Source organism: Copidosoma floridanum, unplaced genomic scaffold (assembly GCF_036245765.1).
Source record: "Copidosoma floridanum isolate Cflo_tuat_1 unplaced genomic scaffold, Cflo_Japanese_pri ptg000007l, whole genome shotgun sequence".
NCBI lineage: Eukaryota > Metazoa > Arthropoda > Insecta > Hymenoptera > Encyrtidae > Copidosoma > Copidosoma floridanum.
In genome coordinates this window covers 4,450,758-5,577,080 of record NW_028321884.1, presented here as the reverse complement: position 1 = coordinate 5,577,080, position 1,126,323 = coordinate 4,450,758, and the positions used below count along the sequence as shown (strand labels likewise).

Here is a 1,126,323-nt window from a genome sequence, read left to right as displayed (position 1 = left end):
ACTTCAAAGACTTATTTTTAAAGAATATTTACTCTGTTTACCAACTAAGAGAAGTAAAAATAAAAGCAAAATAGCTGCACCGATGAAAGAAAAAAAGGATATCCATGTCCATGAGTCGGAGGAGGACAAACAAGAGAACACGAAAGCGAAAGCTACAGGAGCATCCCCTGGGATTCATAGTACATCAGTAGTCGATTTACTCACAGGCAATTTCAAAGGTTTTTGGCTTTCATTCTTCACATCCCCTTTTACCCCTAACCACGAAGTACTGATGCTTCTTTTTTCTTAGAGAACGGCTGGTTTTTGTCTCGCCGTTCTATCCCTAGACCGCAAAAACTCGTTTTTTCTTTATTTCTTTACACCTCCGTCCTCTGACTTCGCATTTTTTATCTTTGCAGCCATACGACAATCTTTTTTTTTCCTGCTCGCTGGGAAAGGCCAAGAGGCAAAGCTTTACTAAAACATCCATATGCATAGGTATGCATATAATACATACAGAAATACATACATATATTCAAAAAGTACAATCCATTAAGACTTTTCCTTCGTAGTCATCATCGTCCTCGTCGTCGAGTATAGTGTCTGCCTCGGGCGAAATGTGCAGAAGCACACGTGGAAAGCCTGCGCTGACGACTGCGTCTCTATACTATGGAGTTGTGCAGCCGAGAGTGGAAACTACGATACTTTGCGACTGACTCTTGCCTGTGGTGTGGTGTAGACAAAATAGGTGGAAAAAAGAATAGGTGGAAGATAAGAGAGGACGAGCAGTGCAAGAAGAAACGGTGCAAGAATTCCTTCCGACTCAACGCATAGGGATTTGTTTTCTCATCAAGCTATTTGGGTGTTTTTTAAGTTTTTTTTTTCTTTTGGAGGTTTTTGATGATGATAATTGACAATATGTTTTGCACTAGGTGTTTTTGGATGAAACCATATTATTTTCCCTATAAAAGTCTTTCCAAGCCCGAGATCTGGCAATTTTTCATTGAGATTTCTTAAACATGAATTTCGCGTTAGACCAGCGCCCGTGAAAAATTTTGCAAGAGACCAGCTACTTTTTAACGTCAAAGGGCGGCTCCATATGAAAAAATGGGGGAAGGAAAGGAAGCTTTCTAAAAATTACCTCTGCCGCGAGAAAGTGAGGCTAATCTCGATGTATAAAAGTAAATAAGGAGCCACGTAAATTCCTAGAAAAATTCAAAAATTCAGTACATGGTTAGTTCTTCATTCCTAATAAATGGTAAAATTTATGTATTGAAGTTTTTTCGATTTTAAGTAGTAGCTAAGGGAAAATAAGAGAAACACTGAGAACAAATTGCTCAAACTATGTTGGATGGTCAAGAAAAAAAAAAAAAAAAAAAAAAAAGCCATCGCTTCCTTGCAGATGAACACCTGTCTGATGTAGAATTTCGATTATGCTTCAAAAATACTCTAGAAGCTATTTTTATTTTTTGTTTTGTGATATGCTCCCAAATCAGTGTTTTCTTTGAAGTTTGCAGTTGATTTTTTTAAATATTAAGTAAGTACAAGTTATTAATCGACAAAGGGTATAACTCGTATAAAACTTTCTCCTATTTGAATGTAGAGTTAATATGTTGATAAATTATTAAGTAGGTATTAAAAATCATTCTTGAAGTTTATCGAAAATCTTGAAATTTTTAACTCACTCAGTGAAAGTGTGGACGCAGTGATTTGTTAACTTGATAATTAATATTACCATGATTTATTTTTTTAGTTCTCCAAACTCTCTTTGACAGGCCATTTTCCTTCTTGTATTAGACCATCCAAGGGTACACGTGCAGTTAGATGAAAGAAAAAGCATCGCCGAATGGAAGAGCTAAAGTTGGAAAAAAGAGAATGAGAGTCAACTTCATCTCATAGTGTTTGAAGTTAATTATTTAGTCTTGCGAAGAATTTTCGATCAATTGATTAGCAAAGTTCTGCTTAAAGGCAAGAGTTTTTCTCTTCGTTGCACTAAATGATCACCTCGTGCACTTTTAATAGAAATGAAACTTACGGCATCGCATACTTCCCAAGTAAAACTTTGGACCAACTGAGAAGTCGTGAGTGTGTCGATTAATATTGCTCTGCGATCTATGCTCTCCTGAAAGGCCAAAGTTTTTAAAAACTTGTTTTCCCCGAGTGTGAGTTTTATGGTCTGTATTCGCAATAAAAGCTCTCGACAGTGGGTACAGTGGGTGACTGATACGAATAAGGTCAAGTATAGAAAACAAGAATAAAATGTGAAGATAAAATAACAGTCAAAACTAATGGACTTGCAAGCCCTGGATTGGTCCATTGGAGACTTTTTGATTCTTCGGGTCGTACCGGGAAATGTAGCATGAAAAAACGCTTGTAGTAAATTTCCATTAAACGAAGCGCTTAGAACTCAATGTACGAGCCGAGAAAGAGTATGGGATAAAACTGTTCATTTCATGCAGCACCAGCACACCTTGAAAGTACCACTATTACCTTTATGCGTAATCTCAAACGATTGATTTACTCCAACCGTTTGATACTTATCTTATTTTACTTTTTTCATTTTTTACTTCAAGAATAAAATATGTTACTTTGGTGTTTGAAGGAAAATTAATTTTTCTTGTAAATCAATACGAAGCCACTTGTATCGTTATTTTAAAACGTTTAAAAATAAGTCTTAGTCATGCCGATAGCTAATTTTAAAAAAACCATTGCACCTTCCCATTCTCAAAAAATCTACGTTTCCGTGCATTTAAGTAGGAATTGTCTAAGTCATTTAAGTATGTTAAATTGAGGGTCTTGTGTTTAAAAACGTCTCCACATTTAAGAACGTTTGTAAACCCGTGAATAAAGAGCACAAAAAATTCAGTGCGATGGAAGTATAGTAAGAGCGGCAAACCATCCATACACATTTTTCACCTCGTTATTCCTTTCCGATAACTTACCATGGGCTTTTACATCGATGTCAGTATTAACAGCTTCCTTCCGCACCCTGAGTGCAATTGTCTCGTAAATCTCAATGCTATAAATAATATAAGACGCGAACGAGAAGAGAAAGAGAGAGGGAGAGAGACCGAGGGAGAAAAGTGTCTGCAGCACCATAGAGCTTGCGAGCGAGAGCAGAAGAGCTTGCAAATGTCACGGGGACGTGACCACAGAGGCATCTTTGGGGTGGAGTGGAAAGGGTGATAAATAGGACCAGTGGACTCCTCGCGCTTTCGTTTTTCTCCAGAAGTGTAATCGCGTCGAGTCACAGTTCGACGCTCTTCTGATTTAAGTGCTTTCGACTTCGTGCGAACGGAAGGAGGAGCCGTTAGCTCCTGAGATTTTCTTCCACCCTCAGATCCGCTCGATAAAATTATACTTTTCCGCTAGTGCGCCAGCTGTCACCAGTACTTTGAAGAACATCGACCCACTGTTACAATTATAATGCGTGTACTGTTTCTGAGTGAAAGCTCTGGCTACTCTTTGCGAACTTTATTCTTGGAGATGATAGTTTTAAAGAGTTTCATGATTGATTGTTAAGTTCATTTTCATTGAATTTTTCTCAAAACTTTGGTAACAGAATAATTCTGACCTATAGCACGAGGAGGTACTCTCTGTAGCAGTGTAGTGGTGGATTTGATTATTACCTACGTGCGAGCTATTTGCAGGGGAAGACTGAGCACTGATTACGACGCTTGCGGTGAGACCAATAATTGTAGTTGATAAATAATTCGATGTAGAATCGTGTATACTGTTCCTCTGGTTGTACTGGGTCAATTACTATATAATTTGTGCACATTAGACGATATTAGGTTATTGGATTTGTCCTTAAGCTTAACTGGTGAAATTTAATAATTCAAATTTTAATGTATTTTTAATGAAAATCTACAGCTTTGCAGCTCAGCAATGATCACATTTGACAATGATCAAATTAATTCACCGTTTGGTCAAGAAAACTATTATAAACATTGAATATTTACCACTTATATTTTTTACCGAATCCATCAGACAACAATACTTGCGTCCTTCCTTACAAATATTCCAACTATCAGGTATACCTACTTAGATCTGGTTATTTGATTTAAAAAATCACACGTTGTCTTTGTCCCAAATGTTTTTTTATTAGTCCTGCACTTACTCGATGTACGTACCAATATTTACAAAATTTCAGCAGCACTACCGTTTGCCCAACTGACTATACGATCCCCCATTTCACTGCAAACTCTGTATAATCAGTGCATGTTACAGAATGGATCAGAAAGTGACACAAGAAGCTCCTCGTACAGTATAAGCACGGAAATTCCGTGGAAACTTGTCTCTGGAATATTAAGCAGAGATAACAAGGGTGTCGCTATGTTGACGAAAATAAGCTCGTTTTTGTCGTAATCGTTGTACCTCCCGTCATACAACTTTGTGAAAGTATTTAGCAGATAATGAAGCATGACTTGTCAGTAGAACAGATCTAGCATTTTCTCATGATTCACACACGAATTATCTTGTTCGGATGTACATGTGCTGATAAAAAACTATCTTCGTCCCTTAATATGGGGGAAAAATTTCACTCATAAGTTCACGACTTCTTGTACGGCGTTTTAGTCAAACTATATTATGTTCAGAAAAAAAAAAATCTTGTATACAGAGAATGGAAATAAATTTACAATCAAAAGAATCATAAAAAAAAGCAAAGACAAAGAGGACCAACGCGCTTGAATACATTTTTTTGATAAATGCAGCAGACGAAGACATCTCTACTTGTAGGTTCTAGTTCACAAAAAATTTCGCTTTGATCTGAAGTTACTTGAAAAATCTCTTGAGTTTCCTCTACAAAATAATGGTACACGTACTCGTACTCTCATATTTTCTTCGAGTGGGAGATATGAAATACTCGCGAGAAGAGTCGGTAAAAAGCGATTTCCAAGACCATAAGGCGGAGGAAAAAAATTGATACCCGGAAACAAGTCATAAGAGACGGATTGAACAACCCAAACTTTTTTTTTATCTATCTGTTGTGCAAAAAAAAATTTGACCTTCCAGTGATGCGTGTGGCAAGCCTCGAAAAGTTGCTGGAAACAAATTTCTTTTATCTACTCCCTGGCGTACCTACTATTATCGCTCGTCTCTGGAACTTTTCAAGGAGTACTACTCATATGCTTTTTTCCTTCTCTCAACTTTTTGACAAAGCTTTCTGTCACCGGAAATCCAAACAACTTGACGATACTCATTTTACGATTGGGGCAAGGACTACAGTTAACCTCGATATTGTAAGCATTTCAACTCTAAACACAAAAGTACGGCCAAACTTTTTAACCCCATCAAATCTACTTTTATTGATTGTACTTGATAAAATGTAATTAAAACGACTCACAATTATGTATACCTATAAGGTAAATTCACATTAGCCAATCCCGTGTTCATAGGGATAACATTAAATTAGAATGAAAGTGACGACGGAAAAAAAAGAGAAATAAGAGAAGCAAAATACGTAAAGAATAAACGAGGAAAATAAAGTGACGTACAGCTGAAAAGTGGAAAGGTAGGGCACAAAAGTTATCCGTGATTCACGAGCGTCGGAAAGGAGGACGGGGCGGCAAAGGGGATGGGGGAGAAACGGATCCCGTTAAACTATAAACTTGAGGCGTAGATATGGAGGCAGGGGATATATTATAAGGTGGAGTTTGCCTTTGGCTGCTGCTGCTTTTGATCCAGAGATTTTATGTCAAACATGAAGTTTTAGGGAAGGAGAGAAAAAGTAGTAGTACCTACCGAAGGGGTGGAGAATAACCAAGTTGCATGTGTAGTTGCTCGCAAAGGGGAAACGAGTGTAGGAAACGGAACGGCCCTTTCATTTACCTCCTGGTAAAGTATCAATAAGAACGGGAAACATAAGGGTGAGAGGAAAGAGGAAGTGGGCTGGTGTGGTGCTGTCCATAAATGAAAAAAAATAGCCTCCATTTTTTTTTAACGAAAAAGGGACGAGTGTCTTGGAGAAAATTATTCTTTTGGAGCATAGCCAGTTGCGGTACAGCAAGGCAAGAAACGTTTGAACTTGAGCTTCAAGAAAGTATGAACAGTATTTAACTAGAACAAATGTATCAACATTGGAAAACTTTTTTTGATGCTTTGTAGTAAAAAAAAAATAATAATAATTATCTGCGAGTCATATATTTTTAGTTTTATTTCTGATTAGAAAAAAAAGAAAAAAAACAGTTAATTCATTAATTGACTCTTAACTTGACGAAATATTTAAGATATGATGTAATGCATGATAAAAAATAATAAAAGGGTTTTAATAAGAATAAAACAAAATATTTATTATTTTTCTTGAGGAAAACAGCCGCAAAGCTCTTTCTTTACTTTAATCTTATTAGCATTGTTTTGCCTTACAAACAAAAAAGATTTTTATTCTCCACAATACTTCGGCTAAGCTGCCAAGTGTAATTATTATTACAATTATTTAAAGATACATAGTATTTTTAGGCGGGGATGAAGAGATAGTTTTTATTTTATCATCAAAAATTTTAAGCCCCTGCAAATATCCATTAAAATATACTAAATAATTTTTTTTAACTATAGGTAAGTGGTCTTTTTTATCTTTACTTGTCTCTACTTTGAAAAAAAATTACTTATTTCCGACTTTGCTTGCTCCTCTCCTTAAAGCTTATAGTTGTCTTTTGAGCCTGTCGGGCCTTTCTAGATCCTGGTGATTACAAAGTAGTGACTTTTAAAATAATGCAAAAAAAAATTTGTGGAAGAAGCTCTTCTTAAAGATTTTTTTTTCACATCTTTACTGTGTTACAAAAAATATGGGATGAAAAATAATCATGAGATGCTAAGGAGATCCAAAAAAGGTGGTTTCACGAATTCATAATTATTGTAATATTTTTAAATTACAATTATCTGATGCATCGATAGTCTGTGTTCTTTATTAGCACACATCATTCGACGTTTCATTTTTTTTAAGGAAAAAAAAATTGTATGTCTATGTTTTATCACTCAGAATAATTCCATTTGAAGCAATAAAAAAAACGAATAATAATAAAACATAAATAAATAAAAAAAAAAAAAAATGAAAGATCTCTCAAGTATAAAAAAAGCAGTTGGAAGATAAGACAAACCAGCGAAAAAAGTACAAAGAATCAGTAGAAGTTGCGAAAGGAGCTGCAACAGAGGGAACATGGCATCAAAGGCTGTCGATGCGTCTGAAGCTAGATCGTATCATGGATTTACAATGTTCCGCTACTACTACGTGCATATAAAACCGAAAAAATAAGAAGGAGAAGAATAAGAAGTTGCAGCGTGGAAACAGTTTCAAAGAAAGCTCGCAAGTTGGCGTACAGTACTTTCTTTTTTCGAGCATCTGCGGTTTTTTTTTTTTTTTTTTTTCGTTGAGAAAGCACAACTTACACGCGCCAGGCACGCGAGTACAGTTTGGTTCGACTTAACTGCTGAATCGACTCTGGTAAGGAAAATGTATGTGCACTTGCTGGGGAAGGAGAAGCGGTAGGAGTGAGTGTAACATACAGACCTTGAGCTCGATGTAGTTGAGCGTGAAAAGTAAGACAAAAGTTGGTCGATTTGGATCTTATGACTTAAAGAGAAAATAATGGTGAGTACAAGTATCTACACGCTATACATATATACGTTTAAAATAATGGAATTTAAAATATATTAAAAAATTAATTAATATTTATAATCACGGATTCATTCAAAAGTGACTCCGGATTCCTCTGATCCTTGTGGTTGGAAATGATAAACAATTGAGTTTAAATTTAACACAAGACAATTTAGTGCTATACCTGACAGAGAAACTTTTGGGATTCATTGACGGCGTAGTAATGTTTAAAGGTAGCACTGGACACAGTACATACGAATATGAGAGTGGCTCGAGGTTTTGGATTGCATGTACTGACATAAATTTTCATGTGAGGCACAGGTCCGCTGCAAAGGTCTGAGCTGCATATCCTCTCATGTGTTACGTTGTGCTATTGTTGCAGCAGCGTTAGATTTTCCAGGTCAAAGAAATTTTGAAAGCCGTGACAGGACCATTTCTATGGTGAGATAATTCGTGAAGAAATGTGCTGTGATGACGTTCAACACAGAAATAAGATTTTTTTTCACGTATATATTATTGCTGTACAGTATTTGTCTTGATAACAGAGAAATTAATAGTTAGGCAACTTTTGTTGAACCGGTGGGTACGTATGAGTGTATGAATACCCATCTCAAAGATAATGTCCTGTGTTTACGTAAGAAGGATATAGTAGAAAATAGAAATTTATATTTTGTTGCTCTTTGCTGAAGAGGACATAGTTTTTTTTATAACAGATGCCAACACTTGATAACGTTTGCGCAAGAAATTGTAGGAAATGCACGATAAAACATGAGCCGACCCATGACAAAGTGATTTTTGTTGTTTTTCCCTTGAAAGCATCCTTTACAAACGTGGGTTATGGCGTCATACGATTCGTTTTTTAAAAGCTAACAGCTCAGTTTGTGCCCCCAATTTTTACTATTCGTTCGTATGATTTGGCTAAGCTAAACGAAGGCACGAAATATGAACAGAAAAAAGAGTCGCACCTCATTGGTTCCATGTCCCCTTCCCTCAACTCCTTTTACTCGATGCCGTTTTCTTTGGCATGTAAGTCAAACGTGATTTTCTTTTTCTCCTTCTTATCCGCAGTTTTTTTTTTCAATGAGAAGTTGAAACTGGGAAAAGTAAAAAATTGAATGGAAGCGAAGCCTGCGAATTTTCAAAAAGCTCTCAGGATTATAAATCGGATAATCCTTTTGGAGATGCATTATTTTACAATATAGGACCTTCTTTCGTTACCTCGTTTCCTTACACTGTTGCGTCACCTTGAAAAATTCAACGAATCATCGGACAAGATCCAAAAAACATTCAAACAACAGCAGTACATCGTGTCACGAGCACAACAACACTTTAAAACAAACAACATCAAAAGTTTCCTCCGTCCAAAGGAGCTTTTCGAGCTATGCCCCCGCACTGCCGATGCAAAAACGAATGAAAGCTGGGCGAGTCTCTTTGTCCCCTTTTGGAGCAATGAAAAAGCGCTTAGCCCAACGAAGCCCGCTGCTGTACAGTTCACGTAAGGATAAAGGGAAAAGGAAGCTTTCCTCGCGCCTTTCGATGCGAGAAATCGGGCCCAGGAGCCAAAAAAGGGTGAAAGGGTACGACTCATAAATTACGCGACAACCGGTTAGCACACCGATTTTTAGCTCCTTGTTCTTCCGCTTCGCACCTCATCTTTTACCTTTCGCTTTTTCTTGCGCAAAGTCCACGTATAGTCGCTGCAGGGCTTTGAGCCTCGAATCTCGTGAAAAACATTGTGGACCGGATTTTTTCCGCATCCGGGGAACAGCGATGATTTTTCCCCCTTTTTTGTTCTGGGAATGTCGGTCAACCGATGCAGGAGTACCGGTAGGCTCACGACGAAGCTTTTTTCAATGGCTGTTTTTTGTGCTCATTTCTCGGCTCCAGTGGCTGGGTTGGCGTGTTTGGCTGTTGGGAAATTTTCGCTCTGCGTTTGCCTCACACGCACGATCGGCTCCGCAGAAAAGGGATCCATCAATGTTCCAAACTATTTTTTCGATTGGAATCGCTCGTCATGTATGGCCTCGTGTATGACTCGCCTGAATCATTTCCTTGGGATTTGGGAGGAATTTCCACCAGCACTTGTCCTCTTAGCACGAAATCCATCTTTTTTTCATTGGTAAAGTCTTTAACTATGTTGTGATTGCATTGACTCATAAATCCATCAGGCGTGAGGTGGTTCAGTTTACTTATCACCTTTGGCTAAATGCACTCCTTTGGTGAACAAAAGTCTAATAACAGTTAAGTACTGGACCAACTAGATCGACAACAATCGATGAAAAAAACCAACTATACCATCTTTGAGTAACAATCATATTCATTAGAAAAAAAAAACAAAAAAAAAAAAAACAACAATTTTTCGACACTCCATGAACGAGGCTATGGCGTACCATTTATTCATCGTGAAATGAAGTGCCACACATATGCTTGATATTATGAGCACGTAAACGCTTATCCGATACGTTGGGAGAGTCAGAAGGAGATGGAAAAAAGAGAAGCCAATCGTATGAGTGAACAAATCCAATTAGCCCAGCCGGTACGTGACGACAAGTCGAGGTCAGTTGCTCATTTGCATTCGCGGTTGATCCCCTACACCCTTCCTTTTTCAGCAGCTCCTACTGTTCCTTTTGTGCTCAGCCGCGCCCCATACGAACTCGGGGATGACGAGTTTCAGTCCAAGTGGACGCCACGCATACGCGCATGAATATGCATGTACCCGCTGAGCCCTTAAACCCGCCACCCCCTTTTTTTTGCCCTCCCCTGTATTTCCCGATTTTCGCAACTGCTCGCTTGCCTGCCTTTGCCTCACCCTCTTCGGGCACCAGCTCTCGTTTTTTCATTTTCCTTCACAGCAGCAGCAACTGTGCTCTGGTACCGTCAGCACCGGCGACTTTGCGAATTTTGGGAGGGGCTGGGGCGTCGTTTGGTGTCACCTGCTGTGACGCACGGCTCGTCACATCTGGTGCAACCGGAGAGGGAGTGACATAAAAAAAACGTTAAAAAAAACCTGGGAAATCTCGATAACTTTCGGCTATTGACGCTTTTATTTGGCGGTTACTTCCGTCTTTTAACTTGTTCTGCTGTGTAAATGGTTAATCATTCATCGTTGGAACATTTTTTTTCCGATTTGATTGAATTTAAAAAAAATATGAATTAAATGTATGTACAATCACATACATTAAACAATAAATGATGTCTCACAAGGGTTAAAAACTCTAGAAATATACGTTTTTACGTGTAGTCAAACAGGTGGTGCATCCCCCATGACTTTACTGTTCTCCAATCCGATTTGGCTGATATCTGGACCTCATGTAAAGCTCATTGTATTAGAATTTATTTATACATTATTGGTTTGCTTTGGTGTATATTAAAGAGGACCAGATTCTGTTTAACGACTAGACTCCAGTTTTTATTTTCTTTGCATGAACAAAGGGAAACTTAAGGAAATTAGAACAAGAAATCCTCGTAAGTACGCGTATGGTTGCAAACACTCGTGCTTCTAATACAATAAAAACACAATCTCTTTATACCAGGCTCGGAGCTACTCTGAAGAATTAGCTTCCAGTGCCAGAAGAGGAGGAAATAATATATACTCACATGCTCACACTCACGGAAAATCATAATGGGCCGAGAAAAGGCACGTCGTGAGGGAAAATTACATTGAATCGTAAGTGAGTCGCGATGACAACATGTGTAGTGTGCAGTGCCTCCGGAAAGCAGCTTTGCCTCGCCTTTAACTTCTTTTTTTCTTTTCTTTGTAAACTCGCGAGGCGCGCGAGCATTGGTAAACACTAAGGAAAAAGAAGGAGCCAAAAGGTGGAAGGGTTTATTTTCTCCGGAATGACAATGTCGGCCGGCATGATTGTGTTCTTTACCGGGTTATTTGCCAACCTGAGAAATATTTGATAGTCACAGGATTTTTTTTCTTTTTTTTTTCTGTATGCAGGGGTGATGTATTTTGCAAGGATTTTCATGTCGTGCTTTTTAGTAGCCTTTGCTTACTGTTGGCAGTTTATTCATATATTAAAATCATTGGTATTTAAGATTCAAACGAGTCCACACTGAGAATTTCAAAAACAAAAAGGATGGGTAAAAAAATGATCATCAAGTACACAAACAATATACAACAGATGTTTGGCAAAATAGGAAAAAAAGAAACACAAGAAGTGGATCTTTATTCAGCAATCAAGACATCCATCCAGTCTACGTTAATGTTTTCACCTTCGGCTGAAGCGGCAAGAGGTCAAACGAAATTTTCCGACTCTCTTTTGGCGCAAAGGGGAAAAGCGAACCGGAGCACAAGAGCAAAATAAAGATAGGAAAAAACGGTGGGAGGGAGATAAAAAACACTCGTAAAACTCGGCAAAGAGTTGGCTGGCAATTCGAAGGGTACCTTAGGGAGGTCCCGTCCTCGTTCCGAAATCCAGGAGCGCAACGAAACTTGCGAGAGCCAGCAACAACAGCAGCAACTGGGAAAGCACGTATACACACACACGCGCGAAATTCCATTGAGGCATCGGTGCAGCAGACGCGCAGCACACCCAAGAGCTAATTAACTGTGTGCACGCGTGCACGGCGGACTCATTGTTGCACCCATGTAACGTCGCCTGGTGAATGGAGTCATAAGCTAATCAAAGCTCTCTTTATCCCCCTCCACCGAGCCTGTCTGTCTTTGATAGCTGACTGTACTGTCCCATGCGTTTGCTACTCTGCACACGAGTGCATCTGTTTGGTGGAGTACTATTGTTTTCCTGATTACAAAACATGCAAGTTTTTATTTCGAAAATAACGAGTTTGAGAGCCCAGGGTTGGTAGTCTAGTTTCAAGTATGGCAGGGAAAACTTTGGGCAAAGTTAGTATAGAGTAACAATTTTCAAGATCAAATTGATTTTCCAAACATTTGGCTGCAAGGAGTTGCGAAGGAACTGTTTGTTGTTTGAAGAAAAATGAAATTTCTCGAGTTACGGCGTCACTGTGAATCACAAATCCATACAGCTTCGAGGCTGTACGCAAAACCTTTGGTAACTCGAGTAATATCAAGATTCGCTTCGCAGAGCAGCTCCTGTGTTTTTACGTCAACACATATCCTTTGGAGACATACATCTACACGAGCAGTGAATCAATTCGTGAGACCCACAGGCAGAATCACCCCATATCTGCTCTAAGTTGCCATAAAATGACTATCAGGCATTGAACTTTATGGCTAGATGCCACCCCCTTTGCGCCTCGTCACTATCATCTTCGACCTACACTACGATGATGCCAACCAAGAGTACTGAAAAGCTTATCAGATTACAGTACCAGCTTCGACACGCCCCTGGTGTGGCTGTGTATGCTCCATTAACCAAAATCGACGATGACGACAACGTTCTGCAAAATTTCCGAGCTATCGGGTACTACTGCCTCGCTCTTCTTGAAATGTTTGCGTGGTCCGGTGTACCTATACCTGTAGAAGCTAGGACGTGGTAGAGGCTCATGCTTACGTATATGGATTGTAGGTCGTCCTTTCAATACCCACGTGAATATAGGTATAGTATAAAACGGGGAATGATGATGAGTAGGTAATTAGAGCTCGCTGAATAATGTACTGGTCTGATCAATAGGGTAGTCGTCGAGAGTGATTCGTATTTGCGGGTTAATGACTTTTTTTGATTAATTTTTCGTTGAGTTGAAAGATTGTGGATGCCATATGTGTAGCTTTTGGAACTGGCAAATTTTACTGAAAAATATTTGGTTTAGTTGTGATGGTATTATATTTGTTTTGGAAGAGGTTTATACTATGTGGTTGATGAATTATACGATTTGGTATACTTGGACCGTTGAATAAGTCATAACAGGTACGCGAACCAGATGCACGTTGAAGATAACGAATGAGGCTTAAATAATTGCAAAACTGTCAGTCCCACGGATTAAGTTGCATAATTTAGTTCGGTTAAAGTGCTCTTTCAACATTGGTAGGCCATGTTTACGCAATGACAAGTGTTGGGTAGAAAATAATTTTCAGGTCATCAGGAACGGTTTTAGCTGATGCTGCGAATTGACGATCTCAGGTTTGGACGAGCTTTGATATATTATTCATGAACTGTTGCATTTATTTTCCTTTCCGTGCTCTACCAAGTGACTTTTATAGACACCTCAAACTATACCTTTGCACTGAACGTGCTCAATATAGGCCATATAATTTTTTTCTCCTGCGTGCAAGTCCTACATCAAACACAGAATCTTACAACTATTACAGCCAAAATTTTTCAAATGAATAGTTTGGATCATGACGAAATTTATGTACCAGGGCTGCCTGAAAAAATATTTAAAGATATGGAAGTAAACAATCAGATTCTTATAAAACTGAATTATATACACTTCGGCAGAGAGACGTATTGTAGTATCTTGAATTTATCCAAACGAGCTTTTCAGTAATAGGCCTATTTATGCATGTCCATTTCCTCTTGAACGTTCCATTATTTCCAACGTGTCAATTAATGGCAATCCATTTAATACGTGTTTCATCCTCGTCAAAGGTCAACTGTTAATTGGAGGTCAGTAGGAAAGGCCATAATCTACAGTCACCTATACTTCGATATATCGGAGATCGCAGGAACTACATGTATTTATACATTTGATTGGATGTGTCGTGCACACATGAGCCTATACGCACAGACTAGCGAATTTTGGCCGAACGAGTTTACGCGTAATTAACTCGTCCAAAGTCTCTGATGCGAGCGTTTAAGCGATAAATTACCACCTTTGTGCCCAGCTTTTGTTCTTCTCTCCTCCTCTTTCACAGTCGGATTTTATTTTTACACTTTTTGACGCCAATTCCGCAGTTGTCAAAGAGAATAACAGTGTCACATGGTGATAACGATACTGATACGGTAGTGCAGTATTTTCTTGTAAAGTGGGAACGTTTTTGCAGCTGAATTGATTTTCAGAGCTTTTTTGTTGTGAGCAATTGTGTGGACATAAAAACCATTAAAAAACATTAAAAAATCCTGTACAACAAATAGCAATCAAATTAATTCTTCGTTTTCTCGCGCATCTAAGAAAAGTTAGTGCTTTAAGTCTGACAAGGAATCATTCTGTAAAACAAAAAAAAAATTAGACAAAAGCAGAAATAAAGTAATTGAAATAAATTTGTGAACATGTGAGCTATGAGCACATACAAGGTTGAAAGAAGGAAAAAAAAATTGAGTATGGTTACGTCTAGTATCGATATAGGTGTACAATATATAGCTGGTTTAGTGCGGTTTCGAATTGGACAGTCGCTGTATACACCTACACCTACGATATCGTACTGCAGGTATTGCTACAGCGTGTGAAAAAAGTGGGGAAGCAATGTAGCGGGAGCAATGGGCTCTTCTCTCGTTCGTGGCTTTAACGGTATAGGGGAAGGCATTTACGAGCGTACCCAAGATTAATTTTTAATCAAGCGAGCAAGGGATCAGTTTCTCGCTCAACGAACCACGATTTTAGCTGCCAAAGTGTCTGTGAACGGCGAAGAGAGAATGAAAAAAAAGGAAAAAGTGATTGTGAGAAAAATGTAGGGTGAAAAAAATCGGTGAACACTGGGGTAAGTTTCTTAATTCTTTTTTTTCCCCTCTACCTGTACAATTACTGTCTGTAGATTAACAGTTTTGGTTAATGTTAGAGCTTGCAGCGTAGAAAAAAAAAATCTAGTGTGGTACTTTGTTTTTTATTTTTTTTAAATTTTTTTATACTTTCGTTTATGATAAACAATAATTTTTTCGTACAAAACAATCCCGTATATTACACTTTATGATGGTATCTGAAAAAGCGTTCCATGTTTGTTTTGTTCACTTATCTTGATTCCCTTACCTAATATGGATCCACCACTAATAAAAAATTAGGTATATTTTTCATATTGACACTTTTTTTCTAATAAGATACGCTTTATGTATATAAATTAAATAGTATTACAAGGTATCCAACTGGTAGAGATTTTCATCTAAACCTATATTATGATTAAAAATTTTCGCAAAGCCAATTATAAGTCTTGTCAGCACACACTTTTTTGACTTAATTTTAAAGTTAAACACGAGAAAAAATCTTAGAAGAAAATAAAATACTTTTAAGTATCATGAAACTATGGTAGGAAAGCCGATGTAAGATGACTTTAATAATTAAGCTGCTCGAGCAGGAGAGGAAAAAACCATTTCTCAAAAGATTTCACTTCTATAGCTTGTGGTAAAGTACATCCAAGGTGTGTGTATCAGGAAGAATGTAGGAGTGAGGCTTTTGTTCGATGTCTTTTTTATTGCCTCCTTGAAGGAAGTGGCGAGTCCTTTAGCGACAAAGAATTACGGTCGCTGTAGTGCATCAACAGACTACTTTTGTGAATTGCTGTGGAAAACCAATAGATGATGGAAAAAGGGAAAAGGACGAAGGTTTTATAAGCGATTCTCAAAGGACCACGTCGTGCATTTCTCTGGTGTGAAGAGGTTGGTCCGATACTGCTGTTATCACCGCAGTTCTATAAATATTTAACATCTGCATTAATGGCCCAGTAGGGGTGGGATGAATAGTTTACAGGTCATGAAAGTGGAATCATGTCAACGCCAATTTTATTTTAGACTGCAGGAATACGGTATCATCTGCGTAAATGTCTACAGAAATTATCTGCTAGTGCATCGTATGCCTATGTAACAAGCAATAAAAAAAAAAACATTAGATTAGTCTTTAATAGAATTGTTGGATGTTATTTCTCTGTAGGTACTATATACCAGCAATTAAATAATTTTTTTAACCATAAAAGTTTATGTTTGTAGAAAATCTATGGAGTAAGTGATATGGCTACAAAATCTGAAATGGACACAAGGTATTGAGAAAAAGGTTACACGTTGTACCCATAAGGTCTTGACATTTTTCTACTCTGTAAGACACGAGCTTTTTTTTTATATTTTAAAGACGACAATTTCATAGTCATATTTATAAATTTTTTGGTAGTAATCATGATTAGTTGTTTAATATTTTTTTGGTTGACGATATCATATGACCTACTCAAGTATTTGGTGATCTTAGAAAAATCGAAACATTAGGTATTACCCTCCACTTGAAAAATTCATTACCTCAGCCCATTCCCACAAAATTCGTAGACTTAAAATTTCCTTCTCTGGTCCTCTTTATGGTGCCTTTTTTTTCTTTTGAATTATTAACTCTAATTGGACAGTAGCAATTCTCAAAGCCATACAAAAGTAGCGTACGCGTGGAACTTGAAAAACTCCAAGAGCGAAGGAGAGCCAAGGCAGAACGAATTTCAACGATACCTCGTTAGCATTGGTAGAAAAAGTAACTAAAAGTGGTATACCGGGAAGTAGAGTCTCATATATAGGCTTAATTCGATGCACACAGTTGAAGAATGCAATTTTATTTCGCAACGAACTCGCAGTACTGTGCGGCTCTTCTCTCTCTCTCTCTCTCTATCTCTTTTGTCCCCACTATTTTCTTATTGCCCTGCATGCTCCGAAGATTCTTTTATGCGATACATCGAAAAATAAGAGAGAAAGATATGTATCTGATCTAGAATCTAGATATCGAGATAGAGTAAAAAGGGCACTCTGTCTCTTTCGTGTATCATTTTTATTCTGCACTTTATAGCCAATCAGGTCGAATTTTCTTTAGACGAGTAGAGATGAGATTATGACGATTTGGTTTTTTTTAACTGTAAAACTTCTCTCGATTGATAGGAAAAATAGTTTAGTAATTTTTTTGAATCACTTTTCAAGCAGGTAAGGAGGTTAAATCATCTACATTTAAGGGGAGTCCATGATTTTTTTTAAATGCAGAGAAAGCAGTAAAACTTCTGACATTAACTATCCAAAGTATCAGGAAACTGTGTGAAATTTTTCAATACTTTTTACCTCAAGTTTTTTGCATTTTGAGAAAATCATTAAACGTCCTTAAATTTTTCTGCTTAAATAAACTTGCCTTCTTGGTATTTATTTTGAATCGTGCATGTAAGTAATAACCTCTTTTTACATATATCATTAAAATGTACGTAACAACATCTTATTCTTTCAAGAAATTACATTACATTTAATATTCTCAGTTTTCATTACACCACGTGCAATATTTAATAAATGACTATATAATACGATGCAATAAGCAGCGTTTAACTATAAAAGCAACTGATTACGGGAGTAATTATATATAAATTACTGTAAATACTCACGCAACAAATAACAACGTATTAGTCACTAGAAAAGCAAAAAATCATGTCACCTGATGTTCAAAAAGTCCATCAGTCTCGAAACGATATATTTTTACAAGATATTCCAATATTGACACAGTCTCTGTTCTCTGCTCTTTTATACCTCCTCTGTCTCTATGGTGGCTTAGTCAACACGGAAGACCTGTCTAACCAAATCCGACGATATCTACTTAAAAGCTGGTGTACAATCAATATTTGCTCAGCGCAGCGACGTTGCGTTACTTGCTGCTTCCAATCCCTTTTCTTTGTCCTTTCCACTTGAAGAGTTCAAACAGAAAATTTTGATGGAACATTGATGGAGTCGATTATGTTGTCGGAGATAAAATGGTTTAAAGGAGGGCAGAAGCTGAAAAGCAAAGAGAGAGACATATTGTTTTATGGTAAAAATGGCTCTCGATTCACCACACGTGGTAAGGATAAATTTGTTTGATTTTCGTGGGTTGCAAGGAAAACCAAAACTCTGAATCAGAGAAGTATATTTTTTGAATCTGAAAATGTAGAGAAATATAAATGTTTAGCTTTAAGCCTTAATTGATCATAATTATATTGGTGGAAACACCGTAACTGTAATAAAAACTACAGAAGTTGTAGGTCTTGATACAATTTTTTTTTCCAAATGATTTAGAAATTACTGTCTCCGCTAAAATATGTTTGAAAAGTCCTAAGAAATTAGATTATCTTAGTTTTACAATATTAGACTAGTAACAACGACATAACAGTAGTTAATCAACGAACTCAATCATGATTTATTATTTTTAGTATGCTCATTAGTTGAAATGTAGAGCAAATCTCGTGAGTAAGCTGTATTGTTATTTCGCAATGAGTTAAAAAAATTATACTAGAAGAAGAAAATTGGTTACAAAATTATTCGAAAATAAGAGACGAGGAAAAAAAGTTTCCCCTAAGAGTACAAAAGCTACTGAAGGGAGAAAGTTCCCTTTCAGAGAACGCAATACGAAACCTTAGCTTTTAGCTTCTATCTTGCGCTGAAAATTTTCTTGCTACGAAAATACGGTTGACTCTAGTTGAATGGGTTAAGCAAACATGGGAATTATCGAACGCGAGCGAGTGCGTGGCTCCACCAGGCCAGATAAACTCGGATTCCTTCGTGTCTATCCCGTGTAAGTGGCTTCTACTTCTTCTTCCTCTCCTCACCACTGCTTATATAATATTTCAATCTTGAGGTGACACGCTTTTTCATCGATTTTCTCTTTCTAGGACTATTCTTTCTTCTTTTCATTCTTAAATCTCGTTTTTTACTGTACCCATCCGTCGTATTCATTTTTTGTTTTTCTTCTCATTTAGTGATGTTTCCGATGTATATAGATTTTTTTTTCAAATCACCACGACAATATTCATATATTATATGAATTTGCGAAAATAGATGATGAAGATGCAACAATATTACAAAATAAATACAATAAAAAAACTACTGAAGGTTCGTATGATACTAGGGTATCGATTTGAGTAATGATTTTTAACAAACCGTTCATTAATTCCCTCAAAATGTAAGCGTACAAACTTTCGTTAAATACAGTATGAAAACGGTATACATCCTGTAATTTTCAAACCCACCGTGAAAACAACCAATATTATATTTTCACAATAAATTACAAGTTCAATTATAAACTCACGCACCACGAGCACAAGAAAAGTTTCCAACAAAATGAAAAAACAATTGTACACGGCAGTTATACTTTTTTATTATTTGATGCTGGAGAAAGATACGACCAACAATCGTTAAGCACCACTCCAATCGTCCTGAGAAGAAGAAGAAGTAGAAGTGAAAAGATAACCAATGGCAAGAGAAAAATTGATTGGGATCTCCTTTCTCAAGTGAAAGTGCTGTTATTACAGATCGCAACAATATCTCTCGCCACAGCACTAACCACCCTCCTCCACCCCTTTATCATTGACTGCACTACTCTTGTGATGCCTTTTTTCACAATATTTGTCGAAAGCAACAATATTTGCAAAAATCAAGGAACAAAGTATGATTATCTTCCATGTTCATTCGTAATGTAAGAAATGTGTTCAATTGGTTCCAAAACAGTAAAAAATAAGATTTTTCATTACTACGTTAAAAGTATATCAAATAAGTCGATTATATCATAAAAAATGTTTGCGAATCCCCTTTTACCGTATCCACTGTGTATTTTCTTTAAATCCATTACCCAAGGGTAATATTTCCTCTATCGGCTTAGAAAGAGACATTATTTCTCCCTGAAAATACGCAATAGTATGTGCAAACCTCAACCTCCTCCAGCCCATGATTCAATGAATTCGATAAGCTCATTACCGTAGAGCCGTAGCGCCTTGGAATTAGCTGGCAGAGTACACCTGCGTCATCTAATCGAATGCGGTGCCGCACACAGTAGCATCAAGTCAGTCGAGCAAAATTTCATACCACTGCTCTACTCCTTCCCCTTGTTTTATTCCCCTGTATTGTAGCGAACAAAGAGCAAAGGAGGAGACAGAGAAAACGGGATGATTCATTTTGTGTGGGGAAGATGTGTCTCAAAGCTTACCTATCTCGACTTGTAGGTATGCATTGTATAGTTGAGGAGATACGAATTGCAAATATCGGGACGAGTTGCAAGAAACAAGTCGCTCAATAGTCATGAGATAGTCGAAAATAGTTTAGACTCTAAGGAATAGCAGGTGCCAGGCTGCTGTACAGTGGGCGTACACGTGGCATCTGCATATTATTGTTTTTTCATGCAAGAAGTTTTTCATTTTAGTCATTACTTTATCTAGTCTTATAGTTACACAAGAGCTTGCAGTATATTAGAATCTTAATATATATTTTTATTTAATTTTCTATACGTATTTTGGATCACTTCCGTATATTTATAAATAAATAAAGTTTTCTTAATGTACTAAACAATAATAATATTTTAACGCTAATGTAATAACTACTTATTCTATATGACAGGTCTGTCTGTACTTTATTTTTGGGAAAGTTTTAATATTATGTTGAAAGTTGCATGCAAAACTAACGCAGTAGAAAAGTTTACGTATGGCCAGACACGTCAGATAAACTTTTCCCGCAACGTTAGCCTTTCCCAAAAAAGAAAAAAAAAAAAAAAAAAAAAAACCGCGCTAGAGAGAAATATTTCCGAGAGTTTTATTACAACTTTAAGTAAAATTGAAGCTCCAATGATTTTCCGTAACTATTGATAGGAAAAGTAGTGTTTTTTGTTGCAAGAACTGCGCTTTAACTGAACGCCCACTTTAAAATTCGTACCATTACGCAGTGAGAAAAAATAATATAAGAAACTTGCAAACAGTATTAAATTAATTAATTTAACTCCCAGGATGTCTCGTGGGTCTGGCAAACAGGCTGCGAAGTGGTGACAATATACGATACAGTCTGGTGCATCGCACAAGCGTATATTTCTACTTGGGATCCGCTCATGTGTGCGTTACGATGCTTGTCAGGCTGTTCCTTTTCCTCTGGAAGCCCGTGCGCTCGCTTGCTCTTTGCAGTTGTTGGGGTAGTCTGCGACAACGAGTCTTTTAATGACGTGCGTAAGAGCGTCTCTGGGAAAACAACGGCGAGGGAAAGAGATACTCAGCGGTAGTTGTGGCGGTAAGCCGTTGTAGCGGCAGTAGAGTACAGCTTCATGTAAATTACGGAGAAATTACAAGAACGGAGAGAGGGTTGGAGTTGGTGTGAAGATGGAGGCAATTTTCCTGAGAAATGAGCAGGCTTCGTCTCTCTTTTGGGGGTTTCTTGCGGCCTCTGTAAGTACTTGTGTGCAAACATCCACATCGAAAGGTGTTGTTAATAAGGTGCGAACAATAAACGAATTGGAAATTCGAGAAATTATTGTCATCATTATTTTTACTTTCGTACGAAATTTTATTCTTGATATTAGAAATCCAGCAAGGCCTTGATGTTAATCCATCATTCTGATGGGATGTAATGCTAATAAAATCGGGCTTGGAACAGTGGACCTTTAAAACAATCCCAACAATTGTACTTACATTCTCAAGTAAGAGTGAAGCAATAAGAAGAACGAGAAGGTGCATTTCAAGGCGATACGTATAAAGAGAAAAAAATCTGTTTACGCGTGTATGCTTGTGAAGTGGATGTGTCTTGACGTAACAGAAAAAGAGTCGTTCCAGCGTTAAAACTGTGCCAGCTGATGCGGAGAGGAAGAGGCAAAGAGCTGAAAGAAAGTAGAGACGTGCGAGTCGAAACTAGGCAGCCAAAGATACAGTGCAAAGAAAAGAGGGAGTTGAGGGAAGCGTAGGCCACGCATTTGACTCACAAAATTTCTCGCGTGCTTTCATACACTATAAAACTCGTGAAAGAAAACTGGCGCTTCCTTCCAGCTGTATATGTCTTTCTTCGCCAAGCTACTGTCTCGCGTCCCTTATTGTTTCACGAGAATATGCGTGGCAGTGAAATTCACACGTACGCGCACACGCTCGGATTTAGAGCTTTTGCATAGTATAAATTCGAGGGATCCCCCCCTCTCTCTCTTCTCTGATCTCTACAATTTGGCAGAAATTCAAATTCGTTGAAACAGTTCGCGTCGAATGAATTAATTGTTGTGTATGGCGGACAAGGTGAGAGAAAATAGGACTGAACCACCTTTGTCCTATAGAAACTATAATGCATTTGCATGGAGAGATTTTGTCTTTTATGATACTGTTGTTTCCTCTGGCATATTTATCGGTTTTGTGTTAATCTTGTGTTTGGATCATTACAACAAAGATAATTACTATACTATACCTACTTGAGTATTGAAAGAATTGGTACGTTCAAATACTAAAAGTGACATAAGATACAATTTTTCAATCGTGCAAGTAGAATACGAAAAATCCAATTTCGGACTAAACGTTATTTGTACTATTTTTTAGTTACTATTACTATTTACAGTTACCTGTACGATAGATACAATCAATATTATTAAGTCTTGGATAAGGGTTTTTTATACTGTTGTTAGGTAGTGCAAATAAAGTTTGGTCGTACATCAGATTCATGCACGTAAAATAATAAAAAACACCACGGCTGACTTAACGTAGTTTTTACTACTTATTTTGTAGTTTATTGCACTTTGTACAATTATTACGGCCACTATTATTTCTCACCATTAAAGATGTCGTAAATGTTATCAGTGGAAAATCAAGTAGTAATAAAACGCACATTAAATAGAGATACTATAATTTAATGGATCGTAAAACTGTGCAAAGTATAAAATCGATCAGTGATGTTTGACAAACTTTATCCTACGAGAAAAAAGAAAGAAAATTGTCATTATGGCCATAATATATCCTCACCAAATTTTTATACACCAGGAACTTGGACCGATGTGCAGACAAATTTCTTAAGTAGTTTTTTGCATGATGGACGATGCTAAATATTCTTGACAAACTCGATGAACGTATTCAAGGATGTTTTAACACAGAATATTATGATATCTCATATCAGCAATGAATAATTAAAAATATATGCCCTCACTCGATTTATACCATTAACTTGATGAATAATATCAAAAAAGAAAGAGAGTCCAAAAAACTTTGGACATAATATGATCAATGCAAGGCATAAAATCGGGATCTTTTGAAACTCTTCCCTAAAGAACAAAGAGATCTAGAGAAGACATTCTCACAACATCTTACTATTCATAACTACGTATATATCCTCATTTTTGTTAGTAGTGATAAAAGAAAATTGAATAAGACCATCAACAAATGCACACAAGAGAGGGTATCTTCCCAAGGGAATAAAATTAAATCAAGGAATGCAAGTTGATCAACCTCTTATGTTTTCTCTACTTCTCTTTCTCATTCTCATGATAAGAAAGACGAAAAATGTTAGCACCTTTGCTCTAAGAAAGGATTGGCTTTGATATACTTGAAGAGAACACCACTTATCTCAGATACTAACACAGTTTCGTGTACGTGTGCATCGATAAAATCGACCACAGCAGCTATACTCCACAATGTTAATGGCAATCGTATAATCGAAGTTCAGCCATATGAAATAAGGTAACAGGTGCAAGCACTGGGGTGTATGCCCTCGGATAAATAAGAGTCAAAGTGGTAGAGAGAGATAGAAAGTAGATAGGTAGATGGATTGATGGATGGATAGGTGTGGTGGACTACAGGGAAAGGGTACAGCAACTACGAGGGAACAAATTTTATACGAGGAAAAGTTTGTTCGAATGGCTGTAGTTTTTGATAAATGATGGAGAAGAGAATTTCGACCTAGTTCGGTAAAGCTTGATCTTTGATTTGCCGCATTCAGTAAAGTGCAAAAAACAAGAGGATAGACCACCGATGATTCGATTTGTAATAAATTTTTAACTCTTGGACAAATATTTCTCAAGTAGTGGTATGCAAATTTTTATCTTTTTTTACAACAATATTTTATCTTTATTTATTTAAGCGGAAAGTTAGAGGAAAAAATAATCTCTTTTAGCAACTTGAGCGAAAAAGTAGATAATTACTAAAATTTTCAGTTTTTAAACTTTCCTAATATTAGCCGGCTTTGCGACTTCTTCCCGAGTTTCGTGAAAAATCTAGAAGAAACGTCCAGGAAGTTTAAAAAAAAACGAAGGTTGTCACTTGTAAGATGACATAGTAAGTGATCGCTCATCAATATGCTAAGAACGCTGAGCAACAAAAAAACCGCCGTAAAGAAAAGTGGTGAAAAAGAAAAGTCTAAGCTCCACCCTGTCCCCTGAGCTAAGGTTAATGTAAAAAGACTTTGAGCGTGTCTCTCTTACTCTTCTATTTATGCTCATGTATTTTTTTTATCGCTCCCCTTTTTTCTTTGACCTGACACGTAGCAGGAAGAAAAATTTTTTTCTATGGTGATACTCTATTATTATTATTTCATTTTTTGTTTTGTACGAGATTAATTACATGTCATGCAAGACAATAACATACGTCAATTAAGTATTTTAGGCCATTTGAAATTATTATCATTCGTTTGTGATAAATGTCTGAGGAATTTTTACTTCTACTCAATTTTATCTAAAACTCCAGGATTCCAGTACTTAAATTTGTTACGATTATAGTAAAGCTTTACGAAGTACAGCTGTTAAATGCATAAAGACTTAATGAAATGAGTATTTAAATGTTGGCTTACCGATTAACTTAAAAAAACAACAAAATTATGTCATCAAAATAGTGTAAACGAAAATATTAACGAATCAACACAAAGTTCTGTTGTGCTAACAACGAAGTAGAGATTTGACGTTAGCCAATTATTGTTTACCAAAGCTAAAACACAAGTTTGGAAGTTAGAGCGCTTGACCTAGAAATACAGTAATTGTGTGCGGGAAGAGGAATCCCATCGTTAGAGAGACTAGACTCACAATCTTTGTTACCCAGCAGGGGAGATCGATTGTGTTACGTCATACAACGTGCTGTTGGTAGGACGTGTGGCACATGTGAACGCATGACATAGTAAGAGGGCTAGAGGCGTGCAGTGGAACTTGCACATTTTTTTCAGAAATACTTCCTTGAAATTTCCAACCTACCGACTTCCAAGTTGAGGCTGTACCGCATGCCGAAAGCTACGTGCTTAATAGTCGAGAAGAGAAATTTTCGCCACGAGAGATGTAGACGACCCGTTGCCACCGCACGCATTCCGAATGAGTTGCCTTGAGATTCCGACGGCGGCGACGACGGCTAGAAGCTGGAAGTTTATTCCAGCCAACCCTATCTTCACCGAGAGCTGATCTTTCTCTTGCTAGCTACGGAATCCTTGCTGCGCGATCGCCTTGTCTCGAAGCTGGTGGAATGATGAATTTCTCTAAGTAATCAAGAGTCGAGATTGATTGAATCGGAAGAATGTTTCTACGCAGTTGATTACGGTATTTATCGACGAGGACATTATTTTCTTTTATTGAAATTCTTACGTTCCTCATTATAGAGACTAAAATAGGTGTGAGTAAGCGTTTCGGAAGATATTATTCTCAAGAGTACTTTGAGTGCTGAAATGTACAAAGAACGATATACACCTCAAAGAAAAGGGACAGTAGGCGTGAGGCCCTAATACTTCCGGAAAAAAACTCCCCCATATTTCATTTATAAACCTTACGTCATGGATCACCTTAATGACGCGTCACACCTTTTATTACATTATTTCCTACACCACATAAAAGGACAATCGCACTATCATCTCATTTTTCTTGTCACAATAAATAATACAGGGGCGTACAGTAGGAAGAAGAAAAATTTGCGAGTATTCAGGATACATGTAGCGAGCCACAGGGGGTAGTGTACTTTCGACCCCCTGTGGCATGATTTCTGTTGTCTGCACTTCTCCTCCGTATCTGGGAAAGAGAAACAGCCGTCCGACCCTTCAAATAATACACAATAATAGCCCAACAAGAGAAACCACAGCAGACACTGAGAAATACAACGTGCTTATTTAGGAGAGAGAAAAATGAGGCAGATAAGCAGAATCTTCCATCATAACTTACATCCTGACAATTATCAAATTGAGTTGAAAAAGACGTCAGTGTACCTTTTTTGAGTTATAATAGAGGAGAGACTTGATTAATGTCCTCTTTCATATGAAATTTGACTGATTCTGCTCGAATTAAGTGTTGAGAAAACTGTGACTTCGTTTAAAAAAAAGCAATGAAAAGGCATGTCTGACTATACTTGACTTGTACTACTTATTTCGCATGATAAACACCCAAATCATTATTTCTGGTTACTAAAACTGTGGCCATGGTACAGAAAAATATGTAAACAGGAATGTCTGACCAAACTGGACTCATTCTACTCATTACTGACGTAATTAACTCTTCGTTATTATTTGGGATTCTGAGACTTGCGATAGGCAAGTCTGAGACCAGAATAATGAAAAAATAACGAAAACTAATGTGGCCTCAACACACTTAAGATATACTATTTATTCTTGTTATCCAAAACTAAATCATATTTTATTTCATTTAATGGACTGAGGTTTGTAGTAGGTGAATCTATGGCCATCACAGTACACCATCAAGAAATTTACGCTCTAAATTTGAAAAAGTTATAAGTATATACTGTGGGAATTTTTACTGGAAAAGAGGATTTAATAGTGAATATTCACTATTTGTACGAAGCAAACACTCCCTATTTAAATTAGTTTGTAAACTGATCATTGCTACCACTCGAAATAGTATGTGTCAGTTGTGCAATTATTTTCGGTATTTCATTAAATAACTGATGAATATTTAGAATTGAGATTTATATCAACTGGGTGTCAATAAACAACCTAAATTTTTTACTAGTTTGCAACTGAAAATCTTTTTCACTTGCGTAAATAGTGAAACTTCCAATATTTTAAATTTAGAGAGATAGAGCTTGAAAAACTCGACTTATAGACTACTTACTCTTGTGATCCGCAAAAATATTAATATTATACAACTGCTTTAAATTCAACGATATTATTTTTTCTCAAGTAATTTCTTAAGTATCTTAAAATTAAATATTTCTACTGGAAAAATGAAAAATTGCAATGTAAATTTTTTCACATTTTCAGAAAAAACTTTACTACAAAAAAGAACTATTCAAATCACTCCAAAACATTTAAAATAAGATGAGCGAGTATGTAATTTTAATTAAAAATATTTTTAAGCATTTCGAGCAATTACAACATTTCACTTGTGTGCACACTGCATTGCTCCAGTTTCTTGTACGTGCGTGCGCTCACACGTCCCTCTCAACTCTATTTCTCTCAAAATACAATTGTCTATACAGATGAAATATGTATGTTGCCTTACTTACTTTTATTTAAACTATTAGTTTCTTCGCTGAAATTTCCGCAACTGATGTCATTCTACTTCTTCTCTTTCTTCACTCTAACTAGGCTACCCCTTTTTTATGGCGTAGAATAAAAGGTTGCCTCTAAACTAGACTTTTGTGCTCTAAACCTTCATTATGTTTTGCAACAGCAAAGATTGGACGGGAGCTTGGCTAATATGGTGCCGAAATGATGTAAAGCTTCATTAAAGGAAGAATGTGTGCTGGAGATGCAAAAGGGTAGATCATAAATTATAAAAGTCTTGTGTACTCATCATAAGAGAAATAGGAAAACAAGTAACTTCTTTACCTTGTAAAAAAGACATCGTCTGCAAATTTTTTTAGCAATGGATCAGTAGCGAGCTGGTATTCATGGGATGTGCAGACACTTGCACTAGATATGTAATGGCCTAGTTTCAGGATAAAATCTTAATTGCACATAGCACATCGAGTATAGGGACGCAAAAGCAAGATATCACGTACATGTGTGAGTACGTGTGGTACCAGAACAACGTAATTGCGAGGCGAATAGCTATGCAAAACAAACTTCGCAAAATTACATACGAGATAGAGTGATATTATTCAGTGGTCACCCTCGTCGTCCCTTGGCTTACGCGTACACGAGATTTAAGTGCCGTAAACTGAATGAAACCGAGTTTTACCATATTTCACGATGCGTGTGAGGATTATTTAGCTCATAGTTGAGAGAAAATGCAAAATTTTAAGTAGAAATCATACCCCTGTATATTTATACCGAATAGTGTGTACGTCGGAGTACATACACATGGTACTCGGGTGCATCACCAAGACAGTGCTGCTATCAATTAAGTACAGAAACATATCCTTGGCCTAATCACAGAGTAGAGAGTAAAGAGGATAATGGCTAGGGGCTGGAGTCAAAGGAAGACTGACTACATGTAGGCTGTTGGAGGCTTTGATCTGCTTGTGGATACCAACGTCTAAGAGAATACTGTATCCGTCGGGACGTCACGGATAACTGAGTGTCAATTAAGCTCTCGTTATCCAACTAAGAGGTACGACCAATCCACATCTGCAAGATGTAATGGAAATGTTTCAAGCTTCGAGTACGTATACTCCTGATGGGGTGAATCATCCCCTAAACGGTAGAGCACACCTGATTCCTTTAACACCGAGACCCTCGGTTCCCCATCGAATCGATAGCAGCAGCATCAGGGGGAGCTTGTTTCGACCGTGTCGCTAAAAGCTCTCTTCTCCCCACTTGCTCGTAGACGCTCCAGTACACTAGTACCACACGGAGCGTGTACACCCTCGGACACAACCATCGTTGCGTGGCTTTGACGCATAGACTCCTTGTTTGAACGGCAGATACGTGAGTGCGAAACTACCGGTGTCTTGTAATTACGTCCACGATGTAGGCACTCGCGTCTCTACATAGTCCACACGGAGAAAGTAGCCTTACACGCTCATACAAATACTGTCATATATATTTTATGGTACCCGTCATGGGACCCTCAACTTGATTCTCTTCTTTTCTTATTTCGGTCCGTCTATTCCTTCTTTTTTCCAACTTTTTCTTCTCCTTCGTTTTCCCACAATATGTGGTCGTAAAGTTCATCCCCGTCCTATAAGACTTTTTCACGTCCACATCGACGAGGATCGTACAAACACGCGAACCGAATCCTGATGATTGTCTCCATCTAAATCTAACTTCTGCTCATACTTCGATCAAAAAAAGCTCAGGATTTTTTTTTCCTTATTCCGAGGTGAAACTTATTTTTTTTTTTGTTGCGGAGTTTGGTACAGGAATGTCAATGTCCCTGATTTTGATGTGTACTGCACCAAGACATCACCTGACATACAACGATTTCGATGGATCAGCGTAACAAGATACAAGTATTAGACGAAGAAAAATCTACATTTTCTCGTGTACTGTCGCTGGGGAGGGCGAAATAAGCCAATCTGCTTTTCCAGCTGGCCGGGAATCTCGAAAGCTCCCACTGAATCTCGCAAATCCGCGCATGAAAACCTGCTGACAGTCGAGAGCACGACACAACGAAAAGCTCCTCTCCCCACCCCTTAGACAACAATAACACAAGCTCTTCTACTTCAACCCTCTAACTGCTCCTTCAGATAAATACGTTAACTTTCTGCCTTTTCCAACTATAGAGAATACCTATACGCTGCTGTGCGAAAGCTGAAACGATATATTATTCATACTGGGCAGTACATCGTATGAGATGCAAGAGCAGATGATCGTCTGAGCTGCGAGCAATTGTGTCTTTTTGTTTATGGGTCTGTAAACATTCGTGTTTGATTAAAGTGTTTGTGTTTTATATTTATTTATTAGATAATGTTACGATTTCCTTGATTCTGGGACGCATTAACAAGTTATATTGATATTCTCTCTGGTCCAACAAAAACTTACTTTGAATGCCTGCAAGCACGCACTTGTCTCTGCACTGATAAATTTCTGTATCGATTTATGCATGGCATGCATTGATATGTAACTTTCTGATGAAATTTCGATAGTCATCTACTTATAATGTGGGTGAGCTATAGGTTATACAAGTAGTTTTAACGCCAGTATTATATATGTAATCGTAAAATATTCATCGAAAATTTAACTTGACATTTTTTTCACTAATTTCAATAATCATACGTACTTTTGGCTAATATCAGCTATAGTATGTGTTATTAAACACCTTGTGCATAAGATTTGACTTGCATACACGTTTTTTTAAAATCTGTTGCTCATCACAATTATTGATGATCGAAACAGTACAGTTTATGTATCATAAAAGGGTATCGATCTTTTTTTTTTTTTTATTGAAAGTGTACCACGCCAACATCCAATCTGATAGTTTTTCTCTAACTAGACAAAAATACATGTTTAAATGGGTTTTCAACAAAACCTTAAATAAAATATTGATTCGACGCGGACACTTTCTTTGAGGTTGCAGTTAAGAAATAATTAACTTTATTTAATTTGTCATTAAAAATTCAAGCAGAAAAAATTTCTAAGGATGCTATTGTCAGAAAATTATCAAATAACACTAAATTTTTTATTCAACTTTAAAGTTTCAGATTTTAACTCTCATTGATACTGACATATCTTTAGATGAAGTTTAAACTGGAGGCAAAAATTTTTTGAAAACTCTAGTTGGCTAGTATCACTATGTGAAGTCAATTTTCACAGTCAAACAATTTACTCAAATATTTCATTTTTATTAGAAACAAATTCATGAAAAAAAAAAAAAAACTATTTCATTTAATCCTTTCATTAAAAACGCACACGTGCACGCATTTACAACTAAACCATGCGATATGAAGACAGGCGAGTAGTTGTCTGAAAATGAGACATACCTGCAATGTGCGTGTATCGCGAGCTCCTCTTTAATACCGTCCGCTCGCCTCTTTTTTTAATCCACTTTGGCCTGCCCCTCCACCCCATGCTCATTACACTACTACCTTAACATGCCTCCTTACTGTTCCAGCCCGTCTCATCCCGTCGAGCTACTTTTACCCTTCCTCTGCCGTCCCCGAGGTCTTCCAATCCGTCTTGGCCTGTTACCCAGTGGCTGACTCTCTCAAGCAGATGTATGTGTGATTCTTCGTATTCAAATGTTAAAAACAAGTGCTGTGCTCGTATACATAGCAAAAAATATGGGCAAGTGAAGCATACATTTGCACTACTATTATATAAAAAAAAAAAAACAACAGTTTGCAAAAGTACCATCATAAGGGACGTCAGTCGCATTGTAGTCAATTTATTTTACAAGTCCATTAAAGCATTTATTCTACGCTAATCCGATAATCCTTGCGTACAATAAATTAAACCATACAATACAAGCCCAATCCAATCACAGGCGACCCAAAGAGCCAAAAAGTGCCTCTCGCGCTCTGCTCGGCAAAACCTAATAAATAACGTCCTTTTCCTAGCTGGCACTACAACAACAAAAAAAAAGGTCTGAGCTCCGCACAGCACGTAGAGAAAGATGTTGGAGTCCATTCGAATTAACGGGGTGCGACCGACAGCGACTAAGATACGCCACCCGGGATTTGCTCTTCCTCTGTAGCGCTGACGGAAGTAAATCAAACGTTTGCTCGGCCTCGGGGGGGTTGAATTGAAAAAAAAAAAAAAAAAAAAAAAAAAAAAAAGTGAGAGCCTCCGACAGTGGAATTGGTTAGTGTGGTGCTCCTTTCCACGTACTCTCTTCTCTTCCAATTTCTGTCTCTATTTGTGTGTGTATGTGTTTACCCCTGCGCTGTCATTCGCGCGTGTCCATAAATCGTTTGCGAGAAAAGCGCGTGGAACCAAAAGTGACAGAGGAGAATTGTACTCTATCTCCATAGAAACAGCCACGCCCCTAAAAAGTAAATTTGATGAGTAATAATGTATATTTTTGATCTCTCAGGTGCTTATTTTTAGTCACAAATGAATCACAGCTGTGGATATGAAGTCACTCTTGTAAGCACTCAGAACTTGTGTACAATGTTTAAAGGTCACATCACATGATGTCTCAAGCAAATGACGCTGACGCATGAGATAGATACAGAAAAGTTCCTGTACAAAGCTTCCTTTTGGTATGCATCGCCCTAGGATGGTAAATATCATGGACTGACGATAAAAATCATGGAGTAATCTATCATCACCTTTCGAATATATCTTTTGAAGGAAAGCTAGTCCGCACATTTATATCTACCTTCAACAGGAAAGTAATTACAAACGCAACTCACCAAAGGATGAAAGCAAATAAAATTTCCCAACAATAGAATTCTCGTCTCACCCGTTGACAAATCACAGATTTATCGATACGTAACGCACCAACTCGGCTGTCGAATATATTTGGATAAAAAAGTTGGGGAGTAAGTTATACCTGGTCGTAGCGAGCTTTCGCAATATTTTAGTGCACACATCTACGTGCAGTACGCGTGCATTTGTCGGGGTCAAGCAGGCAGGTCAGCCCAGCTAAGTGATAAATCACTTTTAGACGGCACCCGTCAACTGAAATACACGCCGTGGAATTATATGCATCCCTGCCTGTGTCACCTAAGCCTTTTCATCCCCACCCGTTCGTCCACTCTTTTATCTATCTGCAGACACCTGTATTGCGTGTGGGGGTTAAAACTGAACTGAGAGAATCGCGGGAATTTAATTCCGAGAGATTTAAAATTTCATACCTTCCTGTCGCTGACTGGCCTACAGTTTGTACACACATAGGAACTCAAGCATTTTATTTCATGTCAACTAGTTTTGATCAAGATGACACAGTTTTATTTTTATTTACGTGCATTTTTCAAAATTCTCCCCCTTTAACTTGATACAGCCGTGGAATAAAATTATTGTGTCAACATAACTTATTTAGAAATAGTAATAAAAAAATATTTTACATTTGAGATTCGTACACGTATGTTTAAGTTTTAATTTTAATGAAACTAATGGTCACAGTTAGTAAATAAACAAGCGAAAGAAAATAGCTTTACATGGATGGTATATGATAAGAGAAATTTATAAAATTCACTTGCTCAAAAAGAAGACTGCGTACACATGTCATAACTTCCAAGCTGTTGGACGCTAAAAACAGCTCGCTTTAATTCAACACAAAACTGCCCCTTCCATCCCTTTCTTAAAAAAAAACTCATCTCTCAAAAAAAAAAAAAAAAAAAAAATGTTCTCTTTCAAGCCAGTACGCGCATTTTCCATTCCAACGGCTTTTCATAGTGGTGCCACGTTAATTAGGCCAGAATTACAGAGATATAGTGAGAAGAGCAGCAGCATCAGATTCAGAAGTAGCACAGGCAGCGGTAAAGGCTCATACGTGAAGTTATGGTTGATCCCTTCCCACCCTTTCTTTGACACGGCCATTAATTTGCTTCGACGAGCAGCCGTTGCGCGGTTTTTGGACCACACTACAGCACTACTACTACCATTGCGCGAGTAAGCCGCGGATAATTGGGCAAAATGAATTAGCGCGGTAAATGGCCCCAAGTTAGCGTGGATGGGCGCCAGCTCCGATGTTACTGCAGCTACAGCCACTGAGTAATTAAAATTGAAAAACGAAAGGGAGGGTAGAGGGCGAGGCCTTTTTACGAAGGGTCTATACAGATGGAATTTTCCGGCAAAGAGAGTGAATGCCTTGTTTTTTTTTTTTTTTTTTTGAGCTTTCGACCTCGAGAAATCGTTCGATTGCACATTTTTTGTAAAAAATAGATTAATTAAAGCTGAATTCTACGAGTTGTATACTTATAGCGTTACTAAAGTGGACGTATTTCAGAGTTAATTGGCAGAAAAAACCTGCTCGAATGGACTATAGCTCACCTTGACGGAAAAGTCTTAATTGTACGTGAAAAGTTGTAGCTTGTTGATGAACATAAAAAACATCGGAAAACCACAATCTCAAACTTAACATGAAAAAAGTCAGTACTTGCCTTTTTCGATACACAGCCATAAAGTAATTCGTAACTAAAATTTAGAAGCAGCTAAATCGAATTTTGCTCAATTAATTTCCTCTCCAACAAATTAATGATTCTCAATTTGATATGCATAAATAGGAGCAAGCCGACAGGTTTCCAGAAAATGAAACATACATGCATACATCAAACTATCTCTAGAAATATCCTTGAACAAGTACCTACGGCTTGTCGGAAGCCAGTGAAAGATTATTTCCTGATACTCACGTGCATTGTTTATCCAACAGATTTATTGTCAAGCATTACTCCACTTTCAAACGGACTATCACTTGCACGGTACGTATTATGTGCAGTATATTGCAACGTTTACAAATTGCAGCTGTAGTATCCACTATGCATCATGTTGTGCATGTAATAGAAACGTATAGAGTCGTAGAGGTTTTAGTGGGTGATTTAATTCAAACGTATGCTATCGAGTTACGATATTTGATGCAGCAGGATAATCCATAGGTACAGCTGAAATACGAAGATAGATAAAATAACCCCGAGTTATTACTGTAAGGGTGGATAAATAGAATACTGTAAGAAATTTCCATAAAATTGTAAGATGATTTTTAAGTGTTTGTATCATTCAATGTCCTGTAAATTCCATTAAACTAGTATTATTGCATGAGTTGATAAAATTTTACTATATTTTTTAATACTCAACAGTACAGTGCATGAATTGGTCAAACTCTAATCAACACTCTCCGTTCATTACTACATAAATATCTAGATTAACAGATAAGATAAACAGCATGACAAATCGATAAGCGTAGTTAGTGAATGTTTGTTTGGTTGTTTGTGCATCACATTTTGAGTTGTAATTTTACCTTGAATTTTATGTTGACATTGAATAACCAATAAGTATTTGAAAATAAAGCGAAATAGTACGTTAATTACTTCTTGCCACTTTCTACTATGTATATATTAGTATATAGTAACCACTATTTTCTTATATTTCTAAGGATTTTATATTCTGACTCGTACTATTTTTCGTTGGTCTTATCTGAACGTTATGTCTGAAAATAGATAAGCGCAGTTAGTCATATGTTTGTTTGGTCGTTGTTGTTTCAAATGTTGATTAGTAATTTTATGACAAAGTGTGCATCACCATATTATTATCAGTTAGAATTATATATTACAAAGGGGGAAGACGTAAGAAAAGATATAAAAGCCTCATCTAGTCTTTTGGCATCATAGTCTGGTTCTACCTACGAAACGAGTAACTTAAAAATACTATTTGTTCCCGTCCAGGTAAGTGGTAGATAACTAATTTTTGAAACGGTTCGTATTTTTCAAAACATATCCTAGATATAAAAAACGTGATACATAGACCTACTTTTTAAATTATAAGCATGTATAAAAGCTTTCAATATTAACCATTACTTTTTTAGCCACATGGTTGATTGAAATTCATAATTTTTTTTTGTTTTTGTGCAGAAATACAATCATGAATAAAAACATGAGGTCGTTTGTTGTACTCTGCATTTTTTTCATCTTCCTGGTAACATGTTTGGATCTTTGCAACGCTAGGGTAAGTAAAATTGTAGTCGATAGTTAAATTTGAGATTATTAATTAGTTATTATCATTATAAATATTATTTTTAAATATTTTCGATTAAAATATATTCTTGATTTTTAACCATCTTTGTACCAATCATAAATCATTAATTTTTAAGTAAAAATTTAATAATAAAAATAACATTTTTTTATTACATAGTTTAACAAGAGTATTAGAGTTCAAACTTTGCTTATTATTGTTTATTCATTCCCTTGAATTGCATTTTTTAACATTTCATTAAAACCAGGCAACATTGCTCTCTAAATTTTTTTGTATCGTATTTTTTTATTTGACCCTGATCTTCTCTCGATTGACGTTTTTTTCTTTGAAATATAAAATCATTAATTGTAAAACTCTATAACGTAGTTTTTTCATATCAATTTATATAGGTTCTCAAGCCAAGAAGTCCAAGTGATGATAAAACCGCTTCAGGTCATGGAGAAGATATTTTATCTAATTTGCTAAAAATTTTCAAATCTAATGGTCAAACATTAAAGACTGTACTGTCTAAATTGTTAGATGCTTTCGGATCAACGAGTGGAGAAAGTATATGGATCAAAATATTAGGAATTATTGTAAAGCTCATACTTTCTTTACTATAAATGCGTAACGGTGAAGCTCAAGGAGCTCAGATAGCGGCAGGTTAGGGTCCATCAGTATTATTAAGGTTTGAATCCTAGAGTAAACAATTAAGTTTCCTCTAGTGATTTCAACATTTTTCTACAATTTATTACTAGCCCTGACAATGGAGTCTACTCTTGCAGCTTAAAACACTCTTATTTTTCAAACAATCAGCTGTGTTTTGAATAAATAATTGAAGTGTGTGTTTATAATAAAATGTTTGTAATATTTAATTTTGGTATTTAGTTCACAACTGCTGATTTATAAGTAATTGAAAATAATAAAAATGATTTATCAAAGCATGCTTCCCAAAAAGTTTATCAGAAACAAAAATAAGTCCTACGTTGCAGAAAAAGTTTCACTTCCCACACTTTGTAAAATATTTTCTACATGAGATCAAAGTGTTTTCTACATTACAGGAAGAGTATTGTTGTATGACTTCAAAATTTTCGTAACAATAAGAAAAATTGTATTCTAGAATAATTTTTATATTATATTTTTTTTTTTAATTTATACAATATTCAAACAGTTTATGTGAATTTCTAAAAAAATTTAGAGTCATTGCTTGAGCGCAGTAAATGTTAAATTCGTCAATAATGAATAGAAAATATTTAGTGTACTTGTTATTTTTAGATTATATGTTTAATAAAATGTCATTATTTAATTCCTACAGAAGACATTTAAATTATATTTTTAAGTTTTCAATTTCTTCACTTAAGGTAAAGAGTTATATAAAAATAAAAAAAAGACAATGTTCATGCATTTTTAAATGCCTGTATATTTTAAGTAACCTGATGTAGTTTAAATTAATAAGGTTTTTATTAATAATTTAACAGATGCTTAACTTTAGACAAAAATAATTCAAACAATGTATCACTATAACATTCATATTAATAATGTGTATGTATACTATTTTTTAACATTAAATCTATTATTAAAATGATAGCATTATCATTAATATAATAAGAGCTGTTTGATCTAGCAAAGCTTCACACTTTAATACATTATAAGACTAGGTCAATAATTATATTTGATAAAACACAAGAGTTCTTGACTAATTTCATCATATTCTGAGAAAATTGTAACCATAATTAACTTTATCAAGTACAAACAAGAAACAACAAACTACTTGTGTGGCTTTCACATGATTAGTCATCTTATTGCGAGAATGTCGAGAAGCATGTTTACCTCAAATTTGACATTGATAATCAATCACACTTTCACTCTTGTTTCAATCAACTCAATACTTATTACAAGAACCTCATTTTAAGAAACTGTGCAGTAACTTTTAGTACATGTTTGTATGCAATTTACTATAAGCATACATAAACGTCAAGGCCCCTATCAAGACTACACATGTAACTCGGTTTTATTGGTTCTGTAGAAATCGTAACAGTTTTACTTATCCACTGGTTAATATTAACGACATCATTAAATAGTAAAATCTTTGTTTTCTACACTAAAAAATTTCTTAAACTTTCAAAATAATAAATTATCACCGTTGTAGTTTTAGTAGCAAATACAGTCTTTCACTCGCGTTGAACGTCAGATGATCTAGGACGTGCTGAGACATCCACTGGAAAAAAAAGGAAAACTGTAAAATTAACGCTGATCCTCTGCGTAAAGCGGAAACTCACGAGTCGTCTAAGCCTTTTCTCCAACAAGAGAACGCATAAAGCACGACTTTCAGCCCGTGTGTTCGTTGGACACATGCACCGTTGCACTTCCGTTTATAACTGTATTCGCACTAGTTCTAATTCTCTACTCAAACACGTGAGCAGACCGTGCCACGTGTGTGCTCAAGGATTTGCAGACTCCCTTTATCTCTGTCCCTCTTTCTTTGCTGGACGATAAATACTTGAAATTTATTCGATCGGCTGGTGTAGTAACAGTAGCGGCTCTGCAGTATCCTAACACCGAGTTTCAGCTTAACAGCCGAAACTTCCGATGGCTGAATACAAGTTTGGGAGTAAGTTTCGGGGAATTGCGAATACGGATTGTCGTGAGAAATTCCCTAGCGTGGAATCGAGGGGATGAGCTGCTGCTTCTTCGACAATTTCTTAGGCCACGCCGAGAAACTATGCTGTACAACATCCGCTTTGGATGGTGTGTTGCATGTTTGCCTTTTTTTTTTTTAATTTTCAAATGTCTTTTAATGTTTCCTTTTCCCAACACATGTTCCACCTGTAAATATCAAAGTATAAGCGTGACAATTATCGCACTCGATCATCCGACCAAATATCATTAAAAAATTATTAGCCGTCGATGAGCCGGAAGTCGAGCTGTAACTGACGAAGCTCCGCTGTAGAAGAGCTTTGCGGTGGCGTTGAGTCATGCACAGCAGCCAGTGGCTTGTAACGAATAGGCCGTGTATTCCGGAAGCAAACAGACGTGAAAATTGTACCATCGCGGCTATCCTCCCCCAACCCTTCGGTTTGCACTGTACTCACAGCTTGTGAATACCAGTAAATACTAACACGTGGAATGTACTCGGAAGAATCGATCGTTTAAACCCAATAATGTTAATATGCGCGTATGTGTGCGCTTCGATAGTGACAAAATGTGCTACTATAATATTTTCCACCTTTTGGTGTAGGTATAAAGACGAGGTTCGGTGATTAGCCAACACTTGCTGAACCCAAAGTCTTAAATGCATGTATGTATTCGTTGGCGACGGAAAGGGTACACGTGTACAGTTTGCTTATGGAGTTACGTGGGTGCTGGTGCTGCCGAAACGATTGGATCTTTGCCCTGCGAGGATTATTGGATTAAACCTGGATCGGGAGTGGGGCCAAAATTATTCTTAGTGCATGTGGATTATGTACATTTTGAAATGAGGGGAAATGAGGGTGGAAAGAAACAAAATGTACTCAAGTTAGGAATTTGAAGTGTTAAACTGACTTAACATCAATGAGATTGCATTTTGAGACATAAATAAAGTTACTTTGTATACTTGACCAATTCGTATGGTTGTGTAATTAGCTGAGTATGGCATTTACTTTTTATTTTTAATTACCTAACAAAAAGAAGGGGTCTGATGAAAAAATGGCTTTTAGCATTTTGAACTTGCTTATAATAATTAGATTTTATGTTTGGATTGACTGTGTGAGAGAAACTCTTCTACTTGGAAAATTAAATGTCTTGCAAGTTACTAAAAAATTTTTATTTTGAAGGAAAAATATATTATGATATTATTTCGTATACTAGAATGATATGATTATTTATCATCTTGTATAAAAAAATTCAAGCACTTTTTGGTACGAAAAAAGAACAAAAAGGCAAAAATTTACTTGTTAAACGACGTAGAAAAATACAAAAATATGTTCACAAACTTTTCTCCAACCATGAATTCACGAGCGCAAAATTACCCACTTACAAAAATCTCAGGGACGAGTATTCGAAATCAAAATACAACTCACCCCGGGAATCTTTTGTTTTATTGTGACTGGCGGGCCAGGCAACCGAGCGATCCAATCATCGACAAACGCTACACCCCAGATTCCTTACTATCACACATATCATCACAGTCATGCGTGCGCGTAACAAAGAAAAAAATGTCAACATGAACAACACACATAGACTAGCGAACAATAAAAAAAAATAAATAAAAATAAAAAGAACAACCGAATCGTCCCTCTCGAGTCTGTCAACATCGCGATTCTACGCCAGTAAAACGGCACACGCAGCACTTTTTTTTCGCGCCGATATCCCCCACGAGAGATCAATGGGCACAGGAATTCCCCGGTGCTCACTACCTTTTTTTTGTCCATAAAGTATCTCGAAATGCCCGTGTAACCTACTGTGCATGTATAGCTGCGGCCAAAGAGACATAGATCTACCGCATATTTTGCAATTGTGCGATACGTACCAACTCCCTTTTTTCACTCTAAAAATGTCATAGAGTCCGTTGGTATGCATATACGGTCAGATGGAATATAAAGATAACTGGAGACTGTCAATTATAACCATCGGCATGAGTCGACTTCCTCCCACCACACGCACTCACTTCCGTGCCATATCCGCGAAATGTTAAACGGAAATCAAAAAATTATAGATCCCCAGTAAAAATGCTTTTGCTTGGATTTTTTACTGTCACTGCTAATCACGAAAAAATTTTTTATCTCGAAGCTGTCAAAAAGATGCTATCTAATTTTTTTGACATGAATTTCAGGTTGATTCGTGAAGTATGAAAAAAAAAGTACAAAAAAAGAGATGCAAAACGCAATAAAAAGTTTTTGCGTGGCCATGTGTGCAGTTTTTTTCGCAGTTCGATTGTTGGTGGGAGTCACGGCATACCTGGAATTGGATGAAAAATTTTCGCGAAAAATTCGTGGATACGATGTATGGACATTTAATTTGAGGGGGTGATCTATTGATCGGCAAATCGCGAATTCATGGGAAAAATCTGGCGTACCTACATTGCGATTTTTCCGACTGCACGTTTAGCTCGAGGACTTTTTTGTTCTCTGGAGTGCAGTAGAGTAATATCGGAATTTTTTTTTTCATTTCGGTATAGACGAGTGATAGTCGTGCTGCACCTAGTGCTTCGGCTTTTTAAATCCATCTGTTGGACACAAAGTTTTGAATAGCTCTTGGCAGATTTTTTTTTCTTTCAGCGGGAAGTGCTATAGAAATTGCCACTCCAAAGCAATGTACATAAGTGCTTGAGTTGAAACTCAAAGACATGAAACACTACCCGTACTGGATAACTTTGAAACGATCGTGACTCCACAAGAAGTGAAACAATTTAGTTATTCCCGTAAGTGTTAAAAATATCTGGTATAAGGAAGTTAAAATTGAAAAATAAAATTACTGGTGAAGATTAAAAAAGATTAAGGGTTGCAAAAATGAGTTTCACAAATCTTCGTGATAAACAATCGGCAGAATTTTTTTAGTCGTAATGTCACAGGACAACAAGATCCTGGTTAAAGAGAGCACATATTTCTCGGGCCAAGAGAGAGAGAGAGAGAGAGAGAGAGCGTGAGGAGTCTAAAGTCTTGTCGATTTAGCCGCACTGTTCTGCTGCACTCTGGCGAGCAAAAGAAAACGTGTTATCTCCCCGCCTCCACTCGGAGCTCCACCCATTCCTCTGCGCTGTATACGTTCTCAGCCCCCGTGGCTGTCGCTCTACTCTCTCTCTCTTTTTCTTTCCTCCCTATATCCTCGTTACAGAGCAAGTGCTCGAAGAAGAAGCTTTCTCGCGTGCGCTTGAGACCACTCCATCAGAGAGTAAGAAGTTCCGGGGGATTCCAGAGGGATTTTCCGGTTTGACCTACGCACACCTTGTCGTTGGTATATACGTATAAGGTGCTGCAAGATAGCGGGTTTGCGTGTTGCGTGGAGGAGATGTGCAATAACCTCCCTAGTTACTGGGGTGAGTAACCTATTTTTTTTTTTTTTTTTTTTTTTTCAACCCTTTTTCCGTTAAGCGTTAGTGTTCAGGTTTATTTCTTATAATCGATTTGGGATGAACTTTTTTTTTTTGCGTCTTGTAAGACTGATAATTTTTACCTTCAACTAGAAAAAACAAATTTGAAAGAATACAACATCATCCACAAAAGTACTAAAAAACTATACGCTACCGAACGACCTGAGTACGATCGAAAAAAGTAACACGTGCGAGCACTTGAGTTTCCGGTGAGCTTGACACGCACGAAAGAAAATCTAAAATGTTTTATAGTTTATCACGTACATTCCACAGCACTACTATGGCTTGGGTTACACGTGAGACTTTTTCCTTGACTTTTCGCGTGCAAAAATCAATCAAAGTACTTTCACAGTTACGTTACCCCCGAACAACACAAAAAAATGCGTCACAAGTGATTGAAAAATCAAATGCAAGGATTCCCTTCTCCAACTTCTATAAAATGGTGCAAACTATTCGAGCCCGTGGTAATAGAAACAGGAACCACGTGTGTAGGGACTACGAAAATCGGGAATGTGAATCCTTGCGGGGGATGTCTGTCCTGTATCTCCGAGGGAACTCGGTCGCATTCACGACTCTTTCATTGAGTCGGTGGAAGCCAAAATAGAGCACAGGAAGATGTTGGTATAGCAGCATTTGGAAGAAAGAGAAGGGGAATATGGGACAAGGGACCCTTGGCACGTAAGGAAAAGAAGGGATGTGTGGGGGGTGACGTGAACATGCGAGAAAAACTAAATTATGTGCTTCGAGGGGTCGGAGGGGTGGGGGTGGCATCTTCCGCGAAAAACTTTTCCACTTTAAATAAAAACAAATTGAGATCCCTCGCATGTGTCGTCTCTTTTTCCTCTAACTCTGTTTATTCCACAAGTATTGTTGTCGTTTATCAAGTTGATGAATTGGATTTGTCCGTTTTCACGGGAAAGCAAATCTTTTGAATTGTGTTGATTAAATATAGTAATCCTGATTAAATTATGCAGTTAGTCACGCTTGGCTCCACCTCGACCACACACCGAAGCATGAATTTCCGAATAAACTGTCTGTAAACGCACACACGAAATTCTCAACTGCTCAGCTACAGTCGTAGTATAGGCTGCTTTTGCGGTGTCTCCGCACTACTAGGCCGGCCCCATTGGAAGGGACAGATCTTTCCCTCTACCAGCACTTAATTGCTCTTGCCCAATCCCAATTAAGTTCTCTAGTGGCACTAGACCCTTCCTTCCTCTGTACACATTTATATGTATCTATGGGCTCGTGTCAACACGTGTATATCGTTAATTTCCACGATAAGCAAACTCGCGATTAGGACGTATGCCCTGCACGTGCTCCCACAGCGAGACTCTCCTCCTCCAGCCCCAACGAGAGATGACTCCCTTTGATACACTCGATTTGATATGCTATCCAAGTTCACTTGGCGCTCACTTGCCTACGGAGTTTGTAATGAGTTTAGCAAAGTAACGCTTCTGCCATTCCCTTGCACCATCCCTCTCTTGAACTTTGTTGCATTTTAGAGCGAGAAAAAGATGACGAGGCGGATGCACAGGTGTGCGGAGAAGTGCTGAGCATTTATCTCATCTAGAGTTTGTCATCTTGTTGCATCTAATTTAATAAGTCGATAATTTTCCTTGGGGACTTGGCTGGTGAAGATTCACCGATACGTTTCTTCATTTCTATTCATGTGCATGAACTTGTCATCAGTTTGGCTATAAAGTGTCTGGAATAGACATGTTCAGACTGATGTAATATACAATAGTACATTATCATACAAACATACTCTCATTGGCCTGTGGATAGTCCAAATCATACTCGAATTAATCTGATAAATCCCTGTCCCTCGCGATTAGGTAGTAATCGCTGAAATAATTCAAGGTGGACTACGTAAGACACAAATTCTTATGCTCATAACATGAGTATATTTAATTGATCTGATTCTCGTGCCTCAAGATTCCCGTTAAAATGAGACGCGCCGATCCTTCCGGTATAGGTATGTGGGCTGCATAAAATGGTACTTTCGCTTCTTCTCTCGTGCCCCTCACCTCCTATTGGAACAAAATTGGATGGCGGAAGAAAAGATGCCTCCTCGCAATCAGGAATTCTGGAGTATCCGATGTCGAGACCAGCTCAGAGCAGCTCATGCAGCTCGTCAAGAATGTGCTCCCGAGGATCGAATGCAGCGCGAAACGAATTTCAGGCCAGTGAGGCCAGCTGCAGCCATGGGGGGATAAATGGCCCACAACCGTCACGAGCAGCAAACCACGGAGGCAGTTGTTTTCTCTCAACCCCCCCTCCTTCGATGATTTTTTTTTTCAATTTGCGAGTAAATTCCTTTTCTGCCATGCACGTATATACGCATACACGAGCGCGATTCTTCCGGACGGACGGACACCCACCGATGCGTGCTTTCGACGTACTTTATCTGCGGTTAATGCCTTGGACTAGTTTTTCCTTTGCTCTTCTCTTTTCTCCTGAATTTTTTATGTTTTTTGGCGGAACTATGTAAGAAATTTAATTCATTTTCAAAGAATCATGTACAGTACGAAACAATGTACGTACTTTTAAAAGAGTTTTTGAACTGCCAGTTTTATCTTAGACGACCACAATGAATCGGAAAGCTCATAATTTTTATTGTAGGCTCTCGAGTAATGCCCTCAGAATGTAATCCCCTTCTAAACTGGTATACACGAGAGAAGCTCACGATGGGGTTTAAAAAAAAAAATTCCCTGAAAAAAACGAAACAAAAGCATGATGAACGGCAAAAGAGAAAAAAAAGGAATCGAGATGGGTAATTATGAAAAAAAGGAAAGGAAGCCGGGAGGAAAAACTTGAATATTCTTTACAGTCTATGCTCTAAATTCTGGGAGGCTGCGAGGCTCGAGACACTCGATTACACCAGCGCCTCGCTGAATCTCAATCGGGGTCTGGATTTGAAGCTGCTGCTGCTTCTGTTGCTGGTGATGGGCTAAGGAGAGATGGGGTGGGAAGGAAAAAAAGGGTTGAGAAGGGCTGCCTTGGGTGGAGAAAAGAGGCATCACGGAGTCCGGGTGAAGGATACGTATATTTCGGGGGGTGGAAGGGGGTGGACTCGCGCGCAGGGAATACAAAAGTGCACATTTGCACCGAGTGATGGGAGGACGAGGGAGATGAGGTGTGCGGAGGAAGAGGCTCTTGAGAAGGGCGTACACGGGGACGACGAGAGCAGCGCCTACGTGCGTGTATATAGGGCGCGAGGACCCGAAGCTGGGGAAGGGAGTCGAAGATGTATTCGTACGAGGAGACCGAAGTGGCCTTGGGTTTGATTTATTTAAATAGGATGCCATAGAATTCGATAATGATGTATGAGGGAAGGTTGGAAAAGAAGAATTTAGCGCCCGTTGAATGCGAGATTTTGTCTTTTTTGGCGGAATATTTTAATATATTTCATCCCTTTCGACTGACGTGTTGATTTTATCAAATTGATTTTTCATGATTTTGGACTATGAATTTTCAGAGGTAATTTTTATTTGCCGTACATAAATATTTATTTGCACACCACATTATCTTACTTTATATTATATACTAGCACACTATAAACGTTAATAAGTATAAAACTTACACATGTCTGATCATACGATTTGTTTATTAAAAACACGATTATATTTTTATAAAAAAAGCGATTGCTTATATTTTCTACTTTAAACACAAAGATTACTCTATGCAAGCCACATCCAATATAGTACTAAATCATACATCTTATCCATTTCAAAAGACAAAACTGTAATGCATTTTGTTTACCATAAACATAATTTAACAATGCCATATCTTAGAAAAAAATTCTAATTGCATTTGCTCATTTACTGTCCACGATTTTTATGTGGTGTACCATGACTAAATTAATGCAGTCATGCATGTCATTTGCTAAGTGCATTTCTATACGTACTCCTCGTGATATTAAAGAAAAACATCTCAAAGATAAACTTACGAACTTTGATCTTTAGTGGATCGAAAAATAATAAATAGGCAACTTAACCATTTAAAAATATAGAAGTATTTCATAGCTTTGAAAAATACCTAATTTTTAAAACTCAGATAAACTAAAAGTTTTGTTCCGTAGGTCTCATAAATATATTGCAATGTTGAGATTAAGTATTTTGGTTTAAGGTATAAATTCCAGACAGTAGCATCGACGGGAACTAAATGTAATTAATTGCCTCCATCGAAATAAAAAGCGCGTCACGTTAGATCGTCCTTCCGCAACATTACTCCTCGGCAAGTTACGATAGCCCGTGGCCAACCACATTTTAAGGATGATTTACAAAGACTTCTCTCTTCTTTTTATCAAACATGTAATATATTTTCAAAGAATTAATTGCACTTGACTTGACTTGACTTATACCGTATATTTTCAGAAAAGCACTGGAATTTCCTCTTGATAATTCATGATTCCATAAGAATTTTAATCACTATGATCCATCATCTCGCGGCTTTCATATTTGAGTGACGGAAGGTATCACTCAACGGTAGGGTAGAGAAAAGACTACATTACGTGAAATTTTATAAAATGCATTGCTCTCTATTCTCATTTCTCCAAAGCAACTTTGACACATATCCACCCCTATATCTACATACCGTGTCCACTAGAGAAGACGAGGATGAAGGACCGCAGCGTACAGGGATAACAATTTTTCCAGAGAGTTGCCACCCCCAAGAAAAATGGGTTATCTCCTGGTGCGCACGAGTGTTAGGTACAACTTACGAATATGCCGGACAACCAAACGAAGCGCTCACTTCTGTACTGTTAACCAGGATGAAGCATGCCTCCCACGGGAAATCTCACGTGCAGCGCGTCGGACTCTTTTTGAACTTGGATGCACACTTGAAACTTAAATCACGAGAAGTATATCGTGGGAGGGAGAGAAAAAGGACAGTGAGAGTCCAACCCGTGACACTTTTTTTTTTTTAACTTTGCTCGTCGAGCCAGTGCTGCTGTTTTCCGGATGGCACACGAATGAAATTTATCCTCTTGACGAATCGGAGGAATAACAAATGGCCCCTTCTCGTCTGGTCATTGTCTTTCGAGGAGCTCAGTCCTCCTACCTCTTATACGTTTTAAACTGCTTCTTTCCTGACTCTACCTTTTCCTGGTGCTTTCAATTTATTTGGCGAGATTGAACGGTTCTGTTGAAAAGGTGTTGAAACCGTATTTGATTTTTTTTTTTTTTTTTTTAAATTATAAAAATGTCTACGAATGTGGGTTGTATCCTTAAAATATAATATGAAAAGGTTTGAAAACAAAGAACTAAAGGATAACAGGCGTTATGGAAATGAACTGGCAGCTTCATGCTTTGGAGACAATGAATGGATATTTGGTTCTGTATTATTTAACATGAACAAAAATATGCGAAAAACAACCAACACTTTTTTTATTGAGCTGTGGTGCACGTACGCAATCTCTCGCATTTGTCAAAAAAAGGTGATGACGAAAAAGGGGCTGGTGTGATCATAAGCAGGTGCACATACACTCATCGTACTCGCATTGGTCAAGTCGACTCGAGGCCCGAATTCTAATTTTCATGTTTGTTAATTAACTCTTCATGTTAGAGAAACTAGATTAACTATGTGTTGCACTGGCCAAGCGTTGCTTTGGCGTTTGACGTGAAATATTGTATGCACTGGGAGTTTGAGCCAATTTGGGACGATTTCGGGGAAACGTAAAATGAACTCAATAATTCTGTTTGTCCATTACTAGGCTTTGAGCTGATGTCCACACATTGAGACCCACAGACATGTTTCATCAAGAGATCAAAAGCTAATACAAGCTCTCGTGTATACCTCAAAAGGGGAAAATCTGTTTGATTTTAGTTGACTTCAGAAAGTAGTTGGACAGTCTTTGCTACGTTTCTCTGTGCCATTTTTTTTTTCTAACTTACTGGCTATTGAAACAAAAATTTTTTTTTTATCATCACTTCTTTTCAAAACGAAAATGTATAATATGGTATACTTTAATTTATATGAAATCAGAACTTTTTCAAATAACAATGTTGCATATTCCGTATTGCTCAGAACTAATGTACTTAACTGTACGTACTGTGAAATTTTTTACAATTTAATATTTCATTAATGCTGGAATGTACGTAATTTTTCTTGAAAACTTTTTCCAATGCTCTGTAGGGGCAAGTTCATTTTAATATGCCCAATAATTGCTCCCAACAGGAAATCTCGTAGTCCATGCAAAAAAGGGGGTAGTGAAAACTTTTCCAGCATTTCTTAATCAGATTCCAGGCTTTGGTTCTCTCTCGTTCACATACTTCTGTCACACTTTCAATTTATCAACTCTTAATGGTGGTCTTCTTTATTTAACATTTCAAAGCCCTTCTTTCTACTGTCGAATTTTTTTATCTCATCATTTTTTTTGGAATAAAGAAAAATTTCTCGAGGCTAAATATACAAGCTATTGGAAAAGTATCTACTTCTCTCCTGCTCTTTTAAGTGAAAAAATATGTTTCTGAAGTGCGATGTATCTTGAGCAGTACTTACGAGCGTTGTTAAAAAGTGCCCAAGGTGATTTCTGGAATTTCATTCCAAGCCGCTTGGTAGGAAATTACATTTTTCTCCTGAAAACACCATTTCCATTTTCTGCATTTTTTTTTATCATCGTGGTAACTTTTATGCAAACTTGTTTATACATATCATAACCGAACTGCATGTGAAAGTTGATTTTTCTTTACTTAGGTCAAGTATTTTAGTGCTGATCATAATAGAAACTCTACACGTAGTTCAACATAAAATGGGTCATCTTTAGTTCTATTAATTTGAAAAAGTGTTAAGATTTTTTATTCCACATTGTTATTCTTTATATGTAACATTCCAAAAGAAAAATAGATAAAGTAGCTGCAGCTAAATTTTTAGGGAAAATCTAGAAATTTTCAATAAGCTAAGTGTAAGCTAGATATATTATTCAAGTCAGACTGTAGGTTCCAAACTTATGAGAAAATATTTTTAGAAAAAAAATGAGAATTATAGTTCAGCTCTTCGTAATCCCATGTTGTCACGTTAGAAAACTTCTTGGCATCGATGCATTTTACGATATATGATCTAGGAACATTTCCGGAATAAAATTTCAAACCATACGAACTTTTTGGACATCAAAATACTAAATGTGAAGTATCAGCTGTGGGTCATACTTGGCATTATTCATTACTGAATCTTATAGGTACCTATGCAGAAAGTGGTGAAATGACTTTTCGGTTTTGAAAGTAGTACTGTAATTAATCTTAAGACTGAACGTGCGAACCAGAGCACTAGCGAGAGCTATATTTTATACTCTTGCGAAATTCACGATCAGTGCGCAGCAACTAAAACACGTTCCCAAAAAATGGCCTACATAAGCTGAAAAAGCCGTGTGTTGTTTGTGCTCTGCAGTGTATACATAAGTAAAGCGTGGAAACCTGGGAGATTTCCAGAAAATATTTCAGGCAAAAGCAGTCCATCATAGCTCATCACAGAAAAACCCCGACAACGCGGCCAAAACTGTTGTCGATTTATGAGCATACAAATGAACGGCAGCTGGGGAATACAAGCTTCTATAGCCTGAATGTAAAATGCGGATACTACCCCAGCTTTTTCTTTTTCAGGTGTTATACATCGACTGTACATTTGTATGAATATGTAAATGCAAGTGCAGTAGGGATTTGAAATAAAATACGAATATCAAAAGCTCATGGGATTATCCCCATAAAAAAGGTAATATTCTTCGGCAAACTCCCTTTTGATGGTACAGTCTTGCTTCTTTTTTTGCATACTTCCACATCTATTTGATTTTCGTCGATATGAACAATGGGTAGTTGGTGAAACGTCCAAACTTAAACATCATAAGAATATAATATAATATAATACAAGACAGTAATATAAAAGCTGAACACGAGATTTTATTGAAATTCAAAACTATTCACCGGAGGGTAAGTTACCAAGCAGAGCTATAATTTCTCATACTACTTTTTTCATCGTGTTATCAGCAGAAATTTTTTTTATTCCACTTTATATTAGCTTTAAAATATCTAATAACAGTAAATTATTATAATAATTTCATGGTACATCCGATATTGCGGACTGCTCGTGCAAATAAAAAAAAAATTAATAACATTACATTATTATTTCAAAACAGTGATCATGTATTTCTTGGTAATTGGAAGTACTTACAGATAATAGATTGTGTCACGAATAATTAAAATACTTCGGATGCAAAAATAACTACTTGTGCCAAATTCCATTCTTTTTAAAAACACGTTGAAATTTCTATAAAACTTTAAAGTAGAAGTCTTAAACAGTTTTATTACATTTCTCGTGATATTAACACGACGTGAGCAATCCTCGCCCAATAATTTTGCCAACGACATTTTCACCTATGCCCCGCCGAGCAGCTTAACGTTAATTTGATGGCCTTCCATTTTAGTGTTCACGGCTTTGGCTTTTGAGCTCCACTGCTGGACTGGAGGCCGCGGCACTATATTTTGATGGTGTTTCGATAGCTATTTTTCTACGGAAGGTGATGGTGCTGCACTTGCCCTCTATATTGCCGGTCTGTGGCTTCGCCCGAAGGCGTTTTCCGCGCGATCGAGCAGCTTTACACCTACGATCGGGTGGACTGGCTCCCATTGGCTCGGCAAACGGTGCTCGCATACGCATAAACGCGTGGCTCCGGCGAAGCAGGTAGTAACAGTAACAGTAACTGTTGAGGGGGTCGTGTATTTAAGGCGGAAATGCAACCACTGCCGCCGGTGGTGGCGGAGGTCAAAAAGTTCCATCTCGTATACACGTGGATGTGAGGGGGTCTGTATAAATACGTGGAGGAGGAGGCAAGGGGGTCGTTTGACCTACGAGGGGGCGATCGATTGCAAGGGTCTTGGCTTGTATTGGGAGTGTTGTGTTTACTTATTTCCTCGGGAGGACGTGGTAATGGATACGAGACGAAGGAAGCGGTGGGTTGTACCAAAAATGATGACTCGTATGAATGTAATGGAGCCGAGCTGGAATCGATAGTGGGTGGGCGATTTAAAAGAAAGTTTTGTTGGTCCATTCGTGTTGAAAGTAAATTCATGTTTTATTCGTCAGTAGGTCATCAACTTCGTGGTTGATGTTATACAACAATTTTTACTTAGAATCCACAAGAAACGATAACATATGTATATTTTCTGTGCAAAAGAATTCAGAGATTCTGTTGGTTTTAAAGTGAATATATTACAACAAAAACGAATAATTTACCGAGATGCAGTTGGAATTTGGAAAACATTTTATAGCTTCTATTATTTCGAGAGTACGGTATAGTTGAAACGCACAGAGTAAAAAATCATAAGGATGCCCCACTTGTTTTTCATGCCCGTTTCCAAAAGTGAATTTCTGAAAAGAACGGGCTCCTAAAGTAGGTACATGCAAGTGAGAAAAAAAGTTTATAATACGTGACCGTATAGCAGAGCTGGAGACGAAGGTTGAATCAATGTAAATGTAAAATTTTTCACGACTCTTTCTTTCTTCGCTTCGGGATCTGAATTCATCCACCGCTCCGACTTGCGTCGCACTGTTGATCTATAGTGTACTTAAAATTTCCTTTCTCTTCCTCTCTCGGAAAATGCATTTATGTATCCTTTTCTCCAAGTTCATGTAATTGGAGTAGGAGCTTTAGTATCTTCACATTCAAATAAATTTTAAGAAGGACAAAAAATTTCTACAATAAACGCAGCTCTAGTTCCAAATTGCTCTTGGATCTTTAAATAAATAAAAAATTTATTTGAGAAAAAAATTTGAAAGAAATGAAACTAGTTTTGAGTCTAACGAATACGCTTTACCACATTTGCTTATTTTTCGATAATGCATTACGCATTGGTTTTGTAAAGAAATTTGTTTCTTCTTTTCCTCCTATTTGCACAGTGGTAAAGACAAACAACCGACCGCACTACGCATCGACCACGACGAGCGAGCTAGCGACGTTAATTCCTCAACTGCTGTCTCGGTCTCTTACTCGAACTTCGAGGCTCTTCTTTCTCTTCCTTCTCTTCCCTAGAACCCCGAGATGGACGTCCAACATTGCAGTGAACCAACTTTTGACTTGTCTCCCTTCACCTTTTAGTTGAGATGGAACATCGAAGTTGGAGCGACGACACAGTTTGGCCTCGTTTTCCCTTCGTCTTCAGAAGTGTGTAGCTAACAACTACTTACTTACGTGTGCAAGTAAAGAGAAATCATAACGATAATTTCTACAGCCAGTCTCAGGGTTGGAAGAGAGTTTTTCGCAATATTATCGCAAATGTTGGATTGAAAGCGCCTAATCTATTGGCTTTAAAATTTGAAAAATCCTTCGAACGCTTTACCTCAGAAAATCATTTTTTTTCTGTTTGAATAAGATAGTAGAGAATAACTATTCCAAGGCCCATAAAAAATTCATACGTAAGAGGAAAACGAAATCTATGGTTACACGTTTACAAAAAATAGTGCGTTCTTCTCCTGGCCCTTGCTTTCATAATCATTACATTTTCTTGGTTTAGTATAGCTGGGATAAAAAGTCCATTTTTCGCACAACTGACTCGTGATTTTTTGCTTGACGCTGGGAAGGCCATGTTCTTGTGCTGTCCATCGCGATTTTCCGGAAAATTGACTCTTCGCAATTTTTGATGTCAATATCCCGTCAAGCCTAAGCCCCGTAGGGGTGTAAGAAAAAGAAAAAGGAAGGTAAAAGCTCTGGGTTATGCTTGTGCCGTACTACAAAATTCGGTTTTTCGTCGCCTGACCCCACACACGTGGTACAAAGGCCAATCTGGTCTAGGGATATGAGCACTCGCTGCGAGCAAGTAGTCAAGCTCAGCGTAATGTCAGACGAGATTGGAAAAATAGTTTATCCACTGTATGTGGAGTCTGCGGAGGGTAAATGGGGAACTAATATTTTGAAATACGTAATTGTTAATAATGGGCTCTGTAAATAAAGTTTAAATTCATACTACATTACACGTAATACATATGCAATGTTATTTACAACACGATCGTTTTTGACGGATTACCTACGGTCCGAAAGTAGAGTGAGTTTATTTTGCAGATTTTAATTCGAGGCAGGGCTGAATAGGATGACTGTACATAAAATGTATATAATAAACCATGGTCAATCAATAAATTAAATTTGTCAAGGTAATTAATGTAATATTGAATTTGACACAATCAGACTCTTCCCACTGTATACCTTCACTATACATTATTAATCTGAGTTTATTGATGTCATCGAATCTAGTTTTCAGTTTAAATGATTTATTCTATTATAAAAATTGTAGTTAACATATTATTTATCTACAGTACACGTTAATATAGTGCATCTGTGAATGCACGAAAGAAAGGCATATTCGCAAAAAAATAAGTATCAAATTAGGTGAAAAAATCGCAATGCTTCTCGATTAACCAATTTATCCCAGAGTTACTAGTTCTAGCACTTTTTTTACGTATACTCGCTAAATCAAACCATGTTTTTATGCTCAGAGTAGCGTTTAGACGAAATATCGATCTGTTCTTGTACATGTGATTTGAGTTTGTAGGTACAAATGTGTACACTTGCAGGAGGTGTTACGCCCATGGGTTTTAACTTAAAATAAATGGATAAAGCCGTATTACTGAACCACCAATCCACGTAAAGTAGTAACTAAAGTATTGAACTGTTATGATCCGCCACCCCTCGCCTCTTCTCTTTTTGCTGAAGCCTTTCGATTCTTGGCCCTTGTCCAGAAATCCAGCCAAGCTTGTGGACAGATAACTTTGGTGCCTTTTAAACGTGTGCTCACTCGCGTGGCTTGAAAAAACACAGACGTAAACAAACAGAGCAGATGGATAGTAGATCACTTGGAAAAGTGAGTCGAGTTTGGGGGAAAAAAAGAGGGATTTGGATTATTTAAGGATAATGGTGCTTACTTAAGCGAGGCTACGGTTTTTGGTCCTGAGGCGGGGGTCGTTCCATTTCCTTACTTTGCTTGCACTTATAGCAACGTTTCCGGTTACTAACGAAAAAATTTTTTGTAAATTAAAAAAAAATTGTGCTTTATTTGTATCATTATTATTGAAAAATTGTTTACTCTCATAAACTCAAGTCGAAAACTTTTTTTCCTTTCCTGTGTCAAATTATTTTCACGGCAATTAAATCAAGTAACTCAAGCTTAAAAACTGGAGCTTTAAAAAAATGGTGTGAAAGAGATGGAAAGCATTGTACTGTAGAAAATTGAGCAATTAAAAGTAACAATATTCAACATTGTGAAATTGTGCCTTTATATTTTAGTCAGCTGAAATGGATTTCAAAGAAATATAGTGTGTCAAAAATCAGATAAAATTTCGGTCACTTGAAAAAAAAAAATAAAAAAATAACTTTGTACGCAATTGGCTTTATTTTTCAAAGCTATAAAAAAACCTTGCTATTATTTTAATATGCCTTGCACTAACATATTATAACAAAAAATAATGGAAATCTTCTGGTGCCAAATATTTTCGCTCATTGACCAAGTAAAACCAAACCCAATGGTAAGAATAAAAAAATGATGGTATTATGTAAAAATAATTTATCAAGTGTAAAAGCAGTCTCTTTGTAAACTTTGTAGAAACTAAAGCTCATACACAGCCAAAGAATCCATTTAAAATTAAACATAAAGCTTTTAGGAGATCATTTGATATTCTCTATCAGACGCAGTTTCACACTATATGGACCGAATCTTACAGAAACCGTCTGGGTGGTTTCCCAGTGGCATGCATTTTTCATTGAAAAAGGTATAATAATCAAATGGGGGGAAATTAAGTTCCTTTGAATGAAAGAAAAAGAAAAGTGCCTCAGCTTACATTAAATTCACATACTCAATCTATCACGACTAAGGAAGAGCAGACAAAAAAAAAGCATTATTCTTTTGAAGATTACGAAAAACAACTGATTGCATTCGGTGAAAAATAAAAATAAAAATTTACTTTCCCAATACAAGCTAAAGTGATAAAATATTTTATTTAGATTTGAATCTTATATTTATTTCTGTTTTAATTAAAAATAAACATCTTATTGGAACACACGCGTAATTAGTAGTTATCTTGATACTTTATATTAAGATTATTAAAAACAATCAGTTCGAGTTTGTTCAAACCAGTGACATTTATAAATTAGAATCAATTTTCCAACAAACATTCGTAAATAATCAAATACACAAACACATGCCTAAAAGACGAGGCTTTACTTGAAGTTGGTAAATTTATTTTTTCAGGATGGAAATAAAATCATTTTTTTATGCATTGGCAAGAATTTATAACGAATTTTGCAGTAAAAAATAATGTAAATAGTACATCCATGTATAGTATCTACATTGTTATCAACCGCGCATCCGGCATTCATTTGTCCTTGTATCTCTATTTAGAGAGAGAGAGAGAGCCAGTATATTGGGAACCAAACGGCCGATAGCCCCGGTTTTTTTGTTTGGATATTGAATAGATTGCACAAAGGAAGCCGTTATTTATGTGGTTGTCCGATTTCTCTCACTTTTTTCACCCTCCCACCCCCTCTCATATTTTCTTTTCTTCCATGCTTCTGTTGTTTCTCGTTTCATTTTTGCAACCCAGTGTTTTCTCCATCCTGTTTTTTTTTTTTTTTTTTTTTTTTTTCCTACATTTCATGCAGACATGCAGAGAATTGAAGTGTAACTGTATACGTATTTGCGCTGCTGCTTCCGCAGCAGGTATCGCAAAACCTGTAATGAATTGGCGTTTCCATGATCACATCAGCATCGCGATTTCTTTATTTTTCTTTTGTTCACTCACACACACGTGTACATGCTACTACAAGCTGGTTCCACACCCTTTCACCCCCTTTATTTTTTACCATCGTATTTTTTCGCGTATCGAGCGCTGGCACGCGTAAAGTTGTGAATTGCTTGGTCAACAAAGGATATTGTGGTCTGTTGTGGAGTGTTTATCTGGATTTATGAGAGCTTTTTGTTTTTGCTTTTGTTTTTTTTTTTTTTTTTTTTTTTTTTTTAACTTTATTTTGCTGTATTTATTCGGACAACACTTTTACATTTATGATCTGCAACAACTCCGAGTAATCGTTCGATCGTATTTCACGAAGTGTAAAAACACTGCGTTCACTTATAGTTTTATATTTTAATATTTTTATTCAACATACGTTTCGAAAGTAATAAAATGATAATAAAAATAAAAAAAACTTTCAACACAAACCTAAATTGCGTTCAAGTAAACCATTCCATTTGAAATGTTAATAGTACATCGCTTACCAACACAATATCCTATAATCGCTGGCAGTAAAGCAGCATCAGGCAACCCACCCATCGCAAGAGCGCACACCAAACCACCTGCAGAACCGGCGGCCCTTCAATCATCTTCATTAAGCTTGGAAATGGTCTCGAGGAGAGCACTGTACGTAGCACCCTCCTCCCCCCCTACCTCTCTCCTCCTCCCAATCGCCAACAAACATGTCTATTTGCATGTGTGTGTGTTGGACAGCGCGTGCCAGTCTCAGTCGCCTACCAACGCACTCGTAAACATACTCCATCGTACAGCGCCGTAAACTGAGCTACTTACCCCCTCCCCCTAGCCGTCACTGCTTCCTCAATCTACGGCATTGTACAGCTACGGGCGATAGGACACATGATACTATACACCGGAAGAGGAATAGGAGGAGCAACTGTTCCATTCTCATGTCTACAAGAGAAGCGGTTTAGGGGTTGGACGTATTTGTAGGTAAATATGTGCCTACGCGAGCAACTGCCCCTCTTAGAGTGTCCATTCAGCCCTCGGGGCTACGCTAATATGAGACCAGCGTAAGCGGGATATTCGTGCCTGTGCACCACCGGATGGAGGATTGATGTTTGCATTATTAATTGGTTCTACATACGTGTTTAAAGGTATACAGCTGGAAGTAAATTTGACTATTGACGAATCACGTTGTAATAAAGGTCCTTAAAGTGTTTGAATGGAAATCGTGGTACCAAAAGTAATTGTGTTGATGTACACTCTCGAAACAACGGAGAGAAAACTGAGAATGCAACCTCAAGTCCCGAAATGCATTGATTACGTTAAAAACATGTGAGAAATAAGTGTATATTATATGGGTCACGTTACTTTGATTTGCGTAATTCAAAACTGTAAGCTTAACACAGTTCGTACACACGTGGGTCATACCTATGTATACCACTGGTGCTGTAAAAGCAAATCACATTGGCTTATTGCTTCCCTTCACTTTCCTCGCAGTTACATGCATCGCAACTTGGATAACGACCAATTTGCCTTTGGCGCTCGTTTTAACAAGCTTCGCTCGAATTTCAAGCCACATCGCATACAAACCACCCAAAGCGCGCAGTGCAAATACAAATAGTTTCTTCGACTCATCGAAAGGAATGGTCCAATCATGAGCTGCCCCGTATGAACTAGTGCCGTTGCCACTGCTGACCAAGTAAAAGCTCGTCCAAAGTTCTAAACATCTCAAGTCGTGTGGATGCCTTTGGTCGCATTGTTGGCGTTTGCAATGTACTTTGACACGACATTCGTTAAGTGCTCGCAAGTCTGTATACTGATATACTTGCACGAGTTTGATTTGCTTTGATCTTAGAACCTATGAGAAATGTTATCAAATTAATTCCATACAAAAAGATTCACTGTTTCAACTTTGTAAAAAAACAACTTATGGTCATGGAGTAGTTTTATTCAAGAAAATTTTATGAATAATAATAACAGTGGTCGTTGCAAGCAGTGATGACTACTGTGTAGGTGTCGAGTAAGAGCGTATATAACCCTCGTGTTTAATAACATCGCGTATAATGTAAACATAAATTAGTTTTTTTGTCGTTAAGCTTTAATATGTAAATCCTTAAACGCGAGCCGTCCACCTCCCCTCCATCGTAGCATAAATTATTCGTTATCTGGGCCGAAATTGCTGCTCTAACGGGAGGATATTTTTTTCGGTGGACATTGAATACGAAAACTTACAAGATTAATGTTCATTTAGTTTACTTGATAACAGAATATGTGTACTATTTGCCTGAATAACGTGTAGCGTAAGCCGGAACGGCTATAACGGTAGTTTAATATGACAAGCTCGATCGCATGAAAATCGATAAATTACAACAGGTTTATTTATGACCTAAAAATACGTACGCGTGATTCAATTTTCGCTTTATTGCGTTTATATTTTTCTGTTACTATAAAAGTCAACTTCATAACGTAGCATGCGAAATTTTAATACTACGATGATTGTATATTTTTCGAGCAAAACGTGTAGCCATTTGAAAAATTCTCTTTATTTATATACAAAAAACTATTACGTCAACAAAATATATACCAGCGTTATGTTTGAAAATCAAATCTTATTTACTTCTATGAGTGTTTGTAGAAGTAAAAAGTAACCATACGACATACAAATCGAAATAACTAAACAAGATTAGAAGTTGAGAAAAGTCGCTAAATTTAATGAATCCGCATCTTTCCTGACAGTTAATAGAATAGGGAGATTTCGAAGTTGAAAGCATAACAAGTATGTGGCCCTCGTGCAAATGTTACGTTGTGAAGGGAAAAATAAGGAAGGAAGAATAAGAGTGTAATCTCGAACGAGAAAATTCACGTGGATGCAAGCGTTCAGGCATATACGTGTGCATACACGAGTATGGTTTTACCTATTTGTTTTTATGTGCCAGGCGAAAGACAGGAAGGAAGGGAAAAAAAATAAAAAATAAAAAAAAAGTCGTAGCTTCGGCCGTTCATGTAAATGCTACGGGCTCCTCTCACTCGGCCAGTCGCTTATGGCCAACGAGTTTCCAGAGAGAAAAAAACGTACAACCATTGGGATACCGACGAGTTTTTATTTTTTGTTTTTTTATACAAAGTTCCCTACCTGTTATTATAAACAAAAGTCGACTAAACGTTCCGTAAAATTTTGTTGCGCATGTATGGAGAAAAAGTTTCATGGTTTTTGTTTGCATGTATATACGCATTGCATTTGAAATCATGAACGTGATTACGAAGCTACTGCAAGCGATAAAGTGTGCATATATGCTTATCTCTGACTTGGCACTTTTTCTAGATGTGTATACTACTCACTGTGAGACACTAACTCGTAAATATGTCGAAACGTTTATCCCCCTTTCCAACCCCGAACTACCCGACGTGCAAAAAGCTTTCATTGTTTGGACAAGCGCAGTTGCATGCATTACTGCACTCGAAACGTGCGCTAAATTCTCGAATATTCGTGTTGCTCTGCAAAAATAAAACATGTGTAGCGACATTAGTGAATTACGAGACGTTTCAACTTTTATCACTTGCAAGCAGTTGAATTTGTAATTACTTAAATTTGCTAAAAAATGCGTCATACTTGACTGTTACTTTAATACGTGTAAGTCAATCTTCATTCAGATTGTTTGGCACTTCTGATTTCGAAGTCATCAATTTCATTACAGTTATAAATCAACTTGATATTTATGGGATTTTTTATCTCCGCAAAACAGCAAGATCAAAACAATAAGCCAAACTATATCAAGTGCAACTTTAAATTGTGGTGTCATGAAAATAAAAGTAAAAGAAAAAATCTAACAGCATCGCACAGTAGCTAATGTGCGGAAAATGTGTACCAACAGTATTTCTGGAAAAAGTAAAAAAAAAAAAAAAAAAAAAAAAAAAAAAACAACGAAACGGTAGAGGCTGAGGAAAAGTTCTTCCGGTAAGCCGCACTTTCAACAACTCTGCGGTGGGAACAAAATTCGACAGGCGATGCGGGAAAGGAGTTTTTAGCTACCGAAAAAAAAAAAAAAAAAAAAAAAAAAAAAATAGGTTGAAGGAAGTTAACAGTGCAGATTTCACTCAGGACGAAAGCATCTCTCGCGTTTCGGAATGCACTGACGACCTCTAGCCCGAGGCGAAAGCTACGAACTACAACACTTGCTTCTTTTCGCAGGAGAACAGAGAGAGAGAGAGAGCATAAAAAAGAAATTAAAAAAGGAGTAGCTGAAGAAAAAGGGGTTGAAAAGCTTCATCCCTCTCGGTCCCTCCCCACCCCCTCTGTCTCCACTTGGACAATGGCGCGCAACAATAACAGCTCAACTGCAGCGGCACCAAAACTCGACAAATGAGAGAGGATCGGCCATCCCGTGTCTCGCGGAAAGAGCCGAAGCGGCGAAAGGGCCGTAAGTCTGTAGTACCCACACCCAGTGGTGCGGAGCTGAGAAAACTCCCAACGAGGCGGCGAGCAAGTGTCCTGACGATTCTCGAAACACTTTCTCTCGTACTGTACGTATGTACTACAGTGCACGACAAGCCTTTACATGCAAGCTTGCCTATAGGTTGCATAAAAGCCGGGACTTTTGTAAAAAGAGACGCGCGGTACTTCAACGGTGCTCAAGTAGTGTTTATTTTTCAAGAGGTTGAGTAAATTTTAGCAGTTGCTCATTTATGAAAATGCAGGTGGGAAAACAGAGGAGGAGAGGAAGATACTGCTCTTTTCCTCCACACGCATACGTTAACATAAATAAGCAAATGCATGGGTGCAGATATGTTAATTTATTAATATTAGCACATCCGCGTTATGTACAATTTGCCGCACTGGAATAACAAGTACAAGCCGTAATATACACCGACGCACATGTTAACTTATGCAAACTCGAATCCAAGTTCAAGAAAGTGTCCTTACATGTGAACATGGAGGTATCAGTCGACGCTTGTATCGAGAGATGGGATGGAATTTCCAATCTTGCTTTTATCAAAGTTACCGTGCTCACCTGGATATTGATGAGGGTATGCTTTTGGAGTATGACACAGAGGAGGGTTGCTGCAAGTCTTACCGTCAAACTACAAACATACGAACATCAATTTTTTTTTTTTTTTTTTTTTTATTTTTTTTTTTTGGGAAAAAATAGGGCATGTGTGTATGTAAGAAACGCTACACGTTTAAACGTTCACGTATTCTTGCATACCAATCTTAAGTAATGGTTACGTTTCGTTGGAAGATAACATTTATGCAGGTACTAAAAGTTACACAAAAAGGAGTCTTGAAAGTTTTACTTAATTTAGAAACGATTAGATATGGCATTTACCTTTATACAAAAACTGTAATTACGTAATAATCTATAATCAAGTATGATCTAGCCGATTCAATAATAGAATTTATTCATTGGTCTTACATCTTGAATTTCTTGTAGTTTTTTAAAATTTTGATTAATATTTAAGAACCAAGAATGAAATAAAACAAGTGAAAAAAAATTTATATTGGAAAGTCGCAATGCGTATTGGATATTTCTTGTGAAAAGGTATCGATGCTCTCTTTTCACTGCTTTCTCAACATGGATATTGCATTAAAGTTTCGGCTCATAATACTAGGAAAATATTTCAATTTTCTTGAACAAATTTTAAAAAGTATGAAACCGAGGAAGTTCAAAAACTAACAAAAAATAGCTGATATGATTTCGTGGCAGTGATATTTTTTTACAAATAGAAAATAATTAAGAGATTAAAGTTGAGGGTGCACTTTGAATAAATGTTCAGAGTTGCAAATAATAATGTTTTCGATTAAAAATCTGGTTTATAAGTTGATTTGTCCGAATAATGAGAATTCATTTTGATAACTTCTCATGCAAAATTGTAAAGACGTAAATAAGATTGTTACATTCAAATAATAGATTCATTCCGAATAATCTTATACGACACCACTAAATTAATTCCAACACCATTTTCACTCAAATAAATGGCAACTATAAATACTACGTTAAAACGTAATTCGCGATTGCTGCTCTTATATTTTAGATCGATGAAAAAAGGAAAAACAAATTTAACAAAAAAATTATCTTTATTACTTTGTAGATGATAAAAATAATTTTGTCTACAACCCAAACCCTCCAATCGATGAAGTGTCAGCTGTGATTCATATCGATTACAATCTCACCCACGAGATTGCACAAACACATTAACGTATAACCCCAATAAAAAAAAATATCTTTCGGGATGTACAGTTCCCGAGACGACGATTTCCAGCTTTGTAATTTACGACTCGAATGACGGGATGTAAAAAATGATAAAACGGTGAAACGAACGATTGTCGTTGTACGGGTTGGTATGTGGGCTGGAAATCAGGGGAGGAAAAGAGAGAGAGAGAAAGGACATACCCCCACAGCTATACATCGTGGCAGTAGCCCCGCAGCGTTTTGCTCTGGTTATTCCGTCCAGCTGAGTACTCTCCACCTTTCTTCTCTTCTTCGTTTTTTTTTACTCTTCCATCGCGAAAATATAGCCTCCCTCGTCCACTCGTCTCTTCCTCTTTTTTCCCTTGTTCTTTCTCTACGTTTTTGCTCTACGTTTCACGTGAAGAATTGGTTAATTTATAAACTTATTGCACGGACTAGCTTTCCAATCAACAAAAGTTATAAATCACCAGTAAATCTAAAATTTTTCTTGATTTTTTATTTTCGTCTACGGTATTTTGTATCATTATAAGAGTAATAAATCTAGTTATTTGTTTTTAGCAAGCAGTTAATTTTTTTGTAGACTTTGGACTCTCTTGATTTCATCCTATACTATGAGAGAAATTAATATTGAAAGTAATAGTTTAAACAAAAAAAGTATAAAGTTATTAAACAGTAGATTTAATTTATAATCGCTATCATCGTCAAGAGGCTTCTGTACGTATGTTTGTGCTTTCGTAATTTTATAATAAAGTGAAATTCATCAGTTTTAAACTTCAGCTTACAGTTATGTCTTTGTAGAAAAGTTTTATAATCGCTAATAAATATTCATAGGGTTGGTATAAGATCTAAAATACAAGTTTCACGTCGATCAGAGATTTTGTTTTATTATATTTTTGTTTGACAAACCTCTTTGCTAAAAAATTTTAATAAAATTATTTTAAGGGTATAGTTATACCAAGATGAACAAATTTGGTACTATCGAAATACTGCAAGGCGTCAAATTTACACCAAAAGTTATCTGACAATAAAGTATGATGTACAAAAATTATGTTAAGAAAACTTTAGAGTTATTTGTGTACGTGTTTCGAGTTTGAATAATGAAATAAGTTTTATTTTTTTATTTTAGCAGGTTAAAATATGCATAAATTCAATAATTAATGAAACATACTTCATACATACTTATGATTACAATCACGAGAATTTTAATATAAAAGTAAATTTTATGATTACACTACAGATAGAAAAATTTTCACACGAGGAATTATAAATCAAAACTGCATCAGAAAAAGTAAATATTTGGGCTTTTTCCTCGACACTCTACAGGCATAATTATAGCTATTTTGTCAATTTCGCATTATATATAGCTGGTACGCTAGGCTGTTTGCAAAAGTGATTGAAGTTTCTATCTGTAAATGAGATCAATCGTTAATTGGCAATGCAAATCAAATTAGGCTCTTACATTAGCTTACTTCAAATCTGAATTAGCATCAAAGATATAACTTCAAAGACGCATACATCAAGATCCGAGTTTTGAATTAACTGCGACCGCACGCGGACAGCAATTATCGATATTCCTATCTCACTTAATTGAAAAATGATGTTATTATATTAAGGCAATTAGAAAAATGTAATCCTCGTTAATTCGTGTGATGTATCAACTTTATCCGCGATGTATCACTTTTGAGAGTGGTGGGTGTCATTCTAAAATTTTTAACACATTTTTCCACTAACTGTAACTGTGCCATTCATTCACTGTCGAAGGTTGAAAAATAACTGGACTCAAATTGATTTTTTTATAAATGGAAAATTGACACGTGTGTACTTCTTTTTCAATTTTTCAAAGATATATATTTTTGTTTAAAACTGGTTAAAAACTTTCTGAAGTCAAAAGGAATGAAAGTTACATAAGTATGACACTGATGGCCTTTTTATCGAATTCAAAATATAAATAGCCAAGAAAAAGAGTGAACGAGCATCTTTAAAGGGCCAGAAAACTCAAAGTAAAGTCCAAAACAGTCTAAGAAACAAGCATACCATAATACTATCGATTTCCGCCGTAAAACTGTTTTTTAGACAGCTTCTAAAGTTATTCTGTTTCAAAATTCAAGTCATTTTAATTTACGCGAAATACAAATTTACTCATCGTAACGAAAGTTTGGTTAAAAAAAAAAGGACAAACTAATTTATTAATGGGCCTAACAAAATAAAACTTATTACTGTAATTTATTTTTTAATAGGTAGGTAATAATTCAATTGTTCTTTTTAAATTTTTATTTTATTTGATTTCACTAAATAAATGATCTGCGTGTCGATTCAACTGTTGAAATATTTTCAACCATATTTTTTAAATCAAACCAACGAACCATCTCTCCGTGTATTTATGCCCACGATATATGCACGCGTGTGTATTCATGCATGTAAACACATTGTACGTGTACACGCACACTATGGTTACTGAGTGTTTCTCAAACAGTGATATACGTGCGCGGGAGCATACGCGTTTGATGTACACTCACGCGTTAATCATCGGCATGCGTTTCTTGTTTGCGACGTTGCAGGACTATACAGCGTAATGAATGGCACATTAACTAACGAGATCGAACTATTTGCGATGTATACGGCTAATTTTATGAGAATGACTCTGAAATGCTCTCAAAGAGCTAATTTATAATTGTCATTTAGAGAACATTGCTCATTCTTAATTTAAATATTTGAGTTTGAAAATTCAAAGATTGGACGTAGGATGTTTCGAAATGCATGAAAAATATTTTTAGAGTTTCATAATAAATACATTGCACAGTAGATAAATTCTGCTTTGAAATAGAGACAATAAAAAAAAGGATGTAAAAAAAAAAAAAAAACTATTAATATTCTTAATTTTCATGAACATAAGACATTTGAAACCTAATTTTCTTTGTACTATTTACATAAATGTAAAAAGCGTATTTGATCACTAACATATACACTTTCTAACTCTTTTACTTTTAATTTTTCAAAAATCTCATACAGTTTGAAGAGGTGATTAAATGACACTTAAATAAACACTTAATAAAAAAACTCACCACTGTACAGAACAATACTGGTCTTGGACACTTTCGACGAGCGGCTTCGATTTTTAATGTGTGTTTATTTTACGTGTGGTTGTTTACTAGCCGTCGCACTTTTCTGGTCACCCGTCGGCGCAAAAGCACTATTAACGCAGTATCTTTTACTTTATCATCTTTGCTACGTCCAAATTCTTCATTTACAGTAGTCCCTCCATGAGGAGAAAACCTTTTCCTTTTTCCTTTTTTTTCTCCATCACAGAAGCTCATGATTTATGAGAATCTTCTACCTTAATTGTTTGGCTTCATCACTCCCCTTTTTCGCAATCGCACTGCACTGATTGCAAGTGGAGAAAATCGTCGATTCGTGAATTTAGCTTAGAGCACTTGAGATTTTCAGTGGTGCAATTCACCACTTCGCGCAGATCCATTTGTTGGAATAGCATTTTTTTCCACTTTCGCTTGAGTTCTTTGCTGTTTTTTTTTTCATTAGTTCGACAACTTCCTACATAAATTTTCTCGACCCAATAAAACTAAGGATAGTGTTTTGATTTTATTATACAATTAGTCCCAAATAAACAGTGAGAAAATGGCAAAATAAAAAAACAAAAAAATAGTGCGAAATTTATCAACAAATCAATTTGCACTCCAAATGAAAAATAAATTGGAAATGATTGCACGTTAATGAAAATTATCACTTTATGACGATTCGATTGTTAATAACCGTACACACCTCACGCTACCGATACAGTGAGAGAACAACGAGGTAATAAAGGTGGCGTCCCGTTAACCATGCGCACCGAGGATCGGGCGGTGACTGAAGTGTCGTTCGCCCTTGCTGCTGCTGCTCTGCTTTTCCCACCCTCCTCCCCCCCCATGCCTTGCTCCACCTCCTCTTCCTTCCTCGCAAGCTCGGAAGTTTTCGCCGCCCATGCGCTGGCGCAGCACTAGACCAAACTCCCTCTCTCTTCTTTGAGCTACGAGTCCTTCTGTCATTTTCTCCACTGCAAAATACACGAACGGTTTGATTTATTGGAGACTTTTATTAACTTTGTATACAAAAGCTTTAATTAACCTTATTTTTTTATTTTTTTCTTTCTGGTAGATATTTTATCATAAAGAGCTTGTCATACTTCTTAATTTTGCTTTATTACGTATTATTTATTATTTCGTCAAGTATTTATGATTGCTTGATGATCTTTTTAGACCTTTATCTGAATAATAAATGGCTGAATGAATTAATAAATAAAAAAATTAACAAACAAACAATATGAGCTTGTGGTATAATCGATGAGTGGCACATGAAATCATAGGTTTTATAATGTATTCTTCCAATACTTGAAAACATTTCTTAAAAGTAATATAAAGTAAAAAAATCGAAATAAATTTTTTCACAAATTTTGTTACTTGTATGTAATAAATATCTCTTGAATATAACTTGAATTAAAATTAAACTCCCAAAAATTGTCAACGAGAAAAATTAAATTTCATCAGCTTTATGCGATACCAGATTTCGATGCTAATACTCAATAAACTCTGCAACAAAAATGTCATTGGATAATAAACACAACCTGAGGCTAATAGCAACGCAAAAATCATACACATACATACACACAGAGTCAAAGCCGCTTCGAAAAGTAGACGACTGCTTTATCAACGAGAGAGAAAGATAGTTATGAATAGTAAATACATCAGAGATCATCGATTTATTCTTGACATTAGATAATCTATAACATAGAATAATTGTAGGAATTTATGATTAATATGTTCTAAATTAAAACTTCTTAAAGGTATGCATCTTTTTTATCAGAATATATCCGGATGTAAGTATTTTATGACTAAATTTCATTTTTTGGTTAGTTGTTTTTATGTAGACCAAAAAAAGTCACCTATTGAGCAGAATAAGTAACGAATGTTAATTTAAAAATGTAAGAAATTTTAACTTTCTCCTACGATGAACATTGTTTTCGATTATTTTCCACTCTAAAAACTTCTTATATTTTCAATACATTTATTACTTTCTGATGCGTCGTAATTTCTCCTTACAAAATGAATAGGTAGAATAAGGAAATAATGCAATCTCAAATGGTTTCAATCATGTTTTGTGAGAAAAAAAAGAAATAGAAGTACTTGAAGAAAAAGAGTTTCACTCGCTTCCGACTTTTCCTCTCCTTTAATCGCGCACATTGAGTTTTTATACTGTTGCCTATCAACGTACTGCCTCTGTTATCGTTACCTTGCACTCTTTTCTTCGTTCCAGCAATTACATGACAAGGACCTGCAAGAGAAAAATACAAAAGTGCTGCTCAAAGAATTTTTTTTTCAATGCTCTTCCCTTAGGCTACAAGACAATGAGAGAAAGAAGAATGAGATAAGGCAGAACGATAAAGAGCTAGAGAAATAGAGGGTTGACTTGATGGAAGCAACTTTTGTGACTGGCATTACAGATGCGCTGATGGTTCAGCTCTATTGTATTATTTTTTCTCTTCCCTGCAGAGAATTGAATTTTTAATTTTGTTTGCTTTACGTTGTTTCACTCGTATAAAGTCTAAATTAGATGCTACAGAGACCTTGCGAGAGAAATGTAACTCGAGCGAGCATGTAAAAAAAGTATGATTGCTGAGGAAAATTTTATCTCTTTTTTACCTGTTTATCTCTTTGTTATATAAGTAAGAGCTTGGGGTACTTATCCTTTTAAAGGAAAACAATGTTTATTAATTCAATCTAACAAACACATATTACACTATTTATTAGTTCCAATTTAAGTTTTTTTTTAACAAAATTTTATTAATAATATTACAATTAAAATTTTTTATGTGATACCTTAAAAAAAACCACATTTTTCCCACTCGTACATATCTATCTTATTTTTAACAGAACCTACGTATAGATCATTACAAGACATAAATTAATGTGTTTGAGTTTTAAGTAAGGAAAAGTAGTATAAGCCATACATGGTCAGACATATTTTTACTATCATTTCTTGTTATTGTTATAGCTTTACAAGTATCAAAATTTTAAATAATAATAAATTGTATTTTGTCGTACAGTAACACATATTAGTAGTATGAGTCAAGTTAAGCCACGCTTAAATTTTCTGTTGCTGTAGTGTTACGGTTACTTTTATCTATAACTAGTTTCAGAATCCCGAATAATGAATGAATGTGATTGAGTGTTGCGTAAGAAAAAAGTAGTATCAGTCAAATATGGCCAGGCACACATTTTTGTTACAATATACATTTTTGTTATATTGGGTAACACATTACCTATTACAAATATCAGAATTTTAAATAATATCGAAATGTTATCTAGTTATACAATAATGTAATTCTAAGTAGTGTGAGTTAAATTTAGTCAGACGTAGATTTTTTATCACTGTAGTGTTACGGTCGCTTTTACCTATCATCAGTTTTAGAATCCTGAATAATAAATTAACATAATAAAGTTTTATGAAAGAAAAAAGTAGTACTAGTCAAATATGGTCAGACACACATTTTAAATTACTATTTCTTGCTTTTGTTATAGCTTTTAAAGTATGAGAATTTTATCTAATGCTACAATGTATCTTATTGTACAGTAATACATATAAGTAGTATACGTCAAGTTTGGTCAGGCTTGCATCTTCTGTTACTGTAGTGTAACAGTCGCACTTACTTATTACCAGGATCAGAATCCCAAGTAGTGATCGAACGTAGCTGAGATGTAAGTTAAAAAAATACGTAGTATGAGTTGATTACAGTCAGCCACGAATTTTATTATATATTTTGGGCAACGGCTTACCGATGACAAGTATCAGAATTTTAAATAATATCGAAATGTAATTTGCTTGTATAATAATTTATTTGTAAGGAATATAAGTTCAATTAAATCAGACCTAGATTTTTGTGCTATATAGTATTATGGTCGAGCTTACTAGTTAAAAGTTTTAGAATATCAAATGATAGTTCAATATGGTCAAGAAAAATAAGTAGTATTAGCTGATTATGATCAGACGAAACTTTTTATTATTTTTCTAGTCAAATCCTCACTTTTAACAAGTAAGAATTTTTGATAATAATAAAACGTAATCTGATTAAACAATAATGTACATATAAGTAGTATAAGTTAAATTAAGCCAGACCTAGATATTATATTGCTGTACTGTTACGTTTGTACTTACCTGTCACAAGTCTTAGAATCTCGAATAATAGTAACATGTGGTTAAGATGTATGTAAGGAAAATAAGTAGTATTAAAGATTATGGTCAGACAAAAATATTTATTATTTCTTTCCTCAGCCATAGCTTCATCAATTACAAATACCAAAATTTTAAATAATTATAAAATGTGACTTGATTAAGCAATTTATTAATTTACCGATTAGTACGATAGCTAACAACACTCTGACGAGTTGGCGATACCATTTAGGCGAAAAAAGCATACATGCTTCTCAGCTATCGTTTGTCCTAAACTTATTAAAAAAAATGACATACATTGTATGTAGATAAAAATAAGATGTGCAGTAATAAATGTATGCTGGATTTTTCAGGTATTATGAATTGATTATTTATATTTCAGCTTTTTTTTCAATAAAATTTTTTAAGACTGTTATTAAAAAAAATGTATAAATAGATCAAAAAATGTTATTTGATTTTTATTTATTATCATAAGTACCGTTAGAATTGCAGAATCTTTGAAAAAAGTTTTTTACAATCACACCATCCTCAATGTTAATTGATTTTGTTGATATAATTCTCTATAGTTTTGATATTATTTTTCCATTATATTCAAACGACAGAGTAATAATCATTTCAAAATTTCATTGTTATTACGTCAAAAAAATATACAGAAAGATCATGAAAATATTTTACTCCACCAACTTCATTCATTAAAAAACTATTTGGCATAATACAATGCATACCAACTCTCTAGACATTCATAGACTTCAAAAAGCTTATTACGATGATAAAAAAAACGCAAATAGTATCACGTGGTAAACATATTTAGTTTTTTTTTATCTCATCAATAACTCAGCACTAACAATAATTGTAATTATCAAGTAGAAAAGTAATATTATATTTTCATCTTCAGACTTTATTTACGAACTATCCTGTATCGTTATTATTGTTGAAAATTATCTTGTAACTTCTGTTATCTGTTGCCTCTTAAGTCTAGAAACAAATTTATAAATTTTTTTTTAAATTAGTCGTCAGTTAAGTAGTACAGTAAAATTGATACTCACTGGAAAATATCATCATGTTCATAGAAGCAATACAAAGGCACTTGTAACAAAAGCGGAAAAGTTTGTTTCAGAACAGGATCCTTGTGCAAAACGCCATCCAAATTGCATAACCTTCCTCTCTACTCGACGATGTTCTCGCAGCTCATACTGTCAGCACGCTTGATATAGAGATTGTGACAATAGGAAGCACCACATCAGGCAGTTCTCCTGTAATGCATAATGACAAATGCAATTTTACGACAACGTTCTTTCTTACGTATATATTTTGTTACATGATGTTTATAATAAGTTATATAACTTTTGAATGAAATTCTAATGACGTAATGGTCAATATTCATGAAAATGAAATGCATGAATGAGCAAATTGAGGATCAGTCCCAAGGGACCCTCCCTCTTCTCTTCTTTGTTCAAGGGAAGCCGTCAAATGATTTTTCATTTATTGCATGAGCTTCTCTCCTCTCCTTCCTCCACTTCTACATACTTTACTTCTGGCTTCTCTTTTCACTTCCCACGTATGCCAGTTCTCCTTTACCTCCAGCAAATATCTCGACTGACGGCACTCGACCATTAAACATACTGTCGTTTACAGAATAACCCTTTTCAACTCAAACTGTTGAGGAGATGCGTAAAACAAAGTATGGCTTTTTAAACTTGACCGAGTAGGTAGTCATAGTAGCACACCTGTATCAACTGCAAGGGTAAACATGTGCAGCTAACAGAGACCCAGCGTTGCCCTAAAAGGAAAGTTGAGGGTAATTGGCCGAAGAATTGATGGGCTCTCCAAGTAAAGTTACACAGGTTCCATCGCTACTCTCCTTCTCCCGTTGACTCTCGTGTTTGTAGATTACACGTACGGACGAGTGATGCGAGCTTGCAGTGATTGCGGGCTTGGTTAGTGCTTCCTCTCGCCCTTGATTTTCGAAGACGCTCCCTCTGGTAATTAAATTGCCAACGCGGCCCGAGTTGCCGAGCAGTATGTCCTTCTTGTACCGAAATCCGCGAAACCACCTATTTTCGGGTCTCCCCATGTTTACCCGTATACGTTGCATATAATTGGATGTTGCTGCTGCTGCTGCTGTTACTCCAGTGGTATAATTACATGACCTTCTGTATACCAGCTCGTTAATTGGTTAAATAGGATTACTTTCGTTCATCTCCATCTTGATGAAAATTTCTTTCGGATTTTCAAATTTGTTTCCATGATGGTTGTGCGAATTATGCTAGCAACAGAGTCATATGGGTAATCATAATTTATTTTGTATTTTCAATTGTTAGAAAAAAGGACGAATGCAATGTGGTCTATATAAAAAAGATCCTGCTGGTATTGCAAAGCCCCGTATCAGTTCGCTGGTGTTCTTTTTGAGCGGAAGAGAAAACTCCCTGCTTCGCGAATATTGCATCTTTTATTGAGCACTGCGTCGTCCTCTTTTATAATAAAAGCACTGCCGCAACTTCTCGTGATGATATTGCAAAAATAAATTTAGATTATTCCACACAGTACGATAGTTAGTCATTGAATATTTAAAAATATCTGTAGCATTGCACACCTTTAGTTAAAATCAACGAAATATAATTTAAGAGCTGTAGCTATTGCGTGTAGTAGTCTATATAGTAAAATATGAATTTCTTTAAAAGCTTAAAATATTAAAAACTGAAAATTAAGTTTTTAGGTGGCATTAGCATATCTAATATTTCGCGATGGGAGCATAAATGAAAGTAGGGCACGAGGGAGTGTTGGCAAACGAGTTTGGGAAAAGTTAGTTCCAGTACAACTCCAGGGGCACGACGGATTTGCATCTTATTTGTTCCCAATTTGCGAAATCAATCATCCCCTCTTTGAAGTATTGTCATCCCTAAACTTTCGATTAAGAATCCGGGATTTATGTCCAAAGGCAATGATCGTTTACCCTAAAAGGCTGCACAACACATGAATGGATGGTCATTGCTATCACGGGATGACAAAATGTAAGCGACTCGAGGGCCCTAAGTGCACACGCTCAGAAGGTCCACTTAGCTCCTTGAGCTCGAGAACATTAAAAAATCCCTATCGTGAAGCCCAAGGGGTGAGTGGGAGGGGAAGAAGAGATAATCCTACCGGAAGAACAAATGCGCCACAGACCATTAAAAAATTTAAGGTCCACATCCCACAGCTGCTGCTGCTGCCTCTGTTCCTCCTAAGTTTTTTCTTGGCGTCCGCACAACATTGCAGCTGCGCATTATCATTATTGTTTTTTTTTGTTTTGCTATTTCTTTACTCTCGCATCTCGTTTCCTCTACGCAGGACAGGACGCAGTACAATTTTTTGTCCATGCACGTGCACGTGAACCTGAAGAATACATGGGGTATAGAAATCCGGATCTTGAATTTACATTTGAAGACATGCGTCCTCCTACTCCTTTCTCTGCTAAACGAGGAACTAAAATGTATTTGAATTTTATGATTAGTGTCATATCTTGTTTTACATTGTAGACACGCACATAGAGACATACGTTTAGTACACGAGTAATTTAAACTAGTGCTGATGAGTAGCTCCTTCATCGCGTGGAGTTGAGGTACAAGAAATTACTTTCTTGGGACTCAATATCACTCAATACTACCTGATGGTAAAATTACTTATATCGAATCTCAAACATTATCGCTTCAGATTATTCGGATTGGCAACGTTACACAAGTGTACCAGTTCTATTTTTCCTCATTTCTCAGGCTTCTCTTGAAAAAGTGACCACAAAGTATTGAAGAACTAAATGTATACGCGAATCTCGGGTTACAAACCCACTAAGCTCATGCCGTTGGATCTTTTTTTATTAATGAGTTACCAAAATCTCAATTTTCGCTCACACAACTAATGATACACATACCAACTGTGCATGCTGCACGTAATAATGACTGCAAAAAAGATAGAGAGAGCCTCGAGTGGGATATCGGTCCTTGACTACGTGAGTGGAAGCACAATGTGGTGATTGTCACTGTGCAACAGCAGCCAGTGGAGAGGACGTGTGCATCTCTACACAGTCCCACCAACACTCGTCCTCGCAGTGTACGAGGGGCGAGGGAAAAGCGGAAGCTCGCGTTACAAACGATCCGTCGTTGCGGGTGGCCAGTCCGTGACCAGCGGCCGGGGATCACGTAGTGCTGCGGTTATTTTGAAGATAACGCACAAGCCCTTCACTTATATGCTTCACGAGCTTATACACATATGTATAGAGTTATACTGTTGTGGCGCATCTGCACGTGGAACTCATGAGGGCAACGTATTGGTTGCCATGTGGTGTTACGTATACGTGTACATAATATGTGCACACCTAAAGGAGTACTGGTTGACCCACTTTTGCGAATTACCCACGGCTCGCATTGTTATTTTCAGCTTCAAAAATTTTACGTTTTTATGCCTACTCGAGCTATTTTTTTGGCGGTCATTTGTATCAAAGTTAAACCCATGACAGTAATGGATAAAGTAATTATTATGAAAATTAATTATTATCTACGGATTTTTTATAAAAAAATTAAATTCTTTCCTTTAGACTTGTGTTTATGGGGTGAGAAATATGAGCTTTGAAAGAAATAGCGTTGAAGCTTGTGCACAAAAAGAAACGATACCATAGATAAGCTTCAGACTACATTGCGTATCTTTTTAGTTTACTTTGTGCAAGGCTTTATCTCTTAATATCTTATACATCTCAAAGCCATTCTCTCTATGACTTCTTTCTTCCTTCTTCGGGGACAAAGCAAAAATATATTGTTTTCTGTTTGTCACTCTGTACCTTTTTAATATCCCATTGCTCGCTTTGCAGGTAAAAGTAAATAGAAAATATGACCAGAACTCTCATAAAATTTTTTTTCTTAAAGCTGCTTTTGCCTTGCTTTTGCTTTTTAGTTATAATACCCTACCATCAACTTTATAAATTCTTAATAGGAAATTGGAGTTTATTGCCACAGAGTTGTTGAATATAATCAAACAACATAATAACCCTCGACACATTAAAAACTACGTATACCTATACACATCTACGATAAACGAGTAATAAAGTTTAATCAGGTTGATCCAAGTATAGTTGTATTGCACAGCCTCCATATGTTTGAAGCCATGCCATACCCTCTGGACAAGCTAATATTGAAAGCCGATAATTCACAATCGACGCCCGGCATTTGCCGCATCATTATGTCCCATAAATTCCAATGTAAGCCGGATCGCCATCTATTAGCCGATAAAATCGCCGGAATCCCGGAAAGTATTCGCCAATGACTCGTCCTTTCGAAAAACAGCTGCCAGCATCGCTTATTGCGTTTCCCCGGTAGGAGGACAAAGTCGCAAAACTTGGCTCGACGGCCATCGGAATTCCTCCTCATATATACCTTCCTCCGGAGCGGAGCGAGGCTCAAAAGAAATTATTTCAGTTTACGTTTGTTTTCCGTCCCTGAGGTGCAGGAAGCCCGCACGTACCGAGACGGTACTGATGAAACGCGAGAGGAGGACACAGCACCAGCCACGACTCTCCGAGGAATTTACGAAGAAAATCGAGTCGGCTTGTATCGATTTGCGGTCCCGCTTTGGGAATTTCCTCATGAAGCTGGCAAAGCTCTTACGTATGCACCGGTACACGTTGCGTTGCAGTGACAGCCACGACAAGAAGTATTGGAATCACACACACAAAAGAAGTTCATAGTTTTTAGATCGGCCTAGATATAACTAAGGAATATGTGAAGGACCAGATGAAAAAATTGATATGGGTTTGTCGTGTAGGAATCTAATATTCTATATGATCCGATTCACTTGAAAGGAGCGGAGGGATCGTGTATTTTGACAATTGCACAAATATACGAAATAGTAGCTTATAGCATTGTCAATGAAACGTTTTTTTCGTGGATTTGGTGCCAATGGGTGTCTGACAGATTTATACTTGGCAAGAATCCGTTTATTTTAGAGAAAAGTTGATATAGTTTTTTTAAAATAGGGGGATGGAAAGTGAAAATTATACTCTGTAGTCATCGTCTCTCTCAATTCTTAGGTAGCGGCGGATAAGAGGGCTGCCTTTTTATCTGCACGAGAATTTGAAAGCCGTCGATCCAATAAGCTCTTTCAATTGAAAATATCGAATTTTCTTCTACACGCGCACGGACGCAGACGTGTGCTTCAGAAAGCTCCAGGAGACGTGGAATTCTAACAAAATGTTCTTCTTACAACCGCCTTACGTTACGTGACGTGATTCTTTGTAGTTATCCATTCCACTCGCACTCGTGTTTGAAAAAATTTTGTTTTCCGCCAAATTAACCAAAGCAAGGATGCGATGGTAACAAAATGTTATGACAAAAATGTTGTATCATATTTTACAAATCTTACAAGTAGGGTGGAACATTAAAGTAATGGTACCAACTAAAAACATACTGTTACTTGTTGTAGATCCCACGTCAATCCTTGGCGTTTCATCGATATCACGTCGTTGTCTTGGTAGTAACAAATGTGCTTCTCATGTGACTCAAAACGAGAGTCTCGGTTACGTTGTATACCTTCAACATGACAAAAGGCAAAGTTTTGGTTCGTAAATTAGTATAAAAATATAAAATGTAATGTGTTAGTATGTTTCAGTATGTCTTGTAGATTAATGAAAATTTTAACAGAGCAAGGTAAAAAATAATAGATGAGTGACAGATTGCAATGGGTATCTCTGAGAAGAATTTATAAAGTGTCGAGATGAAGATAAATGGGGAGAACTAAAAAAAATATGCCGCATGAAAACTATCATTTAAAAGTATTGAAGCAATACGGAAAAAAGGTAAGTTACTTTTATTTCACTTTTAAAATGTTTCCAAGATTATTTTTTTACTTTCATATTGTATACTGTTTAAGCACTTTTATAATAAATCTTTAATCGCGGTAAAAATTGTTTTGTGTTAATAACTATTAGAAAATATTTTCAAAAATCTACAGCATTTTGAATAATACTTTCTATTGAATATACTCATGCAGATTTAGTTATAAAACACATTAAAGTACAAAAATGCATACATGAAAAATGTAACCTTGACTAAAAATTTTTCCATCTTCCGATTAACAACTCCATTGAAGGAAAACGTATATAAAACGTGTTAATTATATTTTATGTTATCAGAACATATTATAAGACATAATAACTCATTACTACTCCCAACCGAATCCAATTAAAATAGAGTGAGCTATTTATTTATTGTATAAGTGACTCCTAAACACGAAAAATGCTCTTTCCAACTTCTTTCATCTTATCGTGTCCTCAGCCCCTTACTCCTATTATTTTAGTGTCGCTTCCCTCCTTCACAACAGGTCAAGCATTTAAGAGTCTTAAGGTAGCCCTCGGCGTGCAGCCCCTCCCTCCGCCAAATGTGCTCCTACAAATCTTGGAGTAAAAGAGAAACCCTTTCGCGCTTAAATGGCCGTGGAGTTTTTACTTCTTTTCGCAGGAGCTGCACGACTCTCTGCTACTGTTACATTTGGTGCAACATAGCGTACGTGTATACAGTGCAGTGGTAGAAGATCTCGCTCGATCGGGTACAGGAGATTAAGGCACGCGAATGACCTGCCGGCTATCAAAGGCTTTGGCGAAAGCTCCGGGCGCCACCACCGCCGCTTCGATTTTTTTCGTCCTTCCGCCTGTACGTGGACATATTTTACGGCCATCGCTCCCACTATTTCTCTCGCGCCCCGTTCCATCTGCATTAAAAGTCAAACGTTAAGAAGATCAATTTTTATCGACGACGGTTTTTTTGCTCGCCTTTTATTGCGGAAAAGGACATAATCCGATTGTGAGTCACGAGGATTGCTTTCCGTGATACGATATCATGCGATCCCTTTCTCTCATTCTCCGGAAAGGTCTAAAAACTTTGCTTATACAACTCAATGATTTTCACATTATATTATTTTTACATGCTTTTCAAAGGCTCTTTGCAAATTTTGAATCACCTAAAAATTGTTCCACGATAGGGTAAATGTATTTTTTACTCAAAATGAAGTTCTCACCGAGATTAGGTCAACCATTGTATTATCAGATCGATTACACCAGTTTAATTATACAATTTTTGAGTTTATTACCATATGATCGACAAAGCTTCATTTTTTTCTCAGCTCGTTCTCACGATCTACTTCACAGTGATCTCACGTGTATATATTTACGTACAACGTAATATTGCTGCGCACACACAAGTGCAGTGTACATTCAACAGCTAGTGCAGCTTCCCTCCATCGCTACACTGTGAAAGTAATTTTGCTGGAGAAAAGTGTCACTCTTTACGACGGTAACTTTAGCGTCTTCTTATCGATCTGACACTTCCTTTTATTGTCCTACCCTCTTTCTCCTCTTTTATCTCTGTGCGCACCCTCTACGTCGATCAGATACGTTATACACATGCGAAGATCACCACGTTAAGGGAAAAATGTACTTGTTGACTCCATACATAGACGAGCGTGTCTGTGAAATTCCCATTTTTCCATTTTCGAGGAAAAACAATCATTTTTACTTTAGGCTAGAAAACATCTGTACGATGGAAAAACTTTGTTAGTTGACCGCACACTGTGGTATCGTTTCTGTTGATGTTGTTTCAAGTCCAAACAAGCCCCATCTGTAGGTATAGTATACCATGAATACGTATATGCATGAATTTCAAACAAGTTGTTTTTGTTATGCAAACTATGAAATTTTTCGTTAAGTTTGAGAATGCTTAACCACCAATCACCCCAAAAATTCTTAAAAAAAAAAAAAAAAGTTTATTACTATTTAAAAACAAAATTTCTTTTTTTTCACACGTGCACTTAATAAACTTTGTCCAAGTTTGGTACTTGGAGTAAGTATGCCAAGTTTCGAATTTCACTTATATATAAAGGCATCCACAGTAATTCTATAAGCAGGTCTCGGATAACCCTGTCTTAGGTAACTTTTGGTGAACTCCGTGGTCCGCCACATGCATACGTGTGTGTGTATCACGCAATCGAGTATTACGTCCACGTACCTGCCATCGTCGTCGATAATATCAAAGCGGCCAGCAGCAGTGCAGCTGGGCTCGGACTCGCCGAACTCATTGCCATGTGCGTTATGGGCACTCGACTTTGGTCCCGCACTCCTTCACCTTCTCTTTCAATCCTCGTCCTGGACAATATGTATTCGTTTCCCTTTACCGGTACTGTTTCGTCCTACTCAGCCTTTCGACGTTGATCCCATTTTCTCCTAGCAACTTTTTTTCCTGGAACAGAAGAAAAGAGAAACTCATGTTATCGATATTGATCATCAATATTATTTCTGTCAAGAGTCACATAATGGTTTTTTTTTGTGCAAACATCAGGCCCAAGGCACCAGGCTAAATGTTTAAAAAAAAATACCCCAAGTAGGAAAAAATTTTTTATTTTACAAATTGAAAGTTTTATGCAATGGTTTAATCTATTTTCATTTGATATAAAAGCTTTTTAAGAGATAAGCTTTTACAAGCACGTCCATGTATTTTATCAAACGATTGACCAAATTTCTGTTTGTCAATGGCTATACCTCGGGATACAAAGAATTTTGACACAAGGCTCGAATGAAAAAGGTACCTTGAATGAATACCAACAGGTAGGAACAAAAATATTTGACGCTACTATTTGAAGGTTCCATGGATGAAAAGCCGCACTGCCGAAAGAGCACTTCAGTGAAAAAACTTCAAAACCTTTTCATGCCTGACAAATACGCGCTCAGTTGCGTTGCATATGCTGAAAGAGCGTTTTATGCATCAGCTAATTTCAACGGCATTACGTTAATGAATTCGCAAAATCTATAAGATAAACAAAAATCATCGAGTAAATAACGCGTAAAACGGGTAACGTGGAGAAATCTAAGTCAAGAGAAAAAAAAATTTCGCAACTCATTCGACAAATGGTTTATCACCGACATACAAGTCACTTTGTACTTTCTTAATTTACTAACTGCTCTTTACTTTTTTTTCCAGCACCTCTATGAGTTTTCGAATTTCGAAATACACTTCGTCCTGGCAACGAGTTTGTAGCCATGGTTATTTTCATAACGTTGTACTTTCACAGTTGACACAAGAGAGAAGAGAAAAAGAGGCAGGACAGTGTATGGATTAAAACGTTACCTCCCCCCGAAGGTATTAACATTAAATACGATACGTGTGAGTATAACTGCAGCTGCGAGTTTCGAGGGATTATGAGCATGTACTTTTTTGAGGATGGAGATGATAAAAAACGGGGCAAAAAGTGAGCTATTTGCACCTAAGGCTCAATAATTATCTTTCCATGTGCTCCTTCATTTTATGAACGTGACTGTGCAGATGAGCTCAGCTGCAATTCAATTACAAAAGCAACTGTTAGCCCAACTTTTTAATTTAATCAGGATTTAAAGTACCCCAATCGTGCAAATTCAATTCAACAAATGGAGTATCACGGGGAAACGGATAAAAAACGGCAACTAATCGTTACGGAATTGTCCTCGATTCAACGGGATTCCGCGGTCCATGTCGCAAGAGGGAAAAAGGGGGGAGGGTCGGGGGTGTGAGGCTTGGGAGCCAGTGAGAGCGCAGAGGCGCCCCAATTACCCAGCGAGTGACTCCACCGGCAATTAATGATTAGCATTATCTTAAATTAATCGGCCAAGCTGTCCGGGGATTGTCCCCCTCCTCGTCTATTCATAGCTGGTGCGATTCGGGGAGGACGGCCAAGTAGTCTTGGTGCTATACTCTAATGTATTGTTATCGAGAGTACATGGCAGGTTGTACAGGAAAACACCAGCTCGTGGACACAGTACATCTACTCGTATTAATTTGGTTTGGTTTCGGAAGTTTCAAGTTTCGGAAGAACTGGAGGGAAGGAGAGGACGTGCAGACACGGTCCCTGTGAGAGATGCATTTTGATTAGGAGCCACATCAGTTAACGGTACAAGGATTTTGCATTTGTGCATCAACTACGGTAGAACCGAGTGGCTCGATTGTTCAACTTGTCCTCACCCAATTAGCACTATATACGCCAGGGCCGAACTCGACCAAAGTTTGGATCTTTCCCGAATGATGAACGAAACGTGGATACTTTTTACGGATAAGCAAAAATGTTAACTTAAGACTGCAGATGTGCTAAATGTTTGTGTGCTAAATTATGAATGAACATTCTTATCACAGAATAGAATTTATATTTGTATATTTAAAAAATTAACGATGGTATTGATCTTCTCTGCTGATTCAAGATCCACGTATTAAAAAAATAACTTTAAAAAACTTTTCTTCCAATCCTTTTTCCAGCTGATTCCCACGTAAAGTCCAAACGTATAAGTATACGTGTATTCACCAAAAGATAATCACACTTTGCATAATAGTCCACCTGGGAGCGATAGGACGGCCATTGTTTCATATCACTGGCAAGGAGCCAGCGGACATTTTCATCGTTTCTGCAGTGGTGACGTAATTTGGATGGTACTGGGAGAAGAAGGCCAGGATGTCTTCACTTCCAGGCATTAAAATGCTCTACCGCACTTGTAACGTGGACGTCATAAATGCCTCACGTAGCCTCTGGCAATCAACGAAGCTGTTTTTAAAACTGTCATCTGTAGCCTACGTTTCCGTTTCCGATTTGAAGAGAAAAAAAAAAAGAATCAACTCCTTCTTCATCCGTCCGATGAGAATCGCCATTATTTGTGGCGTTTTGCTTTCACTGATTAAATCACCACTGCTGGAAAATTAAAAGTTAATTTAGAATACTTTATTTATAAGTTTTTAATGGTATATAATAGCATTACTATTTACATTTGACAAATTTTACTCTGAAATGAAGACTACGTGTGTCAGAAAAGCAATGACTGAGCACATTTCCGTACTCAGCGTTCAATATCAATATTAACTTTCAATTTGTTACGAAGGTTTGGAGTGACGAACGAAAATTAATGAAGTTTACGTTGTAGTTTGGGTGTTGAAAGCCAAACCAGTGCAGAAACTTTGTAGCTCCTGCGTACATGTACACGCTGCGACATTTATGGATACATTGAGGAAATGATTTTCCAATAGGTCTACGACCAACTGACAATCAGCTTCAACATCAAATGAACATGACAGGTATTTCAATCTAAAAGCAGAAAAAGTCTACTGGTTGTGATTTCTTTTGAAGTTTAGCTCCCTGTGCATCGGCAACGTCTTCTTTGGTGCCAGGCACTACAAGGGAGAAATGATAGTAGATATGCTATTTACAGGTGTACTTTTATTTTCACATAACTGACTTTTTTATTTCGCATGTGTACTACAGCTGTCAGTAAAACCCTTTAATGGTCACTATAGTAAACACGCACACACATATACGAATACCCTTACGCTGAAACAACTTTCTCCTGTAAGGTATTGTAGGGCTTCATCTACTTTAACGGGTTTCACGCAGTTCCCCCCTTGTTCGTGCGGCTGTTGGTGAGGGAGTTTATTTTTGGCCGCTGTCAAGTGTATTACAGAGAACGCTTATGGAAGCAGTTGGGAGTGCACGAGTGCGTACAATATGTCTATAGGGTATGTGGGCTCTTGCTCGGCTATGTACACCAGTTTGTATGATAAAAGCGCCCGCAGCTGCTCGTGAGGGGCTTTCAAGCCATTAAATGCAGTTTCTGGAGCTTTTTAAAATACTTTCACGCATTTGGTTGGTGCTGCGCAGATCTTATTGGACTAGTGGTTGCAGCGGGAGCCTCGAAGTGCTCGGAGGTTAACTTTGTACGCAGGAAATGTTTAGCGATTCACGCATGGTTTCTCGCCGAGATAACACGATCCAGGGGCTGGTAATTGCACGTACCAATTCGTTCGCAAGACGGAAGTTTGTTTGCAAAATTAAATCTTTAACGTTGAAATGTGTACAACATATGTGGCTGCTTTGGTTGCACGAAAAATTTTACTTTTCTGGAATGGCGCGAGCAGTACATGGTACGAAAAAATTTTTACGACTCTACATGTGAAGCAATGACGCTTTTTACGACTGGCTGCTAATGAAAATAAGTTACATTGTGGCTTGTGTATTTTATGTGAGGCAGGCCTTTTTTTTGGTGTGCTGAATCTCGCAGGAATGCATATAATATGTTAACACGCGGAGCCTTTGCTTTTATATGAATTTTACATTGTTATCATAAATACGAAAAAAGGATATAGTTAAAGGATAACATTATTAATCAACTAAAACTGATACCGATTTCAAATTGGAATCAAAGTAACAATTTTTAATAATAGTAAGATGGTTAGAAAAAAAAAAAAGTTAATGTAACGAATATATTATACGAGCCATGTGTCTTCATTTTTGGAATTACACAAATCTCAATCTAGCACCGCAAAGTTAGTATAAGAAAACTACTGCCATGAATCAAAGTAAGTAAAACATTCAGGAAATCCCATTTAGCTCGACGAAACGAGAAAATCAGCACATCCTCATCGAAACTTATCAAAACACACATTTGCATGCTTCACCAACCTCCTGGCAAGATACTTCAAAGACAACTGTGTATACGTATTGTTGACAAATAAGGATATTTCACAAGAAAACACGATAAGCAAGCTTTGAAGATACAAGGACAACAGCAAATCCTTTGGTTTTCATTTCTTTCTCTCTCATGTTTAAGGTCCGTCGACAGCAGCTTAGAGGATCTCCCTCACTTTTCCGCTGCCGCTGCAGCCTCGCGAGACGCGCTTTTCCTGCCCATCCATACTGACATGGATTCTCCAAACATATGGACGGGTATATCCGAAGGATTCCATGAAAGTCTGCCAGTTGTTCATTTGTAGTTTTACTTTCTTCGGTGAAGTTGCTCCAGACAAGGGAGTAGGAAATTTCATACGAACTGCGAGGGTGGCTCGTGCTCTTCTCTGTCATACAGCAGCGTTTCTCGCCAATTACACGTTTCTACAATTTCATTTTCGGCTGGAGGCATCATGAACGACGTTCTTCACTACTGTTGTTGCCACACAGACAACTAAACTACACTCACTTGTGTAGCAGGCATTATATTGCCTCTGGAAGTTCACGAAGTGCAAATACTTACTGGGTCCGACCGAACACTGACTCGTACTACTAAAAGTATGGGACAACACATTTTTATGCCAGCAGCTTGAAAAGTAAACATTCCTGTCCATTGCACAGATAGGTATATGTACTTCTCAGCTATTTGGTCACGAAAAATAGTAAAGACACTATGGCCAGACGTAAAGAAGCCTCAGATCGTCCATTTAGATTGTCCTTGGCTTCGCCTTTGTGCTTAATTTGCTATTGCACGCAGGAGAAAAAGATTTTATTAATTTATGTGATGAAAAAGACATATAAAATAGGGAAAAGTCTTTTAAAATGATAATAATAGAGAAAAATAATCAATGTTTTATAAATAAAATTTTAGTAAAAATTGTTTTAACCTGTCATAAAATCAGCGTAAATAATTTCGACTGTCAAAATATTATGTATCTGCAGCAAGAATTCAATAAATTATTACTTTTTTAAGATGACTGTAATTTGAGTGAGTCTGGGAGTCTCCACTTCTCTGGTAAGTAGAAAAACACTTCGAAAGAGTCAAATTAATACGCTCCACTTAAAAATAACAATAATAAATAATAATATTACCTGCAAAAATACTGACTTATTGGTATACATTAATTAATTTCATTAGTTGATTTTTGGCTTAAAAGCACAAGCAGGACACTGGCTTTGATTTAATTAACTCTTAAGAGCGAAAAATCAAAGTATATACATTGAAGTTTATTTATCCCTATTTTGTATGTTAACACAAAGTTTCTTCATCTATTTTTGGGTAGAGAGTTGGGAAAGATCACTAGACGGTGTGAGAAGTTTTTATAGCTTTATTTTAAAAAACTATATGGTATCCGTAAACAAAACGGATTAATGTCATCAATAAACGCTGTGACATTGTAAGCACATTTTTGACCACCATTTCCAGCCACCAACATGTGGAATGAAAAAAAAAAAAAAAAAAATCAAAATAGAGCTCAGTAACGATGGGAGAGAAAAAAGGATATCCATGTCCATGAGTCGGAGGAGGACAAACAAGAGAAAACGAAAGCGAAAGCTATAGGAGCATCCCCTGGGATTCATAGTACATCAGTAGTCGATTTACTCACAGGCAATTTCAAAGGTTTTTGGCTTTCATTCTTCACATCCCCTTTTACCCCTAACCACGAAGTACTGATGCTTCTTTTTTCTTAGAGAACGGCTGGTTTTTGTCTCGCCGTTCTATCCCTAGACCGCAAAAACTCGATTTTTCTTTATTTCTTTACACCTCCGTCCTCTGACTTCGCATTTTTTATCTTTGCAGCCATACGACAATCTTTTTTTTTTCCTGCTCGCTGGGAAGGGCCAAGAGGCAAAGCTTCACGAAAACATCCATATGCATAGGTATGCATATAATACATACAGAAATACATACATATATTCAAAAAGTACAATCCATTAAGACTTTTCCTTCATAGTCATCATCGTCCTCGTCGTCGCGTATAGTGTCTGCCTCGGGCGAAATGTGCAGAAGCACACGTGGAAAGCCTGCGCTGACGACTGCGTCTCTATACTATGGAGTTGTGCAGCCGAGAGTGGAAACTACGATACTTTGCGACTGACTCTTGCCTGTGGTGTGGTGTAGACAAAATAGTTGGAAAAAAGAATAGGTGGAAGATAAGAGAGGACGAGCAGTGCAAGAAGAAACGATGCAAGAATTCCTATCGACTCCACGCATAGAGATTTTTTTTCTCATCAAGCGATGTGGGTGTTTTTTAAGTTTTTTTTTTCTTTTGGAGGTTTTTGATGATCATAATTGACAATATGTTTTGCACTAGGTGTTTTTGGATGAAACCATATTATTTTCCCTATAAAAGTCTTTCCAAGCCCGAGATCTGGCAATTTTTCATTGAGATTTCTTAAACATGAATTTCGCGTTAGACCAGCGCCCGTGAAAAATTTTGCAAGAGACCAGCTATTTTTTAACGTCAAAGGGCGGCTCCGTATGGAAAAATGGGGGAAGGAAAGGAAGCTTTCTAAAAATTACTTCTGCCGCGAGAAAGTGAGGCTAACCTGATGTATAAAAGTAAATAAGGAGCCACGTAAATTCCTAGAAAAATTCAAAAATTCAGTACATGGTTAGTTCTTCATTCCTAATAAATGGTAAAATTTATGTATTGAAGTTTTTTCGATTTTAAGTAGTAGCTAAGGGAAAATAAGAGAAACACTGAGAACAAATTGCTCAAACTATGTTGGATGGTCAAGAAAAAAAAGATCTGTTACTAATTTTTATGTGCCTACCATTTTCAAACGGGATCCAAAAAATTGTGTGTAACGGTTTCCTACACCAGATAATAGTAAGAACACTTGCGAATGTTATTTTTTTTATTTTGTCAAGTAACTGTTGCATGTTATTTAGATAACGATTATTTTTTATTCAGTCGATACTTCCTGCTTTTGAAATCTTAAAGACGTACTCTGAATCTTATATACGATAAATTTAATGGTGAGAAAAAACTGCCAAAAGTAAGCAAAGGCTACTAAAAAGCACGACATGAAAATCCTTGCAAAATACATCACCCCTGCATACAGCAAAAAAAAAGAAAAAAAATCCTGTGACTATCAAATATTTCTCAGGTTGGCAAATAACCCGGTAAAGAACACAATCATGCCGGCCGGCATTGTCATTCCGGAGAAAATAAACCTTTCCACCTTTTGGCTCCTTCTTTTTCCTTAGTGTTTACCAATGCTCGCGCGCCTCGCGAGTTTACAAAGAAAAGAAAAAAAGAAGTTAAAGGGGAGGCAAAGCTGCTTTCCGGAGGCACTGCACACTACACATGTAGTCATCGCGACTCACTTACGATTCAATGTAATTTTCCCTCACGACGTGCCTTTTCTCGGCCCATTATGATTTTCCGTGAGTGTGAGCATGTGAGTATATATTATCTCCTCCTCATCTGGCAGTGGAAGCTAATTCTTCTAAGTAGCTCCGAGCCTGGCATAAAGAGATTGCGTTTTTATTGTATTCAATTTTTGTTCTGATTTCCTCAAGTTTTCCTTTGTTCATGCAAAGAAAATAAAAACTGGAGTCTAGTCGTTGATTCAAGTTTTTTTTTCTTTTTTTTTCTAATTATATGTGGTATCTGTATAAGATTTCTTTACCTATTTATTTGCAATTGCAATTGATTGAAAGCGTATCTTTCGATGCACACGTATACACCAGCGTGATCCAAAAAATTGAATCAAATCGGAAAAAAAAATGTTCCAACGATGACTGATTAACCATTTACACAGCAGAACAAGTTAAAAGACGGAAGTAACCGCCAAATAAAAGCGTCAATAGCCGAAAGTTATCGAGATTTCCCAGGTTTTTTTTAACGTTTTTTTTTATGTCACTCCCTCTCCGGTTGCACCAGATGTGACGAGCCGTGCGTCACAGCAGGTGACACCAAACGACGCCCCAGCCTGTCCCAAAATTCGCAAAGTCGCCGGTGCTGACGGTACCAGAGCACAGTTGCTGCTGCTGTGAAGGAAAATGAAAAAACGAGAGCTGGTGCCCAAAGAGGGTGAGGCAAAGGCAGGCAAGCGAGCAGTTGCGAAAATCGGGAAATACAGGGGAGGGCAAAAAAAAGGGGGTGGCGGGTTTAAGGGCTCAGCGGGTACATGCATATTCATGCGCGTATGCGTGGCGTCCACTTGGACTGAAACTCGTCATCCCCGAGTTCGTATGGGGCTCGGCTGAGCACAAAAGGAACAGTAGGAGCTGCTGAAAAAGGAAGGGTGTAGGGGATCAACCGCGAATGCAAATGAGCTACTGACCTCGACTTGTCGTCACGTACCGGCTGGGCTAATTGGATTTGTTCACTCATACGATTGGCTTCTCTTTTTTCCATCTCCTTCTGACTCTCCCAACGTATCGGATAAGCGTTTACGTGCTCATAATATCAAGCATATGTGTGGCACTTTATTTCACGATGAATAAATGGTACGCCATGGCCTCGTTCATGGAGTGTCGAAAAATTGTTTTTTTTTTTTTTTTTTTTTTTCTAATGAATGTGATTGTTACTCAAAGATGGTATAGTTGGTTTTTTTCATCGATTGTTGTCGATCTAGTTGGTCCAGTACTTAACTGTTATTAGACTTTTGTTTACCAAAGGAGTGCATTTAGCCAAAGGTGATAAGTAAACTGAACCACCTCACGCCTGATGGATTTATGAGTCAATGCAATCACAACATAGTTAAAGACTTTACCGATGAAAAAAAGATGGATTTCGTGCTAAGAGGACAAGTGCTGGTGAAAATTCCTCCCAAATCCCAAGGAAATGATTCAGGCGAGTCATACACGAGGCCACACATGACGAGCGATTCCAATCGAAAAAATAGTTTGGAACATTGATGGATCCCTTTTCTGCGGAGCCGATCGTGTGTGTGAGGCAAACGCAGAGCGAAAATTTCCCAACAGCCAAACACGCCAACCCAGCCACTGAAGCCGAGAAATGAGCACAAAAAACAGCCATTGAAAAAAGCTTCGTCGTGAGCCTACCGGTACTCCTGCATCGGTTGACCGACATTCCCAGAACAAAAAAGGGGGAAAAATCATCGCTGTTCCCCGGATGCGGAAAAAATCCGGTCCACAATGTTTTTCACGAGATTCGAGGCTCAAAGCCCTGCAGCGACTATACGTGGACTTTGCGCAAGAAAAAGCGAAAGGTAAAAGATGAGGTGCGAAGCGGAAGAACAAGGAGCTAAAAATCGGTGTGCTAACCGGTTGTCGCGTAATTTATGAGTCGTACCCTTTCACCCTTTTTTGGCTCCTGGGCCCGATTTCTCGCATCGAAAGGCGCGAGGAAAGCTTCCTTTTCCCTTTATTCTTACGTGAACTGTACAGCAGCGGGCTTCGTTGGGCTAAGCGCTTTTTCATTGCTCCAAAAGGGGACAAAGAGACTCGCCCAGCTTTTATTCGTTTTTGCATCGGCAGTGCGGGGGCATAGCTCGAAAAGCTCCTTAGGACGGAGGAAACTTTTGATGTTGTCTGTTTTGAAGTGTTGTTGTGCTCGTGACACGATGTACTGCTGTTGTATGAATGTTTTTTGGATCTTGTCCGATGATTCGTTGAATTTTTCAAGGTGACGCAACAGTGTAAGGAAACGAGGTAACGAAAGAAGGTCCTATATTGTAAAATAATGCATCTCCAAAAGGATTATCCGATTTATAATTCTGAGAGCTTTTTGAAAATTCGCAGGCTTCGCTTCCATTCAATTTTTCACTTTTCCCAGTTTCAACTTCTCATTGAAAAAAAAACTGTGGATAAGAAGGAGAAAAAGAAAATCACGTTTGACTTACATGCCGAAGAAAACGGCATCGAGTAAAAGGAGTTGAGGGAAGGGGACATGGAAGCAATGAGGTGCGACTCTTTTTTCTGTTCATATTTCGTGCCTTCGTTTAGCTTAGCCAAATCATACGAACGAATAGTGAAAATTGGGGGCACAAGCTGAGCTGTCAGTGTTTAAAAAACGAATCGTATGACGCCATAACCCACGTTTGTAAAGGATACTTTCAAGGGAAAAACAACAAAAATCACTTCGTCATGGGTCGGCTCATGTTTTATCGTGCATTTCCTACAATTTCTTGGGTAAACGTTATCAAGTGTTGGAATCTATTGTGCAAAAAACTTCGTTCACCTTACTACTCTTTTCTTCAGGACACTCGTCTCTTTTTCGTTAAAAAAGAGTGCAGGCTTTTTTTTTTCATTTATGGACAGCACAACACCAGCCCACTTCCTCTTTCCTCTCACCCTTATGTTTCCCGTTCTTATTGATACTTTACCAGGAGGTAAACGAAAGGGCCGTTCCGTTTCCTATACTCGTTTCCCCTTTGCGAGCAACTACACATGCAACTTGGTTATTCTCCACCCCTTCGGTAGGTACTGCTACTTTTTCTCTCCTTCCCTAAAACTTCATGTTTGACATAAAATCTCTGGATCAAAAGCAGCAGCAGCCAAAGGCAAACTCCACCTTATAATATATCCCCTGCCTCCATATCTACGCCTCAAGTTTATAGTTTAACGGGATCCGTTTCTCCCCCACCCCCTTTGCCACCCCGTCCTCCTTTCCGACACTCGTGAATCACGGATAACTTTTGTGCCCTACCTTTCCGCTTTTCAGCTGTACGTCACTTTATTTTCCTCTTTTATTCTTTACCTATTTTGCTTCTCTTATTTCTCTCATTTTTCCAGCGTCACTTTCATTCTAATTTAATTTTATCCCTATGAACACGGGATTGGTTAATGTGAATTTACCTTATAGGTATACGTAATTGTGAGTCGATGTAATTACATTTTATTGAGAATTTATCCCAATTGTAAAATTAGAATCGCCAAGTAGTTTAAATTTCTGGTGACAAAAAGCTTTGGAAAAAAGTTGAGGGAAAAAAAAAATTTTCTTGCAATACATAAGTAGTATTTCTTGAAACGTTCCAGAATTAAGTGGTGACAGCAGATGTGTAAGAGACTATCTGAAGAAACATTTTTTCAGAAACAGTGCAATGTTCACTCTGTACTGATACAAAAGAGAAAAACCGTGTAATCACACCTAAAATAGCGTTGGAAAAAATTAAAAACGTAGCTTATTTTTGTGCGCTTGAGGACTTTACGGTTTGGAACTTCATATGAAAAACAAAGTTATTCAATATCATTTTTATGTATATCATATGTCATAGTTGGATTTTTTTACTAACAAATTATCTGCTTAATACTTGTACAAAGTCATATAACGGAAAAGACAACGATAACAACAAAAACAAGCTTATTTTCGTCAACATAGCGACACCTTCGTTATCTCTGCTTAATATTCCAGAGACAAGTTTCCACAGAATTTCCATGCTTATACTGTACGAGGGGCTTCTTGTGTCACTTTCTGATCTATTCTGTAACATGCACTGATTATGCAGAGTTTGCAGTGAAATGGGGGATCGTAGTCAGTTGGGCAAACGCTAGTGTTGCTGAAATTTTGTAAATATTGGTACGTACATCGAGTAAGTGCAGGACTAATAAAAAAACATTTGGGACAAAGACAACGTGTGATTTCAGATGTACAAGTATCATCATGTTATGAATTTGTAAAGAACCTAATGCTTGTTTTTGGAGAGAGTTGAGCCGTGTTTGCAATTTATATAAAGCACTTTTGTTTAATTTTGCACATCTAAGTAACTTTGAAATTTGTTGAATACAATTAGTTGCACTTTAAACTCATTATCACTTTGAATCTGTTATTTCAATAGTTGTATCGATTCATTAAATTACCATCTCACCTAGAACCGCTTACTTAATAAAACTCATCTGAGATTATTCTGATCCAATCATTACACACATTTTTTTTTGGAAAATGTTAAATGATTTTTAGTTTTCGTTCGTGAAAAAAAAAAAGAATAAAATAATCAAATAAAATAATTACATATAAAACGGCTGAAGTGGATCAGCCATTTGAGAGTTACGCATAAAGGCAATAGTGGTACTTTCGAGGTGTGCTGGTGCTGCATGAAATGAACAGTTTTATCCCATACTCTTTCTCGGCTCGTACATTGAGTTCTAAGCGCTTCGTTTAATGGAAATTTACTACAAGCGTTTTTTCATGCTACATTTCCCGGTACGACCCGAAGAATCAAAAAGTCTCCAATGGACCAATCCAGGGCTTGCAAGTCCATTAGTTTTGACTGTTATTTTATCTTCACATTTTATTCTTGTTTTCTATACTTGACCTTATTCGTATCAGTCACCCACTGTACCCACTGTCGAGAGCTTTTATTGCGAATACAGACCATAAAACTCACACTCGGGGAAAACAAGTTTTTAAAAACTTTGGCCTTTCAGGAGAGCATATATCGCAGAGCAATATTAATCGACACACTCACGACTTCTCAGTTGGTCGAAAGTTTTACTTGGGAAGTATGCGACGCCGTAAGTTTCATTTCTATTAAAAGTGCACGAGGTGATCATTTAGTGCAACGAAGAGAAAAACTCTTGCCTTTAAGCAGAACTTTGCTAATCAATTGATCGAAAATTCCTCGCGAGACTAAATAATTAACTTCAAACACTATGAGATGAAGTTGACTCTCATTCTCTTTTTTCCAACTTTAGCTCTTCCATTCGGCGATGCTTTTTCTTTCATCTAACTGCACGTTTACCCTTGGATGGTCTAATACAAGAAGGAAAATGGCCTGTCAAAGAGAGTTTGGAGAACCAAAAAAAATGAATCATGGTAATATTAATTATCAAGTTAACAAATCACTGCGTCCACACTTTTGCTGAGTGAGTTAAAAATTTCGAGGGTTTCGATAAACTTCAACAATAATTTCTGATGCACTTTCAACAGCTTATCAGACAACAAAATTTATTTAATTGAAATTTAAAAAAATGTATTTTTCATAAGTATATCCTTTATTTTTATAAATTTCATTCCTGTTCATAAAGGTGCAGTAACCAAAGTAAGAGAGAAAATAAAGAGAGGAAAAAACGGTCGGAGGAAGATAAAAAAAGCTAGTAAAACTCGGCAAAGAGTTGGCTGGCAATTTGAAGGGTACCTTTGGGAGGTCCCGTCCTCGTTCTGAAATCCAGGAGCCCAACGAAACTTGCGAGAACCAGCGATGGGAAAAGCACGTACAAACAAGTAAAATTCCATTGAGGCATCGGTGCAGTAGACGCGCAGCACACCCGAGAGCTAATTGACTGCGCACACACTGTTAGTTCTTTGATAGGTGATTATACACTGTGCTCTATGCTATACAAACTACGAGTGGGCTGTCATTGTTTAATTTTTCACTAGCTGTCTAGCAGGTCAGCTTTGCTATTTTAGTACGAAATAACAAGTATCAAAGTTTTCATATTTTGCTAATAGAGTTTTCAAAGCTTGGGATTGTCGACTCAGTTTCATGAATCGCACAACCAGCTTCGTGCAAAGTTTGCTTAGAGTGACAGTATTTCAAAAACTGTTTAAGTTTTCCAACAAACTATTTTTTTTTAAAAGAAAAGCTTAGAGCGTAGTTCAACCCTTCTCCAAAGTAAAAATACGTTGCTACAAATAATAGTGTTTTCAGTGGTTCGAGTTTTCATCGTGGAAATTAGACTATCAAGTTTTCATAAACTCTGAGAAAAACATATTGTCATAATTCTGCCTAGCCACACACGTATACCCACGTGCATACAACGTGGGGAAGAAAAAAAGTATCCAATAGTATTTTTCAGCTCTTACAGTAATGAAGCGATAAATTATGGTAATTGGAAGCTTCATGCTCCCGACTCATCTACTCTGCTCTTCTCTTCCAACCTTTCAGTTCGTAGAACTCTGAAATGGGTCAGAAAAATTTTCATCCAGTCTAATTATCCACGTAATTCAAAAGACTTGACCCCGCAATCACGCGAGCTTGGCAGGCTTATTTTTTTACCAACACTGAGCGTATATGCTCGTTAGTAACTAGATTTTTATTTTGCTGTCTTACAACCTATGGAAATAAGTATTATCTCAAAAATTTTATAAAATGACTATCAGGCATTGAACTATATGGCTAGATGCCACCCCCTTTTCGCCTCGTCACTATCATCTTCGACCTACACTACGATGATGTCAACCAAGAGTACTGACAAGCTTATCAGATTACAGTACCAGCTTCGACACGCCCCTGGTGTGGATGTGTGTGCTCCATTAACCAAAATCGACGATGACGACGACGTCCTGAAAAATTTCCGAGCTATCGGGTACTACTGCCTCGCTCTTCTTGAAATGTTTGCGTGGTCCGGTGTACCTATACCTGTAGAAGCTAGGACATGGTAGAGGCTCATGCTTACGTATATGGATTGTAGGTCGTCCTTTCAATACCCACGTGAATATAGGTGTAGTATAAAACGGGGAATGATGATGAATGACTGCTAGTCCGTAGTGTATTGAAGGTAATTAGTCGTAGAAATCCGCATTAACGAGTCGGCTCGAACGGGAATTGCAGCTGGTTTGCACTTTTTGATTGTTCTTCAAAATGTTACTTCTCACCCCTCCTCCTCCATTTCTTCTTCTCGTTTCGAGATTCTCCTTCTTGGATGCTGCTGCTGTTGCTATTTCTGTTGTTTTTGCTGCATCTTTGGAAAGAAATGTAGTATGCTAAAAAAAGTATAACTCTTTGGTATTTTATTTTTGTATTTTTATATTTTTTATAATAATTTTTTTTTTCCTTAATTCTTTCGACCTGGGCGCAAAACACTAACAAATAAAACTAATAAAAAAGATAAAAAGTAGGTAGTAAAACGGAAATAGAGTGGATTGAAAGACATTGCGTGAAAAGGAAGTGCTTGCTCGCATCCTCTCCGAAGCAAATGTCCCGTAACCACTTGAATTCGTCCGAGCGAGCTTTAACGTAATACATCCAGGTACGCTTGTCCATTTCCTCTTGAACGTTGCATTATTTCCAACGTGTCAATTAATGGCAATCCATTTAATACGTGTTTCATCCTCGTCAAAGGTCAACTGTTAATTGGAGGTCGGTAGGAAAGGCCATAATCTACAGTCACCTATACTTCGATACATTGGAGATCGCAGGAACTACATGTATTTATACATTTGATTGGATGTGTCGTGCACACATGAGCCTATACGCACAGACTCGCGAATTTTGGCCGAGCAAGTTTACGCGTAATTAACTCATCCATAGTCTCTGATGCGAGCGTTTAAGCGATAAATTACCACCTTTGTGCCCAGCTTTTGTTCTTCTCTCCTCCTCTTTCACAGTCGGATTTTATTTTTACACTTTTTGACGCAAATTCCGCAGTTGTCAAAGAGAATAACAGTGTCACATGGTGATAACGATACTGATAATCACGGTAGTGCAGTATTTTCTTGTAAAGTGGGAACGTTTTTGCAGCTGAATTGATTGTTATTCATTTTGGAGCAAAAGGTGTGAGCTTATGCAATTTTTTATGGAAAAATGGAATTATTGTTTTTTAGAGGTTCTATTCATGAGCCTCTAAAATACAAAAATATGTCGTATTAGAAATGTTTGTTAACTGGACGATTTTTTTGCGTAATACACTATTATTAAGAAGTAAAATTATTCTTGAATCTTTAAAGTTATATTTAAAGATTCGTTTAATGATTTTACAACAAAACAATGTAGAATGAGATCTTTTCTAGTTTGATGTCCATACTATTCGAAATTTTAAAAGAAATTTCAAAGGAAAATATCTGAAAAAAGGAAATGAAACCATGGTACGGAAAGCCGATGTAAGATGACTTTAATAATTAAGCTGCTCGAGCAGGAGAGGAAAAAACCATTTCTCAAAAGATTTCCCTTCTTTAGCTTGTGGTAAAGTATATCCAAGGTGTGTGTATCAGGAAGAATGTAGGAGTGAGGCTTTTGTTCGATGTCTTTTTTATTGCCTCCTTGAAGGAAGTGGCGAGTCCTTTAGCGACAAAGAATTACGGAGAATTACGGTCGCTGTAGTGCATCAACAGACTACTTTCGTGGATTGCTGTGGAAAACCAATAGATGATGGAAAAAGGGAAAAGGACGAAGGTTTTATAAGCGATTCTCAAAGGACCACGTCGTGCATTTCTCTGGTGTGAAGAGGTTGGTCCGATACCGCTGTTATCACTGCAGTTCTAAAAATATTTAACAGCTGTATCAATGGCCCAACAAGCCATACAAAGCAGAGGAGAACTAAGAAAGAATGAATTTTCACGATACTTCGTTAACCCTGGTAGTAAAAGTAAGTTTAGTAGTACATTGGAATTCTTTTTTGATGTCTTGCTCTTTCGACAGGTTCTTTTATGTAATGTATCAGATAATCTAAAGAATTTTACGTATGCAACATAGAAGTTATATCCCTCGACGGAGCATAATATTTTTTTTGGTATAAATTTTTTTCCTTCAGATTGTGTTCTATCTGACGAAATTTTTTTAGTCAGTAGAGATAAAATAATGGTAAAGCAGGCTTTTTTCGAAGTACAAGTGTCTCTAAATTATTTAGATGACAACTAATCATTTTTTTTTTTTTTTTTATAAAATCATGTTAATTATCAGTGGAAATATTAGTTAACCTTAACATACCACATATAACTCGAGATATTTCTACGAGATATTATAATATTGATCTAGTCTATATTCTCCTCTTTTTTGGCTTGCAGTCACCACGAAGCTCTGTAACAGCGGTGGCTCAATCTGCATGGAAGACCTGTCCAACCGAATCCACCGATATCTTCTTAAGAGATACCCAAAGGGTGTATAATCAATACTTGTTCAGCATAGCGGTGTTGAAATAACCACAGCTTCCTGTTCATCTTCTTCTGCCAACTCCACTTAAAGAACTCAAACAGCGGATTTCGATAGAAAGTTGTGGATAAAATTGTCATGAATTGCTTTGCAGATAAAGAAGCTCTTTTTTTTTTCTTCAGTTTTATTACGCTGCCTCACCTGCTCATTACTTTCAACATTTGTTACTGAGAAGTTTCGTTGTACCAGACGCATCGTCTTGTTATTTCTCTGATATGTTGATTGTTTTTTTAAAAAGGAAAAAGAATTGTTTATTTTTCTAGAGTACTGCCATAATAATAGTTACATTGTGAAAATAGATAACAGAGGGTTTAACGTATCAACGAGGATCTTACAAGGATATCTTAAAAACTGCGTTAATAGCAATGGTTTCGATAATTTTTTATGCTCACTAATTCAAGTCTATTGAAATACATTGTCTGTTGAATTAAAAACTTTCCTAAAGTAAATATGGTATGTTTTTTTATCCCACTGTAAAAGCAACCAATAAAAATAAAAAAAAACTGTACACAGTACTTACAGTTATTTTTAGTATTTGATTTTGCGGAAAGATTCGACCAACAATCTTCAAGCACCACTCCAATCGCATTGAGAAGAAAAAGAAAAAGAAGAAGTGAAAAGATAACCAATGGCAAGAGAAAAATTGATTGGGATCTTCTTTCTCAAGCAGAAGTGCTGTTATTACAGATCGCAACAATATCTCTTGCCAACAGTACCTACGACTCTCCTTCCATTCTCAGAGAGAGAGAGAGAGAGAAAGAGAGATGATAAAGGTGTAGATGGTCGCTATTTTTTTAAGAAAAGCGTGAGTTCTCTTTTTCTCTTATCAGTTGTGATCATTATGTTTCACAAAATTACTTACACCGAATCGTACACTGTAAAACTCGTAAAATATTCTTATATCTATCTTTTTTTACCGAGCCTCTTTCTTCCGTACCCTATTGTGTTATGGCAATGTATGTAGCAGCAAAATGTACAGATGCCCGTACAAATTCAGAGCTTTTGAATAATATTAATTCCAGAGGCTTGCTTTCTCCTCCCCTCTTCTATCCCTACAATTAGGCTGAAATTCAAATTTATTGAAACTGTACTCGTCGAATGAAGTAATTGCTGTATCGGGTAGACAAGGTGGAAGAAAATAGGGTTGCACTACCTCCATCTATTGTCCGATGCAAATTCTAATGAATTTTCACAGGGAATTGTGTCTTTTACGATATTGTTCTTAGTTCTGGTATGTATGTATGTGTGCAGATTTTGTATTAATCTCGTTTTGCATTGACATACTGAAGATGGTACCATGTGAATTAAGTTTTGTTATAATAGTTTTGTTAACGAGTCCTAGACAAGGATTTTTACTGTTATTAAAGTGTACGACTCAAATTTTGTCCAAGTAAAATACAAAAATCTCATGTCTGACTTAACGTAGTTTTTACTACTTATTTTGTAGTTCATTGCACATTGATTACAATACATATGGAGAAATGTTATGTTAACAGAAAAATTTTGTAAGCGAGTCTTGGATAAAGGATTTTTTTACTGTTATTAAGTAGTACAAATCAAGTTTGGTCGTACATCAGGTTCATGCAGGTAAAATAATAAAAAACACCACGGCTGACTTAACGTAGTTTTTACTACTTATTTTGTAGTTCATTGCACATTGTACAATTATTACGGTCACTATTATTTCTTTCCATTGTATCGTAAATGTTATCACAGAAGAATAAAGTGGCAATAAAACACACAGTAAATAGAGGTACTATAAATGAATGGATCGTAAAACCATCAGGTGCAAACCGTAAAATCGATCAGTCGCACTCAGTAACGTTTTCTTCATTGGAAGAAAAAGTGTCATTATGGCCATGGTACATTCCATACGATATTTCATGCACCATCGACTTTTCTCTGCGTTACTCAAAACTGTGTGTGGATAAATACCTGAAATAGCTTTTGGTGTGGTGAATGGCGCTAATTATTCTCGAGAAACTCGTTGAACGTGGCTGAGGATGTGATTAATCATAATATTTTAAGCATAATCACAAATATATTCACTCATCCAATCTGTACCATAAAGTTGCTGACCAACATCTAAATAAAATGGAAGATTTCAAAAGCTTTGGCTGTATGTATTCATGCAAAACAAAAATGGAGACCTTTTAAACTTTTTTTTTAAAACCACAAAGATCTTGAAACAAAATTCTTTCAATTTTCAAAATTTAGAATATTTTTTTCTCATCTCACCATTCAGTATACTAAATGATGTATACATCTTCCTTGTTAGCAGCTGAATGTAATGAAACGAAAAATGAAAGAAATGGAAGAAAATTAAATGAGACCATCAAGGAATGGTCTACACAGGCAAGTCAAGCTTATCAACGGAAGAAAATTAAATCAAGAAATGTAAGCTAATCAACATCTTCTGTTTCCTCTTTTTTTTTCTCCTTTTTATTCGCATGCTACGAAGGACCACAACTGTTGGTATATTCGCTTCTGGAAAGGATTGGGTATGATCCACTTGAATAGCGAAGAATAGTGCTTACCTCAGATACTATGACAGCTACCACAGTTTGGTATACATGTGTATCCATAAAATCGATCACAGCTTAATGGCAATCGTCTAATCGAAGTTCAGCCATCTGAAATAAGGTAACAGGTGCAAGCACTGGGGTGTATGCCCTCGGATAAATAAGAGTCAAAGTGGTAGAGAGAGATAGAAAGTAGATAGGTAGATGGATTGATGGATGGATAGGTGTGGTGGACTACAGGGAAAGGGTACAGTGACTGCGAGGGAACAAATTTTGTACTAGGAAAAGTTTGTTCGGATGGCTGTAGTTTTTGATAAATGATGGAGAAAAGAATTTCGACTTAGTTCGGTAAATCTTGATCTTTGATTTGCCACATTCAGTAAAGTGCCAAAAACGAGAGAATGGACCACCGAGGATTCGACTCATAATACATTTTTTAATTATCTTTCTGAAGTGGTAGACTGCATAGTTTTTATCATTTTCCACAATCAGTTATATTTTAAATTTTTTAAATCAAAATTGATGGTTGGGAAATCTTTTTTTTGAACAAAGCTGTACCATGTTTATCTTAACAGCAACAAAAAAAAAAGGAAAAAGTTACTAAAAAAATAGTTTGCAACCTTTTTTAAAGGTTCTCTTAACATAATCTGGCTTTGAAACTTTGCCTCTAGTTTCACGGGATTTTGGAAGAAACTTATAGGAAGTTTAAAAAAAAAAACTAGAGCTGTAACTCGTAAGATGGCACTGTAAGTTTCTGCTCTTCAATATGCCAAGGATGCTAAGAAAAAATGGCTCTGTGTTTCCTATACCTACTGCATCTATAATTTTGGATATTTTTTCTCTTCAATTATGTTAAGTATTTTTTGAGTACTTAACTTCGTGTTCAACCTCTCATATATCAAGGTAAAAATTATTTTTTGCAGCACGTACTATCATTTCTTTGACCTTCTTTTTTTTCTTCAATTTGCAATTATTTATGGGTGTGTAAATCACATTTGCAAATAAATTAAATTTTTATCTAGCAGTGGGTCATAGTTATTACGTATTGTGTGGAAAAAAAATTTGATCATCATTGCATGACAAAGTTATACAGGGTTTTCTAAAAGAAAGTTTGGAAAAAAAATAATAATAAATTCTACACTAACAGACATTGTTGATCGTATAGCAGTCATACAAATTAATATCTAATAGCTCTGAAAGAAATATTATATCATAATCATTGAAGCGTACGAGTAGATACAACAACATTGAGAGCACTTCATGTATCTCTTGAAGTTTTAGTGAAATCGTAAGAAGGTGTTGTTAAAAGATTGTTAACGTGACGTGCGATCTCTTATTGGAAAACAAATCTCATGTGCCGACGGCAAAGTTCAGACTGTACCACATATCAGAAGCTACGTGCATGAGAGCAGAAATTTTTACCAATAGATACGTAGACACCCCGTTGCTACTATACGCTTTCAAAAATAAGTTTCACTGTGATTCCAACGACGAAGGAAGTTTGTTCCAGCCTATACCCTATTTTCATTGAGAACTGAGCTGTCACTTGCTAGCTACGGAATGTCGAATGCCTGATCACTGCTGCTTCGAAACTTGTGGAATGATGAACTTTGCTGAACATTCTCTTGAGAGCCCGGATTGATTGAATCAGAAGAATGTTTCTACGCAGTTGATTACGGTATTTATCGACGAGGACATTATTTCCTTTTATTGGAATTCTTACGTTCCTCATTATAGAGACTAAAATAGGTGTGAGTAAGCGTTTCGGAAGATATTATTCTCAAGAGTACTTTGAGTGCTGAAATGTACAAAGAACGATATACACCTCAAAGAAAAGGAACAGTAGGCGTGAGGCCCTAATACTTCCGGGAAAAAACTCCCCCATATTTCATTTATAAACCTTACGTCATGGATCACCTTAATGACGCGTCACACCTTTTATTACATTATTTCCTACACCACATAAAAGGACAATCGCACTATCATCTCATTTTTCTTGTCACAATAAATAATACAGGGGCGTACAGTAGGGAGAAGAAAAATTTGCGAGTATTCAGGATACATGTAGCGAGCCACAGGGGGTAGTGTACTTTCGACCCCCTGCGGCATGATTTCTGTTCTCTGCACTTCTCCTCCGTATCTGGGAAAGAGAAACAGCCGTCCGACCCTTCAAATAATACACAATAATAGCCCAACAAGAGCAACCACAGCAGACACTGTGAGAAATACAACGTGCTTATTTAGGAGAGAGAAAAATGAGGCAGATAAGCAGAATCTTCCATCATAACTTACATCCTGACAATTATCAAATTGAGCTGAAAAAGACGTCAGTGTATCTTTTTTTGAGTTATTAAAGAGGAGAGACTTGGTCAATGCAATGACAAAGCAATGAAATTGTATGTCTGACTATACTTGACTTATATTACTTGTTTCTTATGATGGACACCTAATTTATCATTTCAGGTTGGTGCAATTGTGGCCTCATACAGAAAACATGTATATAGAAATGGCTGACCAAACTTGACTTGTACTACTTATTTTCATCGTACTTTATTAAAATGTAACTACTATTTGGAATGTCGAGACTTGCGGTAGGTGAAACTTGGACCTTTAGAAAAAAAAAAACATGGTGAGAATCAATATTTCAACATACTTAGCTTAAACTGTTTATTATTATAATGCAAAATTTCATTATATTTTATGGCATTTAAAATTTGGGGTTTGTAACTGCGGTATAATAGCTGTAATAATCTGGCAGCAAAAAATTATGTGCTAGAAAACTTGGGTTATATAACTGATTTTTGTTATACGTAAATCTTTATATATACTTGGGATTCCCAGGTTTATGAAAAGCAAGACTGTTACCACTATGATTAATCAAGGCCTCATCATACAAGATTCATACTACTGATTGTTCTAACATACAACTAAATTCAACTTTGTGCAACTATTGTAATTTAAGTAGCACTAATTTTTTCTGAAATAAACTGAATTCTTATGTCTTATCTGGTGAAATAAATAACGTACAAAATTCACTTCAAAATTTCTCAAATATAAAAAAAAAAAAAAAAAAAAATTGATACACCAAGGACAATTTATGTTATGCATGTGTTTTTTCTCATCAAATGTACATATAGGTATTTGTTATTGAAAATTTTCTAAACTTCGTATTTCAGCATTGCTGGCCAGTTATCACGAGCGATTATAACAATTTCAAGTGTGAATATCCAATTGCTCTAGTTCATTATACGTGCGTAGGCTCGCATGTCTTTTTCTACTGTATCTTTCAAAATAAAATTGTACACGCTGCTGAAATATGTCTATTGTTTTACTTAATTTTATTTATACTATGGTTTTTTCGCCAAAATTTTCGCAATTAATGCCATATTTATTTTAAATAAGAGTTTACATATAAACTAGACTTCTGTGCTTTTACCCTTAGTTTACAGTACTGTGCAATAACAAAGATTGGACGGAAACTTGGCTAATACGGTGCCGAAATGATATAAAGCTTCGTTAGAGGGAGAAAGTGTGCTGGAGATGCAAAAGGGTAGATCATAAATTATAAAAGTCTTGTGTACTCATCATAAGAGAAATAGGAAAATAAGTAACTTCTTTACCTTGTAAAAAAGACATCGTCTGCAAATTTTTTTAGCAATGGATCAGTAGCGAGCTGGTATTCATGAGATGTGCAGACACTTGCACTAGACATGTAATGGCCTAGTTTCAAGATGAAATCTTAATTGCACATAGCACATCGAGTATGGGGACGCAAAAGCAAGATATCACTTGTGCACATATATGTGTGAGTACGTGTGGTACCAGAACAACGTAATTGCGAGGCGAATAGCTATGCAAAATAAACTTCGCAAAATTACATACGAGATAGAGTGATATTATTCAGTGGTCACCCTCGTCGTCCCTTGGCTTACGCGTACACGAGATTGAAGTGCCGTAAACTGAATGAAACCGAGTTTTACCATATTTCACGATGCGTGTGAGGATTATTTAGCTCATAGTTAAGAGAAAATGCAAAATTTTAAGTAGAAATCATACCCCTGTATATTTATACCGAATAGTGTGTACGTCGGAGTACATACACATGGTACTCGGGTGCATCACCAAGACAGTGCTGCTATCAATTAAGTACAGAAACATATCCTTGGCCTAATCACAGAGTAGAGAGTAAAGAGGATAATGGCTAGGGGCTGGAGTCAAAGGAAGACTGACTACATGTAGGCTGTTGGGGGCTTTGATCTGCTTGTGGATACCAACGTCTAAGAGAATACTGTATCTGTCGGGACGTCACGGATAACTGAGTGTCAATTAAGCTCTCGTTATCCAACTAAGAGGTACGACCAATCCACATCTGCAAGATGTAATGGAAATTTTTCAAGCTTCGAGTACGTATACTCCTGATGGGGTGAATCATCCCCTAAACGGTAGAGCACACCTGATTCCTTTAACACCGAGACCCTCGGTTCCCCATCGAATCGATAGCAGCAGCATCAGGGGGAGCTTGTTTCGACCGTGTCGCTAAAAGCTCTCTTCTCCCCACTTGCTCGTAGACGCTCCAGTACACTACTAGTACCACACGGAGCGTGTACACCCTCGGACACAACCATCGTTGCGTGGCTTTGACGCATAGACTCCTTGTTTGAACGGCAGATACGTGAGCGCGAAACTACCGGTGTCTTGTAATTACGTCCACGATGTAGGCACTCGCGTCTCTACATAGTCCACACGAAGAAAGTAGCCTTACACGCACGTACAAGTACTGTCATATATATTTTATGGTACCCGTCGTGGGACCCTCAACTTGATTCTCTTCTTTTCTTATTTCGGTCCGTCTATTCCTTCTTTTTTCCAACTTTTTCTTCTCCTTCGTTTTCCCACAATATGTGGTCGTAAAGTTCATCCCCGTCCTATAAGACTTTTTCACGTCCACATCGACGAGGATCGTACAAATACGCGAAACGAATCCTGATGATTGTCTCCATCTAAATCTAACTTCTGCTTATACTTCGATCGAAAAAAGCTCAGGATTTTTTTTTCCTTATTCCGAGGTGAAACTTATTTTTTTGTTGTTGCGGAGTTTGGTACAGGAATGTCAATGTCCCTGATTTCGATGTGTACTGCACCAAGACATCACCTGACATACAACGATTTCGATGGATCAGCGTAACAAGATACAAGTATTATACGAAGAAAAATCTACATTTTCTCGTGTACTGTCGCTGGGGAGGGCGAAATAAGCCAATCTGCTTTTCCAGCTGGCCGGGAATCTCGAAAGCTCCCACTGAATCTCGCAAATCCGCGCATGAAAACCTGCTGACAGTCGAGAGCACGACACAACGAAAAGCTCCTCTCCCCACCCCTTAGACAACAACAACACAAGCTCCTCTACTTCTACCCTCTAACTGCTCCTCCAGATAAATACGTTAACTTTCTGCCTTTTCCAACTGTAGAGAATACCTATACGCTGCTGTGCGAAATCTGAAACGATATATTATTCATACTGGGCAGTGCATCGTTTGAGATGCAAGAGCAGATGATAATTTAGGATACAAATTTCAAGTTTTTCTTTCATCATTTGATAAAATTAATTAAAAGTATTTAATTAAATACTTATATTTTTCATTATTTGTGAAAGTTAATTATGATCAGCTTTTTGCTGACCCATCATCAAACTGTAATGGTTATAAGCAACATTCTTTAAAGATAACTATTGTAAGAACGGCGCTGTTTTTTTTTTTTTTTTTTTTTTGTGTAAAAAAAGATATTTCACTGTCGTCTGATTCTTATGATAAGAAAATTTGATTTATAAGCTGACCTAAATTTGATGGAATCTGTTTACTAACAAAAAAAAATTTATTTCTTATTTAAATCTTATTTCTTATTGGTTTTGATTGATATTGAATGTTGTTTTTTGTTTAACCATATAATAAGTTTTAACAGAAAAGTAACTCACTGTTACTATTCAAAGAGAAAACCAATTAATTTTTCTCTAGTCAAAAAGTGTTATAATATTATCAAGTTCTTATATTAATCTTAAAATTGATTTTTAAATACTTGAGTGGAGTACCATCGGTATACTATGTAAATTCTTTACCGTCAAAAAAAAATCTTTAGAACAGATTAATCTAATTACGACCATAATCTTCAAATGGATAAGAAAAATTTATTTATTTAATGCCTTCCATTGAAAACGTACAGGTGTACCCATTAACGACTAAACCGTACGATGTTGAAGACAAGCGAGTAATTATCTGAAAATGAAACACAACTACAATGTACGCACCTATAAAAGTTCCGCTTTAATTCCGTCCGCTCGACTCTTTTAATCCACTTTGCCCTGCCTTGCTACCCCACGCTCATTTTGATGCCACCGCCAGAGGCTCATTTCTCTCTGTTTTCCAGCGAATCAACTCACTTTTACGTTTCCTCTGCTGTCCTCGAGGTTTTGTAACAGGCCATGGTTTATTACTCACTAGCTGCCTCTCTCAAACACATGTTTACACTGTGAAACTCCATGTGTACAAGCTTGTAAATATATTGTGTTACTTTTTACAAAAAACCTTGGATTTTTATTCTGAGATGTGTGTTTCACCTATAATTGAATAATGAAAAATCTTTTTGTTATCACCTGTTAATTATCACAAATCTGTTTGTTATCATAAAACATAAGTTTGCGCTATGATTAGCAATTTACAACTATTAGAAGTACACTCGAGGTCTATCGTCTATCGAAGATAATTTATTTTACAAGTCCATTAAAGCATTTATTCTACGCTAATCCGATAATCCTTGCGTACAATAAATTAAACCATACAATACAAGCCCAATCCAATCACAGGCGACCCAAAGAGCCAAAAAGTGCCTCTCGCACTCTGCTCGGCAAAACCTAATAAATAACGTCCTTTTCCTAGCTGGCACTACAACAACAAAAAAAAAGGTCTGAGCTCCGCACAGCACGTAGAGAAAGATGTTGGAGTCCATTCGAATTAACGGGGTGCGACCGACAGCGACTAAGATACGCCACCCGGGATTTGCTCTTCCTCTGTAGCGCTGACGGAAGTAAATCAAACGTTTGCTCGGCCTCGGGGGGGTTAAATTGAAAAAAAAAAAAAAAAAAAAAAACGTGAGAGCCTCCGACAATGGAATTGGTTAGTGTGGTGCTCCTTTCCACGTACTCTCTTGTCTCTTCTCTTCCAATTTCTGTCTCTATGTGTGTGTGTATATGTTTACCCCTGCGCTGTCATTCGCGCGTATCCATAAATCATTTGCGAGAAAAGCGCGTGGGACCAAAAGTGGCAGAGGAGAATAGTGCTGCTCACTTTCATCTGGCATGTGCAGATATTTGTATGATAAGATGTGAGGTCTACCTTCGATATGGGAATCGCAATAATTTAATTCTAAGGTATTGAATGGTCCCAAAATGGAGCAATAAGGGATCATCGGTGAAGTTATGGTTGATCCCTTCCCACCCTTTCTTTGACACGGCCATTAATTTGCTTCGACGAGCAGCCGTTGCGCGGTTTTTGGACCACACTACAGCACCACTACTACCATTGCGCGAGTAAGCCGCGGATAATTGGGCAAAATGAATTAGCGCGGTAAATGGCCCCAAGTTAGCGTGGATGGGCGCCAGCTCCGATGTTACTGCAGCTACAGCCACTGAGTAATTAAAATTGAAAAACGAAAGGGGGGTAGAGGGCGAGGCCTTTTTACGAAGGGTCTATACAGATGGAATTTTCCGGCAAAGAGAGTGAATGCCTTGTTTTTTTTTTTTTTTTTTTTTGAGCTTTCGACCTCGAGAAATCGATCGATAGCACATTTTTTTGGAAAAATGAATGAAAAAAAGCTGTAATTGACAAATTATAGCGTTAGTTAGACAGATGTATTTAGAAATGAAAAAAAGAAGCTTGACCTCTGATTCTCGGTATTTATAACCACAAGTTTATTTATTTATCGTCAAATTTTCGTTAATCATTCCGCTATCACCTTTATAAATACATTGAAACTGCTAACACGCTTGCTTAGCTGATAATGCTTTTTATTTATTGAGTTTATTATTATTGTTTTATCATAAAAATTCAATTGAATTATTATTATTTTAACTAAATAATGTCTACAGTATACTTGAAATTTATTCAATTGCTTAGCATAGTAACGCGACCAGCTCAGCAGTATTCTAACACTAAGTGCCAGTTAAGCAGTCGAAACTTCCGATGGCTGAATACAAGTTTGGGAGTAAGTTTCGGGGAATTGCGAATACGGATTGTCGTGAGAAATTCCCTAGCGTGGAATCGAGGGGATGAGCTGCTGCTTCTTCGACAATTTCTTAGGCCACACCGAGAAACTATGCTGTACAACATCCGCTTTGGATGGTGTGTTGCATGTTTGCCTTTTTTTTTTTTAATTTTCAAATGTCCTTTAATGTTTCCTTTTCCCAACACATGTTCCACCTGTAAATATCAAATTATGAGCATGACAATCATCGCACTCGATCATCCGACCAAATATCATTAAAAAATCATTAGTCGTCGATGAGCCGGAAGTCGAGCTGTAACTGACGAAGCTCCGCTGTAGAAGAGCTTTGCGGTGGCGTTGAGTCATGCACAGCAGCCAGTGGCTTGTAACGAATAGGCCGTGTATTCCGGAAGCAAACAGACGTGAAAATTGTACCATCGCGGCTATCCTTCCCCAACCCTTCGGTTTGCACTGTACTCACAGCTTGTGGATACCAGTAGATACTAACACGCGGAATGTACTCGGAAGAATCGATCGTTCAAACCCAATAATGTTAATATGCGCGTATGTGTGCGCTTCGATAGTGACAAAATGTGCTACTATAATATTTTCCACCTTTTGGTGTAGGTATAAAGACGAGGTTCGGTGATTAGCCAACACTTGCTGAACCCAAAGTCTTAAATGCATGTATGTATTCGTTGGCGATGGGAAGGGTACACGTGTACAGTTTGCTTATGGAGTTACGTGGGTGCTGGTGCTGCCGAAACGATTGGATCTTTGCCCTGCGAGGATTATTGGATTAAACCTGGATCGGGAGTGGGGCCAAAATTATTCTTAGTACATGTGGATTACGTACATTTTGAAATGAGGGGAAATGAGGGTGGAGAGGAACAAAATGTACTCAAGTTTGGAATTTGAAGTGTTAAACTGCTTTACCATTTGTAAGATGACAGTAGTCTATTTTGCGTAGTAATGAGTAGCATTTAATTATATATAGTGACACAGAAATAAATTTACTTTATTTTAATTATTGACAATTAAATGACAGCAGAATGTAGCATTCATAATTAAACCGATTAGAATTTGCTTCAACTAAGTTTTTTCGATATTTATTTTTTTGATAATTTGGACTCATGAACATTGTCGAATCAATTAAAGATAATGAGATCTCATTGGAGTATGAGAACTTCACGTTATTTACATCAATATTACTTATAAGAAAAATATAACCATCCTAACACTGTAAAATTTCAATAATAGTATGTTTTAGTTAGTGCCTTATTAAGTCTCTCACAAAAAAAATTTATTACGTTTTTTAAAAACATTTTTAATAATAAACTCCTTATGACTATTAAATTGTTTATTTCTGTTTGCTACAATTTAACATCATAATCATCGAAAAAAATTATGTTTAAAATTGATCAGGATACACACGTTTTATGTAAATTACATATTTTATACGGATTTTATGAGAAAAATACATTCATTTTGTGTTATCTAGTCCATTATACACAAACTTTAGTTTGTAAAATATCACTATTCTGTATACAAAAGCATATTAACTTTCACTGTATAGTTCTGAAAAATACTGTATGTAAAATAACAATTGACCTAAAATTTGGTGCTCCTATTAAGTTGAAGCGCTGTTTTGTCCAGAATGTAGCCAGGTAAAAAATATTCACTAATAACAGAAAAATAAATTTGATCTCGTATAAACGTATAAAACTCAGATAAAAACTCACGAGTGCCAAATCACGTATCTACAAAAACGTCCTGGCTCGAATTTCGAAAGCAAAATACAACGCACACCGGAAATATTTTGTAGCATTGTTACTGGCTGGCAGGCGGTGCAGAGCTTTCCAATCATCGACAAACTATGCACTATAGATCTCTTCTACTTCTATTTACATCATACTTTTTCACGTACGTAACACATATACAACTCGAACAATACTGCACCCAGTGATACGAATAAAATAAAAATAAAAAGAACAACCGAATCGTCCCTCTCGAGTTTGTCAACATCGCTATTCTACGCCAGTAAAACGGCACACGCAGCACTTTTTTTCGCGCCGATATCCCCCACGAGAGATCAATGGGCACAGGAATTCCCCGGTGCTCACTACCTTTTTTTTGTCCATAAAGTATCTCGAAATGCCCGTGTAACCTACTGTGCATGTATAGCTGCGGCCAAAGAGACATAGATCTACCGCATATTTTGCAATTGTGCGATACGTACCAACTCCCTTTTTTCACTCTAAAAATGTCATAGAGTCCGTTGGTATGCATATACGGTCAGATGGAATATAAAGATAACTGGAGACTGTCAATTATAGCCATTGGCATGAGTCGACTTCCTCCCACCACGCGCACTCACTTCCGTGCCATATCCGCGAAATGTGAAACGGAAATCAAAAAATTATAGATCCCCAGTAAAAATGCTTTTGCTTGGATTTTTTATTGTCACCGCTAATCATGAAAACAATTTTCACCTCGAGGTTTTTAAAAAGATGCTATCTCATTATTTTGATACAAAAAAAGTACAAAAAAGAGATGTGGAATGCAACACAAAGTTTGTTCGTAGCCTTACGGGCAGTTTTTTTTCGCAGTTTAACTGCTGGTGGGAGTCACGGCATGCCTGAAATAGAATGAAAAATTTTCGAAAAAAAATTTGTAGATACGATGCATGGGCATTTAATTTGAGGGAATGGTCTATTGATTGGTAAATCACAAATTCATATGAAAAATCTGACATCCACAGCATACCTTTCTCGTGGTTTTTCCAACTCCACGTATAGCTCGAGAACTTTTTTGTTCTTTGGAGTGTAGCAGAATAATATCGGAAATTTTTTTCTCATTTCAATATAGACGAGTGATAGTCGTGAAGCACCTAGCGCTTCAGCTTTTTAAATCCCTCTGTTGGATGTTAAGTTTCAAACAGCTCTTGGTAGATTTTTTTGTCCTATCTTATGGTGAAAATTTATTTTCACTGATAGACAGGTATCAAACAGAAATGGAAATTATGTGTCATCAACAAATTTCAATGTATTTATTGTGAGTATACTTCGGTTGATTCAGTGCAGTAAAAAAAAAGGACAGTTTTACTTACTTGAGTATAATAATGACCAATTCTATTTCTGCTGTTTAGTTTTTATTGGTAAAATAAACAAAATAACAGGACTATCTTACCTGCTCGATGAAACATTTTTTTTTTTTTTTTTTAATGCTCTAGTTTTCTAAACTAAATTTTAAAAACTTTTTTTAAAAGATACTAACAAGTATATCAAAAAATGCTGATGGGACTGTTGAGTGCGATCGAAAAAAGTAACACGTGCGAGCACTTGAGTTTCCGCTGAGCTTGACACGCACGAACGAAGATCTAAAATGTTTCATAGTTTATCACTTACATTCCACAGCACTACTATGGCTTGGGTTACACGTGAGACTTTTTCCTTGACTTTTCGCGTGCAAAAATCAATCAAAGTACTTTCACAGTTACGTTACCCCCGAACAACACAAAAAAATGCGTCACAAGTGATTGAAAAATCAAATGCAAGGATTCCCTTCTCCAACTTCTATAAAATAGTGCAAACTATTCGAGCCCGTGGTAATAGAAACAGGAACCACGTGTGTAGGGACTACGAAAATCGGGAATGTGAATCCTCGCGGGGGATGTCTGTCCTGTATCTCCGAGGGAACTCGGTCGCATTCACGACTCTTTCATTGAGTCGGTGGAAGCCAAAATAGAGCACAGGAAGATGTTGGTATAGCAGCATTTGGAAGAAAGAGAAGGGGAATATGGGATAAGGGACCCTTGGCACGTAAGGAAAAGAAGGGATGTGTGGGGGCTGACGTGAACATGCGAGAAAAACTAAATTATGTGCTTCGAGGGGTCGGAGGGGTGGGGGTGGCATCTTCCGCGAAAAACTTTTCCACTTTAAATAAAAACAAATTGAGATTCCTCGCATGTGTCGTCTCTTTTCCCTCTAACTCTGTTTATTCCACGAGTATTGTTGTCGTTTATCAAGTTGATGAATTGGATTTGTCCGTTTTCACGGGAGAGCAAATCTTTTGAATTGTGTTGATTAAATATAGTAATCCTGATTAAATTATGCAGTTAGTCACGCTTGGCTCCACCTCGACCACACACCAAAGCATGAATTTCCCGCACTTCCGAATAAACTGTCTGTAAACGCACACACGAAATTCTCAACTGCTCAGCTACAGTCGTAGTATAGGCTGCTTTTGCGGTGTCTCCGCACTACTAGGCCGGTCCCATTGGAAGGGACAGATCTTTCCCTCTACCAGCACTTAATTGCTCTTGCCCAATCCCAATTAAGTTCTCTAGTGGCACTAGACCCTTCCTTCCTCTGTACACATTTATATGTATCTATGGGCTCGTGTCAACACGTGTATATCGTTAATTTCCACGATAAGCAAACTCGCGATTAGGACGTATGCCCTGCACGTGCTCCCACAGCGAGACTCTCCTCCTCCAGCCCCAACGAGAGATGACTCCCTTTGATACACTCGATTTGATATGCTATCCAAGTTCACTTGGCGCTCACTTGCCTACGGAGTTTGTAATGAGTTTAGCAAAGTAACGCTTCTGCCATTCCCTTGCACCATCCCTCTCTTGAACTTTGTTGCATTTTAGAGCGAGAAAAAGATGACGAGGCGGATGCACAGGTGTGCGGAGAAGTGCTGAGCATTTATCTCATCTAGAGTTTGTCATCTTGTTGCATCTAATTTAATAAGTCGATAATTTTCCTTGGGAACTTGGCAGGTGATGATTCACCGATACGTTTCTTCCTTCGAAATTTCTTCATTTCCATTCGTTTGCATGAACTTGTCATCAGTTTGGCTATAAAGTGTCTGGAATAGACATGTTCAGACTGATGTAATATACAATAGTACATTATCATACAAATATACTCTCATTGGCCTGTGGATAGTCCAAATCATACTCGAATTAATCTGATCAATCTCTGTCCCTCGCGATTAGGTAGTAATCGCTGAAAAAATTCAAGGTGGACTACGTAAGACACAAATTCTTATGCTCATCACATGGTTATATTTAATTGATCTGATTCTCATGCCTCAAGATTCCCGTTAAAATGAGACGCGCCGATCCTTCCGGTATAGGTATGTGGGCTGCATAAAATGGTACTTTCGCTTCTTCTCTCGTGCCCCTCACCTCCTATTGGAACAAAATTGGATGGCGGAAGAAAAGATGCCTCCTCGCAATCGGGAATTCCGGAGTATCGGATGTCGAGACCAGCTCAGAGCAGCTCATGCAGCTCGTCAAGAATGTGCTCCCGAGGATCGAATGCAGCGCGAAACGAATTTCAGGCCAGTGAGGCCAGCTGCAGCCACGGGGGGATAAATGGCCCGCAACCGTCACGAGCAGCAAACCACGGAGGCAGTTGTTTTCTCTCAACCCCCTCTCCTTCGATGATTTTTTTTTCAATTTGCGAGTAAATTCCATGGCCCTTTCTTCCTCTTTTCTGCCGTGCATGTATATACGCACACACGAGCGCGATTCTTCCGGACGGACGGACACCCACCGATGCGTGCTTTCGACGTACTTTATCTGCGGTTAATGACTTGGACTAGTTTTTTCTTTGCTCTTCTCTTTTCTCCTGAATTTTTTATGTTTTTTAGTAAAACTGTACATAAATTAAATTAATTTTTCAAGAAGGATACCCTCTACAAATCAACAAATTTTTTTTTAAATACTTGATGGATTATTTTTCAGATTCCGGTTAACGATTAATGACTAAGCCAACGACATGCGTGTGTTGACGTCGGGTGTAAAAACTAGGTATATTTTTACATAAGAACATGAAAAACGCAAGATTCTCAATTTTTATTTCTTTGAAGCAACTATGGCACATTTCCGCCGCTATATCTGCATACCGCGTCTACTAAAGAAGATAAGGATAAAAGACCACAGCGTACGGGGATAACAATTTTTCCAGAGAGTTGCCACCCCCAAGAAAAATGGGTTATCTCCTGGTGCGCACGAGTGTTAGGTACAACTTACGAATGTGCCGGACAACGAAACGAAGCGCTCACTTCTGTACTGTTAACCAGGATGAAGCATGCCTCCCACGGGAAATCTCACGTGCAGCGCGTCGGACTCTTTTTGAACTTGGATGCACACTTGAAACTTAAATCACGAGAAGTATACCGTGGGAGGGAGAGAAAAAGGACAGTGAGAGTCCAACCCGTGACACTTTTTTTTTTTTTAACTTTGCTCGTCGAGCCAGTGCTGCTGTTTTCCGGATGGCACACGAATGAAATTTATCCTCTTGACGAATCGGAGGAATAACAAATGGCCCCTTCTCGTCTGGTCATTGACTTTCGATAAGCTCAGTCCTCCTACCTCTTATACGTTTTAAACTGCTTCTTTCCTGACTCTCCCTTTTCCTGGTGCTTTCAATTTATTTGGCGAGATTGGACGGTTCTGTTGAAAAGGTGTTGAAACCGTATTTAATTTTTAGAACTAAGTTCTTTATGTCGCGTTACTCGGGGGGCTGGAATTTTAAAACCGACAGAGTTTTTTTTTTTTGAATCAGTAATCTTTTCCTCTCAAGTTTTTCCCCTCACCCCGTCACCCCTCACCAAGTGTTCTCTACACACTTCCCTTCTCCTCACTATATATCTGTCGTGCATAAATACAATAATACAATACAATAATAAATTCTATAGAACGTCGTGCATAAATACAGTACTCACGAAGTTCAACCATCGTGAGTACTGAACTATTTTTTTTATTTTTTATTTTTATTCGTTTTTCAAGTTTTTGTTTAGTGAACTACATGAATGCAGTATTAACGTTTACAGAGCTTCGTTCTTTCAATGGGTCTGGCGACCCCCTTGTTACCTGAGAAATTGTGTTTTTATACTCGTCATGTTCAAAGAACTTCGTTCTTACCGTGGGTCCCATGACCCATTTATCCCCCCTGGTTTGTTGTTGTTTTTTTTTTTTATTTATTTATTTTTTTTTTTCTTTATTTCTTGTTTTATTAATTTTTTTTTTTATTTCTTGTTTTATTTTTTTTCATATTTCATTTTATTACATTTTTTTCATTTTTTTGTATTTCCTTTATTTAATTTCTTTCTTATTTTCATATTTAATCTTTTTTTTTTCATTCCCTTTTTTTTTTTTTCAATATTTTTCATCCATGCACCTATTTAACGTACATCTTGCGATTGTTCAAGGTACATTACACTAAAATAAAAGTCAACCGTTGAATACCTGCTGGACCACTTGCGTAGGATTCCCTGGCGTAGGAGTTCCTATTCAAGCAATTATGGAAAAAGTCCCAGTAAGTATTGTACTCGAGAGGTTGAGTCATGTACGTTCCGACAGGGCGCCTCGGTAGCCCTCGCCTTTTTTCGTGCGGCTTCGCATACGGTCTCCCCCCATTGCCGTCCTACTGTCCCAAACGCCCGGTAGTATACCCGGTCCTCCAGTTGGAGCACAGTTCACTCTCGACTCTCTCCAGCTGAACACCGAGCAGTTCCCCGGTCTCCTTCGCTACCATCAAAGTGCGGCAGGTAACTCACGCAGTCGAGTCGAGTTTTGTGCGTCGCTGATCGACAAGCATACCTACAAGGCTTTGGGAGAAATGGGTATCAGTTATCCAAGTGCTACCAATGACGCAGCTCCGAGCAGCTTGACCAAGAGTCCCAAAGTGCCGAACGAAAATAACATGGAAATAGACAACGTGGAGGTTGCTCCCGTGCAACGTCAGATGGATGTCGGCGAGTTGGTGGTCGACGCGAGTAACAAAAAAATTTGGAAGTGGATCCGTAAAATACGCGCGAATGGAGTGTCCATTGAGGAATTTTTCAAGCAGGACAAAAACGCCGATACGTGAGTACATTTTCCTCGCTCAGTTATTGAACTTTATTGGGACGTTCGGGCTCTTTTAAAATTAAAATTTTTCCTCAGTTTTGCATTTCGTTCAAAATTAATCGCCCCTGCGTTTGTGATTTACGAGTACCGTTGGCATCGAGCATAGTCTTCGTTTTGCTTTCAGATTCATTTTTTTTTTTTTTTTTTTTTTTTTTTTTTTTTTTTTTTTTTTTTTTTTTTTTTTTTTTTTTGTCTTCACGTACTTTTCACATTTACTCGATTCATTCAAATCACGACCAAACTATATTCGTTAAAATGAACACCACAATGAAGTAACAATAATTTTACTTTCTGCATCAGTGAACTGACGAGGGTCGTACGACAGGGTCTCGAAAGCGCCGGCGTGTGGCTCATCGAGGCCATAGGCGGGAGGAGCGATCTCCTGGACCTGTACAACTCGGACGTGCACACGGCCTTGCACCTAGCCGTCATGCTGGGCAGCGCCACCCTCACCCGAAAACTCGTGCTCTCCGGTGCAAACGCCAAGCTGATAACCGAGGACGGCAACACTCCTCTGCACTTGGCTTGCATTAGCAACGACCTCGACTGCCTGAAAGCCCTGACGTTGCCCTTTGCTCCGGAAGAGCTGGCCGCGCTGCAGGGGAGCGTGGAAAACCAGCCGAGACCGAGTGTCAACTTGGAGGCGAAAAATGGCCAAGGTTGGTACCGTTACCTCCAAGCTCTTGATTTTTCTCCAAGACCCGCAAAATTGCTCGGGCCCCCATGGTAACTTTCACGTCCAACCGTGCATTTTCTATTCCGTAGGAAAAACTTGCCTGCACTTGGCTGTGAGGAATAGAAACGAAGCGGTGGTGCATCATCTGTTGGAGTCCGGTGCGGACGTCAATACGACGGAAAACCTCACCGGCAAGGCGGCCTTGCATTTGGCAGCCGAGGATGGCACGCTGCGGTTCGTTCACCTCTTGGCGCAAAACAAGAACTGTGATTGGAATCAGGAAAATTATGCTGGATCCACGGCTTACGAGGTTGCGGTGAATTACGGTCACTTACATGTGTGCCATTACCTCTATACTTTGGGGGCGGACACGAGGTATCGCGAGGAAGAAGAGAAATATATTTTGATACTTTGATGTGTCATTGCACGCGCAAATGGTGATTGTTTGGGTACATATACAGAAGTTCATGAACAACAACAAGTGTAAAATGTCCTTACTGTTACTTGTGTTACGAAAAGGCTTTTTACGATACAAGTGTGTGTAAAAACTGAGAGAGTTATTGTGATAAAACATTGCGAGGGAACAAATAGTTTTTCGTGCCATGCGGATTTTTGTAAAAATATATACACAAGTATATACATATTAATTTGTTAAAAATTTTGTAAAAAAATAATAACAATTATAGAAATATCGACCTATATCGTTTTAATTGTTCTTTTTTCCCCCGCTTTAATCATATACATCGCAAATTTTCTAGTCAATAAAAATTCAGGTAAAAATGACATCTCTTCAAAGAAAATCGGCGTGGGATGTACAATAATATCAAAATAACACTCGTTACGATTTTTTTTTTTTTTAATCATAAAAATGTCCACGAATATGGGTTATATCTTTCAAATATAATATGAAAAGGTTTAAAAACAAAGAACTGAAGGATAACAGGCGTTATGGACATGAGCTGGCAGCTTCATGCTTTGGAGACAATGAATGGATATTTGGTTCTGTATTATTTAACATAAACAAAAATATGCGAAAAACAACCAACACTTTTTTTATTGAGCTGTGGTGCACGTACGCAATCTCTCGCATTTGTCAAAAAAAGGTGATGACGAAAAAGGGGCTGGTGTGATCGTAAGCAGGTGCACATACACTCATCGTACTCGCATTGGTCAAGTCGACTCGAGGCCCGAATTCTAATTTTCATGTTTGTTAATTAACTCTTCATGTTAGGGAAACTAGATTAACTATGTGTTGCACTGGCCAAGCGTTGCTTTGGCGTTTGACGTGAAATATTGTATGCACTGGGAGTTTGAGCCAATTTGGGACGATTTCGGGGAAACGTAAAATGAACTCAATAATTCTGTTTGTCCATTACTAGGCTTTGAGCTGATGTCCACACATTGAGACCCATAGATATGTTTCATCAAGAGATCAAAAGCTAGTTCAAGCTCTCGTGTATACCTCAAAAGGGGAAAATCTGTTTGATTGTAGTTGACTTCAGAAAGTAGTAGGACAATCTTTGCTACGTTTCTCTGTGCCATTTTTTTTTTTTCTTACTTACTGACTATTGAAACAAAAACATTTTTTTTCCATTATGACTTGATCCAAAAAAACTTTGTTTTTAAAACGAAAATCTATAATATGGTGTACTTTAATTTATATGGAATCAGAAGTTTTTTAAATAAAAATCTTGCATATTCTGTATTGCTCAGAACTAATGTACTTAACTGTAGGTACTGTGAAATTTTTCACAATTTAATATTTTATTAACGCTGGAATGTACGTAATTTGGCTTGACAACTTTTTCCAATGCTCTGTAGGGGCAAGTTCATTTTAATATGCCCAATAATTGCTCCCAACAGGAAATCTCGTAGTCCATGCAAAAAAGGGGGTAGTGAAAACTTTTTCAGCATTTGTTAATCAGATCCCAGGCCTTGGTTCTCTCTCGTTCACATACTTCTGTCACACTTTCAATTCACCAACTCTTCATCGTGGCCTTCTTTGTTTAATATTTAAGAGAAGAAAGATTTCCCGAGGCTAAATATACAAGCTATTGAAAAAGTATATACTTCCCTCCTGCTCTTTTAAGTGAAAAAATATGTTTCTGAAGTGCGATGTATCTTGAGCAGTACTTACGACCGTTGTTAAAAAGTGCCCAAGGTGATTTCTCGAATTTCATTCCAAGCCGCTCTGTAGAATATTAAATTTTTCTTCCAGATATATCAGTACCATTCTCTTCATTTTTTTTTTTTTTTTTTATCATTATGTTAATTTTTGTTCAAGCTCATTTTCTTATAACAAGGATAAACCACATTTTAAAGGTAATGTGTCTCGAGTTAACTCAGGCTTCTAAATTATCCTAATAGCGGAACTGAGAAACTGCGAACATAATGGATGGTTATTATATTAAACCATTTTAAAAAAAAAAAAAGGTACCCCTTACATCTCTTTTGTATCGGGATTTCATACAACACCTTTCCAGAAAATAAATAGTTGGAGTAGACACACCTGGATTTTCTGCATGCATCCAAAAATCCTCAATAATCTAAGTGTCAGCCATTAATGTAGTTCATTTTTAGTAGTTACCTCAACTAGTTTCATTAGATTTTTCGTGGTATTAACACGACGTGAGCAATCCTCGCCCAATAACTTTGCCAACGACATTTTCACCTATGCCCCGCCGAGCAGCTTAACGTTAATTTGATGGCCTTCCATTTTAGTGTTCACGGCTTTGGCTTTTGAGCTTCACTGCTGGACTGGAGGCCACGGCACTATATTTTGATGGTGTTTCGATAGCTATTTTTCTACGGAAGGTGATGGTGCTGCACTTGCCCTCTATATTGCCGGTCTGTGGCTTCGCCCGAAGGCGTTTTCCGCGCGATCGAGCAGCTTTACACCTACGATCGGGTGGACTGGCTCCCATTGGCTCGGCAAACGGTACTCGCATACGCGTAAACACGTGGCTCCAGTGAAGCAGGTAGTAACAGTAACAGTAACTGTTGAGGGGGTCGTGTATTTAAGGCGGAAATGCAACCACTGCCGCCGGTGGTGGCGGAGGTCAAAAAGTTCCATCTCGTATACACGTGGATGTGAGGGGGTCTGTATAAATACGTGGAGGAGGAGGCAAGGGGGTCGTTTGACCTACGAGGGGGCGATCGATTGCAAGGGTCTTGGCTTGTATTGGGAGTGTTGTGTTTACTTATTTCCTCGGGAGGACGGGGTAATGGATACGAGACGAAGGAAGCAGTGGGTTGTACCAAAAATGATGACTCGTATGAATGATCTAAATGTGAATGCAAATTATTGTACGAAGAATTTTTTTTTTTGGAAATTAAAATTCAGGAAATGTTTCAGTTTTAGTCTGATGTTTCGATGTCCACAAAAATATATTTTTATGTCCCTTCTTCTTAGAAATTTTGTTGTGATAAGTTTTTTGTTGATCTTTATACAATTAGAAACTGGTATCATTGAACTGCATAAACATCTATCCGTAGAAAATAGTACCTTCGAAGGATTCAGCTATATACTCATAAATTATTCAAAATCCTTCAAAAAAAATCGATTTTGCAAGAAATTAAATATATTTTAAAAATAATTTATATCACTACGAGTATTATTAAACTTACCATGCCGATATATACATTTATTGTAGTTATAAAATCTGTGCTTACACATTTACAAAAAATAGTGCGTTCTTCTCCTGGCCCTTGCTTTCATAATCATTACATTTTCTTGGTTTAGCATAGCTGGGATAAAAAGTCCATTTTTCGCACAACTGACTCGTGATTTTTTGCTTGACGCTGGGAAGGCCATGTTCTTGTGCTGTCCATCGCGATTTTCCGGAAAATTGACTCTTCGCAATTTTTGATGTCAATATCCTGTCGAGACTAAGCCCCGTAGGGGTGTAAGAAAAAGAAAAAGGAAGGTAAAAGCTCTGGGTTATGCTTGTGCCGTACTACGGAATTCGGTTTTTCGTCGCCTGACCCCACACACATGGTACAAAGGCCGATCTGGTCTAGGGATATGAGCACTCGCTGCGAGCAAATAGTTAAGCTCAGCGTAATGTCAGACGAGATTGGAAAATAGTTTATCCACTGTATGTGGAGTCTGCGGAGGATAGAAAGTGAACTAATATTTTGAAATACGTAATTGTTAATAATGGGCTCTGTAAATAAAGTTTAAATTCATACTACATTACACGTAATACATATGCAATGTAATTTACAATTCGATCGTTTTTGACGGATTACCTACGGTCCGAAAGTAGAGTGAGTTTATTTTGCAGATTTTCATTTGAGGTAAATTATTTCATGTAAAATATATTTAATAAAATATAATAAATAAATGGATTGAATCTGACATGGTTATAAATGTAGTATTAACTTTGGCACAATCATACTTTTTACTGTGTACTCTCACTGTACATCATTAATCTGGCTTTATTGATGTTGTCGAATCTTATTTTAAGTTTAAATAATTTACTCCATCATGAAAACTGTCATTCGCGTATCATTCATATTGAGCACTCAGTTATGTAGTGCATCTGTAAATCCAAAAAATAATAGTTGCGTTAGCGAAGATAAAAATATCAAATCAGGTAGAATAATAGCACTGCTTATCGATAAAACCACTAATCCCAAAATTGATGATTGTAGCATTTTTTTGCGCAAATCTGTTCGAACAAACTGGATTTTCACGCTCAAAGTGGTAACTCCCTGTAAATATAGATTCGTTTTTGCTTATGTTTGTCGAATACGTTGGTGTACAAATGTAAAGACTTGCAAGAGGTGTTATTGCATTTACTCAGCCTTAAAGCCGAAAAAGCCGCATTACTGAACCGCCAATTCACGTAAAGTAGATACCAAAGTATTGAACTACTATGATCCACCACCCTTTGCCTTTTCTCTTATTTTTCTTTTTTTTTTTGCTCCAACCTTTGGATACTTGGCCTACGTCCAGAAATCCAGCCAAGCTTGCAGACAGATAACTTTGGTGCGTTTTAAAGGCGTGCTCACTGAGGTGCCTTGAAAAAAAAGTTATAAAGAAACACAGATAATAACAGATAGTAGATTGCTTGATTTGGGAAGGAAATTTCGTGGAAAGAACAAGAGATTTTTTTTTTAATATTAGGAGAAAAGTAGTTTATTGAAGTACATTTGCACTTTTCAAAAAAAAAAAATAACAAATCCCAGTCACCCTCAATGTTTACTATCGAATTTTTTTGCACATGGAGTGCTAGAGCGATGCTGTACATTTTTTTGGTTTTACTTTTTTTTTGTTACTGGTCATACTTTTGTATTAATATCTTGATAATTACAATCGTTTTATTACATTTTATGATGTGTCAAGATACTACGTTCGTCATCTTTTTTATAAAAAACTTTCCTTGAACCATCATACTGTAGCATATTCGCTATCGCATAAAGCAGCATCAGGTAACCTATCCTCATCGCAAGACAACATGCAGCATTGGTATCCCTTAAATCATCTTCATTAAGCTTGTAAATGGTCTCGAGGAGAGCACTGTACGTAGCACCCTCCCCCCCCTACCTCTCTCCTCCTCCGAATCGCCAACAAACATGTCTATTTGCATGTGTGTGTGTTGGACAGCGCGTGCCAGTCTCAGTCGCCTACCAACGCACTCGTAAACATACTCCATCGTACAGCGCCGTAAACTGAGCTACTTACCCCCCCCCCTACCAATCACTGCTTCCTCAATCTACGGCATTGTACAGCTACGGGCGATAGGACACAACCTCAGGATACATGATACTACTCGGAAACCAAGTGAGAGAATGGGGAGAGAAACAACTATTTTATTCTCGCGACTGAAAGTGTAGAGAAATGAGAGCAGAAGCTGTTCACAACCTGGCGTGCTTGCGAGTATAATTGCTTCTCTCCCAGCATCCCCCGTATGATTACACACATAATATCAGTGTGGAGTAAACAAATTTTCCGTCTAAAAATAAATTAGAGAAGGTGAGTTTCATCGTATAAACTAAAGGAAAAAAAAAAAAAAAAAAAAAACTAAGGGTCATGGAGCAGCGGCATTAAAGAAAGTTTTATAAAATACTGATACAGCTGGTTCAGTCATCGTTGTAAGCAATAAAACAGTGACAACTAATGTGTAGGTGTCGAGTAAAAGCGTATACTATTATCTATGTCGTGTGTAATAACATGGCGTATAATAAAAACATAAATTAATTTTTCTTTTGTCGTTTAACTTTAATATGTAAATCCTTAAACGCTATCCATCCCCTTCCCCACATAAATTACTCGTTATCTCGGCCTAAATTGCTGCTCTAACGGGAGGACATTTTTTTGATGAATAGTAAAAAAAAAAAAAAAAACCATATAACATAAGTACATACGTTTTGACTATTAGTTATTTGAAACTGTTTATTTGCACTTGTATTTTTATGAGATCATGACATAAAAATTTACAAGATTGCCATAAACAACAATTAAATAAGATATTAACCTAAAATAAAATTTTCTATGAGTGAGTCCTCAATGTGTTAAATAAAATTGATTTGTCGGAATCTACTTATACTGCATAAAAACTAAAAAAACCAAACAAGATTAGTTGAGAAAAGCCATTTAATGTAATGAATCCGTGTCTTTCCAGGAAGTGAATAAAGTAGGAAAATCTTGAAGCACAAAGCGTAACTAGTATACAGCCCTTGGGTAAAAGTACATTGTGACAAGAAAAAAAAAAATCCGAAGGAATAAGACTATAATCTCGAATGAGAAAATTCCCGTGAATACAAACGTTCATGCATTTACGTGGGCGTACACTTGTACGGTTTTACCTATTTGTTTTTATGTGCCAGGAGCAAGACTGAAAAAGAGGGAATAAAAGGAAAAAAGGGAGTCATAGCTTTGACTATACGTGTAAACCCAAATGGCTTCACTAACTTGGCCAGTCGCTTATGGATAACGATTATTGCAGAGAAAAAAAAGGCTGTTAGAATATTGGCTGGTTTGCCTTTTTTTTTGCTTTTTCATGCGAAATAGTAGAGCTGTTATAAGGGAAAATCAGCTTTTTTTTTTACTTATTTTAATAAAGATTTTAGTTAATTATATGAAAAAATTTTGTACAAAAGTTTAGTATTTTCTGTTTGCATGTGCATTCCGTTTGAGAAACACGAAAGTGCTAACAAAAGAATAATGTAATACGAGTGATAAAAAGTACGTACTGGCTCACACACAATTGTTTTTTGTTCTTTTTAAATTTATCTGTCATTAATCAAAAAACTTGGTAATGCTATCGAGAAGAAGTAAAAAAAATATATAAGTACATTACTCAATAGATAGTATCGAAAAATTTTGTCTGTCATAAAAGCTAGGGTGATCAGCTTGCTTACACAGCTGTCAATGGTAACTATATCAAAATATCAAATCTTAGGTCAGCAGCTAGTCTTATACTCTACATAAATAATGTACATAGTTATTTTTACGATTAACCTTTAAAAAGGTATAGTCTTGACAAATACGATACTTGTTTGTCATCTAATCACATACCTCTATCATTTTATCTTTTCCTACTCAATGTACCACAAATAACAGTCTTGAGCCCTTTCACGTGGCGCATGCGTAACTACATGAACAAGAACACGTTCATATGAATCTCTCTTTCAGCAGTTTTTTCTTTACTGATAATATTTTGATCCAAATGAAATGTGCACAAAAGCTGCCGATTTAGGCACAAATATTGTATATGAAAATTGGAGACTTAAATAAATTGAGCTCATTAGTCGCTAGTAGTCAACACAACATTTTGTGCATAAATTCAATGTTCAGAATCTTCGTATTAACTGTAGAAAAAACCGAATGTCCTTACTAGAATTTCAATAACTGATTCTTTGAATGATATTGTTTTTATATTTAGCACGATAATTACAGAGCCAACGATCAGAGCTAATTCCATCCTCTGCTGGTTGATTTTTTGTAATGTTCTAATTTGCAACTGATTTCATCACCATCGGTCTTCTTCATAAAGCTAAATTATATATCTACTTTGAAATTAAAAATTAAGCATGTAGCATGTGCTTTTAAATATTTACAATTCAGTACAAATACGAGTCTAGTTACATTCATACACATGCATTGATTAATAAATGTTAGTAATTAAGTGGAACTCATTTTCAATTCAAGCAAATGAACAATAATTGGTTAAAAAATAAATAAATAAGTGGATATAAAAAAATTGGAAGACGCTTGAGAAAAAAACTGTTGAAATTATAATAAATATGTTGTGCAGTTGTGTCTTTGTCATACAATAAAGTTAAAACTGTTAAATCATCTCAACACTTAGAAACATGCTTATTTAATAACTTACCATTTTACAAAACAATACTGGTTCTGAATCCACTTTAAAGAGCTTCCACGATACTCGGTACGCGTTTATTTTACGTAAATGGTTATGTACCAGCCGTCGCACTTTTTCGATCACTAATTGATGCAACAGCACCCTTAGAGCTGCAGTACATTTTACTTTACCATCTTTACCCAAATTCATCGTTTACAGTACTTCTTTTTTGTCGATCATCAAGGCTCATAATTTATGAAAATCTCTCACTTTAATTGTCTATCTTCGTTACTCTCCGTTTTCACAACCACACTGCACTGATTGCAAGTGGAGAAAAATAGCCGATTCGTTAACTCAGCAAAAAGATCTTTGTGAATATCCACTTGTTGTAATTTTACTTGAGTCCTCTGCTGTTTTTCTTATTACTTTGAACATTTTCTAGATCGATATTCTAAGACATAAAAATCAAGAAAACTCTAAATTACTTAACGCTTCATTCATGACATCGTAGGTCAACAGTGCACGTGCGGTTCATGAAAAATAAAATCACATAAGTATGAAATTCATCAACTATTTTCCGTAAAATATCATTACATGAAAATAAAGATCAACACTCAATGATGTCCAATTGTTCATAACCTAATACACCGCACGCTGTCGACACAATTAGAGGACGAAACAAAGGTGGCGTCCCGTTAACCATGCGCACCGAGGATCGGGCGGTGACTGAAGTGTCGTTCGCCCTTGCTGCTGCTACTCTGCTTTTCCCACCCTCCTTCTCCCCCATGCCTTGCCCCACCTTCCCTTCTTTAGCACAAGCTCGGAAGTTTTCACCACCTACGCGATGGCGCACACTAGATTGTCTTCTATTCTGTTTCCTTTTCTACCGCAAGAATGCATTAACAATTCGTTCAGTTGAATTTTTTTTTTCATTACCTCACATTTTTATGCATCTTGCTTTTTTATGTGGTTTTGGATTGCCTGGTGATTCTTCTACCTTTTTTTTCTCATTTATGTAAAAAAATATACAGGTTTATCATTCGGATGCTTCTTTACATTTGAATTGGAAACAATACTATAATTAAGAATATAAATATGGTACAATAATAATTGGGAGTTGTATTAATTTTTAACTAACATTCACTTTGTACATGTTTTCTATATGTCTATTTTTGCAATACTGCAAATCTCAGTGCATTATTTCAATCTACATTAATTTATTATTTTCGATGAATTTTTTTACTTACTTTTATCGCCATAATTTTAAACGGAATTGCTCTACCTATGTTAAACGCATAAATTATGAATTAGTTATTTACTAAAACCGAGTTAAAAGTTAAAAATTATACAGATGTAAACGTGTAGGAAATGTTAAAATTGACAATATTAATCATTTTTCACAACTTTAGTATGAAAATGGGTAAAACTGTGAAATTACCAACACTTTTTAAGTAAAATGCGTTGTAGACGTTATGCATAATGTAAATAAAAAATAACATCAACAGTTCTAAGATAGTATTTAGCAACAAAGTAAAATTTTTATTACTTCCAAGTTACACAACGTTGGAAACACAGTGCAAAAAAAATGAATAAATGTAAAACCCACGTATTTGATACGATTTCCAAAAGTAGACGACTACTTTATCGATCAGAGAGCACAACAGTTATTTCTCGTAGATGTTGAAAAAATGAATTACAGATATTGCTCGTGAATATCACCGGTAAAAAATAATGTATAATCTTATTGTAAGATTCAAAAATAAGTTAACTTAAAAATAATAATGAATATATGTGTCATATTTTCACAGCGATTCCCAAACGAGGCTGTTTTAAGTAAGTCAATTACTTTAACCTTGAACGACTTCACTTACGTACATACATATATAAAGATCAGTATGCTGCGAGCTTCGAGTTTCATTTAGTTAGTCATAACCGTTCAAGATACTCAATTTTTTAGTCAGTTTTTACGTTTATGCAAACTAATCTTTCAAAGTTCACAATTTTACTTCAATACTTGAATCGTCTTACAGTTCAACAGAAAAGCTAATGGAAAAAATCAATAATTGGGCACAATTTGTACTTACACGAGTGTTTTGGTATGGATTGTCATGGATTTGTAAGCCATGAAAAACAACAAAAGACAATTTGGAAAATATTATTGGTACTCTAAACTTTTGTCACGAGTTACACCACTTTTGAATAGCTATCACATATAAAAACTAACTTTTTATTTATCCTTCAATGGATTTGCTTATTCAAAGTGTTCTTGACATTTTTTTTTTCGAAAGATGTAAAGTGAAACAAGAAAATAATGCTTTCTTAAACTGTTTGGATCGTTTATCAATACAAAAGGAAAACGAGTTCCACTCGCTTCCAACGTATCCTCTTCTCTCGTTGTTCGCATTGAGCTGTTTTACTGCTACGTATCAACGAAATATATCGTCTATGACTCCCTTGCATTATTTTCTTTGTTCCATCCATTGCGCGACGAGGACCTGAGGAAGAAAAATACTCAAGCGCTTTTGAAGGTTTTTTTCTGCAACGTCTTTGCCGTTGGCTATAAAACAGTGACTGAGAGGAAAAATAGATTGAGAAAAAGAGAAAGACAGATCGAACGAAAGCAGCTTTTGTGCATCACGTTACAAGTTTACTGAATACTTGATTTCATTTTTCTTTTTTTTCACTGCAATTGAGTATTTATTTCCGTTGACTTGACATTTATTTCAAAGTCTGATCTCGGTACCAAATGGCTTAGCAATAATTTTTTTTTCTTTTTTTCATTAATTATTGCAAGCAAAAAATCTCAAATGAATAAAAAAAAGAAAATAATATTAACAATAAATTACTAATAACATATAAGAAAACAAAAAAAATTTTGACGATAAATAAGATGAATTGTCATGATTGTAGTGAAAGAGAAAATAACAAAATAAAATAATAATGTCTGAATTTTAAAAGTTTAAGGTAAAAAAAAAGTTTACGACAGCATTAATCATTTAAGTGGAGGCCGTCACTGTTGTGACGCAACAGAAAGGAAAGTGAGAAACTGAAAGTGAGTTTGTTCGCAGCAAAGCCGGCTAACTACGTAGATGGCAACCTGCTTTGATGAATGCAACTTACGTGTTGCTATTTATAAAGAAGGTTGAGTTTAATTTTCCATCAAAAATAGTTGTATTTCACTGGAAAAAAAAAAAAAATTATTCGCAAAAATAATGTAAAATAATTTATAATCTTTTATTATTTAATGTGAATTTATTTTGTAATCAACAGTTTAACTTGAGTGATATTATTTTGCAACTAATTGGAAAAAGTGCTGACAAGTCAATTAAGCGACGCATCGTAGATGTCACGTGTCTGATATTATTTGTAAGTCCAGTTTATTGTTTTTTGCTAATAATAATTACAGAATGTTCAAACCTTCGATTGTGCTTTATAAATATTTATATAAAATGATACATAATTAACTAAGTCTGATAATGTGTTATTACTCTGGTCAATCGATTAAAACTCTATTAGAAACGTGATTAGAGAAATATTTTTTTATCAACTTCGTAAGAGTATGTATGTACAAGTTGTGAAAGTCAAGCGTCATACGTTACTGTCTGCCTAGAGTGTAAAATAATGAATCACTTTCAGATAAGAAGTAGCATTTAATGTGTAAACCACCACATAATAAAAAAGACCAACTATGCATACTCTACTTTTAAAATAAAAATTGTTTTCTATTATATTATATCTACAAATTGATTGAGACAATAATGTTTTACTACACCAGCAAGCTTTAATACACTCTAATTTTTTATTAGTTCACACTTTTATGTGTACTTGTGCACGAATACAGCATAATGCACTTTTTATCTGACATTAGGCAATTTGACAGGAAAACATCACCTATACTTGACTTTATCACTTGGCTACGAAATGACCTTGAATACATAAAAATAGTGCAAAAAATAAACGAGTGAATAAGCAAATAAATATCAGTGAGCCAAGAGTACAAGGACTAATAAATCAAGTAATAGAGAATTAAAAAATAAATAATTCTCGTCTTATTAGTTTCAACTTCTGAAACAAAGGCAATGTCTCTTACATTATTGTCCTATCTACACCAAGCAATGACAAACAAATCTATGCTTTCAATCATTTTTATAGTATAAAGTAACGATAATATTTACTTATAGATGGCTAACAACTATTGCTATGTAATAATTTTTTTCTTTTTTTCAGATGTAAAACTATCTTTGTATACTTTTTGGCAATATAACAATGAATCGGATCATTTTTGCTTTAGTTTGTACAACATGCATATTTCAAGCTGTAGTGGTAATATCGTTTATATTATTAAATTATTCAATACTTGGTTCATATTTATGATTTAATTTTATATTTATAGGCTCTGCCAGATGCTTTTGAACATTTTATTGGTAGCCAAATTTTAGCATTAATTAAAAATGTAAGTAAACAAGATTTTGCATACGATGTTTACGTGATATATCCTCATGCCAAGATTAAAAAAATTTTAGGAAAACTTAAGTTGCACAAACTATAAAGAATTTTGTGAGAGAGGCCTGGAACAGTTTCAAAACAGTGTTTATGTAACTGCAAAGGATGCCAATGAAATGGCCACTCAGTTCTGCCTCGTAAGCCATGTTTATGTTATTGCTTATTTTTAAATAAATAATTTGGTTCAAACGTTTACTTTACGGTGAACAATTTTACAGGTTTTATTGAAGGCTTATTTGTGCACCAACATTGCAGAAGATCAAAAAGTGTACAAATAAAAAAAAAAAAAAACTACAGCAACTTGAAAACAGCCAATATTTTTTTTGTTTACTTGATCACCTTAATGGTTGATGGAAACTTTACTGCGTACATTCGTAAAATAATAATATTTGCCGTAAATAATTTTTATAAGAGCAAAAAGGGAAGTCAATCAGATTTTGTAAATTATCTAATTGTATTAAGAGTTGCATTAAACATGATGGATAAATAATACACTATCGTTGCACTGTATATATATATACATATATGTACCATTCTTTTATTACAGTTTTTCAATAATACCACAATTTACAATATAATTAAACGCAATGCACTATAACGAATGAAACTGTTTTTTTACAATATCGTATACATTAGGTTTTTACATAAATATAATTATCGCTGGTACTACATATTTCTCTTAAATCTATTTTGGATTAATTTAAACATAATTTACATAAATCATTGGAAAAATAATTCTTTAATGAATCTTAGTTTATTTTTTGAGGTACAAAAATTGTTATAATTAGTTGTCTACATTAAAGTTTACGAAATTATTTTTTTATTTTTAAGTATAAAACAAGACATACTATTAAACAAGATTACAACTTATTCACTTAAAGTCAAAAGTAATATAATTTTTAGAAGTTGTGTAGAGGTACCAAATTTTATGGATATTATAAATGTATGAAGTATTTATACATTTTAAATCACAATTAGTCTGCAGTACCGTCCGAAAATTTTTTTAATCAACGTTTGAAACATTATACTACATTATTTTGTTTTATCTAAAAAAATGTTTCTATTTTTTCAGCTAAATACTTAATACACTTTTATAATAAATGTTTATGAATACTTAAAAAAATTGGCTTAAGTTAATGAAATAGGCATGTACTGATGTCAAATGAAATAGAAAGCTCGATTATTTATGGTAAACATACTTGTGGTTGCCATTAAAAAAAGAGATTTTAATAATCGTACTTCACTCGATATTAATAACCATTGTCAATCCTTTATCAAAGGCAAACGTATTTTATCATTTCTTTATTTAAAAATTGGTCTTTTAACTTACTTTTTAGTTCAACATGCTAATTTGCAAAAAACGGACTATTTACACTATGATAAAATTTGATTTTAGCACTTATACATACTATAAAAGAGTATGCAATTTCGTTACAGACCTTTATATTTTCATTCTAGGCGTGTAATTTAAAAATACACTTAAAAAGATTTAATGCAGGTTTTTTATCTACATGTAAGCTCGATATTATCTTTATTTCCTTCAGGTACTTTTCGAAATTCGTTTTTTTTCGAACTTTGATAACAAACAGAATATCAATATATCTTGGCTTTTTAATTTATCGATAAAAATGTACGGATACATTTGAATAAAAAATATAAAATGGAATTGTCTTTCAAACTCCATTTGCATTTGTGAAGTTAACGCATCAAAAACAACATTCGACTTATATAACGCAGTAGGTCAAAAAAATCTTAGAGTGCAGATGTTCTTTCTAATAGTGTATTCATCAGAAGTATTAACAAATATACGAGTTAATAAAAATAACTCATTTTCTCTTGGAAAGATCGTTGGTAACTTTTCATATTATACTTGTATTAAAAGCTGTTAATTGTTAGGTATATAAATATGTCATACTCTTTGTTTGTTGCAGTACAGTAATAATAATACAATGAAACAATATTTTTACAAATTATTTGCGATAAAAAGTTAAATGTATATAATAAATTTTGTGAATTTTTTTTTTTTTCAAGGAAATATTACTATTGTTTTTCGTATCATTTGCATTACTTTCTAACAGCGACATATTTAAACAACAATTTAAAAACAATTGCAACGTTTTAGCGTTACGACTTTAACGAAACGGATGCTCAAAACTTTAGGCTGATACAAATAAAAAATTCACCAATGGTTTCTAGTTAGATTAACCATACTGACTCAAGATACTCGTTCCAACCTTCTCCAAAAAGCTTACCACAGTGATAACAAAAACGGAACATCATCACTCGGACGATAAATCTCAATGATTCTCCTTGATCCTGGTCTCAATCATTGGCACGGAGCAGCACTGGCATCGATCATCGTTATCGAGTGGAGGAGTGACATTCTCTTCGGTCTACCCGAGGCGTCGTCCTTTTTTCACGGAGTGCCGTACGCCGTCGGCGTTGAAAATCATCTTCCGACTGCTGCTCCAGCAACAATGCCTGGCACGAGCGCGTCGGTGTCGTACATCCAACGGTTGAGCTAGCATCATCAACGTTAACACCGAGATCCATCCCTGGATCTAGACGTATTAGTCCCTATCAAACCTGAAAATTCGAGGAACACGTTGGATGAAAATAAATCAATGAATCAATCAGTAGTAATAAAAGATGAGTCATGATCGGTAGATTATACGCACCTTCCAGATCAACAGGTGATTGGTCGAGTCTTCACGGCCAGCCTGTAGCTCCGTAGCAGTTGGGGGCCCACGAAAGTCTTCGTATCCGTCGCCACCCGATATAATAAGGATACGGTCCTGCTCGACTCCGCAGCTGCTGGTACTTCCCGTTCGACTGGGGCTATTGTTGCTTTGCTGGGAAGTTGATGACTTGGAGCCCTTGAGGGAATAGCGGTTTACCTTCGGTCGAGGCTCTTCAGTCTTTGGTGGGCTCGCCGTTTCCACGCTGGTCAGAAATCTCACTTGACCCGTGTGACCGTGATGTATAGCTGAAAAATTAAACGAAATCAATATTTTTGTTACCCTGTGATGATACTTGAAGCACAGTACCTGTTACTACGGGTGCCTGGGACATTCTTTGGGTGGAGGGTTTTATATGGGGAATCGGTACCGTCAGCAGCACGCCCGCACTCGTGCCAATCCACAACAGTTCGTTGCACGCCAGCAACGCGGTAACTCGTAAACACGCTGCCTTATGCTGCCTAATAATGTCGTCGCAATCTGAAAAAAAAAAAAAATTCATAAACAAGTTTTTTCTGGTGTTACGATTCATCAAACGTCACACGGTGAAAATAATACCGACTGGCAAGCATCGTTGTGACCGTAGGGGCAATACTGACGTCGGTGAGGCACTCGTAATTAGAAGCGTTATACAGTTTGAGTACAGCGCTATTGTGCAGGGATATCCAGACACCAAGACCGCCTGAACTGGCCATACAAGTGATCGGTCTGTTGTTGTCGCTGTTCACACTGAAGGTGTGCTCGATGTCCAGATTGTAGGTGTTGAGGATTTTGACGTTGTTGTGACTGGCGCACCAGAGTTTGCCGGAAACCGGTAACATTTTCATTACAGGTGAGGCGACAGTGCCTACGGGTAAAGTTGTCGGATCTACCGTTATCCAACCACCAACTGCAAATGTTCATTTACGTTCAATAAAATAATCGTGGTCCTCAAACTTGTGCATGTTTCGCTTTGAAAGTGAAAGATTACATTGAATGAGTCTACTTACGATGATCCCTCGAATAAACCGTAATATCACCGTTGGCTAGAGATACAAAAACTTTATTGTCCAAGTATCTAAAAAAAAGGAATCAATAATTTAATTTGGGGGAAAAAAAGTATAAAAAGTTACGTACAAACACAATCGATATCGTAAACTCACATAATACATTGCACGCTACTTCCATGCTGCAACCTAACTTTGTTCTTCTTAATTCTAATGTTGTCGTTGCAATTGTAAACGTGCACACAGCCATCCTCGGTGCCCAACCACATTGTCGGCTGATTGACGTCTTCTTCAACAGCACCACTGTCCAGACTTGACACGTCACCGGCTATGGAGGTGCTTGCCGTGTCAGCGCATGGAATGTCGTCAGAGTCCGAATCGTCGGAGCTTGAGCTGCAAAGCAGTCATTTTTATTACATTTCTTCTGATGACTTTACTTCATTTACTTTTTAATTATTCTGTTTATATTTTGAATTTGGCCGTGGAACAAATTAGTTCTTTGATAGAGGGATATCCTATTAGTTTGTTAGATTACTGCTGTGGCAATTAGTCAATGTATTAAAATTAGGCTTTAGTTTATTGTTAATCAACTGTTGAATGTTACGCGGGCGTATCCGTGAAAGAATGGAGGAAAAAGTGAGGATGAGAAGCCAAAAGGATTTCAAGTGTTCCGTATACCTGTCTAGTCGAATGTTTCCACTACTTGTGTCCGTATTTTGAACAGTGACACCGACACCACTTTTATTGTTAACGAAGGCACAATTAATAGGTTTGCAGAAGTTTGATCTATAAAGAGGGTAGCCATGAAGTATCCTGTATCTATCTTTTAGAGCGTTTTTCAAGAAAGTGCAAATCATTTGAAAAAAAAACAAACAAAAGCCATTTATACGAGTATGACCATGATTAAAAAGAAAATAAAATGTATTAACTAACACACTTTTATTTTTATCCAAAAGTAAATTTTATCGGATAAATAATGAACGGTACACGTCAAAGGAATCACTTACACGGAAGTGCAGGCAGGAATACTGGTGACGCAGGTGATTCTCGAGTTGCATACACCATTGCAAGAGACAACCTGACCAGGGACTGGGGTTAAATTTAGAACGCAAACTTGACCGACGTATCCGTCGCTGTTGCAGACCCAAACGTCACGCTCGCCTCGGCCATCGGCCAACGTTGGTGCCGCGCACGTGAACTGCAGGCCCGCCCGTGTTTTGCGAATCGGCAGCGGCTGTACGAACTCTGGCACTGGCTTTCTATCCATTGAAGCGGCTAAAAATCACCAAACGAATAATACATAGTCTCTCAGAACCGAATGCAATTACTTTCATCAGTAACATTTTCCTTGCAACGGCCATGTGGTGTTTGTTGTTGTCTAAGAAAATCCCACCGAGAACTACATCCATTCAACTTTGGCCATTGGACGGAAAGATTGTCTCCCGGATGAACTTACCTAGTTTTTGTTTGGCCTCGTTAAAACTTTCTTCCCAACTCGCTCGCTTATCCGGTTTCTGGAACATCACGGAAATGTTCTCCATTCCAGCCCTGAAACCATAAAATTTCTCTTATCCCAAAAACATCGACAAACTCCCAAATCCCATCTGTGACGCAATCAATTATTTTCACAACCAATTTTTCCACTTTGATCAACTACTTGATCAATTACTCACTGGGTATTGAGGGTGAGTTCGAGGCAGGCCAGCTGCGAATGCGCGCTGTTGCGTTCGGCTAGTTGTTTTTGCGTCTGGGCGAGCATCTCCTTGATGAGCTCCTCGAGCTGATGTTTAGCCCCGTGTAGACCGGACGCAAGATTTTGCAGCTCGTTCAGCGTCTCTATGTCCTGCCGCAGGAGCTCCATCTCGCTGGCTATCCGCCTCAGGTTCTCGTCTTTGGCTAAAAATACGCACGAGATCGATGAGGTCAGTTCGCTTAAAGTTACGCGTTTTCGTGACATCCCTACCTTTCATGATTTCTAAATCGTCCAGTGGGATCCTCATTAGCAGCTTATACTTGTTTGCTTCCAGTATCCCAACGAGACTATTCGGACAGGTATTCCTACAAAATGGAAACACTGTGGTTACGAAGGATCCACGACACGATTAAAACATTCATTTGTACTAAAAAAAAAAAGCGATGGTCAAAGCTCACGTGGAAGGTTTCCGTATGGTTCCACTTCGTCTCTTGATACTCGTGATGACGAGAAGGTCCGAGAACAGAAACAGAGCTCGATCTTTCCGTGTGCCTTGATTCGAAGCGATGCTTACCAAATCGTGTCTTATGAAGGTTCTAGAAAACAAAACGGCGGGATAAAATTTCTCTTTGCTTCCTCGTTAATCAAAGAGATAACGAGCTGCGCAAGTATATTGACCTGTCGTTGGTGACGATGCCACCGAGACCATCGACGAGCGCCTGGACCTCTTTCAACGTGGTCTGTTGTTGCTCCCATTCGAGCGACTCGCGCTCAGTGCAGTTTATCTTGACGACGAGCTCGTGGACCTCCTTGAGGGCTGCGGTGAGCAATTGGTAATCCGGATGCGAGTGGTCCGTATGCTTCAGCAGCCGTTGGATCAGCAGCTCGTAACGCGGTATCTTTTGCACGGGTTTTATCAGCAACTGGTCCAACCCGAGTTTTCCCTTGTGTTCTCGTTCCATCGCCTGTTGGTTTGAATATTGATTTTGGTCATAAATTCAAAAGCAATTCATTCAAAGGCTCCATCGTACAATCCGATTCAATCTCTTTGCGCTCGAAGCACGCTCTGGAATATTCAAATAGTGCATGCGCCACTTTGTCAAAATGTACGCGTGTGCATACCGCGTACCTCGAGAAAGCGAGCGAAGGCTGGCTTGGCCTGGCACGTCGCCTTGATGGCCTTCTTCGCCGACTTCCAATTGTCGAGAAAGAGGGTGTACGTCTCGAGGACCACGGGCTTTGTGAACTGGAACAGAAAGTGCATATTGAGGATACAATGGAAATAACAATTTTTTGGCAGCTTATAGAACATCCATTGCGTGAAAACAGTTCAGAAATAATAGCTCGAAAATTTACCACTTCGAGGAATACATCGCCGATCGTTTGATGGATTTCCCAAGTGTCCAAGCGTTTGCGCAACTCCTCCAGGAATACCTTGTGGTGGCTCAGGATAGCTGGGATCTAAACGTAAAATGAACACAAATTTACTCAACTGCACTTTTATTATGACACTGTGAGAGTAAACGAGGACTCTTTTTAAGGGAAACTCACCTGGTAAAATATTTCATCGACTATCGCGGCATCTACTAGATTCGCGTTTTCAGGGCTCTTGAGTGGCTGGAGGTATTTCTGAAACGATAATTACGGCTTCCTCAGTATTAGTGCTCCTCAGGACTGGATGCGCAGCTAAGGCATGGCTTCTAATCAGCACGTGCACGGATCAATAACCGAATTTTCCGACCATTATCACGCGCTTTGGGTGCCCAGCATACCGGAATAACGACGCGTATTTCCATCGATTAGTGGGAGCAGAGGAGGAAAATAAAATTTTCTAGATTTTCCCTTTTCCTATTTACCTACGGTGCTACGGTGAATCCTTGAAGGGGGATTCCCCAAAGCTTCTTACGGAGGGAGGAAAAGCTCTCATTAGAAGAGATTCCGTTCTAATTTCGTTCGAAAGGTTGCACTAGAAAAGGTTTCTATTCAAGAGATGAGTAGTTTCGGAGCAATGACAATGACGTTTGTCAAAGTGACTTGAACGAGACCACAATTATTTACATTTGGAAAACGGATGAAAAGCGATCGCTAGAATTGAAAAATTCAGCCAAAGTCAAGTCGTATATAAAACGAAGCAAAGTCATGTCGTAATTTACGTTTACAAACAACAAAGTACTGCAAAGACACGATGAGCAACAATAGCACTAAATGTGCCTACAATTTTTCTCTCGCCCAACTAAAAGCTCCGTTAGCAGAGCAACAAAGCTTCAAGATCCCACAAGTACCCGATAAAGCTCTCCGAAGCTGTGCAATTTATGCCCACGAGCTAATTGTGACGCTAACTTTCCCATACATCTTCCGCACGCGACGCTCGACAATCCAGATTTCGAACGAATATGCTCGACCTCACTCGCACAAACAAAGGCACTTGATGAATAATGATAATGAATTGTCGTCGAGCGACGTTACTGCGGGCGCGACGACAAAAACCCAACGCGCCGTGTCGAAACTCTTGTCGTAAAGCACACTTTTGGCGCCGAATAACTCATCGCTTCTGGACCGTCGCGGCCACACTCTGGTTCGTGCAGCACGTGTAGCTTCACCGAATAACAAGCAAAACGTAAATTTTCCCATCCCCTTTTAGATCCGATGCCGCGCGACTCACGTGACGCCTCAACTTTTATTTCCTTTGTTTGCGAATTTTCGTAATCTCGGGATCGTGTGTGCATGGTTTTTACATCCGAGCCGATGAACATTGCAAATCGTAATATATTGCTGAATCAGAGGAACCTGCAATGTTGTTGGTAACGATCGCTGAATCGTTTCTTCACTTACCTTACAGTAACTGCACAATTTTAGCTAACCGGAGCTAGAAACTTTAGTCGATTCAGTTTTATCTGCGTGGCCGGGGACAGTAAAATTTCGTTTTAGTTTTGAAAAGTTGCCTGTTGATAAATGAGGCCCGTTTGAGGCACGCGTTAATCACGCAAACGTGTTCGAGGGTGAGCCATCGATTTTTGCTTCGCACCAAAGTTGCGTTGTTCTGCCGATCAATTGTAAGATTTCTAGTGCTTTCGCGATTGTTTGGAAAGGTTGCCGTGAAAGTTTCAAGTTGACTTCACAGAAACATTACCAGACTCCGTTTGTCAAATATTACTTTGAAATTTAAACCGCATTAAAAGGTAAGTTCTCGCCACTCCCGCGACATTCCTTACGGCACCGAATGTTTTGTCTCGGAAGCGGAATACAAAAGTCATCCCAGACAGCCAAACTTTGCGGTGAATTTCATTTCGTTTTTTAATCGAGTAATCCGATGGTAAATGCTGGATGCAGAGAAAATACAATCAGGGTGAGGAGCGATTTGTAAAATTTAGCCGGAGATTTAACTTTGTTACACGACAACCGGAGAAACTCTTACGAGTTTTTTTTTTTTTTTTTTCAAGCTGCAAGACTTTTCCATCGTCAGCTCTTTGTACTTTGCAAAAACTTTCATCCCGAGTGCGCGAACGACTTTTTAAAAGCGACTCAAACTTTTTTCATCCCGCTCGCGCTACGCGTTTTTTACTTCCCAATGATCGATCCAAAATCACTTTTCCGTGCTATATGCTTGAGTGGATGGTACTTTGCTTGAATCAAAAATCGGGAAGCTGCGATTCTCGATGGGTAAATGTGATTGGGACGATCGCGAAGCTGTTGGTCGAAATTGTTTGACGCTCCCCAGGTGCTCGAGCTGCCGGAGCCAATAGGCACCCCATCACGGAGAAGGAAGAGCAGGAGATGATGGGAAATTGCAGTTCTCGATGAAGCCTTGATTGGAGCGTCGCGCTCCAATGTGCACGCGACAAATGACCGAGGAAAAAGTGTTATCGAAGGAAAAACAAAAGGGAGCATGGGCTTGGAGTTGCATCAAGGAGACCATTATCATGCGGTCAATGACGACCCTCGCGTTATTGCGTGCCACAGTGTATAAGGTATCAAGCTGTTAATTATTTTCTCCGTGTTAATGGTTGGGTACTTACATTGACTAGTATTTGCAAGGCCTCGACGTAGGAACGTTCGGTGTCGTATAGCTCGACGACAACGTGGGTGCGCGTGTCCTGTAAACAAAAACAACGCTTGCGTTAATTGGGCGATGGTGTGATCGATGAACGTGCGGGATGAGCAAACATTTTGCTTGGTAAACAAAAACGTGCAATCATGATGTTTTTGAAATTACTTTGTGATGAGAAATTTATCAAAAATCAATGTGAAAAAATCCAAGTGGGTTAAAATAACAACCCAATAAACAAATAAACACCAAAATCTACTCGTTATTGGCTATTTCACCAGTTCAACTGTACTCAACAATTTCTTTCTAAAACAATGAGGACACAAAAAAGTTATGGAGTGGAAAACGTTTCTGTAACAGATTCAACGCTCTTGCGTAATGTGTTACGTCCTCTAGCCTTTTTGATGTATGTAAAGGAATGTGAGCAACACACTTGGATCCATAGTGGTATACTAAAAAGTACATACATTGTAAAATATACATTTATTTGATCTATAAGAGTCAAGGGGAGTTGTCGATTAAAAATCATTTTATGCAATCTACGCTTATAATATTCTAACGAAAATCCAAAACAAAAAAACAGTTGACCATGAAAAGCTTTGCACAACCAACCGTTTATTATATACATATACTGTATGCTCACAAGTTACAAGTTTAATTTAACGCGGTGAAGATACGCATTCACGTGCAATACTGTTATGCATGTTTATTCACCAGAGGGTGAGTCTTACGCAAACAAGCACACGTGCCGACTTTGACAGACAACGACTGAATGATACGTACATTATGTCACAAGACAGAGACAAAATGGAAAAAAAAAACACGCCAACGAAAAAAAAGGGGTTGATACGCAAAAAAGAGATTCAACGGTAATGAAAAAAAATCAGCACCCCTGTTGAGCTGGAAAGTAGCGGGTATTACGATTAGCGAAAGTTTTCCCTGGGGTTTGCAAGCACTTTTTCTTCCCGGCTCGGAAAGAAGCCCCAGCCAAACGTTTGGGCACGTGGATCCGGCCAGTGTACGTAACAGAGCGCGCAATCAAGAGGGTACAGGAGACGGGGCGCACATGTCAGGGGACACGCGTGCAGCGACGCGGGTAATGCGAGGGTTTCACGTGCGTTCGCGTGATGAAGATTGAGCGGATGTTTTTTCACCTCACGTGGAGTGCTCTCGTTGGGCATTTGAGCTCCATGTGGTCCAGATACCGATGGGATTTTCGTATCAACAGTTTGTGAAATGTACTTGCGTGATGATGATTTTAGGAGTCCTCAAATATTTTGGGCAAGTTTTTATTTTTTAACGCACCTTTGGCGCAAAGGTTATTGTCTTTTACGGGAGTATGTTTCTTTAAATTATGTTCGTTTATGTAAGTGGCCTTTCATTGAAAACTCTATGGTTTTACTTTGCGGTGAAAATTACGTTTATTAACAAAATCAGTCGATTCTTCAATGCCTTGGTTGATGAGGGTAGACTAATTTTTTTTTTTTTTTTTTTTTTTTACTTAAGTTAAAAAAAGAACCTTTGAAAAAAGAAAAACAGCGTCTACTAATTATTTAAGCCAAACTGAAAAGATGACATTTATTACGTGGGCAGGTATATAGCCTCATGAGAAGTAACAGCCGTATCTGTAGATGTCATGTTATGACCGTACAAAAAAATTTGTCAAAAAGATTATGATATTACATTTTTTTAACATGCTCGTAAAAGTACGTATATCAAGTTATAATAAATAATAACAAATACAAAACTCCTTACAATGATAAACGCCAAATTGTGGCGTTATTATAAATAAACTCAAGTAACTTATAATTTAACAATAAAAAAGTGATAAAAATAAATAAAAAAACAGAGAAAAAGGTACTTGCTCACGAAAAATAGTGAAAAACAACGATACCCACCGAGTCCTTCGACGATTGTCTGCCGTCTTCGCTGTCGACTGACAGCTGGCTAAAGAATCTCTGCTCAACGCTCATCATTTTTTCCCTAATTCGTGTCTATTTTTACTCGCACAGAACTCACTTACAGTTTCATTTTTTTCTTTACTTTATTTTATTTTTTTTTTTATTTTTCGTTCAACAGCGAAAAATTAAAATAAACCAAGCTCTACCTCCTCGAAACTGTCTCCCGATACGATAATTTTCCGACTCCACAAAGTCCCTTGCACCACACCAAAACTTTTTTTTGTCTTCCAGCTTGGGCACACAGCAGTTATTCAACGTGTCCCCCTGCAAAGCAATTTTCATTAATTCCCATCGATTCGCGTGCCTTTCGGCCACCACAGATCCGACACCACCCCATATTTCATCTCTCCCACGCCTCGAAGCACCGACACTTAACACACGAAAACATCGGCCTGGCACGCGGAAACACATGCACTGCCGAGTTTCCCTTCCTTCCCACCCTCAAGAAGTTTGACTCAAGGACAAGAGCCGAAAGAAAGTGATCTGGTGTCCTTTTGGTACCACCCTCGCTTCCCGATGGGTGGAGGAGTCGAAGGGAGAAAGGTCCGTCGAAGACATTTACGGATTACGGAGCTCTGGCGAAAAATTATCGTCACTCGGGGGTTTTCCCGCGTGTCCATTAACATTAATCCACCGGCATCGCCCGAAACAACGAATGTTTGCTCCATGAATGGGAAGCCGTTTACTTTATTCGGGGCACCCTCTCGGTAATTACACTTGCACTGATGTGGCAACACGTTTGTGTGCCACAACCCTCACCCACGTGATGAAAACAAAACAAAAAAAGGGAGCACTTGCACGCGATCGAACGCCGCACGAGGTTGTGTAAGGGGAGAAAAAACCGCAGCAAACTTTTCGGCCAACATCACCTACGCACTCCCAGTGGCCGAGTAGTCGCGAAGCGCGTTTTAAATTTAGCCGCGTGACTAAGCCCCTCTCTTTTCTCGACACTTTGGAGCTTTTCCTCGGCCCACTGGACATCTCCGTCGGGGGAAAGAAACGGACTCTGGCCGATGATCCGAGAGAGTCGTCGCAACGGGATGTATTTTCGTTGCTCTGGACGGACCGGCGCGTTTGACGACTTTTCGGGGTTGTTGTTTTTTTTTTTTTAGGGGGGTGGCGTGTTTTGTCTAGTCCCCGTGTTACTTTTTTCTGTGCTTCGAGCCGGTGGACATGGCTTTTGTCGGGGATATTGACAATTTTGGGTGAAATTTTGACGGCTGTATACCGTAAATTCGACTAGTTTTGAAACCAAATGGTTTAATTTTTTTTTCTAGATCCTAACATTGCGGTATCACAGGGTTGAAAACACTTACGTTTACCGTATACCTACGAAGGGAAACAGCTCAAATGCAATATCCAATTTTAAGTAATGATCATATAAGTGTGTCAATTAAATTTTTCACATGAAAAAAAACAACTTGTTTGTTTCTCAATTGCACGAGCAAAAAAACAATTATCCAACTTTTCGTTCTCTGCTGGGAGGTAGTTTTTAATGGAAAAAAGTTTCGATTGTTCAACTTTCATTTTTATTGGCTCGTAGTAAACTCTTATGTTTTCTGATGTAAAAAAAAAAAAAAAATACTAATTTCAAAGAAGAAGAAATGCTTAATGCAAAAAAATTTTATCTCAAGTCAAGAAAATATTCAGTTTTTACTGTTGTGATAAATGTTTTTTTCCTAATGCTATCGCAGTTAAAAGCATTCACTTTTTTGAGCGTATCTTTGATACAAATAATGACTTTACATTGAGGAACAATTTACGACATTGATATTTTTCATCTTCAATATTTACAATGGAAACAATCCGGATTCTCATTATTAGAATTCACGAACAAACGCACCCACAACCAACAATTGATACCAGTGTTTCCCACGAGAAAAAAAAATACGATTAGATTGATGGGATCACAGATCGCACCAATGATCGGCAAATCATTTCCCAAGAGCTTTCACGAAGTAAACACTGGATCCCCTCGTTTCGATGCAAATGAACTCTCATCCAAATAAGGTATACACTTGGCTAGTAGCGATCAACAAGTAATCGCAAAAATACGCGAGAATAGGGGGGTGGGACGTAATATTCGGGCTGCCCGTGAAGAAAATTCACTTAACGCGCGAGTGACAACAACGACGACGAACGAAAAGTAAAAAACGAGAGCTTCAACCTCGAACCCACGGTGGTGGCGAAGACGCACGTGCGCGCGTGCGCTTGTACTTCACTCCCTCCTCAACCCCCGACCCTTTTTTTTTCCTCCCTCCGCTCCGAGGAAAATCAAGGGGATGACCTTGGAGCTGGTTCAGGGGGTGTAAACCGGCTTTCCTCCCTTCCGGCTTTTCTCCCTGGCTTTTTTAACGTCTGCTTGCTTTCTGTCGTTACTGGGAGATGAGAGAGTGGATCGAGTCGGGTGGCCGTCGGACACTATTGCGCGTATGGCACGGCTGAATGGATCCATTAATAAATTTATGACTTTGGAATTTCCTTCCTGTCTGATGCCTGCCTGCTCTACGCTTTTTTCATGTTGTTTACGTTGTTTTTTTTTTTTTTTTTTTTTTTTCCTTTGCAGAGAATGATTTAATCAGTGTTCATCACGTGTGCACACGATGATCAGAGATCGCGAGCGAAAGAGGTTTTTGTTCTGTAAACAAAATTACGCTGGCGATTTGGAACTTTTTTTTTCTCGTCACGATGAATAACACTTTCTTTCTTCTCATGTAGTGTGCAATGAAATACTTAAAAACTAAATACCTGTGAAAATATATAAATAGCCTTGGAAAATCGATTTTATAAGAGTAAAGCGGTAACGTGTTTGAAAGTGCAGGTATGCATTCTTTAACTTAAAAATATTTTTCCTATATTAAATCAGCGATTAAACAAGCAACGACACACCACGATAAGAAAAATCACATCACCGTAAAACATTTATGTTCATATGATTTGTACATTAAAAATAAAAGTTAAACAAAGTTATGGGAGTAATTGAAAAAATTTTCCAAACTAATGCTACGGTTATTAATTATGTTTTGCACATACAATAGTTATATAATCGTATGATTGAGTTAGTCAACAGAGGTTTTTACAACTACCATGTGACTCATAACACCGAAACATTTTGTTCTGATATCTAGTCGCGATTTAATGTTAACTGATATGTCTAGACATCAGACAGTATTGATACAGTGTAAAATTTATTAACGGATCGATTCAAAAAATGTAATACTAAAGATACATTTGTCAAAAATCCACCTTGGTCACAATTTTTCTCGAGGATCACTACCGGGGGGAAGGAATTTACATTTGATAAAAAAATCCTCCAACCCGAGCAACCCTTAAGGCAATCGGACAGCGCACTGATTTTCAATGTCTTTAACCCACGAAACTACTGGCCAATAGACAAACAAAACCCCGAAAAGCGCCGGGTAGAGGGAAACGTTCCCCGCTGTCGGTGGATCGACCAGAGAAAGCTTTGCGAGCTCCAAGCTCAACGAGATCGCGAGCTGCACTACTCGGCTACAGCCAAAGGGGAAGGACAGATAGCTCTGCTACCCCTACCAACCACCATCCCGGGGGGGTGGCTCTATCTCTCCGTGGGAGGCTGCTGTGTTGGCGCCAGACCAGCCGCGAGGGGATAGCGCAACGGGTGAGGGGCTTCTCCTTTTATCGAGCATCCGAGGGAGACTGGCTCTTTCTTTTCCGTACCCCCTCGGAGGGGGCTGCTGCGAGCCTCCGGCTTTCTTCCAGGCGTGCGAAGACTCGAGATGTCGAGTGTCGATTGCGCATGTGATGACTCTGCAACTGTGCCCGATGTGTTTTGTTGTGCACGTACTTCGCAGGGGACTTTTTTTTACCTAGACTTTTTTTCTCCTTATCTAGGTGCTCGGGCTCTTTTATTCCTCGCTATTTTACTGACGTTTTTACTACAAAATAGACTCTATGTATATCTTTGATTTTACATATAGAGTTCAAATGGTTTTGGTAAAACGTTGGAACGGTCGGAATGTGCATGTAAACAGTTCCGATGCATTTGTCAACTTGTTGATACTGCGGCTTTGGAAAACTCGGATAATTTGAATGGATGCTCGAGATTTGCGGTCGAGACAATGGTGAATGACTGCTGGTCGCGACGTTGCAAGACTATGCTAATAATGGTGAAAAGCTTCTCGAGGAAAGGGAGCAGGTCACAACAGTGTTTGTTTTCGTCTGTATTTACGTTATTTGCTTGCATATTTTTTTTCGAAAATGTAATGCCAGAGGTGAAATATGAAATGATGAAAAAAAAACATTAAAATAACTCAGCAGATTAATCTTTTCAATGATGAAAAATATGTTGGGAAAAACAAAATAGATGTGGGAAACTTGGTTAAAGGGAAGATAAAATAAGAACGAATGTAAATATGGATTTAAAAAATAGATATTTCTATTACTGATTCAGCAAATAGATGATCGAGTTCCTTCATTTTCACACGTGACAATGTGATTCCAAATTTAGGGGGACAAAATAAATTAAAAAAAAGCTCCGTCGTCGTAAATATTTTTCTTGGCTTCAATTCTGATGGAATAAAAAAAAATTGTTTGATTTATAAAAATAACAGAAATAGACTCTGAATAAGCAATATTACATTTCAAATCATAGGTTGAACAAAGATTTCATTTGATTTTTCCACGCTCACTGGTGACGCACTTTATTTTTCCTTGTGAAGTTATACTTAGAACCCTACATTCCCTATGCGTTAACAACGCGTACAAAATAAATTTTTTATCTAAAGCATTATGTGTACTAACATACAACAATGTCTGGAATGAAAAAAATTCAAACACTTTTTTAAAAAGATTTGAAACATCCCGAAATGTTATGAGAACCCCAAAATATCTGCAATATGTCAGACATTAATGCACTAAATTCAATTTTTATAACATTATTGTGAATTTCTGTACAGTTTGTGTACTATTTATTACGTTTTCTAAGATATTTCATTGCTTCAGACTTTATTATTTTTTTTTTTTAATCTCTCAACACCCGAAAAACGTTTCTAAAAACTTTAAAATTGAAAAATGAGTTTTGGAAACCCTCCCTATAGAATATTTACTTTATTATTATGGTGAAGATACTTAATAGTTTCAAGGTCAAGTTTCCAATGAGCAAAAAAATAAACTCTCACGGCCAATATTTTTCTACCCTGCCGAGACCTTTTTTAAACTTTTTCAATAGCAACTTTAAAATGCAAGTTTTTTAAGTATTCAGGAGTACTCTTGTGTAGTATTTTCCTCATCAAACTTTTAGTTGGATGTTTTTCTGAAAATCAGCAACTCTATTTACAAACGAGCAAACGTCTTTGAAAAAAAAATCAATTTTTAAATATTTTTTTTAGAGAATTAAATTATTTCTAAGTAGTAACGATCGAGTTAGGTCAGACACGACTGAGATTCTTGCGGTATGCATGCAAAAGAGCGCTAAAATGCTTCAATGCAAAATGCACGACCACTTTACTTCAAGCAAGTGAAAACAACGAATGCAAAGCTGTAAGCTTCACTATACATTATAATGGTTACAAAAGACTTCCTACAGAATTTATTTGTTTCCACTAAAAAAATGTCATTTTAGACTCTCTGCAGTCAATTTCACGATGAATATTTATTTCCCGTACATTCAGTAGATAATGTTTAAAAGAAAACTTAAAAATTGATCCCTTTTTTGAAAAATGAAGGAAAAAAAAAATTGTTCTTTGAAAACTGCAGAGCCTGTTGTCGTTTATTTTATCCTCCCCGTTATGACGATGTCCTACTTTCTTTGTTTCAGCGCACCGTACACCTTCAATCGGCAATGAACAAACGCACGCGCCAACCAGGCATTTCCATCCATATCATTTCAGTTTCAGAAAACATTTGTTACAGTAAGCTTTTCACGCTTGGCTTTTATGAAAATACACACGCCATTGAATTCAAAGGAACAAAGAAAAAAAAAAATAAATAATGAATAAATATCGACGTCAACAAAGCGTGCACACGGCCTGATAGACTACAAGCTGTAAAATGCGTGCTGATTGAACTTTGAAAGAAATAATTTGTGACGCGTCGGTGCGAGTGTGGGATGACCAAATGAGGAGAGAGTTAGCGGCGTGTCCGATTTATTTAAAAGTGAGTACGCGTCGCCACGCGAGCAGGAAAAGAAAGCGGCGTCGTCGGGGACACGTGAAGTTGGCGCCGCGACTGTGACGTCGACGGACCGATATTTTTTGTATTTTATTTTCCATCGAGGCGACGACGGGGAGGCGAGCACACGGCGTTTGCTCAGCCTCGGTTTTTCTTCCCTTCCCTCGTGTCCGATGTCTCTAGCCTTAATTAGCATGGGCACGCGGATGGAATGCCCGCAAAGAGGCCTTTCATGGGAAACCGATCGCCACTGGTGATTACGGGGAAAGGACTTTAAATATGGCGAACGCCTGGAATTTGCAATTACAATGGGGTTTTTGCTCGCCTTGGGATTTACTTGTGTTTACTTATTGTCAAAGAATCGCGGAATATGGAAATTTTGAACGATCGCGTGGTATCACTTCCGAAGAGCTAATGGAATCTTTAATTCCAGGAGTAGATCCCAGTTGAATCATCTTACGTGTGTAGAGTAGATTATGTATACATAGTCAAAACTTGAGAGGCTTATTTTTGGAGGGCTTACAAAGACGTGATTATGTATTGTGTCGTTGAAACACGAGTCCACTGATCAATATTCTACTGATGTATCGGTCCATTTTTTTTTTCTTTTTTCAAATGCATTCTAACAGTGTATATTGAATATGTTGATTAAACTAATGACCATCCAACTGTTTTCCCCAAAAGTCTCGAGTGAAAAAGGTTTTAGGGTACGTTCCACTTGTTTCTCCTTGAAAAATGTCACAAATTGGCCAATCAACTTGTACATGAATTATTGACTCCACTACTAAAGTGTTGACAGTGCAGTTATACTCCTACCTTAATTGTTATTTTTCCAACCTACTGAAAAAAAAAACAAAGTCTTTAAGACCATGAAACGAGGTAGTACAGTCGATAAGGAATCACATAAAGCTCCTCAAACTATATCTTCGTCCTCTGGCCGCGTATACGTACATATGGTATATAGGGACATTCGTTCACACGCGAGATCCGCGCGCGCACGAATCGATCCTCGCAGCCAAGAAATCCCATCTCCTCCCAATACGAAAGAGAGAGATGGAGGAAGATGGTATACACAAGCCTACAGCGTCTATCGCGGTGCGCCCGCTCCGACGCTTCTAAATTTACAATTAACGGCCCTCCCACTTTCGAAGCTGTGAGTGGGATATCGCGTGATGCAGCGCTAGAGCTCGTTATATACCATCAGCACCTACACACGAAACGGATTCCGGAAACGTGATGCCAGCCTCTCTGCGTCAATGGACCGGGATGGCACGCAACGGCCCTCTCATCCTATATCCTCGACAAAATATCTGTGTCCACATTATGTTACCGTATAGGCGTGGCGACTCTATTTTCTTTTTTTTTTTTTCCTTTCCTTTCGCTGTTTTTTTTCCACCATCATCATATTCTACAGCGCATCGGGTGTACACGCGCTCTATTTCTGCCCGCTGTTGCTTTACAGCGGACGCGCAACTGTGCCGGAGAAAAGAGAGAGAGAGCGTCTACTGTCTAGGGTACGGCCCGACCTTGAACGGACATAGCGAGTCGACGGTATATTACCCGGAGTGTACATGCATCGCTCGTGTTGGCGGTCGGTGGATATGGGTCGTCGAGTGTTTTCTTTGAGTTAACCGTGCACACACGCTACGACGATCTCGGGGTCCGAAGTCGGTGTCTTGTGCAAAGACCGCGGTAGGAAAAACAGGTGTTACATAAATTATGCTCGAGTAACTTTGATCGCTGATGTTATTTGTTCACTGACACATCACGTATGGTCCAATCGGTAGAATTTGCAAAGGGAGTATAAACTGATATTGGGGTCAGCACGATTACTGTCAAATTGAACAAAAGTAATTAGATGAGTCGTTAATACTTGTAGCTCTGGTGCAAGCTTAAACTAACTGAAAAAAGAAAGTACGAAGAAACTTTGTTTCTATGTATTTATTTAAAAAACGTGACATAATGTACTCCTGAATCTTGGTACGACATAGTCTGACCTAATGACAGCGATCCTTTGTGTTGCACATCGAAGAATAAACAAAACATCACATTGTCACAGGTGCATCGAAAATCAATGACATACGACTCTCCTGGAGTATAAGGGTATTGTTTGCTTTTTCCTTTTATGTAGCAACAACGAAGCAGTTCTTTCTACAGAAATGTGAAGCATAAAGTTTTCAAAAGCTACATTTTATGGTATTTTATAAAAAAAAAAAAAACTATTCGTCAACTTTTGTGCTGGATACTTTGCTCGTTGTGAAGTGCTTGCAGCTCTTGCCCCAAAGATCGGACTGCCAGGTGGCAAAGTCGCATATTCGGGCGGCTAATTTTGGATTATCGTCGGGCTATGAGTTTCCTCAAATCATCGCACTCGTGAAACATTCTCGCGCACGCGCTACGGCCCGCTAATTTAAATTTGGGAGCGATGATGATAAGTGGATCCAACGATTCGAAATTATGATGAAGACTAATGGACGAATATTTCGTGTGGCGTTAACGAGCATTTTTCCCCCGGTGGCTATTATTATTATTATTTTTAATTATTGGATTTTGTCACGAAATATTTCAGGATATTGATGTGTTTGTGTACATTCCGTAGCCAATCGAAATGGAAAATAAATGAAAAAAAAAAAAAAAAAAAAAAAAAAGAAGGTGCGAGCGAATTTTGGGGGCGTTTTGTTTATTCGACGGCGCCTATTTAAGAGCGTCAAACTCACGGCTTCATTCATGAAAGCCGGCCGTGTCGTCACGCGGTCGAAAATATACACACGCGAGAAATCCCACACCTGGTATCCGACGTATACATGGAAAGTAGAGTTTTTCAAGACACATCTTTTGGCATTTGTTGACATTGTCGCCGTTGCCGATGCAACGCCGGGCTTTTATAAAATCGGCGTGCGTGTATTCGTTGGTTGCTAAATCCATACCTTATCTCCGAAAACGAGCAGTTTTATGCTCTCTCTCTCTCTCTCTCGGTAAATGCAGTGGTTGTATATTGGGTGATTCGTTGTTAGTTGAGATGAGGTGAAAAAAGAAAAGAAAAAAAAGTCAGTACTCACGTTGAAATGAGGCGGGGCGCGGGCCACGCGCTCGGACGAGCCCCTGAGCAGCTCGGCGAGGAGCTCGGGACTGGGTCCTGGGAGGCCCTCGAGTTTGCTGGGGCTCGAAGTGGTGCGGTGGTGGCAGGGCGAGGTGGCCGGCTCGGCGCTCGCGACGCTGGCCGCGTTGAAGGACAGGTTGGCCGAGACCTTGCGCCGCTGGCGCAGCCCCTCGTCCAGGCTGTGGGCGATGTCGCTCGGCCGTGGCTTGGCCATCTCGGCCTCGAGCATCTGGCCGTAAGGTCCGCGCAGCGGGCGCTTGCTGTACCTGCAATTCAAGCCACCCTCCGTTATCTACCGCGTTGCTGAATGGGAGGAGGAGGAGGATCCGTTGGCTCGCTGTCATTGGAATTTTAACGAGGCGATGCTCTTTTGGTTAAGGAAGGTCACTAGAGCACGCGGCAGGGTGCCGAAGGTGAAACCCACTACCCCTTTTTTTTTTTCGATCCACCATTACGGTAAATAACGAGCACGTTGCAGATCGAAGGGTATATATATACATAAACTCTACGATTGGCTCGGAAAAGCCTGGGATTGTGTTTCGTTAACCATCTCATAATACAAATTGATGCGATTACGTTTGATGGGTCATGCGAGCTTTTGTATGTTGTATATCGAATCGAAACATTGGAAGAAACAGTTGTTGCTCACCTGAAACTCGCGGATTGAATTTTTTCGCGTTGAATCACTTTGATCCCTTTATCCGAAACATTGGCCGTCCAAAACGTTGTGTAAGTATAATGGCAAAATTGACTCGCTAAGCTGTTATTTCGCAACGACCCCCCCTGTATCGTAACTCGAGTGGGATAACGAGCAGTGCATCGGGCGCGTGCTCATTAAAAATCTCAAGGGAACGTAAAAAAAAGGGGGTGAGGGGGTTGGGGCACGGCTGAATAACCGACCTTCTGGGCGCCTGGCCTTCGCAGTCCGAGAGATCGCTGGGGGTGGCCGAGGGCGGTGGCTCGTCCCGTTCCTCGCTGCTTTGGCCAGACAGCTTTCCCCGCGAGTCGGCAGCCGTTGGAGCTTCCGGGGTTTCGGGCCACTGGGTTATGTAGACGCCCTTGCGACGCTTGCTCGTGTCGCCCCGGTAGCGCCTCAGCTTGCCCGTTGGGGTTGTCGAGGCGGCTGTGGTGGTTGCGGGCCCGAGAGTGGTGGCTTCGGTCGGGGCTTCGCTCGCTTCGCTGGTCTGGCTCAGCCGTGAGGATCGGTGGTGCTGCTGGTTCGGCTGGAGGTCCTCCTGCGGCGGTGTTATTATCACCTCGTGGGGCTCGATGCGGTAGTCTGGAACTGGAGATGCGTCTGGTGTAAGAGTCATTGCTCAGGTTTTTTTATTTTTTTCATCTCTCGGTTGTTTTAATTAATGATACTCATTTCTTATACCAAAAGATATTTCATACAGCTTAACAACTAGTCGAGTCAGTCTACAGATACGATAATCATCGTGGGCAATACATTCAATTATATTAGAATGATGATTGAAATAATTGCTTATTACTGATGGTATTATATCTGAGATTTTTTATTTGATTACAAGAACCTCAAAAAAGTTGCCAAAAATTGTATTTGGAACAACGAATTGGGGGTTTTGGTGAAATTTGTATTTTCGTATACTTGTAGATTGTTTGTCCTCGAGTAATGTCACGTGAAGTACCAAATCATCAAAGAAACACCCAAGAGGAAATTGTAGAAAGATTGTTCTTCAGATTAATCTTTTCGATATGACAAATATCTTGGGAAAAACAAAATGGACGTGGGAAACTTGATTGACGAAGAGATAAAATTAGAAATGGACTATTGAGTATAAAAATGAGAAGGGATATAAATATGAATGGAAAAAATAGATACCGGCACTATACTACTGATTCAGCGAATAGATGATCAAGTTCCTTCATTTTCTCACGTGACAATGTAATTCCAAGTTTAGGGGACAAAATAAATTTAAAAAAAGCTCGTCGTCGTAAATATTTTTCTTGGCTTCAATTCTAATAAAATAAATTTAAAAAAATATAAAAAAATTGTTTGATTTATGAAAATGACCTAAGCAAGCTCTCATTTACTAGACTTTTTTTTCTATCAATCGTACATTGTGCAGGTCAGTCCTACCCCTCGTATACTTGTTACACCACAAGGGAAACAATAATAAATTTCAATAGTGCTTCTTTAAATAAAATTTAAAAAAAAATAGCTGTACGTAACAGCTCGTACACAACAAGATGTGATACGATGCAATAAAAAACAAAAGAAAAGTAAAAGAAAGGCTCCATGCGTATGCAACAGTTTTACAAATACCACCCCCATCAGCACCCGTGTTTACACGCGTCACCGTACGCGTCACAGAAGATCGCCAAGTCCAAATAAGCCTGTCCTTGCGCTCGTGCACCTATCCGCGCGCACAGTCATCCTCGAAAAACTCGTGAACCACATCGTGACGCGCGCGCGTCTCTTGGTCAGGGTTGAGGAAGAAAAGGGGGACCGGATGGGAAAAGCTAAGCGCAAAGTCACGACTGACTCTATATCTCTCCCACGTGCACCGAAAATAGACGGGCTCACGGAATAACTCACGGCTGCAGCGGTGTCGGGGGGGAAGCTCTAATGCCTTTGTGACTTTGTGTCGATGCTGCGACTCGAAAATAGACACCCGAACCGTACGCGCGTGTGTGCGTGTACCTCCCGTTGTTGGGGATCGACGATTTCGGGAAGAGCTAAAGAGGAAGCGGATCCGAGCGCCTGAGACAATAGACCACCCGCTCTTGTAAGCCCGCGCTCCGGAAATTTCTGATGATGCCGATTTTCGGGCGAGGGGGCAGGTGTGGTCCATTGGCTTGTCGCGTAAGCAGTAGGTTAATTTTGTTTTTTGGTGCTGTAAAATCGTCGTCGGGCAAATTTTCTCTCGTAAACCAATCGCACGGCGCGACCGGTTAATTTAGTAGTCGATGCGACACGCTTTTGGATTAGTTTTTCAGGGTGTACTCGGATTGATCGTAAAATAAACACATTATTCGGCCAATGATTGTGTTCATTTATTTCGGATCAACGAGCCACCGATGATTAATCTTTCTCGCGTGGCACGTTGGTTTTAGACGAACTAATTGCCCGTATAAATTTGAAGCTCATCGTTGGTTTATCCTTTGCGTTGAAAGTGACAAAGTCAATATAAAGATGCTTTTGGAAAGCGGTTCTATGAATAGCCCCGTCAAGTGTCGAATGAACAATATCAAAGCGCCCACACTGGGGTCAAACAAACAGATAACCGATTAATACCCTTTCGTACGATGAGGTTTGAGAAACGCGTGTGGACTATGCTGAATGAACGAGTGGTTGGACGAACTAGTTTTTTTTCAATGGTAGACATTACATCATCCCAAAAATTACCTTGGAAGTTGAGAAAAAAAAATTACATAAAATAACTAGCTCGAGCGTTTATGTTATATTTGTCAACGGCACCTTCTTGCGGGTGTTATCGAAAGATTTGCACGTGGCAAGTTTCGCTTGCATGTAAATGTAATGCAATAAACAGACAAAAAGGGCTAGGTGAAAAATCTATGAAGGACCCACTTTGAAACAAACTAGTCACACATGGCAATTATCGTTGCGACCAAATGATCGTTGAGTCAAGCAGTGCATACTTAACCATGAAAGTTATACAATGAGCACACTTTGTTGGGAACGAAATGTCTATACCGCGAGGAAAAAGCCACCAAAGGCAAAACTGGGCACGTAGCGCCAACGAGCGATACTTCCGACCGGATAACGGCACATCACACCTCGGGCATACGTAAAGAGGCGGTATGGTACGAACCTCTGTGTATGTTCTCCCTGGCGAACTGCTCGACCGGCGTGGCGGAGCGGCGCTGCTCCGGACTGGTCGCCACAGGCCCCCTGTCTACGTGCTCCTCGCCAAGGGCTACCTCGACGCTTCCACCATCCTCGACGACCACTACCACGACGCTGGATTGCCTCTGCTCGGTGGGCTCGGGGCTGGCCAGGGTGCTCGAGGTGGTGGCGAAGCTGTCCGAGCCATCGCTCCGCGGTCTAGCCGGCTCCTCGTCAAAGCTCGAGGAGGGGACCTCCGGGGAGGTTGGCTGGTTGCCGATGGGACCCTCGGCCGATGAACCAACCGCGCTGTCCGCCAAGCTGGGCGTGGAGGCGCGCGGGCTCTGGTCCGTCGGGGTGGGCGTTCGGCGTTGCTGCTCGCCGTTAGCGTCGAGACGGGACGGGTCCTCGAGGCGGCGGACGCGCGGCAACGTGCTCGCCCGTGCTTCCTTGTCGTCGCTCGAGGCGGCGTACGCGGCCCGTCTGGCGTTGGCTACCGACTGCGACGAGGCCGCCTGTCTGCTGCTGCCTGGAACAATGCGTTTATACGCGCCGGTTATACACGCGGACGGCGCGCCAATCGTTTCTTCGATTGAATAATAATTTACGGGTGTTTTGTGTCATGGGCTTTGCTATGAGCTCTTGAACGAGACAAGTTCAAGGAAAGCTGGAATTGAGAAAAAAAAAAAAATGACGCGTTGACTTACTGGGGTTTTAGTGGGGACAGTTGGTATTTTTGTGGGCCCGATGAAGCCCTCTTTTGCACCCTTACAGTTTACAAATACGCCAAGGTCGAAGAGCTAGGTGCACAGGTCTGCGGCTTTTATTAATTTGTGCATCTGTCATTCAACAGAGTCAAAAGTAGTTAAATAATCATTGGAACCTAAATCTGTTGCGAAAGAAGAGTACTTTGCTGGTTCATGTGTGTCAGTTAGATACAAAATTTTTGTAATATCGGTGAAAGAATAGATAAGTAATAAAACGACAGCAATGGAATTTATGCGTAAAAAAAAAACATTTTATGAAAACATGGGTGTACTTTAAATAATTCCATTATATTATCATCTATATCAACGGGCATGGACAGCGAATCTATTCCGTACACGTTCCTCAAAGTCACTTTTATTCAAATTTCAAGGATTCGCTCTGTGCTTTTACACGTCGAAATCGTAGCCGACTTATTTTTCCGACTGCACTACTTTAAGTGATGATACTCCTGTCCAAAAAATGTTTGTGATTGTATGGTCTTACGTTAAAAGTATTTAATGTAAGTGGTACCCGTGGCATTGAGAAAGAGAAAATCACAGAACCAACTAGTTAAATCATCACAAGGCACATTAGTTGCCAGTAGCGCTAAAGAGGCGTATACTTTGGGTACTGTATTTGACTAAAATCCGAGAAAAAAAAGTGCTCCTTTAAACATCGTTCGTCACGATAAGTGGACTAAAGAGCAGGACACAAGTGCTCGTTTAGCTCCGAGAGCGACCCAATGCTCATTTGGACAGGGTACACTTACTTTGCTTAACTTTGCGCGTATTTACCGTCGACGCGACTCTTTGGCAGCTGCGCCCAATTCTACACGGGCTATATACTAACCCTCGCCTACGTGTACATCCGTGTACACGTATTACGCGCGTGTCGGCGTACACACCGGAGCCAAATGTTACCGCGATGTAATGGTCCGAACGTCATTGGGCCTATATATACATTGCAACCATTTAAAGCCGGTACCATTTCGCACGTGCGTGCTTTTCAAATATTGATTTTTCCCAATGACGCATAAACAATCCAAACGATTCATCCTTTCATTCTCGATAATGCGTATAAGCGTACAAACGTCCCAAAAGTAAATATCATCTTTGGAGCTTTTCGCAAACACCGTGGGAGAGCCCCGTTCATTCCACTTTGGAGTATAAATTGTCATTTCCCACTTTTACCGGAATAATTCTTCACTCACCGTAGTGATGGTCGGCCTGTCCGAAGGAGGCGCTCCTGTACGGCTGTACCGGCCTTGTGCCGGGGAACAGAGAAGCCCTCGGCTCTAGCAGTCCGGCCAAGGCATCCCTCGCCTCGTTGCCGTCGCAAGCCGATCCGAGCTCGCTGGGTGGACTGCTCGCCCTCACGCCCAGACAGCTCTTGGCTATGTTGACCATCGAGTCACTGTACTGTCGGCAGTGCCGGCCAACACCACCACCACCACCACCACCAACACCACTAGCACCAGCACTACCGCCGTTGACACTAGCACTATTGTTGCACGCCAAGGTGCGACGGGCCTCGCCGATGTTTGGCTGCTGCTGGTTGGCCGAGCACTCGTCACTGACACTTTCACTCCGACCGAGTGGCCTCGACGACCCCGACGACTGCTGGCCGAGGCTGCCACTCGAGCTCAACTTTGCCCCGCCGGGGCTGCTGCTGCCCTCGCTGAAGGTGTAGCTCCGGCAATTGCCTCGGCTGTCGCAGCTTCCTGGCTCGAACAGCGTGGACTGCGGGAGTGAAAGCGCAAGGGGTCATTTTCTACCGCGATATCGTGACTAAAAGCTCGCGGGGGGTGTCCGAGTCACAAATTGGTTCACTTAGCTACAAGAGCGCTGGTGACGCGCGTAGTTTTTAAGGACTCCCCGGTTGGATGTTCGGGGGATCCTCGATTTCTTTGAAAAATCCGCGGTTGAAACTAGTTTATCGAGAATTGAGTAGAAGAAAGGGAGGAGGGGGGGAACGATTCTTCACGACCGATGCATTTATGTATTTCCCGAGGAGGGCGTATTCCGGAGATTTTCTAATTCCGTCGCCAACGGGCGGACGCACGTGCGCGAAGCACAATAAACTCGCGGCCGTATACCAGCGTGGGCGATTATTTGGACGGGGTGTCGTTTCGCAGGGGGGGGGGAGGGCCATTAGTAATCCGCGAGGGAATAGCAAACACTTTTGCCTCGCGTCCGCATGAGTCGGAGCTTTTTCAATGGTCGTGCTTTTTTCGCAGTATAAGTATATACCGAGCCAAAGCTCTATTTTTTTTTTATACAAAATAACAATTGTTGGCGTCATTGTAACGGTTGGGTTTGATGAATTTTAACGTTGGAAGGTAAAAATAGGCCGAAAGACGCACGAGGGAGCTTTTTTAATAAATTATAGTTAGCCCAAGAAAAATGCCAAATGAAAGGAAAAATAAATCACGAAAATAAAATGAGCCGTGGAGCCAAGAGTCGGAAGCTCTAATGTGCGAATTTAATATCAAAAGCGCGGTAAATATATATATATGCGTCACGCGCGTCCAAACAAAGAGAGCTTTAGGAGTAAGATTATTTTTAGAAATTGTTGGAAGAAAAAAAAAAAAAAACGCTCACCTGCGACTGGTAGGGTGACAAGCTGTGCCCGCTCGAGTCGACGCTCGATTGGGGGGTCGGCGACGACGCCTGAGCCCTCGAGGGCCTCCTCGGCGGGGGAACGGGCGCCGGGCCCTTGAGCTTTTCCGTGAGCTCCCGCAGCCGCTCGGCCTTGTCGCTGCTCCGCGAGTTGCCCCCCGACGACGACTTTTTGCTGCCGGCGCCACCGCCTCCGCCTCCGCTCCATCGGAATCTCTGGAGACGGTCCACCGCTGTCACTGCTGGCTCCTGTTGGTCACCGATCGACAACAGAAAACACAACCGATTTTCATCCCCGACTGTTGTACATACACACACGAAGACACCGGTGTGTGTTCTTTCGAGTCTCGTGAGGTGGTGGTAGTGAATGTATTTTTAAATAAACCGCGCGCGCGTACAGGTACACACACACACGCGCGCGCGCGCGCTCGCGGATGATTTTCCCCGCTGTAACCTTGAGCGCGCGATTAAACTCCTCGGCGAAAAATCGAGCTTTCTCCCTCCCTATCCACACACGCCGAGACGATAAACGCGCAACGAGAGCGCGAGAGAGTAAAAATAAACGCGGCTCTCCTCTTCTTCTCCAAACCCACCCGTTGACTTTAAAACGCGAGATTCCTCTTTCCCTTTCTTTTTTTTTTTTTTTTTTTTTTTAATTTTTTTATTTTTTACAACCACTTGAAATTAAAAAAAAAAAAAAAAAAAAAAAAACAACAGAGAGCAAAGTAGGGGGAAAAAAAAAAATACCGCAACACACACAGAGAGACACAGAGAATGAAGACACTGTCGGTCGAAAGCTTACTAATAAGTTAGTAACAAACTCCATGGGCTTGGAAGCTCGGCGCTCCTGCACCTCGATGGCCCAGCAGTGCAGGCAGCAGCTCTCTCCTCTTTGCCCCCTGCAGTGGCTCCCGGCTATTGGCACAACGTTCGTATCCCCGATCGCGGAACCACGACTTTCCGAGACACTCTCAGTAGAAACAGCCGAGTACGGACAGACGCGCGAGAGCAGACACAGAGTAAGGAAAAAAAAAAAAAAAAAAAAAAAAAAAAAAAAAAAATCCAAGACGTCGAAAAGATCGGCTTTAGGTGCTGCAGTACCTGTAGCCGGAGGCTGTGGTGTCTCGGCCAATGGGCAAACTGTTTGGGCACTGCACTGCTACCGCCGCTGCTCTTGACTAGTAGCGGCTGTTCGGCTACTGGCTGCGAAGACGGCGAGGTACTGCTCGTAGTGGTGGTAGTGGTGGCGAGCGAGACGTTGCCGCGAGTAGTGGCGGAGCCGTGGTTACTACTAGCCGCGTTGGCAACGAGCAGCTCGTGGGCCGACCAGCAGGCCCGGCTATTATTAGACGCCGAGTTTGGCTGTTGTTGCTGCTTCGGATGATGATGATGATTGTGATTCTGATGGTGATGTTGACGCGAGGGACACGTCGATGCCACTGCCGCGGCGCAGCTGCTCGAGCTCCAGGACAAGGGGATGCGGGAGCCAAAGTTCAGCAATCGGCTGCGACCGATGCAGCAGCAGTCCCCGCTGGTCAGGTCGAGGCTCGGCTTGTGGACTGCCGATGTCGGGGACGATGGGCAGGCTGCGTCGGTCAGGCGCTCGCGTGACTCGCTCTGCGGCTGGACCGAGCAAAGTTTGCTGCTTCGACGACGTTCCGACGACTCGTCCCTGGAGGTAGCCGGTGGCTGGGTGTCCTGGAAATTCACAGTGGGACCGACGATTTTTAATACAACTTTTCTCTTGTATTTTTTTGTTAATTGTTGCAGCAACGGCTGGTGCTTACATATTATAACACCGAGGATATTCATTGTCAAGTGATACATTAACTTGTAACACCTATAATATTTTTTATATCAACCTTTTTTCATTTGAAAAATATATACATCGCTATAACCTTTTTTCATTTGAGTTAAAGATGCTGCTGCCTTTTTATCACTCTAGCATTCAATTAATGACCAACTTTATATTGTTATTGAGAGAATTTTATGTTAATCATTTTATTATGTGGGGGACCGTTCTTATTAATAAAATTTTGCATACTGTGAATGATTGCACTGATTGGTTTGAAAAATTGTAGAGTGAGTTGTAATTGTATACATCACTACTTGTTCGCCGAAATGACCGATACTCGTGGCATTTCCTTCCCAAAACAATTCGAGTCGCTTTCCCGAACTCATTTCTCGAAAAATCTGAGTTTGCATTGCAAGAAAGAAAAAAAAAAAAAAAAATCGACACCAAGAGATTTCCGTTCGTGTCGATGCGCTTACCTCGGCTTGAGGAATTTCGCAACGCGCACGTATAGCTGTATCGAAGGACAATCTCATCGTGGGAGTCGACGAACTCTCAATGTTTATTAAATACAGCGTCGAGTGGAATTTTTCGGCGTAGGCAAGACAATTTTCGTCCTCGACCGATGATGCACCAAGGAAAATGACGTGGATTTTGCAGAAAAAAAAAAAAAAAAACTTGGAAATACAGCGAGAATCAATCACACGTAGAAATAATTATCCTTCGACCTCGAATAACATAAAATAAAACCTTTTCAACCCGAGGTCAAGGGTAACGCGAGTCACCACAACTATATAAAGGTAAAGCACTTGATTGTATCGTTAACAATGAAGTTATCAGTTGATTCAACTACGCTACCTCGAAATTATCAAAAACAAACACACCTCAACGGAAGCAGATTCGATTGTACAGCCAAAAGAAAAAATAGCACCGTAAGCTCGTGCAAAGGGCAAAGCTCGATACCAGAGAGCAAAGTAAAGTTGAAGAGTCTCGCCGTCAGCGGAGCCGCACCGACGTATATAGGCGGACAATAGTGCTGCGGTTGGCAAAAAAAGCATGACGCGAAAGGGGGGTAAGTATGGAAGAGGTGAGAAAGAAGAAGGTGGCGGGTAAGGCGACACCACCGAGTTTCAGATAAACTCTCCGCTGAAATGGATATCCGCAGCATGTAGTGCTCGCGTATACACACCGACGCGGTATCGGCGCCTGTATACATTTGTGTGTGCATGTATATATACCCCATACGTCTTGTATCCCCTGCCACACGTGTATACACAAGTAAAGCTGGCTCGTATGTTAGGTGCAGCACGTGCGAGGGTATACACACATATAAGAGCGCAGGGAAACTCGTTTTTCGCGTACGTGCAGCGGAGCACGGAGCAAAGAGGATGTATTCCGGGAGGCCAGGGGAGAGAGGGAGGCGTGCATCAACGACTGCCAGCGTGATAGAGGGAGTATGGACGTGCTAAACCTCCCCCCTCCCTTGGACTACCTCGTATCCTTTGCACGCGAATTATCCAAGCGCAGCTGGAATGGCAAAGCTGGATTAGTCCTATACCTGTGGCGATGCTGTTTTCTGTACTTTTTTTCCTCTCTCTCTCTCTCTTTCGCTTCGATACGGATCGTGATGTGTTTGGTGATTTTTCCTTTGCAATTTTAAGAAACTGATTTCCTATTGTCTTTTTCGTTTGGACTTGTTTTCCTGTACACGAACACAATCAAAACTTGCTCTGAAAAATTAAATAAACATATTTTATAAATTTGTTCGATTTACGTTGAGATTTTTTTTACTTATTATTGGAGGTAGACTAGCTCAGCTACGATGAAGAATTAGCAAGCCTATGGCGGATAAATGGCACGATTTATACCATTGGAACATTTATTTTTTTTATGAACATATCTTAGTGGACAAGATGTACGTAAAATTTTAAAGAAATTACTAAAGGTAGGTGCTAAAAGTAATTTTATTTTTTTTATTGATCGAGTAACATCACTCTGAAAACGTATACCTGTGTAATCGTAAAAATGTCACAGTCCCTGGATCGCGATTGTTCTACGATTCTTTAAAAAGCTGCAAAAATAACAATCATCGCGAAAAATAATTAAACGCACTAGTTGAGTGAAAAACAAAAGTTGCCCTGCCGCGAGTCGAGAAACAAGAGAAGCCGTGCACTGCGTCATCGTCATTGAAACGTATACACGCGCCTCAAACTCGTATTCACAATAACCCGAGAGGAAGAGAGAGAGATAAGAAATAATTATCTTCGCCATGCAGACTAAGCTTTGTCGCATTAAGTGGCCAAGTGAAAGCATCGGGGCCTCGGGGCGCGCTCTCGCTCGATTGTTACAGTCGAGCGAGACAAAGACTTCCCTTTCAGCAAAGACATCCCAGTCAATTTTTTTTTCCTTTAGCATTAAAAACTTTGGGTATCAGCGAGATGAAGATAGAGACCAAAAAGGTGTCTCACCTGGGACAGTCGGAGACCGTATCTGGTGCCACCGAGCACGACGTAGTTACCAGCTGGGCTACCTGTCACGGCCCTGGCCGCACCCCCGAGCCAACCACCGAGTCCTGTGGCTCCGCTCTGCTCCGCCGGCTGATGCTTCTCCGCGCTTCCGCCTCCACCGCCGCCTCCGTCTCCTCTGGCACGGGGCATCCTTCATCCTTCCTCGATGGCGCTGTAACAGTTTTTTTTTTTTTTTTTTTTTTTTTTTCATTAGTATCATGCTCATAAAAAATTTAATAAATATTCATATAATAATACACGATATTTTCACGTGTATTTTTGTACGGAAATCATATACATTTTTCCCCCTAAAGTGACCAAACAGTCACTGTCACGTTGAGCAAAAGTTTGCTTCAACTAGTAAACTATTTGTCTTGCTCGTTGAATATTTCTGCACTAAAGAAAAAAAAAGTGTTTACCGACAGAGTCAGTGGAACTCTATAATTTGTTCGAGCCATAAAAGTCGTATGCATGAAAATGCCTTTGAAAATATAGATAGCGAGGCTGACGATTTTCCTAATCCAGGAGTTACCACAACATCGAGCGCGACACAGGGGATTTTCCCATCTTCGTAGTACATAAAACCAACTGACGACTCTCAAAGACGAACAAGAGTAATAAAAAAAAAGAAAAAAAAAAAAACAACATCTCTCTCAAGGCCAATCGATCCAAATAGCTCGAAGAAATCATCAGCCCCCACCGCAGCACGGTCGTATCATCGCAGGAAATTTCTTTTCCAGCTTCTCCAGCTATAGATGCGGATCGCGAGAAATTACAAGCGAACTGGCCAACTTTGGAAAATCGGCCGATCCTTCTCTGCTCGCAGGTGTATATATAAAGCACACGTGCACTCGATTATTCGTGTAGGTATGTCGAAACTCGAGTTGAGGAGTGACGAAAAAGCGTCGGTGACCCCCCACTATCTTTTTTTTTTTTTTTTCCTCCTCGACTCGACAAGCGGGTCAAGGTGAGCTTTTCCCTCTCGCTGATTCGAGATCGTTTATTTTTTTCTCCTCCACTTACGCGCAGTCAACCCGATGTTAAAACCCTCGTCTCGACAACACAATCGGGCGACGCGTTTCTGGAATGTCGGAAAGCTCCGGGGGAGGGATGACACATCGGTTGAATTTTCCGTTCCGTTTTCGGAATCAACGATCGCTCGCTCGTATTTTCAGAGGCTTTCGAGCTTTTACGCGGATTTCGACGCTTCCGGCCTACCGAACGCGTAGCGTGTACAGTATAGGGACGCGGAAGAGGGAGGTGCTGACCTTACGCAAGGTGGAGCGCGATTATTTATCGCCATCGTAAAACCCGAAAACAGATGGCTCCTCGTTAATGAGGGAGAGCTTTTTTGGGTCGCGCGCGTGATCCGCTTCGGCTCCGTGTATGAGTAATTTTTTTTTTTTTCCATTGGTTTCTAGCGATGCTCTCGATTTTGGAAAATTCATTCCAACGTCCAGTGAACGTGTTTTTGTTTCAAGGAAACTAACTTTGGCAATTACATTTTCCAGGGCGTATGTTTCAACAGCCCCCTTGGCCTGTGCAATTTGCCTCGCAAGAATATACAATGTCCGACGGCTGAAGTTGTGGGGGGGGCCAAGTCTAAACTTTTTAATTGGATGGCAATGTGGCCTCCTTGGACTCGTCAACCCGAGAGCATTTGGTTAATTTTGTGTATTCGCCCCAAAGTCGGTGCTTAAACGATTATACAGCGCGTAAATGTGTTAAGTAATCGTTGGGAAATAATTTTAATAAATTAACAACATGGAGGGAGGAGCAAGTGTCAGGGTCACAAGATGGGCCAAAGTTTTTAATCCACTTAAACTTCGCCGAAAGTGTAATATCCGATACAAGTTGCACAGCGGCTGTCTGTAGGGGGAACTTTCTTCGTCCTTCGGTTGGGCGACCGCGCGAGCGGAAAAATTTCGGAACTTTGTGCATGTGCGGAATTTTTTGTTGGGAATTCACAAGGGAAAAACGTGAGGTTCCGCAACTGCGTTATTATTTTAATTCGTTTCGTGAAAATGAGGTTTTGGTTGGATTTAATTACATGTTAGGATGTTGTGAGCAGGGGATTATCCTTTGTGATTTATAAGCAACAGAACAAATACATTTCAAGATTTTTAACGTCCAACTTTGGTCAACACTCTCAGAGTATTTTTATTGCAAGCGATTAATATGAAATCATCTCTTTGCAGCATGTTTCAACGTTTTATGCTTATCTCCGTTCATCGGGGGATTTATGTACTGATATTTAGATTTTATCGTCACATCACTTTTTTTTTTTATACGACTAGAGCCGTTACGTTCTATATGATCTTCGATCGTGTATTAACCATGACTATTTTATGGCCGAAGAAAAAGAAAAATCTCGAACCTTCAAATACGAACAGAAGTAAAAAAAAAAATGTATATCCAAACACAAATGAACGACGATCTATTATTATTAACACCTTCGAGAATCTCCAAGCGACTCTGTCAAAGCCGAGCCTCTTCGTATACTTAACGTACGAGTATCACCAGCGAGAAAAATCACCCGAGCGCCAAGAGTCACAGAAAAATGTCCTCCCTATGCTCTCCGAACGGATTGATTTTATCTTTTTTTTTTTTTTTTTTTTATTATTACTCCTCCCACTGTCAGCGCTCAGAGGGGAGCGCAAGATTGATGGTCGAAACGATCTCTAAGTAGCTCTCGGTCTCTTTCTTTTTCACTTCCAAATGTGCGTGTACGTACACGCCCGCGGCACTTGTAATACATTTTTCCTCGGGCACTGGAAAATCGATTGCTCACTCGATACGCGAGCAATAAAAGTGAGTACATACACCAGTGCACGTGTTTTTTTTTTCTTTTTTTTCTTCCTTTGGATGTATCTGTCACTGGCGCCGTGAGGACTTTATTTCTGACTCGGATGTCTTTGATAAAAGTCTATTAATGGATGATTCATCCGACTCTTTTCAATGTATCCCTCGATCGCCAGTAGATTCAATGTCGTGTTTATTCGAGGGGTGATTTGTTTCATAGACCCTCGCAACGATTGGCGCAGTTTGTATATCTTTGTGTGCTGTTGAGAGAGATTTTCTTGTACCACTGGTGTTGAGATTTCTGAATAGCAAGAGGTTTTTTTGTTTTTCTCTTGTTATTTTTTTGTTTTTTTCGGTATTGCTTTTAATGCAAATGGGAGTGTATTATTTATACTTGTCAAGAAAATGAGTTCCCTTGGTGGGCGCGGAGGTTTGATCAACAACATGGTATTCATCAGTGATGGTCATAGTTTTGTGGAAACAACAAATAGAAGTATAGGTACAAGCCATCACTGCAAGAGTCGGCTTATTCCGTGATTGGGGAATTATTATTCCTCGGATGAGACACGTTATCTTCTCACAGTGTCCAAAACATGGTTTTCTCCGATGCCTTTTGGAAAATGTTGGAAAATTTTTGACAAATTTACCTCAACTTGCTACTTTTATATCTTTACACCGATATCTTGAGTACTTACCAAGTCAACCGATTATTTGCCGATCGAGACAAGATCGATTACGTCGTGCATCTTATTATGTACCATGTAAAGGCAGTTCTCAACTCTGCTCTGTGGACTAAAAACAAAAGAAAAAAGAAGCGTACTGAAACAATGGATATCCTTTTTTTTTAAATAAATTGCTAAAGCCGTTTTTGCCACCTGAGTAGGAAAAAAAGACCTCAGCAATGTTCGCCTGCATCTATATTTTGCACCCACAGTGGCAGCGTTGAATGAAAAAGGAAGAACAAACTGCAGCGCCGTTTGGCGATACGTCGCGTTCCCGAGGCACACACGAGAGCACGTAAAGTGACTTTCGACACTTTTTTTCCGAGAAGCCTTGGCACAGCATATTACCAATGTCATGAACCTCTTGGCCACCTCGTCTCGTACGGCGTAGGGGATCATGCACTGCGCGTTGTGCAACATTACCTCGTACGTGCTCGTACCGAAATCGTTTATAGGCACGTGAATTCTTCAACTCGAGACCAACAATGGGGAGTCGATCGTACACGTATTACGCTCTTATCGAAATAAATCGCAACGGTATGGAATTCATTGGATCAACAGAAGCAAAGCCAAGTGGCGCACTTGAGAAAATTCGTCGGAAACGTGGTTCGCGAATCCGCTGTCGTCTCGCGGATATTTTCGTGAGTACATGTGTACGTGTCTCGTGTACGCGAGAGCGCATTATATACACAGGGAAGAGACGCGAGAGCCGTCCGCGACGACTCTTTGATGCTTCCTGAGTGGTTTGCTCTTTTCTTTTCTCCTCCCGGCTATTTTCGTATTTTACACTTTCCTCGAGAATAAATGTCACGCTGGTTCTCGTAGCTTTGTACGGACAAGAGCTTTTTTTTCTTTTTTTTTTTTTTTACTATTATTTTTCACATCTTGTACCGATTCCTCTTGAAAGACGCGAGCGGACAAATATTTCTTGGGAATGAGATTATGTAGAAGTTACGCAATGTTTGCATATGTGCGCTTATATTTATACACGTGTAACACACGACGATGCAGTTGACTCCGAGTCTAGAGGAGTTATGCTTGCGCGTACACAAAATTTAGGCTGTTTGGTCAGATTTTACATACCGATTTTTCTGATGAAAACATTCGTTTCACTGTATCCTTTTGTCACCTTGAAATAATTTAGAAAACAATCGCATCGACTCTGGTTGCAGAAAGTTTGAAAAAAAAAAAAAAAAAATGTATCACAGGGTTTTTCAGTCCCAAGACCAAAGAGCAGCCTCGAGTGAAAATAGAAACCGATCATCGTTGAAATAAATATCCCATTGTGATGTAATCCCGACACGCGCTTTGACAAACACCTCCGAGACGATACTTTGAAATAAATTTAACCCCTATTTTGCAATATGGTGGAAAATAATTTTCTTCTTCTTTCATACAATCCCTATGAAAATTAAAATATTGCCGACTGACAGACAAGACAAGGATCAACCCACGTGTATTGGATATAAAAAAGAAGTCATCATCCTTACGCTATTCGAACGAACCCTTTGCGATTAGGGCGCAAGCTCTGCATGCCAATGGACAACATCCCTTGCTCGTCATTCCGGGTTACCGATTCTTTTTCGTCGGCAAACTGGCCGAACGCACAAACGAACAAAGCGAGAGGGAATAATAACGCGCACTTTGCAACAACTAACCACGAGATTTAAACGAGACGGGTGGGTCAGGTGAGGAGGAGAGTCGGCTCTGGTGCACTAAAAGCCGCGTGGCGCTCGCCAAAATGCTAAGCCAAGTACTGGCGCTCTTGGTGTTGTTTGTAGAGTGTACACCGCGAGTCAAAAGAGACAGAAGAGAGACACATGGTTGGGAATAAAATGTGCGTGCGTGTGCGTAGAAGATGAGAACGAGGGGGGAAGTGTGGCCACAGAAGAAGCGACTCTAGACGTCGCGTGCACGTATATTATGTGTATAAGGTATAATGTCGTGTATACATACCTATATATAGCGCGTGCACGTGCGCTCACTGTGAGCGATAAAGAAATTAGGGGTGATAAAAAGAGGAAAAAATGAAGATGAGCGAGTCCGTAAATAGCAGCGCGTTCCTGCATGGGGTGATAAAAATATACGCGCTACGGACGGACACACGCGACCTGGGAAGCTGGGGGGGGGGCAATGTACACGCTCGTGCGATACACACACGAGTCGAGATGTTGGAAAAATCACTGAGGAAGGAATATCGTCGAAGGGGGACGGGGAGGAAATTTTGTGCGAATCGACGAAGATGGACGAGCTGGGAGGGTGGAAATTGATACGGGAATGGAAGGAAGACGAATCGGTATCAATCGGTGCTCCGTGTATATAATATAACTGCTGGTGGAAAACTAATGGTCATCTTTTGTATAAGGATGAGAAATCAATCGAACAAGAATCATCCTCCTCTCTGTGATGCATGCGCAGGTATACAAGCACACGAAGGAATAAAAATCGGCACTTTTGGTATACACTCTCGTTTACGATGTGCCATAAAACGTATCACAAAGCAAAGAGTACATGCATGACACTGCATATCGAAAAGTGTCTCAAAGTGTATACATAACAACGGTGTAACGCTTCGGTATGTATTACTTATCGCGTGTACAATGGTTTGTCGCTCGATGCTCAAGGGCTCGTGGGTCGTTTGCACTTAACGAGTCCTTTGGCAAGGAGTACACACCGTTCCACGATCGAGGCCAGGCACACACATACTATTCACACCGCGAAGGCTGATTGCAAACGAGGGTTTGAAAAAAAAAAAAAAAAAAAAAAGTAGAGCCCGTACAGTCGTACGTACTAACGCGCATACATATACGCACGTGTATATGCGATCGACAGTAATCATCAGCGCGCTCGCGTTGCCTACCAACTTAATTAACGGTACATAGTTACACAGAGAGAGAGAGAGAGCGATTTCCTCGATTATCCGAGTGCTCGCTCCGGAGAGCCTAATGGGCGCGCCCACGCGTGCCCCTCATCGTATCATTGCTCGCACGATGGAGTGGCTTTGAGTTTTCGAGTTTGCATGCGATTTCTCACGATACGACAGAGAGAGAGAGAGAGAGAGAGTCCTTTCCGAAACGGGAGTGGATTGGACACATTAGGTGCGCCCGTGATGGCCTTTTTTAGCTTTAAGGCGCTCTCGGACGTTGGCGCGCGAGTGATCGGCTTGACCTACTGATTTTGCAGCTGTTGCTCCATGTGGACCCTGTCGCGATCTACCTTTGGAAATTGAGATCTCGTGGCGAGCTAATGGCTGACAACTCTATCGTTTTCTCTGTATACGGTCGACTGTTTCTACATGGAAGGTGAATCTGATGCATAATCCAAAAGGTTAAGTAGCTGTGGACCGATTGTGTAAGGCATACTCGTTGAATGTAATTGAAATTTTTTGCGTGTGGTTTGCCTAAGCGATATAAGTTTTTTTGCCTTGAATTGACGTACATTATTAGTGTCCCCTCGTAATTCACCGAAATCGTTTGAGTGCGCCGTAAAACGCAACGTAACAATTTTTTCAATTGAAACGAATTTTAATAATAATGGAATTGAAATACAGCGGCAGGAGTGACGTGCGATAATCCTCAAGTACTGCACACAATGTGACGGCACGCTTTTTAATGTATACCTATACATTCACTTCACGAAACGACCTTTCGATGCTTTAAACGTTCACTTTTGGTTCGTTGACCCACTTGAGAATCCGGAAGAAAAATGAGAAAAATTTAATGCAGTCTCACACCAGATGCATCAAATTTCATAATATCCATTAATTTGGTAGAAAAGGAACGCATTGTTACTAGTATAGGCTCTAATCAAGTTTGAATGACACTCTCGCTCGCGTCAAATCACTTACTTATCTAGAGAAACTTTTTCAAAGGCTCATTTTTTATGACACGTACCAAAGCGATACCAATGATGCTGGATAAACTATATTCAAATTATACAGGTTTGGTAAACCTTCCATTGTGCAGGGCGATAGTCAAAAACACGTTCCCATACGGCCTCTATACGTGAAAATACACTTTCTAAACTTCCTCTATTGTCGCGGAGAGATGGGATTTCAGGTACAGAGGACTGCATCCTCCTCCTCCGCGATGCCAAAGACTTTCTATGAAACGTATCGTGCACTCCTGACGATTCATAAGCCGTAAGTACCTTGTTGTCGTGAAGACGATTTGCCTTCGATTTCTCCTGGCGGTACTTTGTCATTTTCTCCAACATAAGCTATCCGATTTTTATGTTAAATTCACATTTCTGTATAGAAAAAAAAATTTTTTTCACAGTACAACCCAAAGATGTGATGATTGACGAACTTAATTGTTTAATGAGATTTACGCACATAATAATGTCACTATTCTTCGAGATGATCGGTAAGGCTCTAAACTCTTTGGGAGACGAGCTAGTTGCTACAATCTAGCTGTACCGATTAATCCATTATCCATTCTGTTGGTGATAAAGTTAATGAACGTTTACTTGGACTAAATTCTAATTTTTTATGCAAAACAGGTATAAACAATAAAAAGATGCCTATTGAAGCATTTTTCGCTATTTTAATGGTTCAAAAACAAAATACGTCCCACAAAAACGCACTTATTTCCAGTTAAATATTAATCTTTGAAAAACCATAATAATGATGTATCAACTGTTACATACTTGTTTCCAACTAAAAAATCCAGATCAAAGAGAACAGGAGGGGAGAAAGAAAAAAAGGAAAAGCACCGCAAAGCCGTGACAATCCACTTTCACCGAAACGTCCTCCCATTGCCCGTGACATCGTCCTCGAGACCGACAACAATACACACACACACACACGCCCCCATAACGAGCACGATAATTGATCTCAACAACTTTCTATGCGATGCAGCTCTCGTGTGCAGCATTCGCCTATACTTACTGTACCTAAACCGCGGAGATGCTGCGCGCAAGATAAATGGCAATTGATGGAAGCCTTTTTTTCATATACGTGAGCATGTGTGCGCGCTTACATATATACACACTCACTCACACGAGCGCCTTCTCACAATTGACACGTGCGCACGCGATTTCTCTCTCTCTCTCTTCCTCCCGACAGTGCATGTGCAATCATTTTTCGATCCCGCGGTCATGTGACCGAGACCCCCGTGAACGCATAATACATTGCACACGTATATCGTGTGTACACAATATGATTTACACAGATACAGTTTGTACATGGACACAGTACCTATGATACCCTTTCTCTGATGTTTAATCGATCGTTTACTATCATTCATTGATTTGTGACGCTTATTGTAAATTTTTTTCGCCACTATTAATTGTATCAGAAACAAAAGAAGGATACTTACTTCTGTAATCACTGCGTCACGATATAAATTAACAAGAGACTGTACACTCATTGCTGGAGCTCATTTGGATTATTAAAAAACAACAACAACAACCAAATACAATCGTGTCCCGTATACCACGTTGCATCGATTTCGCTTCGGCCAGCAATATATATCATACCAATCGTAAGTATATACACACTCACTGTTTATGCCGCAGAATCCGGTTGGTGGTCCTCTCCGGTGCTACCGCGCGACGACTCCTGATGCTCTCCAGCGATGCATTTCACCAGCACACCCTCCACCGCCATGATATTATATTCACTCCGCGAAACCGATCAGCCCCTTTATTTTATACGCATCAACGCTCCATTAGTGATTGTATGTAATGCATATACGAGCCTTTATCGCCAATGAGTTACAGGCTGCGGCAGCAGAGGAGGCACGAAAAAAGAAGGAAACGAGAGCAAAACGGTGTATATTATACTCTCTTCCTCGTGCAGGCACGGAAGGACCAGAGAGAGGGACAACGCTCACTTCCACCCACGAGAATATTCCGAGGGACCGAGGGCAATCAATAATTGTTATAAGGCACGAGGAGCGGGTCGGGAAGGAAGGAAAAAAAAAAAAAAAGGCCGAGCAGTGCCGGTGGGTCCTATGAGGCCGCGCGGTCAGCCCCGGTTGTGTACTGACGTCGCGGCTGGATGGCTCGGCACGATCCACGGCTGGTAAGCCGTCGGCGGAACCGGGACGGGGAGAGAGAGAGAGAGAGAGAGCGTGGCGCTGAAAAAGAGAGTAACGAAAGGAGGAAGGAAGAGGAGGAGGAGACGAGAGCGCGAAGGAGCGAGGGAGTGAAAGGACGTTTAAAAATAAAAAATAAAAAAGTCGAGAGAGGCTGCAGCTGCTTGTATTCTGTATGCCACGGGTGTACGAGCGTGTGTTGGGTGTAGGTATATACGCTGGTTGGAATCGAGAGGAAATATGAGAGGAGGAGGAGGAGGAGGATGCAGCGAAGGAGGAGAGAAAGCGGAATGTTGGAAATGAGTGCGTATGCGCGATCGTGTGTGAAGGGAAGAGGTGGAGGAAAAGGAGAGCAGAGCTGCGAGGAGATGCTGAGAACGAGGGAGAAGGAGTTTTTGTGACTATACGTGCTCTCCGCGGAGGAATATATACACATTTGGGGATTGAGTCAAGGGAGGGAGGTTGTAGGGACAAGATTGCTTGGTGCAAATTAAAAACGATTTGTGACGATTCTCGACTCATGCATGGCAATTTCAACGCCAAATTCATAATTGATTCATTTAGGGCGTACGTTTTTTATGAACATCTCGTGTACCGATTGTTTACTCGGACAGCTTGAGGTAACGATAATTGCCTTGTGGCGTTAACTCCATATCTAAGTACTTGATGCTTTCGTTAGTTCTTGCTGCTAAGCTTCAATTAGTTTTTTTTACGTATAAATAATTATATTGTGTACGATGTACTACGCGTAACATGCTACACTTATCTCAACTAAACTTGATGAATCAATATTTAATAAATTTTGCAAGCATTTTCGCGTAATGTACTCCCTTGTATGAAAATGGTATGGGCTGCTGAAAATACAATAATTATCAGAGCTTTCCTCCGATGAGTGAGACCAAGATAATCTTGAGTAATAAAGCTTAATTCTCGCTGCAAGAGAATTTCATCCTTGTCAAAATCAATCTGTACAGGATACATTCACTAATCAGAAGAGTCTATATTGTTCTAAAAATTAATTTTACAAAAAATTCAAGGATAATTAAATAAATAATAAATTGTAATTCTTCAATCCTTACAGTTTATAAATAGATTTCTCAGAGCAACATAGCATGCGTCGGGGTATAAGATGCAGCCGTCATTTAGGGGCAGTTGTTTAATTTCTCATTTTTATTTGGTATTAGGTATTACATGATAATTAAAATCGACTTTAAAAATATTGTTAAAGAGTTATTCAAACTACATGTTATCTAATTAGTTAAGACTATTTCATTTGAATGTTACCACATGATTGTAAATGTATTGAGTAAAGTTTAGTCAATCGGATGATGCAAAGATGATTAAATTATTAACATTGCTTTTATCTCATAGGCGAGAGAAAAAAAATTTATTTAATCCAGTAACTTTCGTCTCACTTTGATCACGCCAGCTAACCATGGCAAGAGATCTGCTTTATCACTCGCAAGTAAAACTCTCGTCGAGTCCAAGAAATCCTTCACAGATGTCACGCAGATGCTCGTAGATCGGAATAACTGGAGAAAAACCAAAATCTCAAAGTAATCACTTTATTTGAAATCTATAATCCTTATTTCCAGACTGTATACACTCATCAAAGTAAGTTTTTGGCATTTTAAATTAATCACGTGGATCATCAGTCTATCTAACGTAAGATCTCCTAATAATCTCAATCGTATACACAAAAAATTAAATTTCAATCGAGCTCGCGTGATCGATCCATCCCAAGAAATTTTACGAGCCAAAGTATTCAGAGTCACTTACTTGCGAGGCAGAAGAAAAAAAAACAAAAAAACAAAAAAACAAAAGAAAAAAAGCTCCGGCCTAATCAATCGAAACCGAAAGCTTCGCTCTTCGCACTCCATCGATCTTCGGTGCTCACAATATCGCACGAGAAGCAAAGATAAAAAGTAGACAGCAGAGGAGGAGGAGGAGGAGGAAGCAGCTCGGCAAAAAAAAAAGCTCTCGCGAAAGCCCACATGCGCCGAGTAGACGTAGAGAGATCGTGACACACCGCGAGTACGTGTGCACATTATGCGCGCGAGAGATAGCTAAGCGCTCTATCGCGCGAAACCGCTTGTGTATACATTTGAATAATAAAACAGGCCTCGCTTCTCCATATACAAACTCACTGCTCCGCGAAAAGTGTACATATATATGTACACGGGTATGATGATTCATCGCTCGGTTTTTGCGCGTCAACGTTGGTGATAGTTTTAGCCGCGCGCGACGGAGCAACAAATGGGTCGTCGAACTCGCGTTTGACGCGCGGAACCTGTCCGCTTCTATACATGCCCGCGATCGACGTGTGCCTGTTACAGTATGTACAGCGGGACGGGACTGAGGAGGGCCAAAGACAAAACACGGAGGTCCGAAAAGCTCGGAGCTTTTTTGCCGGTGTATACGTCGATACGCTGGATCGTTCCGAGAAAGACCGGCCGTTTGATTCGTCCCATTGGGCTCGTTAGTTTCGCGTTTCCCTCGCATACCCGTTGCGCGAATTAATGATAAAGCGCGTCGCGATACTTGGATGTTGCGTGGACAGACGGAGACGTGCTCGTTCTCATGCCAGCGTTGTTTCCCTCTCCTCTTTGGCGCTTCGCGGCAAAATGGACTCATTGAAACGTTTGAGCTGATCAAGCGCGAGTGGACTGTGGTTAGTGTGAGATGATGGAAGGAAATAATCAAGTGTCCGTAGGGGGCGACGTGGGTGGAGCGATGGGTCGGTCTTTCTTGCTTTTCGTGGGACTTTTAGCTAGGGAAATTTATCATTTTCAATAGCTTGCGCAACTTTGTTGTTTGGTGTACCCACTCGTTAAATCAATGCGAAATCAACTTGCCTGTACACCAATTGCACCTATACCTGTACCGATTTAACAATCCTGAAATCCCTACTCGTCTCGGTGAACAAAAAACAACAATGGCCTATCAGGGGCTCGTTTTTTATCTCCGAAGGGGGGCAAAAAACGCCGCCCCCTGGCAATCGAGGATGCGTCAAGTGCAGGTTGTCAGTCGCAAGGGGCATAAACGTCCGCGTTGAATCATCGTTGCCGAGGCCGAGTACCCATAGGACGAAATTTCTCTGTAGCTTTGGCAACTCGACATTTATGAACTCGGGTCTGATGTCCATTGGCCAAGGGCGTATTTTATCGGGAGCCAGAAATCACTTCACGGAGGGTGGGGGAAAAAAAAAACAATTGCTTTTTTTTTTCACAATGAGTTTTGAGAAAAAATTGTTTTGTTGCATAAAAGTTATAAAATATCAGTAAAACATTGCTTGTGTATGCAAAAAAATCTTACACGTACGGTAAACCACCACCACTCGTGCGTCTTGTCCACCCTGGCCTACGACTATAATAGTTTACTTTCTGGCTTAGGTGAATAATTTTCCACTCGAGTCACATTTTTTGTATTGAGTCAAAAAAAAAAGATGACATTTAGACGAGAGGTATGTTAATCATGAGACTTTTCATGTTTACTCGTTATTTTTCATAGCATGTGTTGCCCTTGTTTATACACACGTTACAGTAGGAGCGAATGAGACTCGATCTCCAACTCAATAATTAGGCTGGGTAACGAAACCGACTGAGCTTTATTGCTCGGTATCTACGTTAATAAAGTGTACGAGGTCACAAAATCATGTAGCCACTCGACTGTACAGTAAAAGCGCAAGAAAGACTTAAAAAAATGATCGATATCATCTCACTGTTGTTAAAACCTCTCGTAATACTTGAAAATCAAAAGCTCTCTAGCTCTTATTTTTCACAGCAACTCTCAGCTGTCGGACAGGCTTATTTTTAGTTCGTAAAATGTTCAGGCCCCGTAAAAATAAAATGCTCAGCTCCTCGTAAATTTCACCGGATGATTAATGCGAATCGATGAGTAGTGCACTGCACGGAGGCCTTCAAAGTACATATGCTTCTTGGTTCAAGTATTTTTTTAGTATGATTTTTTCTTAAAATAAATTAATTGTTGGTGTTAAAAATCATTTTTCTAAACACTGCTTATACCACAGTGTTAAACAAAATTTTTCCTACGCAAAACAATGCATTATAAGTTAAAACAAAAAAAAAAAAAAAAAAAATCAAAGTATTTGAAAAAACATTTACATTTTTGATCTCAAATATTTTTCAATAAATTTTAATATCTTAAGTTGATTACACTTATTTGAGTTGAAATATATTTTTCTCATTATGGTACTTAAAATACTGATGGCCAAAAAAATTAGTTTTATACAAAAAAAAATGTTTACATTTCAACTCTATTTATACTCTAGTATGGATGTAAAATACAAAAGAGGCTTACGTGAGTCCTTTTTTTAAGACAAATGTCTTGGACTCGAGTATCCATGACTTAATGGATGAGTATAAAATATATATCAAGCAGTTAAAGATCGATAGAGATAAGAAGATATTATACCCAAAAAACTGTTGTTTCCACCTAAGTATTTTTAGATTTATTCGTTTGAAAACTCTGTTGTATATTTATTGTTAGTTTAATCTCAAAGAAAATGGTCTGAGTCGGCAGTCAATCTAAAATAAATGAATCGTAATATCATGGATAAAATTAAATTATAAAAACAACACAAAACAACACAATACTTGTCATATAAAAAACAAAATTTGTGGCAAGCAAGGACTACTAACTCATCAGCAAAAATTACATTCAAAAAAATTATGAATGTGAGAAAACAAAAATTTATTATTTTCACCGCAATCTCGTTGTATTATCAACCTTCCGCACTTTCCTTCCTTCCGTGTGCAATTCGCTAACCGCGTGTACATCCGCTCGTCCACCTCGTTCCCTTTCTGGGAGATACAAAAGAGCCGCTTGCCTTATCAACTGCAATCTCTGAGCAAAATGAGCTCCACCGGAGGAGAGTATTGTAATACAGGCCCGGGGTTGCTTTGTTTATCCGGACAAACGAGCCTCTCCGACTGCCTTTTATGTATACACACGCAGTTCCTGCTTTTGAAAGTGTTTTCTTTTTTCTTTTCTTTTTTTCAAGCCTTTTGTTGATGGTAATGTTAAGTTGTTCTTTGCAGGTATATCTGACGTGCATCACATGATTAACGTGATAGTTGCACTTTACAAAGTTGCAGAGAGCTTTACGTTATTTTAATAAAAATGTATCAACAAAAGAATTTGTTTGGTAAGTAACTGAAAAAAAAAAAAGAAATCCTAATGCACATTAAAATGAGCACACGACAATTCTCTCTTGGCCTCGGCCTCTATAACCGACAACTTTGTTCTTTATCACGTTCTGTGCGTTACGCAGGCATGCGTACGTGCACGGAACTGTAATCTTATACAATTTTTTTTTTTTTTTTAGTGAGGACATCCAGGCACAGAAACTTTAAAATAAAAATTTTTTTTCTCGTAGTAAATTTTGGATAGTCTTACTTTGCTTTTATTATGAGCTACAAAAAAAAAATAAAAATAGCTAAACAACTATGTATTCGTGTTTATGTACTTCGTAAATACATCTGTACAGAATTTGACTTGCACCAATTAACGTTTATATCACTTTTTACACTTGCACAAGAGGCAGCTATAATTTTTTAATAAAATAACTATTTAAGCTTTTCGAAGAGACCTTTACGGATGACAAAAAACTTTCAGTGAACAGACGTCCAAACAATTTGAACATTATTTTTTTCTTCAATCTTAAACTTTTGTATGCCTTTTATTTGTTGATAAACAATTTAATTCACTTAGATGACAAATTGGTTATTTAAATTTTTCCGTTGTTTTTCAAAAACACTCATTTTTAAAGGAGATTTTAAAATAGCCAATTTATTTCTAGCCAAAGAACTCTTTTTTATTTCTTATTTTTCTGCATTTTAATAATATTACCTTATTCCAAAGACAGTGCGAGCGTCAATGAGAAAGGTCGGCCCCATACTGTGAACCCCAACTCGAAAGAATTGTGTCTTGGCCATCCCCGGGGTTTCGTTGGAAAAAAATTAAAACGCCAAAGTCATTTTGTGATGCACCTGTTGTGTTTTGCATTTTTCAAATTGTATGTCATGTAAAGCCGGCAACTTATTCAAATGTAATTTTATCTCTTGGCGCCAACATGCTGTTGCCATCTCCGTATGGATTCGTCTAAAATTTATAACCATCGATCAAGTATGATATACAAAATCTACCCGCATATTGGACAAAAATACTGGAATAATAAATTACACTGATTCAATTAAGACAAACATTAATTATGAATCTAGAACCAACTTTGTTTTATACAACGATCATTAAATTGTTTGATGACTATCAAATATCACATCTTAAATTAGGTTTTATCTTAAGCAAAAATAAAAGTCAAATAAATGTTTATGAAACTAGCACCAGTAATAGCTAAAAATTTGATCCATAGTCCTAACTCTATAGTAAGTCATCAAGTTGACCATGAAATTATAGGGGATGCCCCTCGCATACTACCATCTTTCGACATTTTAAAACAGCTTCGTCCTCGCACGGACTTTGGCCAAGGCCTTCGATGTGTTGGTGATGCGATGTCGCTGCCACCACCATTATCACAATGCGATCAGTTTTTTCTCCATCAAAAGACACAGGCGTTGGCAATACCAAAGCTATTGTGTCGTCCTTGCACGCGAGCCACGGATTTACGTGTTCAATAACAATGATGTTCGCAAGGCGTTGCTGGACGATCGACAACTGGTATAAAAGCACTGGCAAAAAAGTCGGGAGCATCAGTCAGCTATCACAGCTCATCCAGTACTCCAAAGCTAAAAACCGTGAGGTCCAACCACCCCAACAACCGCCAACATGAAATTCTTCGCTGTAAGTGTATAATCTAAAGTCTTTATTTTTCACCAATTAAAAATAAAAAATAAAAAATTGTAATTACCCATACCGAAACATCACATCGCACTACAAATGGCTCGTGAAATTTTTTGCAGAGCCTCGTCGTCTTTGCCCTGGTGGCCGTCTGCGCGTGCGAGGAGTCGGTGCGCAAACTGGAGCCCGTCAAGGAGCCCGTGGCAGCCCAAGAGTCCAACGAGGCTCAGGTGCGGGGCAAGCGTGGCTTCGTCTACTCGGCGCCACTGACCGCCGCCGTGGAGGTACCCGCCCCCGTCGCCTACACCGCGGCCTACACCGCCCCCGTGGCCTACAGCGCGGCTCTGCCCTACGCTTACCAGCCCTACGCCAATTACTACACCTACCCGGCGGTCTACGTTTAATTCCACGATTTTTGTTTACCGGCTCACCACCACGTGGGTCTTGAGGATTTCCTCCTCAAGACTTTATTGTTTTTTGTTGTTTTTTTTTGTTGACCATTGAAAATTGTTCATTGTAACATTTATTCGAAAAGAGTTTAAAAAATAAACATGATCTACTGTGACTCGTAAACAATTGGCTTTTTTCCTTGCTCCATCGTGAACCCTTTGTGCCGCTTATCAAGTATAGAAGCTTTGATTCAAAATTTGATCAACATTCAAATCAATTTGTCTTTTGACAAGTTTCAATTATCCTTTAAAATGTTCACCAACTGCTAGTTTAGGAGTACTCATCGATGCTCAACTGAAAATAAAATCTTATACAACTATGGTTTACTAACATTTATGAGCAATAAAAAGAAATTGACGACATAAGAAACAGTGAGTTTCATTGAATTATTTGTACTAATGTATAACAAGACGTTCAATTCATATAAAATATAATGATGAGAAAAAAAAGTTTGTCAAGTCATAACAATTTTTGTACATTTCAATAAAAAGATTCAACGTTAAAATCCAATAATTTGTACAAGTTTGATTAGAATTTAAACTGATGTAGTGATAAAAAAAAAAAAATATAGATAAAACGAAATATAAGAATGGCTTGAGTATTTTTGAAATAGACATAAAAATTAGAAATACTTTTTGGTCAACATTTTTACTACACTTCACATCTATTACTAAAGAAAATTTTTAAAACGAAGTGAAAACGTTTGAATACTAAGTCATTACAATATTTATCAGTCTGTCTGCTTAAAACATAATTAGGTGCACAATCGGATACTATAATGACGAAAGAGAAAATGTTATCTTCTTATAAGTGCAATGGCCCATTTGATAGGAATTAGGATTATTTCACATATAATTCTGTCTTTAATGGCTCAGTCAGTAAAAAGTACTAATGTGTACAACGGCAGTGCGCCTAAAGTTCGAATGAATAATGATATCAGCATGGACTATACTTTGATGTCTTCGTGACATTTAAAAATTTTTTTTTTTCTATCTTAATGGATAGTAATTTTATAACACGATGCATCAAATTATTGACAACTTAAATTTATTCGAACTAAATTGAAATTAACAATAATTTGTGAACCTCCAACATAAACTTGAATAATGGTAAAAAGCCTGAACTGCCGTTTAAAATTATAACCCTGTAATTTAAAATTTCAATAAAGAAATTAGTAGGGTCTCTTGACTTACACTTGGAAAGGTTATTTAAACAATCATTATGATTCATTCTTTAGGTTACAATTAGCCTGTACATGGAATAAATTTCTGAACTAAAAAATCTGTAGTAACTAAATTGTAACAGTTTAGGATTATTGGAAAAGTTGTCGCAGTACTAGCTTCCTTCTCAAATATGTAGAAAAAAATAAACTATACTTGAGAGTTGCTTATTGAACTTTTTTCATTGTTTTGATTAACTTTAAATAATAATAGGTCAGTAAAAAAAGGGTGAAAGGAAAATTGATTGTTTTTCGTTATAAAAAAAATTATAAAGAAAGGGTTCAAAGGGTTCACGATGGAGCAAGGAAAAAAGCCAATTGTTTACGAGTCACAGTAGATCATGTTTATTTTTTAAACTCTTTTCGAATAAATGTTACAATGAACAATTTTCAATGGTCAACAAAAAAAAACAACAAAAAACAATAAAGTCTTGAGGAGGAAATCCTCAAGACCCACGTGGTGGTGAGCCGGTAAACAAAAATCGTGGAATTAAACGTAGACCGCCGGGTAGGTGTAGTAATTGGCGTAGGGCTGGTAAGCGTAGGGCAGAGCCGCGCTGTAGGCCACGGGGGCGGTGTAGGCCGCGGTGTAGGCGACGGGGGCGGGTACCTCCACGGCGGCGGTCAGTGGCGCCGAGTAGACGAAGCCACGCTTGCCCCGCACCTGAGCCTCGTTGGACTCCTGGGCTGCCACGGGCTCCTTGACGGGCTCCAGTTTGCGCACCGACTCCTCGCACGCGCAGACGGCCACCAGGGCAAAAACGACGAGGCTCTGCAAAAAAATTCACGAGCCATTTGTAGTGCGATGTGATGTTTCGGTATGGGTAATTATAATTTTTTATTTTTTATTTTTAATTGGTGAAAAATAAAGACTTTAGATTATACACTTACAGCGAAGAATTTCATGTTGGCGGTTGTTGGGGTGGTTGGACCTCACGGTTTTTAGCTTTGGAGTACTGGATGAGCTGTGATAGCTGACTGATGCTCCCGACTTTTTTGCCAGCGCTTTTATACCAGTTGTCGATCGTCCAGCAACGCCTTGCAAACATCATTGTCATTCAGCATGTCCAACGTTTGCATGCGAGGACAAAATATTCGGTAATACCCGTCAATGTTGACACTCGAGTGGGAGAGGTAGACCATGGATCCTTGGCTGATACCCAGGCACCGCCTAAACGCAATATTGCGTGGTACTTAATAGTATTCTGTGGAGGTAATGAGTTTCAGGGGCGCATTTTGTTACGCTATCAGCGTATGTAACACATTCGTACAAGTGATGGACAGCCGATGGACACTTTAGCTCTCTAAAATAGTTTAATGATTATTTATTCTGAAAAAAATAAGAAATCAGACTCAAAAAGGTTTGATTGTGATAGAATACAATCTCAAAAATTTCATGATTTTTGTTCAACTCTTATATAGGGTAAATATTAGATCAATGAATCCATTGAATATGTAGTCGTGGGCCTTACTTTACCTTAAACATCGTTGACCTATTTGTCATTTCAGCAATCTAAAAATAAATTTTCAATGGTAATGATCGATAGTAACGGTAATGCCACTAGTTTTTGTTTTCCTTTTTTTCTGGACTCCACGTGATTGAGGTTCGTAAAAAAAAAATCATTCACAAAACCCTCCATGTACGAGGTTGTTTTGATTTATACTTTTTCAATAATAAAAATTTTTCGTGCTTGTTTCTGCGTGTAAGAGTAGAAGAAAATATAATTGATTTTTTGCCCTTATGTCCAAAGTACACTTTGTATGCATCAAATCACACAGTTCAGAATGACTCTTTACTTTTTTTGAATCGTATCGACAAAGGATTTTTTAGAAAAGAGAAATTTCATTTCATTAAATCGCTTATAACAATCTCGTACGTAAAATGAAACCAGCACGGATTTTATTGTCTGTTTTTGACTGATTTACATACTTTATTAGGCTTTCAAAGTCGCAACTGCATTCCAAAATATTTTAAAATAAGCTCCATCGCGTGAAAAGTGCATAAAATCAACAGCTAATGCGTTGAACAATTAACTACGATGTTTATGAAAAATTTTAAAAAATCACCAGTTCTCCGTTCGAGAAGCTCGGAGAGTTGGTTGAATCGAGTCTAGGTATAATTACCGCAGCAGCTGTGTAATAAACGCTTACTCCAGTACGTCGTGTCGGCGGGAGGGAGAGAGGGGCCTGGAAAGCGTCTTACTTTGCTTTCTTATTCGGTGATTATTTTCGCCACATGCGCTCCTAGATGGAACATCTGCCGACTTCTATTTCTGTAGATCGTATCGCACGCTTGCACCTATACACATCCTCCTCGTGACTTTTTTTCGCTCCTCCGTGTCCTCGCCTCCAACCATAATGACTTTACAGCTCTCGATTTTTTTTTTTTTTTTTTTCCTTTCCATCGTAATAGCTCGCGTTGATGGAATTTCTCGCATTTTTCGATCAGCAACGTCACCCAGAAACCTTGCAAAACAAGCTGTAAGACACGATGAAATATTTAACCACGCGCCGGCAATCAAAGAAATTCCACCAAAGCACGAGGAACACTGAAAACACAAGTACAATAGAATTTCCGTAGCCGTTGAAAAAAAAAAAAAAAAAAAAAAAGGATCCTTTGAACTCGGAGTAAGTACACGCGACACGCACCCGCGGGACCTTTAAAACGCGCGCGCGCATTCCGAGAAGTCACGTCAAATAAATTGAAAACGCCCGGTCTCCCTCTTTCTCGACCTTTCCTAAGAAAGCGCCTCGCGGACGTGAAAACGAAAGGGTCGCCGATGACAACCGTACATATACCCACACACTCGCGTACAACCCACGCGTCGGACGGTTCGCGTGTACACGCGTGCGCGAGCGCCTTTGCCTATCGCGAGGAATTCCTCGCCAACTCCCGAGACGTACGATACAGAAAAACCATAAAGCGTCACTTGTTACTTATTTACGAGAAATTCACTCCAAAGTGATTGTTTGCGAGACTATGGTTTTGCCTATATATTATATACACCAGCTGGGCGAGAAAAATCTCACTCGGGATTATCTAGGATGCAAATTGCTGAATTATCGAAGCAACACTTGGTTGACCTTCTGACTCGTGATCTCCACAGTCTAGGGTTTGTTAATTAACCCGCGAGAGTTTGTGATTATTCTAGCCCCGAAACCAGAACTTGGGTGTAGAGGAGAGCCAGAAAAAAACCCCCAGAGCGACACAGGACGATTGTCAGCGCCACCGAATGTACCACAAAGGCGCTAGGCAAGGCGTAAGGATTTTTCTCCCTACTTAAGCGGTACCGATCCAACACACGGCTTACACGGAAGAAAGGTGGTACAGTATAGAGACGACAGGGGGGTGGGGTGTCCTTAGCATTCGAAGATAGCGAGGCACAATCCTTTGCGCGTGCTCGGCGTCATTTTTCTCCGCGCTTTATTTGCATGCCCTCCGAGTCTCTCTCTCTCTCTCTCTTACGTATGCGTCGTCGTCGTGGTTGTCGTCACCGAGGGAACAACACGAGAGGCGCGACCCGACCAGGCTCCACTGGGGATTTTTGTACTGGGCGGCTCCGGGGCTTGGACTCATTAAATGCGAGAAAGAGAAAACAAGGAGGAAGGAGAAATCACGCTTCAGGACCACCGAAAAATTTAAGCGTCAGGGCAGCTTGATGTGTGTTTTTTTTTTTTCTACCGGAACTCTTTGTTCACTTCGGACTCGAGGAAAAGTGTCATGTCTAATTACGTTTTCGTTAGAAATAATATTGAAAATATATTGGTTCATAAAAATCTCATGACTTAAGATTGAAACATTTGAATTAAAACTTATAAAATTCCATGGATAGTCAGTCAGTTTGTGTAAGCGTTTCTCAATAATCACAGCAATAAGTAGTCCCAATTTTTCAGAGGCACCTGATAAAAAAAATATTCGAGCCTCATAAATACATCAAAACTTTTCAAAACTCACGCGTGTGTGTGAACGTGTTTGTCCAGCCTGGGGTAATCAGGACCTAGTTTAATAATTCAGGTGTTGAGTTGACACTCTCGGTCGAGTAAAAATGGACCTACTACCCTTTTACACTCAGGTCTGATTGCAATCGAAATTTCAGAAGCCCTACAATCGCGAAGTAGGTCTGGGTAAGTTGCAAGCACCAATGCATATTTTATATTACTACACGCATCATCAAGACTGATAAACTTTTTTGTAAATTTCAGATCCAGGGGCTCAATGTGCATTTGAAATGACAACCAGCACATTTAATGTGTGGGACCAAAGTCGCGCTATTGAGCAAAGCATCTGGAAGGCGCGTAATGTCCGCTACGAGACAAGCGAGTACCGCAGGATAAAGTACAACAGACGAAGAGTTCTCGATCTGAACAAAAAAATAGATGACCTTAAAAAAACTGACGAATTCAAGGATGTGAAATCTTACAATCCAGAGCACTATCATAAAAATTTCAAATTACGACTGCAATTATTCCAAGCGAGGATAAACGAAGCAACCCTTACGGTCACGAGACCAAAATTCAATTATTACATGAAAGTGCACCAAGTCCTCGATAAAAAGCTGAACGAGGTGATTTTTAGCTTTACTCCGGCAACTTGAACAGAAAATGACGATGAGCGGGCCAAAAAAAAGTTAAAGCAGAAAAAGAAAAATAGAAATAAAAGAAAAAGAACTTGCATCAGATATTTGTCGCCCAAGGAACTGCTTCGTCAACAGAGAATTTTTCAAAGAAACGAAAAAAAAAAAATTCAAGTCACCTAAAAAATTAAGGTTACGAAAAGAAATAAGGGAAAAAATAACGTTCGTCGCACTTGGTCAAACAAAGATCGCACCATTCATAAAAGAACACGCCCAATCTCCTTTGCAATTATTTCAAAAAAAGTTGTTTTTGACTGCCAAAAACAATCAAAATTTTATGGTTTACAAATGCCACAAACATCGCACTAGCATCCTCTGCTCAACGTGTCATGTGCGACAAGTCGTTTCGCCGTTCCCACATCGGTATGTGCACTGTACGAAGTGCAAAAAAACAGCGCACAGGGACAAAGACGCGAGCAATAACATTCTGCTAAAGGCTAAAATCGAGTTGGGACTGGACAGCAAGGCAAATTACCCCAATTACAAGAATTTCACTGAAGCATTTTTACCCATCCCCAACAAACACAAAAAACTTGAAGGGCTTGTAAGTTGTCTGACATAAACATTAAGCGATATTTTCTAAAAATAAAACATATTTTTTTGTATCATTAGATGGTAAGAAAATCTAAAAGAGAAAAGAAAAGGAAAATACTAATGGCAGTTGAAAATCTGGACCGAGTCCCAAAAAGCTACAGGAAATTGGCAAAGAAGGCATCCCAACGCTGTACGTACTTAAAAAAAAAAAAAAAAACCAAATTCAACTCTACTGTGAAATAATCTAGTTTCTTCAACAAATGATGCACTTCGTCATTTTGCCTGAACAAACGACGATATTTCGCGAGTATATTTACAGTATTTTTGTAAGTATGTTCATTAATCTGCTTATCTTTCACCAAGATACGCCATTTGAGCTTTGACTTTTGTCAGATGCTGATACCAACCACAGTCCAGTCTCCAGACCGGATCACTGTGAGAAGGGATGGCGTGAGTCCCAAAAGAAATCCGCTGTCGCGATTTTGCGAGTAGCGGGTCATTTTTGATATTTTACACAGATTGAAAAAAAACAAACATTTTTTGTACATATGAATCACAATTTCATCGTTAAATCTTATTTTACCGAAAGCAAGTAAGAATGTAATGTTATGACGATGAACGGTGAAAGTATATAATGAAAATAAAAAATAATCATCAACACAATGAAAAAAGGATAACAAAAAGCAACTCGCGGTATACATCCCACTGAAATGAGTAAGTAATTGTAACAACGAATGGTTTATCTCATTTCCATTCAGCTACCGTCCCATTTCCTCTCCGTATAATTATCGCAAAGCCACATCCGCTGGAACAGACTCACGCACGCAGCCCGAGAGGACACAATAAAACGGAGCTCTTTTTCTCAGCAATGGAAACTGTATATGGTATCTTGGATCTCTGAAATCGCCCTTTTTCCACCGATTATATGTGTACGTCCGTCCATCAGGTTGGCAACGAAGATGTGGAGCTCGAGTCAGTTTGATTAGAAACGAAGTGGTAAGGTTTTCGCATCTGAAATTTGCAGAGAAAGCTCCGAAAGTGTACACGTCGCACAAGCATCTGTTTCTCCCATGCACCGGTTCGAGCTAGCGGGTGGGCCACACCTCGCGCCCAATGGGGCCCATTTTTCTCACGGTCCCGTTCCACGATTTCCTCTCTCCTCGTCTTCCTTATCAATCATCCTCGCGATGGACTTGGTTCGCTTTGCGCAGCGCAAGCACGTAATTGCCGGGTGCGCTTGCGACGCCCTCGCGGCACGTTCCCGTACGTGTGTGTTTTAGTGAAAAACGGGGGCCACCGCGAGTTTACGCGAGCATTTGCATATACTTCGAAAGCCACCTCGGGGGCGGGTCTCGCGTTTGCGCGGGAATCCGAAGGAACGAGTCGTGATCGGTGAGATTTTTCATGCCCTCTGGGAGCCTTGGCGGAAGTTGCCGTTTCTCTCCAAGGATGTGGGCCTTTTTTTCGTAGTATGGCTATACCGGGAGACAAATGTGTCTTATAGTTTGCAATAAATCGGTAGCTCCTTGTTGAACGATTTTTCGAGTTTATTGGGTTATTTTACAGTACCACTATTTCACGGTAATTCGTCATTATCCACGTGCGTTTTGACGCGTATGATAACGTGGGTCAATTGTTTGATTGAAAAAAAAAAACTTGGAATAATTTTATTCATTGATAATTATGTGTAGTGGCTTGTTACCTATAATGGCTTTTTTAAAAAGTCATTAATTTTTTTTTTATCGTTATTAGATGTAGCTCGGGAATTCAAAGCGATAAGAGGAAAAAAAAGCTTGTTAGAGCGTGTTTTAAGTGCAGTTAATGTTAAAATTGCAGGAAAACATTTGTTTTTTATCTTTTCCCATGATCTGGCAATGTATATATGAGAATCGTTTTTGTTTACAAACTAATATTTGAGTCGGAAATTCATTGACCGATGGATCAAAGTGCCGATTGTCAAACTTGGCGGTTGTATCGTAACGAAAACATTTCTCGAAAATTTCCGTTTCGTAGAAGTCATCGGATAACGTGATATCGGTCACTCAAACGTGTTCAAATAACAAAGCACGATATAACCGATGTTTGATCGTTACCGCACAGTATAATCGTTCTTTATCGTATACATTTTTTTTAGTTTTAATTACCATTTCAAGTGATTATAATTGGAAAATAATTTTTTAATTAAACTTTTAAAATATTCTTTTTTTAAAAATGTATCATTAAATCTGAGCATCTATTTTTGTTCCATTACTTAACTAAAATAGTATTGCTGCCGTCAGAAAAATACACACTTGTTTTCATATTAAAATGGTCTCCTAAGCTAAGTAAGTAAATAATGCATAAAGCCTGTTTTTTTAAAATAAACACTTTTAATGAGATTTCTCTGGTATAAAAAGCATATGTCTTTTAGCTTCTTCAATTTATTACGACGTCGAGTATAGCATTTTTTGTCGTCATCGAGTGAGAAATAAATGCTAAATTTTAATCTTTTACTTAATAGTTTGATATCATTAAGTTTTAATAACAAAACCACAATACTTGACGAAAGAATATACCAAAAACTAATAAAACCTGTCCTGGCAGTGCGTAGATAGAACCGCGAGTTAATTTCGGAGACCAGCGCGTACAAAAGACATGCATATGGAGATGAAGTCGGAGAAGCAAAGATACGCGGTAAACGAGGAAAAAGATATTTACAGATATTTAAGGAACCACTGAGATGCATTTAGATAGTCAAAAGAGTCAGCGAAGACAGCAGTTCTTTGAGCGCAGAAACAAAAAAAAAAAAAAAAAAAAAAAAACCGGTGGACTAAAACGCCGAGTTCCTCCTCCTTCTCTTTTCTGCATGAAATTAAAAATGTGAAAAATTTCATGTTCTGGCTGTAACATATATTACGAGTCGTTTGCGCGAGCAACGCTTAACATGCGTGAACGTAAAATTCTTATCGCTGCGCTCAGATCTTTGACTTTGAATTTTCTTTCTTACAGTTTTTTTTTTTTTTTTTTTTTCAAGCTTCAACTTGGCTGTATGACTGTTATGTACATTGAAATTTTGTTGGAAATTGTTGATCCCACAAACAAAACAGATCCCAGCTCAGTTGACTGTGAAAATAAAATTTTACAAGAAAAATTATGGATAAATAGTTCTAACTACTCAAGTTAAAAATTGTACTTATTAAAATAAACAAGATGGAACTTCATTGAGGCTTTGTAATCAAATATCCAACCATAAATTGTTCTCTATGATATCCACGAAAGGTAAATATAAATATGAATACCAACTATTTCACTTATAATCAACACTAGTTAAAATAACAGAAAATGTCTGTGACACAGCGCTGTTGACGAATACTAGTTTATTTTTAATCTAAAGTCACGAATCATTTCAAATGAATCATTCATCAACCTCAAAAGTAATTATTTACACAAGTGTGACGTTCCGCGTACTCCAGGGACTCCTTTATCTTTTGCACAATTCATATTTTTATTGCACCGAGCAGTAAAAATCACTGCACCACCAACGATAAAAATTACCGTTGGGCGGTAAAAATTAAATTACAAACAGTAAAAAAGCTCCCGAGCAACGAAACGACACCGTGCACTGTCATTTACGTACCTATACGTATAGATTTTTCTCTTAACGCATAAAAACAACAAACTCCAATGATCCACGTGGTTGAGAGTTTCTTTTTAAACCCCTTATTGGTAACACATGTAAATTTTTTTTTTCATTCAGAAAGCCATATGCCCCCTTTTTACCCCTAATTTCTTTCCACCCCCTGAATCCAATTTCCGGCTACAATAAAATTACTCCCCAGCAAACTCACTTGGTTCCCTCTCTCGCGTCAATGCACCCCTCATCGAGTCCCGACAGCTGAGCAGCCTCGCATACACACACGTATTTGATATTATACCCGCAAACAAATGGATGCACAAACAAAAACGCAGCACACATCCGCCTCTGGTCATCTGCGCCCCTGCGTTACATGCATACTTATTCGTTTAAACTTACTTGTTTACTCTCTTCCGTTTCGTAGTGCATCAGCCGGCGGGGGAGACCAGCAGCACACACTCCGCGCCGTACGAACGGAGAAACAGAGAGACAGAGAAAAGAGAGGCTCGTTCCCGCGCGCCGGTGGTGTCACGGAGCGCGCCAGCCAGCCGGCAGTGTTGCCTCGGCCGTCGAGCATACCTCAACGATACTTTAAACAAGCGTTGCCGGTTTTTCTTGCGTTGCACGCATGCGCTCGTGCGTCCGCGATATCAACGATTTTTTGGGAATTACCGATCTCCGGATGCGCGATAACGATCAATAGTACACCTCGATACGTATAGTGCCATTTTTTACCAGGTGAGACCAGGTGTATTGTAGTCGGCCGATAACGCGTTGTTGCGGCCGAGAAAATCGGTTAGTCGTGTTGACTGTCTTCTCCACTGGAAGCTGCAACTTAAAGAACCAATGCTTTCGCGTGACACATCGCTCACTCTACGCTGGATAGATAATTTTCGACTTACGCAACCATAAGCCGAGCCGAGAAAATCGGTATCGCGTCGGAGGTGACTCATAAGTTTTTCCGGCTGATCGATCGACCGTGAGATACGGAATGTTTTTGACGATCGTGAAACAGGTGTTTCCCGATCTGTCGCGAACGAGTCCAAGTGGGATCGAAGGAATGATGATGTGAGGATCGGTATTATGCCACGTAGATCGTCATTGGCGCGCGTAGTTTGTGACCGAGTGCGCGAAAAATCGTACAAGTGTGCAGTGGTGCGGGGAGAAAAAATATAGTATTAATAATAATCCAAAGTTCAAGTGTCTGTGCCTCAGAGAATTTCGTTGGTTGCTTATATGATACCGTGGCGTAACAGAAAGAGAGGAAGAGAGCAGCCACGCGAGCACGTGGACGTACACGGTGACAAGGTGTACCTATACGTTGTACATAATCGCGACTCGGGGCTCACGTCATTGGCGAAACTGCCGCCGTGTGGAATCTTATCTAGTTCTCGAGGTAGGGTTAATCTGTTTGTTTACCTTTATTTATTTATTTTTTTCTTTTGTCATTACCTACATTTTTTTTTTTTTTTTTTTCCTTACCGATCTCCCACTCTGTTCGTACCGGACAATTGGCTCGCAGACACGCATACTGGTGCGTACACTTGTTTTTTTTTTTTTTTTTTTTTAATTTATTAAGCCGTTAAGACCGAAGTCCAATAGGCCAAAAGATACAAGATTTATACAATATACAAAATTATTAATTTTAATTTACACATCTTAAACGTAAGAATTATACACTATTTCGCTATACAAGAAAACAAATCAGTTGAGTAGCACTTTGCTAAATATTCGTGATAAATAGAAACGAAGCTAATTATGTGTTATCTTTTTTTTTTTTTTTTTTTATCGACTCGTTATCTGTACGTTGGTGCAACTGGAGTCCCTCTATACCGTAACTTCTATTTAAAACTAAATGATTGCTAACAAAGTGACATTTTTCTCTGTTCGACTGTTGGCCATGCGTCACTGTCCAAGGTTACATTATGTTTCAGTAAAATTTGGTTTCTCGAGCGAGAAAATCATACGAACATGTTCGACACTTAATTGGCTTATGATGGTTTCAAAACACTTGTCCGATCACTCGAAACTTTTGATACGTTAGTTCGTTATCAACAGGCGCGTAAGCAAACGGAATATTTTAGCACACGATCGGTAGGCAATCGTATTTATTTGTATGAGTGAAGAGTACGGATAGTTAATTTTCCAAAGTGCGAATTTCAAAATTGATGGTACTACTAGCGTGGTTAACAAATCGTTTCTCCCCCATCGATAACATCTCGCTGGGCAATAAGTTAGACGACTTCCTCGCTGGTTTGCGCTGATATCGTGAGTCACGGGCAAACGGAAGAGCTTGCAATTTGTGGGAGGGAAAAAAAACAACATGGTCGTGCGATAATAATTATCGATAAAAATGTTACACCAGTGCCGATAAGGATCTTCGACAGGTAATATTTGCTCTAAATAAGGAGCACATGTACAAGACTTTTACCTCGACTTTTACTCGACGATAAAATCACACGATCAAAATTATACAAGTGATGCTGATCTACGCGATATAAAGACATTGCCGGTGTAATATTATATGTATACATATACATTGTAGCAGCTGGTTGGATTCTCTCTCGGCTTTAATTGAAATGAGTAAATGTCGTCAAAACTGGTCCCCGTAGATTTCATAGACTCCGTGTGGGTTAGGTAACTGTTTTCTGGATTTATATCGAAAGGAAAAAAAAAAAAAAAAAAAAGTTATAACGTTACTACATCATAAGCGGAATTTCTTCTTATCTCATCGAATTAAATAACTGTTGCGCATATAACCTGTACCAGAATTTTTTATGCACTTGTACTCAACCATGCACCCTTTTACTTGTTGTGAATAAATTTTTTATCACGTATAGTTTTAAACTAGAATTTTTTTATTTCAGATTTGTGAAAAATTTAATGGGTAAAAAAAATCCACAGCATAATTTATTGATTTATGATGTTTCCCTTCCAAGATTGGACTATTTTATTAAATCATTGTAATTCTTTAAATTACTCATATAAATTAGGGGAAAAAAAAAGAAATACAGAGTGTAAGAGAACACCTTTGACAGTTCAATCGGTGTGTCGAATCATGAAATTTAATGCAGAAATCCACTGATAAAAAAGTGACGAAAAAATTCTCTGATTCAGTACCAAGAGAAAACTCGATGAACAGCCAACGTGTGACGGCAAAACCGAAAATAAAGTACCTTTGAATACAAAATCAGAAGGTGAATATTCAACACACCAGGGCACAACTTCCTCATCTAGTATCCAGCTGTATACCTACAGACGCACTACTTGCTCCACCAAATTATTCCAAGGCGGCGACTGTTCCCATACATACTCGAGGAAGCGCCTCTATCTCTGTCAGGCCAGAGATAGGCAAATGAAATTCTAGTTCCACCCTGGCGTATACATAGATAGTGACAGCTCTGATGCAAAAGGCACTCGTCTTTGCATTTCCCTCTCGATTCCATCTCTATTTGCGCGCCAACTCTTATCTATTGTCAAGCAGAGCGTCTTTTTTTTTGTTTCACAGAACTGCCATGGCTGCAAGAGTCAACGCTTCGATTCTCACCCACCCTCCGAGTGGGCATGTGTATTTTTTCCATTTCTTTTCGACTCTGCGGCGGTGTCGCTTTTCGGAGAGGGTCTCTTTTGGGAGCTCGGCTCTGTTTACGCTTGACGTTATCGCTTGTTATTTCAAATGGGTGTACAGCGTATACGTGCCGCCTGTCGTTTCGTTTTTCTTTCCCTCCCCCCGATTTTTTTCCCTTTATTTTTCGAGAGCCACGTGAATATTTCGGTTGTTACGCCTGGCAGGCTGCTCTTGACATTCCACCGATAACTTTGACTCGGCATCAGTTTTGTGTTGGCTCCAAAAAGTTGGGAGCAAAATTAATCATCAGCTACGACATTCTTGATTAGTGGGTGTCATCGTCTCTGGTCCCATAAATATTTACAACTTCAATTGTCACGTGTAATAAAATATCACTGATCGTGTTACGCGTTTGAAGCATAAGCCAGAGCAATATTTTTGGTGTCAATATTAATTTACTTCCACGCGCGGTTGCGCACGATGAAGATACAAATTTTCAACTGATCTCTAAATCATGACTTGTTCACGGCGTCATCGGAAGTGAAGTATACATTTTTGTTTTCTGCAATATAGAACTCGGAAAGTATGAATGGGTTCGTGGGTGATTCGTACAAAGGACTGGGTCGCATAATGGGTTGCGGTGATACTAAAAAACAATGGGATATTCATCCAAAAGGACTATAGTGAGTACGGAAGCACTACCTTAATGTGACCAAGCAATGTCACGCTCCGAATGTCGTTCACCCCACAAAATCTAATTAGTACGTATACGTATTCCTTGGACCACCTTCGACAATGGACGATTGAAATTTCCGAGTTAGAAACCAAGTCCTATCTTCTAACAGCAGCAGGAGAAGCTATTTTTGCGCTACACCCGCACGTGATGAGAATAAACGCTCGTGCACTGCACGCGGTATGAATACGATTAATTAGCCGTCGATGATAAAAGAGGTGTCCGAGTAATGCTTTTTTCTTCCGCCTGTGGTGATGCACTTGGAAATCCTGCGCTGCAAAAAAAAAGAAAAAATGATGAGGCATCGCTTGTTTGTCATATTCCCGCGACGCTAAAAGCTATATTTCGATGATCGCCCAACAAACGATTCAGCGAAGCGTTTTTGCACTCACCAGCCGGTGTGGTGGATATTCATTGGTGCCGATGCGTTGTACGAGTTGTGCATTCCAAGGTTTTTTCGAAAAGCAGAAAAACATTTGCGTGGCTCATTATTGTCGCTCGTCACGAGTTTTCTCAAAATTTCATGCACTTCTTGAGGTGTCACCTCGGCTTGGAGTTAAAAACGATAAATGTGAAAAAAAAAAAAAAATTACTGTATTTACTGTACGGTTTCGAGTCCAAGGTTGGGTGAGAAATGGCCGTAGACAAGCCCAAAACAGTACAACAATTTTTCTATGGAATTAAATTTATCAATCGGCCGTTCCCGTCGAATTAAAAACACGCGGAGACAAAAAAGAAGAAGAAAACTTTTTTTTCGCTCGTTGCAACACGCGCCGTATAATTGCTGCTCTTTCGAGTGACTCAGTAACAATGGATGATAAAATAGTTCTCTTGCAACGCTCGTGACGGCACAAAGTTTTTACGAACAAATCATGCGATACACACGTGACGATTTATATATCATTGGAAGTATACGATTTTTTCCGTGAATTAACAAATTATTTCCACACAACAAACTACCGAGTTTTGAGCTTATAAAAGAAAAAAAGGAAAAAAAAATTAAACGAGAAACAACTCCGGCTCACGTCGCGGCCACCTTTCCTCAAAGCACACGTATACTGCCAGAGGCCACGCAGTCACCGATTGGCATTTGACCGCGTAAGTGATTGATTCGTTCTTTCTTTCTTCTTCGCTTTTCCAATGAATAAATTATACGTATACATACGCGCGTCCTCGGCTCATGGGAATCTTTGGCTTGGAAAAAAAAAATCGAGGAAAGAGCTCGCGAGGCAAAATCGAGCGCGTAGAGGAGGAAAATCGACAGCTCGGCCGTTTGTTCAAGAGACACGACTTTCCTCCTCCATGTCAGTCAGAGTCAGCTCGCCGGGCTTCCGTTTTCTCTTCGCACGTGAAATGCAAGAGCTCGACCGAATCGCTGACTTTTTGTTTATTTATTTTTTCTTTATTCCATTGGCACTCGTTGCAATTAGTTACTTTTGCTGCGTCGGAAAGAACCAATTCTATTTTTTTTTTTTTTTTTGTAAACAAATGCATGAAGAGTAAAAAGTAGTCGCTCACTAAGCCCATCTCTGGACATTTGAATCTACCAAAAGCTCATCCCTATACAGCTACTGTACATGAGAAATCCTTCCCAACGCGATCCAAAGGCGCTTTTACGACTTTCACAATACGGTTCCATCCGCACGCATCAAAGGCACTGTATTCTCCGTTACACTACATGTGCGCGGAAAAGTAATTACGCGTCTTACAGTGTAGGTACGGCTGTCCAAGAAGTTTCGGCCACTCGGAGTTGAGGTACCTTGCGCTTAGAAAATTCACACCGATTTGCTTTGCCCTACAAAGTCAGAGAAGTACCGGGTTTTTCGATCACACCCAACGGCAGCGCAAAAAAAAATACACCCATTCAACACTCCGTCGATGCCCGCGAAAGAAGTACGGGGGTGGGGGAGGCCTCGTTAAAACTCGGGCCTCTTTCGGTACCTATACATACCCAAAGGGAAGGATAAATCAGTCGGCGTTATTGCCACGTACACTGTACTTGCTTGTGTGCGTGTGTGTGTTTGTACACAAAGACGGGCTCCCGACAGACCACAGGGTTATTTATAAGCGATACTTTGCTCGCGTCATTTTTGTAATTGAAAAACTGCCAACACTCGAACAAACTCTCTCTGAGCACACAACACGCGTGCAACGATCCTTCGTTTGTACACACATGATATACGTATAAGATACCCACACGGCGATGTTTAATTTCGTTCGGGTGCGCTTTCTTCTGTCAATGTGCGCTGTAAACAATCTTCCGATGCCAGCTTGGCTTGAAAAGAAAAAAAAAAAAAAAAAAACCTCGAGATGCACTTTTTCGCACGTGATGTGCATTCTTTTCCTCTCGTTGATACTACCGAGAGAAGGGATACGTCACTCTCGCGTCGATGGGTTATTGCGATTGTAATGTTAATTTTTCGACGATGCGAAGAAGAAAAAAAATAGGGGGGGGGGGTGCTCGAGGCTTGCCCATCACCTCGGCGGTTTAACGCGAAACAATCAATAATCGTCCGCCGGAGGAAGCCTCCGTCAAATAAATCATACAAACAAGTGTGCATCAAAAAGTGGAGGGAGAACCTATAGGGAAGGCGTCCAATTATCCGGGAGAGCCAAACCACGTTTTTTTTTTTTTTTCATCAATCGCGGGAGGAGGGAACAATAGACGGGTGGTGCGAGTATATCACGGAAAATGAAAAAAAAAGACTTCTACCGCATTGGCGCGTTGTCGAGGAAAAAATTTAAAACTTCCTCCTTCGACGTGGCGCGTCTTCGGCATCTCGGGAATGGAGACTATGGCTTCTGGCGCGTTGGTCAAACGAGGCTGTTTTTTTTCTTAATTTTTTATTTTTAGTTTCGATGGACTCTCCATGATAGGTACAACTGCGAGTACGAGAGAAATCTCTCCGCCAATGATCCTCGATATAAAAAATCATTTTTGAAAAACCATCAGCTCCGAAACATCTCGACGATACAAACGTGTACACACAACTTATTTAAATATTCTCACACGTCGCTCTCGAATTACCATACGCGTGCGCGTCTTAAAAATTCCGCAAACAAACTACCCGTGTTACCAAAGCCCATACACCGTGTATATACTATATTGTGTACAGCCTTGCCCAAACACCGCGATAGAAAAAAAAAAAAAAAAAAAAAAAAAAGATTGAATGGCAAAAAGCGTTCCCTCTCCGTCTCTCACGGCTCCGCGCGCTATTCATTCGAGCTTCCTGATTCCTCGAGCTCCTCTCTCTCTCTCTCTCTCTAATTTTCTCGCGCATCCGCGCTAGTGTAAAGGATCAGGAGGATGATTTACACTCGACGTTTACGGTGCAACGTAAAATCCCGCGCAAACTGCTCCCGCGATAGGAACGGACCGACACCACTATCGGCAGCCTCCTCCTTCGGGGGGTAATGTATTCCGCGTGTATATATGTATAGATCGGTTTGCCGTCGTCTCTCGCGCGAATTAGTAACGCACCTAAGGAAGCGGGCGCGCGACGCTTGGCTAATGTGAGAGTACACTTACTCGCTCCCTCCGATTCTAACGTGGACGCCCCTCGCGTTTCTCATACGCACGCGTTGAGGAAAGAGCCCGTTATAATATGGGGGGTGTGAGTTTTCCTCGGTGCGCGCGTGAGCTCTCCGCCGACTTCTTCCGCTCGGCTGTACATGAGTCGATGGATATATATATAGTTTCGAGGGACAAAATCACGCGACGTGGCATTGTTTTTTTTTTTTTTTTCTTTCCGGAGAAGCGGAAACCGTGTCGTTATCGCCTGACAGTAAAAATTGTTTTGTCTCCCTCCCTCTGGCAAGATAATGGTTTTGTGGCGTGGGACTTGTTGACAGATTACGATATGTTCCGAGTGGTTTTCCTGTTTTCTCTCGAGCTTGATGTTCGACTGAAAAGTAAAATGGGACCGATCGCATCGATTACTTCTTCCCTGCGATCATAAACACTGTGTACGTGGGTAGAGACAAACAATGCGCTCAACACCTAGGAAGTTGTGTATACGAGACAATTAGCTATGAAAAAATCCTCAACACGTGTAACGCGCGCCTTATCTCCGTAGACCAAGGGGTGCTTGTACCGTACGTACTACAATAGGCGAGGAAGGCTTTCAAGCCGATGCGGGTCGACGATCGCACGTGATGCATCGAACTTTTTTTCTCGCTCTTCCTCCCCTCCGTGCAAACATACACCTTTGGCAGCCCCTGCGCGGGTGTTGTACCAACTACTCGCAAAACACGGCCCCCAGACGGAGTGTCCTATATTTATATAATAAGTATGTTGAATGTACATTGTTTGGCCTTTGAATGCTCGGTCGTGTCGATTTTTTTCTTTCGTTTTTCCCTTGCTTCCTTCGGCATCGCCGCACGGCACACAAAGAATTAAGTATCAGCCCGTGACGAGCTTTTTATACGCGTATACATATATATACGCCGTCGAAAACCGCTTATTAAGCTCTATCTGTCGCGGTTTGCCGTGGGCCGGTGGATGCTGGAGCGCCCGATTGTCTAAGCTCGTGTGTACAGTAAAGGACGTGTATAGGTTTTCACTGTAGCGCCAATTGAAAACGACAAAGATCTTCGCGGTGCAGCAGCGACTGATGTTGCCATAACGTGTAGGTAAGCATACGTACGTACGTATAATGTACTACAATACACGGTTTTATATAATATATGGGCACAGGCGGGGGCAAGTTGGTATATATATATAGCACCGCGGAAACGCGTGTGTATAATTATTGTTTTCCGTGCGTGCAACGCTACGGACAATGATCCTCTGGTGATTCAGATGTTCGGTGGGTGGCGTGATGATTATTGAGTAACTACCAATACATAGGTTTGTGTGATTTTTTTTGTTGGTTTTTTTTTTTTTTTTTTTTTTTTTTGCTGTTTATCGATCCTGAGTGGGCACTTGTTGCTACAAGAGCCGTAATACCTACGTGTGTAAGTGTGAAAGGCGAGGTGAAAGGCAAAAAAATATATTTGCTTCCAAATAAACACTTCAATTTCTTGGTGATGAAAATTTTTGTAACTACCCTCTTGACTTTACTCAACCTCATTTTAAAAAAAAGTGACGGTAGTGAAAAACAATACACTCACACACTTACGAGTCGATAAGAGTTCTGATATCACTCGATTCAGTCCAACAGATAGTAACGCGGGGCTATAAGCGCGTCAGCTGTTCTTTTACCATCGAAAAGGTACATCATCGATAAGAAACTAACAGCTCGTAAAATCTAACGAGATCTTAGAAATATACTTATGCTAATTAACACTGTGTCGCTTTCATTGAGTTTTACCTCGTACACTCGTGGCAGCACCCTTTTTTTCTGCTAAGAGGATAACATTACCTTTTTTTTTAGCTGCGTTTGTGTAATTATAGTAAAAACTACGGAAACAATTACATTCAATATCTACCATTTAATTAAGTTTCGAGCACTATATATTTCAGTGTCAACCTAAATATTTTTTTTTCTTTGTCAGGAAATACAAAAATGAATGAAGTTTAAAACCAACTTGAAATTTCATTAGATACTCTAGATATGCCTCTACATTTGCATTTTATCAAATTTATGTTGAGCAGAACTGTTGTAACCAAAGAAAGAAAAAGAAAAAAAAAAGAGACATCTCGTCAATAACGCGAACGTCTATTCAGCAAGTTTAAAAATGAAAAAAAAAAAAAAGACCATTACGAAACGCGATTCCATCGACGCGCAGCTAATTATTCAAAGTACCAATAAGCCATATCTGCACAAATCACTCGTACCCCGCACATGTGTACACGCATACACATGCATATACATAATATCGCTCCCGTCTCTCAATAAACAAGCAATTGCACGGCACGCAGTTGTTGCGCTCCCATTTCATGCAACGCGCAAACTTGCAAGCGAGAGAGAGATAAGGAGAAGAAGAAGAAGAAGAAGAAGACGAAAAAAAAGCAAGAAGGAAGCATCGCTCCTTCGATTCGAAACAATCAGAGGCATTTATCTGCGAATGCGTGCGTATGTACATGCTACGTCTCTCTCTCTCTCTCTCGCTCCTCCAGCGGAGAGACTGATGCCTCGCAGAGCAAATAATGCAACGTACTTGTATATACGCGTTCTCGGCTTGTACATATATATATATACACGCGCGCACCCTCGAAGCAGCAGAAACAGCAGCAAAGAGACTGCGGGCCGAGATAATAATTGTACTTTGCATTACAAATCGACGACGCCGGGGAATTGTTTATCGTTGGAGGGGGAGGAAGGCATCAGCCGCAGAGAAAGAAGAAACGCAGGAAGACGACGATACGTCGCCACATCCATGAGTCACCCTTCGCGCGAAGGATAAGTACAACACTGGGGGTTTAACAACTCTTTCGCGCGCGCGTCTCTCCACGGCAGGTGCGTGTGGCCCGTCGACGCGATTTATCGAAACGGACTAATTGCTTTTGGCTTTGATGTTTTTGCGCGTTGTGATTCCTCTTTTATTTTTCTTCCTTGGCTCCTCCGCCGCTCGAAGCATCACCCGCTGAATAATACCATCGGGGAAGTATATACATGCCGATGTGTTTACGCGCGAGCGCGCGACCCCCTTTTTCGACCACACCGCGGAGCATTAATCGCGCGCAAGAAAGCTCATTGTATGAGAGCCGTTATCTTTTATTGATAATATGCTCGTTTGTCTATACGGGGACACGATGACTTCATTAACACGTATACGCGAAGATGCTTCGATGGTGATGATGCTCGGCAAATGCATTATGTACGGAGATGGGGGAGGAGGGTGGAAGATTTATTGTTGTTTTGAGTGTGCGTGCTTGCATTGGCGGAGAAATTTATGATTGACAACACCGTTACGGGGATTTAAAAAGTTATGTGTATACGAACGCGATGCACGGGCATTCTCACATTTGTCGTCGCTTTGAAAGAATAGGCTCCACTGAACCCGAGATCGGTAGACTTGCCGATTGCGTTTGCCGATTTGATCGATCTCGAGAGCACCGTCATCTCTGTGGGCTTTATTTTTTCACTATTCGTCTCACAAAGTGTTGCACGTACACGCGTCGAAAAATGCCTACACGAGTACGAGTCACGTTTCACAGTCCGCAATTCCACGAGACGGTCGATTGATGTATATATTTTTGAAATCACGATCGCTGACGGGATGTAGATCGAAGGTCCGTGTGTGTCTGTGGGTGTGGGTACACGTGCAGCCACTGATAGATGGAAGTGCCGGTATATATACCGATCGTTCCATTTGTTGTGTAGAACAATGGAGATTAGAGCCAGGGGAGCGAGAAAAGGCCTAGTCGAGAGGTGTCGTAATGGCGTGAGCGTTGAGAGGCTACTGGTGCTCTCCAAACACGTGCTGCACTGGCCTGCGATCGAGCTCCTGTTGCGTCAACTGAGCACACGCGTAAGGTTTCTTTCTTTTTTTTTTGCTCCATTTCCGGTCCCTGTTTCTTCGTATGTAAGCAGTTTTTTTGAATATTAAAAAAAAAAGAAAGAAAATCATCTGCTTCACTTAAAAACGCTAATATTCCGAATGTTCGCGTTGATGCTTTACTATTGAACAAAGTAATTGTAAGATCCATACCCGTCGAATGAATATTCACGAGGGCGATCAGACCTCATAGTAGCGCAGCCCGTGACCTTGATACCCCAATCCCCGGGGAGCACGAAAATTCCAAGCCACGCTTCTTCTCATTCCTGTCCTTTTTTTTCTTCTCCGACCCCCCCTGGGGGCTCATAACCCACCCGCCGTACGCGATACATCAAAAAGAGGCTCCCATTGTTTCGCTGAAAAAGCACGCTAAACATTTCTATTTGGAGGACGCTCCCTCGTTCTTCTGCGGGACCGAAAAAAAAGAAAAAAAAAAAAGGGAAAAAGTAAAAACGTAAGAATAAGGGCCGGCAGCGATGACACAGTCGTTCGCGGATTCATGCCGTGTGTCCTTTCAACTGCCCGTCGTTGTCCGGTCGGTATCTCTTCCCTCCTTTTTTTTCTTCTCCTCCGTCCCATCGGCTCTTCTTCGTCGTCTTTCTTCCTTTTCATCATTGTGCTGCGTATACATAAGCCTTAAGTCCATAATACACATAATAGTAGTAGTAGTAGTAGGTACACCTTTTCGTACGGGTGTACATATTACATGGAGGTGCGACAACACACTGAACGTATATACATGTACAGGGAGCTCTGGCGTCACGAGTCCCTATCATTCTTTCTACTTACAGTATGTACCTATACACATAGTGTGTGCACAATATCATACCTGCATGTGGTTCTTATCTCTCCGTGTGCAATGTCCTGTGACCCGAATTATCATAATGTAAGTACTCCTGCTTCGTACGATCGTTAGTACACGTCGAGCGTTTGTGCAGTAAATACATGTACCTGCGACGAGCGGAAGTCCAGCAGCTGCTAATTTTAATTTTTTTTTTTTTTCCTTCACTCTTTTTTTCTCCGTGTGCACGTTAGCGCGTGTACCATATTTTCTCTAAATTGCCTACCACCTAAGTTTCTTTTAATAAGCAGGTGGTAATTATCGATGCTCAAATTACGGAACGAATTGCGTTTTTTTTTTTTCTTTTTTTTTTGCACAAGAGAGGTGTGGGTATATTATATGATGATTTTTTGAAAGACATGTTCATTAACGTCACCAAGTGATTTATTGTATTTTTATCCCGGTGCGGTAGCCTTTCGAGGAAGATTTTTAATAATAATTGAAAATGCCAATTCTAAAAGTATAGTATACCTATAACAAGCTTACAAAATTGAGCTGTAGAAAGTTAATGACCTCCCACGAGGCTCGAATGAACATAAGTAGATTTTGCCAACTTACTTATATTATGTGCGAAGCGTAGAGATATAGCGTAATAAACTTTGGTTAATCATTATTTTCGGTGACGAAATTTTCAGATGAACCATAAATCCCACCGCGACTTTTTCAATTACCGTGAGTGGGAAAACATGGTTGCAAACGTTCTCGGTCGATAAATCATCTTTTGGACCCTTTCCCTCCGTTTGTACCTCCGATATAATGATTTACTTACTTCGGTGGAATATCGAGAGAGAAAAAATCGTCGTTCGCCTCTGATAAATCTATGATATACTTACGCCAAAATCGCCATAGATCACCCGAAAAATTAGAAAAAAACGGAGCCAAAGCACTGTCCCGGATTCTCGAGCCGGTCCCCACTGCCATCCCATCACTCCTGGAGAACGCCAATATTTACTTTTCGACACTTTCTGTTTGCACTGCCATTTCCTCCTTTGCCCCCTCGCATCTGCCTGCCAAGCTCGTTCGAAAAAAAAAAAAAAAAAAAATAGTTTCTGGCTCGACAAATCGTCGTGAATTCCACCATCAGCGATATACCTATAGAGCTGAAAAATGCCCTTGACCACCCACGCCCTTTTCCCTACGCGACTATTTACGTTTTCACGCCTCTAGCGGTAAAAGAACCTTTCGCTCGCGATACTGGCTCTTTTACAACTCACGATCGGCTACCGATCTTTACCGATCTTTACCGATCTCTCGCGTTCGCGATACGATTACTCCACGGTGGATTGTTTTTAACTAATCACATGGTGCAGGAGACCGTTTGCAATGACGTAGTAGCTGCCACGTCGATTACAACCTTAGGTTATATCGTTGTTTGGCGTTGATTAAACTGAAAACTCTGTACAATACACAACTCATCGTGAGAAAGTCGGAAACCATCAGTCGTTTAAAATATCGACGGATTTCAGCTCTCTTTTCCACAAACAATAATTCATCGAAAGAAACAACGAAATTCCTCGACTCTCTCAAATATAAGGATCGCCTTACCGAGCTAAAACAAACACTATAGCGCTCGAGAAAGAAAATCGGCCGACGTGTCTTGGCTGCAATGTAGTGGTCTCGGATGCACGAAAGAGAAAGAATAAGTGGAGAGAAGGTGACACCTCGGCGTTGTTAGCTGCCTACACGCGCCACGTAGCGTATAGTCTATAAGGTACTCACAGGTATGCGCCAGATGCGTGTGATACGCAGCGTTGGACAAAGCCTAATGCCAATTAGACGAAATCCTCGAGAGAGTAGCAGTACACGGGCGCGCTGTATAACTAGCGCCCTGTATACACGGGGTGTACGTACCAATACAGATATATAGGTGGGTGCATAGGTATAGGTACCGGGGCATTCAACGGATTATACGCGCCGTGTGGAGATTTACGCTGCTGCTGTACCTACATATAGCTTCAGTGCCAGCCCTTCGGATCGCGGTGATTTAAGGACTCTTCGCTCGCTTATATATACCTATGCAGGATTTTCTCGCCGTGCGCTGCCTCCGCACGTTATTACACGGGGGATTTGTAAAAATTGTCGCCGCTGCAGATGTCCGTCCGAAAAGAAGGGGGTGTATAGACTCACCGCTCGAGCGGAAACGAGAGATACGTTACTTACTTTATCGCTTAAGGATCTTCCCGTAGGATCGATATGCGACGAGTGTACGATGCGTCACGAGTGGCGAACTAAACTACATTTTTTATCGTCACCACTGGGAGGGTAACAAATGGCGCATCCATCGGCGGGGACCGCGTGCCCGTGATTCACATGCTAAAAATATTCCGTTTTTACGTATAGGTCAGCCGCGCTCTGTGGATCGTCAAAACGATCGAAAACATCATCGACTGCGTATATATCACCGATACGTACACAAAGACTTTTTTCATCTCCTGTATACATCATATAGCTCAACGAAAGGTGTTCGTAATTATCAAGAGAAGGGGATGTCTATTGAAAGCGCATTACGTCGCGAGGGGCATTATAACGATTTTGCATCCTCAGCTATGCACGTTGACGCTTCTAATGAGGAGAAAACGCTGGCCACGTTTCATTTAGGAACGACTCATCGACAGCCACTGCGTGGTTCAATCGCAGAGGCGCGTGAAAGTTTAATAACGATGTTGTTGTAATGCAAAGCTTTTTCTGCGTTTACATCAAACGATGTAGCACACGTTCATCAGTCCCCGATGGATGGGAGAGCCCGTACGGCGCAACGACCCAAAGGCGCGTTTATTTTTGCGTGCGCCTCGATTTTTCTAATTGAATTCTCCAATCAGAGGCGGCGTACGCGCGCGCTCAACAACGAAACACAAGCCAATGCCGCTTCGTCAAGCCAATACGAGTATATAAGGGGGGGGGGGGCAAGGGTCGGGGCAATAAAGAGCAGTTAACTCGTTCATTGAGCAAAAGCAGATATTCGATTGCCGCTTAGCGTCATCGGCCCTAATTGAGGCGGATTGAGATGTGGGTCGGGGGAAGAAAAAATATTATCTCTCAATGCGTTGCGCAACGGCCAAGGGGGTATGTATTTGTGTACGTATCGGGGCGATGAGTCGACAGTACATAGGATATTATATTTACAGATGTGCTGCTACCTCAGAGTGTTTTTATATTCGTGCCCATTGCGAGTACATAGATCAGAGTGCATTGTTACGTTGTTTTTCACGCGAGAGATAAATTGATACATCTCGAGGCAAGGACTTGAATCGGATAGGTGATGTATAACAGGTACCACGAGTGATGGAGCGATGTATGTGCTTTTATTAAACATTTGGCTCTGTTGTTGTTATATTTCCGCTGGGGTTGTTTTATTTTTGTTTTACTATCAAGATTCATTGATTTTTTCATTATATTTTGATTGTACGTGTTTGTACTTTGATTCGATGTTTGGTTTTACTGTGAGATAAACATAGCAGTTTAGCTGTTGTTGGATGACATTTGTAGTGCACCCGTCGAAACTAATTTTGAAAAAACGAGAGCTTTATGGGTTTTCCATTACATGAATACCATAGGCATTGGAAATTCACATCAAGAGATCGCATGACACATCTTATCATCAAAGATGTAACGAATATTCAACATATGTATGGTATGGAGTAACTAATTGGGTATGCACAGCAATACCATCTGAAAGTACATAAAATAATGTCATTGAATAATCTGGTACATGACTATACGACTTTTTTTTTGTTCAATATCGTATGAATTCATAAAAATTCATGGAGTACATTGGTATGCTTACACTTAATATATAAAAAAATAGTCAGTTGATGAAAAACTCTCCAACCTCTAGATTTAAATTTATAATTCTAATGAGCACCAATCAAGAGTACCTATACACAACCGACATGAAAATAATTCCCGCTCGTCAACCAACACAAAAACTTTACAGTCGTTTCAAGGCAAACGTGCATACACTTATTTATACTCATGCCGATGTACAGTATGTATTGCGCAGCTTTTCGAGACCTGTATACACCATCTCGCTCTTCCCCTCTCGGTATAATGTATATATACCTGCGTCCTCTCCCTTTCCTCCGCGAGCCATTGACACACATACACCCCGGCAACCTTGATTAGTTGAATAAACTTTCAATAAACACCTTGCCATCTCATCTCTCTCTCTCTCTCTCTCTCTGTACATCACTTGGCCGTAAGTACACGCCAGCTTGGTTGCATCGCCACTTTGCACTTTATCAGCTATATATTCCGACGCACAAAGGCTCTCCAGTACACCCAGCAAAAATAGGTATGTAGGTGCAATGCCATCCACTCCAACATATTATATGTATAAATATCTCGCTTACTTTCACTGCGTCCCTACAGCCACAAGCTCACGTAAAGTCATCGGTAACGAAATTGAAGCACTCGAGGGCGTATAGCTTTATTTACTCCCCCTCCGATTGATCCTTGGCATCGACTTTGCACATTTCGTCAATGTACGGTGTATAATCGCAACATAGCCAGCAGAGGTAGTTAAAGGTATATTACTCATGCCCAGTATCACATTTGGTACGTAACACCACTATATATATATATATATACACCGTGCAACCTTGCAAGGCCTTCTCTCCCGCCTACGGGTATAGGTGTACACACGGGGGAGCTTCACGTGCGCGTGATATATATATATATGTATATATATACCTGTAGATGGGCGTTTGAAAGAAATGTATGCCCCAGAGCACCCGAAGGAGGATAAGGAGAAAGACAATCCAAAGGAGCAGGGGAACTGGGATGCCTGCGGTGTTTAGCGGGTGTTAAACGCTTCTAAACGCAACCCAAGGGGAAAGAGAGAGAGAGAGGAGAGAGCTCCCCCGATGTGTATACACAAACACATAGCGCACGAACGGAAGATGCTCTCTCTTTTTTTTTTTTTTTTTTTTTTTCCTCCGAAGGATGCTGCTCGTCTATATACATATGCTCCTCCCTTTTGTGTATCTCCGTATCTCGATCTCCGTTGCTGAGGATACAGATGAGCGCTCAACGCGTTCGGGGAATTTTTTTCGATTATACCACGACGGAGGAGGATTCTTTTCATCCCTGTGTGTACGTGCGGATACACACAAGTATATACGAGTGGAATATTAAATTTATTGATATAACCGAAGAAGCGACGATCGCGCGTCTATTCTTCCGAGGAGGGACGTATGGTAATTTGCCATCGGCGGCTCCTAATGAATTATACGACGCGAGAGTGGTTCTGTCAGTTTTTGTTACAACTCGTCTTTTTTTTCCCTCTTCTCGTACCCTGAAATTCGCGTATACATACATACGATGGACCTGTTTCCAATGTTGCGCGACTCTCTCTCTCTCTCTCTCTCTCTTTTCGAGCGGTGAGATCTTTTTCGGGGGACTTATTTTATGTGTCTCGTATCGCGATTTTCAAGCGATAAGTGCAACATAATACCCACTTCGATAGCACTGACGTTGGTGAAACGCGTTATATCTGTACTTTTTTTTTTTTTTTTTTTCATACATGGGAATACATGTACATTATGTACGTGCTACTCTGGCTGCATTTTGCACAATTAGATACAGGCACGAAAAGCATATTTGATAAATCGTTACGTAATACAGTACAAATGTATGCGTATACATATCGTGAAATATGGTGGTCTTGGTAAAATTATAGTGAGAGCTATTACACGAATCTAGAGATATTTTTCCTGACTTCCATAAAGTCACGTGAACGTGTCAATATGCAACATCAGCCGTACTTACACCGGGCCATTACGCAACAATGGACTCTCTCTCTCTCTCGCGAGAGTGCACTTTGTGGGTTATATACATACGTATGATGATTAATAACCCAGCGCAGGGGACACCCAAAAGTACCCCGTGGAGTTTGTTGATGCTAATTTCTTCGCGTGCTTTTTTTTCAGCAGCACAGAGTACAAATTTTCGGGCTAATGACTGCTACCCGCAGTATACAACAGCCATACGGACATTGCGCTATAAATTCTATCAGGATATTGCGTATAATATACTTACTGGTTAATCGGCCTCGTATGTGGCAATCGAATTTCGTCCCGAATCCTCATCAACCGGCTACCGAGTTTTGATTGACGCGGTGATTACACGCGCGTCTCTGTTCCTCGAATTTCGTTTTCCGCGACAACTTGTAACATGGGTGTTGTTTCTCCTCTTTTGCGTCGCCGTTAATTGCAAAACTCGTCTAATGGAGAGGCGTTGGTCGGCGAGGGTTATCGGCCTCTATATACGGCCAGTGCAGCTTCGTATCAAGAAAAAGGAGGGCAGATAATAATCCGAGGGTCGCGGGAAGGAGGGGGAGAATCGGAGGCACTTCATTAACGCCGAGTGACGCGTTATTACGCCGCGGTTGACATGTTTGTGAGCTTTTCCTGTTGTATGTATATGTATATGTATATATATAGGCCGGGCTCGGGTGTTATGGGAGAATTCCGTTATGACCCGAGGTTGATGGCTGTTTGATGTTTCATTTTTTTCTCCCTCCCTTCCTCTTTTCTTGCTTGATCGCGTGTGAATGAACGGACGCAAGTGCATGAATGAGTTTACGTGCACCGCCGAGGGAATATTAAAAATTATGAAGATTACACTGCCAGCAGTGCGATGTTAACCGATATGTGGGTTTGTTGCAATGAGCCCCGTTTTACGGATTTTGGATGCTCATTAGGGCATATATCGATGTCGGGGGTCGGTCGGTATGTATACGTACACGTCGATGTTGTGTTTATGCGCGATGATCAAGAGATCGAAGGTTCTCGCGTCAGCTGTGAAAATAAGCTTAGGTTCTTTAAATACTCCATTTTTTTTTTTCGTTTATAAATGAAACCCTTCCTCCCACAGTCCGTCCGGCTTGAGTTACTCGAGCAAAGTTTGGCAAAAATATTAGTCTTGCGTCCCGGAGACAGACTTGGTCAGCATTTTTGTCGGGGGATCGGAGGAGGAGAACGAACGACGCGTTTTATGGCACTGAAATCGAATTCTCGTTCCGTTTACGGATGACGCGAGATCTTTATTTTGATGCCTTTGGTTTTTATTATCTCGGGGACGGTAAAACTGTTTATGCTTTTGTCCGATTAATTTGTATATGGGTGATTTTAGAAATTAGGAGGAAAAAAAAGTTTTTTTGGAATTGATCGCTTTTTTCTTTAAGTATACAACTAATGAATTTTCTTTATGCTCGAGATCTACTAAAAAAAATACATTGGTGCTATAATATAATAGATAAACGATGGTAAAAATAAAAAATAAAAAATAACGTTTCTCGATATTTAATTCTTGCGAAACGGATAAAATAAAAACAACGAGCTGGCGCCTATTCCCGAAGAGTAAAGAAAGCAATAAACAAGTCAGACACGTATAGAGTGTCCGCCTAATTGCCTCAACTATCGCGGCATTTGTCATTCGTCCCGACTCTGGTTCTTTTCCTTGGCACAGACACAAAAGAAGTGCCTGAATTTAATTCCAATTAGCTGTTGCTCGCCTATAGTGGATATGTGTACCACGTGAAAGAGTAAAAGGAGGAAGAGGCGCCACGGCAGTCAATAGATGCGTCGGAACCAGTTTCCAAACCGCACGAGAGAATCTCATTGAAAAGCCTCTCTTTTCCTTCATTTTTTCCCTCCTCCTTTTGTGCACCGCTGCACTATCCACGCAGTGTTTGCTCTCGGCTCTATGTACGTATAGCCTCCTGAGCTTCCTCTTTACGTTTCCAACTACCTCCCACCTCGTCGTGTCCTCTGGTTGGCGTCATTTATCTTCCCATCGAATTTTTCCGTCTCTATCGATGGCCATTCCCTTGTCTCCGAGCTTATCTCCCTCGCGCACAGCTTTTATTTCCCATCCGGCTGTCCGATGATGTCGCCTATCGATCTTGGTTACCCCCCCCCCTCCGGACTCTCGATTTACATTTCAGCCGACTAGCTTCTTCGGGGGGCCTTTGTCGAGCCACTCTCTCGGGGAGTTTTGCCCGTCTCGTTTCGCGGTCGTGTTTCCTGCTGAAAGATTTTTACCCGCGACTAATTGATACGGCGGATTGTTTACAAGACGAATGAATGATCGGCTTGTGCTCGGTGGCCTGTTGATTTTTCTTTTTTCGTTTTTTTTTTTTTTTTTTTTTTTTTTTTATGCTTTACGGAGTCGTTTATTCGTACGCGAATAAATTTATGGCTCAAGGTTTCAATAAACATCAGCTGTAAAAAAATAAAATGCTTTCGAGCAGTTTGTGATCCTGGTAGGCCTTGATGTTGGCCAGAATTTACATGATGATCAACAAATAATTTTTTATTTGTGTTTGAAAAAAAAAAAAAATAACAATCAAAGTAGTTTGATTTCATTTTCAATGAATGTATCTGTATTGCTTGTGGGCACTGAATACAGATGAAAATAATTTGATGATACATTGCAATTTGTAGACTACAAAATACCACCAACGAAGAAATACCTTTTCTGCTTACGTACACGCGTCCAACTGTATGTGTATCTCGCGCGATATTGTTCGACATTTCGTAATTAAAATAATTTATATTCTAGATAAGGACATAAGTAAACGATAAATTAAAGAACCCCAAGCGTATAAGATAATAATTACAATAACGAGAAAATAAGAGACGGAGGAGGAAAGGGGACTTTTTCGTTCGACCCGAGTTGTTATCGCTGCGACTGAATAAAAGTCCGCCAGTCGTTTCCTTTTTTTTTTTTTTTTTTTCTTTTTTTTTTTACTGCTCCTCGAGGGCCGCCATAACTTACCCATTACACGTGCCTTTTCATTTTAAAAACTACACTTGATTCATTTTCAAAGCTGACTAATGGACTCTTTTTACGAGAATATATTATACTAGCATTTAAAATTGAAAGTGAAGGAATTCTTGAATATTATATACATGTACCACGTGTGTACATACTTGTTGAGTTTAATATCCCGTGGAAAATACCAGAGCATTCATTGTACTGAAAACTAAACATCGGATTAAAAGTTACTACACGTATGGACACGGAAAAAATTTGACGATGTCACGACACGAGGCAGATGATGTTTCAACTCATTTCTTTTGTACGTACATCGTAAAAGTGAGCTTCCATCATCTCATGATTCATTTGTCGATAGCTCATAAAATATTGGCCTCTGATATCTCAGCGAAAAAAACCACTTCTCCGTCTCTACATGTATGTGTGCGTATACGTATCTCAGAATTGAGCGTAAACAACGCATCCGTATAAATAATTACCCTCGTGTCCGTGACAATCCACCTAATTTGCAATGAATGCCAAACTCAAAGTGTACACAAGCAACTCGAAAAATCCGAAAAAGTAGATGCGGTAGAAAAGCCGCGGAGCAATATACGGCAAAAGAGAGGCTCTATACCTGCACGTAATAATGTATACGCGTTGCGCGCGGCAACGGCAGCCACCAGCGGCTGTTCAACAACACAGTGTACATACACATCAGATATATATCTCGACGCCTCCGCTATTTCCTCTCTGGCGCACTTACCCACCATACTTATGGGCACACACGTGCATGTAGGTATACTGCACTGTTCCGTTATATGTCGGGACCCGCTCGGAAATAGAAGCGCTCCCTCCCCTCGCGTATCTGCTTTTGTTTTTCCGCACGCAAATACACCCAACGGACACGTACTTATGTGCATCGGGAAAATCATCCGCCACTTGGAGGAGAAGGCGCGAAGTGCTCTGTGATTCTGCGTCGGCGATGGACCCGTCGTTTCGCTCCGTGCGATATGTACATGTAGTTATGAATGGGGTGCACCTATACGTATACGTTGAAATTGCGTGGGACGCGCCAAGTTGGCGATTTTCCTGGGAATATTGTTCGGCACTCGAGATGCATTGTATATGCTTCCTCCTGTCGATGTATAAGTTATACTTGCCAAAGATCGGCTGATGTGAATCATCATTACTCGCCCGTGCGTGGATGCATTATTATGGCACCGCATACACATAACTGGGCTACATCGTGCACTTTGGTGCAGTGGGATGTGTGCTTTATTGTCTCAGTATGTATGTATCTAAGCGGAGAGAGAAAGCCTCGCGGGATTGATGACTTCCTCGCGAACTTTTTGTCACCCGCTACGGTGTACTCTACAGCGTTCGTGTTTATACGTATTATACTTATACGTGTCGCATAGGCACACCGTATAACTTTGTCAAAAGTTTCTGTAATTATGTAACGCGAGTCCTGGAATAAGCGTTCGTGTATTAGTTTCTCGTTATTTCCTTTATGCGCGTGATCTGTCTTTGGCCTCTTTGTTTTTGCTGTATTGTTATTATTGCTTACTTATAATATACGTCTCTGGCTTTCTACGGGGACAATATTTTTCGCCAAAATATCGTGTTATACTTTACATTATAAAATAAGTACGTGGACTTGCTCGGTTGTCAGAGCAGCGAAACATGGATCTAATTTTTACTTTGTGTGTAAGAACATTGGTAAAAACAAGTTTACACATTTGTACTTCAAGACTTAAATGCTATAGACCACTTGTGGTACCTACTTGTTTTTACACCCCAATAATTAAGATTAATCATTACAAATTTTAATTTTTTAGCTGCAAAAAAAAAACTCTGATTTATGTTTTTCCATCAGCTCAAACAATTGAACAAGCTCCTGGGCTGATTGCACATGTATCTTTATATGTATTAAAGCGTAAGATTTTTTTTTTATAATTACGTGTTACATGATATCTGATACGTGTGAACCTTGTGCTAAACGATAAAAATACAATATTAAATACAGAAAAAGGTAGGCTGACGAGGATGATTTTTTTTCTTTTGGCGTTTCATTGTCAACTTGACGTGAGTCAATCTCTTTGTTGGGCATAAAATCACGTCGCACGATTCCGAGCTTTATTAAAACGAGGTATTATCGCACCAGTCGGTGATAATACTTTCGCGAAAGATTGATTGTCACGTGACTTGAGCCTTTTTATTTTACAAAGCGAGTTAACACATAATGATTCGGGATGTTTTTATGAAGAAATCGTCGAGTATGATTGATGATTATACAGCATAGATTTTGAATGGCATGGTGTATTTATTGGAAAAAAAATCTCAACAAGATTTCTGTTTAATTCTTATTGATGTATTGAAACGTGTTATCTCTGATTAGCACGAATTTACATTGTTGTTTAGGCACGTGAATAGGAAGTAAACAGTAATACTTACATTTGAAAAATCAATGAACGAACAAAAAAATGTTCCAAAGGAAACAAGGAGCTCCATCGCACAAAAACGCAGCTCCTCGCAGCATCTCTCTCGAGGCGAGAGAAAAAAAAGCCATCCAATAACACCTCCGCGCTGGAAGAGACAAAAGGGAAAAAAAAAATCACCGGGACTGAGGAAAATGCCTTCTAATTCCCGTCGATAACATGACTCATCCACTCCCCGGGCTATACACATAGCCAACGAGCTCTATACTCCCCGAAATAAAAGAAAAGCTTCGTAGGTACCTATAGGTACTATACAACCACGGCTGTAGTGTACCACGTGCAAAGTAATGCATGTACCCTCTCACTTATTGCTCATGCACGTGTGCGCACGCCATGTTATATGTGCAAGTCAACGAGGGAGAGAAGACACACGGTTGTACACGGGGGCGATAATGAGAATGATGACAGTGAGTCACGCGCGCGTTAAATGTACCGGCTCTCTCGGTGTAACCATCACGTATATATATATATATAGTATGTGCAGGATGGGTATAGCCTTGATTACGCGATGTGCTCTCTCTTCTCGCGGTGCAATTAGTTTTCTCATCTCTCCGGGGCGTTGTTGTTGTTTATCGTTGATTTTTTCCTCTCCTTTTGCACTGGACGCTGTTTTGCCGTGTAACGCTCGTGACGCTACCGGCGCAGGGATAAGCCGAAGCGACCGGGTACTTTGGATATGCGCGGTTGTAAATTTTTGTCTTTTTTTTTCGTCCGCAGGGAGAGGGAGGGAAATCAGGTGCTCATTTCTTTTTGGGGCTCTTTTTCACTCTCGGGGGCTTGTTATCGTGTACGTATAGGTATACTGTGCGCTGCTACCTTGAAAGCTGCGTTATCTCTCGGGTCTTGTGTTTCATACTCTGAAGTACGTACGTCATGAATGAACGGGTCTGTGGAAAACAATATTTGCATACTACATTTTTTTTTCAATTTCAACAAAAAAATGTACGATAACTTTATACTCGTGTTCAAAAAGCACTTGATTTACGTGTACATGAGTACGGCTGCAATCTATTACCAAGGCTGTCGACAAGGCTTTCAGGTTAACATCAGATGAAAAGGTCTTAAATAGTTTGGAATCTTATTGTGTACGTTTTTTTTTTTTTGGCCCTTGAAAAAAGTGAGTCATTGCCAAAGAGAAATTGAAATGTCTCTGTCGGACGTTGTGAAAAATATTAGGGCATCTTTTCACAGCTCCGCTGGCATGAAAGCCGAGATTTATATAACAATAATAAAACAACTTTGATATTTTAAAAGGAAAACGGAGATTGTTTATCCTCCAATATTATACGTTGAGATTTTTATTAATATTTATTCAGAGTAATCATTTCTTTATTGGAAATTTTATTTTAAATTATTTTGGAAACTTTATTTCACAGAAACTCGTATAACGTACGACGCCTGACTTAACAATGTTATTTATAATTTTAGCTGTAGGTATAAGTACACAAACGTGTCTCTGTTGTGTCCAAGCGCGCGATATGCCCAATTTATATTTATCTACCTACTGGATAAGAGCAGATGCTTGTATTTTCGACTCTATCGAACTCGACTCTCGTTGAATCTTTTATTGGAAACTATGTTGTGTATTTATAGAAATTCCTACTGATATCGTAAATATCTTAAATGTAACACTAAAACCCCGAAGGAAATATACATATATGTGTTTGTGATTCACAAGACAATCGATAAATCAGCGATTCTCCAGCAAAAAGTTGGAGAATAAAAAAAAACACATCACCTCGAATCATTTGATTCACGGACCAACGTACAAGATAACGAAACGAGGCGTGCGTCATCTCTCGATTTTTTTATCATGTTTATACTCCCCCAGTACTATCTACAGGTATACATTTCACTGGGTGCGTAAGAGGTACATATTATACAGTAGTGGTATACGTAGTCGTTACGTAAGACCCAAACGTTCCTAACCCGTGCATGTTTGAGGTATTTTTTTATTTCCCACAGATCGCCCGCCAAATTTGTTTATTGCCCCCCCCCCCCTTTGCCCGACAGAGCCCGTTATCACCAGCAATATCTTTTGCGTAACTGCGGTTAAACGCGCGAAACGGCATACTCGGCAAACATGCGTTTCAAGCATATATAACTACCTACCTTATACCTCCGCGTTCTCATTTTTGACGAAATTTATTTTCCGCCATTACACGTTATATTGGCCCACCAGCCTCGGGTTGCATAAATTATAAATTATTTTTCGTCGATTCGCCGGAGATTTCGAGCACACGCTGTATCGTTTCGCAAGACCCCGTCGGGAGATAATGCATCTGTATACGGGACACGCGCAGCTCGGGCTTCACGAGTGATCGATCGATTTTTACATCCGATTATACGCCCCCCCCCCTGACCCCAACGCATGTTAATGTAATCAATCAATCTGCTCTTTTCTCTCTAATTCGCGATGTCTTGGCCGAGACGAACAAAACGAAGAGAAAAGAAAAAGAGAGAGAACAACCAAACAATACCCTCGTTCGCTCTGGTGTCTATGCCCATGTGAAATTTCACAATGCGATGACCACAGCGAGGGAGATCGGTAACAAAACAGCATATAGCTTGGGCGTCGTGACTTGAAACTTGCGCAGCGGATCGTTAAACTCTTTGTTGTTGTGTGTGTCCATGTGCATATGTACATGTACAATGTGTATACGTGTTGCAGAGCCTTGCAAAATTATCATCGTCAGTCAAAGAACATTGCGAGGAGGGGGAAGGGGAAAAGGGGGAAAAAATAGTCAGCCACGAAGATGTGCTCGATGCGCACGGGTAAGGAAAAAAAAAAAAGGATAGTAAGGGGGAGGCTGTGGGTTTTGTTATTACCATTTGTCCTTTTTTTTCTAGAACAGAATCCAACTATCGGCCAGTGTATAGTAGTACGAGGATCCCTTGCAATCCACGGAGGTATAATTTCAATGAAAAACTCGCGGAGCGCATAATGTTGTTGCGAGCACGGGATGTTACATCAGGTTTATCGTGTGGTATTACAATTTAGTTTTTTTTCTTTAAATTTATCCATTTATGTGTACATGTTTGGCTTGAAACAAAATAGTTGTGATGGTAGTGTTGTAGACACATCTGTACCCCTCCAATAGGAGCTCGAAATAAGGTAAAGAGATATATATTACCTAGTAGCAAAGACTCGATTGAATAATTTCAAATTCAATGGCCCCGTTAAACGATTTCCATGCCTCGTCCGACTATTCCTAAATTTCAAGATCAGAGAATTTGTAATAACGACGTATACGCCTTCAATTCCTTGCGGGTCGAATGATAAATCTCTTAGTCGGGCGTAAGGTATAACTAGAATTACGTAAAGAGAAGCGGCGCGTCTGATCGGTAACGTATACCCAGTGGCTCCGCGAAGGTCAGAGAGTATCCTATATATGTACATTATGTATCTTTCGAACGGATGCTCTCGGACGCGCGCATTGTACTTCTATCTCGTGGTAAACAAGCCGCTCTCTCCTCCTCCCCGCCTTCACGTTGAAGGAAGTTAAAGAGGAGGAGGAGGAGAAGATCAAGAGAGACAGAGAGAGAGAAAGAGTTACATAAGGTTGATTGCGGTCGAAGGGCCCAGCGACCACGTGTTGCAATGTATGTGTGCCATGCGGGAGAGAGTATACACTACTCCCTATCGGCGCTGATGCACGACGGTGGTATATAGGGGCTTCGTGATCGATGGACTTCTCTGACTAATTCTTCGCACCCGCGACGGACGGCTTAGCTCTTCTTCTTCCTCTTTTTTTTCCGTCCAACTCCCAAGGCTCACTGGCAGGCGTGTGTGTCATTCTCGGGATGCGTGTTCTGTTTTCTTTCCTCCTCCTCCTTTTTTTTTTTCTCCATCCATGCTCCTCTTCTTACATTCTCCCTCTCTCTTGTAGACGTCGGATCGACTTGGCTGGGTTTCAGAGATTCAGTGCGGGCTGTCGATTAGCTGGTTCATCAAGGCTGCCAAGATAATATATATATATATACGTGGCTCATGTTTACTTGACAAGTGTACGTTACACATACTTATACTCTTGTGGTCTCGATTATTGGGAATTTCACGTGAAATTCTTTTCTTACGCGTATACCAATCAATATGGGTGATCCGTACTTACTTTGCATATACCGATGCTTCATACACACGCGTAGTCAGAAGGGGATAATGTAATACATAGGACTTACACTTATTTTAAAGCTTCTTTTCCTCGATGAGATAACTTGCAAGTTGTACCGCAGCATATACACGTAAACAAATGTATATAGTATATCGAGTGATGCTATCTTTTCTGCAATTTGCAGGAACACGGGACCCATCGAGGATCTTGTGTGTGTGTGTATAGCATTATCGAGCGATCGCCTCGACGACTGTAGGACGTGTGGAGGACGACGGTAGAATTGATATGTCGCGCGCGCGCGCCCGATTATCGTCGCTTGCGTAATAAAGTGATTATTTCGCCCCGGCGGTGCCTTCGATCCGATCGATTTCTCAAGCCGATTTTCTCCTGTTTTTCGCTTTTTCTCCTCGTCTCGTGTGCCTGTCCGTGTGTGGATTTTCATACAGTCGTTATAGCTTTTTTACAAGCTTTACTTCTTCCACGGGAAACGTACACGAAACATTCCACGGGAAAATTACGGTGTGGGGTAATCAGTGTCGAGATTCTAAGATCTTTTTTTTACAGGTAGACCTCCACCTTGCACATCCAAGTCTTTGGGAAAAAATCGTAAACGTGAAACTCCCAAAGATCATCTACAATTTAAAAAAACGTTTGGGGGCTGCAACTGGAGATTTTGTGTAGATTGAACGTGTACAGCTCGTTATGAAAGCTCGAGTGGGGATTGAGTGCGTAAATTTGCATGCTGATGCGCATGTGCATAATGTATCACACGCGAATTGATCAATTTCGCCGGGCAAACTTTACAAAATGTAATCCCTCGGTTATTTTAACATCGATGTATCCGCGATGATATTACACACTCTTTGGGGGCCTTTTTGGTCCATTTTTCTTTTCTTTCTTATTCGTTGCGTAATCTTGATCTACACGTATGCGCTTCTCTTTAAATTTTTTCCACATAAGTATAAACATTATGCACACCAAGATGCATATCTTAAAGCTGTAAATGAGTTGCCGAAGAAATAAAATAAACCGTCTAATCAAATTATTTTTCATACTTTGCCAGATGCCGAGAGAAATTCAAGTTTACATCTCATTAACGCGATAGCCTATAATACGCGAGTACGTATTACAGACCTGTAGTTATAGCGATAAAATTTATTAACGATAGTTCGAATGAATTTGCCGAATGACGCAATTATAGCCCGATAGAGAGTCAAACGAATGGTATACGAGAGCCAGATATGACGTACAGCTAATTTGTACGATTACGCATCACCATCGTGCTCCGATCGAAAAGAGAAAAAAAAAATAGGTCCACCTTATGCGTTTTAACGATTTTTTTTTTTTTTGTTCAATGTGCTTTGGAATATGCTAAATAAAAGCCCTTGCACCGAGAACCTCCGGATGATCCCCAAGCCCAGCGAGAAAGCTCCTCGCAACAGCATAACCACGACAAGAATGGCCCTTGTCTTCCTCCCGCCAAGGAATGCACCCTCCTTGGCTGCATCTACGCGTATATTTATACGTTCGCACGCGTGTGTATGTACGAGGGGAGATAGCGTGGACAAGCCGCTGTCAATCGTCGGTTCAGGCGTGAAATTTCACGTGCCCTCCTCCTCCCCCGCGTACACCAGAGCCCACCCCCCAAAAGAATTTGCGGCTCGCGCGCCGCTGTACGTAAGATAGCCGCTCGGACGCTTCATAAACACGTCGATGATATCGGCGGCACTATACCTGTACACGCGTGTGTGCGGAGTTGTATCGCAAGAGAGCCTGGATTGGCGGTTGTTGCTACTATATGCGCACTTGGGGAGGGAAAAATTTACGCTTCGATTGTTGATGTAAGCGCCCGATTAGGGTATGTGCAGCCGTGTGGTGTAGCTCGAAATTTATTAAGTGATGGTCTTTTGTTGGATAATGGCGGGTTGTTGTGAAACTTTTTTTTTTTTTGTTTTTTTTTAGCCTTAAAGACGTGTCGACGCAACTTTACGCGGCACGCAACGCACTGATGGATATGGTTTATTTTTGCGTCCACGGCGTTAATTTATCTTTTTTTTCTTGTTTTTTTTTTTTTTTTTTAGAAACGAGGCCGACAGGTCGAAAAGTCTTGCTCTAAAAGTCATCATCTATTTTTGGCTAATCGCTCCGATGTATATATACATATACACGCGTTGTTTAGACATATAATATACTGTATGTTGAAAACATTTTTCTAACGTGACCTCATCCGTATAACATGCGGACTGTGGGGAAATGAAATTCTTTCTTCTTTTTAATTATGGTCGTTGATTACTTGCTGCCACAGCCTACTATTTAATCTTGATCTGTCGCGGGCGCGAGACTTGTTATTAAAAATAGATTTCAATTTGTTCATTGAATTACACTGTCGCCGCGAGTGGAAAAACAAAGCATACACAGTGTGATAAAGCAAACAGTTTTTTTTTTTTTTTCCTTCTCTCCCATCGCAATACAATGGCCCATAATAAACGAGGAAATAATGGTACACCTTAATTGACACTAGTATTTGCTTTAAATGGAACGTGTGATCTTGCAACCCGAGAATCAACGTGATTATTGAGAAAGGGTTGGATTACGCAAACTCCCGAGTATAATATGTTTGTTTAACTCACGTGGCAACTTTTTAATCCTGCGTGAACCACATAATAGATTATAAATCGATGATATCGCAGTCACAGTTACCATTTTTTCTTCTTCTTCCAAGCTTATACATTTTCTTGTGATTGTGACATTAAAATTACATTTATTTTATTGCTCATTTACTTATCGATTGCATCAGCCATTGAATAATGCATTGTTTTTCTTATCGGCTTTCGATCATCTCACGCGTAAAGCAATACGTAATACATACAAATACCGACCATAATAAACGCTTTGTTCTAATTAGAGTCAATTGTTGCATCTCATACTTTAGAGTAGACAAAAAAAAAAAAAAAAAGAAGCTCTCGTTTCAACAATCAACGATAAAGTGCTTTTATTGAGCTGTTGGTAAATATTTAATTACCACAAGTGACATCACAGACAGAGAAGCAGGCCAATTCTCGTAATTCAAACGAGCCGATTACGACGCTTTCGTCGCACCATACATATAGCACTCGAGCGCAACGACTAGAGCGTAAATTTCTAAAATTAACGCGAATATTGTAATTCAACCGCGAGGGAATGTTGTTCCCTCGAGGATGTGTATAAAATAGTGTACGTGTGTTATTTTTATCAATAATCATAAGGACAGCCAATTGAATTTAATTTGCCATTTGTACATGTACATGCGCAGTAAAGTGCAAAAAACGACGCTTGAAATGTTGCTCCGATCGAAAATGGACGCGTGTAGTTAGATACGCGGCGCAAAAACAAATATTTCCCAATAATGCGTAAATCACATTAGCGTTATTCAATTAAGCTAAACTAGCTGAGCCTTAGAGAGAGTGTGGGTACGTATATGCGATTAAATACACGAGCTTGGCCGTCTAACCTGTTTTTGAACTATTTTTCTCTCTCTCTCTCTCTCATCTTAGGGCACACCGAGACGATTACGACGACGGCAATCTTATTAATCAATAATCCATAAAATTATCCAAACTACTCAAATTCCACTCGTTATTGATATCCCTATTAACGTTTGGGACAAGTCAGTTCCTGGCGACGATTGGAAAACTAACCTACTTGCTCTCGTTTTTTTTTTTTTTTTTTTTTTTCCCAAGTCGCAACAAAAAAGTTGAAAATCGAGGCGAGAAAAGAGCGTAAATGCGTTGCTGTTAATTATAACCCTCCTCCTCCCCCTGAGGACAGAGGCTTCTTTTGGCTGCTCTCACTGTCCGTCCTAACGTTACCGAGCCCTTTTCGAGTGCGGCACGTACATAAATTACCCCCGCAATGTCGCGAGGGGCTGCCACGAAGATCAAAGTCTTTCGGGGCAATTGAAGCCGAGGGGCTTCTTGTTTCTCTTATTTGGGCAAAACGTGCGGGCTCTTTGTTTCTCGACTGCACATTGCAAGGGGTTGCGGGGCCCTGTAAGCTTTTACACGGTTCGAAAGAATGTGGTTATAAGAAGCATAGGTGAGCCGAATTATAAATGACCTTAATGTTCTTCGTTGAAATTTTTCCTCCAACGAGGGACGATGATGGAAAAAATGTAAGTGGTTGGGGGCAAAATCGTCATTTACATGGCCAAGTTTCACTCGACCAACCGAGATGCCGAGGAACTTTTACGTATGGTGTATTAAATACTTAACTTCGCCGCGAATGGCTCCGAGGAAAGGGGATGAGTAATAGCGTCCATTTGTTATTCCCAGTAGATTGAAACTCTTTTTTTCTTTTCTATTTTCCCAAGAGCCCCTTGGCCTCTCCGATTAATAATCATAAGTGCCACGCATGAAAATGATAATTTACCATAGACAAAACCTATAAATTTTGAGGAAGAAGAAAAAAAAAAAAGTGTGTGTAATCCATGGCGTGTTTCAGATGAGCGACAGCTGATGCCGAAAATGCGCCAGCTCGCCAGGCACTGCTGAGGAGAATGGAGGCGTACAGTAGTTGCGGCCCGGCGCGACTCCCGGTGCTGCCGGACGACGCAGCCCGTCATCGCCAGATGCAGATCATCGACGGCAGAGCAAACGGCCAAAGGTCCGTGGACCCGTACAGGGAGCTCGAGCTCTACCTCGCCAGGGTTAACGTGAGTACATTTATACTCCATTTGCATGAAGGAAATCAACAACAGCAACAACCACGTTTTACAGAGATTTTAGTCGCGAATGATTTTATGACGATTCGTTGCGGAACGTGTACAGCTCGTTAGTCGAAGCGGACGAAGAGAAATCGATGTAATTTACCGTACAAGTGCATTATAGAGTTGCGCGAGGCCTTTTTTCTCTTTGCAAAAGGTAAAAAAACCAACACCCTCGAAACCTTTCAACTTTTGCATCGAAATTGGAAAAAACTCTGGTTGGAATTCCGACTTGCAAAAAAATGACAATCATATATATAGTTGAAACGCGAAAAAACGGCTCTTTAGCTGCTAATCGGCCGTAAATTACCTCCAAGAGACCGCAACCAGCGAAAAAAGAAAAAAGGAAAGATATGAGGCGCAAACAGGGAGGAGGGGGCCGGTGCACGTAATTTTTCATTACCACTCGGCGAATCGTTTATTCCTCGCCGCGGTATCGTCCCGCGGGCGCGAGTACATAAGAGAAAAGCACAGGGTGGTGAGTGTGCAAAGGAACAGAAATGATTCATGAAGTGTGATATTATTCTCTAGGCTCCTGTCGTAAGTGTGTACGTACATGTATGTATGTAGCGCCGCACGCGAGTGGGGGTCACGCGAGTCGCTCGATTGGGGGCCCCGATAAGGAGGAGCAGCAGCAGTTCTCCTCTCCGCACAATTAGCTTGTAACGGTATGGTATACGCGTATGTATATATACATATAACGATGCGGTAGTGCGGCTGGATAAACTGTTATAGCCGCAAAGTGAGGTCCCCCTTTTGCACGGCTATTATTATACATATAATATACGTATATATATACATGTGTGCCCGTGATGCAGGCAAGCAAGCAATATATTCTGTCGCGGCTTTTGGTTAAGTGAAATCCTGCGAGGCTGCTGCATGTATACATGTGTAGGTCCTCTCTTTCCACGACTAACTTAATACTTGTAGCATTGAAGCTCTATTGGCAATTTTGTGGCATGTGCCACATGGCTGGTGCTCTCTTCCTCCTCTTCTGGTGGGTATATAAATGCAGTCACAACAGTTAGGATCATCATCATCGTGGTCGTGAATGTGTTTGAGATTTTTCGGCTGCTGCGCCAATTATACGCGTGATCCATTGTTTCAGGGGTTGAGGAGGGAAAAGGGGGCCATTGTTCGGATGGGAACAATGGCCCTCTTCCGGAAAATCCCGTGCGAAATTGATTGCGAGATTTTTGATACGCTTAAAAATCAAAGGGTATTCTCGGTTGGGCAACCTATCCCGCAGCGTGTCTTTTAGACGAAAGTAAATAAGTAAACGCGGGATAAAAGTTCGCGAACAATATGCGGACGGATGTACTTTTCCTTATACTCGCGAGCCTTGTATTGTGCACGTATCGAGATCACGCGTTTCCTTGTTTTTTTTTTTTTTTACTACTCCATGGTCATTTTATTTTCGTATTAATTGCAAACCCTCCGTATTAATTTCCTAATTATGATAATGATGTGCATCCAAGAAAAAAATACACCATACGTTGTTCACAAAATAAAGTTTGTGTTAAATTATTCGAATTCCATGTCTAGCAAAAAAAAAAAAATATATATTGCAAAGCTATTTAAAAACGCAATAACCCCTGATATTATGTATCCATACATATATACATACACGTACACACAAAATCAATTTGTTTCTCAAAAAATAAATATCGCTTAATAATATTTATGTCAGACAACTTACAAGCCCTTCAAGTTTTTTGCGTTTGTTGGGGATTTTTAACATGTTGATATGAAAAACAATGTTGAAGATTTATTTGGGGAAAATAGAGCACACTCGTGCATTCATCGAGAGTTTGGAAAAAAAGCCCGTTGGGGCCATTTTTTTGGCAATTGGGTGCCCAACGCCATTTTTCCTACCAAGGGCGCAGTAAACGTCTACATTAAAAGAACGGAAAGAAGCGGACAAATAAAAACAAAAAATGGCCAAAACAGTAGCTGTTGTCCAACCCCAATTTTCAACAATCATAGCACCTATACGCATCGACAAAGAGACTCATATTGTGTACACAAATAAGCCCTATTCAACTCACCCACTACCGTTATTCCTTGCATGGTGATGGGAAAAAAAAGGGCAACCCGGCTAATGAGTGTGTATAATGTAAAAGGCTCGAGTCATAAGCCACACGTCGGAGTCGGTGTACCCGTGTACTTATAAATACGTATCGGGAGTACGCTGTATGGCAAAGTAAGACAACGTGATCGGTAGGTAGGCATACATATACGCCACGAAGGGAAAAGGTGTTTTATATGGCTCTTGTGTATTTTTTTCCTCTTTTTCTTCTTCTTCTATAAAAGCTTCTCTCTCACTCCAGGACGATGAAGCTGATTAGTGTCACACGAGCCGACGTGCGGAGTAGCTTTTAACGCGAGGACTCGAAAAATCGCGATCTGGCTTAACCACGCGGCTTTTCGATCTTTCCACGCGGAGTAATCGAGACGTCCTTGCGAGTCGCGTTTATTGTATACATCCTTTAGAAATTTAAACGCACATAGTTTAATTGCTATGAATTTTTCCTTTTTTTTCCCAACAATTCAGAATTATTAAAATATTTACACATTCTATTCAGAACTACTCATTTTTTGTACAAGAGGCAAATTATCTGACTGTGATGAATAATGTGATCAATAAATTGGAAATTGTGTTTCAGCAGGACTAAATATATTAAAAGAACTTTGGTGGGACCATTTAATAGGTCATGGGATCCTACCTGGCCCCCATAATAACATATATTATTAGTTATGCAGTTCCTATTTCTCCTCTTCATGCGAGTACACGTGCATTAGCTTATTGCGTTTTATACAGACATAGATGATACGTACACTCAGTAGAAAGATATTATTGGACTAGCCTAAGCTCAATGTCGCCGTTATTCAGATCTTATGGATAAACAGAAGAATATCAAATGAAAGTTAATTCAACGTTTTAATATTGCGTGATAGTAAGTCCCACGATCCCCAATAGTTAACTAAAACACAGATAAGATTGTATAATTTTTATTGCTTTAATAATCATTTATTTACAAGTATGTACTTTTAAGTAAAATTTTCATTTCCAAAATGCAATAAATATCAAACAAACGCTAAGAATAAATAGCCCAGGGATTATTTTGAACGATGAGTTGCAAGCATCGGTGTCGCAGCAATGTTCGGAGGTTACTATGAATGATTCGACTTCCTTGAAGACTTTCTTACACTCTACTCCAGGTACACATAGACCTATTACATAATATGCATTATTATCATTGTCGTTAAGATCTGAAATAAGTTTTAAAAATGTGTTTATTCACGGCTGTAAGGTAAATAACGTATAATAGTAGATGAATATTCTTTACTCACACCCCTCTGAAGTTCTACAAATCCACGGCGACTTATTTGAAAAATTGGAACTAAGACGAAGATCGAATGTCTTGTTAAAATTTTTATAGTTTTCAACATTACACTCTACAAGTAACGATTCATCTAAAGCGTTCTTGTACTGAATCTTGCTGCCACAACTTAGAAATTGATAACATTTCAATCCAAAAACTGTAAAAATAATTAATGATTTGAAGAATAGTTATCTAGACGGTAATCTGAATTTTTGGCATCTGATTATTTTAATCTTTTCACCGTTTATTACATTTTGCTTGAGGGTGCAAAGGACTTGCTTAGCAACTCAAGTCCAATGTAACTGATACGCATAAGCTATCTAACGCACTAAAAGTATCTCACGTACATACAGCTTTTATAGCTTTTATAAAGATTGACATTCTTTTTTTGGCCTCTCGTGACAAAATTTGCAATTTAGTTAGTGAAATAAGTGAAAGTAGTACTCTTACCTTCATTTGTGGGCCACAAAAGTGTTAGGATGAACACTGGAATGCTCCAACGAAAAAACATGTCGGCACTGATACGATGTCGAGGTGTTGCTTTTTCACAAATTCGTGAAACAATGGACACACCCAACGACTCGACTTGGGCTTTTATAATGAACAGACGTTAAGTGGACGTGTGTCTCTATTCGCAGCAGTGGCCAATAAGATTCGGTTACAACGGAATTGAAAACACTTTTTTAATGTTACTGGTGTTGCTGCCATTGTCTCATGATGGACTGTTTTGTCTTGATAGGCCACGTCGTAGCTCATCGTTTACGCTACACATATTTCAATAAATGCTTCCTTATCTTTAGATTTCTCGTGAAAAGGTTGCACCATCATTGGAAATACGTTTATCGAATTTTGGTCTATATACCTCTAACGATGTGTATTTTATCACAAACTATGTGCCATTAGTAAAAATACCTTAAATGGTATATTAACATTTTTTTTTTTTTTTTTACAAATAAATTTCCATTTTATTAAAAATTCAAATCTGGCGTTCTATAAGCGATAGATTATTAGAACTCAAGAGAATTCTTGACATATTATTTTTAACTAGTAATAATCATGTCTGATCTTGTCAATTAAGCATCCAATGATGGTAAGTTTGATAGTAAGCTTTCCGTCAAAATTGTGCAGAAAAAGTGATCAAATGGCTCTTGTATATTTTTTTCCTATTATTCTTCTCAAAACTTTTCTCTCACCCCAGAACAACGAAGCTGAGGAGTAATTGAGATGTCGCTGCGAGTCACGTTTGTTCCATACATCCTTTGAAAATTTAAATGCACAGTACCACGTGACTTTACTCGTTCACCGATTCATTTATCAATGAGGAAACAATTACAATCCACGTATTAATTATCAAAATGACATCTGGTCTTTTAGAGAAATACAATTTAAAAGCAAAACTGTAGTTTACCCGAAACTAATAACACACATTCGATAGGCCGCTCTCATATCGTTTCGTAACACCGAGAGAGGTGGTACTCTCGAAACTCATTAATGATAAAACCCCCGCGATGATGGTGAGAAAAAAAAAAAAAAAAAAAAAAAAAAAAAAAAAAAAGAAATCGTCAGAATAGCAAGTACTCGAGTAATAGAAGTAAAGGGGGAGTAAAAAAAAGTAAGTGCACCTCGACTCTACATGGCAGCTTAGATAACAATACCAGTCCCCATTTCTCCTCTTCCCGTGCGAGCACACGCGCACATCAGCCCACCGCGTATGTGTACACGTACACGAGCTCCACACATTTGAATTCAAGTAAGACCGCATACCGTCTACGGTCGTTCCACTGACTTGGCCGCTGCTCCTGCCGCAACTTCCCCGTGTACACCCCGCGCCTGCAAGGCACCAGCTACCGCTCCATAGGCACACACACGTACAGGTATAGCATCATGGACGACCTGGAATTTTCTCACTCACCCGTCCGTATATATACGTTACACGTACAAATGCAGCCCAAGCCTATATATACTGTAGGTTCAGCTGTTGCAGAGAGTATGACTGGCTCCCTGTCGGAGGTGCTCTTTTCGATCCGGATGAATGACGGCTGTCGGGTTTTTCTTTTTCCCCGCCTTCCTTGGCTGCCAGCTCGATCGAGGTGCTTAGAGAGCCATACAGCGTACTCCCGATACGTATTTATAAGTACACGGGTACACCGACTCCGACGTGTGGCTTATGACTCGAGCCTTTTACATTATACACACTCATTAGCCGGGTTGCCCTTTTTTTTCCCATCACCATGCAAGGAATAACGGTAGTGGGTGAGTTGAATAGGGCTTATTTGTGTACACAATATGAGTCTCTTTGTCGATGCGTATAGGTGCGATGATTGTTGAAAATTGGGGTTGGACAACAGCTACTGTTTTGGCCATTTTTTTGTTTTTATTCGTCCGCTTCGGTGACAAAGTTCCAAATTACACGTTTCTACATCTTGGAGCGTTTTTTCATCATATTTGGACGTTTACTGCGCCCTTGGTAGGAAAAATGGCATTGGGCACCCAATTGCCAAAAAAATGGCCCCAACGTCGACGATGCTTACGTTGTCCTTGATGGTGAGGATAACATTGTCTTGTACGAAATAAATTGGAATTGGCCTCCCTAATTTTTATCTATCCTCTGTACTATGTCCCTGCTCCCTTGAAAGTGCAAATTGAAAAATGGCCACCGACTACTTCACTCCCGCATTGTCAGAGACGAGTGTGTATACACACGGGGTGATCGACCTTCCCCCTATCTCTCGGCTCCGTCCTGCACGCGCATGGTTTATTTATATGACAGTTTCCTCTTTTGCTTAGACATCAGAATTAACTGCGGCGAGTGCATCCATCTGGTCTCATTCCTCGAATTCCCCCCTCTTTGCGCAACAATTGCACGCGCACGATCGCACGAAACGCATGTCTCTCTCTAAAACGCGTCAGTCGGCGTGTATCGGCTACAAATACAAACAATAAATTATCTCCGATCGAACGGAAAGAGTCCCAAGCCCCTCCCCGTGCGATCATTCGCAGCTGCACGGATGTGATAACGCGATAGTATATACAACGAACCAACCGGAGGAGAGCAAACGAATCGCAATAGAGAGCAAAAGTTTGCTCGAGAACGCAAGATAGAGATCGCGCGTATCTTTTTCGCTGTTTGGTTCTCTGTGGGTCATCGTCGACCGCTCGATCTTCCTCCCCCCGCAAAATATTGTCCCAACTCCAGACGTGCTCCCGCTCGCTTTTTTTCTTCTTTCCCGTCCGCTCCCACGATATAATTTACACGCCTAATGTACGGGACACGTGAGATTTTTCTAAACTGATTGGCGGCTTTTTTTTCTCCCTCTCTCTTTCTTTGGCTGTCTGATATTTATTTGGGTACAGTTGGCCCTCGATGTGTGGTCTGACCATCTCGAACGCTGGCTCTTTTTAAATTACGGGTTTGCGTGATTATGCGCGTGTCTCTAAGGTGATGGATGGCGCGGAACTGTAATACAAATTTCTCTTGTGGAATCAACAAAATTATTACTTTCCCATCACATACCATGGCTGGTGTGGTTAGTTTAGTGATATGGGGAATAAACGGAGCTGAGATTAAAAAGCATAAAGTAAAATGTACGTGAGAAAAAAAATATAATAATAATGTCAAAGATTGAAAGTATAACTGCTGCATCGCTTCGTAAACAAAAGCTCGTGCAAAATCCAAAACATCTTCACTTCACAATCGCCGCAGTTTAAAGTACAACCAGCGCGTCAGCAGCAGAGAAAAGACGAGGATAACGACAAAAGCGAGGCGAAAAGAAAAGAAGGAAGAGCAAGAGAGAGAGAGAGAGAGTTTGTGTAAGTTTTCTTCGCGTGCAATGGAGCTGGGCCAAGGTTTTCGGGCGCTTCCGACAAACTGCATCTGTCTCTTTGCTGCTGTTGATGTTGACGTTCCCAAGGGTCCCCGGAAAAGTAATTATGCGAGTGTCAGTACAGCATGTGCCGACAAAAAGTAATGACAACTGCATCCGAGGTCTAGCTCTATGTTCTATAATAGTACATGAGTTATTGGCAAAAAAAAAAAAAAAAAAAAAAAAAAAAAATATACCGATCGAGCCAATGACGTGATTCTTGGTGAGCTGGAAATTTCATTTATATTCATTAAAAGCTACTCTCGATTTGCGACTCGAATCGATGGAAGCGCGTAACTCAAACGCGAGCGAGTATTTCGGGAAGGGTAAATAAAGAAGACGCGCAAGGCCGGCCTGCTCGCGGCAAATTGAAACCGTAAATTGACGAGAACACACCCCCTCGGTGCGGGAATTAATAATTTCCCACTCGCGCATTGAAATTCCAATCGAGATGAGTTTTTCTTTGTTTTTTGCAATTTTTACCATTAAACGGCGCTAATTGTCTTATTCATCATTCAACCGGGCGCCAAATGAAAAGAAAAAAAAAAAAAAAAAAAAAAAATCGCGTCAACCCCCACGTGGTTGAAGAAAACAGGGAGCCGTACGCCAAGGAGGAGAAGCTGCAGGTAGGAATTTCTATTAGTCATCTGTCAAAGTCAGCGGCGCCGCTTTGAGTTATGAAGGTCGAGCTGCCGATTCGAGTTTTGTTTATTTCTCGTTCATGTATGCATAAATATATAGAGCACCGCGCCCATATGCACGTCGTTGTACTTCAGGATGCAAACGTGTGTATAGCAGGTTTGGCTCTTCGCCACGGGTGTAACGAAATTGGGATAGGTTGGAGATAAATGGACGGAGCAAGTGCTGTCTCTTTTTTTTTTTTTTTTTTTTTTCATACGTTCGTACGAGCTTGAACGTCTTTTGCATCTCGAGGAGTAAAACTATTTTGCTACCACTTTCAGGTTCGTATGTATCGTGGATGGTATAAAGAGTGATTTTGGGACATTTTTTGTTCCGTAACAAATTGAGAATCGAAAGATTTTGTCTATTAACAGAAGATAGAATTTTCAAAAAACCATAGTGTTATTGTAAAAATAAAACTTACCAAGTATGATATTTCACTAAGGTGAGTGTCTTCCCGAAGAAAAGTAAAAATTACAAGTGATGCGCTGATCAAGACATTTTTAGTTGATGACTTCACAAAACTTTTTCTAAAGTTCTTAACCAAAGACTTTCAACTTATCGTGTTTAGTCGGAAATCACAATTTTTCTTACAAAAGACACCCATTCGAAATCTGAATCGTGCAAATAATGCCTGCAAAGGCGCATCAAGATTAACGAGCTCTAGTCAATCAGAGCAGCCATTGCATACAAAAGACCTTACATGCACTCGATACGATCGTCATAACGAAACACCGAACGCGAGGATGATAAATCGGCGGCCAAAAATGCCTCCTCTCGATACCCGTCGACGCGTGCAACGGCGATGAAAAATCCCCCGCAACCAAGAGATCGCTATCTGCTTGCTCGACTTTGCGCGTGGAAAAAAAAAAAAAAAAAAAAATCAAGTGCTCCGTTGAGCGGCTCGCTTTTTATAATCATCGGCTCCCTTCCTGGATGCCCTGCGTAGTATTTCGCTCGCGATCCCCGCCGATACCGGTGTCGCATGTGTGTACGCCCGTGCGAATGTAATCGATGGGTCGACTGCTGCGCTGCGGAGATGTATATACGTGAATTACGGCCGTCGATTGAGCGCGTGGATAAAATAAATTTGCTTTTCAAATTTTCGAGCCTGTTATTTTTCGGGGGTTCGGGGTATATGGTCTCGCTGGTATTCCGGAAAACAATTATTGTTGATCTTAACGCCATGTGAGAGCACTCGTTTTGCGGTACTATAACGGAATCATCCTTGGTTTGCTGAAAAAACAAAATTGGATTTTTTTTCATCCGTCTACGATTATATTTGGATATTTCTCCGAGGCACCTTGCGAAAATTTATCGAGAAAAAAAAACCTCAACTACTCTTACGTCAATTACCACTGACGTCCACTTGTGATCCGTTATAAAGCCGCGACCTCTCGAGGTGAGGGGGATTTTGCAGCTGCAGGTTGCGATTTCTGATCTGGGGCTCTTTTTGCCTCGTACCCGAGATACGAATCTCCGATTTATCGCTGTGTACGTACATATTATATACATGAAAAACGAGTAAAGTACATACACGTCGTTGGGTCAGCACAAGAGGCGTCTTTTAAAAAATAAATATTATAAAGTGGCTTTTAAAGTTTCAATCTAGTGGATCATCATTGGAAATACGTTTATCGAATTTTGGTCTACTTATACCTCTATAATGATATGTATTTCATCACAAACTATGTGCCATTGGTAAAAACTCCTTGAAATATACATAACAATTTTTCCTTTCTCAAAAATACATTTTTATTTTAATAAGAATAAAATACAATAAATTATTAGAATTCAGGAGAATTTTCAACGTATTTTCTCTACTTTCAACGTCTGGTTATATTGTCTCATTATTTAAAGATGGTAAGTTTGTTTATGCTCCAAACGGCTGCCAGAATTTTTTTTTTTTTTTTTCAATTATTATACCTAAATTGCCTCTAAATTTTGTATTCACTGCTTGATATAACATAAGGGTATTGGACATGGGATGAAAGGTTTGTCAATGTACTTGGAAATCCCTTGAAAAATAAATAGAAGAAAACCCCCGGTCAAACTATCATTTTCTTGATCGCCGCGGTAGTTATAATCTGATTAGTTGGGACAGGAAAGAGAAAAAAGAGCAGCGCTAATCGCTCCCCGTGCCATCGCAACTCATATACCTCGTGAGAAACGCCCTCAAGCCCTAAACGCTCGGATAAGCTCGTACGTATATGCTTCGGAGCTCTTAAGCTGAATATTAATTGTTCCTTGGGAATAATTTATGACGTCCATCGTCCTGGTCGTCGATCTGCCGGAGGGCAATCGAAAATTTACCTCCCCCCCCACCCTTCCATGTACACGTGTGCAGCAAAAGGGAGATGAAGTCGCGCTCGCGAGCAATTAAGACGGGCTGCTGGAGTATACGGCATATCAACCCCGAGAGGATAATATTTGCGCTTCATCGACTTGTGAAGACGAGGATTTTTTTTGGGATACGATGTGGTTGGCTCTCCTTCTATGCCTAATCCTCTCAGGGGCTCGAGCAGTGATATGTACTAAGCTTCTGTGGGAGCGATCTGAGACGATCTAAAGGATCCCTTCTCCCTTTCTCTCCTTGTTTCGTCTTCGAGCTGGCAGGAGCTAAGCAACGAGAAACGAGATGAGGGCAGGGATCGAATTTTGTTTTTCCTACCTTTTTTTTGTATTTTCTTCAATGTCCAAGATTGGGAAATAACGCAAAGGTCTTGTTCAGTCGAGCTTCGGTGTCTACTTGTTCGTTCTTTTTCTTCTTAATGTGTGAGAAACAGATATTATTTCATTCGAAAACTTTGAAAACTATTCACTCGGTGACTACACAGTATATACACGCATTACCGACTACAACTATTTCACTTAGTTTGGATAAATATGGTGGGATATTGAAATTGAAAATGTTTTTTTTTTTTACGTTTTCGTTAAAATAATTTAAAAATTACATATTGATGGTTTTTTTTATAAATGTACACACCTCGGATGATGACACCGAACGACTTTAGTAAAATTTCTATTGTGGCTAATACTCGTTATGTTATCGGAGATGTAATGCCTAATGGAAACATGTAAGATTGTTTTAAATTAGTTATCCTAATAGTAATGCTACACGATTTTTTTAAAAATATACCTATAATATTAAAAATCAAAGATACGTCATAAAAAGTTAAACAGCATTGCCGTTTAAATCATCAGTCTCAATTAAAACTTTTGTTATGTACCATAATTCACTTAACTTCAGTTGTTACGTTATTAGCCATATTCAGCACAGAAAATAGAAAAAAGTCAATGAAAACAACATTAAAATACTTGGAATGTAACAGCTCTATTTTCAATTTTACCATCCAGCACAATTTTCTAGTTTAATATTCCATCAGCTACTCGTTCGGCAAATAAAGATGTGAAAACCCAACATCCCAAATTTCATTCGACTAAATACCTCATACATGTGCGCACGTGCGTGTCTCTCAAGTGCACGCGACGTGTAATGCCGGTGTGTGAAAAGAAGAAATTAAGAGCAGAAACACCCTCGGGGTCATTGCATATATGAGACATCATATGTGCACATGCGTGGTCAGATGATTATCAGAACGGAACCAAGAGCGAGCAAACACGGAGCAGGCGCCTCCTCGTGTGTACACATTATAGGCCTACACATGTATGATGTTTTTTTTTTTTTCTTTTTTTTCATCCGTGAGTTTCAACTGCCCCTGAAGGCAAAATTTTCTCATTTCATACTCGCGAGCTCTAATCTGCTTCCAGAGTGCGCACACGTTAGGATTACGGTTATTTTTTTTTTCGCGTCGAGGTACGGCAACGGCATAATGATTCGCAGCTGACGAGCGTGATGGGGCAGTTCCCGAAGCGAAAAGGCGTGAAAGGGAAAGAAGCAAAGCATCCATACCTCAATTACCAGCCTGCCAACTTAGACAGGATAAGACTTCATTTCAAAGCTCCGCAAAAAAAAAAAAAAAAAAAAAAAAGAAAGTAAAATCCTCCGGGGGTAGATATATTGCTGGAAAGAGCTCCTATAATCTTCAAAGTTTCATCCGTTGTCACGTGGTTATTTCAGCAGGTAGTCAAAGAAAAGTCGTACATCGTTGGCGCCAACCACATAACAAAATACCATCACCGTCCACACGCAAAACTCTATGGCTCTCATAGAGTCAATCAGTCGCTCCGCGCTTGTGTGTACACAGATAATCGAACGCTTATACACATATACACGCCCGTAACAAGGCGATTCAAACGAACGTGGATGATGAATAAACATTACACGATGAGCTCCCAAGTCAAAGTCACCCCCCCCCCCATGGGGTACACACACGCCAGAAGCACTTTATCAAGCTACAACTCGGGATCAAATTAAAATCAAATTCCATTCGTCTTCCACGCCACCCTCATTACGCATATTCATTCACTCTTGCCTTCGTGCGCGAAATGCCCAGCCTCCCCCCCCCCTCGCTTGCATACGTATATACACGAGGGAAACCCTATATGCCCCAGCGCTCCCCTACAAACACAATGCCTTACATTTCAACCTCTCGTGCCCACCACCATCCTCGTGCTCTTTCTTTTGCCTGATGCACTTCTCTGATGCGTATGCGCGGCTTGTGTCTGAGGGAGTACCTTGTACGTATGCTGCCCCGCAAAGGGTATACATACGGGTATACGAGACGACCGTACGTCGACGAAGAAGACAACGCGACAGGCTCAGCCGGATGTCATTCCGTATTCCGTGGCATTCTTCCACTCTCTTCTTCTTCTTCTCCTCTAAGCTATATATTCTCTCGGTTTGCATCCGCAAGGGAGATCTTATCGTGTATGTATATACGTGGATGCGGGAGGGCGAGCGAGTAAAAGGGATAACAGAAAGGGACAACGCCCGCGTCACGGACAATGTTAATATGCGTGCGGTGTACATATACCACACACACACACACGTCAGCTGATTTAATTCATTGTGTACGTACCATATCGTCCCATATACGGCGATGGGGATGGAGAGGTATATGGACGCTCGTTAACCTAATGCCGGTCCACGTGTGCATAAATATACATCTCCCGGCTTCTGCTCTTTGCGTACGTCCTTTTGTTGACTGGCGCTTTGACGTTTTTTTCCTTTCTTACGTCTACGGAGATATCCTTGGCGCTTCTCTTTGGGAAAATTACCTATACTTACACCATGTACGATATACTTGCTGTGTACTTGCATTGTTGCTTTATTTAGGACACAGTTCTTATACGGAGGGGTTATTGTCGTGGAAACATTTGGGTGTCGATTTGTTTCAAAGGAGACGCGTTTTAAGATGCAGAACTCGTGCACGTAGAGACAATGTAGATACCGTCACGCGTAGTACCCGAGAGGGTGTCATCCTCGGAAGGCTGGAGGAGTATCATTTTTTATGTCTGGTACTCATTGGTGTGCGTGAGTGATACAAAGAGTAACTATGATCTCGCACGGTTTCCTTTCTCCATGGAATCGTCAGTAATTCATATTCTACGAATGTATATATGATTGCTACGAGTCACTGTTGTTACGTGGAAAAAATCTCATTTTCCAGTTTTTCTTATAAAATGACGTGCGTGATTTTTTAAAAATTATTTGTCTTTTGTTTGCTCGCTCATGCACGGAGTACGTATTATTTTGTGCCATTATCCTACGTGATAATTTTAGACAAATGTGAGGTTTATTTTACTTCTTCTCTGAATGTACCACCTAAAAATTAACACAACTTTTTCCAGAAACACGTGTTTGCATCAAAGAGAAAGGATCAATTTAAGAAACTTTGGATGATTCACAGATTTAGTTTCTTTTGGAGCACAATACTAGAGATTTTTCAGGGGGATTGTCAATACAAGTTTGAGTTTCAACTCAACAACTAAAACCATTAATTAAAGTTCGGATTCGACACATTGAGGATTAAATTTTTCGTTGATAATCGCTTGTATCTCTGATTATCAGAGGATTTACAAAATCAAGAACGTGAAAAAAAAAAAAAAAAATATCCTCACTAAACTGGAATTACTGTAATTTTTCAGGCAAAACTCACCGTATAGAGTAACGTTGGTCAACGTATCATCTTCGATTCGACATATTATCTTGTAAACTAGTTGATTGTTTTCAAAATGATGAACACTACTGCTATGAAAATGATCATTTTTCACATTACGCTAAAAACGTCTATACCTTGACATACTTGAGCGTAAAGCGCGAAGCTGGTAAGGTTGTAATTTTTTATAGTTACACCAAATTTAAAAATTCCATTGCCAACCGAGAGCTTCGAAGTTACGATGTTTCACTATAATCCACTCTTGAATGTCATTCTTCGCATAACACCTGCATGCATCCACGTCCGTCCACCTTATGGATATATTACTTAAAAGCACGCTCGGCTCGTTAACAGCTAAAGTAGCTAACCAACGACCAGCAGCATTGGCCTCCACTCGCCACAACTACACGCAAGTATACCCGCAACGAAATGCAATTCGGTGCATATATATACGCGCGACTAAGCTTTTTCGCTCGAATGAAAACGATAATCGCGAAACGTGATTCATGCGTTAGGCTATCCACGTATATCTTTCGTTCGAGCTTATTCTTACGTATACAGCTGGTGTAATGTGTATCATGCTTAGTAGGGTATACACATACATACATACGTGTGTTGTGTGCTTTTTCCGCCATACGGCCTTGACCACGTCAGTATTGTACTTAGTCGTGGTCGTCGTGGTATAGGTATTGTACCAACGACCGAATGCCTGTGTGCCGTACAGCTCTCGTTTCGATGGCAAACACGAGCGACTATTTTCTGCGCCACGTATAAGCAATTAGCCATTATATCGTAACCCATACAATGTGTACTTGCATAATACGCTTTCTTACATAAATATGTGTGTACCCAATATTGGTGGAGTGCGTGCGTGGTTTTTAAAATCAATCGGGGGGGCGATCCTTGGATCAAAGTCAACATGTGTGTCGACCGGTACAACTACAGGGGGATATTTTCCGTAGCCGGCTGGTGCATTACCGCACGGACTGCGCTCGAGGCCAATCTTATTAGGTATGGTTAAGTACACGAGCGCTTGTGCAAACTATAGGCGTTTTCAATCGGGAGCTATAAGTTTGACGGACGGGCGGACGCTGATCCCGTTTGCACAAGGGAAGGGGAGCACAGCGTTGATGCGGGATTGGCTTTTACGGACACTTTGGCGCGATCGACGCTTCGACGCGTTTTTGCTTCGGTAAAAGATGTACGTGTCTCTTGAATGTTCAGCACGCAATTTTCATATCCCACGTGAATCTATTGGCACTCGGTCGTGTTGTTTCGATGGGCAGATGGTGAAAATTTCATCGAGTCCCATACCGATTTATTGTATCATCTTCGATGCGCGCCCTCCTCAGCGTAACGATACCTTGGTCCCATATGTATATATTTCCTGCAACAAAACGTGGGTAACCTAAGATGCGAGCGGTGAAATATAACTCAATCTATTCACCTGGACTGTTGAAAGACGCCCCACACGGGGCAAGCTGTCCCACCCAGAGCTGGAAAATCCAGCTGTTTTATCCTCTCATCGGTTAATCACGCCACACTGTACAATTTGAGCTCCCATTGTACGGTTTTCCTCGCCCTTCGAGGAATTTTAAATCTAACAAACAGCTGTTCAAGTACCACATGGATGATAATATAACTATATTATATATCTGGTGTATATCGGTGTAATCTATCAAACTTAAATATATATATAAGCTTCCTCCCCACATGGGCGTGTACAAATATCATGTGCACACGTGTACATATAATTATATATGCGCTTTCTCCCCCAAGGATCCGTTTTCCCTCTTAATTACGAATCATGCAAGGGATCGCATGCGTCGGTACATTTTTTGGCAATGTCATTAATTTTTTTTTTTTTTTTCACCCTTTATCTGGATACAAAGTGCTCATGAGTACGAGATAATACGTATACAAAGAAGAACACGTGCGAATGGAAACCAAGACTATACTTAGCAAGGAGTGAGCGTGTGGGTGGCCGCAAGCAAAAAAGGGTCTGCGCCGAACGGAGCACGCACAGTATGTATAGGTATATTGATGTAGAGAGAGTTCACAGCTCGGGCGCGTGCCTAGCACATCCGGCTGGGTGTGTCGAATGGCTTTTGCTCGCCAACGCCACCACCTCGACGTCCCGTTGGCTCCTTTATTCTTCCTCTTCTTCTTTTTCTTCTTTTGTCACCCGCAACGCGGATGATAATAATGCATGGGTATGCCTGTATGTGGCTGCCGAGGATCCCTTTTCGAGGTGGGTCCCTTTTGTTGGGAAGTTGGTGTATGGAAAGTAAAAATTATGACATTCGAGGGTATCGTCTCACCCTTTTTTTTTTTTTTTTTTTTTTTTTTTGTTGGAAACAAATATTTCCGTCCAATTGGATACCGATGCAAACAAATTCTTCACTATTTACAAATGTGTAAAATAGTTCTCTTTTTTTTTTTTTTCATAAATATTATAACAGGGTGGGGCGTCCGGAGCGAGCGATGCCATTAATTCCATTTGGTCGTTTAATTCCATTTAGCGGAGACATGGAGGGCTGCACGCGAGTACCCGTATATACATACAATGTCGTCATCGGAGCTTTATCGCTTACCGATAGGGTACACGCGATGTTCCCTCGCGTCGTTGCTCTCATCGGGTGAGTGTAAGCGTACGAAATGGTTTTCCCTCGCGTGATGAACGATAATAATTGCACTTCTGCGAAGCAACAAAGAAAATGATGGAGAAGAAAAAAAAAAAAAGGGAGTCGCCCGCGTAACTCAAATTCGAGAGGAGTCTCGTGGAGAACGCGAAAACGGTTGAGGGAGAATCCGCTGGTGCACGCAGGAGCCAGGGAAGAGGACGATTACGAGCTTTCGGACGACAAAGACTTGCAAAGTCAGCTTACCCCGTGAATTTACATTGCATCAGCATTGCAAATTGTTGCCACTGCCGTTTGTTGTTGCGAGTGAGTGCTTGGTAGGGTAAAAGTAAGAAAAAAAACCAACTGCTACTCGAGTGGGTATTTTCGTTTTGTTGCTGCTGCTGTTACGACTTTGCGAGAGCAAGGATCTCTTGTAGTTTTTTCTTTTCTTCTGTTTTTCCACCCCAAGTGCATATATATATATGTATGTCTTTCTAGTCCAAACACGTATATACACATAGGAACAGAGGCTCGCGTTTAAAAAAAGTCGGAAAGAGTATGTGTATCCATTGGCTTTGAAATGGAGCTCTACAAATAGTGTAACGTGGTGACAATCTTTACTCGATAGTGATTGATGGATACACGCGCGAAATCGACTGACGTACCTGCACTACACAGTCCATCGATTCCTTCTTCCTAGATTTGTTGATTATTATTATTATTATTTTTTGTTTTGTTAAAAGTGAATCCAATGGATACAAAGAGCGACGCCCACCCGAATTGCTGTTGCACATAATTACGGAGTCCTCTCGAGTGCACGTGATGCATTACGAGACTCGCGACGTTACTTTCGCACTTTTCTCGTCCCGGTACACATACATGAACGCACACACGGCGCATGATTACATAGGTATGGCCGTATCGGAAAAGCATATAATGTTTATACTTTCGCAGCCGAGAGACACGCTCGTGGCGTTGCGCAAACATATGTATATACTTATACTGCACACACGTCCGAGGGAAATCTCGCGCGAGCGTGAAATCACGTCATAATCGATTTTTCACACACGAGTATATTCATGTATACCTATTCATGGCTCGCGGGCGCTAATGAGCACGAAAAATGCGAGTCAGCGCGATAAGTTAAAAACGACGCGGATGCAATTTACAATTATAACGATTAATTAGAGAGAAAAATACACTCGGGCGCACAGCAATACCAATAAACGTCCTCTTTCGTGCCTCGCCTAATCAAAATTATCGCTCATCACTGCTGCCTCGGTTCGCCGTGCCCTACATGTATGCACCCCCCCTAGAGGTGTATTATTAAAAAAAAAGGTGACGAAGCACAAAAAAAAAAGAAAAGAACCGCACGTCCGCTTTGTATCACTTAAAAACTCACTCAACCGACCCCTCCTTCTAATGGAAACCCAATACAGATCGGAAGCGTGGCGTGCACGCGTCCACCCCATTTCCAGCAGCTGCGTGTATAAGTATATACGGCCATCAGCTTACTCCGAGGAAAGCATATACGGGCTGTTGTGGCGCATTGTTTTCTCGAGCGGACGAAAGGAGAATCGGCAGATGCGTTATTTTCTTTCGAGGGGCTCGTTGTATCGACCGACTTGCAAGTGTGCGCGACTTTGTACGGCTGCGGCTTCGACGTTTGTTAAGCCGCACCGGGCACTCTGGGCATTCCCCCGCGACGAACGCCCGTTTACATTGTGTGGGCATTCACACCAACCTCGAGTTGAGTGTAAATCGGTCGCTCCGGGGCTGGTGAATGGGAACCACCATCTGAGGTAGCTTTGCGGACACTTCATTAACTGCTGTTTTTTTCTAAATGAGTATTTTTTTTGCTCGAACTATAGACACGCAACCTATGGATTTTCACACCACTTCTCCTGTTGCGCATTTTAGAAGTGAAGCAGAGCAAAGCCCGAAAAAACTCTTTGAACGTGCACCGGTATACTCAAAGTCTGATTGCACCTCGTCTTACGGCACCGGGCTTTTACTACTAGAATCGGTGTTTATCAATCCGCGCTGCGTGTACGTAATAGCATACACTCTCGGAGAAAGAGGGATCGAGTTCTCTCGGATGAGGGCCCATGACCGAAAAACCGCAGTAGGAACTATATATACTTGTGTGTAAAGTTGTAAAAGCGCCCGATTGCCCTGCATCTCTTCACGGATAAAAGGCTGCAGCTGCAGTTCTTTGGTGGTAAGTGTACGGGGGCGGTTCATCTGTAAGTAAAAATCTCATTGCCGCCCGACGCCGTAAAGTGCATCCGTGGTATACGTGACTGGTGCATCTGATTAAAAAAAAGGGACCTCTCTCGCTTGTGTGCGGGGACTTTTTCACCGCGAGAGTTATGAAAGAACCCACGTATATTTTGATCCCTTCCATTTTGATGCGTTTACATTTCCGTGCGTATTATCGTCCGGTGCGATAACTATCGGGTGTACCAATACCTTATCGGCGATTATTGGATTGCGCACGAAGAAAGGAAAAACAAATCATTGATCGACGTATCATACGTTTCATTGGTTCGATTGAATTTCTTAAAATTGCATATATTTACGTATAGTTACATGAACCAGGTGATGACTAGGTGATTATTTTTTTTCTGTTCAAATTAAACGTTATGCCTATAAATGTAACCCCGTGAATTTACGGTCACGTCACGCGAATCTCTAATTTTCATAATTTACTCAGGCACCACCTACGGGCCATTGCCGTATTTCCAGATTCCTCATACTATACAAGTTCTCACACTTCCGGCAGCCACGTCACTTTGCCATGTATATCGTACACGCGCAAAAGCCACATACAAAGTAGTTACGGATGAGACCAACTCCCGGTAGTCGTGTAAAAAAAAAAAAAACGAGCTCAAAACAGCTGTACGCGGGTAACGTGCGCTTACACATAAGTATGCAGAAAACGCGCTCGGATACATTGGAAAAAGTCCGCGAAAAACATAATGTGGGCTCTCGCGCTCGCTCTACAAGCCAGATTACACGTAATAGCAGGAGTTGCGCGTGTACGTACGGTCAGTCTCGAGTGGGTAATGGTGGGATAGTTGTATAGGTATATATAGGTACACCAGTGACGCGAGCGAGAGTCTGTTAAGTAAATCGCAATAAAAGCGCGAGCTCGCACTTTATTTCCGCCCGGTGGACTGGACGTTGCGTATATGCGTGTAAGCGTATATATGTTACACGATGCTTGGCGAGTTTTACGCGTCGAGGGTACAAATTTATATATGGATCGTTCCGTCGAAACTCGTTATCGCAGTATAAAAAGAGATACTCGTTATTTTCTGAGGTACGATTTGGGCCATTTTTTTTTTCAGGCAGCTCCAAATACGCGTGTGTAATTTTAAAACTTTGCTTCAAAAGCTACCTCACAAAGGTACGCTTCTCCTACATCAATGGCTTGTAAAAGCCAATTGGCCCATTTTTTTATCACTATTGTTCGTCTTCAAAGTTTTACCATTTCCGTGTTAATCACCGTTCCAACTTTTCCTCGAATTTCCTTTAAAATTTGCTTCACGGGAGAAGAGAAGAAATGACTCGAGCTGCGACTGAGTCTTCCGCTTTCACACAAGTTACAATCTACGTAGCTACTCGAGACTGATGAGGCAAAGTAACCAGTTTAGGCGGAATGGCCCGTATTGTGTGCCATATAGTGGTATCGCACACTCAAGTTCTCTTAATGACCTCAACCGAGTCTCTCTCTCACTAACGTATACATATAACTCGAGTAAAAGCTCGACGGAGGTGTCGCCTTCGGCATACTATATTATGAACGCGAAGGTAACGCTGGACCATACTCTCTCTCTCTCTTCAGCTGGACTCGCCAACATAATATACACACGCAGCTCAGGCGTCGCGCAAAAGTTATGCCTGGAATTCCCTGACAAAGCTCGGAAAGACTTGGAGAGAGGAAGGGAGAAAGCTATTCCTGTTATGTCAATTTATTCGCGAAGCCGAAGGAAGTCTAGGAATGCGCGTAAAGTCATTGCAGCGCTTACACACGCATACACGCACACTCGAGAGAGAGCGCGGCGCTTTTTGACGAAACAATACCCGCGCTTGCCGTAGACGTGGGGACCGATTTTTAATCTGGAAATTATTTCTAAAAAAAAAAAAGGGAGGATCAATTACTTCGATTGCTCGTAAAGATGACCCAACTAGCGAACGCCGCGCTCCTAATTGCCGTCTATTAATAAACAAAAAGTCGCACGCATACATACTATACGGAACACGACAATGGGACAACAACAGCAGGCCATACAATGACACGACACATACTCCATTCTTCATATTATGTACTGTGCGAGCTGTTGGCGAACGGGCCCAAGAGCTCATCCGGATGGTAATTAGCGTCTCACTGTCCGTCTCCGAAACGCTGATCCTACGATACACACACACTCCCCTCGAGTATATATATATACGCGAGGTGGCGTGTCGCTCGGGAATGCAAAAAGAGTCGAGCGCGCGAAATACGCACACGCGAATTCCTCGCTGTCATCGGCCGCGACAAAAGCCGGCCCGTGCGCGTGTGCGTGAATAACTGTGCAAAGGAGAAAGAAAGAGCCGGCTTGGCTGCTGTCGCGGTAGCGTTATGTCATCGGGCACACATATATAGGTAATACCCTTCGGATCGCGCGCACATTATTCGCGAACATCACTCTTATCCTAATGCATGCGTGTGTACGCGCTAATTCACCGAACAATGAGCGTATATGTTTGTGTACGCGTCGGCGAAAGGATGTGATATCGCGGGTAAGAGATATATACATTAAGACGGCAGCTCGGAAAAATCATTTGTAAAAGCGAGTTCCCTCGTTTTTGTCGTTGGCTCGAGAGCCGATTTTATTGTTATTGTTGTTATCATCGCGCGCGTCTTAATCCCCACGGGCCGGAATGATAACTCGAAATTCAACGCGATGAAGGTGTTTTTTAGGACTCCTTTTCACCAGAGGGGATTAAAAATGTGTTGTGATTCTTGTTTATTGCACGTGATACACCTGCTACGAATAAAAGAGCCAAAGGCTCAGAAAAAAAGTGACGAATAGTATGTAATTGAGGGTACCTGCAAAACTCCGATAAATTATTACATTTGGTATGAAAGTATCGAAAGTGAGAGAGTTTTGGAATGAAGTTGCACAACACAAATGAATAATGTGCTGCACGTAACGAGTAAATCTATAGAGACGCGTCACGTGTAAACCAAAAACTTTATCGCAATTAGCGTAAGTCGAAAAGCAATGAGCTTCTTTCGTTGGAGTGAGTATATTTTGGAGCAAATTATACAAATTACGGTACGATTGCGCAAGAAATAACCGCAAAGCGAAACAAATTAGCGAAAAAAAAAAAAAAAAAAAGGAAAAAAAAAGTCATGAGATAATAACGTCGCGTGAGGCTGTTGATTCGACGGTGGCTGGTGTGTATCAAGGCCTCCGCGGGAACAAGAATCGGTGGTCGCGGAGAGAGAGAGAGACCGACGGCCCGTAAAGAGTCGCGTGCCAAATGACGCATGAGCATACGAAGGCTGAGGCCGTTCGCTCGCTTTTGCCAGAGTATAGGTACATTGCATAAATATATAGTAGTAGTAGTAGCCACTTGGGATACACACACAGCAGCTAAGCAGCAGCGAGATTGTCTTTGACTCGTGACACAATTAATTATATTGTAATATGCGACTACGGCTCTGTTTCCTCCCTCCGTCGAGTTGATCGCTTTTGACGTGCACACCAGTGCTCTGTTGGCTCTCTATTATTTCGAATTGATTCCTACATCTGTTTTTGCTAAAACAGCTTTCATCCAAAGACCATAATAGCAAAAACAAATTTAAACGCGTTTGTCGTCTCTGTAGAACGATACACTCGCATCTATATAATTTCCGATGATTAAAGTCTTTCACAAGCTCATCCTCGCGCCACTCGGTGATAAAACGCATAATGGCATCGCGCGAAAGCCATTCCGAGCGTGTGATCGCGTACTTTGCCCTCCCGACACCCAGGAAGCCCTGCGCAATGAGCTCACCCCCCCCCCCCCAGACTGTGCACACACGTATCACGTAGATAATAGACTGCGTCGTGTGTATATACTATATGTACATCATACAATATAGAAGCGCTAACAAGCTCGGTTTGCGTTGTTTGCTCTGTTGTGCTCAAACAAAAAAAAAACCACAGCTCTTACTATGTATAAATACAACCAAAACCGTACCAAGTTAACGTGAAACCCCATTGAAAAAAAAAAAAAAAAAAAAAAAAAAACACCATACTACACGCGAAATGCACACAAACGGTCCGTTTAATTTAACGATCGTCCCTATACGAGACGTGGACAATGGGGCCCGTCTCTCTTCACACGTTAATCGAGACATCGCCACCAACAGTAACGTCAACCAAACAGTCCCCTCTGTTGTATTAGGGTCGCGCCAAGCGCTCGTGTCAGCGCGGCAGGTCGTAAATCACACGTGGCTCTTTCCCTCAAATTAATCGGTCCCGGTCCATATCATTCAATTGCCTGCATCCGCATAAATAAATAACCCAACCATCTGACGCTCGCTTTTTCATTGTAATAATAAATATTAATAAATATTCACCGGATACGCGTCTAATGCATACCTTTACCGATATATTTTCACACCCTCCCCCATGTAATTCACATTCGGAAGCGGAAAGAAAAAATCACCTAGACCTTCCGGACAAGTCCCACCGTGGGTATATATCTGTTGGTCTGGCGCCGATACAGGCGACAACAAACAGTGGGAAGAAGATCAGTGTACCTATATACATAGGACGGAGTCCTCGGCACCGCACTCCACGTGCTCACACCGAGATAACAAAACTCGCGTCGCTTCGGGGATTTATCACTGATTTACGACAGTGTCTACTAGACATTAGAGAGCATTTTTTTTTTTTTTTCAAGAAGCCCTGGCTATATCACAGCTCCGTTTACCCACGAATGAGCTGTACGTGCACGGTGATGTACCTACGTTATCTTTGGCACTGCGTATATACACTGTACATACATACCACGGGGGGTTTGGTTTGATTTAGAAGCTGTTAACGCGAGATTCACAATACAAGCGCGATAAACCGTATAGGTGGGTACTCGCGTGTACTCAGTGGTGGATCCACCCATTTGGAGCTTTCGCGGATGTCTCGGTTTTATCTGAACGTATCGGGGAACGTCGAGATGTTTCGAGGCATTGGTGTGCACTTGCACGTGTATGTACATATATATTATGTACGCATACGGTGGGTGGTTCTCTCGTGCGATACTTGGCGAGCGGGGATACACACATGGGCCTACTCCTTTTCTCGTTTGCGAAAACGTTGTTTCAGCACTACCCACCTGTTTGAGGCGTATATCCATTATACATATACACGCACCCTTGGCGTTGTAGACTCGAGCCGAGATAGATAGCATGGGTGTTATATGTGCAGGGTACGCGAGACGACGCAAAGTCTGGCACTTTTGCCTCGATGGCGACTAAATTATAGCTCGCGCTTATGCCCGCGTCTCGCGTGAATTTCGCTCCCGTTTATCTCTCTCTTCGTGCCTTATTTGCGTTTCCTCCTCCTCCCCCCCCACCACCGGTCCGTCCATCGATGGTGCGGCTTTATTGTCCGCTGTTCCGCATACTTTTCTCCGCGTTGCTTACAAGGTAGTACAAGTGAGCCTGGAAATTTTATGGAAAATTCCAAGCGATCGCTGGTCCCATATCCGCCCCTTGGCGCGTTTCTTGGCATTCTTTCGAGGGAACCAGTTGTAAGTACTTTTTTGCCAATCAGGGCCTTCGTTGCCATACTTTCTTTTTTATCAGAAAGTCAAGTAAACGAGGAGTAGGTATAGGTATACTTTACATTTCGAGTGACTCGTTGCCTAAATCGTGTAAAAGTATAGGTATTATTATCACAACAGGGAGATTTTTCGCGGAATGGCCCCCCAATGCCGTAAAAGAGTCTTCGAGTGGGGTATACGTAACGCCGAACGAGCGGTAAAATAAAATTAGTAGCTACATTTATGACAGCTGCACCTAGTACCTATATGCAATGCACGTGCACGCGCGGACTTACGTCTTTCTTGGTCTACTCGAAGAGAGTAAGGCAGAGGGTGCAACCCCAAGTGAAAACCACACGAGGTGTAATTTAAGCTCGCACGAGCCATCAATGAACGTCAGCCGTTGTAATTACGCGCACGTACGTGTATGTATGTATATACGTGTGCCCGATGGGGAAAAAATTCGCGAGGAAAAATCTTCGTAGGCTCGAGCACAGCGTAATCAGCGGTAGCTATGCGATCATAGATTTACACAAGCGTATGTGGGTAATGCATGTGTACACACACTGGAGCCGAGCGGTAAATAGATTCCGCGAATCTTCCTTGTATAGCGGGGGTAAGAGGAGAAAGCGCGAGCAGTGCCCTAATACGCGATGGATGCGCGACGCTCAATGTGATCCACCGGCATCGGTATGCATATACATTAGGGGGAAAAAAAAGAAGCGATGCCGATCTATTGAGTGTATACAGGGAGGTACTGTTGTATATCTGTCACTGAGGTACACTCGCGGGAGACACGCTCATCTGTACGTGTAAATATATCGTCCAAGGACTCTCATTAGCTCGTACATTACAGTAATGATGCACATACTACATTCGTATAACTGTTATTCGCGCATTTAGCATCGATATAGCCATAGCTCAGCCGAGGGATACACGGTAAAAATTGGTGCTATGATTGCGATCGATGAGGGATTACGTAAGATCGAGTAGTGCAATCTATATGCGCATGGAAAAACAAAATATACCCATACATATAGCTTTAATGTTGCGGAGAGCTTGAACGATTTGTCTTGCAGAGTTCCCACGAGGGTTTCTGATACCATTCAAAGCTTAAAAGGAGAGAGAAAAAAAAAGATTATATCGCCATTATCCCGAGACCCGACTCACGCACACAAGGTACATATATACGAAAGCTGGAAAGGTTGACGCTTCCTGAGCCTCGAAGGAGCACGAGGACGCGCACACGATCGAGATGTAAAACTTGTACTCGCGTAATAGCCGATGCGTGTGCGCGGCTCCACAAGAGTGGAAGGAATGACAATTTATGTGCTCTCGTGCGTCGGAGTTTGACCCTAATCTTCTTTCCTGCCACGTGCGTGTATACACGTATACATGTATGCGTCCGTAGCTTCACAAGTGGGAAAAGTTGAGCGGGTACATAATTATATACGGGTCGCTTTGTCGTCGTTGTTGAGCTATACACTCGGGGTAAAAGGGATGCGTTACGTAAGAGCCGAAGCCAGGAGGAGTGTGTATAATAGACGAGCCGAGGAATCAATCGACGAGACGTGGGAGAGAAATAGGAAAAAAGTTAGTCAAACGAGAGATCGGACGAGCGCACCGGTGATGGACGCCGGTCTGGCTATAAACAGTTGGGAGGGCGGATTTTGACGAGAGCGGAGCCGAGAGTCGGATGACCCTCTGTTATGTTGGGGACTGTTTATCTCGCTGATGGTATTGATTTGGCATTTTTTGACGTGCCCGAGTTGCTCGTCGACAGCGCATACGTCAGATCGGTTACGACGCGGTGCAACATCAAAAATACGATTCAGCTGCTCCGTGGCGTTGCAAATGCAGGCCTCTCTAAATGTAACATTTGTATTGGACTGCTCTTGCCCCCGAGGGCTGAACCGAATACGTCAACGTGTGCGGTGTCGTACCTTTGTCTCTGAACTCTATTGAGAGCCCCGGCACGTAGGTGCTCCGGTATACACCCGTGAAATGGAGTTGATTGACTCTTCAGTGACGGCCTGCCAGTGAACTCTGGGACTCGAGAAAAACTCCGAATACGCAAGTATTGTATCATTGAAACAAAGGAAATTTCAATCTCCGGCAGCTGATTGACCATCGATTCACTGGTCCAGATATACACATCGGAATTTCCTCGAGGTAGTTTCGATAAATCTATACCCAAATGACACGTTGCCTGCATGAACTCCAGAGCTCAAACGCGCGCGCGCAAGCAATTAAACAAATGGAACAATTGCGTATCGCTCTCAACACATATCATACATACTTATACCCGAGCACGCACCAATCAATCGCAGCGATCGGGGTTGACCGAAATAATTACCCGCTAAATACTCGCTTCGCGCGTGTATATAAATATATATGTACATATACGTAACGTATCGCCATTGTCTCTCTCCATATAGTACCAAAGATATATGATATCATCTCGAAAGTTGCGCAGTTTTCACCCGCGCCTCTCGCGTGTCGCTGTTCTATTGTGTACGCGCACGGTCTACATCTCCATAATGCGCGCTCAATGCATATGCACACGGGCGCTGATTGTTTATTTATCCGAGACCTGCATGGACCAACTCGCGATCTCCGACACAGTCGGTATACACAATATTTATATTGTAGCACGCCGTTACGCACATTTATATACACTACGATAATCTGATTCCCTACATCGTACAGGGTTGTGTGTATAGGTGTGCCCCGTGAGTTATTGACAGTGTGCCATCAACGTTCGTTTGCGGCGAATTTGACGATAAAATGTTGCTCCTCTGGCTAATTGTTAAGCAAGGATACGGGTAATGGGGTGACTTGTGTTTTAACGAAGGGTGTAATGGTGCTCTTCCGATTCATCGACATTTGGTATCCTCGATTGTACAAATTTACAGGCTCGACAAGCTTTCTTCTTTCGTAACTTCCCTCTTTGTTTCATTTACTTGAAGCAAAATCCTTTTATTTTTGGTAACATTCGTATGTGTTGGGGGTTTCTTAAAAAGTAACCCTTGTATGATATCGATGGAGTAGTGCCCTTTCACCGAGCAATTTTTTCTCCGGGATCGCGGTCTTGGCTCTGTATTTTGGTTCATTTTGGGGGACTCCTTTTTTTTTTTCAACTTTTTGACAAGAAAATCTATACAATGATGAACCCGTTGTTTTTTTACTTTATTTGTACACCTACGTCCTCCATCCTCACTTTCAATCTTCAGATTGGAAGGTAGTACGCAAAGTACGAGTGACGAATAATTTCCTGCCTTTGACGGGTTCAGTGGACTAGTCAGGACTTTCCTATAGATGAACAATATTTTTGTAAATGGCACTCTAGAAAAACCTACATACATACAAAAGACATATCTAAATCCAGTCGAGCCAAGTGCACTTGCGAGTGATTATATATGGCGTATGTATATTTACCACACGAGTGAAATTCGCCCCTTCACGTGGAAATACATGTTATTAATTTGTCGCTTTCGCCATTTTTATCGATTATTCCACCACCGCACGGTACAGTACAGCACAGACGTGCGAAAAACCCAAGCACTTGTACACACTCGTATGGCAAAATCTCCGGTGATGTATCACCCTAATGGCCATTAATTAACCGCACAAATGCTGCGTGCATTACGTGGTTAAAAAAGGCAGCTAATGTCTAATTCTCACCTTCTACAATTCATATAGCAGAAATGTATATATTGTTACGATACATGATGTATACATATATTATACACGGAAAGATACGTATTTATCATTCGTGTAAAACGTGGTAATTCGAGCTCGTACTTATTGTGTCTGTGTGTGTGCGTGTGTTGCAACGATAATAACATAATTCACCGATCGAGTGTACGTATACCTGCACTGTAAACATACATATTATAGACCTGCTTGATATTTTCACGCAAGAAGTGCTGCTATCTCGGAAATCCATCTGTTTGGCGTTCCACGTGCTGTCCACGTGTGAAAAATGTTTGTCCCGATTTTGTGGTTTCTCAATTTCTACGCTTTTACTGTACACACCCCCTTTGTTATTGGCTCTCATTCATGAGTCGTTGGACGTTTTGGATATATATGCGACGAATCGGAGTGGGTCCAATGTATCTTGGTTTTTTATTTATACCCATTGATGCTACAATGGCAAGCGAACAAATGGTGAAGATTCGTCGCGTTAAAGTAGTTGTTATTCACTTTGCTCCACTATCGTAAAAGAGTTATTGATGAAAAAAAAAAAAAATTTCCTTCAAGATTGATTCAAGGAAGTCAGAGGCGAAAGCTCAGAGCGATGCTAGATAAATTTCTTCGAGGTGTCATCGACAAAGTATTAGTTTCTTTTTTTTTTCTCAAGTTCATATTTGGCAAACGTCGACGAGCAGGTTGAAACGTGATTGATTCATTGGGGTTTTCTTGCACGCTTATTTCAATGGATCAACTTGATAAGATCTTTGAAGATTTACAAAATGCAGCTGTAGCTCCTTTGACTTGTTACCAAAATTGTCTCTGTTATTTGAGTCTACCTCATGGACTCTGGGTGTGGGACATTCTTCATTTTTTTAAATAAAAAGTGAAAAATGCACCAAGAACATCTTAATTCCATAACAACCTGTCTATACCACGCGTATTGTACAGTTACAATAAATGAACCCATCCGAAATCCCCCAAAGGCCACCCTTGAATGATTTCAAGTGTCCATCCAGGTCCAGCGCACACAGATGCGACACGAGCAGTCATTCGTTGCCCATCATCCTGATGCACGTATACATAACAAAGTCCCGATGGGAGAGATTCACCATACACGACACAAAGCCCTGTAATGCAGTACAAGCGCAGTTCCCCTTACCTCATATACGGCACGCAACAAACCATCACAATGTATATTTATAGTAAGTAGGTACCGGAAGATGCACGAAGTACACGTATATACTTGTGAGACCCACTCGTAGGCCCTTCTTCCCCATCCCCCCGCCCCTAAGCCGATGAATTAATGATCGGCAGGTCCGTAATTAATAGCACTCGCGCGGACTCAATGATCCCCGGTCCATCCACCGGCGCGCGAGCTTTCACAGAGGGCGAGCCAATAATTTCCAACGATAAATAATAAGCAATAGCGGCCCTTCTTGTACTCCGCGCATACATATATATACATACGTCGCCGCTGCTGCTGATGCTTCTATACATACCCACTGACGACCACTACCGTGCTGATGCTACGACCATCCATATACCTACCTATAGACTGCCCGGCTCTCTGATCGATATCAGATGTATGCACCAGAGCGATTAGTTTATGAACTTATATACGCACTGCACTGCACACACACATAGCTGCAAGGTAATACACGCCTGGCGCAATTTATTCGTTGCGCTCCTGTTGGGCCGTGCAGTGCAAGAGGAGTAGGTATATAGTCGTAGTCTCCCTCTCCCCTTGGGGGGATCTCTTTTCCTCCTCCTCGTGGTATTTTATATATGTACGCGCGTTCTCGTTTCGCGCTCGACGCGTCTAATGTGCATTAATACATTAGTATTATAGGTATGTACACGCGGAAGCACTTGCGAGGCTTAGTGATATGGTGTATATGTACACGGCCTGTCTGGGGGCAACAGAGGCTGCATAAGCGGTACGTGTCCTATAATATTCTCTTCTTTCCGTGGATGACACACGAATGTTGGATCGTGAGACGAGCGCTAAATTTTGGGTTTTGCTGGTACTGCTCGGCAATTGAATTGATTTACATCGTGCACGGCTATAATGTATACATAACATCGGGGTTTTGTTATTTGAAGGTGGAATTTTTGTGTACCTTGGTAGAGGGGCAAAACGGTGCACCCCGTCTTTTCAGATCAGAGCTTGGTGGTCAAACGGATCGGATTTTTCTCTCCTGCGAACGAGCTTTGGCGTAAAGTGGTTCGGCGATTAAAAAATTCGACTCCATAAATGAAAACATAATCAATGCTATTAAACGCTTTTCTTCCTATAACTTTCTCTCTCGTGCAGGAGATCGTACGCGATAACTCGCGAATGGAATTTTTTTCTCCATTTTGCTTTCTTGTTCGGCCAGCGGCGTGATGCCTGATTGCGCGAAATCAAGTGAAACAAAAATAAAAGTGCGACGAGTAGAAGCGATAAATGTTACGTTTGGACAGAACAAATTTTTTATTTCAGGAGATCCTTCACCTGTCGGACGTTCTTCAACACTGCTCAGCTAACTTTTTTTAAAAACTTTTCTTTTTTATTTCGTTTATTTAATCATCAAATGGGCTTATAACTACAGTCATCGCAGGAAAGTTTATCTGCAACGTTTACAACCAAGTTTTCCCGTGACAATAGCATATATTGATGCTCACGTTAGCTTATGTGGAAATAGTTTTTTTTCCCCTCTAGATGGGACACACCCAGTCAGCGGATTGACAGGTTGAAGTTAGTAACCCATAAAAATAGCATAAGCATACGGTAATTACTTTAATTACCATGACGAGATTACAACTTAACGTGTCTCATATGTATACGGGAGGAATGACTCGACATGTCAATTAAAAATGACATCTACCTGCAGCGCTCTGTGATCAATTACAATTTTTCGTATCATTCGTCTTTAGCGCCGATTTTCCGAGATCGCTAGTTCGCGCTTTACGTCATAGGAATTCCATTTCAGGAAGTCCAACAATTTCATCTTGGAACGAATATTCGCTCACGAGAGTCATTTTATAACTACGGAGAAAAATTGTTGATAAAATCAGCGGGCAAGGGGAGTTTCTCCAGCGATCAAAAGAACCGCTCCGAACGGCTCATCGGTCAAAAATGGAAAAATGGCAACAAAAAAAAAAAAGGAGCGATCGAGAAACCGTTGCAGCTTTGTTAATTAAGTTTTCAGCGCTAGCCACGCGCAAAACGACCATTTTCCAGTACTACTAAAAAAAAAAAAAAAAAAGAGGGGAAATGAGCAGCGTAAACACGAAAAAAAGGCCCATAGTGCCATTAATTCCGCGCTACACTCGTTATTCTTCCCCCACGGATTCTAGTACAAAGAAAAAAAAAAACTCGCTCAACGCTCCGTCGCGCTTGATAAATCTCTTCCTGCACCTCCGTCGTGCTTGCGCGCGTGCGAACTTGAAAACCGGGCACTCGAGTTAATTGATACACGTGCACTACACACACATTCACCCCGTGCTCTGCATTTACATGCACGATGTGTTGGTGCGACACGTGTGGCTTATTTTCCCGATCTCTCTCCCTCTCGCGGGACCCAATAAAATAATTTCATCGCAGGAGGGTCGAGCGGAATTTGTCGGTTTCACCCTTTATGTTATTCCCGCACTGGTTTTTACCCGGGGCGATTCGGATGTGTATACATATACGTCTTGTTAATTATCGGAAATTACGGAAACGACGCGGGGTTTTATATTATAATGCTTAATTGCGCAATAAGATTACACCGAGACGCTTCTTTCGCGCCGATGTTCGACATCCATAACGTATTATATAATGTATACGGGGTACTGATAAACACGTCCGATCGGATGATAAGCCATCGTCGGGGAGTATGTGCGATGGAGTGGTTTTTTTTTTTTTTTTTTTTTTTGGTATGCAAATTCGAGGCAATTTCGAGCCAATGATGTGGCTCTTGCGTCGTCGCGAATTATGAAATCCGAGGGACGAGAGCTCGAGGAGTGCAATTTAGCTGGCACTCGGGATTTGACTTTCTTTTTTTTTGCTCTTTCCTCGATCCGTAATTGTTTTTACCCAGACCCTCGTTAGCGACGCTTCGAAAAGGCGAATCGCGGGAAAAGTGCACGGTAGATGTATATATAGTCCCAATCCGGCAATTTGCAAGCAATTAGCGTCAAATTACAGGCTAGTTACGTTACGAGAGCCAATATAGGAAAGAAAAAAAAAAAAATTCCGTGCCGCTAAGTGAAGCACGTCGCGATCCATAGGTGTCCAAGTCGGACGTTTCTGGCTCCGCTCGCCTCGTTTCCCTTCGTTCGTCTGGCTTCTTGGCGAAGCGCGAGCAATACCCATTAGCGCGGCTTCGGGACTGCTTTTGTTCCTCAATTCTCATCCCTTTGTTTCCTTTCTTTTTTGCGTTAGAGAAAATAGATAATAGCCAGATTAGAGATGCACTGCTCGCATCGTTCGAGCGATAATTAAAGACTGTCTCGATGAAGAGAAAATTTCCTCGTACGTTGGCGAGTGTATACGAGTACTTTTGTACTCATTCGTGTGGCTCATGCTGGAGAATACAAGGGAGGAGATCAATTAATCTACGCGTAGACGATAATATGATAGTGTCGGATATCCCCGATTGCCCTGAAATGAGAAATAAGAAATTTTGAGTAACCTCGACATACGTCTCTATGCACACTTACTTCGAGGGTAGATCTATCTTAAATGCCGTTAATTAATTTCGAGACGAGCACTACTCCATCACCTTCAGCACAGCAGTTGGCACGAGGAAGTATAACTTGCTGTATAGCTGTACATATTTATAAGCTGTCTCTGGTGTGCAAAGTGTATTTCTCTATTTGCTCTCTCTTTATGCGACTTGGCAAGTACTCGTTGCTCTATAGCTTTAACGTTTCAAACTGTAACATTAAAAGTATCCCGTAAATAGTGAATCTTAAGCGAAAGAATGCTGTATACCGTGCAATATTATCATGTTGATTGGTTGGAAAAAAAAAAATAATAATAATAATTTAACAAAACTTCCTTGGGATCACTTTCCAAATCACACGACTCCTCGTATCCGATGTCTGCACCATGCAACATATCCCTCTTTGTCCCCCGGGCACGTCCCAGCGACGAAAAACCGAAAACAAAGTCCTCGAGGCTCCATGCGCGTCGAGTAAACAGTAGACTCCTCGCCGACCCCACAGCGCCGAATCGTCAAGCCGTTATCAATCACTTGGAGTACCGTGTATGTACGTACCCATGTACATAATGCCCCTTTGTCCGTCTCTCTTGGTCTTCCGGGGCGATTTGAGGATCCGGTCACGAGCCCCGTATAAAACCGACATAACGATCCTCCACCCCCTCCTGGCCTCTCTCTCTCTCACTCGTCTTATTAAAGAGTCTATTTGTTTAGCGCGTGTACTTACGTAGGCGTATTTATATACATATATATGTGTATGTGTAGGTACACGCCGTGCGCACAGAGAGCGTCCTAATAGTTGGGCCAATTATCCTTTTACTTCCAGGCGACGGTGCTGTGACCATGTATATATATGTATATATCGATTGGAGTTGTTGCGAGAAGACACGAACTCTGGCTATGTGGTACCGAGAGTCCGAAAGAGATGCGGGAAATGTCAAACCTCGTTGTGTACATCGTGAGAAGATATCTGGAGTTCACGGAGCTTTTTTCCTCAATCGAAAGATTAATGGTACTTATGGAGGAGGTTCAAGGAGACGAAATTTTTTTTTATTTTTTCATTTAAAAAGTGCCTTTCCTGACAATTGCTTGATTTTTTCTCGACCCGTCAAAGTTTTGGGCCCAATGAGCTGTAAAAGTGACGATAAAAATTCCATCTCACGAATGGAAAAACATCTCGAATCGTACGCCACCCAGGCTCGGACACAACTATTGGGTATTTTAAGGGATTGGGGAAAAAAAGCTCTTCATTTTTAGCAGTAAATTATCGTGAAAAAAAAAAAAAATTATTAGAGTATACCGGCGACACGCATCCATGTCCCCACTGTAGAGTTAACTTCTTGGAAGCCGTTCCCTCCCTTCCCAAGAAAACAAATAAAAAACAAAAGTGCATCAGGCGGTGAAAAAAAAAGGAAGAAAGAAAAAGGCAAAAAAAGTAATCCCTTCCACCGCAACTTCTCGTAAAAGACGGGAATTTACTATCCCTGGTACAGTATTTATCCCTGAATTTATAGCCACGGCCTCTGCGGTGCTGGTTTAACATCGCGACGCAGCTTCCGACGCGCGAAACGCACGCGAGCGCAATTAGACCGTAATTAGAGTCAACGCAGAATACACACACATACGTAAGTACGTACACGCGACCTCGTGCTCTAGCGTTGAGCTGGTGCAACGACTATTCGATCACACACCAAAATGGCCCATTTCATCATTAATATACAACGCACATCACAGGGTTGAATCTACATTATATTATATAGAAGCTCGAGGAAATTTCAGCCCATACTTGTACACTGTCAAGCGTACTTTTAGCGATGATGAGTTCTCCGACTTTTTTAATTACAAAATGGCCCTTCCGCTCGTCTCGACGCCTGATAAGTCGTATCAAAGCGTACACGCGAGCGAGGATTCACGTGTTGGAAATAGAGCGCACGTTATCTCTGTTCCGATAAAAGTTGAAGCATATTCAACGTAAGAACTTTCTCTCACTGTCCGGCCGACGAAAAATTTAATCGTTAATTTGAAAAAAAAAATTAAATAAATGGCCCCTGGCACGCGAGTTGTCGTTATCGTCATCATCGCGAATAATTAGCGAGGGATTTAAGAGGCTCATTTAAAATTAACAGCATCTTAACGATAAATGTGGGGGGGGGGGGGAAGAAGAAGAAAAAAATGAGGGTTTCCAATACATCGGAGGAGAAAAAGTGTACCGGAGCGCGCGAGAGAGGCCCAGGAACGTGTGAAAAATATGTAAATTCGTCAACGCGAAAAAGTGAGCCACGAGTGAAAGAGCGACACGAGCGAGAAGCAAAAAAAAATACGTACATACACCCAACCCGTTGCGCCAGTGATTTGTGCACGCTCACGGATTTAGAGGTCGATGGCCTCCGAGAGAGGAGCTCCAGAAAACCCTTTCCTGCCCTCGTATGATTTCATATTTAAATAAGAAAGATCACAAATCACTCGGGACTCGTTGAATCCTATTACGGCCCGGCCTGACAACGGGCCTCCCATCCCCTCCTTTTAATAAGAGCGCAGGGCTGTCGGTGTTGGTGGGCGAGTGCGTGTATAATACACACTTTGGCCCTCGCGCCCACCTACTACGAATATCTGCTCTTCTGTACAAGAGAGAGAGAGAGGAAAGTAGCTGTTGAAGTAGTGCCACGCGGAGCGGAAGAAATACACACACACACATATGTATACCATAGCGGGTGCACGGGGTCCGTATATGTATTGTACACTCGTGACCCCGAGTTTTATAACAAAAGCCAAAGCAGCGGCATTATATATTATGCATTTCACACGTGTGCTGATGTATGCGCGCCGATCTGGTGGAGCTGAAAGCAACGGGTATACATGTATGTATATATGCTTAGTTGCCGCGAGAGGGAGGAAAAGAGCAAAAAAAAAAAAAAAAAAAAAAAAAAAAGCGAAAGAAACAGTTTCGAGCTTTCTCACGCCGTGTGCGCCGATACTTTAGCCTCTGAAAAATTACGTTTTTTTACAAAAATGCACCTCCCATAGGTTGGGTGTAAAAATAATGCGATCCACCGGCATATAATAGTGGGTCGTCACGTATTACTGGTACACGGAAAAATCGGCGGAAATTAATATTAGCCTCCACGAGAGTCCCGCGCGTATATACTTGCAGTGCACGTAGATGATTTACCGATCCCGTATACTGTGTTTCTATGGTTTTTTTTTTTTCCCACAAACCTGATAACAGTATAAAGGTATACATATATATAACCAGCAAAGAGGTATCGTGGCCATCCCGCGATCGCGATCCTCAAAGCATCAACATCCAATATATTTATCACCACGTACGTATATGTACAGACAAACAGCAGCGACGACAATATCCGCACGTGAGCTTCCTTAAGTTACAGACTTGTGTATCTCGTACTATCATCCCCTGGGAAAAAAAAGGCGTTCCATTACCGACAGCAACAACAAATAGTCTCATTTTACCTTCCTCAAACAGTATACACACAACAGAACCAAATGGAAACAACAACAGCAGCAACGGCACGACTATTACTCAGATGGGCCGAAACTTTCACACATTACACACTCGTGGAGGGAAGGGATACGAGGCCCAAAAGACTCGAAATCGGTACTCGGTGACCGATCAAAGGGGAGCTGAGGGGGGGGGTTGTAAGTACATCCCGAGGTGTCGGGTGTGTATGTATCGTCGGGGGCGTCGTCCCCGCGAGAAAGTGAAAGAGACGCATGTCCTGTACTTGCGAGCTGCTTCCACCTCATGACTGTCTCCCTCCCTGTGTATAGGTAGTATACGTACGCGGTGTGCAACGTGATCCCTTGTACCTTATATATATGCCTGCAATGCTATATCCTCCTCCAGATGCTTTGGACCGCTGATATTCTCCAGGTTTTCTTTTTCCTCGGCTCTTTCAGTGCAGGGGTTTGCGAGTGAGTGCTAGTTGTGGGGAGATCCTCGCGGTAGGTGTGCACCGGGGATCCTGGAAACTCTCGCCTTCGGCTCTTCTGTTCCGCGTCCACATCATGTACTCACGTGGAAACTTGGGCTTTTATGGCCTGTCGTTGTTTGTAGGCAATGTATACTTTTTTTGTACGCAGAGATTTTCGGACAATGCTAGACCCAGTCAGGAGGGCTGGTCGTGGCAGATGAGGGATGGATTGCTCCACCTTACTCTTGTTTCAGAATTTTCAAGAAATAGATACTGCCAACACGAGTACTCGGATAATATTGAATTACCAATTGTAGCGAGGTAAAAGGATACAACGTATTCTGATGATGATTAAATGCACTCCTAGTTTCTTCAAACGAGTCATTCGCTTGGTATGTGCGTGCACCGCGTGTATGAACCATACAGCACTGACATTTCAATTTTTCCAGAAATAGATTACGGGGAGTTGGCGGGGTTTCTATATTTACATTTTGTAACTTATTCTTTGCGGCTCGCCTCAGGAATGCAGCTCCGAGGTGTGGAACATACGACCGTTCGACTCGTGTGTGTGCGTTTCACGGTTATTACAACGGCTCGACTATCGATTCTATACACGTCTGGGGGAAAAATTAATTTAAATTAGTAATTGATCATCAATAGTGACGATTAATCGGTTACATTCGCAAATAAACGCGTCGAATAAATTGTGCAGATTTTTGAGAAACCTCAAGATGACGAATCCACTGAGCTGTTAATAATAGAGCTGATAGTCTTTTTATGATGCCTTACCGCTTACAAGATACGTAGGATTGCACGTGGTATTATCAGTAAGTAAAACAATTGGTTAATCGCTTGGTATGAAAGTAATGTAGTTAATCGTCTCTTGCAAGTTGGACAATTTAAAAAAAAAGAGTCACGATGACACATTACAAAACATCTCTGCGAGTAGAGCTCTGCAGTGCGCGGACGGTAAAGGCAACCCACGACTCCCTTGGCTCTGGATAAAAGTTCAGCCTCCGCGTAGGAGATGGCGCGAGCCGTCCAACTCCGCCGGGCCTAGGACATACTCCCACGCATTTGTACATTGTAGGAAAAAGAAACACTTACACATCGTAGACGTAAAAGCTAATGCGCCTATCGGTGTTGTTTCGAGAGACTATTCAGGGTTTTTCATTTTTCCCCTTCGAATTTCTTTAACCGACAATTTTTTTTTTCCTTTCGTACATACAAGTACCCGAGATGGTACTGCCCTTTTGAGCGGATCCTCGTGGCCATTAGTTACGTTGGAGTGAAACTTGATCGGACCACACGAAATACCTACTCGCACGGAGAATAGAATTTCATTGCCAAGTACCACATAATGCGCCGGGAATGGTTCGGGCACAACATACCGCCTACAGCGGATAAGCCGCAAAGTCCATTTACGGGATCGTTTAATTATCCGAAAGGTGGAGGAAAAGGAGAAAACACATCCAGCGTTTTGCGCAACGCGCACATATGCATATAACATATACGTGTATATACATTCAATCGTACAATAACTGATTGTTTCGCATATTACAGCCTATAAATTTCAGTTTAGCCACTTTGCCGCTGATTCTCGTCGTGGCTCTCTATAGCTGCAACTTTTTTTTTCCCTTCCTCCTCTCGTTCCCTGCTCTCCAACAATTATAATATTCGGTGTATAAATCAACGGTGCATTACCCTTACCAAGTTGCAATGAAAAAAAAAAAAAATAAATAAAATAAAACAGTCGCGCTAGAAAGTGCCATTAATCTGTCCAAACGAAACAATTAACGCAAACTGCGCGTAGGTATACTTATACCAGTTCCAAGGAAAACGCGAACCCGAGCCCACTATGCACTCGTTAGGCCGCACAAAAACTTTCCACCCAAGTAGATTCATCCTAAACGGAGAGTAGCTTTTCATCAAATTCTTCCGTACGATTTCCTCCGGATAATGCCGTTGTTAGAATCTCGCACCCCCCTCCCCATCATAGCACACTTTGGCCCCTTATCCCGGGACAGAGACAATGAGGAGTGCGTACACGTGACGCGCGGGGTAAAAAAGGCCTCGCGATGCCCAAGAATGCCGTGCTCGTTGTGTAGAGAAAGAGGTTCAACGAACCGTGCCCATATCATCCAGCCAGCTGATGCGTTCCACGAAAGAAACGCGCAGTGCACGGTTTGCTCCTCTTTTCATTCAGCCTACTTTCGTAAAGGTGCACGCGTTGTTATTATTCAGACGCGGTCGTCCGTCTGTTTTCGGTGGGTCACACGCGGACCGAGGAACGCAACAAGTTGTATCTTTGAAGGATGATGCGATATATTTACGCAGGTCCACGGATCATCCATTGTGATGTATGTCCTTGGAACAAAGGATTTGTTGTTGTACTCGTTTTTTTTTTTTTTTTTTTTTTTTTAACTTTGACATGATTCAATTGAGATAAGTTGCAAGTGTCACGTGTATCCTTTATTTAATTCGTTTTCGTTCTCAGTTTCGATGATGATGATATACGTGGCTTTTCTTTCATCCGCACATAGCATCGATTTGCCAGTTGAAACGAAGCTCGATAGGATAGGAAAATTATTTGCCATTGGAAAATCATCCGAGTGAATTCTTCGACTTGACGCAATAGCTCAACCGAGAGCCGTTTCGTAGTCAAAGCCGTTCCAAATGCTGTACACCCAAACGCTCTTACTACACCACTCACGGCTTTCCAGCTGCGCCTTTGTACAACAAAAAAACTCTACCATTAGGTTTTCACGCGCGGGAACAAAAAAAAAACACGCAAAGCCATTGACCCCAAAGACCAATGTACGTATACTGGTAAGCTTTCGCCCGTTCCTACATAGGTACAACTGCTGTCAGCGAACAAAAAAAAAAAAACTCCATAAAATATATCACCAACAGTAAATACATTTATTTCGCATTAGTTTCCCAACAGCGCGGATGTAAAAGAAAAAAAAGGCAGCGCGGGCTCAATTATTTTCTTCCTTCCGCCCTCTCGATCCTCCCGTACACATACACGTGGTTTCACTTTCGCACAGCCACCGACGACCAGGGCAAACAGCTCTCTCTCTCTCTCTCGCTCTGTGTGCTCTCCTCTACCTCGTGCACTATCGCTTTCACTGTCAACCATGTCATCCCGTTAGCGGGGCGGTGGCTCTCGTTAAAACGACTCTCGCGGTGTGCTGTTCTCTTTCAGTGTATTTTGCACTGTGCGCGACCGATAATGGCCCAATGACTATGGCGCAAGGACGAAGCAGTTTTCTTTTGTTTCCCACTCCCCTCCGGCGGTCATTGGTATAATATATACAGAGACGCGTGCCCCACGCTGTTCGTCCTTTTCGCGTGGCTCTGGCAGCTTTTTTTCTGGGTGACAAACAGGTTCGGCTTGTTGAAATGCGTCCAAGGACGGCCCTTCGCGCACGCGCTTTTATGCGTATATTTATGCTCATACGACAACGCGACCTTTTATCATCGTGCGTGTCCGCCGCGAGCCGATGTTTCAATGAAGATCGCACCCAAGGTTGTCCATCGATCTCGTGTGTTATATATATAGGTGTGCCATTGGAACCGCGTAACTCTCTCGAGGACCTGATTAATTTATTTAAACGAGCTTGCGATCGGTTGTATATAGTCTGTTGTGCGCACACGGAAGACAGCGGTGTCACGTGTCTATTATGTACTCTCAATGAAGTCTGATAAAGACATTCTGGTTTTTTTTTTTTTTTTTTATTCGAAAAGGAAAAAAAAAAAAAAAAGGATTGACAGCTCCGAAGGCCCAAAAACTGCGGCAGCCTTCGTTTATCGGGGCGCTTTGCCTTGGCGCGTCGACCGTACACGCCGTTTTCTACAAGTCGGCGCGACTTTTTGCTCGTATATCCTGCTCTCGCTGCCTAAAATAATTATTTATTGCATCACCCGCACCACGGCTGGTACGAGATCGAGCACTGCTCTAAAAAGAGGCTTTTGTCATACCCATACGTATTTTGAGTCTCGGGGTAACTTTTGCGCAAGTTTACCAACACTTGAAAAAGGATAGCGAGGCAAAATATCAATCGTCAATCGCAACAATTCACTCGAATGATTGATCATTTAATCGTATTTCACACCTCGCGGGTCTGTGAATCGATACGGAGACGTTCGAGCCGCGCAGGGCACATATATATATACATATATAAATCCTCGAGAGTTCAACGCGATCACATAAACGCCACGTAATAACAGAGTCATCCGGAGCTATTAATCAAATGGCAGTCGGTATAGGTATACATCATATCCTGCGGTACACGTAATGTAATAGGAATCGAGAGCACACCTGCATGGGTACGTATTATACACCTTTACCATACACGTATATATATATATATATACATATATATATATATATATTTGTACGAATGCGCGAATGGATTGAAACGTTTTCTCGCGTCACGATCGTCGGGGAAGCGTATACGTTCTCACTCGCTCGTGTAAAAATGATGCATCGCGGAGGACCATTAATAATCCGAAACAATGAGGCCACGCGGCTCGACAGATCCCACAAAAGGCTCTTCATTTTGTTATTATTATTATAGTATTTTTTTTCATTGCAAAGGGGGTTCTTGAGATTACATGTAGTTACTATTGAATTTTTGCGCGCAATTCCACCCACTCGCTAATATTGTACTCACTCGGCCAAAATCGTAAAACGAGAGATCGCGAGTTAAGTCATTCCCACTCGATCGTCCCTATACACGCACATAAGTGCATTAACCCACCGCAACTCTACAAATCTCATTTCAACGAATGCCCACGTACAACAAAACTCGAATCGAGGTTTTGCGGAAACGAGCTCGAGCGACTTTGCCGCTGACAGTTTAACACCCGGCACTTGCTCTTCCTGCATCCACACAAAACCAAACTCCACCGCGAGTGGTATACTTACGTGCACTTTCTCTTTTTATTCCGGAAAATAACGATAGTCCCGCTATACGTATACGTGTACGAATATCATCTGGCAGCTCAGCCATGGTAAAATAAAATCAATCGACATGGTGGGACGACACAAAAACTGTACGTATATATATATATTATACATGAAACTCCCGCGCGTACATCCGTTGTATTATATACACTTTACAGCAACGGCGGCAGCTCGTTGGGCAAAAAGTGAAACCTATACGTACTTGTAATAAGCCGAACACGAGACAATGAGACGATCGTAAAGTGCGGCAAATTTCCCGTGAATGAGTTTCGTCCCGTGTAGGTACACGAGGATAAAGGTTTGTAGTGAGTAAGTGTACCTATGCGTGCAGAACTGTGCGCGGCATTCATATATGTGTAATGTAAGTCGCTGTATATGGCTGTTACTTATTTCTCCCTCCGTGCTTCGGTGTACCGCTATACGTTTAAATGACAATCGAGCCATAGATCAGGTGTTTTGCACGTGTATGGGATACACATAGGGTATATTACGTCTGTCTCGCGCACCGAACTCACGAGGGTCCATTATGTTGCTCTCTATATATATGGGCTCTTTCAGGTGGTTTTAAATTGTCGCTGCACTGCAAAACCACGTGGATGATAATTACAGGGTATAGATATGTGTACTTGCTGATTTTCTTGCAACTCGAGGATACTGAAAATACTCGATGATTTTTGTATTATAATTTTGTTTAAAGGCTTTATGAATAATGTTTCCAGATATTATACCGATGTGGTAGTGAATCTTACATTTCATTGTCTGGAAAATGGTATTTTCAAAAAATAAAACCCTGCAGTGCGAGTTATGAAAAGGCGAACGATAATGGTAGCCGGGTGCACGTAAGAAACGTCATCAAAAGAGGAAGCGTCAGCCGATACAAGATCTCCCTCCGACAGTAGATCCCGGGCGCGATCGGCTCAAGATGATTGGCAATCAACTATATACCGCGTCTATGTGTATTGCGTATACCCATACAACAAGTATCTTTTTTTCTCTCTTAGGTGCAAAAAATGAAGGCTCCCTTTGTCCCATGGCGCATGTGTTGATAATACGGAGCCCGATTCGATCTGCTCCCACACCTGTGTATAATATAATGTAATACAAGTGTACCTCTATGTGCATACGAGTGGCTGTGCGCATCTATACCTGTGCTACATATAATACCTTTCACCGTTTTTCTTCATCCGCATGGACTTTGGTACATATACGTATATGTATATATACTCCCCCAACTGCATTTTCCATTCTCGTTGTGTCTCTATATAAATATGTTGTACGTATACGTTATTCCCTGCTCGCATACTTATATACGGTGTCGTTACAGAATCTCCGATCTTTTTTATTTCTCCTTCAAATGAGCATGTAGGCATACACAGAGTAGATAAATAGAGGAGGCCTATTGCCCCCAGGCGGGCCTCGGATCGCAAATAGCGCGCTGGTGTCTCTATATACACGTATACACATGGGCACAGAGAGGGGGAATCGTGTCGAAAGACAACACGGGCTCCCGAGACAATAAATAAAAGTTGAGCAATATCAAGCAGCAGCCGTGCACTGTATAGTCCACATAATAGCTCACCCATAGTGTGGGAGGCTTCCCTGTGTATAATACACACGGTGGTGTTTTATATATTTTTTTCACGAGAAAAACGGGTAAAAATGTTAATATTACGTGAAAAGATAGTCAATTAAGCGCGCTCTTCCCCCCCTTCCTCCCTCGCAAACACGGTGTGGCAAGAATTTAATGAACACATAGTCGCTGGCCTTTACGGTGGATAAATCGATTCGCGGGAGATTAAACTCCCGCGTGTGCAGTTTGTTAGGTAACCCGATGGAACACACGTGCAATGTATGTAAGACGCGGGGGAGTGCGCAGCCGATGGATTTTCCCATTAAATGGAGTGTTTGGCTGAGGTTTTTGCGGGCTTTTCTTCCCATGACCGCGAAAAGTCGATCCGAGTGGATCATCCAGGGGCAAAAGGGAGAAACGAAACCGAGGGGGCACCAGCCAATCCAGCAAGCATTGCCCAACGCGAAGGATCCGCGGGGAGGAACAAAGATAACGGCCGAGCGATGGAAGGCCGCGTATTTAACGAGGCGTTTGCTCGGCTTCCTTTCTCCCCGCAGCTCGGCCGTCATACTCGAGACAAGTGGGATGCAACGGGTAATTAAAGCTCGGGAGAGGTGACGTAACCGCGGACCGTTACGGTGCATGTGTGCCGTGGAGCGACAGACGCGGAAGGGAGCTTTTTTTTTTTTGCGATGAGCTCGGGCAAAAACTAACTGGGTTAATTGGAAAATCCGCGTGCCCGGGGTGTACATGGAAGCGAGTTTTTTTTCCGGTACTCCCTCGTATTTCGATGTATAGAGACTATAGATGGTAATTTATTTTTTGTCCCGCAGCGACGTAAACGCGGTTAATGACGATTGTTCGAGCGGGCTGTTGGAAATGGGAAATTTCGTGACTCGCGTGGCTTCAACGTGGCGGAAAATTGATGCGAGGGCTCAAAGGGATGGGTAATGAAATTGCCGCGTCTCGCTTTCCGATGCTTTTGCGAGTCTCATTTCGCGGAGATGGATCTGCTAATTGCCGCTGTGAAGGTGGTTCGTCGGTGCGTGCATGCGAGGGAATACATCATTTTGTTTTATACGCAAAGTTAAGGGTATATGTGTGAGGTTTCGCGAGTCATTGGGATTCTGTTCGCTTACGCGGATGTATTTTGTTCATTGGTGCTTTCGTTTATTTGTTACTAGTCATCTGTGGATATTGTTTTCTGACAGAACATCCTTTTTATGCTGAATTTTATTTTGTCGAAAAAAAGTAATTTCAATATCGACTTTGTCGATAAAAAAATGTATAAAGATTTCACGTCTAATATAATACTCCACAAGAGGACGTAGGTATTGTTCAATGTTTTTCTTAAATTTTATTTCATACAACATTAAAATTGTACAAATAACATTTCCCATATCTCGTTTTAATTTCAATAAGCTGTTTACTAATAATATAAAATTAATGTTATCATTTCGTTTTAAGACGAAAATTTATTTTACAGACCACACAGTCATTAAGTATTGTACACGTGGTTACATTTTTTTCACACTAGCGAACAAATGAGACACTCCGAACTAGACGCCTCGTCCTCGCAAAATTCCCGACAAAAAAGTACTGTTCTCCTATACGTGAAATGGAACCCACTGCAGTGCTCGCAAAGCAGGGTAAGCTCATGCATGATTCCGATCTTGCAAGCTCACGGGAAAAAGAGAGGGAGCCCGTCCCTTTGCCAAACTGCTTATAAATAAATATCGAAGTTGCCGATGAGTTTCGTGGTGTCGTGCGCTCGATCTCTCCCTCGGCCGACTTTCTGGGACTGAACTTTCGGCTTTGAAGCCGAGGTTGCGCATATAGTGGCTTTTGGCACTGCTATGAAAATTTAACGCGTACCTGAAAACCGCATCGTGTGTTTTACTGCTTTCACCGCAAAGTTGCAGAGCCGATGCGGGAGACAAAATCTGTTTTCCTTCGCTACTTTTTTTTTTTTCGTTGCTGTCCATTTGACAATGAGGATTTTTTTTCCAATTGTCAATTTCACAATGGTATTTGCAGAACCATGGCGTCGCTTTGGGTGAATAAATCAATTTTCCCGCTTGCACTACGGGATTTCCTTAAAATTTATGCAATAATATATAAATTTCGAATCACGTACGCATAACTGCGCAACGTGTCAATCTCCCGTACAAGTTACCCAACAATTATTGCATAATTGAGATGTGTCGCTTGCGTCTCTTTATTATATTACTATTCGTCGTGCGAGTGTTCCATAATAAAATACAAATTTTATTTTTTACGAAACTGATTTTCGTGTATCAAATCATCATCTCCATACTCGCTGAAAAAGGCAACTTTGAACAGCCCTCGGAGACAAGTACAACGCATCGCCCGATCAGGGAAAACTTTTAAGATTGAAACTTTTGTCTGTACTGGCGTGCCAATGGCACTGCACTTTAAGCCGAGATATCGAGTTGACGGAGAAATTTTACTCCGCGGGTACTTTGCGCTTTTGACGATCTGCAGATGGAAAGGGGGGGGTGATTACTTTTTTCCATCAGATGCCGCGGTGTGATACAAAGTTTGCTGTTCTCGTAAAAACTACTGTGATGATACATGGATGAGAAACGGTGTCCCATGACTCTTAAACGTAATGGTTTGCTCCCAAGGATTAATAAATAGGCTTTTTTATTCTCTACATTTTCCTCGACTGCACAAATGACTCGATGGCGTGATCTCGAACTTGAAAACTCCACTGCTACGGAATTGTCATTACGTAGACATACATGTGTATGGAGGAAAATCACTTTCCAGAAAACAATTTCGCAAATTGTCATGATTCGTTTTCTACCTCGGGACACTTGGTATACGTTCTCATTTTATCAAGAAAGTAAGTGCGGACGGGATGTTGTATTTATAATTGTAGGTGGAATTAAAAGCGATCTGACGAGAGATGCACGCAAATATCTAATGAAAACAATTTTCGCGAAAAGTTAAAGTGCAACGAGACCCAGCTTTTGAAAAAAAGATTCACAAAGCATTGTTACACCGGCTGTTGTTGTTGCTGTTATTGTCCCTCGGCCGCGGTGATTTCGGATGATGGTTTGCCGCTCGGTTATATTCAAATGGTCGTTAATGCTGTAATATCGCGCCAGGAGCATCGTGAGAAAGTTCCATCGAGTGAATCGCCGTTTATACTGCTTCGAGAGATCGTGTTATCGGCGATAACGGTGTGGAGTTTTTTCTTTCTCTTTCTCTCCTTCTTTCGACATACATTTATCTGTCAGTGTTTTGACTCATTTCAACCATGATATTTTCAACTATACATAATGTTTCTTTTTTTGTTTAATGAAAGAATTTTCTTGATTTTTGTTGCAGGTGAGTATACTCATGGTCCACTGTCGAGTCTTTTTCTCAAAACAGGTCATGTATACAATCAACCTTTTAATGCACGTATACCCCGTCCTTTCGCGAATCACGATTAAGTTTTTTTTTTTCCCTCGCAAACGTTGCAAGCCTCCACTGCTCTCTATTCGTGTTTTCTCGCGATTCTCCGCCAATATAAGTTTTGCAACAATTCAAGCGAAACCAATTAAAAGTCCAATATTCCAAACAACGTGAAAAAACTTTTATTATACCCGCTGTGTTTTTTTTTCGTACCAACAAATAAAAAAAAAAAAACAAGGTATAAAGGCTGGTTATTTTGAAACTCCGTGGAAAGTATAGCGATGAAAAAAAAACAAACACGTATAAAACTCACGATACTCCCACGGCCTACAAATTTCAGATCGAGCGAGTGGAACGAGCTATACGCCGCGTTAACTTGCGCGCCGAACAATCGGTAACCTGCGACTCGCGAGCTCTGCATTTACAGCTGATCGAGAGGGTCTGTATGTTAAAAAAAAAAGAAAAATAGTCACCCACACCCGAGAAGCCCATCTAAATATTTCGAGTTTCCTTTTTTTCATCCTCCTCGTAAAGTGCAGCTACCAGTGAGGTAGGGGAAGAAAAAAACGAAAGGACACAAGGTACCGTGTCCCGACAAAGAGGCGCGCTTTCTCCCGAAGACTAACGAGTATTCGGCGAAGCGCGCGCGGGTCGTTCTATTATTTTCGCCGACGTCCCTCCGAACGATCTCCGCGGAATATAAATTCTCATCAAAACGAACGCTTTACGAGACGGTTGTAAGCAAAACGTATGCGGACCCGCGCCTGGGACGAAAAACAATAACAGCCCCGTCAGCGCGCAGTTTAGCTCCGAAACGTGAGCGAGCTGTTATTATATGCACACACGAGAGTCGCGCGCGCACACGTACACCGTATGGTGATCCGATCGCCAGTCACCGGGAATCTCTTTTTCTCTACACCTATATATTATATGCTTGTCAATACCGAAAAATGAACAAACTGCGTTTCTTGTGACGATACGATTTGGACTTCTGACACCCATCTCGATATCAATGGTTTTTTTCTCCCCAAATTGTCGGGCTTGTACTACATTTGTGGTCTGGAGAGATAAGCTCCGTGCAAATAGACTTTAACAGTGAAGCGTCGATAGAACGTGCTTACAATTCCATGAGAGCGACATCTGAATTTGGGTTGATTTTAAATGACGAGTCTACAATCGCATGAGTTTCCATCGTCGATTGGTTGTCTAAAGCCAAAACTGTACTTCCTAAAAAAAAAAAAAAAAAAGCGTGGAAGAAATCATCCGATCTCCTAACAAAAAGAAAAATCGGAAGAGGCGATCTTTTATTTCTCGTACCGATCGGTGCAGTCTCGCAGCACGTATATATTATACACACCCATACATCGGCGAACGATCGACGAAAAAGGCGAGCCAAGTAGGTAGCACTTGACGCGCGCGAGTCGTTTTTCCCTCCTCCTCCCTCCACCTATGTGTATATATATATTTGTGCACACTAGCGCGTGTGTGTGTGCAGCAGTGCTCGATCGGTTCGTTACTTCATCATTCGGGAACGAGTGAATCGGCGCGTGTGCGTAAATGTCCGTGTCTCTGTCTTTCAACGCGCGTGTGTTTCAATTTATATAGGTACGTGGGCCACGTAAGCGCGCGCTCGCGTGTGGGTTTGTGTTATGCGTCTTTTGAATCGAGCCGAGCCAGACCGAGAGACAGTCTACGCCGCGTGTTCAGGAGTCTTGTTTCTCCCTTCGTTTCCGATGCTAATTAATTGGTTCTTTTTTTATTTTTTTTTTTTTTTTTGTTTCATTCATCGTGAATCCTGTTGTTTTTCGGGGATGAGCAATGCCTGTAGTTAAGGGATGAATATTATCCCACCGCAGGAGGTACTAGTGAAAACAGTGTATAACAGTGAAGTTTGGAACAAGTGCATTGTGATTCGCATGGAAATCGGTTCCAACGAGTTGTCGAGGATATCTCTGTCTGTATCAGTACAGCACCAAGTGGAATGAAACATTTTGTACCCGACAACCTGTCCAGCAGTGTTTTTTCCACATACCATTCATACTCCCAACGAGGCGCGCTGCGTCAATACATGACGTGCGTCTAGGGCGAGCATTCCCTCCTCGACATGGCGAGAAAACTGGCGATTCTCAGCGATAAGGACCAGATATGAGGAGCTGACAGGCGCTGACGTTGTGCGACCGACGGGAGAGAAAATTCTCAAGCTCGTGGTAGAGATACGAGGCGAGTGGAAAACTATTACATCAAACAGCGAACGTTGCGACAATTAGTATGTTGGCGGTGGACGAACGGAGGAGTGTGTTTGCCGGTATATTGCGCAAAGGTTTGAGGCGGCGAGTGAGAGAGAGAATTGAGTGGCAGGACATCCGTGGACGGCGATTTCATCGGAGGCTGCAAGGAAATAATCATTGAGGCGCGTAGGTGCGCGGGTTTTATACATGTATATACATGATGCTGTGTAGTGCCTGCCTGTCACGCGACTTCCTATTCATATTCATGCGAAATGTTATTGTGCGTCTGTCGCAACGCGTGACTTACGGAAAAGTGTTGCTTAATTGGAGAAATTCTTTTTCCCCCCCCTCTCCCTGTCCCCGAGGGAACCGTTTTGTTCGGGTTTACATGTGTAGGTTTTTTATACCGTTGAAGGAGCACCACCTATCTTGGTTTGATCGGTTGAGCAAAGGTTTCCCACCCATCCGTAAAAGAATAAGTAATATCTCACAAGTGATTTAAATAGGACATAATTGATTGTACATATTCGTTGGACCGTCATAATTTTTTTGTGATTTATTTTCATGGACTTTAATCAGAAAAATCGAGTAGAAAAACAAGAGAAACTCCGACGATGAGGCGAATCTTTTCTCCGGCGGCCGATTTTTGCCGATCTCCTCGAAGAAAACACTCGCCAACGATCCATAAGCTCTCGATACGTGTCGGTAAAAAAAGCGGCCCGACGAGCGTCTAGAAAGCGATTCTCGGTGGACACGCGGAACCTCTTGGTGGCAGAAAAATGACGCTAAACTCTTTTCCACGCGGCGCCGGTGCAAACAACAAAAAAAGTTGCAGCTGTATGCTCGTGGCTGCAAAACTGTGTCGCGCGGCGGGGAAAATTGAGAGCCAGCGCGCCGGCTGGCCTTGCCAAAGACTCGTTTGAGTTTTCTTCTCGAGCGATGGCGATGAAAAACACGTGCGCCGAGGCCTTTCCGACGATATACACTCACAATCGAGCCTTTGTGGTGCTTTTTGCCACTATATGAGCGAACTTTTAATCACGCGCTTGTACGCCGGTTTTTCCGTCCAGGTGGCATGAATAATACAAATCATCGCCAGGAAGTGGCGTCTGGTACTTTAATTATACATTTGATTTTTGTTCAACCAAAGATAACTCACGTTATTGTTAATTATCATTACCTACGGGTGAGATCCTTTTTGCAACTTACTTGCCGTCCCAATGCCTTGAGGAGTAAATAAATATGGCACAATTTTTAGCTGAGAAAACGAGCAAAGCTTACAAGTTTGATACATTCTTTGTTTTTCCATTGTCACTACAAAGAAAAAAAAGCTCTCATGCACGAGCGCTGTAGTTGCCGAATGCGCTGTAATTCGAGCATCAAGCTCTGATACACATATCTGCACCAGGTGAACCGCGATATTCAGCGTTGCACTCAAATCATACGGAAAGGAAGCTCACCCAATTCCCATTTTTACGCTCGATTACGTTGTGACCTTCCGTCCGAATCAACCGATGATGGCGCTTTTTGGTTCTTTCGCGCTTGGCGAGGCGGTTCATTGAGAAAACAATTATTTCGACAAGGTCGATAATACGTCTACACACGAACGATTATTGATTTTTCGTTTCCGTAAGTTATAACGAGGACATTTCAACCACACATTGTACAGAAGCGTCAATCATTGCTATGGAAAAAAATAAGGTCAGCCAACCTCGTTCTAGTCTAGAGTAACAAATCGAGGCCCGCTTTTCATACCGATCTCGATCTTTGCAAGCGAAGTAAGAAAAAAAAAAGAGGAGAGGACCAGAATACAAGAAAATCGTGAAAAGCCAATTGGCCTGCTTTTGGAGAGAGGAGGTGGTCGAAGAACCCATCGGATATTCGGGCCCGATAAGAGCGCAGGCCGGGCACACGCGAGTGAAAGGAAATCGCGAGTATCTCCACCCTGACCTTTGGACGAATAATCGGCAGGGCTCCCTGCCTTGTATGTACACACAGACACTCCCCGGTTTTGGGTCTACGTGTATACGGAAGGTAGCAAATTGCCGAGTCCCTACGGACACGCGGGTGGATAGATACTCGTCGATTTCACCGTTACTTCCTCTCGTGACCGAACGATTTACTCGACCTGGTGTGAAAAAAGAAAAATCGGCGCTACCATTGGCGTGTGGCTGTGGGTAAATTTTTCACGCGTCCGCGAGTAAAAGTACCGAGCGAGGGGCTTTTTCGGTGTACACACAACTCCCGGTCCGGCGCTTTTAATTGGAGATGCCGATCGGAAATTGGCCCGAGCTCGTGCTACACCCGCCTCGGAGAGATGCTATCGAGACGGAAATATCTTTTTCACCGGCCCCGAGCGACTTATTTATGCGCGAAATTAGGAGAACGCGTTTCATCCGCGATGATTATCGTTACGCGAGGTAACTGCATTGTTATCGGTGAATCGCGAGCATCGCCCCCCTGCCGCACAGTAGTCGTGGAGCCTTTCTTCGCGCGCTCGGTCGTTTCGAGAGTTAATAAAATTTAACGGTTAAAGCCGGGCTCGAGCATTAGACCCTGTACAGGTACCTTGAATGCATACTCAATCACGAGAACGAAAGTACATACCCATATCCAAGAGTATGGTAGGGGGTATGGGGAGTCATCGGTCACGAGCTCGACGCGCCCATCCGTCGTATTTGGTGTACGTGCTTCCGCTCCCGCGCAAGAGGAGGAAAGCTCCGTGCGCCGTATGTATATACGCTTTCGATTTGTTATTATGCTAATCGATCGCGCGGTGAATATCAAGTACAAGTGTACATGTACGCCTTCGTTGGTGTCAACAACCGTAAAAGTTTGTTTCCCATTTCTATCTCGGTGTATCATATGGATCCGCAAAGTTGGATTAGGACTCGGGACAAAAAAAGGGCAAACTTTGGCCTCGTCGTCCACAAACGTCCCCCGTACAAAGTGGTCGTCGACCCGCTCGAGTTTACTTTATTGCCTAATGAATACGTAGACGCGCGCAATCGTTAAGCTGATCTCTCCCAATTAGACTCAGCCGCGACGAGCTCCCTCGTTTTGTTTCTCGTGTGATGATCACCCGAAAGATTAGCTTGCAACTTTCATCGTTCACCAGCGAAAAAAAGGCACCATCCGCGCTTTGAGCTCTTATTTGTATACCCGGAGAACGCATCAATAAAATTAAAGCTCTGTACTTATAATACGAGGTACTTGTAAATGTTGGATTCAAATATTTTCTTCAATTTGTACCAACCGACGAGCATACACTTACGAGCGCGGGCGTCTCATGCAAAAAACGGTAAATTTAATTCACGGGAGGCAGCCATATGGTGGCGCCCCGAGGATCCGGCCCCAAATTTATACATAAGCTCGAGAGCGGTGCGCGTGTATACTTTGCGTTACCGCAAGGTGTATGTTTATTGTGCCCCTGTACGTATTTTGTCTTTGGGAGCACACGCAAAGGGGAAACGAGCTTAAACGGCGCGTTAATTTGTTCCAGTGCGCGATCGTTAATGGCCAGGGGATTTTTTTTTATTTTTACAAGAATGTTAATATTCCGTCGGGTGTATTCAGCGATTGAGTGTATTTTGCAAAGTATATCCCGACTTTTTTTGCTTCCTCGCGATGTTTGGTATTTCCTTTTGAATCTGATGGGTCGGATAGGCAGCCAATAAGTTGCGTAAGCGTTCGATGAGTCGACATTTTTCCATTATCGCGAGTGCATAATGAGTTAATTACGCATACCTGAAACTCCCGAGGATATATATGCGTACGCGTGTACATACACGCGGAACGAGGCGTCAATTTGCATTCAAATCGATTGAATATTCATCTTGGGCAATTTTTTTTCCTCGCAACTTCTTCCTCCTCGCGCTAATGGCCCCGCAATTACCGGAGATCGAATGAAATATGCCAGCTCGCGCGTTTCAAACGTTCTACTGCGTGTTTTTTTTTCGACGTGACTTTACCGTGATTCGATGCAATGGTTTATTAACCCGTGAAAAAAAAGCGAGGATAATCCGATGGGGAGAACGGGGCCATGGTGCTTTCGCCGACAGGGAATTTTTACAGTCATCCCGATAGAGCATCTCCCCGAAAAGGAGGGCGGGAGAGGCACAAAGGAGGCGAGGCGTCGGTACATATACTTTAATCCCGATCCTCTTCTCTCTTCGTGATGTCCGACTCTCTCTCTCTTCTGTCTGGGCTCGAGATACAATCACTCGCTCACCCGTCATTTCTTTATTAGCCCTTTCTTTTCGCGCGAAAAGCCCCTACCTCGATCTTGCACTTTGGCTCTTGACTTTTTTTATTTATTTTTTTTTTATATATGGTGTATTCAATAAATCTACGTACTCATGCTTAAGCCCATCACTTACGCGCTCCGTGTTATTTCATCTTTTCATTACCATCGTCCACATGTATGTACTTTTAATGGCAAAGTTAATGCGCAGCTGAGACCTCGAGAGTGGAAAAATCCCCCCCTTCGCAATATTCAGAGCTCGCGGTTCGTCATCCGGTGCATTACCTCTTGCGTACGTATATTTATATACGATGGTGTTTACGAGGATGCGCTGTTAGTATCGCGGTTTAGCCTAGAGCCTCGAAATCTCGTACAACGGGCGCCTCTAACGTCGGGGGTATACAATATATGTTAATGCACCAAGTCTCGCGAATTGAATTTAATGGGCCCTGGGTATATAATGACGCTTTGGGCCCCATTGATGCTCGGCTGGCTGAATTATGCAAGTGCATATATAATACGTACTTGTACGCGTATACACACGGGCCTTAATGACCAAGAAAAACGTTTTTAATGACAATCGGTCGTAGCGTCGCGCCCACGCTGCTCTCGCGAATCGTGTGAACTCTAGCATCTCTCAATGTTGCACATATAGAGTTGCAGAGTCGCGCTTTACACTTTGTTGAACGAGCTGCCCATTAAATTTATTTTTCCTACTCCAAGGGACTTTTTTTTTTTGCCAAGGTGTATATGCTTGTTATTAACAAAGTTGCCATTTCACGAGTTATTTTGAACGCGTTTGCGGATGCTGGTACCGATAAGTTATTTCGTCGCATTCATCACACATTCATTTATCATTAATTACTCAATCGAAGACTTTGAGCAAAAAAGTATCCGTCCCTTATACGCGTCGATAACTCCTTTGTATCTTGCACCGCAGGTTGTTAGAAAGCCAACCTTCGCGCGGAAAAGCCATAGCTCTGCACTGCGGACAAGTCGCGAGGTGTGCGGATAAGAATTGCCCACGCGTCGCTTGGAAAAAAAAAAAAACTCTGTCACGCTCGACTATGTATAGCTGCAGTATAGGGGCCGCGAGGGTCGCTTTTCCCTCGTCCCTTGAATCATCGCCGTGCACCTTGGCATTGGGACTTTTTTCCGTTAACCCGAAATCGATTTACGAGTCATACGTGCACAACCTCACCCTCGTACTGCGGGATTCTCTCTCTCTGATTCAGGTGAATTTTTACACCCAAGAGAGAGAGAGAGAGAAGAGCTATACGTTTCATTGGAGGAACGCGGGTCCATGCATTCGCGCGCCCGGCTCGTTGCTTCCCCCTTTGTTGGGCCCGGCTTGATTTAGTGCGGCTAATGATATATAGTGCGATATCAGTCGATTCAATTATAACTTTTCCGAGGCAAAAGGCAATCGGTATGTGTGTGTACATACATTATACGGACTCTCTTTGCTTTGTACGGTCCATTAGGATTTTTATGTGGCAAAGCCTTGGCGCTTTGGTGGCACATAAAAAAAAGGTACGAAAAAAGGGACATCTCGGTGGCGCTGAATAATGGGCTCGTGATTTATTTCGGAAATTACGCTAAAGAACGCGCACACGAGTTCCGAGCGCACAATTAATTATTCGCGGGACACACGCTCTCCCGAGAGAGCCGCCAAGTTAGGATAATACAAACCGCGTGTACAGGTATATAATATGTACACCACGCACGGCTGAGCTTAAAGCAGGTGAAGGTCCGTCCGCGTCATCCGGCGCCCCACTTCCGCTCGACTGGAACCAAGGACTCGAACTTTTAGCTCTGCGACCTTATTATGTTACGAGCAACGCCAACGGGGCTCCTCTCTCGGAGTCAATTTACGAATGTGCTATCGAGTCGAGCTGAATTTACCATCAACAAGCGCTTTTCCATCATCATCGGCGGTACATCGGCACGGAAGTTCGCGCTAACGATCGTTTCATCGCGACTCCGGTCATCGCTCCCGTCCCCCGTGAAAAATCATCCTCGCGTACGCGAGGGAGAGGAGGAGAAAAAGCACCCGGCGGTCAGAGGTCGACTTCCGTCTGCCTGCGATTAAATAAACAGACGCGTCAGCAACAACGCGAAAAGAAAAAAGGGACATTTAGCTTGTTTTGTTTCGCCATGAGGGAGTACATTTTGCACTCGATCGTCATGTCCAAAGCCGTTGCCCTCGGAAACTCGCGTCCGCAGATGTACCTGACCATCACGTATCGGCAAGCGGTAATCTAGTTATCGGCGATCGTTTCACGAGTCGTTACTTCCAGCGAGCAGAGCCCCTCCCACGCAAACGGCGGACTCGCTCGTTCCGCGCGTTTACAATCAAACTTCCTGGATTCGCCTTTTCGTGCATCAGGTATACATATATGTATATGTATTTATATAACAGCGCCGGGGAGACGATAAAGCCAGTCTCTCGCGTTGAGGGGCAGAAAAAACACATGGGAGCCCCAGCTAACAACAAAAGCACGTATACGTACACGTGCTCTCGCTTCGCTTGCTTGTAAACCACACGTTGGATATATCCTACGACGCTCTTGCTTTACTTGCACAACAGACGAATAAGTGCACCGCGCACTCCCTCCCTCTGTTTCTCTTCTTGCGAAAGCCTCTCTGGCGCATTGTCCTTTTGTTGCTGTTGTCGCGGCCACTGATGTCCTTTTTTTTTTTCATTCCTTGCACTTTCGCTCTCGCCCAGAGAGAGAGAGAGTAGGTCCGCTATCTCTCTTAGTTCTTCGCGACGAGATTATATCGGCAACGTGGTGGAGGTGGTGGTGGAGAGCCTTCGGTTTCGTTATCGGAAACAGAGCGCACAAGAGCCGAGTAATCGCCCGTTGTCGGCTATTGTACGCGGGGAATCGATTGCACACGCGGACCTTCCTCTTTTCTCTTCTTTTTTCTTTTTCTTTTTTTTCCAACACTTTTATTACGTCGTGCACGTTCGCGGTAAATGGCCGTCGGGCTGACGCGTTTTAATTGGGGGACTCGGCCTGGTGATGCAACGACGACGAGTGAGTCCCAAGGTTAAGGTCCTTTTTCTCGTTTTCTTTCTTTCTTCTCTTTTTTTTTTTTTTTTTTTTTTCTCTCTCTCTCGCTGTACTCGAAGAGGATAAAGGAAAAAAGAGTCACACGTAGTCCGAGCGTGCAAGGTTTTATCGATACCAGAGTTTAAATTGACAGAGTTTAAACAATGTTGCATTAGCTTCGTATTGAAAGGAAATAAAAAAGATTAATCATCTTCTTAAAAGTACAATTAATTAAGTTTCCCCGATGAAAGGTGAATTTCCATCGATGAAATAGATCCAGCTGGAATTTCGCGAGTTAAGATAATTGGTGAGGGTACATTTTTATAACTGTCAGTTTTAAAGATGTTCAATCAAATCAACCGAAAAATTCACAAAAAAACATTTTGCAAAACGTAAAAAAAAGACCCTTGCATCGAATCGTGCATGGAACAACCAAGCGATGATAGGCCCCAGTCAGCTATTCACACACACTGCACATCCAAACGTTAAATAGACACAAAGCAGCAACAGCCAGTCGGACAACTAAACTGCTCTCGAGCTAATCTCCGTTATGTAGTGCATCTCGATCCGCGAACCGATCAATCATCCCCCAATGGTACACACTATCGCCTCCGTGCATGACTCCTGATTCGCGATGTACTTTTTAACCATGAGTATACGTATGCATATGTGTACGTGTAGTAATAACTACTAATCGCCCTTTCTCTATTTCTTTTCTCCCTCCCCCTGGCATCTCCCATCGTTGGATATCATAATGTATGCGTACAACTGTACAATTGCACTCACACACGCGTACCTTGTTTTTTTTTTTTTTTTTTTTTTTTTCTATTGGACTCTGAGACAGTATAACTGTTTCGCATCGCTCAGAGTTACGATGAATGTCAGTCGCTCGCTGCGCGTCTCGTTATTGGCGTCGCTTAATAACGTACCCGAGCACATCCTATTTAGCAGCTCTTCCGCGAAACGTACCTACACCGCAGCGTACAATAATTATCATGCGTAATGAAGATCGTGCATATATGTATATACGTACGGAGACGGCAGGTAAAAGTAGTTGATATATATGTATATGCAAAGGGGAAGCGCGCGTACAGTATATAGTTTCTCCTTCACTTGTACATACTGTATACACGCAGTCGATTTGTTATTGCGTGCGTTGCAGTGCACCATGTATATAATATACGGGACGCGAAAGTATTATTGAAAGTAATCACTTTTGAGTGCCATTAATCACGCTGTTTATGACTTTACGGCCGGGGTGGTAATTCAGGGTATCGAAAGGCGGGTAGTGTATATAGTTGCAACCGTTCGACAGGAGGGTATATAGGGTACACCGAGGGAAGTGGAACTGTGATAAGTTTGTTTTTTATGAAATTTTGATGCTGTACTTTTGCTTTGTGATAAAAAATAAAATTTTTTTTACTAGAATGTACACTTCACATTTCACTGAGTGAATAAGTCTTATTCTCTTCCCTAACTCAATCTCTGTCAAAAACGAAGTTGAAATTCATTTTTAGAGTATATTGAATTATTAAAAACACTTGCGTTCATTCAAGAGAGCATCTTGTAATTCCTGTATTTGAAACACGAGCGAAAAAGATACGTAATTGACGCGATGGTAAAATTTTTTCCATCGATATCCTCGAGTCAGTTAATTATTCAACTTGCAGTGCCAATAAACGCGATGCAAGCATATGCACAAAGATAACGGTACATACCTGCGTCTGATTGTCGGTAGGTATACGTACCCGCTCGTGGAGCCGATTACCCGAAAGATGAAAACGTAAACGCCCATCGGTTTGATTATCGGGTCGAACATTGAATTTCGGAGTGCACCCGTCAGCTGGACTCTAATGAGAAAATTAGTTCCCGAGACGAGGCTGAATTGAATCGTCATGAAATCGGAGAAGTAAGGTGAAGGGAGATAGCGAGAGAGAGAGAGCCAGATTGATCGGACGGCGTGTGATTGTGTTCGTGTATACGTGGATATACTTGTATACACACGTCAACTGACTGCGATGATCTCCGATGCAAATCAATCTCACACACGAGAGAAGGGACAGACACTCTCTCTCCGCGGTCCAATGTCCGAAGCAATTACTCGCAACTGTATGTGTATGATCGTGTGGAACTTGGGACTACTTGTGTATATATTGTACGGCGCGTCAATTTGCAACTATGTTTGCTGCATTCCTGAATGTGCATGTAAATTTCGGCTATTCGGACACAGGTAGGGGTGCTTAATCACTACCGACTCGTGTGTTACGCGCTGCCAAGGTTACCGTTGATTACCGTTTATCAAGAAGTTACCTTGTACTTTGCAGGATCCCTTAAAGAAATAATCTCGAAAAATCATACATCATTTTTCTTTTAAGTACACGTTTCAATTTTTTGTTTTTACATCTACAAAGTATGGGTGGCCATCGTCGAGGGGAGCACCAAAAACCACCACCCCAATGTCTACGTTTTAATAGAACTGTCGAGCGGTAGCCCCAACGCCCCGTAGCATGCAACGAACGAAACGTATATAGCTGCCTTCTTCTCACGATCCCGAAACAAATTACGAAAATCACATACCTCATCGCCAAATAAAAACACCACCGATCCCCACACGCGCACCTTTCCACTATACGTAACGCACGACGTCTCCACTCCCCCTCTCTTATTCCGCAGCTAACCATCGTCCCGTATAATAACAGACTAGGCCCAAAAATCCAGACCGAAACCCCCCGAACAAAAGGAGAAGGAGAGTCTATTGACCCCCGTTGGTTTGTGCCCGCAGGAGGAGATCGGTGAGATCATAGAGTCGGTGCCACCCGCGAGATCGGAGGAGCGCCGGCCACCACGACGAGGGGAGGACGTGGTTATCACCGTGGCGCCGGATCCAGCTGCCGTTGTAACGAGCAACGGCGGCCCACGCCGCGATAGACGGCAGTTCCAGGATCCACGGGACAAGAACCGCGAGCTGGACAACTGGTCGGACAAGCTGCTCGCCGAGTTCAACAGCATCATCGCCAACGAGATAACCGAGCTGACCAGAGCGGCCCACACTCGAGGTAGTGGAGACGAGGAGAATGAGTGGGCAAAGGGGGGTAGCAACGGTGGTGGGTGGGGTGGTTCTGGCACGATGAGCAGCCAGCAGGACATGCTCAGCTCGGACTACGACGAGCCGAGGGACCGGGTGACCGACGGGAGGGGATCCTCCTTCCGACGGGGGAGTCTGCCCGGGACCGCGTCCGACTACGACGAGCCCGTGGGCTCGCGCTCGATCGGGGAACTGGTGCGCCTGAAGAACCCCTCCAGTCTGTGGTCCAGCAGCTCGTCGCCCCGTCCCACCCTGCCAAAGAGCAGTCGCAGCAGTGGCGTGATCAACAGGCACCAGCACCAGTGCGAGTTGATGCCGGGGCAGGAGAAGCCGTCGACGGACCCGATGCCGCGGTCGAGCCGGATGTTGGGCCTGGGGGGCTTTGGGCGGAGAGTGAGGGAGTTGCCGCCCCAGCCGAGGAAACCCGATGGCCAGAAGGGGCAGGTGGCGAGCAACGGCGGCCACTACGGGAGGATCGCGCAGCAGCCGGTGAAAAAGGACTCGGAGCCGATTTACGAGGAGATCCGGGAGTCGAGGTCGAGGTCGTTGGAGAACAGCGGCAGGGCGGCGACACCCAAGCGCTCGGTGTTTTCGCGGCTGTTGCACCGGAGGCACGGCCGGGCGTCGGTCTGTGGCGATGGCAATCCGGCTGGTGGGGCTGCGGTTCTCGTGAGGGTGTCGTCGCTGCCGGACCAGGACTTTGCGAACCTCACCACGGCCGAGGTGGTGGAGCCCAGAAGACAGAGGCTGTCGGAGTCGGACGGGGACGAGAGGCGGAACGGGGGTGTCCGGTTGAGTAGGTGTCGGGTTACCGGTGGGAGTATGGATGCGGCCGTGGGGTGCGACTTTCCCGACGCGGACAGGACCGAGGTGGACGGGCTCTGCGTCACGGCTCACACTGCCGGTGGGAACGGAGCTGCCAGGGAACTCGTCGGGAAGGGGGACAACCAATCGGCATCGGTGAGTTTACCCTTTTTTTTTATTTGCAATGAGTCTATGTTTATGTTTACTTGGTCGTTACATGTATGGGGTGACAGTACGGTAGTTAACGGGAATCGTTTTGAAAGAACAACCTTTGAAACATTATTGAAACGTCCATGTAAAAGCTTTTGCTCATTTAATCACACGTTGTCAAGGATGTTCATTTTTTCTCCAAGTTTTCTTTTTAGTTTTGCCATTACTAAGAATGAGGCAAGTTCGTCTTGTTGTACTACCAATTTTTATTGATTGAAAATTAAATATAGCATTGATGAACCTTCGAGATGGTACTTTCTCCTCTAAAAAATTGAGACGCAATACACACGCATGTTCTTTTACAATCCATGTCCCCTCTGTACGGGAATACATGTTAAAGATTAAAAAAAAAGGTCCAATGGTATAGTCATGGTAGGGGTAAAATGAGCTACGAAGCCTACAGATTTCATGCTCGCGTGAATATTCCAGTTGCCCGTATCGCTGCATTCCCTGCTCTCCCGGTTGACGAGAAGCGGAGGCTCCTGCTGTCCGAACGGCATCCAGGAGGGCCCGACTTGCTCGGACATGGCGACGCAAACGTCGCCGGGAATATCTCGAAGCTCGAGCTTCACGTGGGTCAGCGACTGCGAGTCCCCGCATAACGGTGAGTTTTGTCGCGATGAAAAAAAAAGAAATACACGAATCAAAGTAAAATGGTCTAATCCACGTGGACGGCCCCTCGTAGACCTGCACGGTGACGTGAGATCGCTGCAGGACGAGGTGATACTGAAGCCAGCCTCGCCCCAAAACACCGTGGACGACGACAATAGATCCTCTTCGTCATCACAGGACCTTTTTCAGAGCATGGACGAGATTTCTTCGGGCAGCGTGTCGCCGGACGCCATAGACCGAGCCTCGCCGCTCGAGAGTGGCATCGGAACGGCCAGTCCGCCCAGGAGCACCGATCGACGCCTTGTCAAACGTGAGTGATTTCACTGGATTTATTTTTCTCATTTTTTCCACTTGGGACCTTCTAATAGCCTATAGCCTCACCAAAATCAATTATACGAAAAAAAAATAGACCCTCGATCGTTAACGGTCCATGGGCCAATAAAGCTCTATCGAAGTTTAATTAGATTTCACCGAAACAACAACGACAAAGGGAGCTACAGTGCCCCATCGAGTTTTTATTGTTGCACTCCTTTCGTATACAAAATTAAAAAAAAAAAAAAAACAATGACCCAAACTCACGTAGCACCGACATCCACACCCATCGATGTGACCCCAAAAGCATCGGTAACCGCAGCCCCGGCGTCCTCGGAACCGGCCCGGTCCCCCCCGACGAAGCAAGAGACGTGGGAGCGGATCCGCCGGCGACCCTCGAAGCTCTACCCCAGGGGCCTTGGCGAGGACGGCAACAGCGACAGCGTTTGGATAAGACGCGAGAGCGTCCACACCCAGACGGGCCCCGACGAGCAGCCGGCGGACTGCTCCCTCGAGACCGTCGACAGCAGCAGCGGCCTCGACGACTCGCTACCCAGGCCCAAGCCCCGGCCGTGCGACCTCCACCTCGGTAAGCTTGCAACATACACCCTGTATCCAAATGCAAGAAGCTTTTTACCATAGTGCCATTTTATCGAACGTCCTGCAGGCCTGTCTACCGGGAGCAGCTCGTTGAGCTCGGGTGAGATCCCGGTCAACGTGCCCCGCGACGCTGGCCCGTCGTCACCGTCCACCGGGAGCTTGCAGCTCGGTCGGGCGCTTCCACCTCTGGGCATCGAATTCGCGAACAAGAGCAACAGCGCGCCCCTGCTCGACAACAAGACCGGGAGCACCGCTGGGGGCATTAGTAGCACCACCGAGGAGCCGGTAAGCCTTTTTCTCTTTTGTTTTCTCACTGTGGGGCTGTGGTGTGTGCTGTTCTTTTGCGCAACAGTGACAAATTTCAATACGCGTACACCGAGGGTCCGTGACGTATTCAGACGCGTGATCATTGCGACAAGCAGTCGTTGCAACTTTGCGCGAGCTTATAGTACGAGCACGGTGGGGCTCGTATGGCCGGTATCAATCACTAGAGAGAGTACAGGCATGTACTTGGGAGCCCGACCCGTTACGTATCCGCGGTTGCAATATACACGTATACACGAGTCATTAGTTGTTTTATCGTTGGTGCTTGCAGTGTTATACATGGTAACAGGAGGTGGTGTTCACCCATTGGCCGTGATAATTGGCCCGAGAGCCGCGTCTTGCAAGAGATGGATGTCGTGGAACGGATATTCTCGCGTAGAGGGATGATGCGACATCGTATATGGATCGCTATCCTCGGCTGTATGGATTTGTTACGATCTCTCTGTCTTGTGTAGTTATGATGCTGTTACGATGAAATGAATCGTACTTATATACTTGCATCGGGAGAATCTCTTGTACCGTCGTGTCTTCATAATGTTGTATATCACTCATCAACGTGGCTGTTTGGTTAATCAAAAAATAAATCTTTCGCCTCGAGTGTGTCCGTATAGTCAAATGTTTCTCATCGGCTAGCGGTTGATCGGCTGTTGTTTTTCCCCAAATTGTTATTTCCCGTAAATCTACTTTCGCTATTGCGCGGAAAATTCATTTTATCGGCTCGGCAGGCAAAAAGTAAAATACGAAAAAACGCGTACGGTACGATCACTTCCAGTTGCTTTAGCTCCAGGATAATCCTCGTTGCGATATTGCAAGAGCAACGCGCCCGTTCGACCTTGACACTCGAGGGAAAAGTATACGAAAAAAAAAAAAAAAAAAAAAGAAAAACGATAGCACCCTCCTTCGAATGTACACAAACACGGGGGGTTGTGAGATTAAATTGACGCCAAACAGCTTTGGGAATATTTTATATCCCCTCCTTCACCGTGTGATCAGCTTTACGCTGCATTGATGCTATACATTTTTAACAATGCATTATTCATGGAGTACTACTTTGTTGTTTGCCGAGGATAAAAAATTGAGAATTTATTTTGGAACGCGTGATGCACGTGGACACCAGTTGCGCGGGGTGTACCTCCTCCAACCGTACATAATGTTTACCTATGCTGTTTTTGTACGTAAGTACGGTCCTACACGTGTTTTCGACTTTCAAGTTAGTTTTTTATTTCACTTTCGGTATAAAAACACAGCTGAACCATTCAGTTATTACTCACGATTGTAGCCTCGAAGAAAGTCATTTTCGTTTTCTATTTTTATGAAAAAAAGGAGTAGGGAGGGTGAATTACTAGTATATTCACCCCAGTAAAAAAAAAAAGATAGAAATCGATAAAATATTCCAAGATACCGAAGGGTTGCAAGCTTATGTAGGAGGGAGGCTCGCACGTTCCTCTCGCATGAGCAGGTGCTCAGAAAAAGCTCCACGCCAACGCACGGGGTATACAGAAGAAGGGTGGGTTTTGTATCCCTCGGCACAAGAGCAGTCAAAGCTGCGCTGTGACCAGCCGAGCGTGTCCGATTAACCGGATGACCGGCTCTGACGACGATATCTGCGGAAAAATCTGTACATGTTACCTATACTCTGTAAAATTACTATATGGAAGCCTGTAGGGCAGAGATGGATAGAGTCTTGTAGTTTTCTTTTTTTTTTTTTTTTTTTTTTTTTTCATAGGGTGGCTAAGGGGGATTTTTCGCGCGACGTGTGGTTCGATCTATGTAACACGGGTGACAACACGATTTATCAGAAAAGAAAAAAAACAAACAAATAAACTACTTCGTGGTGTAAAATGCACGCGTTTCGAGGTGTTTTTTTTTCTCCCTCGTATTCGAGCGTATATTTCACTCGATACAACGTTGCGTTCTAAAAATAACAGTGTAATACGGAGGGATCGTGCGCAAAAAGAAAAAAAAAAAAAAAAAAAAAAAAAAAAAAGTCGAGCGTTATAGCTCACCAGGACATAAATATCGTTCTTTCCCTCTCGGGTGGGAGCAGTTAAAGTCTTGGCTGCTGAAAAACTCCTGAAATAGAAGCCAATATCGCCAGACGAGAGAAGAGGTTGATAAAAGAGAGAAGAGAAAACTACGACGGCGATCGGATCTCGTACGAGGAGGCTCCGCAAGTGTGGAGGATTTTCTTTCTGCTCTCCCCGACCCTGTACACGTATATATATATGGTACACTTTTCTGCGCGTCGCCTACGCGATCGAGTTGAGTTATTTTTCTTGGGACTTTGCTTATTGCGTAGGTTTATACTGGTACATACATATACGGGGTACGTCTGACGAAGGAGAAAGAAAAAATAAAAAAAAAAAAAAGGTCCGAGGGAGAGTTTTCCAATTAGCACGTGGACTGGACGAATTGCGAGCGGGTCTCGTTCGGTTGGCGCTTATTGGTTATCGTGGCTTGTGTTTTCTCTTCAAGGTCGAACTGGAGTTTCGTGCGGATCCAGTCCGGTGTTATTTTTAACTCCATGGCAGAAATGGTCATCGGCGACAGTAATTTGTCGCGGAAAGTTGTAGCTTTATCACCTCCGAAACTGACCGTCGTTCGGACGATTCTTAAAATAAAGTATATACCACCGATTCCGATCGTAAAGCCTGGGGTAAACAAACAGTCATCGCTCGTCCAAGGGTCAATGGAATGGTAAAGAAAGATCGTAAAGTTTTTTTTCAAAGACGGCATCCCGAATGTTTAACTGACGCATTGACGTGATCGGCAGTACGAAGAGATTGCTGGTGTACATGTGAGTAGAAAGTGCGGGGCAAATTCGGGCACTTGTGATTTTTTCTTTTTCCGTTCAACACTATAAATAAAACTTATTGATTCTGTGAATGATGCCTTCTGGAAGACCATCGAGGCTTTAGCTGTGTAGAGTTGTAGATAATTCAATTAAGTGCTTGTTCTGAGGGAATTGTTCGATAATCTTTTTCCAAGTTTACTGTCAAAAACGATGAGCAAAACGCTGTTTTTATTTTTAATGCGTGTTTTACCATAACATCCAAGGATAGTCGTAGAAGCTCAGTGTAACTCAGACGGCGTAGAGTGAGAGTGTCAGTGCCACATCCAAGATGACTAGTTAAATTAGGTGAACTATGATAAATAGAAATTGCGATAAAAATATCACAATAACAACGTTTTGACACAATAATTTGATCGCATGTGTGACAAAAATAAGATTAAAAAAAAAAAAAGTCTGAAAGCATTTTTCTTAAAAACAATTTGAAAAAATTAAAAACTTTTGCTCTCAGAAGAACTCATCTGTATTGAGAGTAAGTATTAAAGTAAAAAAAAAAAAAAATGATTTAGACACAAGTACTAACAGCCAATGTAAAATGTTCAAAAAACAGACGAATCAGCTCTGTGACTAATGCTAAGGACATTATTAGAAAACTAAAGACTTGTCATCGATAAGATGATGAATTGTAAGCGAAACATGTGCAGCATACTGCCAAGTCCTGCTGGATTTTGCCCTGCTCTCACCCACGTACAGGTACTCATTGCTCGGTAAGCCGTCCTCTATTTTCACCTGCGAGTAAGACGCGGAACTGCGCGCCCGAAAGCTCAAAAATGCGACCATTGCCCTATCGGAGGAGGAGAAAAAATGAGAAACGAGGCTGGAGACAGATAGGGGCCGGGGAATATATTTTCGAAGGAATTAGCCGCTCCGCGCCATAAATCAGTCGGGGAACGGATACCGGTCAGATACGCGCCTTCAAAACGTAATACCGAGACGCACCGGCGGAGATAGCCGATTTCCGGGAGGAGCACCTCACCCTTTTCCATTGCAGAACCGGACTGCGCACGAGTCTCGGATGCGCCGATTCAACGTAGAATCCATCCACCAGACGAGGGGAGCGTCCCCAAGAAAGCTCAAAGCTCCATTCGGATAGCCTGAGCTCACATTATCGCCTTGAGGTGTAAAACTCGACTCGGCGCGCGTAGATGACGCGGGTATATTTGGGCTCCAGTTTTTTTTTTTTTTTGCTCGGATTTTTCGAGACGAGCGTTGGTGGAAGCGATAGCAAGGCACGAGATACGCGGTGTAAAAAAACAACGCAACAGCCTCGGACACCGAGTTTTGCTATTAGCGGGTACAGATAGCGCCGGGCGTCTAATTTATGCCTGGCAATCAATGCTTGTCGGTACCAGTTACGCGCTCGATGTGTTTATTTCGCATAGTACAGTTTTCGTACAAGCGGCAAAGAGAATGAACCACGCGATTATTTCACCCCCTCCCCCCACCGCCTCTTTACGCAATCGCGCGCGAGCGATTGGACGTAATGGGATAAATTTGTCACGGTCCCGAGGCTGTGGGTCTGTAAGCACCTTAAACAATCCACCTATGCAGCGAATGAACAGTACATACTCAGCCACTTTGGGCTTCGATAACGTTAATACCGGCACTCATCGATTTTCTGTTTCAGAACCTGCAGCAGCCCCGTTCGCAGTCCGAGCGACAAATATCAGGTGAGTCGAGCTTTTGTACAACATATGTATTCACGCCAGCCGGTCCATACAATTATGCGCACGGTGGGGTCCTGGTATACTGTGGTCTACGGGGGATTGCTTACGCTCCAGTTGCTCTATTAAATTACTTGCAGAACTGCATGGGGATCCGTTGAGATAACTTTTTTTTTTTTAAATATGATTATTCAATCGTTGAAACGCGATTGGTTGGTATTGTTGTTATTACGTACCTTGTTACCTGAAGGTGTCCATCGTTTAAAGAAAAGTACGATGCGACGATAAAAGGATGCCACATCATCAAGGATTCATGAAAGGTAGGTATGAGTGTGGGGTAAACATTATTACCAAGTAATGCTCTTTTTACGATGAACTACTTTGGTCGTGCTTATAGAAAATGTTGGTTGCTGTAAAGTGACGCTGTAGGGTAGAAACTTTTATAATTTTACAAATTTCCAGTGTAGTGACATTCGTCAGTGTCATTGTAGAAACGAATGCTTGACAAGAGTATATGTAATGTCGGTAATCCTGCGACGATGTGACTTTCTCTCTCTCTTCACTATCAATGCGTACCTGCCTTCACTTCATGCGCAATGACCAAGCCTACCGTGGGAAATCTACTAAGTAATTTTCTTTTTTTTCTTTTTCCTCCTTTTACGATAAAATAACCAAAAGTATCGTGTCACCTCATAAATAATGCCAATGACAACAAACGTTTATTCGTACTTGACGAGGAAACACTCGTCGAGACATATTATACAAAGTGAGTTTTGCGCCCGAGTAGTTTTTCGGGTTGAATCTCCTAATGGAGATCTCCAACTGTTTAATCTGTACTGCAAATAAAAGTATGGACAGCAAATATACACGTGAGAGGGAGAGAGCTCGATTAGCAAAGTTGCAACTATGAACTCTCGATAGCTTCGATCGAGGGTGATAAAACTAATTCATCGCACAATCGTGTATGCTCGAACTGAAAAAGAAAAAGAAAAACAAATGAATAAAAAAAAAGGACAAAATCAATGAGAGAGTTTATCAGATCAGCCTAAATCGCAGTTGTACGAGCTCCATTGGGAGCAATTTATGTGGGATCATTTATTGCTCCGGCACTTGTTACACAAAAGAGCGATAGTCACATAAGCATATAGGCACACCTGAAACGGTCGCCACGCGCATAATAATTAATCCCGATAATGGATCTCCGTACTCGCATAACGCAAAGAAAGTACGAGTAAGAGGTCCTTTTTATTTTCTTCTTTTGTCCGGTCTCGTTTTCCCATTAATACTTCCGATGTGCTCCGAGAATCGATTCACACGGGCCACTACCGCATAGACAGGAGAGAAAGCTATACCGTGCACGCGCCGGAGGGGGATGACGCGCTTACCTTTACACACACACGAGAGAGTCCTTTGGCGCATAATGGACCAACGAGAGTTGCTGCCTACTGCCGATCGCCTTTAATTATCCAGCGAGGCTCGTTTAGCGCGCGCGAAACAAACGAGTGAAAGCCTCCTCTCTCTCTCCCCGAGATAGGCACTCTATGCATCACGGCTGCCGGGATCAAACATTAATTTCCGTATGATTTATCACGTAGGTATATATTAACGGGCGAACTGGGTGTAGGTCAGAGTGTACGAGGCAGAAACATGGAAAATCGATTAGTAGATCTTGGCTCACGTGGAGGAACTTCATTAGCGTCGGGCACGCGCGGCAGCTCTTTTTAGCGCGCCTTCGGAGGAGAGATGCTGTTGGTGCTTGTGTGTGTGTGTGTGTGTGTACCTGCGTTATTATTCGACCTGAGATTGTTTTGATAGTACGGGGCTCTGTAAACGCTGGTGGGGGGTACACACGTAGCGCCTTTGTTCGCTGTTTTCCGTGTTTCTGGACTGTTTTCCAGATTTTATCGGAAAATGAGCCGGGATAAGCGTGATTTATGGACCGCAATGGGTGTATTATATGGCGGAGTACAATAAAGAAAAATGCTCGTGTACGGTTTTTTCGAGAGTTTGGGGTATTGAATTATTACCATTATCATTTTATTTTACTGGAAAATGTTTTTTTTTTTTTTTTTTTTTTTTCACACAACTACCAAACACGCTGCCCTGGATTTCTCATTCCCACGAACATTTTTTTTCCATCCAAAGTACGCAACAAATTCACACTTGGTGTAAGCTTTTTACAACATATGAGAGTTGTCAGCAACTCGTATGTATGTATACACCCCCACCGGGACAACTGCCATCACGAGCCCGGGGAATTGCTCCCCCAGGTGAGCTACCATCTGGCGATTTATCACACCCGGGGCTGTACGTATATGGGCTACGTTTGTTAAAATCCAAGTGGGCGGGGCGGTGGTTAAATTTTTTTTTTACCGTTGGAATTTCGGTCATCTGCTTTCTGCTTGGGTTTACTTGCTCACATAAATGGAAGCTGTTCCGTTTACTGGACCATAAAGTGTGTGAATATGTTAAACGATGTCGTGCTGGAATCACGATTGAGTCTCTGTTTCACTACTTTAGAAATACGTTTGTACTCAGAAAAATGTTCTTATAATGCTTTTTGCGATGGCTAAAAATTTTCTATCAGTAACAGTAGATGCGATCGAGTTACGTCAGACTTGTACCAAAATTTTCAAATCTACAAACTCACCGCAACTGTGTATCGATTGCTCAAATCAACAGGTAATGCTAAAAATTGATAATTTCCCAAGCAGATAAAAAAGTGTACGGATACGTGTGAAAGATTCTATCTCAGTTTTATATTCGAGTACATTTGACGAAAATTTTTTAATTAAAGAATTAATTGTAGTAAATCATTTTTTTTTCTTGTTTTTGTTTTAATGTAATAATTTTTTTATTAAAATCGTTAAAGAAATTCCTTAAATAGGACCTCCTTGGGGTGAAACGTAGATCCAACAAATGGATGATCCAAACTACTCAACGCGTATTGAACGTATACCTATCGCGGAACACCAGAACGCAATTACAGAGAATTTGGATAATGACGCCGATTTATCGGGAAAAAAACTATCGGTAATTAATCGCGAGGAAAGCTAAATGCTTCGATCCTAACTTCCTTCTTTTCTTTCTCTCTCCTTGCTTGAACGGATAACTTCCCATTTTTCCGCTCAGAAAGCGTCGCCTCATCGCAAATTGCACTCATTCCTGACTCTCTCGCTCCATTGTTTAAATGAAGATTACCGTAATTTCACACTCGAAATACTCGGCACATCGCACAAAAGCCATTTCCCTCTTTTTTTTTTTTTTTTTTTTTTTTGCCACGCCAAGTATGAAATTACATTTCTCTTCCAGCAGAGAGAAGTGGAATTGAATTTCTCCCGGGTTTTTCATAAAAAATAAAACAACACAAAACTGCAAAGTATGTCACCAAACCATCCCATTAAATACTCGCAAGTCCCACCCATACGGTATACGTGCACCCTTGATTTGTACGTACACAATGCATCCGCCAGGCAGGAGGAATCAGATGTATCAATCAGCAGCGATCGATAGTACCGATGCTCGAAATAAAAACAACGATCCAGCGAACAAGCTCTGTCGAGCTCATGCAGATACAATCGAGGGAGCGAAGGCACAAAGAGCGCCCAGCCGATCAATTAGCAATTAATTGAGAGAGAGAGAGGAAAGCAAAAGGATAAAGAGGAGCTCGGAGGAGTGGGAGGAGCCAAACTCTCCCAAGGTATACACGCCGGCGGTAATGACTGTGTCGAATAATTAATTTCGGGGGACCGGCCGCGTGTGGGAAGTGACAATGTCTCAATGCAACCGATTGGGTCCGTTGTTCTTCTGTTGTTGTGCATCTCTATTATGATGGGCCTGTTGGCGCCTCTGGGCACTTTACATGTGATCCGAGTGCAATGAAACAATTGGTTCCAACGAATACGTATATTTTATTATTATAATTTTTTTTTTTTTTTTTTTCAAATAGTGAGCTCGACCAGTGAATTTTAATCAACCGGTTATATTGTTAATACTGAAAAATCCTTTCAAACGAAACTGGTCGGATGGGTGCAATCGCGCGATTGAAACGTATTCGGTTCGCTTTTAATGGAGGGATAGTTTGAAATTCAAATTTATTTGTTTGCGAGCTTTTATTTTGCAGGCCATGCCAAACGATGGCTAGCTCAATATATTCACAAAAAGTAATGGTTACTCGTGAAATTGCTCAATGTCTCTTGGAGTACCGTTTGAATTGTACCCGGGGATTCATGGAATTCCTCGAAAGGAGTACGCCTTACCGTAATCGTCTGTTTCTACTGGAGTTGAGTTTAACGTTCCTTGACTCTGCTTCATTTCCGTGGTTTTTTTTATTCTTCCTGTCTTTTGTCATCATAATCATTATATGACATGCTTTTTCTTATTGTTAGATATATTACATTAGTCAAAATTTTTTAATAGGGCTTAAGAAAATTATTATCTGCGTATTTTGGACCAATTTAAACAAAGATATTAGATTCCTTTTTAGTGCCGGTTGCAATATAATAAATATCGATTACGTATTGCCACAGCGGCAATTACCGAGTCTCCTGTAACATCATCGCGAGCCGAGAGCGTCCAGAGTCTCCTATTAGGTTGGCTTAAATGGAAATTTTCGTTGATCGATTGGCCATCGCTATGGTCTTTACTACCGATCTTATCGACTATTTCAGTGGTGCGCAAGGCGGTACTTTGCATTAATTTATTGCACAAGCGAGACCCACTTCCATAAATAAGTACTTGGAGGGCTTGATCTCGGAAATCTCGTGAAATCTACCTGAACCTAGGATATTACACTAACTTGAAAAAAAAAAAAAAAAAATTGTTATCCCCAAAAAATCGTAAAAAAAAAAAAACAAAGAATTCCTTGACCCAAAAACCTGTTCGGCGAATCTCAATTGGGCTCTGTGAACGACGATTCCTGCATACTCTGCTCTGCACGTGTCCTCGGAAGAAAAAAAAGGAGGCAAAGAGAAAATGAAAGGGAATCCAGAGCGAACAGATCCACCTATTGTTGCAAAAGTATGCCTTGTAATGATCCCGCGCTATAGTTACTCGGGAAAACGAGTTTTTGAGGATTTTCTTTTTTTTACACTCTGTACACAGAAAAATACATGTATGCATAAGGAGCTCCCGAATAAAAATTAAACAAGTATTCGAGATTGATTTATAAATATTGATACACATAAATTAAAAAAAAAAAAAAAAAAGGAAGAAGGAAAAAAAGATCCGACGATCTCACAGACGTATACATTGAAGAGAGGCGAGCGTTTCATTACAAACGAGGTCACTGTACTGTTGTAATGAGCCTTGCCGAACAACAGGCCGCGAGCCTCGATTAATTTGGACCCGCTCGAGCACAGTAGCTGCTTTTATTTGTTACAAATTTCTCGCGCCTTCAATTCGTGATTCAACGAGATGCTTTCTACAACGTGAAATTTATCGTGCAACGCCGGTACGGAATTGAGGAAGATTTCGTAACCGCAAGAATTACCGTCGACGAGTATACGTCGTGTATTTTTTTACTTCCCAAGGTCCATCACGTTATGTTTGATAAAGTCTTTAAATAAACATTTTTAATACAATTTTTCCCGTTGTTTTGACTGCTTCTTTTCGTAAGCATTTCCATGACTATACTCGAGCTGATTTTTTTTGATCGCCCTACGCCGCGGCTCGAGCTTTCAAAACTGTAATCCATCAAACTTTGTACGCAACCAATGCCAGCAACAAAACATTAAAATCTCCTTTGTCTCGGAGACGTCCGTGTTCTCGCACTCCGATAAAATTCATCACAGGATTCGACACGTTGCGCAACGCTTCGACAGACGGTACACCGATTCGGTCGTTGCACGCGTGATGTCCCTGCTTCGTAATAATGGAACGCGAGTCACTGGGCGATGGGGAGAACCCGACTGACCGACTTTTGTCACGTGTCTTTGTCCATTGCGCAACGTGATGAATTCACTTGATGAAAATTTCAAGTGCGCCAGATGAACCCGAAACACCAAGCGGACAACTACTCTCTCCAACCCCCCTATCCTTTTTCTCGCGTTGCCCTTTATAAATTTTATTAAAAATTAATTGATTCGATCAACCGTTCGTATACCAGGAGTAGCTCTTTTCTTTTGTAATACAGAAAAAATCATCTCCCAAAAAAAGTCCCGTAACCGAGTAACACAGCAGCTTGATTTAATAATGATTCAAAACTCGCTTGCGACACGATCCTCGTTTCCCCGCCCCTTTGAACCCCGTATTTTCGCCCCATCCCCTGCGCAGTGGCCCAGTTTCGAGCGCCCGTACCCGCGCAATCAATCTTCCGTTTTATTGGCTATTGGTCCTCCGGCATCACGTATACACTGCACGTTGCCTGTACTGTCTGAAGCGCGACTCGATTCATCTTAATGAAAGAATCACAAAATAATCTATAGGTATATAATATATATCGCTCGGGATGGAAACTTTGTCGGGTACCCTTGCGTCGAATCAAAAGCAGGCTTGTCCACAAAATTGAATTTGCCAACGAGTTTTGGAATCGGTGCTCCGGAGGGAGTGTCCGAGTTGGAGATTATTTGTAATGAAAATCGATAAAGAGATGAAATTGACAACATTTAATACCGTGAAAGATCAATCCAACAAAATTCAGTCAATCAAACCCGAATAATTGGCTTTTCATCTCGATAGGTGGTATTGATTTTCCATTTATTTCTCTTCGGCTAATTTGAACGAAATCGAGATATCATTGTAATACGTATCCCTCCGCTCGCGAGTCGACGAAAAGGCGATTACTGAGGGGGATAAAAAAAATACCTTACCGGTGAAACATGGCCTATTAGCAAGGATCGTATCTACACGTGTTGCGAAGAAAAAGAATTGTATTAACAATCGACATCAATTAACGAGATAAAATTCTTTAATTTTGTCTGACGTAACATTCATTTATCTACTGAACGTACACTCGATGGAACACCAAGTTTGGCTGATTTATCTAGGGCTATACTCATAAAAACGCGTTTGGGCAACGTATTCTAAGCGTCAACGTTATCTCGTTGTCACGAAGCGAATGTATTAACGTTGTGTTACACTAGCTACTTTAGATACAAATGCATTTTCAACAAAATCACGTTGCACTCTTACTTTTTTCCTACAAGATAATATCTGTACGACGGCACCTCATCAAAGTTGAAAATCGATAAAGTGGCATTAACAAAGTAAAAGCTGAAGAAAAAACAAAAAAAAATGGCATATCCTTCACCGCGAGACCTTCGCTCCGGGGAGGCACATGTGTACCGCAGAGAGCAAAAGTGAGCGACAGGAGCAGCGGAGGAGCGCGCATCGGCGAAACAGTGAGAGCCCGGTGTGCAAGGCTGGAGAGCTTAGAAGGATCGGACCGCTCTCACGGAACGCGCGCACGAGCCGATGGCAAAAAGAAAAGTGAGGCGCGGGGAGGGTAGGTGTATATATGTATATGTGGAGCCGCGCTATCACCACCGCGCTGGCGTATATATACATTCATGTGGTGGCAGACGCGCGCGCATATACGCGGGGCTAGCAGCCGACGAGCCGCGGCAGCAGCTGAGAGCGGCACCAGCAGTTTACAAGCGGCGTCCACGCGACTCGGGCTCTATACCTAAACGTTTAAACCTCCCTCGCGGTGGTGTGTTTGGTTTGGAAGGTGCGCACGCCCGCCCTCCTCGTTTTTCGTGATTGCGAGGGCCCTGATCTCTCTTTTGGTTCCTTCTTTTTTTTTTTTGTTTTTCCTCGTACAGACTAAAGTGAATTTTTCGTGGCTGGTAATTAGTTGAGGGGTGTTTTTTTTTCTCCCCCCCTGCTAGCGAGCTCCTGTGGTGACGGAGACGTTCAAGGATCGCGTTTTTCGTGCTTTGGAAGTTCCAAGCGAAAGTGGAAGCTTGTGGCAAAGTTCCATTAGTTTTCGTCGTGTGCCGCATTAGCTTTTTTTTTTTTTTTCGTACACCTTGCAGTAATCAGATTGGCACTGAGCGATACTGAAGTTGAAAATTCATTTACCCGCACTGCTAATGACAATCGAACCGAGTAGCGACATCGAATAGGGGGAAAAATTAAACTGGCAAAACTTCACGATGCATAACTTTTCGTATATTCATCGTTTTTAAATTTGATTGATCATCGAAGCAAAATAGAGCCATGGCAATCAAACTATCGCGTTGGAGCAACTTTTTCCGCTTCCTCGTACTATTGATTGACAAAGCAACTTATTGACATTGCTTGTCGTGATAATTCAGCGATCGGTAGAGACACGCACGAGTATACTGTCGGTGTAGCAAAGCGCAGGACTCATTGAGGAATTTAACCGCCAAGTGCTAAGTAAACGCATCTTTGGAGTGGCGTGGATGGGTATCACTTAGCGCCCACCTATACACTTGCACCCTTGCTTTCTTCCTTCCTCGTGTTTTTCTTCGCCCGAAGACTTGCAGTAACTCCATCGTTTGAACTTTGGTTCCCCTTGAAAGACCCATTTAAAAATAGAAATGAAAAATCAATGAGAGAAAAAACACGCACAAAGACCGGCTGCCTTAAAATTAAAATTTCAATATCAAAGGTGCTGCTTCGGCGAATGAATGGGCGCGTAAATTTTTTTTGGCAGCTTGACAAATAAAAAACTCTGACGCTATGATGTCACGAAAAATCGGATGATTCATGGATGAATTTCACGTTGGAGAACGACGAAAGGCCGGTTGACGTAGAGACGGTATGCAGTGATGAAAAAAAAAAAAAAAAAAAACGTTGGCTCATTAAGTTTTAATGAACGAGTTCAGTGTGACCAAAATTACGTTCGTTAACTGTTATTGACGTTTAATGAATGGCCTTAGCGTGGGGACGAAAGTTTCAAAGTTGTTGGACTCCATCTCTTTGACTTTTTGCTTGTAAATGATAGTTTTTTATCGATAATGTGTAATTAAAAAAACATTACAAATTAATTAGCATCACAATTAACGAGAAAGCTTAAATTTTCTTCAAGATAATTTTTTATCACGAAGCACTTTTTAATGAAAAAAAATGTCATTCATGAATCATCAACTAATATATGCACTAGTGGTTGATATCATGCAAGAAAATATTGATTAATAATACGATTCTAAATGGTTTGTTTTTCCTGGCAGTACGTAAGAACTTATAATAAACATTTGTGGCTGGATTCGATAACAACTATTTTTATCTATGCAATTATTATTATATTGAACTAATGGTAATTCACAGTAACATGAAATAATTAAAAGCATCGTTATCGTCTAACATAACTACAACACAAAAAGGTTTTATTAAAAAAAAAAAAAAACTACAAAGGTAAACAACCAAAAGTCAAACTGATTGCGAAATATGATGGAATGTATGCCTAGCTTGGGAATCACGAGTAGATTCGATTAAATAATTCAAATGCATTATCATGACGTTTGAATGTTGTGGTAGTCGTGTAAAATCACCATTATGATTGTTATCGAGAAGTGGCTTTTCACGTCGGGCGCTCAAAACATTGCACTCTAACGTCTCTATCACAGAAAAATTGGCGAATTATGAAATGTGTATTTTATAGAATTACTTCTTGTACCAGCGCTATAGAGAACAAGCAGTATTCATACTCTTGAATTTGATTACATTTACTTATGTTCGAGAAAGTAGGTCAGGACAAGATTTTCCCTGCAAACTTACCTTTTTTTCTCTTCTTTTTATAAAGTAACGTGTACCGCGTTTTCTTATAATGTCATGACAAAGTTTTGATACCCCCATAAGCGAACTTCACGTCATGATATAACTGACTTAACTTTTCAGAGTTGAAAAAGAAAAAACTTAAAAAATAGCTTGGTATTATTATCATTGAGTTGATTAAAAGCGACAAATCCATAGAAATACTTCCATAACATAATACAACGCTAATGCAATTATAATTCCGTCTACGAAAATATAACACAACTTCTGCAGGATTTCAAAACGCAACAAAAATCATATGGCATCGGCCACTGAAATCTACGAATGTACCACTACGGGCGAAAAACCTTGAGATTCTCAACTGAAAAAAAATGAACAATATGCCATTCTACAAACCCATTCCAGTGTAGTTAGAGTCGCCACTCACTTCCGTTCCAAAACGCAAGTGCGTACAGCAGCACCAGAGGCGTCCAGTAGAGGTACAGTGCTTCCGTTGCTCGCTTTCCCTCTCTCTCTCTCTGTCCATCCGAAGGCTGTGTACAATACTATGGTGCGGGTGTGCAGCCATGCGTACAGTTACACGCACGTGCGCGACTGCCTTTCCACACTCTTCGATACGTGCAACTTTACGCGTTTGGACCGACGCTGTTTGCGAGGCATTTTTTAATGGTACTCTCGGAAAATTGGGATGATGTTTCAGTCGGTTTGAATCAACGTTTCGTTGAATATTATTTCTCGAGGGCGTCATTTCTATTTGTAATCTAAAAAAAAAATCCAATAAAAATACAAAAGGTTCAACGAGACAAAAGAATCTTCATTACGTGTTTTTCATTATTACTTCAATAGCTTTCCTGAGCAATGCTATCTCTCGAGATACACTCGTACTGTCGTACCGGAGTGTCCATCAAATCACAACACAATTGAGTTGCGAGACTCATGTTCTATTGACGAAACTGTATTGTACCGGTTCTGATCAAGTTTTTCAAACATTTTTAGTAAAATTACTGTCGCCATACCTTAGATTCACAATAAACGGTAGATACACACGTAATTGACGAAACCCTCGTAGACAATCGTTATAGCAGTACTTTCACTTGCTCGACAATACTCGGCATTACTACTTTGCCCCTCCACTCTGTGAGTCGTGCAGTAAATTCTGTTGAGTTTTATCAACCTACCCAATAACCATACTAACCACTTCAAGCTGTAAAACCACCCCCAAGCATCATTACACTCTTTCAAAGGCAAACAGACGATCAAGCGTATTTCCACTCAAGAAAATCGATTTTTATTCCGCATGAAAGTCGCATTGAACGATAATTGACGTGGTTATTTTCTTCAGCCGTACTTTCGTACGTGCTCGTGGTAATCTGAACCCTGTACATCCACAAACAGCTGAAATCTGCGTCAGTGCTTCGAACAAACTTGACCCGTCACTCCACCTCCTTTCCTTTGGTTTGCGGTGCAACTCAGTTAGCTCGTTGTCAAACTCAGCCTACTCGGATCAATGAATTTCCATTCTACGCTGTGCCTTAGGGGGGGTGGTTTCGCCCGCGTGCGTGTGTTTCGACGTAATCGTGTTTTTTTCCGCGTTTCTCGCACTGCGCTCGGAGGCTGGTAATTAAAAAGTTTGATTTTGCGTTCCGAGCTCGGGAAATTCCTCCGATAAACTTTGCGGTGGGTTTCTGAAAGGGGAAAAAAGTAGACAACAGGACTGGTACGGAGGGTAAAAAAAAAAAAAAAAAAAAAAAAAGTTCTCGCGTACAGCTGCTAAAGACCTACTTTCGTTCGTATTGTTCAAAAACTCGTTATTCACTGCCACGCGTGCGCGCATTTCGAGCCATTGTCGGGATAAAATGTTAACCCTGTGCCACGAATGGACGAGCGTGTTTTTTTCTAACATTCCTTGGTTAGAGTAATGTTATTCATTGGTAATATTGGAATTTGCGACATTTCTTATGAAATAATTTTTAAAGGAATTCAATGTGCTGTGCGAACAAAGTGTCGATCCACGTCCCGTTTCTATGTGCAGTTTTTAGATAGATCAGAAGAATAGGAGTGGAGGAAAAAATGCAATCAGCGAAAAATCTCACCTTGAAGTCCGCGCGCTCGACACTTGCGTCCCACGATCAGATAAAAGTGCAATTAATAGCGATAAAATCGATCATTTGAAAAATATTCCTTGGAACAACTAAATCACAAACATTGGGTGTTTCTACTGAAGTAAAATAAAAATCTCACATTTAATTGTTTCTACATGATTTACGAGTTATCAACTCGAAAGTACAAAGGTTTCTAGATTAGAATCAGTTGTATTGTTGGTTTTTTATTCTAATTTGCACCAGAGCACAATACCCTTCACAAAATTTCATTCATAATTTTCTCACCGTCTGACCATACACCGAATAATCTACTAGAAAAGTACCCTTTACGAGCATTATTACTCGCGTTTCCAAAAAAAACCTCCAAAGCTTCCGAAGCTACAGCATCGCTGCACCGCAATATTCCCAGGACTCGTGCAATTTTCTCGGAACATAATTTCATCGCGCACGTGCTTCTCGTACACGCGATCCATAATAACACTCCGGCGAGTTGCCCCTTGAACGTTTTCATCAGACACGTGGAGCCGCTACGTTGGGAAACAGCAAAGCGATTAAGAATTAACATGCTCTTTAGGACACTGCTTCCTTACATGGTCGAGTGGATAGAGATTTGCTCCTCCTTACCTGTTTCGAGGTCAATAATGGCACTTACGGTAGCGCTAAGTACGACCAGAAAAGATGTGTCGGGCAGATTTATATCCATTTCGGCAGTGTCCTAGGGAGCTTTTCAATTCTTAACGGGAGGAAAATTTTTTTTTTGTCCAGTGATAGCGTAGAAGAAGCTACCGATAGACGAAACCTACGATTACCGAAGTAACCAAATGAAAAAAGGGGTGAAACGATAAACAAGAGTACCTGAACGTAAAAGCACGCTTCCCGAGTGTCGCTCTCTGATAAAGAGCAAACGAAAGCTCATCATCGCGTGCGTTGGAAAAAGCACAAAAATAACACACGGAGCTCTGTCGTGGGTGGGGGAAAAAAAAGGAATGAGCAGTGCTCGCGTGGTGCAGCCACTGAATGGGCTCGAGTATACATAGGAAGCGAGTGCCAGTGGCTGCCAGTCCCGTGTACCGGGCCCTGAATCGATACGCCGCCGATAGAGGTGCATTGCAGCCAAGCCTCTCGTAGCCATCGGAATATCGAGTGGGGCATACACGTGCGCGTCCCAGTGAAAGGAACGCAGAGACCCTGTGATGCACAATGTGCGTTTGAATGAAAAATCAAACGAAAAGGGGAGAAAAAAGAAAATTCACCCAAGATCCGACATGCCAGTGGTTGGGGTGTCGACAGAGCCTTTCAACAGCTCATCGTGCGTGTATGACAAAGTGACGGTCTGTGAATCAGGTGTGCAGTGAAGGTTGACAGTCCGGAACAACGGAGGGACGAAAAATGGCTAGCGAAGAGCCGCAGCAGCCCCAGGGGTGCGAAACACCCCCGCAACAGTCGCTGGACGAGGATACGAGGTCGCAGCAGCACGTCAACACCGGAAGGAGGATGTCGCACTTCAAGGAGTACAAGTTCTTCCGGAGCTTCAGCGCCAAGGTCGAGAATTGGCCGATGCGCAAGGCTGAGGCCCTTTGGCGTCGGATGAGGGAGAAAAAAATTGCAGGTAGGCCACGTTGCTTATGGAAATAAAACAGGCTGATGATGATTGGTTCTGTTTGGTATAATAAATATTTGGGAAATTATCGAAAGGAATATCTTGATTTTTACGATGCATCGTCCCGTTCACATCAATTAGCTCATTTGAAATTTATAAATGAATTTATAATTACAATTTTTAGATTAAAGCTATTCAATATAATAAATAAGTACGTATACATGTGATTGGAACTAAACAAATTGATGAAACTTTGCGCGCGACGCAGCGAAATTCTTGTGCGCAGTTACATGAACAAGTAAACGTGCAAACTTGCCGTGTTAAATTAACTCTAATTTCCCGTGACGGCTCTTTGTACGTACACACACATACACGCGTGCTCGAACGCACGTATGCAAATTTCGACACAATTTCGTTAGTTACTCTGCCCGTGCCACCTAAACGCGACCCGAAGTAATTAATTTCCCGGCAACAGTCGCGCGGAGTCGAGTTTAATTAAACTTCATCAGCCCAAACTAATCCTCAGTTTCGACAATCGCAGCACCCCTCAAAGAAAAAAAAAATGTTTTCAATCGAACAAAGCTTCCCATGTCTCCAAAGTGTAGCCTCTCGAACGTCATCGCGATCTGAAAAATCACCGAAATTCATAAAGCAATCGCGAAATGGGAGCTCCCTCCGCATACGACCCGTAGCATAACGCATAAATAACTTCCGCGAATCGCTATGGCCATTTGTATCCACCGCACGGCTATCTCCTCCGCGATTTCTCGGCTCCTCCGTGCACACCGCGCGAGAGGAGGCGAGCGCAGATCGATGCGTGAATTTTGCCATCAATTTGCGCGTCCAGAACAACTGACCGATAAAATCGCTCTACGGTTCTGCTCCTTTTTTATTTCACTCTGCCTTTTTTTTTTGCGAGCAATCGAGAAAACGGAGGATAGTGTTTTTTAACCTACACCGCCGACTGGCTGTACGGTTTACGAGTCCGTGTACCGAACAACGAGAGAACTGCTACACCCTCAGGGCAGTGCTGTCGGGATTAACCCACGAGCACGTATTTTGTGGCAAATTTTCTTTTTTTTTCTACAGGCATTTAGTTTCATGCTGTCTTTCGCGCGCTACACCCTTGATGGCGAAAGTAGCGCGGGGTTTCAATCGAAAATAAAAATCCGCATAATTGATACGATTGCATCCTCTTTGGAAAGTTGATTTAGATATAATGTTATCTCAATTTCACCACTAAAGTTGGACGTGTAAGCACGTCTCGAGTAATAAATTAACATTTCAAACGTGACACGTCGAGGTGACATGTTTTGGAGACCCCGAAACGAGTCCTCAGTCCTTCGAACTACATACGCAAGGTTTTCCTCGAGGTGTCAACAAATACCCTCGTGAAAACATTAAAAAAACATCCCTCATCATTCAATTCCATTTTCACGCGAATTAAGTCATGACGAAATTCAATTTCATCTCGGTTATCTCTTTTTCTTTTTTGGCCCTCCCCCTTTATGGAAACACATCTCCCCAATTGCGTTGGCATTGATTTTCAATCACCTCCACCTGAACCACGCAAGATCCTTCACACGTGTCATACACTCCTTTGCACGCTCATATATATATGCACATGCATGAAAAAGCCAAAGCCATAGGGGTCTCTGGATCCGTGGGCGCAAAGTGTTTTCCCGCGCGCGATCGTGCCACAGCTACTTGCTGAAGGTACACTCGACGAGGGAGATAGGGGGACGATGAGCTTCTTTTCTTATTCGTGCCTTGTGTATATAGGTGCACACGTGTAGTACACGTGAGTGTCTTTTCGCCGTACACGGAGTGGCGCGTTTTTTTTCCTCGAGTTTTCCAGAAAATGCGACGCTACCCGACGGAATACTCGGGACAACGCGCTGAAAAGTCAGTAAATAAGTAAGTAAGCAGTGTAGGCGGGTAAATGGCAGTTGCGAAGGGATTCGTGGAGAGAAGCTTTGCATGTATAATCACACGTATGCATGTGTGAGTGTGCCACGAGGTAGCGTTTTTTCGAAGAGAAATTGCCATTTTTCGTGACTAGACCGTGTGAGGGAAGGCTCCCCGTGTTTGTTTGCTTCTTGTACGGGCTGGCAGTTTTATTTTTGCATGAAAGAGAAAGACTCGGGAATGCCATTTAGCAGTACATTAGACTTTTAATGGGCTTTGTACCGTGAATGCTGAATAAACATTAGGTTTCGCCTATTTAGCGGATCATTAGCTTGATTTATTGGCTTAATTTGTAGGTTTTTCTCGTTTTTTCTGGCTGTTGCTCCTGTTTTTCCTGTGAATTTTCAATTTTCAAAAAAAAAAAAAAAAACATTTACCAAAAATTGCTCAATCATTGTACCGCAAAGTTATTTTTCAGCCAAGATATTTTAGACTTACATTTGTTCTCTCGATGTATTAATGGCCCAATATACTTATGATGTATTGTAACTCTATAAAAATCCTTCTAGCAATAAAACAATGAAGAAAGAGAACAATGGAAACCCTCACTAATACATTTTTTTCATACTTTTTTCGTCATTACGTCCATTGCTATTTTACTGATCCAAATAAGTAGGTGTCTCGGACAACTTTTTAACTTTATGAGACCTACCCGTTTCAAGATCCTCGTCTTCCGATAGTACTACACCGATCAGCTCATTATGTGATGGTAACATGTGTCATTATAATGCATTTCTGACAAAACATGTACTCTTGCAACCCAATTTATCATTTACAATAGTAAGAACAGCCGATACAATTTTTTTGGTTGGAATATATTTTCCGTTTGAATTCACCATCAAGCGACGCTGTACCAGATACATTGAAATCTCCTCTTACGCCGAAACGTGCCATCATAGCTGAGGCGCAATATTGCGCAACGAAAAACAGCATCGGTCGCAGATGCCTTTGTCATAGAAACTAATTTCCGGCGCGTCTTTTGAAGCGTATACCGAGAAAACTCGCGATAAAGTCAATTTCCATGAGATCGTCGTCTTCGTTCGTCCTCCGATACTTCCTCTCTCCCTCTTGGGAGCCATTTTCGCGTCCTTGCTATCGAAGATATACCTCTCATCGATGCTGCGAGGGTGCTTGCACACCAAACGAACATCAAAACACTCCCCTGACTGCAAGCGTCATTTCCACCCCTACAGTGACATTTTTTTTTTTTTTTTTTTTTTTCGAATTTCCTCCGTTGATCGTTTTATCGGGAAAAGTTTGGAAGTACATGGCTTATTTTTTCAATGATCAAGTGTGTACATCACTTCCACCTTATCTGCCGAGAAAAAAAAAGTTTGTAAAAAGTCCAATCCCCGTGTCGAAAACTCAAGTAACACAGAAAGACACGAACAGTCAAACAAAAATTAGATGTAAAAGTATGTTAATCCCCTAGTAAAATGGTGATAAAAGGCTGGAAGATTTATAGATACCACGACGTGGAATTGACGTGATCTGTATCTTTACGACACGCGTAACGACGCGGCGACAGGAAGAGGACGTTTGCGCGGTATAAAAATAAAGTTACACAAAAAAAAGGGGTCTTTGGCGCGTTAAGGAATGTATCACGTGCCGGAAATGCCTAGGCATTAATTAAACAGTAACCGTGTGAATTATCAGTCTCGTATTCTATGGATGGCCAATTACGTCTGTCATATTTTTATACTTGCTTACTTCTGAAACAATAAAAAAACGAACAGATTCGAACACGGAATGATACGTATTTCTTTTAATATTTTACGTGATTATATGACGAAATTTTCCTGTGTCATTACAGATATATGGGTCACTATGTCTTGAACTGGTAGGCAGTGACCGACGCCATGAGGCGCCCTCACACGCTCTACCAACCGAGCTACATATACCACTGGAATCATGGTCAAATTATAATAAGGTAGGGTTGTGCGACAATCTCGTACCGATGCTCGTACATATACGGATCAATCTTAAACAAATTGCCAACACGAGAAAATGTCAAATCAACCGAGTGACATTCAGCTCACCATTCGAAGCTTAAACTCCCGCGAACGCGCTAATAGCGGCAAAGTGCAGGGTATCACTCTCCTCGGCAGGACTAATCGCGCGTCTGAATCTCTCTGAGCACGAAAAGCATCGCAACAGTCTCTCTACACCCACTGTACGGTTCAATGAGAAAAAAAAAAGAAAAAAAAGAAAAAAAAAAAAAAAAAAAGAAAAGAGCCTCGAGCAAACACACTTAGACACACGTACAGCTATATACGTTCGAGACACGAGAGAGCACAGACAGAGTCTCTTTTGCCTTGATCGCAACGACAATCCCCTGCCATCACCATAACTCATGTAAATACGATTGCGACTCGTGTATACGTATACAGCTGCACGATCTCTCTGCGCTGCAACAGTGGGTATGGAGTAGCAGAGCTCTCCCAACTTGTATACATATATGGGTGTACCTTATAGACATACCCCGAGCACAGGAGAGTGTGTACCCACTACCGAGAGACAGTCGGTGATTATCCTATTTTCGAGGAGTAGGCTGTGTACGTATACCTACCGGGTAATAATCGAGGTCCGCGAGCACGTCGTTCCCTTCGTTAATCGGCGAATTATGTGTGCTTTCGATCCTCGCGGTGTGTCTGTTACACCGTACAAATACGCCGTGGAACTTTCGAGTATGGACCGAGAGCTCTTTGTACAATGTTATACCCTGTAACGTGTATGCACAGTGTGTTTTTGCATGACGTACCTATGCATATACACCGTTACTTGCTCACGTGCTACTCGCCGTTTGAGAACAACCGAGCTGCGTATATTATGTCTTTACGGACGCGCGTTATGATTTCTGCGTTGAAGGACTATGAGACTTGGTATATTTTTTTCAAGATAATAGGGCCAAGCTCGTCATACAATAGTATTCCCTCGTTCGTCGGTATGGGTCGAATGGTTATAGAGGCATGGGTATACTCATTCTCTCTCTTCTGTACTAGATCACACGATCTGCGATGAAAGTCAAAGGACACGCACAGTAAGAAGTGCATGTACATCACTCTGAGCATCAGCTTCTTTTGGTCTTTAACCATACCACTGGTTTAAAAATTTAATTCGTTGTGGGTGTATTTTTCAGGTCGATGTGTTGACAATTATTTTCATCTGGGCCTCCACGTAGGCTTGATTGATCACAAAAACGACCCACGTGGCTCGTGGAGAGCACCGAGCGAATGGAAAGGAAGCCGCATTGGCTTCATCGAGCTTCGCGGTAAAACAAAGGAAAACTTCCCAGTTAACCGTGCCCTTCCAACTTATACAACACCCCCCCTCTTCCCTGCGCTCGCAAATCACGACAAACAATTTTCAGCCGAGAAAATCCCTCTCCCCTCGCCGGAGTGCAATAATAATTTTCTTCCATTATTCATCGGCCCCGAGCGTCAACTTTCCTCTCCACCGCCCTACATCCACACACGCCCTCTGTAATGTACAACAGCACGTACATAGGGACTTGATAAACGCTCGGCGCTGGCTTTAAATGGGACGTATTTCATGCCATCGCGCATTAATAAACGACGACGCCAGATAGGCCCTGACGGGCGCGAGGCCGGCTCCGCAACCCCCTCCGGAACTCACGTATCGCACGCGTCGCGTACACGTGTATACCTTGCGTGTGCTGGACGTACGCGAGAAGAGGAGAGGAAAAAAAAAAAAATCACAATATAAACCAGACATGAAGTTTTCCACGGAGGGGTGACACTCGGTGCCTATATTTGCCTCGGGGCAGCGTAACGTGCAGAGGCCGTGATGTATATCTATGCGCGCTCGGGAGGCTACGACAGCGCGATGATGGATTTTTCGAGGGAGTCAAAGGGTTGTGCTCGACGGTACACGAGCCCGTTTACGTTACCTGTTGGACATCTCGATGTACCGTAATTCCATTAGCAGATGGTTATTTATTGACTCGACTTTCTTTCTTTTTTTACGATGCGGACGCTGCTTTATTTCACCTCGCGATCGAGCGGTGGATCTTTCGTGAGAGTTTTTTTGACGGAATATAAAAATACTTGCAAAAAGTCGTGGAAAAAGGAAGAAAGGGAGAAACACTAGTGAAACAATGGCTGGGGGTAGAGAGAAAAAAAAAAAATTTAACGGCACGTACATATACACGTCGAGTACGAGCGAACCGCTTGCGCAAAGCCGATAGATAAAATTTTATTGTTGCGAGCGCCGGGGAACACAACAATATCTAAACGGCACCGGCGCAAAGTCAAAGGAGCATATACTGTTTGTATAATTTATTGTCAAAAGGAATGTCGAGTCGGTACTTACCGCGGACACGTTTTTTCGCTGGAAATCGGCTGTGTTTTATTTTCGTCGCCTTAACAATACGTAAACGGTGAATGGCAAAGTTGCCGTTTTCGTGGACGCTAGATTGATCGGTTGCGAAAGGACATTTTTTTCTTTTCTTCGCGATATTCTTCGAAATTTAATTTTATACAAAAAATACACCGCAACGTTTTGAACACGATTAAAAAATACCTGCTCTGCCTACCTAATTGTTCTACCTCAATTTTGTACCTATAATGCTACAAACCGATTTTTCTACCGCGAAATTTCAAAGAGTAGAAAAAAAAATGAATCTATAATTAAAATCTCTGCCAACTACGACACCGTCTCCGAAGTGGAAAATTATTGACTATACAGCATTGAAATTCTCCCCGACCAAACGAGGGAAGTGAAAATCCCCGTTTGTGCTATACAGTAGCCATTCTCAGGCATCAGAAGCGCAGAAGCCCGATTTACACGGCAACCGAGGTAAAACAGGGGTCCACAAAAGTTGAAAATAATTTCGTTCTCGAGCGGAAAAAAAAGAGATCCCCTGCGCGTTAAGAAAAACAAGCTCCGAAAGCCAGTGACGCGAAGAAGCGTAAGCTGACGCAAGTAAAAAGGATGTACACTACCACTCTCCTGCCTATCGTCTCTAAACGCGCAAGCGACGCTATACGCGCGCAGTAGTGAGTCACGTGAAGGAGCGCGTGGTCCAGGGGTGGAGCGTATCGTCCTGACCTTGGTTATTTTCCCCTCGTTTCTTTTTTCTTTCGCTGCAACGAACCCTCAGCCCCTGTTTTTCGTCTGGAAGATAATCCACGATCGTTTCCGACTCGTTACTCCGTTTTAATTTTGCCTTTCCTATCTCTCGGAACGGCTTCCTCTGATTTACAATAAATTTTCGCCGACGAGGGGACGCGACGTTTACCCTCCAAGCTGATGTAACCAAAACGAGATAGAGTTACACCGCCGATAGACGCACACGAGGTGATAACTGGGCACTCGCGGAAAGACAGCCGATCGAAGGGCACCGATTTCGAATTTGTTTTTAATGGTTTCGGTTGTGCGCACGAACCAACCCGCACGTCCACCCCTTGATATATGGCAAATCGCTGTTAATTTACGTGATTGAGTTTTGTACGGGAATAGGTTCACGTGAATATGCATACCACAAAGCTCAGTTGTGATACACGAAAGGTGCATGTTAATTGTGAAAACGTGACCATGCGCTCGGGAGTAGGGGTTTTTCTTTTTTTATTGTTTCGATATTTTTCCGTCCCGCTATAATAGAGACGTGACTGCAGCGTTCAGGGCTATTTTCAGCTGTGGGGTGCATACTCTACTTTCCTTTTGCGGTTCCAACGAGGTGGGTTATTTTTTAACAAGAAATGTCGATAAAATCTTCTCTTTTTTTTTTTCAACAGATTTTTTTTTGTAAAAGCTGCCAAAAAGTAGTTCTGCGCTGTGTACCAATATATACATAAACATTCAATCGAGTTGTATAAAATACGTCCTATCACAACGTGTTCATGCGGAACGGTGTGTATATGGAAGAGGGAGAAAAATAATAGTTGACTCGGGAGTATTCCGTACGGCTGAGAGAGCTTTCTCGATTAAAAGCTTCGTATTGAGGGGACTCGTTCGCAATTCCGCCAAACAAAGCATGCCGATACACCCCCCCCCCTGCTGCTCTCTGCGCATTCGTTCCAACAATACAATAGCTCTTGGTTTTTTTTTTTTTTTATAATTTCATAGAACGCGAATGCAGAGATGCACTGTATGACAATTGAAAATATTTTGTTCGTCCTACATAATTTTTCAAACTTAAAACCATTTGGATGGCCAAAAAAATTGTTTTTACTCGATACTTGAACAAACAATAAAGTACGTCTCAATATTGTGACTTTTTTTGTTTTTTGTTTTTATAGCTTTGTTCCTCCCCAAAGGGTTTCTCGCGCGTTGAACCCTCCTGACATTGAAAGCAAAGTCCTAAGACTGTTGTAGGCGCCAATACAACTCACCAGAGACCCGACCAAGTTTCTATTGCATATACGTACACTCCACCCCAAGCGTGTAATATTTTAAGCACGTCAACACCAACAGCCCCAAAAGTTTTAATGGACTTTCCAACGAATATACATGTATAATATAAACGGGAGATGGGCGATAAATCCTTTAAACGAAAAGAGCATCGGCGTTACAGTTTTCGATTACTCTACAAAGTGGCCGTATCGCGTGCATTATGTATAAAGGCTTAAACGGATCGATAAAACATTTACATGGGCCTCGACGAAAGCTGCGATCTTGCGCTCACTGTACGTGTGTATATACATTCACACGCTTTAATTTTACGGCAAAGTAAGGCAACGAAACCTGCAACGATAAGGACGGAACGCGGTGTTTGCAAGACCATTGTGAAACTTGATGGAAAGTGTATTGTAAAGGTGTCGATGGAAGAAAGAAAGATAGAAAAAAAAGGCGAAGAATACCAAAGTTCGACACAATATTTCCAATAGACGTGAGAGCTCGCGTTTATGTACAAAGTTGCAAGCGGATATCATAAACGCCCGTATACGTGGATGGATGTATATATATACGTGTGCAAGTGGCACGCGCGCTCTTAACGCCATTGTTCGCCTCGGAGAGCCGCGTTCAAGGTGGAAATGTGTTTTCCAGCCTTCGACACACTTTTCCACGTGCTTTGCAACATAACTGCATACACACGTTGTATATCTGTACCCTATAAGACACGCGTTTAACGTACAGAAACAGCGGCCTTTTATGCATCGACGCCCGCGCACGCCTCCCGCAGACAATATTGCCGAGCGAATTTATGAAAACAACGTTTACCAGCTCGCGCATACGTACGTAATATTTCTTTTTTTTTCCTTTTTTTCTGCCCCGCTCTCTTATCTCCATTAACTTGTGCTCGCGAGGCGCAAAAACAGCCCGATACGTCGCGAGATCTCTCGATACAGCTGCATTGTATATTTATTATATATGTATACATGTACCTTCTCTCTGGTGCGCGGTGAACGCGCGTCGCGCGAGCTTTTGTTGGAAAATATCGAATGTTTGCTGATTTCTTTTCCTTTTTTTTTTTTTTCCACAACAATGCCGTGCTGCTGCTGGTTTAGAAAGTTGAGGTTTCCCAATATATACATATATTATATATTTCGTAAAAACGGCTCTCTTGCTACCGCAGCAACGCGTCGCGGGGAATTGGCTTTTTCGGAGCTTTTCAGAAGAAACAATTTTTTTTTCCAACCACTCGGACTCTACATAGGTTTCGCAATCGATTGTTCGCCAGAAACATACTTTATTCCCGACAAACAGAGCCATTAAATATTTTAATGGTACGGGATTGGTCACCATTTATTTTACAAAACAAAGCAATGGCAACACTAAGTAGCAATAATCATACATCATTGGCCTCGTGGAGCAAACACAATGTGTAATCGACCGCGTTGCGTCTTCTAAAACTGCCACTCGTCCGATTTCCGAGTAAAGGGGCACATCGCGACAACGGGCCAAAAAGCCAATATGTGTGTACCTCGAGCCGATATTTTCTTCATAAACGGTCCCACATTTGGGTCAATCGTCATCCCAGCCCCACCCTCCCTCGTGGAACACAGAGACTCGCGTCTGATTTCATTGTTTGACGAAAATATGGGTACGCCACGGACGGCCGATTTTTACTCTGCCGAGGGAGGAAACCGCTCTGTACACGGCAGTGGGAGAGCGCATATACAGCTATAGGTATCCAGTCGTCCGCCTGTGCTCGTTAATTGCAATGTAGCGGTTGAGGGAGCTCCTCGTTTGCGCTTGGCCGACAGGTGTTTGCTTATGTAAACGATCGATGGGGGACTATTTTTGTCAGGGATCGGGTTGTGCCTTTTTTTCAGCCCTAGAAATCGTAGCGTGTGGAAAAATTCGTGATGAAAAAAAATCCAAGGGTACAAACAGAATCGTGTTTAACACAATTTAAAAAAAAAAAAACAGCAAGTAGGTACTGCCACCTGCACGTGCCCTTTCCTTTGAAGCTCGTTCCCACGATTCGAGGGCTCGATCGGCCATAAATGTCCCTACGCGTCAAGCACACCGCGCTGGTTGTAAGAGCGCAAAAATGCCGGCTTGTAAAACCCATCAGCTGTTTTCGCGCAACATTACACGATGGCTGGGCAATTCATTTAGGGCCTCGATTCACGAGGTGTTGAGCTCGTATTTCAATTGACGTTTTAAAACGTGTCGGGTGTACTATACTTATTGCGGCTGAGAGGCGCTTTTTTTCTCCGCGAAATGCAAAATGTGTAAAATTATAGTGAACTCGAAATAACAATGCACGTCCTGCAAGCTCGTCAATTAAAAAAGAAATGGGCACGATGCAATTAAAAAAAAAAAATTGCATAACAAAGCACTAAAGTTAGCTCTTGGCTTCCAAGCTCGGAATGACAAGAACCCACCCCCTCCCCCACACCCGTAGTTCGTATTACAACCCCCTCAAAGCGAAAACAAAAGCTCTCGTGGATGAAATCAGTATTCTCTAATGGGCGGGCATGTGTATACACCTACGTTCTCTCTCTGTACGTAGGTATACGCTAGACAATGGAAAAACAGTCCACCACCCACGCGTTGATGAAGATATTACAAGGGTGTACGCGACGACGGTAGACGCGCGAAACCCCCGCGCGCCAAGATATAATTCCCTTGTGATTTTCCGAGCTCGTTACATAAAACGGGGGAGCTTTCTCTGCGCGCACGCTAGAAAACTTTCTCGTCGCGTTGTACCTGCAGGGGGGTGGTGAGCACGGGGAGGGTTAACTACGTTACGGAGTCTGTGTGTGCTCGCGCTTTTGTCGAGCTGCGTTTTTCCCTCCTTGCTTTTCAAGCGAGAGTCGCCACCCTATTTATAGAAGTATACACCTGTATGTATATATATGCGCGCTGTAGCGGTGCAAGCTCCCTTTTCTCGCGTACGAGTGCGTAATTGCGAAAGGGATGGAAAATCGTCGCCCCCCAAGAATGGAAAGGCATTACCTTCGCTCTTTCTCGGGGGAGCAGTTTTATCCCGAGTTTCATCCAGTTATACTTACTTTTGCGCAGCTACTAAAATTGTTTCACTTTTTTGTTTGTTAGTTGTAGTAGTGAAAAAGTAACTTTTTAAAATATCGTATGAGTTTGACGTTTGTAGGTTGTTTGAAAAAAAAAAAAAAAAAAAAAATGGAGCCCTGTAACCATTTTGCTGATGTAGAGTTTGTTTGATACCGTTCTCAGTTCTTTTCTTTCAGTTTTTTCCTTTCGTACAAATCATGATCACCTGCGTTGAGTCACGCGTATTCTCGAATGTACCAGCAACTTCTCTTTTGATTTTCGCAGTTATCAGGCACACAACTAAACTACGTTAACCTACGCGTAAGAGTTTCTTTATGCAACTTACCACAACAGTGAACTGAGAGATAAATGTGCGATGTACCCATTTTGGCAACCCTAAATTTTTGCTTATACTTTTACCATATTATGGATACCAACGACATGAAAACCTCGCACGACTTCAACACTAAGGAAAAACCTACTTTTCCCAATGTATGGATAAAAGTAAAAATGAAAAGAAAAAAATTTGATATCTTAGCAGGCTATCCGACCAAATGGCACAAACTTCGAATCCATGTACATACAATCGAACGACGAGGTATACACACGTACATAACAAGAGATCAATCTCCAAATTAATGCTAACAGCTTTCGCAAGAACAAGGGAGCGAGAAAGAGATAGAGGGGGGGGGGAGGAGACAAAAAATCCGTAAATCCCAACACTTTCCTCGAAACGGCAACGGAACGTGAAAGCCCGCGCGCGTGCATCCACGAGAGCCAAGCAGTCTAGCACCTGAGGAGCACTGGTACACCGGTACATGGGTGTATATACGTATATGTACGAGGCTTACAAGAATCGTGAGCTCGCCACTCGCCACTAAGCACGTATATACATACGTACCCAAGAACAACTCTCGACGGCAGCATCGGCCACCGAAAGATGAGATCGGCGATCGATAAAAATGCTTTATTCCCCGTCAATACGACGACGCTTTTGCACACACGCGCGCGCGCTGCTTTTCTCTCTCCCGCTCCCTCGGATTCGTAGGCGCGAAATTTAAAGAGCCCGCGCGCTTTGTTTACGGGGGATCGGAGCGAGGAACCGTTCAAGCCCATTCCACCGGGACAAAGGGACTTTATCTCCACTAAGGGGTTTTTTATTACGACTCTACCCGAGTCCCCGTTCCGAGAGCAGGTTGTTGTTCTTGTACCGTCGTTTCTTTTAATCGGCCTCTCGCCTATTTACATCCGCTCTCTCGATGCTCGCGCTAGTTTCTCCCTCGCGATCGGTCCTTTCCCTCCTACCCCGCGCGGGTAGGTGTAACATATATATATATATGTACGCTTTCCGATTTCAGTTAGTTACGAGAACGGCCCCGGACTCTTTTCTTTCCTTCCCCGATTTTGTGCTCGCCCCGTGCATACACTCTCTCTCTCTCTCTCCGTCATCGATGAAATTCCATGATTTATTCATGCAGCGCCGCTGAGAGATTATGTCAATGCTAAATTGATCAATAAATTCGCTCGGGGAAGGAGAGCCGGAATTATTATTATCTGATTTTGTCGGTGGCCCTTTTTTTTCTTTCTTTCCTCTTCTCCGTCCGCCGCTGTTCCCCGAGAGCAAATGCCGAGCGTTACGTAAAGGAAATTCGTACCCGTGGATTCTTTTTCTCTCTCCCTTTCATCAGATAGATTCAATTTATTCATCGATGAATCACCTTGTAATGACGTGGTTGTAGAGTGACCGAATTACTTATGTAAAGCTGTTGGAGCTCCGTTCGGGTTTGAAAAGTTTTCATTGTCCTCCACCTGATTGTTCGATGGAGGCACTACATTACTATAAAAAGTCACGCTTGAGTGGTTATTTTGCAAAAATACGAAAGTGACCGATAGATCGGTAGATACACTTTGAGAGTAGCGAATTTTTTAATTGGGTACAGTACGGGTATAACAGTAAGAACAGTGGTGCTTTTGTATTTCGCACGATGGTGTGATTTCGTAGGAAAGTCATTTTTGATCGGTTTTACGTGTAAGCTCTCATTTCTCGGAAGTAATTCATAAGCTTTTTGATGTCTCGTGGAAGTCCGTATATTTTTAGATCACTTGTGCACAAGCAACCCCCGACTTTCTCCTTGTGCCTGTGTTTTTTTTTTTTTTTTTTTTTTTTTCTTGATTTATACGTTGAATTTATTCCGAAGTACTAATTTTAAGATTTCTCAACTGCCTCGTTGGACGGTGGAGTGTACGTGCTCCGGGAAAAAGTTTACTGAATACTCGCAACGAGCTACTGTTCAGGAAAAGATTTTCATCGAATCTCTACCTAAAATCTTGTTGCGCCGAACAAGTTTCTACTTACGTCAGAAGCCGAATAAGTATGACTTGTCCGAAGTGATCATCTACCGTAGTAATCGGAAAATATATACTTGCCAATTCATGGTGATTTTTATTTTGTTCCTTTGGTTAACTGAACTTGTAATGTTAACTCTTTCCTAACAAGTTGAAAATAAATAAATCCTGAAATAAATTTTTTTTTTTTTTTTTTTTTCAAAGGTACCCAGGAAACGTGTAAACTGTTATTCAGTGAACACACCTATCTGTCGTACATTAAGCAAAATTGTCTCTCAGGCTGCAACGACTTTCGTCTCGAAAGACCTAAAATGACGTGATATCAGTCACCTTCATTCTATATATTGTACAAATGGCAACAATCAGTATCACACTCGGTGTGTTTCGGGCTTGCTCACATGTTTCACAACCATCTCACCTGTTCAACCTACCACCTTAATGCACACCTAGACACGTCAGGGATAATATTATTTTTTATTTTTCTAGCGCTCGGCTCGCCCCGTACGACGTACATCGTTTTATCTCAGTCACTCTTGCCAGCATATTTCATGAAACGAGAAATATGAAAGTATTACTCTTGATGTTCCATTTATTTCGCTCTCGCGTGTACTTCCCCCATAGCGAGGGGGAAGAAGATAAACTGTCGTTCTTCGTTCTAGACAGCGAACTTTGTTTCACTCACGATTTTCGAAAAACAACGTTACGACTTTTTTTTTCATTTATCATTTACTTGCTCGTAAAAGTGCTTCTTGCAACAAGTGCTAGTACGTTTTTTCAGAAAAAAGCCTATTGCTCCTCGGTCAAACTCACGTGGATGATGATTTCCTTGAAAACATCTGATCTCCGTACTTCCATGTGGAACTATTACCATTAGCTCTTTGTTCTAAGAAAAATTAAATTATTTTCTATCAAACGATCGTGTAATTTACAAAAAATAAAAAGGTAGCAACGCTAGTTGTTAAATCCCTAAAGAAATTAATCATACTACTCTAATATTTGGGCAAAAAAGCTTCCAGCTCACATGAAACGGAGGAGAGCTTGAGTCTTGTTTGTCATCGGGCCCCCCTCATCCCTGGACAAATGTGGCCAACAAACAAACGACCGATCGCCTCGTGTAAGCCTTTTTTAGATAACAGAGGACAAGTAGCCCAGCGATTTCTCCTCTACATATATACATCTGCGGATCAAGAGCGCAACAGCACGCCGTATCTTCAAAGCTCGCCGATAATACATTATACCTCTCTCTCTGCTCGCTTTTCCTCGACTCGTACTTGAGTGTGTTTATTACACCACCACATGCGGTACAACCGAAAATAAACGCGTCGATGGATCATAAGTATATTATCTGGTGCACGCAGGCGTGTCCGGTAGTCTCGGAAACTGTGCGTGCACATTCACGCGTACTATACCCGCCCATTACGCATTTCGCAAGCGAATTATCCGATCCTTATCCCCCCCCCCGTGTACTTTTGTGCTCCGCGTCTCGTTATTTATCGCTTCGGAGCATGTATACACGCGCTCGTGCTCTCACTTTCCACGCGCGAGTTCGCGATGACGCCACGGAAAATACGAAAGCTCACGCGTACAATTGCAGGGCTTAGCTCTATCATCGAGTTGCGTGCCGTTGCTTTGTATCCGCCCAAGTATTGTGTAGGCGACGAAAATCGGTATACGATCCATATGTATATATGTATGAGCGCGCTTTTGCAGGTATATATGGTACTGATCGTGGTAGTGTCGATAGTGCCTATACTCTGGAGGACACAGAAAGGACCCACTGTTATTTTGTCGCTTGGCTTCCGACATTCCGAAATAAAGTTTCGAGAGTTGCGTGTTGGAATATTCGTCTGGATTGTTTTTGACCGTTACAGTGAGAGAAATTCGGTGGTTTTTGTTTCCTCGATGTTGCGGGATATTCCTTTGTTTGGCTACGTATTTTTCATCGCTTTTGCCATCGGAATTTCAAAGGTTTTTTTTTTTTTCATATCCGTTCCGAACGCAATGCGGGTGTTGATTGCCGATATTTATATATATATACATTTTTTTTTTTTAACGTGAAACGACATACATTTATCGTATTGTGATAAAAGTACGATAAAAATATGTTTGATAGTCAATTTGTCAAAAACATGTATCAAAGTATTTGATGATAATAGGATCAAGCCGGAGTGTGAGGGGGTCATATTTAACCGAAATAATATTTACCGACTAATAAAACTTCCGAAAAAACTTTGGTCCGTAATCAAATTTACAGAAAACATACTAAGCCGAAAGAGAGTTTTACCGAAATTTTTTATGCCGAATTACCTACAAAAATATTCGGCAAAAAATCATTCGGTAAAATGCATTCGGCAAATTTTATTTTCGGCAATTATTGATTTCGCAAAATATGTATTTGAGATAATTACGTAATTTCGTATACACACGCTGACAGAAAATAAAATAAATTATGCTGCAAGACTGTAGAAATCGCATTATAAACGTATGCTGGCATAACCGTACACATTTCTCTTACACTAATGGAATACTTAGCAATGTGAAGGCAACTATGGTATAATAGTACATTACTCACTATGGAAACGATGCCATTGTTGCCATTGTTGTGTAGTACTGCAGGATTATAAAACATGCCTTAAACCATTAGAACGAGATCAGCTAAACACTAAAATATCGTTCTTTAAACAAAAAACGTTATGTCTTACAGAAGATAGCAAAACGTTTGTTGAACTACACAAAATGTAAAAATATGTGAAAATAATAGTGTATAATGTATGGGAGCATTAAAAATTGACAATATCATTACGTGCACGTGGTTATAACTATACAGCTGTGAGATGGATGACACACGATAAACAAGTATCGAATTTTGTGTATCGAGTGCTCAAAAGGTATTTATACTATAGAATAGATAATTTTCATGAAGTATTGAAGTATCAGGTATTGAACACTTTTCCTCTTCGAGTGAAACATTTTTTGTAAATAATGTAAGTAAAACTATTTCAACTATACAGATAACAGAAGCGTTCTCACGATAGTATGATACTACTGCAGTACAGATTCAATCGCCCAGTTTTATGTTAAATTGTTTTCCAGCACATATATATGTTATTTGTCACTGATCATAACCATTACTCACTAGTGAAAATATTTCAAGTGTTCAATGGCAAGTGTATTGCATAGAATCTGTTATTTTTAACTGCTGAACTGCAGGTGAAAACGTTAGCAAATATTGTACGATATTTACTTATACATGCTATCTCATAATTTTACTCTTCACTAGGGTTAGGCCGCGATCATAATTATGGTGTACAGAATCCATTTGAGCCCATTGCCCTTTGGAGTGAGAGACAGGTGTATACGGAACAGACTTCTATCTTACTTTCATGGGCACAAATTGATTTTGTTTACAGAATCGCGGATTCCATGCATTGTTAGTTGATATAAATAACTTGTCCGGTAAATAGGCAAACAAATTTAATTTATATTTGACAGCTCAATAAAAATTTAAGATTTTTATAAACATTTTTATCAGTTAGGACATCCTCTTCAATTTCAAAGCTGTTCTTGTACTTTCGGTGCAAATTTAACAAATCGAGTATTAATGATAACACTAGAGTAAAGCAGCTTTTTTATACCTTTTCGAGAAAGTAACAAATAAGAAAGTAAAAAAATAAAACCAACAATTTATTTAGTTTATTTTTAGTCTTTTTCAAAAAAATTGACGATTGTCTATTGGTTTCGCAAAAATGACAGAGGTACTAGAAGTCTATCAACCTTCACGATGCTATTTTTGCTTATAATTTGTTTTGTTAGGGACAAATTGTTGTAAACTCTATATTAAATAACTTATTTCGTAACGAAAGAATGATTATGTAGCTCAATCATCGAGTCCAGTGAAATATATATATGTAACATCAACTGCGCGAGAGTACTAATTTCGGGTTATGTTGATGTTTTCGTATTTATAAATGACGGTCCTTTAATTTGTTAGAAAGATAGCAATGGATGAACGTATTTATTAATAAATAGTCTACTCTATTAGTTACGTTGGAATGGGAAAGTTCATGTAAACCTTTTTTTGCACACAATCATAAATTTACTTTTCTGGTCGAGTATGAGGGTATGAGCTGATTGAGTGCTGGTTCCATGCCGTTTACGGTGATCAACTTCTGGTGTCACTGAGATACACTATTAAAACCTTCAGGAAATTAATTTGTAAAGGGATAACACTTTTTTTTATTTTAAATTTTAGTTTAAATGTTTTTCAATCGTCATGACATTTTTTTTTTCCAATTTCGATTTTTTTAACGTGATTTTGTCAATGTAACTTTAAAAGCGGTATAAGTGGTCGAGTATTGGGTCCTTCACCTTACTGCCACTACCTTACTTTAAGCCACAAGCTAGATGCGGGTGTCACGCACACCAATGCGGCTGCTGTTGCGACTTCGAGTTTGGAGCTGTCGTTATCGTTAGTAATTCGTTCGTTACATCCGACCGGATTTTAGCGCCACTGATAAACTAGACTGCTGCAGAGAAAGACAGTGACTCCGATCTATAATGTAAGATGTTCAAGTTATTTAAGATACGCCGTATCAACAATGAAAGTGTTTTTTGGAATCCTGGATCTATAGAAAATCCAGGCTGTCTATTGGCTGTTTACGTAAGTACGCACATTTATCTTACAAAAAATTCTGATTAGTTATAGAATTTACATAGCAGACGTTTATGCACGAATATTTTCTTTATATTTTTCGATCAAGATTTATAGTAGGGGCTCCTTTGAATGTTGTACATACACAACTCAATAATATCTTGCGATATCTTACAGCATGTTTTGGTTGTCGGTAATTTTCGGAAAATTACTCTGGAACACACAAAAAATCAGTATTTCAATTTCAATTTTTTTCTTATACTACCTATACGTATATGGTAATTATATTCATTAGGGTGTCACCCTCGAATTTAATGTTTACATTGTACAATTTTATTAATTTGATGATGTAAAAATTCATGAAAGTTATTTGGTCAGTAAGGCAGAAACTGCTTCTGATAGAGGAAATTTTTTCAAACTCAAAATCTCTAACAAAATTGACAGAGACGTATTTGTTACTTTATTATGTCAGTCTTGCATAAATTTCAGATCAATCAATGCATTTCTTTTGAAGAAAAGTTACAAATTTAATCAGAAGTACGTTTTGAACGCGCGTTGTAACTTTTTTCTCTCATTTTGCCACTACTTACAATTAACTTGGGCTTGCTTTGTTACTCAAAGTACAAGCTTTGTGCCTCTGCTTACCATTTAAGGTGACAATAAATATACAATAAATAATTGACAACATTCATGGATTTGAGGTTGTCTGTAAGGTAGAAGCTCGAAACGATATACTGAATGCCTTTCAAGTCTCTATTATTTGGGCGCATTTTTTTTCAAAACGGAAAAGAGAACTATAGTATTTTCAAATTGTACGTAAATTGGGCATCTTCAGTTTTATATCCTAAGTTCTGCCTATTAAATAATGCCCGAGCTAACTTAATTTAATAATTTCCACATTTTCAAGCCTTCTTGAACATTATTTTACCGTCACATACGTTAGCAAACGTGGTTGAAAGTGACGCTATTAACGAGATGATCGTACAGCAGACTAGCATGAAAAAACATACGTTTCGTTTTACAGTTCATAAATACAAAATCGTTATTACACTTTTTTTTCTATTCTTTAAAAAAAACAATCTAATTTTATTTGTAAAGTTATTTCATGAAACCTTGTGGACCGTTAAAAATGAGGTTTTTAATATGATAGTCTTTCACCAAACAGTTTTTGACTTTGCCATTTGCTTTTTAATTTCTACGTTCAACTCGCATTCCTTCTGAGATCATTACAATTAAACTGAATTCGCGCGTTCAAAATCGTTCGCGCTCTCAAAATTTTTGATAACTCGACTTCTAAATGACGTACAAAAATCCTTTTGTACTTAATCTGGAGTAGCTCGACGAGATAAATCTGAATATGACAATCGAATTTGTTTATTTAATGAATTAGACCCCGAAATATTTTTATAAACATTTTTTTTTTTTTTTGATATTTTAAGATATTGTTAGACTGTTTATAATAGAAAGCAGCATCACCCTCATTAAATCGTACTTAAAATTCAACGTTTTCTTCATTACATGAACTCATGGCATTTTAGTTCAATAATATTTGTTTATATAATCATAAATTACAGTTGTACTGTAATATGCATTTAAACGCTTTATTGTTTTATTTGCTTAAAAATATTTCGGGGTCTAATTTATTAAATAAACAAATTCGATTGTCATATTCAGATTTATCTCGTCGAGCTACCCCAGATTAAGTACAAAAGGATTTTTGTACGTCATTTAGAAGTAGAGTTATCAAAAATTTTGAGAGCGCGAACGATTTTGAACACGCGAATTCAGTTTCCGAAGCGGCCGAGCCCGGTATCCCCACTCCACGGCCCGCTCGCGGCGCGCTTGCACGCTGCATTCTGGAATTTTTTAAAATATGTCAAAAGCCAATGAAATAAGTTCATCTATTTTTTTATCAAAAATATAAGCATTCAACTTTATTTTCCGTAAGAATGGAAGCTGTAGCACGTAACTAGCGCCATCTGGAATTTTTTGAAAAAAAAAAATTATCTCGGCTCCAGAAGGTCGTAGAGCAATATTTTTTTTTTAAGTACGCGTAAAAATGCCAGCAATCAAGGTATGCAATAGACTTTATTGAGGAATTATAATTGAGAAAATTATCAAACAAAAACGTGACCAAAAATTTTTTAATTTTTTAAAAGGGTTTTTGGAGCCTTAAATATAAAAAAATCGTTACGATTTTTTATTGGCACAAAAGTACAACTCTTAATGAAAAAAATGAGCCCCAATTCGTTTCTGTAGGATAAGCCCTCGGGCAAGAGGAACCGATTTTTGAGACGATATTTTTTTCGAAAAATCGATATATCTCGAAAAATTACAGATATTTTTTAATTTTAAAAAATGCATCTTTTTTTGCTTGCCAAGGGCTATATTTTCAGTGAGAAACAATTTCCTAAACGTTAATTTGCGGAAGGTACAGCAAAAATAAGAATGTTCGATTTTTAACGGTTTTTTCGATATATCTCGAAAAGTAATGGACGGATCGATATAAAATAAAAAAGGATCTATGTGTTTTTTTAATATCTACAACTTTCTCATTTAACTTTTTCCTCTACGATCCTTAGTTTTTTTTTTTTTTTTTGCAAAAAACCGTTTTTTTTTACTTTACGAATTTTTTAGGTTAAGTTCGCCATTCGCGAGAAGGTAGACAAAATTTTCCTATACGATACGATAGTATTTTTTGTTTGTTGTTAAAAATTTTGGGGTGACCTTGTACCTATTGATTGGACTATTAGTTGCATAGTCGAAAATGACTTCAATCGGATCGTGTACCGCCAAGAGGGTGGTGGAGGACGAAGCCTCGCAGTACGGTCACATACAGCAGCGTATGAAATCAAACTTCGCATATATATATATATATATATATATATATATATATATATATATATATATATATATATATTTATATATATATGTATACATGTTAGAAGAATATTTTAAACTCTTGCAGAATGTCATAGAATTAAGTAACAATAATTTATCATGCTTCTAAAGTATGTAAAAAACGCTTTGTTTGAAACTTTGCGAATTTTTTCCTCGAATACTATGGGGTTTAGGTAAATACATCCTGAATAATTATTCATTCAAAATGTGCCAAGGAACAAGAACATGTGTGTGTGTGTGTGTGTGTGTGTACACGTTATACTTTTTTTTAATTATATTATACTGCTTTAAGTCCGGCTCCCATTTATAGTCCGGGCGCCAGGGGGTTCCCGTAGTCATTTGAGGTCTAGGTCCCCATTAAGGTTTTTTCTGTTTTTTTGTCTCTTGAATCAGAATTTCCGGGGTGAAACTTTGAAATACCACGCATTAAAAAATTATTAACAATTTTTATAAACAAATTGAAAATATTCGTTTTTTCAACAAAAAAAATTTATTCTTGTTCCTTGGCACATTTTGAATAAACAATTATTTAGGATGTATTTACCTAAAGCCCATAGTATTCGACCCTCGAGAATCAACAGCAAACGCGAAACGGCAAGACTTGAACGGTCACCCATCCAAGTACTGACCGCGCTAAATGCTGCTTAACCTCGGTGATCAACGCAGGTCTGAGCGGATGCTCAAAAAGTTCCGAAGCCAATCAGAGATGATGTTACAACGGAAAGCTCAACTTTGATTGGCTTCGGAGCTTTTTGAGCATCCTCTTTGCCAACACTGCCGACACAACTGCAACTCTACCGCTGCGCCACCATGTCGGTACACGCGTTACACACTTGATCATTATTTGCCTATCGAGATACTATTCTTTTCTCGCTGTACGTCTTCACGCTCTCGCGGTCAATCTCGACGAGACTCGGGCGCTCGGACATAATTACATCACTGCTAATTGGTGCGCATCATAAGGGGGCGGGCCTACATCACAGGTACGGAAGAGTATCGGTTCGGGGAAATAGCTGACGCCAGCATTCGGTCGGTGACACGGTAGGTGAACTTTGGCCAGAGCGATCTCTTGTTTATCTCTATTGTTTTCACCACGATGGGGTTTTTCCTCTTTTTTTCCTCGCGCGTGCAGTTTTTTCATACGGTCGGCGCGTATCAGCAGTTAATAACGTGAACTTTTTCTCGTGTTTTTGTTCAACGTAATCGTGATCGGGAGTGATACGAGGTACGACGTGCTGCGAGTAGGGACGTGGTGATCAAAATCGGAATCGAGAGGAGTACGCCACGGGCCCGAGCACACAAACACACACACACATACACACACTCTTGTTTATTTTTGTTGTATATTTTGTATCGTGATCCCCATACTATTCACATTTCATAAATGTGTCGGCTTCGTCGCGTGGACAAGAGTCCCCGTAGTCGGCAGGGTGGCAGTCGGTTTTCGATGCTACATTTTTTGGTGACCCTGACGTGATCTGTTCTCTCCTGTTCAAAATATCGTACGAGGTGTAAATACCCTGGTGCCACACGCGTTCTTCAGTGCTCTATTTTCACGCGCTTTATCGTTGATTCGATCGTTGTACTTGGAGCTTTGGACGTCGTTCCCTCGAGGACACGAGCATTCGGAGGTTCGAAAGGCTAACGAAGCCTTGCCATCAGTGTCGCCAATGGGTGATCTCGCCGTCAGCCACCACGTGCACCATCAACAAATAAAAGATAAGTCTTACGATTTTGTTTTTACCGTACAACTGTTAATACTGCGTAATTTACTTGCTTTTTGTTGATCGTATTCTTTCTAGTCTCGTTAAATTTTTACTGGTTGTATTTTGTGCAATTATTTTCATTAGTAACAAATGTCGCCTTTTGTTTGTTTTGTTTTCACGTGGTGAAATATTTTTTTTGTTTTCATTGTTATTTTAAAATCTCACTTTATTTCCTCTCTTTTGTTTTCGCCTTCATAGTCATTTATTACATCCATGAGATGGCTTGTTATTTATATTTACTATTGTATACATAAATAGATTTAATCTGTGAGAAGTGCGCGAGTGAAATTTTAATTTTTCGTTGGATCATTGGTGTCATCCAAACGACGTATTTAGCGCGAGTGACATATATATATATATATATATATATATTATAATCATCGAAGCCGTAAAACGCATCGGGTGAAATTTATTCAAGAAGGCTGACGCGTGTTGTTGCCCTACGCACATTACGAGTATTTAAGTAAACAAGCAGCGTGGCGCGGAACACCGCGCGCTTGCATCGACGAGTATAGTTCGCGGAAACGAGGGGGGAGAGGTAAGACGCGCTCTAGCCGGCTCGCAGGCAAACGCATGCTGCTGCACTACAAACGCGTGCGTCTCTCTCTCTCTCTCTCTCTTTTTGATGAGCATCGGCGTCTTTGCCGAACAGTGGATGCAGAGTTAATGTTTTTCTTTACTAGTGCATCGCAAATTTAATGCCAGTTCACTGCTAAACTCTATTGTTTAATTTTGTTGCATTATTTCGTGTTTATCTTGTCGTTCGTCTTACAGTGTAATAGATTGATTTGATACGCGAGAGCAATACGCTCGATACGGAGCATGATGTATATATAATATACATACCACGCGTTCAGATGTGTCTATGTACAGTGCACTACCACGGTGTTTGTGTGCTAAAACGCAATTACACTTTTCGTTTTTCATCGATTGATAATCCGTAGTGACAAAATCCAATAAACGATACGTCATAAGTACTAGGAGATATTTTTAGCCAGGACGACTTGAATGATTTTCTGTTTATTTATGCGGGAATTTTCGTATTTTTAATTCTTTCTTTGTATACAACGTTAATTATTATCTTCATTCATTTCGTTCAATGCCAACAGTTGGCATAAGATCATTTTTTTAAGGTTATTTCTTGTTCGATAGACAGTTCCAGAATGATTGTTTTTTCTTTTATTATGTTGAGTTTTCGTTTATTTATTTTATCAAGATTTTTCGGAATTTATTAACGTAATGCTATGTCTCAAGATTCGAATCCGTTATTGATATCAATCGATTTAACGCGTCACTAGTTAACATTATCGCACAAAGACAAGCGAAATCTTTTGGTCGTGTGGTACTTTTTTCGTCCGAGAATATGCAAATACCAGTAAGAATGTTCATTTTCATGAAATGTCATTCAATGTATCTTGAAACGGGATTATACGGGCACGAGAAGCAAAGCACAAACGACTCGGTGAGCGAACAACATATCGATCTCGTATGTGCATTGGTGGTCATTTCAGCACGTGTATGCGTTGCGCTATTTTGCAAGTTTTACCTATTGGTCGAGCGTGTACATACGGCGCGCCATGAAACACTACCTTGCTGACAACCCACCTATTAACAAACGCATCGTACGTACTTCATCCGGGATATTGACTCAGAACTATTTATATTTCTCATTATTTATTTTTGTTAAAAGCTTAACTGTACGATTAGTCACGTGAAAGATTTTTCAAAGGTGGCGTGCAATTCGGGTTTCTCGAACTATTCTTTCTCATTCGAGTTGTGATTATGTTTGTTCTTTATATTATTATATTTTTGGTATTACATTATTTCCATACAGTTAATTAATTTATTCAGACTGATAGAATCTTATGTTTAGTTAAATGCGTTAAGTATTAATTTCGTTTAATTCAGTTCATCGAGAATTGTTTACGTTTCGAATTATTTTCTTATTTTCTTTTCTTGACGCGATCGATCAAACGTACAGACGTTTGTATGTTTTTTACACTACACACTTGTGCAAATCTAGCAAAACGCGGTTTATTTATTTTTTACTCGTTCGTAGAATTAGAATTATGTGAAAGTAGTTTCTTATTTTATTAAATATTTCATATCGCTATTTTACTACGTTGTTATATGTACGTGCATCGAACCATTGCTGTATATCGATATATCGTTTTGTACCATCTACACATATTCACACGTACCTATGTTACACGAACATACACGACCTACAAAACGTCATCGAAACGCAAATAGTAATCGGAACGCGAAAGGTGATCGTTTTGTACAAACGGTTTACGAACTATCGATATCGTTCTAGCTCGCTGTACTCTCGCAACGGGGGAGGAGTCAAATTGAACTTCGCATATATATGTATATACACGCGTTACACACTTGATCATTATTTGCCTATCGAGGTACTATTCTTTTCTCGCTGTACGTCTTCGCGCTCTCGCGGTCAATCTCGACGAGACTCGGGCGCTCGGACATAATTACATCACTGCTAATTGGTGCGCATCATAAGGGGGCGGGCCTACATCACAGGTACGGAAGAGTATCGGTTCGGGGAAATAGCTGACGCCAGCATTCGGTCGGTGACACGGTAGGTGAACTTTGGCCAGAGCGATCTCTTGTTTATCTCTATTGTTTTCACCACGATGGGATTTTTCCTCTTTTTTTCCTCGCGCGTGCAGTTTTTTCATACGGTCGGCGCGTATCAGCAGTTAATAACGTGAACTTTTTCTCGTGTTTTTGTTCAACGTAATCGTGATCGGGAGTGATACGAGGTACGACGTGCTGCGAGTACGTGGTGTTCGAAATTGAGAGATGCGCACTTAACATGGCAAAAATCCCTATCGTGGGGAACCGTATAACAAAACGAACGGCGAAAGTACCATCGGGGAACCATGTACGAAATCAGAATCGAGAGGAGTACGCCACGGGCCCGTACACGCACCGGCGCTTTCTACTCGTCAACACCTCCTCCAGGAGGTAACGTCTCATCTCAAATTGTGTTTCTCTCATAAAGTGCATCGGTTGTTCGTTCCTCTGCAGTTTTCTCCTTTGAGTCACAAAATATGTCATCTTTTTTTGGCTCATAAATAGTGTCCCTTACTTACCCTTTTTTTAATATCCTTTTTTTCGTTTAAGTGATTTCGTGAATCAAGTTAGTGTACATGGAATAAATTGTATTAGTGGTTTAACTGATTTAATTGTTAAATTAATCGTCGAGATTGACCGCGAGAGCATGAGGACGTACAGGGAGAAAAGAATAGTACCTCGATAGGCAAAAAATGATCAAGTGTGTAACGCGTGTATATACACATATATGCGAAGTTTGATTTGACGTGCTGCTGTATACAACGGAATCATATCTCAACAGAATGCTATTATTAAATACACACATATTTCTGTATTTACGCAAAATCGGTGTCATATTGCCATTTCGAAAAATTCATTCATATTCGCAACAGCTTGCCAAGTGAATTACCATGCCACCAAAGAAAAAAAGTGACGAATGTCTGCGGATTTTTGAAGGTCGGCTGTTTCGAGTTAATAAGACAGAACCTACGAAGAGGTATGTTTCTCAATTTTTATATGCCGTAATTGTATTTTATACTATTAACAGACATTGCAAATAAACAATAACTGATTTCCGACACTCTGACATTTATGTCGGAATCTATATCCAGATAATCATATATACACCAGTTTATAAGATTGTGCTCGATACGGTCTGTTACCTCAATTGTAGAGAGGCGTTCTTAGCAACAAAAGTAGTAATTTGTTTACAGCTCGGTTTTATATAATGCTAGTAATCTTTTATCTCCCTTTTACGTTTACTACTATACAGTTATGAAAAAATGTATTCACATGTTGTTAGTAATATTGCATGTGGTCTGTACTATTTGACTCTGAGGAGGGCAGGTAACAACTGACTCGAAAAAAAATCTTTGAGAGAGCTGCAAAAGCTGATTTTAAATTTACTATCCGTGTCATAAGCCTTTGTAGGTATACATTTTTTTACCGTTCATTTAAAATCAGATACAAAAAAAGGAAGTTCGCATGTTCTAGATGACAACATTATTTGTTGCTGATCGAGTTTGGAGTTATTATATGATAATTTAAAAAGTCATGCATACTTTGCTTCTGACCAGTACTTTTGATAGTTATCATTCGAGCATTAACTCCAAACTGTATACTTTACTGAATACTGCTACTGTCTAGATCACACGATCATGTATTTTTTTACACTTTGCATCCGTTGTCAAATAAAAAATTACCTTTTATAGCTAACAGAGACTTTGGGGCAGACTAGGAGTTTGAAATATGATTCTCTACTCCCCGAGATTCTAATACATATACATATAAGCGGTTTTAAATTTAATCTATAGGTTTCTGAAATGCACCACTAAACACTGCGAAGCCACTGCGATCCAAGTCTTGAGTAACGGTGAGTGGAAGTCGCATAGAGGTAAGAACAAACATGCTGACCTTTGCTTCAAATCAAAATCTACGGGGTGTAGGGCCCGGTTTGAAAAAAGTTTAAAGGAATCGGTTGAGAAAAATTACTGCGATCTCAAAGTACTATTTGATGGAACAATATTATTGTGAGTACCTTACTTTCACTGATAGATGTTTCACTAAAGATTACTCATTTCATTAGACTTTGCTGATACTTTGATTCAGATACCCAAAAATTAAAAACAAGGTTTCCTACGAAGAAATGAGGCCGAAAATGATACGATGGCGCAAAAAAAAATACCCACCAAATCCAACAACGTTAACAGGACTATTTGAAGAGCTGACGAATCCTGATAACGTTTCTTTACGTCAAGGGATCGATACCAAGTTAAATGTGTATAAATTAACCGATGGAGACAACGATGAACACTTAATTTTTTACGATGAAAATTTGATTACAACAAATTTCAAGTCCATCACTCATGTATTCATCGACTGCACTTTCAAAGTGACTCCAGATTTAGAACGGGAAAAGTTTAAACAGCTCATGACCGTAATGGGTGTCAGTCACGGGCACGTAAGTCATTCAGTGTTTCATACCATTTTCCCATAATTGTTAAGTAACGCAGCTGAAAACTATACGTGGAAATTATTTACAAAATACGTTATATAGCAAAAAATACATTAAAAATGCTCTGCTTATTAATTTTTGTACAATTAGAGAAGTTTCGTACTTCGTTATCTTGTTTCTTATGCAATTCTATAGCTTCAGTAATTTTTACCACGTTTTTGATATAAAAGTAAAAATTTTAATATTTGAGCATTTTTTCAATGGAATTTTTGTTAATTTACGCAACTGCATGAAGATAAACTGCGACACAATTGATATTTTAAAGCAATACAATTTTTCTCACAAAACATATTCGACGTTACATAATTTTAAGGTATTCCCTTTGATATTCGGCTTGCTGACAAGAAAAACCGAGAAAGCGTACAGTGTATTTTTCGATCATGTTCTGTCCAAAAAACTACTTGATCCCTCAGTGGTGCAAGTGATAATGGCTGATTACGAGATAGCCTTGAGGAAAGCAGCAGCCACGGCCTTTCCCACATCTCGAGTTGTAGGATGCCAGGTTCACTGGGATAGAGTGCGTAACGTACATTCTTTCCATAACCCTTTCAAAGAATGTAATTATCAGATCAGTTATAAAATAAAATGACGTTTCTAGGCGATTTATAAGAAGCTAGACAAACTGAAGCTCAAAGGTTATTTGAGAACAAACAAACAGGCAAAAGAGTTCGTTAAAAAATGCATAGCTTTGCCTTTCTTACCTGCTGAAAAAATACTCGAGGAGTACGAGAATCTGCTGGATAATTTGGAATTGGCACAAAGACTTAAACTTCAGGGATTTATACAGTATTTTGAGTCTTTTTGGCTTCAAAAAATCGGCCCTTACGGAATAAGCATTTTTGGTCTGCTTGTCCGAACAAACAATTGTATCGAAGCTTACCATAGTAGGCTTGTACTCAAATTGCAAGTACATGCGTCTCCCTGGGCTTTTTTCCGTAAGAGCAAACATTGTACACCTCGCTAGAAATAATATAATTAAGATGTGCATGCTGGTCACTCAGTGGCTACACAGGGGCAGTCTGGATATAAGTATAGTAGCATACTCTATCAACTGCTTTGTTTTGCCTTCAATCTTTTAATTAATTTTTTTCTAGTATTCATCGACTAGATACGTATAATCATACATTAATTATCACCCATCAGAGTCAGGATAAATATCATACACGGGTCTGGTACAAAGAAAATCCCGATTTTTCTGAAATAGCCCACTTATTAAGACGACGGTATTAGATGTATGTGAAAATAAAATTTGAAGTATGTGGTATCGTATTTAGCGCATTTTTTTCTATTTCTACATGTACTTCTGGTATTCGCATTATCTAATTTGTATTATGCACTTCGTTATTAGTCTATATTAATGTCATGAGATCCATGTACCGTATACTACAGTCAGTTTGCTAAAACAATTCGCTTAGTCGAAGGGGATGAAGTATCAGATTTTAAATTTACATTTAGCACCATTAGTCACTTTCGGTAGCCCGAATGTTTTTTAAAAACAATAAATACCTGTATAGTTACCGGCAGAGGCTCGTAGATTTAAATTTTAAATCAGCTTTTCTATCCCCTTACAATATTGCATGTAACACTTGTATCTCCCTTTTATAACATTTTTTTTTACTCGTCAAACTTGCTGTTATTACCCTAGAAATGTGATGCATGCATTAGACTTGGTAGTGGAAAAAATTTTTTTTTAAATAATTTAGTGTTGATAGGAATCGATAATTAACTAATGTTTTCATGATTATCTCCGCAATTCACTTCATATTAATAAAATAACAGTCAAAACAAAGATGATAAAGTACGTAAATGTTATGTCTAGACTACCTTTAACATTTAATACATCCATAATTTACTACGTATCTTGACAAATAATATTTTATCGACTTTAAAAATATTACCTTTAAAAGATACATGTTCATTTTTTTTCAATTGATAACTTTAAATACAACATGCTCCATTAATTTGTCATAGGACGATTCATTGAGTTTTGCGACCGAACAATACTTGATCTGAAGCTTTTGAAACGAAACAAGCGCATAAGTAAAAATCCACGATACATATCAAAGTTCAAAGAACGTGGCATACTCGATGGTAAGAAACGACCTATAGTGTATCGCGTTGTAAAACAAATATAAATACCATAGCACGCTTTTATTACAGTGTGGATCAAGTTACTGAGGAAACAGTTGACTGTATCAGAAGCTTTAAATATTCTAGTGTCTTACAAAGGTAAAATATGCCAAGCAATTTTAAAAGCCTCAAGGGAGCGACGTCTTGAAAACGAGATCCTCGAAAACGTTGACTTTACAAACAATCAGTTATCTCCAGAAGGCAGACACCGGGTGCCTGATGACAGCTGGAATTCCGAAGTTAACTTGAGTGGATTCATGCCAGGTACGACACGAGACGGAATCATTTGCGAAATTTCAGTAAACTAATTCTTGATGGTAGAGACAATTCTCTCAGTACATAATCGTATAATCGTATAAATAATGAATACTTTTTTTTTATCACTAATTCACAAGCCCTCTCCTTGAAAGTACAACATTGACGGAATGCAATTATTCATTCTCTAAATATTGCGATGAAGTGAGTCAGATTTTGTCTCCTACAATGTGGTCGATAATTTTTCTTATGATTAAATCTTAATTGAGCCAGCACAGTTTCAAGAAAATAATCTTTATCTATCAAAAAATGACAAGATTTATTTGGAAAATAATATTACAGATCCAGATTTTGATGAAAGACTTCAAGATGTAATAAATGATGTGGAAGTATTAAATCAAATAGATGATGAAGGAGCTCATGTACCTCGAATACCTCCGAATCCTCTGAATTCAGAACTTTTAAATTCCGAACCCCAACATTCACTAGATTCAGAACCCGTTAATTCAGAAGCCCGACAGTCATTGAATTCAGAACCAGTGTGTTCTGAACCGCAAGATCCATCAGTAATTTCACGAGAAAATTTACCTTGCTACAATGATGATGATATTTTACCACCGCTTTCGCCGCTTACCATACCTGAATATGTGCCCTCAGATCGCACCAATAACCCAGGTAACTAATTACAAAGTAAAAACTTTATAGTTATTGATGCATGCACTGATGAACTTAAGGGACGTCTATTGATGACGAAAGCAAAATAGAGGGGGAGAAGGGGTCCGGCAAATTTCAACCAAATCTCATGCAAATGGAGGAGGGTGGGGGTTAAAAAAAACTCACATCAACTTTCCAATTCAGATAAAAATGGAAGAATTACTGTCATACATAAAATCCCTTATAATATGCTGCACAATGTTGAATATTTGCCTGCTAATAATATCACGACTACAAAACATTACATTGCAATGTTAGTTTTGTACTCTCGAAGATTGAGTACTCAAACGTATATTGTTTTAAGAAATCCTGGGAAAGCTTTACATTTGTAACGTAGTGTGAATAAAAAACTTGCGTGTATTGTTAATTGTATGTATATGCAACTTTTTTTTAGATAAATCTCACGTAGGGGGTGTCCTTGACAAATTTCAGGCAATCTCACCAAGAGGGGGGGGAAGGGTTTGAAATTTTGAAAAAACACCTCACGTCATTAATAGACGTACCCCTCATGATTTAAATTCCAATAACACCGTTGAATGTACACTCGCATCTCTGTAACCAATAATAAACTTAATATTTATCATGGAAAATTACGTAACCGTCAAATCACAACCAGGCAAGGAACTGGTAGCAGCCGTAAGCACAGGCCCAACAGATGATTTTTCTGATAGAAACGAATTGTCAAAAGTGGTATTTATTTATTCACGGAAGCAGCCACTTGAGCGAAAATCTAATCACGTAAAAGTTAAAAAGTACTCGATAAACCTCAAATCCTCAGATGAAATTGACTTGCCAAGTTCAGCTGAAAAGACGTCTACAGTACATAATGTAACTTTGGATCCCATTCATCTATCAGACATGTTTTCATCCGATTGGTCACACCCTCGAAGAACTTACTATACTTATGTACCGTCTGTGCAAAATACTGAATCGTCAGTGTATTCTGAAGATGCAGTAGTCACAAATGCACAAGAGAATCAAAACCTTGTGAACGTTGTTCCGGATAGTACAGGTTCGTGCATATTATTACTTTAAATTACTTCCATGTAATCATGAATACAACGAAATTCAAGTCGCAAGTTCATAATACATTCATACTTGCATTTTTTAGCCAGCCGCGATGCTACGTTTGAATTTTCTCATAATTCCGACATAAGTGCAAATTTACCTGAAGTTGAACAAGGTCAGTGTTTCACTTGCGCTATAAACAATTGTAGCACTTCAGTACGAAAGTCAGCTAAAATCTGGTTTAATATGCAGTATCTACAAAATAAAAGCAAAATATACTTGTACTTCTAATTTGTTTTCCTAACTGCGTAACAAGATTTATTTTTCAGCGATCAGTAGGAAATACCAAGTAATGAAGGTGCTGTGGTGGCAGGCAGTCAACGAAGCTATTGGAAACGGCCAGCTAGGTGATGATCTGGATGTTAAATCCGTGGACGAGGTGACAGACTCACAAGGTATAAAAAAAAGGAATTGTCACTTTTGGTAATAGTCAAATATGTTGACGTGTACCATTGTTTTGTAAATTGTCTGGCAAATGTGTTGCAAATGTTTGATATTCGTATTTATAAATATACATGATAGTTTTAGACGGTACTCATGACTTGTTTCGTAATTATTCACACTGGATGGACCATCTGGAGATATACTGTAAATTGTCTACCTTATCGATAGAGTCACTTTCATTAAGTATGCCATTTAATATGCCATACGTGATTGTTTCAATTAATTGTTTCTACTGTCACTAAACATTTGTATTAAAGCTCTGCTTCTCGTACTTCTTAGAAGTCACATGTACGTGAAACTCTTCGGTTTGTCGAACAATTTTAGGAGAATGATGCTTAATTTATATGTTTATCGACTAATAGTGTATATTATGAACTATTATATTGTGTATTCGTAATTAATTGAACAAAAATGCATTACAGGTACGAGGAAAAGAAATCGAAAAAAGAACAGAAAAGGAAATGCAAAAAGACGCAAAATGTGGCTCAACAGTCAAGTGGAAGAATCAGATGAAGTTCAAAGTGGATTAGGGGATGAGTGTAACCAAAGAAATTAGCAGTGATATTAGAAAAAGCATGACGGAACTTTGGAGTCAAAAAGGTAATTACGATTTGTCATTAAAATGCGGTAATATGTGTGGTACCAAATCATCTTTATAGTCTCGTATACATATTGTTATTGAAACTAAATATTCCATCATATATGACGAACATAAAATATGAAGAAGAAAAAAATTATTTGTGAAAAGTAACCTTCTTGCCTTTTAATTTGAAAAGTAACATTCTTGCTTGATTATTTGAAAAGTAGCCTTCTTGCCTATGTGATTTGAAAAGTAGCTGTACTGCTTTTGGCCGACGATATGATGAGACTGAAAGAGCGTGGTATTTTAACTTGTTTACAGTAAAGAAAAAAAAAGCTTTGTCAAAAAGCTGCTGAATAATATTCTTTTTAATAAATACAGAGTTTTCATGTAGAGGGACGAGCTTACACTGATTGTTTTCTTTCTCAAAGTAGTATTATTCATTTTCGGAAGTTGCATCTTTGTTTGTTTGTTGTTATTAGATAATTTTTGCTCTACTTCAGATCAGTAGGGCTTCGGCACCCCGAATTCCCCACCCCCCTTCGCGAAGGCTTTTCCCCCGGCACCTCCTATTGGGCTACCGCCCCCGGATCTCGTGACACCTTCTTACTCAACTTTTATAACTTGAGCTCACGGTCGACATGAGTATTTCTTTAATAACATGAAAAAGTAATTATAGCATAAATGCGCGGGTGAGCATATATGCATACATATTTATACAATCAAAGAACTAATACTATTTTTCGTACGTGTATTGCGAAAAATCTTATACTATGCAGCTTGTCGGGACGATTTCTCACACTCGTGCGATTGACTCGCACTTGTTGCCTACGCCATTATCTCCGGACGCTTGTGCGCGTGAACCATAGCTCGTGCGGGAAATCGTCTATTCCGCACTTCTTACGTGAATAACTATTACGATCATTTTCACCTTGAATACTAATTTAACAACGAACAGGATTATGCAGTTTTGAAATACACACCCGTGCTCCTTGATATGTTGTAAACCTTAAAATTTTGTTGTATGATTTTTGTAAAAAAAAATAATTAATGTGTCGTATAGTAAGCTCAATTACGTTTTGTTAGACGTAACTGTTTGTTCACTGTTTAATTTTTGTTTGACAATTTGATAAATATAAATATCTACTCAAGACCGAGGGTGTACTTCAATTTTCAATTGCTGTATCAGATAAATACGTTACAGAAGTTACTGGCTGTTTCGTAGTAAACTTTACATTTTTTTTTATAGCTGTAATATTAAAATACATAGCAGTGGAAGTACATGTATTCGCACGGTGTAGTTAAATACGTAAGACTACTGCTCATGGTTTATGCAATCCTGAAGGACGACTATTCAGATATTGTTAAAATCAACACCTGTGAAATTAAGTTGTTCTTTTTTCTAATACCGGATTTTACCATACCACACATGTTAGCCGCATTTTAAGATAGTATTTACTAGTAAGCAAGGCTATACAATTGTATAGTGTGAAGTAATGAATACAGACTAACATTACCGTTATTATTTCAGTAATAATTCAAAATTTTTTGTATAGAGTAATTAATGTTTATTTTGCGATTAAGTCTTAATGTTAAATAAAGTTGCAGTACAAACATTATCATAATTAGTACTTAGTGTGGTTTACAGATGTAATGTTTTATTCAGTTTTCAGTCCATTTATACGTCTTGTACAGCAACACAAGTATAAATACATAAAAACTTCACATATTTTTCTTCTGCATCTACTATTTCAGCATGCTCTAATAGATACAGGCCGCATTCAATCTAAAAAAACATGACTTTCAATTTTGGCAATGTTACGCATAGGTGATATCTCTTGATTTTCAATTCAAGTAACTCAACTAGTAAAATCACTAAAAATCGAACGTTATCTCGAAATGTGTCTTTGTGTTATGAGTTGATAAAAAAAGTGTACGTTAATTTTTCGACTTTGTTGGTAATACCGTTCAAATGCTGCTCAAACATGTTCGTCAGCGCTGTATGTAGTCAACACTTAGATTTTTCAGGTACTTGCACAATCAATGTATTTGTAATTGTGTAGTGTCGTGGTTAAAGCATTGTTCTATGGCGTTGTAAGTGTGAAGGCCTGTCCCGTCTTGTGTGATTGGGTTGACACACAACAGCGCCCTAGAAAGTCGTTAGTTTTCTTTGTTGAATTTATATTTCGCATCGATTAACAAGGTTATTAAGGGGTTTTGTGTAATGCGTTTGTTAATAAGAGTGAGAGGACCTTTTTTTTTTTAAATAATAAAATAATGCTAGAACATGTTCGTCAGCGCTGTTTGTTCTTTGAACTAACATTTTCCAAGCACTTGTACAATCTAGATATTTGTGTTCATGTAGTGTCGTGGTTAAAGCATTGTTCTATGGCGTTGTAAGTGTGAAGGCCTGTCCCGTCTTGTGTGATTGGGTTGACACACAACAGCACCTTAGAAAATCGTCCGTTTATTTTTTTGAATTTATATTTCGCATCAATTAACAAAGTTATTCGAACCAATTGAATATTTATTTAAAATCGGTTTTGTGTAATGTGTTTGTGAAATAGAGTGAGAGGAATTTTTTTTTTTTTTTTAAGTAATAAAATAATGTAACATGTTCGTCAGCGCTGTTTGTTCTTTGAACTAACATTTTTCGAGTACTTGTACAATCTAGATATTTGTGTTCATGTAGTGTCGTAGTTGAAGTATTGTTCTATGGCGTTGTAAGTGTGAAGGCCTGTCCCGTCTTGTGTGATTGGGTTGACACAAACAGCACCTTAGAAAATCGTTCGTTTATTTCTTTGAATTTATATTTCGCATCAATTAACAAGGTTATTCGAACCAATTGAATATTTATTCGAAAGGGGTTTTGTGTAATGTATTTGTGAAAAAGAGTGAGGAATTTTTTTTTTTTTTAAGTAATAAAATAATGCTGGAACATGTTTGTCATCGCTGTATCTACCATAAACTTAGGGTTTTCAGATACTTGCACAATCAATGTATTTGTAATTGTGTAGTGTCACAGTTAAAGAATTGTTCTATGGCGTTGTAAGTGTGAAGGCCTGTCCCGTCATGTGTGATTGGGTTGACACACAACAGTGCCTAAAAAAGTCGTTCGTTTTCTTATTTCAATTTTGCATAGATTACATAGACAATTCGTACTGATCATACATTCTTCTAAAAAGTATTTCGTGTAAGGTGTGCGTTAGAAACAGTGGAATTAAATTCTTATTTCAGAGTAATAAAATAATGTTGTAACATGTTCGTCAGCTCTGTTTGTTCTTTGAACTAACATTTTCCGAGTACTTGTATAATCAAGATATTTGTGTTCATGTAGTGTCGTGGTTAAAGCATTGTTCTACGGCGTTGTAAGTGTGAAGGCCTGTCCCGTCCTGTGTGATTGGGTTGACACACAACAGCGCCTTAGAAAATCGTTTAATTATTTCGATGAATTTTCATTTCGCATAGATTAACTATGAAATCAGTATCAATCAAATATTTATTCGGAACGTGGTGTGTGAGATGAGCTTGTTGAAAATAGTGAAAGTACGTTTTGTATGTTGAATAAAAGCTTTTTTTTTGTAATATGTGACTGAAAGAAACCTTATAACATAGTTAGATAAAAATACAAAAAAGTATGTTACGTCGCAACTCCTACATAAATGCTATAATTGTATCTAAAGTGACAATCTGTCTTATTAGTGTTACCGAATGAAACAATCAGTAGCAGTAGCATGTAATGTAGTTTAAATAACATTGAACTATATGTATACTCTTGTTTACTACTTTTTTCTCTAGTTTTGTTCTAGGAATCTTGTAAGCTGATTCAAGGAAGCAGCTAGTTGAACGTGAGAAGTATCGTCTAAGTGTTAATGTCAGAAAAGTTATTCTTTTATATAAGATCAGTCACCGTTTGTGAATAACTCTTTTGTATATTTATTCTAATTTTACAAATAAAACGTGTAATGGTTATTTTGCGACACATATAAAGGTTTTATTTCCTCAATTCTATTATTTAACCGTCATACTAATATGCATGCATCCATACTGGGGTGTGCATCTATGTAGTTAATTTTCTTTTGTTATACATAAATACTTTCCGAGTTGATAAACATTTATTAAGTAAGTTAACTTAAATCGTTACGTAAATGTAAAATGTTAGAATGGCTAAACAAGTAAAAATTTTAATTTTGCCTAGAAAAAGCAGGATGAGTGAAATGCCGTGTAAGTGGTACTTTAATAGTATGTTTTATATGTAGATAGTTCATCGAATAGCAGTACCAAAGAACTTTTTTTGATGACTAATTTGGTAGCTAGTAAAAAGATAAAGAAAGCTGCAATACTGCTGTCTATACTTGAATAAATTTTTTTTTTGTGATAAGAAGTTAGCAGGAGAAAATCGTACGCATAGTAGGTGACATATTTGGCTAGAGTTCCTCCTTTCTGGCCAACTCGTCGTACTCCTACGCATACCCTGCTTTCATTGACGAAAATGTAAGGAGGATGTTACTCAACACGCAAAATTAAGAAAGAAGGTGAACGTCATGACTTGAATGGTCCCCAACATGGAAAAAAGTTTGCACCGGTAGAAATAGTTGCAAGTAGTCAAAAATGATTGCAGCACTATATAACATGCTACTTGTAGGTAATTATTAAAACTTAGAGTAAGTAGCCATAAGAATAGACATTCTTGGTTCTAGCAGCAATAATTCAGATACGTGGTAGGGGTTTTCCCAGACGTTCTTAAAAAGCAGTACCGCAGATCGATATGTACAGCTTGATAATTGAAAAAAGTATGCAGCTATCCCTAGCTTTGATTTCACGTGTATTAACGTGTTTACATGTTTCATAGTATTTGACAGTCACAGCGGTAATCAAACAATTCATTCTATTGTATTTCATAGTACTTTAAGTCATTTTGAGGTGTAATTACTGTGCACATTCGGCACTGCCAAACCAGTATGTGCATGCAGTATATTTGATATAATTAGTATAGCTTGATAGCCGAAAACATCTGCTGGTACGAAAAAAACCCCTACCATGGTCCAGAAAGATCAGCTGCCTGATAGGTAGCGTTTCTACTAGTGCGAATTTTTTTTCATGTATTTAAATACTTGCCATGGCTAAAGCTGCTTAACTTCGGTGATCCACAAGACTGCAGCGGTACTGTAATGGAAGTGTATCTATATAAATTTTTTTCATCTAAGTTGGTGGATCGTAGCTGTGGTGAAATCAAAGGGCAATCATGATCGCGGCCTAACCCTAGTGAAGAGTAAAATTATGAGATAGCATGTATAAGTAAATATCGTACAATATTTGCTAAAGTTTTCACCTGCAGTTCAGCAGTTAAAAATAACAGATTCTATGCAATACACTTGCCATTGAACACTTGAAATATTTTCACTAGTGAGTAATGGTTATGATCAGTGACAAATAACATATAAATGTGCTGGAAAACAATTTAACATAAAACTGGGCGATTGAATCTGTACTGCAGTAGTATCATACTATCGTGAGAACGCTTCTGTTATCTGTATAGTTGAAATAGTTTTACTTACATTATTTACAAAAAATGTTTCACTCGAAGAGGAAAAGTGTTCAATACCTGATACTTCAATACTTCATGAAAATTATCTATTCTATAGTATAAATACCTTTTGAGCACTCGATACATAAAATTCGATACTTGTTTATCGTGTGTCATCCATCTCACAGCTGTATAGTTATAACCACGTGCACGTAATGATATTGTCAATTTTTAATGCTCCCATACATTATACACTATTATTTTCACATATTTTTACATTTTGTGTAGTTCAACAAACGTTTTGCTATCTTCTGTAAGACATAACGTTTTTTGTTTAAAGAACGATATTTTAGTGTTTAGCTGATCTCGTTCTAATGGTTTAAGGCATGTTTTATAATCCTGCAGTACTACACAACAATGGCAACAATGGCATCGTTTCCATAGTGAGTAATGTACTATTATACCATAGTTGCCTTCACATTGCTAAGTATTCCATTAGTGTAAGAGAAATGTGTACGGTTATGCCAGCATACGTTTATAATGCGATTTCTACAGTCTTGCAGCATAATTTATTTTATTTTCTGTCAGCGTGTGTATACGAAATTACGTAATTATCTCAAATACATATTTTGCGAAATCAATAATTGCCGAAAATAAAATTTGCCGAATGCATTTTACCGAATGATTTTTTGCCGAATATTTTTGTAGGTAATTCGGCATAAAAAATTTCGGTAAAACTCTCTTTCGGCTTAGTATGTTTTCTGTAAATTTGATTACGGACCAAAGTTTTTTCGGAAGTTTTATTAGTCGGTAAATATTATTTCGGTTAAATATGACCCCCTCCGGAGTGTGCTAGTACATCCTACGCTCGCAGCCCCTGCACGAGCTCAACCCGACCCACGTTCGTGCGCGCACGGTAAATCGACTCGATTTTAAGGCTTCCCACGTGGGTATACATTTATCCGCGTGGAAACAAATTGGCTTCACAATCTCGCATCTGTTCGGATTGTAAATCAAGTTGGTGATTGCAGCGATTTAAATAACGAGCCTATCTGCTTCCACAGGAGTTTAATGCCTTTGGCACAACCGATTCGCATTCGATCCCGATACGAGAGTCATTGCGGATACATATTTTTTTTCAACTTTAAGTCTGTTTGTGGAAAACGTAGCAATTATTTGAGATTTTTTTTTTTTACGTTTTTCGTTCCGAAATAATATAGTAATAAGTTAATGGCCTTGTGCGGGAATGATGTTTGGAAAAAGGCTATCTGAATAGTAAAAGTTTAACTTGCCAGTCAATACCCTGGCCATGCATTGTTTGGATAAATTGAAATAAAGTTAACTTTTTCCTATACAACACCATGGACGGTACCATCTAGTTTCGATGCACGTCCGAAATCGATCATTCCATTCACGTCCACCACCTATGAACTGTGTGTACGAGCTTATCAGACGTCCCAAAATGAAATAAAGCCAAACTGCACAAAAGTTACCTTTCCCTGCCAAACTTTACTTGTTTAACTTGAGTACTGTATATATACATATATATCACCTCTACTTGTTTAGTTTTGCGTGGAAATTTAAGACGTGCACGCGTATTCTCCTTCCTGGTCCCCAGAGAACAATTCAAACACCCTCGTGCTCTTCTTCTCCTCGCGTTACCTACTAAAAAAAAATAAAACCAACAGGAGGGCGCGTGCACGCGTGACCGCGTGTATATACACGTAGACCCAAGAACCCTTTCGAATTTCCTTTACGTGGTAAGTGTATAAGTATATAATCCCCGAACAATCAACAGCCGCTTGGAGTGAAAGCACGTCTGCATCGGAGGGCAAGAAGGAGGCGCCGGCCGCGTTAATTTTCACTCCTCACCGGAGTATAGGTACCCGAGCGCGCCAATTATCTCGAACAGCCGGGCTTTGTTGTTTGCCGATTGTATCGGTAGTGCTTACCTGCTCTTATACAGCCCCCCCCCCCAGCTCGGGTATACGATGCTACGACGGATAAATCCTGGACTCTCGTTGGGCTCCTTTGTTTTCTTCGCGGGTATCGATGCTGGCCGCAGTTACGTAAAAGTAGATTAGCAGCCGGCGATTCTCTTGTACGTTATACAGAGGAAAGTTCGGTATTTGTTTATGGCCATTTAGTGACTACCTACGTATATACACATATAGTTGTGCAACTGAGATCTTTGCGTGAGCCAGCAGTTTTGTACGCGGAAAAAGTTATCTAATGTTTGGCCGAGAGAGAGAGGCTTATTAGTTACATGTACGGGTATCGGTTGGGATTACAATGATACGCGTGTCACGATTTACGAGGTAAATAATTAAACTGGCGTCGAAAGGCTACGATAAGCTGTTTTTGTTTTTTTTTCATCCATTTCGTTGATGGATGAAAGTCACGGGGATTGGATTACGTAAGCTTTGGATAATAGTTACACATCTCGTGTAATTGCGTGTTTGATACATTTTAGCTCGAAAGGGTGGGGAGATGACGTTCAAGAGCGTAAGAGGAGAGGGAAAGAAAAAAACAAAACACGTGATTGTTCTCCCACGCATCTCTTTACCCCAAAAAATTCAATGTCCACGAGGGACCATTGTGCCCGGACAACTTTACGGTGATGAGCACAATGGCCCAATACGTTATCGGCCTTCTTGCCCCGCGTTGCTGATTTACACACGGACAGCGGGTCGATAAAGGCGCGATGGACCCCCCAGAAAATCGAAATCCCAAGCGCCTCGGCCTTTCCCTTTAAAAGCGCGAAATTAGCGAGTCGCGTAAAATCGATAAGAGGCGTTCGCACCACCGAAAAGTTTACGGCCGGCCGGGGGATCACTTTCTTTTCATTGATCGTTAAACTTTATAATTAAATCGCCAGATTGGATCGAAGCCGTATTTATCGGGCGTTTATGTAGGCGCGCTTGGATACGTGTGTGTGTATATACGTGCAAAAGTGCGGAGGGGCTACGTGGTATATGGTGAAAGGTGAAAGAAAGAATGAACACGCGACCGAGCAAATTGAGGGTATTATGCGTGTGCACGAGGTTGCTCTCGTGCGTGTGACGTATGAAGGATCGAGGGGAGGAGGAAAACTTTTTGACAGCCCGGAGTTATGACGCGTTACGTCGCTCGGGAGAAAAGCTTTCTGTCTCCAGCTTCGTTGAGGAGTGTACGATTTTTTATTACTTCCAGACGAGGAGTTGTTTCAGGGATAAACAAAGTCAACCGGAGGTCAGGTGCTATATCGAGAATCGTTTATCCACACAAACCGTTCCTGCATTATTATTTAAATTAAAAAAAACTAACTTTATTCTTGTATTTTCAACGTTGCCTTCTCGGAACATAAGAAATTAAAAGCCGATGGCACTTTACTTTCGTTAAGCAAGTAAACACACATTACACGCGTCATATGTGTGTTAACAGTTGATGATTGGTAAAGTGCTCTGTACGTAGAGCAAACAAATTAGCTCGGAGATGAATGCACGTGTTGCGGCTTACACGCGCCTCTAAGTATTATACCCGAATTACCGAATGCTCAACTGGTCTGACTGCATTTGCATCGGTGCGTAGGTGCGTTACCAACTGGCGACTTAAACATATATTATTTATTGGCTTGATATACTACATAATTACGCCCGAGCCAACTGTGTAATTACACGCGCTGTTGACAGATCATATGCGAATAAGCGTGCGTGTTGGCTCTTTGGTGTACATACACTAGTTTCATTTGTAAGGTGCGCGGAAATATTCATGATAAAAATAATTAAAAGTAGAGAAGCGTTGAAAGATTGTTTCAGTCTTCGAAGCTATAGCTCCACGTTCGCCTGAGCCTGTAGCAGAGTTAATAAATTTTAATCGATTCTAGAAAATAAAACGGGAAAGCAATATCTAGCCAGGCTGTGAAGGTATACGTGTTTCGACGCGATATGTTTATGTACGTTCCGTTAACTTTAGTCACACGATTAATTTGATATTCGTGAGGGGAATTAAAGAGGGGAATCGGGAAATGAATAGGAGAATCAGTTGTCAAAGAATTTCAATGCTGTGTAGGAGTGACAACAGGTATTAGAAAAAAAAACTATTATTACTGGAAGAGAAGCAATTTGTAATCAATAATAAAGTGTAATACATAAGGTTTCTGTAGTAGTTCCGACTTGTATATTTTCTTACTTGATCATTTCAATATGGTTGTCACGTCCGCTGTTTTTCTAGATTTTTCTCGGCGTTGGTCGTTAGTTTGTCAAATATACATTCATTGACTTGCAAAACTTACAGTCACGCATACAGACATCCTATTTTTTTATCCAAGTTTACTCCAAACATCCCTAAGGAACTCCCCCTGGGGCGAAAAAGCTCATAAAAACGCGTCCCACAACTTGATAGCTCTATCAACATTCATGTCTCTGCGTATATGCAGGTATACATGAGTTATTGAAAATGTACAAAAAAAAAAAAAAAAAAACATTCGTAAGACTCGCCAGTTTTGTAATTTTCAAAAGCACCCTCTCAAAGCAACAAAATACCTCTGTTATCCTTCTCTTCCCACGATCCCACGTCTACTTACCTCACGGCTTCTCCCCGAAACAACACCCGAGCAAAGTGCCGAAGAAAAAGAACAACCGATCGCGTATCCATCGAAACAACCTCCTGTCCCGCGCAAATAAAAAAAGGCCAGCGTCCCCCACGTACACATGTACGTACCTAATCTCCATCACTCGAAGGCTGATCGAAAATAAATAAACTCCCACCCCACCCCCAAGGGTCCAGCCACCCCCGGGCCCAGAGCTATACGCATGAGCCGCAAAGTCCTAATGAAACGATAACACGTAGAGCCACAAATCCCCACGTCCACCCCCTCGCGAGGAGGATTCAGTTCTCTCGCGGTTAAAATCAGCGCTTCAGAGCCAACTCGGCTCCAATCATCATAAAGTAGGAGGGCCGGGACGTAGGAATTTGCATTTTCTACCGCGAGGCCCCTCGCGCCGATGGCGGTGAGCACACGCTAATAAGTGAATGCAGGGAAAAGGCAACACGGGGATAGCGTTAATTACGCCAACAGCAGGAGGGAGGGGATGAAATGCACGCGCGTAATGTCGAGCCGGTGCGCGTACTTTTCTGATTTATTTAAAGGAGGCCCCCGCGGCCTGATTAGCCTACTTGCAGCGTGGGAGTGGGCAAAACGAGGGCTTTTTTTCGCTGCGCTGACTCGGAAAGCGCGTCGGGGCTTGAGAAACACTTGAGCGTTTCAGAGGCACGTTATACAGGAGCCTGCAAATACGGACGGACGTGGTAAATGGTTAGACCGGCTGCGTTGGTTGTACTCTCGTTGCATTGGAAGTAATGACCGGAGGTGTGGAGCGAAAAACGCGTGCGGCCCGACCACTGGTATACCTGCCCTTTGAGCCGTCGATGAAACGAAAAGCAGCGTCAACGTCACGTGTACATCATGGAAATTCAATGGATAAATGAAAAAAGGGGCGAGCACTTGCATGTGCGCAATCAGCTTTTTTAAAGTGCAATCCAACCATCAGCGGCGTTTTCTTCGTCTTGTAAGCTCTTGTTCCCGTAACGCTCGTATGTGTGCGTAGCATGGCCTACGGTGGTATTTGTAAGGAATGCTGCAGCATCATCGAGCTGTCGCGCGAGATTTTATCACCTCACGTATATACATTATATGTACTTACGTGTATAGGTGCTCATCTCGTATTCAACTTCCATTGTGAATGTGTGTTTGTGATAGCACGGCAGTGTGTGCTGATGTATACGGACAGAGGGGCGCATTCTTCTCTTATCAGCTGATGGAGAAAAAGTCTCGGAGTTTTGACTCTCCCTTTTTTTTTTTTTTTTTCGAGTTTAGTCTGCATATTTTTAGCGTTTTTCGAGTGCCATTCGAGCATTGAATCCGAGCGTGTCATTTAGATTTCCTTACCTCGTGCTTACAAATTTCATCATGGAAATATTATACGAACAGTTTTGGACGATACGTTCAACGTGACGGCAAGTAAATGCTTGGTACTCAACAGCCATTTTTTGTCATTTGTACTGGACAATAATTGTCTTTTAGTCCAAGAGGACAACTCCTTAATTATCAAATCTTCATATTTTAGGTCTTTGTCCATCATTTGACAACAATCGTGGTCCATTTGAACGAACAAGTTTTGTAAAAGATATCGAGTATCCGGCTATACTTTTCTTGTGATTCGGTGTGTTACCAAATCATCTGTTTGCGGCAAAATAACTTTTTTTTTCAAAGTGAACCTTGCATCGTAACAAGTAAGATAGCGACAAAAAAGGCACAACAGCTGAACGAGGTAATTAGCCTAGTTTCCATGAAAAGTGTGGTAGGAATAATAGGAGTCCCTCGCACCTGCGTCATCATCTTTTGGAGGACACCAATTTAACTTGTACGTTTACGTACACACTTACGTGGCTAGTGCCATCATGCGTTAAGGTAAAACTTAAAAATCATATGAACACACCTGTGCAGTACCCACCTTAACATTACCCACCTAAAAATTACCATTTATGTACACACTCTGGCGAGGTCATTGCCAAGCGCAGGGCGTATATAAGTATAAGTATATTGAAATTCCGTCATTTGTTTAAAATAATGAAACGCATTGAAGAAATCATTATTCGATCGAATTGGAGACCACTATTTTTCAATACAGAATAGGAAATATTAACCATAATTTTTTTTTCACGAGTAATCGTCATTTTAGTATATTTTTTCATCCAAATTTTACCTCAAATAATCCTTGCAAGTTGCACTTAGAGCAGTTTTACAACTTCGTATCGGTCAATACGACAAATAAATCAAGCTTAGTGATGTATTAGTCGCAGATACCCGTGTAGATATTAAATGCGCGAGTCCCTCGCTAATGACTTGCTGACTCGACATCGGACCAGCGGCAAAACCATAACTTATGCACCTTTCACTACGTATTTTCCGTATATTTTCACAAAGAAAAAAAAAAAAAAAAAAAAAATACGTAATTTTTTTATTGCTTATCTCCCTTTCTTTTTACCGTCATACTTTAAGCACCGATTTTCCAAAGATCTGTCCTGCTTATACAATGCCACAGGAATCGATTACCACATCAAAATTTTGGGGTCGTTAACATTGACAACTGAACCACCGATCTCGGCGAATTTTCAAGTTGTGCATTCAAAGTTTGACAAGAAAATACTTAATAGACAGCATGATCCTACAAATATAAACTGACATTTAAAAAAGTGTCCACTCACAATACACATATCTCATAAATCATCCAACAACGAGATGAAAAAAAAGAAAAAAATAAAGCAAGCTAGTCCATAGGCGTTGTTATTTTCACCGACGACATAATTTACCATTGTGTGCGCAGTACGAGGTTTATTTACAGCGCGGCTAATGCAACCCTACAAATCACCCTCGGTGCGCATACCAACCGATACGTACAATCAATAAAATTATTACTCGATATTGAATAAATTAATCGTTAATGATAATTTATCGCAAGGCACTCTCTCAACACTCGTTACGCGTATTAATCGCTTTTCTCTTGAATGCACCTACACCTCTATATATCTGCATTGGTATGTATAAACTTGCCATTGCAGTACGATGATGAATTAGTCGAACTAACGCCCAGTCCTGAGCGGAACGACCGACTGTATGGTGGCTAAGCGTTTGTGAAAGTAAAATTCCGCAGCCAATGTGTTTTATGATGTCGAAAAGCGTCTACTGATGTTTGTCTCTAATTATACATTTTTAAATATAAAAAAATGTGGGAAAAACGTGTTGCTTATAGTTTTAATAAATTCGAGAAAATCGGTAAATACCAGTACCCGATAAGATTGTTGCTCATTGCATTCACAGAGAATATGAAATGCTTCACATTGTGACACAGAGGGGAACTCAAACCGGTATCTGCATGGATGGTCATAAAAAAAAAAAAAAAAAAAAAAAAAAATCACACATCATGGTATCAAAGCGTCAACTGTTATATATTTAACGCACTCGAGTGGTCTTTGAGTATTCTGTTTGAAAATAATATACAATATACTTACACTTGGTGGGACGATTTCACTGATGCAGACACGTGTAAAGAGATGCCCACAGCCCGGGATGGGCACTTGAAAACAAGTTTGATGTCCTTCTGCCGCAGTACACGAGATTGTTATTGTTATTGTACACCATTGCGTTGAAATGCTCTTGCATAAGATCTATTCCTCTTTCCTCTTTGGTGATACTTGATAGGTTCATCGCTGGCACTGTACACCTTATATTGTCATACACGGACTAATCATTGGTACATCAATTTGATTACACGGTACAACAGCATTGGAGAAAAGTAATGTCGCTACCAAGTGCAGATTTTGCTTGTTAATTCCATACTGTATTTCAGTTCCCAAATGGGTATAGACACATGATACACATCCCCGCATTATTATTAGATATTACAACTCTGATAATGACGTCATGTTCACGGAGAAAATTTGGTGATGGGTATTAATCGTTAATGTGTACAACTTTTAAATGGAAAATTGTGAGTAAAGTCTCAGAAGTCGAAGAAGCAATGTAAAAATAAAACAAATATCGTATCCGTATTCATTTCATTAAAAAAAAAAAAAAATGTACTATTCAGTCGTTGCCTGCGTGAACCCATCAGCGTACGATAAATCCTCGTTAAAGGCGCGAGTCACGCTCGAGTTGCATGGGAATAGCTGACGCCTTTGGAATTACTCGGATTTCGCGTGCCTCGAAGAGCCAACATTGCGCGTTGTGAAAAAAAAAGGCTTTTTCGAGCCATTCCGTCACGGCATTAGCGCGTTTCAGCACATCTGTGTCCTTGCGTGGGTACTTGTATTACAAGGGAGTACGCCCCGAGCGACACGGTGTACACTCTGCCCGACAGTGGCTGGAAGCTTGAGATGCATCTCGTGATGGCAAATATGCCTTGCATATATCAAATGTAAATAAGTATATACACTCTTTCGCCCCTTCCACTCGTCCTGCTCGTTATTGACTTTCACAATTTCATCCCTCCGTTCGCGCTGATTACAAACTCGATCGAAAAAATCGCATCTGCCAGCCCCTCCCTTTAGCTTTGACGTAAATAAGCAAAGATGCTAAAATAACGTGAGCTTCTCGCGAAGCTTTGCTCCGAGAGTAGACGGAGCTTTAACGAGCAGGCAAAAGGATCCCGTACAAGACCGAGCTTGGGCAATATGGTCCATCGACTTTACCTCGTCTCTGTTTTTCGATTTCTCATTTCTAGGAGGGTTTTGACGTCAAAAGGCCTTTTTCGCAAATGAACCCGAAGGATTTTCGATTACGCGCGTCGGAACCGACGGGATTACTCGGCCTTTTCCTTTGTTCTCGCTCGAGTTCCGTTAAGATGGATTAGCGACTATGCAACTGTGAAAGGAGAGAGTTAATTAAAAAAATTTACCCACGTTTGTTTTTTACAGCAAAAGGGGAGTTGACGCAGTTTGAGACACTTTGGTGTCTCTTTAACACGATGTATTGCGCAATTTAGCGCCCCACGACATAGAAGCAACAATAACAACGGAGAGTTTTCACGGCAAGAGCAAAAAAAAAAATAAATAAATAAAAAAAACAAGCCGAGGAGAGCAATTAAGCTGTCCATGTTGATTTGTGCGGAGCTCGGATGGAGCGAATTTATCACGTGTATTGTGCGTCTCGATAAAACAAAATTAAAACTCAAGAGTATTGGATTTATCACCATTGTAAGACACACACAATTACACGCTCGTACAATTAGGCCGGAGCTGATTTTTCGTTTCTCGCATTCCATGCATCTTGTTCGACTATCCAAGCTGGTGCATTAGCAATTATAATTTCAATTAAAACTGTTTAATTGCGGCTCTCCTAGGCAGCAGGCGCGTAAGAAACGAATCGGCATTTGCGAATACGAATATAGGCATGGCTGTATACGTTATTTCCCGAGAGATACTGTCGCTCTTTATTAACGACGATGCAGCGCGGATTGCTTTTGTTCGAATGTTTATGTGTGCACGTATAGGATCGGTAGAGAATGTACCGATATTTCGCGATTTCGCAACTATCGTGCTGTAAATCGAAAGATCGGGGGGGGAGAAAAAAAATGAGACGAGGCGGCCTTTTGTTCGCGAGTGGAAGAAATGGGATTGCCAAAGAGCCTTTGGATTGTCCTTTAATTGTGCCTCGTGACGATTTATGCTGCTCATTTGGTTAGATAAGACGCTGCTCCTTTCGTACATCGTGGAAAAAAGGAGGGTGCGAGTCTTTTTTTCCCGATCGCGAGCGAAATTCACACGTGTTCACGGCAATTATCGTGTTCGATATCATCTACGAGTGAATTTTTAGTGAGTTTTCACCCAACGAAGGAGTAACTGGGCCGAGCTCGCTGCTTTTCGTTTGTAATTCATTTCGATAACCCACACGTTGACATTGGCTGAATTCACCGCTTCACATGCACGTCCTACAGCTAAAAACACTGAGTGCAAAAAAAAGAAAAATTCAATATAGCCTAGCATCTGAATGATTCAGCAACGGTCACTCGAGCGAGTCTCAGCACTTCATACTTGCACAACGCGAAAAAAATCTCAAGTCGTTCTACAACAGGAAAAGGACTAGCAAAAATGCAAAAATTTTATATGTACACATACACGGACGATTGGTCTTTTCCTCTCTTTTTTCCGTGTCCTTGTACCTGCCAGCATCTCCAGCTCGCCACAAAAGAATAACAATGACGTGACAAGTGACATTGTAAAATAGTCCTGTACCCCGAAAGCGTTGACAGCGCCTTTCGAGATTTTTCTGTTGCGTCTCTCTGCTTGTGCAAAAATAGCAATCAGCAGCTTCTGAATTGCGAAAAGTCGGCCGAGATCCTCATAGCGTATTGTATAGACGACATCCTCGCAGAGGCATAAATCACAGCCTCGGTTGCCAGGACCCCTGAAATACTTTTCGGCTCCACGCGCACTCCGAATCCTCGAGATAAAGAGGTAGGGCCTTTTAATTAATAATGCGTGGGAAGAGATGAATGAAGGTGAAATACGCGCACGCAGTGCAGAGGGCCCTACCCCGCTCTCGTAAATCATCCGTGTGCGCAGCAGCTCCGAGCGGAAGACTTTGGTCGCGCGCCCGAACTGGTTCCTCGTTTCGATCATTTGTCAAAAAGCTCCCTCGGAAAGTGAGTATGCGCTCTCGCGTCCGTTTAATCGAGAAACGCCGGCTCGTGGCATTCCACCGACACTTTTTTCGCTTATAATAAACTGCCAATGAATTGGGTCGAGAAAAATTTTTGGACCATCCGAGCAATTAAATTAACCCCACCGAGGCACTAACGTTCTCCTTTTACTCTGTTTGCACAACATGTAAGGATGATCTCATTTGCTCGACAAACTTCATGCCGTCACGTCCGACCGACCCGACCTTCCGAAAAAAATTTCCCGTGCCGTAAGTATATACGTAAGAGTTTAGCGTCCAGATCGCGTGTCTATACGGTAAAACAAAAAAAAAAAAAAAAAAAAAAAAAAAAAACAGGCTCTCTACGTCATTCAATACAGTCAGGAAGTCGAGTGGCTGCACGTGACCCACCAATGTGTACACACGTACGTGTATATATTATACATATACGAGCAACGGGTGTCGTTCACTGTGTACACGTACCCTTGGGCTCCTCTTTTTCTCTCGGCCGCGTGTGAGCCAAACGAATGGTCGATCTTTTTGTCTCGTGTGTATATACATACCCCATATACCTGTACAGTTTTTTTAGTGACTCTGGCTTGAGTTTCTCTCCTCTTTTTCGGCTCCGCGTGTGCCTACAAAGAGAGTTTTCCAAAGATCATTTTTTCACGCGGTTTTTGAAACAATGTCCATGAAAAGCTCGTCGCAGCTGCAATCGACGAAATACCGCTCCGCGGGGCAGAGATTCATTGATTGTTCCGTGGCGAGGAGCAAACCGATTGCCGATCGCGACTCTCGCCTTCGGCTCCTAGGCACAGTTAGGCGCCTCCGTGTACCATCAATTTTCTCGCGTTGTGTAACTCTGCTCCCTTTTTTATTTCCAATGGTGTATGTATGTATACCTGTACAGTCTAACGGGATCTCTCGGATTGAGATCCAAGTGTCGTTTAAAAAAGAACGCGGCTGACCCATAAATCAGGGTATTTTCGGCTCGTGAAAAAAGATCGGCAGGTTTATCCAGCGGAAGGATAATCGATAATCGGAGTCTCTCCACTCGACGGCCAATTAGGTAACACTCGCGGACCCAGATAAAACCACGCAATCTCAAGTTCAACATCTCCCGCGACCTTATAACACGGTGCACTAAAATCCGTCGTCTGTGCCGGCTAACGGCACATCCTCCTCGTATAATCATAATCTCCCTTTATTATTCTCGTCTACGCATCAACACAATGCGTTCGCACGCGTAAACAACAACACACGCTCCACTTGCGCGAGGAGCCACTCTCGCGGGTCATTGTGCGAAAACACCGCATGTAGGTCGGTCGGGCGTTTTTTTTTTTTTCCACTGGGTCCCCTTGCTTTTCAAAAAAAATCCCTCTCTTTCACGCGCAGAGAGTTTCGCGTGGGGTATATATATATATATATATACGTGTACGCGCCGGGGAGGAGGAGCGATCGGTCTATCGGGCAGGACTAACGGTTCTGCCGTGTACTCGATCCCCGACGCGGAGGAGACGGACAGTGAGTGATGGGCCGACCGGGAGATTTTCGATGCTTAGAGCCAGGGCAGAGTAGGTATACATGCCTACAGTTTTTCTTCAGATTGGGCTCCGGGAGGCTGTGTAATTGCGATGACTCTCGGATTTGATCGGCTAGACGGGCGCGATTGGGGAACAATCGGGGTCGAGTGCTTGGTAATTACAGATGTCTTTCTGGTGCTCGGGGAACATATTGGTGGCGTTTCGTGAATTTTGTGGGAACAGCAATCTGGTCTACTTTTTTTTTCTTTTTTTTTTTTTTTACTTTTTTTTCGTGTCGATCAGAAAAGGATCACCTCCATTCACACACCGATGCCACTTGCAGACGTACAATAATAACACCGAGTCCTTTTTTTTTAATCACGTCGGACAAACGAGAGCCTGACGTATCGTACTCTCCGTCCGCGAAAGAGAAAGATAATGCAAGTCGTTACTACTGCACGCGCGGCCCACGAAACAGCACACTCGAGCTCCCGCTGCGAATCAATTTTCTTCAAGCTCTCCCGGGGGCCCCTTACGCAATAATCACAATAATCATCATGCACAAGGAGACGACCTTAAGCATCACTCCGACGATGGGAGGCTGCTTCGATCGCCTTATGCTCGCGCGCGCGAACTCTCTTTTACTTATTACATAAATATATATACATACATATACTCTCCTGTCTTGCAGGTTGTACGTTGGTATACGGCACGATGGCACGTTAATTTGGTGCTTTCGGTGCGATATGCTGCTCCTGCGAGCGAGTCCAAAGTAATTTAGGATCCGACACCCCACGGGCTCTGCAGAGATGCATCGCACCGATCTTTGATAAACAATCAAATTATCGTCAATTCCATTGAATCAAATCAACTTTTCATGTGTTTTCATGAATCTCCAACATATCGTGAGAAAATACAAACCGGAAAGCAATGTTTCGCAAAGAGTACAAAGAAATTTCACTTCTCTCGCTGATGTATACATTGTGCGCGGCATTGAAATTTAACATCGGAGACAGAGAAAAGGGCACCTATATGATATATATACACGCAACACGGGAGGGAAAACCAGTTGTCACTGCGATACAGATTTTAAAAGCCAAGTGGCAAGTATATACAAGACAGAGAGCCAGGCGAGAAAGAACCTACCACCTTTAGAATGCAGTTTGCGACTCGTAGACCATACTGGGTGTATATAGGAGAAGGTATACACCAAAGGACCAGCTGACCTTGTTTTATAGTTCAAGTTCAACAAAGAAATTCCACTTGAAATAGCGCGTATTATCTCTTTCGACGGTATGGGGGTGGGGGTAGCCTTTCAAGGATCATCGTCTCCTTTTTATCGCGCGCTTAGCACTATCTCCTCTTTGCTCCAACGCTCGCTCGTGTGTTTTTGTACGGAGGACATAATAATTTATTGTCCGCCCCGCGACTCGAGGACTGTAAATCAAGCGATGATACTTTTATTTACGCGCTTACGCTCTCGTGTCCCCCTCTAATCGGTAGCTACATTATACATCCCGAACCATCATCATTTTGATAAGTATACTAGTGCCCGATCGTGCGATAAGTGTATATATACACGTAAGAGGCTCGAGGATTTATTTCCTGGGAATGGTATTTTTGCTCGGCTCTCGGTGTTAAAAAGTTTACGCAACAAATCGGTAATTATAACGAGGGAGGAGAGAGAGAGAAGAAAAAAAAAGAGGAGCAGAGCCGAGTGATTAAAGATCACGCTACGCGCGTCCCATGTATCTCCCGCGAGTCGTTAAACTCCCGATTAAAAGGTAATATGTTAAAATCCTCCCTTCCCCATGTATATTTTACTTTCTCTCGCGTGTGATCTCGCGATCGAAGGAAAGTTTATTCATTCTCCTACTCTTTTTTTTTTTTTTTTTTTTTTTTTTTGTTTCATTTTCGCGTGGGTCCACTGTAGCTCGATTTTTCGCGGGGATTACATGCACCTCGCGTGCGAATGAACCGGCCGACGTGATGAATCGGAGAAAGTAAAAAGCCAAAGAGATCCCTGGATTATATTATTCGGCAACGATTGATCAATGGCTTTTCGATCGCAGCGCAATTTCGAGTGGTTACGAGAGCCTCGAGTCGTTGCTTTGTTTCATCTCCCGAGTAAATACACACCGATTTGGTAAAAATGATCGGTAATACACGGTGATGAGCTTAACGATTTGATCACGGTCTTTTGGCAAATAAGCGTGTACTTTGATAAAACGGAATCGTCTCGAGAGTGTGTATTTATACGTACACGCGATCCAAAAGAACTCGACTCGCGTCCGCAAACGAGCACCCACGGACTAAACATACACCCAAGGAACACCAACATCATCCTCCCGCAAAAATGAAAGAGAACTCGGTTTTTTTCAAAACTAGAGGACCCCTTTCTGGTCTCAAAGGAGATCCCCTCCTCCCACTAAACACACACACGCCAAAGATCGGCAAGGTCGTCCCGCGACCCACCCACATACGTATACTTCTTTTTCCTCGTGTTTACCCACCCGCGGTCCCGTTCTCTCTCCTCAAAAGAGGGTATCGGACGAAAGTGGGGGAGCGATGGCTGCTCACGACCTGACGGCGGCGCGCGGATAATTCGATAATCGGTATAGGTGCTCGTTAGGTCCGTAGAGTGAGACATTAGATCTCGTTCCCTCTTCTCCCCTCATTGTCTCGCTCTCGCGTCCGGCTGGTCATTCGGATTCATTGCTGCGTGGGGCGTACATCTCCTCTCACGAGAGTAATCGTCGACGCGTGATTATTCGAGCAAAGAGCTGCAGTTGAATATCGTGAGTGTACGCCTATGGAAGAATAAAAGTACATCTCATCGTACCCCTACGCGTGTCATTAGTGCAGGATATCGAATCGTATACCTTATGTACTTATCTCCTCCCATCCGTCATCGAAGCGCAGCGCACTAATCACCCGCGCGTCGAGCTATACGTATCAAAACACACGTGTTCCGTCCATAATATACAGCTCGTGTAACTCTCTCGTAATATACGTATCGACGACGTCGTCGTGGCTTATCTACGGACGAATTCACGGCGATGGACTCGCAGGCGCGAGGTGTACAACCCTTCCTTTTGCTGCATCTACCTATACATGCTATAATATACATATATATTATATGTGTACTTGTGCGCGAGAGGGCATTAAAGTAAAAGCGTCGCGAGTTATACGACAGGATAAGCCTTTAAGGCGGCCAGTTGCTGGAGTGAACTATGTTCCGTTGGTAGTTTCAAGGTCACTCCCCCTCAGCCACCCTTGGTGCTCTGCTGAGACTTTGAAAACGACTGTAGCTACATACTATGTGAGATTAATGGTCGTGGGTGTGTTTTATGTTTTAGGGGGATTTTTTTTTTTTTTTTTTTTTTTTTCGATGCACGTGTTTGATGGTAGAGCTTTGGGGATCTGTGTCGCGAGGGTTTCGGAAAAATGATCGCGTGTACGTCATCGGTAGCTTCTCTGTCGATACAAAAACAACTTGACGTTACAAAAACAAATGTGTTGTTTCTCTGTATTACGTAACTCAAATTGGGGCGAATGTTATTTTTCCGACTCGAATGATACTCACGTCGACCGATTCCGTTCGCATAAAAAACGTACGAAAAATCCAACCTGCGCAGGAGGAATTAAGTTATCTCACGTAAACACGGATCCTGACTCTCTTTTTCCTTATCTCATTGGCCTCTTAACGATTTTATTATCTTCTAAATTCGCCTTCCAATACTCGGGCGGGTTTTCGTATCTTGAATGCATAAAATATTGTTTACCCTAGTTTATGTCAAATCGAATGGATACTCAAGTGGGTGAGGTAAAAGCTCTGCATCGAAGAATGTATTGCGTTGGTGAATGAAATTCTACCGGTGTCTTCAAGTTTTTGTGACTGACATGGTGACATCGGTATAAAGTAACTTACCTGCATCCGAATGACAGTCATTCGAGATCATCACCTACTCGCACGAAGCAGTAATCGGTAAAGAGCAATGGCGAACGTTAAAAGTGTCGACTAGTCAAATACAGAAATAGCACTTGATATAAAGTTAAACGAGGTTTTATTTTTTTTTAATTTTTCATACGCACAAATTCAAATCTCGCCCCTTCCATCTGCTCATTGCCGAAGCTATATCTCTCGATCGTCCAAATATTAGTCTTCTTTTGTGTCCCTCCACTGGCGCGTGTTTACGTATCTCCCTGTGCTCATCCCAAATACGAGTGTACACACTCACTGCACGTATACATCGGAGAGTGGAGGAGCGCGTGCACACGTGTAATCGACAGCCGATGGAAATTAAAAGCCAAGCGCGTCGGCAGCGTTGAATAATAATAATGATAATGTTCTCCTTGGGTCGGAGAGATAAAGTTTATCCGAGTGGCGTGTCTTTTTCGAAGAGTTGGTTAATTAAATGACCAACTGATGCGCACGTAATTGGACAGCGCCTTCGTCGTGATCATTTCAATTTCCAGTTTCTCAATCGTAGAAACGACGCGCGGGCCTTTTTTTTAACCCTCCTCCTTCTCCTCCTCTCGTCCCGTCAAAATCGAGCTTGGTTTTTCGTGCTTATCCCAAACTTTCCTTCTGATAAGTTTTATCGAGCCAAGTGCAATGCATCGGCTTAATTGGACGTAAATCATAAAGCCCTGGACGAATAAAATTTGAATGGCATTATATGCGGTGCCATTAGGTGTACCTTTTTTTCCTCCCTTCCTTCGTTTGCGCGAATATAACTCGCGTTTACCTTTTATCGTTTATTTTTACACGCGAGTTTTGGTGGACTCGGGAATAGAGTAGATACTTTTTTTACGGGCGTGTTTTACGGTGCCGTAAAAAATGGGAATAAAAAAAAGTTCCCCGAAACATTAATACCTCTAATTTCCAAAGAATGGAGTAGTAGTTACACGGTGATTTTTCTATTAAAAGCGCTGGGTATATACACGCGAAACCATAAAACCATCAAAGTTTACCTCCTCTCCTCTGAGATACACGTACTTTCTAACGAGAAAGAAAAAAAAAGGTATCGGAAGTAAACAAAACTCCGATATGTTGCACGTAGCGAAATTACCATCGGGTTACGTTAGACGCACTTCCGGTTTTAATCATTATTAGATACTCCCCTTCCAAGAGATACCGAGTGATGGATTTATGGTTCGCGCTCGGGGTACGGTAGCGCGAAAATGATTACTTATCAATTGAGGAAACCGGGGCCTTGAGAAGACTTCAACCACCAATCGGTGATAAATTTCTATAAACAGCACTTAAGATTTTGCAACTGTATTGGAAAATGTTCTAGAGACACTCCCGCATTAACCGTTGTATCTCTTTGTTTTTCTGTTTCAGGTACGTTGGAAAAAAAAATCCCAAATCACCGCACACAAGCTCCGATGAAAGCCACATTCACGTAAGTACTTGCGCGTCGGACAAAATTATCCAGAAAACTTTTCCCAGAGCTCGTACACACCCCCAAAAACATCGGCAACAAAAGCAGCCACAACAGACCGCATTAACGTACTCGCGCTCGTAAAAGCTCGCGAGAGCTTCCTCGAACATGCGTCGGTCGGCCGCGAGTCATCACCACCGATTCAGCCTTTTCCGCGTATTATGCACATTCACGCGTGACAAAGAAAGGGGGTTAGTCGTCCTTTCTTTCACGCGTGCGATTCCGTAAAACTTACGCGAAAAACAAACACCCCACGGCGCCTGTCGATCATCAAAGTGCCAGCAGACCCAGTGACTTTTCGATCGGCTGCGCGTATGTTTTTGTTCTCCTCCTCTTCGAAAAGCGCGGTGGGTACGGGATCGGGTGTGCTCCGTGTCACAGAGAAAGAGGAGGTCGACGAACCGCTGCGCGTGTTTATTTTCGAGTCCGCGTTGCCTCTGGATATCGCCGAGTGAGCGTGTAATTTCGAAGATGAGGAAAAATCGGGGCAGTTGGGCGCGAGCATCGGTATATGCTTGGTCGATCGACTAGCGATTATAGCTCGACTGCCATTGTCGATCATCCACGTGCCAAATTAATGTAAATTCAACCAATTCATCGAGCCGCTTACCGATACACGTGCCGTGTCCGTAACGATCTTCACGATCCGAGGGAGGGGGGTGGCACGTTATGGTCCGTAATTAACCGAGAAAGGCCCGTAAAACTGTACAAGCCATGATTGGGACGCAATTCGGCCCGTGTCTTTGGCGTTATTTTTTCCCAAGCCCCTTCAACCAGCCAAGAGCCTCTGAACGTTTTCCAACGTCATTTATTTACCTTTTTTTTCCCCCTCCTCCTACCTTTGTATATTACAGGTTTATAAATAAAGGATGCCCTGGTCTCGCACGGAAGAAAAAAATCCGAGCAAGCTCGTTCTCATTAGGAGCGTCACGTTTTTCCGCCAAATATCGCTTTCTCCTGGCGCGTCCTGCAGCCGCAACACGCGCACGTGCACACGAGGGTATAAGCTCAGGTTCAAGCGTTGCCGGGGCAGGTCGAGCGATTTCCAGCCTCGCGAGGAAAATACGTGACTCGGGAAGGAGGGTTTACGTAATTAGGCGATGCTCGCGCCCGATTGGCTGTCTTTTGCTCGCTTCGGAATTAATTGCCGGACAACCAGCTGACTTTGTTTTGAGGACTCATGTCTCTGGTACGACGTGGATGTACATCGCGAAGGAAATCCTTGGGTACGTGTGCCCCGTATGCAGCAATCGAGTCTCGTAGTTGCGGTTCTGCGCGCGTGTATTACTCAATAACGAAATTACGAGGGTGCAATTGACTCGTGAATAATGCACGATAAGTATCTACTTGAGCGAATGAGACAGGGCCGGGGAAACTTGATACCCGAATCTCGTGAGATCAGAAGCCCGTACCGCCCGTATACGTACAAGTCGACGATATTATGTTTGGCTTCTCCCAATTGTGAGAGAACTCGGGTCTGAGATCTCGATGATTGATCAGCGCCTTCGTCCTTAATATAATTGTGTGTGGGTTGAACATTTTTACTCCTATGTGCGGTTCACCGTATGGTTTCGGTGTTGAGTAAATTTCTCAATGGGTTCGAAGAACTTTACGAGGTAAGATTTCGGTGTAACTCGATCCTTTGGATACGGAGTATCAAAAGCTCGCCTCGATAACTCCTTCGCATCCAAAATAAATACATCCTTGGTTCTCTTCGTTTGTGCAATACTAACTTTCCACGTGTGTACGTCATCGTCTGGGTGTATCGAAGGCGATGGTAGATTTTTTTCCGCGTTAATTTTGGACGGTCAAAAGTACCGCTGGTTACTTCATCGTTCATCACGTCGCGATAAACGTCCACGCGTTAGTCCATCAATCGGAGATGAAGGAGCGACGAGAGCTGTATATGGAGAGTCGAAGAGAGGAAAAAAAGAATTACGATGGTCCAGTTCGTGGAATCCCAAGAGGGCGTTTTATTGCGTTACGGATTCGATCAAATTGTGTACTTTGTGGGATGTATCGTGACTTGAAAAGATATTCTTCATCTAATTGATCTCAATGTTTCGTTTCTTTTTAAAAGACGTTACAACAACAAAAAAAGATATTGAAATGAGAAAAAGATTTTTATATCGTACAACTCGTACCTTGAGTCTCTAAAGACACGTGAGAAAAATTCAATTTCTCTTCCGATCGATCGCCAAAGAAAAAAAAAAAAAAAAAAAGAAAAAAAAAACAGGGTTACTCAACTCGGGCTTATCTGACCCGTCCCTTCCGATCCATCGATTTCCACACTTTATCGAAGCACACAAAATGAATTTCAAAAACCAAAGGAAAAAAGAAACTGTATCGAGCGCCGCGATTTCCACCAAATAAGCCCCACGTAACCAAAGGCCTTAGCGATTATCGACTCCCGCGAAAAAAGTGCTCACTCGTGTCGGGATCGATTACCATCGTCGTCGCGAAAAGGAACGAAAAAGCAAGGGAACCCCCCGAAGAATCACATTTCCCACGGGATGAGAGTAGAGTGTACTTATGGAGGACACGTGCGCGCGTCAGGAACGTAAACAGCGGAACAAGCCACCAGAGAGAGACTCGCACAAATCTGCTAGTTCCCTCGAAATAAAAGTATACGTACTAGCTAGCCTATGAGACGGTGGCTGCCGATCGCGTGAAAGCGAGCGTGTAATGTGTCTCTTCCGCGAGAGAGAACCGCGGAACCGGGAAAGTGACAAACGGGACCCCCGAGTGAAAACACGCTGCAGCAGCTTATTGTTCTTCAGCCACGGGCCGTATGTATATATACGTAACGCCGGAGTACACAAAACCCTCGGTGCTATTATATTAAATTTATGTTATCGGGGCTCGCAAGTCCGTGGATTGGATAACGCCGGAGACGCTTTTTTTTAATCCGCAATAACGCCGGATTTTGAAAAGCCCCCCCCCCCCCCGTATATATGTGTGTATGCATGGAAAGTTGCTCTCTCGCCGCATTGTGTGCACCAGAGGATAAAAGAAAGTTCGGGTCGTCTCGGGGTTCAATTATATTCGTAAAAAACGATCTTTCCCGAGACGCGTTTTAATATATTTATATATTTTGTCCAAATGCGCAGCGATGGCTTTATCGATAAAAACGATTGTGTGCGCTTTTTCTTTTCACGTTTGTACATGTACATACGTGTAGGTGCAGTGTTTGTAATAAACGACGCCGATAACGTCTCTCGCCCGAAGAGAAAATAATTACAAAGTATATTACACGTATAACACTCCGGAAGGGCCTACTGCCGCAGAAGCCGATGGTACGGTGTGCCGTTTGAGTAATGGAAATGCAAAAATTCGGACATTGGGACGGGCCGTTTAAATTGCCCTCGTGTGCATCATAAGAGCCGAGTCGTGTAGACGTGGACGTGATTTACGATACAAGCGCGTACAATACACGCGGACGAAAGCCTTTATCGCTTCCGTACCCGTGCAGTATACACTTTTCTGTTTTTTGTTAACGATGCGCGAAAAAAAAAAAAAAAAAAAAAAAAAAAAAAAAAAAAAAATGAATAAACGAACAAACCCAAGATATCCTGTGTACGCGTGTACCGATAACGCGCGAAAACAAAGTCGAAAATCGTGTCGCTAAGAAAACACAATGAAAGCCCATCATGAATCACAATCAAACGGAAGGAGAAACTTACGCGTCTCTCCCTCCACGCCCCGGTGCGTTGCGAAATAAAGTTTTGTACTCGCCTCGCCCGGCCGATCTCTCGCCCACATCCATACGTACTCGTATTTTTTCTCTTTCCTCCTCCTCCTCCTTTTTTTCTCTTTCTCCTTCTCTCTGATCGTACCGCCAATTCGGAGAAGCTTCTTTATACGAAACCATACGAGGATACATATATATATACATCTTTTTCTTTTACTTATACACATCGATTACTGGAAATTACGCGCGTTAAAAAAAAAAGGATTTATTTATCGATAAAAAAAACTAGACTTTTGATAAAACTTTATAAACGTACGCTCAGTCATTTTTCAACGCCAACTGGATACTTTGTTTGCACTCGTACGGACAAAATCACTGCCAGTGATGCAAATCATCGTCCGTTTATTCAATACGTGCTGTACGTGGTATACATTATAGATTCACCCATACAAAATATGGTGCATGTAAAAAACAGCAGCGACGAAGATGTAACAACAACGAAGCGATGTACCTACGCAAAAAAAAAAAAAAAAAAAAAAAAATAGAGAGCGCGTGGGCAGAGAGGTTGGAAGAGAGCCCTGCCGATTCTTCCGCGTCGCGGATTCACAATACGCTTCTTTCGCGAGCTCGGGGACATCAAAGGGGCGGGTCGTCGTGCGGAGATTTATTTTTTCCCCACGGCCTAAATAACGAGCGATACAAAAAGATGCGCATATATTTCATCGTCATCGACAAAAGCCAATTCATCGTGTGGCCACGCGACACCTCCGCGAATCTTGGGGTAAAAATAAAAATTGTTCGGGAAATCCAAACCAACAGCAAAAACATATACATGTTTACGTACATGGGCATAGCTATATTAGTCGATAACACCAAGTCCGCGTCAATCGTACCGGTGTACGTTGATTAACCGTCATTTCGTGGTTAACCGGACAGGTGCGTGTACCGATACACGCAAGTAATTACTGCGCCCGCGAGCCAAATCGACGATAAGCCTTGGCAAGAAGGCTATTAAAATTCGGTCGTGCGAAATTAGCACTGTGCAGTTTTAGTTGTCGTCGACTGTTTTGTTAGCTGTCACTGTTGTTCAAGGATACGTAAACTGTTGTGCTTTAATGAAAAAATGAGATTAAAAATCATAGGTAGAAAAGCTCATCATTCGAGTGCAGAGTATCGGTATAAAGGAGATCTTAACGCAGCCGTCGATTGTTGCTCTCTACGTGCATGGAAAAACACATGTATACAAAGAGTGTGCACATTTTTGCTTCCTAATTGAAAAAAATGCACTTTTCACGTCGAGCTGTCGGAGGCAGCGCACAAAGGAGAGCCAACCCTTGCCACGCAGAGCACCGCTCGCTCGATTATTTCGGTAGCAAAAGTATATGTAACACCGGGGCGCGCGAAACGAGAGAGAGATTTTCCGCTCTTCCATGAAATCCTTGGACCCGCCTAAGTAGACTTTTTCGAGCCTCCCGTTTTAGTTTATTCGCGATCGCCTTTGTGTGCCCGTACTCCCGAGAGACGAGCTTTTTTTCGCTCTTTTTCCTCCGCGCGCTCGTCTTTTGTAAATGCGTACGCGTGCTGATGCATCCGCGCTTGAGCTGTGTACGATAGCCCTACGATTATACACCGATCTCCCGCCTTTGTCCGGAAAAATGAGCTTTTTGCCATCGCATGATCGTACAGAGCTTTCGACTCTTTCTCCTTTTAGACACAGTATAGGTGAGCCTTCACCGTGACCGATGCGTCTCAAGCGCGCGGAAACTCACGGGAGAAGACCAACTTTGCCACGTAGGCAGTGAAACAATACCTCACTCGTCACTTTCATATAAACCTACATACATGTATATACGTATACACGTACAATGTACGTACATGGATTGAGCGATGCGACCCATATGTATTGTACGAAGGTATCATTTCTGCCACCCACGCGAAGCTCATTATTCTCTTCCATCGACGCTGTCTGCGTTGAATTCAAAGCAATAATCTCTTTTCTCTTCCCTCTACACTCGACGCATTTACACGTGCAAGCTCACACCCATTGGTCATCATGTAACTTTATTTATTCACGACCAAAGTCAAAGAAACACGATCATTGTTCATCGTACCGTGCAGTTTTTCTTTTTTTTTTTTTTTCCAACTTTAATCCATAAAAACGTGAAACCTGATATCGTAATAATTAGATAAACGACGAGCACATCCAACCTACATTTTTGTAGGACAAAAGGTGCGTGTTTTTCCCAAGCGTCTGTGTGTGGCAAACGCGCGTACAACCATATCGACAGGCTTGGATTGACACACGAGTTTTCCACGCGTTGTAAAAGCGATTCTCGGGAGCGGGTGTATTTTGTTTGTCGCTCTCAAAAAGGGGGGGGGAGATAGATAGATAGGCACACGGGAGGGGGGAAGACAGACGCGTAGACGCGCGATCCGGACACGGGTTTTTTGGGTCAAGGCTCCGGGTTTTATGGAGAGCGCGGGTTTACATTGTGTCGCACGCGACGAGGGCACGGCTGCTGCGCACGTGTGTGTGTATTGGTATAACATACGGGAGGGGGAGGGAGGGAGATGTATATTAACCTTGAGACTTTTGCTTTGGGATTTGAAAGACCGAGAACGGACTCTCTCTGAAATAGCTCGTTACGAGGGTTTGCTTATTTATTCTTTTTTTTCCCCCTTTCGCAAAATACGAGAACTATACCACAAGTATTTTTTTTTTGTTTTTTGTTTTGGGGAGGCGAGAGGTGAATTATTATGGCCAGTCGTGAGATAAATCATGAGGTTACCCAAAGTGGCGATCGCTCTGGGATACGAGTGATCCCCTGTATAGCGAGTGGGAAAGATTTTTGGGGACTCTCGTAAAGAAAGCCAACAAGCTCACAGAAAGCTTTATTAGGTGCCAAAACAAAAATGTATTCCAAACCCGACTCCTCCCTGGAGCTTTCGGTCCTCTATGTACGTTTACTCTGGCGCGATGCGCGTAACACCGAGCTTTTACGTCAAAGGTATAAGCCTCCGGTGTATACACCCGTAGTAGCCGATGCTTGTAACAGGGTCCAATAACGACGATCGGGATAAAACCAGGGGCTCCGTGACTCTGTGTGTGTGTGACAATATCACGTACACGAGTGGTGTGGGCTGAGGGGTGTCCGATTGAAAATCGATGCCTTTGCCGCGCGACAAAGCGAGTCCCTCTTCTTTCGCCAGCCCCAAAAAGGTGGTTCCCTCTCGAAACACAGCACATGTGTCTCTGTGAGCTGTATGCCGTGTTCGTAAGTGGCGTCGGATCGATTCTATTCTATTTTAAGCTTCAAAGGATCGAGAAAGAGAGAGAAGAGGAGTGTGAAAGGTGGTAAGTAAATAAATATATCTCGTGTGCCAGATGAATATTCACGCGTCCGAGTTGACGCACGTGTGCTGGACTCTTTTCTTCTCCACGTGCGAGGCGTTTTCGTCACGTGTCGCCGGAATGATAAATTATGCACCATCGATCCGCAACTGCGATATTCCAGGGAAACTTCAGAGTGTTAAAACAACAGAGTGGGGTACACCGGTATTATCATCCGCGAGAGGGAGGTCCTTGGCGTTTCATCTCGATTTATCGATAATTCGCGACTCATCTAGCGTTTCCCACCTCCGATAATTTTCCCAAAGCCGGATAGAGCTTCGGAGCCACGGTGGCCGGATGCGGTTTCGTGCAACGATGAGCGCGTTGCGTCATCGATACCTGGAGGAGAGCTGGTGTGTTTATATCCATGTAAATTTCGCTTGTGCGCACAATAGAGCATTAATATTCGCGTGACGCGAGTTGACGGAGGTTTTCCAGCTTCGTCGAGGTGATGCGCGTGCTCTACTCGGAAGAGTAGCGCGGGTTGCTCGAATTTTTGGATCCGCACCCAGAAGGGAACGGGGCCATTTCTTATTCGGTTGGTTTTTCTTTTTTTTTTTTCATCCTTTACTCTTTATGTATACACCCAATTAATGGGAGTACCACCACCAGCCGGTGTAGACCAGTTGGGACGGTAGACGCACCTCGACACTATCGGCTCTCAAAGTGCACCAGCTTCCTGGCGCAATTGATTTGTCATTCCCGGTGTACTTTCAATACGTATGTCCAAGACCAAGTATGTGCAAAATGGGGGTGAGAAAACGTGACAGTAAAAATGAATAAATCTGATTCAACTGTTGAGGTAAATGGTGAATGATTTTTTTATTCTTCATCACTTTCCGTTTGGTTGAAAATCAAACGACCGTGTGCATACACGGAAACCTATTTTTCTCGGAAGCATCATCTTTCCGTGCTCGCGTTCAATTTTTTTCCCATTCCATCTCCAGGGGTTTATAATTAACCGGAACAAAAACCCCCTTTCAGTGGGCACAAAAAAAAAAAAAGAAGCTCCTTACGGCTCGTAAAAGGAGGAAAACTCCTCGGGTATTACCGCTCGCGTCGATTAGCAAAAAGGAAACCCAAGGCGCAGCCGAGCGTGGAGGAAGACCTCCAGCTCCTATGTAACACGTGCAGTATATATATATACATGTGGTCGCGGTAGCACAAGAAAATCACGGCGAAACGAAAGGGAAGAGATTGCAGAGAGAGAGAGGGACTCTGAGTATATACATACACAGGACGGAACAATATTCCACAGGCGGTGCATGCACCCATCCGCTAGTTCCCGGGCGAAGGGCTGGGCGTACGTTGAACCTGCAGCTCTCTTATACATTTGCTCGCTCGGCTGCTTTTGCACGAGATTATACCTATACCCACACACGTACTTACTCGCATGGAGAGGCTCTTCTTCCTCTTCCGTTCCCGATGATTCTCGTCGTGACCGTCGCTCCGTAAGGAACACATACACATACAGGCTATAACCGAAAGGATGCCATATGTGTGCAAACATTAGCGAGATCTCGCGAGATGCATGAGCTTTTTTTTCCCGTGTATACGTTACGTGTTTGTTGTGGGTGCATATATGAGAGAGAATGCTCTCTGCTCTTTGACGGCTGTATAGGTGAAAAGCCGAGATAATGGCTCGGGGGGTTGTTATGAAACAAAGTTGATTTTTCGCCGAGCCGCGGAAATCTCCGCCGCGATGCCAATTAGAGTGGCTTCGTGTGCATGTGTACTCTCACACACACACAGACAAGTAACGATCACTTGTCTATTTGAGAGTGTGTATATAGAATGGGGAGAGGGCGGCGAGGGGGTCAGGGGAGGAAGTTTCTTTTCTGCTTTCTCCTCTTTTGGCGTATACGTGTATACCCGAGCCGCATAAGCACGTGCATTGGAGAGCAGGGCCTTTAAATATTTTTATCTTGCGCGTCTATCGTTGGCCCCCCACCCCCCTCCCTCGCCCGCTTTCCTTCGCTCGAGCCTCTCGTGCATGACTCGAATCTGCGGATCAATTTTTTTTCTTTCCTCCGTGTTCTTTTGTTCGGCTCTCTTTTATTATATTCTCATATACGGTGCAGGACTTTTTTTCTCTCCTCCCCAGCTTGTGTGCCTATATGTGGACCAAACAAAGTGTGTCTCTACGGCCGTTTGCAACGTGTGTGTAATCTGCACCCATACGTATAACATGTGAGATCGAGAGAGGCAAATTATCCCTTTTGGAGATTATTGTCTCGAAATTACGCGGCCGTGGAAATTGCACGTGTATTTTCCTCAGTTTTCACAAATGTGTGTGACGTGCAAAGTGCAATAACAACGTCTTGCCATTTTGGTCGACAGATTCGCGAGCATTTGTTTTTCCCACAAATCTCAAATCTACCTGTGCCATTTTTGTCCTATAGTCCACGAGAACGCACTTATTGTGTTTTTTATACGAGCATCGCGCGCAAATCAACAATTGAAAAAATAAACAAAAAATTTAAACAATTGAAATTTGCAATATCATAATTGAACATGTAATAATACATCATTTGTTGGGCAAACGCGTACTACAACGACGATAGTATCGCGTGGACAAGCCGTACCACGTTGTAATACTATACGTTACCGATGCCGTGTATAGCCCAAAGACATGTATGTATATGTAATTACAAAATACACACAAGCCACACTGTTACCTCGGCGAGTTTATTCGGTAGCGGCGGCTCGTTTAATTGATTATTTCAGCAGACAGCTCACACGCGCGGCCCAACACAGGTACTTATAAGCCATACATATACACTAGTCAACTTTCTCCATTAGCAAAGTAGCCGATCAGCAGAGAGCCGTATAACGAGCGCATGGGGGGAAAAAAAGGCCCGTAAAATAACGGAAGTTGGCTGTAAAAGAGATCATACAGGTGACACCGCGTATGTATATATTATATATATATGTAGTGGACACGTGCATACATACGCGAGTATATACTGTCAGGTCGTATATGCGCGTCCAGTGTGTGTATAGAAGGGGGGGGGCTGCGATGTGCCAGCCACCGCGAGTTGCGTAACGAGGACGTAAATGGTACTTGGAGGTGCCCATGGGTACAGCTGTATAGCCTACACATATTCCGTGCAGCTACTGTTTAGCAGCTGGTTACGATTAAATGGTAATTAGATTCGTTGGGAGGATAAGATTGGATTTAATGCCCGCGCGAGCGTGCAACACGTTTAGTGTGAGAAAAGCGCGAAAGCGCAGGGCCACGAGCTTCGTATACATACGGGCTGGTGTCTCGCCAGCCGATTCAAATGGCCCATTGAGCGAACGGTTTTCCCTTGGCTCCCCTCGTGCGAGAGATAATAGTCTCGAAGCACTGTGATTTCACTCGAGAAAAAAAAAACAACCACCTTTCTTTCTCTCCTCGATTTAACGATCGAGTTTGGGTTTTTTTTTTTTTTTTTAATTCGTTACGCGATCTCACCTCGGTGGTATTAAACGGGCACCACCCCCAGCGTCTAATTGTTGTTCCCCCCCCCCGCTGTGGTGCGGGTGGGTATCACACTGCACCCGACGTCGCACCGCGCGATCATGCCCAACCATCGAGGTATTTCGAAACGCGCCGGGCCACCACTGATAAAACTCGCGTTACGCAAGTACCCGTAGTTTTTACGGATTTACCATTTTCCTTTTTTTTTTTTTTTTTTTTTTTTTTTTTGCTTCCTCCCGCCGAGCCAGCCTCCCATGCGCCAATATAAATGCTAATGTGCATTATACCCACCGCGGCTGCATGCGGCCTCTCTCGCTTCGTAATGGCACCTTTTACTTATTCGATATACACCGCAGCCTCTGTACTATTATACGTGTACCAACGCGAGGAAAAAGAAAAGCGAAGGCATAGGGGGCGAGGGGAAAAAAAAAAAAATAATTCACCTCGAACGAGTCACGGAGCGTCTATTGTTGCCTCTTTCCCCTCGAAAAGCCGGAAACGTATTGTTATACCTATATGCTCAAAGAGCCCGATGGCCCTGCACGAAATCATCCGATAAATGTATCGCGGAGCACACATTGTACTTAATACACGTGTAAAATGCACGGTAAACGCGTTCAGCGGCGCAAAAACGGGGTACCCGGGTTGTCGTAAAAATGACATTTATATAAGAGAGTTACCGAACAAAAGAAGGCAGCAGCAACGAAGGATTTAAAATTCATGGAGCGATATATTTTATGTAATGGTGTATGCATGGAGAGGATCGTCCGGTACATATATGCGCGAGAGGAAAGTCAGCCTCGCGTCGTTGGGAGGTGAAAAACCGAGCGAGGCACAAAAGGAGAGATCCCGCGTTATTAACATCTTGGAATTTATCATTTGACGAAAGTGCACGTATTACACTCACCGGCTCGTTTCGCGTGCTTATATTGTGGCTGATGGTAGACGAGAACACCCTTCGAAAACCAAAATAATCGAGTCATCGGCATTAGCCTTGCGCAATCGGTATTAATCAAACGCGCGTACAAAGGCGGGGAGGGTGTGTTATGATCGTCTGCGGGGAAAACTTGGTCTCTTTCCAACTACACATGTGGTTCATCTGCACCGAGTTAATGGATTCGCGCTAACGGGAGGCCCCGTCGCTTTGTCTCCGACGCAAGAATACGCTCGTGAATCACGCGACAATCCACCGAACTGTACGTGTTAGAGCAGTTCTCGACTTTATTGATTGCAAAGTCGATTGGAGCCTCTACGATGAGCAATAAACGTTACTCGCTGCGTCGCCACACCGCTGCCCAAATTCACATATGAAATTCAAAAAACCAAAGTTTCTCCCACCTTGTCTACCGAACGCGAACAAAATAACGTGTTGCAACGACCGGCGACCAAGAGTAAGTACATTGAGACAAAAAAGAAAAAAATTTCCAAAACCCACCTCGGCTCACACGTGTGTTGTCGGAGTGAAGTTACACAAGGTACACACATATGTGAGCTACGGGCGGTTTAATTCCTTGATATATTGCCGCCTCGATAATTCATACTCAGCGTCAGTGGAGAGAGCCCATATGATATTCCACTGCGACGCGACAACAAACATCGAGAGAGAGAGAGAAAAAGTGCTGCAACCAGCCAACAGTAGTAAGGAAGGAAGAAAGAAGGAGGGAAAGAGAGGGGGAGGAAAAAAAAAGTCCTGCCTCGTGTCGAATGTCAATGTATTTAAATGGCCCTCTCGATATACACTGTCGTTGTTGTTGACGGAAGCCCAGTCACGACATCTGCATAAAAACGCATAAGCACGCACAAGAACAAGTATGAGGGCACAAAAACACGTACGAGTGCACGAAAAGCGCGCATACAAGTTGCAAAGCAGACAGTTTCTATTTTATTTACTTAAGTACAGCCTGTTACATCGTTTTCGGCTGTATTCCGCAAATGCTGACAGCAGTTAAGTTACGTAGGTCGTGGTAACACCGCATGGTCGGGCGGCGCTAGCGTCAAGCTGTGCTAACTGTCGTTCATAGCACAAGTAATGTCAACTTTGTATATACTGCCTGTAAGATTAGTTGCGTCTGGTTTATAATCGATTAAATGGCTCTAGTATGAGTAGTAATAATTATTTGGATCAGCGCCATCTAGCAGTCTTCATTTTTTCGCGAAAAGTGGCCCCTAAAATTCTGAATCAGTAGAGCTTTAGGGCCTAGAGCCATGTACTCGATTATAAACCAGCCGCAACTGATGTTGTAGACATTAAATATAAAGTTGACGTTGTCTGTACTATTTGCGGTAAGTTTACAATTTATCTTTTACCCGAAAATCGACCTCATACATGTTTTCGTGCACTGGTACGTGGCTTTATGCGCGCTTCTGCGTTTGTATGTAGATGTCGTGACCGGGCTTCCGTAGTAACGCGCACGAGCGAGGTAATATAAGTAAGCTTCGCGAGACAAGAAGAGCTCCCGGAGAGGAGGCGAAAGAGAAGAAACCACCGAACGCGTCCACTGCATAACGCACCGAAAAGGAGTGAGTAACGGACGGTAAATCAAAAGGGAGAGAAAAAAAGAGCGACCGGCATGCAGATCTGCAGCGTATACGTGCTGTACACAAATAGGAGGGGGAGAAGGGAAGTAAGAGCCGCGTGTAGAAAGTTTTCGGGGCGAGAGAATAATATGGGTCTCGGTGGAGGAGGAGGAAGGGGTCGAGATAACCAAAATCCCGCGATAGCGTTTATCGAGATCGGTTATTTATCCGAGCCGTGGTGATGGGGGGGGGGGGTTAACGGGTTCCCGCGTGTGTTATTACGCCGTTTTCGTTTACCCCGCGTGTCTTGTTATCCCCGAGGAATATCTCTGTTAACTCAGCCCGAGATATTAATAACAACAGCAACAGCGACCGAACCACCCGCTTATCGCCCGAATTCGCGAGAAAGTTTTTATGCGTCGGGTATAATGTAATATATTATTCTTCGGGCCATTACCGCGAGTTTACGGCGCATCGCGGTGTCTTACCGATGTCCGATGGATCGGAGCGGTTACAAGATTGACGTTCATTATTTTTTGACCCAGGGGCTCTCGGATGGCGAAACAAAACGGGCACGAGCAATTATCGAAACGTCCGCGTCAAGTGCACTTGTTATACTGTTGCATTGCCCATATTACCCCGTTGAGATCTTTGGGTCTGATGGTGCATGAAGAAGTATTTTTTTTGTCCAGCTTTGCAAAAATGCACTTGGAGGATGGTTTTTGGGAGGGAGGGTTTTTATTTCTCAACGAAATCAACGATGCCGATTCCGCGAATGACGCAACGAGGCGCGTTGAATCGTTTGAAAAGCTCCGGTGGAGTCTCTCGAGGAAGGAAAGATGACAGAAATAAACGAGCCACGGGTATACGTACACGGGGAGTATACAACATAACGTCGAGGCCGAGTGAGCTCTCCCGGTTGTGGAAAGGCATTATCCGCCGGGTTCGTTGTGCACGGGATCGGAGAGAGCCGATTCGAGGTTTTCCGAGAAGCCGGGGCATTTTAATCAAAGTGTCGCGTGGGCGGTGGATGAGTGACGCGCGCTATCTGAGCGTCGATGATGCGCGCGGGGAACGGGGAAGATGTGACGGGAGATTTCGTGCGTTATGTACATTCGCTCTCTCCTCGCCCTCGCGCGATTCTCTGTTGCAAGTATAAGCTACTAGGGGATACACGTGAAGCGAGGAAGTTACATTGCGTTTCGTGCATCGTTTTGTTGCGAGAAAAATAGCTTTCTCGCCTTTTTCTCTCTCGTTCATTTTAATTTAACAATCGAACCTTCAAATACGATGGAAGATGATGCGAAAATGTTACACGTTGGGGATGATTTAAGAAAAGAAAAAATCACTCTCTTCCAAAAGTACGAAACATTATTGTGGGACTACAAAAAATGTATCAACATTGGGCTTTTGGACGTTTATTATACGCTAACCGGTCTGTGCCAGTTACAGATTCTTAAGCACAAAATCGTCTTTTATAAAGTAGTCCTAGCATTCATCAATAAAAAATGTTAAGAAAACAAAAAAAAAAAATACTTTGCATAAGAATTCTCGAGGCTTCTTTCGGGGTGTGCCGAGCAGAAACGGCCACATATCACGTCAATCGTACGATACACACGAACCTTTGTGGCAGTGGGTCCGCGTTTGGCGTGGAAAATTGCCACACTTAAAATAATCACGCTTTTTTGCTTTTGAGAAAAGTACGTAGTAATCGCGCGAATTTCGATGATTACGTATATATACGTGCACGCGTGCACAGTCATATCGTGCCCTCGACGTTTTCTTCGCTTCTCGGTAAACGAGCCATTGTTTTCGATTTTCAAAGACGTAATTGCAAAATCGGGTATCCGGCCGTTGGGCCAAATATTATATACCCCGCATAACATCGAGGTTTTTCGAATGCTTGTTATTACGCGCGATGGGCACATACTTACCCGTGTATTATTCAGTAAAGTTGTTCTTGCGTGTGACCCAAGTGAGAAAGTCCGCAAAATACTTCGTGTCTGATGGTGTTTTACTGTTACTGTGGTACACATATTTTTCCCAACGGTATTTCTTTCCAAAACTGCACCTTTGCTCATAAGTCTAAAACAGAGTTTTCTCGATGAAACGAAAAAAAAAAAAATTAATCTTGTGACGTCAATCTACATCCACGCTGTTAGTTTCGTGCAAAAATTTCCCTTTCCCCACGCGAGATTCACAGAAAGCCCCTCACCCTCGGACTCCCGGCAAAAAACCAACTCTACTATCTAAACTCGTGAAGTGTAGACACAAAGCCGATCACCCCGTACACTCGTGTTATCTGACTCTTCACGAGCGGTACCATCGACTGCCGTAACGATCGAACAAAACCGATCCTCGTATACACAACTAGGTACGAGAGCTTGTTCCTCCTTGCCCCAACCCCCGCAGGAAACAAGCCTACGGTTGCTCGCACATCCGTGAAAATTAATCAGCCTCTATTCCGTATAGTCCCGTAAACCCTATGCAGTATAACCCAGGTAGAGGGAGAAGGAAGGTTTTTTGTTGTTTACCGTGAAAACTACAGTAAAGTGGGAGCACACTGTAACAGTTACTAGGATTTTTACTCAAGTTTACGAGTGGCTATATTGTTCCAGTAAAACGATTTCTGGAAATCACTGTAATTTTAACAGCCAAGCAGGGATGAAAAAAAAAAGTAGAGCCGTGGTCGCGTATAAATACAGTAGAAATAAGCAGTAACACATATATTTCCACGGTTTGAAAAACGCGCACTTGACCTGTACTAGTATACATATAAAGACTTGGTGCCCGAGAACGTGAGCTCACATGACTACATTTCGGAACAAGTAGATGCTCCGCGGCGTACCAGCTTATGTACGTATACATACTTAGATAGATGGAGGGTTTTTACGTGTACGTGAAAGTATTTGTACGGGCCCATTGGCACATACATATACACACGCATACCTAACAGCCGTGAGAAAAGCACTTTGGCGAAAAACGTGCCCATATATGAGATATAGCCGCAAGTCCATAAGTGCCGATGTGTGACTGTGGCAGTGAGTCCGCGCGTCGTGTCTTGGCACTTTAGCGGCCCTGTTGGTGCAGCCCCACTTCCTCTCAGCGGCTAAACAGCTACAGCCGTCACCGCACTATCATATGCATCGCCCGAGGGCGCAACACCTCTAAATTACCCCTCAGAGGTATATACATGTATTATACATATACATATGCATCGGACCCCCGAGGAGGAAGTATACACCGGAGGACTCACCGGTGCATTGTGTTACCTATACCTGCTCATCACGTTCTTCCTATATGTGCATTCCTTTTTCTTCGGCTCGCGCAAGTTGCTCCTTCGTGAGCGGCAATCAGGGGCCCTCTTGCACAAAGAGAGAAACACACGTGTGTATATACATATACCGTTTATATTTAGAAAGTTTTCGATGAGCCAAGCTGGCCCCCGCGATAGGGACTTTTTTGCGCGCCAAGCCTCCCCACCCCCCCCCCCCTTATATGGGCTTTTTAGGGAGAAAGAGAGTCGGCGATTCAGGGGCCTGATATATTCGGAGGCATGTATATACGTATATGGGTACGATTGGTGCTTTTGGGGGCTCATTGGGCCTCGGCTGTCTCTCTTCACGATTTTGTTGCACGGGTGTTATGCACGTGTCTCGGTCGTGATGGAAACTTGTCGGTGTTTTTTTTTTTTTTTTTTTTTTTTTAACTAACGAATAAACCTTGATTTTGTTAGAAAAAGGTGGGTATGATTGTTCCAACTAGTTCTTCATTTTATCAAACGATTTTTTTTTTGTTAATTTAAGGGACGTGCGTGCGTTTCCGAGGGAATTTCCAACGTGCGAGTTACCTATCCAATTTCACGCAAAAATAGTTGAAAAGTAGGTACCAGCTAAACGTCGACATGTATATGTATGCATTCTGAAATTCTTATAGCTGCAACTTTCGTTATTAATTATTCATCATGTCGCAGAGGAAAAAAAACAAATTACGACTCAAGCACATATATACGAAAACACGTTCCCGACACCACATCAATGTCACGTATAAAGCAAACTGTTTGTTTATGCGCGCCGTTATACATTCTATACGTGTGTGCACATGGCCAAGGGAAGGGGGTGTATATTTGAATTGCAAATTAATTTGGCAATTCCCAGGTTTTGATTCATACAGTCGGTGTTTCTGTATAGTTTGCCGATCCAGCCCGAATGGCTTGCTATTGCCCGTTAATTCGCGTAACTGCGTGTTTTCTCCACTCCTCACCCCCCACGGTACACGAGAAATTTGGGTTTTTATTTATTTCATCGCAAAACCGCACAAATGTTTAAGTCACGTATATTTAACTCAGTACTAGCTATCGTTACGATTCGACGCCCACTTGTTCGAGTTACGCATTGATACCGATATAACGAACGGACGCGCTCGCACGGCTGTGTGTATTTACACGTCCAGCGCAAAACAAGCTTACAAGGAATTCGGACCTCCTCCCCTGACCTCGTCACTTCCGCACGAGTGACCGAGCTGCAACTCTCGACACGAACAACACAACGTCTCGAGTCAAACGGTGCCTACGGAAGGGTCTGAAAAAATTCGAGTTTTCCCGCGCTATCGAACCAGCGATCGGCTTCGAAGCGATCCGTGCACGCGTGGCGTGTGCCTGAAAATCGGCACACAAACCTCGAAATGTGCGATCGCTGGAAAGTAACTCTGAAAAAAATCGTCTGACGCTATAATATGTACATAGGCATGTAAAACAAAAGAGATCGGTAAAATGTGCCGATCTTCCTTGGCTAGAAAAGAGACGCTCCTCTCTCGCTTCCCTGTATAGCCGTAACAGCTCGTGGGCGCCTCTCTTTTCGCGCATCGGTACACATACACCCATGACCAAAGAGAGGATGGGATGAGCGCGCGAGAAATCGTTTCGTTGTTCCTTCGAGGGAGCAGCCGAGTCGGGGAGAGCCAAGACATATAAGATATTATTATAGCGGTTCTATCCCCCCGCGTTGACGCTAGTAATTAGACTTTCTATTTTCGTAATAACACGGGACACGCCACGCGATGACGGCCCGTCTTGCGGGTCTGTAATTTTCGGCGGAATAAATTGGCCGATTGTCCGAGCAACGCAAAACGATCGGTGCAAGGTATTTTTCAATAACACCGCGGGTATCAATTTCAAGTGTTATACCTACGTGTACACAAACGAAACACCGTTACTGAAATATATACATATACACGTGTACAGCGCACGCGAGCGAAGCTCACCGAGAGACGAAGGTCGGTATATAGCGAGCGATCGGTCATATTTGGCCCCAGAGTTTGTTGATCTCGGGAAAACAAATGATCGGGGACCTTCGTCGGGGGAGCCAATAAGTCGCTCGGTGTATAATAAGCCGAACAAATCCTTCCCCCTCACCTTCGGTGCTTTGCATATCATCTCGGGCTCGATGATTCATGGCCACGATAACATCTCGGCGTCCCCCCATCAATAGTTACTACGAGTATACCTACGCGAGAAAGTGACTACCGTCTTGGTAGGGGTATACCTACAGAGGTGTGGGAAACTCTCCATACTTTGAGCGCGTTGGGTATACTCATAAACGCCCAAACCCGCTAATTACGGCTCGGGCTCGTCGTGGATTTACGGCCGTATACGAGAGACTTGGTTTGGCCTTTTCCCGTGACGCGCTGACGAGCGATGACGATGACGATTTTGTCACCGTAACGGGGGAAAAAGTCGATGTGCTTGGATTTCATCAACTTGTCCCCGTACACCAATGGTGCTTGCAACATATTATGCTTTGAGAGCGAAATTAATCAGCCGGTCTCCACCCGAGGGAGCGCAAGGCGCGCGGAAAGGCATTAATTTAAATTAAAAGGGGCACGCTCCATAACTCATAGGAAAGCACAAAGATAAGAAGGAACGGAGAGGTACGGAGAATAAAAGGGGTAATCGAATCAACAAATTGGCTCGAGTGTGTATGTATATATATATATGCACGCAAGGTGCGGGGGATCATTTGTAAGTGTCCCAACTGGGGTGCGGGGTAACGAGCGCGCGTTTTCGCGTTAACTATTTGTTGCAATTGAAAACCGATCCCTATCGATGTGTATACGCGGACGTAAGGATGACGACGGGCAGCGGCGTTACCGGTCGACCGGATGATTAATGCCTCGTCGTGCGGCAGAAGAGAGGACTTGTATATTTACGACCACTGCACTGCACGCGCTGTTCATTGATACCGCGCCGAGAGGAGTCGACAGTACGCTTACACACCCCCTCTGCCGTACCTATGTAGTTCTTTGTCGTCGTCGTCGTCGTCGTCGTTGTTGTTGTTGCACTCTGCGAGTCCGAGCGTGGAACTTGGCCGATGAGTTGGTGATTGATGACGAGCTTTCATACACACCGGGTGACTTCCATCACTCCGAGCATATTCTTTTTATAATTTATGTGCACCACATATGGGTAATATGTATGACGGGCCGGGGCACGAACAACCGCGGAGTATATCACTCGCCTCGACGTGGACTATACGCGCTTGAGAGTGAAATTCGGTAGTTTCCAGGCTGCAAGTTCAATGTCGACCCCCCCGAAGCTACTTTTTTTTTTTTTTTTTTTTTCCCTACCTCTTTTCCCCCGTCAGCCGAGAGTTGATTGATGCCTGTGGGGAGAGAGAGAGAGCGCAGCTTGACCGAAAGGGACGGCTTCTAATGTCGCTCCGGTGACATGTTTACGGCCACGCGTGAAAGTCACACGTGCGTTACGTACACGTATGTAATATATATGCACACGCTCTTTTGCGTCTTGAGTCGCGTATATTATAGTGTTTGGGCACTCGTGCATCATATTGTACTCTCGCTTGCGTTCATTGTACCACTCTCCTTCATAAGCTTTCTTATGTCTTGCTGCTTTTTTCCCTTATTTTTTCCGAATTTCCAGAAACGGAGCAGGTTCGTATATGCGATGGCATAATTTGTTGTACCTACAACAATGTCATAGCAGGAGCAAAATTTTGCGCATCACCGCGCCCACGTGCAATTGATACGCCGCGATTGCCGTAGCTATACACGCTCTCTTCCCTTATTCTGCTCGATCTCGCGCGTGTCCAATTTATACGCGCATTGGTTCGCGTTCGTCATTCACCACCTACGGATTGACGTGGACTGGAGTGAAAGTGGGGGGTAAGGTTTGTCATGCACTGCTCTAATGGATGGCCCACTGGGAGTTCTCTCTCTCTCTCTCTGCTACAACGATGCTCCAAAGGCATCAATGTATGTACGCACCTTTTTTTTTTGTATCCATTGATACATAAACGTATAAAAGCACGCGGTTGGCAAACAATGCAAAATGTGGGAGCTCGAGATGCGACGAGGGTTGGGGGGGATTTATTGGAAAATTCACCGCCCACGCTGATTGTCCCGTGCTCGCGGAGAAAGTTGCATGCCTGCGCAGTCGCGTGCGTTTGTATATAATATGCCCGTGCAGTGGGTTTATAAGTAACGTTAACGTGGATGAAAAGCCAAAGAGGTGATGCGCGGTGTGGGACGTGTCAGGGAAGTTTCGTTGATTCGAAGAGCGAGACGAAAGGCGGGGCTAATCGATACGCGCGATGGATGTCTTGTTAGCGACGTTATCCATAGGGATGATCTATGTGAAAACGTCACGTCGTGTGCACCTCGATGATTCGATGATTTGCGGTGTATGAAGTTTGAGGTGCGAATCGATCAACAACACACTTGTAGGTATATATATGACAGTGATCTTTGGGATTAGCGAGGCGTTTGTCAGCCCATCGCATAGGTACGGACCATGGATTTGGTAATCACTTCCGGATGGATTTGGAAATCGCAATAATTATCAATGAAGATTATGGAAATGATGAAAACGATGTGCTCTACCAGACACGTCTTCATCGTATTGACTGTGGTTATAAAAAAGGGGAAGAAAAGCTAACTGGTTGTCTTTTTTTTTTTTCTTTATCGTACCACCACAATCTACGGTCAAACTAACGCAATCCTATATATCCCATGACAACAGTAGTCGAAGCAGTTTAATTTAATTTCTTTCTCGATTAGTCAACTGCCAAGCAGTACCGGTTCCTTTAATCATTTGTAACAATTGAAATGCAAAACGATTGTCAACTGTCAAATAAGTACCATAGACTCGTCTACCAACAAAATTCAATCAAGACTTCGACGCGTACACGCCCGAAGCACTTGATAGCTCTGGTATTATTAGCCACCGCATCAGCCCAGTTCAATTGTATTTGGCAAAATATCTGCGAGCGTATCACCGAAATACCCGACCTCGCCGTGTATATACCATCCTCGGCCCCTCCGAAGGCGATTTCCGCGCGCACGTGCCTCCTCCTCCTCCTTTATTTCTTTCTTCCTTTTTCTTCATCGCTCGCTAGTTGAGAGAGATACTAAAAGGGCTTCCGAGAATTTCTGGGTGGGTTTTCAAGTGCCCCCCAGCGCAACACCGCCGAGTTTAATTTTGCTCGCTTTTCCACGCGTGTGCTCTTCAAGTGCGCGCCCGCGAAAGGTCGTTCACTGTTTTTAATTAAACTTAATCAAGACAACCCGGCGCGTTGAATTATTTATCTCGGCTCGTGCTTCGCTACTAATTTAGACGCGCCCACGCGTACGAGTGTGCAAATATATATAGATCATCAACTGTGTGGTTCATCCATTAAACTATTAGTCGTGGACCCATGAATATCGTCCTGCAAGTGGCGCAGATTATTAAATTTCAATTTATCATCCACATGTGCGGCCAAATACGCGTTTCCTTTTCTCTTTGGCGTCGTGTACATATATATATAGGGAAACAATGGGAACTCCTCTGGGCATCTCAAGGCGACACTTTTACTCCCCCGAGCGCGGTGCCACGCCGTGGTAAAGGTTTACCGCCCAACGAGCTGTAGGTATATACCTATTTATTTTAGATTCGCGCGGATGGAGGCTCTTCCTAAGTTTCGGATCGCGTGAAAGTTATTCCTCTTATATTTCCGTTATAAGTGTACCCGTTGCTCGAGTGCCGTGGAAAGAAAAGTCCATTTCGTTGTTGTTCCCGGCTCGTTTTCTTCATCTCATCGCGGTAAGTGATTCCGAAATAGCACCTGTCAGAAACGAAATTCCATTTACCATGAGCGGGACCACGGACTTTCTAAAACTCTGTTTGAAAGAGGGGTGTGTTGGAGCAGTTGCCGAAAATTGCCTCGCGAACTGGTGTACGGGATGACGAGGAGGTTTCGTCGGAAACGTTTCCGGCATCGCAAAGCATACATACGTCGAAAGTTGAGCTCTCGGTGAACGCGTGACAAGCCCAGTTTCATTATTTACAGCAAAAAAATAAAAAGGAGAAATATTTTTTCTTATCAAATAAAGAGCCCGGTAAAATTTCGTTCTCTCTCGGGCAAAATTTAACGTGGCACTTAATTTACGCAAAAGGGAACGGAAGTGAAATCTTTTGGAACAAAAGACTCGTGCTAAAAAACTTTGCTGCTTATCTCCGGAGACTCCAAAAAAGACATAATTACCAAAGCCAGCAAACGAGTTCCGGTACTATAGTATATATACGTTTCTCGCTCCTTAGGGCGCACACACACTCGTGAAATCAAGAAAAAGTCGGGGTAATTGCTCAGGGGGGACCGCAAACGACGCCATTAGCACGTAATAGGAAGACCTTGTCGTTTCCGGCTTTCGTGCCCAGAAATCCCTTGCCGGAGTTGAAAAGTGCAAGCAGGTACATACGTATTATGCGGTGTACTCGCCTGCGGTGAAAAATCTACGGGGATTAGCCTCGGGGGTTGCAATTGTTTCGAATTATATTCTTGTGAATGACAAATAATTTGACGTTTGAAGTTATTGCGAAAATAAGAATTCGAAAAAAACCTTTTCGTCCTGTCACCACTAACGAACCAAATAGGAAGTACCATTAGCCACAAGAGCTATGCATTTGCAGCTACAGGCAGTCATTGTACGTTTAATTAAACGCTCGCTCGTTCGTTCGTTCCTTTGCCTTCGCCCGTCCTCTTGGCGTGTTTTGTTACTTTCTAGCAACGAGACGCGTGTACACGTTTCACACTCCAGTTAACAGGGCAAAGACTCTTGCGATTTATTTCAAGCAAACGTTTTATACCACCATACCTATCGTTGGAAAAAAAATCCTTTTTTTCGTGTACACGATATTCACTAATCATTTATATAAGTTTTAGAAAACGCCTTGATGTTTTCACCCAAGAAAGTGGCAAAGTTGGTAGAGCTCGTGACTTGAGGTCAAATCTTTCAAGTCAAGAAGGTCGAGAACCGTAGTATACAAACTATGTCTGAAATGAAGACGATAAACACCAATCACTTGATCGAATGAGTCGGGGTACACCATTACTTTTTATTGATAATACTTCTGAAAATAATCCGTCACCCCATCACTTTTGTTAAAAAATAAAATAAAATCGCCATTCAAACAAAATCTCCTCAGAAATGTATATGAATGTTGAATTATGATTTTACATCCGACTGCTGAGCTTGCCATTCGCCTCAAAACCAACGCCAACCCGTCAGTTCATATTGCGCTCGAGGCCATATTTAACGCTCCCGCGCATATTTACTGGCATAAACTTTTTCAATTAACCTCCGCGACGCCTTATCCGTTGATTGGCAAAAACTAAACGCTCCCACACACGTAAGCGTACACCCGCGCTCATGTTAAAAGGCAAAATCATACCATGGATTTCTCAATTTTTCATCTCGTGTCTACCGTAACCCACTCGTAGAGCCATGCGGAGAAAAAACAAAGAGCGTGCGCTTCGACCGAGCAATTACATAAACTAGTCCCAATCGCTCCCCCCAAACGCATACCATACAAGTACAGGCAACAATTCTTTGCACCAATTGTCGGTCCCTTTATCACTGCCGTTCCACCCTGTCCCACACCGCCTTCCTCACACTCTGTATACGCGAAAGAGATCAGCAAGTTCTCCGGCGCGCGCCTCTTCATTTGTATGTAAATCATCGTGCCCCGTTTGTTTCCTGCGATTTATACCCAACTCCCCTCTTTCCCTTAGTATATCGGTATTCATTGCCGCGATGATAAATAACATCTCGATTCCCGCGCGTATACTTGCACAGATTACTTCAAGAAGATGAAGAAGCTCCTCGTCGCGCGAAAAGTCCTGTTAAATGCACGTGCGCCCACTGATTTACGGCAAGCCGTGGCCGGACACGCGCGCAAACGGAGGAGATAAATTTATATATTGTCTCGTGTAAATTGCGCGGGGCTACGAGTTGACGCGCGCAAGAGGGATACGACTCTACCCGGTAAGTGAATTTGTGGGTACAGACAAGGGCTACTCTGTGCACATGCATGTATGGAATTGCGAGTCTTTATTCAATTTGAGTGGAACGGCGCGAGAGTATAGGCAGAGTCTCGTTACTCTCGCTAGTAAAGTAATTTTATATTTAATAGGTTATATGTGTATTGTACTGAAATTATTGCGTGCAAATTTTTTCGGTACATCTAAAACGTTGATTTATCGCGTGCACTTGCCTCGTCTAGACCCGCGCGTTCCCCCCCGAAATTTTGGGTGATATATTTTTTGATTCGCCGAAGCGACAGACTCGAATGGAAATTAATGCGCGTCGATGATCATGCTCTTATTTTCTAAGAACCTCTAAATTGCGGCCAATGGGCTTTGGATTGCCGTTAGCGCTCAATTAGACACCAGTCGCGTCAACTCGAGCGCCTCTCTTTCGAAAAGCGCTTGTGTATAAAGCATTGCATAGCTTGTGCATCATTGCAAAAGCCACTTTCTCGACTCATCTGTAAATTTAATAGCCGATTGTTGGGCTTTTTCGATACTACTCGTCCCAGGCTTTTCGTGGCAGCGAATCTCCCGGTAGCAAAACAATGAAAAAAAGAGTCTGACAAATCGTATATGCATGGTTTTTACTTCCAGCAGCGAGGGCTCGTAAATTTTAAATTCAAACCCATTGTCCGGGCGATATCCCCGGCTAAATTCATTTCGGCAGATAACTCGCCGGAGCGTCCGAGACGAAGAGAGAAACGAAAAAAAAAAAAAAAAAAAAAAAGAAGCGCTCACTGCTTCGTGCGCCCAAGGAATTATTGGGTGCTCGTAAACATCCCTTCGAGCTAATACTCACCGAGGCAACGAGGAGATAAATAACTTATACGTGTATATATGTATGTGATGCTCGTACGCAGAAGGTTGTGATAGTTGAAAGATACATCGGTACGCCTATAACCGGCAGCTCATCGCGGCTTGATTGGATCGTTAACCCAATAACCCGAGCGTTGGTACATAAGGTCGTTTTCGCGCCGATGCTCTTTGCCCCAGCCTTTGTTTTTCCCGTCGCTGTTACGCGAAAGAATTTCCGTATCGCGTTCTGTTTGCTTTGGCTCCGATCATCCGAGGAAATACCGAGACGCTTTGGAATTTTTTACCGATTACTCCTCACCCCCCCCCTTCCTCGCTTGTTCGCGATTTTACGATGTTATTGACAACGCCGATCGAGAAGAAGCAAAGCTCGTTTTTCCCGCTGGGGCGATGCAGTTTGTTTGCCAACGGCGAGTCTTGAGTAGAGGATCGCAATTTCGGCCCCTGACTCACACCATCCCTCGTTGCCATTTCGTTTTACTTAATTACTGTGTACTTTGTTCCGAGCAACGAATGCCCGTCCTTTTCCCCCACCCAATAAAAACAAGGAAAAACATGTGTATCAAGATCAAATAGGCGCGTGCAGTGCGATCTCGTGCACATAGAGGGGGGGGGAGGACAATAAATTACGCGCTCCCCTCTAATCGCGAGAACTCGGCTCGGACACTAGTTTTTTTTTTTTTGTTTTGTTTCCCAGCTTCTTTTCTCCCTTCCCCTGCGGTGCCAGTGTTTCCCCCATCGAATATGACTGTATCCATTATCGGTGATATGCAAATGGGCCCCGTGTACATATGCATCACGGGCTCCTTGGCTTGTCGGCCGTATTTGCATAAACCGAGCAGACTGACGCGTTAAACCTGGTACACACACTCGTACAACACCATATGGGCATTAAATAAAATCGTCTAGCCTTTGCGTCGCGTCGCTCATATTATGTACATTTAGCCGGCATCTCTCGCGAAATCTGTCGCGCCGCCGCGCGTATCTCGTCTGTACTTATTGTGTACTCTGTTAGGGGGGGGAGAAATTCCTCGCAAACTGCATTGCGGATTCTCGAGGATATCGAGAGAATTAAGAGCGCCATCGTGAGAGCGAGTGGATGTACACGCGTGTGTGCTTCCACATGACTCATCGCAGGATGAAGATTACCCGTGTGTGTGTTTTCCCTTCCTTTTGTATAAAAAAAAAAACTGGAGAATCTCGAGAGAGTTGGTGCAGCTCTTCTTTTCGTTTAGTCATCATTAGGCCACGCGCCGAGGCTTGTTATAGCCGAAGAAACATTTATTTTGCGGGTACCACGCGTATGGATATACTTACACGATGGGGGTGATGTTTGCCATGCATTATGCGCTCGTGCGAATCTTGATTGCTCACTTGGCTCGTCTTGAATTGTTATACCACCACTTGCGAGGTGTACCTTGTACTGTTGTCGTTGTTGAGGTTGATATTGTTTAACTTGCGCCTTGGAATTGCAAAGAAGTAAGAGTTTAACATTGGTGCCACGAGCTTACGCTTTGTGATGGGTAGAAGTTGAGACTTTTCTGTACGTTTCTGCACAAAAAATCACGGAGGTTGCTTTCGAGCCGAATTTTCTAACTTATCCAACTGCAAGTAACAAAAAAAAAAAGTGTAACCAATCTTCTTTAATCATCATTTTCCAGGATATAAAAATAAAGGACATCTTACCTACGTGACAAACCAAATTAGTCACTGTCCACAAATCAGAGAATTCGGGGGACGGAGGGTGGGTCACTTTTGTTTCCAACTTTGATATTCTTCATCCTGACATCCCATGATTTTTCGCAAGATTTCAACCTATGTATCATACGAATGCCGTGGAAAGGAAAGTAGAGATAACGAGGAGTAAGGTATATTCTTCTCCGTTCGGATTTTGTCCTCTTCTGTTTCAAGATCATCCTTGTTATGCACCTTTTTTTTCTCTCTCTCAGTTTATAATGGTCCATTGATTGAGTAACAGATACCCACTCGTTTACTTGCCGAATTAACGAACCTCAGCTGCATATTATATTGTATACTCAAGCACCTATATGTAAATATACTTTTTTTTTTTGGAAAATATAACATTATTTTGTTAATTAACTCATTTTTCTTCAATTTCCTGTAGTATCGCGCAGGCACAGGCTGGACATTTATTTTTACGCAGAGAAAAATTGTTCGTTTTTCCACATTCTTCCGACAATTACTATAGGAGCATCGCAAACTAATTTTACCACCCTACTCTTGTGATTTTAATGGCTTCTTCATTTCGGGCATTCCTAACATGTTTGTACACGGTAACTTTAGAAAATAGTTCTCTCTCTCCTCTGCCACAGCTACGCGATGGTTTTCCAAATAATCGCCCATTATTAAATCGATAAACACTACAGTCAGCACGTGGTGTCTGCTTAACATTTGGCGCTTCTTTGTATCAGCATCACTTCCACACCCCCCCATAGACACAAAAAAAAAAAAAAAAAATACATCCAAGACAAGGACGTCTCCACACAAGCCGGTACATCACATGGTCCACCACCAATGTTTGAATCCACGCTCGCGTGTTTACGGTGCAACGACTCGAGCTACCTCCACATGCATTCACCTGATGTATGCTTACACATCCATCGTATAACAGCACATCTGTGTTTGAATGCAGTTTTACTGTATATACTATATGTATGTGTAGGTACTGTTTAGGTATACACTTGTTCGGCAAAGTCAGCCCGAGAATAGGATCGAACGCCGGCGCCGGTGCGCTTATTGGTTTTGGGCTCTGATCAAAAGGAGGAGGATCCATCACTTCTGTTTTACGCGTACGTATAGGTATACAGTTTTTGTTTGGCGTTTTAGGAGGATAAACAATACAACACTGCTCGAGGAAACAAACCCAAGCTACTTTCGATTGACTCGGGGGCTCATCGACTCGGCGATTGTTTGTTTGAATCTGATTTTAAATATTTCGTGAAAAAAAACTATTTTTTCTTTTTGCTGATGTTTGCTACTACGGCCCAGAAGCGTTTTCGGGACACAGCGTGAAGTCACTTTCTCGGCGCGAATTCGCGTGGGTGCGTGTGTCTAGACAGCTTGCAGGATATTTTCCGACTCCCTCGTCTATCAAAATATGCACTGGAATTTGCAAATTTTGCACGTATGGCGTAGGTGTGTGTGTATTGGCCATTTTTTTCAATTCCCACGCGCTCTGTGTATTAATTTGCTCGCATGAGCCGTCACCCCTTCTGTGCTCATTTGCGGTAGCAAACCCCCACCCCCTTTTTTTCAACAAAAATAAGCCCGAAGGAGCGTAACAACGCGTCTCATTACCAGCAACGGGAGACCCTCTTTCGCGTATGCAAAGCACACGTATACGTATACCAGCTCGAAAACAAAAGGGACGAGCTCGCATCGCAGATAAGGCCATATGTCATTGGGCGAGGGGTCCTCGTTGGGGGGACCGAAAAAAAAAAAAAAAAAAAAAAGGAGCACGAAAAGACTCTCGAGTCGGGTATAGTCTCGTGCACGAGTGGGGTGTGCTTTAAAAATCACCGGGGCGTGGGACGAATGACAAATAACCCGGGCCCCGTGAAAATTATGCGCGCGCCTGGGTACATACGTCGAGTGCCCCTGGGCTCCCTTTAGTCGGGAGACAAAACAAACATCGTAAGTGCTCTCGTGCGCTTGATTATTAGTCGCGTAACAAAATCGCGTCGCGACGCATAAAGTCATTCGTTTGGATTTTACACGTTACGAGGGAGGGAGAGCGTGTTTATTCGAATCCGCGAAATTTCGCTTGATCGATCTTGTCCGATCGATAAATATGCGTGTAGGTGTCTCGTGTAAGCGCTTGACACGCAAAAACGAGGGATTTTTCGATAAACGAGGCAAAAACAAAAAAAAGTGTTAATCGAAAACTTGTCACGACGTTAAATCCAACGACAGGAAGTGAACTCGCGTCAACCGTATCTCCGTCCCGTGCGAGAGAGATCAATAACTTCCTGTATCGCCACGCAGATCTCGGCGACTGTCGATATTATATACATGTGTATAAACGTATGGCCGCAGAAACGGGATTTTTGTCGAAAATTCGCTAATGCCCGTACAAGTTGTTTTCTTTCACATTTTTCATTTGTTCGCGAGCGCGTAAGATGTATGGTGTGGGATTTTTTTTTCTTTCTTTTTATACGTGTGTACCGAAAAATCCGCGCGATTATTCATCCTCGTTTTGCGAAGCGGCGAGAAAGAAGAAGAATAATAGGAGCTCAGCGTGGAGCCCCCATTTTTTACGTCCCGCTGACTGCATCTTCTTTTTTTTTTCTCGTTTGTACACAGCACAAGTAGAATGGTATGTATTACGAAACTTGACGCTTAAGGATCGTTTAAAAAAAAAAATCTGAATTGCCGGTTATTGTCTAAAGGCTCTTTGGGAATTTATACACCTTTTCATTGACAATTTCAAATTTAATGATTATGATGTTATCCATTTCATTATATATAGTAATTAGCTTGTATCAATTAAAATTTAGTATGATTATCAAAAGTAACACGCATTTTTTTGTTTTCTGTTGCAGGTATGTGTTGACCAACAGAATAATGTACCCGGTGCTCGTGAGTCCTATACAAATATACACACCTCATGATAATGATTTTTGTAAAAGTATTTATACACGTATGGTGCAGTTTTTTCTCAACTTCTTGCAATAATTTGTCGCGAGGAACTACCGAATCAAACCTGTTTTTCATCTTCATAAATTTCCACAGTTTATCACGGCATATCTTTTGCATATAATATACTAGTAATAAAATACGATAACCATTTGGTAGGCATCACAACAACAAAAGTGTACCACTTGGCACCTCCAGCCCAAACGACCCCACGCGCATACAATGCAACCGATTCATCAGAGTCAAAGTGGTACACCAAACGTGGAAGGGGGGAGGGGGAGGGCCATGAGTCTTGCGTGCGACAGTTACAACGGAACCTATACCCTTCACACTCGCGTGCGCACAATAGAGAGACGACAGCTGGCCACGTAAATGTCACTTGGAGAAGATTGGCCCTCGAATTCTCGAGGAGCCGCTATTACGCCGAATGCGGCCTGGATGTAAATGTAAACTCTTTCCTCCGGTGTATATACCGATCGCGTGTTTCCTGCCTCACCTGGTGACTCCGACTATATAGGAGCGCCTTTCAAATCCTTCCTCCTGCCGCGACAACTCGATTCGCGCGGTCCAAGTAAACGAGAGCTGGTTTTTCCTCCTGAAAATCACTCGAGAGAAAGATCCATTTCGTTACAACGTGTGTACCCTCGAGCTGTATAAGTACATAACTGTCCGCTCGAAAGATACGCCGCCTCATTGTCACGGCTTGTCTCTCTGTACGTTATAATAGACACGTAGCGGAATGGGGAAGGAGGAGAGAGAGAGAGAGAAAAAAAAGAGAGTAGATGTATATATTACCTAAGGTAGAACGAGCCACGCGGAGAGCAAAGCAGTCACTGCAAGTGCACGGCGGCCCAGTTCTCTCGATACCAAGTATACCTGCCTTGTGCTTGGGGCCAAATAGGCGCGAAGGAAACAAAATAAAGAAAGAGAGAAAGAAACAAGCGAGACAACATTCTACAGGTTGGCATTGCAATGCTCTCCCGCTTGTTTCTCCTTTGAAATGAAGGTCGCTCTGCTGGCTCCTGCTGCCCTCGGGAATGCGCGCATGCACGTGGATAATACACGTGTACCATGTACATATATATGCATATACATATACGCCTTCGGGATGAGACGACACCAAAATACACACACATATACCTACGTTGTAGGGGGGATGGGATAAAGTTGTCTTGGTGTACCGAGTTTAAGCTCACCGCGATAATATGTCCCTTCACAGTTACACCCTTCATATCTGCATGCATGCATATAAGTGCCCTTCTTGAGAAGAGGGGTCCTTCATTGGCGAGTGTATAGGTGCTTCTTTTCTCCTTCTTGTACAATTGACTCTCGCGGAGACGCAATCGTCCGGCGCGTGTACGGCCGAAAAAAAGGCTCCCTCGTTAACTGGACTCGTGGAAGAGGTACAAAACTTTTGGGGCTTCCTTCCCCTCTCTCTTTTCCTCATCCCGTTCCGTTTCGTGCTCTTATTGTCCTTCGCTGCTTCTCACTTTGCGTGTACAGAGCCTATAGGTACATGTAGCTCCGCACGAGAGAGTTCTCGAAAGAGTTGTAAGAAAAAAAAAAAAAAGGCCCGTCCTCCGTTATTACGTGCATATTGTTTCCTCCTTGTTTCAAGGACTAATTGATGCGATCTTTTGTTTCGCGGTTTAACAGAGGGAGACCGCTCGGGGGAGAGGAGATGGACTTGCTCCCGTCCCGTCCCACCCCCACTTATGTACCTATACATATACTTTCGATGCACAATGTTCCACTTGGGAGAAAGCAGTCGTTGAAATAATGAAGCGCGTATAACTGTACCGAGCGCCGATTCTTTTTTTTTTTTTTTTTTTTTTTCTTTGGCTCTTTTACTGCCAAGCCATAGCGAATACAAGTATATATGCATGGGTACGCAGAAACGAACGGTTTATTTTGATGGGTAATGGCAGGGCTCTCATTATTTAGAAGATACCAACAACGTGAGGGTGTCCAGTTGTCTATAGGCTTTTTGTGGCGCTAATCATTGGGATTTTATTTTCATTTCAAGATTAAGTTTAATTTTCAACTGTTGTTTATTATGCAGCCTCAAGAGCACGCGAATGCGTGGGTTAGATGGGGGGAGTGGAGGGGTTGCTGGTCCGCGACGTGCAGGGTACAAGTCTCGCCCTCTCTCGCCTCGTGGGATAAATGTGGAAAGTGTCGGACAACAAAGCCCTGCATGCTTATAGTGATGAAAATGATTATATACTTAATTGCACCCAAAGTTGTCGACTGCATCGTACCTTTTTTTTTTTTATTGGAACCTTACGCATATAGGGGTGCGTATTTTCCTATTAAGTACGATTGCCACTTGTCGGTATACTTTTTCTTTAAATTTTTTTGAATTGCATAATTCCATCAATTTGATACGAGGTATTTACTATTGATGTTTGTTTAAAGACTTTGGTCATTCGTCAAGGTGTTACACACTTGTGAAACAAGAGAAGATGATCCGTGAAGTAAAATTCTGACAGTTCCATCGATACGACGCTTACAATCCAAATCCATACATTTGTTTTTATTATGGGGGTATCAAACGATTTTTTCTAAAATAACAAATTCCTCCGTGACCTTTAATCGCACGATCACAACACCAAATTAGCCGAGCATACACATGTGTTCCACTGAGATCGTCAAACAAAAATGCATCTCACAACGCGATTACACATCAATAAAAGTTGCTGTACACGGGTCTATGTGGCATGTATATATATATGCGTGTGTGTGTGTGTGTGCAAGCTCATGATTTATAAAGAGCGAACTCGCGATCTCTCATTGTACTACATGCACACAAACGTGTATACCCATCGAGCCAATGTACGCGAGAAAAAGAGGCTCTCTCCTCTACACGCGTCCATACACGAATGCTAGTACTTCGACTTTATCCATACGCGTTACTTAACCAGCTAAACAAGCCCCTCTTCCGTATGCTCGCACAATTATAAGGCCTGCACCTCCTCCATTCTTTCTTTTCTTTGTCTCCCTCCTCCTCCTCCTCCGTTCTCCTCTTCTCTGTTTCGCACGTAATATATACCTACGCCACGCCACCCTTTTCTGACAGCGCAAGAAACATCTTCCGATCCTCGTCTCCCCCTTCGTACAATACATACACACACGCCTTTCTCTCCGCGTCCATTGTCTGGCCGATGTTTGCTTTGCGCGCACGTGCGTGATTCTTCATTTTTCTTAGCCTCTGAACCCGTCGATCCTCCCCCTCCTCCTCCTTGCCGGTGGTTTTTCGCGCGTCCCGCTTCCATAAGGATATTTCATCTCATTATGAGCTGCCCACACGCGCGTCTGTACGTACATACACGTCCGCGTACGGGCTTGTCTTGTTTTCAGGAAAAGGTACGTAGGACTCGCCTCTTAGTTTCCTTCGACGATTGTTCCCTCGCGCCGAGTAACGCTCTTTTCTCCCCCCAACATGTATGATGTACACTGCTTTGTCACTGCTCGGAAGTGGTCGAAAGAGACGTTCTTTTTTCTTTGCCAAAAAGTAATATGTTTGATTTACGAGAGAAAACGATATACGTATATATACTGATAGACATTGGTGCTAAAATTCATTTGGGCGGGCGTTAAATTGCCAAGTAAATCGTTAGACGCGCCGTTTATGTGAATTAAATGTGAATTAATTGCCGCGACTTTCGTCGGAGTGCGCGCGATAAAACGGGGGGAAAAGCAAAAATTACAAGTACACCTTCTCGAGGGAGATTGAAATCTCGGCGACTCCGCGTATCCGAGGCGATACCGATTCGATAAACGTTGCGAAAGGCCCTCTCGGGTGGTAAAATTAATCCAGTCGGTCGCGTATATTATAATTTTTCCGCATAATTATCCTTTCGACGTGTTGGATGCAAAAACTGTTAGACGAGCGTCTATAAAACGCACTTCCTCGCTGTTGTTGTTGTTTCTCTACCTCCTACGCGTACCGCTTGCCATGGATTTTTGATGTGGGCTTTTCCTAGCCGGCGCATAATACCATCAATCTGTTATTCTCTACGTGGGTGGAAACCCGCGCCGGCCACCTTTTGAATTCACCTTCTCGTGCGCTCCTCTCGCTCATTATTTCCGATGAAACTCGCCTCTCTCTATCCAACACTCGGATCTGTGTTGCTTTTGGATGTTGTTGTTTTTTCGTTCCGTTCGTTTTTGACAGAAAAATACGGAAATTCGCTCGATTTCCAAACTTGTTTGCGGCTTGGAAACTTACGATAAGCATTTGCGATTTTTCGGCTCCCCAAGTTCTTACAACGCGCTCGAGCAAACAAGTTTTGCAAAAAAAACCAACGGAGGGAAAAGACCCACTTGAATGTGCGAAAGTCATCGCTCGACCAAACAGTACTCGTGTGGCTCTTCTACGAAGCCCATCGTCTATAGACAAGTTGTCGAAAAAAAGGTGGTCGTACTACTTGAATTCACCACAATGTGATCGACAGCTACATTTGATAAGAAAAAAAATAAAAAACAATGCAAAAGCATACGCAATAAAAATTCATTGCGCTGAGGAAAATTCATGTAGATATGATCCTGAACGACGACTCTTTGGAGACCCATGAGAAGCATAATATGACCTCTTTTATTATAATTGCAATAATAACAGCAACAATGGCCAATCGCGTCCCATGTCGTCCGAGCGCCAAAAGCCAGGCAGGTTTGTCGCGTGTCGCGCGCGTATATACTTATACGTACCATGTAAATCTACCATTGTATGCAAGAGCTCTTTCGTCGCAGCGCGCGTCTATATACGTAATTTGAGGCACTTAAGCGCGAAACTTTATTTGCATCGGGTTGGGGCGGATGCTGCGCGCAAACTTATCATTCCCGACGCTGCTCCGACTAATGCTCTTCTCCGAAGTATTAACTTTTTTTTTCTTTTTTTTTTTTTTTTTTCAACCCCAGCTACCATGTATATCCTATATACTGCTTTCTCCGTCTCGTTTGATTCAAAATGACGGCGTCGCTTTGATTTTCATCTCCTTTCTTTTTCTCCTCGCATTGTCTCCGGTAATAAACTGCAGTACACATTGCGCTCCCATGTATCTTTTTAGATAAAAGATTATTGCCAGTCGTGGGTATCCCCGTATATAATACACGTTGCAATGAATACATTACAGGATTTCACGCTTGAAGGCGCGGGAAATTTTCTATCGTCAACATTTAACGGTACTAAAACATTTTTCAAATAATCTTCTCACCAGCGGATTTGTAAGGAAGACGACTGGTCGCGATGGGCTTTAATGAAGAGATTAACTCTGAGTATATTATTAATTAAACCGCGAGTATGGAGTTTTATTTCAACGAAAAAAAAAAAATTGCTAGAGATTATACACACTCGTTTTGGAGAATAAAATAGAAAGTTTGCGTTGAGGATGAAAAAAATGAAATTAAATAGCAGCTCGAGCGCCGTTGTGTGTCCCATATTATTAAAAACAATAAAACCGGTTTGCATCGGTAAGTGTCGAGCGGCTAATCCGTGTCAGCGCATTAAATTTGCCGTAACATCGAAAACCGTAACTTTGAGATTGACGCTTCACGACGTCGATTTATCAGAGCTGACGAGTCGTAAACTGTTGTATTAATAATTTATAACGCGCGATAATTTTGCACGACTAAATGGTAACGAAATCCACAAACTTTCGAAAATTCACGCTCGAATCGACGCAGCAGGTGTTCCCGTAAAGTTGACGAAGAAATTTTGCAAATCATCTAAAAAACCCAATTACGCCGTCCCTCCTCTTTTCTCTGCCAATACTTACCTGTTGGAAACTTGCAAGTATGCCGATCGATGGCAATTTCATTGTATTGCAGAATCAAGGTTTATGATTATAAACGATGAAAAAGGGCTCTATTGGTTTTTTAGCGAGACCTCGTTATGTCCCCTCATGAATAACTTTCAACTTGTTTACTAGCTTCAAGTTTTTATCGCGTTTACAAAAAAGAAAAAAAAAATTTTTTTCCTTCGCGTAAAAGACAGTCGAATTAAAAATAAACTAATGGCCTTTGGTGTTTCGGAAACAAACCTCGTAAACACAGTAAACGTGGAAGTTGGTTACATTTCACGAGGAAAAAAAAAAGTAGGTCAGGGTCTCTTTAACCGAGACTTTGTTTTCCCAAGTCTCATTTTTGTCAAAAATATTTCTATGGTTCTCGTGCTTTCGACGGAGCAAATATATACACCAGCCGTGCTTTGAAACGAGACTCTGAAAATATTTGTTTCAAATTATCGCCGTTTGGCTATTTGGCGTCTCACCTCAGGGCTAATTTTAAAATCGCGAGGCTGATGCTAATGATCATCCATTTTCTTCGTATTGTTTGCAAAACAAATACCTTCACGGTTTGTTAGTTGAAAGGTACAAGAGTCAAAGGGCCATTATATATTTCGGCAGCGATCTATCCTCACAATGGCCATTTCGTACATTTTTTGACAATCGGATGATCGTTTCGAGCAGCGACTCCCACACCATTGTTCGCGAACACAAGGCACAAACGGGCAGGAGTCTCATGAAAAAGAAAAACAATGTTTTCCACGCGCCGCACGGTGCTACCACGGGGATTGCTCATATAGTTATGCTCCGTAAAGAAAAAAAAAAATAAAATAAATAAATAAATCTACAAGGAGAGGTAGGAAACAATTTACATTATAGACGCGAGCAACTGCGTTTTCTCAAACTCTCATATGTGTACCTACTCTCCCGAGGTATACCTACACCCCATTAAACTCCCGACATCTACGACACGGCTTTGGCTGGAAAATCGTTGTGATACAACAAAGAACGGAGTGCGAGGTAACCCTCCCCCCCTCCCTCTCATACCCTTTAAACACGAAAACAAATTAAAATTCTTTTCAGTCATAATCGCCGGGAATCACAATTGTCGTCGTTAGAAAGTAACGCGCAATAAATCCCAAACACCCGCGCTCGTTCGTACATATATATGTACATACACCCGCGGTTTATAAGCACAGCAGCAGTCCCGGATAATTCGAACGTTACAAGCTCGGCCGTAACGCGATTTATGCCCCGGGAGCGCACAATGTAGATTTCGAACGTGCGCTCTTGTGTATGTATATGTATGTACTGGTATGACAAAAGCGACCGATTCAATTGGTCGCGTGTGTGTGACGTAAAAGCCCACCTGGAAAGGAATACACAAGGAAAGTGCAGCTCGACAGAGGAGCGATACACTTTGCACCTCGTGAGGGGATGAAACTCGTCGATCTTTCATTGTGGGCGGAAGAGTCGTGGAAGCTCGTTCTCCGCGTTGCAAAACGCCACCCCTCGTGCACGTGATTATCAATGCCGTTTCGGAAGCAGCACCATTGCTTCTCACGTCCAGGGCGCGCTCGAAAATCTAGCCGTCTATGATCGAATTATGGCACGCGGGATCTCATACGAAGGGTTAATAATCTCGCGAGCGGGTGCGCGGAGCTTTTTATACTTACGAGGGATTACGCAAATCTGTGGGGTGTGTTGTCTTGCGAAACCAAGTGTATACACGTATAAGAGGTACACCCACTCGGTGCTGGGGTACACGAAGCAGAATAAAGTACAATTCATCTTTTCGAGGAGATGGGAAATTCCACCCTAGTTCTTAGAAAAAAGTGTAATTGATGAAGCCTCGTGGTATACTTTCTACTGAGGAATTTTTCGTACACATATATGTGTATATGCGACGTAAATGCAGATGATATATGTTACGTAAAATCGAAAAAAGTACTTTTTGTAAAAAAGAAAATACGAAACACGCGAGGTAAATCATAAAACGATTTAACAGCTGCTACGGCAACTTGTTGTCGAAAAGTAAGTATCTCAAGCACCCCCCGTGGGATGATTATTTATACGATCTATGCTGTTCCATCAAATTGATTCAAACGAGGCATTGTTCGCAAAATTGGAAATTTAAATTTGACGGAAATTCGAGCGTTTCTCTTGTACGGGCATGTACCTTTGTGTGACGACACACGCGGTATATCTTTACGTAAGCGAGCGGGCGTTCGTTTCCAAATTTACATTTCGAGACCCCCGAAAGAGTTCGGCAACCTACACCTCGGTTCGAAAGTTTTGCGCTCGGATGGTTTTTTTGGCGGGGCCTCGTCGGTAGTTTGATCGAAATCGTAAATCACCACCTGTATGAATATAGGTGCTTTCGCATCGCATCGAGTCTTGGGTGGATCACGCAGACAACATTCAATTTTCTCACCCGCGCCCTTTCCATCCACTCGCGATTTGAAAGTCAGAGTAGATTTTATCGCTCGTCTTTCACCATTTGTCACGTTGCTCCGACTGAACGCGCGATTGCGTCCCTAATCCAGCTGGTTTACCTCAATAATCTTCACATGAACCACCATGCACATCGATATATGGATAAAATGAATGGAGGCTGTAAAAAATACAAGAGCATCATGGATGTCGAGGCGATTGAATCGACTACCCCCCACGGGGCGCCTGTAACCCTCGCGCGAGACGGGACGCCTAGAAATGACATCTTCACAATGACCTCCCAGTGGCTCGTACCGGCCACCCCGCGAGTTTTCCCAGCCTCGAATGGATTTACGAGAGCCCCCCCGAGATAAACATGCTCGGACCCCCGAGTCATAAGTACCCCGATGTATGCCTAATGTATGTATATATATATAAGTTATTTCCGCGAGCCAGAGATGAAGACGTGCGGCGAAACGTTATGCAAAACGTGCCACGTGTTATACACCTAGTCGCGGCATAATCCCAGCAGGGGAGGTGCTCTCGCGCGTATCATTATTATTGTCGTTATTTGCGAGCCGGGTCCGCGTTTGGTTGGTATCGCGGATGTGGGTGAACACGTGCTCGGTGGCCTGTCACAACTATACATACGTACCTCTTAAAAGTGCGAATGGGAGTATATTTTTGGATGTATATACGCTCGCTGGGGTCGTATGCACCGCAACCTGCACCAGACTTCCCGTCTCCGAGTTATTTTTATTGTACACGTATATGTGTGTTCGTCTCTCTATTATATATCGTTCGCGGGTTTCGCGTTGATTCGTCGCCAATTAAAAATTATGCAATGCCTTACGTAAGGTGTACGTTACGTCCACCGGTAAAATATGACGAATGACGAACCAGCACTATGATGAAGAAAAAAACAAACAAAATACACGGACCAACATTCAACAATATCCGATTCTATTTTATCTACGTGCAAATAATATATATAGGCATGCACGGTGACAATTTTAATTTCGGCAATATTTTCCGTAGGCTCGTTACGTAAATCACGACCAGCCAGTGCCGGTCCGGTATAGAGTCCGCTTAATTTAGGACGCCATAAAGCCCGACGAGCGAAAAACGGGGGTGGGGAAGAAAAAAAATGATTGCAAAAATTTTCACCTCCGCCACCTATACTCTTCCTCCATATGCCGCGACGAATCATAAATTAAAAACTTTCTCTGTGTAGCAGCTGCACCAGCGACTCGGTGGCGACGCTTTTTCCCCACCTTCTGCGGGTTGTACGTTATACCCACGTGCCTGTGTATAACCTACATGGGAAATGACTTGGCGTTACTTGAACAAACTACGCTGCAGCCAACGACAACCGTGCCCCCCCGTCGCGGGGGTTGGTGTACCTATGGCTCTCTGACGTGTCTATTCGCTCGCGCGAGTGAGAGATCGGCTGTTTACTGCGTACTTATTCGACGCGACAATAATTACAACCGAGCCTTGGAGGGGCTTTTAATGAATTTCGCGCGGGTTGCCTATTGAGTGCTATTGGATGGATGCAGTGATGAAGGGCCCGCACAAGTGGATTACGCGCTCTTGGATGTTTGGCACGTTGCCATTAATTTTATCACGCATATATACATGTAACCGATTTTTTTTTTTTTTTTTTTTTTTGTAAAATGCTTGATAGTAGTAGTATCTCCATTAATTTGATAGTTTGAACACAAAAAAATGGATACCACGTCTATCAATGCAGCCCAATAAATATTACTGTAACTTTTGAGTGGTCTGAGAACAAGAGCATTAGATTCCTTCAACGTATCGCTTGTGGCTGTAAAAGTCTGTTTCTCGAACTGCAGGAGTATCGACTTTCTGCTCTACCAGCTGAACCATTTCCATGATTCTCATGTGATGGGTATAATAATGGTCCTTATGGATCACAAGAATACGTGCGATTATGTGCTGTTTAATAAAAATTTAAGATGCTCCTCGAAGCATAGCTTTTTAAAATTAATTTATGTAAGTTCAGCATACGTTATTCTCGGTCCATTCACACCAGTGGTACAACTTGCGTCTCCAACACCAAGCACAAGATCGAACATTGTTAGCAACATTTGTTACATGGGACCAATCATTATATAATAAGAAAAAAAAATTTGTTGCTTTACAATTCGTTCGGATGGAAAGAAATACGTAAATAAGTGTATGAACAAGTTAAAAGAATAACTCGAATAACGAATCTACCGCACGTGAAGCTCCCGAGCCCCGTCAATAAGACACGCGCGGTCTTAATTTCTCCCGAGCGCGCAGTTAATCCATCAATAACACCAGAAGTCTCAGTCAACGCCGACACGCCTCTCGAAGGGAAAAAAACGCATCCACGTTCCCAAGCGAGAGATTTCACCCGCGGACAGTAAAAAGTACACGAGTCGCTCGGTTATTATTATTTTTCACATGCGCTCGCACTTGCACGCGCGAGTTGAAATAAAACGGCGCGGGTCCGTCTCTCTCCGTTTCTCCCCCGACAAAAGGAGGAAGACTAAACGTCAGGATAATCATCCGGCTCGAAAGTTGTTTTTAACTTTGCCAATAATTATAAATGAAGTGATCTTTGAATTATTAATGACGACGCGAGAGCGCCGCGATAAGGCGCCAGACGAGGGATTTCTTATTCGCTTGAAAAAAAAAAAAAAAAAAAAAAAAACTAACAATCAAGGCTCGGAAAATTCAATCTAAGCAACAAACAAACCAACCAATACGTAAAAGATACACAAAAGTCCCCCATGCCCCTCACCACTTGATTTTCACTCCTATGTACACCGCAGCCCCGCTAAGAAGGTATATAGAGATAAACAGGTGCACGCGTACGAGCAGATGAGTAACCGAGAAATTACTTAGCACTGCTGGGAGATTTACGCGCAGCCCATCGAGTAACTACTTTACTTTATTAAGGAAAATATTTTACTTTCCAAGGGAGTGCTGCTTCCCACCCCCGGGGGGTGTTTTCGTGTTTCTCCCGCAAAGCACCGAGATTGAATTCTAGGCACGATGGTCGCTCGAGGGGGGGAAACAACTCGCGGACGGGCGTATACACTTGATATGCTCGTGTATCGTTTCGAGAGGCAACACGAGCGCGAACAATGCGGTCCATTCTCATGCCAATTGTCCGAGGAAAGTTTCGGCGCGAAACGCGCTTGGGAGAAAAAAAGGGACGATTTTCCAGCGGTGCATTGTACATTGTAATTGTTTCCGTAATAGAGACACACGCGTCGAGGCGCGACGGGATGAGCTTCGGTGCCTCTTTCTTTTTTGCATGATGTTTCGTGGGCTTTCGTTGGGTAACGCGTGCGAAATTGCCGGTTACGGGACTATACGCCAAGGCGATTTTCTCGAGAGAAAGACCCTGATTATCGCTGTCGAGGGCCCCTCCGAGCGCGCCTCGTTGAGTTATCACGTGCGCGGCAAGTGTGTGAATATTGCACGTGTACAATGGGCTCCGGTCATTTGCTGCTAATACGGTCTGATGGGCCCTGGATACATTTCCAATGGGAATTTCGAAAATACGTGGGAAATGCAATTATCGTCGGCGAAAGGTATAGAGTTTGTTTCCATACGTCAAAAGTATCACTTTTTTTTTTTTTTTTTTTTTTTTTTTTTTCAAGTGCACCGGAGTTAAGTCGATCGCGAGGGTGAGAACGTGTGTTACGTGTGGCTTTAAAGAAGTGGGTGATGGGGGGGGGGGGCCGCGATGCATCAAACCAAATTTACCGTAAAGGCTCGGTGGAGGGACGATTAACGCACCGAGAAATCGATCGGGGACGAGCCGAAAGTCGATCGATCATCATTAAAGGGAGCGCATTGCTGTCGTCATTTTTCATTCCCTGTTTATTATACTCCCACGAAGGAGCTGTGTACATGACTGGCTTTCTCGAAAAATTTTCGGCTTTCGAGTGCATACACACATTTGAATACTATATACTCGTGAGCAACGCCACTGTGGATCTCTGCGATTTTTTCCATCCATATACAAAAACCATATGTAAAAAATACCACCACCTCTCGATGGGCTGAAATAAATCTTTGTGTTTTATCCCACACCTGTACGCGATTAGAAAGCCCCGGCTGTACGTAAAATTAAACGCAGCTCTGACAAATAAGCCGGCTTTTCGTTAAATAAATACGGCAATTAATTTTGATGCAAGGCTCGCGACAATGATGAATAATCAATTAGCCGCGCCGATGAATTTTCAACGCATCCATCGGACAAGTGAAAATTATACATTCGTCGAGGAATATCCGCGACGCTAATGATATACGAGGATAATTAGCAAAGATAACTGTGCAAACAATGAGGGGAGACAACGACACGACGTCGGAAAAACTTTCGCTAAGGCAAATACTTACGACAGGAGAAAAGCAACACGCATTATAGTGCGCGTCGAGAAGGATGTTTTGTACGCGGAAAATGTCCCCTGAAAAATTTCCCAAGCCCATCATCAGGGGTATTCGTTTCACGAGCCCATACAGAGGAAAAATATTGACTCTGGGTGCACGACACTTGCTCGTAGACCCCCGCATCATGGTATTTACAGTTGTGTCCTTCCACGCTCTTTGAGAGCGCACAACTTTTTTTTTTCCCCCACGTGTGTGTCTCCCGCCTTAAACCTCGCGCGGGAATACGACGCGCAAGGCCATTAATCTCCAAAGTCGGGTCCCTGATGGCGGTGGTCTTAACTTGCCTTTTTTTTTCTTCTTTTTTCCAGAAATCGAAGCTCAGGAGGCATGCAAGTGGCTGCGGGCCGCCGGCTTCCCCCAGTACGCCCAGATGTACGAAGGTGAGTGAAACTCATATACTTACCTGTATACTTTGCTCTCCCGCTCTCTTATCTCGGTGCGACGACGAGTAATTAATTGCTAATTAACTAAAATTACCGTTTTTCGTGCTGCGCGGGTACGTGTGCTCTTTTTTTTCGGTTCACTTTCTTTTTTCGTTGCAAAGAGCAGATGCGGCTCTCTTATACGGAGGTGGTATGGAGTCGAGGTAATATCGCGTCGGTTCCGCGAATGCTTCGAGCGATCCCATTTAGATACTCGAATGGACTATTTGAAGCGGCCTGGAAAGTTTTTAGTGTCACCAACATAACTTTTTACTCTTCGCTCGAGGTGCCATTTAAATTTTCGAATGATCCTGCATTATTGCAGTATGGCCGTTTCGCTTAGGAGGTCGGAAGCCTAACGATGATTCTTTTACAATGGCATTAAGCGAAATTTATGGTTCTGTTATGAACATGGAAAAAAAAAAAAAATTCCCAACTCGAAACACACGCCCAACATTCATTTATCAAGATAAGTGCCTTTTTTTGAGAGAGATCAAAATCTTTAGAGAGGATGCTGAAGAAATTTAATAGGATTCTTTTCGGTCGCTTGAAACGTTAGGTTCTCTGTTGTGACGAAAAGATGAGGTCAAAAGAAAATAAAGAATGATGTTTATAATTTATCCTCAATACTTACTTGTACGTGTCATTGTTTACGGGCATCCAAAACCCCCAACTTCGCATGAACAATTGACATGGGGTGGAGGTGTAAGCCTCAAACTACAGTAATTGTACTTTGATTATCGGCCACTCTACTGTTATACATCTATTTAGGCAGACGAATGGTGGACCAAACAATTTTACAATTATTTAGTATAATGAAATGAATCTTTGGAGTGAAGAGAAATGTTTTCAGCTTCTGTGGTCGGTGCTCGATGACAAAAATTTCAACCTAAAATCAAGAAAACAAACATGGAAATTATAGTTTCACGTGTATTCGCTTGGCCAAAGCCAACAATGAGCATGTTTCTGGGAGCGAGAGAGTGCAAAAAAAAAAAGAAAAGAAACTCGTTCAATCGGCCGCTTATGGTTTGAGCTGTTGTGTATTCGAGAGCAACAGATGTCTCTTGATTGCGAGACAACAAAGGCCCTTAGTGTGTAGCCGCAGCTCCGGCTTTTTGGACCCTTTGACGAAGTCTGCGGGCAATGATCGCCACTACTGCGCCGAAGAGAATTCGCCCATATAGCTCTTTACGTCAGCATCAACAGGCATTCGCTTGTGCACAGTGTTTACTCGACAGTGTTTTTTTGTTCCGCTGAAATGTAGATCGCGCCCTGTTTATACGAGAAATCGGTAATGCATTTTTTTTATGTCCGATAAACGGTGTCTCTCTTCGGGGGACTGAAAATTATCGAAAAACAAGAGTAAAAAGCGTACGAGTTGCAGTGGTTTGCCGAATAATTTTTGGCACGCAGGCAGCTACACGAAATAGCGGGGGCCATTGTCTCGCGCGGTCGAAAGAGACTCGAGTAAAAAACGTCCCCCCTGGCCATCTCTTTATGCGCTCCACATACACGTAACCACACGCGTGTACCCCTACCTACGTGCCACGAAGAGAACGCGTTACGTAAGAGAATCGGAGAAAACACGATGTGTATGATCGTAAAATGATTTTCTGCGGATAATACAATGGTCTATTAATAGAGGGAGAGAGATAGCCCGCGTCTTTTTTTACATCCATCCTCTTTACTTATCCTCGCGAACAATGCAAGCGGCAGTGGCATAATAAACGTTGCTGTTAAAATTGTGAAACGTGTACAACGTCTGGGGCTGTCGTGGTTTCGTTGTTGTTTGATCCGCAGCCTTTTTTTCTTCTTCTTTTTTTACTCCATGGGATTGCAAATCCATTGACCGGGGCATGTTAATCCGATAAGATTTCTACCGACGGGGTAACCTCGAGCCTCTCTTATAATTGGAAGCTCTACTTGTTTAGTTGGCCGACGTTAATGATCGTGCAAAGATTGGGTAGGGACAAAATTGGTTTTCGTCGCTCTTTTCTTCCATTCTCCTTTTTGTTTGGTACGGCAGCAATTTTTGCACCATTGTTTGGACAGCGAACGAGAAGCGGATCGTATTAACTATGGGAAACAAAAATAATCGAATCACTCGAGTTGCCGTAGCAATACCAACGTAGGCTCGATTGAATCCGAGCTGGGAACAAAAGGTCTCGCCTTGCTGCAGCTCATTCAGCACTCCTTTTTCAATCGTACTTATTGATTTTTATCATGTTGTTTGCCCGACAAAATACGACGTCACTGAAAAAAAAAAAAAAAAACAACGATACAGAGGTGTTAAAAAAAAGGATAGACACTTTCGAGAAGTACTCATGTATTGTCAATTCCATCATGGTCATTTAAGATGGTCATACCATGTTACATATTTTCTGGTTGAACAGTATGCATACTCTGTGTGTCTCGAACCTCATCGTCCAGACCCGTACACAGCTACGGATCGAGCTACACAAGACGACGAAATTTTCAAGTACAAAAAAAGGTTTTATGAAAAAACGAAAAAAAAAACTTTTGCTGCGTCAGCGATTCCATGGCAAAGTCACGGATATAGCAAACAAGTATGATTGCCGATTGTGCGAATGGATCGGTGTACATACGGGACTGCACGCATAAGTCATCAGTAGGTTACGTATCGATACATAAGCCCCGCGTCGTCGCAGCATCAGCAGCAACGGAAAGCCAGCCAATCGAAAGGATATTAAACCGTACAAAGCGGTAGGTATAGGTGTATATACCCGTTCCTTGTCACTGACAGGGGTTTCCATTACCCCGGAGCTCTACCGGCAACACACACGTGGCGCAGTTTGACAAGACCAAGAGTGACTAAACATAAATACGAGCTATACGTGTATATACTTACGGCTACAGTCATCGTGACGGGCTCCGGAGTCACGGATGCATGAGAAGCTCTCGAGCGGCTATACTTTTTTTCGCCCGTCACTGCCATAGAGGGCACAAATACATTATATATATATATATATATATATATATATATATATATATGTACAGATACATATAAAGAGCAATGCTTTTTACTTTGCTGTTGGTCCCTCTGTCACCATAATACGTTATACAGCGTAGTGCTCATATTTATACGACGTTATGTCACGGGGAACGCGCGTTGTACTTATACGCGAAGACGCGCTTGATATGCTTGCGATGCCGTAACCAATGCGGTCGATTGCCAGTATGAATGTCATCTTGTTTATTTTATATGATTTTTTTTTTTTTTTTTTTTTTTTTTTTTGCTTCGATTTGTCGTCAAATGAGTCTTGAGTCTCGCCACGATGAAGAGTCGGTTCGTATGGAGCTGCAAGATACAACGATATTTAAGGACTACTTGATTTCTTCATTTCCGGTGAGTTATCCAAAATTACACTTGGGAATCTTCAAAATAACATCGCATCCGTGTACTCGGTAATCTAATCGTTTCTGTACTCGAGGTATTAATTGATTGAGCATCATTCCGGAAAGTCTTTGCTTGAACATCGTGTAATGTACTGGAATCAAGCCAAAAAACAAAGAACAAAAAAAAAAAAGAAAACGTGTAAGGCCTTTTCTCTGGCGCGTTGCACAATATATATATACAATTCGAGCGCCCTAGAAAACAGCGACTTCCTTGTTTTGACGTGATTTGCCTTGCCCGATGCGTTTCGTACACGCGCATAATGAATTTACAAGGGCGATAAATTTTTATCCCGCGGAAACACGCGGTCCGACCTAAAAATATACCTGTACGTTTTCGTGTGCGGTACAAGTCGCGTGTATCGCGAGGCAAAGGCTACCCGGACGAAAAATTTATAACCAGACAACGCACACGCGAAACACCCCCACCCCCTTATACGCGCCCATCGACAAATATACTTCCTCCGTCTCGAAAATAGCGACGCTGCGAGCATCGATTGATACACGATTTCTATATTTACTCCCATCAACGCCCCTCCCCGCCCGTGTCAGACTATGGCTTTTCAACACTTTCAAGATCGGCTTTGAAGTCGGAGAAAAAAAAAATCCATAAATCACACAACTTCGAGTTCGATGGAGTCTGTTGCGTAAAAGAAAAATTCGGCTTACCACGTAGAAACGCAGGGGGGGCTGGATACCGATTTTTTTCCCCCGACTTATTAGGAACCACTACTACGAAAGAGAAATCAATTGGAAAAGTTTGTTGCCAGTGGAAAGATGGAGCCTTCAAAATACAAGGGGCTGTCCTTGACAAAAAAAAAAAAAAAAAAAAAAAAAATTGGCCAAAGGGAGATTGTAGCTATTCCGGGCTTTTCTCCGCGGCTAAATTTATCCCCCCAAACTCTTCGGTCGGAGGTAAAGTCCAGTATGGGACCATCGTAGTACTCCACAGAGGGAAATCGGAGCTCTCGGTAGCTGTATATACACGCGCGCGAGAGCATTTATTCCAAAATTACCACGAGAGAGCCACACGTGTGGCCCAAGAAAAGGCTCCTCTCCTCCTTTCCCTCCTCTCCTTTACATCGAATTTCTATTTCGCGGCCTCTGTTTCTTCTCGTTTGTTTGTTCTCGCCCCGTCTCTCTCGCACGTGCCAACCTGCAAGCTATTCCACTTGCTTCGTCTGTAGATTTTTTTATTGCTCGTTTATAGGCTTGTTTCGAGACCCATGCGTGCGCCTTATTTACACCTCCTCGGGTAATCCCTCTCGAACAGAAGCCATGGGAGCTTTTTCTAGATCAGATTTCAATAAAAAAAAGCCGTCGGTGCGAAAGCAAAGAGTTTCCATGCCATGGCCGTGACAATGGGAATAACTTTTTTCATCTTTTCTATTGCCAATAAGTATCTGTGGCTTTGTGTTTGAAGGATTGGGCGTAACAAATAAAAATAGTGCACCTCCACTCTGGTTTTCAATATCATCTTTTTTTTTGTACTTCTCTCGAGTTGCATACCTACTTGAAATCAAATTTTGTGGGTACCAGCTTCCCGAGGTTCTTTCGATTGTGCGTCACTTATACGTGTCGGAGTGCAGGCACGCGTAATAAATTGTCACCGTAGTCGACGATAGCCTGGAAGGGTAAATGCTCGCGGGAGGGTAGGGGGCGCATACTCGTCGTTTGTCTTCTAAATATACTCGCAAAACGTCCGAAATGTTTTGCTGCTGTACCACAGATGGAAACACGTAAATTTTGGTGGAGAAGAAGAGAGAATGTAAGGAACAGCGTTGACGTTTAATTAGTCTCCTGCTGATCGCGTTGACAATAGGCTTCGGAGAACCAATTTTTTATACGGACGTATGGGTAGGTCGGTACCTTCGAGAGCCATTTTTGTTCTCTCGCTGTTTGATATGTACGCTGTATTAAACATACTTGGTGCGTGCTAGGTCGGTGTTTGGGATAGAGTTTTCATTTTATTTTATTTTATTGTATACGTTACAGCGCGTAAATGTTTTCTCCCTACTTGCAGAGCTTTTTACCGAGCTTTTAAGTATCTTTGTGGTTTACTGCTTTGTTTTCATACCAATGAGTTAATCGGTAAATAATTTTGATATTCAAACAATTCTTTTTCTATATTTCAATTATTGATAAATAATTGAAAGCTCTGTAAATTCGATAACCTCTGGAGGTGTCTAGAATGGCAATGAGTTCTCTTTCGTGATTTTGCGTCGAGGAGATTTTTTTTACAAATGTTTGTATGCATGTCCCTTTGCTTATTTAAACACAAAGGCATATACTAATCATAATATATGTATTATGAACTAAAGGAATCTTGACTTGTTTCTTTCAATATTTAATATCGTCCTTCATAAATGTGTATGTAACTTTTTTTACCTTTACCTATAGAAGAAATAGACAATCGAATTCATGCACATGCATTTTTTCCAAGACCATCTTTCCACCACGGATGGACACGATACGATGGGACTTTTACGGAAACCTTCAATTTAGTGCAGCAAATTTTCCATCGTTGTAGACAGTGACGCTTTCATTAGAGGAGCACATTAACAGTCAGACTGCCAACACTCATACACGTGTGTGTTTTTCCATCGCACGCAATGGCACGCGTATATTTGCACCGGCAATAAAGAGATCCCGCACCTTGAGACTCTTTTTATTTCGCTCCTTACTCAGAGACACATACCTCCAAAGACATCCACGTCCATACGAGTACTTGTATACAAGTCCAAGATATTCCCCTCATTCCCTCGTTTTTGCATAAACAACCAATCGAAGTGGGTGAAGGCCAGCCACGGCCTTGGGCGGCCGGTATCAATTTTCGCGGCTGCAAAGTGGTGCTGATTATTTTTAAAAGTCTCGCTTTTATTTCCGATCGACTTCCGAGCCACGGTCACGGCCAACGCGTGCGTACGCCGCGGATGATCATCGTATATTTATACAACAATAACGAAAAAAAAGCCAAAGGATGGAGATCACAAGGGGCAGATGCGCTCACTGTCATTAATTCACGATTTTCCGTCGTCCCCAAAGGTGATACAGTTCTCGTTTGTTGCAGTCCTGGCTGCGTCCCTACTGTGAAATTTCTTTTGGTGAGAATGATTTTTTTCAAACCAAACTTCCGATAATAACGGCATTTAGTAATTTTCTGTCGAAAGTACAACAAATACCATGTCGCTCTGATACTATTTACAAAAAACAAAAATTACGCTCCGATAATCGCTGAAATCTAGGTCGGAATACGTTTGAGGAGCAAAAGAAGAAGGAAGGAAAGAAAAAAGTAACACGTACACTTTCACCTGATTACGCTCAACTCTATCAATGTTGATTGCCAGCTATAAATCTTATTTGAATTAATTTACATGTTTACTCGGATAAGCCGCCGAGAAAGGATTTCTTGCTAAAAATCATGTGTACATTAATGGCTTCCTAAATCACTCGGGGACACACGTTACAATAACTTGGTGTTGGACGATGTAGCCTTTAGTCGTGACAGGCGATTACAACAAAACCCTCGTAAACTCACGGGTTTTCCATCACACGGAAAATAATCATCCAAAGTCTCAGTTTTTCGTCTCCAAGCATTAGAAACTAATCACCAAAAAATTGTTTCCACACAAAACCAACAAGAAAAAAATCACAGGTATAGACCAACCATTCACATGGACCATCTGCTATCAATCACCGTCGATGAAATGTTAATCAAGCAACGAGTCCCCTCTATACTTGAATGAGAATTACCGGATGGCACGTCATTAGTCACCTTGTGAATATGATTTTTCCATGTGAACGGTATACCTTACAAAGGATGCTTTATGGTAAAAGCATCAAGTGTCCCCGGCGTCCTTTTGAATAAAAGCTTGGAGCTTTGAAAACCGTAAAACGCCACTTACGGTATATAATACACGCCAAGAAAATCAAAATTCAATTTGTCGCTGAAAAGAGAAAAAAAAAAAAAAAAAAGAAGTTCCCACGACAGGATCTCGCAATAAAACTCACTTCGTATCAAAGCGCGTTTTACCTCTCCTCTCGGCAACGAGCCACTTTGCTCGGGCATTTTTCTCGTGGCGCGTTTTCACGAGTACGCCTCGTATAAGCCGATTAGGTGTCCCGTATCAAGTTCGTACACTTTTATATATATATATATATATATATATATACACACACAAGCGCCAACCTTGGCGAGGCTGCGAGAGAGATAAGACCACCCCAGGTTCATTCATGCACGCGCGCGAAAGCTTTTCTCAATTATGATTGGAGCCGGTCGGCTTACTTCGATACAGCCGCAACGTGATAAGATCGGAGCGGCAATATATCGCGCGTATGGGGATGCGCACGCGCGTCAAATCCTCGGGAGCATATACATTTTTAAGCCCCTTTAGCTTGATACGCGAGCGAACGGTATGGATCCTCGTTTTTATGAAAACTCGATTAAAATATGCAAATGATGGTCCGCGATGCGCGTAGGTGTTTTTATAGAAAATTTGCCTTTGAATCTCCAAAGGATGGAACTCGTCTCACGTTACTCTCCCGCAAAGTAATTCCTTATGGATTCTCCTTAATTCCTTGGATGGACAAACATCTAGACGCAAACTATAGTCCCAAAAGCACGCACATGCAGTAATATACGTGTATCGGATGAGTCATCCGGTTACATCAGTTTCTCTTTCGCGAGGAACGTGACCCCGAGTCTTACGTGATCCCCGAAATAATCCATTATACGGCCCGGCCACGTGCAACATGTGAACATGTGTGTATATTATACGTAAAACGTCTGGACCAACGTCGTCCGAAAATCGTCGCAGTGGTGCTTTCTCCGAACATATGTATAACCTTCTGTCAATATTAATTCCAGATCGAACGATGACGCGAGAACTGGTGCTTAATTGCTTTAGAGGCACGTGCCGATCGTCAAAGTGGGAATGGTCGGTGATGCTACTACACATAAAAGTTTTTATACCCTACAATGATTCTCATATAAAAATATCGATCGGTGCAGATGGTTTTATCTCGGTTTGAATATATTTTCATGGAGTTCATAGTTACATTTTATTTTAAACTGTTATCGATTGATCGGCCATACTCGTGGTCCAAAAGTCACGCAACCGTATCATCGGTGCATATAATTAAAACGATCCGAGGGACAAGTATACCAACTCTCGCGAAGGGATACATATATTTATAATACACTAGCACCAAAGCGTATGTATAAACGTGCCGGCCCAACTCGAGCGAGTCATCGGAGGAGGAGGCCCTTATTAATCAAGTTCACGCGTCCCGCTTGTGTATATATGTATATAAAATATACGGACGGTGCACGCATAATCGATCATTGTACAAGCGCATGAATTAATTTCACAACAAGTAGGTACACCCCGACAGGGAGAGAAGCTCGCGTCGGATGGCCTTTTTTACGCTCGAACTCAAACGCCTGACGAGTTTTACGTCCAAGGAGCGTAGGGCATTGCACACACACCCTGGGCAATAAAACGGCCAATAAAGTGTCGTCCGGGAGAATAAAAAGAAAAGGAGCGAGCAATTCGTTCGCTTGGCTTGCGCGTCTGCTTCGTATCGCGCGCATATACGTAGGTACCTATACAGAAAAAGGAAAAGAAAAGGGGAAAAAAAAAAGAGTAGCCGGTCGTCAACTGCAGCGGCTGGCGACGTACGCAGCCGCGACAAGTGCACGGAGCCGAGTGCCCATGGCTGCTCGAGGCACTTTTAACCGCGACGATGATGCTTACTCGGACATTATATTATATACCATGGGAGCGTGTACCCACAGTACAGCTCCTCTTATTTCTTGCAGGTCGTCTCGCGGGTGTTCCCGCGATGGCTCTGTTTTTACGAGAGCCATATCGTACAAGGAGGAAGCGATACCACGAGGGCGATCCATCTCGAATCGGCGCCGTTACACACCGACGAGCCTGTCAAAATGTTATGAAATTTCGTGCATCACGGGTTACACGCCTGGTAGGACACTGCCTGGTCTTGTTAACGCGTTATAATTCCTCGGCCCCTGCCGAGGTGGATGATACTAACGATAGGCGCCTGGGCGACCCGCCGAGGGCTGTCGAGCGTGTGCGCGATCGACTGTACGGTCCGTGTATACCGATTAACGCGCTTATTCGCTCTCGATGATCCAACGCGCTTTTGCAACGACATGGGCGTGACTTTCTATGTATACTCGCGAACTTCTCTTCTTTTATACTGTAACGAGATTATCCAAGCTGCCCGGGGCTGGTGGTTTTCCTCTGTACCATCTAGAATGTGGAACGAGGTTTTCCCACAGTTTGGAAAACTGCCCGTGTGGTATATATTATATACACCCTTCCCCCTCTTGCTACTTATTATCTTTTGATTGCTCGACGCGTTATGTGTCACGTATTTCAATTTGACGAGGCTTATCGTGGTTGTAAAATACTTGTAGCGAAAAGTAAAGCTTTTCCCACCAGTTACCGTATTATAGCAGCGTCAAAGTGTTTGTCAATATGGAAAATTCTTCTTTTTTTTTTTCGTAGCTCGTAAATCAATGAAAGCACATCCAGCGTTTGTAGGTGTATGTCTCTCATTAGCCCCGGGAATTTCGTTGGTATAGGTGTGTTCATCGGGAGTCCGTATCCCCCCTCCCCTGCATTGTTCACGCAGCCCACGGAATTCCGAAAGATACACTCAAGACTCGGCGCGATGTTCTTTGGGAGGGAAAAGCTCCGCGGAGCCGAGCTTCCGTGCGTGCACGCGCTCGAGGAATTATTCCGAGTGTGCAGAGGAATGCGGCGAGTCGAGCGAGTGTTTGCTATGCTTCGCCGGCGATCGGGAGAGATCGATCGAGATGCATTATCCACCGCTGGCTACGAATAGGAGTGTCGTAACCGATCATGACAATAAGTATATGTATTATTCTCGTCGTCGCGTATAAGAATCTGGTGTTTTGCAAGGACTCGCCGTCGACTCGTGTGAAAAAGCTACTGCCTCGTGTAATGGAGCACACGTGCGCTGTGCCGGGATTTACGGGTCGTCGCTTCGTTTGGCGCTACCGGCTGGTCGTTTTTCACGCTCGAGTCTTTGAGGGGGAGTCTTCAAAATTAGATTTAAGAGCAGAGTCTGGTCGTACTGCCGGTAATGTCGTTAATTTTCGGTGCACGCCACATAGGCAACATTACTCGAGGATTACGTGTTCCGATGAGCTTTTGGTTTATACACGTAAGCGAGTGAAAAGGGACACTTGCGCGTTGTGATTTTACGACGAATGTTACTACCACTCGGTTTAGGGTTACGTGGAAATGGTTTTGTTCGCATTTCTTTTGAAAAAAAAAAAAAAAAATTACTTCTCATTTCATCGATTCGAGACGTATAGATGTACTTAACAATACCCCCTTTTTTCTTCTGTTTCAGGTGAGTTGCGTACAATCGTCGATGTAATATGCAGCTACATGATCCGTGAACGTGAGTTGATTTTTTTTTTTACATACGACGGGAACTCATATGACCCGAGTTCACCCGAAAAGTAACTAAATGAAATCGTTTGATTGTTCCCGCGATACCCCAAAAGCTCGTCGATTTTCATCGCGTAATCCAACGAAAATAGCGCAACGGGCAACACACACACCCCCAGTGGCCCATCGATTACTGGAATCCTACGAAAAATACCGGGACGCTAATAATACGTGCAATCGCTGGTTTTCCCGGTGACTGCGGTGTATATCCCTCGAGGAGTTAAACCAAACCCGTGTACAACATTGGCTCTCAGTCGGCTCGAGACGAACAACGGAGAAATAGTTGGCGTTCTTTCGGAAAAGTTCGTGCACTGTGGCAATGAATGCCGGCTTTCATCGGCTCTATTTCTGGACCATTCCAACAGCAGTTCGCTTCTGGAGTTACCGCATCGCTGCACGCGCTTGTTTTTCCATTGCATCGGATATAAATGGTCTTGCAACTTTTTGGTTTTGACGATCAATTATTTGGCCACTCGAAAATGGCACATCCGTTAGACAAGTACTGTCTATACCTTGAATATTGAGATGCAGAGATGATAAAACTGTCTGTCTTTAGTGGAAAAACGCTGCCCGAATGATCGATGGAACTATACCCCCTACTGTTTGACACTTGAAAAAAAATTTTTGCCGAGAAAAACAAAACGCATGCCAAAAAACCCCAACTGCTCGCTCCATCCGACATTAATTTTAGGGATTACAAGGTATCGTGTCAAAACCGACCAGAATCCCCTCCCTCCATATCTCACTCAACGCCTATCGCTTGTTTACCCTGAAAATGTAAATCTCTCATTTTCTCTTGGCTAGAAAATTTCGCTTGAATTCCATTTGGGGGGAAAAAAGTGGCCTCCCTCGCCAAAGCAAACGACAGCCGGGCAAGTGAAAATAAACATACTTCCCGAGCGTCCGAGTCGAGAGGCCACTATTTTCAACGACACGGCGACAATGGCCACTTGTTGGGCACCACGGAAAGAGGAAAAGAAAGAAAGAAAGACACTCGGCAGTCCACGCCCACGTGGAAGGTCGGCAACCGCATCCACGGGCTCGTTGGAAGATGCATGTACATATATATATGTATAAGCACGAGAGAGCTGCCGTGCAGAGTGTGTCCGGCGTAACAAATCGCTTTTGAACGCTGTCTCGGGGAGAGCATCCCTGCTTAGCGCTGTGGGGATACAGACTCTCTTTTTCATGCTAATGCAGATCGAAGCTAGAGCGCGCACGAGCTAAAGAGACGATAATGAGCAAAGAGTCCACGGGTAATACTCGTAAGCGTGGCCTTTTTGCCCGTCACGCGCTACAATGCAGGCTCGTATAGTAGTTCCTTACAGTGCGCTTTTTACCATTTGTTGGAATAGCTTATTGTGCATCACGTGAATATCCATACACTCGGAGCATTCAGGACAAAAAAAAACTCCCCTTCAACTGGAGTCTTGGCGCTCTAAGTAAAAAAACTAGGGACATTTTGAAAGTTAATGCCATTGTCGAACCCATTGGGATAAGGGAACACTGTTTTCGAGGGGATTGAAGAAAAGGCTCGACAAATACCGAATCAAAGTTATAGAGCGTCGTTTGTCGAAGGTTCCGAAAATGAATAATGCACTTGATGGTCCAAATGATTGAAAATAAACGTCATATTAATGCCGATCTACCCTACATTTGGCGGAAAAACCCCTCGGATTCGCTTAGCATAAATTGACCGCGTTGCGCTTTCGTGCCCGCTATACATGCCGCACTTGTATACGGAGTCTTATCGAAATCTGACCTCCTCGAATTTAGGCTCCTCGGATTCCCGGAAGATCGAGATCGGCTCCCTCGTGTGCATAAACGCGCGTCGCGTGTCCGCTGCGATAATTTCCCTTTGACAAGCACGACACGGCGAGGGAAAGAAGAAGAAGAAAAAAAGAGCGGTGACCCTAATTCTAAAATTGCGGGTGTTCGAAAATAATCGGCGATTTCTTCGTATAGCGGGAAAATCGGTCCCCCACCCTCCTGTTGGTGATACATCAGGCGCGTAAAAGAGAACTTTCTGAAGAGATCGGTAGGGAGGGAGAGAAAAAAAAGGGGGTTAGCCGCGATTTCGAGGAAGCAGAGCCTACCCTTGCTTCTTTCCGTGGAAGAGAGAGAAAGCGCGCGCTGCTGGGCGTACGTATATATATATATATATAAATGAGAGATTGGATCGGCTCCAAGTGCACGTTACACAGTGGCCGTAAACTGTGGAACCAAAAAGGTCTTTGACATCTGCGGCTGCTTTTGGGGGTTCGCCAAAAAGCTGATGGGAGGAAGATGGGCGAGGATAGAGAAAAGGAGCGGGTGGACGGATGATATGGGATTAAGAAATGTGCGCTGCAATAAAGCGTCCACTAGTGAAAGATTCGCGTTAGATGTTCGGGAAAGCTTATATTTTTCTAGCGAATGAAATTTGGGGGCTGGTAATTGATTTTCACTCTACGAACGAATCGCCGGCCGAATGGATTCGTGTAAAATTGTGGAGGGCCTATGACTGCTCTGCATGCATCTCGCGCGGGGTGGTCGTAAAAGTTGTGAACCCGATAATACCACCTCGATCCAACCCTCCCTCTCTCCCCTGATGAAAGTATTTTCAGTCTCGCCAAGCTACATGAAAGCAGCTCTCATTTGACGGTACCGGTGACTCTGGGCCCGAGGAGTGCCAACTTTTTCGATGATTTATCGTCCACTGGAGCGTTATTTGGTTCTCAAAAGACACTGGACTTGATTTATCATTCCTTATGCTCAATTAAGTAAATAAAAACCCTCGAAGTGGTAATTGTACCCATTTTTGCTGTGACATCGTCGGACCTTACATGTCCTGAAATATTCCATCAGATCGCTTATCTCGAAAAAAAAAAGCCAGGCACAGCCATCGAACAACTTGTTGATATCGCGACAATGAAAACACGCGCTACGCATATACAAGCACTTACGAACTACCGCTCAGCTCGAAACAATTTCACCCCAAGCAATAAAAGGCACGTAACAATAGCCCCACGCGCATACCTCGCACCGCTACGTTAAAACATGTACCTATACGTGTCCTGAGAACATTCTTAAACCCACCCTTGGCCCCATACGTATACGCAATGTACGAACAAGCCGGCGCTCATCATCCCCCGTGCCCCGGCATCTACATCACCGCCACGCCAACGAGATTATAAATAAAGCTTATCCAGTTTCGCTATCTGGCGTATCTCAAGCTCTCGAGCATTGTAAAATCACGCGTCCGCGCTCATACACGCACTCGGTCACAGGGCCCCCGGTGGATATAGATAATAGCTACGGGTATTGTTATAATTTAGTCTCTCCTCGCGCGACGCGACGATAAGACTAAGACACGAGAGAGTGGGGGGGGGGGTAGGCCGCGCGGATTTATCCTCCTCCTACTCCCTTATCGGGACTAGCATCCGAGGTGTGTATATGTATATTGTACAGCTCCAGTGCGCGCATATACACGGGGCCCGGGGTAAATCACCGGCTCGATGGAGACGTTCCGAGAAGTAGATGTAGCCAGCATCCTCTTCCCCTCTCTGTATCCTTCGTTCACAGTACAAGACCTCCTCCTCTGCTTGTCCGAGTTTACTCCTTTGATTTTTACCCTACCCCCCCTACCCCCTGCCCCTCTGCACTACAGAGGTATAACACGCAGTAAACATGCAACGCAGAGTAAAATACAGGGGGGGTGAGTATATGTACAGGGGGAAAAAAAAGGAAGAGATCCTCATAACGCAAAGGAGGAGCAGTAAAGTGTCGAATCGACGGCTCTCGCGTGCAATGTCGCACTTTGAGGGCTCGACTATATACATATTACACGTACGCGTAAGTACGGAGTCCCGCTGCGATCGCCGCGTTTAATCGTCCTGTTGTGTCGATGCCGTATATACACAGATGGAGACGACTCTTCCCCCCCCCCTCCCGTACCACCCAATTAAACTATTTTTCCTCGCGTATACCTTATTGCCCCCTCGGTCGTTTGCATCGCGGAGCGTGTAAAAACTCGGGGTTTACGAGTATACGGCGCCGAGGTTTACACCGTGCTTCGCTTGTAATTAGTTATCGTTAGGGGTTGTACCTTGTACCATACAGTCCAACCGACGTATTTTAATTCACGTGAATCCTTTTTTTTTTTTTTTTTTTTTTCTTCTCGTCGCACGCGAGCTCTCCGCCGAAGAGGTTCAAGTTACTCGGGAAAGCCACGACGGAGAATCGCGTCAATCGAGCGCTTCTTTTTGCCCCCGTATCAATAAAGTCACGGGGAAAACTCACGTTAGATGCAAGTTATGGATCGATGCCTTCCCCGCACCAAGTGAAACAAAGAGGAGGGAGAGTCCTGGTGATCGATCACGCTCGCACGCCTCCGCACGCGCCCGCGTTGTACATGCACGCGGTGTAGGTGTAGGGAGTGCTATCTCCCGTTCATCGCCTCCATCTCGAGCATATAAAAGTACATGTATACACGCACGGCTTTGGCGACTTTTCAAATCGACTCCATTGTCGGGGTGATGGGTGTTTGCGGGTATATTTATTATGTGTACAGGGTCGATCGTGACTTTTGCGCGAACTTGTGCTTTTTCCATGGTTTTTTTTTTTTTTTTTTCTTCTTTTTTTTTTGTCTAATGGTATCGAGTGGTGCGGTAATTAGAAAAGTAACTACACCTGACATTCATCATCATTAGAGGAAATAGTACTCGCAGAGTGACTTTTTTTTTCATTTCATTTCTTGCGTACACTCGTGTATATCGTTCCCACGTACAGCTTATGTCATCGAATGTTTTACATAAAGAAGTCGTCAACGGAAACGCGACGACGAATGTATATTTATTATGTATAAAAAGAAAAGAAAAAAAATATATATATATATATTCCCTCTCTCTGTAATCGTATATACTTTCGCTAATTCAGGAAGTTATAATCGAGAGTAATTAACGATAAATATTCTCTCTTTCGATCGGCAAACGCGCTTGAGCACACACTCATGCTTTACTTTCAAAACGATATATATACATATATGTAAGCGCGCGCTATTTATTTTTCCATATATGTAACTACAAGATGTATTTTTCGATAGCGGCCTCTCGCGAGTGCAACTCAATTAGCAGCCCCAATGGATTTTGCGATTCGACTGTCCTTTCCTTTTTTGTCTCTCCCCTTCTCCCCGCCCCTACGTGGCTCGTTGAGCGTGTATATTATTATATACACTGCTCGTTCGGTCGAAATAAAAGAAAGGAAGAAAGAGCGAGATGAACATGAAAAAAAAAAAAAAAATAAAAAAATAAGGGGGAGAGTCGCGAGAGTTAACTTGATTTCTTAATTAACGCATTTTCAAATTGAAATCCGTCGAGAAAGAGAGCGGAGTGTAGCCGGGGGGGGAGGGGGAGAACGTTTTAAGCGCGGGTAAAAATCCCGATAAGATAGTCCCTGGAATTATAAATTTAAATCCCCGCGTATATATATATACGAGGGCGCGCATGATAAATGCCATTTCTGTATAATACACCTATACAGGATGCATGTGTGCGCGTATGGAAAAAAAAAGACGAAGCAAAGTGTCTCGTCCTTTTGCATTTATTTTTCCACCACCGAGTGTATGGCGCTGCCCCGCGGAATGTTATACAGCAAAAAGTACTTAGGTATAGCAGCGCGGCAAAGTTAATGTTTTATTAACGGGCTTTCAAACTTTGTTTACCCCCCTATCCGGCACACAGATAGAGGGAACGTATAAATTTTAATGAGAGCTTTACGACGATGAGGGACGTTTTTCGCGTGGTGTGCCTTTTTTTTTTTTTTTTTTTTTGTTTCCGCCATACGAAACTCGATTCCATCGTATTTGCGCCAAAGAGTATATATATAAGAAAAGCGAAAGCGAGTGCCCTCTTCTTGTCGGCCCTTTTCCCCGAGACGCGCGCGCGGTTCCGAGGAATAAACCATCCCGGCCTCCTGGGGGATCATCGGGGCATAAACGGCGCGTGAATGCGCTTTTCTCGTTTACGACCCCCGTTTTTTCTCCAACCTTATCATCTCTCGGAAAAGTATTCCCCTCCCCCCCCCCTCGTCTCGTTAAAATCCCGGCGCGTTTTCGCGAAAGTAAGATCACGACGCGCGTCAACATTTATAAATACGACCCCGCGCGTCCGTATAAACACTGTGCAAATGATTTCGATGTACTACAACTGCTCGAAGTGCAAATTTGCAAGCAAACGACAAAAGGGCGTGTAGGGTGAGCGTACGCCCACTCTCTGGCATCATTGGACAATTAATTTCCTTGCAAAGAGAGACGCGTATCGCTACCGTTTCGACAAAAAAAAAAAAGGAAGAAAAAAACACGCAAAGTGCGCATAATACCCCCCTCGTTCTCTTTCCTCCGCAGAGAGTTGCTCGAGAAATAAAGGCAAACGGGGGACGGGGGGAGGGGATAAAACACAGTGCGGGGCTTTATTCATTACGCACTTTATATGTGGCCGCGGGAATAATGTCTTTTTCCTCGTCCCTTTGCTTCGTTTAATAGGAGCACGCCAGCCCCGCGCTGTCTACTGCAGCCTTCTTGCGTATGTGTACGCTCTTCTCTTCTTTTTCGCCAACGCATCGCTGCACTTGGATTCTACACGTCTGTATATACATGTATACACACTACGTACATTGCCCGTCCTCTTGTGTGCTGGTATTTTAACGCGAGTCCGTGTGTGCGTGTCCCCGCATCCACGCATTTCGTCGTGCTCGTTTCTCGAAGCTCTTTATGCGCGCAGCCTTTTCTTGTGCTATACCCTCTCCGATGTAACGTATACATGTGTACGGCTCGTTCTGATGGCGATTGCACTTATTGTGGCTGTTTTTTCATCTACGGAGCAAAGCGTTAGAAGAATCATTTGGACTCCATTCGCTCTCGCAGTTGGGTAAATTGTTCGGCACAGCCACGCTACGATCGTTATTAAATCGAGTTGAAATTCTTGCTGTATACATGTATGTTATACGCGGGGAAAAAAATAATAATAATAAAATGATACCCTTATTACGCAAGGTCTCGCGGGAAACGCGCGCAGTATGATAATTGCGCGGTGGGGTGGGGCACGGATAGGTACATTTTTGCGAAAGATAAGTGCAGGTGTGGCACAATGGGAAAACTCACGAGAGGTTCGGTGGAAGAAAATTGTAGTAAAATAGTACAGCTTACCGGGATCATTTTCATTTATACATGTACCCAGAAATGATGATTGCACGAAATAATACAGGTACACTTTTATCAACGTATCGATGCTTCGTTCCTTTTTTGCTCGATTTTATTTTATTTATTTTTTTTTTTTTCATGGAGTTATCTGCAAACGTGCATGCGGTTGACTTCGCTATTAAAGGTTGCGAGTATTACCATCAGTGAAATTCATGTATTTTCATCGGCATACTCTTGTGCAAGATTTTTAAAACACGCGGTTTTGTAACCACGCGTCATTATTCCGGCCGATTTACCAAACATCGACGTCATACTTTCATCGAGTGCGTTATGCGTGCACTGTCTCGTATATATATGGCTTTTGATCGAGCGAGGCCAGTGATATGCACAAACAAATTGTGATCGCAATATTTTTAAAATTGATTTTACGGAAGTACGAGACACAAGTTATTCACTCGGAACATTATTAGTCCGAGCTTGTATGGCAAAACCAGAAGCAAAAGAAGCACATCGGAGATTCGGTTTCAGCTGTGTAATTTGCTCTTTCTAGGGCTTCTGAAAAAGCAAGAGGAGAAAAAGAAGATGGGGATGAGAAAAACAAAAGACTCGCAACGATGATCGGCGTTTCGCGCGAATCGCGCTAAATAAAAACCACAGTCCCGACCGCGTCGGGGGAAAAAGCCAGCCGTAAAAAGTCACACCAGTCCAGAAGAAAGAGTCCCGAGAATCACCAACGAAAAAGGCAACGGAGGAAAAGAAGAGGAAAAAAAAAAAACATGTACAAGAACAGTGCTCCGAGAGCGCGAGAAGGAGCAAAGGAGGAAAAAAAAAACCCCCGTATGTATACGTACGGAAAAGCAGAAAGTGAAAGAGGGAAAAAGCGAGAAGAAGAAGAAGAAGAGAGACAGCAACACAGCAGCCTTCCGTCTCTCCTTCGTCCATCCGTCCGTATGGCTGATGTGCACAAACGTGTGTTCCCTTCCACCGGTTTTTCAGCGCCTCCTCGGCCCGTTTCCCCCCGCAGCTGCTATATACATAATAATAATACCCCACTCACCGACACCAGTGCGCTAAAAGCCACACGGACGAGCGGCCTCTTGCCATAAGATCGACGCCCCCACCCGCCTGCGGTCGATCTCTCTCTCTCTCTCTCTCTCTCTGTCGTCGTCGTGGTCGTCGTCGACAACGTTCCCCCGTATAGCAGCGGGCGCGAGGCTCGGCTCTACTTGCTCCGCGGCACGCCGACGACCGCTAGTCGAGAGCCGACCGCCCAGTGCACTCCACGCGCGCAGCTTTTAGCTCCCACCGATCTTTTTCCAACACCCACCGAGTCGCTAGTTGGTTTTTTCGAGAAATCGCGATTGTAAATTACCGATTTTTTTGTGACTTACCGATTTTTGGGATTTCCGTTTCTACAGTGCTCTCGTGGACAAATTAATAAAACCGGTTACTACGGCCACTCTGACATTGGCAGTGTGTATTTTCAGTGAGTACCGATCGAGAGATCGTTTATGGTTCGTCGATCAGAATAACAATAAAAGAGAAAAAAGTAACGACACAAGTGAGTGATCGGACGATGAACAGTGACGACGACAACAACAACGGGAGTAAGAGGAGCGGCGAAGCTGTTGTGACCGCGGCTGGCATGTCGTGTACAATTACCCCGGCGACATCGGCAGCAACATTTGGCCGTCGCGACTTGTGCACCAGCTGTCATTCCTCACCCCATCGGTACTGAAAATAGGGGGTTGGGGCAAAAGAAAAAACGATACCCCATAATATGCCACTGTTTGCCGATGCCAAGGCGACAGGTTGTCGTTGCGATCTGTTGCCGGCTACCGCCTCTTTTGCGCTCTTTCCTCTGCAATACTAGAGGAGGTGTATTCGCTTCACTGTTTATCGCTCTTATACATTATACACATCGCACACGGACCGAACGAGAGCGTTAAATGTGTCGCCGGTGCTGCGAGATAATTATGAGAGGTGAGTTTGCCATGACCTATTATACCACGGTTGCGCGACTCGATCTTTTGGATGACCGATCGTATAACCGATTTACACGAGGCAATCATGATTCCGACCGAGAAGGAAAAAAAAACCTTCCAAACGAGCAATTTCATCCATAAAAATTCTTTTTGTCCCAGTTTTATATTCCATTAGCCGAGATGGTGGATATCGAAAGACTGACAATCGCAATTCTCTTATTTTCTCTACCATCCAACCTTTACGAGTAGATCGTGGTTGTCTCTTACTCTGTCAAATCAACCCTGACGAAAGCTAAATACTAATCCTATACTAGTACAAAAAAAAAAACCTCGGCAAACCTCATAATTTTGCAACAACTACGACCCACAGCGTGTATCGGTATACTTATACGAGAGCAAGAAAAATTCTGTAAAAGCCCCACCTGTTCCGCAGCATCGGGGCGCAACGAAAGAACGTGACTGGCTTGTCCCGGCTTTTACCCAACAAACGCGACAATACACAGCGAGAAAATTCCAACGGCCCACACGTCCCCGTCGTCGGCCACTGCGCGCATCGCCTACCTTTCCGCTCTATCAATCGCAAATGTATGCCCACACCACACGCGTATCGCTATCCTCTCTCTTCGTCTATAGGTAACTACTTACGAGATCGAATCGGATTTCCTGTGTTAAATGCACGCACGCGTAGCTATATAGGTTTCCTTCGTGAGACTCATCTCCATCACTGGTGTTATACGCGCGGGCGTTCCTCTTCTCCCGGTCTAGCGGAGGTGTGTGTAGGTTTATGGACTTCCTCGATTTCTCGCGATCATATCGCGGGACGGACGTATCGGTACCCCTCGAAAGTTTTTCCGGGAGCTCTCGTCCGAGTATGGCTTTCATTTTTTTTTTTTTTTTTTTTTTTTTTTTTTTTTTTTTTTTTTTTTGCAGAGGACCTTTTTTTACTCGAGAGAGACGAGCAGAAGCTGTAGTAACGATAACGATGGTCCTTAAATTATATATATATGCCATTGATGTGTGGTTTGTTTGCTTTTTTTTCACAAGTGTATCATAAGAGCCGAAAAGAAAAAAAAGATCGGTATTACGTAACAGGAGTGTTTACGAGCGCTTTATTCATTGTCAGCAATAAAAATAACAAGCGAATTGCGCAACGCGCGTATTTTTAATTCTCCAGATTTGTTTCCAGTAAAGAGACTTTGTTTTCAATAATGTATACCTGTATACCACCGCTCTCTCTCTCTCTCCGTCTCTGGATACGAACGAATGAAAATCGGCTTATTAGGACGCGGTTGAAAAAAAAAAAATATATATATATCCTTGGGGACAAAAAAATAAAATAAAAAAAAGCATATCGATCCGTATCGAGGAAAAAACTCTGACGCGTAATGCGTATACGTGCGAGTGTGTGTGTATATATAGCGCCGTTCGAGGCGAATGAAATCATCGGGTCTGTTGTACCGTACGCGCGTAATGTACAATGTATACGCGCACTCAAGGCGAGGCTTATGTCACGTCCCCGCGAGAAATCGTACCTTACGTAGGTGCGACTATTATGAATCCCCTCTCGTGTCGTACAAAACAACAACAGCACCCGCACGCGCGAGCGGTTCCATAAAGAGTTGAGCCGAAAAAAAAAAAAAAAAAAAAAAAAAAAAAAAAGAAGCTACACAGTGTATCCGTGGCGAAACGAATTTGATTCATGAGCGATACCTTGGAAGTGTTGACTCATTAGCATTTGACAAACGCGCTCTCCTGCGATCGGTTTTAATGGCTGTTGTTCGTCACGAAATTAATGGGTGTACTTACATTTGCGAAACGTGTATAATGGCAAAATATTATCGTTTGAAAATCTTTTTTCTTTTTTTTCTTTTTTCTTTTCCATCGTTCAATCAAACAAAACAATACTGATCCCCAATAAAACACGAGTACGTTTTACACATATACAGCAATAAAGAGCTTAAAAATAGACCAACAACATAATATTACATACATGCCAGTTGTTCCTCGTACGAGAGAGTGATTCATGCGTGGAATTAACGATTGTTATATAAATTACACGCGAGCGTGCGCTCACGGTATGCCACGTACAAGACCAATTGGCGCGTAATTCGTTCGATTCGCGCGATACCGATAGCGTACAAATTGTTTCCTAAACAAATTAGCGCTCGATTCGTGTATTCGAGTTTGTCGCGTATTACTCAGCACCTGCTGTATACATTACCATGCACGCGCTTTTCGCGTCAAACCGAAAACTCTCTCTTTCTCCAATGTAAATTTCCTTTGGTGATTCACCACCCGTGTGATCGTTATTAAAAAAAAAAAAAAAAAAAGTACGAATCACCAGCTCACAGCCGTTTGAACAGATTTCCCGAAGGTAACAAAAGATCGACTATTGTCGCGCGCACGCTATCGAGAGCCATTAATCCACGTGTATGGGTGACGCGAAAAAAAAAAAAGGAAAAAAGAAAAGGGAGACCGAAGAGGTGCGAAGCGCAGCCCACGCGAATAAAGAAACCCACTCGCGAGGAAGAGAAGTGCAGCGAGCGATAAGACCGGACCGCGGCGTCGCCGATTTTTTCGAGACGGGCGCTACGCCTCCCGATGTCTCCGCGCGTCTCGAGCTCCAGGGATTAGATAACGCGGCCTTATTTCTTTTTTCTCCCGTCCCACGCCAACTGTCTCGTCCCGCGCATTGTTTTACGTAATGTTTTCGGATGCGCTCTTCACTGTCCGCCGATTTCGACAGCTTCGCGATCGTGGCGCTGAGAAATCGGTTTTGAAAACTATCCTGATGTATACAGTTGTTTTTTGCTGCAGCTTATCAAGCGCAACGATACCGATCGGACGTCTCAATTAAAGCGATACCGATAAGCGAGTGTGTGAAAGTCATTTGTTGAGATCCAATTAATTCGCGGGGATATTTAATCGATTCAATTAATATTGGCCTCGTATCTGCGAGCAAATCTCCTATAAACTTGTGCACGAGTAAATAAATAATCCCGGCTTTTTCCCGCATTTACGTAAAAACCCATCGTTCTCTCCTAGAATGGATCGGAGCCAAATGAAACCGCCGGGTGCATCAGCCTCCCATAACGGCTCTATAGGCGATTGCCGATCGTGTCCAATATAGATCTAGATTGCCGAGTCATGAACTCCTGGGACTACGGCGGCGACGTCACACTTGGCGAAACGACGTTGATGTTTTGCCGATCTCTCCCCTTTTTCACTCATCACTATGTTGTATGCACTTTATACTCTCTGGTACCGCGTTAATCAACAGTACGAGCAAAAATCTAACGCCGAACCGATTATTTTTCCTTCGCAAAGTAATTTGCAACCAAACCCGACTTGCGTACCTTTATTCTTTTTTTAACGATCCGACCCGTTAGCTCGAAAAAAAAGAAACGATCAATCATACACGTATACGTGGCCTACAAAAGAAAAAAAAAAAAAAACAGAAGCAATCCGCGTAGTCTTAGGAGAAAAAAAACTCGCTTATATATATACCGATCGATCGAGCGCACAACACCCGAATAATAAAAATAATAAATAGCCCATAGAGCAACTAGGAGTAGAGAACAACACACGTCATCATCATCAGCGTGTCGTGATCATCTCGCGCGTCCGCGAAGGTTTAACGTAACACTTTTCCATGTGTACACACACACACATAAGCGCGCTAGCACGGCTCTTCGCGCGGATAAAAAGCATGAACGGTTACGTGTCCTAAAAAGCCCTGGAGATCAAATCGCTCACCTCTCTTACATTTCAAAAAGATCAATTACTCTCCTCCCCCACCTCCTCCTCCTTCGAGGTGTATGTATAATACATATGGGACGTCAACGTATTTATACACACGCGTACACGGCCTGCGTACGTGAGGTGTATATATATACGTTTACGTTATAGGTATATGGCCCCGTTTCTCGAGCGAATCAATCGTCCGCCGATCGGTCTACATTTCGACTCCGACCTCGTCTCTCTCCCGCGCTCGGATAAATCCTCCGCGAGCTCCAGCAGCAGTAGAGCATATTTGTATCTGTATATATATATATGTGGGTACGCTATGTGTGTATATATAATATATACGTGCATGAATAAAGCAAATAAATTGCACCAGAGACCAGGAAGTCAAGCAAAAGACGAAGATGAAGAAGACGCGGGTGCCCAACAGATATCTATATATTTATACCCATGTATGCGCGTATGAATTGAGATAAATACGCGTGTGTGCAGTGTACATATATATGAATTGGCGAGTGGATCGACAAAACCATCCGTTCGTTCGTATATATATATATACAGCAAGTGTGTGCCTATGAATAGTAGTCTAATTGACCCAGTTTGGGCCCCGAGGTTACATGTATATGTATACACCTATATAATACGTATAGGCACTCGTGTGTGCCTGTATGTACTATATACACACATAATGTATGTATATACGTATTTATTATGTATACCAGCCGATATGCGCGCTCATATATATAGGTGTTATCGATACGACCATCGAGTGCGCGGATGCAGGGGAAAGCTTAGTCGGTCGGTGTGAGTGTGTGTGAAACCCTGCCATGCATGCACGCGTTTGTGTATAAGTCGCGTTTAATGTATACCTCTCTTGCGCGTACAGAGTGTATGTATATAGGTACATGCAGATTACAGCAGATGTATGCCGCGCTTCAGAATGTCTCTCTCTCTCTCTCTGATAACAATGTGTAGGTATGCGAACTCCTTTGAATTTTTTCTCGTATCTCATTTCGTACGTGAGGATATTATACCACGTGCATTGGGTCGTGGGTTAATTTTTCTTTCTTTTTTTTTTTTTTTTCTTCAACATCCCAAGACATTTGTTTACTTTTGATACTGCTTTCCAGTGTGGAGATTCTTGACAGATGTTTCGAACTTATCATCTCGGTAACGGAGACAAGTGTTTTATCAATTTTCAATCATCCTTGGTTATTATTATTGTCATACCGTCATTTAATACCAAACAGAATAAATTTTTACCAAACACCATCACGCAAAGGTTAAAAAAAAAAACAGGCCAATTGTTCATCCCTACGATGAAAAGTACCATTACTTATTGCTCTGGATTTCCTTTGGTATAAGCTCCCGCACAAACAAACTTACCTTGTTTACCACGATTCAGGCACTCGATGTTTTTACCGCTCGCTTATGTAATTTTACAACTCACGTAAACGCAAACTGCACCATCGGGATATTTACACTCGAGAAATGGTTAACGCGCTCGCCAGCTATATGTACATTCACGAGTGTACCGAGTCGATATGCCGATCTATCGACGATCGAGATCGGCTCGTACTTTGAGCAGCTAACAGCAGAGGAGGATGAGGAAAAGTTGAAATGATTTATAAGCACTATCGACTGTCTTTTATACACCGAGCGATTTATCGTGGCATCCTCGCTGGAGCTGGTGAAACTAATACTCTGTTTTATACACACGATGAACCGATTTATCACCGCATAACTCGGAAATCGCATAAATATCGTTAGATGTACGCTTAAAATATTATGTTGAGGTACACACGACGCGTCATTGCAAACAGTAGCAAATGCACGCTCGTACTATATTACATACATACACGTTATTGATGATGATACATCTCAAATATCTTCACTTTTGATGTGTACATATGGACGTATGTACACGTGGGTTGAAGAAAAAAGCCAAATATTAACGTCAATTCCACAAGCTAGTCCTAATTTTAAGAACAAATATTCTTATGCGTGCATACGGAAGCGCTAAAAATGTATATGTGTAACGACGGGATGAGAGTGTATAATTACATGCTACATGTGTTTGTGGTTTGACCTTGCAGATCTCCAATTTCCTATTGACGTAACGAACGTAGCCAAGGACCACCCGTTTCTGGAGACAGATTCGCTGCAGAGCCTCTTCCGCAGACTCCATGCCCTCAACCGTTGCGCCAACATGAAACTGGACACGCATCATCATACCCATCACAACGCGACTCACGGCAAAAGCGTAAGTATTCATATTTATACGTTTGTCAATACTTTTTTTTTTTTTTTTTTTTTTTTCTCTCTCCTTCCATGCCCATACGAAGAAAAGTTATTCAACGATGACTAACGCGATAAAGTATAGGTATTTTCACGAAGAATTTATTTTTTCGTGGTTTACCAAAGGATTTTTATATAAACACTGTTTTTTAAATACATCGTTAAAGATGAAACAAAAAGGTTTCATTACGTTGCCGTAAGATGGAACAATCAACCGGAGTATTTTACTTTCCGTGAAATGGCCCATGTACCAATCTATCCCGTTGTGCCATGTCAAGGCTCAAAATTAAAATGCTCCATTATTCCCTATGTGTGTTTCACCCTAACCAATTTTTTTTTTTTTTCTCTCATTTTACTGAGTATACACGTGCCGATTTCCCTTAGAACCCCATAAATCGTCATGTTACCTCACTTTGGCGCATGATTTTAATCCCACGAGAGATATACGAACAAACCACAACCCACAGATCCATATCGCGCCAACTCGTCCTCCCTCGGAAAACAGCAAGAACATCTGCAATCCCAAAAATTTCCCGGAAAATCGGTAAAAACAGGACAGTAACGCCGCAAGAGAGAGAGTCGGTGTCAAGTGCTTGCCGCGCAGCGGGATTCGCTGCCTTTTATTCGGAGACTTTGTGTTTTCCCCGACAAACGATATTGCGACAAATCTGTTTCGGTCGGGTCGAGGTGACGGTTTTTTTTTTCCAGAGCAAAGGGGGGAGTACAGCACCTTTCTTTCATCCGTTCAAGTATAAGTGGTATACAGCTGGTGGGACATTTACGAAGGTCGTGTAAATATTTGAAATTGCTGGGGAAAATACTTGTACGGTACAGCTGTACAAAACAGTTTATGTTTTACGATACCACATCCGTTGTCGTCTTCTGACGTGGTAAAGTTGGTAAAGGCAGCGTTCATCAGATTTTTAGAGATCGACATCCGCCGTGTGAGACAAGTAGAGACAAAAATTCGATGTCACACCTAATGAATTTGTAATTCCGCCAAATTATTTTATTATTTTCTAGTTGAATCTTGCTACTACACTTTTTTCTCCCCTTAGTCACGGTACACGGTTGTTTATCACTTTCACATGTGAGTGAAATAAACAATGAAACGAATGAAAGACAGTCCACCAACAACAAAGTCGACGAATGGGGCTCTTGTATACGCATATGTTCATTATACCCCTGCACGACAAGTAGTAGGTACACATACAACAAGCAAACATCACGAGCGTCCGTGGGGGGGGGTCATGCTTGTGTAACCGCGCACTTCCTGTACGTATATACCAACAACACAATGGAATGCCAATGCGAGCCGTTCCGTATCATTTACAATACACGTTTTATGTAACGATCGGCTGCCTGATGCATATACATACCACTCGTGTTGTATACCCACACACACAACATCATTAGCGCGACGAGAGATATCTCTATTATTCCGGGGATCGCTCTCCATGCGCGCTATCTTCATCGCGCAGACTTCATTTTTCAATCGTTTTGACGGATTTACTTTCACGACTCTCTCGCGTGCCCACTTTCTTGAACCTTTTCTACGTATGTATGTATACTTGTACGTGTACCTACGTGTACTGTTGTACACACACGATGATTTTCAAAGACGCAATACGATCTCGTTTTTTTTTTTTTTTTTTTTTTCCTCAAATTAAAGTTACATTACATCCCACCGACTCTCGAGGTTTCTCCGTTCCTGCGTGTACTCGAGTGTTACAAAATCTCCATGACAAAACAAAAAAAAAGAGCAGCGTGTGAAACAAAAGTTAAATCACACGCTCTTACAAAGAGAGAGAGAGAGAGAGAGAGAGAAAAAAAGAAAGAAACTAAGCACGAGATATAAGCCTCGAGTCGGCGAAAAATCATCAATTATAATGAACTTTCTCCTAGGAAGAACAACGAAAAAAAAAAAAAAAAAAAAAAAAAAAAAAAAAAAAAAGAAAAGAAAAGCGTCCCTCCCCGATGAAAGAAGAGCCCTGCGAGATAAACACACTCTCGGCTCTTCTTCTATATATAGTCAGAGCGAGCAAAGAGAGAGATAATCAACGACCGATCCCTCGACTCCCCATCCTCTTTGCATACCTATCCGACCAAGTCACTGTGCAGCATATAGGGTGTATATGCATGGTATATACTATGGTTGCGCGTCAATTCCCTCCCGACAACAATGACACATCCGAGCGCTTCTGGTCATTGTCATGCGCGCAGTGAAAGTCCCCGCAGCACTCACCGAATGGCAATTAACCGGCTCCTTCGTCTCAAGTATATGTGTATATATACGCGTTGTATACTCGCGGCAATTGCCATCGCAGCCGGTGGAAAGTCCGTGCAGGTGTGGCAGCATCCTCTCCCCCCCCCTCTCTCTCTTCCTTTCATTGTTGGAAAAAAAAAGTGCGTTCGACCAAAGAGGAGACTCTTTTTTCCCTCTCTTGCTGTGCAACGGGTTTTTACAAAATTGCTGCAAGTAGGTATCTGCGTTGGAAAAGCTTTTGATTTACGCAGTTGGCTACAGGTACGCGAGTGTCTCCTTTTTTTTTTTTCTAACGTAAATGTACAAGTGCCGTGTACGTACTGAAAGCAACACTAGCCGCGAGTTTTAGTTTTTGTGGTTTTACATGTAACTCTACTGTACAGCAGAATATGTGTACGTATCACCAAAAAAAAAAAAAAAAAAAAAAGAGAGTCCCGCTCTCCGCTTACGCGAATTTTCGATTGATGTCGCACTTTTGTTGCCGCGTATACATTATTAATTGATTACCCCTGCGCGTAACGGTAAGAGTATGTGTTAAAATATGTTTATGTACACGCGAGGCCCCCGAGCTTTTTCTTTATTCCTTTCACGTGTTAATATTTTACACAAATAAACTAAACCGTGTATACGTTGCGCGGGTGATTTATGTCGTATCAAATTTGTCATGTCGCGGAAATGTTCGGCTGATAGACCGGCATTGAAAATTTATTTGTACCACCCCCTCCTTGGCTCGTACGGGTTATAGCTGAGGTATTATATTATTCCGTCGAGGGGCATAAATTAAATAAATTAACGGGACCCTCAAAACCTCCATTTTCCGAGAGCAACAAAACGAAAGTCGAGTGTTGGTATAAGGCGAGTATCAATCATCCACATTTTTGCGTGAGTGTAATGTTGTATGAAATGTGTGCCGTAAAAAATAGTCAAACATTTGGGTTATTCGTGTCCCACACGTTCGGCTTATCGGTAACGCTCGCTAATGATCCTGTCAGCCATTTCATTTCCATCCAGCGGAGGAGAAGCAAAAAAAAAAAAATCCCCCCGAGATACATCGCAAGAAAGTTGCGGTGTATGACAAAACTCGACGCGAGCAAGACACGCGCTTACAATAATAACGTGTGTATACGCCGTTTCGCAAATAGAGCGTCGCTATCAATTATCCCGGCGCGCCGCGGAACAACTCGTGTTCGACGATTAGTACAACGCGAGAGAGACAGATTTGAAAGAAGAAAACAACGAGCCGTATACAAATACTCTTACACGTGTCGAAAATCGCGCGCCTCCGCGCTGCGTGTACGCGCCTCGGAGAAATTTCGAATCGCGAGCTTGCCCCCCCGTGGCGAGCGACACATCCCGGTGCTCTTATCGCCAAGCGCGTTTGTCGCTATCGCGGCTTATCGATCTTTATTAATTGCGTGCTGGCAAATTATTTGAGCCGAGGCAGCGCGTGAAAACGACGATAGATCGGCTATCAACTTTCTTTGACCGGCAAGTGCTTTCGATTTGTAAGTGCCGATTTTTTGTTTTTTTTTTCTACCGCGTTTTCTTTCGGAATGTGTAATAGAGCAATTTCGGGTATAATCGGCAAAATCGTATAGGAACGAAAATTTTAACGCGGGCTATAAATCCTCGCAAGTGCCTTGTACACGCGTGTATGTGGCAGGAAGCCGCAACTTACGTGCTTCCGATGCTAATTGCCGGTTGTCGCGGGCAATTATCGGCTCTCCGAAAACGCTTGGCTCTCCCTTTTGATGCGATTCCATGAACCTAGTATGAGTAGAAAAAAAAAAAAAAAAAAAAATTGGAGAGTGTGGGCGAACGAGCTGGAGTTTCACGGCCAGGAGCGTCGCTCGGGGAGGGAAAATCGGCACGACGAGGTGTCCGCGGCTGGTGGCGATTTAACGCGCCGTCCGGGCCGTTTTTCTTCCCACAGCAGTCCTGTTCGTCGCGCACGCAGGCCTCGATATTTATGATCCTCGCTACGAGCCGGCTTTTCCGATACCGATCTTTTTATCCACCGATCGCTGGGACATTAATAGCAACCGCGATCGCTCGTCCACCTTTTTCTTTTTTTTTTTTTTTTTCCTTTTTCGCCCGACGGAATAAATTTTCATTCGTTAAATGTAAAAGTTAAGTAACGACGGCCGCACGTTCATTCATTCACTCGCGCCAGCTCGAAAGTGCGTGTGTGTGTGCCGTGCGAGAAAGTTAGCGCACGCGCGCGTTATGCATTTTCTTTAATTTAATTATTTCTTCTTCCGTTTTTTTTCCCTCCGCGAATTAAAACGCGATCGCGCGTGAGAGCCGCAAAGTCGGCGGAGGGGGTGGGTCGCGAAAGGCATCGAAAAGAAAGTTCATTAACGATCCTCGAAAATCGGCGCTCTAATTTCCGTGAGGACGTTGTTCCCACCTCCGTGGAATCGATGTCGCGAGCACAGCCTCGAATCTTTTTATGGGACCTCCGTCGATCGGTCGAAGAAAACGAAAGGCACACGCGCAAGCTCGCCCGAAACCGAAAGGCGGGAGTATAAAAAGAAGAGCCACACCGGTCGTAAAGCGAAGCTGGTCGGTATCGCGTGCGCGCTCGATTTTTCGCCGATTTCGAGCGAAAACGATCGAGTTTCACCTGCCGGGGTCGTAAAACGCGGGAGAGGAGCAGCACTTGCGTGTTTATACACACACACACTCTGGCGAGCATCGATAAACGCGCGTTTCGATTTCTGTAAATGCACCCCGACCCGAGAAAACACCGATGTCGGCCTCGAAACGTTTTCCCTCGCTCAAAGTTTTGACGAGCCGTCGACTTTTTCTCTTACGCGCCCATAAAAGTGCATCGGCGTCACTTTAGTACGCATGAAAATCTATAAACGCGATAAAATGACTTTCTCGGTTTAACGCGCCGATTTCGCCGGGAGCCGCACACGGTGCATATCACACGTACCCATGCACGTGTTCCCCGGAAGAGAGGGAGCTTTTATATTTTTGTTTTCGCAATCGCACCGAGAGCCGGCAATAATAGTAAAGCGGCGCGCGATTCGAAACGCCATCAGCCATATAATTGCACAACCGAGAAATTAAGAGCCGACTAATCGGCCATCGATCGGGTCCGCGTTGCGCAACACCGAGTCTCCCCCGAGAGATAGCCTTTCGGGTCGACAATTTAACAAGGAAAAATTGCGTAAGGGCAGGCTCGAAAGATCATCGGCCGATCGGCGGAAATCTTCCCCAAGGGCAGAGACACCGCCGTGGGTGGGGAGGAGAAACTCGCGGTAGCCACCGATGGTTAAAGATCGATGATCGAGCCTATACTCTAAAGAATCGAAAGCCATCCCAGAGGTGGTTTTTTTTTTTTTTTTTTTCTTTTTCTTTTTCTTGTGAGAGAAAGGCGCAGCAGTGGTTAGTCGAAAGGTTTTATGACTCGAAGCCAAGACAAGAGGGTGTTGGGGTATATACTCGCGCGATGGCTTGTAAAAACGAAAGTCGCGGAAAGACACGAGATGAAAGGGAGAGTGGCTGATCTCCTTTTTCTTTTTTTCTTTACGTCGAAGGGGATCATTAAGCGCCTTCATTTTTTGTTTCAAAGGAAGTGCCATTGGCAGTCACGGAAGTTTTATGGTTTTTCATTTGCTCTTTCGAAATTTTTTATTGATGTACACCATGTAACGCAAGTACGACGCTGTTGCGAGGGATAATAACAATTTTTTCGAGCTCTCGTTAAACGCCCCCTCCCTGTACCAAGCACTGCAATTATATGTTGCAAAGTGATTTTCGTGCCATCGATGACATTTACGACGCCAATTTTTCTTTTGCATCCCGAGAATCAATTCACCATCACCACACTATGTTTCAAAACATTTTCTCCACTTCACCAAAAAAAAAAAAAACTACCGCACGGATCAATTACCTTTCGCTTGGTCTATCGAAAAAAAAGCCACACCACGAGAAGGTCACGAAAAACTCGCATCGCAGTTGTTCAAAAGCGTGGGACGCGCAGTCAATTCGGCGATTTCTCCGTGCGTTTCTTCGCGAAGCTTAAAAAGACAAACCACCGGCGCAGCTCGCCACCCGATACTTTGACACGGCGTCAAGAATGCGTCGCTCCGCGTGCGGTGTGCAAGAGACTTTCGAGAGATCCATTGGCGAGCTACGGAACAAAAATACACGCGCCCCACCGCACGCGCCTCTTTGGGGAAAGATTCACTGCAGTTGGCGCACAATGGACCCACGAGCGGGACTTTCTTCCGGTCGATTATTCTAAAAGCGATTCTCGAATAAAAGCCAACCGCGATTCCCATTAGAAAATAAAATCTGCCTACCAGGAGCACTTGTACGTATAGATAGTGTATACGCACTCGAGTTTCTAAATAACGATGAGCCCCGCCCTACGCTCGTGTCCCGCGCAATTACAAATTCGACAATGATCTAACGAGACGTAACAAATTGCGAGGCCCCGATCGAAAAGAGGAGAGGTAAATTTCGCAAGGTAAAGAGTGAAAAACAAGGCTAAGCGTCGCCGTGGTTGCCTTATATATTATTATATATACACACGTGCCGTACCTGCACGCACGGTTGTGGCAAGCACACACACACACACACAGGGGGAAAGGCGAAAAATAAGAAGTTAATTGGCAGGTTGCGCTCTCGGGGAGCCTTGAATAAAAAGCGCTCGGAAATCGCGTTTCCCTCTTACTCTCTAGCTATACGCGCATCACGCACACGATCTCCTCTCCTTTCTTGTGCGGCGCGCGTAGGTATATTGTATACATATATACACCTCGGCAGATCGGCATCTAAGGTCTCGGCAGCGCTTATAAACGTATATACATCGACGCGCATAATTACGCCGCCCCGAGAGACGTCCCTTTCGCGGCTACCATGTGGATATCTGATGAGCCTTCCGAGGAGGGAAGGGATCGAAAAAAGGGAGGAGTTTCTAAACGGCCCATTTTTCACCTGCTCGCGAGATACCGAGGGAACGAGAAACGTCTCGAGGGCGCGAGTACACGAGATTTCATTCTAGGCGAGCTGTTTTCCGATAAAATTGAAAATCCACACTTAACGATTCGTCTGCCAAACCCGAATCCAAGAAGTTTTTTGGACCGTATATATACAAGGAACATACGTATACGTGTACGAAACGCGTGACGCACTTGGCGGTCGCGGCAACGAGCGCAGACTGCGTGGCACTTTGCGAGAGTCACCGATTTCTCTCTCTTTGGCTCGGGCAGGTATATTACACATACACACCTACGATACCAACGCAAATATTGTACCCGCACACTTGGCTCGCCCACACAGGCTGCCCATACTTAAAAATAGCTAGCACAAATAAAACCTCGCGCTCACCTTATCGCACCCTACACAAACATATTCTTCATTTTCCTTGTTTTCTTTTTCATTTATTCATTTGTAAAAAATTCTTTGGCGCAATTAGTGTACGTTTCCCCCTTGTTCCTCAAATTTTCTTTGGCAACAACAGCCTGGCACCCGTTAATCGCCGAAGCTACCGTATTCGACGTATCTAACCGATCTCGTACCTCTACGTTGCACGTTACGTCCACGGCAGGCTCGTCCGCGTGTAACTTTCGAATTTTCCCCCGATACGGAGCGTGATAACTCAATTTTTGCCGATCCTATCTTCCACGATCGTCTCTAAAATCCAAAAGCGCCGAGGGAAAAACGTTTAGCTTCCTTCCCGCCTCCTCCTACTGTACACACACACACACACACATAATTGTATTGCATACATGTAGGCACAGTAGGTAGGAGTCGGACGGGTAGGCGTAACAATCAAGGCCTTTCTCGCAAGTGGTTCTCTCTATACCTACCTGCCTACCTGCAAGAGCCGCTGCATCGGCTACCTACTCGCATAGCCGCGAGACAGCGAGGTGAGGTGCACCCGCGTCGATACCGATCTGAAATATCTCGCGTTAAACGGGGCTCTCCCAACGCGCCCACCGGAGACACAGTGCGCGCGGCTTCCTCTGCTTTACTTATCTTACCAGCCTCTCCTCTGCTTATCTCTACCTCTCGCGTCCGCGAACAGCCGCCCCGGGGGGATTGTGTGGCTGATTGAGCTAATGCTGTACTGCGCGAGCGATCCGAGTGACGGGCTACCGCGCGCGCGAATTTTGAGGCTACCGAAGCGCGGCTTTTTTTTACTCATTTGTTTAATTTTTTTATTTAGAGACGTTCACTCTTGATCTCCGTGGAGCTTGTAACAGAGTCAACAGATTTCTCTTTTCACCGCATGTGATCGTTACGGTTGTATATACCGATCGAATGGTCTTACCGATCTCTCGAATTATTAATCCATTGCTCGTCACGTGAGAAGAAGAAAAAGAAGAAGAAGAAAAAAAAAGAAATTCTTCGTCTCAAGAAAAAATCGACCACTACACTCACACGAAATCGATAGTGTATACACACTTGCTCGATCGGTAGCGCAATGGCACGCCCCTCGTCAAAAGGAGCCGCTAATTGCTTCGGCTGCTACGTAGCCTGCATCCTCTCCGAGGAGGCTCCCCGCAAGTGCACAACCCGACGGCCTCGGCGACAGCCGCGGGATTCCTCGGCGAGCTTTGGAGAACCGGTCGCCATAAATTCACCAGCCGTGAATTTTCGCCCGACGAAAGCAACGTACATACATGCGGGTTCTCGGTGCCTATACGTAAGGGTTTTGGTATTGGGGCTCCCTTTTTTTCTCCAAAGACTCGATCTGCTCGATGGCTCTATCAAGGGCCCACGGCGATCTTCTTTTTCTAAAATGTTTTCCTCGCGTCCCATCTACACCCGCTTGTATATACCGTAGAACAAAATCCACGAGTTATTATCGCGTTTTTACGCATACGTGTATATGGCGCGTGTACAACGCAGGATAGATGTGGGTATGTATCTTTTCATTAGATGCAATTAATTTCCGTGCAGCTGCTCGATATCGTAAAACCACGAGCACGGACACTGAAATTTGTTTAACATACCTTGTACACACATATTCATATGTATATATACACACGTGGTGTGTAATATACGGTGTGTATGCACTGCACGGCGCATTGAAAATTGCGATACTCAATCTCTCTTCCTTTCTTTCTCGCGGCGCGGCGGTCTCCTCTTCCCGGGCATTTAAATTGAAACTCACGCGCGCGCGCTCAATAAGTCCCTCGTTCCGATGCCTATAGAGAGAGAGGGGGGGGGACAAGAAACACGGGCAGTGAAATTTTTTTCCCGTGATTGAAATTTTCCTTTCGAATCAAACGGGCAATTATGAGCCTCTTTATAAAGACCACCCTCCCCCCCCCTTCCGCCCTACACGCCTCAATATGATTCTTTCTTTCTTTAAATTCAATTTATTCATAAGCTTTCTCCGATGCATAAACATTCGCGGATAAATGAGCTTCTGGCTGTTGCTGCTGTTGTTGTGATTTGTAATATTTGTAAATCATAATTCCCGTTTACCTATACGCGGGTACAAATAGACGCGCGTTTTAATGCACAATTCGTTTTGCGTTATTTGTATACGTATATATGCACCTATCCAGTTGGTAACGCCTTTTGTCCAGCGGGTACGGGTGTGTAATGTTATGCGATGCGGTGCAATTTCGATTCTAATGGCCGGCCTTTTACCGTCGATGCCTCTAGTGTAATTTGTACACACAAACGCGTCACCGATTGCTACACATGTACACTTTTAATTACAAAAATTATCGATGCGCAAAACAACCAGAAGATATACTTGGGCAAACATTATTAGTACGATTTGTTTGTTAAATGCGCGCTGAACGAACTGCCGTATACCGATCTTTTAAATTTCTTGCTCAGCAACTTTCAAACTGTTTTTTTTTTTTTTTTTTTTTTTTTTACATACGTTGGCGGCAAAACAGAAAATACTCGGATGGACGAAAAAAAAAAATCGTATAATCGGATGGATGAAATATTAAATTTCAGCTCCATACGGCTGCACATATCTGGGGCGGGTCTGTATAATGGTCAAAACGTTGTGGATTTCCGGGTCTCCAAAGAATTGAGGCATCTACAAGTGATTGTTGTCCAAAAATAAATCCTATTTTGTCAAACGTCTCGAGGAAAATCGATTCGTATGGGTCTAAAACTTATCGGCAGCGCAACCGGAGTTGAAACACATTTGACGAGTGGACGATGAGTCGTGTTACGGATCAAAAACTAATAGTGTTACTCGTGATAAAACTAACAATCGAATCTTTCTAAGCTTATGTGAAAAAAATTCCCAAAGGAGCTCCTATAGCTGTACTTGTGCAAAATAACAAATGAAAGCATATAAGCCCGGTGTCCGCCAAACAGTACCGATTCTCCATCTCCTGTGAACACCCTTTGATTGAGATCTCGATTCGAGACAAATGGTTTTTTTTTCTCTCTTAAAAATTGCGTAAAGTGCCCGCTAAAATGGCCCGAATGAAACAACTGCCTTTCGTCTTTCGTCTCGACAAAAAGCAACAACATCACTCTCATCAGTCACGATCAATTTTCCGTTCGACGACCGTCGTTGCGCGTTGTCCTTATTTTTTGCTCCGATGAAATATCCCGCGCGCCATCCTGATAGCTATTTTTTGTTTTCTTTCTACGACCGATCGCGACAGCCTACGCTGCAATGAAAAAAAAAAAAAAAGTAATAAAAATGAAAAATGAAAAATGTTTAATTTCACCGCGTTGAAGTAACAAGCCGCAAACGCCTCGATTTCCGACGGCAAACTGATTATCGCTGATTAAATAAACGACGCCGCTGGCCATAGGTAATAACAATAATTATGATCATTAAAAGTGGCATTATTAAGGACAAGCTGTACGTAATATATAACGTAGAAGCGAGTTGGGTGAAAATGATGAATCCCCGGGGTACTCGGGCGCTAATAGAAACACGGCTTTTCGATTGTGGAAAGTGCCGGGAAAAAGTTTCGAAAGCCGACGCGGGAAAAGCATCGCCGCTGACCGTGAAAGTATCGGTACGTCCCGAGACTATCCGAATTCGGTAGCTGATGGCTCGTTTCGAAATACACCCGGTCTTTACATGGAATGATCCTCGTCTCGCCCGATGATTAGTGAAATCGGCTTGTAATCGTAACCACAATCACGTGCGCTCGAAAGGACCGTCCGAAAGTTTCGGCAGAGCTTCGCGTAATAATATGCTCACTTTGTTGTCCTCTGTCTCACCAACGCGGATTAATCCTTATCCTATACCCCCCTTTTGTTACGCCGCGTCAATATTTACGATTCGTTCCGTTTATTTTTTTATCCTCACGTGCCACTCCTCCGACCACGACTAGAACGGATCAGCATAAAAATTGTTTTCGCTCTCGAGATGAGATATGCACAAACAGTACAATTGCACCGGAGGAAAAAAAAAGAGACGAAGAGCAAGTATACCCGGGGCAATCGAACTGTTTTCACAAACAATTAGCCATCAGCATGTAGCATGTAAATAATGAGGGCACGCTCTGTACGATCGGCCAATTGGACGTCAGAAACGGCACTTGCATGTGTACAGTCCTCGTGATTGATTGTCTCGAGTTGCTATCGTCCCGCATGATGCAAGTTTAGTCCTATTATGCGGGTATGGTTACTCTCAGTGTCTGAAGATGCTAAGCAGTTGCTTTTTTTTTTTTTTTTTTTTTTTTACCACTACAAGTTGATCGTTTTGGGTATTGATGCGAAAAAGTTTTGTGCTGCAATTGTGGTCGACATGTAATGTTTTAAAACGTTACAGTATCGAGTAATATCTTACATAGGATTCAGTTTGAACGACACACGTGGACATTATTTAGTTTTATAATGGCGTACGTAAATGTATACACCCGAGAGAGCTGCGACGTCCACTTAACTCGTATAACGTAAGATTACATCGACAAGAATTTTTTTTTCCTTTTTATCTTCCCTTTTTCTGCTGGTATAAATAGGCCTGTAGTGGGGGTATAACCCTCTGTTATGAGCCGCATTATCTTGTATTACAACGTCGACCATTAAGATATCCGATTTCGCGTCGTGCTTTTCTTCAATTACACAATCAGAAAAACAAATCGTAACTTCCTCGTGCGCCAACTTTTCGATCCCGTGTACGTATACATGCGTGGTTGGAAAATTTTCGATTTCCACTCGAGGCACATAATATGATGTATGCGCACTCCGAGCCAACCCTCGCCTTTATTTTCCTTTCCTTTTTTTCATTTTTTGTTTTTTCTAAATCCTAATCGAAAAATTAAAAGACTACCAGTGCGCTGCAGCCGAGAAATCGCACAGCGAGCCACCAGGAAGTGATCGCTAGTCCGTGATCCGCATTCGTTGCTCGTATCTATACCTCACCATATATGCTCCCCGCGTATCTCATGCATGTAACAAACACACTGTGTTTATACATATATATATATATACGTGCAGGTACAAACTAGGCTCTCTTTCGACTCATTTCTACAAAGCCTTCGTAATACATACATTTGCGTTTCTACTCTTTTCTTGCTATACAAGTGTTTTCATTCGACGTTGAGTCATGATTGCTATTAAAAACCACCTACGATGAGCATTACTGAATAAAATATCACGGACTCGCGAGAAAAAGGCCGTAACAAGTAAGACACACACGATGGCACGACCTGGACAAAAGAGGGGGAGGATATAACATTGTGGCCACTATATCGACGGGCATTTCTCATTGCGGCCGACCCCCTCGTTTTCTTTGCTCCGCGCACGAGTGACACAATTAAAGGGTCCACTGAAACGCGCATGTAACTTATATATATATACGTACCCCATACGGATCGCCCCAATTATATCCTCGCCCCCTCCTTTTTTTCCTTATAAAAATACGACTGTCCGTTCGATACCGAAAAGAGCAAAAGAAAGACAGACCCGTTACTTACATTTATTTCTATACATGTTGAGGACTGCAAAGAGATTCGCACGCGTCATACATATATATATATACGTATATACGTACACCCGGTAATTGGATTGTTTGCGTTTCAAGTTCGCGCGAGACCGGCGTGATTTAAGACACAGAGAGTGGGACGCGCAGCAGTGCCCATCCGGTTTTTGCAAAACGCGCCCCTGTATAAATACATACAATGTTTGAGATTCGGGACTCGGCACCGCTCCTTCCCGCGCGCGACTATATGGGTCTTTGTCCGGTAATGTCGAGGAACTCGTTCTCTACGAGGGGATAATCGAGTGACTGTGGGTATATGGGCTTATTTGGGTCACGAGTGCATAGTGCCCATCGGTTGGTTCGCGCGACCTTCGAGCTATCCAATATCATGACAGGATGGAGATACATCACCCGGGCCTAGCAGGACCTCCCGTTTGTTTTTTTTTTTTTTTAATATAAACACAAATCATCGACTCAATCACCCCCCAAAGATTCACAAGTTGAACCTTCAATGTCCCTTCGCTTATCAAACGAGGCTGATGATGCAAGTGCACAAATAAACAACATGAGCAACCTGCCCCATCACAGCTTACAGTGTGCGCGGGGCTGGTCATAAAATCCAAATAAATAATAAGTACATACCCGCGTGCACTTGGCCCGACAGTACGCGTAATTAAATGCGTAAATATATACTCGAGGGGGGGGGGGCGCGAAATATTTATTACGCAATTAAAAAGTGCGGCGCACGCGTATATATATATATATATATGTATACACGTATTACGTATTAATGCCCCATTGCAGTATACGTACTATATACGTACACAATATGGTACACATGCATGCGAGTGTGCCGTAATTACCTGTTAACGCTTGTAAGCTGAGTAACGAACTTACGACCGCAAAGTCAATCGTCAATTACGTGTACGCGGCAGCGCACCGCACATTATGTACCTGTACACTCGTGCGCTTTGTAAAGGAGGACGAGTAGCAAAAGATGAGGCTCTTTTCCTCCAAACTTGGCCAGTTATACAATTGAACCCACCCAACGAAGTATCGCTCACAAAAGTAATAATAAATTAGCACCTGTGCGTTGAGCCAATATTTTTTTTTTTTTTTATCACGTCAACGACTCTCCTCCCCCTTTGTTCACTGATTTTCATTCACCTCGTGCAAGTACATGATACACCTAACATACAATGAATGCAGCTTTTAATTACCGAGAGGCGCGCGCGTGCACTTTGGAACTTACGAAAATTCCTTCACTCAACGCGCGTGCGTATCGCCCATTTGTTTGCCTTTAACGAGAGGTACAGTATAATATATTCCAGGAGCGAAGTATGCACCTTCGCAATTAAAAGCCCGAGATTTCGCGATTAAGCGCGAGAGATCTTATCGGTAGCGAGCGGAGGAACGCGAAGGCGTCGGCTCTTTTACCCTCCCGTGCGTATATATATATGGCATATACCAACATTATTATACGGCAAAACCCCTCGATTCACGTGTATCAAAGTCGCACCCTTCCATCCAAATGGTAAAACTTCCAGCCATCAGGACTGACAGACCGATCTTCTCTTTATCTCCCTTATTTCCACAGCACCGTGAGATTGACGTTTGGGGGGACGTTTCTGCTGGAAAATCGAGCCCGCGATTGTTTATTTATGCGCATAAATGAATTATTCGGGAGGCATCGCTTCACCACCGCTCGACGCGACCCAAGTATATATAGGTACACACGGCAGTGCAGATAATAATATAAACTCGTTCGCTCTCATTGAACGACTCGTATGTATATATATGTATAGCTTCCGAGAGCAAAGAGTATCTTGACTTTGCCACCGCACGTGGAAACGTTATTTTTGCCGGCACTCTACCCGTGCATAGCCAGCGAAAGAGGTCTTTGTCCCCGCGACTCGCTCCCAATGTACTTTTATATGCGTGTGTAATTTTAGAGGTAGGTGTAGCACGTAACTATATTGCAACTGCTCAATCGAGCCGCTAATAATCGGGAATCCAGCGCGAAACAGTGTCCATGTGTTGCCTACAACGTGTACAAAGGAGGTATATACATATATGTGTGTGTGTATAGACCCCTCTTTTTTTGCACCACAGGCGATCTGGTCGTCCAAGTGTTCTTATGTATACAAGGGGGAGCACGAGCGAGCGCGCGGTATTTCACGTGGTACGGCCGCCGACGGGATTTTTAATCAACAGTTATTTCCTGGGGACCGTGTCGCGGCTGGAGCAACGTCGTGCCTATATGTACATGTGGACGCGCGTGTCCAATCAATGGGCGACAAAAACCGGGGTGTATAAATATGCCCCTCCGTGTTGATTGAAAAGATGAAACGACGTACAACACCTTGCCATATGTGTGTATATATGTACACAGGAATTGCCGATTGACCCGCAAAAACCCACGACAGAGCGCGGAAGGGTGTATCGAGCGATATTGTACAAGAAAAGTGGAAAGAGGGATTGTGGAGAAAAAAAAAAAAAAGAAAAAAGGAAGAAGAATGCCGTCGACGGCATACTCATACACACATATACCCACACCCACGTATAGTCACGCAGTTGGCATTAAGACGCGCTAAGTAGCCGTGGATTATGTATGCGAGGGGGAAAAAGCGCAGAGCCGTGGCAGCAGCTCCTCGATGATTGAAAGATGCCGGATGTCGATGGGAGGGAAAAAAAAAAAGGAAAAACAACAACGCGGTGTATACGATACGAGCGAGACTGCTTGGCATCGCGGAGCTCAATCGAGGGGGGGGGGGGAAACTCGCGCAAACGTGGTGAATGTGCGCACTTGGACGTATATACCTATGTACTCTTTGTGCGAGCGCGCGTTTAAAGGGAGACACAAGAAAATGTATATATTATTTATAAGCGATTGCCCTTTGTCTTTACGTTTTTCTTTTAAATTGTTCGAATGTGACGCGATTACCAAATCTATCAATCGCAAGCTCTATATACTACATTGACTCTTTTGTTGCAAAAGTAGTGCGTGAAACTCAATCAAAAGTGAGGAAAAAAAAAAAAGAAAAAATTTGACGAGCCGCAACCTCGATGGACGACAAAAGAAAATTAATTTTACGTGTACTTACGGGCGTGCGTATCGCGTGCACGCGGGCCTATTATCGTTCAACGAGAACACAAGTGCCGCTTTTCGCTGGGGCGAGATTTATGAAAGGAATCGAGGTATTACCGTTGGCCGCGAGGGAGGCTAACGAGCCCCGGCAGCCTTGAACGGCTTTGAAAATTTTCCGCGAGCACCTCGATGAATACGAGCAAACAGTATACATATACATAACGGCGGTGGGCTAGAGATCGGGAATTCGCGAGTTTCTCATTTCCCGCGAGGAAAGCAATTACATGTATATAATACCGTGTGTTAAGTATGTATACGCAAGAGAGTGCCTCCTTCGCGTCGCGAGAATGTAGCACGCGAGATGGTGTACCTGCTTGTGTATATATATAGCTCTTTATTTTTCGCATTCGTCATTAAGAGTGTATGTACTTGTACGAGTGTTTGCATACTCTATATAGGTTATTGGAAAATTGGAGGATTTTTTCGATCCTCAGTAACGCAGTGATCTACGTATCGTGTAATGTTTGGCTTATTTTTTCTTTACCCCGATGTAATGGAAAGAAATGTTATTCGCAACAAACAGCCACCCCCACCATAACAATATTTTCCGACTTTCGGGTATTCTCTGCTAAACAGGGGCACCACCACCTCGGTAGCTCGCCCGAAAGGGTAAAAGACCGCATTGTGAAATAAATTGTTCCCTTTATTCATAAAAGTACCACGTATAGAGATGTCATGGCTTAATATCGTTGATTTACCTGCACACCACCACCACCCCTGACACAAGTCGTTTGGAGGTAAATGAGCTCGGAAACTAACGTGTAAATGTGGATAAACGCAGGGGGGGGGTTGCAAAAGAGAAAAAAAGAGAGGATGCATATATTATGCGATACGGGCGGGTGGGCAAAAAGTGCCTTCCGCGCATCGGATAGCAGAGCGGCCCCGAAAAGGAGGCCATCGGCGTGAAAAGAGGGACGGTGGAGGAGCGGCTTCGGTAGAAAATTAAATAAAAGATGAAGGAGACGTGGCCCGCGCTCACTGTGGGTGCGCATGAATTGATACGGGCACCGTTAAGCAACGGCCCATTTAATATACTTACAGTATACACGCTATAGTAATATTATACATGTGTATGTAGGGTCTGCATGACGAGGGGAATATTGAGTCGTCGTCTCTATACGTACCCTATAGTTGGGACCTATGGCTGGTTGGCTGACTACTGGTGCTCTCTTGACTCCCATATGGCGATCGAGCTTTAAGGACATGGCTCTCGCGAGTGAGTGCACCCGCTTGTGGGGACGTCGTTTTTCATTGTACTTTGGTACAAATTGTTAACGCTTAATGATATACGTTACCTCCTGAAAACAGTGGTCTTGCTATTATTAATCTCGACTCGAAGCGTAATGCGTATCTTTATATGAAGACGTTTTCTGGGGCTCGCGATGTAAAAAAAAGAAAACAAAAAAAGAAAAGAAAAAAATTTATAAATTACGAAGCTTCCAAGAAAGAGAAAATATGATCGCGAGAATTCGGCTTTTTGTTTGACTCGCGTGCGAAATAAATATACCGAAACGCCACGAAAGAGGTGGCGCGGGAATCGCATGACGGAACGCAGGGAACAAGTGCGTGACGAAAGTCGAGCGGGAAAGTCTCTCTGGAAAAAAACAGAAATTAATAATGCTGCTATTGGCAAGTTTTTTTTTTTATTACGTATTTCGGGTCGGAATAATTTTTGGCGCAGCACCAAAGCGCGTTATGTATGGAAGTTGTAATGCAAAAAAAAAAAAAAAAAAAAAAAAAAAGGACGAGAGGGACATAAAAGTTGTTACGTTCTTCGAAAAACGAGGGCGTGCCATTATTTTGTAACAGGAGAAAACTTTTGCCCCTCGACTCATCTCCGTCCAAGTTTCTTTTAGAGCACAACATACGATTATCCGTCCCCGGTACACGTGCTATTTTGCGCAAAGTCTCCATAAAAAGTTGGACATTTTCGGGGACTTAAAAGTTACCAAATGTCTTTAATGACTTTAAAGTCTTTTCGAGACTTTTCCAGCATATTTTTCAATCACTTCAAAGTGTGCAGCCCCTCGATCGTATATTTGCAACAAAAAAAAAATTGTTCCTTCCAAAAAATTGAACACTTTCCACTACGTATCGAAATTTAAACGACACATTAAAAAAAAACGTAATGTACGTATCTCTTTCCACGCTGTAGACACTCTTTTCATGGCAATTGGTTTCAATTACCGTCAAATTTGAACGAGCTTGTCCCTATACGCGTACAAAGTACACCCAACAAATTCACTTTGGCAAATCCTTCGTACATAATGTATACGATATATTGTAACGTTGGCTCGCCAAAAACACACGGTTAATGCGCCAGGACGTGTGCAAAGTACGCACTGATAATTCACGCTTCGCCTCGCGCTCGGTCGTACATGCATAATCGGCAACTACTATATACATATACATGTGTGCTCTTGTTCTGAGGTACCTATAGAGCGAAAATCCCAATACCAACACTCATAAACAATGGCTTAGAAAGCGGGACGGAAATGATAGATTTGGCCAATTTGACTCTGCGAAGCAATATTTATTCAACTATTAAACTGTAATTGCCGTTATCACGTTTTTTGTCTCACTATATATTCGATAAGAGGAGATTGAAGTATCAGTTTGAGGTGATGAGAATTTTACCATGAAACAAGCCAATATACGCGCCCGTACATACTAGCAGCTGTTCAGGACACTCCGTGTGAAGTATAAAGTGCTTACCTATACCTATAATACACCGTTAGGCGTGATAATCGTCGTCGTGGCAGCGACACATGCGGCTAACCCCCTTGTGTTCGGCCTCCGGGCGTAGGTACCAAGGGGGTATATGTAACATGCGCTCAACAGTGGGTGAACGAAACGAACAGAGTAAGGAATTAAAAAAAATAAAAAAAAATGTAACACCGAACCAGAGTGGAGAAAAAAAGGGGGAGCTGTATGGTATACGGTTGAGCGACTTCGTTCCGGTGTTGCTTTTGGGTATAACATTCGTATACTATACGGTGTGTAAGAGCTATATATACATCCTCGCGCTTTGGGCCTCCTGCTACGTATTACGCGTACGTCTACATGAATGTATGGAGGGAGAATGACTTTTGTTTCCTACCTCTCTATCTGTTTTTTGGAAATTTTTTTTTTCAAGTACATCGAGTTTCTCTTTTTTTTTGTTTTCAATTACATCTGATCCTTGGATTTGAACTGGATTTCGCAAGATTGTGGCCTCGGTGCTCTACGATTGTTTTCTTTTTCATACAATTTTCGTACATTAGACCGTCGAGCACAAACGAAAAAATGAGGAAATCTCATGCCCCACCAAGTAAAAAGATTGACCCTCGCCCTCCTTAAGGACTCTCCTTGCAAGTGGCCCAAATTATTATCACAAGACCCCCATCGACCTCTTACATAACTCCCCCCTCCAAAAAAAAGCGGATTACACCCATGTTAACACGCGTACCTCGAAGAAACAAACGGTGTTTTATTTTTCATTGGAGCAATCGATGGATCGGCCGAAGGATAAGATATAAAGGAGAGAATTCCTTTCCGCGTGGTCTACTCGTTCGTTATCTCTTTCTCTGCTCGTGCGCTCTCGAGAGCTCGGAATCGGAAGTGAAAGCACCACGAGCCGCGAGTCTCTCGGGGAGATTCGAGAGACGCATTGTCGAGTCGCGCAAAACCCCCGGCACCGCCGAAGGAATGTTCTTCGCCATAGGAACAAATGTTAACACATCACAGATACCTATCCCCCCGCATCTATATACGCGTACATTTATATACACAGTGTCGTCAAGATGACGTGCGGTCCGCGATAGGAAAAGCCCCGCTGGCGGAAAGAGTATATAACAATGAGTGTCGCTGCATGACGATGGAGGCTTCCCATTGTCATCGCTTTGTGGCGGGTATACTGTATGGCCTGGCGACTCTCTGATGAATCGCGGAATCGGTATTAAATAAGATATTAGCAGCTATGCAGCCGCGGCATCAGCTGTACAACGGGAAAACGTCGTATGGCGTGGGCTTTATTATTCGGAAGCCGCTGACTTTCTAAACGAGGGATATATATTTCCGCGTGGGGATGATGATGTTGTGCGCCTCTCGCCGTACGTACTTATAACAGCGGAATGAGCTGGTAACCGATGGGAGCCATCATATATATACACACGAGATGAGGAACGTGTGTGCACGTAAGGCGCTTAAGAGATAAGCACCGTGTGCATATGGGCACAGGTATATAGTATACAACGGCATTGGGTCACGATTCGGCTGTTCGTGGTACCATTCAATGTGTACACACACACACATACAAGTACACCTGGTTAATGAGCTTTTGTCGATATATAGAGTTGGTTACGTAGGTACGGGAGCCACGGGAGAAATATTAATTTCACAAGTCGTTGGTAAGGGGCTAGGGATCAGCAAAGATAGTAAATACGGGCCGTTATTTCTGGAGCTTAAGGCTTCTAGGCCATTGCTAATTGGGTCAGTAGATTAGAATTTTGTTGTTGTTGTTGTTGTTATTGTTGTTCTTCTGGAACAAGCGCTGCTGATGCTTCTTCGGTTTATTATGATATGTTTTCTCTCTGTAACGGATCGTTACGTTTTGAGGGGCCAGAGATCGTCAATCAATGATTCGGGAACATAATGTATCACCTCGACATTATTATTAATTCTATGTAAACAGTCGTGTCGAGGTGAGACGTCGAGTGGTTACAAAAAAAAAAAAAGAATTAGGTCGATCTGTCCCTCGTGTACAAATATACACTTCGTTGAAAAAAAAAGAAAAGTATAAGAGGAGGTGACATTAATCAGATTTTTTTTTTTTCAACGCGGGTCCAAAAAATACACGGATCCGCCCTACTTGAATATTTATTTGAAATCCGTTTTGAATATTGATCACAGCGGGTACAGTATCCCAAGGCGGGAAGAGCTCCCGCGAGGATTAATCGCGCGCGTTTGTAATACACGTGTTTTCTCGTCCCGAGAGGAGCTACCAAATGAAAAAGCCGAAGCCAACTTATGAAAATTCAGTAAAGCAAAGACGAAAATCCCCTTGAAAATATATTTGTTCCGTATAAAAAGGGACACCTGTGGGTGTACGTATATTATTCCAAGCATGTCTCGCATCGATGACGAAAGACAGAATTGAAAACCTGTACAGAGGCCATATATACCGGCGTTTGACGTCATCTCTACCCGGCGTATAATACCTAATGTATATAATGTCGCACGTATGCAGCGGTCGACCTAATTTCCGGACGCGGACTTTTCGAAACCCTCGAGAGAGCGCACCTTCGCGTGTCTCTCGTGTCACCGCTAATAGAACGCTTTCGCTTATTTGCGGGGTATTTTTAGCCCGGCGAGCTTTATTTTCGGCCCCCTCGGGTGGGTGAGTAGGCCTTACCGATTTTCTCGGAAATCGCTAAAAGCCGCTGCACCCCCGGCTTCCTCCTCCACCTCCTTTTTTTTTCGCCTTTGCTTCGGAATCGATTTTCTTATATTTGATCGATTCATACCTACTTTTGTTCAAACGATTCGTGAAAAATGAGTTTGTCTCTCATCCATTTTCATAAATCAGAAAATTCAGAGGTCCATTTTTGTCTCATTCCGATTTTCGAAGCAAAAACGACCCGATTGAGCTGTACTCGTAAATTAAAAATATAAAAGCCATTACCGATCATTCGCCGAAAACTCTCATTCATCACCATACCATCATTTTTCTTCGTCCTATTATATTACTACATGTTAATTTATTCCTACTAAATATTGTAATTATATACAACTCCTCGCTTATTATTTCAACTGTTATTCAAGCAACGGTAATTTCAAGACCTGCTCATCAGTAAGCCTCGGGGTGCTGATGAGATCTTAGCCATACATCTTCATTAGTCGTTGACTTACAATTAAACACATCGAGTGCTCTCTTACTGGGTAAACAGAGTAGAAGCCAAATCAATTGTACATATTCCACCAAAAATCAGTAGTGTCACCTTTACTCCGTAGTCCAATCCTTTATACGCCTTTTTGAAATTCAGAGACTCTCGATTGTACACCTACGTTATAAAATACTGTATACGTTTGCTTCCTGAAACTAACGAAAGAGCGAGCGCATAATTATCCAAAGCACGACCAACGACTAAATCATCGGGATTAAGTATACACACGCACATTGCAGGGAAGGAAAACCACGTGGGATCAGAGGATTCCCAAATTTCTGGGTCATAAATTTTACATATAGGTATACGCACGCCTTTTGGAAGATTGGGTAACTCGGTAGTAGCGTCACCCACCCACACACCCTGAACTTGCTCTAAACGCGCAAAAGGTGCACAAATTACAATTATGTACACACGTATGGATTTATACGTCAAACAGCTTCGCGCTGTCGCGAGGAAAAAGCCCGAGGCAGCTCTATTCCGGTGGCGCGTGGGCGATCCTCCGTCTGATTTCGCAACCTCCTGCCTGCCGCGGTCCTCGACCCCTCTTCTCTCGCTCTCTTGCTTGATCTGCTACAGTGCTTGCAGATGTATTAGCCTATATGCAGTGCCCGGCTGCATGAGCAAACCAAAAGTCGACGACACACACGCGGCGTTGGTATTTTTAACGTGGCCTACTTACGCTCTCTCTCTCTCTCTCTCTTGCTGGGATAAAGTGTGTATGTATATGTATATTGGTATTTTGAGAAGAGAGACACCATCAAAGACTCGCGAAGGATTGTCAAATACTAGGAAGCACCGCGTAGTGGCAAGCATCACTTTTTTGCCATGTTTGACTACAATTTAGCCACTGTACGGGAATACATGTGTGGGTGTGTCCTGTGGAAAAGTACGTGTGTTGGAACGTTGAAATTTCTATGTTTTCGTCAAGCTGTGATCTATCGATATTGGAGGGGATTTAGAAAATGACGATGGCGCTGTACGGTCAATTAACCAATGCAGATAAGGCACGCTGTTGCCAGCGTTAATTTCTTAATGTAACGGTCGCTCGACTCCTGCAGTTTGATCGATGTTTCGGGGGTATCCACTTCGTTGGCGTTTTAATGTAGTCGGATTTATTTGAATAGAATCGTATCGTGGTAAAATACGGACAAAGGTGTCGGAGCAACAGTGCAAAGATGGTGATTACGTATAAGGTGGCCACGATTGTCAATCGCACTTTCCTTCACCACAAATGGGTATGGATAAGAATTTTTTTTCTTTTTTTGTTCCCTTTTTTCTTTTCGCCGAGATCCACGTGTGTTTTTTCTTTTGTCGCGAGTCCGTCATAGAATTTCATGGAACGGATCGCGAGCCAAACGAGAATCCAATTGTTTTTCATCGCCCACGCCATTATTACATCCTGCATTTCTATACTTCTCAGGCGATGGTATTTGTAATTTATCGTCTTCACCGTCATATTTTTCTTTAGTCAGCACTTTGTAACACAATGGGCCAAATGTTTGTGGAAAATGGGACAAAGTACGTAAGCGTGACTCATCACCACCAAATTCATTACAGCTCAGCTCCGACGAATTACAGATACTCATCTATACTTGTTGGTTTTCCTTCGTGTAAACATACACATGAACAAGTACTTATGCATCATTCGCTTCCTTTTCCTTATCTCGTCAAACGGTGTTGTGTAAGTGCAGCCCGACTTGCTTGCTCGATATAACGTATATATACATGGGTGTTATTTTTGAGCAGCGCCGTGTAAAAAATACATGGAAATCAATTAGCCGTCTATTAATTTCCTTTTTTTTTTTTTTTTCGTCAACGAAAAAAACAAGAGAGAAAAAAAAGAATATAACGAGTACTGCGCCATTGTTCGAAGCAAACAACGCCGGTATGTGTGATTTTGTCACCGCCGACGAAAAATACTAATGACCCTGCGAGGCTTCCTCGTTTAACATTCCTTTGTCGAAAAATTTTACCGCCCACCTGATGAGCCTCGTGCCGTACAGCAGCCACTCCCCACTCTCGCGTGCACTGCGACAACGCAAAAACAGACACACAATCTAACTCTAAAAATTCCAACGGCCATATCGGCAGGAAAGAAAATCCACCCGCTGGTATAGGGAGGATGCAGAGGTCTGGCTCTCCCGATCCTCTCGTCTTACCGAAAACTCATCCACGCATTATCAGGTGACTCATGGTATACATATATTCAAGCTGACACCATGAACATTACCCCGTGTATACCTATATGTTACAGGGTAACTCTCCCGAGGAGGGGGAGGAGAAGGATGTTTGGCTCTGGCGCACGCGATTCTCGTTTTGCTCGAGTGGTTTTCCCATGCATTATAGGTGTACAGCGACACCCGGTGTAATGAGTATAATATATACATGCATGGCGAATGCAAGCCGTGTGACGCTCAGCGGGACGAACGGGTTGAAGGGGGGGGGGGGGGTGTAAGAAAAGGGAAAAACAAGAAGAAGAGGAGCAAAGCGGGGGAATGGCTTCTGCGTCCGGCTCTCTCTCGAGACCTACAAGAATAATACCATACTGTCGCGCTTTTTTTCAATTTCGCACCGTCCTTTAAACTAAAATATTAGATGTAGTTGTATTATTGAGCAAAGAGTGAAGGTATAACTAAACAATGGTTCTCGTGACTCGCGTTGCAGGAGGGAAGGAGTGTCGGAGGCGTGGGTAGCGGAAGGCCGACCACCGGCCACCAAGTGAACGGCGGCGAGGACTCGGACGAGGACACCCAGTGCGCCCTGAGCGAGAACTGGACCTTCGAGAAGAAGACCCGTCGCTGGTCGCGGGTCTGCGACATCACCTCCGGCACCGTTGAGCGGCTACAAGCTATAGCCGGCCAACAGCACGGCTCCGAGGACGACGGCTCGGACGACCGCCTCGAGCACGACGAGGCCGACGACACGATGCTCGACTCGCTGCGCTACCGCAACACCCTCCCGCCCGGCGCCCTCCCCGAAGACATGGGCAGCCCCCGCTTCCGGCGCACCGGCTCCGAGCGCCTCCGCGACGGCGCCAAGGCCTTCCTCCGGCGCATGGAGAGCCTCAAGTCCCGCCGGAGAAAACACCAGCACAACCACAACAGGGACGGGGTCGTCATAAGCGGGCCCCAGATCCTCGACGTCGTCTCCATGCAGCGCAAGATGAAGGACCTGAACTGCGTCGACGTGTCGCCCACCGAGGGCCAAGCCCCCGTCTCGTTCGCCGACCTCGTCCTGCCCCCGGTGTCCTCCTCGGCCCCCTTGGGCCTGCTGCCCGGTTCATCGCCCTCGTTCCACCTGCCACCGTCGCCCCTGGCCGGGACCAACAGCACCGTGGCGAGTCCCTTTGGCGACGACTCGTCGAGTTACTGCTCCGACGGGTCTCAGGGCGGTGGCCCGCCCACCACGATATCCGCACCCAAGACCAAGGTCACCAGGGCCAAGAGGCTACTGCACCGGGGCATCAGGGAGGACCAGGGCGCGCTCAGCGACTCCGAGTGCCAGCCCAGCAGCTGGAGGCACCGGTACTTCAAGGACGCCAACAGCAACAACGCCAAGGTACGCCACCCACGCAAGTATACTATAGTTTGCAACCACGAGTATTATATATATATGTGCAAAATATGAATCGGCAGGTGTTGGAGTACGTGGCGAAGGATTCGGGGGGGAGGTCCGCGCGTCAGGGTAACGCGTCGGTGATAAGCACGCGGGGCGGTAGCTTGAACCTGGGCAAGGAGTCGCAGCGGTACCGGGACAAGTTGTCGTCGTCGGCCAAGGAGGACAAAGCCCACCACCACCACCACCATCACAAGAGCTTCCGCCACCAGCGCAGCGACGAGGCGGTCGTCGTCGCGAAGAAGGAGGTCACTGTCTACCGGGCCACCACGGACAAGTCGGCTCAGCAGCAGGTGGTCAGCCAGGAGAGCAGTTCGACGGCAGCTAGCCGAGACTCGGACCAGGAGGAGGACTCGCCGAGGCACAAGGGCAACGTGGTCAGGTGGCACAGCTTTCAGCGCGGCTCGTTGTACCCCGAGCCCCTCGACCAGCTCCTCTGTTCCCGAGCCATGGCCTCCATGTCGTGTGGCCAGTTGTTGGTCCTGCGCAAGCTCGCCCTACTCAAGCTCACCGCCTGTATGGAACGCTACTGCCCGACCCACCGGACCGGCTGGAACTGGGAGCTGCCCAAGTTCATACGCAAGATCAAGACGCCGGATTACAAGGACAAGACCGTGTTCGGGGTGCCGTTGCTCCTGTCGCTCCAGAGGACCGGCCAGGCCCTGCCAAAGTGCGTCCAGATAGCGTTGAGGTGGCTGAGGGCCAACGCCCTCGATCAGGTCGGCATATTCCGGAAGAGCGGGGTCAGATCGCGGATACAGAGGCTCAAGGCCATGACCGAGGCCCAAGGGGACAACATCAACTTTGACGGGCAGCAGGCCTTCGACGTCGCCGATCTCGTCAAACAGTACTTCCGCGAGTTGCCCGAGGCCCTGCTCACCAACAAGCTCTCCGAGACCTTCATCGCCATCTTCCAACGTGAGTTGCGTCATCGTCATTTCGGTGAAAGGATGATTGAATAATAATTGTTGACGATTGCAGATGTGCCGGTGGAACTGCGCCCGGACGCGGTGCAGTGCGTCCTATTGTTGTTGCCGGACGAGCACCGCGAGGCCCTCGAGACCCTCCTCGACTTTTTGAACCACGTGGCCGCCAACTCGTGCTACAACCAGATGACCGCGTCCAACCTGGCGGTCTGCCTTGCCCCGAGTCTCTTCCACTTTAGCCACAGCAGCGCGAGCGTCGCAGCCAGCAACAGGTCCAACAGCGTGTCCCCCCGGCGCCGCAAGACCGTCGGCATTCCCGACCAGCGCGAGCTATCCGAGAACAAAGCGGCCCACGACTGCCTCCTCTACCTTATTAAGACGCATCGTGATCTGTTTATGGTGAGCTCACCCCGCGCGACACACATACACGTTGCAACGCAGAGAAACGAGTCGGAGTTATGCGGAAGCGCTCTCTCTCTCTCGAGCGCGCATGGAATATATTTATTTTTGCATCGGTTTCTTTTCTTTTCTTTTTTTTTTTTTTTTCCCCAAACCATACATGCATATATGCATGTACACCTGGGAGATTTCTATCTTTCTGCATCGGTCCGTCCATCCTTCGGGCCGGAGAAATCATGAGATTGCAGCGCGAGTTGCTTATTTGTCCGCTTTCGATATCGACATGTGTGCATATAGTTTTTTTTTTCCCCCTCCTTTCTTTCTCGTGTGACTCCTCGCGTCGATGAACACGTGCAAGTGGGGGTATACGAGGGCCGAGTAAGTAATCCCATGTTTGCTCCATCAGGTATCCTCGGACATGCTGACGCAGTGTCGGTTCAATTACATGGAGGAGAGCGTCCCGGTCGCGTTGGAGGAGCTCGGCTCGGAGCTCAAGCAGGACTGGAGGGGCTACATGTACGCCTGCACGTCCGCCCTCCTCAAGGAAGGCCGCGAAAAGTCAGTATTTGCACCGTTGCTTGGATGTGCCAAAGTATAATATAACAAACGTATGTGTTTGTGCAATTGCAGGAGCCGGGGTTGGGTGTCGGTGAACCATCCGGCGGACGCGAGCGTCGACATGGGGTATAAGAAAGTGGGCGACGGCCACCCGTTGAGGCTTTGGAGGGTCAGCACGGAGGTGGAGGCGCCGCCCGAGGAGCTGCTGCACCGGGTGCTGCGCGAGCGCCACATATGGGATCCGCAGCTCCTAAAGTACCGGCTCGTCGTGAAGCTCGACACCAACGCCGAGGTCTTTCAGTACGCCACCGGCAACATGAGTCCCCTGCCCGCACGCGATTACTGCGTCCTCAGGTTCGTGTCTTACTTCCTACGGGACTCTGTACACCTGTATTATAACGTAAGGCCCCACCCGTTCCATACACCGGCAACACATCTTTTTCGTTTTTTTCATCGGAGGCGCGTGTCGAATTTTTTTCAAATCTGCATACCGAGTGAATCGGTTGAACGTCATTTTTTGTTTTTCTCACTCTCATTGTGCACCCCGTGATTTTCCAAAACCAAACTCACGTGGGATAAAACAAAGAAACCACGATTTTCAGGACGTGGCAGACGGATTTGCCGAAAAAGGCGTGCGTCATCGTGGAGACGTCGGTGGAGCACCCGGACGCCAATGTGATGCTCGGCGGTACGCGGGGCATCGTCCTCGCCTCGCGCTACCTCATCGAGCACTGCGGCAGCGGAAAGTCGCGCATCATGCACCTATCCAGAGTCGACACCAAGTGAGTAACGCGAAAAAAAAACAAAAAAAAAAACACGTAAAGCTCCAAGGACACGTTAAACATCGATATCCATATGTATAACTCCGATTTCCTTGCAGGGGCCGCACACCCGAGTGGTACAACAAGAGCTACGGCCACATAGCGGCGCTGCACCTCAGCAAGATCCGCAACTCGTTTAAGCACACGGCCGACGGCCCCGAGAGCAAGGTCTGAGATAAGGCCACCGCGCAGTCACAGCTGCGCGGTCAGCAATCGTCGTCGTCGCAGCAGCCTCCACCCCAGCCGGTGCGGGCTACGGTCATTGCAGCGGCGGTGGCCACGGCTATCGACCAGATGTGCGAGGTCCAGCCGCGCCACGATCCACGGCTCCTTTGTCCGCCGAGGGACGACGAGTAAATCAAAATGACGATACACGCGTGTACGAGTGGCGAAAAGACTACGAGGAGATCATGTACAGTCTCGAGGAGTGGGTTGTCCACCCCACCCTTTGGGCACTGTTTTTTTGTGTAAATACGAGCTCTTTGTTACCCAAATTTTTTTTTTTACGTATATTCCACACGTTTTCATGAGTTTTATTACGTGTATACGTACGCACTTACATATACCTACATATTATATACGTATACGTCAAAGGTGCGAATCGCCCCTGTATCTTTTTTACGAGAATCCGCTATCTTTTACCATTTACTCGCACATTGTACTCACGTTCGGACCAAACGTCGTTTCCCTCCTCACGTCTTCTCATTTTTTTTTTTTTTTTTTTATTCCTTACAAATTTTTATCGTAACGATGACTAATATGTGTAGCGTCGTTACTTCCCAAGCCAGGATTCACGTAAGTTAATCTCTATACGTTTTTTAATACCTACACGCGCGAACGGCATAATAATAATACATAATTGTGTAACATATTTAGTGCTTAGCATATACCTTAAACGTGTTTGGTGAGATGTTTCGTGTGTGCGTGCATGTACGTGTTGTACGTGGCTCGAGATTTATGTACACATACGTATACCAACGCGAGCGCAGAGTTATGTGTGCAAAAGAAGTATAATATATGACAAAAGTATAGGTATATTTTTTTCGATACGAAAGAGATTGATAGTGACGAGCGATCGTCGGAATTGCGCGTACCAAAAATTAAAAGCAAACAATCTTCGACCGTACAATGTATACATATTGTTTTTTTTTTTTAATGGAAAATAATATATGTGTATGTCGGATGTTGTACACCATATCAAAAGAGCGAGCTTTCGAAGCTGCAAATGAGATACCTGAATTATAACTATTACGCGTAAGATGTACAAGATTACTCCCGTATACGGAGAACATAATGTTACTTGTTTGCATAATATTGTACCCTTGAATAATTAAGGAAAATAACAACACGATGTTTGCGTATACTTTCCTTTTTTTACGATGAATTTATTCTTGCTGATATCACGTGTATGACAATTGTGAGCATGAAAAAAAAATAAATATATATATATTAAAAATGTTTCAGTGGTTTCGCGTTTCGATGAGTGTTTTGAATAATAAGAATATTTTAATATTTTCGATCGATTGAATGAGTGAAAAATCCTTGAAGTGTCTCTCGTGTGTTTGAATTTATGAATTGTCACGTGTTTTTTTGGAGAAAACAGAAAAAAAAAAAACAAAAAAAGTACCACACCCACGGGACCATAAGTACAAGTGGCTCCTCGAACCCATACATGTATAGAAAATACGTACAAGGTGTCGATAAAGATACAAAAAAGAAAAGAAAAAAATATCAGTGTAATCCAGTACCCTGAAATTTGCTAAATGGATCGTTGATGTTAAATGCTAGTCAAGTTATATTTTCAGACGAGAAGGTGCGCGCGTTGAAAAATGAAAAATTTTATTAATCCACGTCGATACCGAAAGACACGGTTATAAATGTTTAGATTCTTATTCCAAGATGTTTATTATGTAAAGAAAAAGAAAAAGAATATATATTATATATTTAAAAAAAAAAAAAAAAAAAAAAAAAAGAGAAATAAATAAACAAAACGTATATCAGCATATATATTTAACTATATTGTTGCGAGAGACGGAGAGAGAGATAATTTTAAAAGCGAGTTTTGTCGATGAAGTTTCGAGCAAAAGATATATTTTTACGTCTGAGAGCCAGTAGACGATGTGCAAGATACGATATGCAAGAGAGTTATCAAATGTACTACTGTTGATCTGTATATATGTACATTATTATATTTTAATGAATGACGAATATATACAAAAAATATATTCATTTAAAAAAAAAAAGAAAACAATTCTGCAATTTTTCTTCACCGGCCCATCCAAACTCTTCCGACATCCACGACCTTTGACTCCGGTGAAGCGAGTTTTTAATACATGCATATAATTAAATTAAAAATAACACTCTACTGTCGATTGCCTTGGGGTACCCACTCGTCATCCTTATTCATTAGAATGAAGTGATAAATTAATGCTCAACGAGTTTCAGATCATAAACTCTTGAATTTGCAATGACCACAGGGAATCCTAAAAAAAAAAAAAAAAAAATTCAAGTTTTATTACTTTGTGTGTTGACTGCACGAAAACAATTCCACGTTATCTGTGCTCCAAACGAGAATAGCCAAGTTGAGCCGAATTCGGAAAAAAAGGTAACAATTCACTGCGATACAATGAAAAGTATTTAAAAGTACCTCAAATCTGCATTCAAATTGATCCGGGGTACAAAAAAAAGAATTCAAGTGCTCGGGTACTCAGCTCGTCGTTACCTTGCCGTGTTTTTTTTAAAGGAAATGACTACGTGGAATCGCACGCGGCTGAGTGTAATGTGATTCTTTGAGCAAAGTGATTATCAATCGTCGACCGAAGCTTTTTTTTTTGTGGTCACCAATGCGCAATGATATTTTGTGTTTCCAGTCGATTTTTCGACGGCGAGCCGTCAACAGTAAAGTCAATGCTAAAAAGCAAACCTCCTCGGATCTGTTGAGTTGACCACTAAGTAATGCTATTTTCCATAAGTGTACTTTTGACCTTTTTCATCACAGTGTTTTTGTGTACCGATTTTTTTCTTTTACCATTTATATATCAAGATAAAACTTTTTTTTTCTCCCCCATCGATTAATAAGGTTTTTGCTGCTGATAATATATTTGTAAAAAAAAATTGACTTTCACACGGTTAGAGCTCCCTCGACACGCAAGAGACGGATCATGCCTTCGGAGAGGATCGAGGAGTTCAAAAGGGACATTCATTGGCCAACTGTTCTCTGGTACATACATCTGCACGCCCTTGGATTCTATGGGTTCGTGATTTTGCTCACAGAGGCGAAATGGATGACGGTGTTTTTCGGTAATGTTTCTTCAAAAGCATTATTTTCATAAACATTACCCACCTCCCCCTGACTTTGAAAATTGACCTTGCAATTTCACGAAATGGCCATCGAAACATTCCAAAGTAAAATAAAGTGTGAGAAAATTACGTAAAGAGAGAACTTTGTGGAAGAACAAAGCATTACGTATGCGCAAGTCAATGCTCGAGTCACCGGTACGAGCGTATACTCATTTTTCACCTTTAAATTCTCATTGTTTTAAAGTAAAATCTTCATCGCGCCGCTCAAAATTTTGCCCCACACTACCCATGTACGCGCACACTCTCGTAACAACAATTAATAAGCGCGAGTCTCGATGTACTCGTCATACAATTTAATACTAAATTGGCTTGGAAAAAAAAGCTACTCATCACCCCATGGTTTTGTCTTTTAGCGCTGTTCACGATACTGTTCGCGGGCCTCGGCATCACGATAGGAGCCCACCGATTGTGGGCGCACAGGGCCTACGAGGCCTCAGGATTCCTCAGATTCCTTCTCATGATAGCGCACACGCTAGCTGGTGTGGTGGGTACTTCTTTATGTTTGTCGCTCCATCCTATTCCTTGTTCTTCCAAACTGATTTTCGCGCTTCCAGGGAAGCATCTACGACTGGGTGCTGAACCACAGGACCCACCACCAGTATTACGGAACGGAGCGGGACCCGTACAACCACAAGCGGGGCTTTTTCTACAGCCACGTGATCAGCAACTTGTTGTCGAAGCACCCCGAAAAGGAGCGGCTCGACAGGGACATAGACATGTGCGACGTTGATTACGACGGATACGTCTGGGCCCAGAGATGGTGACTTTGCTCGATGCATCAATTTAATTTTTTTTTTTTTTTTTTTCTCCAATACTCAATAATGTCCTTCCCCTCTTCTCTGCGCAGGTTCTATTGGATTTTGTTCCCGGTCGTGGGTCTGCTGCTGCCGATCAACGCGCCGGCCGAGTACTGGGACGAGACGATACCCAACTCCCTGCTGATACTGGGCTTCTTCAGGCTGTCGGTCACGACCAACATCTCGTGGCTGGTGAACAGCGCGGCGCTCGTCTGGGGCCTCAAACCCGGAGACAAGTTAATACAGTTTTTCGATACCTTTCGCTTGCTACACCTCTTCTTCTACAAGAGGCCCAAGAGCCACGGCTCCGTTATGATCGACAGCGAGGGACTGAGCGTCCTTTCCTAGGCGCGCTTGTACTGAACGGCTGCTTCAATAAATCCTTTTCGTCCGATCCGACTCACGTTACGATCCTTCATTTCTGTGCCTCTTTTTTTTTTCCAAACAAAATCCCCACCTAGTTTTCTTTTTTTTCTTTTTTTTCCTCGACGAGTAGGTGTATACGATCGCAATACTTTTCCAGATACCCCGTCGACGAGAACAGTATTTTCCTGATAAATAAGTCCTACTGGCCGAACTACCACTACCTTCTGCCGTGGGACTACAAGTGCGGCGAATTTGGTACGTACGACCGGGGCTGCAGCACCTTCTTCGTCAAGATGTTGGAGAACCTCGGGCTAATCGATGCCCTGAAGACCGCCTCGACCGACTCGATCCGAGAGGCCCTTTACAAAGTGGCGAGCAAAAAGACCGACATAGCGGAGGCTCTGGAATCGGTGAAGGACATCGCGGAGGAGGAGACCGTCAAGGCGAAACTTCGCTACCGACACTGATGACTTCGATTTTCACTCTGTTCCTTTTTTTACCTCGATGATTTACCCTCACACGCAAAATAATAATCACATGCTTGCGACCTACACGCTATCCGAGTTATTTTATTGTCCGATCTCTGATCCCCTTAAACTTATACTTACAATCCTGTGCGTAGAGCACCACGTTTGTCTAGAGTTTTACAAGTAAGTCTGGTACTCATACCGCAGGGGACATGTTTGCGTAGCTATACTTTAATGATGATGATGTTTTGATGTATACCGTTTGCTGTCTTGATGAATTAAAAATACTTTTTTTCGAAGAAAGCTTTTTCATGAGATGGAAAATTATAAAAAATAAGCACTTAATCCGTTGCGGAGTAATGTTGAATACAACGAGTGTCTAAAAATGACTTATTATTTACAGACTCCCAATTCTCCAAATAACTAGGTACATAGCCTAGTATATCTAACTCGATCTAATAACAAAAAAAAAATAGTAATAATACTTCCTACGTTTCCTCGTGCATCACGAGGTACATCATAGACGATAATGTACTTGTATAGCGAGGATGTATTTTTTATCGCTGATTGGCTGCTGCAAATGATGCGAAATTGACGAAATTTATATTGTGGCGACGCGCCAGTTTAATAAAGAGGCCCTTGGAAGACAGTCAATTTCAATTAATTTTCATGTCCTACCTAATGAAGATAGATATCGAAACGACGTATGAGGGAAAAGTACAGTCCGAAAATTATATTATTTCAAACCATTACCAAAATGAGACAAAACAAATATGTCTATTTGTAAAAAAAAAGAAAAAACAATATTTAATATATTATTATTATATAGATCGCATACTAGTAACATAATGTAGTTTCTATCGGATGGTGTATAAAGAGATGATTCGTTTCAAACTAATCTTCATTCGTAAAAAAAAGTGAAAGGACGTCCAAGCTGGTGCGTAAAAATGACTAATAAGCAAAAAAAAAAAATAATAGTGTGATTCGTAAGCAATAGGTAGAATTTTTTTCTGAGCCACAACCCACTATTTCACATTCTAGAGCTTCCGAGCGGGCCATTGATGGTTTTACAAAAATACACATGTCTTCGATGCAAATGACAAGTGTGAAACGCCGGGAGCCGTAAAAATAGCCAACTCCAAAAATATCCACTATTCTATTAGCAGAAAAATAATAATTTCGCTCATCCCGTGCAACTCGAATCCCAGCCACGTCGCTTAGTCTCGAATCAATTAATCACTCGCAAATCAATCAATTTTTTTTTTATTTTTCTCTCCCATTGGAAAAAAAAACCTCCAACCCCACGCTCCGTCAGCAAATTCCAGATAAACACACTCGAGCAAAAAACAAGAAGCAAAACTTCGCAGACCATACACACGTACGCACAGACACGTGTCTCCGCGGACTGGCCATTTAGGGATATTTTACGCCATAATCGCCCAGAACGCAAAACGGGTTCCCTCTCCCGCGCTTTCTTTTGCCATACACCTCTCTCTCTCTATCTGGTAGTGCAAAGTATACAGCATCCACACGCTCGTCCGTCCCCCCTCGAGCGAGCCGGTCGGAGTAAGCAAGCGCGGAGAGGAGCCGCTTGCCACTACACTCCCGAGGGAGTCTCGATTCGGCCGCCGTGGTAGGAACGCGTTAGACCGGTGCAGCTGCCCGTGCGCTGGCCACGCGTTCTCGTCCGCGTGTCTTTTTTTCCTTGCCCCTCCACTCGTTCGGCCCTTTTGCGTCGATATACTCTCACGCGGTGAAAGTTCGATCCGGCTCGCGGAGTGAATCCACCGGCGCGCACCTGCTCCGATCCACCGGAGTGCACCGAAGCCGATCGGTACAGTTTGCAGTTTGAAAAGTTTTGCACAGTTTGAAAAACAAACAACACAAAAAGTGGCAATCGAGCGTTCTTGGCGGGGAGAGGGAAATATACGTGCTTTTTTTCGCACAAGGCCGGGGGAAGACCAAACAAGCGCGTGATTAATAGGACGGAGGTGCATGAGAAATTTCGCGCACATTCGGCGCGAGGAGGAGTAAACATCCGCCGGCGCCAGAGAACTGACAACCGCTCCCGGGGTTCTCTCGGACAATGGACGTGGCTGTGCGTCTTATTAAAAATTCCTCGGGAGGACCTACCGGGGAGTAAATACGTCGTTGAAACCACACCAACGTGTATGCGTGTGATGAAGTGAATTTCATTTTTTTCATTTTTTTTGGTGGGAACAATAACTGCAGCCCCAAGGTTAATTGGGCGGAAAATGCGTTGCGCACAGCAGTGAGTCGAGCAGAGGTTCGCGCAAAAGCAGCTAAAATTAACGATCGATGCACGTATGAGAAAGTTATCCGGTGTACGTGCGCACGTCGAATATTTCAGGCGCGCGATATACTTTGGACGCTTTTTTGGAGGAGCACCGGAGGAGGGTGTACCGTTACACAGGACCTCGAAAAGAATCATCACACACACTATGGCTCTACCACGGATACTTTGAAATTAAACAAAAAAATAGGAGTTTTTACAATGTAAGCGCACCAGGAGGAGGTAGGGAAGAAAAAAGGTCCGACAATGCTGAGCCAAAACGTGAAGGCGGAGCTTGGGACTTTGACGGCGAAGCCGGGTGGCCTCGATTGGCAGAACTTGACAGCGGCGGCCCTGACGAGTAGCCGGAAGCAGCTGAACCTTGCCGACAGCCCCAGCAACCCGGGAAGCCTTCACCGGGACTCGCTGTCGATCGTCGTCCCGATAACCGTGATGTACGCGATGATCTTCGTCACCGGTCTCGTCGGCAACGTCTCCACCTGTATCGTCATCGCGAAAAACAAGTTCATGCACACCGCCACGAATTACTACCTCTTCAGCCTAGCAGTGTCGGATCTCCTGCTGCTCATGAGCGGACTTCCGTCCGAGATGTACTACATATGGTCGAATTACCCTTACATATTCGGGGAGGCCTTTTGCGTCGTGCAGAGCTTCGCTGCCGAGACCTCGGCCAATGCCACTGTGCTCACCATCACTGCCTTCACGGTCGAGAGGTTCGTGGGAGCCATTGTTATTCTCGTTTGCTACAATTGTTATCAATGTCCAATCTTGGGGCTGGCTGTAACTCGTCTGTATCTACTTTTTGCGCAAAAAATAATATTTGGTAAAAAAATACGCACACTAAAACTCGCTGGGTCATTTTTACGTAGCATAAATTGCACAACTGTTATTTTTCCGTTGGCTATAATTACCAATTTTTAATTCTTTGGGCTGACCACGACTTGTCTGCATCTACTTTTTGCGCAAAAAGCAATTTCCGACAAAAATACGTACACTACAGCTCACTGGGTCATTTTTACGTAGCATAAATTATAGAACTATTACTTTTTCGTCGGCTACAATTACCAATTTTTAATTCTTCGGGCTGACCGTAACTTGTCTATATCTACTTTTTGTGCAAAAAACGGTTTTCGGTATAAAAATACGTAGGCGCATAAAAATTCGCTTGATTATTTTTACACATCATAAATTGTGCAATTAGTATTTTTCTGGTAGCTACAATTATTAATGTTTAATTCTTCGGGTTGACTGTAACTTGTCTGTATCTACTTTTTACGCAAAAAGCAGTCTTCGGTAAAAAAAATACATACACTAAAACTCTTTGTATCATTTTTACGTATCATGAATTATATAACTGTTACTTTTTCGTTGGCTACAATTAAAAATTTTTAATTCTTCAGGCTGACCGTAACTTGTCTATATCTATTTTTTGTACAAAAAGCATTTTTCTACAAAAATACGCACACTGAAAATTGCTGGGTCATTTGTATTTAATATAAATTATACAATTATTATTTTTTTGGCTACAATTACCAATTTTTAATTATTTGGGCTGATCACGACTTGTCTGCATCTACTTTTTGCTCAAAAAGCAATTTCCGACAAAAATACATACAGTAATTCTCAATGGGTCATTTTTACGCATCATAAATTGTACAGTTGTTATTTCTCCGTTGGCTACAATTACCAATTTTTAATTCTTCGGGTTGACCGTAACTTGTCTGTATCTATTTTTGTACAAAAAGCATTTTTCGACAAAAAAACGCACACTAAAAATTGCTGGGTCATTTATACCTTATACAAATTATACAATTATTATTTTTTCATTGGTTACAGTTCCCAATTTTTAAATCTTCGGGCTGACCGTAACTTGTCTGTATCTACTTTTTGTTCAAAAAGCAATTTCCGACAAAAATACACACAGTAATTCTCAATGGGTCATTTTTACGCATCATAAATTGTACATCGCGCTACTTCAGCATTTCATTGAACATTTGAGAGTTACGGCGCGCTGGAGCAAAATTCAAATTCACATTCCTCGACATTTTAGCCCACTCTCTTAATATTTCGTAATGAAAAATTCTTCCCGAAAATCCCAAATTTGAAAAAAAAATTTTTGGTATGGTATTTTCCCTTGAAGCGTTCCAATGTACTGAAAAACAAAAAATGTTGTCACTCGAGTATGGTTAGTAGGTGGATATTTTGAATTTGAATTTTCAGAGATTTTGAAATTTCCGTACTAGCACGCCTTTACGTTTCATTTTGATCACGGAAAATCATGGCACGACTTAATAACGTTAGGCGTCATCGAGAGTATCTTTTTTCACACTCTGCATTAAAATAAAAACCTGCAGATAAGAGACAAATCGATCCTCTGTTTTTAGATACGTAGCCATATGCCACCCGTTTCTATCCCACACGATGTCAAAGTTGTCGCGCGCCGTCAAGTACATAATCGCCATTTGGTGCCTGGCCCTGTGCCTGGCCATTCCTCAAGCCATACAATTCGGCATAGTCTACCAAAAATCGTCCAACGGCACGTTCATCGACAGCAGTGCCATGTGCTCCGTCAAACCAACCTCCATCCAACACGCCTTTGAAATCTCGAGTGTACTATTCTTCGTCGTCCCGATGCTCATTATAGTCGTCCTATACATGCTCATTGGCCTGAAACTGAAAAATACGAGGCTCTTGAGCATCTCCAACAGGAATCCCATACCGAATTACGATTACTCGGATAACATCAGAGCCAAGAGCTGCGCCCAGAGGAACGTCATTAGAATGCTGGGTGAGCTTTTAAATGATTCGTCATTTCGTAAGAATAAGTAACACCCTTTTTAATCGTCCTTTCGATCACACAGTGGCGGTGGTCGTGGCGTTTTTCATTTGCTGGGCGCCCTTTCACGCCCAACGACTATTGGCCGTTTACGCCCAGAGAAACAAAAAGGACGAGCGCAAGAGGACCATCGTACTGCCGTTCTACACCGCGCTCACTTACATATCCGGGGTTTTGTACTACTTGTCTACGACGATAAACCCCCTGCTGTACAACATCATGTCCAACAAGTTCCGCGAAGCTTTTAAGGTAAGTGAAAATTTGGATTTGTCTTTTTTGACCCAAAGTGGGTCTGGTTTAACAAGCATTTTCGTACATGAAAAGGTAATTACGATTAGGTCACGCATTTAATTTCACGGTATAATACCAATGTATGCGCGACTGTAACGATTGTGATCAAATATATGCGTAGAAGCATCCATACGTGTTATTCAAACGCATGACTTTCCCAATTTCACTCGCATAAAGAGCCTAGATGACAGAACAAAGCTTCCAAATAGTATGTCGTTCAATCCGTAAAAAAAAAAATTTCCACGCCAAACACACACGAGTTACAGTTGGAAGCGTCAAAGTTTGTAAGCTTGCAAAAATCCATAACTTCCCAACGCCCGTGGCAAATAAATGCCCCGAGGTGCTATCCAAGCTTGTATATTTATAGTTATCGCAAAAAATATTCAAAACACCCGACGAAACTGCTCTTTGCGAAGAAAAACGCGCCTCCCTTGAAAAAAAGCTCCCCCCCCCAAAAAAAAAAACAAAACTTCCAAGGTGAATTTATCCATGAATGTAAATCGAGGACGAGGGGAAGCCAAATCTCGCGCGGATCCTTTTAAGATTATTAAACCACCTACATTCGTACACTCGAAGCGCGCGCGAGCACCACCACCCTTCGTCGCACGAAACAACCGATACAGCCACTTACATTCTCGTCCCTGTAGTCCAGAGCTTTTTCCTCGCATGTGACGCAAGATACAAGTAATTTTTTACATTTTTATATTATTTTCTTCCAGGCCATGCTGTCGAAGCACTGTAGCGACCGCAGGCTCCCCAAGAGCAGCCCTTGTAGGCTCGTGTACAGCAGCAGCGTGGCGCGTTACCCGCGCACGACGACCCTCGCCGTCGGGGATCCTCAAGCTTCGCTGTCCATCAGCGAGGAGACGCACAAACTGGCGCCGTCGGCCAATGCCGGCGCTAACCCGCTTCTTCTGCGCTACAGCACCACCGACCGGCATACCGATCTCGATTGAATGCACATGTGCGCACGTCCCCATATACATTAACAATGTTTGACGGCTTCAATCGCCACGGTGTATTAAGCCGCTAAAACCGCGGGAGTTGATTACCATGTGTTTGTTTCGATTGTAAAATCTCAGCTCGTCGAGTATTTAAACACCTACCCTGTAAATATTTACTTGCTCCTCTTTCCCGAACTTGCCAAATAATCGACAAAAACTCGTAGGATGCCAGAGATACGTAACAAAGCTCAAAGGAAACAATGAGATTTTTTTTTTTTTTTTCATGGATACTTTGTTTTCTTTGGTGTTTGAATTTTACAATCATCCAATTGTAAATACTTTTGTAATACATAAACGTATTTTTTTTTATATAATTTAATTTTTGTTACTTTAACCCACCAAACAAATCGAGTCCTTCAATCAATCGCTCAAAAGCTTAGCCAGCCACCGACCGGCTTGTAAATGTCAAACCCAACGTTACCCACTATGCTTATGTAAAGACACCAATTAATCTAAAAATATACATCATGATATACGCAGAGATAACAGCGAGTAATTTTTCATGAGCCCTATTGTTTCCAACAACACAATTAATCCACTCGGTAAAAGCTGTACTCGCCTCATGAGGCATCCCGTTTGATGTAACAGCGGTAAACTACCGTCAAACGACGGGGGGAAAAAAAAAGCAATGGGTAGGGCACGCGTGGGAGAACAGAATTTATCACACTTTGACCAAATTACCGATGACGATATACGATAGCCGTCGGCCACACACCGGTGCTAACTGTGTGTATGCCCATCAATTGAAATCGTCGCCGGGAGACAATTGCTGCTTGGTCGATAGCCGTGTATACATATATACATGGTTGCCTGGAGAAATACATCACTCGCTCTCTCTCTCTCTTTAGCCGAAGCGAAGGTCGTCAAGGAGTTCAGTTGATGCTTGCACGTAAACAGTCACACAAGTGGAGGTTATTATTCGTCGAGCGATAACAACCTTTTTTCCTCCTCCTCCTCCTCCTACTCCTGTTCGATCAAAGTAATTTGGTGGGCCATCGAGTGGATTAAAAAAAAATAGAAGAAGAAGAAGAAAAAAACATGGTGAGGCTACACGTAAAGAGGCAAACCGAGAGCTTGTTTTTGTACGACACCAGCGTGGAGGCAAAGGTCGACGAAATTATCCAAGAAGTAACAGCCATTCATAACGGACGGCTGAAAGTGTCCAGACTCTGTTACGGTAGGGACTGTGTTTTCTATGCACCCACATTTTTTCTTAAAAAAATTGTGGTATCCTGAAAATCGGTAGCCATAAAATACCGTATTTTAATCACTGTTGTCTCGCAAACAGATCTGGAAGACCTGGCCGAGCACGGTACGATGCTACCGCCAAACATGCAAGGCCTGACCGATGACCAGATCGAAGAGCTCCACCTGACAGATGAGTGGGGCGAAAAGTGCATACCCTCGGGTGGCTGGACCTTCAACAGAGACGTCATGGGTACATTTTCTTTCGAACCCAGCTAGTTTTTATTGTTAATACAGGATTAATCGTTACTTTTTTTTTTGTCACCCCATCCCAGGACGCAGGAACGGCAAGCAGCCCCAAGAGAACATGCAGGCTGTCGTGAAAAAGGCCATCGAAGACGCTCGGGCTTTGATATCCAAGGTATACCCATGTCTAAATGGAAGAGTGGTCAATCGTACAAATGGGTATTTCTCGTTTCGCAGAAGCTAATCGAGCAGGACAAGCTGGTGACCATGAGAGTCGTCCAAGAGGCGCTGGACGTGTTGAGGGGAGCCACGATGATCGTGTACCCGATGGGTTTGCCACCCCATGACGTCATTCGCTTGGAGCTCGAAAACAACGAGGACCTCAGTGGGACCCACGCCTCGCTCGAGGTGGTATCGTTGCTCTAGTTTACGAGCTTTCGTTCGACTCCGTACGGCCAGATGTCAATTATATAACACCACGCGAGAACCGCCGCTCTGCGAGAGACGAGATAATGGTCTTGTGTTCGCGAACCCAGTGACCAGCCGAGCGTTGACCTTTTTTTTTCTTTTATCGCCGAATGAGCTCCAAAATTATTTCCAAAGCACGGAATTTCGGTTCTCCTCCACCGGTGAATTGGGTATTTTTAGCGCGGGTTCACAGAGCGATCAATTAGCTACGCGCGTCTTCGCCTTTTTTTTTTCTTTCTTTCTTTCTTTCTTTTCCCAATGTCACGCGTATTCTGAAAGTCTCGCGGTGTGTCAAGCCGGTAAAATTACGAGATTAAAAATACCGGGTGATGTATCGCTCCCGAAATTCTGAAGAAATATAGCGGGGGACTGTAATCCTTTGTCGAGTGGAAGCTCTTGAATTTATCTAAAATAAATGATTTTTTTTTTTTTTTTTTTCAATTTGTTGAAGAGGAAAAAAAATTTTTTTAACGCAAAGAATACGCTTGCAGGTGATCGACTTCCAGATGGCCCAATTGTGGTTCTCGGGCAAGGAATTGCTACGCGGCTGTAAGCTGAAGGAATTCGCGGGCAGCAACGAGAAGACCAAAATCGTCGTTAAACTGTCCAAGCGCGGCTCCGGGGCGCCACCGCGCGAGCCCGTTCTGACGGATGACGATCGCAAGCAGCTCATGCTACAAGCTCACAGGCGCCAGGAGGAGCTGAAGGTAAGTGGGGCGTGATATCCACGTGGTATATACTTGACGTTGTCATGAACGAGTTTCTACCTTATCAGCTGTTGCTAAGGCGCTGAGATTATTTTGGTATTGATGTAAAAATGTTAAGATTCTACGGTATGGCGTTATTTTCCATACGTTAGTGTGTTGAAGCTATTCGTGTTCATTTTTTATGTTTTGAGGAGATGTTGATGTATGGTCTCATTACGATATCGATTAGTATTTCGATTATCATCTGCTGGTAGGACGAGCAAGGTAAGTGGTGAACTTTTTTTGCATACCAAAATTTTTGGATGTTAAATGACAATGGTTGTTTAACAATTGGATAATGCAAAATACGTCTGAGATGTCATTATTTCATAAGCCAATCTACAAACCTAAACCAACTATCTGTACGCAAATATTTCACACTATTTTACCATAAGTTTTATGTATAACTTTTAATAGATGTTATTTTTATTAAACTCTAGCATTAATAAGAGTGAAAAATAAAAGTGACTTATATTTTGTTTTTTGTTTTATAAACTACCCAAGTTGGGTAGAAAATAATATATAAATCACGTCCTATGGTGGAACAGCAGTATATACAATTTATATCTCATATTGTGCGTGAGTTTTTTTTTTTTATCAGATAGAAGAAAAAAAGAAAAATATTGCTATGGAGCTATAAAGAAGTACATTTATTCCCAACGAAATAAGAAAAAAAAATGACCTTCCATTTCACTTCTGATTTATATGAGCATTGTCTCAGAAAGATAAAGAAAATTCTAAAAAAAATCCCAATCATGGAAAATAGTTTTATCTCCAGCAACGCAAAAAAATAAGAGAAACGATAGCACGTAAATTTTACTCATCAAATATTTACATCACGTTAGATAATCTCACCTTATTCTTTAGCTCCGATCGCCACTTCCATTAACTCACAGAATGATCCTACCACGTTTCACGCCACCCCCATAGTATTAACCAACCAGCCACTTGTGGGGGAGAATTAAAAAATAACCAAATCTCACAATCTCCGGGGTAGAAAATCAATTTCCCCGAGCAGGTGGAACTAATTTCATTCCAAAGTAATAAGGTACGTGCGTAAGACGCCCACGCCGACCCCTACTTCCTACCCCTCGCGGTATGTATGTATGTATATATGTACATACAAACTGTCAATCCGATCCGAGCCCTCCAGCGAATACATCCGAGTTTAATGAACTGGAATTGCGTCGCGTCGCGTAAAACCAGAGCCGAAAGAACTCGAGGGTGCAAGTGACGCAGACGGAGACGAGTTTAGCCACTAAAAAAAATTAACTATTACATGTAAAGTGAAAATCGTGCCAACCAAAACCTCCAGCCTTTTTTTCTCTCAATAACAGCGCAGTCGTTAACAACAGTCTATTAAAAGCAACGACAGAGCCGAGATTCATAATGAATGGCTGGGATCTCGCAGTAGATCATGTATCGCCGCTCCGGTTAGCTCGTCCCGGTTTTCTAGCCGCGATTACGTAGAGCCCATGGTACGTTGTCCGTATCGATTTGCGGGTAAGGAAAAAAGGGATGAGTCATCGACGCTTGGGGCTCCCTTGGAAGAAATTTCATTGAAACGAGGCCCAGACGGTATGACTCGAGTCAACGACTTGCTGTTGAGAAATGTCACTGCAAGTGGAATATATGGACGGGATAATGAGGATGTTATTGAAATCGATTTATCTTTATTGCTTTCGGGTGCGATACTTAGGGGTAAGTGGATGCGGGGAGAGACAAAAAAGAGCACCACAAAGCTCTACGTAGAGACGGGGTTGATTTGTGGCAAGATCATTTGGTTTTTTCTAGTTTTCCCTCCCACGGGGATTGCTGGTATTTGTGGAGGCAAAGTACAGATGTACTTTTTTTTTACCTTTCGTAATTTCGATCCAGCCACTTGACGTTTGTAGTGAACTTCAGGGCAGCGGGAAATTCACGCCAATCGATAATCCAATCTTCTGGAAATTCAATTTTCATTACCGTTCATAACTCCAAATGAAAAAAGAAAAAAAAAATTGGAGCCAACATCACGCTGCTGCTGAAACTATGTTTGTTTGTACACGCAATCCTGGTCTCGCTGAGAAAAGTGACGCTGAACACGCCAACCCTACAGTGACACTTGAAATGAGCCAAACAATTTGTTTTACCCTCGTTGTATCTGATAATTAGTTGTATTTGCGATGATAGTTCAAGAAATGTATAGTGACAGAGGAAGGGAAAAGAAGTTAATTTGCTTTGATTAAAAAATGTATTTTAATATCATGACAAAAATGGCATAATCATCCGACAGAAGATGTAATTATACAAACACCCATATTACACATGCTAATGTTTAACAAAAATATTGCGCCGTACTCACGGTGACAATAATATATGCCTCCAAGTGTAGATACAATCAATCAAAATGGTGAGGTAAAGTTTTCGGTACAATCACAGTAAATAGTATTAACAAAATTTTAAAGTAAAAAACAGTTTTACTCGCGTAATTCTCACTTTGTAATCGAAGTATAGCAATAATTTTTGCCGGTAGAGTAGTACATAGTGCATAAAAATCATCCAATTTTTTCTTGGTTTTTCATTTTATTTTTTAATGTGCACATAGTACAGTTGAAATCGCATGAAAAGTAAATGAAAGAAGAAGGCACGTAGAGCACAGTATATATTTATAAATATTTGGTGTATTCGTTCGTAATTTTTTTTTTTTCATCAACTTTCTTGTAAAAGGTTTTTCTTTTTTATCGAGATTTGTAGACTGGAAATTTTCAATTTCAGTGTTCTTTTATAAAGATAGCTCATAAAACTTGCGTAAAAGTAGAAAAAAAGAAAAAATATATCACATTTATATTATGTTTTGGTTCATTAGATGAAAGCATTTTCCACATGACATCCACCTGTTATTCACTTACACAAGAAAAGCGACACTGATATGGTACTCGTCTACAATTACGAATTGATTATACAAGTTGAATTAATTTTTCTAAAACGCGATCTAAACGATAAAAATGGGTAGCATCAACTGTTTTTCCAAGCAAAAATCAAACGAAAAATGCCTCCACTGATATTTTATTTGTGATCGTATGGGATTGTTATAATACTATAACATGGTTTCGGTAATTAATGCCATTTTCGAAAACACACTCGAATGAATGTTCGTACTTTCTAATCGGTGTAATCTCAAATAGCTGTAGTCGTAAATTTTTTAGTAGAATCGATAAAAATATGCAAGTTCTATAACGTAGCCGTGCAGGCTATTCTATATACGTATGCCTTGTGCGCGTAATATATACCTACAATGCGAGCTAAGCGTCGCGCCGCCAGCGGCAGTCCCGCCTCACTTCACTTTGTTGCCTGCAAGCTCCCCAGCAGCTTGGACGCTTCTAAGTGCTTCTTTTTGATTACGATGATTTTTTTCAATGTTATACTCATTTTTTTTTTTTTTTTTAATTCAATGACGAATGAGTTTAATGATAAATTATTTCAAGATGAATACACGTGAATTTGTAACAAAAAAGGCAGTTCATTTTTTGTCAGAATGATCATCAAGTCAGTTCTAATAATTCCAAATCAGAAGACCACACAGTCTCGTTTTGTGTTGTAAAAGTCTATGGGTGTTTTTATCGATATGACCTTTCAGTTCATGCTTTTAGACACATTGAATAAGTACATTATTGTTCATAAGCGTATAGACGTCACTTTTAATTTAATTTTATTTAAACAATTATTAACTATCTAAATTTTTTGCTGAATCAGTTAAAAAGGTTAATTTAAAAATAGCTACATGGAGAAAGCACGTGAAGTTTGAAGAATTGGCGTGTAAAAGTAACACCACACTTCAAAAGCATGTCCATTAGAATTTAATTTACTTAATTTATAATGAAAATTTCAAATAATCAATACAATGTTCACAAATTGTTGATACGGTCGAGTGACTCGAGTGATCGCAGCGCTGTTGAAGGCCACGTATATTCAGAGATGCACAGCAGTTTGTGCGTTAATATTTTTGGCCCCTCCAGGGTTACACGTGAAATCGTTCATATTTTTGTATTTACGAGTTAACGAATCTTGATTATTTTTATTTATTATTATTTTTTTTAAACACAGTACTCGATACTTGACCATGTCAATTATGGGTCACAATAATGAGCCATTGTCATGGTAATTTTACAAAGGATGAAATCGATTCGGTTACAGTTGGCTTACATACGTTAAAAATTGTATATAATAAAGACTATTGAAACTTTCACTTTACATTGATTACGGATAGGTATAGTATGTTTAAAAAACACGTGAATTTAATGACAAAGATTAAATGGAAAGTCGTTGTTGATTCATTAATGTACTATTCTTAATCACGCAGGTATATAGTCGGTTAAAAAAGTATCTCCCTTGACGCTTAAAATTTTCATCCCAGGGATGCAATCAACCGATTTTTTTAATGTAATTTTGAGTAACCTTTAAAAAAAATTCCCCACGGACAGTCGCGATAAAACTCCTTGAGATGAGTCATCAAACGAAAAAATTCCTAATCAAACCATACAGTGATACCTTAAAACGAGTCCTCGGCATCGTCGGTGTCGTCGACGGGCAGCCTCTCGTACCCCGAGCCATTGCCACATGCCCCGTGAGAGCCAGCCTTGCCCTGCTAGAGCGCCATACCCGCGGGATTGAGTCTCGCGTTCTCCGGCGCAGTAACGCTCACGCTGGGACAGGCCTGGGGCGGCGTCGAGGTAGCCCTGGTCTCCACCAAGCCCTCGCTCTCGTTCGGCTGGTCGTCACCGGCGCACATCGTGCAGTGCATCTTCGAGTCGTCGCCCACGCGCACCGAGTACGTTATCACTATCAGGGCCGTCAGGCTCACGAAGAACATGCACACCGGCACGACTATGGAGTAGAAGAGGACGGTGCGCGTGTGCTCGAGGTCGAAGCGCGCCACCACGAGGAACGAGTTGTTCTGAAATAGGATTTCGTGGTTTATCGTTTCTATCTTCCCGAACACGGTTGGTTGTTATGTGGGTTGTTTGCGCCTCTAAAAGCGTTTCCGTGCAATTTTATCGCACAATACCCTCTATGACGCACTTGTGCATTTGTAAGGACCCCCTCTCCCTGTACGTTTTATCCATTACGAGTCCTCTGTTCTCGCTTCGACTCGTTCCCCTTTTCCCTCGGTTGAACTGAAAAACGCGGTGTCACAGCCACACTGACGAGTCTTTAACAACGAAACCCGCAAAGCTTCACGTCGAGTTTTCACATTTATTCGAAGCACTGTGCAGCTTTTACGGTTTAATTTTTTTTTTTTTTTTTTTTTCATTCTACCCTGATGTTATTTAATGTTTAATTAAAAAATAAAGTTATAAGCAACGTCAAAAACAGGATGAACGGGTCTGACAAAACGGAATGTCATTTAAAAACCACAAGAGTAGTCACCGTGAAAAACCAACCGTTCGCCGACCCAACTGGGGTGGATAATCGCGAAAGGGAGGAAAAGGGGATCCAAAGCAATGTATTCCCGAGGGGAATATTGGCGCGTCCGAACGAACGGTGTATCGGCCGAGTGAAATCCCCGTCACGCTCCACTACACCGAAACTGTCCGATGGTTTGGCGGAAGTGAAAGGAAATCCCATCAGCGCCCCCGTCGATTAACAATCGCGATCCTCGCGTCTACACGTGTCCCCATACCACTTTGCCGATCGTATCTTTTCAGGAAATTAACATGGCCCTCGCGACCGTGATCGGTATTAATTTTTTTTTTTTTTTTTTTTTTTTTTTTTTTTTTCATAGTACCACTCACCTTGTTGTAGTAGCAAGGGTATCGGCTCTGAGCCGTCTGGTTGTCACCGTCGGCGCCGTGAGTGACGAGAAACTCGCGGCACTCACCCCGCAAGGTGTTGACGCAGCCCTCGAGATTGATGTAGAGCCGCGAGCTGTTGTATATGGTGAGCGAGTGCTGGGACGGCACGTAAGCGTCGCTCGGGTCCACTTTCCTGGACAAGCTCTGCTCATACATCATCAGGAAGGTCGTGAAATTGATGAACGGCTGGGGCACCCGGCCGCTCGCCAGTAACGTCCCGTTCACGCAGTCCTCCGTCCTGTTAATTTTCGGTACTTTTTGTTAAAAGGAACGAGCTAAGGAGTCCATGGAATGGCTCGTCGATCGATTCCTACCTCCACTTTTCCCTCTCTACACTAGTTCCGTCACGTTAGCTAACTTTTTCATTTCCCCATCCCCCACTTTTTTTTTTTTCTCCCGCACGCCACGCTCTTTGCTTTTATCGTGGAAACAAAATGCCCCAACATCCAAACTCGTTTACCTCGCAACGGATACTTGTACTTGCACTCACTTACTCAATAATTCAACATTTGCTCGTAGTTTTAGTTTCATCTAATTAACCGATGTTATTGTCCATGTACTTTTCAATTTGCCTTCAGCAGTGAACGATAGACGCTGCGTTTGCACAATGCCCGTTTATGTCTATACTTAGCGACCACGGAGTCGTGAAATTGAATGATCGAAGGAATGTTTTGTTGGCTATTTCTTTTTTTTCTTAATTAAAACGCACTCGGGGGAAAAAAAAAAAAGAATCACCTGATCTTGTCCCCCTGCCTCTCGGCCGCGAAGCAACTGACGACAATGGCATCCTTGTCCTTCCTCCAAAGCTCCCTGGGCTCCCGGAGCCTCTCCCCGGGCCTGTTGCCATGCGCCTTGTTGAGGGCAAAGGCCCGGGAGCACGAGGCCGTGACGACGTTGTCGGCCTGCATGATGAAGACGTTGACGTTGGTGGTCGTTATCTTGGGGCAGTAGCGGTCACAGGTAAAGGGGTTCTTGATGCGGGTGCAGCGCGAGTTGACGCAGCGAAAGTTCCCGTTGAGCTTCATGTTGTCCTTCTCGGCGTCAACCACCTGGCCGTCGGGCTTGTCGTGGCAGAGCATCAGCTCGCTCAGGTTCGAGCAGTGGCCGAGCTTGCACTCGAAGGTGCCGCTCAATTGGCTGCACTCGCTGCCGTTGTTGCAGTTGTAGCGTTTCGCGTTTGCCGGGTTCACCTTATTGTTTGTTTTGTTTTTTCGTCATTTAACAATTCGGGGTGTACAACGATTGGATTGAGCTTTTTATTGAGCTTTCGTTGGGAGCGCGACTTTTTTTTTTATACCACGTAGATGCATCACAAGATAAATGCTGACCGAAAGTTTTTCGATTACGAGTTTCAGAAATGCGTCTTGGTAAGCTCTAGATGATTACGCGACACAGCTCTCAGGTAAATTGATTTTCTTTGCGGAACACGTTTTTGTTTACGTTACAATGGGAGCTCGTGCAAGGTTTTGCTTATGCAATAGCCGTTTCAACGTGATACCAAGATCCGTCATATTTTTTCAATATTTCAGGAACGCTCAAAATGCACTATACGGCTTGCTAATTTTTCATTAAAAATAACTTTGACACCATTTGAGCTTAAATTTTTCATAGATTCGCTGTGATAAACATCCAAACTGAGGAGACAAGCTAATTTATGGTACAGTTTTTAACTATGACGTATTATTTTGTTTACTTGAAATAAATGTATAAAACAAAAAAAAAAACAATTTATTATTTTCACACGGAGAATTTTAAAAGTGCTTCTTCAGCCCAATCATGTAATCATTGAGATTACGATTTATTAAAATAACGCATAAAGTACAGGTAATGATATAGTAACCCACCATTGGACAGGAAACGGTGGCAGGTCTCGAGCAATTATCGAAAATCAGATCGGTGCCGTTGCGTCTGACGGTGGCGTGGATCTGGGGACAGAATCCAGTGGTTCTGGTGAGACACCACTCGCCACAGCTCGCCCAGACGCAGTTGTTGACCAGCGTCGTGTTGACCGTCTGGCACATCACGGGATCAGTCTCGATTCCCGCTTTGAAGGCTCTGCCAAGAAAATACGAGTCGTTTAGACGAGCAGAGGTTTTCGTCCCGTCTACACTGGCTGATTCGAGGAAGGTCTTTTTTTTGGAAGCAACGGAGGGAGGGCTGCGGTAGATTTTTCTCGTTTCAAGCTGGAGTCGTTACTTTTTTTTTTTTTTTTTTTTTTTTATTGCCGTGACAGTGATTAATGGCATATAGAAATGGCATACATCTTTGAAGTATTAAGAAATATCGATCGCCTCGTAAGATGATTTGGAAGTTTTAAAAATAGGTGTGTGTATTAATGGTAGCCACGTGAAATAATCAGCAGATCATGCTTTGCAAAGCTTGTGCTAAATTTAAAAAGTTTCTTCAATTTAATCAGCGAGGAATGAAAAAAAAAAAAAAGTCCATTTAGTAGTACGTCAATGTTGCTTTCCCCCTTTATTGAGCAAGTAATTGGTATGAAAAAGGATCAACATGCCGTCACTTTTTTTTCCATCTCGCGTAACATAAAGAGGGAAAAATTTATTCACAAAACAAGGTCGAAAGTTCGACTTTCTCGGATTTAGTACGTCTTACCTGTGGGATGGCATGTAGATAGCGACAAAAAGGTAGACGAAGGACACGACGCTAATGACTATGGTGAACTGGCATATGCATATGCCGCCGCACAGTTTGCGATCCTGCTCGGCTATAGAGCGCGGCTTGTACTTCCGACCCATTCCTGCTCTCTTTTTCCTTGGCTTTTTTTAAATTTTTTTATTTTTTATTTGTACTACTGAGAGGCCTTAGCGCTTTGGTTGCGGAGCTTTGCGCGCGAAGCACACTTCTCCCATGTTTCTTATTTCTCTTGTTCCTCTGTATTTTGAGTGAAAGCACTTGGGTTCGCAAAACTTTTCTCTACTTTTTTTTGTCACGTAGAAAGAGATTGAGAAATACGAGATGTCCTTTAAAAAATAGTCGAAGAAGCTCACGTACTTGCCATGTCTATAGGTCTTTCGTTTTGTTACAGGTGGTGCTCGTAAATAGTCTGGAAAAACAAACGTTTGGGAATAAATTTTTTTTTTTTTGCCTTCTTGGCTTTTGCAGTGGAAAAATTTTTACTTTCGTGGGTATAGTGTAAATTGACTTATTAATATCGTTGCATTTAACGTTTACTTGAGTATTCCATTAAACACGATTTTTCAGTTATTTTAAATAATCTTTGGGACTGAAAAAACAAAAAAAAAAGCATCCACAGGACGTCTTTCGTTTCACATTTATCAACTGTTTGTGTCGTATTTGTATCTCATGGTTATCTGCACACAGTCACCTGAACACGCAATTGAATTTAACACTTACAATGTACTGACTGATCTATACCAGACAATTAATTATGTTGGAAACTCAATCAACATAAAGTAAGTGTAGCGGAGAAAACAAATTTAAAAAAAACACTAAATAAATGAAAAAGTATGACAAAGAAATGAATTTATCTTGGAAATGTTCAATATACTTAAAGTTTCAACTTTATTATTCAATCAATTATTATATAAACTGTAATTTTGTATTTAACTTATTAAAGATTCCTTAAAATAAGTAGTCCAAAGATCCTCGTCTATTGTACTCCAAGTAATTTATCCAATTATTTATAAACATTAAAACTAATACCATGTCGCTCATTTTGTAAATTAATTAAGTTTTCGCTTCCACATCAAGCGCACTCTTAATCCGCTGGAATTTGCTAAATGCACTTAAAATAATTGCCGTGCACTTTAATGTCATCCTTCTTTTGCAAAACTATTACGTTAATCCAATTGTCGTTTAAATGAATTATCACATTGACACGTGACGTGAAATTTAAATGCCCGCAGTCAGTCGGAAACTGCTTTAATTTAATATCGGTCACCATTAAAACTCGATTTTTTCACAAAGTTAAATAGTATCTAACCAGAAATTCATAACGATATGGTTGTTCGTCAACGTAATTTGAATTTTTTTCCCCTATCATTTTTCTTTCGTACCGTTATAGCATAAAGAAGCTGCGAGTTAATTGTGTACATCTCAAGAAAGATGAAACAGAAATTAAAGCTCAGATCCAAGAAAATTTAATTGAATTATTTATACATAATTTCAAAGTATATTCAATTGAGTTTAAGTATTCATTCAAGTAAAAATACGTATCACCGTACTTTCGACGTTCACGAGCTTTTAAAGCCACGTACCTACTGTATCCGGCATTAAAGCCAAGCTCGCAAAGTAACTAACGTAGCGCAAACGAAGTGATGCGCGTATACGTACCTTTACCACATGAATATATTTGAAAATCAGCAGCAACAGCATCATTAAACTCTTGTCATTTGTAAACACATCCTCCAATGTATATCCCTAGTAGACGTATCAATCGAAGAAAACCAGCTCCATCGCACAAAAATCGCGTGTATATTTACATCAAAATCGTTTCACGGTCCTTGGTCATTTCTTAATTGAATGGAGTCAAAGTACCCCCATCCACAGAGACACACTGAGCGCTAAACTCCCGGCTACCGATGTAAAGGAAAAAGAAAATTAAACACAGCAACGCTCTCGCGGCAACGTCCCCCGCATGTGCGTAAACGTCGCGTTGTCGGCTCGGAGCAGTCCACCATAGGAAAAAAAAAAAAAACTCCTCCCCCACGGTAACCACGAGCCTCCCAACTTTCCGGCGTTTTCCTCTCCCCGTGGAGTGGCGTCCCCCGAGATACACCCGCGCCAACAGCTGACCCCCCCCCCAACGCGCGTGCACGCACTTTCCACGTAGCCCCAAGGACGCGACGTACCCCCCCCCTCTACCTCGGCTCGTTTCCGTCCATGACGCAATAATAGCGCGCGACTCGGAGACAACGAGCTCCGCTCATTTTCCTCCCCCGCGACCGGCGGAGGACCCGAGGACAACGGGGGCTGGCTGAAGGAGCTCCTTTTGGGCCAGTTCGAGCGATCGAGGCCGCGACTACGGAGACTTGAGCGCCCGGAGACGACTCGGCCGACTGCCGTTTCAAAACATCGTGCGCGAGGCTCCGAGCCCCCTTTCTCCTGTGAGTATGTACGAGGTGTTTTCGCGGGTGGAGGGGGTACCGCGGACTTTGGGGGATCCAGGGTACGTTGGGGGCGCAGGCGCGCTCGCCAGAGTTAACCGGCTCGCGCCAGTTCGGGGGGGTGTATGTAGGGCAGTGTACTGCTGGAGATACACCGGTTGTGCTGTACCGATGCTGATGCTGTCTGCCGGACTCCGCATGGGGTTGGACGGAGTTATACGCCCGACTGGTTTTTTTTATGATTATTGGATTGGGGGGGGGGAAGGAAGGTTTATGCTTTGGTTCCGAGGGAAGGAGAATAATGTCATTTGTCGATCGAGCATTTTCTCAATCCAACGATTGACTGCACTCGATCGGCAAGGGATATATACCGAGCTGGAATGGCTATTTTGGATAATATGTGCTTATGACAAATGTCATCCACCCCTGTTGACTGGATGGTAGAGAGATGAGTTCTAGTGTCCTGTTATTTCTACATATTATTCGATTCTTGTGAATTTACTGTATCTTGTAGAGTAAGTAAAAGGACTTGTAAGGATCCCTGATACTAACTGGTGTTACTTTAGTTAGCACATTACGTGGAATTTCAACCAGTAATGCCGTTTTTTTTTTTTTATTTACATAAAATAGGTACATATTTATAATTAAATAGAAATAAATATCGTTATGACACTGTATACGCATAAGCGTTTTTTATCCGTTAATCCTATGGAATATCACTTGAGCAAGAGTCAAACGAGCGAATCCAGCACGTACAACCTTTAACTTTGCCAAGGATGAACCTTTTCTTCTCGAAAGAGGAAAAAAAAAAAAAAAAAAAAAAAAAAGCGCGCGTGTCTGCTTGTTGCTGTTCGATAGCGCCAGAGCTACAGCGAAAGAGGAATACAAAGAGGGTCATCGAGCTTTTCCACCCACCGGCTGCTCCATATGTACGTACACACCTTTACCATGCATTTCGCGTACACGTATAGTCGACGCCATGGCTTTGGGTTAGGAGTGCATAGGGTGGCGCCGGCTGGCTGACCTAGTAGATACAGCCGAGTCGGGTGGGACGTACTCGCTCGGTGCGTGCCGCGCACCACGAGGTCGAGCTCCACTTATGGCGATCCCTCGCTTCGAACGACCCACGCGAATCGCCCCTAGATAATACCTTCGTCAATCCATGTGTGGGTGTATACGTAAAAGTGTATACAGTAATAAGCGACTATTTTATGCCGCTGTATAATGAGGACTCTTGTTTTTTCCTGCGAATCTTTACGTGAATATTTCAAAGGCACCGATTGTTGAAAAAAAATGTACAGAGGACGGTGTTTTGCACTAAAATATGTAAATAAAAGAAAAAAAGAAGGTTATCGGGGTAAAGGTGAATAAATACGAACAATCAAGATACTTGCAAGCTTCTATGTTTCTTTATTCGAGAAGTGTAAACCATATCAGTTCGACAAACAATCGTGTGATTTTTCGTTTCAAATAAACAACGCAGACCTGATTCTCTCTCTATCTGAACAATGCGCTTCCTCTTCGACGAGGCATGAATCAAAGTTATCTTTCCTCTGCCTCGTTTAGCGCGTACCTTTGAAATTTCGATACTTCGATTTCGTTACTAGGTACACATTCATGCGCTTAACGTATCCTGCGTTCGCGACTTTTCAAACAGTTACTCGCACCTCGGGTTAATCAACGTTAGCATTTTCGTTGTTTTTCGCATGTACACACACATACACATACGTACCTGCGTGAGCAGCGAACTCGAGTGCGTTTTATTATTCTTGGCACTAGAACAAGACTATTTTCGGCGACGATCGACTCGAAACCTCATCATCATCATCCGGAGATCTTTAGCGAATTTCAGTCAATTACTTGAGAAGATGCAAAAAAAAATAATAATAAACCCTCGTAAGGTAAAAGATGATGCAAAAAGACAATATTGCGTATCGTATATGTTAGGCATTGAATGCTCGAAAGTACAAAGATTGTCTGTTCAGTGAGAGTTGGTGCATTTATAAAATCGGTGCTGCTTTCGATTACAACTTTGTGATTTCAAAAATTATGAGCTTATAAAATATACTATCTCGTTTTTTTTTACATACCAGTTTGTCCCTGTATCGATTAAATAGGAATAGTAATAATTTTACAGTAGAGATTAAATAATTTTCTGACTTTTTGTTACATTGTTTTCAAAATCACATAGTTTTTTTTTTACGGATGAGTGTTTTCAATGTAGTTTTAAAATCCCGACATTCGTGCTATTTTCTTGCCTATAATACAGTAATATCATGGTAAAGAACTTTTCTGCTATCCGTAAACTTCTATTGTGTTTGCTTTATTTTATGGTAGTTCTATACTAATAAACTTATATTTAAAAAGTTAGATCTTGGATGTTTATAACAGAAATTATATCTATGTTTAAGTAGTATATGTATATTTCGAATCTTATGAAAAGTATTGGTAAAAAGTTTGATATTATTAGAATCTTAACAAAGTAATACTTTAAATTTTTTAATAAATTACACCCCTACCGAAAATAATACAAGTTTATAGTAATTATTTAGTTCATTCATAACATTTATTTCATTTGGATTAAAAAATACCTTTTCCTACATAAACAATCAGTACGGATTTCAATACTTTTTAAACCTCATTATTCTCATTAATTTGTTTCAATATTTTAAATATTTTTTAATTCAACCCTTGAATTATAATAGTACAGCTTTTAAATATTAATTTAAACTAGTTTTAAATTCGTTCATTTTTCTTATTAGTTATTCATTGAATTTAAACATTAAAGCCTTCAACTTTGGTAAAACCAATCTGCCAAAAATACATATCTAAAGTCTATGTCTTTTGTTAATGTGAATATTTACAGCTTTTCAATAAAAATATGCAAACGCTTGTTCAACGATTGACTAAACCAGCATAAAAAAAGAGCAATATTTTATAGTCATGGAAGTATCGCAAGCCATTTTGGGAGTGAGTGTCAATTTGTCGAATAGTAAGTACAGCAAACTGTTACTAAATTGACGGTTGATTAGAAAATTACGTGTGAAAATGTTGTAAAAAATACCAATAGTAAATATAATTATACAGAGAGTATATAATTCCCGTATTTTAAAAATATAAATCGAAGATTACAGCAGTAATTGATATTACTTAGAAATTTCAGAATAGCAGAAGGCAATGCGATTCAATAGTCGCATAGTGCACAACATATAATTTATTTAAGTGCCATAAACTATAATGATAATAATAATTTAAAAACCAATCATAAGAACAGTAGTTATTGTATTATCAATAATAGTAACAATGTTACTAATAATAATTAATAGTTATTAAAAAAAAAATTATACTAATAATTTATGGGCAGCCACATATCATTTTTTACATTTTTAATACAATATTTTTTTTTGTAATAGTAAGTTAAACAATTTTACTCTGTATTTCGAGTGTATTTATGCTGAAAATTTGTTGATTAAGGTTGTGTTTTTTTTAAATTAACTTAAATTTGCAAGAAAATATAAATAGGCACTTCTAATTAGATTTACTGGAATTTGCACTGATAAGAGTTAAATTGAATTTTCAGTTTTGTCGAATTTCCAGCTTCATTAAGCGATAATTATTGGTATTTCCGTTTAAGCTCGTACAAAAAGCTTCTTTTTTCAAGGAAGCTAAATTATTACAATGTAATTATATTTGGAAAAAGTGTATGGCATAATATTATTTTTTTTCTGACTGTCAGTATTTACTTTTCCCTGGACGCATTCATACCCCATAAATTTTCAATCATGAAGTATTTGTAATGCTTCAAGGTACGTCGACATCGGTTGTACAAATATAAATTATTGTTACAAATATATTTGTAGCTCGCAAATTATATTAAAGAAGTGCAATGCACGATAAATCCTGCATGCATTGCTAAAAAGAGCTTAGCAGCCTTAACGTTGTGGGAATTCACAATTAACTTATCATTGACTTCATAAATTATGTACCAGCGCCCGTATACATTTCATAGCAGTTTAACGTTCATATAATTTATAATTAATTCTTTTACTTTTCTCGCATAATCTTACGTTACGCATAAGTGTATTATTGAATAAGCTGATTCTTAGGTACCTTAATTGGATTAGTGTGTTAACTTTTCTTTACATTTTTCCAGCTGTGAGGAAATAAGGCATTTTTACGCACCTTGTGTTGAATGAATGCCAATAACTTATGAAAATCCATGGCTAATAAAATGACATAAGAAATAGTTTGTCAAAGACTCTAAACTGAATTAATTTTCTTAAAAGCAGGTACTTGTTTATATTATTAACAATACAATTCACAGCAAACATGTGAGCAGCTTATCTCGAAGTATAGGACGAGTTGCATAAATTTCAACAAAGTGAAAAGTTAATTGAATAGTTAAAAACTAAACGTTCTTTTTTGTCTATTGTTGTATTTTATTTTGTAATGTATATATATATATACATATTTTTTCTTTTTTTTCTAAACCACGGCGCCAGCGCGGCGGCCACGTACAAAAGTCTTGATAACAACATTATTTTCATTACATCATTATAGTTTAACGATAATATAATCATCAATAATATCCACAGGCAAAACTTAACCTAACAATGTATATATATATATATGTATGTATACATACTTTTTCCATATATTGTTATGTATATATGTATCCTTGAGATCTACATATGGTGTATGGGAATCTTCTCGCGCGAAAATGACCTTGTGTAAATATCATTATTAGTTTCTTGATTTTGAAACGATACAATGGACAGAGCAAAGCGCATGCAACGCGCTATCTTTATCTACATTTTTACGGGTACCCTCTTTTTCTTACTTATTTTTAACAAATATTTTCTTCCAGTGTCGTTCGACGTCGCACAAACGTTCCAGTTTCACGCACAGCATAGTCAGACAGTTTACTACTCCTCTGACTTTTTTGGTTTTTACACAACACAAATGCAACGTCAAATTCCGGATTTGTCTGTATTTTATCGTTTCTCGATGACAAATAGCAGTTATTGCCACTCTTTGACGCTGCGTAAATATGAGCTTAACCTATGCTTTTTTTTAAAACTATAGATCTAATTTGTTGCTTTTATTGTTATTAGTTATATTAACTAGGAAGGCGCAGCTAAGTTTTTTCGTTTGTCTCTTAATCTCATAAAACATACCAACCCCGGTTTTTTTCCTTTTAAACTCGATGTCTTGTGTATTACCCATCATTCGATTCTTGTACACACATACGCGCACCCACATTCACTATTTTCACCTACACAGAAATGATTGAGTCTTGAGTACTTCTTTTTGCATTGAGCAGCATTGCGATTGGACAGATTCATCATTATAATTATTTTCACTCTCCTTACTCGTAAACAATACTTTTGGCAATTGGAAAATGCAATTTTATCGTGACTTTCGAAAAACGCGAAAGTTTCATTAAAAAACCTAACGCTTATCAATAAGATTGTTATGTTCGAGGATAATAATATTAATAATAAGAGTTGGAAGTTAAATTTGCAGCGACAGACTAGACAAGTATTCATTAAATGTTCATCAAATTTCTTGAACGCATTAATTAATTAAAAAAATATTACCAATAGTTAAAAACGCATCATTAACAATATTGCAAATAACTCTATCATTCACTTAGTTAGAAAGAAAATTCAATCTTTCAAACATAGTAGCATTATAAATGATACCACTCTCTTGTCGTACGTATATATAGATATGCCTATAGCAATCAGAATTAATTATGCAAATCGCAGGCGCCGTTGAGCCGATAACAAAGCTTATTGCTAAAAAACATCCGGATTCGTTGTTCTCGCAGACCTCGACGAAACTCTCTTTTATTTTTGTCTCTGCATCAGACCGTCCGTCTACACGTGACGATGAAGTTTTTGCGGCGCTCGATTATCATATACGTGGTGTTTCACGCAATGGCGGTGCGAATAGCGTGCGTAAGCGCCCAAACTATATAACGGTCGAAGGGAGCAGGGAGGAGCTCGTGACTTGCATTTAACGTCCATACTCGTGGCGTCGATTGTTCGACTGGCGTCACTCCCGCGCCGGGGGGTGAGCCCTGGGCAACAGTCAGTACTCCTCCTCGTCCTCCTCGAAGTCCTCCTCCTCCAGGATACTGGAAAACAATAGAAACAAAAGACGGAAGGGATCCTCCGGTCACTTTTGCGAAGCTATTGCCACTGCGGTTCTTTTGCTTTGGTCTGGCGGGTATGTTAGCTCAGGACTCAGCTTTGGAGAATTTTTTTTTTTTTGTTTTCATCTACACTGGCGTGCGTCGTGCAGGTGGAAATCAAAACCATTCAATGGTTGAAAAATAAAAGTCTAATGGACTCGTGTTTTTTTTTTTTTTTTTTTTTTTTTTCTTACAAAAACTTTATTCAAAAGCTTGCGTACAAAAAATAAAACAAAGTCATTTCTTTGTTGTACAGTATTTATAGGCTTTACAGTAAAGAAAAGTAAAATAAAGGCATCCTCTCTCCCTTTCCCCGAAGTAACATACGCGTCTAATCGAAAAAATAAAGATTTAAAAAAAAAGCATGAAATGGTAAAACTATCTATAGCCACTCGGGGGCACTGCATACATACACGTTACTTACTCTTCCTTTCTTTCGTACTTGTCGATGAGGCTCCTGCTGCCACCGCAGTGCTTATTCACTGGCGGACAGTACCAGTAGCACAGTACACCCAACGACAGGAGGAACAGCAAAATCGGGATTGTTATTGCCAGGATTAAATTCCGCAGAGTGTCGTCCCACGAGTACCTTAGAAATGCACAAAAATCGATTTTAAGAGGAAATTTATTCATGTGGTGCTTGATTTATTTTCGATCCTATTGTAATCTATATTGAGTTGTATTGGGTGAAATGCGTTAAAACAAACATTGACATTCACACATGGTGTGGGTGCTGTAGTGAATGATCCTAATTGCGTGAACACGTTTACTCTATTCAAAAACAATTGTGTACACGGAAAATCAATGAAATCTTTGAACATCACAGGGTTTATCAACCGTTGTAATTTTTTTTTGCCGTTATTTCATTAAAATTCACCCTTATCGTCGACAAATCCGCAATTGTATAACTCCTACATGCTATCGGAGCCACGCATACCTCGAGACAACGGTTTCCGGGTAAGTTCTGCTGTAGTAGCAGGGGAAGACAGTGCCGTAGCTGTCGCGGCCGTACTTCTCGGCGAATATCGAGCAAACGACTCCTGTGTCCGGGTAACCGCAGCCCTCGGCGTTGACGAAGAACTTGGTGTCGTTCATGTCCCAGTCGATGTCCACCCCTGCCGGCCTCGTCAGAAACTCCTCGTACAGGATTTTCGTGTAATTAACCCGAATCTGGTGGCAGCTCGTCACCGCGGCCGTGCAACCTGAAATGACATTTCGAACCCCATTAGCCGGGGAGGGCGGTACAAGAACCACTGCCTTGCAAACTTTGTAAACTCACGAAAGATAATAAGATAAAATAAACTCAGACTAGTAGAATGGAATTAGTCATCGATGGATGATTCACCAAAGACCTAGTTTGGAAGAGTAAGAAGTAAAGGAGGATGGTCTTTTACCTTCCCTGCAGCTGGACCACGAGCAGTTTCTCAGTCCCTCGGCGAGGACGTGGCTCGTAGTGGCGCAAGTGATGGGCTTGGGCGAAAAGTCGGCCAGTATGGTAGAAATGGCCGGCTCGACGACGAACGGTATGGCAAAGAGAAAGGCAAAGACCGAGAGTATGGCCGTGGTCCCGAGGCACATGGACGTGTACCACTTGGCCTTGACCTTGAAGTTCTCGACCTCCTCCGGTGGCAGTACCCCACCGAGCACGCCCTTGACGCCACTGGCTGGTGTACCGGGGACTTCGGAGCCGTTGCTGCTGGCGCCGTCAACCGCCAAAGTGCCGGTCTCGCTGGCCGCCAGGTTGCTCGCGTAGCTCGACTTGCGCCGGCCACTGGAGCGCTCGTCCAGCTCGTCCTCGGCCATTATCGCGGCCTCGTCCGAGTCGACGGACGAGCCGGTGCCGTAGCGCAGGGCACGGTAGAAGCGACGCTTGGCCGCCGAGGCCACCGGACGGCCCCCCCGACTTACGCCCGTCGGACCCGTCTCGGCTGCTTGGGCTCACCCGCTGCTGCTGTGGTGCGGCTCTCTTTGTCTCGCGCTGCGGTTTTTCGTCACGACTCGATCATCCGTGGGCTCTTTTTTTTTTTATCGTCTCCCCTACCCCGACCCCACCTCCCCTTTTTTTTTCCTCGACAGAGAGACGAGTTCTACGAGAATCGCATTTTGGTCGTCTATCTACAGTTTCAACGAGACGACGGAACTTTAAGAATGGCTAATAGGTTGCTTTTTTTACAATTTTATTATTTTTTCCCCTCCCCTTTTTTCGGTTGTCTATGTTGTGTTACTCGTTAATGTTTGCGCGTGAGGCTGTGTGTAGTAGCGTTGGAACATCGATACTGCCAGTTTTTATGATAAATTTGTTCTTTTCCCCAAAAAAGTTTCGCAGGTAGTGACGGCGATGGGACAAAACTTGTAGTCCCTCCACACTCCTTGTCGTTCGAAATACACCCGATGCGAATTTGATGGTTTGAGCCACGCGTTCCCCCCCTGCCCGTACCTTAGTAGTGCCCACGCAGAGAGAATATCGACTGGCGCGTCGGGCTCTCCTCCAGGAGGGGAATGCCTGAAACAGGAGAAGCAAAGAAAAAAAAGTTATCGCATACGTATGTAATGAATCGGCAAAGTTGTTGGTTGCACGCGAGCGCGCTTTTCGCGATAATCGATAGCGCCGTGGGTATAAAATGGTACTTTTACAGTCAGCGTTCGTGATGGTTAGGTCGATGTTACGTGAGAAATTGTTGCACGTATTTCATGGAAAATTTTGCAAACAACATTTCTTTCGGTACATTGGAGGAAGTTGCAAATTAGTTCATCGCAGTACTCTCGGTAACTCGTTTTTTTATGATAGCAAGATCGGGCTATTTAAAAAAATTATTATTTTCGAAAAAATTTTTACACCACTTCTTATGTAGGGTTGGTACGAAACAAACTCGGATAACCTTCTACGATTCAGTAGGAATGTTTCTTTTTTTTTGTGATTTCTAAAAAATTATTTATCAACCAGTGCATGTAACCTGATTTCAGGCTGAAGCAAGTAAATAATTAAGTGGGCATGAATTATTCATGAAATAATTTTTTCATCAAAAGCACACAAGTGGCTGTAGTGTGCAATTTAAAAAAATCAATTAATCCGATATGCTTTTTCGTTCAATTATTTCAAGGTTATTGTTTGCATTATCGAGTTGTTGAAAAAAACGCTTGAAATAATTCACAGTTGATAGGAATTTACGTTCAATTGCTTAAACGCATTTTTGGAATTTTGACAAAAGACAAAAGAAGAATCGAGACTACAGTTAATTCAAAAAATTTGTATTTATTTTCATAATTACAGTGACGTGTTGAAATTTGCTTGATAAATTCCTTGCGTTAGCGATGTCTAGGGCAAGAGTGTGGCAAAAATGTTGTTCATCTTTCGTATCTGTTTTCATAGAATGTCTTCAATTTACAAAATATAATCTCCTATGCTTGTCGGTGCATATTACACTTTTGACGCGTCAAGAAACCCTATACTTATCTTTACTGCGAGAAATGTGCTTTAGCGTCTCTCTACATATAAAAAGTTTTAAGGCATGTGGCTTACTATTTTTACGTGTAATCTCTTTTTTTTCCTAATGTAACATCAAACACATTGTATTTTACTTGTGACAAACGTACGTTGGATTTATCCTATATTGATAAAATAATGCTGTGCGTGCTACTTTATTTTTTGATTCAATAAATTTTTCGTTCGCATATCTTGTGAACGTCTCCCCAAATGACTACTTGCTTCGTTTATACACTTTATCACATTATTACGAAGGTTTTATCACAATGTCAAAAAATAGTTGAATTTTCACATTATTGTATTCAATGTACGCATAATCCAATTTTTACTTGTTGAATTTCTGGCAAGTATATTATACAACAACAGTATACACAAATCGTACGTAGTAAAAATCGAGAAGAAAAAAAAAGGATCTTTGGCAGTTTAATTCGTAACGAACAACACATAACAATAACATACGTATATAATCGTAAATATACACAATAATATATACCTTATTGCTGTGTCTCTTATCCTCAATCCTAAGAAAGAAAGAAAAAATATGTACCAAGTCTTTGACTTTTGAAGAACACATTGGTTAATTTTTCACAGAGTACAACATATAGGCATAACACTTTGTGCCAGCAAAACTTTTATTCCCCTCTCAAAACTACCCCCCAAGCCGCACACACAGATTATTCTTACTCGACCAATTGTACTACATTATCATTACAATTTGCAATGGTTTAAACACGAACTAACGATCATCATCACAGAAAGTCGCGTGTCGCACCCAACCTTTATACAGTCCACAGGCAATTTGGCTCCTAAAGCTCAGCGAGTATCATAAATATAACTTTAGAGAGAGAGATGAAAAAATAGCGCGTGCATTCGAAATCTGAAACGGGAGAAGCTACGGTGATGACAACAACAACAACGCAACATCTCGCCAACCATCAACAACGACAAAATGTTAGTGGTGATGTCGTGCAAAAGTAACAGTACCAGGAGTACAGTTAACAACGCGGAGGGCGTACGAGCGCGGGTGTCAACGACGTCTCGTTGGGGTGTGGTGTGGGCAGGGGGTTGGAAAATCGTCGCGGTAGTTGTCGTGTCATTGGTTGCCTTACGTGACGGATCTCAGAGCGTGACGGAGTCGGCGCCGCCACCCGGGTCGGCCAGAGCGGCCGAGGCGCTCTTCTCGATGGCCGCGCCCGGCGTGCCCTTGAACCTCATCTTGGCGTCGTCGCCCACGACCACGGTCCGCTGGCACAGTATCAGAGTGAGACAACTGACGACGAACAGGACGCTTGGCAGGATGACGGCGATGAGGAACTCCCGGTACGTTGACTCGAGGTTGAAGCGCGACACCACGACCTCGGGCCGGTTCTCCGCGTAGAAGCAGGGAAAGCGCGCCCTCGCGTTGTGGTCCGAGCCATCCTTGCCGTACTCCTGGAGGAAGGCCTTGCACTCGTCCCTGAGGGTGTTGACGCAACCCTCGAGGTTGATCATCAGCCGGCTCTCGTTGGCTATGATGAGGTCGGCCTCGGGTGGCGTCACTCGGCGCGTCTCGTCCAGGGGCTTGGTCGCGAACACGTTCAGGTACGACAGGTACGTGAAGTTGGTCAGGTCTGTCAGCAGGTTCTTCTCTAGGACCGAGCCGTTGATGCAGTCGACCGCCTCGACCCCAAGGCTGGTGTTGTGGATGCCGTAGCACGAGGACATGAGTATGTCGTTGCGGTTCTCGTTCCAGATCTCCTTGTCGGTGAGGGTGTCTATGGCGCTCTCGCACGCGCTCAGGTACACCTTGTCGCCGCTCAGGAGAATGACGTTTTTGTTGCGCGTTGGTATGTCAACGCAGCGCCGGTCGCAGTTGTAGGGAGTGCGTATCTTGGCGCAGGTGCCGCGGACGCAATTGAACAGCCCGTCAATATCGATGCAGGTGATCTTGCCCCGGCGGCCCGAGCACTTGAGGGGCGGATCCGTGTCGTGGAACATGCACTCGAACGCGTCCGTTATGTTGATGCAGATCCCGGTCGTGCAGTTGAACGTCCCCGTCAAATTTCGGCACTCGTCGGCTATGCACTTGTACTTTTTTGCATTCTCCTGGTCAATGCCGTAACACGTTTTGTTGGTCGTGTTGGTGCAATTGGCCAGTAGTATGCTCGAGCCGTTGCGGCGTAGGTTCACGTGAATTTGAACGCAGGGCCCGGAGGTCTTGGAGAGACACCACTCGCCACAGCTGCCCCAGTCGCAGTTGTCGGCGTTGGCGGCGCGTATGGTCGTGCACATGGCCGGGGTCTCGCTGATGCCGGACTGGAAGGCCCGGGTGCTGGGCATGTAAATGGCCACGGTCAGGTAGACCAGGGCCACCGACGAGAGGACCGCGGTCATCTGGCAGATGCATATCGTCCCGCATATTCGATTGTCCTGCGGCGGGATCAGCAGGTCCTCCGGGGGCACGGGCTTGCCCATGGCTGCCCGTTTATTCTTTTTAAAGTTCGCTTGCTCTTACTTTTTTCCTCGATTGCTGACGCTTGACCGCTGCTGCGCACAAGGTCGCGGAGCTTTCATCGGAGCTGGCAGAAGAACGGCATGGCTGCTCGGTCTCTGCCGATGGTGATGATGGTGGTGGTGACGTGTCACACCCGGGGATGGACGGACGGGGAACACTGCAGGTGCTGGCCCTTATAGCCGTCCTTCCTTGCGTCAGCAGCGCGTCGGGGCTCTCTCGTGCACTGGGGACGGCGGTGGCAGTGGGACGACGCGCGCGCAGCCGGATCGATGCTTCGGGCTTGCGCTCTTGGGTCGGGGGGCAGTGGGTAGTTGTGCCGCAGTGACGTCAGCTGCGAAACGCTGCCAGGAAGTGGGGCGGCTCGGGAATGTCTGGATGTAGGTGGCGCGAGGACGGTGGGCTTTTACCGACTGGGTTGGAGGGAGGAAGGGTGTGTGTGCAGTTCAATTGGATCCGGGGAAGGAATGCGAGCTATTAATTCTATCCGAGTACGGGCTTTGATCGAGACTTATCTTCTTTTTCCTTCTCACCTCGGATATTACTGATTCCATGTGGTTTTTTTTTTTTTTTTTTTTTTTTTTTTTGTTCTCGTTATAACTTTCTCGGGGTGCCTGAATTTTTATCAGAGAAATTGCAATACCGTGTTGAATCTCTATTACAAATTTTGGACAAAGTATTAGGGTGCTGTAGATTGATCTGCACGTGCTCTATGACCTTAAAAAGAATTACATTCCATTCGGTTCAAAGTTTGTTGGTTGCTTGAGTTCTTTATTGCAATCTGATGTTTTTCAATTCGGTAATTTTCGTTGGAGAAAAAATGCACTAGTCTTTATAATGGAAGAACTCTGATTATTGTTTGTCAAAGATGAAAGCATGTTCGATAATAGCGAGGAAACTATTTACAATTTTTTTTCAGTATATTGTTGAACAAAAGTATGAAATAGCATTTATACATTGATACAATTATTTATAAGCTTTTTTATGGTACTTTATTTATTTATTTTTTTTAAACTACTTAAACTTTTTGCTTTATCTATTCCCATAGAAACCAATCTAGGGTAACAAGTAAATGTCTCGTTAGTGTACTTCAAGTGTGGAGTTATCAAAGCAACAATAGGTCCCGTGCATGCGAGAAAAAGGTGAATTTTACTAATATTTTTCGCTCTCCTTCTTTTAAGCTGAAAACGAAAACTCAAACTCTAGTATATGCTCTGAGCCAAAATAAGCCACCTATCTATCTACATTTCTCTTGTACAGGGTTAAATTGATCTTGCCCGTTCATGTAATTTCGGTCTTCAAAAAAAGTGTCTTTCCCAAAATGTAGTCTGACTTTTACTTCTTCGATACCCTATTTGAATATCAAAAACATGCTTTTATCTTATAATCATTTAGAACTAAAAAACAAGAACAGTTTTCACAACAACCTTGTACACTATTGGAATAAGCCTTCACACAATGGCACGGGTACTCCGAGATACTTACACGTACGAATTTCTGCCGAAATTGGCATGGATTTAAAATGTAATCGTTGTACAAGGAGCCAACTTAAAGCCATTTCGTAGATAGCCCATCTAACATGAAAACTAAAGCTGGTGCCAAATTGCTTTTCACGCGAATTAGGACGAGAAAGTTAATCGCCCAACAGTTTTCCAAGTTTCTTTTCTCCAACTTGGAGCTTACTAATTATCAAACGAGTAGCTTCTCTTATTTTTAGGGGAACTTAAAATTTTTAAGCTTTCATCAGTAGATTTTCCCCCGTCAAATAATCAATAGATATCTGTTTGCCGATGTCTGACTATACTCGGAGCTTTCTACTTAAATCACCGTTACAATATCTAAAATAATTAAAAAACACATGTATACCGACCATAATCAAAGTGTTCAAAAATGTATTTATGTCTGACCAAACTTGGATTTCTCTACTTGTTGCAATTGCTTCTATCACTACTGTCGACCCAAAAATGAAAAAAAAAAATCTACATCAAATGCAAAACCAATCCTGGATTCATTATTCCTTCACCTGTGGTGGTTCATAGAAATTTCCTGATCGATCGACCGCACGATGTTACCTCAGGTGGCCACGGCAGGTGAGCCTCGGCTCTTCCCCTTTTGGCCTGGATTTTCTACGCTCGCGTGAAATATTCACGTATAACAGGGGTGGTGGTGGTGGTGGTGGTCGGTGCAGCGGCATCCCAACGGCTCACCCACCTGTCTCCGTGCCACCTTTTGCTACTCCGCTTTTTTCGCGATTACCTTGGGGAGCAACAAGAAAAGTAAGGAATAAATAAAAAAAGGGGCAGGAGATCGCGTGACGTTCCACTTTCGCGGTTATGCGGAGTTTTGTGCAGTCCGAGAGTCGTGGGGATCGAGGTTTGGGCTTGGACGGGCTGCTGTTTTCTATGCCCCTCACCTGGAGTGGTATTGCATTTTTTTTATCGGGTAAAATAATGTTTCTCAGTACCCGTAGCACCAAACGCTTTTTATCTTTGTCATGTATATCGCTCGATTGCTCCGTACTTTATGTCTTCTGTTTTATTCTGAAATTTTTTTTTTCTTTTTCTTTAACTTTCACAACTGCAGTATTTTTGTTATACAAAGCATATGTAAGTACACTTAAAACCCAAATATTAAGTGCCTCTATTCAATTATTTTTTTCCCATCACCTTACGACTTCATCAAAATGCACTTGAAGCGTTGTGAAATAATACAATTAAGCACTGATGACAAAACTCTCTAGCACATCGTCTTCAAGTGTTAATCGGCAAATACAGCAAAGTTTTTAAAGACAAATTGAAAAAAAAAAAAAAAAAAAAAAAAAATTCACAACTTGATAATTCAAATGTACGATGTTTCGTGTGTTTACTGTATAAGGCATCGTTGCATCGACAAGCATACACCGTGCGCTACGTTGCACTTTATTGAGCGACGAGTGTAGACACTGCGGCGTTTCACGTGAGCCCTCCTGCTATACCTACTATTTCTAAATCCACTGCAGTTACACCGATCTCGTACTGGGACACAGTGATTGCCCTAGTAGAGATTGACGCATTTGACGCGTCAATAAATGTTTCATCAACAAAAACAATGTTTCTTCGTCCAACCCCAAAGTCATTCCACGGCAAAATGTCACGAGATGCAAGAGCGACGCAATTGAAACGAGAGGCCAATAGAGCAGTGTTGACGATAGCGCGCAAACAAAGGCCACTGTATCGCTTTTCAAAGTGTAACCGAACCCTCGTGTGCGCGGACAAAACAGCGAGGCAGCTCACACTATACCTCCGCTGCGGCAATAAACCATCACGTAGCCGATGCGTGGTCATTAACGGCATTAAAATAGCGCGTGCAATCGATACGCACACGTTTAAGAACTACGTATGCGTGTAGGTACGTGGACCACCGGGTAATTGTCTAGCGAGTGGATGGCTTTCGACTGCAGGTTTTTTTTTAATTACTTGGGATTTTTTGCTTTTATCCGTGAATTTATCGGGGGCTCCAATCTTTCGTCATACATCGATTATTTCCTTTCTCAGTTGCAGACTTACTGTCTGTTTTGACGGCAAAACAATTCCTTTAACCAGATTACAGCTCCAATCCTATCAATGCGCTTGCAGTGTTGGATCAATTGAATTAAAACCGAGCGAGCAGAGGCGTGGTCCGACCACATCTTACCCGTGACCACGTTTGAGACGTTCTATTTTCAATTGGCTTCGTGGCTGTTACTCGTTAACTGTATAAACTGTCACTTTCTATCAGTATCTCGTTATTGCGATCCAAGTTCAACCGCGGACGTGTTACGCGATCGCAATGAAGATAAGCCGACGCGGAACGACTGTTTTGTTGCGGTGACATCGGACGCGACATCTCTCGAAATTTCTGGAAAAAAAAAATCCTTTTGACAGCTTAAACTCACGTTTTTCATTGATAATGAAAATAAAGTCCAATTTGATGACAGAATTTCAGACTTTCCGGGTAGTTTTTATTAAAAAAAAATGTATTTGTAAACAACCATAAATCAACGATAGTTCAACGCACCTGTTTGCAAAAAGTCGAGCCAAAGGCGCAAATCGATGGTAAACAACTATCTGGTCATCCCCATAACCCCATTCCTTGATCACTGCCACAAGTACAACCATACGAGGATTTGAAACACTCAACGCATCCTTACCCTTATTATAAGCTTAAGAAAAAGAGAAAAGTGCCGTGTGGAAAATACGAAACCAGACAGCACTTGTGCTGCAGTGTCAGTTAGCCCCCACTCCTTTCGCACCAACCTCACCCAAAGATTCAGAAACAGTGCTCCACCAGCCACCCCAACCTCAACTCCTGGGCAGCGGCAGCAACAACAAACGTCTACATGCATTTATCAAGTACAAATCAAAGTATACTTACGTTGGCGGTGATGAGTCGTTCTTGGGTGTAGCGGCTCGCCAGCACGTGCAAGCTGCGTATCCTTTTTGCACAGGATAACACACAAGACGACGCACTCGGGGGGAAAAAAAGGAAAAATAAAAACAAGCACACGGGGCAGGCTAGCGTCACGGTCGGGGCGGCCCGTCGACCTCGGCACTACTGTATCGCTGCAGTATCAGGCGCTACGCGAGCGCCCCTCACTACCAAGACTCGCGCGTGTGTGCGTGTCTCGGAACCAGCAGCCATGTTTGCTGCACGTGTGTCTGCGTGTACTTGTGCAAGCAGGGGGGAGGAAGAGTACCGCGTACGAGGGAATGAAATAGTTGTGCGAGGAGTCGAGGAGGGTAAGCTGGCTCCACCTTGAGGTTGCCGTATCGCACCAGAAAATCAATAGGGCGCCCGGGGAGGAGGACACCACCCCCTTGTATCCTCTTTCTCTTTGGCCGAGTGTTGTCTCTGCGCGAAAGAGGGACCCCCTTTGAACTTTTGGCTGTTTGGACGTCATTCTTGCTGTGCGATTAATTTCGTTTTCATTGTCGGATTTAACAGTTTTTCTCCATGGGTTTACTACTTTTCAACTTTAACTTTCGTACCGATAATTTTATTCTGGCAATTTTTTATTTTTTATTCATCCCAAACTTGAATACTGCAAAAGACGTAAAGAAGCTCTTTTAACAGCAGCCCCGACGTAAGAGACTGTCTCTTGCAGAAAAATCTAAAACTTGGAGAGACAAAGTGGCGGAAAAAATCAGATCCGTCCCGACCGCGTCTGACCAAAGCTTGACTGTGACTACTGCGCCTATAGGTATGGCTTAGTGACCGCGAAAACAATTGGATTCGGTGGGGAAGAGAGGAAAAACAAAGGCTTTGATATTTCGGCAGCTGGTGCTGGTATGCATCAGACGGGACCTATTAACTCTTCTCCATTGGGCCGTGAGTGGAGGTGGAAGCGGAAATTCGATCTCGTTCTTTCTTTCCCTAATGAGTTTCGGCTTCCGATTACAAGACAGCTGGAATTTGCATGGATTCGCGAAACACGCTTTTTCTTTTTTTCTCCCTTTTTTCGTTTAAAGCTCGGGTGAAACGTTTACGACTTTGTTTTTCTACTCTAAAATTTTCCATTCGGACGATCCGAAGGAGCATCTCCATGAAATACGTCTCGTTCGGTGTTTTAAATTTTTTAAGGGGTCGATTTACCGATGGGTAGATTTGGTACTCGATGACCTGTTATTTGGAGTAAGTATTCCATGTGAGTTTCACTACGAGAAAACAAAAATTTATGATCCAACAACAAACGCGTTTACTCGTTTGAAATTTAACAAAATGCGGTCCCATAAAACTTGCGTGCGATCACGAGCAGCATTTTTTTCATCATCCTCGAACTCAATACTCGTAAGAGCTTCCACTCGATAGTTTCCGGGCGATTTTGATGCGATTTTCATAACACACCATCGTGACTTTGGTTACGCAAGCCGCGTACTTTTATTTAATGAGAAACTTCTCGATCGCGTTTCATTATTATCATCGGAAAACACTCGAGGTCGAAGAATCGAGAGCACACATTTTTTTTTGCAACTCCCGACTAGTGTGCACTTTGCTCGCTAACCCGATTTCCTTTTTTGTTTCCGCTGTTGAGGAGGGGAACAAAAAAAAATAGAGGCCGGGAAAATTTCATAAAGTAGATTATACGCGCACTGCATAATTCATGCCGTTTTGATCGAATTCGCGGCTTCGTCTCCTACTTACTCCGAGAAAAATAATCATTCCAACTCGATCATATTTTATTGGTATTTGCCACCAGTTTATCTATGAAAAAAAAAGAGTAATGGAAACAATTCTGAAGTTTCCATCCTCGCCTGGTAAATCACCAATCTTATCCTAGAAAACTCGAGCCCCAGCATTGCCAATCCACTCCGAAAGCCCTTTACAGGAAATTCTTTCAACGCTCGCCGGGAAAACAAAATTCCACCCTCTAACTCGATAGCAGTGCAGCAGCAGCGTAAAAGAGAGGCAAAGTATATATGAGCGCTGATACCTTTTCATTACCAGACGCGGTGTCCCTTATCGCAAATAACGTTCCGATACACATCGAGCGAGGAAAGGTGCACGATCGGGCCATTCGCACCGCGAGGCAATTATACGGAGAACGAGGGAGGAGCGAAAAGACGGATGGCCGGCAGACGTTTACGTATACACTTTGGGCGATGTGGCGGTGTCATATCGAGCGGGGCGCTATTGCTTCTATTACCAGCCGCTTTGGCCTATATCACGGGACTTAATCTTGCGCGTCTGCTTCGGGTCTTCTGGCTGCAAGCCAACGCCTCTTGTGTGCACACTGCATAGGTCACAAAGAACCCTTTGGATACGACTCGAGATATTTAGAAGGTCAACTAGCCGCGTTATCCTCCTTTTTCACTTCTTTCTCTCCTTTTCTTTTTACATCGAGTGCTTGCATTGTTTGCGCCTACTTTGATAGCTAAATGGACCCGTTTGGCCGTAAAAAAAAGTCGATTGAGTGTTTTTATTGTGCCCCGACACGAGCTTGATTTTCCATAGATTGAGAAAATCGAATGTTCTTTATTCGATTGCTTGATGTTGATTATTTATATCACGCGATCAATGAAGCAGATACCACTGTATGGATACACTGTACACACATCAATGAGATAGGGATGTGAAAGACTCGATCCCCGTAGAGGTACGAAATCGTCCACTTTCGATACCTTCTACCAACCGAGCAACCACCAGCTACACTTCCTCGTGATTAAAATCTACCATTTGGAGTTCTTTCAAGCACTCACGATGAACGGCAGAAAGTCTCGCTTTGTTTTTCCCCTCGTTCCGCGCATCAACCAGCCGAGCATTCAATTCGCGCGAAACCCTCGTTCAGCCCGAGGCGCATTCATCGCACTTCCGTCAGGGGGGATGACGTCATTGTATACATTATGCGACACCAGGTTTCCAGGGGGTGAGGCGGAAAAAAGAGCAGAGAGTGGAGAGAACAAACGATGCCAAAGGGACAACCGGCTCAGGTAAATTGACTTGACTACGTCGCTTCGTATCTTTTTTTTCCTGCTGGAGGTTTTAAATACAATTTTTTTTTTTTTTTTTTTTTTTTTTTTTTTTTTTCCAAATGTACAAAAATCGTATGGAAGATGGCTTGGCTGCAAACGAGACCATCTTTCTTCGGGACAAATGTAATCGTAAAAGACGAAAGAGCATTCCTACAGTGCGGGGTAAAGCTTTGCTGCCGTGCAGAAGACGGTAATGTTGTTTATTAACGAGGCGTCCAACTGTGGCTCCAAGGTGGAGAGCATTTTTATAGCCAAAAGTAATCACGTGGACGTGCGATTTATGGCTCGTAACCATTAAAACATCACGGAGGAGTGTCCAGACGTACCGAATAAGTTCGCGAAGAGACTTCTCGTCAAGGATGGAACTTCATGGTTTTGTTGACGATTAAATCAGTGTTATACTATTTGGGTATTTTTACAAAGTGAACAATGAGTCCACGAGTATTCGACTGTATAGCTGCAGTTGGGAGAGTTAAACGAGAAAAATCAATACTTTCTTTTAGCATTTCATCATCCGTTCTTTACTGGATCTGCAAATATTTACGAGGGATAATTAGACTCAAAAACAATGTATAAAGTAGGCCTGGAAACTTCCTGTACCTACCAGCATGTAAATGGTCCTGCACTACGCACACGTGATACAGTCCAAGCTCACAGGGGAATAGGTGGTACACACAATGTGGGAAATAAACTTTTGTGCAAAGAGACGCGGGTACAATGGGCTCGCGAGAACACAGGCACTCGACTCGGTGAATACACCAAAGCCAAATGCTCGAGCACCTTCATTATGTCGTAGTCGCCTCAATCGAGCCCGTAAACCTATACCTCCGTGGGACTACAGCCGCATCGTATCGGTTGCGATCGGCCCTCCATTCTCCCCCCCCCCCCTTGGATGTTTATCCATAAAAAAGAGTCGAGCCTATACGTTTTGAGAGTCCGTACGTCTCGAGATGCGCAACAGCGAGTGGCGACACGAGAAAGCCACTTATAGATGGAACGGATAAACTCGAGGGCGAGGAAAAGAGCTTCGAATCGCTGAAACTTGAGCCGATGCCTGCCGTCGCGTCTATCTTCATCTCGGCCGCTTCGCCCCTAGTTTCTTTGCCCTCTCCGCTCCTCGGCGGTGAAGAGACTCGAGTGCCTCTACGAGCCGGGCAGGGGCTTCTGACGAGCTGGTAAATATTGCCCTCGTGTTCGCCCCCGTTCTTTTTCCATACTCTTGAAATGTCGATCAGGAAAATTCTCCTCTGCGCTTTTTGGCCTCGTGAAATTTACCGAACTCGGGCAAAAACGAGCTGAAATAAACTGGACTCGGTGGTGTTTGCTCTCGCAGAGTTTAAACCTCCACGCGTCAAACTTTCGAGCTTTGGGGAAGTTTTGGGCTGCGACCCTACAGTTTGCGTACGAAGTTTTGACAAAACTACTTGTTTTAGCCAACGCGGCAGGGGAGAAAAGAAAAAGGTGTGAGGAAGGGCATTTCCAAGCAGCGAAATAGTTTTGTACAAAATACTTAATTATCTGACAACTGGCAGACGCTCAATCAATTACCCGAGAACTAAATATCCATTTAATCTTACCCAGAGGATATTAAATGCCGACGAGCAGTAATTAAAGGGGATTCGTTGATGATCATCCTCGGCTGTGCGAGTGGTATGAACGAATACCCATTAATCACGCAGTCACGTGAATGAACGAGACGGAAGAGAAAACGAAGGCAAAAGAAAGAGAGGTAAGACGGGGCTTAGAAAAGTTCCACATGGCTAGCGGGGCTTTAGCGGGATGGATCGTTTATTATCGAGGGGGGGGGAGCCCTTGGAGTCTCTGGGGTATTTTTCTCCGCAACTTCTTCCTCCACCGACCAATCAGGAACTATCGTTTTTCGAAGAGCGAAGTCGATCATTTTCTTTTTTTTTCTTCCTTATTTTTATTTAACTTGTCGTTTTTGCCAATTGGAATTTTATTGGTCGGATGACCGATGCGTCTATTTAATGTGACATTCAATCAATTTGACAAGAGTCTCTGATCCATTTGTAAAACAGGTATCCAACGAAACTATTGGAACAATTTAGTTTTTTAATGGCACACCACATAACTTATAATCACGACTCCTCGGACGGTGACCCCTACATGCACAAGCCACTGATTCTACTCCTCTACTCCGAGCTCAGAGTAAAGTCTTGTGAGCAGGCGCTCGTGCACAATGGCACTCTAGTCGGTGAATAAACAGTTCCGGTAATTACGTGTGTGGTAGGTGTTGGGGATGGAAATGAGAAGTCAAGTGCTGGAGCATAGAGGATACGGCACGAGGAGTTGGGGTTGCTCTGCGCAGTACGAAGAAGGGACACGTAAGTAGATAGCTCTGAGAGGGAGGGAGTAGAGTTCTACCATGGAATTTAAAGGGAATTAAATGAACTCACAGGCAACGCAATTCAGCGCTCGTTTGTGTGTAACGCAATCTTATGAATCAATTTTTTTTTTTTTTTTTTTCACCGAGTTTAAGTTTTAGAGCTGGAAATAAATCTCTTTTAAACGCAATGAGAAATTTTTTGTGATGCAAAACATCCAATTCCTTTTTAGTAAATAGCGGAAAGTGCTCGGTTAACAAAAAAAGGGGATTTTCACACTTTTTTTCCCACCTTTTGGAGTGAGCTCTACCAGAGCAGATAACCAAGAGGCCTACTTGGCTACTATTTTTCTCACGCAAACATAGCGTACACAAACCCCTCGACGACGACGACTACGACTTTACAATCGTTTGGAGTCTGCCAAAATAGCCCCTCGACTCGTTCGACTTGGCACCTTTTGGACGCAGAAAAGTAAAATAAGAAGCAACGAGACTCTGAGCGAATATGGCACGAGAAGTCTATTCTGCGAAGTGGCGGACTTTTCTCGGCTTGCCACTTCTACAGCTGTTTTTAAATAAAAAAAAATACAGGGTAGGGTGGTAGAGTTATCCAGGACTCATGTCTTCCCCTCGTTGCAGTGGTGAATTTTTTTCTTGAATTTGGACTAAAAGTTGTATTGCTCTTCCTCATATTGATCTGCTAAAGCGTATATCATAATGAGTTGGAACGATTTTTTTTTTGCAAGGAAAAATACCAATGTTGCGTTGATTAGACGCTCGTTTAAATTTTTGCTTCCCAAATCGGCATAACAGTACTAAATCCCCACAACTTACTCGCTGGTACAATTTTTTCATTATGATTATTTCAGTAGAAGTAACGACTCTTTCACGTATGTATGTATGTCAACGCCAAATCGATAAAGAAAGTCTCTCAAATTGGCACTCCAATTACCGTAACAAAATTCAACAGACGCATAACGAGGAAAAATATAAATAATACACCTCGACGGGCACTCGACTTTTTCCGCCGGCTTGTCTCCGTACTCATTCATGCGCTCGAAAAAGATTCGAAAAACAAAGAGGAGGAGGTACAGAGGAAAGAAAACTCCCATCTATTGTATAAGATTGGCGACAAAGTAGGTTTCGCCCGCGGCAGTTAGCGACTCGAGCAAAGTGCAGAGGGAGCGAGGAAATTCTTGTTTTCGCCTTTCTTTTCCCAGTTGGCTATCCCCTTTTTACTCGTCCCCTTCTTTTCTTTCACCGAACAAAAAAACAACGATCGCCGATCGATTATTTATGCATGAGAACGAGTTGTCGCCGTTTGCGTACACTTATTTATGCATGTGGGGTTTCTCGTTGTCTTTCGGGGAAACTTCACGGCTGGCTTTGGGAGCAGAGGGCTGGTTCCAAGTAATAAAAAATGTATGCGTGCCCTGGGGAGTTTTTCCACAGATGACCTTTTTGGGGGACGTAGGAATCATTTCTGGAATTGAAATTAGTATTCACGCGTGCGACGAAATCACCGTAGCGATCCGTTGGATTTTCAATTGGCAATGTCATGGTTTTGAAAACAATCACCTACATGTGTGTACACTCTTGTGGGTGGCTGTGTGGTTTCACTAACTCCCACAACCCCTCGAGTTGTCGTTTATGAATACTACGGATAAACATAGAAACAGATCCCCCTCCATGGTGCAGAAATAGTTAACACTGTTGCATAATCAGAATATATATTATGTTGGGATTCTAGTAAGGTAATATCGACATTTGTTAAAAAAAGGAGCTTGATAAATTTAATTGTGGATAACAAATGGGTCTTAGGTATAGAGTGAAGCTTTATTGTGGTAGGCTGTCAACAAATTCCAAGCCGATCGTGAAATAATGCGAGTTGAGCCATACACGGTGTCAAGTAGAAATATTCGTGTATGGTCAGACGCGTCTTGCTTCCCCAGATCTATGTAACTTTACTATTTGTATTTAGATACTGTATATTTTTATGATACATTTTATTAAAATAAAGCTGTGATACATGTTAATAGTCAGACATGTGTTGTTTCGTCGTATTTGAGTTTCTATAGTTTCGAATTTCCGCTCTTATGATACATACTTTTTGTCAAGCTACTTTTGATATCGATCATGCATACCATACCACAATGTGCATTAAGTAGTAATATCCATGTATAGGCAAACACGAACTGCTTCCTCGTATTTAAAAAGCTACTACATGTACCTTGACACTTTTTATTCTACTTTGGCATCACACCATATTTTGACATCTATCAACAATAACACTACAAACCACGCTAAGTAAGAGTAGCCGAGTATTATTCTTTTATTTCTACGTAGCTACTATTTATATTTTAGTGCTCTCCGCACTATTTGAGCATTTTTCGTATGTAGATAAAAAGTAAAAATATCCGAGTATAGTCAGACAAATACTGCTTCCTCGCATCTGAATAGCTGCAAAATTCACAACAGAATTATTAGATTTACTCATGTATTTTAATTTTTTAGTCTGTATCAAATAATTTCTTATGTCCTTCGAATTTAATAAGACAAAGTGCGTTCAGTATAAATGATCCACGTATAGTCAGACGTGTACTATTTACTCGTTTGAACATCTGTTTCCATTAAGATACATTCCATTATGTGTGTAAATTTTGTACGAACTTTTATTTCTCTACCCACCAACTGAAAAACCATAAAGTGTATCAAGTAGAAACATCCTATTATAGTCAGACGTGTATTGCTTCCTCGTATTAACATCTGTGTTTAAATTAATATACATTCCATAATGTGTTTAGTAAATTTTATTTCTCTACCCACCGACTAAAACACCATAAAGTGTATCCAGTAGAAACATCCTAGTATAGTCAGCCGCATAGTGTTTTCCTGCATCTGCCCAGCTACAGTTTGCCTTTCGGTACTTTCCGCTGTTTAAATCTTTAAATAGATATTTTTTTACAGTCATCAACTAAAGTACTAAAAAAAGAAAATAAGTAACAACATCCGAATATAGTCAGACGCGTGCTACAGTATCCTCTGCTGTGGTGGATTTGTATTTTGTATCAAGCCACTTTTAAAATCTCCAGAGTTGTTAAACAACTCATTGTGTCGTATTACCGTGCAGTAATCAACGAGAATTTCATAGTTGACAGCATATCCCTTGATGGGATGAGAAAAGAAAATAAAGCAACTCCATCCTGGCCACCGAAGTCAAAGGGCTAACAACAAAAGAAGAAAGGAAAAAAAAGAAAAGCATCAGCGCCGTCGAGTCTCCTCGAGCAATAGACAGGGTCGAATCGCTGTTCCGCCACCCCGGGATAGCGCACACACCACGAGGAAGTACCTCTACATGGCATAACAGCAGGATTCATCGCTTGGCCCGAGGGCGGCGCCACCCTCGCCCCACAGCAAGCCTCTCTTTCCCTCCAGAGGGAAAATAAGCTCGCCCAAGGCTCGCTCGCCGACGAGCTACAAGCACACGCAGCCGTGCTCGTTGTTAGCACGCGCGCGCGCGCACGCTTCCGACCTTTGCCCTCTCTCGCTTGCTCTACACTGGCACCGCCATAACATATACACACACCCACACAGGGCACGCACACGAGGAAAACAAAAGAGGGGAAGGGGTACCTGCTTACGCTCGGCGTGCGCTACTTTCCCAGCGGCAGCGAGCAAAGGAGCCAGAGTGAGGGCAGTTGCACGCGACGTCGTCGTCGATTCGCCATGCGGTGCTGCTGATGCTGCTACCGTTCGTGCAGGGGCCCGCCTCGGTAGACTCGGAGCTTCCGAGCAGCCGTGCACCTCGGGCCACACGCGCCGCGCCAACCATTCGTAATAACCGCTTCCTCGATAAAATCATCCCGTTGTCGCGAATTAAAGTGAATGAAGCCGCTGGTAGGTGAAATTGATGAATAAACAATTACGGTCCCCCGTCCAACCGCGAGTGTACCAAGGTGTGGTGTGCTAGTATTATCGTTATCATGGGTGCAAGTGGAGCTGGTGGTGATGGTGAAGGCAGATGTGGTGGTGGCAGCTGTGGTGGTGGATACGGTGGTGGTGCCGAGTAGTGGTGCTCGTGGCCAAGGAGCCGAGGAGGTGAGCAAGGGGGATCGAGCAAAATTGAAGGAGGTGAACGAAAGAAAAAAAAAAAAAGGAGAATAAGTTACGGACAGGAAGAGAGCCATGAGGGGTCATGGAAAGAATCCGAGCTGCTGCCCCGATGGCCTCAATGTCGTCATCGTGTTGTAAAAGCAACACGGAACACAGTAGCGCTTCGCTAGTCAGCTGGTTGACATTAGGGTTGTTGTTGCTTTTTTTTTTTATTTACTAGTTTTTCGAGAGAAAATTATGGGTTGAAAAAAAAGTATCGATAATGAATATTTTTTGCTATCTACGGAATTACTCCCTAGAAGTTTTGAAGAAGTGTTCACTTATTTAACAATGGCCTACGGAAGTGAGAAAATTATGCCGTGCGCGTTGACAGGGGCTTAATTGAAATTGCATTTTTTAACAGTCCGATGGGTGAATATTTGACTGCGTTGATTGCGCTAAGGTATTCATTATGAAGGCCACGTGACGAGTTTGTACAGTCACGCTTGTCTCGATTGATAAAGGGGTAGGGTAGCAAAATCACGATCTCTTGGTTCTAATATTGATTCCAATGGCCTGAAATGAGTAGGAAATTGACTGACGAGTCATTGTTTGATTTACTGTTTTTACATTGAAACGCGTTTAAGCGTAAAATATACATTCGTTCGGGTAATCTAGTGGAGAATTCACGGAAAATTGTACAGCTGTTATTTATATAACTGCATTATTTAGAAGGTTAGAGTATGTTACAATAACCTTGCCAGTTCTGCAAACGTATCGTAGTTTATTTCAGTGGAAGTTAGTTAAAATTTATTCGTTTGTGTGTATTGTGATACCTCGAATGTCATGAAATCAATGAGATCGTAGCAACGTCTATCTAATCCTTCGTGAATCGTGTTTGTGCATGCACTAAATCCATCGCACGCTTTACGTCCCTTCGAATGTGGTAAAGTTGTAAATTGCGATCCCAAAGCCGTAGCCTAAATATATTTTACTGCCAACATTGAACACAACACAATCGTCGTGGTAGCATTTATCGAGTCGATTGCAATTTGACAATATGATTTTACGCAAAGATTTCCATTTGCAAATTGAGAGACCATTAAAATAGTACAAAGTCAATATTGTTTGACTGCCATGAGCTTTCAAGCTCTGTGTTGTTTGGCCCATGCAGCATGTTTCGTGAAAAATATTAAAAGACTTGCTTAAACTGTTGCAATTGATGAGCCATCACTCGCGTGGTTTATTAAAACAAGTTCCATTTACGGATAGGAGAATTTCCGGTGTTGAGCCCAGACCCGTTAAAGGGTGTTCATTTTAAATGTAGAGTACGAGCGGTTCAAAAATACCTACCCCACAAGAGTGCAGCTCCCTCGGGTCTTCCTCGAGTATGTACAAGCTTAGCGGCTGAATTCGGGGAGATTATTCGCAAGGGTGTCGGCCACGGCGAAGAAGCGGAGCGAAGAAAAACGCGGATCTTCGCAGGCCCGGAAGGACCGAGCGGGCGAGTATCGATCGACAAATTGCTCTCGCTGACGGTGAGGAGCACGTGACGCGAATAGAGCGTCGGGGAAAATTTTTTACCCCACGCCAAGGGGATACGTTGCATAATGGATCAGCAGCTGGCATGATGCAAATCTAACCCCGGCATAGATGCGCTCTCTCGTTTCTCTTCTCGACGCGGAGGAGGCTCCTTTTTTAAGGATTCGGGAGGAGACTTGACATTTGTTGGTGCTCGGCTCGTGATTTAGGGGACCCATCGTTTTAGAAAATCGGAAAGGTCTGATCGTTTCAATTACCCTTGTTCGAAGAGGAATACATTTGTGGCACTGTTATTTCCTTTGTTCGGCGCAAACACTTGTATAATTGATGCAGGAGCTTTGAGAGTAAAACGCCTTGTCAGTCCCCGTGGAATTGGAAATCGTGAGATTTCTAGTCCCTTGTGAGAAAACAGAGGAGTAGGATAATGTGGTAAAGGGTGTGAATGGAATATGGAAAATTCCTGGAAGCCTTCCAAAGGTATTTTTCGAGAGATTGCTGAATTCGTAATGCACATCTGTTTGACGCTTTTTTTCTCTTCGTTTTCCAAATTAGAAGCTGAATGAATGATGGTAGCATTGACTGTCGAGAGTAAAGTCTGAGACGCAGTAAATTTCCAAATTCGATAGCAATTGACGGAGCCTAATTTTTCCCACTCGGATTGGGGATACAAATTTACTTGATTCGTGCTGTAAAAAGTTTATACGGCCACAAATAAATTTACATGCCAAGGATAGGCTGACGATGGTAAGCTTAACGACCGATTCATCGCTCACTTAAAAATTTAGGCACCGGCACGAAAAAAGCCACAGCCTACTCCAAAGGCAATAAAGAATATAAGAAGGGCCAAGTGGAAGAGAATTCGCGGCTCTAGTCAATTGATTCTAAAAATACTCGTAAATCAATGGAATCAATTTGTGCGACGAGGGTAGGACAGTTCGCTGATCAGTTGGAAATTTAATAGGATCCTGTCGGTGGAGCCAATAACGCACGTGCGACCTTATGCGTGGCTATTGTTTCGGAAAACTTTTTGACACGGAAAATCGAGCCATTTTATTTTGGTAAAACTTTTTTAGACTATGATGAAATTATTGATCCTCCAATCGGTGAGGAATATGCATTAAAAGATTGAAATGAAATTCACAGAATTGTGCCAATGCCGCTTGCATTCGTCCTGCTTCTAAAAGTTTCTTTTACAATTTTATACTTTTATATCGTAAATTGGAAAAAGTTTAATGCACTTTTCGGTTTGATTCGAATAACACACAAAAGTTCGGCCGATCAAGCGAGAAAAATAGCTTTCAGTCAAAAGTGGCATTTGTAATTTCCCACCGTCAGGCTTGTCCTCGGCCATGAAACCAGGAGGCAGTCATTTAGTTATCATTTTCGATCATAGTTGGCCCGTAATTTCTCGAATTTTGGTAAATATCTCCTTCCCCCCTTCCATACGCGTCGCGACGACTGCGTGACTCAGCAGATCAGTGGTTTAGCTCTCTTCTCTGCGAGACGTCGGCCAAAACGCATCGAAAGCTCACGGTAGCATTTTTCGTTTTACTCAACACCACTCGAAGAATTTGTAAGCTGTTTCTTTCCTCTCGTACGTTTGTTTCAAAAGCAAGAAAATTCGATCTTATTTCTTTTGTATCCATCAACTCGCAGTAGTTCTTTTGATATTGAGCATGGCTTATATATCGCCTTTATACGAAAGTACATCAAGTTGTTGATCCCTCAAATACGCGGCATCTTATAGTTAATTCAATGAGATTTGTTCATTTTACTAACGCTTACACAAATACGCAAGTACAAGTAATCCATCTCGTAAGCATTTCTCGATCAGTGGATGTCTTTTACCAAACAAAAAAAAATATGTATGTACAACGTTCTCAATTACAATAAAAGTTTATGAATAATTTTCAAAGACCTCGAGATAATTTTAGATAAAACGTTTGATTAATGATGTTTGAAACCAAATTACCAATGACATCGTTTTTCTGTGCAATAAATTTCATCCGAAGGTAGGAAATAATTCTCTGAATTTCTTAGAATTTCAAAAAGTTATTCGTAGAATACTGCAACAATTAATTATGATTATGAAAAAACTAGAAAAATGCACCGAAAAGTAATAAATGTAATACCTATCTGGTTGGCGCGAGTGTAACTTTTGTGTTAAGCAAACCCACTCAATTAGACGGGAAGAAAAAAAAAAAAAAAGTAAAAAGAAAAAGCAGCAGCGGGTAGTAGTAATAGCAGCTCGCGTGCGCGCGCTTCTAAATATACGCAGTTATGTAGCCTGGTCATTAAAAGTCGGTGCAGGCAAGAAACGGCTGCGCTGGCAAACGCGATTTATAAATTACGGCCCCGACCTAAAAAGTTGCAAATCGCAAATATCTCTCTTTGTTTAATTGATAGGGACGAAACTTTCTTTCTTTCGTTCTTTCTTTCTTTTTTTTTTTTTTTTTTTTTTTTTCCCGAAAACATTTAAGTTGGACGAGTTTAGGAAAAAAAAAAAGACTTCTGTATACGAGCTTAAAATTATTTATGGCAAGCACGTTATTTAAGCAGAAATTTTAAGTAACTGCATACAAAGATTTCTCGTTTTTTTATTGCGTTGTTGTTATTTAGAAAAGAAGCATATTCATTAAGAATTAACATATTCATGCCGAGTAAATCTGCATATTCATAAACTCATTTTGAACGCTTAGGTAAGATTACCAGTAAAAATTTTTAAATTACCATGCAGTGATATCTTATTTAAAAAAAAATAAAATTCATAGTGAATTTAAAAAAAAATATCCAATGTGGAGAGACTCATTTTTTGAAATACCAATAAAATGCGATAGTTTTCTTTTAAGTGTTAAAATACCCTAATAAAAAGTGCATAAATGAAAACACACGTGGCATTTAGGTACTTACTGTTATTAAGGGAATGAAATAAATATTAGAACCACGGGTCTTTGCCTCTGAAGTCAACATTTCAATTAAACATGTGTGTCAGCATGAGAAATTTTTACGTGATCTACAAGCTTTGCTACAATATGAAACACTCGCCCACTAATCTTCTCTCGAATAAATCTCTGAACCAACAAAATGCGATGAAATAGTTTTTTTTTTTTTTTTTCTTAAAGTTTAATAATAACACTTTGCGGCAGATGAAAGGACACTGCCGTAAATAGCCATCCTTTCTCGACGGCACGACAACGACGACGAAAATAGACACGGGAACAGAAGAAGAAAAAGAGAAGAAGGACGCGGGGAGGAAGGGGGCCGGCCGGCGCGTGTGTGCGTTGACCAATAATGCCGGATAAGGACGAGCTCAAGAAGCAGACCTTCCTGCAGAAGCTGCTCTTCTACACGACCGCGTCGTTCATCCTTCTTGGCACCTTCAGCCTCTTCGCCTTCCTCTTCCTCGTGCCCTTCGTCATAGATCCGGCTTTCACCACGATATTCATGGATTTCGACGAGAGACCCGCCGAGTGCCTCACCATCGACGTTGAGTCTCGGAGAGGTGATGATCGCCCTCGCGATCGATACATCCCCTGCTTTGCCCTGTGTATCTTTCTCTTCCCACTCGTGTGTTTCGATATATGTGTTTTTGCTTTACTGTTTAGCTCCTAATCCGCTCTCTTTTGCTAATATTTGTGGATGATTCGAGATTTTTTTATTTTGCTGTGCTCTCGTGTTCACTTATATGTTGCTAGCATCTATGTTGTCTCTCTTTCTCTATCGTAGATTTATCAGTGTTCAATAATATTTGACTTCTTTTCCTTCTACTGTACGACTAGGATATAGAAGAAACAGTATTGTACGTCGATTAGATTTGCAGTTAATACTTGATTATACACATTAAACTTTTATCAAGGACATTGCGGCCCGTAACCGTGAAAATCGATGTAATTGCGTCAATCGTATGAATACTTCACCGAAAAGATTTAATCGTGCTTTGAACGTGGATTTGACATGAATATTGCGTATAGCTCATGGTGAATTGGTAAATCATCATAAAAATAAAATCGCTACCTTGAAAATTCAACGATTACCTTATTTGGGCTGATGTAGTATGAGGAAAAGCCACGGTACTAAAGTTGATACAATAAAGGTGCTTGAAACTCATTCTCTTCTGCTACGAAAGGCAATGTGCTTGAAGAAAAAAAAAAAAAAAAAAAAAAACAGCAGTGGAATACGATGAAAAAGTTACGCAATCTTCAAAACTTAAAAATATATATACTTGGTATGGGTACCATCAGGTTCGTAAATTTTTTTTCCAAGTGGTCTGTTAACGTCACGTTTTATTAAAAAAAACCATTTTTTTTTTATTTAACGAAACGATGAAGAACTCAGCAACTAAACGAAAATTTCGTACGCGGCTTTTTCTACGATTTTACTTACAGTTTCGGGAAAAATTTTATGTCATTAAAAAAAAAGGCACGTATGGACTAAGTTGCGCAGAATAAACGCGAACAATATAAAAACACACACGCAACAACGAAAACGCAATACGACTGCGGTACATTATAATGGCATGAGTTCCAAAGTATTACTTCGAAATGTACTTTTCAACAGCGATCAATTGAATGTAGCTTGGTATATTATTTATGAGCTAACTTCTATAACATTTAACTATTTGCTTGACGATTGGTACATGTTACGTACTTTGGGCGGTAGATCAAGGATTTTATGCGTAAATGAATTTTCACGTTCTCTCACGACCAAAAGTAATACATGTAAAATTCAATTAGCCGCGATCGCACACACCAGACGGTAATCGAATTTTCTTATTACGTCCCACTGGTAAGCCTCGCAACGAGAACGAGATTTTTCCCATCCTCCACGTGGCTAAGCAACGACACGCAAAAGCATCGCCTCGCCTCCCTTTCCCTTCTCGATGTCGTGTACTAGAGTGCATGATCTTTAGAAATTCGCGTGAACGCCACACACGAGCTCCACCGCGCTCTCCTCTATCCCAGGGTCGATCGTTTCCGCTGATATACCTGCTCGCTCCGAGACCTTTTCTTTTTTTTTTTTTTTCTTTTTTTTTCTTTTCCTCTTTCTCCGGCTCTCTTGCCGAGCCTGTTTTCTGCATTATTGTTCGCATTTTCTTTCCTTCTCTTTTTTTCTTTGTGTGTACAGCACTTGGCTCGATCGTTGGTGAGACCGAACACTTTTCCTATTTCAAGCTCGACTCTTTTTTCCACGCTTTTGTTCAGCTCAGCTTTTGGTGTTTCGCAAGCCCAGCGTTTAAAATACAATATGTAAGCTGCAAGCGTGTTGTTAAAAAGTTAACTGCAACTATTATACATAAATTTTCTTCCGTACTTTAAATTTGTGTGTGTGTTATCTTTCCTGATACTCGCTGCTTTTCACCTAATCAGCGCACGAACAAACTCGTACACAATACGCCAGTGGTTTCCATTTTAATGCCGCACTTCACCTCCCGCGTAACGAGTCCTGATGGTAGTAAAGTATCATTTAACATGCGCGTGCCGTACTCGTATCTATGTAGCAAAGGGATGAACGCAAGCGTCGAAAAATGACAAATAAAGACCTGCACACGGGCTCGACGCGACGCTCCTATATCGAAGAGAGAAGCAATAATACTCGAGAACAGTTGGAGTTGGCCTCTCGAAAAGCTCGACGTTCACTTTACGAAGCCACGAACGCGGCAGCGTAGATTAATCAATTGCCCTGAGCGAGAGAGTCTCTCGCTCGCCTTATTGCGGTAGCTAACTTGTACCGATTATGATCACCCCGTGCACAGTACTGAATGGCGTCCTTCCTTCTCTCGAGCACCTGTACTGCAATCGACAGTCGAGCTTTGTCTGGGGGGGAAAAAGTTTGAGATATATTGTTCTCCCTCAAAACTGGATCAATGGAAAAGTTTGATAAAAAGAAAAAAAAAAGATGTATATTTATTAGTGATATACCTTAGCCTCTCTACTCTAGCCCCATTCGGCGTGCGGTGTGTCATTACGCGAAACAACTCCATTAGGTATACATAAAGTACAGTGCACACGCCAACTCACCGTCACTCAACTCGGTTGGTACCTGCACATAAACACGTAAGTGGGTCAAGTATAAGGTCGCCTCGTGCGACTTGTCCGCGTCACACAGGCTCGTGTGTACACCCTGAAATACTCGCTCGTTGCAATCAGAAAAAAAAAACTGTGTCAACTTCGCGCGGGTGCATCTTTGGCTTTTGCCTTTTATTCGCCTAGTGATAACCAACAACCCTATTCATTTGGCGTTGAGGATTATAAGCTCGTCGTAGCTTGGCTTTGAACAAGGAGCACATTCGTGTTGCATTCGTTCCTCAAATTATCGCTCGTCTATCTATGTCCTTGTTGGTTTTGTACGTTGTAAAAAGAAAAAAGTGTACATAAGCATAGAAACACGTGAAATCAGATTCCTTAGCATATTTGTTAATTTTACTCCGAGGAAATATCATCATAATACATACGGAAATAATCGCTACTTAGATTCTTTTCTATTAAAATTTTGTGCGCGCTTATAATGATCAAGCAAGAAAAAAAATGGACTTGAGCATCGCTCAAACCCTCTATTGACTCGAGTACGACGCTTTGTGTTATCAGTGCTAAACGTAAGTCGCTATTTCGCAAATTAAACCAAAGTAAATCCAACAATCGTAACTGTCTCCAACTCCTAATCCTCGTGTCAACGGGGGGTTAAAAGACACAGGCTTAGCCGTAGTAATTCATTTAGGCCTCGCGTCAGCCACTTTATTTTTAGCCGTATAGCTGATTCAATGGTCTTTTCTACTTCAATTCTTTTTGCCACGTCTTTGCGTCTCTGTGTGAAAACAAAGAAAAATTAACTGTAAAAAAAAAAAGCCAACTCTACCGCCAGTAGAACTCACTCGAGTCGCGTGTACTCGTGCTGGAGCTGTCATCGAATCAGTTCAAAGTATCCGCGAAACGTACAAAGCTCGCTAGTATATCCAATGGCACGAATGTATAGAAAAATAAAGGCCTTCCCTCCCCCGTTTTCATCGATCTCCGTTGAGGCGTACACTCCGCCACTCGTTCGCTCACTGCCACATCAGCAGCGCTTCTGTTTTTCACTTTCGTTCATCCGACCCTCGCTACCCTCGCCCCGTCCTTTTTTCCTCGTACAACACAACTCCGATGCAGCAGTCGCGTGATGCACTTTTTTTTATTTTTCCCACTTTATTTACGATACAAAAGTATATACATCCCTCGTTTCTTTTACACGCTCCTCCGGCTATATACACGCGTGGATTTTTCTTTTTCAATTAATTTACACCACCGATAAATCCCCGAGTAAACGGTACTACATGTAAATTACCTGTCAGGCCGTGATTTAAATTGGCGAAATTCATTCCCTGATATCGGGCTCTGGCGTACCGCCAGGAGACACCGACGGATCATGATTTGACTAAATTTTTTGCGCATAAGCTTTTATCCTCCGCAATGTTGGACGGGAGTCTTTTCGGTCCTCGATCTGCGCGTGTGGGCACAAAAATGTTTTCAACCCACTACGTGTATGTACGTAGCCTCGAGACAAAGTTGCTGCCAAGGAATGAATCAACTAAATTTAGAGTACTGTGCACCCAAACTGCGCGAAAGTCGCTTTCGGGAACAAAAAAAATAATCGTCCTGCCGCAACCGTCTCTAATTTGTCTTTGTTTGGTTTACTCCAAACGTATCCGCAAAATCTTGGGAATAAGAAATTGTTGTTTTCTCATATACATGGCCATCATCCAATTTCCATATTCGCTCGAGTTTCTTCCTTGGTCGAGGACTTGCTCCCCCCCGGCCACCAGACCCCCTTGACCGAGCCGGTACAACTCTCTGGAGGGATTATTAAAATGATTCACGAGGACGCGGCTGGAACAATGATGGTGAGCCAGAGAGTGACCCTTAAAGCGTCACGTCGTTAGTGGTCTCGTTGTATACCTCGTGGGCTAGAATTTATTTATTTATCGATCAAGTGCTCAATGGCGTTTTTGTTATATGGAATACATGCAGGCATCAACTCAACTGGGGTAAAAGTTATAGGGGTAAATACTCGTGTCACGGAGCACTCTCGCATGTATCGATCGGAGGGAGCGCGCTAAAATTATATGTTTCCCGGAATAACACGCGTGGTGGTTCGAAAATAAAACTCGTCGGCAACGCGCTCGTCTGGTACCTGGCACGTCCTTTTTTTTTTGTCCATCGGTTGTTTGATTGAACGCGTCTCTTTGTAGGATACGGAATCGATGCGAAAGTCTGTGTCACCAAACGTGTCGAGGCTTTTTACTAAATAAGGGTAACAAAACACCTATCGGGCTTTGGTTTATCACCCGTCATCGAGTGAAAAAAAGCATAATCATCAAGAGCTTGGATTTCGTTGATTTCACATCCCCTTACGAGCATATCTGTTACTTCTGCGTTGGCCACTTATTCTGCAAAAAAAAAAAAAAAAAAAAATTAATAACAATAACTTAAAATCCCCAATAGCCGAGAAGGAAAAAAAAATTGAAAAAAGAAGGGCGAGAGGGGCGCAAAATTTTTTTTCGCGCAATTAACGTGGAGCCGGAAACGACGCAAAGCTTCAGAGCCAAGCGTGTGGGAATAAAGCGCCACAATTACGCACACATGCAGCCTTTGCAGGTAACCCTGCATACATACACACACACATGCTGGGCTTGCATCTTCTTGCACCTTCCTCTTTTGTTCCCAGTCTCTCTGTGCAGTCTCTTTTTTTTCCCCACTTCCACGATGTTTGTTTGCGATTCTCCGTGCACAACACATATTTTGCCGTCTACGTGTGTCTCTTCTCTCTCTGCGAACGAACGCTTCTGATTCTTTGTCGTGCAGCGCCCATTGTCTCCTCTGTTTTTCACTGATCTTAGGGACTGCTCTCTTCTGGCTGAGTTTTGACTCTATACTGTCAAAAGTATTTTTTTCTTTTTTTTTCCGTTATAATGTGTACGTTATGTTGTTTGCTACTAGATTATAAATACCTTTTTTTACTATTTTTTTTTTTCTTTATTTAAAAAAAATTATTAATTATATGATTTTCCAACTACCATGTTCATGATGTTCTCGGACGTGAAAGAAAAAAAAAAAAAGTATAGAAAAATCAAAGACAGGCAAAAATTTGCTCGTCCCAGCCATACAGAGAGTTATGGTCCGTAAAATCATTAAAAAAAAAATTTTTTTAAATATGCTACTAGGTACGAGCAACTGCTCATGGACGTCGTGTAGAGAGGGCTGCACGCGCGAATTGTTCGAGTGCACGCAGATACGCGTTAACTATAAGCTGCCGGTTAATGTATCGCGGGAAGAAATCGAGGAGGCGGTAGGAGGGAGAAAAGGTGTCAGTAAGGACGAGGCTGTGGCTGGTGGTAAAATGCCGAGGCTAGAGCGTTCGCTCAGGGAGTACGACTACATCGAGGATCTCGAAGACGAGGACGATTTCAGCGAGGACGACGAGGACGGGCTACCAAAGCCCTTTCCTACAGGTGAATTTTTTTTTTTTTTTTTTTTTTTTTTTTTTTTTTCTGAGGGTAAAACACGAGCACAGATATTCCTCGGTAAATTTTTGCCACATCACCAGGTCTGATGGGCAACGACTCCGAGTGGTACTTCACGGGGGCAAAGCTCTTCCCAAACGTCAAGGGCTGCGGCTACCCGCCCATGCTCAACTGCACGAAATTTGTGAGGAACTACGGCAGCGTGGGGCAAAACTTCAGCTGTTACTACTCGAAGGTCGATCCCGGCATCGTCATTAGCGACCTCGACATGCGCCAGGTCCGAGCAAGCTCACCGAGCTCCATCTGTTTTTTTTTTTTTTTTTTTTTTACTACCCTCACTCTCCCCCTTTCCTCATTTTTATTACACCATTACAAAGACCATTCGTCCAAATGTTGTACTTACACGACACGTCCTGAATTTTTCATTTGAAGGCCTCGATCGAGCGGTGGTACAAATTAAATACGTTTCCCGTTATATACGTGTGTTCGTCTTTTCCTCGACGCGATACGGTGTAGGATATGAATTTGTTGTCCATGCCGATGAAATAATGTTAAGGGATACAAATCAATAAAAAAACGAGCCTTTTCTATCGCACCCCACGAGCTCAGTGGTGCGACAGTGTACCATTCACGGCTGTCCAATCGCCTCGCTTTGTGTTCTCGAGCTGTGCCCTCGTAGCTTTATACGTGACTCAGCTGCTACACGGCAATGACGAAGCCTCGCGACGAGCTATGCTAATTGTGAATTCAATCGAAGCTGTAGCGTATGGGCATTGAATTTTGCGGTACAAAGCGGAAAGGCATCGATGATTCGGGACGTTTGAAGAATTCGAGTGATACATTTCTTTTTCTTTTTTTTTTTTTTTTGGCCTAATTTACTATTAAAAAAAAAAAATAAGAATAACGATATAAATAAAAAACTGAAAGGTATGAAAAGATGCAAATTTACGCCAGTGATATCCCGTTGTGTAAGAAATGACAAAAAAAAAGGTGCGATACCATGAAAATACTTGAGTTGAAAGGGTCGATAAATATGAATTTTCGATTCCCACGACATCTCCCCCCCCCCGTGTTGAAGTCCCAAAGCAACGGCAAGTTGAACGCAATTGCAGGTGTACTTGAACCTCGTGTACGCGCTGGCGATCCCAATACCGTCCTTCATCATCTCGGTGATCTACCTGACGATCGCCTACTTCAAGATCTACAACGAGGACGAGGTGGGCCTCGTGGGGGCCGAAGAGGGCGGCGGCATCGGGGACGAGGACGCCCCGGGGGAGCAGGACGCAGCGATCGGGGGCTCGGTCGGCGACGTGACGACCCTACCCCCCACCTCGGACACGCACACGCCGATGAGCGAGGCGTTCGGGCACCAGTTGAAGGTCGCCATGGTGGACGACAACAACAGCAGGGAGAGCTTGGACGTCATTGCCGACGCTTGTTCCATTCAGGGGTGAGATGCGCCTACTTTTTTTTTTTTTTTTTTCATTGCTTTCACGCCTTTTAACATATAAATAACAATAAGTACACTCACCTCGCAGGGACTTTGCGTACAGATGGTCGGATTTAGATTTGTAGAGTTTCGGCTTAACGAAAGCTCATTGATCGCTAACAATTCTATTACGGTGCTATCATTGTTATTCGACGAAACACGGAAACAGGGGGAATTCCCCTCGAAAGAGCGGGAAATCCCCAACGGTGTATTAAAACCAGGGGATTTTTGGTGCCAAGTGCACGAGATGTGTGTATCGATTGTGCACGGAGTACAGGGACGGTGCACGTGTAGCACCCTCCTCCATCGAGCTCCTGACGAATGAGAAAATTCAATCTCGGCCGTATCGCTCAGCCAATACCTTATGTACACACGCGCAACCATAGTGCGTACCTTAACAGTCCATGAATCACCTGATGTGCGGAATAAGGAAAAAAAAAAAAAAAAATGCTGTCCTTTACAACGCAAGCTCATGAAACGGTGCTCGTTATCGTGGGCATTGCACGCAGGCTGACGTTGAATCACGTGGAGCTTACGCACGTGTGTGTATGTGTACACCCGGCACCCTTCCATGTCGAGCTCGCGCAATAAAACGTGCCTCCCCTGTTCCCCCAAGGTCGTGTAGGCGTCCAACGGTCTCTCTTCTCGGAGCTTGCGAGGGTCGGTGCGTTGTGTTACACGAGCTTTTATCGCTTACGCAATACTTTGGGGGGGGGGGGGAAAGAAGAGGAAAATGGAGACTGCTTGGCGACGCCAGACTGGGGTGAGTGTAGGCGCGCGTGGACTCTGGTATAGCTTGCGCGATGAGCTTTTTTCCTTCCGCCAGTTGTTGTTGTTGTTTTTTTTTTTTTTTTTTGGAATTACTCGGTTGAAAAATCAGAGTTTCTTTTCGTCCATTTATTTGAGTAAAAAGGCCTACCAGATTAACTCCACCAATGAAATAGGTACTTGGATGAGTAAAAAAGCTTACAAATGTCGATTGTTTATTCGGAAAAACGAAAATTTTTATAGTTTTGAGGAACGAGAACAGAGGGTGAGATTAAATCTTACCCTGTTTTTTGGCACAAAAGACTCTTTTTCTCCGTGACTCGCCGATTAAAATAAAAACGTTCGAATTTGAGGTCGACCAGATATAACTAAAATTTATTCGAATACAACTTCCTCGTAGCTCCTATACCTTCGATTCCATGATTCACGGATACATTATTCATCGCTCCGTTGACGAGAGTCACGAGCGAAAATATTTACTCAACGTATATACAAACAAACAAACTTTACCTTAGTGTAACAACAAAAAAAAGAAAAAAATAAGCTCGTCGAATCAGACAAAAAAGATAGCAAGTACCCCAAATGAGACTCGCGGAAGCACTAAATATTTCATGGCTTCGACGTGGTTAAGCATCGAGGGGTAGACGTGCCCATCGGAGAAAACCTGACGAGCGAAGCGAGAAAGACTGCCTATACGGCCCTACTTGGCGAGTGCTAAAAGTAGCCGCGTAGCCAATGTCCGAGTTTGCGTATAGAGAGAGAAAGAGGTCCGTCAATAATACGGGTGACATCCGTTCTCGCGGTCGTTGGGTGGGGGGCTTTTACGTGGTCGATTCTTCGCGTACGTGCACGTGTGTGAGTGTACTACCCGTATGCAGTATCCGAGCTCGTTTAAAAGGGTCATGGTTCCCCGCGCGCTTTTCCCTCGTGACACTATATGTAGCGCGGGATAAGTGCTAGCTTTGCTCTTTGTCCCCCCCCCCGTTTGTTCGCTTTACCAGTGATTTAAGAGATGATTTTCATTGGAAAGTTTGTTGTTTGCGAGACGGTATGTCTGACCACTGAGAGTGAATGTATTCAGTAAAAGCCATACATTTATTGACTCTTCATTCGATTTTTTTTTTTTTTTTTTATCACATTACAAATATTTTGATGGCCTATTTCATTCTTAATATTCTTATGTTATTGTTTCATCTTTGAGGTAGCTCTTTTAATATCTATTTTTAAACATTTACTTACCATGGACTCTACAAAACGAGATAAATGCGAGGTGTGTAAAGCAAAACAGGAAAAATAAATTGGTTAAGGTGTTTGGTTTACTTGATTGTTTCAATGACTATATGTCTAACATTTTGTGTTCAAAAATAGTTAAAAAGCAGTGATTCAAGTACATAGAGTGAACTAATACGTCTACTAAACTAATCAATTTGTTGTAGCCAAGACGTTACGCAGCTGTACTGTGGCTTTGGTTTACTGGTGCTAGTCGTATGTTCAAAGCTACCATAGTACAACGGCTGTTTGATGTCATTCTTGATAAGCAAATATTTCCACATTTTATTATTTCCTCGTCAGGACATTGCAGCGCTGTGATCAAAAATGAATGAACTTTGATTAATTTTAAGTCATCTTAGTAGCTTCTTCAGATTTTAAATTTAAACTCACTCGTCACATTGAAAGCTGTCCATGACCAGCTGAGAAATTTTACTTTTACGATAAGTAAAAAAATTCTTGTCATAAAATATTTACATCGTCTTCCTTTACTTTCATTAGGAGGACATCAACCTAACAAGTGTAAGTAGATAATGTAAGAGAAAATAATTGCACCGCATTTTTCGATATTGATAATCTTTTCGACAAATCGGTCAAGTATTAATAAATATTTAATTGCAAGACTTTGGTTTTATTTTTACACACAAAAAGCTGGTATCTGCTGACGTCAAAGTTCAAAGACACCACGTGTCAATCGAATGGCAGAAATTTTAACAAACATTTTTCCGTAGTATTATAAAGACACGTAGCATTTCTCAAGTTTGTAAATACAAAATATAAACAGCCACACACAGCTTGAATGTGTTGCTACACCCGAACCCTCATAACGACCCCTTACTTGTTATAGCTCATCGAATTTCATTCGCTGGTATGGCTCCTAGTTCTCGAAAAGCGCACAAGAGCGCCACGAGACATCAATTTCGAGAAGAAAGTCGATTCCTCTTCCTCTAGCCTCCTTGTTCTCTACTAAGTATACCGTATAATTATACATTGCTCAATGGCATTCTTATTAGATTAACTTGCACTCACTCCTATATGTGAGTATAGGCACAGATTGTTTAAAGTCTACTGAATGTAGTGCGTTGGGTGAACTCCGAAGCTGATGGACAATGCGGATTTGGCTTTTTTTTTGCAACGGGGATTCATGAAGAAATACTTAATTTAATAGTAAATATATGTAGTAGTGAGCAGATTAAATTAATTTCAAAGGCATGTACGCAAAATCAGATGAGAATGTTTAAATGAATCAAAGCATATGTATAGGCAATCGCATACAACGCGTATAGAGAACTTTTGAGCGCGCGGAGCGGTGAACGATCTAAACTCACGGAATAGAGTTTCCGGGTCAGGGCGACCAATAGAGATAGCGAGAAGAGCTCAAAGGGTTACAGTTACATTGGCCCGCATATCACGTAGCTATATGGTAGTACTAGAAGTTGGTAGGAGGGCTTTTTGTCTCTCTCAATTGGAGAGAAGGAAAAAAGGGTGTTTCGAGCATAAAATAACTTATTTGTCGTACGAATGAGTATGTATATGATGTGTGACTAATGTACACATGCTGCTATTGTGACAAATTATGAGTTTTCTGTCTGTAATTACTGTGTTGTAGAGGCAAAATTGCGCTTTCTTCACTGCAATAATTGCCAGGATTTTCAATTCATATTTGGTATTTATTCTGTTTCCATTGAATTTATTTTCATAATTACTTGTCATAGAGGGTTTAAAATCATGCATTCAGTGTTTTAGTTAACGATGCACAGTCTCGTTTACAGCAGATACTATGGGTGTGATCAATCGCTGCGTTGCATCGTAAAATAAGTAGTACGAGTCAGCGTTAAGTCAGACATCGCTTTTCACCATTTTTACACGCAGTGTCGGCTCGCATCCGTTTCTCCTACCTAAGGAAAGTTATCTACGTGAAATTTAACTTACAACTTCTCAAAAGCTGCATCGCATAAAGGATCAGCAATAAATCAACAAAATGAAAATGAACGAAATATCAATTATAAATTCCGTTTTCGCACGAGGACTAATGTTCGGAGAGGGTTTCAGGGACTCGACGTAAATCAAAACTTCTTCCGCTCTCGCGAGGGAGTCTCCCTCTGGAATTTCATTTTCAGATCCAAAAGCATCGTAATTAACTGCGCTTATTTCGGCTTTGCGTATTGTACAAAATTCCCCTCCACCGGGCGAAAATCCCAACTGCTAAAAACCACTGCCTAGCATCAACACTGAACTTACCATTTCCCGAATATACAACCTCCAAATATGAAATAAATCGTAATTAAAACCAGACATGCACACCAAAAGTTAATTTCGTACTCGAGTAACCCACAACAAATTAAATTAACATCGTCACCGCCATAGCTCTCTCCTTTCAACGCGGGAACAAAGCTGTTGGAAACTTCCTTCGATTTCTTGAATAGTATATAGGAGATCAAGCTGTCACCAAGCGCCATCGACTAAAAATACCAGAGCCACTTTCTCTCTCTCTCTCTCTCTCTTTCTCTCTTGTTTTGACACGCATCCGTACAAACGTATACACGCGATTCAACTTACGAAATCTACGATCTCAATGTTATGTAATTTCAGAGAAACGGTAGCACCTGACCCTGTTACGTGGGTACTTTTCGTTTTCTGTGAACTTTCGTGCGAAAACTGCTGGCTCCGCGAATAAGTCGGAATTTGATATGCGAGCACTGCAGCGGCGATCGCACGTCAGCCCTGACTCTAAGGCGTTTTTGTACGAACTATGTACTGAGCGCACGTTAGCTATAGTGGGAGACACGAAGTTTGAAAAGTGGGTTAATGAATTTGTATTGAATCCTCGGAGACTATTTTGCTTATGGCTTTAGTTCCTTCAAAACATGGGGTGTGTATAAAGTCCCCTTCTTTTTCTTATTTTTAACAGTATTTTAAGAGATCTGAAAACGCCGAACATCAAAATGCTATAAATTTTTTTAATGTTTTTAGCTGAATATATATATTGTGATGGTATTAATACATTTTTCACTGAATAGGAACGAGTCATAAATTAGCAAAAGTGAAATTTACTGTGATAACTTAGTTGAGTCCTACAAATTCAATGATTATTGTTGCATCCACAAGTATTTGATGTCATCAGAATCTTATTTTATTTACGCATAACGTCACTTCTGTTCCCGTTTTCTTCTTAAATTTTTTCATCATTTTTCAATGACTTATTGAATTATTTTAAGCCTGAGCAAATTATCTTTAGAGGTGTTTGACCGAGTTATCACCTTTTTTTTATTGCTTGGGATGGTTATTTTTTTCCTCTCAATAGCCGATTTTCGTTTGTAAACAATGTAAAAATATGATGACAGATGATATTCTTAAGAACTGCACATGATTTTTGATTCTACTGAGTTCAACGTAGTTATACTAAAAACAATGACAATTGCTGTACAGTATTGTAGATATACGTATAATTTTTAAGGTCAACCTATCTTATTGATAAAAAAAATTACACATGCGAAGAGCTTTTTTTCAACTAAATTTTTTCAGCACCAGCTCATTTACGACATGAATCTTAAATTATTAGTGTTACAAAATTATATGAACGTATTAAATAGAAAATAAGTAACAAATATTGAGCAAGACGATACCGAGTATCTCAAAGCAAAAAAGCGAACACAATTTTTTTTTCTTTTTTTTTTTTTTAGTGATTACTATGATACTTAACATTTGGCGTGAATTAGGTGAATTAATATAAGTTAATAGGGTTAAAGATACATTTTTAGTTTATTTATTCAGTCCTACATAAATCAAACTGCGTGATGTTCAAACAGTTAACAAACACTTTTTTCTAGTAAATAAAATTTACTTCACCTAAATAAGTGAAGGCTTTCTTAATATATTAATGAAGTCCTTCTTCGAGGATAAATTTTAATTAAATTATGTGTTAGTTTACATCCTTCAGTGAAAATCATACATTTTTGGGCTCGTACTTTTTTTTTTTTTTTTTTTTTTTTGTATTACTTAACATACATTTCGATGGTCTATTGCATTCTTAATATTCTTATGTTATTGTTTCATCATAGTCTCTACATAACGAGATGAATGCCAGGTATGTAGAGCAAAATAGAAAAACAAAATTGGTTCAAGTGTTTGGTTTACTTGTTTTAATAACCGTCTCTAATACTCTATGTTGTAAAATAGTCAAAAGTAGTGATTCATGTATAGCAACTACTAATAGGTCGAAAAAAATTATCAATAGGTTGTCGCCAAGATTTTACGCAGCTGCACTGGGGCTTTGGTTCCATTGGTAATAGTCGTATGTTCAAAGTTACCATAGTACAACGGCTTTTTGTTGGGCAAACTTTTTCACATTTTTGTATTTCCTCGTCAGAACATCGCAGTACTGTGATCAGAAAAGAATGAAAGTTGATGAATTTTAAAGCAATAAATGTATAAGCACTTAAATAAACTATTATTTATTACTACGTCCTGAATATCGAATGTATTGACGATTGATTTTTTAAGATAAACAATTAAACGTATTGTTTGTTGAAATTTTTCCTTAATTTATTCAAAAATATAATGTCTAACGCTATAACATATATGATTAAAAATGTGTATGTAGCTCCTCTAAAAGGATAAAAATACAAATTACGGTTTTATTATTTATTTATTTTTAACGAGTTTAAAGCCCTTTAATTAGTTTAACATGTATAACAAGATTAAAACAATATTAATACTTACATCTAGGATTTACACGACTTAGAGTCTATCAGATATTTTTTTCACATTTTTTATTTTATTTTTATTTTTAAAATTAAATTTTTAATGGAATTAGTTTCAGCAAAAATCACTTACCAGTCTTACCAGTAGCTACTACCACGTTTGTGATCAAAGTAAAAATCAGGAACGTATTCATTTTTGATTTCCAAACCATTTTAAACGAGCTCGATTCTCCTTACTGTTTGATTCACAACTAATAAAATGTGAAAACTTTTGGCCTCATGTACATGTATATAAATCGTTTTTTTATTATGATAAGAGCCCGCTATTTATAGCCAAGTAATAAGAAAGCATTTTATCTGGGCTTTAAAATATTATTATTAAAATTCTAAAAAATAAACCACAATGTAATCTGTCAATTGAAACATATATTAGTATCACCCTTGACGTAACTGATGACGAGTGAATGAAAAAAAAAAGTCGTTAACTTATCAGCTATTTTATTCATCTAAATCATTTTCACCTCATAAACTTAGGTTTTTATGGTTATTAACATTACTCTAAATTTAGTTTGATAATCATAATGACAGAGGGTCAGATTAATAGTGGCCAAAAAGTCGTTAAAGTTAAAATTTCTTAAACAGCCGAAATCCAGAGAAACGTTAATATTGATTTGTATTTCAATTGATGATTGAGTTATAACTGCCAAATATCGATAAAAGTTTGGATATCTCGACGTTATTTTTATATGTTGAAACTATAAACTCACTCGTCACATTGAAAGCTGTCGATGACCAGCTGAGAAATTTTACTTTTACGATAAGTAAAAAAATTCTTGTCATAAAATATTTACTTCGTCTTCCTTTACTTTGATTAGGAGGACATCAACCTAACGAGTGTAAGTGGGATAATAATGCAGAAAATAACTGGCGTACGCCTTGAGATATTTATAATTGTTTCCACAAACCGGTCAAGTGTCGATAAACATTTAACTGCAAGACTTTGGTTTTTTATTTTAACACATAAGAAGCTAATATCAGCTGACGCCAGAGTTAAAAGAAACCATGTATCAATCGAATGGCAGAGATTTTAACAAATATATTTTGTATAGCACATCGCCACGAGACAAAAAAAGTAGTATGTGCGAAGACGAATAGCTTCAACACCAATTGATTCATTGCATGAAACTAGAATGAATAATATTACAAAATTATACGACTGCACGTAAATTGAAAAATTATTAACAAACATTGCATGACATTGTTCCGCAGAAGCTTGAGCAAAACGATGACGACGAGTATCTCAACGCATCCTGGTCCGACGGCAGCAGTTTGAAGCGCCACTACCAAGGCTTGAAGGACGTCTCGTGGAGGCCCCGCTAAGTATACGGGCCTTGGCAACAAAGTTCAACCGCGGCGAGCGATGTTGTCGCCCCTGGCAGCCGCCAATAGGGTATAGGGACAAGATAGCGAGCTTGCACGCGGATGATCGACAGCACGGCCCAATGCTCGATGATGAACTAGTGCGTCTTCGCGTGTTATATTCTAAAGTTAATGGAAAACAAGGCGAGACCAACGAGACACTGTGTACAGAATAAAACGAGATAATGTAATTTTTACGTCTGAGTAGTGATAAAACAACGATATTTACGGCAAATATTAGTGTGTAATTTCGATAGCCTGAGCAAATAAATAACGACTCTTGAAACAATTTCGGTAACGCGGGACGACGCTGAGATTATTTATACTTGCTTGTAGAGAAAAAAAAAAAAAAAAAAAAAAAAAAAACAGTCGTCCTTCAAGGAGATTATGTTTGATACGATAAAAAGGAAGAGGAGGAACAAATTAACGTAGTCAGGGTTTGAACAATACAAATTTATCTCCATATACGGCTGTACTGATAATATGGGTATCTGGTACATGTTAAAAATGTGTCAGTATCAACAAATTTTTACGGATACATTGAGATGACAGATTTTTCGTTTGAAAGTTGTAGAGTTTTTTTTTTTAGTCCTGAAAAATCAAAAATTTATTTAGGTGTTGTTAAACAGAAATATTTAGTTTCTAAATTGTCGAACTTGAGTTTTTTTTCCGCTTGGATGATTGAACATTTTATCAGTGCAGTGCGTGCACACATACTTCGAACGTGACAAAAAATTTAAGAAACAAAAATTAATCAACACCCACCCCGCAATGTGTTCAACGCACTGCGACCGTCTCTCTTGCAATTAATTTCTGCGAAAGAGAAGGTCGGACCGTCTGTACCTATATAGGAGAGTAGATCGGAGTATTCTTTCCCACGACGCCTCACGGGCCTTTTACGTAAATGCGTGTACACGACAGCAGAAAAAAAAAATTTTTAAAGTATAAAAGGAGATTTCGATAAAACTGATGCTGATAATCGATTGAAATATAAATAACTTTAATACATGCACAAAAACGTGTAAACATGAATATATTGTAAAGAATAGAAGAAATGCAAAGGGGGTATATTGCGATTCGCTTGGCTGTTTGTTGCCGTATAAAATACCTTGCAAACGTTGATACAACGTTGAGACAATATTTCTAGTTCTATATATATATAAATGTAATATATGGATGCGAGTAGCGAAATTAATATTATGAAAATGTTAACATGTGTGATAAAGACTTTGAATTTGCGGAGTTTACTACGGTCGAATGTTCGAAATTGAAAATATTTCCAGTTAATCTTTAATTTACAGTGTTGATATATAAATTTGAATGGGCTATTGTATTTATTTAAGTGAGAAATGCCACTAAACGAAGGTCTTCTTTTCTTCAGCATTGTATCAACGTCTCATTTTCCGCGAAAACGCGCAGATGGTGTGGTTTAAACAAGATGTGGTTGGCGTACGCAAGTCAAGTGCGATATTGTTTGATACAAAGAGAGATAAAAAAAAAAAAAAAAAAATTAGTCACGTAATATATGAACATAGAAAAAAGTATGGCGACGAGTGAAGATGAATTATGTTACGATGACAATTGTCGAAACCCACTTACCCACAGTCATTTAGTTATTTAGATTTAGATAGTTATTTTCACGATTAGTAAATTTTACACGTTTTCGTATATAAAGTATTGGTGATGACGGTGCATAGCTTTTTTAGTATATAGAGGCACGAGGCAATAAGTTTTTAACAAAAGGTCAATAACACAATGTGCACAACTAATACGTCAATCAATGTTTGAGCAACATGTGAGAAATTATTTTAAATTTCGATATGAATTTAATCGTTTCATATAGTAAAGTGTAAAAATGTATGTGTTAGCTCAATTTTTTTCATTCCAAATATTAAACTTGAATTTGAAAAAAAAAAAGAAAAAAAAAATGATAAGAGATATAACGTACCGTTGAAAATAATAATATTAAATAATAATAGTAATAACTATATAGATTTTAAAACTGTAAATTATAAAAAAAAAACAGTTGCATAAAAGCTTGTCACATGATCACTTTGGAGTACCGCATTTTCACTAAAATAAAATGCATTATAGCAATCAGCGCGTCCTTACGCGATTAACCGTCATGAATATTATAGTAAAATGCGTGGGACTGTACAAATTTTACGTAAATAAAACGGTGCTCACGAATAAATAACAATAATAATAACTGACTTTGCAATAATTTGATAAAATGATGCGCTTGAAAATTATGTTACGGAAAAATTTTTAAAAACAGCTGCTTTTCGTTACCGTGTATTTTCAATTCATACCTGTTAAACTCACGTAATAAAAAATACGATACATACAATATTACACCAAAAAATATTATACAATAAATAAAGAAAGGAAATACAGAACAGAAATATAAACAAAAAAAGTAAAAGCTTGCAAAATATATTTATAAAAACGAAGGACTCGCACCGGCGTAACATACAATTAGATACTTATCAAGCGAACGTGAAAAATAAACTATCCATACACAGATCAGAGGCCACGTTCTTTTTTTTTTTTGTACTAGTATGTTACGTGTACATTTTTTCTCTTTGATGCATTTTCTCGTGCGTGCTGTCGGTCGTATACAAGCATATAATCCAGAAATAACCAATCGATAAATCGCAGGCGAAAACTTATACACGCGAAAGCTTCAAATCTCTACTTTTTATGTATAGTATTTATATAAACGTGACAATTATCTTAAAAAATACTATGGCTTTTTTAATGATGAAATAAATAACGCGACTGCAAAGCTATTTTTGAAACTTTATTCGGAATTTTTTCATCTTTCGTCCATGTTCTCAAAAACTGCTTTTTTTATACGCATAAAAAGAAACTTTTTGAGAAAAGAACCTACAAAGACCGTCCGTCCATGCAGGTTTCTTTTTCCAATATAAAATATGTGCTCGCTTAAAACGCTGACACTGCATAATTTACAATTTTCCTGATTGTCGAGTGATAACATCAAAATCCGGTACCCGCATTTATAATCAATAAAATGTGTAAATTAAAAAGCATACATACAAAAAATTATGAGTCCTTTGTAAACCTGAAGTACGTCCGACACACGTGCATCAGACGTTAAATGAAGTACATGATTAACAATAATAAAAATAATACAATCTGAAAAATGTCATTCACGTGCTTCTAATGTACGGGAAAAATAATTAAATTGTTTTTATGACTTAAGAACAAGTTGTCTGTGATCTACATCTAATTAAATAAAATTAATAAGTATGAAATTAAAAAAAAAAAAAAGTATAACACGAAAATACGTTAAAGCCAATTGTTCGGCATGTGGAGATTTAGGAAAAAAAAATATAAATAACTATAAATAAATAAATATTCGCGCGAAGTCACCTTCTGAATATTTTACGGTCTTCAAGACACCGAACACATAAATTGTGAAAAAAATTCACTCGATTTAAAATTTTATTTTATTACTGTATGCATAAACTGTTGGCAGGATTAGCAATTTACTCGCGATTGAAAAATAATTTACCAAATATAACCAACCACGAAATCATTTATTTTAAACCGAAATCACCAAACCAATTAAGAAAATTAAGTGAATTAATCTAGATTAACTATTTATAGCATTGCGAAATACGATAGGTATGCTTGATAAATTCGTGTGGGAGCCTCTAGGTTTTAAGCAAAAAGAAAGTGTTTTTTTACCCAATACAGTCGTAAGTAGACCTGGGTGAGTCCATGAAAGGAAGTTAGCTATAATAACGTTGTTTAAATTAATCTAGAGCCATCCAAACGAATTATCAAGTACCCTCAATACAAAAATCGTTCCTTCCACCTGCTCCGACCATATTGTTTTCTTAAAAATTTTGAATAAGAAAACTTTGCAAAGATTTTTAAAAATGCGATAAATACCTCTGATTTAAAATACGGATCACTACAGTAACAGGTTAAGGAGACGATTTTTGTATCTTTTATTGATGCTCACCAAAGCACATTTACACAATTTGTTAACATTTATATTCATGTACATTTTAACTAAAGTATATTATTTTGACATCACCGACTTCGTGTGAAAGTGTATAAGGCTTTATCTGCGGTTACACAATAAAATGTCAAAGCTTTTTTCCATGCTAACTTTATCGACTTTGTTCATTTGTTCTTATTCCTTTTCTTATCCAAATATAAAAAAAAAGACAATCGTAATAGCAATTAAACTCTTTATTATTTTTTTTACAGTAAAAGTGAGATACATTTTTTTTCAACAATTTGTTGTTAACTTTTTGCTTGAGTTGAAATGTAATGTTTGCTCAGCCACCAGCTATTTGTTGAATTCTGAAACAGAATGTATTTCACGTATGTTAGTCAAATGATTCAAGTAAGTATTTATAATCATTAACTGTTTAAATAATTTATCAGGAAATGAACGAAAAGTGTCATCTTGAAATCAGGACTCTAGCCAATTTTTCATCAGAAAAATAAACTTAAATATATTTTTAAGAAATATTCAATTTTAATACATACCATTGCTAATAAATGATGTGCCAGATTTCATAACGTCTTATCACAGCAATGTAGATACCTAAAACCAAATTAATCCTTATTTCTTAAAAATGTAGATATCGTTTTATTATCTCTAATTATTATTTTCAACATCAGATTAAGGTTTCGCATCAAAACTTTCAGCCCCGAAAGATGGTAAAATTAAAAATATCATCATAATAAAATTGAAATATTTTTGATAAAATTATATTTCAATTAATTAAGAAAATTAAAATTATAATTTTAAAATAAATGTACCTAATAGTAGGAGGCCCGAAAATTGCGGCACAAACTTTGGGGATAGTGCTCATTACTGTAGTCCTCAGGAAACGACCTGCCTCATTTTCAGAACTGAAAAAACAAAAAATGTAATTATTAATTAAACTGCTTTATGAAACTAACAATTTATATTGTGATATAAAAAAAATCAGTAAAATAAGTTGTCTTCAATTTAAAATTTCAGAAACTCTAGTCTGTAAGGAAGCATCATGTTAAATTAAAAGAAAGAGTAAAAATAAAATCTGACAGTTTCAAGAAATTTTGGATAGTAAGTTCAAGAGATCTTAATATTATAAGTAAACGAATAAAAATCATTACCGAAGAGTTCATCAGTTCAGACGGATGGTGTTGAACTTGAAACAAAAACCTGAAATTCAAAATAGAAGTTTAGTTTAGTCAAGTTTTATATTTTCATTTATTTAAATATTACAAGGTATTGTCAGTATTAAAAATTGTCTTCAAAGAAAATTCAGAAACTCTAGTCTGTTAGTAGCATCACTTAATAAAATTTTTTAAGTATGGTAAAACAAAATGTTTTATTATAATTTATTACCTTTTCACAAAAAGGAGAATTTTCGTTGTTTCTGGAACCTTGAACTTCAGACATGGATTTCCACCTAATCATTTTATCTGTAAAATAATTTAAAAGAGCTATAAATATAAGGTTATTATACATCAAGAATTATTTTTAAGAATTTGTAATATTTCAGTACACGTTGGGATATTTTTATTAACATCAAAGTTATCAGCCCCGAAAGATACTCATCATATTAAAATCGAATGTTGTTTAGTACATAAAATAAAAGTTTTGAAGGACTCCTTATTGTAACTTACCAAAATGTTGGCAGCTCTTTTTCGATCCCAAAAAGTTGATATTCCTCGAAAACAAGATTTGAAGATAGTTCTCACACCTATAAATGCATAAAATTTAACATATAACAGATGAAATTTTAAAAAATCTTGCAAAAAAATTACGATGAATCAATTATTAAAAATAGTAATGGTGTATCCTCGACTTTCGGCACATAGTGAGGCATTTAATAACCAAACCATGCTTCCTAGCTGGACATTATTTAATATTCCCCAATAATATTACAAATATGGCACTTGCAGATTAAATAAATCAAACAAGCGTGGCGAAGGGGTTTATATTAAATTGGTTTTTGGCGAAAAAAAAATTTTATTTTAAATGATTGGAACTTACATGAATTTCAAAACCATGAGATTGTCACAAGATCAACCGCAAACTGCCCACATCTGAAAACATATGTAAATTTGTGTTATTCATAGTGAGAAAAGCTTCTTTGAGTTTCCTATTCTTTTTTTTTTTTTAAGATAAGAGAAATAAAAAAAACTATTCTTATCCGATACTTAGATTTGATTTTGTTACTTGACAAAAGTTAATTGATTTAGTAAAAATTTATATCAAGTAGATAAGTTCAAGAATTCGTTCAAATAAAAAAATAAAATTTATGTGTGCCTTAGAGAAAACAAAAGTAATTTTGTAAATATCCTAATATTTTTATTTCAGCAAATGATTCGAAGTTGAATTATTCCTAAGATCAATTTTTGTCGCATAGAAATATGATATAATCTAGGTTTTAGAAAAAATTGGTTTTAGTATAAGTGGTACAGTTATGAATCACTTATTCAACAGTGATTGGTTATGCATTGAGTAGTATTATTCTATTGATGTTCAATTTTGTTCCCCGACTAAAGCAATCCACACATGACAGTATATTTATGCCAGCGTGAAATTGAAAAGTTGTAATGATTAATAGACAATGGGATGTATATGAAGCACTTACACAAATTGAGTGTAATAACGCAACTGATTTCACATTGTAAATATGACGTAACGTAACAATAACGTAACTGAATGTAAAAGAGAATATTTTTACTAAAAAGAGCAGATAACAATCTGTGGGATTTTTAATCTTTGAAATAAAATTTCCTAATTTTTCAAGAGTCAACCGAGGCAAGAGAAACATCGTTTCCAGGGTCAGATATGCGATTTATTTAATCATCTTCTAGTGCAGCATTAGCATTTGTATGAATGCTGACTCATTTATGTACGCATACTTGGTTTTACCAAAAAATTCAAGTACGGAAAAAATGGTTGAATTTTAGAAATAACATTTTTTTTGGTCTTTCCCATCCCCATTATTAACCAAACGGTAAAATATATCAACCTAGCGTAGTTAAACAATTTCAAGTTCCTAGTTTTTATTGATAACGAGGAATCACTGTTAGTGATAAAACTAATTTTCAAGTTCATGTTTACGTATTACCCATTCTCCTTAGCAATAAATTCAATTCAATCTAATTCTCTTGATGCAGTCTAATGTGCGCTATTGTAACGAACAATTCATTTTAAACAAGCATGAATAATAAAAAGGGGCTAATCAACTTTGTTATTTTACTTACAGAACCTTTATGTACATATACATGTAAGTAATGTTACGAAAACTTTTTTGTTGGGGATCCTCAGTTACAGACATTTTTTGTAGGCGTTCGAGAGCATAATAAAATTTGTAAAAAATTTAAACTTAATAAAATTACTAGGCATAAGCATACACGACATGCTTGATGAATCTGCTACATAAGAGGCTTTAATTGCTTTTGTGGTGTCTATGAGGCTCTTTTACCGTCAAGCTTGAATCAGATGGCGCCAGGGCACGTCGCGGCTGTCATGGCCGTCTCACTCACACAACATTACTTTTCAGTGTTGTATGTACATAGGAAATTAAAGTGTAGTGGTAAAGCGCAATATTTGAAATTTTGAAATGAATAAGGAAGACAAGAAAGAATATTATGGGAGCTTAAAAGTTTCAGAATTGAAAAAGCTTTTAAAAGGGAAAGGAGCAAGAGTCAGTGAAAGAAAAGCAGAACTCGTGGACAGGTAAGCCATGACTTGGGAGCGACAAAAATGTTGGTCTCCCAATTGCTTCGAGCCACTTTTTTTTTATCACACTATCAGAAGGAAATTTAAATTTCACTTTCTTATCGCAGGATATTACACTGCACTTCATTTTTCCTACTATCTTTAAACGTAAATGCAAACAAAAATTGTCTGCAAACAACAGCAATCATTTACAAAGGTTATGTCTTCTGCTTTGCTCATTACACAGATAGGCTCACGAACGCAATACACAACTGTAAATTTGACGGTGTGTAAGTATGACAGCCGCGACGTGCCCTGGCGCCATCTGATTCAAGCTTGACGGTAAAAGAGCCTCATAAGATTTGTATATCAGTTCGACCTGAAGTAGGGGAGACCAGGGTAAACGTGGCAGTCTGGGTCTGCGTGGCATTTAAGTAAAAAGAAAACTAATGATAATTTTCAGGTTTTTTTTTTTTTGAACACCTATACTGATGTCCCTTGAATTCCCTTAAATATTTTTAGGCATTATAATAAGTATTTATTCATTTAAAAAAAAGTTTTATATTTGTAGTATTTACATTGATCGGATGATCATTTTCAACGGCTGTTTAAATATAGCCTATTACAGCAACATTTTTACAATTGGGCTTAATTGAAAGCTGGACTCGTTAGCTACAATTTCCTTTTTTTAATTTTTTTAGAAAATAAGTAACAACAAAATTATAACAAAAACAAGCAAGCGTGTCATATGGGGCACAGCGTAGCATCTGGCTGGGGCAGAGCGTAGCCTGGCCGCGGCAGTGCGAGCGCTGGCGCGAGCGTTACACAGCTGATTTTTAGGTTAAGTTTTTTGTAGAACAACGTAAACATTAGGTAGTTTACCTGTTAAGACTACAAAAAACACGCGAAGAAATTGACTGAAAGCTTTAAATATTAACAAAATAGTACAATTAAATGAACATCAGAGTGCGAATTCTACTATTTGCAATCGGAATAATATGTCGATTCTAGACTGCCCAATCCTTTTTGCTACTGATTTTCCAGAGGAACAGAATTTATTTAATAATTTACTTTGATTTAATGCAGTGAATAACATATTCAAAAGACAAAGAATTTTATTACAGAAATTTAATGTGTTCATGATTTAGTGTTATGAGTTCACTTACAATGTAAAGAAAGATTCGAAAATAAATAAATAAATTACCTAACTTTTTTTTCTATAGCACACACCTTTTAACTATTATGTATCCTTCACGCTACGAATGCCCCAGCCCGTACCACACCGTACCCCACCCCTGGGGCATAGTAGAGCTTTTTGAGAACGAGCAATTTTTTTTATTTTAAATTTTAAATGTTGCACAATAATTTTTCAACTTGTAGGCTAGGTCCACAAGTATCATACTTTTACAACACAATTTTTTAGCTACTTTAATCCTCATTCCTTTAAGAAATACAGCTCAATAAAGTTAGAGTGCTCTGCGTGCCCTGGTCTCCCCTACTGTTTCTTCCGCCAAGCGTTATCCAACATTACTGTAGGACAAAAAATGGTTTGTTCAAGAAAAAACAAAAAACAAAAAAAAAAATGAACGAAAAAGCATGCGAAAATAGAAGACAGAACTATAACAATGTAAGTCGGTCAAAATCTTTTTTTAACAAAAAGATCGAGATTGCAAAATTTTTTTAACGCATACTTAACGTCTATGAGGCTCTTTTACCGTCAAGCTTGAATCAGATGGCGCCAGGGCACGTCGCGGCTGTCATGGCCGTCTCACTCACACAACATTACTTTTCAGTGTTGTATGTACATAGGAAATTAAAGTGTAGTGGTAAAGCGCAATATTTGAAATGAATAAGGAAGACAAGAAAGAATATTATGGGAGCTTAAAAGTTTCAGAATTGAAAAAGCTTTTAAAAGGGAAAGGAGCAAGAGTCAGTGAAAGAAAAGCAGAACTCGTGGACAGGTAAGCCATGACTTGGGAGTGGCAAAAATGTTGGTCTCCCAATTGCTTCGAGCCACTTTTTTTTTATCACACTATCAGAAGGAAATTTAAATTTCACTTTCTTATCGCAGGATATTACACTGCACTTCATTTTTCCTACTATCTTTAAACGTAAATGCAAACAAAAATTGTCTGCAAACAACAGCAATCATTTACAAAGGTTATGTCTTCTGCTTTGCTCATTACACAGATAGGCTCACGAACACAATACACAACTGTAAATTTGACGGTGTGTAAGTATGACAGTCGCGACGTGCCCTGGCGCCATCTGATTCAAGCTTGACGGTAAAAGAGCCTCATAAATTAGCAGTTTAACTTTATACGGCTTAAATTTTTTTTTTTTTTTTGTACCTTATAAGAATAAAAGATATGCAATAACATGAGTGCGAATCACGAAAATAGTTGCTTTCGAGAAACGATCTCGAAACGAGCAATCCCAGCCCTAAAACAATTTTTTGAAAGGCATTTGATTTCGTTAGAGTTTCTCTAAAATATATACATATGTAAGTACCTAAGTTTAATTAAAAAGAGTCTAGAAGACACCTATATAAATATAGAGATGTTTGTAGCAAAGAAAAGCTCAGCTATGTACGAGAGTTCTATTATTACAAGTAATTGAACCACCTATTTATCAATATCATATAGAGATTTAAAGACCTAAGACCCATTGGACTTAGAGCCTATTTACTTTTAATTATAATTCATGTTAATTATCAATCAACTTTCGGCGAGTTCAACCTGTTTAGATAAATTGTTATACTAGCGAAAAAGATTGCGATATATGTAAAGTTGGCTACCCCAGAAACGCTTTAAGTAGGTAGGAGCTGATAAAAGTAAAATTTACACTAAAAAGGTAGTTTTTACATCTAGAAACTCAGTAACTTTACCAATATATAACTAGCATTGTCTAAAATGTGATAACCGGTTTTGACTAATCAAAACTTATTCTGTACTTGTAAGTACTTACTCATACAGGTATGCTATTGTATTGTATATTGTCTGTTGAAGGAAATTTTTAGCATGTAGACCACTTAAGGGGGGTTCCAGCAAGCACTGGTACGAAACAAAAATTAATTATCAGATGGTATCACTGCTGCAGGTATATGAGCGAGCACTATAATGTATGTATATGTATAACTGTAAAAACTGTATGCTAATACAAGTGGAACACAACGGCTTGGTTAACACTTTCCAAAATATCTCAAATTTTTCTAGGGTTACCTATATTTTGCAAGGTACCACCTGAAAGCTAAGATTTTTTTTCTATAAAACAGTTATTATCCTGATAATATGTAACTCCTACATTACAGTTAGAAAATTAACATGTATGTATGTTTCTCCGTAAGAGGTGTTAATTTTTTATTTAATTAATGAGGTATATAATGTGTAAACTTTGAGAGCAAATATCTCGAAATTTTCCACAGTTAGAGGGGTAAACAAGGACACCACTGGATTCAGTGAGTTCTTATCTATATCAATTTAATTACCTACGACCTCTTAACTCATCCCGCTGGAACCCTTTTAAAAGACGGAGTCATTTACTAAATTCAAACACTGAATAATAATAAAGTTCACACATACATGTATAGTACTCAGATCACACCTATTTTCAAATAAAAAATTTGTTTCACGAACTTAAGCCAGAATCATAATTAGTTTATGAGAGATAGCTTAAACCGAGATGCGATTATACTTTCATATTTTAATGTTGGTTTCTTTCATGAGTGATTATACAGTTTTCTTAGGTGAAGGCATTAGTAGATAACAGTCGTTGATAAAGACTGCGAATTTAAAAAGTTCGACACAACACAAATCCTAAAATGTTGTGCTTAACGCAGATCAAGTTTTTCGCAATTGATTAATTTTGTTATGCTATAATTGAAAAAATAGTATGTGACGTTGATGCGCTTGCAACCGAGACAATAACAAACAGGACTTAAAAGAGTTATGGAGTAACTGGGAGATAGTGTATCAGAATAAAAAAAACCCTTGATCCCAATACAATTCAAGAGAATGTTAAAACAAATATATACCTAATTTTTTAGCATGTAACTAAGTTTTTTTGTTATGTCTAAGACATGATTTTTTTTGGTCTTGTTCATATTCGTGACGGAATAACCAAAACTTGCATAACTTCATTAAATACATTAGAATAAATGAACCAATCACTGCTTTACAATAACCAAGTACAATAGTATTGTATTACAAGCATATTTATAATATATTTAGATGGCAAATACCTGAAAAATCGTAATAAAAATTCTGTTTCAAACATAAGGAGTCAATAACTGTACCAATTACCTTGTGTGGCTAAGATGTTTAAAAAATTACAGCAACAATAAACTGAAATTTTAAGGCGTGCAATTGTAGTCTACTAGAAAAAGCACACTTGCAGAAATAATTTGAGAATAATCCTACCATCATTCTTCATTGCAATTTTTAAGGTCATGTAAGTTTTATTTTAAATTAGACAAAGTCTATAAAAACTTTAGAGCTCCACAAAATCTTAAGGAATAAAATTCAGCAGCTCAGATTCAGCAATACATCCCAGACAGCCGTCAAGTAAAACTGTAATTTTTAACGAAAGTTAATCGTTTTGGCTGTCTGAAGAAAACAAAAATTTATCTGTGCTGTGATAAGTGGAAATATGGGTTATTAGATTCTTTTATTCAATATAATTGTAAAATATGTTTTACAAATATTTCCTATTGAAATATTTCTATAAAAATAAATACCCTAAGGTATTCAACGTAGGTTGCACCATATTTTTTTCCAGCAATTTATTCTAAAATAAATTATCAGTACGTACATTGAACCCACCCCAATGGTGTAAGGGATTAAATAGATTTTGTAAATTTTTTTTATTTTACTCACCTCGAAATCGAGTGGTTCATTGCTAAAAACTTTCAAAAGAGTAAGAAGCTCTTATTCTTGTTAAAGTTGATTCTTCTCCACATAATAGTATTGTACTCTCGGTATTTAACTTATGATGAAAATGTGCTCTATGCACAAATAATATTGACAACAGTTTCAGCCTGCAGTTGTGGTAATAATATGATGATCCCAAAACTTGTATTATTGGTTTTATAGTTTATGAAGTTGACAATATTAAAGCTAATTGACTCAGCAAAAAACGAGTAGTTTTGTTATAACAAAAATTATAGTGTATCGATTAGGACAAATAATTAATGAAAATATTAACACAAAAACAAAAAAAATGTTCAACAAATAACTCGAAAAAATTAATAAATGGTTGAAAGCAACATAAATTCTAAATCAAAAAATAATGACACATCACTTTAAAAATGTTTTTAATATCAAATTTGCCTAATTGGTGTTCAACATTATTTAAAAATGTAAAACTTTACTTTAGCAATATCAATATTTCTAATAAACATTAACTAAAATTTTTAAAGTTGAATAATACCTACTCTTTGTTATATTACCTTTTACTAAACCTTGCAGTTGCAAGAAATGTTTTCTTATAATTTTTGGTTTTAACCTTCTATTATTTATAAAGAAAGCTGAAAATAATACCAGTAATTACATAAGTTCATGAAAAGAAATATTTCTCAGTAGAACTATTTCTTTTCTTCAATAGTATCATGCCAAAAATGCACAATGATTTGTACAGGCAATTAATAAAAAAATTTAGTTACTCGAAATTTCAAAATTCATTCATTTATTACAATAAAGTTGATTCTTACTATTCACAAATTTCATTCAAGTGCATAATTACATGAATGGTTGTTATTGAAGAGCGAAGTAGAGGCAATAACTATATTGCTACGTAAGCAATTAAAAATACCAATATTTTCATTACACATGAATATTTATTTAAGAATAATGAGTTTGAATAAATATAAATGATTTTAACAACTTTTATAAAAAAAAAATTTCCATATCTAATTAAAGTACTTTGTTTACATCAATAAAATGATTTCATACACAGAATTAAGTATGAATAATTATTTTCTAATAGATTTGTCAAATAATCATCCTAGAGCTACGACTTATTAATATATATATACTGTAGCAATTGCAAGACTCAATTTCCACCTTGACTTTTTATTCCAAGTGTTACAGTAATTATTTCATTCCTTGTAATGCTTGTGAACGTAAAAGTGATTGATTGCTTATTAAGAGCAAAATATAGTGCATCTAAGACTAAGAAAAAAAAAATCAAAGTCCTAGGATATAAACTACATTTGAGCCTTTTATTCAATTACTAAAAAAAATTTTACTGCAAAAAGTGATTTATACAAAAACCATAACTAAAATTGAAATACTACTGAAACCCTTGGACCATAAATTCACATGGACTTAAAAACTTTCTACTCATTAAAAGCTACACCTTAAGTTAACTTTTCAAAAGAAATTCATTTGTTTAAAGCCTAGACTTTAAAAAAAATCGTCTGACCAGCTCAAAATATATTTTTCATTGCGTCGGTACCATCGCTAAGACAAAGTGAACAATCTGCACAATATCTTACAAAAAAAAATAAAGTAGAAAAAGAAGAGCCAGATATCCGATAGGCATTCGACAAAACTCTTTGGAAAGAGTTTGAGTCACCCACGTTACAAGGTTTAGTCATAACCATTGGCTTTTATACCAAATGTTTATTTTTTTTTTTTGGCATTTAATATCGCCTTCTCTTGTTAGGAAAGTCTTCCGGGCCTTGGCCTGGGCCTGGGCGCTGGCGATCGTTGCCACCACCCTGCCAGCGACCACCACCGCCACCACCGGCGCCGCCAGCACCACCACCACCGGCACCGCCGCCACCACCAGCCGGAACACCCCGATTGTTGCCCATATTACCCATATTGCCCATATTACCCATGTCAACCCTCATATCCATCAGATCCATTATCTGGCCGCGCTCGTCATTGTAACCCCCACCGCGACTATTGCGGTCCATATTGGCGTACTGATCCATAAAGGACTTTGGATCCTACACAATTACGCACGTTTTATTTTATTTTTTTGTTTGTTTTCGATGATAAGTATCGTTTTTGGTTGGTTTGATTCGTTTGTTAAATATTTGGTGATCATATTTTAAACGATACGTTCGAGAGAATTGCAAGGGAGCGATTATCCATTGTTCAACAGCAGCACAGGTCATCAATTTTCGTCAAATCACATAGAAAAAAACAAAGGGGAAAAAGAATATGTTAGAACCTTACGTTTGCTTGAAGCAAATTATAATTTAGTTATATGTTTTAAATAAACAGTTTGATTGATACAGTAAATATAAAAGGAATCGGCAAGACATTCAATGCTGATTAACCTTCAACAATAAATGATTAAAATGTACAGGGTAAAGGATATTATTCAACTGATTCACTTGGAGGAGTAACGATGGGGTTAATTTGGACAAAAAATGTTTCGTGAACCTTGTTGACCATTTTAATTTGGATGTTACGTGTTGTTGGGTAACATTCTTATTTTTGAATGCTTGTAAATAAATTAAATGATGCTCTTAACGAATGACAGTAACAATAATATCTTTTACCCAATTTAAAAACTTTCTTTAAGAATTCATAATCTGCAAATACGAAAAATAAAAATTTTTCAAATACAAGTATTCAAGATGTGCTGGGCCCATTAGACACGAAGTTACCTAGATGCTTAACCTTTTCTGAAATTATTTTTTTTTATTTTATGCTCAGTTTCCCCTCATTTTTCAAGTCAAGCGTTCTCTAATTATTACGCATTTGCAAAATAGTTTTCATTCCATGGAAGTAAATCCTAAAACCATGAAAACCTTTTATAACCAAAAGCAAAACACTTAAATAAGGAATTTAAAAACACAAGTACCCTGTTTTCGAATGCCATATTTAAACACGAGCACATGCAATACATATGTAATTAAAAAACAGCATTTTTTCTCGTATTTATAGTGTGTATAAAATAGGCCTTGCCGACCCCTTTTGAGTTCACGCATACATATATTGCAATATTGTTTGTACTGTCCTGACTAGAATTCAATTTTTATCAGACCAAGAAAATACTCAACTTAATTATAATAGAGATCTGAAAACTAATTTTTTTTTTATATTAATCCTTATCGTCTAAAGCTATAGTTATTACAAGTAGATCACTGGAAAAGTAGGTTTAGGGTAGATCATAATAATAATTCGAGGTAACTTGTCTTAATATTAAACTCAATAAGTAGATACGTAAATTTTCAATTGGTGGTAAATCCAATTCTTACTAATTTTACACCCCTTTTATGAAAATCCACAAGCACAATTAGTATGACGTACAGTTTCATACTTCATCGATGAAGAATCAAAATGTAATTAACGTAGTTTGACCTGCAATAATTACTACTAAGTAAACTATTCATGTTCAAGTTGTTGAAAGTATGCACTTAAGAAAATTTCTTTGTTTGGGAGAGCATAAAGAAATGTACTTAATGTAAGTAAAGAAATTAATTCCTTATGACGTAATTAGTCGTATTTTAGAGCAGTCATTGCAATCGTATGGATGATTGATAACTAAATCTCGAGTCCACTAGTTCGCTGATTACTAAGGAGTAGAATAATATGTCACATATAAAGCACTAAAAACAGTGAATTTCAATATTTGAGTTGCTTCGTAGCCACTTAGAAACAGTAAGTAAAAGCTTAATTCATTAACTGTTAAAATCTAAAAATTCGATCCGAGATGCAATGAGGCGTGATCAAGGTCTCAAAGCAAACTCTTCATAATTTTTAGATGTACATTACTTAGCGGATTAAAAAAAAAATTTGGCCGAGGTGTAGTTAAAATAGAAGAGCCTTTATCATAACTTATGATTTTGGCTCATAAAGAATGAGTCAATGTTAATGATTACAAACAGTGGTAATCGACATGACAATTGAAAATGTTCAATTGGTTTTAATAGCTTCTGCCTAACAATTTCAATTACAGTTATAAATAAAGTATTAAACGCATAAGATGTTTAAGTATGATTTCAAATACTTTGACAGTAAACGTTTCTCACTCGATAAAAACCATAAACAAGTATTTACTTAATAGCACAAATGACGTGCAGTTGGGCATTTCTTGGTCTGTTTGGATTAATTGTGGAACTACTAGCTTTAAAAGTGAATCACTGATTAATACTTTTGGAACAAAATTTTTCCAATCAAGTCAAGAGCGACAAAAAAGATGGTTAAATATATTCATTAACTGAATTTAACGCAGTTCCACATTAATAGTATTCGTTACGAAATATGCAGAATAAATTTCGATATACAGAATTTCTAGTCTGCTAACACGTGGAAAAGTTTAGTAAGACAAAAGAATTCAAGGCATTGATATTAGTTGCAATATTTTCATTAAGTCAGATGTGCCGCAATGTAGATCACAGAATCTGTAAGGCATTTTCTATCTCTAGATACTTATTTCATGAAAAATTAACATAATCTCAGTACACTTCAGATGAGTTTTCACAATTCATGAGCCCTTTGAAACTTTAATTATTCTTAGCATAACCTGTATATTTAAACATACGCGTACAAATAAGATGCATTAGAATTTTAAACCAATATTTAATCCTAAAGGTATAACAAGAGTGAACGTTTTAGCGTGAATGGCAGTTTGAAAGAACCCACAATTTGATAAGTTTCAATTTAGTTGCCTACCTAGTCAGCTTTAAGTTTAAAATTTAATCTCAAGTCTATATTATGTGTTAGACGAGAAGAAACCTTTACATATAGAGCTACACTTGAAAAAGAAGTTGAAGTTGTCCTAATCATCGTATTAGATAGTTTATGTACAAATGTTGGTGCTCACCAACTTCTCCACGTGTTAAGCTATTACATATATAAAGATTAATAAGTAATTTTAAAATTTGAAAAGTCAAGATCAATGGTATAAGAAAAAATGCAGACATCAAAATTCTGTACTTTGATCAATACTAAAACTTCTCATCAAGGACGAGTATTTTCTAAGAGTATAAGAGTATCCCGAGCTTACATAGTTAAAAAAAAAATTTTCATGCAAATAAATTATAATTCACCCCTAAATTATCAATTTCGTGAACTTTTAAGAAGTTTTTTGGCAAACACTAATATTTCCGATTTTAAGGTCTAAAGGAGAAAAGAAAAAAAAAAAAAAAATAAAGTAGGGTTGACTTGGCTTGGGGATCAAGATTAGTAAGTAATGAGATTGAAAGGAGTACATACCACTGGCAAGTTATTTCCTGTAAAAAAACAGAGCAAAGCAAAAAATGTTATAAAACGATTTGTATCTAATGACATTGATTAAAACATTTAGAGTGAAAAAAAAGGTTACCATCAACTGGTGGGTACCCATCACGTTCAGGTGGAATAACGTCAAAATTTTTAGCGCCACTCGATAAGCGCATAGCCTGTTCCTGATTAAAAAAAAAAAAAAATCGTTTAATTTAGTTATACATAACTACAATAGCAATTTCTTCAAATGTATATAAATGGGTACTGACTTGTTGGAACAAATTATTTTCTTGCTGTCGTCTGTGAAGTTCCTCTTCCTGACGCCTGATTCGAAGAGCCATCTCCTCTTCTTGTCGTCGCCTCAGTTCCTCTTCTCGAGTCCTCTGTTCCTCGGCTTTTCTTTCTCTTATCTCCCATTCGCGCTTTTGCCTTTCACGATCGGCTTCACGTAGACGAAGTTCTGCAAATACATCGTTCTTAGTGAATCTGAGTTAATTTATCAATCAAGTTTCAAAAAATTCTTAGTTGAGGTCCAATAAACTTACGTTCTCTAAGCATTTCAGTCTCGTGCTCGAAACGAGCGAACTCCATTTGAGCATCCAATTTTTCTTCTTCCATGGCCATCTCTCTCTTTAAAGCATCCTCTTTTTGTTTGTACAATTCGTGAAGTTGCTTCCATCTTGTGCCGTATTCGTGTTCGAAACTTCCTATGGCTGCGAAACGTGGTCCATTTTCACGGGCTTTGAAAAACTCTGGATTCTTCTTTGGAAGATTTTTGTCTTGATTGCCATCAATATCGTCGTTTGGCTCATAAAGTTCAACAACAACTGGACGAAGTGACCTGCAAACATAATATATGTACGTTTGAACTGAGGAAATAATTTGGTTAATATTTTATCAATTGTACCCTAGTCTTTCGGCACACGGATGGGCATTAAAAACCAAACCATGCTTCCTAGCCGGATTTATATTTAATCTTCCCCATTAGATTTGAAATCTATGGCACTTGCAGATCATATGACAATCAAACAAGCGTGGCGTTGGGGCATGATTTTTAAAATTTTGCTAGCAGACTTACGTTGTGAGGAAATAACAGCCTTCGGTGCATTTGCGAAGGGCCAACTGAGCAGAAGGTTTTCTTGTAAACTCGACGATACCTTCGCCTGTGGGCTTTCCTCTGTCATCAACAATTACTGTGGCTCGCTCGAGTTCTCCAAATACACCAAACGAATGAGCAAGAAGCTCATTTGACACCCATGGTGTTAGATTTTTCACTTTTATCATGGACGAGTTTGGTGCAAATCTGACTTTGATCACACGACCTTTGCGAACTGAGCCATCTAATTCACGTTTTGCTTTTTCAGCATTGGCATGGTAGTCCTGAAAAGGAAGTCAAATTGCATCTGTTAATACAAACTACTATACTGAAACTTGAGTTTTTATTAAATCAGCTCAATCATAACGAATGCAGCCATAGAATATTATCATTATTATTCAAACGGTAATTTTTTTAATCATATAAGAATTCAATGTGTTTTACAGATTTAATTAGATGTTAATAAGTAACAAGATAACTTACCAGTCTCAAGAAAGCAAAGTTCTTTTCTTTGTTGACAAAGAGCTCGCTAGTTTCACCGTACTGGCCAAACATCTGCTGGATTTCTTCTTCGGAGATATCATTAGTTAAATTTCCTACGTATAGACGATTCCTTCCACTAAACTTTTTCTCTGCCAAGTCAATGGGGGGTAGTTCATGAGTAGGACCAGATATAGACATGACACGCTCCATTAATCTGTCATCTTGTGATCTGCCTTGCATACCACCACCTAAGCTGTTTCTGGGTCCTCCACCACCACCGCCGCCACCTCCACCACCACCACGACCACCTCTTTGTCCTCTGTTCATATTATTCATGTTGTTCATGTTATTCATGTTGTTCATGTTCATGTTGTTCATATTGTTCATAGGTCCACCACCCGACATTCGTCCACCAGCACTTCCTCCGCCCAACATTGATTCATCCATCATATTTTCTATCATCGATTCACTCATTTTGATCTGAAAACAAAAAGATTAAGCCTTCAATAATTAATCGTACCGACAACACAAACACAAACAATTAGTGTGTGTGAATGAATTTGTAATTTGTATGATGTAAACGCACATATGCGTGTATGGATGTAAAAAATTTTGTCCAAGCCTGAACAAAAGCATTGTAATTTTAACAAATGCTTAGAAAGTGATTAAATTTACGTAAATAAGTAAATAAATAAAATGATCGTACTACGCATAGGCACCAGTAAAATAAAAAAAATCATAAAATTCTGTTCGTAAGTCGTTGATTGATAAGCGAGTCAGCTCGTGTCGATTAAACGCAAATAGCCAGACAATTCTGATCAAGGCCAACTACAAGAGACCATCACCGCCATGTTTACCATACCTATATGTGTGGTTGGTGGCACGACGCTCACAGCTCATGGCCGACGTAGTCGTCTAGCAGCCGCCATTTTATATCCTCGTAAGTAGAACACGATCGGAGCATTCGGGACTATACTTACTAATTATCTTTGCAAACCAGATTATTTATTAGTATTAAAAAATAGGTAATGAAGACTACACTATCTAATCGATCGATTTATCGACTGTTTCGGCTGCACGCGATTAGGTTGCTCCGAAGTAATGGGCTCGCGATGCTCCTACACAAAATACATTGAGGACGGAGAATTAATGGAGAAACTTTGAGATGAAAGTTTCTGTGCGATGAGACCACGTGAACTACCGAAATCAATCGTATATATGACTAAAAGGCATCATTTTCGATAATCTAACTCATATTACAAGGTATTACGCAACATTGCAAGATTTTCATAGCACAGCGCTGCTTACTCAGACAAAGCTTCAACAATTGGACGAAAGTGCGAAATGAAAAAAAAGATTAGGTGTATAAAAACTTGCAAAGTACAACGTTGAACGTGTACCTGGCAGTGTGTACACACAACACACGTTTACATAACCTCTTTTTTAGTATTATACACTGATAGACTCACCTGCATGTCGTTCATCATTCCGGGGCCCATGATGCCGCCGCCAGATCCGCCCTGGTTGCCTCCAGGACCTCCACGTCCTCCCTGATTGACACCTCCGCCTCGTCCGCCTCCAGAGAACCTCGAGCCGCCTCCACCACCTTTGCGATCTCCTCGATTACCACCGCCACCACCGCGATTGCCACGTCCACCTCCAGGTCCGCCACGGTTTGGGTTACCACCACCACCGCCGCCCTGATTGCCTCCTGGGCCCCCCTGGTTGCCACCTCCGCCGCCCTGGTTACCTCCTGGGCCTCCCTGATTGCCACCACCGCCACCCTGGTTTGATCCACTGTCAGGACCGTCCTGGGCACTGGCGCTTTCGGTCTTCACGTTGGCGGCTTCCTCGCCCATGATTGTGGTGCGTTTCTTCTACCTCAGCAACTCGGCTCGTTTTAATAATGTACGATCGACGCGATGATGCTCTCGACGAGTGGCTGCCCCACTCGATTTCACAACGTGTCCACCAACCTCCAATGAAAGATGGGAACTGAAGAAGTAATCGATGCGACCTCGGGAACGCTTGCGAGCAGAGAGAACGTTGTAGCCAAGCGCGTTGGTTAAAAGCCTCTTGGAAGGCGAGGGGAGCCGGATCTGTAGAGGGGGCAGGATGATCATTAAAGTTTTTCGTGACCGTTTGTGTGACTCTTTTGTCAAATGTGCTTTATGTGCTCACCAACTTGCCGTTTGTTGCCCAACAAATTGTTTTTTTTCAATGATACACAATTTACAGGAATATATACTTACATCTCCGGCGGGTATGCTCTTTTCTTCCAAATCTCTCTTAAAGTTTACACTTTTTTGTTTGGTCGAAATCGCAGTTTCATAATAATAAGTTAACTCAGCTCAGGTTATTTATCGCCTAATAATTTTATTCGTTTTGCGTAAAACTGATTGAGAAATGGGCAAATCAAGCAGGATGGTCACTCGTACGACTAATTTTAATTTAACTTTTAACAATATACTCGTGCGAGCACGTGCATTTCTTTGATTACGATGAAGCAAAATATTTACGCGTAACGTGGCGTCACTTGTGCGCACTGACGGTCACAGCTGGAGCATTCCTTGGTTCAGCGATTTCATTGGTCGAATGGAATTTCGAAAACCGCGCCAAATTCGAATCGAAAATCTAAATTTTTTTATGAAAAAGTGCAACAAACGAGGCAATGAAATTCTTTTTTACGCAATCTTAATAATAACAATAATACAGGAAAAGAAAAGTTATTATTCGGTCAGTGACAAGTGTACAAATTTAGAGTATAGTAACGGTCAGTGAAAGTTGCAGTTTATTACTATTTTTTCATTAAGCTGATTTCGCACTTTAACGAGCGCAAGCGACAATAGTTTTTACCAATGAAATTACAGATTCGATGAATAAGGAGAAAATGTTTAAGATAAAATAGCCCGAAACCATAAATATTTTATTTATCGTCATTTTTGCAATATGGTATTGTTTCTGCATAGAGGAAACATTGTAATGGGCGGACAGAGGAAGCATGTTGTAATAAAATAATGTGATTGTGTACTTATTTTCTTTGCCTTGGATTACTGTACTTATAAAAAATTTTCTTTGCCTTGGATTACTGTATGAAAAAAAAAATTTGCCGTCTCTGAATGCGTGCGTGTGTACGTGACTGGGTGTAATCGGTTAGTTACGTATAAGAATTACATGTAAGAGTGAGCTGAATTTTCTCTTTATTTCATTGGTATTTACGTTAAATAAAATTAAATGATTTTTTTGTTTTTCTTTATTATTTAAATTGTTTTGTTTTCAAAAACTAGTTATTTTTAATCAATAGTGCTATGTATATGCCACTTTGTGTAGTAAATAAAAAACGTCGTATTTTTGTTTTCAAACAATTAAACAGTTTTTTAATGTATTGACCAAAACATTTTTTCATGAGTGTGACATACTGGATAAGATGTTGTAATAAAATATTAATAATTATTTTCCACGAAATTTCCACGCATTTTTTTGGAGAATTCATTTTTTAGCATGTCAAGATTTTAAATTGTTTAACTAAAACTCGTCAAAAAATTCAATATTTTGTCAAATAAAAACTTTTTTTGTTTGATAACACATTTTTTCGATTTCCAGACCAAAGTTTGACTAAAACTGGCATCACCTCATAAATTTATGTAAAATCGTTCCAAGAAATACATTTAAAAATGTACATATTTGTAGAATAATTAGTCAAATGATTACAACTGTTGAAAAAATAAAATACGGTAAGTATAAGTAACAGTACGTTTTTCAGTGTAAAGAACTATACTTAAAAATTTTGAGCTATCATACACTCAAACAATACCCAATACACAAGTAAAAACAAAAAATCGTAGCTACAACGTTAGAACAAAGAGCAGATTTAATATTGTCTGTATCAAAAAATAAAAAAAATAAAATTACTGCCAGACCTTTTGGTTGTAATAAACATTGACGACCATCAAATAAAGTGAGAGTCCAGTAATAACGGCAGAACAAGAGCCATAAAAATCATTGTAGCACAGAGCGGAGCCTTTCCCTGGACGTACATAAAACACGAAGGAACGACAAAATCGCGATTAGACTGCCGTTGGGCGAGCACTGCGCCGGTGGACACCCAAAGCGTTTCAGGGATGGTTTTGCCGTCTTCAGCCAGCCGAGGGGGGCCACTCGCTGTAAGTATAAGACTTATTTGATTTTCTTTTTTTTTTTCCAAGCAACAAAAAAAAAAAAAAAAAAAAAAAAAAAAGAACAAAGGCTTACCAAACAACAAGGCTTGTAAACGAAAATTTCGAGCTTAAATGTTATATATACTTATTGGCTTGATCATGCGATGTACCAAAAATTGTTGGCTAAAAAGCAGAGGTATTTGAACAACCCCCGCGAGTCAGCCTACGCGCCCCTTGAGCACACTATGTATAGGTATAGACTCGAGAAAGCAGTTTTCACAAAAGTTACGGAGCGTGTGCTCATCACCTCGGGTCCAGGTGTTTTCAAGAAAATAAATGTCTCTGTTTTCCTCTTTAGGCAAAAAAAAAAAAAAAAACTGTATGTACTCAATCGATCCCCAAAGTGGAGTAGGCCTACAGGGGAGACCACTCAAAAAAAAGCGCGCCAACGTATCTACCTCCCAGGTGGTGCGGAAACGATACGCCCGAGAAAAAAAAAAATCCACCCTTTCATCCCCTACGAGGAAAGCCCCGACAATCGACACCAAAAGCCTCGCTCTCCTCCCTCGGCCGCGAAACGACGCGCCTTTTCTTTCGTAACGCGAGTCTGCGCGCCTGGAACCCCGCCCTTGCAGCCGACGAAGCGCGTGTATACATGTATACGAGTCGCACAGGGCGAGGTTTGGCTTAGCCGCTGCACGCGCTACCCAACTCGGTGCACTCAGTCGCGCTTAAGCCCGCGATCCGCGAAGCTAGTCCGACGAACACACGTCAGCCAACGTCACAACCGGCAAACGCCAACAACCGAGTTATCGACTCAGCAGCCAATAGGAAAGTGTATATATACACAAAGATCGTGTACAGTAAGCGTCGAGTCCCGTGTACGGGTTAGTCCGGTGGTTGGGTGTTTCTTCATCCGTGGCCCGAAAAAGTGTCAAAATGGCCTAAGCACGACTCGGAGATCCTAGTAGGTCCAAGCATCCCCGGCAGCTCCCTCCCGGTCCCTCAACCCAAACAGTGTGTATACATAACCGAGTCCCACCCACCCGATTTCCACTCTACGTTAGACCCGATTTCCTCGAGATTTCAAGATCTATAAAACAAGAGATCGTTTAACTTGTACTTTCGTCTGTCAAATACGTATTTGAGCCGTCGTTGGTACCTTACTCGAATCAAAGTGATCTTTGTCCGCGTCGTTTAAGTATACCGATCGGCAGCAAGTCGAGTGAAAATCGAAAGTAAAATCGTTTGCGAGGACAATCTATCCGACCGTACCAGTATTCTAATAATATTCATCGTACGCCCCAAGTGCAGTCTTTTGCTCAGTGGCGATATAGTATACGATCGGTCGTTGGTATAAAATCGTCAAAGAGAGATCGGCCGGTTGGTTGTGTAGTTCCTAGTCGGCCATGCAAGAGTCCTCCCTTAGATCCCCAACAGATCCGAGAGCAGGTGGCAGCGGTCGAGAGCCAAGGCCGTCGACATCGACGGTGATAACGCGCTTCGCCTCGCCGACGGATGTCGAGGAGCCACCGGTCCAGGTGCACAACCGCCACGGGCCCAACCCCCGTCAAGACGTAGCGACGCGCGGTGGCAACCGCAGGAAAAGGGGCCGGCGCTCTTGATCCTAACTCGGCCCGGATTGCTTCGAGGTCACAGCCCCGGGGTCGCCGAGGATCTTCCCGGAGTACACCTCGGCGACGATGCCACCCGTGCGCGTGAAAAAGTCCCGGAGCGCCGTGTGCCCGGCGGTTAGCCCCGCGGGGCCCAGGGCCGGCATGCAAGCGGCCGGGAGCTCGGAGCTGCTGCTCGACGCCAAGTGCCGGCAGATGCTCAGGGACGAGCTCGAGCGACGCAAAATGCTCGGCCCGGGTGGCCGCAAGCACCAGGACAAGAGCCAACGACGCACCTGCCGCCAGAGGCTCGCCTTCTACGCGACGTCCAGCCTCGCCATGGTCGCCATCTCCGGGGGCTGCGCCCTACTTTTTCTCGTCCCGCTCTACGTCGACCCGGCCATCAGTACCCTCATTGCCGATTTCTTTCCCGAGCCGGTGCTCTGCACGACCTCCAAGGTACACACCACTACCCAACGCTTGGATTTTTTTTTCTTTTTTCTTTTCTTGTCCTTTTCTTGCCCAATTTTATAACGATCGTCCGTTTGCACCATCTCAAACAGCGCGAGGATCTCTGGGGACTGTTCAACTGCACCTGGAGCTCCTGCCGAGAGGGTAATTTTATTCGCATACTTTTTATTTTATTTTTTTTTTATCTTTTTTTTTTTTGACGCTTGGTGCGCGAATTAGGTGTATATGTACCTCGCGCTTTATCCAAGTGGGTTACTTCAACTCAAACGTGTATGTATAAAATAAAAGCGCAGAGAGTTGGAGTAACACGCTTGCGCGCACTTGTTGCGTTTGACGATTGTTGCATAAAATGCCCGAAACAACGACACAGGCTGCACCAGCGAGGTGTACCGGTGCACCCACATCTACGTCACCTACAGCCCGTGGAGCAACGCGAGCGAGGAGTCGTTGCTGTTCGACGGGGAGACAACAAAACGGCACAATGGCACCCTCCCACGGAGCACCACTGCTACGAGCGCGCAGTATCGGCAGACCAAGATGGAGGAGACCGAAGTGGTCGAGGCGGTGCTGCTGGTGAACATAAAGGGCTGCGGCTACCCCCCGGCGGTCGACTGCGAGAATTTTACGCGGGAGCTAGGGTACGAGGGCTCGCAGTTTCCGTGCTACTACAGCCGGGTGAACGGCAGCATCGTCATGGCGGAGTACAACAGGGATGCGGAGGTCACGGTGATCATGCACTACTTCGCCATACCCCTGGTCATGACGCTGGCCACCACTGCGGTACTGTGCGTCTGGCACTGCGACTGCAGGTGTCCACCGCCACCCCCGCCGAGGAGGTACCACCAACAGGCCCCGACAATAACCAGCTCGACGATGTCGGCCGCCTCGTCGGCCCGGAGGATACCGAGGTCCAACACCACCGGCACCACGGCCACTACTACGAGGCCTAACGATCTTAGGTACTGGTGGTTATGCTTTTACGTCGGCGAGTGCAAGTACAAGGGTGGCTTTCGCATCGTCAGCCAGGACTGACTGAGCCTTTCGACGCCCCGGAATCTACTCTTTTCGGTTTTTTCCTTCACTCGATTTTTCGATACCCATCGACATTTTTCCAGAAAAACAATTTTTTGCACCAAAAACCCCCTTTTTAGAACAGTTTTTTTTTTTTAATTTAAAAAAAAACAAAAAGTGAATCAGCACTTACAATGAGTTCTTCTTCCGGGGCGTCGAGACGATATAGTTGTCAGTTAGTTTTCGTTATAGTTAGTTTTTTCGTCATAAAATATACATGCTGGCTCGTTGTTACACACGCATAAATTATGTACTTAGTATTATATTACGCCCAAACTAGAAATTAATGTAATCATATACTTTTTCTTTATTTTGTCAGCACACGTTATGTACCGTTGCAGATGTATATATTATATACGATATAAGTATCGCAATAAATACTTATATATCTGTATATTACACAGTACACCACACGTACACTATTATTATATAAAAATCATGAGGTATGACTTTTTATGTGGCATTTTGTTTTTTACATTTTTTTCTTCTGCCGAGAATTAATTTTGTGTCGGCACGGGTTTCCACGCGAAACTTGACTCATTAGTCGGTGAAAATACTTGTATTTTTTTTATTTTTCCTAAGAAATTTTATTTTGAACGTTGAGTAGGTATATATTTGTATCGAAAAAATGAGTAAATTGTTTTTAACATTTTCTTCGTTTCTTGCGTAATAATTTGAGCTATATTAAAATTCCATGCAAATGGAAGCAACAGCCGCGAGAACTGAATACTTAATGGCTCTTGAAAATTGTTTTATCTGTGATAATTCGATGTACCGCACCGAACGATTTACCCGCTACGCAATAACTTACCGTTAATTGGAAATAATTTATTAAATTATCGAACAGAAATCGATAGTAACTAACTTTACTGAATAAAGCCATTATTTAGCATATTTTCGAACGAGACAAGAACGTATTTTCAATAATCTGCTGTGTTTTTTATGTTAACTAGTCGACACGTTTTTTTTAATTTTTAATACACGAAAAAATTAACACGTCTGACCAATGATATTTTTTGCTGTGATATGCGATTTGAACGAATTTTCATACTCTGTAGACGATAATTAGATAGATGCATGAATACACACACATTACTCGTGACTCAATCATTCTTAGAAGCAAAAAGTAATAGATGCGTGCAGGGAGAAGCGAATTTCGTTGATGAAAAATCAGCACAATCAATTTTTCATAATTTTTTTTTCGTATGAACTAAACGTGACAAAATATTTTTTTTTTTAATTTCACGGAATTCTCTGGGATGAATTTCCATAACTATACACGGGTCAGAAAGGAGTATTGGTCAATTTATTCACTTCTCCCTGTGAATCAGAATCACATTGTGAATAATTGTACAAAAGTAATGAACAAATTCGCAACTCACAACACGTAAGCATTTTAGTCCGCTTTGACAAATTTTTTTGTAGATTCAAGCAAAAATAGTTACAATGTTAATGAATTTTTTAAATTAGAGCAGCAAATTTACACGATTTCAGCATCAAAAAAACGACGACGTAGATAGACCATCGTAACAATATTATTGCATATCACGTATATAGTAAAATTAATTGCCCATAGTATTTGAATCATACATAGATTAATTATGTATTTTACACCCACATACTTAAGCACTCGAACACTTTCATGCATCAATCTAATAGTCACGAAATCGATCGATCGAAATGTTTGTACATAAAGAAAAATATATATCCATATAAATATATATATATATATATATATATATATATATATATATATATATATATATACTGTTCATTTCATATGTATTTTAGTCATCAATTTGTATCAGGACAACTGAAAATACAAAGTCCTATTCGCAATATCAATACACATACAAATATATATCAATGAAACTGCGATGGAATTAAAATTAAGGATCACCAGAAAAAAAAAAATTCGTTGTTTTTGAAAAAGTTTATCAATAAAAATGCATTGAAAAGGCCATGTTGTTCTGCTCCTTAAATGATGTCAACACGTAAAATTTCGCCAACGTCAAATAACGTAAGAACCACCCTCGGACCACCCAATCTACCCTCATATAAAGTCGAGAAATCCCTTCGTCTCGGGACAAACCTGATCTCCCGTGTACACATGTAAGCAGAAGTCGCGAGAAAGAGGGTTCTTCTTCACCCTTTTCTCTCTCTCTCTCAGTTAACTTCAAGTATTGCCAGACGAAAATCGTTGTTGTTTAAAAAATATTTTTCATTCGCGTGTGCAACTAAATATTTTGTCTTGCAATTTTTTCACTACTCGGTATAATACATTTTTCTCAATTTATTCTCTCATTAGTATACTAATCACGCGAGTTAACTTTCGCTTTACTTTAATCGCAAACTTTTGAATGCATCGTTACACCTCGAATTTACAAGAGCAAGGGTCCACGTTTTTCTTTCTTTTTTTTTATGAAATCAATGTTAGAGAGGAGTATAATGTAGGTACATACTTGTGTACACCTTCACGCGACACCTGTTTCTCACGACAGTTCGTGCAATTGTTAACACTTTTGTGGGTATGTTTGTCCAGAGAAAACAATACCTTCCATCGTCCCATTCCAATCGAGCGTTGCTTACATATATCTAGATCTTGTTACTCGAATTTGTCATGCGCATGCCGTATTGACTCTTGACTTGAATTTCATTGTTTTTTTTTTTACAATAAATACCAAGCATTGAAAATACGTATAATCATATTATCTATGCAAGCCGTAGTTCGATAAAACACATATAAAATCTTTTTTGATTCATTATAAAACTTGGTTCTTTTAACAGATTTTATTATGAATATTTGGTACAATTGCTAGATTTTAAAATGGTGAGCAAAATATTCTCGTCGCAATCAGAACACGTCCCACTCGTAGAACGTACCGGAAGTTCAACCCGTTGCAGCGTCAATTATCGTAACACATTTGCGGGAAAAATATTTCCATGGATTTTCAACGAAATTTCCACCAAAAGTTAATGAGCCAGTATCATTTGAATCTTAATTGAATTAAATTTCCTTTTTTTTTTTTTACACATAATTTTAGGAATAAAAATCATAAAACAGTAACCCTCTTCCATTGTCATACCACTGGTACGTATATGCTCCAATATTATTGTCTTTCGCGAATGACGCTTCATCTAATCTCCAGGGACGGCACGACGTGCCGAGTTATCCTACATACCCAAGATCTAACGTTATCCAATAAGATAAAATCATCGATCAATATACAATTTGCACGTGTATTGTATGCATCGAAACAAGAGAAACTAATATCGGAGCTATTCAGCGCGGATGTTTGATAAATGCAAACGAACATTTAATGTGATCGCGCATCCATGCGTGTACCGAACGAAACCCCAAATTCCTCTCGTAAAAGCCAAGTTTCCCGAATCGACGAGTATATGCACATCCATGCGATTGTTAGGCCAATTGTTCTCGATTTACTGCGTTCATCCAGCGCACGGTTATACAGTTACGAAGGTAATGTGCACAGTGTTTATGCAACGGCCAATCAATAATCGCAGACTCGCTCCATTCGCGCGGTAACTCGATTGCTAATATTCGTATTCGACGAAACACTGAAAACACAAGAGAGAGAGAGCAAAGTGAGAAGGAAAAAAAAACAGTAGATCGAAAGTCGAGAGTAAAGAAAGGGACCGATAAAATACCGATAGCGATTTCTCTCTCGGCTGCCACTGTAAGCTACACACACATATATAAATAGTATAGAGGATAAAAACAAAGGCACGGGCTGCCTCTCTTAATTGTCCTCCACAGAGCACTTTCTCGGTCCGCCACTTGCGCACAAACAGACAGACTCTCTCTCCACTTTTATACGGTGCAATTAAATATTTACGAGCAAAGCGCTCTCCCCTTTCCAATTCCAGTTCATTTTCTTCTCTCTCGCAGCGAGGCTGCACGTATATGAAAATAAAAAATGCACTACCCGTAAGGGCCGTCGTTGCTTTTAATCGCGCGTTTTCCGCGCTCCGGGCGTTTATTTCCCTCCTCGGCGGTGCCGATGAGTTTTATGGCACTTTGGACCGAGTTCGATCGGCAACGCCCCAACCCCTTTCGTTCTCTCTCACTGTACGCATTTTGCCGATCTCAGTTGTATCGCAGGCACGTGCATGTAATGTTGCATAATTTTTCTGGCGATGAAATATATTTCATCGCGTGGTGTTGTGTACGACAAGTCGCCGACGCCATTCGCGTGCATAGAGAGGCGTCGATCGATGACCGCATGGGGCACACTGACCTCTCGCAGGAATACACCGCACGTACCCTCCTGTGTGTATTCGCAATGAACGTCGTTCATCGCTACGAGTATAACACGCGTGCGAGGCTGTATACGACGCTATTTAGGGTCGAGGACGCGGAAATGAGCGTCTTTTCTCTGGGTGCGTGTGGTGCGGATGCACAAAGAGCGAGGCTGCCAGAGGCACCAATCCGTGAACGGTAATTAAGACTCGCGGTGCTCCCGAGGGTACTGACCGGAAGGGCCGAGCGCGACGTGTCTTGTTTATCCGAGGGGAGGTTTGCCGATTTTCCGTGCAAACTTTCATTAACGAATAACTCTTTGGTGTGGCTTTCAATCGGCAATGGGATATAGGCTTACCACGGTGAAAAAAGTATGTATGTGTAGTAGAGTTTAGAAAGTGTATTGGCGTATTGGAAATTGGAGGGGAAAAAAAGAGGGTAGAAAATCTCATGGGAATCGAGTTAAATGGCTCATCGTTTTTGTTGTTTGCACTTTCACCCGAACGATTTTCCCCCTTTGCTCCGTTTGTGCTGTTGTTTGCTCAAATATTTGCTTTTTGCGCGCTCGTGAATGCGGTATTGAAGCAGCTCGGGTGCCGGAGAATGTTGCTTGGCTGGAGAATATTTTGGCGCTTCCAAGAGTTGGAAGGTGTGTGAATCTAATTTTCGAAATTGCGTTGGAAAAACATCCTCCCGCCGCGTGTTTTCTACTTTCAAACTTTCGAATGGAGATGGATTTTAACCTGGTGCTTTGAGTGTCTCTTGGGAATCAAAAAAATTTTTTTTTTCTCTTTTTTTTTTATAAGAAACTTTAAACCATGTTGCCAATTGAACGCTGAAGCCGTAGTTTGATTGAAAATACCTTTTCGGAATGGAAAGTTTTTACTTTTGCTCATTTTTCATAAGAACTTTTGATCAGTGCATGGAAACCAATAATATGTTGAGTGAATTATTTATGAACTGCTCAAACTTTACAACATTTTAAGTATATTTATTAGTGAAAGAAATTGATGAATAAATTATGACTTTTTGTTTTGAAGCTCGAAGAGAAGAATTGGGGTAAAAAACAGCAATACAAATTTTTTCTTTACTTTAACGAAAATGTTTACATTAAATCTTATTATATTTATACTAAAATAAAACAAAGCGGTAAACAAAAAAAGTCAATATAATGTTTTTTTTTATTTTTATCATTACATATTATTTGTTTGTGAGGAAAAAAAATTCGTAAAAAAATTATAGCTATTGTTTCTTATGTTACTTAAACATCTAATTTTACAGCCATTACTTCAATCTGATTTATATTTTTTAAACAAGTGTGTCGACGAACACTTTTTTTTTAATCTAAAAAAAAGCTCTACCCGAGTAAATAACACTTCAGGAGAAAGTTTGAAAAAACGTAACAAATTAAAAAACCAATTGGCAATAAGTACGAAAGCGATGCCCCAACCAAATCAGTCACCGGATGGTTGAAAGTAAATTTAAAATTCAATCAACTTAACGCGATTCCAACCCCGCGACTTTCCAACGGAGTATATAGTTGCCGGAGCTCCGTAAACCAAATACACACAAAACAATTTTTCCTTTCACCCGAGAAACGCGAAACAAGCTCAAAGTTATTGAATGGAAAGAAATTTTCAATTTCTCGCATTCACCTCGCGACACGCGCACCCACGTACACGCGTCACGTGCCGGTACGTACGTACATGTATTCAAGAAAGCTCGCAAATTAAATTCTCGCTCGCCGAGCAAAGGACCTTTGAAGTTAGCAGGTTCGTAATGCCGTTTCTCTTTTCAGCCCGGGTTTTTTTTTTCTTTTTTTTTTTTTGTCTATGGACGTGTCCTTGTCACAGGCACAATTTTGATCAAGAAGTCCGAGCCATGCCAGGTATTCCCTTTCCACTCCTCCTCAGCTGGTATCAAGCCAGCGGGCTTGCAAGCTGCAGACACGGAAAAACACGTTTGTTCGTTCGTAGGGTGGCAAGAGGGGCTGGGGCTGCTTTGCAGGTATGCCGTGACTTGATGCGAGTCCTGGAAAAATTTCTGGATGTTTGTTACCTTCAAAATTCGTGTGCACCATTTTTCCGGGGATTTGCATTTTATCACTGAGAAAAGTTGCGCTTTCGTTGCTAGCTGTTATTTTTTTTTTTTTTTTTTGTGTGTGTAAGAATATAAAAGAGGTTCGAGCTGCTCTTATGGAATACAGTGAGTTTATAAAGCTGATGCAAAGCAAGAATGTTTTGAAATGTTCAGCAGCTGAACCAAACTTTTTTTATGTCTGAGTTGTTTTTTAATGAAAAAAATTCCTTCGTAACGTTTGTCTGTTTTTTCATTCTTACTAATTTATATACAGTCATTTGCCCCTTTGGTACAAAAGTTCTAGTCTAGATAAAGAAGCAAAAATATCAGCTATTAAAGAATCTTCAAGTGTATTGGAGCAGAGAGTTCCAAGAAAGTAACGAGAAACACGTAGGTTGAAAAAAAATTCCAGGTCTGATGAACATAAAAAAACTGATACCTGCTAATTGCTACAAAAGTTTCTCGAATGCTTTTTTTACCATTGTTTTTCTTTAACTTTTTATTCCAATAATCACTTGAAAAATAAATATTGTATACTTTTTTAATAATGTTAACTCATCATCCATATTTTTAAGTTTATTTGTACATCTACTTGAAAGTAACGCAAATATAAACAATACTAAAATGCAATTTCAATGAAAGTTGGAAAAAAAAATTTTCAATTTACTTTCTTGAAATATCGCCGTACGCTTCCATTAAATGTATCGATTAATCGTTGCCACTATGAGTACTTATGAGACTTCTTGGAAGAAGACATTTGTACACGGTCAACGAGAGCTTTGTGTGACACTTCACTGCTAATTTTAAGCCAACATAGGTGTATCGCAGTTTCTTGTTTCGAACCATATATAATGTACCGGCACTCTATTATTTCACTGGACTCTCATCTGTGAGTTTGCCAGTTAAGCCACCACAAGCTCAATTGGTAACCAACTAATATTTTAATGTGTACAGCCAGTATTTAGAAATGACATTCAAAAATATTTATTCGATTAAAATACACCAAAAAATGAATCATTAATTTTCAACGTCCAAAATGATAACCATCAGTCTGTCCACAGGACTCTTCAATATGGCTGACCCGCTTAGATTTACCCACCCACGCACTCAACTGAAAAAAAACAACATTATTTTCGACCGAAACAAAGCATTCTCAGGAAAAAAACTAAACTAGAAAAGAGAGAGAGAATTTTAAATTACCTTTTTAGAGATGCGCTGGCGATGCACGAGCGGGAGTACAGAGAAAGTGGAAAAATATTACTTGAAGTGAGAGAGGAGAGAGAAACACAGCAGGCGAGGCCACAGCTACAGAGCTTATCTCCGCGACTTTCTCAGATGTTTTTCAGGTTTACCAATCCACAGTTTTCCTTCGTCTCTTTCTGCTCTACCGTCAAACTTATCTCTTGTACTTTTTCATCAAATAATCTCAAAGCTGTTGCCATACCGAATTGTAATATTAAAATAGCTTTGCTCTCTGTTTTCAGAAACGATTTTCGAGAGATTTCGAGAGAATGTTTTTACGTGGTTTTGCACATGGTGCGCTACAGATCTGTCATATTTCGAGTGATGAACAGCTATTTTTTGACTATTAAGTGTATTTACTCTTGAGAAAAAAAAAATATATACAAAAAACATTCTATTCAACCGAGTCTATTTCGCTAACGAGATAAAGAGAACAAACAACACGCGTCACAAGAGCGAACTTTGCAGTCACGTTTCACCCGCATTTAAATCAAAATCAAACAAACAACTCAAAGTTTCCCTGCGACTAACTGGGAAAACCAAAATACAATACCTCCAGGACAGCAGTGTAGCCGAGCAAGTTTCCCTTCAAGCCAGACAAGCTGGGATTGACTTGAATCTGTTGAAATCGTCCGAATAGCTAATTCGGATGCTTTTGGAAAAGGCTTCCAAGAGATAATGCGCCAAATTGAAAAAAGCAGAGAAAAAACACATCTACTTTGACCCACGAAAATTAATAAAAATTCCATCTCCGACTTTGCTCGAGATTTTTCTCCACAAACAAACAAATTAACGCCGTCTCGAGTCTTTCGATGAAGGCGATAATCCAATAGTCGGGGAGCGCTTCCTTTTCCCCATCTCCCGCAAGCTCCACAAGTCATAGCGCCACTTTCCACTTGGCTCCCTCCGAATGACTCGGCTCGGGAACGCTTACGACGAAATAAATCTTAATTCATCCGGTCGCTGTGTACTTTTGGCTCGATTACTCGGCGCTTTTCGCTCAATTTTATTTTTTCCCCCGACTTGGCAGGGGACTTTACTGTCTTATTTTTCCGTGGTTTTTTTTTTTCAGAAATAACCTTACTGTTGCGCAGAAAAAAAAAAAAATCTTTGATGCCAATCACCGAGATTCACCTACTGCGAATCGAGGCGAATTCAAATCAGTCGCGCTAGATTCCTTATCTCTGCTACAGCGAACATGAAAATAGGCGCTCATGAAATAACAGGGGCCACAAACGCGAAAAAGAAATTTGCACGCAAATGCCACGTACGTCGATTATATGTCAACGGAGGAGGTACAAAAAAAACAAAAACAAAAAAATGTGTCCCTCGAATCTATATAGCCTTATCGTGCAAAAAGAGCCATTTATCAGGGAAAGAAACAACGGCGTCTACGGCCCGTAAAGCCCACCGATGTTTCACCGGGTTTTTCCAAATTTACCAGTTATTACAGCGCCATCGGTCGATCGGAGTGGCTTTTACGACGGCGCGCTCGGGGTGGGTAAATTTTGTTTATCTCCTTCACGGACCGTAGCACCTCGTGGCTTGAATATTTGACGAGTAAAAAGTGCTCGCGAACGAATGGCTGTTGTAAAAAATAAGAGCTACCGGGAAGGTGAAAGGGTTACGGGGTGTGTGCAGATCGAACGGAGATTGATGTCGCGGCGCGCCTCGCCACGGTAATTATATCCTCGCAAGAAACGACTCTGTTACTGCTGTAACGGCTTTTGATTTATGAGGAACACTTGTTTTTTCAACCCCTTTTTGTTGTAGAGGTAAATAAAATAAATTAGCACCGATACGTCACGAAAAATCGAGGGGATGTACTTTCATTTCCCACACGTTTGCACCACTCGATATCTCAGCCCTATACTCCTGTGTGTATCTTAGACCCTCAAATCCCAACTGAGTACACACAAGGGAGTCTGTGTGAGGGTAAAAATGTGATTTCTCGAGGTATCGCGCGTCCCCCATCGAATCCTCGAGTGTCTTATCTACTATTCCTACGCGTCGGTAGTCGAGTCTCTCACGCTGCAGTGGTTTTCTCTCGCCAAGCTAGCATCGTTAATCTTCGTCCAAGGCCATCCTCCTCCTTCTCCGCAAGAGAAACTGGAATGATTTTTCATTTCATCATTTCGAGCGAAAAATCTCACCCGACACTCTTTTTTTTTCATTATCTTTTGCGATGATATATTTGTTCGTGTTCACGTGTAAGTTGTGATCACACGTAGAGTAATGAACGATCAATCGTAATTTCTGATTTTTACGTCACATTAGCGAGTCCCTCACCGATTGTAGGTCTTTGTTTATTAGCAGAGATGATTGTGAATAACGTCCAGACGCAGACATAATTCAATGTGAATTGTATTCCAGTTTGGCACTCGAGAAAAAATAATAGCTCGTTTTGCACGACGCGTGAAATTAACGCAAACGTGAATCGTGCAAAAAAAAAAGAAACCTGCTCATTGAGCATATATAACTGTCCACGTGGTATGTGGTACGTATACAGTCGTGCTGTTCAACTACTCTAATTACTGTGTCCGTATAGTTATTTATTTACACGCGCGTGACTGCAGCCGTCCACCGTCTTGTACCCTCCGTCCGGGGCTTTTTGCTCCCAGTAGAGAATTGCGTCGTGTATATTGGATAACTCACTTTTTTTCTTCTGGACTTTGAGTATCTAATTTTAATACTTAGCTGGGAAAAATTAATTTGACTGTAGCATTCTTACAGTAACATATTTTATCAAAAAAAGGGTTGATACTTTTCAAACTTTACCGGATAATCAAATCACAAAGGAAAGTATAGAAAATTGATGGAAAACCTCTGTTATCTCTTTAAGCAAATTTCATTGAATTAGCCCTGCTACGACTTGATTTTCAATTTTCTTTCTTTTCCCGTCGAGTGCAATATCGCGCTTCAAAGAAAGAACCGCACAAATGAGCAATTTCGCATTTTCACGAAGCACAGTCTCAAGATCTTCGTGTGCCTCCGTAATAACGGGGACCATAATTGAATTGGAAAAGTTTGCCCGCAGTTTCTCCCAAACAAAGAAGTTTGCTGCAAAAACCCATGACCCATTAACGCGGTGCCGTACACCAAAAGATTCTGGAAACTTGGAGTGGTAAGTTTTAAAAGTCGTTTCGCTGCCTTGGCGCAGTTACACAACTTACCCTCCCTTGGAAAATGAAATTTCATCCGATCGAGCGATACTTTTACAATGAAAAATACGTTCGCAATTAACTGCAGGTATCCAACAAGCCATCACGCATTAATCGATGTAACGAGGTCTATTTTTCAGTTTTGCCGACAACTCGCGCCCTTAATAAAGTTCTTATCGGTGGAAAAGAACGAACCCTTTTTTTTGTATGCGAACAGCAGCAAGTCAACGAGTCGAAAGTTCTGCAGCTGTGGGGAGTTGGAAAAGTCGGCCACGCTGGTAGCCGAAAGTGTTGATGACTTGGATGCAAATGTGGGAGCGCGAGATATCAGCTTCCGAGATCCGAACGACGTCGCCGCGAGCATGTAAGTTCTGTACGTGCGACGACAGCTGGGAAGACATTACGTGTGCCGTGGAAAAGCTCGCGTTTCGTACTGTGTTGAGAAATGAATTTTAAATTTTTTAAAATTGATACTTTGTTACCAGAGACAATTAAAATCAGAATCGATGACATTCAATAACATCCGCCTCGAAGCGGTTGCCCAACACACACATATTTGATTATTCAAATGCAGCGATTAAGTTTGCGTGATTACATCCTGTCTTTCATACTATAGAACAGGGTCGTGCCCCTCGTCGCATTTCTGAGCGTCGGTAGTTGCGGTCCGCTTCGAAAATTTACATCATGTATTATACATCGAGTTGCATTCCAATTAGGCGCATTCAACGTGAAAGAGTCAATTTTAAAAAGTACTTGGTAATTTTTTTTCCCTTCGATCGTTTGTCAGCTATTTAACTGTATAGCTTCGTCCAACCATTTCTCAAGAAAAAATAATTTAGTTTGGTTGAGCCCGAAAAATAAATAGTTATGGATTTCCTTGTTTTTACAACGCTTGGGTACTATTGTAGTGCATTTTATAAAAAGTATAAGTTTTTGCTACACATATTAGGAGTATTATTTTAACATGCTTGGATTGACAGTGAGTTTACATAAAAAATTACGTTTCCTCAGTTTGTCATTAATACTTAAATGAGTAGGTACATTGTGAGCTAACACGAGCATCGAGAACACTATTAACCAGCAGAGGTGGCTCTTTGGCTCGGCATGAATCATATACTCGTTGAAATCGAGCGAGCATTAGGGGTGGTAAAGGGATCCGGAAGAGGTGTACGAGCTGTTTTAAAATATTTAGGTTATCGACGAGATGAGCCATTGCCACTGCTACGTTTTTTGCCTCCACTTTGCCCTCCTGACATCCATCGCGTGTGTGTGCATTAGCGCGATGTATCGAGTGTTAGCTTTTTTGCACCGTATCTGTGATCTTTGGTGCGAGGAAATTCAGTTGCTTGATAACAAAAGTGTATGAACATTTTTTAAAGAGCAAAATTACAAGGCTTTTAATGTTGGAAAGGAGCAATGCAAACCGAGTGTTAATTAAAATATAGCTTTAGGTTTGATTACATTCGAGTGAAAATTTCCGAGACTTGGGTAAATCGCATTGTCGAGCAAAACAGCAATTACGGGTATATAAAACGTATAGTCAACAAATTCTTTGAATTTTAAACGGCCGATTGTTACGTGCGCCGCAGAGCTCGAAATGACTCGGAACTATTACGATTGCGGTGTACCGGGAAACTTCGTGACCATCTTGATAGGGCGAAAGTTTTTTACAGCCACGTCGAAGATTCGGGGGACGATAGCCCGAGGTGCAGTGCGAAGCGAGGGTTGGTTTTTTTTTTTTTTTTTTTTTTTGAAGACATAAAAAGATTTAGTAGTAACAACTATTTTAATAATATTATTATTTTACTCTAAAATGTGATACTTGAATTTGATTACTTTGCGCACTTTCCAAAGCCCATTCGAAAAGAATGGCGGAAAATTTAAATCATAATTCATTCAAACTTGCACTTTCGTTTAACAATGATGACGACGTTAAGGAAGGAAAAAAAAAATCCAAGTAGAAAGTAGAGCGAGCGCCAGGCCTCACGTGCTCGAAAAAATTTTATTACATTTTGATTGCTCGTTTCTCGCTGAAGGCTACATGGTGCATTTTCCGTACAAAGGGGCACTCGGGGGGGAGGTTAATTTGATTTTTTTCTCCATCCTTGCGTCGTATATGTAGCAGCAGTAGCGGTGAATAATGAAACTTAACCGAGAGTTCTCGCGTCCTTAGGAGCGTATCGATGAATAATGCATTATTTTTTGAGATAAGCGTCGAGCGTTCCTTCGCCAAGCCGACTGTTAATTTTATACGGAGCAAATAAGCTTTGTGCTGGTTAATTTGCATCGACTTAGTTTTAAGTTTAATTAAAAATTACGTAGGAAGAGATCGACGTTTACTGATTGACCAATTTAATTTTTCTACGACGAACTAGTTTCTGAACTTCCTTACGGTATCTACATTTTTTTTTTTTTTTTTTTTTAACATTTTAATCATTTTTTCAATCAATTGTAAAATTTTGTCAAACCGGATTAAGATTCTTGATAATTATTAATAAAGATTGGTAATTCATTCTCGTATACATCGAGGCAAAAAATCACACATCCTCCACTTTGTCGCACAGCATTGATTTTGATTTTCTTCCGTGTTGGAAAAAAAAGCAACGAGTTTCAATTATGAAACAAAAAATTTTTCAAAACACATCCGCGAACCTATTACCGGCAGACCAAGTTTTATACCGCTTTTTAAGAGCAGCGCGCTCTTAAAGCTGATGCACACGTCGAATGCTACTGCGTCGAGCGCATACGCGAGGGTAGCTTTAACAATTTTTTGAAACAGTGCCAGATGTTTAGAGCAAGCAAAAATAAAGTCTGATTTTTTCCAGAGATATGTTCTTCAAGGTACGTAGCAGCGCGACCCCTCAAAAAATCCCTCCACTCTCACCACCGACATTTAATTAACTTGCTCGTGGGCAAAAAAGCACTTTATCGAAAAGTCGATTCTCGAAGAGCTACGGCTTTTTCGGAAAATGCATCACTCATACGCGCTACACAAGGCGCACATTAGTGCGCACGACGAAATGACAATCCCCAGGCGTGAGCTAAAAGCCACCCTTTCATCGACTCGCTCTCGTGAATCCTCGACAATTTACCCCTACCCCTAGCTAAATAACCCTCACTAGATAAATGTATACACAGTGAACTCTTAATTTCTTGGAAAAAAAATGATGTGCGTGAGCGTACCGCACACAGAGAGTGACAAAGCCACTCGTCCTATCGCGATGAAACAGCTGCGGTACACCGCTCTAGATTCCCCAACACGCGCACCCTCGAGTTATCTCTACCCTTTATATTTTTCCTCTCCTTCTCTCTCCTGCTCCCTTTTTCGCCGTTCATCCTCGGGCGTCGTACATATACGTATGTGTCTCCCCCCCCCCTAAAACACGCGACAATGGCTCGAACGAATGAAAAAAAAGAGCGCAATCGCCTGCCTCCGCTCTCGCGAGATGCGGCCTGGAACGTGAATTTCATCGGTGCGCCCGAGGGCCGTCTCTCTCCAGCCAAACAATCAAGCTGCTTTTTTGGTTCCTTCCACCCGGCTGAAAGGACTCTTCATCCCCCCTCATCCCCTTCTCTTTGAATAGCCAACGTACAGACCTGACACATTCACACACACACACACACAAGCGAGGTCCTAATGAGAGGGTGAAACCACTTTCAAGCCCGATGAGCCCTCGAGCCTCACAAGTGGGTCAGTCGTCCTCTGCCGATCAATCTTTTCTTTTCTAGACCGCCATCGAGTCATCGCGATGCAAATCCCCAATGAAATCCACACGTGCCTGGCAAGCGAGACCGACGCAGCAATAGAATCGATAAAATCTATCACTCGGCTCTGGAAATATTATATTTTAAAATTAAGAAAAAAAAGCTCATCATAACGAACCAACAGTTGTACGTTATAACATATACACGCCGTTTGTGTATTTACGAGCCACAGTGATAAATCACGGCTGTAGTGTACACGCGAGGTGAGTTAAGACAGCAGCAGTACATGTACGATAACTTGCGTTAGGGAATCGATCGATACCGCGATGAGCAGGTACATAGAGCCATCAGAAAAAAACACACACAGAGCTAGTGCAGACTATCGCGTGCCTCTGAGTCTCGTTTCGGCGCGTGCAACGGGATACACACTATATACCGAAGACAATTATGCGCTTGTGTACACCTTGTACGTCCGCGACTAATAGATCCGTTCGTGTGGTTTGAGGGGGTGGTTTTCGCGTCCCGAATCGATGGCGTGAAGATCTCGTTGGGACTTTTGAGCTTGCACTCCTATGATTTGCATGTGTAAACATTTGCCTGTAATCTGACGAATGGATCATGTCCTGTAAGTACATACGCCTTATTTTCACCTAGAATTCATGTAGTTACGAATGGAGCACGTTATTAGACATTTTAGCCCCTTCCCTCCTTGCAAATACCCGCAAGAGTGACATAAGAGGCTTACATTTCTGCCATTGCTGCTCGAGCACACATCTGCACACACTTTGTCTATTGATCTGTGCCTGTCGACACACGTTTCTTGCGTAATCAGACCCTTTGCTTTTCCCTTCTCCATATACATAATTTGGAGATTCACGCGTTTTCACAGGTAAAAGAGAGAATCATCTGTCACGGATGAATTTATACTGTGCATGGTATATCCATCATTTTAATCCCCTCGAGGCATCGCAAATCACCCCCACACATATACACAATGGGCAAATTAATCATCATCATCATCAGAGTCGATAATACATCACCGGTGCGTCGGCTTTCTGTTGCAGCGAGTACTCGATAAGCACGCAAGTGGAGCGCCGAGGTCATCCGGTGCACTGCAAGTGCACCGAGGTCATGAGGCCCTTGTGACGCCGGGACGAGACGGTCGAGAGCACCTTGGCCGCCTCTTGAGAGAACATCCCCTTCTCCCCTTTCTCTCACTACTACGGCCACTCTCGGCTTTTCACGCCGAGAAGATCTGCGAGCGGCACTACCCCCCAACCTCTTCGCCCTTTGCCTTCGTTTCTTTGCTAAGCCACTTTGCAGACAAACTACTCTTTTGCCCTGAGGGATGTCGCTGCGTCTCGAGTATACTGGGATGTACACGAAGGTGACTGTGATTCTTGAACGACTCGATGAACTATAAACTTGTTTCTTACTTGTCTGTCGCGCTCAATCGCCGTGTCCGACCAAAATCGGGTATTACTACTTGGCTCTGTCGTGCGATTGAACTTCAATCGCCATGTCTGACTAAAATTGGGTATTACTACTTGGCTCTGTCGCGCGTTTGAAGCTCAATCGCCGTGTCTGACCAAAATTGGGTATTACTACTTGGCTCTGTCGTGCATTTGAAGCTCAATCGCCGTGTCTGACCAAAATTGGGTATTACTACTTGGCTCTGTCGTGCGTTTGAACCTCAATCACCGTGTCTGACCAAAACCGGATATTACTACTTGGCCTTGTCGAAGGCTGTATTCAACTGTACGACGCGTCAAACTTTGTACAGAGTACTTACTTGGGTACAGGCTATAAATGCTCGATTAAACTTAGGACGAAGTTAATTTCGCACGGGTATCGCTGAACTTTTGAAAATAGCCATATTTTTCGTGCAATTAAGTTTATCGATTGTTACGACGTTGTTGAAGTCGATAAGTTTCCTGCATAAATATACACGTAGGGCCATTAAATTTATCATCCCACTTTTGATAATATACGATATATTTTCTTCCTCTCCTCCCTACGTCTCGCTCCGTCTGATAGCCGCTGGAGGCGATTGGCCTTGGCTGTGCGCGCTTCCGCCCAGGCTTTTTCTCTCGATTGGTCTTTCTCCAGCCGGAGGACTCATCAGCGAAATTGAGGTGAAAATATGCCTGCTCTGGAATTAGGATATCGACCGGAGTTTTTTCATTTAAGTTGGCACCGTTTGGCTTCAAGAATTTTTTTTTCCAATCTTTCTTACCGAGGACTCGTTGTTTCAAAAGGAAAATGACTCTGTTGATATTTCACTGCTTAGTAACATTTTTCCACAACAATGTCACAATCGATAAAACGACGATTTCAATATTGCGTAATAAGTTGTCATGTGCATGATGACAAATACAGGTATTATGATTAACATTTACGTCTAATTTTAATACTATTACTACTGTATCCTCAACTTGCTGCATAATTTATTGCTTTTATTAACAAAGAACATAAACAATAAATCAAATCTACTTATCTGTAATTCATTATTGTGAATAGTAATGGTACTTTAGGCTGTGAATTGTATTCCGTTGTGGAATAACAATAAGGTAAACAACGACGGATACTACCGAGTGTTTTACAAGATGCTTTTTTAGTGACTTATATAAAATAGTTTTTAAGCTAATGAACGTGTTTCGAGTTGAGTTTGAGAAACATATCCGGAACCGTTATGGTATTAGTAGAAAAATATATGTCAATACAAGTAAGACAAATAAAAGTTATGGATATTTATTACTTGTAGTGGAAAGTTTCATCAGTCTCATTCAAGAACACGGGCAAATAATCAAAATTTGCAATCAATCATTTTGGACTGTTTTGAATGTATAATTATAATTCAATGAAAAAATAAGCAAAGAAAGAAAAAAAATTTCCAGTCTTGCGCGTGAAAATTTGTCAAGAACAGGTCCAAACATCCCTGTAAATGATAGAGGTCCTCGATCTCCCACGCGCGGTCAGTTCATTAGCATATTAGAAGGCATACGGTCCAGAATCGCAAGACGCTAGAGATGGTTGTGGGGGCGTGTTACATGCAGGCGGCAAAAATCGGGCTCGGGAAGCTTGCCAACCAGCTCAGCTGACCGCCGTGCTGAGGTCCGCGCGATAAGCTGATACGCGCTCTGTTCTTTGTGACTTTGGAATAACGTGAGATGACGAAGAGGAGGAAAACGTACGTATATAGAATAGGGGCGGGTTTTACAATGACACCGATGTTTGTCAGAGTTTTGAGGTCATCGCGTCATTGTGTAATTGGTCGGGAGGTGTGTGCTATCTCTCGCTTCCGCGAGCACGGCATCGTACGTTATTTGGTTCAATAGGCGGCTCCAGGATCGTGGGTCTCTGGCTGCCGTTCGATTTTGACGTCGCATTGTTTTCGGGATAGAGAGCTACTGGCTTTGTTGGGAATGTATTTTACACTGCTTTGAACATCCCCTCCTCCGTCTTTTATTTTATACAAACTAGAGATGGATTTTTATGCTCGCTTTAGTTTCATGGGACCAATGTGTTGGTCGGTCTTTTGTGTCTGGCACTTTTTTTGTCGTCACTTCATCCTTATGGTCATGTCATGTGCGTGTAAGGATTAGATGTAGCTTTTCCTTTCAATGTATACTTGGTATGTGGATGATAATTTAACGCCATTCAAAATCAGTGGGTACGATTTCAAGTGATGCTCCGATATTGAGGGGAAAAAAATTATGAAGAGAGCAAATAGGATTCTTTCTCGATGCATCTGGAAAAATGCCAGTAGTGAAGAAAAGAAAGGAAAAAAAAATATTTCCAATCGTCTTATTGACGGATTCCTGATACCTACATTTTCTTTAATGTATTTCGATGCGCGCGATCGACCTCGTGTCGACAAATATTTGCATTTGTATTCAGTTATACATTTTTGCGACGTTTCGTGTTATTCTCACCGTTTAATTTACTACGAATAAGTTTTTTTATCCTTTTGAATGAAAATGAGGAGAAAACCATTTTTTTCGAGATTAATGAAACGAGCTTTTTTTTTTGACAGAACAGAAAAATGAATAATGAATAAAAAAAAAAGTGAAAAAGATAATTTTCATGATTAAAGCGACCCATACTTTTTCTTAAATGCTCGTGTTTTCAAGATTGGAAATTTTATTGTGAGAGACAAATTTTCGCTTAAAATGTAAAAGAGTACGTTTATCCATAAAAACTGGAAAACCACTTAGAATATACCATGATAAATTGTTTGTCAAGCGTGTTTTCATCGTACAGTATATATTTTTGTAGTAAAATTGATGAATATTATCAGTAATAAGTAACGATTGTAGATAGATGATGATACAATTTTTTATTCATTTTAGGAAAAATTTTTCAAAATAATTAATCTGTAAATAATATACCGAAATGCCTTCTTTACTTGACGTATACATTTTTAATTACCATACAAAAATGTATAGAATCCAATCATATTACATATTCTGCAATTCAAGTGAAAATTCAGAAAATATTTATAACAAAATTTACCATCGAAAAATTAATAACAAAACCTTGTGGATTGATACTTCGACACACTGCCACTGTTATGAATTGGTGTGAATTTTTCGAGATTCTAAAGAAAAAATTTTTAATCCCAATCATTGAAATACTTTTATAATTCAAAGAGTTTTTAAAATCCACCAAAAAAGTTTATATTAATATACTATAATCAAACATAAAGTTTGTAGTCGAAACTATGACCACATTAAAAATTGTTGGTAATAAATATGGTTAATTTATATAAATTGTTATAGAGTATTAAAAAACATATGTCAATAAAGGAAATTAAACCATATTCGTACATTTAAGGATGCGATACTTATTTAGTATCCATCGAATAAATATCACAATGGCGATTTTACAGAAATCAATAAAAGAAACATTACACTAGGCAAACGGGGTCTTAAATAATTGTATAATATTACGACAGTGAAAATCGATGAAAATAAACATGATTATCCATATTAAATAAAATTATTTAGGTGCTACAGTTACGATCGCGTGTTGGCGATGAGCGTGACGAAGGAATGATAAATGCATCTGCTTTGGCCTAATAGCTTGGCCTAATGTTATTCGATAAAATTCAAACATAAGTTTTAACTTTGCAGTATTTTTTTTTCTGTAAAAGCTTATTTGCGGTTAATTCCAAGGAATACTAAGTTCTTCATAACATAAATTTTGTAGATTCTTAAAAATTACCCACTTGAATAAATTTTTCATATTACATTATCCATCACTTTATATAATGTTATTAAACAAAAAATCTACTATTGAATGAATTTAACCAGAATATGGGAAAAAATGTATTTATCACCAATAAATAGAAACAATAACCAAACAATATTGTTACAACTAATTATTAATAAGCATTTAGCAGGTCTAAATGCCATGTTACTAAGTTAACATATGATTAAACATAAAATATACTCTACTGATGTTTAAAGAGGATCTAATTAGAAGACGTTTTTTATTTATTTAAATAATTTTATGGTTGTATTTTAAAAAATTTAAACTTGGTTTCACAAAAAATTTTCAAAGTGTTATTTATTTATTGTTCTTAAACTTTATGCTCATACCTTATAAATTGCATTGAGTGCTTTTTGTATGATGACACTTGAATTTAGAATAAAAATGTTATAAAAAAATGTCACATGTATTTATGAATTACTTTTCGAACCTTCCTTTAATTAGAACAAAAATAAAAATTTACACTGTTGAGATCTATGAATTGATCGGAAGTAAAAATACAAAGGTTATTCTGTGACTACATCAAGTAAGTGTGTGTGATAATTTGTGTAAATACAAAGGTATGACAGATAGACACCACACAGCAATCAAGTCTTTGAAAAAAATTGTTTATACTCTAAAAAAAACAAGAACTTCTCATCGAACAATATTGCAGGTAAAAATCACATGATCCATGTTGTACGACAACTATTGCGATATTTCATCGGTTGTTCCATTATTTGGTCTCAAAAAAAATCACACCCCCTTGAAACAGAAATGTAGTCGATAGCAAAAAGAAGAAGGGGACGAGGAAGTAGTGAAACGTATGGCGACAAAGCTGCAAAAACGCCAACACCCCTGTAGCCATTCCCTATAGGAGTAATGAATATAATTTTGAAGCAGGTCACTCGAGCAAAGGTTGATGGTCTCCGCACTCTATATCTCCCTCCCTCCCTTTCCCCCGGCATATCCATGGCTCTCTCTCTCTGCTACTCTTCGAGAAATAACTTTGACCTGGATCGCCCGCGTTGCTGGAACGCCGACGGCTGGCCGGCCGAGCTGCTGCAGCTTCTGTTGCAACTACCAGTTGATCTCTTTCGTTGAACGTACGAGTTGGCCAATCACTGTACGGCTGACGAAGAAAAATATAAATTCAACGCTTTTTTTATTTACATTGATAGAGTTTTAAGTGCGATTATTGGTAAGTAAAAACATTTTTTTTCCAAAACAAAAGAGTTTTGAGTTTTATGTAATATGAAAGAAAAAAAAAAAAAAAAAAAAAAAAAACCGTAAATGATTTTTATACCGTGTGTTTTTGAACACAGCTAATGTGTAGGTATACTTGGCCGGTACCACGATAATCCGATTCTCCATTTCATTTGATAACAAAGGGATGTGAGCACACGTAAACATTGGAGATAATCGAATCGAGTGCGTTTGATGGATTGATTTCCACTCTCGTATTTGCCGAGCTGTTATACAAGCACTCACTTACCTACATTCTATTATCCCGTTCGAGCTGGTAATTCCAACGGCACATTATTTGAAAAATTATTAAAGTTAAATTAATATATTGATTCGCACAATTTAATGAAATAAAAATAAAAAAGCATAAATAATTCAATCGACACAAGTGAATCTCTTGACTAAGTAAAACTCGAGTTTAGCAGTTCCATAAAAATGTTTGAAATGACTTTCCATGAGTAAATGGTAAATTGGATGTAAAAATAGAATTCAACAAATTGTCTTTTTTTATTACAATATTTCATATCATTTATTTTTGATGATATAACAACAGTGACTTATATAATATACAGTAATTACTATAACGCCCATAGTCGCATGTCAACGCCGTTATTTACTTTTATCCTCTAATATAAACAAGTGTTTTGTAGATATGAGTATCGAATGGTACACTCGTGCAATTATTATCCCGTAACAAATTATCCTTTCACGCGCATTCGCTACTATCATACACTTCGATCTGATCAAACTTTGTAGATCACGTTACACTTCAACGTGGAGTGAAAGTCAATCGCAACACAACGTCGTCTTAACCCTTTATTTTGCGAACATATTTAATAACACGGCTTTTAAATTTTTGGTAGTGCCGTAATACAATTTGGGGGTGGGGGTCATTTATTTTCGATCGGGTACACTTTTCTCTGTCTTTTTTCCGGCGATTTTATCTCCATTCACATATATGTATATTTATTTATATAATATCGTAAATTTTTCGTTTTTATATCCTCAACTAACTTTGATGCGACAATTAAAAAGTTCTTATTCATATAGTTTGACGAAATTTCAAATACTCTCTTACTCAATAAATCAACATTTGCTATAATCTCTACATTACGTATAAAATTTGTCAAGTAGTAATTAGAAATAAAAAAATAATTCATTTATCAATGTACCGAAGTTGCTGTTGCTGTTTCTTGAACTTCTTAAATAATCTTAAAAAAGGATTTTCTTTATTCCTATTTACTTAATTAAAACTATGTTATTCCTTATGTATTATTTACAGTTTACAGAATTAATTGAGCACGGTAAACATGTAAATATTTACAACCTTAGGACCGACAATGCATGCGCTTGCGAAACTCAATTCGTTGAAATCAATTTTGCCGTCTTGGAATCATCATCGAGTATTTTGGTCTTTTTTGTTCCACCAACTCTTTTTGGGCTTTACTTTATAGTACCACCAGGGAATATACCGCCTAGTACCCCCAAAGTATCGCCACACAAGATCTCGGAGTACCCAATTTCCTCAGGCAGTCTCTGTTTGGCAAGTCTCTTCCAACCATCGAATGTTGAGTGAGAACTCGCATTTCGTATCGATTAGGTCACAATAGCGGCTTGGAATCAATTGGGAGTGGCAAAGTCTCAGTCAAGCAATCGCATCGTTATACGTTGGGTTGAATGTACACCTGCACTCAGCTTAGGTCTTGGGCTACCGAATTGTATGTATTGCTAATAGCTATAAGAGAACCACTTGAATCGTGAAAATTAATGCTCACGTTCTCGCAATTTAGGTCGTGGATTTAATCGAATTTTCCATAATTGTCGTCCCTTTCTTTTACACAGTTGTATTTACAATTTTTCGCTGAGAGCTTATCTATTGACACGATAAGTTTATTAGTTTTTAATTACACCACTTACGAGGTTGCTAAAAATTTCGTTACTATACAAAAGACGATCATATGATTTAACGCGAAGATCGGGTATAGAAGGTGCACGTGTAAGAAAAAATTTATATGATTTTCAATTAAAAGATATTGTTAGATTGTTTTATTGAACTATCAGTAAGTCGATTCGTAATTATATTTATTTATGCATTGAAAAAAAGGAATGGATCAAACGTGCACTTGGTATACCGAACGTCTTCGGTACGTCAGGCACTCCACTGATAGTATGCTTCAACAATAATAGACGCGTCATTATTATCCATAATTGATCCTAGTTATCTTTGGTACAAATTATTTTCATTCATTCGTAGTTAAAAACAATTTGAGTTGAACAATCTTGGAAAATAATGGGGTCATTCGGTCGAGTAGATTTTTTCAAGTGAATTTTAATTTACATAAATTTTTATGTCCATTATAATAGTTTCAAATGAAACAAAAAGAGTTGGCTTTTTGACGTGTGAAAAAACTGTTTACATGTGTTTTTTTTTTTTACATATTTTGTAATCGAAACTTTGTTTCTTTCAAAATTGTGTATGAGTGAATATTTTGGCAGTTTACATCGAAAAAAAAAAAAACAGTATAATCATTTCAACCATAGCACAAATTTCATTACGAGTGCATATGAAAGAACTCATTGTTTCGATTACTCTTTAGTCTCGCTTTAGTCACAGCCGTAGTTTGAGTTTTCCTTTGCAGTGGCTATGTGAGGAAACGTAAAATCAGTAGGTACATCATTTTTTCTAAAAGTTGTCAAAAAATTTTCAATTTCGTACACAAGTAAAATCATCGAGCGCCACTCTTGATATTTTTTAAACTAGTCAAGTCCTTATATTTTACTATTTACAGTTAGATATATTTATATATCATACACGCGAAATCGAGATCTGAGAGCTGTTTCATCTTCATTTATTTTTTGTTTATTACCGCAGTAACTATGGACTTTGTAACTTAATGCTTCTTGACTGTTTTATTTTCCAATGACAAATAAATACATGAATGAAAAAAAAAAGAAGTCACCAATTAAGAAAATCATTAGTCTGAGTAATTACTAATAATTATGCATTCATCGAAAATATCGATACGTAGCAAAATATTGAAATTAAAATTTTCATACTAACCAGTATGTTAATTATTATTCACTGCATGACGTTAAAGATTGGATGGATCAAGTTATTCTTGTAATTTATCAAATTTCTTTTCACGAATAAATATTTACCTTTGATTTCAACATTTCCAACTTTAACAGCATTACAATTACTTCCTTTACACAATTCGAATATTACAAAGTATTGCCAATAAATGATAATCAATCATCGGCAATTTTCGATAAAAATTTTCAAGATGCAGCCATTTAACGCGCCAAATATTTCTCTCTGCTCTCTCGTTATCGTCAGTACAAGTAGTGGTAAGAATCGCAAGTTTTTATCGTTATTCGATTTAATTATTTATACATAGAATTTGTTTTTCTAACAAAGAGATTCTCGCTTGACTACCCTGATAAATCCTACTGCTTCCGAGGGAATCGACGTCATTCTTACTGATGATTTCTTGTCATAAAAAAAAAAACACAAGCGAAAATTGGTTCCGAAATATCGAGCCCTCCTTTGGCAATGACGGAAATGGACTTTTTCTTTGGCAGTAAATATCGTCAATTAATCAATTTTTTTCAGTCTTACGTACAGTCGATCGATAATATTGTAAGCAACGAAAATTATTCCATCCAAGCATTTCGAGCATAAAATTGTTCAAAGCCAAGACAAGATGTACGGTTCCCCCGGCAGCGATGCAATTTTCACGCGCAGCACCCCTTCCTCGCTACCTAATTCTATGTACACAAACTCCCAGCTCGTACAGCGCAAAAACACACCATCGGATAAACGGAGAAACATTCCCGCACGCGTGCACGCAAAAAAGTCAGTCCAAAGACGACCCCATCGACGCCTCGATAATAATTGTGCACGAAAACTAAAAAAAAAAAAAAAAAATAAATAATAAAAAATAAATCGAAAAGTAAGAGAGACAGAGAAAGATATAGAGATGGGAGAAAAAGGAGAGAGAGACGATACGTGAGGTGTCTGCCCCCCGGGCTCTTAAAAGCAGTACTTGCGCGAGCTGACCTCGGGCACGGGGCTGAGCTGTGTCGAGGGGGGCCGACCTACCGCCTCGCGCAGGACGACCCCGTCCTCCTGTCAGCCGTAATAGTAGCTCGTCTTGCCTGACGTGAAGCCAGCCCGCGAGCCCTCCGGCCGAAGGATCGTGTGCAAACTGTCGGTGCCGACCATGTGGTTGCCAAGGTCCACTCGCACCCCCGTGCCTGGGTGGTACTGGCCCGACGAAGCTGACACAATCAAGCTGTGGCCCGAGTGCACCGACCCTGGGGCCGGGGACAGGGGTATCCGTGGGTCTCCGTAGCCGTATCGCTCGCCGTGCAGACGCTCCGCCAACTGAGTCTCCGGTAGCCTGCAAGTTTTATAGGCTCGTTAGAGCTTTATAATTTTTTTCCTCCCTCATTTGCGAAGCTTTTAAATTATATGTACCATTTTTTTTTTTTTTTTTTTTTTTTTTTTTTTGTTATACAGACAAAATGAGGTGCACTTGTACCCGTAGCTATTCGCAAAGTTCTTTAAAAGCTCGCAGCTCTCGCGTATCGTATTATGGAGGATAATGTAAGTAGAACATGCCAGGGTTTAGTCGGACGCGCTAAATCCTCGCTTTGTTGTGTGTCTCTCTTGGCGCTGCGTCATGAAACTTTCATGATGCGATTAGGCCTTTTTCATTGTCACGTGAGATAACTTGAAAGCTTCGTTTAAAAATAATTGATGTAAAAAAAAAATTAGTGAATCAAAGGAGGGAGAAGGAAAAATGATGGAAGTCTGTATGAGTGTGATTTAGAAAAGAAGGAGGTGCGTGTATACTTGCCTCGTGTCCTGCATGGGTACAGGCACTGGCGTCGTCAAATCAATATCGGCGTCGATCTCCGAGATATCGTCGGTGAAGCCATTCGGCAGAGACTCGTTGTTGGCGTGGAACTTGGCGTCGCGCTTCGCCCTGTGACGACTGAGGAGCAGCTTGCCAACGACCAAGCTCAGCAGTACCAGCATACCCATCGACACCGACACGATCACGTACAAGTAGAATTTCTCCTGGTTCTCTGCGGATTTTAATTATGGGTTGAATTTTTTTTTTTTTTTTTTTTTTTTTTTGCAAAATACGATGATACGGTGTAAGATTTCAAAATACCCCCTTACGTGGCATGTAAGTCTACGAGAAAAAACATGCAAGTACGTATAGTTGCGAGAAAAAATGTCGATACAAAGGAGAAAAATGTAAGACTGTAAGTATATGTAATTTCAGCAAAACTTTGATACTACGGTAATGAATGGTCGGCACAAAATCGATGGTTAGCAAGCAATAACTAGTGATCTTTCAGGTGATGAGGGGACACCGACTAGTAGTTTTCTGTATAAAATATACATTCATTCCAAGCTTCAGTATCACCTCCGAAAAAATCTTTCAGAAATCACAATAGTTTAAACTTGATATCAGTTAGTATTAGTTTTAAAGCTCGTTTCCAGAGAAAAGCTCTCTTTCCCTAAGAAATCGATATCTCTATTGAACCAAACGTCGGTAAGGCAGCATCACCAACATTATCTACTGACCCCTGACTTACCGACAGCTCGTCACAATGATATCTCCAGTGTATTACTTACGTGCTACAAACAAACACGCGCTGATCCAGTCTCGGACATAGTTGGCGAGCACGCGCTCCTTCGTACTGCTGACCGTCGTGCAGTTGCTGAAGTTGCCGGAAGCGGGATTTAAGTCGCTCAACATGAGACCTGAATTATCGACAGCCAGTAAGTGCGGTTGCTTGCCCCATAACTTCCTCTCGTTACCAACTCCGTTAAAATTGTGCCGTCGACCGTTCGCTACATATGTACAAATCGAGTCACGCGCAATAATACAAGCCCATGGTACTTATATTTGTGAAAGACAAGTAAAGTTTCGCTCGCCCTCTTGCGCAGCCGCCCTCAGACTCGCTTGATTGACTTCGATCCGCACTGGTTGATACAACACAACACAAGTGCACTCGAAAAGTTCGTTAACCGAAATCGCGCGCGTTCTAATGTTAGCCGCGCTCTCTCGCCAATATATACCTTTTTATTAGAAACTGTCGAGCACCCGCGAATTTAAATATCCCCGAGCGAGTTAGCCCACGGTGGCAGTATGACAGGCATGAATTATTACTGGTCCGGCGAAATTGAAAGAGATGCAGGTTTATCGAGTTATATCAAGTGATACGCCGTTGGAAATAAACCCCCTCCCTCTGCCTTTGGTTGCCGGGTGCGTTGTACATTTATTTCGAGCTTCCAGCGTTACGACTTCCGCGGAGCTTTTGATTCATCGCCCGCGAGAAAATTTCAAGTCGAAGTTTCGGCACTCGATTGATCGCTCGCCGTTAGGTTCAATCGTTTATTTCGGCTCGTCTCGAGCAAGCATCGAGCGATCACAGGGTGTTGTAATATTGAAATTTCGAGCAACGCAAATGGCGAGCAACAAGGAAGTGCTTGATGAAGTCAATCGAGGAGTGTGTGATATATACAACGCGGTGAATGCGGAGGGTAAAAGCACAGAGGCTTGCACGTGGCTTTGTATGTATACAGTGCACCGAAGAGTTACGATTTTGCGCAGCTGATAAAAATGTATTTACAGGTTAATGAAACTACAACCCCGTGCGTATGTGCATTCGTACAGTCGAATTGGGTGATTTTTGGAAAGCACCGCGCAGTTTCGCGAATGCGAGTGGGCCCTGGCGAGTGGAAAAATGACGAACGTGATCGGAATGCGGGACGGGGTAGCGAATGCAAAACGGGCCCGGGTCGTTGAATGGAAATTGAAAAATGCAGAGCTATAAGGGGGTTGCGAGATTCGCGGAGCTGTTCAGTTGGTCTTTACGTTTCGAAAATCATTCGTATGTCTCTAAACGGCAAAAATGGCTCGATAAGGAAAAAAAAGAGAGAAAATTCAATAACGTTGACAAAGTTGGGTGTCTAAAATTTATCGCACCTACAGCGTGTGAAGAAAGTTAAAAGTCCCGGGGAAAACCGTATAAAAACCACATCCAGATAATCACGTGTCAAGTTAAACAAGCAGAGAAAGATTTTAAAATGCTTACTCGGTGCTTTTTGCGAGGGTCAACACGGCAAACTCTCTCTTTCGGGTAAGTAAGAACTCGGCCGAGTGCTCGAGTCAGCGTCTCTGCGTTTAAAACTCGTGGACCCGAGCCAATAAGCTTTTTCCCCAAGTTTGCAAACACACCGTATTGAGAGATAGTGTACCTTCTTTTTCACCACCGGGTCAAAATTTTTTTTTTGTTCACCCCGATAAAAGTTAGTTTTACGGAAAAATGTAAAGAATAAATTTCGGTTAAAATTAAAAATTAAATTGCGACTTACGCGGGGTGTTACGAGTACCCCATGGTGATTTCGACGGCTTAAAAACGCGAGTTCGTTCTTGGCTGTGCGTTTTCCAACAGCAGCAAGTAAGTGAAAATTTCACCCAAAAACTGACCGCGTTTTGCTTTCAGAACGTCAATCTAAATGCAAATTAGCGCGATCCGCTCACACACTGTGCCCCCGGCAATGTCCATTTCGCTTCTTTATATATATATATTTCATCCACTCTTTCAAGCTTTTTTTTTAAAATTTTTTTCCCCCCGAGGTCCAACAACGCAGTAGGTTTTTTCGCGTCTGGCCGCTTTTATTGGCTGTTGTAGGTTTTTCGATACCCCCTGAAGGAAAATATTATTTCGGCTGCTCTTCTGTTTTTTTTTTTTCTTCTTTCCATTTACGTGCCCCGCTCGCACACGAGATCGTTACTGAGCTTCTTTTCGCAAGTTTCTGTTTTGAAGGATATACAAGCCTTGCGGTTTCAGGGTATGCTATCGCGTGATGGAGGAACACCTCCACGCAATGATTCCAGGGGATGGAATTTCTCAATTAAGACCGAACCGTTGGGAGCTAAAAAAAAAAAAAAATGGTGGGCAGGTACTGCCTTCGAATTAATTAACTTTGCGAGCGAGTATTCCATACCAGAACCCCCCGTTTCCACGCGTGTTAAATTTTCGCGTTTGCGCGGCTTTGCGCCAATAGATGGTAAATTAACTCGAGAAGCGAGACGTACGAACAGAGCTATCGTGGAAAATTCCAACTAATCCCGGCGAGCCAGATTGTACCCCGTATCCTTGGTATAGGACGCATAAAAGCAAAAGTATAAGCACAACAAGCTCGTAAAGAGGCAGGAAGGAGGACATGCACGTCGGGCGAGACACGAAGGAGGAATAAACAGAGAGGAAAAGCGGAACGGTAGAGTGGCGCTTATGCGTATAGAGGGAGATCGAGGGAGCACCACTAGTATAACCAGAAGAAATTCGAATCGCCCGAGATATCGCCGGATCGTGCGGAAGATCTCCCCCACCCCCCTTGGACGCTCGTATACTCCGATGTATACCCTCCTTGTCCGCCCCGAACGTGGTAGGTGTTTGTTTTTTTTCTTTTTCCTCTCGTGAAATACCTCGGGAATAATTCAGACACCGCAAGGCTTGACTAAAACTGCACAGGGGGTGTATGTATATGTATCTCTTTGGGAAAAGAGAGCGCCACCTCGGAAACTTGGTTGTTTATTCCAAGCTCTGCTGCTTTTGGCGTAAGAGCAACTTCCAGAGCTAATCTCGTTCAAAGTATCAAAAATAGCTGACGAAACAGATTCCCCGATTATTTTCCCTCCCCCCATCACGTGTGCGTACCTGTGCACGCGCGGGAATGAAATTCGACTCCACGCGCGTTGTATGCGATCGACTCGAGGCTGGGAGAAGTTCCTCATCCCCGGCAGATCGGAGCTTTACTCGATAGCTGGATCTTGTCGCTGGGAGCCACATGGCTGGAGGCTCTTGTTCCAAGTGCCGACATCTCGGGAGTTGGATCGGTTTTCGGGACTTGAGGGAGCAAATGTGTCCAATCGACGCTCCGATGGGGGGTTACTTTTTAGGGGTCGATTCAGTGCATATGATTGAAAATAAAAGTACAAAGCGAGGGACGCACGAGCGAAAGCCGATGCGTGTACACACTGGCGGAACTGCTGCTCCCTCGAGTGAATGATGCACACGGAAGCGCGCGAAGAGATTCCCTCGCGAGTGAGTGTTATTTATAAAGCCCGCGTGTGCGGGTGATAAATGCAAAACGAGTGTCTAGCGTTTGCTCGGATTTTCGGGTGTTAAGCCGAGTAATGAGGACTCGAAGCGCGAAATTTGCAGGAATGCGGGGTTCCTCGCGTCTTTGGAAAAGGAGGGTCGTTCCTAAGGATGCGCGTCGAACTTTTCGATGCTCACGCGAGAGATAGACGGGGATTTACGAGCTTAGTGGGACGGATGCAAATTTCGGGAGAAAATTGAAAAATTTCGTCGAAATAAGTCGGTGGGATTCCACCACCATCCCCTCCGGGGATTGGCGATTTTTTACCCCTACAACCCCCACCCTTGGGGAATCTAATCGGTAAATTTTATCAAGGCTCCACGAGTGTATGAATCTTTCATGCCCCGTTGCAGACGTGATACGTGCACTCGGAAGTTCGCGGGGATGGAAAAACGCTCGGGCGTGAGAATTTTGAATTCTGATGCGTTTGCCGGTGGCTGCGTCGAATAACGCCGAGTTGGAGATTCGGAAAAGTATTTTACAAAGCGAGGTTTTTTCCCCCCGGTGTTTTACGGTGGGAATGTATTTTTCGCTCCTAGTTATATGGAGTGGAAATGTATGACTCTCGCGGAGTTGGCGGATTTTTCAAAGCTCGCCGACTGAAATGTTTTCCCTTTCTTTTAGAATTTTTATTTTGAAATTCACCCCCATGTAGGCGACGCATTATATTTTAATTCACATAAAAGTGGCAGACATGATTGTAATTTGTTTTTGTCTGGGAGAGGCTGTACTTTTGTTTAATCCATCGAGGATCCGAGACAATTTTAGCCGTTATAATCCTAATAAATAATGGAATGAGAGCGAGGAAAAAAAGCAATTTGTGCAATTATCGTCTTCTCAATCATTATTCGTTCGCTTGAAGGGAAAACTTGAGATTAGGGCTTTATTTGCTTCTGTACAGTATGGCCTTGAAGATTTGATGTACATCGTAAGGCTTCTTCGCTAATTGTAAGACGGATAAGCTTTGTAAGTGGCCAACTAATGAACGCATAAAACTTTTTGCTCTCATATTCATCGCACCAAGTAATTGAAACGTAATTTAGGCCTTTAAAAATGTATCAATCAAATTAATGTTGCTACAAAAAAAACACTGTTTTCGATAAACATTTAGTCAACAAACGATCGAAAATTAACAATATTAGTAGTATGTCTGGATATACGTAATGTTAAATGAAATTGTTAACAAGAGAGTTATCGAAATTTCAACATCTTTTTTTTAAAGAAAAACGCAGTAAATTTAACAAAAAAGACTCAAAGAACAAAAAAAAAAAAAAATGCACCATTCACATCGTAAAGCGTATTAATAGTTTTTTTTTCGAATTTCATTCATTTAGATATACGTACGCACGTCCTCACTCGCTGTGCTGCTGCCAAGCTCGTTTCATTAGAGAATCCCGACGTGAAAGTAAAGTAAATTGGAAATGCGGCGAAGTGGGGTAAGAATGAAGAAAGGCGCGATGAAAGAAATGAATAGCAGCTGAGCTGTTTCACGGCAGTGGCTGCATTTTAAGGGAAAATTTACAGTTGCCGGAGCGCGAGACTCTATAAAAGCCAGGGCGCGCGTTTATTTCGACGTTGAAAACTCACTTACACCTGCTTTTACTCCTATTGCTCGTTTCGGCCCACCCCGGGTTGAAATTTTCCCTCCTTACTTCGTTTTCTCGATTAACGGAAGGACTTTAACCTGTCACGTGTGCTTTGCCGCAGTAATTTTCACTTTCATTTCTTCGTGCTTCTGCAAAATTACAGAACTCACTCTCCTGTAGCACCTAAATGAAAATGTTTAATCTCCGACTAAACTTAAAAACGTTAATAAATTCTAGACGCGAAAACATTCCACCCACTCCGCGTGACTCGAGTTTATAGCTCGTATGAAAAGAGAAAGAAAGAAAAAAAAAAGTGTTCCTACATCCCCCTAAATCGCCTTATCCGGCCAACTCCGTTTATTTCATTTACGGGATTTCTCGTGTCTCTCCCTCGCGAGGGAGCCTCTCAAACTCGGAAGCACAGTCACGGCATTATCCTCCGAGGGGAATTAGCTGTCCTGAAATTAAGGAGCCTTTCTTTCGACGAATCCCCCCTGCCCAAAGATTTACATTCATCCTCTTACTAATCACCCCAGCTTTCGTTCTTCGTCCTCATCCGTACCCTCTCTCTTTCTCGAGAGGAGAATCTTTGCTTCCTTTCCCTCTCTCTGTCTCCTAATGAGATTTAGATCTCTGCGCTTGCCATACTAATAGTTTTTTTACGCGCAGTTTTGAAACTCCTTGTCTTCTAGAATACTTTTCAATTAGTATTCGAAAAACATCTCAAGTGCAACACCAATAAATGAGCTCTTAATCATAAAAACTCTTTTGTCGCGTTTCATCAACCTCCCTTTGCATCGTTAAAATTTTCATCATCAACTAATCGACGTTTCAATTATGTGCGTAATTGATGGAGAGCTTTTTCCAGGAAATATTGCGTTGATTGCACATTGTTAAGTTATAAATTCTTTTGCAACGAGGAACTGTCGGTTGCAATTAGACCAGTTATCCCTTGTCATTGACAAACAGACGGGCTTGAGGGATCTTTTTCCGCGAGACAAAAGATTTTTCAATACAAGGGTGCAAGAACTTGTAAGAAACGACAAGGAAGCAAAACCATCGAGACGTGGGTATAACGGATGAGTCCTTTGAGCTTTTTGACTGATTAAAAATAAACGCCGACGCGGTTGAAAGGGCTCTCGATCAAAAGTGAGAAATGTTCAATTACGATAACGCAAAGTAAATTTACTCTTCCTCCTCGATACGCCACCGCACCTTATCCTTGCGCAAGTTTTCCAAGTAAAGTGCTGGTCGACGAGAAACATAACTTCAAAGTGTTTCCGATCTCCTTTTTTTTTGCGATCCGCGTAATTTTAGGTTCACAAGCTGCTCCAAGCGAGAGTAGAACAGTGTGTGACACGCCGTTACGAGAGCGACTTAATACTCTCAAGTGCCACTTGGACTTGTCAAGCAAAGTATATAAGCTGCCCGCTCGCACACTCTTACCCTTCCCTCGTCATTATTCCGAGGGTGTCGAGTTCCTCGCGTCCATTTTCCCCCCAAGTCGAAGGATCGGGTGAGGCGGAGAGGAGGATGAAGGATTTAAGGAGTATCGCATTAAAAGAAGAAGCCATCAGCTCGCCACTCCGAGCTATTGTATACCATCTCCTCATCCTCCTTTCCCAACACATACGCAGGCTCGTGCCAACAACTCGAGCGTCGAGAGCTCGCTGTGTCTTGAATTTACGACCTAATTGCCAGGAGACGCAGCACCACTCCCGTACACGCGGGAACGACAAATTTGCATAGAATAAGCCTTTATCTCTATTTCTCTCGTGTCACGAGTTTTCTTTTTTTTTTTTCCAACGAGTATATGGAGTGGAGGAGGAAAAAAAAGACGAGTTATTAAGTGACCCTTTATCTCCGACGACGACACGGTGTTTTAATTCCTTATAATTAAACCCTCGCCAGGGAGTTTCGCGTATTTTTGTTTGTTTTTCCCTCTCGGGTGATTCAAGTGTCTTTTTCTTTCTTTCTTTTTTTTTTTTTTTTTCGTCCCTTGGTTGAGATAGTATACGTGTACGGTTACAATTACACGCCGTAATTACACGTAATGGGATATTCATGGGGCTGTAATTAAAATGAAGTATATTTCGGCAGGAAACTGCCGAGGGAAGCTATTAAGCTCTGGTTGTTTGCACGCGCATATAGTCGAGAAAAAAATATGAAACAGTACTTTTACGGCCACGTTGATAAAAAAAAAGTGTGTATTTACTCTCCCCCGCTCATGTCGTGCGCTCCTCTTTGGCTTTTTATAAAATAAAAAGGCTATCGATGAAATTGATCAAAGCGGTGGAATTTTTTTTTTTCCTCCTCTGTACGCGTAAATTAAAAAAATGAAAAATATGATACAAGCTACGACGCAGAGCTGTACAACCACGTGATTTTATCGAGGCTCGATTTCTGCATAAAACATACGTACACGCGCCGGTGCTTTCAAAAAGCGATTAGCCATTTACACGTAACGGCGCAACTGTACCCCGCCGCGCGTTCATTTTTTTTCCATTCCCCCGGCTGGCGGTCGTAAAAAAACTTTCGCGTATCAGGTAAAAAAGAGGGCGGGAGCCAATGAGAAATGCTTTTATTTACTTTTTTTTTTAAATGCATCTAAAAAAACAGACTTTCAATCTTTTATTGGAGATATATTGGTGCTCTTTGGGGATAAAACCCGGGAAATTCGTGCATTTCCCGAAAATTTTTTTCTCATTAAATGCCGCTTAAAACAGTCACATGGAGTCGAGAAGACAAACTTCCAAAGCACTCCCGCACGAGCGTTGCATAGCCTCCGAAAAAAAGGAAAAAAAAAAAAAAAAAAAATCCGATACCTCGAATAAAACCGCACGATGAAACGCTCGATAAGCTCTTGCAAACGACCACCAACCCCTCAACCCCCTCGAGCAAGCTCGCGTGTTTACCGAAAGCTCCATCCGCACGTCCATCGATCGCTCCTTTTTTTTTCCTTCTCCCCCTCCATCAGTTTTCCGCGCCAGTCCGATCCTCCACGACGTCGGTACACTTTCACAGATGTTAATTACAATCCTGTTGGTCAGTTGCTTTTATTTTTTTCACCCACCTATTCCACTCTCGTCCCGTGCGTGGAAGCGCTGGATGTTTTTTTTTTTTTTTTTTTTTTTTTTTTTTTTTTTTTTTTTTTCATTCCAGAAAAGCTTATTTATAGCCCGCTTTGATGCTCAAAGAAAAGAATAAGTCTGCGGTGCTGGTGGTTCACGCTGCAGCGAGCAACTGTGCCACCCTGGGAGGCTGGAGGGAGCGCTCGCCGGCTAAATTATGGGGTTGGTTATTTGCGCTCTAGTTGAAATTTATCGCGCGATTTTTATGATAAGATAAAACACCGCCACCGACGACTCGAGGAATCAAACGCAACGCTGCGAAGAGTTACCGTATCTGGGGATCGATTGCCCCAACCTCCTCTTTTTTTTCGTGCATAAATAATAAAGTTTATATTAGCTTTTTGTCGCAAAAAATTCAAAAATTCAAATTTTCAAAACGAGTACGTGCCCCTGTGTACCTAAAAATCATCAGCGACCTGCTATCTGCTAGTAGACATTTTTCCACTCTCCCCTCTTGTACGTATCTCCCTCAGTAAGGGAGAATAGCACTCCATGCGTGGCACGATCCAAAGCCTCCCTCTGCCCTTATTAAAATTCTCACATCGTCCGAACCTGGCCATTAACAAGCTCACCTTTTCTTTTTCTGCTTTTTTATCGACCTCGTTCCCTCACCCGCTGGGGGTATATAACATACATGTACACATCTCTTCCGCTCCACATCCCTCCCTTTCTCGTGGAGGTTGTTGAGCTCGCGTCTATTTTTGCTCCCATGACGATAAAAACGAGAGCGCGTGAATTTTCACGGCCGAGCGACGGGGTGCCTTTGCAAAAAAATTGGCACCCGCGTACGGAGAGAGAGAGGGACAGGACTTGGGCGTAAGTTTGAGCGGAGAACTTGGACTTGATGGGTTACACGTCGATCGAAGGGTAATGAGAAAGTGAGTGCTGTGTGTTTGCCGTCAAGCGCACGCTCGTGCCTGTACAAGGGCTTTGTTAACGAATTATTTGACGTTGCTGTTGTTGTTGTGTGGTTGTTTTACGATATCGGAAATTCGTCGTATTTACGTCAGTGCAGCGGTGGTTTAACCATTGGTTTCAACCTTTTTGTTTTTAGTTTTTCAATAACCTGTCTTTACAATATTGATATCGTATCTGTTATTCATGGATTTTTATAATTTACAAAATCAAACGATGTCTTATTTTTTCATGCGAATGACTTATTTAGGTTAGTATAAATATTTTTATGCGTTGCTGAAGTGATAAAACGAAAGGGTAGGCATTCAAAAATCAATTTCTATTCATGCAACGACGTACACAAAATTCCAACAAATTTTTACGTATAAATTTTACATGCGAAAGACGTGCCCAAGCAGTACAAGTAGTACGAGTCAATGTATGGTCAGACTCGCCGGCAAAAGCTACAGGCATCCCCATTTAGGTGAAAAAAATTTTTTTCTCAGACTTTCCATCAACCGTATCGTTTTCATTTTTCGTACCTTTATCCATTTATACTTTATCACGAACAAAAAATAATAAATAAATCATAATTTGTTACCCAAACACTTATTGACTACACAACATCGTTCAAAAGTGTTTCGAGAAGAAAAAAAAATGATAAGAGTGATCGATTGGAATTTCTGAAATAATTCCAAAAGTCTTGCACGGACGGAGCAATCCTTTAACCATCAAAACTACATCAATCCGGGAGACTCGATGAAACCCGGCGAGTTTAAAAGTAAGTAATTTTTAAACAGACACGACGACCATCGATCATCGCGATTTTCATAATCACTTTTCCGATTTTCCAAAAAAAGTATACACACGCACCCGCTCCTCACCTCAAATTCACAACCGTCGCGATCCAACTACACGTACGTGCCCACGTAGCGTTTGCACAGCGAGTCCACACTAGCGTCAGCAGGATAACCCACAACCCATAGCGCCGACAGCTCGGAGAAGAAAGAACGATCGAGCTGTTTGGTACTGTACCCAATCGAGGTGGGCGAACGAAGGAGAAGGGTAAGAGTAACTTACCATCGCCGTTGGTGCGGGCACGGGGCGGCAAGGAAGCCTCGGGCACCGACTTGGCGCCACCCGTGCCTGCCGACTCGTTGTCCCGGGGCTGGTACTGTGGGCTCTCGAGGTTCGGGCTGGGGCTGAACTCCATGCGGAAGTCCGCGCGGTCGAAGCCCTCGTCCAGATCGGCCGGCCGGTCCTCCTCCTCCTGGGCCGGGTCGCGGTTCTCGAACTGCTCGAGGAGCACCGTCCGCCAAACTGCAAGTAGAAACGTTAATTACTCCTCTTGTCCTGTATATAGATGCAGGGATGGGGTTGTTTGGTAAGTATATGTGACTGTTGGAAACGCGATATCCAACGCGTAAAGAGATACCCGGGGGATTACGATTCGAGTATAGATTACATTTTTTATTTGTACACAAGCTCGGGCAGCTTTGCGACTAAAAAATAACTACTTATTCCACCCTCCCTTCCTACAACCCTTGAATGTGCGTAGAAAACAGTAACGATCCTTGTACGCTCCAACCGATCCCTTGGCACTTAAATATTCATCCCTGCCCGACATTCAGCGTTACCGTACAATCCGGGTGTATTGCAGTACCTCCTCTGGAGGATCACTTAGCGCCATGCAGCTTCTCCGGTTCTCTTGGCTGAGGATTTATTATAGGCAAAGCGAGGGCTTCTAATCTGACGTCCGAAGGACCCTCGCTCGCTTTCGCTGTATTTTCCTTCTTCGGAACTGAGAGGGACGGAGATGGTAATGAGAAAGCTACGCTCGGTAATCGTTATAACAACGAGCATCATTGACAAATTCACGTGATATTACCACCCATTTGTGACGTTCGATACGAGCGATCAAAAACGCTCACCCCACTCGTCTAATTGTACCGAGTACATTATCCAGTTCGCCGAATGCACGTACACGCTCCGCCAACAACTCAGACCAAGGCAGTAAGTTGCGGAGGCTTTCAAATTAGCGCGCCACATCCGATAATTGAAAGGAAATCGGATGTAATTCCTCTTGGCTGGTGAATGGAGATGAAACGTAAGTCGAGCGAACGAATGTTATTATGTAACGGCCGTGGAAGCGCTTCGCGGCCTGAATACCTCTTCCTTCCAGCTCTGCACGCCTAATCTCTGGTGGTACAGCTTCCTCGCTCTCCGACTAGTTTCACTCCGAATATCTGGGAGTCCCCGTGCCGACGCTGTTATATTGAACAAGTTCGATTGATTGTGAAATTTTTCGGCCACTATGCGAGTCGCTTCGTCAACAATTTCGAGAATCCGTCGATTTTTTTCCACCCGCCACATCGTTCGTATACAACGGGAGCGCTTTTTTTTGGCGCAGTTGGGATTTTTATTTTCACGTTTTTCGAATCAAGCTACCGTAAAAGGGATTGGGGGAAAAAAAATTCCTGTATTCTAAATCACTGTTTGCGAAATGTAAAACGAAAAGGTATACCTGCCCACCAGTTGTGCTGTGCACAGAATATCCCTCCGATAGAATCGCTGAGCGAAAGTATCCGTGGAATTTATCCGTTGGATGAAGGAGCACGAAAAAAAAAAAAAAAATGAAAAACAAGGATAGAAAAAAAAAGAGTCACAGCTGAAAGAAAAGTACCCGTATGTGGGCGGTATTTCGTCGACTGACGCGTGTAGGTTCGTCGAACTGTGGAATCTGCCCAACTAAAAAAAAGGAATAAAGTCGGTGGCGCGTACGTGTCGCGAATGCAATTGAAAATTCATCGGCGACGCGTGATGTGATACACACGTGCCGGGGGGCACCAGTAAAAGTCGAAAGTTTCTTGACCCCCGACCCACGATCCGTTCACATGCGCGCCTAAGTATGGGTGTAGGTATCCCATAGATCGCGAGGACAAAAGGGTCACAAAAGATTTTTCGAATGCGTGGCTTCCCTGATTTATGCGGCGAAAGGACGCTTAATGCCGCATATGCGGCAAAAAAAAATCAAGTTTAAAAAACTTTAAAAAAAGTTTTTTGTTCTTGTTCAGATAAAGTTTTTTAAAAGTTTTTTCTTGAGACAGAGCGAAACTTGGTCAGAACTTTAAACGCAAGTAAATGTATCTAAAAAAAAGTTAAACAAATTTTTTAAAAAGTTAAAATGAGTTTGGAGAAACTTTTCTAAAACTTGCGTTTAAAGTTCTGACCAAGTTTCGCTCTGTCTCAAGAAAGAATTAAAAAAAAACTTTTTCTGAACATGAACAAAAAAACTTTTTTTTTTTAGTTTTTTAAACTTGATTTTTTTCACGCGGGTAAGCTCGGCCCGCGGGGCGAGGGAGGGATTACCGACGGTGAAATTGAATTTTTTGCGCTCTCCTCTCCCGCCCCCGGTGTAAGCTACTACGGGCCCAGATGTGGTATAATTGATCGTTGACACTTCGGCTCTTCCTGTTTCTTTCATTCGAAAATTTACAGACGCAGCACACACCCTTTCCCGTCCCTCTACCCCTGGATCGATTACTCGCATCGTACCGTTACTTTCATCGAATGTGAAATTGATACCACACCCCCTCCCATGATGAGTCGTAAAGTTAAAGGTTCGCTCGGTATCATGAAGCGATTTTATTTTTCTTCTGGTTAAAATTGCTTCAAATCCATCAGAATATTTTTGAACCATCTCTTATACATAGTTTCAAGCATGCCTTATTCAACATTCTCCTTATCCTCGTTAAGAACGACTGGAGTTTTGAATGTAGGCTATCACCTAGGCTTTAAATGTTTTTACGCCCTTTCTTCTTCTTGATTAGTTATTCTTCCACTAAAATGTATAAACTCTACTCTGGACCCATATACCCGTACAAATTTAAACTAATACATGCGATCTGATCATCACCTTACTTAGTTTGTTTTTATTTCTGTTTTTATTTTTGCTCTCACTTTTAGTTTGCATTTAACTTGTACCTTCATTTTTATTTCTTTCATTCTTACTATACATTAAGTATTTTTCCTCTAAATTTTCTAATGTCAATTTATTTTTGTAAATTAATTTGCATATTTTTGTATCTTGTATTTTATATATTATCCTCTGTAATACTAAATTTTTGAGACCAAACGTGGTTATACCACATGGTCTAATAAATGTTACTTACTTACTTACTTACTTCCAAGAATGGACATTCGGTGAATTGTGTAGGTCTTACTATTTCAACTTTGCGTTCCCGGGATCTCGAGTTAATTTTAAATATAATTTTCCAGCAACATCTTCCACGGACGAGCTCATTGTACACATGGAGAACTGTACTTGCCTTACTTTATTAATTAAAAATTTTTTAATTTAAATTCCATCCAACCAGAGCTTGCTTTATTGTAAAACTTAGCAAAAAAAATCATATTTTCTTGTTCATTGTGCCATACTGTACTTTGCAAGAGATGAGCGAGATTAAATCAAAATTAAAAAATACAGAGAAAATCCGTAATATCCCAAAAAACCGTGGGTAGGTGGTTTCAAGTATAGAGAAAACTCGTCCTAAAATAACATTGCACAAACGATAACAAGCAATAAACTCGGTATACACCCCGAGTTTCACCCCCGAGAGAGATTATATACGTAGGATAACTCTGTCGAAAAAAGATCGGTGTGCACCAATCCCCATAGGTAAGCCGGTTAACTCTAAGATCCATTAATATTTCCTGGCGAATACCTGCACACACACACACACGACCACTCGGAGCGACGGCAGTGCGCCCGCGGCGTAATTAGACGAGCAGCTTACGTCTAATAATAAACTGTAATAGCTATAGCTGCGCATACACGTGCGGCCGGGGCCGGTCGATGCGTCACTTCGACTCGTGTACGTATAGACACAGCCCTCGGATACACCGTTATATTTGTAACTGTGTACGTATGGGTATACGTACAGGTAATATAGATGAATGGTCGAGTGGTGGTTGCACGAGATCTAAGAAGCTTGCACATCGTACGTATAGTTGCTCGATGCGAGAGAGGGTGGATTTAAGTTTCTTTAACAGTGCTCGTCATTGTGTACATGTACAGCTACTCGGGCGAATGATGTACACGGTGTTTGCGTACAATCACCGCCGCCTTCGCGTGCCGGTGTAATCTCTCACGGCTTGTTGTGCCGTGTTGCTTCGCGTTTGCGTATTTATATGTGTATGTGCGCGCTAGCGAGATTTCGAGGTGTACTCGCGGGTGTACGGTTTATCAGAGCGTTATGCAGATTCGCATGAATTTTAACGAGGCTATACGTTTCTTTTTCCATACACCGCCGAACAAGGACTGCTTGTTTTGCTAGTTCGGGTGTGTCGTATTTAGCTTTTTTTTTTTTTTTACATCATAGACCACTTTGTTTTGAGATATAAGTATAAAAATAAGAATAAAGAGAGGGCCACTGACTAATTTGCCCTGGGGAAGCAATTTGCCCCAAGTGGGGTGGAAAATCAACCAATTAAGGGTTGAAGCATCGCTCTTATTTTTTGGTGGAGACTTTTGATGACTGACGTATCCCAAAGTCTTTCCATGACTGCGAAAACCTCGGAAAAGATTTCGGACCTTTTTTATGGAGACATTCGAGGGTGCACCAACCCCCGGCGTGTCCCTGTTGTCGCGCGATTAAATTTGGAGTGCAGCTGACATTAATCCAGAAATAAGTGGAGCCCATCACTCGGTGACGTTAATGAAACACTCGAAACAGCCCCGTGTACGATATAATTACATGCTTGTCGCACGGACATTTGAAATTCATTTCGGAAATGCCACGCATGGCGGCACGAGCGGCCATTGTCAGGTGTACCGTGCAGCTCGAACGAGTTTAACGAGGGTTGCATCGATGCCCATTAAAACACCGAATAAATTACCCGAAGCTCGTTACCGCTGATCGGCATCAACTCTGTTTGTTGGATAACTGCGAGTGGCCGAAATCGACGATGCGCCTCTGTTTGAATATCAAATTTTATAGACCAAAGTACCTTACTCTTTGGCAGGTGCTTCAAGTTCGTTAGTTCACTTGTCGGGATAGTGGATGAGAGTATATATAATGATGAATGTGTGCATTACGATGCGGTGGCTCGCTTTCTTCCGATCTCTTTGAAAATTACGCCATTGATAAAGTTTCTATCCTCGAGGGTTGGATATCGGCTAAATTTACGGGGTCCTTGTACGGGATATGTGTACGTGAAAAGTATTAATTAAATTATACTTTCCAGTGAAAAAAGGATGGGGTCTCTCGGCCATCGATTTTCTCCGACGAGGGACCTTTGAACTCTAAACCGGCGGAATGGAAGGGGAGGAGGGGCCGCGCGAAAAGTAATGGTCTCCCGTGAAAATGACGCGGATGTTGAGAGGAGAGGGAGGAGAGGAGGTAAAGTGGGGAAAAAAGATGTCTGGGTGTGAGAGGGTTTTATCGCATGCAGAACTTCCGGGTGTGGTGCGCCGAAAGATGAACGATGCCAGACATTCGACCGGATCAATGGGGGGAAAGAAAAAGTTCGCACGTGGCCCTATACCTTTTCGTGATGGTGTGGAGATCTACATTATACTCTCCTTGGGGTCTTTATAAAATTTTTGCCTCGTGCGGGGATTATACGGAATACCTTCCGTTGAAAGTTACTCAAGATAATCATTGTTTTTAGTGCATGACAACATGGTTCACTTTATTAACTCTGGATGGAGGAATAATAAACGTAGTTATAGAAAAGAGGGATAAGAAAACTTGCCTTGAATTACTCTAGGTAAACGCCTCTCACTAAAAACAAAATATTGACTGATTTTTTCGTAAACATTTTGTCTACTGACGCAGTTTACATTATACAAAAAGATTTTGAAAGACGGTACCTACGTAGTAATTTTTTTTACACTCGCAGTGCCAAAAACGATCAAGTAATGTTAAATTATTTATTTTCCGCATATACTTTGAAATGATCGATAGTTGGGAAAGAGCCTTTGAAAACGTCGTAAGTAAGCGAGTAACAACTGTGCAAAAGTAACAATTTAATAGTGTTTGCATCGATGAATGGATCACCGCTTCCGGTTCAAATTCCCGTTGGGAGAAAATTTCCTCCCGAATCAAATAAAAATCGATCGACGGAGTAGCTGGAGAGGAAAATTCGCTCGCTGCACAGTGAAAGAAAAGTCTCTCGCTCCGAACTTTTGAAAGCAGCTTTTGCCATCACCCGAATACCTACGATGGAATTTTTCCCCTCACTACGCGAGGAGTAAATTTTTCCCGGACTTTTCCTTTTGCAGCCGAGAGGACGATTTGTCACTCATTTTGAGAAAAAAATACCCATGCGAGCACTACCACGGGATAAATAAAAAGGGACCCACAAACCCTCACGCTATAGAAACCATCCCCCCTTTCCTATACATGTCCATCGATTCCCATAAGTTCTCACGAGGTGCAATATCCATAGGGCATCCTCGAACGACACTTGAGTTGATTACCGAGTAAAGCATCATATACCCGTACGCGGAGCGCACCAACACCGGAGGCAAACGGCCGATCTGGACGCCCGTAATTACGAGGGTGCAATTTACGGAGCCCCAGCCTAGAGCGTTGTACTCCGTCGGTGCAGCTGCATAGAAGCTCGATTGACATCGTCGTCGAATCGATCCTCGAGGACAATCGCCGAGATGCACCAACGGCATATCGCCGTCCGGGATGCTCGATTCGATTGCGCTTCCTCGGAAATTCCTCAATTACAGCACTAGGGGAGATCCGCAATCAATCCGTTACGCGAGCTCAACTCGGCGGAATTTACCGGCGGTCCTCGCTAATAAATTCAGCAAACGAAGCGGTTAGTTGGAAATTCATAGAGCTTTTTTTTTTTTTTTTTTTTTTTTCTTTTTTAAACACCCTCGACGAAGGCAGTTGTATCCAGCTCCCGTCATCAGGCGAAAGTCATTATTGTCCTCGCCTTCCTCTCCTAACTTAAATAACAGCAGCCAAGAGGGTGAGGGGGGGGGGAAAAATCACGAGACTCGCGAAAGTTTCGCAAATTGAGTTAAACCAGGGCAGAAGGCAACAACGGAAGGGCCCAGCTGTGCCGGGGAGGAGAGGGTACACAGCACCTGGGCCGAAGAAATAACTGGAGTACAGGGGGAGAAGAGCAGTGGCTTTTCCCCCGAGGACTGGTGCAGCTTAGCGGCGAATTTCACGCGAGCCGGGCAGCTTGCCAGCCCGTGACGTAATCGTCGCCGCTGGCAGCTACCCTGGGTACACGTATACCGACGAAAGTTCAACTTACCCCCTCGTTGCCGGCGCGCACTTACCATGCCCGTAAGGGACAAATAATCATGGGGAGGATAGAGAGAGAGAGAGGTGGTATTCAATTAGAATCGTTCCTCCCGTGGGAAAAGTCGGTACGTATATTATATACCCAAGCTCTTCTGTATTACGGCGCGATGATAACGCTACTCTGCTTTTTTTTTCTCGCGCCAGAAAAAAAAAAAAAAAAAAAAAAATGAGGGGCGAAGGAAAGTTAGTCCGCCGTACGACCGAAAGGAAGATTGCGAAGAAGAAGCGACTGCTGGAGAAATTGGGTGGAAGATGGCCCGCTGCTTCGTCGCGTTTTCGGCGCTCAAGAGAACTTCACGTTCAGTTGGAAAATTGTCCGACATGGGGGTGTTTTTGATCGGCAACGCCTTTGGAGCTATATGCTCTGCAAACAGCCTCGTTGCAATAATTTGCACCCTGCACTGGTACAGCGTATCCGAGCGGGTTAGTATTCACACGTTGGGTGAGGGCGATTATTCCTCCTTGCACCTACGTGCAATGGTTGGGACGGGCCGATGCGAGTGTGAAATAAATGGGGGGAAAATTCAATCGGGACATTGTAATGTTCGGCGCGTTTGGTGTGTCTTTGGGGGAGGAGAGTGTAAGAAAGGTCAGTTTTATCGAGTCGAGTGGAAGCGTCCTCTTTTCGAACGAGTCCATTTCGTTTTATTCCCGAGCCCGCAATTCGTTTAACTCGACTTGATCACGTCGTTCCGCGATTTGACGACTTCGCGGCAACAAACTTCTCGACTTGGAAAGACATCAGCCCGGTCGTTTCGCCGGATCGGGAGAGGGTTGGAGGGGGGGGGAGGAGAAAAAAAAGCTCGTACTCGAGAGTTGGAGCACATCGGTGCACGCGTATGGGGATACACCGCGCGTGTGGGTGGTATTTGAGGTGGGCAGTAATTGTTCCCCCGTGTCTCGATGGGGAAAGTTGAAAAAAAGGCGAGGGATGATTCCTCGGGGTGGGCCGATGAAATGACGGAGGGTAAAAAATGGGATTAGCTGGAGTGGTTAACTAGAAGCCGGCCGAATAGCTGGCCGGTGGAAGATCATAAATGAAACGGAAAGATGCGGAGTACGCGGGGGGGGGGGGTGTAATGTAAATTGGGTTTCGGTGATTGCTTGTTGAGGTGGCTGCACGAGCCAATGTTTGTCCATTGCCGTGAAATAAAATTGTACGGGTGAATAAACATTTTTTGCTCGATCGGCTAGAACTGTACGGAGGATTGTTCGTTGCATCGATTGGGAAAAACGTTTTTTTTTTTTGTAAAATTTATTTTTTTCTTTGAAAAGGATTTGTTTACTGTGTGCCAAAAATGTACATTTACTCGATGAAAGCAAAAAGACTCGGTTATTTCGTTGCTTTATGTACATTCATAGAGTGAATTTTTATTAAGTGCAAATGAAAGCTTTGATTGCAGCTTTGTTGCACGAGTACTGTCCATACTGGAACAGAATTCGTTATCTTTATATTGGATCTCAATTTTTCACATACACCGAATAAATACTGCTTGTAAAAAAATTTTTTTATCTTTGGATCGAGAGAAGGGTCGAGTTTTTTGTACATTTATGAAAAAACGTAGACATGAAACATTTGAATAGAGTTTCGTATGATACATTTTTACGTGTCGGTCCAACATTCAATAAAAAATTGTACAGTATCTGAAATGCACAGCATCGATAATTTAATGCAGGAAGAATATCACGTGTCAGAACTCTTCCATCTTACAAAACATACGTAGAGGGGAGCGAACTAAAATAATGTACACGAGGTGGAAAGGCATCAAAACCACGAGTATCGAGAAAATTTGTCAGACACTGATGGAGAATCTTTTTTTTTTTTTTTTTTTTTTTGTGCCCCCCATTAGAGATTCGCGTGCTTAACAGTCCATTCGTGATTATTGAGAGATTTCCGTTGAAAATTTTTTAAATACATATGAAAGTGATGGAAATACAATAAAAAAAATTTTAAAAATAGTAGACAAGCCAACGAGTTGTATACTTTTAAGGAATAACTCCGTTTGATTGATTGATACGAACGAATGAATCACAAAGTAAGGCCACTTTTATTGATTCAACAACCATCCAAACGAAATTAAAATCCACTCGATCGTTCCTGGATTTATTTAAAATCATACACCAATTTTCAACTCGAAAAACTTTCCTTTTTTTCCAACCAATCCAATTTCCACAGCTCTAATCGATTTGCCACAGTTTTACAAACACCGTTCCAACAGCCTCGACAAAAATCAAACACCAACCCTCCGAAAAACCCTTTCACCGCACGTTTGAAAAGAAAAAAAAAAAAAAACCGCCATTATCCGCATCGCGTCACACTCGAAACCACTAGCTCACGTCAAAATTACCCGATCGCGCTCGCCGTCACGTCACCCACCATCGTCCAACTCAAACTTCACCCCGACACTGCGCACACGAAGCTCCCTATCAGCGAGCCCGTGGAATAAAGAGGCCGTCCGTCGCCTGCAAAACATTATCGGAGCCTAGCCAGTGTACGTATAGGTGACAGGCCGAGCACGAGTGTATACGTTGTCTCGCCTATCTCGGAGCCATACCTACTTCCGATACCAAACGAGAAATGCGTCTACGCTGATGGGCCCGTCCACGATTGCAGCGAGGGACTCTCTGAAATGGGAAAAGTAGTTACGGCCCAGCATTTAATTCCAAACTCCACCGGCAGTGCAGTCGTTGTCGATATATAAACGACTACGGTTATATACATGCAGAGAGAGAGAGGGTAGGTAATGCAAATGGGGGTGGGAGGCGATGGAGCGTCGCTCCAACTGCGCGAATGCATGCAAATTGAATTCGAGCACCGGACGTTAATAAACACGTCCGGCTGCCTCCCTTTTCTCTCTCTCTCCCTCTACAGGTTCATACCGCGACTGTGTACGGGCGCGTTTAGCCGAACGACGGCGGTGCGTACGTGATCGAAGTGTTCTTGTTTCTACGTCGGAGTATCCATTGCTGCCGGGGAAATAACGTTTCGATTACTACGGCACACGCGTGGAGATTTGAAACGCGTCGAGGGAAAACAGTACAAGACGGCGCGTGTTTACCCCCAAATTTTCGAGACATCTCTGAAAGAGGTCGGTGGGTTCCGGTAACGCGAGACGGGAGGGTAACGAGCTTCGTTAAATTTAGTTTGGGGGTAAAACACCCTCGGTTGCGCTTCCGATGAAACTACGGCGAGTCGTTTGAGCGAGGATGTGTAAGGCCGCGGGAAAATTGAACCACGTAATAACCTTCGTTATCCCACGGATGCGAACGCGGTTCTACTTTTATGGTTTGCGTGCTGATTAACCGGGGAAACGTATGAGGTAATGGCGTATAGTCAGTCGAGATTATTCCTCTCGGATGTTCTCTCGGTCGGAGGTCCCTGTTAATTTCGCTCCGGAGCACCTCTGCGATCTATAATTAATTGCGATTAATTCACTCGAGCCGATCGCCGATGTACCCCACTTCCGCGAAATCCTCTCTCGTTTGACGTGGAAGCTCGTGACGACTACGGCAGGGGTGCGTGCGAAAGGCGCTCGATTGATCGACGCACTTTTTTTACAGTACAAGCGTGGCTCGACAATGGCGGTATATTTTTTTTTTCAGGGTCCGCATTTTTTTTTTTTCCATATCGGGGCAGCCGGTAACAAACGAACAATAGTCAAATTCGAAACGCAGTTGAAAGCAAGCGCGAGGGGAAGGGCGTTGTGAGTTTCGTTGGCTTGATGGCGCCTTTTGTTGATGAATTGCTTCAGTTAATAATCAAACACTCGTACAATGTCGGATTAAAATTTTAGTTGGGTCTTATTTTTTTCCAAAGCTCGATACCGCTAGCTGTTCCGTGCAATTTGTCGCTGGACGAAATTTGTTGCGGACACGTGTCATACACTTGCACACGCGTTGATTTTGCAAAGAAGAGTAAAAAAAAAAAGTAGCATTGAATGTGCGCACTCGTCTGAAACAAAGTCCTCGATGCGAGCCGATTGGATTGTCCCGTGGAAGGTCGGTTACACTTGCACAGTCGTATACGATGAATTTCAATGGCGTGAGCGGCGATACACTTTTTGAATCCCATGAAAATCACGAGTGCGACTTCATGTATCGTGACGCATGACTGATTAGCTGCTGGATCAATGGAGCAATTTTTGTGGAATCGCGGTAGGGTTTTCATTCATGTGCGATGTATTTTTAATTCCATAAGTAGCGACTAACGGATTCCCTTTGATAGCCACGTCTATGAGGAAGCTCTTACGGAAAGCCCCCGAGTAATATCACAACGTAATCTCTTGGGTGTAAGCCACGCTTAATCTCCTGTACGCCGTACACCAAAGCATGTCCGACCACACGCGTAGCTGTACTACTGGCAGCTCCGACGGGCATGTCGTCGAAACCACGAGAGATGCACGAGGCAAAATCGATTCGGCCGAGGCGACACGAAGAGTGCAAACGAAGCTGGATTTCTCACCCCCTGTCTTTCGTCCGCGCCATCGGAGGGATGACAAATGACTGGGTGCAAATTTATCGGCTCTGCGGTGTCAGCGGCACAGGCTCTTTCTCTTCCGGCTCGGCTCACTTCTTCTCGTCTACCGGCGGTGCAGGTACTTGGGACCCAAGGAGAATACATGAACAATAACAGACATCCTCACTTTTCTCTTGGGGCTTGTATCGCGGCTCTATCTTAATTAACGCGGATTGCTCCTCTTTGCGAAACAGGAGAGAATCGCGTTACGCGCTCCATCTTAATGCAATGTTTCGCGCGGTAATCGGAGTACGATGCTCGAGTGTACGGGAGCAAATGGACTTTTTGAGGGATAATTGTTGAACAGAAGCTTTAAAGCTCGGGATTGTGCGTGTTTTTGGCCTCGTTTGTCCTACTTTGTTAAAATTACAATGAAATGTTTACTTTTGTAGTGTACGTTTTCTATTTTGGTTTGTGTTTGAGCACCTGATTGAATGTTAATGTATCAACATTTATGATGATACATTGGATTTTATTTGGGCTTAAAAATTAACGAGATGCTTACTGTTATCATCAAAGTATTTATTTATGCGTTTATTTATTTAATTACATATCTTGATATGTAATTGGACTGCTCGATTGAACATTATTTTAAAACTATTCATTATATTAAGCGAGCGTAACATAAACACAGCTTTATAAATAAATTTATTAGTATAAGGATGAAAATTGCATCTCATCCAAATAGATTTTTTTTATAAATCAAAAATTGTTATTTTAATATAGATTGACTTATGAATGAAAAAAAAAATTTTTTACCAAGTATTCTCTTAACAAACGTTGTGAGTAACATTTACTGAATGGAAAAAACCCCAAACATCTTATAAAAAAGTAACAAAATTCCATTCCAAGGAGCTCAAAACATTTGTATACGCTCTGCGATCTCCAAGTCTGAAATGAAACCCCTCAACTTTTACCCTATACAATAAACCAAACCCTAACTCTCAACCATACCGAAACGCAAAAGCTGCCTCCTCGCAAATGCGCTTACGAATTTTCAATGTCACAATGACTCGTCCGTACATTGAAAACCCTCCTCGCAAACTACCCCCCTCACCCTCACCCTCATGCCCCGGTCTCAAATTCAATGGAGCGAGACCATTTAACGAAGACCCGTCGCTTTTTGCTCGTGTAATCTGTTATTTGTTGCGCGGAAAGTTTCTACCCCCTCGTGTATTGTTTCGCACCCCGGGCGGAAAGGGAGGAAAACAGTGCCACGCGTCCGGCCGAGCAGATAAGGCCGCTTCCTCCCTCGCAATCAGTTTCCCCAAGCGCTTTGAATATACCACGCTCTCGCCCCCCTCTTTATCGTATTGCCGAGTGCGCGCGTGGGCGTATTAATTTTCCCCTTTTTCGCGGGTACCGTCAAACGCAGGCAATTTCAGAGCCGCGCCTTCCAAAGTTAATCAAAGACGAAGATTGCGAATCTGCCGATGCGTGAGAAAACCGGGCTTTTCAAACGAGTACGACCAAATGTTTTTTGGTTGAAAAAAATGATCGATCAGTAGTATACTTGGCGTCATCCTCGAGAGGAAGACAAGACAGGTTTGTACAGCGTGGAGTGATCGATGGCTCCGGATAATACGTGCAATGAACGAGGGGGTGGAGTGCAGCGTATAGGGGGATGATATCGTAATCGGCTAGAGAGCGGAAACTAGAGATCGGTGGGGAACCGGTGTTGGATCAAAGTGATAGTGGTTGCGCGCGCGTGTGCATACATCCACGCGCACTCGATTGCGGGACAGGAGAGGCACTATTTGATATTTAGCTTTGGCGGTGCGGTGGCTTTAAAGCATCAGCGAGCGCCACGCACTCGAGCCTTTTGACCTGGGCGTGGTTCGTTTCGCTTTTACGCGAGACAAGGAGGGTTGGATGGGGTGAATTTTCCTCTCTTTAGCTCGTGTAATATTTCATCGGGTGGTTTTGATGACGTCGATACGCTTTTTATTACTCTCTTTAATGGCGCGGAAGTGCTCTCGGCTGTGCTCGGAAGTGGCTTTGGAAATTATTTCTCGTATACCGAGGAAAAATTTTCATTGGCTCTTTCTATACAGACTGTAGGGGGATTCTTCCCTTTTCTCTCTCTCTCTCTATTTCCCTTTTACTCCCTTTTTTCCCCATTGAATATTTAAGGGTGCTCTTTAGCCGCTGATGGAGGTGCCTTTGGCGATGCTGATTCCGACATCGAATGCGAATAGTGAATCTCTCAAATTGATTGGCCATTATTATTTCGTATTTTTAACACTACTCGTACAAAAATTTAAATAGTAATCGTAGGTTAATTACGTCAAGTTTCGACAAACTAAGCTATTTGAATCTGATTACACAAAAATCTATATCCGTGGGGTAAAATCGCCTTTTTTTCCGTTCATTGAGCCTATTTCAAAATGTAATGGACAAACAAATTATTAAAGATTTTTTTTTTTAATTGAAAAATTAAAGCTTGTACAACTTATTTGACTGATGGGTTTTAAGGGTACAATGAATCATAATCCTACCTCAAAAACTCCCTTTAATGGTCTTCATTTGAAGGGTGTGGAAGTTAATATTTCCATCTCAATAGGAAGTCGACGACCGCGTTCGCTCGATCTCAATTACAGCAGAATATGATTACTCCATTCCCGCGAGCAATAACAGTGTTTTTCATCTCCTGCAAGTCATTTCGTGCTTCGCATTTCAATTATTATATCGATTTGAGGTCCGTTGTCGAGTACTTAATAAGCAAAGCAACAAACAGCAGCTGCACTCATACAATCGAGTTTAATCACCCACACTTGCACACACTGCATAATCTACAGATCGAGTCCTCAGGACCAAAGCAAGTGTGTGTGTATATGTACGCAGCATGTGGCAATCAGCAGCTGTACATGTAGGCGGTCACAACGTCGACACACTCACGCTTCTCGGCTTTAGCAAACTTGCCCCCAATACGCTATTACATAGTCCAACAATCGAACATTGCGGTCTGGTATACATATACGTGTATGGGCATGTAATCATACTTTGTATATAGCTCGATGTTTGGGGTCGAAAATAAGTGTCGATTTTGCGGCTTTTACTACCTATAAGAGCAATACCGCCAATGAGTGAGGTTTCGAGAAAAAACGAGTGTTATCAACGCGGTGAAGTCGAGGAAAACGATGAAAGAGGGATGTGTATTTTGGATGCACTCGAATCGGTTGTTTCTTAACTTCTTCGTCAGGGGCTAATATTCGGCCCGGCTGAAACGAGATTACCAATTAACCCGGGCGCGAATTTAATTTTCCAACTTTTTTTCCGGAAAACCGCGCGTTACTGTCAGCTCGACAATTTAAAACCCCTTGCCCGCTTCTATCCCTGAAATCCCGGGGGAAAAAGTCCGACAGGGATATCCGGGTGTCCGGCAACTGCGTTTTTTTTCCCTTCCCCGGACTTCTTTGACTCTCCGCGAGTCCTCCTAATGGCTTTCCTTTGTCCGGATCTCCTTTTTCTTGATTTGCACTCGAGTGTCCTTTCTCTTCTTCCCCTTCCTTGTGCTCGTGGTCAATTTCCCGGCGTTTCGCTTTGACGGGGGACTCTCGGCTGCTCACAATTAAAAGCACCCGCTCGTGCGAAAAAAAATTTATGCAGTGCATCGGGAGGGGAATAACCCTTTCAAAACAGCTACAAAAGCACAAAAAAGGGACTCTCTCATAAAGAATTTAGAGCTCAGCTCTGAGGTGAAAAAAAAAAAAAAAAAAAAACACATCTTCCCGCTCTGCTCGCTAAACATTCACAGGACGAGTTTCTTGTTCACAGAGACCCGGGAGCTTTTATCCCGGACGCTAATTCCTCGATGCTCCGTTGAACAAGAATTTTTACTTTCCTCCGAGCTGCGTAATGAAAACGCGGCGTGGGGCGCGTACAACGATCCTCGCCTTTTTTTTTCATCAAAGCATTTTTTTTTTTTACCAACTAGCTTCACAGCTCCGAGCTAAATTAATTATTAATCCGCAAAGAATCCGCTAAATTAATTATTAATCCGCAAAAAATCTTTTGCAAAGGAGAAGGACAAGAGTGGCTTCCTTACGCTGTGCACCAAAGGCTCTTAATTGGCCTGTACCCCATACGTATATCGCCTGCCATCGATATTCCAACTTTTCTTTTCGTGGTTACACGAGCCTCTTACTTTTTTTTTTACCCCCAGCCTCGAACGCTAACGAGCTTAACACGTGGCCACTCGACGACTCGAGGCCAATTCTCTCAACTTTTTTTTCGGCTCTCATCAGGCTTCCAATCTTTCAGAAACTCCCTGTTCCCTTTCTTTCTTAATTCTTTTCTTTTTTCGAATCAATTCAATTGCGATTTTAAATTTTTTCTTCGCGCAGCTATGGAAATTTGCTTTTTCCCCCTCGGTTCGATATATTTCTGGCTTCCCTTTTGAAGGCCCCTTACCTGCTCGTTACTTTTTTTTTTTTTCCTTTCCTCTCATCGCGCAACTTTGCAGCGAGAAAACACGCCCTGTGATTTTCTTTATTCACCCTTTCCCTCGACTCCTCCGGGCTTCCCTTTGCTTTTCTCCTTTTCCCGGTTTTCAGGGCGCAACGAGAGAATTCAATTTACGCCTCAACACTACATCATTTCATCGTAATGGCCTCCTATGAATACAAAACTTCTCTCTCTCAGCCACTCCTGTCCGGCACCTTTCTTCATCCGAAACTCCTTTGCTATGCTTCTTGTTTCGATTTCTTTATCACGAGGCAGTTCTGCCACTCAATGGGACACGGGACTCGTTTATTTACAAATACTGAACAGCCCATTTGTTTCAAATTGTACTCGAGTCAGTTGCAAAACGAAAATAAATTGATTGAGCTGTTGTGACTCAAACAGGTCAACTCGTTATAAAACGATTATTTTTTTTTAATTTCATTTTATAAAAATATCCTGATACAAAGTTACTGAAAAACAATCGATGATGGACGGGGTTCATTCGTCCTTTCGAGAACACACTATATTCAATAGCAACGTTATCTACAACATTTATCGAGTTGTGGAATGTATGATATTTTTGATAGGTTTTCCAATCCATTTTACATCCCGTAAATCGACATTCCAATCTTCACAGGTGACATATCGCTTCAGCAGTAACCCCGACCATTGCAATTGATTTCCCAATTGTGAGTCACGGCTGGCGATCGGAGCGATCCCACATTTAACCCGATGCATTAGCAGATACACAACAACAACGTAAGATTGAACAACCATAGTAAATCTCGCTCTCGCGAACCAAATTGGCCCGCGTTTGTTTATGAATCCATTTATGCACGTTGTTATCCCTCCGCGGCAATTCCGATGCCATCCGCGTCTATAATTGTTGGGCGCACACACACATTGGCAGCGCTAAACCATCGCATTGTCGTTGCATCGTGTCGCTCGTCGTACTTATGCCGTGTCACGACGTCGAGTTTGAATTTATGCTCTTCTAATATTGAACTGAGGCAGTAAACCACAATTATTGCGCGGACACGAGTTGGATGGTTTGGCTAACGTGACTTTTTGTACATATCATTTGAAAGGAACACCGATCTGCGAGTGACTAACAAATTGTTTTTTTAAGCACGCGTGACTGTTATCGTTGGAACTCTAGTGTAATGCATATGCATTAAACTGCTTGCAGTGCAGCATTGAGCTTCAAACAGAGAAAACATGTTGTTCCGTAAGTCTCGATTTACAGAAATAATTGATTTTCTCACCCAAACATATCACAAAAGTAAAATCTTTCATTCTCATTAGGTTCGTGTGATATTGTCTTCGGTGTGGTTTTGTCTCTGTTTTGTGGGCAAGTTTCAGTGGAATCGACTGAAAATGCAACAATCCTTTCGACAATTATCAGCAGCTCGAATAAATTTGCTGCCGATATTTATAAGGTAAGTAAGCACAATTAACATTTGATCAAGAGGTCGAGGACAGTCGATTATATTTCAATACGAAGCTTGTTATGGTAAAAAGGATAAAGGAACAGTTTTAAGATGATTCATTTGTGTTTATGGATTTGTTAAAAACATTGATGATTCATTACCAGGTAATGGCGGAAGAAAACGAAAATGGAAATCTAATATTATCTCCTTCGAGTGCTCATATAGTTCTAACAATGTTAGCTTACGGCGCTATTGGTCACACTGCTGAGCAAATTAATCGTGCGCTTCATTTGTCTGCGAACAAAGACAACATTTTACTGGGCTATTACCTTTTGCAGAGACAATTTGAAGTAATTTTAATGATAGACATGGAATGAACTTGGTACTTGAATAAAAGTAACAATTTTTGTCGTAGAACATCAAAGGTGTGCGTTTGCATGTAGCAAACAGGGTATACGTAAGTGACAGGAAGATAATAAATCCCAACTACACGAAGATGATCGATAGAGGTTTTCGTTCTGGAATTGGCGAGCTTGGTAAGGATACTTCAAAAGCCGTTCAAAAAGTAAACGATTGGGTCCGCAAAGAAACAAACAATGCGATTGATGAAATTTTGAAAGAAGGTAAGTATCTACGACACATGCGTCTTATCTCGTATTTTAACTATTATGTTTCGTAGGTAACATCGACGTCAAAGATTTGATTGTTGTTTTAAACGCGGTGTACTTCACAGCTAAATGGAAACTCGGTTTTCCTAAAAAAAATACACGCCACGAGCAGTTTTTCACTTCCAATGACAATTACATGAGCGTACCCATGATGAGTGTTGAGGGCCATTTTGTTTACGGGACCAGTGATCGGTTGGACGCCAAATACATAGAGATTCCATACTGTGTAAGGATATACATGCATAGGACATAAATGTATAATTTTTACAATCGTATATTTCTCTTTGATGTTACAGAACGAAGCTTTGAAAATGGTCGTAATCGTCCCCAACAAAATCAGTGGCTTGTCCCGGCTTGGACTGCTGTTGGAGAGTGACGATTTTGACGATGAATTCAGTAAATTCGGAAAACACAAGGTTGAGCTGAATCTTCCGAAATTCAGGATCGAAAGTCAAAATGATCTCCAATCGGCCCTTCAGTCGGTACGAACAAGCAATTAAAAACGAAAAAAACTGCTTATCTCTTGGCAATGACCCATTTTCAAAATTATCACAGCTAGGCATGACAGATGCGTTCAGCAGCACCGCGGATTTCAGTGGCATGTCAAACGAGCGAGTTTCCGTCAGCCGGATAGTCCAACGCGCCATTATCGAAGTAGACGAAACCGGCACGAAAGCTGCGGCTGCCACGAGTGAGTTCATTTCGGCTCTTATACTATATGGTTGACCAGCTCGTTTCGTTTGGGTTTAATCGTATAAGTAACGACAGTCATGATGTTTGGTGTCAGTTAATGCCATTTTTGCTCTTTTGCAGTGTACGCCAGGTTTTCCAGGAGTACTTCAATTGTGTTGAACGTCGACAGGCCATTTTACTTTTCGATAAAATATGGAGATTTGACGCTTTTTCAAGGACACGTTGTCAATCCAATGAAGGGTTAACCAAGACCCAATGGAAAAACAGCTCTCAATCCGAAACACGTCAAGTTTTTTAAAATAATTTTAAATTTAGGTTCTCCACAAACCACATTTTTTAATTAGTATTAACAAGCAAAAGTGCGTTGCACGTGTATTATATTCTCGAATGTACTAAACAAAAAAGATTCAACAGAATTTAATTTCGAACACGTAGCTTCGACACTCTCTTTTGTAAGGTGAGTCTATGTGGACTGATATCAAAGTTGGAGAAAGTCGTGGAATGAGAGCACACGTTATTGCGACGAGATATTGAATTCCGTAAAATGAAGCTACAATAGCATTCGCAGAAAACAGGGAATTCCATTATTCGCTTGAAACCCTATGGTACCCGAGCTTTGTACCCCAATACACCTATTTTCTTGTTAAGTATTTCAAAGATACATACATACCCCCGAACAAGATATTTCAACAAGTTGAAAATTTGTTGCGCATTTTCTTTTTCCATAATTTACAAATTTTTACAAAAAATTACTCCTTAAAAAAAAACCCAAACATTTTGAAATTAACAGTGACGTGGCGTCTGACATTTCAAAGGGAAAACTCCCCCACGCTTGTTAATCTTCAAAAAGATCCAAGGAACTTTGAACAGAGCCACCCTGCAGTACCGCAACGTCAGCTTTTCCGAAATCTCCGGAGTCCTCTCGATTCCCACCCAAACCTCTCCTCAACGCTGTTTCGCCCACCCCCGCATGTACAATGACTCTCATCGTTTTACCCCCTTTTCCCTCCAACCGGATGGATCCTCTCTCTCTCTCTCTCTCTTTTCTAGCGAAATAGGATCGCGAAAAAGATCGAGGCGTTGAATGGGCGCAAGCCCGCGGGAAATGGCCGAACAAGAGACTCCAACGTGCACACTCATAACCGATGGAATCGGCATACGCGAGACTGGGTTGGAGTTGGAGGGTCGCGCGTGAAAAGAACGACCTTTTTATTTTCTCCATCTCGTTTTGCGGTGGACGCGTGCATGTGGTACGTATACAGCACGTGGGTGTGCATAGATTTTTTTTTTTTTTTTCATCCCACGATCGTTTGGCAGTGGATCGTTATACGAGTTTGCTGCGCGGAAGATGCGCTGCGAATCGATCACCGGGAACTTTCGTTAAAGTCGATGACGTCGTAGTTGGTTTTCGCTCTTTTTTCCCTTCGGGTCGGACTTTATCATGGTTTTGCTTGAAAAGTTTGGGAATAATAGGGCGTATGGATGGCTCAAGGGGCAGTAAAGTTAGGGATGTACTCGATAGCGTCTCTCGAGTAGGTCAAGTATTTTGTATCCTGAGTAGGTGTATGAAACTACGATTTACACTTGAAGGTGAGCTTGAGGCATCGGAATGAACCTTAATTCAGTCGCCTCGTGAAGTTTTGAGTAAACGTTCAAACGGTAACCTGGAAAAGAGCAAGTATCACTTTTGGGTGAATGTAACTTTCAAAGCTGCCAGTAAAATATATTTGCTCGCAACTTCATCGGGTAGTAGATTACGTTTCAATATTGTGCCTCTATATGTTTACATTCGCAATAATATTAATATTACTGAAACACGATAGATTTGTCAGTGAAATTAATTTCTCTCTTATGAATCAATCATATTACATTCGCACATGTTGGTGTTAATAACGCGGTGTGATTAAATTCACAACGAAGGTACATTGATTGCAAAACGTTAATAATAATTATTGTGAAAGACAGCTCTATGCTCGCAAAATACCAGAAATTCAACCATTACAAGTTTAACTTTCAGCAGCATCAACATCAAACTTCCCATTAAAAATGATAGAAAAAAAAAACAAAAATTCTTCCTCCCCACTTACTCGTTCCCGCAGCTAAGGCGTTTCATTCGCTTCCCAACTTTAATTTACTTGGAGAAAATTTTCCCCAACGCCCGACCACTTGGAACTCGTAATAAAAAAAAAAAAAAAAAAAAAAAAAAAAAATCCCCAACTTACGGTAAAGCAAGCAAAGCATCTTTAAATCGCGGGCAGAGGAAGGAAAGAAGCTCCTTACCCCATGCGCGTCAGGGGTGCGAAATATATATTCGTCGAAGGCAGAGCCAGCAAAGCCCCCCGATTGGCATGCAATTTCGAATCACGCCTCGAACCTTCTATCTGCCGGGATACATCCCCCACGTGGGTGCAAATACGTGCACGCGTCGTCCTCCCCCATTTTTTACCACCCACCCACTCCCTACTCGCACGTACATGCACAAACGTGCACTTGTAAGCAAATAAATAGACTTACGTGCGCGGAAATATACATTCGCCGGAGTGCCTCGGTCGAATGCGACGCGGGAGCCTATACGGTGTCGAGGAAGGAGCGAAAATTGAATTTCCCCCGATGCTCGCAGCCCCGCGGGCTATACACGACCGAACTGAATTTCAACCGATCTCGGGCCCAAGGTGATGCGTCCACCAGCGGTGGTCGGCGTTTCGTACGTCTTCATATCTCTCTCCTCCATTGCTCTCTTCGACCGAAATTTCCTTTCCTCGATTTGGGCGCTAAAAGTCAAGGGTGGTAATGCGAAAACGGCACGAGCCACTTTGGAAGTACGGGGGGATTCCGTTTTCCCGTTTTGTCGAGAAAGTGATTGGGACGAGGAATCGAGTACTGGCGGCCATTCAGCAGGGAAGCACGCAGTTTGCAAGTACTTGACCTCCGCCTTAGGGTCCCTACGGACTTGTGTACGGCCGAGAGGTAGGGGGTGGCATTAGAATACAATTTCGTCGAGATGGATGGAAATTACGCGCATTCTTCGGGGGAAAGAAGAAGAAAGAATTTCCGCCAATGTCCGAGTTGGGCGGGTGCATATGGACGATAATCGAAAGCTCGCTTCCTCCCCCCCCCCCCGTGTTTGTAACGCGTGTTACGAGCTTCTTTGGGAAAGCTCGATTGATTATTGCGGAATAAATTTTAGTTACCGGCACCTCGAGGGAACAAAGTGGTCAACGTCGTCCTTCAGCGCGTTAGGAATTCAATCTATCCGAGTGAAAGCTTTTACCCGCAGTCGTGCGGTAGGTGTATACATACAGGGGGTAGCTCATCTTTGGGAACGATACCGCGAACACGCATAGCGAGGGATGAAAAATTCATGGACAATCGATACGACGCCACGCACCCGTGACGATAAAAAATACAAGCTCTCCGTTTTCCCCCTTTTTTTTGATTCACTACCACGTACCCTTCATCGGAATCCAATTCAAGGTACTATCCAGTGTAGCAAGTGCGGGATTGAGAACTTTTCATTGTCTGATTGGAAGGAGTGCGGCCACGTGCTAATGATGACGAAAGAAAGCATGTATATATACTACACTGCCCAAGTCCTTGTGAATTGATTGGTCGAAAGTTCCAGCGGGGACGATCCTTCCCTTCGGGGTAATCACTCGGCACGCGTGCGGACACGAAGAACTTTTCTCGGGTTGGCAAAAAGAAAATTCATCGGGGAGCCGTGGCTCGGTGTTTAAAGAGAAATCCAGCCTTTTCTCCACCCCCTTCTTCTCGGGGCCCTTTCTTTCCTCCAGCGAGTCGTCATTCGTTGTAAGACGAATGGATGGGGGGGTACCGCGAGACTCGAATAGTTCATGCGGATCCAATTACACTTTGAGCTAACCTCTCGATGATTATTCCAGGTCAGCGCGTCGCTACCGAGTAGTCCGGCTTTGGTTGGCACTCCCATTGCCAACTGATGTAGCGGTGGTTGCAGAGATGGTCTGCAGGAGTGGGGAAAAAAGGACGACACGATTCGATGGTGTCAAAGCTGCAGGGAGCCTGGAATGTTGGTGGTCAGCAGTGGACCGGGATGATGTTTTGTCCGAATTTTACCAAAGGGGTTGGCCGGGGGAGAAGCGATGACTCGTGTCGCGTTGGCTTCTTCGAATTAACACGACTTTACAGCAAATTTTCCGACGTGCGACGCCACGGGAGGTGCAGCTGGAAAATATTTTTCTTCACGCGTGAAAAAACGCTCCAAAGCGCTCGCTTTGATCATCCACAACGCTGAAGCGCACTTCACTTTCGCGCGTATACACGTACAGTGTCAAAGGTAGCCGCAACAGCTGTGACGGCAACTTCCACTTTAAAAGCCACGGTTTTGAGGGATACCTAATTTTACCGGTGTAGAGACAAGCTCGTGAAACTTGACGCAATAAAACGGGTGCTGTAAAAGCTCGTGGTGAAACTTTGGGTTTTTCCATCGCTTGACTCGGTGAAACGTCTCTGGGAGAGGGGCGTTTCGAAAATATTGTTCACCTGTCGAAATGGCACTTGGCCCAGTTGGCCCTTCCCCGACTAGACGAGCACTGTCGCTCGAAAAAGTCTTACCCTGTAGGCTCCATCGGGGGGATGAAGAAAAGTGTTTTGCAAGTGTAATCGGGTCTGGGAGTCGGGTATGAAAAATTAATCATTCGCTCGTGGATTTCCCAACCGGCACGAGCTCTCATCGAAATGGAACGATCGAGGCGTTCCCGGGGATTTTCATGATTGTTCGACTCTCATCAATTAGCATTTTACGGCTAGCGGATGTATTTCAATGGTTTTCTTCCAACGACACGTTTTAATCCTGCAACGAAAGAAAAATGTCCCGAGAACAAATGTGACCGTGCGTATCTCGCACACTGCACTTCGATTCACAGAAACGATCACGGATGGCCATCCCTCGTCCGAGCGGGGAAGAAAGTTGATTCAGTGAATCCACTCCATCACGCGCGAGCGCACAATCATAATATTTCACATTTTTTTCGCCCCTTTCGAAGAGCTACGGTGCAAGCGAGGTGGAGGAGGATAATCGCTATGGCTCCCAGAAATTTTCCGAGAGAGAGAGAAAATATACTCTTCTCGCGAAGCGCATTCCGCGCGGATGAATAACAGCGGCGTTTTCAATTGCGCGAGGAGCCTGGTGTAATTATTCATTTGCTATCTCGGACACCCCCTCCCCGACGCGTGCTAATGGTCATTAGTATTTTCGGAAAATTTTCCAGGGTCCCTCTAATGAATTCGATCCCACCGGCTGGGAAATTTCACTTTTATTCCGCTATTATACGTTACGTCTTTCGACCTTGCGCTTCGTGCTGGCTTTTCGACCGAATCGTAGCCGTGAGTGTATTTGTCATTGATGTTCATATTTATTCGACAAGAAAATCCATTAAGCTGGGGAAAATGTGTAGAAAGAGAGAGGATATTGAGTAAATAAAAGGATGAAAGTCGGTTGATCGCTTTGGAGACACGACTGGGCCATTGATCACGCGACACGTCCTTAAAACTCGGCGCAACAGTGGTCTTTTTGAAGTTGGTAAACAAAGGCTCGAGAAAGAAAGTTAAGCCTTTGAATACTTTTTCTTTTTTTTTTTTTTTTCCTCCCTCTCGCAGCGATCACGACTTTGAAAAGGCCTTTCTTTACTTTTCCTGATCCCGGTGCTTCGAACTTTTGTAAACCGATGCTCGGGCATTCGACGCACGTTTTGCCACCCCCAACTTTTACTCGTACAAGCGTGGCGCGAACTTTGGGATTCAAATTATTTTTCAATATTTTGCAGCGTTTTGCGAGACTCGTAGGGGGAAAAAAAAACAAAATTTGTGGAAACTAAATCAGGCGAGGCTTTGAAATACCGAAAAATGTGTTTAACAAAAAACTCTTGGGCCTGGATTTTTCGAAAGAGGTTTTTTTGCCGATTACTTGAAAATTTATTTTATATTCATCAAAGATGCACATGACATGTACATTTTTTTTCCCCCTCTGGATTTTCACAATCAGCTCACTTATATTTTTGGAGAAAAAAATTCTGCACTACATTTTATCGATTAAATACACTGCAGTTGAATGTATAAAAATAACTTTTCACTAATCCAGAGTACAAATTTTGGCGACCACTCCACTCTAATCTAAAAAAGAAAAAAAAAAAAAAAAAAAAAAAAAAAGAGTCAAAGACACCACCAAGACGAAGCGCCTTTACAAAACCAATTAAAACTCCTCCAGCCCAAGCCAAGTTTACTCCCAACAGAGAGGACAAATTTAATCTCTGTAGGTGTCTTCAAAGACAATATCCCTTGCGAGTCCCTGCAATAAATTTCCTGGCTCGCTCTGCGTCCAAAAACTCAAAGTCCCACCAACAACAACAACAAGAACGACTGACCCACTTCTCCTTATCGCCATTAAAAACAAAAAAAAGCTCGGCGCTTTTAACTAAATCCACGCTCTTCCCTTTGATACCCACAACAGCGTCCGTCCTCCTCTATATACATTCTCCGTCCCTCCGCATTAAGCTACTTATTGCACGGAGGTGGGAAAAAAAGGATCACCCTGTTAAGTTTACAGTCACCCGGGTAATCCTCGCCCTCCTCGAAACCCCGGTCGTTTCAGCCTTAATGCGGATTTTCTTTCCCCAACAGCGATATTTACGCGTAGTTACGCAAAAATATACACGCAGCCGTAAAATTATTCGGAGGAGGGGCAAGTCTGATGGCACTTACCGCAGGTGTAGACGACCTTGAGGTACGTCCTGCTCTCCGGCTGACAGGGATCACCAAAGGTCGAGCTGTTGGCCGCGATCAGACAGTGCCTCCGCCCGTGGCACAGGTCTATCACCATCTCCGTCGCTCTGTTCTCCATGCACGCTGAAAACAAACCATTTCATCTATACCCATACGTACCGGGATGCATAAAAAAAAAAAAAAAAAAAAAAAAAAAAAAAATCATAAAACTACGTATCGCTGTTTTTCCACCCTTCGACGTTTGTTTGTCTCGCGCGTATAAGGTACCTACCGGGCTCTTTACGAGCACCATTCCCGTGTCGACGGAGTTGCTTTCATAACTGCTTTACGAGCCACAAACCGTACGAGCGAATGAAAATTTCATCGAGCCTGTACACTTATAGTATTAAATTACGTCCTCGCGAGGAGTTAGTTACCGCCTCGGCTCGATGCGAGGAAACAAACAAAAAAAAAAAAAGCGAGATAGTCCGTCGTCGTGGACTCATCGCTTCGTAAACGAGTTCATCGGTCCCTTGTGCACACGGGGAGCAAATAATGGCACTATTTATCGTCTCGGATTCGCATTAAGCCCGCCCATATGAGTCCAAGACCCGGTTCGGTGTGTAATCCTCCTTATGCGACCTCGTCTCGCGAGCGATCAAATCGAAAAAAGCTCGATGCGACGTGACGCCAGTTTTATGAAAAAAAAAAAAAAAAACAACAACGACTACATCGTGTGTAATGAAACGCTTCGGGGACAAAAGGAAGAATACAGCTCGCTTGTTCGATTCTTCCTCCGCTGCGCGAGTGTAAGGTTGTGGAACAAAAAAAAAAAAAAAAGAGCATTCCCTTCGGATGGCGACTCGTTTTGCAATTGATTTTTCAATCAAGTTTAAGCACTCCTCGTGAAATCGACATCGGAATCCATTAGTGCTTGCGTCCGGGGCACAAAGAGCGTGCGATATCTCTGAATTTCCTTTCGGACAGTCCGTGGCATTATCGCGGGAGTAAATTCGAATCAGCGCGAAATAACCAGGGGATCTCTCCGATCTCTCTGGAAAATCACGGTTTCCCCGCGTACACTCGAGGCTTCGTAGCACAGCTGGCCATCGAAATATTTAACACCGTACGAGATCGAAACGGTCGCTCTTTTATTTTCACAATCAGCCGGGACGCGTGTATCCCAGCCTCCCCCCGCCAAAAAAAGGGAACCACGTATAGTCGTCCCGTGGAAGAAAAAAGGAGAAAAGGTAAGAGAGGATGGGTCTGGCTGGCTAGACGGAGATAAAGAGAACGACCAAGTGGGTTGTTATCGAGGGGGGGAGGAGAAGAAAAGATACACGGAAAGGGTCGCCTGTGTATTGTCGCCGACAGGGGCCAGCGTCCGAGTGATCGCTGGCGTCCCCTCCCACACACGCCGTAAAGTCATTTCGCGGAGCTGGGCATCGGTGATGGATTTTTTTTCATCCCCGAGACTTTTCACACATTTTTTGAGAGCCGCTTCAGCAATAACCACCTTTGATACTTTTGTCACGAAAAATTTGCACCGATTGACAAAACATTCGTTACCCCCCGATGTTACGGATACTCAATATTTTTTCCGCGCATTATTAATCGTTGCCCGAGTTTCGGATCGACTGAACTGCGAAATGAGTATAGGTACACGTCAGGAGGAGCAAAAAGACGCTTGAAAATTAATGATGGCGTTTTGCACGGAGAGGGGCCTGCGCTCTTTTTTCAATTGAAATCCGGGTGGAGTGTTCTTTTTCTTCCCTCGAATTACCCCTCCAGCACCATTAGTTTTAAGCTGGATTTCCTTAATGAATCGGCGCTATTTGAAAATAAAGAGCCCAAAGTTCTCGGCTTAGCTTAAAATTGGTTTGCCAATTTTTTTTTTTCTCACGCGAGACGAGATCTACTGTTGATTTTTCATTGGCAAGTGGTATCAACTTAAACTATAAGCTTATTTCTTCCGAAAAAAAAGAAAAAGTTCTAAACATTCAAATGAAAATATCAATGTATACGTACTCTCGTCCTTGACGCCATTGGGCTGTGGACACTGTAGCGACTCGTACTGCGTTCTCCCGAAGAAGGCACTGTAAATCGCGACCCTGTAGTTCGGGAAGCAGGAGAGATTGATGACGTCATTTTCGCAGGCCACCTTGCTCCTGAATTCATCTGTAAGCAAAAAGATAACATCGTCCTTTAGGGTCGCGTTTGTGGGTCTACAACGACGCTCATTACAATACTCGAGATATATACATAGGTATACGAAAAAAAAGAAAAATAAATGGAGATAAGGGGAAAAAAAAGGAAGAGATTCTCGCTTCAACGAAGCTATTTTTTTCCCACAGCAGCCGAGGAGCGATGGCGAAGTGTTTGTCAAAGTGTTGGGCTTCTTATCTGGGCGTCCGATAAACGGACCCAGTCAACTTTATACCTCTCGCCGTAATGTGAGACAATTTTTTTTTCCACCCCCTTTCAAAAAGAATTGTATAAGCACCGAAATGATCCTTCGGAGGGTATCACGCTCGATTTGTTCGGCAGATATACATCCACTTCAAACGGAAAATTATGACGGAGCAAAACGGCACCCCAAACGGTTGCCAGTTACCGCAAAGCACCGGTAAATCAACTGCCCTAATATCGCGCAGACGCAAAAGAAAAATCGCAGAGTATCTCGGCAGGTGCGTGCCCTCGTGCTCCGTTTTGTCCCGCATATATACACATCCACGCGGGCGCGTCTAATAACCGGGGGAATCCCGTCGCGCATAATTCCTAGGGCGCAGTTTAGCCGAGGCGTCGTCGCTATTATTCGCACGGTATTTTATTAAACAGCTGCGAGGCAGTTTCACGCATAACGCACACACGCGCCCGAGGACAAACAAAGTTGTATACCCATCCACGCGCGCGCGCGTCATTAATAATCTCCCGGGCCTGAAGTGACTGGCGTGTCGGAGGCAGTAGATTCAAAAGCGCGCGGCAGCTGCACCGTGAATTATTTCTGAATCGCAGGAGGAGGAGGACGCTTCCTTTTTTTTTTCGCGAATCGATGCCGCGGAAGCTCCTCCCTTCGAGGGGCTGATTTTTCGAGCAGCTGAGAAAAAAAGAATCGGCTCCCCCCCTTCCTTGTTTTTTTTTCATTATTCAACAGCAGTGGTAGAGCGTATTGCTGCAGTATTTAAGGATTAGGGATTGGTCCGTGTGAGCGGAGGCGCGGGGATGAGATTATTTGGAAGTTTGATGTATCGAGCCTCCCTGCCCCTGGGGGTTTTATTATTCATCCAAAGTGGCCGGTTTATTATTAAAACGAGCGCGAGCGGGAAAATTTACGCTGCGAATCTCTGCATGTGTACATTATGCGCATCGATCGCATCGGCTCGGGATTGCTTTTTTTTTTTTTTTTTTTTTTCTTCTCAAAGCGGTGTGATGAGAATCAGCTTCGTTGAATTTTGTTTAGAGGAGCAATCACCCAAGCTCGGCTGACCCGACATTATCCACTGGGAAAGCGAAACGTTTGTAAATGGGAAAAACACAAAAAATACGAGTTGTAGTATTGCCGATAAGCAATAAAAGGAGCTCAAGTATAGGTCGATCGCTTGATTTACAGGGGCCATAGTAATAAACAGAAAACTTGTGCAGTATACATATAAGGTATACGTATGGAGCCAAGTACGATTGGTTTTCGGAAAACTTGGCCCAAAGAGGGAGGGAAGCGTGGCCGCTGAAAGCGCAGTGTTTACAAAATACTTACAACTTTTATTCACGACTGCTCCGCGAGGACTACAAACCATCCTCCTTCCATTTCCTTTCGAAAATCCCACATGTATACCTGAGAGAGATAAAGTGCAGAAGCGGTGGTAGTCCAGTTTTATCGAGTCACTGATTTACCGATCCAACGCGCCCCCGCGAAACTTCTATCCGCGCGGCGCTCGCGAACTCGTACATACACGCGAGCGTGTTGTTGGTGGAAGAAGGAGGGCGCGTCTTCCTCTTTGAGAAAACGAAATTACGGTAGGGCTCCTCTGCTCCATAAATTCGTAAAGTTGTTTGCCGAGGGGCTCATCCTCCCTCTACTCCACCCGCTTTTCCTCTTAAATTTCACATGAGCCGAGCGTCAATTAGACGGAATATTAATTTTTTGCCGCGCCACTCGTCATCCCCAACGACCACTCGACGCTGTTATTCATCACCGCGGTGCTCCTCGATAAATCCGCGTCCCTTTTGGACGAGCCTTAATTACCAGCCGGGCCAATTTTCGCCGTGTAGATTTTTCGATCGTCTTTATTTTCTAGCGTCTTTGAGTGTATAAATCTCTGGAAGGGAGGGTTAAAAAATAATACCCGCGATAAAGAAGTCCTTTGTTAACTCGTAACGATGTTGATAAATCATACGAAGTACAGAGGAAGTTTGCATCTCCCCCGAATGCGCGGAGTAATTATTCTTTCCGAGGGGACGATCGAGTCGATGATAATTTTTACGCCCCGTCTGATAAGTATGTTATTTATGGGATTATTTTTGCGGGAAAAATTTGAGGTGGCTGTGTTGTAACTAACTTGTAATATTCGTCAGTACTCAATTGGAGAATAATAAAAAAGATTGAATCAGTAAACACCTATCATTTAGCAACCCAATTATTTGAATCAAAAATAATTTCTTTACCCTCATTCTGTTAAATATTTTGTTTTAATTAAAAAAATAGAACTCTATTGCATATAATATTTTATTAAATCAAAAATTTTTTATTTACATACAAATTTCTTATTTAATTGTGTGCAATGTTTTTTGGATCGACTTAATTTTTGTTTAATTAAAATAAAATATTTAACGGAAGGAGGGCAAAGAAATTTTCTTTAATCCAAAGAATTGGGTTGCTCAGTGATAATCAATCTATTTTGGTTTTGGGATCCAACACAACAAAATTTGTACGAAAAATAGCTGGTCGGACATTTCGGGAATGCATTCAATGTGTACGTGTTGAAACGTTGGCAGTTCGCACCTGAATGTTACCCTCGTAATTGTTGCTAATTGATGACCTCGTACGGATTAACGCCCAGTGTGAATTTTACATGCAATACGTTGTAAAAAAAATCCTACCGTGGTCGTGTGGCTAAATATCGCTCCAAAGCGTTGAACTATTCAACCGAGAGTTAATAAATGAGCGCCCAAATACCACGCGTACCTCGTACCTCCTGCGAATTTAATGACGCGCAGTTAGCTAAGCTACAACTACGCGCGTGATTTGCTCAATCGCACACACGGGGCAGTGATTTTCTCCGTTAATTTTTAATCGAAACATTTCGCACGCTATGCTCAATTTAAACCCCCGAGAATCAATTATTTTGAAATCAGCCGAAAGTAATTACCGAAGCGCGATACAACTTGTTTTTCTCGACTGAGCTCGTGCTGCCCCTTTGCCTTTGTTTTTTTTCCAGTTCGTGATTCACAAGCATACGTCGATTCTCTTACAAAAAATGAGATAAACAAAAAAAGCTCTTCTCTATTTATCGGAGGTACAGTTTTTTCCTATCACCGATCGGGATCTTGCTTCTTATACTTTCACCCTTTTTTTCTTTGTTGTACGTTTTTTACGTGTAATCTCGTTCAGTGAAGCAAAAGATCCTACAGTTCTGCGCTCGATTAAACTTGCAAGCAAAAAAAAAAAAAAAAAAAAGGAATGTACCCGCGGTCGAATTCACAACCCAATAATCATACGATAAAATAACGCAAATCGCATAAACGCACAAAATACGGTCTCAAGCGTATAGCCGGGACAAGCGCGTATCATTAAGCCTCGAAATTTATTCCAAGCGCCAAATCCAAAATCCTGCGGCAGCGCGGACTCTGCGATGCACAGTAATAATCGCCCCCTGGTACTAGTCCCGGCAACTGCAGCTGCACATGCACACATAAACACACGTGCCCCGAAATACCCGGACGCGCTTTCTTAATCTCTAACCCACATCATGTCCTACAGTTGCGGCCGAACGACGGAGGGCCACGAAACCCAACAGCGGCACTTCTCCCCCCAGAATGCGAATTAAATGCGCGGCACAGCTCCTGAGGGGAATGGGGAAGCGGAGGAAAAGAGAGACATGTGTGTGTGTGTGTACAGGGGCGCGAATGACGGCCCCTGATTACCCAGGTGTAATAGTCCAAGCGCGCACACCTGGCCAGCCCCCCACCCACGTGCTCGTAACATGACGATTACTACTGCATCCGCGTACATGCATACGCTCGTAGCCGCAAATTCATTTGTCGACAGCACTAGCACGTGCGCCGCGCGGGCGTCACACTTATATTATCAGCCACGCTGAATAAAGGCTACCTCGGTTACGGGGGTCCTATTAATTACGCGGGACATTTCGTTGCGGTTCTCGGAGGGACGAAAAAAAAAGATGGTATTCCCATCGGGGGAGGGTTTTAATAGGGTAAAAACTTTTATAATTACAAAGGATGGAGGGGCTGTACGGATTTTCGATGAGTGTATTTGTAAACGAAAAACAAAATAAATCGACCGGATTTCCCTCCAGGCGTTTAATCACTCGTGGGTAATTAAATAAGCGGAAAAGCTCGCGTCACGTCGTCCCTGTGACGTTAGCGGTGGGAGTGGGGGAGGGGGAAAGTGTGCGACAGAATGCGAATTTTTTTTTTTTTTCAATTCGACGATTCATCATAGCGTCGAGAATAGCCGTCGACGAGTAAAAGCGAGAGAGCACACCGGTCCTCTTCCCCTTTTTCATTTATAGCTCGCGAGGGAATTACATGTCGAGTTTTCCGAGTCGCTAATTAGTTTGCTTGCACTGCGGGGTATACGGGAGAGGGAGAAGCGGTGCTTGTCAATTTTCCATTCAATTTTTTTTTTTTTCTTTTTTATTTCAATCGGGTCGTACACGCGCCTCCTCTTTCCATCGCTCTCGGGCGCGACATTCTACGATTAATTAAATTCTTGTGTCGGTACAAAGTAGTGTACCAAGGGACGGGGGGTCAGTCCGGTGAATTATGATTGATTTGAAAAAGGAGCCCTGCAGTCGAGTACACGCGCGCGACCTGACAGAGGCACCGCTCGTCGCATGGCTTTTTTTTCGCAATTGCTCGGAATGACGGATTCGAGTGACCTTGTCGTACTGCGAGTGTGATTACATTTCAAAGAGACGAGTCGAATACTCGCTGATCGATTCATCCCACGATTTTACTTTTGATTTAAAATACACTTTATTTCCTTTGAAATTGTTCAGGGACTTATTTATTATAGAGCCATTATTTGCACGTGGCTGAGTGGGTACAACAATATGTATGGTAAATGAAGGGACCTTTCTCTCAATGGCTCGAAACCTTGTAGTATTAGCAACAGACATGCCCATATCGTGTGTACTAACCATAAAATAAGTAACTTCTCAACTCCGCACGGCTGATTGTTTTTGTAAAATGAACGTAGTGTTTCGAAAAAACGTTGACAAACTCTCTGGTAAATCAAAAAACGTTGCATCCTCTCGTTCTCGCTCTCTACCGCACCCTCCCGACCATTTCAGCCTGACAGTTACCCCGACTTTGATTTATGTTAACCCTATGCTCAATAACGCACCCACATGTTCACGCATCCGCTCCCCCGCCCGTCACTTTTTTTGTACACCGACTTCACCCCATCCCCCCCTATTTTTTTCCTTGGCTCGTATTCAGCAAATTGCATGATGCACGTGAACCCTTTAATTTGCAAGTCTACAACCAGACCGCGCATCCTCCTTCCTCCCGTGTTTGTCCTTTTTTTTTGCCTCGTGATTTTTTTTCTTCCCTCGGTATGGATGGGGGCGCACAACGCGAGAGGATTCGTAATGAGGATCGATCGCAGGGGGGGGTCTTCTCTTTCCCTCCGTTTGATCTGCTTTATTTTTCTTGCTGCTGGAAAACACGACGTGAAAGTGACCTGCTGGAATGGTAATAAGAAATATGCCCTGCTGCCGGTGCTCGATATTTATCTCTCGTAGACGAAAGAGCAACCCGGGACCGTGTGCTTTTTCATTCTCGGAGGGCTGCGTGCTTATTCGCCCGGGCTGGCAGCTGTCTTTATATGTTGACGGAATGAACAACGGAGTACAAAAGGGGCGTGCAACTCTTTTTTTGCTCGTTCTTCAGTTTTTCTGCGCGTTTGCCTTCTCTTTATTTGATAAATTCTTTTTTTTCCTTGTTCGCGTTTCTCTTACTGAATTTTAAATTAAACTAAAATTAAATGAAAGTGTGGAATGGTTGGGATGACAAGAGGGGAAAAAGAAAGAAAAAAATATGAATTATTCGGTGCTTCGTATATTATACTCACAGGGACGGCACTTGTAGACAACTTCGACAAATTTCGGCACGTCTGGACACGGGTCGGACATTTTCGGGGTCGTGTTGAACGTGCACTGGCGCTTCTTTTGACACACCTCCACCACTGTCTGCAACAGAGAATGCTACACACAAACCCATCAGAATGATGCTCTCACTTTAACAATTCGTTTTATTCGTTTGAATTTGATTCGTTTGCATTTCAATATTTTGTGAAATGAAATTGTGATATGCTTGCGTTTTAGACTGTGTCTGACCTAACACGGATGTTTGCTACTTAAAATATTTAAAAAAAATGAAATTTTTTTTTTATTTATTATGTCCATTCCTCTACAGACAGGCTTAATTTGTAAATTAATCGTATCCTTTAAACTAGTGAATGCAGAGTATAAATCATGTCTGAACTAACACGTGTATGTACTACTTAAATAATATTAAATAAAACTCTTCCCTTTATTCATTTTTTTGTTACGCAAAAATTGTAGGGATTTAGTTTTTGAATCGACTTTGAAGCAAAATTTTCGATCATAGAATTTATTTTGTTGTACATATGTTATAAGAACATCGTTTGTGAATCATTTGTCGATTTAAACTAGTAAATCTAGTCCAGATTATGGCTGACCAAATACGCACATGTACTACTAAAAAAGGAGTTTTCCATCAACTTATCCATTCTATTGCTCGCAGATCCAAGAATTTATTTTGAAAACGTTATTTTTAAGGACATTTTATGAAAAGATTTCAAGTTTTAGCTGAAAAAGCCAAATTTTATTAAAGTCTGACTTAATATACAGGTGCACTACTTAAAATGCTTTCAATTAAACGTCTCTGATTTCTCAACTAATTATTGATTCTGCTGATAATTGACGGGTATATAGTTGGTTTGAACCATCAGGAAATGTCGATAATTATATTCAGTGCGTGTGTCAAAGTGAACAGTAGTAACAGGTTTACGAGACTACTTATACACAATTAGACCTCATATCCACAGTAGCTTTGATGTCAATTCACATGGCCGTGATGAAGACATTTATAGTTTAGTAAGGGTTCACAGATTCTATGCATAGAATTACATGAGTACATTAGCAAGTTTACTAGCAACTAAGGCGATAATTTCTCACATAATGTGAGTAGAGAAATATAATAAACAACAGTCAATACAGAGAACTCCAAAGTGATACAGAGCTGCTTTCATTCCATTAGCGATGAGCAAAAAAAGTAAAAATAATCATGTACCTACACCAAACAGCGAGGAGTTTTAGATTGCAGAATTAAATGGTACATCAAAACAGTGCCATTGAGCGGAGAGCACCTGATACCTCAAGCACTACTGGAGACAGAGAGAAAGAGAGAGCTTTTCAATCCAGCTGGGGAAGTTCACTCAAAAGATCGCGCTAAATAGGCAGTAGAGATAGCAAGGGTGCAGGGGTAATTTCCTTGATGCTCGGCCTTCCTGTTTCCAAAGAAAACTTTCTAAAACTGTCAGCGGCGCGACAGAGACTCGGGCGACTTGGCTCTGTTTGGCTTTGGTGAGCTGCGAAGGAAATTACATTCAACCCTTTTCCATTCCCTGCCACTGGCTGCAGTAATAAGAAGGAGCTTTTAATTGCTAGACATCCTGTGCAGTGATTTCTCCTCTGCACTTTTGGCCTTTTTTTTTTTTTTTATTAAGCTGAAGTTTTAATTGAGTCACCGTGAAAATTGTCTACACCCTTACCGTTAACACTTTGTACTGTGGGGGGGATAAAAGTTTAAGAAAAGGATAAAGTGTTTTTGACATTTCAGTGGTACTCTTTGATTTAAGACCATAATCCAAATTCACTTTGTGCACAACTTCCGTAGTTTTCAGAGCTGTAAGTATTTTCTTATTGAAATGCAGAGCAAAAATAACAAGAAATAAAAAAGACAGTCTGAATAACAAAAGAGAAAAAAAAGGACCAAAATTTACCTATACAGCAGGAGGTGACACGTACAAGGTAAAGCACTTTTCATATTCCTTCTGGTAACATTGTTACCAGCGCTTAATTGTAAAAGATCCCGTGTAAGGCTAACGAAGAGTTTTCTGTCAAGTTTTGTCTACTAATAAAATTTATTAGTACGTTCATGCCTTTCTCGACTAGACTATAAAGCAGCTCCATCAAACGTAAGTATAAATCAATCACAACAACAGCAACAACCAACAAAACGAAAAACCTTATATTTCCGATGAAAAAATCATCTGTCTGGCGAGAGGTATAAATCCTTCTCTATTCAACCGCGCGAGAACCATCAAAAGTCGAATCCCCCGTAGGAACAGGGAATAACAAGACAACGGACGGCAGGTTGTGCCCCTTTCTCGGCCCGATGTAAATGCAGAGATCGTTACGGGCTCGCGAGACGACAAGCGGCCATTCCTCTCTCTTTCCCCCGTTTCTGTACCAACAGCTCGTTGCCCGAGGAATTAAGCTGGCCATTACGCGAGAGCCCGGCTTGTTACGGCGCTCGAAACTCTTGATACTGATGGCGCGCTCTCTTTTATTCGTTACCGCGGCGACGAATGGTTTGCGGCGCCTCGCGATAAAACCTTCCGGTTATTGCTCGTTTGGCAGAGGGAGGGAGAAAAAGGAGGCTGCGGGAAGGATTGATGTTTATGTCCGCGGGGATTATTACCCAACTTCTTAATTTCCTGAGATACTTCTTTTTTTTCCTTTTTTTTTTTTTTTTTTTATCTTTCAACGAAAGTCTTCGGTAAATCACGTTTTCACGTTCACCTGATGGTTACTGAGTTTATTTTATACCAGAGTGGTTATCGCGAATACCAGAGTTTCCGTTGGTTCGATGGCTTCTTCTCTTACTTTTATTGGGTGTACTTGAAATGTGTTTGATAGGAATAGTTTAGTGATAAACGCAAAATTATAACTCTAGTTAAAGTATCGCCAATGCCATACATTCGACATTGAAATACCACGGATGGAAAAAAAAAAATAACCGTGGATAGAGTAGAGCGGAATTGTGGGTCGAAATCGGTAAAATGCTAATGCGCCCGTGAAATTGAACCTTTCCACGCTCGCACCCCGCCGCCAACGATACAGACAAGACAATTCCTCGCAGGCAAGCAAATAAGGCGCCAACCGTACAACTCCTCCGGGGGATCACGAGGCGAGGCATTACTCTTAATTTAATTTGCCCACCGCTGTCGCGCGGAAAACTTTCATCGACTCTTTTTTTTCCCACCCCCCCCCCTCACTTTTCCGCGCTCTCTTTCTCGCTATTTCTCTCATCCACTTATCAAACGTGAATCAATATGAGAATTCGCCCAAAGGTTCAACTTTGACTTTTTTCTCAATAAATACATGACAGTTGGATACATGTTCGAATTAATATTATGAAAATCAAGATTAGACTACGTTGCATCATATACAATTGTATACGTACATTAATCAAACTATTCCAATTTAAATTACTTTGATGAGCTTCTGCGTATGAATAAATTTCGTCCCGTTACTCGGACTCATTGCCGACTGACCCATTTCAATTGGCACTAAAATTGTTTACACCGAGTATCATTGCAACAACACCAAATTGCCAATAAAGTCAAAACAGCGTCCAATAAAAGCTGCCAAAGCTCCGAAACGCAAAAGGCACGACATTAAACGTCATTAGCAGCTTGTTCTCATCCGGTATTACACACGTGTACGCCAACACCGATCCTCGGCAATCGTACGTATATATACAAAACGTTAATGCACAGCTTCCACGTATTACTCGTATCGACTACCCTATGTACACATACACATACATAACACACATATATAAATGTACTCACATCCGCGTTGCGGTCCATCGAGCACGTGCTGGCGACGAGGGAGGAGGGGGAGGGACCGAGGAATCGAGATACCCCTCTAATACCCGGTCGTCATATAATGGTCACGGCAGCAGCAGCAGGCTCTACTGTGCTCTTTTGAAATACGCCGTTCAGTCGCGGTGGCTGATATTAGCCGACCTTAACGAGATTAATAATCCCGGGGTCGTCCCGTACAATAGCGAGTTAGCTCCCAGTATTGATCTAGTTTTTGCCCTCTTTCTCTCTACTTGTGTAACTAACTAATTTCGGATATGCACGTTTGCTATTGCCTTTTTTACGGGGCTGAAAGAGATCTTTTTTTTTTTAGCAAAAGGGGTTGTAGTATTAGTCAGGGAAAGGGAGGAAAAAAGTTATTAAAACTAAAACTGTCTGACTGACTGTGTCCGAACAAAAAAAAAAAAAAAGAAAAGAGGAGCAACTAAATAGACGGATTCCCAAGATTGATGGGAGCAGAAACGCTGGCCCGGAAAAATATATGGCTCCGGGAAGAGTTTTAGTTCGCGTCATTCGCAAAAAAGGGGTGGAGGGGGCATTGAAAAAGCGCGGCACAGAATCGCGACTCCCGTTGTCCAAAAGCAGAAGGAGGACGGGGGGAGGGGGGGTCAGAATGTCGGGTATAAATGGCGAGCTCTTCGCCAAGAAATTGCAGACCATCGCCGCGCTCCCTCACCCTCACCGTATCCGGGCTAGTGCGTGTCCGGAAGCTTCCGGGGTGGCTGCAGATTGAAACTGCCGACACGCGGGAGGAACATTTTACATGGGGGTTCTCCCAAAAAAACCTCCGACGCATATTTCCCCTTTGGCGAAGTTAGTTGAGCGAGTCGAATCGCTGGTGCCACGGACGCGAGGCTCTCTCCAAGTGATACGTTTTTCGCAATGCCATTTTCTTGCTCGAGCAGCTTGTCGCTCTTTCGACTCTTCAGATTCAAACTCTTTGCCAATTAATTACGTTTGTCAAACGAGTGTTAACTTACAGCTCTTCACCTCACTCGCAATTACGAGATCTCGAGTTTAACTTGTACAAAAAGCTTCTTTTTTTTCATACCAAACTTCTGCTCCGAGACAACCGAGGGCAGCTCGGAGTATAGTCCAAAGCCGATGAAGATCAGTGGAAAAACAAGTGGAAGTAAGAGCTTTCCTGAGGGGGGAGAAGGTGAGTAAAAGAGAGTGCAAGTTTCAGAGAGTTCGCGTGCACACCCTCGCTCGATCCCCTCGCAAATACACCATGACGGCGTTCTCAGCTTATCCGAGCCATACGAGAAACGTAAAACGCGAAATCGATACATTCCTTATCGGATCCCCACCGAGTTTCTCAAAGACACGGACTTTTGTCACTGGGGCACGCTCGCGTACACCCTCGCGCGCTGTTAATCGATACTACCTAGATTTAGCTGAGCCGCACTTTTTTTCTTCTTCTTCTTTCATCACCTACGATAAACACTGGAACTTATCCAGCTTGAGCACACCAGAGTTAGATTTGACTCTCTGGAGTTTATATCCATAGACGGATGATCGGGGTCTGTAATAATAACGTCGCGGGGTAGGTCGGAGTTTGTGCACGAGCCATTGATCGCCGAGAGTATAGGTGAACTTTCGAGCGGCCCGGATAGTTTCCCTCCAAATGAACTGGAAGGCAAACTCTGTCATATCGCGCATTGAGAGCGTGTACGTGTATGACATTCGTTTCAACGTGTCTAATGATTTTCGACTTTGCTTGAACGGCTGCGTTGGCCAATCGATGAGATTACATCCCACCCCGTGATACGAAACAGCACCAGCAGGGATATCCGTGGTCTTTCAATTTTCCGGGGTATCCAGGGGGTGGGGTCTCCGGTGTAAAGCAATCGTTGAACGGAAAACGCAAGATTCCAGGACTTGGTGGCGAACGAATGGTCCCTCGTGTAAATCCGAGCGTGGAACGCGAGCAATGCCCTCCACTGTTGCGGTTTCTTTGACAACGGGCCGTCCGAATTCCGAGTTTGAAATGCAGCGTAGCCTGCAACGATTTGCTAGCGCGCCAGCTTAGTTCCACCTCGGCCACCACCGAAAAATCTTAAAGGAATCCCCGTTTGGTGCAGATTCGCTCTGAAACCGGGAGTCGGGATTCCGAGGTGTAAAAGTTGTGAGAAATTTCATACGTTGGACACGCTTTGACTCCTTTGGCTCGGCTTCTTTTGCGGATGTTAAATCGTGTACGAGAGAAAGGTCTTTGTGTTCTTTAAAAAGAAAAGAAAGAAAACATATCCACTGAGAGTGCGCTGCCTCTCGGGAGATCGAGAGGACAACGGGAATCAAGATAACAACACTACGACGCGTATACGATATTCATATCTCTTGATAACACGGGGTGCTTGGCTATATGCAGCTGTTCATCCAGGGTGATTCTATCGAGCGCACGAAAATGTATACGTAATCCACTATGTGCATTTGATCAGAGAGTCGTGCACTCGCATATCGCTATTTTTTCAATTTTAATCACTAAGTTACGTCCCGTACGTAAAAAAAAAAAAAAAAAGATACTCGTTATCATTAGGGCGATCGCCCAGCCAACGCGATCGGACGTCCGATGGAGCTTATAGAGCGAAAGGCTGAACTGACCCGTGCACCCGAGCTCTCGTCGTTTGGCGTCTCTTTTGATCCACGGAAAATAATCGAAACGTGACTTAATTAAATCCGCCCGAGAATTGCTGTTACGCGGATGCGTGGACAGGCGGCAATTATACACACGTGACGTGCGCCCTCTCCGTCAACGATATGGATTCATGGGCAACTCGTCAAATTAGTGACAGTCGATTATTCGATGCTTTCGATGCCAAGTGGGCACACTTTTGTTTCCGGCTGATGGGACTTTCTTCGATCGAACTCTCGGTTGATGGGATCCAACTTTTTGATCGAAATACATGCTTCTCTTTGTGTGAGGGTTGAAAAAAAAAAAAAAAAAAAAAGTTCAAAGGCTCGCGAAGTGAAATGTCGGTGCTGTCGGCACACCTGCAAAATGTTTTCCGAGCGCCTTGCAAATTTATACACCTGCGCCAAAAGGGCAGAAAGCCGAGGCACGCAGCACGGAAACAATGACTAATGCCGGCGACAAATAGAAGCATTACAGCCAGAGAGAAAGCGGACTCGGTTGAGCACAAAAGCTGGGCTGTCGTGTGCTCGGAGAGTGAAAAATTTCCTCGGGCCAAATTTCGTTCGCCTGCAATTGTAAATCCCCTCCCCCAACCCTGAGTGTTGTCCTTTTTCCCTTCAAAGCGGAAAAGCTTTGCAGCCGCTTGCAAAGCCAGCTGACCCGAAAGGGCACTCCGTGACTATCTCCTTTCTTTTTTTTTTTTTCTTCCCTGTTGATGGAGTGTGCGGGAAGAAGTGAAATTGCGAATTGAAAAAAAAACCAAAAAAGAAAGAAAGAGAGAGTACTGGGTAGATTTGTGGTCCTCGAATGCTTTCTACTAACCCGCAAGGCTTGTGATTCTGCGTTTTAACAGGTGTTGGTTACTTTTCCTAAATTTCAATTCTCGTTACATCACCCACGTATTATTTAGCGTGTAAAGTGCGCATCAGCTATCAGTACTAATTATTCATAAAACAATTGCCGAATGGATAGATTTGATAAAGTCAGAGACATTTCACGACTGAGAGACACATTTTGTGACTAAATTCCGAAGTGATGTAACTTTTTGACCCAAAGTGCCCAGTAATGTATTATTTATCATGAAACATCATTTCGCCGCTCTTCCCGTACAAACAAGTTTCAGTTAACAATACCAACACCTAAGGTTTTTGTATCTAAAAACTTATTCAATAAGAACTTTTTGTTCTCATACTTTCTCGGCTTTCGTTCATCTCACCATTACCGTCATATTGTGGTTCATCCCTACTAATTCCTTTCACTTCCATCAAATCGAATAATGACACCCTTAAGCCCGTTCAGTTACGCAGTATTGCCGAAAAAAAATTAAATTTTTATTAAAATTTAGTTGAGTTGAAAAATAAAAAAATCCATTTTCAGTAGAACGAACACGTGTGTGGTCAGACATGGTAAAAAAATGTATAATGATACATACCTGGAGAGCACTGGGAAAGAGGCACGTGGAGTTGAGATGATTGTCAGCGATGATGGGGTCGGTGGTGCTGCACTTGCCGGAAGTGTCGATGCTCGCTCGACCGTAGCGCGCCACCGTGACCAGTATGGCCGTGCCTATCGGGCACTTGAGCGTCATGTACTCCTCGTTGCAGGAGGCCCGCTGATACGTCTTTAGCGTGCCTGACAACAGAGCTGAATCGGTCACAGAGACAAAGAGAGGGGACGATCGACGACGGGACAATCGCGAATCGTGGCCCGTTTGTCGAGGCAGTTTTGTTTGTTTGTTGTTCAAAGTTCGCGTGCAACCGAGTTTTGCGATGCATTGGATGAATTGTACGCGCGCACCGAGGAGGACAAAATAATGTTTGTTTGCCAAACGTTTGTAAGTGTTGTTATTGTTTTGTAAGTGAAAAGAGCATTGGTTTGATGTAGAGAACGACGATGGAAATAATTTTAAATGCAAATAAACACGTGAAACGTATCCCGGGATGGTTTTTTTTTTTTTTTTTCCAAGTACGTGAAAATGACAATAATGACAACAACGAACGCAATTTGTTATTTTAGCCGCGCGATGCCATTGTTGTGATGCAGCGAGCATCGTTGTTTTTAAAAATCGACGAGCCAAGAGGATGATAATAATGACGAAACCGATGCCGAATCAGAATGAAATTAATTGAAACGTCAGATGAACGTAGGTGCGAGCGACAGTGCATGAACATTTGTGGGACAAGTGGTGGTGATTCACGAGCGTGTCAAAGGGAGGGTCGGGGATGCGATAGCGACAGGATGAAGCCCGGGACGTGCGACAGAAAGGAAAAATGTGGGACAATGAGTAGCGCGTGTGTGGTTTTAGAAAGATGTCGTCGATCGATTGCGCCGATCAGTGTTAAGGGATGATATTGAGGGTTGGTGTTTTTGTGCACACGAGGAACAATGCATGATGATTGCGAGATCCATTATGGTGATTAATATACCATTACCAAGATCGCCCAGTAGAATTATATTATTTGGTTGTAAGTGGTTCAATTTTTTTTTTTTTTTTTAATTCCAATCACCAGGTGGTTGGTGCGTTTTTTCGTGATAGGATGCAACGCCGCAGTGCAGAGGTCATTCGTCGATGATGATTTTTATTTATTTATTTTTTTTTTTTTTTCATCGTTTGGAGTGCAGCAGGGTGTGGGCACATGAAAAAGAAGAGAAATCGTTCGTTAGTACTTGTTTTTTATTGAAAATATTTACATATGCATGTACACGTGTATATTATTATGGTTAAGCTGAAACTTATTTTACGATGAGATTGCATCGGACCATTTGTTAAAAAAAAAAAAAAACAATTAAAAAATAAACAAATATTTTTGTTGGACATAAAAGCTTGTTAGAATTATCAGAAGGTATCCATTGTAATATTGATAAACTCAATACTGTCTATTTTAACATTAGCAAAGTCTGTAGCTATACATTTTTAAACGTTTACAGATAAAGCTTAGATAGTACCTCCGATAAAAAATATATCAACTACAACTGCCGATCTTTGAAAAAAATGTGCGAAAAATTGAAAAGTCAATTAAAATTCCTCCCGTAATCCTCTCATAAATAACGAGAAACATCCCACAAAATAGGAGCTATATTTTGCAGGCGATTAAAAATTAAAAACTCCGCTATGAGGGTGAGGGCGTGGATAGATAGGCGATAAGCGCACGCAATGCATTTATTTAGTGCGGCTATCCAAAATGTTGGGTGATCCGCCCCAAGAGAGCATCACACCCATCAGAGGATTTTCACCCCAATTTTTTGGCACGATATATATATATACCCTCTGCGGGACTACACCTCCGGCTACGCGTGTGGTCGCGTGCGTGGTCTCCCCAATAATTTACGAGCGTATTATGGTAATTCATTAGCGTAACGTGTACACGCGCTCGCCGGCTAGTCCAGTGGCCAGTGCGTTATTTACGGTGAACCGCAATGGAAAAACGAGTAAAAGGAAAAACCTGGCGAGATTACCACGGCATGATTTCGTTTGACTAATTTTTTTTTTTTTTTTTTTTTTTTTGATGTTCCTGCTTTACATAATGAAAATAAAAGAGCAGAAAAAAAATAAGCTGGACCTTTTGTGGGAATTAATTGGAAGTTGTGAATTCATTCGTTCCTAGAGTTTTCGGGGCGCAAAAGTGTACTTTTTTTTTCATCCCGCAATTAAAACTCCAGAAGCGAGCCACTCGCTTTGATAATCCTTACGCGCGTGGATATCGTTTATTTTTTGTCCCAACTAAGCGATAAAACCGATGCCGTTGAGGGGGTAAATTAAAAAATTTTCTCGTCGCGATAACTTTGAACCTTTGAAACGCTCCTGAAAGAGATACCAGCTGGACGTATCGGAGAAATAATTGGATCGGAATCCTCGTAAAACGAAATCCACCGATGAAAGCCCGAATTTCGAAAATATCGAGACCTTTTTGAAAGCACCTTTCAAAATAACTCTGCGGTCTCGGAAAACGAGTAACGATCCAACAGCGATGAAACGTACATTTTTCAAATGAATTCCGGATAGAGGAAAAAAAAGTGGGGGGAGGGGAAAATCACTGAAAGAAAAGCGTACAAATTGAATCCGGTCGAAGGGAGTTACGGAAAACTCAGGGAGGGAGATTAGTGAAAACATTTGCCCCATTGTTCCGGCGAGGGGGTCTTGCCGTATAATCGCGAGCTTTCCGGTCCAGCGGAAAAAGGAGGGTGGAAAGGAAAAAGGGAGCCGGGAAGAAAGGCGACGGCGTCTCGGCACCCAGCTGTGATAAAATTACTTCGGACGCGATTAATGCGCCCCACAAAGGCACCAATGTCCCTTTCCCCCCCCCCCTCTTATGTTGCGAGCTAAACAGTTAAAGCCCCCGTTCGCGCTACTGCCGGGAAATAAACGAACTCTGCGCGATGGGGTTTATTGCCTTCGTTGATCACAAACTGAGTAGCAACGACGAAGAGGTCCAGAGCGAAAATAATCAACCAAATTAAAAGAAAGTACGCGGGCACTCTCTCTTGTATACTGAAAAGATTCCACGGGTTAAAATCGTTTTGGTATCACAAGCAACAGTTTTCGTCCTGTTGCTGCTGTGGTGCTACAGTTTATTTTCTACCCCAAAAAATAGAAGAGGAACTTCCCGAGCTTGAAATAATACCGATTCGTTTGACTTGGAGTCGAAGGGTCCCCCTTCGTCCGGTGAATTTCGCTCGAGGGCTCTCCAAGTTTCGCCGAGCGCGACAACTTTGTTCCTATGTTCAGCAGTTTGCAAACACGGACTGACTGCCTTGGCCCTATAGGACCGTTGGTACAAGCCCTCACCGAGTGTACACTACAACGTTCGATCGACACACACACACACAAAACGCCGGTATTATGGTCATTTTTCAATTTCTACCCCAAAAACACGTCGGGTCGTAAAAAAACACACTCGTCATGAATTTTTCACTCTCCGTTTCTCTGGAGAGTAATATCTCCCATAGATCTCGGGGGAGTCGCGTGTCCGCAGCGACCACCCCTCCCCGTAAGACGTACAGCTGCATCCGCCCTAATCGCCCCTAATTGCATCTCCTCGCTCTTCCTCCGCGTTTATACGACGCTCCCCCCCCCCTCAACTACCTTGGTAGGACTGCGAGTATACCTCTTTTTCGTTTCCATTTGCTCCGTCGGGGTGGACACACGTATTCCATTCTCATACGGGGAAAAAGGCATCATAGATCGAGGTTAATGGCCCGGCTGCGCTGGGAAATCGGCCACCGAGAACACCGACACGTGCTCGCGAAGAGAATGGATAGAGAGACATCCAGCTTGGGATGGGCACGGAGCTAATGCATTCGTCGCACGTACCTAAACATCCGGCACACGCACTTGGATTTCACGGGAGAATTTAGTCACTGCCTTTTTGTTTCTCGGGCGTGATGCTCCTGTCCCCCCTTATTTTGTTGGCGTTAAACTTGGACGGTGCACAATCGTGCCTCTGGTCAACGGAAAAGTAAAAGAAACAAAAAACCACGCAGCAGTCCGTGGAAAATCCGTCGATGGCACTGTACACGCGAGCGCGTTTGCTATTTCATTTAATTTTGAGTTTCAGACGTACCACCCCAATAACTCCCAATGACAGTGTAAAAAAGGAAAAATACCGAAACCCGCCGAAGTGAGGGCAAATATGAGTTAACGTCGGCTCGTCACGCTGACCCGTAATTGTTCTACTCGACCTCTCATACATTCAGCCGACCCATAGAGCCACCAGACCGTGAGCAATACTGTCGAGAAGAGCTGCTGGTGTAACTTGATTCGTAAGCCCCACAGTCGTAAGGAGACGTAAATCTCCGAGCCACGTGAGTTTATATACGTCGGGTCGCAAAACACCGTGGGAGAAAAAGTTTTCTTTATTTCGTTCCCACACGAACACGCTTGGCGTGAAAAATTCAAGCGCCCGTGCGTTTCCTCAAGTTGTAAATGAAGCCATAAAAAAAAAAAGTGCGAGCGCCCTTTCCAAGCTCGGTGCTCCATCAACAACCCCCTCGTCAATATGCACGGGTGCGTACATACACACAAGTACGTTATACACCAAAGGTAACTGCCTCGCGAGCCGTGGTTTTCAAAGTAACGCGCGCGTCCGTCCGTACACGCGTTTACAGCCTCGCAGTCGTATAACTCGCGCTCGCCCGGCTCGTTCGTCCTTTTCTTTTTGGCTTTTACTGCCCCTTCGGCATCCATTCGCACCCCAGATGATGCTCTACTGCAACTCGGCGGGGAAAAAGTTTACGATTAATTCTCACTCTTCGATCCGTGCCTTCGTGTACTTTTCCAGGAAAACCCGTACTCGGGAATCCAAAGCAATAATATGCCACGGTAGCAGAGTAGCGACGCGCCCAGTTGAATTTCGGGTCGACGGTTAATTAACGCGCGCCTCGCTAATTAATATCGACACGGTCATCCAGTTCATTATCAAACCGTGAGATGAGAAACGATGCTTAATTTGAAAGCCACCCTTTACGGATAATTTGATTAAATCAGTCGAAATTTCGTGGGAGCAAAAAAGAGGCTGGCCTTCGATGAAAAAAAAAAAAAAAGTCCGGAAGGAGACGAAAGCTCGGTTGGCTCAAGATTTTGCATATAGTCCAAAGTGCTCCTCTTTCTGCGTCCGAGGTGGGGAGGGACACTTGCTAAGCTTCTGGCTACTGCGACGCAAACTCGGATCGATAGGTGAGCATATGCGGCGAGTTGTCACTGCTTTTGTTGTTGTTGCGTGTAATGGGTCCCGTGAGCGCGTGGAGTGCGAAAGTTTCATAATAAGGGGGCCACCTCTTATTGGAACGCTCACCGGCAACTTGCTCGTAAAGCGCCTAGTTCCAGCTGATTCGATATTTTGGCCCGTGACGCTTGTGCTGGTAGCGCCGAAGCGTGGCGATGATTAGATGGACGCGGAGTTGCCATTGTCGGTCGTTGATTGCGAGTTTTGGGGAGTTAATGCGCTGTTTGTCGTTGCGTTAATGGAACTAAAGGGAGCAATTTGCGAAACGGGTCGCGTTTGGCTTTGTGCACGCGTTTTGGACTCGAAGCCGAGTCGGAAGGGCTGAAATCGGTGGTTGAGCGGCTTAATATCGTCAAACGTTGCTCTAGTGGCTTTCGAAGCAATTCACTTTTGAGTTATATAAACGGAAAAACAACAAAACGCGACAGTTACAAAAGCTCTACAAAGTTTTTTAAAATTGAGATTTTGACGCTACTCTTTTTGAAATTACAAATCCTTCTCTTGTGCGAAAAAATACAACGTCAACAAGCGTAGAGCTGGCGTTTTGGCTATTTAACCGTAATGGCAACTGAAGCGAGAGGCGAAGCGATTTTCGATGTGAATTCGTGTATTAGGGAACGATCAACTGACTTGGGCCTCGTGAGCTTTTATGCGTACCAAATGTATGGTAAAATAATTGATTGTATGGGAAAAAGGGGCTCGCGCATCGATCGAGAGGATTATGTGTCCAGAGACCTATCCAAGCTGCAGCGAGACAAAAGCTCGGAGGATTAGTGCTTTGCAGTTGTATATTTACTCTCGACTCGTCGCGTCGCTTGATCACGTCAGTCGTTTTTGCTTTTTCGATACCACTGCGTTTTTATATTTGCGTTCTGTTTCGTTGGGTGTTCGTTAAGGCCAAGCGCTGCTGCGTTTTGGTAATTGAAAACGGATACGTTGGTTCTGCTTTTAGCGATTCATTTTATACTATTAAAGTCGATTTTTTTATTTCAATTTACGTGATGGTGGTATGAAGCGTGATATTTGGACATTTCAAAGTTTTTTTTTTAGCTTTCACAACCATATACGATTTCAAGTATCGAATTTTATGAAATGAAATTTCTGTATCCCGTTTAAACAGTGTGAGTGGAAATTCTGGTGATTTTATAATTGATAACGTGCTCAACGAAGTTTTCCCGAATTCAAACGAATTTCCAGAATTAAATTTTTCTCCGCCAGTAGGGGTAAAAATTTTAATAACGAACAACAGCGAAATTCAACGAAAATTGAAACGCTGCTATCAAACAAATATAAATAACAAGTCGTTTATGCAAGCCACGAAAATGATGTGCTTTCAAAGATTCAATAACGAAAACGCGAATCATACGGTATACCGATTTATTACACCTGCGTTAATAATAAAATCCATGTTCAGCGCCCCTTCGTCATTCACCCCATCTACCCAGCCTTATTTTTGTAAAATAAAAAAAAAAAAAAAAAAACGTCGCAGAGAGAAGCCGTGGAGTTCCGAGTACGGCTCCATCGGGAGATTCGATCGGGCCCGCCAGCAGTACAGCAGCATATCAGCGCCAGAGCACCGGAAGCCGGAAGTGCCGAGAGCCCTCGATTCTCTCTGTACATGTATTACCAGGACTAGGCTCCGCTCGCGTGAAATCACCCCCTCTACAGAGGTTCTCTGCGCCAGTCCGCGAAAGCACTGCCAACTTTTCGCCGGAGCGGTGAATACAGGCTGCCCATCTCCTACTTTGGAAAATGTGCTCCGGCATGTGAACTCGGTCACTCGCTCGGCGTGATACAAGCACCTATATAACGGCACATCGGTTCGCCAGCGTAACATTCCTGCTCGCTGTTTCCAGAAGAAAAGGGTGAGGAAGAGAAGTGGAGAAACTTTCGAGCGAGAATCCTCTGACGATAGCTTTATTGGGGATATTGGAGGGGCTCCTGCCTCTTTCCGCTTCTTTTAAGGTCGTGGTGTGTCAGAGTTATATTACTGTAGCTGCTGTTGCTCTGTTTTTATCATTAGTGCGTGAAAAAACAACGATAGATGCGCCATGAATTGGAACTGAATGTCGGTAAAAGTGTATGTTTTGTTGGAGTTTTTCATGGAAGAGAGCAAGAGTTCAAATGACAAGTAGTATGGATCGATAATGGTCAGACGATGACTTGGAAACAATTAAGAGCAATAGAACTGTAGTATCGTAAAGTCGGTAAAATAAATCCTAAGATTCGTCGACACGATAAGTACGTATTTTGCATCGTCTGATAGTAGCATGACTTGTACTACTTTTTTTCGTAACTACTTATATATAATTGGTAATAAAAAAACTATATGACTTAAATTGATGATACCTGAGGACTCTGTTCATGACAAGTAAATTTTCATAAAAATATTGAATCCCAAGATATTGCTATCAATAAGTAGGGTGTGTCTGACCATTGGTTGACTTGTACTACTTATTTACAAAACTGATACGATCCATAATTAAAAACTCTATTAGGCGTGAAGTTGTTTGTGTTCTAGATTTACTGGTCGATTGTGCATCTGATCACTGATATAAAACCTTCAGTTTTTTATTTTATAACGAAAATATAAACATATAATCTTTTAAGATGCCGTAGCTTGAATGCATGAAAAAAATCGTATACTTGCTGCTGGACATCATACGTACTTTTATGAGTTTTTCTGTAGTTTAGCTGTTATTGTGTGTTTAAAGGGGCAGGTTTGATGTCTTATTTGAGCCAAGCCTTGCGAAAAAAAAGATATAGGGAAAAAAACTTTTGAAAGTGTAGGTTACAAGCTTAGATGGAAGAGAGATAGACCTACTGCTTACATTTTTCATCGATAAACGTTTGCTCACAGGTTGGTAATCACGGACGATAAAATGGGTAATTTAAATATTTAATGGTGTACAGTGAGTGACGTAATTAAACAGGATCAAATTACTTTTTTTTGTGGTAATCATCAACAACTTGATTATCCGCCAAATCGAGTAACAATACTAAATGGGTAAATTGATAACAGACTGAACACGTCAAAATTACATACGTACGCGTTTAAAGGTAGTAATTACCAAAGCTGTGTTATTTCGATGAATGACGAATTTCCGGGTAAAAGCCAGCCGAGAATAAATTCAATCCTTGCTCGTAACACGAGCAGCAACAAAAGCATAAATCACATTCGCATAATACAGTGGAATGTCGAAACGAGCCAAAAGTAAACGCAGCACATCGGGTCTCTGCCATTGAGATAATGTAATAATCGAAAAGTTATGCTTCGCAAAGTAAATCAAACGCGGCTGCAGAGCTCTGTCACTGCGAACAAACGATCTCGTATTTTCGATCGCTGAAAATCAAAAAATAATACGTACTATGCACAACGGCGTAATTTAAGCGTACACGTGGGATAATTGTATCTCTGTGACCTAGTTACGTTCCTCCGTAAAAACAAGCATGTCTCTCGAAAAGTAAAATAGTTTTGGAAGATATTTCCCATCTCGGGGAAGAGATAACGCGATTGAATTTAAGAGCTGTTTGTTTTTCCTTTTTATTCATTTTATTTGAACGGAGGTTAAAAGACGTACTATTTTGTCGATGATGATTGCGACGAAAAGTTCAAAAAAAAAAGAAGCTATCTCGAGGACTTGCCTGACTTGCACGGAAAAATTGGTGAAAACACCGTAGCCGTACAGCTTTTGCTGTTGCTTGTTAGTATGCAGCACTTTTGCCTGCTCGTGGAGGATGAGTTATTTATGCGCCTCCGAGATAAGCTGTCACTCGTGAACGAATGTCTGAGTGTCGCACTTGTTTCTGACATTTTTTTTTTTTTTTATTCCTCTCTCTTTCTTTTTCTCCTTTCATTTCAAGTGGATATCTTTTGTGTCTCTAATTAATCCTAATGGAGACTTGGAAAAACTCGCGAGCCTCTCGAGTGGTGCGCACACATCGGACGAGAGGTAGAAAGAAAGGCAGAGAAAAGTTAAAGGAGCTACAAAGTCGAGGGCACGCAGAGCTTTTCTTTCGCGTTTGTTAATCGTGCAGCTGACGGTGATTTTCTCCCTATTTTTTTCTCTTTTGAACAGGGGACAAAAAAATAATTATTTCTAATTTTCCTCGATCCAAGCACACACGGACTCGCGTTTAAATTTTAAAATAAGTATTTTTTTTTAAACGTTTTCGTCCACCTTGACGCGCGCACGTCATCAACGAGCTCTAACGGAATAAAGTTCGTAGCGCATATTCAGCCTAGATCGAGCACAAACACTCCCCCACGCGTCTCCCGAGCAATTAGATTTCCAAAAGCACTCGGGGTTTTCCTGCCCCACTTGCACGTGTTTTTCGCCCTTATAATCCAGCGTATCCTCGCGCGCGTCTTATTTTTCATCACTCCACATTTTTTTCTCCGTTCCGCACATACAGCTACCGTCACGCGTTCTTTTTTTTTTTTTTTTTACTTTTTCCCGGCTCTTTCAAATGTTTTTATTCCTCCTCCTTCTCGCCCTGCTCCCTTGTTATTTCTCATTCCTCACTGGAAAAGTGGAATAAGGCTCCCGGTCATTCACGGCTGAGTACGTAGGGCAGCAGACACACGACGTCCATCCGCTCGAGTGCTCGGTGTATTAAAGGCCCGGGAAACAAGAGAAAGAGCTATATAGTGCAGGGAACAAAAAAAAGAGCGCAATGCTGCTGAAAAACAAGAAGAAGAAAAAGCGTGTCCGAAAATTCCTCGCTCGGGAGTTCAAGTGCATCAGGTGCTTTTTTGGTAAAATTTAATGATACGAGGATGACCCGGTAAGGCAGAGCGCCTTTCTTTTCTCCCATCTTTTTTCATTTTTTTTTCCCAACTAAAGTGTAACGAGAACAGGCCAAGTGGAATTGGATGAGCCAATTTCAGAGCGTGGCAAGGCTGAAAGATTTTTTCACGCATCCGCGCATCAAATTGATTATTTTGTTAGGTGCACACTGATCTCCCCGATGAATTTCAGTGAGGACGAAAACAATTGCCGACAACCCTCCACAAGCATTGGAAGGGCAAATAATCCATAGATGCTCCACGTCACCCAAGAGGATGTAAGATCCCGCCTCGGAGTACAGAGGAAGAGGGAGCAGTCAAGGGAGTAACCCACACACGAGCGGAAAAAAAGCGGGGCACAAGCTCCGTCGTTGTATCGCCTCTGCTCCGGCAATGAGCCGCGCTCCTCCAGGAGGCATAAATATCAGCCAGCCATTAATCCTCTTCCTCGGGATGGCAATTTCTGATAGCTCGGCAACGCCTTGCGTTTGCCTGCCCGCCCGCGCACACGAGTCACTTCTGGCTTTGCTGCCGGTGTACACGAGCGGAGGTAAATCAGAGCTAATCGCACCCCCAGGAGAAGATAAAGATGCTCCTCGGGCTCTCTCTCTCTCTCTCTCTGGCGCATGTGCAGCCTTTGCTTGGTTAACACACACTCGCGCCCACGTGTACCAAGAGTTATTGACTGTGTTCTCTTCTCCCTCTGTTGTTTTTTTTCTTCCCTTTTTTTTCTGTCACGTGAAAAGAAAATGGAAAAAAAAGGTTCCGTGAGTGTAATAATTGTTTGGGGGTTGTAAGCGAAATCGGTCGTCGCGTGATTCGACTGATTAGAAGAAAGGAGGAGCATTAATGTGAACCGGAGCCTTTGGAATGATAATTTATTTACAAAGCACAATTATGACTTTCCCCAAAAGTCCAAAACAATGCTCTCTTTTAACAATTCGCACTCATCTTGCTCCGATGCGTGTAAGCTATAGAAATTAGGTCAAAAGCCGAACAAAGGGCATCGGTGATGAGCTTTCGGTTGAGTCGTGCTGCTCGCACAAAGAAGTTACTAATTGAGTACATTGTTTACGAAAATCAGCTCGATGTTTCCCTTATTCATTGTCTCGGAGAGATCGTGTCCCCAAAAGTAAAAAAAAAAAGGAAAATTATTTAATCATTTCTACGGTCCACTTGTTATGCACTCTCTAATCTCGGCAAAGTAAATCTCGAGGTTGCGTTGCTTGCATCCTCTTTTCCCGGCTCTCCGGTTCATTTTTACGACCACTCCGTTATTCCCCTTGAAAATTTCAGCAGCCTCGCGCGATAAGTAAACCCCTTTTCTCCCGAATGAAAAAATAATCCACACCTCCCGAGCGACGGGTTAATTTTTAAGCGGCGCAATCGCTCATCCGGAGAGTTTTCGCTCTGTCCTCGTTTTTCAGCCTCCACTTGCCGTTCTGTTCGTTTCTCTTACATCAAAGGGCTATGGCCTCTCTATTGCGCTCGACGATTGCGGACCGGCTCTTCATCAAGAGAAGAGCCTTTTAAAAAGCCTTGTCGACTTTGCCCCCCGCTCACCTTGTCCGTGCAATTCCAGGCTCGGGTGCTCAATTGGTTTGCATAATGCACCCTTGCTTTGTTTACAGAAACTCGTTTACAGAAAAGGCCAAAAGGCCAGCGAGATATTGTTTGTTTTTCACTGTTTCCAAGGCATAACAAGCTCTTATGTATACCTTTCGAATAGAGAGGAATATCACGGATGTGCATCGAAACTCGGTACTGTCTTGTTTAATTGATTATGATCACGTGATAAAACTGATGCAGAAAAAGATATTAGCTTTTCAATTTTTCAACTCTTTTGCAGCTTCATAGAAATTTTGTGTAAAAATACACTGATGAAACCCTATTTAAACCAAACAACGTAACTAATTTTGATGAAATGTGCTTCTCGTTAACAGAAATTTACTCGTCTATTTTTCTCTTGCTCCGGTTCCGACTGTCTCTGTAACGTCATATCCATCGGAAAAATTCACGCATCGGATTTAACATCCACTTTCCCGTACTCCTATCCTGCACAAAATATCACGGGCAGGACAAGCGTGAAAACCATTGAAGTGAAAAGGAAACTTTCAAATCGAAATCTTTAATGCCCACAGTATCGGCCGCGCGAAAAAGAAGTTTCCCAAACTCTATCGCAAAAACCAGCTACGCCAAAGAAATCCGCGCTGCACGGGGGGGTGCTCTGCCCAAGCTAAGAACAAAAATATGCATAAATATGCCACCTACCTCACCTCCGAGGGACGACTCTCGCTGCTGCATGAATAATTTCGCCAAAGAGTAAAAAAGCAAGTCGGTTGCCCGTTTGACAAAGGATCCTCCTCCTCTTCCTTCGAGAGGGAAAGAGAGAGAGAGAGCGTATATGTATTAAAGAGACTCGAAGAAAGTTCCAGGAGGTAATAGCGTAAAGTAAAATTTGCCACGCGCGTATTTGCATTTTACATTCTTTCCACTTCCTCCTTCCTCTTTTTCTTTCTGCCTTTTCTTACTCCATCTCTCATGTATGTGTTTCGACTTTATCGCTCGGTGATATCGTCGGTGTGTATTTTCCATATACTCCTCGAGCAAAGTTATCGATTCTTTAGAAAGCAAATGGTATAAATGGATCCTTACCACTTTCTCTATTATGAAATGATTCGTTTCACACAACTTGGCACTTGGATGATTTTTAAAATACACGTTAACGCCATGCCTGACCAAACGCGCTTCGTACTACTTGTAATCATATGAATGCCTGCAAATCATCTTTTCCTATTAAAATTTAGCTGCTCCGTTTGTTTCATGTGTTTTCATAGTGGCTAGTAAGCAATATTAGCATAACTAGGGCACAAACTCGTTTTTCTAATTTATTATTTTGTCATGTGCATTACGTACTTTATCGAACAACGACCCGATAACAATAATCCCTACGAAAATCTTGCACAGCCAATTTTAACGGGCAAATTTACTACACCTTTATACTCGAGCACGTCACTTATTTCCCTTTTAATACAGCATTAATATACCATCGCGTGGCCCATGTGGAATGTACAATACGCACACAGCATCATCAATCCAAGTACCAAATGCTCTTGTCGTTATCAAAGCATACCTCGCGTGTCTCGCAGGCATTTCCAAGACGCACCAGTCTTGTATTTATAGTCGGCATACGGGACCACAATAATCGACTTGATGTGGGGGGGGGGGGAGTTCCGATGTGGTTTAAGCGTAGATCGAAACAATGCCCTTGTTTGTTCTGCTTTATGGGACTAGTAAAAACGAAAATAAAAAATCCTCAATTGAAACATATAGTTTTGCACTGCTCAAAAGTCATCGACAGGAGTTGATAAAATATAAGTACCTGTCAAACCGATCGTATTTACAGTGCAAACACTTACTGCAAAATATAGGATCCGTTGCTATACACACAATCCATTATCTCGCAGATACGAGGGGCAAAAATTAAAGTTTCAGGGATGAGCCATTAATAAACTATGCATCACATCGTAAATTCGCTATCAGCAGGAAGTTCGCTGACCGATCAGGGATGGGGTGGCCTTCGATCAATTCATTATACCGGACGCGCCAACGTTGTTTGCGCAATTTTCTCTCTCCCGCCGTGCTTCCTACATGCACGTATACATTAAACTTTTGTACGGCTCGTAAAGTTAAGTGGATAAATATATATGTTTTTCAGTTCTCGCTGAAAATCCACGTGCATTTAAAGAATAAATATCGATATGCTTGTGTGTGTGGGGGGATGTACGTTTTTTTTTTATATTTTACGTTTTTTATCGACAGCCAACGAATCGGTTTGTTTATTCATTAAAGCGAGAGCTTCGACATCGAATCACGTTGGCTTGGATTGCTGCAGTTTTTTGCTCAAACGATTTTTACGAAACTGATGCAGCCAACCGTGCGCGCTCAAAGGCAGAAAAGCTTTGCTATTCAAAACACCCTTTTTACCAATATATTATGAATTCTCGATGATTCCCAGGCAAATAGTAGCGCGTATATATATATATGCACACGGTTCTCGTGAAAGGCGCAAGAAATCGCATTACCAGCAGTCAATCATACGGAGGACAGCTGACGTTAACATTCAACCGAGGGAAAAAGGAAAGGCAAATAAGTCACGGGGTGTAGGAGGGCAACAGCGATACCGAGCACCGCTGAAAGGAATCCAATTGAGCACAGCCGTGTACGGTGTGTATACACACACGTAGCGCCGCACGGCAAATGGGCTACGCGAATTGTTTGCGCTTCCGGAAATGCGATACGCAACGCACGTGCCCGTGAGTGTGTCGGTGACGGGCGCTCTCTGGCTCCGAATGAGATATACACCTACGCGAAGCTGAATTTGCACTCCTTCGGCTGTACAGGCGGGACCGTTGGTTCGAAGTGATGCGTCGACAATATGTACTTTCTTTGAGTGAATATACATTCTCATACTTGAGTAAGAAGTAGTGTGATTTACCGGGGAAAATTAATTTTTCAATTAGAAATCAACTAGAAAATGGACGATTAATCCAAGGCAATCCTGTGGTGGAGTCGAGTCGAAAGGAGATTTTCCATCCATCAGGTCTCAAGTTTCAAAGAAAAGCAAAATATTTTACACAAGTGAAACGAAAAAGAAAAAAAAAAAAACAACTTGTAAGGGCAATCCAAACAAGGGATCGACCAATTAAAACGAGAAAAGAACACAGATGACAAGAGGGGAAGGGAGACAAGGAGCGATTCGTTTGCTCGGGGCAAAGAGAGGCAGCGTCGTCCGCGGCGAGTGAAAGGATGTTAATTCACGCGATCGCTACATCCCCCAGGGGGTTGGTGCAATCACGGCTGGGGATCAAGCCTCCCGATCGGCCATCCCAACTTTTTCCTTCGTTCCCCCCCCCCCTCTCTCTTTAATTCCAAGTAAATAAACTGAAATCCATCTGTGCGAACTCGATCGGATCAGCTTTGAGGGCGAAAGGATCTTTTATGGCAGCTGCAGGCGAGTGCGCTCCGGTGTGCTGTTTGAGATTCCATTCGAGCTTTACGAGATTTATCGCCTCGATGTATCCATATCTTAGTCCTTAAATCGTCGAATGGTTGAATGAAAACACGAAAACTCGGGCTCTTCGTACACGGAAAAAATGAAAAAACTCATGGATCTGATTAACCTTTTCGCCATCAACTTTGTCACGCATGCCAGCAAAAGCCCATAAATCCAGTAGAAACGGCAAAAAACATCGCGTAAAAGCCCCCGAAATAAAGTTTCACCCGGATAGGTGTAGGGGGAAAAAAAAAAGATGAGCGTGTAACCAGTTTTTTAAAACAGTAGGTACACACTTTGGGATCTGCATCCCAAAGGGCCAAACAAAGCTCGGCTCGCTGTCGTTAATCCCGTTACCGCACACTTGCCTGCTGTGTTGCGCGTGTGTCTGTTTATACACGTACACACGCGTACCGATCGCACCATCTCTATTTTCAGATAGCCTTTTTTTTCCACGCATACCCGCGCGCAAAGAGAGGAAACTAAACGCTAGCGCGGGAAATAAAAATAAAGAAGCGGAAAGAAGTGGGGCTTCGAAGGTAAATAAATGTACAAAGTGCGCGCTCGAGGTTGTTTCGTATGTACGGACGGAGGGGAAAAAAAGCTCGGGAGTAAGATAAATACACGCGCAACAGCGGCGACGTTTAGACGACGACGAGGTGGCACGCGCGTGCCCAACTCTCGATCCATGCATGGGGTAAACTTTTCAGAGCGGAAAGATATAGGGCTCGCCTTTTTCCTCATCGCAGGCGCGAGAAATCGGTGGCTCTGACAAATAAACGAAAGCAATAGGCCCCCATTTCTGTTTGAAGAAGTGTGTGGTATACACGAGTGGCGCAGTGGTAACAATTACTCTTTTTGTTACTCGACGGAGCAGAGGTCTGTATTCAAAGTGGGGTTTAAAGGGTATTATACAGAGTGATGGTGCTTACACAGCCGAGAGTACCATATCACTCTTTTGTTTTCAAGTAACATACTTAACTGCAAGCAGTTTGTAAAAAGTTATTTCATTTACAAACAAAATATATTAAAAAAAAAAAAAAAAAACCACTCAACCGTTTTAGCGGCACGTTGGAATTCTCATGATTAACCAATTAATTTTTTTTTTTTGATGCTCCAAGAGATCAAATGTATTTTTGAATTGCTCAGCAAAAGCGTCAATCATCGTAGAGGTAAAACGAGCGAGAGAAGATGATCATCGTGGACAAGGTAAAGCGCGTACCTATATGCACGAGCTCGCGCGTGAGTTATTTAATTCCAAATGGAGGCTAGAAACGAGAGAAGAAGCGGCAAGCCAGCCTAGCGACGGTGGCTGCCGGTCTCGTGGCGTCGAAAATGCAATTACGTGGCGCGGGAGTGGCAGCGTGTGCGGCTCCGAGTGCACGTGGAGGCAACACTTGACACGCGACGGCTGGAAAAAAAAAAAAAAAATTGTACTGAAGACGCGACACGCGGTAACGAACGAAACTCGACTGCTATACTTTATGACGGAAGATTTACAAAAATGTCGCTTGTGATAAACCGTACTATTTGCTCGTCAACCTCCCATTTGATTTTTCGAAAAAAACGCGTACGGATTTTAATTTTTGCCAAAACGCGGAAGCGCCGTTTCATCAGCGTCGCGTCAAAAGTGACGGAAGGACGTTTCATTCGCAGAGAGAGAGAGAGACGGTGAATCGACGAGGGGTATTATTCTGTCCCGGGGATTTGATTACTTTTCCCGCCCGTGGAGCTTTCGTTTGACGTGCAAAGCTCGAGCTCGACCAGAATTCGTGATGTCTCTGTGCGCGTGGTAAGGTTTAACAGCATTACGAGGACTTGGAGTCGAAAGTTATTGGCCCCTCGCGAGAACATGGCTTTTGTTGCCCATAAAAAAAAGTCGATCGCTCGAGCTTATATCCCATATTTTCCCGCGAGATTAGCAATTTATGTTTCAATTTTTTCATACGTAACAAGCTTCGTATAAGTGGCATCGTGGCGACTGGTAAGTGTATGATATAAAGTGTTATGAGGATCATTAATAAAAAAAAAAAACCAAATATTTGATACAACGAATATACCACTTGTACAGGTCATGTATAATTTGAGTGAATAGGAGTTCTCTCTCAGAATTGTTTTGACTCGTGAAATATTTTTATCATGAAATCGCTTCTCGGGTGAAATAATGGCTCCATCAACTGAATTTAAATTGTATTATTTTTCAATGCAGCATAATTTATTACACAAGCCAAGAGTAATATTGATGTTCGCATAAATGAGGAAAACATCTGAGAAATGTACGTAACTATTATATTTTGTAAGTAAATTTGAAGCTTATAATTTCTTTTTTTTTTACATTTACGAGACGGCATTCCAAGCTTTTGACGGTAACAAGCCAGAACATACCTAATCTACAAAACATCACGGTTGGATTTTTATTTTGCGTCCGTACCCGCGACTTGTCTATCGACTAAGCTTTTCGTACATTTCGACGATTGAATTTTCCATCAGTTTTTTTCCCCTCTCACTTTTCCATTGTATTTCGCGACGTCCAGCAGAGGAAGTCTTTCACCGCACCGTCCGCGTAAAATAACATAAGAAATGCATTTGCCGGTCGGGCGCTTATTGACGTCGGACGTCCCCGAGTCACTTGGAATACAATATTGCTACTCTCGAGGTGCAGCATCTGCCACGCGCGTCCGAGAAAAACGACGTCCCTTCTGCGGAATCACCAGCTCGCAGCTTGGCATTTGTACCCGTCACGATCGAACGCGGTGTACGGAGGGAATGGAAAAACCCTTGTGAATATTACGTATGATGGAAGTCGTGAAATTGGATGGGAATCAAATGATGGTCCGGCCAAAGTACACCATAATTTCACGCGTACGCTCTTCATTGTGCTTTAATGATCAAGTGTTAACGATACTAACCACGTAATTTATCTTTTTTCCTCCGCTGTAAATATTTCAGGGACAAACTGAGCTGTCCAAGATAATTTCATGCCGATACGGAATAATTTAATACAAGAGCAATGACAACGAAAGGAGTGAGTCAAGGGGTAAAAAATTAATTGTACCATGCATTCGTTATACGTATCAGGCAGCCACCAGCTTATCTGCCTCGGCAGCGGGGAATCCGTCTTGAGTCAACAAGACCTCTTGGCAGTCGTCCAGAAACGCAGCCGGATATTTTTCAAAGAAATAATAATAATCATCGGCCCTCAAAGAGGTGGCGCGGTGTACAGCTCCCCCCCGGGGATTTTGTTCGACTGCTGACTAGGACTTTTCGGTATTTTTTGTGAAAACATTCCGTGAAATTTCGAGCCAAGTTATTAATTCTCGATTGTCTTTCCGTTTGATTGTTTAATCGTAAGAATTCCAGACTCGAGTGCGGTATCGAAATACCCTTGGGGGGAGCTGCAGGTTTTTATTTTTTTTTTCATTCGAGCTTACCGGGATGGAAAAACAATTAGTAGCTTGTAGCCTCGCGTCTCACGTCGAACTGTTGACCCAGAAATATAAATTATTCAACGAAACTCCGTTATTTGGACATGGGGTGTTTGGAAATAGATTTAGAGGTTTTTTTCCGAGAACGTGATTCCCAAGGCCTGTTCGACTTGGAATCTTGTCAAAACCGACACTCACTTAATAACTTTTTTTTTTTTTTTTTTCGTACCTCCAATAAAAAAAAAGAAACTGACAGATTTCTATTACAAAATTATCCCATTACACTTCACGATTGTTTTAGCTAATGATGTTGAAAAATACAGTACGAAATTCGAGCTTTTACGAAATTGCAGCTGCAAGTCTAAAGTGCGCGATTCTGAGACAAGAAATATTTCATGAGTTTTTTTTCCGAGAGAGGAGAGAGAAATAAAGGTACAAAATTTCCTGGCAACATTCCGCGGCCGGTGGGAAGAGGAGGCAGATTAACCCACGCGAAATTCATTAAAGTGGCCGTGCTGCCTGGCGCCACGGCCACGTCAAAATTCTCCTGTTCACATGTATCTCTGTGTACCGCTGAATTTATATAAATCTTTGTTATTCACCGGCAACAGTAATGGGAGTGGATCGCGGGTGGGACAGAGAGGGATGGTAGCATACTCGGGAGAGGCGCTCTGGTACCATCCATAGGCCAATTAAATTCAGCAGCCGCGGTTGGCTGGCTATTTTTGCCTCACAACTCGCCGGACCGCAAACATCATGGGCACAAGCAGGCCTACCGATTTCAGGCTCATTGGAAGAATTTCTTTTCGATCTTCTTTGCGATTTCCTGTATACGTGATTCATAAGGACGCACGGCAGATTGCTGACCGATAATGGCAATCAAATTATTATTTTTTAATACGTCAGAAGGTACAATAATTATTTCAATCAGTTGATCGTCGTTTTTTTTTTTTCCTTTTAGTAAGAATAGACAACGTGTCTATCGTATTGTATCCCCATAAGAGGAGGAGGAAGGATCAATAGTGATTCGGCACTTAGTATCCGAACGATCGTCATCGCGAGGGTCTGCAAGTTCCGAAAGTTGTTCCAAGGCGCGCGTGCCCGTAGCCTCTATGTACTTTCATAACTTGACCGGACAACTTATACTATTTGTTTTGCCATCACGCGGTAAAGTGCTCTTCTCGTGACATACCTAGATATTAGTCGAGAACATTTTTCCGTACAACCATTTTCGGGAAATACACGGAAATCGAATACGAGCAGGAGATGACCGAGGAATTTTTTATTCCATTAGAGAAAGTTATTTTGGGATTTTTATCATCTCGTTTGTTGGTCCATACAGAGGCCAAAGTTTTACGTGGAGCTACAACCTGTTAATAATTTTTTTTGTTTCCTTGGAATATCTGACAAGGAGAGGCTCGTAATCGGAAAGGTTTGTGGGAAATGGTTATTTAATATAAAGTCCCGAGACAATGGCAACTTACTAGTTTTTCCTTCGTTTCATTTTCCTTGATGAATCGCTACTGCAATGAATCCCATTAAAATCTAGCAACTGTATAAGACAACTTCAATAACGTGACATTTATTTCAACACGTTTGGTATTTGTTACAGTGTTTCCCGAGAAATGGATTTATTAACGAACGCGGTGCGTCCAAAGTAGGTCAACAGGGCGTTCGACATCGACAATGTATTCCAATCGCATGGATCCGGGGCACATATAGCCAAAGTAATAAACAGAGAGGCCGAGGCTAATCGAATCGAATGGCACATTCTATATCAGAGGGAGCAAGTCGAATGCCACCAAGTTGATGAACAATTTGTGGTGGGAACCACAATTTTCGAGGCGCAACTACGGCTCCGTCATTTGATGTTGGATACGCGATATCTGAGAGTCGACCGATACCGAGAAATCCAATCTCACTCGGCGGTACTTACTGGTAGGCACTAGTACCGTTTGCCCAACGAAATCTGAAAACGCATCGAGTAAGTATAAAGTAGTTGTAGACTTTTGGGGTGGCTCTGGACGGAACAGAGATGCAAAAACCGGAATGCTTCCCAATGTGCATAAGAAATGAGTAAATAAATAAAGGGAGAAAAGGCAAACAAAGGCAAAAGGGATCGAGCCAAGAGGATTGCGGGGATTCGGAGGCTGCTCCACGACAATTTTCGAATTGCCGGTCTGTATCGCAAAGGGGTATAAGTGTGGGGGGGGGAGGCTTTCAAACATATTGGATGCAATTGGCCGATAAGCTCGGGCCCCTCGCGAGAATAACCGCATCTCAAATTGGGGTACAGCGGAGAGTATATTGTAGCGCGGCGCCGAGGTGAGAAAACGTCAAAGGGAGATTTGGCACGGGGCGAGTAATCGAGAAGGGTGTCGAGGAGATAGGCTCCCGGGGCCGCTGAAAAATAGGAGCCATTAGAGCGGGCGCTAAAAAAGTAAAACAACTCTAGAGATACGGATAAAATCAGAGGGATGGGGGTGTATCTCTTTTCGAATTAATTATCACCTTTCGTCCCCAGCGCGGGTATTTTTCATCGAGGAAATTTAAGCTGATTTTTTTTTTCGTACACCTCGACAGTTGTGGTACTCCCTGAATTGCCATCGTGGATTTGAGACGTACACGTACTTGGAGAATTCAAAATAGCCGAGTTTACGGGGAGGTGGCGCCGTAAAATACAGGAGCCTACCCTTGCAGCTTCGAGAGAAACGGAGCACTTTCGCCAGCGTCTCTCGAGTGCTTGGTATTGAAAACGAGGAAACTTCCCCTCCCCCCCGCGAAATCACGAATGTACTCTCGAGTATTACAACTTTGTAATGTATTCCCAAACCCACGAAGAAGGGGAAGGGGGTACGTACGAGCATGTGCTCCAATTCTCTTTCATCCGAGTCCCAAAAACTTGATGAATAATTGAAGTAATGAGAAGCCACTTCCAAAGAGTCATTAGCGGCGTCGAAACTCGTTTCTCGATGGGATCGGGTTTGTGTGTGTGTGTTTTTTTTACGGAAAACTCACTTTGACGCCACCACCGCACTCGTTTTACCTCCGAATTCGAGAATATTCACGAGACAATGATAGAGAGAACATCTGCTTGGTTCTCTGTAATAAATTTTTTTTGCCTGTCATTGAAATGCACTGAAACGCCGAGGTGGACTATATAAAGCAACGTATTATAGTCTCGCTTTCCACGACGAGTTCCGTCTTCGGGGCAAAAAGGGCCGACATGCTCAAAGGGAGCTTAAACAGCTTTATTGTGTTTCAACGCGAATGTCAGTCGTTTTACCTTGAATTTAACCTCGTCCGATGCAATCTCGTTGCCCATACAGCCCATCACGTGCCGTTGGAGTAGCTGAATGGATTAGTACTCACCTGGAACAGAAGAAAAGATATTTTCATCACTCGTATACAAACTTGCGCTCGTGACATTTTGAAAGTGTGTATATTATGATGTATATTAGGTACGAAAGCAATGTTCAACAATGGGTTTCATAACGAGAGATGAAAGAGTTTACGTCAACTCGGAACATCTCGTTCGACGTAAGCGGATTACTTGGGGCATTGACGGGTCGCGGAAAGTACACATTTTTTTCACCGAATAATAAAGTTATTTCCTTGCACCAAAAACTGTAAAGAAATAAAAAAAAAAAAAAAAAAAAAACGATAAAACAACCCTCCAAAAGTGATTCATCCTTTCGTTCTGGATCGGACGTCCAGCCGCGACGGGCGACCCCGGGGAGCTAATCACTCGCGCATACACGTAACAAGCCAAGCTAATTTTTCTTCGCAGCCGGGGTCCTCCGTCAAAAGCCGTCGCGGGTCGGTCCGACATCTGTTACACGTCCGGCCAGGGGGAGGATGAAGAATGCCCTATCAATTATGCAACAGCAGCTACGTGGCTGCACGCGCGCGAGCTCCCCACTGCCGGCATCTATCTCGGCCTCGTACGGTGCATGTACGCGCTCGTATGTGGGTAAAGGTCGATCCGTAGATTTTGGGGCGCGGTGGATCCAAAACTGCGGGGCTTGCCTTTACTGTGGTCGGTTGCCGGGGGCGGGAGGAGAGGAGGCCGAAACGACTGCGGCACGTAATTGCGGGGAAAGTCGGCGAGTGCCGTGGCAAGCGTATAATATATATATAGCACTGCGCCTCTATATCGGCCGAAATGAGCGAGCGAGAGACGTATCTCGCGGCAGCGTAGTTTGTGGGGCCTTATCGGAGCTCGTTAATTAAGTCCGACCGCGTTGCCTCCTCGCTTGTACTTGCAAGCTCTAGCCCATGATCTCTTCTTCCTTCTTCTCCTACCCCCCTTTTTTTGAGATACGTTGTCGCGCTTTGGATTTCGATGTGTCTGTGTGTTACTGTTGCTTTTTTCGCGTGTTTTTTTAGGCTGTAGTATTGTTCCTCACTCCATTGGGATAATGTTTCTGTAACGACGAATTGAAAAAGTGTCCAAGTTTGTACAAAAAGCTGTGCTCTTTTATCAAAGACAACAAGTATAATTGCATAACATGTATTATAAGATACTAGATTTATACGTATTTATATAAATTTTCTTAGATTTGCATTCAGCATTTTGTAAGTTTAGCAATTAATTCAATTATTGAAATCGTATCTAATTTATTTGGATATCATGATGCTTTGAATGCATATCATACAAATAATTTATAATCGGCTTTATGAATTTAACTAAATCCAATAATATTTTTAACGTACGTTTATTATTACGAAATAACGATTTATAACGAGTGACCTTTATTATTTGGATGGTTTAACTCCTAAAATAGCTAATATCACTTGATAAAATGAAAATTACAAAATTAAATATTAAAGTCGATGCCGTGATGGAACAGGACTAGTGATAAAAATTCATGATTTTAATCGATAGGATAAAAATAAAATTTAAACATGGAATCCAGGAAATGTATCAGCACGCTGAATGAGACTTGTGGCTATTTCTGTTATTGGAAAGTATATAGCGCGAAAAATCCATACGCAAAGTTTGATGACCGTAAAACAAGGATCCTCCGGCCAGGACCCCCGAAATAGAGAGCAGCTCTACTCTGCCAGGGTGTGTGTGCGTGTATTTCGGGGCCACTCATACACGGACAATCTTATTTGTAGTGTACACAAAGAGAGAGAAAGTATGCGAGGGGTATCGAGGTAGGTCGTAAAATACAAATGCGCTTTTCCCTCCAGATATATCCTGTTTCTCCCTCTGCTTAGTTGTTGCTTCTGTTATTTGTTAGATTTTATTGCTTATTGACCCTCGGCTATTACCTTTTTTGTTCTCCCAAACAATACAGGGCCATCCAAAAAAAAAAAAAAAAAAAAAAAAAAAAAAAGTAGAATGCACAAGGACGAGACTACATGTACAATATGTTTGTTGGATCGTTAAATATGAATACGAAGCTCAAGGTGCTTCATCGTGTCGCAATTTTTTTTTTTTCTTTTAATGAGGAAAATACAAGCCTATAAATCAAAAAACAATTGAAAAATTACGATGGCATGAAACGTGGTCTCAGATTCGTGTTTGGTTTTTTTTGTAATTCTATGGAATTGGTGGATAGTCACAAACTACGCTAGTTACGAAGTATAAGTATAGGTATACTAACAATGAATTGAACGATTGAAATAACTAATTTCAGGGAAAACCGCTGAGCTGCAGTCTGACCCGTGAACTTGAATATTACACGGGAAAATTCAAAAGTTATGGAATTCGATCAAATTAATGCCCATCGCTAATGAAACCCAAACTTTGACGATCCAATTTCACGTGCATAAAGACTTCATACATAACTCGTCAAAGCGTTTCGTGCTCTTTTGATCTCCCCCCCGGCCAATACCAATTAAGCTATCCTCTTACCGCCTTTGACTCCCCAAGTCATCCCTTAACATCGATTTCAACCGATCCCCCTCCCTTCCGCACTTCTTTCGCTTTTTTAAAACATTTGCTCTTGCATTTACTTACCGGCTCTCCTGTCCAACGAGTACGGCATTTGTATCGGAATCCAATAATTGGACGGTGCCTCGAAACAGCGAGTTCACGAAACGCGTGACATGTGGTGGTATAAGAGCAAAAAAAAAAAAACTCACGCAAGTAAAATTAACTGGAGGCCGAGTTTTTTTTTTTTTTTGCTTCTCAAAATTTTAATTAAGCGAGAGAGACTGGGGTTCCCTTTGTTGTTTTCGATTTAGAGCTGTCCGAGTGTCCAGGTATGGAAGGAGGGGGTTGAATCGTTACCCCAAGCGAGTTGCGAGAAAAACCCATCCGATCGAGCGATGGTGAGAGTATGCGCCTCTGGTATATTTGGGTTGGGTCGCGAAAATGTATGGATGAAGCGCCGAGCGCCACCTTCTTCTTTAAAAAAAAAAAAAAGGTATTTGGGTCGGGAAATAAGCTGACAGCCAGCCAATATGTCGAGGTAGCAATGTTTCCCCCCTCGTGACTTCGGAATATTTTGCTCGACGGTGAAAAGTTTATTTAGAATAGCACGTGTACACGAATTTCGTGTTTTATCCCTCGAGCCGCGAAACATCCTTGGATCGATAAACAAAAAAAAGAGAAACATTACTCGCGAAGGTAATAAAAGTGCCAACAATTTGTGAAACAGCGAGACTTTATTGTAAAATACATAAATTCGCAAACACATACACGTGAAAGAGCACCTATGATGGATCGTTTTTTTTTTCCCCGAATGCCAGCGCGTAATAAATGTGGTTCTGGTAAAAATCTTGGCTTATCTTGAGCCAGCCTCCATATTTTTCGGGACTCGTCTTATCGCCGCTTCTAAATTGCTTTTAGCCTAAGTAAAAAGAAAAGAAAAAAAAAAAAAACCACCTCCATCCCCCGAGTTAAGCCAATGCCATTTATCACGATACGAATACCCTTGCCCCGGAGCCAACGAAAAATCAGTCGTATTTATCCATACCCCGAGACTGTATATATCACGCATGATGATGATTTGCTATTTATTTCCAGACTAAAATTATTTTTTTACGTGACTCACACTTAAAATCAACCTTAACGGGTTACGTGCTTTGGTGAATATATTTCATGTTTCAACGAAAATAATAAAAGAAATTCTGCAAACCGTACGAACAATGAACCATAAACAACTCAGGATAAAGAGTGTGCAGTTTGCTAAGCTCCGGAGATAAACACGGATTTTTTAGCTCGACACAATGTTGTAACAGATTACCTTCTTTTTTTTTTTTGCAAATTAAAGCACATTTTCTTATCCTTACCTAATTATATTTCTCTCAGGAAGACGTATGTTTTATATTAAAAAAGAAAAAGATAAAAATTGCTCGTAGTATTTATCTTAAATATAAATGGTGCTGAAATAAAATTTGAAATGGTCGTTCTAGTTGTCCCTCTTAGTTTAGGATTTTCGCTTTTCCCACGTGAATCGGTTTACGCTCGGAAAATGAGAGAGCGTGTAACTTTATTTCACAGTATCAAATGGAATTTCGTGTATTTTCTGGACACGTTTTTTCTTTCTGGTGTTTTTTTTTTTTTTTTTTTTTTTTTTTTTAACTTGTGTTCAGTGACGGCTTGTTTTGATTGGAAATTTTTATCGAGACCCATGTTTGTTCAGCGAATTGCATCACCGACTCCAAAACTCGTGGATGATATAAAAAAAAAAAACAGCTCCAATAAAAAACATCAACTTTTACACGTTTCCATCAGTCAACGTAAAATTTCAATGTTTTTAAAGTTTGTCTAGATTATTTTTGAACAAACGTAAAAAGTAATAAATTTATTTAAATTAATTAAGAAAAATAAAAATCAGCACATTGTATAAGAGTAAGGTGGTAACAGTAGCAATAATCATACAGATAAGTATTTAAATTGAGCACACTAATATCGAAATTCAACAATGAGTTGGAAAATTTCTTGATGATGTTCTCGAAGAAATTTTTAGATACGTCTGAGTTACGGTTCACTTTTGCATTGAAAAACCATTCTAACGAATCGAATCACTTTTCGGTATTGTAATCATAGAGCAAGAAGAAATTTTGTTAGAGACAGGCCTTATTCCGGAGTTTGTACTTATCTTCCTATATTATATATTTTTAAACATCTTCCAAGTACCAAAAATCAAGGACGTTTGCTAAAAAAAAATCTGAAACATTCCTCACAATTGACAATTATCTCCCCGATTTGTCCTTCGGAGACAATAAAATACGTCCCCTTACAACCGACAATGAAGCAGCATAGAGATCATGCAATCGAGCGTCAAACGCGAGATAGACCAGCCCTGCACTTGGCGCAAGAAACCCTCTCGGTGGAGGTCCGAACCGGCAATACTCGTTACTCCGAGAATCAAATCCAATCGCATCTTGGTATCCCTCCCTCCTCTAAACCCGAAAAAAGAGCGCGGGCGCCCCATCAAATAAACCCTCTCCTTTAGTCCAGCCAGAGCCGCTTTTTCGGAAATTCGATTCTCCCCCCACTCGGAGGGACAAAAAGCTTCTTCTACTCCTCCGTCCCCCTCGTATCTCCCCGTTCCGCTCTGATTCATAAACTCCTGGTCCACCGAAGCTGTGCTCCCTCTGTCGCCTCCAGATGCCCGCTCGCTCGAAAAACTGGGAGTGGCGCTCCGTACCTCGAGAATATAAGGAAGCATTGTGGCGGACGAGCTTGGACCCAAAAGCGCATGTACACACGTGGAGAAGTTACAGCGAGGACGTCCAGAGAGCTTTTTCGGTGGGGGGGGGGTGCTCGGCGAGGTATATGTCTCTTCCGGCTTCTCTATGGAGGTGGCTCTGTCGCACGGAAAAAGAAAGAGGACGAGTGATGCGCACAGTCGGAAATAATTAACTCGGTGAGCATCGGAGCCTCCTAAAACTAATCCGAGAAGGAATCACTCCCGTCGCCGTTGTCCATCCCTTTTTTTTTTTTTTCCTCCTCACGAAAAGAACAAGTCCAAAGTGGGGGTGTGGGTTGCGCCACGGACGCACACTCGACAGTCTAATCGAATCGGATAACGCGCTCCTTCTTTGCCGCGCACGAGCGCCCGCCAGGTAATTTCGTTTCAATCTCGCTCTCTCTCTTTCTCTTTTCCGGCCATATCAGATTTTTCCGGGGAACCTTATCCGCCCTCCCTTCGTTGGCTTCCCTTTATCCCCTTCGCTTTCTAACGCACTCGATTAAAACACACCCTGTCCAAAGAAATTGCTCAGTTTTATGTAGCAAACATTTGTTATTTAACGCGTACGTCTAATGAATCGATAAGAAATTTTAATGGAGAAGAAAAAAAAGGGAGTTTAAACATTTGTAGTGACGAAATGAAGTTGGTGACCTTGATTCTTTGCTATATTTCCTCAATTCTTTGTCACCTTGAAACATACATCATATCCCATTGAAGATTATAATTTTTAACTTTAATGAAAAGGAGCTTTTATGTCCAAAAGCTACCTCATAAACAACCGACAGATGAGGACCACGTGTACATATATTTATAGCATCACTTTGACATTCGATAAATCGTTAGATCAAATGCATCAAATGTACGTACACGCGACATATATTTTATCCAAGTCGAGCGTAATAGAGAAATAAAAATTTTCGTGTGCACAACTAAGAGTATTGTACGGGTTTTTCCATCTTGTTTGCTCTCATCCTCTCTGATATTGTATAACATTTGATTATTACATAGGCAGTCGAGGCTCATTGTTTATCGAAGGTGGAGGAGAAAAGTATGAAATACAAAAGTACAGATTTTCTCGAAGCTACACTTTTGCATGTTGATGCGATACCCGAGAGCGCTCGATCCAATTTCACTGGTGTATAAACATGACGTGTATGTATACGAAGCGATATAGAATCGAGTTTCGCGATTTAAGAAAATTTTTTTCCTTTTTCGCCGCGGTTAGTTACGAGCTTATTACAGAATAAGGGAAGAAAAAGAGTATAAAAAAGCACCTTCCGACGCATCATTGCGCGAGAGACGCGCTCGGCGTTTCGGACGAGTTTGCCGTTGTTGCACTCGCCTTCGTTACGCTGCTCGATGAACCCCGTCTGATACTCGGCTTCTCTCATATTTCTACCTCCCTCTTTTTTTTTTTTTGTTTTTTTTTTTTTTTTTTTACAGAGCACCAGAAGCACCGCACGGGTCGTTGCACGAGAATAGAGTCTTGCCTCTGGTGCACTCGGAGAGATCGCTCTCGAGGGTCATTGATTGTATCCGCTACACCGTATATATACGGTGCCTTTGTAAAGCTCGCACGCGCAATTAGGGCAATGTGGGTTTTTTTTTTTTTTTTTTTTTTTTTTTTTTTCATACATTTTGAGGCGGACACAAGTACCAAAGTGTTGCGACATTTCGCGTGTAAACAAGAATCACTCCGATCCGCTGAAAGTAAGCTTCGGCGCGAGAGTAAATCTGCCGGGCTGCTCAACCGAATATATATTACATGTTTCGCGTGGCTGCGATATTATTACGAGCGGAAGCGGGTCGTCCCCGCCGGAAAAAAAAAACAACAGCTCAAAGATTCCGATGAGAGCGCCTTCTTGTTGGGCCGGCGCCACGGGGACACGCTTCTTTTTTTTTCCCTCGTTCTCGCGTATTGGCCGGCCTCGACGGATACTGGATGTTTTTTGCCAGTCAATGGTATATATAGGTATTATGCGTATACGCACAAGTTGTTGGGTAATCCATACCGGTGTATAGCCCTGGCTCGATTTTCCTATCGGGGAGCGTGTGCGTATTTTTTTTTTTTTTTTTTTTTTTAATGCCCGCGTGCACAAGCTCTAGAAATACTTTACACCGGCCAAGAGGCTATATCGTGTTATTGGAGGGTACGACTCTTTTAAGAGGTTTACGATCGGTAAAAATAAACGGTACGCCTGTGCGTGGCTTTTTGTAATTTTTCCTCGATGAAACGCACGAATCGGCTCGCACAAATTTTGTATCGACAAAACTACGTAAGATATCATGTATAGGATTATTGAAGATCAAATCATTTTTTCATATCCGTATGATTCTCAAGTTTACTGTAAGAATTTCAATGCCATTTTAATTTTTTTTAAAGCTCCCGTTGGTTCCGAGACAAAAAAATTAGTCACATGTTTTATCTGCAACGTTGGAAAAGTTAAAAACAATTGCAAGTGTCCATGTGTAGCAAGAATTTTAGAATTCAATATCAAACAATGATTATTTTCCAAAATTAATGCATTGGGTATGGAGCACGTTAGATTTGATAAAGGTATAAAGAAGAAAAAAAAAAAAAAAATGTATATCAAGGCTTCGTTGGGCCGTTGTAGACTACTCAAATAAAACGATTTTGCACACCAATAAAACGCTTGGTAAAATTAAGCCCGTCGAATCGTGCGAATGAAAGAGCCGTGTAATATGCCGCATCATCGATTACAAAGGTCTCTGGCCATCACGACGAGTCGAGTAATAAGAGTCCACGGTTAATTGAGCGAAATTTACCGTGTCCCGAGGTATACGGAGAAAGAAAGCACGTAACGCTCATGGCTTTTTGTGCCCCCGCACTCTCGCTCTTACGGACGTTATACTACGTCGGCTTGAATTCAACCCGATAACCGTGCAGGGAAATAAAACGCGGTGGTCTCCCCTTGGCTCGGCTCCAGCGTCGCCAATCCAGCCCACGACTCATAATTTTCATACAAAAGAAAGGAGGCAAAAAGAAGAGCGCGTTCACGTGTGCTCTGACCGTTTTTCGCCCCTGTCCTGCACGAAAAGTCACCCCTATCCCGCTACACCCCGTGGAATTATCCAGAGGCGTTATCGCGGTTGAATTTTCGCTCTTAGCACTATCCCCCCCTTTTTTCCCTTCTTAATTGAGAGATCAAAGAACCCATCAGATGATTCATTGGATTGTTTTGTCGACCCTTTATTTCAGAGACAAAAAAGGCTTTTTCCAAAGCAGCTTTTCGAAGAACCGGAGAAATTATTTCCCATTGTCAAATAAACACTCGCGTTGCTTCCGCGAATACGTCACGGCGCGGGGTCTTACACACGTGATGCGAGCGAAAGAGGGACAACACACATAATGTAAAAAGAAAAGAGCAAAGAAAATAAGAGGGGGGGGGGGAGAAAAATACTCCCTGGCGTCACGTATCGTTTCTCCTTGGTTTTAGAGCCCCGTATGTGTATACGTACACTTTAGAGGCCATGTGCAGAGGAGCCGTAATAGCGAAAAGGTCTCGCGATTCCCCGCGATAAGACGGCCAGCCGGCGGCGCGTCCTACAGCTAACGCGCACACGCGTTCGGGAGTACAGCCGGGCGCTGAAAATAGATGGGGGAGAAAGCGAAGAAAAGGACGAGAGAGTGTGTTGGGAGAGGCTGCAGGAGGGGTAAAAATAAATCTGCGAGCCGGGGTATAATAACGAGAGGTGCTAGCCGGCGTGTATTTTTGTGCGGTAAAGTGGCGAGGTTGGTCGTGGAAGGGGGAAATTAGAGGGCCAGAGGAAGAAGGGAGCTTTGATTAGGGGAGCCTGTGATTCGTCTTTGCGGAGATTAGAGATGGGTGCTCTCGCTATTTTTCGCGTTTGTACCGGCGAATCGGGTGAAATCTCTCTTTCGGTTGAGCGTGAAAGCTAAGGGTGTAATTTCGAGTGTCAAACGGGTCGTATCTGTTTTGAATTGGCATCAAATCTCAAACTTTGACCCATTCAGTGAAGCAAGTCTAAAATATATAGGAATTTTTCCTATACTATTGTAAGTACCTAGTGATTTGATCATATCGAAATGTATCCACTAAATTATCGGTGATCAAAATTTTTTTCAATGCAGAGCTTGCGAAATATTATGTTGACACTGCTTGCTAAATATCGATATTATTCATTTTAATCAGATTTGAAAATGAATACGTGCTTCCATTTGATTCGCCTTTGAACGAAATTAGATGTAAGACTGTGAATTTTATTAAAATTTCATTTATGGCTAAAAATTTACTATAAAAAATTTTGCTTCTTTCAACTATGAACCTTAAGGGCTTTTCCAGACAAAGATCTTATTTTAGGATATGATTTAATTTGTGAAATACTGGATACCCTTGTTGATTGTAACACTTTCAACTGCAAATTTTTGATTATTCGAAGTATTCGAGAATTTTGCTCAGCCCTTTGCGTCGAGATAAACACTTCCAGTAGTCATTCGATGCGTCACCTATATTTAAAAAAAATAAAAATAAAAAAAAAAAAAATTCAGAAGATTGAGCACAAGTCACTCATGTACCCGAGCTATCATCGCGCGAATAAAGACGCGCGTATCCAAGCAAAAGTACACGTGTTACACGAATCCACAAAACCACAGCGAACGACCCGCAGGAAGCGAAAGACAGGGGGACCCTTATGGATCCGAGAGAGAGAGAGAGAGCACTCATTAATATCGTATTCTCGCGCGTACACCCATACACACATGATATTCGCGTCAAGCAAAGCCATACATATACGGGAGTTATATTTGGAAGAGTAAGTATTGTATCTCCCCGCGAATTCCCATTTGTTTACGAGCTTTCCTCCCAAAGCTCGAGGGAGGAATTTCTTCGCGAGACCCCGCCTGCTCTTTTCGATGAATGCGCCTCGCGTGCCTCCTTTCTACCGCGACCAAAACATTGAGATTTTTCTCTCTCTCCACTGTAGAGCTTGGGAGTGAAAAACAAAAAAAAATTCGCGTGACGATGACGGGTGCAGCTTGATCGAGAAAAAGTGTTGTTTTTCGCCTTTCGTTCCCCGTACGAGGGATGTTACCTACCCCCCGTGGCGCTAATTACTTTTACATCACTCCCACTTGAGCACACATTTCGTAAGGTAAAAATAATAAGCCCAGGACGCACTCGAAATTTCACTGCCAGAGCCGGGGAGGAAAACACGCGCTAAATATATACTCGGGGGCTATTAAGGTCTCATTCGAAATTCAGTGCAGGGCCCCCCCCTACCCTTCCCTTCTTCCCCGGCCCGCGGGTGCATATGCTCTGAAAATCATTAGCGCGTGTTTGTTTTACAAACAAAGAAGTCCGTGCAACAATGAGCATTCAAAATTTTGAATTAAACCCGGAGGCCAGCGCTTGCGTAAGAAATGCGTATTTTTTTCTCTCTCTCGATTTGTTCCTCTTGGGGGGGAAAAAAAAAAAAAAAGAAAAACAAGTTGCGCCGAAAATCAGAGGAGACCACGAAAGGGCCTAGCGGTGTATCGTCGCTCTGTGTGACGAAAGTTATCTAATCAACGGAGCCGCTTGATTTTAAACGCGATCCCGGGTGGGCGATAATTTTGTAATTAAATACCACCCCCTCGACTGAAACCCTTGATTTTCCATCGGGAGTCGCGTGCGCTCGAGAAAGGCCGGAAATTACGCGTCTTGTCGCGTGTGCACCGCCGTGGGCGTCGTGCATAAAACCTGCTGCAGCTTCATGTGTGTACGTGAGTATAATATGCGTGTCTCATTTGCGTCGGTGTAGCTTAAGACGCGGATTTTATGAGCTTGGGGTTCACCCGAGGAATCCGTCACGTGGAAAATTTAATTTTCATCCACACCGTGTCGCAACGATGAAAATCGCAACGGTGCGTTTCAACCTTCCGCGATGTAAAAATTCAAAACCGCAAAAAGTCGAAAATGGGCGTCCAAGATTAGCGCTGTTAAAAAAAAAAAAAGAAAAAACAACAGAGGCTCGCGGACAAAGGCCCAGGGTGAATATTGACACTGTTGGTTTTTTGTTCGCGCTTGCGGCTCCGAGCCTCCGTAAACACCGGGACGTCATTTTGAAGGATCGACGACACGCGCCTCGAGCTATTTTGCACGTACATGCACGTGGTTTTTTTTTTTCTTTTTCCTTTTTTACCACAGTCGCTCTTTAAGGGAGACGAGAGACCAAAAAACAAGACGGACGACGAGCTGTCGTCGAGCCGGGCGCGCGTTTCAGTTTTAATGAGCGCAGAGGCGGCTCCGCAGATTAAACGACGAAAGCTCGTGTTTACGCCGCGGCGATGGTGATTGATTTTCGTAGTTTGTCTTTAAAATCGTGGGCTTCGCTGTGGAGATTTAGTATTTTTAACTGTCGTACCATGGCTTCTCTGGTCGCCCGGCTCGATTGGAATGATAAATTTTCGGCCCGCGTGCGTCAACTTTTTCAATTTCTCGTACCACCGCGTGCTGTTGATTCCCACTGCGACTCGACTGTATCCGAACTTTGCTTTGTACAGAAAAAAAAGAGCCTTAGCACACGCAGATTGACGCTCGAACGAGCATACGAAATAGATGTTGAACTCGGTGATGCCTTCAACTCCACGACGTATCTTATTTTACTTTGTTTGCGTCTCACTCGAGGGGCTGAGCTCTCTTGAAGTCATCAAAAAAGACTTCACAAGTCATTCATAGTCTTTCAAAGACTTTAGATGTTTCATTAGGTCTTCAAGAGTGCCTATAGCTTAAAGTCATTAAAAAAAGACTTAAAGTCATTAAAAAGACTTTGAAAGTAATTCAAAGTCTTTCTAATACTTCAAAAGTCTCAAAAAGCCTTTAGAGTGTGGTTACCCCTTGGTCTAATTGAAATGAGTCTTTTAACATTTTTACTGTAATTTTTAATGTATCACACGAGTGACGACTCACGTGCGTGTAAACGACTCGTGTAAAAGGTTTTGGTCTCTCTGCGCCAGCCTAATCTGAATGCAGAGCTTTTGTGATGTACAACCCTCAAGAAATCCCAATCGAGTGCATCTGTTGCGCCATTGCAAAAATTACTTAACGAGGATCGAAATGACCGACCAAACTCTCCGACGCACCGTCAGCCTCATTTGTCACCACCTAGAGAACACCCAGCACACACTCACACACACACGAGAAAAAGAGAGAGGAGAAAGGAAGCAAGGAAGGAAGGATCTATTTGTCTTCCCGCTGGTGCTTTAAAACGTCACCACTGGTCTCCCCGAGGCCTTACACCTAATCGGAAAGACACCCATCGTTTCTCTCGCGCGCCAGCGGACATTTACTCGAGCAAATATTAAACCTTCGCCCCTGCCCTATATAGGACAGTCGTCCTCGTCACAACAGTGTATACCTACTCGGCAAATATGACCAGCTCGCGATATCGTCCGTCCACCCGTTGGTTCGTCCCCTCTTTTGATGGTCCCTCGATCAGCAGAGCCTGCAGTGCAGGGCTGTGTTTGGAGAAAACTCGTCAAGTGACGAGTACACGTACGTTTTCGGGCGTGGACTCATACTCGGTGCGGCTTGTGTGCGGACGACGGATAGTTCCGTTTCGTTTTCACGGTGGGATGTACGCGCGGTGTACGCAGGGGGTAATTAATTTACGCCGTTTATCCGCCCTGTCCGTCGTAGGGGGGGGGGGCGTTTTTGTTGTTGCGAGCTTTTTTTCCCACCGTGAAATGCGAGGGTAAATATTTATGATCGAGTTTTTTGTAGAGTGCGTTGTACAATTGTAAAATTTGTGGAGCTCTTGTGATGACAAATCAACGAAGCCATGAATATTGAAAAACAAGAGAAAACATTTTTATATACATGTAAAGATTTTTTTGGTCACACTGGTTACATTGAGGACTTTACTGTTCGTACTGTAATTTTCATCCTATATATCAGTAAGAGAAGCGTTTAAAGAAAAAATTGTAGAAAACTCTAGGATGTTCTTCCTCGCTAAAGACAAACAGACGGAGCTGTTGGCGTGTATGCAAACAGTGTCAGCAGGAAGACTCGCATGTTTGGGAAAAGGCGAGGCGCGAAGCTGTACAGAGTCTCGAATCGATAGAATGCACTCAAGGAAAAAGCCCAGGGTTATATATACACTACAACCCGTAAATATTCTCCCCCGCCTTGTATATGATAATGGCTCAACTTTTGGTCCCTCGCTCGAGCGCTTTTGCGTCTTCTTCTTCTTCTCTCCCCGGTGGTGCCTCAAGTTCGATTGGAAAACTCAATTTAACGCGATAGGTGCGGAAATTCTCGTGGTCAGACGACGCGATTTTCAGCGTCTCTGTTAATTAATGCCGTTTCTTTACTCATTGTCTTAGGAAAAGGCGGGTTCCATTCGTTCGGCCAATCTTTTGCTACTCGAATGACTTTGGCCAGCATAAATTTGCCCCGAATCGTTTTACAACTCCTCTTGGAACTTGTAATTGGAAAATACTGCTATCGAATCAACGATGGTTTGGCTGAAGAGGGTAAGATGCAGAAATTGATTTTCTCGAATAATAATATTCCTCGTATAAATTTCTATAAACGATGAGATATCACGAAACGTCTTGTGAGTCAATGCTTCAAGCTTCAATGTTTTAATGTTTTCTATACAAAAAAATAAACGAAAATAGATGCATTTGTGATAACGAATATCTGATATGAAAATTGAGATAATAGTACACTTCAGCTCAACTCTCTACATCTTAATTGGTGATAAATTACTAATTACGCGAATGTTCACAGATTCATCAGTGCAAGTCACTTCATTGAAAAAAAAAGTAGTTTCTCTACTCTTGATCCTGAAATCTCTTCGCCATCTATTGCCGTCAATTTATCATTGCCACAGTATCAACGTAACCTAGGGTAGGTGCTAAAACTACACTTCATAAATTTAAAAAAGTAGTAACCCATTCGAATCAACGGAGTACGAGCACGACAATGCCAGAACGCAAAAGCTCACAACCGCGTTTCCGAGCACGTACACCGTCACACTCCTGCCACGCCGACGCCCCAAGGCGCTTTTCGTGCGTCGCGAGAGTACGTACACGTGCGAGCTAAGTATTACCATTAAGTTATCAAATTCCCTGCGACCCCCGAAACTCGACGTATTTGCCGAGGTACGCGTGTGCAGCTCATCACGGTTATCCCGGGATTTACAAGCTGTATCGCTTTTAAAGGGCAAATCGCGAAAAACAAATTGCATCCAAGGAAACGCGAGCTCGTCGAGGATGCAAGCCGAGGGAAATGAACTGGCGCTGGTGCTTCGTTCTCGAGAGCCGAGGAGTGCCAGGGACTCTTGATGAACAAGCGCGTGTTTACTCTTTCGAGTGTGCTTTCTCTCTCTCTCTCTCTCGTGAAAATGTACCCACTCGAATTTTTAATGACGAGAATTATATTTCTGTACACGGCGTATCTACCGTAGCGTACTTAGTAACAACGATTTCAGAGTTTGGAGATGATGAAAATAAAAAACGTCGAGAGCTTGCTGCTTCTTTTACAAAACTTTTACGTCTGTTTCAAGTAATCATACACCACGAAGCAAAAATAAAAGTCACATTAAAATAATAATAATGATACATCCACTCTACGTACACATCCGTTGCAATATTGTACAGCAGATTAGTCCTGATTTTCATTCGAATTTATACGTTGTATACACACGACGTCCGTACAATATTACAATGGCTGTTCATCGGATATTAATTACGTTATCCAACAACACTCATCATTATCCAGTAATTGATAAAGTTAAAAATCACCCCCCACCCATATACTTCCTCATTATTCGAAACAATCCCCACATTGTGATAACCAATCAACCGTCGACTCGTTGCAATGCCATTGTCTACGTGCATAATATAAGCTCTCTGTTTTTACAAATCAAAAAACCAGGAGCATGTCTTTATCCACCCCCGAACGACTGGCAAATGAGAGCCGTGAGCTTACGCTGGCGCACTGCCTCGCAATTAAATTTTAATGAACCCACCGATCCGTAAAACCGACGAGCGGTGTACCAAATATTAAAATCGCGGGATTTCTACTGCACGGCATTATTTGCCCAACGCCAACTGGTACGGTAGTTCCGATAAATTCCTGTGGGTAAAATCGATGATTGGAGAAGTTGCAGGTTCCTCGAGAGTACCGATGCCGTCTTTGGTACGTAAGTAGGTTCTGAGTCGTGAAAAAAAAAAGGGAGGAGATTCCATGAAAGGCCGCGTTTAATCGCTCGTTGCGAGACGATAAGGTTCTTGACAACAATGGAGGAGCAGAGGGGGAAAAAAAGAGGCTCTCCCTGTGCAAGCAAAGGACCAGCTATCTTAGAGGACGCCTTTTTTTCCATAACGCGCCAAAGACCCTCCTCCTCCTCATTCGCCAGGATTCCCTTACAATTACGTACACATTCCCGGCTTATTTGATTCCTTTCGCTGTCGCGTAGGTACGTACAACAGTGGAGGATCCCAAAAGACAAAGAGCCCATACCGTTTGCCCCGATGCCCCCTTGTCCCTTCTTTGTTGTGCTTTTTTCCAAGCGCTCTTTCTTTCACGTTTCATTTTTGTCTCCCGGCGCACAAAATCACATACAGAGGGAGAAAAAAAGAAAGAAAGAACTCTTTGTCCCTTTGCAATCGCGAATGCAAATCTACCGAGCTCTTCATTCCCATACTCCGTTTTTTTCCTTTTCACAAGCACCCGAGCGTCAACTCATAAACGGAAGAGCGTCAACACCCTGCACACACATGTGACGTAAACACCGACCTGCTGGACCAGGATAAATGGCCCTCTCTCTCTCTTCCCGAACTTGGCACACGTGCGACGCTCGCGTCAGTCTCTCAAAGTATACAGAGATGGAGAAAATGAAGGAAGAAAAAGAAACCCTTCGATAGAGTAGAAAAGTGAGATTGGAAGCTCGGGTCCATCCCCTGCATAAGTGATGGGGCTCGCGGTCGAAGACGTGAATAATGGCCCCGGCGACGCGGCTCATTTTTCCTCCCCGTGCAAGCCGTCAAAGTCCCTCGGTGATGTCTATGTACGTGGCGAACCCATGCACCCGACCTCGGGGATTTCCCATTTCACGGGAAAAGTATGCGAGGGGGGGGGGGTAGGAGAAGTTTCGGGGAAGTTTGCGCGAGGAATCCGGCCGAGAAAGGCACGGGAATGTTCTCACTCCGCGGCAGAGAGTCGAGGGCGTGTTTATCATAATTATGCAGGTACCACCAGATTGCAAGTCCTACCCCCGTTGTAACTGGGTGTGCGGAAAGAGAGAGGGACGGTGTAATCACGTGTCCGTGACATTTTGTATTTATAGCTGCATGGATATTATTAGCAACGAAATTCAAACAGCTCCACATAGTTGTCACATATATGTGCGATTTAAAAAACTTTTTTTTTTTCATATGAATCTCCCTGCGTGAAGGAAAAAAACACCCTCGCGTCTCGTAGGGGGGTAAAACGGAAGGCCACAATGGAGGAGGTCCGTCAAAGGATTCGTTGCAGGAAGGAAAAAAAAAAAGAGGGATCCAAGTCAAAAGGGCTCACCCTCCTCTTGCCACGGTACTTGCTTCTTTTTTTTTCTTCTTCTTTTCCATCCCCCTCGCGAGGGGTGCGCGTGTAGGCGAGAGCTCGAAACAAAGGGGATTAGCCGCACTCGAGTTGATCCCCTTTCTTCGACAGGGTGTATGTAATACACAAGTGTACACGCGTGGCTGCCAAAAAGAAGAAAAAAAAAAAAAGTCGAGGACCAAGCTTTTCGGCTCACCAGTTCTTTTGGGGACGAGCTGCGCTTCGTTGGAGATGTTAACGAGTCCGAGGGTTATTACCACATTGCCCGTAGGCTCGGGTGTTTAATCACGCGTATGAGCCACGAGGTGTGCAGCCAATGGGATTCACGCGGTCGGTAAAACTCACTCGAATCCAATAAAACGCTGATTTTTATTTCATGAGGCGATCGAGTATGCAAACCGAAATATGTCGGGGGGGAGAGCTTTGATTTTCAGAGACCCAGGATGAAAAAAAAAAAAACTCGCGCTCCCTGCGGCCGCCAGGTTGGGGATTGCATTTTCTGAAAATAAATTTGCCATCCCGCGGCTGAATATATATATACCAAAGTTTAATTCCAATTTCACCTCGTGTGCTTCGGGAAAATGTAGAGATCCGACATTTTTTGTTTCTCGTTCAATTTCGGGATTTTCTCATTGCGCTGCGAGGGTCATCAATGTTTTTTTTTTTTTTTCCTCGTTCGAGTTGAGGGTACGTTCATTAGATCCCATTCAATTAAAACTTTGACGAAGCCCCCGAGCTTCGATATTTTACTCTTTAGCTGTTGATACACATTTTGATCGGAATGTTCGTGCTCGCGTTCAATTTAAAATCCAAAAATCCCATGAATAAAAAAAAAAAAAAAAGTAGAACGATCGACAGAAAAACAAAACAAAGGACAGGATCGATCACAGTTGGGCTACGTGTAAGCGCCTCCCTAAACTGCATAGGTACATCGAGCACCAACCGTGTTGTGAACGTCGGGGGAAGGAGTGACAGATCCTCGGATCAGTTAACCAACGAAGCGCGGAGCAAAAGAGGGTACGAGGAGGGGGTGCACTCGCGTGGACCAGTAATTACAGCTCGTTGTAACGATTATCGCGAGCTTGAACGGCCGCCCATTTGTATGGTTGTTGGCAAGTTGAAGCCTTCCAGCGGGACTACGCGCACATGGGCACACACTCGCTCGCTTCTACCGGGGTAACCTCGCACGTGCCATTAGGAACCTCGATAACGGAGAATCGCCGTTATTTGTAATTTTTAACGACGCCATCTCACAACTCGGCTGTTGACTGGTGCACACACGCGTCACTTGAAACTTGTTCCAATAGCACATGGATTTCCAATGTTCCAATCAAAGTGACGCCGTATATACACAGGTGAGAAAATGATCTTGTCGGGAACTCCCGAAAGTTCTCCCACGCGAGCCGATATAAATGCTCATCCCACCGAGTTTCCAAGTCGGTCGATTCCAGGAGAAACAGAAGAAGCAGTGGCGGGGGGTGGCACCGCGAAGAAAGGGACTATCTCGCGGTCGATCCATCCATCGGAGGAAGAAAAGGACGTAACGAGTCGAGACGTCGGGAGAAAATAGGGTCGAAACTTTGAGCGAAGCGATGGAGGTACACCCACGGATAATACACAAGTTCCGGCGTCCACGTTTCGGAGATGTATCGAGAAAACAGTGCGATTCGTTTCCCGGGCAGTTTCCTGAGATTTCCCATCGAATCAGTCCCGCCTTGTACACCCCCGGCTCTCGGCCACGAAATCACTTTGAACTTTCTTCCGCGTGTACGGCTCTTCTAACCCCCCCAGGCTACTGGTAACCCGTTATCTCGTAGCTAATCCCGCTCGCTATGAGTCATCGATGGGTCCTCGACGTTGTTACCCCTCCATTCCCGAGAGTCCCCCCCCCGGGTCCAGCTGGTCTTTTAACCCTCTCCAAGCCACTTGCACCGTAGGTATATTGTTGTCTTGGGCCATTTCGTAATGTGCATGGTGTACCCCCTTAGGTATATTCATACGAAATAATACACACGGCAAACTAAGGGGGTTGGGTGGGGTGGCAACAAACATTGTTCAGGTAATTGCTCCGGCATTTGTGTACACGGCCGAGGGACAATTACTTTGCGAAGGAGGTGGTGCACCACCTATACACCGAGCGGGGCTAATCAGAAACGGCGAAGGCTGTTCCTTCTCCCATCGGGCATCGGCGCGTCTTATTCGAGAAAGGAGCCAACTCGAGCCAACTTGTGTGAGTGTGTACAAGCGACCGGGAGTGGGTTCTCGTAGATAATCCCCGGAAGTGCGGGCCAACGTGGCATGTCCCGAGACGCTCGCGGCTAGTTACAGGTGCCATTGTTCCATTAACCAACTAAAGCGAGCTCCAGTCACTTCCAAGGAGTGCTTACTCGTGAGTACACGCGTCGGTGGGGTTTGTTTATTTTCCTTTTTTTTTTCTTGTTTTTTTTTTTTTGCTGGAAAATTGAAATTGGCATTTGGACGCACGGAGTGCTCTACTTCAAAAGGAGTTCAAGAGCAAAAAATCGGGAGCGATTGTTCGATCGGCGTGGCTCCCAATTAGAATTGTTGCCACCCAAGCGGGTCATTAGGCGTCGTGCAGCACAAAAGATGTCACGATGATGCTCACTTTGACGCGACGAAAACAGGTCGGATCGTTAGAGGGACGTATTTGGCCTTTTTTGATTATTCAGCTCGTGCGAGTGCGTTCATTCGAACGGGGTGACAAGTCGTTAGGGGCTTAAAGGTCGAGCAAGAAAATAATAATCGACGGCAGACGTTTGCAACATTGCTTTTTCCCCGAGAACGTCATCGTCCTGGTTGCACCAGCAGGAGTTGGAGGAGGAGAGGGAAACGCGTTTGCGTCTTGGCTGCGTTTATCAGAGGGGAGCCGGTCGACTTCCGCTTTTGCGAAACAATCGGCCACTTGGCCGGGGATGTCGCGTAAAAATCGTCCCCCTAAAAATTGAAGGCAATAGAGCCCCGGAAGACGGTGCGGCTCGTTGTGCCAAAATGAGCCCCTTTTTCGAACAAAAGTTTCTATCCGCTAGCTCAAGGGAGCGTAACCACCCTTGGAGAGACACCCCATCCACGTGCAGCTCCAAGAGTTTTTTTCCTGTACCTTCCGATCGAACTTTGACCAAGCGCTGCTTGAAAAGTACAACATCGATTAAAGTGGCAAAAAATCGTTGTCTCCCCCATAAAGACGAAGGTATAATTATTTTGTACAAAAAGCATCGGCTGCATAAATGAATATCGAGCGCAATGATATTGGGATCGACAAGGGCGAATCCAAAGAAGAAGATATACATGTATCTCGCACCTACATATATGTATACGTCGGAGAGCCCTTATTAAAAGCTCTTCCCTCTATCCCGGGAGATGGGGGAAAAATTTGCATTTCAGGTGATATTGGCGTGTAACCCACACACACACGCACGTGCGCATCAAAGATCGGAGTGACGGATCCCTGCGAGTTTTATCAGCAAAAATGAACGGAAGCAGTTTGAAAAACTCGGGTGGGGGCGATTGATCGTTCGCGGGTACACATAATGGAGAGGTGGAAATGAGAGCTAGAGGGAGAAAAGAGGAGCGTTCGAGTGGGCCTTCCCGGGTTTTCTCATTTCTGTTTTTTTGTTCCCACCGTTAGCTGATAAAACGAACCTGTGCGTGGGGAAACGCGAACTTTTTTACGGCTCACCGAGAGGGAGGGAGAGAGAAAAGGGTGGAAAAGGAAAAGAAGGGACGGAACGAGATAAAAGGGTGGGCGGGAAGGGGAGGGCAAACGAGTATACGTATGCGGTCTGTGTATATTAAAAGAGCGGAAAAAGAGAGCCACGGAGGCCGAGGAATGAATGAATGAATGAATAAGGGAGGGAGGGGGGAAAAAAGAGGGCCGGGGCACTTTAAAAGTTGATAACTTCGTAAAACAAACCAAAAGTGTGCGAATGATAACTTTCAGCGAGGCGAGTGGGGGCTGGGAAGTGGGTTACGAGCGGTACAAAGCGATGCGCCGCCCGCGGCGAGTGCCGCTTAATGCGAATAAGCTGCTAAAAATTCAGTCGAGGTGATGCGCACATGCACCCGCCAGCGTCGGGGTTTTTTCTTTTTCATACACCGTGGCAGCTTCGACGCCTCTGCCTGATGCTGACTTTTTTTTTATTCTTCTCTTTACCTTTCTCTCTCTCTCTCTCTCTCTCTTTCTTTGGTCGTGTGGGCGCATTATATACTTTGTGCCCGTGTTTTCAGTGGCAAGAGCTTAACGAGCTCGAGTAGCGCGTGTTAACATACACGTGAGTTTTCGAGCGGAAGTGGCTTGCCCCCGAAGCTATACCTACCTACAATGTGCTTTTCAGCTCTTTCGTTTCGCGCTTTGACCTGCACCTCGTATAGGTATATATATATATATATGCCGATGATGGAAAGTACAAGGGTGGGTTGGATCAATCATAGATATACATATACATACCTACGTGCCTGTTACTTTGAGGTGATACAATTGCTCGGAACCCCACAGTTGTTTGATGTCAATAACAATATGACCCCCCTGGATTGATTAAAGGTTGTACGCAGATGCAACTTGCCTCTCGCATTACCTATTATTACGTGTAATTATTGGTACAATCGAGCAGCGTCTTGTAATCCACTCGTGTGTCCGTACACCTTCGAATTGGCCCTATCCAATGTTATATGTATCTGTAGCCACACAGACAGAGGGATGAGCTTATTGACCCAATGAGATCTATATATATATACACACTTTGGTGACAACGTTGGGGATGAACAATTTATTTGCACGTCGACGAACCAGCGACGGGTCGTAATTTCCGCCACCGACTCCGTGTTATACCTTGGACGCACACACGTAAGAGCTGACTTGTAGGTATTATCGGACACATAAGACACACGGAGATAGTGATCGACACAGTAGTCAACAGGTCAATTACTTTGGCATAGCTAACGTAATTTTAATGACACTCGCTCTGTTACTTTCAGAATAACTTTATTTGTCCCAGTGAGCACCAGAGTTCAAAAAAGAATTTAAAATGAATTAATTTTTTGAATACGTTATGTATTCATTTAAATGAATTCTTTTCTACTTCTATAAGTTTTCGTATAGTACATCAATACGTTAATTCTCTCATTCCCGTTATTTCCTTATTCCTTGTTCTTATTCCTATTATTTCCTTATTATTCGCTCTTATCGCATTTATGTGCACATACCTATACATGACATAACTTCCCGATTGAAAATTGAAATTAGGGGGTGGTCAAGCTTGACTGCCACGGTGCCAAGTCCCCAATATTGGGCTAAGCTTGGCAATGAAACGACGTGCTCGTCAGGGTGCAACTTGGCCTGGCTTGGCTTGACTGCTCCCAAGCTATTGCTAATTTTCGTCCACACGGGCGCGCATGTTCATAATATGTATAGGTTTATGTTCTTGTCTTAATTGTCAATTTGAAATCAAATCAATTTATAGTATCCATACGGGAGCTTTCGCACGAATCGCGTGCAGCATATAATCAACCCAACTCGAGCACCCCCCCCCCACGTAACTAATTCCCAATGTACGTTCGTGTACGCGCGTACAACCAATGTCATTAGTACGTACGTATACGTGCGTGGAGAGGGATGAGAGTTAAAACAATCGGCAATCAAAACTAAATCAGCCAAATATATAGAGACACGGGGTGGAGGAAGCGACTCAATAGTTTATACACGTGTATAACATTGTCGAGCGTTCGTGCCTGGCGATATGGTGGGGGGCAAATGAATCGGAGCAACCTGGTAACAAGGTATATACATATGTGTACACGCGCTATCCTCCCAAGGACGTATATATAATATATCTGCTCCACACTCTCCTATATGTACGTTATATTGTCGGAATCTTGGGCAAACTTGCCTCCCCAAGTGTTATACACGTCGACGAGGGCGATGGAAGTTTGGAGACGCGCGTGCCCACGTATAGAGGTACCTACGTACATAAATCAGCGTGAGCGCGTATATATATATATATATGATGTACGTATGGTTGATTTTGGAGGAGAGACAGAACAAAAGTTGTTACCATTGTCGTACAAAGTGGGATACACGTATGCCTGCGTAAATCTGGGGAGGTGTACGTATGTACATATACACATGCGCGTTGAATCCGTCAGTGGAGTAGAGAGCAGGGGGTGGAAAGGAGGGAGAACTTTTGCTCGACTATATACCATGTGTAATATATATAGCCACGGCGAGGGGAGAGCTTTTCGAGTTGGGGCTGTTGAAGCTTCCACGCGGGGCGCGTATACGAGCCCAAGCTGCTCCGGCGAGCTGTTGCGACGACGTTACCCCGAACACCGTCGTTATCGCGCGCGTGCTTGCGGCTTGGGGAGGCTTTGACTTTCCATGTATACGTTGTACATATAATATAGTTCTGTCGCAGGGCCGTGACTGCACGGAACATCCTATAATGTACATCATCTGCTCTTTTAGCCCCGATAAAACTGAGACGTCGCTTATTTTGCAAGCTCACGGTACTCATTTGGTTCTCACTTGTTGGAATGGCAATCGATGCGGGTGTTGATCACCCCCTTTTTTTTATTTCTCCCACCGCGGGGGATCATTATTCGAGTACATCGTTGCACACGGAATCATTGAAACAAAAACGTATAGAGCTCTCGTCGGGTGACACCGGCGTGATAAAGCTCCCAATGCTTTGTATCCGTCGCAGTGGAGCGCGTCAACGTCGTCCCCCCGTCGAAAGCAGCAACGTCGCAATTACGCGGGAGACTGCGTATACACGCCGAACGGTGTATAAATTACCGGGAGACCCGTCCTGCGTGTATGTATAGGTCCTCTTTTTTAAAAGCTCCCTCCCGCGCCGGGGATGCGCACCTCGCGTGACTCGCGTATACACAGGGGGCATTGTTTCCGCGTGACTTCCTCTCTCTCTCTCTGTGTCGCGCGTATGTACGCCGGTGGTGGCGACAAAAGAGCAAAGCGAGCGCGGATGGGAATGGAAAAAGAAGGATGTCGTCGGGGTCGATCGATGGCGCGGTGGCGAGTGTGTAGTGACAGGCTGCTCCGGGACCCGATGCTCCGTTCCATTGCAATTATATATACAATAGGAGGGTGGGTTTATACACACAGTGTACCAGTAGTGTGCGCAACTGATGGATTGCGTGCGCGAATAATGTGCACTTCGCCGAGCGATACACGCGGTGCTGTTGTTGGTGTTATCATCACTGTTGTTTCGATCGGGTTGTTGTTTTGTCCCTACGTTTTGTTGCTTCCAATTGGAAACGCTATCGCGATAAGCGTCTTTTTTTTCTTTTTTTTTTTTTTTAGTTTAACGCTTTGCAGTAGTGTTAATAAACATTTGAAAAATCAAACAAAATTCCAATGTTGTCGAGTGGTTGGAAAGGTGCGATTAAAAGAACACTATTGTGTTTACAAAGCATTTACTTGCTCGGTGCAGAGCATTAATTTTATTTGCCGCTCAAAATTGTACGACTCGAGAGAGCTGTTGATTTTATTGATGAATGATCGTTTTGATGGATATTTTGCAAGAGAAGCAGCTAATGACACTCAATTGGATTCCCAATAAGGATATAACGGCTCGATAAAGTGATCCAGATGATATTGGATAAACCAAGGGGGATGATGTTAATAAAAATCATAATCATATCAAGGTTTGTTTTCAAAACAAAATTCGATTTGTTTATCGCATTAAAAAAGCAAACAAGGAAAGGATATAGATGAAGCCAAACGCACGAGTGCATTCGCTCGAATAACTAGCCGATTCATCAAGCGAAGCTTTTTTTACACTGCCCGAGCCAACTTGCGGACTACGAAAAAAACCCAAATGGGCCAATTCACAGCACGAGCGAAAAAACTTTTGGAAAAATCAGGGCAGTATTCCGCCTCTCTTCTTTGCCCTGCACTCGTCCGTAGTCCGTGCAACGCAAAGCACGCGTCGATCGCTCCGACCAATGATCGAAACGCCGGTCCTCTCTGGCCCTCCAATGGAAAGCGCCTCATAAAATCGTACACGACCCGCTGTTTTGACAGTAATTACTCGACTCGAAGACTCGGGCAGCGTGTACACGACCTTTCATTTTGGTAGTTCAGAGCCACGGTGGATGTGCGATATGAGCCCAAAATTACGAGGTAGTAGGAAGGGAACTAATTGCCCTGCCGTTTATGAATCGAAAAACCGATGCAAGCTCCTCCACTTCCGCCCTGTTTTTCGATTCATCTCGAATGACTTTTTTTTCTTCTTTTTGCTACCCCACATCCATGTTTACCGATTAGGCCGGATAAAACGAGCCAAAAATACTGCGTAGCGCCATCGAGTCTTGTAAACAAACGCGCGGATTAAAGTAACGCGAGGTGAATTCCTAAACCCAGCCCCGGCAGAGTTTGGCGGTCGAAGCCGGGGCAAACTTCGCATTGAGCAAAAAAGCGGTTAAAATTAAAAGTTGCCCCTTTAAAATCAAAGTTTTCCCCTTAAAGTCCCGGGATCATCTTTAATTCAAGCGTTAGTAGCGCATTTTGTAGGCCATATACCAACTTCCTCTCTCTTTTTCTCTCCATGCTGGTATATATATATGTATAGGTTCAACAAAAAGCGTAAAGGATTACCGGGCTAAGTAAGTTTCTCAAAGTACCGGCTCCTCCGAATAAAAAGCGCTCTGCCGCAGTGCAACTTTTATTTCCGCGGCGCGTCGGTTTGTTTACACGCTCCAAGTGTGCTTCTCTTCCACTGGGGGGGGGGGGGAACAACTTGGATTTCCAACGCGCAAAAGCGCACGTATGTATATACCTGCATTCTTTATTCCGACATGTACTGAAAACAAAAAAAAACCTCGAGGAGCCAACTTTTAAATTTGAGGTAAATATATGTTATTGCCAGAGATCCAAAGTGTAATTTTTCAGTCAATCCCGGGGAAACTCCTTGCGGGTGAACGAGAGAAATGCAAACAATAGCCCGAGAAGGGCCGTGTTCTATTTGTCTTTCGAGCAGCTGCGGTTGCACCACCGTCATCCCGTTGATTACAAAAATCTAAGAAATCATCCCCCCTCGTCCTCCACAGTGGGCCCTCGAAAGTGAGACTTTCCCCTTCCAGGTCAAAATGAGTCGCCGAGCCCCGCCCCTCGGATGGCCGTCGTCACCCTTTCATTTGTCCGGGCGTGCGACAAGTTGCACTCGCTCGACCGAAATCTGTCCTGTTTGTTTCTTGTTTTCGAGCGATGGATTAGTAATACTACCATGACGCCTTTCTCATCCAGCGACAGCCAACGATTGTCCAATCGAGCCAAGTGACAGCCAACAGTAGCGTATTTACACCCCCGATGCATAAAAAAAAGCGAGACGCCGGACTTTGCAAGAGTAACGAGCGTTATAGAGGGGCTGTCAAGGGGTTCTTGAGGGTGACTGGAACTTTAGCTCATTGTAATTAACCCACCAGTGTGGACGCAAACGCACTTTGATCAACCAAACGAATGTATGCATTTAAAATTCCGATGGGAGCAAGGAAGAAAAGGAGGAGAGTACTGTTTCGAGCTCCAGGTAAGTGAAAAAGCCTTTTGCCAGCGATTTCGGCCCCGATAGGTGTCAAGAGGGGCGGACAAGGTAGGAGGTGGGGGCGCAGCCAGCCTATACATGTATCCACGCCCGGAAGAGTGCAGCGCTGGTTGCGCGAGGATCGCGTGACCGATGGGCCAGTAAGTACAGCGAGCCACGGAGGAGGGGGGCTAATGGCCTGCAGCAAAAGTCCAGACGAAAAAGGATATATAGAGATAGAGGGGGTTGTTTGGAAAAAGAGATGGAAGCGGCCGTAGGGTGGAGCAGCGGAGTATAAAAGCACGGTTAAATCGATGCGGTGGCCCACCCGAGTAATTAGTTGATGGCCAGGGTGTGGTCCTACGTATGGATACATTCACAGCCACACTCGCCCAGTCGCCGTACATGTACACGAGGGAGATGAGCAGAGAGATAGGTATGCGTGACAGCCGGCGAGTGGAGAAGGGAGTCCACCAGAGTGCACGGTATAATGGCCGATAGGGTTTTGCCGGGCGTTAAAAGAGTACATGGTACCCTTATTCGTCCGCCATTATCCGGGGACTGCGTCGAACTTTGTGATTTAGAGGTGTGGACTCGCGCCGTTGGCTCTTTCCCCGGGTCCCGCACTCGCTCGGTTTCGACTCGAATTGTTACCTATCAACTCGAGGTGAGTTTCAATTTTGTCGGAGGTGTCAATTTTTTTTTTTTTTTTCTTTTTTAGCTGAGGTGGGAAACTGAGCCGGGAATATTGTTTCGGGCAAAGAGGGAAATCTACTCGATATTAGACGCATTGCTCCTTGATGCACCATCCTTTGTTCATTGGCATGATTTAGTCGATAAGAAAAAAAAATTCAAAGACGATTGTTACGCAAAAAAGATTGATACGAAAGTTCGAAGTAAAGCTATAAGCCATGGCAAAACAAAAATAATAGTACCTAATGTGTTTAAGACACGATTCACGCAATCTTTAACACCGGACGAATAATCTCCATCCTCGTGGAAAAAATTCTGTGAAAAGTTACAAATGGCACAGTCTATGGGCCAAGTACTTTTCCGTCGTACCCCTGGTCGCATCGTTTGAAAGCAACCGTCCGAGTAAGTAACCGGGCATAAGATAACTATTCGCGAATGACATAATATTTGGGTCGTAGCTCCGGATTGCATATATTTAGCAGTACATAAGTACGTAATCGGTGTGAGGTTAGCATAAACGGAGGGTAAAACAAGAGATGGGCCAACTAGGGATGGTACATGACGTGTTCTATATGCAAGCAAACGATTTTCGGACGATTTGGCTCGTATACAATATTGCAGGTGTGAGTATGTGTATGCGATGCAGTGCTCCAGCTGACATTGTTTGAATGACGTACTCAACGGGTACATGTAGGGTCGCGAGTACGCCTTTGCGTGCGGTCCTCTGGACAATATGTGTCGCCCCCCCAACCTAGCCAGTGTATGTTGGCAAAGGCACCCACGTGCCCGAGTCGAGATTAATTAGAAGGATCTGTTTCACGTCGGGGTGTGGTGGCTGTAGGCACATACACGTCACTTGACTCCGAAATGGTAGTTATGCGTCTCTGCGTGTATGGATGCACGAGGTCATTTGTCGTGATTAGAGGATCTGGACACGGATCAAGAGCCTACGGGGGATTTAAGGATCGTTTTACTAGTTCAATGGAGTTTCACTCTCATCTTTTTAAATTTGACTCTGGCCTGTTAAATGCCATCCCACCCATTGGTACAAAAACCCCAACGATACTGTCGCAGCGTAAAAAAAAAAAAAAAAAAAAAAAGGAACAGGTCTCGAGTCACGTATATAATTGAAGCGGCCAAGTTTTAACAAATCCAAGGTGCTCCTGCAACTGCATACCCGTTTAGTTGGGTGGTTCGGCGAGCACACGCGAAAACCGCAGGCTTATACGCAAGTACATGTATACCCGCGGCATTCCACTTGTCCATAAACGTCGCATCGATTTTATCGCTGGGATGTCGAGTGAAACGTGGTGTTTAGAAATTATTCCTGACTTTTAAAAGGAATAACAAAAAAAAAAAAAAACAGGACAAAGTGTCAAAAGTGAAGGGGGGGGGGGAGAAACATAAAAGAGAGTGGAAAAGCAGAGGTGAAAAAGAAGGGGGTACAAGGTACCACGTAAAGCCTGCGGGCAATGAATATTTCAATTCCGATCAGCGCGAAAGAGGAGTCGGTGAAAGGGAGCAGACCTCCGAAGGCTTTCCCACCCCCCAGGGGGTGTGCGTGATAAACCAACCCGTACGTCAGAAATCAAGTTTGATCGCTTTCGTTTCGAATAGCGTCGCGAGCTTCGTGCGTGTACCGCGTTGTATGGGCGAAATCTACGAGGTGTATCGAAAGTGCCGGGTAGCCTAGTTTATGGGTGGTGTGTTTTTTTTTTTTTTTTTTTTTTTTTTCCAACGCGTTCGTTCACCGAATCGAGAGTTGTTACAGTGGCAATATAACTGATGCTATTGCCATGTGCCTCCGAGCGAATTTTTTTCGGTACACGATCTTTGTTTGCACACATTGTTTGATCATCGGCTGAATACGATTTTGTTTTTTTTTTTTTTTTGTTTTTCTTTGTATTGTCAACACTCTTGTGGTAAACTTACGTATGGAGGCACTTTGACAATCGTGGAAACTCACCTGAAACAAAAAAGAGGTAGGGGATGATTAGTTAAACGTACGGTGAATTAAATTCATGAAAATATAAATGGTATACGAGGATAAATAACAATATACATGTATGCACACGTCATCTGACGCGATTTTCAATTCGTATCAACGAGCAGCCCAGCCCTCTTTCCCAACAATCTAAAATACAACATTTGCAGGGCAATTTCTCGATCGCCAATACGAGTCAATCCCTCCCCAAGAACATTAGCCGCGGGAGAGCACACCTTTCCGAGCGACTAATCCATACACCCCCTACCTGCAGGGCATTAGCGCTCACGGCTCGGCGCACACGAGCGAGCGTAAATAACAATAACCGATTCCCAAATTTTGCCGCGATTATTCACGCTTCTTCCCCCACGCCTCATTGCACCGGAGCACACGAGGGAGGGAGGGAGTTGGGAAAGAGCGGTAATTAGGTTTACGATATTGTTTAATATCGCTTATTGAAATTTACCGGGAGCTCGCGCGCGCGATAATCCTTATTAATGCGAGCCGATTCGAAAATAATACCTACCCACCACCCCTTACCGGTGTTTGCTCGACCGAATGTGGATGTTTGGTGATGATGATGACGGCCGAGTTTTGGTATTTAAATTTATTCATGAAAATCCAGCCACGGTCAATGATGTACACGCCGAAAATTCCGAAGCTTATGTGTACAAGCTGCGGGCAAAAGTATGCCGGGCGCTTTGGGTATTTTCCCTCGGTTCATTGTCCCTCTCGCGATGAACATTGTTCGGACGCGCGTGGCGGTCCCGTCAGCCGAGCTATGGGCTACGAGGACTTCACTTTGCGAATTATGCATGGCGTTTGAGTTAATTAATCATCGCGTGCGTCAACGGAACAAGAGGCCGTTTTAGCGGTGGTAAGTGCAGCTGGTCGTCGGGACAAAAATTACACGAACCGAGTATCAAGGTCTAATAGTGTTGTGCGAAGCAAAGTCTAAGGTAATGGTTGATTCTTGTACATTGTAGCATAGGTACAAAATTACCACAAAAGTATCTATAATTCCATGGTAAACTAACCAAGTTTTCTATTGTATCATTCATGTGAGAACTGTTTATATTTCAACAAATTGTCCATTGTCCATCTTTTGTTTACTTTCACGAGTAAAGGGATAATACCTATGAATATATACATGTTATTTTGGCTAAAAGTTGTTGGAAAAAAGGTACCCGTACTTGCAATTCGCCCTAATTTGCTCGAAAACCCTTACAGTGCAACAAAGCGATCGACCCCCAACGCTATAATATGCTTGCGACGGTTTCTCAAGAAAAAAAGCTCCCGCTCATTTCCCTCGTAAAGCTGAATTGACCAGGACCGTTTCTCCCTAAAACAAACAAACCAAAAACAATACTCCGCCCTCCCCCTCATTATACATCCGATCGTTCAAGCGAGGATCGACTTTCTCCGTTGAACGTCTCCTTCTGCCCAAGTTTTTCCCCTTTGGAGCCGCTCATTAAGGCCCCATTCATTCGCGCGGGGTCATTCGGAAGAAAAATACCAACAAAGCCCTTTTTAAAAGCTCGGAGCGTAAAAAAAAAGCCAAGGGCAAAAAGAGAAACGGGCCCAACGGGGGGAACAAAAACAGCAAAATAATTGCAGAGCTCTGGTGTCAAACGATCGAACCTTTGGAGGGGGGAAAGGAGCGCAAAACGCAATTAGATCTCGGTATGAATGCCCGGCAGGGCTTGCAAGGCCGAAATTTCCAGCGGAACGGAACTACTGGAAAAAAAAAAAAGAAAAACTGAGGGAAAAAGTTGCCCAAAGCGAGGCACCTCGAACGCCGCTCTGTCTCCCTCCCCCCAAAGAGTACAAATACCCATACACAGAGAGTCAAAAAAAAAAAAAAAAAAAAAAAAAAAAGTAGCGAAGCGAGATTGAAATAACAGAGATCGAGTTGACACACTGTCCTTCCTGTCGCGCGAAACATACAGAGAAGGAATCCCACCCTCTTTGCTCGCCCACATGTATACACGGGTTCGCGAGTCCTTTCCACTCTCCTTCTTTGCCAAGCTGTGTATACACGTCAAGTTAGGCAGTATAGCTTCGGTGGGTGCAGTGAAAAGCTCGCGCACCCTCCTTGCAAGAAAGGAATCCAACGGCGTTGCCAAAGCTTCTCCGAGTGTGTTTGTGTGTTCCGGAAAGCACACGCGTATACGCCTAGCGAAGCTCCTGCGTCCGATTGATGGTATAAATAATTGTCTCCCGATCCCGTTGACTCGCGAACGCGCGTGACTTTCCAAAAGGGGATGTAAATCACACCCCCCCGCGAGCGAATGTACTGCGAATCCACGTATACAGAGGAGCTCCAGCGGGAGGTAAAAGAGAAAAATAAACAGCTCTCCCGGTGAAATGGGCTTTGGGTGCCTTTGAAATGCACACCGACTCGTCGATGTATATATGTGCGCGGGGCGAAAGTCAATGCGTCGGGCAGCCTGGGATAATATCCATCATGGGTGGTAAATAAATTGACGGGCGCGTTTCGTCGAGCGAAATATTAACTGGGCCGCGCACCGGCAACAGGTGAATCAAACGGAGTGAAATTATGGTTTCCCCTGTGTACCGATGCAGGGAAGGGGGGTAGGCGGTGGAACTTTTCCGATGCATTTCTCTTCCGCGGTCGGGGAAAAAGTGGAGGCGACAAAGGTACGGGGCGTGGAAAACAAAAGCAACATCGACAGTTCCCAATCCCTCGATTCTCATTCACCGCGCGGAGTCACAAAGAGCCGCGTGCTCGATCAGCGCCCAAAGCCATGGAAAGCCCGAAAGGAACTCACGTCACCCAATGCGGTGAAGCCAAAAAAAAAAAAAAAAAAAATATAATAGCTACCAAGTTGAAAAAAAAAAAAAAAAAGTCTCGAGTAAGAAAAATGTACACGGTGCGCTGAGGTCGGGAAGTTGGAGAAAGGAAGCGGGAAGGAGGTGTTGTATTGCGGTGAATTTCTGATTTCCCGATCTGCATTGGCACCTCTGTATATATACACACCCAAGACCGATCGGCCCCCCTACCATCGCGGGATTGTAAATGCGAGGCGGCCCGAAGGAGCGAGCTTTTCTTCCCGCAAGCACAATACCTGCCAATCCGCGTGGTGTTGTTGGCCGCCCGAGTGCATCACGCGTGTATACGTACTTACACACGTACCCTCGTCTCACCGATTCAATGGAGGGTCGGGAGCTTTGCTCCGAGCGACTCGAACAGATCGCGCGCGCAAGAGGCTAAAAATTGCATGGGGTTGCTGGTGCGTGCAAACCGTGTGGTACTCCACACATGTGAGAGGTAAAAAAAAAAAAAGGAGGGGGAACCAAGGGGCTTTGAGCGCATGTGAAAGAGAGAGTAATATATTAGATTAGATTGGCAAGTGTGCATAAAGGTTGGTTTTTTATTTGTGCGCCTTGGTGAAAAGGCTCTTTCTTCCGAGGCTGGGTGAGCGTATGTGACTCTATCCACTCAATGGATTACCTCTGTATACGTGTATATACTGCACGGAAATTAAAGGCCGGTGCATGTGGAAGAAGATGTTCATTTTTCTTGGGCTCTCTCTTTCATGCTCCCCATCGAAGTAATTGAAAATTACGCAAATTGAGGACCGACAAAAATTTTTTTTGCCTGGCTGGATACACCTAGAATGTAATTTTCCAATATGTTGCTGTGGAATCAGTTGTATTATAAATACACATTGATCGAAGTGCTTTTCCGTATACATTTGTGTATACCTTCGAACGTTGAAACTCATGCAGAATTTAATACTCATTTCATTGAAAGCTTTTTAAAGCTCTTTCAGGTTATTGTGTTGTGAAACGCCGTTGTCATCACCACCTTTTTTGCACGTGTTGGGCCGATGTAATATTTATTTTCCGAGGGTCGCCCAAACACTTTGATACACTCAAACGAAAATTGATGGAAAATCTCTTGGTTTTCGCCAGAATAAACGTTGCTTCGAATATAAATGATTAAAACGAACTTTCAGCGGAATTTCGACGATTTATCGTTAAAATTTAAATTTCCCAACAACGTTTCCAGTGATTATTCAAAAGCCGGCCGAACGTCGAAGGAACACCTCCGTTAAAAGTCGCAAATCCAGTGGAGTTTATCCGACGAATCGAGCGAAAACACGTTTTTCCTTTCGACCCGAGTTAATTAGACGTGTACCGATTTGAAAAAAAAAAAAAAAAAAAAAAAGAAAAAGAGGAAAATAAACCAAGTTGTCGTATTTGTACGCATACGGGCAACGAAATGCCGTCTCGTTCCCTTTTTCCATCACCGTCGACTTTTGTACACAGCGCGCAGTGTTAATTGGGCTCGGAAGAATCAAACGTTCGCCCAACCAATGAAATTCCATAACTCAATTAAACTCACTCAACCATCGTCCAATAAGTACGTGGTAAGAAAAAACAAAAAAAACAAAAATAATCATCCACATCAGCCACGTATCTACACACGTTGTCGTTACAACGCACACTGCGGATAGTTGTACACACAAGCCGGAGATTATGGCAAAACGTGTATGCACGTCGGCAGGGGACTCATTAGACCGACCAAGTATAACCAGTCCAGGGCCAGCCCAGCCAAGAGAAACCCGGAGCCTATATATATATTGTACATGTACCGATGTACGCGAGATAATGGGGTGTTTGCGAATTTACTTTCCCACTGTCCAGCTCCTTTACCCACCGATTCTCTGTTCCTCGATATATCTCGGCCAATCTAGCGCGTTAATTGGTAAGCGCAATCAAACGCTCCCACGCGCGATCTCATCGGTATACGCCCAGACACCACCACGTCCTTGGCGTCAAAAGCATCCACGGTGAAAGTTCGTAGCCAACCGGTCCCGCTGACCCCAAGGGAATACACCCCCAAACCGATACTCCACCCACGACCCGCGACGTCTACGGCTATACACCCTCCGCCTGCAGAGACCCGATTCCCTCCTCCTCCTCCTCCTCCGTTCTTCGGTTGCCGTGCAATTTCAGCTACGCGCCTCGGGGCAGCAACAGCCTCGTCATCGGCAGTCGAATTCGCGCTCCCCCCCCCTCGTTCCGTACAACCGCATGCGCTCGCCAGCTCTTCCGATCGAGGGCTACTCCCCCCCAGGGACGTCTACCTGCACACCTCGTATTATTTAACTCGATTTACGTCCACACGTAATAAATGTACATACGCACGGTTTTTTCCATCCCGCAAACGACGCAGGCACGCGGGTTTCGAGCTCGTAAAAAAAAAAAAAAAAGAACTTGGGCAATTAAACGCGTGGTATACTTGTACTTGATCCACCACCACTGCCATGCCTCTCGAAACTTTGGGCGTAACGGCGATCGTACGGGTGAAACGGTGCGCGGGTCCGCAACTTTGGTAATTTCGCGGCGCAGCCTACTTTGCAACGTGAGGAAAGAAAAAAAAAAAAAAAAAACAGGATGAGAGAGGAAACGAGCATCATCAGCCGTTGAGCGAAAAATGCCGGTGTCTCCGGAGGCTGTGTGTCGTATCGTTGTATACTCGTATAGCTATTCGAGAGACAGGAGTAACGGCAGCGGGAGCAAGTTCCCCCCTCCATACGTATACCCATCTTCGTCGTAAACACGTGTACGTATATATGTGCGTGGCTCTCGTGGATATATATGTGCAGCTTCCGTCTTGTCTGTCTCTCTATTTTTTGCTCTCGCGCGGGAGAGGAGGCAAGATACCGGCATGAATTTAGGTCGAGTGGACGGAGAGGAAGAAGCTTATATTATAACCCACTCACTTACCGACTGGTCTCTCTCTCTTTTTTTCAACTTTTATTTAATCAGTAGTTACCCCCCTTCGCTCCTTGTACTCCGCGAATCTACTTATTATTGTCCAGAGGAGGCAGGAAAAGTTCGGCTCGCGGGAGATTTTCGCCGGGGCCGAAATCGTGTTTTGTTAACTTGCGATAAAAGTAATTGGATATCCCTCGGGCGCGGGACAATTACAATTGTGCAAATTGCGAGTTTGACTCGATGTTTGCAGCAGCGAGTTGGTACGGAGAATGGGTATGGGCACATTTTCGTACACTTGGCGTTGGATTGAAATTTCATTTGAATAAAAAAAAAAAAAAAAAAGTCCATTAAAGTACAAGAGAGAGGAAAAAGTATACCTACGAGCTAAGACCCAAAGATTTGAAAAGCCCCAATCCAATTACGCTGTCAGCTTGTTCCCTCCATCAACTGTCGCGCATTAAAATATTTCTGACCCCAGCGAAATTGCGTCAAGCACGATTCGCGTGACAAATAATTTTGCGAGATATCCTGAGAGAGCTGCTGACAACTCGAAGCGTGTACACGAGGAGGAAGAGGAGGAGACGTGCACAGGGGTTGAGGTTTCCGAGGTATCGGCTGAGCATTGGTTCTCTCTCTGTTTCTCTTTCTTTCCGCGTACATCGTCGGGATTGTATAATTCAAGAGGAGAGACGTACACGAGTCTTGCCGATGGGGTGGATGGAGGTGGTTTTTATGAAGCGATTGACGCGATTTTTTAGGAAAAAGTACAAGGGTCGAACGAAAGGCCTCTGCCGGGAAATTTTTCGAGAAGACCGACAACCAAAAAAGAAAATTTAGTCAGCCAAGTGATCCGATCTTTCATGGCTCATAGATTCGCAGGCTCGGTATCTTTTCAACTTTTAATACCACCCCATTTCATCCCCAAACTTCTCGTGTAGCATTTATATCGGTGTCAGAATCATGTTGACCTCTGTATCCTCCTTTCCGCCAGGTATTTTTTTGTTTTACGGGAAAACACTGTTTTTGCACACGATCTATTAGTCTTTAATTGTTGTCTCTGGTTGCCAATGGGCGTCATATAGGTGGTCTTTTCTCTGACTGTCCTCTCCGACATTGTACTTACTGGCGGATTACCGATGATCGAGCTAGCAATTTCGCGGTCGACATGGCCGATCGTGTAAGCACTCGTCTTCTCCTTGTGGAGCCTATGGGCTCGCCTGAGCCTTCCTCCCCCAAATTGTCTAGGGGTTGAAGTTTCTGTTTTTGCGAGTACGGAAACTTGTTGATTAAAAATAAATATTTTCGATTAATCGGTACCTCAGACATTCAAGTGTAAGAGGATCAGTGCGACTTGTAAAAAATAAAACACGGATACGTATCCCTACACTGCCTAGGAGCTAGTGCTCCACTGAAACATGCGCGATCGGTAGAACAGTTCCAAAAAAAAAACCTACCTCCGCGTGAAAAACGAGAAAAATCCCAGTCGCGTGATAATCAATACCGCATCGGTAATCGGATCGGGGCACCCAATCGCCCGACTTCGGAGAAAAGCGAGTGACCGATCTGTCGTCCCGGTTGACCCGCTGCCCCTCTTCTTCGAGAAACCATAAAAGCCACATGCAGCAGCTCCAGACCCACTCTCTCTCAACTCGTCACCGTCACGCTTAATAGCCAATGCCGAGGGACCGCCGACTCCATACATATACACCACACCGCACGGTAATTGCACCGTGGACTCTCTCTCCACCGGCACATATGCGCAACAGCACCTACCGATGTCTCTCCTTTTTTGCTCCCTGTTATAACAGTTGCACGTCCGCCTTTGTAGGTCGGCGTCGGTGCTTTTTTTTTTTTTTTTTTCTCCACACAATCCACCGCGACGGCGCTTCCTCCTCGGCGAAACGTTCCAAGAATGCGGGTATCGGTTCTTACAGGGCTCGGGGGGGTTTTTTTTTTGCACGCACCAGTGCGTGTGTACAGACATGTATGGGGAGATGCTCTCGCGGTATGAATGGGTTCTTTCATTCGGGCGAACGGAGCCGGGATCGCTCCGCTTACATTTACACGCGAGGGGGACTTGCTTTTGGAGTTGCGATCGGTTGCGCTTACCGATAAATTGTTGCCGAGAAGGAAAAATCAGAGTATATTATTTATAGTATACGAAAGACCATGGAATCGTATGTACTGGTTTTTGTCATAGCGGCACTCTCGTATAGGTGCACACCTGTATAAGTACATCGTTTTTTCGGGGGTGAGCAATTTGTACAAAAATTAGCCGATAACGCGATTGAATTTCTCTCTAAGCTCCCGGGATGTGTATAGTATAGCGATGGTGGTATTAAAACGGTGCTCACGATAAATTACATCGCGTATCGGCTCCCTATCATTTTTCAGTTTCAGCGAGGTATTACAACATACATACACGCCCCTCCAAGACACTTAAAGTGAAATATTACCCCTTGGAGCTCTGCTGCCGGTGGTTTGAAAAATATATAATATACAATACACGAAAACATAAAATCGAGTTGACGCGAGTTTATATATTTTTCAAACAACAGACGCGAGTGAGCTCGATTTTATTCAAATTTCCACCCTTTTTATCGAGAAATTTTCACGGTTTAAGGTTTATGAGAAACGCTCGAACGACTCCTTGTTCAATCGCTTAGAGTGGCTGCCACCGATTTTTTCATTGGCCGGGTACTAAAAAAAAAGGCCCATCGATCATCGCGAAACGATTGTTCGAAATGTCGTCGTTAGGGTGATTACCCTTTTTTTACAGCAGCACTAAAACAAACAGCCTGAAAGGCGCGTTTCCGCGTTTAACGAGCGGGAAATCGACGAAAAAGAAAGAAAAAAATCTGAGAAACTGTACTGTATACGCGTACGCGTCGCTCGAGAGCGATTCTAAATCAAGAGTAGACTAGGGTGGAAACTAAGACGCGTCGGTTGTTTGACTAAGGGGTTTTTTTTTTTACTCGGGCATTATTTTTGTCACTTTTGCCGAGGAGAGCGTTGCCACGCGGTTACGTAATAAAAGGCCTTTTACCTAGAAAAACACCCGACAGGACAGGAAGGCGAAAGTGTTGCAGTGGAGGACACACACGAGAGAATAATGGACGGTGGGAGTCGAGCGGAAGCACCAAAGTGGCCATTACTTATTTATCGATGGTTTTGTCTTGGATTTCTCGAGCCACACTGCAACGGAGAGATTTACACCTTCACACACGGGGAAAACTTTATTTGTGCGAAAAGTTTTTATTTTTTAAATTATTTCTCTCGTACATGACGTTACCTGTGTTGTTCAAAAGTACAGATTAGCGAGCGATTCAATCCAAAAGCACGAGCCGATCGGGTGAAATCTTGTTAGAGCAGTTCCGGACTTTCTTAACATTTTCCGCTCGAAATACACGACAGACGGTTGAAATTACGAAATTACTGTACAATGCAAACTCATGGGGGGAGGGTGGGGGTTGGTCGTTTACCCATTACGAGAAGTTATTAAATGGATTATTGAGTTTCAGTTTGGCTAACATCAGCCTCTCCCTACACGTGTATTAGAATAGATGAAACTACAGAGAACTCGAGGCGAATGTAATATACCACAGAGGATGTATAGGTACAATGGTACACGTGTGTGAATGAAGAGCGAGGGAGGGTATACGTATAGGTATGCGCAACTACGGGCAAACGAAGGAAAATCGATTACAGTGAGTTTAAACGCATCGTTAAGAGGATAGCCAAAGTGGGTGAGGTACGCCGTTGGGCCATCATTAGAAGCAACTTCGTTTAAATAAAGGTTTTCGATCGACTCGCATCGAGCGATGCATCGATGCCTGTTGGAACTATTTATTCCGTATACGGTCGTTTCATCCCCCTTCTCGGGAAAACTGTTTTTTTTTTTCATGCTTACATATAGGTCCAACAAAAAGTTTATAAAAATTTTCAAAACTACGAGTTTTTTTTTTTATCAATAAATTCCTCCCGTCCTTTAGAAAAACATAAATTTTCCGGAAAACATAAATCAATTCTTGTTTTCTTTTTTTCTCCGTAAGAGCCGGATGCAGTTTATTTAGAAAGCATATTTTTTTTGGTTTATCGTTAGCAGTTGAATACATACACACATATATAATATGTGTGTGTGTGTATGTGGTAATTGACGAATGGCCGGAGACACGCCTTCGCTATTACACGCACGAAAGGCTGAAACTCCCTCGCATATATACACGTATGAATTATTGATATAGAACCCCATATTTACTCGCGAAGGGATATAATAAAGGGATGATATTTCAAGATAAAGTCTTGAGGGTGCTTTTGCCATTTTTCACTGCTCGCGCGTCTTTGGAAGTTAATTTTTTTATTTTATTTTTCACGTCATCATTATTATCATGTAATAGGTTGCACAGCTTCGTTGTCGTAGCAACTCTATTTTCCAACGTTTGAGAGTCCATTGACAATCAATGTTCAAGTACAGCTTTCGCGTCAGAGAAACTGTCGGGGCCCAAGGGGCTGCGAGTAAAAATTCATTCCAATAAAATTAAGGCAAATAAGGGGTTGGATCGAGAAGACAATGAGCTAAGAAGACGAGTTGGCAATTAGCGAACGACTTTCCTCGTTTATACTCTCTTGGGTGTATTCAGATGAAGCTAACGAAAGATAAAGACAAAGGCCAACTCAATTTGCGAACAACCGTCCCTGTTGGACTTTTAAATTTGGTAAGAAATCCCAAAGTGGTACACATGCTACACGCCAAGGGGATACTCATATAAATGTTGAGACACATCCGGAAGTTTAATCATCTTGACATACGATTGCATTACCTACGTACTCACGAGTACTTGGGAAAGTAAAAAAAAGATTCAGAGCGTCACTTGTCCCTCCTATAAACCGTAAAAATATACCCACGGTTAAGAAAAAAGAGCCCCAACTCGCCCCGCCCATTTTATTTTTACCGTCATCTCCTCCAGCTTTCACCCTCCACCACGACCGCATCCCCTTATTCGAGTGATCATCGGGTAAACCCCACCACCTCCTCGGCAGAACACCATACCCCCGGAAGCTATAGGCATCGCGACACAGACGCTTCCGGAATTGAACATTCACGGAGCCCTCACTCCTGCGCTTGTACACGCATTAAGGATGCAGTACGTCTATGGGCATCCCAAAGTGCCTCGCTGCAATTAGCCGTGGACATCCCACGCTCGTCACAATTAAACTCTCTCTCCCTCTCTCTGCACCCTTGTCCTCGCGCGTGTGTGTGTGTATATGTATCCGTGCGAGGAGCGAACTCAGGCCCTAACGAGCACCACCTCGTCTCTTTCCTCCCCTTCCTCGTTCGTGTGTATTTACGTGTAACACGACATGATTGACATCGTTACAGGAGCCAAAGTTTTTGACGCTGATCCGTGCAGGTGGCTTTTTTTTTTCCTCGAGGCAAAGGGGGCCATGACTTTTTAGCCACGTGATTTATCGAGGCGCAAAGAAGCCCCTTTTTTCCCTCTCGTTTTTTTTTTGTTGCTCGGAGAGGGAGAGGACGAGCTTACAGTAGGGAGAGAGGGATGATTTTTCTACGCGCGACTCGTATCTGTATGCACGTATACCTTATCTCCGGAGTTGGAGAAAGATTTTTTTTTTTTTTTTTTTTCCACGTCCCGTTATACGACGAGTAGTATTTCACGCGCGTGACGCGTCTACGTCTCAATTTGGTAAAAAGATAATGGAAATGAGGGGCACTGGCTCGTGGGTGTACACCGCGTGTATCGTAGAGAGAGAGAGATAATTTAGGCAACAGCTCCCTCGCTCGTGTATAATCAATGCCACCTCAAAAGGGATAAATTGTTTTTCGGGTGTGGTTAATAAATTACCGAAATCGTCGTTGCTCTCGTCACGAGGATGACACGACCCGATCGAAGAAACCGTCTCGGTGTCGGCGACCCGTAATCTCCAGAAGCCCAGATAATCTAATAGCGCGGGTTGTATCTAATAATAATCCTGTACAATATATAATCTCGAGCGCGGGTAATGAGAAAATCGAATCTGAAATCGCCGACTGTCAGGGGCGGGAGGGACGGTAAGGGATGTCACTCAATTATTTAAGATCGGCTCTCTAACTTGTGTTCTTTGCTAAAAAAGACATCTTTACGCATAAAGTCTCTTAAGAGCCAAAATCCTGACTGGAGCGGCGAGCAAGTGTAAAACAGCTGCGGGGGCATTACCATCGATTAGAAGTCACGAAAAGGCTCTCTGACTCTTTACATTAGCACGCGCGAAGAAGCAAAAAAAAAAATGCTTCAGCCATATACTCGAGGCTACAGGAGTGCAATGGACAGGAGAAAAACAATGGGAGCGCCAAGCTACGGCTGCCCTAGGGTACTTGAGAGACACTTTTTTTTTTCTCATAAGCTACGCGTAAAAGAGCTGTATCAGGCTTGGATGCTGTAGGACTATCCTTACCTTCAATACTTGCTCTACAGCCGGACAAAATATCAAATCCAAGGGGGAGAAAAAGAACACATTGAGTCGATGCGGAGTGAAAAACATGTGAAACAAGAAACGTCTCGCGAACGACGTGTATTTGCCCGCAGAGTCAACGCCGTATATCGTCTCGGGGGGGTTTTGTCCTCGTATCTCGTTCGAGGGAATAAAATGAAAGCTTTTACCGATGGTATAAGCTTATCTTACTGTACTCTCGAAAGACCGATCCCTGCGTGTTTGACTAGGACGGGGCAAACACGGGCAGCTTGAGTTATTACTTGGCAAAAAAGCTCCGCCCGATGCTCGTGGACGGATCCCTCGGTGCAGTGGCTTGCTCCGATCGAGTGTTTACTGACGCTCCAATGGCCCTCCCCGCGTGGGCAGGACAATGATTCTTCCAAGTATTGCGTTACCTGGGTGTTGGGTGTTTTGTACTTTTTGCTCGTGCATCTTCGGTGTTTGTACGTGGATACGTGTTTTTTTATGTATGAAGAAAAAAACAAGAGGAATGTTTGTTTTGCATTTTCATCTGTTTCCTTCGTTGCACAAATTTGGTGGAAAATCAACAAATTGGTGAAATGTACCGTACAAAAAAATGTGTATTTTTTTATGCGATCTTCGAATTTTCTAGACCATAAATTTGACTAACTTTGTCATCGTGGAAATATCAGCCTTAAGTATTTTTAAAGCATATCAGTCGTTAACAGTTTGTTCGTAAAAATTACCATTTCTCAATGCTTTTATTTAATGTTGTAAAACTACCTTCGTGCTTCCTCTACAGTTTATCATGTGTAAAGTAAAAAATTAAACTTTTTCCACTAGAGGTATACTGTGAAAAATTTCATGAAATATCGAGTCGATTTATTTACTCTATCGTTAATGAAACTCGTGTATTTAAACATCTCAGGGCTTCAAATGCATAATGCTATCATTAATTTGTTACAAGCTTCATATAAATAGAACTAATAACGTATGCCATACAAGAGCTTTCAATTACAAAATCATGCAATTAAATATTTTAGTGCAATCTATTTCAACATCCAATTCATAATATTATGATGATTTAGTGCTTCAAATATATTGAATACATCAAAGGTAGATAATTTAATTCCATAATTAACGAGAACATATTTTGAACTGAACAATAGTCCATCAGGGGCTTTATTACGTGTGTATAGACCATTGAAAAGAATTAAATAAATTATTTTGCATAAAATTACACTTAGCAAAAGTACAAAAGAAGTTCGTGCTACCCTGAAACAATTTTTCTTTCAACTTCCAAACGAAAAGTAAGTTGCCAAAAACAAGTAAAGTGGGCCAATTATTTTCCACGAAACCAGCCTCTTTCTCCCCTTGAAAGCTCCGAGAAAAGCGCGAGCGGCGCTAGAAAAAAAAAAAAAAAGCAAAAACAAAATTAAGACACAAAAGCTTGCAAACGGAGAGCCAAAACAAAGGGTGAAGCTTTCGTGCAGCCTGGAATCGAGGTGTGCAAGGATCCAAAGGTAACGGGCCGAGGTAGGCGTACATGGAGCTGGCTTTCAAGCGCGGTCCATTGGTATTCGCGGGACACGAGCTCGGTGCATTTACAGAACCCTCGTTCTCGATTTCGCGAACTTTCGACTCGTCGGTGGCAAAAGAGTTATCGGCCCCCTTTGTTTGCCCCTCCTAAAGCGAGGCGTTTTCCCCCGAAGCCTTGCTTCTTACGTTTCGTCCCGATAAAACGCTATCGGATTTGACTTGGACATATACATCCGTTGCCATAAGCCGTGAAACAAAGTTACATCGGCAAATGGAAAAAATTCCATCGTTTTTTGTTTCTCCTTTTTGTATTTTAATTGCTCTTTTATGGGCCCGTACGCAAAGGAAGACTCGTTTTTTTCGTCAGGCAAAGGCAGAGCAATCCAATATCGCGTAGCCGAAAAACGAGCCATGGGAGGATAAAAAAAAAGACGGTTCTCGGTAAACGCAAACAAACAACTGCGTCGGTGGGTCTTTGATTTTCCAATATCGGATGAGTTTCGTTTTTCATGGAAAAATTCGTGGAAAAAAATGAAGTTTCCAAAAAAAGAATAAAGAATTTGATCGGCGAAAACCTGATATTTAGTTTCACAATAAAAACGCATGATAAATCGTTAAACCAAGTTTTGGTCGTCCCATTTTCGATTCGCTTGAAACATCCCTCGTATATACAACTCGGGAAAAATGTAACCAATGGCCGTCCCAAAAATACCCACGTACATATGTATAGGGTACACTTTTCCCCCGTTCCGGTAAAACCACACGTGCGCGTGACGTAGCCAAGGCGCAAGGTATTTCCCTTTCTTCCCTCAACCCAGTCTATCTCCGTTAATCTAGCGAGATTTGTTACTCCCATCGGGATTGCAAATAATCCTACCCTTCTTCTCGGCCGAGCGAGGCCTCGCTATTGGGGCTTTTGTCTGGAACATATAGACATATACTACCTCGAGGACTAAAAGGGTGTATTAGTTGTGTGGTTTTAAGGACAATGACCCTATATTATGTCATTTTTATTTGATTTTTCAAATTGGCAATGGTAAAACATGAAAAAAAACCCCCAAACTCAAGAGTAACAATGCCCAAAAGTAACTTTACCCATCCGAGAAGTATGGTGCACAAGGACGTGCTTCAAGGATACACTCGTTTCCATCCAGAGGATAATAAGTAGGTGCACTGCAAAACTGAATGGCCACCTGACTTTCCACGCGCATTTCAAAGCCAAAAGCAGACGCACACGTATATTGTACATGGTTACAAAAGCCAGTCTCCCCTTTATTATTGTATTACGCACTCGAAGCTCATCTCTCGCGATTCTCCTCTTTCCACTTCAAGCGCCTCCCTCGGACCCTCTGTCGACCTTATACCGCGCACGCCCGAATGAAAAACAAGAATCTCCGCCAAAGGAGGGTCTCCTTCCTTTTTTTTTTTTTTTTTTTTTTTTTTTTTTTTTTTTTTTTTCTTGTGGCAGTGCCAGATGCACGACCAAGCAGCTGTACATAGGGGGTCGGGACGCTCATTAGACGACCTCGAGAGTCGTTGCACACGCGTGCTTGCAACGACGAACACATGATTCTTTCCCCTTTTATCTTTTTTTTTTTTTTTTTTTTTTTTTTTAATTAGTTCGTGCTCCTGCGACTCGGTAAATCATTTCATTAGCAAATAATTATCCATCGGACCTGAAATACTTTGAGCCCTTCAAATACGCTCCATTCGGGCGTTGATGGCCTTTGGGCCAGAAATTTTTTCCAGAAGTACGTAAAATAAAAAAAAGAAGAACAGTACATGGCACGTGCTCAGCCAGCTAATTGCGTTAGTAAAAGGGAACTGGCCAAACGTGCGGGTCACGTTCCACAGACGACGATGACCCAATCAAGGGGGCCCTCCTCCCCTCTTTGAAATACATGGCCTTCCCGAGTCAATATAAAATTGAAAGACAGCCATTTCACGCCCCCTTTTATTTCCAATTCGAGACTCCGACTCGCCTCCTGCAGGACACGTATACATAACATGCAGACAAGATTCCAATTAAAATACAAGTGCAGGGCGAAAAGTTAACGCGCAGCGGCCCGATCGATTATATCCACGCGATTAAATTATGGCGCGCCGGTACGAGCTCTCCCCGGGCAAGTAACTGGACTGTTTTTTTACATCCAGCGCTCGGTTTCGATTTCATGGTCTCCTTGGTTAATCACTCGCGTTCACCGCCAAAACCAAGTTGCCCGAGAGAGCGGGAAATCAGAGGCACTTTGAATCGCAAACTTTGCCCTTTCCGCGAATACTTGCTTGCCAGGGAGATTTGACGCGTCGGCCGCGAGAAAATTTAATTTTCCCAGTGGCACGGAAACTTGTAATGTATATAGTGTGTTACCAATGAAAAGTTAATTACACACCGTATCGACGAAACTGCTGCAACCAATCGCTACTGGAAATTAAATTTAACTATTATAGACAAAACTCCTTAGAACGAAGAAACGAATTTCGATTAAATTTGACAACTGAATGAAATACCATGGTTTTGTACACCTTGAGTTGAGCAACAAACCTCCTTGAGCCAAAACCCTTGCAGTAACAAGTGCACCCCGCCAGGATGGTTGAAACATTCGGGGGGAAAATTCCCAGAGCTTTGAATCTCGGCTGATGTAAAACCACCACCGCCGACGACTACGACAATGTGCTTATCCGAGCGCGGGCGCGTTGTCACTCCGTAACCGTATAATTAATTCTCCGACCGGCATTAGGACACAGCTGAGGAGGAGGAGCTACGCCACGCCACCTCTTAGTCCTTTCGAGGATTTTCCGAATAATGAACAAACGCGTAGCTATACCATCCCTCACTGTAGATATTCAACGAGTGTTTAAACATTTCGTGGTTTTTTTTTTTAAGCTCTTCCCACTTACGGATCCGATGTTTTAATCAACATGGAAAAATTCATCGAAACTCCTACAAGTGTCGTCCACGCGCTCGTACACCTACAAACAAACTTTGGTAAGGGGGGGGGGAGGGGTGACAAAGTACGAACAATCGGGAAATTTCAATCAGCGTCATCCAGCCGGCAGGGAGCTATAGGGGTGAGTGCTTCTAAAAACACACCCACGTACCGGTCCATGGTTGTCGCCCTTTCCCACACCCAGCCCGTCATCCTGACAACACGCTGTCCCACTCCCCTGTTTCTCTCATTCACCGCGCTGACCGTGAGATATGGCCGACATGTGCGCCGCTGCTGTACAAAAGACAGGCCATGCTGAACACTGTATACCTACTGCGAAATTTCGCTTTTTCCGCTTTAATCTCGGGAGGAAGGGTTTTCCGCGCTGGCGCTTTTTTTGCCGGCCGTGTGAGCTCGATTTTAGGTCCTCCCGCAAAAGAGAGTACATATATATATACAAGGGACACGCAGACGAGCATCGCGTGCCAGTGCGCTTTCTTTGTGGCTTCTAGGATACAGTGCACCCCCGAGAAAATTGGATCTTTGTGGAATTTGTACGTTACGAGCCACGTGAATCGGAAAATTAATTTGGACACTCTCGATTAGCCATATACGGTATGATATTTGTTTGGTTGGATTGTTTGGTACATGTGAACAGCGATGCGCTCGAGCTCTAATGACCTGGGTGAAAATTAATATTTCGGAAACAAAAATACGCTCGTTCAGTGTGTGGTTGGTTAATGAATATTTTTGATTCCGGGGAAACTCCAATTACCGTAAAATATTTGTTTCACGTGTACAGCGCACGCGACTGATGTTTCATGAGCAAACAATACGCTCGGCCCTGAAGGGCGGTACGGGTACTTTGAGGATTTTTCAATGAACGCTTCCACTCGTTTCGCAAATATTACTTATATGTACCCACGAGCAATCGATATCTGGTAAAAGCAAAGGAAAAGAAAAAAAAAATTAAAAATTAAAAATCAACCCCTCGGTACACCATCCCTCTCAGAGCTAATGAATATCCAGCTTTCCGTTCCAGAGCATTGTAGGTACTGCAATATTACACGGTGAAAAACTGCAGCGGAACGAATGATAATAAAAAGCATCAGGTATGTCCGAACGTGTCTGCGAAGGGCCCCTCTTGCCCATATTATATATGTACGTATATCTTCTCCATCCGTACCTTTTACTGGCGAAACACGCGCCCACGTACAAACGAACGCCCGATCCGAGGTCCTTTTTGGTAAGTAGGTACACACATACACACCCACGCACACACTTGTGGGTTATGGGTATAGGTATATATAACTCCGGGGAGAGGATGAGAGTAGAGCGGACATTAAGTTGAATCTCGCAGGCGCGGAGGCACGATGGTTGGGCGGGTTTCCCCCCCCCCTGCGTTATACGGCCCGCACGTGACTCTTTCCTCGATCTCTCACTTCATTTTCTCTGCGCCCGCTGTACTCATGCCCTGCCTGCACTGATTCTTACTTATATACACACGTGAGCCTTTTTATGGAGCCGAAAGAGGGAAACGCGGTCTCTCGTCCATAGGTGCGCACGTGTGTGTGTAAAGGAGCCTGTCCGATGCGACGCACGTGTCGGGGCGTTCTCTTTCACACGAGGGTTTCCTCTTTCTCTCTCGAATAGTTATGGGAAAGATGCACCTTTTCGTTCTCTACTACACATATATACCTCCTTTTCCCTCTTTGTTTTACAGGTTACTGGCGCTTCTTTCGAGTTATACTTGCTTTTTTTTTACTAACCATAGTTATTGTTTTTTTTTTGTTTTTTTTTTTTTTTTTTTCCATTACTCATTGTACTTACTTGATGGAGATACTTGTTCTTCAGCATTTTTTTTTTGTAAATGAAAATGAACACTGCTCATCTGCTAATCCGTGCTTCGAAAGGAGGAACTGTTTTTATGATAATTACAGACAAATGAACAACAACTCCAACATCCTCGGGCGAATCCTTGAAAATTTCATTGCTCTACAACTTCAACGATTCTTGGTATTAGGATTAAAACTTCATTTTGAAGAGCAAATCGTATCCCAAGTAATATTCACTTGTAGCCATTGGATGTAGTACTCGAACGAGCTCATTGTGTAACGTACGCTGGAACGCACGCGTTGACGCGGCAGAAATTTGATATGAAAAAAGTTCCAGGGAACAGTTGTTAGGTATATAATAGCGAACAAGCGAGAGCTCGCGCGGCAAAAAAACTTAATTTCTCGGACTGCTCGTGACTTTATCGCAATTTAAAACGCATCCCCGTAACTTTTGTATACCTACGTATGGACACGCGCGCTCTCTAAAAGAGCCGGTCAAAGGGAGAAGGAGGCTTGATTAAAAGTTGGCCATTGCGCGGCGTTAGAGTCGATCCGAGCATCGCAAAAATAAGGGAAGGGGGGAAAAAAGCAACGCAAGTCTTGCGCATTGCGCTGCTGGGTAATTTCTAAAACCCACGGCCCCTTTCTGCCTTTGATTCTCGGCTGACGGTGTGCGCCAAAGCTGTCAACTTTATTCGCCCCCCCCCCCCTGGAGTCGTGAAAGCCAAAAGATGCGTGTAATAGTGGCCGAGGCTCTTTTAGCCTGTGTCCTTGATGAAGCAGATTCTGTTTCTTTCGCGACGTATTTTCGTTTTTCTCATGAAAAGTAGTCTTTCAGCTGCAGTTGAGTGTAAATTATACGCTTTGCGACCTTTCGAAATGTAAACATTTTGTCAAAACCGACTGTTGGTGACAGGTGTATCGTGTCACTCGCGTATACTCAGGTGCGCGCAAAGTGTACGCGAGAATTTTTTCTTTATCGCAACGTCGATCCACAGAGCAGAAGTGATGGCGTGCGCTTTTTGAATCTGTAGCTTCTGATGTGTACTCTACCAAGGACCCGATGAAGTTTTATCAAAAAATGCTGCGCTTCGGAAGTGGAGAGGGTGACTTTTTTTTTTTTTTTTTTTTTTTTCGCATAAAAAAGAGAGTTCAGCTGGCTGTTCCGTTGCAAACTGTCCAATGAGAAGATCTGAGTGATTGGAGCTGGTCCGTAAAGTACAATTGAGTAAAAACAACGCCGGAAAATCTGCATAGCCGTACACAAAGGAAAAAAAAAAAAAGTAGGCCAAAGCTTCGGAAAGAGCTCGCCTCAAGAGATTTTGTAGTGTCACTCCTCTCTCTCTCGGTGCACACATAGCTCGCCGAGACTCTTATGGACGTCCCGAAAGGCGCGACATGCCTGAAACGTCTCAATGGAGGGCTATAGCAACAATGTGAGAGGCACGAAGTGCTATACACACACGAAATGTGTATGTGCGCGACATTCCGCGAGATGAATCCTGAAATGTAAAAATATTTCGTCCACTTTGCTTAATGTCGTGCATTTTTCAAATGAAATGTTCAAGGGCTATCTCGTATATATCAGTCGCTTTGAAATATATCGTTGTACGCCCGAGAAGAGAAATTTCGAAAATTCTCCGAAATTGAAAAACCATGGAAAACTTACCGTTCATTCGAATAAATCTTGCGAATTAATTTTCTCGCCCAAAAATCGCAATCGAAATAAGATTTCACAAAAACATCGTCTGAATGTATTTTCGAACGATATTCCGAGCACGCGTGCACACGCATTCGTTGCACCACTAACAAAACGCATAAAATTCGCAGCGATAGGCGAGCCGCGGTCCTAAATTTTAAATTTGCAGTGGGCGAGTATTTCACGCATAGAATATTCCACACGTCCTAGATAAATTGCACTCGCGGGCTCGGGGCAACTTATTGCAGATCTGCACGAAGAGGTATATGTATGTGTGTGTGTGTGTGGGTGGGTGTATTTATACCCCCCAACAACCATAACACAAAAGAGGATGGAAAAAGTCAAAGTCCAGAAGCTATGGTGTACCTTCTCCGTAACGGAAGTATACACGGCTGGTGGTCAGCGTCTGGACATTGTACCTTTTCCCACAGGCGTGTTGCTTACGTACGGGTCGCAAGGGTGTGTTTTTACGTCGCGCTCACGGAGCTTTTTTTCCTTCCCTCTCCCCTCCCATGGTCCTATCTGCGCTTCTTTATTCTCAAGACTCTCCCCTTTTTTTTTCTTTTTAATGCGGTGTGATTTAAATGCACGACTAAGGATCAACTCGGTACCTCGGGGAGGTTGTACCGGATGAGGGTGATACCGGGATCCTTTATTCCCATCCCAATAAAACATTTTTTTTTTTCAACGATCAGTCGGTGCCGAGTAGATGTGCAAGGTTGTCTGGTGTAATGTTGAAAAATAATAGTCCAAAAAATTAGTTTTAATTAAGACAATTAAATAAACTGTGGTGCAATTGACGGGAAAAAAAGTAGTGCAACACCTGAATAGTCAGACCAACTATCTAATTGGGCTACAATGTCAAAACTATACTGTTCCGGCTACGAAAAATTAGTCAAAGTAACTAACCTCGTATCATGTAGCCCTATAGATAGCTTAAAAAGTAACTGGTCGATTAATCGGTACATTTTGAAAAAAATCTCTGGAAAAAACAAACGCGTCCAATTAAAATCAAGGCCGTGTATAAAGCCCTGTTGTTCAAACAACCCTAAAAATTACTAATATGTATAAAAATCAAGATATCACCGTACCATCCCCTCCCCCCATTGTCCTTATCGATTCCAACAGCTCCGGTTTCAACCCCCGTGCGACCTCCCCCTCCTATCAATTTTCCCCGTTCCCACGCCTCGGTGTCACCCAGCTCGTCGGATTTCTCCCTCTAATTTTCCTCTCCCAGCGAGGCTCCCGTCAAAGAGAATACAAAGTCGCAGACAGGCACTACACACAGCACCGGCACATCCGGCGCGTGATATACTTATTCGCGGCGCACTGCGGCGTCTACTCTCTCAACACGACGCCGCCATTCCTCGGCTCTCCTGTATACACAGCTGCCATCAGCAGCAGGAGCTCTTAGCTTCACGAGGAAGCCTATACGTTTGGGTATACGCGCGTACATACGCCCTCGTAACTATCATCGCAAGGATGGCCTTTCAATGGCCACGGGAGCGAATTTCGTTCTCTTGCTTACTTTTCTTTTCACTCGGGATCACTCGACGAGAGAGTACAAGGGTCGTGGTGCTTTTGGAAAAATTTTCAGTCCACGCGAAACAGCGGGAACCGACAAACAACAACAACAAACAAACAAAGAAAGCCATCATCGTTGGATTACGCATGTGGTGCTTAACGGGGGCCAAATATTTTTTTTCCATCTCCAAGTCTGGAAAATTCCCCCGAAACACATCCGAGAGGGTATACACAAATAACAACGATACCCAGCGCCCAGTGTATCGTTTGAAGAAGTCAACGATACGCTCATATACTATGTGTAATGTACACGTATAGTTCTCGAGGAAAAAACAGAAAATCCAAAACACGTGTTCCCTCCTACTCCTCTCGTGTTCGAGAGGACGAAAAAAAAACAGAGACGAAAGAGGGAACGAGGGTTTTCTTTCAATCACTTAGCCAAAAGCCATCTTTTCCCACAGCCGGTGATGATGGGGGGGGGGGTGGCAAGAGACCGCGATTTGTATAGGAAGCGCGCGAAAAATCGAGAGCCCTCGAAAGCACATACTACACCAGCAGCGACGAGAAGGAAAAAGAAGAAGGTCGAGTGGCGTCTGGAGAGTAAAAACTCGTTGTTGCCGAAGGTATGCGACTTGGGGCTACGTACCCGCACATCCCAAGCTCGTGGAGCGCAGACGGAAAAGCTAATGAGCGCGCCATGGGGAAACACAACACCCTATGGCTCTTATTTTTCGCTCGTCGGCTGGTGCAGTTTGGCCAGCACGTGTGCGCGAGCGGCCGTAAACCTGTCTAGGGGGGGGGGGGGGATACTGTGTTTGGCTAAGCCGATTAGTTGTACGGCTTTTTGAGGGGCTTGGCTTTTCCGGCACTGATTTCTCGCTTTGTAAATATAGACCGAAAGCAGAGTCAACTGATTACGGGCCTCTGGTTATCCCTACCCGAGGGGATCGGAGAAAAGTTTATTAGGTCATGGATTTTCAGAAAAATTTTCTACGCCACGACAAATGAGCTCTACAAATATTTTGAGCTGCTTTGGTTTTCATTATGGTGACGTGCATCGGTGACATTATAGTGACTGACACGAGTGGGATTATTGAATATTTCGAGCTATCAAATAAAACGTTGTTTTTCTTAGCGCGCTAAAATCATATATTCATCTCGTAAGCCAGAGATGAAAGTTTCGGAAAATAAAATTTCGCAAACTTTCCCGGGCGTTTTTTATGATTCAGCGTGTTATTTTACTTTCGTTGGGCAAAAGTTTTCCAGTACGATTTATGCACTTTAAAATTATCATTTTTTTTATTTTTTATACATAATTCCATCGCGTTAATTAAAGTGCTTTTTGTCCAAAGGGCATTTAAAAATACGCAGCCTCTCGTTTAATTCATCGTATTGTTGAAAACGCACTTCGCACCAAAAGTTTTCAAGAAGGCATTAGAGAGCTTATGGCATTAAAAACGAGCAGATAATTAATTCAAAAGCCATTGATGTTCCGACAGGCGCGCAAAATTCCTTCAATGAGCGAGAAACGCGAAATTGAAGAGCAAAACTCCTCCGTCAGCTTTTCTCGTATCGTCATTTGTGCAATTTTTCAAATTGCACTCCACTCTCGTGCAAAAAAAAAATTATCACTACCCTCGTACCATTGAGAGTTAAATAATACGCGAGAACACAAAAAAAAACCCTCAAGAAATAGCACATGCTTTTTCACCGAATTTTTCTTTTTTTTTTTTTTTTTTTTTTTTAGAACTGAAAACCCCACCTATACATTATTTGTACGCTCGCGTGGAGCTTTTCATGTCCCGCAGCCGCCCCATCGGAAATACTTGAGCGAAAAAAAAAAGTAGCAAGCAATTTTTGATTATAAATGCGGAGGTCGTTCCATTAAACTAATGAAAAACTCCGCGGGGCCATCGGGTAATTTCATATTTCAATATCAGAGTTCGATACACCCCCAGCCCCTCCCCCTTGGCCGACCGTATAGTTCGGACAAAGCGAAAGAGAGCCCAGGTAAGGGATTAAGGCAGGGGATCACCGGCTACATGGGTATATATATATATGATCGACTGATGAAAGTTCTCTACGTGGAAAGTGCGCAGTGGCAAAGAATGCAGAGTTGAAAGAAGACTTTTTTTCTAACAAAAACGCCACCACCGCGGCTACGCTGTTCTCGCGGGGTAAATTAAATTCCATCACCTATTGGGTTTAACGAAAGTAAGTGAATGATTTAAAAAAATAAGAAATTGTTAAACCAACTGGCAGTAAATCATTAATTATAATTTTTTAATATTACATCGTTATTAGGTATAGTTTTTGTTTTTGAATCATTGATTTAGTACTGAGGACTGAGGGGCCCTTTACATAGTACATGACAATATCGTTTACAATCAGTATACGGGTAGATTAAAACAATAGCGTAACTATTAGCCGGAGCACTAATCAGATAAATAAATAAATTAATACGTAAATAAGATAAATAACTAAATGAATAGATAAGTAGCAGTAACACCAACAACAATAACAGGCAACAAATAAATAAAAACACACATAAACATCAAAAGTAGAGTAATATAAAATTGCCAAAAAAAAAAAATAATAAGTAATACATGTCAAAGCTAAAAAAGAGTTTAATTTATAAAGCGGTCAAGTGGATAAGAACAGAATAGTACCTAATAAGACCTATATAGTAAATACCGAAGAACAAAGAATACACAAGGAATCACAAGGTGAAGAGATCCTCCAAAGACAGTTATGTGATATCCCATAGGCAACACCTTACCAGTGTAGGTGGTATCTTGTACACATGTATGTTTGCAATACATCCACCCACAGTCGGAGACAGAAAAAGAGATAAAGAGAGAGAGAGAGACTTTTGATTCAATTTGCACGTTGGAGTGATACGATACGTCATTGCAGGCTGACGGCTGCAGTCATCCTCCTCTACAACGAAACAACAGTATAGAGAGAGGGGGCAAGGTATACATCGGAGTAGCAGCCAACAGCCGCGTGCCGTAACGTCTGATTACTTATGTGTTAGCTGCAGCGTAGCGCGACTCGTCCAAATGCGCCCATCCATTATGCATATCTCCTGTACACCGCGGGGGTATACATGTATAGACGTATACACACGCACACCATGTATCCAAGACCCGCAGTGAGCATTGCAAGAGTGAATATATACGACGCAAGAGAAAAGGTGAAAGATTACACCAGCGAGAGAAAGAGAGGGAGGGAGAAAATAACACGTACCTTTTGTTCCGTTACACGCGCTCTGTTGCTCGTTTTATGCTTTTTTTACGTATATACCGTATACTACGTCAACTTGCAGGAAGCCCTGCCGTTGGGCGTCGATGCATTTTTTATAAGACTTTTTTGCTGCTCGCTCACTATAAGGATGCAATTAGAAGACGAGCTTTCATTGCGGCTTCCTATTCATTTGCAAAGGCAAAATACGTATATATATGTGGATACACACAATTGTGGCGCGATTGTTGCAACTGCTGTTAAATAAACAAAATACGTCCCACTTTACGGATACACGTGGATAAACTACGAGAGAAAAGAAAAAGCTCTTTTTACCGTTAAATCCAATAAAATGTTCGCCCATTCGAAAACATAAGCCAAAAAATACGTACATCCACATCAGGCACATCGTTTTCCACGCGTCGGATCGCGCGTACTCAGCTCGTGCACACACGTATGCCCACCTAAGACGCCCCTCGCCGTTCCCAGCTTCAATAAAAATCTCTCCCCCTCCAGGTCCTGAAAAAGGCCTCGTAAATTCACACCCATGGAGGTGCAAGGACTTTAGCGGCGACGACCGCATACATTTATCCCGGCCCAAGGAGAGGGTGGCTGTGGGGGTGGGGGAGGGTAGGTACTAAGTTCTCTAAACACGTATACGTGCCGGGAAAATTCAAAGTTTTGAGGAATGGCCCGCGTAGAAAAGAAACTTTACCCGGGAAATGAGGGAGCTACGAGGCTTTGGGCGGCTCTTATGTGTGTACCACCCCCCAACCCCCGACTCGCGGAGTTGAGAAATTGCCGCGCGTCCGTCTGCGTTAATCATCCGGCTCTCGCGATTACCGCACATACTCCCTACTTGGAGCTCGGGCTAACGTCTTTTTTTTTTTTTTTTACATACACGTTTTCTTTTTAGTTCTTTTTTTTTTTTGCTCGTAGCCGTCAAGTGTTTTTCCATCATGTTCTGGAGAGTGGAATTTTACCCTTTAAGCGTAAATATTGAAACTTTTAATTTGCACATAAAGAGCAGCTGAAATTCCACGAAAACAATTTTTCCTACAATTTTTTTAGCCCAACCTATAGCTATTTCAGAGTTATTGAAATTCTGATACACGGATATGTACATATACATACATTGGATGAGAATTTAAATATTCAAACAATTCATACGCCAAAGGTACATCGAGTATTTACTTTGAAATTTGTATGCGATGAATGAACGACTTTTTTTTTTCTCCCCCTCACTCTTTCATCGAATGGTTGAAGTGGGGTGCAATTTTAATTGTACTTGATTGAATCGACACGTACACGCATACTTTTCATTTGTACAATGCACGTACCGAACTACCTGTCGCCGCGGCTCAAAAAACATCCCCTGTACATCACCAGACGCAAGCTTGCCGACAGATAGAAACGGGGGCTCTTATCGCTCGCTTCAATAATGCAAGGGCGTACTTACTGCGCGCACACGAGGCCGATTTGCTTTTCATTCAACAACGGCAACGACAACAACCCTCCTCGAGTAACAGTAAACAAAACCCACCCTCCGGCTGCGCGAGGTAAAGTACGCGTTTCCTCAAGAAATCTCCTCCGAGCCCCGTGTATGCGCGTATACATTTTTCAGCCGCGACTCTCCGATGCCGCGCTCGCGGGCAGCCGTTGAAATTTTAACGTTTCCCGCACGAGAACAACCATTGCGCTCTACGGGACTCACAAACAGGAAGAGAGAGAGAGAGAGAGAGGCCTCGGGGTGGATAAAAATACACGCATAAATCGGGGGAGGGGCCGAGACGAGCGATTTTTAAAATTTATACATCACCCTCCCTCCCATGTACGTATATCTGCGCTCTCTCGTTGCCGTGTTTAACGAGCAGTTTTTCAGGGGCGGGGCCGAATGGCCGGTGGTTGTTTTTCCACCCCCGCGCGTGAACGGTGCATTTTTGCTGGACTCTCTCTCTCTCGGTGTTTACTCCAAATGAACGATCGCCGGACGTTTTTGTTTTTCCATCCAACTTCCCCCCCGGACGTCCATAGGTATATATACGTCCGTCGCCGAGTGGTTTGATGTTAACTGCACGGGGGTGAATTGGCGACACGGCGTGGGGCTCAAATGGCTCGATTTTCAGCTTGACGCGTTAATCGCTCTTCCCTCCCCCTACTTCGGGTCGCTTTTAATTAAAAATGCACAGATGGCTGACCGCTGATTTGTCGCCGTTGTTGATGGTGCACTTTGTGCTTTTTACCGCCCGGCTCCGATGGGTGTGGATGCGTGTACACCCGCCTACGTGCTAATGGCCCGCGTAATTTTGTGAGTCGGTTCGTTATTGTTTCGACAGCGCGAGACTTTTCGTGGGTAGGTGTTGGGTTGTTGGTAAATTTTATTACTTTCGAGAAGTCGTTTCTTATTTTGAGGAGTTTCAAGTGTTCATTTGAGGATAAAAATGATCTACCATACAGCCAGGGATGATTTTCAGCTTGCTCGTACCTTTTTAATTTAAGTAGTTCATCGCTTAGCTTAGTAATGATAAATTACCATTAATAATCAATCAAGTTGCCAAGAGCTTGTACCTCCTTATATTTGAAGTTTCTTTGATGAGGAAGTGATTAAAAAAAAAAAAAAAAAAAAAACCATAGTTAGGTTGTTGCGCAAGGCTATTACACAGAAAATCTTCGACCATTCAAAATTCGCTCTTAATTGACTTACTACTTAACCGGACAAAAATACGATTTGTTGTTCTTTGACGTAGACTCTGTAAGATGTAGGTTTAGCTATGCTTACCTGAAACATATAAAAAAACAAGTAAAATAATTAGTACACCTTTGATTATATTCTTGGCATAATTTTAATTCAATTCAATTAAAATAGAATCCCACATTCCAAACCTGCTCGTACACAAAGCACTGCATGTACATACAAAAAATGACCAAACGAATCAAACAATTTTGAAAGCTGTAATTATGGTAAACACGCCTGGATAATTGCATCACGGCAACATCCGGCGCCAAGTCGAGCGTCAAAGCTTGTTAATAGCACCGAGAAAAACACATAATTTGTCACAGTCATCTCTCCAAAGTACTCTCGAATCTCCCACTCCTTCTCCCCCGTCCCGACAGCGCACACCTCCCACATAAATCATCTTTCTTCGCGCACACGGGCACTATAATAGGTGCACACATCGCGTATGCAAGACCCCCATTGAAATCGTCCTGCCGATACAATCGAGATCGTAAATAAAACTCTGTCGAATCACTCGTGCATCCCCACGCTAATTTTTAGAGACATTCCCGGTAGAGACCACCTTGACCGAGTGATTGAGCAATAAAATCGTGATTAATTAATTATACAGGTGATGCATGCACCCGAACGAGCCGAGCCAGCACCACGTAAATTTCAAATTAATCGTACACGGTGAAATACGGGCGCTCGGTTATCGAAGAGGAAATCTACGAGTCCCAAAAACCAATGGGACACCAATGCAATCATTACTCATCGGACGCAGGCACGATGAGTTTTCCGATTGGAATACCACAACATTGTATCCATACGGAGAGTCAAGGAGTCGGAGACCCTATTAGCGCCCATCATCATCATCATCATTACGGTTGTCGTCGAGAAGCAAAGGACCTCTTGTCTTGCGTGTAAAGGAAAACATACCGCCCGCGGGTCTAAAATCACGAAACACTAACGAACCCGTTTCACAGGAAGGGGATGCACGCGCGCGCGTGTGTGTGTGTACGTGCCTGCACGTACAGCGCACAACAGCCTCCGGGTTATTTTCTCCGTACATGTCTTTTATATATATATATACAGCCTCGGCGTGAGAAAACTGCTAGAATGGGTATTACGTTTTCTATATATATATATATATATACACACGTATGTATACACATATTTGTGGGGCGAGATGTCGCTCTGCGTGTAGGTATGTGAGAGAGTAAGAGGATATCGTTGAATGGTCGGGAAGCCGGAGCTACGATTATACCCAAGGATCACTCTGTGGTTTCTTAATCTTCCTCGGATGGACCGTCGCGAGAAATATGTAGGAAGGCCGTGTGTGACGCGACTACTACGTTTGCAGGGTGTTTTGCGTTAATCTTCCATTCGTCGTGGTTTGGGTGCCATCACTTACACGTATGGGAGATTCTCAGAATTTAAATGATTACGTTACATTTAAATTGTAGAGGTTTTAATGTACAGCACATTTTGTTAAATGACATTTGAGCAATGAGTCGTCACTGCCACTTGTACTTTTGAAATTACAAGTCCATTATCTTGATAATTATCTTAGACACCACAATGTAATGTGCTTCACACGCATTGTAAAAAAATAAAGAGCTAAAATAAATCGTTTCCTTCCTAATTTCCAGTTTTCCTCTTGCCCCCTAGTTCCCACGCTCTCGCGGCTCGTTTTAACTCATTCGGCGTCGCGCTCTTGCTCAGTGCACCCACTGCCATCATCTTACGTGGCCGTACCAAAAAGGCTCGCTCGCGCTACACGCGGAGCCAAGGAAGAGCCCGAGACTTCCGCAAACATTGTAATAGCGTTAAATTGCGGATGCAATTTGCACCATTCAGGAGCAACGCAGGGAGAAAGAGAGGGAGTCTTTTGCCGGCATCTCGAGAGCTTTCTTTTTTTCTTTTTTTTTTCTTTTTTTCTTTTCCTCGTCTCCGGAAAGAGCCAGACTCGGAGAAGGCGCGACAACAGAAACGACACCGCGCAGGACGAGTACTTGGAGCTTTCGTGCTCTCTCGCCCTCTTTATTCGGAAGAGAACCACTTACACGAGCGTGTAACTTTTGTACTTTTATTGTTTGAAATATACGTGCAGCGCGTACATGACAATGCGAGCAAGAGGGAAGGAATAAGCCTCTGCTCGAAAATAGCCTCCCATCCAATCGGACTTTGGACACGCCACCGAGATATTATAAGCTCTCCCCTCCCCGCGTCTTCTTCTTCTCGCTGCTTAGCCTTGAAACCGTCGAGAGAGCGTCTGCCTACGGTATACTCTAATGCGGGGGATCAAGGGCCCAGAGCTCATTACTCACGGATTAAGATTCAGCCCGTATTATACACGTATGGGTATTTCCTCCTCCGTTTGTTTTCTCCCATCCCCGCACCGGAAGACGAGTCGTGTGCACTACGTGGTTTTTAAAAGCTCGCCTTGAAAAAAAAAAAAAAAGAAGAAGCCTGTCCTCCCGTAATGATTGTCCTCCCCCTACTTTGCTCCCTTTCATCGGTCGATCTTCTCTCTCTCTCCCCATTGTCATCCCAACAGTGAAATTGATCGTGAGACGAACCACCGTCGCGGCTCGTTTGCTCGAGCTCTGGGAAACAAAATTTCTTTTTTTTTTTCCCGCCAGACAATTTTCGGGTCTCCAGCTAGTAAGGCCGAATAGCAAGTTGCTCTCCGCAGCCCACAAAGAACTCATCCGCATGAGGGTCGGGCAACAAAAATAATATTTACGACCTCTCCAAGCGCGCGCGGATAACACGAGGAATGATAAGAATGAAGAAGCATAGAGGGGGTGGGGGAGAGGAAAAAAAAGAGACAAAGAGGAAAGAACACGGAGGAGCGGAGAGGAGGAGAGCCACAACAATCGAATCCCACTCGAGGGAGTGAGGCCAGTGGAGCGAAATTTCTGAAAAATCAAGTTATTGTGTGTGCACGGGGCAAATGATAACCCTCTCAATTACGCGGAGCTGGTGCCTCTACGAGGGAGAAAAAAAGATAGGGAGGGAGCAACAATACAAGTGTACACGTGTAAGGTTGGTTTTGTTGCGCTGCACGCCACTCGCGTCGAAATACCCGTGGCGGAGCCGTAAACGAGCTTTCTACCCCATTCGAAGGGTTAGCGAAAAGAATTTTGTGTGTGGCCTCTCGGAAATTGAGGGAGAGAAAGAGAGAGAAGAAAAGCTCCTCCGCTTGTATTGTTCGAGATACACCGGGAGAAAAGAGGGCGAATCGAGGGTTTGTGGGAGGCTTGGGGGTGGTTTCTATAGTAAGAGGGTAGGGTGTCCGTGAGTGGATGTGTTACTCGTAAAAAAAAAAAAAATTGTGTACGAGTTGGTGAGTCGTGCACTGGTTGATTCGTAATTATACAATACACGTGCGTGTTTACGATATCTTTGTTTAAAGTGCAGGTGTTTGGTTTGAAATTTTAACGACTGCCTTTCGTTACTTCCGATGAAATTTTCTATCCAAATCGATATGCTCATTACTACAACCAAAGCAAAATCAACATTATTGTGCACAAGAATAAAACACCTGATTTAAGTGTAATAGAGGCGCTCTTAATATAATAAGGTGCTTAAATTTTGCAAGTTTTGGATTTTTTTATTTTCATTTATTTTTCTTTTTCTTTTTCTTTTTTTTTTTCTTAACGAAATTAATTTTTGTCAAACCGAAATGACCGCCAGTGAAAGCCATTTCCAAACGTTCATTGATACAAATGTAAATAGATGTACATCGTTTTGCATAATAGTTATTCCAAGGGATGAATAATTTATCCCCAGCCATAGGTGCTCAGGAAGGGCCGAACGGAATCACAAATGCATCACCCCAAAATTGGATTTATACAGATAAAACAAGGGAGTAAACAATTTTAATGGAATAACTTTCAATGTGTACGGAGCGTGTCCGTGGACGGCATCCTCAGAGGAGGCAAAAAAACGCATCAGCGCAAGAAATGATATATATGTATACAAGCCAAGCAACACTTTTTGCCGCGGGCCCCGAAACTTTGCGGACACGCTCGCCCCGGCGTTTAAAATTCTCGACTCCGGACCACATTAAACGCACCCCCTTTTTTCTCGCTCCCGATCCTGTGCGTTACACATGACATGGACAGCCGTTCCCCTACCCCTCTTTTTTTGTTGGGGACATTCAACTTGGACAATACGCGTACAGTTCCTCGCGCGATTTGGTAAAAATATGTGGTAGAAAACGAAAACATTTAACATATATATACTTTTCCAAAAATCTTATGTTACATCATTCCACCGGTTAACCAAAATAAATTATTCCAAGGCTCGGTGCAGGGGAGTCCTCGATAATGAAATTCCGCGTTGAATCATTCATACGCGGTTCAGCTTCCGTCTTCTTTAACATAAAAAGGCTTTTCGGATCCCCCACCGGAAAATTTAGTCCCAAACACCCATATTGGCTATATATACATGCCCCTCGGCACTAACCAGAGCACGGGATCGTAAAATAATAAAACCCGGCATTAAAAATCCGAGCAACACTTCTTACTTTTGCCACGTCGTGCCATCTTCCATCCGTACCCCCCCTCCTATATCGATTTCCACTTTTTGTCTCCTCCGACATCCGATCCGCTAGCTATCCGTCCCATCTTTCCTTCTTTCGGAAATAGGGCTCCTCTCTCTTGGATGTGCTCCAGAATTCGGATCCATCGGATCATAAATTATTTCAATAGCCTCGCTCCGAGCCTTGGGAATTAAACGTGTAAATGTCCCACTTGGGCTCAAAAACCACTCGCATTGTGTAAATAGGGAGCTCCCACCGGGGAGGAAGGCGTATGTAATATTTATAATCCAAGATTCACTGTCAGCAGCTCATTGGGTGTGGTGAATGAAAATGGGTTATTGGTTGCTACGCCACAAGTGCCCCAACCATTCGTATATGGCAAATTAAAGCAAAGACCTTTTGGTTTTGCTTTTCATTTTTATCGTGCGTGCATGGCCAGGGAGAAAAATGTCACAACGAAGTCTTATTTCCAAGCTTTTTTCTACTCTGGGCTGCTGTCAATATAAATGTCAAGTTGAGCGCGTGTTTAAAACGAATCTTTTTCTTTTCTCTCCTAATTTTTTTTTTTTTTTTTTTTTTTGGCCTGTTTACTCCAAGAGAAGTGAAAATGTGATTTTTTTAAATCCCAAAGTGGGGTTTGAGTAGTTAATGCTTCGAGGAAGAAAGGTTTTTGCGCTATGTTTGCCTTACCATGGAATTATTTTAATCCTAATGTTTAACGATTGTATAAATAAATCCCTTCTTTTTTTCGTTGATGTACAAACTTGTGAGAAAAAAAAAAAAAAAAAAAGAAAAAAATCCCAACAATAATGGTAAACTTAACAAAAAAAAACAAAAAAAAGTTTCAAAAGCGCAGATCCCGCAAGTAGGTTTACAAGCGACTCTTGGAGCAGCTGAGCTTTCCAACGATTTTACGTTCAAAGTGAGCTCGATGAGGCGAAGGAAAAAGCGCTACGGAGCCGGAAAATGAGAGATGCCCCGGAAACAATTCTCCAAAGACAATTGGCTCGCTCGGCTGGATGCTCTCGGCTTTTTTCCTGTTTGTACGTACAACGCTACGGCTCTCAATTGGAAAACTCCCAATGCGAAAATTTCCCTAAAAAATCACAAGATATGTAGATGCACCAAAAAAAAAAAGAAAAAAAATGAAACGACCAAATAAGGCGGATGCTTGTAATTTTTTCCCACCGGCGACTGGCAAACTTTTCTGCGCCAGCTTCTACCTCGACTCCCGTCTGCTGTGTGTTATCCGGCAAAAAAAAAAAAAAAACTCGGTGCTAATTATTTACTATTTTTTTCCCCGAGCACTAGGTCATTTTTATTAAAATTCAGCTCGTGAATCTGAATTTCGTACAATGAATTATGCATGAGAGGACGCACACAGCCGAGGAGCAGTTTTACGCGAAATGTCCCGAAATTTTTTTTTTTTTCCTTTTCTTCCGTCATTGTGAATTCATTGATGTATAAATTGGCTGTTGGCTATGAAGAAAGTTACTTGACTCTTTCCCAAGGAACGAACAAACGACGAAAGACGCATCTGACTTTTGGAATGAATTCACGTTTTCGGAGATGAAAAATTCATCACTTCACCGATAGTAGAAGTTTCCCTGATATCCTAATCCACGCGTTGAAAATTACAAGACTTCAAGGGAGTTTGATAAATAATTAGATTCCGCGAGGCCACTAGAGTTCATTCGTCAAAACGAGAAATGGCCAAATCAGCAAACCAGCCATAAGCTATAGGGTATAGAAAAAAAAAAAAAAAAAAAAACGGTATCCGGCGAACAAACAACCAGCAGATTATTCAACGAGAACAAAAGTTTAATTAATTTTCCGGGAAATCCTGTGGTACGGAGATAAAGACGGCTCGCAGGGAAGCTTACGGGAATTCGTGTAACCCAAACGCTCCGTACCTGCAAATCCTTCGAGTCCATACTCTCTTTGTGAGCTTTTGATATGGACCAGAGAGCCAGTGGTTACACAACTCAATTGTACAAAAGTCACAAGTCGAGCATCAGTATACTTTTTTTCTGTTTGCAGTTTGCTGCGTAACGATAAAAAGCCAGCCTCGACTTAGACGTATTTTTCCACCCTCCGCCGGTGCACGACGGCAAACCGATTCGTCCCGATATCTCACAGCGGGCATCATCACGACCCCTGGCCTCCCCATCATTGGCGTCATTCAATGTATACACGTGGACCTGTATTCATCGCAAGCCCCGTCTCCGCGGGACGAAGATGACGACCGCACACAAGAGGAACAGCAGCGGCGGCGGTGGGAAGGGGAAGAGAAGATAGAAATCGGCTCGTCTCCGCGGCTGCTGATTGAAAGTTCAACAAGAGAAGTTGTAAGTGCCGTTCCCGATCTTAGCGCAGAGACGACGTTTTTCCGAGCACTGCAAACACGCGGAGACGGAAAGAAAAAAAAAAAAAAAAAAAGGGACAAGGACTCGCATCGATCGTCTTACGTGTATGGACGTTCTTGCTTCTGCTGCACGATCCCGGAATTTCTAGTGCCCATACAGAGCCACTCGGGAGAAAAAGTGGGAGAGGGAATCGTGGACACACAAAGAATTACTCCAAGGAGGCGGAGGCTAAGGAGGAGGAGACGAAGAGGAGCATGCGGGTTTTGGACTAGCTCTCTTTTTCCCCCTCTACGTATATATACATACCTACACCCAGTACACGTGTGCGCCATCAGCTGCAGTAACATCGCCGTGGGAGGCCACGTGTGCACGGGGAATATAAGGAGGTCGAGGAGCTGCCGGGGAAGGAAGAGAGTATATGCGGCCAGAAAACGTCCTTACCCCCCCCCCCGACTCCTGTATACTCTCATCCTCTTTATCGTTGTCTTAGAGTCCTGCTGGTGCTCCGCGCAGCGTCTTGGGCAAACCACGAGAGGTACTTCCACATGCACCTACCTACGTATTATATATCATATACGTGCCAGGGTGTACATATATATATGTTATAATACGCGAGCGCTTCTTCCTTTTGCCGTATGCAAATGGTCTTATACACGGAATCGAGATCCTCTCGTCCTCGTCGTCGCGTAAAAATCGCCTCCTTACCCTCTGCACCGTGTTTTTTGTTTTTTTTTTTTTTTGTTTTTTGCTTTTGCCTCCGATGCTTCTATACTTATTTTTATTAGCGGCTTACTTGTGCTCTTCCATATTATTCCGCCTCCTCCTCTTTTTTATTCTCGGGGGTCGCTTTTGCACGAAGAAGAAGAAGGAGAGTCGTGAATGGCGATCGCGCGGGGATGATTCTCAGCGGCAAAGCGGCTTATTAGCGGTGGAATTTATGATTAGGCTCCCCTACCTCCTCTTAGCTCCGGCCCAGAATTGAAGTCGAGTCGTGCGCTACTTCTGCTTTTGTGGGTTGGTATATACGGTGCTGAAGGCATTGTACCTGCATCAAGAAAACAAAAATACCATCCCCCAACGGCCGCATTTTACTTGGTGATTTCGAGTGTGAGGTATTTGCATGATGTAATTCGTGTGGCTTTTGACAATGATAATGTTCGTCTTTTTTCTTCTTTAGTTTTCGTGTCGTGAACAAGGGGATTTGTGAAAAATGTACCACAAGATGCGGGAAAAAAACCATGAATACTTTTACCGAAAAACAATTTTACTTCTGTACATCCGTAGTTGCGAAATTTACTCGCTAGTTGGACAAAACCAACTTCTGATGCGATTCTCTCGAGTTTAAGTCCACATCTGGAAATACTCATGGTTTTGACGACTCGTCAATAGCCAAGTAGCTTCGAGCTGCGACGTGAAAATGAACGTCGTCGGTGTCAATTTTTTCTTTCCTCTTACGGCAGAAAAAAAGTCCATCCAACGCAAAAAAGCTACGTGTACACAGTGTACGCGTTTGCATGTAATGCGTGCAATATAATCAGCACCCAAGCACTCACCCTCGACCCAAAACGACGACACATACCTGCGTATATATACAAAGTGGGGGGGAGGGGAAATTCAGAGAGAAACATCCAAGCCAAAGAGGAAAAAGCGAGAGAGACAGGGAGGTGGGACTCCTGTCGGGCATCCCCCGAAAATGTATTTTTCCGGCGACACGCAGTAAACTTTAGCGGCGTCTCGCGCCCTGATTTATGCACCCCGGAATTTCTCTCTCTTTCTCTCTCTGCCTGCCTACCGCGTGCGCGGAGATATCAACCAAACTTTGTCCCATTGCACCGTATATACACGTATGTATACTTTGCGTCTGATGCGTCGTCGGGCGCGTTGGACTTGTCTACGGGGATGACGATTTTGGGACAAACGAAAGATACGCAGAATTTTCTGTGCACCGAGGGACATAGCAGATAGCGCATTTTCGCGAATACTCGATTGAAAAACGGAAGGTAGTTTCATTAACTTTTGGTAAAATAACTCTCGAACAACATACAACGATACCCCCCGCACGCCACGGAACGCGTAGCCGGTAACAGCCTTCAAAGCGAGTTTTCCCGTTAGGAGGAGTTGAACAAACTGTCATCATCATCATCATCATCATCATCATTATTATCGTAAGCGGCCCATGAAAACTTTTTTCATAACGCAATTTAACAAAGCCGGTCCAATTTAATTTTTCAAGTGCGCCCTACGTATACATGGCGCAAGCACGCAGTGGGAAAAAGCATCCCTCTCGACTTTCTTGTATAACGAGAAGACTTTTTCGAGCGCCTCCGATAACTTTCTCCGTTTTACAGGCAAAAGAAGAAAAGAAATAGAGAGGGAGAGAGGAGGGCCTCGTTTGTCTTCCATTAGAAGGAATACGAGGCAGCCCCGAGATTACGACGTTGCTCCTTCGTCTCATTAAAATGGCACACGAGCCCAGGGATGATATCGTCGCGTGCAATTACGCTTTCGACGAGCGGGCCATTTTTGTTTCTAACGATGTAATTAAGAGCAGAGCTAGCTCCCGGTGCTCTCTCGCTTACACGAAGGAAGACGCGTGGCCCGGAGAATCACTCGCAACCAAACTTGAACTACCACCAGGTGTACTCACTCTACTCGGCCAGCGAAAAAAACTTTTAGGTGGATGGAATAAATCTTTTTTTATCTATACTTTTTTTCTTGGATGAAAAGAAAAAGACCCTCTATTCACGTATAGTCAATTAGCGCGCGATAACCGTGTCGCTGCGTACATAACTCGGGCGTGCATTATCACGGCGGAAAATATTTACAACAATGAAGCAACGCGCACGGTAGGTATATGACGTGATAAGCGCACTCTGCAAGTGTATATACATATACCATTGAACGGGGTTGGCGAAAAATTTAATTGTTTGTCGCGAATGCGAGAGAAGCGCCCGTCGAGCAAACATTCAACAAAGTTGATACAAGGGAGTTGAAGCTGGTGCCTATATAATCATCATAAATTTCATTTATCGCCGAGCTGGAGTAACTGTCGCCAAAGAGCGGGTGAATTTTTTTTTTTTCTCGATGCCACGTGCGTCTGATTTTCCTAGCGGCGAGAGTATCCATCAAAACGTGAATTAAAACACACACTGGCTGGTGAACCGTTGTTTTTGTCAATAAAAATACTTGGAAACTTCCAAAAGTATAATGAAAAAATTGGCCCATAGGTCATAGAGATAATGTTAAAAATGTTGTTCAGGAAAAATCCAAAAAACATAATTTCAGGGTCACAATGCTCAATCCTTATATTTCATGTTTGGAAAATAATGTACCCTCGAGGTATTCTGCCATACGGAGCTGAAATATACTTTATCCCGAGCAGTTTGTTTAAAAACACCATGCACCTGCCCAAAAACATACTTAATCGTAATTCGTTGCTTAGACTTTCATAAACAGCTTCTATGGGTGGTTATCTGATGTTTTCGCCAGAGTCCAAAAGGAAAAACAAACGGACTCACGCGAATAATAGGACGAGTGGGAGATAAATCGACCAATTAAACAGAGCAAAAAAAAAAAAAAGGTGGAAACAAATATCTGATGCGTTTATCTCGCGTGGACAACCAGAGGGTATAGCCGTCGAAAAAAAACTGACACGTAATCTCGAGCCCTACGTCATTTGTTTCATTTAAAAATCAATCGCCAATTCCCCCTGCCCCCTCGCCAACTTGGATTGAATCCAGGAAGCGTTAAACATATCGCTCTCATCGTCCCCCGCCCGGCCGTTTACTTAACAAGAGTAGCTGCAGTATCGGTTAGCGCGAGAATGACAACAGTGTTTGCATGGGCGAATGAAAAACAAAAAAAAAAAACAAAAAAAAAACATACGCAGCAGTGATAATAAACGGGGTCTTTCGCGCGCTGTGATGTCATAAATTTTCGTCGCACGATCGAGCGTGCGATATGACAAGTTTGTAGCCATTATCGGCCATTACCGAACGGTCGTCCAATATCGTTTTCCGCCATCTCGCATGTATATATGGGTAGCTAGGATGAGTGGGGTGCACCCATACGTTAAAATCTACGAAAAAATTATAGAGGGAACTACAATCGCGAGCTCACGCGTACTATTCTGAAATGTAAGTAGAATAGCTTACATCCTCGTTCAGATTTGGCTAATTTGGCTTACCATAACGTACACCCTTTATTTTTGCCATAAAAAAATATTTTGTGGAAAAAAAAAAAAAAAAAAATACATTCTATGAAAATGAAAGCCCGAGCATATACCCTTCCAATTGTTTATAAACAAACCGTGTGCTCGCCATAGACAGCATTAACCATCAAAACAATGACTCGGTATCAATTATCAGAGATCAAGTCAGTAGAATGAACGGCAGCTTAGCTGTTACGTACACAAAGTCCATCGGAATTTCGTTGCTGCAGAGATAATACATGTACATATATACATTTATGTATACATTTATGCAGCTATTGCGTGTTCGGCCTCTGTAGAGCGAGTACGGCAATGTGTTGCGGCCGATACCGCGAGGATGGTTATAATGCAAGCAGCGGCCGAACGAGCGGAAAATCCAATGAGTCAAATTGACCGGAATGGTTGGCTCCGCGTTCCCGGGGTGTATGCGTAATGAGGCTGTATCTCGAACACGAGTTTTGGGGTGGTAGCAGTTGCGAGTCGACGAGGGTTGAAGACGATTTTCGCGTGTTTCAAGGAGACTTCCGGGTGTGGGGGGGGATAAAAATAAAGAAAAAAATTCAATTTCGATCACGAAAAGGACACGAGGAAGCGACGTAAGGACTGAAGAATAATTTCATACTCATACTTGGGGAAACAATAAGCAGCCCACGTAATATTTTCAAGCGAAATATCTTTATCTATACCATAGAAAAATTTACAATGATATTTTTCTGAAAATACTTTTCAAAAAAATAGACATACCGCAATAACACGCCGACTCGTACATTACTGTATAAGTATTGTTTTTATTTTCATGTGAGATCCACGTGACAATAAAACCAATGACATTAATGGCCCAACGTCACGATAAAAATGAAAAACAGCAACTTTATTTATATATATATATATAATATGCCCCCTGCATCGTGCCCACAGCGCTTCAATTCGCCGAGCCATTGATTTCGATGGTTGGTCTTCAACCACGCGTACCTAACGAGATCATCGAGGCTCGTATATGGGTTGTTGAGCGGTGTCGTCAATAAAATTATTGCCATTCCCATCCCACTGTTATATGCGTCTGGCTTTTTCGGTGTAGAAATGAACAACGTTTCGACGAGCGCGATTTCACGTCTCGTTTCGATTGATACTTTGGAAAAGTGATGCTATACATTACATTTATCAACTCGATAACGTCAGAGCACGCGTTGCACGTGTTATTGTCTGTCAAATATAAAAATCACCGTTTCTACCCGATGGAGCGTTTTTCCCTGTCTTATCTCTCTTAGCCCTGTCTTATCTCGGCGTATACACCAGGACGCATCGTCGTATACGCATAAATCCTCGGAGTGACGTGGAAAAGCTTGACGCGCTTGTTTTCACCCCCGCACGATCGACAGGAAGCGCAAGCTCAAGCGTATAAATATACTCCTACTCCAGTCTCCCCACCGTACGAAAATGCAGAGGAATAAAGAAGGAGCGGCTCCTCCAGGGCTCGCGATCGACCCAAGCATGTATTATATCGTGTACGAGTTTGCTCTCCCACTCAAACGGACTTTTTATTTTCAGAAGGACACCGGAGTACGGCTCGCGAAGATGAGTCCGCGAAAGGACATCGGAGCTCCTGATTGGCCGATCCTCCCTCCCGCCTGCTCGGGCCAAATTGACTTTTCACCGGGAAAGCACAGAAGCCGGAGGAGGAGCATTAAATAAATAAAGCGCCAGCTAAACATTTCGCTCGCTAACTTTCCGGCGCTGTCTCTGTTTTCTCCGAAAGTCAAAAGTGACGGCGGAGGGATGGGCCGGGGGGCGCGTTTCGCGAGACGCTTAATTCAAATTTTAGCGGGAATTCATTAGACTTTTCAATTTGGCCTGGCTGCCTCCTCCTCTCCGTGAGCACGTATAGGAGCGTGCCAAGGAACGCCCCGGACGGGTGTACTCCTCCAAAACCTACCCTTCCCGAGTTTAATTCGAATCGGCTGCACTTCTTTCGTGTAATCGTAATAATTTTTACGCCAACCCCAAGGAACGGAGATGATTAGTACTTGTTGACAATACGCATCCTCCCCTTCGCGGTTAGATGTACAATCTCCCGAGTATAGTAACTGTATAAATATTGTATTCGCGATACTTTCTTTCGATTGGGAATTTAACCCGCGACGCCAAGCTCCGTCCATGTACATGTAAACAATGGGGTTTTGTCTCCGAAACCATAGCGCGCATAATAATTCCTCGGGATGATTTATTCACCGGCGAATAATGGCCGAAGCTGAAAGAAAAGGGAATCTTCGACAACGCGCCGCATGATTGTTTTTTTGTTTTTTTTTCTCTTTCGAAGATAAGATTCGTGAATAAATCGATGGGCTTCCGGTGCGGCATCGAAAACACATCCGGCGGTGCTCCGTAGCGCGCATAACAACCACGTAGGTTTATACAGCGAAGCCGGCCGAACTTTCGGCCAATAAGGAAAAAAAAAAGAAAAAAAAAAGAAATTCATCGTTTACCCGCAATCTCGCCAAGGACTCAGCCGAGGGATGACTATTAATGGGTGTCGCCACCGACGTCGCATCGAGGCTTTGATTATGCGTGCGATCGGTACAGGTACTCTTGTGTATAGAGGCATTGTTTACGCCTCCGGAAGTTTCGGCTTTCTCTCGTCCCTTCCCCCGCGTAGTTCTCGTCCGCGCGCCCCTTCCATTATACATACGTCGTGGGTACACGTAAATTGCCTCTCCTCATCGAGAGAGAGCTTGCGCGTGTACAGGATACCTACACTCCACGTGGACACACCTATGTGGTGTTTATTACAATAATACACCGTCGAGGCGGATTGGGGCAAGCACGCGCCACTGTGTACATATATATATATAAGTACGTATAGACCGTCGAGTTTTGCTCCCCCATAAGGTACACACGAGTGGTGGTCACTGAGAGTTTTCCCCCTCGCGAGCACGTGTCAATATTTGGATTAGCATCTTCAACTGTACCTACACACGGGGATATTGCACGGGCTCGTGGGGCGCGCTGTGTATTTAATAGTACATGCGTTTATTAGTGGGGTGTATTTGCTCCTCGCGTTGGACCACGGATGGAAACTTGGGATTTTTTTTGAATGAATGATTTCATAAGCCAACCGGAGTCGAATCGTGTTTGGTTTGATACAAATGCACGAATCAACGGGACTTATATGCTTATAAAGTCGACTTTTTTTCATTTTTATTACGATTATTGACTTCAGTAGCCATTTAAATAATGATAAACAACAAATATTAAATAAGTTATGATACCAGTCACTAATATTTTTTTTCTTGCAAAGATTTTTCTTTACTATCTTATCGTTTCATGTCATCTCATAAATCTTGTTTGATCGTCATGTATTACTTTTGTATTGTGCAAAATAGATGGTAGTCATGTTGATTTTCGGACCATTCTTGTGAGGCAACCGTAGCAGATGCGTTTAAAAACTGAAGCTTTTTGAGTAATTTTTCCTACAAAAATTAATGACAACTAAAAATTTTGCCCCATCGGGTAGATTATTGGAGTTTAATTGTTGGTAATGAAACTCAATTACTTGTTAAAAATTGGGTACGAAGCACGTTTTATGGAAAAAATATTGTCCAGAACAAGTTTGAAAATTTTTTGAAACTCAATTTTCGTAGAAAAACGAGGAAATCAAACTTCATGCGAGGAAACCCTACTTTGAAAAAAAAAGAGAAAACAATTTTTTTTAACAACTCCATACACACGAGCACATCCACTGTATCAAACTACTTTGATTTTTCAAAACAGTATACTTGAAAAAAAAAAAAAACGCTCGACAAACTACTTGCTTGAACTACTTCAAGAGAAATCCATCGTAATTTCGTATGGGAAGGAACATTTTTCAAAATCCCAGAGTCATACCCACAGCTCACTCTCGCCGGCGGTATATATATTGGCTTTCTCGACGACGCCACTTGTGTGTGCTCTGCAGAGTCCAGAGGGCACAGATTTACGGCCCGAGACGGAACTTTTTAAAAAGCAGCGTATACGAGAAGTAGTCGGGCCAAACGAGGGAAATGAAAAAAAAAAAAAAAAAAAAAAAACAAGGAAAATCTCAATTTCCACTTTTCGCGTGGCGTGCCAATTATAATATGAATTTACGAGCCCCGTCGAATCTCCTCGCACTTCCCTGGCAATGTCGACCCAACGGTGCGCAAAAAGTTTCGCGAAAAAAAAAAAAAAAAGAAAGAATGCCAACTCGATAACCCCTTTGCTCGTCCATATCAGCAAAGAGAGAGACACTGCGAGGATAATAATTCATGGGGCACCGATTGACCCGCCGCTTCATACATTTCTCTCCTTCTCTCGTGGCGAAAACCCACGGGTCCCCTTGATTATCTCGATTTGCAAAAATTTTTCCGGGACTTTAAAAAAAGTTAAATTAGATCTTCTTATACGATTGACAGCCGAAGAGGACTCGGGCGCCAAAGTTTGCTAATAATAATTTCGAGCTTGGACCAGAGGGAGAGAGAGAAGTTTTTTTTTTCCCCCCCGACCGACCGACAGCTCGACCGCAAACTTCTTTCGCGATTGGATTTTCCTCGAAATGGGATTTAGCCGCGGAATCTTCGGAAGATTATCATAGCGCATCAAGTTAAGCCACTTTCTCCTCTTTTTTTTTTTTTTTTGTTTTCTTTTTGTTTTTCCTTCCCCAAAGCTTCGTGCCTTTATGTCACCGTGTTGGTATGCTGCGGAAACAGTGATCTTTTGTTTTGACGAGACAATCGTCGGTGATTGACGCATCACGTAATATTGGCACTATCTAATGCCAAAGACAACAGCAACGTATATCTGCTTCGTATGGGCAGCACACAAAAATATTAGATTGTCTTAAGCAGCAATAATTCAATTACACATCCGTCTCTTACTACATTCAAAAGATTTAACGGGTCGTGGGCGAATTAAAAAACCTCAAAGTATTGAATAAAAAAATATCCATGGCCAAACTTGAAAAAAAAAAAAAAAAAGAAAAAACGTAAGCCAGCCCGTAACCTTCTTGAAGCACGCGCGCGTGTCGTACACTGACAGCCGTTGCAAACTTATAAATCTTTTTGGGTAATCCTACGCGGACGCATTACAAATAGTTGCCGAGCTTGCGAAAAGAGATAAAGAGGGACGCCAACCGAATACATGCAACAAACAACGGATGATATCGGCCTAGTTTTCACGGAGAGCAGGAGATAACAGACACTGCTTGGTGGGGGATTTTTTTTGTTTGTTTCTATCACTCGAATCGATACTGCTTGCGTGTGTATTTTACATCTCTGCACGCAAATGCCGAGTCTTGTCGGTGCTGTATGTGCATATGTATACGCAGTGGGGGAGGTGACACGCGGTCGTGATTTATCGGACGGTGATCGATACCACCTGGGCGTAGATTTATCCCTCGGCTCGACGTAAGTAGCTTACGTCGCCGAGATCGTTTATGATTAATGACGCGGAGGACGCCTTTTCCGTACACCGATCGCCATTGGCTTGGAACTAAAGGGGGGGGGGTGGGGATCAAAGGCGCTTGCCAAGACGCGCTGATGATAATCGCCCCGCGTCAAAGAGGATACCACGGCTTGATACCTCCCGCTCGTGTGGTCGGATCAGGTGGCGTCGTCGGATCATATTTTGACGGCTCAGTCGTTAGCTGCTCCGTGAAGCTTTTCTATTTTTCATACTCTTACATGTTTGTATGGTTGATCGTTATCCAAAAGTTTTTTTTTTTTTACTATTTTTTTTTTTTTCAAAGGTTTCGTAGTATTATTTGTGCAACGGAAGTTGGCATCGTTAAACATAGCTAAAAAACAAACTCTTTAAGAAGAATGACTTTTACATTAGTTTAACTAAATCACTACAATTGTTTCAGCGAATGAGGATACAAGTCATGATGCTTTTGTCGAAGAAAAACAAAAAAAGAAAGAAACTCGCACCGAAACCGAATGCAGTGGAAATTTCATTGTATGGATGAATATATACGGAGTTCGACAATAAAAGCGCGTTGATGCGCTAACGCGCAATTCGAGTGATGAATTAACAATAATCGAATGATATGATAACGAGTAAGGGAGGGTCGGAGGGTACACCCATACGAGCGAGGCAAGTTTACGCGGAAGTGGTACGCGAGTCGCGTACATGCGGTCGAGATACGTACAAGCGCGAGCGAGACTTTGGCCGCACTTTATCTTAACAAGCTCGGAGATTGAATTCGCGGAACTGATAGAGCTCCCCCCGGGCTGGTTTAACTCGATTTCGTTTGCTAATAATAGATTCCAATATAAATCGAGGTGCAAACGGGTTGTCGCTTCCGATGTTTGAAAAAAATACAGCCAATCCGATTGACCGAGGTAAACTTATTTACTTCTATTTATCTATATTCTAACTTATCTATTTACTTTTTTTTCATTGCAAGTTGAATGTTTTGCATATTTCATTTTCAACTGGTTGGAGGTCGAGTTATTTTTAAATCACGAAATTTTCCGAGGCGTCCGAAGAGCCTCTGGCATCGGTAAAAAAAAGAGAATAGTAAAAAAAAAAAGGGAGAGAGAGAAGGGTCTATCGCTGAGTGCGAACAATCTATAATTACTTCCCTCATAATGAGCCACGCCACTAATGCACCGCTGCGTGGCTATATCTTTCGCACCCATGCATCAGCATACACGGCTTTGTAGAAAATAGAAACAGTAAAAAATGAGCCGTGAAAAAAAAGGGGCTCGAGCTAATTATAGCGTACAGAGAGAGGGTGCGTGTGGGGCCACGACCTCGCGAGCTCCGGTGACTATATATACATACATCATGCCCACCCTCATCCTCGGCTCCGGTGGCGCTGATTTTATTCGCTTGGCGTGTGAACCGGGGCAGATAGCTTTTCTTCTGTGCCTCCTTTTCTTTTCGCCCGTTCCATCGACCCGTACCTGATGGGTGTATCTGATTTTCAGAGAATTTTTTCACTTTGCCTCTCAACGTGGAGAAAATACTCTTTTGTTGTGTGTTATTAAGGACAGGCGTTATGTGATTTAAGGGTTTTTGCGGTAATTACATCCTGCAAAGTATTGCCGAGAGTAGGAGACAATTTTACGATTTGAAGAAAGAACTGGAAAAACATATTTGGAGAATGTTGATTTTATGGAAAAGTGGGACAATACATTTTGAAATATAGGTAGTATAGTATTAGCTAAAATAACCACGTTAAAGTAGCCGGGGGGTGGCACAATCAGTTAAAACAATACTTTATAATAAAAGCTCATGAAGGAATTTTTCTTCTCTCACCTCAGTACGGGTCGTACAAGATAGGAATTTCATGCACTTGATTTTTATTTCTCAATCTATAAAATATTTTATATCCAGTTTAAAAATAATATTCATGGGTACCATATTTTTAAAATAACCATATAAATAGAGGGATGAGACTCGAAAAAATTTCTTGAAACGAGATCCCATGATTTTTACCGATTATTTAAATATCCTCGAAAGGACAGTTTATACGTTCATTGGCATCAAAATCGAAAGCAAGACAATTTTCGTCTGATCCCCATCGTAACGAAATAAGAGCAAGAAACTCCCTCCCCCTCCTGTGTCTCACGCCATGTACATACGTATATTACCCTACGGATTCTTCGGTATTTTCCAATAAAGTTTGTACCGGTGGCTTCGTCAATATTGGCAATAAGAGCGTCTTGCCTGGATTATTGGAAAAAACTGTGCTACACAAGAGCGCCGATTTCCATCAAACGGATGTACACCCTTTTTTTTTATTTCATATAAAAACCTCATCACTTAATCAGACAATCTCAGTGCAGTGCACATGATTAGTAACTCCAATCAGATTCATAATTGCAATGAATGTAAGACTTTGTTCACTTTCAACGCCACTGTACACTTCTATTACCAAATTATCCACCGATTAATTACATATGTATCACGATGGCACCAATTACGAGATGGACCTAATTAACCAAATCAACACTCCGATGACGATTCGACAATTGTATAGTTGAGCCGAACAAAATCGATCTTGAAATTGTCATTGTATGTGTAGTCGTACTCGGTAAACAGACACCCGCAACTATAGTCAGACTGTAACCAACGCAACAATGTCTCTTTTCTGCATTAGTTGAATTTCAAGAGCCCCACGTTGAAGAAGAAAAGCATCCCCAGCCTAGCTCTCACCATCCAGAGTAAAAAGCAAGACCCTCTGCTCGGCACTACTATAATCTTGGTCTCTATATCTTACTTTTCATCGAAAGCGAAAGCCTCTCGAAAGCAGGAGGAGACTCCCGGTGTATACTCTCAACCAGCGGTGCACACCCAACGAAATAGCAACAATTTCCCATCTGCCGTTGTAATTGCGACTTCCTTCCCCCGCGAGTCAAACCATCCGCAGTGGGCGCGGCTCGTCAGGTAGCACAACTTGCACTCCATACACACGCCTAGCTATCTTTACTGGGAGATCGGCGCGCGAGGCATTCGCTGTTATTAATCCCGCGTAGCGTCGATGGCGCGTCTTTATTAAGTCGGCTCGCCGTGTAATGCATATATACGTGTCCGCCGGCATTCCTCGGACAGGCTCCCCCGGAAGTGGTCGTTCCGACTCTCGATGGGTATTTCCCATCGGCTGGGGGTCGTATACATATACAAGATTTTATTTGGCTTGTCCCAACGCGTGCCTCGTGCATGGCTCGCTTTTTTCCTTCGTCAAACGTTTCACTTACCCGAATCCAATTAAACGTCGCCCTCGATATATTCGATGGCTGTCCCGTGCGGGATGTGGGTACATAAAATGGCAATTAAAACTGTCCCATAGCGCTGGACTGGATGTATTTGTCGCCGGAGGCCCCCTTGCACATGCAAACTCGTTCCTCAACGCGAGTCCGCCTCCATATTGACTTTATTTTCGATGTAATATAAAAGCCGAGCTGTGCAAGACAGTTTGTTTAGCTCGGGGGGAGGAAACTGTGTTATTTTTCAAAGCAATGTGGACGAGGCTCTTTGTTGGGGATTTTTTCATCCCCCTCGTTAGCGCGGAGGGTTTTGTTTTTTAATTTTTCTTATTCTCAATCGGTTACCACGTTGGAAGCGCGCTTTACTAATGAAAAATTCTTGAAAAATGCTAATTTTTTTTTTTGTAACTGCTCGCAAACTACTGTAATCCATTTTTTATGGGTACAACATGCATCTGGACAGAGCTATACATCCCTTAAAAAGCCATTTTTGTTTCAAACGAATAACTTTGAGGGGCACTATGAATCGATAAATCAACCGCATTGGTCCAACACATCGAGCAGAGAGTAATAAACGCATCGGTACAAAGCACAAGGATTAACATCTCCATTAGTTCATAGTGCATCCCTTTGAGGCCCTACGACGACACAACCGTACCCACATATATATGTACATGTATGTTACAACCGCACATACGACACAAACGTGATCAGTTTAATTAGCACGCCAAAGCTGGATATGTATGTATATACATATATATATACATGCGAGTCACCGGCAAAGTGCACCACCGACCGGGACGACGAAGGTAATTATGCTGCATCGAGCTCCAGGGCCAGAGAGGGGTGCACGTCAAAAGATTCGATAATGACACTGGCGTATGGTGGGGGAGGAAGGTATTGGGCGCGCGCGTACAGCAGCTGCGCGTGGGGATGTATACATTAATACGTAACGTTTCTACGTTGCAGGTCACGAGAGCACTGGTTCACCTTGAAAAAATAAAAAAAAAAGAATAAAGTAATAAAATTAAAAATAGAAGAGTTAATGCTTTAGGGATTCAGTGACTGTGCTGATTAATTTTAGGGAAAACTACGACTTTACGCAAAAACCCGAGAGATAATAAAAAAAGTGCGGCGTTTTGATTACACGAGTGTGCGCCTATTTACTTGATGGCAAATTTGGGCTCTATACTCGTTACTATGTAATTACACGCGTATAATTTGTTTCAAAAAACATTTTGGTTCGTCATTTTGCTCCATCGATAGGCACATCCATTCGTCTGTTCCGTAATTTTAACTTTACCCTCCTCTTAATATACACAGGCTTGTTAAGAAAAAGTGGGACGTACACGTGATAGTTGAGTTTCGAACGAGCCATAGTACATAGCTGTAATTAAAGCAGTGGTGGAAGACGAGCTTCGATATTAAACCGCACGGATAATTGGGATTGCACACATAAGAGGTACGGAAAATATTTAAGTACCTTTTTTTTTTCATCGGATGAACGTTTGATTCGTTGTACAATTGGATATTTTTATCGAGTACCATGTGGTACATGTATTATTGATGGACGTTGAAATTGATGGTCCAAAAATACAGAAATGAATTATCTAGTAACGCTTACGTTTAAAGTCACTTCTTATATACGGTAAAGTGAAACTACAGTGATAATAAATAAGCCTCACCCACACACCTCCACGTCATTACTATTCGCAAAAACTACCAGAGCCAGAAACAATAACCACCCCCCTCCTACTCCCCCGATTCCTTATACCAATGGTAAAACCATGAACCCACTCTAAACCAATTCCCGAACAAGAATAGCTGTAATCGGGGCTCTGAGAATCACTTAAATTCCACCAGCTCTCGTGCACCTAAGAAAGCCGTACCTCCCTCCCCGAGCCCTGTACCAACGACAAAAAGCCCACTAGTGGGTGGTGGAGTAAATTCACGCAAATACATTACCCAAATTATCCGCGAGGCCAGTCCCGAGGAGGCTCGACAGCAGCAGAACTAGCCGAACGACGGCCGACACGCCTGCACCGTTGTCCCCGTGCATCATCTTCATCATCTTCATCGCCGGCTCCTCTGCAGATGACTTTACCCTCCCTCAGCCGGTGCAGGGATCACTCATAGTTGCACGTCGGCAGCATCACACCACAAAAATCTTACTTTCCCGCACTACCGGTCTAGCGCCACGGCCAACCCGATTTCAACACCAATCGGTGAATCCACTGGGTTCAGGAGCTACCGATCATTCGTGACCTACGACAAGTATAGTATACCGATCCTCCCTTCCTCCGCACTTGTGACGCTGGTGAAACCGATGAACCGACCTTATTTCCCCCTCACCAGCCTTCCACTGCTCGTCCGGGGACACTCGCGAAATTTTATTTCACCGGCGTGTGAAATACTCACGCGAAGCCCGACCTTTTCCGGCCCGATGAACGCCCCGAAGGGGGAGGACTGTATTTTCCCGAGTTAATGTATTTCCGGGGACGGGCACAAAAAAAAATGAGCGCACTGTGCTCCGGCCCTCCCTGGCGCGGAACAGCAACTGAAAAACACACCAGCACACACGATGTATTGGTACAACGCACTCGCGAGTCGACAAATCAAGTCGCTTGTCGGTCGGCTAACAACTAGCACCGTACGTAGGTGCCGTGTAAATGTATACCTTCAGTGTGACAGTATAGCGGTAAATCCGATTTTCGACTCTATTCTTTTTTTTTTTTTTTTTCGGTCTCCTCCCCTCGACAAGCAGGAACAAGAGGACGAAATCCACGCGATCGACGACTCGCGTACACGTACACCGATCAAAGCCTGATCGATTGTACTAGCCCCTCCTTCTCGTCATCGCTCGGCTGCGAGGGAAAAAAAATCACCAATGATCGGTCCGTTTGCAAACACACCCGCTCTTCAATGTAAATACGATAAATATTGTATCGTGCACTGCGTAAAAACCCGCGAATCGCGCACACAGTATAAAGATCGGTAGGGGCTATACCGATTTGCCGGGAGATCGGCAGTCGGGCGCGCCTCGCTTCCTCGAGCGGCGACGGGCAATTTGACGGGTCATTAGAGACGAAGGATCGGTTGGCCGATCGATCCCTCGATCACTCGTCGGGGAACCCCACGAACAAACGGATGTACTTATGTTCTCACGCACTGTTTTTGGCTCGAGTCATGCTGTCCCAGCAAGATTTATCACTCGGACGTGTGCTTCGGTAATTTCTGTACATATATATTGATTGCTAATCAGTTGGAGTACACAATATAAAGAGAGAGAGAGAAACAGCGAGCTCGAGAGCCTGCGGCGGTTGTCGCGCGACTGACTAACACCGCAGACTCTAGCACCGCTGAGATTCGAGAGCAGCCCGCTCGGGCAACTCCCTCCGCGCAGTCGCGCGCACGTTCCATCTCTCTCTCTCTCTCTTTGGGTATATGTAGGCACGGGAGCATCTCCCTGGGACTCCTCTTCTTCTTCTTCTTTCCATCTCCCCTCTATATGGGTGTTGGTACTGTACTTATTGTTGGAATCGGCTCGGGGGAAGAGAAAAAGAGCAATAAGTAGGTACATGTATGTATATGTGTGTGGGTGTGTGTACAACACGCGGCACGTGCCTCGTGGGCTCGAATGAGACGATAACTGCAGGTAAGAGGATCGGCACAGAGGGGAAAAAACTTTTGTGGGTTTTTTTTTTTTTCTTTTCCCAACTTACGATGTGTGTATACAATATACGCTACTCTCCACCCTCGGTGTGTATAAAACTTACATTTGGAAAGAGAGAGAGAGAGAGAGAGCTTTTCTCCTCATTCCCGCAATCAAGATGACAAGGGGAGAGTTTATACTAATACCTATACTCGGTTGCTCCACGGACATATCGTAATCGCACCCGTGAAAGTTCATTAACACCTTAGCGCGCGTTAGTTACTCACATATCCATTAGTTAACAGTATGCTTATATTCCTCGGGAATTAATAATGCAGTTCGTATCTAAATGCAGTTCAAACACACTCGAGCACGCGAGGAGAGGCTCCGGGAAACTTTGGTCCTCCGCGTTATACGTGTGTGCTCTCGAAGTGCAAACTCAAACACCAGAGTGTATGTGTGTATACATCGACGGCGTAAAACGTTGAGTAAACACGCCATTGCCAAGGTGCTGCAACTCGAGAGCGCGATTAACATTTAATGTCGTTTTAGTTTTTTTTAATTTTTTTTTTTCTTTTCTTTTATTTCCATCGTCAACTACACTCGTGTTTCCTACCCCCTTACCCTTTCTGACTTTTTGTAAGTAAATACTTGTGTGATTTTGTGTCCGTCAAAGCTTATTTTAAGTATTATGTTAAACGAAGGCACGAAACATTTGAAAAAGCCACACGAGTGTAATTCGAAAGCTCCGAGTTTAGCAACGCACGCGTCAGCCAACAGCGAGGAATGCAGAAAATATGTGTAAAGAAAGCCCGGCCATCTCTATCCGTGCATATATAATCCTCCAGATCGTCCTTTTTTGTTCTGTCTCGTGCCTGGCAAGTATACGTATATATATATATACATGGTCTTGGGTGAGAACAGAAGTGCGAAACACGTGTACACCTACCCGACGACGCCCCCTCCTTGTACTCGAAGCGAGTGTGGGTGCGGACGTATATAGGCGAGAACGGGAGTAGGGTAGGGGAGCCGATAAGCATCGACTGCGTGTGCGTAATACGTATGTGGAAAAAAAAAAAAAAAAAAAAAAAAAAAAGATAGGAAAGAGGCACCGATGCGGTTTTTTAAATTAACTAAACAACGCGTGGCTGCTGTCGTCGCTCGTACGTCCGTCACATGCACACGTGTACAGGCACAGGCGTTGTAAATCTCCCTATAGGCGCGCGTATGGCGAGATGCGCCGATCGATAGCCAAGTTCCACGAGCGCGCGAGTGCACTTTTTTTCTTTTTATTTCGCTGATTGCGATGTATCATTCTCGTTATGGGATAACCGTTGTTTGCATAAAAACCGTAGGCCGGTGTAAATTGCCGCTGAACACATCGTCCCAGATGACTGTCGTTTACCTGCTGCCACGTAAAAGCTCTTCAAAGGGCCTGCCGCGAAAGTGTGCATTATATGTGTATATATATACGTATACGCATGCGTTTGTCCCCATCTGCCAGGGGGGAGGAGACCCTTTCGGCGGCTATTGTGTTTGCTAATTACCAGCTGAAACCCGAGACACCGCAGAGCCGCGCTGACGGAGGAAAATTTACAACCCTCCCTCCCCCGGGCCCGTAAAACGCCTCGTGAGAAAAACTGATTATCATCCACCGACGACTGAAGAGAAAAGGATTATTTATAAACGCGAAGAGTATATGTTGCGTGCGCGTGTATGGAGACGTCTGGAGTTCCAGACTGGCAGTCTTATTGTCCTGTGCCGAAGGAAAAAAGAAAACATTTCTCGGTGACAACGAAATTCCAAGGTAAGATATCACGAGCGCCGTAGCGATTCAATGCGTTTCCAGACGCGCAGTGTCAGTAAATGTATATATTGTATACGCGCATGCAGCATCGGGAGGGACGCGTTGTCGTGTACTGCCTACCGTTGCATCCGATAAACATCAAAAGCACGTCTCGGCTTAAAATACCCTCTCTTCCATGGGTGTACGTAGGGTCGCTGTGTGTGTATATATGGGGTCCACGGAGTGGGAAAAAAAAAAAAAAAAAATAAATGGGAAGACGCGAGTGTGGGCCCTTAAGATGCACCGACGGTGACGAGAGTCTAAATATAAAGTCGCGCTTACGCGCGCGTCTGGACGATAATGCAGGGGCAGACGAGAGCGCTTACACGCTGTTGTGCCCTGTCGGCGATGGTGTTTCGTAATTTTTCATTCCGTCGAAGGAGGGGAGGAAAAAACAAAGAAGAAAAACAAAAAAGAATGTAAAACCCAAAAAAAACCTGAGAAAAAGGGGCGTCGCGCGAGTTTCGCGTGCTTTTCGCGCTTTTGGCGCACTGCAGGGGAACAGGGGGCGGAGATATTTTTTTCCTTCGCGATGAGCACAAAGACAACAGCTCCGGGAATTTTCATCGAAACGTTTGTAACGCTACGGAGGGAGGAATCTAAGCCAAGAGATGTATAAAGATCACAAACTGCGAAGTTTACGAGCACAAGGAATGCGAATATAGTTTTTATCGTATAATAGAGCGTATACCTCAGGTATATATCTTTTGTTTGCTTCATTTTTTTTTCATCAGTAGTGGTACAAGTATAAGGAAAGAAAGGACACAACAGTTACAGCCCAAACGAATTAATTTTTTTACCAACAATCACAGTACAAGTATAAATCAAAGTCCGTATATATACATATATCGGACAGAGAGTCCATCGATCACCTGCCTCGCCAAGCAAGCCACACGCGCTAGCTATGTAATATGATAATTAATTAAAACGTAGACCGATAAAAGCCAAGATCTCTCGTTTCGCAACGAACGAAACGACTCTCGCGTCAATGGATCATCGCCACAACCACCCACGTCCCGCGGCAGACGTCCATCCTTGTAAGGAGAGGCAGGGCAATCCTCGAAATTTCGGCGGTCTAATCGACCAATAATAAATGTTACCGTTCGCGGGCGAAAACAATCGCATTAAATTGCAACAGAGACAGGATAACCGAGCATAATCGTCGGATCGAGCTATAGCCAACCCACGCTCGGCGTCGCGTACTTAATAATACGGTGAGCACCGCTGTAATAACAATATACCTACGCCTTTCACGCGCTGGGCGCGATTTTGCACGCGCACGTTATAGCATCGTAAGGTGTGGGCGGCCAGTGGGTATAATAGCCTCGCGGGCGCACATTACGTCCGGGGGCAGCCCAACCAATTAAGTTGGTTCGGATTAAAGATCTCGTCGTCCATTGCTGCAGTGTTACGTGTACCCAGACAATACTTGAACTCATGATTAGAATGTATTATGTATGACCTCTGTTCCGCTTTGTGGGAGAAATGGCTCGTCTCCATGATAAAGTATACAAAGTGTAAGCGATGTTGAGCGATTATTGCGATTTTTCGGGATTGATGATTTTACAAGTTGGTTTTTCACTCAAACCGTGACTTTTTTCGACCAGTGGCTCGAGATGCGTTGGCGTTTGTAATATCTCTTGTTCAGTTAATGTTGAAATTGATAAACAAACGAAGCCTGAACATTTGGGAAACAATTTGGAGCAACGCAATTATGCACGAATGTTGTTGAGAATTCAATTTTACGCTACAAAGACAACGAAATCTTCCAAGTGGATGGAATTTGTACTTCAATAAACCTACCGATCTATCTACTGTTTCCCCCCCTACTGTTATTAAACCCAACGTATGGCTAAATACACTTTATAGTGTCAAAATAGCCATGTCTGAGCCCTTAAGGGGCGATGATGAATATAAAAAAATATATATATATATATATTTGCGGTTCACATGGCGAAACAATTTTGAATTGCAGTGATTGAAAGTTTTGTTTTTTTTTTAATTTTGCCTCCGTAGTAATGAAGAAAGCTTTCCCAGTTAGAGAAGTTAGGAAGAAACTTTGCGAGACGAATAAAATAACCCGCGAGGATACCCGAAGGGAAAAGTTTTAACAAATAGAAGCTCGTTGAGGATATAATTAATTCGATATCACCACTTACCCAATAAGTAAATTTATAATTATTTTACGAGTTTTTTTTTTATATTATCTACCTCAATGTTTCACTCATGAAACCATTTTTTTTTTTTTTTGCAATTCGATCATTAGACTCGTATCGTTTTGTTTGACCAATAACTTGTTTTTGTAGTGAAATTTCCTTTAAATAATTTCATTACTCGAAATAAGCAAGCTTAGACACAGTTATTTAATAAATATATTTAAACACTTTAAAAATAACATTTTTTTCAATTTCTACTTATAATGGCATTGTTTTATCTGGAAAAAAATATTGGCATAAGTTTTGATGAAAAAAAAAATGTGTATATTTGCAACACAAAGCTTGCATGATACAATGAGAAAAATGTCGATGCCCATTTACATGAGTATTAAATAACAGCCAAACATGAGTATTTATCAAAATGTCGAGTTAAAACCCCAATCGGATCCAAATTTTCGCAAGCCCGAGGGAAAAGCCCACTCTCGTGCACGAGGAGCCGTGCGATTCTGCAATCAAGATGCAGTCTTGCATTAAATTCCGGTTAATTACAAGACAAGCGCAGCATGATTCGGGCACGAAGAGCCACTTCAAAAGCCACGTGCATCCAGCGTTACGGCCCACAGAGAGCACATCACCGCGAAGGAGCCTCGGGAAACACCACTCGAATCTTCTCTTTGCCTGGTTTTATTTATACAAGTGCGCTTTTACCTCTAACGCGCCAAACAAAGATTCGACCCATCTGCGCACACCCGAGCGATGCGTTTATTAATTTTCCGTGTGTTTTTGTGCGACTCCGGGATGATGTAAATACCGTGTACCACTTGGAGTAGGTTATTCAATATTAACTTGTGAAGTGATGAATTTTGGAAGTTTGCGGTGTACGGGGATTTTCTTTGACTTTAACCAGTTGAGAGTCGGGACGAAACAACTGTCGCAAAAGCCCCCCCGTTGCTTTGAGTTTAATTTCAACTATGAATATTAATTTGAGTTTCGTGACTCGCTATCAAAAGGGCAACTCATAATTTAATGTGCGTCGAATGGAAACTGCAGTAATATTCATTTGGGAAATTTCAAACATTCGTCAAAATATATTTTAAGGTATTAATTTCAATACTTCAAACAACAATAAATACTCGTTAATTACTTGCGTCTGTTGAATTGTTTATGTCCATTGCAACGCTGTATATTTGGAGTCTAAAGGTATTATTTCAGTACAAAATATTATTTACAAGTTAATAAATATCAATTACAAGACGATTTGTTCCATACAGTATTTTTTACATCGAATTTTTTACTAAATGAAAAAAATTAAAAAATAACTGATAGAGGAAAAAGTGTACTGAGTTGGGAATCATTTTTTGAGGATAATCTCTGGTTCATGTAAATAAAACGTACACAGTACTCCTGTGCATTAAAAAATATGATTTCGCAATAACTTGATGCCAGGGAAATTTTTACTTTATTAATTTTACCGCAGTTTTAAAAGGGTCGAACAAAGTGAAAAATAATCCACAAGGTTTCGCTCGACTGAATATTAAATTCCACTCTTTCAACGGATCAAAAGTTTTTACAAGTACGATTTTCGCATGAAGATAAATTTTTTTGATTTCTCACATCATTTATTAATTTCTGTTATTAATTTGCCGATTCAAAGTTTTAAAGCTCTCTTTTTCCTTGAAAATTGTTGGATCTCAAAAAATCTGAAATTTTTTAATTACAGTGTAAAAAACATCCGTTGTAACAAAGTGCTTACACCAGTGTTCTCGAAAAAATCAAAAGATTCTTTAAACACCGTCGTTGAAAATAACTAAAAAACTTGTCTCATGCTTTTACAAAAAATAATAGGTACATCCTGTTAAAAGTTGGAAAAAAAACCTTACTGTAAATGAGAAAGAGGAAAAATTTCTCATATTTGCTGTTTTCTCACAGTGCAACATCAAATAAGGTTCGTAGGATGAATTTCATCCCACATCACGTTAAAATTTTCCAAAAGCTTTTAAATATGAACTTTCCTTAAATTGCATGCAACCACATGATAATAATCCAACGACCCTGATATAAAATTCATACAGCACATTGTTTGTCAAATTTATTGTTTGTTTACACGTAAAACAGACGTGTCGCCGTAAAACGTAATAACCGGAGCCGCGAGCAGTACAAAAAAGTTATCTCCAAAAACTAACGTGTCTCGCATCGAAAAGTATGAGAATTTATAACGATAACCCCGTAATTGGCCGCTCGTGGAGTCCATGACGCCCCCACGCGTCCAAACAAACTCGGCGATCCGTGGATTTGTTGAATTGAAAAAGTTACTCCCAAGCTCGTTAATAAACAAAACTAGTCCGCGCGTTCGCTGATGGAAGATAAAAGTGTCCCCGGTGGTTACGAGGGTGATGGCGAAAAATGTTGGCCAACTGCTGGAACTTGCGTACCGGTGAATGCCACCGGAGAGATTCGTTTCGCGCTGAAATGGATACACATAGAAAGGTATATACACCCGCAGTGATTAAAAAAAAAAACGCATTTGTCAAAGCTCCCGACTCTTCTTTGGAAATTTTATTTATTGATGAATAACCATTCGTTCCGTTTACGTGCGTTTCCAAAGTTTTTTATTTATGCATTCAGTTAATGGATTTTCAATGAGCATCGCTTAATTATACGACTATTTTCGTGTTTCGCATACCGAATAATACTAGCAAAACTAAATTTCGTGTAAAAGCTTCATTAAAACATTAAATTGCACGATTGTATACGCATAAGCCGATTTCGCAAGGCAACTATCTCCCAGCATTGCGTTGGTTTGAAAAGTGTATAATTAATGTATGACCCCAAGGGTCTTTCCTTCGACGTATTCTTGATCAATGGCGCACTTTTGGAGCTTGGATTTTTACGTTTTACTCACAACACGCGCACAACTGGAGCAAAGTCGTCGCTCCCTTTTTGCTCTTTCTTTTTTTTTTAATTTCCCTCGTCCCTCCTCGTTTTTCGACAAAAGGATGAAAAATAAAAAAAATAAAAAGAAGAGAGGCGGGCGTTGGAAAAAAGCGAAGAAAGGGTCTCAAGTGAAATTTATGGGCGAACGTCTCCTTCGGGCAGCAGTACAGCACTCGTACCTTTTGCAGAAAGGAGTCCCAGTCTTTGCGGTCGACGCGAAACTTTGCGAAAACTCGAGCGAGGCAGGGCTCCTCTATTCGGGCGAAAGTCGAGCTGCCTCTCCAACGATGATATCCGATTCCTCGCGAAAACCACAAGTACCACCTACACATTACGTTTCTAGCAGCTAAATAGTTCTTTTTAATTCACCACGACAAAAAAAAAGCCACCCTCTGTCCTCTTAGCTGCTCCTCCACCCGCAATCGCATCAACTTTCGCGTAAATACGATTACGCTGGCGCTTGTACTGCGCAACCTCGTTGTCAACGAACAAGCCAAGGGTCCTCCCTCTCCGGCGTGTAAGGGTGTACCCGTATACACGCAAACGTAAATCCTTGACGTGTAATTAACCCGAACTAATGGTCCTTCTACGTAGTCGTTGCCGGCGTGCCTTTTGTGCCCTTTTGGTGTAATTAGGATCGTGCATAGTCTTGGCTTGACCGATGCCGACGTTAGCCACGCGCACCTAACTGGATGCCACTGCCGAACCATCCGAGTAGGTATACTCATCTCGTTGAGGTCTCTCGAGATGATGCCAACTTTAAATCACTGACTAAATACCCGTGTACATACCAATCGTATCTCGTATAGTGTACCAAAGGTGTGTTTTCCAATTTGGATGGCGGATTGGTTCCAAGAGGTGATTACTCGTTGTCCAAAGGCTTTGTTGAATAAAAAAAATAATTCTGTCCCAATAATCACGGATCATCTTTCATCAACTCGATCATCAAATTGATGATTTTTAAAAGAAAAAGTAATTACCATATGGGTCATGAGATCAACCTTTCCCTACTAAAAATGTCCCATCAGCATTGCCCGGTGTCATGGTCAAACCTTATAGTATAAAAAAGAAAAAAAAAAAAACAACAAAACAGAGAAAAGCATCGAGCGCAAAATGTCCGTGCTCTCTCGTGGAGCGAAAGATCAAAAGAACTTCTGTCGCTCCGTCACTTTACCCACTAAATACACGCTCGTCGGGCGCTAACATTATTAAAGCGTGTCGAGGAAGAAAAGCTGGCCGGTCTCTGTGTGTACAAACAATACACCGTCCGCTTCTCATGCTTTATGTACATATTACCATTGGGCGCAACTTCGCTAAATTAGACGCCCACTCGACCGTTGATGTATACGAACGTGGGCCATTATATCGCGCGTGTGTCACTGAATGTAGATTTTAAACAATTTAAAAGTTTTTTTTCTCCTGACCTCGTCACAATTAAATTTACCCAAGCACCCGTCACCGATAATTTATCAAGCGCTTCCTCGCCTACCACACATTATATTTTTTTTTTTTTTTTTAATATACAATACCATGTATGGAAAAACCTTGCAAGTTTATTGTATTCACTGATCGGTCGTATACCAAGACCGTTACAAGTATTGTCAACGGTTGACCTAATATATATACACGAAAAAAAAAAAAAAAAAAAAAAAAAACGAAAAAGAATTCAATTAACAGTAACAATAGATACCCGTAGTTGTCGAGAAAACAAAAGCCTCGCGACACGCAAAAAAGAGCGCAAAGGGTATTTATCAAACGGTCGGGCCCCTGAGTGAAAACAAAAAAAAAAACAAAAAAAAAAGAAAAACAAAATATTTTGACAATCGATCGCCTAGTCTACACACACTTGGACGATTCGCACAACGAGTACACCTTTCGTCAAACAACCGGCAAACGAGATACGCGATAGCTAAAACAATGGCGAGGTATAGAACGGCAAGCCTCTAATTTCGTTGATATTGCCGATTCGAGCCCTGATTATACGAGCTTGCAAGCTCGAGTGATACACGACACGCGGATCTTTGGCGCAGATGATTTTGGTGCTGGGGATTTATTACGCGAGGGCAGTGCTAGTCCAGCAAACATAACACATGAACGAGAAAGAAAGAGGTGGTGGGGGGGGGGTGAGGGCACACGATGAATGCTCTGTGCGTTTACGGACGCGTTTGTCGAGCCAGCGCATTGGTGGATGTATATATACGAAGAGGACGGGGCAGGAGGGGTCATTAATTTACGGCCCTCGCGAGCTGACTGGCTGTTTGGCTCTCGATACGTGTAATTCGTCGCGCTTGAATTGCTCGATGCCCCACCAAACCCATCTCTCTGCGCGAAATACAGAGTTACCTGTACTTAGAGCTTTTCAATCACTTTTCCACGATTTTATTTTTTCATCTCGTTTTTTCAATGGCCACGTTGTCTTGATTTTTCATGGATGACGAATAAACAACACGCCCAGCAATCAAAGGGTTACCGATCACCCCGTAAATCTCCATTTGACGCGCTACTGGCAATCTTGAGGAAATATTCTCCCTCCACCCTGCCCTGAAAATCCATCCCTGCATACCGTGTCACGACTTTCCTGATGTTCCTCCGTATATATAAGCAGGAGCAGCGTGTACTTTTACGGAGCAAGGGTGAGTGAGTTATCGCTCCCTGTGGTGGAGTCGCGGCAGAGCGGCCGTACATCGAGGTTTATTTTTTCCAATTTTCACTCTCGTCGTCTTATCGGAGCCGTTATTTTGGCGTTGCCCGAGTTTTCAGCGCGAAATTTCAAAAATCGTTCGATGTTCCATCGATGTAACGAATAGGGTGTAGATTTTGCGTGATTTATCAAAGAAACTCTCATTGATTAAAAAAAAAACACAAAGTGTAAGCTTTAATTTATTCGCAAAGATAAAAAAAAATATTTGTTTCTCGATTGAGTATCAGATTATGACGATACCTCCTGTTGTACACTTCGGATGAACAGTCGTCACGTATCACGAGGCCAGAGGAAGAATTCACTTGGCGATAATGGCACATCATACAACCCACGGTTATCCAATATCGAAATTGAAACATCATGGAAAAGGGAAAAAAAAAAAGATAAACGCACCATTTCATGTGGTATCTCGCTATTTACCTTTTTTCCTCCTCCTCTTGGCGCCTCGATGCGGATTCGGAAAAAAGTTTTTTTCCCGAGCCAAGCGTCCGTGGCTATACTTATTCGTGCCATTGCTGGGTGTCTTTTAACGTAAGTGGCAAACTTTTATCTCAGCTATGCACGGCATACCCGGTGCCCAGCCGCTGTAGTATCAAGGTATGCGCAAGTGCAAAAGTTATATGTACACCTCTTTCGTCGCTGATTGTGGGCTCTCCACGGAATGAAGGGCATATACATGCTTCTCATCCCTTTCTCCCTGGGCGAGTGTACTCGAGGGTGTGGTCGCTCTCAGAGACGGGCAAAATACGCATGTAAGTACTCAAATACAAAATCAAGTGAGATATACTTAAAATGAGCAGTTATAAGCAGGTTGACGGTACGCCATAAATATTTAATGTCAATATTTCAGTATTTAAATACTATAAATACATAGCCATTCCTGGTCGAGTTTCGGATGAGAAGATTACTTTCTGCATTCAGTACAACACTTTGCATGATTTATTCACTTTCTTTCATAAACTTTTGTAATTATTTCTCCAATTTCACGTGATGAATAACTGATTTTTTTAATCGAGCTGAATAGGCATTTGTATTATTTTAAAATTTAATGATTGAAACGACTCGGTGCTTTATTCCAATGAAATCGGGTCGTCGATAAATTCAATGGAAATGGGGAAATCAAACATTCGTTTTTAAATAAATTAAAAAAATATATTTAACTCAAGATGAAAATAATCCGTACGTATTGACACATGGTTTTAGAAAAATTGAAAGCTTGGTAATGGAAGCATTAATATCCATGGAGAAAAAAGTCACCTGACGTATTGTAATAAAATGGGGTCACCAGTAAGCTCAATGGAAATTGGAAAATCAAACATTCATTTACAGATGAAAAAAAGATGTATCAAACTGAAATTGCTCCATATGTTTTTATACTCGTTCTCAGAAAAATCAAAAGCCATGAAATTACGAACAAGTAACCAAAACCAAAAAAAAAGTTTCTTCTCGCTATTCACGTGTTTGCGTTCGTTGGAAGGAAAGAAGCCCTTTGGCGCAGAATAAAACCGGAAAAAGAGCGAGCTTCAAAGAAGTAAATCCAGCATAAACAATACCTCCGTTTTTCGCAGTTAAAAACGAAAAGAAAAAAAAAACATATATCTCTCCACTCCTTGCGAAGCAGCACCAATTACATAAAAAACCCCGTTACTTTAATCCTCAGTCAACACACGTACTTTTTCATGGCATGATGAGAAAAAAAAAAAAAAAAACAGCAAGTACCACCAGTGTTATTAAATTCGTATTTTCATCCAGTTCTCTTTCAATACTGGCAAAGCTCGCACGGCCTCCCATATTCTCCTGCACACTTTGAATTGTCCCTCGATCGCATTATCTCCACGCATGCAGCTCCACCAACAACAGCTATATACTACACGCGAAAGAAATCCCCCTTTCTAATTCCAATTCTCCCTTTCGCGCATATTCTGCACATGTGTGCACTTACATGCATCCTTTTCCTTTGTAACCCCCCCCCCCGTTTTTTTTATCCGCGTACAATGATGTGTGTACATACAGAGGGATCCAGTCGTCCCGATTACATAATTCAGTATATATTCCGCGCCTCTCCTGCATCTACTCTCAAGTGTAAGGGTAGGCGTGGGTGGATGGCGTCGGAAGCCGATCTCCTGTGGAACATTAGCAGGAGAATCTGTATGTGTACATTTCATACGCGCGAAGGGGATAGGGTATATGGGAGGTATTCAACAAAGAAAGGAGGTCAAAGCAGGAGTGAGTGCGGCCTGACGTCCAAAATAAAGTGTCCGGTGCAATCCAAGAGAGACAGCTTGTGCTTGCACGTGTGCAGCCCTCGCTTTTCTTGCAACGCACGGAAGAATGGAGGGGCCGATAAGGCGGGAAAATGACCGAGTGGAGGGAGAAATTGCCCGGGAAAGGTGGAAAGTGATAAGTCAGGTGGCGAAGAGACCGTCTGGGTTGGGGGAGGGGACTAATAAGATTTTTCATTGTCCTTTTTTCCCTTTGTAAATTATGAAACTGCGCAATTGGGGGTGATGAAAAAGAATAAAATAAAGTGAGGAAACTATCAGAGTTGCTGCAGAGCTCGAGTTGACGGCGCGCGATTAAATATTCCGCGTACGTGCGTTTTGAACTTTCCAACTGATGATGGTGGAGTTTTCGCGGAGCAAGACGTGATTTTGCACCCTCGCGTGTACGGTTATTTTCCGTCGTTCAGAGGATATGCGGGTAAGTGCTGTCGTGTACATACGTGAGTGGGTCGGCGTTTATATGGAAGTAGTTTCGGAGTTTGAGGGCTTTTGTGATTTGACTGAAATTGGGGGTTCTTTTTATTTTATTCTATTTATTATTTTTTTTTTTTTTTTTTAAAGGATAAGAGCTCACTTTTTTGATAAAATTGTTGACACATCAGTGGTACTAAATACTGAGGAAATAAAATGTGAAAAATGCAGGTAGTACCAGAGTTTTAATATGCATAAAATGATCGACAGCGAGTTAGATTCCACCCCCCCCCCTTTTTTTTTGTTTCGCCGACTGAGGATTATTATGAAAAATTAACGTGCTTTAATATTCTGAAAGGGTTTGCTCCGGCGTAACAAACGGACGACGCGTTGTTCACGTACACGCACCCACACCGAGAACGCAGGAACTTTGCGATCTGGATTTTCATAAAATTTAAATTCCATCGCATGAAATTTTTCTTTTGACTGCCGAACAAAAGACGAACCTGCCCTGCATCACGAGAACAATTGGCTTTTGTTGAATTTTGTTTGTTGGGTCATGGATTATACGTTACAACAATACTAAATTACTTATAGCTCAATTATTCAACACGAGCAGACCCAATAGCTTAGGATTTATCAAGTATAATTGTTTGCCTTAAACTAGTCAGGTTTCATTCATCATTTTACAACTAATAGAAACTTTGTTTTTTTTACAGGTCAAAGTACTCAATGGCTCCATTTATTTTTAAAGATGTGCTTGATAATTATATTATTTCTTCGCAACAGGGACACGTCACGATAATTGGGTCATCTGCCCTATTGAAATCCGTACTGCAAATGCTACAGATTGATTTAATACTCGCTTAACCTCGCAAGACAAATGCTATATTATCAGCTCCTTAAACAAGTCTACCTTAATCCACATCGTCCTTTGTTCGAGATGGCACAATGAATAACGTTCTTTTTTTTTTTTTTTTTTTTTTTTTTTGACGTAATGAATTGTAGATCGCAACATTGCGTGTTGGATTATTTTGCCGTTAATATCGTATATCTCTCATTGATTCTCCGGTATATACAGCCAATGCGGTACGGCATCACGAAAAAGATATCCGTTGAGCCCAAAGGTATTAACATTCTTCCCGTACGTTGGCTTCACTTTTCCAAAATCACTTTACACGAAGGCGCCATGTACATAATGCAATACGAGAGCTTTGGGGCTCTCAAAATCACTGCAAGCTTCGCCTGGTGTACGGAGGCAGCAGCAACACCATCGGCCCGTCCTTTATTCTTGCACCTCCCCCTTTAGATAGCTGGCGATTGCAAAGTATAATTATTATTGATAGGCTGCCGCGGCGTCCCCTTGTTATTCCACTCCCTCCTGAAGATTTTTAATGAGGCCGGGGAATTCCTCATTGTTTCCCAATCGTTAAACTGTAAAAAGCAATAAAAATTAAAGCAAGACAATTCGAGTGGAAAAAACTTGTGCTCTGCTGAGATGGTGATTGTGAGCGTTTCTCTCGTTGTAAATACAATTTATAATCAAGTACCTCATTCATACCTATTTGTACGATTTCACGTGCGTATATAGCTAAACTAGCAAGAAAAAAAAAAAAAAAAAAAAAAGAAAAAAAAATAGTACACAGTGTAAACGTGGCAATCCTAAGTATATGCTTATTTATGAAGCACTCCATGAAAAAAGTGTGTACGAATAGACGCGTGTACTATATACGCTTTCCAAGCGAGTCAAGAACAAAGTTGCTCCCGAGGAATCCTTCGGAGTGGGTATCAAGAGCTTTGGAGCCGTACGATCCTCCCGGCCTCCTGTTTGAGCAGTAGGTGCACGCGTGTGTGTGAGTGTGTGGGTATACTTACGCGCACGAAATCCGGGGCTCATGATCCTCCCTGCCACTCTCGTTTTTCTCCTCATTCAATTCCAGACGTGAACAGCAGGTGAAGGATTGTTCCCTCGTATGAGATATGCGTATCGAGCCTTAATACAACATGCCATTATCGCGGTGGTTGTACTCTACACGCGAAAGGAGCCTCGTTAAAGTTCTCGAATAGCTTGCTCGACGGGCCCACTTTGACGGCAACTCGGAATCACTTTCCGGGGAGTGTAGCATTATTTTATGGATCCTCCGTGTGCGCGTCTTTGACGAGAAACACGAGTTCGCTATCCTCGTTGGTTTTGAGGTATGGGGATGCATGGAATTTTTTGGAGCATCGTGGAAATTCGTGTTTCACGTGCTCTCCCTTTAACTTTTGAAAGGGCCGTTTATCTTTGGGACAAACTGTTTCGTCTTGAATATAATCAGTGTTAATGAGAAAAGAAATAAAACTACGAAATTTCGAGTGTACTCGTTTAGTATAGGTAATTGCTTTCTTTTAAGTGATTCTTTTGCTTTTTAAAAAAACAGGAACGTTGATTAAATTACAAATTTCAATAGAGTACTGCTTTTATTATGTAAACATTTATCAAGAAAGAAAAGTGCATTACAGTGTAAAAAGAAAAAACAACTCAGATACAAAAAATAGTAAAAGTATTTTAATATTGTACCTTTCAAATAAACTTTATTACCTAATACGTATTTTACTTGGCAGTAAGAAAAAAACTTTTTTCCCAATGTTGTGACAGATAAAAATTTTTTTCACCTTAAAAAATGAATTTTGATCTGAAAAAAAGAAATAAAAAAAAATGTCCTTTTGAAATGTTTTAAAATCCATGAAATAATTGTACCCCAATTTAAGTATAAGTATGTAAAAAAAGTTGATGGAATAAAATAATTGTTGTTGCGAAAAATTCTTCTAAGACTCCCCCAATGCATTGAGCCACATCAGCTCAAGAATGCAAGATCCATGAATTCGATAAAGCTAAAAAAAATTACAGGATGAGACCGCTGGATTATCGATGCGCATCAAACCTCTGTCCCACGTACGACAAACACTCGCTCAAGATTTCCGTCCTGTCCCCTCTTATTGTCCCTTGTAAGTTCGTGGGTACGAGGGTACTCGAGGTAACATTACCCTATGAATGCCCACGACATATTCCATCTTCGAAGTAAGAAAAGTAAGCAAGTATACCAGCGTCTTTGAAAAGAAGACACGTATCAAAGCGAGCCCTCCCTCCCTTCCCAAACGAAATGCTCGTCGCGTGCCCAAGCTCACGTGGACTCGCCTATACATCGCTGAATACAGATTTAATCTATACTCTCCCTGCCTTTGCCGAGCTCAGCCCTTTTGCGTGCACCGACAGAGATAAGTTATCTCTGCATGGCACCGAGTGGACAACCACGCCGTGAGCACGGGTAGGTGGTATACATATACCTCCATGTCATTTTCTTCCCATACTCACCCCCCCCCCACCTCCTCAATGGTATTTTCTTTCCTTGGCTCGGTAGCTCCGCACCTCCACCTCACCCCCCTCTCTGTGTACTTGGCTTTTATTTTTGTTTATCTTCGACCCCTCTCGCGATTATGTACGTGCCCATTGTGAATTTATTTGAAAACGAGAGAAACGCCGTCGAGACGATGCTCGACGTATTATTAGGGGGGTAACGCGCATACTCGAGGGGTCGGGATTTTTTGTCTAGACACTCGTTTTGTTGGCTTCGAAACTTTTTCCTTTCCTTCGATAACACCAGGCTTTGTCGAGTTTACGCTTATTCTCTTGCCAATTGATTTACGAAGAACAAGCGAATTTGATCGATTTTCCTAGTTGTCTTTTTTTTTTTTTTTCAACCCTCCAACTACAAAATATAATTAATACGCGCCTCATCCCTACTCCCTTCTTGGCTTTTGTTCTTTTATTTTTCCCCGACCACGAATCAACATCCAAATTTTTCGCGCTCTCGAGCCAAAACTGTAAAAGTAAGGCAGGAGGGGGTAACAAAGGGGTTGAAGGGGTGTAATTTATTGCTCACGGGCGTCCTTCCTTCCTTCCTTCTCCGCCGCTCCTTTACGAAAAAGCCTCTTTTATTTTTCTCTCGGTCCTTGCCTTTTTTTCTTTCTCATTCTCCTCTCCTTTTCTTTCTCACTTGTACGCGTACACGTAGACATGGGCACGCCAGAGCATATTCCTTTGGCCGCGGTGTGCCATTGCCGTTCCTAGGCTTGGCTGCTCGATATTCAAAGCACTCGGTAGAAAAGGCAAGAGGGAGAAGAAGAAGAAGAAAAAAAAAAAAGGTTTCGACGACGCGCGCGGGTTCCTTTATCGCGTTCCAAGTATTTTTCCCTTTTACGAGCCCGAGCTGCAACGGAGGGGGCATTTGCATTTTTACTAATTTTTCGACCCAAGATCACTGCTTCCGATACACTCGCGAGTATACGCAATGTCATACAAGTATATAGATATTTCTCCACGTCTTCTGGTTTTCCTTCCGTCCTCTTTTATTGTTGCTTCATCACGCGTGACGTGAATATGACAGGAGAAATCTATGTCCCGCGTTGGATTTTCCATTCTATGCTTTTTTAAGTAAATACACGGAGGAGGAGATTTATCGGACGTGATAGTGCCTATGCGACGACGTTATTTATGATATTACATCGTAATGGTAATCGTATGTTTTATCATCGCACAAACGAAAAATGAGAAGATAAATACACCCCCCCGAAGATTATCGTTTTGTATGTACTGCGGGATCCCATTGTGGTGAAAACAGAAAAAAATAGGGAATATCCGATGGTGTATTTTTCATCGCCAAAGTACTTCTTCTTGCTTCGGTCTCATGAGGAAAAAAACAAGGGATTCCCCATGATCGGGTGATCCTGGAGCGGTCGCATGATTACCAGATCAAGTTGGCTCAACTCGTCGACTCGCCAATAAATATAAGGGTTCGAGAGCCTACGGGATTCGACGCCAATGGAACACCGACCGCAGAGTGGATTTAACGTTCGCGTGTATATCTTGACCGCGAGCGTTGTCGGCCGCTCTCTGTCAATGTTACCTGTCCCGCCGCGTCGGAACGACTAATCGTCGTATACGTCCCAACGTAGCTGTGCATCCGTGGGCGACACCATTACGCGTGACACCAATTTCTCACTGATTTTCCCCCTTTTTTTCTTCTCTTTCGCTTCCACAAATAGATTTTCGTGTTGCTTTGCAATAGGGATAAGCAGCGAGTGGCGCTTGAAGGGGACAGTTCAATCGACTCGCCAGCTAGACCGATGACTGAATATCGGTGCTCTTTTTTCCATCGGAAAATTGCTTGACTGTGTGTATCACTGGATATTATAAACCCGTGAAAAATACATCCACATTCCAGTGCTCCAGTTTCCCATGTAATTAAAACTGCTCTTTCAAATTGAAACTGATATTTTCAAAAAAACAAAATTTGATAAAAGCGTGGAAACCCATAGAGAGTTTTTTTTCACATGCACCATTTCATTGTACTTTTAATCATAAATAAAATTCCGGTGGAAAGATAAAAATAAATTTAACGGCGAATGAGAACTAGTGAGGATTGTTCAATTAGCCGTGGAGTCAATCAATTGTGGCAGCCAAGGAGTAACCAAAGGGACTCTTGACTTTGCTTCCGTAGTCCCCCTACACCAGCGACGTTTATTCAAAACTTAAGCCCCAAAGCAAGCCTCCGTGACCGTCGTAATAATACGTATCACGTGCAATAACTCACCAACCCCCAAAGTGTACAAGATACGTCTTGACGTTGCAGGGGTATACGTATAGTATATGTATGTCATACCCGTCGATGTGCTTTCAAACAGATAAGTATAAGTGCACGTTCAAATATACACCACAGCCAAACATGCAGTAGAAGCGCCGGAAGTAGCAGCAGTCGAATTGACAACCACGTCTTTTGAGTATATATGTTAAAATCCTCGAAAAATCCTGAAATCCAGGGGAAGAACCAAAAATGATGTAAAAAAAAGGCTTTTGCGTGGTGTACACGCCGCCTATACACTATAAACATGATCAATTTCTTCATCTTACCCTCCTAGGCATCATTTATTTCCACCCTGGCAATACCCAAGTAGATACGGTAAGAACAGATCAGACACAAAAAAAATTGAAAATATTTGTCTTTGTCGATGAAACTGTGGTTATATTCTGTTTTCATTGTAACTTGGCTAGGAATAAATTTGACAGCAACAAAAGCCGCTTGCAATGATTTCGGATCTCTGGTAAAGGAGAAAACGTAATTCAGAACAAGTATATGAAAATTCCGTATCTCACTCGACGTACAGTGTATAAAAGTACGGTCAACAAGTATACATCAAACTTTTAAACCGAACCATATTTTTAATTCTCGCCAAAGTTCCCATCGAAGCTCGTAGTTTTAAGCACTTTCGATTACTCCTCGGGCAAATGTTTTCCAAGTAAAGTTATCTTATCCCGGGGTAAAAATGTAGGGGCGCCACGAAAAAAACAGATCCAAGATAATAACCACCAACTGGGCATGGGTTTTTAAGCCTGGGCTTTTTACATTTCCCACGATCTCTTGATTTTTCGGAGATCAAGACCTATATACCTCCCACTGGGTAAACACGCACTTGGCCAACTTTGGCCGATAGCTGGGGCAACCCCACCCTACGTGGATCCAAGAGGGAAAAGGTAAACACACGTATACACACGCACGATAGCGTATACATGACCACGACTTGGGCTATACCCACCCCCTCATCAATCTCCCTCTCCTGCTCTGTACACACGGATAGCAGAGCTACTGCTCCCAACACTGCAGGCTTTGCGAATTTCCTGATGCCCGACGAGTTTCCACACGCCCGGCAAGCTTTCGTTGGCGATGCAGCAGTGTACAGCCCGCGTTCAAGTTCCGATGGCGAGAGAGAGAGCGGTACGAGGCTTATGAGATTTTAATGAGGGGCAATACGAGCGGGAGGACCAAAGGCACGGGGCAATACGTGTTTGAACATATCGAGCGGGGCTTGCATATACACGTGCTCCAAAGCACGTCTTCGTTGGACGTTGGAGCGCGATACGTCTTGATATACTCTTGAGCGAAGTGTACGTATACATATGTATGGGGAAAGGAAAAATAATGATGGTACAGCTATGTGTACATCGAGATTTTGTTTTCCCGGAAAGTTTTTGCTTTGCTTCTACAGCGAAGAAGAGATGGTAAAAATATTGCGGGAGTACCTTTGAGGATTTTCAAGTTTTTGATGATACAACTACATAACTTGGTGTGTACTCGTTGATTTGGTTGTATAACCGCTGTTATTATGATGCGCATATTTTTGGTATTTGCCGGGATGACGAAATTGCTTTTTCAGAACGAAAAAGTTTCGCCACGAATTTTCATGTAAATTACCCTGGGTAAAATAATCTGCGCGACGATGAAAAAAAAAAAAAAAAAATTTTCGTAACCAGTGCCACAGTGAAGAAACTGTAATTGCCCCATTTACGCGTACGTGCGTCGAGAGAATAAGCGCGTTGTCAGCGTTATCGGGCAAAATAATGGAGTGGTTACAACGAGCGAAAAGTACCTGTTGTAAAAGTATACAAGCTCTCGATACATGTTCATTTCGTGGATCATGAAATATTGGATCGATCGAAAATTCTGCGTTGAACACAATCACGTAAAAAATTCGATTTTAGGAAATATGGTCGGTATTTGTCGAATAAAAAGTACTGGTGGAATTTCGCATAGCGCGAGTAAATTTTTCCATCCATGTATACAACCGTTTCGATCTGCATTCGGAATCATATGTGCAGCGCTGGTTGTTCATTTTCGTCGGAATCCCAATGGGTCTGTACTGGAATGCACGTTGAACGTCCATCCCGAGAAACCGTGAGGTGTGCGAATAACAACGAGTGCAACCGACGTTTCCAAGATGTGGTTAAAGTATAATACGAAATTTTGTAAAAGATGTACGTGACGCCGATCTTACGTAAATACGTTTATTTATTTATTTTATTTTTATTTTTTTTCATCTCTTTGCTTTTTGGATACTTTAAATACAAAAAATACTGATCATGGGTCTATATGGTACAGCGAGAGCTTTTTTTTGCGAAATTTCAGCTCAGGCGGCCTTCGAGTCTGCAGAGTATGATGCGATTGCAATACCGATTTATTAGCAGTACAGCAACCTAAACACGTACGGAGAAAAAAAAGAAAAAAAAAAACAGGTAGAGTTGCGTAAAAGTGGCGCTCTCTCGTAGGGTCACGAAGTAAAAGTACGGGATATTGAAAATATCGGTGCTGGGAATATAACAGCTGTGTTTCCAGGATGACGCACAGCTGCAAGCTCCTTTCTCTCTGTTTGTCACATATTATATGCCTTGCTCCAGTCCCACTACGGTTTATTAAAATAATGCTAGGTACATCTTTAATCAATACATTGCTCATTGAACCTTGCTAATAATAGTAGAAAGGAAATTTAAAAAAAAAATGTGCATACATGACAAAAGTTAATCCTGACATCTTTTCCAGTACTTGTACAACGAGGGTATCATCCTTTTTTTATTCGCAAACAAATACCTATCCATTACACGACCCGTCTTTTCTCCCCCAAGTTGCTCGCCATCGATGACTACCGACTCCCATATCTCTTTCACTTTGCGGACTCTCCTGCCTATTCCTTTTCTCACATCTCGGCTTGGAGCGCTTATTTTGCCCCACTGGGGGTCGATTTTTCCTCCAGCTCTCCATGAATTTTCGTCACGATCCTCCGACGAGAATAAGTAAATCCCAGACCCCACTATACATGTGGCACACGAACTATTTTGAAACCTATACTGTTATTGAACATTTTGTTATTCCACTCGAGGAAAAAAGCCAGGCAGGACAATCCATATACATTTACAAGTATATAACGGTATCATATTATAATTATAATCGTACATAAACATTTTTGATCGTGAAGAACCAAGTCACGTAGAAAGTCATTAAAATAATCACCACTTCAACTTTTCTGCAGTTCTGCGTACCAACGATAAATCTATGTATCCCACTTTTATTTTTTTTATGCAAGCCTATATACATTTCAACATTCCTGATAATTATTCTTCGTGAGCAAAAATATTTGTGCATCTGTATAATATCCTTCGTACGAAACAAGTAAATACGATGATTATTTTACACGTGATTTCATCTTGTGTAGAACAGTTAAACTTTTAATGATAATATGTTTTAAATAGTTCACGTGCAATACGCACGCCCCAAACGTCGGATTCACCCCCCATCTCCCTTTCGTCGCGCAATTATCGGCAAATCGATGCGAATTTGATTAAAAGCTCGAGCGCGGCTTAAACCAGATGCCCAACCCCCTCCATGGTATCCCTAAACTCCTACCTTTGTAAGTTGTTTTTTTTTTAACCCCTCCAGTTTGCGCGCACGTATGTACTCGCGTATAGATGTATCGCTGGGGGGCTCAGATGGAGAAGTGTACAGCGACGCTTTGAAACCGTCCCGGGAATCGTGTACCTTTTTTTTTTAGTCTTGTTAGTTTTTTTTACGCTTTGCTGGCATTTGCTTCAGAAAAAAAAAAAGAAAAGATCAAACTCGGCAAACATCTGAGGGATTTTCCCTTTGGTTCGCAGCTTTAATTAATTTGCAGAGCAAAGTTGCGCGCGAATAATCAAAAAAGAAAGGAAAAAAAAGCCCAGAGCAAAACGCACTCATTATTATTTCCTCTGTGGTTTCAAGACACAGAGACGAGCGTGTACCGTTTAATCGGCAAGTCTATTTTCCACGTCCTTCGACTCGTCCGCACCCCCTCCGGTGCACAGAGAGAAACACGCGCTCGAGCAACCGCATTTTCCTCTCTATTTTCCCTCGCGAGCGCCGCAGTCATTCGTGCGCGGCGTCGCTTTCGCGGATCACCGGCGATGCTCTCGCCTTTGTCCTCCTCTTTCTATGTGTGCGTTGGTACGTATGGTTGCGTGTTCGTGCGGTTAGTGTGTGGCACTTCTTTTACTCGACTAGCATAAAAAGAGGGGGGGGAGGGGAAAAAAAAGGAGGAAAAGAAAAGGAAAATGAAGTCGACAAAAGTACAGAAGGATGTGCGCGTATACGAGCGCATCTCTGCTGGAGATTACGGTGCTCCTCGTATACACCTATATACATATATTTATCGGAAAATGAGGCGAGCTATATACGTGTAGCTCTTTTCTGTCGGGACTTTTACGTTGAATCGCTTCTTAGTATCGAATCAGGGAAAATCTACGTGATTTCGGATGATTCGATGCGCACTATACTTTTCGCTGTTAACCGATGATTCATATATGCTATTCTGAACGAAAAATGGATACCTATTGTTGAGCTACGATTCAATTACTTTGTAACTCACTTCGGAAAACCGGTACAGTGAACAATGTCGAAACTGATAACTTAATATTACAAAGGTGCTCAGATCTATGGAATTACGTAACACAAATAATGATGACTCCTGTCGCGTGATTACATTGACGCCCACTTATATTACAATTTAAAAAAATAAGCTACTGCAACGGAGTTTCCCTCGTATACGTACTAGTTTTATTGATGAGTCAAATTTTTTTGCCGTCACTCGAAAGTGCACAGCAATCAAGAGCCTCTCGTTTTGTGTTCAACTCGGCGGTCGTACACTATAGGTGACCATACAGTGCGAATTTATTGGCAACTTTCTTTCGTAAGTACGTACTTCTCTGAGCACTGCCATTGAGGATCGTTGTCTCATACTTAAATAGCTAGCGATGGGAAAGCTGAAAGCACTGAATTGCTCTTGATTATTTTCTCCCATCTAATTAAAAGTTATTTTATTTACAAAACATCTCAAACGTCGTGTCCAAATTTTCTTTGTGCCATTCGTACCATTCGATAAAATTTTTTCAACTTTACGCCAAAACCACTCAACTTCCTCGCGTCACACCCTCGTGAGGTATAACCGTGCCGGGAGTAACAACTTTTTATGTCTCATATTTACAGTCTTCGCAGTTTAAATTTCATTATATCGTTAAATTAATGGCACTTTTAGTCCCTCTTCCCGCATAAACGCGACCCAAAGTAAGCCAAGAAGATGCGAGCTCACACGTATAACACGATGGGTATGTACATCGTAGGTATACGAGAGCAAAGTAATTGACGACACAGCACACGAGTCGGCGAACAAATGACACCTGCTCGCGCTTGTAACAAACTTATCATACGCACCGGTGTTGTGTAGGTATACATTTGCACACGTGTTGTATATTACGCGTGCTCGGCATCTGCTTTTACATAGGTACATATAACACGCGTGACAAATTGCACGGCTTCTCTCTCTCCTATATATACGCACAGGCTAATTCATCCAAGTTGTCGCTTAGCTTGAGTACTATTTGCTCGATCTTTTTTTTTTTTTTTTTTGCATCGTTGGTTGCCGGCACTACTGGCTACACTGTATTGTCATACGTTACTCGGGTTGCCGACACGCAAGGCGCACGGGCGCAACAGATAACAAACGGGGGACCCCCGATATTATTGGATGACAACCGATGAGTATCGAGAATTTTCGATCATCACATTACTGGAAAATGTTAAGCTTTAAAATCTTGAGCTATCGAGCATTTTTCAATCATTTTCCGGTTTCTAAATGTATTTTAGGTGCAAAAAACACCTCACATCCCATCTCGAAGCTTGACTAAATGATGAAAATACACCAGCTTTGTGCCTCTTTTCATTATTTTGCACAAAAGTAAGTACGTAAAGTTACTAATGAGTGAACATGTTTCAATGCAATACTGTCGGCGAGGTGTAAGTATTACCTCTCGCTGATGTACGTTGAATTTTCTAAGGGGGCATAAGGGTCGTGACAGGTATTGTGATGGTTGAAGTTCCACCTCAGATAAACGTAAGCGCCTCACCATATACCCTTTCATAATCACGCGCTGCAAAATTTTCCATTACCCGAAAAACCAGCTTTGTGCCTCTTCTCGTTATTTTATGAAAAATTAGTTACAAAGTTACTAATTAATGAGAATGTGTTAAGGCAAGGCAAGTCAGTATGGTAGAACCTCCGTTGATACGGTCGATGCCAAGTTCAAGAGACTATTGAAAACTCGTTCCAACGGGGAAAAGCTTAAATAACATGCTCGTACGATGTCACGTGTACACAAACCTCAAAGTGACGTGTTTCATCCGTGATGTACACGTGCGAGTAACACCTAACGCACAATAAACCTTCGAGCTGAACAAAAGTGTCGAAATAAAGCTCGCCAGCAACGGCTTATCTTTCGGACGTCGCAAGTATTTTCTCTCTACATACATATTGTAAGTATCTCTCTCGCACATGCGGGTGCACGGAGAAGAGTCCCCGGAGAGAGGGGAGGTTTAAGAGAAGAAAAACCGTAGCGTCAGCTCCATACGTTTTTTTCCGCTAGCGATAATGAAGCTTTTGGCACATTGCTTTTTTTCCTACGCTCCCTCTTTAGTCCGCTCTAGTGTGAAAGCTCTAGTCTGCTTGGTAGATACGAGTGCTTCCCACTCTGTATTATCGCTTTTGGACTTTTTAATTATGCTAGTTATTTTAGACGCATGGGTCTAAATAAGTGTGACTTAATTTTTTAATTATCCAACGAATATTTTAACGTTTAATTATTTGACGTAGTTACAATTTACCTAGACTAAATAAAGTATTTCTAGTGCGATTTTTTTTTACTCTTTTTTTTTTTTTTTTTTTTTTTATGACTTTTGAAGCCAACGCTATGGTGTACATACACAAGAAATTATTGTATCAAATACAGTTTGTTCTTGCTTTTTTTTAACAATGAAATTCAGTGCGAAAACTGCGATAAAAAGTAAAGGAAAAAAAAAAAAAACGTCAAACAGCCCCCAGCAGCGTCTTTAATTGTAGCCGCTCCGTCCACTGGTCGCGGCTAGCGACTCCTCGTAAAAATTTTAATGGCCCCGCCAATTTTTCAGGCTGAATTAATTCAATTGAGGACAGCGACCGCGCCCTTTTTTTATTAAATCGAGCACAAGGCACTCCTTTAAAGCCCGCGTCCCCTCTGCCCGAAATCCGGGCGTTAAGTTTTCTTCATAATGAAAATTCGCCAAAAAAAAAAAAAAAAAAAAAAAAAAGCGGAGAAGAAGAGATAGAAAGAGAAACCCCCTTTATATCCGCAAAAACCGAGGTGCGCTGATGAGGTAGATGCGACGATGCTATAGGTACCTGTACGCGTATATGCATAGATAACGAAGCGGCAGTGCGGACCGAGTCTCCTAAAAATCATAAAAGCCTTAATTAAAAAAGGCTCGGAGCCTCTCGTCGCTCCATTCACGCGGTTACCATAGCTAGAGGAGCATTTATAGTGAGAGCCGTATCTATACACGTACAGAGGGAACATAGTATTGCGGGATAATCCAGGTATGGACATTGTACACGACAAGGAAAAAAAGCAGTAACATCCAGCATATTTTTTTAGTTGTCTCGCCTATACAGTAAAGAAAAAAAAAACCATCAGGACCTATGAAACATAAAATACTGCCAAGTGCAACCATTGGTTTCTAGCACGCCTTTGTTTCGCGAGCCATCAGCAAGTGATAGGCCAACCCATGGGTGGCCCTCCCCCTCTCTCTCAAAGTTCAACTTCCGTAAAAGAAAGATTTATCGCGCGGCAACAGCCACTTTGCCTCGGCCGCAATTAAAGCGAGGCGAGGGACGTCGGCTAAGCCCTTTCATCGAGTTCTCGGCAGTTGTTTTTTTTTTTTTTTTTTTTTTTCTCTCATAAGAAATCTCCTCTCCGCACCCAAAAGCCGGGAATTGAAATTTAATCACCATCCCTTTTTGCGTGCAAATGGGCTGTTTGAGCTAAACGTTTATTAGCTTCTATATACAGTACAAGTGGGGTGATTTGTTGGTGTTTTCTATCACCATCAAGAGAACGGGGAAACTAATCCTATAAGTATACCAGATGGGGTATTGAAATCCGTAAAAAACGACGACGATAACTCGATGTTGCGAATTACGCTCGTTTATTTTTAACCAAGTGCAGATGACTTGAGTTGCAAAACAGGTTGGCGATGAAATTACCTCAACAAAGTTAATGAAAATTCTCAGGGTGAGGGGATGACGAAAAGTCGTGGAGCAAAGGGGGAGGGTTAACGCGCTTTACGGAGGCTCTTTTCCGTCTCTTTTCCTCGCGCAGTACCCTCGACTGCGCATACCCCACTACGGGTCTAATAAAAAGGTACTTTTCGCTTGTAGAGCGCATCCCGGAAACTCGCGTAATATGCGATTAACTTGGAAAGCGCCGCGTTTTCCGCGTGTACGTGGGTATATATAATGTGCTCTGGTTTCTTTGTCCCACGCGAACGTTGGATACTTTTTTTTTCTTATTCTTCTTTTTTTGTTATGCGTTTCTTGAGCATGATATACTTGGGCGTAATTTATACACGCGTATGATTTCGTGAAAAAATTTCCACTCAAGAGTTTGTGAAAAGAAAATTTTCATCCGGGAAACATGCGTTTATATTTTTTAAGGGTTAACATTAAAAGAAAATTTTATTAATGACCGTTTTTTACTGAAATCTCAAAATATCAAAAAATTGTTCAGTGTACATTTTCAATAAAAAACCTAAAAGAAGAATCATTTAACTTTGATATTTAAAAAAAAAAAAAAATTGTCTTAGATCAGCAAAAAACTGCAATAAAACACCCCAAGAGACTAGACGGATTCGCGCAAAGCACAATTTATCGCATGTTCATGAATTTCTGCGTGTATACTTGAAGACACATTGAGACGAAAAAATATAAAGCTCGAAAGAAAAAAAATAAAATTGTTTTCAAGTCCCGGAAACAATAGGCAGTAAGCACACCTCAATATTTTTCATGAGATCTACTATTTTTTCGTTCTTCTAAACACAAAGATAAAAACAACAAAACATAGAATCCGCTTATAACAAGTTCAAGCGAGCGAAACGTAATTCCATCCTTTGGACCCGCGCTCTCTCGTTTCACCAGCAGTTTTTTTTTTTTTTTTTCCTTTATCAACCAACAAAATACACTGTCTATTCACTAAAAGTAACGCAAGCGTCCGTTGCAGCTGTTGTATACCTCCATTAAACTCTCGCATCTTCGTAAAAACGCAAATTTATATGCACACACACACACGCCTACAGTCCTTTGCAAGTTGGCCGTTGTGTTTGACTATGCGCGCAAACATAAAAATACTCACAAGCTCGTCTCTAGCCATTTTTTTTCACGTCCCGTTTTTTTATATACGCCGTGCACAACGCAACTCAGGCAAAGCTCGCGTTTTATCCTATACGCAACAGGCGCGCACGGACAGGTGCTTTGTGAATTAAAAACTTCGTTACCGCGTTTACCCTCCGCTCGGCGCACGTGTCGGCGAACGTATAAACTACACAAAGCTAATATTTACGCGGAGCTGCGGAAAAAGAGAGATTCCTCTCGTTCTTTACAAACGTTTTTCTCTTTCTCTCCCTTCTTAATCTCAATATTGCCCCGTACAATCGTGTTTTATTGAAAGAATACACGAATTTACACGCGTTAGCTAGAATTTGTACTCCCAGGTCTCTTGACGAGAGGCGTCTTCAACATGAAAAGCACACCCTACTTGCCACAGTCGTAATGCGAAACGAGCTTTAAAAGCTTTGAGGCTGTTTGGATGAAGCGTACTTTTTTTGTCTTCCCTCGTTGCGGGTGGCATTGGTGTCTTGACAGGACTTGGTCGGGCGTTCTCTTTTTTTTTACCCTCTCACCTCGATTATTAATAGCCAATCGTATAATTTGTCATGGAACCTCGAGTAGTGAATCTTATCGTGATTTTTTTCAGTACGGAATATTGCTCTGTTTTTGTTACTTACGTTAGACAAAATCCACGAAAGAGTTGGTACGACCAGCCTGGAGTATCCTTGGGAATCAAAAAGGTGAGTTGGATAGCGAGAAATTCGAGACCCAAACACAAAGAACACAAGTACAACTTGAAAAACGTCCTTCAGCCTGCACTTGTTTAGGTGAGAAACACGAGGTTTTCGACATCGTACTTGTGGTGCTGGAGGTTGACTTTTTTTTGCACCATTTCAAAAAGACTGAATGTACTTCGTTGAGCTTTTTAGTTCTTGCAAGCACTGCAGGTGTAAGAAATATTAATTGTCCACTCAACAATTGAAACGTGGTAATTTATGGATTTTCAGCTAAAATTTCATTTTCCATCCACACTTTTTGTTTGCATAAAGCTTGTAATCTGTTCTCGGAAAAAGAGTATACTGCGTATCAGTCGAATTCATGCACGGATCTATGAGCTTGTTTCGTGAGGTGTACGAGAGACAAAGGAGTGTTTGCGTCCACTCGAATTGAGGTCGACGAGGTCCATCGAAGCAAACGCAAAACTATAGAAGCACGAAGAGGTGCATAAAGAGAAACAGACGCTGAGGGGAGATATCCTCTGGGAGAGGCAAGAAAAAGCTTAGGAAAAATAGAGGTAGCCTTTCTGGGCCAAGCCCGACAATTATTTGCCGGCTAGTGATGAAAAAAAAAAAAAAAAATTGAGTCTTTTCTTGACTCTTTTTCGCTACTGCTGCTGTTGCATTTTTATTTAAAAGACCTCCCCCTGTTCTCTCTGATGCCACTGAAGTTATTTGCATGATTAGAAGCCGTTATTACCGTCGAGGAGTTCACCCACCGTGTTCTTGGTCTTTAATTTGTATGATCAAAGTTTTTTTGTTTTCCGTTGTTGTCTCTACCTTGTATTTTATTTTTATTTTTTTTATTTTTTTTTATTTTTCAAACTAAACGAATCGTTGCGCTTGTAATAAGAATTGCTTAAGATGGTAAAAAATCTTGATTAAAAGCAAAGAAAAATTTACGGATGTACAAGTAAAATTTTCTGAAAAAGTAAATTTTAAAGCATCCATAATTTGTTCACATTACTCTGACGAGGTAAGATGAAATTTTTAATAAAAAGTACCATGTACAATTTTGATGTATAATAATTTGAAGTTTCAGAACTTTGGTAATGCAGTGAATAAGTATGTGATGTGAATACCAAAGAAAAGAGTAAGCTCTCACTCGTTAAAATGAAAAAGTATTGAATAATACCTCAAACGACCGCTTTATACTTTTACCTTTGAAACATTATTATCTAAAGTATTGCCTTGATCAATAACACGTAATCGTAATTCATTAACGACATTAAAGGCTTGTCATTTCAAAGTACATTGTTCGTTTGCTTATCTATGGACGCTTAGTAATCGGTCATCACGTCTGCTACGTAATTTTCGACAAATATGTTTTTCCCACTGCTTACACCAGTATCTTGATAAAATGATCCACAAAGAGATTCACTTGTCTCTAGAGCGAAAAATAAAAAATAATAATTTATGGTAATCGAATGACGTCACTTAGTACTATTCCTTGTACAAAAGAACAAGAGACTATAATTTTCTCTGTAGATTAAATACACAAAGTAGGTACATAAGAATTTATACACGTTTATTACAACCTCCGTCCATTTAAAGGCTAAAAATAATAAAAATTAAAAAAAAAAGTCGAGACTTTGATTTGCATCGTCCAAGTTAATTCTCCGACTGCAGCGTCAAGCAAACTATCCCGCGTCCTTAATTAAGTTTTTTTTTTTTTTTTTTCGCTTTTTTCTCACTCAGTAGCCGAATGAAAAAGAATGAAACTCCTTTAATGAAAGTCGCTTGAGGTGACGACGCCGCAGCGTCGCTCAGCTCATCTCTTGGGCTGTAAAGCTGAATTAGTGACTTTTTTTATAAAAAAAAAAAAAAAAAAAATCATGAAGATCTCAGACTAAATGTATATATATATATGTTTTTCTATTATAAACCTTGAATTGTTAGTTACGTCTGTCTTGGGGCATCTACTTTTAACTCTAGTCTAGAGAAAATTCGCATCTAATTTGTATTTTTAATTTTAGACTATACTAAGAAAAAATCGTCGCTTTCGCACAGAGGATCTCTAATCGTTTCTGACCACTCCAGTAGATTTTTCGGTATAAAGTAAACTCCATTAGTAAAGGATCTATACTAGATGATTCGTTCCTTGGTTCTAATAAACAACTTTTTTATCCCATTATTCATTTAACAAAACAAAAAAATATTTATACGTAAATCTGCTACTGATGTTACCATTGTTTTGAAATTAAAAAAAAATGTGTCAAAAATGACATTATCTCGTATACAGAGCTGAAGCAATGAGTGTCAACAATTTATTAACTCATTTATGGTCAAGTAAAAATATTTAAAACTTTTTCATTGGTATCCTTATAACTTTTAGTTTCTACTTGTCCGAATCTTATTTTATTTTTTGCTGCAAAAACTAAGCACCATCAAGTCTTCATTCAAATCTAAAATCTAATTTATTGAATAGAAGAATATTGAAACTTGTATATAAAATAAGAGTTACAATTATCGATATTTGAATATGTAATAGCCTACTACTTTTTTTTCCAATCGACATAATGTATCAACACTTCAAGACTACTATTTTCAAATCTCGCGTAAATGTACACCCCTTTAAAAATAACATGAAGTGCCATGTAGATTGTCTCAGCATACCTCCATGAGCCGCATCTCCCTCTCTCTCGTCTTCTGCTCCAACGGACAATCACAGTCCATCCAAGTATAGCGTATTTATGTATGTACCACGGAGCTCTGCGAGCGTCCTTTCGCGCGAGTGTCTTAGCGAAGACAGGCTCTGCCGGATGTCTGGTAAACGCCCACGTCGCACGGAGCACATAAGCAACCTCGCCCACTCGCCGATTTGGTTCACCGGGGAATTCGCACTCGGAGATAATTAATTTCTAGCGATACGGCATGCTGTCCCCTATTACTTACTCCTTGCCCTCGCAATGTACCCCCTACTACTGTCCTATTCCTGTGCAAGGCATTTCGCGCATGAATAATGATGTGTGCCCTCATTGTGCCGAATTTTCCCTCGCCCCGGCTGAGATTTCACGGAAATAGTGGCGCAACGCATTGTTTGCCGCGGTTATAGTTAATGATTATGGGAATAACGACAATGGCACGAAAAATATATATACGGACATCCATTTGTATTAACTACGAACGTGTACTCTCTACGTTTTTTTGGCATGTTTTTGATCGGTTGATTAATAGTTGATACTTTTTTTTTTTTTCCTACATTTGTCCCTTGAGAATAACTTTCGACGAGGTATATAATATGTGTACCTACGAATGACGCTAAACGCCAGTAGAACGTGTTTAAGCGTTCTCCGAGAAAAAAATGTACCAGGTATGATAAAAAAACACGACGAGCATACATCTCGGATAAGTTGCGGTGGCAGCGCCTCGCTGGGTCAGCGGAAATTTTTTCCACGCGAGATCCAATTCCTACAGTTATTGAGTGGAACGCGTCTCTTCTTGCAGGTAGTAAAGAGAGTTGGCGAGTACAGTGTGATGGTAGCATGATTCAAGTTAGATAAGTAAGCGTCTGCGGTCTCTGATAAATGGAAGACAAAATGTTACTGGTGAGAGACTACAGATCGACAGTGGTGGAGAAAAAACAAGAGGTCAGAAAGAAAAGAGAGAGAGAGAAAAAAATAGTTGAGGTTGTACCTTTTTCTGTTTTTTGCCAGGATAGGAATGCAAAGGATTGCATTTGCAGGTAGGGAGATATAGATGCAAAGATACCGCAAGCGGGGAAGATATTTGTTGAACAGGCCACATACACAAGAATAAAACAAATTATGTTGAGACTGTGTTTATAGTACTATATTTTGTAATCTAAGTATTTTCCAAATATTCAACAATTTTTTTTATTTCAAACAATTTTAAACAATATTGCTTAAGCTATTTTACAAAAGAATTGAAGGGTAAATTAATTTTATACGAAGACTTAATAACTTCTTCTTGAATAACTAATTCTATTTGATGTTATGCTAGTATTCATGATTGTGATTCATATCGTTAAAGAATCAATACCTGATTTTTCTAGTTTATATGTTAATATATTGTGCTTATAAGACAACATTTTTCAACGACAAGTGTTTTCGTACAGCTATATCGATTGATTAATCATAAACGTGTTTTTTCCATAAAATATATTTGTGTGAAAAAATAATATACTTTTATTATGAAATATAATGATCAATGGAATAAATGAGGGTTGTAAAAAAGTAAGAACAATTATTTTCATTCATTTGCTAATAAATTAATATTTATTAATAAATCAATATGATTTAAACTACAATCGTTACATTCAATTAGCAGTTACAATTGTTTAATTCAAAAGCCTATATCACCCACACGAATTAAAAAAAATTTGTATAATTTACCTAACAAGCAATATTAAAGCTGTCTTGAGTACACCGTACGAGACATTACATTGTTTGTATACCCTTTGAGTGAGTAAAGTATTAAAATATACTTCACATTACTCAACATTGAAAATTTATTTCTCTGTTTATTTAAAAAAAAATAATAATAACAATAATAATGTATTGACTATCCAGGATTCCACGAGTTTAGACAATACATTTTGTCTACTTTTCAACCTTGATGCTCTGTAGAATAGTTTGTCGTATCCGCAGGCACTCCCTCGCATGTAAATATCTGCAAAAGTCAAAGAAGAATAAAAGCTTTAAATCGTTCAAGTTTCAGCAGTTAGTATTAGTAAAAATTAATTTTTACAATCAAGTAGAGTTGTTGGACGCTTTCTAAAGTATTATATGGATACTTACAATCTCATGCCTCTATACTCTTTGCAGCACTTCGTAATTGTCACAAGCTTTCATTGTGCAATCATAGTTTGTTCCTTCACTGTTACAGAAACAGGTGTTGCATTCATCAGGACTATAAGAACTCTTGGGCTCACAGATTTTCTCTATAAATTACGAAAGTTATTTAAAACTTAAATTTTTTAATATGTCACGAGATTTAGGAGGGTTCTGTTTATTAAAAATTAACTTACTGGAAACACGTCTTGAGTTAAAAATTTGATCCTTAAAACTAACGTTTTTATTCAAGGTATTGGTTGCACACTCAATCATCGTACATATTTTAGAAAGACCGTCCTCAGAGCAAATACAAGAGTTGCATTGTTCCTTGAAGTGGGTTCTTGGAGTACAAACTTGTTTTTCAGTAGCTTTCCTGGTGCCATTCATGTGCCAAAGATTTTCGTCACAATCCATAAATGTACATGCGTAATTCATGCCATCAGCAGAACATACACAAGAGTTGCAGTAATACTTAAACTGGGACAGTGGCTGACAGACTTTTTCTTGTGCTAAGTAGAAAAAAATAATTAAAATTCTTCCTTCTTTGAATCGATGGAAATTGACACGAATGGTATTTATGATTATAATCACCTTCTTCTTTGTTCACGTTAACAGATATCGGTCGGCCCGTTTTCAAAGTGCCATTTTTGTTCCAGATGTGTTTGTCACAATACATTTTAGTGCAGACAAATTTAGTTCCATCATCAGAACAGGAGCAAGTGTTACAATAGTCCTTAAAAGTCGACCGTGGCTGACAAACTTGTTTTGGAGCTAAAATATTTTGTTTGGTAATTATAATACAATTTACTGTAAATAATTAAAACTAAAAAATATTCATACTCTTGTTTCATGTAAAAGGTTGAAAACTAAATATTATGAGACGAAATTAAATTCTGTTAATAATCAACTAACCGGTTTCAAAATTATCAAGGTGATGTTTGAAATCTTCAGGGCACAACTTATCAGTACAAGCTGTAGTTTTTCCATCTGCCAAACATCTACACCAGTTACAACTTTTTTGGAAGAGTAGTCCAGGAGTGCATACTAAAATGTTATCAAAGATTTGTTTCAAATTACTTATTTTTCCATGTAAGTACTAAACACCATTAATTTGATTTTACATAAAATGTTTAAGTTGCAGTCAAATTATGATAAATATATCTACAACCTACCGGTTTCGGAATGCTGAATAGTTTTTGTGTAATCTTCTGGACACAACTTGTCAGTACAAGCTGTAGTTTTGCCATCTGCCAAACATCTACACCAGTTGCAACTTTTTTGGAAGAGTAGTCCAGGAGTGCATACTAAAATTTTATTAGAGATTTGTTTCGAATTATTTTTTCATGTAAGTACTAAACATCATTAATTTAATTTTACATAAAATATTTATGTTGCAGTTAAACTATGTTAAATTCATGAATATCTCACCGGTTTTGGAGTTTTGAGTGATTTTTGTGTAATCTTCTGGACACAACTTGTCAGTACAAGCTGTAGTTTTGCCATCTGCTAAACATCTACACCAGTTGCAACTTTTCTGGAAGAGTTGTCCAGGAGTGCATACTAAAACGTTATTAAAGATTTGTTTCGAGTTATTCGATCATGTAAGTATCAAAGTTCATTAATAAATGTTTATAAAAATATTCAAGTTACAGTAAAATTATATTAAAATTGTCATCCATAACTTACCGGTTTCGGAATACTGAATAGTTTTTGAGTAATCTTCTGGACACAACTTGTCAGTACAAGCTGTAGTTTGGCCATCTGCCAAACATCTACACCAGTTGCAACTTTTTTGGAAAAGTACTCCAGGAGTACATGCTAAAACATAAAAAATGTGCGAAAAGCAGTGAAAATCGTTGAAAGAAATCGGAATTATCAAAAGTACTTGTGAAATTTCGAGACCTATTGTTAAGCGAGTACTCGAATGCAGATATTTCAAATATTTACCTTGAGCTGCAGTAATTGACAAAACAACGAAAAGAAGCTTCATTTTTGCGTTTACTAAATAATCAATTAGAACGTGAATTTTTCTCTAAATCTCTGATCGATGTCCTCTGTTAACCGTTCGCTTTTTCGTACTGATCAATACCGCTTTAACATCCCCTTAAATATATGTAGCCGAGAACTGCACGAACCAATTTGTCAGCCAAACAGTGGAGGGGGAGGCTTCAAGAAAGTTCCGTACGATTTCAAGCCTGATTAACAATTTGATGGTATCAATCTTATTTTTATCTAACACTCAAAAACATGAAGTATAATAAAAGCAATCTTCTGATAAAAACGTGAGAGGTATTACTCATAAAGGGAAAATAAATCGCAGGGTGTCATATTATCAGTGAATAATAATACGAAATCTAAGACTTTAGTCCCACTCTTTATAATAATGCTGTAAACAAAAAATTGTTCCAAAACTTACATCGTCATAATAAAACAGGTATTTCTCATAAAACTAACAATTAAAAATTATAACTGTAAAAAACAATATTTTGGTATTATCAAAAATATCTGTAAAAATTTTTTAAATACTAATTAAGTAGTTATAGGAAACCATAACTTTTTGAAAAAATAATTTTGATCTATAATGATAATAAAAATTGACACATTAGTCAAAACTTTACAAAATGAAAAAAATTTTGTATAATAGATAATCAAGAAATATTAAAAAATGTTTTGATTAACATATTTGAAATTCATTATTAGAAATAACTTTTCAACAGAAAAGCTCAAGTTTTTACTCAAACAGCAAAAGGTGCATTAAATAATTATATGACTTATTGGTCTGCAAAAATTGTTATCCTAAAACGAGTGTAGACCAAGTATTTTAATCATGCATAGAAAAACTTGATGTACAAGCAATTAAATTTTCAGCTCATTTAAAACCTATGTCATCTCATAAAGATGTCTAATATATTCTTGGAACGTCTTAAATTATTGTTGTGTGTATCATGTTTTTAATGCTTAATTTTATACTAAAAGCGTTGAAATAGAATACGTGTATTTTGCTACTTTTTGCTTTTAAAAAATCGTATTTATTGTAACTAATAGATGAGATCATTTCAAGTAAGTACTTGACTGTTCAAAAAATTATCAGTGAGATGATTAAAAATTCGAGGTAAAATCAATAAATAATGTTACATTTCAGACCAAGTATAGCTGGTTATAAATAAGGCCAAACTAATAAAATACACCTTAGTAATGTGCATTAAATGTTTCAACAATGTTAACTGAGTTATAATTACTATTTTATGCAATCATACTTTTCCTTGTTATATTTTTTTCATCAGCAATGGCCTTCTTAGAATGAAATAAAATACTACGGAAATAAAAATTTTTCTTCATACGAAATCAAATCACATAATTTTAAGGTATATTTTCAAACTTTATATAAGTTATTTTACTTTACACCAATATAAAGTAATAAAATTAGTAGCATATACATGTACACAGTAAATCCTCCTACTTAATTGATTTTGCCCCCAACAGAAAAGATTATATCATATCACTTAAATCACCGTGCATTGTCTGTAAAAAATACTTGATAGCCTCAGTAGCAAATAAAATGTTTTTGATGATTTGCGATAAGATATAAGTATCAAAAATTATAAACCCTACTTACTACTTTTGTATTATTTTCAAATTACATATGTAATATCAACAACAAAACGAATAATAGTTTTAGAATTAATTACTCATTGTTATACTATATAAATACATAACTTCCTAGTTATGTCATAAAAATATTTATTACAAAATTATAAGTATTCATTTGATTTGATTTTAAGGATTCAATCTCTACATGATAGATTTCATTAAAAATATAGTTTTTGGCCCAAAATAAAAGGTGTTGACGAAAAAGAATTGTAATAAAAGATCTCAACAAAATGTTTGTCAGACTTTGTATACTGGAATTCAAACGATGTAAAAAATGCTTTATTGAACAATAACATTCATTTTAACATTGAGGCTTGATTAATTGATGGTGTACTAATCAACAAGTACAATACTAAAAATATAGTTCCATTTTTTGGGGATGAAAAAACTCGAGATTTCTTAGCTATGTTAGTTAATAATTTAAAAACTACAGATAATACAATTAATGCCCAGTGTCAATATCAGGATAAAAGATGCAGTAAGCAGAGATTTAATTTTTATGAGTTTTTAAGTGTATTAAAACTTGCTTGGCATAAAATGATTGTTCTAATGACCATTTAAAATAAAACTTCAAATATTGTCAGATTCATAAGATCCTCATGCACACTTTACTCTTGTGTGGCGAATATAGAGTGTAAGCTCTGTAATCACAGTGAATACAATTATGCATTCAGACGAAAAAAGATTCAATGCAATAATCGTCTGAGATTATTTTTTATCATGGCTTCAGATTACAAAACAAAGATGTCAAGACTTGCTGCACGTAGCTCATAAAATTACGTCACAAAAAGTAACGTTCTAGATGTTTTCATGAAAACCAACTGATAAATGTTCAACTGACAGCATGGAGATAAAATTTTCACAAACTTATTGCAATCACTTGTGCCATTAACTTGAAATCAATTCAATTATGGTATGAGATTTTTACACTTGTCAATAAAATAACCATAAAAAAATGCCAAAACATTTTTTTAAATTCACAATCTTTTTCAAGTTGTAACACTATGACATACAAAAGATGCATCAGAATTTTTTCAAATTCTAAATTTTATAGAAAATGCTTATTTAAAAAAATTAAGTTTAACTCATTATTATAAAAACATTCGTGTTCTTTTAATACGTTAATATCAATGAAAGACGAAAAAATAAGTGTAGGCTCAGCATTAACATCAGTAAAAACATTGCCTGAATGCCTAGATGTTTACCTATCAGGACTCACATTATATCTTTTAGTTCTTCAAGAACAATTATTACATGATTAAAAAAAAAAACATGTTATGAAAAAAGGCAAAAATACAAACATTAAACCATTCAAATGCTATGATTTGGATAAGTGTATGCAACAAATCAGTATGGTAGGTAGCATATACATTCCAAAATCTGCAGCAGTAGCTTGACGAACATGGAAATGCTTCGAGATCGATTGTATACGAAATAGTTATTATGCAAAAATTGATGATACAAAAAGAAAATAAGATATCACCTTCTTATATTCTATAATTCTTCGTTAATTAATCCGATAACTAAGAAAACGCACTGCTAATCATGAAGGTAGCTTCGGTAAGCACACCAGGCCCATAAGCGAGCACTTGAAGAGTCGAATGGACTTCTTTATCCTCTTTTATTGCGCTTCACATTACTTCGCAGGATGAACTCGAGACTCCCAGCTCTCTAGCCTTCTAACTAAGTATTCCGATTCGTCCTGATGTTTATGTTGCGGAGATGCTCGAAAAGCAGGCTACGCAATATACTGGGGAATTTTCTAGTTTGAAAGGAAGGAAGGGAGGAGATAACGCTATTGAATGATGAATGAGTTGTTGAAGAAACGTGTGCTGCTTGGTTGGAATGTCATCACGCTAAGATAAACCCTGCTAGACAGTGGGTATAAAACGCAAGGCCGCTTATCCAAAATTCCAAAGGCCATTGTGCCTACCAGAAAGTCCCGGTACAGAACTGATAGTAAGGCGTTACACTAGGTGTTGTTGAAGATAAGATGGATGAAAAAAATAAAAAATGTTATCCTGCCCTCTTGTTATTTTCTACAAATATTTATCGTTATTGTTTTGCATTATGTCTATGATATACATCGTCTTTCAGTTCTGTTTTAAAAACTGATTTTTTTTTATTTTTTTTTTTCAAGTATAGTTTTTATTTTACATTGCAAACAATATTTACGTACACTGTTAAACAATTTTCTTTTTTTTTAAATATATTAATGTGTACAACTCCTGTTATTATTTAAAACAAGAATCGTAGTGTTCATAAAATTGTTATATACATAAACAATTTTGTATGTTCATTTTATATAACTTGGAAAACCAAAAACCTCAATTCAATATAAAGAATGAACATATTTCCAAATTTAGGATTAAAGTATCATTTCTTAAGAACCACTGCCTTATATCCTAAAAAAAATTTTAAATTCACATTATTTAAAATTATGCTTGGGTCGCAACTGTAGATCAATTTGCATCAACCGATAAAGTTTTCCGTATTATTATGAATTTGTCCTTATCCCTTTACAATTTTCTTGTAGATTACTTGTTTTGTAATACTAGAAAAAGTTCCAAAAAATACTTTGTTAACAGTAAAGATACAAAAAATATGATGTCAGTGTAAAACAAGGTCTTACAGTTCGTTAATACAAACAAAAATTTTAATTAAAAAATTCATTATGCAATAACACAAAAATGCTTTTTTTAGTTAAAAGTAAGAAATAAGGAAATTTTTCAAATCTTTGTAAAAACTCGAAAAAATAGTCCTTTGAAATAAATGAGAACCCTTATGAACATATGTTAGTAGCGTTATATTAAGTCTACATAAGGCACGATGTCTTCTTATATGAAGATACAATTTGTAAATAGTTCTTTTATCCTTAACCAGTTTACGAACTGCCTCTTTGACTATCATGCAATTTTTGATATACTAGCGATAACGAGTTTCTTAAATTAATTTTAATTTTTTTCCCTTGACTCGGTACCATCATTTTGTGCGCGTGACTAGGCTATTGACCTACGTATGTACAAGTTTGCGAGCTTATGTATGCTAAACATTAACATATTTAGTTGACATCGCCATTACAATCAATGTGTGTAAATATACGTTTCGATGGTTATAAAATGTATCAGCATGTACAGTAATTAGTATGACAAAATCTTTCACAGGTTTGAACATTAAGCTTTTGTTAGACCCATTTCAAATGTTTGTCACTACGAAAATTGCTTATAATTTAAACTAAATAAGTTTTGCTTATATCAAAAGTGAAAACAGTATAGATAATATTCTGTCAATTTTGACTAGTGACAATCTTCACTTGGATAAATTTTGTTTAATTATTAGCCTGATAAGAATAGCATGCTGGCTGGCCAATTTTCTCTAACACTGTACATTTTATTGCTCTTTCACACACTTCAAAAGATCATTTTTTAATAAATAAGCTCGTGTTTATAGCTAATGAAGACATATTTGTGCATTCATGTCTTGATTCTGTAACTTTATACTTCTTATTGTTACATCCAGCAGTCAAGCAAATCAATTTTGTATTACTACTGTCGATAAATATTTGATTCGTACAATTTAAACGTTTGGATATAACATTTTTAACCCTAAAATTATAGGCTAACAGGCTTGAGTATTTTTTGGACACAATACCTTCATTGCAATAGTATGCATCCGTCAGTGTCATCCTAAAGCAAATAAAACAAATATAAACTATCCGCTGCAGTTATCAAGAGTACAATATGCACTATTGCCACTCCCTCTGCAGATGCATCGGTTGCAATCGCTGTAGAAAAGTGTATACTCTAAACATGGGTCACCCTGTTTGTACACAGCTGCAATAAAAAAAAATAAATAAAAAAAAAAATTAACAAAAGAACAACCGTTAATGCATACTTAAATTACAATGAAAATTAAATGAAACGAACACAATACTTACGATACCCAATTAATGGCTGATTAAGGGACTTGATAAGTTCAGATGTGCAAGGATTTTTGGTACAAGCCTTATTTGTGCCCTCTTTGTTGCAAATGCAGTAGTTACATAGCCCGTCTTTTTGTTCCATTTCACCAGGTTCGCAGTTTCTTACGTCTGTGAAAAAATTAATTTTATTATTGAAACTGTCAGCTAACTTTATTATACAGCAAAACTTACTAGGTGTAGTAGTGTCAAAAATTGTCGAGTCTAACGCTTCGGGCCTGGCATCTGCAATAATGTCATAATTGTAAAAATATTAAAAAATGTTTCAACTACTGTAGCAAAGTATCTTCAAATATGTTTACTGACTTCAAGATTATTGTTTTGTTGGAAATACAATAAAATTTTGTTACATTTATGAAATCAATAATATAAGAATAATTTAAGTTTCAATCGGTCACAAATTTATGTTTGAACGAGTTTGAAAGATAATATGTTTGAATTATTATTTACTATGAAAAATTTTGAATTGTATAAAACTACTATTTTAAAGTAATAAGAACACAACTGGATAAAATAGTAAAAATATTTGAGTTTACACAAGTTAAAAAATTGATATTAGTAGCAATTTCCTGATGTGATTTTATGCAATTTCATCCTATCCCTTGGAAAACAGTTGAAATAATTTTTTATGGTACCAAAGTCTACAGTATTAAAAAAAAAATAAAAATAAAAATAACATCAATTATATATCACATTGGGTATATAGATCATACTTTGTGAGAGAGCTGGTACACCATAAAATATATGTATGACCTCCGTACGACCGAATATCATCATTTGGTACGAAATTAAATTTTTACTTTTTCGTATACCGAAATTTTTTCTTACTTAAAAGTAAAAATCTTTTTTTATTGTTTGTCCAATTGTATACTTACAACTTTAAAACAGTGGTTTTGACTATTAAAATAGAAAGCTCAATATTCTTTTAAAAAAAATAGACTGATAAACACGTACAACTTTTTTTTCTCTATTTATAAAACAAATCTACATAATTTAAGCATTATGGATCACTTTTTTGGAAGTAAACCTCCTTTTTAATAAAACTTCAATCAAATTAACCTCTACAAGCACTAGAAAAATATACACGTTTAATCTGCTGTATTTTACCAAAAAACATAATTAGTATTCGTGTCAAATTGAGAAAAAAATCGAAGATTACCCGTAGCGACGACAATAAGATAGAGCACGAAAACATACAGACGACTCATAGTAACATAAGCTACGATTTCTGTTTCTCTCTCTTAAACACTCTCACAATATCTTACGATACTTCTGTAGTATTCGAAGACGCTTTGACTATTAAGTCTAGCACCTCCAGTGCCCAACGCTTATATATCCTCTCTTTTCTCAAGCTCACTGACCACAGTGACGACCACACCAGTTTCTCTTGCTTTGCGTCAGCGATGTTGTGATGACGATTCATATTGAAGTGGCGCGATTTCCACAAAGTCTTACAGGAATGGGTAACACGTTGCGTCGTTCATAAATGGTTCTGTGACAACAGATTCTAAGTGTTAGAAAAATCCCACTTTTATGAGGTCACACATACATATCTTTCTGTAGTGATTTCACCAACTCAAACATACGTTTTTAGGTATTTCCTCGTATCTTATTAGATGCTTGGACAATATCTTTATAGGATTATTAATAATAATAATAATAATAATAATAATAATATAATAAAATAAGTAATAAAATTGGTTGAATTCATTTTACGTACGTATGAAAGCGTTGCCAACATACAACGTATGTCCAATAATTAAATACAAAAGTATTGTAGTTTTTTCGTTCACTCGTGTGACCTACTATATGTGTGTTTTAATTCCGATAACCGGGGAAAGATAAGTGAAATAAGAAAAAGAAACGTTTGACTTCCAGGCAAAGGAAATGCGCGTTCCAGATTATTTAGTGGATGAAAGAGAGGGGCTTTACACATTATCGTTCTTGTATGTAAACAAATATACATATATAAATTCACAAGTAAATTGTGTGTACTCTTAAAAAATGTTGAATTGAAAAAAGAAGTCTTCACAAGCAGTAAAGTTTTTCTAAAATAAAACATTATTAATTGTCCAAACTAAGAAAGAGTTTTTAAAGACTTTTAGCAGTTGCAAAGAAAATGGGAGGGGAGCCTGGAGAAATAAACTTTGCAAATATTAAATCTTTCAAATTAGTTGTAAAGATATCTTGTGTCAATTTTTTTTTTACATACGTTGGCCATTTTTTCAAGTAAAATGCTGTGCCCCAGGTCTATTACCTATATATTTTCATCTAATTAAACTGTATAATGACGGTATAATTTATTAATAAAAATAAAATTATATGTTAGCGTCTTATTATTTACTTTGGGCAACGAATGTCTTTTCTTTAAAAAATCAAAATTTTTACTACGATGAAACATTTTTCCTCTAACAAAAGAGAATCTTTTATCTTTCCCCAAATAAAGAGTTACTCAGAAAGAATTATTTTTCACGCCATAAAATTTTGGGAGTAGCACTATTCAGTGCAGGATATAAGGGTACGGAAATTACTACCCGCTTACTCATAAGGATAATGCGTGTTCGAGCTGAGAGAGTATTCACAGATAAGCTGCGAACTATAAGTCGTTTATGTTATGAGTATTAGGCAAGCTGTAGGTAGTGACGCTAAGCCCTGAACACTGTCTTATCTTTCAAAATATTTTGAACGGAAAATTTTACTTTGAACTGAAAACAGAGGGGCTCGTCCGATTTCGAGCATACAGTAGCCAAAGGTCCATGTAACTATTTCTTACAAGATAATTATTTTTTACGCTTAAAATTCAAATTGTTCAATATAGTAACTAATAAAATAATTTTTACTATTTTCAAACGTTTGACTTTTTTTTTTTAATTTCCTTGAGGTCGATCGTACAAACATGGTAGAGGTCCTCTTTGGTCATGAAGCTCTTTTCTATTATAAATGAAATGAAAGATAAGCAATGGTTGCAGAAAAGATTTTTCATGACTTTGTGGCCAGTGGAAGAATCTTGAAACCAACTTTGGCAACGCAGAAATGCTCGCATGATTTCGCAAACATTTGCAAAACATACAAAACCTTGGAGAGTTATTCATACCCAATATCATTGTCCGATAAAATATGCTTTGTAATGAATGAATAAAAAAGTGAATGAATGAATGAATGAACGAATGAATGATATTTGATGAATGAAATGTAAAATATGATCGGTCGATTATGATATGTAACGCAACCTGATTATAACTTTTAGCAAGCAGTCGACTAGTGTGATAAGATTTTCCTGTCTTGCATTTCAAAAGGAGATGTTAGAAATCTGTTCTTGCACCCTGTATGAAAGTAAAAAAAAAAAAAAAAAAAAAAAAAAAATGAGGGAAGGAGAAGGAAGCGAATCATCATTATTTAGGATGAGTGAAGCTAAAAACCAATGCAGAAGGTTTACTGCGCATTCCAGAAGTGACAAGGCATCAAACTGTGGATCAGAAATTCGTCAGAAAGAAGAAATCATCCATATGCGTAGAAGTATTAAAGATAAAGGCTACACTTCCCACTACTAAGAAGTTACGCCCTAGCAGAGGGACGTTAGCTGATCATACTTTATTTATCTTTTGAACAAGTATACGCATACATATACATATATTGCTGGTAACATTAATACTTAATAGCCTGGAACAGTGATTATTCTTGTCACTTTTTTAGGCGGAGTTAAGCAACTGATAGTAAGGAGCTCTTTTATTGGTATTCGTATTGAAGTTTGATTATTGTACTTTGTATCGACTTATGATTATAAAAAAACATTTTAAAAAGTTGGTATGAGATATTATTTTCAATAAAAAGTTGTGAAACCTTATACAAAATTTTTTACTGTCATAATTTACAACCCACCTAAATTACACGTAGATATTTATGCATTTACATTTTTGTAATGTAGGGAGGCTGAATTGTTTTTTTTTTTCTTTTATGGTGAATAATAAAAAAATAGGTAGTACGCCAAGTTTAAAAACTCGTATCAGTTCAGGCATGAATTTCACAACTTACTTATCTTAGTGTTTAATATTCGACCATCGAATTGGAGCTAACCATTTCCGGCCTTAAGAAAGAAATGATATGAGAAAAAAATTTCATGTACTGATAATATATGTAAGTAAAAAAATTGTCATTAAATTTTTTTTTTCCATCCATTGGTTGAAAAAATACGATTCATGTAATGGTTGTAATGAAAGGTAAAAATTTTACAGGGTGAAAATCAGACGATTACTTTGACGCTAATAACTCTAGTTATGATATTATTAAAATAATAACATATAATTATATTATAATAATAAGAGCGATCACGGTAACACAGTGGTTTGGTCAGCGTTTCTTGTATCTCGGAGGCTTGGGGATACAGGCTCACAAGTTGAAGTTTCGGCCTTAAAATACCGGTCTTCGAGCCTCCAGAGCTGTGTAACTTGTTTATTTACAATAAATCTGACACATTTTTTCACTATGCCAATAACATACATATATGTAGAGGAATACAGAGCAGTGACAGCAATGCGGAGCCAAATAGAAAAAAACGGTTGTAAAACGGCTGTAAAAAATCCTATGAATCAGCTACAAAAATTTTCAAGTATTCGTTATTGATGTGTTCCCAGACTGTTAAGAAAATTCTTTAACGTCTAAAAACATTTTTGTAGAGAAATCTTTGGAAGTGTTGGTCAAAAATAAAGTTTTACTGCATCCGTATTTAAAACCTGTTTTATAAAGCATAGGATCGAAATGTACATAGAAAAAATTGCAATCTGTATGTATGTGTATATGTACACCTATACAAATTAAATTTTGTTCCTATCCATTCTATTCTTATTATTTGCATGTTTTCGTTTGCAAAAAATAATTAAAATTTTTTTCATAAATCATATAGTACGAGGCAAACATTAGTATTCGTTCCATGAAAAGAATTCGTTCCTATAAAAGCAAATTTTTAGATCATATTGTTTAATTGCTAAAAATCTTAATAATTTGTCAAAAACTTTGCTTTTTATTTGTGATTTTTTAAAATTAAATATTAATGTAAAAGTTTGACTAAAAATACTATTTTTTGCTGTATGTAGTTAAAATCGTATAAAATTTTATATATATAAAGTCCTATATTATGACGATAGATTATAATTTCTGTACATAAATTTATAATTTCTTAAACAATAATGTATTTTTGTATTTAAAAAAGAAATGAGTGAGAACTAACAAAAATCAGGTAAAACCTACTAATAAATTACTTGAAATAACTAAAACTATCATTCTTGGTTTGGATAAAAATTTAAACTAGTTTTTTCATAGATACAATGGCTTTTGACCTGATGCCAAAAAAAATATCGTTATAATTAACAACTATTTTTGTAACCATATTAATATGAACATTTTTTAATACTTTAAATTATTGTAAGATTTGGAAGAAAAAGCTTTTGCACGTATGCACTGGAAAAAAATATTGTTCCAGCCGTGGCGCACACCCAAAATGGCGGTGCTGCCACATGGAGTGCCGGTACAGCTCTTTTTTTTTAATTTTTTCTTTTCAGAGAATGAGGGAGGAAGTCCTCTGAAAGTCACCTCTACGTACACAAGCTACCAGGGAAGTAGTCTCCAATTCACTTGTATACTTTCTCACATACTATATATAATATAGAGAGAGAGAGCGAGAGAAAGAGAGAGAGAGAGAGAATGACGGTTTCATTAATACATTTATTAATATATTAATTAATGAAAGATTTATTAATCTATAGATTTATTAAAGACAATTTTGCTTTTTAATTATCCCATCCTGTCAACCAAGATGGCTCAAGCACACACACTGCAGCTTCATAATTGTGACATCACAGGCAATCAAACGGATGGACTTTTTCAAACCTGTAATATACATTATATACTATTATGTATTTATGTTACATGTAATATATTTGTACTATATTTTGAATATCTTTGATGTTGCACTTGCAAAAAACTGTATAAGATTTACCTTAACACGCACTCACACGCACTGTATACGGCTGAAACAGTATAATTTTTTTCTTAATTCTATAGATCTGTGTAGAGATCTAGAACGCATAAATAAGGGCATAACATTCTAATGCATACTAAAATAATTTTTTTTATGCATCATTTTTTTAATTTTGAAGCATTTGAAAACTTGCTCTTTGGGTTACTAGGGATTGAGTTATATTTTGTGGACTGTGTGGTGGGTTTTACCAGACGCGTATACTTATGGGCGTGATCAAGAGCTGTTACAGCTATGGCACTGTGGCAGCCATAGTCTGCTTATACGAGGCCAGTAGAGATAAAAATTTACATTTTAATTTGTACTTACTTCTTATGACTTTTAGAAGTATTACAAGTTCTTATTATCAATTATTTACCTGTAAATTTGATAAATTTGCAGTGATTACTTTTAAAAATTAATAAGTCACATCAAAAACGTTGTTTAGTAACAAGATGCACGTGATGGGCATCAGAGAAAAAAAACTGAAGAAATGGAAAATTGTTTTAAAAACGTAGAAAATAGAATAATGTGTAAAGCAGTATAATTAAAGTGTAAGCAGTGCAACGGATGAAAGTAGTGAAAAAATTAAAAAAAATTACACCATAAGTTTTGATGATGAAATTGACGACGTGGAATTTTCTGATGATAAAAATTATATTACTACAGTGCGATGAAGATTAGTGTAACAATAAGAATATCGAACAACATACAAATGATAGTAATGAACAAAAAAATTACAATTAAATGTATAAGAGAATACAAACCACCCCATAGGTGCATAGATTTTTTGTTAAAAGATTTTCATAAACTTTAACGTGGATGATGAATCTCCCACAAATAATTACATGAAAAAACTAAGTTGAAATACAAGGTAAAAAAAATTTAATCAGAAATGTAGATTTAAAAAGTTGGATGTAATACATGAATATGTTTTGTTTTAAGTAAGCGTCTATTTAAATGTATAGGCAGTTATTTTTTTTAGCATTCATACCCTTTTAACATTATACGCATTACTGTTAGGTATATAATTTACATTTTTTAAATTGATATTTATAAATGCACATGTGCCTTTATAGTTATAATTTTGAAAAAAGGTTATGTTACATCTTTCCAGGCAAGATATAGCCACATGGCTCTGTTCGGAAATGATACGTCGGTTAAGTATTAAGTTGGTACCTACCCCCACCCTGGCTTTACTAACCGACCGTGTGTTCGCACATGTAAACAATAGTTAATCAGCTGATCACGTTTTGGCGCACTTTGAGCGCTTTCAAGTCCTCCCTTTAACCACAAAAGCGCTCAAAGTGCGCCAAAACGTGATCAGCTGATTAACTATTGTTTACATGTGCGAACACACGGTCGGTAAGTTAAGTCGGGGTGGGGGTAGGTACCAACCAAAAACTTAACCAACGTATCATTTCCGAACAGAGCTCCTGGCCCCAGAGCGCGCGGTGGCACAGTCGGGTAGGTCATGGATTGGCTCGTGGGAGACTGCGGGTTCGATTCCCGGCCAGTGCGACTTTTCGAGCAAGTACCTCTGTGAATTTTCACATGGGCTTTTTCACTACGCAATGCTCCTCGAGGAGGGCTTAGGCGACCTCCTAGCAGCAAAATTGCCCAATTCCCCTACCCCCCTCCCAGTAATGGGAGGGCCTCCTCTCCCGCTTCCTATCCTTCTCCAAAGTGCTAATTGCACATAGTTAGTGCCCTTATTAAAAGGAGCCGGACGTAGAGCACTATAATTAAAAAAAAAAAAAAAAAAATCATATGGCCGGAAAATACTGTAAAATGTGGAAAACCTAGGAAATAGCACCGATTTTAAAATGTTTCTATACGTGTTCCTTAGACCTTCAGGAACATTCATAGGCACTTGACCCCCCGGTCCCGCGTGCAAAATCAAGGGAGGGGTGGGTGGATGTCGGAACAGACCCAAACCACCCCAAATGTAAAAAAATGTATAAAAGCAACATTTTTCCTCAGAAATGCCTTCAAGCAGGTATTTTTGGTCGCTGATCATGAATCTGAGATCCAAATTTCAAAATAGAGCACTTTACAGCGGGATTTGGGCCATTTTTGGCCTAAAAAACCATTTTTTCGCTAAAATGTGCCAAATCGATGTTTTTTTGCGAAAATGCCTTCTAGTAGGTCTTCTTTTGAAAAATAACTTACGGCACTATGTTAGAAATATTTAAATTATATTGTTTTGAAAGAATTAGCTCAACGATATACGTATGTTTGTGTGATCTTGGTAACATCTATCAGATACTGCGTTTAAAAATTCCCTCTATTTTTACGTTTCTATTTTGACCTTTCATAAGAATGAACCCCATGGTGCCCCTCTTCTCTACTACTTCAGATATTGCCTCGACACAGCTTTGTAACCGCTATACCTCTACAAGAAAGCATGGCTCACCAATCTCACCATTAAGTTGATGTAGCTAAGCATTGTTCATTTATTTTTTAAAAAGATTTTTTTTCGTATAATTACTGTTTCTATTAAAGTTATGATCATATGAATACATTACATGTTAGTGAAAAAGTCATCTGTTTAAAAAATCTCTACAATTAACATGCACAGGTACGTTAACATTTCTAATACTTCGTAATGTTTAAGTTTTCAATATTATGTTCAATTCTGTTTAATTGCATTATGTTCACGTGAAACAATAAGATTTTCTCTCAATAATTTACTATCTGATTCTGATATAATTACATGCATGTATAGATACATACGTACACGCGCACACGCATACATGTATATGTACATGTGTATATATATATGTAACACTGAAATATACATGGAGTGTGAGAGATACAGAGTGAAATAATGTATGAATCATTCCTTGGAATATTTTGACCACGTGTTTGGATATGCAGCTACTTCTGTGATCCCTGTTTATATTATAAATAATTTCTTAACAATTATTATTGAACGCGTCCTATACAATATGTGACTCTTCATTACTTACATCTTAAGGTACCATTGATTTTCTTATTGTTATAATTTGCTTCCTTTCCCCACCTATCAAAGTATTTTAAAACATCACTAAATACAGTAAGTTTGAAACAAAGTTAATGATGTACTACTTTAATGCTTGAACAATGTTTGTCTAGTGGCACTCTATTCTACAAATCCCGCTGTAAGGTGCACTATTTGTAAATTTGGACCTCAGATTCGTGATCAGCGACCAAAAATACCCACTAGAAGGCATTTTCGCAAAAAAACATCGATTTGGCACATTTTAGCGAAAAAATGGTTTTTTAGGCCAAAAATGGCCCAAATCCCGCTGTAAAGTGCTCTATTTTGAAATTTGGATCTCAGATTCATGATCAGCGACCAAAAATACATGCTTGAAGGCATTTCTGAGGAAAAATGTTGCTTTTATACATTTTTTTACATTTGGGGTGGTTTGGGTCTGTTCCGACATCCACCCCTCCCTTGATTTTGCACGCGGGACTGGGGTCAGTGCCGATGAATGTTCCTGAAGGTCTAAGGAACAGGTAGAAACAAAAATTTTTAAAATTGGTGCTGTTTCCTAGGTTTTCCACATTTTCCGGCTTATTTACTCCACTAGTATACGAGGTCTGATCACACTCTTTTACAGTTCGTTATGGTGACATATCCAGTATGTACTGGGTATATCCCAACATTATGGCATCCGTGATTCCGTGTTGGCCCGTAGATGTACCGTGAGCAATGCTCTCAAAAGTAGATCCGTACTCCCGGAAGATGAAAAAAAAAAAAAAAATTAAATAAGTCAATCTAATTAGTTAAAAATGCACATTCATATTAAATAAACTGATTTACAATGATAAAGTTATTGAATGATAATTATTTGAACAGGTGTGAAGTTTCCAATTGGGTGATTGAGCACAGGGTACTACTAGAAGCTGCAAGGTGGCCCACATAATACAAATTATATTCAACAGATTTGTGTAATTTAAATTAAACGTAAATGAAATGTGGTAAAATAAAAGTTACTATTCATCAATCGATGTTTAAATAAAGAAATGTAGTGCCAAATGAGCTCCTTAAGGAAAAATTTTTTGAGTGAAAGAAATTTTTTGTTTTCTATTATAAAATCCAAAAATGTAATGGAGCTACATGATTCCTGAATTATTCAATACAAACTACTTAAAATAATTTTGTCCCAAAAAGCATTTTTACATTCTGATTCAAAAATTTAATTTCAAAAAACACGTATCCAACCAATTTCGTGTAAATTTATAAAATTATAGTTTACAACAATAATGTAACAGTAAGGCAATCGAAAAAAACATAAGTATCAGTGCTAATCATAAACTTGTGGGGACATAAGATTTTTCAGTGATGTTACTACCATTGTTGTGATTAGAAATAAAGAAAACAGTGTCTTTTTATTCCAAGTACTGATATTGTGTGTATTATTTTCATATATATTTTTACTATTTATATATATACTTTTTACTATTGTCTCATCATATATTTAAAAAACTAGTAAACAATACGTACACATCTAAGGTATGCAATATGATTAATTTTTTTAGTGGCAGAAGGTCTTCATACCTGTGATACCTACATCTTATCTACACCTTGCACAAGAAACGGTTATTTGCAGGAAATGACCAAAACTACCCCAATTGATATGGCTCATGGTTTGTAATTAATCTTATGATTAAATTATTTTATTAAGTACATTTAACCACCAGCAGAATATCAATATTATTTCAAATCTTGCGTGCAAAGTCAAAATCAGGCTTCCAAATAATTTAATTAATTATAAACATAATTATAGTTCAATTAGGAATTATACTTAATTTTTTAATTACTTCATAATCAAAATAACTAAATTAACAACTAAATTTTATTTTTATTTGAAAAAAAAACTACCACCAAACAATTTAAATTAATCGTTAATTGACGCAGCTTTTAACGGGGAATTGAATTTTCATTTTAATTTCCTCATTATGAAATGAAATATTTTAGAATCCTGCATTAGAGTGACATTGGTCAACAATGTAAACAAAATAAAAAATAAAAATTTTTTACAATTGTGTACCGGATTATGATATATTTCATTCCTGAACTAACATTTAGTGAAGTTGTTCGATGATTACATTAACATAATATTAAGAAAAAAATCATAATACACTTCCGTTTTCATGTTCTTATTAACTTTTATACTTTTAGATATCTGAGATTAAAAACAGCAATTGGCCAAGGAGCTTCAGAATCTCATAAAGCTCAAACGTTATTGCACTTGACTGTACGCCTTCCAACCACTTCTGAGTCTCTATTACCCGGATAAGGAAACGGGAAAAATCTCATTTTTCGCCAGCCCTTTTGCACCTAGACAGCTTTAAAAATGAATGATTCTTCATCTCATACACTATAAATTCAATCCATTTAATATTTATTCTCCTCATCCTGACCCCTTGCATTATACTTCAGCACCACCAAGAGACAAATGCATTCATCCTTTTCAGCCCGTCGGAATAATAATAATAGTAATATTCTATAACTTGCGCGTCACGAAAAGGGAGAGAAGAAAGCAGTGGAAAACAAATAAAGGGGAGAGCCTATGGAGATCGAGCGAGTGCCAAATGAATGTATATTACATCCGAGAGCTTTTATTGCCGAGGTTTCTTTGAGTATCCCCAAAGTTCGGCGATGACCCTCTTTAAGTATTTCTTTCTTTTCATCTTTTCTCCACATTTGCATGAATTCAATGGGATACCATTTATAAATTGCAACCGCTGCAACTTTTATTTGATTTTTCAACACTACTTCGTCACCGGGCAACACTTTTTTCTTCTTCCGTACGAATCAACTTTCTAGACTATCGTGTACTTCGAAAACCTCAGCAATTGTGAATATAAAAAAAAAAAAATTAAACCATTAGCAAAGAACAAAAGTTTGTTGACAAGAACCGTTCTATAACTGCGAAAACGTTGATCGATTGCGCGGTGTACCAAAGTTTTCAGCTAGCGCGAACGGCATGCGAGCTACGAGTACTATGTGCTCATGATAAATAGATGTGCCCTCTTTCAACGAATCCATCGAGTCATATTCATTTAAATTCACATATTTCGCTGCTTGTCGCTATTTTTTGTTTCCCTTTATCATTTTGATAACATACCACGTCTGTTTTGTACTCGAGCAAAATGATTTTGTTTTTCACACTCTTAAAATAGTGTCGATTGATCATCCGGCAAACAAACCAAATCCGATTCATTAAATTTGCAATGCAAAAAACGCACAAGTTCAAAAAAAATTCAAACAAGTCTTCTCTTCCTCTCCGTCATGTATGTAATATAGTCTCTTAGCAAAATTACCAAAATAACGATCAACGAAAAATAAACATGAGACGAAGGAGAACCGTGTTATGGGATGGGAGAAAAGAAAACAGATAGGGAGGGTACATCGATACCAGCCTGACATATCGTACACTTGTTTAAACAAAGTATCGTAGATTTACGGTCGTACGTCAATCGCTTGGCTCATCGATCAATTCTTACACAGCGTGTGTGCACATAAACGTACAAATAATAACGCGTTACTGAACGTAATCTTCATAAACTGTCCGCTTGGATTATCAGTGATTACTGTTGTTGCTTTGTTACTACTATTTCACACACACGCTGCTGAGTAAACTGGCCTCTTTGTTATTTTTGCTCATTAATTCGAGATAATTGTAGAATTTTGGTTTTTTAACGAAAGACGATCGATACAAAGTGACATTTTGATTTTTGAACAGTTTCATAACTTGAGACTATCGTAGGAGTGGGCATATATATTTAATGAACATATAATTTTGGAATGGACTTGTGCAAAAGTTTTGAGAGATTTGGGCCAGCAAAAAGAAAACCAAAGCACTATTTTCCAAAGCGCGACAACGATGAAACAGTCAAAACATCCCCGTGACGTTTGAAAGCATCGAGTCATGCATAAATGCCACTCCGTGCGAATAGAATGATTTGCACGTTTCGTAAATAATGGGAAAGTGTTGTCGTACACGGACGGAGAGGAAGGACGCAGCGTGTACGGGGTGTTAGGACTTTTGACACGTGCTCGTTCGCGTGATGTATACACACCTTATACGTCACGAGCGCGAAAAGCCATGGAAACGTTTGACATTTTTACTTTCCTCACGCCCCCCATCTTTTGTCTTATCTCCTCCATGTATATACAAGCGCACGGATTTTTCCTATGCTTTCGTGTGCGCTGCATCGACTTACTTTCGTATTTATGGCTGTTCAAGTGGGTGCAATTTTCGCAACGACAGATTTAGGATTGTGTGGTGTTTCGTGATTGACAACCTGTACGAATCAAGTGGAATACAGGAGAAAGCAGCAAAATGTATGTTCCTATTATTCGAGAACCTTTCATCGTACAGTGTTTTATTTGTAAATGGTAAAATACTTATCCAACACTCATAAATTGAAACTATATTAACAAGTACTTACAATTATAAGGTTAAATAACAAAAACTGATTACTATGTCAGCTCTGCAAACAGTTAACAATATAGTATAATAGTGGGTGTATAATGAAATAATCGTCAAAATAGTCACAAACAATTTCATTTGCCGGGATGGATTAGGTGACTAGACAGAGTTGATATTTGTAAACGCGCCTCCATTACATATTTAGTAAGTGGATCTAGGGTTGTTGGTGAAAACACTGTTATTGAGTACTATGGTGAGAGCTTTAATTAATTCCATGCCGATCAATAATGGCATCCTGTCATATTTTGTCAGGATTTTCAAGTGATTGATTAAGAACGTTTATCTGATTTCCATATATTTCCAATATTATAGTGGTGATCTCACTCAAAAAGTCGATACATGTGTGCTTGATAATAATATTTATAATAATGGTAGTAATAACCATTACATGATGATGATGATGATGATGATGATGATGATGATGATGATGATGATGATGATGATAAAAATAATAATAACAATAATAATAATAATAATAATAATAATAATAATAATAATAATAATGATTGTGATGATGTACAATAGAGATAAAATGAATTTCTTTACACCACATGATATATATATATATTATGTTTCCAAATAAATTGAATTGCATAACAAATTTTTAGAGATATAGCTAATCTAGCATTGTCACGTTAAAATTTTGGCCCTTTAACTGATATTTGACCGTGAATTGATCAATCAAAGATGTATAACCAGCATCTCGAAGTGAGTAGTAGAAATTAGTTTAAATTCGTTCAAATTATTGGTGTTTTGAAAAAAATAAATAAATAAATAAAAAATAAGTATGCAAGAGTAAGATCAGGATCTATTAATAATGAAAAAATATGCTCATTTCATTGAGCTATAATTTTAGATTACACGTTCACAAAAAATTTTACAAAAAAGGTACGAAATATATGTTGACAAATCAGGTTATTTCGTCATATCTCTGAAAATAAATCATGTAAGAAAATTGTCATTAATCGAATAAAAAAAACGCGTAGAATCTTATTGATTTGTATAAACTAGTACAGAAAGTAACAACAAATCTTAATATTTGCTTTTATATTCGATTGAATACAGTTCACTCCATTATCTAATTCAATCAACCGTATACGTATAACATTAGGTAACTTTAAAAACTATTTCATCAGCTAATTGATAGTACAAACGGCAGATATTTTCGGTGACTTACCATTATACACTCATTCTTAATAACGTGACCACATTGAAAATAGTGGATCATTTTGCATCGTTAGGCCAATCATGATTTCATTCATGAAAAAAATTGCACGATTGTCCACGTGCACTAGTTCACACACGCCGTGCTACAGTCATTATCATTTTTTTCGCAATCGTAACATGTAATTTCCCGCTTCTATCACGTGTACGATGACTATTTTGAGATACATTTTATTATCAATGTACTATGGTCACGAGAACTTTTTTTCCTCATCTCTAGTAAAAAAAATTGTGTGAATGGAAGATTCTTGGCACCGGTAGATCGTATAAAAATCATGCGTATACCTATAGACGTTAACAGCGTCACCACCATCGATAGGTGTGGTGATAATCAATATACAGCAAAATGTAACGTAAAGCATGCGATACGACAGCTGCAGCGCACCATATCGTATCTTATCTACGAGCTTTCCCTCTCTCTCACTCGATCAATAGCGTTATACTCTTATTCACATAGCTCCGAGTTCAATGATACAAGTGATCATATACCGCTATGTAGCGTCAAATCGAACTCTTGCAAGCGCACGTGCTTGTTATTTATTGCACGCGTCATTTTTCTCTCTCCGTTTTGTCGTCGTCGCGCTTCTTAACTCAATGTTCTTCATGCTTTTTCTTTAAGCCAGCGAGAAATCCTCATTATTTGTCGTCGAAATAGCTGCTCGCTAATGATCGCAAGGCGTGCAGTTGAACTTTGTCAATTTGGAAACGTGGTCCTGCTACTGCATTGCTGCACGAAATGTTATTAATAGAAAGCAATGAAATTCGAAAATAAATGTTAGTGTTTAATTCTTGCTTAATAGAGTCTGTGCTGGAACAAGTGCAATTTTGCGGTGATAAAAGTACACTCGACTGACATTACATGAATGTGTATCTACAAAACGAAAGCTTGCCCAAGCTATAATAAAACTTCAATCAATGACTACCGGAGCTTTTGAAAAAAAAAAAAAAAAATTACACAAATCCAAGTTGCACATCCAACTCTGTTTAGAAATTGTAATACACATAAATACGCAACGCGCGCTTTTCCTTGTACAATGTGTGTACGAAGATGGTGTAGGTGCCAAGAGTGCCGAGGGCAAGTGAGCGAATGCAGTGCATGGCAGTAGCGTATACGTGCACGGTGCAATACGTCAGTTTGCATATTGCCACTTCAATTTTGAAAATAGGTGTACGAGTTTATGCTTGTATATTACACCCGAAGCAACAGCAGCAACAGCAGCACCAACAGCCCCCCATACACGTGCATGAGAATCTTCTAGTGTTCGTTTGTTCGCTCTGTGCTCTGTGTATATGTATGTACAATATCTCTGCAGGTGTGTAAAGCTCGTGAAGTGCGCGCGGAAAAATGGACGAGCTCGAGCTCTGATATTGTAGGAATATATCGTATTTATGGCTGAGTAAGGCCGGCTGCTGCTGCTGCACTTTATTTAAAACGTCCTTTCGGTAAGCGAATTCGGCCGAAAGCTCACGAGCACTTGGTACGAGGGTGCGAAAAAAGTGGAAGCGCGAGCTTCGCATTTAAGCGGAATCATCTTTATTAAGGGGGCTTTCTTGCTACATTTTGTTAACTTTGCTCAAGAAGTATATTTCCACTGGGAAAATTTTTTAGGATGTTACTTGGAGGCGTATAATGATGGATGACATAAATGTGATCTCCCAATTTTTTTTTTTTTTTCTTTCATGAGTTTAATGAGTATTTTTTTTTTTTTTTTTTTTTTTGTCAACATATTATACTCTGGTATACATATATAAAAATAACTTGTGCCAATTAAAATAAAAATGTCTAGAAAAATTAAACACCGAGTTGATTAACTGTCTAACTGCTTCGTCGTTGACATATCTCCAGTAGATATGAATGGCTAATAAAGTAAATATGTGAAAAGGAAATGATTTTTTTTTAAATAATGAGACACTTACGTATGATGTATTCAAAAATAGGACACCTTAATGGGCGCGTGTATCTTGACGCAACGGGAGCCGGCTCAAGACAAAACATTCTGGCAACTAATGAATGTGATACCTAATCACGTTTTTTTTTTTTTTTCTGTCTGATACCAGACCAGTTATAAATATATACTAGATGGTATGATGACATCACTTGGATATTATATCCACGTCATGGTCACAATAAATTGGGTAAAGCAATGATATAGAGCAACCACATAAGTCCAAAACCTATATACGGAAGCTTACGAAAATGTTCAAGAAGTGCCTTTCATGGTGTATCAGCTTGGGAAAAACCCCGAGAGCCACTCATAGCTGGTAAAATTATTTTCCACACCCACACAAAATATTTGCCCGCCTAAGCACATCAATGTTACGATACGTGTTATTATAAGATATAGGTACAGTATTTCCCCATGTTTACCTTATTCCGTTTTTATTCTATCAGTTATCGAGTTGGACAACATCTCTCATGCAAAAGTGACTCATTGGAGCATCCAATAGTACATAGATTATTACGTGATCGCGGAAGACAATATCGTGATCTTTTCACTACAACAGGAATCCTCTTATCCTCTAATCGTCTCTTTGGCGCTTTGTGAGTGTAACAATAGTGCGTACGTGCACGCGTAAAATGTAACGACACACTTAGGAGAGTGTATTAGCATTGGGGAGTAAGTTAGTACGTCATCGACGTTCGTTTTATAGAGTTTTCCAAGCAGTTGTAACGCGTGCGATAGACTATTCGTGTACATGACATTCGTGAGTTATTAATCGTGTCGAAAGTCGAGAATCGTCTATTTTTGTCGATATGTACAATAAGGATGATAAATAATCCATGAAATTATTGTGGAAGGATAAACTTTACAGGTGTACCAGTCGAATTATTTTCACGATTTTGACAAAACAAAATATTTTGTTGTTTCAATATTACACATGTATTTTGGTGTATATTACAATGTACCTACTTGGGGGAGGAAGAAAAATTTTACTACGTCAGAGGGTATTTTGTATTTTGAGATTGGAAGTCTGTACAACATAGTACACGATTAAATATTGTCACAAATATACACCTCCTTACCCCGAATGGAGAGTAATTAACATTATGACCCTTGCGATTATGGCTAACATTTTTTTCGGTGCATCAACCCCATTGCGCACGCAACCGAATATTTCGAGAAATTTATATTTTTAGCAACTCGCAATATCCAACACTCAACCGAGCACGAGTTCATTTAACAAGCGATTAATTATATCCTCTATCGCATATTCGCACCGAATTCAATTCAATTCAGCTCATAACTTTCTCGCCCTTAAAACCGCTCCTCAAACCTGCAAAAAAAAAAGAAAAAAAAGCGGATGAAAATCATCGAAAACCCCCCTCTAATTAAACTCTCCACCGGCCCGGACCGAAATCTATGACCTCTTTCCGGCTTAATTTCAAAATTTCCCCCGTTGCGCAAATTACTTCTTTTTTTTTTCTTTTTCGCAAGCATGAGGCACAGACAGGCATCACTTAGCTACAAAACAGCCTTCCCCTTTTGTTCGGCCCGACGTAGGTATACACACGTATACATAGGGTATAGGTAAGCATAGACACACACAGCCGGGCTGCTGCTCGCATTTGTTGCGCCTCGTCGCTTCCGCAGTATACCTGTAGGTATATATACGTATTAGCCCGTAACCCCGGGCTCTTTCCCTCGTAAACTTTTGGCGCTCCTCCAATCCCGGAGAGAAACATTTTTTTTTCCTTTCCTCTTTTCACCGTCAACGTCAACAAATGTAGGTACATATATGCATGCACGGCGTCTGGCATGAATCATATGCCTTCGATTGCCGATGACGCGACGAAAACAGTCCCGATGACTTTTCCCTGTTTTTACCTTTTTTTTTTTTTCTTGTCGAGTACTCGAAGCTCCCAAAAAAAGGCACATTTATACATATATATACACCTCATTTATTCGCTCACGTATTATATTTTTAGTCCCGATACCTAATAATAATTGTGTAAAGTAAAAAATAAAAGCTCCTCAATCCCCAAGTTGCACCGTCAACGCACGCGTCACATTTACCGTTCCCCGGTGGAAAATCCAATTTAATAATGTATGCGGTATAAATATATACGCGGCGCCCCGAGGTTGCAAACGCGTCCCGGCTTTATTGCGTAATATCTGCAAGGTGTGTTAATCAAGCCCTGCCTCGCCCCAAGTGTGCATCTCCACCCTTTTTGCGCCGAAAGTATGCCGTTCCGTGCTCTCGAGTATATACATATACAGCACGGCGAGGAAAGGGTATATGTAATATATACAGGGGCGGGAGAGAAGGGCGCCTGCCATTTTCGTCTCTTTTAACGAGGCTGCGGCGTTAAGTCCCCGATAAAAGTGTCGTCGGCCTTCCCTCTCTCATCTCTATCCATCTCCTCCTTTGTTTGCCTCCTTTATATACATGTAGGTGCAGGTTTTGTTGCTTTTATTGTCTGGACGATGTCTCGTCGTTGAGCTCGTTATATTGCGTTTAGGTCGTGCCGCGGTGGCCGCCCTTTCTTCATTGCAACAGGACGACTAATGATGTGAAATTTAATTCGCAGTTACGTGTGCATGGACTTGGGATGATTTTTTTTTTTTTTTTTCTTGAAATGAAGAACGTTACAGAAAATTATTTTGCAGGCGCTGCCCTTTGTATCTTTGCGAAAAATAATAATAATAACAATAACTGAGCGAGTAACGCTTGATTATACATATATTTGTGACTAAAAATAGTGATGACTATTTTCAATTATTTTTGCGACGATTGTATAGCTATTTGGTGAAAAAAAAAAAAAAAAAAAAAAAAACAGTACTAATAAAATATATCATCGGCGATTATTGACAATAAATATCGGATGGATTACCCCTGCACACTAATTACGTAAATATACCTTTCTCACCCCTTCAACTGTACGAAATTGATGTGTGTAATTTGTAGGTTTTTACGTGATAATAAACTTTTTGTTCTTCAGAAAATATAATTTATGGGTAAATTACGAAAAATCTTTACTGGCTATAACTTACAAAAAATTTACAAGTACCAGCCGTTCTTCATTGTTTTGGTGATCCTCTCAGGAGCTATAAAAGTTCGTATTGTCTTCACGAGGCCTGTAGTTGAAGGTATATAAATTTTACGACTGTCTCCTCTCAAACATCGATTATCTTTCCACAACACAGCTGTAATTTCTTATAATATTCATATACGAGCAGTGAGTAACGATACAACAACGATCCAAAAATTTGGTTCCCAGAACGGATCCTTAAATCATCCAAGTTGAAATTGGTCGGGTACTTATGTAAGTTAGCGGCTTCTCGATGGTCACTGTAAGCTCGAAATTATGGCTCCCAGCGCCTGGAGCAACGGTTAACATGAACTTATGCTTGTTAGCAAAGCAACCCCTGCAGCACCCGCTCCAACGAACGGTAGCATGTATTTATGTTACCATACTCCATGCGCTCCATACTTGACTTATGTTAGCAGAGTTTGCGAACGCGTTACGGCAATATTGCCCTGTATCCAATGTTAGTACGTTCGCATTTTTAATGTTAACTAGATTGATCGATACGATGCTAGTGTCGATCGTTGCGAACTGCCGCATACACTGAATTCGGAATGTATGGTGGTTTGTGACGAAAAAACGGGCGGTCGTACTCGTAGAAAATGTTTATTCTAATTGTGGATTGGTTTACATAAAGTATTTTATTTAAAAAATAAATTTAAATAATATACGCTTTTGGTACTTCTAAGATCTTGGTATATACTAATTTTATGCACACACAGCATGGAGATTTTTCTGTTTTTTTTTTTGTTTTTGTTTTTTTTTGTTTTTTTTTTTTTTTGTTTTTTTTTGCTTCTATAAAGCAACGAACTATCAAGCTGACAGATATAAGTATTAGGACTACCATTATTTTCAAAATTAAATTTTTCTTAACCCCTCCCCCCGTAAACACACCGAAATCCGAGAAATTAATTCGTGCCCCCAGTGCAAGTATCACTGAACTTTCTGTAAATGAGGATGACGAAATTTTTTCGCGACTTTAAAAAAAATTTATCCGGTTACTTAGTGCCGCCGAATCGAGGTAAAAGTATTAGTTGTAGAAATAGTTTGTTGTGGGAAATGAAAAAGAAAATAATTTTGGAATATCCCAGACATCCTAATATATACATATACTTATAAGCATTGTATATTAATCACAAGTGTAAATTAAGGCACACCCTTATTTTTAAATCAACAACCATTTTCGATTTGAACAGATCATGAACGTTCTTAATTGCCTCGATGTTAGAGACGTACTATTTTGCCAGTACTGGTGTTGGATGGTTACGATTGTTGGTTAATTTTTAATTTACAACTGTACTATACAATTTACAATTTTCTCATTCAAATATTTATATGTATACGTTCGCGTGGGTAATTACATTAACGTCTTTCTACATAATTAAAGTTTGAAACTATTTAAATAGAACATCGTGTACTACAAACGGGAAGGTGAGTTGAGACTATAAGTGATCAAGTTTTACAAAAATGGAGATCATTCGTTTTTGCTTGATATTAACATTCACTTTTCTTCTTGAGAATAAATTTATACATCTTATCAATCAAAACTAATTCTAAGAAATCTTTGTACATCAACATAAAAAATATTGTCATTCATAATCTTTAATCATTAAAATATGTTGTAACTGAAAGTAAAATGGCTATCAACTAAGTTTTTAATTCATTATGTAGTAGATTTTTGTGCAGTAAAAAGTAAATATTATGTACTTTAAAAACTGAGCACAAAAATCTATTTCTCCGTTATACTTAAACGCTTGGACGTCGAAATCGTAAAAAAATGGATGTACAATGATTAAAATTAATAATCAACATTAATATAGTGAAATAGGTAACTAACTCGTTTACATGAAAAAAATGTATAATTATTACTTAGAAAGTTGCAATAGTGAAAAAATTGCAGTACATACAATTTGAAGAACTACTATTAAAGTTAGATTTGTATGTATCGTATTATTTACAGTACTATTTATATTTTTCATTTTCAAAGGATTTGCCAATAAAATGCTTTATAAAAAATTTTACTAGTCCTTCTTCACGATTTTTGTAGAGATACTCGAATTTTTATTTCATCATTTAAATTTATAATTAATAAAATATTTTTTCAATTATAATTAAAACTTCATTTACATTTAAAAGATGCAATGAAACTTTTTTTCCCCCACATTTTTCATGTAATTGAGAAACGATTACTTTGACTACTGAAAAATGTGTAATATAAATAAATACTCATTTAATAGCGGTGCTATCTTAATGCACAAGATGTTCTATAAACATGATCTTATGAGAAAGTATATCAAAACACAGGCATAGAATGCGTTCATCTCATTCAAAATTGAAACTTTAAAGAAGAAACAGGCTAAATGTTGTCTCACGTGAATTCGAATGAGTTATTGCTTTTGTTATGCTGCTCATTACGCCTCTCATTGATCAACGACTCAGACAGCTCTCTGAGAATTTCACTAGTCTGCTTAGAATTTGTGTGCACATTCTTGAGATGCGCGATGTACGTTTTCTGTGATACAATAATCTTGTGACACACTCGACATCTAAACTTCTTAGTATCAACCTTCTTTGATGTGGATAGCTGCTCTGGGGCTGGCTGTATGCACGGCACTTCCGTTGACTGCGTGTACTGTTCTTGGATCTGCATATGTTGCTCTTGCATGTGCTGAGTGCGCTCATCAATTGTCACAAAGGAATCAGTGCACAAGTAGCAGTCAAAGTGATGCTTTTTACTGGGCTGCTGATTTTGTTCTTGTTCAACTATTTCATGCGTGGCAATATGTTCCCTATGAAATTTCAATTTGACATTAACAAAAAATCATGTACCCAAACTCATTCACTAATTGATGTATGATTCGTACGCATCGCTTTAGTTAAAAATTTATTATGCATAACAAATATGTTGACTACATCACACTGTTATTTTTTAATAATTAAATTTAAATATTAAAAAAAACAAACCTAAGTAATTCTTTCTTAATGAAGCCTTTTTTACAATAGCGACAGAGATGACTAGGATGCATCATGATATGTTCAACCAATTCTTTTTTGGACAATCTCATGCCACAAGTTTCACACTTTGAAGGTTTGAATGAAAGATGTTTCCCATGTTCCTTATTTATATGAATCTGAAGACTCTCTTTATCATTGAATTTTAATGGACATATCATACAAGTCAAGTAAGCATCAGTCACGTGAGTTCGTAAGTGATAGAGTATAGCTTGAAATTGGTAGAACTGCTTCGGACACTTCTGGCACTTGAGCTTTCGCAGGTTTACATGGGCATCACGAAGATGTCGCCTTTAAATGAGCAATATTTATGAATTGATGAATAAAATATCATTTTACCAATTACTGGGTTGATTTTTAACATACTAGATAACTTACCTAAGCGATTCTTCGGTATAAAAGCAGTTTGAGCAAAAAACACAAATAAGACAGTGAATATCTTCATGAATATATATGTGATCCACAAGATCACGATTTGATGAGAAACTCTCATGACAAATCGGACAAAAGTAGTTGGTTTGATCTGGCTTTAAATGACATTCAAGTTTATGTTTCAATACCTCAGTATGGGATTCGAATGAACCCGAACAAATTGTGCATATTTCAGGAAAATTTAAAGTAGCATACTTCATCACAACGTTCATTCTATTTTCTAGTGTATTTTGATACTCTTCATTGGGTGGTATGGATGGTAAAGAATTCATTCTTACTTTTGGAACATTGCCTGTCTCATAAGTTTTTTCCTCAACTGAATTATACTGCGGGCTACTGTCTTCTACCACAATCGGTGTGCTCACTGATTGATTAGTTATTTCCATGTAATGCAAGTCTTCATCAATATACTCATCCTCCTCTTTAAATACCACTTTCTTGGGTACTTTGGACAAAGACTGGCTAAACATATCTTCATCATCTGTTCTTCTTTTAGTAACTCTTCTTGCTACTGGCTCATCAACATGCACAGTTTCTTCTTTAATATACTCAGTGTCATAGAAGCGATTTTTATGGGGATTACGTGAATATTTACTCGAATATTTACAAGAATCGTCAGATAAAATAACTGATGACCTTTCTTCAAAATCAGACAGATTAGCTTCCTGTTAGAAAAATCAATTCAGGGGTACAGTCAAAATTTCATTTTGTAAAATAATTAATAACACAGATGTAAATAAATAAATACCTCTTTGACTGTTGGACACTCATACTTAATGGCTGAAAGATTTTTGTAAATATTTTCTTTTGATTCTGATGGTAGGATTTCTACAGATTTCACTTTGACACCTGAACTCTTTTTGTGATCTTGTTTTGACTTATATCTTTGTTTTTTAGTATTTTCATATTCTATCCTAGCTTCTTCGGATACATACTCTACATGATATTCGTCTTCACTCGAAGATTCTGAATGAACAAAATTCGATTTGTATCCATTGTCGATAAAAAAAAATCACTTTTATAAAATTTACTTTCCATGGTTTGAGAATACTTACCAGAACGAAAAGCAGCTGGGTCGTTATCTTCCACAGTATTCAGTAATTGACCGACATTCTTAAAACTTGGTAAGGAATTCTGCAGCGATTGTTTGAGCTTAATTTCTGCCATCTCACACTGATCCTTAAAACAATGTAAGGAGTCGACAAGAAATATACACTTTTTGCATATCATTTTAGGGAGTTTGTCATCCTTTTGAACCTAGAATCAAATCGTTTCTTTTAGCCATTCTATAGTGGTTCACTTTAACTAGTATATTAAGCCTAAGTGAAACATCTACTTGAAGGAAAAAATTATAGCCACAGTGATAAACGACTTCACTAAAGCGATAAAAATTTGTACTATCAATACATTGCAACAATGTAAGCTTTGTGCAATCAATAAAACTACGTTAAGTACTGTAAGCTCTAAATGATAAAAATTTGTAAAAAAAAAAAAATGTTCAAGCCAACAAACTTTAATATAATAAACCATGACCCGAAACACTGCGTGATTAGCCAATTATAATGTCCCAAGAACTTAATCAGCAAACTTGCCAATCAATAAGTATATGCTAAATATTCTTTGAAATCCCGAAACACCAAAAAATGGTCACATAATAATAATGAGCACTGCAAAGTATTAGAGGGAAAAAAAGAGCGCGACGCCAAAACAATCGCAACCTAACCTCAATTCTGATAGTGCTGAGGAGCTTATCTGGCAAGTTGTCCACGTAAGAGTTGCCGGAGAAGATGGGCACGAGGTCGCCACACTCGGCCAGGCACGTTCTGCAGCACACCCGCTGCGACATCATCTTCGAAGCCGTGGGTGCACGAGTACGCACAATTTGCCGTTTCACCGATAAACCTTGAAAAATTCGTCGCCGCAACGAGTTCTATGATAAAGGAAACGAACGTCCATTACCTAGACCCGCGCACTGTTTCCCGCATCATCACAACAACACCCGTTTGTAAACTATACGTAACGTAACTGCGTGGGCGCCATCATAAGAGGCGTAAGCGCCAAATATTGCGAATGGCCCTATTCCGCGTGGTCCTCGTGTCTTTGGTCCGGAATCCACATTCGTAACGATCGACGCGCGCAGGCGCTCCAGTTCGTTCCGTCGACGCGCGCATTGTTTGAAACGCACAAGTGATTTAGATTTTCACTTGATAGTTAAGTAATTGTTAATTCATAATAGTCAGATTAAATAATACAAAAGAATCAAATACAAAAATAAGGGCCAACTTACAATGCTGCATACGCGAATTCAATGTTTATCTTTTTTACTCTTTTTTTTGTGATAAAGTATAGAAGAATATACATACGTGAGAAATTGCAAATCCAGTTATCATAATTATAATTAATAATTAATAATGAAAAATAATTCGAATGACGAAAAAAGTTATTTTTACTTTTTTCTTGCTCCTTCACTATATTTATAATTGAAAACACTTCTTAATGCTAAGAATCATAATTATTTTTAAAAAATGAAACACTTTTTGAACATATTTATGAGACACTTAAAAATATTTGGTACATATTTAAGTGTATTTAAAAAAATATACAATGTCAATTAATGATATTAATAACGAGAGAGAAAGGTAAAAAGATATTAAAATCATACGAGAATGCCTTTTTTGTCAGAAGTCTAAAAATAATTTGGTTTTTTAAAGCCCTGTGTTATTAATTTTATAATAATTTAACTGATATTAAAATATATCTTAAATGTTGCAGGTGAAAGAAAGTATTGCTTGCGGTCGCTATATAAAAGTTTTTATTTTGTATACTTAAAAATTATAATACGTAACTTAGAACTTGATGCAATATTTTAAAAATTTAATGAACATAATGATTGCTTTACTTAATATTAGATCCATATTTTTTTTTAACATATATATTGAGTATTAATATTCTTATCGCTTTCTAAAACATCACAAGTGATCAAATTCTCACTTTTGCCAGCTTTCAAGTCACATTTTAAAATTTTTTTGTAGTTTTTAATCATTATTTGTATTTACATTGAAAACAAAATTTCAATCTATAAAATAAATTAAAAATAATTTTTACCTATCTTCACCACATTTCTTCGAAAAATATTGTTCTATCGATAATACAATTTATTTTTATTAAATCAAAAACTTATGTCTGGATCTAAATTTACTAAATGTTTCGTTGGAATGTTAAAACTTTTACATCAGATTACAATTGATCAGTAATAACATCACAACATTTTTTAGATAATTTATACCAACAGCGATTTATACATCTGTAATTAAATGTTTTATTTACATGCATATTCGTGGTTTTTCTTAAAATTGTATTTGATGCATAATGAAAAAAGAATTTAACATTTTTCACACTTCTTGTTCGCCAGTAATAACATTTGTGCCTATCGTAAAATACTATTCACTAGATAATACTATACACTACTATACATTGAAAATAATGATTCTCACTCGCAGGTACGGAATGAGTATCTAATTATTCATAGTATCCTTTTAATTCAACATTTTACCAGACAACTTGTATGTGTACTAAAAAAAAATACTTGTATCTTTCAAAAGTACACGATCGTAAATACCATTCAGATTACATTTTACAAAAAAAAAAAAAAAATATGTGATTTATCATAAATTATCATTTGTAAAATCGTACCATTAGTCCAATTTAATCCTCGCGAACTATCCTTAAGTACAAATTTACGCGTACATGTACCTCGTGAATCAGTGGTAAATAACGGAATGAAAGCACCATTGAAAAACAACCCCGTGCGGATCTCCGTAAAATTGAAGAAACAAAACCTGTCCCTCGCAAAAACCAAACTCTTTTTCCTCCCGATGGAAGGGTGAGAAAAAAAAAAAAAAAAAAAAAAAAAACTTCTTCTCAAGCAAACAAATGGCCGTTCCAAAATTATTTTCACAACACCCCTGACGCAACCAGCCATTACACAAATCGACCGACCACGAGAAACAATATATTTTTCTCAAAAAAAAAAAAACACCAAGACTCCGCTATACGTATACGCACAGGGAATGAACGACACGGAAGGGGGCGAGGGTTGTAAAATACATCACGGACATCCACAAGCTCTTCGGTCCATGTCGTCGAATGAAGCTTGACCTTCAGACGGCCACGGCCACCATCTGCGGCTCGTGTTCCTCGCTGACGGGCGTCGACGGGGCCTCGGTTATCGGGGTCGGCGGGTCACCGCTGCTGCCCGGATGCTCGGTCGTTCCTGTAACTCGGGAGGGAGCGAGGTCGGGACAAGAAAATTAGTTCTCCGTATATATATGCCCTCTCAAGCCCTCGAGTTTACCTCAGGACGGGGGTGTACTTTTTTTTTTTTTTTTTTCACTTTCCCCTTTGCTTGGGATTGGTTTGCTTGACAGTGATACAAATAGGGGCACTCGCACGGAGGAGAAATCATCTCTTTCCGCTTAAATCAGGGAGTACTCGTGATGGATCTAAATAATTATGAATAATAAATAAACAAGTACCTGTGAAGGAGCTGGCTCGGCTGCGTACTGGCCAGCAGAAGCGGCAGATCGGCTTGAGGAGGGGAAATCGAGGCCGGGGCACCCTCAGCAGGACGTAGATGTACGGATCCAAGGAGAAGTGCAGGCACAGGAGGACGTCGGCCACTTTTTGGAAACCCGCTATCAACTTGGACGCGACGAGTTTCAGGCCCGGCGTGTTCTTCTTGTATTGGCCCAGTGGTATGGATATCTGCGAGCCATCGGTAACGATTATTTTTTTATACTGCCTCGGGGGGTTTTTTTTTTTTCTTTTCCACTGAATTTCATTTAGCCAAGTATTAGCGAGTATTACACCAAAGTGTGCGCACGACAGGACGTTGCGTCGCCGACAACGGCAAAGTACAAGGGTTCGCGAGCTATATCCTTTACCAGGTAAAAGTATACTTGGGTACTCCATACCGATCGCACGAATAACAATTCCGTTTAAGGCGCTCTCGGGCACTTGACGGTCGACGGTGCACGCGTGTAAGAGAGAGAGACTCGGTACGTGAGAAGACGATCAAAACAAACAAACGCCGATAAGTGGATTTAGCTCCGGAAGTGAGCCGCTCGCCTGAGCTGAATCTCAAACGATCCCGGGTTTTCGGCGCGAAACGTGAGTTGTACGTACTGCGATCAAGATTTACTCGAACTTTCGCACTGAGTTATTGAACAGAGAATAAAATATTTCGGGAAAAAACCTTATTTTTCACTATACGGATTTTGATTGATTGAAATTTAACGAACCGTCATAGGTTCCACTGTAAAGATATGATGCATCCCATTCAGGTCGCAAAAGCAGATGATCAAAGTCTCAGTCGAGCAAAAAGAAAAAATATACTATCGATACATTGTTCGCTGGATACGTAACCGTATATTATTATTATTATTATAGCCATGCCTTTTTTGTTTTCATCGCTACACTGTCATGATCCTACTTTGATTAACGAATCGTCGATCATCCAATGAAGAGATCGGTATAGTATCAGGTAAAAATACAGCGGAGTGCTGATATAAAAAATTATGAAATATGAATCTATAACAACAGCAACAACAACAAGTTTGTTATTACAGCATCGAACGGAAAACATAACTGTATACGAGCAGCGTATATAAGTATAGCTGTGTATGTAATATTATGCGCCGAGCGCATTTCCTGTTCTATCGCACGTGTCTCACGCGTATATGGACGTAACGAGGCGCGAAGGCGTCCGTACACAGGAAGGAAAAGCTCGTAAATACGAATCGAGCTCCGTCGTGTTGCATGTGGCATTTATGTTTTCGTGCTTGTGTGACATGACAACCGAGTGCATAGTTTTATATTTACAGAGGCGTGTTTATATGTAAGTGCTAGTGTGGATGATTATTTTTGCCATCTAAATGGTAAATTGGTGTTTACGAGAGGATACTTTTTTTCGCCCTAAGGGGCAAAGACAAGGTGAGAGTGGAATGGTAATCGAGATTTAAAGAGTACAGGTACCGAAGCCCTGCCGAGAAAAAGTATAGGGTAATCCAAGATTACGTTAGTGACGACTGTGGCTGTTTAATTATGCCATGATTAAATATTCGCTTATCGCTGCAACTTATGCGTAAAAAGTACAGTCAATTTTAGGCAGCTTCTGCACGATAGATCTAACGTACAATTTTTTTCTTTGTGAATTTTGTGAATGCGTGGGTGTCTTTGTTTCTCTCTTGTGAAATAAAAAGCCACAGTGTCTCTCGTATAGACTCTTGGTGTTATAAAAAAAGAAAATAAATTATTTTTCTGCAGCTACGAAGGTACAACGCAAATGTTTCAACGTAAATTAAATGACGCGTTACGCTTTTATCGCATCTCTTTTTATTGTGTAAAATTTTCGAATTTTATTTTTCTTACTTCTGTGGGAGAAAAAACAAAAATTTTATTTTCTCTTGTTTATTGAAGAAAGAGATTACATTTTCAATTCAAAAATTATAAAAACTATGCCTGAGATTTTCCCAAAAAACGTAAACAATCTTAGCTTCGCTTGGTTCATTTCATCTTGACAAGAAATATTTTTATACTGCTATAGAGATACGTGGAAAAATAAAAATCTTGTTTGTGGCATCACTTATGTGCTACACGACGTATGTGCAAACGCACTTGGGCGCATCACGTGCCAATGGTCGCTAATTAAGTATTCGATCAACGCCACCACGCAGCAGAAGGGATTTGAATAACGGATGTGAGGGAAAAAATGCCGAGCTGTTGGAGTGAGAAAAAAAAAATGGTATGGCTGATCTTAAAATTTACTGAATATTACTCGTGCAGAGGTGAATGTACAGGGTACAGATGAATTGTGTTCACATACGATTGATTTCATGATAAATTGTAGAAAATTAAGCTTAAGTAATATTAAATTGTATTCCTCGTAGGATATGTGCACTCCTACGAACAACAAAACAAAAAGGGAAAAAAGAGCACGTCACGTGTGTCTCGTCGTTGAAAGTCACGTGATGGGAGACTTTGCATCATTTGTGTGTAAGAAGCGTACACATGTAATTGTAAGTACTTATAGACGTTCTAAGAAAAAAAAACATTGCAAGAGAGAAATAAAATTAGTCAACTTACAACGTTGTACAACTTGCATTTGTGATTTTACTCCATACTAATCTCTCGTCATACTTTTAAATGATAGATAAAAAATACGAGTAATTACTAATTATTATTTTAAGTCATAACTTTTCATTGTGAACTGCAAAAATATTACAATTAAACATAAATAATAATCATTTAATTATATAATAGGGTATGCAATGATTATAAACTTTGCAATTCTGATCTACGTGTAAGGAAAAGCTCTGTGTCCGCGTGCGATCCATCCGAAAATTCAAGTTAACTTTATTGGGATTATATTTTGTACTTCATACATACGTACACCTACTCGTAACGGTAAGTAGCTTCTTCAAGCGTGACTATTTTTCTATGCGTTGGTGACTCCATTTGCCGCGAATAATTCATTCGATTATCGTACGTGAGGTGATTTAATTGTCGCGCTATACTTATTATTTTTCTATCGTTTCAAATCGTACAAATGATATTCTGATGTAAAAGAAAAAAAGCTATACATATATTACACGTGGCAGTGAGATTTTAAGTTCAACGCGCACGTCCTTACTTGTCGAGGTACAAAAATTTCGGCCTTCAAAGTCAAAAGGATATAGTTTCGCAATGTCTGACCATATCGCGCTTGTACTACTTGTTTCAACGACAGCGTCTCGATTGAAACCCTCAAACGTGATTTATCAATATGAGTGCCGTAATAAGTGATTAATATGGACGAATGGGCGTCGACAGGCGAATAAAAAATTCCGCAAGGAAGAAGAGCAACGAAGTACTTAACAAGCATATCAATAACGTAAATCGAATAGCCTGTCGAAATGATCGCCACGCTCCTGTGGCCTTGCGACAGCGTATATTACTAATTTTTGTCGTTTCCATGAGCTTAAACATCCTTCGATGACTACGTATACTTATTGTATTTGCAGTAAGGAAAAATGAGAGGCCAGAGGCAACCCGGACAGCGAAGGCCATTCAAAAGGTACAAGCAAACGACACGAAGCGCGGGGGGAAGGAACTCGATCGGAGACAAAATAGGGCAGTCAAGGAGACCCTGTACGCATTTGCCGAAACGAGATTCGAGGGACGAAACGATGCCGTATAGAGGGAGAAACGTGTGTGAGGAAATAAATACCACAGGCAGGTGTGTGTATACGGACACACGGGGGATGGGGTGGTATATGGGTGGTTTGGTGACATTATGCGAACGGCTGAGGGAGACGTGATGTTATGGCATTCCAAGTCGACGTGCATTCAATATCGCCAGTGTACAAAAATAGCTCGTTCCTCGAGCAACAAACCCACCTAAACAGATATATCATTCGATTAATAAATTACTTTGGGACTGATGATTCCACTTACACCCAATTACACCCCCGACAGTCATACTCTTTAACCCCATCCATCGTAGCCTTTTTCCTAATATGTACGCTTCAATCAGCGCACAGACGCGGAATTCTCGAGAGACACCCTCCGAGATGTACCCCCTTCTGATTGGACTCTACCACCTACGCTCGGGCGCGTGTGGCTAATACAAAGTGGGCTAAAAGACGGGATATTAGAAGAAGAAAAAAAAAAAAAAAGATAGATGAAACTCTCACCATCTGTGGCATCCAGCATATGAGGAAGGATATCGAGAGCAGAGCCATGAGTTTGGCGAAGGCCCGTTCCTCGGCGGTGATGCCGACCTCGGCCGGTGGCTGGGCCACGTTGAGCAGAGGCTTCGCTCGCGACGAGGCCCGCGAGATTCGTCTCAGCGAGCCGTTGCGTCGGCCTAGGCGTTTCAGCGCCCGAGCCACCGCCAAGTTGCACCAGACGATCGACAGACAGAGTACGCTACCTACATGTGTGCGTGTGGTGCTCGAGGTTAAAAAAGTGTTTTTCTTTCATTGAGGGGGAGTCACTCACCGAAGAAGAACCAGACGTAGGCGTAGGCGACGTCGATGGGCTCGTGAGCGTCTCTGTAGCGCACGCACACGAGGCCTTCGTTGGTCATCTCTTGGTAAACGCCGAATCCGACGAACGGCAGGAAGGTGAGGGTTAAGGCGACCAGCCACAGGAGTACCATGCACCGCACGATCATCGGGTACGTTACCTGCTAAACATCAGTAAGATGTATTTGTGATATTTGTGCACTCGCTAATGTGTTCATTTTTTAAATTTATAACAATAGTAAATATTATTGCCAATCATTTATATTTGTTTTATATTTATATGTTTCTAGTAAAATTTTTCCATAACGAATATACATCGATTTTCTAGCGATTGTCCAATTTTCCACTTCACGTATTTATCGGTACTTTTAAAGCTGCTATAATTTTGTTTTCACGTCACGTAGCATGAAATTGGGAAATTATTTAATGATGCAGTAACACGGTGAAATAAGTTGCTGAATCAGCAGTAAGTAAGTAAACCCAAGCGAGAAAAAAAATCCAAGTGTCAAAAACAGTGTCAATCCAACGACATCATAATCAATAAATGTCAAGACTCCAGGAATAATTTAATTCTCATATAAGTCGTACTCAAAGAAGCTCAACAGCTGCAAAAACAATCCCATTTATGACTGCAGCAATCGAACGGCCGGTTGTACGTGTGGGCACTCACGCAGTCTGTCCCTCGCTAATAATATTATCGACCATCAATTTATCATGCACCGGAGCTCGCCCAAAAAGTGTATAATATACGCACATATGCGTTCGCATATCGGTCGTTTTCCAAAATAGATACCTCCGATACGCTCGTTTTTACTTGACGCGCTCCCGTCGAGCGAAGAACCTTGACTCAGAAATTACGAACTCTACGCTGCTGTCAGCCGTTAAGTGTGTCAATGTAAAGGCTGCACACATGGTGTGTACGCAATGTGAGAGTTACTTATATTTGGTTTTTTTTTTTTATTTTATTTGATTTACTGAACAATAATTTTATAAGCTGTGGGTTATTGTCCATTTTTAGTCCATTTTTTTAAGTATAATAAACTTTTATTCCATGCTGATCTCCTACGTTCGCTAAAAAAAAAGGTTTACCCGGTACACCGAAGCGAGGGTGACTCGTTACTTTATCGAGCTGATTTTATCTCTATGTGCTACTGTTTGCATAATTGACGCGACAGTTTGTACATTAGACGAGTACTTTTACCAAGTTTTCTGGAAATAGACTTTTTTTTTTTCTTAATTCTGACGTGACTTAATAAGAGGTGAATGGGACGTCTAATTTTTTTCGTACAACGCAACTTCGATCGCCAAAAAAAAATCTCCCAGTGCGTCAAACATTTATCTCTCGAATCTTTCTGCCCACCTGATTGAGAGTAATTTATTTTGTGCTTTCTAAAGGATTTTTTGGAATTTAGGTAAATCAACATAATTGATAGTGATAACAAATACGAAAAAGGAACTTTTGAACTGAATGTAAAATGAACGGAATGGTTTTGTCATGCAAGTACTTGAAGAAAGAAGAAGTCAATACTTTCTTGGAAAAAAAAAAAAAAAACATTAACTTTGACTGACGAAAAAATAGCCCATTCACAAGTAAGCGAGGAGCACAAAAATGTGGAAAGAATGATTCATAAATGGCTTTAAATTCTACGCTTTTTTCCTTCGTTACATTACAATATTTGGATATTCAAGAAATTAAATATGATAGCCATAGTTTTTTTACTCGTAAAAATAGTAATAAAAAATTATATACGTGCTTTTTATATTATATACATCGTACTACTACGCAATTGCCATACGTTTCGATAAAATTACTTATACACACAATATATTGGAACTATTATTGATTGCAGTACATCGAAGTGGTTGAACTTGGGAGTCAAATTCGTTATGGCCAGGGACAATCTTCAATTTATTTGAATTAGTGCCGATGATCGATATATGCCTGCTGAGAGCATAAATTCTATAAAATATCAATAGAATTTGATTTTAGTTTCTATTTAGATTAAAAAATAAAAATAAATTTAATAGTGTTTTTAGCATTCAAAAAAAAGTTTGTAAAGATTATTTCAAAAAAAAAAAAAAATCAATAAAAACATTTTTGCAAAAATGAATTGATTACTAGTCGAATTCAAATTTACTCAAACTTATTCCAATATTGAAATGATACAAAGTTATAAAAGAAGTTAAGTACTCAAGCAATAACAACACCAGAATATCTTTGTATATACCTACACGGTTTGTGTATTTACTTAAATAAGTTGTTTGTAATCAGATATTTTCATTCATGCAACCACTTTGTCAATAAATGTACCGCATTTATTGTTTTAAGTCCATTTTTACTTAATATTTCATTTCTTAAGGTGGATCTAGAAATGATCGTCATCCATAAAATATTCAATCATTTTTTTTTAGTACAAAACTAAAATTTGCCTTGTCACTATTTTAAAGTTAACTGTGGAAAAAATAAATTTAATGGATTCAATGTTACACATTTAGTTGAAGTATCGGACATACGAGATAACATTCCGTAATAACAATATTTGTTGATGTGAGTCATCAGTATACGGTTCTTTTGCATCGAACTGAATATTCATCTATACTTATTGAATGTAAATTAAAAAAAAAATAAATAAATAAAGCGTTAAAGCTACTATGCATCAACTATTAATCGTTCGATCAGCAAAATTTAAGGTCATACACTAACAATTTTTCTCGCAAGTCCAAGTTTTGAGGGTCAATACAATATTCATCCAATTTATCTTAGTTTGATTATTCAAGTAAACAGTCAACAGCACCATTGTGAGCCAATGTTTTCATTGAAAATTGGGCAAAGTTAAAAATTGTTCGTCACGATTGATAACATTTTATCGTGTCTGACGTCGACTGGTGATCTTTTTTTTTACTACTTATGCGTGTCTCTTCTCCATTTTACACAGTTAAATTTTAGGATATATAATTTTGCGTATTATATTTATTAAATAATCAATTTACTATTTATAGTTTTATTGGTATAGTATGATGGTAAATAAACTATTTACGATGCTTAAGCATAATTTGTTAAATTTTTACTTTTGATGTAATGGTATGGGTGAATCCATAAGCAGTTGAATTTCGAACAAAAGATCCGATTACCAGACTGTCACGTTATCATATTTGTATTTTTTTTATTTTTTTATTTTCTAGAGTTTCTTATGTGTTACACAATTAATTTAAGAAACTCAGTAAAATTTTTATGTTATATTTACACAAATAAGAAAAAAAAAACTATTGATGAACATGACTAGTGAAGTGTAAAAAACGTTTCATGATAGCTAAAAGCCAGCAAGTGTAAACCATAAAATTCACTATTTTGTCCAAATTAAACGATTAATTGTTCCATCCAACATTACCAAAAAAAAAAGAAAAAAAAAAAAAATTCCTAATCAATGAAAGTAACGTCAAAAACAGATAAATCGATATCATTTTGTTTTATTCCTTGCCAATGTAACTTTTACAACTGAAAATCCCAACGATAACCATTTATCGTTTTTCTTTTTTGTATACATTGTATTCATATTTATTTTTATCATTATGAGTAAGTATATTTGGTTGAACCATTATAAAAAATGATAGGTATCGTATGATTTAAAAAAACCCTGTTCCTCACCTGTGTCATTTCTCAAACGTCATTCTGCATAATTTAGCCAGGATAAATATCACACGTGCCTCTAAGCTCTAGAGGTCAGGTCATCGTCCTTTATAGGTATGGTTTACCCACGAACGTTAAGGACAACGCGGTCGAAATTCTTATCTGCCATAAAGAGTCTCCCTCCACCATTTATTTCCCGTAAAATTACGGAAGATGTTTATTTCCCAAACGTGAGCTTATAAGTTCATATGTATACATCCCGGAAAAGCTGTCCACAAAAAAGCTCTGGGCAAGGATACAGTGTGAACTTTTTCAACCTGGGTGATGGTGATGATAAACCCGAGAGAAGACGGTATAGATATACAGGACCGTGCATGGTAATGCGTGGTATTTTCCCAGATTGCTCGGGGTGCCCAAAAGCTCTTTTGTTCTACCATTGCTATAAATTTATCCTAAACCACGAGGACACTTTTTTTTTGTTGGTCAAGTTTTCGTGCGAGTAGTTGGTAATAATTTTAAACCTCAGAACTGTATAACTATCATGTACCTTTCAAATTGTTTAAATTTAAAGGAAAAAAGCCATAAATCGATAGATCATCCAGACAAAAAACAGAATACCCGTTAAACCTTACCTTCTGGTAGGCGAAGGGTCTCGTAAGGGCGAGCCACCTCTCCGCGGCCATGACGATGGCCACGCATCCGCTAAATAGTCCAAAGAGCCGCCAAACGACGTGCAGGGCGCACAAGTTGTAATGGCCCTGCCAGTACCTCGATACGTACATTTGCACCCAAGTGCCGAGCATCGCTATCAGATCGTTAATCGTCAGGCAGCGCAGCATCAGCAAGTGCTTCCGGTTTCTCCGCTGGATGTTCAAGCGCGTGCGTATAGTGTTCCAGTCGGAAAAGCGAGAAGAAAAAAATGAGAGAGAAAACATTAGCTCTGGCATTTTCGTAACTTTTGTGAATCATAACACAATCGGTAGCTCCGATCGTTTATTCGATGTTCGATCCGCGTGGCGACGCTTCGCGCATTTTTCGCCTATCATATATATTTACATCCTGGGTGATGGAGTTCGTTTTATTTTCGTCCTTCGTAGGGTGGATGTGCGGTGGATCGTTTCATCTTCGGAAGCACGTGATTTTCTGTAGATTTTGCAAGAGATGTGTCGTTGGGGTACGTGGGATGCATGCCGATAGGAGATCGGTATGTATTTAAATGAGAAAGACGATAAATTAAATTTTGTTTTACGCGACGAAATCGTGTACTACGTCTCCATTGATTGAAAAGCAAAATTATTTTGTTTCGCTGTTACATCGACGTGGTTCGTTGTTGTATTCAAAAGTAATCATCTTAGTTACAGTTGATTCAAAATATTACCGATATTTGCGTCGTGACTTATACAAAATAGTGTTGACAAAAGTTTGTTTTCCCACAAACAGATTAGGAAAGTAATCGAGGCGAGGATCATTTGAAAATCTTACCCAATACCACCGCACACACGGACTTCGGGCTTAGGAGGATCAGAACTAGCATTATTTTTACGTGCCGTGGGGCAAGTAACTTATACCCTGAGGATACTAATCGATCGATATTGGCGCAAAAACAACAAACGCACGCCTATCTTTTACCTTGTCCTTGTGCAAGAGGATGATGAGGGCGGAGATGTTGCCGACGATGCCGATCGCGCAGACAAAGGTCAAAATGATGAACGTCAACAGGGGGATGGGTGCCGATTTTTTGATCGGTATACCAGTGCCGTTGACACCCACGACTTGTGAGAACATCGATGCGATCAACTCGGTTGCGTTCTCCATTTTTTTTTCTTTTTCGTAGTTTTTACACCCGTGATCGGTAATGACGACTAGACCTCGTGAGCTTTTTACCCTTCGTCATTCGAGATTTGTCTTCTCTGTTGACGGTTCGTCCTCTTACACTTAAAAAATCGGACGCGCGAACAAATTACAGTGCACTTTTGTCCTTCGCAACTTTTATCTTTGGTTTCATTTGACTATTTGTGTAGGTAGCGACAATCTCTCTCACTGCGGTGAAATCTACATCACCCGATCACCGTCGAATCGTCCGCACTACGCTGCACTTTTAAAAAAAAAGCACCGAGCATCCGAACTGCATTGTTCCGAAAGTCCGTCACAACTCGAACTTGATTTATGTTGAAAAAAAAAAAAAAAAAAAAAAAATCTCTACTCGAAATTCCAAGTGGACGCGACGGACATGGTCGAAGGAGGTGAGAGTGTGCTTTTGAAGCTGCGTGCGAGTGGTGAGTCTCGTGGCGCGGTTTTTGCCTCACTGGACTCGAGCCACGAGGTTCTACCGAGTTTTGTTTACAGCACGACTAAGACGACTACTCCACGGTGCGAGCGCACAGCCATGGACTCGGCGTTTTCGTTGGAGACGCGCGCGCACATCCGATTTCTTTTGCTCCCCAGCCCCTCGCGCGTCTTATCTTTCTTCTTCTCCTTCTTCTCTTTCTCTATACGCACATATAAATGCTGCGTAGGATCAGAAAGGTGTTTGATAATTTTTTTTTTTTTTTTTTCAATCCTGTAAGCTGTAGTTGATGTATCTTTTCAGTTTTTAAAAAAAGCTCGAAATGGAAAATTCTTATACTTCGTAAAGTAGATTTCTTAATAATTGGCTAAAGGTATTTTACAACAGATGGCTCTATATGATGTGAAAGACATGAACAACTTTTTATGTCAGGGTTTACCAACTTTCTTATATTCAACATGTTTACATGAGAAAAAGAAATTTTTACAGTCAACTATCGTGAACCACAATCGTATAGCTATTCACGCACTTTATTTTTAACCCATCGAGTGAATGAAAATAATGTCGTTTCGCCACTCCATCCTCTCGCAATATAAGAACTGCATCGTTGATTTGACAAGTTAAATGCCATTGGTTCAATAAAAACATTTCCTCCGAGTAATTGGAAATTCTAATTCTCTTGTTTATTCTTGTCACGTTGAGAAAGTCATCGAATAAATGTAGGTGATTCAATTTACAAGATGCACCACTAATTGTACCTCCATTCAGACAAATCCACGCGAATGATGCTCGATTGAGCAGTACGTAATTTTCACTAACACCGAGTCTTTTTACAAATGATCATAGTCAAGGTTTTTTTTTTTTTTTATTGAAACCCTCTCAGTGTGTTGTTGATTGAAATTACGAATGGATCATGGTAAATCGTCGACAGATGTCTTATCACGTTGACATAACAGAGAAAAGATGAAAATAGTCGCGAGCTATTTCTTAGGTAAAATTTATATAGACTCTGAAGTATTGCTTTACGAATTCCTACAAAATGTCTTTTTCCGCACATCATTTTCGGGAATATATTTTTAAAATACGTAGCAGCTTTTAATATGTTTTTCCCCGCCATTTTTTTTTTTTTATTAAGGTACCTATGAGATCGAAAAGAAACAGATAGCAAGGATGTCTCCCCCCAATGAAATATTGACACATTACAAAGTGCCCGAAATAAACTCAAACCACTTTCGTAATACCACCGCCAGTTAGATGAAAAACAGTCTGAAATTATCGTTACACCTTTGAACACTCATTGTCTGGCTAAAGCCAATGCATTTGTTTTTTTTCTCGTTGCTGAACAAAGTGCCACACACACATCTTATTTTAACTATCTGCCAAAGCATTGCGTTGCTCATCAAGTAAGTAAGTTTACGCGTGTTATAGCAAAACACGGAAGGTCAAAAGAAGGGGAGGCACATTTAGAGGAGTTTCAACATCCCTCCTTCATGATATGCCTTACATCCAGACGCGAGCCCTTTCATGTGACCCTGAAATTCGTATCGTTGGTCTCCAATACCATCAGTACAAAAATTTTTTTTTTCTCTTCCGCGTAATATACGCGGCGCACTCGATCAAACTCGGGCCACGCGCGTGTAAAAAATCATATGAGCACGCGTGTATTTGACGCTCGGTAATCTTCCGTTATAAAAACGCGCCTTTTACGGGTCGCGTACGGGCTTTTGTATGTACGTATAAGTGGTTGTAAGGTCAAGTTATTACGAGTATGGGTGAGCTGGACTCGATATATCGATCCCCCCCAGGCAGGTGGCACTTGCGGAAGTTGATATTATTAACTACACGCTTGTCTGGGCGATAAGGGCTGGAAGGGCTAAATGAGTTAATATGTACGGGGTTAACTGTTATTGACAAACGCTTAACTTTTTCTTGGTAGATATAGCTTTTTGTTATCTGTTAAATTGGCGTGGTATGACTTTGAATTGATCTTGCCAAATAACACGTTACAAATAAAAATGCGTTACAGGATTTATTTCGCAAATTATTAATTTTGTGTATGTTTAATAAACAATTATTTTTATCGTTGGAAATCCCAAGTTTTTGTTTCTTGTTTCGTCAATGGAAAAGGTCTAATGTTCAGAATAAAATAAAATAAAGTGAAAAAAAAAAACAAACAAAATTTCTGAGCTAACATTAGACGCAAAAATAGAAGGATTTTTTTTCCAAACAAGATATGATCTTTTGGGAAGGAAAAGACAAAATAACATAGTACAAGATTAATTTTTAAAGCAAACGATGTAAAAACCTGTTGGGAATAATATTCTAAGAGGGAGCTTTGTCCCAACGATTAGCGGTGGTTTTTTCCTTACCAGTTAGAAATTTCACGAATTTAACTTCCCAAAAAGTTAAAAAAAAAAAAAAAAAAAAAAAGTATAAACGAAAATCAAGCAAATGGGCAGTGCGATATAGAAATCGTGGGCCATAAAATTTCTAAGCGTACGCGTGTATACGATATGGCTCGCGGATAGCGCTTGCACGGCTCCATAAAAATCGCTCGAAAGTGAATAAATACGAGGTGCAGGCAGCTTAGAACACCGAGCCAACGCAAACAGCCCATAACTCGCGTAGCGCCATTCTGCAACGACAATTCTATCGGCAACGTCATCACCACCATCGTTGTGCGAAATAAAATACGAGGCATCGTACATTTTGTATGCACAAAGCAGAGCCAATAATATGGTCTTGTCGAAAAACATCGTGCGCGATTTTCGTTGATTTCATCTCGATGCTTTTTCGGCTGGGCCGCACGTAAACTAGAAATGTTCGAGTTTGCAGAAGTACTTACTTATAAAACCTCATTAACTGTTGCAAAACAGTTTTTTCGCAATCTGTAAGAGTATCTTTGTTGTTTGCTCATCTCGCGTTATTTCTTTCTTCCAAATCATCAGCTAAACAAAAGTTTTAATTATTAAAAAAAAAAAAAAAACCATACACACAGTTTCTCGAAAGTTCCAGAACAAAATTTTCAAATACATGAGACTTTCTGCAATGATATCCACAATAACATAAAGTCCGCTATATCGACGCGATTCTAAACACCCTCTTCTACACTTGCAAGCTATAGCAAACAAAGCAACAGCAAAACACAGGTGCGACACGAGGAGTCGTCTCTTCTGTATGCGAATCGCAAATTACCTGTGTACGAGGACGAAGAAAAAAAAAAAAAAGGAGAGAGAAAGAGTATGTGTGTGCAAGAGGATAGAGAGAAAAGGAGGAGGTCTGAGCCTTTCGTATGAGGAATTCCAATCTCATGCATCTTTGGCCAGCCAGCCTATAAACATACAATGGACAATGCCGAAAGTAACGAGGAAATTCACTTGGACAACTCAGTCACGCCGGACATCGATTTTACAATTACAAATCGGCATGCTAATGCCGTACCTCTTTCTTCTTCCCACCCCCTCACTCTTTTTTTCTTTCATTTCTCCACTTATTTCCTTCATTCTGTCATAGATGGTGTACAACGATTATCGTGGACCCGATATATACACTTTGTCATCTTTATTTCGAAATTCTAATCAAATTATGAAATTTTCTCTTTACGTGAATTGTTATCTTCACGATTTCTTCATCCTTAAACTACTTTGTGATCTTTTACTTTATTACGTTAAACAATTGACTTACATGTATCATAAGGATTATTCATGTTTTACCAAAATCAACTTTTGAGATTCACTGTTTCAAACAAACCCCTTATTCAGATGTAATAATGTGTTAATCTTATATTTCAACAGATCCTGAAAAACTAGAATTTTCTTTTAACTCAAATTTCTTGATTATATTCATATCGGAATAATTTTTCTTGCAACTTTTTACACATGATATACATTTTCTAATACATACCACATCGAAATACTGACTTGTTCAGAGAGACCATTTCTCTGACACTGGTACTTTTGAGGCTATATATGTGTAATTAATCTGTATAAATACTAAAAATACAAAAAAACATAACGTTTTTCATTAAAAAGAATGTTACCGATCTTACTGGTATTTCTATGAATTTTCACTGTTTATAAATTGTATAAGTCATAGATTTCTAATAAACATTACGCAACATTGAGTCCTATGTTATGGATATGAAATGGAAATTATAAATGTTTTGAGGTACACTTTGTCAAACGCAACAGAAACAATGACTACATATACTACTGTACACTAATTAGATTTGCGAATATCATTACGAAAACAAAAGAATTAATCAGTGGAAAAGTAATCCAAGGACCGACTAACACAAGGTGTAAAAAAATTGAAAACTAATTATCTGTCGATGGAAAAAACATCCATGCACAGAAATGATAGTTTTTCTTTGATTAAGATTCAAAGGGGAGCTCTAAAAAAAATGTGAAATCAATTTTTTGAAATATTTTCCTAGGTAATTTCAACCACTTTTAGAAATCGAACCAAATCGAAGGCTGTTGTAAAGCTTAATGATGCCCAAGCACCGTATAAATAAATAAAATAATTTGTTTATTCTCTACACGCGTAATCATCATAAATTTAGAAAAAGAGAGAAGCGTATAGTTTAACTACACAAAAGTATCACTCAGCTCCGCAATTGTCATGCCGGTGGCACATCCCTCTCAAAGTATATAAGCGGTTACGTTCGCTTGGCGTTGTATTACTTTTAATCGCATGCTCGCTACACCTGCCGTTGCTGCGCGTCTTTTTTCCAATCGATTTTATTTTTAACACAACCAACGAGGCACTCGTGTACATAATATATAGTGGACAACGCGCACTCGGGTATATATACTCGCGTGAAAAATTTACAGCGATGCTGACGGCGATGATATTGTATATATACGCGACGTACACTTATCATGGGAATTGCTGTATTTCGCGGGAATGCTCGCATTAATATTTTTCATGTATACACCAACGTGCGCATCCGACCCGGAAATCGTACGTGGCCAGGCTGTTGTAATTTGAAGGCTCCTCTTTTTTTTTTTTTTTTTTTTTTTTTTTCGAGTTAGGTATATCCGGACGTAAGTGTATACGCGCAAAACTGAATTTCAAGCCATTTTCGGGTACGTTTTGTTTTTTTGATGGGTGGAAATAATCATATTATCAACTGTGAAATATACACTAGATGCTAGTTTTGAGAATCAGTATAGAAGTACATGAGACTTTATTTTGAAATTTACATAAATTATTTTCCATTTTTACACCAACAAGTATTTTCCTAGTGCCAGAAATCTTTTACCCTCTATTTTATAGTGTCAATTGTTTTAGGAAAAAGTAGTTGTCTGTGATAGAGCTGGTCAAATGGTTGATGAAAGGTCAATTTGTCTACTGACGAAGATTACATAAACACTACTGCAATGCACTGAGTAAATAATTGTAATTTTAATCATGTTTATGCTTTAAAAGTTGTGTTTTGATACATTTTGATTGATCCTGTGCTCGATCTTGCGTAAAAAGATTTTTTAAGGTACGTTTCGGTAAAACTTTTATATTCATTAACTTATAATATGGCAAGACTTAGTTTTACATAATCATTACTATGTTGTAAAATAAAAAAATAAAAAAATAAATGAACGAATGCAGAAAAAATTTTAAAGACAATTTATTTTATCCAACTACACAACTGTAAGCGCGACAATCGCCTTGATGTCTCTTCCGCGTGCGCCTAACTGTTGATAACAGTATGTACACTCGTGCATACATACGTGCAATACCCATGGTCTAACTTCTAACTTTAGAATCATCCCAAAATACACAAACAGAATGGTGTACTGAGCTTGGCATTTCTGATTTTTCTTTCTCTTTCTTTTCTCCCTCAGTGCTATGCCAGCCTCGATCTGACTCGGTGACCTGTACCTTTTTTTCTAGTACAAAAAAACAACAACATTCTTTTAATAGTTCCTTCATCGACGAAGTATGGACATTATTGGTAATTATTTATTAAAACCGGCAAAAATTTCACCTCAAATTTAAGATCGTTATAATCGTAGAATACACAACTTTTCAACGGAATAAAGCAAAGCGTTGCAAAGTACAGTGTGGCGCTTCCTTATAAGGGACATTTTGTGCGGAGATTTTAATTTATCCAGAAAATTTTTTAACATATATTGCTTCGATATAGTTGCAAAACACATTGAAGTTTAGGTGAAACTAGTGCTTTACGAAAGACCATCGTTACGATTGCCTGCCTACGTGATACTATTAATAGAATACATATACTTCCAACGCTTTCTATAATATACTTCGTGGCAAACGAAAATATGTAACAATCGTACGTTCAGTGACTTCACGGGTGAAATTTAATCAAATGCACGGTCAATTTAAATTAATATCTAGTGCCTCCTGTGCTGGAATAATTTTTCTTTTTTCCCATTGATTAAGTATTAAAATCTTGGTACAATCGCATGAGATGTCTTACAATTATCGATAATCAACCTGGATATCAACGGGTTTTAACATAATTACACGGTTTAACGTACATGCACGAGAAAAATCGGTAAGGGCAATCAAAGCACATTAGTAAGAATTTCTTCAGATTACTCGAGCAAATTCTTGGGAAATAAAAATTTATTAGTGTTGTAATAATCTCGGGGCAATAAAGAACATGAGTTACAAGTTGTATCATGTGAAATAAATAATGTACACTTGAAAACAGTACTTACCTCTCGCGAAAAATCGTGCCATTCATAGACAGTCTATGTTTCTTATATGGTGCCATTTAGGTACTATGCGCGCGCACGAAATATGGAAGCACCCTCACGCGAGTTGTGTTTTTTTTTTTTCGTGCGCGACAGGGAGCAGACGGTTCGCTGTATCGAACTCCGTTGTTTGATCCTTATGTGTATAGACGCATAAGTGCCGCATATCATTTGATCTGCTTCCGTTTTTTCAAAAGTTTATTTTCACAGTGGACGAGATTTTTCTGGACAACAACGTCGCCGAGGAATTAAATAACGACAGAATGAACGCCGAGCCCCGGAAGGAAGTCGAAGTGAGTATTTACCTCCGTTGTTTTGGTCTGCGAATCCGGTTCTCTAACCTCGAAATTATGATTTTTTTTTTTACTGTACCTTTTATTCGTTTCGTTTATCTTGTTTATAACTTTAACTATTTTTTATTGCATGTACTTTTGTAAATTTCAGCCAATTTAGTTTACTAGCAGTTGTCGTTTTCGATGCGGCAGATCATATTATGTAATTGCAGACGAGTGTTTCAAGCTACATTTCATTTGTTTATTTCTTTCGGTTTATTTAAGAATGTTTTAAAAAAAGTTGTTTGTTGTTGCATTGAAGTAATAATTTTGTTTTTTTGTGCTTAATAAAATTGTGTATCCACTTTTTGAAGATCGCACCATCACCAATCAGAATAAAAGAAAAACGCAACAGCAAGGAAGAAAAATCTAAGAAAAAGGATGAGAGAAACATAGATCAGGTACTGAAAAGTCTGAGTGACTTGGATGCAGAGAAAAAGTTGAGTGCAGTGGCTAAAAAGTACATGGAAATCCTGGATGAAAATAGAAAGTTACAGCTACTGTTGAAGATGACAGAAAAAAAAGTCGTGGTGGTTCAACGAGAAAAGGACCAATGCGAGTCAGAAAGAAGTAAAGCTGTTTTAACAAGGAGTCGACTGGAAAGTCTGTGTCGCGAATTGCAAAGACAGAATAAGGCCATCAAGGAAGAAAGTATGCTGAAGATCAGGGAAGAGGAGGAAAAGAGAAAGGAAGTTTCAGCCAAATTTCAGAGTACACTGACGGAAATAACAGCTCTGATGACTGAAACAAATGAAAAGAATGTAAAGTTGCATGAGGACAACATGGATATACATAAAAAATTCAAAACAGTATTCGAGGAAATGGATGCTAGAGAAAAGCAGTTTGAAGAGATGCATACAATAATGAAAGAGGAGTTAAAAGCCACGGAAGCAAGACTTGCCAAGGTTAATCTGGAAATGGCAGAAGAGAAGGAGAAATTGTTGAGAGAGAAAAGTCAGATGTTGATCGTAAGATTACTCATTTTTATTAATTACAGCTTACATTACAATAGGCACAATATTTTAACAAGTTATACATTTTCAGACATTGACTGAATATCAAAAGAAAATAGTTGAACTGCAAAAAACAGAAGCAAACTTGCGTTCTCAGGTTGCTATGTACACGGATAAATATGCTGATTTTCAGACTGCTTTGTCAAAAAGTCATGAAGTCTTTGGCGAATTCAATAGTCAAATGGAAAAGGTCTTAAAAACATATTGAACCAAAAAATTGAATTTTGCTCATTTCAACATGTTAATAATTGAAAAAATGTCTTTCTCAACAGATGTCCAAAAAAATTTTAAAACTGGAAAAAGAAACAAACATGTGGAAAACACGATGGGAGAAAAATAACAATGCATTACTAGACATGGCAACGGAGAAACAAACGAGAGATGCTGAGATGGTTGCATTGAACAAAAAATGTTCACTTCTTCAAGAGTTGTGCAAAACTTTCCAACAAGAAAGGGCCAAATTAATAGCTCAGTTAAAAGAGAAATCGCAGAACAGCAATAATGAAAATTCAAATGACAACAATGCCACTAATCATCCAATTACAAATGGTTCAGATACTTTGAACGAAACAAACGACAAAGTTGCAGAACAAACCAAAGAAGAAAAGACTGAATCAACATGTCCTCTTATCCTTGAAAGCAAAGGAAATCAAGAAGTTTGTTGTCAAGAAATTGTAAATAGTTCAGATGAAAAAAAAAATTTAGTGTATATACCTCCAAAAACAGAAGAGAATGAACAAGTATCTGTTGACCCAGAAAACTGTATTCAAGCTAAAAGTTCTCCTTCTGAGCAGCTAGTAGAGCAAAATTCAGTTATTGCAAATGAAAGTACTCATACTACAGATGCAGTAACTGCAAATGGAGAAGTACATCTCGATTCTGCATCAAATAAAAAACACAAGGTATAAATTATTTTTTACTTTTTAACAAAAACAACGTTAATTCTTAAAATTGTTGAAAACGTCTTGAATAATTCTTTAGGAAGGAAAGAAGAAAAGGAAGTAAGTTTATTTCATGAAGTAACTAATTCATACACTGATCAAGTGAAAGATATAAAATTATTAGAGGTCGATCTGAGTCTTTTAGCCAGTAAGATTTTTGATAAAGGAGGAATTTGTATTTGTGAGTGTTCTTTTATAGAAATCAAGAATACCCATTGATATTGTGTCACTATATTTGTCAATAGATCTTGAATAGAGCTTTTTGAGGATTAAATCCTTTCATACTAGTTCCTGTATTTTGTAATCATCTGGTTGTAATATTCAAACTCCCTATTTTATTCACAGAAAATTTTGTAATTTTGTATGATAAACTAAAAAAGAGGATTTATTTACCTTCATTGGTTTACCTGTGTAATTTAAATTTTTGTGAGTAATTCTTGCCAAATGTTAGTACAAATATTAATATCCTTCTTTCCAGTATAATAAACAATGTTCTATTCTACCCTTTCATTTTACATTTTACGTATTTTATATAGTGATTAATTTGTATCATTTTATCGAAAATTGTACTTACAAACGACTATTATTTCGTTTAATAACATAGAGTTTTCTATAATGATTTGTAAATAAAAAAATGACATGATGAAAAAAAATATCATTTGTTTCTTTTTTTCCTCGACAACCTCAACATCATTTAAAAAACAAATTTATGTAAGGATGTACAAAAATTTTTTGCTAGTGTACCAATAGTATTAAAATAATAAACATAAAAGTGTATTTGTTCTACTACGTTGATACCGACAGTTTCTTAGCTTATGGTAACACAATTTCTATCTTATCAATTATAATCGATATCAAAAAGCTCCAAAATTCCCATAGATTATATATGGCTTTGTCGGATTGCCTAAAATTTTTTTGGACGTAATGAAAATATAAAAGAAATTTGGTGACTGTAAATTCATTACTCAGTAAAAAAGAGTTCACGTTGATCATCCCATTTGATTATGGTAAAATGACATATGTCTGTTCATAAAACTGTGATTATTTTAATTTTAGGATTATTTAAAAGAAATATGAATAAAAATGTTTGTAAATCCAACTTTTATGAAATTCTCCAATTGCAAAAGAAGTAGCTGTACAATCGATGAATTTTCATGTCTCAAAAAATTTCACCGGTAGCTACACTTACAGCTTTCCACGTATTCATTTTGGGCCCACTAAAATATCTGGTAATTTTTAGATTTCAGAAAAGTATATAATGTGTATGAAATGTGCTACCAACTAAATACGTGGTTTTGATGTTCCAATAATCATTTCATGAATCGATCAATATTTTTCGGCAATATTTGCACGAATTATTCACTTAAAATCAATGGAAACTTTATTATGAATTGGTGGTTGAAACGAAAAAATTTACCATCAGCAATTTCCAGAGACCCATTTGTTTCCATCACTTTTACTTACTTACACTTACTTTCTACAAAAGCGTGTCGTTTGATGGCAAAAAGTTCGCGGATCATCCATTAGTTTTAATAACATACAATCAAAACTTGTGCTCATTACCCGACTTGTCAACGAAAAGAGGACTTGACGTTTCGATTCGCGAAATCGGTAATGTCACCCAAACTTTCGAAAAAAAAAAAATCATTACTGTTCGCCAGAGTGGAAATAGATGTGGATGTATGTATTTCGTAAATTGTGACTTGTTACAACCGGTCATCAAGCGACATCAAGACTTTCCATTTTTTATTCCTTCAAAATCAACCTTCGAACGTTCGGAATGACAAATAATGGGGTTCGCGAGGACGTGGGCGTAAGATACCATAGAAAATGACTCCTCAGCTATATTATAATAGACACATGTATTTGACAAGCCAAACTCCGAAACATCGCACTTTTTTTTCCGGGAACTACGTTTCGTCCATACCGATTTCTCTCGAAGGAAGCAAGTGGCGACACTTTTGACCGGCAAAAAAAACTCTTTCGACAAAATTACGCACCCACCGCGATCGATGTACATATATTATAGCCATAACGTATATTTGTCGCATCAAAGAGAAATATGCTAATCCGACCGATATCCGCGAAAGTACGGCCACAAACGGGCGAAGGAGCGATGAACCGCAACAGACCGAACACAGTAAACACACGATTATAGATGCGCGTATCATCTCATAAATACAACGACCGATTCTTCGGATGCTCGTATACACAAAGAATTTTCCCCCATGAGAAACCAATAAACATATCTGTGCGAGTCCAGTACTATCATTCACAATCCTCTACAGGCGCAAGGACAGCTAACAAATCGTTCAAATTGGAAATTTATGTAGATTTTTCTCCTGCAAAGCCCCCTTTTTAAAAAAAAAATTTATTTTCGTCCCGCTCCAAAAGCACCGAAGCCACAAGGTATTCACGTACTCTCTAAACGTGCACACGTACCCACCCATACACACATGGGAGCGCGTAAAGATCCCGTTATCAGGTCGAAGCGCCTGAGTGGGTCAGTCGCGATTCTCCCTCTCTGCTCCCGTGGCTGCCGATCCCCACGAGGGACTCTCTTTTTCCTCGGGCCCCGACAAATTCTTTCTCTCCCGTACTTGGTATCTCCCACGAGCTTCGCAGCATATTTTCAACAATCACCTGCTTATTTTGTGTGCCCATCAACAAATATGCCCAATTGGATTTCAGATGGGGATCATTATATATTTATTGCACAATCATGTATATAAATGTATCCAGGAAGCAGGAAGTCTGTGAGGCACGTAACACGCGTCAGTGGGTTCTCGAGTTGCGCGAATCACGCGCTACCCCCTCCCCCCTCCCCTACGTAAGTATACGAGTAAACTCGTGCAAATCAGCCTATCTACGCTTGCAACAAACAAGTCCATCTCGCGCGTCGGTCAGTCGTCCCGTTTGTATAACAGCAAATAATCAGCCGTCGGCGCGCGAGGGGCCTTTGGGCCTCCCGCGGCTAGGATACACATGTTCTGGTGGAAGGGGTGGGGGGGAGTAGTGGCTCGCGCGTTTCTTTCTCGAAAGCGCAGGTAACGCGACGGCGATGGGCATCATACGGTATCAGTGGCCGTCCAGCTAGCCGTCCCTCGCGCACCTGCTCGGCTCCTTGGGCAAATCGTGGCTTTGGACATTTTGGACATTTTTCCTCTCGGGGACTCTGTTCGCGTTTGGTTGCTCCGTAGCTTTTCTTCCTTTTTTTTTTTTCCCCCCACGTGCGAGCTTCAAGATTTCACTCGTCGAGTCGGAGCTTGGAGGAGCGGAGAGGCGAACATGAAGATCGCCACGACGCTTTTTTTCTTCGTGGTCGTGGGTACGTATATGTGCGTTACGGGCCCGACAATTACTCGGGTTTTCGTTGCATTTTTAACAAGAGTGTATACGCAAGTGTAGGTGAGCTCGAGCGAGCCGGACTCTCGCGCGTGACTGGACTCAACCTACTTACAACGATTACGACCGATGGGCTGGATTTTTAGTAAGAAAACCAGTTGTTGGGAAAATTTGACACTCGTCCACTACCGTGGGCGAGGCGCCGAGTTCTGAAAAAGAGAACCGGCCTACGTACCGATTGGAGGTTTTCTTTCACATCTGGTTCGACTCTCGATTGGAAAATAAACCAACTCGCGTAGGAATATGGTATCATGGATCGTAGACGTTGACCATTTTTTTTTTTTTTTTTTTTTTTTGCTTCGGTATATAATCGAGCTTTCAAAATTGAACTTCCAAGTCACGCGTGCGAGTCTGTTTGCCGTACGAGTTTTACGGTGTGAGCAGTTTCAGTTTTTGGAAAATTTTTATCATTTTCATCCAGAGTAGCGAGTGAAAGTTTCGATGTAACAGGTCGTGATGCCTGTAACCTTTAGGAGTTGATCCAAGGATCCGGGCGTTATTTTTCGACTCGCTTTGTAGGTCGAACGCACCCGTTGCGACAACTTTCAATTTTCTCTCGTCACAAAGAGACGACTTGTTCGAAATTGTTTAAATTAAATTATAAAAAGTTAAATTTCAAAACTACGGTGATTTTCCATTCGTACTTAGTCAATGACTCGACTGAATAACTGCTTACACCGTCAAAAATTCAATCAAACGCTCCCCCGTAATTACAAGCGGCGTGGAAAGGATCTTTTCGTCTCCCACGCCGAGGAAGATTGCATGCCCGTCAAGTGAAAAGGGGCGACAAATGACTGATCTTCGAGCTTATTAGAGGATCCTTACAACGTAGTTTCGGATTTAAATTAAAAGTCAAATAAAAATTAAATTAAAGTCAAAGCCATTAAAAAAATTGCTTAGTCCATTAGCCCAGAACCGTGTATGAGCTTATTATACTACCTAGATACTCTTGTAATATTTGGTCAAAAAATAAATGCACAAAAGCGTACCGAAAATTGGACTCTACTATAAATTACACCCATCAATGAGTTAATGGCTACAAAATTAGCATTCTTTTCCCACTCTCCAGTACAGATTTTTTCTGAGAGTTGATTAACTGCGTTACGAAAACATCGCAAAAACGATGAAATCAAAACCTATATCGTAATATCATTTTTTTTTTTTTCAAAAATCAACCACAAGCACACATACATGATAATGTCCATGTGGATACAAGCACTCGTTTTAAGAGCCAATATATGCGCGCGCCCTCGATGTGGGTCACTGGGCCAGTGTCGCCGCCTCCGTTTAACGCCAATAATCCGACCGGCTGACTGACTCTCTCGCACATTATTCACCATCCGTGCCTCTTTCATCTCTGGCGTCATGGAGGAATTTCCGGAAGCTTGGGATCCACATCCACGGGTGTGCGTTTTTTTTTTTTTTTTTTTAGCTCCGCGCGAATTGTAGCTACTTTTTTGGTACGCATAATTACATTCGGAGCGATACTATTTTAGGTGTGTAGGAAATGCTATGGAGTTGTGAAACACATTTTATTTCCAAGTGATGAATATTTATATCCATTTGGTCGCTCTTTGTGTTTTCAAGGACAAGTACGCGAGTGTCCATAGTTTGATCTTTAAACACCACTCGAATGATTGACTATTGATTTGATGAATTTACAATGTTTGGTTCATTCCTTTACGTGTGAAATCACGAGTGTTTTTTCTCAGATAATAAGAAAGATTTGGAAAATTCCAACAAAATCATCAATTAATACCTATAACCATTAATATGTTACCTAAACAGTCAGTCGTAAACGCAAGTAGTTACATTTATTTCCTTGAATACATAATTTGATGGATTTTATCAAAGCTGTTGAAAAATACAGAATTCTTTGTTCATAGTCCCACAAAAAAAAATTATACTGGAATATTTTGATAAAAAATGAAAAAAATGAGGCGGAGACAAAAAAAAAATCCATACGCACATTGAAAAAAAAAAAAAAAATTTAAAAGCCCGAGCACCGCTAGCCTTTAAAAAGATGCGGCTTTTGACCGCAAAATGCGTATTGTACGCGTACTGGCACAGCAACATAGCGCGCAGTGAAACAAATTTAAGTGGCCAGTTCGTTTGCAGCTGCGTTGCACGTATACACCATAACCGAGGCGATTCATACACCAACGACGACGAGTCGAGGGGAATATAGAAAATCAGAGCATCGCATTATAAACGCGTCCGGCGACTTTTACCTTCGTTCGATGGCTACTGGCGACGACGCTCGTCCCGCGTGCATATATGTTTCGTCCACTCACGGATCAATTAAACGAGGCACTGAGTAAAAAAAATTTATCTCCCACCTGTGATCTTTATAGACTGAAAAAAAGGAGCTGTGTGATGAAACAAATTCTAGGTTACAGAAAAAGAAGCATACCGATCTCGATTCAGAGAATTTATTTTCTCGATTCGTTGAAAGGACAATGTGATGCATTTATCCACGAATAAATTCTTTCGTTTTATAGAATGAAAAAAAAAAAAAAAAAAAAAAAAAAAAAAAAAAAAAAAAACAAATGCCATTTTATTCAACAAACAATTTCATGAATTATTATCGTCGCAAAATTTTAATAAATATTAAGTCTGTACTTTTGTAAGATGCTTGTTTCAATAGGGGAAAAACGTCGAAATAATAAGATGGAAATATAATCGAGGTCAGTCGTGGCACCGGATGATTTCTCCTTCTTTATTTTCTCTTTCACTTTGTAAAATTAGAAGAAAAAAATCGCGAATCGCAAGGTACGTCGCCGAGGCTCCATTGAAAGTTGACGTGTGAACGCGCTCGATGTCTTACTCTGCGTTCATTCATCGTTTGAATTTAATCAGTTTCAACAATAGTCACTAGACTGGGTTTTGAAATACTTATCGCAGGATTGATTTTTCTCGCTATTATTTGTTAACATTACAAAATAATATCACGATGGGTAATTTTTTTTCTATTTAAGCAAGTTAGTTGTGGATAAAAATTCATTCCTTTCCCCAAATGAAATCGACGGAAAAAGAACGTTACACATTTTTATGGACGAGACATTGATTTTAGTAGCACAGAATATACAAATGAGATTCAAAACAAGCCGAGGCCGATTACAATAGATATCTTTTCGCTGAAAAGCTGATGTGTCACATTTGTTTTTTACGTTATTTTTTATTTATATATTTATTTTATTTTTTTTTTTTTCTAAAATTTTCCATTCAAAAAAATCATCAATTTGACGAATAATTCTAGACGCAGAAAGCTTGAAAAAAAGCTTTGAATTTGTAAAATATTATACATATGTAAATGTCCCACAGTATTAGTTGCAGTAGCGATCCGGGCGTCCTTTACTGACCCTTTCTTTGTCTATATCCATCTCTCCGCATCCTTTTTGTTTGTTTGCAATTTGGTTTTAGGGTGCACGTGGCGAGAGTCAACGAGTACGCTACCGTGCGTTGTTGAATCGGATTTTGGTTTCACGTTAGTCTGCTCCTTCAAAAAATCGGGCATCTTTCGGATCCGTAATCTCGGAGGCTTCAAGGGCTACTTTGGTCTTGGTGAGTTGTTCTGTTGCTCTCTCTTTCTCTATCTCTTTTTTCCTTCCTCCACGCTGTCTTCCCACTATGGTTTTTTTTCTTTTTTTTTTTTTTTTTTTTTTTTTTCATTACCCTTATGTCTCCTTGTATTATAAGTACACTTGTGACCCCTAAAAGCCGAGATTGCATGTTCGGTAACTGTATAAAGATATGCTATCCACGTGAAGGGAACGACCTTACGTTCACGAAAAACTGCAAAGTATTTACCACCTGTTTTTCGTATATGAGAGATCAGTTGAATCTTTTTAGCTTTACATTAGCTTTAATTCGACCAGTTGTAAGTGTCGATCTTGTAAATTGTTATTACTTAACACTTATGTAAAAAGTTTTCACGGTGATGGATAGTTGTAATTAATCATTTTAAAATTATCATCATTCCATTTAATAGAACAATAAAATTTCAAGCCGTGAAATCGAGATAATAGGCGCTTGAAATATAATAATAAGTTTTAAAGAGGATTTAATCTTCGTACAACGACTGTGACGTCAAACACGAAATGCATAATGAAAATACAAATGCCCAGAAAGCATGCAATTTTTTTTTTCCAACAGTCATGCGTGTAATTATTCAGTACTTTGTAACAATACTGCACTCGAAAACCGACACGACCATGACAATTTAAAAAATAACAACGTCATGTTTTGATTCGATAAATTATATGGAAAGAGACATTTTTTTCTTTAAAATACTAAAGTGTGTAAAAAACAATACAACAGTACACGATCCTCAAACAAAGAATAAAAATATTTTAATGTGTACTTTTGACAAAAAGCAAGAGCAGCTCCATAAATAGGCAATCGGCCTGTAAGTATCTCAAAGACCCAGTAAACTTGAGCCGAGTGAAAAATTTGGGTACAGAAATATCTCTCTATCTGCCCATCTATCTCTTTTCCTTTGCTCACTCGAGCGTATTGCTCGAAAAGTTGTCCAGTTCTCCACACACATACGACGTATAATGTGCACTGTACAGGTGGACTTGTCAGAAACGCACGTTTATATACACATGTATGGAGGCAATGTGAAAGTACAAGGAGCGCGCACGACCAGTTCGGTCCAGAAGCGCGAGCCTTGAGATTTTGTAGGGTTTCTAGTATACGCCTTCATCTCACGCTTTTTTCAACGGACGCGCGTGCGTTTATTTTTATTTATTATTTTTTTTTTTTCTGTAAAGGCAAAATATCCTCTTCTTGGGTGGATGAGGTACCTTGAATTTTTCGCGTCTTGATGATAATGCAATGAGAGTCAATTTATGCGAAGGACAAGGTTTATTGGTTATTCGGTGGACTTGACGAAACGTGCTAATTTACTGAAATTATTGATCAAGATGAATCCCGGAGTGATGAAATCCGATAAATAAATTTTCATCGAACGAAAACTTTATGATACGTGATTAAAAGTTACCAAGACGTTATGTTGGATTCGTAAAATCGAAGTCTATATGTTATCTCTATTACTTTTATATCAAAAATAGAATAGTTTACTTAAGGACTTGATCCACTTATTGACAAAATATTAATCTGGTGTTTTCGCATTTGCATTTTATAAAATCATAAATTATATGATGAGTATATATCCTTTTACATATTTCTTTAATAGTAAAAGCAGAAATTTTACATATCAATATCGTATACGTTGTTATCTTTGCTTGAATTGGAAAAAAGGCTTGCAATAAAAAAGAAAGGAACAAAACATCGGTTTAACGACAGAAAGCCAAAACCAATGATGAAAATTGATAAAAACCATCCACGTTGTCGTTATCTCGAACAACACAGGAACCGCAAGCCTAGTTATGTGTCCCTCTTTCCCGCTGTCCTTCTCGACTCGTCTGCCAATAAATTAGCATGCAGACTAACTCTCGTCCGACAGCGGTGATTTTCTTTTTTTTTTTTTCATTCTTCAATGCAGGTATATAGAGGCACTGTACCGCAGCAAGTCTTCGAACATTATTTGCACTCAGTGAAACGAACCAAAAAAAAAAAGGCCAGTTCACTAGAAAACACGCCTTTGGCGCTTCGTCTACAACTTACGGGCTATGCTATTTGCTTCGATCCATTCAAAGATGTGACATACACTTGTCGTGAATATAAAAACCACTATTTGTCGAAAGTCTTCAACATTGCACTGTCGTCTTACGAGATTTCAAAAATTGCGTGTTTGCTCTGCCCCACGGGCTTGCATGACTGCGACCTCAAACTATTCCATGCGCTACTCAACCATAAACTTGTTCCTACACGTTTGCAGTTCAGCTGAAAATTGTCGTGCTAATTTATCTATTAATAAAAGTGGCAGTTTATTATTTGCTGAAACAAATGGTTAATAAATCGTTATACATCAAATAATCCTGCAATCTATTGTTAGTACTTTTTTAAAGAGAACAATAGATTGCATGGATTCATCGGAGTTAACGAGAGTGCAAAGCTTAGTTTGAGACAAAAGCCAAATAGATAGGATGTGATTGTTTTTTTTTTTTTTTTTTGGATAAACAAAAAAGTAAATTTATAAGCCTTAATCCATGTTTTATTTTTTACAAAATCATTGAAAAAGACAAATTTGGATGATTCAAACAACACTTGATGGTACCCATAAAGAGCTGCTTGCCAATAACCGGCTGACAATAAGCGTACCCGCAACAATATCTACTATCGACCAAATTACAGTTCTTCATCCATAGCATCTCATACTTCGTCCGTTCATCCTTCAATTTCCTCGCCTTTGTGGACACTATATACACCACTCGTTACAAACCTAATCGTTTTCGGCCACCGCAATCCAAACGAGAACAGCAATTCTCTTTCTTCCTTCTCATTCTTTCTTGTCTATATATTGCATGCGATCATGTACACAAACTTTATCGGAAATCAGATAGCGTGACATCCAGATTGTGTCCAAAGACATACTACAACTGTTTGACTCTAGGGAATTGGGAAGTAAATTAATATATTCAGCATACTAAATACTACTGTGAGTGTAAGGTAGTTGCAGTCGTGAATTTTAGTTTGACGATTGACTTTCTTTATAAATAATGGCACTTGGTTGTGTAAAGTTAGAGTTGAAACTTTTACTTGAATATAAGAATCATCGTGACTCTCACTTACCTAAAACGTGTGACGTATTTCATTGTCCAATTAGCATCTGATGGATTTAGATTTTATTAGAGATAAAAAAAAATGTCATCGATGTGTTGAAGATTTCATTTGCTGAAGACCGGTTGGAACTCTCGTAGTTGACGATACTACAAAAAAAAAAAAAAAAAGGTTATTACATAAAAGACTTGAATAAAAATTTATCGTTCTACTATGGAGGCCACTTATCTCCAGTGCTTCTGAATGAACTCAGGAAAAAAGATTAAAAATTTTTCACATTACAACGTTGACGATATTACAAAATTTTTTTTTGTGCAGTTTTTTCAGCATAGATACGATAATTACATACTTACCATCCACTGTTAATTGCGCAATACTATTACACGCGTCACACATTATATGGCGTCGTTCATAGACATTGACACTGACGTATGAGATGAAGTATGCAGATACATGTAGACACACATAATAAGATACACATGATTACTTTAGCACATATGTCTAACGAACACGCAAAAAATGTCATACATATATTGTCGCAACACTGGATGGTTTATGCAAAGCTGGCCGCCTTGGCCTGAACTTTTTTTACATCCGTCAGGCGCAAAAAAAAATCAAAGTAAAGAATGATTTGATGAGAAGCTACACAATCACTTCGTATCTCAAAATTTCATTTAGTTGTGACTTTTTTTTTTACCAAAAGTGACATTTACGTAAGATTTGATAATCAATGAACTACAAAATTACTTCAACAAAAAAAATATTTAGACATGCTACGTTTTCCTGTGGGTGTAGAAAATTTCGAACGATAATTATAATTGTTACGTCATGTATACTCATAAAAAATATTAAGGTTTGAATGATGACATTCAAGAGATGATTAATCGTGATAAAAATCATATGATGATACTTATTATGATACTTACAATGTTTTTTTATGACCATTTATTTGAGATCGATATACCGACGAATATCACCGTGAAATTTTGAAATTTAACGTACCTGCGTATGATCGATAAGCAATTAACAGTCGATAAAACGATATCAACGTGTAGTTAATGGTCTTTTGAAATTTTTAAATCATAACGACCATAATGAAAGTCACCAGATCTCATCATTTTGTACATCCACGTATGTTGAAATTTATATGACTCAAGTTGTGCACTTTTATGACAAGTTAGCCTTCAACCATGGGTTGGTTAGTAATATTTTAATGTACGTTGGATGTAATTTTTTATTTCGCTTCATAATCAATATTTCATCTCAAAAGACACCATCTCATTTAATGCCTTAAAATTTAAGATACTGCATTAAGATGTAAAAGAATTGGATGATCATTTTTCTCCAAGTAACAGGCACTAAAAATGCATAATTCTTGCACTTGTAGGTAAGTGTTGTAATAACTCGCTATTTTGTATTGATGGTGTACAATAGCAGTAATTGTACAGGACCCACGGGTTTGTGTTAAGTTTACAGCCACTAGAGAAAAATTTACTGTATCCATTAACATCACTAATCACGCAATTGCATCAATGATATTTGGTATTAAATATATAAAGCTTGCCATTAATACACAGTTCACATTCAAACATGTTTGATGCATCTTTTGTTGCTGTGCATGTCAATACATCATCTTCTAACTTTTCCTTGAGAAAAAATTAATATTTACCACCGTAGTTTCTCGCTACCACATAGAGATACTGCGAAACGCAAAAAAAGTTCATCATTCTAAAAATAAGCAGGAGCAATTTCACGCGCAACATTTACCACATGAGACGTGATCCCATTCAGTTCCAACACAATAATCGTTTTTTTTTCAAAAAGTATGCCAAGTGCTTTGGCACGTATAGGTGCACACACAAAGATCTGAACTGTTTGTCGTCCATAGGTTTTACAGTTGGTGACGAGCTTGGGTTCCAGGACTCTTTGACGAATTTGGAGGTCAGCCGAAGACGCAGCGTACAAACCAGCCGGAGTGGCATTCCCGGCCTGCATCCCAATGTGGTAAGAGAGCCCAACAGCTCATATATATATACACCAAACCTCACGTTACAGCTTCGCGCGTGCTCTTGCACAAATGTTTATCTCGGACTCGGTTTCGCTTTCCTCGAGTTAGAAAATCTTTGCAAGCTCGCCGAGTTGTTGTGCTCTGCTCCCGAAGTCATTCAGCTGCAGGTGCAATCACCGAAGTTTGCGTTTTTCTTTGTGCCAAAAGTTCATTTTTCCATTCGATGGAGCAACCTTCCAGATCGCAATCCAGATATATACATGGACTCGACGAGTCTTTGTTAATTTAGACTCCGAAGCCTTGTTTGGAGCAATGAATACACCAACTCGACTCGAACCACATAATGAGAACATTCGAGTTGGAAAACAATGCCCCACCATATCCCAACAACGAATCGAAGACTCGTACGCAACTTTAATAATTTCTATATAACAAAGAATCATCCCGAAAGTACACGACTCCATGTAAAACCCAACCGTATTACTTGCCCATTCTAAATCTTCTATAAGAAACCAAGGAAACCAATAACACTCACACGTACGCGCAATACTCGCAAGACGACCAAATGTACTTTCGATGTAGGTATACGAGAGCGGGGTACATTTGGCTCTCCCGCCTCTCCAACTACGACTTTCGCTGAAATCCAAGTTCCCAGCGCGAGCTAATATCGTTTCATAAACGTGGCTGCACGCGAATGCTTACGTGGATGCATTGTATAGTGCACATGGCGAGACATTAACGGCCTTGAGGCAACTGGCGCGTGAATGTTGGGTCTCCGGTGCAAGTGCTAGCATCCACTAATGAGATTTGCGCGCGAGCCTCTTTTACGTACGGTTTATGGCGTTTCGGTGCATCATTGACACTTTTTCATACAACGAAATTTTCGTCCTGCGTTGCTGTAAATCTTTATTTTTTTTTTTTTTAATCGACGTGCAATCACATGAAATTGTTACTTTTGGTCATACTTCGGTACGAAATAGAGGAGAAAGCAAAGATCCACGTGAACACGTTATCGTAAAGGTTCACCTCGTTCGTGACCCAAGACGAAAAAAAAAAAAAAAAACACGTTCAGCCGGTAATTGTAACATTATGTCTCGTTACTGCGTAATCATCAAAAGTAATTGTCGCATTCATCATAACTCCCCGTTCGCGTTGCGTGACGCTTGCCACGTCGGTGATAACGAAAAACCTCAATATCTGCCATCTCATTATTGAATACCATGTGTTTATCGTCCCGAGAGCAACAATAAATGGCCAATCTTACAAAAATCAATGTAACGAAAAATCGACCTTATGACCCTCCCACGAGAGAGTAATGACCACTCGCAAGCAACAAAGAAAACCACAATGAACACACAGAGTGCACCGTCCTTTTATCAATTTGACTGATCGCGATGACTCTCGCCAGCAGATCCGCAACCGGATGGCCGTGCCGCCCTTCAAGCCCCTGCCTCCAGGCGCCTCGCGACCCATGGCTCAGCAACCCGAACGCCAGCGGCTGGTCGTCCAGCAGAACTTCACGTCCTCGGCAACGGCCCCGAGACTACCCACTGCTTCGCAGATGATCAACAACGCTCTGCTGCAGGAGGAGGCGTTCAAGCAGCAGCAGCAGCGCGCCCAGCAGGAAGCCAAAATGAGGGAGCAGCAGCGCCTTCAGCAGGAAATGCTCGCCATGCAAGTGCTCAAGCAGCAAAGGCAACAGCAACAGGAGGCCATGAAGTTTCAGAGACAACAGCAGCAAGTGCAGTTCCCGCAACAGGCTCTACCGATGGCCATGAAGAGGATACAGGTATACAAGACATTGAAACAATTGGTTTTTTTTTTTTTTTCATTTCGATACATCAGAAATTTTCAATTCCCTTTGTTTTGTCCTTTAGCAATCGGCAGGACCGGCCAGGATGCCAAGCATCGTCGCAGCTGTCCCGCAGTCAGGTGGCACCAGTCTTGACAAGATCCTCCAGATGCAGAACAAGCCCATGGTCGTGATGGCAATACCTCCAGCCTTCGTTAGAATGCCCGAGTCGGCAGCTCAATTGACTGACCGCATCAGCAACAGCCCGACCATCCTCGAGGAGTCGGTCAACGAGGTCGCCCCAAAAGACGATGCGAGCCAGATCAAGCTGAAGGTACTACTTTTGCTTTTACTAAGGAAGGAGGCCTTAAATCGTGTAGGGTGTCAGTAAAAATTTTGGGCTGGATTACAATAAATAACTTGAGCTTTGTGAGTAAATCCAGATATGGGGTGATGAATGACGAGCAGTGGCACAATGAGAAATTTAAGAAGACATCACAAATGCAGCATCTAGTATTAACGTTTTTTTTTTTTTTCATGCAGTTGCCATCGAGCGACGATATGGCATCATCGGTCAACCAAATGACGCTCATGTCCCTGCAACCCATCGCCTCGGTGGAAAACCCACAGGCACAAACGCAGGAAAAACGTCAGTCGATGCCGTCGTTACCGTCACTCGCGCCGATTCAAGGCATGGAAACGTCGCTCAAAGCTCTGGCTGAGGCCAGCAACATCACCCTCGAGGCTCTCGAGGCAGCCATTCTTCTGAGACAACAGCAGCTTCTGGAAAAACAGCAGGGACCAGCCACAACCACCACGACGACTACAAGCGCACCCGTTAAAAAGTACGATTTTCACGATGAATCCTGGAAATGAATATTGCCATCCCAATAATTGCAAAAGATATCTCATTGGCAAAATGCTTTTCAGGCCAAACAATGTTTCCGGAGCCACGAAAGTGATGAACGCACCACGGGAATACTATCCCGTTGGCTACGACAAGAACTTTGACGACAACTTTGCCAGTCGCGTGGATCTCCCCGATACCAGTTTCTATTGCGGAGACCAGAAGCATTTCCCAGGACTTTACGCTGACGAAGACCTCGGATGCATGGTAATAATCGTGACTCCATCAAAAATAACTGAACGAGGCTTATTTACAATTGTACAATTTGATTGTCTAGGTGTTCCACGTGTGCGCGTTGACGGACGACGGTTTGATCATGAAGAGCTTCCTGTGTCCCGAGTCGACCCTCTTCGACCAGACAATTCTCAAGTGCAACTGGTGGTTCTACATCGACTGCAAGACCTCGAAGAGCCTTTACGACAGCAACATCCCCATCAGCAAGAGCTACCAGCTCATGAAGGCGCTGGCTTTCTTCTCTGCCTACAAGAGCCACGACAATTCGACGCAAATCGCGAATAACGGGGACTCTTAAAAAACGTTATCGTTGCTCTAGTTTGTTTGTTTTGTTGTTACTAAGGAGTTGTGTAGGAATCGAAGGTCGAGATGGAAAAGAGGTTGAAGTGGTTCATCTAATATTAAAAGAGTTTGAAAAATTTCGTAGCATATGGGAGTTGAGGGTTAAACAAGTGGCTAAATTTAGGCAAAAAACCAAACTTTTGCACGTTAGGCATGGCTGCTAGAATTTCCTCCAGAGCATGTTACTGTAACATAGTTACATCACAATATTGATGTTTTTTTTTTCATACATATATGTAAATTCGATGAAACGAAGTCTCTTTTTTATTTTGCAGTTTCAGATGAAAGGATTGTAGATTCTTTGCGTTATTTATGTAAAAAGTGTAGAAAAGAAGGTTTTTCATACAAATTGTGATTGACGCACACGAGTGGCCGAAGTTGCCGGGAACGAGTACCAGTTAACCGGACGAGTATGGAAATCTTCCACTCAAGTTGCGTACAAGATTTTTTATGATATTTATGAGTGTAGGAAATTTATGTTTCCCACAATGTTCATAATGTTAAAACCCTATTTTTCAAAAGGACTCCAAAACAGTGGGAGTAATTCCAATTTTTTTTTTCATGCATATTATAAAAAACCTTGAACGTGACTTGTGCGAGCGATTGCCACGTTACGTAAATAACCATGTTTGGCGCTAAAATTTTTGCTCTGGAGAATGTAAGGTTCTCCTGTAGAGCAGTCGTGCCTAAAAATCTTATCAGATTAATTTGTATAAAATGGAATTTTTTCAGTAGGTTAATAAACTGTTTTGAGGGTTTTTATACTTTTATAGTTGAGGAATTAATGTTGTGTTACTGTAAAGTATGTTTTTGTAAAAGTTCGAGTGGTGTTGAAGTATTATTAAGTTATTTAATTCGTTTAACTTTACTACTGTGTAAGCGATTAAAAAATGCATGGAAAAAAAAAATTTATAAGTGAACGATTTAGTTGTCAGAGATTTATGACGAAATTTGTGGTTTTATTGGAAAAATAAAAAAAAACTCGAAACAATCACAACAAACTTAAATTAAATTTGTAACTGATACAATCAAAATTTATCCATGTATTTTTGTGTGAAATTGACATTGTTACAAATGTTTGTCACTACAAGTCACGCTTAGGCTCTTGCCTTTTACTTTAAGATCTTTGTAAATAATTTATCTACTTTTAAATACAATTTTTTTGCGAACTATTCAGAGTTTTTCTTTGTGCACCTTAAATTATTTCAGGCAAAATTAATGCTCTTTTCAATCAAACCCTCGTAGAATTATGGTAATAAGTGAGCTTTTACACGCTCTTCGATTCCCGAAGAAAATCATATTTAATACCTTATCGCAACGAATATTAACTGCGTTGTAACTGTACTTTACAATCTACTGAAACCCAAGATAGTGTGTTCCAAAACAAATACTACAATACTATTAATGCAGTCAAGTCGACTCATCTTGTAACTTTAGTCGTCTGTAGACCAACAACGTCAACGTTCGCGTAAAATGTTGCTCGAAGTTTTAAATTTTACGTACACAAAATTATTTTTAATGACAATCTTAATTGTTTGTTTTTATCTGTATTTAAAACTCATCGTATTCAATTATTGGAGTATATTAAAAATACACCATGTGACTGCAACTATTGGACTTGGAAATATAAATTTGGATTTCTTATTGGATAGAATAACCATAGGTATGTATTACTACAACGTAACTCTAGCAAGCACATTTAAATACATACTTAAATTAGTAAACTTTTTACACGTAACATAATTTTTTAGAAAGTTAAAAAAAAAAATTAATACAAATTGCAGGTGATTTAGTAAAACAACATTATGATAGATTTAAAGATTTAAAATTTTTCGGCATGTACATATTTCATAATCCAATATTGGTAATCAACGATCCGGACCTCATTAAATCAATTTTAGTCAAAGATTTTCAATACTTTGCCGATCGAGGAATACATTCGAATTTAAAAGTTGATCCGATGTCATTTAACTTATTTAGACTACCTGGTGAGAGATGGAAACATTTAAGAACGAAATTGACGCCCATTTTTACATCTGGAAAGTTAAAACAATTGTATCCACTATTGATAGAAGTATCAGACGAACTTATTAAAATTTGCGATGAATCTTTAAAACGCGATAATGTCATGGATGTTAAAGATCTCATCGAAAGGTATAAACACAAATTTTTATAATACAAATATTTTTATGTGGAGTTCAATATGTGGTCCCAAATGATAAAATCTAATCAAATTTAATAGATTCATAACTGATTCTATATCTACCGTTGCATTCGGATTTAATTGTAACAGTTTAAAAAATCCCAAGAATGAATTCCGTAATTACGGTAAATTAGGAACAGACATGGGAAAGTATACCGCCGTACTGAGCATATTTGGATCGAATATTTTGGATTTTTTTCACGTACCGGTATTCAAAAAGAGTGTGAATAAATTCTTTATCAAAACTTTCGAAGACGTCGTGAATCACCGCCTGGAAGAAAAAGTTGACAGAAACGATTTTATTAATCTATTGATGGATCTCACAGATTATTCAAAATTAAATAACAAACTAAACATCGATGAAACTCATGGTAAAATAAATTGAATCTCGATAAAACGTTATTTTGGGCTTAAACATTAAATCCATACATGTTAATTAGATATAAGCAGAAGCAAACTGAACATGTTAGAAGCAGCAGCACAAGTTTTTGTTTTTTTCATCGCTGGATTTGAAACTACGTCAACTTCATTGATATTTTGTCTGCATGAATTAGCTAAGCATCCGGAAATCCAAGAAAAATTACAAGAGGAGATAGATCTGATTGCTGTGACCCCGGGAGGCTTCAATTATGATAACGTAATGAGCATGAAGTACCTCGACATGGTGTTTTCTGGTATTTTCATTCAAAATCTCATAATATTAGCTAAAAAAATTGTACACTGTTTTGAGTATGTAAAAAATTAAAATTTCGTTTGATTATTTTATGTTATTTGCGTGTTAAACTACATATTAATATAAATAAAACACATCAGTGATTGTAATATTGCAGAGGTTTTGCGGAAACATCCAGCAGTGCCTTTTATAAACCGTCTTTGCACTAAAGATTACATTATTCCTGAAACAAATATTTGCATACCCAAAGGAATGAGACTAGCGATTTCCGTGTCTGGAATTCAAAACGATCCAAAAATTTATCCAGACCCAAAGAATTTTGACCCACAACGTTTCACAAAAGAGAATTGTGCTAAGCGAAACTCGTACTTTTTTTTACCATTTGGTGAAGGACCAAGAATTTGTATAGGTAATTTTTAAAGTTTTTCATCACACTCAAATCATCCTGTATGCACTTGTTATTTTGTTTCTAATTATTATAAACTTTTCCAACAAAATTCCATAGGTAAACGTGTCGCTTTGATGCAAGGAAAAGTAGCTCTTGTCACTCTTCTGTCCAAGTACACATTTAGACTCTGCGACAAGACACTGATACCTTTACCTTACAGTAATCGTACATTTCTACAAGTTACTGATGAATTCTTGTACTTGGATGTCAGTCGACGGTAAAGTTCAACCAATAAAACCTGATAATGAAAATTAAGTACAAGTATTCGTTTTATTACAATTAATTATTAAATTATTTTTGGATTAACGTAAAACATTGCACAGTTGTAAAACAATTGGTCATTATTTAACAATCATTTTTATAATTAAAAAAAAATGCAGTGTAAAAAGAAAAACTCGTTATATTTAAATATTGAAATTTTTATAAAGTAAGTGTGCAATTAAAAAAAAGTAAGTATTCAATAGTTAATCATTTCTTGTCCATAAAAACCAAAGCTCCTCACGTTTTCTTTTTTTGCAACGTTTGTGCAAATCACGTCACTTAATGTCGTACTCGGTGATATCATTAGCAGGCTAGAGACTCTGAGTGGGATAAGCCGATTCAAAGTCAAGGCTTTTCCGATTCCTCATTCTATAAAAGTCTCGCTCAGTTGAACGTTCTCGTCAAAGTTCAGTGTCTCAAATTTTCATTAACAGCAAGAGCACCAATATGCTGCAAGCAATGGAGCAAATGTTTCATACGAAGCTATTTTGGATTACCGTGATTATTCTAGGATTTTACGCATACTTAAAGTTCGTAGTTTATAATTATTGGAACAAAAAAGGAATACCTCACGATGCGCCATCAATACCCTTCGGTAATACTGTACCGGTGGTCACTGGGAAATTGTCTGTAGGTAAATAACCAATCGCTTCGTTTCTTCAATTTAATTAATTTTTTCCATAATTTTATTACAATACGATTAATATCATTCATAAATTCAACCAATATCTCCATTAATACAGTATGTGATATTTGTAGGTAATTTGTTAAAAGAAAGTTACGAAAAATTCAAAAAGCTTCCCTTTCACGGTGTATACATTTTTTACAAACCCATGCTGGTGATTAATGATCCTGAGTTGATTCGACAGATATTAATAAAGGACTTCAATAAATTTCGCGATCGCGGTTTATACTTTAATGAAAAAATCGATCCACTATCGGGTCACTTGTTTTTTTTGCCCGGCGAAAAATGGAGAAGACTGCGAGCCAAGTTATCGCCAATATTCACGTCAGGAAAATTGAAGCAAATGTTTCCATTGCTCAAAGAAATCGGCGACGATTTGGTAAAAGTCTGCGACAAAACAATTGATAAAGATGATGTGGTTGAATTGAAAAGTATGATTGGAAGGTAAATGGGTAAAGTCTTAGACTTTGAATTATTTTGTATAGGTACCAGTTATTCAATAAAATAATTTTTATTGCAGGTATACAGCCGATACCATTTCGTCCACTGCTTTTGGATTTAACTGCAAGAGCCTTGATAATCCAGAAAACGAGTTCAAACGTCATTTGCTCATGGTATTTGATCAATCGCCGTTGAAAAATGCCCTTGCTTTCGTTCCGATAGTATTAGATGTATTGCGAATACCGTTTACCCCGTACGAGGTTATAAGATTTTTTTCAAAATTATTTGAGGATATGGTTAATCAAAGACGACAAAGTAATGTCGTTAGAAAAGATTTTGTTAACTTATTGATGCAATTAATGGACAAAGGCATATTAGAGGAAGATGACAAATCAACACAAAATGGTTCCAGCAAAGGTAATATGTTTGTTTAAACAGATTTAATTGAAATCTAGTTAATTTGATTGAACATGACATTTCAGCAATAATGGTAAATTTTATGAACCAATCATGTCTTGCCAAAAAAAGGAATCATGAAATATATACAATAACAATAATATAATTTATATATCGCATACGTATATATTTATTGTTCTTTTGAATTTCAAAAAAATTTTTTCGACAATACTGCAAAGAATGGCATGGTTAAAAATTAAATTAAAAAATTTTTTTTAATTAAAATACCATTATTAATATTATACACAAGTGAAGAAATGTATGGATAACGGTAAATATTTATAGATTCCAACAATGAAAAGTTAAGTTTGGTGCAAGCTCAAGCTCAGGCGTTTGTATTTTTCGTCGCTGGGTACGAAACAACCTCAAGCACAATTACCTATTGCCTATACGAATTAGCCATGAATCCAGACATTCAAGAGAAGGTTCACGAGGAAATCGATGAAGTGTGCAGTAAACCAGGTGGCATAACGTATGAACGCGTGATGAACGAATTCGAGTACCTACACATGGTGTTTTGCGGTAATTAAAAAATTCCGTATCAATAAACAATATCTAAATAAAATTGATCAAAAATTTTCCACTTTTAATACTTACATTCTATTGTAAATTACAGAAACTTTGAGGAAACATCCATCACTTGCATTCTTAAATAGAGTGTGCATTGAAGATTACAATATTCCAAACAGTAATGTCACCTTGGAAAAAGGAACTGGAGTCATCGTTCCCGTGTCAGGACTCCAAAGAGATCCTAATTTTTTTCCAGATCCAGACAAATTCGATCCGATGCGTTTTTCGAAAGATAATATTGCAGCGAGGAATCCCTACGTATATTTACCCTTTGGGGATGGTCCACGGGTTTGCATTGGTAAATTTTCTACATGGATTCACTTGACGAAAAAATAAAACTTTTCGAAAATTTATTATTAATTACTCGAATTTCAGGTACTCGTTTCGGCCACTTGCAATCTAAAATAGCTCTGATATCCGTGTTACATAATTTCAAATTTTCAGCATGTCCTAAAACATCTGAAATCGTTTATTCGAAAAGAGCTCTTGTTCAAGCGCCAGAAGGTGGTGTATACGTAAGAATGGAAAGAAGAAAAAAATAATGTTGTAACGGAACTATTTGCGAATTTAATTTTATTTTTAAAATGGAAGCACAAATTTCACTCGGCAAATCCAAATATCTTAAAATAATGTGTTAATTATGTGTTAAAATTTTTATTTTTGTAAAAATTATATATTACGTAACAATAGTTATATATTCATACAACAAAAGTATTGATAAGCGTTTTCCATAAAAATCAAACAGTATTTTATCAATTAGTTGTGTAGATACATTAAACTGTACTATTTTTTGTACGACAATTAATACAAGAAGGCTGTAAAATGCAAAATATATCTTTCAAACTTATCTTCAAATATCTAAATATTTTAACTGTTTCAAATTATACCATTTGATAGAACTGGTATGATAGTCAACAATAAATTAATTTAATTATTTATGTAATAATTATTAAAATAATTTAGATGAAAAATGTACAGATAAAATAAAATATTAAAAACAAAGGTTTTGTACTTTTAATTTGCTTGTAAAACTTGAACTAATTTGAGTTTATGTAATACGTAAAATGCATGGAAGATATGAATGTTTGTATGATTTATGTTTTTTAAGGAATTCTCAATAGTTTTTTCAAGCAGTGGTGTAGGGTAGTGCAGCTCTGTGTTGAAGCAAGTTGTACTAACTACACCTAAAAATATCTACCAGCTCTATCCTTAAAAGTCTCATTGTGTTTAATTCGCTGGTACAACCCATCAAACAATGTGAGACTATTTTTTTCATAACAAGCACGTATAAAATAAAATGCTTTATCGTGAATTGTTTTCTCGAAAATTCACTAGAAATAAAATACTGAAAAAGATTTATGCGGAAGTCCCAAATCATGAATAATGTTATAAATTTTTTTTAGAGTATGAACACATCAGCTGTACCGAACCTCCTTAAATAAAAAGGTATACTTCGAGACGTAACATGAAAATTCCAGTATTGTAATTAAAAAATTAAAATATCAACTTTAAAAAAAAGTATCCGATGAATTTTCCTTGTCGTTCTTGGTCATCATCATTTATCAAATAGTTTTGAGCGCACTTTGTATTCAGTGTACAATTTTTTCGTAAAAGACTAGACAAAAACTAAATCATCTCTGACCAGCTTATTGACTACTAAAATTTACTTTTATCTCAAGTACCATTTTTAAACATAAAACATTATTTTACTTTTCCAATGATTACCAAAATTTTAAAACAAAATCTAATAAGTTAATGAGTTATTTTGCTGCAAGATGTAATAGTACTAGTGCTCTTCTCATTTAAATACAGATTACACTCCATTATTAAACACTAATACCTTGGTGGCAACTTAGCTCACAGCAAACACACATCCTCGCAATTAACTGACGAATTTTTGTACTTGCAAGTCAGCCTACGACATAATGTTTAAAAAAAACGAAACAAAAAAATCGTTACTAGTAAAAACGTGAGTGTAAAAAATAACTTTCATCATATTATCGAAACTCTCATCAATACAGTCATCAAGTTTGATATATTGTAGTAATATACTATGAAATATTGTAATGATATAATACATCCAATGGTATGTACTACTAACCCATGTACGTTTAATTTATAAGTTGCAGAAAAAACATTGCACTTTTACATGATAATTTGTTTTTGCGATTAAAAGTTTCCGAATGAAAGAACCGTAGAGCCGATCGTATGAAATAAAGAAATTAAAATTGCAAATCCGGAGCTAAACGTCCAACAGGTTTTCCTCACAAGAGCAATAATCGTGCGATCGTTTTTATCGTCATCACATCCAGTTTCTTCATATTTCATTAACTTTTTCCTAACGCTGTCCACCTCAACCATTGAACTTGATTCATGCGAATCCCGAGGTATGAAAAAAAAAAAAAAAAAAAAAAAAATCGAAGTCAAGTACAAAGCACCCGTCTAATCGAACGTGCCATCGGCACGCACGGGAGCGCATCGCGAGGCACGCGGTAATGACGGCGCGGCCGATGAACACCAACAAAAACATCCCAGGCTGACCGTCAAAGTCCTCGCACATCCGCCCACCCCCTCCCGTCGAGGTCATTATCCCTCATCCCAATCGATAGGTCGTCGTTCCTTTCGCGCTCGTTCCTGCTTCTCCATCAGCTTGCTGGCATTACCTTAAACGCGGACTGTTCGGTTGATGGCGCGATTGTAGCCATGGCTACGCCAACACGCGGGTTATACTGTATAATATGAGTATACGTCCCGAGCACGCGCCTTAGGCCCTATACAAGCGTCGTATACGGCCCTGCGGACTCGTATAGACCGGATCGCGTGCTTATGGTCTCGGCAGTCGACCGGTCGCCGTAAATATTGACGCGTCGGGTTGAAACCCTCGCCGCTATCGCACCACTGCAACCATACCACCATTGCTACAGTATTTGCCTCGGTAGCGCAAGCTCGTCCGGCCGCAGCCCCGACCTTCGCTCGAGCGAGGGATCTCCTCGTCTCGTCTCCCATACATATACATACAGATTCAGGTAGTAAAAGTGACCATCTCACGCCACCCTTCCGCTGCACCACCACCCCTTGGGCTTTTCAATAGCAACTTTTGCTTTCGATCTTTGACGATGCCACGTGTTTTTTAGAAAGCGAAGCTTTTTTTTCTTTTTTTTTTCTTCTCGATATATATTTCTAATAGTAACAAGACGATGCGGTTAAACAGACGGTTTGTTTGACGCGTTGCATCCCTATACGCTGTTCTGCGCGTCTTAACGGGTACGTCGAGTCGTTATAGCCCCCGTGTAGTTATGAGTAATAGATGAGGGATACCCGAGGGGGAATATATATGTATATCTGTAATGATCGGTAAGAGTATAGGGGCGTTGAAAAGCCGAAAGTGGCGCGGTAAAAAAGTTAGATGGCCGGCTCGTGTGGCTCGTTGCCCGTTAAATTAGGCCATTGTGGGGCTCCTTCGAGGCGGCAACAGACCATACAGCCATGCAGGCGACCGCAACAGCTGCCATCAGGACTTCGCTCGTCGAGCAGAAGCGCATTCAGTGGGCCAGGGAGAGAGGTAGGACCAACATCATTGCTCTACTCTTTACGGATATCGTTGATTTTTCCCCTGTGCTGTTTTTTTTTTTAGATTTCAATGCACGAGTGTATATGTGTAAGTGCACGCACGGGGGGGGGGGTTTTGTTTGTAAGTTTTAAATATTTTAGCGGGCAAGGTGTATGTCGTAGAGCACGTGGTCGATCTTTTAAATTTTTGAGTGGCATCGATTCGCGCAATTAAGCGCTTACGACGCTTATGATCATTGATAAGTATGTTGGTTGTTTTATTTTTATTTCAAATCAGTTTTAAGTATACATCGGGATGTTAATTTTCTTTGTTTAAATTGGTAAAGTCTTGGCATGACTTTTCAATTTTCATTTCATTTTTCAAATGGTTTTTCGTGGCGCTAGAATTTGCAGATCATGTGCCGAGACTTTGGAATACCATCACACAAGGTACCTACACGTTTTTATATACAAATCGCATATCCGTATGCATACGTTCACTGTGTAGACGTATCAAGGGGCACTCGTTGCCCGTAGAATCATATTTTCCATTGTATGAAAAAACATAGCTGTGGGTGATTAAGTAATAATTTTTTTCGAGCAGAAGAAATGTCGAGACTCACGGGAAACTGCAACCCGAGTAGGAACAAAGATGCGGTCCGCAGTACGATTCGGTAAATAGTGTTCGACCTCCAACGGCTGTATTTGTGAGTGCCAAATTAAAACCCCATGAATCTTAGTACTTACCCGAATGGCCATAGAACCTCGCTGTCGGAGATGAATGGCAAGCGCCACCATCAGCAACATCCCAAATATGCGAGCACGATAAGCTTGCGTAGTTTGGGATCCGACGCCGGCAACTCCTGCCTCGGCTACAACAATGGCCACGATCTCACCACCAGCGCGAGCCTCATTAATCTTCAGGATTATCAAGAACTCGAACGCGTCTCGCGTCAAAGGAGCCCCAGTTTGCCGCCTATTGTTCACGCCAGGGATGAGTATCGCTATCAGGTGAGAACTTATTACCAGCAGATACCGATCTATTCGTCCTTTTTTTTTCTTCGAGATTTTTATAGCGTATTCCCGTTATTATAGTGCCTATAAGAATTAGTTTTGGAATAAATGTCGCGCATACTTTTCCAATTTTAATTGGATTTATAATTATTGCCGATTTCTTGACATGGAATGGTTTCACTGCTATGTAAACTGCACTCTCTTGAGCAAATATACTTTTTGCACTTGTGAATACACGTTAGCCCTCGACACATCATATCCGATCAAAGACGTAGTTTCATGAACAATTACTAAAAATAAATTGTATGTGTAGGTGAATGCAATTACCATTTAATTGTATGCTGTGGTTGAGTTATTAACAATTAACATTTAAATCAGTTAACGCGTATGATAGTTTGATAAATGTTTATATTTTAATAAACAATAAAAATCTTAATTATTTTTTATCATATTGTAATGAGTTTATTTTAATTTATACAAGTTGGTACACTTGCATAAAAGTTCTTGATCGAAAAAGATGATAGATTATCTACTCAGATAAAAAAGTCAATGTGTATAATTCAGAAACAAACAAAAATATTCCCTAAAAGTTCTTAAGAAAATGTTTTAAAGATATAAAGAAAAATTTTACAGAGTAGTTATTTTTGAGGAAAAAATACATACGTACTACAATGTTAATCAAGACACTGGAAACCGCATGAAAAACACCCCATTCCCTCCCGCTAACAAGAAAACTAGGTTTCCTCATCAATATAATCCCAACTTTCTTCCTCAACCCAGTAGTTGGTTAAAACAAAAGAAGTACGTTAAAGAGAAAAAAAAAAAAGAAATCAAGCGAAAAAAAATATGGGAGTAATTGCCCCCGATCACGCTCACGCTGTCACTCAGCGGTATAAGTTAGCGAAACATTCCCTTCGGGGGAAAACTGTTGCCAAGGAAGTTTAAATTGTTGCACATCAAAAGCTGCGCATAGCGTGAGGCGCTTCAAACGTCTGCATGGCTTTTATCGTTATCCTAGCTATGGGCTCCGAGAAAAGGCACCTTAGTTGCCCGAACGCGGACGCGCATCGATCCTTGGAAGGGTGCGTTGACCCTTTGAAGAGCTGGCCCTGTAAACTCGGAGCTTTTGGAATTTGTTTGGCTGCTCTAAGCCAAATCCTGTGCTAAAATGTTGCTCTCGTCAAAAACTTCACTTTTATTTGGGGATGCATGAAGCCAGCTTTTTTTGTAACAAATGTCATCTAGTAACATTAAAAACCATGTTTTCTGTTTGCTACTTGGTATCTAGGTGCGTGTGTTACTTTGGAACTTGTTGACCCCCTCTTATGCCACTGCGTAAACTGGAACGACATCGATCGCTGATAATATACCCTTTATTCAACTACCCTTATTCTTTCGTGCGACTACAATTTTTTTTTTTTTTTATCTTCGTTGCCTTAAGTGTAAAGTAGCAGCACAAGTGACCCGAATTCTTGCTAAAAAAGATAAGGGAAAAAGTGTTCTTAATTATAAATTGTTTGTAAAACGGATAAGTTGAAAAAAAAAATTTTTTCGTGGTTATATCGATTTTATTCCAAATGTGTAGCTCCCACAAGTGAGTCATTGGTTCTAGAAGTCCTTAGCATCGCACCACGTCACGACATATTCTGACTTCACCCAACGTTATCTTACACGATAGAAACATCAATTAAGTCAAAATCTGTCACTTTTCTCGAATGGTAATCCAAAGGAATTTCGAAATGAAAAATACATATACCAAACAATGAAAACGAGATATCGAGGTATCAGAATATTTATGTAATAAAATTGAGATGGACTATAGGGCCAACATCGGGTCCGATGCAGAAAATCAATTCCAAGGAGCGAAATCGACGTTGCGTGCTGTGAAATAGTTAAATTGTCATGTATCCGATTTCTCAGACTCTATACACCGCGGCGAGAAACCAGGTTAAATATTCCGCATTATATGTACATGTACGTACACGTAAGAAGATTTGAATAATCGATAAAGTTTTTGCACGGAGCAATAAACGCCAAGTTTTTATTGCCTCGGCGAAATGTAAACTCTTACGCTCAAATATTGCTTAGGGACAACTATTGTTCATTAAATAATCTGAAGACAAAACGAAGCAAAAAAACAACTTATTTTCACCTCAAAACGCTAAAAAAAAAAAAAACTTGGAATCACGTGACCGCACGCGTGTACCTGCCCCTATCCTTCAATGAATGATTAGCCGGCCACCGACCGAAAGGCCGAGATACGTATCTTTCGCTTCGCACTTGCACAACCCCCTCGGCATAAATCCGCGCGGGTCACGCGACTACCTACCCCCCCCCCTTATCACGGGGAGCCTTTGTCAGCAGACCCAAGAGGCTAACGCGCCACACGGCCGGCAGTCGAGGCACAGGTGTACGACCCGTAACTCCAGGTCACGGCGCAAGAGCGACAACGCCACCGACTTGGACCTGCCCGAGGGCGAGACCAGCGGCTACGCGAGCGACAACCTCGACGCGAACGCGATACAACGGCACCACCAGCAGCACAAACAACAGGCTGTTACTTTGCTGCCTTGTCATGGTAAGAGCTTTTCCACCCCAAACGTACTATCTCGTGACTTTTTTTTTTTTTTTTTTTTTTTTTGGAGATGGGCAATAAAAACATTTGCACCCTATTCCTGACGCAGTAAACTGCAGAAACCCGGACTCGGTGATGGGAGAGAGGACGTGGCAGAATCCGTATTGTTACGAGGACGAGAACTCGCTGCCGTCGACGCGGAAGTTGGCGAGCCTGAAAGCTGGGGAGTTCAACAGGCAGCGGTGGGGTAGCGTTTGGGGCCAGGAAACGTCAAAAGACCCACCGCCGCCTTCTTGGTTGGAGCGAGGGTTATCGCGGCTAGATCACAGCTCGCAAGTAAGACGCCCGATTTTATCTCTCGCCTTTGTCGGCTCGTCTAGTTATACAAGTGTACTTCCACTGACTCACTCTTTGATACTCTGTAAATACATTCCTTTATTTAGCGGCGCAAGTTAAGTCACTGTTGAAACAGAGCTTTTTTACATTGCTGCTCAATTTTGTCATAATTCTTTTATCTTTATTTCTTATATTTCTTATGGTTTTAATAATTACGCGATATACCAGGGCAGAGGTAGTGAAAATCTTGCTCAACTACTCTTAATCATCATATAGTAACTTTGAACCTCCAAACTAGAATTACTGGTTGAAAAATTGCGAGTCACGTGCAAGCGTTTCTAATTTACATATATGTAGTATGTTGATATACCTATATGTGTAGGCGATCGCGGTTAAGTATAGTGTCGGAGTCACAGCTTTAACACAATCAGCTCGTGCCTTTAAGGTATTAATTATTATATCTTACGTAATCGTATTCCTATGCAGTGTCACGATGGTTCGGAAGCTGTGTTATTACGATGCTTCCCCCGTTACTATGCGTAAGTGGTTGATCAACAAATAAATCGTTGACTGTTTTTCATAACGGCAACAGCAAAAATGGGAGTTGTTGTCAAAAAAGGTGTACATATCGTTGTCCTCTGAACAATCGTTTGCACTTTACCCGTTATAGGTTTAGAAAATGATATTTTAAACTATACTATGAGGCACATTTTCCATTCGTTTGCTCGAAAAGTTCATGTTCACTCGTAGGTTTTAGTGATAAATCACGACAGCGCCAGCAGCCCGGAAAGCTCGACCACCGGATCCCTCAGCTCGGACACTAACAAGCGGTACTTGCGAGGCCAGAATGTGCCGATCGACGCCGACATCCTGCAAGAGCGCGAGCTCAGGCGGCAGAAGGCTCTGGAGCTTCAAAGCGCGATAAAGCAGCAACTCGCGGAACGAGAGGAAAAGAGGATCGAGGAGAGGGAGAGGAAAGCTAGGGAAGAACGAGCCGAGGAGGAGAGGATCAAAAGGGAGATGGACATCGAGAAGCAAAGGTTCGATCTCTTTTTGTTTGTCTATTGTAAGTAAACCAGGAAGTGGTCTGATAGTTTCAAGGTGAGTGCTTTTATAGGCTTGAGGAGGAACAGCGACGGCAGCGCGAGAGGGAAGCAGCCAAGCAAAAGAAGAACAAAGCGATGCAGGATATGTTGGAGGCAGCCGAGCGCCAGTCGAAGGAAGACCGGCAGCAGCGCCGGCATCGCACGTCTGACGAGCAGCAACACGCTTCCGAGATCGTCAAGTCGGATGACAATAGAAACGCCGTTGCTGTCGATAAGGAGACCAAACAGGCGTCCAACCGACATGAATCCATGGACACTCGGTAATAAATGACTACTTTTTTTTTCTACTTAATAGATTTTACGGGTTTTGCATGGCAGAGATGCAAGCGCATGACAAATATTAAGTAGACATTGTGTGCTCTTCTACAATAAGTAAAAAAAATTATTTATTGATTGCGACTATATTTTAATAATACAGTGGATAATGTATCTACCGTAATTAACTAATACAAAGGTACAAATATTAAAGTTCAATCTATATTCTGCGAAAATTGTATTTAAAAAATAATAGTGAGTCGTGATTTTAATGTACAGAAAATAAATTTTTTAGCTTAATGGAACTATTTGCGAAAAATTGGAGAGGAAGGCACATTAAATTTTATCCAGTGCTCTTTTATATGTGTTTTGAAAATTCACTCACATAAACATGGTACGAATAAAAAAAGGATACTTTATACGAGGTGTATTCCAGTTTTACAAATAAAGTATTACATACTATAAAAATAACATCGTAATAGTACAAGATAATTTTAGACAATTCACTTTGATTAATTTTAAACAATCTCATCACTACTATGTCTTGCGATTTGTGTCAGGAAGTTAATGAGCTTTTGTGACTGTTCCTAAAAACTAATCATAGGTCAAAAGAACTTTCATCCACATAGTACATTTATTTGCATGTCAACCGACTGTTCTCCTATGTAATTAAAGTTTGTGACTACACACCTAATCCAACACGCGATAGAAGAAAATTTCATGCCACCATTAAAGTTTTTTAAATTTTAATTTAAAAAAAAGGGACCATTAAATCCTGCAAATATTCTGTACTAGAAACCCAGTTTTTTTTTAAAATTCATATAGAACAAGAAATCAATGTCTCATTTGCTAAACTCGTTCGTCTTAAACTATGTCATTAGAATTAACGTTTTAAAGCTCCTTTTGTAGAGTTTCGAATTAAACTTTTACTTTTTTCTTTCTCACCAAAAATCCAGCGAAAACAAATCAGATCCAGCAGAGGTCGTGCGACTTCCAGTCAGCCAGGAGGTAGCGATAGTCCTGAGTGCCAGGATCGAAGATACGGGATTGCTGTCCAAGTCGCCGCTAAAACTAGTGAATCTCGTCGTAAGTCCGACGTCACCGCGTGCCAGTAGCAACGGCCAAAGGAGCGACTTGGCGTCTAGTCTGAACGCACTTTTAGCCGGTGGTTTCGGCAGTCCAATCGTGTTGAGGACGGCATCGCCCAAGATGAATGCAAACCGACTGCTCACCCCAAGCAAGTATCGACTGCCCGCAGGAGTAGACTGCGGTACTCAGACTGACTGCGAGGGTGAACTTACGGTACAGCTACGTTTTAATGACTTTCTCGTATATATTTATCTTGGCGTCTTTGCTTCTGTTTCGAGCGAGGATTCGTCAGATAAACTACGATTTGTAAAATGTAGATGACTTTTTGAAGGATTCCGCGGAAAAGTTGCACGAGTCGACCAAAACGAAGGAGACCAAGGAGCGCAAGGAGGCCATCAACCAAAGCCACCAGGATGTCGAAAAGTAAAGAAAGTGGGTGAATGACTTGCCGATTTCTCGATTTCACGATTATATTTGTATTTAGATCAACAAACACGGACATGGAGCAAACGTCGAAGCCACTGGGACGCGGGAAGCAGCAACAGACCCGACAGAGCTTGGAATCGCGGCCTCGCTGGAACGCAAATCGGTATAGTATCGGCTCGTTGACGAAACTCGCGTCGCGTGAACCGTGCCGAATCAAGGATATACGTGATGAGAAAACTGTTTAGTCCAGGTACTCGCTATCGGACTCAGAGCGAGAAGGACCCGCATTATCAGAGACGCATGAGGCTCAGGAGAAGACAACTGGATACCAGCGATGAGGGATCGAGGTGGGGTACAACGCGACGAACAGTTTGAAAAAAATGTTTGAAAAATTTTCTTTTTTTTATTTCAGCGACTTTCGCAGATCGCCTTCACCGGGTCGGCGCAAATACGGGATTACAAAGGCAAAGTCTCGGAACTCGATCAGGCGCGTATCGAAACCCGACAACTACGACGCAGACGCATCAATGGACAGTTTGAATTCACTTGTTCCACTGCACACGGATAAAAATGGTCGCATCAGCATCGAAAGGCCCGACGAGCTTTTACGCAGGAACAACAATGTTTGGCACGGGGAGAACATTTTGACTCATTTGAACTCCCTCAGAAACGTAGGTTTACGACCCTTCACGAAATACCACATGGCAAAAAGTATCCTCCACTCATATCCTTTTATTTTTACTGCAGAGTCTCATCATGAAAAAGAAAGAGTGGGATCTTCAGGAGTGTCCAATCACGCCGTTAAACGATTTATACTAAAATTACGGAAATAAGTAATGACAACGCGTTCGGTCGTAACCATAGTTTAATATTACAATTTCTTTCTTTTTTTTTTTTTTTTTTTTTTTTTTTTTTTTTTTTTTTTTTTTTTTTTTTTTTTTTTTTTTTTTTTTTTTAAATCAAAATTAATCGACGCGCCCACGCGAATACTTCACTGCTAAAGCCCACAACATGTACATAAAAAGATACACCCGTAATAATAGTGATAATACTGTTATGAGCAGCGTAAAAAACTTGTGACCCCATTTTGTAACGAAAGACGAGACGTCAGAGATCGGCCGCAAAATCGAAAAAATGATGTAGCTCATTGTCCGCGATTTTGTTGTTGTTTTATTCATTGCAGAGAGATCGGTATATAAACGGGAACGATGGCCAATTTCCAGCTTGAGGATTTACTAAAGGATGATAAAAAGGACGCAAACCTCATTCCCGATCTGAGCAAGGTGCATATATGTCTGCATGTACAAGCACAATTTTTTTTTTCAATGTTTCATTGAGAAATTTTTTTCAAAACAAGGCCACGTGCAACTCGGAAGAGGAGTTTCGTCGCCTCATGGAGTGCGTTCCAGACTTCAAAATCAGGCCAGACAAGGTATTTATTTTACATTTGCAAATACCAATGAACCTCCGTTTGATATTTCTCGTATTGCCTTTAAAGCCAAGACGGGACGAGGTAAAGGTCCATGACAAGAGCTTTTCCTTCAAAACTACGAAAAAGGAGATAAAAGCCTTGTCGAAAAAATGGAGCTACGGCAACCCCATACCTCCCGAAATGAGGGAACTGAACCTCCAAGAGCTGCAGCAGGTTCCGATCGACTGGAGAATGCTCACTCCCATCCGGCCGAAACTTCGCCAGGACGAGGAAATGTTTTCGCGATTGGTAAGACACGAGATTATTCAAAAATATACAGTGCCACTCTCTGATGGTCCATGTATTCTTAGGTTGAATTGGGAAAACTTCAGTTGAAAACACGAGCTGAGGAGCGTCGTAGCGGCTCTCCCGATTTTATCAAGCGCGTAAAGAATCGAGCGGGTATCATCGAGACCAGCGTGAAAATCTGCGGCGATTGCGGCGAGGAATATTGCGATGGCGAGTACTGCGGAGATATTCTTTACGATTGCTACACACGTGTCAATGTGGCAGCCTCATCGTCAAGTGACAAGCCTAAGCAGTCCACGTCCAATGCTGCGGCGGTAATCGTTGGCCTGGATTCCGGGGCTCGTGGTGAGTAGGAGATCAATCGGTAAAAAAAAAAATAAAAATAAAAAATTGGTAAAATAGCCAACCGAAGGGTAATTTATTGTTTTTCAGGCAAATTTGGTAAGAAAAAGAAGAAGTGCGGAGCTCCCAAGGTGGCTCGTAAAAAGAAAAGCGAGAATCCTAAGACCGCACGGTTGTTGGTGCGCAAAAATAAGACCAGCATTCACGGCAGTAGGGGATCTCTTAGACGCGAAAGCGATCAAGCTAAAGGTCCTGGCACGGAGACCAAATTTCGCAGACAGTGCGCCAAATGCACGAAAAAGAAGAAAAAGAAGGCTGTATCGAAGAAGTAATACTCTATTTATAGTTGTATAAATCTTAAATCTGGAACTGTTGTAGTAAAAGTGATATTTCTAGTCTGGCATTTGTTTTATTTTTTTCATTTTATTCAAGCAGTGACTTCAATAAGTAGATGTGCTTCCAGATTTACAAAACTCGAATTTAGTGATAAAAAAGACGTTCCATGTGAAACATTTGCTTGTTATACACAATGTTGTTGATATTATGTATGAAATATGAAAGAAAACACGTAGGATTTGTTTGGTAGATTGTGTAATGAAAATAAAGGCATGTGCCGAGTAAAAAGGGCTTTTTTTAGACATTCATTTATTTATTTGGTGGTTTAAAAATCCCTCGAAAATACAATAAAAAAATGCATAATGTTGTAGATAATCAGAACTAAAGACATCTACTTTATCGAATGAGCGTTACTCTTAACATATCAACTCGTGCTACCTGCAGAGAAGTATTGCCAGATTACGTTAGATGACTCTTCGTGTAGTCCTGATAGACTTAAATTTGTCAGTAGTCTTTATGATAGTCTCTTAATAACATACCGTTGATTATAACTGATCCACTTTCACACTGATAAGACTAATAAAATAAAAAAATTATTGTACAAAAGGACCATGTTTGTTGACCATTTCGATGCAGGGAATAAATAGTGTTAATTAGTAAATTATCATTGCTCAATTCATTGAAATTGTCAATTAAAATTATTAGACTCATCAATTATATGCACTGAATTTTCTGAATTACATTCTGACATCATTTGACGTTTCAAAGTCTGAGCCGTTGGAGCTGGTGGTGTAGTTATGATGTTGGGCTTGACTAGTGCCAATTCTGGCTTTTCTCAAGAAAGCAACTTTAGCAGATGGTAGTTTCTTCTATGTTATCAAATATTTGGGAATTTATTGCTTTCTCTTTCAAATCTTTAAATGTCCTGGCTTTAAGCTATCCCAAGGAACCTACGCTTAAGTCACTATTGATTGTAGCATCGAAAACATAAAATTTCGTTTCAATGGATGGCACACATAATTATACAATAAAACCGTTGTTAAAAAATTAAAAAATTCCCTTACCTCTCAAAGTGTCATAAACTCTAGTCAAAGTTGGAGCTGAGCAAGTTAATATTTTTTTACTTAATAATAAAATGTTGTCTTTCCATAACAGATTATCATACTTCAATCGTCTTCGAAATAGCTGAGCACATGGAGCACAAAATTTTTGCTGTCAAAAAATATTGCATGGGAATAAAATTGTTTTTGGGAAAGGAAGCATCAATAGTTAGGAAGTCGAGAAGAAAAATGTTTAAAAAGTGTTTTAAAAAATACTTAAGAAAGAAAAATACAGTTAAAAGGCTTGCATAAATAAAAAAGTTATTTATTGCAGAATCGTATACGACAGATGATTTACAACATGAAATATAAAAGCTTCAAGCTAGAAAATAGTTTTAACTGTTAAATAGTCAAACTACGATCACATACAAGATTATTTTCAGATTGCGTTTTCTTATGCACTCTCTGATAAAATAATGCAAATCACGTTTTCCTCAGGAGATAACAAATTAATGATACGTGAATAACAGAAATTATACTACGCACAGACATCTTGAAAAAACGAACATTAAATTATTTATATAACACAAGCTATAGTATGACTCTAATATTAGCTCACATAATGTATCCTTTCATTAATCTCAACTACCATAAACACATAGTATTTTCTGTGCCCTTTTTTCATATAAAAATCATGCTGATTATAGACATCCTATGAATGTGATCAAGGAAACAGTTGAAATCTAACAAAAGACAAGAGACGATAAATTTACTTGTATTCGTACTGTCTTACTAGTATACTATTTCATCCATCATCGGAGTTCGACTAAGATACAAATTTAAAAGCTCCACAAATGTTGTATTATTAACTCGTTATTACAAAAAAAAAAATCAAAAATATAAGAACAATCAAGTAGTTTTATTTGCTGTGCAAAAGTAAAAGTAGTAAGAAAATACTCCGATGTCTATGATAATTAGACACGTTGAGATATGCTTGAAAGTAGTAGGTTTGTGGTATGATTCTACAAATTCATTCGGATTTTACCTAGTTATATTGTGTCTGATATCTCATATGCCATTTCAATTGTGGCATGCAGTAGTTGTAAGGCATAATTTTGAGGCTCTAATGGCAAATCTAAGTGTTTTGATGACAATATCAGCAGCTGTAGTCAAATTGATTGCTTTCCGTTTGAAAGGGAGGTAAGCTAATGTACTTATTAACTTTTTAACACTGACAAGTTAACACCGCAAAACACCGAACTTATAAAAAATTTATGTGGAAAATGATTTTACAATGTGTAATTACGATTCCTATTTTTGTGTTATTTGTTACTAATATTAATTCAATATTATATTAGAAATGTGAGATATGTGGTAAAAGAAATGATGGATGACTGGATAAATGAAAACCATGTATCAGATGCATCAGTGATGAAGGAACAAATGAATCGTGGAAGTTATCTCACTAAATGGCTAATTGGAGCTTACAACGGAGTTGTAATTTTGTACATGATCAATGTTGTAACAAATTATTCTTGGGAAAAAATTGAGAAGAGAGCCTACATAATGCCAGCCAAATATCCCGTAACCTGGAAGAGATCTCCAAATTATGAAATTGTTGTGTCCACGCAATTTATTGCCGGTTTATTAAGTAACAACAGCCAAGCAATGATTGAAGGTCTTTTAACAATTTTGGTGATTTTCAATGATATCTGTAATTATAACTATGAAGGGCATGAAGGCAGCCGATTAAAAAAATTTTTTACAATAAACTTTTAGGTTTTACACGTTGGCACCAAAGTACACATTCTAAAAAGGGAGCTTGCAATAGTATCTGAAGTATGCCAATTAAGTAAAGATAAAGAACTCACGTCAAAAGCTATGAAGCTAATGATTAATAAGCATTTGAATTTTATTGATTTCATCGAAAAAATTAAGGACATCTACTTTTACGTTTCGTTTTTTCACGTTCTCATATTTACACTTTTGCACTTCATGATTGCATATATTCTTCTGGATGTAAGTATTTTTTTTTAATTCAAAAATTTACAGTAGCTTCATTACAAAAATTATCAACAGGCTTTCGACAAAGGGGACAGTTCCATGAAAATATTTATGTATGGACTTTTTACAACGCGAAGTTTATTTAGTACTATGATCCATTGCGCTTGTGGAGAGTATCTGATTAATCAAGTAAATTTTTGTAAAAAATTTATGTTTATGAATGATGATTTACATCAATTTTTTTAATAGGGTAAGCAATTTGTCGATGATCTCAACAATGTCCAATGGTACGAATTTAGTAACACTTCTGATAAGAGAGCAATAAGCTTTATCCTGATGAAAGCACAAAAACCAATTTGTCTCACGCCTGCAAAATTTGGTTATTTATCTTATAATTATTTGTCTGGTGTATGTATACATGAATGTTAGCGCTTAATGAAACTTAATTTTAATCACAATAATAAATATTATTTTTTTTTTTTTTAGATAATTCGAACATCATATTCATTTCTGTCTTTAGTTCGAGTATCTCATTAATGTAATTTTTATAAGCAACAGAATATCTTACGATGCAATCTATGTAATTTATGTGACCTTTACGTAAATAACCTTGAAGTGTTTTAAAATTAATATGTAATCCTGAAAATAAAAGTTTTATTAGATTAGCAATGTTATTCAACTACTTGATTCTTATAATAATTTACTAATTATCAAAGTAGTCGCCTATTTGACGACGAGTAAAAACATACAAATTTAAAGTTAAATATCTCGAAAACAGTACTTCAAATTTTCATAAAACTTTAATCAGTCATACTACGTACACATAACAAGAATCACGTAGTTTTTACCGTAAAAGTACTGTAAAGTTATGATACACCATAATTTTATTTCAGAATGATTTTTACCGTAGATAAATATATTTGCATAGCACCCCAGGATTACCATAGATTCGATGTATAAGTTACTGCACTTCTTTTCTCCAAGGAGTATCGAAAACTTACACTTTAGATTTTAACGATTTTATAAGAAAATTACGTTTTGCATAAAATACCTTGAAAACTACTGAAGGAAGGCATTTGTGTATACACATCGACAGATACATGTCCTTAAAATAGAAAAATAAATAGATTAAAAAATAGTTTTACATGGCTTGGGGATAAAGTATACGATGGTTTCTAAGACATACATCCTGAATTTGCAATATGAAAGAAATTATGTTTAAGATATGTATATATGTATATATATATAATCACACTTTGAAATAACAAATGTATGCAGAATTAATCAAATATTTTTTTTTTTTCATACTGCGCAAGAAGAATAAAATCATATGGGTGTATGCATGTACAAAAAATTAATTCACAAAAAAAATACATTTCTCTTTCTCCCTCCTGGTGGTTGAGGTTTAAAACAAAGAAACTACCTTACATAAAGCGCACATGATCGAGTGCTGTGGTAAGACTACTATTTTATTCATGACTACGAAAGGAATCGATGGGAGAACTTTTTTTTTTGTGGAAATGTAAATATTCATAATTCATAAATAAAAACCATTGCTATGGTTACAACTGTTGATATGCAGTCTATATGATGCTTTTTATTATACTTTGTTTCTGAAATCGTTGCATTAAAAAATTCGTCACAGAAAGTATCAGTTGAGAGAAGGTAAATATAATCAGTTCGATAAAAGTACTCTATCGGATAACTTATACGACCATGAGAGGTCTGAAGCCAACACGTTGTATCGATAATAATACCGGCCAAGGAAAATTAAGTGACTTCAAAGTCATTAACTCGTGGTTTCTTCAAAGAGGGTTCATCATACTTGAAGGCTATGGTTTTTTCATCCTGACAGGCCTTACGATAGTTGTCTTTACATTTCAAGCTTGGAATATGGCCCTTTCTTTGACTAATTTGGATCAATTGTTGAAGTGCCTTGATACAACTATTTCCGTGGCTTCAGGTTCAATCAGACTAATAGTATTCAAGACAAACGTAAAAAGAGTTAAATATATAATAAAGGATATATACCACGAATGGATGAATAATAAAAACTCCACAGAGCGCAAGAGAATGGCAAAAAACATGAAAACAGTTAACTACATCACCAAGTTTATGATAATATCCTACACCACGTTGGCCATATCTTATACAATCATGTCATTTATTTCATACATAAAGAAGCCAGTCAAAGATAGACAGTTTGTGTTTCCATCATATTTTCCAGTAAACAATTCTAAATCATCACCCACATTCGAGATCATATTTTTGGCTCAATCTATCATTGCATTGAAGTGTTCCAGTGAATATGCATTTATTGACTCGATTTTTATAATTTCTGTAATTATCATTCTAAGGGTATTTCTAATTCAAAACAGTTTTCATTTTTCTGCACCCTTTTCGTTTAAATATTAGATTTACAAAAAAGCTATGCTTTACTTTCTAAATGACTTTATATGTTTTTTATTCCACGATAAAGATCTTTCATGCAAAAACCAAGATTTTTATTGTGCGGCGAGAAATTTCAAAATTTTCTTTGATTTGTCAAAGTAATTGTACGTATAAAGCAATGATACAAGGCGCTAAGATTCTCATTGAAAAGCACGTTGATTACATTCGATTTACTGAATATTTGGAACAGGTATTTTCGGGTGTGGTGTTTATTTTAATACTCAGCACTACGTTTCTAAACGTTGGTGTTACTTTCATTTGTTTATACGTAAGTCAGTAATTATTTCTAAAGTTCCGTTATTTACATGAATAACCATTATCAATTTTAGCTTCTAGAAAGACATGGTAGTTTGTTAAGAATATGCCAATCCATATTTTTCATAAGCTGCGCATTGATTGGACAAGGAATATACTGTTGTACTGGAGAATATTTGACATCGCAGGTATTTAATAAGTTTGCATCGTGAACTCAACAATATATAATTTTTTCCTAGATTTACTAAAAAAAGTATGCTATGCTTAAGCAAGTATCCTAGTTTTAGTCAACCTCATACAAAAAAAATTTTTATGTCTAAAGGAAAACAAATGAAAAAATTTTTAATTGTATGTCTAATATTTATACCTACGGCTTGGGCGAAAAATTTTACAATTTTTTAATTTTTGATCTCTTAATAAGTAATACATTATCGCACTTAAAATAATGTATAATATATTTTAGAGTGAACTTATTTTAAAGGACTGGCAAAATGTACCATGGTACACTTTCAAATGTATTAGTAGCAAGCGCATTTTTCTATTTGTGCTAATAAAAGCTCAAAAACCCGTGACCATTAGCGTTGGAAAATTCACGAATCTGTCACTTTTCTTTTTTTCAAAGGTAACTATTCAAATTTTTAATCCTACAATAGTAAAATTGTACTTATACCTTATTTATAATTCGAATCAGATACTCAAAACATCATTTTCTTATCTATCTTTATTACGAGCTATGCAAAAAGCAAATTAGTTGGAAACAAATTAGTAGGAAAATCAGTCATTCTAGTTGTTCAGAAATAAATAGAGAAGTACTATGTTACTTACTAAAAAATAATTAGTGCACCAAAAAATTTACAATAAAAATGTCATGAAATAATCAAAAACTGACTTGATACTTTTATTAAATGTATTTTATTACAGCCTTCATGAAATCCTTCTTCATACGAACATACTTTTTTTTACTAATATTTTATTGTATAAGACAAAACCAAAAAGATAAATAACGAAAGAAAGAGCATGATATCGATTGCTCATGATGAGAAAGATTGACCAATTCGTTTATCCATAGACATCAAAAATAAAAATGTTATCACCATCAAATACTGCATGTTTTAGTCATTTATACGTCTATAGCTTGATTCGACCTCATGTTTTATTACCTTCATTGTTTTTTCATCTAAAGGTAGTAGAACAAAGAATAGTGCGTGTTGAGCAAGCATGAGGAGCTGATCGCTTATTTGTGATCATAGAAACAATTCTATTTACCTTTTTGAAAACTCAAATAATACAACTTTTCATGAGTAGATTTTGTACTATGTAACATTTCACTGCACATTGTATTAGTGAATCCTTAACTGTTTCTATTCTATAAAGAAATATTGATATTTTAAACTTATTGTACAAAATGCAGATGGTTCCAGTTGTTGAAATTGGATTAAAAGTGATAGGCAGATATTTTATGATATTATTAGGGATGTTTTTTGTAAGTTTAATATTTCAGATTTGGAATTTTGTCTTAGTAATTAGAAAATTAAATCTGCTAATGAATAATTTAGCAACTACCATGCCAGTGTTGCTCATTACATTAAAGCTAACAATGTTTCGATTAAAGTTCAAGTAAATAATCTCCAGATTGTTTAAAATTGCCATAAATATAAATTTTTTTGTACCAAGTAAGACAAATCTTTCTTTTTATCATAAGACAGGTAAATATTTTAATCAGTCAAATTTTTCGAGATTGGAATAATGAAAAAAATGTTGATGTACGTGAAGTATTGATTAGAAATCAAAAGAGAGCCCTTATTTTATCAAATATTATTACATTATGTTACAACGGACTTGTTTTAACTTTCATTGTGATCACAATAGCATCTTACACATCAACATCTATTAATGATAGACAGTTTGTTATTCAAGCAACTTATCCAATGAATGCAAAGAAATCTCCAATATTTGAATTATTATGTTTCTTGCAAGTTGTGGTCGCATTTTTCGGAACTAATGGACATGCTGTTTTGGAAGGATTGCTAACAATATCGGTAGTTTCTTCTATTTCTGTGTTAATTCAAATAAGTTACTAAATGATACTTTACAGGTTCTTCATGCCAATACAAAGGCTTTTAGTGTTTGTAAAGAAATATCAAATTATACTGAAACTTGTTTGTCTCCTGATAGTGGGAAGTACTCTTGGAAAGCTACACAAAAATTGGTTAAACAACATTCGGAATTCATTACTTTTACAGACAGTATTCAAGACGTATTTTCAAATGTATCGTTCTTTCATTTGTTGGTGATGAGTTTAATTAATTGTACAGTTGGATTTATGCTCATTAATGTATGTGTGTTTGACAATTTGATTGTTCATAAATGAATAAAAATTTTGAATAAATCTCTAGAATCAGAGTTAAAATTCCACTTAATTTTTATTTAGTTAAAAAGTATAAGCCAAGAAACCATATACGAGTTATTAATGTGCGTAGCCTACATGCTCACTGCTTTATCAGCAGTTTTGTCATACTGCATAGCTGGTGAATATTTAAAAACTCAGGTAATCGCAGTTGATATTATTGATCATTAATTAGTTTTTCAAGTTTCTTAGTATCAAAAATCTAATAAGTAATGATTTTTTTTATTTGACTCAATAATGTTAATCAAGGGAACTTGGATTTCTCAAAAACTTTATCAAATGCCATGGTATAGATTCAAGCAAAGCGATACGAAAATGTTAGCGTTTATGATTATGAGAAGCCAAAGAATTGTGACTGTTACAGTGGGAAATTTTGATGATTTATCACTTATATATTTTACAAAGGTTAAAATTTTCATAACAAGCTTCAACAAATACAGAAAATTTAAACAAAATTAAATTTCATAGATTATCAAGGCTTCTGTTTCATATTTATCATTTGTACGTGCAGCTAATTTCGCAGATATAAATTAAATTTGGATCAATCAGTGAAAATCATGTTTATTGATCAGTGTAACATTATTAGATGAGACAAACACGTAAATAGCAAAGATACAAATTCACAAGCTCTAAACTCTGACGATTGGTTGTCTCATTTGATTATTTATATTTGAATTTATTTTTCAGGTGAACAAATTACACTAAAAAATAATCGAGGCTGCTATAACTCCGTAGGTGGTACGGAAGCTGTACCGCTTACATCGCAACAAAACAGATAAGCTAAATTGATGCACTAGCTGAGCCGCTTTTACGGCTCGTGCATGAGACATCAGTGTACATCTAAACAAAATACTTGAAAGGCTACACACCGTACAGCAGGTGCTATCGTTATTCTTAAATGAAGCTTCTGCTGTACCGATTGGTGCAGCCACTGAGCCGGAGTTCGAAAAACTTCCTCTACTACCATCAGCTATAGCCACTCCATGTCGAGAGAACATTCTTGTAGAAAATTTTGAATGCACACAAAAGTCAAACGATAATGTCTTGGTCACTATAGATTTTAATAAAATGCAAAAAAGTTTTGAGCAATTAAAAAGTCTTCGCAGAGAAAACTACTACTAAGAATTTAGTACAAAGCTTCCTTAAACTTTTATTTCATCATTTCAGTTTTAATTATTTTGAACTTTAAATTACAATTTTCAGTACTATTATTTACTTCATTTATTCCTATATAAAATAAGATATATTTATGTAGGAATCTATTTATCCTATCTTTGTTTTATTCAAAAAGTTACAAATTTTTGAGCAAAGTTACGTATTAACAAAAAACATTTGGATCTTTAAAATGTATAAAGTATCTTTATCGAACTAAAAGTACCTGCGCTTATGATAATAAAATTTGTTTCCATCAAATTTTTAATTAAAATTTATAATAAATCTTTAGCAAAAAAAATTTCTTTTGTTATACATAGATTAAATTATAGTTATCTATACATTTAATTAAATTTAAAAAAAAAAAAGTTAATTTTATCAAGCATATTACATCAGTGCAATTTATTAATTAAATACGGTTCTTCGTGCATATAAGCACTTCTGTACATGGTTGAACACATAACAGTCAATAACGAAACGTTCAATGTAGCGATACAATAAGTATTCAAAATAGAGAAAAACTCAAGCAGACATAGTAGTAGTATTGTATTTATGTGTATTAAAATTACATGGCTACCGTATTCGTATATTTGAGTAGCCAAGGAATGCAAGTGTTCTTAAATTAAAAAACTCCTCTTTTACATAATTATAAGCTAAAAAACGTTGTTTTTACCTTAACTATTATGATAAGGATTGTTATAGGTTAGAAAGCATATGTAATTGTGCATTATTTCAAGCATTACGTATTACAATTTTATTTTTACTATCCACACACTATCGTTGTAGATGCCACTACTCAGTCAAGGCACGTAAGTCTTACAAGATTAAGTATCAAGAAAATCTGTGTTTTAAAAACAAAAAGAACAGTAGTGCTTATTTAATAATAAATTATATTAGATTTTTTTACAATAATAATAGTGTTTTATTAAAGTGTTTTATTTATTTTTTTTTTTAATATGTGTAAATACGTTGAAGACGTTATTTTTTTAGCTTCATTCTTTGATCCATGTACGGTTAAATAAACATACCTATAATTTATCGCCTTTAGTTCTACTTTGGAATTAAACTACCTTTCGAAAGTTTTAATAACGTATCACACACATACGATAACTATTATGCGTCAAATAACTTCTGAAAAATAAAAAATATAATACAATACATTGCTTTTTAGATATAAATACTAGGAGTTATTCAATCTCACATTTTCAGTTGTAAACGTGCAAACATAATATGCTTATACCGATGAAACTGACGCATTTTCCAAACTAAAAACAGTCATTTTCAAGTGAATAATAAATGGATGAACGCATGCGTTCTTCATACAGCTTATAGTAGATAATCGATCTTTCAATGTCTTAGATGTTTCAATGCGATGTACCAATCGATAATTTCAGATTTTTACTAATCATGTATGAAATATTAATATCACCAGGGAAACTTGAGCAAAACAAAACGTTGTTACTCTATTCAGACAACGTCACAAGAAAATAGAAATGGAAGCTTGTTCAAGAACGAAATTTTGCAGATCTAGTATTTCCTCTATTAAAATTGTTAATATAATTCTTACTTTTTTAATGTAAAACAAAAAAGCTTTTTTATATTATTCATAATTTAACAGTAGTCGAAAAAGACGATTTCAGTCTTGGGAAGATTAATTTTTTTAATATGAAGACTCTGATCAATAAACCTTTAGAAATCTGCCTAAAAACGACTAGTCTTTATCCATTTACCAAAAATTATATTGGAAAATTTATTATTGTTTCAACACTTATAACTACACTTCCTTTCCAATTAAATTCATTGTTGATAACAAAAGAAAACCCAGTTCTTCTGATGGACAACTTAAGCGACATCATTACAGAAATACTAATCATTTTTAAAATATCAATATTGTGGAGGACGAAGAGGTAAACAAATTTTTTTAGTGTTTTCCTTTTTAAAATTAAAGTAGCAGCTTAACTTGTGCAAAACACTGCGGTCTGAAATGTAAGGCACAACCAACTTTTCATAGGTTCCAGAGCATTGTGTCGTTTTAACCATAGGATTCAATTTTAATAAATTAGTTTAGTTCAAACAAGCATGTTAAAATTTTTTTCGCAAATGGTATATAAAAAAATTAATTACTAAGTGCATAACGATTTTTTAGCCCATTTGCAAACCATTTTTTCTATTTAGAGCGTTAGGATGACACCACAGAAAATGTATGCGTATATATTGAAGAAAAACGTATTTTAGTAATAAGTTTTATTTTTAATGACATCTACAACTTGGTTAACCTATAAAATGTGAATATGTTGAAAGTTATGCAAAAATACTTTTTGCTTACGAAGTGCTGAGATAAAATATTCACGAGTTTTCCCGTGTAGTAAAACCTGTTTAAATGTAAATCATCAACTTTAATCAGAAACACGAAGTTACTCTGTTAACTTGTTGATTAGTCCTTACATAGTAGGTTCAGAATTTGTTTTAGATAAACATAGATGATTTATTAATAGTCACATATTTTTCTCCTGCAAAATGTGAAGTACGACCATATTTTGGTCATGTCTTAGAAACACAGAATTTTTAAAACAATTTCCATTATACAATGTGCATATGTTTATTTTTTACTTGTTTATTTTTTGTTTCACTCACAGGAATATAAAGGATCTTTTACAAGAAATAATTAATGATTGGGATAAAAAAAATTTACCAAATGAATGGATTCCGCTAGCTCAAAACTGTAGCTTATTTTGCAGTATTGATGTTGCTGTGTACGTTGGCGCAGCAATATTTTATTATCCTGAATTGATATTAAATTACATAAATAAACCTCGGGAAAAAAGAGTTATGGTTCTGAAATGCTGTTTTCCTTTTGACTCCACCAAAACTCCAATATATGAAGTTATCGTTTTGTTGCAAGCATTTCAAGCAACTCTCCTGGTAGTAGCAGATACTTTAAGCAAATCACTTCTTGTGGCATGCGTAAGTAGGTTATCTTTTTTATAACTTAACTATATAATTTTTTTCATACTTTCATGTTTTTTGTGAATGTATTATTATTTATTAGGTTTTACACGTTAGAGCACGTATTTACTTATTAGAATGTTACATAGAACAATTTTCCAGTAACTGCATCCGTAATAAGGGTCAAAAAAGTGATAATGAGCCTAAATTGATTAAAGATGTGATCATGGAACATTTAAAAATCTTGACTCTTGTTAAAAAAATAGATTTTTCTTACAGTTATATAATACTCCTTCAAATGGTGTTCAGCAACATAATAATTTGTGTCACTGGATTTGTTATAATCACGGTATGTTTTTTAAAAAAAAGTTAATATTTATAAAATTATAAAATTCTTTTACATACGTAATTTACATACGTATAAGGTACACCTGATCAATTAATCATCAAATTGTAATTTCAATAATCAAGAATCGTATGTATCTACAGGCCTTTGAATCAGCTAACATGTTCCTATTAATAAAATTTATCTTGTTTATTATTGCAATGCTTTTGCAATGCTTTACATTTTGTATCGCCAGTCAATATCTTAGAAATAAGGTGATAATAATAATTATCAAATGATAAAATTTTTTTTGATTCGTAATGATTACAATTTATTATTTCAGGGTGAACTTATAAATAAAATTGTATATAATAGTTTTTGGTATCATTCTAAGCCTATTGAGATTAAAGCTATTATGTTTGTGATATCAAGTACTATACGACCACTAACACTAAGAGGTGGGAAGCTGTTTGAACTTTCTATAAACACTTTCGTTCAGGTAATAAATTAAATACATTCCATTATCTGGATAAAAGAAAGGAAATGATTCCTACTTCGAGCGTTTTTGAGAGGCTGGTGTGCCCACGGTAGATAGCACTTATCTGACGAAATCTACCAGTAGCTCTGCGCTAAAGGCGACTTTTCGGGTTGTAAAGAATATAGTGAGTTATTTGGATGAAAGTTGTTTACTACTTTTGGTACGGGTGCAAATTTGGTACAAATTTAACGAATAATGACTATTAGTTCCTCAAGGTATTCAACCTTTTCAAATAAAGCTGTCATACGTGATACGGCGAATTTTTCATCTTGTAAGATTTTTTTCAACCATCGTTACGTAGCATGCTTTCTTCTTATCAGCATAAAAGTTTCTTTGCTTGGATAGTTCCATGAATGACATTTTTACATAATTACAATTCAAAAATAAAATTTACTGTAATTAGTATTTCATTTTTATTCTAATAAGTCGAGTTGCTCATGTGTGCTTTGAAGCCAAGTCTTTTTCATTGTTATAGAACAATTTTCAATCAATCCCTTGTTAAATACAGGAATGAATTGTCCTTTCTTACTCTTAAGCATCGATATACACAATACATCTAAGAATATATTCTCAACACATATGATCTAATAATTTTTACAGATTTTAAGGACTTCATTTTCTTATCTATCGGTACTACGTGCTGTGTATACCTAACAAGAACAGTTTGTTTAAATTCTGAATGTCAGAAAAGAAACTAGTTGATTGTAGTTAAAAATTTCTGTCAAAATAAATTTTTTGAAAAATAAAAAATATTCATTGTTTGTATCTCTATTTGATTATGAATAAATTTCCTCTGTACTAAATGTAAGAGTATATGCATATTTTTTTGTATCATGAAACTTTTGTCGATCACCAATTCAGTTCTCTTACGCTAAATTACCGATGATATTGATGACCTAGATAATCCAAGGTTAAGGAAAATTTGTTTAAGAGCAAATAGTATCCTTGATGTCTACAATTTAATGTAACGTTATCGTCATTGTCCAATATTTGATCGTTCTTTACGTAAGACAACTTGATTAGAAAACTAACAAAACTCGCTGTGAACTCTTGCGATGATAATCGTCTAATTTTTAGTCGAGCTGACTGGAACAATAACTCATTCTATTACAGAAAGTTTACAACTGTAAAAATGAACATAGAGAATGTTATGGTTTTTCGACACTTGAAAATTATTTCTAAGATGATGGGATGCTACTTAAAACAAGAATCAGGATTAAAAAGATTTATAGTTGTGCTCATTTTTAGTTCTATAGATCTCCCTTTCCAAATCCTAAATAATATAGAATCTTACAGCAACATGGATAAGTTTATGTTCAGTTTTGGACCTGTCTTGACGAAGATAAACATTTCATTAAAGCTAGTTTTTTTTCGTGCTAATCTTGGGTAAGTACTAACTATATCTAAAGGTATCAAATAATACTTAAACTCAATTGTACTTGCTTTTTTTCAATAAGAACAATGAGATGTCTCATACGAGAAATATTAGATGATTACACCAGTATAAAACGAAAAGAAGAAAAAATTTTAATGCAAAAAAATTTTAAAATATGTGGCTTAATTTACATAGTAGTATTAGTAACTTACAATTTTTTAATTGTTGGTTGCATTAGTACTGCTTTCATATCTTACCTTGAATCAAATAAAATTGAAGAAATCCAGTTTATGATTCCAATTACGTATCCACTTTTAAAAAAAACCTGGAAAAATTACATACTGCTAAGTTTCATGCAGTTTCTACAACTTTTTGTTGTGGCTAACGCACACGTTTTCATCGAAGTTCTTCTTGCTTTGCTGGTAATATATTTTAATATTCATGTAATATATAGCAGAAAAAAATTATTCCTTTGCGTACACCCAATCCGAATGGAAAGTCGAACTCGATAGCATATATTATCGAAGCACTAAACTAGATCCGTGCTATGGGCAAGGCAGAAATTGAATATGCAGTATAGAATTAATAAAAAAGTATTAATGTTAAATGTCTTTTTATTTTAATGTATTATTATAGTAAAAATATGTGTACTACGTATGATACTGGATATTCATTTACTTTATTAATTGATTTGGTGTTCATTGTAGAAAAATTTACGATACAATTTAATAACTAAATAAAACTGTAAGTTTTATGTAATTTTAATATCTTCTTATTTTACTGGACATTTCTATAGATATTTCGTTGCAGTATAAACTGTAGTGAAAAAGAAATGTACCTTCCTCAGAAGATTATCATACAGCTGAAATAGCATGTATGCATGTATCGAAACAACTGTAACGATGCATAGTTAATGAAAATAACATACAAATAACATAAGACTTATAGTTTTATTTATTACTTTAATTTTTATTTTCTTTGTTGAGTTGAGGATGCAATCTACTATTTATATTGGGATGTTAAATATATAGATTTTCATTAACTTTTAACATTTAAATAGGTCCTTCATGTTTCTACAAAAGCTCACAGAACAAGACTTGCAATAATAAATTATTCTGTGGCATGTGTCGAGGGTGATAAAACAACTGTCAGAAATTCTGTAAATGATCTATTTACGAAACACAATAACTACTTACAATTTATTAAGCAAATAGAAGGAGTATACTCTTTTATTATTCTAGCTCAGTTGTTTTTTGTCACTTTTCAAATGTGTGCTATTGGATATGTCCTGATTACTGTAAGTAGTTACTTATAAACTATAAAAATTTATGTCTGGAAGTTATTAAATTGTATTTTTTAGTCAATCGAAAACGATTCAATAACAGAGAAGTTTTATCTGTACCTCAATTTCTTGATGGCTGATTTATGGGCTTTAGGATCGTATTGTTTTGCAGGCGAATATATTATGAGACAGGTCAGTGCAAATAATCGATTTTTTCTATTCGTTGTACAAAATACTAGTTCTTATTATTATATTATAAACAACATTTTTTTACTGTCAACAGAGTGAATATATATTTAATGATTTTATGTGTAAATGTCCTTGGAATGAATTTCAAACAGAACATATTAAAAGTTTGAACATTTTTCTTATAAAATCACAACAATTCAAAGTTTTAACAGTTGGGAAACTTGCTCATTTATCGTTGAAATGCTTTACAGATGTTAGTATATTGTATTAAGTTGTAATTTATTTTGAAAATCATGAATCCTTCTGATAATAAATAAATAAATTTTTTCAGACTATAAAAGCATCTTTTTCAATTTTGTCAGTATTCAGAGCAATTAAAATTAAACAACACAGAACGCAGTACTTTTAGTGACTAGTTTCCAGAAAAAATATGAAACAACTTAATCGTACGAAATTAAAAACAAGTTTTTAAAATATTAGCAGGTAGTTTTTCACTTCTGGCTTGATAACCAACAACATTTGAGTTTTCACACGAACAATAAATTATTGATTAATGTAGTACTCAAAAACATAATTCCTTACACTGTAACAGTTTAAAGTTTCAACAGATTTTTTTTTCTTGTACATTAAAAATATTATTGCCAAAAAAATAAAACTATTAATATCATACAAAATATTATCTTGTAACGCAATAATTTATTTATAAATTTATTCATAATTGATTAACTTATGGCATGAAATGGTCGTAGCTCCGTTGGCTCATTTTTTTTCGATACTGAAGGTATAACTAAGCTGCTTAATCAGCTAGGGGTTTAAAGTCTCAAACTTTTTAACTCAATCATACCCTAAAAGAGAATTTTCTATCATACAAAATTACTGAATTTGGTGAACAAGTTAGAAAATAGGCAGAAAAATGCGTAGTACATCTCTTTATGCATAAATGTAAAATCAAACATATGCATTCATAAAATTTCAATCAACTGATTAGTAACGTAGCTGCTCAGTAAAATTATTTTTTTTAAATTACCAAATAGAGTGGAAATGACTTGGTTCTTAAAAAATTTCAATGGTATAAACAAAGGAAGCTTTGTGTGATTTTTGTTGTAGCACTGATATCTAATTGTTTAATAATTGTTGTCTTCCAATTGATTTCATTATTCATTTTTTTGCCTGTTTCAAAGCTTTGATTCAGACAATTTGCAAAAATTTATGTATTATTTCTCTGTATTCCAAGTCAATGATAATTAACGTTTTCAAACTAATCCTATTAACAGTTAAACTTTCTTGGACGAAAGTTTATGGTAAGGTAATGTGTAGGTTGTAAGTCAAAGAGATTAAAAGCCAATTAAAAGGTCTCTCAGGTAATTTGTGGCAAGACGAGAGAAAAAGAAAGAAAGAGAGTGAAAGAGAACGTTGATCTATCGATCGATGGAGGAGTTATGTCCTTGAACCTGGCTTGGAAACGGCGGTTCGCAGTCAAACTTTTCAACCCCTCTTTACACATGAAAAAGAGAAAAAGAGAGAGCAGATGGAGCTCCACAGCTACATTCGCTTTTCTTTTTCTGCTGTTTTTTCTCTGCTTTCGAGAAACTACGTGAGCGGGTGCATGTGTTCTATGACCAACGATGTCGCGAGAGTATCTACTCTGGCTTTGGAATGAGCTCTTTGTTTTCACAATTTTGTCGCCTAACACTTTTCATTCTCATTGGCTAGCCAAAGCAAAAGACATACTTGACTACGATGTGTGCAAATAATGTATTTGATCTAGTTGAGATACTTTGGATATGCTAATAAAAAGTTTCTTGACTGGAATAGCTGGATGAAATAAATGGAAGACAGGGTGAAGTTTTTTTCAATTTTTTTTTCTAAAAAATTTTTTTTTATTTTTTTACTGCCTGACAGTACAGCTCTTTGTTACTTATTTTTAGTTTATTATCAATATTATAATAAAATCATTTTTATCCAACAATTGAAATGTGTATAGGTAGTATAAAAAATAGCAAGTAACGAGTAAAAAATGTACCACAAACCTGAAAGCACGTTACAATTCAATTAAGATCTAATGAAAAAAAACTTGAATGGATTGCTTTGTTCGACTCTATTAATATTGTCCTCAGTATTATTGACTCTACAAGGACGAATTTTTCTAGCATGATACAATGCAAATTTTTAAGATTCGAAGCTAAATAATCTTCACATAAACATAGAATAAAATAATTTTAGCTTTGAACATTAATTTCATACTTAGCAATGTATAGGTTTTGTTGGAAAAATAACTATTGACATCTGATTTTGACCTATTAGCACGAAATTTTTGTGTTACCAGCTCGTTTGTAAAATTATCAGAGATACTCTTAAACAAGAAGTGCAACCAGAGAGTGAAAATTTTTCACTAACGTAGCGCAACATTGCTCAAATAAAAAATCTTCACTGATCCACTCGTAGTTAACAATGATTAGCAATGAAAGTGCTTTTTACTGGTAACTTGAAATGTTTGAATGGTAGCAAAAGTTGGATTGGATAAAAATTCTGTGAGAAGAGAAGAAAACTTTTCCATCAAGGATCAATTTCTCTTCTGAGTGTACTTCAAAGTTGGAAAATGAAAGAAATAGATGAATCATTTTTTTAATGACTTTTTTAAAGCTTGTAGTATCAATCGATGCCATTGCACTAGTTTTATAAAAATAAGACTTTATTAATTCTTTGATTTAAATAAAGTAGTGAAAGAAGCTGTTTTATATAATTTTATATAGGATTAAGAATAAATTTTGCAGCAATTTATGTACGAATTTTCGCAGAGTTTCACAATAAATACAAGCCATCGAAGTCGCACTTCAGGAAACATGATTACCAAGGTATAGTCTTTCATAAAGCATAAATATACTTAGATACAGAAGTTCATAAATTCATACCACCCCAGAATCACAATTAATAAGTTAATATCGGACAAAAAACACATTTAAGCAACTAAGAACGTAATTAAGCTTTTTAACTAATATACGACTAATTTCTAACTGGCAAAAATACGTTTTACTTCGCAAATTACTGATTATTCATTCAAAATTTAATGTTAACAGTTTTTTCTCATCCTCACAAGCATCAATAATACATACATAAAGAATATTTATATTTTTATGTCTTTTTTCATACATGCATTAAAATATTTATTAGCGTATAAGACTAATAAAACATTACATTTTGTTTCGTATCGCAATCATGCATGATTATCGTATTTTTATATTCATAGCAATCAAAATTTTTGGTCGTATTTAAATACTGACTATAAATGAAACGCAAAAATATTTACTAGTAATAATTATAGTTTGAGCAAACAATAACTTTTTGCTTTTCACGTACGCAGGTAAAATAAAAAAAAAAGAAATGATAAAATAGTAATACGACATACGCAAAATGCTATCGGTATCGTACAGCTCGGTAGAATGATATTAGGTATGATCATATGCGAATGATAAATAAGCTTTCGTGCAAGTCCCTCGCATAAATCTTCATATATAATGTATGTAAGATGTGTGTTATGTCCAGCAGAGAATCTCTGACGTGACCGAGCATTGAACTCTGATCCTAAAAATATGCGCATGTATGTTTAGTTGAAGTGCGATTCTATGATACACTACAATTACTTGCATTTTCAAAATGTTTTTTGCTACAAAGGAAATATTTATAAATACAACCATTTTTTGAATAACTACAATACTCGTGTGAAAAATATATATATATTTTTTTTTTCACAAACTCTATAAAATTTACCAAAAGACCTTCAGTTAAAAAAATATACATATCTAATAAAAAGAAAAATATACATTTAGGCATAATCATTTAGTATTCTCGAACGTAATGCTCAACACAATGTGCAACCACAGCGTTGAATTTTTAATACGCGTAGATAGTCTGATCAAGGGCACACGAAGTTTGTTGCCAAGGAAATCCAACAAGAAAGTGACAACAAAAACAGATTATTCGAGCGAACCAAGCGTAGTTTGGTAATTCATCTGAGTCGCAGTAGTACTTTGCAGCAGTAAACATCGACGAATACCTTGAACAAGCTGTGAATTATAAAATATTAAGTTTATTGAGATAAATCGAATGTCAAAAATTTTCACCATTTTTATGTTTTACACAATGGAAACTGTAAGTAAGAAAAACAAAGTTAAAACTTATAATTTATTTTATACTGTATCATAAGATTAGCTTTCATTTAAACTTTTATTACAGAAATCTCTTCTTACCAATCGTTATCTACAAATCCTCTCTTGAGAAATAAGGTTCTGCCCTATAGTTTCATCACCAAATTTGTTAGCCAAGCACTATCCTTCTTCGATTTTCTTGAAATAAATATCATGCACTAAGAGACTGATAGAAATAAAAAAAAATTGTTTCCTTGATTGCAGGACGTTGCTGTTTAATTATCCGATAAAGAGAGAAGCAATCGCTTAGCCTCCCCCTTACAGTTTCTACTGCTGCTGCTGCTTTAAGAGACTACATGGCTTTTTAAGCAGGAGAAAATCATTCGACTAATGGCTTTGTTACACGAATTGCCAATGTTTCGGTCCTAACGAGTTTCTGTTTGAGTTGTGACGGCAGTGAGAAAGTAACAAATGCTTGGCCAAAATACTTCTTGCTTCGATAACAATTCCAATATATTTATTAACTTTTATGTACGAACAATTGCAGACTCAAATGATCCGAAAGCAGTTTCGTCTTACTTTCTTTCCAACTGAGCGAGCCGTTCGAGCATCACTGCTTTATTGCAATCCCCAGCTTATCCTCGATTGAGAAATGGAACAAAGGAAGTCCCGTAAACTATAAAAGGTAAAAGGGATTCAATGTAGCGTGCAGTAAATTCAATAAGGTACGTTGGTTTCAATACAAGCTTTGTGGCTGGATGATATTTGCAAGAATATTCGTTCTTTGAAAGTAAAAAATTAAGAAATTACCATCGATAAATAAAGTAATGATTAAAGCTCGTTTGTCAATGATGTTATGAAAATTTTTTAATAAAAAAACATTTTTTTGATGTAGAAAAAAAAAATATGAAAATCTCGAAAATGTTCATTGACATAAGCTTTATTACAGGCTAAAATAATATTAAGGAGCAAAAAATCAGGAGGCAGACAAGCAAGGATGCCGTCACCTCGTAGTCGACCAGACAAGCCATGGCCTCGTCTATCGTCCATCTCTTTGCAGCTTTGACGTGGTCGGCCTGCCCACACACTCAGCCTGGGGGTTCGGGATGCGTTTCTATGGAAACCCGCCAAAGGTAATTTAGGATACAAGTCTCTGTCCCTCTCACTCTCTCTTTATCTCCCTCTCTTTCTATATTGTACTTATACAAGGACGTCTCTCTATAAATGTGTACGCCATGCGTACGTATATACTGTGATTTCTCTACTATTTTGCTCACGCGTTTTCATTTCGTGAAATTACGATTAATGTTATCTGCGTGAAATTTATTTATATTTTATTTTCATGGAGTTATAGAATTTATTTTTTATTAGATGTAAGAAGTTATGACTTTTTTTACTTGCACTGCTTTTTAAATAAGTTAAAAAATATTGTAAAAAGTGCTGAATTCTACTGCATTTTATATTTTTATTCCTATAAAACTTAGTCTTACTATGATTACTTTAATAAGTTATCATTATTATTATTATTTTTATTATTATTATTATAATTATCACATTTTTTTTGTTATTAGTATTGATGTTATTTTTATTGTAATAACAAAAGTTAAAATTTAACCCTTTGCATAGGTGTAGCCGATTCGAGTACCCTCAGCAAATTGATTAAATCGTGTGAAGTAACTCACGAATATAGAGTATTAACACCTGAGCATCTTCAAGTTGGACGTCTTCAACGACCATAACATTCGACTTTCGAGAGTTTCCTCCTCCCCTAGAACTTCGAGATCCAGCGAAGCCACGTAGCCGAACCTTGGAAGCCGTTCGGGATTTGTGCGAGTAATTGCTCGCCCTTGCATAGGTACATAGCTATTAAGTTTGGTGCCAAGATAAACAAAAGTATATTAGAATTTGGATTTGCATCAGAAAATCTGTGCACTATAGATGTAGGACATTTGTGAGGGTGAAAATTGTGGAATGAAAGGATAAAATTCCTTTTCGATAGAAGTTTTGTTGTGATTCCTTGCATGATGTAGTTTATCCAAATAATGGATTTTACACGTGATTCGTATGTTGTATGCCAAAACGTATGCGAGCAATTATTCATTATTATAGCATTTAAATCAAATTTCTGTTTCTGACTAGTATTAATATATCTGGTGTATTAATTTTAAAGCGCATTAATTCAGCTTTCATTTACATAAATTTAATTGACTGTATTACAAATATCCCTCGAAATCTTCTGTCAATTTAAATTAGTAAGCCACTAAATTTATCTTTGATTGATAACGAGATTAAAAAATCTATTTATTAATTGGAAATTTCTTGTACTAAAAAATGTGATGATCTAGTTGTATCAATGGTATTTACGTAAGTCTAATGTAACGTGAATGTAGAGATTTTTAATGAAAGAACCATTTCTTAATCCATCATCTATTATAATTTCAAACAAATATTTTAACGTCTCTTTAAAATTGTTTGTTCCGTTAGTTCAAAATATTTATGTATCATTTCATAACGTATAACTTTTAAAGTGTCTACTGAAATATTAACTCTTATCCCGACTAGACGCATTCGACTGAACTCAAATTTCATGAATGACTTTGACTTCGCATACAAGAAACTGGTGGTTTGCAATAGGATAGGTATTTGAAAAATCTAACTCCTATCTGCTCATAACTTCCTGTACGTTTAAATTATAAGGATATAAGTTGGCATACCGAAAGATTTGGAAAATCTTTTTACAGATACTAACATTTTTATTTTACGTTCAGCAAGATTGAATCCAAAAAAAAACTTCTAAGTCTTAAAAAAATACAACTTCTAAGTACGCAACCATACGTACATTGTACTTAAACTCTTTGCTCTATTGATAAGCGTATCATAAGCACCTTACATCATTTGTTTTTCATATGAATAGTTAAGAAAAAGAGTTTTTACCATCTACTTATAAAAAATTTCATTAATAGTTGTGAAAACATTTCTTAAAGTTCTCGCCATGTCATACTTAACAAGAGTTTTCAAACTAGAAAATTGATAGAAAGTTTTCAATTTTCAATACATCCAAGTTGCCATGTATAGTAAGAAAAAATGCGTTACAAGAGTAAAATCGTACATTCGAAAATTTCAGAAAAACTTTAAATCTACCCAGGGAAAAAAAATTTTGATACGGTAATGTATCCCTTAAAAACATTTAAATTACTATTAAAACTAAATAGCAACTCTTTGCATGGAATTTAGTCCTCATATGATATGGTTTTATTATTAAATTAGTGGAGAGAAACTGTAGTAGAAATGGAGTAGAGATTACCGCAGCCAATCAGCCAGCGAAATGGACATGGAGAGGGATGGAAAGAGCAAATTTCGCGGATTACAATGCGGCAGTAGCATATTAGGAAACTAGTGCAGAACGATTTGGAAATTTCGAAATTAATTGGTCAAATGGTTTCAACTTGCCAACGTATCTTATCGTCCCTCTAATACAAGAGTCGTTAAATGAATTAAAAATCTATCAACATTTTGTCAATTATAAATTTGTATTCATACTCATGAAATCAAACAATTCCATCTACCAAAAATTTACTCGATCAAACAATGTAAAATTTTATTAGTCGTGTAGAACTATTCATTACTTTGGCTACCGTCAATTTATTCAAAATTGCAAACTGTCAGTAACAGCTTGGATTAAAGTTTACCAGGCCGCCAAAGGGCAGATCTCACGGCAACTACAAACATACTGTGTTATACAACTTTGTTAACGAATTTACGAGGGATCAATGTAGTATATACAACTCTTGAGAAAGCGTCAGGGGAGAGCTTACCAAAATTGCGATTAAAACTCTCCGAAATGAATTTTAATTCCCAGTCAGAGTGTAACAGCCTGCAAGGCATTAGTTTCGAGTCTAAATGCTCGCCCCTTACTCTTTGAACTGAATTGGAGTAAACTGAGGATTAGGCTAATCTCAGATTTGCGATCTTTGTAAATGATCAAAGGTTTGTTTGTTAAAAACCCAAAGAGGTGGTTTGGGACTAGTTTAATCAATCTTGGGTTATTTTTTACGTTGATCAAATATTTTATTACTTTAGTAATCATCGTAAATGAGATGCATTTAAATTAAATTATACTCGACAGTTTAACTAAATGTTTCAATGAAAATCACACGAACAAAGAATGAATAATTTTTTTTTTGGTTTAAATAAATATAAAAAGTATGAATTGCAAAGAAAAAAATAAAAACCAAAAATACGACGATTTACCGAGATTAGCGATAATAGAAAGCTTTATTTTCACTGCTTATGGATAAATTTAATGATCTGGAATATAGCTGATAAATTTAATTCCCACTCCATTATTCCAAACTACTCAAATCATTCTGCTGATTATTTTCCAAACATTTATAAAACAGGAACTACAAATTAACTGTTTGAACGTATTAAAAATAAGCATACAATTATAAAAAAAAAAAAAAAAAAAAAAAAAAAAAAAAAAAAGAAACAAAATTATTATCTTTCTACTATAAGTAAAACTACCCAACATTAATGTCTCGTTAAAGAAACAGCGAAGAAACAACCTTTTATCCAAAAGATCAAGCAGATCATCTCTCAAAGCTGTATAAATTGCACTCGTCTTCCACTTTCCCTTGAGCAAAGCAAGCGACCCTCAAACATAGATAAAAGGATATATTATATTATGTACAGGGGTCTATCTCACCACTCCAAAGGCACAATGGTATAGCTCTATTTTGAACGCCGATAATAGATCGTGTGGGTGTTATGGGAAAAGATTTTTTGGCATCTCAAGTTAATTATCTTAGCAACGGCTGTAAGCTCGAGCCTTTGCTCAAGATTTATTCTTATTTTTTTTATTTACAACTAAGAACGATAAAATTGTTTACGGAAAATTTTTATAAGTGTAAATAATAATTAAAATTTTAGAGTATTTTTGGTCTTTTTTAAGGGTAAGAAAAATTTTGCAATTAAAAGACAAAATAAAATAATTACACTCTCATACATAAGAATATGAAATTCTGTACACTTAATATGGTATACATATAATACCTGGGAATTTTTTGTTTTATATTTTAGTTCACATAAAATTAAAAAAAATTTCTTTAATGCTGCAATCTGATATTGTTAGTATCTTTTGCCATACAAGTTTTATAATATACTAGAAGCACGTAAGCTACAATCGGTCCCAAAAAATAAGTACTCAATAAGACTGACAGGCGCAATTTTTTCAGATGATTTATACAACCTTATTTGTCTTTCAACGATTATAAAAGTCTACTGCTTATTCATATTGAAAAAGAAATAATATAAAATTTAGCACAGCGAATGAAGTCCATAATCACATCACACACACACACACACATCTCATCTACGATAAATCTCTTGCCTCTCATTTTTATTTTACTGCTTGAAAAACTCAAGAGACATATCACCTAGTATATGCTTTCCCCCGATTGAGACCGATTAAAGAAAGAATTAGCTTAGCTTAGCCTGGGTTTATACGAGCATAAAATATCGAGCCGTTTGCCAATACGAGTATTATTTTTACTTGCAGGCGTTATTAATATGTTTTTAACAGGTGGATTGTATTTTTAAGGTGATTCTTATTTTTCATTATTTTGTTTCAAAATATTTTGAAGGCCATTAATCTACGACTCGTGAAATAAATTAATTAAACCGCACGTGCGAATTGACCGTTCGTAACTTCAATGAGAACTATTCAATGTACATTATTCCAGAAGGAGTAGGCAAAAAAATTTGTAATAGGGCATCTGTCAGCTATTAATATTCGGCCATCCCTCTTTTGCTTGGCTCGACCGTGCGATTGCACCCTCTGTCTGCCCCGTCAACTTCTAGTTCACGAACTGAATATAATGGTATACTTACTTTTCTCTCTCTTCTTTTCTTCTTTTGTACATACTAGCTCACTTCTTTCATTTCTCTTTTTCTTTGTTTGGCGAAGTAATTATTATGTAATTCGTGTGTTGTTTATGATTTTTGCTTACAAAAGTATTCTCTCGTAATGCCAAATAAAATGTTTTGATTTTCTCATTAAATCGTATAACTGTGACATATTATACAGATAGGTAGATATAATTTTGGTACATAACTTTTTTGAAGTAATAAATGGAAGTATTTAAAAACAAATTATAAATGTAACGTTTTTTAAAAATGTTACGTAGAATTTAAGAGATGTTATATTTTTCATGCAGTCATCAATTTTTTTCTAGAACTGTAATTTGTTTAATTTAAAAAACGAATTTGGCATTACGTTTGTACTTAATGATATAATTAAAATGAATCTTTAATCACATTTGCAACTGTCATAACTTATTAGTATAAAATTGTCATTTATATTAGAATTTCATTAAATTAATTAAAACATACTTTGTTGAGATGATAATTTATTTCTGGTATATTGATCAATTTGTGAATGTAATCAAAGATTTTTATTAGTAGTTTCATATAATATAGAACAATTTGTTTTGAAATATTCGATCAAATGTAATTTTATTTAGAATTTCTTAGAATTTTATTTTATTTATTTAAAAAATTATATTATACCAAACAAATGGTGTTACCAACCAAAATGAAAATGTTGGTTTAAATTAATTTATTTAAAACTATTAAATTGATAATTTTAGTTAAAATTTAAATAACGAATGAAAAATGTACAGATTGTTTTATAGTAAAACGTAAGTCGACATTGACATAGAAATGCGTTGTAAAAATTCGACAAAACTATTGATGAAAACCAATTGATTCTGATGATGTCAGTTCATAATTTTCTTTATTGTTCTCCCCGAGAGGAAGCCAAATTTTAATTCAGTTTTTAGACATTTGAGCAAAAATTGAGATTTATTCTCAAACTTAAATAAATTTATGAGTTCAAAAAATCTAGTGTGAATTTCTAATTAAAAATTGAACTTAAATAAAAGAAGCTCGACATAAAAGTATACAACAGCAAAAAAGGGTACTCTCATAAGCCAAAAATTCAAATTAGCAGCTCAGTAGAGCATCGCGTCCAAAGTGAATGAAAAAAAACTCTCCTCGTCCCCCTTCGTCTGCAAAATCATCATCAAAATGAATTATACCCCCTCCTTCGTTTTGCACACGCACAAAGGGCAGTGCATAGTACGTATAGCAAAAGCAGTAACACAGGGCGAGATATCTCAGCAGCAAGCTCAGGCGGAGAAAAAAAGAGCTACACAGAGAGAAAAAGAACGAGTCGCGTGCCGGCTGCTCGGGGCCTGTTTTCGCCCCTTCTTCTTTCACGGGGAGCAGCGAGCGCGTGGCCCCTTTCATTATTATGTTAATTTCCGAGAGAACACGCGCGCGCGTGTGCTCATTGAGGTGTTCGACTATGGCGAAATAAAAGATTGAACCGAGAGGGTTGTACTCGTGCATATGTGTGTGCATAAATACGTGTACGCCGATTGTATGCCCAGGGGGTGAACGATCGGAGGGTGGGATTTTTTTCTCTTTTTTTTAATTTTTTTCTTTTTTTTTTTTTTTTTTTTTTTTTTTTTTTCCTAAAGTAGACTTCCAGTGAAAAGTTGCTCACGCGCGTGTATGTGTTTGCTTTGAATTTTAACAGCGGCTGATGTGTTTTTATCTGCTCCCTTTCTTCATACCGGGCGAGGAGGTTTTTTTGAAGGCTCTTTTTCGTTTATCATTTTGTGTTGGTAGGTATTTATCATGTTAGCGAAATCTGTTATCCGTTTTATTGCTTTTTTTAAATTTGATTCTTTTACTTGTAATCACTAATGATAAACCGATTTCGTGAAATAAAATATATAAATAATAAATGTTGTTTGACATTTTGCGATTAATTAAATACTACAAAAACCTAAGTGCTGAGAAATGTACATGTTAAAAAGCTGTGATTTTTCGTACACATCAGTATACGATTGAAATACAAGTGTCTTAAATAAATAATCAATAATAAATTGAACACCTGAAAATTATTATATCCTTACTTGCAATGTGATAAGTAGAGCTAAATATACGAGGTAAAGCAAGCTCTGCGACAGATTAGCTAGTAAATTCAGATTTGCACCAGATCTATGCGCAGTTTAGAGATATGCCGACCTAGCGTGAATCTACCTATACACAGTGAACACCAAATGTTTCTCAATACTTCGATAAATCTCTGCTCATGACGCCAAACGTAGTTACAAGCAACTCGTGATATCTGCCGTACCGTATCGCTCTCGAAGCAAACTCTCTGGCTTAGCCAGTTAAACTGTTCCACTAACACCTATCAATGTTCAACATCATTAGTTCAGTTGTATGTGCTATGCAAAGATTCTTGTGATTTTTAAAAGCCTATTAATCAACTACTGTACGAACAAAAATCTGAGACAGCTAATTATGTCGACGACAACGTAAGGGTATTCGGCATCAAGTTGTAGAGCTAATAGAGCACTCGACTAATTTGTCACCAGCTGGGAGTACCATCAACTCCAAGAAACAAGCGATCGGCAAACCGATTTTGGCTCCGTGCCAAATTAAGATCATATTTTAGAGGATCGATTATTACGGCGTATGCCAAAGACTCTGTGTACCAGGGCAATTTGTACCATTGGCCCCCTCCCGACTGTCCAGTGTACGTGTACATATTATCCTCTCGTAAATCTCGCGCTCATGATCTATAAATTCAATTTTCAAAGTAATTTTTTTGTTCTACCCCTGTTCTTCCTTCTCGAGGAAATGCCTGCCTGAACCATAAATCCACCGGATCATCGTATGCCGCTATAAAAATAATCACTTAAGCGCATCTAAAGACCGGTACGGCGAGATATATCGGTTATTCGGGCTGGAATGGAAATTACTCTACTTTTATTTGTTGGTTTTTAAAAGTGAGAGTAAAGACAACATATATAATTGGAGCCCAAGGCACTTAATTTCTTTTTTCTCATACACACGATACATTTTATTTATTTTTTATTTATCAATCGTCATCTCTAACGGAAAAAAGGTACGCTCGCTCTTTTGAAAATCATATGGCAAGCCAGCAGGACCGCATCGATATTTCGTATAGCTTTCTTTGAAAAATCCTCCATCAAACATTTATAAGGATATAAGCGACACGTGAAACCGTAGGCATACAAAGCCGGGCAGCGGCGCCGTTTCCTCATTCATTATATTTTTTTACGTATGCATGGAGGGTTCTACGAAAAATCGTTTTGATTCCGAACAAAAATTAAAGTCAAGTTTTGTTGTACGTCGCTGAAACTGACTTTATTTTGTTTGTACCACTGTGAAGTAAGAATAAATCGTGATCGAATCGAAATGCTGGTGTGGTACACTTTATCCAAGCTGTCTTAAAATTGTAAGGTAAGTAAGTTGATCTCTGCGTTAAATTTTAAAGAGTTAGCTTTTTATAATAGTCGTTAAAGTGGGCAAGAAAAACTTTCTCATGGAACTTGTTGAGTCAAAATGGATCAACAAATGTGATTAAATTTGCGAATCATCGTCAACATTAATTTTTAACATTTATCCAATCTTATCCCTAAAACATTTAAAACGCACCATTTCAATGTATTCCAGAAGTACAAGACACGAGCGATTTTTCATGGAATCTCCTCTATGCAAACGCAATATCAAAAGAGCGTGAAGTCCACAGCCGCGGCACGCGTTACAGAGTAGGTATAGCATAACACACACACGTTCCGAGTCGCAGCTGCCGGGAACTTTTCGAGCGGGACAGCTGTCTCCTCCCGTTACACCCATTACGGCCACGCGCGCGCACCTTTCGCCTCTCTCGATCCGATCGGTACACATCACACATGGGCAGGAAACGTGTTGTTACAAAACCCAAAGGATCGTCACTTTTACTCGCGTATCCCCCCCAAGTGCTCATATATGCCTCATCTCCAACTCTAAGCTCAGCCGATAAAACGGATAATTGATCGTTGTCGGCACGAAAAAGGGGGAGGGGCCAGGAGGTGAATAACGCGCGCGTCCTCGGATTTCGGGTGCCAAGGGTTCGCTTTCACGATTCGACCGTGAATCGGCAAATTTTCACCATTGTACATATATGTATCAGAGACTAACCCCAGTAAGTGTATCGAGCAATAATCTGACTAATGGGAGTGATGAATAATTTTTTCCTCAAATGACTCGAATCCATTTCGTTCCTCCCTCCTTCATCAATCTCGTCGGCGATACAAATAATGCATTACCTCGTACTATATACTTTACCCGTAATCTAGCACACGGATGTTTCCCCTTTTGCGGTAAAAAAAAAAAAAAAAAAACAAACAAACAAACGAAAACCATCGAGTCATCCCAACTATATGAGGAAACCCTCGTCGTGTTTCATATTGTCACATATCTCATGTATCAGAAAGTATGAAATTCTTCACGAAAATTCGCACTGTCGCGAGTCAAGGTCCTCGAGACCAGTGGTATTTTCCTCCCCACATAGGCTTCCAAGCTGATGGACACAGGTATCACACGCACGTGAATGGCAGATACGATGCGGTAGAGAATCGGAGTATTCGAGAATGTACGGACTACCTCGTGCACCGAGTATCATCTCTCGCTCTTGGCACATACGAATGTAAGTTCCATACGAGTAGTGCTCAGATATTTCGATTTGTTATCAACCCATGGAGTCATTGAAGTTTTTACGAAAGGGTGCAATTTTGAGAATACGAGTAGTATGGTGTATCGGAGATTTCAAAGTAGGTACTTCGCTAATCGATGTCACCATCGAACAATGGAATTTTACCCAACCAAGATGGGAAGAGGGAAGCGAAAGGTTCTAAAAATAGGAAATAATCGTGCTCGCTCAATAAAAATTTAAGAGACAGGATAAAACAGTTGCCAGCAGGTCACCCGATGTATAGAGAGCAGAAGCCGGTCTCCCTTCGCCGTGGTAGTGTACTGTATACACGTATACGGTCGACAGCTGCTCTCCGCACGTCACTTCCGTCTCTCTCTAATTTCGGTCTCGTGCCATCTGCCGTGTGCCAGGCTCGTGCGGCTTGGGCTCCTTTTTTTTTCCTCCATGACCACCTCATCTTTATGGCGAACGTAAGCCGATGGAATATAGGGACTGTATAGGCTGTGTATCTCATACTATGTACACCTACTGCAGGAGAGAGAGAGAGAGCTCGTAAAATGCCGATTCATCGAATCGTTTCGTCTGTTTGTACTTACATATTTCAGGACCCGCTCGTTTTACCTAATGGGAGGATATGGATTTTGATCGTTGCTTCGTTGGTTGAACCTAATTTGAGTTACGATCGAGTAAGGGAAGAACATCGTCTTTCTTCTTCTTCTGTTTTGTAAATGCAATTGGGTGAAAATAAAATAATATTTCGATAAGTCTGTTTGATGCGTTAAAAGTTATTGAAATGTATGTGGTAAAAGGTATGTCCGAGTGAGTGAAAATGTTTGCAGGGTTGTAACCAGCGAAATTTGCGTCATTTTATCAATATAATCAATTAGTCATCGTTATAATGATAATAATAAAATAATAGAAAAACTTAATTTAGTACGAGCATCGATCATTTTTATCGAAAAAAAAATGCAATTTAAGCATTTGCCCAGGAGGATTGTTAACAGTGTGCCTGAAACTAAAAGTAGTTTAGCAGAACTTTACAGTACTGAGTATCTGTTTTACAACATTTTAATCGAGTAATAAAATAAAATTATAAACTTTGTGAAATAATTGATAAAACAACTACTCTTACCGTTTGGTCGTGTACTATCGTGTCTTTCATGTGCATGTCTCTATAGTATTAAGTAATTTTTATTTTGATTATCTTCAGTTTGTGGCAAGACAAAAATTACAGCTCAAAACAATGTACATACACGCACAAGATGTAGGTTCCAGAAAAGCAAAATTTAAGAGTCTTCTTTAACTTTGTAGAAACATATGTTGCTTGCAATTTTCACTTAAATACCTACATAATTCTGAATGCATGTCTATGTTAAACACGAGGTGAGTACAACGTCGCAGCGGGAAAAAAAATGAAAGATATAATCAAACACACCGTGGTATGTGTATATGGATACCCAGTGGCTGCTTACGAAAAAAGACACCCGCATGATCGCGCTTACAAACGTATTCTCTTCCTTATATCCTACCTTTTGAAACATTAAAATGTAAAATTATCATACAGAGTATCACACACATTTTTTTTTTATTCGTTTCATTGTTCCTCCTTTCAATATTTCTCATTCACCAATCCATCCCCATTATTTCCAAGGCTTCGAAGGGGTATCATCCACAGACATTGTTACCATAACAATACTCGTAAAGTTTCGCAACCACGCGATCATCCCTTCGAAGAACCATATGAGATAGGGATAGAGATCATTATCGCACGTGACCCTTGCACGGCATTATATGCGCCACGGTAATCGCCTTCGTTACAGTTTAGCACGTCGGCGCACCTACACGTACAACGCTGGAGAGTGCCGCGCAGAGGGACGAAAAAAACGAGTGAAATACGAACAGATTAACAGTCGAGAGTCCTACTCTTTGTATACCGCTGAAAAGAGGGAGGGGTGTACCGCTTCGAGTATTTTTTTTTTTTGCCCACCGATCCTTATCGTTTCGTCATTGTTGCTCTTCGAAAGAGAGAACCAAAGATAGTCTCTAATCTCTTTGAAGGGGGGAGGGGAGATATCGAACCGGTTTTCTCTCTTGTACAGAGCGGACCACCCCTTTTTTGGGGCCCCCCACCGAAATGGAAGCGGCTTCAAGAGCGAGAGGTCGATCGTAATTGAGGGATATACGTATTCCGTTTTTTTGCGTCTGGGCCGTGTCCTTTTTTTTTTTTTTTTTTTATCTTGGCGTCCGACCCGAGCGCGGGCTGCTGTGGCTTTTTTCGGAAATAATAGGATCAGCAGCAAGGGTCCCTGATTCGAGAGTATAGGGTGTACGATTCACCTAAACGCTTTTTGTCAGCCCCCGAAAAAAGCTCGTTCGGCGCACACCACCCGTGAACGAGCGACAATAAAACGTATACCACCGAAAGAGAGAAACTAACACAGCAACCCGAATGTACCTACGTGTGGGCACGTACACCACCCAAATCAATGGAAGAAAAATAAAATAAAACGACAGGATCGTCAAAGCAGACCGCCATGGCCTGTATACCCTCATGACCGAGGGCAGCATTAGCTGTGGGGGGGCCTCCACTACCACCGTCATAGTCTTCGAATGCGCAGAAGCGGGAACAACGTACCTACGTAATGTAATCGGAAAGGGAGGGAGCAATGCATATATACACTGCGATGTACATCCCTACGGGACGCAGATATACACCGGGCAGGTCAGCAGCCGAAGCCTTCTGTTGCCGTGCAGATGTATAGATGCGTACTTACGAAGCTGGTGCGATATCGCGTTACCCCCTGTCCTGCTGGCTGGTTGTAGGCTCGATTGGGCTCGAAAGATATACCATGCGGGTCATGCGTGTGTGTCCCTTTATTGTTTCTCGTCCCGAAATTCGAGATGCCGTGCCCAAGAGAGGGGGGGGGGAAGTACAAGAGGCTGCTGAAATTTTATTGATACGGTCTTGCGAGCAACTACGTTATGTTTATACATGTTTTTTTCCTTGTAAACGATTGGCCCGTCGTTTCGCTGTTGAGCGTTTTTTGCAGGAACGAGACACGGTCGGTGGTTGTGGGCGTAAACAATAACGCTGGTGGTAAATTCCCTTTCGAGAAGAGAGCGACAATTTTCAACTGCAAATGTAGAGCCACTGTTCGTTTATTGATTCGCGAGGACCGGCTTACCTGCTAGAGGTAAGTTGATTGGTGGCGCGTCTATTCACGCGAGGACACTAAAGAAAGAGGGAAGCTTTTACCCTTCCGTTCTCCATACAGCGGAAAAAGTTAAGTCGAATACTTATTTTTCTCATCGGGCTTTTGAGGGAAATTCGTTATGTTGCGCGTGTTGCATGAGAATCCGCGATTTCACTGATGGTCGTAAATTGTCTGTAGCTGTCTGTGTAGAGGAGCGCATGCGAGGAACAACTTGACAATTTGAGATCTCGCGTGTCAGCGATTCTTCTGATTGTACTTATTGTACGAGTCTGAGGTGCAATAGTGATTTGTACTTGTCGAGATGATGTTGGTTACAACATACCTATCGAACACACCGAGTGCAACGCGAAACTTATTAAATTAACCAGCCTCACGGTATAGTCTGTCGGAATGTTTTAGCCCAATGTGTCACTGGGGGCTCCCTAGTCTTTCCAATCCAATTTACATGGCAATTAATCGCAATTGACCCCAGATTTTTTATGATTTACTCTCTATCCTTTATGTTCTCTTCAATGTATACCCTTGCAGTGGAGGATATGAATTGCCCAATTTTAAGGGAGCTCTAAAAAAAAAAAAAAACTGCTTCTACGCTGGATGATAATCTCTGCCACAATAAATAAACGTTGCCCGAATAATTTAGTAGCTCAAAGAGAGCAATGAAACCTGCCCTCGTCCGCCCACGCTTGTGCGACATGTTTTTATCCGCTTGCGTCGCGAATTTATGAAACTTCCGAGCGCCTTTCGCCGTGATCGGCGCAAACAAGCGTAAAGCGGAGAAGCGACAGAGATCTTATTCGAGAGCGATTTTATCTGCACACGCTCTTGAGAGTGGTGGAGGCAATAAACGTCGCTTGCACGCGCGCGTCGGCTCTGGCTTTTTCCTCGATACATGTATACCTATGCATCTCTCGCGAGTATGACACTGGATATACGAGCAGAGAGAGAGAGAGAGGCCAACTGTTGATCCGCTACTCGCTCGAAGAGCGTGCAATTATGCAGCGTATCTCGTCTGGCTTCGGACGGGAAAAAAAAAAAGGCCAGTACCATCGGAAGTCTGTCGCGCCGGCGAGCTGACGCGGCGCAACAAGTGAAAATCCTCCCGGCGTTGACGAGCCTCGGCGGAAGGACAATGGGAGCACACGAGCGTGGGTTAATACGCGCGCCATTACCAGAAATTGCTGCTCTGGAATATGCATGGCGGACTGGTTATTTTGACAACGTAACCCACACCTGTATCTCGTAGGAGTAAGAGTTGACTTTGCATTGGAGGGTATATATTTATTTGGTGGATTAACTTTCGAAAAACTCGAAATCAAGCTGCAGGTGGAATATGTCACAGATGTCGCGATTTCACGTGGTTATAGCAAGAGGAAGAAAACGGAATCTGAAGGTTTAGGGAAAATACGCGATCACTTGGGCAAACTTTGAAGCCGAGGACAGTGCTGCTCCTGAATGATGTATGTTCACAAGTTTTGCAATCGCCACGTACAGCTGCGACATGCTCTCGAGAGTTTTTGTCGCTCGTCAATGGTAAACATGAACGTGTAACACCGTCCCTTGTTCTCGTACGATCGTGTTTGGGAGGGAAAAAAGTTGTAGCAGAAAGAGAGAAAGAGAGTATTCCTTGGAAGGAGTAAAACGCTTCTGATATCTGTCGTCTTTGCAGGCAGAGTTGGAAAATCGCTCGTTACTCCCCTGTAATTTGATTTCACGCGGATCATCGCTTTCAGAAATCGGACCTTGAGCCGTAATTCGGCATCGTCGGAGCAAACACCGCAACTTCTTTTGCTCCTCTTGACAAATCAAAACTAAATTGGTTGGATCGCCGATCGAAAGAGAAGCGGATATTGTAGCAGGAAAACTTTTCTTAAAATATCGCATAGCGAAACTTTGCACTCCGCAGTCGCACCGGCCAACGCAAACTCGCTATCTTTATGTCGGGGCTCGTAGCATCGCCTTAATTTAAACTTGATTAAATTCCAGCCATTTCCAGCTAAAAGTCAAGACATTTGTGTCCCTTTTTTTTTCTCTCCCTCTCCTCACGGACCCTCATCATTTTTAATTACGTTCGGGGGGGGGGGGAACTGTTTTCATAATCCGATTATAAAAACTTGCTCCCAAGGAGGGAGGGGGGAAAAAAATTAAGAAAATCACGCCACACTGTTCCTTCGTATATACGCATGCACGAGAAACAAAAAAAACTCGCACTTCATTCATTGCTGGCTCTTTCTCGAGCTTTTCATTTTTCCCCCTCTCTCGGCAGCACCTCGGAAAATTACGAACTCGGGGCACAATAGATCACATGGAAAGCTTTCCTCCTCCTCCAGCCATTTACGAGCACTGGTTTTTCCTCCAGCGAATAAATGAAGGCTACATCAAGCGCTCCCCCCCAAGGCATCCGGCGATATTCGCTCAATCATTGCGCGATGAACTCGTCTTTTGTTACCACCTCCCTCTTACCGAGCCCCGTTCGATGTGTTCATTACTCTTGTATCACGCGTTGCGCGACGCGCCGAGGCCAAGCAGTGGTAATTGCGCCAGGAAAATCTTAATGGTATTCGTACGTTCGTGTGCGGTATTTGGCGCAAATTGCGATAAATAGCCGAGGGCGCTCCACTGGCTTTACCGAAGATGGATGCTCCCCCGGATATATGTACGGGGAGGGTGTTGCCGTGTGTCCGAGGGTTTTTTTTTTATTTTGTTGGGTTTTGTATGCAACGGGCGCCCCGATACCCTCCCCGCGGATGATTAATGGGCTAATTACCCACGGGTGAACTATTTCTCGCGTGTTAATTCCATTTATATTTTCCGGTGAAAAATGCGTTTAACGCTATCATGCATAATTACGCGTGTATGTGGGTGCAGGATAATTTTATGGTACGAAAGCCAATAAAATTAACCGCATGCTTGTTTCTGTAGCTAAACTGTTCACGCGCAAAATGTATGCGTGTGTGTTTAATCTGGAAGCTCAAGTGCTAGTAGTAATAGTCAATGTTTACTGCGTGAAATAACAAGAGTTGCCGTTTGTTTCGTGTACCACATGTTTGGTTAAATAAGTGTACCGATAACTTTGCTTGTTTGCCAATAAGTGCACACTGTTTACCGACGCGTGTTTGGGTGGTCCTTGAGTATTGCGTATTTAAGAGCAAAGTACAATTTTTTGCCAATTACGTCGTTTTCCTCTTTGGCGCACTTCACCTCCTTCTCCCGGTATGTTTATCCATTAAACAAACTGTTATTCAACTCAATAGTTCTCAATACTTTCTTTTGGCGGGGCTACGATTTTTTCCCTTGCCACATATTACAATAATGCAAAAAAAAAAGAAAATTGAGTATCAAAAGCGTATAAACACCTTTACTTTTCAGGACCTAATGAGTGATTTTTCGTGGAGTAGCTAGTATGGGATTCACAAGCACGTATAACACATGTTCCGGGAATAGCGAGGGGAACTGTATATAAATTATGCGTCACCTATACGCTGGTGCAGTCTCTTTGGATGAAAATCGATCCCACGTCGAGAAGGAAAAAAATTCAAAGCCGTTCAGCTGTCAGCTTCACGTGCGCGCACAACACGAGTTTAGTTGACGAGCGCGTATGGCAGATTAATTAATACACGATCATCACACATACGTCCTTTGTCAGTTGTCATTCACTCGCAGTCAGCGAAATTTTTTCATTATTAGATATTTTATGTTTTTTTGATCAGGATTTGGAATTCATGCATTTAAATAGTATATGTTTCGTGGAAAGGCTCTTCGTTGCAGTGGTATCTATTAAATCGCAATTGATTTACATCGAGGATTATTCTCGTGGTCCATAATAATTACTCATTAGTGAAAGATGAGCATACCTTTCTCCTTTCTAAAAAAGAAAACCCCGATACTTTTATACAGGTACTTTTTCTCGACAAGATGATTAAAAGTTTACGAGGAAAAAATAATTCAATCTTTCCGAGGTGCTAAAAACTTTTTGCCCAACTCGCTGCTGTTGCTACTTATACCGCTACTCTCCCGTGAACTGGACCAATCGTGAAAAACTGGTATAATAAGATTCATCACCTCGAGTGTTTTCAAAATTTTCCTTTCAGTATCCTCTCCGCGTTGTCTACAGCAACATAAAGCTTCACTTTGCGATCTCATGTATAACTTTTGAGTTGTTACACTATTTATCAAATAAGTAGCTGTCTGATGTCAAAAAATTGAACTAGTCCATATTTAGTGAGATTTATTGAGAATTTAATAAGTAAAGTGAGAGCTTGCATCTTGCACCCTATATATATGAACTTTGTGAATTCCCAAAGCGATGTATTTTTTTGTACTACAATAAAATAATAACAAGAAGCATCAACTCTTGTCCTATACTCTTTTGTGGTGCCCGCCTCCTCGTAGTCCTTCCATACACAAGGATCGGTCGCAGTAGTAGTTCCCCCGCAATTTCTCCACACCCCTCCGCTAGTGTTGTAGTTTCGCGAGACTTTTCCCACTCGCTGGTTCCTTCTTCCGTTCTCGAAACCTTTCAATAGCGACCCTTACACCCAACACTACCAGCATCGAATCGCATTTTCCCCCGCGCCAATGCTCTCGGAATAGAAAGCACCCCCTCGACTCTCCTGTACCTTTTCTCCTCAAAGTTCCCTCTGTACGCCCCGTGAGTGGAATGCCACTTCGACTTTCGCAATGACGAAACATTTTCGGGCCATTCTCGAGTTCTTCCATCCACCCTTTTCGTCCTCTAGCTTTCAATCACCACTACCCCGCCATCCGTATGCCGGTTGTGTCGACACAAAATCTCATCGCGACAAGCCTCGCTTATTCAAGCTTAAATCTCCCGCCAACGTGGATCGTGTTAAACGACAAAAATACGAAAACCCCAGCACATCGGATGCATCTTGGTGCGACAAACGATTGGCGCCCAAATTCTTGGATTCCCCGCTGAATACATTGGGTCCTGTAGTGTCGTCGCAGACGATTCCCGCAAGCTCTTGCCAAAACGTCCTTTGAGAGTTGGTGTTCCGAAAAGGCTTTAACAACGACAATGGTACTAGCAAAGAGAGAGTATCACTCTCAGTGATCAAGGAAGTTTAAAAACAGCCAAAGCCGGGAGTGGTAATGCGATTAGCAGTTTGACCATTTCCGGAGGGGGAGCTTTTAAAGCGCGTCGCTTAGGGCTTTTTGTTTACCGCACCAGAAGGCCATCCTTCTTTTTGTGTCGCTTTTTCCTTGCGGTGGCCGAATGCTTAAGCGCTTTATTTAATTACTATTGCCTGTCCGTCCACTCCCTCGCCTGAGCTTCTTTGAGGTTGCCGGTGCTTTTTCGCCCACCACTGCGGTCACTTTGAAAGGAGTAAGTTATTTGCCGTCGCTTTGACGGAGGAGATTACTTCCTTTTTCCATTACATCGGGTCCTAGTAATTTCCTTTTTTTGTCAACCAACTTTCTATTTCACCATTAATGAAATACTCAATATTCCCAGTTGGTTGATTTTATATTCGTTCGACTCCGAGTACACGCAATGAAATTCCAAGAGGCCAGATGGAAATTCTTCGTAATGATTATAGCCGCAACGTGACATTATTGATTATCTCTCTCTGCAAAATATTACAAACTGCATCAATTTTTAACAATAACCAGCCGCCCAAAGGAAAAAGTAACCGAGCGAAAGATGATGGTAATCCCGACCAATCGTCAATCCCACCGTGGGGGGCCATCACTTTGCAGGCGGGGATGATTGGAAAAGCCCCGGTATCCAAGCACAATGGATCTAAAGCGACAATTATCCGATGGGCACATGAAATAACCTTGAAAGAGAATCAACCCCCCTCCCCCTGCTCTTTTTTTTCTCTCTGCTCAAAGCATCACGTGTCCCCTCCCCTTTGCGTGTATCACACGTGCCCGCGCGGCTTTCAAGGTCGGATCGTCGCTTTTCAGGAGCCCTTTAATCAAAGCCGTCTCTCTGTCTTTCTCGGACAAACAGCCTCGTGTGCACGGGCACAGATAAACCGGGACAACAAAGAACGACGAGGGCGAGGGATAAAGAAACGCAAGTAGCACAATGGGACAGGGGACACATAATGCAGGCGTCCTACGATCATTATTGCTTTAAGCAAAAATTAGTTCCAAGTGTTTCGACGCGTTTGCTCCTCCTTTGTTCTCAATACCCACACGTATACAGTTCAAACTTGCAACGTTGATAATTTATGGCTTTTGCGGTGTTATTCGTTTGGATAAAAATGCAGTTGTTATTTCATTACTCGGCGTGCCAAGATTTATTATAAAAAGGAACATTGTTGCCGAGGTAAAAATATCATCTCAAACGAGTTTGAATGAACCCAAGTCGCGTTGAGCAATCAAACCAAATCACCGTATGGATGTGCCGTTCAGAATCAATTTTGAGATGAGCTTTTATGGATACGTCTACATCTCTTTGTCCGATATCGATCCAAACTTTGGACGGTGTGTGTTTGCGGACTTGGTACTTCTGTCGCGAAGAGACAATCGGGCCGTACCTTCGGGAGCGTAAAATAGGGAAAAAACAAAGAAACATCGGTGTGTCAAATTTATACACACACAGTAATGGCGTGGGGTAGATACCATGGAGGTCCACAGCGTTGGGATTTGCAACAGGCTCTTTGTTAGCGCGCGCCAGCCGGTGGTGGCGCGTCTCTTTCCCGCGCGCTTACGCTCCTTTGTTCGAGAGAGTCGGCCTCTGCCACGTATACATGTATACGGTGTGGGTGTGTGCGAAGGGGAGCCGGGGAGAGCTTTGCACCCGCGCCGACACGGATCGATACAGCCCGAAAGGCTGTCGCTGCAGGCTTTTATGGGGGAGACGAGCCTATCCCCGTGTACACTGCTGGTCTGACGTGCGTGGGGGGATCGCGATGGAGGCTCCGTATATACACAGTGCTGCACGGAGAGCGACAGTCTCGTTGCGACGAAGCGATGACCGGGTCCGTGAGGTGCAGAACACGTGACTATATGTGGCGCGCATTTTATTTCAAGTACACTGTACCCACACGTATATGCTTGCCGAGTAATTTGAGGGTTGCACTTGGTGATCGACGGGGGGGACGATTGTTTGTCCTTTCGGGGGGAGCAACCTTTTGCCGAATAATGGGTGGTGCGAATGCATGAAAGAGAACGTTTAGGGGGTTAAATTCTTGAGTGTCGATCTATTTCGTCAAGACTCCAAGCATACGAATTTTTTCGTCATCTGATCAAGGAAGTTATTGGGAAGCAGCGAGAAAGCACTGTGGTAACGAACGAATCGATTATTCGCGCTTGTTCTTCCCGCTTTGCCGAGTCTCCCCTTCATTTTTTTCCTCCCTCAGTTTCTTATCCTCGAGCTGCGACTCACCTCATCTGTCATTTCCTTTTTTTTTTTCCCCGGCTCTTTCTTTGTTTCCAGCCAGCGTCGTCTTAGCGGGAAGGGGAGTTCCGTGTTCGACGCTATACTGATTTCTCGTCTTTGGCGGGGCTGTAGAGACGAGGATGGAAAAACAAAGGGAACTGGCTAGACCATCCATTTCTACCACGATAGAGTACCGAAAGAAAGAAAAAAAAGGGGGTGGGATCCGAATAGTACGGAGGCACGGCGCTAAGTGGGTAGGAAAGTAAAGGAGCGTTGCTGGATCACGTTTGATTGCTTGATTTTACTTGAGAATTTCATTCCATCCAGCCAAAGCGTGTTTAATGGCTGCGAGTAAAGTGTGCCGTATGCTGGGTTACCGGAAAAATTTGCAAGACGTTCATGTAGGCCGTCACAAGTGAAAGACTAGGGCTGTCTGACCATACATTGACTTTACTACTTGTTTCACTTGTGACGGTTCGGAAGCTCATTCAAAGTGCGCGGGATACGTTTCTTCCGAACGAGTTTTAATAAAAAATGTTTCATCAACATCATATGTACATGACATACCAATATTTTCAAAGAAAAATACAGAACTCGAACCTTGTCCACCTTTTTTTTTTACAAAAAATCTCCTTCATGCTCTGTAAATTTCCAATATTTTTTATTCAGAGCAAACAGTGATAGCCGATCTAATGACGTTTTGCTTAAAAAAAAAGTATCACTACAGTCCTGATGCTCACTGCAAACGTACACATGAGCTCTGCACTGTAGTAAAAAAAAAAAATCCTGAATAAAACATCGAAGATATCGGCCAGCGTCGATCGACCGCTCGGATGCGAAGTAGATCCAATTACACCAAATCCTGTTACACATCAAACAACGGCACTCGTTCGTAAAACAAAGTAAACTCGATGACGGGGAGAGGAAGACTAAGGAGGAAAAAAAAAACTCGCGGGCTCGAAAATTCAAACTCGAGTGAGAGGAAAAAGCAGCTACTGTACGCGTGTGGTTTTTAAGTACACCGCGAGTCCTCCATCATAATGTTACCAAGCCAAAGGGAGACAGGTATATCCACGTACACCACAGTCAAAGTTTATAGCTACAGTTGGATTACACGAGAGGGAGGGACTAGACTCTGGAAGAGGGGAGGTCTGGCTTTCATTGAAAATGTATTAGCTCGGCTCGGCTCTTTGTTCCTTCCCTCGTGGCCTAGTGTTTTTGCCATCCTCGATCCCTTCTTGTTCAACTCTCGAGACCATCTCCACCACGGGAGGTACATAAAGAGACAAGGGTGCGTCCCTCTCTTGCCTTTACTTTTTTCGTTTTCAAGCTTTTCTACCTGCGTATCCGGGCAATTCGTTGGTTTGTAATGAAAAAAAAGACGTACATTCAAAAGCAGTTGCAACCGCAAGAGAAAAAAGAAACGCAAGTTCAATCTTTCGTTAAAGGACAGATCGCAATTAATTTGCGAAGCTAGTGTTTGCGCAAAAGGAAAACCCAACGTCACGAGATGAGGAAGGAAAAAAAAAAAATAAGCTAAATCGAGGCTTCACCCTTCGACTGAGGCAACCGAAGGACCAGCAATTCCTCGCCCGAGAGCGGAAAGGAGCACTCTATAAATCAGCCGACGCCGGTCGATAAATCTGGTTTATTGGTCGCGCGCCCTCCCCTGCCAGCCTTTTTCCCAGACAGACTTGTACATTCCTTTTCCACCTTCTTGCCCCCCCCCCTTTAGTCATCGAGTGGCGCTCCTTTCTGGCTTGTGAGTACGTGAAAGCTCGAGCGTGGATTCGATTAAATCGCGCGACCTACGCCTTCTCTCGTCTCTCGTGCTCTTCAGACTTTGAGCTCTCGCCGCGGTGATCGACACTAGTACTCCGGGATAATTTTGAAATTCGATTAGGGGAGGGAAATCGAGGAAAATCTTGCACAAAGGTACTTTCTTTTCTCTCCCTTTCGCTAACACGACTTGGAGGGAGCACAAAATAAAATGTCACCTTCGACAGGCACCGTATTATTCGTCCTTTTAGCACAGGTCGAATTACCAGGTGAAATACATCTGAAAATAAGAAATACAAACATACAACCATAAATACTTGTTCAAATGACTTTGAGTTTTTTTACTTCGCCACATCTGAGGTAGTCGAGGTTCATATTAAACACGTATCACCACGAGAAAGCTGAGCGGCCTGTCAGTTCTATCATATCAGTATTGGCGAAACTCACCAATCATCACAACTACTTGGGACTCTGGTAAATAATCCATGCTAATGGAAAACATTGTATTTGGTTGTTTTGCTAAACATAAAGCGATGAATGCCTCAAAACACATTTCGAGAATAACACCAAAGTAATAAAACAATAACAGCCTATACCCCACCGAGTGAATATTTCAAATACCCCACGAGCCCGCCATCAATCGGCAAACACACCCTCTGGTGTCCGTATACCGCCAGCGCGTCCTCGGCTTATTTTCCATGAGAGCAGCCACAACAGTTGCCCAGAGTCGAGCTAGAAAGTGCCCAATACGCTCGGCAATCGCACATTCCACAGACTCACCACGACAACCTCTCGCGCTAGTTTCCATCCGTTTGAGTGTACACATTGTAGACAGAGGTAATGCTACTGTATACAACACGTTGGAGCAAGTTGTAAGTCGATCCTCTGGACGGTTTTGAGATAAAGGATCCTCCACTCGCATAATCAGACACAATAAAGGGAGTATCCTCGAAGCACTTCAATCCCGACGAATGGCGTCGCTTTATTTACAATTTATCTTATCTCTCGACGTGACAAATGGGGGGGGGAGGGAAGAAAAAGCGCTCGGCATCATTTTTCGCTGTTCCTCCACCAAGTCCCGAAAAGCTCGCGAAAATTACAGCCAAGGGAGCAGATAGCCCTCCTCGCGTGATTTTTCTCCTTCCTCCCGGAGGTGTAATTTTTTTTTACCATCCCTCTTGTTCACTCGACTGCGGACGCGGACGAAAAAACAATCATCCAACAGCATGAATGATGCCACGGCTCGATGTTCGGTGCTTACGGCAATGAACGATTAAAAAAAAAAAAAAAAAGGGAGTGGCTGGAAAATTGAAAACAAAACCCAACCCCCGCCGAATGATTTTCGATTCCCTTTGCTCTCCAAAATCGTTGTTTTCAAACGAATGAACTTTTTCAATTTTTAAAACGCAACACCGTCAAAAGTTTGGAAAAAGCCTGCAGGTGTGTATTGTGTGTGCACCTGCATCCGACGTAAAAGAGCGACGATAGCGAAACGCCCGTGTCCCTCTCCCTCCCGTATTTTTTTTCCCCCGAGATAACAGGAACAACAACGACACAGCAGGCGCGTATCGTGGCTCGGTCTGACCTACGAGCCCAGTCACGTAGAGCCGATGAAATAAAGATCCGCGTCGCTCCGGCTGTACGACACTGACCCGGGCTTTATCGTCGAGTGCATCGGGCGAGGAGATGGGCACGCGCTCCTCCCAAGTGCCGCTCCGTTTCCACGATACGTATACCTGCAGTGTTTCCGGGAGGGAAGAAAACGGTGGGGGGACTTTGATGCCGCGCTTAAGAATGGCCCGCGCGCCCCACTGGTGTACGAATTGGAAGATTACGTGGACGGAATTCGCGGTGGTGGCGCACCAGCTCGTTTTGCCTATACGCTTGGGTTACATAATGTGAAGGGTGTTGTAGCGACTGCGATTCGAGGGGACGAAACTTGGGGGGAAAATTGCACGGGATGTACTATTGCGTCCTGGGTTATACGTGGCGCTCGTTAGTTCCATCTCCCTACAATCAATGCTCATGTGGTCGTGAAGAACAAAATAATCAAACGTACCTTACAGTATTCGATCCGTCCTTTGGCCACGCGAGTATTTATCACTTGCGTCTCAACGTATAGAAAATCAACATAGAGCGTATTTATGGAGCTCTCCGAGAACTGTTTCTATTCTTTCTGTGTGCAGCTCCCACTGCATTTTCATTTCTTTGTCTTTGAGGACTGCGAGAAAAGTCGACTCTTGCGATAGAGAAACGTGAAAAACTTGGATGGACACGTGTGAGGGTGAATCCATTGGGACATGGGTACGTTTGATAATGCCTTTTGAGTATGTTGTCTCGGTTACTCGAGTTTTAAATTATACACGTCCAGAGGCGGATTGAAGCTGTTACTTGTTTGCCCCGTTACGTGATACGGTTATGAGCTACAAAGTTGGATGGGTTAGAATGGTTCCCGAGTCTCTGGGCGCCCTTTCCTTCCTTCTCCTTTGACGCATGCAACGGCGGCTGAAGCATGACGCAAGAGAGGCCGCGTGCAATAATTCAGGAATTGCTCTCTCGATTTGTGGAGTTACGATGGTGTAGCGTCCAGGATTACTACTTTGATACTGAGTGACTTATGTATTTTTTTTTTTTACTCATTAAATCATATTTTTTACCGATAGGTGACTTGGTTTTTGGAGTAGACACGGATATTTAAGTCTCTTGTCCGAATAACAGAGTACTCGAGCTAAATGCATGAGATTTTTCGTGACATATACCTTTGAAAACATTTTCCCACGTTTCGAGGTAAACGTGACATTTCGTTTTTCATGTCACAATCACGCGAGCCCTTATTCGCAGAGCAGATGGTAGCGCGGTACTTTCCAGCGCTACGTGCTCGCAATAAGTATCATATGCGGTGCCATAATCTGCCAAATGCCGAAATCCAGTGAGAGATATGAAAAGTCTTTTCCAATACAAGTGGGGAGAATGACAAAACAGATTAGTTTTGCCGATAAGCAAACAGATAAATAAATATTTGTCGAATAAAAGAAAAAAAAAACAAAATAAATAACACAAGACAGCGGTACACGCGCCTCGAGCGAAATGGCACGAAAACCCAAACGAGATCAGTTTTCAATTCTGTTCCCCGAGGTACTTGTCACCCGCATCCCAAGGCAGCTTGAAGGAGAGAGAGAGAGAGAGGGGGGACCTCTCGCGCAGCGAAGCTGTAAATTCGCTGCTTTTCCGTCCGCAGGTACATACTGCACCGGCGTGTCTGTTACTACTACCGCCACATCCACCCACTCGTGGGAGATGCAATTTTCATCGTCGTGCTCTACCAGAGCAGAGCTGAGCAGAGAGCAATAAACGAGATGGTCTCCTCTCCTACTTCTTTTTTTTTTCTTCCTCTTCTCACCGGTAAGCTTTTCCCAAGGAGAGCTTGCTTGCTTGCCGAGTTATATATATATATATATATATATACATGTATACAAGTTGAGCGAATCGGCGAGTGGCCAGCTCGATTTATGAGTCTTGGCTGTTCGACGCGCGTCGAATCTAATTGCGAGTGATTTTTGTTTCTTTTTTCTGTTATTTTTTCCAGCTCGTTTGAGGTGGAGGGCTTTTTTTATCCGGGCAAAGTAAACGAAGTGCTAATACTTCCGAGAGATGGAAGAAAAAAGTCAATTGGAGTGGAAGTTCAAGCGGCAGCCACAAAGTTTGCCCAACTTCAAAAAGGTATTGGGTGAAAGTCTATGTAGATTTTTTTTGTAGCGATGGATGGTACCTTGACAACCGTGAAATAAAATAAATTGAACATTGTTTGAACAGCAAAAAAGTAGCAGTGAAATATAGAGGGGTCAGTGTGCATCCCGTAAAAACGAATCCCGATGCCGAAAGTTTCCGGTCAAAAAAATCAATCCATCGGAAAAACAAATCCGAGGCAATCTGGGCATCAAAGCGCTCTACAGCGATCGGTCCGTCATCGGACGGCGGGTCGGCCAACCGGGAGGAATTAAGCGTTTCAATTGCCCGCTCATCCATATTTATTGGCTCTTCTGATGATAACGAGACGCTCCGAACGAGTTTCCTCCCGGGGAAGCGCAACTTCGCTGCAGATTTATGGGACGCCTGTAAATATACAGCCAGTGGGACTAAGCGAAATTTCGGGAGGAGCGTTTTGTCCAGGGAAAAATTCATTAAGGGGGTGTAGTTATCGGTTGTGGCATCGCTTGTTGCTGTTGTTTATCGGAGCTTTTGTGGGATTTTCTGGAGTTTTTTCGAAAATCGATGATTAAGCGAGCGCTGCATGAGAAGATCGATGGATTCGTTTATCACTGAAAAAACGCTTACGGTGTCTTTCCATTAATTAATTGCAAAAGACAGAAACATCGGTTTTCATGATAAATTGTGGCAAAAAGAAAAAAATTTATTTATCGCTCTTTTAATGTATTCACGAAACATCGTAATTACTGATTTTCGTGTTAAAACAGCGAAGCACGGACACAAGGAAATTACGTACAACGTGGAAAGTGAATGTATTACGACGATAATTTCGGCTCGTCAATGAGCAATCAATGTAACGTCGAGAGTGTATTACGGCGAGGATGAATTTAACGCGTGTTATTTAGATTTTAATAATACACCTCGCTTGGCTCTTAAAACTTTAATCGGGTATGAATGAAAATTGCAAATGCAAGAGGCGTTTACACAATTATTGTTTAGTAATAAAATGGTATAAATCATACCTGTCTATGAATAAATCATATTGCAATGATCCAATAAAAAAAAAACTCGTGAAAATAACACAATGACTTTAATATGAAAAATAAAGTTATTAATTAATTTTACACAGTCATGTTGTGCATCTTTTTTAATTACGTAACTCGTCGTAAACAAAGGCCGCCTTCAAGCAGCAAAGCTCACTGTAAAAAGAAGCTCAGAAAAAAAGAAAAAAATGCATTTGCCTGTAATCCTCGAAATCCTCGAATTCACGCAAAGTTCGATTGATCCGCAGCAGAACGTCAGTTGATTTCCGATGTATCCCGTGAGAACCTCGGCTCTAGTATCCCAAAGGGCTTTTTTTTGCCTATTGTAAAAAAAAATAAAATAAAATAAAATAACGCGAGACTTTATTCGATGTGTGTATCCTTATTACGCGATGGGTTAGTCAATTTCATTAGGAGATGTGTATGGGGTGGAGTATCCATTATATATATACCTGAATCTCCACGGGCGTTGCGCAACGAGCCGTTGAGCTCTTGCGCGATCAATTACTTTGAAAGTCGATCTTTGCCGTGCTTTTCCGATTCTCCCTTTCTCTCGCAGCTCCTTTCACGGATTCTGCATTACATATATATATACAGACATGATATTCAATACTCACACGCGTGCCCGTATCTTTTATCCATCGCGTGGGAGCGAACGATTCGTTCATCGAACAATAAATTGTTCTTTTTTTTTTAATTTTTGTGAAACTCGATAGAATACCTTTATTTACCGCTGCAAAAATTACTGAGCTTATGTACGTCGATCGCGTAGAGAAAACTTGCATAATCATACAGCGGCCATGTCGTCTCCTCGTCGAGACTTGATAGTTCGCATCATGCCCACCTCATTATCCCGTAGGAGCGGAAAAATCGTCGCCGATTTTACATTTACAATGTAGATGGTTGCGCAACCCTTTGTCCTTCCTCGGTGGACCCTCACGCTCCCAGAGACAGCTACCTCCTCGGGGCAAGGCTTGCATTATGCATCCGTATAATTGAGACACGAGAGATCTCTCTCCTCGTCCCCTTCTTTCTTTTTCATTTCCTCCTGCCTCACTTTGCCCCCTTACTCCTGGATCTCTTGTGTTTCTCTTGCGGGAGGGCTCGAACTTTTTTTATTTTACCACTTCTATTCTTTTGTTCCCTCGCGGTGCAGCCGAAGAGTTTGGGATCGTGAGGGATTCCGCGGGTAAATATTAAATTCTTTCATTTCCAAAGGCACCACTCTTGCTTCTCCTCTGGTTTTTATACGAGTCTTGACTCTCGTTCGTGCTCCAGTAGGCGCATGAAATTTCTTGGGTGTTCTCAGGGTGCTGTATTCACGCGTTGGTCCACTGCGCGTCAAATTTTACTTTGCATTGAGAGAAAAAAAAATAACAAAAATTACAGTGCTAGAATGGTTATCTGGTACTATCCAGTCATCTAGGAACTTTTTACTATTTACTAATAGTATTTTTTAATGTTTAGAAGAGCAATTTTTGTTGTAAGTACAGTGATTTTTACTGTTTGTACAATAGAAATTACTGTCCAGAATGGTAAAAATCCCTAGACCGCGGAATGACACCAGATGACCATTCCAGCACAGTAATTTCTTTTTTTCTCTCAGTGAGTTTATCGAGAACCCGTAGAATAAAAGGGTTTCGTCAAATGCTTCTCGACATATTGATTTTTGGAAACTGTTCCAATGAAATTGCTTAGGTATAAACAATAACATAAATATTGATTGAAGTGAAACGGTGTAATGATGATGTGGAGACCAGTGGATAGGAGTGAAAAGTTCAATAGTCACAATCAGGTGAATCGGTTCGGTTGGCTTGACAAAGCGGACGCGTGAAATTGTGGGAACACGCGTTGGTAACTTATGGGCTCGTAATGAGAGAGAAGGACACGGGAAAGTTTATTCATCCCCTTCGGCTGCTCCCACCCGGTCAAGGCATTCGATTAAAACTTTCGAACGTAAATCCAGCTTGGATTTTTGCCGAGGTCTTGCGAGGAAATCTACAACTCTGTTTTTCACGTTGCCCTTACCCGGTGATGTAATGCACTTGATGAAGCCGTACGTTAAATTTTTTTTTTTAAATGACCAAATTTTCTTTTTTTCCCCCTACATCACAAGGATGTTATTTTCAGTTGTCAAGCCATTAGAGTTTTAACTGCCAAACTAGGAAAAAATGTCATCCTCAATGGAAACTGCTGAGAACTTTTGTCATTCGTCAATTATCTTCTTTTAATTTTACGAAAAATGTTCCGGACCCAAATAAATTTGATAAAGTACGCGTGAGAGCTTTAAATCACTTTTTACTCCTTTTTCCCTGTCATCGACAAACACACGCGTCAGCTATACATGGTATTTTTCTCTGATGAGTTTTTTCATTCTTCTTCTCTGTCTTTCGTGCCTTTCTTTGTTTTTCACGCGAGCCACTGTTGTTTTTGGCTATGCGTTTGCGACGTACACTCGAAGCTCATATTTTTATTTGTCGATGAAACGGCTGTATATTAAATGTCGATCCAGTGATGCGATTCCACGTCTCGGAAAATTTTTTAAAAAATACAACAGAGTCGACATGAACGTTTTCTTTAGCTGCTTGCAACTACATACGTGTATTTCTGACCAAACAGCGAAGAAAAACAAGATTTTCTCTTAAAAAAATGTAAATATGTAGTTTTTAAAACTGCCCATGGCTTTGCTAAAATATTGCTTCATAATTATTTCAATGCTTATAATTTATTACATTGCGTAACCAGTAAACAAGGTATTCCGCGCACATTGGCAGTGTGTAATATTCCTTTGATACATTAACGGACCCCCTGTACTGTTGGAGATGTAATTATGCTTTTTGAAAACAAAAATTTTCCGCGCAAACAAGCTATTCCTTTGAGGATGGGGAAAAAAAAAATCATTTTGATTAAAAACCTTCAACACGTAGGAAATTTCGCAAGCTTAAATTAATTCGAACACGCGTGCTTTTGATGCGTTTTTTGGAAAAACAAAGTGAAATACCTGTCCTTTGGAAAAATTTCCGCGCTGCATTTGACAAGCAAAACAACGGCGAGATTAAACGAAAAAAAATAACTGAAAACCACTCGGCGTCGAGCGCACGCCTCTCGAAATTCGCAGTTTCGCGTGACGCGATACTTTAAAAGTTCACGGGACGCGACAACCATTCGATAATCCACGTGATGGGCCTGGCAGTGATGATGATGAATCGCCGATAATACTGCCGATCAACGCGCCCGAATTTAATTCCAGGGAAGGGCAGTGCTCGCGATGCAACTGGAATTTCGATTACCAAACCGGTTTGCTTGGTGCATGAAAATTTTCTCCATCGATTATTTCCACCCCCTCCGTATCGATAACTTTTTATCACAATATTGCACGCGAGTGAAACACACGAGGATACATGGAAATTTGTGTCATCAGCCGTCCGTCGGCCCAATAATCTCAAATTACCTCTGCCACGGCTCGAAATTCAGCTGTACACAATACACTCGGTGCCCGCATCTCCGTCCGTCCAGTTCCCTACACTTATTCAAACTCCACATGCAAACAAGTTACGCGCTTCCTCGGGAAGGAACACAATGGGCCCAAGACGCGTGAGCTCAGCGCGTAAAGTGCACCCTCTTCCTGGAAGGTAACACAGGTTACATCGTGTATATGCCACTCCCTCGTTGTTGCGCCCCCCCCCCTACTCTGGCTCCATCCATCCGACAAATCCCCGATGATAAACTTGATTTTAGGCTAGGCTCTGGAGCCTCGCGAATTAATCTCCGCCGTGAACTATTATACGTGTGCGTGTAGTCCTCGGTTAGTTGCGGAATAGTTCGAGAGGAAAACCACGGCCTGATTCGATTTTCCAAGTTTAAGTTTGATCAGGGACTTGGTTAATCCAGGCAAGTTGAGGGGTTAGACCTCGAAAAAATTATCCCGTCTAATTTGGGGATGGAAGTGAGGGGTAAGAGACTAAAATCATTGAGGCTTCATTGACGGATTAGCTTTTAATGGGAAATCTTTGCTCAATGTATTGTTTTCATAAAATACAAATGACAAGATATGGTCCTTATTTTTTTCAAAACACCACAATTACTTGCTTCAATGAAAATCTCGACCGATATAAATACATCATAATAATATATCCTTAATCATGTATCTTTACTGTAAAAAATATTACAATACTTACATTTTTCTGTGTCTACTTTTTGAGCTTGAAAGAAACTTCTCAAACTTTTCCGAAACACCTAAGAAATCAACCCAAGACTAATGAGAAAATCTTTGGGGGATAGAAAAAGTTACTGCAATGCTTTTTTTCTTGTACTCGCACGAGACAAGTTGGTACCCCACGTAAAAATTTTATAAGTTTGGCCAAAATTTCGCCAAAGTTCATGTGGTCAACGTTTGGCCAAGCTTGGGCAATGAGAAAATCCCAAACTTGGATTTTCGTTGGAATATTTTACTCAATATTTTTCGTAAGTCATATAATGCAGACCAACTAATATCCTAACCGATGACAGCCGACAAACCACAGCTTTCCGCTCGTCTCTCGTGACGGATTTTTATCCTCGCGCGCTTCCCAGCCAAGTAAACACCAACCGGACCGCGCCATCCAGCGCAGGAGTCACCGGGAAAATTTTATTCCCCGTCGCCGCGGGCAAAAGCGCAAACGCATCCACGTCAGCTCGCCCTGCAAGTTTTGCCCCAGAGCCAAGGGGCTTGAACCGTTGGCTGTAAAACTTATTGTTTGCAACTCATTAGTCAACGGGAGATTAGCGCGGGAGAAACGACGAAACAATTATCTCGCTTAATTTTCTGGCTTGGCGCTAATTAACGCGCCGCGGAATTTTCGCCGCTGCGAAATCAAATTTAGCTTTCCGTTTCTCGCCCGTGTGAACTTGGAATTTACTTTCCTTTTCGGGCTTTCACGTGATCGCTCGCTTTGGATTTTCGAGTGCCGGCCCGTACCCACAGCAATTAGCGCGCAAAATTGTATGTGTATGTGCCATTACAACTGCACTATTTTTTTTTCTTTTTTTTTTTTTCGACTCCTAACTCTAACGTAACAGGTGATGCTCGGAAATTCAATTTAATTGCGATAGAACTCATTGAAAGAGCCTGCGGTGGTAAAAATACGCGTGCTTTCCATGAAAAGCACTCAGTGTGCGTAGGATTGAAAAGGGAAATTTTCCAAAGGATTCCCCGCTACGTCCTATCACGGAATACATTACAAAGCTCCGGGCGTACCTACTCGTGGAATCGATTTAATTACCGAGCCAGTGATACCGCGATTCAATTACTGCCACCGCGCGACGATGTGTTCTCTTAGTGGAATCAATGCACGTCCTGAATACCCGATTACATTATGTGATTGGGTGAAAAATCACATCGGATTACTTGGCCCATGGTTTCCATTCTAATTGTCATTAGATTTGGCATGAGAATTCAATACATGAGTGCACATCCTTTGTGTGATTTGTACGATAATTGATTCGTACGAAGCATTACAATACATCTTTTGGAACGAATTATATATTATGGTAACATTTTGTTCGTCCTTTTTGCGTGTAGGTGACTCGCGACAAAAACATCGCGTCCAGAATCACAAAATATATACGTGACAGAGGTGCAAGAGTCAGTCAGACTTTTCCGATTCAATTTCCCAAGGAGACAAACAACGATGGGGAAAGAAATAATATCGATAGCACGTGACGATAAATTGTGTCATCTCTGGCGAGGTGTTTTCGTTCTGAAAAAATACAGGCTGTGTATCATCTATACGTTTCGTGGGAAGAAAATAATCTACAGCCGATCTCTGCGTGGTAGGGGCAGGAAAATATAAGATAACGAGTTCGTGAGTGGAAATTTTTATCGGCTTTGTGACATTTTTTCATACTCAATTATTTTGCGCGGATATTGTTTGGCCATCGGTTATGAGAGTTTTTGAGATTATTTTTTTTTTCTTTTGTTTCAAGGAAATGTACGGTTTAAATAAAACAACGACAACACTCTTGGTGAAGTAACGAGCAATAACGAGCTGTCTATACATAGTCTTGGGAAAAACACTAGTAACTGTTAATCTAACCCTATTAGCGAGGTACAAGGGAATATACATCATGTACAAATGTTTTAGGGAACAGGGGTAATAAGAGGGATTAACAAATATAATGAAACAGATCTTTTACTGTAATGATATTAAAATCAGCTTATAGAATTGTTTTAACCCTATAATTTTAGGATATTCTAACCTCAAAGTAAAAAACGAATCAATTTAGAAATACAATATTATAATTACTATAAATTTGCTTATTACTGCTGATGCTATCAAGCAGTACTATGCTTTCTCTATAAAAAACACATTTATACATTTCAAAACAGTTTTTTGTCGTAACTTTGTTTTTACGATAACATAACCTCAAATATAACTAAAAACCGTAATCTTCGATAGAATATCTTGATTGCTCAAAATGTTAAGGGAACTGTGGGATCAGTTTTGAATTCAGTGGTAAAGGAACTATTAAGAAACAATGAGTTATTGAGAAAAAAATTATTGAATTGTGTAACGAGCAATGAAAGAGTCTAAGTGAACTGCATTATTCTTTTGATAAGCATACGTGAGGGAGCACACGCAAAAAAATAACCAGAAAATCGTTATTGTTGCATCTTAACGACTTTGTGGACAACTGAAGGACCTACATGAAAGATAAGTTGTGTCAAGTCCACTAAAGCGAGGAAGGTTTACTTTTCTTTGTTACAGCAACATTTCTCAGCTCTTATAACCATCTTTTATAAACAACATGAACCACCCTCTCCAACGAAAACACGTACGCCTGAATGATAATTATTTCGGAAAAAGAAGTTTCCATTATGCCCAAGCGAACGATAGGAACAACAACAACAGCAGCAGCAGCATCGCATCAAGTACAGCCCACAAGCCAGGATACAGCGCACAAACAAAAAGAGCACAAACACGATCAACAGGACGAGTAGAGTACCCAAGCACGTAGCAAGAGAAAGAGGAGAACGAATGGGAGTCGCGTTTATAAGCACAGGTACCTATACATAGAGGCCGGAGGGCAAAAATCGCTCGTGTACCCACACGATAGAGCTATATACATACAGGTACGTAGTTACGTACAGGACACGAGCAGTGTGTAGTCATGTACAGCTCGTTGCTCGCTAGGCTAGAGAAAGAAGCGGTGAACGCCCTTATCGCCTTGACCTCTGTGAGGCTGAAAGAGAGAGACCTAAGAGCGAGGATCGGATCCTTAGCCCCTTTGGTATACGTGTTGGCGTGCACGATTTTCTTGCAACAACATCCTCCACCGCCTGAGTCCAAAACAACAATTATTCGACGTACAATCCCTACTTTGTATGTAGTATATTTGGATCGGTATATTCAACAACTTTGACTAATTTTTCACATAGCCAACACTAAGTATCGCGCGATCAACGAAACGTGTACCAGTAGTCTTCAACAAACAAAAAAACCAACAAAGAGTCAATTAAACGAGCCGTGCTCCGCGCAAGCGGATCGTGCCGATGAAAGCCGATCAGCTTTTGAAACCGGGGAAAGGGGGAGGGGAAAAAAAAACAATTCAGTACCGCGGATCGATTATCGAAGATCGCTCGCGTGATCCAGGTATAGAGATCGGCTTATGCATACACGCGCAATTTGCATTCGCGAGGCATAGACCCGGTCGTGCGCGTGAGAACCCGCGAACGCCTCTCCCACTTTGCGCGCTGCAGCACCGGTGGCAGGATCCCTTTGTTCCTGCCCATAAGTGCATCGTACTCTCGGATATAAGTGTGTAATTCCACGGGGATGTAGGCTGTTGCAGCCAAGGAATTCGGATGAGCTTCCTCGTACGCGGGGATTTTCATCCCACGTACACTGCGCTACTTTGTGGAGTTTTATCGGTGACTCTGACGCACTTTTTGGACTCTGGAGCGGGACTTTGAGTTACTCGTTGTACGATTCTTTTGTTGATTGACACTGATATTGCATCCTTATCTTACTCACGGGAATTTTAAACGAAAAAGGCATCTAATTATGGCTGTTGGTTGGGAAGGTTCTTTTTACTTCTCCCACAAAAGTCAACAAAACTTCATTCCCACTGGGAACAATAAAATCGGTAATCTTGCCGAAGTTAAATGGCTAAACAAATAGTTACGCTACAAACACAACGCGCATACCCACGAAAATACCCCGAATAGCAACGCCAAGCCGGTACAAAAGGATTCATTCGGTACTATTAACCTCGAGTGCACTCGAAATGATCGAAATTCCCGCGTAATCCCACGGAGCATCGTAGTTCCGCGTGGATGTATTCGGCATTCCCAGACGTGGCTTTTCGAAAAATCTACAGCCAACACTATTGTGCGTCGATGACACTCGAATTATCGGTTATCAGCTTCCGTGTGTTTACCCGTTATTTCTCGTGGATTTTAATTAAAAAGCAACGACGAACTGTAAACGTTTTCGACAACGTGCAGGCGACTCGGCTTGACATCTCGAACTTCGTTATTTATCGCGTTGAAACGGAAATAAATATTTTCCTCGAGAAATGCCAAAACGCAATTTCATTCGATGTACATTTTCTTCTGACGTAACGTCTAGAAACGCATTCTGTACTGGCCTTTCGCAAGGTGTTGGACACTTGTCGGAGCAGCTCGAGTTGGTGCCAAGATCGTTTTATGGACTGCATTGTATTTTATTCTATCGAAAAATACTGAGGTTGAAAGGATTTTAAGATAAATCATATAGGCATTACATTGAATTTGAATACTTCAATTATTCGTTACGATGAAGTATAAATAATAAAATCGTCTGCCAATGAAAATTGTTGTTTACCTTAATGAGGAATTAAAACTAGTTGATATAAATAAGTATCAAATATGAAATATAAACAATCGATTTGTGACTGTGTGACAAATAAAAAAGTAAATGTGCCTCGTAGATTCTGCTACTGGAAAAGTTAATTATTTTACATAATTATAATTATGTATGAAATTTATTTTTATTAAATCTTGAAACCTTGAATCTTAACCAGGTAACAGTTGTGTACTCAATAAAAATACCGTTAGCGATTACTTGACGCAAAATTCCTTATTACCAAAGAAAACGACTGTACATTATCTACATCTTGCCAATTAATTCATCGATGCGTTTTTCATCCGAAAATTTTTTGTGTACAAAAAAAAGAGATGGAGTACGTGGGTATCATTACATTAATAATACCTGAATTACGTTTATCTAAAAGTGTGTTGATTTAAACATTATGGTATAAAAGACATTTCAGTCAATTTTGTTTGTATTACCAATCAAAAAATCGTGTGCTCATAACATACACACCTGTTATTTGATACAGCAGTATGATATGCTTGTTGTTGATATTTTGACTGCAGAGAAATGTGAAGAAAAAAAAATAACACAATCAAAAGTAAATATTGACAGTATCACTGTCAAACTCGGTACGGACGTTGTTTACTGCATTTGTCTCCTTATCATTATCAATCTTCGTTTTAATCATGAAATTTCAAAGTTTTTCCAGACCAGCAGTACCATGGATTTCGTAAAGAAATCTCACGCTATTTATACCCATCTCCTTCCACCCGGCCATTTATCAAGCCACAGTATCATTTACAGCCTCGTCCTTCTTTTCCGGCGCAGACGAACGGGAAAAACTCGCGTCCGTAGTATAAAACCTTGAAATACAGAGGAAGGGCCAAGAGGAGGCAGATGCCTAGACGAAAAATAATGGGAGTCCACGAAGGTGTGTAGATGGCTCGCCAGTTATTTTACCAAGCAAAAAAATAAAATAAAACCAGCCGTATCGGAGTATGCGCAAACTCTCTTTATAAAAGCTGTTTTCTTTTTCCTGTGGTGCGATAGCTCGGAAAAAATGGTACAATTAATACCCCCATCTCGTCCTTCGACCAATAAGACCACCTATGGGTCGAATGTGAGGTAGGCAGAGGATAAAAAAAAGAGAGAGATATTTAAAAATATAATTTTCTTTATAAATTCTAGATTCTCGTTCACTGTCACTTGGCACTTTGGGAGAAACGAATAAACTTTTTTTTCATAGACGATAAAAGGCCAGAATCACAACTGCAAGCAAAGAGATCGTGCACGACATTGGTTTACAAGTTAAACAAAAGATTGCTATGAGTCAGGCATACGAGAATTCCGTAGTTGATATTCTGAATACAATTAAATAGTTTAACAATTGATAATGCTGTTTGATCCCTTCGCGATGATAATTGAAAATCCTGCATTATTATACTTTGCCATATTTGACCCGATTAATTATCATCGATGGATGGCAACGCCATGCAAGTTAATTATTTTATCATGCAAATATTGATGTTTCGCGTAGCATCTGTATACAAATATATACTCGCTTGGGCAGAGTCGTTGCCGAAACACCAGTTATTATCAACTATTACAAACTAATCGAGTTTTAAAAATACTAACAATTTGCTCTGGACTTGGAAATTCGCTACACACTTGAAAAGGACAATTGTCAAAAATATAGCACACGTTGTTTTCGTATGTACTAATCAGTACTAGGTGCGCAGTTAATCGGATGAAAGTCAATAAGCGCGTGATAATTAGGTACTGTGAATATCCTCGTTTAAAATTGGTAAAAAAGGTATTCAGTAAAGCCATGAGAAGCAAACCGAAAATTCGTTAAATGTCAAAAAATTGTAAATAAAATATCAGACAAAGCACCTCTAGACTGGTACATCGACTTTAACCCACAAGTCCAAACGATGATGCAGATTTATTCAAAGTTTGTGCTCTCCTTTTACGGTGTATGTATTTTTTCGCTCGAGCCACACAGCTGGAAATGGAAAAAATGGTACGAACCGAAGCGTAATGTCCGTGCAACGCTCTTTGGCATAAAATTTTACGAGTGGCCGAGGAAATATGATGCGCGTTTACGGGTTAGAAAAAATCTCCTCTACACGTACATACCCTCCGTTCGACCTGACCTCTCGTGTACCTCGTACCACTCGGATTTTCATGCCATGTTTACGATTATACGCCATTTAAATGGTTACAACAAAAACAAAAAGGCAGCCCTCCCGATAAAACGAATGATCGCCCTTTGATACTCCCTGACCTCGATTCCCGTAAAAAAAAGTTCCATTACCCGCCGAACTTCGTAATCAGTGGCCCCCTCGATCCCAACGGAGCCCATCAACGCTCGTGCGAGCATCAGCCAATTTGCGCTCCAAGGCCCAACTATATATATTACGTATACATGTATATATACAGAGTCACGCGTCAGCAAGTGTTTTTGATCCTCCCCGACTTGGTAAGTATATTGCCCTCCCTTGAGATGTGCCCCGTAGGTGTATATATGGCACGAAATCAGAGTGGCTTTCATGGCTCATTGGACGACGCAATTAGCGCGAGGGAGCATGAACGTAGCAATAGTTCTCTCTGTTGTTACATGGCGTACAAGTAGACATACACACATGTAGCTGTAATATGATTGTGAGGAAGCAGAGGAGGAATGCAGATAAAAAAAAAAAAAAAAAAAAAAACTTTGAAAGCGTCCCCTTGTCTTTCTCCAATTTCCACGAGAAGCCAACAGCATGGAGGAGCGGAAGAAAAGTTAAGCGAAGGAGCAGCGAGTGGAAAAGTGGCAGAGGTACTTATTCGAACTTGGCTCCCCACCCGCTCTGTCTGTGTCAAGCATCTGTCGCCACGGCAGGATGCAAATGCAAATTAGCCGACGGAACTAACGAGACAGGGAGGGGGAATCCGTCTCGGCCCTCCTTCCGCCTCTGAATTATTTATTCCCCTCGCTTCAGGTTTTCTTATATAATATACATATACGATGCAATCATTGGGGAGTAGACAAAAGCTCCGGCTCGAGTAATCAGCCGACTCTCGTTGCGTTACCGTATTATCATTTGGGGATATGCAAGTATATTTGGTAAAACTCTTGCGAGACTACTTATGACGAACAATTTGCTGCGAGGTTTACAATATACTGCTCTCCGTTCAAGGATGATTATTCGCCGAGATAGATAAAACGTGCGTGGGGCTGGGGAGGGAGTTCTTTCAGTACGAGGTGTTAACGTAACGAATCAGAATTTCCTCATCTTATCCGATCTTTTTTTTTTTTTTTTTTCATAAAATTTTGTAAGTGCAGCAAAACGTATAAGTACAGATTTTCATCTCCGGTAATTCAATTCTCTGGTTGTTTTTAAAAATAACTCTGCACGTTTGTTTCCGACCGAAGGTGTGCGTCTCGCAGTGTAGTTTGATTTGACTAAATATGAATCAAAGGGGTTGCAAATAAACCTTATATGTAAGTGCGCCGTTCATCCATCGGTCGACAAACTCATGGATTAATGAAAACAGGGACATGATCGGCATATTGTATGTTTAATGGATGTGAGTCAAGAGAGACCGAGAGGCCGAATGGAAAAGTGAAAAGAAGCGAGTGCCGTATCTGGATGGAGGATCGCCAATCGCGTCCGTCTCCGATGTCATCTCGCGATGATATTACCTGGAAGCTCCTATCGAAGCGACGTTTTAATCTTCCCGACGCACTTACTTACCGATAAAACGGAAAAATACGTTACGGAGACAGGTGGGTTCTTTCGAGAACATTCGGCTTGGGAGTAAAAAAAGAGCGAGGAGGTATCGCCGCTAGAGAAGATTAAAAGCACGTGCATGCCCGGGGCGAGAAAGGAAGCCGGAAATAACGCGCCTACGTATAGTCAAAAGAGCGTCGGCCGATACGTGGTCCGTGGAAACCATACCCACCCTCGAGTCGAGCTTTTACACCGACAGCCGTATAAATAACATGTCCCGCTTGCCCATACATAAGTGTATGTGGGTGGGTGTGCAGATAACCGGTCCCTCCTACCCTCCGTATGTGCTGACTTTTTACGAGCGCGGCAGGGGGGGGGAGGATTCCGTTGGGAGTATGATTCTCGTTCTGCGGGGAGGGTTACCGAGCTCGCACGTGTGCGCTATCGTGCGGGAGACAAAGGACGCGGAAGTTGTCGCGGAGAGAGCCGATGAGTTTTTTACGGGCGGCGGTGGACACTCGTCTTGCGGAAGGGAAGATTTCATGACGCACCGGGGCTCCCTTCGGCTGGGCGTATAGGTGGGATCGATGGCCAAGCAATGACGTGATTCTTTTTATCACAAGATGGATGATGAAGGATCTTTTTTTCTTTTTCTTATAGAAAAATAAACGCTTTCGTTTGCGGTTGATCAAAGAAATTGTATACGGCACTGTAAACGAGTGGAGCTTTTCTCGAGACTGTTCGTCCTTGGGATTAACGGATGTAAAAGTTTTCCGACCGAGATCGAGCCAACTCGAAGAATATTTTTTTTTTTTGTTTCTCTCAGTCCGGTAATCGGCGCAGCAGACGAGTAAATTAAAAAGCTTCCGTGTCATTGGTTTTTCGCACGAAAAGCAAGATAATCTACATTTCATTGAAAATCGCCTTCCACCTCTCTCGTGGAACAGCCATGCGATACATTTCTTTTCTACCCCCTGCCCTCATTCCCAACCCCCAACCTTTGATCATCCAGCCCTATGACATCTTCTATCGTATAAAAAATTTTGAATGGCCCACCATGTGTTGTATATACGTCAGTCTTGAATCTCCCGAAGGCGCGTCAAACAACGCTCGCGAATTGACATGCAAATACACGCGCATGCACGAGTAAATACCGACAGGCTGGCCCCTAAAAAATGAGCCCGAGAGAAGCCTTAGAGCAACGGGGGTACGTATCTGTCACGCGGATGCCGGAGGAAGCCAATGGACCGTTAAACTGAGGGAAGAAAAGCCACCACTGCGGCTTCGTACACGAGCACGAGCTAATGGACCCGCGTTACGCAACTTCTTCCAGCCACGAGGTGTACACCCAACGGGTGACAAAAAAAAGGGTTCACCTTCGTTTCTCCCATATGGTATCCATTTCCAACTCAAACTCCGCTTCGTGACGTCAGATGACGGGGGATCAACGCCCCTAACGACCATCACTGCAACACTCGATCGCGAGAGGCGTCAGTCATCATCATCGTCGTCACGCCAGTGGAACACACGCGGCCTAATCCCATACACGACGCGCCGTCTCTCGAAATTAGGGTCTATACCGATACCACCGGGAAATATTGCCCATACACGGAAAGAGAGAGAGAGAGACGAGGGCACAAGGTAATATGGGATGAAATCGATCGGCTTATACGCATACAGGGACTGGGGTCTCTATGATTTTGCATCTGGCCCGCGAGGGTGAACGGAGAGGGCTTTATTAATACTCGACCGACCGGCTCGATACCTTCATCATTGCGCACCACTCACCCCCCATCCGGCCGATTAATGCAGCTGGGGTCCACTCCAGATTTATTTGCTCCCTCTATATCTCTCTCTCTGTGGTTCAGAAAAAGTCCCATTCGGACGAGATAGCGTGAAAGAACAATTATTAATCGCGGGAATAAAAAAAATGGAGAAGAGGTTACGCGTGTACTGTTACAGCAGCTCATATTCGCGGGCGTCGTGCAAAGTAACGAGCCGCAATCTGTATTCCGCGGTGCTCCATATTGACCCGGGCACTCGCATAAATCACAATAGCCACGCGACCCCGGTGTATAGCGGTAGAAACTCGCGTGTGTGCATTTGCCACGGAGGGAGAAAATTTCGCGCGAACGAGCGAATTTCCGCCCGCGATCCGCCCCACTCTGCGCTCTTAATCATTATTCAAGGGAGGATGGCGTGAAAAGTGGATGAAAATGAAGGAGTAAAGGGGTGGCTGGGTATACGGGCTCGGACGGTTATGTCCGCTTTTGTGGTCGATTGTTTTCGTGCTCGTGATGGACGTGACACTTGCACACGCCCTAAATGAAATCAAAATTTGGCTGATGGTTTGCAAGTTGGAGAATAACGTGATGTCTCTAAAATGCAAAATTGGACACGTTATGGACAAATCAGTGGTGATCACGGTCCAGTCGAAGACTCGCTAAACACCGGTAGGTTGGTGTCTTTGTGCAGTTTTACTTTCCTCAGGATTAAGGAGAAAAGTTATGCACGGAGAACCTTATACTTTATTTTAGAGGTGAAGAGAAGAAGGCGCGCAGCTTTTAATTATAAAGTTGGCGGGGTTTTAATAATGGCGTGTATAATCTGCTTGGAGCACAATAGCCTCATCGAGATAAATCTGAATTCATTTCAAAGTAGCAAAGAAAAGCTCTTATAAATATAAACGTACGTATATTATATATGTACAGGCTTATTTCGTATTTGCTAGAAATAATATGCATACAAAAATTTATACATGTATGGTTGCATATTGGATGGTAGCTTAATTAACAAAAAAATGGACGAATTAATAACAAGGAAAATTTAAGTTCAAAAAATTGTTGCGTGGAATGAGAAACCATACGTTTGATGTTTCGCGATGATTCAAGTTCAAGAAAATATGAGAAGTTTTTCCGCGGCAAGCACGAAAAATGTGGTCCATAGAAGTACTGTTATCTTGAAAAACATGTAGACTTATCGCACAAAAAACAAAGGCGATCCTCCTGTGCGTTAAAAAGAATACACCCGCGCTTAGTACAAGTGAAAAAGGTGGTGTTTTTTGTAAAAAGAAAAAACAAAAAACAAAAAAAAAAAGGAAATTAAGGAGAAAGCGCGCACATGTGCAACACATGCGGGTTAATCGCGATCTCTAGCCTCTCCTGCAACAAGTGGCTCAGAGCTTCACGCCTTTCTCTCGTGGAGCTTGCAGAGCATCCGAGCGATTCTCGCGCTCTTTGGATTTTTCCCTTTTTTCCCGACGTCGCTTTTTTTTCTTTTTCTTTTTCTTTCTCATACACGTCGGCACGAACTCACGCACAGACGAACTGCTCCGCGTACTCCGCGAGGCGAAGAAAGTTTGCACTCCGTTATCTCTCGAACAACACAATGTAACGACTCTATATGCAAGAGAGTTACATTAGTACACTTTTCAAGATAAACTTCGCAAAAGGTACCCCGCGCTGAATTTACACAGCCGAGACTTTCAGAAAATGTACTTTTTATTCTTTTTTGATTCTTCTTTCTTCGGTATTCTTTCGTCTAATTTCGAAGGAGACTTCTTGAAACGAAGTGCTTATCCTCCGTACCTTTTGTAGAACTGTAGTGTAATTTATTACTACATGCCGCAGCATCGTTCAACGAGTAGGTCACGCAAACAGCTCCTGAGAACTTCATCAACGTGTATTGACCAACAGACACATGCGAGTCATTCCACGAAAAATCATCTATGATTGTAAAAATTTTTTTTATATTTTTTTCCCCAAAAATTTTTATCACAATCGACGAAATTCGATTAAACTCCATCAAAATTTTCTGTTATTTTTTCTCCGAGCATCATTTTTCGATTCTACAAGTTGCTTGTCTCGAAAGCTCTTAGTATCGCAAAAATATTTTTTGTTGTTTCTTTTTCAAAATAAAAAAAAAAAATTAAACAATATTATAGTTTAACTTGCAAAAAGACGACTGGTAAAAATTGACATGGGAATCTTGTACACCTGTGTCTCAGTTCTTATGATTGCGATTACGAAAAAAGAAAAACTGATATTTTAATTATTTTCCGAACCACATACCTAACGATTTTTTGTGTAATCGCTCGTGCATACATGAACAATCAAATGACAATTGGCTTACACCCACCCTAGCTTCCAGTGTGACATGTCTAATATTGATAGTCCTCGTGAGCTTTTCACGTAATTGAATTGAATTATTTCCTTGTAATCTACTGACTTACTATTTTGTACAACTATGGTAAATCTAAAAATGTACGTCCCACTGCTTGAATGGTAAACATCATGGAGAAATCGAAACAATTAGACCACCTCTCGATCGAGTTTCAACTCTGCAAACAGCAATATCCGCTGAAACCATCCCGCAAGACAATCAAACGCGTATACACGAACGTACCCATCACCGACGTCCCACTTACAGTCGCCCAGCCCCAAACAGTCCAACCACACGTCAGACATATATACACGCCACTCACGATTCACGCCAAGGATGAGGAGGAGGTGTGTATCTCGGGGCTGATTCTATTCTCTTTGGCTCTCCGACGCTTTGAAGCCCCGCAATGCTCGCACGCGTCCATGAATATGCGCGCCCTTGTCCATCCTAATCCCACGTATATATAGCCCTCTCGGCTTGACCTTACAGAGAGGGAGCCTCAAAGCCCGGAGATTGCCATAATTTGCCTTTCCGTGGGAGCAGCCCCTTCTCGGGTGGCTCCTTCATCACCCACTCACTGATCTCGTTGCTGGAGACGATGCCTGCACTACGTTGTCTCCGGACACTCCACGACTACACCACAAACATTTTGTACGAGCGTATCTCCTTGCTCTATTATTACCCGTGCATGTATGAAGGACTACACCGTTTGTCACGAAGTTTGTCATCTTCCAGAGGACAATGGAAAATAAAGAGATGTACGCGGAATGCCCGAAAAAAGCTGCTTAACCGTATCATATACTCAAGTACGTCACTCTACTGCATTTGAAGCGGGGATTGTCTCGACAACCGTATAATACACCCATTGTTTCACCCGGGTATACAATAAAAAAAAGCCCCCTCAACTCCTTGTATGATTTTCTCGTACACGTACACACATAATGGCACTTGGAGCGGAAAAGAAAAAGAGAGCGTACAAGAAAAAAAAAAAAAAAGGGGGAAGCAACAAACCAGTTCGCTCTCTCCAAAAGTCAGAGTGACTCCATCAGTGCCGTGAGAGAGTAGCTGTACGTCAGGGGGGGGAAAAAAGTTGAGTCGGAGAAGATCGGGGGCCCTTGAAACGAGGGCCACTCTAGGATTCCCTTCCAACTGCCTGGATTCCTCGTACATGCGAGTACGGCAGCAATAAAGAAGCTTTCCACGGGTAGAGGAAAAACCACGCGATATCATCATCATCATCATCACGGAAAGAGCCATGACAGGTAACGAGATTCAAAATTAACAAACGCAATGGTACATTGGCAAAAGCTTTGCGAAAGTTGCGAGCTCTTTATTCGAGTGTACGTCGTTATGGAGTGTATACCCAACAACTAAACACATCAGAGGGTAAGTTATGCGCATTTGAAAACAGGAGGCCCCACTTGAATCACCGCCGACGCCTTCGAGGCAAATCGAAACGAGGTAACGGCGGTGTAGTTGTACGGGCCTAATTCCATAATGCATAATACATGGCAAATAGACGAGCTGTAGGGGCGGAACTCGGGGGGCGCTCCGTAATTAATTCCAAACCGGCGTGTCAACGGAACTTCCAGCCCTAACTTTATTACTCCCAGAAACTTTGGTCCGATACTCGAAAATTTCCAGCAGCAGTTCTTGGACGGGGAAGCAATTAAGAGGGGGAAAGAAAAAAAAAAAAAAAAAAAAAAAAATTACTTCTCGGAACGAAAGGGGTTGCGCGTCACGCTCGAACGGGCCGCGTGGAAGAGTCCGGTCGAATCGTCATAATTGAGCGGAAGAGGGAGAACGGACGGTGTATCGAGAGGCATTAGTCTTTGCTTTGGGCGCTCATGCGCGAGCTCCGGGTAATAAAGGAGCGAGGCAGACCTGGGCTCTTGAGGTCGGAACGACGACTTCCTCGAGTGCCCCTCTTTTCGTACGATAGATGCGTGAAATTGTGCACGATCAAGGATTCTGTATCGGCGATCGAGCTAATGTTGCAATGGGAGCTTTTTTTGTTTCCACTCGTTGAGCAATTGTTGTATATATTGTTCTAGGTCGGTGAAGTTTTTTAACTTTGGGGAGGCGATGCGTTGGTTCCTTGGTGATTGCGAGTTCTGGTGTGGCGCGTTATGTATATATATGCTTTGCAAAATCCAACGATATTAACAAAAGTCGACGTGTGCAGGATTAATAACGAGAGTTGGGGTCCAAGAGCTGGGCGACTCGGGCGTTTTCTCTCTTTGATGAAAGAGCTATTTTGTTTTCCTTTTTTTTTTTTTTTTTTTTTTTTCCCCATGGCTGGACGAAACTTTAATAAAACCAGGAGCTGGGGCTTCCTTGCTCTCTGTACGTGTCCGTGGCGATGAAACTTTTAAAGGGCATCAGAGAAAAAACGAATGTCCAAACTAAGCAAAAAAAAATATTCACCACCTTATGGGAGGGAGAAATTTCTTTTTTTTTTTTTAAACTGTTATCTTTCATAGTGTTTGTAACGTTGGAATATTTACAACGAGGTATCGTTTGATTATCAAACTTTATTTTTAGAATATCTGCGAAATCTAAACACAAATCTCAACAACCAAGTAATAAAAATAAAGCTTATCCGATTCTAAACAGAACAGAGTTCTCAAGTCTTTCGCAGCTTATCGTACTATATTAAAAAATATGTTTCAAAATTAAAAAATGCGAATTATAGCCGTGAAATATTAATATGTCAAAAAAAATTTTGTTGTATCTTAACAATTTATAACAAAACTAATGTTTTACTGTTATAGAGATAACTTTTACTGTTTGTGATTGCAACAAGTTATTGTAATATGTAACTCACCACAATAACAAACAATAAATCTCTGGAAATCACATGATACAAAAATATGACCAGCAAAATGTCTTTGAAGGGGAAAATATATCGAGGTATGAAAAACCTACCTTGACAGCAGAGAGACATATCGAAACTTATACGCCACAGTTGCAAGCTTTCTGTCGAAAACGAGTTGATGTACCCAAATTCAAATTCTTCTTCTTTGCAAGTCAAATACAGCCGAGGACGTGAGCTATCTGAAACCAATAAAATGTACAAAAATAATTAGCAAAAATACGCCAATAATCATAATTTAAATACAATGTACTGTATCGACAATAACAAATTAGCATTAAATACGTTGCACGTATCAACACAAAGCATGTAATTTATAATTATGATCTTAAAAAGTTACTTTTAATTTTTTCACAGAATGATAACTTGGATCTTTTTCATTTAAAAAAATTAATATTCAAATAGTGTTGATAAATCCATAATGTTTCATGGGGCCAGAAACGAGACTTGCTCATACATATCTTAAAGAAGTTGCTTTGAAATTACTCGAAAGAAAATGAGACCTCCCTCAGAACTAGAGTAAGTACACTGTAAAAGCTCGATTGATGTAATTGTCCATCCGGCGTCCACTGAAACGCAAAAGTTCCCCCAACCTTACGAGCGCCCATCCAATCCCATCCCTATGATAAAAGCCACGAAACGAGAGTGGCTTAATTTTTCTCGCACGTGATAAGACGCCCACGTACACCCTAGCTCTGCGCCCGAAATAATCCTACGAATGGCCGAGTAACGAACGGAAAGACCAAGTGGCACCCAACGAGGATCTCATCACGTAACCCTCGTTCACTCGTTTTTGCCGTACGCCAAAGTAAACGATTAGACTACGCGGGCCAGCTAAAACGACTCCCACGATTGGGCGGTGTCAGAGAAAAGAGCACGTGGTACAGCTGTAGCCCTTGTTTGCTCCCCAACTGCAAGATGGAAGACCCTCCTGCTCCCTTGATTCTCCATTTGCTGCCGATGGAGCTGAATCGAGGCTCACGGAAGCACACACATTCTGTCGTCGTTGACCGAACAGTTTTGCTACTGTCTTTGTGAATTGAGAGGATCGACAACCCACGCCAGCGATTGTTAGAATCATGGATCCTCCAAACGAATCTATGTTGGGGTGCGTTAGACGTCACTGAAGCAGGGTATTGTAGCCACGAGTCGGATGATGAACAAAATCATTGGGTAAGTTTCCGTAGGCGGTGCAAGGGTAAAATAATCACTCGGTGGGGTACACCGAAGGCCCTCGAGGCACATCCTCGCAACAGCTTCGGATCAAATTACAGATCCGGCTCCTCTTGGTATACGCATTAAGTCCACCACTCGAGCGTTAACGATCTCGTATACATATACAAGCGATAAGCCCAAACCGGACCTAATTGTACTCCCAGCTCGTTATAACTTTATACAACTCGGGAGTAACAGCATGGTGGTGGTGGTGTTGTGTCCCCTTATGTAGCACGTAAATTTTAGGAGCACACGCTTGTGTCAGTAAAATAGACGTCCGTCGGAGGGAAGGCTGTTGGGGAAGAAAAAGTTTCGAAAGTACGAGGGAGACTTCAAGCGTCGATCAAACTCACGGCGGAAACGACGGGGATACTTTTTCATCTCTACAAAAGTTTTAGTATTTTTGTCAGAAAAAAAAAGAAAAAACTTACACGTCCAACATAATTATTAGAACTTCATGGTTCTGATCAAGTCGACGATATAACAAGTTTAGCCGAAAGACAAAAATCATCACTTGGGTCTTAAAAATAAAAGAATTAACTTGACCTTCCATTAATTCCAACTAGTATAACATTCAATGGTTACCTCAACTATTTATTTTTATATAGTAATCACAAACAGTGGGTCACAAATTTTTCGATCACTTGTTAGTAAAATTCACCAAACTTTTTATTGATTTGATTATCATTTAATACGAAACAGTTTAGTGGACTAATGAGCGGTGTAGGTACACAGTCAACACACAGCTGTGCTAGACGCAGTTAATAATATTCCCTGTAATTACGTATCCCGACCACGAGCAAACGTTTCAAGAGTTATACACAGCATAATCAACCAATTGACTTTAGGCCAAAGCCAACATTGGACGGCAGTGTAATTATCGCCAGAACAAACGGTGCAGCTTATAATTTCGAGGTAACCGTACAAACAGAGGTCCGTACTCGCAAACGTTTTGGGATGACAAACAAAATATTGTTTCTCGTTTCCATGTACCATGTGGGAACTACGTGCGTTGGTTGGATCAATGAAAAATATGCTTCCATCGCGTATAATCATTACAGCACGGGCGCTGTCACGAATTTATGACTTATTAAATTGAGCATTGAAACGACGATGATCGAATTCCCAATAACTTGCTTGGTGGTCCTCCACAGAAATGTAGGTATACAAGCCACACCGCATAGACAAAATATCCGTGCACAAAGGCAAGTACAGCCTATTGTCCGAGAGAGGAAAAATAGATGGACGCGTGATATGATAACAGCAGCTACGATTGGAGAGCAGCTCCACTACTCGGCTCATTATAAATTCGTGAATACAAACAATTTCACTCCCCACGTAGGATAAACGATTGGCCGTATCTTCCTCCTCTTCCTCTTTCGCTTGGTTGGGACAAAACGCGCTTGCACCCCCACCTGTCCCTATAATGGATTCCACAAACTTGCGCTGGAGAGATATCGGATTGATTAGCGCAAAGTGAGAACCAAAGGAGAATTGCGATGATTCGCTTGGATGCATCCTGACGCGAGAATCGACTGATGGAATTTAGGTGTATATAGGAGCAAACACGTTGTACAGTTACATTTTTTTCCGCTTATGCAAACATTTGGATTTACGTGGCGCCGGTATATTGTGTTTGCTTAGAGTGTCAATAGAGACCGTGTGTGATGAAATGGTATACGTATCGGGGGATTTTTATTGGAATGTCTCTCGGTGTATTATTTGCCCGTGCACGGTGGTGGTTGTGGAAGGATAGGACCTTTATTTGTTGGACGAAAAGTATTATTCGTCGCTAGTTGGACACATCATTCATTCATTCATTCGTGTCTATTTCTATCATAAACATAGTACTCCAAATTTTCGATACAATTGTCACTATGACACTTTATTTTTTTCATTGTGAAGCATAAATTTATGTAAAAATAGCTTCGGATACAAAAATAATAATTTAGATACGCTATATATCTTTTGCCGAAAATTAAAAGATAAGAGCGTATCTTGACAACAATTCGAGCCGAGATTTATTCACAACCTACTAGTTAATCGCGTTTGATCCAGATAATGTGAAAAGCCTCTTTTATGACCCAATTAATTTCGAGAACAACAAAATTAACCCGCCATGTTGAAATTAAACTATAAATTTTGTGTACATGTTGCAAGGATACATATTATAATGTAGATATATGTCATAAACTGCTTCGAGGTAGTACAAAGAACAAAGTGTACGCGACAAAATCCCGAAAAACCATAAAAATTTCACCTCCACTCAAGTCCGATTTAATTTGGCCAACAGATCCTGCTCATTATTCGCGAATCACGCTACAATGTTACGAAATGACGAATCACGGGTAGCCTTGAGAATGGACCCTGCGGATACCATCAACATTTTGATTATGTCAGCGAAGCCAGCGGCAGCACCCGTGGCAGTAGCGGAGCACAGATCAACATTAACATCGGCATTACCAAAGTCGTTATCATAACCATCGCATCATTGATATGCGTCGCACACAACTCTACACCGTACTTCCCCCGCAGGTATACTGTATGTATGCACCTACTCACGTGTACTGATTCGAGAACAAAGTCTTGAAATTTCATGGTATCCGAGATTCAAATGTTTAATATTATCTCTGTTGTTTCTATGATGTTACTTTGAGGTAATTAGTTTTAGCTATAACTATATATAGAGTTACCACCAAATATCATCAATATTTTTTTCCAATAAATTTTATAGTTTTGCAATTGTGAGAAATCATCCAAAAAATATCGACTTAAAAATCAATATTTCATTGTCAGTTTTATTATTCGATCGATTCCAGTAGCTCATTATCAAAGGACGCAATCAACCTTGTGGCTCTATGAATATCGCTACCTGTAATAAAAATATAATTCTATTTTAAAAAACAAATTCTGGATGACTAAATTTTTACAGAATAACTCCGGGAATGTTGCATTTGAATGGGGAAAATGTCCAATATTGAAAAACGAAAAATACCGACCGGCTCGAAATTGAATCTGACGACCTCGATTGGAAGGAGCGTCGGAGCGATCGACCTCAACGGCAGTAAAAGCCACTTTTCCCCGCGACACGTCTCACCTTACGCGCGCACCCGTTTTCACGTACCAAATTAAGATCACCGATGCTGTCGACGCACCAGCTGGCGCCGTTCTCGTTTGGACGCTGCACGTCTACGGGCTCCCTTTTCCGTTTTCCTCGATGCACATGCATGCCGACGCTTCGCTCTCGAGGAATTTCATTAAGACCCGATAATGGCCTCGATCTCTTTTCCGATGATAGCCATCTCCGATGTCGATGATTTATTGCTTTGTTTACGCGCATTTGAGATTCACGTAACCCTGCGTGAGATTACATTGAACTTCATGCCCATTGTTCGAGAAATCGACCAAGTTGCAGCTGTTTGACGTTTTAAAATAGGAGGTAAGATACCTTTGGAGAACAAAAAAAGCGCAAGTTATTAAATGTTTTCTTATCAATCGCACACACGCAGAGGTTGATCGATTTTTATTTTTACATACAGCTGAAAGAAGAAGAAAAAAAAGAGCTACCGATTGCTTATCGCGAATCGATCCTTATGATAATCGACTCGTTATCAGTTGCATCTATCAAATTACAGCACAGATAAGCTACGAGTGATTGGTTATCACGAGGAAAAATGTGGCGTGACCACAAAGTGCAATCAACTTACTATCCATGCGATCCACTTGTTTTTTTTTTTTTTTTTTTTTTTTTTTATTATCAAGACAAAATAGGCCTAAATTGGATGGAAAAATTATGTCATTAGCACACTACAGAATAAATATTATTGACGGCAATCCAAACAGTTAAATTTTCAACTAAATATATAACCGTGCTTTAGTTTGAATGATAATGTAAGTGCTTAAACTGGTAAAATACTGTTTGAACATCACAGTACCTTTTGCTCACAAACATCAGCAGTATGTTACGTAGTTTTACGTAATTTTGATTGATTTCCGTGCATGGATACTTGAAGCAACATTATTTTACCAAATTTTCTCACAACAAACCTATCGAGACTATCAACTTGGGATACACCATGCAAATTTAAATCCTAAAAAAATTCAATCTACCAACAAAATTTTCAAACACATTAAAGTTAACACCAACCCACAGCTTCGCAGTAGTTGTCTACATTCCGCGCATGTGGTTTGTTGTCATCACGCGTACACACACTAAGAAACCCGTCATTGGTGTTGATGGATAAAATCATTTCGCGATAGCTGAACACAAAACGGGGAAGTAACGCGATTCTCCACAGTGTTGTTATCGGCATAGCGAAAGTCTCGTGCCCACGCGATCCCTCCCTCTCTCATGCATGTTAACGAATCAATTACGAAAGCTCGAGTTTCACCAGTGTATGCACGTGTAGGTATGTATGAGGGAGGAAGGCGAAGGTGGTCGTTCGTTACATTTTGCACGAGAGCTTGCAAGTCGCCGATGATAATAATGCATTCGTGAGAATGGACGGTGAAAAGCTCGGGTGCAGCAGCGTTGACGTTGGCCTTAATTTTAGATGATACGCCAGGAGAGGACGCGTTCATGTGTACCATTGAGCTTTATGTGCCTGCAGTGTAGCTGTAATTGAAATACCAAAATATCGTAAATACGCGTATAAATACGGTTTATACGAGGTACGAGTAGGTGATTATTATTGAGTTGATAACCTTCGACGACGGAGTTAAATTTATATATTATAAGGTAACGTGACGATTATAGCAGATGACGATATGTTTTCGTCTTATGCTATCAAAACAATTTAATACCAAATCAAACGCGCAAAGTCGTTTCCAAATATTAGTAAACGCCTGCATGTGAATCGGTATACACATCGAGATGGATTTTAAATGTTTTTCAAAAGTATACTCCACAATGGCTCGTTACATTGAAAACATATTTATTTTCTCACGAGTAATGCATCTCTTTCATCAACCGTGTCTATTAATTAATTACGGACAAATGTACGAAGACTACAAGAGGACGTCGTCATGGAAAGTACGTACGCAAAACTCGATGGAAGCACCGTTTAATAATGCACGCGGATGTTCCAGGAGCATACAGTCATCCAAACTTTAGCTCCTCTAGGAACTTTCTTCCACTTTTTTTTTTCATTTCTTACATCTCCGCTATCCGGCGTATAAAACGACAGGTCCCCCAACTGCGGTCCTTAATTAGCGATGGTCATAACGATAAAAGTTAAAGGAGCCTGGTTTATCATAATTACACGCTACACCGCCTTGCGCGTGTTTACCACTAGCAGGATAGGCCGAGGATTCCCTTCACCAATCGTTTTATAACTTATTGTTGCAGTTTAATCGCCACACCCGCTACCCGATCCACAAGTATGTATTGTTATCGTTGTCCGTAAACGCGCGTAACTTATTGATGCGATTTATCGCGCCGATATGGCGATAAAAGCTTGGGAATTCAATCGTGCCGATCTTGTCCTCTGAACAAAACACGGGTATATCGAGTTGCAGCTCCGGGCTTGCGTAGCCTCGTGAAAAATTATTCCGCGCCTCGACGCTTGATGCATTGGATGGATCACATATTTGCTCTTTTATTGTTCCATTGCATCGAAAGTGCCGTACGATAAAATTGATTCATGAGCTAATGATGTCGACGAGTTAGCAAACATTAGGTATTTTTAATCCTTCCAGTCCAAAAATCTTTAAAAGCAATCAAACTTTCGTAACACATATTAAACATATCCCTCTCACTTTCAGCAAACTCTCGAATAGAGCTCAACGCCACTCGGTTTTAATTAAACACCCAAAGTGCGCGCGAGCTCAAGTTACGCGCGCATCTCCCGCCGATGACGCAAAATAATTAATTATCCGCATTAAAGAGCTATATGTGTATACACCGCGTGTAGAGGCGTGCTCCTCTGAAATTTCAAAGCTCCAGTCAAGGCCGAGTATTCCAATGGACTTTCACGTATAGGCTTTTCGGGTCAAAAAAAAAAAAAAACTTTAAAGATTATCTGAAAAATACGCGCTATTTTAATTTCTTCTCCGCGTACATTGGATGCACTAGTGGATAAAGAACGAGCGCTCCGCTGTTTACCGATGAACTCTCTCTCTCTCTCGTCCCCCTCGGGGCGTTATTTTCCCCCCGACGACGAAAACAATAATTACCCCGGGAAAATCAATTTTCCCGAAGCAAACTCCCGTGTTTCGCGGCAAATCCAGCGCGACGCTACTTGCAGGCGAATCCATCAATCTGTCGTGAAATCTCGTACCTGCATTTTGTGTACTCTTTGCGCGTTTCCTTCGTAACTCCCGTGTCTTATACTCATACTACACGGAGCTTTTTTTATGGAAGACATACATAAAATATATTCGGTTCCAGCTGATTATTCGTGGGTGGAAATCGTTGGAGAATAGCTGTAAAAAAACTATTGTTTATTTTCACGCGTTGTACATAATAAATGCCCGGCCCCGTCGCTCCAAAGTTGAACGAACGAGCGAACTCGATCATCCGGCGAAGTGGATTTATCTCGGAGGAGCGTGCGAGAGCGGAAAATCAAATAGGCGGGAGCCCCGGGAGAAAAACAAAGAGAAACGGGAGGCCAGGGGGGGGGGGAAGTTGGAGCTGCGTCTGTTGTGCGTTGGACTACATCACGTGTTGTACTTAGAAACGCGATGGGGAAGGGGGGGGGGAGTTTCGAAGAGAAGGAAAGTTTCCGTCGACATTTTTCAAACACCAAGGGGAAAAGGGACGGGAGATATAAGGGAGGAAAACGAGGAGCCAGTTACTTATACGTGTACAACCAGAGAGAGAGAGACGCACGTGCTGGATGAAAGATGTTGAAATAGATATAGGGGAAGGGAAGATGGATCCCGTAAGGTACGTCGAATGATTATTTTTCTTTTTCGACCGTGACGGTATCACGAGAGCTTCCGCTGAAAGTGAAACTCGTGAAACTGAGAATCGTTATATTTTTTTTTTTTCATTTGGTTAAAGTTACACGATAAAATTACATCGCTTGAGGGTTGTTAATTACTTTCGTTCAAGTTAATTAAAAGGACAAAATAAAGGAAAATTAAAAGGGAGCTAAAAAGCACACATCCTTTAATTTTCCATCCCCTACCTCGCTCGTCTGGCAAAGTAAGGGAGGAATAAAGAACCAAGAAGGCAATGTTCTCCAAAGAGACCAGAACAGCACGACTCGCAAGCTAAGACACACACGTATGTATGAGCTTACTCGCGTACAAGTGAGTATATAATACATAAGCTCGGGGTTAAAAGCCGAGAGAAATGCAGGTATGGTATCGAACGTAATGCAGTCTTTTCCATGCGGTAAGCGCGCGTGTGTTGGGCACACCCATATATACCCTCGGCCTCGTATCCTCGTGCGCTCGACTCCCCACAAGACTCGAAGACTCTCCCTTGTAACGCACAGCTCTCCGAGCTTTCGTAAATTTTACCTTTACCCCCCTTCCTCGACCATCTTCTCCGCAACCTAAGAGCCGGATTATATACATAATTCTCAAGAATATCGAGGTTAAAAGGGCTCTGCAGTGGCTTGTTAAAATATTTTTTGTTATTTATGGACACGCGGGAGGTGCTGCATTATTTTTGATAACCACGTATTAACCGCCCGTGAGCTATTCACGTATGCTTCGTCTACTTATACGCTGGATACGTCGTAATGAAGGGAAACAAAAAAATATAGGTATAGGTGTGTATAAAATATATTTTGGCTCTTTGTGATCCATGAAAATCTCGAATAATTGTTGAAACTTTGACGTTAACCCGAAATAGGACTCTTACTTGCACAAACAGTTAATGCTCTGACTCCCTTGGCAACCCCGTGTTCGCAATCATCTTTTTTTCCCGTGCATACAAATATCGTAAATTCCGGTACGAATTTCTTTTTTTTTGTCTTTTTTCGACAAAAATTTAATTATTTCGCACCAACAGAAGCATCACATATCCCTCTCGACATTCCGGTACGAAGCGGGTGAGAGGAACAAAGAGAGGAGGGGGAGGGGCAAAAAAGGAGAAACGCAATGAAAAGCGGGATGAGAGCCCACCGCAGCCTAATATCGCGGAAAAGCCGCGTATTACAGCAACGAGGGGGAGCCGCGCCATCATCCACCCTTACATTAGCACACGGAGCATATATGCGTGCACCACCCCCAAGTGTGAGAATACGAGCGCCAAGGCTGGTCGCGTCCGCGAGTTCGCAGGAATTTTTGTGTGTGTGTGTGTGTGTGTGTGTGTGTGTGTTATATACGTGCAGCGTCGCACTGCGGTATACATTCAACGCCGGAGAAAAAATTCAAGCATAACGACCGCTCGCCTCGTCCACCCTCATCACTAATTCAACTCAGAGAGCCGTAGCTGCGAGGGGTGTGTGAATTGTCTTTTGTTCCTTTTTTTTTTTTTTTTTTTTCCTTCGGATGCATGTGCTAAAGAACGAGTACGTTTTTTTACCTCAGCTGGAACTTTGCGTGTCACGTCGATGTCTCTCTATTCTGTGAAATAGTCGCACACATGTACCGGCGCGGCAAAAAGCTTCTCGATCGCTGCGGATGGGGGTATAGGTGTAGGAAATTGTGGCTGATGAGTAAAACAAAAGCCTCGACACCAGACGTCACTTTCATTACCAGGTTGATGGAATCGGCTCCACTGCTTGGTAATAAAAAAAAAAAAGCACGTATCATTGTTAAGTTTAGCGAACATTGCAGAGTGTTCTGTGGAAGATCCAGGCATGAAAGAGATGCAGAGCATCCGTCGGCTCCGCGCTTATCAAAAGATCAGGGCCGACTGACTCCCGAGGGATGAGCGGAAAAACAACGCTGCTCCTACGAGCTTTTTTACAGCCATCGAGTCGATCGAGCCGAAGCTTCGGAGCTCTGTTGTTGTTGTCGTTGCTCGATCTTCAATTTTTTATCGCTCGCTCGCTCGACGTACACACGTTGTTTTTGTTTTGTTTTTTACCGGAGCTGCGAAATTTGCTTCCGATGCCAGAATTTTACTGTCCATGGCTTTTCAGGTGGGGGAGCGGAACTTGGGTTATTGACTTTTCCCTGGAAAAATATGAACGCCCTTCGGACGCGTATGTTATTCGCTAATGTGCGGTCTTTTTTTTTCTAATAACCCGGCGAGGGTAAAAAACACGACGGTTCCTCTAATGAGAAAACTCGGAATCAATCCAAGCGCGTGGAGTCGATGAGGTTCCGAGTGTTTTTTGGTTTCCTTTTTTTCGCAGCGGGGATGAAAACCAACCACCAACTGGTGCATGTGGTACGATTTTAAAATCGAGCCGATGCTCTTTCGATCGAAAACTTTTTGCAAAACGCGTTTCGAGAGAAGCTCCGGGGGAATCCTCTGCACTGCTCGTTGATGAATACATTTTCTTCCCTTTTTTTTCCCATTTGGCGTTACGCAAAAGTTGCGTTCGTTAAAACTCGTGGAAAAATAAACGCGCAAATCCACCAGACAGCCCGAAAGTACATTCCAAGTTGAATTCCAACTGATTCGCTTTTTGTTTACTCTATACTCTTGAAGTGCGCAAACTTTCTTCGCCCGAGATTTCTGCCAATGTATCGCAACTCGAAGGCTCGTAAGGCTTCCGAAAAATCGAACTTAACTTTCCACGAGCTCGGCTCCGAAAACAATGTCTTAGAACGCACTTTGCCAGCCCCGACCCTCCCGCGAGTCAGCCGTGACAATGGCTTCGATGTTTCACGGCACAAAGCTACTTGGTGGAAACCTCTCGTGTATACAAACGTACATCTCCCCCTTTCTGTCTTTCCCCTCGTTGTTATTCACGAAGCATCCAGCCTACAGAGAGGCCAAGGAAAACTCCTGCGAGGGGAAAAAGGAAGGTCATCGAGATCTCTCTTTTTCCTCCCTCCTGCAATTTATATACTTGCGATGCGTCTTCGATAATACACGTGATCTCTGGATCGTAAAAGCTCGATTTTTCCTCACTTAAAATTTCCACCTCCCACGAGAAAAATAGTGAAACTATACTACATCCCAACGACTTAATCGCACCCATCGATGGTACCTTTATTTGCTTACGAGTCGAGCTTCAGCTATTTGTTGGTGGGTAAATGATGACCAGTGCCAATAGGAAGTGCGACATTGTGGACATTGTGTACCCTCGTGCATAGGGTTAATTCGAGTCCTCACAAACTCTTGTACTTATTTTGTTGGTAGGGGAAAAAAATTTGGCCTTCACCTTATTCTCCCATTCTTTGATCTAATGGTTCTTTCTTTTCGTGCTTTTAATGATGCAGTTGTATTTTAACTTAAGGGTTGATCGATCAGAAAGCAGAACTCCGATCGGTGTGTGTTTACTACCAAAACTGAGACATTGGAAATTTTGCCACAGATAAACGTTGGCGGTGAAGAGTGTAGGCAGAACTTGGGGTTGCACACAGCGACACTTGATTTCAACCGATGGATGGTTGATTGAATGCAGAGTGACACGTGTATTTGAATGGGCTTGTCTCCCGTTCCATCCGGGCGCTCCATTAGGCGGACCCACATATAGCCTGACAAAAAGACTCCTCTCCTCCCGTGCCAAGACTCTCCGTAAAAGACGCTAAGTGCGCGAAATTGCGGCTCACGCGATCCCGGGACTGATTTATCGCTTGCCCTTCTTCCCCGGCTTTTCTCCCTCTCTCTCTGCGCCTCGTGAGAGCGTGAAATTTCAAACCTTCCCTTCGCCGTACGTCTCTCCCGGAGCTGCTCAATTACGCGGGAAAATCAAAATTCACGGGTTCGTCAAAAAATGTGCAAAAGTATCATACGAAGCAAAAACAATGAATCAGTCCTCGGGGGAAAAAAAACGAGCTGTGGGTAAACGCGAAACTTTTACTGTAACTTCTACGTGACGTCCATGTATAAATAGGTGCGGAGAAAAATGTCCAGGTGTAAAGAATCTCGAAGATTTTTTTTTTTTTTTTTCCTTCGGGCAGCAATCATTCGAAGAACAAAGTGACAACCAAGTTCGAAACTGCAACTGACTCGTCTCAACCGGTGCGTATCCACTTCCTCCGTAACTTTCTTAAACGTCTCAAGCGCACACAACCAGAGCACTGTACACCACCACCAGAGGGTTGGGTGGTGCGCGAAAGTGATTCATTCCGCAGGAGAGAGAGAGAGAGAGAGAGAGAGTTAGAACTGAAAAAGAATCTGCGGTATGCCGACTACTCGTAACTTTTATCGCAGATTTATGCACGCCCCTCGCGTTTTCACTCCTCCTTCCATCCCCAAACCCCCTTTTGTTCACTATGTGAAAAGCACTTTGTTTGTTCAACTGTCCACGTAAGTAAACCAAACGGACGTGGTTTATATAATATCGAGTACACTTGTTATCTCTGTTTGACCTTATTTCACGTGTACGAAAAACATATAATATCATACCATCAATGGTGTTTACGCTTGTGGGTGAGCCGACACACTTTGGGGGATGAGCGGAGTAATGCGATAATCCGTACCCTTACGCTATTATCATCATCGCCATAGTCATCATCGAGGAGCTTGGTAATTTCGGGCGAGCCAAGCGGTCGTTATAATTACACGCGACGAAGCGCATTACCGGCCGTGCTGACTGTACATGTATACACATATTTACAGGTACGACTCAAAGGGAGGCGCCTTCTCTCGCGGGCTGTTGAAGGCCATTGTTCCCCGAGCCTGTGTGGGTGTCGGTGTGTTGCGTACACGTGATGTATTCACTGCTGCTGCTTACCTCCACATGCCGAAATTCGGTCTGCCTAACGTTGTAATGCGTAATGTGTTTAAACGGGACGAGAGAGGAGGTTTAACGCGGTCTCGAGGGCTCCTGGTGTACTTGTCCGTTTGACTGTGGTAGTGAGCCCGTTGAAAATATGGGTTAAGCTCTTTAAACGGATGAGCTAATTGAAGTTCAACAATCAGAGAATTCATTACTCTATTCTTTTTGCAAATAATATATACATCCCGTTTAGAGGCATACACGTAAGGTAACATTGCACTCGAGAAGAACAAAGAAAAATAAACTGCTCCAAGTGTGTTGTTCGAATATTATATGACCACATAATTTTTTTTTTTTTTTTTTTCTTATGTAATACTAAAAAAGTTGTAATAAGTTAATTTTAATATTGATTAATACTTGGTACGCTTTCAACTTTGATGTTCGGTCGTCTACAACATTACGTAGTGTGAAAGTTTAATCGACCCGAGTGCACATGACAAGTTTTCCCTTCGCTCGAGACAATTTGGAAATTTCAAAATTACCCATACAGGCTTCTAATTTTCTAGTATATAGTTGGTAAACTTCTAAAGGAAAAACAACTTTTCAGACGTTATTGATTTTTTATAGAAAAAAATTTGCAGCTTTTTGATATTTCCTGTCTATTACTTTACTGAAAATCATGGGAATTTCCTGCTCTATACAAATAAACAAAAAAAAAAAAATTAAAAAAAAATTATCCTACGTGACACGACACGAAGTTTAGTGTTTACACTCTCTAACGAACGTAACATGATAATTTTGTCTCTTGTTACTCCTTAATTACCTGAAATAAAAATACTACATAATATTTAGTCAAGGAAAGTATCTCTTACGTTGTACCATTTTTATTTTCGTAAATGTTTCTCTTTGTTCTTCATTCGAGAAACTACAATTTTATGAACCAAAAACAAGCAATCTAAAATATAACGAGCTTATTTCCGACTTTAATCACCAAGAAACTACGTTATCATCCTTATTTCCAAGCTGACGAGGGGAAAACACGTTGCGCGCTATTACAGCTCACCGTCGTCGTTTTATCAAATTTCCTCAACGTTGAGCTAAAAATACACAACCCCTACTTTTTTCACGGGCATAAAAATAATTACATGATTAAACGAAATATAGATACCAAACAGATAAACATTTCTGTTGTTAAAATGTGAAAGAAAAATCATGCAATGATATAATCTAGCAACTGCTTGATTTACGTTTACCATCATCACTCATAACGCAAAAAAACTCCCCTCTGGAACTTGAAAGTAATGTAGAAAATCCTTAAGAGAATGTACTAACTCTACATTTATTACTCACTGAAACCAATACAAAAAGTATACATCCTTCCTCTTTTTCGTTTTACTTTTTTTATTTCATTGTTAGTAATAGTTCTTTCTAGTTCTGATAGTCTCTCACAAAACTAATTGATGTCAGACTAGAGGGATTCCTACATCGTGTCCAAAAGTGGACTTGGAGACTACACGGAACTTATTTAATAAGTAAGATAACTTTTTCACAGTTCATTTGCATAGAAAACTAGATTCGTTATAATTTCTTCACTTTTGATGATTAAATATCCTTTTTTTTGTGTATATATATTTTTGTTTGCACCAAGTTACACATTTAACATACAGAGTTTGATAAAATAACACAGATGATTGATAAAAATTTCCCGCGAATCGTCAAGTAATCTTATCGATCTTGACCACTATCTGGACGAATAGTATTTTAAATATCGAAAACGCGTGTGGTATATAAATCCCTTATTAACAACAAACACAGAGGGAGCATTTCAACCTTTGTAAATAATCAACAAAACACCTTAATTCGGCAATCGATCACAATTACTTTGGATACAGAAATTTTTAGATACCAGAAAATCTTGTATCACCATCTCCCCTGTCGTTATCTCCAGCGAAGTTTCCAGGTACGCAATGTTTAGTCAAGAGAACCGCCCACGAAATTATCACAGAGGTCCGATAGGAAATCAAAATCGTACCATACGATTACAACAATTCTATATTACTTTGTTTCGTCCACATTAAAATAATTGAGCAGCTGCAAACACTATATATTTCGTTCTGGTACTGTGAGATTGAATGTTGACGATCAATGCGACGTGTCAACGTTTGTGTTTATCAATTTGGATTTTGTATAATCGACCCCTAAGTAAAAACCCGTTAACAAATGTATACCGTAATGATAAACAAAAAAACATACTTATTTATGAAAACATAAAACGGAAATAATCTACCAAATAAGGAGACGCACAATTGGTGCGAAAAGTCTGCGATCGTCAACTCGAAAATCAAAAGATTGTACACAATTTTAAGAATGAAGTTCAAATATTTACAATTTAACGTTGTTGCTCGCAAACAAAATTAACCATTCGATTGACATTGTCGGTGAGAAAACTGACGCGTATTTATTAGAGCAACGCAACTATAATAAAACGCGTGCTCTTGACTTATCGTCATTATCCAAAGTTCAATGTCGATAGGAATATTTAATCCGAGACCTATGCGGAGCCCCCCCCCGAAATATCTCGAGAGCCCCGGTATCAAAGATAATGAGAGCAGATTTGCAGTGGCTGGTGATACTTCGGGGGGAGTATAAAGAGCCGGGGCCTATCGCGTTGTCGTCAGTTTTTTGCTCATCGCCTGGTTACCTTCGCTTTTCTGGTCAAACAGAGCGAACCCAACCGCTACGGGCATGAGACGATACGCCACTGTTCTCGCCACTCTATTCCTAGTCACCAATGGGGCAATCGTGTCACCGGACATGTTTTGGGATTTTCCAAAACTAGAGGACCTGATACCCCAAGATTTGAATCTCACTGAGTACGCTATCGCTGTCAAGGCCGACCATCCCCACGCTCACCTCAAAGTTGTGAGTAGACGAGATTCTATCTTCTCCTTTGTACATGTTGCTTTGACCTACACCATAATCAAAGGTTACACAGCTACCTTCATTTAGTGTATTTTTAATGGCAGGCAGGAACAATTTACAACCAAATTAATTTAGGCTAACAAAAGTTAGATACAGTGGTATATTTCAATGGTTAGGCTCACTAGCTGATTAAGATTACTCACTGTAACTGTTCTGCATTACTATGAGGGATATTTTTGTTTCATTTAAAAACAGTTTTGATTATAAAATCTTTGAAACAGACAGTTATCGCATACTGGTTTGGGGTACATATTTAACGACAAAAAAATGAGTAAAAAATCACAGTACTTTGACATTTACTTTTCACAGTTGACTCTTCTTTTAACGTTACATCACCACGACCAAATAATTTTACTTTCAGTCATGACCTCAACAGAGATTTCCTTATCAGGTACATCATTTGCAAAATACTATCAACGATCAAAGACACAATGCGATTTTCACAATGTCAGATACAATCGTGTTGTTTAACGCGGACGCTTGATGAATATCTGATAAAATATTTTCGTTCTACGTAACTGGAACTCGATAAGACTAATGATTTTTGGCGACCTATCTGACACCCATCTTATTATTATTATTACTACTCTAGTGATCATCGGTTTTTTTTTCTTATCCCAACCAAGGCCCAACGTTAAATGTTTGAAATTAATCTTCCGAACTAACTAATAGTGGACTCTCGAAACGCTAAAACTTGCCCGTGCACTTACAGCTAGAGGTCATTAGGCTCTACGGTTACGTAGCAGAGGCACACCATGTCGAGACGAAGGACGGCTACATTCTCGAGATGCATCGTATAGCGGGAAATCGGACTAACCCCAGCCCAGCGAACAAGCCCGTCGTCATCCTCATGCATGGGCTGCTCTGTAGCTCAATGGATTGGGTTATCGCCGGTCCCGATAGAGGCTTAGGTAATTGCATCAACTGCCTTCTCGTACCGCTCCTTGGCCTTGTCTCGAGCTTCGTTGAGCCACAGACTAAGGGATTATAGGGAAAGACTTTGAGTGATTACAAACGATGCCCAACCAAGTGTATTCGACTGTGCCCCACAGGTTTCATCCTCGCTGATGCCGGGTATGACGTTTGGATGGGTAACGCCAGGGGAAACATTTACTCCCGGCTCCACTCAACTCTCTCCGACAGAGATCCAAAGTACTGGGGTTTCAGGTAATCCATCTTTTCCCAACCGTAGCATCAAATAAACGACAAGAGGGTGATGGCATTTTTGATTTTTCGCGCGTTAAAACGCAGTTGGCACGAGATCGGTTCGATGGATTTGCCAACAATGATCGACTATGTCCTCGAGACGACCAGCCAGAAGAAGCTTTACTACGTGGGCCACAGCCAAGGAAGCACAACCTTCTTTGTCATGATGACCGAACTGCCCCAGTACAACGAAAAAGTCCGCGCCACTTTTCTCCTCGGACCAGTTGCTTACTGCTCGAACATGGTCAGTCCGATGTTCCAATTCCTCTCTCGGATCCTCAAGCCCATCACGGTAAGGTTTCAAACTTTCGTATAGTAAATGGAATCCACGTTAGTTGGAAAAATCACGACTGACCACTTTTGTATCAGATGGTGGCCAAATGGATCGGCCAGTACGAGTTCAAGCCGTCGTCCATGTTCTTCAACAAGTTCAAGGACATGCTGTGCTCGCACAGCCTCGTCGCGGAAAAGCTATGCATGAACGCCATATTCCTGATAACTGGGTTCAACAAGAAACAGTTCGACATGGTTAGTATTACATGATTTTTATTGTCCAAACGAACAGGAGGATCCTGTTTCAATGGCACCTTTTTGGCTTTTTCAGGATCTGTTACCGGCAATTTTAGCTCACACGCCGGCTGGTTCTGCCGTTGATCAGTTCGTGCACTACGGCCAGGTCATCAATTCCGGGAATTTCCGGAAATTCGATTATGGCATGGCCATGAATTGGCTGAAGTACCGGTCAATCAAGCCACCGCAGTATAATCTCAACAACGTCAAGGTCCCGGTCTCGTTGCACTACAGCGTCAATGACTGGCTTTCACATCCGAGAGTAAGTTTTCACAAATAATGATATTTTCCACTGCCGATGATGATTTTAATGGTTATGTGGATCTTACGAGTCGAATGTGTTTTCTGTAGGACGTGGAAAAACTTTATACCGAACTTCCAAACACCATCGGCAAATTTCGGGTCCCCGACGACAAGTTCAACCACATCGATTACCTCTGGGCTAAGGACGTGAAGGTACTGGTGTACGATAAAATTATGAACCTAATGAAGCGCTACAAAATTTGATGAAGCTACTTTATCTTATTAAATGTAATGTAAACGTAGATGAATAATTTATTTATAGTAGTAGGTAGATAGCGAAGGAGAGAACTGTGAAAGCTATATTTTTGTATTTTTATACGACTGACGTTGATTTTTTTTATAGTAAACAATGTGAATGCATGTGAACCAATGTGATAAAGAGTATTGATGTATCGAAAGATGGAAGAAAAAAAAAAGTTAATAAAAAATACAATATTATTATTATACGTGACAAGGAAAATTTGGCTCATTAAGTCCCTTTCAATACTCAAGTGAGAGAATCGTGTTTCAAGCTATACATTTTTATTATTTTTAACCAATTTTTTGTGCTATCTTGCCAAAAAATAAAAAAAAGTAGAGTACATTATGTAAGTGTAGCACTCAGTTTTTCAATCCCAACAGATTTCCTAGTCATTCATGAGTTTCAAACATCCTTTCCGTGACTAATTGTCATCCTGCAGGAATAAGGTCGTGTGTATTCCTAACCGCGAGGAGTTGCTAAATCAATAGGAAGTTGATAACAAGTGATGATACCTACCATAAAGTTGGCTTAGCCCAGTGAGCGAGTGTCGGTGCTCGGAGGCATGTATATGTATCGTAACTGAGGCCGTTAATGTCATTTCTCTGTAGAACTCTCTCCATCGCTTGACAATTTTAGGGAATTATGCGTCAAACACAAAGAGGATTTTACATTTTGTCGGTAGCACGGCTTCGTTTCTACGAGCGAATTCAAATGTATAAACGTGCCACATTTATCGAAAAATGAAGAGCTAAGGACACTCGAATTTCTATGGCATAATTCTTTAGGAAATAGCTGTTTAAGTAAAACAGGGAAATAATTTAATGAAGTATTATCACAAGAACAGCTAATTATAAAAAAGTATTGCTTTTGTTTCGCTCAATTAGCTGCATTGCAGTACAACAGGAGTAAAAAAAAAAAAGATTGATCGGTTCAATTTACGTCCTGAACGTCAGATTTCTCGATCTCCCTCTTTCCCTAGTCAGTCGGCAAATTAAACGCTATTAGACGTTTCATTAAGAGAATGTCTAGAATATTCAGAAGCTAAACAGGAGTGCGACGCAGCGGAGAGAGTGTGTGTGCTTTTGACGTACGGCATCGCATAGCGTTTAATTGGGACATCAACTGTACGAGGGAAATAACGCGACCAACATTTGCGATGAGACATGAACGCCTTTTTAATTTATGTGTACACTTGCACGCTCAAACTCGACGATAATTAATCAAAAGCACGAGCTTTCAGTCAGGGGGACTCCTTTTGTGGGACATTGATAAATACATGGTGTAAAAATAACGTAGAAAGATGAGGTAAATGGTTGTTTATGGATCACTAAATGATTGTATCCAAAGATCAAAAATAATAAAAAATAAAAGTTGTGAAAATAATGAGACTCCACCAATGGCCGAGCGAAATTTTTTACGGAAGCAGTAAGTCTTTTAAGAAAAAAAAACTAGCCATGGATCATCAAAATTTACGATCATGTATTTTTCAAACATGAAAATTAACTCCTCGACTAGAGCAAGATAATAGCAGGCTAATAATACACCAAGCTAGAAAAGACACTGGAACATAGAGAATATCAGAGAGAAGAGGGAGAGAGAGGCGCTAATCTCTCGACTGGTTGGGTGGGTCACTCCAGTCGTCTGATAAAGTGAAGCCAAGTCTCCAGGTCTGCAGACTTCGTTAGTCCTTATCTACGAAACTGGCCTGCAGAGGATAACGCAAGACGTACACACAAATACGTATATGTATATACACATGCATACATGTACAAACAGGCATGTACACGCGAATATGACTTTGCGCGGCTGGATCCAATTACACGGAGGGGAGGAGGACGATTAAGAGATCCGCGTGACGATTTATTCGCCCTTGTGTTTCGTCAGGGGTTACAGTGACCCTCTTAACTCGGCTCGTGATGATTTTTATCGGAGCAGAGCGACGATTTACTGGCGCAGATTAGCAACGGAGTCGCGAGTCCCGGAGTCGTTTATTTCGGGCGAGGGAAACGTTGATTAAGTCCGCCTGTTTAGGGATGGGCTGATGTAGGCCAGTGATGGCTTTTTTTTTCACAAGCGAGCAAGGGAATTGTTCGGACGGAGTTTTAAGTTTTGTTGGGCACGACAATGTGCTTTTACCTTGAGCGAAAAGTTCAACCAGACATTAATCGTCTATTTTTAAATGAAATGTGTACTGTACGGTGTTATTTATTTTATTTTATTTTTTTTTTTTTTCAATTAAGGGGTGACAAGTGAGTTGTAAAAACTAAAAAGCACCACGTACAAGTGTTGTAATGAAGCTTTTTTCCGATGAAAAATGTGGTTGTCTTTTTTTTCTGTAAATTTAACCTTTTGTTTTTTTTCTGATGTAATTACGAACTGTTGTTGGTTTTTAATTAAAAGGAAAGAAAAAAAAGAAAATTGAGTCAAACACCTTTTCGATCAAAAGATTGGATTAATGTTGTACATCGAGCAAAGCCACAGTTAAATAAAACGAGTCGACAAAGTGAAACATCAGACAATGGACCAAATATCATATTAGCAACACTATCAATTATCAATCAATGAAATCGACACCTACAAGCTCACCCCCACCGAAATCAATCATACGCACGCAAACACGCGAGTCTCTCGGCATAAGACTCAATTCCCATTCATCTCGCGAAATCTGCAAGTCAGCATCATAATACGGTACAGAGAGAGAGAAGCTCCACAGGTCCGCCACAATTCAGCTCCTTCCCTCCGGCGCGCGGGAAATGCGCAACGCTATGCATTATACACGCGAGGCATCATACAAGAGTGCCTATACAGCTGCAACCAAGGAGCTACCACCTGCGACTCGACCACCCCCTTTTGTGCGTCCACCCTAACGCGATACGTCAATATATTCCGGCCATCCCTACTCCCCTGCTCAGCCTCGTCGCGTGTACACGCGCATGAGCGCCTGCTCCCCTCGTGTAAGGACAGAGGAAGAGAGACGGATCCTCCTCCCTGGGCCTTTGACGTGCTAAGCGGCCTTCGCCTCCCACGCCGCTCGAGTCCCGCGTATACATACAACATCCTTCCGAGTGTCCGAGCGCGCTTCTTATGTTTCTTTGATTACGTCCGAGTCGAGTTCGATCAGCAGAGCCGAGAGGATGAGTTATTCGCGCGAGGGTGTGCTCGGGGACTACTCGCAATTTTTTTTTTTGCCCTCAGGAAACCTGTCAGTTTATCGACGTGTCGCTCCGAAGAAAAAAACAAATGGAACTAAGGGTTTGTTTTTAATGTGAGTCCGAGGAACTGAGAAGATTGAGAATATTTCAGGGCATTAGCCGGCGGGATTCGTCGTTTACCCGGAAAATATGCCAAAGGGTCGAATTTCCGTTCAATCGAGCGTCGGTATTTACCGTAAGGAGCAGCGAGAGGAGCACCTGCATGGATGGAATCGGGAGCATTGCTTTGATCGAGTACCCGTACCTTCGGAGAGGAAAAATAAAATGCCAAACCGGATGTAATATTTTGCGGATGATTTCGTACAAAATCTCGTTAAAAAATGCAGGCCACCAATCGCTCATCTCGTTGAACGTAGTTTTATTACTTCCGACGACAAGGTCATGAATTATTAACGTCGCAAAGAGATTCCCTGCAATATTCAGGATGAAGCTTTTTTTTTACCGCTCGAACGTAAGCGCTTCTCTTTGATCTCGGCAATAAAAGCCTTCATGGCCCTTCATGTCCGTTAATGGGAATATTTCACGAAATCAAGACCATAGGTAGCGAGGGTAATCCAAGCTCCGACAACCACCACGGAAAAAGGGTTAAACTCTGATCGCGTGATCGGAGACAATTGCACGAGGTATACAAGTGCCGTGGGAGGAAAACAACGCAAAAGAACCCTAGGGGACTGTTGCTCTCGAAAAGGAGATCATTGCGAGAGTCACTCGTTTTTCGTAGCGAAACGTAACGAGGTTGTATCCAATTGCGCATGCAAAGTTTTTGGTGTAGCGCGTAACGCGCGAAAATGAATGTTCCATTACGGCGCGTTTGAAACAACCGGCGAGCGAGTGTCAGAAATTTATCGGATGATATTTCGAGAGGCGCCAGATTGGGCAGGGATGGAGGGAGGGGGGGGGGAGAACAGACAACTTGGTATTGAATTAAAACTTGGCTGATTGCGTATTTTCGGCGGACCGGGGCGTTTTCACGGATCACCGTGCACTGTACGCGATACTCGGGGTATGAGGCGTGATTTTAACAACGCGCGGATAAAGGGGCCGGGAAGAGAGGGGTCGTAACGAATGAGTTGAAAATTTGTTCGCTACAGTGCTAATGAAGAGGAAATTCGGAGTCGCGAGTATTAAAAGTTTTCTCTCGTCCTGCTGACGCTGCTGTTGCATTTGAGTTTCGCATTTTTTGGCCAAACAAGGGATTTACGCGCGGCTCCGCTGGAATTTAATTTCTGCCCGGTATTAACGTCGAAAACTTAGCTGGTATACATATATTTGCGAATTTGCAATTATATCACGAGCACGCGCGTATAAACAGAGTTGCCAAGTAGATGAAGGACGGTATGGTCAGCCGAGCCTATGCGACGGTTAATCGAAACTTTATGGTTTTATTCGATGTGGTAGTACTGACTTTGAATACACGTGACCTACGAAAGATAATTATACTGCAAAAAATCGTATAGGACGCGAATCTACTTTATTTCAAACGCAAAAACTCAACTTGCGATTGCTGCAAGTAGTACAAGTCGCGATATGGTCAGACGTGACTTTCGTCGCGTAACAAAACTCCCTCCCGAATAGGAAAGAAACCTTTCAGACGCTGCACGCAAAATCGACAAGAAAAGGAGGAGGAGGAGGAGGAGGACCCCGTAGAGTATACACCGGGGAAGGAAGGCCGCCTGCGCCGCTCCGCCGTGCAAGTGATGGGCCGCGAGTTTGCGCCGCTTCGCCCCTGTACAATGGGAAGCGGCAGAGAGTGTCACGGGTGTGCGCGCGCGCGTACTCGCACAGTACTATGTTTATACACACGCTCCCCGCTCGCGCTCGTGTCTTTGGCTCGCAGCTGTGTGTCCTAGGTCTGCCGAGCGACAGGTTGTTGTTGTTGTCGCTGACACTGGCCGTCGTTTGTTTGAGTTTTTTGTTGTTGTTGAAATATATATTTCCTCCCTCCCCCCCCCACCCTTTGACCCTTCGATACGTTGTTGCATTTGCGAGTTATCGGAGAATCGCGAGAGTCTAGTTTTTCAGAAAGAGTTTATCGACTTGTTGAGAGGTGATTGGTTAAGAATCTCCCAAAGCACGTGTTGGGAGTAACATTTTGTTGACTGGCAGCTGTTTTAGTGCGTTGGCATACTTGTGTAGGGGACTAATGACTCTTGACTAAAAATAATAGATGGCTACTTATAGACAATAGCAGGGGAAAGAAAAGTAATAGTCCACGAGTGTTTATTAATTGTTTCACGCGAGTGGATGTGTTTTTTGTGAGTATATATATTTGTCATTCTCGAGACTCAAAATAGTAAAAACGGGACAAAGGGGGCGGTGGAAAAATACCGTCGATTTGTCGACGTTGGACTTTGCACCGTTATCGCGAGGTTGACGTAATCGTGCACGATATCGGGATAACGCGCGCACCCCCCGTCGCAACTTGATCGGAACGGATATTTCCAGTGCTATAACGTGCCATACGTCACGTGGCCGCTTGGAAAGGACAAACTGTTGACGGAGTGGTGATTCTTTCTTCCCGTGGACAACGAGCTGGCGCTTCTCCTACCGTCGAGTTGAGGTGAGTAATTTTTAGATCTGACAGCGGGTGGATCGTGCATTGTGTGACACGCCAAAAATTTCATACTAGCAAATTATATGGATCCTTTACTCAGTTTTATGGACTGAAATATTAATTCCAATGATTTTGCTGTTTATGAAAATGTGGTTTAACGATTATAATTTAATTTAGAGCAAGACTTGTTTGCGACGTGTTAAACATGATCGCAGTATAATTAAGGAATTACAGTTCAACCACCTACGAAACTCGACAAAAAATGGTGTTACACTAATTCTATAAAAATTTGACTACCCAAGTTTAATAACTCTCGTTAGAAAAAAACAAAACGTAAATTACAAAATTCAAATTTGAGCAAACTTTCGTTACCCTTCTGGAGCGAAAAGTTACGTCAAACAACTTTTTTACTTAATTACGGTCTGGCTTACGAGCAAACATCATCCAAACAGAGAAAATTAACGTTGAAGCAGCGCAAACAAAATTTTACATCTTCCTCAGCGAAAGCAAATTTATTTATAATTTAAACCATTTCGTTTAACGAGTGCATTATTTACTATCGAACGCCACGTGTGATGACTTTCACAACTGGATCGAGAGTAAGTAGTAATTTTTGTATGCACTGTTTTGCGAAACTTGAATCAATAGAGGTAGGAGTGTAAATTGCCTCTACTCGTAATCTAATGCTTAATCTTCTCGAATATGACCATCGAGCCGGAGAAGTAAATACCTCATACTCGTCTCTTCGTGACCTCGACCTGTTTACCCGAAGAGAAAATCAAACAGCCCTGAGTAGTCGGGCTCGTAAAGGAACTATTCATTAAATTAGGATCGTGTTTAGGATCCCATTTATGATACATAATTAATCTTATTTCATTAATCTCTCTTTTGATCAATGTGGTATAGAAACAATAATCGGTGTTAAAAGGGCGAGGGAAAATTATTCTTGAAGAAAAAAAAGTTTTCAAATATGTATGTATGAAAAAAAGAAGAAAAAACTAGTAGTATTAAAATTTAAATAGTCAACGTATCATTTATTGAACCGCAGCTTTGTCAAAGTCTATCATTTTTTGACTTTCAATAATAAAATACTTTAACAAATAACAAAGAAATTCTGATCAAACAAGATTAAGTTATAAAAATATTTCAAACAATTTTTTTTCTACTGTAATTTGATAGATTACCCGACCTATACTGTGTATCAAATACTTCGTGTTTGTAATTTAAGTTTTCCTATTAAGTGATTTGCTAGTATATATCGGTGCCCTCCGGTGAATTTGGAAATTCAAAGTGATCAGTGATCCGTTGGGGGCGAAATGTAAGAAAATAAATAAATACAAGTAAAGTGTATTTAAATTTTCTGCGTTGATTTATTGATGCGCAACGTTTCGCTGACAATATGCGTCAGCCTCATCAGGCTACAAAATTAAAATTAAAAACACACAATGAGTGATCTGGAAGGCTCAAACACAAAAATACAATAAATTTATTGTAAATTGTTACCGCAGATACGCGAGAATTCGTAAGTTTGGTTGACTTACTCGTCACCTGTCGTGCTGTCGACTGACAATCAATTACAACCACAAGCCAGCGCTTATATAGGCGGAGCCGCAAAGGTAGACGGTAAAGGGCGATGAACTCGATCGGGACATTTAAACTTTCGTAGTAAAGGAAGGTATGCTCTATTAAAGGAAAGCACATCCTCCTTTCTATTGATGTTGTGTTTATCGAGTTTTATATAAAGCATTTCGGAAATAATTCTTTTTTTATAATTGGATTCTTTGTCAAGGATTTTAAAGTTATCCCAATCGAATTCATGGTCAAAATTGATTTGGTGTGCACAAACAACGGAATCGGAGTTTTTACTTTTCATATGTTCACTGATGCGGACCTCCGCCGCTCGCTTTGTTTCACCCACATATGACGCGGGACAATTTTTACAATAAAACTTATATACTAAATTTGTCTGTTTATGTTTATTCGTTGTATCTTTTCCCAAGCGGACGATATGCTGCAGTTTATTGTTAATAAGAGGGTAAGTGTGAATATTGTAGGGTTTTAACATGGTTGAAATTTTTTCAAAATTATTGTCAATATATGGTATGCCAATTTTGCAGAGAGGGTAGGTGTTTGTAGTGCTTCTGTTATGATTACTATATTTGTGTCTTTTTAATCTGACCTTTATGTTTTTATTAATAAAGTTAAAAGGGTAATTGTTTTTTATCAACAGGTTTTTCACCCTAGCAATATTCACACCATGAAAACGTGTACTGGCAAGTAAGATCGCCCTATCAACCAAATTAAAAACAATATTTCTCTTATAGCTAACTGGATGACCAGAAAAATAATTTAAGATTCGTCCGGAAGAAGTAGGTTTTTCAAACCAGTCAAAATTAAAATTATTAGAATTTCTTATTATCGTCAAGTCTAAAAAGTTGAGTTTCTTGTCAATCTCCATTTCATATGTAAATTGTAGTTTGGGATGATATGAATTAAAAATATTTAAGATTTGGTCAATATGGTCGACATTAATAAAAAGCAATACATCGTCCACGTAACGAAAATAAAAAGATGGAATAATATTATAGGTATTTTTTAAAATGGAGAGACAATCATTTTCCAGGTCGTCCATTACAAGGTCAGCAAACAAAGGTGAAATAGGAGAACCCATTGGAGTGCCGAAAATTTGTTGATAAAAAATGTTATCAAAAGTAAAAAAAGTATTATTGAACAAAAATTCTGTACATTGTCGAATTTCATCAACCGGGATTCGACATTTATTCATTATGGTCACAATACGTCGATCGATGCTCCGTAGTACCAACTCTAGAGGAATATTAGTAAATAGGGAGCTGACATCTAAAGACATTAGTCTATAATTAGTAGTGGGTTTTATATTTTTTAGTTTGTTTTTCAATTCAAAGCTATTATTAATGTGTGATATTGGAACGTTGACTGACTTCTTGAGTTCATCGTAAATTACTTTTGCTAGAAAATATGTAGGGCCAACGGATCACTGATCACTTTGAATTTTCCTATTAAGGTTAAAGATTACACTTGGGAATAGATGGAGTATACCTACACTGTGCCAATCGAATTATAAATTAAGTGTCAAATTTCATGTCCAACTATTACAGTAGCAGATAAATCTCTTTAATAATATTAGAATCCAATTTTCAATGTATTATTTCAAATTAAATATTTTTGATTGCTCAAACACCTTTGTTAACTCTAAAGTTGACCGTATCTCCTAAAAAATGGAACGATACGATCTCATACACTCAAATACGAACAAACACACGTGAAAGACAAAAGAAGAGCCACACGGAGGTGGCTTTTTAGGAAAATGCCCAATCTGACTTTTCGTATCGTTCGTTGACAGTTGGACAGCTCGCCCGCATCAGGTTCATTAAAAGACCCCTTTCAGGGCTTGCTCGCACACGTCAAATCGAAAAAAATATTGACAGGCACGACGCTGGTATACGTTTTTTTTTTTTCTCGATAATGAACATCAAAAGGACGAGATTTTTCTAGCCGTGGAAAAAGACAAAGCCAACCGCACATATATTCTCACGATCGACGCGTGTACTATTGCTTATAGGGGAATAGCGACGGAGGAGCTTTACCGCCCAGACGTAAGGCGTAGAGACAAATTTTCCTCTCTCAAGGCGAATAAAGTTAATTTGCAACTCGAAACTTTGTGCTGATTACCACCCAACTGTACACGAGGTCCCCCTTCGAGCGGCTTTCTGAGATTCCTAGAAACGCTGCACTCGGAAAAGCCGTTTGACGTAATTGATCAAACGCAAAATTATTTTATTTCAAGTTCTCGAAAGTTTTAGACTCAGGTGGTACAAACTCGAGCAAAATCAGTCCGACGCACACAATCTTGTTCCCCATACAAATTGAATCATCCGATTTAAACTTTCGAGTATGAACTGCGAGAGATTATACGTGATATGTTTTTAGTTTTTAGCCTCAGCTGATTATTAAACACAATTACCAACATTTGTGAATCAATGTACAGGTGGAAACGAATGCAATCACAATCCTCGCTTTGGTTGGATATTAATTTTTTTTTTTTTTTTTTTTTTTTTATTTAGGTTTTTCCGCCATCCCCAGGCAATCGATATTCGATACATCCATGCAAAGTGATATTCACCGATTTAAACTTAATAAACTGTCCCGATCCATTTTTTGCATAGCCAGTAAGGGATCATAATAATTTCATCAGAAGATATGTATACGTATTAGAAACGTCTCAAAAGTCGCTTGCTCAAGCATTTCGTAAAAAATACACAGAAATAGAGTATACCAAAAACGACTTTAAAGCATCGGTGGAAGGAAAAGGAAAAAAAGAAGGAAGAAAAAAAAAATCAAAATCCACAGAGAAGCCATCACGCGTCCTCCGATTGAAAAATAAATACGCGCCAGAATTGAATTTCTTACGGGCGAGCGGCGTAAGCCCACGGAATACGAGAAAAACGTTTACTTTAACGGAAAAAGTTCCCAGGTCTCTCCGAAGTAAAGAAACGCGCATCGGATATTCAGTAGATTCTCGCTCGATCTAACCAAGAAACTTTTTCCATTCCCATACGTATAATAAACTCGAGCTGTAACACCACCTGCATCTCAGGTTTCGTTTAGTGTCGAATTAACCGTCCCAAAAATAAAGGCAAGATTCCCATGAATCTTCCCATTCGCGAGTCGAAATGTCCCAACGAGCAACAATTTTGTCGTACAGACACTCACACACCGAGCCTCCGGTCCAACTGACGCGGATCAAAGCGCAAAAACCGCACTAGCGGTTACATTCGGTCTCGACAACCGGATACAATGACACGCGCGCGCAGCGAGTACGTAACGTGGGCGCATACCAGAGGGAGCTTAGCGATGAGGCACTCAATGATTCACCGGCACTTCCGCCAACTGCACATGCAGCCACCGAACTTGTAAACACCACTCTGGGGTACAGAAATAGGATCTGCATATTAATAGCCGGCTACGGTCTCTGGGAGCTCCTTGAGCTTTTAACCTTCACCCCCCCCCTCCCACTCTCTGGAGGGATTTGCACCAGCTGAATTTTTCAGCTCCGCGAGATTTCGCTGCCCCGCTGCGCCGCAACAAATGAAAATTTTCTCCGCTGCGGCACCGCTGCTACTCCGACTTTTCCGCGGTATTGGAGTGGGTCGTTTGTGAATTTTGCAAATTCGCAGGAGCTGGCGAGTGATGGTGATTGCGATGTTATTTTTTTAAGCTCATCCCTCCCAACCGGATTACCCGAGGCTTATATGTACATATACCATTTCAGAAAGCGGAGATGTTAGTTTTCAATTTGAATGTACACAAAATGTTGCAAGTGCTCGAGATCAATGCAGGTGTCTCGTCTATAGCAATTGGACATCCATTTCCTGTATATCCGGCGAACGCAGTTGGTTTACGTACACGTGAAGCATCCGTCTCCCAACGATCTGTACATTACTATCTTCCCTCCAAAGAGCTTGCGATAATTGTGTGAACTGTAGTTTCACGCCATCATTTTCTCTCCTCGCCCCTACATACTCTCGATCCTCTTGGTTTTCTCTAGTCTCATGGTTGAAAAAATCGTGACAAAAAGAGAAGGACAGCGTCCGTAGGTTTATCACCGCCAAATGCCCGATGAAAAAAGGTTGGCTCGTTAACCAGTGCAATTACTACGTTCCTTTGTATTTCGCTCGGGGATACCTCCGTTTTTTTTTTTTTTTTTTTGTTTTTTTTTTCCTCATCACCGCCTCTGCAAGAGCAGAGTTCTCCAAGACCCATGAAGATGCTTGTCGGTTTTCCAGAGACCCTCGCTATATACACGCAGTATACAACACAATGCGAGAGATAACGCGCAAAGGCGCTCTTATCCGCGATGAATTTACGACTGGAACGAAACGAGCTTTCGCCGCGCACCACGACCCGAGTTGAATTTTCCCTCTTTTCCGATGCTCAAAGAAGAAAATGCAATGACTACAACAGCACCAAAGAGCGTTTCTCGCTGCTCGGCTCTCCTAATTGGCGTCGAATGTTCCACCTCTTCGGAAACTCTTCCCCACTGTGCTTTGGTCGTGCCTTTGACATTTAGCTCATGAGAAAAACCATAGTTGAACCACACTCACAATGGAAGAGTCGCCGAATATCGACCCATCAAATGTAGATACAAGACCATCTGTTCAACTGCGACCTACGTATAGTCCAGCCAGTGGATTCACGTGTCCGGCCGCGTGAGCAGACAATGGGGCGCGACCGACATCCACATTAAACACACAACTGTACGATGGCCAAGCTGCGGTTGCGCAATCGGCTGTACCCGCGACTTGGGAGGAGAGAAAGTCCTCCCGCGTCGTGTATGGCGCAACAACAGCCGTAGAAACGCGATTTTATCCTTGCGGTTCTTTCCGATGTGTGCACAACCTCGAGAGCCCGGCAATGCGAGCACGTTACCTCCGCCAAGCACATGGGTACACCTCTCGAGCGAGTACTGTGCAAACGGCGGTGCTACTTTTGGAATACATTTTTAATCACCAAAGAGGATCAATTTATCATCAAGAGCAGGGGTTGATATACTTACGATGCGAGGGAGATAATTCAACTTTCCGATAATAAGCGCCTGATCGATATCTCTCGATACTTTGAGCTTCTCCTTCGCGGACGCGTCTGCAGCCGTCGTGCATTTTCATGCTAAACACCGTGGTATCGCGTACTCGTTCGTCTTCCGGACACCTTCCTTTAATTTTTTTTCTTTTTTTTTTTTTTTTCGCTCCGGCGACGACGCGGAATACGTAATGCGACGTAGCACGCGCCGGGAATGAAATGACTCCCGGTGTAATGGGTATAACGGCTGTAGCGCGAGCTTCGCTCGGCCGAGGGAATGAATTTTGTGGGAAAATTTGTTAAAAGTTTTTTTTTTTTTTTTCTTTTTTAAAGGTGCGAGGGATCGCGTTTAAATGGTAATTGATTGGCTGAGTGAATTGGGCCGCCTCCCTGTGAAGCTGTAATGGATTACAAGGTTAAAGGGAGATTTGCTTTTTTTCACAACATGAAAACGAAACGATATACGTGTATTTAAATGTTTGACATAATCAACGAGATAAATGAGTTTGTCCATTGGTGTTGTTTATTGCAAAAAAATGAGAAATGTCGCAACGCCAGATGCATGAAGTAAGGATGTGTGAGCGAAACGGGTACTTTGCCTTTTAGTGCAAAAATCGAGCACTTTTCACACTCTAGACTGGCATGCAAAATTTTATATTAAGCACAGAGTGTTGAAAAATAATCTTTTTTTTTTTTGTTTCCGAACCTTTTATAATCCTATGGCTGTAAGATCTAGGTCAAGGTTATACCGCGTCAAATGGCACCATAGTTGGTGCATTATCGATCTCCCGAACACGACAAACCCTCCGATGGACATAATCCACGTTTTTCTCCAAAATGTATCCCTATAGTGAAGTACCTAGTACAAAACTTGCAATCTCCCCTAACCAAATCCACGTTTCATCATCCTCTCGCAAGCTCGATGCACCGTGAAAAATGTGCTTGCATATACTTTTGCACACTCGGGAATAAGTAATGAACTCCGTTCGAGTGATGGATCGGCGGATTTCGTATGCGCGAGGTGTTTTAAATTAGCTTACGTAAAGTACACACAGGTAGACGCAAAGTCGCGCCGCCCCGTTTGATTAACTGCCCTACGGTACAATGTACTCGCGGATACGCTGTTCGAGCAAATCTAACGAAGCTTGAGATTTTTGTTTCGTTGGCCGAGGCCATTAATTACCCCTCCGATCGTGCGGCGTTTACGATTTGTTTCATAAACACATTGCGATGTGCAACGATTCGAGGAAGGATCGATGGGATCTTTGAGCGCGAGACAAATAGTTCAACTCGACAAGTGGGAAATAATAAAAGAAAAGAAAAAGTAGTGCTTTGAAGGTAAGTACTCCGATATTAATGCCCGCGCGTCAAGTCAAGAGCGCACAAAAGCCTCAGCTTGGAGTGCAATTTCTCAAGCAAAATTGAACTACGACGACGACGACATTCAACGCAAACTCCCTTCGCGTCGTGTAGGAGTATACTTACGTCGTACTTCGTAAGATTTTGCATATATTTACGCGCCGAGGAAGGAAGAAAAAGTAGTGCGTTTCCACGCTACTTTTGCCCCATAAAAAAAAAAAAAAATGTTAATACGAGACTCGAAATACCGTCCATCTTGGGACGAAGCTGTACTTTTGCGGAAAAGGGCACAATTACTTTTTTCGCACTGGCACAACTTGACATTCAAAGTAACAATGCAAGAGGCCGAAACGGAGGTGAAACGTCTTTCGACTCGCGCAAAGTTAAACCGAACACGGACACTCGGGCGAAATCGTAAACCCCCAACAGAACCACGAACTCAGCTATACCCAAGGAAAGTTTGCGCGACGCACCGGGCAATTTTTTCCATCCGCCGTTGCGACTGTCATTATTTTCTTTCTCTCGTGTACACCTCGGGAGAAAAAAGGCTCATAAATCTCCCCCGAAAGTTGCTGGGCGCGTTATCCCATCGCGCCTCGTATTTTTCCGGAGGTGGCTTAATTTTCCAGAGCCAACGGAGCGGGTGGAAAATAAAGACGAGAACACCCGAGGGTACTTGTGAGGAGCCCAGTCATTAATCTTCGTCGGCTCATCGACCTCGTCGCGCGGCTTTTGGCAGCTGTCCCCGTGCTCGAGATTTTTCGGCTGCACCACGGACGTCGTTAGCGACCGAGCTGTCGAGAGCTATAGAGGATGTACGAGAGCTTTTGAAAAAACATCGAGTGCGCGGAGGTAACAAAGCCGATTAAGAGTTTTAAATCCCCCACCGGAGCTATTTTAGCAATTTGCCACAATTATCCGCTGCGATATTGGCGAGAGCCGAGTACTGTACTCAATAATCCGTATTAAATTTGTAGGTGCTAATAGCCGAGAAGCACAGCCAGTAGGTCTACGGTTAAAAAAAAAGTGCACGATTAGCCGGCAAAGGTAAAACAAGTGGATTCTCCTATTGCTGGGTGGAAATTCTCCTCATTTTTTTCTCGACACCACAACTCCTACATACTCATCTCGAGACTTTGCAGGGAAAACTGCGGTCGTATTCGAAGGATCCGATAGAAGGGCCCACGTGAATGGTTCTCCAGGATATATTGTTGCACGAACAAAAGGGTGTCATTGGAGTAAACACCCGCGAAATTCAATTGTGCACAACGGCCGTAAATGCAAATTAATGTAGATCCTCGTTTAATAAAGCTCCTCCCTTTGTCGAAAGGAGTATCGTTTTCCTGCTGGGGTATCACGTTCGGAAAGAGTCGTTTTCATAAGCAGCGGGGAAAATGATAAAAGCTCCCTTCTATCGCAGCACGGAATACATATTTCAGTAGAGTAAGCCAAGTAGGTACTTGGGCAGCCACTTTACCGATCACCAGGTGTATACAGAATAACGTGGAAATTTATCATAAATAAATCCTGAGGCGACTTTTTTTTGGGTTATCCCATACCTTCGGTTCGATATGAATATTGTGATGCGTCTTTTAAATTTAAAACCGTCGGAGCTTATCGATACCGACACTTTGACATATCTTTCCATCAAGAACGAGCCAATAAAAACCCCCGCAAGCTCGTTGAAGAGCCAACAAATGGCATCACTCCACAACCCATCGAGCCCACTATTCGCAATCGTTTTATCTTGGCATCTCTCCAAAGTGCTTGATTTTTCAAAGCCGCTTATATAGGACGAACGGAGGAACTAGTAGTGCTCAACTTCATCAAAAGATTCAACGGATGAAACAAAACAAAAAAAGTAAATAGCCGTTCCACCTTGATATTCAGTAAACGAGTCATCGAATGATCGCTCTCGCGACGCGTCCCGACTCCCTCCGTCGCACCCTCGGAACAGATCACCTAATCGTGCGCGAAAAAGCTCCCGCGTCATCCCCCTTAGCCCCGTCTCCTCGCGACACCTCTATTATCTTGGCAGACGCTAACCCCCCCTCTCGAGCCATAAGCCCCGTAGGTGTCAAAAGATAAGGCGCCTCGAGTCCCTTGCCACTCGAATGGTTAAGCTGTTCGCGACGTACATATACATACCCTGTATACAACGGCTTGCACGACGCGTCGTGACCTGCTCGGCTCTTTACTCACCGAACGGCTACACTCGAGACAATCAATTCACGTGGCACGGATGGTATACGTACAAAATGCGAGCAACAATTTGCGTTCTCGGAATGTCCCGAATTTTTTTTTTTTTTTTTCAAGAACATTTTTACGAAAAGTCAGGAGAGATTAAAGTCCAGGGGGGGAGGGATACAAAAGGCGCTCACTCGCAGCCGAGTTCCATCAGAAAACACCCCAGCCTCGGCTTACACGGGATTCAATCCGACATCGTATAGCGTGTAGGTGGTGCTGAAAAGCGGAACTCGTTTGTGCGCTGTGGGACGTCGACGACAACGTACACTAACATCAGCAACTGGTGTAGTCGGAGATGAGTTCCGTCACGCGAGCTCGCATCGACTTACGCGTCACTCACTCCCGGGCACGTACAGTCATGTACTTCCACCCATATATATATGCTCGCGTACAGTGTGGAGGATCGCATGCTCGACGACGGAATTTGCGATTCAAGCCGGGGGATTTGCGTATTTTCTTGAAGTAATCCAAAGTTTTTGCTGAAGAAGGCGGGGGGGGGGGGACAAAGACACACGGGGTACCCACGGAAAAGCGGCTCGTGCTCGACTCGGTTTGCCAGATTTTAACGAGCTGTGCTTCTCTTTCGAAGTATACGTATTATTGTCCGTTTGGATTGTTGGAGAAAAGTTTGGCCCGCACGAATGGTGTACAATGGAAATTGGAGCAGCGCGCCCCTCGGCGACGTTTAAAATAACACCCGTCACTTTTGCTCGTACCCCGAATCGCGGGGGGGGGGGAAGAGGCCCCGCAAGCTCCGCGCGAAAAGTCCTTGCTTTTCATCAATTAACGGGGTGACTTTGATGCGCGCAAGAGACTGCGGATTATTAATAGAGAGCCGTCAGCTCGCTAACGAGCTCTGCGTTTCGTGTAACATCTTCGCCGAGCGCGACGATCGGAGCTTTTTGACGAGGCGCCGCTTTGAAGCGACGAGGACCGGCTTTTCACAGCCGCGTCGTTTACACGAGAGCTTTCTTTTCAATCGCGCAAACGTGCTTGGGATTATTTATTTGTAAATGAAAGCCGCGCCGATGAAAGGAGAGGATAAAAATGAGCTTGAAATATTGCGTAGATAGCGATGAGAGGGAGAGAAAAAAGCTCTCCGGGGCTTCTACAGTCTCCTCACGATCAACTTGGTACTCTGGCATTCGAGAAAAAAAGAAAGGGGGAAATGAAAGAGCACTTGACCTTGACTGTATCGTGTGTACGAACGCACCGCACGCACGGGACAGACGGAGCGAGACCGGGTGTACATTTAAAAATAAGTCACCCAATTAGTTTTCCTCCCCCTTCTCCTTACGTTTTTTTTTTATTCAACGTGTCTCTCGTTTGCTCCTTTTTCAAATCTTTTATGTTTGATGCTTTTTTTTCAGTTTACAAGGTTTTACGATATTCTTAGGTTCGAAGAAAACTTAGGTGCTTACTTCAATGCTCTGCAGCTTCGGTGCACCTTACGTAGCATTACAGTGTTGTTTACACCACCGGCTGCCAGACAGCAAAGTTGCGAATGCCTTTGATTACCGAAGCCCCAAAACTCTGAACGCAATATCTCAAAAGTGGGGATGTGAAAGCTCTCTACTCTCTGTACAATCAAAAGCTCAAATTTTAATTAAAACTCGGAGATATAATCTTTAGGAAAGGACTCAAAGAGCCAAACGAATGATACAGAAACGTGGTTACGTGCAGTGTATACATGTGAAAAAAAAAAAAAAAAAAAAAAAAAGTAAAGGAGAGAAGGTAAGAAATAAATGGCGAAATCGTGCCACCACGGCAAAGGGTAAATGGATGAAAGATACGTTCAGAGAGAGAGAGAGAGAGCCACGGGCGTAAAGACATGATAAAACATACGAGGAAGAAAGTTAGTCGCACACAAGCCGTCTGTGTCGCCGAGTCGTCCTTTGAGCGACTGCAAGAAGCGCGTACTTAGTACCCATAATATTAAGCGAGAATATAATATAGGGGGAGTGGAGCAGAGAAGCGCGAAGGTGGAAGGCGAAGAGTGGAAATATATATATAGGCGTTGGATTAATGTGTGCCAACTCGAGTCTAACAACTGCACTGCGGGCTCGGCTGCGACGCACATATATACGCCGACTAGTGTATTGTGTCGTCATCGTTCGTCCGCCCTCGTTCTCTCCCTCCCTCGTGCGATGCGACGTGATACAACGGCTCATATAAAGTGTGATGGCCCGACGAGCGTACACTTATAAGCATAAGTATATGCGTGATGTGATTTACGAGGTATTATGAGCTCTCGTGCGGAGAAGACATAATTTTTATTTCGTCGGTAAAGCCGATACTCGACTTATCGATTGATCTATAGCGAGGTTAGTGTACACACCTATGTATTGGTAAACAATTTGTCAACGGGGGGAAAGGATGGAAAAAAAAATGGCACCTTATTGAGGATTTATATTGCGAGTGCATGTATAATAAAGAGGAATCCATAAAAGGAAAAGCGCGGGAATTAGACCCCGTGTTTCGATACATTAAAGAGGATGGATTGACGGGGTGTGGGTTTAACGATGCCTCTAATCATTTTTCATCTGCCACGTATAATATAATAGCTGTGTGGTGAGGCTGCGGAGGCCGAACTTGTTCTGGACGAGCATCCGAGATTCTTACGAGCGAAACAAGAAAACATTTGTCACGTCCGCTTGTAGCGGTGCTTTTATAAATCGATCGAGCGTCAGTTTATCCATGTCAATGGTGTTGAATATAAGTGTACTCCGAGGTATTGGAGGGGAAAGATTTTGCGATTAAATTGTTTCCCTTTGTGTGATGAAATTTGTTTCGCTCTACAACTGACAGATGACACTCGTTCCATGATTGAGCGTGTGATGGAAAAAAAAAAACAACTTATACACCATTTTGTGTAGATGATGATAAATTTCATGATTGGCATATGCTTATGATATACTTAAACGCAAGAAAAAATTAAAAATGAAAAAAGTGTGCAAAAATTGTGAGTAATTCACAATAAAGACCACTTGAGAAATCACCATGAAATCACCGTCACATTAAGGCACGAGTCTTGCTGATGTATCTCCTGCACAAGCGCCTACCACACTACACGTGAACACAACCATCCCTACAGCCACGTTGGAGATTATGCAAAATTTTATGACATAATTCCGACGGAGCTCTGCAGCCCCACTGCCTCAGTTAACTCGTATGATTTACCACGGCTATTATACCCCCTACGTTGACGAATGCACGTATCGACGAGGCAGACAGAGTAATGATTACTAGCTCGTCGTACCTTTCGCTTCTTTCCCAAATGACCCGAAATTCAATGAAATGGACACGACTACGTTTACCGCGGCAAAACCAAACATAGACATGTAATGCACGATCGAAGAGAAGAAAATTACACGGAATTAGCCCTGTACCCCAATCGCACACGTCTGCATCGAAGATTCGTGGTTATTAGCCGGGCACCTGTTTACACTCTGTATAGGTATATCTCATGACCCTCTTCGTGTGGCTTTCATTCGTGTACCTATACTCGAGAATCAAGTTGTAGGGTTTTGCGTGTAAGTATTACCGTTGATTTTGATATTCTAATGGGAAACGTTAGATCGACCATTACAAGAGCTGGGGTCTAATTATGTAGTGCATAGATGTACGCGATCGAGTTCGAGATTTTTATCCTCAAATTACTTAATAACACGAGGAAAATGTAACAAATCTCCCGTAGAGCTGGTTTTGGGTGACCATCGATCTCGAACTTGATCGCGTTAATAGGTATACTTACATCGAAGCCAGTTGCAACGGGAGAATCCCAGTGTCGTTACATATTGATTACAAAATCGGATATCTGAGTTTACAAATCCAAGGATTCGCGGATCGGCAATGAAGCAATAAATACGTGATCTAATTTGGCTAAAACTCGAGCGTTAAATAAATATGCATTTGTGTATGGATCGGGGCGCCTTGTTCATTAAAACGAAATCCGCAAAGACTCGAAAGCTCGACTAGATTGGGCGGGGGGCGCGGCGTGTTTTTCCAAACGCCTTCCTTCAACGCTTGTGCACTACGGGAAGACAAACGGAGAGAAAAGCCGAGCCAGGTCTTCCGCGCACAATCGCATTGTTTCGGATGTGTGCTCCGCGTGTGTCGCGCGAAAACACCCCGGACGGAGACAAAGCCCGGAGGAGCCGGAAAATTACTCTTCCGGCCGCCCCGGCTGCTTTGGACGACGCGCGCACGGCACGCATTTCCGCGACTTCCTCCGGCTCTCTTTTCTTATATTTTGCTCGGGTCTTTTCGAAATTTCGAGGCCCTTTGGTTGTACAAACCGCACGGCGCACTTTACGGCTTCCCTTGGCGCGTTTCGTATTGTTTTTCTACTTGTACCACTGCCAGCCTTTTATTCCAACGTCGCTCGAGTGTTGCTCCTTTTATTTCGGAGGTTTCCGTTTTTACGTTGCTTTCCCGGCTACTTGCAAATTTGAGGTTGGCACGTTTTTTACGGAGCAGCTGGATCGACTCGATGTAGCCAATGGAGCAATGTTTCAGGAGATACAGAAAAAGGTCGATCGCTGCCTTGAAATGAACAATTCGTGTAGATGTGCTGTAAGGGGAGGCAAGTCGAGCGGTAAACGCGCAAGTGACGTTAAATATTTGCCCCTGCATTTCTTTGCACTAGTCAAAAACGATGTTTGCAATTTAAATGTATAGAGCCCAACGCCATATAAACAGAAACATAATATTATGTAAAAGCACGGCAAAGCAAGGACGCGCTAATCAGGGCTGTCGAACAAAAAAATTCTAAAGCTCGACGAAAAAACGCAGTGAGGGGGGGGGATGAAAGCCTCTCTCGAGCGTCGATGTCGCGCCCGTAAATAAACGAGTCGGAAAACACGATAAGCCCTCGCGAGCGACGCGGTATAATATCACCGGTAGCGCTCCGAGGCTTCGCTTGTCAGCTGTGCATATACGCGAGCGCGAGGGTTATATTAGCTTTCAAGCGCACGCGGTACCCCGCGGGTCTACACGGGCTGCGTATGAAACTCGCGCCACGTTTCGCGGGGCAAATTTAGGTATTAACTTTAAAACTAGAGTTATACTTTTTTGACGTTTCGCGATTTTTTTTTTTTTTCTCCAGCGTTTCTACAAGGTCCCTTGCGAGTGTCTTGCACAAGAAAATGTTCAAGTTACGATATCGGTAAAATTAAAAGTGCTGCTTATACTTGATGCAAACGTTTAATATTAAAAGAGAATCTTGGAGCAGCCTTCTGACGATGAGCGTTTTATACAAGTTGCAATAACAGTCAGCCTTTGTGACAGAGACGGAGGGTGCACGGTAGAAAACACGTGCGATACCGAGAAATGCTACGTTACTCTAAAAATTTGTTTAAAGTCTCATCTCGAGGCCTCGAAAAAAATCTCGAGAGTTTCGGGACATGAAAATATTTTTATCAAACCCTTGAAAGCATCGAAAATTTTCCTCCATATCTTCGAGACCCCCGAAAATCTCCAAGTTTTCGAGCTTTTTCCCGAGACCTCGATGCCTTTGAGACCTTCGTAGGACATTTTTTCATCGGGACCGTCTCGTTTCGAAATAGGTATCACACAGACCAGTATAGTTACTTTGGAGGATTTCGCATAACTCCGTGTCAAAGAGTTGGCTCGCTTGCTCGTAGCGACAGAAAAATAATCACGGGAAAAACAAACACCATCAAACCAAGCGCGGTATTCAATGAAAAAAAAGTCGAAGAGCGTGCCGAAAGATCGGGTCGATTTGTCAGAGACGAAGCAACAGTATAGCAACAACAGCTGCAGCATAGTTACCCGCTGGAAGAAGCTAATGACAGCCGAAGCGCGTATATGTATATACACGTATACTGCAGAGTATGCAGAGTCGCAGGGTAGTGGCAACCACTTGTAGGATCGCCCGGCATCGCCGGCATAGCTCGAGCCGTGCCAAAAAAAGCCGGCGACAAGCATAGATTGGCCATGTTTACCGACATCTGTATGGCCGGTGCCTATAGTATACACGAGCCAAAATTTCTCCTGGCACGCGTCCGAAAGCTCTTTCGCTCTACGTATATCAGTAAAAAGCTACTGTGCAAAAGCTGACGGAGCAGTGCATCATCAATCGAGGCTAATTTTTTTCACGCCTGCACGTGCACAAGACACACTTATACTCGATGACCGAAACAGTCGACGTACTAAACTTTGTTTTCAATTTTTACGCTTTTTACGCTCAGCAATTCGGCGTGGGAATAACTAGATAACGCGCTCGTGTGCACAGCCATCGGCGCTTTCGAAAAAGTTGGTAATGGATTTCGGATTTCGAATGGAGCTCCCGTGACTTGCCATTGATTTCTATACATGTACACGGCAACATCCAGACGACTCTCCGCCGCGTGCGCGTGTGTGCGCGCAAATTTGTACGAGCTTGCGAAAGGAAATGAATGTTTGGTGCAGCTGTTGTTGCTCCCTCCACTGATGGAATATTGATCACGGGATCAGACCGAATGCAGGGCTCCTGCGGTTCATTGTACGGGCTTTAACAGCCTCGTGTGTTGGGCTAAGTGAAATTTAAAAGAAAAATAAAAAAAGCCAATATCCCCGCACGCCCTGCACGCGTTACGGCTGGTTACGCGTGTCCTTGTTTGGATGTCTACAAAGGATGAGCTGCTTCAGTCTCGGTTGGAAAAAAAAGAACAACACTGAAAGATAATTCATTACGGTACTTTATTGTTTTCCAAAAAAGGGAGGAAAGAGATTTTTTATTATTTTCATTTGAATAAAATTGGTGTTGTTTGTATGAACGTCTTTACTGTAAAAGTTTTTTTTTTTAACCATAGCAATGAAATAAAAAATTATTTTATGAAAAAATTAACGCAGACATGCACCAATGCAAAAATGAAGGATTAACTAATATACAAAATAAAATATGTCGATGGTATCAAAACGTAAAGTTAAACGCCATGATGTATCTTCCTCTAACAGTGGATTTTCCATTAGGGTTCGAGTGTCCCTTTTTTATCACCCTTTCCACGTAAAACCACCCACTAAAGAGTAAATCTTATTTCATAAAATGCATGGAAAGAAACGAGATTCCGCTCGGCCGATTGAATCCAGAAAAAAAAAAAAACCGAGTCCGTTATTTGAGCGTCGAATCGAAAAGTTGGCACTGAAAGTGTAAGAGCACCTGCCCGTGCACTTTTTCTCCCTCCCCGATCGGAGAAATCCGATTGTCGAGCCAGCAGAAAGATACCTTACGCGATGATTTTTTTTTTTTTCCCTTCCCTCCCTCTTTTATGCAAAATTACCGCGGATAGTATACACACAGGAACTGAGCTCTAAAAACAAGGAATAATCCCTGCCCTGCCCCCCACCTCCTCGGGGTTATTGGATTCTTCCAGTCTGTGAGAGCACAAGGGGTAGGTTAAGGTGGAAATTGTGAAAATCCTCGGTGGTCTGCCGTAATGAGATTTTTTTTTTCTCGGCCTGTGGAAAAATTCCTCACCCCAAGCTCTCGTGGAGTCGCGACAAGAGATGAGTTTTACACGAAAAAGAAAAAAAAAAAGTATTGCACCTCTCCATCGCAGATTTATGATATTTACTCTTACGCGGGGGTGGGTGTGAGGACAACGAGCGAAAAAATCAAGTCACGCTCAAAGTTTGAGAAACTCCGCGCAGCTTCTCGATGTAAGTTGGAAAAGCACGCGATGAATCACACCGGGATACACACATGCATGCCGTATAACGAGGTAAAGGCGGCTTTTTTTTTTTATCTCGGGCAAAATTTACTAGACGTCGAAGAAACTTCGCACTTACTCAAGACTCCCATCCATTTTTCAATAGATAGATAGACGAGGGGGAAACGCGAAGTTTGGCCAACTCGCAGTCAGTTCGACGTGTTTTTTTCTTTTTATTCCCTACCCTGGAAACACCCCCACCCCCACCCCCTTTTGAAGATGTGTATACGCTCTCCCGAATGATATCCTTAACTTTCTTAATTGCTCTGTTTGGGTAAGTGCAATCCAGCCCATCCGCCCCGCCCAAGGGACCGAAATAGAGCGCGAGATGAAAGCGCGGATCGAATTACCATGTATTTTTCAAGGGTGTACGTAAGGTAGAAAAAACCTTTTGGAAAAACTCTGTACCCACGACGGAAAACCATATAAAGTAAGGGCAGGTATATCACGTTACCGACACGTTTGTTGCCTGCCCGCGAAGAAGACGAGCCAGGGCCAAATGGGAAACAAACAACAAACATCCGCGTGTACATACAAACACACGGCTTTCGCGTCCCACGCGTTGGCCGAGCACACTCGCACCTAAAGAAGAAGAGAGGAGGCGTAGGCGTGGCGGGACATCAGCACCTATATGCACCTAACGGTACACATACGTCCGCTCGGAAATTTGCGGCTTCGCGGGCACGAATCATATATATACCTACCTGCACCAACACTATGGTTTAAATATATATATATATATATATATATATATATATATATATATATATATAGGATTAGACGAGAGACTCGTGTGCGCGAGTGTGTGTGTGTGTATACTTTTCTCCCTCCTCGCGGCGAAAGATCGATCCTGCACACCGCCGATTACGATTATTGCTCGCACGCGGCGCACCGATGGGCCGAGAGGGAATTAATGACGCGTTGTTGGGATGATCATCTCCAGCGAGTTGTTACTTGGGCTACCGCAGCGTGGTCATAACCTGTACGGAACTTTTTTTTTTTTTTTTTTTTTTTCTTTTATATACGAAGGGTGAGGATACATATAGAGTCATAAAAACACCAAAGCACGAGATTCATGTCCCTCGAATCATGGTAAATCGAGGATTCACCGGTCGAGGACCTCGTGCGTACAGCCTTCCCATCGCGCCTCGAGATCTGTGCATTAACGAGCTCCTAGCTTTTACTTGGCGGGGGGGGGGAGCACAGGAGCGCAACAGCAGTCCTTAAAACGGATAGCAAAATGCCGGGTAAAAATACACGTACACGGATGAATAAGAGAAAATCCTACTGATGCCCGTTACCTACATCGTACAAAGGTACATATCGCATGCATTAATACATGAGATGCATTTTGCGATGGCTCGCTCCGAGAGGACACACGACTCTCTGCTGCGTATATATAAGTACATACGTACAATGTAACCGCGTGGAGACGCTTACCGGGTGGCTTGTGTGGAATTCGCTCGGATTTCACATACAAACGCGACGTAGTCCATCGACAACTCACCTGGAATGGGTATGATTAAAAAAAAAAAATTTGTCAATTAGATGAGGGAATCGCAAAATATGTACTCACTGCTCGATATTTCGACTCACGAGTAAATAAAACGCTTGGCGTACAACATACATTACACCCGCGTTGCGGACTCGGAGCTTTGGATTCGTCTGGCGTGTGCGCGAGGGATTGAATAAACAATTCTAATTTTGCCCAAGGGCGAGAGTGGAAAATAGCGGGCGCTGGCGTGCGCTGGAGATTTCACGTCCGAGCGAGCTTTGGGCTCTGGTAATTTTTAATGCGAAATCGCGGTTCTCTCACACGTGACGTAAGCCCGGCCTCGAGTTACGCGAGCCGGAAATTCGAGAGCCCCGAATCTCTCTCTCTCTTTTGGGCGGGCGCTGGTCGTATGGCTCCGTTGCGTGCTTTTGCAAAAAAAATATCGAGCGGGAGACGAAGGAGAGGCTCGACGCGTGGCAGCTGGCGTGTACCGCGCGAAGAGTCATTAATTTTTTTTTTTTTTTTTTTTTTCGAGAAATTTCGTCGAGTTGCTGCCCATCGGGTCAAGTGGGTAAAATTAGTCGACGCTCTGTGTACACAATTGTCGCTAACGAGCTATTACGTTCCTTTTTTTTCGTCGGATGTGTAAAAATTTCATACCCATGAGGGGTCTTTTTACCTGGCGCTCTATTTTTTTTTTTTTTTTTTATTTAAATTTATGAGCATATTTTTATTAGTTGTCTTTGCATGTATAGTTATCGATGCATCGTATAAATATCAAATCGTGGATGTTCTCAAAGTGCTATAATTCTAGCACGATTAAATTGGATTGTACTAGGAGCAGAGCTCCACGGGTGATACGCGCCCCATTGTATCGCGAGTTCGCCCTTTCGCCCTGTATTATAATATCAAGAGGTACAAATATACCATTGGGAACAAAGAGGGAGCAATTCTACGATTAGAGGGTTTCCCAAGTACAGCTCCCCGCAGAGTCTACTTGGGCACGATTATTTTATGGATTCTTCAACAGTTTGAAAGAAATTTTTTTATTCATCACTGTTTATAATGCAGTGTTGAGAAAAACATTTTATCTGGCAAATGAGTGCAATGTATTTTATGTATTAAATTTTATTGTCAAGTATTTGAAAACAAATATTTAAATAATTTTTCAAATACTTGACTCTCTTTTGCTTCTAAATTATTTTTTCTTTCAAATTATTATGCATTATTATTGATGGAAAAAGATTTACGAAGTACTGGGTTTTAAGTAATACTTTTTTAAACAAATTTTTTTACGCAAAAAGTTATAATTTTCCAAAATAACTGACAAATTATATATTCGTGCCCAAGTCTTACGCAGACACGGGAATTTCCTTTTTGTTCGTCCTTGCTAATGGCCCTTGTAATTTATCAGTGGTTTAAGGGAACTGAGGTGCTTGGGATGATACATGAATATTTGTGCCTCTAGTCAAACGTGTCCGATTAAATTATGTCCAAGTTATTTTGTAAAATAATTTATTGAAAACAAAATCTGATTAATTAAAGAGTTTAAAAAAAAGGAAAAAATAAATATTATTAAAAATAATGGACGCGAAGGCGGAAGCAGTTTTCCTTTGTTCGCGCTCCATTGAATTCGAAAGGAAATACGATCCCCTTTGAAAACGGACGACAATAATATAATTGCAGTAAAATCCAGACTCCCTCCAAATACCCTCAATTATTATTCCCTTTGGTATAGAACTGCATGGCTGCCGGATCGTTAAAATACCGCTTTTCGTGCAACGAAACGCCAAATCGACTTTTGGTAAAAGGGACGAAAAAAAAAAAAAAAAAAAAAAAAGAGAAATCCCTCGACGGATCGTTTCTCTCGAAATATATTCGCAAGCGGCAATCGATAGAAAAACACAAAACCGACGTTCTCGTCGTAAAAACGAAATCCCCGAGCTCTTGTTGAGGAGAATAAAAAAAAAAAGAAAAGGTAGAAGGACGAAAGCCAAGAGACGCGATAGCTTTGGAAAAGAAGACGAGGCAACTACGGACAAAGAAGAAGACTTATATGTGCGCACATCCAAGCTCCTATTATATAAACGAAAGGAGGCCACGCGTTGACGAGAGAAATCATCGCGCGCGTCCTGCGCTACGTGCACACACACATTCTGCGGGATTCAATCTGCTTCGTACGAGATGACGCGTGTAAGTGGATTTTTGCCCCCCTCAAGTCCCGATATATATGTATAGGTGCGGGGGAGAAATGATAGAGAAAGAAATCGTCAAGATTGCCAGGGACGTGTATCGTGTGGGTACGTGCAGCTATATTTTTCGGATCTCCAGCAGAACGCGGTGCATCAAATTTTCAAGGAAAGCGTACATCTACCGCAGGATACGCGTGATTTAGCATTGAAAATCGAAAAAGCCAACGAAATCTCTGTTACGACGATTTCCACTGAAAATAACCTCGACCCGAGACTGTGTACCGGAATTTTCCCCCTTTTTTCTTACGGTAAAAAGAAAAAGCGATAAAGTACAGTAAAACCCGGACGACCTGGGGAGGAGTTAAAAATTTCCTCGGCAGTAACGCGATTTTACCCGGATTAATGTTTTCCCACCGCGAGCGTGAGTTCTGTCCTATACCTATGTACAGTATGAGTGGTAGCACAAAGGCGGCTGTTCGCTAATAACTTGACGAATTTTTAGCTTTGCGAGCTTCAAAGCACTCGGCCGGCTTCTCACTTTTTTTTCACTTTCTTTTGCGTTGGTGTTTTTATACGTAAATTTTGTTTCTTACCTTATATTAGTGATTTAATAAAGTAAAGATATAAATCCCTCGAGTTCTAAAGGGGGTCCGTCGGACGAAATTGACTTGTGTGTTTTCTTGCACGTTCAGGGGGGTAATGCACGTAATACGCCATGACGAAATAGTTTCCATTCGCGCCGCGGACCGTGAAATTTGTGAAAAATTTGAACGTATACGAGCCAGCATCAGTATCATCAGCTAATTGTACTTTATATAGATACCACACAGTTCATGTTCGGTAGACGCCACAAAAAAGTTAATTGCCAAAGGTAAATTATCTAATCTCGTGCGTCAAAAGTCAATGAACAAAAAAGAAGGATTTTTATACAAGTTTATGTTACGACCTTTCGACGTTATTCGGCGTATTAAATTTTAACTTGAATAAAGACAATACCTACTCTGTGGTCGAAATGCCTTTAATTAAACATGAAAAAATTTTTTTTAGCACAGAAAATTTTTGCAACTGTCAACAACAAATGATATTCTTTACGGCACAATTTGTGAATAAATAATATACACCTATAAAAGTGATGACTGCGCAAAGCTTGACATGAATTGTAAAAAAAAAATCAGCAAATTAATAGTATACCCATACGACATGATTCAATATATAAATGAAGAAAAAAAATGGTAGTTATTCCGATGTGTATTTCTCAATATTTTGTGCCATCCAGTAATTTCTCTGAGGTACTTAGTGTTGCTTCAAACTGCATTACACACAGTAGACACTTTGTCGTTCGCAGGGAGCGATTCCCCGTCACCCGTAATCCATCAAGTACACCCGTGGGCTATGATTAGAGAAAAGCTGCCTTTGAAAATCGCACGACGACTCGCTCCCGACAAATTGATATTTCCCTATTACGCCGAACGTGCAATTACACAAATACATCTTAATTATTCAGCTTATAGTGAACGAAAAAAACACACGAGACTAAATTACAACGTTTACGCGACGACCATATATTATATTATATTATTGCACGTACGTACGCGACGATTAATTTAAGAACCCGTGCATTACCCTGTCTTCGGACACGTTGGCTAATAATCCCTCCCCAACGACCGCATCCTGCAATTATCACGTCCTCCCCGTTGACTTACGATGAAATATACTTTACTAAACTCCTTCCTCGAATACGCGTGTACTTCCCGGCCGCGGAGCCGAAATCCGTACGGAAAAGCAGTGCGACTCGGTCCATCACTCAATCGATCCCGTCGGCCCTGCAGGTAAAAGTGCCCCCCCCCCCCACGTACAACATCCTTTGTTTCCCCGTGCGCGCGTGTACAGGCGAGCTCGAGACCTTGCCCCGAAGAAAACGATCCATCAGGATCGTGAGATTGCATTTCTCTCTCGGCTCGCTCTCCTTCGGACTTCTCGGGAACGCATCGCGCGCGCCTATAGAAAAGAGGATGGAAGAAAGAAGAAAAAAAAAATGACTGCGAGCGTCGTCTTTTTAAACATGAGCTCGGAGAGGTGTACGTCAGGTGGGGGCTTTTCCTTCTGGACTCGATGCCCAGAATAATGGGATGGATGAATTACGGTGACTCGAATACTACAACGCAAAGTGAGGAACGATGGACGTGTTTTCCTGTCGTACAGCGACTCGATTTCTTTATACATTGTAAGGATACATGGCACACCCAATGTCGTTGCGAAAAATATGTGATACCAATACATACTTAGCTGTAATTTTTTTTTTTTTTTTCTTTTGTTTTTGCAACAGTCGAAATCCACACACACTCGCGCTTTAGTCAAAGTCCACGTTTAACGAGCAATCGGCCGGATGATTGAGCCGTTACGTAATTTATCGGACGAAGCAACATCCGTGACCGTCCCCCTCGAGTTAACGATCGCGGAAGCCAAGCGGAAGGAAAAGGATCCAAGCCTCCCGCCCTTTGTCCATGGTTTGGCGAGTAGGGAAAAACTGTCGAAGATTACCATCGGCGCCTATAAAAACGAGGCTGCAGTAACGAGATGCCCTCTGCTCGAGTCGAGTGTCGTGACGTGCTCGGGTTTGGAGGGAAAAAAAAAAAAAAAAAAAACGATAGAGAAACGTGTACGTGCACGGAATCGACTTTGTACATGTATAGAGGTGTGTAGAGGGATTGGGGGGGAAGACAATGATGACCGTTAGAACCCCGTAGGAGGGACTCATGGGAAAGCTCTGCTGTGAGCCCTCTCTACTGCTGACTGTGGTGGTTCGACGATACAAGCGCACCCATACATGCACGGTTTATGGGTTGTGTACATATATATGTATATTGGACAATGGCACGGGCGATCGGAGAAAATTAATTGAATCGTTTGCTCCTTCCTTTGTGTACGTATTATATACTTTGCTCGGTACGAGGATCCTCGAGCGCATATACACAGAGTCAGTGCTGAATAATTTATTCAAAGTTGTAAATTAAGTACACCGCTGTTGGAGTGTTCTTTTTTTGTTTATCGAGAAAACACACATTGTCTCGGTAATGTATGGAGACGAGTTCTCGGGTAACACGAAACAAAAATGTCGACAATGATCCTCCGGGGGTGTGGGTATAATACACGAGATATACGATCGAGCAAAGAGGGAAGGTGGCGACAAAAAATGAGATGTCGCGTGTCCCTCAAACACGGAGTCACTGCGTTTCGGTGGATGTGCGCATAGCTTGTCGATCTAAGCTAATCTGCGGTATGATGAAGAGTATACGAGGGATGTCGCACGTTTTTTTGGCTTTTAAACTCGATCTCGATGAAACCCCTGATGGTTGAAGTTTTCATTATATTCACGAAAAAACGCCAATTTTGCTGGATATAGCGAGTCTTTTTTTTTTTCCAGCACCACCCGCGAGATTTCTCTTCATTTTCAGAAAGAGAGTAATATAATGGATGCGATCACCATAAGCTCGTGAGAGGGCGCAAAGAGTGTGGACAATTTTCTAATGTACGCAATGTTTCGCATCGAGGGACTACAAAGAGAGAGAGAGAGAGAGAGAGAGATGGGGCGGTACATATGTATATACGTAAACCCGAGAGGGGCGAAAAAGGCGAAAAAGAGGATGTGTGTATGGGATGCCCGCTCGGGAAGAAAGCCAAGGGAGGAAAGACAAAGAGAAGGAGAACAGGTTTTCTCTCTCTCCTCGGAACGGGCGAAAGAATGCGTTGCACGATCATCTCGGCGTCGCCCGCGCTCACGGCTCTATAATATATACTCTGAGGCCCTCGAGCTGGTGTGTATAATGTATATATATACCCTCCCGTTTCTCTTCCTCCCTTTCTTTCTTTCTTCTTGCTTCTGATGCCTGAGTGTACGTGTGCAAAAGCTGGTACTCGTCCGTGTGTGCATGGGTGCACATTTGTGTTATACATACATATAGCACACGACGGAGACGGAAGAGGGAGGAAAGGGGGAGTATCCGAGCCAATCTGAGGATGTTTAATGCGGCTGCTTAGCCCGGCTGGGTAATATCGGGCTCACGAAGTGGGTATGGAGAGAAAGAGAGAGATGTGGCGCGAGCCCCGCGCGGATAAATAAGCAGCCAGCATCCGTATCGTGTACGTATACCCTCGAGTTATCTATCGGTTACTTTATAATGTACATGCGATGCATCTTCGGGATTTGTGCGCAATCGTTGGAACATTTTATTTATTTTTTTATTTTTTTTTTTTTAATAAAAAGTAAGCGAGTTCCGATAGAAATTGACTTTGTGAAGCATAACCATCCGTTTTGTCAACCAGAAAAAAATATACATCCCGGTTTTCTCCCCATGATGTATACACGCGAAAGCTAAAGGCCTCGGGCGCTTTGGGGGTATGTACATGCTTGTCGTTGGGAATCGGAAACTCGAAGGGTGCGGGAGAGAAGACGTCGATGTTCCTGTTTTTTTTTTTTTTTTTTTTTTTTCCCTTCACGAGTGGGAAGTACAGTCTCCAATAACCAACTCTGAAAGCCAAACCTCCGCCATTAAAGGTGTATATAAAATCCTGAAAAGGACGTTTTTCGTAAGTTATTTATTTTTTGAAGTAATTCACTGCTCTGTCTACATAGAAAAAAAAAAAAAAAAAAAAAAAAAAAAAAAAAAAAAAAAAAAAAAACAAAATTCAGTGCACATAGACGTAAAACTATTTCGCAGCAGGGGGTGGGGGTAGAGATTTGCGCAGGCCGCATCGTTGCAGTTTCCAGGTGAGGTACGACAGCGATGTAGGTATTGGCGTGTGTGGTGGTGTCGACATTTGCGGCGGAAACGGCACGATTTGAGGTTTGTTCGGTTAAACCGTATGTTTAGTAGTTTGCGGTGCCAAGGCGTTCGCGTGAAAGGAGTGCCGCTGCCGAGATTATTATTACACGCCTACACACACACATATACATACGTATAATATAATCTACATAGGTATTAAAGCACATCATATTCTCCTTCGGAGTTCTCGCTTGCATGTACATATTACGACTGCATTTACTTGGGGAGGATTCTATCTCGCATTTGGAGTGCAAATGACGCGATGTTGCTTTGTATCACCGACAAAATGTTTACCCCTTTGGCGTGTAACGTTGTTTTTCTTTACACTCGAGTCGTTACAAAAGCAATCACTTCTGTTGTTGTTGTTGTTGTTGTTTTTTCTTTCTAATTTTAAAATTAACTCGCTTGATACACGTTGCGTCTTTGACTCATCGCTTAGAGAATTTTATTTATTTCTCGATCGAGTTTACCTCAGGCAAAATCAAACGCACCAACAAAGTATACAAGCTTATAGCACACGACGGCATATAGCGATCGGCCTGCGATCAAATGCACAAAGCCGAGATCCCATATATATATATGTATACCTATACGAGTACGCATCCAAGCATGTACTTATTGACACGCACGTGATATCTCGTTGATCTGTTGCGCACACACGCGTTTATACCATTCATGCACGTATGGGCACACACGAGGTACGTATAGACGCGTCGCAAAACGCGAGTATAATCGCCTATTGCTCGGAGATCGGTACAACAGATTGTGGATTCGGATCGCGAATGACGATTAGAAGAAAAAAAAAAAAAAAAAAAAAACGAGGAAAGCGCACGATTAAACAGATGCTACGAGCGTCCAGCTGCGCTCTGTTTGCACATGCATGGTGTGTATAAAATTATACTAGTTTCGCTAATTGCAAGTACGGCTCTCGCCGCCTAGTTTCCCCTTTTCGATGATCATTTCTATTTGTTTCTTTTCCTCTCGTTCGTCGATGATGTTTGCTGCGACCGTAACGCGTAAGCTTAGGACGCAATCGACAGAGTCGGTGCGCGCGTTTGATGTGCATACGTAAATCGGAGGACTTTTCGAAATTCAATGACAAGATCTGTGATGCGTCGATGGGAGCGCAAGAAAAAACGAAAGGCTGGAATTTCAGGTTGCACGCTCGCGCGAGTTTGATAAATCAATCAATTAGAGCGTCCTCGTGAGCATATAGACAGGGAGGGAGGGGAGAAAGGAGCCTTAAAAGCATCTTGGACGATATCCAGGGACACCTGCGCGCGCCCGAAAAAACCAATGAAGAATATACCTGCCGATAATCCCAGAGGTATAGGCCGGTTCTCCCAACTCCTTTTTTTTTTTTTTTTTTTTTTTTGCTTCCTCCGGCCTGAAATCACCTATACCTGCTGGATTATGCGGTCCAAAAATTTTTGCCTGCCTCTGGACGTGCGAATATTCCTCCGGAAACGTTACACTCGATCAACTCGGTTGATTAAATTTAAGTTAGAAAAATAAATAAGCAAATTCATAATTAATGGACGTTGAAACTGTAATTGCATGGCGATTTCATCGGTGGTGTTTACACCGTATTGTATACTCCGATGCACCGGAGGCTACATTTTCCAAGGATACCTATTATTGCGGCGTTCACCTGCCACACTTGCAGTTCGCAAGCGCCAAACACCATCATCACAATCATAGCCCATGTATGCGGGTATATACCAACAAAACAGAACAAAGCATTCCCCACTTCCGCGTCCATCATCGCTGGATAAAGAAAGAGGATCCATTTCAGGACGAAATTGCGCGCGCACGTTGCGAAAAGCCGTCATTTCCCTCCAACCCATTGGGCAGAGTATCATCCGCGAGCCAAGGAGAATAAGAGGGTGCAAACGCTCCTTCGCCTCTATATAATATTATACGTATACACACGAAGCTGCAGGCTTTCGACTCTTAACCGAGGCGATCAACGCCAGCGCTATAGTTGACCAGGACGAGCAAAGGGATATATAACAGGTAGAGCAAAGAGGAGCCCCCCCCCCCCCCCGAGCTAGTGTACGTATACACGTATACGCTGCGGCGCAGAAGAGGAGGATAGAGGAGCGAGAGACGCGAAGAAGAGGAAATAAAAGCCAAAGGAGAATATCGTGCAGCATTTCCTTTTTTTTTTTTTGTTTCCTTTCCCTCCCCGTGCGGGCTGCGGCAAATAATTGGACGCGTCCACGCGTACATGACGCGTATGTGTGTGTGTATGCTCGCGCACGAAGGATTTTCCGCGAGACAGAGAGCCCTTCGTGAAAAATTTTGAGGATAAGGAGCTCGCGTGTGAGTAAACACGAGCGTAGGATGGAAAATAACGAGGCTAGGGATGAGCTGTGTACTTTTCCTTCCTCCTCCCCATCGCTCGGACGCACGGGAGATCCACGTTTTCCAGCTCGTTCGGAGCGAGTCCTTAAGTATAATACGTGGATGGGCGTAAGATATGGAGCAAAACCAACCGAGTTTAAGACGATGACGAGTCGCGAATTTTCTCGTTGAACAAATGATCGTACCCACACGCGATGCGTGTTGTATTCGCGGGATAAGCGAGGAAGGGACCGGTATCTGTATAATATTATACTTGAGGACACAGGAGTAAGGGAAAAGGGACAAGCTTTGTTCGCTCGAGAGGATATTGTGCTGCACACAGCCTCGGTGGAATGTGTGGTCGGAGGAGGTGGAGGGCTTAAACGACGGGCTCACGCGCGAGCGACCAAAGGGAGAGAAAGGGCTCTCGGAACGTTCTTCTGCCTGCTTGCGTATGTATTTCCTTCAGCGGGGAGAGGTAAGAATGGCGCTAAATAATTTTCTCCGGGGATTTCGCCGCACGGAACTGAGAAACGCTCGAGCAAGTGATTTGCGACGGCATACATGGGACGATGTACTTGTGTTGTTGTTTTTTTCCGTAGGACAAGAGCTTTTGCATGGTTTGCCTCTGGAGTGGATCGCTGGGTAAGGGAAAACAGCTACTACTTTGGCTACCTCGTTTTGTCTCTTACACCGCGGACGCAGTGTACATAGGCTATCAAGCTTTTCACCAAAGACAATGCCCAACTTGAGAGATGGTTTTTTCTGTCGATTTACGAAAACTGATCTTACTCCGACGCGAGGATCGTCGCGACGTGTGGTAAAATTACACAACCTTTTTGTTTTTTACCACACGTCCATCACGAGCTCACAATGGACAATGGAATAATCTTGGGGCTGGTCAAAAGCCGAGGAATATAAGTCGGTCGGGTGTCTGCCGATCCGAGAAAAAAAATTTTACTGCCAGAGGGACGCGTTTTGCGAGCCAGGACGAAGGAGCTCGGCGTCTTTTAAGAAAGAAATGGACTGTGTATTATGGAGTGCGAGGAGGTGCAAGAAGGAGGAAGGAGAGAGAGAGAGAGGCCAATGTAAGAATGGACGAAGGGAAAAAGGGTACAAGGTGAAGGAGAAGAGGAGGAGGAGGGCAGCAGACAGGATATGGAGGGAACCGAGTGTCGTAGTAGAGTCCTCCTTTTCTCTTTTTTTTTTCTTTTTTTTTTTACTGCTCATTGTTGTGTGGGGGCGAGCCGACGGGGATGCGTGAGTATATGTGTATATATATATACCTGCCGGATGAAAATTCGCGAGGGAGCGCCGGTGCGGGAGTATTTCCACCGGAAATTGTTATTGCGATTCTGCGGAGCGAAAGAGGGAACGGGGATTGCGCTGCGAGCGAAAGGCGGGCTTCTCTGCGCGTCTTTTTTTTTTCTTTTTTTTTTTTTATTCTTTTCACTGTCAAAACGTTATACCGCTGCTGACCTGTGCTCAACCGACCCCTGTTATATCCGACAATCCGACGGATGAAAAATTTCCACGATGATCCGATGCTGCTACGCGGGAAATTCGCTATTTTAGCGGTAACGATCAACTATCCTGTTCATACCTTTTTTTTTCCATTTTGCACGATGTGTGGTTTGACGTGGTACAACTGTAGAGTTTCATTAGCTTAAAATCGTTTTATACTCGGTCTGTTTCTGATTTCGACCCTGAGCCAATAAAAGAACCTGTTATTGGTACAACAGTTCCTTTGTTATGTAAGGAAAGTCAGGTATCCTGTATCGACATATCAAGAAACGAAAGAGACGAAAAAATGTCCTAGTGGCAACTAAGCACATAGTCGTGAAACCAACAAAGCTCCTTTTCCTGAAATTCCATCAATTTATTAATCAATCACGAGTGTGGTCACAACGAAATTTCAGGAAAAAAAAAAAAAAAACCAAAGTCAGTGCCTTCTTTTTCCCAATCCAAACCAGCGCACGAGAACTGCTCGCAACTATACTTTATATACCCAAACGCAAGAATGAGCATCAACGCAATAGGAGAAGTGCGCAACAGCATCAGGATGCGTTGCAAGAAATGCTTGGAAAAAAAAAAAAAAAAAAAAAAACTCGGAGGATCACGAGTATATAATGTATATTTGTATTTGCACATATATACATACATTGTATTGCGAGGACTACGGGAGGAAGGAAAAGCCAGCCCAAGCATACAATAACAATAATAAAAACGACAATATAGGGACAGAGATGGAAGCAACGAGGAAAGATTTATCGCTCCCCCTATACACTACCCTCCGCGAGATTTCGCTCGCGCGCGTATATAGTATATATATGCACGTGCACCATTACCAGTTCCCTCTCTGCTTGCTCGCTCGCTCGCGAAAAACAAGCTCGCTCATCCTCTTGCTCTCACTCGCGATAGTGTGTGTTTCTATTTCTATTTCTTCCGCCAGTGCGCAGCTGCAGCTTCTTTGTTCCCTCGGGGATATGGTCATTGTTAGTCAGGCGCGGCATTAAAATCACTTGCACGGCTGCAAGAAGAGAGGGACGGAATGAGGGGCGCTCGGGATACTTGCGTCACGTTGTTTTAAAAACACTTTGCCGGTCACTCGTGTGTCCTCCATCCCTGAAAAGCCGGATCTTTGGCCTATGGATCGTAGGAAACTTTGATAAAAAGGGGGTGATTCAGTTTTTTTTTTTTTTTTTTTTTTTTTTTTTTGTTGATAGTTTATCAAACGAACGAACACCGTGTCATTTCGAATGCCATCGTCTCATCATTCACACTTCGCGGTCTTTCTCTGCTATATTACATTATATCCACTGCCGAGAGGAGTGTGTGCTACTCTCAAAGGCTCTCTTTCTCTGGTCGCGATATACATCACGGCCGCGCGGCGTTTAATCTTGTCAGAGGCAGCAGTCGCCGAGTCAGGCTCCTCCTGCAGTAAGTATATTGCATATAATATATATACATGCACACTCGTAAGTATATATATATATATATAAGAACGAAGGGGTGTCGGTGCGGCCTCCCTTCCACGGTGGTCGCGACGGAATTGCCCTTCCTCTTTCATTCTATATTTCACGTATACCAATACCTAAGTATATATATATATATACATATCTCTCGAGCGAGCGAGCAAATGTTGTGCACACACGCCTCTATATTCTTCCCTCATTTTTTTTCCCATTCGACTCGGCTGACTATTTTTTATCGTTGGATACTGTGCACCAAATGCCACGTCAGATGTCGGATGCACCTTTGCCGAGAGAGAAACTCATAGCTCACAATGTATATGTTATACCTTCTGTTCGATAACGCGAAGGGAGAGTCGAGTTTTTTTTTTTTTTCTTTTTATTATTCTCGCCTGCCGGGAGAGTTTTTTTACGTTAGAAAATATAAATGATTTACATGAAAATCCTCGCAAACAACATGCGATACCGTTTAAGGGGGGGGGAGGGGGAAATAAGGACTTTTCGTAAAAAAAACTCCCTCTTTGACTTGACGAGCTTTCGAAACCTCCAAGCTCCAGATGTTCAATTGGATTTCGAGGACACCCACCCCTTATCCCCGTACACTCGACATCGAAGTGGCAAAATATTCAAATGTTTCGGAAAAAAAAAAAAAAAAGAAAAGAAAATTATACACGCAAACCATTGAAAATTCCTTCCCGTCACTCGAACAACTCTCCACTCGTAGCTTTGTAACCTCGCTGTCTTTGGTGCATCTACCCTTCGTGTAAATATATATACACGACTGACTGCGCATTATGTGCAAGTATACACCTTCGCGGAATTCCGCGGCAAAGGTCGAGTGGTGGTTTGTTGCGCCCAAGATCCGCAGCCGAGATTGCAAGCAGCTTGTAGGTACGTGCGTTAAGTGCAGTCTCTCAACGATCAAGTTTATAATGGGAGGGGGAGAGAGAGAGAGATGGAAATCTCCCGGCTGGAGAGGCTTCTTCTTCTTCAGTGCCCTTAACTTCCTTTCCGCTCGTTTTATCTGCGATGTAGCTGCGAGATAAGCGCCAAAGAGCGGCAGAGCGTGTGTGTACTTACTTGGGTTTTCGCGCTGCGCACTGCACGTCATATTGGAAGGATTTTTTTTTTTTTTTTTTTTTTTTTTCGCAAGTATAAACGTAAGCGACGTGTATTGCAAAAAATAACATTTGGAACGATATTTTCATGTAAGAATTCGACAAGCACGTACATGGCAAAGTGCAGCGACACCGATGTACCGATTTTTTTTTTTCCCGAGTTTACTTCAATTGGTGCAGAAATGTTTTATACCAAACATGCCGAAACTCGCCGTCCCCGTTTATTTGTGAAAAAAACATGACCTCGATTATTTTGCAAAAAAGCTGAAAAATATAAAGTTCCTGCAGTAGGAAAATCCTGAGGGACGCGATCGACAAACCCACAGGGTTGATGTATCGCGAAAAAGTCCAAAAACTAATTTACGTTCCACCACACGCTCGAAAGACCAAAATTTGCTTTCTCTCTCTCTCTCTCTCTCTGTATGACGCTTACGTACATTACACCACGACAAAGCCCCGAGGCGAAAAAGTTCCCTCCTCGCCACCGCTCACCTGATATACACACGTGCGCGGAAAAGTTCAACCCCGACGGGTCGATTATTCAGAAATCACATCAAAGCCAAAAGGGCTCGCTCTTATACAAGACCTTGCAGAGCCACGGGCTCTACAACGAAACGTGCACGCCTCGAGAAAAGTCGAGTCCGCCGCGCAGCTATAATATTATACAAAAGTGGCCCTCCCGTGAAAGAGCAACCGGTGGTCTTACGTGCTGCAAGTACAGTCGGCTTGGCTCTGTGTGTGCTCGCCCGCAAAGTGCCACTCGATCCCGACGACGCTTCTGCTGCTGCGACCTTTTACCGCTGCTTCGTTTATACCCTGTACTCATTGTAACCGCGAGAAGCTCAAATGCCTTTGCTTTGCCGTTGATGCGAGGGTTATACACGCGAGTGAATTATCCCTTTTCCATGGATAATTATGCGCTCTCGAAGCTTACATTTTTTTTTTTTTCGGCTTTATTTCAATTAGCTTGCCGTAAGCTCTCGTTGGAAATCGCACAGTTTTCGAAACCACGTGCGTGCATGGCGGTAAATGCGACCGCAATTATTATGTTTCCACAAACCACGGCATCATCTCTCTATTTATCCAATATCCACGCGTCTCTCATTTACCCTCCGCATCCGCGGAACTATAAGCAATGAGCCATCCCCCAACAACTGACCGACTTTACGAGCTATGTGTGTGTGTGATCGTGGGTCAACATTTTGACGGGCGAGCATTTTCGGCCACGTATGGTCATTTACACGGACAACCTTTCCAATGATAAACCTTTGGCTCAACCTTTGGTGTCAAAGTAAATGACATTGTATGATTCCTATGAAAGTTGAAAGTTGATAGTGTTGCGGCGTGAATTTTTAAATGAAAAATGAACAAACGAAGCGATCACGGGATACAGCACTGGAAAATAAGAGGCTGCTAACGGGGGTCCCTAATAGGATGGAAGACGGGGAGGTTAAATCTTCTTTTTTATAATGGGAAGCCGACTACATCTGGGTTGAAAAAAAAAAAGGAGGGAAAGGATGGCCATTTAGCGGGTGCATATATATACTGTGGAAAGACCGGAGAAGCCGTTGCCGTTGGCGCTGCGGAAATGAGAATACGAGGCGCAGGAGGGCGATATAGGGTCGTTTTGCACGCTGGTAATCGCGTTGGCGATAATTATGTCAGTGACCCGATTAAGCACGGGAAGAAGTTTTATTTTGCTATCGACTAAAATACTTACACGCGGTTAATACCGAGCCTCGGCCCAAATGAATACAGTGTCAATGGCGATAAAAAAATACTACCGACATTTTATTGATGGTAAAAAAAAAAAACAAACAAACGGACGTCACGCGTTTTGCAAAAAATAAGAAAACAAAACAATGAACGCGCTAACGATCGCCGGGAGGATCTTTCAAGAGGACAGCTGTCGCTTATCACGGCGTATACACACCAACACAGCACCGCGCCCACCGATGGTGTCATTCAACTCGGTGACTGGGCGTATTTTTTTTTTTTTTCTATCATTACGTCCCAACCAGCCGGCAGATCGATCGGCCGGCTTACTTTATTGTGCAGGAAGCTATCGCGGCCTGTTTCGTTAATGTCTCGAAAACGCCGGGGGTTTCGTACCGTACGATTTCGAAAAAAAAAAAAAAAAAAAAAAAAAAAAAAAAAAACTAATAGGGCGGAAAAACGTCGACGTTTCCTTCAGCTGTCCTTTTCACTTTTTCCTCCACGCCCCTCGTTTATTTTTTCTCGTGAAAGAGCTAGAGTACTTTGTGCATGGAAACAAAGTGTTCCCGTCGAATATACCCGGGACAACTTTCTACTGTCAATTAAACACAATTTATCAATCCAAAGGCAACAAGTTGGATGTATACACTTACGCATCGATCCCCTCGTCAAACTAGTAAACCCGACAACGTTACGTCATTCAACGAGTCACAATATCACCAAAGAATTGCACGTACGCGTGCTTATAGCCCGCGAGAATTGCAGAAAATCAATTACTTATCGAGGATGTCTTCGTTGGTTTACTACCCACCGAGTGAAACCGCTGGTGGGATCCTCGGCAGTAAATCCGAGCGTAAAGTGTCCGGCGTCGTTCAAATTAAATTAAAAGAGATCGACGGCACGTGAGACGAGCTTCGCGTGACTCGCACGTGTGGCCCCCTCCGGACGATTGGTGCTCGCAGTCTTGATTCTTTTGGTGGTAAATTAGCGGGTGTCTATATTTCGAGTGTATTTACTATGCCTATTTTTGTTTCTTTTCATGAATAGTTAGTCCAAAGGACCGTGTGAAAGTCAATGGAAACTAGTTGGCCGAAACTCGTTGATGCGGCGCATCTTGGCTAAAAACAAGTCCGAACGAGCGGGTAAAAATACAAAAACGGGGGGGGGGACCGTTGAACCATCATACAGACGGCAACGAGCGAAAGAAAGAGTCGCGTCGCCCAACAGGTTTTCCCTTTCGCTCGCAACAGCTCCGAGCGAAGGAGAAAAAAAAAAGGGGGGCCCGTTCAACTTTCGTTCGGAGCGGCTGATGTCATAAATACCTGAATAAGTGTGTGTTTGTGCGGCGTAACCTGAAATACCGCCCGCCGGAGCGCCTCCAAAGAGTCGCACGGCTTCCCTTTTTCCCCACGCGTTACATTAGTACACTCGTTCGGCGCCGATGGAGCGAGATGAGATCGACGCCCCGGGCGGGAGCTGTTACCTTTCGTGGCCTTCCATAGCGAAAACTACGATGACTTGCTGATTTTTCGGCGCTCCACGCGTTCATTCATTTGTACGTAGAATATGTGAAATTCGGAAAATTAAAAGAAAAATTTATAACTCGAAGCCTCAAGTTAATGATATCACCTGATTTAGGTGTATTGCAGGTGAATTTTACACCTATTTGGATGTATACACGCTCGAGGTAGTTTAATTAATGCTCCAACTATTTCACAATGATCATGCACGAATATTAGAATTCCGGGGTTCACGAAATTAGTCTATACTCCTCCAGTGTACAATTGAGGTAAACGATTATTACCCTATTGCGTTGTTCACGTTGAATGTGACCTATACTGGTGCTCTGACGTCCGAAATCCATCCATCATGGGTATAGACGATTGACTTTCATTGCCGCGATCGACGCAGTAAGCCACAGTTGTGTAACAGCGTGTCCGAAAAAGGCACCCAAAAAAAAAAAAAAAAAAAAAAAAACCCCAAACTCAACTCACTGGAAAAACACCAGTGCATTCATCCATCATTCGATGCTCACAAACGTGTATAGCTACACCCAAAGCTCGATCCGCTTAATTCAGAGCGACGAAGAATATTCACTCGGGTACACCGATAAATTTCGGTGGCAAACGATTAATATTGCGGACACGATCGATTGTCCTCCGGTATATGCATCGAAAGGGTGGAAAAGAGTCATCTCTTTCCTTCCGATATGATTTTTTTTTTTTTTTTTTTTTTTTTCATTTTCCATCTGCGCGGCGTTTCTCTCGCCGTTACTTCAACTTTGTACCAGCCGAGGTGGCGATTTAACGCTCGAGCGCGAGTGCAGTCGCGGGGTCTCGTTCAAATGTACATCATCCGTTTGTAAAGGGGTCCATTACACGGGCGATCGGCTTCCACCGACACCGCGAGATCATCAGACCCGGTGCGCTCGAGCGGGAGGTTAATGTCGGGATGATGTACATTGCTTTGCCATTGACTCTTTTTTCTTCTATACCTGTACTTCTTTATCTCTTTCGAGGGTGCGTTCGCGAGGTCTTTGTTCGCCTTGTGAACGACTCGCTCACGATGTAGATCGCGCTGGGGAAAACTTGCACGGCAAGTACTTTCAGGTAAAAAAATTACGAAACTCAAATGGGGACTATTTTAAAAAAATTCACTTGTCAACCGAACATAGAAATGAAAAGAGTGTTTTGAGGTTTCTAATACCTACTTACGGTGTTACCTATGACGCAACGAATAATAAAGTACTCATCCCTCTAAATCCCGAAACCATTCAAAATAGTACAAGATGGCGTTAATTATAAAATCACCCAAGAGTTGGAAATACACGATATGTATGTATATAGGGTGTAAATTGAAAGCGCTCCGCTTGGGAAGGTGCTGAGAGACGGAGTCATTAAACATTCGATTGTATAGTAGCTCCGCTCTCCTAATTCCCTGCAGTGCAGGTCTCTTTTGTCCGAGGGACGCAGGTTTTCCAGACGCAAATACCGGCGGGGCGTCGGGCGTTTATACACAAGTCCCCGGTACACTATATATATATATATATATATGCACTTTGAAATCTGACTTGGCTGTAACAACTTGAGGGATATGCATTTTATATAAGTTTACAATGGGAAAGCGAGCCGGCTCGTTCGGTTTGATGTTTCGTTGAATGCCACGGTGATTTTAAGAAATGAGCTCCGCAGGTATACGTACACCGATTGGTTGCTCTTTTGTTTATTTTCGCTTTGTTTTCACTCCCCCCTCCCCCCATTTTTAAGTCTCAAATATCTAAATTCGGTCTCACGGAGTGGTGGAAAAAAGAAAAACAATCGCTTTGGGAAGGGTCCTTCTCGATTCCATTAGGAAAGGACCTGATCCGTTTATCAAGTTGGAGGCAGCAGCATCCGGAAATAAATCCCAGCGATTACATATAAACGGCAAATTCACGCGCGAAACGGGATAGGCAGAGTGAGTGAGAAAGAGCCCTCCTCCACCCTCTCACAGGCGAGGAAAAGCGCATGAAAAAAAAAAAAAAAAAAAAAAAAAAAAAAAAAAAAAAAAAAAAAATTCAAAGCCAAGAGGATTAGGTGTATACACGGGCCCCAAAGCTTTTCGTCCGTCCCCTCGCACACTGTACAAACAGTCTAGTACATACAAGTGCGAGCTGTGTGTGTGTGCACATTTGCATTCTCTACTCCTGAAACGGTATAATTAGAGGAGCCGGCTGCCGACAGGCGCGCCTGATTGGTCTATTGTTTACTTGCTCTCTCTCTCTCTCTCTGTGGCTCCGATTGAGTCCTTATACCTGTGGGTGCTCGGGGTACATGTCTAATACCTTCCGACCCACGTCTAGCGCACACGTACACGTGGACCGTCTATACCCATCCCTTCCTGAACCGTCGGGCCGAGTTACTTGTGCTGTTTCTATACGTGTCTGTTACGTGACGTGTGCTGCCAAGGATTGCGATTTCCAAGGCTGTCGTCGTCGCTCCCTGTTGACGATTTCGCAATTGACACTTCACGCGTTCTGTACTCCTTGGTTTGGAAAATCCGGAGGTTTTAACTTCCTTGCATCACGAATAGGGAAGGATAAAGAAAGAATACCATTCGCACAGAAAAAAGACCCAGAACCCTAAGATGGAAATTTTTTTTTTTACATGTACTTTTTTTTGTGGATCATCCCTCGCTACGATAAATTTTTCGGAAAGAGCAAATAAATCCGAAACGATTTCGAAGAGATCGACGAAACACTTGCGTAATCCGTACAGGCAGCGCAGTTTGTATGCAAAAGCGCTCGAGAGAAACACGTCTCGGAGAGTTGACGTAATAAACGGTAACGCACACGTATTGCCACGCGAGCCGAAACAAAAGGTATTTATTAATAACTCGTTAATTATTCACTCGTCTTTCGACACGCGCGCCTTACAAAATGTACATTAGGTGTATATGCGACGCCACGAAGAGGCTTGTCTTTGATACGTGTATCGGCCTCATTGTACCATTCCCTGCGCTACACTTCCAAGAAGTTAATTGTCGAAAGACATCGCGGAGCTGCGCGCAGAGATGCAACGAGAAAATTCCGTTCTTGTATGCATTAAAAAGTATTCTCGACATGATAAATCTCTCCGCTTACGTACACCTGGAACGTGAATGATTGATCGAACTGTGTATACCAAAACCTCTGTTGCAAACGGAGAAACAACTTTGAATCCTTTAAGTGTAACGTACGATATTTTAGCTGGTTAACTTTTAATCAATGGAAACATTTGTGTAAAAAACTCAATCGACTAAACACGCGTTACCACGATAAAACGATACACGTAACTTTGCGCGTATAATTATACGATTTAACGATCGACACGAGCGCTAGTTCGAGTGTTATTACTGTGTACGTAATGTAATGTGCATCTTTAACGCGGACGCGAGTTTATAATCACCGCACGCTCGTATTTTATGGACTCTCGGTAAATTTCGCGTGGCATATCGTTAAATGTCTTTGAAACGAAAACTCGAGATTATCCCTCATGTACTTGAGTTCACAGCAAAATTAAACGCGCGAGTGATTTTTTTTTTTATATGTAATTCACACGCGTAACGAAACGACAAAGAAGCGGTGAGGGGTATAAAAAAAAAAAAAAAAAAAAAAAAAAAAAAAAAAAAAAAAAAAAAAAAGAATTGAATTATTCAGTGATTCGTCAGCCTCAAATACCGGGAGAACTCGTATAAACGCGAGGCTCTCCTCCGCAGACTCGTAAATCCCGCCGATCGCTCTGGAACCGTAAAATGGCCCGTCGGCCCCGGGCGCGATTCCGCGGCCACTGGACATCGCCCCTTCCTCTCTTCACCGACCGTACGGGAATTCACGGGCACCGCAGGTGACGACTAGCGCCTCGTGATTTACGCACCGATTATTTATCACGCCGGGCTCCGACGGAAAGGGGCTTTTGTCTAGTCCGTGATTCCAAGGAATGGGGCCCCTCCAAAAAAAAAAAAAAAAAAATATAGAAAGCGAGTTCTTCTTCTTGCGCAATCGCAATTAGAAAATTAAACCGACTTGCGTGACCTTTTTCGCTCCGTGGATTATTGGCTAACGACAAACCTACCGCAAAAAGCCATAGCTTTCTATTACACCGTGCAAATAATAGAAATAGGATGGACAAAATCGAGGAGTTGAGAGGGCTCTCGTGGAGTGCTCCTTCCTTCTCTGATTTACCATCGAGGACGAGGACTTTTTACTCGCACAGTAGCGAAGCAAGTCTCTTGGCTCCGGGCAATTAAATCCGGGCTGCAGGGACTCGACTCGGGAAAAAGAAAGGGGAGGAGCTTCCGCGCTCCAGCAACCAGAGATGGTACGGATGTGTCCGCTGGCGCGCGGAAGGAGCGACCGGGAAGTCGCGCACTTTTCTCGGGTTTAAGCGCGAAAACGATGGCCTCCCTCCCTCACTATCCGCGTGTATGCACGGTGCCTTTTATCGTGCCCTCCTTTTTTTCCCTTCCTTCCTCCTCTACCTTTTTTTACGACGAGGACCACCTGTTCCAACGAACCAAACGCTCGAGAGGGCTTCTTTTTCTTCCTTTCACACATATATTTGTGGCCACTGTTGCGCGACTCACCCGTGAGTTACTTTTCGTAACGGGTTCCAAGCTTACGGCCATTTTCGGGAATTTCGTTCGAGTGGCTTTGTCGATGTTATTGGGTGGACAAGAAAAAAAAGCTGAGCACCACGTTTGAGCTCAGCCACCGAAGTTGCGTTAAAAATTTAATCGGTTGAGCCAGTCGATTTTTTTTACCATACATATGCACGAGCCAATTAAGGTGTATATCTAACTCTTTATTGTACTCTCGCAAATCCCCGACAAATTGGAGCAATAAAACAATCGGCTGTCGATTCCCCTCCCACATAATTCCATCCCAAGCTCCTCCGTCGCTACACATATAGGTATATGTATACTCCCCGTTACTTTTCTTCGACTCCTCCGAATCCTCTCTCTGATCTGGACTCGTAAGTCAACGTTGATTTCCAAAAGAATGGCCATTTTTCGTAACTCGACGGGTTTTTCTTTTTTTACCCATGTGGAAGTTTCTTTTTTTTTTGTATAGCGCTTCAAATCTCTTTCTCAGATTGAGTAATTCGACGACACGGATAACCGAGACGCCAGTGTACCGCTTGAAAAGATTTCGGTCCCGACCTCGATTCGAGCCGTTTTCTCCAAAACGAACGCGGTACCACCGATGAAAACGTGTACACATAACATACACCGTTGGGCAAGTCGAAATGGAAATATGATTTGTACTGCCGAAGAAAGAAAGGGAAGGGAAAGTTTGGATGAAAACCCAAGGTGAAAAACAACTTTGAAAAACGGAGCCCAATCCACGGACGGGTGTGCGTTGCACGTGAAAGATGGAAAAAAAAAACGAGGTCGTGTACGCACTTAGTATGATAGGCTTGTGACGTGTACGTATACGTTGTAACACTAAGCGCACGGAAATAAGTGGATCGCGCAAGCGGAAGCTTCCACTGGCTGGTACACCGTGTGTGGGTATACCCACCGCGGTAATCTTATCCGTTGATCGCTGGAACCGAGAGAGAAAGAGGAAACGATAATGATTTCACGTGCGTGTATAAGTCCTCCGTCCCTCTTTTTTTCTTCTCTTTTATTTATTTTTTTTTCTTTCTCGTATCCGTCACGTCTCGCAGTCCTTCTTCCGACTTTGTGATTCATAAGTCTTGGCTATGTCGCCCTGATATTTGGGGTGTCGATGACATTTTTCATCGAGGTAACCTCACGTACACATTATATTTACACGAGACAACAATATAATCCCTACCCATTTCGGTCTCTCTGTATTATGTGTGTTAACAGAGCCGCATTAAACCGACCGATCCCTAATCCACTGCAACGTGATTAACGCGCGTATCATGTGTGAGGGGCTGATGCCGATTGGCAACTTCCCTCCACCACGCGTGACAGGGGCGAAAAAAGAAAAGAATTCACAAATTTGCCCAGCCGACCAGATGCAAAACCCAAAAAAAAAGGGGGGGGAGCTATGGAACAGGGCTGCCTTGTTTCTACATGTACTCCTTTTCGCACACTTCGGGGGTAAGTATTTTTGTCGAGCCAGACGACGAGGGTCTCGACACTGCGGGGAGCACTGCGAGAAAAATAAAGGGGGAGAGGGCAAGGGGTTCAAATATATACAAGGGGGTCGGCTTAAATGGCCCAGCACACGCTCGTTTTGCGGCTGCCTTTCTCGTGCTCGTATTTTAACTTGGCTCGATTTTTTTTTTTTTTTTTGTTCCCCCTCCTTCCAAGGGACGCGACCCGTGTTTTTCTTCGCAGCCCCGGGATTTCGGATTTTATTGCTTTTATTTGTTTATTTATTTCGAGAATCACGGAGATTACGCGGAATTTAACGGCTTTGGGTGCCGTTCGGCTGGATGAAAAACTTTTCCATAAAAAAAAAGAACCAAGTATAGGTACGGAGCGAGCGCCCAGGGCGGCGTTTATTGTTTGTTTTTTCTCTCGGGTAAATCGATTTCCCAACTTGTGGATTATCAACTACATATATATATATATAGCTATTTGGTCAACTTGCGCTGTTTTATAAGCGGTGGTAAAAAGAGGAGGAGAGAGAGGGCGGCTTTGGGGAAGGAGAGGTGGCGGAAAAACTTAAACTTGGCGCTTATGTACTCGCGTCGGGGATAGAGTGCGGTGGAAAATTTTAATTGCCCACGACGACGGGATACCTAAAGTGTCGTGTGCAGGTTTTTTTTTTTTTTTTTTATCAAATGATACATAGGGTGAATTCTAGAATGAAAAATTTGCCCAGGATATTTTAAAACGACACGAAAAAAAACAGAGAGGAATGTTTTTCAGTTTTGTCGTTTCCCAAAAGTTTTAACGACAACGAAAGTTTTGTAAATCCTTGTAACGTTGTACAACTCTTTTTTTTTCAACCGCAACGAGTCGAAACACGTGACGTCATTAAAACACAAACGAGGCTTCATTTAGGGTAAACTTTTTCCTTTCCCACTAGGAATTTGCAAAAAAAAAAAAAAAAAAAAAAAAAAAAGGAAAATTCATTAGTTTGCATTAAAGTTACCTACTCGTAGACGAGGGAAAAATACACTCGAGCAGTGTACAGCAGCGATCAAAGGGCCAAATGAAATTTCAAGCATCTGAAAAAGGAGAGGTTGAAAAACAGAGGCAAGTTTCCAGAGCTCAAAGACCACTCCGCGCAGCTGTCGTTGGCTTTCACGGCCGCGGATCCAAGTGACGCACACGGAGCTTAAAAAACGACGTGGGGCCTGCTGTTACGCGCGTACGGATGAAAAAAAAAAAAAAAAAGCCTCAAGGATGAAAAGGTCTCGGTGGTACGGTGCTTGCATTACCATAAGCGAGAGGGAGCACCGGGGGCTGAGGAGAAAAAGCTTCGGCCGAGGTGCCTCTTTCTCGTTTTAATAAAATACGCCGAGAGTAGGCGGTGGGAGAAACGAGCGGGCAAATTGGTCGAGATACACACGCGTGTGGGTGAGTCGGACGCGAAAAAGCTACTCCCCACCGCCCTTTGCTACGAGAGAGCGGGGGAGGATAAAAAAAAATCACTCGTACTTCTCGCATCGTGCAAACAAAGTAACTGCGTTAATGGTCGGATTTATTCGTGGCTCGTGTAAGGAAAATAAAGTACACGATAATGATATGTATACCTCGAGAATCCCGTCTATTAGACTTACGTCTTTTTAATGAGCATTTAATATTCTCCAGAAGCCACCCCAGTGACGTGGATTTACTCAGGGGATGTGACCTGTACACAGCTAACATTACAGATAATCAACTGAGCTATCTTGCTCTTGAAAGAATTGCCAGAAACTAAGGTACATTAATCGTGAATTGGATTATTGACATTGATTTATGGTTGATCCAATAGCTCACTACCCTTTCGATGCCAAAAAACGTTGGTATTGACCAAAAAAAAGAAATATTTACCCTTTGCCAAGTCTGGAGCTCTTGGAAGGAAAGAAAAAGAAAAATCCCTGGTAAAGACGAAGCGGTGCAGGCGCGATCGTACGTACAACGGCGCACGTATAATTTTTCAACGAGCAATTCAGCTCAAATTGGCGCGATGAAAAACCAAGGAGTTATGCAAATGGGCGTTAAATCGTTCAACTATACCGAGTAATTTCCCTGAGACGAAAGGTCAAAATAAAATATACCCGTGAAAAGCTCCGCATAAAGTACAACCAGCTCGTAAATCGTTAAATTATTTTCGAGTGACCATATGTTGTGGGTATACACGCGTAAATACCAAACAATACCGTAAAGGACACCTTTTGGCTCGATAGGTGTATATTGTGATATACATGTAAACAAAAAGGAGGCTTCGAGCCAACAGCTGCGCCGTCTGTTGCTCCGAAGGTGATGCAGAAGGAAGAAAGAAAGCCAACGAGTCAGCTGTTTTCCGGCCCTGCGTATACATATCTGTTTCGACGCTTCGCGATCTCTGTCGGTTGCTACATGCATGTATATATACCGTCGAGCCGTGAAAGTTTCGGATGTATATAGTATAGGTATCATGCCCCGTAAGTTGTGTCGTAACGCGCGTCCTGGCGTAATAATGGCCGTTACCTTTTCTCCTTTCCATTTCAATTTTCGCGCTGCTCTCCGTTGGCTCGAGAAATTTACGATCGCTTAAAATTACCCATACATATACATGCATGTATCCTCCCGGTAGCTCGACTCGTGCTCATATACAGTTGCGAAACGTGTCTTTTCAGTCACAGGCGGAAGAGACGAGGTCCCCGTTTGACCCAATTAATTTGTTATTTGAAAATCAAAGGAGAGGATCAAAAAAACTCATGGTCTTTGCAGGAAGTAAATCAGAGGCGGGAAAAAGTATAACACAGAGGTACCCTGCGATGCAGTACACGCGAATTTTGTTGCTGGTATTATTTGCTTTTTTGTAGCCCGAGATTCTTGGCTTTTTCTTATTACCAAAGCTTTTATGTATAGTACATTTGAACAACGGGTAATTAAAAACGTTTTGTAATAAGTGATTTACGTAATAATTCGCGTGCAAGCGAGGAAGGCGCATCGCTCGTTGCTTGTTGGCAAAAAAAAAGGAGAAACAGTTTATGATCTTCATTGCCGATGTTGAGAAATAATTGGGGATTGGCCAATTTGTACGGTTAAAATTTTTGTAGTAATTTCAAGGGGCTTGCTCGAGAAAAAAAATTTTGGAATCTTACTTGTACTCGGGATATCGAGTAGCAACGTTTATTAAATCATTAAAAATGATATTTTCGAGGAGTTTACAAAATTTTGTGCAATACATCCCGTTTTCACTGTTAAACATTGAGATTTTTTTGGTGAAATACCAAACGTTATTACCAGTGGATAAATTTTTTCATCCCCAACAGAATTGTCACGCTGCAATAGTAAAATTGAAGACCCCACCAGCTGATATTTATAATAATAATGTGCCCAAAGTACCTACGTACTGGTTAGAGTTTTTCACGAGAAAATATAATTAATTAGGACCGTTACGAAAGAGAGAAAATGGAAAAGGAACGCAAAGCTTAATTTGATTGAAATGTACCTTCGTGTATGAAAGCAAGCGAGCAAACGCCGGAATCGCAAAAAGTTGACTCCAATCCACTCTCGGAGACGACCAAAGCAATGGGCAACCAAAAAAAAAAAAAAAAAGTCCCAGACGAATTTTCTTTGGTATACAAGTACACGAATAGTTGGTACACCTACGCAAAAAGCTGGGGAACGCTTTCTGGTCCAAAGAACGAGCAAGAGGGTTACGGACCGCTGGAGAGGAACTCTGGGGTCTTTTCGAGCGCGACAGAGAAAAGGGGAGCGTAAAAAGTGAGCGTCAAAATTGTACCCTTTTCCTTTGGGCCGATTCTCTTTTCGTCGTCAGGGTTTCAATAAACAACATACCTCTGGGGGATGGTTGTTGAAATCAAAAAAATTGAACTGTATATAAATGATACTCCGCGCGTCCAGTAAGTACACTTTATTAATTTGTTGTCCTGTTGGTAACATCGAGATTACTTCATGTCCTTGAATCACGAAATAAACTCGGGAAAAGGCTAGTTTAGTGGAACGCACTTGGAAGGAATAATCCTTTAATTTGTCGAGATGTGAAATAAGAGATATGCTGGCCTAATCAGGTTACCAAAAGTCAAGCCACTCCAGTTTCATGGTCCAGAGCGGAAGATGGAGCTTACGTTTCACGTCACGGCCATTAGGTAAAACTTGTAAAATTCACTTCCAAAAAATCGTGTAAAATAGTTATACTCGCGATAGGAGAAAAATAAAATTGTTAAAAAAAGGAAACATGGAACACACCAAACTATAGATAACAATCGTATGGCCATGACCAAAAATGCATCAATCGACCACCAAACTTTTCCAAGCTACGCAATCGTAAAAAAATCAATTGGTAAGCAGCGACCAAACCGTTCGATTGCACAATCTCAAAAAGCATCCAATGCGTGATTTACCTGTATAAAAAAAAAAAAAAAGAAAAAAATAACACCATCAATCCTCGTCTTTCCTCCTTCCCGCTTTAGCATACAGAGAAAAACCCACAATGAGATCCAAAAAAGTCTCGAATAATCGATCTAGGTTTATCCCTGAAAAGCCGGTGCGGTGCACATAGGATGCCCAGCTCAAGTCCACCTTTCTCATTTCACACGTCGACGAAGCTACGGGGCATTCACGCCGCCGGCAGGTCCAAATTAACGAAACTAAATAACCTCTCGTGTGTATATACACGGGGTGGGGAGGCCAGCCGAGCGAGGAATGCGCCAGAAGGCCATTTCAAGAGAGGAGTGACGGAGGAGGGGACGGGAGCAAAAGGGCCACCCGGCAACTGCGGAGAGAAGGAGGACGAAATTGAGAACCCCTGCGGCCCATTGTGTCTGGACTGACTGGACTATATGTATATACACATATATACGAACCACGTTCCCTTGTGTCTCGTGTGGATGTATAATATTATGCCGTATACGCTGCGCCGAGGGGAGAAACGCTCTCCGCCTTTTCAGCGGTGTGTGTGTGTGTGTATATATGCATGCCCAATGTGTATGCAGCGCGAGGATGGATGTAGAGCCCGCGAAAACGTGAATGGAGTTGGGGTGCCTCGTAACTCGCGTGGGTGGCTTTTTTTGAGGAAAAAGCCAAAGGAGAGCACCGAGATCGATAAGATTTTTCCATCACGTACAACCTGGACAACCAAAACAGTTACGCTGCTTTGGGCAGGTTTGGATTTTGTTTTCGTTATTTTTATACAAAGTACTCGAAAGTGCATAAATTTTATCGCATTTTATCGCCCGAGCCGTTGTAACGGCACACTCTTTCCACCTCAAACTTCTTATTTCCACTTGTCGAATCTTCACTCGTTACAACCTTTTCCACCCGCCCTAGAAAAGAAAGAGGTGTTTGCTTTCGTTTCGACTTTTCTGAAAAGCTTTTTTTCAAACATGTTTGACTTTAAGGAAGAATGCGAGGAAACCTCGTTAAAACGGAGGGGGGGAAGAAAGACCGAAAGACTTAAACACCCGAAAACAATAGTATACACAACGTGTAATGTAATCACTTCACCTGCCCCTGGTTTTTCCGGCCTCTGTATTTATTCGGGGCAACGGACCACACGACGCAAAGCGCTACTAAATTTGGAGGGGAAAAAAAAAAAAAAAAAAAAAACAAAGGGAAAGGTAAACAGCATAATAAACTTTCGTGTGTGTGCCGCCCATCTACGCATCCGCTCCAATGCACGCGTATAGGTACCGTTCTCAGGTGTTCCTCCCCTCGTTCGTTCTGTGTACTGCACATACAACGTTTTGGTCACTCCCATGATGTGGGCACGTATACGTGTGCCGTTGACTTTCGACTCTTGCCTCGTTGGCTGGAACCGAACTTTGTTTCCTCAAACAAAACGAACGAGGGTACTCTCGAAGCTACGTGGAATTTCGCGGCAACTCCACCCTTGCCGCAATACGAAAAAATAAAAGAGAAGAAACAAATGTAAAAAAAATGTCATCCAAAACTATGGAGTAGTGGAAACGTTCCGAAACGCATGAGCGCGTACACTCTGGCATAAGACATTAATAAATTTACCTTGGGCTCGTATGATACACGTGCATCGATAAGTATATCACGGATATGAAAATCACGATAAAAAATAAAACACATACTTATATATATATATTGCACGAGACACCATTTGAAACTATAACAAAAGAGCAAGATCCGGTGTTTCGACCGCGATAATCCAAAAGCGTCGGCTAATCATCATAATTACGGGTCGAAAAAGCACGTTCTCTCTCTTTCACCTTCTCCGTCGTGCCTCTCAACAAGGAAAAAAAAAAAAAAAGAAAGACGTAGAAGAAAGAGAGAACCGAAACGAGTCGATCCGGCTTTTCAAAGGCAGGTATATATATACCCATACACTCGCGCGCGAAGGGAACCCAAAGAGGAAGAGGGAGAAAAAAATTTTTCGACGCCAGCTGCGACTAGCTTCTTTTTTTTCCCCGAGACGTCTCTTTCTCTCCTCCTGTTCCTTCGACTGGGGTGGAATTTTTTTTTTTTTTTCCATCCCAACTTGAGAGCGCAAAGGTATACGCCTATACACCAACATCCCAATGCACCTTCGTACAGCGCTCACTGCAGTCAGGTGTGACTTTTATCACCGAAGCTGGGCGGTAGAGATAAATTTGGGCACAACCTTCGACCAAATATTATATACTTACACCGGGGTTGTACTTGTACTTACGTATATAAATATTGTATCCAACGAGCCCATTTACATGAACGTATAAAGTCAAGCGTGTACTTGATTAGCAGCTCCGTGTATAATGTATCAGTAATCTCGACTACCGAAGTCGGGTAATTTAAAAAAAAAAAAAAAAAACACACACATACGACCCATCGAGACGCAACACATACACACATGGGTATTTTTTTCACGTTAACGATGAGACAAACAAGCTCATCCACCCTCCGGCGAGTCCTCCGAGCCACGTCACCCATCGACGGCAAGCACACGTGTGTCTTTTCCTCCCTACTCGTGTAAATAGACTGATTAAGTTTGGTAAACATTGCACGGCCACGGACGTCTGTCGGATTATTTGAACAGCCAAGTTAGACGACTCCCAACATATATATACAAGGGGCCGGTGTTTATATACGACGATTGTTGCGCGTTGATTAGAGTTTTTCCATGTATACACGGGGAAAATCGATACTTCGGACTTGTGTCGGTGGTACGTGGCTGTATCATGTGGCGAGTGATGATTAACGTCACTTGGAATGTCATTGCAGGTACATCATGGGTAATGGAACGGAAGGGGGGTGGGGGGTAAGTTTGTTACCGGGGAAAATTGCATTTTTCTCTTTTGTATGCACATCGGTAAATTTGCATGCCATTAGATCCGGATTTTTTCAATTTCTTATCTCTTTTTTGGCGTGAGGAGGGATTGTTTGCATTTGCTGCCTCCCCAAGAAAGAGAGGGAGAGCAAAAATAACGGTGGGTATATTATGGGAGGGCAAGCGTTTATCGGGACGCGTCTGCGATTATATTTGCGGTGAATATTTTTACCTCCTCTCCTCGGGATGAAATTCAATTTACTTCGAATTCACGAGAAAAGCCGCTGTAAAACGCACGACCCCCCCGAGACGTACAAGGGGGAGCGTCGCAAATAAAAAAAAAGGTGATCCCGCGCGAGGATTTTCGAGGCTTTCCTGGAACACGACCGCGATTAATCGCACGCGAGTCGCGCTTTTCTTTTACTCGCTTTGTCTTTCTGACTTGGCCTTTTTTCCCCCTCCACTTCAGAGTCAAGGGAAAGCGGATTGCAACGCGATGAATTTTCAGGACCGAGTTACGTACTTTTTTTTTTTCATCCGTCCACATGTACATGCACGTTTACAATATACACCTAGCTGTGGGATGCTCGAGGAATGGAGGAAATTCTTGTAATTGCGGCGCTTTGTTGCCGAGGAATCGCGTTTGCGGGTCATACTTTGTAAAGAAACTCGGGAACAATGACGGCGCGCATCGACGATTTTTCGTAGGTATACTACTTGCTCCCCCGGTGAAGTAAAAATTTTTCGCGCGCAACTATAGCTGATTGAATTCTCGTGGTATACGATGTAACGTCACCTTTGGAGGCCAAACAAATACAGGTGCAATCGAGCGAAGAAAAAATAAAAGGCACAAGCAGCAATTTCCCTTTGAAGGTAATAAAGGTGAAAACGAAAGCTCCTACGGCCTCTTTTTTCCGTTCCCGTCAATTTGACGAGAGCAAAAGTCCCGCGGTAATGACACGGGCGCGCACACGTTGTATGTACCAAGTCGCTCATTAAAGGGGAAAAAACAAATGGAGCGACAAAACACTCGCGTGTGCTCGCGCGTCACCGACACAAAGTCTTTTTTTTTTTTTTCCGTACGTGTTTACCGAGATTCTTCAAAATTACATTGTACCGCTCCGTGGCAAAGCTGCCGTCAGAGGCACGTCTAAGGTTCAGGGTTGAGGCAATTAGCTGCAATGTCGAAGGTAAGTATTGTTCGTCGAGCAATTTTCAAAAGACAATATTAATGCCGTTGAAGTGCTCCTACGTACAATACGGAGCAAATGTGGAATAAATTACAAACGTGGGACTGGCTCGTTATAAGAATTATACTAGAGCACGTAATTTATACGCGTAGCGTGGAACTTTGTCCTTTGGCTCCTGTCGTGTTCCACGCGCGTTTTCAGATTTTCAGCCTTGTGCTTTTGCTCGTTAATTTCCAAACTACGTCTCCCTCCTGTTTTTATTCACTTTTTTTTTTCTACTTGTGTGTTTCGCACAGAAAGAGGTGAAATTTCAAAGCTTATAAAATTTGCTTTTCCACGAGAAAGGAGAACGTTTAATAATCATCGTCGCTCGCAAAAAAACGCGAATGTATTTATTATCTACGTTTACAAAGGCAGAGCTTTATTCGTCTCTAATTTTTGGGATAAACGAACCATCTCAACGACGTAAATCTCCGTGAATGTAACATGTAATTAAAATAACACCGACATTTGTTTTCAGCTCAAACATGTCCGTGAGAAATTGGAATTTACAAATTTGAAATGAGCTTGGAAGTTTTAATTTCATTATTACCAGGAAGAGGACAATTTTTTTAGCACATTTCTGTGCCAGTCACTGGTTGGAGCAATAATTACAGCACAAACGGATGCTCGTTATCGACATGAGGGACGAGCCAAACATACAATACAAACACAGTTTATTCAGCGGTTAACGATGTTGAATAAAAATTTGGAAAAGCTCGGGAGTGAGGGGTAGGAAAAAAAAAAATAAAGCTCCTTACGCAAGCTTTGGCTCGACTTGGGCTGAACGAGCTTCGATGATAATGTCATTGCGTACGAGTTTGTCGTTGGTTTTAGGATGAAATACGTTAATTTTGATTCAGCGAGACCAAAAGATGTGGGTCAGCTGTTCAAGTAAACGTTAATGTGATTCGCTACGTTGTGAGAGGCAGCTCTCTGTTGATGACGAGGTTCGAGATTTCGCGCGGAAGATTAGAGGCTCCGTTTCCTCGTGATCCACGGACACGCCTCGATGATGACTGTATCGAATAAACCTCTACCCTGAAATGTTGAAAGCTATTTTCCCATCCGCATCTCGTATGGACTTGACTAAAATAACATGTGGTAACAAATACATCCCAATGAATTTGCTGGGTTACTGAAATGGACATCATCGTTTTTGCGAATTTACTCAACAATGTCGTGTATTGATAGGTGTAACTCTGGTATGATAGCTTTGCTCCGACAAACATGATGAATTAAATGAGCAACGATGAGCAGTCAAGGTATATAATACTCGAAACGGCGACTTACTGCACTGAAAGTGCAAACAAAACAAAAATAAATAAATAAAGCCAAAAAGTGGAAAAAGAATTAATGGACGAATAAATTGCAGCAAATTATAAAAAAAAAAAAGCTTTAAGTTTCAGAAAAAGAAGAGAAAGTATTTGCGTGATGGAGAAAAAAAAAAAAGAATGGCAAGACTGACGGGTAAAAGTCTGCCAGGGGAAGCTAAAAATGAAGTTGCGAGAAGGAAAAAGTCTCTGCCAGAAGGAATTTTCGTAGGGAAATGATACGACAAGAAAAACCGAGTGAAGCGCGGAAAAAAAGGTGAGTTGAGATTAGCAAAAAGGAAGAGACAGGTAAAAATAAGATACAAAAAGTTGCAGGTGGAGGGCACGCTGTGGAAATGGAATGAAAAAACAAATAATAGAACTGCACCCTCGTACAGCCAGGATTTGAAGTACCCACGGAAAAAAAAGAGGAAGTGAACACATACACGCGCACACACACTTTGGAGCTTCTGATAGAGGAGCGTTTGGAGATCAAGATATGGTTACCCCCGGGTTGCATCAAGTGTTGAAAATGAAAAGCTGATTATCCAATCCTATTTTAAAAGACGAAAGGTGTACAGAAAAATCTGGACAAATACTAAATATAATGATAAAAGAAACTCTGCTGGGGATTCTTTTGCATCGCGTATAAAAAAACTTGAAAGCCCAACAAACTGTCTCGACAACTTTTCGAGCAAAATCCAAGGCACCTCTCGACTGTCAATTAAAGGCACGAGCGCCCCGGTCGATTAGCGGACAAAGATAAAAACTTTGCTTACATTTAATTTTTTTTTTTTTTTTTTTCCCCTTCACTTTACCCCCCGAGAACTCCCGTCGATGTATATACATACGCCCGAGACCCCCCAAGGGGATGTTCGCCAATTATTTGTTGCAATTTCGTTCGCACCCTTTGCCCGCGCTCCGACCCTCACTTTATAATCGAAATCATCCCTTTGGAAAGTCTGCGGCTCCCCGACCCTCCTCCGTCCGACCGAAGCGCACTTCAACTCCCCCCCCCCGACCCGCCGACGATTATTTCCTCTTTTTCTTCTCTTCGTTTTGCTTCGAAGAAAAGCCTCCATATATACATGTATACATTTTGAACGATCGAAACAACTTATTTCCTCGCCAAGATTTTCAGTCGGAGAATCTCCCCGGGGAAAATTAAATCCACCCATTTTCGAATTTTACTCGTCTTCAAGGTGCCCCGGACGACGCGCGCACCAGTTACAAGTATACCTGGTACGTGTGCGAGATCCATCGAGAGAAAGGAAATTCCATGTCGAAGGGAGCAAATTAAAAATCCCCGTTGGAGGTGAACTGCGAAAATTAATTCGAGAGCCCTCGTAGGTTTTTATTGGGCTTGGGATTTTTTTTTTTTTTTTTTTTTCTTTCCCCCACTTGGAGCACGTATATACTCATAAGCTCCTTCACCGGTGCGTTATGCTTGTGGACGCTTTCGACGTTAAATCGAGCTTCCTTTGTCGACGCGACTTTGCGCCTCGTGTACACGCTCCCCCCCTTACGTATACATCCCTCTTTTATTCCGTTCTTTCATTGTCCCGACGGTATAGATTCGCGCGTGCGCCTATTACGGTGTGGATGGGGGCGCAATTTCGGGTGGCCAGCCGAGCGAGAGACGAGTGTGTATAGCGCTTAGCAATAATTTTTTTTTTTTTTTCCCTCCTAATGGGCCGGGGGAATGAAAGTTAACGGGGGGAGGTGAGCGAAAGATTTTACGATGGAGATAAACAGGCGGCTTCTCTAATGAGAATATCGAGAGCTGTGCTCGCCTCGTTTTTACGCAATGCGGTTGAGCGATGCACACTGTGGGAAATTCGTGGAAACGATGGAGGCTCGGTGCAATCGACCAAGATCAATAAGAAACTGTTTTTTTTTTTTTTTTTTTTTTTTTTCCATACAATGAAACGCTCGTCGTGGGTACAAAAGTGTTTTGTTGTGCAGCGATCGGGGCGCGGATATTTTTAATATTAACATTGTTCGTTGCGCAACCCGTCCGCGTTGTGGGATCGGTTTGAAATGTTTGTCGAAAGTATACAAGTTGGTGTTTACAAGAACAAACGTTGTTTTTCCAGCTATTTGAACAAACGTTTGTTAGTATGATCAGTAAAAGTTGATATATGATGTATGTATTTATTTTCAATCCTAGAAATTATACTCAAGTTGTTGAAACATCAACACGTACATTATTGATTGGTTCTGAGGGTTGTCTACCTTCTCGAAGAAAGGGACTCTGTGTGAAGGGAAAGATATCATGTACACGGGCGAGGCTTGGATGTTGCCTCCCCTTTTCTCGCACTGTAACATGGCTTGACGACAAGGGCAAGGCACTTGGTAACGTCCAACACTGTACCTGCGCAATTTTTGTCTCTGCATTTATACGTCACATTTTTACCGGATGAAATATATATTTTCTCGGTCAATTTATAGATATATGTACCTGCTTGAGCGCAAATATTGATTTTTCGTAACTGTTGGGAACTTACAACGGGAGAGAATGATCTGCTCGGCAACGGGAGACAAATACAGATTTTATGGTATTTCTAATGTTCGAAATAACGTATAGCTTCATGGGAGATCGATATAGTATCATCAAATCGTTTACAAAGAGAAAGATAGAGAGAAGCATAAATTGCCGTTAGTCTTACTCGCAATCAACGTAATGGAGCTTATATTTGCGTTTGTTTTGATTGAGGATTGCTGTTTAAAAATAGCTCTGAATTTCAAGTTAAAATTAAATTCAAATCGATTCAGCAACTTTCAATGCTTTTAAATTTTCTGGATGATACTTATACTCTTACAATGTACATAATATTCAACACGATTAATTATACTTGTGTGATTTACAACTTTTTCTAAGACGATGGTTAATAATTCTCGATTGACAAAGTTAAATTATAAAAAAAAAATTAAGTATTTTCGTAAAGTTCAATAGTATTCTATTCTGAAGGGAGAAGAAAGCGACTTACCCGATTGGAGCACAATTGTTCAACAATTGATATTAGCGTCTAGAATATTGTGTGGATGTATACATGACGTAATCATCTTGTTACCCTACAAATAACGAATTTACAGTTACAAGTGAGCTTATAGCAGTCGTGCCTTAATGTAATCAGTAGCATCGTCTATTTTAAATATATATACTCTATACTTTTGACATTCGAAATGAAGACGTCACTGACAAGTGAATCAAGGCGTGAAGGGTCAAGCAGGTGGTCGAGACAAGGTATCACAGCTTATACACTGTAATTATTCCAGAACAACACTTTTCCGAGATTCACCCAGATAAGAGTCAAAAAAGGTACAAACCCACGTTGTTAGCTCTTTCCCAGAACTAGCCCTCCTAAATCTATACCTGAAAGCCTTCTAGACACGTGGAACGTAATCTTAGTTGTCCCTTAACAAAAAAGAAACAGTGGAGGTAAAAAAAGTACATGGGCTATCATACAAAAAAAAAAAAAAAAAAAAAAATCCAGAAAACAAAATACTTACCATAGTTTATTGAAGGTAAATCATTCTGCATCTCCCTTGGGGATTATAAACTTGGCCAAAAATATCGATCATTAATTTACTTTACAGATGACAGAAGTTAAAATGGAAAAAACTTTCAATACTTACTTACATGAATGGCAAGAGAAAAAATTATACGTATATCCATGTCACCGACTGCTTGCCAAAACTATAACGGTCTGCCGTTCCATTAGCCATGAAATTCGATAATTCTATTATTATTTTTTATACATCATCAGAGAAATGGAAATTACATGCGGGTAGCAGCGCTTTTGTTCCTCAGAGTCCAGTCCGCACCTTCTCTCACAAAACACTGGACGGTTGGAATTACTTGACCGGCAAAATAACGGGCAACGGCAACGAGACAATGGAGCGCACTCCAGGCAGTCCAGGTAACTAAACGTCACAGCGCGGAGAGATGGCGAAAGGCTACAGTCGGATGAAGGGTAAACGTTACAGGTTAAATAAAAGTACGAGTAAAGGAATAAAATACTTAATAAAAATAATAAGGTATACATCTTTAGCATCAGACCGCGGTGCGGCAAGCAGAATGTACAGGTCTAGGTCTAGCAGGTATGTACATATATATAGCCGGCAAGTCGAAGTCAACCTAACCTTACCTGAGAACGAGAGAAAAAAAGAGAGATGGCTGAGGGCATGGAGAGATCGAGCGCGCGCGCATTTCGTGCCGGCGGTGGTGTGCGGCGGCTCGAGAGAAAGAGAAAGAACCTCATGTAGACTGCTCCGCTTGGTTACCGCCAGCAGTCGAGGTACGACAAGCTACGCGTCTACACAGTATTAAGGTGTGTGCGTACGTGCAATCAAGAGAGAAGGAAGAAGATAATATATACATATACATCTCAAAGGATTCAAAAGCCACGCCAACTGTTTATTCGTGATTGTTGTCATTGTTATTGTTGTTATTGTTATTATCGTTGTTGTGTCTACGCGCACTCTTTCTCCATACACGGACAGAGACTGCGTACGTGGTGACGCGTCTCCGTAACACACCTAGTGCTTACATCGGGGAACATCGTCTCCTCGAAAGGGCAAATATATAAGTAGTGCTCTCATCGCAGCATACTCATGAGTGCATAGTATATACATGATAAATGTACGTGAGCATCAGGAGAAGCAGGGATATATAGTGCGTGCGTATATTACTATACCTATACATTGCTCGCGCCGGCGTTTTTATTAACCTGACGTGCTCCTCTGCATTTCATCACCGACGAATTTTGTGGTAAACTTTTGATTGTTATATCATTATAAGTATTTACCATCATGTAACTTGTATGAGATTATCTGCCGGTGACTTTCTGCGCGATACTTTTGGGTCTCGGCCGCAGAAGAACTGTTGGTGCGTTGTGCGCGATTAACGAATAAAAGTTGGGAAACCAGACGTACATAGCTTTTTGTAGCAGTTAATCCTCTGGTTCCTTATACTTTTGGTTTTACACAAGTTCCGATAAGTAATAGTAGTCATTGTAATCGCGTGTAAAAGATCGAGAGTCGAAAGCAGGAGGTGAACGCATGTGGTGCACGAGGTGCAAACTCGCCGGTTGCTCTATCTCTTTTTTTTCTCTCTCTCCTCTATCTCTCTGTGTTGTTTTTTTTTTTTTTTTTTTTAACGAGAGATTTCTCTAGGCTCGAACAAGTGCAGTTGAGGAATGTGCTACTAGCAACAATACAGTGAAGTGCACACTGTCTTCCGGATGGACTAGACTACTGCGCGAACCTCGAGTACGACGTCGCCTGGACGCTGTTATTAACACGGTGAGTAGTGCTCCGGAATTTCCGCCATTTTTTACTCTTACACGCACAATACACAGACTTCTTCCTCTTGCAGGTAGGTTCTTTCAAGTCTTTTTTTTGTGTTTCATTTAGGAGCATATATGTAGCACTTAAGTGTGGATTCATGTATATCTGTATATATTCATAAACCCGTGGTCGACGGTTTGGTTCAGACACTGTGTAGTGTGTGTACCGTGTAGCGGGTGAGGAAGACGAGAAGGAGGACGGATGGATAAACGGGGAAAGAAAGAGAAAGAGATTCTACGAAGGACACGGGACGTGCGCGCGTGTCGGGTGCGTTCTCCATCTCTCTCTCTTCCCTTTATCTCATGTGTGTATGTATATACAATTTTCCTCCGATAAACAATATAATGAGCTCTTAAAGTTCCGTTATCTGACTGTTGAAGTCAAAAAAACTTATCTACATTTTAAAGTATTCAAATCATTCTATTGATTTGTAATCAACTACGTGGTGATCATTAAGTTACTTTGTAGTAGATTTTACTTGAAAATTTAATACAAACTTTTAGTATCAAAATTTGATCAGTGTTTTATTGCAATGTAAAATGTTGTGTAATTCAATAAATTATAATAGACACTCTTTATCATTTATGGTAAGGTTCCTTAAATTGTTTGGATAAACTGCTTTGTCGATTATGGTTGAAGATTTTATTTCAGAATTCAAATTTAGAGCAATTCATGCAATATCATGCAATATAATTATTTTTGAAACAGATTGTAGACTACTGTAGTTTATCTATATTCAGCATATACATATCTGTGCAATACCTACAATAGTATTTTTTACGTATACTTGGGTGTTTTGTCATTTAATAAACGATATTTATGAAATCTGTACATAACAATACAACAACGAACAATTTTTTGGGAGGTTTCTCATTTTCCCTTTATTAGAGTAATGTATGGCTCATTGTTTACCTTTAACTCCAAAAAATACAAGTAATTGTATTCAATTTAAAATGTAAATGTATCGTAAACGTACCTTGACTACATTTTAACGTACAATTTGCTGTCACACTATAATTATTTCATTTTTCATTGAAATTTTCCAATTGGTACTGCTTTTAAAAAAATGTTAACGACACTGTAGTATGAAACAGTGTACACGCCACATGAGAGAATCGTGCAGCGCCGGAATTTCTTTTCGTTCTCGAGAAGTCTAAGAGGAAGCTCGAAAATACGAATCGTAGTGTGGAAGAGAGAAAGAGAGAGGCCGGTCTCGTCGCTCCGGTTTCTGCGAACCAAAAGAGAAAGAGAGGGTCGCTCGAGAAAAAGAAAATGAAAACCATCACCAACGTGTATTCGCTCATATTGGCTGTGCTTGCGTGTAGATTCTCGAGGGAGTGATAGGAAAATGTATCATCATTTTTGGTACTTTCCGTTTAAATCGAGTGCAATGGACGCATTAACTTTGTAATAGCATTCGATCGCCATAGTGTTTTAAATTGAAAAACGTGATTATGTTTCCTTATTCTCTCGGTTTATTACAACGTAGTGACGAGCAGCAGCGCCCAAGTGACAATACCATTTGATGTTACATTTTCTACTTTTTTTTTTTTTTTCATGTAAAACGTGCGTACATTTAAAATTAAAGAGCTGCATAGAATCTGACGAGCTTTAGTCATAATTATAAACATTACGAGAACTGTTACGTATTTTTTAATGTCAAAATTAATTGTAAATATTTAAAAATCATTTTAATGGGTTTATTTAAAGAGATATTCAGCCTATAAAAAACATCTTATTGTTAAATGTTTGTTCATTCGTGACGATGTAAGGACGCTTCAGTAATTTTTCAAGACAACATTTTTCGGCTTAAAGAAAGTGTTTGCAGTGTACACCAAAACAATTTCAACTGTTCTGCTGAGCTTTGGAAAATCTGTCATTATGCACGTTTACAGTCTCAGTTTTGGCGCCGAGTCAAACACACAACGCTTTTCGTAATGTTTATATACTTATGGAATGGAGCATATCAAAACCCACGTTGTTCTATTGTATCTTGAATTTATCTCGAAATGTAATACACAGGAATCACTTGAAGACTATTTATAAAAATTGTTAACCATTTACCCTGTGACTTGGATTCTCTGTTTTGATTGTTTTCTCTTGACTGTTTGTAGCTTGTATCGACTTGACAAAAGTATCACCTTCGAGCTTTGTTTGTTTTTTTCGTACACAGTAAACATTTAATAACTGTTATGAACGCAACTCTAGGTATTTCGGTAAAAAACTGTTAAATCTCCATTGTAGCCGTACTACAAAAGCAAAAAATTAAATTAAACTTGGGCAACTCGAAATTTTTGAATCCAAGTAAACAGTGAGAAAAGCACGTATGAAAATTATTATAATCCAGCGAATTTACCAATTGGCGAATGAATTCCCCAACTTGAGGGAATAAATAGACGAGCGATTATAAATAGGCCCTTGGAAATAGAAACACGAGCACGCGCGTGCGGGCACGGGAGGGCTAACGTGTAAACTCCCGTGAACTCGCATCTGGTGGTGAAGCTGTACACACAATCAAACGCGTGTGCATATACATAGTCATTCTGTAAACGCGAAAATGAGGGGATTCTTTATAGATCCGCAATAATATTCCGTTCGGTCGCTTATGCAGTGTAACCCTTTGTCGAGATCTGTTGATGGGATATTGAGCTTGTGAGCTTATTTATACGCCTCAGAGCTCTTGTTTATAAAATCCCTTTAGATTTTGACTTTTCTGCGGATTATCTTACAGTTACACGTTTTCATTCACGTGATGCTGATAACTTTATATAAATTTAATTTAATGCGTATAAAAAGTACACGACCTTTTTCTCCATGACGTATATTTATTTTCTAAAAATTAAACAAGTGATACTCCTGCGACCCACCCACGCAACCTTGGCTGATTCGCAGAAATCACATCAGCAAAGTTCATCTCGTTCCCGCCGAGATTTCAGGATTCCAGAGTACAACCATCACACTATAAACAAAATATATATACGATCGAGTGCGTGTTTCCTCTTACGTTCCTCATATACAACCCTGTACTTGTATATATATGTGTGTTACCCAACCATGGGACCGAGGTTTGCTCGAGAGAGGATAATGCAAAGTGAGCGAGTAAGTACAACGGTATAGCAACACACGCCAACGAAAAGCTGAAAATTTCTTGTGTGTTACGGCCGTTGGTGCTGCTGGCACGCGGGAAAGAGAAGGCCTTCAAGGTCTGACATTCGGCCAAGAGTAGTGTGTGTCCCATTGTCAATGAGCCTCCTCGCGTGGACGAGTTTATATTATATACGTGTCCGTGTATATACGTACACGTGCGTGGCAAAGAGGGTGTCTTGTTTGTCGAGGTCCTCCTTCTCCTCCTATCCTCTTCCCTCCACTTTTGTAAACGTGTATATGTGCTCACTTTGCCTTCGTTCCGATGCTTGTACTCCGGGCTGTTCTGTACACGCCTCTCTCTCTCTTTCGCGCAGTCGTTGAACTTTCGCGCCTTTGTACAGCCAAGCGCTCGGCCTACGCTCATGTGCGAGCTTACACACGTGTCTCTGTGGCCATGTACGTGTGACTGATGAAAAAAAAGAGGGATGAGAAAAGTTTTTTTGCAAGAGCAAGTTTTTCGAGTTTTTCTTTTCTTTTTTTTTTTCTCTTCGGGGAAATTTTTTTTTTTTTTTTTTTTTTTAATTTGCGCCAATCGTTCAGAACAAGATTGCCGCGAGAGATTGGATCTTCGGGAGGCTGATAAGCTCCGGCTACTTCGTGACTATTATACTCGAAAAGAAATCTATGATAAGAGAAACATTTTTGAGAGGCAAAACGACACGGACAAATTGATTGGACATTTATTTTGATTGAAAAATTTTGTCTGATCAACGAAACAAGGATAAATACATATGTGCATTTGAAATTGAAATTAATACGACTTACAACATAAAATAGATTTGAATATATTTAAATTCGCTGGGAATAATTACCTCTCAGCCAGTGGCGAAATCCAGGACGTCCTTTTGATTAGATTCCGGAAATCTCGTGCGCTCCCGAAAATAAAAGCCCGGATAGTGTGTGTGGTGGCGCGGAGGAGAGTGAGCGGGAAAAAAACCCTTGCAAAAAAAGCGCCCTACTTTCTTTGAAACACACAACATATACCCGTGATCTCTTTTTCTCTATCCGTAGTATTGAAATTATTATTTTTAAAAAGCCGAGCTTACTTATTATCATCGATTAACCACTGCGATTACCGCGCATAAAAGACAAAAAAATGGCAAAAGCGAAGGTATGGAAATAACAAGTTGAACAGCAGTGAAAACAAAGGGATGCACTGCACACAGCTCGCAACTAATGCACAAACGCATAAATGTACGTAATAAACCCACACACGGAGCGTGATTCTCGAGTGACGTCGTTGTGGGAGAGGCTAATGCAACGCGCGCGCCACCGAGCCTTTAATTAAATCTCTGTTAGCTACTGCCGCCTCTGTGTGTCCTGAAATTGAGTTATCTCTGTCACTTGCGTCCATTGATTCTCCTTTTCGTTTGTTCTAGTTATATTTCGTAACTTGATTGGAAAAAAAAAAAAAAAAAAAAAAAAAAAAATGCCTTTTCCCTTTATTGGGTAGAGCTGGACAAATTACAACAAAGTTTTCGCTTTTGCGTGTCCAAAGTTGTGGTGCAGTTGAAAATGTCTCTGAAAAAAAAGAAATGCTTATTGCAGTAACAAGTATAATCACTGTGATCATAGCGTGTACTTGGCGTTTTATAACGAGGAAACCAAACTTATCCATGCAATTACTTTTTGCTTTCGTTTCACTCGAACATGTCAGCAGTAATTTTCAAAAAGAATCATTAAACATGATCGCCACGGAACAGTGACTCTCATGTGGTGTGTGCCAAATCAAACAATGAAATTCAAGAGTTTTATCGTTTTATTAATGAATTTTTAACCTGATGACCTCAAATGTTTCGAAAGTAATATAATTTTATATAATTTTGTAGAGAAATGATTTTAATTATTTGTTTGAAGAATTTTTAGGGAAAGTCAAAACCGTACGAGTTGTAAATTTTTTTAATATAACCTCTCATTGTTTTAGATTTTGAAGTTAACAAATGTTTGAGTTGGAATTTTCATAAAACCTTTAATTTCAGATCAAACAGTTTTGTGTCATAATGTATATCTCGATCTATTCAGTATACATAATTTTTTAAGCTACAATAACAACGACTTCTACAATAGTACTACTATTAGTGTAGAACGGTTGCTTTTTTTTGTAAAATACATTAATTTTAATAATTACAGTGTAACAATAATTGAAGTAATTTCCGGTTTTACAGAGCTCGTACAGAGTAATACATACGAAAAAAAAAATTTTCGCGGCATTAAGTTTTTATTAATCTAGTTTGCTTTTTTATTACGCGCTAAAGTGACAACACAAAAGAGAGCTACGTAATTGATCGGCCTTGATTTAATTTTTCAGTTAATCCAATTTGCTTCTTTTTTTTTTTTTTTTTTTTACATTCGCACCAAAGCTGCCGAGAGCCAATTCGCGCATAGGCCATGCGTTTTCCTTTACTTCCTGATAGTCGCGAATTTATTTATTTTGTTTGCATCTCGCGTGCTGCGCCTCTCTCGCGAATCGATGAATTCCACGCTGCTGATGTACGCGAGGCAAAGACGCGCTATTTTTAAAAAGACCTTTAACTCTTTCAATTTTATTTTTTTTCTTCCCCACCTCTCTCTCATCCTGATTTATCGCGCCTCTCCCTAATGGTATTGCTTATTTCTTATTTATAGAAATCATATCCAGATATCTAAAGTGGAAGCTCCACGGGAAAAAGTAGTTCATTCTCTCGTAGCACTAAAACTCCGGAGATATCTACTTTTTACATACCGTGTATCAGATGATACATTTTCAATGACTGGTGAACACAATTATTCATCTAGTTCATACGCATTTATTAAAATGTGATTGATTAGGATGAAAAAAAAAAAAAAACCTTTAGTTAGTAGACATTTATTTACAGCTGTACGAAAGCCCGTAAACAATTTTACCAGAGTGACAAAAACACTAAATTACTCGGCTTTTTTTCCATGAGTTGTGCATGTGTGTCACGTTACCTCGTTGCGGCGCGCGTTCAAGGCTAAAATGACACGTCTTGGTGTACCTATAGCGTGCGAGTGTGGGCAGGAGTAAAAAAAAAAAAAAAATTATCGCCTACGCAGCAGCGACTAAAATGTCTTTTCGCGTTAACTCGACGCGGAGAGACGAGCCCTTTTTTTTCTGCGTCGCCAGCTGCTGCTTTTTTCTCGACTCCACACCCATTCTCGTGGACCCAAAAATTTTGCGACGAAAGTTGACTGCTCGCCCTCTCGTTATATGAATGGCACTTTTAAAAAACCTATCAGTCCATGATTGAAATCATTTCATAGTAAAAGCTGTGTTGATTATCTGATTTAACGCACGTTCGTGCTCTATCTCCAATTGACTTGATTTCGGCTAACTCTGACGTCTGCATTGGTAAGATGAAAAATGAGCTAAAGTCAGGAAAGTCTAATGTTTGACACCGATTCTACATGCTCCGAACAATGAAACCCACCAAAATAAATCCCATAAGAGTATGTAAGCAGGGGAAAGAAACAGCAGTCTCGACATCTGACCTACAAGAAAAGCCAAGACCAAAACGCAACGAGAGCGAGTGCGAGGCGTAACAGAAGCTTCTCAGATGGCTCGGCTCACTCGCTCGCTATGCAAAAAAAAAAAAAAATCCAAAGGAGGTTTCTAATTCAATCGGCATTGCGTCATTGACAATCATAGGCTTGCACATAAGCGAGCACGTAAATATACCGCCGCAATCAACCAACCACACACCATACATACGCACCTTTACGGACAACATCATCATCGTATATAAAATATATAATGTACGTGTACAAAAAGGGGTCGGTGGATGGGTATAATATTATGTACTTGCTCTCCATCTCTCGTTTTGCTTTCGTCACGCGTGCCTTCTCTCTTTCTTTCATACACACATTGTATATACATGTACACGTGGGACACTCACTTACGACCATTTTCTCTCTCTCTCTTTCCCGTCTCGACGCCCACTCCTCTGAAATTAATTATTTTCAAGCACCATCATCGTCGCCAGAGGCACCAACAGTACACGGCATTACGTGGTATATACATAGTTAGCCCTGTCTGGCAGCCTCAAATTCCATATTACTACGCGTTCTCTTGTATATTTATAATGACGACTACGAAGCTTTTTCTCTTACTCCAGCCTCAAATGCATATACACTTGCTCGTTTAGTACCACACCATGCGTATGCGTACTGTAAAACAATAATAATGATACGTACGAAGCACGCGGCTCCCTCGTCAATTTTCGTAACCACAAGTGAAAAAAAGGCGCCTAATGTTCTCGGCGTATGATACAGCTGACGGATTTAATCCCTCGAACAACTGGTGGCGTTAAACCTCATTTGTACTTCCAAAAACTTTATTGCGCATTTTTGTGCCAAACATAACGCGGGTCGCGTAAAATTTCATTCCCCACTGCAACTCGGCAAAGCTCTTTTTTGTTCAGGGGGAAGAAAAAAAGCAACTTTTTATAAAAACCAATAGCAATCACTCGATTGGTACTTTGTATCATAATATGTGCATTAATCCGAGATCCAAGGCGTGGAAAAAACGGCACAGTGTGTGTATTTACACTCTACAGCGAGCGAGCGAAATAAATGGAATCACCTGGTTAATGCAAACTGCGCACAAAGCGAGGGAGGAGGTCAGCCGTCACTTTCATCGCCGGCCAACCAGCTAAAACACGGCTTCGCTCTGTGTACCCTCCCCGTCGTCTAATTATCGTTGAGCCGAGGCGTGGAAAGGACACGCAAACTCTCTCTCTCTCTCTCTTTGTTCGACGAAAAGTATAATATGTATGAAATTAAACCGGCTGTGTCCCTTTGTCGGAGGCCGCGATCAATTGCTTTTCCGAGCCCCAAATAGAAATTTTCGTTTCTTTAACGGTTCGCCGATGCGTTTCCAGCCCTGTTAGTTGAGCTGCTGTTGTTCTCGTTAATCAGTCGAGATAACCGCGACCATACAAGAATGTCTGCTTTGGAAACTTACGATGATTATCTAAAGCCAAATTGTGAGTTGGAAATTGTAATCTTGAGTATTTAGTGGTAATGGCGAGAACACGTACCGACACGTTTGAGTTGACATGTCGTGAATGTAATCGATGATTCCAAGTCTGTCGAGATAGAGTCATCGATAGCTAAACATAAGTTGTTTTTTTTCCCGCTAGATTTCTTGCGGTGATGCTTCGAAGAGTCAGGAAAAACTTAACATCAAGTTAATCTTTGTTTGTACTTTATTCAAATCACAACTCATCCAGGGTGTACAAAAACAGATGCCGTGTATTTCTCTGGTGCGCGTAGTGGAAAATGGCACAACGTAATGGCACATCGAGTATACAAAAGGAGAAGCGCCGCGTGAAGAATAATCGAGAATCAACGGCTGTTACTGTGTGTGCTATTACTAGTTCTTCCCAGTGTTACTTTCCATTGTCGTCGAGCACGTGGCGCTTCGATGTCGTTGCCTCGCGATGAGATATCGCTCGAGGAATGTCGCTGGGTTACCTTCGTCTTCCCATCTCACCGTCGTCTCATCGACCCATAAAATGGTTTTCTTTACTATGGGTACTACAGAGAAGCACCTGAAAATCAGAAATGACGAGGTTTTGTGTATTTTTTGGTAGCTGGCGTTTCGTATCTTAAATATTTTAAGGTGTTTGAGTTCCTTACTCTGAGGAAAACTTCATTTTCTCGTTAGTGATAGGTAGAGTTCTGGTGCCTACATTTTGTCACACCATCGTGGAAATAATCCCTGCTCGGTTTCGGTTGGAGAGTTTGTTCTTCCGCTAAGTTTAGTAATTTTATTTAGTTTTTTGGAGATCACATATTAAAATTAATCTCAACTGAACAAACCACGTCTTATCAAGCTGCCGTCGATCAAATTATTGGCACACGTTTTAAATGCGCGAGTCTAAATGCCTCTGTTTCTACTGCTACAGTATGCACTTTTTCAGGATGTGATTCAACTCGAACATGGCAGACGAGTCAAAGGGAAAAATAACAGGCAATAAACATAGGAAATGTTTAATAATCTGATCTATCCTCGTTCTGACAACATTTTGTATTAGTTTCCCCCCTCCCCTTTTTTTCAACTCGAAAAACTGATGAGTATCTTTGTTTAGCTCTCAGGTATGATCTAATACTGGAAACGCAACCTTTACCGTCCAAAATAATAAATCTCGTTTTTTAATGAAAAAAAAAAAAAAAAAAATGTATCCCTCGCATCTCGATCAATTCGATTTTCCCACCGGCCAACTCGACCCGTGCTGCACTGCAGACAGTCAATCCGCGCATTTTCCTCGTTGGAAAAAGCAAAAACCTACTCTCCCGGTGCGCATTGATCAACGCCATTCACCCAAACGGAACGAACACCCGCCGTACAATATACATATTATATACGTGCGGCAGACAGGCATCGACACTATATCCACGTAACCGCGAATCCAGTTCGCACACCACCTCTCCGGTGTTGTGCACCTATACACACCAATACAACCCGTACATATAGGCAAGCAAACTTACACTCGAACCTATACCTACGTACACGTAAAACGGGTACGAGAGCCTAATATCTCGGCGAGATTTCTCAGGCTAGTTTGGCTGTATATATGCCGGCGCTCGAGAATTAAAGCGGGAGTGCCGGGAGTAGGGGGAGAAAGAGGGATATACACATTGTTCTTTCACCTCTTCGTACATGTATATGCGAGAGAGAGAGAGAGATCATCGAACCGATTCCTTTAGACTCGCACACATAATCGTCGTCGCTTGCTCGCCGTTGTGCAATCCGGTTGCACCCGTGTGAACAGCGCAGCCCGTGGCCTCTCCTCTCTCTCGCTTTGCCTGATAATTGCTCTTAGACTCTCTCTCTTGGCGCGCTTTTTTTTTACTCTATCTTGCGCTGGGTGTGTATATATGTGTGTGTGGCTCACGCTGGGTGGAGCAGTGCCACTGTTGAGTTTAATTTGGCAGAAGTATTATTCTTTTTTTCGAGAGTCGTTGCAGAAATTCTCGAGATTTTGTTTAAGGAGCAGAGTGTTGCGCTCGAGGGCGAAATGAAAGTTTGTTGTAGTTTACGATTACGAATCGCGTTGAATGACTTTTTTTTTTTTAACTGCTTTTTGTACATCAGAAGCGGATTTTATTTGCAGCCGTTATGCGTTTGAGTGACGTTATTAATCATAACACAATAGCTGAAAATTTTTCCCCCAAATAATATCTTGATGCATATTTGCAAGCTGTTCATTTGGTTCTTTTTTTTGTGAAAAAAAAAACGAGCAAGTAAAGGTTCAGAGGCTGTGAGAAAAGTCAGGGTTATCTATTAGTTGAGCGCAATTTGTATACGTTCCCCTTGAGTACCGCGCCTTACAATTTATTCTCTGTTTAACTTTCTTATCTGCCGTACACGTAAGACAAACAGATCTGACTCTTTTTTGTTTGGAGTGGTTATCCGCCTTGTAAGACCATTCCCATAATCTTTATTGTAAATGTCGAGCAAATACGGAAAAGGTGGAAGACAAATATCAACGAGAGTTGTCGATTGTTTGAGTTAACTCGGCGAGTTTTATTTCAGCTGTGAGTGATTTACACAATTCAAACTAGTTTCTCATCGGACTCTCTTTAATCACTACTACATTTTTCTTGATAAATACATCATTATCGCGATTACTTGTGTGGGATACAGATAAATTGTAAAACAAAGTACACCTCATGTGGTGCCACTTGCTTTATCATCCAAACGAAATTTTCCATCAATACACTTGTCAAATCAACTTAATGTCGGTCTGCAACTGACGCTTATGTGTTGTACATTACAGCAAAGACGTCGGTGGTGCCACATGAGTTGTATTTAGTCAGTACTTGTATAACTTAATAATCTTTCCGGGTACACATTTTTAACAGTTCTCTTTGTTTTTATTTGTTTCAGGTGAGTTTCATTTGCTTCAAAATCACAAAAGACCCTTGCCAGTGACTTCTCACAAGGTAAGGCTCCAATGACCAATTTAAAATCTGTTTGTTGCATTGACAGTTTTTTAAAATCAAATTAATAGTTTATTTTTAAGATTATACAGAAGTATAAGTTTTGCTCCCTTGTAAGTGATACTTTTTTGCAAAAGACAATAAATATGTAACATGACAAACAAAAGGAAAGCCTAATGGTTATAAGTATGGGGAATGTGTTATATCACAAGTTACTAAGGCGTACGTAACTGAGCAAAGACATACAAAAAAAGACACATCAAGTTACTACACTATGATAAAGTTGTTTATTTTATGTAAAAGTTGCCAACTTATCAAACCAGCCTCGTAAATCCGAGTTCATTTTCACAACAGTATAATATTATAACGTGTACGTGTACACACACAAGCGGAAAAAACTTGCGCTTCCGGCAAATCAAAAGACAAACACAGTTGCATAAGAAAACGAGCGTTCGGTAAAACACTTGGTCGCGAGAAAGCGAAAATTCGCCGGTGAAACGTTGGAAGAAAACGCGGCGACGGAGCGTGCGCTTGCACACGTAATATCCAGTTGTGAATCTAGGCGAAGAGAACGAGTTTAAATCGAGAAGGATGGCGGTGTGCTCGAGTACGAAAAGAGACAAGATAGAAAACAAGTACTCTGCACACACATTCATTCGACGATGATGTTCCCCTCTTACCACGGCGGAAATTGCGTTTTTGTGTCTTACCTTTTTTTTTTCTCCTTTTGGCTCGCCCATATATAACAATGTGTAGGCACTGATGCGTTTCGGTGTCTGTGTACGTGTGGTAGACGAATACTTCAACGAGTTTTTCCTGAACACCAATATATTGTTAACAACGTTATTTTGTTTTAAAAGGAGACTCCGAGTTAATTGACTCTTTTATACTGCGGAAGTATTTATTTTTATCTTAACTTTTAATTTTTGTACGAGGAAAGCCATTTTTAAAATACTTTCATAAAATTTCTTAAGCTGTACTGTTCGAGTAGTCGATAATTACGAGTGTTAAGTAATACTACTCAATTAAAAAAAAACTCGTTTCACGTCTTACATTGTTTTTAGGTACAGTGACAAATTGATCAGTCGTAAAAAATAGCATTCGATTCTTTGTATTAGAATCGTTGAATGATGTATGTCTCAATTTAAAATCATCGGAATAAGTAACTGGCCTAACTCTTAAAGTTTGAATTTTCGACATTTATTGTGCAGGAAGTAATTCGAATTAGCTTCGAGTAACCAAATCGCAGTATAAAATTTCCGTCGAACATCATACATTTACGTTGAGTGATGAGTTTGCTTAACAAAGTGCAATATCGATGATGGACTCGTGGAGCGAAAATAAAAATTCACCCAAAGCACACAGTCAACATCATCGAAACGAGTGGAATATCAATTTTCCCACACAAAAAGTTGACCTTGCGTAATAGATATTTTCCCCGAAACGACAACAATAGCACAGAGTCATCGGGTTAAGCGTATCGCAATAAATCACGAGTAACTACTGTTATAAAACGTGAAAATAATAATGTTTCTCGTAAAGCACTACAATCTCTATATCAACAGTGTAGGAGGTAAAAGGTACCAGTTTGGGTTTAAGTACTTTTACCTTAGGTCTGTTCAATTTACAAACTCTCATTACGCTGCTGCTGTTTTGTTCCCACTTGATATTCACAGCAAACTCTGTTTTCCTTACTTTTTTTATTCTTTTTTTTTTTCATCAATCCTATACTTATGCCGTTTACATTCGTATTTCCCAATCCAATCTCAATAGTGTGCAGATCATCATCTTGTCTGCTTTCTTTTCCCTCAATACGTACCAAAATAATTTAAAAAACAAATGCTGCAATACATCAAACTTAGTTGCATCTATAAACGAAAAAAAAAAAGAAAAATATAGTAATACGGAAAAGCCCCGATAAAAAAAAAGCATTTGAGTATAGCGTAAGTAGCTCCAAGGAGGAGAACGAACAATGAAATAAGCGAAGCGAATCACGGACCTATCCCGGAAATACGTATGCTAATGCCCCCACTGTTGCTGCTGAAGCCAACAGAGAAAAACCAAGATAAGAGCCGACAAAAAAAAACAATAATTTTAAAAAGGCCCCGCTCTAGACATTGTCCAAAAAGGCGGTGGCTACTGTTAAAGTTGGCGCATTTATTTTTTTCTTACTTTTTTTTTTTTTTCATTAAAATCGCTTGGCTGGTGGTAATATGCCGGCCATCTTTTCTCTCTACACGTATACATGTGAATTGGTACTCATAAAGTAAAGGGAAACAGGAAGATAAGACTGACACTCGGAGTTTTTTTTATCTCGAGTAGAGGGAAAATTGAAAAAATTTACATCCACGTGGTCGAGAGCTTTTTTCTCTGTTGTCAAAAAAAAAAAAAAATTAATCCCACTTTAAAATACCGATGGTTTCCCGAAAAATGTTGAATTAGCTAAAAGTGGCGCTGCACCGCAAACGGGCGACAGAGTTTCCACCCGAAACGGTTGGTATTGCCACAGCTGCGGGTAAAAAGAGCGCACATAATATAGCACTGCACAGGGGCAGAGGGGAAAAAGAAACAGAACCTCGAAGGTCGATGGTTTCATTTGCCCCGCCGGCTTTTCTCTTTTTTTTTCCACGCTACCGTTCGCTTTCTCGCCCTCGCGTTTCCTTCTCTCCCCTTCTTTCGCCCTCTTTGTCTTTTCCTCTCTCGGCGCGTACACGCGATAACTACGAGTGTACTTTTATTTGCGCGCTGTCTGGCGAAAGTCACGTAAACGTCTCGAGTGTTATTGCAGCGCTTTCGAGTGAAAAGTTTCACATTCATTGCGATTTTTTTTTTTACCCCGCTGTTATTCCTTTTCTGGCGTTTTGGCCGTATTAATGAAAAAAGAAGAAAAAAAACATTGAAACCTGCACGGGCTATTTTTGCCATTCATTTTAGAGCTGAAAAAAGGCGAGTCCGGCGAAAATGGTATTTAATCCCAAAGTGCCAATCCATCTCCCTCGTTGGACGATTATTTTCGGCCCTCCCTCCCCACCTCCTGTTTTCCTCTCCCTTTCGTGGAAAAGCAGTGCCATTTCCTTTTTATTAATCCTTTCGATCCGTCAAACGCGCCCTCCCCTTTCAATCTCCTCGTTTTTCCTGGACTCGCTCGAGAAAATTTCTCTAATCTCGGATGCCGAGGGGAAAAAAAAGCTCCTCCCCGAAAGAAACGAGTCGTTTATTTGTCTCCCGGCTCCACTTCCGATCGACTTGCTCCTCTCAATGGGGCGAACAAGCCGAGCGAACTCTACTCTTTCTCTCTTTCCCCCCCCCCCTCATTATTCTCCTTTGCTCTTTGTGTGTTTTCCACGCTCGTTTGACGAGAATGACAAAAACGAAGTTGGAGTGGAGGAGCGAAAAAACAAGAGGTGCGCGGTAACGAGAGCTAAGGAGGAATTGATTTTTAGTGTTTATTTTCACCAAGGGTACTTGTAGGTAATTTTCAAATTTATTGGCTCATCGCGGATTTTACAGTACACCGGGAGAATTAATGCACTTTTATTAGGAGAAGAGATTTCATTAAAAATGCAGATGGGAAAAGGTTGCGCAACCTTTCTTTTCTCTCGTTCGCCCGGAGCTATGGCGGGAAAAATCGCGATTGCGAAACGCGTGTGCGACCTTTTGTCCGCGCAAAATCGATGCGGCGATTAATTTTTTTTTTTTTTTTTTTTTTTTACAATACAATCTGAGAGCCCATAGTTCAATTTAGTATGGGCATGAAAATTGAAAAGTCCAAAGTGTGTCGTGCAAAATTGGAAAGTTAAAATGCGCGGGATTAAAATTTTAACGAAACACGAAGCGAAATTTTTAATGAACAAATCATTAGCGCTAAATCTCGCGACTTGGGAGTGAAATTGAAATGCAAAAAATCCAACTCGCATGAAAATCAACTTGAATCAAATACAAATTGGAAGTCAAATCGGAAAACGTGGATTAGTTGGAATAAAATCCAGCCGAGATGATAACAATTGGCGGACGTGCGACGTCATGTAGATTTATTGTAGTTATTAACGAGAAAAGTCGAATTGTAAAATATCATTCATGATGAGAAGTGCAAACTAGGGACTTTGGAAGTACATACATTACGTCATGTAAAAATCAATCTCCTGTCTCGGCTTTGGAAAAAAAAAAATCCGGAAAAGTAATTAGTAGCGAGCCATCCAATAGCGAAAAGTGGCGTAACGAGGAAATTAGAACAGAGAGCGTGTATGTGTAAGCGAGTAGAGAGAGAAAAACGAGCGCCGCCAGTCATCGAGGCGTATCGGAAGTGAAGGGTAGGGAGAGATAAACAAAGATCCCACTTTGAACACTACGTATATAGTGCCAATGCGTATAGGTGCAGCTATCGCTGTCTGCCGGTGCAACTCCGCCATGTGGCCTCTAATTAATGCACAATATGGTAATCTCAATAGCTCTCTCTGTTTGCGGAGTAGTAGAGTCAAAGTCGATCTCATAATTGCGTTTTTTTTTTTTTTTTTTTTTTTTTTTTTTTCTTCATCTCAGAGCTTTTATCCGTTTAGTCGGAAATCGTCCCGATTTTCTAGTGATGCATATATATGTATGGATTCGTAGCAACAAACGATTTACAAACACCGTAGCGAAGGTGCGCTGATGTAGTTTCATTCAAATGCGCCTCGACTTTCTGTGCTGCCGCGCGTCGGTGGTTTCATAAGTGCTGCTTTGAATTTCAAATATTCTTCTTTATTTGCAGCTGTATCTTTCCCCCAATTCGGTTTATTGAACCGGCTTCGCGTGCAAACGCGCCAAATTCCTTTTTTTTTTTTCTTTTTTTTTTCTTTTTTTTTCGTGCGCTACAAAAATGCTTTTAGTGGCGGTACGTAGGTATATCGCAGGTACTCGCGTGTATTATAAATATATGTCAATGCCTCGAGCGGACGTTGTAATTCAAAAAATTTTTGAGAAACATCAAACACGACTCTCTCTCTCTCTCTCTCGTTGAAAAAAATATAAAAAAAACCACTCCCAACAAAGGCCCATAGCCGTAAAACAGAGCCCAAAAAGCATTTCACAACAACAGCAGAGAGGGAAGAAAAAATTCCAACCCAGAAGAAGAAAAAGAAAGCTCTCTCAAGTCCCCGATTCCCACGATTTTTTTTTTTTTTTTTTTTCCTTCCCTGGAGCACACGTGAGGATGCAGGTATACGCACGCCCGAACCAACACACGTCAAAAGCCCCGCAGTGTGTATATACAACACCCACAACTACGCTGTACAGAAAGAACGAACGACCGGCCAGAGGATGATTGCGTGGAATTTCAAGGAGCGCATTTTCCCCTCCTGCTGCCGCGCGTCCTTCATGGAATTAACATGCTCCTCCACCTGAAAGATCTCCTTGCAATCGTCGCCCCCGCTGTCTCGCGCCAAAGAGGAGGAAAAGAAGACGCTATTGGCGCGGAGAATAAAAGGCGCTCTCCTGACTTTTTTGCTGAAAACGTCATTTTCCCGTCATTGTGGCGAGACTCCCGCGATGTCGTTGGATCCAACAACGTGATACTACCCCGCAAGTATATTTTGTACCTGTATATATATAACAGGGTGAGCCACAACGAGACCCATTAATTCACACCTCGATGGCAAACGCGCTAAAACCCGATAGATACGTTTGTTTAGCGTCGCGGCGAATAATCCAATTCGATGATGCGTTACCACTAACAGAGGTGATATCGAGTAATTGTACGTTTTGTACGGGGTGTTTAATGAAAATAAAACATTTAATCCAAACGTGCTTAGCCATTATTTTATCGTGTGTATACGGTTTGCCGAATAGAGGTGAGCCCCGCTTGAAATGGCTGCGTATTTCGTAAGAGCATAGTTACGCGGGCGTTTTAATTTTGAAAGGTAAAATCGTCGGATGGTTATTTTTTTTCTAATTATGAAAGCAACGAGTGTAAGCGAGAGTGCCGGTGTAAGAAAGAAAGAAGGCGCAGGTGCAGGTGACGTGTATATTTTGTAAAAAAAAAAAATCACCGCGGCGCTTCCTGCGTGCTAACTTCCGGCCGAGGGATAATACTCGTACGGATTCCCAAGTATTCCTTTTTTTTCTTTCTCCTCCCTTTTTTCCTTTTCGAATAATAAACGCGTACACGGCTCTGTGCGATACTATCGGGTTCTTTCGCTTGTCCTCCTCTCTCTCTCCGCTTCTTGGTTACGAGCGCGTGTAGTGAGTCATGATGGATTCCAGACGAGGGTATATAACATACCTTCTTTTTCTTGTCTATTAATATACACGGCGCAGCGCCGCGGTCGACTGATTTCTTTGGCCACCACCATCGGGAGGATGATAAATAATTATCTTATTTTGGCTTCGTTCATTATTTTTTATCCGCGTTTCAACGGAGTTTATTGCCCGAGCGTTTTAATTTTCCTCCTCGTCGCGATACATACTCACGGAATCTTCCGTCATTCTATTTTCAAAGCTGGAAGCGTCGGAAATTTCCTTCGGTCCAGCATCGGGGTAGGGGCGGGGATTCATGAGCTCGCGTTTGTTTTACTTTGGATGCTGAATTCAAAAGTCCCGAGAGGTGTTGTTTTCGAAACGAAAAGGAAAAGAGCCATAAAAACTATTCTCTCAGATCTTTCGACGATAAAACAATGGCGCGCCCCAAGAGGGATTACACGGCCAATGCTTATTTTCCAATCTTGTGTTATTTGAAATTCTAATTTTCCTCTTCCCGGAATCTTTTTCTCTCGGCTGTAATAGTCGCGAACGAAAAAAACAGCTTCCACATACGGTCTGATCCTAGTGTTTTTTTTTTTTTTGTTCCACTCAACAGCGATAAATAAGCTCGGCTGTTTCAAATCAATTATCGGGTCGAGGCGTATACATCGGCAAAACAGTCGTCGTCACTCCGCAAAATTTATCGATCCGAATCGCCACCGGCATAAAACTCCCATAACACCGACTCTCGGCCGATCGCGCTGCGATTATCGAATTAACATTCAGCAAAGACAACGGTACACGCATACGCCGGACAGTGTATTTCCACGCCCCCCCCCCCCCACACGCGTCGAGGGACAACAAAGCTCTCCTGTATAACACACTCTCTCGCGAGGGATGTCGAAATCTCTTCTCCTTCTCTCGTGTGCGTATTTACACGCGCATAATCTGGTACGGAGGCAGCGGTGTATTATTTCCATGGGCTGGTCGAGCATTTACAAGCAACTGCTACGGGAAGAACAAACAAAAACTCCCGAATCAATGCAAACTCGATGGGACACAACTTCGAGAGATCGAAGGGTACAACGCGCGCGCGGGATCGGCAATTAGAATTTCAGCGAAAACCCTATCCTCCCCCCCGTTTAAATGCCCGATGTGCGATCTTCATTCGATACGCGGGGCTAATTAACGCCGCCGGTGGTGGCGTATACGTTACACACCGAGTGGCTTCGCGATATCTGCTGCTTTAATTACTCAACGGAGTTAACGATGCGGCAACCCCTGCTCGGTTTTCCATTGATTTCGGATCGTTGTTAGTTCTTGCTTGGCTCTTCGTCTGTGTATTTACTGTCTCGATAACGACGATTTGCACGGTTTATAGAGCTCATCTACCGAATTTAATCTCGTGTACGCGAGAGGGAGGGAAAAAATAATCCCGGAGCATCCGATTTTTCCCCCGACTTTTTTTTATTCGATATCCTCGAATGGGACTATACACTCCTACCGACAAGTTTCATCAACGATGTTACATATCCTCCTCAAAATTTCGCGCTTGATTAACTTTTTCTTTTTTTTTATCTGGCAAACTCCTGATAAAGGATTTTGCTGCAATTTTTTTTATCACGTGCAACTTTTTCTACTCGAAAGAGAGTAACCTGTTGTACAAATGATGCGAATAGCGTGAGTTTTGGAAATCGCGTCTCCGTGTCTATTGCTGTCCTTTTCGGCCAGGAGACATCCATTTGTGCCGTTACGTGCCGTTGTGTACCGGGGCAAAAACCGATCGATCGACCGCGCGCAGAGAGAGAAAAGAGGTGGTAGGAAAATCCATCCAGCGCGTCACCTCCCCTTGGGCGACCTTCGAAAACTCGGGGACCGGAAATTTCTTCGTTAGTCAGCTGATGCATCTCTCTCTTTTTTTTTGTGTCATCCTTCGCCATTGTCGAAGAAGATGAAAATGAAGCCGTTGGAGGAGAAGGTTATCGTGGTAATTTTTCACAGAGTCGAAATCGAGGCAACGATTTATCGCTTTCGTCTTTAATAAGCGCTGGTTATTTTTTTTGTTCTTTTTTTTTTCTTTCGTATTTTTGTCATTGATTTTGATGTGACTGAGCCACTGGAGTTTCAAGGGTATTCGCGTCAGGTCTCGTGACGCGTTTGGAAAATATTGAATCAGATTTTGTACTAATAAAAAAAAAATAAATAACAACCGAGAACGGAGAGGACTCACTGAAACGCGGTAACAACTTGACTTTCCAAAGTTCGTCTCGTTTGCATCGTTGCTTCCAAAAAGACGTCCCATCACGTGTAATCAACCTCTGCTGACGCAAATCAAACATTGGTCTTTCGGCAGCTGTTGATGAACGTGAAATTGAACGCTGGCGCGGAAACGATTGATGAGATAAGCGCTTCGTATACTTAATCAGGCTTGGGCGAAATAATTTTATGAACTTCCAACTCTTGAATGAAAACTTTATTTCCTCAATAATATGCATTGTTTTTGTTGAATTTATTTTTTTCCATCTCTGTTCACAATACAATACCAAGACAAATTTGAGTGCAATTCATTACGCTTTGTACATTAAAGTTTATTGCAAAGTATTTGAAATCTACTCCTTTGAACACTTTGTTTGATTTTTTTTTTTTTTTTTTTTTTTTATTCTTTTGTTCTTCTCAATGCATTTATTGAAAAAAATTTTGATGTGTACTACATTACAAATAGGAAAAAGTTCTTTTCACGTGCATTTTAGAGAAATTTCATAATAAGAAAATTTAAAAAGTATTTTGGAGTAATTTGGTTTTTGTCGAATAGCGCCTCGTTATTTATCGAGCTTTATGAGGCTCTTTTACCGTCAAGCTTGAATCAGATGGCGCCAGGGTACGTCGCGGCTGTCAGCCGTCTCACTCACACAACATTACTTTTCAGTATTGTATGTACATAGGAAATTAAAGTGTAGTGGTAAAGCGCAATATTTGAAATTTTGAAATGAATAAGGAAGACAAGAAAGAATATTATGGGAGCTTAAAAGTTTCAGAATTGAAGAAGCTTTTAAAAGGGAAAGGAGCAAGAGTCAGTGGAAGAAAAGCAGAACTCGTGGACAGGTAAGTGTACATTTTAGTTTATATTTACAAGGCTATTTATGTATTTGTTTACTAATGATTGGTCTCCCAATTGCTTCGAGCCACTTTTTTTTATCACACTATCAGAAGGAAATTAAAATTGCATTTTCTTATCGCAGGATATTACACTGCACTTCATTTTTCCTACTATCTTTAAACGTAAATGCAAACAAAAATTGTCTGCAAACAACAGCAATCATTTACAAAGGTTATGTCTTATGCTTTGCTCATCACACAGATAGGCTCACGGACACAATACACTACTACTGTAAATTTGACGGTGTGTAAGTGCAACGGCCATGACAGCCGCGACGTGCCCTGGCACCATCTGATTCAAGCTTGACGGTAAAAGAGCCTCATACAACTGACACGCGTATCATCGAAAACCAGCGGCACTAGAAAAAATCCTCTCAAGTCGACCCGCCCGACCGACCAATTTCTAAAGGAAAAAAAAAAGCTCAATAAGAAACGCCCGTCAAAACTTTTACCAACTTTCAAAGAAGAAACTATACGTATACAGCGCCACGATTAATCTTTAATCTCGCGCCTCGGTCGTCCAATGTGTACCTTATACCCACACCGGATCTCTCGCCCTCGGTCCGCCATAAAAAAAAAGAAAAAAAAAGAAAAAAAAATGAAATAAAAAAAGCCCCTAGGCTCCTTTGGTACAGATCGCGACTTCCGCGTGTAATTTTCTCCACATCGCAGCCACGCGCCTCCGTTTTTCCTTTCGGCACGTACACACCGCCTACGTGTACGTATACGCGAGCACAGTGTTCCGGCTCGTCGATAAGATAACGCTCACTACTGCAGTGCCCCGTCGTCGTCGAGTGGGCGTCGGGAGAAAGAGAGAGAGAGAGAGAAAAAAAACTCGGCAGCTGCAGATCTGACCCTGATCCAGCAGCGCGTCTAAAAGTCTTGCTGATCTCCTCCCGAGACTCCGTATATATGTACGCTCACTTACTTACTCACTCCGCGAGTACGGCGCGCGACACACATCTCTTACGAGAGTGAAATGCCAAAGTGAAAGGAGACCGGCTCACACGCACGTGTATATAATGATACCCACACGATCGCGTTCGAGTGCGCGCGCGTATTACCTCACGCAGTCATCGCTTGCGCGCGCGCGCGTAACTCAGCCGAAGGCGGACGTATATTTATTATACTGCTCTGCCTCATATATATATATGTATACGTTGTAGGCTCAACCACGCGGAGCGAGAGAAAACTGGAATTTTTCTTTGCAGCTATTTTCGACGTGCTGATAAGTACATCTCCGAGTGATCGGTGTCCCCCTTGGATTACCATCTTTAGTTGAATAAGGTTGTCGAGTTTCTATAGTGCGCAGGTTATTGAGTTGGTGATAACAAAAAATTATACGATAGCGTGGTGATATAGGTTAACTGAGATTTTGGGGGAGATCTCACTTCAATCCTCTTGTAACACTCGCCTCGTACGTTCAGCTGATGATCGATGAACTGGAAAGCTATATCTTCAAACATTATGAAAGCAAAGGTTTCACCGTGGACCATGAAAATAATGATTGTAGTGTGCTATTTTTTCATATAAAATCAGAAAATAAAGTGACGTAAGTAGTTACACTTTTTTTTTTATAAACTACTTTTATTATCAATTATTCTACACTTTTATTTATTTATTTATTCATAATGATGCAAAAAAAAAGGTATGAGTTTAAGCACCTGAAGCTTTTGAAGTAAATCGACTAAACTATCCATTTTTCTACGATTCGCAATGGGGAGAGCGATCGTGAATCCAATTACTCATACTACGAATAACAAATGCGCTGCTTCTTTCATTTTTATGATCTTTTGGTATAAGTGGACTGTTGGCTGTTTTCCATAGATTACATATCTTGTTGACTGATCTGTAATTTCTATTGTACTTGACTTTCGAGTGACTGAAATTTATACTGATTGATCGGTTTTTCAGTACAAGTATTGTGATACCTGCTGTCTCTAAACTAGAAACTTCATTTATCTTGTTCATATACAAGTTGATTCGCTACGAGCTTCCGAGGCACGCTTATTAACACGGTAATTAGCTTAATAAGAATAAGTCGTTTTTTTTTATTTTTTATTTTTATAAAACCCATTAATCCTGAGAATGACTTTTTTCGTCATTGTAAAAGAAAAAAAAATCGTTCGGGCAACTGTTTTATCAGTCGCTTTTATGACGACAGTAAAATACTATACTTTTATCAGTTACGTTAAGATAATATTTGGTCCTCTCTCGAGTAAACATCAATTATTTAGTTTCCTGTGTTTGAGATAACCTTGAACAACGTCGACGTGAAATTCATGTGGGCTGTAAATATCCAATTAAAATTATTATTCAATTAAACTCCGCTGCAATGTAGACAAACAGTTTTTTTTTTTTTCAACATACTCGCCCTCAAGCTTCAACATCTTACTGAGACTATTTTTATACAGAAAAAAAGATACGTTCTCCCTTCCAGTAATTATCAGCAATAACTTTTTGCATTGTGACCACTGCAAAAAATTTAAATGAAAAAATGCTATTTGTAAACTAGTTATAAATTTGTTCAAAGTTGAAAAAAAATGTGTAGTGTGTGTGTGTGTATGCACGCACGATGCGCCGTCATAACCGGAGGGAAGGGATCGATCAATGACCGCAGAGTGGACGGGCAGAAAAAAAGAGGTCTAACACGCGCGCGGCTACACACACGTGCAACTACCTATATCTAGCTGAAAATATGCAAGGAACAGGTCATTCGGTGTTGAAAATTTATGAAATATGTAAGATTATAATTTATTAAAGGTAAATTAAAAATTTTTTTTTTTTTCTCTTTGTTTCAACTTTGAGTAATAATTTAAATGAAACTTTACTGCTGTTCACTTTTGTTATGTTAATTTGGAAACATTTAAACAAATAACTTGAAAAATTTTACTGTCTTTGAACAATTAGTTAAAGATATTCCGTCGTCTAGAGATGTTTATTGTTATTGAAAAAATTTAACCTTTTTGAACAGTCGCTTCTGTTATTTGTTCAGTAAAAATAAGTGAGCAAAAAGTAAAAATGATAGTTTTTATATTTTTATTTTGCATTTCTTTTGAAGTAAAATAACTATTTTTGAGAATAATTTTACATTTTACAATTATTAACGCAATGGAACTATCGAGCACTGCACTCGCCTCGATTCTAGAACGGAAATTAGTTCTTTTTTTTCTCCAATTCATTTCCTTTTCATTCGCGAAGAGATAATCTCAATTCGACGATTGTGTCTCTTGTCCATCACAGCGCGCATTACGTTAATGAGGCTGCAACAGTGTCGCTGTGTGTTGGCTATATAGTTTTTCATAATACACACACCTATACACTCGGAGAAAAAAAAATTATTATAAAAATTACTGGACTAGAATTGTAATCTGATATTACCCCCTCATCTAGGGATTATTTCTGTTCGTACACCATATTTTACTGCTTGTAAAATACTTGTATAATTTTTACGGCTTGTATATTATAAATTACTGTCCACTAAAAATTAGGGTGCTACAAGTAAAAAGTCCCCAAACAACACCAGTTAACCATTCTTGCACAGCATAACTTTCATCATTTATTTTCTGTATGAGATCTTCTCTTTGTTATGAGGAATTTTAACGACTATACTCGCAGTACATAATTTTCAATTGAAAAACGTTGAATACCAAACAGATGTATATATACTTTCCCTCCTCGTAATAATTCAGAAATTTTCGTTCATCGCAGCCGTACGATTACGCGGGCGCTAACCCGACACGGAAACGAGAGCAACGCTTCGTTGAGTAACGAAGCGTGTCGTCGCAACTCCAGCATCGCGCGTACTCCCTCTCACTCCTGCACCGTCGCAAATAAAAGGGCAGAAAATTATTTCGCCGGTGTAAGCTGCGTCAGGTCTAGCGCATCTTTTTTTTTTTCGACCATCTGTACAGTGCCCACGAATATTACTCAATCGGCGACTATTGGTGTTCAATAGAAAAAAGAAAGTAAAAACTGGGTCTTACTGTGTGACGTAAAGTGGGTTAAGGGGACTAACTAGGATGGAGAGGCGAGCCGAGACCAGGTAGGATGGCTTGTCTCCTTAAATGATGCCCGATCGATTAATTGCAAGCCGGTCGTCGTCGTTTTTCCACTTTTTTCCTCCCTCTTTTTTTTTTTTTTTTTAAATCAAACTTGCCGTCTCCTCTTGCGTGCCGAAGAACCGGCTAGTTTTCTTCCCCCTTTTTTTCGTCCGCACCGTTGGTTTCTCTTTCGCGCGTATAAATATATCTTCTTACCTGGGCACGGGGCTATGTACTTACTTTCATTTATCAGCTGATGATGAGCCACGGCCGCTTCCGATTTTGTTATATTAATTTTCTGGTGGCGACCAGAACCAGTCACGACGAGTATCGAAACTGAAACACTCCCGGAGGCTTTGGCCTTCGCTTTCGAAAATAAAACACAATTTGCATGCAAATGGCGCTGAAAACCGCGAGCAGCCCTCGACCCACCTCGTCGCCCCGCGTGACCTATGAATACACAATCAATACGAAAAAAAAAATCGTCACCTATTCTCGTCATGGCTGCTGTGTCCTCCTTCGAAAAATATTATCTAAAAAAAAAGTTCTCGACCTCTCAGGGTGTATACAGCGACGAGCTATCGTAATTTTTCCGTGCCACCAGTCCTCTAGGCTCGTCTAGACTATAATGGAGGCCGCGACCACACGAACGAAGCGCGTGATGCTCCTATAAGGGCCCTATACATGTGAACTTGAAGCCTCCGTTTTAATTGCTCGACGACGCACAAGTGGCTTCTTCCCTCTTTCATTTGGCGCGTTCGCATGTGAAAGTACAAGTGCTGCGACGAGAGACGGACTCGTGTGTGTGCGTGATTAGCGAGAGATCTAATAAAAAAAATAATATTTTTTTTCGTCGTACTTTATTCTTGTTTACTCTCGTTATACCGTATTATCTTAACCATTAAAATAAGATCAAAGACGCTTGGGGATGTATATAAAATTAGCCCATTGGCTTTATCCGATCGCGCCGCGGGCGACCGGCTATGTTTTCCCATCCAAAGGCAGCGTCAAAAAAAAAAAAAAAAAAAAAAAAACAAAGAGAGACTCATCTTCTTCTTCTTTTTCTAGCTGTTCTCTTTCTCATCCTTACAACAGCGTCGGCGTATCGGCGGCACTTGGAGTCTGGTGTGGTCCCTCTCTCTTTTCTTTGATGCTCTCTCGTATAGAGATATGTAAAAAAGAAAATTACGAGACCTATATACGTGGAGAATACACATACGCGTCCAACTAGCTGTGTCTCTCTCGGTAGGTATTCCAAGAAGATGTCCGCACGTCGGGAGTGCCACACGTGTTTTCGAAGCCGGTTTTCGTCGCCGATGACTATATAACATACCTACACGACGACTGATATGCGTTACCTATATATACGTAGTCGAGAGAGCAGAGAGGCGCCCTTGTCTCGCGCACGATTTTTACCTTCACCGCGCAATGTGCACCTTTTTTTTTGTAAAAGTCTTTTTTCCTTCGATCCCGCCACCCACGCGGTGTATTTTCCCTCCAAGGGATGATATGAAGCGCGCTCGGGCGAGTTTCTGTTTGTCCGTCGGTGCATCATTTTTCCCCTCTCGTAGGGACGGGTGCAACAGGACCGAGAGAAGGTTCACAAAGGAAGAGAGGCAAAAGTAAATAAATAAACGGGAGAGGGAAAATATAGTGGAGGTCCTTTCCGGGGGGTGGGAAAATACGAGCGCTCGGGGAGTTTGCCGTGGCTGGTCCCTCCAACTTTTCAGAGATGGAAGTGACGTCCGGCGTCGATGCTTCTGAAACGCAACCCCGATTATGACAATTTAGGGGGAAAAAGGGCAGTGAGAGAGATAGAGAGAGGGGAGGAGTTACTTCTAAAATCGATGATTAACACACGTTTGCTCAAGTATAGAAGTAGTTTGACGCTCGAGCCCCGTTTTATTCGTATACCAACCTGCGTTCGAGCGAGTAAGTGATTGGCAGAGTTCGATTTCTATGGTAAGCAGCGGCCGGTGACTACGTGCCTGCAATGAACGAAATGTGGCGTGAACCTCGTTATATTTGTACGTACACGCGCGTGTATTTTTTTTTCGTATTTACACCAAACGTGTAGGTACATGTAGGGGAGATTCAGATTGACGATTTGGAAATCGATGGAATGTTGAAAGGTAGCTTTGGTGTCCGACAGCGAGGGTGGTTTTTTCCACTTTTGGAAATCAACCTGTTACATGTAATGGCGCTGTGTTTGCACACCAATCCAATTTTGCATTTTTTTTTTTTTTTTTTTTTTTTTTTGCCTCCATCAACTTGGCGAAAATGTTGTAAATATGCAACCGTGTAGTATAATTATGCAGCAGCGAGGAGACGAGTGGGTTATAAAAACAGACGGAAATATTTTCCTGTGCGTCAATTGCGGAGGAGGAAAGGAGGGTCGTTGTAGCGGTAGCGCACAAAACTTTCTAATAATAGAATCATCAATAGAGAGAAAGGAAGCAACGCCGTCGAGCGAATACGCGCAATCTTGTTACGTTTTATTGGGGAATATATATACATACAAATACCCGGGAAGTTTTATCGCGGCGGTGATTATTATTTCTACAGTGAGGCGAGCGCTCGTGCTGAAAAAAAAAACCTCGCACTTGGAAATTGATATGAATTAATTACTCGAGAAAGAGAGAGAGGCTTTACGAGCTTTTAATTCATCTCGATTAATCACATCGACTGCCGACTGCTACCGATAAAAAACAAAAAAAAGTTAACATGAGAATAATTACACGCGTTGGAGACGTTTTGTCTTCCTTATCGAGAGCACACACGAGGGAATTTTTATCACGCGAATCGTGATGTATGTAGCTTTCATTGAAACATCATCCTTAGGGCTCTGGGTATAGTTACTTGATAAACGCCTCCTCGGAGTTTTATATCTAGTTTCGTTAATGCGTTGCATCGACAATATCTCCAACGATGAAACGCTTCTATTCTCTCGGCGTACAATGACTCGAATTATTTTTCACACACACATCACGTTTCAATCAAAACTTTTAATCCCTAAGTTGAGAAACTCATGTGAAAAAACACAGAGTTGCAACGCTTGAATAAGATAGTTGAGGATATTCCTCGTAAACAGACCTTTCAACAGGTCCCCTTTGAGAAAGAAAAATAATAACGATAATCCCGAGAATCCGTATACCCTCCGTCCTCCTCGCGGCACCATCATATTTCCCGTTAAGGAAAAAAAAACATCGTCTCTGGCACATCCCCCGCACTTACACCAACATACGGCGTAGAATTAACTCTGGGCGGGAGGGGAAGGTCATAAAAAGACATACATACATACACACACACACACGTGGAGAGCAACAGTAGCAGACGCTGAGCAGAGAGCAGAAGGCCGGAAATGCCGCGTATGCGCGCTCAAGCTCGCCTCCTCCTTTCGATTAAGAAGTCCGCCTCTCTCTCCTTCTCTCGATTGTATACACAATACGTCACTAGTTCAGTGACATGGCTCTCTTTGTGATGGGGGTACATGTATACCTACACGTCACGTATGCTTTGGTTAAATGGTAAGAGATTTCGCCTAATGGGTAAGCTTGAGCTTGGCAAAGCACTTTGGTTGCGTTTGTTACTCGGTTTGTTATGGCTCGAAGTTGAGTTTGAATGGAAAAGGTTTTAAAAGTATAATAAGCTCTACTTCTAGGGAATTTACTCGAAAACAATTCTTCAAAGGAGATTGTTTTTTTTGGTTTTTCAAAAAGCTTCCTTTGAAACAATTTTCAAGTAAATGCGATGACATTTCTGTACCTCCATAGATATATAGAGTTGAAAGACTAGTCTAGTTTCGTATTCATTAATTTGCAAATTACTAATGAATAAATGCATTACATTACCAAACCTTGCTTGCAATGGGCAAATCACTTTTAGCTCTTAGGAACCAAAGACATGATAAACTAAAGGACTTCGAAGGAGGAGGAAAGTGCATAGCGTAGCGCGAAAAAGGCAAGTCGAATCGTGAAGATGTATTGGATTGTAGAAAGTATGTGTGATTACCTAGTTCGAGCATATGGGTCTTTTGACTGAGAAAAAGGATTCTCTTTTTTTTTTTTTTTTTTTTTTTTTTTTATAAATTGACTTGGCGGATACCTGCTTTCTTTCATTTGTAATATGAGTTGCACGTGTTTTTGTCCCATCAATTTTTTGAATGCATTTTTAATATTCCTTTGCACATTAACCTCGTTCAAAGGCTAATCGAGTTCCCAATCATTGACGTATTCAATTTTTCATGTAAATATAAAACCTAGCAATTCAGTAAAGACCATTAAGTACTAGAATAAAACAATTTAATTACAAAAGAGGTAGAAGTACCCAATTTGTGCATTTGTGAAACTTAGTCCTGACACGCTATTCATATGATCCTAATTTTAATCCCGAGTGTCAAAAGTAAAATTGCATATTGGTCTGGAAAAACAAGGTCTGTTCAATCGATAAGCAGCCCGGGCTCACTGGAATAAATTGTCTCTGGCAGCAATGAAAATTCCAATGATGTGCACTTTAATAATTACACTCCATTGTAGCGGTGGGTGTTCGAAATGATAAATTCCTTTTCCTCGCGATTCAAAATGAAAATTACCTTTCCATACACCGAACAACCGAATACAACTACGTGACACCATATAATCTCGACTTTTCTTGCTCCGTCGTAGACCCTTCCAAAAGCAATGTAATATATCAAATGAACAAAGCAAAGGATCCCCGGTAGGGAGGAAGCACCGGTAGAAGAGAGGGAAAAATACCAAAGAAGTAACGCACAATGCTTCGTTGGAAGAGAGTAGTCGCGTCGCAGTGTGGCGATGGTGGTACGGAGTCGTAATCCTCATGGCCCGAAGACCGACGACTGTCATTCCACGCCATATTCTCGACCTCGAAGGTCGAGCCCCTGGCCTTGGCACGCTTTCCTTTTTTTTTCCCCATCCCCCCCACTCCTCTTTTCTTTTTTTTCTTTTTTATTCCTCTCCATCTCATTTTCGCGCGAGTAAATTTCACCGTCGATTCGACTCCTCCGTTTTTGCCATGGGATATTGAGAAACAGCACTGCAAAACCTATGTACCCGCGTAGGCGAGCAAACACTGCTGTACCGCTACTACTCGCGCGTATATTTGTACGTGTTTGCGCATTAACTGGCGAAATAGGCGAACGTGAGTTTCGTTAAGTCATTAGGGAGGAGTTTCGTGGGGAGGGTTTTTTTTTTTTCGAGAGCTCTATGGTTACTGCTGCTTTTATTCTCGCGTCTAATGATGGCTGACGTAAGATGGAATTATAAAAGGAGCGGCCACTGCTGCTGTTGCACGATGCAAGAAAAGGGACCGACGGCAAGGGGGAGAGGGAGACGTTGGGTGCTTTTTGTCGTGGAAAACGTGCGAGTTTTTTAATGCTGCCTTAATAAGAGAATGCTGTTGCCGCTCGAGTGGGAGGTATTCTTGGTATTTTAGAATGGCTTTTACGCCCGAGTAATGCGGAGTATGAAAATGAACTTATATACTTACTTCGTTGTTACTTATACTTTTAACCTTTTTTTTTTCCTCTCCCGTTTAAGAAACCTTGTTCAAATTGTTCGCTCTTACTCGCTTAGTATTGTATTCTGATTTTTATATGTGTATACATCTAAGACTTTGATGAATGACTTTATATTTTATACTAAAATATTTTTTCTGTTATCTGTTGCAGGTGAGTGTTTGCACATTTTTTAATCGTATCCGTCGTACCGGCTGTACCCATCTGCTGTATTCGTAAGTTACATTCGTTGTTGTATCATTGAGTTTAAGGCGTCATTATAGATCCATTGTACTCAATCTCTAATTTTTACGTTGAGAGTACATTGCATTTTAGAATAACATATAAAATAAATTTGTCAAAATCTAATGACGAAAATTCATATGATACGAAAGAGGAGTAGGTATTGTTCCTTTATAGGATATTTTTAATTTTTCCTCACAATGACACCAATTATCTAAATAACTTATGAGAAAAACTAGTTTTCTGAATGAAAAATAAATAAACGTAAATAATATTAAAAAAAGAGGCTTTTTTTAAACGTAACTGACATGAGAAATTTTTTTTAAACCCTCAAATACTTTTCCTTTTGTATACTGTATAAATTATTTAATTACTTGAATTTCAACAATTGAATATTAATTATCATTTTCGAACGAGATTAAATTTTAAATTGAAGGAAGTTATGTATGAGGATGTATAATTTATAAAATGACTTCTGGTCTGACAACAGTAACGAATATTGATGAATTTCTCGGAAATTTTTTCACGATGGATACCAACGCGCGAGGTATAAAAATGAACGAAACAACAATAAAGACAAATGAACTCACAGGGAAATCGCTGTTGCAATACTTTCGCTTTTGATACCAATGAAAGGCTCGCGATTTCCGACCGGAACAAGCGCGCAACTGGTGCAATTACTCGACGAGAATGGTAATATCACCGGGCACACTTTGAAACAACATTTATTCGGTCGTTCACGCGGAGAGTCGCAAAGAATCACGGAAACATTCGTACAACCATTAGCTTTTCGTACAATACATATAAGAAGAAAAAGAAAAGAAAAAAAAAACTTAAAGCAAAACTCGTATAAATCAAAAGAACCGTAAAAATACGACCATTAATATTCTAACGCAACAACTTTCGAAAGAAAGAGGCATCCATTATTTATATTTACTGTTTCTTTTTGGATGTTAAAGCAGGACAGTTTTTTTTTTTCTTCTTCCAAAGTACATGTATAGCCTGATTCCGTTTTAAGAGACGCACGTGGCTCGAGGCGAGATTAAATTTTGGAGCCAGCAAAAGAAGTTACCAAACGATGATCGCCCCAAGGCCCCACGTGAACTTAATATTCAGCAAGACGATGATTAGCTTTCGAGGCTCGGGGCTTGGCCTACCTCCTCGTCATTGTAAAATCTCCGATTTGCCACTGCTGCTACTGTGCGCGCGCGTGTGCCCTTCTCGTTTTTTTCTTCCATACAACCTCGGCTCTTTTCATTTCACGAGGCTCAACTTTGAAACAACGGCAATGGTTATACTCGAATGTCCAAAAAAATTTTTTTATTTTTAACGAAGATCACCCAAAATCCAATCGATTCGACTTTTGCGTAACTCGATGGTTTTTTTTTTTTTTTTTTTTTTCTTTATACGATCCCGCAATTAGTACCTTTCGCAAATTTCTCTCTGCCGTAACAGAAGCAGCCGGCACGTACAGATCTCAGCATTGCAAAATTTAGAGCCAGGCCCGTAAATCAATCGCCAGAGCACAACAACTCGGTTGGTCGTTTGCGCGTACGCACACCATGGCCCGCTTTCTCCCGATTTTTCCTCCGGAGGCTGATCCGCCCGCGCCGTGCTCCTAATGTGTATACATAGGACTCGCTTACACAGTGGGTATATATAATGAGAGTGGCCCCCATTATAATATGTATGTATACACATCGGAGCAAGCGAGTGGTCGAGTGGTTTCCGAAAGGCCCGCCCGCCAATTCACTTATATTTATACGCCTCTCGTCGTCGTTCTATAGTTATACTTACTCCATACACGAGAGTTTGTGCCGTACACAAGTATCGAGCTGCTCTCTCTTTCTCTCCAGAGCACGTGTACCGTACACATTGGTTTTTTTTTTTTTTTTTTTTTTTCACGCGCACTTACTCACGTATTTATATTTTTTCGATCGGGGGCTTTTAATGTCGTGCACGCGCTTGATTACCGGGACCGATAGTGTATATACTTGTTGCTTCGATCGGCGTTAATGATGTACGTATTAGCCGTGTATCAGTAATGGTTTTGTTTGCCGATAATTCCAGTGGATAGAGCCAAATGCGATCGATCCCTCCTTGCACCGGCGTCCAATTGAAATATAAAGAACCGCGGGTTTTGTGGATATCAAGTTTCGCTTTAATATCTTAGGAGGTAAATACCGGCTGTGTACGATCGGCAGTGTTGTCGCGGACATCGTTAACTCGACGAGGCGGCACCGCAAAAGCATCGCGACGTCCGGCTTTTCTCGCTGCTTCCGGTTTTTGCGTGCGATAGGTTTGTTGCCTTTCTCTCCTCCTCGCTTCTGATTCTGTATCCGGTGTATTTGTACCCACCGTTTGAATAATCTTGTGCTCTTGGTTTCGGGAAATCGATGCGTGGGCTTTGGAAGTAGGTTTCGGTCTGCGTTTACGTTTCTGCGTGCAAACTAGCTCGATCTGGGGCAGAAAAACACGAGGTCAAACGAAAACATTATCAAGTGCTCTCTAAGCTCTCGATCGGGCTCGGTTTCATGGTTGGCTACCATCTAAAATCCCCCCCCCCTTTTTTTACTTCATCAGTGTCATCGTGGCTACAAACAATAGAAAAGTATAGTTTTCTAGTCGATGCTCCTTTACAGCTCCCTCTTTTTTTTGTACTGCACGCCAAAGCTGATGTACAGAAGGGGAAGAAAAACAAGAAGCTTGATTATTTATTCATTAATAGGCTTGATGTTTGAGTGCACATATTTTTCCCGGTGGAAGTGCCGGTATATTTGGAAGAGCGAATCTCGCTGAACTCGAAAAAAAATGTATGAATAATTCTCCCCTTGGCTCGTTTGCTTCGAGCATCACCGCGCATTTGAATACACGTAGTAGGTCAGAGAGCTACTTTTGAAAAATATCTCGCGCGGAACTTAAATTTTTATCAAATGTTATATTCATCTGGAATTAAATAGGGCTCCGTGACGTAGATCCACGAAACTCTCGGTCGAGTTAAAATTTTACGCATCCGCATATGCGGTGATTTTTTTCAGAAAATCCCTGACCCTGAGAGTCTTGCAGGAAAAAAAATATAATAATAATAATAACTTGCAGCGTCATACATATAAGTATTTTTATTTTATAAAACCTCTCTTGATTTTTAAAAATTAAAAATTAAAAAAAAAAAGAAATTAAACCCAGCTGTGCGGAATAAAAATACCCTCGCAAGGTCAACGCTTAACAACCCGCATACACACGTGTTCCGATCTCCCTCGGCTCTCAATCATCAAAAATAATTTTGTTCCAAAAGCGTCACAAACACACCAGCATCAGAAAAGGGAGGGAGAGAAAAAAAACACGAGTTTCTTCCAAACTCACGACGCATACGCGGTGTCTGAGAGGAGGAGCCGTTCGTGCAATTGGAAACACGAGAGCCCCGAAGGCAGAAGACGCAAGCACGAAAAAAATAAAAATAAAAAGAGAAATAAACCAAGCAGAGTCGCGGCAAACTCGTAAATGGGAAAAAAAAAAAAAAAAAGATGATACGCAGCCTCACCCAAAGAAGAAGCCGGAGCGCACTGTATAGATCCACACGCGCGATAGTACAACCAACGTCGTAAGTCTTGAAAATCCAGCGGCTCGCCGCTTCCGGCTTACGCGTCGAAAAGATCGGTGGCAATAAATTTTTCGTCGCCGGGCTTTTCTCCCAACAGTAGCAGCCCTGTGCCTCGTCCATCAGTGGGTGGTTGCTTGCAGCCACCCCCGCGCTCTTTGTACGCGCATCTATCGGCGCTTGCCTTTCTTTAATCCGTTTTTATCGCGCTCGTGTGCGTGCAGCCCACGAACCGCTCCTTTTTATCAAACGGAGCGCAAACGCGCGGCAAAGCTCTCCCCGCCCTGCGACAGAGAGAGCTTTCTCTGTACCCCTGCGGCTTTGCTCTCCTTTTTTTTTGCTAAAGCCATGCTTTTGAGCTTTTTTCCAATTTTCAGGCTGGCGGGTGATTTGAAATAAAGGCACCCTCTCTGTTTTACCTTGAATTGAAACACTCTGTCGACAAAATTTGTATCTCTTTTACTACACGTACGAGTATACCCACCTCTCGAAAATTGAGCATTGAATATGTAATCCACAGAAAAGTAAAGATTGATATAATAATAATAATAATAATAATAATAATAATAATAATAATAATAATAATAATAATAATAATAATAATAAGACTTTATTTGGTCAGGTGGTATAACCACGCATGACCACAAAAAAAATAATACAAAGTAAGTACAGTAATGGAAAAATACAAAAAGAAAATTACAAAGTAATAAATTAACTTGATTGGTTTATGAATCAAAATATAAATGCAAGTATAACTTACGTAGAAAAAAAAATAACAAAACATTAAGCATGAATAACAAGCAACTTATAAATAAAGAATAAATATAATCTAATAAAATTATAATGAACAAAAACTCATAAGGTGATTACATAAATATATAAAGATATCTTACAAACGAGGCAGTAAACCAAACTCGATATCCCACTCGCTCTTTTCCAAATTCAAAAGAAAGACAAACAGAAAAGCTTTAAAGTTGTTTCGATTAGAAAGATCGAACGTAGATTGACCAAGGCCATTCCGAAGAAGCGATGCTTGCACTATGAATGAGCGTCTCATTGTCTCAGTCCTAAAAAATATGTAGTATATCAAATCGCGTGTAATCGAAACGCGAGCGATAAATAATAGTGAATGAAAGCAAATGGGTGTATGCATCAAACGCCCGCAAAATCTTCCAAGCCCGGCCCCTCTTTTCCATCACTGCGGCTTATTGTTGCTCCATCCAAACGGTGCGTACTCTTTGCTCAGCTCTTTCGCGCGCGACCGCAAAATCGTTTGGATCGGCTCGTCGGGAGCACACACCACCGCAACGCCACCAAGAAAGAGAGGAAGAAAATAGGAGAAAAATAATTCACCGCTGAAAATCCTTTTTTGCGATGTATATATATACACATATACACTTGGTGCACGAACGCGCGATGTGGAACAAGGCCGAACACCTCTGGGGTGGGTGGTGGCAAGGGGGATTTGCGCAAGGCTTTGCCCTGGCTGATGCTATAAGTATGGAAGATGCGCATCTTCTGTTCCCTCCTCTGTGGCTTGGATTATTATTCTGTTTTACGTCGACGTCACGGAGCGCGTGTGCTCGTGATGTACAGCTGTTTGCTCCCGGCTTGTACAACCTACCTGTGTATATGTATCGGGAGCCTCGGATATTATATTCGTGCGCGTCCGATTGCGCCATAGCCACGTGTTTGCTTTTCCTCCTGAAATTTTTGCAATTCAAACGCGAGCGGCAAAGTTGCCTTTCCGATCCTAATGGTACAAACACTTTCCAATGAAGGGAACAACACCGCTGTCCTCGAGAGCTCGAAAGTTAGCATTCGCCACCACTGCGTTTACGCGCGAGCGAAAAGCGCCCACTTAAAAACCAAGAGAAGAGCAGAGGAGGGGGGGGGAAGATGACCCGCCGGCTGCTCACGATATTCATTAACCCGCATACGCAGACCTCCCCTGCCCCCCTCTGTTGAACGCGCAAAGCCACCTCCGAGCTTTTTAATTTAACTTTATGCACTTGCCGGTTCTCGGGGGCTGCGCGCTATGTTTTTTAAACCACACCGACTTTACTTTTCGTCTACTCCGTATAGCTGGGCGGTATTATAATTAGTACCGGCTGCCGAGCTGGTTCCTTTTTTTCCGCCCTGCTAATCGCGCTCTTATACTCTGTAAGCCAAGCTCGCGGCTCTGTAGTGCATAAATATACGTAGCTATACACCGTAAGATCGACAATTGCATGACATAGTGGAAAATACAATGGGAGGTAATATCGAGTTATCAGAATATGACGTTGGCATCGATGAACGTAGGTAAAATGTAGTGCAAAACCATATTGTAAAAGTATAATATACGCGATGCAATTTGATCTGCGACACTCGATGCCCCAGCTTTGTCCTTCGAGGCAGTGCGTCTGTTGTGATATGTGTATTATTTTCGCTCGGCGCGATTGGGAAAGGAGGAGAGAAGCTTAGCGCCAGAGTAACCGCGAGACACACCCTGAATTAAGTAACGCGCAACAAACATCTTATCTGTCTTCCGAGAAACTTTTGTCGATCGCGTAATACTACTTTTTTTTTCTCCTAGCTTGCTTGACCCTGATTTTTCTTTTATGTGTATTCAATAAATCCCCAACTCCCCCTTTCGTTTGTTTCGATTGTAAATTTGATTCACAATCACCGTCGAAAAAACAATAAAGGTCAACAAAAAAATCGCTCCGGCGTCCCTCTTCCTAACGAGATTCTTGATTGCGTGTTGTCTCAAATGATAGATATTCGCGGGAAAAAGCGGTGACAATGGGTACGCTCGCGCCCAGTTTTTTTTTTTTTTTTTTTACTAGACTCGCGGTGTGGCTCTCCATTGTGATTTCAAATTGAGATATTTCCTTTTTTCTTTTCTTATTCATAGCACGAAGTAGAACCGTTTTAAAAATTGGCGGGGGAGGGGACATGCGCGGTGTCAAGCTAATCTGACTTTGGAGGGACCGGAGAGCCGAAAAAGCGAGGCCGGTTGGGAAAAGGAGCGACGAGGCTTTTGCCTTGACACGAGGCTGGCCGGAAGCCTCTTAGGAGCCCACGTCAATGTATACGCATGAATACGTGCGCCGATTTTTTTTTCGCACACAGCAGCTTTGTTCTTCCTGTGTACACTCGTTACATGTACACTTTTGGATTTCTTGCACGTGCTGGGTGTATTAGATAAAAAAAGAGAAATTTGAGGAGTGTAGATACCTATAGCTTATTTGAAATCTTACGACTGTCGTTCCTCCAAGACTTTCGATTTAGTCATTAAAAAAAAAAAATCAGCTTTGTCTATTTCGTTTTGTTGCGTAACGATTTATAAAGTTATAAAAGTTTATTGGGGCAATCGAATTGCACAACAGTTATAGCTTTTGGTATTATCGACAGTTGAATTATGGACGGGAATATTATATTACCCCTGAGATTTCGAGTTGTAAAAAGTCGAAGTATAAAACAGTTGGGTCGAGTTTCTAAATTTTACGTTAGTTTTTATTTTACTGCTTTTTTTCTTGTTTTTTTTTTCACTTGGGGTGTTCATAGCGGCACTGTCAAGTTAAAGGCCTCATTACATTCGTTACGCTTGTATTTTTCTTCCACGAATTAAATTTCGTGTTAAACCTTCCAATTTTTAATTGATCTTGGCTTCAGTAACATGATGAACTTGTTAAAAGTTTTTTTTTATTATTATTATTATTTTTTTCAAATCCTTTATCGTTTTATCGCAACAAACTACAAATGACCAAGTTGATCAATATAGCTCTAAAAAAAACGTAGAATGTATTGTATACACTATCCACTTTTATCAATCAATCAGCCACATCAAACATTGGCTAAAAATACCCACCAATATTAAAAAATTTCCTCTTGTCGTTGTTTGACGCGCATGCTTGCGCACACGCGTCATCGCGCATCCCCAATTTCTCTAAAACACACGTGCACGTGCACCCACGAGTCGATCCATCAGAGAGACCGTCCCTCAGGACAAGCTCAAGGCTTGGGGAAACTCGTTCGGCTCGACGTGTATACCAACAATACTCTCCTATACCTTCGGTTCCCACCCATGCGTGCAATTAATCACACTAACACGCTCACGCGCGCGCGCACACACACACCCATACAGGGTGAGTCAAATGCAAACACATCACTCGCAAGCACCTCGACAGACGTATAGCGGAGTGAGAAAAGGAGCCGATACCAGCACGTGAATCCTCCGATCGGTCGTTGAGCGTAATCGAGCTTAATGCGGTTTCGGGCCTCTCTCAAGGGGTGCTACTGCACCCCTAAATCCGCGACCCAACAACAACAGAAGCACCAGAGCCAGAAAGCTCCACTGCCGTTTCCATCCTCCATTTGCGATTTGGGCGCAAATTGCACTGTCACGCGGAAAGGGAATCCCGAACGAGCGGAGGGAACGCGCACGCACGCTATGCTACTTTGTACTTAATCGACGGTATATTATGGCGTGTAAGCCGTATACATTACACAGGGATGCCGGCTCAGCGTGACTACAAAGAGCCAATGTAGCCATCTATCAGTCCTTATACATATTGCTCCCGATGCGGTGGCGCACGTGGTGTAGGAGCATCGAGCTCTCTTGCGTTGCGCGCATCACCTGGCGCGAATCGAGCGAGAGACAGATTGTCAAGGAGGGAGAGAGGAGGGTTGTAGGTGCATTCCTCGCGACGCTCGAGTGCTTTTTTGCGCCAGAGAGCTTCTTCTTCTTCTTCAACGGGATCAACAGGTTCCCGCGACTTTGTCACTGCAGCCGGAGATACTTGCTCCTCCTCTTGTTATCTTGATTTATATACACGAGGAGAGAAGGAAAGTGCAAGTTGGAAAAGTTTTTGGCTGAAATGCCCTTTATCTTCGAACGCATACACTTTGTGTTGCCGTACGAGTGAATGTGATTGGTTCAACGGTGATGATTATATACACCCAATTAGAAAGAAAAATAATGGTAAGGAGCAGATAACCAATCAGCTTGAAATAAATTGGTACAATGTAGGCACTACTGTCAATAGTATTAATGATTCTGCTGAGTCTGGGTCGATCTATTCACCTCTGTAGTGAACAATGCCCGTGCAATTTACAGAAAATCCAAAGTACACGCTCGGATCAACAGTATATGGTGAATGTAAAAGCAAGAGGTTAATTTGCAAAGTGCCTCGTCTCCACTTCTTGGGCAAGTTGTAAGCGAGAACCCTATACCTATAATGATACACATTGTAGTGGCAGTATATATACTATACTAACTATACTGAATACCGCTTTTATACACCGAAGCTGGCTTTAAACGAATGGAACCAAAGGGATTACGTCAGAGATTTAGAGTCGGTGTGTACCATCCGCGTAAATTTGCGGCCGAGTTCGCTCTGCGAGCCAATTGTAACGAGCTTACTGCTGCTGTGTATATTTTTTCTCGCGGCTCCCGAGGACCGACAAGTTTTATTAACGCTCGATATTTGCCACACGCGTGAGTGTGTGTATATAATTACGAGGAGAACCGTGTAATCTACAGCGTGTAAGGAAGACGTTTGGGGGTAGAGTTGCGCTTAATATTTACATGGTCGTTGTTCAAACCGATACATATACATGTTACTTTGTGGTCTGGTGTTATGTCAGAGAAACCAGAGTGTAGCGATCGATACCGCACAGAGCTCGTATCGAGGAGAAGCGCATAATATTGTTCCTCGTCTGCGATGATCATCCAATTATCAAACGACAATCGCGAGCTCCGGATGATATGCTATTCCAACTGCTTTGTCAATCGTTCGGTGCACCACGTATTTTGACAAATCTGTTGAATCATTTATGCGGTTCGACATTATAATATCATATCGGAAACACGTGTATTGCGTTGTTTGTGCATGAGTTTATGGAGTAATTGTATAGTTATCGATTTGTTTGTGCAAACTTTGCAACTACGTCAAAAAGTAATTATTTTTTGTTACTTTTTACTTTCCCATGGTAAGTACACTGGCGTGTTTCAGGAGATTCATTTACAACGGCGTGTACGTAGGTAGTAACACTTTTCACGTGAAAAAAGGTAGGGTTACAATACAACATAATTGCATTGCAACCCTATTCATACACATTCGACGATAAGCATTAAAATTTCTCGAAACGCCAAGTGCACACTCGTGTAACTGTGTCAAAGAAATTCAACTGCCAGCACAAAGCCCCAAGTTTCTTCTTTCTTTCTTCCTTTCGTCCAACACAACTATTGTATTTCGCTGAATATAATCACGAGCGTTGCTTTTTTTTTTTTTTTTTTTTTTTTTTTTTGCAGGATAGGAGGAAAATTTTTTTTGAGAGCCTTCAGAGGACATTTTATCTGTGCAAACACTTTTCATTTGCACAGGGAGTTTCGAGTATGCGCTTGTTTTCATTTCCCGTCGAGCATCGCGTACACTCCAACTCCAAATGAAAACTGATGAACCGCATTGAATTTCACGTGAATCTCATCTCGAAAGGAAAAAAAGGGGAAAAGTTCAAAAGAGCCAAAGGAGAGGGGGAGAGAGCAATCGATAGCTCGTTGACCAGGCATTAGAGCGCCCCGACTCGCTCGAGATTGCTGACGTGAAATAGTACCCCCCCCCCCAGCTCAAACATGGGAGGGGGTGACCACTCGGCGAAGCGAGAGACAAAGGGAAGAGAGAAAAGACGCGCGATACGAGTCGCAGTTTCGTGGCTTTGAAAAAAAAAAAAAATAAAACACCTCCACGCCACGACAATACCAGCCAAGGGGGACATCACCTTTACGTGAAAAATTTCACACCCCCTCCACGTATATGTACACTTCCGTGGTCCGTAAACACGTTTTAGGCTCCCGGAAATTTGGTGAAACAACTCCCTATACCACCGCAATTTCCTCTTTCGTTTCGTGCCTTTCCATTCGTTTTTGGCTTTCGGTTGCGCAACGACGCCGACGAGTGTACGTATACATATTTATCCTGCTTGACGCCCCCAGCGCGTCGTCCTGCTGCGAATTAGATCACACTCCCGAGGATTTTGCGATTTCCTCCATCGGACTTTATCGCGTTACGTTTCATCGAATTGGTTTACAAAAAAACACCCTACGGTCTCTGCGCTTCTCATTCGTTGGCACTGTCAAGGTATTGCGACAAGAAAAAGACTAGAGTTAAATGTAAATACAATCAAGTGTAACTGTCAACAGCAGCTAGCTATAAAAAAATATAGAGAATCGACAAAAAAAAACACAGAAGTGGCAGTGTTGTTGTGCCGGCCCGTCGTGTGTCTGCCTCTTAGTGTCCCCTCTGTTTATTTTGTTTTGCTCGTATATTCTCAATTTTTTTTTCGCAAACGAGCGCTAATTCGCGACCGTATGCTCCAGTCGTGACTGCATTAAATACGCGCACTCGAAGCTATACCACTACTACTCGGTGGTGGACGAGTGTAGATGTGCGCGCTGCTCTTTGTTCTCTCGGCGAAGGAGGAATAATGACCGTACTGTATCTCCCCCCCTTTCGATGATCACTGCCGGATGCTCAATTAACAGTACCGCCAAATTTCGCATTCTGTAGTATACAGTGTTGGAGTGCCTTGATTTCAGGTAGATTTCTAGGCCAGGATATCTCCTATACTACACGTTAAGTGTGTACCATTTGATTTCCATCAGCAATCCTTGAAATAAAAAAAAAAACAGTATATACCGATGATTATACTGTAACAGAGCCGAGTAAACCCATTACCGAAGAAGTGAAAAGAAGAAGGAAGGAAGGAACGCCGAGTACACGCGCTTTCCGACGCTCTCGCGCTTCCTTTCCCCTCGTGTGGACCTCTTGCGCAATGGACTTATTGAGCAACTCGCGGAGAGAGAGAGAGAGTTGTCTCCCGCCTCTGTGTTTGTATTCCACGGACACATGCGTAACGCGAGCACAGATAGATCTCGACGACGAAGTGTGTCCCCGTGCGGAAAGTGTGAGGAAAATCGTCGTTGTTGTTGCCGGGCACTTTCGTTCGTATGTACGCGTATAATGCCGTAAATGTTTGCTCCCGACACTCGCCGGAGGTGCGAAGCGATCGCGTGTACAACGTGGCGCGGCTCGATCGGGCGACGATTGTACAAGTGCGTCGGGTATTTTAATTTTTCACGGAAAGTGCGTTAATCGCCACAGCGGGTGCGGGATCTAATGAATATTTAGAGGAAGAGGGGGAGAGAGCTTTTGATCCCATTGTATACGCTCGGCTGTATGCGCATTGCATTACCATACATATATTCGCCAGCGCGCTGCTTGTGTTCTACAAATTATTCTCTCGTTTGGAGGCGCTTCTCGTATACCTAATTAATACACCTAAACGCCGATTTGTCGGCGTCAAAGTCACCCAAACGCCGTTGCCTTTCCGTGGCTGCGGCCTAATATATTGTACACTGTATATAACTTATAAGGTATAGTAGTAGGAGGTATTATAAGGCAGAGAGGCGCCCAACCCTTGACACTCGAGTGTTGCGACTAGAAATAATTAATGGGGCCAAAAGCCAATAACCGGCTCTTTGCACTCCATCGGCCATTTGCCCCCTCACACGCTAAGGACGTAAATTGATTTTCCACTGTACAGATGGGAGGTAAATGCGGGTAAATGACAATTAAGGGCAAAAGGAATTATTCTATAAATCTTATAGTTTTTGTAATTTTGTAAAATAATTACTATACGAAACAATTGATGGTACTTCCGTGACAATCCGACCGCAAGGGGGAAAAAATTGTCACGCAGCGAAAGTCGTCCTTGACAATATATCTGGACTTGGCACTTGGCACCTGCTGGCGCGAGTGACGACTGATTTCCCGTGTATTTGGAAATTTATACATCTCCGAGTTTGACTCAAGTAAACTTGTTCGATCAAACAATTCTGAAATCGCATCGCAGTCCTTTTTGATTCTCGTGATGTTTCTGGTTCCCCAAATGCTGCGATAAGACGAGAGTTTGACAAATCACAACGACGGGATGAATTTGTGAAGCGTCAAAGACAAAATAAGTACTTGGTCTCCCACCGCTTTTGCCAATGAAACGCGAGCAATGTGTCATTCTTATCTCCCCGCTATACGATAAGTCTTGTGTTTTTCTTTTTCCCCTCCTTATCTCTCGCAACTTCATCAATGTACACAAAAAAAAAGTTTGGGCTTACATTTCACCCGTTAGCTCGCGCCGAAAAATGTTTTTCGTGCATTGTCGTGTGCTCTCCTACATGTACACCTGTTTTCGGCTACGATTGATTTATCATACTTATATATAAGTACACACGCGAAGAGACGCCGCTCGAGAAGCAGAGTCGATAAATCAAGTGCTGCGGAAAGAAACGACGACGGCGTTTTTTCGCGCATACCAAAGTCGAAAAGTTCGTGGCTCTCTATATCTCATCCCCCCGCGATGTTTATCGACTAGAGAAGAAGAGTAGCTCCGGCCTGGTCTCATCGAATATTTATGGACGTTTAGAGAAAAAAGCTTTTCACCGTCGAGGGACTCAAGAAAAAGGAACCAAAAGCGCCAAAGGAGGGAGCAAAGGGGATAAGGTTTTCACTGTGTCCCACTCGCAGCGCGTGTTTGTCTCTTATCGCTGATGCGCACCCGGAATGTTTGTAAATTTTTCTCTCCTCCGAAAAGTTACGGCCTGCCTTATTCGGCATTAAGAAAACATTCTCTTCTCTTTGGTTGAATACAATAATCAAGTCCCTCTCTTGTTATAACAGTGTAATACACGCCCGCGTCAAGGGATCAATCAACAAAGACGTGCGCGTAATCCCGCGACTTGTATCTTTTGCACTGCAGCAACATTTGTCTAATCGCTAATGACGAATATTATGGAAAAAATAAATTTTTTTTTCTTTGTCGGTGTAGTTGATAATGATTCCTTTCAAAAAACCTTAATTGTAGAAGTTTTGATTTTTTTTTTAGATAAAAAGTAACGAGCAAAGGGAAAAAAAATCAAACAAAACAGAAGCGGCGATGAAACGACGAGGAAACTTACACAAATCGTTATTAAATATTTCATGACAGAGCGCCAGCCACTCGTGGTGTACACCAGGTTAACCCACTCACGCACAATCTCGTTGTAAGTACGTGGTGCATTATACGGGGCGCAAGTGTGTGCGGATAAGGCGTCGATCGATCGACAACGTCGGGCTTATGTAACCTGTATCCCGTGCTACGTTATTCTTCGCGGTGACGTAACGAAAGCCCGATACCGTTGTTGTTGTCGCGTCATCGCATTAAATCTCTTTCTCCTCTTGTGTGTGCAGTGCAGTGTTATACTGTCCGACGAACTGCGAAACTGATCTTAAAATCTAACTTGTTGCCTGTCCACTTTTTTTCCCCCAGCGACGACTTTTTGTTGTTTAGCCATTGATTGGTGCACACGCAAACACGGGCCTTTTACTTTTCTCCTTGTATACAAGTTATAGCTGGGCGTGCGTGGGCACGACTCGACCTCGTGGGAAAGTCTCGCTCTCCATTTGTCATAACGTGAATTGGGTACATGAACAAAAATGACAAAGTTAATTAGAGATAAGAATCTTGCTTGTTGACGCAACTTAGAAAAAAAAAATGTTATTAGTCGAGTGTTTCTATAAAACCCACTGGGTGACTGCTGTTCCGTGTAATAGTAGTTCCCTGACGCAGCCAAACGAGCTGAGCTTAATTTGAGAGCTTTATTTCTTGTCGGTTGTTATATCATCGATCACTTCGTGACAGCCGGAAAAAACTGTTTCCAAATTTACGTACGAAATTCACAGTACCTCCTAAAAAACCCCGTTGACTGTAGCCACGTGGAAAATGACAATAATAATCCTCGATGAAAAATCGATACAAGTTAAAAACTGCATTGTCAGCACAATAGTATTTCGATGTAGAGGCGTGGGAGAGCAAGAAACAAAAAACCCACAGTTGCGATTTTCCAATAAATCAAGTGCGCTAGTTGCAAAGTAAATCACTCGCTGTTTCCATTGAATGTACAGTGAAAGCACCACATTTTTTCATCAAAATGTGTGTTATACCGCTTGCAGCAAAATATATATATATATATATATATATATATATATATATATATATATATATATATATAATGTACACAAGCGATCCAGATGATGAGTACCCCAAGAAAAACCATCGGTTGTGGGTAAAACATAATCGTTGAGAGGATGAGGATGTAAGACATCACGTGGAAGTGTGTGTGTAACCTCGCGCGAGGATTTGTACAAGCGGAAGCTCGAGTACGGGCTCTCTTTTTCTATACGAGTGGGGTTCTAGAGAGAAAAGAGGAACCGAGCGGATAATGGTGCTCGTGGTTGTTGGCAGCAGCGTTTTTTAACGCCATCCTCAAGTAGAGTAGTTGTGGTTATTACGATGCCGGAAAACTCCGGTCACGGCTTCCTTTTCTGTTTCTCTTTTTTTTTTCTGCCAATGCGTGCATGCTCGGGTGGCGAGACTCTTGAAACTTCGGACAATCCCGTGATTAAAATCAAAGTTTCATTTTTACAGGTTTCATTTAAGAAAACATTGCTGGTTCCTAAAAAAAAAGTGCAGTTTTTTTAGCTAAAGGAATAACAAAATCAATCTTGGCGTTATTCCCGTGTCGGTCTTGTGCGAGAAAGAGCCCGTAATATCATCCCTTCTCCTCGGCTCCGTTAAAACCCCATAAAACCCGAATCATACTTGGGCTTCCTCTTGAAGATATTGGAAGCTGCGTGGCACTCTGCTGCTATAAAACCTTACATGCTCGAGTCTTTATTTTTTATTAACGTACATGATGGTGGTACGATGGCACGCGTGCAGTGAAAAAACGAGATAGTGGGGAAAAACAGAACAAATTAGTTTTAGGTTGTAATGGGGGCTTTCGAGAAGTAAACATGAATTGTTGGTTAATTCAATTTGGTTTTATAAAAAAATAATAATATTGAAATGAAATTAAATATAAACGTTTTGTCGAGACAACAATGCGAACTTGTAACTGTACAATGAGAATAGCACGAGTAACCGGATCGAAAACTTTTTGTCTGTTTGAAACAAGTAAGTAGGAGGTACTTATCAACTTGACTGTACATGTATATGCTGCAAGGCGCATTAAAGAGCAATAAATACCGTGATTACCTGCTGGTAACTGTTTGAAAAGTTCGCCCTCGCGCAGGTACGTGCATCCTTTTCTCTTCCACTTCCAAACATCACTCCAGTAGTTGAAGAAAGCCATTCGGCATTCAAACTGTACCATTATCGAGACGAGCAGGCAAAAAAAAAAAAAAAATAGGTACGCGACTTACCGCTATCAAAAGGACGCGCGCGCGCGACTCTTTTATCCGGATGGCGGAGGAGAATGAATTTTCCGATGATATTATCTCCTCCCGATTATCCCTCGAGCGGTGATGATAATAATAATACGACTCTCGCTCTCGAAACCGGGGAAAGGGGACTCGGCGTACACAATGGGATCTCGACGTGAAAACTCGCTCGCCAGCTCGTGAGAAAAAGAGAGGTTTTGAGGAAAGGAGAATGAATAAAAGCGATAAAATACGAACGATCGCCGGCGTCGTCGTCGCAACCGAGTGGCTTCATCGGGCCGCTCTAATATATACCGACGTCGTCGCCTGCTCTCGGTATCCTCTTCTGACACCTCCAACGTTCTTTCGTATACGTACAGCTACCGGCTCGTTTTTCATTTTTCTCGAATTAACGCTGAATCCGTTATCTCTCGGTTAAAGTGTCCACGGCGCTTGTTTTTTCTTCTTTTTATCACCAAACTGTCGTGGTGTTTTTTTGAAACTTAATCACGTTAATTTGTGTCCATTGTGCATTCTTTTTTCCCGTTTTTTTTTTTAACTTTATTATTACTAAATAGTAATTGTTGTATTTTACTCACCCGCGGTAAAATCGGGTAAAATGATATATTAAATCCCTAGATGACGTTGTCTAGAATTTTAATAGCATATCCGCACAATGAAATTATATCCACGTACAGCGTCGTTGTTTCACTAAAATTATACAATTGAATACGTTAGTTGGCAGAAAATCGTAAACATTTTTATAATTACATTTAACATTTGTCACATTACTCCCTTTGTCTGTACTTCTCTTGCAAACGAGATTAGTAGAGAAAGGAAGGATGAAAGAAAGCTCGCTGATACATGTAAGCTCGAAAGGGGAAGATGAGCGCTTATCTCCTCGGAACAGCGAGGAGGGCTAGCACGAATTTTCCCGAGCACGAGAGAGATGTAGCATTGAAATCGAGTGGCTCCATCAATTCGCGTAAGCTGCTCCCATTGTGACGTTCTTCCGGGGCGCCGATTGTGTGTAGTAGCTCTTCTATAGCCGACGGACGTCCGATCGGAGCGCGAGGGACAGGAGGAAGGTGACGGTGGATGAATAGAAAAAGGTGGAAGAGCGTTGGACGATGATAACACTGTTCAAGTATATACTTACTCGTTTTCTCATTACCCCCGGCACGTGTAACAGACCCGAGAAAGAGACATCGATCCCCATCGTACCACGAATTTTTTTTTTTTTTTTTTTGCTCTTTGTGGCACTGTTGAAGTGTCAAATAATTGATAATTGAAAAGGTTCATCAGTTTTTTAGCAAAAAAAAAAAAAAAACAACCATGTTATAATTACACAAACTAAGGAATTGACGAAGCAAAAGAGATCGCCATGACCGACATGTCTCATTAATCCGCGACACCCTTGTATTATCTCTGCATCCCCGCCGTAGCAAATGATTTGTTTTTCCTTGTAACGCGTCTTGTACCCTAGAATACGAACATCCCCCCGCTTGGTGAACATGCACGCGAGACCAAGCAAGACAAATAGAGCCACCCACCCCCCGTTCTATCGCTCATTATAATGCGCGTAGCAGCAGCCGCAGGGGTCAGCTGCTGTGCTGTATACATGTACACTACGCTGATGTCCAAGGTCTGCGTGTGCGAGTATCATACCAACTAAACAACGACACGACTGTATGGGTTATACGTGTGTGTATATATATATACATACGTTGGTGCAGGCTGTGTAGCCAGTGGGGGAGAGCTTTTAATTAAAAGCACCTTGCCTTCGTGTGTTGTAATACGCGCGTCTCTGTTTATGATTACAGGTGAGCAGCTGAAGGGGTCGCACAGCGGTGGGCTTTTCGAGGAGGAAAAATAAAGCAAAAATAGAAGAAGGGAAGCAGGCACGCAGTCGTTATCGTATCTCAGCTGGCTGAGCAGCTCGTCGTTATCACCATCAAACGACGACTACCACGACGCAGAGACGCGGTCGCGCGCCGACACGGCAGTTTGAGGTGAGTCACGTGCTGCGCGTATAGTATTACAATTAAGTGCGCTTGCACGTACCTATACATATATAATATATATATATACGCTTAGCTGCCTTTGAGGCTGCCTCTGTGTCGTATTAATCCTGAGTAGAAAAATCGGCAAACATATAAATTTCTACGATTATTTTGGTTTACTGCTGCGTTCAATAGTTTATTTAGACCAATTCTGATGTAAATCACGTAGCCCTCATCAAATTAATTTTTCGACGCCAATAGAATAAAAAGAACAGAGTGACATATTTTCCGTGCAACCGGAGTTTTGCTCGTTGTCGCATACATTTATAATAGAAAAGAGGAGTACCCCTGTGCCCTGTTTTGTCGCTCACTGAAATAGAAGAAATCCAAAAGGCATGTAAAAAAAACTTATAGATCAAGTGATACGTCGTTGCACAAACGATGCCAATTAGCGACGAACCAGCTCTCGTGTGATTGTGGGAAGTTACTAGATTTCAAAAATACAACAGCACCAATATGAGCTCCTTCTGCAGTTGTTTGTACCTGTACACATTGCAGCACATAAATATACGTACGTAAGAAAGAAAAAAAATCAATACGGTCAATTACGGCAAAGATTTTACGCTCGTGTGACAATTGTCCGCGTTGAATCGAGGCAATTTGGAAAAACGCCACCTCCACACTCGCTCGCCTATTCTCAAATAAATCATCGCGACCCGCACCTTTACAATCGCCGTTTCCAACCGACCCAGCGATATACAATATACTTGCGCAACGTGATCCCGAGAAAAGCTGCAGTAGCCTCCGGGAGTTGACCCTATATATACGAGGGGGAAATAAAAATAATGGAAAAACGCAAACTCCGTCTCCTTTTGCCCCTCAGCTGGCTGTTTGTGCTGGGTGGGGTGAGGCGGGCATGTGTACATGTATATATAAATGTGCCGGTCCCATCAATTATTCACGAGACTGCCTCGGAGAGGTGTATATAGGGATACACACCGCGGTTCTCCTGTAATACACTAACGCGCACGAGGTGTGCATGCGACAAACACGGAGGGACATTTCTTATTCTCGGGCTGCCTCTCGGCGGGGCACGTGGGCGGGGTCGCTTCTCTCGCGGGTCACTGCACCCCCACCTCTCCTTATGCTGCTTCTGTCCTGGACACCGGCAGGGTCTATTTACTGTTTTATCCATACAGGGCTCATGCGTACGTGTGCGAACACTAACACACGTTTGATTCTTTGCGGGCCTGTACTTGTGCAGCAAATGACATGGTCATATACCTACATACAAAGTACGAGTTGGTGCGGAAGCGCGAGATTTTAATCGCTTGGCTCGTGGTGTGCATTACTATACGGACGACCGACTGACGGGCTTTTAGAATTCATCGAGCGATTCGGCGTTAAAATGCTTTTTCTATATTGCAAGTGCATAGCTTCGTATATCGACGACACCGTTAATACATGGGCTATTTCGGAGGCTTGGGCGAAAATGTGAATAAGGTGATTTAAAATCCATACTATGAAATATCATACCATCTAGCGGTTTTGGAAGCTCCATCGATACATAAATCTCAATTCCGCCTTTTTTTCTCTCTTTCCTGGTGCGGATGCGAGAGATCCAACGTCAGAATATCACTGGTCAGTTTTATCGGTCCCTTTCTTTGACTCTTTCCCGAGGGTGTATAGCATGCTCCAGTTAATTGAAAGGAGATCGAGTTTGCGGTCCCGTCTTTTACATCGAACTTCCTTTGTTCCTTGTCACCGACCTGGTTTTTTATCGGAGCTACTATACGTGATTCTTTGCGACCCTATTGATTTTTTTAATTACTAGTTTGTCTCAGAAACCCATTTTCCAACGTTATCGCGAACAAATAAGTCGAGCGGTTTTCAATTAACATTACGTCAAATGATGTACATTAACAATGATGAAAAAAAAAAAAAAAAGAAAAAAAGCATTCATCCTCAGACCAGCACCCATTACGATAATAAGCTCGTAAACGCGTCGAGCTTCGTCCGACTCGGTGACGTCACGACTCGCGCGCAGCTGCCACACATCGTCCCTTCTTCTTCCCGTTGTACGCGACCGTACTGCATATGTTGTATGGGTGTTATGCACCGCCGCGAAATCACCCAGTGGAAAATTTTATGCACCCGATACGCACTTCCTCGTTCCTCCTTTGTTCTTTTCCCTCTGCGCTCGGCTTTCCGAAAAATTCACTTTAAACACGCTAATACGAGGGGGTGAACGTTAAAATACCTACCCTCGTTCGGTTTTCCCCCTCCGATTGTGTGTGCAAGTACGCGCTTGACAAACTGTAAAACGCGCTAACTGGAACGAAAGGAAGAAAAAAAAAATAAACCACCCCCCTCGAGTGCACAAAGAGTTCCGGTGCACGGGGCTGATTATTGTCTTTTATTTCGAGATTACCGCGGTATCGCGATGAATATTTCATCGCGCGTGTAATGGAGCGCGACCCGATGCGGAATCGACTTTTAATTCCATCGACGCACTCGCTCGTTCGCTCCTTTCGATCGATTATTGCCGCGGGAAAATTAATCGCGCGGCTTTTATGTCCTCCCCCCAATAACCCCAATAACCCCGTGCGTCTCTCCGATTATGAACGATTGTACCTCGTTTCGCGTTTTATAGAAATGTGATTAAGCCAACGTGTTGGTACTCTGTAAAGTCACAAAAACTACGGGTGCTTTTTGTCTATTGTTCGGTATACGAGACTGTAATTATGTCAGTTGTGTACCTATTGGTAGGTATCCTATATATATATATATATATATATATATATATATATATATATATGCACGTATATCGATCAAAAAGTTGAAAACGCACGCACACGTGACGCCCCAATGATACATGTACGTGTAGGTTCAACGACGCGTCGGGCGTGCAGACAGGGACAAAGTACGAGCACTTTGTGCTCAATTACGCAGCAGCAGCGGCGCAGACACCGAGGAGGAAAAAAGTAATTGTCTCAAGCCAGAGCCATTAGCCCGAGACACGCCCTCGATTTCCCCGCATTATTTGCATTGAGTATTCACTTTTTTTTTTTTTTTTTTTTTTTTTTTCGGAAAAACGTTGTAGTACTGTTTGGCAACCCGCGCAAGTAGGTGTATGTAACCACAGCTTGCACTTTTTCTACTTTACCTACTCCCTGCCCTCGAACGAGGGCTCATTAATGAATAAACAAACCCTGCAGCAGTGCCCCCCCCCCCTCCAAAGAGCCACTCAAGGAAAAATTAACTGAGTGCCCTTTGAATCCAGCTGCTGGCTTATTTACACACGCGCGCGCGCACACGTGAAAAGAAACCGGCATGTGCGCAAAAAAGCGAGAGAAAGGGAGCAGCGACGCTTTTGCTCAGGTGGCTGTTGCAGCGGCACATATTATTCTCTTCCTTTGCTTCTTACAACGACGGCTTCGCCCAAGACCATCTTCCGTATGAAGCTAAAACGCGCGAGGGAGCGGATGTTTGCTCGCGGCGGAACAAAACGTTTCTGCGTGTTGTTGCACCCCCCCCCCTCTCTCATGTACCTCTTTTTTCGTTCTCTTCTTCTCCTTCTTCGACGAAGTATTGCGTTTTATTATAATGATTAGCAGGTACCCCCTTGACTTTTCAATTTCTTCCTGCAGATGTACTTGCGCACCGCGTATAATTATAGACTACAAAGCGGTTCCAATACCCTCCCTCTCCATGGCACACCTAATTAGGTGCCCCGGCCTCGATCAGCCCATTAAACAATACCTATACTCTGGTTTACAACAATGTTACGCACAAAAGAGCCGAACAACAGTCGTGCACGTGCATATAGCCAAATATATCGAAATTCGCTAGCGCAAACGAAACAGTCAGCGCTGCATAATTCATCGAACAGCCGTTTTGTCGCAGCTCATCGGCTCATTCCTTTCGTTAGCTCCCTCCTCGGTTTGTCTCCCCCCCCCCTCCCCTCGACGAGTCCCTCCACCCATTGTCATTACGTAAAATTAACTCATCCTCCGATCCGCAATTGCGCGAAAAATTGTGGGTACAACCCATCCGATGACTTGCTGTTTGAACTGTAACGATGAGTTAACAAAAAAAACAACCAAGCTCATCTCCCCTTCGGAGAAGTCCCTCGTTTCATCTTCCCAAAACGATCGTCCCATAACCACTCGTTGTATTGACAATAATGGCGCGGTCTCGGCGTCTCAATACCGTATCATTAGAGCCCCCGAAAGTGCGGTGTTACTTCGATTTGACTTTTCGCAACGGCGCTCGGTTTCCCCGAGAAAATCTAATATTACCGGCACACCAAAGAACCTGTACACCATTATCATTATTATCATCATTGCAGGTATACCTCCATAAATCTGCTTCGCAGAACGCAATCCTTTTGAGCCAAGAGTGCAGCCTCACTTCTAATAATATACAAGGCGTCCACTTAAAGCCCCTCCTTGGGGATCGTTTTCGAAAAATCGCTTAAAACTTCTTCTTGTGCACGCTCTCGCTGAGCGCAAAAGGAAGCAGATATCCGTTTGAGAATACGGTCATTAAACTTAAAAAGAGCCCCCTCGCATCTTCGAGTCGGAAGGAAAAGCTTACATTCGACCCTATAGTACGTACACGTACACGCGATATAATCCAGTTGGCATCTTTTTTTTTCGGTCGGTCCGATCATCAGCAGAATGGTCCCCTACTAGTTTACGAGCTTGCGTACACCATGGAAAAGAAGGAGGAGGAGAAGAGGGACACTATACGCCCGGGGTTAATTAGGCCTCGTTGTGACAACGATGGGGGAGCAGCCTCTTCCTACACAGTGTACCATGCGTTGGAGAAAAAGAGAGAAGCAAATACTGTAAAATTCTGTACGAGCGAGCGAGTTTCCGCGTTAACAGCCGCGTAAATGACGCTCGCGAGCTCCGTCCTCTCTGTCTTTCTTGTTTTCTCCTTTTCCCCGCACATTCCGTTGCCAAATGCTACAGAAAGATTTTGCAAATGGTCCATGAACGTTCAGCAGCAGTGTTGCCCGTCATATTCATCGGGCGCGCAAAAACAGCTCGAGCGAGTTGTCGCCGGACACGGAGCCCAAGCGCTTTCCTCCCCCGCATGGGAAACTTTGTTTTTTCGTACCCGGCTTTTTAGTCCTCCCGCTCGACCGGCGGCAAACTTCTCCATTGTCTAGTGGTGCCTGGGAGCGGCCAAGTGCCGCAATTACGCGCGCACATGCAGCCTCGCAAACGTGACGGAGTACCCACTGGAGGTTGCTTCGCGCTCCGGTGAAATTTATCGCGGGACGTTTTCTGCGGTGACCCCCCCTCCCTTCCCTGCTTTTCTTCTTTTTTTTTTTTTTTTTTGCGCGAAAATCCCACGGCGAAATGCCGTGCAATTACTTTATTTGCACTGTCGCGTTTGTTGTTGGCTCTGATGTACACTGTTTGCACCTGTATGTGAGCCTCCACGAACACGTGTATAAAAATGGTACACGCGACCGGCTGGCGCTTTCGTCGTATAACGACAAAGTCTCGCATGCTGTGCACACACACTTATGTCGTGTTGTCACATATTAATTGGAGACGCAAAAGAGAGCATACGAGGGGGAAGTATATCAATAAATATTTCAAAATGAATATTTCATAACTGGTTTGATATTTATGATGTCTGGTGTCGGTGCAGGTATAATCGACACGAAAAATTTAATTTGTAGGAAAGTGTACGGATAATTGTAGTCGTGGGTTAACGCGTGCCGTGTACAGATGCGATGCTTATATGCTTTACTCCGGAAAAGTGCCGGTGGAGGTGGTATACCTGCATAATTATTCCTTCGCCGTTTTCACGCGAGGGAGAGAGCGAGCGCCGCGCATTCTTGCACGAAACTTATTAATTATTTCGAGCGAAATACGTTTTAATACGTAATGCTTACTCACTCACTCTCTCTCTCTTTCTCTCATACTTGCAAGGAAATACACACTCGCCAAGCTTGTTACCAGATACTCGTTGTGGCGTTCATCGCGGTTATCTCACAAATTACAAGAACACGTTTAATCCAAAAACTTACAAACAAGAGTTTTCTTTGTGTATATCACTCATCGTGGAGCCGCACGACATGTCATCCACAGCAACGACTATGGTGTAACCAAACAACGAGGGACCAAAAAAAAAAAAAAAAAAAAAAAAAAGAGTTTCCTGAAGGAAGAAAATAAGGCTCCCGGCCAAAGTGATCATTCAGCGATCGGCAGGGAGGGAGGGGGGCGCGTTCCCATGATTTCCCGCGCAGTCTTCTCTCTTTCGCGTACATACGGAGGAAACATCAGCATCCCCCTGTTGGCCGGGCCCCGTGTGTAGGATGTATACTTATACGTACATATATATATTTCGCTTCCTCGTTCGTCGTGGTCTTTTTATTCCCTCTCGGCTGCCCCGAGCTGTCTTTTCTTCCTTTTCTGTCTTTTGCATTCCTGCCGCCGCCTCGCCATGAGAACGCCAAGACCGCCGTTTCTCTCCTCCTCCTCCTCCTACTTCGTCTTCACCTACACGTTACATGAAGGGGGGCATACCCAGGACATGTATACATATATCTGTACGGTCAGTCCACTGGCTGGCTGAAACAAAGAACTCCGGTTGATGGTGGTTACGACGACCGAGGAAAACGCCAATTGTGTATATGTACGCTTTCGCGAGTTTGTTCGCCCGTTTTATCCCTCTCGAGTTGCAGCAGCTCATTTATATTTTGTACCTATACTTATGTATGTGCCTCTTCCTCTCGCTTTTTTTTTTTTTTATTCAAAACTTTTCTCGTCCTCGTCTCGAAATGACAAACTTTTTAAACCGGCCCCCATGGCTACACCCCCTTTCGTCCTCGCGAGGGTGTACCTTGAGTGCTCGTCCCTCGGCTTTCGCGTATAAGAAACAATCTTCGGTTGCTCCCTGCAATTCGACAAAGCTACCGAGGACCCTTTTTGTCCTTCCATCCTTCTTGGTCTCTTGGTTTATACTCCTGGTAAAACTACACAAGTATAGGTACGAGGATCCGAGGGTGGCGTTCTTTCCTCCCCTCGCTTTGATTGATTACCATTGAGTTACAGACAATCGGAGGCTGTATACTAATACGACGCAGTATAGGTTAATGATACGCGGGTGTGTGGGTGTATCTTCGATTCGATCGTTTATTAAAAAAAAAAAAAAAAAAAAAAAAAGTTGTCACGGCAAGTTAGAAATTCAGCTCTTGGTTGTCACGGTGACTTCAAGGCATGTGCGGAGAAAGATTTCTCCTCTTCGTTGTCGTCGTTTCCTCTACACATATAAGCAGCTTGCCGGTCCGTCCGGTTCCAGAGATGACGTGGACTCTCTCTTTCGACGTGTCTGCCGGCAGCGCCGATTTTTTGCACGCACGCGCGCGCTTGTGTATACATGTATATACGCGTCCTTCTCGCGATTATGCTCGCGCGGATTATCGAAAGTGACGGCACGTCGATGTAATTAAGTGATCGCGAGTCCCCGGGGCAGGAGGAGGAGGAGGAGACTCTCGTGTCTTTTTCCCCTTTTTTTCGTTTTTTCCTTCCTCCCGTGCGCGTCCATGCGTTACGTCGTATATTATGCATGCGTTACGCCGAACCGATTTTTTTTTTTCGACAAACTCACGTAACGGTACAATTGTAAGCTTTATTTTGTAAATTTTGATGCATTCTAAAATTTATAAATTTTATTTTCTATGAAGTAAAAAAAAGGGAGGACAATTTTACGCGCTCGCATGTGCCGGTGTTCACTCCGGCCTTGACTTTGCTGGAAAACGCTGTAATTACCATCGATTCCTTGCGTGCACTGGGCTTTAATGTCGCTGGAATTAATAGGGTATTTTTTTTTTTCATCGATTAGATTTAATCGTGTACCTTTTGTCATTTAGTCACGCGCGTACAGTTTAAACGCGCACGCTCTCGCGGAGCATTTTTCGTTCAACGATCGATGATAAAACTCCTTGAAAATTCTCCCTCCCCTCTTGTTGGAGTAAAAGAGAGAAAGCCTCGCGTTAAATAAACGCTGAGAAAAAAATAAATAAATAAAAAAATAACACGTCTTTGGCAAAACGAGCATCGGTAAGCCGATCCAGACGAGGGGACAAAAGAAAACGAGCGTCCGAGCCTGGGGGCGAGAGACACGCGCGTACACGCGATACCACGGCCCGTCCGAGTCAATCGAGCGAAAAAAACCGCTCAACACGCAATACGGAGAAGAAAAAGAAGACGCGCGAAGCGAGAGTAGGAGGAGGGGGACACAAGGTGGTGGTGGGCACGAAAACCTGTTTCTCTCTCCCGGAGACACCCACGCGCTCGCGAGAGACCACAGTCATCAGGAGAATGCTACGTGTGTACCTATGGGGTATGTACATTATAGGGATGCATCCGGTGCTCGTATAGTTGTTTGTCTCTTCCGCAGCTCTAGCTCAATGGGTGCACCATATAAACTGTGGCTCCGCGCAAGAAAAAGCTTGATGGCCTCCGCGCTCCCCAGTGGTTTTTTCCCCCTTTGCATACGCGGTCGGAAATTTTTACGACGATCCGCGAATTGCTTGGTCTGTTGTGGTGAGTTTGGCCATCCACAACTCGGCCGGTTGACTATGGAGAGGAAATTTATAATTGCAAATACATAGTTTCAACTCGGGACACTTGTGCGTTTGATCGTATTTTTCAAACAGTGTAGGTATATCCTATCTCGAGAGTATCAGCAAGAGGTGATGATCCCTTTGCGCGACAGCTCAGCCGGGGGTATGTCAGATGGAATTTTCATGCACCCGAGTTTGGATTTTACGACTCGAAGGAGCGTAAAATGTTTCCCTAAAAGTCCCCGATACTGCACCGTAGCCATCAGGGCTCACAAGTTCCAAAATAAACGTTTTTTCAAAGGCCCGATCGCGTTTTAAAAATACGCTCGGGGGGTGTATATACGCGCGCCGATAAGGGAACGACGGAGAAGAGGAGCCGCTCGGAGGCGAATATCCCTTGGCGCGTGCCCGAGCGGAGCGGCTCTAAAAATAGTCGCGCTGCGGAGTCCCGATAAAAGTCCCCTCGCCCCGTCGACTCTTGCACGGGTGCGAGAAAAAAGACGAGGGACAACAACCACGAAATAATACGGGGGGGTCTTGATGTTGTTGGGGGCATGCATGTGTGAGCATCGGTTGTCTCTTTGGTTTAGGAAATTTTCGAGACACCTTCTCGGGTATGTACGGAGTTACACGGATATTTTTACTCCGTGTTGTTATGACAGGAGATGCTGATTCTGCGGTGTTATCTCATCACCGGCCCTATCTATATATATACTATTTGGCCGTACAAAAGTGAACGATAGCACGCATGAACTAATTAGTGTATGACGTACCCGCGCGGTAGGAAAACATCTGTGTTGCGTGTGTACTAACGTGGAAAAAAAAAATATATACATACCATCATCAGACCAAAACAATGAAAGTTATTCCAACAGCAACAACATATTGTGGGTTTCCTTTGTTCGGCATGATTTATTTATCTATTTCGAATGAATAATAAAATGCATCGGTGACTCGGCCCGTATCGACGTATACATAAATGTTACGGCATAATAAAGAACCCCCTTCCTCCCCTCCCTCTCCCGATGTATCGGTAATTCACTTCTGACTATTTTTTCTTTTTTTTTTCATGCAGGTAGATAATACGCACGGCATATTTTAACCGAGAGAATTTCATACAGAAATAACACACATGTTACGTGTTAATGGAATGGAAATGTATTCAATTCCTCGCGGGACACGCGATGCGCTTCTGTATATCGCATGTGTCGGTGTTTGTTTGTTTGTTCACGTGGATATACATATATACCCACGTACCTAAATACCTGCATCATTTTCATTCGATCGAGAATCAAAGTTTTATACGACGTGGAGTCGATGCTTTGTTGAGCAATAAGTTTTAGCAAATATCGCGAAAGTAAAAGCGATGCTCGTGCGCTACCATATAACAATATGGTAAGATTTACAATTATTTCACACCCCCAAAGTGGCAGCACCAGACTTATTTTCCTCCCTTCGAGGAGTCAGATGTGTAATCTCCAGCATCGGAGTCAAAGGAAAAGTACAAGCGGAAATTCAGCAATTTCCCCGAGCAATAACAATGGCTCGCTTGTACATCGGGCATGCGTTTTCACATTGGCTGTAACTGCAATGCAAACAGCGGGTGGAGGTTTCGAGCTTTGCATGCGATCGATCGAAACGGCAAACTTCGATCACGCCATTGCCGATGTAGTCCATTGCTCCGTATAATCGCGAAGTTGGCAAAGGGGCAGGTGAAAAATTAAAGCGCACCAAGCTTCGGAGAATCCAAACGGCAGTTTTTAAACACAAATTTGACTCTCTTCCCTTTTATCAACTCGTTGCCGTGAATGAATTGATGAATTGATGTAGCTTTTAAAGAGGCAATATGCCATCACTTGACACTCGAGAATACAATAAATTCGTACCGTCAAACTCAAACACTCGTGATTTCTCCCGTAAATTTTCAATTCCACGTACAACGGCACGAGCTATAATTTTCCGCGCACTACTCATCCGCGAGAGTACACGTTATTATACACCCCTCGGCTACACAGAGAGGATACATATACTTTCGGGCTAAGCGATGAGCTAATCTAGCCAAGATGAAAGAAGAGTACGGAACGGAGGGAGGGAAAAAACACGAGAGAGTCAAAAACCTTCCCACAGTCTAATGCACTCTCGAGGCGCATTAGTGGCGGCGTGGGTATCCGTACACGCTTACCCTCTGTGTGTGTGTGTGTACTTTACGGTGCTAGTGCTCGGGTCAAGGGCTTGGCGCTCACGAGACTGACATTATATATACCTATCCTACTTGGCTATCAGCGGCAGCAACGCGTCTGTGTTGCTGTTGTACCTGTATCATGTACATGTACGTATACCGTGCAACGAAGAAGAAAAAACAAAAGGTGCGTCGCGTGACAAGTTCGTGTTTGTCTCTCTTCCCTATACATGTATAATATACTTCCACCCTCGGCTCTTTTACCTCCTCCGCCATTCATTAGTCGCGCCGACGCTCGGAAATTCATCTCCACGCGAGAGATCGCGTGATAGAGTCGCTTCCGTGCGTTTGTATTTATATATATTACGCGTGGCGTACAATATAAATTACAACCGATTCGTGTGGGATAATCTTCCTGTGCTGGAAAACTCCGCTGGTTTTGTATCGCGGAATAGCGTGTTGTGTGTGAGAGAGAGGCAACTTTATTTTTCCACAGTCGAGTGTACCAATTTCAAAAGTGTTATTGATAGCCCATCACCACGGAAATGGATGGGGGGAGAGGAAACGCGCGCTTCATTTTTCATTTTCGCGACTCGTTTCTCGCTCTTCGTACACGCGTGAGCCTCGGGGAAGAGTCACGGGGAGTAGATTGGGCTTTGGTTTTTTTTGTACAGTCTGCGCCACCACTGAGCTACACGTGGCGTTTCGAATTTAATTTACCTTAATTTGCCTTTCGTCGCGCGTACATAGTTTCGTCTTTGTTATTCGGGACGAAGGTTTTTGGAAACATTTACTCCCGTGTGCTCTCGAGTGTTTTAAATTATTCATAACCCGGTGGTAATGAAAATCCAGTCGGCGGGCGCGGTGTGAATTTTACATAAACTCCGGCAACGAGGAGCGGGAAAACTCGCTCTCCTCAATTGCGCGAATCGTCTATACGATCGCGTTCACAATTTTTTGCCATGAATCATCAAAACGCACCGAAAGACGGCATTTTTCACGGGACGGTGATTATCGCCTCGCACCGAAGCTTTGGAAAGCTTTATTTTTTTAGTTCATCATACCTTGTGATTCATGTTTATGAAACATAAATCCGTAATTACCAGCGCCAAAGCGTGTAAAATCTATCTGCTCGGTCGGCCAAATTGAATTTCTGCAGATTGATAGTGGAGTGCAGGCTAATACTCGCCGCGATGAACTGCCCCGAGGAGTCGACCGAGCTGGGGCAGCGACGAAGGATTCTCATTTCCAGCCCTTGGGGTGACATTTGCAATCGGGCGCCGCAAGAGCCGGAAACTAGAATTTCAAGACGGGATTGTCGTCGTCGTCGTTCCACCACTCCTTCATCCCCGGCTCTACTGCCAATTTATCATGCCGCGAGTGCTTGTTAATATACAAACACAACAGTATTTATCCTCGTTGGACTTTGAACTTCGTTTAGTTTCGCAGCAGCAGTTTGTCTTTTTTTTTTTTTCATACAAGTATAGGTACATCGAGAGGGTGTATTGTGTGCGTATACGGTGCGTTGGTAGCAGTCGATCGATGTACTCCGCGCCGCGTCTATCTATCTATCTCTCGAGTTGACTCGATTACCGACTCCATCCCGCGCCTCTTAATAAGGAAAACTCACTTTGAGACCCTCTCCCGAGCTCTATTTTTTTTCTTCGCGCTGTCGTGCTGGGAGGGAAAAAAAAAATTTCACCGCCGGGGAACAAGAGATGGGGGGCTTTTAGTTACCTCCTCCTGCCTATGTGTATCCGAGCAATTTATTTTCTGTACGCATTCCTCCGCAGTTTTATTTTTCCTCCTCTACAAAAAAGTGACACTATGCGGTAGCGAGCGAAAGTACGTTTTTCATAGCCCAGCGTAAAATAGTGCAAGATGGTTACATAGAGTATTTGGGTCGAAAACGAGCTACGGACGAAACTGGAGCTGTGAACCCTCGATTGGAAGATGGCAATTTCTTTTCCCCTTTCCAAAACTGCCGTCACTTTTCCCCTGTCGCTTAATACCTCGTTTAACTTAAATCGGCAAAGTGATGAGTTATACTTACTCCCTAGTGAATTTTGTACGTGTGATATGCTATTCGTCCCTTTAACGAAATTTATGGGCTTCATCCCTCGATATTTTTCGGTGGCGATTTTGAGAAAAGGTACAAAGTTCGCAAGGTAAAACTACTTTCGAGAAAGAGGGAGGAGAAAACGATTGTATATTTTGGTTTACCCTTGCTGGGTTATACGTGTGTCGAATACTTTTTTTTTTTTTTTTTTTTTTTTTTTGAAAACACCCATCTCTCTCCCAAGGGACTGGAGACTCGTGGGATGACAACGCTTTTGTTCGCTAATGGCCCTTTCAGCGAAATCAGCTTTCTTTCTCTCGTCCCCTGTTTCTTCCCTTTCGAGTCTTCTGGGTCCCTTGGCTTTATCGTGGATCAACTTTTTTTCGTTGTCTTGGAAACTTTTATTTATGACGAATTTATAGTAAAATTCGTTTTACTTCTCGTCCATTTTGCAAAAACAAGAAAAAAGTTACGCAAATCATCGGTGGATTTGACAAAAAAAATACAGCAACTTCTCGAATCGTCATCAAAAACAGAGCAGTGCAACGTTTTTCATCGAACCAACGTACGTGCGAGCACACCACACGCACACGGAGCTCTAAATTTATATCTTTGGTTGTAAAAGACAATATCGGTAGATTTATGAACTTACGAGCTAGGGAAAAAAAAAAAACAAATGTACATACGTACACGAGCCCATTGTCCATAATTAACGCAGCTGGAGATATCGTTGGGCGCGCGAGCACGTGACGTTCGTAAATCACAATCAGCCTAGTTTCGAGGGGGGCCCGAAATTTCTCTTTGTCTCATTGTGATTACGGGAAAATGACGCGTCGTTGTCAATGCGCGATAATACAACTTCTACGGGTGAAATTCGCTTTATTGCCCCGCGTCTTTCTCTTTAATGCGAGTGTACACGAGACGCATAAATTAACCGGCACGACAAAGTCGGCATGTTTTTACCAACATATAGTTTTTATTATCTCATTGTTTGCCACTTTTCTTAAAAAAAGAGAGACAAACCTGTTCTCTCTCAATGTAGAGAGAAAAAACACCCTTTGCATTTCAATCGACGGGATCAACCAATTATCCCTCGCCGAGGCTTTTTCCGGTGCAACACATCCAAATCACAAGTATCATAACGCGCGAGTGCTCGTACACGTGCACAACGACAACAATATACCATCGTCTCTCGCAAGTCCGATGCATCGCCGCACGCGATAGCCGTCATCGCGCGGTAATTCACCAATTTGTATGCCGGATAGATCAACTCTCCTAACTGGCCTCTCCCCCCTCATCCTCCTCCTCGTGTGTGTCTTGTCGTGGCTGCTGCTGTTGTACTTAAGTACGTGTGCCAGATCGCCCTCGAGTGGACGTGTATACTTATAAATATATGTACGCTCTGCAGGGCTCTTTCATCCAATTAGAGCGAGTCGCTTTTGCAACAACCGGACTCTACCGTACGTGTTGCCTTTTTTTTCGGTGATTTTTCTTTTCCTTTTCCTGTTTTGCGGTCAAAAGTGTTGGCATCGGGAAGTACTCGTTTGCGTTAACGTTCGTTTTCCCCCGTAACCTGTAAAACAACTATATTTTCGATAAGGACTCTTTTGTCGCGTGATATATATGTTGTATGACTTTTATAAAAAAAAAAGGGGGGGGAGAGGTACCATAAATCCTCGTGACATTTCAATACGCGAGAATCCCGTGTGAGCTGATAAGATTAGCGTTTCCTCGGAGAAAAGCCGAGAGCATTATCGGGCCACGCACGCGTCGCGTGTCTCCTTTTCTCCTCCGTTTTTGCCATCACCTTTGCACACAATGACGAAAAGTATCAGACAAGAGCGAGAAGAAGAAGAAGTACGCGATCGATCGAAGGGAAAAAGAGAGCTTAAAAGCGCAAAGTGAAAAGTTAAGCCGTGAAAAGGGGGAGAGAGGGTGACCGAAATTCGCCGCTCGACGGCTTTCTATTTTCTCGGCCGAGTTCCTATTTCGCATAAAAAAAAAAAAAAAAAAAAAAAAAAAAAAAAAAGGCTCTCGAGCGGAAAGTCGGCGAGATTTATGTACCCACTTCCGCAGTCGTAACTTTTCCCTCCTTTGGTTTGACGAAAATGATAACGCGCGTGATTGATGACAACGAAGGGTTGGGTGTCTTTGAATCTTAATTAGATGATATTAATATGTCGCGGAGTAATGGTTTTTGTAAAAAAAAAAAAAATAAAAATTATCAAGTAATATTTGTACAACAGGAACTTTGGTTAACTCAATATGCCTAAAAGCATCGGATGTAAAATTCAAAATTCCAAATACGTCTTTCGACTTTTATTTTTTTCCTCGCAACGCACGTATACATACACGTAAATAACCAAGCAGGTAGTACTACGGGCGAAACGAAAAGCAGGAAAATTTGATTGCTCGAGTGAACTTTTTCATTCCGGAGGTGCGAGACCGAACATTCGGAGAGTCTCTCTCCAACTTTTTTTTTTTTTTCCTCAATAACGAAGAGGTTGTACGAAAAATTGCTGACGAAAAATGTAAATGAGCTTGACAGGGAGTAGGAAAAAAAAAGAAAGACTTTGACTTGAGTTGTCAGAACGTGTAGTGGTCGTTAAAAAGCAAAGTCAGCAATTACGGCTTTCAGATGGCGGGTGGGTACTTGAGTATTCGTACATTACTTTTTACGCTGATACCTATAATTTTTTTTTTTTTTTTTTTCACTTGTCCCTCGGATCTCCTGGAATCGTAAATTTAAATTGCTGTTGGCACTGCTGTTGCAGTTCCCGACTTATACAGCCACGAGCTTTGTTGACGTCAGTTTGTACGTTTTTCCGATTTTATAAAACGAGGTAACTTTTATGAAAAAGCCAAAAAATAAAAATATTTTTCCCTCTTTCTCTTGGATTATTGAGGGCGTTTTTTCCGTCCACTTGTAGGCAAAATTAAATTGGGCACGATGTTTATGATCAACTCCGAATTTAAAACGAATTTTGAGGGGTTTCTCGGAAAATTTCCACTGCAAGCTCATTTATCAGTAATTAAATTACGGTGTGGTATTCACTATTGATGCCGACTTCCAAATTCCTCTCAGTTGAGGCATACCCCGAAATAGAATTTTTTTTTGTTTTTTTATTCATTGCTGAAAACGAGCTGAAAAAATAAAAAAATAAAAACCCTCTTTCAATAAATTGAAGCTCGATGTACTATTAAAGCGAAAAAAAGCATTTTTCACAAATCTCGCTTTCTACATAAAATTCAAGTTTTTTGATTGCCGGTAACGAAATACGAACCCTAAATCCCTTCGCACTTTAAAAAATATTCCCATCTATTTTCTCCTCATCAACAAAATAATCTTCATGCTCCTTCGACACATAGTCAAAATATTCCTAATTGTCCACTGGCGCTACCGTCGAGTCGATGCACCACCCTTGCACCTGATATTCCCGAGCAGAGGTAGTGTTTTATCGCCCGCAACGCACCGTACGCTCGTATACATATATTATTGTCGAGGAGCGAATTCCTGCCGGCGTCCAAACACACAACAAAGTATGGAGATAGCAATAGTTGGCTGTGCAAGTATGGGTGTGTATGTATAACATACGTATACGCAAACCCGCGGAAACTACGTTACTTGGAGGCATGTAAAATATAGGTCCATACGTGCAACTATGAGAACAAGGGAATGCCTTGTTTATGGCTTTGAGCCTCCCCAGTACTTACTCTTGGTAATGCTCTGACGATGCCACCCTGTGTGCGTACAATATATACACACACGTGTTGTTGTACGATCGTTTTATCAATTTTTTTTTTTTTTTTTTTTTTTTTTTCTTTTTTCTTTTACAACCCTCCGTTTCTGGATGTAGTACACGCGTGGTCCTTATATGTACACTTCGTGTCTTTGACACGCGAAATAAAAGAGATCGGCAGATCTGATACCACCGGGCACTATACTTTTCAAAGCGTACCAGATACCCATTCTGTCCCGGCGATGGACGCGTACATAGGTATACACTCGATCTCGCGACTTTATCGCAAACACCCTTCTCGAGCGTGTACGTTACACCAGAGAGTCTGCGATTCGTCTTCGAGAGACTTGTTCGATCCTTGTTTACAAGTTTGTAAAACAAGATTTCCCCGATAAGTACATATATATACGTGTGCCTCAATCTCTTAATTGCTGTATAGACGCGGGCGCCAAAGTTACGCGCCGTGCACTCGTGTACGTAATACCAATGCGCTGTATGGAGTATATAATTATAAGGAAGATGGATTCGGCCTGTAGAAACTTGCGCGTGAAATGGCATCGATGTTATTTTTAATAGTACCTGTTTTGTGTTTCGATGCGCTGAAAACTGTTTGTTTGATTGATAAGCTAACGAGAGCGCTGTGAGCGTTAGCTGCTTCTGGACTTGATCGATCGAGTGTATTTTTGTGTGCTGTTGTGGTGGAGCGTTGAATGAAAGCTGGAGGACAAAAATTGTGAAGTTTTACCGGCTAACAAAAATTCGCGGGCCCATAGAGCTACCACGTAAAGTTCTAGATGTAGTCGCCATAAAAAAACTGCCCCGAGGGGTTTGCTTTAAAAAAAAAAAAAAAATGAACAGATAAAATTTTATCACGCACTGGGAGCAAACAAAAGGGTGTACGAAATGGAATTTTTTTCTTTTTTTTGTTTTTCAAAATGTACCCGGGATACTTTAATGACGTACGCATTTCACGTGCGAACAACGTGATGAATAAAAACCAAAACATAAATGTCAGACTGACGAATAGGTAACGAGTGTTTTTTCCGCAGTTTTCGCTGATGCGAAACTCGTGTACCTGCACCGATAGTTGGCACTGCTGCTGTCGTTACTTACGGATACATGAACCTCTTATGGTGATGATCCCATTAATCATCATCAGTTATTTCATTGAGCTCTACTAATATTCCATTTTGTCCTACTGGCCCATAAAAAGCTGAAGAAAAACAATAAAACAGCCCATCACTTTGAAGTAAAAAAAGTAGTTCGAGTCCACCGTTTGAAATGAAGATAGAGCTAGTTAACTAGTCCTTCCAGTTTTATACGTTGGCTCGTACACGTGCCATACACACATACACACTCACAGATCGTGCCACTTATCTACCGGTCAGTGGAGTACACGGGTACACGTGCAGCTGGCCAGCGGAGTCTCTCGGGCTAATAGAATCGATAATGGCGCGAGAGGAGAGAGCCACCACCCAGCGATGGGGAAGCAAATGGGCAAGACCATATACATATACGTATATGTGCACACGGAGGAGTATACACGTGTGGGGCGAGGAAACTCGAGAAGGAAGAACAGCCGGGTGAAAGAAGGAGGGCCGAATGTTGCCGGTAATAGGAGTCGGCTACTCCGTGTGTGTTATGGCAACCCTGGGTGTCGCAGCAGGAAGTAAGCTTCACTTAACCCCCGTGTCCTCCCCGACGACGAATCAATAACGCGCGCCCGTGTGTGTGTATATCTTTACAGATACGTGTTCGGCTATACTCTTCCGTTCCCTCTTCAGTTTTGTGTCCTCCCGTGTCGTTAAGACCTTTTTTCTTTTTTTTCGCTATGGGCTATAGGGTTACCATATCTACTTTTCGGAAAGCGATTCGAGAAGCGTGTGCGTGTTGGACTCATCGATGGACCTTGTGGTGTTTCGAGCGGGAGGTCGATCGATCATCATTTCATTACCGCGTAGCTGTATATAGGAACACTTGTCTATTGTTCGTCAATTCACTTCTTTTTTTTTTTTTTTCTAAACTGGGAAACGTTGATTATGTTGTTAATTTGATCGTAGATGAAAAATCACAGTAACCTCGGATCAATAGTTTAGTATAGGCGAATCGCAGCCAATGAACATCATCTCGTCGAATACCTCAAAATACCCCATTGGCGTCGGTCCCTCCCCTGAAAAAGGCAAACCACATTTCCATACCGTATTCACGGAGGGATAATCTGCCAGGGAAAAAAAAAAAAAAAAAAAATATGTGAGCCAGCCGTTGTCGCGGGTGTCGTCCCCTCCTTATGGTTGCTCCGTGAATAAGAGATCCGGACGAAATATTTCCCGATATTCAACTCCTGTATACGTGAAGGGAAGCCCCGGGAACGGACGTGGCGTTATTGCGTGTCTCGAATACATACACACCTACTCGAAGAAAGTCCCGAGTGGAAACTTCCAGCGACGACGGGGTGGAGGCCCCTCTCGAGTCGAGCAAGTGTATACGTGCGTGTCGGATTACGCTGGGGAAGACAAAGGATGATCCGTGGAGCCGCACGGTTGGATTCGAGCTTTGCATTATTTTGCGCAAAAATTGCTTTTGTTCCCCAAAGAGGAGATCAAGGGTCAGCTTCCTTTGCTCCTGTTTTAAATATCCGTACTAAAAGCAAAACAGCTCGCTTCGGTCCTTCATACGTAAGCCCCGCGTTGTGCGACAAACAGAAATTTTCTCGATGTATTAAAAGCGCAGCGGCAGAGAGCACTGCACACTAGAGCAGAGTATTACGCGTGTCACTCGCCAAACAAGCCCCCCCCCCTTGTCTCCAAAAAGGTAAGAACGGTGCACGTAGCCCCATTCTCCTTGCACGCTCACTCTCTCATTCAATTTTCATCCCTTTGAACGTCGCTATACTAGTATTCGCAAGTTGACCCCTCGACTCGGCCTCCTTACGTATTCTCTTTTTATACCTGCTTGCTGTCTTTTTCTCGCAAAACAAGTATGAGTGCCCAAAAACACGTACGAGTCCACGAAAACGCGCACAGAACAAGTTGCAAAGCAGATGGTTTCCATTTCATTTACTTAAGTACAGCTTACAATTGTTACATCGTTACGTGGGAAAGAGATTTGTTCAGTATATATGTAAACTTTATACAATACTAACCCAATAACCCGAAAATCGACCTCCTACAAGTATATTTATACGCGCGCTTTCGTGCACTCGTACGAGCTTCCGTACTATTTCGTTGTCAAGGAAAAGCTTCCAGGTACAGGTGATGCGTGTCCACTTCTATACTTCCTAACGATGCTATCGTTTTTCCTCTGTTGTCGCGTGTTTGGGCGTTATCTCGTCTCCCCCAACGTTATATCGGTAGAAAAAACTACAGACATATATTATACCTCCCGACGCGACGTAGAGTGCGGATATCAATCCATTGTTGATCCATTAACGTCCACTCGCGGTAATTAATTTTTCACAATCACTCTGTTCGGGTATAAAGTTATCGAACGAATAAGGTGAAGATACCCTGATGGGCAAAAGGAGAGCAGTGCAACAACAAACACGTCGCCCGTATCGTTGAGTATATAGGAGCAAAAGACGACAGCGCACCATCCGTCTCTTCTTCCTGCCTATACTTTAACGCGTGCAAATCAGCACCGGTGATGGCACGTAATATGCACATACGGAATAGGTACACATATACAGAAGCAGAGTTTATAATATATAGGAGATGAATAAACGAGCGGAAGTGACGAGTATATAAAATATATGGTACGGAGGAGCCACTGAGCCGCGCGTGGGCAGGACAATGTTCCCTCATCTTCTTTTCCGACGGTATATACGTGGGTTATCCTCCTCCTCCTCCCATGCACATAAATAACATAATACCATACGCTTCGCACAAACAGCCGTGCGTGCATATATAGGTACATGTGCGCTTCTTCTTCTGTACCTCTTCCGCATCCACTTACCCGAGAGCTTTCTTTGCCTCTCGTTATCTTTCCTCTCGTCGGCTCTCCTCCTCCTTTTGAAACTCACTCCGTGTCGAGCGTTTCCTGCTATTGTTCCAACTCCACCCGATGCGCTCGGATTGGAACTGCTGTACTTTATGGTACAAGTACACGCCAATGGCTGGGCCATCGATTTTTACTCTTCCTCAAAACGAAACCACCCTTTTGGACCTTGTCGACTCCACGGCTGGCACTGAGCTCTTCCACCCTCCCGGAATATTATACAGGAGTCTTCGGGGTCCATTAGGCCACGCGGAATATCCTCACGGTAGAGCAGTGGCCCTGGGAATGAAGGAAAAAAAAAACCTAGTCCTAATGGGATTGCTCTTTTCGGGCTGCTTCCCTTTTTACGCCGAGTCCCGTCATCGTTTCTTTATACGCTTTTCGAAATAAGGATGGGGGGAGGGTATTTTAAAAGCTCGCCCTCGGATTTGGAATTTTATGACGCTGCCGAGGAGACGAAGTTTTTCCCAAAGCTCGCAGCCGAGTGGAAATTCAAATTTTTCCCTCGTATCCGGCTCGATGTGCTTTTTTTTATACATATTTTCTCCGAGTGCCTTTAAAAGAGGAAATGGAGGCGGGGGCGTATGAATTATTTTTCCGCGACGCAAGTACATTTTCTATGTAAATTGACGAGCGTGTACGAGTACTGATGCACTATTTTTTTTTATTTCAGGTGAATTCACCGAGTCGCGTGAGGGAGATTTTCCCCACCGAAGCAGTGGCGGTTCGTCCAACGTCGAGTGTAACGGTACGTGTTTACAACGATGCTCTCATGTATACATTTTTGTATTTCCAACCTCACGAAACAAACATCAATCACGCGCTCAAGTTCACCACGGCAGTGCCCCAATTACTCACCACCGTACTCGGTTAGCCGCGCAAACTAGCGCGCGTTAATTAATCAACCGATCGAACCGTCCCTATTATCTTTTTTTTTTTATTTTTATTTTTCAAACATAATATTTGTCGATGATCTCCAGTAACGGAGGAAAAGGTCCAAGCAATACGTTTGGATGAAAACACTGTGTACCTACGCCCAATAAATTTGCACGCGCTGTCCAAGAGTACAGAGTCGGAGGAGGTACACGACTAATCGGCTCTCTCAAATATTTACTTGAGCTGCTGTGTGTAGGCCCTCCCCATCCCCGTGTACGTGTTACCCCCTTGCTTTTCCGGATTGCCCCATCCCCAGCTCCTTTTGGGTATGTATACTTACTTACCCCTTTCCTGCCTCGCGTGTACCGTGTATATGCAGAGTAGGTATACGTGTACGCACGTGCTCGCGTTGTGTACCCACTTTGGGTGTACGCGAACAAGCGACCTTACTACTTGGATGTAACTTGATTTTTAGATGATGACGGTGTAGCTTACATTGCACTTTTTGAGCTCTTGAAAAATAAAAAAATAAAATTGTGTTTTACTGCTGAATCCATCGATTGAAATATCAATGGTTTCACTCGTGTGATTCCGAAACACGTGATATCTCGCACAGCTACAATCTGAGTTTAAATCAAATTAATTTATTTCCACGGCTGCTGCCACGGGGTTGCCAGTCGTTCCTTTTTATAAAATATTGGGTTTTTTTTTTTTTTTTCATCCACATTACCAGAGCCCCTTTCTACTTCTCGACGTTGCAGACGGGCGCGTTAATTTACTTTTTGTTTCGCCCTTCCGGAACTTTTCTCCCGCCCCAAGATTTTTCTCCCTCCGCGTAATTATCCGATCCCGGGAGTAATTTTCTTCTTTTCCCTCTCCTCCCCCGTTTGTTTTTTGCAGCTAACTTTTCTTGATTACCTGCGCATCTTTTTCTCCCTGCGATGCATTATTTGCACTTTGAACGTGTCGATGTATCTTCTTCTCCGGCATAAACCTTGCAAGGAGCCTCTTGGCGCATCCTCGACGCGACACGTGCAACTCCTCCATCCGATACGTCTCTCGCGTACAGCAGTGCATTCTCACCTCGCGTCACCCGAATAAACTTCGATCAATCTTTCCCCCTCGATCCTTTTACGTCGATCGAAAAATCGGTGGAGGAAAACTTTGCAAATCTCCTCACACGCGCGGGCATTGTGGTGTATTATTCGCTGTCTCTCTCCCCCTCGGAGTCGTAAATTCCTCGGCGCGTGGTTCCTGTGCCGCTTTTTTTCACTTTTCGATTGAGCGGCTCTTTGTGCACGGCCGGAAAGCCACGACAGAGGAGTGGTTATGCGACGACGCTCGGAATCAGTGCACCAAGGGAGCAGGGAAAAAAGCCGCACAGCGATAAGATTTTTCGCTTCGAGAGGGAAAAAAATGTGAAAGCTCTTCCCCCCCCCCTGTCCTTCCGTATAGTGCTGTGCGCGCTCGGCGTGTTCGTAAGAGGATTAATGGTAGCGCATCTGCCTTATACGTGCGCTGCGGCATCTTTTTTTTTTTTCCTGCTACGCGAAATTGTGTGCTCCGTCATTGCGAGATTCGGGCTTTTTGAACTACAGTGAAAACGTGACTTATCCAATTTCATTGAGTCAAATCAGTTGCAAGAGAAAAATTTCGGTGAAATTGCGTTTTTCTCATCACCTCCTGAATCACTCGTAATTGGAAAATCCTTGGTAATCACAAAAAAAGGGAGCTTCGAGCTTTAATTTTTCACCTACAAATTGGCTATCATCGCGATATTAGCCTTCCATTAACCCCGGGGGTGCAAATTTCCTCGCTCGAAAAAAAAAAAAAAGAAAAATCTTAATACAGCAAAGTATAACGAGTACGAGCAGATAATCTGGCGGAAAAACGACCTTCGGTTGAAAATCCGCGATAAAATCATCGCGCTCTGCTCCGGTCGTTATACATGTGTATTATCGCTTCATTTGGCCCGTGCAGGCAGTTTAGATTAGACACGCAATTTAAGAGGAAAAGCTTAGCTTCTGTGATTGATGAAAGCGGCAAAATTAGAAAACCAAAACGCTTACTCTTGATATAAAATAAATGAAAAATATTCTTTATGTCAATGCATAATTCGAACGAGATGCTGGAGCTTGCAAAAATCATAAACCCACAGATACACGAGTCGAGCGAGTAAAAAAACAGCCACCGCAAAAAAAAAACGGTACTCGGTTCACTGCACCCCCGTCGCCGAAAGCTCTCTCTCTCAAAATAATTTATCTCGTCGATGCGGACTCTCTAAAATCCATTTTACAACCCGAGCGTTTCTCCATTGATCTCCTCGTCAAAGAACAATAACACCGGTCCATACATATAATATACACTCGACTCCGCATCTCCCAGCAGCTTACTCTCGCAAAGTACACTCTCATTATAAATCCACCCCCGAAGATTATAACGCACTTTTCTCGCACTTGAAATTAAATCCGAAGAGTAGGCGTACGCCGAATGGGAACAACCAAAGTAAGATGTCGAATAAGGGATATATTTGGGCGCGAAAGCTTTCACTCGCGATAATCGTCAACGGCGCCACAGGTGTGCGCTTCCACCCCTTTCTCGAGCATGGAAAAGCTTCTCGAGACCGAGCCTCCCTTTACTCCTTTGGCCGCGTCTCTGACGTATGTGTTATACCTAGGAAATACTAGCTCGTAGGTACGGGCTTACTGTATACTACTGCACAAGTATGATAGAGGAGTTTCGGGGGGTTAGGAAGTAGAACTACAATAAGTATCTATAGAGCAAAGAAGAAGAAGTCGAGCCGCTGTGGAGTTTCGTGTGTATTACAACAAAGCCGGGGGTTGCTCGCGTGACGCGAATAACTTTTTTTTCTCTCTCTCCTCCTCTTCGCTCATACCGCGGAATCTACTTTGTGACGTTTTATTGAAGTCGTGCACGATTTTATTCAATAAAGTTTTTTTTTTTTTTTTTTTTTTTTACTTCGCTATGAGTACAACTTTGAATGAAATCTTATCAAGCCGTAATACTTGAATTATCGGGCAATTTGCCTTAGAAACTGCCATAGTGTAACATACGCGCGTACGACGAAATAAAAAAATCAAGATGTAATCGAGAAGCTAAAACAAACAAAAGAAGGAAAAAAAAAACAAAAAAAGACCTCCCTCCCTTTCTTTCCCCTCGTTTCGCGTGAGCGTTTAATTTACACCGTATACTGTATACATGTGCTATATACACGAGAGCACCCAAAGCTGCCGTGCCGGCACGTCCGCATTTTGCATAACAATTCAGCTAAACTTCCGCGCTTACGCGGAACACGAGAATATACATACATACATACGCGTCCAGCTTCATTTGCGTGCAACACCTTTCCCTGCAGCAATGAACACGTTTATGATGCACTTTTCTCCCCCGGCAGGTAAATAAACTTTCATGCAAGATGCTGTGTAGTACGGTATAAGGGGGAACAGTAAAGCAATTTCGAAAAGAACAAGTTGTAAAGTTAAGGTTGGGGTCGCCTTGGGGGCGAGGGTCGGTGACCCCGTATTGTAACACATATGCGCGCACAAAGGAATCAAATTTGGGGTACCTCGAGATTTTCGGTGTATGTGCTCTTTTACGCCTGCGCTGCGAGGACAAATCGAGTGTCCCCTTGGTTGCGCAATTAGTCGTGATTCTCTAATTAAAAAGACGATGAGGGTCGATCTCGCGATTCGCCGGGGCTGCTGCGGTAATAAATGTCGTTCGAGGGTTTTTGCAGCCGAGGGAGCAGGAGGGTAACGAAGGAGGTACCTATACACATACTCTTCTGCGCGTGGTTTCCGATCGGAGCTCCGGTCGGGGCGCGCAAAAACCATCAGCAAGAAGAATCGCTCCTAACTAATGAACCGCGCGCTTCTCTCCAGCGGCAGCGTTTTGTACGCGGGGCTGCGCCAGTCGCAGAAACATTAATTACTCTAATGAGCTTAATAGAAATCTCTCGTCCCCGCCCCCTTTCGCTGTGGATGCTCTTTTCGAAATTGCCCGTTTCCGGACCAATTGGTTTGACTCTCGGTTGCCAACTGTGTAGTGTGCCGTACCTCCTTTGTCAATAATTTCAATTCAGTTGCGATTGAGCCGTAGGTGAGGGTTTTCGGTCGAGCTTTTGCGTTGGGTTTTTGCCTGGAAATTTATTCATAGTTTGTATTTATAAATATTTCAGAGAGAAAAATTTATATCCATTCCGTGCTTGTCGGAGGGGCAGATAAAGGCGCGTGTGTTTGAGTTCCGACAGAAAAAATAGGGTAGGGAAACTGTTTGAGAAAACGCGAAACTCGTTATAAAGACTGTACTCGTGGAAAAGACAAAAAACACATATCGTGTCTGTTTCGTTTACTTTATGATACTTTTGGTTTTTCCCCGATTTAATATGTCAGTGTACTTTTTATTTGTCGACGAACAAAATAGAACACGTGCAATTAATTAAAATTTTCCAGCTGCTATTGGCTCGGGAATAACTTTAAATGCAGTCACATTGGAAATTTATTGTAATCAATATGGTTTCAAGGACCTAACGATGAATTTAACCAGAGCAATTTAAAAATTAACTTCAAACCGTTGACTCATTTACCCGTGGACTTTACTCAACAGGTCGCGCAGACTAAAATAAAATAACTTACTTAAACTCAAAGAAAACAACTGCTTCAGCTTTCACTGCCAAAAAAAAAGAAAAAAAAGAAAAAAACTGAGCCTCAGTCAGATGAAAGAGATCCAAAAATCCACTGTAGCCATCATTAACCCAAGCACGTACCATCAGAACGGATAAATAAAACAAAGCCAGAAGGGCAAAAAAGTTGTGAAAACCTCGAGGGGAAAAACACGCGATACACGTTATCAAGCCACTCTGCCTATTCGTTGAGTGCAACTCTATGTTTAATTCATTCGTTTCTGCTACCACTTACACATACCCCACATGCAGCGCAAAACCATACTCTATATATCGTGCTGTTACAATCCGCTCATTATGAATATTTATATTGGATTTGCCGATTCAAAAGTAAAAACTATGCTCTATATACGCATTGCCCGGTGCAGTAGAGTATACGTGCTTTCCATCTCTTATCCCCTCGAGTGCTCAACCGCGTGCATCGAAACATTATAAACTACTCAAGCGCGTAATAGTCTCACGCGAGCTGTTCTCGTTCGTGTAATATTCCCCGCTGATTTATTCATTTGCAACAAAAAAAAAAAAAAAAAAAAAAAAAAAAAAAACACCAAATAACCCGATAATGTTACGCTGCGAAGCTTATTACGCGAATCCGTCTATAATGTCTTGTAACGTATGTACGCGAATGCCAGCCAGCGCGTCTTCATTGCGAAGCGCCGACGAGTCACTCCAAGTTGAATAATCGAGACGAAATCTTACAGAATATGAAATACCTATATATACGTATATGATATGTATGTATAAGCAGTCACGCACGCCGGCGTCGCGTCAAAGGCGCGCGCGAGTTATCCGACGTTTGATAAGGACGTGTAAACATTCAATCATCGTTTGTCCGGAGATAAGAGACCTTCCCCCATCTTCTTTTTTTTTTTTTTTTTTCTCCAAAGCTTGTTTATTTTATTAATACCTCTTAATTTATCGCTTCGCTCAAGCTTGTGTTTTTGTTCGTAGAGGGAGCGATCAGTCATCTTCGCAACATCATACGTGCCTATATAGTGCTTTTACGCTATGAAACGCAAACGCCGCGATGATGATGGTGATTTTGAAAAAAACGGGGGGGGGGGAAAGAGTCGGGAGCGGTGATTGATCGATCTTCCTTGCAGTTCGGGGTTTTTATTTTGCCAGACGCTCTGATTCGTCATTATCATTTTTATCGCTCGAGACGAAGGGGTGTCTAATGAAATCCATCAATCAGTCCCCGTGAATCGATCAGTAGTTTTCCTTGCACTCCTTACCAGAAAAAAAAAAAAAAATAATAATCTAGAAATTTTAAAAGGGTCGCTGGTGAAGGGAAGTTTTTTTTTGATTCAGCTCGTCAAAAACAAATTAGATCTCGTAATGAAAGGGATGATTCCGCGTTGTTTGTCCCCCTCACTTAATTTAATTAATGAAACAACGTCTCGGCTGTTATCGCAAAATTACGGAAATAAATCCGAGGGCAATTTCGTATACACGCGCGCCCGTAAACACACACACGTACACTTGGGGCGAGAGAAAATGTAGGTAATTTTGTCCTACGTGATGTAGTTTTAATTATCATAAATAACGAGAATTAAGCTGCTCTCGCGCTAAGCGCGACAATGACGGAGTTATGCGCTCCGTAAATTGAAATTCAAGCGCGTTTTTTTTTTTTTCTTTCCTTTGAAAACTAAAAAAAAAAAAAAAGAAAAAAGTGCACTTGCACACAATCGCCGTTGTTCATCCGCGAGAAAAGAGTATATGGCCGCTTTTCGCACCTTGCCAATCCCCATCGACTCCCGGCGCACAACAACACGACAGGCGCCGCGAACGAGTGCGTATACGACGTATAGGTATATTATGTAGGGCTTAACCTTTATGTACCGCCGTGGAGGTATATGTATGTGTATGTACTCCAAGAGAGCGGGATAGGTATACAGAGGAGATTACACCGGTGGTACACACGACGTTGTACAGTCGGTGCCTCTGTGTGTACAGTCGAAGCTATAAAAGGGAGAAGGGGTTGGGGGAAGTTTGCGCTGCGCGCGGCGACCCGATCAATATCTCGCGTTTGCAGCCTACGGCGGAGGGGATGCCAGCTTGAATTCTCCCCTACCCCCCGCGTGCTCTCTGCGTCTATACACGTATAGACGCGCGAAGGGGGAGAGGGACGATCGATCCCCCCCCCACGCCGTCGTGCCTCCTCCGAATCGCCGCCAAGAGAGAAAGAGAAATCAAGCGGTGACCTTCCGCGCTTGAAGTTCGACCAAGTACACTGACCTCTCGCTCGCGCCCGCTAACGACGCTTTTCTTTTCGACTCCCTCCCCCCCGCTGTGGCCGCCCCTACTTGTCGGAGGTGAATTTTCACGGTGAGGGGAGGTGGGAAAAGAATTGCTTTCCAAAGGGGAGGGGGCCCATCCGATGCGAATAACTTCCAAGGGGGTGGGGGATTTATTAACCCCGTGCATGGAAGAGAGAGTCTCCGTCTGGCCGACATGTGGTTGCCGGGCATGCGAGCGGGGGGGGAGGGAACATACTCGCAGGGAGGGGTGTATTTTTTTTTGTTTTTTCGATCGCACGTTTATTAAATTTTTCACGCTCGAGCGATTTTCTCCCGTACGCACGCACCTCGATAGATCCGGGAGCCATTGCCGACAGCTGGATTTCGTTTCTGTGATTAACGATGCACCGGAATATTAATTCATCAATTGACAATCGGGGGGGGGGAGGCATCAGTGACAGTATTGTTTCGACTTTTCAATAAAATACATCTTTCAATTAATTGAAAAAAAAAAAAAAAACCTATTAATATCCCAATAATTGACACAGATAGACGGACACGTATGCACATGGATCTTCAATTAAACTTCGTTCCTCGAATTCTGAACTGCTTATAGAGGGGGGGGGAGCTTTTATTCAGCCGAATATCGGGTAATTAATCTAAAGCCTATAATATGAGTAGCCCACTTTCCATATCCACTCCAACTTCACTCAGCTCTCAAAGACCTTGTTTGTTTTTTCACTCATTTTTTATCCCATCCCAATTTTCGAAAAGTATGAAAACTGTATGATTGATTGTAACTATTTTAAACTATGATTAAACTCGATTACTTTACTTTGTTGCAGGTGCATCGTCAAAGACGGGGAATAGTTGGGCATACAGTGATCGACCAGGAGCAGGCCCAAACACACGGTATTTATCCACTCTGTTGCATATTCTTACTATAATAGTCATGCATATAAATATATGTATACACATTCACGCAACCTACAAATAAACACAGAGTCTAATGAAATTAGGGTACAAGAGGCCGCCTAAAAACAGCGGTCGCATCGATCTCGGCGCTATATGTTCATTCGCGAAACAGCCATGCAATTTGAAATTCCAGCGAACCGCGAGATCCTCCCCACACGTTCACTGGTATTATTTAGACCAGTGATAGTAGTAGTAGTTCCAGCAGTACCGTGTTAATCGCGAGCCAGAGATCACAGGGTACATAGAAGGGGTTAAAGAGCACGCGGTGCTCATTACGCGCTCGCGATATATATATATACAGGGAAATCGAGAGCGCGCGACCTGACGGCTCTCTCGCGCGTACGGGTGCGCAAAAATTGATGGAGAGGCTCTGGAGGATCGATCAAAATATTTCGCCAAATTTCAAATTACGCGGTTGTTTTTGCATCCCGTTAAATAGGTGCAGTACACGTTTCCCGAATATTGGGTGAAGCAGTGATACATCACCGTCGTCGTCCTTATTTTATTTTCAAATATTATTATACCAAAGTATAGGTCAGTTGATGAATAACCCCGTGATTCATAGGTTCTACGTAGTTTTGAAAAATGTGTGTAAGAGAGTGGTAGAAGACAATAATAATACTCGCCGAGCGACGCCTCGAGACATTGACAAACGAGTTGGTCACGCAATAGCGTTTATCGTAATCATAAAATCCATCGTGACCCTAATGCACGCGTATGATACGCGTAAATGGACGTCTCGTGTAGCCGAAACGCAGTACGATGGTTCCTATATATTTTATAGTAGCACTTTTGTTTTAGGCACGAAAAGAAAGTTGGAGCTAATTACGAATACTCGAGTATCTACGATTACGTTGCAACTGTGGTTCTGTTGTACGTAACGATAGCCGCAATGTCAATTAAGTAAAGGCCCATTTCTCGTGAAGGACCAAAGGTTTCCCCAAAAATGCAGACTCCATCGCTACCAAATATAGATGCACATACTTAATAGTGCACGTAAATCAATTTTCATCCAAAAACGAACAATAAATAATCATGTAAGGTATACATAGATTTTCCATCACTTCTATATCTAAATAATAATAATAATAATATCGTGGCTCGCGGGAAATAGAGACATGTATTATGCATCACGACCGTATACGATCGATCGAAGGGCCTGTCGTACGTGTATATAGTTATTACATTACAGTGGAAACTTTTCTTTTATCTGTGGAACCAACGCTGTGCAGCATCTCTCGATTTTCCTCTACACGTCTACTACCAGCCTGTAAGCACCTAAAGTACACACTTTCGTATCGATTAGCCATCCGTCCTCGTACCTATGTACACTCTCCACATGTGCAGCGTCAGGGGTCGAGCTTTCTTTATCTCCCCTTCCGTGCAGACCGACGACCCTTCTTGTACTATTTCTTTAAAGACGATGAGAGCTTTTTTCCATTCGTTTCATTTTTTATGTCATTTCAAAGCTCCAAAGAGGAAGGGAGGGAGGTTAATTTTTGTTTTACTCACAGTATAGGTGGGATTTACGACAACACAGCCCCTTGATAAATCAAATGCTCGCACCGCACACACCAGACTTTGTTTTTCTCTCAGTAGCGCGCAAACCATTGATTTCCTCCCCTCTCGCGAATTGGAAACTATTCAATTAGCCCAGCAGTCCTAAACAATTTAATGCCTCGGATGGCTTTCCTTCCCCAAATGGCATCCCTCGATTTCATTAAACGCTTACGCTTAGTTAATTCAATTCCTCGGAAGGTATTTTCCTATGTACCTATGGCACTGCAGTGCCTCGAGTTCAGCGAGAAAGAGAGAGATGCGGCCTTAGCAAATTACATTTTAATAAGTTTGGAGTTTAAATTAAAATCCAGACGAGCTGCGTTACTCTTTAAGACGCGGCCTCTATACCTATATGGTATATACAGCCTTGGCGTTTCGGTCTTTTGTGAGCTAAGCTCGGATTTTGGTAATAAACATTTTTCGAGAAACAGATTTACTTGGACGGAGGAATTTTTTTTCCGTGAAAATAGCCAAGAGTACAAACAACTTGAATTACCTTTCTTATACAACGTTGAATTTTCCATGGATCATCTTTATTGCTACAAATTATAGGTACACAATAGAATCGATGATAGTCAAGAAAAACTACTCAACGCGTATAATATAAAATAAATCCTCTGCTCCGAGTATAGCAACAGCAGCACGCCTTATTCAATGACTCATGACATTGCATTACATTTTTCGAGGGTAGTGCACACGCAATAAGGTATACACCGATGTGTACTTTCGGTTTACATCGTATAGGGTCAATAATTCCAAATAAGACGTATTATGCGGTATTATGTGTACCGAACGCTGCGAGTAAGAAGAAGCAGTAGGACAAAGGAACTCACGGGGAGGAAATGACCAAGTCCTGCGCGCGTCTCTACATGTATATATATAACAGCAATGATAATAGTGTAGGCCAGCTGTTAGCTCGAGCGTGAAAATCGTTCATCCATTCGTAAAGTATTACCCCTCTTTCTCTTTTTCTAGCCGTGTCCATATTACCGTCGATGTAAATGACTCTAATGACCGTACCGGTCGATATTGATTTTGTCGCTCGTCCGGGCACTTGTTCGTACATTACCCACTGCTCTTCTCTCTTCTTTCGATATTTCGATACATACCCATCATATTTGTGGAGTGATATCTTATTCGTTCGAAGGATACGTGTATTTTTTTTTTCCATTTCTCGAATCAACCCCCCTATTTTTTATCAAAATAAAAAATTGAAGTATACGACAAAAATAGGCAAATCGCGTACACGGCAGCAGCTAAGTGACACTAAGCTTCCCAGCAGTTGTTATCGACCTCGTTAAACAAATACCTCGAACGCGATGATAACAACAACAGAGCCATCAGTGGCACTTGATTATCTATGTGCGCCACGCGCGCGTAAAGACAAAGCGTTCGTTCGGCTGGAAGACGAGGGAGAAGTGCCCAAACTCGCGAGTGTCCGGGTTATTCGGTAGTCGACAACGGATGTACCCCACTATAGCGAAAGGTGTTTAATTTTTGGTTGAATAGATTTCATCGAAAAGTATAATTAATTCCAGGGCTCCGAGCGAATCTCGTCAACAGGAGAAACAATCGAACGAACCGATCCTTCCGCTTTACTCTGTATGTAACATCGTCTAACTTGTCAAAGGCATGAGGAGCTGTGGTAAGCTTACTTCCCTTAAAAATCACGTATCGGTAGAAAGTGAAGAAAAAGAAGACCTTTCACCCTCTCTCGCCTTCTGTTCTCGAATGAACGGGAAACTTTCTTCTTCTGTACTGGTTTTTTCGACAAATGCAAAAGAAAGACAGCCCAGTGGAGATCGCTGACTCTCGTCGTGGCCCTGAATCATCGGGACACTGCAGTCACCCCCCGTCGCTGTACTCTCATCCGAGGCTTTCCCTGCATAATATAGGTTATATGGGAAAGGGAGAAAAATTACTATAGTTTATACCACTGCTCTCGCTCATCCGTACAAGTATAATTACGCCCGTGGGTGGTTAAATTGGCGGCACCTGAGAAAGCAAAAGTTTTTCTCGTCAGCTGGAAATTTTCATCCCCGCACCTATAGGATATCGTGCATGTTATATACTTGTACATGGGCATGGAGAAGCCAGCGTGAGGTGGCACTTCCTCGAAGCTATTTCTCCCTTCTCTCCGGCGGAATGTGCGAAAGGGCTGACTCACTCGAAACTCGCTTTTGCGGTGTGCCCTTTGAGCACTGGCTCATCGTTGAACCTTTTCCTCTTTTTTGTCAAATTTTCACACTATATGTATACATACATAGATTTTTGTTTTCTCCGAATACCCATTATACAAGTTGGTAAAGGTAACGACACTGGTGTTTCTTTGTACATCAGAGGACAAAGTTATATTTCAACGTTTGTCGTGACAATTTGCCCTCCAGAGCGAATTCACGGTTCTCACAACGTGTAAATTATACGTATACGTATTACATAAAACGTATACATACCTTGAGGTACATAGTATACATGTATATTTTACCGATGGATATAGAGAACAGAACAGGAGAAAGGGGGGAGTCTACGTATATACAGTGGTGCTATAGGGTCTCCCCTTGCTCACCAACATCCATATGTATATATACACCGTATTATATAAAATCCCAACCCTCTGTACGCTTCTGTCCTATATGCGCGTGTGCGTGTATATATATGTATACCCTATATCGTTCTTGCCACCGCTGCCACCCCATCGCTTTACGCGGTTACACTTCCTCCCTGCTCTGTCACGCTAACGCACACACGCAGCAAGTAAAGGGCGAGAGGTGTATACGCACGTATACATATATATATACACAAGTCATGAAGGCGGAAACAAGGGGCCGATGCACCGGTGCTGTCCTTCTCTCGCGCGAACAGCAGTTCGTTCTCTCCAGGGGACGTATAGCAAACTCCCCCCGGCGGGGCGGTCGATGTGCAGCAGTACCCCGTCCCCATGGCAACGAGACGCTTCGACCCCCTCGGCATCCCATACCTACCCTTACCCCCCCCCCCCAACGAGTTCTGCCACTGCTATAGCGTCGTGCAAAAAACGCCGCCGACGCCGACGACGCGCTTGTATCTATCCGTCTCTCGAGTGTAATGCCGTTGGTGCATTATTCGACTAGACGGAGGTATACGGGAGGGCTGATTGCTCGCTCCCTTGGACGTGGAAAATTTTAATATTGTACACACGAAAAGGAGGCTGGACCGAAATTTTGTTTGTACGCGAGTTGGCTCCTTTTCTCGTAAATGATGAACACATCATCGATCCGGCTAAATTTTTAATTTCGCACGCGTAACGATGTAACCACGTAATCACCGGCACTCCGTTACTTACAATATGCGTGTAATTGCGGGAGATGCCAATTGAAAAAAAAACAAATAATGTAACACGAGTCGTGTACTTTATTATTGGCAAAGTCGCTCGACGTTATCGAAAAAACAAAAGGATGGGGTGGGAGGTTGTTGGAAATTTCCAAAAGTCGAAAATACGCGTAAATCACAATAGTGCCAGACGCTCCGTGGACCGGGTTGGAGGGGTGGGAGGAGGACCCGGCGCGGCGTCTGGCGTACATATATATATATATTATCACAGCCGCGAAAGCCGGCTCGCTCGAGTCATGTGCGCCGGGGTCTGCCGTCGTCGCGGGCCAAGCGTGTATATATACACAGAGCACCCACAATCACCAGCTCGCGCTTCGGCGCGCGCTCGCCGTCGAGCGTGGGGCTAGGCTAGGTCGCCGTCGCCAGACTGAGCTTTCAAGGTCCGCGAAAAGAGGAGGAGAGGAAGGGCGGCTCGCCGGCTGTGCCGCCTCCTCCTCGTCTCCATCCATCTATCTTTGTGCGGGTGCTACTTGTTGGCAAGCTCTCTCTTTCCTTTCTTTCGGGAGGGGTGGTTGTTGCGTGGGTGTATTTACGCGCCTCTTTTCGTCTCTACGTGGCTGCACTTGGCCGTACACGGTCTCTCGTTTCGTTTTTTCGCCGGAGACTTTGAGCCCCGAACTTTTTCCGGAGTCTCGTGTGCATCGACGCTTACTGCTCCCACCGTTGGAACAACCGGTGTTTTTTACACGGGCTTTGGGTTTGGCGTCTCACGGCCTTTCGCCATTTCGTATCAATAATGTATTTCGAAAGTACATTGGATCCCTACGAAATTGGTTAGAAAGTTATATAAACCTCCCTTCCACCTTACCCGTACGAATGTTGCACCCCTTCCAACTGTACGTTCCAAAGTTGGTTTCTAAACGGCGTACAGCTATTTTCACCCCTATCGAGCGTTTCCCGTTGTTTTTTCCATCCCTGCTGTCCCGAGGTACGATCGTGAAAGGAAAATTCCGTGGTGCGAAGAAGGAAAAAAAAAAAAAAAATCACTCTGGCTTCCTCCCCTCGAAAATTTTCCTCGACGAAAAACACCGGTGGTGCGCTCTCGTGTAACGTACCGACTTCCGCTCCCCGGGTGTGTTTATACGCGTCACGGCCCCCAACGACTTCTTTCTTCCCTCATCCCTTCGCACGGAGTCCCAAAGGGGCCGTGTACCGAACTGTTCTGGTTGAAGGAAAATAAGAAAAAAATTAACCCCGAAAAAAAAAAAAAAAAAAAAAAAAGTCCTACGCGTACATATATATGCGCGTAACAGCGCAATAAGGACCAAATTGTGATACGTAGGTATTATATACACCGAGTGCTCTTGCCCTCTCGCTCCGTGTGTGTGTGTGTACCGGGGGCAACCAAACGGAGAACCTTCCAGAGGCCCGTCTCACTCCGCGGCTCCGCTCCAAGGTCGCTCGTGCGAACGACCAACTGTGCCGTGTGCGCGCGCGCGCGTACTTCTCTCTTTCTTCCTCCTCTCTCTCTCTCTCTCTCTGGGCAACCCCTCCACGACCTATACGCGAGTCCACCTTTGTATAAATTGAAACGTGTGTGTGTGTAGCCGGTGTGCCCCGGTGGTGTATGAAACAGACGAGGAGGGGGAGAAGGGCACGAAGAAAAGAGAAGAGGAGAAAAGGGAGTTTGTGCAGCCTATATGCCTACCTATATACACAACCACCGGGGGTGACGACGAAAAGGCTGTGGGGCTCTCTCTCTCTGTCTCTCGTGCAGCTCTCTCGGAACGGTTGGAAAGGACGGCTCTCGAGGAAGGGGAGGGACGTGCTGCCGGCGGGCGCGCGCTATGTGTGCGTGTGTATATTGCACGTAGGATAGGTGGAAGCATCAGCCGCGCAGCGCGGGGTGAAGGTTTCGTAAGATTGCTCCCGGCTCTATGCTCCGTGCCTCTGCAGTTTCGTGCTGTACGCCGTGCGGCAAAGTGCGCGCCGCGCCATACACAACACCACTACACACGGAGCTTTTGTCAACTCGTATTTTGTTCGTACGTTTATCATCATTGTCCTCTCGTTCGTTTTTTCTTGTTTTTTTCTTTTCTTTTTACTCCTCGTTCATGTACGATAAAAAAAAAAAAAAAAAAAATTGATCGTTGTCGCAACACGCATCGAGCAAAAAAGAGAGGAATCGCCGAGTTGTTGAGCGAATACGTGTGAAGCTTGTAAAGCTCTGTTACGTTTTTCGCTCCTTTTTTATACACGTACAATAAATAATACACGCGGTATTTTTTAATGAAGCTGATTTTTCGACACCGTTTTTTGTATACACCTTTACACACACATAAATTTGTCAGTGGTTGGAGCAACGAGTGAAAGCTACAGTTGAAAAGCTCGAGTTTGTATACTTGTTGCAGAGTGTGCTGCGTTGTTGTTGGTTTATATTTTTTGTCTGCAATACAGTGTGTTTGTACGCTAGTGGTGTGCATAAAACTTGCCGACTTCACTGCCTGACAATCATCTGCACTTGGTGGCTGCTTTTGATTCTCTAAAGGTGAGATTTCGCACCCTCGTTGGCCGTAAGTGTTGGCGAAGAAACAATTTTTTTTTTTTTTATTGGTAAAATTTTCCGTTACCCTTGGCACCCCTGTAGTTGAAGTTTGCTTCATTGGTCGTGTAGAATGCGCCGGAGCTTTGTTCTCTGTCAATTGAAAGCAGAAAATCCATCTCGCGTCGGGCGGTTGGAAAAATCAATTGCCGTGCAATAAAACCGGAGGAAAGCAATAAGTATGTACGTACCATCGCGGAGAAAGAGAGGATACACACGTATATATAATGTACGAGCATCGGACAAAGAACTAACAGAAAGAGAGAAAAAAAAATAGAAGGAAAGAGAGAGGGAATAACGAGTGCGGTATGTTTTATATAGTCCGTACACATAGGTGTGTGAGTATACCGGCTCTTTTTCTCTCTCTCTCTCTCTCTTCGTATGGGTATACGTATAATATACGACAGGGGCTTGAAACCGAGCGCCGCTCGTATACGTGTATATAATATATACGTACACACGTCGCTCATCGATCGCACCGGCTCTCGCTACATGAGTACGTACAGGGGTGCGTGCACCCTACGCACACGCAGCCACACACATGTATACAGAAATCGACGATGACGAAGATGCCGGGCTCGAGGGGCAAGTAGCACCGTAGTCGTCGCCGTTTGTGCGTGCGCATGTGTCCGTTACGCGGGGCACAGCCGGCGCGTGCCCCCTTTTGAAAGAACCGATTTTCTTTTTCTTTTTTTCCTTTCCCTCCACTGCACCGCTCTCTTCCGTTGTCCGGGGGTTTTATATGCGCTATTCTGTTACCTACGCATATATATATATACATGTATACACGCCACTGCATTTTGTAGCGTATAGTGGATATATATATATACATAATACCCTGCCCGCCCGATCGTGCATCGCTCGTTCATGGAAAGAGAATAGAAGAGAGAGAGAGAGAGATCCCGTCGCTATACAATGCACCGTTTGCTCTTCCATTTCGTTTTCCCTCCTGCCGGCTTCTTCTTCTTTTTTTTCCCTCCCCCACCCCTACTCCTCTTTCCAAGAGCCCAGGGGATGACTCTGGAATTTTCATCCTCCTCGGCCTCGAAAGTCGTTGAATACGAATGACCCGAGGAGGAACATTTTCCGAGCTCAAGTTTGGCTCCTTCGGAAGCTGCACTGTACACCGTCCGTCCAACGACTGCTTAATCTTAATTTAAGGAGGAGTGCGATCGGGAGGGGGAGGAAGCAATTAGCGTCGCTGTACGTAAGACGCGGAGGGGGTGATTACTTTCCGCGCCGAGGGAGCGCTATTGCGTTCGCGCTTTGGGGGCGATTTTACGCGCTGTTGGGATACATCGCGAGGGTGTGGGTAATAAAATTGGACGGAAAAAGGACATTGATACTCGTTGGATTGAGGGAGCGAGAGATCGGTACAAGAGCGGCGAACGTGTCGTCGAAGCGGAGAGTGTTTGCGCGTCGCGTTGCGCAATTATTACACGAGTGGAGCGCGGAACTGGTTTCCTCCTTTTGTATTCCCAGACTTATGCTGTAAAGGATACGCTCGAGCGAGCGCCAACGCCGACGTGAAATGCAGAGGAGCGGGATTTTGGCCTGCGCTTCTTATACCCTTTTTTTTTTCTTCCTTTCTTTATTTCTCCTGGTCCGGTGACTCGCTACTGGCCCTTTCTTTTTCACCTTGGGTGTATATGTATATATACGTATCGTCACCACATCGCATATATACTCTGAAAGTCGAAGCCGCAGGAAAGAGGGGTCAGATGTATATATATACGTGGTGTAACTTTTTCCGCTTCGCAAGGGTTTGGGAGGAAGGAAGTTGAGGGGAACAACTGCGTCTCCTGCTGTGCTTGGCTGTCGTTTTTTTTTTTTTTAACAAAAACAAAGTGGGTTACTTTATCTCTTACTATATACGTATATATAAATTTTAGGGCTTACAAGTATAGTACATGGAGGAATATGGAGTCGTTTCGGTAGTAGCTCGTCATGCACTTGTAGAATATAAACGTGACATAAAAGACAGTAACTCGTTGCTCCCTGCGCAACACTCCCCGTGGGGACGAAAGTTGAATGCTTTCAGCTGCTGTTGTAAAATATACGATTATTGAGTTGTGAATTATACGCGGGGATAAATTTTATTTTATTTTTCATGTACGGAAAAACAAATAAAATGAAACAAATTCAATATGCGTACCCATTTTTTTACTTTAAAAGCAAAGTTTGAGCGGGAAGTAAAAATTAAGTACTTTATCAGCAAAGAAAATCCAAAATTCAGCTCGCACGTGCGGGTGAAGCACAAAAAAAGAGGTACATCCTCGGCTCGTGCAAGAAGTGAAATGAAATAAACGTCGAAAGCAGCGGAGGCTCCATGAATACATCGCGCAAAAGCAACACATATCGGTATAAATGTATATAGGTGTATGTATGCGGCAAGTGAGATACTCACACACATGGAGTAGAACTCTCTCGAGAAGGTACAGATAAGAGGAAGAAGATCTAGGAGGTAACACACACACACACACACAGATCCACACGCTGCACCCAAGAGAAGTTCCCGCGGGAGGATACGCGGAGGAGGAGCGTTAACCTCTTCCACTCTCGTCCCCTTATCGCTCACTCGCGATCGGAATTCCTGCACGAAGCCCCCGCGCGAATATCCCGGATGATTCTGCCCCCCCCTCCCCTCCTCCACTTGGTCGCCGTTCAACTCCGCACCAATGCCGCAGCGGTTGTAGCTCTCTTTGTCCTGTCCCTCCTGCGCGCTAACGAAATAGCGCACAGCAGAGATATCTTTCAGCTCTTTTTTACCCACCTTTAAATACTCCTCCCCGCGACTTGCGGCCACGTTATGTTCATCCTTACGTTTGTAGTTCATTTTTACGTCCCACATCCGTTCGAACAAAGAATCGAGGTTCGATGCGCAAAAACATTTGGACACCATACCTTAAAGTTCTTGCGTGGCCCTTCTTGTCTTCGATTACGTATATAATTACGCGTACACGCGAGTACAAGGATTTTCGATTAAACGCGACAAATGAGACTTGACGCTAATTGACTCGGCAACGCCTCCATGACTATACGCACTTTTACACACGTATAAAACCTATATAATCCTCGGTGCTTGGCCTTTGTCCCCCCTTGCCGCGACACATCCGTAACTATTAGCGCTGGTAAAGGGTTTGAGGAAAAAAAATGTTAAGCGGCGAAAATGTACGTGGAAGCAATTACGCGCGGAGGAAAAGGAAAAAAAAAAAAAAGATAAATCCACGGGGGATGCCTTATCGGAGAAGGCGGTCCCGCTATATCACACCCGTGACTCTTGTATATTCCCACCTCGTTTGCGTGTACCTGCAGGTATACGATGTTAAAGACGCATTGTGCGCGCGCGAGTCGGCTCTATACCAGAAAACCATCCGTCAAAAAGTGTAGAAGAGGAGGAAAGAAAGAAAGAAAAATACGTGCCCACAAGGGCATTATTTACTCCAAGAACAGACAAGGAAATATAATTTACAGTCCGTCGCACCCGAGTTGCGCTTTCCCCCCTTCGCGCCCGTTTCTCTTTGTTTTTTTTTTTTTTTTTTTTTTTTTTCGGCATTATCGGCTGGACGTATCTGTTGACGCCGAGTGGAACCGAATGCTAATTTTTTATTTCGCCCGCCTCGCGCTATATACGCATATATATGTGTACACGCGCACACGGGCTGTAAGGTTTACGACACGCGCCAGCGACAACACGGCTGAATTAAGTGTGTATGACCAACTCTATACTACCAGCATCAGGGCACACTGTTTTCTGGTGTTTACGGGCGAGCGTTTTGCGGACGCGCGTGTATGTTTTAGGGGGAGGGGGCGATGGTTTATGGCGACAAAACCGGAAAGGGAAGCGGATAAAAGGGCCGGGGAGCTTTTCGCGTCGCTGGCCCGCCCGATGTTTTACCGCGCGTTTTTTTTTTTTTTTTTTTTTTTTTTTTTTTTTTTTTTTTCTCCGGGAGGAGTTTCACAGCTGCGCCCCTCCAACGCACACGTGTGACGTTTGAATTTAGAACTGAAAAAATCGTGTTTTTTTCACACCTCTTGGTTTAGCGCGCTACCGCGCAGCCGAGAGAAGTATACCATATATACAACAGCGCGTAGCGAAAAGCTATCATTCGAATGAAAAACGTTGTGTATGTTAATCAAGAGTCGACGGAAGGGGGGTTTTTTTGAGTATAGTCAAGTGTTTTGTACGCACAAATACACGTACAACATACGGGTATACTGGAGGCCACTCGTGTACGTCGTACAAATGAGAGACAAGTGGGGCGGGGGGGGGGGAAATAAGCTTCCATAAAACCCGAGTCGCGTTCCGAGTCTGATTCATCCATTAGACGGGCCGCCGAGATTACAGGAGGAGCAGGTAATACCGAGTAGAGCATTAAAAGCTTCGTCGTCGTCGTCTCGGTCTCTCTGCCGTAACAATTAAGAGCGAGCAAGAACAAAAAAAAAAAAAAAAAAAAGAGCGGCGCGCTGTTGCTGTCCTTTCGCGCCCGGCGACGTGTATCCTCATCGCTGTGCGGGTTTAATAACCTTTCTCAGGAGCGTGGACGTGTATACGTATAGGTACAGCGTAACAGATTGGAGCGAGGAAAGCGCGAACGAACTCAAACTACAAACGAAAAGAAAAAAAAAAAAAAAAAAAAAATGAATTCAAGGTCGAAAGCTTTCCCACGATCATTTTTTTCCAGTGTCGGCGCGGTGCCGCGTAATCGATCACGTAAACTAGTGCTGCTATATACATTCGGGTGGAGGTCATTAACGACTTGGTTGTCGAGCGAGAAAGAAATAATCATCGGTGCGTTTTCTTTGTTACGTACTCGCGTATGTATACGTGTATAGCGAGATGTTGGCTATTGATACGGTGTACACTCGAGTACTTACCGATAAGAAGCGCGGCTCTTTTTGATATTTTCGTTTGTACAATGGGACGTGCTTTTTTTTTCTACGAAACATAAACTCGAATCTTTTTTTTTTTTTTTTTTTTCTTTTACTCGGACGTTGATGTGTCACGGTGCGCGTGTTATCAGAGGTGCTTTTAGTTTTCTCTTTTGCGTTGAGTATACGCGTGATAAGCTGTTTACACGGTGCGTTTACCTATAGATCGAGTGTACAATATACGACGGGGCAAGAAAGTTCGCCGGCGTACGAAAAGTTGAGCAAATCCGTATACACTCCCGTAAAGGCTAACTACAATTGTGTGGTATTTCATAGGTAAAAATCGAAGCTGTTGTAGCGTATGGTTGTGATGGTACACGTGTTGCGCTGCCGAAGAGGAGACGAAAAAACGATAATATGATATTTGTGCCGCTTAAAAAGTGATAACTACATTGAGACTGGCTTTTTCACTTTGGAAAATGTTGATCGCCTCAAAATTATATTTGTTCGTGGGGAGGTGTAAGACGGTCTTGAGAAATTGACGACAAACCTTGCCTGCACGTGTATAGGTACATTGTCACAACGCAGGTCAATATACGGGAATAGGGACATTTATGTTGACGAATTCGTATACACGTTAAAAATAAACAATGGAGGAGAAAATATGTAACGTGTGTCGTGTGATACTTGAGTTCGTTGACTCTAGCTGGTGTATATATATAAGAGATAGTTGGTATTATAGGCGCCATCGTTACCTTGTCAAGGTTGAAGCTGCCCAGACGTTCATTGAATCAATAACATTGACAAAAAAAGAGTTGAAAAAAAAAAAAATCTTTTTTGTAAAAGGACCAAATCCAAAGATTTTGATTCATCGAGAGTACTACTGTGAAATGACACATTAAGATTTAGTAATTACTTCTTTCTTTTGTTCTATCCAGTTGTTATCACGTATTATCGATGAAAAAAAGAAGAAGAAAAAAGTTCGTCCAAAAAATCGAGGAACCAAACGCGTAAGAATTTTCTTAGACCTCAGAGTGACGGGCGTCGTGATTCATTGTAATGTAGTTTAACCACAAATCAACGTAGTGTAGGTGTTAAAAGCAACATTCCGATTGGTCGAACCAACAATCGGAGTATGTGTATATGTATAAGATGCACATCACTCGTCATTTGTAATAATCACGAGTCGATGAGCGAGTAACCGAACGCGTTAATCCAAAGTCTCGAGGTATAGGTGCCCAGACGCCTCTTGTTCGCATGACGAAACCAAGTGACAAGTTACGATTATTCTCGGCACCGGCGGTCCTCCTCCCCCCCTTGTCTTCCCCGCGTCGCGGTGATTTGGTGAAAATACCTCGATTCATCCTCGATCACGATCAGCCGTTCGGTCACGTAGCCAGTTTTGGCCCAACGAGTAGGTACTTCCCACAAGTGTACACATATTACCCCGTGCGGCATTGATACAAACCTATAGAATGTTGCACTACGCACTGGCGCAGGTAAATAATACAGTTGAGCATAGTAGGTATAGGTACGAGAGAAAGAGAGTGACGGTGAAGGAAGCAAGCGGTTTAATTAAAGGGACGTTACAGAGTGCCCCATCGGGCTTGGGATGAGTCCGTGTAGAAGATCACGACCGGACGATGCGCCGTGTAATCCATCGGCTGGGATTTTTAGTGCGTAGGTATATATACATGTATGGAGGAGGATGAGATCGCGGGTATATAGAAAGAAAAGTCCGTGCACGCGAGAGCATATTGATATAAGCAGTTGAGCGCGTCCGTGCATGGGACTTGCTTTGCGTGAGCAGTGTGTTTTTCTTTCATACGCCGCGAAAGATATAACCAAGAGGGGGGGGTTGGTTTTGCGTGTCTTGTGTTGTTTCTTCTTCTGTTTTTCATGCGTTGGCGTGATTAGGTGTATTTGATCGCATGCTACAGTGGCTCTCCATCATCGATGAGTAATCGACTGCTCATTTGATTACATTTTTTCTTTTTTTTTTTTTTTTTTTTTTAATTATCATTGAACCGGACACCCTATATTATGACGTATGGTCGTGAAAAACAGTGGGAAGTTCGCGTACACCGTTACCACCGCATTACATCTGCACCATTGCACCTCATCCGGCCGAGAGTATATACCCGCCACGTAAATACACAGCGTGTGGAAGCCTGGGGATGCCAGAAGTAACACATATATATATAGGTACCTCGGGCTCCCGCATACTTGGATTTCCATTTATTCCCCGAGCAAAGCTCTCTCGGCAGAGTATTTATGTGTGCATGGGTATGTACCCATACGTCTGTATACCAGTCTGCAAATTTTTCGCGCGGAAAAAGTGCCTACAGTTGCGTAGCTATATGTAATACCCATACGGATACCAGGATATATATATATATACACACCAAGATGGGGCATATAGATACTATACCTGCAGCTGTGCACGTTTATATTATACGTGTAGGCGTATATTTATACCTAATATGTATAATTTTAAACACAAGAGTCCGTTTCTGATGTTACGTTGGAGGGAAAGAGAGCCTCGCGCGCGATTACATCCATGGGAAACTTACATACTTCGTGTGTCAGACCTTTTACACGACTGCACCGGGATATAATTTCACCAAAAGACGTAATTTTTTTTTTTTTTTTTTTTTTCGTTCTAAGTACACTCTTTGTTTGTGTTTGCACACGTGGTGTAACGTATTTGCTCGTGTCGATTTGACGTCGCGAGTACCACATACATAATATATATTAAAGTACAAAGTACGCGCTACGTCTTGGCTCTGTATGTACTTGGACGGATACGCGATTCACCCAAAGATACATCTGTAGCTGTACACACACCGCAGCAGTTGCTGTTACCCGCTGATTGATGATCGGGGGAGGAATGCGTATATACTATATATACATACATATATTATTAGGCACATAGCCGGCCGCCACTGTACGATTTATTCCGCTCGATCGCGTTTCCTCGATTCGATCTCCGTGCAGCCATTGTACCTCCGTACGTGCGTATACATGTACACAACCAGAGATCCAAACGATCCTGCGTTGGTGCGGGCGCGTAGGTATTTTTATCCTATCGGGCGAACGGCGCAATTACGCGAATTGATATAATGCATATCGTACCGCTCGAAAACATTGCACGGAGGATTGAGTTCTGCATCGGAAGGTCGAGGAGTTTTTTCTTTTTTTTCATCGTCTTGATTATACAGGGGTGGTGGTGGTGACTTGGTTCTTTGCGGTACCTTTATTCATTGTACACCATAAGCAAATGGTTTCGGCCGCAACAAAACTACTTTTTTTCCCCTCGCCCTTGATTTAAACATGATATATACCCGACATAGTTGAGTGTAACAACGAAATGCATGATTATTGTAATAAATATAAAAAAAAATGCAAATAAGTATAATCATATGAAACGATGATTGTGTGTTTGTTTCAGGTATGCCGGTTGACTGAAGATGGCCTCGCCGACACCATCGCTGGAATCGCGCGCGAATTCCCTCGGCTCCCTGGCCTCGCTCTCGCCGCTCACAGTGAGCGACAGCTCGCCCCCGGCGAGCGACTCGGCCATCTGCGACGTCGACAGCTGCGACCTGTGCCTCGACGCGCCCCTCGGCAAGCCCGGCGACGCGGCTACCTCCTGTCCGCGCTGCTGTCGCCTAGGCACGACCCCGTCAAGCGGTGGCACCACCCACCACCTACACCACATCATAACCAGCAACGGTACCACATCGGTGCCCAACATCAGCGGACCCGGCTCATCGGCCAGTAGCACCAGCAGCTGTTCCTCCTCGAGCAGCAGCACCAGCGGCACGGGCAGCGCGACCGGCAACCTATTAGCGGGCGTCTCGCTAAGTCCCCTCGTCCTCGGCGATCTCGGCATCGTCAACGGCCCCCCGAGCACCAACGGCGCTATCATCAACGGCAACACCCTCGGCTGTTCCCTCGGCCTCGGTGTACGCTGCACCGGCTGCAAATCCACCGAGTCCGACGCTGTGGCGCGCTGCTACGACTGCGCCAATTTTCTCTGTCCCAATTGCGTGATGGCCCACCAATTCATGCACTGTTTCGAGGGCCACCGGGTCCTTAACCTCGGCAACGGCAACACAACAACCACCACCACCACCAACAGCAGTGGCAACAACTCGAACGGCTCATCCTCGGCCTCGTCCTCGTCCTCCTCGTCGTCCTCGTCGATGGAGAACGGCTCGAGCGGCAAGCAGCAGTCCTCCTCCGACTGCCAGCCGACCACCAACGGCCAACAGTCGAACGGCACGGGCTCGCCCAACGGCTGCAACGGCAGTAGCGACGCCTCAAGTAAGGGCAGCAACGGGCCACCGCCCTCGAGCAACGGCTCCAGCCAACAACAGCAGCAGCAGCAGCAGCAACAACAACAACAACAGCAACAGCAGTCGATCGTTCAGAGTCTCGTGGCGAATTCGCTCATGATGAACGGTGGTGGCGGTGGAGGTGGTGGTGGAGGTGGTGGTGGCGGCGGTAATCAACAGCAGCACCAGCAACAGCAGCACCAGAGCAACGGCGAGAAGCCGATACTGTGCGCGCGCCACAAGGGCGAGCTGCTCAAGTACTATTGTCGCAGCTGCACGGTGCCCATTTGCAAGGAGTGCACGCTCAACGAGCACCCGAGCCCGATGCACGATTACGTGCACGTGAGCGAGATCGGGCCGCAGCTTCACGAGGCGGTGACGCGCGCGGTCCAAGAGTGCCGTGGCAAGGCCGGCGAGATCAGAGCTGCGGTCAAGGCGGCCGATCACGGCGCGGCCCGGCTCCAGGTACAATACCACAAGGCCCAGAACGAGATCAACGAGACCTTCCAGTTTTACCGGTCGATGCTCGAGGAGCGCAAGCAGGAGCTGCTCAAGGAGCTCGAGTCCATATTCTCGGCCAAGCAGATCAGCCTCGGCGTCTGCACGCAAAAGGCCAACGAGATGGTCGACAAGATACAACAGACCTGCGACTTTGTCGAACGAGTGAGCAAGTGCTCGAACGTCCTCGACGTGCTCATGGTGAAGAAACTGCTGGACGGCAAGCTCCAGATGATACTCAATTATTCGGCGGACGTCAACGCCCAGACGACGGATCTCGAGTTCGTCAGCAATTACCAGGCTATCCAGGTCGGTGTGCGCAACACTTTCGGCTACGTGCGCAGTAGCAGCAACGGCGGTGGTGGTGGAGGCGGCAACGGTGGCGAGGGCAATTCTGGTCCGAGCAAGCAGCCACCCATAGCCAGACCCTCGGCCAGTCACGGTCAGCAGATGGGCGGTGCTCCGGGAAGCGGGAGCAGCTCGGCGAGCAGCGGACCCGGTAGCGCGGGTAGCCTCGGCGGTCTTCTTCTCGATCGACCCTACAGCAACGGACTCATATCCGCGGCCGCGTCCAACTGTCAGAGCGGCTCGCCCTCGCCCTTCGAGAACACGGGCAGCGTCATCAGCAAGCGTTTCTCCTCCGCCAACAGTCTCGGGCCCTTCTCCACCAGCATCAGCGAGCTCCACCTCAACGGCATGAACAACCCCTACGAGAAGTGGAGCAACGGCGGCTCCGATCCTTACCCCGGGGTCACGGTGCCCGAGCACGGCTTTCCGATACCCAACGTGTCGGCCACTGGTGCCGGGGCGCCTGGCGACTCCGTACTCGACCTTACCTCCAAACTGATGCCGACAGCGGCCATATTCCCGCTCAAGTCGCAGATCAAGCGCCAAAAGATGATTTATCACTGCAAGTTCGGTGAATTCGGGATAATGGAGGGCCAGTTTACCGAGCCCTCGGGGGTAGCCGTGAACGCGCAGAACGACATCATTGTCGCGGACACGAACAACCACCGTATCCAGATCTTCGACAAGGAGGGACGCTTCAAATTCCAATTTGGCGAGTGCGGCAAGCGGGACGGCCAACTGCTCTATCCCAACCGTGTGGCTGTCGTTCGCACCTCGGGTGACATCATCGTCACGGAGCGCTCGCCTACTCATCAGATACAGATCTACAATCAGTACGGCCAATTTGTCCGCAAATTCGGCGCAAACATCCTTCAGCACCCGCGTGGCGTCACTGTCGACTCCAAGGGCCGCATCGTCGTTGTCGAGTGCAAAGTCATGCGAGTCATTATCTTCGACCAAATGGGCAACGTTCTCCAAAAGTTTGGCTGCTCGAAGCACCTCGAGTTCCCCAACGGCGTTGTTGTCAATGACAAGCAGGAGATCTTCATCAGCGACAATCGAGCGCACTGCGTCAAGGTCTTCAATTACGAGGGTGCCTACATCCGCCAGATAGGCGGCGAGGGCATCACCAATTACCCAATCGGCGTTGGCATCAACAGCGCCGGCGAGATCCTGATCGCTGACAACCACAACAACTTTAACCTGACGATCTTCACGCAGGACGGCAACCTCGTCTCGGCCCTCGAGTCCAAGGTCAAGCATGCCCAATGCTTCGACGTCGCGCTCATGGACGACGGTAGCGTCGTTCTCGCGAGCAAGGACTATCGGCTTTACATCTACCGCTACGTGCAGGTGCCGCCTATCGGCATATAGAGTCGCGTTCAGCGACACCGATGACGCGCCCTCCTACATACAAGAAGCACAGCAGCAGCAGCAGCAGCAGCAGCCGCGACAAAGAGGGACTGAACTGCAACGGGAGCACAAATCTGCTGGCTAGTGAGACCCAATCGAGCGCACAGTTGTGCCGATATTTTTCTCTCTCGCTCTCACTCTCTGCAACTGACACATGTACGTACGTAATCGCTCGTACTTGGGCCCAAGCCACCTTTTCGTTTTTTTTTTTTTTTTTTTTTTTTTTTTTTTTCTTTTCCTTGGAGAGCATGCCTTTCCCCTCTGTCTCTGCCTGCCTTTTCGCTGATGTGTATCTGTTGTTTAAGAAAGGAAAAAAAAAAGAAAAAAAAAACAGTGCGTGTACAAAAACCCGGGAGCTACAACCTCTGTGAATATTTTATGAGCCGATAGAACTAGACTCTGCATACATCCGAGGAACAATACTGTGTGTGTGTGTGTGTGCACGAAAGATAAAATCGGACGCTCTCAATTGTTGATGACCAAGTGCAAATTACCATCGTGAACGTAGCTCCTGTGTCGAAGTACGAAAAAAAGGTGTGGGTCGTTTTTGAAACGAAAGAGGCAAAGGTGATTGGCAAAGTGCTAAGGAGGATGAGAACTCGCCAAGTGATGAAAAAAAAAAAAAATAAATAAAATAAAGAAAGAAAGAAAAAAAGTTCATTAGGATGTCAGAAGTGTACATCGAGCAAAGAAGATAAAATGGACTATCCCAGCTATACGTCTATCATTGGAGCAGAAGAGAAAAACGAGGAGAAGAACAAGAGGCGAAAAATTTTCAAGAGACCCGAGAGTTTGTGGAGAAACCTTCGTAATTTTTTTTTTTTTTTTTTTTTTTCTATTGCGAGAATTGGAAAGGGACGTATAAAAACCGAGAGAAGAGATGAAAAAAAAGTAAACTCGCGACAAAACTTACTTGTTAATGTTGTTATAAACTGAAAATACTGTTGTTGTTGTTTAGTTGTAGAGCTCGCCGCCGCTAGTCACTTTCCCCTCTTTTTACCCCCTTCGTCCTTGTGTCAAGAAACTTTCTACCCTTCATATTAATCGTCACATACATGTACACAAATATATACACGTACCTTCACTTCCCCCTCCTGTCCCTTAAAAAAAAAAAAAAAAAAAAAAAAAAAAAAAAAAAAAAACGAAAAGACATCTCATCCTCTTCAGAATCTCTCCCATAAGTGTATAATCTCTACTTTTTCCTGTGTGTGTTTTTTTATATACTTTGTACGTTTTATTTTTTCTATGTTCTGTTGACTACTTGACTGTGTACTGAGGCGCGTTCGATTTTCTAAAAAATAAAAATGCGTAGTTTAATGCGAGATATTTTGGTGATTTATAAGATTAAAATGATAAGCGAGTGAGAGAGGCAATTTAATTAATTTGTTGCGTTGTTTTGGTGGCGATTTTGTTGATATATTGTATTTTAAATAATTTTTTTTTTTCCAATTCTCTTGCCTTGAACATAAAATATACCCTATCCGGGCTACGAAAGTTTTCGCGCATCTTCTCGGAGAGAGTTTGGACAAGAATCAATGACACATAAAGAGAAAAACAGCAGGTCCCAAGTGACTCGGCGATGATAAATAGAGGATTATTTTTCCTTCCCCACAAGTGGCTCTTCATTAAATGTGAGAAAACCAAGTCGTTGATTATCGAGCCCTTGTAACTACGAACATTCGTACCCCTAACTATTATCATATTTTTTTATTATTAATATTATTATTATTATTATTATTATTTCTTATAACATTTTTATTAGTTATTAACATTATTGCTATTTTATATTGTACGACGTAAAATTAGTGCTTTTTGCGTACGTTGCATTTAAAATAAATATTAGATAGCCTGTACGTTATTATCTTAGTAAAGTAAAACGACTGTGCAAACTAAACGTAAACGAGAAAAAACGATCAGTTTAGAAAAGAGTAGACTCGTTTAGATTAAAAATTGAAAGACAAGTGGAAGTCTCTCCTTGATAATAATATCCGTGTTTAATGAAATGTGCATTTTCCGCATTTACGTATATTGTCGTTCATACATGCGCTACTCTGTCGTATTTTTGATTACTCCCTTTTTTCATACAACGTGTCTGACTCGATGTGTGGTTAACTGATTATTTGTTTTTTCATCGTATATGTATTATTTGCTTTCTTTTTTCTATTACTTAATGTTCTCGTACGAGGTCGCCGGTTATCGACTTGAGGTGTGTCTTGTTTATCATTTGTACAAAAAAAAACAAAAAAAAAACACGTTGTTATCAAATACGCGAAAATTTCTCCAAATGACTGAAAAAGCGTGAACGCCGTTTAAGTTAGTATTAAAGAGTTTTTTATTTTTACCACGATGTTGCGCGCTAAATATGAAAACTCGAACAATTTTGAAAGATCTTCTATATATATAAAAGAAGCAAACGAATGATTTCACTTCTCATGCTTAAAGACAATCAGTAGACGAAAATATTGAAAAAAATAGTTTGGTAATAGAAAATCCAAGATTACCTGTAAGATCTGTGAGTAAATCAATATTAAGCGGCTCCGGCACAATTTCATAAAATTCGTTCATCAAAAGAAAGAGCAGATGAAAAAAATACAAAGGTCGTTTTTTTGTTGAAAAAAAAAGAAAAATCAAATAACACGAAGGAAATGCGAATGAGTCAAGGAAAGTAGGGATGAAAGTGGAAACCCCCAGTATTAAGCGCTCGTTCGACGTTTTCTAAACTCCCGACCCCTTTTGTTTCTTTCGTGCATTTTTTTATTATTACGTAATATTGCTTAGTGTTTAAATAAATAAATAAAAAGAGAAAAACGATCGTACGAATCTGTGAATCCAGTGTTTTTGTGATCATTGGTGTTGTTTTTTTTTCGTAAATTGAAAAGAGAAACATTAGTTCAAGAACAAAAAAATTTCACTATTTGATGCATTAAATGAATTTTACGTACGATCCTCTTCCTCGACATCTGTTGTGTTTTTTCTTTAGTTATTATTATTTTTGTAAGATTATTAGACCTATTATTATTATTTTTTTTTTAATTATTTTTTTAAGTAGTGTCGTAGTCAGTTTAGTAGTGATTAATGAATTTTTATACAACTTTCACACACACACGTACAACACGAAACTCTGTAAGAGCATCGTATTACATTTCTACATCTCTTTATTAATTTGTCAGTTGACTAGGTTTTTCCTCTATTTGTTTCAATTTTGTGTTTTAATTGTAGTTAAGATTTTCCGCCCGCGTTTCTCGAATGTTTGCTTTTTAACAAAGAAACAAGAAACACGCACTGTTCTCTTACGAAAAGGCAAAATTGATCTCCTTTTCGTTATTTAGTTCTAAATTTACATTACATACGTAGTGATCGGGCGCTTTCGCGTCTCGCAAGTATTAACATATACACACAAACCTTTGACTCTTAAAAAAATAATTTTTTTTTTTGTAATTAATCAATATCATACTACTATTTTTATTGTTAAATTTTTGCTGCCAGCGACTACATGCATGTTTGAGACGAACACATTTGTCATTTCCATGATAAATTAATTACTCATTCCCCACTGGTTATCAAAGTGAGTTATTTTCTTCCCTTTTCGATTTGTGCATCATCGTTTCAATCTCAAATTCACCGCGATTACGGTTCTGGAGGAAAAATAATAAGCCTCACTGCCTTAAGTTAAGAAGAAAAATATAAAAAGGAAATTTTGCCTTGGTTTTTCGTCGACTCGTTCGATCAGGATGAAAAAGTTTCCGCGATTGCTCCCGACGACACACTCACTCGGGGGACTGTCCCGGAAGCGATGGTTATTTTTACGCTTGATCGTGCTAGCCGAGGACACTGTCGTTCGATGGGCCGTCGAATTTTGCAATCTTTCAAGCAATTTCACATTATAACTTTGTTGATAGGTTCTTTAAAAAAAAAAAAAAAAAAAAAATTCTAAGTATGTATATATCTACATCGTACCAAAGTTTTCAAAGCGACATCCCGGTTTAAATGTACGTCGAAGCGGCGATACTTTTGTTTCTGTTTTACGATTGACTGTTGAAAAAATTTTAAAAGCAATATTTTTGATATTTAATTATATATAGATGTATATATAAGTGATAATTGTTACGAAATCTTTTCGAATTGAATTTTCATTGCAAATGAAAAAAAAGAAAAAGAAAAAAAATTGTTTTTTGTGAAGTTGCTGGTACAATGGACTTCCACGGCTCATCGACACAAAGTGTTTGGTGCTACAATCTTTACTTGCCATGTACTTACCCATGACTATGTCATAGTTAATTTTTTGTATCTTTATCTTAAGTTACGTACACGTCATATTATATAATAGTCATGAACATTTATCCTTGTTTCGATTGAACGAGACGTGAAAAAATGAGCTCGGCAAAAATTCTTAACATTTCCTTTTACTTCAGCTTGTGAAAATTAAAAATTAAAAAAATCAACTTTTGTGATTAAAAATAAATAAAGATCTCGAAATGACCCTTTGCTTTCTCATGGTTTCCTGAAAGATTCAACCCGACGCGTTACACATAGCAACACAGACAGTCAAGATTTTGTTTTTTTTTCTCTTTTTTTTTCTTTTTCATACAGTGATAGATTAGTCAAATAATATAAGTTTAGCCGAACTGATTTTAACGAGATATGACTTTTTTTTACTACTATTAACTGTTATTATTAATGTCCTTGTACAAAAGTTGAACGATGTTAAACAGATCGTATTAAGAGATGCACAATGAATAAAAAAAAGAAATTCCGTTTTTCACACAGCAGAAAAAAAAATGTAGGAAGAATAAGACGAGGTGTTAAATGATAAATATCGTTGAGTAGTTAGTCGCGCAAGTTTACAAATTTAAGACAGATATATTTTTAAAAAGTAAAGAATCCTGTATTTTTTACCGTTTGAGGATGAAATATTTCTTTGTAAAATCTCACTCACTCACGCGCCGAGTTTAATGATACGTGTTTGAAAAGAAAAAGAAAGAGAAACAATAAATTTTTCGGTGTCACGTGGCAACAATTGAAAAAAATTATGACAAAAACACACTTTTGCTCAAGTGAAATCAGACTTGACATGAAAATTAAAAAAAAAAAAAAAAAGAAACAATAGTACATAACTCCATTCTACTTTTTTCAGGACCAGTGTAACTCATGCACAGCCGCGGTCGCTCGTTCTGTTGTGCAGTAATAACTTTGAAAGAAAAAGAATGATGTATAAATATATTTTTTTACTTTTTTTCCTCTTGTTTCTCGCCAGCAAACTTTCTCCACGGCTTTTTCATTTTTCCATTTTTACATGTAATACGCATACTTCTTAGTTGAATGAGCATGTCTGAGTGATATAATTATGTACACGCGCGTATGCAGAAAAACCAAGAGCCGAAGAGAAAGAGAACGAGCGAGTGCACGCAACACACAGTAGGGCGCTTTTAATACATTAAAAAAAAACAAATGAGAGAAAGATGACAAAAAATTAAAAACAAAGCAAAAAGAGAATGCGAGAGGCTCCGTAAAATTGTTTGCACACGTGACACTTTTATTTGTTTTGGTTTCTTTTTTTCTTTTTTTTTTTTTTTTTGTTAGATATAAAAGAGGAAAATGAACGTGAAACTACTACTATTACTATGTCTCTCTTTTGTATGGTTTGTTATGTTATTATTTTAAATGATACAACTCAATTGTTCTTAATTTAAATGTAAAGCGTATTTTTGTTTGTTTTTTAGTTATTTTTTGTTGTAAAATGCTTTTTAATAATATTTTCAGTTCACATTACTTCACCGACTGTGTTTTTTATTTTATTTGCCTTTTCTCTTGACTTTCTATTTTTATTTAGTTATTTGTGCTTCTTTTTTTTTTTACTGTTTTTGCCTGCAACTCCCATTCATCTCTTCAATTACACATTGACCATGTACCATTCCTTGACATCCTAAACTACACCTTTTGCTCTTTCAGTTCCTACGAGTTTGAACGAAACAGAAAACGACCAAGTTCTAAAAATCAAGTGCCGGATCTCGATGCCAAAACCCAAACTCTGAACCGTTGATGGCAGAGAAATAAAAAAAATGCACTTAATTAAAAAAAAATTTTTTTTTTTTTGCCAATGAAAACTTGAAGGGCTCAAAGATGTTGCGTGTACAAAATACATTCCATGAAAACAGCAAACACCTTGGCTTTGGGATGTTGGTGCCGTATATATGATGATGATGATGATGAAAAAGAGATAACTCACGATCGATCAACGTGTTGGCGAACGAAAAAACGAAGCTTTGTTCTTTTTCGCCACCTCGAGAGGGGAAAGGGAGAACAATCATCGCCTTATTAGCGAGAGAGAGAAAAAAAAAGGTAAAGCGAAGCCGTGTCTACACATTCCAGATTCTTAATAGTGATCGACGAGTAGCTGTGTTTTTTCCATGTAAGCCGTGTTGAACAAGTTAAAAAAATGATACTCATTGCGGATTTTTAAACTTAACTAAGTAACGTAACGTAATGTGCATCGTACGTATATATATAAATATATTTATTCTTCTAATAAGAAAAAAAGGTTTCGCTGAGTGTTTCCCCGCGATTGACTCCCTTTCATTGATTCTTGTGACAGAAAATTCCTACTCGGTCCCGCGTATACAGTCCGTAATTGTGAAGAAAAAAAAAATGTTCTCGAATCCAAGTACGGCCAAAAAAATTGTTTATCGTTGCGACTCTCGGGAGGTACGATCAAATGAATATTTTAATTACCGAATAAACGACTATAATTTTTATAATAAAACGAAAAGACGACGAGATCGAATTTTTTCGTCATAAACGCGAAATTCGCACGAGGAGAGTAATTGTTACAAACAATAATGAGAAAAAAACCAAGTCCATTATCCATTTCGCCCTTGATTTCACGTTACTCTGTTGTTCAGTTTTTTGAAGTTAATCGTTAAAAAAAAAAAAAAAAAAGAAAAAAACCAATCGCGATAAACTTTTACTTTTACATATCACAGAGTGTGAATAAAAAAACCAAACGAATCAAATGCGACACGCGTATACATTATAAGACTGAACTCAAGGGAAAACCGTCAACCCTCGAATCCTCCTCGAATTTCGCGTGAGCCAAGTCGAGGGATTATCGACATTTCAAATCTGTGCGCAGTGTTTCTGTCAACAAAAATTACTGACGTGGGAATGCGGAAGATTAGAAAACAACCAAAAATAAGAAAAAAAAAATATATCTTCGACGAAACACTGCGAACGAAGGGGAGTCAAAGGGCGAGTCGTCAACGTACGCTCATTTCCACACACACACACGCTAAATCTACTTGAGCATCGACAAAATTCTGAGTTTCTTCACGTTTCACATATCACAAATTGTTAAAGCGTGGGGAAGCGAAAAAAAAAAAAAAAAATGCGTCGACGCGCATGAGAAAAGGGGGACGAAAACGTTGACGGCTCGCCTTCGAAAGGGAGGAAATCGCGTTAGGTTTGAGAGCGAACGTAAGCGATGATGTAAAAATAAAATAACGAAGTCGTGATAAGTATATGCTAGTCGTGCGTGTAAGATGATTTTCAAGTCGTACGTTAAGAAACAAGAGATAGTATAATGTAAGAGCGAAGGAATATTGTTGTACGTAACATACGAGGCACATTTACACATTTACAGACACACACTTTCACGTAATTAATGTACACACACCCATTACATGATATACACAGACTCGTAAACACAAAACGATTATTGTAAGTTTTAACGCGTATTACATATATATTGAAACTATTTAAGGTTGGTTGTGTATAAGATTTTTTGACAAAAGTAATAATAATATTAATAAAAGCAAGATTGAGAACGAAGGTGAGGGGGAGAATAAAAAAAAATCAAATAAAATAACAGAGGGAGAATCCGTGATTTGAGGCGCTCGGGTATTGATTACTGATGGTTGATATTTGAAGTAAAAACAAGTTTTTAGGATTTAGCGTTCGGATAGATGACACATATATTTTTGTACGTTCGCAAAATGTGCGCCAAAATAATTAATAATTAAACGAAAAAAAGTAAAATAAAATAAAAGGAGAAAAAGAAAAACGAATAAAAGAATTCCGTTGTAAAAGGCACCGAAAAACAAGCGCCCTGGCGTTTTTCTTTTTCGTTTTTTGGGGTAGTAAAGTTAGAGCGAGAAAGAGATGAGGGAAGAAAAATTTCGAAAAGTAAGTACGGGTCAAAAGACACCCGACAATTGTGACATCTTCCCGAGCCCAAGTAATCGTTAAACTTATGAAAAATAAATTGTAAGAGGCGATATAGACGTGTAAGCGCACGTGTGAGACGAGGAAGGAAGGAATTTGCATAGTTGACGACTATTTTTAATTATTATTATTATTATACTTCGTACATTGTATTGTTGCATGCCTATAGTTACAAAGGAAACAATTAAAATAGATCGACGAAATTCGCCAAATTCGTGTGGTAAAGGCGATCGACTTTTTAAATGTTAAGGATTCTTACTAGTTATAAGGATTTTAAAAATACAAAACAAAGATCAATTTCTTTGCTTGTAGTGTGAATAATCGTTTTTGTTATTTTCTAATAGCACGTAAGGTGGAACCTACAAAACAAAAAAAAAAAAAAAAAAAAAAAACAATATTACAACAGGAAAAAGAGTCAAATTTCGCATGAAAATGGGCGTTGGGCTGCGAAATATGAGAGATCATAAAAAAAAAAAATCGAGCGCGAAATAAGTTACTACTGAATCGGGAGAACGACTGTGAAAACGGGAGAAAATCGACGTGACGCGGATAAACGCACGCGCGCGTCGAAAAAACTCTGAAAAACAAAAAATCTCGATCGACACCAGAGGAAAGAGCTGGGATTAAATTTTTCGTGTGAAAAAAAAAAAAAAAAATCCGAACCGATGATTTAACAGCGACAAATGGGTCTCTGAGCGAAAACACACATCCACGACACATCGAATTGATAAATCGATCTTCCACCACCCTCTCCTAAAAGGAATTCGAGAGATCGTCGTTTCGGCGATCGAGTGTTATAAATTTGAAAAAAAAAAAAAATAATAATAAAATGTTACAATTAAAAATTAAAACAAATGTTAGACTTTCCGAGAGTAAAATGCTCAGGTGAAAGTGAACAAAGAATAAAAAAAAAAAAAAAAAAACTAATAAATGTATGACGAGGGTTACTTTCATGCTTTAAACACTTTGTTTCCGGTAAGACTGACAAATCAAACTGAAAAAAAATATACCTTGGTTGGACTTAAACTCCCATCCGAACTGTCAATCAAACGCGATGTTACAGTCGTAGTCGTTTTAAGGGGTGAGATAAAGGAGAAGAAAAGCTTCCAAGTGTAGACCGCGTCGAAATGCTACGGTTATTCCCAATTACGAGCGTCTTTAAAGAGAAAAAAAAAGTTGTACAAAGGCAATTGGTACTTGGGATATCGTAGCAATCGGAACGCCCGAAATGTTTGTAAAAATGCGTTATATTTTTCTCACTACAATGGGAGGAAACTCAAAAGTGAAGATGATAAAAAAAGCGGTCCGTCCATGGATGTGACTACCAAACTTACGAAAGAGGAAAAAAAGAGGTAGGGCAGATGATGGATGAAAAAAAAAGATTTTAAAGCAAGGGTGGGTCGAATGAAAAATGAAATTTTTTTTGTACTTTCACTGTTTTTCTCGTTCGACGCGCTTTAAAAAAAAAAAAAATGAAATAAAAAATAAAAAGCGCGTTCCGTTAACATTGTATATTGTATAAGCACATACACACATGTTGTTGCACAAAAAGTTTTTTCTGTTTTAACGAAAGGAAGCTGTGTTTCTCGTCGCTTGATGTATACTTTTTAAAACGATGTCAGTGAGTGAAACATAAAGAAGAAAACGAGACGACAATATTGTAAGATGAAAAAAAAATATTGCGCGTGTAGTGATAACGTGTTTTGCCGGTCCCTTCGTGAGACTCGCTGTTGAAGATAAAATACTAACATTAATAAAAAAAAAAAAAATTATTAAAAAATTAAAAAAAAAAAAAAAAGATAATGCGAACGAAACAATTTCCGAGTGATAAATGACGTCGGTCGATCGTTTATTTCCAACGGCGACGTAATGATGTACATTGCAGGAAAGGAGAGGACGGGAATTACGCGATCGACGCGCATTGGCAAAATATTCACTTATATTGTAAGTGTGTAGTCAAGTAATAAAATGGATGTTAAAACAAACTTACGGTAAACTTTGTAGAACTTAGGAAACGGTTTTCGCTGAGGGCGGGTTCGGTTTTTTTCTGTACCTAAAGATGTTTTTTTTTTTTTTTTTTTAATTATTAAAACTTTTTAAACTCACTCAATAGAATATCAAAAATTGTTAAGAAGAACAGCAACATAAAAAATTTTAACTCAAAAAAAGAAAAATACAGTAGTTCGAGGTTAAAAAACGACGAGTGTTTTTTCGTCTGATATTTACATGGTGCCGCCCTCCATCTTGTTATTAAATTTTAAGTGTACACTTATATACACATAATTATTATTATACATAACGATTGAATGTCTAGTCATGGCCTCTTGAACTATACATAAAAAAAAAAAAAATTAAAAAAGAAAAAAAAAATTTATGAAAAAACCTTTGCTACTTTGTATTGTGTATGAACTGAATACACATAAAAAGAAGATATTTGAACTAATAAAACTATTTACTTAATAATTGCGATAGTCATTAGTTGTAAACGGTAATTGATATATTCGAATATATCATTGATACCATATTAATCATTAATCATTATTGATAATAATTATTATTATTACGGTTTGTCATATTTTCTATCTATTATTTTTTTTTTTCAAAAAGCGGACATTGATTATTGTTTATAAGTTGCATCAGGGAAGCTATAAAAATATTGCAAATTTTATCGCCAAAGTCGAAACTATATTTATCTATTATTATTGCTATTATCATTATTGACATGATTCTATTATTGATTCTATTTTTCATTGAGAAATGGGAGAATGGATATATATTATTACAGAGTGAGAACAAAAAAAAAAGAAAAAAAAAGAAAAAAAGACGAATGGGAGTGAAAAGAAAAAACAAATTTTAAAAAGCGAAGTTACATTTAAATAATTTATTTTTATTACTATTTAAGCATTGTCGTGATTCGTTCCGTCAAACCTAACTCATATCTAATTAACTGACTTTGTATACATGTATTTAAATATTTATTATTATTGATAGCATTTACTATCATTATTAATATTAACTATTATTATTATTGCGTGATGTGTACGCGAGTTACATAATAATATTATTATTAATTAAGACTAAGGAAGTTTATATCGAGAGAGAGAAAAAAAAACACTTTTTGCCGCAATCGGATTTAAACTGATTCATTGAAATTGAGTTAAAAAGAAGACGTTGTTTGACATGTTTTGCCCTTAAGTAAAACACAAAGTGAGAAAAATATAGGAGAGTGTGTGAATTAAATATTACGGAAAAAAAACTACTGCAAATAGTGCGCGCGCACAACGTGGTTGGATCGAGATGTGTATTTTTTTAAATTTTCAATGTAAACAAAATAATAATAATAATAGTACGGCGATGAATTAAAAAAAAAAAAATAAAATAAACGTGAGAGGAAGAACGATGATAACTGAGCGTAATAAAAAAAAAAAAAGAAAAAAAATTAAACCTGGGAACAGAAAACAAAACTATTTATAAGCTTATAGATTTAAAAAAAAAAATAATAAATCTGCGCACATCCATATACTTCATAGTACTGTGCGTCCGATGGAATTTCGCGCGCGGCAGAAGGGAGGAAGCAAAAGGGACTAATATCACAATGGAAAGAAAAAGTAAGGAAACGGGGAGAGGAGAGGAACGAGAGAGAATCGTCGGAGCGAGGCTAATTGTGGAACAGAGATAAAAAGCGAGTTGAATCGGTGCGGTGGGAATGTGTTGGGGCGAGCGGGAGAGAGGAAAGAAATAGTTGGGTGTTGCGGAGAAAAATGCAATATGGAGCAAGAAAAATTGGCGGAAGAACGTGGGAACGATTGATTGGTCGAAGCCCTACGGGCGAGCTATATGCAGAAAGCCACTTGATCGTTTCTTTTTCTCTTTGTACTTCGCGTTGTTGATAGTAGTTGGTTCATGTTCGCCCTTATTTTGCGATAGTCTCCTCCTTTTTTTTTGCGCGCGGACCATGTATTTGTTCTTTTTTTTTCTTTCTTTTTCCTCAAAATCCTCCATTTCCTTCCGATCCAACGATTTGTTTCCAACTCACTGTGTCTTTATACGTTATTATTATTATTATTAATTTTATTATTATTATTATTACTATTATTATTACAGATGCCTTTTGAGCGTGTCAGTGACAACATATTTTATTTATTTATATAAATATACACACTCACACACCAATGTCATCGTCTCTCCTTTTTTTTCGAGAGCTCATTGTACAATTTTTCGATAAGTTTTATTTTTGTAAGCGATTATGTGGAGAACAATAAACGTTTTTTGATACAATTCAACACTTGTTTTCCTTTTATTTTTTATCACAACTGTACATGTACTTTTTTATTTGCTCATTTTGGCGTTTCACGTACATTTTTGTTGATTCGCACATTGTTTGCCCGGGTATTGTAATTTCATTGATTTGAAGCTCTCAGCAGTCGTGCTTCGACCAAACCAAACGACCTGAGACAGTAAAGAAGCACGAAAATTGAAAAGTGGCGCGTGATCGTTTTAAAACAATGTTTTTTTTTTTTTTTTTTTTTTTTTAATCAATGGATTTTAAAAAACGCACGATAAAAAAAGAAAGTACTTAACAGTTAACCAGCCGATGGGGGTCAAAAAAAAAAAAAATAAATAAATAAAACAGACGCGTTTTGCAACTCTGTATCAAAAGTATGTGTACATATAAATATATCTTCATGTCAATTATTCTAGGGAACATCACACTGGTTAATAAACAGTAAACGTAAAATTAAAAGAACTAAATGAAACTTAATCTTGAAACACTTTAACCGCGAGGTACTTAATATACAGAAACACATGCCGGCTAAATAATGCGCTCTATAAGAATAAAAATCAAACGACCACTTTCTTCGTCGCCTCTAGTTAGTACTCGCATACATGCGACTATCGAACGATATACTTATAATATACAAAATATGCACCCGGCGTCTCTCGTTCTGTCATCTCGGTCGGATCATAACACTTTTATCACACCTTTTTCCAATGACGATAACAATAAACGTTATAATAATCATAACGTCCTTGTTGGGGAATTGTTAATGACAAACCGGCGGCAGAAAATGTTCGGTGCTTTGCTCGCTGCTCGAGGGCTCTTTAATCGACAAATTTCAAGGCGAGAATCACGACATATTGTATTACACGTAAGACACAAATCCGTGGACCAAGCCCATACCTATATGTATATATACCGCACACTGGATTTTCCGGCGGAAAATCCACACTCGTCGAGAGCCGGCGCGTAGAACGAGAGACCACAGGGTGAGCCGACTTCTCAGGAATCATGATATCACGTGTATACAATATTACGTACGTTCATCCTTTTGTAGCAGGGAAAAGCACGGAATAATCCGAGAAAATCTGGGGATAAGACGATGTCGATTACATTTATTACCGTACATAAAAAAAAAAAAGAAAGGATTTTCGCTTCTTTCGTCCTTGTCAATTGGGAGATAATAGACACGCAGTTTTCTGGAGGTCTTTTACACCTGTCGACTGTTAGACTCCTGTTTTCTTCCTTACGGTACGTGGTATATACCTGCGAAGGGGACAACCTTTGCACTCCACTCGCGGCTTCTTACGATATTTTTCGCGCACGACAAAAACCAACATTATTATTCCATCACGCGTGCATATGATTACACACACAAAAACGCTGGCGCGTACCTATACTTACAGTAGAGAGTGCGAAAACCAGAGGTGCCAAACAGTTTGCGGAGAACAAAAGAAAAGCGCTTCGGGAGGAGGAACGAGGAAGCAAGTACACAAATGTATGGGTGCACGCTTACGCGGCCGGGTTCCCTCTTTTGTCCTGGCGCATCGGCCGAGACGCCTCTTACCGTATACTTACCGTATGAATGTGCACATACGCGAGAGAGAGAAAGATAGACGGCTTGGCGAGTGCACGAAAACGAGGCTACCCACCACTCGAAATTGCACTATATCTATATACACTCTACGAATTACATAAGTACTGCGACGCGTCACACCTACAGATTTTACAGGTGGGTGGTGCTATTCATCATTCAGAGCGACTTGTGTTTCCTTCGTCTTAGCGCTTCGTACATCAATTCACTTGCCCGTTTATTAATTAAAGAAAAAATAATCGATGGACATTGCAACAGGTGGTTGGTAACAGCAGCAACAATAAAAAGAGAGGGAAACAAAGAACAGTTTTTTAAAAACTGCCGGGCCAGATATAGCTTGACTGATGAGTATACGCTTCGCGAGATGGTGTAAAAAAGACCTCGGGAGCTACACAAGAGATGTAGAGCTTTCTCGGGGCGTGGGGTTACGGAAAAAGAAAAAAAAAATAAAAAGAAAAACAATAAACATACACCCGAGGGAATAAAGAGGGCAGGGGAGCTTTTGTGACGTTGAAGTGGATGTACGTCGGGTGTCGAAGAATAGCATTACACTTTTATCCTGTGTCGTTGTAACCACTCCATAGTGGGGCGTATCGATCATCAGTGTACGTCGCGGATCACTCGTCCTACGCGTGCGTTGTACATTTTTGGTATGTATACCTATATCGTTGAAATCGTAAAAAAAAAAAACCACAAAGTTTTATGGGATACAAGAAAAGGGTCGCTCGTGTTTTCATCGTTTGACGATTGTTGCGTGGTTCCATTATAAAATAGCGTTCAAAGAATCGCAAGAGAAAAAAAAATAATGTATTTTCCTTACTTTTATATCGCCTGGAGAATATAGAGCACCGTCAAAGGAGCGCGTGTGGAAAGGTACTGGGTGGGATTACTGGGGAAAATTATCATCGATTTGAAAAACGGAGAAAAGAAAGTTAATATCAAGCTCTGAATTTTTTTAAATGAAACGCGAGGATCGCGTACATCTTTCTCTCGATCGAGACTTGAATATATATTTTATCTTTTTTACGGCGACACGGGGGCGCAGAGTTTTTGAGTTCACTTAAAAAAATTGAGAGTGAAAAATTCACCGCACGGAGCGGCAGACTGCGATTTTTCAAGCTCAGAGTAGGGATGTTTCGTTGGGACACGGTCGGGGAATGTTGATTATTAGGTAAGGGAAAATCGGTCGACTGGCTGGAAACACGAGCGGCCCTCTTTATCATTCTATCAAAGTGTTGTTTGGCGTTCGATATTTTTTTAGTATCATGGTGTGGTCGCTTATATGAATGTTTTACACACATTCTCGGATGAAAACTCACTCCGTTTGTCTTCATGCGCACAATTTTGCTTGACGTTTATCAAAGTATCATCACGTGTCCTTACTCAGCCATGTACGATATTATTTTGTTTTTTTTTTAAATTAAAATCGAGCTTTTTCCAAATTTTAACGATTTTTAACGATAGCCACCCCTGCTCGCATCCAGGCATAAATAAATGTACACTAACAGACGCATTTTTCGCACATTGACGGCACGCGAACTGCGAGACTCACAAGCCACTAATTAAAACAAAAATACATAACATGTTCTTGGAACGGACTGTGATTATTGCAATCGTTTTCTACCCTCACTGAATTTTTCAAACAGACGAGTGTACACATCTTACGGTCATGATAAGTTAAAGGCAGTTATTCAGCAAAACGTGTGTGCGGTACTTTGGATAAAAATGATAAAAAAACAACAACAATTATGACATCTGGGATCAAAATAATAAAAAAATTATATATAATGTACCCTCTACCTCACAATGCCAACACATATTCGTGATTATACGTAAACACACGTGCAGAGAAATAAAAATAAATTACCACCGGGAACGGAGCTGTAAGCGTACAAAATACAAGCACAATGGTTGGAAAACTAAGCGATATAAATAGTAACAGAACTAAAAGGATACAATCAAGATTTTTCAAAACCGATCTTGCGATGCAGATAATACATTAGAGTTGATTTATTATTACTTATGTGTATAATTAATAAACAAGTGAAAGGAGCCACAAATCGCCCTTACAATGCCAATTTCTTTATCAAAAACTTTAATTACTGTTCAATATGTAAATCATGTTAGACTCTACAGAAAATACAAGAGGACAAGGGAATCAGTGCTCAGAGAACAAAATTAAATCATCAACTATTGTCGATATAATTATTATTGCGACGAGCAAATTTTTTGTAAGGCTCATCGCGTTTTAAAGTACGCACCTGCGAAGATACCTCTATAGTAAAGTTTAAATACAATAATAAACGTTTAATCATAAAGTTTTTTTAATTGTTCTTGTTGCAAGATCAATTTCTAATAGATGACAAATCTTTTAACAATACAATCAAATTTTTTCAAATTTAAAAATTTTAGAATTAGTTGAGATTTTTATATATATAAAAATTAATATTGTAACAATGTTTTCAAAGACTTATAACCATATTTATAAATTTTCTTGTATAATTACGAACAAAAAGAGATTCCTCTAAAGATCTTTCATTCAGCAAGAGTTTTATCATCCAAGCATAAAATAATAGACGAGTGACAGATAATTAAATAACGAAGGTGATAATAAAGCTATGATATTTTTCCTAATGATATAAGAGGTATTTTAATATTGTGAACTAATGGTTAAAGTCGGAGTAAAGTGTGTAAATTGCCTTTAAAAGTATTTTTCTTCCTATCGCCGCTTGAAAGCTTATTTTTCTCAAAGTATTAACAAAAAAAAAAAAAAAAGAAAAGAAAAAAAAAGAAAGAAAGAATAAACGCACTACTGTTACTGTTACATTAATGAGAAAAAACAAACAAACAATGCAATTCTAAAATGATGATAAAAAAAAGAAATAAAAAAAATAAAAAAATGGAAAAGTACCTTTTTTACCTTGTACAAAGACGAAAGAAGGATAGGGAAGAAAAAAAAAGATATTTAAAAATCAGTTCGATGCTCAACTCGTTTTCACTCCTATAAAAACGACTCAAAAGTTCTTCATACATATAATTATACGTGGTATCTTCTCAGGTGCAAGACACGCGAGCTTGTGCGTAATAATATGTTCAATCATGCATCCAACATTTAAACCGTCTCCCACTATCGTCAGTACCACTGCCACTACTTCTGCTTCTTCATAATTTCTTCGTACGTAATATCTTCTCTTAACGCATGCATGTTACACCTATACACATTATTGTATAATGCGAAGGTAAAGAACGTTATGTCATAAGCATGTAATAAAATTACCGATGAAGCAAACGGTCGAATGGCCGCATATATTTGATGATACGGCTTCTACTGTAAGGGAGAAAGTATTAAAAATGTATGCAAAAGAGAAAGAGAGAGAGGTAGTGATAAAATCCCTAGTATTTAGGATGTTAAACCTTAAAAATTCATACAATTACATAAATAATAATAATAATAATAAACTTTGTAAACGATGTTATTATAATTAATACGACTTGTGTATTGTGCACGTAATAATCCATTATTTAAATATACGCTTTGTAGGTAGGCTTTTTTCTTGGAGTCAATGCGTATAGGCAAACAAAATTCATGCAAATACCGATTGAAAAAAATTTTTTTAAATCGTTAAGTGAACTGTAACTGAACACCAAACTGTAATAAACATTTAAAACGCCTGCTGAAGATTCAATCCACATGTTTCTATGATAAAAAAAAAAAAAAAAAAAAAAACTAACAATATTTAATAAATAAATAAACGAGTGATTAAGCAAAAAAATTTAATGGTAATGTCAGTGTATGTATTCAAGTAAAAAACCAAAAGTGAATTTTTAATTGAAAGAAAAAAAAATGTTTGAGGGAGATTGAGTCGCATATCGTTAAAGAGATGAGCTTTGATAAAACGTGGGAGAGGGAAAATTTCGTTAACTCACGAGTTGCGATAACTTTCGACGCGTTAATTGTTGTTCGATGCAAATTTATTTTTTACGACACTTTTTTCCGCTTGTTCGTCGCAGTTTTCGAACTATAGAAATAATAAGCATCAAAGCCTAGAGACAAAGGGGATTTTGCGCACAATTTGGGCGACTTTGTTATTGGAAAATTCTTTAAGAATTTGAAAAGAAATGAGGTGACAAAGAGATTTTTTTTCTTGGTATTGAGTGCTGAAAAAATAGTTTGTTACAATTAAACAATTTTTTAAATATTATAAAAATTAATACACGCATAACTTTATACGAGTTAATTTTCACTTGTTTATTTGCCGAATAATTAAAATGTAAGAAAATGTTGAAAATTTTTAATCACCAGAGAAATCTTAAACCCTCCGACTATTACCAATTTTTATAGCTTAAATATAAACGTACAACCATAAAATTGTAATGTGAATTGATGTGTTTTCGGGTTAGGAGGAATTTTTCTATTTGTAGCGAGTACGAATTATGATTATTATTATTATTATTATTATTATTATTATTATTATTATTATTATTATTATTATTATTATTACATATAATATATGACAAAGGCTTATGTTGTTCCGCGTATATGAATTGAGAAATAAGATTTACCAATTACCCGCACTTCCATAACACATGCTATTATTATATATTATATTATATTATTATTATATATTATTAATAATATTATATATAATGTGTCAGTTGTAAAGTGTATTTTCAATAAATGAAACAATCTTACTATTTCTACTGAAACACGTACAAAGGTTAATAAATATTCAATTGATTTACACGATGTTAGATTCTTTACTTAAGGCTTCTACAAAAAAAAACGAGAATAACAAAAGCGAAATCATTATATGAAAGAACCATTGCAAAATGTTTTAAATATGTGTTAAATATTTTAAAATATTGTCAAGACATTTTTGAAACAATAAAAATATTTCAAACAAAAACCTTTACGGTGCTAAGACACAATTTATTTGTTTTTCATTCCCTTGAAATTTTTTTTTTTCGTAGATATATTTGTAATGTATACTCAGTTGTGTTCTGTTTTTCTCACATAAAGATTATTTTAATTTGATTTTACTTCTAATATTGTTTTTTTTTTATTATTAATTGATGCTTTGTGTCAAAAAAATTTTCAAAAACATACACTTATTTTTTTTTTTAATTTTACTTCTATTCAACAGTTTTTTTTAAATAAAATGCTTTTTTCTTTTTTTAATAAAAGTTCTGAGATATAACACTAAAAATACTCTGTTCTTACTTTTCACCGTTCATGGTGTCAACTTCAAAACGAATCATACATAGTAATCATCAGTCAAAGTCAACGTATCTCACAAAAAAAAAAAAAAAAAAAAAAAAAACATTCGACAGATCGAATGAAAAAAACGAATATCTTTTCACGAGTATGTACACATTAGCCTATAGGAAAAGCTAGACGGACAGAAGAATCGAAGAAGTTCGCGTTCGATGACTCAGAACTGGAGATTAGTGGGGGGAGGAGCTTATCGTCGGGATATTAAAAGATCGATAAAAAAATGAGGGCTGATCACAAGGAAAAAAAAACCCTCTATATCTGTCTCCGTTACATATACTTGCTATCCTCTTAGTCACGTACCTCGAGAAATCGATCGACAGGTCTATTTTTTCCATAATGGTAATAGGTGGTATCTCTTATTCAGAAATTTTTTGTTTCAAATATTTTTGTTAATAATTTTGTCTCTGTTTTTTCGTGGAAGCTGGTAATTGGTGATTCTTTTACTTGTGATATGAAACGCTCCCAAAATTGCACAAAAAAAGCATTGTGGATGAAAGTACTTATTTTGTTTGGACCGAAAAACATCTCATTGCAAAGTGTTTCATTACTAAAAAAATTTTGGATGAGTCTGGGGATATTAGGAAACATTATTTGCTCGATTAACTTTTTCGCAACTGGCGTTTGCTAGTTGCCAAAGTGAACACAAAATATAATACACGAACACAAACTTAAACGTGTGCAATACCAAAAAATCCATTTTTTAGAACAAAAAAAAAACCTTGATCCCATGAACGATTGCTAGTGGCTGAAATATTAAAATAATACTAGGAACTGTTGTTAAAATTAAAATGTAAATTAAAAATAAAAAAAACATTAAGTCCGTCGAGCTTTGTGCGTAAACGTTTTTGTCAGCTTGTAAGTGTTACTTAGCTAGTAAGCGAGTCGTACGCATATAAAGGTACGACAAAAAATACCATGAAAAAAATTAAGACAAAAAAAAAAAAAAAAAGGTAGTGTGTAAGTCAAAAGTGTTAGGGCTGATTTGTTACTGGTGGAGTATCGCGTGGTAGTCGAGCTTGAAAAGGAAAAAAAAAAAAAAAAAGATCGGCTCCCGCCTTACCCTAGCTCTGATAATTTTATTTTTTCTATTGCTAAGTTTAGGATTACAATGACCATAACATCAATTATTACATCATATGATATTCTTATAAAACATGCGTGTATAAAATGATAGGAAAGAGGAGAAAGGGGGCTTGGGAGAAAAAAATAATTTTTCATACTTGTAGATGATAGTGTGTACTTAAACGTAATTTATATATGGTATTGTACGTCATTTATAGATCAAATTAATGCTTCTTTTTAAGCTCATAAGATAGTCATGATAGCGCAAATAGTTCGTAAGGCATGTGGATGTTTTTGTAATTTTTAACGCGAAGTTTGCCACTCGGGAAACTCGCAGACATGACAAGAAAGCAGCAAAAATGAACCGTCTCTCGAAATTCGTACGTGTATCGTAAAAAAACGTGTTTTGAGAGATTTAATTCTGTACAAAGCATGAAAAGCGCGATGTAACAGTGCTGTTTAATCTTAAGAGTATGTAATCATGAGTATGTTTTTCAGTTGTTAAAAAAAAAAAAAGAAAAAAATGAAATAATACAATTTTTTGGAGTCGTCATTATCGTCAGATAGTACGTAGGTGGTCGTCGTAGGCGTACCGCGGACGAACGTGTGTAGCTTAGCAATAGTGGTCGTAGAAGTAGCAAACAAATACTAAGCGATTTGAAAAAAAATAATAATAATAATAAACACATTGTACCCTCATTCTTGCTCCTCCATTTATACATAATAATAACAGTAATGATAATAATAATACCTACAATTCATTGGAATTTATTGCTAAAATTTAAAGGGTCGTTGAAAATGTTTGAAAAAATACAAGGGAAGCTCGATACTACTATACCATAATACTACATGTAGCCCCATTTTTGAGTGCACATTTATCGTTACATTTTTAATGCTTGCTATAATGGCGCGTAATCTGTAAATAAATTAGTAGCACAACCGCATTCGTGTATGTAAAATCGAGATTTTTTGCCAAGATATCAACGAATTATTACGTATGAGGCCCTTAATCTGTAGCCAAGCAAATTTATTTGTGCCAAACAAAGTACGTAATATTTGTTTTCTCAATTTATTTTTCAAGTACGTATATGTTTTGAGAAATATAATACGTATCTAAATAGAGATCCATCAATTTTCTTAGTTTGATATTTATATTAAGTACTAAATTAAATATAAATAAATTTATTTTTAATTAATAAAATACTTAATTAAAGTAGATGCTCTTATTTAAAAATCATAAAATTCGATTTTTTTATCAGCGCGATATTTTTTCCGAATTTTTGATCGAGACTAATAAGTATATGAATTTAAAATACGTCTGTTTCGATAAAAATTTCACTTTGATAAAGATTGATTCAATCCAACGTGCAACCAATATTCTAGAAATTTCATTTCTGTAACTTTCCTTACGTAAAGATTTCACATAAATTATACACCCTTGATTGTTAAAACCCAAAACATTAATGTGATGATGGCAAATGCTTTCTATTTTTCATAAAAATTTTTTTTTCCTTTTAAGTGCAAATAAAATACTCAAAAGATTCGAACTACACTATGCTCAAAGCTGTTACGTAAAATTGTAAAAGGTGCACAAAATTTTAATTTTGGTACTACAAGTAATCAAGAAAAAATAAAATAAAAACAATAGATAATAGACGTTTGTATCAAAATAATTTATCAGACCGATTAATAAAATTGTTAAGTTTGAAGTGTAAAAATTATGTCAGATAAAAAATTTCTAACTTTTTATAAACTTAAACGTTATATTTTTATTCAAAATGATAAGAAAATGATAAATAGGGGTAAGAATATCTTCCATATGACATTTTTATAATACTCTATTGTTTCAGTTATGCCAGCGAAGCTTGAGATCAAAATATTTTCATCGTTAAACTCATAAAAAAAAACTTGTAAATATTTTTAAATTAAAAAACTATTACTTATAATATTCTGGCTATAATTTTTTTTTTTTTAATTTAACAACTTTTTTCTTAATTTCAATTTTTCACTAATAGTAATCTATGATATGTTTTAATCAATGAAAAATAAACTATATTGAAAAGTTTAAAATACATTTTAAATGCATGTACTTTTACTTTTTTTGTGCAGATCTATTAGGATCAAAGTACCGAAAATAAAAGAGAGACACGTTGATGCAACATGACGACTACATCTTTGTCAATACAATATTTAAAAATTAAAAAAAACTGTGCTCCACGATTTTCGAAAGCTCCTTAATTCCACCCTCTAAGACTGACTGTTTCTTCGCAACGCCTTCATGCGATTTACAACTCTCTTATACAAGTGCCCGTACAAAGGCGTATAATTTTTAAATAAAATGAAAAGTAAAGAAAAAAGGCCTGGCTCGTTAGTTTCGTAAGAGTCGAGTGCCTTTTTCTCTTCGTTGCACACAATACTTATTCCTAACTCGATGGGAGATAGGCTAAACTCAAAAGACTTTTTCGATCTTTCGCATGAGCGCATGTGTACATTTACATTACACTATTACGATTCAATATTACCAGTTTCTCAAGATTTTACTCAAGTAGTTGCGTGGAAAAAAATTTTCCACGGCGTTAAAAACAGTCACTCTCTCGCATATTTTACATTATTTCATTCGTCAAGCACGTCGTTCTTATATTGTACACTTCTTACACATTCGTAAGCGTTACCTTTAAAACCATAATGATAATAATAATAATTAATATTAATAAAATTAAATAATAATAAACATATTTATAACAATAATGGTAGGGTAATGCTAATTAAATCCATTTTTGTATAGAGTCCCCCATCCACGTGTACACCCATCGTAGTATTGTTATCGTTGCGTAATTCGTGCACTGATCTCGACATTGTTGTCCTCTGCAGCAGGTTGGCTCGTGTTCCAATTTAATTAAAAAAAAAAAAATAATAATAATAATGATAATGATAATAATAAAAGAGAAAACAAGGAAAGAAAAGAACAAACTATTACAATATTATTCTGATATAATCTTTTTTAATGAAGAGATAAGTAATAAGAGTAGACAAAAACAGAGAGATTAAGGTAACGTACAATACAAAAAAAAAACTGTTATTGATTTACCACGGAACATAAAACGATGATTCACAAGTTTTACAGTTATTCGGGGACTGAGGCTATATTCTCATAAATGACTCTAAGTGGTATGTATTCAACAACAGTATGTGGATGAAAGAAAAATAATACATTGTGTATGCACGAAAAAAAAAATTTCGTACTTTTTAGATGATCGTTTGTAGGAAAATGGGGCATAAAAATATGATCATTATCTAATAGGATACTAAAAATGTTATATATTTTTCATGAGGATGTGATAATAAATACAACACGTTAAAAAATATTATTTGCAAAATACACTAACACACAAAGATGGACATTTTTGTAAAAAAAAAATAAAAGAAAACTTTTAAAACCTACGTAATCACATTCGTTAATCAGGCTGACTTACGTCGAATAATTACGTAACGAAAGGAACTTAAAAAACTTTTGCTCGGAAAAAATAACCCTAGTACTTTTGGGAGGATAAAAGATGCAAAAAATGACGAGTCGTGTTGAGTATTTCAATAATGCGATGTACATTAAAATAATTAAAAAGTAAAATTAATTAGTTCTAACTCTATTCTATCTCTATATTCTTCTACCGATTATATTTTTCTATTACATTTGTACGTTTAATTATAGTCTCTCATTGACCAAGCGCCGTACTTATAAGAGGAAAGTAAAGTTTTTTGCAAATAGACGGGCAAACTCGACATGTTGTGTTTTATTGATGTAAATGTTCGAGCAAATAATTAGTGCAACTCACATTAATCATGTCTTTTTTTGAGTAAATTGTCAAAATCTTCATTGCAAAACGTGAACCGGCAAAGTGCGACGTTTTGCACCAACCTATATGTAAAAAAAAAAAAACAGAAATAAAATGCTAGTATGGAAAAATTGTCTATTCGAATCACTCCGTTGAGAATAATACAAAAAAAGGTTACTCTTGTACACATTTTTCAAAAAAAAAGTTCGTCAAAAACTTAAGAAAATAAAGCAAAAACAATACAAAAAATTAAAGTGACTAACACACTTTGAAATGTTTTTGAGTGAGTAAAGTCATAGCAATCACGTGCTCTATAGTTGACGAATTACACTTTGCGTTTTAAAAATAGGGAAAGTTAAGTTTAAAGCATATGTGGATAAAAAATAGGTGAAGAAAAAATGTATCAACATTAAACGATATATTTATATTTACTGTAAAAGTTAAAGAGACGTTGAGGGTTGCAGGTGAATTGTCAGAGCGCGATTTTTTCGTTTTCCAATCGTGTGCCGAATATGGAATACCGATGTATCGATCGGTTACTTTTTATTTCATTTTTTTTTCCATTGAAAATGGAAAAAAAAAAAAAAAAAAATTGATAGAAATATTGTCGACTGAAACTCGAGAGTTTTGAAGCAGAAAAAAAGTATAAATGGAAGCAAAAAAAAGTAATAAAAGTGGAAAACAACGAAATCAAAAGACCAACTGCAGCTCTTAATCGTTGATTCACGTTTGTTTGGTTTTTTACTGTCAAAAGTTTCTATTTTTCCATATAACATTGTAAGAGGATAAGAAAAAAAGAAATATTTACTATAATTGTGATTAAAATTAATTCATAAATGCGATAAACAATGTGTGTTTGTGAAAGCGTTCTCAAGATGTTTTAGCAACTCGTAAGATACGTACTCGTCACGATGGGTACATTAACTTGCGTGTTTTGTATAACTAACAACTATTGCAAGTATAAACCGTAAACATTAAATAAACTATAATTGCACTTGTTTTTAAAATTACAACTGATGTTACTGCAAAAAAAAAATTGCAATGCAACAGTAAAAAAGAAATGAAAAACAATTTCAAGTATGCGGTTGAGGCAAAAAAAGCGCGAGTGTGAGATATTTTTGAGTGTAAGTACGTACACAAAATATGAAAAAAATTGTACGTGAATGAAAAAAAAAAAAAAAAAAAAAAAAAAAAACAGTGAGGGGAGAAAAAGACAGTCTCATTCTTGTTATGAACTAAGTGTGCCTAGTCAATAGAAATATATCTGGTCAATTTTAATATTACATATTTGTATTATTATTCAAACTTGATACCGTAATTAAAATGTAAAAAACTTACCAGAAATAAGTAAAAAAAAAAAAGAAAAAATGATTAAACTATAAAAAAAATTAGCCAAAAAAAAAATAATACGACAATGATTGTGCTGTGGTGTACTACGAAAATGTTGGCCTGTGACTTATATTTGTAGCTGTATACAATACGTATGAATACATTAAACAATATATCGTAGGTTGTGTTATTTTCGAACCATCGATTTATCCAACCACAAGAAATTGTCAGGCGAAAGGAAGTGTTTTTCATTACCCAGCAGAGGTTCAAACAAACAAAAAAAAAAAAAAATCGAAAGGGAGCGACTAAAATTGCGAATAAGGGCCAATAATGTGTAAACCTTTCTAAGAAAAGAAAAGAAAAAAAAAAAAAAACAGAAAAAAAATCAGAACGAGGAATAAATGTAGAAGGGCTTTCAGTTTTCAGCGACAAGAACGCCGGTGTAATTTCTCGATTTGCCCTCGTATCCGCGATACAAATAGCAAGTACCGCGCACAATGTCCGTACAAACGCTGGATAAGGCTCTTTTTGTATGGACGGGTTTCTAAGGTTTTTTTTTTTTTTTTTTTTTTTTTTTTTTTTTTTTTTTTTTTGTCTATTGTGGAGGCGATATCGAGATAGAAACGA

At 40.8% G+C, this 1,126,323-nt stretch overlaps 28 protein-coding genes and 3 long non-coding RNA genes across 41 annotated transcripts; 21 read left to right on the top strand and 10 right to left on the bottom strand.

Annotated features, from left to right (window-relative positions):
• The first annotated feature begins 35,180 nt into the window (after positions 1 to 35,180).
• Positions 35,181 to 37,041, top strand: LOC149375342 (uncharacterized). The gene is made up of 3 exons (XR_016292841.1): positions 35,181 to 35,249; positions 35,436 to 35,529; positions 35,946 to 37,041. It is a non-coding gene; the product is annotated as an uncharacterized LOC149375342 (long non-coding RNA).
• Positions 37,042 to 113,344: 76,303 nt separating this feature from the next.
• Positions 113,345 to 115,035, top strand: LOC149375341 (NF-kappa-B inhibitor cactus-like). Its single transcript, XM_089588872.1, has 3 exons — positions 113,345 to 113,715; positions 114,058 to 114,416; positions 114,523 to 115,035. Exons 1-3 carry the CDS (start codon positions 113,468 to 113,470, stop codon positions 114,846 to 114,848), a joined length of 933 nt encoding a protein of 310 aa, XP_089444998.1. The 5' UTR covers positions 113,345 to 113,467; the 3' UTR covers positions 114,849 to 115,035.
• Positions 115,036 to 127,046: 12,011 nt separating this feature from the next.
• On the top strand, positions 127,047 to 127,612 carry LOC106642849 (uncharacterized). Its single transcript, XR_016292839.1, has 4 exons — positions 127,047 to 127,076; positions 127,139 to 127,198; positions 127,269 to 127,385; positions 127,467 to 127,612. It is a non-coding gene; the product is annotated as an uncharacterized LOC106642849 (long non-coding RNA).
• A 1,631-nt stretch (positions 127,613 to 129,243) lies between these two features.
• On the bottom strand, positions 129,244 to 159,546 carry LOC106642827 (uncharacterized). Its single transcript, XM_089588871.1, has 24 exons — positions 159,358 to 159,546; positions 156,199 to 156,795; positions 155,080 to 155,346; positions 153,690 to 154,218; positions 151,719 to 152,261; positions 148,822 to 149,218; positions 147,881 to 148,187; positions 136,682 to 136,759; positions 134,217 to 134,294; positions 134,022 to 134,126; positions 133,795 to 133,911; positions 133,344 to 133,630; positions 133,124 to 133,261; positions 132,936 to 133,030; positions 132,646 to 132,868; positions 132,429 to 132,520; positions 131,980 to 132,247; positions 131,651 to 131,758; positions 131,129 to 131,365; positions 130,976 to 131,043; positions 130,549 to 130,875; positions 130,296 to 130,469; positions 129,927 to 130,234; positions 129,244 to 129,834 (listed from the first exon to the last, which is right to left on the bottom strand). Exons 1-24 carry the CDS (start codon positions 159,544 to 159,546, stop codon positions 129,829 to 129,831), a joined length of 5,538 nt encoding a protein of 1,845 aa, XP_089444997.1. The 3' UTR covers positions 129,244 to 129,828.
• Positions 159,547 to 186,800: 27,254 nt separating this feature from the next.
• cv-c (RhoGTPase activating protein) lies at positions 186,801 to 455,941 on the top strand. The gene is made up of 17 exons (XM_089588870.1): positions 186,801 to 187,620; positions 218,659 to 218,869; positions 277,936 to 279,198; positions 279,682 to 279,856; positions 279,938 to 280,174; positions 280,499 to 280,765; positions 280,844 to 281,061; positions 285,579 to 285,621; positions 398,889 to 398,960; positions 424,927 to 425,093; positions 450,022 to 450,915; positions 450,993 to 451,890; positions 451,954 to 452,297; positions 452,704 to 452,855; positions 452,928 to 453,209; positions 453,458 to 453,637; positions 453,736 to 455,941. The coding sequence occupies exons 2-17, from the start codon at positions 218,714 to 218,716 to the stop codon at positions 453,848 to 453,850; spliced, it is 5,463 nt and encodes a 1,820-aa protein (XP_089444996.1). The 5' UTR covers positions 186,801 to 187,620; positions 218,659 to 218,713; the 3' UTR covers positions 453,851 to 455,941.
• On the top strand, positions 298,771 to 386,049 carry LOC149375340 (uncharacterized). The gene is made up of 2 exons (XR_016292859.1): positions 298,771 to 299,007; positions 385,816 to 386,049. It is a non-coding gene; the product is annotated as an uncharacterized LOC149375340 (long non-coding RNA).
• A 602-nt stretch (positions 455,942 to 456,543) lies between the features above and the next one.
• LOC106638159 (acyl-CoA Delta-9 desaturase) lies at positions 456,544 to 458,757 on the top strand. Its single transcript, XM_014351215.2, has 6 exons — positions 456,544 to 456,628; positions 456,810 to 456,976; positions 457,390 to 457,520; positions 457,591 to 457,796; positions 457,884 to 458,069; positions 458,357 to 458,757. The coding sequence occupies exons 2-6, from the start codon at positions 456,838 to 456,840 to the stop codon at positions 458,664 to 458,666; spliced, it is 972 nt and encodes a 323-aa protein (XP_014206701.2). The 5' UTR covers positions 456,544 to 456,628; positions 456,810 to 456,837; the 3' UTR covers positions 458,667 to 458,757.
• A 2,469-nt stretch (positions 458,758 to 461,226) lies between these two features.
• LOC149375339 (pyrokinin-1 receptor-like) lies at positions 461,227 to 465,084 on the top strand. The gene is made up of 4 exons (XM_089588869.1): positions 461,227 to 461,693; positions 463,365 to 463,768; positions 463,842 to 464,065; positions 464,827 to 465,084. The coding sequence occupies exons 1-4, from the start codon at positions 461,227 to 461,229 to the stop codon at positions 465,061 to 465,063; spliced, it is 1,332 nt and encodes a 443-aa protein (XP_089444995.1). The 3' UTR covers positions 465,064 to 465,084.
• Positions 465,085 to 466,149: 1,065 nt separating this feature from the next.
• On the top strand, positions 466,150 to 467,971 carry LOC106636675 (cilia- and flagella-associated protein 298-A). The gene is made up of 6 exons (XM_089588868.1): positions 466,150 to 466,288; positions 466,400 to 466,549; positions 466,632 to 466,717; positions 466,780 to 466,950; positions 467,502 to 467,717; positions 467,912 to 467,971. Exons 1-6 carry the CDS (start codon positions 466,150 to 466,152, stop codon positions 467,969 to 467,971), a joined length of 822 nt encoding a protein of 273 aa, XP_089444994.1.
• A 4,316-nt stretch (positions 467,972 to 472,287) lies between these two features.
• On the bottom strand, positions 472,288 to 476,346 carry Teh4 (tipE homolog 4 phospholipid transfer protein). The gene is made up of 6 exons (XM_014349152.2): positions 476,204 to 476,346; positions 475,435 to 475,645; positions 474,326 to 474,780; positions 473,531 to 473,828; positions 472,441 to 472,692; positions 472,288 to 472,380 (listed from the first exon to the last, which is right to left on the bottom strand). Exons 1-6 carry the CDS (start codon positions 476,344 to 476,346, stop codon positions 472,288 to 472,290), a joined length of 1,452 nt encoding a protein of 483 aa, XP_014204638.2.
• Positions 476,347 to 483,721: 7,375 nt separating this feature from the next.
• On the bottom strand, positions 483,722 to 486,679 carry Teh2 (tipE homolog 2 phospholipid transfer protein). Its single transcript, XM_014354002.2, has 4 exons — positions 486,271 to 486,679; positions 485,814 to 486,078; positions 485,301 to 485,465; positions 483,722 to 484,819 (listed from the first exon to the last, which is right to left on the bottom strand). The coding sequence occupies exons 1-4, from the start codon at positions 486,677 to 486,679 to the stop codon at positions 484,774 to 484,776; spliced, it is 885 nt and encodes a 294-aa protein (XP_014209488.2). The 3' UTR covers positions 483,722 to 484,773.
• A 610-nt stretch (positions 486,680 to 487,289) lies between these two features.
• On the bottom strand, positions 487,290 to 491,072 carry Teh3 (tipE homolog 3 phospholipid transfer protein). Its single transcript, XM_014353993.2, has 2 exons — positions 489,470 to 491,072; positions 487,290 to 487,379 (listed from the first exon to the last, which is right to left on the bottom strand). Exon 1 carries the CDS (start codon positions 490,812 to 490,814, stop codon positions 489,480 to 489,482), a length of 1,335 nt encoding a protein of 444 aa, XP_014209479.1. The 5' UTR covers positions 490,815 to 491,072; the 3' UTR covers positions 487,290 to 487,379; positions 489,470 to 489,479.
• Positions 491,073 to 504,401: 13,329 nt separating this feature from the next.
• On the top strand, positions 504,402 to 526,495 carry LOC106639969 (temperature-induced paralytic E). Its single transcript, XM_014353815.2, has 6 exons — positions 504,402 to 504,984; positions 509,463 to 509,818; positions 515,510 to 515,797; positions 515,893 to 516,086; positions 516,922 to 517,259; positions 525,308 to 526,495. The coding sequence occupies exons 2-6, from the start codon at positions 509,608 to 509,610 to the stop codon at positions 525,369 to 525,371; spliced, it is 1,095 nt and encodes a 364-aa protein (XP_014209301.1). The 5' UTR covers positions 504,402 to 504,984; positions 509,463 to 509,607; the 3' UTR covers positions 525,372 to 526,495.
• A 4,636-nt stretch (positions 526,496 to 531,131) lies between these two features.
• Positions 531,132 to 546,992, bottom strand: LOC106639815 (protein no-on-transient A). 5 transcript variants are annotated; one of them, XM_014353608.3, is made up of 9 exons: positions 546,401 to 546,990; positions 544,932 to 545,411; positions 544,431 to 544,732; positions 543,898 to 544,193; positions 543,622 to 543,812; positions 543,453 to 543,534; positions 543,344 to 543,360; positions 531,489 to 531,541; positions 531,132 to 531,195 (listed from the first exon to the last, which is right to left on the bottom strand). In XM_014353608.3, the coding sequence occupies exons 1-8, from the start codon at positions 546,788 to 546,790 to the stop codon at positions 531,521 to 531,523; spliced, it is 1,779 nt and encodes a 592-aa protein (XP_014209094.2). In that variant the 5' UTR covers positions 546,791 to 546,990; the 3' UTR covers positions 531,132 to 531,195; positions 531,489 to 531,520. The 5 variants fall into 5 exon arrangements, with proteins under 5 accessions (XP_014209094.2, XP_089445215.1, XP_089445213.1 ...); XM_089589089.1 differs by lacking the exons at positions 531,132 to 531,195; positions 531,489 to 531,541 and adding an exon at positions 538,982 to 540,120 and having other exon boundaries at positions 544,932 to 545,250; positions 545,335 to 545,411; positions 546,401 to 546,992; XM_089589087.1 differs by lacking the exons at positions 531,132 to 531,195; positions 531,489 to 531,541 and adding an exon at positions 538,982 to 540,120 and having other exon boundaries at positions 544,932 to 545,252; positions 545,319 to 545,411; positions 546,401 to 546,991.
• A 3,505-nt stretch (positions 546,993 to 550,497) lies between these two features.
• On the top strand, positions 550,498 to 568,024 carry Teh1 (tipE homolog 1 phospholipid transfer protein). The gene is made up of 5 exons (XM_089588867.1): positions 550,498 to 550,699; positions 550,748 to 551,160; positions 551,265 to 551,316; positions 551,543 to 552,131; positions 567,756 to 568,024. Exons 1-5 carry the CDS (start codon positions 550,498 to 550,500, stop codon positions 567,835 to 567,837), a joined length of 1,338 nt encoding a protein of 445 aa, XP_089444993.1. The 3' UTR covers positions 567,838 to 568,024.
• Positions 568,025 to 577,321: 9,297 nt separating this feature from the next.
• LOC106636657 (uncharacterized) lies at positions 577,322 to 731,671 on the bottom strand. The gene is made up of 9 exons (XM_014349125.2): positions 731,566 to 731,671; positions 631,045 to 631,256; positions 623,132 to 623,264; positions 616,846 to 616,995; positions 614,818 to 614,961; positions 589,074 to 589,313; positions 578,843 to 579,061; positions 578,052 to 578,283; positions 577,322 to 577,592 (listed from the first exon to the last, which is right to left on the bottom strand). The coding sequence occupies exons 1-9, from the start codon at positions 731,669 to 731,671 to the stop codon at positions 577,322 to 577,324; spliced, it is 1,707 nt and encodes a 568-aa protein (XP_014204611.2).
• Positions 606,510 to 608,464, top strand: LOC106637624 (serine protease inhibitor 42Dd-like). Its single transcript, XM_089588812.1, has 8 exons — positions 606,510 to 606,519; positions 606,597 to 606,730; positions 606,886 to 607,071; positions 607,137 to 607,344; positions 607,401 to 607,615; positions 607,686 to 607,871; positions 607,945 to 608,080; positions 608,203 to 608,464. The coding sequence occupies exons 1-8, from the start codon at positions 606,510 to 606,512 to the stop codon at positions 608,325 to 608,327; spliced, it is 1,200 nt and encodes a 399-aa protein (XP_089444938.1). The 3' UTR covers positions 608,328 to 608,464.
• Positions 731,672 to 766,220: 34,549 nt separating the features above from the next.
• On the bottom strand, positions 766,221 to 768,234 carry LOC106636653 (uncharacterized). Its single transcript, XM_089588866.1, has 8 exons — positions 768,192 to 768,234; positions 767,931 to 768,062; positions 767,673 to 767,804; positions 767,417 to 767,548; positions 767,157 to 767,288; positions 766,864 to 767,015; positions 766,439 to 766,757; positions 766,221 to 766,351 (listed from the first exon to the last, which is right to left on the bottom strand). Exons 1-8 carry the CDS (start codon positions 768,232 to 768,234, stop codon positions 766,221 to 766,223), a joined length of 1,173 nt encoding a protein of 390 aa, XP_089444992.1.
• A 4,052-nt stretch (positions 768,235 to 772,286) lies between these two features.
• Positions 772,287 to 775,224, bottom strand: LOC106638540 (uncharacterized). 3 transcript variants are annotated; one of them, XM_089588747.1, is made up of 4 exons: positions 775,034 to 775,224; positions 774,049 to 774,099; positions 773,822 to 773,985; positions 772,287 to 773,728 (listed from the first exon to the last, which is right to left on the bottom strand). In XM_089588747.1, exons 1-4 carry the CDS (start codon positions 775,080 to 775,082, stop codon positions 773,699 to 773,701), a joined length of 294 nt encoding a protein of 97 aa, XP_089444873.1. In that variant the 5' UTR covers positions 775,083 to 775,224; the 3' UTR covers positions 772,287 to 773,698. The 3 variants fall into 3 exon arrangements, with proteins under 3 accessions (XP_089444873.1, XP_089444874.1, XP_014207269.2); XM_089588748.1 differs by having other exon boundaries at positions 773,829 to 773,985; XM_014351783.2 differs by having other exon boundaries at positions 773,833 to 773,985.
• Positions 775,225 to 794,258: 19,034 nt separating this feature from the next.
• On the bottom strand, positions 794,259 to 799,110 carry LOC106637963 (uncharacterized). Its single transcript, XM_014350954.2, has 6 exons — positions 798,795 to 799,110; positions 798,127 to 798,328; positions 797,820 to 798,037; positions 797,018 to 797,736; positions 796,592 to 796,930; positions 794,259 to 796,416 (listed from the first exon to the last, which is right to left on the bottom strand). Exons 1-6 carry the CDS (start codon positions 798,918 to 798,920, stop codon positions 795,996 to 795,998), a joined length of 2,025 nt encoding a protein of 674 aa, XP_014206440.2. The 5' UTR covers positions 798,921 to 799,110; the 3' UTR covers positions 794,259 to 795,995.
• Positions 799,111 to 801,097: 1,987 nt separating this feature from the next.
• LOC106636650 (thromboxane A2 receptor) lies at positions 801,098 to 811,579 on the bottom strand. The gene is made up of 6 exons (XM_014349096.2): positions 811,394 to 811,579; positions 810,397 to 810,627; positions 806,111 to 806,300; positions 805,804 to 806,042; positions 801,607 to 801,835; positions 801,098 to 801,344 (listed from the first exon to the last, which is right to left on the bottom strand). The coding sequence occupies exons 1-6, from the start codon at positions 811,577 to 811,579 to the stop codon at positions 801,232 to 801,234; spliced, it is 1,188 nt and encodes a 395-aa protein (XP_014204582.2). The 3' UTR covers positions 801,098 to 801,231.
• Positions 811,580 to 817,935: 6,356 nt separating this feature from the next.
• Positions 817,936 to 821,559, top strand: LOC106638494 (beta-taxilin). The gene is made up of 6 exons (XM_014351686.2): positions 817,936 to 818,007; positions 818,987 to 819,069; positions 819,423 to 820,076; positions 820,153 to 820,311; positions 820,394 to 821,023; positions 821,103 to 821,559. Exons 1-6 carry the CDS (start codon positions 817,995 to 817,997, stop codon positions 821,124 to 821,126), a joined length of 1,563 nt encoding a protein of 520 aa, XP_014207172.2. The 5' UTR covers positions 817,936 to 817,994; the 3' UTR covers positions 821,127 to 821,559.
• Positions 821,560 to 824,350: 2,791 nt separating this feature from the next.
• mtg (mind the gap) lies at positions 824,351 to 836,393 on the top strand. Its single transcript, XM_089588865.1, has 8 exons — positions 824,351 to 824,390; positions 827,891 to 828,031; positions 833,043 to 833,158; positions 834,574 to 834,975; positions 835,040 to 835,288; positions 835,498 to 835,799; positions 835,885 to 836,068; positions 836,139 to 836,393. Exons 1-8 carry the CDS (start codon positions 824,351 to 824,353, stop codon positions 836,391 to 836,393), a joined length of 1,689 nt encoding a protein of 562 aa, XP_089444991.1.
• A 1,562-nt stretch (positions 836,394 to 837,955) lies between these two features.
• LOC111643361 (putative cytochrome P450 6a14) lies at positions 837,956 to 839,982 on the top strand. The gene is made up of 6 exons (XM_023391029.2): positions 837,956 to 838,100; positions 838,222 to 838,591; positions 838,680 to 839,011; positions 839,081 to 839,314; positions 839,471 to 839,722; positions 839,819 to 839,982. Exons 1-6 carry the CDS (start codon positions 837,956 to 837,958, stop codon positions 839,980 to 839,982), a joined length of 1,497 nt encoding a protein of 498 aa, XP_023246797.2.
• Positions 839,983 to 840,385: 403 nt separating this feature from the next.
• LOC106636638 (putative cytochrome P450 6a14) lies at positions 840,386 to 843,201 on the top strand. 2 transcript variants are annotated; one of them, XM_089589196.1, is made up of 6 exons: positions 840,386 to 840,656; positions 840,782 to 841,151; positions 841,228 to 841,577; positions 841,896 to 842,126; positions 842,221 to 842,472; positions 842,550 to 843,201. In XM_089589196.1, the coding sequence occupies exons 1-6, from the start codon at positions 840,470 to 840,472 to the stop codon at positions 842,714 to 842,716; spliced, it is 1,557 nt and encodes a 518-aa protein (XP_089445322.1). In that variant the 5' UTR covers positions 840,386 to 840,469; the 3' UTR covers positions 842,717 to 843,201. The 2 variants fall into 2 exon arrangements, with proteins under 2 accessions (XP_089445322.1, XP_023246794.2); XM_023391026.2 differs by having other exon boundaries at positions 841,228 to 841,565; positions 841,890 to 842,126; positions 842,550 to 843,200.
• Positions 843,202 to 845,660: 2,459 nt separating this feature from the next.
• LOC106636631 (uncharacterized) lies at positions 845,661 to 853,343 on the top strand. The gene is made up of 13 exons (XM_089588864.1): positions 845,661 to 845,736; positions 846,328 to 846,397; positions 846,464 to 846,734; positions 849,135 to 849,268; positions 849,402 to 849,648; positions 850,399 to 850,688; positions 850,766 to 851,014; positions 851,966 to 852,300; positions 852,416 to 852,521; positions 852,583 to 852,687; positions 852,770 to 852,871; positions 852,937 to 853,195; positions 853,272 to 853,343. Exons 1-13 carry the CDS (start codon positions 845,661 to 845,663, stop codon positions 853,341 to 853,343), a joined length of 2,316 nt encoding a protein of 771 aa, XP_089444990.1.
• Positions 853,344 to 853,476: 133 nt separating this feature from the next.
• Positions 853,477 to 854,918, top strand: LOC106636621 (uncharacterized). The gene is made up of 5 exons (XM_014349043.2): positions 853,477 to 853,807; positions 853,882 to 853,956; positions 854,023 to 854,244; positions 854,307 to 854,586; positions 854,677 to 854,918. The coding sequence occupies exons 1-5, from the start codon at positions 853,733 to 853,735 to the stop codon at positions 854,916 to 854,918; spliced, it is 894 nt and encodes a 297-aa protein (XP_014204529.2). The 5' UTR covers positions 853,477 to 853,732.
• Positions 854,919 to 856,923: 2,005 nt separating this feature from the next.
• Positions 856,924 to 868,694, top strand: LOC106636601 (uncharacterized). The gene is made up of 18 exons (XM_089588863.1): positions 856,924 to 857,162; positions 857,321 to 857,657; positions 857,742 to 857,981; positions 858,042 to 858,155; positions 858,216 to 858,374; positions 858,453 to 858,491; positions 859,612 to 859,631; positions 859,778 to 859,929; positions 860,029 to 860,306; positions 860,446 to 860,607; positions 861,136 to 861,294; positions 861,364 to 861,414; positions 862,084 to 862,289; positions 862,375 to 862,711; positions 862,768 to 863,007; positions 863,104 to 863,220; positions 863,329 to 863,484; positions 868,641 to 868,694. The coding sequence occupies exons 1-18, from the start codon at positions 856,924 to 856,926 to the stop codon at positions 868,692 to 868,694; spliced, it is 3,060 nt and encodes a 1,019-aa protein (XP_089444989.1).
• LOC149375338 (uncharacterized) lies at positions 866,416 to 867,801 on the top strand. The gene is made up of 4 exons (XM_089588811.1): positions 866,416 to 866,432; positions 866,868 to 867,195; positions 867,281 to 867,526; positions 867,667 to 867,801. The coding sequence occupies exons 1-4, from the start codon at positions 866,416 to 866,418 to the stop codon at positions 867,799 to 867,801; spliced, it is 726 nt and encodes a 241-aa protein (XP_089444937.1).
• A 69,257-nt stretch (positions 868,695 to 937,951) lies between the features above and the next one.
• LOC106638547 (lipase 3-like) lies at positions 937,952 to 940,749 on the top strand. Its single transcript, XM_014351797.2, has 7 exons — positions 937,952 to 938,164; positions 938,937 to 939,135; positions 939,277 to 939,391; positions 939,476 to 939,722; positions 939,800 to 939,958; positions 940,035 to 940,262; positions 940,352 to 940,749. Exons 1-7 carry the CDS (start codon positions 937,988 to 937,990, stop codon positions 940,505 to 940,507), a joined length of 1,281 nt encoding a protein of 426 aa, XP_014207283.2. The 5' UTR covers positions 937,952 to 937,987; the 3' UTR covers positions 940,508 to 940,749.
• A 61,880-nt stretch (positions 940,750 to 1,002,629) lies between these two features.
• Positions 1,002,630 to 1,108,722, top strand: brat (tripartite motif-containing protein brain tumor). Of its 4 annotated transcripts, none has more exons than XM_089588950.1 (6): positions 1,002,630 to 1,002,997; positions 1,003,498 to 1,003,626; positions 1,051,632 to 1,051,820; positions 1,073,049 to 1,073,123; positions 1,081,039 to 1,081,105; positions 1,096,963 to 1,108,722. In XM_089588950.1, exon 6 carries the CDS (start codon positions 1,096,982 to 1,096,984, stop codon positions 1,100,069 to 1,100,071), a length of 3,090 nt encoding a protein of 1,029 aa, XP_089445076.1. In that variant the 5' UTR covers positions 1,002,630 to 1,002,997; positions 1,003,498 to 1,003,626; positions 1,051,632 to 1,051,820; positions 1,073,049 to 1,073,123; positions 1,081,039 to 1,081,105; positions 1,096,963 to 1,096,981; the 3' UTR covers positions 1,100,072 to 1,108,722. The 4 variants fall into 4 exon arrangements, with proteins under 4 accessions (XP_089445076.1, XP_089445074.1, XP_089445075.1 ...); XM_089588948.1 differs by having other exon boundaries at positions 1,002,630 to 1,003,001; XM_089588949.1 differs by having other exon boundaries at positions 1,002,630 to 1,003,093.
• Positions 1,108,723 to 1,126,323: the final 17,601 nt, after the last annotated feature.

Excerpts from the sequence above, each read along its gene's own strand:
- LOC149375341 (XM_089588872.1), top strand. The coding sequence starts at position 113,468 with ATGGGTATCAGTTATCCAAGTGCTACCAATGACGCAGCTCCGAGCAGC. Across the intron at positions 113,716-114,057 it reads CAGGACAAAAACGCCGATAC|TGAACTGACGAGGGTCGTAC; the intron begins GTGAGTACATTT and ends TTTCTGCATCAG. Across the intron at positions 114,417-114,522 it reads GGAGGCGAAAAATGGCCAAG|GAAAAACTTGCCTGCACTTG; the intron begins GTTGGTACCGTT and ends TCTATTCCGTAG.
- LOC106642827 (XM_089588871.1), bottom strand. The coding sequence starts at position 159,546 with ATGCCCCGTGCCAGAGGAGACGGAGGCGGCGGTGGAGGCGGAAGCGCG. Across the intron at positions 134,127-134,216 it reads TCGATGAAATATTTTACCAG|ATCCCAGCTATCCTGAGCCA; the intron begins GTGAGTTTCCCT and ends TTTTACGTTTAG. Across the intron at positions 133,631-133,794 it reads CCTTCGCTCGCTTTCTCGAG|GCGATGGAACGAGAACACAA; the intron begins GTACGCGGTATG and ends TCAAACCAACAG.
- cv-c (XM_089588870.1), top strand. The coding sequence starts at position 218,714 with ATGGAGGCGTACAGTAGTTGCGGCCCGGCGCGACTCCCGGTGCTGCCG. Across the intron at positions 398,961-424,926 it reads GTACGCCCAGATGTACGAAG|ATCTCCAATTTCCTATTGAC; the intron begins GTGAGTGAAACT and ends TTGACCTTGCAG. Across the intron at positions 453,638-453,735 it reads CTATCCAGAGTCGACACCAA|GGGCCGCACACCCGAGTGGT; the intron begins GTGAGTAACGCG and ends ATTTCCTTGCAG.
- LOC106638159 (XM_014351215.2), top strand. The coding sequence starts at position 456,838 with ATGCCTTCGGAGAGGATCGAGGAGTTCAAAAGGGACATTCATTGGCCA. Across the intron at positions 457,797-457,883 it reads TACGTCTGGGCCCAGAGATG|GTTCTATTGGATTTTGTTCC; the intron begins GTGACTTTGCTC and ends TTCTCTGCGCAG. Across the intron at positions 458,070-458,356 it reads GGCCTCAAACCCGGAGACAA|ATACCCCGTCGACGAGAACA; the intron begins GTTAATACAGTT and ends ATACTTTTCCAG.
- LOC149375339 (XM_089588869.1), top strand. The coding sequence starts at position 461,227 with ATGCTGAGCCAAAACGTGAAGGCGGAGCTTGGGACTTTGACGGCGAAG. Across the intron at positions 461,694-463,364 it reads ACTGCCTTCACGGTCGAGAG|ATACGTAGCCATATGCCACC; the intron begins GTTCGTGGGAGC and ends CTCTGTTTTTAG. Across the intron at positions 463,769-463,841 it reads GAACGTCATTAGAATGCTGG|TGGCGGTGGTCGTGGCGTTT; the intron begins GTGAGCTTTTAA and ends TCGATCACACAG.
- LOC106636675 (XM_089588868.1), top strand. The coding sequence starts at position 466,150 with ATGGTGAGGCTACACGTAAAGAGGCAAACCGAGAGCTTGTTTTTGTAC. Across the intron at positions 466,718-466,779 it reads CTCGGGCTTTGATATCCAAG|AAGCTAATCGAGCAGGACAA; the intron begins GTATACCCATGT and ends CTCGTTTCGCAG. Across the intron at positions 466,951-467,501 it reads GGACCCACGCCTCGCTCGAG|GTGATCGACTTCCAGATGGC; the intron begins GTGGTATCGTTG and ends ATACGCTTGCAG.
- Teh4 (XM_014349152.2), bottom strand. The coding sequence starts at position 476,346 with ATGGGTCGGAAGTACAAGCCGCGCTCTATAGCCGAGCAGGATCGCAAA. Across the intron at positions 473,829-474,325 it reads AGGCAGGGGGACAAGATCAG|GACGGAGGACTGCGTGAACG; the intron begins GTGATTCTTTTT and ends GAAAATTAACAG. Across the intron at positions 472,693-473,530 it reads ACCCTTGCTACTACAACAAG|AACAACTCGTTCCTCGTGGT; the intron begins GTGAGTGGTACT and ends ATCCTATTTCAG.
- Teh2 (XM_014354002.2), bottom strand. The coding sequence starts at position 486,679 with ATGGCCGAGGACGAGCTGGACGAGCGCTCCAGTGGCCGGCGCAAGTCG. Across the intron at positions 486,079-486,270 it reads GTGGTCCAGCTGCAGGGAAG|GTTGCACGGCCGCGGTGACG; the intron begins GTAAAAGACCAT and ends ATGTCATTTCAG. Across the intron at positions 484,820-485,300 it reads AAGTACGAAAGAAAGGAAGA|TATCCTGGAGGAGGAGGACT; the intron begins GTAAGTAACGTG and ends ATTGTTTTCCAG.
- Teh3 (XM_014353993.2), bottom strand. The coding sequence starts at position 490,814 with ATGGGCAAGCCCGTGCCCCCGGAGGACCTGCTGATCCCGCCGCAGGAC.
- LOC106639969 (XM_014353815.2), top strand. The coding sequence starts at position 509,608 with ATGCCGGATAAGGACGAGCTCAAGAAGCAGACCTTCCTGCAGAAGCTG. Across the intron at positions 515,798-515,892 it reads ACCAAAGCCCTTTCCTACAG|GTCTGATGGGCAACGACTCC; the intron begins GTGAATTTTTTT and ends CCACATCACCAG. Across the intron at positions 517,260-525,307 it reads GACGCTTGTTCCATTCAGGG|AAGCTTGAGCAAAACGATGA; the intron begins GTGAGATGCGCC and ends ATTGTTCCGCAG.
- LOC106639815 (XM_014353600.2), bottom strand. The coding sequence starts at position 546,790 with ATGGGCGAGGAAGCCGCCAACGTGAAGACCGAAAGCGCCAGTGCCCAG. Across the intron at positions 545,412-546,400 it reads GAATGATGAACGACATGCAG|ATCAAAATGAGTGAATCGAT; the intron begins GTGAGTCTATCA and ends TTTTGTTTTCAG. Across the intron at positions 543,535-543,621 it reads AAAATAATTTGTTCCAACAA|GAACAGGCTATGCGCTTATC; the intron begins GTCAGTACCCAT and ends TTTTTTAATCAG.
- Teh1 (XM_089588867.1), top strand. The coding sequence starts at position 550,498 with ATGCAAGAGTCCTCCCTTAGATCCCCAACAGATCCGAGAGCAGGTGGC. Across the intron at positions 551,317-551,542 it reads CTGGAGCTCCTGCCGAGAGG|GCTGCACCAGCGAGGTGTAC; the intron begins GTAATTTTATTC and ends ACAACGACACAG. Across the intron at positions 552,132-567,755 it reads ACGAGGCCTAACGATCTTAG|CGAGTACTCGATAAGCACGC; the intron begins GTACTGGTGGTT and ends TTTCTGTTGCAG.
- LOC106637624 (XM_089588812.1), top strand. Across the intron at positions 606,731-606,885 it reads TTGCTGCCGATATTTATAAG|GTAATGGCGGAAGAAAACGA; the intron begins GTAAGTAAGCAC and ends ATTCATTACCAG. Across the intron at positions 607,072-607,136 it reads TTTTGCAGAGACAATTTGAA|AACATCAAAGGTGTGCGTTT; the intron begins GTAATTTTAATG and ends TTTTTGTCGTAG.
- LOC106636657 (XM_014349125.2), bottom strand. The coding sequence starts at position 731,671 with ATGATGAAGATGATGCACGGGGACAACGGTGCAGGCGTGTCGGCCGTC. Across the intron at positions 614,962-616,845 it reads CAATGGCGTCAAGGACGAGA|CGTGCATGGAGAACAGAGCG; the intron begins GTACGTATACAT and ends GTTTGTTTTCAG. Across the intron at positions 579,062-589,073 it reads TGCCCGCACCAACGGCGATG|CGAACGGTCGACGGCACAAT; the intron begins GTAAGTTACTCT and ends GTACATATGTAG.
- LOC106636653 (XM_089588866.1), bottom strand. The coding sequence starts at position 768,234 with ATGAAGCTTCTTTTCGTTGTTTTGTCAATTACTGCAGCTCAAG. Across the intron at positions 767,549-767,672 it reads CACTCAAAACTCCAAAACCG|TATGCACTCCTGGACTACTC; the intron begins GTGAGATATTCA and ends ATAAAATTTTAG. Across the intron at positions 766,758-766,863 it reads CTTTGAAAACGGGCCGACCG|TTAGCACAAGAAAAAGTCTG; the intron begins ATATCTGTTAAC and ends ATTTTTTTCTAC.
- LOC106638540 (XM_014351783.2), bottom strand. The coding sequence starts at position 775,082 with ATGAGTCGTCTGTATGTTTTCGTGCTCTATCTTATTGTCGTCGCTACG. Across the intron at positions 774,100-775,033 it reads TCTTATTGTCGTCGCTACGG|ATGCCAGGCCCGAAGCGTTA; the intron begins GTAATCTTCGAT and ends ACATTATTGCAG. Across the intron at positions 773,729-773,832 it reads TCAGCCATTAATTGGGTATC|CTGTGTACAAACAGGGTGAC; the intron begins GTAAGTATTGTG and ends TTTTTATTGCAG.
- LOC106637963 (XM_014350954.2), bottom strand. The coding sequence starts at position 798,920 with ATGATGTCGCAGCGGGTGTGCTGCAGAACGTGCCTGGCCGAGTGTGGC. Across the intron at positions 798,038-798,126 it reads CCCAGCTGCTTTTCGTTCTG|AATCTTCGAGTGAAGACGAA; the intron begins GTAAGTATTCTC and ends TTGTTCATTCAG. Across the intron at positions 796,931-797,017 it reads TATACCGAAGAATCGCTTAG|GCGACATCTTCGTGATGCCC; the intron begins GTAAGTTATCTA and ends GCTCATTTAAAG.
- LOC106636650 (XM_014349096.2), bottom strand. The coding sequence starts at position 811,579 with ATGGAGAACGCAACCGAGTTGATCGCATCGATGTTCTCACAAGTCGTG. Across the intron at positions 806,301-810,396 it reads GACCCTTCGCCTACCAGAAG|CAGGTAACGTACCCGATGAT; the intron begins GTAAGGTTTAAC and ends ACTGATGTTTAG. Across the intron at positions 801,345-801,606 it reads CCGAGCCAGCTCCTTCACAG|GAACGACCGAGCATCCGGGC; the intron begins GTACTTGTTTAT and ends CCCGAGTTACAG.
- LOC106638494 (XM_014351686.2), top strand. Across the intron at positions 819,070-819,422 it reads AGCCCCGGAAGGAAGTCGAA|ATCGCACCATCACCAATCAG; the intron begins GTGAGTATTTAC and ends CACTTTTTGAAG. Across the intron at positions 820,312-820,393 it reads TCAATAGTCAAATGGAAAAG|ATGTCCAAAAAAATTTTAAA; the intron begins GTCTTAAAAACA and ends CTTTCTCAACAG.
- mtg (XM_089588865.1), top strand. The coding sequence starts at position 824,351 with ATGAAGATCGCCACGACGCTTTTTTTCTTCGTGGTCGTGG. Across the intron at positions 834,976-835,039 it reads ACAAGACATTGAAACAATTG|CAATCGGCAGGACCGGCCAG; the intron begins GTTTTTTTTTTT and ends TTTGTCCTTTAG. Across the intron at positions 836,069-836,138 it reads ACGAAGACCTCGGATGCATG|GTGTTCCACGTGTGCGCGTT; the intron begins GTAATAATCGTG and ends TTGATTGTCTAG.
- LOC111643361 (XM_023391029.2), top strand. The coding sequence starts at position 837,956 with ATGACAATCTTAATTGTTTGTTTTTATCTGTATTTAAAACTCATCGTA. Across the intron at positions 839,315-839,470 it reads CCTCGACATGGTGTTTTCTG|AGGTTTTGCGGAAACATCCA; the intron begins GTATTTTCATTC and ends GTAATATTGCAG. Across the intron at positions 839,723-839,818 it reads AGGACCAAGAATTTGTATAG|GTAAACGTGTCGCTTTGATG; the intron begins GTAATTTTTAAA and ends AAAATTCCATAG.
- LOC106636638 (XM_089589196.1), top strand. The coding sequence starts at position 840,470 with ATGCTGCAAGCAATGGAGCAAATGTTTCATACGAAGCTATTTTGGATT. Across the intron at positions 840,657-840,781 it reads CACTGGGAAATTGTCTGTAG|GTAATTTGTTAAAAGAAAGT; the intron begins GTAAATAACCAA and ends TGATATTTGTAG. Across the intron at positions 841,578-841,895 it reads CAGCAAAGGTAATATGTTTG|ACAATGAAAAGTTAAGTTTG; the intron begins TTTAAACAGATT and ends TTATAGATTCCA.
- LOC106636631 (XM_089588864.1), top strand. The coding sequence starts at position 845,661 with ATGCAGGCGACCGCAACAGCTGCCATCAGGACTTCGCTCGTCGAGCAG. Across the intron at positions 849,269-849,401 it reads GCGAACGCGATACAACGGCA|GCACCCTATTCCTGACGCAG; the intron begins CCACCAGCAGCA and ends ATAAAAACATTT. Across the intron at positions 852,688-852,769 it reads CCTCGCTGGAACGCAAATCG|TCCAGGTACTCGCTATCGGA; the intron begins GTATAGTATCGG and ends AAAACTGTTTAG.
- LOC106636621 (XM_014349043.2), top strand. The coding sequence starts at position 853,733 with ATGGCCAATTTCCAGCTTGAGGATTTACTAAAGGATGATAAAAAGGAC. Across the intron at positions 853,808-853,881 it reads TCATTCCCGATCTGAGCAAG|GCCACGTGCAACTCGGAAGA; the intron begins GTGCATATATGT and ends TTTCAAAACAAG. Across the intron at positions 853,957-854,022 it reads TCAAAATCAGGCCAGACAAG|CCAAGACGGGACGAGGTAAA; the intron begins GTATTTATTTTA and ends TTGCCTTTAAAG.
- LOC106636601 (XM_089588863.1), top strand. The coding sequence starts at position 856,924 with ATGTCTATGATAATTAGACACGTTGAGATATGCTTGAAAGTAGTAGGT. Across the intron at positions 857,982-858,041 it reads TTGCATATATTCTTCTGGAT|GCTTTCGACAAAGGGGACAG; the intron begins GTAAGTATTTTT and ends AATTATCAACAG. Across the intron at positions 860,307-860,445 it reads ACTCGATTTTTATAATTTCT|ATCTTTCATGCAAAAACCAA; the intron begins GTAATTATCATT and ends TCCACGATAAAG.
- LOC149375338 (XM_089588811.1), top strand. Across the intron at positions 867,196-867,280 it reads AATCACTTCTTGTGGCATGC|GTTTTACACGTTAGAGCACG; the intron begins GTAAGTAGGTTA and ends ATTATTTATTAG. Across the intron at positions 867,527-867,666 it reads CTGGATTTGTTATAATCACG|GCCTTTGAATCAGCTAACAT; the intron begins GTATGTTTTTTA and ends ATGTATCTACAG.
- LOC106638547 (XM_014351797.2), top strand. The coding sequence starts at position 937,988 with ATGAGACGATACGCCACTGTTCTCGCCACTCTATTCCTAGTCACCAAT. Across the intron at positions 938,165-938,936 it reads CCCACGCTCACCTCAAAGTT|CTAGAGGTCATTAGGCTCTA; the intron begins GTGAGTAGACGA and ends GTGCACTTACAG. Across the intron at positions 940,263-940,351 it reads ACTGGCTTTCACATCCGAGA|GACGTGGAAAAACTTTATAC; the intron begins GTAAGTTTTCAC and ends TGTTTTCTGTAG.
- brat (XM_089588950.1), top strand. The coding sequence starts at position 1,096,982 with ATGGCCTCGCCGACACCATCGCTGGAATCGCGCGCGAATTCCCTCGGC.